General features: G+C 42.1%; 2 protein-coding genes and 1 non-coding gene across 5 annotated transcripts; 2 read left to right on the top strand and 1 right to left on the bottom strand.

The window, feature by feature from the left end:
* Positions 1-35,071: 35,071 nt before the first annotated feature.
* Positions 35,072-598,478, top strand: LOC126356041 (gamma-aminobutyric acid receptor alpha-like). The gene is made up of 10 exons (XM_050006721.1): positions 35,072-35,341; positions 368,593-368,867; positions 508,435-508,502; positions 511,255-511,475; positions 546,054-546,136; positions 561,194-561,328; positions 561,422-561,574; positions 563,273-563,433; positions 563,580-563,735; positions 592,362-598,478. Exons 1-10 carry the CDS (start codon positions 35,289-35,291, stop codon positions 592,785-592,787), a joined length of 1,731 nt encoding a protein of 576 aa, XP_049862678.1. The 5' UTR covers positions 35,072-35,288; the 3' UTR covers positions 592,788-598,478.
* On the bottom strand, positions 240,515-240,589 carry Trnas-cga (transfer RNA serine (anticodon CGA)). Its single transcript has one exon. It is a non-coding gene; the product is annotated as a tRNA-Ser (tRNA).
* A 75,399-nt stretch (positions 598,479-673,877) lies between the features above and the next one.
* Positions 673,878-892,084, top strand: LOC126353953 (adenylate cyclase type 9). Of its 3 annotated transcripts, none has more exons than XM_050003253.1 (9): positions 673,878-674,145; positions 724,991-725,601; positions 725,813-726,870; positions 758,686-758,895; positions 791,656-792,009; positions 799,452-799,552; positions 811,061-811,216; positions 837,727-837,826; positions 884,562-892,084. In XM_050003253.1, the coding sequence occupies exons 2-9, from the start codon at positions 725,300-725,302 to the stop codon at positions 886,346-886,348; spliced, it is 4,068 nt and encodes a 1,355-aa protein (XP_049859210.1). In that variant the 5' UTR covers positions 673,878-674,145; positions 724,991-725,299; the 3' UTR covers positions 886,349-892,084. The 3 variants fall into 3 exon arrangements, with proteins under 3 accessions (XP_049859210.1, XP_049859207.1, XP_049859208.1); XM_050003250.1 differs by lacking the exon at positions 673,878-674,145 and adding an exon at positions 724,183-724,495; XM_050003251.1 differs by lacking the exon at positions 673,878-674,145 and adding an exon at positions 724,634-724,756.
* Positions 892,085-923,769: the final 31,685 nt, after the last annotated feature.

Genomic DNA, 923,769 nt, shown 5'->3' with positions numbered 1-923,769 from the left:
CGTGGATTTTGATGTTTATTTTTACAGGTAGTGTATGATTACATCACGAGTATAGCATAAAAAGGTGGCGTTTTCTGTAGACATCAAAAGTTATTGTTTCATAATGTGACTAAACATTTTACTTCCAAACAGTGCAAGTTGATTCAATGTTGGAGAGATGTAAATTTGTTTATGGTTACATGCAAAAGAAGAAACATTGCCGTTTCGTATACTTAAACGATTGCATCAAAAGTAGATTAGAGGGCCCGTCAGACAGTTATGTTGTGTGTGCTGCATGCAAACAGAAATACCCTAACACTGCCGTAAATTCGAACAAAACTATTCAGACCTTAATGTGTTAAGCAGTGCACTGGCAAACTCAAACGAGCTGGATACTTTTATAATGGTAACGAAGCTCAAATTGTAATTGTATGTTTCGGTTGTTGTGATGGCTAGAAACACTGAGAAAAAATGCATGATCCACGGGTTGAACCCACTCTATTGTTTTCCAAGTCTTTGTTGTTCTAGAGAAGGGTAAAGATTTCGCGGATATTATACGCTGGAACAAAGACGTATTAATTACAGTAAGGACTGCAGCTAACATTAAGCTTCCTCCAAATTTACAGGAAGCTGTAATGATTATTACGTCGAAAGCAGCAAGTGCTCTGTCATCTGAAAAGAAAGTGACTTTGAAGGCTCTCGACAATGTTTGGCTGTGTAAAATTTATTCCCAATTACAAAATGGAGTGCTGTTGTTTCCATACACACACATCGCTGTTGGCGCTAAATGAACAATTCCCCCTTCCTTATGTGCTGTGGGTCAGGGTCCTATTTTAGATGCAGTAAGCGCATTTTTGTCGTAAAAAAATCAGTATCAATGGGCAGTATTTACATATAAAATGTATAGTTAGTAAAACAGTGTCATACTTCTTTTATACTAACAGCCTTAGGTATAACACACATGCCCATCTCTTTCTCCTATTTTCGCAAGCCAACTTGCTTGTACCTGAATGTATGCTTTCTACAATGTGTCCACTGGAGACGTCATAAGAATACGGCATTGTACATGTACCAATTGAAAAGCTGTTTGCAATATTCATGTGAATTGTTGCTTCAGACATCAATTGCACAGCCACAGGAAACTACGTGTCCTTTATACAATAATACCAAGAAAATATTTCTGATTGGCTTCCGGAATTCTGTCGGCGGATTTTGGGTTCACCTGTGAAGTCAACATATCAAAAAGAAAACTGAGCAAATTAACAACGAGACAATAGCAAATTGTGATGATATTTTTCCTCTTGGTTGAAGACAACGACTGGGTGGAAAGCAAAGTAAACAAACAGGAAAGTAAGAAAAGATCTGGACATGTTTTTGGCAATTAAGTTGGTATTTCGGAACTGAACTTCCAGTGTGGCACAAAGGGAAATGACTTAAGTTTGTAGTTTATTTAAACATTCAGTTTATTTAAACTCTAAATTTTAATTTTAATTTAAAACATTTGATAAAGTTTCCTTAATTAGTTTTTATCGTTTTATTGGAAAATCAGAATGTCGTTATTGTCAAAACCAAGGTAAGCCCCACATTTTTTTGTATGGAGTTTAATGTGTTTTAAAAGATTTGTTTCAATTGCGTAACTGTAATCACATTTGTTATAAGCTAATTTCAGTTTGTTTAGATGTTAGAAGTGTGAACAATTTTTTGTTCATACTTTCTGTTGAGAGTAAATCTAACTAAATTCGTTAGTGTTTGTACTATATTTTCATTTCATTTATCTGTAATTTTATAAGCATTTTCTAAATGTTTTGATTGTTTAGTAAGTTTATACCTTTTTACAACATCCTCTCTGATGTTTACAACTGTAGTAAGTAAGGCTCTCAGAATTGTTTTCCTGTGTTCTTCTACTTATCTCCTTTTCATTCCATTTGTTTTAGTTGATTATCATTAAGATATTTGTACTTCACTTAACATTAGGATAATTCTAAAATTCTAATTCATTACCGTTCAGACTAATGTCATTTATTTCAAAGTCATCTTCATATTAATTTGTTAATTATAAATCTTCATCCTTCCCTGTATTTTCCCCTTAATCTAAATAATATTTCATATTATCTTTAAGAATTTTGTTTACACACATCAGTCCTTCTTTGTTTGTGCGAATCTTTTAGTTCCATACATTTATCGTTTGCTTTATTGTAAAGAGTATTTTTCACATACTCATTTTCAGAAAAATTATGCATGGAAATTCTACCTTGTGTTGTTTATCCAGCAAATCATTTAACTTTTCTCTAGTATCTGGATAATACATTTTATTTCTCTCACACAAATGTATTCTTGTAGATTCCAGTTCTTGCAAATCCATATATAAACCGTAAAAATGGTTAATTTTTTATTTTCCTTAGGATCAGTTCAATGAACTCTTCAGTTTCTAAAATTTTTAGGTTAAAAGAGATTATAAATTTGAATGGATATCAACATGGAAACTTTTTTGGAATTTATTTTCAACTGAATCTGATATGTTGAGATGTGTCTCATACTTGCACTTTAAACTGAATTCGTAAGCATTAACATTTAACTTGCATTTTAAATTGACATTTAAACATTCATATGAATTTACTAAACTATCTGAGCTTCAGATCAATAATAAATACTAAGTTTTTGGGGTTTTATATTGCTGAAGAGAAAAAAATGCGCTCGCGGTAAGATATGGTGGGGTATGCGCTGGAGCACGAAGAAACTATCAGGAGAAACAAACTAGGAAGAACAAGATGTGTAGGACATGTGATCGGGATAATTATGGATAAAATGAGCAAAAGAGTTTGTGAAACAACGGATAAGCCAAAAGGAAAAATTGTCGCCAAATGGTTTGTTGACATCACGAATGATTCGTCTGAACTGGTGATTAAGGGTGAAAAGACGTAAAAGTGAAGAAGAAAGTACATACTGACGAACATGTCAGAAACCAACTAAAGAAAATAATTCAGAAAAGTATAGTAGCAAGTGAAGCAAGAAGAGAGGACACTGAAAAGAAAAAGTGTGAGTATGTAGAGATTCTGGGAACTGAGAAATAAAGCACTATCCCTCATTGATCTGCCCGCTATGTTTCGTTGGAAGTTGGATTCCATTTGCATGCAGTCGATTAGCGAATGCGCTGGAGACGCAATTTTTGACTACGAACTGAGAATAATACGCATTTAGCTGACAGTCCAGTGAACATACCGCTAGTATTAACCCTTCAGTACACAGTACTTGCCGGTTTCAAATGTAAGTCGTTATGGCAATGTAAGACACTATTTGGGATGGGGTTGCGGTATTACTGCTTCATGTTCAGCGAAGCAAATGTTGGCAATCAGCCCATGTCGCCGCAAAGGTCGGATTTCCAGAATGCTGGACTTATGGTTTCAGGTTGTTGCCGCAGTGTGCGAGATGCATCAGGAGGGCGAACACTCAGGCTCCAGGCTTTCTGTGTCTGCGTTTGACCTGCCTCTAATCTCCTGATGGACCTCCATCGTAAATGATGCACGGCTGCCCACTAGGTCCGTTACTCCAACTGTCTTCTCTCGCTAAGACAGCACCGACCTCAGTGCTCCTCTAAAACAGGCAGTTGTCAGCCATATACAGATTATGCACACTAATTGTAGTGTTTGTTGTTGGTAATTCAGAACAGAACTGTTCTGGCAACAAGAGACACAAGATTCCTATGAATCCCTTAATGTTTTACCTACTCGGAGAATTCTGTTATGTGAAAGGTACCGTAGGATTAGTATATTGCTTCAGCTTGAGAGAGTAATTACACTATCGTCTACAGCTTCCTCAAGTATCATGGAAGTTATTCCTTGGTCTCTTAACACACCTCCTGTCCCTCTTCTTCTTGTCAGTTTGCCACTTATTCCTCTTCTCTCCAATTCTGTGGAGAATCTCATTTCTTATCTTTTCCGCCCACTTAATTTTCAACAATTTTCTATAGCGCCACCTTTTAGAAGTTTCGATGCTCTTCTTTCCCACTTTTTCCACAGCCCGAGATTCGCATCGCTACAGTCCTGTTCGCGAATGTACGTTCTAAGAAATCTATTAACAACAAGAATCCTTCTGTCAGTTGAGGTGCGCCTGACACTCAAGTGACTGAGGGCCACACATCGGCTGTAACCACTTGAAATTGGTCTAGAGACCATAACCTATCATAGAGAAATTTTGGTGCAGCAAGTGCTGTGATTCAATATGACTTTCCAGACAGTACAACACACTGAAAAAAATCTTTGTTGATGACAGTAACATTGGTGTCACTAATAGAGTACCAGAACTCCAAATCTAGAAGATAAATGAAATCTCGAAAAGTAGACAATACTTAACCAATTAACACTGAACGCATAGAAAACAAATAACATGAATTTCAACTTAAAGAGGGCAACAAACTGTCACGTTAAATATAAACGATAAATCTATAGTCTGTGCACGAAGTGCAAAAGTTTTGGGGTTGAACTGAGAGGCAAGAAAGACATGGAGATACTGACAAGGAGAACGTCATTCGCATGCTATGACCTTTTGCTGTAAGAGGCAATCATAGTGTATCTCTTTAATATATTGAATATATCTCTTTAATATAATTAATGGCCAAAAGTGATGGGAAGGAACTGAATATGATTTTACTAGCGAGTCTCCCATCCGCAAGCCCTTAAAACTGCAGTTACACGTCGAGGTACTAGAATTTGAGGTAGTGACACACGAATCTTGCAGAGCTACCCACAACTCTTCTTCAGTAATTAGTACTGGGTTCATTGAATGTATACAGATACCCACAGCGAGTCACAAATGCCACAACGGGCTAGAATTGGAGATTTCAGGGTCGTGAACTGACTGGAGTGTTCATCAAGCCAGCTAAGTGCATCAAGGAAGTGCTAAGGAACGGTGACATGTCCCGTCCATTGCCACGTTGAAACAATTGTTTCTTTGTTGGTGTACTCTAAGCCCAAAAGGGATTCAGGTGGATTACAAGAATATCCACGTAACGCGCATTTGTCATTTCCCATATAGCCGGACAATTGGACCAAATTGTGATCACGTGAACACACACGGACATGGACACATACAGTGGGAGAGAGAAATGGACAGATAAAGGGGTGAAGAGATGGTGAGTGAGGGGAAAGACGAGATGGACGACAGAGAGTGAGGGAAGGAAGTAACATAAGATTGGAGTAAATATATATCTAGCCAATGCCAGGTGCCTAATCTAGTATGAAATAAAATTAAGGTTGTTGTAGTTCAGTCAAGTGAGTCGATGAAAAATGACTTTCAAAAACATGTAGAAAACAGTTGTGATAGTGTCTCATGTTACATAATACATTTCAGTATAAGTCCATTTCCTATTATTAACCATCTGTTCACAAAGACAACGCAGCAAAATTTCGTCGGGCAGCAACGGTGTTACGATTTAAGGGTCATTGAGGGTGGCAACAATCTGAAACAGAGAACATTCTACTTGTAGAATCTAGTTTACTTATAGTAATAGGTAGCAGGCCTACGCCACTGGCTTGATGAATTTGTAACTGACAGAATATATTATCCAGATGGAGAGATTAGGGCTCGTATGGAGACTGAAAAGAGTCTACTTAATCTCCTTGCAGCAACTTGCTTCTACCCTGATTGTACGTTCGCAATCTTCAACGATAAGTGCTAGAAAGTCAGTGATAAACCGATCGTTTCTTTACTACAGCTAGTCTATTGGAGGTTCATAACACACCATATACGTGGTTTGCCAGTTAATAAAAAGACCTGGAAATCTGCGGCCCGAGGTGCCACATCATATTGTAATTTTTGGCCCTTGAGCAAAAACGTTTGACGACCACTGACGTAGAGGAATGTGCTGCAGTGAGCGGGATGGCACCGTGCCGCCACACTGGACGCGATTTCAGGAGGACTATGGTTCAAAAATCCCCGTCTTCTCATCCAGGTTTAGGTGTTCTGTGTTTTCCCTTGATTGTCGAGGGCAAGTTCCGGAATAGTTCTTTTGGAACGTGCACGGCCGCTTTCCAAATATATAGTTGTCCAATTACCCCGTCTCTTCCGACCTCGTCATTGGTGGGACATCCAAACCTAATCTTCCCACCATCTGTTCGACGTATTGCGGACACCGTTGCATTTTACAACAATCTATGAACTTGCTAAATGAGTGATGGTACTGATCACGTAAACACATCGGAGAGTATAGTTTGTTTCTGTTTTAGTGTCGGCCGGCGTGGCCAAGCGGTTCTAGGCGCTTCGGTCTGGAACCGCGTGACTGCTACGGTCGCAGGTTCGAATCCTGCCTCTGGCATGGATGTGTGTGATGTCCTTAGGTTAGTTTGGTTTTAAGTAGTTCTAAGTTTCAGGGGACTGATGACCTCAGCTGTTAAGTCCCATAGTACTCAGAACCATTTGAACCATCTGCTTTAGTGAGTAAACGACGACTGCGGATAATTACGCAGAGACATAGTAGATTCCTTTTTCGATCGTTACTACCCGAAACTTGAGCATTATCAACAAATGAGGTCATACATCCTGTACAGAATGCCAAAGGAACAAGATGCTGTCACGAAAACTGACAACGGCCGCGAGAGCGGTGCGCTGATCTCACACCCCTCCACAATTGCATCCTGTGACACCTATAGGCTGAGGATGATGCGGCGGTCGGTCGGTCCGTTGCGTCTTCCAAGACCTGTTCCGACGGAATTTAGTTTACTTATAGTAGTAGGTAGTAGGCCTACGCCACTGGCTAGATGAATTTGTAACTGACAGAATATATTATCCAGATGGAGAGATTAGGGCTCGTACAGAGGCTGAAAAGAGTCTACTTAATCTCCTTGCTGCAACTTTCATCCTTACATCTCACACATAAATTATAATAAACTATACTTTGCTAATTTTATCCCTCCCCCTCCTCTTTCTCGTTCTGACGTGGATTATTTTCGAGGATTTTTACTCTGAGAAGCATACCACTGTATGTATTCCTAATTAACGAGGATTTGTATTTCCTCGCTAACATTCCGCGCTTTTGTGGCTGGAGTTCTTCCATCATCGCAAACGTGTACGGGAGCCATCACTCCGACGCACCAGACGCAGTACATATGGTGTATTGCTAATTGCTTCGGCTTATTAGGGCTATGAAGCTAAACAGCTACGATTACGTAAATTTTATTTCCACTGAGGTTGCATAACACTGTAGATCTTCTTTGAAAGTAGTGTCTTCTAGCGTTTGGTACGTAATTGATGTCAGTCATCTCGAGTTATTTATATTAGATCGCGTAGTCATAACAGTGGGGCAGATTTGGGAAACTGATCGATCATATTAGCTAGGAAATCCATGTATATCTCTTTATGTCCATTGGACATTGATATGTAAACATTTGTAACATATAAATGTATAATCAGAAACAACATTTATGATTTGTAGTTACTAGTTCCCTTAATCATTCATTCATGTTTATGTTGTAATTTATATGTTAACGAGCATGTCTCGTTCAGTATTTTCCGTTGCGCACATTCATTTTACTCCAGCCTGGAGTAGCATCTTTGAACTGTTCGAATACAACGTTAGTAACGCTTAGATTGGGACAGTCACGTCTATTAAACATCTAGGCATATTATTGCAGAGCAGTATGAAATGGAATGAGCATGTAAGGACTGAAGTAGAGAATGCGAAGACTGGTCTTTGGTTTATTGGGAGAATTTTAGGAAGGTGTGGTTCATCTGTAAAACAGAACGCCTATAGGGCGCTAGGGCGACCCATTGTTGAGTACTGTTTTAGTGTTTGGGATCTGTACTAGATCGTATTAAAGGAAGACATCGAAGCAGTTCAGAGGAAGGCTGCTATATTTGTTACCTGTAGGTTCGAATAACACGTAAGTATTACGGGGATGTTTCGGGAGCTCGAATGGGAATCACTGGAAGGAATACGACGCTCTTTTCGAGGAGAATTATTGAGAAAATTTAGAGAACTAGTATTTGAGGCTGACTATACGGCGATTAAACTGCCGCTAACGTACGTTTCGCATAAGGACCATGAAGAAAATATTAGAGAGTTTAGAGCTCGTACGGATGTGTATAGATAGTCGTTTTTCCCTCGCCCAATTTGCGAGTGGAATAGAAAAAAAAACATAATTAGCACAGGGTGGGGTAAATAAAGGTGGCCTGGGTCATTTGTTTCAGCTTTAACGGAGGAGGAAAAGATCTGCAGTTATTTCTAATAGGATGGAGGAACTGCCCATGCAGCTGGTCGAGCCTTGGAGCACACTTACACTGTCTTCACGTCTGACACACTTGTTAGCAGAGGTCAGACTGTTTGCAGCCCCAGCTGGCCACTCAGGTCGCCTGACCTGTCAGTGTGCGATTACTTTTATGTGGAGCCTTCACGTCTGAGGTGTATGGCAACAACCTTGATAGTCTTCAAGAACTGCAGCAAAACATTCCGGACGAGACTGCAGCAGTTCCAGCAGTCAGGTTTAGATCCGCCTTCAGTAACTTGCTGATTAGGGCCGAAGAGTGCTAAGAGATGCTGATCACTTTCAACATCTGCTGTAGGCAGGTCACTACTGTATTTCCTTCCCTCAAATGTATTTCTCTTTACCCTGGAACTCTGTTTTCTGGTCACTTTTATTTGCCCCACCTTGTAATAGTAGAAGTGCTGGGGACCCACCGGTGGTTTGCGGAATACATGTGCAAATGAAGATATAAGTGCCAATATTGTGATCACTGGTACCTTAATATGCACCCAACTTAGTGTGTTAGTAGTTTTTCCCCCTCTGTCTAACAGTGTTCCCGCAAACATGGCACGTAATTTACTACCTGATGCCTCCTGCATGATCGTAACTGCTTCACCAAGTTAACTACGTCTATCAGTATAGACGAACCGCTTAGAGTCCACACGTCCACACTCCAACAGACCACCTGCTGCGAAGGGGAAAATTAGTATTAATGGCTTGCTCTTGCCATATGAACTTGGAGGTACCAAACAACCTAAAAACATGCTATTCCTAATAGCTGTAATTATTAATCTGCAATAGAAGTAAATACCATAGCAATGTTCAGCAGGTTGTCCTCAGTTATTAATAAAAATATCTCCACTTCTGTCTGTAACACGTTGTATATTCCTTGGTGCATAGATAGAGTAACTGTTAGTCGTAGCGGTACTGTCTATACACCCCAGCCTACGTGAAGAAAAATGGTGAGGTATTGTGCAGCATTTAATTGCACGAATAAACTCGAAAAAGGAACTGATATTACCCTTAACATTATGTGGGTATGTTTAAATGTTTTGTGTTACATACTTTCAGTCATAGCACTGACATTTTCAGAAGGGATACATTACTGACTTAAAAGGAACTAAAAAATGTTGTAATTTAATCTCAAAGATACAAGAAGAAAATTTTTTCGACTGTCATACCAGAGGAATAATCTAAAAAAACTTTTTTTTATCATTGAGAGACAAAGGACTAATTTCGAGAATCTTTTATCGAGTATTAACTACCTTTTTGTTCTGATGTAGTGGCGTAAAGACGTACTGTATAGTTTCATGTCTATGTGTGTGTTAAATGATGAAAAATGTGTTTCATAATTTCTGTCAGGATCAAGCCTAAATCCCATACCAATGGAGTACAAATTGTTCTGTTAATTCGAGAAGGCGAATTTTAGATGGAGGCGACGATCTTCACGACGGCGCTGCTCAACAATAGAGGTACGTGATGGTGCTCACTACTTTCCTTTGGTGGCCGCTAAGATTAATCTCGATGTGTTTTTTCCGAGACATTCAGGACCTGCAATCTTCCTTTTCGTATAAAAATAGGAGTCCGATTGAAAATGAAATATTCTTAAATTTAAATAATTGCAATTCCTTTACCCAGGCCACGGGTAATGATAGAAAGTACGTGCTTCTACCCTGATTGTACGTTCGCAATCTCCGAGTGTGTTACGACAGAATTATTTTACACAAAAAAAATTAAGATAGATCTTTCTCATCAGATCGCAACCACTCGTACGTGAATACAGTTACCCTCTGAATGTGTCTAGTCAGTCGCGAGCATTGTTCTAAGGCTTTTGTGTTAATATTCTGTGGACTGCATCTCCGCAATTAATTTTTGTTTATGCCGCAAATCGCAATTCCCGCAAAGTATTTATTACGCAAGTTTCAGGCTCCATGTAATGTCAAAAAATTCCAAAGTACGGCTGACTAAGCAAACCGCTACAATAATTTCATATTTCTACAACTACAATAACAAAAAAACATTAACGAAAAACAATAACAGAGAGGGTACGTTACAGTGACTTTAGATTCGTTTTTTCACACTAGCTGTTATTTTTGACATTAGCCTGCACATCTCTTGCCGAGTGCAAAAAAGTGCCTCTTTGATGGACAAGAGATAAAAATTTTGGGGTATACGGTGAACGATGGTGGAGTCTGTCCTGATACAGAAAAAATAAGAGCAGTGACAGATTTTTCGGTTCCTCAGCATGTTGGTGCTGGAGGAAGTTTTTCTTGGAATATACTCGAATTACCGGCGAGTCGTAACACAGTTAGACAGAGGGGGAAAAAACTACTAACACACCAAGGTGGGTACATGTTAAGGTACCAATATGTCACATAGCTCCGAATAAATCGTGACATTAAATTAACCAAAGTAATACGAGTAACGAGTGAGCAAATGAAATACCACAGACTAACACAAGAATGCCTAAATGTATGTCATACCTTACCACCGAGAGACAGACGCAGTTCCGAGGGAAGAAACGAGAACAGAAGCCGAGAGCAGAACCGTGTTAAGCTAGAAGGCCCTACAATAAGGGACGGACTGGACACCTACGTTGCCAGCTAACCACTAGGACAACCCCAGCTGCAAGTTTTAGCGTGGGACTTTTTCGAGTCTCTGTTACGTCACGACCACCCCTAAGTGCATGTTAAAAGTTAGAGCCCTCCAGAAGAACAGAAGAGATCTTACGATAACACTAAAGGATCACACCAGGTGTAAGTTTTAGCATGAGACTTTTTCGCGTTTTTTTAAACTCACTTTGGCAAATTGTAGTATGGAGAAGTTAGGAGAGAGTTGCTTGTGAGACGGCGAGGTGAGCGGAGCTGTGCCGGCCGCCGCCCCCTGACGAACACCAACAATGTAATGAACGCACGCAATGCCTACTAACAGCGCATAAAGCTTCACTCAGAGCTGCAGAAGTCTCATCTGTTACACCCCCTTTTTGCGTAATACTAGTGTCGATCGTCAATTAAAGCTCATGGTGTTCACATTTGCCACTTGAAGTAAAAATCTGAAACGCAATGATTTTTCTGTTATATAGTTATTGAGAAGCCACATCAGCCACTGTAATTTACGACAAGTTAGATAAGTAATTAAAGATAATTGAGGGTCACTGTAGATCATTTTGATAGTTTTCTCTCTTGTGATACTTAATTTAAATCTAGATTATAGATGTGATATGCCATAGGTCATCCTTCGATCCATTGTAGAACATGGAAACCCATTCAGGGAATATTCGTTCACATTTTTGTTGAACGCGGTTGGTTTTTACCATCCTGTATTAAAACATTTCCTTTTATCAATAGTGCAATTTATAAACAATGTTTTTGAGTAGAATAAAATTTTCAATGGTAAACATAACTTCGTTTTCTACCTTATTTTACCAGCTAACTAAAAATAGGAAGCCTTGAACCACTTCCACTAAGTTTAGTTAGTATTAAGATCTTTTACTGGCAGTGCAGTGGAGCTGACGCTGAAATCATTCAGTATTTGGATATATCATCACTAGTCTCACTGAACTCTTCTGAATTCTACATGTCATGTGTGGTCTGGTGTCTCCTTACTAGCAACAGGTCCCAGGTTCAAACTAGTCAATTCCCTAAAAAACACACTCAGAGCGTCGTTGCGTGAAAGTGGTAGGGAGACACGATATAGAACAAACAGACACTATGCAGAATGGTAGCAAATGGCGACCCTGCCAGGATGGTAAAATACCATGGTTGAAGGTCGACCACATTGCCTAACTAGGTCAGAAAAATACCCTGTTAAAAAATTTCCATAATAAAATTTTTTTAACGTTATAAATAGTCGAAAACAGTAGCTGCAGCGATAGATAGTAAGAAAGTATTCAATAGATAGACACTCTAGCACAGACAACAGCATAATTAAGTTATGAATTTTAATGTTGTTAGAATTAAGTTTTCCCTCCAATGCAAGCGCACAGGTGGCGTATACATCGTTGGCAAGTTGGTTCTGACCCAACAAGTAAGTGAATTGTTTGTCAAGTCGTGTGAACAAAAAGTTTATGAAACGCGTGAGATCGTATGAGCGCATGTTGACTCGAAGTAGGGAGCGTGAATTGCTTTTAAAACAGAAAATAAGGGATTTGGAAATATTATCAATGGCAAATCGAGACCTTGACCGAATTGAGGTAGAGACCCAGCATGAAAATGGACAGAGAATAGAGGACAGTACAACAGACGATGCAGTATCGCGAGAATTAGGACAGATAACGCACCATAACGAGGATAATGTACGTCAAGGCACAGAAAACCTAGGTCAGCATACGACAGAGGAGCATGAAAGTAGAGAGACAGTCGTTAAGGATTCTAACTTGCGTCTTGAATACGTAGAACCCATAGTTCAAGTAATCAGAGCTCCCTCACCACAGAGCACAAGGAATGCGAGCAGAAACGTGTCACAGCACAGTTCAATGCAATCGGTTGCGAACCAACACTTGGGAGAAAACACACAGCGTAGGACGTCGGAAGAAAACGCAATAGGACCCACCAATCTGGCAGAATTATTACAATTAATGACGGAAACCATGACAAGAAAAAATAAAGAAATTGCGAACCAAATTAAAATTCAGAATGCAGAAATGACGAAACAAAATGCAGAAACCACGAGACAAATGCGTGCGATTAAAGAACAAAACAAAAAAACTCAGTTACACCTAAGTCATATTGAAGACAAGAAAAAATAAAGAAATTGCGAACCAAATTAAAATTCAGAATGCAGAAATGACAAAACAAAATGCAGAAACCACGAGACAAATGCGTGCGATTAAAGAACAAAACAAAAAAACTCAGTTACACCTAAGTCATATTGAAGACAAGAAAAAATAAAGAAATTGCGAAGCAAATTAAAATTCAGAATGCAGAAATGACAAAACAAAATGCAGAAACCACGAGACAAATGCGTGCGATTAAAGAACAAAACAAAAAACTCAGTTACACCTAAGTCATATTGAAGACAAGAAAAAATAAAGAAATTGCGAACCAAATTAAAATTCAGAATGCAGAAATGACAAAACAAAATGCAGAAACCACGAGACAAATGCGTGCGATTAAAGAACAAAACAAAAAAACTCAGTTACACCTAAGTCATATTGAAGACAAGAAAAAATAAAGAAATTGCGAAACAAATTAAAATTCAGAATGCAGAAATGACGAAACAAAATGCAGAAACCACGAGACAAATGCGTGCGATCAAAGAACAAAACAAAAAAAATTAGTTACACCTAAGTCATATTGAAGACGAGGCAAAAGAATCTAGAGAAGTGATAGGAAACTTAATAACAGGTCACAATAAATGGAGAACAAGGTACAAACGGAGGTACAAACATTGCGTAATAACATTCAGGACGAGATCAAAACATTACGTAACAACACCCAGGGAGAAGTCAAGAAACTAGAGAAACAGATAAACGAAATTACTAGACAAGCAGCAGGTACAGCGTGTGAAATTGTTTAAAACAGTGTGTTACACAAACGTATCAAAAAAGCAGTGCAGAAAAGATATAATAATCGCATAGTCAAAATAGAAGCGCAAACGAAGCGACAATTTCAGAAATTGCGAACAGAGTTGTTGCAAACCATTGAAGAGCGAAGTGAACAGGATGGAACAAGCACTGAGCCTGCAACCACATCCGTATCTGTAACAGCACCGGAAAAACAAGCAATTAACGAAGATAATACGCATTTGCGATTCCAATCACTGGCGGAAAGTAACACACGTGAAATCAGGCAGCCTGCACCGCAACAAACACGTCTCGAATTTCTTGATGAACAAACGCCATCACAAACACATGCGGTACCAGAAATGTATGTTTCAAGACAGTTTGGATCGTGCAATGAAGCAGCAAGGTTAGCCAGACAAGACACCCAACCAATACGTGACAATGGAAAGCCAGATTGCTAAGAGTACAGTGCAATGCATTCAGCTACACGCTCACAACCGATGGAAGAAAATTATTGCGTACCACTTCCAATGATACTACGCAAGGGTAGGCGAGAGTTACAGTGGGTAATATCCAATGGATCTACCACAACCGGAAAGAACGACGGGAGAAATGATCAGAAACAAAAGTGGCGAAGAATCGCGAATTTCATATGGAACTATGACGAAGTACGACAGCGATCATTTCCTCACAGTCAGAAAATTTCAACACTTTCGAGAACGAAACTCATTACATCCACGAACTTTTATAGATCGATTCCGAATAGGATTACCAGAACACTGGACGCTAGCACACAAATTAGACTTTATATGTGCACACGTGTCAGGAACAGTCGCAGAAACTATGTAGAATGTTGCAGCGACATGCCGATCGTACGAAGATTTCAGAGAGAAGTTACTCTCACGATATTGGTCTAGCGAAGCACAGAACAGAGTGAAGTACAAATTATTGCAGAACCCATATTTTGAAAATTCAGGAGAGAATAGTCCCGTGAAATTTTTCGAATAAATGGCAAAGAAAAATCAATGCTTAGATGTATCATACTGTGACGGAGAGTTGATTAAATTATGCGCGATGAAGCTACCATTGAAATACCAGCAATCATTAGTAGGTCGCGGAGGTAATGACGTCGAAGCATTTAAAGGTATTATAAGGGAACTAGAGTTCATATTTTCGGAAGATGACGCAAGAAAAAGACGAAGCGCACGTGAAAACGAAAGCATAAGTCAGTGGAATCCACAAGACACAGTACGCAGAAACAATAATTACGAACCACGTGATAACTTCGCACCAAGAAACGACAATAGATTTCAAGAAAGAACCGGTTATGGATTTAGAAGAGAATATGGCAATAACTGTAATTCACCCAGGAACGGCAACAACTACTACAGAGGGAATAACAACTGGAACGGGTACTGGAGAACCAATAGACCGACAAATTATCAACAAAGAAACCACTATCAACAAGCTGAACAAGAAAAGCGAATACAGATAGAAGAGGTTGAGGTAAGACCACCAAAACCCGACAAACGTTCGAGTTGACAGCTAAGCGCCCATGCCAAAGAGAATGACGCACCGACCCAGGACAATTGCAGCACCTTGACAGAGAAGTAAAAATCTTATCACGAGGAGAGAAGAAGGAAGAAACAAATCCGTCGGGATCAGGTGAAAACGAAGACAAGAAAATAACAATATCGTGATGGGACGAAATTAATTGGGAGAGTGCTGACGAGGAAGTTGAATTACCAGAGGCATGCACAATGAATGTAGGAGGAAAGGACGAAGTAATGAGTATTGCAGAGCTATTTGAGATGGAAACCTGGGAAACCGAATTCAATGAGGATAATGCGCAGTCGACAGAAGTTGGAAATAAGTTACGAGTTGGCACACAACCCAACGTATATAATGAAGGGAGTTATGAAGCGATAATTAGAGCATTTAGATGCGATTATGTGGAAGTAACGTGGAAGAAGGAGAAGATAGACGAGGATGAGGAAAAAGTAGAGGATCTTGAAGAAAGCGTAAATGAAGGAAGAAATAGAGAAGAGGAAATAAAAGAGAGAGAAGTAGCAGTCGAAGATTATCCTACAGAAAGTTCGAATTCACAAGGGAAAGTCCTAAAAAGACTCATGTATGATTCAGCGGAGGATTCGTTGATGCAAGAAGAAGAAGAAGAAGAAGAAGAAGAACAGAACCAATCCTTTCAAATTCAACCAATTGTGAAGGCCATGGTAAATCTTATCCCAGTAAATATTGTAATTGATAGCGTAAGTGAACTGACTGCGATCTCAGAAAATTTATTCATGCAGTGTAATGTCAATGACTAATTGCCAGTTCTTAAAACATGTAAGATTAAAGTAAGAGGTCCTATTAGAAACAATGCTGCGGAAGTTACGAGACAAACAAGGTTAACTCTTTCGTGTCAAGGTCAAAAGATCGAAGCCAACTTCGTGATTATACCTAAACTAACTGTAGATTTGATTATAGGTGCAGATTTTTTAAATGAGAGACGAGCGATAATACGAGGGTCAGTCAAAAAGTAATGCCTCCTATTTTTTTCTACGTTTAATTGTCAGGAAATTTAAATGCAATTACATAGGTTGAAAACCACAACATTGAGGATCATTTTGTCATTTTTCAATGTAATCTCCGCCCATCTCTACAGTTTTGGTCCATCTTTGAACAAGGGCATGTATCCCAGCACGGTAAAAATCACAGCTCTGCTTCCTAAGCCACTGACGCACGGATGTTTTGACGGCCTCCTCATCTTCAAAATGAATCCCACGATGAGCTTCTTTTAGTGGCCCGAACAGATGGAAGTCTGATGGTGCCAGGTCAGGGCTGTATGGGGGATGAGGCAAAACTTCCCATCCAATTTTGACAATCTCGTCAGAGGTGTGACGACTGGTGTGTGGTCTTGCATTGTCATGCAAAAGAAGAACATCTGCCATTGATTTTGTTGGGCGAACTCGCTGAAGACGTGCTTTAAGTTTTTTGAGGGTTGTGACGTATTGAACAGAATTTATTGTGCATCCCTGCTCCAAAAAATCAACCAGAATCACACCCTCTATATCCCAGAAAACTGTTGCCATAACTTTCCCTGCCGATCGCACAGTTTTGAATTTTTTCTTCCTCGGCGAGCTTGTGTGACGCCACTCCATTGACTGCCTCTTTGATTCGGGTTCAAAAAAATGCACCCATGTTTCGTCCCCGGTCACAATTTTTTCAAAAACTCATCTCCCTCCAAACGGAAGCGCTGCAAGTGTTGGGAGGCTATTGTTTTCCTTGCCTCTTTATTCTGATCGGTTAACATTCTTGGAACCCACCGTGCACAAACTTTTGAGTACCCCAATTGTTTAATAATCGTGATCACACTGCTTTACTAAGAGAAATAATGCGACACACTTCATCTGCAGTCACCCGACGGTCACCACGAATGATGTCATCAACTTGCTGAATGTTGTGTGGAGTCACTGCACTCACTGGCCTGCCGCTCCGCTTTTCGTCAGTCAACGGTGTTTGCCATTCAGCTTCCTTACAACGACGAACCCATCGTCTAACAGTGCTGACATCCACTGTCACAACACCATACACCTTCTTCAGTCTTTGATGAATGCGTATGGGCGTTTCACCTTCTGCATTCAAAAATTCAATCACACAACGCTGTCTCAAACGAACATCGATGTCGGCCATCTTACAAACTTCTGCTGTGCTGCCACCTGTTGACACAGAAAGTTACTACTGCAGTGGATTGCAGAAGAAGGTTTGAGGAATGGCGCCAAATTCAAATTTTTCACTTAACTTAATTTTCTTAAGTAGAAAAAGAATGGGAGGCATTTCTTTTTGACCGACCCTCGTAGATATGGGGAAAGGTAGCTTAACATTCGGGAACGTCACACTTCTCTCTGAGCAAAAGCTAAAATTAGAAGAAATACCAGTTATAAAAAAACAATTAAGAATGACGCGAGGTAAAGAGGATGAAGAATTAGAATGGTATGCACAAAATGGGTAATCGCCTCAACTCATGTTAGAAGTCCATAAAGAAATCGACGAAAAATTGCAAGAAGTTCAAGGTATTTTGGAACACAGTAAAAGAGAATTAGAGGGTATTTTACGAGATAAAGCAGAAGTAATTTTACCTAAGCCTGGCAGTATTAAGCACTTTCAGTACAAGTTTGAAGTAAAACAGCACAAACCATTTAGAGTGCCACCCTATACAATCCCATTAAGCTACAGGAATAAAATATTCCAGGAGATATCTAAAATGTTAGATGACGATATTATTGAACCAGCTACCTCCACATATAACAGCCCGCTCCATATTGTACAAAACCTAGATGGGAGCATCAGGTTAGTGCTTGATTCCAGACAGATCAACACAATCATAATCACTGAGACAGATCGACCAGAAAAATTAGAAGAATTGATACAAAACTTCCACGGTGCTAGGATATTTTCATCAATTGATTTACGGAGTAGTTTCTGGCAGATAGAATTGGCCCCAGAATGTATAAAATTTACAGCATTTATCGTATTCGGTAGATGTTACCAGTTTAAACGATTGCCATTTGGTTTAAACATATCATCAGCAGCGTTTATTAGGGGATTTAATACTATACTCAGTCCTGAAATTTTACAAAAAATTACTTGTTATGTTGATGATGTGATTATAGCAGAACCCTCTTGGGAACATCACAATGACACATTAAATCAGTTTTTACAGATCATGAAAGAGCATGGGGTCACAGTAAATATAACAAAATCCAAATTTGGAAGGCGAGTGGTCAAATTTCTAGGACACATTATTTCCGAGAAAGGGGTAATGCCTGACCCAGAAAAACTAACGGCAATCAAAGAATTCTGTACTCCACATAATGAGAAAACTCTCAGAGGATTTCTAGGTCTCACCGGATTCTATAAAAAAATTATTTGGATCGACTCTCTCGCAACACTACGCCTATGTGCACTGACTGGAAAAAACAATTCATGGGTATGGGATCAACAGGCCAATGAAGAGTTTTTAAAAGTGAAAAACGCACTAACAACAGCACCGATTTTAGCACATCCTGATCTAACACAAAATTTTTGTATGGCCACTGATAGCGCGAAAACAGGGTTAGGAGTTGTGTTATTCCAAGAATACGAACAGGCAGGGCTAAGATCATATAAAACAATTGCCTTTGCCAGTTGGGTACTCACAAAAAGCGAGAAAAACTATTCAGTCACGGAGCTGGAAGCATTGGCCATTGTATGGGGCTTCCAAAGTTTTCGATATTTCCTATTCGGAAGAAAAACAAAAGTATATACTGACCACAAAGCATTAGAATTTCTGTTATCCGCCAAACTAACTCATGGGAGGTTAGCCAGATGGATGTTAATACTACAAGAATTTGTCTTCACTATTACACAAATACCAGGACCAGCGAATGTATTAGCAGATGCTTTATAACGATGTCCACAGGGTGCATCCAGAAACATAGATTTGGAAGCAGCAGAAGACCAGTTTACAATGTACTATATGAAACAAGTACCTTTCGAAAACTACATTACGACAGCATTGAAAAACATAGGCAAAGAACAGGACAAGGATCCCGAAATACTAGGAATCAAACACAAGTGGAGAAGTAAGGATTTTCCAGACATTCGACAGCACTATCTCGTAAAAAACAATGTTTTATTTTTTAGACGAAATGTTGCAACGAATGAATGGTTAATGTATATCTCAGATGAACTAATTAATAAGTACATATGGTATACACATTTAAGAAGTGGCCACTTTAGACCAAAGAAATGCTTTTTAAAAATAAAACAAACAAGCCATTTTCCTAATATGGAAAGACGAATTAGAACAGTATTAGTCAAATGCAAAAAATGTATGAGGGCTAAAGACGTCACTTTCCAAACCAAACCACCTATGTTTCCAATAATCCCTAAAAGATTAAAACAAATAGCTGCAACAGATTTGATGGGGCCCCTCCCACGCACAAAAAATGGATATATTTTCATATTTGTCGTTTTGGAACTTACTTCTAAATATGTTACCTTGACACCATTAAAATGGGCAACAGGTCTTACTATAAGTAAAGCATTTAGACAAGATTTTCTCAGACAAGTAGGTCGAGTGGAACGAATAATTTCGGATAATGGCCCACAATACAAATCAGTGCAATGGTAGAACACGTTAAAACAACACAAAATATAACCCATCTACATATCTAAGTACAAACCTAGCGTAAATCCAGCAGACGATCTATGAAGGACATAGGCAATTTATGCCAATTATATGCAGGCAAAAGACTCAACACTTGGGGTATATACTTTAAAGATTTTCAAGAAGTAATAAATGAAATGCCACATAGCACTACACTACTACCTCCAGTTACTGTACTTAAAAATATAGAACCCCCATACATAACCAGAGAAAAAGTTAGATTTCCTATTGTACCATGTAGACAGCACAAACAAGTCATAGCAACAGCACTCTCCAACATCAGAAAGGCAGCCATTAACAGAAAAGAAAGAGGAGATAGAAGAGAAATTACAAGAACATACTCAGTAGGCCAGAAAGTATTTGTAAAAATATACCATCTCTACAGCAAACAGAAACACGAAATACATAAGTTTTATGCTGCATACAAAGGACCTGTCATAATTGGCCTAATTGCTCATGATAATGCCATGGAACTAATGAACCCAAAAACAGGCAAAATCTTAGGACATCACCATGTGAGCCATGTCAAAAAGTTTGAAGATTAATTTTATCACTGGTAAATAATCAGCACAATATTTCAAGATTATGTTGCAGATAAGATCGTCAGGAGAAAGAAGAATGAAGAGAGAGGAAGGTGGGAAAAAGAAAGTCGTTTCAATAATAACACCAATAGTACCATAGATGAAGGTGAAGGGATAAAGCATAGATAGTCTAACAGCATGAAATACTAAAATGCTATACACCATGACACTACACAAAAATAAAAAACGAATTTGAGGATTCTTGAGTAGTCGTTAAGACTCAAAATATCTTATAACTGTAACATGGAAAAGGCACTGAAATTTGTAAAGCTTTTTAAGAAGGCGTAAAACAATGTAGGTACTAGACGTATGTTAGATGATTATAAGTAAAACCTTTTGTAAGAACCATTGTAAAAACTCCAGCAAAGACCAGATGCAATGACCCACAAGTTGCAACGCGAGAAGTATCAAGAAAGAAAAGGATGTAATTAGCAAGACACGATTCCTACAAGGCAGAAGCGTCGAGAGAAGGGAAAGGACAGCGAGACCAACAGAAGGCCCTTGTAGCTGAAGTGGGCTGTATATCTGCTGGGACAGAACACGGAGCCCTGCAGAGACACGACAGGACACCGAACGCCAGAAGGGACTGTTGCAGGGACTGACAATCAGACACCGGTCTTTCACTGCTCGTAAACCCCCGAGCACCCCGACTCAGAGGAGCGAGCAAAAAAAAAAAAAACTGCCCGACGAGAAGACCTCTTGGGCACGCCACCAACGACAAAAAATATGTGTAAAAGACACAATGTTGCTATTAAACAGCACGCTGATGCACGAAAGTGAAGGAAAATTCCACAAAGTAAAAATGACATGTCCAAACCATTTATCAAACTGTTACTAGGAGGAGAACTTCAAAGGTGCTAGTTTTCAATAAATATTTCCATATCCTGCCCAGAGAAGAACCAAGAAGCAAGTAAGAAGCAGAGGAAAAGCAGGAAAAACAGAAGTTGAAGATTCGCAAGATTGAGACCAAGAACGAAGATGGGTGAAGAATAGACGACATACCTTCCCAAATCCCTATCCTATTGTAAACTAGTCGTCTGCGAGGTATTACAACAAAAAATGACCGCTTTCAGCGACACATAACGATGACTTTCATGCATACAAAGCCAGTAAACCACGAGAATCTGCAGTCACAGCTCCATTCCATTATGCGACCTCCACAACAGCAACACACACTTGCAAAGCCAACAAGGAACGACGAACGAAGCTGTACATCAAATACTGGCCCACATCCATCTCGCTCAAGTCCACCACCTTCATGCAAAAACATTTACCAACCTCATGCTTAAACATTCATAGGATTGTGTGAAAGTGTAAAATAAAATTATGTGATGTAGGAATTGTGCAAAAGAAATGTGTAAAAAACTAAATAAGTTAAGCACACCAGACAGCTAATAAACTACAAAATAAAAGTCATGGACTATGGACTTAAGTAAAAAATAGACTATCGAAAAAAATAAGTCATTAGTTCTGAAATGGACAGTATATAAAGAACAAAAGTAAGGTATAATAAACACTAAAACAATATGCCATTTATTTTCTTCTCATAAAAATAAAAGAATATCTACATTTTACTTATTTTCTTCTTATAAAAACAAAGAATAAAAAATTATCTTGTTGGATGTTTTCCCTTTTTTTAACATTTGTACCATTTGTTAGGATAATATCCCAATACTTCGATATGTATATATCTTCGTCAAAGCAATTCTTGGAAATAATTCTTATTTGTTAGTGTAACAATCTTGAAATGAGTGTCTAGAAACAAAAACATTTTACTTGTACATGATATTTAGAAAATGTGTTAGGAATAGATTTTACTTAATTACTACATTTATAAAAACAATATTTCTAAGAAAATCGATGTGAAAGACTCCTCACTTTCGATAACAAACTTCACACTTAAATAAAGAAAGAAAATTATTAAAAATTAATAATAGCATAAAACTATTCTTCTCTTGTCATTTTTAATTATAATGTGGAAGAATATAAAAATGTAAATTAGTAATACAAACTAGCATAGAACAGAATAGTGTGGCTGAAGAGTATGCAACAAAATTTAGATAAATTAGAAAATTTTAGACTGACTTAGACAACGATTCAATCATTGCCTAAACTCAGTGCAAAAATTAAGTTCGAAGGGTGGTGATATGTAAGGTGTCAGGTAAATCCAACACCTTCCATGAAAACTCTGACATGATAAGCAAATCCAGTAGTACGTCACATTGCTCCGAATAAATCCTGACATTAAATTAAGCAAAGTAATACCAGTAACGAGTGAGCAAATGGAAACCACAGACTAACACAAGAATGCCTAAATGCATGTCTTACCTTCCCACCTTGAGACAGACGCAGTTCCGAAGGGAGAAACGAGAACAGAAGCCAAGAGCAGAACCGTGTTAAGCTAGAAGGTCGTACGATAAGGGACGAACTGGACACCCACGTCGCCAGCTAACCACTAGGACAACCCCAGCTGCAAGTTTTAGCATGGGACTTTTTCGAGTCTCTGTTACGTTAGGACCACCCCCAGCCCATGTTAAAAGATAGAGCCCTCCAGAAGAACAGTATAGATCTTACAATAACGCTAAAAGAACCTCACAAGGTGCAACTTTTAGCGTGAGATTTTTTCGCATCTCTGTTACGTTGCAAACTTTAAAAACATAGCCTCACCACGAAAAGTATTACGTTTCTCATTGGATAGACAGAATTTTTGTAGGCGGAGCTTAAGGTTAACATTGAGACCCTGATTGGTCAGATGAAAACACAGTCAGATAGTTTTTTAAAACAAACTTCGGTAAACTGTAGTAAGGAGAAGTGAGGAGAGAGTTGCTTGCGAGACGGCGAGGTGAGCGGAGTTGAGCCCTTCGCCGCCCCCTGACGAACACCGACAAGGTAATGAAAGCACGCAATGCCGACTAAAAGCACATAAAGCTTCACTCAGAACTGCAGAAGTCTCATCTGTTACACCCCCTTTTTGCGTAATACAAGTATCGATCGACAATTAAAGCTCATGGTGTTCACATTTGCCACCTGAAGTAAAAATCTGAAACACGATGATTTTTCTGTTATATAGTTATTGAGAAGTCACATCAGCCACTGTAATTTATGACAAGTTAGATAAGTAATTAAAGATAATTGAGGGTCACTGTAGACCACTTTGATAGTTTTCTCTCTTGTGATACTTAATTTAAATCTAGATTATAGTTGTGATATGGCATAGGTCATCCTTCGATCCATTGTAGAACTTGGAAACCCATTCAGGGAATATTCGTTCACATTTTTGTTGAACGCAGTTGGTTTTTACCATCCTGTATTAAAACATTTCCTTTTATCAATAGTGCAATTTATAAACAATGTTTTTGAGTAGAATAAAATTTCCAGTGGTAAACTTAACTGCTTTTTCGACGTTATTTTACCAGCTAACTAAAAATAGGAAAGCCTTGAACCCCTTCCACTAAATTTAGTTAGTATTAAGATTCTTTTACAGGGAGAGCACTGGAGCTGACGCTGAAATCATTCAGTATTTGGTTATATCATCGCTATTCTCACTGAACTCTTCTGAATTCTACGTCATGAGTGGTCTGGCGTCTCCTTACCAGCAACAGGTCCCAGGTTCAAACTAGTCAATTCCCTAAAAAACACACTCAGAGCGTCGTTGGGCGTAAGTGGTAGTGAGACACGATATAGAACAAAGAGACACCTCGCAGAATGTTAGATACTACTATTACAAGGTGGAGCAAATAAAAGTGACCAGAAAACAGAGTTCCAGGGTAAAGAGAAACACATTTGAGGGAAGGAAATACAGTAGTGACCTGCCTACAGCAGATGTTGAAAGTGATCAGCATCTCTTAGCACTCTTCGGCCCTAATCAGCAAGTTACTGAAGGCGGATCTAAACCTGACTGCTGGAACTGCTGCAGTCTCGTCCGGAATGTTTTGCTGCAGTTCTTGAAGACTATCAAGGTTGTTGCCATACACCTCAGACTTGAAGGCTCCCCATAAAAGTAATCGCACACAGACAGGTCAGGGGACCTGAGTGGCCAGCTGGGGCTGCAAACAGTCTGACCTCTGCTAACAAGTCTGTCAGACGTGAAGACTGTGTAAGTGTGCCCCAAGGCTCGACCAGCTGTATGGGCAGTTCCTCCATCCTATTAGAAATAACTGCAGATCTTTTCGTCCTCTGTAAAGGTGAAACAAATGACCCAGGCCACGCTGCCCTCCAATACTAAATAGGTGATCCCTTGATGCCTCAAAACATGTAATACCAACCGATCCCTTCTTCTGGTCAAGTTGTGCCACAAACTTCTCTTCTCCCCAATCCTATTCAGTACTTCCTCATTAGTTATGTGAACTACCCATCTAATCTACAGCGTTCTTTTGTAGCACCACATTTCAAAAGCTTCTATTCTCTTCTTGTCCAAACTATTTATCGTCCATGTTTCACTTCCATACATGGCTACACTCCATACAAATACTTTCAGAAATGTCTTCCTGACACTTAAATCTATACTCGATGTTAACAAATTTCTCTTCTTCAGAAACGCTTTCCTTGCCATTGCCAGTCTACATTTTATATCCTCTCTACTTCGACCATCATCAGTTAATTTTCTCCGCAAATAGCAAAACTCCTTTACTACTTTAAGTGTCTCATTTCCTAACCTAATTCCTTCAGTATCACCCGACTCAATTCGACTACATTCCATTATCCTCGGTTTGCTTTTGTTGATGTTCATCTTATATCCTCCTTTCAAGACACTAGCCATTCCGTTCAACTGCTCTTCCAAGTACTTTGCCGTCTCTGGCAGAATTACGATGTCATCGCGAACCTTAGAGTTTTTATTTCTTCTCCATGGATTTTAATACCTACACCAAATTTTTCTTTTGTTTCCTTTACTGCTTGCTCAATATACAGGTTGAATAACATCGGGGAGAGACTACAACCCTGTCTCACTCCCTTCCCAACCACTGCTTCTCTTTCATGTCCCTCGACTCTTATAACTGCCATCTGGTTTCTGTACAAATTGTAAATAGCCTTTCGCTCCCTGTATTTTACCCCTGCCACCTTCAGAGTTTGAAAGAGAGAATTCCAGCCAACATTGTCAAAAGCTTTCTCTAAGTCTACAAATGCTAGAAATGTAGGTTTGCCCTTCCTTAATCTAGCTTCTAAGATAAGTCGTAGGGTCAGTATTGCCTCACGTGTTCCAACATTTCTACGGAATCCAAACTGCTCTTCCCCGAGGTCCGCATCTACCAGTTTTTCCATTCGTCTGTAAAGAATTCGCGTTAGTATTTTGCAGCTGTGACTTATTAAACTGATAGTTCCGTAATTTTCACATCTGTCGGCACCTGCTTTCTTTGGGATTGGAATTATTATATTCTTCTTGAAGTGTGAGGGTATTTCGCCTGTCTCATACATCTTGCTCACCAGATGGTAGAGTTTTGTCAGGACTGGCTCTCTCAAGGCTGTCAGTAGTTCCAATGGAATGTTGTCTACTCCGGGGGCCATGTTTCGACTCATGTCTTTCAGTGCTCTGTCAAACTCTTCACGCAGTATCGTATCTTCCATTTCATTTTGATCTACATCCTCTTCCATTTCCATAATATTGTCCTCAAGTACATCGCCCTTGTATAGACCCTCTATATACTCATTCCACCTTTCTGTTTCCTTTCTTTGCTTAGAACTGGGTTTCCATCTGAGCTCTTGATGTTCATACAAGTAGTTCTCTCATCTCCAAAGGTCTCTTTAATTTCTCTATAGGCAGGATTTATCTTACCCCTAGTGAGATAAGCCTCTACATCCTTACATTTGTCCTGTAGCCATCCCTGCTTAGCCATTTTGCACTTCCTGCCGATCTCATCTTTGAGACGTCTGTATTGCTTTTTGCCAGCCATTCATATTTATTTGGCAAACAATTCAGCGCTGCTGTGATGGACCACGGTTCTCTATGCTGGCTAACTAGCCTCAAGGATCCAACATGTGAATGTGCGAGTTGCACAATGAGGCTTCAGGAGTATAACATCACAGTGGACAGTGGACGCCGATTGCCTTTCAAGGAATTCTTTGGTGAAACACAGCAGTGTCGATGAAATCTCAGTCATCACTGCATTAAGTGACATTGATGCTGAAGAGAGGGAAGATCTTTGACTGGAGAAAACTATAGAAGCCTTGACGAGTGAGGAACCAACCAAAGGGGAACTACAATCAATAAAAGGGATCTAGTGGGGGAAGGACGAAGGGATAATGCTGTCGCCAAAGTCCTGCCAACTGCCTGACTCTGAAAACTGTCAAGCTCCTCGTAGGAGGGATCATTTTGAAGGACAAAGCATCCCATGTGATGCCTTATCGTGAAATAATTTTCCAGTCGAGACTGATGACAGAGGCAATTTCAAGTTGCGACATCACTCGCAGAATGGCAACTGCCTACCATCTACAGACGAAAGGCATCACAGAAAGCTTTCACGCTGTGGTGCACTGGTCCACTGAAATGGGTAAATGTTAATGTCAGTTCTTTGGCGTTTTCATTCAGTCGTGAGGATAGAAACGCATGCAGGCCCCTCCAGCTGCCGCCCCCTACTGCTGCTGCCCCTTACCTGCATAGCTTGAAAACTGATTGGAAACGCCAAAGAAGCGACCATTAACAGTTGTTTAACTCAGTGAAAATGTGCGCCACAGGACTGATTAGACGTTGGCAGTATTGCTGTAGATGTAAGCTGGTGTGGGACAGAGACATTGCGATACAATACTGCCCATCCGACATTTGTATACAGCACAGCAAAGCAAGACGCTACTGGCTCACACAATTCTTTCTGCTACATAATCCAAAGTGCGAAACAACAAAGGATCCCCGGGCGATACTGAGGATATCTACGTGAAACACATCAGTAAGGCTGAAGAAGCAAGGCAGCTATCTTACATTTGGACTGAGTACTCGCCAGGGAGATACATCCTGGGAGACTTGGTACGAGTTTTTACTCCTATAGTCACATAAGGAGTCGAGGATTACTACCCTTCATCAAGAAACAAAGGCGCAGAGACATCGTCCATGTCCTCTGTATGAAGCACTACTACAGTCCAGAGGTGCGGATCAACGACAGGAGGTTCGAGGAAACTGAATACCCACTCGACGATCGGGAAGTTTCGGTAGGAGTAGCTACTTTCATTTCTCAACATAGTGAAGAGGACGTAACAAAAGGTCTACGACGCGTGGATCTGCCAGCGTCATCGTACAAGACCATTGACGAGATCTAGATCCAGGGTGCTGTAGTCGGATCCGATGAGAACTTCTGAAACAGTGAGTCCTGTTTCTCCTGGTGCGTGTATTGTGATGTGGTGGTTACCTTTGCTGACTGGTGTGCTGCAGGTTGCTGTTTCAAGCCCGACTATCCGCAGTAGTTTGTTAAGTAGGGTATCATTTATGAAAGGTTATTGACATGTCTTATGTTATAATGATTATATATTTTGGAATATTCGATGCTGTATAAACAGCTGCGTTCTCCATCCACGATGTCAGTTCTGTTAATATAGTAGCTTCAGCGATGACTCTGTCTTTGGATTTGGATCTGAGTGTGTTTCGACGTGAAAACATGTGTGGCCTGTCCGTTGTATGCTTAAGGTGTTAGCTGCAGCTGGGTGTTACATTTTGTTATAGTTGTACAATAGTATTTTCTGCGCCACTTGTAAAGTTAGTTTCAAAGATGTAGTTCTTAAGAACGATAAGTATGTATGTATCTTAGATTCTACATCTACATTTATATCTACATTCATACTCCAGAAGCCACCCAACGGTGTGTGGCGGAGGGCACTTTACGTGCCACTGTCATTACCTCCCGTTTCTGTTCCAGTCGCGTATGGTTCGCGGGAAGAACGACTGTCTGAAAGCCTCCGTGCGCGCTCGAATCTCTCTAATTTTACATTCGTGATCTCCACGGGAGGTATAAGTAGGGGGGGGGGGGGGGGGAAGCAGTATATTCGATACCTCATCCAGAAACGCACCCTCTCGAAACCTGGCGAGCAAGCTACACCGCGATGCAGAGCGCCTCTCTTGCAGAGATTAAGTGCTATTGTATGTTCTTAGTGATCCATTTAAAGATTTTATTATTTAATTACTGTTTAGAGAATTTTTATAAATTATTGTTTCGTTTGAAGTTAACTGATTCGAAGATCGAGTCCAAGTGTATGCCTTCTTTATTTATGTAAGTCCTCTGCTACTGCGAATTTATTATTAATAAAGCAGGAAGTTCGTCAGAGGCTCACTCTTGAGCAACCATAGCCAAATACCACTCTAACAGAAATCCTGCATCATATTTCAATGCTCCGCACCTGATAACTTCAGTACAACTTTCTCCTTTTTTCTTTTGCTTGATTTTGTCACTGCCATGTGTCTTTATGATGTGTCAACATTTTCTGTTTTGGCCATGCAATAAATGGTCTTCCACAGTTCATCATCAGCATCATCATCATCAGACCTTTCTGAGTCTTGGCCTATTCCATTGTTTTCTTATTCAGTGCTGAATTCTTCTAATTCTATTTTTTCAAGTTTCTTTACGTCCTCTGTGACATCTTCCTCCCACCTTAGCTTTGGTCTTACTGTTTTCCTGGTTCCTCAGCCACTGTGCTGAACATCTTCTTAAAGATTCTGTCGTTAGTTCTCAGTACATATCCTGTCTATCTCAGCCTTTTAATCTTAATTATCTAACAATGCCTGGTTCATTATACATGCAGATACTGTGTAGTCACTAGTGGGATTTTCACCCATTTACTGCGCTTCAAGTACATATAACTCTCTGTGAAGTAAGTTTCCCGTTATGAATTCTCCCTGACTTTGAGCTCTTAAAGTACAAGAAGTACACTGGAGGAAAGTGAGTAACCCACACCAGATGTATGATATAGGGTTTTGTTTCAAATTTTCTCGATTTGTGGACTTGTGACTTGCAAATCGTGAACAACAGAAGCATGTAATTAGCTGTGTGCATGTTAGCGAAGTTATTAATAGTAGCGAGAAATATTTCAGAGTTTGAAGGGATATAGACAGTCGTATGTCCAGCACTGCGGGACAAGCCCGCCGCCGACAAACGAGCGGCCCTGCGCACGCGGCGCGTTTGATGCACGGCCCACATGGTTGGCTAGCAGGCCGCTCACGCCTTTAGGGCTGCGGAACACCGGCAAGTGGAGCGTTAAATGAAAGTGGTGGATGGTTTTCAGTTACCTAATTGCTTCCCCGACTTTAATCACAATTCTACGCAGTTTCCGTAAACAAAACACCGCTACGCCAGATACGTAGATAACTAATACTACCCGTGCGAAGCCGAGAAGAGTCGCGGGCGGCACGAAAACATTATCTGGGTCGCACGCGGACCGCGGGCCACGGTTCGGCGACCGCTGCTCTACGTCCATAATGCACAAACTAGTTGTAAAGTGCATAGCAGAGGGTGCTTCTAGTGTCGTGATCTGTTCCCGTTCAATTCGCGTATGGACCGCGTGCGACTAATGACTGCCCAGTGCCTCTGTGGGCGCTGTCGCTAGTCTGGTCCTCGCGATCAATCCTGCAACGTTACACAGGGAGCTTTAATACATTCACATTCCTATGTCCCACAATACTAGCTCTTGAACATTTTGCCTTCTGATTTCACTCCGGTACCTGCAAGCATAAGCTTTTCCACATTTCCTTGACCCTCTCCCTTGAGGCAAGCAAACCTGTGACGATTTGTACCACCATTCTCCGTATATATTCATTATCCTCTGTTAATTCTATTTGGTGTATGTCCCAAGCACGTGCGCTTTGGAAGCAATCTCCCTTGTAGATTGACTGCATTTCCTCATTATCCTACCAACGAAGCGAAATCTGGCATCTACTTCATCTACGATCAAGACCGTAGGATGATTCCACCCCCAACCCCTCCCCAGACAGAATTTGTGCATCCCATCTGCCTGTCAGGCCGTGGTAGCCAAGCGGTTCTAGTCGCTTCAGTCTGGAACCGCGCGGCCGCTACGGTCGCAGGTTCGAATCCTGCCTCGGCATGAATGTGTGTGATGTCCTTAGCTTAAAGTAGTTCGAAGTTCTAGGGGACTGATGACCTCAGACGTTAAGTCCCATAGTGCTCAGAGCCATTTGAACCATCTGCCTGCATCTACTGTTATCTCTTCATGTAAGAGTGTGAGGACTTTGTCGATATGTTTTCATATGGTGTAAATGAAGCGGGAAGTGGGTACCATCAGGTATTCAGGTATTCGGATGAAAACGCCTAAAAACCACGTGCAGACTGGTTGGCACGCTGGCCTTCGCAGTTACTCCGTCGGGGGCATTCGATCTGAGACCGCGCGCCTCTTCGATTCCAAGAAATAGCGTACCAACACGCTTCTCTATATAGGTATATACATGCTATCGTCGATTCGCCTTAAGGAAAGCGTTAAACTCAATCAATTTCTTGGTACTATTCTGTTTGTTCCTTTGTTCCCCAAAAACCTCTCATATTCTCACTGTGTATTTTTTCTTTCATCCCTTCTGTCCACTTCCTTCCCGTTTTCTTCTCTTTAGACGTTTCCTGAAATTTCGGTTTCTGATTTTTTTCCGTAATTTTCCCTCTCTGCCAAGTCTTCTGTGCAGATGTTCAGTTTCTAAATGTCTTCCACGATTTCCTTTACCCAGATGGTTTTCACTGTATGAGTTGTCAACATGTTAAAAATCTTCTTGGTCAGTCTGTTTCCGTTCATCCTGTTTATGTGTCCGAAGAACTTCGCCCTTCTTTTCTTGGTGTTGTTTCTTATTGTCTCTGTCTGTTCGTACAGTCCTTTCGTCGGTCTCTTTATCCACTTGCTCTCTTTCTGAACTGGCCCATAGATCTTCTCCAGTACTTTCCTCTCTTGTTTTTGCATTTCCTTGATCTTCGTTCTTGCTTCCATTACTGTTGTTTCTGAGGTATACAAGGCCTCTGGTAAGACTGCTCTACCATAGTGTCTTAATTTGGCATTTATAGAAATACTTCTTTTGTTGTAGTGGTTCCATGTAGGCCTGTAAACTTTTTGTACTTTTGTGATCCTTTCTTCATTGGATGTCGAGTTCAGTCCTGTTTTCTGTGTAGTCGCTCCCACGTATTTGAAACTTCATACTTATGCCATCTTTCCATACTTTGTTACCAGTAGGTGTCTGCTGTCGATTTTTTGTCCATGTAATGCGTTTTCTCATGTGCGATTTGCAGTCCTGTATTGGTTGACATTTCGTTAGTCTCTCTAGACCTCCTTTGTCTTCTGTCCTGTTATTTGTTATGATCGCTATTTCATCAGCGATTGTGTTGACGTTTCTATCCATGTATCTCCCCATCCTTACTCAACTGACTTCTTTGTCCCATATTCTGATCATTTTCTCCAAAACCTAGTTACATAAAATAGGTGACAGGCCTTTTTCCTGTCTCACTTGCGTCTTGATTTGACTGGTTCGGATATACGAGGATTGGAACTTTAATAGTGGCAACTATTTATTTACAGCTCGTACAAAGTAGATACGTGTATCAAAATTTTACTTACCTTCACACTAGTCCCCAGCATTGTGTATAACCCGTAGCCAGCGATGTGGAAGTCGTGGGATACTCTTAGCAGAGCCAGTTGAGTTGATAGTTCGAGCGGCGCGGTCCAACGAATTTGTAGCAGTTCCGAAGCGATTTCCGTAAAGTGTTTCCTCCAGTTTAGAAATCGAGTTGAACTCACGAGGGCTTAAGTCAGGGGATCGCACTAGGTGGTATAGCACTTAGCAGCCCCATCAGTCAAACAAATCAGTAACAGCTTGCACTGTACGTGCTTGAGCACTGTCCTGCAAAATTATCGTCAGGTCCTGCAGAAAGTGTCGTCACTTCTGTCTCTAAGCTGGTCGTAGGTTGCGTTCCAAAAATGAACAGCAGAGAGACAGAAGTATATATGATTTCGAATGAGTCTAACAATCATTTTACAAAATTTTGTCGCAATTGTGAAAATTTTTGACAACAGCTGTATTAGGCATGGAAATCATACTTACTGGTGGCACAAGAAAACCTATGCCGGACCGGGACCCGGACCAGTATTTCCCCCTTATCGCCAGTAGTCAACTTGACGACCATCTCGGCTACCTGTGCATGCTTCCATGATCGATCCAGATCTCTGTATGCCATAGTTTCTACTCTCTCCATTGCTCGCAGCTTGCCTCAGCAACAGGGTTAATGAGACAAACGTGTTTAACGTTAGTATTATCGTCTCTCAAAATTACTCGCAGTCGCGACAAAATTTTGAAATATTACTACAGCTGCAGATAGTCAACAAATTGCGGCCTTGTAATAATAAAAAGTATATGTATATTTCCTGCCTGAATAGATATGTGACCCATTGGTGCTTTATCTATGTGATGTCACGTTTCATTTTGTGAACATCAAATATTATACGTATCTGAATATTTAAAGCAAGTTGCCAGCCACTGAATGATTTTTAAATCCTATCATCATCTTACCGGATATTTGAGCATCATTTTCCTTATAGTAATTCATTATGGGTAAATGGATTACTTTCGAAAAGTCTTAGTGAGTTTGGTATTAACAGTCTGTGTCAGGATACTAATATACAACATGAACAGCAATGTTACTAATACACTTGCCTGGGAAACACATGAAATTACTTGAATGCCTGTCGAAGACTCACATGCTAAGTTCTCCCTGTCAAGAAATCGTCAGTCCAGTTACAAATTTCGTTTGAGACTCCATCTGATTACACTTTCGTTATTAAGCGTAGCTTTGCTGCTGACTCTATCGTTTTAGTGATAGCAGGATAGGAATACCAGTTACTACTTCATCTTACCTTCCGAATTATATAGAGCTCATCACACAATGTTCTAAGACTAGCACCCCGGGCAAAACGCGGAGAATGCAGCTAAACCGCAGTTTCATGGATGTAACTCTTTATCGGAGTATCCGCTGCCATGAAAATATTGTTTGGAAGGAAAGAAGAGGAACTTGTGAGAAGTTGAAGTCTGAAGCCGATTTGTGAGGCGAATCCGGATAGCTCGATCGTCAATGTATTGCTCACGAAAAGTAATTGATCTGATACTTTTCCCACCTTGACATATAGTTTTAACTTGTCACCGATGTTAAAAGTCCGATATTGTGGTGTTCAGGCGAATATCAGAATGATATTTCAGTAGCTATATTCGAGTTTACAGTGTGCAGGTTCTTTATATGGCCTGTACCTACAAACAAATATTCGTGCCGTCCCCGTACGGGATGTACGATTATATCTGGGTTACAAAAGAACAAAACTTGCAACTAATTTATCTATCTCATTTGTCTTTTCTCACCGATGTCGCTATCTGTGCTATTTGAGCTGGTGCAAGAATAACGTATGTAATCGAGTTGTCTCAGTAGTGCGTTAAGTAAAAGCTCTAATGCGCGGGAGTCGCAAGGTTTTCATTCTGCTACCGAGCTACATCCTAATTTTCTTCTCTCGATGCGACGAGGGCTTACATTTTAAAATTCAGCTCTTCGGAGAGAAAGTCAACTCGAAGAAAGAACAGCTGAAAGAACATGCTGACATTATTGTACGTCGTTGGGGAGAAAAGGTAAATTACCAACTCGCACACTAAAGCTACGAGATTAACACTTATTTAATGTTTTAGAATGCATGTTTGCCAGCGTGCGTTCTGGGCAGACAATTTTTGGTCCGCCTTCCCGATAATTGATGCATATACCTTCCTCCCAACCAATATTAAACTTATGTATGACTAACTGCGGATATTGATGGTTGTTTTGTTTATTATACCTAACGAACGTAAATTTCTCGTCAGTTCCTTTAGGTGGGGAAAAAAACATAATATACTTTCGAAATAATGTTTATAGCTCATTTTTCCACAGAAGTATCGGGACTTTGCGAAACAGATGAAATGATAATATCGAGCTTCGAATATAAACCATTCCCAGTGATTACTCTGGAGCAAATGTGCAGCACAAAAAATGGTTCAAATGACTCTGAGCACTATGGGACTTAACATATGTAATCATCAGTCCCCTAAAACTTAGAACTACTTAAACCTAACTAAGTTAAGGACAACACACACATCCATGCCCGAGGCAGGATTCGAACCTGCGACCGTAGCGGTCACGCCTAGAACCGCACGGCCACACAGGCCGGCTGTCCAGCACACTGTATGAACAGTTAACAACTTGATATGTAAATAATGCCACCAGAGCATATGTTTCATTAATGCGATGCAGGTAGCAAAACGTATCTATTAACTTAAATGATCTCCGACCACTGGTGATATTCGAAGTCCACAAACAGCACGTGGGATGCGCGGTACAGTTTTTTCGAGCGCATTAGTGGACCAGATTTGTGGTGTTTTCTTGGCGACTGGCGGCTTGATTAACTGGCGAGTGAAAGGGAGCGCTGGCCACTGTAGCGGGTGGCGCTATTCGGCCCTCGTAGTATCGGAAAGGGGCGTGGCGGGAGGGGGTGTCGGCGGCGAGGGGCGGAGCGGCGCTGCCGGGCGGCGCGCATGCGCACCGGGGCCCGCGCCGTGCGCGCCGCGCGCTGCCGCCCGCAACAATGCTCCAGTCGCCGAACAGCTGAATATCACGCAGCGCCCCTACTCAAAACGCAATACACGCCTCAGGCTCTGGTCGTGGTTCCTTTTAACAATTTCCATCGGCGCGGAGCTACCACCGGCGTGCGCGCTCACTTTGTACAGATCTCGAGTCCGCGGTGGTCTTCGTGCTGGGCGAAGGGGCAACAAGTACCGACCACACACTGAGGAGCCGTCTGCAGACGGAGAAGCCATGCGCCACACGTGTTCGACCCTAGCCGCCGTCTGCGCACTGCCTTTGTTGTTGTAAGTGGGATGCAGCGTCTGCTTGCTAGCAATGCATGAAGTGTGCTTGTATCTGTCATTCGCTTTCTTATTATGGTCACCACCCTTGATGTTAATGTTGTTGTTTATAGTGTGCTTACAGCAAGTATTGCACGGATTTCCTTGTATCAGTAGAGCCTCCGTTGTTTCTTATACTGACAGGCTCGCTGTACCATCGAGTCATTTAGAAGTGGATCGTACAAACCAATGCATAATTCGAATGGTTCTGTACGGCATATGCACTATCAACTTCCACTTATTCCAAGCATTTTCTGTAGCCACAAGTCGTCCTTTGTTTGATAGAATAAATATTTCACTGTGTCAGTCAGTGTTAATTTTTTCAATTTTTGCATTTAGAGGACACGCCATTATCATTTGGTGTTTTTACATAACGTGCTAATGCATTATCTGTTTCTGTAACTATTTGAAACTTTAGCTTGTGCAGTTTCTTTGTGGAAGATAAATCAGTAAACAAAGAAAACTGATCTTTGTGGCACATAGGTACGCGAAATATTAACATAAATATCACACACGACGTAGCTGTTTATAAGGGAGCGGAGTATCCCCACTGTATCAAGTTCAATTATTCGTAATTCACACATTTATATGAGATCATGCAATCAGTTGTAGCTAACTATAGGAAATATCAGAAATGAATAAATGCCCATTTCAAATCAAAAACTGTTATTTCAAAAATATGAACAAAACATAGAAGCAAGTTTTCAGACTAAAGTTTTACACATCACAGAGCATTTTAAACGAACTACGAACTTCTAGTGACATAACGATATCTCAGCGGAAAACAGGTACAGGGTCCAATGCGGGACGTGGTTTCTTTGCGTACCGTTGCCATAATATACCACACCCTCGCCTTCAGCGTCGAACTTACGGACAGTGAAACATTTAAGAAAATGTACTCAAAATGTAATGTTACTGTCTGTATCTGCCTTAAAAGCTGTCGTATTAATAAAAGGTGTGGTGAATCAGCGTAATTGCGACTACGATTTAGTCCAGACTTCAAGTTTTCATTTGATCGAAAATAGATTGTGCCGCATGTTAAACGAAAAAAGTATCATTGTCGTCCCGAAATAATGCACGCAAAATGAAACACTCTGATAACAACATGGCAAATGAGCGCCACAATTCATTAAAACTGATGTGCGAGTCCGTGCTTCGTTTATATTCGAAGCTCGATGTCAGCATTTCACCTGTGCCGTAATGTGCCAAAGGCTTTATTGCAGGTCTCTGCGGAAAAATTGTTTTGTGAATATTATCCGTTCGGACGTTTTCGTTCATTTCTAAGGAAACGGATGAACGAAAAGCTTATTATAGTTAGAAATACTGAACAGAATAACCATCAACATTCTCGCATAGTCTGTCATCTTATAGTTAGTATTACTAGCCAAAACTGTCTCATAAAATTAGGGGCGAAGGTTGAATCCTAGCCGGCAGGGAGGATATTGATCTTGCTTGGCGATCTGCGGCTTCTGGAAAGTGTGTAATCCTCCTGTTGAGCGGGACTCGCCGTACAAAAGGACGGGCGGCGTGCAGCGGGTCCCCTTGCGCCTGCTTGCAGCAGCGCTCACAGATGAATGCGCGGAGCCGCCTTTCTGCCGCTGCATCTGCCGTGCCGAGCACCTCGTAACAAAAGGCGGCGGCGGCGATGACATGACAGGCCTCATTCTGCCGTCAGTGCATCACGCCGTACACCGCCGTGTCACACCAGAAACAACAGCGATCTGCTCCACAAGTCTGTTCGTTATTAACTCATAGGTACTCCTAAATGATGCGCGGTAACGCCTCTCTCTCTCTCTCTCTCTCTCTCTCTCTCTCTCTCTGTCTGTTTCTCTCTCCCCTCCCCACCGTCCTGCCATCCCTCCCTGTGTGTGTGTGCGTGTGTGTGTGTTTGAGTACTGACTTAACCGTGCATTTTAGCAACAGGGATTCTGCTGCTACAAACACGAAAACTATGATAACCAGTAACACTACCTCAACTCAGATTCTTTAAAGAATCCAACTCTCATACACAGATCAGTTTTAACTGTCTGACTACTTTACAAGTGAGTTAATTCGTTATATATATGACGTTACGCAAATCCCTAAGTACGTTGGTTTTATTATTTTTGGATTATTCACCCACAGTCCAATGAAACGTAAAATTCTGCCTCTTAATGTGTATATTATGCCAGCATTACAATTTTTTGAATTCTGTCAATTATTATATGAAATAACGAAAATTTAATTTTTGTTTCCTCTGAAAAACGTACGATATGCAGCTTGCAACAAGGGCTAGGTGTTGGTTTTGGCCATTTACAAGTGCGTGCTTCAGCGTAACGCCACCAAATTGTTTATGTAAAACCTCTTTAAGCTTCTTAAATCAAACAAACGCTACTAACATTCTACATGTCTGTTCATAACGTTTATATATTGGCAAACTTCTGCTACTAGGGGGCTCCAAACTATAGCGGGTAACATGGTGGCGTCGAACATAACTATGTCGGTACATGAGAAATAGCGTGCTGTTATCGAGTTTCGAATTCGAAGTGTCCGTCTACATATGGAGCACACTACCTTCCAGCCTGACAGTGCTAGTCCACACGCGAGTGCTGCGAGACATCTGCAACAATTCAGTGCCTTGGCCCCACTTCCTACTTGGCCCCATTCGATTTGCATCTGCTTCCAAAACTTAAAGAACGTTTTCTAGGATTTCACTTTGCTAGTGATGAAGCGGTGCAAGTAGAGATGAGGTAGTGGCATCGTCAACAAAGTCAAACATTCGACAGTGGCGGTATCAACAAACTGGTCTCTCGATGGGAGAAATGTGTTCCTCACCGCGGTGACTTATGTTGAGAAATAAATATATAGACGTGAAGAATAAAATGGTTCAAATGGCTCTCAGCACTATGGGACTTAACTTCTGAGGTCATCAGTCCCGTAGAACTTATAACTTCTGAGGTCATCAGTCCCGTAAAACGTAGAACTACTTAAACATAACTAACCTAAGGACATCACACACATCCATGCCCGAGGCAGGATTCGAACCTGCGGCCGTAGCGGTCGCGTGGTTCCAGGCTGTAGCACCTAGAACCGCTCGGCCACACTGGCCGGCTGAAGAATAAAGATTTAGATTGTTAACAAAGTTTGTTTTATTTAAAGAAATTTAACACTTTTTACAACAACAAAAATCGGAGGCATTTCTCAGCACGCCCTCGTTTTTTCCTATTTGTGGTTGGTAGGATACGCGCATGTATCTCACTAAAGTAATATGCTGTTTGAACGTTGGGACATCTGTATCTCATACCTGTCTAGTGCTAGCACGTAGCGATATGCTTTAGGAACTTGGAGAATAGAGAAGGCTGCGAGCGATCCAATGGGGCAGCGTGTGTTTACGGGTGGCAGGCTGAGTTTGTTTCACGAAAATCAGATAGAATCACCATCTTGTCCATTCCAAGAACGTGTGAAGAAACTAATAGTATTTTCTTATACGTCATAGACATCGTTTTGAAACACTAGGTCTCCTACACACGTCAGTAATTTTTCTGGTTTATATGTACGTTGTATGTAGTGGAGTGTATATGCCCCAGAAAATATCATAGAATGTAAAAAACATTGGTGTGTGGTATATAAGAGCCACCTTCAAATGCTATGTTGAAACCGGTGTGCGATATTTCCCGTTTTTCATTGTCAAGGGAATAAATGTGTTTTGGTACTGACTTGCTACACTTCTTTCCAGAATTTCCATCCTGATAAAATCATTCCAAAATTAATTTTTTTTTAGATCAGTGAATTTAAAATGTTTTTGTAGTGGAAGAATATTCATTTATGAAAAAGGGAGACAGTTTTTGACCTTTTATTTCTCAACTACAGGGTGTTTAAAAAATGACCGGTATATTTGAAACGGCAATAAAAACTAAACGAGCAGCGATAGAAATACACCGTTTGTTGCAATATGCTTGGGACAACAGTACATTTTCAGGCGGACAAACTTTCGAAATTACAGTAGTTACAATTTTCAACGACAGATGGCGCTGCAAGTGATGTGAAAGATATAGAAGACAACGCAGTCTGTGGGTGCGCCATTCTGTACGTCGTCTTCCTGCTGTAAGCGTGTGCTGTTCACAACGTGCAAGTGTGCTGTGGACAACATGGTTTATTCCTTAGAACAGAGGATTTTTCTGGTGTTGGAATTCCACCGCCTAGAACAGTGTTGTTGCAACAAGACTTAGTTTTCAACGGAGGTTTAATGTAACCAAAGGACCGAAAAGTGATACAATAAACGATATGTTTGAAAAATTTCAACGGACTGGGAACGTGACGGATGAACGAGCTGGAAAGGTAGGGCGACCGCGTACAGCAACCATAGAGGGCAACGCGCAGCTAGTGCAGCAGGTGATCCAACAGCGGCCTCGGGTTTCCGTTCGCCGTGTTGCAGCTGCGGTCCAAATGACGCCAACGTTCACGTATCGTCTCATGTGCCAGAGTTTACACCTCTATCCATACAAAATTCAAACGCGGCAACCCCTCAGCGCCGCTACCATTGCTGCACGAAAGACATTCGCTAACAATATAGTGCACAGGATTAATGACGGCGATATGCATGTGGGCAGCATTTGGTTTACTGACGAAGCTTATTTTTACCTGGACGACTTCGTCAATAAACAGAACTGGCGCATAAGGGGAACCGAAAAGCCCCATGTTGCAGTCCCATCGTCCCTGCATCCTCAAAAAGTACTGGTCTGGGCCGCCATTTCTTCCAAAGGAATCATTGGCCCATTTTTCAGATCCGAAACGATTACTGCATCACGCTATCTGGACATTCTTCGTGAATTTGTGGCGGTACATACTGCCTTAGACGACAATGCGAACACCTCGTGGTTTATGCAAGATGGTGCCCGGCCACATCGCACGGCCGACGTCTTTAATTTCCTGAATGAATATTTCGATGATCGTGTGATTGCTTTGGGCTATCCGAAACATACAGGAGGCGGCGTGGATTGGCCACCCTATTCGCCAGACATGAACCCCTGTGACTTCTTTCTGTGGGGACACTTGAAAGACCAGGTGTAGCGCCAGAATCCAGAAACAATTGAACAGCTGAAGCAGTACATCTCATCTGCATGTGAAGCCATTCCGCCAGACACGTTGTCAAAGGTTTCGGGTAATTTCATTCAGAGACTACGCCATATTATTGCTACGCATGGTGGATATGTGGAAAATATCGTACTATAGAGTTTCCCAGACCGCAGCGCCATCTGTTGTTGACAATTGTAACTACTGTAATTTCGAAAGTATGTCTGCCTGAAAATGTACTGTTGTCCCAAGCATATTGCAACAAACGGTGTATTTCTATCGCTGCTCGTTTAGTTTGTATTGCCGTTTCAAATATACCGGTCATTTTTGAAACACCCTGTATATGCAAAATGGTGAGTTAATAAACGTGTAGTGATCTGTCTGCGTTCACACAAGTGGATGTGATGTTGGGTGACGAGCACCTAAATTGACTGCCAGGCTGCACGAGCAACAGTGTGGTCCATTGATAGTGACCGGGCCAAATATCTCACGAAATAAGCATCAAACGAAAAACTACCAAGAACGAAACTTATCTAGCTCGAAGGGGGAAACCAGATGGCGCTATGGTTGGCCCGCTAGAATGCGCTGCCATAGCTCAAACGGATGTCAACTGCGTTTTTTAAAAGAGGAACCCCAATTTTTTATTACATATTCGTGTAGTACGTAAAGAAATATGAATGTTTTAGTTGGACCACTTTTTTCGCTTTGTGATAGATGGCAATGTAATAGTCACAAACGTATAAGTACGTGGTATCGCGTAACATTCCGCCAGTACGGGCGGTATTTGCATCGTGATACATTACCCGTGTTAAAATTGACCGTTTACCAACTGCGGAAAAGGTCAATATCGTGTTGATGTATGGCTATAATGATCAAAATGCCCAACGGGCGTGTGCTATGTATGCTGCTCGATATCCTAGACGACATCATCCAAATGTCCGGACCGTTCGCCGGATAGCTACGTTATTTAAGGAAACAGGAAGTGTTCAGCCACATGTGATCTTTACGTACTACACGAATATGTAATAAAAATGGGGGTTCCTATTTAAAAAAAAAAACGCTGTTGATATCCGTATGACGTATGGCAGCGCCATCTAGCGGGCCAACCATAGCGCCATCTGGTTTCTCCCTTCAATCTAGACGAGTTTCGTTCTTTGTAGTTTTTCGGTTTGACGCTTAATTTTTGAGATATTTAGCCCGGTCACGATCAATTGACCACACTGTATATTTCTCGCACGTAGGCTTTTTCTGCATATTGAAGTAATGAATGTGTCTTGGCTGTCTAGCGGAGGAACAGCATTGACAAGTCTAGACATTTAAACGAGTGTGGCACTGTTGCTTGCAAGTATAGCACCAGGCAAAGGAAGGCTTATCTTCTTTACACGACACTTGAACGTTCCTCTCATGAAGACGTCATTAGAGCTCAAGCACCAGCTAATGATTAGACAAAGACGGGGCATGATTTTCAAGGAACTACTCGAAGATTTGCCTGAAATGATTTAAGGAGATATCAGTAACATAAATCAGAATGGCCGGAAGTGGTTTGGAACGGGTTCTTGGCGAATACGAGACAGTATCGTCAGCCAACTCGGCAGGTTGTTACAGGAGCAGCACTTAGTAGAACTGGAGAAGGACGGAAGGAAAAGGAATACTATGATCGCTGCTACCTCGAGAAGCGGATTATTTTTCCGCAGTGCTGTTCTTCTGAATCATTTTCTCAGTTGTACTGTTACTTCATCACTAGGGTGACAAATTAAGAGGACGATCTCTGTCCGCATGCTTGTTAGCTGTAACAGATCAGAATGGTTCGTGGGGTATGTATCATATCTTTCCTTTTCCTGCTTTGACTTCCCCACTGCCTTTTCAAACATCGTAATCGATAATTCTCTCCCACCGGCCTAGAGGTGAAAGGAGCGTGGTTAAGAAAAACGGTAAAATTTGCTTTTTGGCCACTTGAATTAAGAATTTTCCCTCTCTAAATCACTTTTAGGCAACGGCCTTGCCGCAGTGGATACACCGGTTCCCGTGAGATCACCGAAGTTAAGCGCTGTCGGACGTCGTCGGCACTTGGATGGGTGACCATCCAGGCCGCCATGCGTGTGGCTATTTTTCGGGATGTACTCAGCCTCGTGATGCCAATTGAGGAGCTACTCGATCGAACAGTAGCGGCTTCGGTTAAGAATATCGTCGTAACGACCGAGAGAGCGGTGTGCTGTCCACACGCCCCTCCTATGCCACTTGTGGCCTGAAGACGGAGCGCTTTTTTGCCTGCTTTAAATCACTTTTACGAGTGCTGTGGTGACTGAAACACTATCGCTCGATAGAGGAAATGGCACAGCAGCTGCTAAGCGCCCTTCAGATTCGGTAAGGACATGGGAGGAGCTGGTTCCTGCTCTAGCAACCATTTACAGTACATTGCTGCGCAAATCTGTGACCATAGTTGATGATTGGGGAGCAAAATTATGACGTGGATTTTTTGAAGCAACTTATAGTACGCTTACGTATCATCACTTTGCTAGGGACCCGGAAACAAGCAGCTTCAGCACGAGTGAGAGTAAAGCAGTGGCCACCTGCTGCTGCCGGAACGTGTAGTGGTTGTGTGAGAACCAGCGTCGCTGTGCCACATCTGTTTTGAGGGCGAAAATTCTGACAGGAGCCCAGCAATTTTTCACGATAACGATTTGTCCTCTGTTTTAAATAGCAAAGGCACAATTTGGAAAACGTTTCAATATTCTGTGGGTTGTCAAGATTTCTAGCCAATTTACTGTGTAGATTAATCAAATGTATGTTGAGTGGATAGTGAAAGCATTTTAATCAACGATCAAAATAGTAATTGTCTGAATCCTACATTTACAATACTGATTGCTGTCGCTTTACCTTTTGAGGTATATAGTGTGGTAATAATTAAACTTTCGCTACTTGAGCCTGTGTAGACGAAAGACTATCGTATAGCAACCCGATTTTACAGGAATGACGTCCAGTCTTTGCATTTAAGGATTTGCGTTCTTAGTAGTGGCAGAGTCACGACTAACCGTTAGGCGGCGGTAGTGATCGGTGACCACGGCTGAAAGGAGCACCACTGTGCATTACGGCTGCAGACAGTCAACATGGGGCTGGACAAGGTGAGCAGGGCTTCACTCGTTAAGCTGTCGAAGTAACAGCAGCGGTGCTGCTTCTCTGTGCGATTATCGGCGCATTAAAGGAATACGGAGAGGCTCTCTTTCTGGACCCGGGTTTAAGAACTTGATTTCGACATTTCGAATTAACTGGCGATTTGGAAATTCCTCCTGGGAGCGACCGACGACCAGTTGGCCACAAGTTGGTGAAGTTGCTGTTGCCATGGCTGCGAATGTTGGACGCAGTGTGCTATCATCAGACAGTGCACGAGCTGTGTCACGACAGCTGACCGTTCCATGGTCCCTCTTTCGAAAAGTGCTGCGTACGATAGTGAAATGGTACCTCTAGTTCGGTTCAAGGCTGTCGTAGATGTGGGTGTCGTCGCATTAAGCAACATTTGTAGCGTGGAACGTAAACGTGGTATGCATTTAACAAACGTTACCCTCTCACGTTGAGATTGAAATGTCTTTCATTCGTTATTTCTCTGCGGTAGGTGCTTACAAATTTTTCCATAAAGGTTCATCGTCCTACGATCACTCGTTCATGGGGGCCCTCAAAGGAAGCGAAAGTTTAATTGTATTCATCTTGCATTTTTAAACTGCCACTAAGGTTTTTACTTAAGCACTTGTAACATCCATGTGTGTAACTATTAATCAATTTTCACTTGTTCAAACAGTCCCTGTTTCTATAAGTGGTCAGCCGTACACACCTACCACAATCTTTTTCAGCTAATCTCACTATATTTACGATTTTACATTATAATTGGCTCTGAGCACTATGGAACGTAACTTCTGAGGTCATCAGTCCCCTAGAACGTAGAACTACTTGAACCTAACTAACCTAAGGACATCACACACATCCATGCCCGAGGCAGGATTCGAACCTGAGACCGTAGCGGTCGCTCGGCTCCAGACTGTAGCGCGTAGAGCCGCACGGCCACTCCGGCCGGCTTACATTATAATTATACCATAGCTTTTACTAAGCCGTCGAATACGCTCTCAAGTGTTACAATTAATTTTCATATACTGAAAACTTGCGCAGTATCTGTTGTCACTGTTAGGTAGTCTCTAACATGTACCTATAGAGCAGCGTTACAAGAAGATTGCATACGAAAAACCTTCGCTCTCACTGCTCGTTTGGTTCTTATTTTACAAGGGCGCTGATGATCGTGAAGTTGAGCGCCCTGAAACCAGTATAATCATGGTCATCATAAATCATCGTCATTATCTATAGACCTAACAACTCCTGTCTAGCAATGAACATGGTTTCGGCAAGCACGGTGGTCAATTGAACTCAGATACGTGTCATCTAGAAATTCTGGGACACTGTGTCCGCTCGCGCCTAGTAAACAAAGTACGTGGATACGGCACATCCGAACAGCTATGAGGATGGCCTTAGTGCTTCCTAACAATCAGGATTCAGTTAATGGAAAGGCGTCAGAATTGGAGGTACCTCGAAGCAGTGTGATAGGGTCGAGGCTGTTCGCGACACGTGACAGGCGAAGCGAGTAGCCCTGAGAGGCTATTCGCAGGTGATGCAGTTACGTACAGGGACGTGACATCTTTGGAAACTTGTTACGAAGTGGGAGAGGACCTGTAGATGGTCAGCGTCCTTTGCAAAGATTCGCAGTTAAGTCCAAACAGAAACGAAAGCTTTGCGATGCGCGTAGATAGGTAAAAAGATACGATGTTGTTTGAGTAAGCGATCCGCGATCGGTCACTGGACTCGCGTCCGCAGCTCGTGGTCGTGCGGTAGCGTTCTCGCTTCCCGCGCCAGGGTTCCCGGGTTCGATTCCCGGCGGGGTCAGGGATTTTCTCTGCCTCGTGATGACTGGGTGTTGTGTGATGTCCTTAGGTTAGTTAGGTTTAAGTAGTTCTAAGTTCTAGGGGACTGATGACCATAGATGTTAAGTGCCATAGTGCTCAGAGCCATTTGAACCATTTGAACCAACTGGACTCGCAAGGGAACTGCGTGACCTCGAACGTTCAGAACTGCACGAAGTGTACTCAGAATTTAAATCAGTGGTATGAACCACCCGCATGGAAAACTTCTCGTCTTACTACGAGAGCCATTTAAATTATCACAGTTGCTTGAAAGACGACACTGGACACTTGTATCCCATCGTAGACTACCAAAAACCTGTCAAAACAACGGCATATCCACCGAAGACACGGACGTGACAATCTTCAAAACGCGTAGCGGATGCAAATCAAAAGTAAATAGCGCGGAAAATTGCTGCTTGAGTACTTTTTATATTGCACTTTAGTTTATACACATGAGAATCATAGATTTAAAAACCATTCAAATCACAGTGCGAACTGCTCTTAAATCTATAATTAACACGATCTGTAAAAACACGAAGTGTGTACTATTCGATGACATCAACTAAAGATGTCTTTCACATAAATCGCGAATGGCATCTTGAATAATTTGTACCACAAAAGTCGCTCGTCACGAATATCTTAAACATTTCTACAGCTTATGAACTTCCAATAGTCGAAATAGTATATATTTACTGTTTTGTTTATTTTTTATGTAATTATTGCTAAACGCTTCTTAACGTTGCGTTCGCAGAATGTAACAGAACAGCATCAGATTGGCGTAATCAGTGTCCTCTGCTAACAATTCGAGCTATTTTTATACTAACAATGTTGGATACGCAACTCGAATTGTACGAGGTTAGGTCCACCTTCCTTGTGAGGTTAGAGTCGGCCTTACGCATATGAAAGGAGTTTCGTTGTTAAACTACACTGCGCAACAAAATTATACATGTACATTTACATGGTTACTCAGCAACTAACAACTGAGTTCATCGAACCACTTTTAAGCTGCAGCTCTGGCGTTCTACTCTCGAACAGCGCGCGGGAAAAAAAGAACACTTAGCTTTTTCCGTGCGGGCTCTAATTTCTCTTATTTTACTATGAAGACTATGTTCCCCACGTATGTGGGCGCCAACAAAATATTTTCACACTATGAGGAGAAAGTTCGTGATTGAGATTTCATGAGAAGTTCCTGCCATAGCGAAAAATGCCTTTGTTTTAATGACTGCCACCCTAATTCATGCATCATATCCATGGCACTCCTCCCCTATTTCGTGATAATACAAAACGAGCTGCCCATCTTTGAATTTTTTCGATGTCCATCGCCGCACAGCAATACTCCAGGAGCGGGCGGGCAAGCGTAGTGTAAGCAGCCAAACGGGGGGTCCGTGGGGTCCAGACCCCAACACCCGATTTAAATTACACACGACAGCTGCCGTGCAGTGAAACTGAAAGATATTCTCATTTTCAATCATAGATGAAAAAGGGATACGCACTATCGCTAGTCAACAAGGTCATGATATATTTCAACCATACAAATATCGGTAGCTCTATTGGCTATCGCCCATCCTACCTTTAGCCGAGATCAACTACTACTGTACATTGTTAGCCTTATCTGAGTTTAGATGTTGTTTAGTTAATCAATTTAGTTCTTACCTGCAGTTAAATTTAATGTAAGATCCGGCCGTTGTGCCCAAGCAGTTCTAGGCGCTTCAGTCTGGAACTGCGCGACCGCTAAGGTCGCAGGTTCGAATCCTACCTCGGGCATGAATGTGTGTGATGTCCTTAGGCTAGTTAGATTTAAGTAGTTCTAAATTTTAGGGGACTGATGACCTCAGAAGTTAAGTCCCATAGTGCTCAGAGCCATTTGAAGCAACCCATAGTGCTCCGAGCCATTTGAACCATTAATGTAAAACCTGCGTGGTGGTATGGTAGTTTCTAATTTTGGATACGTTTGTAACAAGAAAGAAGGGGAAAACCTATTTTGATTCGTCCATTAGCGTTGTGATAAGTTAAAATTATGTAAAAGCGTAATTACCTATCAACAACTGTTTAGTTAAAATTATGTAAAAGCGTAATTACCTATCAACAACTGTTTAATGTCAGAACTGTTTTGGTGATATGGAGACTGGTAGAACTCTGAGATTGCACTGTTTCAGTACTGCATAAGACCACGGACTGGTAATTATCATTTCAAGTAACATTATATTGAAATCAGTGCAAAAATATTAACTTAGACTTCCCTGTGTCGTCCAGAAGTAGCGTTGATCAACAAAAACATCGCCTAAATATCGATGCTTGCATTTCGCTAAAAATAAATGCTCAAAATTCTAAGTTACGAGAACGTGTTCCGATACTGAACGATGGGGAGGGGTTTGTGGAAAGCGGAAGTGGTATCTGATGACATCACATTTTATGCTTCGTTCATTTCTATGAGATTTTTCCAGCAAGCTGCTTGCAGTCATCGAGCCGACTGCGCCCTGTCCCCTCCCCCCTCCCACCCCCCTCAATCCCCTCCTCCTCATTTCGTCCAGAATCTATTTGCACTCCTCTAATGCACACAACTGAAGCCAGGAATGCCATGCACAATTTAATATAAAAATATGAGTTCGTTCATCTACTATCAAATGACTAGATATGCACAATTATCTGTGGTCGTTCCTTAGCGTTTCCACTTTACAGTCACAAGGATCACATTACCAACAGTCTACCTGGGAAGTTTTCGAAGGGTTGAAGTACCCTGGGAAATTTGATACAATGGTGAAATCAAATGACGAGCTAACGTTCAAAGTTACTAAGCTCCCATCACCGACCTAGTCTACTGTTATTGCTTCCCTACTGAAACAGAATACACCCAACCCCATTTTTACACTCTCTAAGGGAAAAAAAAACAAAAAAAAAACAAAAAAAAAAAACACGCACCTCGAAGAAGTTATTCGAAATTGACGGAAATGGGTAGATGTGATATACATGTAGATACAAACAAGGTATTACAGTTTCAAAAAAATTGGATGAGTTTTTACAAGAGAGAGAGCTTCACAAATTGAGCAAGTCAATAACGCGTTAGTCCACCGCTGGCCCTTACGCAAGCTGTTATTCAGCTTGACATTGATTGATAGATTGATGAAGGTCCTCCTGAGGAATAAAGAGCCAAATTCTGTCCAATTGGTCCATTACATCGTCGAAATCTCAAGCTGGTTGCAGGATGCTGCCATAATAATCCAAAAGTTCTCAATCTGGGAGGGATCTGGCGACCTTGCTGACCGACGTAGGGTTTGGCAAGAACGAAGGCAAACAGTAGAAATTCTCGCAATGTCCGGACGGGCATTATCTTGCAAAAATGTAAGCCTAGAGTAGTTTGCCATGAAGGGAGTGGAATATCGTCGACGCACCACTGTGCTATAAGGGAGCCGTGGATGAAAACCAAACGTATCCTCGTATGAAATCAAATGACACACCAGACCATCGCTCCTTGTTGCCAGGCAGTATGGCGGGCGACATTTAGATTGGTGTCGCACTACTGTCTGGGGCGTCACTAGACGTCTTCGCTCAGTTCGAAGCAGAATTCGTCACTGGAGACGGTTCTAATCCAGTCAATGAGATTCTAGGCCGAAGACGTATCAGGAGGCGCCCTGGACAGCGGTGATGTCCCAGTCTGACTGTCGCCCGAAATACGGCTCAACGACCAGGAGTGATAATCTCTGGTGCCACTTGTTTTCATAGCAGGACCCCTTTGATTGTCATCCGCGGCACAATTACAACACAGTGGTACGTCAACGACGTTGCACGCCCTTCATAAGAAGCCATCCTCGGCTTACATCTCAGAAAGATAACGCCCGCCAACACATGACGGCAGTTTCTACTGTTTGCCTTCGTTCTTGACAACTCCTCTTGGCCGAAGTCGCCGGATCCCTCCCAAACTGAGTAAGTTTGGACTGTTATGACAGGGCCCTCCAATCAGCTCGAGATTTTGACGAACTAACGTTCCAAATGCACAAAATTTGGCAATATAGCCCTCTGGTGGACATTGGTTCAAGTGGCTCTGAGCACTATGGGACTCAACTGCTGTGGTCATTAGTGCCCTAGAACTTCTAACTACTTAAACCTAACTAACCTAAGGACATCACACACATCCATGACCGAGGCAGGATTCGAACCTGCGACCATAGCAGTCGCACGGTTCCGGACTGCGCGCCTAGAACCGCGAGACCACCGCGGCCGGCTGGTGGACATTGAACTGTTTCAATCAATAGCAACCTACATAATGGCTTGCATAAGGGTCAGATGTGGACCAACATGTTATTGATTTACACAGTTTGCCAAGCTGTTTCTCTTGAATAACTCGTCCAATTTTTCTGAAAGTGTAATCATTTGTTTGTTTCCACATGTATATAACATCTACTGATTTCTGGCCCATTCAGATAAGTAGTTCGGTGTGCGCCGTTTCCATTTTCTTTGCGGGACACCCTCTCGTTACATCTAGTGGTAATTCCGCGTACCACAAGGGTGTCCGGATACTTTTGATCAAATAGAATACGTAGTTCCAGTCAAGCTACCCTCGCTCGATATATAGTCAATCCCACAAGAACATGTACGCCGTTTCTGTATGAATCGAAAGACACTTATATATTATTACTAATTGCAGAATTACCTAAAAGTTAATCCGATCGTCGCCATTATCGATCATAGCTTGAAAACTTTTTGGCATGCTTTTCACGAGATTTTGTGCATATTCTCTCAGTAACGATGTCCCTATCGTACTGATTTTACATGATAGCTACTTCAAAGTATATATTGGCTTTCCTCTAACCTTCATTTTAATATAAGACCAAACATTTTCGATCGAATTTCCATACAGAGATTTTGCAGGCGGATCATTGTCGTCTTGAAGCACCCAGTTTGGCTCGTTCGAAACAAGAACGAATAACGGGCCTCAGAAGTCATTTTTGATAAACATTGCACTTTTTTTGCGTTTAAATTGGCTGGAAATAAGTGCAAGTTGCCAGCGCTGCAACCGAGCCGCGTTGAGTGGCCGCGTGGTTTGAGGCGCCATGTCACGGATTGCGCGGCCCCTCTAGCCATAGGTTGGAGTCCTCCCTCGCGCGCGTGTGTGTGTGTGTGTGTGTGTGTGTGTGTGTGTGTGTGTGTGTGTGTGTGTGTGTTGTTCTTAGCATAAATTAGTTTAAGAGTTAGTTTAAGTAGTGTGTAAGTCTAGGGACCGATGACCTCAGTAGTTTGGTCCCTTAGGCATTCATACACACACAAACACACACACACACACACACACACACACACACACACACACACACACACACACACACATACACTGCAAACGACGTAACAAAACATTGAACTCTCACTCTGTTTATCTATACACTGCGGAAAAGCGCATTGAGTACAGATTCTAGACCACCACAAGAGATGTCGCTGCGGACGCTACATTTAACGTTGTGGGTTACAATGTATTGTGGAAATGACTGTAATTGACGTGAACAAGTATCTGCTCGTCTCGGGCCGGCACGTGCATCGGCAGTGATATTCGCGGATCATTAAGCATCCGGCGAGGAACGACGCGCGTACCGGAACTGCACTCGAGCGTTCCGGAGATGCCAATCGATCGCAGCCAAAGTAGGGAAAAGCCGCTGCCTGCTGGGGGCTGCCGGCCTCCGGTACGTGCGCGGCGGCGGCGGCGGCGGCGGAGGAAGAAATTCGCGGCGGCGGCGGCCGCGCAGACAGAAAGGAGTGCGGATGCTTGTCGCGGCGTCCGCGCTGCCTGCAGGGATTGCGGCTGCTTCCGCCCCCGGCGCCGCCGCGCAGGCAGACCTACACGGCCCGCTGCCGCCGTGTCGCCCGCCCTGAGCGCCGAGTCTCTCTCAGCGGCTCTCCACACGGCCGCCCCTCTGTCACTCCCGTGTCGATGGCGCTACGCATCTCTCTGAGCGACCGAGGGAGGGGAAAGCGCCGCCGAGTCCCTCTGAACTGCCGCCGCTGACACTGGCAAATGCTCGCGCGAAATAGAAAGCAAATGCACTGCCTCCTCCCTGGTTATTCGCTTGCTGTAGTTCATCAGACTCAAAAGCTACTGCCTTTTCATTCGTCAGATTCCGATTTTTTTTTAAATAAAAGAATGTCTTTCTCCGTCAGTGCCTTCCTGCCGCCAACCCCTCTCTGGAGCCGTACGCAGTTCCTATAAAATTCCGCTAATTGCTTTGAAGTTTCTGTCGTTTATGTAATTCATTAAATTTGCATTGAATGCGTGTACTAAAATCTGCAGGTGGTACTGCTTTCGAACTCTGTGGGCTGGAAAAAGTAAATACACTGTGCGATCAAAAGTATCCGGACGCCCAAAAAACATACGTTTTTCATATTAGGTACGTTGTGCTGCCAACTACTGCCAGGTACTCCATACCATCGCCTTCATTAGTCATAGACAACGCGAGAGAGCAGAATGGGACGCTCCGCGAAACTCACGGACTTCGAACGTGGTCAGCTGATTTTGTGTCAATTGTGTCAACGTCAGTAGGGCAGATTTCCACACTCCTAAGCATCGCTAGGTCCACTGTATATGATGTGATAGCGAGGTGAAACCGTGAAGGGACACGTACAGCAAAAAAGTGCAAAGGCCGGCCTCATCTGTTGACTGACAGTGACCGCCGACATTTCAAGAGAGTCGTAATGTGTAATAGGCAGATCTATCCAGACCATCATACAGGAATTCCAAGCTGCATCAGGATCCACTGGAAGTACTATGACAGGGAGGAGGTGAGAAAAATTTAATTTCAGGGTCGAGTGGCTGTTCATAAGCCACACATCACGCCAGTAAATGCCAAACGACGCCTTGCTTTGTGTAAAGAGCGTAAACATTGAACAACTGAAAAATGGAGAAATGTTGTGTGGGTATGACGAATGCCCGGTGAACGTCATCTGCCAGCGTATGTTGTGCCAACAGTGAAATTCGTAGGCGGTGGTGTTATGGTGTGGGCGTGTTCTTCATGGAAGGGGCTTGCACCCCTTGTTTTGCGTGGCACTATTACAGCACAGGCCCACGATGATGTTTTAAGAACCTTCTTGCTTTCCACTGTTGAAGAGCAAATCGGGGAATACGACTGCATCTTTCAACACTATCCAGCACCTGTTCATAATGCACGGCCTATGGCAGAGTGGTTACGCAACAGTAACATCGCTGTAATGGACTGGTCTGCACAGAGTCCTGACCTTAATCTTGTAGAACACCTTTGGGATGTTTTGAAACGCCGACTTCGTGCCAAGCCTCACCGATCGACATTGATATCTCTCCACAGTGCAGCACTCCGTGAATAATGGGCTGCCATTCCCCAAGAAACCTTCCAGTACCTCATTGAACGTATGCCTGAGGGAGAGGGATCTCTCATCAAGGCTAAGGGTGGGCGAACACCATTCTGAATTCCAGCATTTCCGATGGAGGGCGCCACGAACATGTACGTCATTCTCAGCCAGTTATCCGGATACTTTTGATCACATAGTATATGACAGTTTTACTCCAGAGACGAACGTGAACTTTATTTTGCTTAACATGTTACCCAGTTGTTTTAATCTTGTACGCGCCAGTGAAAGCGGCGTTGTGGACTGCCTTTTCTAATGAGGTCCGCAATGATAATGTATTACGGCAAGGAGAACATTTATCGCCCTAGCTCCGAGATATCATTGGTGTCATCAAAAGTTTGTTTTGGCACGTTGGTACGTGTTAAACAATCTCTGTTTCTTAATGTTTACCCCATTTTTTGGTTTTTTCACCGTATTGTTATCCCGAGGAATGTTAAAAGTAATTAGTTTTTGTCGTCGTTTTCAGTTCATGGCGCTCTCCATGCTAGTCTGTCTTGTGCAAAAAGCTTTATGTCTGCGTAACTACATCAGCCGACACCCACGGTGTGCGGTAAGACATTGGTTAACACACTGACTCGCATTCGAGAGGACCTGTATCTGACCATCCTGATTCAGATTTTGCATGATTTCCCTAAGTCGCTTAAGGCAAAAGCCAGGATGGTTCGTTCCTCCTCCATCTTTCCCTAATCCGAGCTTGTGCTCCGTCGTTAATGATCTCGTTGTCAAGGGGACGTTAACACTAATATCCTTGTCTTCCTCCTTCTCGTTCGCCTCCAACCAACACTTACCTGAACCTGCGTACCAGCCGGCCGCTGTGAGCGAGCGGTTCTAGGCGCTTCAGTCCGGAACGGATGCGTGGTGTGTCGTTAGGTTAGTTAGGTTTAAGTAGTTCTACGTCCAGCTGACTGACGACCTCAGATGTTAAGTCCTATAGCGCTCAGAGCCATTTGAACCTGCGTACCATACATAAGCCTTGACCTTCCTGTACAATTTTCCTGCTCCACACTTACTTCCGTTATCAGAATGACGATTCCCTGATTCCTCGGGATATCTCTTATTAAATGATCCATCATTTTTAAGTTGTGCTATATCTTGCATTTTTTCCCTACCACGTTCCAGTATCTCTTCATTAAAAATACTAAAAACTAAACAGCATTATTAGGCTGAGTGGACCGCGCGATGCTGACCGCTGGTCAAATCATTCGGTGCGTTTCGGAGGGGTCCTGGGCCCGGCTCACCAATCGTGAAGCCGTTGTCGGCTTCCCAGATCGTGCAGCCTCTATTTCTCCTTCAAGTAGCTCCTCAGCTGGCAGCACGGGGCTGCGTGAATCGCGTTCCTGCCTTCTCAAAGAAATCATGTCTGACAGTGCCAGAAACTGAACCGGATCACTCAGCCAGAGCCGGGCCGCTATCTCATTAATTATCGGCTACCCATGTAATGGTCAGCATCATCTTGTAAAGTTACGTTCCAAAACCTTCTGTTCTCTATTCTATACACACACACATACACACATACATACAAACAAACACACACACACACACACACACACACACACACACGCGCACGCGCGCGCACACGCACACACTTTCTAGTCGGAAAATATAAACACTCACAGAGCGATAGCAGACCCTTCGACCCCTACCAAAACAAGCGAAAGACGAATACATCCCGCAGCAACAAAACAAAACACATCAAATGGTCAAAGGACAGCAGCAGTTTTTCTCAACAGAGAAACGTAAATATTTAGTGCAGTGAAATTTCTGTGTGCTGAATACCCAAAACATACACGCCGAAGATAAAAAAGAATGAAGCAAACAAGAAAAAACCGTGAGTAACGATAACAGTTAAAACTTTTTGTAATACTAAGCAAAGTATACGAACTGCTCAGGATCCTGTCTGACAAAATTGTAAGAGAGAAAGAAACTATATTTTTACAGTGATCACTGAAGATGCTTTAGAATAAAGCGAAACGGGTCTGGTCTTAATAAGACTTCCATTACAATTGCAAACGACAGTAATTAACGTATACAGCTTGTGAACTGTTAATCACCCACGTTTCACTTCCATACAAATATCTTCCGAAGAATCTTACTAAAATTTTAATTTATTAATAAGCGTATTAACAAGGAAATTTCTCTGTCACAGTTCGTTTTTCTTGCTATTGGCAGTCTGCATTTCATATCCATTTATTACTTTTAGTGCCTCATCGCCTAATCTAATATTCTCAGCATCGCCGGATTTTGTTTGACAGCAGTTAGTTGTTAGTTTTACTTTCGTTATTGTTTCATATATACTGGGTGTTTAAAATTAAAGTTCCACTTTCAAACCGCTGTAGAAACAGAACCACTGCTCAAAATAATGTTAAATTTGAACTCCATGATACTGACGCATGGTGAAACGTCACAGAACAAAAAATGTCAACGAAAATTTTACCACTCGTAGATGGTGCTACCAGCGTCTTAACGTAAATATAATCGGGTACGCACGACATATGAATTGCAATACGTTGCCTATGGCTTGAGTTGCACATTATACCATTCGTACTGTTCAATGTGCATGATTGCGCAAGTTTGGCAGTCAACAATTGTGGCACTGTTAGTTAAATAAGCCCATCCACCACGGCAACGTTGTACCTCATCGAATGGGAATAAATCGTTTTTAACTGAGCTGGGGCTAAAACCCGCAAATTACATCCGGTTTTAATCATCCTGAGACCCAAAACCGCACACAAAGCACAATGATACAGTCATGAGACTGGCGCAAGACATGTTCAACATGCTGTCCACAGACTTCTGCCACAAGTTGAAATCGAGAAACAGCATGTTCCACAATAGATCGGAGTATCTCATGGGTCACGTTCACAATACGTTGCGCAATGCGTGCCTTCAGTTCAGCTACGTTTGTAATTGGAGCACTGAACACAACATCTTTCAGATAACCCCACAGCCAACATCTTTCATATAACCCACAGCCAACAACATCTTTCAGATAACCCCATAGCCAGAAGTTACACGGATTAAGACCAATTGATCTAGACGGCCACGCTGTAGGGAAATTACCGACGATGCTTCTAGCATTTCCGAAATGCCTTTGCAGGGGCCAGTTCATTGGCCGTGCGCTGTGCGGAAGAGCGCCTCTTTCATAAAAATGATCCTACCCACACATTCACGCTGTTGAAGGGTTTGAATGACGTTGGTGCGCAAAAGGCTCTCAGCGTTTATCAGCAATGGAACAGGTAACAGGACCCGCCCAAGACTCATCTCCTCGAAAAAATACGGCCCTACGATTAACGATGCCGTCAGCCGGCACCACAGTCACCTTTGCAGAAATTAAGTGGTACCGATTGCTGTGCGTGCCGATTTTCTGTTGCCCATATTCGGCAATTATGCGTACTGACATATCCTTGGAGATGGTGATGGGCCTTGTGTCTGTGCACAGGATGTTCCACAGCACTCATTGTCCACATCCATGCGAGCAAGAAATTCCAGAGCGAACGTTTGTCCTGCTGGCATGTCAGCTCCTGAACATTGAAGATTTTGCACGGATAGCAGTACAGGATATTTCGTAAGATTTTATGCACCGTGCTCCAAAGTTCGGGCAGTTCGCTGTGCACTGCATGTTTACACACCACCGCTCGAATCCTCCTACAATGCTGTGGCCAATCTTCGACAGATATCAGTTCAACTACTTTCCTCCATCTGCCAGACTGCACTCCGGAAGAAGCTGCTTTTCAAATTTTGTACTCATTTTCTCCACACGCCTAGCAGATATCGGACCAACGCCTTTACTCATAATATCGAGTATCCGGTACTTCTACAGGACTACTGGCACACAGTCACCGTTTCTGTGAAAGGGCGATCCATCACGGAGACAGTCGTGTTGGGCGCCTCGGACACAAACTGAGGAACAGCCGTGTGCCGCGAGTCTGTTGGAAATTTGTGGTAGGTTCCTATGGGACCAAACTGCTCAGGTCATCGGTTCCTTGTCTTACACACTACTTCTACATCTACATTTACATACATACTCCGCAATCCACCAAACGGTGCGTGGCGGAGGGTACCTCGTACCACAACTAGCATCTTCTCTCCCTGTTCCACTCTCAAACAGAACGATGGAAAAATTGACTGCATATATGCCTCTGTACGAGCCCTAATCTCTCTTATCTTATCTTTGAGGCCTTTCCGCGAAATATAAGTTGCCGGCAGTAAAATTGTACTGCAGTCAGCCTCAAATGCTGGTTCCCTAAATTTCCTCAGTAGCCATTCACGAAAAGAACGCCTCCTTTCCTCAAGAGACTCTCACCCGAGTTCCTGAAGCATTTCCGTAACATTCGCGTGATGATCAAACCTACCAGTAACAAATCCAGCAGCCCGCCTCTTAATTGCTTGTATGTCCTCCCTCAATCCGACCTGATAGGGATCCAAAACGCTCGAGCAGTACTCAAGAATAGGTCGTATTAGTGTTTTATAAGCGGTCTCCTTTACAGATGAACCACATCTTCCCAAAAGTCTACCAACGAACCGAAGACGACTATCCGCCTTTCCCACAACTGCTATTACATGCTTGTTCCACTCCACATCGCTCTGCAATGTTACGCCAAAATATTTAATCGACGTGACTGTGTCAAGCGCTACACTACTAATGGAGTATTCAAAAATTACGGGATTCTTTTTCCTATTCATCTGCATTAATTTACATTTACCTATATTTACAGTTTGCAGCTATTCTTTACACCAATCACAAATTCTACCCAAGTCATCTTGTATCCTCCTACAGTCACTCAACGACGACACCTTCCCATACACCACAGCATCATCAGCAAACAGCCACACATTGCTATCCACCCTATCCAAAAGATCATTTATGTAGATAGAAAACACCAGCGGACCTACCACACTTCCCTGGGGCACTCCAAATGGTACCCTCACCTCCGATGAACATTCACCATCGAGGACAACGTACTGGGTTCTATTACTTAAGAAGTCTTCGAGCCACTCACATATTTGGGAACCAATCCGATATGCCAGTAAATTAGTCAGGAGTCTGCACTGGGGTACCGAGTCAAACGCTTTCCGGAAGTCAAGGAATATGACATCCGTCTGATAACCTTCATCCGTGGTTCGCAAGATGTCATGTGAAAAAAGGGCGAGTTGCGTTTCGCAGGAGCGATGCTTTCAAAAGCCGTGCTGATGCATGGACAGCAACTTCTCTGTCTCAAGGAAATTCATTATATTCGAACTGAGAATATGTTCGAGAATCCTGCAACAAACCGATGTTAAGGATATTGGTCCGTAATTTTGAGGACATAATCATACTTAAACTAACTTACGCTAAGGACAACACACACACCCATACCCGAGGGAGGACTCGAACCGCCGACGCGGGGGGCGGCGCGATCAATGGCAAGGCAGTTTAGACCGCGCGGCTACCCCACGCGGCCGCGTCTGTTGGTGTGCTTATCCTGACACTTACAGCGCCGTCTATTGGTGACAATGGGAGTACCTAAGTATCACGCAGACACGTGCTATGCGTGGACGAGCATTGCATTGCAGAAAAATGGCACCGCGATACTGTCACGTGAGAGAGTGCCGTTATGTCGCCAGAGTTCCTTCAACTACCACCTAAAGTCATACCCGATGACCCCCTACTCCATAACACCAGGGGTAAGACGTTGTGCTTCTCCAAAACCTCTTCCTAAATCGCTGCCTAAAGTGCTGACGATCATCATCTGGGGTAGTGCAGAACCGCAATTCGTCGCTGAACGCAGTGCGCCACCATTTATCAGCAATCCTTGGTTCCCGATGACGGCACCACACCAAATGCAGCCGTTTGTATTGTGGTGCTAAGGATAATCTTTCTACGGAACGGTAATTCTGTAATGCGACTGCTGCTAGTGTCCGACCAATGGTACAAAATGACACTTGTTCTCGAATGGCAGGCGCAGATGCCAAGGGATTATAAGGTGCTTGCTGAATAACAACGTGATCGGGCTTTGTGGTGGTCAGGCGTGGTCGACCAGATACCTTACATGCCCGTTCAGTCCCATACCAGGTGACTTTTAAATCCAAATGGCCCACAAATCTACAAATTGGATTATTCGCCCAGCTGGCCAAAAGGAGTCCCACCATCTGGACCTTTTCAAACTCTGTCAGGCATTGATAACGCCGTCTCAGACGAGTACGCGACACGTCTGTGTCCTTCTCACTGATAATTTAACAGATGTATGTTCACGCCCCTTATGTACCACGGAAGACCTCATAACAAACGAGTAGCACTAATGCACTCAAGTGACCTTGCTATATACATGCTGTTACAAAAAGGTACGGCCAGACTTTCAGGAAACATTCCTCACACAAAAATAAAGAAAACATGTTATGTGGACATGTGTCCGGAAACGCTTACTTTCCACGTTAGAGCTCATTTTATAACTTCTCTTCAAGTCACATTAATCATGGAATGGAAACACACAGCAACAGAACTTACCAGCGTGACTTCAAACACTTTGTTACAGGAAATGTTCAAATTCTCTTATTGAAAATCACTGTCAGTTTACTGGGATAGGTAGTATGCTGCACACACTGGTAATCCAGTGAAATCTTATCGTCACAACGGTGGCGAATACTGAAGGAGCGAACATTTTATCACTAATGGAAGCTATTTCCCGTTACATTATGGATCACTCCTTGACATTTGCCTCAATGACTTTGAAACACGCTGAATGTACACACTCTTATGTTTATACGACACTTTTATGTTTCACATGCTACCTGTCTGTCAATTGTATAAAGTTTGTTTTAAGTGTTATCTTATTTTAACTGGTTTTGCATCGTATTTTCTGAGGTGGAGATTAGGACAAGCCGAGGAACTACCTAAATGAGAGTGGAAAAATCGCCTAAAAAGTACTCAGACCCTCTGTTGCTCCTCTCCTTGCCTCGGAAGCTAGCTCGCCGCTCGTTGTGGTTTACGAGCAGGTCATACATTTTATCCAAGTCTCTGGCATATTTCATCCGCAGAGCAGTTTGGTTTCACCTCTTTTAAAAGTAGTCGTGTTGAGTGTGGTGTCACAAAAGTGTGTGTTTTAGATTGGTTATCTGTAACCATTGCTTAACACATTTCACTAAATCGATAACAGATTCTACTGTAAATTAGTTAAACTAACGCATGTGGCAACCACATCGGTTAGCAAACTTTTAAGCCGTTCTGCAAAACGTCATTTGGTAAACCAACGTGCGTGATTTTGAAACTTCTTATTTCAAAGATATAATTATATTTATCAGGTCTCTCTTTTTCAGATCAATTTTGCAACTGACTAACCTTGCGTTGAAATCCAGTCTTCATTTCGTGATTAATTTGTTAATATAACACAGAGAGTCTGCTACAATTGCACCACATGTTTTACGCCCTTGCGAGTAATTCATCGGCTGAAAATAATATCCGGAGGAAGAATTTAATCGAATATAGGAGGTATTTGTATAGCACGTATGTTTTTTAAGCTTCCTTTCTTTTTTTATGTTTCGACGGAAACTATCCATGTGCAACATCTCTGGCGGGAATAGTGCTCCAGAGCGACAGTACTTAGGTAATACAAGTTTCAGTCGCGCCGATCAGTCTTTCCTGTACTTAATGCATACCGAAAAGACTAGTTCATAAAGTACCCATAGGTCCCAAATTTCGTGGCCCATCAGCCATTCTTCCTCATAAGGGTGACGATGTCATCTGTTCAGTAAGTACAAAAAACATGCTGAAAACTATATTATGTCTGTCTTACTTCACCTTGCTCTTTCTATACAGGGGATATTGCCAACGAGTGGCTTTCCAGACTCATCAGTTGTCTATTTGGTTAACAACAGCGAGTATAGCCGCCGAACTATTGTTTCATATTTTATATACCATTCACCACAACAAACTTCGACGTCACTTTCTCTGTGAGCAGGTACCTTATTCTGTTCGGTAACTAAGTTTCTAAGTTATTTTAAGGTCCAAGAATTGCATTAAAAGAAGCAAATTGTCTGTGAAAATTTATCTGAAAGAAATAATTATGAAATCAACAGTTCTGGAGTGCTGCTAGATACCACGCTGCTAAAAGTAATCCACATGTGTGGGTCCATCCATAAAAGCAGTCTGTGGTTAGTGTCGACCACGGCAAAGCATAATCGCTGGTCTTGTTTTCTCCTCTGCTCTGACTTTTTTGACGTGTCAAGCTCTCTTATGTTTTCGCGTCATGCTTATTAAAGTGTCGCGCTGTATTGTGTTCTCATGTTGAATAAATCTACTCAAGTCATTACTTGGTTCACTATTACTAGTATAGTCTACATCACAACCATGTGTAATATCCACATTGCTGACACCGGACTGTGTTCGTCGTTCGTTTCGTCTCCGCGAAAATTCTTTGATTGGCAGTGTTGATTACTATGCGCAGTGGACTTCCTGCCATTACCAACATACTTGAAACTGCTTTCACAAGGTATTTCACATCAAGATTGTGAAAACCCAGTGCAACGTACAGTGCAAATAACCCTTAAAACGGAACGTGAACGGTTCGCCATATCCACATGGCCTAACCTGTACGACTCCACAACAGCGTGGTTCCGGCGTCTCTTTCCGTATCTCCCCCTGCACTGGATTCCTCTGTACTTGCTCAGAGGCCTCAACGTCCGCCTCGTGTGTGTTTCGGATGTGACCGTAACGCACAGTGCGGCTCCAGTGTGTGTTTCCCTCCAGACAGACATTTTGCAGCCGGGGTCCCACAAACTTTGATGCACTGCATACTGCTGTGCTTGGTAGACTCCGCACGAACTTTCCGTTATCGTCCAGTTTTCTTCATCCAGAGCTAAGGCACGCCACGCGACGCGTTTCCACACACCGCTCATCCCCTTTCCCACACTCCTAGCGCTGGGGTCTCGGGCGATGTACCACATACTGCACTCGCCGCCCCCACACTTCCACCCCGCATGCACCCAGCGATAACAATTGCCTCAGTCACGCCGATCGACCGCGCCGGTTCCGTGCCTGTTTCGTGCCCTGACGTTGTTACTGCCAAACCGCGACTTCAGGCGATTCACCCCGCGACATATTCGCACGCTCCCCATCTCTACATCTGACGGCGGTGCCACCTTCTACCACGCAAGTCGACCTTCTCTCCATGCCTACTACTCTCCGCTGGACATCCTCCTGTACTCAATCAAGATTTCGTTCCTCAGCGCCAGCCTAGTTTACTAATACCACTCTCTCAGGGGCAAACTGCCGACCTTGTCTCCACTCTCAACGGACAACCCACGCACTTCCTCTGCTCTCATCGAGAATTTATTCGACTTCCAAGGAGTATCTGTCGATTCTCGCTTTGTGTACCTAATCACCCATCTCCACAACCGCAGAGACCTAATCAGTGACTTGGTGCTTCTCCTCCCTCTCGCCATAAATATTCTGTCACAAACAGCGCAATTATCGAGCACCTTCTTCGCACCCCATCGGAAGTGCTTCACCAAATTTTACATTAAGAGACTCACCTTCACATTTGTGGTGCCATCTTCGTACCCTCATTGATGCGCCTTCATCTCGGATCGATCATCTGTCTCGTTAAAATTCCGCCGAACTGACATCGTTCCGTCAGCTAGTCCAGATCGCCAACGATGTCAAAGAAGCAGAAGTCGAGCGTCTCCGCTTCCCCCTCCTCTTGCCGCCCCCCCCCCCCCCCTCCTGCTGGAAAAGTACGTTTAAGAGTCCGCGCGCATCCCACATGCGATACGTAGCCATCTGGCAGTAACCTATGCGAAATGCTTGGATCCGACGCACGATCCTTTCGAGAGTTGCCAAACTACCATCAGCGCCTATCCCCGCCATTCTACCGGCAGACGGCGCATGTGCGGCGGCCAGCACCCCCAACCAGTGTACCCGCTTGCTGGCTTCACTCGAGGTTCAGCGATTATGAACATAATTGTCATCTGCCTTGACCATACCCGAACTTCACATGGAGTCCATTTTAGGAGCGCTGAATCGTGCGGTTTCCTCTCGAGGCCTACAGATGCAAAGGTCGGTGGCTGCCACCACTCCTAAGTATTGGACGGTTTCTCCCGTTATAATTCTTTGATGACACAGTAGCTGAATCCAGTTTGATAACCCCTGCACTAACTCCAGCAAAAACGACGCCTATCAAATCGACATTGTGCGCCGCCAATAACTCTTTCATTAATTGTTACGTGAACTTTGCATTTGACAGACACTGACGAACCCCATTCTAGGCATGGACTTCCCACAACATTTCCGCTTTTTGATTAATGTTCACGATGCTGTCTTTTGGTGCATCACACTTTCAATGTGGGCCCTTTTGGCCCTCCCTCCCGCCTTCCCTCTGTCGAGGATCCGCTGACGCACTCTTTGGTCGAGTGCTCAACTTAAACGGCTCCCCTTATAACACTGCTCATTCACTTCACCACTGAGCGCGTCGCAACTGACGCTCTCTGCAAGCATAACAATGTCCTCCGGCAGCGGATCGACGTGGCATCCGAAGTGTTAGCACAGGCACATAGGTTGCTGCAACACCCGTCATCTAGACAACGATGTAACCACTCCATTACACCAGTACCGAGTGTGGACCCAAGTCAGTAACATTACGCCTTCTGGTATCAACTTACAGTGTCTTTCGCCTGCGCAAGTCGACCATAAAGCTCCCCTCGTGGCGCCACATGACTCTCACCTAAGGGCTTTACTAACAGTACTTATCATAAAATCGGTACCACAAATAGACTTCATGCTCGTCGCAAAGCCCGTCGTCTCCACCCAAAAAAAAAAAAAAAAACTCCGCCAGGCCAAATCCATTGTTCGCCAAACAGATAGCAACTGGTCTTCTCCTATACATCTCGTGCAAAAGAAAGACGGTTCGGCCAGGTTCTGTGGTGGTTATAGGGCTCCTAAAGCTCGCACCATTATAGTCAACTACCTGATCCCACACACGTAAGATTTTGCACACTTGCTTAGTGCCACGAGGGTGTTTAGTGTTTTGGATTGCTGGAAACCCTATCATCAGATTCTTATACCCCCAAAGGACATTCCGAAGACCGTTGTGAGAACACCCTTTGGCCTCTTTGAATACTGTTACATGCCGTACGTCCTGAGAAATGCTGCTCAGACCTGGCAACGTTTTATTGACTCCTTGCTTTTTAACATACGGTATGTGTATGCCTACCTAGACGGCATACTCATTTTCTCCTCATATCAGGCTGAGCACGAGTTAGGCCTTGCTGATGTGCTAAACATTCTGCATAGGAACGATATTGAGATAAACCAAGAGAAATCTCAACTGCGCAATGGAGATATCACCTTCCTTGGCCATGCAGTTTACGTGGATGGTATCCTTCCTACCTCCAAACGGATTGATTTCATTAAATTGCTTCCTCTTCTTGGTGACTACCGTGAGTTGCACCAATTTATCAGCTTTTACAGACAACACATTCCTCATGCTGCATCCCTTCAGGCCCTCCTCACTGAAATCCTGAACGGCAAAAACACTTGCGCCAGGAAGGTTCCCTGCACGAAAGACAGGCATTGGGATTTCGACACACTAAGGCCAGCTCTTTCCCGTGCTGTTACTCTGACCCATCTTGTCCCAGATGTTCGTATTTCCGTTATGACCAATGCAAGTGAAGCGTCAGTCGGTGTGGTACCACAGCAACACGTGGGATGCGACGGATCCTTTGAAATTGTATTTCAAGAAACTGACACCCTCTCAATGCAAATGGTCCATATCTGACTGCGAATTACTGGCAGTTTACGAAGCGGTGCGATACTTTCGTGATGACACTAAGGGCCACCAGATTGACATCTACACAGCTTACTGCCCGCAAGTATGCCTACGCCACATGAACCTCTTCTGTCAATATTCCAGTGATGTGCGGTATATATGGACTGTCTCTCCTACATGAACTCTATAACCTCCCACATCAATATGGACGAGCTTGCCACTCTGCGAGCAAATGATCCGCAGTTGCTGCAAATGCTTCAGGATTCTAACTGTGCTCTAACGCTAGAGCAACGTCTCCTCCCAGACTTGAAGACGCCTGTCTCCTGTGACACTTCCACAGGTACACTCAGCCCGGTCGTCCCCACCTCCCTCCGTCATGCAGTTTTCGACTGTACTACCATCATAGTGAAATGCTTTATCGGGGGGGGGGGGGGGGGGGGGGTATTAAAAAGGAGTGCAGGGAACGGACATATGCATGCGTACCATGCCAAAGGAGTAAAGTCAGTAGAAATGCCCAGATACGCCTCGGAACGTTTAGCATACCAAAGGATAGATTACGATATGTCCATATCGACATCATTTGTCCTCTACCCCCGTCCGACTGCTTCTGTTACATCCTGTCTATTATTATTAATACGACATGGTGGGTTGAAGCTGCCCAGTCTCCAATATCACGACTCAGACTATAACTCTTGCCTTCATCAATGCCTGGATTGCTTGATTCGGTTCCCCTTCCTCTGTTGCCACGGACCAGGGCCACTAATTTGAGTCGGCGCTGTTCTCTTGCCTGTGAAAGCTCTGTGCGGTGGAGAAATTCCATGCGGCAGCATACTATCACCAAAGTAATGGTTTAGTGGAGATACGGCTTCATACTCTGAAGTTGGCACTTATCAAAGTAATGGTTTAGTGGAGATACGGCTTCATACTCTGAAGTTGGCACTTATGTACCACGGCGGCTCTTGGTTCTCCTCACTTCCTTGGGTTCTATTCAGGGTGCGCACAGCACATAAAGATGACCTTCAACCCTCATAAGCAGAGGTTTTACACGGCGAAGCCCTTGTCCTGCTCGCTCAGATTGTCGAGTCAGTGCTCATTGTAACCACAGATCAACGTCCATAACTGATTAAACGAGTGCGAGAATGCATTTCTAAAATACATTCCCTCCCTCCCCCCCCCTTCCTCACCATCTCCCACTCCATGTGCTCACATCTTTCCTCGGATATTGCTCCGTAAAGACCTCGAATATTGCGACTACGTTATGCTTTGTGACGACTCCATCAGAGCCACACTCTGCTTTCCCCTCCCCCTTTTATCTGACCTGCACAGGGTGGTCATTAAAGGACAGAGCGCCTCTGAAATTCTATGTAATGGGAAGAAGGACACAGTGGCCGTTAATCGGCTCAAACCAGCCTGCCCCTCCGGTACGGATGACAAGTCTGATTCTACAGTTATCGGCCCACAGCGCGAGATTATTCTCTTCCAAGTGATTCCACTAGGGATCCTCCACTCTTGGAGTGCGATGTTGTTTCCTCAGCGTGTGATTCTGTCCCTTTACATAGGGCAGTGTTCGACGTCAAAGTCGATGAGCCTATCATCAACGACCTATCTATCATAGTGTGCTATGGCACCATCTTGTCTTCAAAATTCCTTCAACCTCACCACAGGACACATCGCCGCACTTGAACGCCAACTCTCTCGCCAAGTTCAGTGTGCCTCCAATGACGCCGACATCGACACTGTAACAGCACCTGTTTCAGATGATGGCACCCTTTCAATCCACGTGCCTCTCGGCCCGCCATCGACCGCTCTCCCCTCGACCGCGGGACGCCGCCTACGTCCTCCCGGATGACTTCGAGACTTTGTTGTCGGCACTGTTTCCAGCTCTGGACCGACTCCTTGCTTCACACTGCCCGGGCAGTGGGGTAGCGGGAAGGGAATCAGCGTGGTGGTTGTCGACCACAGCAAAGCATAACCGTTGGTTTTGTATGCTCCTCTATGCTGGCGTCTTTCATTTGTCCCTCTCTCTTACGTTTTCGCGTCTGTGGCGAGTATCGACCACGGCAAAACATAATCGCTAGTCTTGTATTCTCCTCTGCTCTGACTTCTTTGACTTGGCAATCTCTCTTATGTTTTTGTGCCATGCTTTGTAAAGTGTAGAGTTGTATTGTGTTCTCATGTTGAATGAATCTACTCAAATCGTTAGGTGGTTGACTGTTACTAGCTAGCCCACATCACTACCATATGAAATATCTACAAGTCCTTTGCTGTCAGTGGCAACATAGTCGCCTACAGTCTATACAGTGTAAACAGTAATCAGCTTTACACAAATAATCGAGTCGAATATTTCAACTACTCTGAAACACGACGATAGTCTTAATCAGTGCAGGTGGAATGCTATTCCCTGTTGGGACATTAACAATCTCTGTACTGGGTTCTCTACATTACTGTTGTATAGTATCAAAGAAGGTTAGAATAGGAAGTCCCGTCCCCATAGACGTCATTGAGTTGGTTGAAACGGGGGGGGGGGGGGGGGGGAGGGAGAGGGAGGAGAGAGATCATAAATTCCTTTTTAATGAATTTACTTTTGCAGTTGTAGCTGAAATGTAATGTGCGATCAATTTTATCCACATCACTTCCACAATTATTCGTTCACTACACGTGCAGGGTCTTACCGGATTCTGAAATGGTTGTGAAACATTTATGCCCTACGATAAATAAACTTAAAGGAGACACTAAAATCATGTTGTAATGACGGATTTAATTCAGTATGCATTTTTGGAAAGCCAGTTCCTAAATATGTTTGTTCTATAAAGGATTGTAACTCTGAATAATGTTAATGGATAAAGGATTTAGTGTTCAATAGTCTAGTTGTTTGCTGACAAAGTTTAACACTGAACAGAACACTATCAGCACTTCTCAACTATAAATTTCAATTTGTACGACGATAAACACTGGAATGCCTCTTCGTACACAGAGAGTGTGGTCTACTTAAGAATGGTTTCATTATCATGCACTAGCAGATCGACAGTGAAATGCAAAGGGAAAAACTGTGACATGGGGAAGACCTGTTTGGATTCCGGAGAAATGTAGAAACATGGGATGCTATATTGACCCTTCGACTTATAATATAAAATAGGCTAATGAAAGACAAACTTATGTTTGTAGCATATGTAGACTTAGAGAAACCATTTGACAGTGTTGACTGGAACACCTCATTGAAATTCTGAAGATAGCACAGCAAAAACACAGGGAGCGAGAGGCTATTTACAACTTTTACAGAAATTCTAGATCGATTCGTTTGATGCCAAATAATGGAACACCTTGTATCGAAGATCCAAGATCTCTCCAGCTAAAATGACTGCTAAGTAAATAACACTGATGGAAATCACGTGTCATTCCATACCACAGTGACAAGTAAGAAAATTCACTCGCCATCACCATGGGGATAAAACGAATTAATGCTTCGCACATCTAACTATATTTAGTGATTTTAAACGAGGAGGATCGCTACCAGCCTAACAGCTAGTAATATAAGTAACGTTGGCACAAACGGATACAAGGCCCTCAATAAACTGAATTCATGATTTCTTCGCATTTTTAGTGCAGGCATTTCGCCTTGGCTTGCCTACACTTCTTATTTGTTTCCCTACTAAGTTACGTGTACTGATGTATTCTGCCTTTTCCTCAACATTTTTTACTTCTTTCGACGATCAATTAAAGTATCACCATGTTGTTGTTGTGGTCTTCAGTCCTGAGACTGGTTTGATGCAGCTCTCCATGCTACTCTATCCTGTGCAAGCTTCTTCATCTCCCAGTACCTACTGCAGCCTACATCCTTCTGAATCTGCTAAGTGTATTCATCTCTTGGTCTCCCTCTACGATTTTTACCCTCCACGCTGCCCTCCAATACTAAATTGGTGATCCCTCGATGTCTCAGAACATGTCCTACCAACCGATCCCTTCTTCTAGTCAAGTTGTGCCACAAACTCCTCTTCTCCCCAATTCTACTCAATACCTCCTCATTAGTTATATGATCAACCCATCTAATCTTCAGCTTTCTTCTGTAACACCACATTTCCAAAGCTTCTATTCTCTTCTTGTCTAAGCTATTTATCGCACACGTTTCACTTCCATACATGGCTACACTCCATACAAATACTCTGAGAAACGACTTCCTGACACTTAAATCAATACTCAATGTTAACAAATTTCTCTTCTTAAGAAACGCTTTCCTTGCCGTTGCCAGTCTACATTTTATATCCTCTCTACTTCGACCGTCATCAGTTATTTTTCTCCCCAAATAGCAAAACTCTTTTACTACTTTAAGTGCCTCATTTCCTAATCTAATTCCCTCTGCATCATTTAATTCGACTACATTCCATTATCCTCGTTTTGCTTTTGTTGATGTTCGTCTTATATCCTCCTTTCAAGACACTGTCCATTCAGTTCAACTGCTCTTCCAAGTCCTTTGCTGTCTCTGACAGTATCACAATGTCATCGGTGAACCTTAAAGTTTTTATTTCTTCTCCATGGATTTTAATACCTACTCCGAACTTTTATTTTGTTTCCTTTATTGCTTGCTCAATATACAGATTGAATAACATCGGGGAGAGGCTACAACCCTGTCACACTCCCTTTCCAACCACTGCTTCCCATTCATAGCCCTCGACTCTTATAACTGCCATCTGGTTTCTGTACAAATTGTAAATAGCCTTTCGCTCTCTATTTTACCCCTGCCACCTTCAGAACTAGAAATAGAGTATTCCAATCAACATTGTGAAAAACGTTCTCTAAGTCTACGAAAACTAGGAAGTAGGTTTGCCTTTCCTTAATCTTTCTTCTAAGGTAAGTCGTAGGGTCAGTATTGCCTCACGTGTTCCAACATTTCTACGGAGTCCAAACTGATCTTCCCCGAGGTCGGCTTCTATCAGTTTTTCCATTCGTCTGTAAAGAATTCGCGTTAGTATTTGGAGCTGTGACTTGTTAAACTGATAGTTCGGTAATTTTCACATCTGTCAACACCTGCTTTCTTTGGTATTGGGATTATTATATTCTTCTTTAAGTCAGAGGGTATTTCGCCTGTCTCATACATTTTGCTCACCAGATGGTAGAGTTTTGTCAGGACTGGCTCTCCCAAGGCTGTCAGTAGTTCTAATGGAATGTTGTGTACTCCCGGGGCCTTGTTTTGACTTGTGTCGTTCAGTGCTCTGTCAAACTCTTCACGCAGTATCATATCTCTCATTTCATCTTCATCTACATCCTCTTCCATTTTCATAATATTGTCCTCAAGTACATCGCCATTGTATAGGCCCTCTATATACTCCTTCCACCTTTCTGCTTTCCCTTCTTTGCCTATGACTGGGTTTCCATCTGAGTTCTTGATATTCATGAAAGTGGTTCTCTTTTCTCCAAAGGTCTCTTTATTTTTCCTGTAGGCATTATCTGTCTTAGCCCTAGTGAGATAAGCCTCTACAGCCTTACATTTGACCTCTAGCCAAGCCTGCTTAGCCATTTTGCACTTCCTGTCGATATCATTTTTGAGACGTTGGTATTCCTTTTTGCCTGCTCCATTTACTGCATTTTTATATTTTCTCCTTTCATCAATTAAATTCGATATTTCTTCTGTTACCCAAGGATTTCTACTAGCCCTCGTCTTTTTACCTATTTGATCCTCTGATGCTTTCACTATTTCATCCCTCAAAGCTACGCATTCTTCTTCTACTGTATTTCTTTCCCCCATTCCTGTCAATTGTTCCCTTATGCTCTCCCTGAAACTCTGTACAATCTCTTGTTGTTTCAGTTTATCCAGGTCCCATCTCCTTAAATTCCCACCCAATTCACCATAGCTGAAGGTTTCTTCACGGTTTCTTTCCTTGTACCAACACTTGTCTGTCCAAACTGCAGATATTCTAGCGTATATAGTGTGGATCCCAGATTAAAACACGAACACGAGAAAATGCTTTTGCTTCGCTGTCTACTCTCCACCACACACCGTCCGGCGGTTTACGGAGTACGGATATTGATGCAGAATTCGCACGTGGACGATGAAGTTTATCTGTGTCTTATTTTACAGTTCCCAACAAAGCAAGATAAAGAGATGCACACGATACTTTCTGTGGGGGACTTAGAGTAACAGGCGTATCTCGGTGATGCACAAGATGCTTGAATAGATAATAGTACTCGATAAACATCTCATTACTGGGCTGAATAGAAAATCAGTAGGCTCACTACATACTGAAGTGGCATAGGTAAACAGTTTCAGTTCCGGTTATGAGTTATCCGAGGAAAATGATATGCTCTTTGCAATATGTAGCAAGTACTGGATCTATTGTAATGCAATTTGTGGCACCCCTCAATCAATTTGTTAAAGTGTGCTCCCCACACAAACGATAAATTGTGTAATATAGGAGTATTAATCATCCGCGATGTCCCAGCAACTCGGAAGGTGGAAATTGTCATCACCCTCACAGTAATCACTATAATAAGAAATACCTTTAATCACCAACCAGTAACTGCTAGCTGAGAACCACTGCGCCCAAGGGCGACGAGGCGTAGGTTACACTATTAATGACAGCCATGGGAAACACAAAACGTCATTACCTGTTGTAAGGGTAAATATACTATAGTGGCCAAAACAACTTTGCAGTTCATTTTGCGTTAACCTTGGAGTTGTGATGCGGTTATGAAGTCCATTTTTTAAGATGAACCCCTAACCACTGTCCAGGTCTTTACTGCAGGTACGAATATCTCTGAAACGCAGTAGTTTGTCAGCAGCCTTTGGAAGCCCAACCGCAAACCTTCACTGACTGGGTTTCCAGAAACCACTTTTTTATAAGAGCGTGTATTAACCAAGTTAGCTATCTGAGTCCGTGTTCGAAGATGCTGAGCCTGAGATTCGTGTTGGTAATCAATGACAGAGTTCTGGATCAAATTCTGTCACAATTAAGCTTATATAATCATCCCATTTCATACCTGCACATTTGTTTGAATTCACCTATGCCAATTAAGTATGTTTCGAAGTCATAGGACAGTAAAAAAGCATTCCGTCTTCAGGCCACGAATGGCCTACCGGGACCATCCGACCGCCGTGTCATCCTCAGTGGAGGATGCGGATAGGAGGGGCGTGGGGTCAGCACACCGCTCTCCCGCTCGTTATGATGGTATTCTTGACCGAAGCCGCTACTAATCGGTCGAGTAGCTCCTCAATTGGTATCAAGAGGCTGAGTGCACCCCGAAAAATGGCAACAGTGCATGGCGGTCTGGATGGTCACCCATCTCGACAGCGCTTAACTTCGGTGATCTCAGGGGAACCGGTGGAGCCGCGGCGGTAATACCGTTGCACACAGGGCAGAAGGCTTCTGCATTTTCTGATGTGCACAACTATACATTTTTCAACATTTAAAACAAGTGTCTAGTCATTGCACCTCTTTGAAACGTTACAAATATCTACTTCGAAGTTTGTGCAGTTTTTTTTTCAGACAGTACTATGTCATAGATAACTACATCATATGGAAATATTCTGGGCTGAGAGTTAATATTAATTCGAAGGTCATTCGTCTACAACATGATTCAGAATGGTCCTAGGACACTTCCCTACGTACTCTACTTATCGAATTTACTTTTTTTACATTTGTCGATGACCATTCTAGAAACGTGTCACATTCTGGCTAACAATAAATCCTCAATCCAGTCACAAATTTTGTTTGATAATTCACATGATCGTACTTTCATTACTAGTGGTAGTGAATCAAATGCTTTCTGCAAGTGAAGAAATACTATATTTACCTGATTGCCTTGATCCATGGATTTCAGTAAGTCACGTGAGTAAAAGGTCGACTTGAGTCTCGCACAAAAATGTTTTCGAAATCTTTATTGGTTGTGTAGTGTCACTACTTAGTTTTGGTAGAATTTCGAATAATATGTAAGGAGCTGTGGTGTGGCGTTGCACCAAGTTATCGCTGGTCGGTAAGTGCAGTGTGCCGATATGAATGTCAGAGTAACATGTTCGCAAAAGGAGTGCAAGACAGGCTAGTCGTATCCAGCGGAATAGTGCACTGAGCAGCGGTAATAGCTGTAGCAGGCAGGACGATACCAGTGCACCAGGACATGGCTCGTGCTATCAGCTGTGTGACCGGGTGTGGGCTTTCAGTGTAACAAATGAGCCTCACAGCTATATAAACAGCAGTGGATTTTGAGACAGAGGCGTTCAGAGTCCTGAGGAACCCTTACAGTCCACGCCAGGCAACCAGAAGACTGGTCACCGACAGCTGCAGTCGTGAGCTCTAGACTGGGTTTGGCGAGCCGCCACCATTACTGAGCGACCTTGCGAGACTTTGTGCGATGGCGCCACTGTACTGCCACTAACGCCTGCCGCCACCTGATTCCTGCCACAGGGCAGTGAGTCATGTCCCACGTAAAATGTCTTCCTTCGCTTGCGCAGTGGATGTTGCCAAGCGTGAAGCTGCCTGGATGCGGGCGTCCATCACTGCAGGATGCAGTCACAGTACAACATGGAGCGCTGCTGACGTCTGTGGTCCACTGTATTATTTCTCGATCATCAGTGTGCCTACTGAGCCCCACCGGTCCCCTACCACACCACTCACTCTACCAAGTGCCGCCGGCAGTCGTCAGTGGTGTCACGTGTCAGCAGAGCTGACGTCGCCACAGTGAACAGCGGAGGGTGTACAAGACCTCACAGTGTGTCGTCCGAACCGCTGCCTACGGCATCTTCTTATGTACTGCCAGTCATGGGGTCAAGAGTTAGTGGTCCTAAGGGTAGTGATCACAGTAAAGTTACTTTTGTGAGGCTGGAAGAACCGGTGGATGCCTCTCAGTTTGGAGATAACGAGGGACGAATGGCTAGAGTCTGTGCGATGCACACAACATAATTTACTTGGGCATTCTGTCCTTTATGGTGAATGTGCTTTGCTGTACTTGTCTACTCATATGGCTTAACAGTAACGGTATTCTAGACAATGTAGGATTTCCAAGTGGCCATGAATAGAAGAAATAAATTTAGTAATGTGAATAACTAGGGAGTGTTCTTGTTGTTATTATGGCTGAGTCCATGAAAATGAATAATGGTGATCCAATGGTGAAATCGTACACACAAGGTGCCACTGGTGAGGAAGCTATACAATTATTAATTAATCAGCTGGTGCAGTTGAGGGTGAAGAAAATGCTCATGATTAATAAACTAGCGGAGAGAGAGGAAGAGATGCGGTTGTTGAAATCTCAGAGCCTAGGGGTGGATCCAGCTGTGGCAAAACCTTATTCTTAACTTTTCCGGTAGGTGTCTGAGGATATATCATCATTTGTAGAGGATCTGGTGTCATTGGTTAACACAAGAGTTAGCTCAGACAAACAATGTTACAGATAGAAAGACAGCACCTGCCATTGCACAGAGACGTTGGACAAAGGAGAAACTTTTCAAGGAAACGGAGATACAGAACTAACGAAGCTGTGGACCACTTTTAGGATAGAATTAGACAGCTAAACACACATAAGTAAGAGTTAACACATGATTAGGAGCTAAATAATGTGTTACTAGAGGAAAACGAGCAAAGGGCACTCAATGCACTCGCTCCTTTCCCAAGGGGTTTGGCGCCAGAGATATGTAGAAGGGTGTGCACTAGCAATCTCCATGCAACATTTAGTTTGACCTTGTAATCTAAGGAGATTGGTGCTACGACAGGGGTAAGAGATCGGAGAAATGTATTCACAGCAAATACACTACTGACCGTTAAAATTGCTACACCATGAAGATGACGTGCTACAGACGTGAAATTTAACAGACATGAAGACGATGATTAGCTTTTCAGAGCATTCACACAAGGTTGGCACCGGTGGCGACACCTACAACATCACGTTTCCGACATTGATAAAGATCGAATTGTTGCCTATCGCGATTGCGGTTTATCGTATCGTGACATTGCTGCTCGCGTTGGTCGAGATCCAATGACTGTTAGCAGAATATGGAATCTGTGGGTTCAGGAGGGAATACGAAACGCCGTGCTGGATCCCAACGGCCTCGTATCGCTAGCAGTCGAGATGGCAGGCATCTTATCCGCATGGCTGTAACGGATCGTGCAGCCACGTCTCGATCCCTGAGTCAACACATGGGGACGTTTGCAAGAATATGGAATCTGTGGGTTCAGGAGGGAATACGAAACGCCGTGCTGGATCCCAACGGCCTCGTATCGCTAGCAGTCGAGATGACAGGCATCTTATCCGCATGGCTGTAACGGATCGTGCAGCCACGTCTCGATCCCTGAGTCAACACATGGGGACGTTTGCAAGACAACAACCATCTGCACGAACAGTTCGACGATGTTTGCAGCAGCACGGACTATCAGCTGGGAGACCATGGCTGCGGTTACCCTGACGCTGCATCATAGACAGGAGCACCTGCGATGGTGTACTCAACGACGAACCTGGGTGCACGAATGGCAACACGTCATTTTTTCGGATGAATCCAGGTTCTGTTTACAACATCATGATGGTCGCACCCGTGTTTGGCGACGTCGTGGTGAACTCAAATTGGAAGCGTGTATTCGTCATCGCCATACTGGCGTATCACCCGTCGTGATGGTATGGGGTGTCATTAGTTACATGCCTCGGTCACCTCTTGTTCGCATTGACGGCACTTTGAACAGTGGACGTTACATTTCAGATGTGTTACGACCCGTGGCTCTACCCTTCATTCGATACCTGCGAAACACTGCATTTCAGCAGGATAATGCACGACCGCATGTTGCAGGTCCTGTACGGGCCTTTCTGGATACAGAAAATGTTCGACTGCTGCCCTGGCCAACACATTCTCCAGATCTCTCACCAACTGAAAACGTCTGGTCAATGGTGGCCGAGCAACTTGCTCGTCAAAATACGCCGGTCACTGCTCTTGATGAACTGTGGTACCGTGTTGGCAGCTGTACCTGTACACGCCGTCCAAGCTCTGTTTGACTCAATGCCCAGGCGTATTAAGGCCGTTATTACGGCAAGAGGTGGTTGTTCTGAGTACTGATTTCTCTATGCACCCAAAATGCGTGAAAATGTGATCACTTGTCAGTTCTAGTATAATATATTTGTACGATGAATACCCGTTTATCATCTGCATTTATTCTTGGTGTAGCAATTTTAATGGCCAGTAGTGTATGAGATGTTTTAAATACGAACACATGGAGCCTGTGTAGACGCAGTGCCACCAGCCATGGAGTAATATGGATGGTATGAACTACCAGTGGTTTAATGGAAATAACGATAGGAGTAGTATAGATCAGCATCAGTAGTATAAAAGCACGGGTAGAGGTGGTCTGTGTTGTAATAATTACCTGTTAAACTTAAGAGAGAACTCCCCGATCCGCCGAAAGGCATTCTCAGTGAAAGTAAATGCAGTGAAAACAAATGAATAGTGGATATAATCGGTGGTAAAGAGTAAAAGGTTTTGTTAGACACATGTACACATGTGTCAGTGGTTTAAAGAGTGTTAGTTGGTAAGAGGTCATGGAACCCTGCATGTTACAAGTTTCGTGTGATAGGGTATATTGATATACTGGAGTCGATAGAGATGAATTTTTTGTTAGAGGCAAGCAAGTCATGCAAGTGCATGGAAGTGATGTTTCGTGTAAGTGGGACCTACAGCATGATCCTAGGATTAGAATTTCTGTATCTGTATCATGCCACAAGTGACCTTCGACGACATATGGTTGATCTCAGTGGGAAAACATTCCGACTAGGAGAAGCTATCGTCAATGTCGAATTGTCGCAAGGAGCATCTGCTGTATAAGGCAATCTAGGTAAAGTGCGAAAAATGACATTAATGCTTAATTCGCATGGTTGTGTGACGAGTGTTACCAAGAAGCCATTATGGGGTCAAGGTGGAACATAACATACAAATAGGTATGTTGTGTGTGGTGGAACCACTGGAAGATAGTGATATATTAGATGTAGCTTGTTGTTTTGTGAAGTGAAGTACTGTACACATACAGAAGAGAGTCAGAGATAAGATAGTACTCATCATTGTGGACAATTTTGGTGCCGAGGAGGTTAAGTTGTTAAGAGAAACATTGATAGCAACGTTCGAAATTCTGGAGGAAGAAGATTTCTGCACACAAGGTATAGATTACAGGAGGGTATAGGATGCTGCTAAGACTGCAGTTAGTAAAAAGGTGAAGCTTGTGGAAGGAAAAGACAGGGCACAGATAGAAGAGCTGTTATCAAAAATTCTTTCCTACATACGGGCCGCTACCTACAACACTTGTTGCAGTACAGAATTCAAGAGGGAATGAAATGCCTGTGTACTGGGGGCAATGCAGAATGCTACAGTACCTGAGGCCGATTTTAGAGAATTTATTAATCAACAGTTGTCTGACGGCATAATAGAAGAGAGTAGTAGTGCCTGTAGGGCAGGATTTATAATTGTACCAAATAAGTCTATGGATGTCTTGAGGAAAAATCGACGCTGTTGCCATTTGAATAGTAAGGCTAAGACACAAGCCTACGTAACAGAGACGGTTGATAATCTTGGACAGTGCTGATACTTCTCAACAATGGATCTGAAGATTAGGTACCATCAATTGTTAAGTGGCTGGGGAGAACATAGCGAGGTCGGCGTTTTCAGCACCTTTGGGACAGTATCAGTATAGAAGAAGGCTGTTTGGTTTAAAGAATGCACGAGAAACGTTCCAGCGTTTGTTGGACCGGGTGCTGTAATGACTGAAGACTTGTCAGTGTCTAGTTTATCTAGATGACATAATTGTTTTTTCAAGGAATATACAGGAACATAGACCAATGTTAGAGAGGTTACGAGCTGCACATGTAACACTAATGTGGAAAAATGTCACTCTGCGTTACAAGAAGTACATTATTTGGGATATATAAGTATTAAGGGTGGAGAGAGGACTGATCTGAGATTGATACAGGACGTGAGAGGTTTTCCAGTACCAGAAACAAGTAAGGACTTATAATCTTTTATAGGTCTCGCAAATTATTGTAGAAAGCTGGTGGGAGGTCTACGGATATAGTAAGGCCACTTACGTAATTGTTAAAGAGTGATATCAACTTTGTATGATCTGAAGAGTCAGAGAGCTTTCATCGAATTAAAAAATGAACTGATGTCGAGTTATTGTTGATGTTCCCAGATTTTCGGAAGAAGTTTATATTATCATGTGAAGCTCCAAATCACCTGGACTGGGCAGTGGGATCTTTCCTGGCCAACCCCTTATCTTCACTAAGACATAATTAACCCTTCTATGCCAACGTCTTAATCTTTCAAAGCTAAGTCGATGTTGTTTACATTAATAAGGGGAGATCAAACGAAAAAGAGACGGTTGGAAAAAAAGTCAGTAAACTGTTTATTATTACCGTAAATATTAATACATTATTCCACTAGCAGACAAGACTGTCAATGCCTTTATGCAAAAATGTCTGCGGTTGCTTACGAAACCATGATTGTATCCAGGTGTGTCAAATAATGTGGAAATAGCATGTAGAGAAATGGAGATTCTGTGGAGGAAGTGCAAGTGCTTTCCAATGAAACTTCTGCAGCCTAGTCGAAACAACCTTGGCAACGTGTAGGCGGACATTATCATGCAACAGGATGAAGTTGTCCGTCAACAATCCTGGGCGTTTGGACGTGATGGAGCGCTTTTGCAAAGTGTTCACGTACTGCTGTGCGTTAATGGAAGCGTGCCATGAAGTCCAAACGCACAGAAATGTTGACGGACGGTATCATTCTGTTGAACGATACCAAAGTTGCTTCAACTAGATGCATAAGTTCCGCTTGGAACCCCTCATCCTTCATACATTCCCGAACTCTCCACATACGATTTCCATATTTTTAGAGCGTTGAAGAAAGACATTTGTGGCTGTCAATTTCCATCGGACGAAGAGGTGCACAGCTGAGTGCAATTATGGTTCCGTACGCAACCGCAAACATATTTTCATGAAGGCACTGACCAACTTGTCTCACAGTGGGATAAATTTAGCAACAGTTATGACGACTACTATTGAAATAATAAACAGTCTATTTACTTTTTTCCATTTGTCTTGTTTTTATTTGAAAGGAATTTCACATTTTTCTTAGATACAATTCCACATTTAGAAAATCTTATATCCTCATAATGTGTAAAACAAATTATAATCTTAATTAAAAAGGAAAATGGGCCTAAAATTTGTATCAGAAATACGTACTACCCCAGTGGTTTTATTTCGAAAGCATTCATAAAAGTAGTAGTACCAACTAAAAGTTACGTTGCAGTAACATTAGATACACTTACATTCACTGTCATTTACGTCCTCATCGTACGTACTACCCCAGTGGTTTTATTTCGAAACCATTCATCGTTCACCCCCGCCTAACAATTCGCCCACCTCCCACCCCGATAAAAATCTTAAACGAACAGGACAAGGAGCATCTCACGCTGGGACAAAGGGCCCTCACTCATGTATTCTACAGTGACTTGTGGAGAGCTATTCACATACATAGATAGATATATTACGCGGGTAATCTTCTCCAGTTGTAATGCAGTAATTGCGGAACATGATGAACTGAGCTCTTCGCGTCGGTAACGTGAACGTGCCCTAGGTGTCCTAGTCAGAATTTCTAGGATACAGCGCCCTGCGTGATTTGAATTAATTGCGGGCGCTTCAATTCAGTTCCGTGTAGGTAGAAAGCAAATACGCGTCCATGTGGGCTCTTTGTCGAAATGCAAATAAAATTACTCGCTTTTGCTAAGCGAATAAAACACACAGAGCTCTAGCGCGGAAGAACATATTTTCCATAATATGAAAAGGAACACGTCTTCCTCTGTTCATAAAAAAATAAATAAACTGAAACCTCGCCCTGTGAAAAGAATTCTCTACATCAACGTGGTGCGCTTCAGTGACAGTGTTTCAGCTGTTGTTTCGAATAAAAGGAACGGAGAAAAAAAGGTTTCTGTTTCACTGTTAAATACTGAATTTTAAATAAAAATTCACATTTTTAACCATTTGTGTCCCAGCAATACGAAAAACTATAATTTTGAAATTTTTCACAAAATTAAATTTCATTATTAATGTAAGCAAGAAGAAATTGGCAAAAAGTAAACAATCAATTGTTATAAAGACGTGGTTTCACTTTGGAACCACCGGATCATACAGTTTCAACCACTCATCATTTCATGTGACATGTCTGAAAGGAATTTCACATTTTTCTTAGATACAATTCCACATTTAGAAAATCTTATATCCTCATAATGTGTAAAACAAATTACAATCTTAATTAACAAGGGAAATGGGCCTAAAATTTGTATCAGAAGTACGTACTACCCCAGTGGTTTTATTTCGAAATCATTCATAAAAGTAGTAGTACCAACTAAAAGTTACGTTGCAGTAACATTAGATACACTTACATTCACTGTCATTTACGTCCTCATCGTACGTACTACCCCAGTGGTTTTATTTCGAAACCATTCATAAAAGTAGTAGTACCAACTAAAAGTTACGTTGCAGTAACATTAGATACACTTACATTCACTGTCATTTACCTCCTCATCATGATCACAAAAAAACACAGACATGTCACAATCTTCTACAATCACGTACCACAATCTCCACGCCAACTGTTGCTTTGGAGGTTGTAAGTGATTGCTACAATGAACTGCATCAGTAGAAGTGTCTCAGTGTACCATTAGATATATCTTTCCTATAATAGCGTCGATAGTTTCATGCGAATGCCGCTGGTACTTCAAAACAAAGTTATTAAGATGGTGTTTTGAGGCAGAAACCCTTGTTTAAACGTAGTCCCGTTTGAAGACAACGTACTTCATTCGAAGTTTGCTGCCTCTGAAGCGTCATTTGCGTCTTACAAAAAACTCAAAATGTTTTCATGGCGCATATTTCTGAAGTAATAGGTATGCTAGGTGGCACCAAATCTCGGGAATACGGTAGAACATCCAACAACTCTCTCTTTAAGTCCTTTATTTCTCCCACTGACAAAGCCTTGTGGGTAATAACCTTGGTTTAGACAGCACGTTAAATCCTAATTTTCCTCCTTTTCATTCACTTGTTATTGTTTTACTCTTTGCTAGATATTCAAGTAGAAGAATCCTTTCTACATCCAAGGAAATCACGACGCCTGTAATTTCTCCTGCAGATAAAATAAATGAGCTTCGCTTTTCTCTTTGCGTAGCCACGTGTTTACAACCACTCTGACTGATGTTTCGGTTCTAATGTACATTTCTGGACTCACATTCCAACCACGTAAACAAATAAATGCACAAAATCATATATATTCATTTACTACGGTCAAAATATTGCTGATTAATTACTTTTCGTGTTTGCTTTTGGTTAGCAGTCAACAAATACGACTCCCATCTTGCGCAAAGTTACTTTTAGTTAATGCTATATGTAAATAGTATACTCTTTCTATGATGTTGCTAAGGCGTCAGTTGCTTCATACACGATTAATCACCGATCAGTTACTACCTTTTTTGCATTTAATGATGTTTATACTTAAATAGCAGTTTTGGAGCATTCTACATGTCCAACTTCAAGAGAAGTATGACTAAACTTCCTTTTCTCAGCTGTTTAAAAAAAAGGCCAGCCTTTTCACCATCATACCCGTGTCCTAGAAGTTGGAGGAAAGCTAAAAAACCTGAAAAGGGAAATGAAGATGCTTAGTCTAGATATAGTGGGAGTCAGTGAAGTAAGTTCAATGGAAAGAAGACAAATAAATCTAGTCACAAGAGTGCAGTGTAATATCAACAGGAGCCTGAACTGCTAGAAGGATAGTAAGTTTTGTTATGAATAGCAAGGTAGGACAGAAGGTGAGCTAATGTGAACATTTCAGTGATAGGGTTGTTCTCATCAGAACCGACAGCAAACCAGCATCGACAATAATAGTTCAGGTATACATGCCGACATCGCAAGCAGAACATGAAGGGATAAAGTATATGAGGATACTGACCGGGTAATTCAGAATGTAAATGGAGATGAAAATCTAGTAGCCATGGGGCACTGGAATGCGGGGGGAGAAAGACTGAGTTCTCCAATAAATTTCAGCTACTAATGGCGAATATTCTGTTCAAGAATCACAAGAGAAAGAAGGAGGAGGCCGGGAAATACGGGAATATTTCAGTTAAATTCCATCATGGTCAGGCAGAGATTACGAAACCTGATATTGGATTTTAAGGTACAGCCATGAGCAGATACACTCGTAGACTCAGATCACAATTAAGTAATGATTAAGAGTTGGCTGAAGTTTAAGAGACTAATCAGGAAGAATCAACATGCTAAGTAGTGGAATACGTGTACTAAGTAATGAAGAGATATGCTTGAGATTCTCTGAGGCTGTAGATACTGCGAAAATGAATAGCACAGTAGGCAGTAAAATGGGAAATCACAGAAATTGGAAAGAAAAACATAGGTACAAAGAAGGTAACAGCGGAGATACGATGAGTAACAGAAGAAATACTTTAGTTGATCGACGAAAGAAGGAAGTACAAAAATGTTCAGGGAATTTCAGGAAGACAGAAATTCAAGTCGCTGAGGAATGAAATAAATAGGAAATGCAGGAAAGCCAAGAAAAAATGGCTGCAGGAAAAATGTGAAGAAATTGAGAAAGAAATGATTGTCGGAAGGTCTGACTCAGCATACAGAAAAGTCAGAACAACCTTTGATGAAATTAAAAGGAATGGCGGTAACTTATGAGTGCTGTGAGAATTCCACTGTTAAATACAGAAGAGGGACCGGATCGGTGGAAAGCGTACATTGAAGATCTCCGTGATGGGGAGACTTTATCTGATGATGTAACTGAAGATGAAACAGGAGTTGACAGGGGAGAGATAGGGGTTCCAATATTAGAATCAGAATTTAAAATAGTTTAGCACAACTTAAGTTCAAATAAGGCTGAATGGATAGATAACACTCCCTCGGAATTTCTAACATCACCATGGGATGCGGCAACAAAACGCCTGTTTACGTTGGTGTGCAGAATGTATTGAGGTAGACTCGGAAAACCATCGTCCACAAAATTCAGAAGATAGCAAGAGCCGACAAGAGCGAGAAATATTTCACAATTAGCTTAACAGTTTATACATCCAAGTTGGTGGCAGTAATAATACACCGAATAATGAAAAAGAAAATCGTGGATCTGTCAGATGACGAGCAATTTGGCTTTAGAAGAGGGAAAGGCATCGGAGAGGCAATTCTGACGGATTTTCGACATGCTCAGAAAAATAGAGGTAAGCCATATAGAGAGACGGATAATATACAACATGTACAAGAGCCAAGAGAGAATAATAAAAATGGACGACAGAGAACGAAACGCTCGGATTAAAAAGGGTGTAAGACAGGGATGTAGTCCTTCCCCCCTACTGCTCAATCTGTACATAGAACAAGCAATGATGGAAATAATAGAAAGTTTCAGAAATGGACTTAAAATTTAAAGAGAAAGAATATCAGTAATACTCTTCACTGATGACATTGCTATACTGGGTGAAAGTGAAGATGAATTACATGAGGTGTTGAATGGAATTAACAATCTAATGAGTGCAGAATATGGACTGAGAGTAAACCGAAGAAATACGAAAGTAATGAGAAGTAGCAGAAATGAGAACAACTAGTAACTTAATATTAGGATCGAGGGTCACGAAGCAGACGAAGTTAAGAAACTGTACTACCTAGGCAGCAAAACAACCAATGACGGACGGAACAAGGAGGACGTCAAAAGCTGACTAGCAATGGCAAAAAGGGCATCCCCGACCAAGATAAATGTACTAGTATCAAACATAGGCCTTATTTGGAGCACAACACTGCATGGTAGTGAAACATGGATTGTGATAAAACCTGAACAGAAGAGGATCGAAGCATTTGAGATGTTGTGCTATAAACGAATGTTGAAAATTAGGTGGACTGACAAGGTAATGAATGAAGAGGATCTGCGCAGAACTGGAGAGGAAAGGAATATATGGAAGACACTGACAAGGAGCAGCAACAGGACTATAGGACGCCTATTAAGATATCAGGGAATGACTTCCATGGTACTAGAGTGATCTATAGAGGAAAAAAATGAAGACGAAGGCAAACTTTGAGGTTTGCCGAAGACACTGTAATTCTGTCAGAGACAGCAAAGGACTTGGAAGAGCAGTTGAACGGAATGGACAGTGTCTTGAAAGAAGGGTATAAGATGAACATCAACAAAAGCAAAACGACGATAATGGAATGTAGTCGAATTAAATCGGGTGATGCTGAGGGAATTAGATTAGGAAATGAGACACTTAAAGTAGTAAAGGAGTTTTGCTATTTGGGGAGAAAAATAACTGACGATGGTCGAGGTAGAGAGGATATAAAATGTAGACTGGCAAAGGCACGAAAAGCGTTTCTGAAGAAGAGAAATTTGTTAACATCGAGTATTGGTTTAAGTGCCAGGAAGTCATTTCTGAAAGTATTCGTAAGTAGTGTAGCCATGTATGGAAGGGAAACATGAACGATTAATATTTTAGACAAGAAGATAATAGAAGCTTTCGAAATGTGGTGCTACAGAAGAATGCTGAAGATTAGATGGGTAGATCACATAACTAATGAGGAGGTATTGAATAGAATTGAGCAGGAGTTTGGGGACACAACTTGACTAGAAGAAGGGATCGGTTGGTAGGACATGTTCTGAGGCATCAAGGGTTCGCCAATTTTGGTACTGGAGGGCAGCGTGGAGGGTAAAAATCGTAGAGGGAGGCCAAGAGATGAATACACTAAGCAGTTTCAGAAGGATGTAGGCCGCAGTAGGTACTGGGAGATGAAGAAGCTTGCACAGGATAGAGTAGCATGGAGAGCTACATCAAACCAGTCTCAGGACTGAAGGCCACAACAACAACAACGAAGGCAGAGACAGGAATACATCCAGCAAAGAATTTAGGATGTAGTTTGGAATTGCTGCTCTCATATAAGGTCGGCACAGGAGAAGACTTCGTGGAGGGTCGCATCAATGTCTTAAAAAAAGCTTCTTAGACACATTCAGTAACCTCAGATGAATTTTTTTGGACGAAAATCGTTCAAGAGCACGAATATTTGTTGATATGGTGATACAGTCCACACATTTGATAAAAATTCACGCAACATAATTATTTTAAAAATCCTTATAAATAAACCCATTTCATTCATAACATACACGAAACTATCAAAAAAAATTTTTTTGATACCGAAGTCATCTCAGGCCTAAAACTTCTCCCGTTGGCATCGTATCTAATTAGCATTTCATCACTTTCTGCTACAGGTACAGATGTGATGGGCCCACTAACATTAATATTAATGAATTCTAAATGCTTTATTTTGTTTATTTCTTCCAGCAGATAATATATTTAAACGAATTATAAATGAGGCCACACACCGTGTAACAATCTTGAATAAAACCTTTACATTTTAACAGAACTCAATAATCGAGTAACGTACTTAAATACCATGCACAAAATCCCTTTCCAATTTAGAAAATAATCTCAGTATTGTGCCTGGCGTAGTGGTTGATGTTACAAGAATCCCAATTATGACGTCTTTTCTTACTTTGGCACTGTCCATCTTTTAATGCAGTTCTTTATCTTATATTTCAGAGGAAATTTTATCATCTTTACTTTATAGTCAGAATATGAATCTGCTTCTGAATCCACATGGCACTCTTACATGGGTTTTTTAAATCTTTGACGTCTTTTAACATGCTTGAAGTTACTATCCTTGCCGATTTTGCTCAGTTATACGTTATGTAATGCATTTTTTCAGTAGGTGGTTTGCCAATAGCAGTCAGCACGGGTTGCTATCAAAAGCCTGTTTGTTCCACCGTTAACACATTTTCAACTTCCTTGATACATTTCACTATTTGCGTAGTTTCAAATATGTATTTTATATTTTCTCGATTCTGCTTTCATGTGAACATCAAGACCCCCACAATTTGGGTTATTGGTTTACTTTAAGCTCTGAGGAGAATATTTTGTCACTGCTTTATTCATAATATCGAACTTTAATACAGTGGGGTGACAAAAGTCATGGGATACTGTCTAATATCGTGTCCGATCTCCTACCGAGGTAGGTGACGCAGTGGCTACACACTGGACTCGCATTCGGGAAAACGACAGTTCAAACCCGTTTCTGACCATCGAGATTTAGGTTTTCCGTGATTTTCCCAAATCGCTCCATGAAAATTCCGGGATGGTTGCTTTGAAAATGCACGGCCAATTTAGTTCCCTATCCTTCACACACTTCGAGCTTGTGCTCCATCTCTAATGACATCGATGTCGACGGGACGTTAAACCCAATCTTCCTTCCTTTCCTTCTCCCTTTGGACCTCCTTTTGCCCGGTCTAGTGCAGCAATTCGACGTGGTATGGACTCAACAAGTCGTTGAAAGTCCCCTGCAGAAAAATTCAGCAACGCTGCGTCTAGCGATCCATAACTTGGAAGTGTTGCCGGTAGAGGATTTTGTGAACGAACTGGCCTCTCGATTATGTTCGATGAATGTTGTATGGGACCCATGACGAAAAATCTGGGTGGCCAAATCATTCGCTCTAATTGTCCACAATGTTGTTCAAACCAAACGCGATCAGTTGTACTCCGGTTACATGACGGATTGTCATTCGTAAATATTCCATCGTTGAATGGCTGCAAATGGTCTCAAACTAGCAGAACATAACCATTCCCACTAAAGGATCGCTTGTTGGGCCAGAGGACTTAGTCCATTCCATGTAAACACAGCTCACACCGTTATGGAGCTTCCACCAGCTTGCACAGTGCCTTGTTCACAACTTGAGTCCATGGCTTCATGGGGTCTGCGCCTCCCTCTAACCCTACCATCGGCTCTTACCAACTGAAATCGGGACTCATCGGACTAGGCCACCGTTTTCCTGTAGTGTAGTGTCCAATCGATATGGTCACGAGCCCAAAAGAGGCTCTGCAGGCTATGTCGTGCTGTTAGTAAAGGCACCCTTAAAGCCAAATTTCGCCGCACCGTTCTAACGGATACGTTCGTCGTACGTCCGACATTGATTTCTGCAGTTATTTCACACAATGTTGGTTGTCTGTTAGCACTGATGCTCTACGCATACGCCGCTGCCCTCGGTCGTTAAGTGAAGGCCGTAGGCCCCTGCATGTCCGTGGTGTGAGGTAGTGCCTTAAATTTGGTATTCTTGGCACACTCTTGACACTGTAGAACTCGGGATATTGAATTCCATAACGTTTCCGAAATGGAATATCCTGAATTCCCTTTGTGCGGCCATAATCTCGTCGGAAACCTGTTCACATGAACCACCTAAGCACCAATGACAGCTCTGTCAATGCACTGCCCTTTTATACCTTGTGCATATGATGCTACCGTCGTCTATATGAGTAAGTATCGCTATCACATGACCTCTGTCACCTCAGGGCAATGCCCCTTGGGCTGGATGGTAGTTGTAATGTTCGTCTGCCGGTACAAAGATGGCATAAAGTACCAATCAGGACAGACTCTAGTCTTTCGTCCTCAAACAAAAATAAACTGTGTCCGAGTAAGCCTTGAACGGCCAGCAGTACCGACCGATCGCCCTGTCATCGTCAGACCATAGGCATCACTGGATGCAGATATGAAGGGTTATGTGGTCAGCACACCGCTCTCCCGGCCGGTATCGGTTTGGGAGATCCCAGCCGCTACTTCTCAGTCAAGTAGCTCCTCAGAGTGTCTTACAAGGGCTGAGTGTACCAACTTTGGTGACCTATCTGAAACCGGTGTTACCTCTGAGGCAAGGCCGTTGGCTTTGTTCGTCAAAGATAGGCGTTTATGATAACATCTTTGTGGTAGTTGAGAAGGATTCTACCATACCACTGCTGTTGTATTGTAAAACAGACACTGTACAGATAGTGATGCTGTGTCAGTACATAGACATGTGGAATCAGACTCCAAAAACTGTTATGACGGTGCCGAAATACCAAACACTGACCAACGAAAATTAGACACTGCTCTAGGCCGTGTCAGCTGAGACTGTCAAGTAAGATCTCGCCCGTAATGCTTCACTATGAATAATTTCGATCATTATTCAACTGCTGGTGTTGTCTTGTGCGTCCTCTCACGTAAAGCTCGCCGATTGGTCATGCAGCCCGTGAACTGCACTTCACTGGCTTCTGATCCACGGTTTCGTCCACCACTTGCGCACCCCTCATCGTAGAACATGGCAAAAATCTCCCGCTGCGCTCACCACTCTGATCGGAAATCGATACAGCAAGCGAGAGTTGTTGTGCTGTCCATTGCCGTGTCGGAAATTAAAAACTATTCAGCTGTTACGCATTGAAACTCGCTCATGCCATTATCGTGGCGCTAGAACTGCGGGTAGCAAACTCGAATCATAATGATGGGAGATTGATTTTCATCAACATAAAAAGGGAAAGTAGAGTAGAGATTGCCGCGAATGACTGTCTTGTATCTACAGGCAACCGCAATGGAAGCAAGAAGGAATGGAGGAGATTCGGATATTATGGAATAGCAAGTACATTCCGAGCATAATTTGCTACTGGATTAATCAAAATGTACCGATAACATGTCAGTGTAAATGAAGTCACAGCTTTCCTGTGTCTTCTTTTTTTGTGCTCATATATCTCATATGTAGAACTAGAGTTTTCGATAAACAAGAACAGGAAGCATAAAAATAATTAGAAGAACAAGAAACAATTGCATCAGGCTTTCAAGGTGTTCGGTACAACCTGACAAACCAAACTGAAAAAATATCCTTTCTCTTCATAAAGAAAAAGTCGGCAACTAAACAACGGGCAGTGCATAATAAACTAATACTCTTTGACTGTGTACTATTCTTAATGTCAAAGTCTCAGAAGACATACATCTAACCGCTGATATTTTTTAAAACTTAGCTATAGTCATGTGAAAAACTGAAACATAAACTTTCTTCAACAGAGAAAACGGCAATCATGGGAACCATCAGAAGCAGTGTACGATATTCCTAGAAGGCGAGCGCTCCAAACACAAGACAATCGTCGGTATTCTACTTGCCTCCTCTTGGTTTACAGACCTTTAATTTATTTCAGAAATCTGACATAATTCTATAAATGACTGAATTCTACAAAACCGCTTATGTGGAATTCCTGAGCGTTAATCGAAATTTGATCCACAAAGTACTTTACATTTGTCCTTGGGCATACTACGCCTGTGATAGCTTCCTGTCACTACATTAAGGATTATACGGCAGAAAATTTTTAGTACACTCTGAAAAATAAAAGGGCTCGTCATTCTCTAGGAAGGAAACGGCCTTGTCGCAGTAGATACACCGGTTCCCGTCAGATCACCGAAATTAAGCGCTGTCGGGCGTGGCCGGCACTATCGGTGACCAACCAGGCCGCCACGCGCTGTTCCCGCATTCCGGCCCGCACTCAGCCTCTTGATTCCGATTGAGGAGCTGCTCGATCGAATAGTGGCGGTGCCGGTCACAGGAAACCATCGTAACGACCGGCAGAGCGGTGTGCTGACCACATGACCCTCCATATCTGCATCCTGATTTGAGGATGACACGGCGGTCGGAATGTCCCGATGGGCCACTTGTGACCTCAAGATGGAGTGCTTTTTTTAATTCTTTAGGTGTACTCTCTGTGCGTCATCGGTTGACCCAAATGCAACACTCGGAAAGATAAAATGCCATTTTCCGTGCAAGGAATCACGAAACAACTGAAATTTCTAGGTCGAAAAGATGCTCTTATAAATTTCAACCGAGTGAAACACAGCGCTACATGCTATATTCGATAGAGCTGCATAAAAAGGTGCCAGGCTGGGAAGGCAAAGGCGGTACTGTTTCAGTCTTAAGCAGTAAAACATCGCTTCCACATGTCACTGTGATGGTAGGTAGTCTTGGAAAGTGTCCCCATTTATCTTGTCGAGTGTTGGGCTTTGGATACAATACCACATAAACTACTAAAAAAATACAGCTCTAAAACAATTTGTTTAAGTTTTAATTGTGGCAATCGAAATTAAAAATATAGAGGCCGTAAAAATAACGTACTACAATGCATTAACATTATTAGATTACAACTTTGTAAACAAAATGTTATAGAGAGCTTCAAAGTCGAATAAAGGTTTACGAATAATTTCCTGTATATCCATTTTGACGAGTATTAAAAACAGTGTTATTTTTTCGCTGCTTATTTCAGTTGATGCATAACAGGATTAGTTGTTTATTTTCCAGTTTCACGTTTATAAATTTCTATGTCAAGCTAAAATTATTGGTATATGTATTTCAAAATTTTGAGTGTCTTACCTCGTTGTATAAGCGTGATTTAACCATTAACATATGTTATTTGTGGTCATTAACTGAAAAAGGTGACACCTACAAATTTTCGTGATATGATGACTGAAAACTATATGTAAACGATTACCTGCTCCTGTTAAATGTAAGTAAGAGGGCTACGTGACAACTTCAATACTGCAGAAACCAGCAGCTAGTTGAAGGCTTTATGGAAGTATTCAAAATGATCGTGTTAATGGTGTTTGGTATGGGATGGAAGCTGGAGAATGGAATGAGAGTTGCGAGTGTCAGCTGCAGAGGAAAGGGATGACTGTTGTTAGTCGCCAGAAGGCCTTATTTCTGTGTATATGTCAAGATTATGAAGCCACAGTCGGTTGCAGTTGTCTTAGGATAGGATGTGGAGTATGTGGAGCTGAAGTAAAGAAGATACATGTTGGTGGAGGTGCAACAATGTCCCACGTTGGGTAATGAATGGTACCACAATGAGATTTTCTTATGCCTGATATCCCCGAACAGAAATAGACAGAAATGAAATAGGCAGAAATGGCAAAGAAGTCAAGACGAAATGACTGCAGGAGAAACGGGAAGAAATCGAAAAAGAAAATAATGGTGGTCAGAAGGACGATTCGGTATACAGAAAAGTCAAAATACTATAATCTCCGCTAATATAAAAGGAAGGGTGTAAACATGAAGAACGCAAGAGACAGTCCACTGCTAAATGCAGAGGAGAGAGTGCATAGATGTAAAAAGTATAAAGAAGGAACTTCTGATGATATGAGGGGACAAGAAATGGGAGGCGATATGGAAGACCTAGTATTAAAATTAAAAATTAAAAGAACTTTAAAAAACTTGCGATGAAATTATGCTTAAGACAAAGCATTCCTTCGAACTTTCTACAATAATTAAAGAAGTGGCAACCAAACAACTATTCAAGTTGATTCATAGAATCTTTGAATCTGGAGACATACAATACTACCAGACTTTCAGAAATATATCATCCACACAATGCTGAATATGACAAAGGCAGAAAAGCGCGAGGAATACCGCACAATCGTTTGACATCTCATGCGTCAAAGTTTCTGACAAGACTAATACAAGAATGGAAAAAAAATTGAGAAGCTGTTAAATGATTATCAGTTCGGCTTTAAGAATGGTAAATCCATCAGAGAGACAATTCAGACATTGCATTTAACATCAGAAACACGACTTAAGAAAAATCGAGACGCATTCATGGAGTTTACAGACCTAGAAAAAGAGTTCTACATTGAAAAAATGTGCAAGATCTTGGAAATGCTTAGGAAAGAAGGTGTAAACTCCAGGGAAAGATGGGTAATATACGATAAAGTACAAGAAACAAGAGAGAAAAATAAGAATGGAAGAAAAAGAACGAAGTCCTCGGATTACAGAGCTCGTAAAAGAAGGATGTAATATTTCGCCCCTATTGACATTCTATTCGCATAAGAAGCAATGATGTAAATAAAAAGAGAGTTGATTAGTAGGACTGAAATTCAGTTCGAAAGAATACGCTGATGATATTGGTATCATCAGTACAAGTGACGAGAAGTTACAGGAACTGTTAAGTGAAATGAAGAGCCTAATGAGAACGGAATGTGGACGGAGAGTAAACTGAAGAAAGACGAAAGTAATAAGCAGTAGCAGAAATGAGATTTGCGATAGACTTGACACCAAAATTCTGGACAGTCTAATAAATGAAGTGAAATAATTCTCCTATCTTGGAAGCAAGATAACACACGAAGAACGAAGCAAGAAAGACATAAGAAAGCAGTTTATCATAGCCAAAGATGGCATAGCAAAGGTCTACTTGGGTAAAACACCAGCCTTAACTTAAGGAAAGAAGCACAGCATTGAATGAAGTAGAGTCGTGGAATGCAGGAAAACTGGAAAAGAGGAAAAACTAAGGGTTTGAGATGTGGTGCTATAGAAGGACGTTGAAACTTAGATGGATACGAAGTGAGGAAGTTTTACGAAGAATCGACGAGGAGGGAATCATGTGGAAAACATTGACATGAAGAAGGGAGAAGATGATTGTACATTTGTTTAGACTTGAGGAGACAACGGTATTTGACAGCGATGTACAAGGTAAAAACTGTAGCAGAAGACAGAGTTGGGAATATGCCCAGCAAATAACTGAGGACATTGGTTGCAAGTGTTTCTCTGGGATGTAGAGTGTGGCACAGGAGGGTAATTGTTAGCGGATCGCTTCAAACCAGTCAGAACGGTGATGGCACAAAATAGGATTTTCGGACTAGTAATTTGAGGATGGGTAGACACTAATTAATTATACAAGGATATGTGTATCCTAGGCGAGGTGGAAGTCGATTTCGAGGGAAAGAGACTGCCAGCCAAACTCCTAGGACCCATCTGTAACCCAAATCCAAGACCATGTTTGACAGTTGTTATCGAGCAGCTCCACCAAGTATAGGAGGCTGTCATTTTCCTGCCAGGAATTCTGGCAATCTACACTTTGCTAATCTTTGCCTCATGTGAGCACACTGGACATATCTTGCATTTATCTGCAAGTGATGTATTCCCTGTAGTTTCGGAACTTTCGCCTGAGTGTGACAGTCTAGTCCTGAGGACCTGGGTCGCCAGTCAGTTTCGTTGTGCTCACAGTGTATATTTATATTCATAGTTAAAATTTTTTGTACGATGCAGCACTCATCAGACTGCCATGTATATCCCCTACACCTGCCCACCTCCGTCAGTTTTGTATTCTTCAAGAGGACTTAGGTAGGATTCCAACTACTCCTATTCTTAAATTTCCGTGTTCATCTGCATCATACTCTCATAATTCTACAACATGCAGTTAGTTAGTAATCAGACACAGGCATCAGTAGGCGGGTAGGGGGCACTCTCGTCCAAAAATCGGTGATATCAGCACTTCCAGGAACTCCAGCAGCCCTATCTAGTGTCAGCATTCCAGTAACTGCACTTTCGATGCCGTGTTACATCTGAAGCAGTTGTTATTGTTATATTCAAGGTCACCTTCCCTCCCCTCGCTTCCCCTCCTCTCCTCTGCCGCCCCCCTCTTAATCGCTTTACTCTTTCTGTATTCATAACGTTGGTAAGGTTATCCTGGGGAAGGCACACGGCAGTTCCCTTAACACGAGCAGGAGAGGTGCAGTTCTGTTCTAGAGAAGGAACTGTTATATTCCCCTACATGCTATATGGGTATACCGGAAAAAAATTAATGACAAGTACACGCTGCTTATATCGTCTGCCACCATACTTACACGTAATCACATCCCTGTGTTACTGTTTATTAGTGTAGTGGATGACTGACGAGGTGATTATGAGAGAATCAGAGATAAAGCAGTATTTGACAAGGGTAACACTCCAAACTGATGAACTGAATCTAGGTCATTCTATGGGAATGTTACAGAAAACTAACTATCCTTAAACCCATCTTGGAGAGAAAGTATCGAGGAAAAATGGAAATAATGCATTTGTGGAACGGTTAGGGTTCGATAAAAAAACACAACAGATGACTTACTCTAATATAAAATTTAGTTCAATGTATTATTGCACACTGTACAAGTAACAATCTCTATTCAATCGTTTATGAAAGCAATGAAGTGGACACCTCGCCACCATTACCAACAACAATTTTATAATAACAGTCACTGCATTATGCAAGAAGTTCACATCACGTAACACCCACTTTCATAGAAAAGCTACTATCACATATGTGATCAAAAGTATCCGAACACCCACAAAAACTTACGTTTTTCATATTAGCTGCATTGTACTGCCACCTGCTGCCTGGTACTCATTATCAGCGACCTCAGTAGTCACTAGACATCGTGAGAGAGCAGAATGGAGCTCTCCGCGGAACTCAGGGACTTCGAACGTTCTCAAGTGACTGGGTGTCACTAGTGTCATACGTCTGTACGCCAGATTTCCACACTCCTAACCATCCCTAGGTCCACTGTTTCCGTTGTGATAGTGAAGTGGAAACGTGAAGGGACACTTACAGCACAAAAGTGTACAGGCCGACCTCGTCTGCTGACAGACAGAGACCGCCGAGAGTTGAAGAGGGTGGCAATGTGTAATAGGCAGACATCTATCCAGACCATCACACAGAAATTCCAAACTGCATCAGCATCGACTGCAAGTACTATGACAGTGAGGTGGGAGGTGAGAAAAATTGGATTTCATGGTCGAGCGGCTGCTCATAAACCATACATCACGCCGGTAAATGCGAAACGACACCTCGCTTGGTGTAAGGAGCGTAAATTTTGGACGATTGAGCAGTGGAAAAAACGTTGTGTGGAGTGACGAATCACGATGCATAATGTGGCGATCCGATGGCAGGGTGTGGGTATGGCAAATGCCCAGTGAACGTCATCTGCCTGTGTTCGCTACGAACAGTAAAATTCGGAGTCGGTGGTGTTGTGGTGTGGTCGTGTTTTTCGTGGAGGGGGCTTGCACCCCTTGCTGTTTTGCATGGCACTATTACAGCACAGGCCTACATTGATGTTTTAAGCTCCTTCTTGCTTCCCACTATATGAAGAGCAATTCGGGGACGGAGATTGCATCCTTCAGCACTATCGAGCACCTGTTCATAATGCACTGCCGGTGGCGGAGTGGTTACAGGACAATAACATACCTGTAATGGACTCGCCTGCACAGAGGCCTGACCTGAATCCTATAAAACACATTTGGGATGGTTTGGAACGCCGAGTTCGTGCCAGGCCTCACCGACCGACATCGATACCTCTCCTCGGTGGAGCACTCCGTGAAGAATGGGCAGCGATTCCTCAAGAAACCTTCCAGCAGCTGATTGAAAGTATGTTTGCGAGAGTGGAAGCTGTCATGGAGGCTATGGGTGGCCCAACACTATACTGAATTCCAGCATTACGGATGGAGGGCTCCACGAACTTGTAAGTTATTTTCAGCCAGGTGTCTGTATACTTTTGATAACATAGCGTATTTCTGCATCGCCACTGAAACATACGTCGCACTCGATTATACTGGTGTTAATGTAACTGAGTGTTTGTCTGCTCTGTCGGACATGTTGAATGGAACAGACGACGCACAGTTTCATTAAAATATTATTTATTCAGTTTGTTATCCCAATTACCTTTTTTCTGTGAGAATACCTTCACAACGGTGACAAATCGTGTGAAGTGCATTCTTAAAACTGTACAACACAAAATACAGAGTAATGAAAACATCCTCACAAGCAAAAGTGCTGGAACTGCTCATCGTATTGTCATAGTGCCGCTCTTCTATTGCATTCGTTGAAATCACGCGCGAGGTGCATATCGGCCATCTCTTCACAAGAATACCCATAACTGGCACTGCTGGAAAAATAAACCTGAGGTAGAATCGAGCAATACTGAATGCAGGTTTGAGGTCGAAGAGTAAAGTGGTCAGCAGAAAATACCGTGAGTGAACGGAAGAAGTTTGTTTCCAAATAAAACGCCCAGTACATGTCTTCGACATTTAAATTGCTGTGCATATATTTTCAGAGAATTACAGATACAAAGATAATTGGGGTAATAAAGCAAAAGAAATGCAGTTACTCTTTAACGAACTACGGGAGAGCATAGGACACTTATAGTCCATGGACTTCAAGAATACCGTACACACACGTAACTGTTCACGGTATCTGTAAATGACCTGGTTGGAATATCAGAATGACCATGAGTCTCTTGACACATGTTTCTATTGTATATATAGCAAAGTCGAAACACCAGAAAACTGTAGTGAAATTCCGGAACACCCGTAGAGTATTAAAGCATGGTGCAATGACTGACAGTTGCTTCTCAGGATAAATAAAAGTAGCGTATCGCACGCAAATAAAAAGAAAGCTTACACGATACAGTGACGACGAGGTCATCGGTCTCATGTGGACACGTTCAACGTAGCCTATATCGGTATCAGTAATTGAGAGTTACGGATCTGTATTTCGCTGATGACGTAGTTCATCTGGGAGAAACGCCAAGAAGTATGCAACCAATAACTACCACGCTGAAAGTAACGGCCAGCTCTGTAGGGCTAAAAAGAATTGCTACGAGATATTGACCGATCTCCCTACCTCGCTAACCTTATCTGTAAGATCAGCAGAAATGGAAAAGCTCCTGCAGTCTTCCAACGAATGTAGTCTATATGGAAATTAGCTTCCAACACTACGCCCACAAAGCTTAAGAAGTACTCCTCTATCATTCTACTTATGGCCATACACGCATGTGAGATCTAAAATATGTCATCAGAATCAGCACACAAACTCATTGCTTTTCTTATCCAAACTGAGGATGGAGGGGGAGAAAGGAAAGGAAAGGAAAGGGAATGAACTATTGCTGTCAGTCGCATCCAGACTTTACGCCCAACCAACGGCGAAGAGTGAAAATGTGTTCCGCACTGTGATTAGTGCCTGGGATATAATACTAGGGAGAACTAGACTACACAGTCTGCACAGAGTCGTCGCTGAAGAAACACTGAAGGTTGTGGCCATTTGCTATGCGTGAAAGATGGAACAATCCCCACTGTTTTTGAACGTACACACATTTAAAAAGTTTTGCATCACCCCGGATTACAGAACTCCTGAAGATAGATGTTCACTGTGGATATTGTATCACACAGTCCCTTTGACTGTTCAGAGATGTCACTAAACCCGCCCAAAGATGTAATCCATCATGCATGAGCAGCGCCTATTAGACGGATGGAGTCCGACAGCCGATCAGTTCCAGTCATTCCACCAGGAACGAGGTACAAGGCTCGCGTTGTCTGTAGGTCAACAATGCCTAGTTGGACAATAGCACGGTTCGATCGCATCCACATTGTTACTTTGTGCCAGGAAGGGCTCTCAACAAGGGAAATGTCCAGGCGTCTCGGAGTTAACCAAAGCGATGTTGTTCGGGCATGGAGGAGAGACAGAGAAACAGGAACTGTCGATGACGTGTCTCGCTCATGCTGCCCAAGGACTACTATTGCAGTGGATGACCGCTACCTACGGATTATGACTCGGAGGAACCCTGACAACAACGCCATCATGTTGAATAATGCTTTTCGTGCAGCCACAGTAACGACTGAATCTGTGCACAGTAGGCTGCATGATGCGCAACTTCACTCCCGACGTCCATAGCGGGGTCCATCTTTGCAACCACGACACCGTGCAGCGCGGTACAGATGGGCCCAACAAAAAGCCGAATCGACCGCTCAGGATTGGCATCACGTTCTCTTCACCCATGAGTGTCGCGCATGCCTTCAACCAGACAATCGTAGAGACGTGTTTGGAGGCAACACGATCAGGCTGAACGCCTTAGACACACTATCAGGCGAGTGCAGCAAGGTGGAGGTTCTCTGCTGTTTTGGGGTAGCATTATATGGGGCCGACGTAGCCGCTGGTGGTCATGGAAGGCGCCCTAACGGCTGTACGATACGTGAATGCCATCCGCTGACCGATAGTGCAACCATATCGGCAGCGTATTGGCGAGGCATTCGTCTTCATGGACGACAATTCGCGCCCGCATTTCGCACATCTTGTGAATGACTTCCTTCAGGATAACGACGTCGCTCGACTCGAGTGGCGAGCATGTTCTCCAGACATGAACCCTATGGAACATGCCTGGGTTAAACTGAAAAGGGCTGTTTATGGACGACGTGACGCACCAACCACTTTGAGCGATATACGCCGAATCGCCGTTGAGGAGTGGGGCAATCAGGACCAACAATGCCTTGATAAACTTGTGGATAGTACGCCACGACGAATACAAGCATGCATCAATGCAAGAGGACGTGCTACTGGGTATTAGAGGTACCGGTGTGTACAGCAACCTGGGCCACCACCTCTGAAGGTCTTGCTGTATGGTGTTACAACATGCAATGTGTCGTTTTTATGAGCAATACGAAGGACGGAAATGATGCTTATGTTGATCTCTATTCCAATTTTCTGTACAGGTTCCGGAACTTTCGGAACCGAGGTGATGTCCGTTTCATAAAAGGTTTGCAAGAGGGCCTCACAAAAAATTGAATTAAATTCCAATGGCAGGCGCCACATGGAAGGCGCTGTGGACCATGCAAAAGTTTTCTCTAAAAATTTCAAGAGCGGAGTTGACGAGAAGTGTGAGGCAACATTTCTTCCTCCTATGTACATATCACGCAGTGGTCTAAGCGGGCAATTCAGATGAAGTCGAGCTCATCTGGGTATTTATTGACTGTTAATCTTACTGCGCACCATTCGTGAATAGATAGGAAAGCAGAGAAATTATAGTGCTGCCCAAAGTATCCCTCGCCATACATCATATATGTATATGTAGCTGACGCATATTGTATATTTTCGATGCCGTAGTAGTAGTATTATTAATCCTTGGATCACTTTTACGAGGATATTGGCCGTGTCACGGTATTATACCTTACGAACACGATAACATATATAGACGTTTACGTACTTACACGTCTAGTTGGAGAAGGATGGGACAAGTCTTATACTAGGAATCATCCTGGAATTTACCTGAAGTAATTTAGAGAAACCACGGAAAACCTGAATCACAATGGCTGGATGGAGGTTAGAGCCTCCGTTCTTCCGAATACAATACCAGTCTGTCTACAACAGCGCAGACACTTTCGGTTTACCCATAACGCACAATACTACTTTCTTTATAAGCTTTTGCAAGGAAGCTGTTCCCTAATGTAGAAACTTAGTTCTACATTGTACATTCGTGGAACAAAGACGACCCTAAATACAACAAAAATGGTTCAAATGGCTCTGAGCACTATGGGACTCAACTGCTGTGGTCATCAGTCCCCTAGAACGTAGAACTCCTTAAACCTAACTAACCTAAGGACATCACACACATCCATGCCCCAGGCAGGATTCGAACCTGCGACCGTAGCAGTCGCACGGTTCCGGACTGCGCGCCTAGAACCGCGAGACCACCGCGGCCGGCAAATACAACACTACAGAAAAAGTCTCTACTAGTACCGCATAAGGCCTTTTTTCGGCAGTTGACGCTTACGTGAAATACACAAGCCATGAAAGAAAAGTTTGCTCTCCAGAAGCCGTCGTTACTCTTCCCGAACACGAGAAGTACCTGTTGGTCATATCTAAGGAAAGAAAAAATTATTAAATACTAACTTACTCTAGTGACAGCCTCTACGGGAGCTCTGATCTAGTGACTTTATTATTTCCTACACTGCGCCGGATGTGGAGGTGATTTTTCGCCTTGCTGCAAAACAACAAAAAATGACATGCGGAGCAATATGATGTTGATCGACAATTATATATAACAACCTTTTTATTTTACGGAACATTATTTTCTCCAAACTGCAAAGTGTCAGTAATTCTATGAAGAGCTAAGTAATTTTTTGATACAGATCACTCTTCTCCATAATTACTGCGACTCTGTAAGAATTTTATGTTCCCCATGTACGGCAAAAAAATCGTACATGCCAACGAAATAATCAGACTGATGCTTCAAAAGTCGTTGTGGTGTTTCCCTGAGCAGTATACGGATGACAGGCTACTTGTCTCTGTTCAATGAAAAAGTGTAATACTGGCATAGAGGACGGTAAAGAATAAAGGCTGTCGGCAAGTGACATGCCCGAAAGATGTCGGCAGCTGCTGAGTTGTAAAGAGAGCGGGCGCAGGCGTAAGCGCGTTGTAAAGTTGCGTTCCGCTTCGCTTCGCGTCGCTTTCTGCCCCAGCGGCTGCTTCACGGTCTTCGTGGGGGAGTTGGTGGCTGCGCCCTGCCTCTCTGGCTGTCCGCAGGAAAATCCTCCTCACTTATCTCAACCCATTAACGTCCATCTTCTTAAAGTCCTGACGTCCTTATCTCTTCGGCTGTCTCCTGATGACTGGTTTAACTGGCACCACTTAACATAGCCAGATGCACACATTCAGAAGTTCCCGAGTCCGAAGGTTGTATTTATAATCCTTAAAGAAAAGAAACTTGTAGCTCTATGATCTCTTTTATTGCATGTTTGGGTTAACTGGCATTCAAGACAATTGGCAGGCGTCCGAAGTTCATTCGAAATAAATTTGCTGAATGCGAGTATCAATGCATCAGCTGTGTTAGATATATCTATACTGTTTAACAGTACGGACCGGAAATCGAACCCAGATTTTCCTCTTACGTGAATGGTCGCCTCAACAGTTTCGGCTATCAGTGCACGCCACGCCTCCCGGAACGACTCAAACTGCCATATGTCACACTGCCTACATCCCTATACCGTAGTCCGCTACATTCATCACTTACGGCTGGCAGCTTTATTCTGTATTTCCACACCAGTGTGAACGAAACTATAAGGAATCGATACCTATGATATTATCATCTAGTGCGCGCCTCGGCACGTAACATTTACTTCCAAGAACAGACATTAATGGCCCTGGAGGTATTCACAGGTAGCCGAAGAGATGAAAGCGACCGCTCGAATAAGAGGGAAATACGGCTTTGAGTCCCGGTCCGGTACAAATTTTTATATATCACTATTATGTAGTACATCTATACCTAACACCGCTGATGCCATGATATTCGTATACAGCGAATTTATTTCGAATGAATTTCAGACGCCTGTCAATCGTCATTAATGTCTGTTCATCCAGACATGCAAGTAAATATTACATACCGAGGCAGGAGCAAGACGATGATTTCATGGGTCTCGGTTCCTCATAGTCTCGCTCTCAATGGTGCAGGAATACAGAGTAAAGCTGCGAGCATTAAATGATGAATGTAGGGGACTATGGCATCGAGATCTTGACAATGTGATATATAGCGGCGTGCGAGAATAGTCATCTACGGCAGGAATTATAGCAGTCACAGATTAGCAACAATTTATAATAATTAATTAATATGAAGTGTACAGTAACTAGAATGTAAACATGATGTTTGGCAATTTAGTTCAGAGTTCACATACACTGATGGCCTAAATGGTTAGATTGACCACACGCAATTAGCGGGAAATCCGGCACAAATTTTCATTAGGCATTATACATGTATAGCTAACATAGCCGGTGCTAAGACGTTCGCATTCGGCAAATTTGTATGTAATTTATTATATCTGTTTTACTCACCAAATGCTCTTGCCATCAAACAATAATGTGGTATGAAGAGAACCCCACTACTACCAAAGTAGTTGATATTATTAATCCACCCAGCAACTGTACACCCTCGCCAAAGGGCCAAATGGTTTATGCAAACTACGCCAGAAATTATGACATTATAGATTAGCAACAATTTACAATAATTAATTAATGTAAACTATACAGTACAGAACTTGAGTGTAAAGATTATGTGTGGCATGTAATTAAAAGATCTTGATTAAATAATGAAAACTGCACCGATTACTTATTTTTTCATGCTTAGTACAGAGTTTTAGAAGAATTTATTCACATTTCAAGTGCATTTGTTTACATGAATATTTTTGGTGATGTTTACATGTGTGATTTTCTGCCTCTCATGCGTCTTTTTTAGGTTATACAGCAGTCGGAAAATCGAACAAAATCAAATCAATCTCTGAGTGTGTCTAATGCTAATATTAGTAATATTAGAAGTGGTATTTTTCTTTGTCTAGTTACAGATACTGTGCCTCTTCTATTGTACAGAATATCATACACACGTTTTCGTCTCTTGCACTACTTGTTTTAGTAATCAAAACATGCTACAAATATATTACTATACTATGGTTTCACAAAGAGTTAGTGCATAAGCAGAGGTGTTATAATGTCTTTGAATTACGTTATATATACAAGGTTCTCTGTATGTTTACGTCTATCGACTACCGAATTATAGATTACTTTTATTAAATGAGGAATTGTTCATATTTACGAAAATTACTACAGTTATCATAAACAGGAGAAACATTTAAAAATAACTGATTGAACTACCTAGTTTGTCACTGAGAATTTTTTCTCTTTGCTTTTTGAGGTGTACAAATATTTCAAGCTCCTCCTTTAAATCTATGGCATGTGATTTCTAGAAGCGTCGGAGTATCGTAAGATCTTCATCTATGTTTCTGAATGGGTATCCAGTGTTTTTTGGTGTGTGCTGATATTCCTGAGTTTTTAAATTGGTTGTGTGTGTAACTGTTGACGTGTTCAGTGTATCTAATTTAAAGGGTCTTGCCCGTTTGTCCTATGTCGCAGCTTGAGCAAGTTTTACAAGTTTTTTTTCTATTCCTGGTTCTGAGGATTCAACTTTTTTATTGCTTAAGGTGTGGACTAATAATTTCTGCTGTAGTCTGTTGTTTGTGGAGAAAGCTACTTTCACTTTACGTGACCAAAGTAGGTTTGCTGTTTTTTGGACATACGTTTACAAACAGCGCGGATCCTAATATATGGAACCTTACGTGGGAGAAAATTCCTATCATAGTTGTAAAGAGTACTTTAAGATCTGTAACAGGGTAAGAAACTGAACAAAGTGAAATCTAAAAAATATCGGGCTAGTGAAGAAGGGAACAATGTTAAAAACACGTACGCAATCTATGGCAAAGTAGTAAACAACACAGACGTAGTTTCCAACGAAAGAGAGTTAAACATGTTAAATAAAGGTTTAAGAAATGAAGCAAAAGCTGGCCGGAGTGGCCGAGCGATTCTAGGCGCTATAGTCTGGAACCGCGCGACCGCTACGGTCGCAGGTTCGAATCCTGCCTCGGGCATGGATGTATGTGATGTCCTTAGGTTAGTTGGGTTTAAGTAGTTCTAAGTTCTAAGGGACTGATGACCGAAGTTAAGTCCCATAGTGCTCAGAGCCACTTGAACCATTTTTATAAAGCAAAAGAAGTCCTGTTAGGCAGCACACTGAAACGCCTCATAGAGGCAACAAATATTGCAACGGACGTTGTAAAACTAAACAGCAATTAAAATACTGCCATAGGTCATAAACTAAACAAATTCGTCGAAAACAAAGTAGTCAGATACAAAGAGGACTGTAGACACATACAAAATTATTTAAAGAGAAAAGCAGTATAGACACAAAACCTGGAGAAAATCAGGCACTAACATTAAAATCAGATAAAAGCTACAGAATTTTTGTTATGAAAGTGAGTGAATAAATTTGAAAACTCTTAAATTCTCCTAGAAAACAACATAATGCAACTAAACAAAGATCCAGTAGAGCAACTCCACAAAAAAGTCAAGGGACAGTTCAAGGAAACACGTTTCTGAGTGACAGAATATGAAAAGAAATACATCATCTGTATGATCCCTAACCTCCCCTTTTAGGATCCCAACCTAAGGTACTCAAGGAAGGATGTCCTGTAAGGACTGTGGTTAACAGTATGAACAGCTCTGGATACATTCAAAGCGGCGTTTGGCCATCCGGCCGTCCCGATTTAGGCTTTGGGTGATTTCCCTAAATCACTTTGGGCAAATGCCGCGATGGTTCCTTTGAAAGGGCATGGCCGACTCCCTTCTCCATCCTTCCCTAACCCGCCGGGACCGATGACCTCTCTGTTTGGTTACCTCCCTCGAAGAAACCAACCAACGGCACACGTCATGTTTTAAGCGTACGCCGAAAGGTGCAGTCGATCTGATCCTTGTTTTGTGTGCCGCAGACTGGCGGACTCAGGTGTTTGTTCATGACTTACCTTCTGAATCGTTGTTCCGCATTCTTGCTTTATTTCACGGTGTGCCAACGATTCTTCTAACTTCAGATAGGCACATTCATGCTGCTCGCCAGTCGCTTCGTCTCAGACTGATGCTAAGCAACGGCGTGCTCCGCTGCAGAGACTCGTGCATTGTTGAGAACACAGTCACGTCGCGATATGTTGTTTACTTTAGGGGACGTATGGGAAATAATTACGGCACAGTTAGACAGACATCCCAGTGGTAATAGTATAGGCGTAACTAGGTTGGGACAAGCGGGCCAATGCCCCCGGCGATAACAGAATCTGGATCGAAAACAATTAGGGAAAAATGAAGAAAAATTAAAATCGAGAGGAAAGTGGAAAATTTAGTAATCACCACGAACAGCAATGCATGCTCTGGCCACAAAGTTGGTAAGCAGTTCAGTAGGGCATGTCGTTTCTCCACCAGCGTTATTGACAACAGTTGGATGGTCTTTGGAAGCATTGCTCATTGAGCATAGGGGGCTACAAAGGATAGAAACCAGCATTTGACAAAAAAGGATGAATTCTGATAAATCTCAGTACGCGAAATTAGTGGTATACGAGGGTTTGCTGAAAAATAAATTCCTCCGAATTTTTTTATCCTGTTCTCAGTATCGGTTGAGGTATTACGAGTTCTATCTTCTTATCTCCTGTTTTCTACTCAAAATCTCGTGCTTGTACTCTTGTTAAGTTTACTATTACAGATATCGCCTAAACTTTTATATTTTTTTATTGGTCCTGTGCGCAACAAATAACTTACTTGGTCTTTCTGCTGCCACTGCTTGGTCTGCTGCATTCTATTATTTAACAAAAACATAAAAAACCTATTATTCATGCTGAGTGCAATGCACGTTCTGTATGGCGGCTCCTGCTGTTGCTGAAGCTGCTGCTGCTTACTACAACTACATATACACTCCTGGAAATGGAAAAAAGAACACATTGACACCGGTGTGTCAGACGCACCATACTTGCTCCGGACACTGCGAGAGGACTGTACAAGCAATGATCACACGCACGGCACAGCGGAGACACCAGGAACCGCGGTGTTGGCCGTCGAATGGCGCTAGCTGCGCAGCATTTGTGCACCGCCGCCGTCAGTGTCAGCCAGTTTGCCGTGGCATACGGAGCTCCATCGCAGTCTTTAACACTGGTAGCATGCCGCGACAGCGTGGACGTGAACCGTATGTGCAGTTGACGGACTTTGAGCGAGGGCGTATAGTGGGCATGCGGGAGGCCGGGTGGACGTACCGCCGAATTGCTCAACACGTGGGGCGTGAGGTCTCCACAGTACATCGATGTTGTCGCCAGTGGTCGGCGGAAGGTGCACGTGCCCGTCGACCTGGGACAGGACCGCAGCGACGCACGGATGCACGCCAAGACCGTAGGATCCTACGCAGTGCCGTAGGGGACCGCACCGCCACTTCCCAGCAAATTAGGGACACTGTTGCTCCTGGGGTATCGGCGAGGACCATTCGCAACCGTCTCCATGAAGCTGGGCTACGGTCCCGCACATCGTTAGGCCGTCTTCCGCTCACGCCCCAACATCGTGCAGCCCGCCTCCAGTCGTGTCGCGACAGGCGTGAATGGAGGGACGAATGGAGACGTGTCGTCTTCAGCGATGAGAGTCGCTTCTGCCTTGATGCCAATGATGGTCGTATGCGTGTTTAGCGCCGTGCAGGTGAGCGCCACAATCAGGACTGCATATGACCGAGGCACACAGGACCAACACGCGGCATTATGGTGTGGGGAGCGATCTCCTACACTGGCTGTACATCTCTGGTGATCGTCGAGGGGACACTGAATAGTGCACTGTACATCCAAACCGTCATCGAACTCATCGTTCTACCATTCCTAAACCGGCAAGGGAACTTGCTGTTCCAACAGGACAATGCACGTCCGCATGTATCCCGTGCCACCCAACGTGCTCTAGAAGGTGTAAGTCAACTATCCTGGCCAGCAAGATCTCCGGAACTGTCCCCCATTGAGCATGTTTGGGACTGGATGAAGCGTCGTCTCACGCGGTCTGCACGTCCAGCACGAACGTTGGTCCAACTGAGGCGCCAGGTGGAAATGGCATGACAAGCCGTTCCACAGGACTACATCCAGCATCTCTACGATCGTCTCCATGGGAGAATAGCAGCCTGCATTGCTGCGAAAGGTGGATATACACTGTACTAGTGCCGACATTGTACATGCTCTGTTGCCTGTGTCTATGTGCCTGTGGTTCTGTCAGTGTGATCATGTGATGTATCTGACCCCAGGAATGTGTCAATAAAGTTTCCCCTCCCTAGGACAATGAATTCACGGTGTTCTTATTTCAATTTCCAGGAGTGTAATTCAAGAGAAAGGGTTTGGTTAAATCTAAATTCGATAAATGACAACCCAAACAAGTAATTCCTTTTTTCAAAAACTATATTCTGAAAGCGATTATTTCTCAATCAATTAATAAAACGCTAGAAGCTCTTTGAACAATCGCTTCGTATGTAAATCTGCCCCCAGTGGCATTAAAGCAATATTACAAATTAATCAAACTCTTGAGACAGACTGAAATACTTCTCAATTAAATACATAGTGAAACAATTCCCTGACAATTACAAAAGAAATTGATAACAAACGTCAATACTTAATCTGTTTGCCTAACAATGGTTTCCCTTAAGAATTCAACTCCTATCGTTATCAAAATTACCGTCTGCTGCTACGCACATGCACAAACCTTTTTCTTTAAATTAATAAGCGCGCCCAACACACATGCGCACCACAGCAGGTGGGCTCCTACACTGGCTTCAAAACTGCCACTAGTTAATCCGTGCGCTGCGAAGCGCGACAACAGTATCATAGATTCCAGAGCCTGTGTATGCGCGCTGTAGCCAACCTTTACATCCTAAGATACATTGTCGATGTGGTTATTACATGGCAGCCTTTCCCCCAAACTGTCACGCAACACATTTAAGAATATTATATACAGCCAGAGTCAACTTGGTGCACCTCTTATGCTGTATCACAAGTGCAGACAATTACTTATTTTCTTGCCTTATAACGGCGAAGGGCCCGTTATTTTTCTGCAGAGGTGAAAAGCATTCGAGCTGACTGAAGCGACATAATTTTGCTTCAATTGGCCAGAAGGAGGTATAAGCGTGTTCAAAGCTGAGGTCTATTATTCAGAGTAGGTAGACGGTGCAGAATTCGTTTCGGGCCATCTCAGCAGAAGGCAGTCCAAGCGTCGGCCTATCTGCCGTAAAATTCAATTGTACCACGCCTCAATAAACCCTTCTGGAAAGATAAGGGTTCAAATGGCTCTGAGCACTATGGGACTCAACTGCTGTGGTCATCTGTCCCCTAGAACGTAGAACTACTTAAACCTAACTAACCTAAGGACATCGCACACATCCATGCCCGAGGCAGGATTCGAACCTGCGACCGTAGCAGTCGCACGGTTCCGGACTGCGCGCCTAGAACCGCGAGACCACCGCGGCCGGCTAAGATAAGGGGTGCACCCAGGTGCGCATACCACGCCAGTAGGTACGTGGGATCAGTCGTTACTCCCCGGTCTCGGCACAACAGAACGTTAATTTGAAAGCCTTGCAAGAGGCTTTTCGATTGGTTCGTAACGTTTATTTCCTTAGAGTGCACTATTTCTCATGTGTCCACATGCAAGCCTTTCAGTTTATCAGTTTCGGATTCCTATCATGAAGTGGGAAAGGTTCTCTGCCTGTCTTCCGACACTACGGTTTCATTGATCAATGACAGCAGAATCCGAAGGAGTAGGAGATCTTTTAACTGATTTATGAAATTATTGTTGGACGGAACTAGCAAGGTTAGCTGAAATTAGCCGACGTGATTATCACACTTGCAGAAACAGCCAAGTTTCAGAGGATTAAGGTAGAGAATACTTGCGGAGAGATGAGGGAAAAGAACTCACTTGCTGCCAAGAGATCGCTGCGTAAAGTCTTGCTTATGAGAGAGCAGTGGGACGAGACTTGCAGCGATATAGAAGGATGTCTCCAGTTTAGCACTGAGTGCAGAAGGCGAGCTGGACTCCCAATCTCCAGCCGCTACTACCGCCGCCTCCCATCTTCACGTTGTCTGAGCGTGCTAAGAACGAACCGACAAAGGTATCATCGTTTTAGAAGAGCCAAGAGCTAAATGCACAGTTTTAATGTACGGAGCCAGCTAGTTTGCTTCCTCGATGCATACTGCGAATCTTACTGGTGTTCGTACTTACAATATAACACTAAAAAAGACGTACTATGGAGGAATTATCCAAATGGGACGCAAATCGGCAAATGGGATTAAATGTACAAACAAATGATTACAGTTTCAGAGAGAGAACAGCGCACATGAGTAGGTCAATAAAGCGTTGGGCCACCTCTGGCATTTATTCAAGCAGTTATTCGGCTTGCCATTGGTTGATCGTTTTTGGTTATCCTCCTGAGAGATATCTTGCCAAGTTCAGTCCAATTGGGGCGCTAGATCGTCAAACTCCCGAGATTGTTAGAGGGCCCTGCTCAAAATGCTCCAGACGTTCTCAATTCAGGAAAGATCCGGCGACCTTGCTAGCCAACGCGTATTTGGCAAACACGAAAGCTAGTAGCAGAAAATGTTGTGCTGTGCGGGCGGGAATTATCTTGATGAAATGTACGCCCGGGACAGCTTGCCATGAAGGGCAACAAAACGGGGCATACAGTATCGTCGACGTACCGCTGTACCGTAAAGGTGCCACGGATGACAAACGAACGAGTCCTGCTATGAAATGAAAATTTCTGGTTATCGGGCTGTATGGCGAGTGACAATAAGGTTGGTATCCAACTGATGTCTGGGGCGTCTCCAGACACGTCTGCATTGGTCATCGGGTTTCAGTTCGAAGCGGAACTCATCAATGAGGATAATTCTACTCCAGTCAATGAGATTCCAGGCCGAAGATATGTCTAGAGACGCCTCGAACAGGGGTGGGATGATATAAATCTGCCTGTCGTCTGCCATACGGCCCGAGAGTCAGGAGTGATGATGTGGCTGTCACCCGCAACATCCTTACTGCACAGCTGTACGTCGAGGATATCGTGCGCCTCGTTTTGTTGCCCTTCATGGCTTACATTTCAGCAAGATAATGCCTGTCCGTACACGGCGAAAGTTTCTACTGCTTGTCTTTGTGCTAGCCAAACCCTGCCTTGGCCAGCAAGGTCCCCACATCTGTCCCTAAATGAGAACGTTTGGAGTACAATAGCTAGGGCCCACCAACAAGCTAGGGATTTTGACTATCTAAAGCGCCAATTTGTCACGATATCCCTCAGTAGCACAATTCTATCAATCAATTCCAAGCCGAATAACTGCTTGCATAAGACTCACGCCTCAGTAGTGAGTTTACATTTTGCGGCGTGCAGTTGCACCTGTAGCGGGTATAAAGCTAAACACTGGCAAAGTTATTTGTGAATGGTATACAATTATTAAATTTAATAGTTTTCAGCGTTTTTTCGAGCTGTTTGTGCCGAAATAACAATTTAATAAACTTTCGGAAACGTTCGCTCGCTGCGTTTTTTAGAATTTTCTGTGCATGAAAGTCGTTTAGTAAATCTCGTGCTTTAGTTTTCAGCAGACGTTTCTTATTGTTTCTAGTGAAATATTTTAGTAAATTTTTATTCAGTGTTTTAACTTCATTGAGTGTTCCAGTAGCCGCTTGATTTTTTGGTTTTAGCTAATAATTTTGTCAAGTTTTCTTGGTACTGGTATTAACATCGGTGTAGTAGTATTAATACAAGTAGTTGCTTTCTTAGCAGACAGAGAATTTCCAGACCGCTATTATTAATTCTATAAATAGTTCTACTGGTGTAACTGAACTTAGGTAACTTAGACGTATAGTGTTTTCCAGTAACTGTAAAATTTTACCATGAGTGAGAAGTGTGGGCTCTGTCGTAGGTTTGTGAGTAGTGGACTACGGTGTGGGATTTGTTCAAAGTATTTTCATTGGGAAGGGGGGGGAGAGATGCAGTGGGAAAGCCAGTGGGTATTCTATAGATATCCTCTCCTGGGAACGCAGAATCTGTAGTAGAAATAAAATAATAGAGGAGCAGTAGCGTAAGATCTGTGTCCTTCAGATGCAGTTACAACGCGCAAACGAAGAACAGTTTGAGGAGGGTGAATAGTGGTGGGGAATGGGAACTGGCTGTTGGCAAGAAAGCAACTAGGAGGAGGATGTATTCAGACAGTTAAACATTGCATATATGCAATAGATTTGACCAACTGCCAGAGTTGAGTGGAGAGGAGCCTCTTGTAGCTGTAGATGTAGGAAACATGCAGCAGTCCTCAGCCGTTAGGAGGCCTAAGTCAGTTGCAAAGTGAAACAGAAAGAAAGAGGTTCTGTTGCTAGATAGTTCGCACGGTAGAGGTGTGGGCCAGCAGTTGCAGCAAGCGTTGGGAAATGAGTACTGGGTCACCAGCATTGTGAAGCCTAGTGCAGGGTTGGCTCGGGTGACTGACAGCATAGGGGAGTTATGGAGTTACGTAGGAATTTTACAAAGGAGGATGAGGTAGTGATAGTGGGTGGAACAGGGAACAGTCTTGATTGAGACGGGGAATATGATGTAGGTGGTGACCTTGTAAAGATAGCTACTCAAACTGGAGGTAGTGATGTGCATTTTGTGCAACAGTTTCAGCGTCATGCTCGGCCTCATCTTAATGCGGCTGTTAGGCGCGTTAACATGGGGTTGGAGATGGTGCTGATGGCAGAGGGCATGGGTCACATCTCAGTGGTGCGAGCTGGGTCTATCAGCAATTCGGGTTTCACTAGGCATGGCCTGACCCTCAATAGGTACGGGAAGGGGAGGCTCGCAAAGTAGTGTAGTGGGTGGTGGTGGGATCACTCAAGGAGGTAGTTGGTGTTAGAGCTGTACGTTTTTTAGATTGAAGTCAGCTGATAGGTATAGCTGCTAAAAGGAAGTCCCTCTAAAGGCTCACCTTCAGAGGATGTCATGTTTCCAAGTAGAAAAGGAATTAGGATATTTCATGAAAATATAAGAGGTATTAGAGATAGTTAGTGGACTGCTTACAGATGTTAACTCTGAAATTATTGGTATGTCGGAACACCACTTAAATAATTCGACAATCCAGAGGCTTCCTTTACCAGGACACAGATTAGCTGGCTGTTTTTCAAGGAGTTCTTTTAAGGGTGGGGGACTGGCTATGAACGTAAAAAACAGTATTCTTTTTGAGTCCATAGACCTGTCATGGCACAGCACTGAACAGATATTTGAATGTTGAGCAGGGGCAGTTGAATTTAGTAAAAGCTAAACTTCTAAGTGTTGTTTATAGGTCCCGTAAATCTGACTTCAGAGCATTTCTGTTCAAGCTACAGAGGGCTCTTGATTCACTTTGTAGGAAGTACCAGAAATTAGTTATATGTTGTGACTTCAATATACATTTTATTTATGATGGTGTAAGAAAAAGTATGTTGTTAGATATCCTAAATTCATATGATCTGATGCAAATGGTTCAAATGGCTCTGAGCACTATGAGACTTAACATCGGAGGCCATCAGTCCCCTAGACCTTAGAAATACTTAAACCTAACTAACCCAACGACATCACACATATCCATGCCCGAGGCAGGATTCGTACTTGAGACCGTAGCAGTCACGCAGTTCCGGACTGAAGTGCCTAGAACCGCTCGGCCACCACGGCTGGCGATCTGATGCAGACTGTGTTTTTTCCAACGAGGGTGCAGGGAAATGTAGCACAGCCATAGACTATTTTTATCCATTCTTGATTACTAGATAGGCATTTGGTTAGTAAAACGGTGAATGGCCTTTTAGATCATGATACACAAATTTTAACACTAAAAGGTTTATCTAAAAATGTCCAGATGTGTGTGAAATCTTATGGGACTTAATTGCTAAGGTCGTCAGTCCCTAAGCTTACACACTACTTAACCTAAATTATACTAAGAACACACACACCCATGCCCGAAGGAGGACTCGAACCTCCGCCAGGACCAGCCGCACAGTCTGATTGCGGCGCCTTAAAAAAGGTTTTTGCACTTAAACAAATGTAACATGTAATTACAAACTATGTAGGAAAGTTAACCCAACAGAAATAGAGTTTTTAAACCCTGTCAAGAAACAAGAGTGGCAGGATGTTTGTAGTCCCAATAACATAGCTGATAAATATACTGCTTTCCTTAACACATTTCTCATGCTCTTGTGCTGTCCCTTTGAACGTCCTAAGTGGGGTACTAGCAGTAATAGGCAGCCTGGGTGGCTGATTACTGGGATAAAGATATCAGGTAGAACAAAGTGGGAACTATACCAAAATGTTAGAAGTAGTCACAATCAAGCTGCAGTAGCCCATTACAAACAATATTGTCAGGTGCTTAAAAATGTTATTAGGAAGCAAAGAATATGTGGTATGCAAATATAACAGCTAGTTCACAGGATAAAATTAAAACCATGTGGTCAGTTGTGAAGGAAGTGTCTGGTCAGTAGCACAAGGTCGACGATATAAAGTCAGTTTGCATTAAAAAATTTTCTGTTACTGATGAATCAGATTTGTGTACAGTATTTAACAACCATTTTATAAGCATTGCTGGTGAATTAAATAAAAATTTAGCTTCTACACGGAATCATAACTCTCTCGACAAATGCCTTTCCTACGAGACTGATGTCTGAAATACTCCTGTGTGATAAAGACAAGGGGGAGATTGGGTCAATAATTAAATCACTGAAGACTAGGGACTCATGGTTCTGATGAAGTGCCTAGCAGAATATTAAAGTAATGTGCTGCACGTTAGCCATGTATTTAGCCATATTTGTAATTTTTCCTTTAGGAATGGTCAGTTTCTTGGACGATTAAAGTACTCAGTAGAAAGGCCGCTTTATAAAAATGGAGAAAGGGATAATGTAGACAATTTTAGACCTATCTCTATGCCATCAGTGTTTGCTAAAGATATTGAAAAGGCTGTGTATATAAGTGATCATTTTATATCACACGATTTGCTATCAGATCTACAGTTCACCTTTAGAAGTCGCTTAACAACTAAAAATACTATATTCTCTTTTCTCTCTGCATATTTTTTGATTTAATTAAGGCATTTGGTTGTGTTGATCACAAAATATTGCTCCAGAAGTTGGACTATTATGGAATACGGGGAGTAGCCCACAATTGGTCCACCTCTTACTATAGCAACAGACAGCAAAATGTCTATATTCACAATGTTGAGAATGGTTGTGACGTGGGGTCTGAGTGGGGTACAGTCAAGTGGGGAGGGGGGGGGGGGTGCCCCAAGGATCAGTGTTGGGGCCGCTCCTGTTCCTTATTTATATAAATGATATGTCCACTAATATTATGGGTGACTCTAAAATATTTCTGTTTCCTGATGACACTGTCTTGATAGTAAAGGATGATGTGTGCAACATTGGTTCGGTTTCAAGTAGTGCAGTTCGTGACCTAAGCTCATGGCTTGTAGATAATAAACTAACGCTGAATCACAGAAAGACTCAGTTTTTACAGTTTCTAACACACAATTCAACAAAACCTGACGTTTTAATTTCATAAAATGGGCACGTGGTTAGTGAAGCTGAACAGTTCAACAATAGTAAACTGTTGAGGAAAGCCCACATTCAGGATCTTGTTCAAAAATTTAATGCTGCCATATTTACTATTCGAACGGTATCTGAAGTGAGTTATCGTTGGACACGAAAATTAGTCTACTTTGCTTATTTTCATTCGCTTATGTCGTATGGTATTATATTCTGGGGTACCTCTTCCCACTCTAAAAGGATATTTTTGGGTCAGAAACGGGCGGTTCGGGCAATAAGTGGTACAAGTTCAGGAACATCTTTCCGACCTCTGTTCACGAGTGTGGGTATTTTGACAATGGTCTCTCTCTCTCTTGTTTGCAAGAATAAGCAGCTTTCACTCAGTTAATATTCGGCAGAAATCAAATCTACATCTGGATCGGACTTCATTAACTCTTGTGCAGAAAGGTGTGCAGTATACTGCTGCATCCATTTTCAATAAACTACCACTCGAATTCAAAAGTCTTAGCAGTAATCCAAGCGCTTTCAAATCGAACCTGAAGAGTTTCCTCATGGGTCACTTCTATTCTGTCGAGGAGTACCTTGAAAAAGTAAGCTGATTTTTATTGTATTGTTGATTGCTTTTACTTAAACTAATGGATTGACATTCTTCGGGTTCATGAACATTTTATTTTTACCTGTTATTACTTCTATGTTGTAATTTCATGTACTGACACGTTCCATGACCTTGGAGATTTGCTCATCAATATGGTCCTACGGAACTTGACATGTAAATAAACAAAAACGTTATTAACTTGCTGAATTTGTGAAGCTATTTCTCCTGAATAAATCTTCCAATTTTTCTGAAATTTTAAACATTTGTTTGTCTGTACATGTACGTCACATCTAATGATTTCCCTTTCATTCGAATACTTTCTTCGTGATGCATAATTTTGCTTTCTTAGAGTGCATTTTTCCGGGTTATTTTCTTAACTGTTAAACGTTCTTGAAGTCTTTATACTTGTATTATGCTCACCCCTCCGGTGCCAAGACTAGATTTCACGATTATAATCCCTTGCCTATTTTAAATGTTCATTTACTTATGTCAGTGGGTAACTCATATGTTCATGCTTTATGATAATAGACCTGAGTGTTACAGTGCCCACTTGTCTATTAATATATCCATGTGTGGTGGTCTCCCCCAACAATTTTAACTCATCAAACTTCTCTCAGCTACGAAACTGATGAATTTTTGATGCTTCAGGACGAGTCATATCATCCGAATCCGTATTTAAGTAATTTCTTTCCTGTCCGATTCTATTCTTCATTAGTTATCCAGTTTACCTGTTTAAGTTCAGCATTCTCGTGAATCACAACATTTGAAACGTTTCTATTTTTGTCTGAACAGTGCAACATGTAACAGCAGCTGAATTTCTATGATATCAAAGTCGTGTTTGAACCACGAGTCGAAATGTTTTTTCTTATCCCTGTATCTTTTGGAGGACCTTCACCTGAGCATACCTGTAATCACCAGTTATTGGAAAGGAAACCATACCATGAAGTTTTTATGGTTTATTTTCGAGTAGACATAGCATTCTCCAGCAGGCCCTTCGTTCTTAACAAATTGCTAAAATTTTGTTGCAGCTGTTTGGAGAATGGAATGGGAAATTTCACTTAAACGCATGCCTTTCATATTCAGTACATATTAACTGCACTGAACTAATCTGGCATGACATCGGATGCCTGCTCAGAGTTTAATAATCGTCACGTTGTTATCTACGGTGTAGCGTACTCAGTGGACGTTCATAATCCATTTCCTTCCTTCCTTCCAGCCACCAACTTCACGTCATGCCATCTATCTTGTGGTCTTCTAATGCCTCTTTCTTTGCCCCATGATCTCCAGTGAAGAATTCTAGGGATCTACCTGCCGTTACCCTGTCCAGCTACATGAAGATTATAACTTCGTCTTGCAATTCTATGTAGGACGTTTGTTGCCTTTTTCCTCCTCCTAATGTCCTCTGGACGAAGCCTATCCCTGAAGCTGTCTCTTACCATCTATCGCTCCAATGTCCAATGTATGCACTTACGAGCATTTGCCTGGGAGTCATAGTTTTCAGACTATGTACCAAAACTAGCGTACACACACATTACAGAACTTATCCCTCAGGTACTTTGGGACATCCAAGTAGGTCAGGATGAATCTTAATTTTCGGAACGCTGTCCAGCTCAACCCTATTCTACGAGAAATTTCTGCATTTTGGTCATTTTCTATAGCTTATCTGGCCAAGTTAGACGTATTCAACAGCTTCTACATACTGGTTTCCGACTGTCTGGGATGAGTATTCTTGTTTCACTGATGTTCATCTCCTTGTCAATCTATGCAGAGGCAAATTTTAGTCCTTGGACCATACTTTTTAGTTCTTCCAAAATTTCCCTTACGAGCGAAACATCATCGGCTAAGCACAGATAGTACAGATACGAGCCACTGATTTTTATTCCTGTTATTCCAGTTTATTGATTTGAATACATCTTCCAAAACACAATTAAATAGTTTCAAAGAGATGATTTCACCAAGGCGAACTTCTTTCGCCGATTGAGACTTACTGATATCTTCATCCACTCTGATTATCACTGTTGCGTGCTATTGGGTGTATCTCAAAAGCTTTTTACATCTTTAATTTTTTCCTGCAATTTTCAAAGGCCTTCGTAATTGCCTAAATCTCCACGCAGTCGATAGCTTTTCGATACGAGGCATATGAATCCCGATACTATACGCAGTTGCTTTCTCAAGGAGGATGCCATTAGTCTGGGTGTGATCCGTAGTCGAAAAACCTTTCCGACGTCCCGCTCGCTAAATAGGCTGATAGGAATCCAGTTTTCTTGTGTAGCCGGTATTTACAATTTCAGTCAGTACGTTGTAAAGATATGATAACGAACTAACCGGACGACAGTTCTCAGAGTGTTCCTCATCCCCAGAATTCTTCCGTTTCACTTGTTTACTTGTGTCCTTACAATTTACAGCAGTTAACGTTCGCCTAATTTCCATAACCTGTACCAACACAGAATTCAGTACTTGTGCATGGCGGTATGTGAAGAGCTATAGAGTCATTCCATGAAAAGTGAACGTTTTGTTACACCTTTAACATGTTCTCTTCCTGTGTTTAGTGGTGAATCAAAACTACTTGCATCATCACACCTTCGCTTTATAGAGTATTATTTTCAGATCTATATGTTTTTCTTTTTCTTGTTATTAGTTCAGTGTAAATTGTACAAATGTTAACTCTGTAACAGAGGAATGACCCTATAATGTTCTGACTGACAAATAGTAAGTATACATCATTAGACACGAACATGGGGCACTAAAATTTAGACACTGAGCACGAAAGGTAAATGTTACACTTGAAAATGTTTAGTGTTAGATGTTATTTAGCACGCTTTCCAGATAGATATGTTGCAAATAAACTTCTCGGGTTTTCTGCTGGATAATATTCTGCAAATCTCACCACATTTCATCAGTGCAACTGTTAGATGTCTTCAGGTGGTGCTAGTAGCTGTTGTCACTGATGCGACTGATCATAATCGCACGTTGACGTCGAAATTTATCAGGACAGGAGCGAGAAGGACCAGGACGCCCACAGTTTAATTTAACGGCAGGCAGTGCTGGATTCCAGTAGGCGCTACGTTTAAAACGTGCATCGCTGTTGAAAAAATTGTCTGCCATACGCATATGTACGACCTCCTGAAAAACACAATTTCTAAATATCATGGTCAGAAGAAAAGCGGACGGTACACTGGGACATAGTGTCTAATGCAAACCAATTCACCCAGAGCTGTGTTTAGAGGCCACAAGGTCTCATCATCCAGCACAATGTGGTAATGTCTTACTCTCTGGTACACAGAGCATATGTAGTCTCCGATACAGACAGTCTACTACAACACGTAAGAACGATGTTCCAGCGGAACGGCTATTCTGACAGACAGATACGCCATGCATTCTGTTCTAAGCAAGTTCAGTGCAGGAACGTAAATGAAAATACGTAGGAACTCGCTGCTATGACGTTCTTGCCGATTCAAAGAATCCTCAAGAAACACGACATTAAGTGTATTTTTCGATCACCAGCAAAATTCAGGAATTAGTTGTGTTCGGTCAAAGACGATCTTGGCGTTAGAGAATGTGGCGTAAATAAGACCCCTCGCCGATTTGGAAAATCTTATGTTGGGCTAACACGTTGAACCATGCAAGAACGTTGTGTTGAAAACCATCGTCGTACATGCCTCGGCCAACCAGATAAATCAGCGGTAATGCGGCACTGCCCGATCACGGGACATCGCATGTTTTACAAGAAGGCTGAATTTTTATCCAAGCGTGATGATTTGGGGCAACAACCACCACCTGAAACGGTCCAACAGTTGTATCGACGAAATACATAGGGCAACCCCAGGTACGAGTAACGCAATTATCTTGGGTATTAGTAAACCGCTTCAGCTGTATCTCGTCTTTTATTTTTAGATCACTACTGGTTTCACGGAGATAACAAGAAATCAAGAAGTAGGAACAACCCTGAGGCATCCTCTGTTTTGACAATTTTAGAAGTGTTTTGATATTTTTAAAAATATATTTTAAACTTTTAAAAGATTTTACATAATGAATATCGAAATATTTATGCTCATGTAACTAAAACAGTAGATCTAAAAAGCTTGTAAATTGGTACACAACATATTTTGTTTGTTAAAATAAAGCATTTCTACAAGGCCGTGTATCATTGAATAAAACAGCCAGATGCATGAATTCCAATCCAATGTGGAGGATGGGGCCTAAAAATATATGAAAAATATTAAGATCTAATAAGTGGCTAACTAGGAAAAGACCTGACTGCAACAAAATGGATTTTCTAAGCAACCTGGACAAAATGAGCCGGTTAAATAGCTTATTGACGGAAAAGTAAACATGAAAAACACACTTACCACTCTCCAGTTTACACGCAGTTGCGGAACACGGGCACGACCAAGTGCTACCTCTTACTGACGGCATGAAGGTAAAAATAGTTAAAAAATGTAAATTTCTTAAATTTTGTTTAGGGGCTGCACTCGGCAGATACGTTCATTTGCCGTAATTTACGCATCCGATGATCCTCTGTTGAGTTGTTGAACGCACCTGGTTTAAGAGTTACTTTTAGGTTAGCATAACTTCTGGACGTCCCTAATGAAAACTAAGTCCAACTATCACTATTATATTCGACTTACTGTTTCTTACGTATTGCATGTGTTGTGTATTACTCGGTCGACTTTCTCACTTCGCTGACGCAAGTTGCAAACCACTATCGCTAGCGGGCTCCGAATTGTGGTATGCAACTTGTCGGTGCGTAAGAAACAGCGTGCTGTAATCAAGTTTCGAATTAGAGTTGGTCTACACATGGCGAACCCTGTGACAATGCCAGATCACACGTGAGTTCTGTGACATATTGGGCTCACTGTCATCCATCATCCTCCATACCGTTCCGACTTAGCCCCATCAGATTTTCACATATTTTAAAACCTCGAAGGCCTTCAAGGATTTTAATTTGATAGTTTTAAGCGGTGCAAGCAGAGGTAAGGTTGCGGCTCCGTCCGCAAAGTCCAACATTCTACAGTGACAGTATCAACAACCTGATCTCTCATTGGGAGAAATGTATTCGTCGCCGGTGTTACTATGTTGGGAAGTAAGCACGTAGAGTTGAAGAATAAAGATCTACACTTTTAAAAACATTTATTTTATTTCAAAAGCATAAAGAGTTTTCACATGAAAAATTAGGAGGCATTACTTTTCAGCACGTCCCCGTGCAAGGACATAAACTTCACTGCAGCAAATCGAAAGAAATTGGAACACGATAAATTATCTCAATTTTAGCTTATCTTGAAAATATACATGCAGGCTCCAGTGCAGCAATGAAACGCAGATCCACGAAAACAGCTGCATTCACTCCAAATACTTTGTAACTGGATGTCCAATGCGCCTATCTCGAAACACACAAGCAAGCGTCTAAGACATAACCGTCCGACGACATGCCAGAAAGAAGAGTCAATGCTGTCTTCAACCACACAAAGTTTTGTAGAGAAAGGATTTTGTCATCTCGCACCGTAAATGGCTGCCACAGGTCAAAGCTGCCCGTACCATCAAGATATACACTCCGCTAGAAGGCAAAACTCGCTACGACAGCCGCTGTCATAAGTGAATGAACGAAAGACGCATCGGCACACATGTTGTGACGCAAGGGTCTCGCGATAGTGGCCGTGTTTTATAATGAAATATTTTAATGATGTGCTGATATGTAGTGTCCTGCAACTCGCTCTGTAACACCACTAATAACCAGAAATAAGTAAATAACTGTATTAATAAATAGACACATCTAAATCGCGACTTTTTGTTTATCGACAACCACTTTCAATCTGCATTGCATATCACTCTGCGGTGCAGATCACCTTCAGATCCAGGTTGGAACAAAAAGGCAATAATGGGTTGTTGTTTGGGGGAGGAGACCAGACAGCGAGGTCATCGGTCGGCAATAACAATAATGATTTTACAGAAGTGTGGCATTAGAAACCTTTCTCCCGTGATAGTAGAAATAACAAAAACGTATTATGAACTCACACGTATTTGTCGCCTCAGACTTCAGTCTGTCAATGTTGTGTAAAACTAACATAAGAAACAAGTATGTGGTGGGGAAGAAAATGTTTCATCTAGTCAAGTGACATGTGCGACGTAGTGTAGACCTCAGTGTAGTTCTGTTCTTATTGATTAAAATAAAGGCAGTTTCTAAATCTCAGATATATTCTGTAATTTTGCATTTTTTAAATATACAAACGACGAAAATATGCGACACACAGTATGTTTTTATCTACAATTGCAGAACGCGTCATTCACGCTGAAATGTATTACACTCACAGTTATGGTTATTTCGTAAACAGATTCCTTTTTGATCCCCTTCTTGCTAACTTACAGCAAGAGTCCTTAGTGAATTTCCATTTTTATTCATTAAAATGAAGGCAAATTTCTTAAGGCCTCACCTACGTTCAGTAACTTTTAATTTCTGTAAAACATGTATACAAGAATGAAAATGTTCGAAGCACGGTGCCCTGTTAGCATGTTTATAAGATTTAAATAGTGGAAAATCCAGGATGGAATAATGAGGGCAATATGAAAAGTGTAGATTGCTACTCACCATATAGTGGAGAAGTTCAGTTGCAGTCAGTCAGGAAAGGAGAGTCAGGCTGTAATTATGAAATAATTGTTTATTAACGTAAAGACATATCGAAACTTTTTGCATAACCACAAAATGGTGGACGATGCAGGCGATAAGCTGCAGGCAGGCTGAAGTTTTACGTTCAAAGAGTAAAAGTTCTTGACCCATGTGGTACAGAGATCAATGGTTGCACCGTTGACGTGCAAAGGATGTGGACTGGGAAGTCCGATGGCTTTTGGGAATGTCTTCGATACGCTAGAGAGGAAGACAGCAGAATGAATCAAATGGTCTTATAGATTATCTGTGCGGTAAAATGCTTCATTTAAAATTCTAACTTTGATAAATTCGTGTAATCGAGAATCGTGTTCCGGGCAGAAGAGAAGTCAGCTATAGTAAGAGACGCCGGCAGCCCTTAATTGCCTTCTCCTTTCGAGGTACCGGAACCCTTTCCCATTCCGTTATCGTTCCTTGTCTTCTGTCCCTGCCTCCATTCCCGCGAATGTGAAGAAAACCGGGAGTAATTGCATGCCGTATCCATTAGAGAGTTGCCAGATAAGCAACAAAATTGGCAATTGTGGTTTCGGATGTCTGCGGCTAACCGAAAAGGCGGCGCCTCCCTCGGTGGAGCAGGCCTCGCGGATAATGGGTAACGACCTCCTCTTGCGCCGTGATTACTTTCTTTCCCGATGGCATGGTTTCAGACAACACGCGTCCCATTCTCACGAAGAGAAAGCAGAGTTGAAGTAGTTGTAATTTGCAAACAATTGATAACCTTGTACGTATGCGTATTCGAAATACAAGGTACATCACAATATCGAAAACAGCTGTGGGTGAAAATAAACCATATTAGAAGCAAAAACGTCAAGAGCCCGCAAGCTAGACGTTTTACAGGTAACTACGAATTTATAGTTACGAACCACCGTAGAATTCACTATGAAGTATTGTGGTGTTAATACAGATGTGAACTTTTCGATTAAGTTCCCATCTGATGGGCCGGCCGGTGCGGCCGTGCGGTTCTAGGCGCTTCAGTCTGGAACCGCGTGACTGCTACGGTCGCAGGCTCGAATCCTGCCTCGGGCATGGATGTGTGTGATGTCCTTAGGTTAGTTAGGTTTAAGTAGTTCTAAGTCCCGTAGTGCTCAGAGCCATTTGAACCCATCTGACTGGACTGGAAAGGCAGCTATGGCCTTTGCAAAAGTTTTCAATTGACACTTCAGATGCATGACTGCCCGATCACTGCAATAAATAACGACTCTTAAGTAAATCTGGCGTTGGAAAATAGAGAATATGTTCGGCATTTTTAGGACGGGCACCGTCTTCCTCTTTCTCAGCTTCCACTGTATCCTAGCTGATCAATCTTATTCGAGATGGCCCCTTCACTTCCTCGCATCATTAGCATCTTCATCCATTTCTAGTTGGTCTCCCACGTTTTCTTCGTTCAGTTGGTATTCATTCATAGATTTTTTTGGCCACTGGTTATCATTCATTACTTGGAGGTGGCCATACCAGTTAATATCTGGCAATTTTTGGCATCGAGAACTGTTCCTTCTTTCCTGTAGTTTCCTGTATTCTTTCATTTGTGAAATGTTCCAGTCTGGAGATGCGACAACTACTTCGCCATAATCCGTCCCTAGGTCAGGAGTTCACTACACTCAGCTGGCGGCTACACGGGTAGCGGAGGCTGTGTGGCGTGGACTGGGCGGTTTTTTAGGTTAGAAGGCCTCGGGAAAGTGCGGGATGGGCTGCAATGTCAAAGGGTGCTTGGCAATTACAGGACGTGCTTGGATCAAGGAACAGTCGGAATTATAGTTGTAAACTGTTGTAGTTGCGCTGGAAAAGTCCCTGAGCTTCAAGCGCTAATAGAAAGCACAGAAGCTGATATCGTTATAGGTACAGAAAGCTGGCTAAAGCCTGAAATAAGTTCTGCAGAAATTTTTACGAAGTCTCAGACGGTGTTCAGGAAAGATAGATTAGGCAGAATTGGTGGTGGAGTGTTGGTGTCTGTCAGTAGTGGTTTATCTTGCAGTGAAGTCGAAGTAGATACTCCGTGCGAATTGGTGTGGGTGGAGGTTATACTTAACAGCCGAATTAAGTTAATAATTGGCTCCTTCTACCGACCCCCAGACTCCGATGATACAGTTGCGGAACACTACAGAGAAAGTTTGAGTCTCGTAACAAATAAATACCCCACTCATACGGTTATAGTTGGTGGGGACTTCAACCTACCCTCGGTATGTTGGCAAAAATACTCGTTCAAAACCGGTGGTAGGCAGAAAACGTCTTCCGAGATTGTCCTAAATGCATTCTCCGAAAATTATTTAGAGCAGTTAGTCCACGAACCCACGCGAATTGTAAATGGTTGCGAAAACACACTTGACCTCTTGGCCACAAACAATCCAGAGCTGATAGAGAGCATCATGACTGATACAGGGATTAGTGATCACAAGGTCATTGTAGCTAGGCTCAATACCATTTCTTCCAAATCCATCAGAAACAAACGCAAAATAATTTTATTTAAAAAAGCGGATAAAGTGCCACTAGAAGCCTTCCTAAAAGACAATTTCCGTTCCTTCCGAACTGACTACGCGAATGTAGACGAGATGTGGCTCAAATTCAAAGATATAGTAGCAACAGCAATTGAGATATTCATACCTCATAAATTGGTAAGAGATGGAACGGATCCCCCGTGGTACACAAAAAAGGTCCGAACGCTGTTGCAGAGGCAACGGAAAAAGCATGCGAAGTTCAGAAGAACGCGAAATCCTGAAGATGGGCTAAAATTTACAGACGCGCGAAATTTGGCACGTACTTCGATGCGAGATGCCTTTAATAGGTTCCACAACGAAACATTGTCTCGAAATTTGGTAGAAAATCCGAAGAAATTCTGGTCGTATGTAAAGTACACAAGCGGCAAGACGCAGTCAATACCTTCGCTGCGCAGTGCCGATGGTACTGTTATCGACGACTGTGCCGCTAAAGCGGAGTTATTGAACGCAGTTTTCCGAAATTCCTTCACCAGGGAAGACGAATGGAATATTCCAGAATTTGAAACACGAACATCTGCTAGCATGAGTTTCTTAGAAGTAGATACCTTAGGGGTTGCGAAGCAACTCAAATCGCTTGATACGGGCAAGTCTTCAGGTCCAGATTGTATACCGATTAGGTTCCTTTCAGATTACGCTGATACTATAGCTCCCTACTTAGCACTCATATACAACCGCTCGCTCACCGATAGATATGTACCTACAGATTGGAAAATTGCGCAGGTCGCACCAGTGTTCAAGAAGGGTAGTAGGAGTAATCCATTTAACTACAGACCTATATCATTGACGTCGGTTTGCAGTAGGGTTTTGGAGCATATACTGTATTCAAACATTATGAATCACCTCGAAGGGAACGATCTATTGACACGTAATCAGCATGGCTTCAGAAAACATCGCTCTTGTGCAACGCAGCTAGCTCTTTATTCGCACGAAGTAATGGCCGCTATCGACAGGGGATCTCAATTTGATTCCGTATTTCTAGATTTCCGGAAAGCTTTTGACACCGTTCCTCACAAGCGACTTCTAATCAAGCTGCGGAGCTATGGGGTATCGTCTCAGTTGTGCGACTGGATTCGTGATTTCCTGTCAGGAAGGTCGCAGTTCGTAGTAATAGACGGCAAATCATAGTGTAAAACTGAAGTGATATCAGGTGTTCCCCAGGGAAGCGTCCTGGGACCTCTACTGTTCCTGATCTATATAAATGACCTGGGTGACAATCTGAGCAGTTCTCTTAGGTTGTTCGCAGATGATGCTGTAATTTACCGTCTAGTAACATCATCCGAAGACCAGCATCAGCTGCAAAGCGATTTAGAAAAGATTGCTGTATGGTGTGTCAGGTGGCAGTTGACGCTAAATAACGAAAAGTGTGAGATGATCCACATGAGTTCCAAAAGAAATCCGTTGGAATTCGATTACTCGATAAATAGTACAATTCTCAAGGCTGTCAATTCAACTAAGTACCTGGGTGTTAAAATTACGAACAACTTCAGTTGGAAGGACCACATAGATAATATTGTCGGGAAGGCGAGCCAAAGGTTGCGTTTCATTGGCAGGACACTTAGAAGATGCAACAAGTCCACTAAAGAGACAGCTTACACTACACTCGTTCGTCCTCTGTTAGAATATTGCTGCGCGGTGTGGGATCCTTACCAGGTGGGATTGACGGAGGACATCGAGAGGGTGCAAAGAAGGGCAGCTCGTTTTGTATTATCGCGTTATAGGGGAGAGAGTGTGGCAGATATGATACACGAGTTGGGATGGAAGTCATTACAGCATAGACGTTTTTCGTCGCGGCGAGAGCTTTTTACGAAATTTCAGTCACCAACTTTCTCTTCCGAATGCGAAAATATTTTGTTGAGCACAACCTACATAGGTAGGAATGATCATCAAAATAAAATAAGAGAAATCAGAGCTCGAACAGAAAGGTTTAGGTGTTTGTTTTTCCCGCTCGCTGTTCGGGAGTGGAATAGTAGAGAGATAGTATGATTGTGGTTCGATGAACCCTCTGCCAAGCACTTAAATGTGAATTGCAGAGTAGTCATGTAGATGTAGATGTAGATGTACATCAATTTATTTTCTCATTTCTGGTTGGCTTCCACATTTCAGCGCCATATGTGGCGATAAACTCTGCGATTGATTCATACAGAAAGACGTTGGTTTTCTTAGTATTTTTGTCACTCAGTCGCAAGGAGATAAGGTGTTAGTTGCACTTTTTCCTTGTCCAATTTTATTTCTGATGTCTTGTGTGCTTCTTCCACTTGTTGTAAAAAATGATCCCAAGCATTTAAATTTAAAAACATTTTTGATTTCGCAAAATCTTACATCATAGTCTTCTGGTTCACCTTCCTCTAACACCGTGTGTTTCGCCTTTTTGTATTATCTTCAGGCCCGATTCTGAGTATTCTTCTTGTAGTTTCCTTAACATGTAGCTGTAGTTGGCTTTTCTCCCCAGTCATACCCAGGTCATCAGAGAAGACAGTATTTCTTGTCTTACAGGAATTCTCGTTCCACGACACTTCCTCTTCCTGTTTCGCAAAACTACTTCCAAGTTTTTTTTTATATAATGTCGGTGCTAATGTGCGTCCTTGGCTTAGACCCTAATTTATGGATAATTCTTCAGATACTTTGTTACGTTCTTCAAGCATACTGTGGGCACTCTCATATAAGTTTCTTATTAACTGGATATACCTATTACCAAAGCCAAAATTTTGCACTGCTACCCACAACTTAGGACTGTATTGTATGCCTTCTGCGGATCAATAAATATAAAGTAAACCGTCATTCCGTTCTCTAGGCTCTTTCCAATGAATTGTTTAAGTGAGAATATGGCATCTCTACAAGAGCGTCCCAACATAAACCCATTTTGCTCCGACTCAGTTACTTGTTCTTCCATTTTATGGTTTATCACTTTACCGAACAGTAAGGTGAAAAGTAATGACTCCGAATTTTTATGTGAAAATTCTTAATGATTGTAATATAAATCAGACTTAATAACATTCTACATTTTTGCTCTTCATGCCTTGTATTTATAGTCATCTTGACGACGAACACATTTCTCGCAATGAGAGCCCAGTTTGTTGATACCGTCACTTCAGAATGTTTGACATTGTGGACGGAGCTACAATCTCACCTCTGCTTGTAACGCTTTAAACTGTCAAAGTAAACTCCTCGAAGGTGGTCTTCAAGTTTTGGAAACAGATGAAAATCGAATTGGGCCAAGTCGGGACTGTATGGAGGATGATCGTTGACAGTGAACCCAAGGCGTCGGTTTAGTGCAGACGTCGCAGCGTTGGTATCTCGTCTGGCATTACCCTACCGAAGGAGAGGGTACTGCGTGTGTGGACGATCTCGAATTGCAAGCTCGATTACAGCACGCTGTTTCTCACGCACCGACATAGTTACGTCACAAACCGCTATGTTACACATTACAATGCAGAGACCTCCAACGGCGGAGGGCTGCAAATATGTAGGAATGAAACAGAGAAAAACGTAAATGTTAATAACGTTTGTTTTGTTTAAAAGCCTTTAAGAGTTTTCACATTAATATTCGGAGGCGTTACTTTTCAGCATGCCTTATTACACTCCTGGAAATTGAAATAAGAACACCGTGAATTCATTGTCCCAGGAAGGGGAAACTTTATTGACACATTCCTGGGGTCAGATACATCACATGATCACACTGACAGAACCACAGGCACATAGACACAGGCAACAGAGCATGCACAATGTCGGCACTAGTACAGTGTATATCCACCTTTCGCAGCAATGCAGGCTGCTATTCTCCCATGGAGACGATCGTAGAGATGCTGGATGTAGTCCTGTGGAACGGCTTGTCATGCCATTTCCACCTGGCGCCTCAGTTGGACCAGCGTTCGTGCTGGACGTGCAGACCGCGTGAGACGACTCTTCATCCAGTCCCAAACATGCTCAATGGGGGACAGATCCGGAGATCTTGCTGGCCAGGGTAGTTGACTTACACCTTCTAGAGCACGTTGGGTGGCACGGGATACATGCGGACGTGCATTGTCCTGTTGGAACAGCAAGTTCCCTTGCCGGTCTAGGAGTGGTACAACGATGGGTTCGATGACGGTTTGGATGTACCGTGCACTATTCAGTGTCCCCTCGATGATCATCAGAGGTGTACGGCCAGTGTAGGAGATCGCTCCCCACAGCATGATGCCGGGTGTTGGCCCTGTGTGCCTCGGTCGTATGCAGTCCTGATTGTGGCGCTCACCTGCACGGCGCCAAACACGCATACGACCATCATTGGCACCAAGGCAGAAGCGACTCTCATCGCTGAAGACGACACGTCTCCATTCGTCCCTCCATTCACGCCTGTCCGACAGCACTGGAGGCGGGCTGCACGATGTTGGGGCGTGAGCGGAAGACGCCCTAACGGTGTGCGGGACCGTAGCCCAGCTTCATGGAGACGGTTGCGAATGGTCCTCGCCGATACCCCAGGAGCAACAGTGTCCCTAATTTGCTGGGAAATGGCGGTGCGGTCCCCTACGGCACTGTGTAGGATCCTACAGTCTTTTCGTGCATCCGTGCGTCGCTGCGGTCCGGTCCCAGGTCGACGGGCACGTGCACCTTCCGTCGACCACTGGCGACAACATCGATGTACTGTGGAGACCTCACGCCCCACGTGTTGAGCAATTCGGCGGTACGTCCACCCTGCCTCCCGCATGCCCAGTATACGCCCTCGGTCAAAGTCCGTCAACTGCACATACGGTTCACGTCCACGCTGTAGCGGCATGCTACCAGTGTTAAAGATTGCGATGGAGCTCCGTATGCCACGGCAGACTGGCTGACACTGACGGCGGCGGTGCACAAATGCTGCGCAGCTAGCGCCATTCGACGGCCAACACCGCGGTTCCTGGTGTGTCCACTGTGCCGTGCGTGTGATCATTGCTTGTACAGCCCTCTCGCAGTGTCCGGAGCAAGTATGGTGGGGCTGACACACCGGTGTCAATGTGTTCTTTTTTCCATTTCCAGGAGTGTATTTCACGTTTCATACATATTGTTGAAATTGTTGCTGTGCCGTCGTGCATCTTATATAATAGAATTACCAAATTCGCTTTTCATAAAACTGGAATCATAATGTACTTCGACGCAGATTGCTATTCGTCCTCAATAGGTGACCGCGCCGTACGGTTCGCAGTTCGAAATTTTTGCCGAGTCTGCCCAGAGGCGTACCGGACAGTGGTGGGCACGAGAGAGGCCGAGCAGTAACCCAGCTGTTTAAAGGGGAGTCTCACTAATGAGCAAGCCGAGCATCCGCCTCTTGCGCCAGTGCAGAATTCGTTATTAAATTCGGCGCTGCAGACGCAAGTCATTCATTTCCACGGGAATTACGTCAAATCCAGCTCTTCTGCGTCGTCAAAGAGACACCCGTTTGTACAGAGCTAAGCGGCACACATTTGCCGGGCTAAATTTAGACCGTAATGGGGCCTGGTGATCTTCTCTGTGGAGAAGCCGCGCACGTCGTCGGATGAACGGCTGCTGCTTGCTCAAGGCGCGCTGCTGTGTCCAACGCGACGAGAAGGAATTTACTGCGGGCTGCGGACTCTGTTTAGGACGCTTTGACGTAGTCACAAGTCAAGTCCAGTCACTTCCAGCAATTGCTTCCAAATGCTACGCCATCAGTCTGTTCCGAGCCTTCGCTGCGAACGCTGACGAAACTGAAGAGCGTACGAATACGCAGTAGGTGAAATGCTTAACAATGCAGAGAAGACTGTTCTTCGAATTCGTCCCACTGCGAATTAAACGCCATAGAGTTAGTTTGGGATCGAGTCAATTTGGGCTAGTATCAAAGGCTATGTTCCAGCCAAAAATAAACATCCAAAATGTCAGAAGTTAAACAACTGAACTGAAGAGCCAAAGAAACTGGTACAGGTGCCTAACATCGTGTAGGGTCCCCGCGCCCACGCTGACGTTTTGCAGCACAACGTGGCATGGACTCGACTAATATCTGAAGTAGTGCTGAAAGGAATTGAAACCATGAATCTTATAGCGCTGCCCATAAATCCGCAAGAGTATGAGGAGTTTTTCACATTTTCGGATTTTTATCTCATTATAAAATTTGCAATTTTCCGAAGAAAAATGATGTATACACTGGGTGATCAAAAAGTCAGTATAAATTTGAAAACTGAACAAATCACGGAATAATGTAGATACAGAGGTACAAATTGACACACACGATTGGAATGACATTGGGTTTTATTAGAACAAAATAAATACAAAAGTTCAAAAAATGTCCGGCAGATGGTGCTTCATCTGGTCAGAATAGCAATAATTAGCATAACAATGTAAGACAAAGAAAAGATTATGTTCTTTATAGGAAATGCTCAACATGTCCACCATCATTTCTCAACAATAGTTGTAGTCAAGGAATAATGTTGTGAACAGCACTGTAAAGCATGTCCGCAGTTATGGTGAGGCATTGGCGTCGGATGTTGTCTTTCAGCATCCCTAGAGATGTCGGTCGATCACAATACACTTGCGACTTCAGGTAACCCCAAAACCAATAATCGCACGGACTGACGTCTGGGGATCTGGGAGGAAGGAAAGTTCAAATGTGTGTGAAATCTTATGGGACTTAACGGCTAAGGTCATCAGTCCCTAAGCTTACACACTACTTAACCTAAATTATCCTAAGAAAAAACACACACACCCATGCCCAAGGGAGGACTCTAACCTCCGCCGGGACCAACCGTGCAGTCCATGACTGCAGCGGCCCTGACCGCTCGGCTAAGCACGCGCGACTGAGACCTGACAGGCCAAACATGACGGAAGTGGCGGCTGAGCACACGATCACCACCAAACGCCGCGCGCAAGAAATCTTTCACGCGTCTGATAATACAGCTTCACTAAAAGCGCCTTTCAGATAACGTCAACATGCTCCGACTGCTGGCGCATCTGATTCTCTCATTACAGCTCCTTTTATACACGATTGTCATGCGCAGTCACTGAAGTTTCGCTGTCCAGCGCCATCTGTCGGACATTTTGTGAACTTTCTTTCTTTTTGGTTCCAATAAAACCCCATGTCATTCCAATCATGTGTGTCAATTTTTACCTCTCTATCTACACTATTCTGTTGTTTATTAAGTTTTCAAATTTATACAGACTTTTTGATCACCCGGTATATCACTTATAAACTCACATGGGAAGTATTTTATTCTAGTTTTTAAACATAATCTATACCGGTTGAAATATGTTATAATTTTTACATACATTTAATTTAAGATCTAATAAAATCGGTAATTTTTTATGTAGAAAGCTGTGAATTGCTGTGTTACAAAGGTTAAATTACGTATTTGTATTGGTAGCACGGTCAAAAACAATATCGTATCGTTTCATAGTATAAACACGAGTTGTATGTCGAAGTGCTAAATGTTTTTCTGAGGAAAAGTGACGAATAGATTAGTAAACCTCTCAAAAAAGTAAAGTATGACGCCAAAAAACGAATTGCTTTTAAGAAAAACTTGGCTTTCACGGTAATAGATTTTCGAAGAAAGGGAAACATTGTGTTCAAGATGTGGCGTGTGAAGTTACAGACAATGAAATACAGGCATTAGTGCTTCGAAGATGAAACTTAGTGATACACAGTTTTCTCAAAACGAAAGTGATGTAAATGTTAGGTTAGGTTATATTCTGATAGAATTACACATCGTAACAACGATATTAAGTGAATATGTGAGTTGTAAAATATGTGGACGGCCAATTAATTTACCTGAAGACAGTGAGGTATCAGATGGACTAGCCAGGAAACTTATCATTAATTGTGCCAGTTGTAAATATACTCATTCATTTTGAAATTCTGATAAGTGTAAAGACAATTATTTTGAAGTAAATGTTAGGTGGTTTTATGGATTGAGAGGTATTGGCAAAGGACACACTGGAGCAGAAACAATGTGTGCCGTGATGAATATGCCACGCCCACCTTCTAAAATCGACAAGTATTCAGGATTTATTGGAGCTGCTGTGGAATCTGTTGCATGTGAGTCAGTGAAAGGTTCTGCAAACGAAACTGTTGAAATAAATTATGGTAGCTTTTGATGGCACTTAGCAGAAGCGCTGATACAGTTCCAAGAATTCTGTTGCTACGGTGACCAGTGTGGATACTGGAAAGGTAATAGATTTCCAGATTTTAACCAAAAATTCTTATAAGTGTAAATCAGGGAATGAAGAAGGGCATATCTGTGACAAAAATTATAAACGAACAAGTGGTGGTATGAAGACCTCTGCAGCTATTGAAATTATTTGTCGATCTGTGAACAAATGGTGTGTTACACTAAGTTCTTAGGTGATGGAAACTCAAAAGCATATAACAGTCTAGTATCCGCTCAGCCTTATGGGGAGAAGATTAACACAAAACTGGAATGTGTTGGTCATGTCCAGAAGAGGACGGGCACCAAGTTGAAAAAGTTGAAACAAAGTTTGAGAGATAAGAAACTTTCAGATGGTAAAGCCATAAGAGGCAGGCAGACAGACAAAATGATTGATCAACTACAGCAGTATTATGGGATGGCCATTAGAAATAATACTCAGGATTTGTTGAAAAAAGCCGGCCGCGGTGGTCTCGCGGTTCTAGGCGCGCAGTCCGGAACCGTGCGACTGCTACGGTCGCAGGTTCGAATCCTGCCTCGGGCATGGATGTGTGTGACGTCCTTAGGTTAGTTAGGTTTAAGTAGTTCTAAGTTCTAGGGGACTGATGACCACAGCAGTTGAGTCCCATAGTGCTCAGAGCCATTTGAACCATTTGTTGAAAATGAAGCCGGCAGTATGGGCTACCTTCTTCCACAGCCTGTCAACTGATGAAGAAAACCAGTACACCACCTTTGCCTTCCTGGACCTGATTCGTGGTGTAACTACTGCAATGCCCAGTACTCAAACAGTTCACACAGCCATAAACATTCCATCCCAGCTCCTAGTCATGGATATCATAAAACCTACTTACAGAGATCTGGCAAATCCTGACTTACTGGAGGAGTGTGTGCATAGTCAGACTCAAAATCCCAATGAGTCGTTCAATAATCTTATGTGGACTCTCTTACAAAAAAATGTTTTTGTTGGAATGAAGACACTAAAGTGGGTTTCAGTGATGATGTTATTGCTTTTAAAGATGTCAACATTGGTAGGGTGAGAGTGCTACAGCATATGGGAATTAATTCTGGAGCAAACTGCATCAGAGAACTTGAACGGATGGACAAGGTTCGCATTAATAAAGCAGAGTATGCAGCACAGTTGGCCACTAATGAGTCCAGAAAGAAGAAAAGAAGAAAAGACTGGAAAAAAGGTCAAGAGGATGATATACAGTATGGTACAGGGTGTTTCTGAGTTACTAAAAATGAAAAATTAAGCATATATTAAGTGAGTCTTTTGAAACATTAGAAGCCGTCCCTGAAAATTTACATTTTCTGTTGCATTTTTCCCTAAATCTCAGAAACCAATTAGAGTATTCAAATTTTCAGGGAGTAATAACATACATCTCCTGAGTTTACTGAACTAAAAGAAGAACATAATGTTATGTATAATTAAAATTATTTCGGATAACGTACAAAAAAGTACACAAATTTTTAACTATGTAATTAAAAATTTGTATTTCCGAAAGCAGTGGCTGAAATGCAATTATTGTACTCGTAGCTTAGTAGACTCAGAACATACAGTTTAATGCCTTGTAAAAGTTTCATGTCAATGGCTACCGTGGTTCATAAAATACAGGGAAGCCAAATCACTAAATTTAACATTGTCGAGATAGGACGTTCAAACTTCCATTAAACTCAGAAGAGTGTTCTTGGCGCCACTTTGTAGCAGAATGACGTGGGGGATGTCGCATTGTCCTGCTGGAATTGCCCAAGTCCGTCGGAATGCACAATGGACGTGAATGGATGCAGGTGATTGGACAGGGCGCTTACGTACGTGGCACCTCTCAGAATCGTATCTAGGGGTATTAGGAGTCCCATATACCTCCAACTGCACACGCCCACACCACTACAGAGCCTCCACCATCTAGAAAATCCCCTGCTAACAAGCAGGGTCCATGGATGCATGAGGTTGTCTCCATATCCTTACTCGCCCATCCGCTCGATACAATTTGAAACGCGACTCGTCCGACCAGGCAACATTTCAACAGTCCAATGTCGGTGTTGACGGGCCCAAGCGAGGCGTAGAGCTTTGTGTCGTGCAGTCATCAAGTGTACAGGAGTGGGCTTTCGGCTCCGAAAATCAATATCGATGATGTTTCGCTGAATGGTTCGCACGCTGACACTCCTTGATGGCCCAGCAATGAAATCTGCAGCAATTTGCGAAAGGGTTGCACTTCTGTAACGCTGAACGATTCTCTTCAGTCGTCGCTGGTCCCGTTCTTGCAGGATCTTTTTCCGGCCGCAGAGATGTCGGGAATTTGATGTTTTGCCGGATTCCTGATATTCACGGTATACTCGTGAAATGGTCGTACAGGAAAATCCACACTTCATCGCTACCTCGGCGATGCTGTGTCCCATCCCTTGTGCGTCGACTATAGCACCACGTTCAAACGCACTTAAATCTTGATAAGGCTGCCGATGTAGCAGCAGTAACCGATCTTAACAAATTCGCCAGACACTTGTCTTACACAGGCGTTGCCGACCGCAGCGCCATATTATGCCTGTTTACACATCTCTGTATGTGAATACGCGTGCCTATACCAGTTTCTTTGGCGCTTCAGCGTATTAGAACAAGTAGCAAGGACAGTGACTGCGTAAAAGTTTGCACAAGTATGTCCTCCATGTGGTGGAAAAATTTGGAACTCAAATGCGGAAATGAGACTGTTATAGAATTGAGAGAACAGCGTTTTGTCATAAATCTAGACTAAAATAGATCGCTTTGAAGGATCGATGATTCCTGTCGGACGAGGACAGTTTCTCAAGCAGAAGAACACGCTGCCTCTGTGGTCACGGCGATTTTGCCTGATTGGCGTACCGATTCTGGACTGTACAGCCTTCGAACGGAGACTTTTTATCGCCCCTTGTATCATCTGGGTAACTGTAGATAAAAGTTCCCCATTGCGGTATCTGTCTGTATTTTCAGGCTACTCCCAGGAACTGCTTTAGGGATTTTGATAACTGTTCACTAATAAACTGATTATTTCTTCATATGAGGTACCACAGCCATAAATTTGTTAAAGGACATTTTGAAGTTACCGAGCCGAGGCGAAAACTTCAAAATGTTCTTTAACTAATAGACTGATTCACGACAAATATTTGCGTGTACAGTTTATAATTCGCCTGGCAGTAGACACTTAAGATACTCATGTGAAGCCGGGGCAAGTTAGTAGTTCGTTTGGATCGTTGTTACACATATAATGCATTATGGTGAAAAGGAAGGTAAATAAGAAAGATACTAGTTTAAAATTCCGTCGATGGCAAGATCATTAACAATGGATCGCAAGTTAGCATACTTCAAGGACTGAAAAAAATTAGCAGTATCCTTTTCAGAGGGACTATCTCAGCTTTCACCTGAATCGACTTATGGAAATACAGCAACTGAAGACTTGAATCAGGATGAATGGATGAATACTGGAGCCCGGCGCTTCTCTAAGGCACCGCATCCTCTAGTTTGGTCTGTAATGCAATTCCACAAATGTCTTAACAATGGTGTGACTAACAGGGCTACTGGAGTACACTTTTATGTGGCGCCCGAATTTTGAATTGATACTATTGTAAACTACAATGAAACTATTGTATTGTAAATGGTGTATGTCTCTGATGTGCTATGTAAAGCACGACCGCAGAGCTAAAGATACTGTTTCTCGTATGAGATTGTAGTGTTGGAGAAAGAAAGCGCTTAGCGCACTGCAGGGAATAGCTTGCTGTGAGCGAAAAGAGGATGGAGTAGGAAGTTTTTGTGTTGTGCACTTTGAAGCCACCAAGTGTTAGATAATAATGTAGGAATTACGTGTACATAAATAAATGTCGTGTGACTTGGGCCTCCCGTCGGGTAGACCGTACGCCGGGTGTAAGTCTTTCGATTTGACGCCACTTCGGCGGCTTATACATTGATGGGGATGAAATGAGGATGGTTAGGACAACGCAGCACCCAGTCCCTGAGCGTAGAAAATCTCCGACCCAGCCAGGAAATGAACCCGGGCCCTTAGGCTTGACATTCTGTCGATCTGACCACGCAGCTGCCGGGGACGGACTAAGAGTACATATATTGTTAGAAATATAAATGTGGTTCATGGTGTGGGTTCCTGTAGTCATGTCCTAGTTCATGAACCACGGGCAACGTATGAGTGGCCAAGTAAGTGGTCCCAACAGTCGGGATACCAGTTACTTTGGAATAAGGCTGGGCATCTCAGACATATTGTGAGTCGTGGTCACCTTTGTGCTCATATGACAAAGACTACCAAATCCACCGGTTAGTCCCTCAACCGTTAGGGGTAAAACCCAATGGGACTCTGAGCAAGTAAGGCAAGCAACCTGCTTCCCTGGTACTTTAAATATGATGCTGGCAACAATCAGAGCAAAATGCCTCGGACCTTTGGAGGTGTCGGAGTCCCACCTCTAACTGACAAACCAGGGACTCATAAGATACGACTTGGCAAACAAATGGTAATGAGATGGGGAGCTATTAATATCAATGGCGGCTACTCTGGGAAGAAGGTAGAGCTGGCATAGGCTGCAAGGAAGATGGGGCTGGACGTTTTAGCTGTTAGTGACATTAGGGTAAGGGGTGAGAAAGAAGAGGAAGTGGGAGAATACAAGGTGTACCTGACAGGAGTCAAAGCAGGAATAGCACAATGGGGTGTAGGGCTTTACATCAGGAAAGAAATGGAACCCAGCGTAGTTGCAATAAGGTATGTAAACGAACGACTGATGTGGATAGATTTGACAGTGTCTAGCAAGAAAATTAGGATTGTGTCAGTATATTCGCATTGTGAAGGGACAGATCAAGATAAGATGGATAGTTTTTATCAGGCACTCAGTGATGTAGTTGTTAGAGTAAAGGACAAGGACAGTGTTCTGCTCATGGGTGATTATAACGCCAGGATTGGAAATCGAACAGAAGGGTATGGGTAAATTTGGAGAGGATATGGAGGCCAACAGGAACGGGAAACAACTCTTGGATTTCTGTGCCAGTATGGGCTTAGTAATCACAAACCCCTTTTTTAAACATAAGAACATTCACCGGTATACTTGGGAAGGCAAGGGAACCAGATCTGTCATTGACTATATAATAACAGATCAGGAATTCAGGAAGGCTGTGAGGGACACACGTATATTCAGGGGATTCTTTGATGACACTGATCATTATTTAATCTGCAGTGAAATTGGGACTGTGAGGCCGAAAGTGCAGGAGGTCAGGTCCATACGTAGGAGGATAAGAGTGGAGAATCTTCAGGATAAGGAAATCAGGCAAAAGTACATAACAGCAATCTCAGAAAGGTTCCAGGTAGTTGAATGTAGTCAGTTACAGTCATTGGAAAAGGAATGGACAAGGTACAGGGACACAGTACTAGAAGTGGCTAAAGAATTTCTTGGAACAGTAGTGAGTAAAAGGAGGATGAAGCAAACAGCTTGGTGCAATGACACAGTCAAGGCAGCCTGTAAAAGGAAAAAGAAGATGTATCGAAAATGGCTACATACTAGAACTCAGGTAGACAGAGAGAGTTATGTTGAAGAAAGAAACAAAACCAAACAGATAATTGCAGCATCCAAGAAGAAATCTTGGGAAAACTTTGGAAACAGGTTGGAGACTATGGGTCAAGCTGCTGGAAAACCATTCTGGAGTGTAATTAGCAGTCTTAGAAAGGGAGGTAAGAAGGAAATGACAAGTATTTTGGACAGGTCAGGAAAACTGCTGTTGAATCCTGTGGATGGCTTGGGCAGATGGAGGGAATATTTTGAAGAGTTGCTCAATGTAGGTGAAAATACGATTAGTAACGTTTCAGATTTCGAGGTAGAATGGGATAGGAATGACGATGGAAATAGGATCACACTTGAGGAAGTGGAGAAAAGGGTCAATAGATTGCAGTGCAATAAAGCAGCTGGGGTGGATGAAATTAAGTCGGAACTCATCAAATACAGTGGAATGTCAGGTCTTAAATGGCTACACAATATAGTTGAAATGGCCTGGGAGTCGCGACAGGTTCCATCAGACTGGACAAAAGCAGTAATCACACCAATCCTTAAACACGGAAACAGAAAAGATTTAACAACTACAGAGGTATCTCTTTAATCAGCGTTGTGGGTAAAATCTTCTCAAGTATTGTTGAAAGAAAAGTGCGAGTATTAGTTGAGGACAAATTGGATAAAAATCAGTGTGGGTTTAGGCCTCTTAGAGGTTGTCAGGATCAGATCTGTAGCTTACGGCAAATAATGGAGAAGTGTTATGAGTGGAACAGGGAATTGTTTCTATGCTTCATAGATCTAGAAAAGGCATATGACCAGGTTCCTAGTAGGAAGTTATTACCTGTTCTACGAGATTATGAAATCGGAGGCAAACTTTTGCAAGCAATTAAAGGTCTTTACAAGGATAGTCAGGCAGCAGTTGGAGTTGACGGTAAATTGAGTTCATGGTTCAGAGTCTCCACTGTTGTTCATCTTATTTATGGATCATATGTTGAAAACAATAGACTGGCAGGGTGAGATTAAGATATGTGAACACAAAATAAGCAGTCTTGCATATGCGGATGACTTAGTTGTGATGGCAGATTCGATTGAAAGTTCGCAAAGTAGTATTTCAGAGCTAGGTCAGAAATGTAAGGACTATGGTATGAAGATTAGCATCTCCAAAACGAAAGTAATGTCAATGGGAAAGAAATATAAACGGATTGAGTGCCAAATAGGAGGAACAAAGTTATAACAGGTGGACGGTTTCAAGTACTTAGGATGCATATTCTTACAGGACGGCAACATAGTGAAAGAACTGGAAGCGAGGTGTAGCAAAGCTAATGCAGTGAGCGCTCAGCTACGATCTACTCTCTTCAGCAAGGAGGGAGTCAGTACCAAGACTAAGTTATCTGTGCACCGTTCAATCTTTCGTTCAACTTTGTTGTATGGGAGCGAAAGCTGGGTGGATTCAGGTTACCTTATCAACAAAGTTGAGGTTACGGATATGAAAGTAACTAGGATGATTGCAGGTACTAGTAGATGGGAACAATGGCAGGAGGGTGTCCACAATGAGGAAATCAAAGAAAAACTGGGAATGAACTCTATAGATGTAGCAGTCAGGGCGAACAGGCTTAGATGGTGGGGTCATGTTACACGCATGGGAGAAGCAAGGTTACCCAAGAGACTCATGGGTTCAGCAGTAGAGGGTAGGAGGAGTCGGGGCAGACCAAGGAGAAGGTACCTAGATTCGGTTAAAAATGATTTTGAAGTAATAGGTTTAACATCAGAAGAGGCACCAATGTTAGCACTGAATAGGGGATCATGGAGGATTTTTATAAGGGGGCTATGCCCCAGACTGAACGCTTAAAGGCATAATCAGTCTTAAATGATGATTATGATATAAATGTGGAAGCAGAAGTATTCACGCAAGCAACGTAAAGATGTTAAGTATTAGTACAGATGAGTTGGCTGATAACTGCCAATTGTTGAGTAAACCCAGATTTTACGTAAACAGATTTGATGTAAAGGTTAGTTAGATATTTCCCTTTCGTAATGTTTCTAAGATTTTTAATACAATTTTACGTAATTTGATGATATGTCTCTATGCTTTTTAGTGAGGTTAGATAATACTTGCTGTATAAATCTCATTGTTCGTGACTCAATTAGTGAAAAAGGTCGTAATTTTTCTGAGTAATATAACTTCAGTTGTCAGATGTTTTGGAAAGCCAAACTTAATTCGAATACAGATTCACTATTGAAAAGGCCAGTGTTACTAATTCACCCAAATCAGCACCGCCTCCCTGTCCAGGTCATATGTTTTTCAAAGACATCGAATTTTTCTTAAATGTTTTCATTTATCAGCCAAAAGAAATTCCATGCACATTTCAAAGCAATACGGACACAACTGCACACCGCTGAGCTTGTAGCTAGTTTAGTTTATACTTCTTCATGAGAAATCATAATACATCGCGATCCACCGTTGCTGCTTCAGAGTTAAAACAATGTTATTTATTTGTTATGTTCACAGGAACCAAAGTTACCAGTTTTGAACAGGGCCAGAGGATCCAGTGCCTAAGGGGCTTATTGTAATTTGCAGTGACTGTATTTCTTTATTGGTATTGCGAGTTGCATTGCCCAGTCAGTTCGTATAAAGTTTTTGCTAATAATAATACAGAGTAAGTACACCCACCTACAGTTAAAACACGCTACCCGATAGCTCCAGTTTTGTATGCACTCCCAGTTCAGTTATTCATTCCATATAAAAGAAAGGAGATTCTTTAAACATGGTTAAATGACTAATGACTGATATGCTTTTTCCCAATAAATTGTAACTGAATGTATCAATGAAGAACTATAAAGAAAGAAATTTGGGGTAGAACATGTAACGATTTTGTGATTTTATGTTTAGAGTTTACAAAGGACGATATTTTTATCGTCTGAGGAGGACTGTGATTGTTAAATTACGATTTTTATATTATGACAAAATCACAGTTCTTTTCAGAATGAGTCTTTCACTCTTCAACGGAGTGTTCATTGGTTTGAAAGATCCTGCCAGATTAAAACTGTGTACTGGAGTGGAAATTGAAACCAGTATCTTGCCTTTCGTGAGCAGTTCTCTTAAAATGCAGATTCTGTACAGAAGGCAAACACATGGTCTTCCTATACAGAGATGATCAAAATCTCTCACCTGAAAACATACTTTTGACTATGTCTTTCTAGAAAGAACAGTACTCTTTCTTTATAGAGCGATATTTAGAACAGGCATTCAGGTTATATCACATTATAAATATACAAGAAGTAATTGATTTGCCCTGCTTCATTCTCTTGCTTTCTAGTACTCGTTCTAAATTTGTAACGCCCATGAGAGTTTATAGACCAGACCTTACATAGAAATGTTAAATATTTTTGTCCATGGCAGAGGTTCTATGTCACATGCTGAAGTTAATCAGAAGTCGTCTGATGTGAACTGTGACAAGCCCACTGGGTTAAAGCGGCCATGTGCTGCGTGAAAATCCAGGAGAACCTCCACTATTGGTCAACACACAGTAGTGGTTACGTCGATAATTGCTATGCCAAAAGTAAGGAAAGAGTAACTGTGCCCTGGTGTGGATAAACATTTTTTGTTGATTAAGGAATAAGAGACATTAAATTTGGTGCCTGGAGATATATTTCAACTATATACCTGTGTCCAATTCCTGATTGAAGATAGTACTGTTCTTACGTTCTTCGGAACAGAAGTAAGTAAGAAATAATTAACAGTATTGGCCGATTAAGTTACTCATATGAGACTCAATGACTCATCGCAGCTCACAGGATACTAGTGAGGACACTTTCTTTTGTAAAAGCACAGGACAAAGACAGGATCGAGTGCAGCCAGGATCAACGAACTGCTGACACAGCAAGCTTCTGCCGTGCGCCTGCTGGTGCGCCAATATCCTTCCATATGACGACAGCCCGACAAGGACATTGACCCCAGTTAGGGGAAGTATCCATGTGTCCTATGAACGCGGCAGTGGTACAATTTTCCATGTGATCAGCTCCAGGCAGTTGCATTTAAACCCTGTCCGAGCCAAGTAGGTCATCGGCAAGGTAGGGCAACGTTACGGCTCCCCCTTTGTCAGTCGCTGTCGCGAGATCGACAACATTCTACTGATGCAATCATAATCGATACAGCTGAGTTATGGTGCTCCAATCAATGCTGCAAATATGACGCAGCTTCCAATATTGTCACGAATCAGTGAGCTGGCGAATGCCACATGGCCACCTACCTAGCATCACGAATCCACCCGGCGGATTAATGTCGAGATCCGTTGTGCCGACCAGCCTATGGATCGCTTTTAAGGCGGTTTTCCATCTACCTCGGCAAATGCGGGCTGGTTCCCCTTATTCCACCTCAGTTACACTGTGTCAGCGATTGCTGCACAAACACCGTTTCCATGTAAGCGTACACCATAATTATTCTACCACACAAACATTTGGAGTTAAATTCGTCTGATATGAGACGTCCCCATGGGGGGGGGGGGGGGGGGGGGGGGGGGAATTCCACTGGAGGCCGAACTGCACAATAACCATGGGTTCTTTGTGAGGCGGCGGTGCTGTGGCCTGTTGTGGGGTTGTGAACCTCTCCATCGTTTCGAAGTCCCGGGTTTAATTCATACATAGCTAGCAAATTAGGGCCACCTCGTGGTCCGAAGTAGGAACGAACAGCCGCCCAGCTCTGTGCAGCTGGAGTTCGCCATTCGCCTGCTGCTGCCCGCCAGCTAGTGGTCCAGAGTTTTACTCCTGGCAACGCCGTCGTCTGCCATAGTGCTAGCAGGCGACCATTTGCTGCCTCTTGCTAGCAGCAGAGTCATGTCGAGTGCTTCACTCTACCACCACAGTGTCAGCATCCACCGAGCTGGTATTCATCAAGTAAGCAGACCGCCTTCGAGTTGTGTGTCTATGCAATACATGCCATTCAGAGGAACAACACGGGGCGACGGTTGGATGAGGAATTTTTGTGCCCACCGATGGTTTTGCTGCAGTCTCCCCTCCCGTCCCCCCCCCCCCCCCCCCCCAACGTCTTCCAGTCTCCATCGCCGTCAGCAGAAAGGACGCCCCAAGTGGCGGTCTAATGGCTCTTAACAAACAAGAACACGGCTTTCACCACCGACTAGCGGTCATTGCACCCGCATCAGCTACAGTCTGTAACAGAAAAAGTTTTAAACTGAGAGCATTTGTTTCTTTACGAACAGAGTTGAATTTGTTACTAATATAGGGGAAGCCAGTGGTTGTAACAGTTAAACCATTAACGGCATTTACGTTTGGAAACTATTCGAGTTTAATTATCAACCTGAGATATGTTGAGAGATCAGACAATTTTGGTTGATTTATATTACATAGAATATTAAGCTGTACGGAACAAAAGCAGCACAGAGGCTTGTTTTAGCTACACAGTAAGTGAAAAAGAAAACACTAAAATTTTGAAATAGCAGTAAAAGAGCAAATTAACTTTACTGCAATGTGTGTCTTAAGCGATTTAAGGTTGTTATAGATGTGAGTTATTCTGGTTTCCACTTGTGGCAGTGTTTAAAGAATGAACTGCGTAATATCAGCCATCTTCACGAATTGCAGTATGTCAAAGGAATATTCTAGTATGTATCCTCTTTAATGGCAGTTGTTTTTCCGATTAGTTACTAAAACGAACTAAATTACATTGTTATGCGGCAGTTACAAATACAATGAATACTTTTATCGTTGTATAAAATATGCAATAAATGTAGTTTTCTCTCAGCATTTTTCCGTGTACTTCCTTTGAGAACAAGTTACCGTTGTTTATCAATTATTCGAGGAATAAGGTTTTTAATTGTCAGTGAGAAGTATTGAAGCAATAATAGGGCCTATGTATCCAGTGAGGATTATATCTTCTTTTCCTATCTATGATGCGGCTACTGCGACATGTGAAATGCCAAGAAAAGGCTAGAAAGTCGTTTACTTGATTGTGAACTATACATCATCCCAACAAGCTAGTAATCTCTCTCTCTCTCTCTCTCTCTCTCTCTCTCTCTCTCTCTCACACACACACACACACACACACACACACACACACACACACACACACACACACACACACAGGCGCGCGCTCTGGCGCAAACTGCTCTCTCCATGTGCTCGTTGCTCATTCAGAAATTAAGGATAGCAGTCATAAAATTCTAGTTGTTCTGTTTTCTTCAATGGACTTAGATATTGAGATCATGTTTGGATCTGGACTGAGCTGTGCTTGTAAATAAGTAACAATTTCGCTACGAATCTAGTCATACTTTATCCCTGCTGTTTTGATACCTCTGCACATGTTTAGATTATAAAACAGAAAATGACACTTCAAAAAGCCACATTTTCGTTGAATGAACGATTTATGTTGCTGCTACTGAAAGATATATGAAAGTTATGAGGAGTAGCAGAAATGAGATCAGCGATTAACTTATCAGAACTGGTGAACCTCGAACTAGATGAAGTGAAGCAATTAAGTTAGCTTTATAGCGTAATTACATATGACGGAGAAAGCAAATAGGACACTGGAACAGACGAAGAGACCGAGCGTACTAGTATGAATCACCCGCATTAATACAAGAAATTTCCGAGAATGTACGTGTAGAACACAGCATTGTATGAATGTGAATCAGGGACCGTGGGAAAACCAGAAAAAAGATAAGCGAAGGGTTTGTGGTGTGCAGCTATAGAAGGATGTTAAAAATTAGGTGTGCTACTACGATAAGAAATTCATGAGGTTCTTCGCAGAATCAACGACTAGAGTAATACGTGGAAAATACTAACAAGAAGAAGGGATACGGTGGTAAGTCACTTGTTATAACTTCAAGAAATAACGTCTGTGGCACTCGAGGGGTTGTAGAAGGTAAAAACTTGGAACGAAGAAAGAGATTGGGATAGTTCCAACGGATAATTGAGGACGTATGGCACAAGTGCTACTCTGAGATGAAGAGTTTGCCACAGGAGAGGAATTCGTTAATGAGCCCCATCACACGTCAGACGAGTGACACAAAGAAAAGAGCAGTATGGCCTTTGATAGAAAAATAATTTGTTCTATCAACGAAAATATATTTTATTCAGTCAACGAAAATGTAGTGATCGTAGTGGTTTTCTTTCTTTCGCTTTAGTGAGCTGCAAACATGGATTCTTAATAGCTTGCGAGTTTTGAAAGACAAAATATCGTTAAGTTGGTCTCTCGTAGACTTCATTTCACCGATATACGTCTATTTTTCATGACACATATCAGGCGTTAAGTTCGTTTCCGAAGCTGATTTCTACCTTAGCCACATGGGTGTCATCTACAAAGAAACTTTTTGTAGCCGTGCGGTCTTGTGCGCCTTGTCACGGTTCGCGCGGCTCCCCATCCCCCCCCCCCCCCCCCAATCGGATGTTAGAGTCCTCCCTAGGTATGTGTGTGTGTGTGTGTGTGTGTGTGTGTGTGTGTGTGTGTGTGTGTGTGTGTGTAGTAGTAGTAGTAGTAGTAGTAGTTGTTGTTGTTGTTGTTGTTGTTGTTGTGTAAGCTTAAGGACCGATGATCTCAACAGTTTGGTCCCAGAGGACCTTACCACAGTTTCCAAATTTCCAACTTTCTATACACGACGCACCCCATCAGTACTATGTCTCATTCTATAAACATAATTTTGGAGACGTTTCCAAAGCCTGCCATAAGTTACGAAGCTTGGTATCCAATCGAATTCTTTCGTCTACAGTCTCTCGGACTATGACACGACATGGACTTCACCTCTGTCTGGTTCTGAACGACACAATACTTATGCTCTATTAGATACGTAACTCTTAAGCGAAAGCTTCAGTAGTACTTCTTTTTGCGTTTTGTATGTCTGATTCAATACAGCCCATATCCTGAGAAGAGGTTATGCAACCTTAATGAACGCTAAATCATCACATGATTTGGTAGATCGCAGTACTGTCTTTATGGAAATGAAACGTATCACCTGTTCCGTAGTGACCATGTTAAAATACGATGGTGAATTTCAAAATAGGGTAGAACAAAGAAAAATAAAATATTCAGGCAGTGGCATAATATGGGGGCGAGCTGAAAAGTGATGTCTCCGATTTTTTTATTCTGTTCTCGATAGCGGTTGAGGTATTAATGCCATACATATTATAAAATACGATGGTGAATTTCAAAATAGGGTAGAACAAAGAAAAATAAAATATTCAGGCAGTGGCATAATATGGGGGCGAGCTGAAAAGTGATGTCTCCGATTTTTTTATTCTGTTCTCGATAGCGGTTGAGGTATTAATGCCATTCATATTATAAGGTCGGCTTTCCTGCTTCGTTCAGTGTTGTTCGTTTTGTGCTCCTACTTTTATCTTGGACTCTACGTCCGTGAACGGCTCCATGTATTTTAAAAAGTGTTTGTTTCCGTTTATATGTCCACCGTATTTTTGTCTCACATTGTCTTCATTTGCATCTTGTGTGTTTCTCTGAGGCCAAAGAGCGGAGTAGTATGCTGCTGCAGGCCTGCCTGTAAACAGGTTTGAAAATAACAATAAAGAAAAAAAATTCCTGCTTCGCTGACAAGTTGTAACTCTCTGCCCATAGAGGGCTCCGAATTGAACCGTGTTACATGGCAGCTTGTAAAGTAACTATGTCGGTTGTGAGAAAGAGACCCTCAGAAAACAAAGCAAGAATTCGAAGAGTTTTAGCACACTGGACTCGCAGTCTAGGTGACGACGGTTCAAACCAGCATCCGACCATCCAGGTCTAGGTTTTCCGTGATATTCCTAAATCGTTCGAGGCAAATGCCGGCCAATTTCCTTCCCTATCCTTGACATAGCTTGTGCTACGTCTCTAATGACCTTGCTGTGGACGGTACGTTGAACCCAGTCTTTCTTCCATACAGTTCGAAGAGATCGTCGACACACGGAGCACCCTCTCCTTCAGCACGACAATGCCAGACCACATACTAGTGCTGCCACATCTGCAACAATCCGACACTTTGGGTTCACTGTCATCAATAATCCTCATTTTTCCCCACTTGGCCCCATCTGGTTTCATCTGTTTCCAGAACTTAAACAACACTTCACTTTGACAGTGATTAAGTGGTGCAATGGGAGGTGAGGTTGGGGCTCCATGAACAATCAAAACATTTTACAGTGACGGTGTCAACAAACTGGTCCCTGTGTAAATAAATCGACATAAGGACAAAGATTTAGAATGTCAATAACGTTTGCTTTTTTTAAATGTGTAAGTAGGTTGTTTAGGTTTTTATGTTGGTAACGTCAAGTAGCGCTCTGTATGAAAATCACTGGCTGTGCTGTGTGCAGTCTGTGTCTGGTTGGCATTGTTGGAATATTCGCTATTGTAGTGTTGGGCAGTTGGATGTGAACAGCGCGTAACGTTGCGCAGTTGGAGGTGAGCCACCATAGTGGTGGATGTGGGAAGAGAGATGACAGAGTTTTGAGAGAGGACGATCTGGACGTGTGTCCGTCAGAAAAACGAAATTTGTAAGACTGGATGTCATGAACTGATATATATATTATGACTTTTGGACACTATTAAGGTTAACACATTGTTGGTTCCCTATCAAAATCTTTCATTTGCTAACTATGCCTATCAGTAGTTAGTGCCTTCAGTAGTTAGAATCCTTTATTTAGCTGGCAGTATTGGCGCTCGCTGTATTGCAGTAGTTGGAGTAACTAAGATTTTTGTGAGGTAAGTGATTCATGAAAGGTATAGGTTATTGTTAAGCTAAGCCATTTTTTGTAGGGATTATTGAAAGTCAGATTGCGTTGCGCTAAAAATATTGTGTGTCAGTTAAGTGTTGATCAGGATAAGTACAGAGAGAAATGTCTGAATTCCGTCAGTTCTGCTCAGCTGTTTTAAAATCAAATAACGTAAGGAGTTTACCAGCAGAGTGATTCATAAATTTTTCTAAGGGGACGTTTCAAATGCATAAAGAGTTTCGACATAAAAAATTCGGAAGACTCGCTCATTTTTTGGTTGAAGTACGAATAATGGGGGTATTGAGGAAATAGAGTTGGAACGAGCTCCTGGCTCGGGAATTGATAGAATTTTCTGCAATAGCTACCAAATAGAAAAGAAATTATGAACATGGAACTAATTATAATTTAGCACTTCCGAGCCTCTTCCATCTCATCGTGTCAAATACACCTGCTCACTGTGAACAACATCCACTGTCCATCCTCTGGTTACTAGATCAGTCTTAATCAAATCCATCCATCTGGTTCGAGATCTTCCTTGAGGCCTTTTCCCATTCACCTGTCTTTCCAAATTTATTTTGGCTGTTCTAGTCGACTCCATTCTCATCACATGCCCGTACCATCGAAATCTAGGTGCACCAATTCGATCTAATAGGGATGTCTTTATTCCGGTTTCTTTCCTCACCACCTCATTCCGGAACTTGGCCATTTCTGTCTTCTGGATGGTGGATCTAAGAAATTTCATCTCTGATGCTTGCAGCCTTGATGATTCCTTTTTGGGAGGGTACGTGTTTCATTACCATTTAATATTGGTATGAAATAGCTATTTAACATCATCGTTTTCATCGGTTTTGGAATTAAGTCATCCCATAAAAGTGATCTTACTTGTTGGTAGAATTCAGATCCTTTCTGCACTCTGTTGGTGATTCCATGGAACTAAATAACAAAAAATCCATTCTGAAATCAGACTAACAATATTCACCTATACCAACCAACTGTTAACGTTTGCAATAGGAGCTATCGTATCTATTGAGTCTTAGAATTGAAAAGATTTTTCTCGAAAATTCTACGTTGATTATTACTCGTTTAGAGACTTGGTCAGATTAAAGAAAAATAGTCATAAACACAATAAGCATTCAAGCTCTCTCTGAAAAAGTAACTAGTTCGTTATGTAACACCTGCGGCAGACCCAGTTCGTCCAGTAGCAGGTTTCTGCTCTCTTTCCTCGGATGTTTAATATACCAGCAGCAAAAGGGGCGAATTTTACCGGCCACGGAAAAGACTCGATCGATCCGAAGTAGAAGTTCTCAGATGCTTGGAGCGCTCTCAGAAAACTCAGGCACTTCTCATTGCTCGTTTCTGCAGCCTTTACGCTTCTGTTTTTTGTATGCCGAGATTACACTAAAAAATTCAAACAGCAATGCCTGCTTCGGCTGAGTGTTATCCTGGCTGGTGGCTTACGTCATCGCAGGAAACCGCTCGGGTCTGTGGCCTGCTTCATTAGACATTTTCATCAAACGGTGACATATCACTGGAAAATTATAGGTGATTGATTGTCTACATACTGCAGTCACTATCGGAAAGAACACAATTAACACAGACTTTGCAGATTTTGTTGAAAGCCTTTATTTGGCCAAGATCGCAATATAGAGAACACTGGTTATTAGTTTCAACTGGTTAAACGGTCATCTTCATATCTGGAAGCTGTTATAACGTTACAAGTCAGAAATATTTCGGAATACAAAGACATTGACCACAAATAATTATGCAAAAGCTGTACGAGTGAATATCAGAATACAAAAATGCGGCCCATAAATCAAGTGAATAAGTAAGACACTTTATCTTTATAGTGTCAAATTCCTAAAGGAAGTATCACTGTGAAACAAAATAAGTTTACCTGGGAAAGATTTTATGCCAATGGAGTGAAGTTACGCGCAACAGATTTACCTCGAAAAACATAACCTACTGTCGTATTTTCAATATATATCGTTGTCGTATGGACATGAGACACAGCCATCATGCCCGACCGCAGTATCAGTCAAAGTTAACCGAATTAAAATAGCAGCCCGGATTGACTGGTACTGTGTGCACAGGGTCATAGACTCACAAGTACATTACATAATCACTGTTGTCGTATGTGACATGAGATGTAGACATCACGCTGGCCACAGTGTTAGTCGAAGTTATCGGATCTATAGTAAGCAGGACACAGACTGATCCCAGTTACAGTTTGGCGATTGGCGAAGACTGTTTTTTTAAAGCATACGTTATCTTTTATATAACTAAGGGCGATGTACTTGAGGACAATATTATTGAAAGAGAAGGGGATGTAGATGAAGATGAAATGGGAGATATGAAACTGCGTGAAGAGTTTGACAGAGCACTGAAAGACCTGAGTCGAAAAAAGGCCCCCGGAGCAGACAACATTCCATTGGAACTACTGACGGACTTGGGAGAGCCAGTCATGACAAAACTCTACCAGCTGGTGAGCAAGATGTATGAGACAGGCGAAATACCCTCACACTTCAAGAAGAATATAATAATTCCAATCCCAAAGAAAGCAGGTGCCGACAGATGTGAAAATTACGGAACTATCAGTTTAATAAGTCACAGCTGCAAAATACTAACGCGAATTCTTTACAGACGAATGGAAAAACTGGTAGATGCGGACCTCGAGGAAGAGCAGTTTGGATTCCGTAGAAATGTTGGAACACGTGAGGCAATACTGACCTTACGACTTATCTTAGAAGAAAGATTAAGAAAAGGGAAACCTACGTTTCTAGCATTTGTAGACTTAGAGAAAGCTTTTAACAATGTTGACTGGAATATTCTTCTTCAAATTCTAAAGGTAGCAGGGGTAAAATACAGGGAGCGAAAGGCTATTTACAATTTGTACAGAAACCAGATGGCAGTCATAAGCTTTCTCTAAGTCTACAAATGCTAGAAACGTAGGTTTGCCTTTCCTTAATCTTTCTTCTAAGATAACTCGTAGGGTCAGTATTGCCTCACGTGTACCAACATTTCTACGGAATCCAAACTGATCTTCCCCGAGGTCGGCTTCTACAAGTTTTTCCATACGTCTATAAAGAATTCGCGTTAGTATTTTGCAGATGTGACTTATTAAACTGATATCGGTAATTTTCACATCTGTCAACACCTGCTTTCCTTGGAATTGGAATTATTATATTCTTCTTGAAGTCTGAGGGTACTTCGTCTGTCTCATACATTTTGTCAGGACTGGCTCTCCCAAGGCCGTCAGTAGCTCCAATGGAATGTTGTCTACTCCGGGGGCCTTGTTTCGACTCAGGTCTTTCAGTGCTGTGTCAAACTCTTCACGCAGTATCATATCTCGCATTTCATCTTCATCTACATCCTCTTCCATTTCCATAATACTGTCCTCAAGTACATCGCCATTGTATAGACCCTCTATATACTCCTTCCATCTTTCTGCTTTTCCTTCTTTGCTTAGAACTGGGTTTCCATCTGAGCTCTTGATATTCATGCCAGTAGTTCTCTTTTCTCCAAGGGTCTCTTTAATTTTCCTGTAGGCAGTATGTATCTTACCCCTAGTGAGATAAGCCTCTACATCCTTACATTTGTCCTCTAGCCATCCCTGCTTAGCCATTTTGCACTTCCTGTCGATCTCATTTTAGAGACGTTTGTATTCCTTTTTGCCTGCTTCACTTACTGCATTTTTCTATTTGCTCTGTTCATCAATTAAATTCAGTATCTCTTCTGTTTCTACTAGCCCTCGTCTCTTTACCTACTTGATCCTCTGTGCTTTCACTATTTCATTCCTCAAAGCTACCCATTCTTCGTCTACTGTATTTATTTCCCCCATTCCTGTCAATTGTTCCCTTATGCTCTCCCTGGAACTCTGTACAACCTCTGGTTCTTTCAGTTTATCCAAGTCCCATCTCCTTAAATTCCCACCTTTTTGCAGTTCTTCAGTTTTAATCGACAGTTCATAACCAATAGATTGTGGTCAGAGTCCACATCTGCCCCTGGAAATGTCCTACAATTTAAAACCTGGTTCCTAAATCTCAGTCTTCCAATTATACAATCTATCTTAAACCTTGTAGTATCTCCAGGGTTCTTCCATGTATACAACTTCCATTCATGATTCTTGAACCAAGTGTTAGCTATTATTAAGATATGCTCTGTACAAAATTCTACCAGGCGGCTTCCTCTTTCATTTCTTAGCCCCAATCCATATTCACCTTCCTTCTCCTCCTTTTCCTACTGTCGAATTCCAGTCACTTATAACTATTAAATTTTCGTCTCCCTTCATTACCTGAATAATTTCTTTTATCTCGTCATACATTTCATCAATTTCTTCATCATCTGCAGAGCTAGTTGGCATATAAAGTCGTACTACTGTAGTAGGCATGGGCTTCGTGTCTATCTTGGCCACAATAATGCGTTCACTATGCTGTTTGTAGTAGCTTACCCGCACTCCTATTTTTTTATTCATTATTAAACCTACTCCTGCATTACCCCTATTCGATTTTGTATTTATAACCCTCTATTCACCTGACCAAAAGTCTTGTTGATCCTGCCACCGAACTTCACTAATTCCCGCTGTTCTAACTTTAACCTATCCATTACCCTTTTTAAATTTTCTAACCTACCTGCCCGTTTAAGGGATCTGACATTCCACGCTCCGATCCGTAGAACGCCAGTTTTCTTTCTCCTGATAACGACATCCTCTTGAGTAGTCCCCGTCCGGAGATCCGAATGGTGGACTATTTTACCTCCGGAATATTTTACCCAAGAGGACGCCATCATCATTTAATCATACAGTAAAGCTGCATGCCCTCGGGAAAAATTACGGCTGTAGTTTCCCCTTGCTTTCAGCCGTTCGCAGTACCACAACAGCAAGGCCGTTTTGATTAGTGTTACAGGGCCAGATCAGTCAATCATCCAGTCTGTTGCCCCTGCAACTACTGAAAAGGCTGCTGCCCCTCTTCAGGAACCACACGTTTGTCTGGCCTCTCAACAGATACCCCTCCGTTGTGGTTGCAAGCCTGTCCACCAACGGCAAGGTCCATGGTTCATGGGGGAAATGTTATATTTTGTTCCTTATAATGTAGATGTAAGCAACGAAATATTAGTAATGTTAATACTCTCTCTTTGAGATTATTAGTTTTGCCATAATAATGCACCCTCTGTACACATCTTGTATTTGTGCAATTTTATTTTATATTATTTTAATTCTTATTATGGAACACTGCAAAATTTTATAGTTACAACTACTGGTTATCAGTTACTTTAAATTACTATTTTGATATCTCTCTCTCTTTTTTTAATTATTGTAACCCACTTAATTACGCTATATAGCCACCCGGTGGCGTTTCTGTTGACCACAGAGCCCAGATAAACATTAGTCAGTCTGCGTGCTACTTTGATTCGGTTAACTTTGACTGACTGCAGACGGGTAACATGGCTCATGATCATATACAATAACGATATCCGTGCAACGTGTCGTGTTCGTATACTGAAAATATGATTCAATTGTATATTTGTAAATTTGTGCTAGTTTCGAAGCATTGGCATTGGATCTCACCCATGTAAATTTTCGTTGTTTCACATTACATTTCCTTAAGTACGATAACAGTTTAATGACGCAGTGTCTTGCCGTTTTCCTTTGATTTAGACACCGCATGTTTGTGTTCTGGTATTTACCCTTTCAGCTTTTGCATAATTATTTCCGGTCAGTGCCACTGCATTCCGAAATATTTCTGATTTGTAACCTTATGACATTTCTGATGGCGACAGTTTAACCAGTTGAAACTAGTAATCAGTGTTATTTACATTGCGGTCTTGGCCAAATAAATGTTTTTAACAAAATCTACAACAATCAAGTTTACAGATCGCCATCTCCATTCTACGTCAGATATTTATAGTAACTAGTATAGTCTAGAAACACGTCATATTCTCTATAGATACACGCAACATGAACGTAATCACCATAGGATACTTGTACGGTTCGTCATGTTGTGAAATCCTAGTTCCTTCTATACTTATGAGTGGGAGTAAAATTTGTATCTGCTTCGGTACTCCAAATACACCGGTTCCCGTGAGACCACCGAAGTTATGCGCTGTCGGGCGTGGTCGGCACTTGAATGGGTGACCATCCAGCCGCCATGCGCTGTTGCCATTTTTCGGGTTGCAGTCAGGCTCGTGGTGCCAATTGAGCTACTCGACCGAATAATAGCGGCTTCGGTAAAGAATACCATCATAACGACCGGAAGAGCGGTGTGCTGACCCCACGCCCCTCCTATCTGCATTCTCCGTTGAGGATGACACGGCGGTCGAATGGTCCCGGTAGGCCATTCATGGCCTGAAGACGCAGTGCTTTTTCTCGGTACTCTAAAACTGATCGCAGATCATGCGTAATGTTGAAGGTGGAGGATACGTTTAACCATTTGTTTGTCACACGACCACGATTGTTTTATATCAGTTCGACACAGACGCAATAAAACGTCACATGGAAATTTCACTAAGAAAAAATATGAAAACAAATTTCAGTGAAGGAATAATTTAGACACTAATACTAAAAATGAATTATATTGCACCTACAGGATGTTAAAAATGTGCCGAAAATTTTGAGAGGTGATCGATACTCATCGAAACAAAAGGAACTAGTCTAGTAAAGATGTGTACGGAATGGTATAATTTCTGAGATATGAACACTTCTTGCTTATAGGAAGAGCTGAAAGACGTTTGGGTGCGGCTATGATCACAGTCGTTGTTCTGGTGCTCGGTCAACATAGTTTTTGGATGTGTTCCTGTGTCACAGTACTCTAGGTACACATTAGTTTCAGGGTTACATAGTTTCCAGCTAGTTGTGTGGTTTCAGTTTGTTGCGCTGCTCTTTATTTAACTTGTGTTAGTGTGAGTAACTGCACAGAAAATTACCCGCAAGTCTGAGTATGTATCGTGGTGTCTTCCTGCTTACGCAAATGAGATCACTTTTGTGTTTACTGTTTGTACGTACGAATGCTTGATAATAGTGGCAGCTCATCATTCAACAAGTGATATTGGGGAAATGATTTCTGCTATGATTTACTAGTTGGAAGGAGCCCGTGCCCTCTAAGGTCTAACATATCCGCCCAGCAGTGTGCCGTGAATTAAACTTCCGTACGATTATTTCAAACTTCTTACTGTTTCTACTGATTTCTCACTGGAATAGAACTGTACTGGATTTCTTCATCTGCTTAAGTCAAATAGATTTCTTTACTTTCAGTTTCAAGTGCCATTCCCGTCATCAGTTGTTGATCCTCTGTAGATCTTCCTGCACTTCTCTGCAAACGTCTGGCGTTTCAGCCTTCATATAGACAACATCATACGTTAATACGCACTCAGAACACAAGTATGAATCACTTAGTGATAGCTTTGTGCAGACGAATACAGTTAGGTTCAACAAACCTCGGTTGATGGCTTTATCATTTTCATTTTCATTTCTAGCGTTCTAGCGTTCTTATCATTTTGACACTCTCAGAGCAAATCAGTGGCTCTGCACGGAGCTGTACGTTACCAGGAAACAATATCATCGTCTAGGAATATTGAATTAGCAATACGGACAGGTCAACAGCGGGAAAGATTATTTCACATATCTCGGAGCAAAATAAGTGCAGATGTCCACAATTTGAAAGCTCTAATGTGAACAATAAACTATGGCAACGTTCATCCAAAGAAAAGTCTTGCTTCAGCTCATATTCCTTGACACGTGCTGCTTCCGGACATGGTGTTACAGAGGAATATCCATCAGAATCGTGATCACATGTCAGCTGAAATCGCGCAGTCACTGGCAGATATCGAGGTGTTAGTAAGGCTGGCCTGGTTTGATGGGGAGGACTGATGACTGCATCGTATGTTTGGTGCATCAAGTCCGACTATATTGCCTCCAATGGCTCATTCCTACCAAAATCATGTCAGTGTAGACTGGACTGTACAGTAGACTAATTGTTTTATTTTGTATATTCAAATAGTACGTCTGTGTAATACACTAATGCGGCATAACAAATAAACCAGAGGAAATTGTATGCGTTGAGGAGCATCGAAAAAAGAGGTTACCGATAGACTTAACGTCAAAATTCACATAGAAGACGAAGTAAAGAAAGTACGCTACCCTGGAAGCAAGGAGAACATATGCAGAATACCAGCCCTGACAAAGAGAACATTATTCGCCAAGAGACGTGTTCTATTATACAATACAGATCTTAAATTTAGAAAGATAATTCGGAGAATTCACGTTTGGAGTACAGCATTGAGTGGAAGTCAGTCATGGGCACTACGAAAACCGGGAAAAGAACACAATCGATGTGTCTGAGACGTGTTGTAACAGAAGGGTATCAAAAATTGAGTGGACTTATTAGAAATGATGGTGAGCAAAGAAATTGACTGAAAACATGAATTAGAGTGAGGTACAGAATGGCGGGACATGGTCGTGTGTGAGGTGGGAGGGGGAATAAGTTCTTTCCTCTCAGTATCAGCTCGTGTTTGCCCAAGAAACTTAATTTCTCTTGCACACTGCCCCACAGCTTTCTAGGGTGTGAATTAAGTATAGCCCTGTATTAAGTCCACTGTTAATTCTGAAATGTAACAAGTAAAATAATTATTGAATAAGAGTGTCACCACTAGGCTTTATTAACTAGAAAAGGATGAAGAAAATTTGGCTGATCTTCGTCTCAAATTCCGAACGATGAGGCTGTGCATCTACTAACATGTTACGATGACGGTTGCACCGCGAGGCACGGTGAAACATTTGTTACTAGTGAACAAAATGCACTTTTATTACTTTAAGAATACGGAATAGCACATACAGTTTCCTGTCACGTTTATCCTAATACATTCACACATACATGTTACTCCTGCACATATTGATGCTCTTTTGCATGTGAAATGTCATTTATCAGTACCGATACTTAGTTATAGGAGTAGCATGAAAATGTGTACAGACCAGGCGTCCCTCCGAAGAGTCGACAGGCGCATATTCTCTGGTGTATGGGCATATAATTTCGTTTTTTCGCTGTGTAGCTGCAGTCAATTTGAACAAATACTGCCCATCACATCTTACATGCGACGTCCAATGTCGACGGAAAGCGTCTGTTTGTTTCCATTTACAAAATGGTTCAAATGACTCTGAGCACTAAGCGACTTAACATCTGAGGTCATCAGTCCCCTACACTTAGAACTACTTAAACCTAACTAACCTAAGGACATCTCACACATCCATGCCCGAGGCAGGATTCGAACGTGCGACCGTAGCAGCAGCGCGATTCCGGAGTAAAGCGCCTAGAACCGCTCGACCACAGCGGCCCCTTTTAAAGAGGCATTTTGCGTGTTCATTCGAAATGTGTGAGCCCAAATTAGTCCGCTTTGAAATTAGTATAGTGTGAGATTTTGTTTTATCGATAGGTATAACACGGACAGTGAAGAACGAGGAATAACCAGTACTCCAGGAACGACAGCACCGCCCTGGCCCGCGCTGACTGCTACCGCCATGCAGCTGCACTGCTCAGCCGCCGCTACAATACTGGTTATTCTTCGCGTAAACATACATCAATAAAGCAAATATCCCACTGGACTAATTTGGGACCGCTCTGTAGAATGAACACGTAAAATACCCCTTGAAAAATCATTTTGTTTGTTACGAGAAACAAACCGACGCCTTCCGTCGACACGGGGCGTAGTATGAAAGACGTAATGGGCAGTATTTGGGTGAGCTGACTCCAGCTACTTTGTGTAAAAACTACATTGGAAATATCTGCTGAAACACCAGGGAATATGCACCTGACGACTCTTAGGAGGGACACCCGCCGTATAAGTGTAGTTACTCATCCACGACTTAACCAATATCGTGCAGCCCGGGGGCACGTCCTTTGACTACGAAATCGCATTCGGGAGTGACGTTCTGTTCCACGGTTTTTACCAGGGTAGCGTCCGTGTTGCTCTCAACGGCTCGAATAGGCTACTACCAAATCCCCGCCACAAACCCAGGCTCTTCCCCTTGTAGCAACAATAATATTTCATTACTTTTAGCTCTAGATGTACGTCTCCGTTTAAAAGAAGTCTAACAAGTAAAATTTCTGAATCATTTTGTGTGACTGAGTTATGACTGTGTTTCCTATTATGAATGATTGATTGCTCGAACGAATTGAGAATTACATAACTACATAATTACATAGATAGGATGAATATTACACACAACAATACTCATTTTCTGTGCACCAGGTAGCGATGCCAACCTTTAAAAAGACCCGGCTTCCGCTTTGTCGTTGTAATTATTTACATTACTCACAGAGTATAGATTCAAGTAGGTTAGGTCCACGAAGCTGTAGGGAACGGAGGCTCTCGGCGAGGGCACTGCCTGACTGACAGTGACAGCTCACTTGCTGCAGTTCAATGGCTGGCGTAAATAAGCAGCGGTGAAGACTGGTCGGATGACACACGACGCAAAACTGCTTAATCGGAAGTCCCACGTAACTCCGACACCTACGAAATGATCGGGAACACCACGGTTGGAGATTCCAAGTATCCGATGGGAGGGGCGGGTCGGCGCGCTGCAGCCTGCAGCAACTGTGCGAGAACAGCCAAGACGCCGTGCTGTCTCGCTAAGCTCCGTCAGAAGATAGCTATCTCGTCGTAACGTAGAGCCATTTCGGGGAACGTATATGACTGGAAATACGAGAGATTTGTATTACTTCACTCGCCGAGAAAGACAACGAGATCGCTCACAATATGATTTCCCCTCAACTGAACAACCCCTTTAATCGAATAGTATTCCGGTTCACATTCACATTCCACCGTAAATGCAGCGGAAACCACTGCGAGAATCGGAGTTTAAAATCTCGTTGACTCGATGTGATATTCGAACGAGGTGTTGTGGGGACTACATCTATTCTTACAAAGAGCTAGGTGCAAATTTATCATGCAATTATGCTACTTGTCGGTCTTTAAAGATGTTGATGGAATCGGCCATCAAAGTATAACTTTTACCAAGGTATACAGGGTCGTCCATTGGTAGTGACCGGGCCAAATATCTAACGAAATAAGGATCAAACGAAAAAAACTACAAAGAACGAAACTCGTCTAGCTTAAAGGGGGAAACCAGATGCCGTTATGGTTGGCCAGCTAGATGGCGCTGCCATGGGTCAAACGGATATCAACTGCGTTTTTTTTTTAGTAGGACCCCCTTTTTATTACATATTCGTGTAGTACGTAAATAAATATGAATGTTTTAGTTGGACCACTTTTTTCGCTTTGTGATAGATGGTGCTGTAATAGTCACAAACATATGGCTCACAATGTTAGACGAACAGTTGGTGACAGGCAGGTTTTTAAAATTAAAATACAGAACGTAGGTACGTTTCGACATTTTATTTCGGTTGTTCCAATGTGAAACATGTACCTCTGTGAACTTAACCATTTCTGAGAAGGCATGCTGTTACAGCGTGATTACCTGTAATACCACATTAATGCAATAAATGCTCAAAATTATGTCCTCCAACCTCATTGCAGTTCGCAATACGTGTAACGACATTCCTCTCAGCAGGCGGTGTCGGTGGATCACGATAGCAGATATCCTTCAACTTTCCCCACAAAAAGAAATCCCGGGACGTACCGCTTCAACCGCACGCGAGCTATCTGCCGGACACCCATCATGTTGGAAGTACATCGCCATTCTGTCATGCAGTGAAACATCTTGTAGTAACATCGGTAGAACATTACTTAGGAAATCAGCATACATTGCACCATTTAGATTGCCATCGATTAAATGGGGGCCAATTATCCTTCCTCCCATAATGCCGCACCATACGTTAGCCCGCCCAGGTCACTGATGTTCCACTTGTCGCAGCCATCGTAGATATTCCGTTGACCAATAGTGCATATTATGCCGGTTTACGTTCCCGCTATTGGTGAATGACGCTTCGTCGCTAAATAGAAAGCGTGCAAAAAATCTGTTATCATCCCGTAATTTCCCTTGTTCCCAGTGCCAGAACTGTATACGACGTTCAAAGTCGTCGCGATGGAATTCCTGGTGCATAGAAATATGGTACGAGTGCAATCGATGTTGATGTAGCATTCTCAACACCGTCGTTTTTGAGATTCCCGATTCTCAAGCAATTTGTCTGCTACTGACTTCCGGATTAGCCACGACAGCAGCTAAAACACCTACTTTTGCATCATCATTTGTTGCAGGTCATGGTTGACGTTTCACATGTGGCTGACCACTTCCTGTTTCCTTAAATAACGTAACTATCTGACGTACGGTCTGGACACTTGGATGATGTCCAGGATACCGAGCAGTATACACAGCACACGCCCGTTTGGCATTTTGATCACAATAGCCATACATCAACACGATATCGACCTTTTCCGCAATTGGTAAACGGTCCATTTTAACAAGGGTAATGTATCACGAAGCAAATACCGTCCGCACTGGCGGAATGTTACGTGATACCACGTACTTATACGTTTGCGACTATTACGGCGCCTTCTATCACAAAGCGAAAAAAGTGGTCCAACTAAAACATTTACATATCTTTACGTACTACACGAGTATGTAATGAAAATGGGGGGCCTATTTTAAAAAAAACGCAGTTTATATCCGTTTGACCTATGGCAGCGCCATCCAGCGGGCCCACCATAGCGCCATCTAGTTTCCCCCTTTAAACTAGACGAGTTTCGTTCTTGGTAGTTTTTCCGTTTGACGCTTATTTCGTGAAATATTTGGCTCTGTCACGATCAATGGACCACTCTGTGCAGCGGGTGGTTATAATTAAACTTTCTCTATTTAACACGTTATAACACGAAATTAATTACCGTACGAGTACCAAATTGGGTAGCATTAATGTCAAGGACATGGGGAAGAGAAATAATGCAGAATCAATTCAATTGAAAAACTTTTAAGTGCTGCTACAGTACATCATACCAATACATACCGGTACTATTACTGCTACAAAAGAGGCTCAATATGGCGCCCATCAGTGTCCAGAAGAGTCTGAAAGCGCAGGATTGCATTCTGCACAGCAAGATGAAGCATGTTCGTAAGTAGGCTGGCTATCTCTCTTGATATGCTGCATTTCAGATCAGATCAGCTCATGTGTGAATGTTCCTCTGGTAAACCCTGTCCTTCAGGTAGCCCCACAACTAGAAATCACAGAGAGCGAGATCAAGTGATCCTGCCGGCCAAGCATTTGGAAACGATCGGCTGATAATTCGATCATTTCCAAATGTGTTTCGGAGAAGCAGGTGAACTTCACAAGCCATGTGCAGTGAGGCCTCATCTTGCATACAAACTGTTGAATTCAGTGCGTCTCCCTCCTGTAGGTGGTGTACGACATGCTGATGAAACATATCGCAGTAACGCTGGCCAGTCACACTGCACGTCTTCGGTCCTTGAGCACCAACCTGTTCAAAAAAGAATGGGCCAATGATGAACGTAGCCGTGAAGCCACACCATATGGTCACATGTTCACCATACAGAGGAACTTCATGCACAGTAACTGGAGGTGAAGATCCCCACACTTGGGAATTCTGTGTGATCACCTCACCCGTCGGAAAAAAGTGAGCTTCGTCTGTCCATTGGATGGGTCAGGACCTGCCCTCGTCAACTTGAATACTTGCGAGAAAACGGAGGGCGAAGTCAATACGTCGTTATGCGTTCTGTGGTGCAAGCTGCTGTACGATATGGATCTTGTGAGGATACCATTTGAGAATTGTTCGAAGCACCTTCCGTACAGTGTACCACGGAATTTTCAACTGCCGTGACACAGCAAGCGCGCTACCTCACGATCGGGAATTGCGTGCAACGTTGTCCGCCATGGCATCAGCGATTCCATCAACCACCTGTCATCGGTCTCTTCCCGGAGCGACGTCCAGTTCTCCAGTTCGTTCGAACTTCTTCATCATGGTCCGCTCAGCAGGTGAAGAAAGAGGACCCTTCCACAATCCTTTCAGCCGGCGATATTCTCGAAGCGCAGCTGCAGCATTACTGTTGTTTTGATAACAGAGCTTCACCCATAACGCCCTGTTCCTTTTGTCCAGGCTCCTGTTGACACGTCAACAAGTGCACTGCGTCTGTGTGAGACTGTGAACCACGATGACTGACCACGCCACCTGGTACTCCTACGGTAATTAGTGTCCTTGTTATAACGTGTTAAATAGGGAAAGTTTAATAATACCACACGGTATATCGTCTTTCATTCGCAAAATAATAGTGGCGATTTATAGGATCATCCTTTGTCTTACGGTCAGTGCCATAATGCGCATTAGGATTATACGCTGAAACCAAACGGGATACTTGCACTGTATTTGCTGCGACCTTCCTCTTTACATGTTTTCTCTTACTAGCCTGCCCAACCGCCGTGCCTACATCGCCTACGCCTGAGAGCAGCCTCTCCCGCCTTCTATTCCTTTCGGACTTGCGTCCCCGGCGACCATCAGCAGCTGTTATTGAACGGGTACTCGCGGCAGGCTGTCTTTGATCATGTGCCTTGGTCCTTTCCCTTTCATTACTTTACTACTCCTGTTCCTGACGGGAAGACTCCAGCAGCTGAGCAGTGGCAAAATCTTAAATGGGAAAGAGTTCCAATTGTTACACGCCAAAAATTTATTAATTTACAGAAAAATCAGAATCATTTATAATGTTAACTGCATCACCAACGACTTCACTGCTTGAGAAAAGAAACGAGATCCCGCAGTGGTTGGGATATCTTGCCTGTGGTAGGAATGACTCATTCTCGTCTGATCGCCGCTACGTAGGTTTTTATTGACGCCCCAGAATCACTTGCGGCTAATACCAGAATGGTCCTTATTATAAGGTAACAACGCATTCCCTGTCCACGTAAGTATTTAATACGTCTCTTTTTATGGAAAAAGTCTGAAAAGAAGGAATGTTACTGTTCATCGTCAAGTCGACGGAAGGTAATATTGTATTTGAATCGGAAAAATTAAAAGATAGGTGGAAAGAACAAAGAATTGCATGATAGAAAAGATGCCGAAGATGATGCAAACTACATGCAACAGACGAGACGAAAAAACAACTGAACAAATTAGTGTGTGTCTACTATGAGGATAGCACACCACCAATGGAATCCATAAATGTAAAATAGTGAATATATCTAAGTAAATAAATACCAGTAATTGTGCAAATTATAGAACCTCAACATTACGAACCCACGCTTCAAAGAAAGGTACTCAATACAGTTAAAGAAATATTGAAACTTAAGATTAATTAACATTTCGGGTGTAGACAATGTTTTTGAGGGAGTGGACCTATCATATTTGGAGAGCTGAATAAAACTGCAACAGACTGGAGAGATTTGGAGAAAAATCGAAGTGCAGAAATATATAGCAATAGCGTTAAAAGATGTCAGCCAAGGCCATCCTTCCTCACCATATTTATTTAATTTATTATTATAAAGTGCAATGAAAAGTGGGACCGAAGGGACGAAAATTAATTATAGACAAAATTCATTGTATTCGATTTGCTGATGATGTAACAGTTTATCAGATACTTAATAGGACATGAACTACATGTTAAAAAAATTTCGGAGGATGTGGACAACAACAAACTGAGAAACACAAAGAAGCCTATAATAATGGGACACATAAATCTAGCAGGCAAGTAAGAGCAAACATTAACATAGGAAATTCAATATTAATGCAAATATATGAATTCCGCTACTTCGTAAGTGCAATAACTGATGAAAACACTACTATAGTGGGTATTAAAAGGAGGATTTTAATGGAAAAACAAGCCTTCAGAAATAGGAGTAATGTATGGTATTAAAGAATTTCAATGGCTAAATAAGCTTTCAGAAAAAAATTTGATATTAAAAGAAGAATTTCATTCACCATAAAGCCTTAAAAATGACAGTAATTTCTGAGTAAACAACCGTCTTAATATAGAAATGAATTCTTCAAGGCAATTTTTGGAGCATTTTGAGGTATGTTGTGAAGAGTGGACTCTTGAGAAACAAGCAAAGAAAAAAAGTAGAACCAATACAGGTGTGGATATGGAGAAAAACCACAAACACACCCACACCAGGAAGAAATTCTAGTGAAAAAATACTAAAAAATTAAGAGGACATTAGTTAACATGACACGGAGAAGGAAACGTAAATTAACTGGATACTTAATTCTACATCACGGCTTCTTAAAACTATAGAAAACTATAGCTTAGAAGCAAAAATCGAGGAAAAAATCAAGAGGAAGAATGTTATAAACTGTAGCGGGGGTTGGGGGACGGGGGGGGGGGGGGGGAGGAAAATGACACACCACGAAGAATTTATCAGAGTGGGAATGAAATCGACAGATGTGATGCACATGTAAAGACAAATAAATGATTGCAATTTCAGAAAAACTATTTGATTTATTGATTTATTCAAGGGAAAGAGCTTCACAAATTGAGCAACTCAATAACGGGATGGTCCACCTCTGGCTCTTACGGAAGCAGTTATTCGGCTTGGTATTGATTGTTAGTGTTGTTGGATGTCCTCCTAAGGGATATCGAGCCAAACATTGTCCAATTGGCGCGTTAGATTGTCAAAATCTCGAGCTGGCTGGAAGTCCCTGCCAGTAATGCTTCACGCGTGCTCAGCTCGGGAGAGATCCGGGACCTTTAAGGCCAAGGTAGGGTTTGACAAGTACGAAGACAAGCATCAGGCACTCTATCCGTGTGCAGGTGGGAGTTATCTTGCTGAAATGTAAGTCCAGGATGGTTTGCCATGAAGAGCAACAGAACGGGGCGTAGGGTACCGTCGACGTACGACTGTGCTGTAAGGCTGCTGTGGGTGACAGCATAAGGGGTCCCCTTACGAGATGAAATGGCATCCCAGATCATCATTTCTGATTAACGAGCTTTATGGTGGGCGAGAATTGGTATACCACCAATGCGTCTCGAGATCCGTCTTCGCTGGTCAACGAGACTCAGTTCGAAGCGGAACTCATCACTGAGATGACGTATCTAGAGATGCCCTGGCCAGCGTTCGGATACTAACCTGATTGTTGCCTACCATACGGGCCGACAACCAAGAGTGGTGATATGGGCTGCCATTTCTTTCTTCAGATATTTCCTTTGTGGTGTTATTTTTCTTTTTTTGTATTAAAATGTGATTATAAAGAACAATCAGTGGAATGAACTTTTGCAGCTACACCCTACCAGTGAAGATGGCAGAGGCAGAAGAATGAGCATATCAACGAGGCATTGCCTTTGGTGTCTGATAATGTTGACGACAGCCGGCCGCTTGTGACAGGCGCGACAGTCCGGAACCGCACTTCTGCTACGGTTGAGGCTCGAATCCTGCCTCGGGCATGGATGTGTGTGATGTCCTGAGGTTAGTTAGGTTTAAATAGTTCTAAGTCTAGGGGACGGATGACCTCATATGTTAAGTCCCATAGTGCTCAGAGCCATTTGAACAATTTTGATGTTTACGACGACGACGACGACGACATGGTCATTAGCAATGGAGCACAAACTCGAATTTTTAAAAGTTGAGTAAGGAAATCGGCCCCATACTTTTCAAAGGGCCCAAGTCCTTAATTGCTTTAAACGATTAAGAGACCCACAGAATGTCTAATATGGACGATCGGGCGAGGATTTGAATCGCCGTTCACCCGACTACGTGTGCACTGTGAGAATCAGTGAGCCACATTGCTCTGTGAAATTTTTGCAATTAACGATTACCTACCTGTATTTCTTAACCATTTGCGAAGTGCTCTCGCTTTCGCTCATTCTTGTCCTCTTGCTTGTTCTAACACTCCCTTAATACCGGCATTCTTATAAGAAACACAACGTGATTCAAAAAGACGGTTCAAGTGGCTGTAAGCACTATGGGACTTAACATCTGAGGTCATCAGTCCCCTAGACACAATTACTTAAACCTAACTAACCTAAGGACACCACACACATCCATGCCCGAGGCAGGATTCGAACCTGCGACCGCAGCAGCTGCGTGGTTCCGGACTGAAACGCCTAGAACCGATCGATCACAGCGGCTGTAGATTCAAAAAGATTCATCCGGTTTCATAAGATAGTATCGTCTACTGCGATGATGATAGGAACTTGTAGTGGACTAAAATTTAACCGTGGCATTAGTTTAAGTTGCTGGTTCCTGTATTTAATCATAGGCATCTCTCGTGCAGCTAGCTCGCTCGTTTGTTCCTTCGTTCATTGTGAGCTTAATCGAGGTGGCAAGAAGAAAGCAACAAACGGCGTTTTGTGTGTTCAATTTCAACATGTGCAACTCAGTTACAACTGTGCAACGTGACTTCTTAGCAGTGAGATGCCTCACCGATGGACGGATCTCGCATTTTTCCAAAATCGCCTCATCCTACAATATGTGATTTTCTTTGTGGGTTTTGTGACACACACTCTCCGCCTGTGTGCCTACCCGTCCAGTAACTAGTAACAGCGGTGAACGCAGTAGCTCCAGACATTGTCGCAAAGTATTGGACGAACAGGACTATGATCTGGAATACGAATGAAATTAGCAGTACTAACATTGCTGGATAGTATGCATGTTCCAACGGCGCGCTGCACAACACGTTACACACTACACGTAAACATGTTAAGCTTTGTACAAATATAAATAAAATTAAACTAAAATAATGGACCTGCTACTGACAACTTGCGTAATTTAATTTAATTGTTGCCGACGTGTGTGGTATTACAGGGGAGGACATACTAGCCAGTAGTCCCTCTGTCAACTATCGCACACATCTGAAGGTCGCGGTCACTCTGTGAGACCTCAAAACGAAATCGAGTTAGAGCTCGCCCGTCTAGATTTTTAAAATGTTGTAAAATATTGTAAACACAGAGCGAAAATATGCATCATCACTAGTTTTAGTCAAAATATGCAATAACTGAAGAAAAGGAGTCAAACATGAAACACATATGCAACATGGAAAGTTATATAATCCGGTCTCTAAATATTCAAGGAGGATAATCTGCGTAGATGTTACACAAATATCGTAGCATCTACATTCAGACAGCCAAGCAACTCTGATTGTTCTATCACCCCTGCAACGTGTAATGTTGATGCATTAATTTGTCCGCAAAGCGGTGCTGATATTTAAGACAATACAAGCGGGTTAAAAGCTGTGAGCTATCTGGGGAAGTTAACCTTGCATTCCTGAGCAACTTTTTCACCAGGTACCCTGTCTAACTTACCAAATTCCCAACCAGACTAACATTAATTATAATCTTTTAGTCGTCATCTTACGATAACCGGTGATATATATATATATAAGACAATTTAAATAAAAAGAAATAAATAAGTTTATATTTGGACATTTATTTTAACATTGATCATTGTTCCGCTAAAATTTCAGCATATTAAACTTGATTCATAACTAAACCTTATTTAGGATTGTGAAAATGTGAGTTTGTAATCTTACGGAACACATCAAATATGGAGCCAAGATTGGGAGACTGCATACAAAACTGCATTCATAAAATAACACACGAAGAACGTTGAAACATATGCAAGAGGAAATTATCCACAACAAAACGATTGAATTTTCACGCAAAGAAGTTACGTTCGTAGCGCAGTCCTGTCCGTCACGAAATTACCACACACTGGTATACTAAAATCATACTAACTCTCTGCGAAATCTTTCCGAAAAGAATAGCTGAGGGCTACTTTGATGATTACACTATATGCTTCACGTGGTCAACTTGGTTTACACAAAGAGTGTAACTCCACAATAATTTTGATAATTAAAAATAAATTAGATCGAAAAGCAATTTACAAAACAAAAACCTCGAACTAGTTACTATCGTCCTACTATTAGCCTGATGGGGCAAACAATTGTATAAGCACGTGGTACTGGTCTCACAAAGTACGCCCCAAGTGGGTTGAACATAGAGAAAAGTTGCTATATTGAAAAATATTGTCAAGACTAGACGTTATAATCTCACGCACATTCGCATTTAAGATTTATGATCTTAGTTAGAGTTACTGATCAACACGTGGTTCCACTTTACTCACAAAGTAGTGACAAAGCAAACTTTTTTTCTTTTTTTTTTTTTTTGGTCATAAGTCTACTGACTGGTTTGATGCGGCCCGCCACGAATTCCTTTCGTGTGCTAACCTCTTCATCTCAGAGTAGCACTTGCAACCTACGTCCTCAATTATTTGCTTGACGTATTCAAATCTCTGTCTTCCTCTACAGTTTTTGACCTCTACAGCTCCCTCTAGTACCATGGAAGTCATTCCCTCATGTCTTAGCAGATGTCCTATCATCCTGTCCCTTCTCCTTATCAGTGTTTTCCACATATTCCTTTCCTCTCCGATTTTGCGTAGAACCTCCTCATTCCTTACCTTATCAGTACACCTAATTTTCAACATTTGTCTATAGCACCACATCTCAAATGCTTCGATTCTCTTCTGTTCCGGTATTCCCACAGTCCACGTTTCACCACCATACATTGCTGTACTCACAAAGCAACTACTGGAAGATATTCTGAACTCCACACTCGAAATACACTGCGTTGCAATTTAAGATAACATTACATATTTTAGAGCTAAACCTGAAATAAAGGTGATTAAATTTTCAGTTAGGCTGAACTTAAGAAATCCATTGTCCTACGGACTTAGCACACACGCGCTTAGCCGGAAGTGACCAGAGAGGCAGCTTCCTATGCCAACAGGACAAGGGACGCACAGGAACATACGAAGAATGGAAACCTCTCTGCTTTTAGAAAGCGTAGCTACCTGTTCCGACGTTGGTCCTACTGTTCTCTAGCAGACAGGCTCGTCTGCTACCATGAAGCATGCAGCTAGAAATACACTCCTGCAAATGGAAAAAAGAACACATTGACACCGGTGTGTCAGATCCACCATACTTGCTTCGGACACTGCGAGGGGGCTGTACAAGCAATGATCACACGCACGGCACAGCGGACACACCAGGAACCGCGGTGTTGGCCGTCGAATGGCGCTAGCTGCGCAGCATGTGTGCACCGCCGCCGTCAGTGTCAGCCAGTTTGCCGTGGCATACGGAGCTCCATCGCAGTCTTTAACACTGGTAGCATGCTGCGACAGCGTGGACGTGAACCGTATGTGCAGTTGACGGACTTTGAGCGAGGGCGTATAGTGGGCATGCGGGAGGCCGGGTGGACGTACCGCCGAATTGCTCAACACGTGGGGCGTGAGGTCTCCACAGTACATCGATGTTGTCGCCAGTGGTCGGCGGAAGGTGCACGTGCCCGTTGACCTGGGACCGGACCGCAGAGACGCACGGATGCACGCAAAGACCGTAGGATACTACGCAGTGCAGTAGGGGACCGCACCGCCACTTCCCAGCAAATTAGGGACACTGTTGCTCCTGGGGTATCGGCGAGGACCATTCGCAACCGTCTCCATGAAGCTGGGCTACGGTCCCGCACACCGTTAGGCCGTCTTCCGCTCACGCCCCAACATCGTGCAGCCCGCCTCCAATGGTGTCACGACAGGCGTGAATGGAGGGACGAATGAAGACGTGTCGTCTTCAGCGATGAGAGTCGCTTCTGCCTTGGTGCCAATGATGGTCGTATACGTGTTTGGCGCCGTGCAGGTGAGCGCCACAATTAGGACTGCATACGACCGAGGCACACAGGGCCAACACCCGGCATCATGGTGTGGGGAGCGATCTCCTATACTTTCCGTACACCTCTGGTGATCGTCTAGGGGACACTGAATAGTGCACGGTACATCCAAACCGTCATCGAACCCATCGTTCTACCATTCCTAGACCGGCAAGGGAACTTGCTGTTCCAACAGGACAATGCACGTCCGCATGTATCCCGTGCCACCCAACGTGCTCTAGAAGGTGTAAGTCAACTACCCTGGCCAGCAAGATCTCCGGATCTGTCCCCCATTGAGCATGTTTGGGACTGGATGAAGCGTCGTCTCACGCGGTCTGCACGTCCAGCACGAACGCTGGTCCAACTGAGGCGCCAGGTGGAAATGGCATGGCAAGCCGTTCCACAGGACTACATCCAGCATCTCTACGATCGTCTCCATGGGAGAACAGCAGCCTGCATTGCTGCGAAAGGTGGATATACACTGTACTAGTGCCGACATTGTGCATGCTCTGTTGCCTGTGTCTATGTGCCTGTGGTTCTGTCAGTGTGATCATGTGATGTATCTGACCCCAGGAATGTGTCAATAAAGTTTCCCCTTCCTGGGACAATGAATTCACGGTGTTCTTATTTCAATTTCCAGTAGTGTACATTTGCTCATTCATCCTTACACACAGAAGGGAAGGGGAATGACAGTATCTTATCATATACAGTATATAAAAGAAAGCGGATGTAGGTTCCGTATGAGACTGCGTGACATGAATTACATATAAACTGTGTTTTAAGGTGTAGTAGTGTGACAGATCGTTCTTGATTATGTGTAAAAGTAGCACGTTCCACTGCTCAGTCTCCTCCCAGATAGTCAGAAACACCACAGTAAATTTAGAAGTGGAATGTATGCCGTAAATGACAACAGTTTTTAAAAAAATTAACATGAAAGGAATCCAACAGAGACCTTTCAAACGAAATCAAAGATCGTTGCAGAAATGCCACGAAACTCTTGCGAGGCAAGGCAAAAGTAAGAGGGTAAACCTGCCGTGGGTCCCTAGTCCATCAGGAATTTGTGGTAATGAGCAACCTGATAGGCTGACCAGGCCTAGTGTGATGACTGCGTTTGATTAATCGGAACCTGTCTTAACCATCATCAAGACGGTGTTAAAATCTCAGCTGCGAAGCTGGATTAGAAAACAGCACGTAGAATATTGGATAAAGTCCAAAACCAAAAACATGGCTAGACAGTGATGCCGAAACCGGGTTTTAAGAGAAGTTCTGTAATCTTGGGCTTGATCAGGATGAAGATTATACTCACGGTAGGTCTAATGAGTGGCAACAGGAATTTCAGGAAATACTTGCTCACAATGGACATAGGAGAAAGAACTCAGTATCTGTGTGAGCAACCGGGGGGGGGGGGCTAGGGTCACTGTTGTTTTGTTTCTCTGGTTAAACTGAATACAGAATCATCTAGATATTTGTCGGGTGTCCGGTGAAGTCCACACTGAAAGTTTCTGAAGCACGTTTGAAAACTTTGATGCTAAACGGAATTGTACATGCATGCATGTGAAATATATGCATCCTTGTAGTGGCGGTGCTATCGCTACTGGCGAGAAATTTGAACGGACATCATCTTTCATATGTATAAACACGCCTACCAACTTTCGTTTATGTCGCGAGACTGCTTCTTGGCTTTGCAATTTTTTTCCATCAGTGTATAACCCCCTGAAGATGGGCACAAGCCTGAAACCGATCATGTCTTAAGTGTATCACCTTGAATTGTGACTGATAGCGGATCTTGATTCACACTATGAAGACAACAGAAGCATTTTTAAATGTGGTACTACAGAAGAATGCTAATGATTAGATCGGTAGCTCATGTAATCATTGAGGACGTACTGAGTAGAATTTGGAGAAAAGAAATTTGTGGCGTAATTTGACTAAAGGAAAGGACCAGTTGATAGGACACATTCTGAGGTTCACCAATTTAGTATTGGAGGGAAGTGTGTGCATGTTTGAGGGGCGGGGGGGGGGGGGGGGGGGGGGGGGGTAGAAGACCAAGGGATGAACACAGTAAGCAGGTTCAAAAGAATGTAGTTGCAGTAGTTCTTCAGAGAGGAAAAGGCTTGCGCAGGATGGACTTGGGTTGAAAGCTGCATCAATCCAGTCTTCGGACTGAAGATGACAACAACAAAACGTAAAAGATTTTTTTTTTTTTGAAATCCGATAAATCTTTTTGTATCACACTACAGTCAGCAGTCCTTAGTAGATCACGATTCACTGCAAAAACACGTTGTAAAATTTGGTTCGCAGATTTGTTACTGAAATCGGGTCTTCCATGAGTGACACGACGTAGACCTCTACTTGACTATAAGAACGTAACCGAGGTCATAGTTTGACGTCTAGATTATTATAGAGAGAGAGAGAGAAATAACTCTATCGCAGACTGTACAAGCGTGCAGCATGGAGTCAGTAATGGACTATTTGAGGAACCTGTACAATCAGATGAAATCAGAAATAAGTCTGGAATACTATGGAGATCATGAATCATCGTGACAGAGATCAGACTCACTTTCTTCCCGTTAGCTTCACTGCAGCGTTTGTATTCCGTTTTTTCCTGAGATCACAAAAGCAAACAGGGTTGTTTGGAAAATTATGAATTGGTCTTTTTCGTCATTAAGTCGTGTACTCGTTTTTTATTTCGGTTGCAAGTGATTAGTGCATTCTAACTTTTTATCGTTGTTTTTATTTGTATTATATCCACATCGTCCTCTTGTTCCATAGCATAAGTCAAGTGCCGTAAATTAAACAAAGGTCTACGATAAAAAATTGTAAACATTAGAATACAAAAGTCTCGTTTCTCATTTTTAATTACTATTAAAGGTAAAAGGTTTGAATTTTATTTTTCAAAGTAGCTCAAAGACTTCTAGTCTCCCCGTTGCTGCAGATATGTGTACTGTAGAAACGCGTTGAATTTTGTAATTCACAGCACACACTTAAATTTGGAGATGGCTGCTTGATATTTATAAGGACACAAATACGCGTATGATCCTGGCCGGAGGTCGCTGTTGAAATTTATCGTGTTTAATTAACTAGTTGCGTACGGAGGGTGGTGTATCGAAGTATATGAGCGCTCTGTCGATAAAGCCATCCCGTTCCACGATTTGAAAACCATTTTAAATGGTAATATTCGCTATAAATCGCATTGGAGTGAAGTATGGACTAAAGCCATTCGCATTCCGCTGGCATATCGATGAGCTGATCACTTCCATTCAAGAACTTCACGTGCTTAAATCTCGCCGTAGATTCGTCCCATTTTTCATTTCTTTAATAAAACTAATGAATCACAAGGAATTAATAGCAGTTTTTGTTTTTTCATTTATGGAACTAGAATCTTTCATGAGCTCACAGGAAGGACTGAGACCGCTACAGGATGCAGCGCGAAACAAACGAAAACCTTATTTTCATCGGACACTTTTTGGGAAGTATCAGTAAAACGTAATCGGACAAAACAAACAAGACGCTATATACAGGCGTATCCAGAACTCCATAGACAAACTTTCAAATGTTGTTCAAGGATACCTTCTGAGTATCCATACGTATCATACAAATGCATGTATGTATACTGAGGTGACAAAAGTCAAGGGATAGCTATATGCTCACATACAGATGGCGGTAGTATCACGTACACAAGGTATACCATTTCAGTCGACTGGCGGAGCTGTTATTCCTAGTCGGGTGATTCATGCGAATAGGTGTCCGACACGATTATGGCAGCACGACGGGAATTAAGTCTTTGAATGCTGAATGGCAACTAGAGTTTGACGCATGGCAATTTCATTTGGGAAATTGTTAGGGAATTCAGTATTCCGAGGTCCAAAGTATCAAGATTTCAGGCATTAACTTCTCACCATGGGCATCCCAGTGACCGACGGCCTTCTCTTAACAATCGAGAGCAGTCATATTTGCGTACAGTTGTCAGTGTTAACAGACAAACAACACTGTCGTGAAATAAATGCAGAAATCAATGTGGGACGAACGAGGAACGCACCATTAGCACACTGCGGCGAAATTTGACGTTAACGGGCTATGGCAGTAGACGGTTGACACGAGTGATGACACAACATCGCTTACAGCCCCTCACGGTCATACCGGTTGGACCATACACAACTGGAAAATCGTGGTCTGGTCAGATGAGATCCGATTTCAGTTCGTAAGAGTTGATGGTACGGTTAGAGTTTAGAGTGTGGAGCAGACCCCACGAAGCCATGGTCCAAAGTTGTTAACAAGGCACTGTGCAATCTTCTGGTGGCTCCTTAACCGTGTGAGCTGTGTTTACTTGTAATGGACTGGGCCCTGGTTATGTTCGGAACGATGGAATATTCATGGATGACAATGCACCATGTCACCGGACCACAACTGTTCGCAACTGGCTTGAAGAAGGTACTGGACAACCTGAGCGAATGGTTTGGACACTCAGATCGCCCGACATGAGTCCCATCGAACATTTATGGGACGTAATCGAGAGGTCAGTTCGTGCACAATATCTTGCACCGTCAACACCTATGCATTTATAGACGGCTGTAGAGGCAACGTGGCTCAATAATTGTCCAGGGGACTTCCAACGACTTGTTGAGTCCATGCCACGTCGAGTTACTGCACTATGCCAGCCAAAAGGAGGTCTGATGCGATATTAGGAGGTACCCCACGACTTTTGTCACCTCAGTGTATGCGTTTATGTTGCACATCTCCAGCTAAACAATTGGACATATTTCAACCAAACTTGGTACAAATATCCTTCCTGTCAGGTAAAAAGAGAGTAAGAACCAACCACCTCTGACAGTTCATGAGGTATGACGTACTAAATAGTCAGACGCGCGAATTGCTGCCACTATAATGCATGATGTTTAAATTTATTATGTCTCTGCTACCAACTCTATACGAAACACATTCCGCATGCTGTATCCACATAATCCGCTGCATGTACCTACACAAACGTATTTGTAAGGCGCAAAATTCAAGAGATATGACGTCATAAACACTGAGATGCGTTAAAAATCTCCGTGTCATGCATGAAGTTTTAATATCGCTAAGCAACTACCACAGTTGAGTCAACTTACGGAAATCCATGACACTTGGCAGCGCTTTTGACAGATCTCAACTGCGAAGCGCAAACGACTGAGGCAAAAACAATAGCTGTCCACAGACTTGTGCAGAGGCATTGCCATAGAGATATTTACAAAATCGCGTTGTAGAGATGTCAAGCAGCTGTACTTATACATTTGTACATTGTGCATACTTCTTTGTACGTCTGTTTCATAATTTCAAAGATGTCTTCACGAACACAAGGAAATGACATGTTTTCGATCGTACTCTAAAGTACAGTTCATTTTCTGTTTTTCTTTCTAATAGCAAATTAGTAAAATGAATACCCCTGAAAGGGCAGGTAGTTACCAAGTTTTGGTATAAAGGACTCACAGTCTCCGGTGGTTTGTTACAGAGTAATGATGTAATTACGTTTAATTCGGTTCGTTACCGTAGTCTCCCTCGTTTATGTGAAAATACCTTCACAACCCGGAAGAAGCTTGTAATATGCGACACCCAAAACGTACAACACAGAAGACGGTGCATTATGGGACTTTTCCTATCACTGCAGGAACGTTATACCGCCCTTCCATCATATTCAGTTTAGCCATACAAGAGGTGCATATCGGTCCACTTTTTGTTAGTAAACTTGTCCACACTGCTGCGTATCATTGTTAAAGTACAAATAACACTGGCTGCAAAAAACACACCCGACACAGAAGCAAGCAATACTGACGGGGCGAAGAGTAATGTGGACATTAATTGAATGGAAGACATTTGTTCACAAACAAGACACATAGCACATACTGTTGACATTTGCAATTCTGCACGGTATGTTGAGTGCAATACAGAAAAAGATCTAGAAACAGAACGAAATACAATAACCCTGCAACGAGCCGCCCGGCACCGCTTGTCGCTTGTACCAAAATATCAAAAGGCACCCCGCAACAGTCTCTGAAACTTCGTCAGTGGAGTTCTTGTTCACCTTGAGTAGCGATTTACATTCTATGTGGCCACCGTATATACCAAGGTATTTACTGATTGTACGGCTTTTATGCTCTCTATTGGATGAAGTGGAAACACACACAAGCACTCCTCTAAGTTCTCAGTATTGTGAAATTATCTTCGTCTTTGTTTCTTACAGGAACCGAAAAGGAATTATGTTTTTTTGTGTTTCTTCAGAAGACACTTTACGTCTGAAAGGGTATGCTCTTTCATCTTTGGTTTAAAGCTTTGTTGACATTCTAGTAACTGAACTTTACCTGATGCTTTTGTTTGCATCTTGCAGCTAGATCTCGCGACAGACACTGAGAAAATGTCGTAAGCCTTGTTCCAACAAATGGACCGACGCTATGGCTGTCCAGACAATACATTAGAGATAATCCACGCAGTCTGAAGGGAAACAAGAAATGTTAGCTACTTTATTACCATATAATAGACACTCTAGTATGTGCACCTGTAACACACTTTGTGCTGAACTTTACTCCCCGAATATTTTCCGGTAGCGAAGCTTTCGTTCTGGATTGAGTAGACTGGATACGAGCAGGCTTTCTGTAAACGTTACTGAGTAGCTACCAAATTTGTTTGCCGACCTGTGTCATAGCATTATAACCACACAATCAGTGCAACAAACATGTAACAAAACGAACAGTTTAAGATATTAAGTCGTATTAAACACGGTCCAGTCACATTAACGAGTCCACCTGTCAAAAGCCTTAATAATCACGTTTCGCAGGGCGAACGTGCAGGAAAAGAGTCACCGAGATTCTGGAAGGTACCGGCAGGTACGTGGAGCCATGCCGACTCCAGTTCCGTAGCCAGCTGCGCTATATTTCACGGTTGAGGATCCATGGAGCGAACAGCTCGAGTAGATCCTCGAGAGCGCTTTAATCCGTAGGGTTTGGTGCCCAGGGGTGTACGGTTAACCCATCCACGCACGTACACTGCAAGCCGTGTGACATGTTGCACTGTCCTGGAGGTAGAGGCCATAGTTCAGAAGAAAAGTAAACTGAGTGTGGGGGTGAACATGGTCCTGCCGGCCGTTGTGACCGAGCGGTTCTAGTCGCTTCAGTCTGGAACCGCGCTGCTGCCACGGTCGCAGGTTCGCATCCTAGCTCCGGAATGGATGTGTGTGATGTCCTTAGGTTAGTTAGGTTTAAGTAGTTCTAAGTCTAGGGGACTGATGACCTCAAATGTTAAGTTCCATAGTGTTCGGATCCATTTGAACCATTTGACATGGTCCTTAAAGATAGATGCATAATTGTGTTCAACCACTGCGCCTTCCGCAATGACCAGATATCCCAGATAATCCCACGAAAACATTCCACAGACCATGACGATTCCTGCTACGACTTGGACCGTTCCGAGGATTGTTGTAGGACCGTAGGCCATCTGTCCGATGGAGCATACAACGTGTTTCATCTGGAAAGAACACCCACCGCCACTTATTGGACATCCAATAACAGTACTGCCACAAAATCCAGCCTTTGTCGCGCACGAACAGCAGTTAGCATGAATTAACCAGATGCCTGCTGAGAAGCCCATGCGCAGTAGCATTCACTGCTGCTAGCCCCTTTTTAATCTGGGCGGTCAGTTGCTCAAGATTTCCACGGCTGTTCGTCCTTACACATCTCTGCAGCCGTCGTTCACCCCCGTTGTCTATGGGCCCTGGTGCACCACAGTTGCATCGGTGCAGGTATTGGATAGCGCCATTTTGCCATTCGCGAATACTTTAACCAGGTTAGGATGCGTACAGTTTACGAACTTAACCGTTTCGGAAACGCTTCGCTTCCACACTGGCCCGAAAGCCAATGATCATGTCCTTTCAGACGTCAGATAAATCGCTCCCTATTAAGTAAACTGAAGGGGGAGAGGGGTGAAAGGAAATGAAAGGGAAGGAACTAATGATATCAGCTGCGTTGGAGCTTTTCGCGGAGTCAGCGGCGACCAGTGAAAGTGTGTGCTCGACAGGCCCTCGAACCTGGGACTCCTGCCTTCTAGGCGGTTGCTTTAATCACTGCGCCACCCGTACACAGTGTTCATCTGAAACGTGCATGCTCCCTGGCCGACTCTAATTCCCACCTAGCATCATCTGCCCGCAGTCCCCATTCATGTCCTCCATGCTCGCAAATTTTAGATTGCCTCTGGAAATCGAATGTAAATGTGCATCCGCACTGGAGGTTTTGGATCCATTGGCAATAGAAACGAATCAGTTGTACACTACTGGCCATTAAAATTGCTGCATCACAAAGATGACGTTCTACAGAAGCGAAATTTAACCGACAGGAAGAAGATGCTGTGATATGCAAATGATTGGCTTTTCAGAGCATTCATACAAGGTTGGCGCCGGTGGCAACACCTACAACGTGCTTACATGAGGAAAGTTTCCAACCGATTTCTCATACACAAACAGCAGTTGACCTGCGTTGCTTGGTGAAACGATGTTGTGATGCCTCGTATAAGGAGGAGAAATGCGTATCATCACGTTTCCGACTTTGATAAAGGTCGGATTTAGCCTATCGCGATTGCGGTTTATCGTATCGCGACGTCGCTGCTCCCGTTGGTCGAGATCCAATGACTGTTAGAAGAATATGGAATGGGTGGGTTCAGGAGGGTAATACGGAACGCCGTGCTGGATCCCAACGGCCTTGTATCACTAGCAGTTGAGATGACAGGCATCTTATCCGCATGGCTGTAACGGATCGTGCAGCCACGTCTCGCTCCCTGAGTCAACAGATGGGGACGTTAGCAAGACAACAACCATCTGCACGAACAGTTCGACGACGTTTGCAGTAGCATGGACTATCAGCTCGGAGACCATGGCTGGGGTTACTCTTGACGCTGCATCACAGACAGGAGCGCCTGCGATGGTGTACTCAACGATGAACCTGGGTGCACGAAAGGCTAAACGTCAGTTTTTCAGATGAATCCAGGCTCTGTTTACAACATCATGATGGTCGCATCCGTGTTTGGCGACATTGGAAGCGTGTATTCGTCATCGCCATATTGGCGCATCACGAGGCGTGATGGTATGGGGTGCCATTGGTTACCTCTTCTTCGCATTGACGGCACTTTGAACAGAGGACGTTACATTTCAGATGTATTACAACCCGTGGCTCTATCCTTCATTCGATCCCTGCGAAATCCTACATTTCAGCAGGATAATGCACGACCGCATGTTGCAGGTCCTGTACGGGCCTTTCTGGATACAGAAAATGTTCGACTGCTGACCTGGCCAGCACATTCTGCAGATCTCTCAACAACTGAAAACGGCTGTTTAATGGTGGACGAGCAACTGGTTCATCATAATACGCCAGTCATTACTCTTGATGAACTGTGGTATCGTGTTGAAGCTGCATGGGCAGCTGTACCTGTACACTCCATCCAAGCACTGTTTGACTCATTGTCCAGGCGTACCAAGGCGGTTATTACGGCCAGAAGTAGTTGTTCTGGGTACTGATTTCTCAGGATCTATGCACCAAAATTGCTTCAAAATGTGGTCACATGTCAGTTCTAGTATAATATATTTGTCCAATGAATACCCGTTTATCATCTGCGTTTCTTCTTGGTGTAGCAATTGTAATGACCAGTAGTGTATGAATGCATAGCGGCTGTTCTTTCGGACAAGACGAAATTTGAAAGTGTTGCGAAGTAGCAAAGAGCATTTATGTTTTTTCTGCCCTCCTGGTTGGCCCCCTTCTATAGCGTGACTACAATGATATGCAACAGATGTGTGAAATACAACAGCCTCTAAGACCTGTAGTATAAGAGTAGTCATTAAAAGGTCCGGGTTAGAATTCCTCCACTATTTCAATTTTTAATAGAGATTATCAGCAATGGCGGCCGAAAACGTCTCGTGTAAGCAGTCACCCTCATTCTAGCAACGGCGGAGAAGCGGACAGACACTCAGGGCACTCTTTTGCCCATAGGAGACGGAAGACTCAACAGTGATCAATGACATGAGGATGCAGGAGGCAATCGAAACACACAAAATGTGTATCCACAGGACATGTGGCCTTTAACTGATGAAGTGTCATGATGCTCTCTCCGTTGGCAAAATATTTCGGACTAGTCCCTACACAGCTCTCACGGAGGAGAATGCCAAGGAAAAAGTGACTGTTAGAAAAAGATTGAATTACCAATGGAAGGATAGCATTCTACGAGTCGGAGCGTGAAATGTCAGAAGTTTGAATGCGATAGGGAAGCTAGAAAACCTGAAGAGGCAAATACTAAGGCTCAACTACATATAGTGGAGGTCAGTGAACTGAAATTGGAAAAAGACAAGGATTTCTGGTCAGATAAGTATAAGCTAACATTAAAAGCGGAAGAAAATTATAATTAGCGTAGGATTAGTTATGAATAGGAAGGTAGGGAAGAGAATGAGTTACTGTGAACAGTTCAGTGGTAGAGTTGTTTTCATCAGGATAGACAGCAAGCCAACGCCGACAACAGCAGTTCAGATATACATTTCGTCGTCGGAAGCAGAAGATGAAGAGGCAGAGAGATTATATGAGGATATTGAACGGGCAATTCATTGTGTAAAGCGAGATGAAAATCTAATAGTCTTGTAGGACTGGAATGTGGATGTGGGGGAGGGAATAGAAGAAAGGGTCACCAGAGAATAAGGGGTTGGTAGTAGGAATGAGAGAGGTGAAAGACGAATTTAGTTTTGCAATAATTTTTACTAGTAATAACGAACACTCTGTTCTAGGCTGACAAGAGGAGGAGATATACTAGGACAAGGCCGGGAGATAAGGGAAGATTCGAGTTAGATTACATCATGGACACAGACTCCAAAGTAAGCTATTGGATTGTAAGGCGAACCAAGGGTAGATACAGACCCATATCACAATTACAAATGACGAGGAGTAGGCCGAATTTTAAAAGACTAATCAGGAAGAATCAGAGCGAAAAGGAGTGGGAAACAGGAATACTAAAGAATAAATAGATACGCCTGAACTTCTCTCACGCTATAGATACTGCGATAATGAGTAGATAAGTAGGCAGTTCAGTTGAAGAGGGATGGACTTCTCTAACAATATCGATCACAGTGGTTGGAAGAAAAGATAGGTAAAGAGAAGGTAACTGCGAAGGTATCGTGGGTAAAAGAAGAAATCCTTCAACTGATCGACGAAAGAAGGAAGAACAAAAATGTTCAGGAAGATTTAGGAATACGTAAATGCAAGTCATTTTAGAATCAAATAAACAAAGTGCAGGGGTGCTAAGGCGAAATGGCTACATAAAAAACGCGATGAAATAAAAAAAATATTGTCGGAAAGACTGATTCACCATACAGATAAGAAAAAAATCTTCGATAAAACTATAAGCAAGGGCGTTAATGTTAAGAGTGCAATGAAAGTTCCACTCAATGCAGAGGACACAGATGACAGGTGGAATGAATACACTGAAAGCTTTTATTAATGGGTACATCTGTATGATGACGTGATGGAAGAGGAAACATGAGTCTTCAGGAAGGAGATAGGGGGTCCAGTATTACAATCAGAATTTAAAGAGATTTGGATGACGTAAGAGAAAATAAGGCAGTTGGCGTAGATGACGTTCCACTGGAATGTCTAAAATCACTGGAGGAAGTGTCAATCGGACAACTATTCAAGTTGATGTGTGGAGTCTAGGAGACTGGCGACATAGCACCAGATTTTCGGCAAAATACCGTCCACACAATTCGAAAGATAACAAGAACTGACAAGTGCGAGAATTATCGTACAATCAGCTTAACAGCATCGAAGTTGCTGAAAAGAATAACGTACAGAATAATGGAGAAGAAAATTGGGGATCTCTTGGATGACAATCTGTGTAGCTTTAGGAAAGGTAAAAGCACCAGAGAGATAGTTCTGACTTTGCGTTTGTTAATGGAAGTAAGATTGAAAAAACATTCGAGGCACGTTCATAGGACTTGTCGATCTGGAGAAACCATCCGACGCTGTCAAATGGTGCAAGATGTTCGAAATTCTGATGAAAATAGCGGTAAGCTACAGGGACAGATGGTTAATACAGAATATGTACAAGAACCAAAAGGGAAAACGAAGACCGAAGCGCTCGAATTAAAAAGGGTGGAAGTTAGGGATGTAGTCTTTCACCCTGATTGTTCAATCTATACATCGAAGAAGAAATGACAGAAATAAAAGAAAGGTTCAAGAGTGGGATTAAAGTTGAAGGTGAATGGATATCAGTGATAAGATTCGCTGATGACATTGCTATCCTCAGTGAAAGTGAAGAAGATGTACAGGAACTGTTGAAAGGAATGAACAGTCGAGAGAGTTCAGAATAGAAAATATGAACTGAGAGTAAATTAAAGAAAGAGGAAAGTAATGAGAGAAGTTGCAGAAATGGGAACAGCGAGGGTCATAACATCAGAATTTGTGATCACGAAGGGCATTCAAGGACAAGAGAGGTCTACTCATATCAAATATAGGTTCTAAACTGAGGAAGAAATTTCTGAAAATGTGCATTGGAAGCACAGCATTGTGTGGTGGTGAAACATAGACTATGGTAAAACTGGAAAAAGAAGAGAATCGAACTATTTGAGATGCGGTGCTACAGAAGAATGTTAGACTGATACTGTAACGGGGGAGGAAGTTCTCCGCATAATCAGCGAGGAAAGGGATAAGTGGAAAACACTGATCTATAAGAAGGAATGGGATGGCAGAACATCTGTCAAGACATCAAGGAATAACTTCCATGGTACTAGAGGGGTCTGTAGAGGGTAGCAACTGTAGAGGAAGATAGGGATTGGAATATAGGCAGCAAATAATGAGGATGTAGTTTGCAAATGCTACTCTGAGATGAAGAGGTTGGCACAGGAAAGTAATTCGTGGCATGCCGTAACAAGCCGGTCATAAGACGGATGGAAAAAACAAAAAGGACGCCCCCGCAAATCGTTAACACCCTCCGTGCCACCCGCGGACTTTTGCTATGCACTTTAGAAATGTACCTTGTACAGTGACAACTGTTGATAGATTCGTAGGGACTGTGGGCACGCAACCCTTCAACATCCATCTGGTTTCTCACGCCAGCATGCACGCGCTAGAATAGCAGCGTAGTGGATTCAGATGAAGGTGCCTGCCCTGACACACGTAGGAATCGTCAAGGGTTTTCTCTGTGCAAGTTTGTTTGTAAAGTTTTTCAAGAAAGGTGGCAATGAGGGTTTTGTCGTCCTGTGGGGGGGGGGGGGGGATTAGTGGGACGTTTTGCCGTTGTATTCACACATGTGTCACTGTCTATTGCCGCCGCACCCTGCAACCCCTCACACACCTCGTGATCATGGAACAGGAGAGCACGAAGCAGGAGGGCAGAAAACCCATGAACACCGTTGTTCTTCTTTGGATCACGTTCAAATTTTGTCGCATATTTTTCACACTCACTTCTGTATAACAGACCTGAAACTGGGGGCTTATTACACCTCAAAAGGGATCCACATTTAGTGAGGTTTTAGCCCCACAGTGTTTTTAGAGAAGAGTTTAATCATCTGGTGGGAGGGGGGAGAGAGGGTGTCACCAGTGCTGTCTCCCATCGCACTGCAAACTATCTTTTTGACCTCAAATAGTGTGTGAATTACGCCCCAAGGGAAGAAGTGGTTTCACTGACGGCCTTTATGCCACCTCCTGAAGTCTTCTCAGCGGCGGTGTGTCTGAAATGTTACTTCAGCAACCCGTAAGTAAACTGCATGATTTCAATATTGAGCATCGCCTTCGTACCTCCATCGTAGATGCGTCAGGAAGGGGGGGGGGGGGGGGATCAGATGTGGGTAATGGGGTGTATCACGTCGACGGTAGTGTTGGGCAGCATTGTGGTGAGATACGGTGCCAGTGTGGCATCATTAATCCACCGTACAGCTCACGTGAACTTCTGAGCTCTGCCCATTTTTTCCTCACGTGTCGCCACCTTGGTGTTTGAAGCGTCGGTGAGCCCGAGGGAGACGTGGCAGGGCGCCACGCGTTTTCACTGTTCCAGAGGAAGGCTGTAAGATCCTTTGAGCTAAATTGCACACTTCTACGTCGCAATGGGGGAAAATGACGAGGTTTCAAAAAGTGGCCCTTTAATTTATTGCACCGTGAAGTTTTGCGTCAGTAATTACAAGATAGAGTCCAGTTTACAAAGAATTTGGCAATATGGGTCTAGTTATTGGTAGGTCGTTTCACCTCTCCGCCCTAGATGCATGCAGTGCTTCAGTTGCGAAGGGTGCCATAGCCATCGTATTCCCTAGCTAAGCGAGCTGACCCGCAGCGCTTGTAACTGGTCCTTGATTGCTTGGGTACTGACACTGGGATAGAGCACGAGCTGGTGACGGATATGTTCTGCCGTTGGCAGATCTGGAGGACTTGATGGCAACGACAATACCTCAACAACACACAGACAGTTCATCGAGATATATGCAACGTACGGACAAGCAGTGTTCTGTTGCAAAACAGCACCACGATACTGTCACACGAAAGGTAACACACTAGGAGGTAGGCTGTCCGAGACGTACTGCTGTGCCCTCAGAATTCCCACACTGGACTCGCATTCGGGAGAACGACGGTTCAATCCCGCGTCCGGCCATCCGTGATTTCCCTTCATCCCTCCAGGCAAATGCTGGGAGGGTTCCTTTGAGAGGGCACTGCTGACTTCCTTCCCCATCCTTCCCCATCCGATGAGACCGATGACGTCGCTGTTTGGTCTCTTCCCCCAAACAACCCAACCAGAATTCCCTCAGTCTCTGCAAGCCGCGTCCTGAAGTCATTCCCATTTGGCTACCCATACCCTGACGCCAGGAGTTTCACCGCTGCGCCTCTCCAGAACATTGGAAGCAGGGGACGTCTGCCCAGGTAGCCACTGTAGTCAGCGACGATGGTCATCGGGCTGAATACATGTGATGCCATTTATCAGCAGTTCATACTTCCCGAACACGCCACTACTCCAAACGCAGCCGTTTGTGTAGTGGTGTCAATGACAACTCACGGATGGTAATTCTCAAATCCGGTTTTTCTAGTTCTAGTGTCCGACCAATAGTACAAACCGACAGAGAATGTTGCAGGGAGCCCATTACTTGTTGTGGGACTTCAGGCACCGATAAGAAGGGGTCAGGACGAGCTTGGTGCACATTACAGCTATCTTTTCTTGTTGTGGTAAGACATAGTCTACCGGAATCTCGACGACGAGCATGCCTGTGCTAACATTCCCATGTAGTCCAACGGGGGGTGCTGTCGCATCCGAATGCTTCACAAGCCTGGCTACTGTACAGCTCCACCAACCGGTCAAAACGAGATTCACAGTGAAACCACTTTAAAATTCCGCCAGGTGCTGACAATGCTGTTTCACACGAGTATGTGACGTCACAGCGTCCTTCATAGCGACCACCCAGCTTCTGATGCTGTTCAAATCCTTTGTATACCCTACCAGACCTGGGAACAACGCTACACACGATCATCACTAACACACATTGGTTGCCGTTCTACTTGTCACAGAGAAATGCAAGTATTATTTACGCACTCGCCAATGGTGTGGGCGCGTGCGAAATTACATTGACTCCCAGCTGCTTCATTTAGTTGTTTCTGTCAGATGGAGTATAGGTAGCTGCTATTGAGAAAATCTGTTATGGCATTTTGGTGTCTTGTGCTATGGATACTGCTAAAGATTGAACGGTGCACATAGTCTTGGTACTGACTTCCTTCTTGCAGAAGAGAGTAGATCGCAAGAAGGAAGTCAGTACCAAGACGAAGTTATCTGTGCACAGTTCAATGTTTCGACCAACTTTGATGTATGGGAGTGAAAGCTGGGTGGATTCAGGTTACCTTATCAATAAGGTTGAGGTTACGGATATGAAAGTAGCTAGGATGATTGTAGGTACTAGTAGAGGGTAACAATGGCAGGAGGGTGTCCACAATGAGGAAATCAAAGAAAAACTGGGAATGAACTCTATAGATGTAGCAGTCAAGGCGAATAGGCTGTTGAATTGATGAATTGTATAGTTATTAAAAGGAAACAATAAATTACTGGTTCAGGTTTTCCAGTGTGCTCGTAATATTTACGGTGACAGACTTTAATGGAGAGGAACATTTGTCATCGTAATATTTTACGTCGTAGTTATGCATGACCGATAACCACGGGTGTGTAGTATCGGGCGCAGCTACACGTTTTCCGGTAACGCCAGTACTGCATTCCTGGCGGAGTCATATTTAAATAAATTTTAATTGCTCCATTATCCCGGTGCCGCGGCCGCAACAGAGCGGAACGTTGCTGCCTCCGACGGGATGCAGCCGAACGGCGGCCGGCGGGACATCGATCCCCGCTGAAGTTATAACGAAGCGGCCGCGCTCGGCCGCCCGCCCCACACAAAACGCGCCGCTGTGTGCCTTTCTGCTCAAGGGGCGTGCCGAGGGCTCGCCACTCGCTGCCGGGCCACCGCGACATCCCCGTTACCCGGGGACGGCGTTTTGTACTGCGCAGCACTTGTGGTCGATAGTGAATCTGTCTCTGCCGAAGCGCAACTTGTCTTTTGACTTTCATCCGTAGGAACCAAAAGAGACAATTATGAACCGTAGGCATTTAAGGCTAAACACTCTTTGGTGATGGAAAATTTATTTACTATTACATGTTGTTTTATTGTCATTTCATCAAACCGTACGTTATTGACTTTTTGTTGCAGGTTGTTTGGCACAAGTGGCACTATACTACAACTATTTAAAAAACACCCCAATATGAGTAGAAAAAATGAGAATATGTTCGTGTTTATTTAAAAGGCTGACTGAATAGTGGGGTACCAGCTGTCTCATTCTACCTTACTCAGCACCTTTAAAAATTCTCTCAAAAATTTTAGCTTGTGAACATATTCGCCCTTTTTTATGCTGAGAGAGAAGAAGACAGTGTCATTGCCAAAGAGACGGATAAGTAATAAATTCTGGAAGATACTAGACAACGGTTGTGTAACAGAAAGAGCGAAGCACACAATGGGAATGCGAGCGAAGGAGAGGGACAGAGTTGCAATGGAACAATGAGGGAGGCATTGCCGGAGAGGGGACGGAGGAATAAAGAGAAAGTGGAAACGGGTAATATCCAGTGATAGACAATGAAAACGAGGAAGCGAGAGAGAATGACAATGAGAAGGGACAGCAGCAATAGGAAAGAAGGACTGAGGTATTAGCAGTAAGAGAGAGCAAGAAGGAGACTGTAGCAGTAAGACAGAAAGACAGTGGCTGTGAGACAGGAGATTATGACAGAGACACACAAAGAGACAATGACAACGAGTTGGGCTGAGTGAGTCTGTGAGAAAGGTCAACTGAGAGTGGATGGGTGTAAGCGACTTACGGCGATGGGCTAGAAGGTGTGAGGAATCCGAGATATGAGCACTGGAAAAATCCCTTTTTTATCCACGGCGTTTTGGAACTTAAAATTATTTATAGAAAAATAAAATAATATTTAACTTAATAAAAGGAGTACAATAAAATTAAATCATATGAAATGATACTGCTATAAACTTAACTATAACTAAGCTCTCGTCTACGTTCTACTATTTTGTTTCTATTCTACACACGTTCATGGTTTCATGGTTGACAAGGAAAGACTTCGAATCCCATCAGTCCCGTGTCGTACATCCCAATCTACTCTACTCAGTCTGCACCTATACTCCGCAAGCCACCTTACGAGTGTGGCGGAGGGTACTTCTGGTCACATTATCTTTCCTCCCTCTTCTATTGGCGAACGGGACTCGCGAAGAACAATTCTATGTGAACCTCCAAATGTGCTGTAATCAGTATTTTGGAGTTTCTCAGTGCAAACAGTGTTAGCCACAGAGTGAACTAGAAAGTGAGCAAGTTTTCTACACAGTGATGCGTGTTGTTCAGTCTGCAGTTGTGGACGACGGATACGAGGTAGATATTTATACTACAAACACAAAGAGATATAGTTGCAGAGGTTAAATTCACATACTTTTATTTCAGACATAAAAGACGAATAAAAATTCGCGCACTTGGACCGCACAATGTAAATCCTTGTATACTAACAGCATAAAAATGTCTGTGCTAAAATTTCGTCCCATTAATATTCTCCCTAGAAAATGGACGCGAAGGAAAGGCAATTTGGCTACCTTGTAATTACGTCTACAACCCGAATCTTTGTTAAATGCTTTGTAGGTGTTTTGCAGTTAGTGCTGGGGTGAAGTTCTGCATTACCGTACTGGTGTTCAATATTTCGATTCTGGATCTAAGTCTTCTTTTCTTTTCTTCTTCTTCTTCTTCTTCTCCTCCTCCTCCTCCTCCTCCTCCTCCTCCCCTTACTCCTCCTCCTGCATTCCAAGGAGTAAGCAATGTTGCCGGTTCCATCGTCAAAACGTATCATCTTTTCCTTTATCTTTCCAGATGTCGTCTTCCCTTACTACTGTAGTGCAATACTGTTCTTGGGATCCACTCCTCCGGCATTCTATGAACAAGCTGTCTCCAATTATATCTATAATATACAATTTTTTCATCCAAAGAATTTATTCATACTTCTTGCCCTATTTTTTCATTCTCAATTTTATCTGAGAGGGTACGTCCTTTCACGGTTCTTATAACTCCAGAAGTATTTTTTTAATTTTCTATTTTTGATCTTCCCAATAATGAATTCTGTAGCATACTCTGTTTCTTCAACGATTCATATCCTACAGTTACAGTTTTTAATGATAATAAGCGTGGGTCAGACACGTCAGTTATAATCAGTTGAAAATAAAAGACCTGTCACAGCAAAGAAGTAACGTAGAGATGTTAAACATACGTACTACATTCAGTAAGAGGTGTCAGTTGTAATATTTTAAATACACTATTTATAATAATATATCAGTTGACTAGAAAGGATAAAGGGGCCTAGTGCATGGAAGAGAAGAGATAAAACGTTTAAAGGCAAAATACGTTTATCAAAATGGAATGATTGTACTCTAACGTCAGTGGCATTATGAAAAAATTGTATGTCTTTTGTATAATACCTGCTTTAATAGTTGTATAACGATTCATAATCCAGATATCATATCGTGCAGTCTAAAATTAGAAAATAAAAAACTGCATCTAGACCCGGATTCGATCTCTCGAATTCGAGTATTCTAACGCTAAAGTCTACTTACTACATTAATTGTGCAGCACAACTACATACTGTTGAATGAAGATACTTGTCGCGCATTTGATTACACTGGTGTAAGATTGTCTTTCCTTGACTTTCAGTTTATACGGAAAATGTGCTTGGGACGATTTTCAGTTAGAGCCATTTTCGTACTGTTAGCTTAGAAAGAATTGCACTAAGGTGACCGACACGTGAATTTTGTTTCACCATGTATAGATGTAGCCAAAGCTGGCAAGCAAATATTTTACTTCTACTAGTTTCTGAAAACATAATTGGAAAAAGAGCGATCAGATTAGACAATTTTCAATGAGATTCTATCTTGGTCACAATTTTTGATTAAAAATTAAAATCACATGTCAGTGGTAACCGGTTTCGATCGTGTCACTAGCATCGTCAGACCATGTCTCTGGAATAAAAAAAAAAAAAAGGTCTCTTTAGAGGTATCAAAAATATACAATACAGCTACACAATAGAATATGGATACACGATTCGCCTATAACAAAACTAAATGCTGCTAAATGTGAATACTAAGAGTAAATACTTGTCTCAGCATCACAAGGTGAATTAAAAACTACTACTACAGAACTGACTGAAAACTAAATAATGTCACTTTCACCTCAGTTCATTTGATAAAGGAAACGACGGCCTACTGCAAACAAAACAGAAAGCTATGCCTATTGGAAGCCTTGAAAATGAACAAACTTCCAGCCCACAGTTCTGTTTTTGCATTAATTATTAAATAACGGAACACAGCTCAATAGTTCTCCTCTTGTTCCCTTCACGTCTTCCTCCTAGATTTATAATGTTTCGCACGCTGTCTTTTCTTCCATTTCCCTGTACTTATCCGGCCGCTGTTTCCGGAGCGGGTCTAGGCGCTTCAGTCTGGAACTACGCAACCGCTACGGTCGCAGGTTCGAATCCGGCATGGATGTGTGTGTTATTATTAGGTTAGTTAGGTGTAAGTACACTACTGGCCATTAAAATTGCTACACCACGAATATGACGTGCCACACACGCGAAATTTAACCGACAGGAAGAAGATGCTGTGATATGCAAATGATTAGCCTTTAGAGCATTCACATAAGGTTGGCGCCGGTGACGACACCTACAACATGTTGACACGAGGAACGTTTCCAACCAATTTCTCATACACAAACAGCAGTTGACCGGCGTTGCCTGGTGAAATGCGTACCATCCCGTTTCCGACTTTCATAAAGGTCGAATTGTACCCTATCGCGATTGCGGTTTATCGTATCGCGACATTGCTGCTCGCGTTGGTACTCTTGTGAAGTACCAATTTTATTTTATTGCGGTTGTTTAATTTATTAAAATTGTTAAAGAGGTGTCTTTTTAGCTTAGTGTGTTTTTTCCTCGTTTTATATTTAGTTAGTGGTCAAACTTTAACTTTTTAAGAGCATTACCAGTGCACTGTCAAATATGGCATTTACTGTGTTTTTATCTCAACCTAGAGGGGTAACAACTTCTCCAATGTTTACAAATACTGTAACTTGTTTGACGACAGTAATCAGTTAAAGTCTGATGATTTGCCTTGTAAGCCAAAAACCATTTAATTAAATAAATTACTGCTGTAGAACATACATAATATTGTGATTTTCATCTATGGAATAGAATATATTTTCAATAACATTACAGGCACTACGCCTTGTAATATTAAACATCCGAACAGTCTTTAAATATATTAATGATAACTGCAGTAGCCCTAGACTGGCACGACTATAAATCCGTCAGCCCAGAATGGACACAATACGAAGACTGACTATATTATAATGTCCAATTTTTTCTTACTTTCCCAAAAAAACCAACAGTCTTGGATGCCGTGAAACTTAGACAATTGTCCAGCACCTCCACTGCATTCTATTCGGGAGGACGGCGGTTCAAATCCACGAGCTGCCATCCAGATTGGCTTCCCGTGATTTCCCTAAAATCGCTCCAGGTGAGCGTCGGAACGGTTCCTTTGATAGGGGCACGGCCGATTTCCTTCCCTTGTTTGTGCCCCGTCTCTACTGATGTCGCTGTCCAACGGGCTTTAAGCCCTAATATTTATGCTTTTCCTCCACTGCATTCGTATCAGATTCCCGCGGACTACATTCCCCAGACGCTAAGCTGGCTGGCGTCTCTGACGTTCTGAAAACTGAACGTGAATCATTTTCCAAATAAAAGACAGTCTCTCTTAGAGCATCAGAGTAACTTGGAAAACAGCGCTTGAACCGATTTCTTCTATTGTTTTAGCATTAACTTAGGGGATTGCCGTGAAGGCTTTTAATTCTGACTATTGCGGCCTCCGTTGCCTTTTTAAGTTAATCTGATGATGCTCTAAGAGCATGAAACGCGTGATTAATCAATAAATATTGCAACAGAGACTGTCTTATTTGTAATATGGAATCACTGTTGCTACACGGGGCCATAGAAGAACGGGGAATTTCAATGTGAAACAATTTTTTTTCCAAAATCATTAACGAATGGTTTCTTCTCACTTGTCGCCCTTCTTCCACCAGTCAGCGACATTAATAATTTTTCGGTTAGTAAAAAAACCGTATATACAGGAATTGGGCCGTTACAATGCTTCCATTATTTACAATCCTCTCAAAAGGATTACATGTTCACTTTAGTTTCGACGATACAAAGCAACGTTGAATTCCTGTGGAAGTATTTGAACTGACCGGAACTCTCGTGCTTTCGTTGGACAGTTTCACCTATCGTCAACAGTGGCAACCGAGGCTGCATTCCACCCGACTGCACAACCGCTGACTTCTTCAGGAACGCTACTGATGCAGCTGTTAACTTTTGCAGTCTGTATGTGTGTGCACCGCAGCCCAGAACAAAGGAACCTCCTCCCGACCGAGCAAAAATGCCATCTGTTTTTAAGCCTTTATGCTGCAAAGACACGCCAGCCAGCAAAATTCCGAAGGATGCAGGCATCGGAGTAAAATTCCGGCGGCCCGCCTAGAGACTCTGCATTCCCGAAGATCCGCATACCGGGCGGCGGTGCAGGGCGGTGCAGGGCGGTCTTTGGCCGCGGTGGCGGTGTAGGCGGGCCGGCGGTGCGGGACGCTTCAGCCGCGTCGCCATCGCCTTGTGCGTCGAGCCCTGACTCGTGACAGAACTTTCTTCGATGAGAAATTGTAAGAGGGCGAAACTGTGGCGCAAGCTGGGCAAAATCGATATTACGGTCTCCATGATGGAGCTGCATTATGCGATTGGCACCAGATGTCACGAGAGGGGGCCCCACAAAAAAAAAAAGGAGCAGACAAGCAGTATCAACAAAATGGTTGCGTCAGGAGAGCTCAGTGACTTCGAACGTCGACTAAAGTGCGCGTCATTTACGAAGGCGGCCGAGTTTAGGTTCGTTCTGCGCATCGGACGTCACAAAACAGTCAGCCAATGAACAGAGAACAACGTTGCCAGAGCTCGACTGCAGTGCAGAGCACGGACGAGGGTCTTCAGTTTAAGAAATGTTCAGTCATAAATAAAGTAATTGAACAAAAGCAGTGTCTTGATAGCAAACTTTCTTTTATAGAAAGTTTGGAAAAAGCATTCTTTATACCAATTGCTTCATATTCTATTAATTAATTAAACCACACAAGCAATAAGCCTCCTAATTCAGGCGATAGCAAGGAAATTCATTCTCACTACCCGCTTTTTCCCAATAAAGAACAGCCGTAACTGTTTATTTCCTGTTGTACTTCGACGAAACGTGAGTAATTCATAGTCATGCCAACAGTGTTTGTCGGTATTTTGCGTGACTCTTTAAAGTCCTCCAAGAATTCCATTGACAGGTGAGCTGCGTTAGCGTTATGGTTGAGGTGTTTGGCTGCTAAGCAAAAGGTTCTCAGTTCAAATCTTGTTTGATGCTTAATACTTTCTTTACTTAAAAACAATATCGAAGTGTATTACTTCGTGAATCTTATTCGTTTGAATGTAATTTTTTTGAAATTTCTAGTGGCAACTAAAATCGACCATACGGAAAGTATACGCTGTGGACTTTTACCTCTGAAAACTCTTTACAATGGTTTACTACATTTAATGCTGGACAATAACTGCATTGAACATCGAAACAAAATTAAGTCATTTATGGGGGTAAGGTATCAGTCAAGAAGATGTGTAAAGATCAAATTTTTGGGCCAAATAGTTTTTGTGAAATCGAATGATAAGTGTGTCAAAGCAGTCGGCGAGCAGTGCAGTGATGACAAAATCGCGCACAGCACGGAATGCGGGGAGCACGTCTCTGAAGCAGTGAAAGGGTTAATGCGACCATGGTGGCTTTACTTCATAAACTGCGCGCTCGCCCCTAAACGTAAGTTTGGGAACTATACTATACTATGGCGCTTCTTCTCTTGGGGTGTGCAACTGGCAACGCAGCAATCTCCAGCGTCTGGGCGGGCATGCGCGAATCGCCAACATAAAAGAATTGAACTATAGTCATTGTATGTCAACTGAGTAACAAATCCATCAGGGACGTTTCAAGCTTTCTAAGGCTGCCCAAGTTGACTGTTAGTGACGTGACTCAGAACTGTAAACGCGGAAGTACACCTACAGATAAAGCGACACCAGGCTGACCTCAGCTACTGACTGAATGGGACTGTCGAGTACGAAATCGGCGGAAGCAATCACTTGTCAGTTCCAAAGTGCTGACAGCAATCAAGCTAGCACAATGACCCTCCGTTTGGCGTTACAAAGTACAGGTACAATCGTCGAGCAGCTCCTAATAAGCTCTGTTGCCAGTGCTAAGAAGCACTTGAGGTGATGTAAAGGGCGACGCCACTCGAGAGTAGCTGGCTGCAAACGAGTGATCTGGAGTCACGAATTACACTATACCCTGTAGCAATCCGATGGAAGGATTTGGGTTTGGGGACGCCTAGAGAATCTTACCTGTTGCCATGATGTGTTGTGCCAACAGTGAAGTACAAAGCAGGTAGCAGCTGTTTGTGGCAATTGTTTGTGTGCAACAACATTTCTAGATGTGAGTGGCCTATCCAGAGTGCCGACGCGAACCCAATGGAACACATCTGGGATGAATTAGAACGTCAGCTTCACCCCAGGCTCCAACACCACTACCTTCTCTGGTTTCGGCTCCTGAGGCATAATGGGATGCCATTCCTCCACAGACACTGAGACATCTTATTGAAATGCTCGCCACCAGAGTCCAAGCATTCACACCCCATGATAATGTCCACTAACAGATGTGCGGATTTTTTCATGAAAGAGTGTCCTTTGGAGGATATACAAAATGTTCCACCATCAACACTTTGTCCAAACGCTACCAAACTGACAATCCAGTATTTACATACGTCTGAGGTACTTCATCTTTGTGCGACTTTATTTTTAGTATTCTCACTACAGAAAAAATGAATCCTACGTGGTTTCTGTTGGGCATGGCCAACGTTACTGGAACATTTCAGCTGAAAATAGTAATACAATATGCCCAAAGGCGCTGCATGTGTATCGCCGTGTTTTGGAATACAGAAAGGTCAAATTACTGGTATGAGAGACAAGAAAACAATATACCGACATATGGCACAGACGGTCGGCCGTAGTGCAATGACTTCAGAGCGAGTGGCGGCGAGATGGACTCAGACAACAGTGTGGCATGAAGAGCAGGAAATGATCCATCCACAAGATTTATACCATGAGAACGTCATAGAAAAATTTTCGAACAATCTAGGTAGATGACAACAGCTGAAATCTAGGCAGAGGTTACGGGCAGTGTATTACTTCGAACATTCGACAGATTACTGCAAGCTGTGTTGAGACCTCGATTTGTCAAGTGTGGTTTCACACTGACACCATACCACAGACAACAGAGCCGAGCATAGTATAGAGCCAGAATGCACTGGGACACTGAACGGCAGTGTGAGGTATTCAGCAATGAGTCGCGCTTCTATTTGGGACGGTCAGATCGACATCAAATGTCAGTAGATGACATTGAGAAATGTCATAGGAAGCAGCGACTCTAGTGCCCCCTCCATCATGTTGTGTGGAGGTACTGGATATGAAACAGAGCTGATGTAATATTCGAAGAGGGGCTGAATGCTAACAATATGCGGCGTGCTAAACCGTGTTGTCTACATCCTTCGTGATCATGACCAAGGTACCAAATGGTATATTCCAGCATGCAAATGCGAGACCCCACATTGCAGTTCACACCACAGACTTGTTGAGGAGTGTATGAATTCTCGAATGGCCTGTTTAGTCCCCTTAGTTGTCACCCACAGAGTGCGTCCGGAATGCGATGAGAAGAAGTATACTTTCATACCAGCCTCCATCCAGCAACCGTCATGAAATGGTACAACGTGTCTTTCAGGAATGGCAAGATATTCCTCAAGATCACGTTCTAGAGGCTATTTAATCCCGTGGCATAACGAACACAATCGTAATTTAGCCCCGATAGTGGTCACACGCTCATGACGGACAACAGTTCGAGTGGAATGAGTGTTTAAACATTTAATACCGGCTACGTGATCAGTATTTCGAAAAAAATTGAGAAGTACCTGACTGGCGCTTCTTGGTGTAACAGTGTAGAAATCTCTTGTGAGGATGTAGAGTCAGAACAGAGAACCTGGTAGCCGTCTCACAGAGCTGCCTCCAAGAGCATGAATGGTAATGAAATAGGTTAGTGTCTGAAGAAGGAATACAAGGCGCAGAGGGTGCTATGTTAGAACTTATCGTGACACCGTGCTTCCGATGGCTGCGGAAGGGCTCCTTATGGAATCTCTTCGTCTCAGACTAGCACTTGCAACCTGCGTATTCAATTATTTGACGGATTTGTTCCAATCTCTGTCTTCCTCTACAGTTTTTGCACTCTACAGCTCCAGCTAGTACCATGAAAGTCATTCCCTCATGTCTTAACAGAAGATTTTAGAAATTCTGATGGAATGTTATCTATCCCTTCTGCCTTATTTCTACATCTACACCTACTTGGGTACTCTGCAAATCACATTTAAGTTCCTGGCAGAGGGTTCATCGAACTACCTTCACAATTCTCTATTATTCCAATCTCGTATAGCACGCGGAAAGAATGAACACCTGCATCTTTCCGTACGAGCTCTGATTTCCCTTATTTTATCGTGGTGATCGTTCCTCCCTATGTAGGTCGGTGGCAACAAAATATTTTCGCATTCGGAGGAGAAAATTGGTGTTTTCAATTCAGTGAGAAGAATCCGTCGCAACGAAAAACGCCTTTCCTTTAATGATTTCCAGCCCACATCCTGTATCATTTCTGTGACAATCTCTCCCATATTTCGCGATAATACAAAACGTGCTGCCCTTATTTGAACTTTTTCGATGTACTCCGTCAGTCCTATCAGGTAATGATCCCATACCGCGTAGCAGTATTCTAAAAGAGGACGGACAAGCGTAGTGTAGGCAGTCTGCTTAGAGGGTCTGTTACATTTTCTAAGGGTCCTGCCAATAAAACGTAGTCTTTGGATAGCCTTCCCCACAACATTTTCTGTGTGTTCCTTTCAATTTAAGTTGTTCGTAATTGTAATACCTAGGTATTTAGTTGAATTTACTGCTTTTAGATCAGACTGGTTCATCGTGTAACCGAAGTTAAGAGTTGCTTCTAGCACTCACGTAGATCACCTCACACTTTTCGTTATTTAGGGTCAACTGCCACTTTTCGCACCATTCCGATATTTCTTCTAAATTGTTTTGCAGTTTGTTTTGATCTTCTGATGACTCTATTAGTCGATAAACGACAGCGTCATCTGCAAAAAACCGAAGACGGCTGCTCAGATTGTCTCCCAAATCGTTTAGATAGATAAATAACAGCAAAGGGCCTATAACACTACCTTGGGGAACGCCAGAAATCACTTCTGTTTTACTCCATGACTTTCCGTCAGTGACCTCTCTGACAGGAAATCACAAATTCACTCACATAACTGAGACGATATTCCATAAGCACGCAATTTCACTATAAGCCGCTTGTGTGGTGCATTGTCAAAAGCCTTCCGGGAATCCAGAAATACGGAATCAATCAGAAATACCTTGTCAATAGCACTCAACACTTCATGTGAATAAAGAGCTGGTTGAGTTTCACAGGAACGATGTCCAATGCTCTTTTAATTCTGATTTAATTCTGGGTTCCCTATCTCTTCTAAATCGACTCCTGTTTCCTCTTCTATCACATCACACAAAACTTCCCCCTCGTAGAGGCTTTCAATGTATTCTTTCTACCTATCCGCTCTCTCCTCTGCATTTCCCATTCCACTCTTAATGTTGCTACACTTGCTTTTAATGTCACCGAAGGTTGTTTTAACTTTCCTGTATGCAGGGTCTGCCCTTCGGACAATCATTTCTTTCTCGATTTCTTCACATTTTTGATGCAGCCATTTCATCTTAGTTTCTCTGCATTTCCTATTTATTTCATTCCTCATTTATTTCTGTATTCCTGAGTTTCCGGATCATTTTTGGATTTCCTCCTTTGATCGATCAAATGAAGTATTTTTTTCTGTTACCCATGGTTTTTTCGCAGTTACCTTCTTTGAACCTATGTTTCTCTTTCCGGCTTCTGTGATGGCCTTTTTAGAGATGTCCATTCCTCTTCAAGTGTACTGCCTATTGAGCTATTCCTTAGAGAACTTCAAGCGTATCTCGTCATTCCTTAGCTCTTCCGTATCCCACTTCTTTGCGTATTGATTCTTCTTGACTAATGTATTAAACTTTAGCCTACTCTTCATCACTACTACACTCCTGGAAATTGAAATAAGAACACCGTGAATTCATTGTCCCAGGAAAGGGAAACTTTATTGACACATTTCTGGGGTCAGATACATCACATGATCACACTGACAGAACCACAGACACATAGACACAGGCAACAGAGGATGCACAATGTCGGCACTACTACAGTGTATATCCACCTTTCGCAAGCAATGCAGGCTGCTATTCTCCCATGGAGACGATCGTAGAGATGCTGGATGTAGTCCTGTGCAACGGCTTGCCATGCCATTGCCACCTGGCGCCTCAGTTGGACCAGCGTTCGTGCTGGACGTGCAGACCGCGTGAGACGACGCTTCATCCAGTCCCAAACATGCTCAATGGGGGACAGATCCGGAGATCTTGCTGGCCAAGGTAGTTGACTTACACCTTCTAGAGCACGTTGGGTGGCACGGGATACATGCGGACGTGCATTGTCCTGTTGGAATAGCAAGTTCCCTTGCTGGTCTAGGAATGATAGAACGATGGGTTCGATGACGGTTTGGATGTACCGTGCACTATTCAGTGTCCCCTCGACGATCACCAGAGGTGTACGGCCAGTGTAGGATATCGTTCCCCCACCATGATGCCGGGTGTTGGCTCTGTGTGCCTCGGTCGTATGCAGTCCTGATTGTGGCGCTCACCTGTACGGCGCCAAACACGCATACGACCATCATTGGCACCAAGGCAGAAGCGACTCTCATCACTGAAGACGACACGTCTCCATTCGTCCCTCCATTCACGCCTGTCGCGACACCACTGGAGGCGGGCTGCACGATGTTGGGGCGTGAGTGGAAGACGGCCTAACAGTGTGCGGGACCGTAGCCCAGCTTCATGGAGACGGTTGCGAATGGTCCTCACCGATACCCCAGGAGCAACAGTGTCCCTAATTTGCTGGGAAGTGGCGGTGCGGTCCCCTACGGCACTGCGTAGGATCCTACGGTCTTGGCGTGCATCGGTGCGTCGCTGCGGTCCGGTCCCAGGTCGACGGGCACGTGCACCTTCCGCCGACCACTGGCGACAACATCGATGTACTGTGGAGACCTCACGCCCCACGTGTTGAGCAATTCGGCGGTACGTCCACCCGGCTTCCCGCATGCCCACTATACGCCCTCGCTCAAAGTCCGTCAACTGCACATACGGTTCACGTCCACGCTGTCGCGGCATGCTACCAGTGTTAAAGACTGCGATGGAGCTCCGTATGCCACGGCAAACTGGCTGACACTGACGGCGGCGGTGCAGAAATGCTGCGCAGCTAGCGCCATTCAACGGCCAACACCGCAGTTCCTGGTGTGTCCGTTGTGCCGTGCGTGTGATCATCTCGCAGTGTCCGGAGCAAGTATGGTGGGTCTGACACACCGGTGTCAATGTGTTCTTTTTTCCATTTCCAGGCGTGTATATTGTGATCTGAGTCTATGTCTGCTCCTGGGTCTATGTCTGCCCCTTACAATCCAGTATCTGATTTCGGAATCTCTTTGTGACCATGACGTAATCTAACTGAAATCTTCCCGTATTACCCGGCCTTTTCCAAGTATATCTCCGCTTCTTGTGATTCTTGTATAGAGTATTCTCTAATACTAGGGTAGCTGAAACTTGTTGCAGAACTCAGTTAGTCTCTCATTCCTTGTCCCAAGCCCATATTCTCCTGTAACCTATTCTTCTACTCCTTCTCCTACAACTGCATTTCAGTCTTCCATGACAATAAGATTTTTATCTCCCTTTACGTACGGTATTACCCTTTCAATATCCTCAGACTATTAGCAAACCGTATACGACCGACCCTGCCTCATGTCATCTCACTACATCAGGACTCCCTGGGGGGTATCAATAACATCCACACGGCACTGTGGCCGGGAGCGCAGGAGTCACTAGATTTTAGCCAAGCTTTCAATCGAGTGGATCACGCGTACCTAACGTCCGTTCTCCACCACATGCAGTGCCCACAGCAATTCACAGACATCATGATGCGCCTCCTCCGAGGGGCGACTTCCAAGGTACTCTTTAACGGGCGTCTCACGTAGTCCCTCCCGAGTTCCCGATCGGTGCGTCAAGGCTGCCCCTTGTCGACCTTACTCTATGCTCTAGCATTGGAACCCCTCCTCTGTGGCCACCGTCAGCGCCTCACCGGACTCAGCTTACGTGACGTCACATTGCGCTGCACGGCTTATGCAGACGACCTGGTTCTCGTGCTCCACAATCGCGACGATGTAACCAGCGCACTAGAATGGATTAGCACATACGGTGTAGCTTCCGGGAGCTGTCTCAACGTCACCAAATCGGTCCCTATGACAATAGGAGACGAGTTGACCGCAGTGTGTGTCGATCCCCTACAGCTTAGTGGTACTATCAAATGTCTCGGAATAGAGTATGACGCCGACATACGACGCACTGCGGCCCTTAACTACTGCCGCTTATTACAACATATTAGGGGCCCAGATCTCCAGCCTTCGTCTGCGGACCCTCGACATCCTTCAAAGGACACACTTCGTCAATGTTTACCTCGCAACGCGCCTTCCACACATTTCGCGTGTCCTTCCAATATCGTTACTGATGGCTCGACGTCTACTAGCATGCTCTTCAAAGTCAGTTATGAATCGCTGACCCTTCCCTCGGGAAGGGGAGGTTTTGGCCTAGTCCATGTCCACGACAGAGCGGTGACCCTGTTTGTCTGCTCACACATCAAGCTGTGGCGCCACCACTCCAAACCTTTGGCAGGTTTGCTGAGCTCCGTACTCCCTTATGCCCCCATTGACGGCGCAAGACATACCACCCCCCCCCCTTCTACTACTTCGGGCACGTTTACATTGGACACAGTTATACCCGTATATCAGTACCACCGATGAGACAGACGTCAGAGCGTCTTACAGCAGGGGCGCCCACCAAACATCGTGGAGGTCAAAAACCCTCAGGTTAGTTGGAAGGTGGTGTGGCGGAGGAGCCACTCGGTTACACTGGATACAGACGTCCGATCCACATGGTACATCACAGTCAACGGTAAACAGATCACCCGATCACAAGCTAAATATGGCGGACTCGCCTCTATGTGCAGACTGCAGAATACCGGAAACGGACGAGCACCATCTCACATGTGGCGCGGCAGAAGACGTATGGCGCTTGGCGCGACAAATTTTGTCGTATTTTCTACGGCTGACTCCGCTGACTCCGCATCACACCTCGGCTTTTAATATTTCCGGATGAACAATATTTCCCTCGCACCAATACCAACGCAGTCACGTGGGTCCTTGGGCATGCGATACAATACTTATTTCACGATGGACCTAAAGATGTGCTGGACTTTTGGAACTACCTAAAAGAACGTCATTGCAAGAGTGAAAGGAACCCAAAATAAGGATAATGTTTTTCTAATTACCTAGGGAGTGCCCTACGTGACCCTCCATGCAGCTGGATCATCAACAGATAGGAGAAGGTACCCACGGGCTGAGCTGACAAGAACATGTCCGATTATTGGTGGAACGACATACGACATGCATGAAAACGTACCTGGATGATGGAGAGTAGCGACACACCCTTCTGCATGGTGTACGAAGCACGATTTTCGTTTTCCCCATATACACTCCTCGAAATGGAAAAAAGAACACATTGACACCGGTGTGCCAGACCCACCGTACTTGCTCCGGACACTGCGAGAGGGCTGTACAAGCAATGATCACACGCATAGCACAGCGGACACACCAGGAACCGCGGTGTTGGCCGTCGAATGGCGCTAGCTGCGCAGCATTTGTGCACCGCCGCCGTCAGTGTCAACCAGTTTGCCGTGGCATACGGAGCTCCATCGCAGTCTTTAACACTGGTAGCATGCCGCGACAGTGTGGACGTGAACCGTATGTGCAGTTGACGGACTTTGAGCGAGGGCGTATAGTGGGCATGCGGGAGGCCGGGTGGACGTACCGCCGAATTGCTCAACACGTGGGGCGTGAGGTCTCCACAGTACATCGATGTTGTCGCCAGTGGTCGGCGGAAGGTGCACGTGCCGGTCGACCTGGGACCGGACCGCAGCGACGCACGGATGCACGCCAAGACCGTAGGATCCTACGCAGTGCCGTAGGCGACCGCACCGCCACTTCCCATCAAATTAGGGACACTGTTGCTCCTGGGGTATCGGCGAGGACCATTCGCAACCGTCTCCATGAAGCTGGGCTACGGTCCCGCACACCGTTAGGCCGTCTTCTGCTCATGCCCCAACATCGTGCAGCCCGCCTCCAGTGGTGTCACGACAGGCGTGAATGGAGGGACGAATGGAGACGTGTCGTCTTCAGCGATGAGAGTCGCTTCTGCCTTGGTGCCAATGATGGTCGTATGCGAGTTTGGCGCCGTGCAGGTGAGCGCCACAATCAGGACTGCATTCGACCGAGGCACACAGGGCCAACACCCGGCATCATGGTGTGGGGAGCGATCTCCTACACTGGCCGTACACCTCTGGTGATCGTCGATGGGACACTGAATAGTGCATGGTACATCCAAACCGTCATCGAACCCATCGTTCTACCATTCCTAGACCGTCAAGGGAACTTGCTGCTCCAACAGGACAATGCACGTCCGCATGTATCCCGTGCCACCCAACGTCCTCTAGAAGGTGTAAGTCAACTACCCTGGCCAGCAAGATCTCCGAATCTGTCCCCCATTGAGCATGTTTGGGACTGGGTGAAACGTCGTCTCACGCGGTCTGCACGTCCAGCACGAACGCTGGTCCAACTGAGGCGCCAGATGCAAATGGCATGGCAAGCCGAACCACAGGACTACATCCAGTATCTCTACGATCGTCTCCATGGGAGAATAGCAGCCTGCACTGCTGCGAAAGGTGGATATACACTGTACTAGTGTCGACATTGTGCATGCTCTGTTGCCTGTGTCTATGTGCCTATGGTTCTGTCAGTGTGATCATGTGATGTATCTGACCCCAGGAATGTGTCAATAAAGTTTCCCCTTCCTGGGACAATGAATTCACGGTGTTCTTATTTTAATTTCCAGGAGTGTATATTACTTCGGTTTAGGAAAGTACGGAGATATTTGTTTCGTTTATTCAGAGCAAGATGCAGTGCTAGGTACATTTATTTTCGGTGTGATATAAAGTAAATAAAATTACAACTATATTTAAAAATAAAAATTTCACACCTGATTTTCCCTCACCATTGTGGCCAGGACTCGGGTTACGACCCCTGTCCACTCTGCCCTCCCCGCCCTCCCTTCAGTGCGTCCCCACTGTGAAAAAAAGAGAAAGAACTGAAAAAATGAAAGGGGTAGCATCTATGATTGGTAACGCTAACGTCCTCAACCCCGGGCCCGAAACCCGTCACCGCTTAAATTTTGATTAATAATCAACATTTTCCACCAAAGACTTCTGGCATAAAAAGTCACTGTCATTCTGCCAACGGCCTTGCAAAGAGGGCGAAGGAACGGACAGAAGTTCAGGGCACACTCTTGTCTTTCAGGTGGGAAACTGCCCCTAAAGGCGGAAGAATCAGCAATGACCAACGGCATGAGAATACAGAAGGCAATGGAAACCACTGCATTAAAGACACATAACATGTATCCACAGGACAGGTGGCCTGTAATCGAAAAAGTGCCACGATGATCTCTCCATTGGCAGAAGATTCCGGAATAGTTCCTCATTCGGATCTCAGGGACGGGACTGCTATGGGAGAGGTGACCATGAGAAAAAGACTGAATAACCAACGAATGGATAACGTTCTACGAATCGGGGCGTGGACTGTCAGAAGCTAGAACGTGGTAGAAAATCTGAAAAGGGAAATGCAAAGGCTCATTCTAGGTACATTATGGAACAGTGAAGTGAAATGGAAAGAAGACCAGGATTTCTGGTCAAATGAATATAGGGTAATATCAACAGCAGCATAAAACGGTATAACAGACATAGGATTCGCTATGAATTGGAAGGTAGGGCAGAGAGCGTGTTACTGTAAATATTTCAGTAGTAGGGTTGTTCCTTTCATAATCCACAGCAAATCAATACCGACAACGATAGTTCAGGTATACATGCCGCCGTCGCAAGCTGAAGAGAGAGAGAATGTATATGAGGATATAATCTAGTACGTAAATGGAGACGAAACTCTAATAGTCATGGGGGACTGGAATTGAGCTTTAGGGGAAGGAGTAGAAGAAAATGTTACAGGAGAATATGGACTTGGGGTAACGAATGAGAGAGGAAAGAGACCAGTTGAGTTCTGTAATAAACTTCAACTAATGATAGCGAATACCCTGTTCAGAAATCACAAGAGGAGGAGGTATACTTGGAAAAGGCTGGGTCACACAGATTAGATTACATCATGGTCAGACAGAGATTCCGAAATCAGATACTGAATTGTAAGGCCTAACCAGGAGCAGATATAGACTCAGATCACAATGTAGTAGTGATGAGGAGTAGATCGAAGTTTACGTGATTAGTCAGGAAGAATTCATATTCAAAGAAACGGGATAAGGAAGTACTAAGGAATGATGAGATACGCTTGAAGTTGTCTAAGGTTGTAGATACAGCAATTAAGAATAGCCCAGTAGAAAGTACAGTTGAAGAGGAATGGACATGTCTAAACCGGGCAATCACTGAGGTTGGAAAGAAAAAACATAGGTACAATGAAGGTAACTGCGTAGAAGCCATGGGTAACAGAAGACATACTTCAGTTGATCGCTGAAAGAAGAAAGTACAAAAATATTTAGGGAAATAAAGGAATGCAGGAATACAAGTCACTGAGGAATGAAATAATTAGGAAGTGCAGGCAAGCTAAGACGAAATGGCTGCATCAAAAATGTGAAGAAATCGAAAAAGAAATGATTGTCCGAAGTACAGATTAAGCATACAGGAAAGTCAAAATAATCTTCGGTGACATTAAAAGCAAGTGTAGTAACATTAAGAGTGCAACGGGAATTCCATTGCTAAATGCAGAGGAGAGAGCGGATAGGCAGAAAGAATACCTTGAAAGCCTCTATGAGGGGGAAGATTTGTGTGATGTGATAGAAGAGGAAGCAGGAGTCGATTTAGAAGAAATAGGGGACCCAGTATTAGAATCAGAATTTAAAAGAGCTTTGGATAACTTAAGATCAAATGAGGCAGAAGCGATAGATAACACTTCATCAGAATTTCTAAATTCATTGCGGGAAGTGGCAACAAAACGACTACTCACATTGTTGTGTAAATGTATGAATGTGGTGACGTAACATCTGACTTCCGCAAAAATATCATTCGTACAACTCTGCAGGCGGTAACAGTTGACAAGTGCGAGAACTATGGCACAATCAGCTTAACTCAAGTTGCTGACAAGAATAATACAGGAAAAATGGAAAAAAAAATTAAGGATATGTTAGATGACGATTAGTTTGTCTTTAGGAAAGGTAAAGGCTCCAGAGGGCACGTCTGGCGTTGCGGTTGATAATAGAAGCAAGATTAAGGAAAAATCAAGACGAGATCATAGGATTTATTTATCCGCAAGAAGCAATCGACAATGTAAAATGGTGCAAGATGTTCGACATTTAGAGAAAAATAGGGGTAAGCTATAGGAAAGACGGATAATATAGAACATGTACAAGCGCCAAAAGCAGATAATAAGAGAGAACGACCAAATTCTACATTTGATGACTCGGACAGCCGGTCCAGTACAGTTTCAGTTGCTTTCCTGCAAACTTCGGATAACGTTTCGAAAGAACTGTGCTGGAGGTCTCAGCATATGTACTACACTGTGTAACATAATTAAATAGTCACTTTTTGGAAGTCATGTAATTGCCTCTCATTGCGACGAATAAATTTGAATTTCGACCCAAATCTTCCTCTGTAATTAGCATGACGCCCTGCGACATCACCTTCTGGCGCGGCAACGTTTCAAACAGCAAGGTGTGGACACATGTGAAAAAAAGGTCACAACCCAGAAGATCGTAAGCTGTAAGGTTGGTTCATGATTCTACGAGATTGACACCAGGTTTCACTACAATTCTGTCCAATGCCATCGTGTACGTGTCACACAATGGGTAGGCCGTCACACCCCCTCTAATACACATTTCACCCCTTCTTTCGACGTCTCTGCGATGGAGGTTAGGACCAAGACAACCAGTGTTGAAATCGCACCTTTTTTCACACACACTTCCACTCAGAATGGACACAAAAATTCCTCAACGGGTGGCATAAATGGCGTCAATGAAGCCAGCCGTTTCCTGGGGCGTTGATACCGACACATTTCGCAGTCTAAAACGACAGTTCGCAGTGCTATGAGCAGCAGGCTGCTGTTCGTGACAGACTTTGACAATGTTGCTTTTTCGGACGTTTCAGCATTTCTCTACGGAAGTTGCGGGGCGTTATCCCCGTTAAACGTGATCGTACCCTTTTGGAGTGCAGAACGACCGCAATTTTCGCCCTCGTATACAGGTTGGAATCATTAGTGACCGTTCCAAACCATTCGACGAAATCTGAACGTGAGCCGAAGCAGTTAAAGATATTTATGCTTTTTCAACCCTATTGTTTTCCGCTCTCCTTTGGAGTGATCACGCAGGAATGCAACATTAACATGTGCGTCAATACAACGACTAAACATCCCTCTATGATGCCGCAATTCGACAACACTCTTGCTGCCCCCACCAATTTACTGAGCACGTTACAAATATACCAGTCAGAAAATTCGACACCGATTTAGCCGGGCGGCTGCTCTAGCGCCTGAACGTTAGGCGACCCCTCCGACAACCGTGGGTGGGTTTAGCCTATCTTCAGGCGCTAGCGCAGCCTCAAGATGAACTGATGTCGAAATTTCTGACAGTTACTTCTGTAACGCGCTCAATAAAGTTGCGTGCATGGCACCGACAGTGTTGCCGAGACGGGAAGTCTTAGAGGGACCAACTGCCGTTTTATTAACGAGCACGTTAACGTTCCACCCACGTTCAAATTTCGTTAATGGTTTTGAACTCTCACTAGTGGGTTGGGTTGTTGGGTTGTTTTGGGGAAGGAGACCAGACAGCTAGGTCATCGGTCTCATCAGATTAGGGAAGGATGGGGAAGGAAATCGACCGTGCCCTTTCAGAGAAAACATCCTGGCATTTGCCTGGGGTGACTTAGGGAAATCACGGAAAACCTAAATCAGGGTGGGCGAACGCGGAATTGAACCGTCGTCCTCCCGAATACGAGTCCAGTGTCTAACCACTGCACCACCTCGCTCGGTCTCTCACTAGTGGTTCCAGCCTGTACACGAGAGCGAAAATTGTGGCCGTTCTGCACTCCAAAGGGGTACGACCATGTTCATTGGACATGCAGCCCCACAATGTTCTTAGAGAAGAGTTCAAACGTAATAGCATGCCATTAGTGTCAAATGTTGGCAACAACTATCGTTTTCGACTGCGATATGTGTGGGAATCAACGCCCCACAGAAAGGGATGATTTCATTAATGCCCTGAGGCCATTTCTCATCGATTCTGAGTGGCAGTGTGTCTGACCTGTTTTCCTCGGCCATCAGCAAGAAAACCGGATGATTTCGACGGTGTGTGTCGCGGTTCTGATCTCCATCGCAGAGACGTCGAAAAGAAGGAGTTAAATGTGTGTAAGAGGGTAAGAGGGACTAAGAAGACCTACCCATCGTGTGACTCACACGATAGAAAATTTCAGTGAAATTTGATGTGGCATCATTAACCGGCCTTACAGCTCACATGAAATTCTTAGCTTTGGCTTTTTTTTTTCCCGCAAGTGTCGATACCTCGCTGTTCGATGCGTCGCCGAACCCGATGGTGACGTCACAGGGCGCCACACTTTTGCATCTTTGCAAATTAAGGTTTTAGTCACCTTTGATCCAAATTTCAAACAAGCGTCGCAATGGGAGACAATTAAGTAGTTGCGAATAAGTGACCCTTTGATTCTTTGATGGTGTTGTGCAGCATACGCCCGGGAAAGGTTTAGTAAACTTCTCTATCACATTTAACATTTTGTAAGTAACGTCACTGACATCATAACACGCCTTACATAATCAAATATACTAGTCGTCTCGAGGGGCGTTAACGACCTCTGTACTTATACACATTTCTTCACAAAATATGAAAAACAGGGTGCATCAGACTCTCGTGCAAATGCTGATCTCGTAAAAGAAAGCTCCATATTTCTTTACTATCTCTTGCTGTAAAAAGCCATCACTCATTAACTTTGACAGTCAGATAGTTTGTGCGATAGGCAATGCAGAACCCTAGTGCTGAAGGAAGCGAAATACGTTTCACTATCGGTAAACATGAAATTAGCACTAAACATTGAATAGCTAAACAGTAAATTGGCAACCAGATATTTGAGGATCCTAATGAACTTAATAATTAACTTTTAGTTCCTAGCATTCCCCTGGTTAAAGCGATGTGGCGCACCGCTGGAATAGAAGTTTGAGGTCCTGTCGATGACAAGATCATTAGAAACTGGGCACAGGTTAGAATTTGGGGGATGATGGTGTCAAGGAATATCGTCTCTGGTTACTAATCGAAACATCCTAAGTCCCTGGTTCGATCCCAGCCACCACATTTATTGTGAATAAATGTTCATCAACAATGGCGACCGAAGCTTTCTGGCATAAGGAGTTACTCCCATTCCAAATTGTCAGGGAGATCCGAAGAGCTGAAAGAAGTTCAGGTAACCCTGTTGCCTTGGGGTGGGAAGCTGCACAGAAAAGGCGGAATAATTAGCAATGATCAACAGCATGAGGACGCAGAAGGCAATGGAAACCACAGCATTAGAGACTTAGGTATGAGTTGACAATTTAGCAGCTGTATGAAATATTATTCCAAATTGCTCGATGAATGCGAAGTACATGACATCAGCTGGAATGGGTTTGAACGTGTTACACCTTGTGACATGTGTCAATTTGTAGTGGAGCGAAGCTCGAACTCTGACTTCCCGCTAATAGCAAGCGATCGCCTTGACCACTTCGGCTGCCCACGCACGTTTCCCTGTCAGACCCAAACAGATAACCGAAACGCGTAAGGCAATAGCTTGGTATAAGCAAGAAATCCGAATTCGAGCCCCAGTTCAGCACAAATGTTCATAAGTCACAGTTGGGTAATACATCTATACCCATTGCATCTGCTGTCATGAAATTTGCATTCATCGAGTAAGCTGGAATAGCACTGAAGATATTTAATGTGTATCCAAAGGACTAGAATGTGGGGGGGGGGGGGGGGGGGGGTATTGTGATCTCTACATTGGCAAAATATTCCGGATTAGCCGCAATTCGTATTTTCCCGCAGGGGAATGCAAAGGGGTAGGTAACTATCAGAAAAGGATAGAATAACGAACGATAATGTTTTACGCTTCCAAGCGTGCATTTTCAGAAGCCTGAATGTGGTAGGGAACCTAAAAAATCGGAAAAGGAAAATGCAAAAGATCAATCTACACACAAGGGAGATCAGTGAAGAGTAATGGGAAGAAGATAAGGACTTCTGGTAAGCTGAATACGGGGTAATATCAACAACAATAGAAAATAGCGAAACTGGAGTTAACAGTTTAGGTCAGAGAATGAACTCCTTTGAACAATTTACTGATATCCTTATTCTCATCAGAATCAAGATCAAATCAAGCAATAGCTCAGGTATACATGCCTACGTCACAAGCATAAGATGAAGATATAGAGTACATGAATGTATTAAAGGGGTAACTCAGTACGATAATCTTCGTAATAATGGAGTACTGCAACGCCGTTGTAGGGAAAAGAATTGAAAGTGTTGTTGCTGGAGAACAAGCACTCAGTAGTAGAAACGAGAGGAGAAAAAGTAGCAGAGTTCTGCACTAAATTTTACCTATAATAGCGAATACACTCTTCACAAATCACAAGTGTTATGTAGACAGGAGTGACACCACCAGTAGTAGACCAATGGTGTAAACGCCCAGAATATCCCTACGTCGGGTTGAAATCGGTTGGCGGTATAATAATAATAATAATAATAATAATAATAATAGTTGGTTCAGGACAGAACTAAAGAAGCCTCGGACAAGCGCCGTCATGGTCGGGGACGACGCTTGAACCCTGTGCCCGCCGACAATGGTAACGACACTGCTAGCCAACTGGAAAATTATTTAAATCCAAATAGAGGTGTTTTGAGGGATATGCTTCTTGCAACCACCCTAGAAGGAAAACAAAGACAGAGGATGAGTGGTCAGATGAAGTTAATCGACACATCATGTTCTGTTATTACCAAGCAACAAACCTAGGAACCAACACAACTGGATACAGATCACAAGTATACACAACATTTATTACCAGATACCCAGAATTAACATTTTTAACAGAACTACGACTGATCAGATCCGTGTAATAATCAAAAATAACAGGGTACCCCAGTCAGAATTAGAAAACATCAAACAACAAGTACAACAAATACTGGAACAAAATAATGTGATGTCAGAAGGAGAAGAAAATACAGTAATGGACTCAAACATTCCAGAGCAAACAAACAAAGAACAACATGCATCAATTAAACAATCAGAGGAAAACGAAATCTTAAGACAGCCACCAGAACAAGGACAAATAGAACACGAAATGACACACATGTTAGATATAGAAGAAAAATTTCAGCTGTCATATATAGAATAAAAAGGCACAAATACAGAAATTAGACCATTCTTGCATAGACCGCAAATTAACCCACAAGTCGAAACAACAATAAAAACTATCAACACAGTCATACACAACAAAATAAATGAAAACACAGCTATGGAAGAGTTACAACTACTGGTTTATATAGGAGCACTCACTACACTAAACATACACACTAGGAAGAGATCAGAACCAACCAACACACAGAAGAAACCCACAAAACCAGCATGGCAACACAGGTTACAGATCAGAATAGTAAAACTGAGAAAAGACATCGGATAGCTAACACAATTCATAAGAAATGAAATGTCAGAAAAAAAAGGTTAGGTAAAATCTCACAACAAGAAGCGATAGAGCAATTAGATGAAAAGAATCAGAAATTACAAGCATTGGCCAAACGACTTAGAAGATACAAAAAAAAGTGAAAACAGAAGGAAACAAAACCAAACATTCAACACAAACCAAAAGAAATTTTACCAGACAATAGATAACACACACATTAAAAAAGACAATCCACCAAACATAACAGACATGGAACACTTCTGGAGCAACATATGGTCAAACCCGGTACAACATAACAGGCATGCACGGTGGATACAAGCAGAAACAGACACATACAAGATGATACCTCAAATGCCTGAAGTGATAGTTTTCCAACATGAAGTCACCCAAGCAATTAATTCTACTCACAACTGGAAAGCCCCTGGAAAAGATAAAATAGCAAATTTCTGACTAAAGAAGTTCACCTCAACATATTCACATCTAACTAAATTATTTAACAGTTACATTGCAGACCCATACACATTCCCTGATACACTTACACATGGAATAACTTATCTGAAACCTAGAGATCAAGCAGACACAGCAAACCCAGCCAAATATCGCACCATAACATGCCTACCAACAATATACAAAATATTAACTTCAGTCATTACACAGAAATTAATGATACATACAACACAGAACAAAATTATAAATGAAAAACAAAAAGGCTGTTGCAAAGGAGCACGAGGATGTAAAGAGCAACCGATAACAGATGCAGAGGTGACATATCAAGCTAAAACTAAACAAAGGTCGCTATACTACGCATACATTGGTTACCAAAAAGCTTTTTATAGTGTACCCCACTCATGGTTACTACAAATATTGGAAATATACAAAGTAGATCCTAAATTGATACAGTTCCTAAACATAACAATGAAAAATTGGAAAACCACACTTAATATCGAAACAAATTAAAATAATATTACATCACAACCAATACAGATTAAGCGTGGAATATACCAAGGAGACTCGTTAAGTACTTTCTGGTTCTGCCTTCTGAACCCACTATCCAACATGCTAAATAATACAAATTATGGATACAATATTACTAGAACATACCCACACAAAATCACACATTTGCTATACATGGATGATCTAAAACTACTGGCAACAACAAATCAACAACTCAACCAATTACTAAAGATAACACAAGTATTCAGCAATGATATAAATATGTCTTATGGAACAGACAAATGTAAGAAAAATAGCATAGTCAAGGGAAAACACACTAAACAAGAAGATTACATATTGGGTAATCACAGCGACTGCATAGAAGCGATGGAAAAAACAGGTGCCTATAAATATCTAGGATACAGACAAAAATAGGAATAGATAACACAAATATTAAAGAAGAACTAAAAGAAAAATATAGATAAAGACTAACAAAAATACTGAAAACAGAATTGACAGCAAGAAATAAGACTAAAGATATAAATACTTATGCTATACCAATATTGAACTACTCATTTGGAGTAGTGAAAAGGAGTAACACAGACCTAGAAGCACTCAGTACACTTACACGATCACAGTGCCACAAATATAGAATACATCACATACATTCAGCAACAGAAAGATTCACATTAAGCAGAAAGGAAGGAGGAAGGGGATTTATAGACATAAAAAACCTACATTATTGACAGGTAGACAATTTAAGAAAATTCTTTCTAGAACGAGCAGAAACTAGCAAAATACACAAAGCAATCACTCATATAAATACATCGGCTACACCACTGCAATTTCATAACCACTTCTACAACCCTTTACTTTCTTCGTATCTGTTGATGTTATGTGATCTAAATTGGAAAAAGAAAACACTACATGGCAAGCTCCCGTATCATCTAACACAGCCACACATCGATCAAAACGCATCCAACACATGGCTAAGAAAAGGCAATATATGCAGTGAGACGGAAGGATTCATGAGTGCAATACAGAGTCAAACAATAAACACCAGATATTACAGCAAGCATATTATAAAAGATCCCAATATCACAACAGATAAATGCAGACCTTGCAAACAACAAATAGAAACAGTAGATCACATCACAAGCGGATGTACAATACTAGCAAATACAGAATACCCCAGAAAACATGACAATGTAGCAAAAATAATACATCAACAGCTTGCCTTATAACATAAATTTATAAAACAACACGTTCCCACATACAAGTATGCACCACAAAATGTACTGGAGAATGATGAATACAAATTATACTGGAACAGAACCATTATAACAGATAAAACAACACCACATAACAAACCTGACATCATACTCACAAATAAAAAGAAGAAATTAACACAACTAATCGAAATATCCATACCCAATACAACTAATATACAAAATGAAACAGGAGAAAAAATTGAAAAATACATCCAAGTGGCTGAGGAAGTCAAGGACATATGGCATCAGGATAAAGTTGACATTATACTAATTACACTATCAACTGCTGGAGTCATACCACACAATATCCCCCAGTACATCAACGCAATACAGCTACATCCAAACTTATATATACAACTACATAAATCTATAATTATTGATACGTGTTCAATTACCCGAAAGTTCCTAAATGCAATATAACATTTACTGTACAGTTAAAAGGAAGTCACGCTTGATCAAGGTCCGCGTCACTTTCCATTTTTGACCAGACATAACGTCTGAGAAAAGAAAGAAAGAATAATAACAATAATAAATGCGATTAAGACTGTTTTTGAATAATTGATTGTTTCACACTGTTTCCAACTTCTGGCCGAGTTTACGCCCCAATAATGAAACATGGCGGCGATTCGACGAGGATTTGGGCAGGTAAACTATGGTATTCCATCAAGAATGAAACATTTCGGTGATTCGACCAGAATTTGGGGAAGCAAACTATGGTATTCCCTAGGCCCCACGGTTTCCGTGCAAGGTCGCATTACTGCCAACGATTATGTGTCCATATTGGCTGATGAGGACCATCGAATGGTACAGCGTTTGTTCTACAATGGTGACGCGGCATTGCAAGACGACAGGGCCCCTGTTCGTACGGCTCGCATCGCCCATGTCTGGCTTTGTGACGATGAGTATGAACTATCGCATCTTCCCCGGCCACCACACCTACCAGCTCTTAATATTATTGAGCATTTGTGGGTCTACTTCGGAGAGAAGAGTGGATGACATCCTTCATCATTACCTGAACCTGCCACTAAGGTTTTAAAATTTTGTGATGTGTCTGGACTCCGGCCTAAACTTTTAGGCTGGAGGTTTTAGTGTATTGCAGAATGGCTGACTCCTTCCTTTTTTCCTTGCGGTCAGCCAGCCGCTTCCATCTGCTATATTGTTTTAGCTCCCTCTAACACTTTCTACCTGTGTTGTCCATGTTTTACTGCTGATGCCCTGCTTCATCCCACGCTTCGGTGTGGGTAGGCACATATTTTTCAAAGCTTGTTACCTGTGTTTGATGTTCTGTTTTATATTACTGTTCTGAGTTTTTTTCTTGACACCCGTCTCACTATTTTACTTAGCGGACGCTGAAGACCTTGCTGTCGTGCGCCCAAAAAAAACCTCTACTACTACTACTACTACGGCCACTATTTTTCAGAAAGAATGGTATAAGGTTCCCTTGAAAACAATACATTGCCTGTATTTATCCATTCCATGGTGATTGTAAATGTTTTGAATGCCAACGTTTTCCTACACCGTATTAAGAATGGTGATATGTGTATGATATTTCCATATTTTTTTCCAACCACTGTATGTCATGCGGTAACTTACGGCGTATTGTACTCATGTTATTTGTTAAGTTTGTAGAACGTCGTCGTGACACTGTTGACCAGTGTCTTTTCAACTTGTTCGTTACACACTCACAGGACCAATGTTTGCATTATTTCGTAAATAAATGATAAGTATTTCATGCAAGCAAATTCATTTTAAATACTTCGATATACAGTTTCAACTTCGGTCATCTTTATTTTCGTTCTCAGTGATTTTTCTATATTGGGGATGGATCCACTGGCCACGCCATAGCTGATTCAAATCCCTCAACCTTGGACGGCTGGGATAGTGGTCCGTCTCCTGTGAAACAGTTCTCAATAAAATGTTAATTCGTAATATCGAAAATATTCTGTCCTTGGACATTGTCATTACCGGGCAGTCTTGCCTTCGTTAGTAGTTTGGTACTGAAACAAGATACGCCCGGTGTAGCTTTACAAATATTTCGAGGCTGTGTCTTGTCACAGCGTAGCTACAAACGACAGGCATTCTGTCTCTTTGTTTTCAAACAGCATAGTCTTTTGTTTTGAGAGTTCCGGAGACGCTAATACTCGGCGTTTTCTATAACGGCATTTGCGTGCTATACTGAAGCGCCAAAGAAACTGGTATAGGTATACATATTCAAATACAGAGATATGCAAACAGCCAGCATACAGCGCTGCGGTCGGCAACGACTATATTCTGTACATTGCTATATGTATGAGCAAGTACCCAACCACGGAGATGCAAAAATATTTTATGATCTTTTCGACTTCAAGGAACCAGGTAAACAACCTTATGTTGAAGTAATGTCCTTAGTGGATAAAAAATACTATACACATCAGAAGTATGTGTTATTACCTTCATGTGTTTCACTGTAGCTAATGTTTCCTGTTTAGAATGGCATTACAGTTATATCGTAAATGAGTGCTGTAATTCTTGAGTGTATTCATTGCATTTTCGCACTTTTCGTATTTAATTTTTGTACGTTTACAATGAATTTTTTCCATCTTAAGGCTAAAACCTATTCTTCTATTTTTGTATCCGTATTGGTTTACAAATAAATCTGTTTTTGGGTAGGTTCCACATTGAGCAAACACAATTCCTTTCTTCTTTTCTATGGTGTCATATTTCGCTGAAGTTACAGCATCGTGAGTAGATTTTTATTGTGTTCTTTCTATTACGTAACAAGAAAATTTCTCTTTACTATATAACAGATACAATTTGAGTTTTTAAGAAAAATTTGTTAGCAAATTTGAAAACAGGCAATTTTTTTAATATATACCGCACTTTGTTAATACAAGCCAAGGTTTTTGTGTCTTTCTGTATTTTGCGTTATACCTGTTTTTTGTATTATTATACCGCCAACCGGTTTCAACCCGACGTAGGGGTCATATTCTGGGCGTTTACACCATTGGTTGACTACTGGTGGTGTCACTCCTGTCTACATAACGGCAGTTATATAGGCAGGAGTGACACCACCAGCACATAACGGCAGTTATGTAGACAGGAGTGACTCCACCAGCAGTGGACCAATGGTGTAAACGCCCAGAAGATGACCCCTACGTCGGGTTGAAACCGGTTGGCGGTATAATAATAATAATAGTAATAATAATAATAAATGTGATTAAGACTGTTTTTGAATAATTGATTAATCATACTAATCGCTGCTTCATCTCCACAACCATGTTCTCCAAAAATCAGTGTGAAACAAGATTCATCCAACCAAATGGCATTGTTGCTGACATAGTGCAGATTTATGGCTGTGGTACCACGTTTCCGTGTTGCGGCTTTTGCGCTTATAATGAGTGGTTATGGAATTCTAGCTCGCCCTGCAGTTCACTGCTTGTGGAAGCTCCCTTCGTATAGTTTTGGCGGTGACAGGGTTCGCGAGTGCTACATTCTGTTGTCCAATGATTTTTGGAGCTATCGTCCAGTGACCATCATTCAACACACGCTTTCGTCCGTATTTTTGACTTCGGGAATTACATTTTTCCTCTTTCCCTGTATACGGTATAAATATTCGATACGGTGCCTCTTGAAGCACCAAACACCATGGTTACGGAAGCACTTCCCATACTATGGAGCAACCTATGGGCTTTGCTATCATCTGCATTTATGTTCAAACATAGATTTTTCGTGGTGTTCCTGTATTTCTGTTCAGGCGCTTATTGTGTCGTGAATAACTATGAGATTTCCAGTAACTATGGGAAAGAGATACGTAACTTTTGAACCGCTGTGTTTCAATACAGTTCAATGCAGTCACCGATAATTTGCTTCTCATTGTTAATTGTTATTTTCAGCGTGTCGGAGTACCGTGACTATTACTCTTAGCTTAGGCCGTATAAAATGTCTCCTGTCTCGATTGTTTACTGTTTCTATTAGCATTGTGCTAAACTCCATTCTCAAGGTGTTTTATTTTTTCAGCTTGCCTTTCCTTCTGTTAAAAACATGTTATTAATTAGTCTTGAAGTGGTTGCCATTGGAATTCTCTCGCCTTGACGCCTCTTTCTATGGATTAGATATTATTTCGCCGTAGAAGTAAGAAAGAACAGCGACTTCCAGCTGTTCCATCCGCTCTCAACGTTTATTGTTGCATACGTGGGCTTAACCAACGTTCCAGCAGCACGCGTGTTTTAATATTCTCACGAAATATTGCATTTTTCATCCTGAAATGCTATACAAAGAGGTTTGTAATAATCTACACAGTATATGTATTAAGTAGTTTTTTTTTTCGGCGCAGCGAAGTTTTATATTTCAGATGATATGTGGAAATATTGTATCTCACATGGATAATATCAATGACTTTTTTTTAACAGAACCGTCGTTACGTCGAATTTTGTGAGCTTTCACAGGACGGTTAATGAATGAAAACGTTGCGCCAATCACGGTGCTCCTCTGCAGTGAATTAGAAACACATGTTGGCTGCAACGTTTGAAACGCAATTGTAATTTCCTATTATTTGCGATGCACTATGCAATTTACTTCAATGAAGAAATGAAGGTCAGGGTATAAGGTTCCGCCGGCCGGGGTGGCCGAGCGGTTCTAGGCGCTACCGTCTGGAACCGCGCGACCGCTACGATCGCTGGTTCGAATCCTGCCTCGGGCATGGATGTGTGTGATGTCCTTAGGTTAGTTAGGTTTAACTGGTTCTAAGTTCTAGGGGACTGCTACCCTCAGAAGTTGAGTCCCCTAGTGCTCAGAGCCATTTGAACCATTTGTATAAAGTTCCGTCAACGGCGTTTTCCTTAGAGATGTAGCACAAACTGGAACACCCTAAATTAGGGGAGGAAACGCTTCATCCTGGCATTCACCCTAAGTAATTTATTAAAAGTATGACAACACACTATAACAAAACAAAAGACTCACAAGTAGTAATTATTAGAATGGGACAGATATCGAGAGGTGCGATTTACATGTACAGACAAACAAATGAGTGCATTTACAGAAAAATTGGATGAGTAATTCAAGGGAAGTATGTTTACAAATTGAGCAAGCCAACAACGCGTTGGGCGACCTCTGGCCCTTATGCAAGCAGTTATTCCGCTTGACACTGATTCACAGAGTTGGTGGACACCCTCCTAATCGTGCCAGATTCTGTCCAATTGTCGCGTTAGCTGGTTGGAGATCTCAGCCCGCAATGCTACAAACATTCTCAATTATGGGCAGAACCAGCGACCTTACTGACCAAAGTACGTTTCAGGAAGCATGGAGGAAAGCAGTAGAAATTCTCACTGTGTGCAGGCGGGTTTATCTTACTGAAATGTAAGCTCAGGATGGCAGAAAAAAAGGCGCAAAATATTATCGACGTACCACCACGGCATAAGAGTGCCGCAGATGGCAACCAAGGGGGACCTGATATGAAACGAAGTGGCACCAAAGGCCATCACTCCTGTTTATTGGGTCGTATGGCGGGCGACAGTCCAGCCCAGACACGTCTTCGCGCTGCAGTCTCCTTGACTGGAGCACAATTGTCTTCATTGGTGAGTTCCGCTTCGAACTGAGCCCTGATAACCAGCTAAGTCGTGTCTGGAGACTCCCTAGACGGCGGTTGGATACCAGTCTGCCCGCCATACGGCCTGACAAGTTGGAGTGATGGCCAGCGGTGCCATTTAATTTTATAGCAGGAAGCCTTGCTTGTCATATGCGGCGCCCTTAGTGCTCAGTGATACGTCGACGATATTCCACGCCACGTTTTGTTGCCATTCATGGCAAGCCATCCTGTGCTTATGTCCGCAAGCACACGGCAAGAGTTTCTATTGCTTGTCTGCGTGCTCTCCAGATCGTACCTTGGTCAGCAAGGTTGCCGGACTTTTCTCCAATTGAAAACGTTTGGAGCATTATGGGCAGGGTCCTCCATCCAGCTCCGGATTTTGACGATCTAACGCGCATTTGGCACGATATCCCTCAGAAGAACATTCAACAGCTCTATCAATCAATACCTGGCGTCTCTTGAATAAATCATCCTTTTTGTCTGAAATTGTAATCACTTGTTTGTCTCTACATGTACATCGCGTCTACTGATTTCCGTCCCACTCGGGTAACACTGTTCGACATGGGTTCTATTTCTGATATTAAAGTATGTGCTTCTAGACCATTTTACCGTGGGAAATTCAAACATGTAAACAAAATATCGTTGTCAGGGATACTTTTTATGTAATATGTATGTATATGTATATTCACAATTCATGGCAAACACAGAGACCTTATAGGGAAATACGGGTATGTTCCTACATCCAGTAGTGATAGAACGTGATAATTTCTTGTGCATCAGCAGGTGGGAAGAATCAGACATCATTAGGTTGTCCCCCACCACACCTATGTCATTAAGACCACCTGAAACATCTCATTAACTCGAACGGCGACAGCCGGTCGTTGCCTCGGCAGTAAAGCTTCACGCCTCCTAGGGGAAGGTGCATCGAGTTTTAACAGTGGTGTTAGCCACAATTTGTGTCAGTCTTAACGAGTGGGTGTTTTGGCTGACAAGTAACTGTCTGCCATATTTCCGAGCACGGTTGAATGTTTTAGTTCCTGTGTGTAAACTGATTGAGCCTGGTGCTGAAGGTGTGGAGGGAGCCTAAGGACCATGTTATTTCTGTCTAACAAAAATTCAGGGTTTTACAAACAAAAAGTCGAAGAGGCACATTGTTTACCCAGATCTGCCTTCAGCGAGAATGCCAGTGCAGCATTCCGACAACCTTCCAGTACCTTCAAGAGCCCGAGGTCAAATTCTGAGCCACAGTAAAATAAGTAGCACTGAAGAAATCACAGATGATGATTCTTTATATCACTGCACAAGTGAGTCATCGCCACGTTTGTTAACACAGGCAGATTTAAATGATTTAGTGCGTGATATAGGACTAAGTAAACAAAAGGCGCAGCTGCTTGGTTCAAGATTACAAGAGTATAATATACTGCACCAAAGTACTAAAATCTGTGTGTTCAGGCACAGAGAACATGCCTTTATTTCTTATTTTTCAACTGACGAAGCACTGACATTTTGCAATGACGTTGCTGGACTGATGCAAGTGCTGAACTTCACTTATATTTCACAGGAATGGAGACTTTTCATAGATGCATCGAAAACAAATCTCAGGGGTGTTTTGCTCCATAACAGAAATAAAATACCCTCAGTTTCAGTAGCTTATGCCAGTTTGTCCAAAGAGAGTTACGAATTCGTACAAAGGATGCTAAATTCATTAAAATACAATGAACACAAATGGAAAATATGTGCAGATTTCAAGGTAAATGCTATGGTACTGGGAATGCAACAAGGCTACACTAAGTATGCATGTTTACGTTGTGAGTGGGCTAGTCGAGACCAAAATTCTCACTACGTGAAAAAGAAGTGGCCTAGGCGAAGATGGAAAGTTGGCGAAAACAATGTACAACGTGAAAGTTTGGTAGCTCCTGAATATATACTACTTCCACCGCTTCACATCAAACTTGGCCTGATGAAACAATTCGTGAAGGCCATGGATCCAACAGGCTGTGGGTTTGCATATATAGCTACCAAATTCCCCCGTCTTTCAGTTGCAAAAATAAAGGAAGGTGTATTTGTGGACCCACAAATCAGGGAGCTGCAGAAAGATGCAAATTTTGAAGCATGTTTAACTGATAAAGAAAAACCTGCATGGGGTTGTTTCAAGATGGTGTCGGAAAACTTCCTCGGAAGAAGAAGAGCTACTAACTACAAAGCAATGGTGAAGGATATGATCAAAGAATATCAGGATTTCGGGTTCAATATGTCTTTGAAGGTATAAATGATGGACTCTCATCTGGACTACTTAACAGAGAGTTGTAGTGAGATATCGGATGAACATGGGGAAAGATTCCATAAAGGCATTTCTACCATAGAAAGGGGCTATGAAGGGAAGTGGGCACCTTCTATGTTAGCAGATTATTGCTGTAGTATCATTCGAGAGAAGAAAGATTCACAATAAAAGAGAAAAAAGTGATGTGCATTACAAGGCAGTGGCTCATTGTCAATTTTCTGTAATTTCTCATGTCAAATAAATGCTTCAAAGTGTATACACAAAGGTTACTGTGTTATATGTTAGATCCCACCCTCCATTAATGTGATGAACAGTTGCTGAAAATTATGAACAAAAATCTAAGTGACAAGAATGGTCTTTGTGGTGGACGGTGACGTCTGAGGGGGGAATGCTGCCGTACTAGGCGCTATCATCAGAAACTGCAATGTTTAGCTTCAGTACGCAATTTTGACACGACAACTGCTAGATCGCTGGCTTTGGCAGAAATGAAAAAGAAAAAAAACAGGAAAGTCGACATGAAGTGTTGCTGACAAATCCGACATGTGACGAAATCGAACGACGGACCCATTGGGCACGATGCAGTTACCATTGTTAGCAAAGTGGTTATCGCCAAGTGTATAGGTGCAACGTTTTCCCTTCAGTTTTTGATCTGAGGGGGATAGGCAAGCTGCTAGCTTGCTGATGTACGAAATATCTAATAATAAATCAATACTTAAATATATACGTCTAAAATGGGAATTATATTCACAATGTGCAGCCGATATGTTTGTAGGCCGTTACGTCGATATTTTTTCAGTCGGTAGATCGATACTATTTTTCCATCTATAAAGGACCCATACTGATAATCTTTTAAATATCGATATATCAGTTTCCCGATATTTTAATAAGTATCAACAGTCCTAGTTCGGACCCATGTTCCAATCAATCGCGTCTGACCAGAAGAAAGGGTCTCCGTGTTGTGAACCAGGTGCATTGTAACCTCAACACGTCTGTGCCTGTCATCCGAAAACAAGAAACAGACTCTCCCTGCACCATTCTTGTGTCATCCTGCACCGTCAGACTGCATCATTCGGACTAGGGAGCTACCACCCCTTGCGTGGGCTGCCGTCGACACCAAAACACGAACGGCTGAGAAGCATGGCGTCGCACTGTGCTCAGTAATGAATGGCTGTTCTGCACCACCCTTGATGACCATCGTCGGCGAGTATCGTGACAACCTGGGGACGGACTCCATTCTTCCATTGTTTTGGAGAGGCAGAACGGTGTTACTCTGACTGTGTTGGGAGGCATAACTTCATGTCACGGCTACTAATGATTGTGAGAACTCTGAGAGCACAACGGTCCTGCAAGGACATCCTCCAGCCACATGCGTTACCTCCCATACCACATCGCTGTGCTGCCATTATTCAGCACGACAATGCTCCTCCTCACATGACACGCATTTCTACGAACTGCATCCGTGATGTTGAGGTACTCGTGTGTCCAGCGTGATACCCAGATCTGTCCCGAACAGAACATCTGTGGGACCAGCTCGGGCTTCAGCTCCGCCCGAGTGGCAGTATCCAGCATATCGAGGACCAGTTACAACAGGTGTGGGCCAGCTTGTCTCGGGAGACGATGCAACAGCTCTATGACTCTTGCCAACTGAATCAGTGTATGCATCCATGTCAGAGTGGATGCAACGTCATAGTCATAAGTGGACTCATACTGCTAAGTTCTTTGTAAATTGGACTCTGTTGTTTACTTACTGAAATAACATCACATAGTTTCTCAATCCACGAAATTTCGTATCTTCTTCCCTTTCTACAGATTCACTTTTTATCAGGCAGTATAGTCTTAATTTTCTATGAGCTTCCCATTCTCATTCAGAAAGTGTCTCTCTCTTAATAACTACAACGTGCTTGTCAAAAGTAACCGTTAATTGATTAGAATGTATGACTGCCTGCAGTGATCAGCTATCGCATTCACAAACAGAATGTGCTCTTGCTTTCTTTTTGTGTGGAAGCAAATCAAAATAGTTTCCAATGTAAATAACGTGGTTTTGTGTAAATTACGATCAGTGATTTGATCTGTCGGTGCAAAAGGGTGTAACTCGGCTGAAATACACCTTTATTAATCTACATAAAACAGTGAATAGTAGGTACCACAGTGACGTTCTATACGAATGTGCAAATGTTGCCGGTGTTCGGTATGCAAATTAAGAAGAGTTCGAAAGAGTTGCTTCCTAATTAGTCAACTTGTTGTCGAGTTCCCTCAAGTGCCTCATCCATTACGTGCACGGTGTGTGCCAGAATTGTTGGTATATTCTGACAAAACGAAACACATACGAATTTCATACCTGAGGGATAGAGGTCACATAATCTGTGGGTTTCTTACGATGATGATGAGTGTAAACAGTGGTTCATGAAAGCTTACATACACTTTCAGTGAAGCCATAGCACTAAACATCCTTTTTACCTTCTTTAGAGACCTTTAGTACCATGGAAGTTATTCCTTGATGTTTAACACGTGCCTAATCATCCTGTCCCTTCTTCTTGGTCGTGTTTTCCATATGTTTATTTTATCGGAGTATCTTTTTTGTAGGTGTTTCGCTGATAACATATTGCAAAAACACATTCGCCTGTTTTGGCCACGTTACGCCCAGCTCGTTTTTCCTCGGTGATCAGGCGAACTTTAAATAAATTTACTGCTGGTCGTCAGACTGTAAGAGGGGAACCAGACTTACGTCGCCTTGATTAACGTTTTAAGGGACCATAAAAGACGTAGAGCATCAACAGTGTCGTAGGAGAGAGATGGACTTGAAGGGTCGGATTCGGGAGGCAACACGATCGCTGTGAACAGCAGAGAGACCTTGCAGTACGATATTATGTGGATTAAGGCGGCAATATTTTCAAAACCGACGAAAGAGAAACGAATATAGGTAAAATATTATTTTGGGCAAAACAGATTAATTCTCATTTAAAAATAACGAAATTGTGTACTTCAAAAATGGTACAAAACACGTTTACTTAAAATCTGGCGTGAAAAGGAAAGTCTATTTTCGTATCACAATGTTAGCAAGGTAATTTTAACAACACAAATTACGCTATAAAATTACTATTCATTTCCTTAAGCTGTTTTCAACTTATCAATTTCAGGTAGGCGTTAGATATCATCGATCTGCTAAATATACCAAAACACTCCTCAGACAAGGAATTTTCACTTTTTGGAGGCCTGTTCAACAATACTGATTGGATACTGCCCTCCAGCTGAAGTTCTGAAGTTGGATTAATTTCTCGAGTTTCCACTAAATTCCATGAAATATGTGGTTCCCTACTCAGTTTACTCCTAACGCTAAACTCAAAACGCAGCGTAACAGGAAGGTCGTTATCAAGAAAACGGACTGTAGTGCTAGATCTGGACACCCTGTGTACACTTCAGCAATTCGTATTGCACTTACTTCGGTGCAGAAATTAACATATTATAAAGCTTTATTGACGGTACGTTGCTAAATTACTGTGAATTTGAATCCAGACGACCGCCCTGTTCTAGATTTTTATGTTTGAGCAGCCCATTTACGGCAGTAGACGACGCGAAACGAGGTTCCGTAACTACGCAGTGCAGACACGACTCGGAGGTAATGGATTCTCTCTGTGGGAATGCGTTAAAAACGCAGTTATGTACATTTACTGTATTTTTCTTTTTCCATTCAGTGAGAAAGCTCTTAGTAGAGGGTCCACCCCTTTAGCCCGCCTCTTTTACCGAAGACTCTCCTGAGACGTGAATGGCCACAACGAGCTCCTTGGAGAGGAATTTCTTCAAAAGATTTTTAGGTGCGTCTACACTGCCTAACACGGACCTCGCTTAGGTTTTCACTTTCCCTTATACATATTGTTTTAAATCCCTGTCATTCCTGTGCGAAATATAAGTGTGCTCAGCAGATAGTATATATTAAGAACACTCTCTGGTCAAGTCTCAGTCTTTCTCTGCTGCGGAGTGTGCGCTGTTTTGAAAGTTGCTGGCAGTTACGTAATTTTATTTCTGTTAATGGTTACAACAGGAAAACTCTTTATGCCATGGTTATCTGCACATTCACTTTCACTACTTTTTAAGGTTTTAGAATCAGATGACGGATTTGTCTTTTGTGTATTCCAACTACCTGGGAATCTTTTAAGCAACTTCTTGTCTTTCTCTTCAGTTCCAGCAACTTAAGCACTGAGTCCCAGGCTATGCCGAGCACCTTTGTGTGGTGTGCTGTACGACCTCAACATATCCCGAATAGCTCTTCATCTGTAAAAGATACGTTATGTGCCTGGATGACATCTGTTTCTTCAATTATGGTTTGGTGGTAATACCGACGTCTTAAAAAACCTTTCATTCACAAGGTCTGACTTCCTTTTCCTCCTGTTTGTGATTTTCTTATTTGCTACTTCGAGATTCCTATCACAAGCTTTTACAGAAATCCCACTCCCATTTGACTTAACAGCTACATTTTTCAGGGCACTATCATAAGTAACTTCCCAGCAATTTAAGTGAATTTCTTCTCAATAATTATGGTTAATATCTGCAGAGTTTATTTCAATTTTGGAATTATAGTCTTTGCCATAACTCTTTCATGCCGACCAAGAACTTTCTCTTGTTCCCATCCATATTTCTGCGCTTCACATTGGGCAAAATAGCCAAAGTATTCTAATATCGTGTCTTTTTACCTTAACATGTCAACAGATCACTCCAAATTTGAAATTAATATGTACGACACAACATGTAGCTGCATTAATGTAATCCGAGATTGGAACCAAGAACATCTTTTTATTGACATATATATGTAACCTACACCAACATCCCAACACATACACATTATAAAAATGGATATATGTATATACGCATGTATGTATATTCCATATCCCCTCCTAAAGTACTGCACCGATTTTAAGAAAGCTTGGTAAACATATTGTCTGTAAAGAATCGTTTTGGGGGTAAAAACTACCTACCTATCAAAGGGGTGGGATCAGGGGGGGGGGTGAAAAATCAGTATAGTCCACGACTTTATTCATCCAATATTTGAGTTAGAGTACATTTTGTGACTTGCAACAAATATAATACATAATTTCGAAGCTTTTCGAAACTTTTTCTCGCTGACAACCGTCACAAAATAATGAAAGGAAAAAAAAAATCATCGCTTACTATATTTACGCTATAAATGCAAAGAACTGCCACTTGAAGAGTGATGTTTAAATTTATTACTTCTTTACTACTAGCTGTATTCGCGACACATTTTGCAGACAGTATTGATGTATAACACTGAATGTACCGGCAAAATTGTATCAATGTACTACACATAGTTCAGCAGATAAGAAGTCACAAACACTAAAAAACCGCCGTATCATGCATGACGTTTAAATTTATTATTCCTATACTACTGACTCCAGCGGGACGAAACTTTCTAGGTATACAGGTATGTATCCGGGTATGTATTTATTCCAATCTTCTATTAGTCCTTCTCCTCCTTGCGCCCCCCTCTTCCTCTCTTCATCTCCTAATAGCCCCCTTCGCTATCCATCTCCTTCGCCCCCTCGCTCTGTCCACCTCCTCTACCTCCACTCTCTGTTTATGGAAGATTTTGAGGAACGGGTCCTAGAGTCGGCTGCGTTGAAACCTGTATGTATTTCATCCATATACAGATGATACTTTTTGTTCATAGTAGAATTTAAACGACATTTGAATTCAAACCACCCGAATATTCATTTCACGGTGGACGTGGAAAAGGATCGCTCTGCCGTTCTTTCCTTGAAGTGTTGCTCAGGAGGAAAGTTAATGGTACACTGGAACATGTTGTTTACAGAAGGCCAACTCACACCGACTTGTATCTACAGGTTGATAGCTGTCACCATCCGGGACTCTTCAGTCTGTAACCGCGGTCGCAGATTCGAATCCTGCCTCGGGCATGGATGTGTGTGATGTCCTTAGGTTAGTTAGGTTTAAGTAATCTAAGTACTAGGGGACTTGTGACCATAGATGTTAAGTCCCATAGTGCTCAGAGCCATTTGAATCTTTTTTTTTTTCAGTGCCTAGTCAGCTGAGTTAGACCATCTCTAAATCAGCTTTTGCCAGAATGGTTATAGTAATAAAAACGTGCATCGGGTGAGTGATGATAGTAACGAGACAGCAGCGAAGTCTACTGGCTTTTTGCTTTACGGCGGAAGCATTTCCAACAAGACTAGCAGTATTTTGCAGAAATATGATGTGAAACGTGTTTCCCAAGCCCAATAGGCTTTTTAGGAAGCGTAAAGGACAATCTTTCTTTGCGTAAAGCGGGTGTGTATCGTAGTCCATGTAGTTCCAGCACGTCATAATATTGTGATCAGATGATCTGGACCGTGTAGGACCGGCGTACTGACCATAGGCGTCACATACGCTTACAACAGCCGAGCAAATCGGCTGTTTAAGAACATTGCCTTGACCGATCGTCCTAAAGAATACAATACAAAGGTTCTGTCATGCACTTCCAGCTATTATTAAGGAGGCAGTCGAAATTGATTTAGCAAGTGACCATATAAATAGAGATGGAATTTTTGCTGAAATCCTTTAGAAATCGTGCTCTCTCTCTCTTTTAAAAAAGCAGAGGGTTGGGGTTAATGCTATCTCAAGCGCTGGTTATTAATATTCACTATTGGTAACTCCTGACATGGGTCATCTTTGGTTTTGTGGTGGCGCTAATATGTGTGTGTTTTTCATTTCCGAATATGCTCTGCATATCGAGGTTTTAAATTCTCTTGCACAGCGCTTCCTTGCTGCATTTGAGCTTTGTAAAAGGCAGGGTGAATACCTGTCGAAATATCGAAGGTGTGAAGACATCATGTGACTGCATTCCCGTTCGTTATTTGGATTATACTTCCTTTCTGCGCTTATGTCACGGCTACACCTCAGCCCATCTAACTGCGGGTAATTTGATACAACTGACAGGCGCGAGCCCAGCTCTTCACTTCCGCGTCTTATGTTGGCGGCGGAGCGTGACATGAGCGGCTGGTCCCAGTTCTGCGCTATTTAGTCGCAGTGTTGGGCCCTTTGCAGCAGACACTGAGGAAGAACTGGACACAAATTGTCAAATACTGACGACGTCAAGACATGTACGCTGTCACGTTAAAGGCTGTCGGGAGCATTCAGGCATAGGAAGTGAGAGACACAATGCAGAGAGAAGGCAAACGTGGTAGAGTTTAGATTACCAAATGGTTCAAATGGCTCTGAGCACTATGGGACAACATCTGTGGTCATCAGTCCCCTGGAACTTACAACTAATTAAACCTAACTAACCTAAGGACATCACACACATCCATGCCCGAGGCAGGATTCGAACCTGCGACCGTAGCGGTCACGCGGTTCCAGACTGAAGCGCCTAGAGCCTCACGGCCACACCGGCCGGCTTTAGATTACCGAAACTAAATGGTAACACTAGAGCCCTGCAAATTGCAGACGGTTTCGGCGTCTGTCCAGGGGAAGAAGTTTCGATTCCGAGAATTAACTGGAAACTCCATCCACCACATAGACGCTAAGGCGTCACAGTAGAGGATGGTCAGGAAGAGGCATGTCTCAGTAGAGGCAGCAGGCTTCATACTTCCTCCTGAGAGCCGCCTCGTCAGTGGGTTTACACAGATTAGAGTGCTACTACAGCAGTCCCCACTCGCAAAAGAACAGAGGGCGGGACCAACTGACGTAAAACACTGCTGTTACTAGCCGTAATAGCAATGGTAGGCCGTTTTGCTTTCAGCTGAACACTGTTGGTATCAAACTTGGAATTTATGAATTTTAATTGAAAAGCACCCCTCCTATCGAGTAGAAGGGTAGAAATCCAAATGTGGTTGGCCAGAGGCGCCCTGGAGGTGCAGTGCGAATCATCAGACTGGCTGCAGATGGTTAATCACCGACGGATTGATGGGTTGATTATAGTAAGAGAGAAATAATGCGCTGCACCATTCTTTAAAAACCCTTACTTTTTTTTAATAGGGGGAGAGAGGGTTCTCAGTCAGATCGTTGAGGCGCCGTATCGCTCGTGGCAGTAAGAACCAACATGTCTCTCTTTCTCACCTGGATGCCGCTCTCAAGTTTGTACTTAACATGCTGTTAGTGTTCGCTACGTCTGTTAGCGTTCACCCCCTTGGATTCAGACACTGACTTCTGTTGTGCAAACAACTGCCTCCTTCACTTTTTCTAATGTTTAAAATTAGTCTTCAGTGTAGTAGTTAGCTGATCGCTAATAAATAGTGTTAGACGTGTGAATTCCATAAGTCTCCTGCTGCAAGCATCCTGTTGAGTCTCAAAATCTGGGCCTCTTGTAGAAGTCATGTTTGGCGCTGATCTAACATTAGTACCAGTGATGCTCTTAAACTCATTCCCCAGGCTTTCGGTGGTGCAAAATCTGCACTAAATGAGTTTATTAGCACTGTAGACACAGCTATTGAACTAGTACATGAGGCAGACCATTCAATGTTGTTAAAATTCGCAAAAACCCGTATTCAGGGTTCTGCACGTTGTAGACTGTTTGTGTGAATTATCTTTCACATGAGAAGAAGTAAGAAATATTTTGTTTGCCGGCCGGAGTGGCCGTGCGGTTCTAGGCGCTGCGGTCTGGAGCCGAGTGACCGCTACGGTCGCAGGTTCGAATCCTGCCTCGGGCATGGATGTGTGTGATGTCCTTAGGTTAATTAGGTTCTAGGCGACTGATGACCTCAGAAGTTAAGTCGCATAGTACTCAGAGCCATTTGAAGCAATATTTTGTTGGAAAATTACACATGTAAGCGCACTTTGGATTACTAGGCTTGTAATATGTTTTCTGGCAGACAAAGGAAGAATCGATTGCAGATTAGGCCGATAATGTAGATACACTTCAACATCAGTTGTATGAAGCTGCCCATGGTGCGATGCCAGCATTAGAACTGGTAGGATCTTTTTCATTAACAGGAAAATTAAGCAGAGCAGTATTCATTCAGGGCATCTATAAAGAGCACATACAGACAATTGTGCATGCAGTCACGAATCTTGCCGCTCTTCTTTGGACCTCTTGAATCAGACCCAACTGGTAAGGGTCCCATACAGACGAACAATAAGACTGGACGAACTAACGTATTGTAAGCTATTTCCTTTGTTGAAGGACTGCATCGCTTCAGGATTCTACCAATAAACCGCAACCTAGAGTTCGCCTTACCCGTTACTTGTGTAAACTGATCATTTCATTTGAGATCATTTTGAACAGTCACACCCAGATATTTGACTGATGTTACCGATTCCAAAGACTGATTATTTATTTTGTACATTAATGAGGATTTTTGCTTTGGTATACACAGTAGGTTACACTTACTAATATTGAGAGATAACTGCCAGTCATTACACCACGCATTTATTTTCTGCAAATCCTCATTGGTTTGTTCACAACTTTCGTGTGATACTACTTTCCCCTAGACTACAGCATCATCAGCAAACAGTCTAAGGCCGCTGTCAATACCATCAACCAGATCGTTTATGTAAATCGTAAAAAGTAGAGGACCTATTACGCTGCCCTGGGGCACACCTGAAGTTACTCTTGTTTCTGTTGAAGTGACCCCGTTCAGGACGACATACTGCTCCCTGTCTGTTAGCAAACTTTCTATCCAACCGCATATGTCACTGGATACACCGTAAGCGCGCACTTTTTCTAGCAAGCGACAGTGCAGAACTGAGTCGAACGCCTTTCGAAAGTCGAGAAATAGGGTATCAAACTGGGAGCCGATTATGGTAAGGATCCCACACCGCGTGGCAGTATTCTAAAACAGGAGAGACAAGCGTAGTGTAGGCAGTTCCTTCAGCAGAACTGCTACATTTTCTAAGTGTCCTGTCAATAAAACGCAGTCTTTGGTTAGCCTTCCCCACAACATTTTCTATGTGTTTCTTCCAATTTAAGTTGTTCGTAATTGTAATTCGTAGGTATTGAGTTGAATTTACGGCCTTTAGATTTGGCTGATTTATCGTGTAACCGAAGTTAAACGGATTCCTTTTAGCACTCATGTGGATGACCTCACACCTTTCGTTATTTAGGGTCAACTTCCAATTTTCGCACCATCAGATATCTTTCGTAAGTCGTTTTGCAATTTGTTTTGATCTTCTGATGACTGTATTAGTCGATAAAAGGCAGCGTCATCTGCAAAAAACCGAAGACGGCTGCTCAGATTGTCTCCCAAACCGATCATATAGATACAGAACAGCAAAGGGCCTAAAACACTACCTTGGGGAACGTTAGAAATCACTTCTGTTTTACTCGATGGCTTTCCGTCAATCAGTACGAACTGTAACCTCTCTGACAGGAAATCACGAATCCAGTCACATAACTGAGACGATATTCCATAAGCACACAATTTCACTACACGCCGTTTGTATGGTATAGTGTCCAAAGCCTTCCGGAAATCCAAAAATACGGATTCAATCTGAAATCCCTTGTCAATAGCACTGAACACTTCATGTGATTAAAGGGCTAGCTGTGTTTCACAAGAACGCTGTTTTCTAAATCCATGTTGACTGTGTATCAATAGACCGTTTTCTTCGTATAATTCATAATGTTCGAACACAATATACACTCCTGGAAATTGAAATAAGAACACCGTGAATTCATTGTCCCAGGAAGGGGAAACTTTATTGACACATTCCTGGGGTCAGATACATCACATGATCACACTGACAGAACCACAGGCACATAGACACAGGCAACAGAACATGCACAATGTCGGCACTAGTACAGTGTATACCCTCCTTTCGCAGCAATGCAGGCTGCTATTCTCCCATGGAGACGATCGTAGAGATGCTGGATGTAGTCTTGTGGAACGGCTTGCCATGCCATTTCCACCTGGCGCCTCAGTTGGACCAGCGTTCGTGCTGGACGTACAGACCGCGTGAGACGACGCTTCATCCAGTCCCAAACATGCTCAATGGGGGACAGATCCGGAGATAATGCTGGCCAGGGTAGTTGACTTACACCTTCTAGAGCACGTTGGGTGGCACGGGATACATGCGGACGTGCATTGTCCTGTTAGAACAGCAAGTTCCCTTGCCGGTCTAGGAATGGTAGAATGATGGGTTCGATGACGGTTTGGATGTACCGTGCACTATTCAGTGTCCCATCGACGATCACCAGAGGTTTACGGCCAGTGTAGGAGATCGCTCCCCACACCATGATGCCGGGTGTTGGCCCTGTGTGCCTCGGTCGTATGCAGTCCTGATTGTGGCGCTCACCTGCACGGCGCCAAACACGCATACGGCCATCATTGGCACCAAGGCAGAAGCGACTCTCATCGCTGAAGACGACACGTCTCCATTCGTCCCTCCATTCACGCCTGTCGCGATACCACTGGAGGCGGGCTGCACGATGTTGGGGCGTGAGCGGAAGTCGGCCTAACGGTGTGCGGGACCGTAGCCCAGCTTCATGGAGACGGTTGCGAATGGTCCTCGCCGATACCCCAGGAGCAACAGTGTCCCTAATTTGCTGGGAAGTGGCGGTGCGGTCCCCTACGGCACTGCGTAGGATCCTACGGTCTTGGCGTGCATCCGTGCGTCGCTGCGGTCCGGTCCCAGGTCGACGGGCACGTGCACCTTCCGCCGACCACTGGCGACAACATCGATGTACTGTGGAGACCTCACGCCCCACGTGTTGAGCAATTCGGCGGTACGTCCACCCGGCCTCCCGCATGCCCACTATACGCCCTCGCTCAAAGTCCGTCAACTGCACATACGGTTCACGTCCACGCTGTCGCGGCATGCTACCAGTGTTAAAGACTGCGATGGAGCTCCGTATGCCACGGCAAACTGGCTGACACTGACGGCGGCGGTGCACAAATGCTGCGCAGCTAGCGCCATTCGACTGCCAACACCGCGGTTCCTGGTGTGTCTGCTGTGCCGTGCGTGTGATCATTGCTTGTCCAGCCCTCTCGCAGTGTCCGGAGCAAGTATGGTGGGTCTGACACACCGGTGTCAATGAGTTCTTTTTTCCATTTCCAGGAGTGTATGTTCTAAAATCCTGCTGCATATCAACGTTAAAGATATGGGACTGTAATTTATTGGATTACTGCTACTACCTTTCTTCAATACTGGTGTGACCTGTGCAACTTTCCAGTCTTTGGATACGGACCTTTTGTCGAGCGAACGGTTGTGTATGATAGTTAAGTATGGAGCTAATGCATCAGCACACTCTGAAAGGAACCTAATTGGTATACAGTCTGGACCATAAGACTTTCTTTTATTAAGTGATTGAATGTGCTTCACAACTCCGAGGATATTTACTTCTACGTTACTCATGTTGGCAGCTGTTCTTGAATCGAATTCTGGAATATTTACTTCGTCTTATTTTGTGAAGTGAAATATAATATTCTTCTGGTAAGAGGGGAATTGGATATTCCCTACGCTGGTTTAGTTGGTAGAGACTTTCTTACAACGCATAGTGTAATAACTGATTCCACCAAGGCAACCTTGTGGATCGGGGACAGGCCCGTCAAACTGTGTGTGAAGTCAAACGTCCAACACGCAGGCATCCGGACAAGGGGTTAGAAAGCCACGAACAGATTTTGAAAGTGCAAAGGTAGACAGAAGGCAGAGAGCAGACAAAAGTGGTAGCTTTTAGGTTAGCGGAGCTAAATAGTAACACTAGAGCCCTGCAAATTGCAGACGCTCTGGGCAGCTGTCCCAGGGGAGAAGTTTCACTTCAGAGAATTAACTGGTAACTCCACCCACCGGCTAGACGCTGTTGTAAGGCGTCACTGTAGAAGATGGCCACGGAAGGCATGTTTTAGTAGATACTTGCTGCTGAGGACTGCCACGTCAGTGGATTTACAAAGGTTAGAGTGCTACTACAGCAGTCATCACATACAGAAGGACTGAGGTCGAGGCCAGGTGACGTAAAACACTGTTGTTGCTGGCCATAATAGGAGTGCCAGTGACGTTTAGCTTTCAGATGAACGTTGTTGCTGCCAAACTTGGGAGTTTTTCTTATTGTTAAGTCCAGAAGCATCCCTACCTACTGAGTAGGAGAAGGCGAGGAATCTAAATGTGGTTGGCCAGAGGCGCCCTGGAGGTGCCGAGTGACCCGTCAGGATGGCCGAAGTTCGTTAAGTGCCGGTGGAGTGGACGGTCGACTACAGTAAGGGAGAAATAGTGCACCGCCACAGTTCTTTGAAATCCTATGCTTTTTTTTTAATTTAGAGAGAGTTTTCAGTCAGATCGTTGTGGCACGGACTCTTGAGTCCCTCGTGGCCAGCCCCGGTATGCTCTGACATGTCTGTTTTCCTCACTTGCACCGTTGCTCTCAAGTTTGTGCCTAACATGCTACTAGTGTCCGCTTCTTCTGTCAGCGCTCACCGTCGTGGATTCAGATACTGACTTATGTTGTGCGCCGGCCGCTGTGGCCGAGCAGATCTAGGAACTTCAGTCCGGGACTGCGCTGCTGCTACGGTCGAAGGTTCGAATCCTGCCTCGGGCGTGGATGTGTGTGATGTTGTTAGGTTAGTTAGGTTTAAGTAGTTCTAAATCTAGGGGACCGATGACCTCAGATGTCAAGTCCCATAGCGCTTGGAGCCATTTTTTCTGTTGTGCAACCAGTTCCCTCCTTTGATTTTTCTAATGTTTAGAATTAACCTACAGTGTAGTAGTTAGCCTGATCGCTAACAAATAGTGTTAAGCAGAGCCCTGAATTCCATGAGTCTCCTGCTACAAGCAACATGTCGAGTCCCAGAATCCCTGCCTCTCGTAGGTGCCCTGTGACAGTGTTTGGCGCTGATCCTTTTATCAGCCTGCCTTCACTGGAATTCATCTTTCTCCATTCACTTCTCACCGCTCGGAAATTGCAGACTAACCTCAAACCCCCTGTCTTTCCTCCACCGTGTGTTGGTATATGACCAAATATACATTTCGCAATCCTGACTTATGTTTCCCATACTTTCGTAAATCGGCACAGGCGAATGGAGGGGAAAGGCCACGGCCGACTGCTTCCCCTCTAGCTCTACATCAGAGCAGGTGCTTCATGTCTAATGACATCGCTGCCGACAAAAGCGTCAAACCGCAAAGTCTCCCGCTTTGCCCCCTTCCTGCTTTTAGAATACAGGGGACAATTATACAGCGGAATTGTGGCGTCTGGAACCGCTGGTCCATCAGTCTCCGAGTTTTAAAACATTCCACTTGTTAATATACAGCTGTGATGAACTTTAGCCTCCTGAGGGCCAGAGCTGTTTTAGCAGCATATTGATAATGAACTTCTCTGAATTTTATTACATCAGTTTTCGACAAAGAGCTTAATCATGGAATGGGCATTTAAATGAAAATTGGATCTGAATCGATAAATGAGATTGCTACTCTTAGAAAAATTCCTCCTTGAAACAAAATCATATATCTACTTTTATCAGAAACGCTTATTAAAAGTTAAATTACACATTTCTTCTGAAATTAACTGACCATATTTTTATCAAGATATTTATGTCATCACTTTTTTATTTGAACGAAAGTTGTCTTCTGCAAGGTATCAAAGGCGCTAGTAACAAAATGCAAAGAAAGAGCATTGGTCTTTTCCAAAATCACTTTTCTTGGACCTCTGACAAGCAATTGTTCTGCACACTAACACAAAATATGCTTCACACTCTTGGCGCGTTAATTTGGTTTTTTGCTGCGACCACGCTTCTGAAAACACTATTTTTTAGTATCATCATGACTGGAAGATACCGTTTTATCCTCTGTGGTTCACCACTGTCATTACTTCTCTTCGGTCACTGTTATCTATCACTGGAAGTATCTTCTCTTTTTTTTCAAAAATTCCTCTGCCAAAGCTACCTTGGAAGCCATGAACTGCAGAACAATCTTTCTGGGCTCATTCAGTTTAATCTTGTCCAACTTGTATCCCCCCCCCTCCCTACTATTTGCAGTTTGTCAATCAGTGAAATGAAAAATAGTGCTCTACTCTACTTTTCGTTCGACCTTTGATCTTATAGTAGCTGATCATTCTGTCGGTGAGGTCTACACCTCCCATGTTGAAGCTGCACTGTGATTCTCCCAACAAGCGCCCCTCAAACTTTTTCCATAATTTCCTCCTAGCATTGCCTGTATTTCCATCTGGAATCTCACAACCTTTAGTATGATAATGATGATCATCATCATCACCATCATCACTGTTATCGCTTAATGAATTATCTGCATGATGTGCCTCCTGTTATGCAGTGATTCATCCAAATCTGCTTGCTGCTGATGACTATGGTCTACAGGATCCTCTTCCTCTCCATTGTTGAAGCCCTCCAGGTCATAAAATTCTCTATTCTTCAGAAAATCTGCTTTGAATTGTACTTGCGAATAAGCATGGAACAGAGGGGTGGCGCATAATTACGCAATGTTGTAAGAGGGCAAAATGTTAAAATCAGCGGACGAATCCCGAAAGTAGACTCACAGGGTTCTTTTTTTTGGTCCACTTGTACTCCTGACAAATGCAAAATACAGGACAGTGATTAAGAAGAACAAGTATTTCTTCCACATGACACATAATTATGATCAGTCCTGTGAGAGAAGACAGAAACAGAGGAAAGCGCGAATAATATTTTCAGAGAATTATGAAATGAGCCTCTCCCACATTTTCGAAAAAACAGTGTAATCAGTACCGTACAATAACGTCAATGATAAATATAACACATGGACAGCAGTAAGTGCACAAAGCAGCATATTCCAAAATTCATATCTAAATATTGATAAAAAGTAAACTGCTATTTCCTAGCTGCTCAAACAGCTAAATTCATGCACATTTACTCTTCGCATCACTGACGGTCTAAAAGAAAAAGAAAAAGAAAAAAAAACTAGTCTCTTACTTTATTTTAAGTGTTTCCACTCGTTAAGTCCTGATGACCTAATATTCTAGGTAACCTATCTCTTAAAATTACTGATTTGACTATAAATAAACTAGCAGCTTTCAAATACTTGATACACACACTGAATATAATATCACTGAGCAGAGAAAACTATCAAAAGGAGTTAGGAACAATATAGGAACAATACAGCTCTTAGCCAAAAAAGTGAATATAGCACCCATATACCGCAAACACTCAAAAATAAAATAAAAAGAGGACAAGTGTGGTTAGCACTCTCACTCTGAGAGTTCCGTACAAACTTAATAGTATATACAGAGAGTTCATGAGTGCTTTTGCTAGTATCAGAATATGTGACATAAATGGCCATATCTTTTAACAGTAATGACTTAGAAGCTTATTTGTTTTACATCGCCAAGTGACTGTAGACCTTAGTATTTGACATAAATTTCAACATGATATAGCTCTACTCATTCCTAAGAAAAATCCACCTTAATAGGCGGACAGACAGACCGACAATAAGTGATCCTTTAAGTGTTTCGTTTCTATCAGTTGAGATACGGCACCCTGAAAATGAAGCCAAGCAGACGACAGACAACACTCAACACTCAATACAGGCACGACAGTACATACAAACATCTACAACAGAAACATGACTAACACATTAACAGATACATACACATTAACACATGCTCACAACTCATCATACAATAAAGCAAATATACAACTCATCACACGATAAAGCAAATACACTGAAGAAACAAACATTGTACTTAGATACACAAGAGAAACACAATCCAGTCACCATTACAAACATAAACCAGGCAAGTACTATGGAGCTAGTATACAACAGTCAGAGCCACGCGGGGCTAGCCGAGCGGTCTAGGGCGCTGCAGTCATGGACAGTGCGGCTGGTCCCGGCGGAGGTTCGAGTCCTCCCTCGGGCATGGGCGTATGTCTTTGTCCTTAGGATAATTTAGGTTAAGTAGCGTGTAAGCTTAGGGACTGATGACCTTAGCACTTAAGTCCCATAAGATTTTACACACATTTTTATTACACAACAGTCAGAACGTCGATTGCAAATCAGTGTATCTGGGAATCATAGGCAGAAATTTCAAAACTAAATACGAAGAACACATGAGACGCTGGAAGTATCGAAATAGCCATTTTACCTTTGCTGAACAGCTAATAAAGCATGGGCATGAAGCATTAAACTTGGAGCAATGTATGAAAATTATTAGATTAAACAATCGCTACAGAAAACATTTAACAACGAAGTGAAATTTTCACATACATAGAGCCCTAGCAATGAACATGAAAGCAATAAATGATCAAGTTCATACAAGAAACAACTCACTGATCATGTTAAGCACTAAAACAACAACATACCGAGATACATAAAACAGCCAAACAATATACCAATTTAGCCAATGTCCCCACCACCGACACTTCTACATCAAAAAAACTTTTCCCAGAGCATCCCTTACCGCACACAATTTTTATGCGCTTACGTACGAGCAATCGAATATAAAACTCCAATCCGGCACCCCACAAAGCAAACCAAAGACGACCGAAAAACACAGAGCAACAGTTAGTAACACTATAAACAATAAACACACACAATTAACATACACTTTTTATATAACATGATGTTGAAATGACATGTTTAAGTAAAATTTGTTCGCAAACTCCGAAAATCGGACTTCCTTGATGAACACAGTACAACGAGGTACAATTTCAGTTCGACACATATGCGAGAATAAGATATAAAAATGGAAAGGACAGCCAAAAAGTAATTAAACTCTATGAAACGTGCGCGCAAAACGTTTCTTCTAACCTAACAATAAGAGAACAACGAAAATACTGTTATATAGTGATATATCTACATCGCGCGTTCCTTATACTCATCATCAGTCCAAAAAATTTCTACACAGGATAATTAAAAAGTACAGAAAAGTTAAGGTGGGGAAACTGTCAAAAAATTCTTCTCGGATGTTGTTCAGCTGGCGCGATACATTGGTTTGAATGTCGGTTATGTCGTCAAAGCGTTCACCCTTTACGTAAATTTCTGCAGTTTGTCAGTTTTGGTAGGATCGTCTTGATGACACAAGTCTCGTCACCTATGATGATTTTTTTCCACTAAGGAAATGTCCCCCCCCCCCCTCCCCCCCTGAACCATGGACCTTGCCGTTGGTGGGGAGGCTTGCGTGCCTCAACGATACAGATAGCCGTACCGTAGGTACAACCACAACGGAGGGGTATCTGTTGAGAGGTCAGACAAACGTGTGGTTCCTAAAGAGGGGCAGCAACCTTTTCAGTACTTGCAGGGGCAACAGTCTGGACGACTGACTTATCTGGCCTTGTAACACTAACCAAAACGGCCTTGCTGTTGTGGTACTGCGAAAGGCTGAAAGCAAGGGGAAACTACAGCCGTAATTTTTCCCGAGGGCATGCAGCTTAACTGTATGGTTAAACGATGATGGCGTCCTCTTGGGTAAAATATTTCGGAGGTAAAATAGTCCCCCATTCGGATCTCCGGGCGGGGACTCCTCAGGAGGACGTCGTTATCAGGAGAAAGAAAACTGGCATTCTACAGATCGGAGCGTGGAATGTCAGATCCCTTAATCGGGCAGGTAGGTTGCAAAATTTAAAACGGGAAATGGATAGGTTAAAGTTAGACATAGTGGGAATTAGTGAAGTTCGGTGGCAGGGACAAGACTTCTAGTCAGGTGAATACAGGGTTATAAATACAAAAGCAAATAGGGGTAATGCAGGAGTAGGTTTAATAATGAATAAAAAAAATAGGAGTGCGGGTAAGGTACTACAAACAGCATAGTGAACGTATTATAGTGACCAAGATAGACATGAAGCCCATGCCTACTACAATAGTACAAGTTTATATGCCAAATAGCTCTGCAGATGATGAAGAAATTGATGAAATGTATGATGAGATAAAAGAAGTTATTTAGGTAGTGAAGGGAGACGAAAATTTAATAGTAATGGGTGACTGGAATTCGACAGTAGGAAAAGGGAGAGAAGGAAACGTAGTAGGTGACTATGGATTGGGGCTTAGAAATGAAAGAGGAACCCACCTGGTAGAATTTTGCACAGAGCATAACTTAATCATAGCTAAGACTTGGTTCAAGAATCATAAAAGAAGGCTGTATACATGGAAGAAGCCGGGAGATACTAAAAGGTATCAGATAGATTATATAATGGTAAGACAGAGATTTAGAAACCAGGTTTTAATTTGTAAGACATTTCCAGGGGCAGATGTGAACTCTAACCACAATCTATTGGTTATGAATTGTAGATTAAAACTGAAGAAATTGCAAAAAGGTGGGAATTTAAGGAGATGGGACCTGGATAAACTGACTAAACCAGAGGTTGTACAGAGTTTCAGGGAGAGCGTAAGGGAACAATTGACAGGAATGGGGGAAAGAAATACAGTAGAAGACGAATGGGTAGCACTGAGGGATGAACTAGTGAAAGCAGCAGAGGATCAAGTAGGTAAAAAGATGAGGGCTAGTAGAAATCCTTGGGTAACAGAAGAATTATTGCATTTAATCGATGAAAGGAGAAAATATAAAAATGCAGTAAATGAAGCAGGCAGAAAGGAATACAAACGTCTCAAAAATGAGATCGACAGGAAGTGCAAAATGGCTAAGCAGGCATGGCTAGAGGACAAATGTAAGGATGTAGAGGCTTGTCTCACTAGGGGTAAGATAGATACAGCCTACAGGAAAATTAAAGATACCTTACGAGAAAAGAGAGCCACTTGTATTAATATCAAGAGCTCAGATGGAAGCCCAGTTCTAAGCAAAGAGGGGAAAGCAGAAATGTGGAAGGAGTTATAGAGGGTCTACACAATGGCGATGTACTTGAGGACAATATTATGGAAATGAAAGAGGATGTAGTGGAAGATGAAATGGGAGATACGATACTGCGTGAAGAGTTTGACAGAGCACTGAAAGACCTAAGTCGAAACAAGGCCCTGGGAGTAGCAACATTCCATTAGAACTACTGACGGCCTTGGGAGAGCCAGTCCTGACAAAACACTACCATCTGGTGAGCAAGATGTATGAGACAGGCGAAATACCCTCAGACTTCAAGAAGAATATAATAATTCCAATCCCAAAGAAAGCAGGTGTAGACAGATGTGAAAATTACCAAACTATCAGTTTAATAACTCACAGCTGCAAAATACTAACACGAATTATTTAAAGACGAATGGAAAAACTGGTAGAAGCCGACCTCGGGGAAGATCAGTTTGGATTCCGTAGAAATGTTGGAACACGTGAGGCAATACTGACCCTACGACTTATCTTAGAGGAAAGGTTAAGGAAATGCAAACCTACGTTTCTAGCATTAGTAGATTTAGAGAAAGCTTTTGACAATGTTGACTGGAATACTCTCTTTCAAATTCTGAAGGTGGCAGGGGTAAAATACAGGGAGCGAAAGGCTATTTACAATTTTCAGAAGCCAGATGGCTGTTATAAGAGTCGAGGGCATGAAAGGGAAGCAGTGGTTAGGAAGGGAGTGAGACAGGGTTGTAGCCTCTCCCTGATGTTATTCGACCTGTATATTGAGCAAGCAGTGAAGTAAACAAAAGAAAAATTCGTAGTAGGTATTAAAATCCATGGAGACGAAATAAAAACTTTGAAATTCGCCGATGACATTGTAATTCTGTCAGAGACAGCAAAGGACTTGGAAGAGCAGTTGAACGGAATGGACACTGTATTGAAAGGGGGATATAAGATGAACATCAACAAAAGCAAAACGAGGATAATGGAATGTAGTCGAATTAAGTTGGGTGATGCTGTGGGAATTAGATTGGGAAATGAGACACTTAAAGTAGTAAAGAAGTTTTGCTATTTGGGGAGGAAAATAACTGATGATGGTCGAAGTAGAGAGGTTATAAAATGTTGACTGGCAATGGCAAGGAAAGTGTCAATGGCAAGGAAAGTGTTTCTGAAGAAGAGAAATTTGTTAACATCGAGTATAGATGTAAGTGTCAGGAAGTCGTTTCTGAAAGTATTTGTATGGAGTGTAGCCTTGTATTGAAGTGAAACATGGACAATAAATAGTTTGGACAAAAAGAGAATAGAAGCTTTGAAATGTGGTGCTACAGAAAAATGTTGAAGATTAGGTGGGTAGATCACGTAACTTATGCGGAAGTATTGAATAGGATTGGGGAGAAGGGAAGTTTGTGGTACAACTTGACTAGAAGAAGGGATGAGTTGGTAGGACATGTCCTGAGGCATCAAGGGATTACAAATTAAGCATTGGAGGGCAGTGTGGAGGGTAAAAATCGTAGAGGAAGACCAAGAGATGAATACTCTAAGCAGATTCAGAAGGATGTAGGTTGCAGTAGGTACTTGGAGATGAAGGAGCTTACACAGGATAGATTAGCACGGAGAGCTGCATCAAACCAGTCTCAGGACTGAAGAGCACAACAACAGCTAGGAAATGTTCGCAATTTGCATTTCAGCCATCTCGCAGCAAGCGTCCAAGCGCCTTTGTTTTTGTTTGGGAGTCAAGGTGAGTTTCTCTTCTTCCAAACGTTCTGGAGAATGTCTTGGTCACTCGATTTAGAAACGTTTCTCCATTGCGATTCGTGACACAACAACGTTGACACGTTCATATCGCAAAACTGGACGAATGCATGTCTATTGTTTACAGTTGCTTGTGTAATTGACTTGCACATGAGTTTATGAAATGCGTGGAGCTCTGAACTGTACCCAGATGGCTAAGAGAGCCACGCGCAAATGGAAATGCTATTTGACATTAAAATCAAAGTGAAAGATTGGGTCGCCACCAACTTTAGCCACACGACAAATACGAGGTTCGACTGAGTTAGAAAATTGATTGTTTAGTCATAAGATAAAAACTCGTAAAACAACATTCATTATAATGTCACGCATAAAAAATGGGATGTAATTATTAATATGATCCAGGCATTGTTCACATTATGTTTTAATTTATTGCTTTTTTTACTACGAACTATATTCGTGACACACTTTGCAGGGAGTATTCACATAACCCACTGAATGTACCAGAAAAATTACATCATTGTACGACACTTATTGCAGGAGACATAACGTCATAAACACTGAGATGGGTGAAAACTACCACAACACGCAAGGCGCTTAAACTGATTACTTCGTCGCTACTAACTCAGTTCGCGACAGTTTTAGCAGATATTCTTCATTTTCACATATGCTGCTGATTGTACTTAGAAAAATATATACCCGTACAACTCATAGTTCAGGAGATATAACGTCGTAAACACTGGGATGCGTGAGAATCTATCAAATCATGAATAACTTTTTAATACACACACAATAAAAAAGTGTTGTATCACATTTGTTCCGAGAGTTCTGGAACATGTCCAGAAAATTGGAATAGAGATCAACATAAACATCCAGAATGAGATTTTCACTCTGCAGCGGAGTGTGCGATGATATGAAACTTCCTGGCAGATTAAAACTGTGTGTCCGACCGAGACTCGAACTCGGGACCTTTGCCTTTCGCGGGCAAGTGCTCTACCAACTGAGCTACCGAAGCACGATTCACGTCCGGTACTCACAGCTTTACTTCTGCCAGTATCCGTCTCCTACCTTCCAAACTTTACAGAAGCTCTTCTGCGAACCATGCAGAACTAGCACTCCTGAAAGAAAGGATATTGCGGAGACATGGCTTAGCCACAGCCTGGGGGATGTTTCCAGAATGAGATTTTCACTCTGCAGCGGAGTATGCGCTGATATGAAACTTCCTGACAGATTAAAACTGTGTGCCCGACCGAGACTCGAACTCGCAGAAGAGCTTCTGTGAAGTTTGGAAGGTAGGAGACGGATACTGGCAGAAGTAAAGCTGTGAGTAGCGGACGTGAGTCGTGCTTCGGTAGCTCAGTTGGTAGAGCACTTGTCCGCGAAATGCAAAGGTCCCGAGTTCGAGTCTCGGTCGAGCACACAGTTTTAATCTGCCAGGAAGTTTCAACATAAACATCATTTCCGCACTTTTTATTGCTCATGAAAACCACACATTGCATGTTGTACCACCTTATAGCGAGACCTTCAGAGGTGGTGGGACAGATTGCTGTACACACCGGAACTTCTAATACCCAGTAGCAGGTCCTGTTGCATTGATGCATGTCTGTATCCGCCGTGGCATACTATCCACAAGTTCATCAGGGGACTGTTGGTCCAGATTGTCCCACTCCTCAACGGCGGTACGGTGAAAATCCCTCAGAGTGGTTGGTGCGTCAAGTCGTCTTTAAACAGCCATTTTCAGTACATCCCAGGAATGTCGATAGGGTTCATACCTGGACAACATGCTGGGCACTCTAGCCGAGGGATGTTTTAGCCCGAAGGAAGTCATGCACAAGATGTGACATTGGGTGCGCTAATAGTCGTCCATGAAGAATGCCTCGCCGATATGCAGCCGATATGGTTGCCCTGTAGGTCGGAGGATGGCATTCAGGTATCGTACAGCGGTTACGGCGCCTTCCAGACCACCAGTGGCGTACGTCGGCTGCACATAATGCCACTGCAAAACAACAGGGAATTTCCACCTTGCTGCACTCGATGGATAGTGTGTCTAAGGATTAGATTAGATTACATTAGATTAATACTTGTTCCAGAGATCATGAATACGACACTTCATAATGATGTGGAACGTGTTAGGTTAATAAAAGATGTCTGTACAAGATATTACATTACACAAAAGATTGCATGACACTAATGTTTAAGTTGTTGTTGTTTCTTTTTTTCCTTTAATTTATATCTAAAAATTCAGCCAGTGAGTAGAAGGAGTTGTCATCTAGAAATTCTTTTAATTTATTTTTAAATGTTAGTTGGCTATTTGTCACGCTTTGGATGCTGTTTGGTAGGTGACCAAAGACTTTTGTGGCAGCACAATTTACCCCTTTCTGTGCGAAAGTCAGATTTAACCCTGCATAGTGAAGCTCATCCTTTCTCCTGGTGTCATAGCTATGCACACTGCTATTACTTTTGAACTGGGTTGGATTATTAGCAACAAATTCCATAAGTGAATATACTGTGAGGTTACTGTGAGGATCCCTAGATCCTTAAATAGATGTCTGCAGGATGACCGTGGGTGGGCTCCAGCAATTATTCTGATTACATGTTTTTGAGCAATGGATACTTTTCTACTCCTCGATGAGTTACCCCAGAATATGATGCCATACGAAAGCAGTGAATGAAAGTAGGCACAGTAAGCTAATTTACTGAGAAGCATTCAGCCTGACCGGGTTGCTTCCAAACACATCTCCGACGATTGTCTGGTTGAAGGCATATGCGACACTCATCGGTGAAGAGAACGTGATGCCAATCCTGAGCGGTCCATTCGGCATATTGTTGGGCTCATCTGTACCGCGCTGTATGGTGTCGTGGTTGCGAAGATGGACCTCGCTATGGACGACGGGAGAGAAGTTGCGTATCAAGCAGCCTATTGCGCACAGTTTGAGTCGTAACACGACGTCCTGTGGTTGCACGAAAAGCTTTATTCAACATGGTGGCGTTCCCGTCAGGGTTCCTCCGGTCCATAATCCGTAGGCAGCGGTCATGCACACCTGTAGTAGCCCTTGGGCGACCTGAGCGAAGAATGTCATCGACAGTTCCTGCCTCTCTGTATCTCCTCCATGGCCGAACAACATCGCTTTGGTTCACTCCGAAACGCCTGGACACTTCCCTTGTTGAGAGTCCTCCCTGGCACCAAGTAACAATGCGGACGCCATCGAACCGCGATATTACCGTCTAGGTATGGTTGAACTACAGACAACACGAGCTGTGTATCCCTCCTGGTGGAATGACTGGAATTGATTGGCTATCGGATCCCCTCTGTGTCATAGGCGCTGCTCACACATGGTTGTTTACTTGGGTTTAGTAACATCTCTGAACAGTCAAAGGGACTGTGTCTGTGATACAATATCCATAGTCAACGTCCATCTTCAGGAGTTCTGGGAACTGGGGTGATGCAAAACTCCTTTTGTTCTGTGTATTACTTATTTACTATTAATTCCATTCACAACACATTTGACGGATAGTAGGCACATATAATTTTGGACAAATACATCCAGTCGTATGTCATTGTACAGAACATAGTTCAGGATATGCGACGTCATAAACTTTAAGCTCCGTGAAAATGCAACTGCAGCGCAAAATTCGCTAGATATGCAAGTGAAATACGTGTACAAATATGCGTGAAATTTGCTAAATATGTGTGTAATATATCTGACATGTGTGTATGCGAGCAGTGTCACGGGTGAAAAACGCATCCTAAACCCTTGAAACGATTTCGTACACATATTAGTTACAATCTGGAAAGAAATACTGTAGGGCTAAGAACCATCAGCACCCTATTGGGGTGAATGTGATAATGTGGAGAGATAAGGGAGGGCGAGGAGACGAACAGACAGGGAGAGGGAAGAAAGACATAGGGACACATGGGAGGAGGAGGAGATCAACAGAGAGAGAGGAGGGGGAAATTGCCAGATAGAAGGGGGAGGAGGAGATGGACGGAGATAGGAGAGGGGGAAATGGAGAGAGGGGAGAGCAGAGATGGCCAGAGAAAGGGGGAGGAGGAGATATAGGTGGACAGAGGAGATCGACAGAGAGAGAAGGAGCAGATGGACAGAGGGGGAGGAGCAGACTGACAGAGAGAGGGGAGAGGGGCAGGATGAAATGGACTTGGGGGGAGGAGAGTGTTAGAGGTGGAGAGAGAGAGATGCTGGTAGAGATGGTCAAATAGGCAGGGATGGAGGAGATGGACTAATAGAAGGTTTGAACAAATATATGGGTAACGCCAGATACTCAGCTAGTAATGAAATACAGTTTTAGTAATCGGAACATAATTCGCAGCAGTAGTAGCCGGTTGAAAAAAGTAATCAAATTGAATAAACAACAATGTATGTGGGGGACGTATTATTAGCGACATTTTGTTTTATTCTTTTGTACTAATAACTGTAACAGTTACAGTGTTTGTTATTGTAACAATAGCATATGGTGTTATAACAGTATTAATGCTAACTGTAAATTAGTCAAGACAATCTGAAGTGACGAAAACCTATGGCTATCTGTCTGTGACAGTGAGGATAGCACCGACTGGGGATGGACAGAGATGCCGTAGCAAAACGGTAGGTAACCATCTAAACGTTAGAATGATAGTAGTAGGAAAAAGTAAAGACAAGAAAAAATGGTGTTACGACAACGTAAATTTAATTCATGTGCAGTGCAGGAAAGAGAGGTATAGGAAAATAAGTAAATTACCATGAAAAATCATGCACGTATAATTCTATACTTTGCAGTCCATTGTTGTTATCAAGAAAGTGTACGACGAGGGTAATGCAACACTTTTTTTTTCCTGAAAGCCAGATGATTTTATCCACGATTCCAGTATACCATATTATTCCGCATTTTTTGGCTACTAAACCGTATTTTTAAACACAATCTCCGTTCAGTGCGACTGCGCTACGCCACCTTACTGGGAAGATGGGTACGTCAACGCGACACCATTCTACTGGTCGACGTCAGAACCATCGTCTTGCTATACCAATAGCAAGTTTGGGGGGTGCGAGATCCTAGCTGTACAGTCGATGAGTAAGAACAGTACAATGAAGTTTTGTGCGATCCTCTCGGATGCGCAGACTTAAGTGAAGCCTTGCGTTTTCGTGTAGAAGAAGAAGTTCCTTTGCTTTTTGTGTGATGCTGAAGTCGTTTCTTCAGCTTCCTGATGGCAGCACAGTATAGGTCTGAGCTGATCGTTGCACCATGAGGGTGGACAGAATAGCCCCTTCTGAGCCCAGAAGACCGTCGCCATGACTATACTGGCTGGGGGATCGGCTTTGAACTTTTACTTCGGAGGAGAGGTGGTGTGTCGCCACTTCGTGGATTTCCGTTTTGTTTCCGGTTCGGAGCATCGCCTGTAACGATGTTCGACAAAAAATAGTCGCCATCAGCCTCGTAATGCGAAAGCACGGTTCTTCGTTGTTCTTTATACTGTTCTGTTAGGCGGCCAGGAACGCAGCGGGCGCACACCTTTGAGTGCCCCTGTTGGCGGACGAGTGTGTTAGTACTGGGAACAGAGACGTCCGGTTGAGCAGCGAGGCGTTTGTGATCTGTCGACGACCTCGAATGAGAGTGTCCGCACGTTCCAACATTGCAGGAGTCGCACCTGTGTGTGGCCGGCAGGCACGCGGTTAATAGGACAGTTTTGCGCGACTTTGTTTCGATGATGGAAGACGCCTCGCTCAACGACTCCCAGTGCTTTGTTCACTGCCAGGTCTTCGTAGGCATTCTGCAAGCACCTGTGAATATGTGCGATGCTCTGGTTTCCCGCAAAAAAAACTCAGTGACAGCTCCTTTACAACCATTTTGAAGGACACGTTTAGCGCCGCCACCTATCGGAACTTCACGAAACTATAGGGGCAGAAACGGGAATATTCCAGTACGTCCCACAACAAGCATCGCATTTCTTCAAGCGGAATCGGCCGAGAAACAAATTTGTTGCATTACTTACTGAATAACATCGGAGCATGTAGCAAACGGACGGTTGTTGTACGCCACTCTGTTGGCCGTCAGTGCGGTAATGGGCCGCCAACTCGGCAGCGTACTGTCACAGTGCTCGTGATCTCCGTAGCAGTGCAGCGAGCAGCGAGCCAGCCGGCAGTGACGTGTGCCGGCGGGGGCGGCCCTAGAGGGAAGGCTGACGCGGCGGGCCGGCGGTTCACTTGAGCACGGCCCCCCGCCTCTCGCTCTTCGACCCCCAGAGCCGCCCCTCGCACGCCGCCGCGACGTACTCGCCCACCCACGACGCGCGCTGGAATTTTCCGGAAGAGAACTGAACCAAGTGCACGTCTTAAAGCACGTGGGGCACTGCCTTTTCACGAGCACTACGATGTAACCGCCTCTTAGTCGACAACAAAGCTTGTAGAAAAGCGCGTAATTGCTGAGGGATTGCTCTTACTTCAGAAGATAGGTTGAAGAAAGGCGAACATGCGTTTGTAGCATTTGTAGATTTCGAGCAGCGGTCGCCCAACTTCTGACGTTTCTGATCTACCGTACCGCTTTTAAATCCTGCTATGACTTACCAAAAGAAACTCGGACAGAAATATGAACTTTTTAAAACAAATCTTAAATTTGTTTATTAAACCATTCTCACGAAAACGGCCAACTGAGTTGTATCAACTATATATCGATTCGTGAAGCTGCAGCGAAATACCTCTGCAGCGGTCAAAATCGGTATCAAGTTCTGAAGTGACGTCAGGACTCATGATCACAACCCTCCTCATTACTGTATTTGCAGAAAGCTGTCCTGGTTTAAAAGCACTCATTACTTCAGTTTTATTTTTGAAAACATCAAATAGTGAATCTGCAGCTTCTACAAATGCAGTTTCTTAGTCTACGTAATAATTTTCGAAACTCGGAGTGACAACAGTAGGGGTCTCCAATCCAGGCCCCTACACTACAAAGAACTCCAAGGACAGTTTGGAAAGCGGAGAAGAAATAAAACTAAGTCTCACAATAGGACATACCAAACAAAACGCAGTATCAACCGTTTTCTTACTTACACTCCATATCGCTTCAGCAAATACTCTTCTTCTTTTCTTCTTCTTCTTCTTCTTATCCTCGTCTTATTCTAGCTTTTTTCCCGTCTTCATCTTCCAATTACGCTGGAAGTGGAACAGGGATTTATTTCAACAGTGATAAACAATTGATTAAAAGCTTTAACCGACGGATTAACTGCTGAAGTCACTTCATACTGAACTGGCCACACAATTTCTTACTGCGTTTCTTGAACAATCTTTTTTGAGAGCAAATCTAATGGATAGTGCATCCGTCATCGTAAAGTATACCGATTCCTTATTTTCTTTTATCATACTAAAAATGGCTCTGAGCACTATGGGACATAACTTCTCAGGTAATCAGTTTCCTAGAACTTAGATCTACGTAAACCTAACCAACCTAAGGACATCACACACATCCATGCCCGAGGCAGAATTCGAACCTGCGACCGCAGCGGTCGCGCGGCTCCAGACTGTAGCGCCTAGAACCGCTCGGCCACCACGGCCGGCTTTATCATACTGGAATGGATTTGACCCACGATCATCCTTCCCTCAACCAGACACACACATATTGTAGCCTGACTATACGTCAATGGTCTCTTGTGACCATATGGCCCATTTGGCTTTCCAGCAGTCCGTAACGTTTCTACATGACTATCGTAGGTGATTCTGTATTTTTGTATGGTAATGGAGAGCACTTCTATGCACGAACTGATAAATCTCTGATCAACATGGTGCGCATGTGGACTTGCCCTTTTACAACAAAAAGAGAAGAACATTCGGCAGCCAGGCTGCACATGATTAGTGAGCGGGTACTCTGTTTAAGGTCTGCTGAAAACTGGAGAGTAAAGAAATACCTATGAAACAATTATGAGAGTGAGTGTAGGCTCATATAAAATTATAATCACCTTTAGAGATGTCAAGAGATGGCCGTCGAATATTTTAAAGGTGATATAAGTTCGTAAGGTTCTAAAAATAACTTCAGTTTCAGTAAAGCTGTTTTGGGTATTACGCCGCGTCATTAAGAAACAACTTAGATCCCGGCATTTCCACCAAGTTTGCAGCGATCCTCTTCACTCCAGTGATGATCTTCCCCTGCATAAAGTCTTATTTCGGTTGTGAGGTGATTACTGGCATCACATTCGGCGATGCCATTGGACAATTAGAAGTAAAGCTAGCTGTGGAGGGGTGGCTGCAGTGTATGCGATTGGTAGGCAGTACCGAACTGGCAGCTTCTATTCAGCAATGGTGTTTTTCTGCAGCGAAACGTTGATGCCGCACGGCAGTTCTCTTGTGGTCGTTTGTTTATACTGTTGGCTGAGGAAAACACACAACCTTATGGGCAGGGATCACTGGCAACCAGGCCGTCGGTAGCTTGCAGCTGTTCTCCCTGTACATACTATTAAGGAGTTTAATTGTTTCGACAGCCTCTCATTTTTCGCTGCTGCTTGCACTGATATTGAAGCAATTAAATGCTCTAATTCAGGATGGCTCCAAGTTACCGATTGCCTGTCTGTCAGCAATCCCAGTTCATCAGACCGCGAGTGTTCGTCAGCCAGCAGTTCCACATGACGCGGGTTCAACATTATAAACAAGTGGCCACAATGGAACTTTTACATGAAATAGAGAATGGGGAATGAAAGGGAACGTATGGACAGAAATTCGTGACTTTCAGCCGCACAGGACATTCTGATAACGCAACGCCGAAAGTTGAAAATTTGTGCCGGATCAGGAACCCGGATTTAACGCTTTTCATCAGCGGCTGCCGCGACTGCTTCAGCGATCCAGATACGGTCTCTGACTAAGTCAAATTTCCGACTTATCGCACGCTGCAATGCAGTGTCCCTCGCCCATTAATCACCTTGTTGCAAATTATTGAATCCCATAGGAGTTCAGTCGATATTAATGTATCCGCACTGAAACAGATGTCAAGGAACGTCGCATTCTTGCAGAAATGTATATGTTTGAGGGGATTCTGTTCCGTCGGACATGTCATTAAGTGGAAACACGATGTACTGCAGGGGCCGTTACTGAATGGATTTATTAGTACAAAAATTTGATTTTCACTTTTCATTTGATGTTCGTCAGTGCCTTCTGCCTGGCGGTTAGCTGCAGCAGATCAGTCACGTTGCAAGAAACCGAACAGAACCACTTTAAAACTAACGTGCTGAGCCATCAGCAGCTACACTCACGTGTTGCTGTCGAGGTAACGCTACCGAAATGCGCGTCTTCCATTTGGCCGGCCAATAGGGAGGCTTGGAGGTGGTCAAGTGGGGGTAGAACCGCGGCCAGCCGCTGGGAGTGGACACGCCGTCCGGTCTCTTCTGCTGGCAGCTTCCGACCCGACCAGACGTTTTCCTCTCCTGCTCTTTCGGGCAGCAGCCCGTCCAGTCTCGGCAGCTTCTCTAGACCTGCCTTTCCTTTTTACGACATTGAACATTAAACATTCATACAGTTTGATTTTTCACCTCAACGGGTGCCTACTGCTTTCCCCTCCTGGCCAATCCTGACGCATTAAAAATGGCGATTTATCTGACGTCCAAAAGGGCATGATCATTGGCTTCCGGGCCAAGGGTGTGGGTTTTCCGAAAGCGCCATGTTTGTAAACTGTTCATGTGGCGCTGTGGTTTAAGTATACCGTGCATGGCAAATGGTGCTATCTGTGATGCACCACGGGCCGTAGATGACACATCTGGACGACGGCTGCGTATAGAAGCGCAACTGTTGAGCAGCTGAAGCACATGAATGAAGCTGTTCATCTGCGACGTAGGCTAGAATTTGTGCACCAACACCACAGCTGAACGTCCACTAAGTGGCAACAGGTGGCCTTGTCAGATAAATCACGTTTTATGCTCCATCGGACAGGTGACCGTTGGCGCGTACGACTCTGCAACAATCGTCAGGAGGATCCAGGCTGGAGGTGAGGGCGTTTGGTTTGGGGAATGTCTTCGTGGAATTCCTTGGGTGATCTCGCCATTCTGGAAGTCACAATGGATCAACACAAGTATGAATATATCCTTCTGGACCATGTGTACACCTACATGGAGTTTGTTTTTTCCCTCGGCACGATGGTAGCTACTAGCAGGACAGTCAGCGTGTCACACGGCTCTCAGTATTAGTGCGTGGTTCGGTGAGTACCAAGGTGAGTTTACCGTACTCCTCTGACCAACAGACTCCCCGGATTTAAACCCAGTCGAGAATCTGTGGTACCACTTCGATAGGACTGTTCGCGCCATTGGTCATCTACCGGGAAACCTAACGCTGTTGGCCACGGTACTGGAGTCGGCATGGCTCCACACCCCTGCTGGTACCTTCCAGAACCTCACTGCCTCTCTTCCCGCACGTCAGAGCTGCAAAAGACTTGACTGGTAGTCTCACTAATGTGACTGGGTCGTGTACTACCACTGGCTACAAGCTGCCGATTCACTGTTGGCTAACAATTACCTGCCAGAGTAGCACAGGCAATAGTCTACCGTACAGCCAACCCTCTCTAGCAACCTTTATTTCCAATTGGCGAATGACATTTCAGAATGTGACGTCTGTACCCATGGTCCAATGCTATTCTAAAAGGTGATGTCGGCAGTCATCTAAGAGCAAAATAAGACGATATATACGGGAAGGCCATCACCAGTTAGTTGCCCTGGAGAGGACCACTGCAAAATCGACCACTTCAGTTGTTTTAGTGTTTCAAAATGATATAGCCTAATACCGATTAGAGCTGGCAGCCGCCCTTAAGTTCCCCACAAAGTGACACAGGGATCGGGGTGTAATCACATCGCGATCGTCTCGTTGTAACGAACCGTTCTACGTGGTGTTCAATCTCATTACGTCTCTGGATTTCGCTCTCTGGATTAATAGTTGAACTTCTCTTATCTGAAGTGCAGTCTCCATTTGTCCGTCTCCTTATTCCTTGTCTTTTCAGACCAGTCAGTCTAGTGAAAAATGGTTCAAATGGCTCTCAGAACTATGGGACGTAACATGTGAGGTCATCAGTCCCCTAGACTTAGAACTACTTAAACCTAACGATATCACACACATCCATGCCCGAGACAGGATTCGAACCTGCGACCGGAGCAACAGCGCGGTTCCGGACTGAGGCGCCTAGAACCGCTCGGCCACAGCGTCCGGCTCAGTCCAGTGACATTTGATTTCTTTTGAGCCGTTCACAACATTTGATCGAATCTTGGTCATATATTTGTAGACTGTAATCATAAGCCAATGATGAGAGCGTTGGCTCTATTGGTGAGGTTGCATGAGAAAATTTGCACTGCTCTATACCTGACAACAGGTTTTGCATAATGTTTATAGTAGATGACTGCATAACCTACAACAGCAGCTGATTTCGTCTGTGCAAACAACATAACAAGCAACAAAGCCGTTTACTAATTTACTGAAACGGCGACGTTATTTGGCCACAAATGAATGCGTGCACATATCAAATCCACCCACAATACTTATCTATAATTCTAGAGTAACCATAGGCTCCTCGAACTACGGCTTCGCAGATTGGTCTATGTATGGGGATGACCAACTGAGGTTCGACCAGCCATTTTCTATCGTCGTTCATCACACATTGTCCCAAGTGGACTTAAAACAATGTGAAACATGTTTCATCCTATCATATTACCCTTTCAGTCATTGTTGGTCCATGCTGCATAACGCCGGCAAAAATTAATTTCGTTTGGAGGTTTGAGGACTGGCCCCGGTGTATGAATATTTAATTTCTGCAGGTGACAGTAAACGTTGATTACAGAACCACTGTGAAACATGTGGCCTGAAACCTACACCATTTCTTTGACAATTGTGTTCATTATTCTCCGTAAAAGTTCATATCTGTGTTTACCGATCCCACGCTAATAGTAAATAACTGGTTTCCATTGACAACAACTCTTCACTGACAATACGTTGCTTTGAGCCATGCATGCTGTCGTAATCCTGGACACAGATGCTCTGAAACACTAACACAATGGCAGCTGTCGACAATCTTATTTCACTACCTACCCTTCATTAATCCGCAATATTGACAATAGGAAAAGTAATCGTGTAGGTGAATAGGTTATTCATGAGAATTTTTGGACGCTTACAAAACTATATTTTCGTAAGTTACCATACGAGTGTTTCGGACTTATAGATTATTTCGTAACAAATCAGCATTTGTGATTCTTAGTTCTGCCAAAGATTACATCATACCTGAATTTCACTGTATATCAACGCAAATAAACGCGCGTTTTTTAGAGTTCGCGGAAGCTACCATTGTCCTTAGCATAATCTGTGACCATTTTCTAGGAAATCGTCGTTTGTGATTTAGTTACTGCAGCAGATATTTTAAAATATTGTATAACATCTAGCTTTACCTTAAAGAGGAGTAGCCCTACACATTTTCTGCATTTATCGTAAATTAACTCGAGCTTGCTAACAATAATAATCATCCTCAAAGCATTTTAGGAAACTAGTAATTTTTACAACACGTTTCAGTGTTGCCTTAATAGAAATCTCGTATTCTGTATTTTCTTCCATTTTTATAGGGAATTAGCATCTTTTTAACTCAACAGATTGAACTATGATGAGCGGCTTCATTTAAAGTTATTTGTATACTGGCTTGTAATACAATGTACCAGCCAGAATGCAGCACCACTGTGAATGCTGTTTCCGAACACGGGATGAGTTGGTTCAAATGGCTCTGAGCGCTATGGGACTTAACATCTGACGTCATCAGTCCCCTAGAACTTAGAACTACTTAAATCTAACTGACCTAAGGACATCACACACATCCATGCCCGAGGCAGCATTCAAACCTGCGACCGTAGCGGTTGCGCGGTTCCAGACTGAAGCGCCTAGAACCGCTCGGCCACACCGGCCCGCACAGGGTGAGTTGGCTGGCATTCTTAAGCAGCTGGAAATCGCCCTGTCTAGTCTCAAAAGATTGGCAACTGCTGCAAATCGGTGTGTTGGAAGAGCTCCCAATAGTAGTGTAGCTGTGTTATTGGTACCAGAGGTGTGTCGAGTACTATCCTCTACTGTGGATCATTTCTCCTCTGTGGAAAATACAGGATCTGTCATTACCGGGCCACTTGACTGTGAGTGACGTGTCAATGGTAGATCTAGGCGTCCTGTACAGGGTACAGAGTAGATGGGTGCCAGGGGGACTCACTTCACTTTTTTGGGGAAACCTGTTTTATATGGTGTCAAGAGGATCCAAAGCAAAGGTTAGGGGATCATTAATTGTCGGCAGTTCAAACATATGGTGAATGGACTTCAATGTCATTCTTGGGTCATTCCAGCGACTGGCAGAGGAGCTTGAGAAGATCAACATTGAGCATGGAGTTTCAACGAAGCTCGCAGTTTGCAGCATTGTCCCCAGAAGTGATCGTAGCCCTTTGGATCTGAGTCGAGTGGAAGTTCTGAACCAGAGACTTCGAAGGTTCTGGGAGAAGCTAGACTGCGACTTCCTGAACTTGCACCATAGGTTTTTTTTAAATTAGACTGTCCATCCAGTACAGATAACGATAGCAGTCGGAAACCCGGAAATATCAATGTAACATCAAAAGAAATGTCTACCATGGATGAGAGTATTAAAATCCTAATGGTAAACTGCGGAAGCATTCCCAACAAAGTGCTGAAGTTTGAAGCGCTCATGAAAACCTGTGAAGTTCACATAATGCTAGGTACAGAAAGCAGGTTGAAACCCATAATTGATAGCAGTGAGAATTCTGGGGAAAATTTAAGTATATAGCGAAATAATAGACAAATTGGAAATTGAGATGGTGCACAGTAGACAAGAAACGCAAATCCACTGATGCAGAAATTTAAGATGGATGAGAGATTGTTTGTGCAAGATCAGTATCAGTAATGAGCATAAAATGATTATTAGATACTTCTATCCCCCCACCAGGCTCATCTCCTTATGTAACCGAAAACTTTAGGAAAACCTCATTCACTTGCACATAAGTTCCCCAATCATACGGTAATTATCGGTGGAGGCTTTAATCAATCAACAATTAAGTGGGAAAATTACAGTTTTTTTAGTGGAGGACGTGAAAGATGATCTGACAAACATTACTAAATGGAGCTCCGGTGCATATAACAAATCACATACTTGATTCAGGATATTTGTTAATCAATTAGTTCATTCCGTGCTCAATACATCATTTGTCCGATAAAGATCACTATATTAAAATTGATGCACGCCACATTACTAGTCACACATGTTTAATTTTAACAGTAAAGTAAACATCTTCATCTTCTAGACGAGAGTCAATCCTAATATTTAATTAACAATTTTTCTATACCGTAGAAGAAATTTGAAATCAACGATTATAGATGAGTTTTAAAATGTTCTTGGTGACCAGTCACCCAGCAAACTTTATTTGAAGAAACTGTGTCGATTCTAAGCTATTGGATATTCTCGCAAATATATAAGTGGTACTTCAGTCTGGTCCAAGGATACCTCTGAAAATACAAGCAACTGTAAAAAAAAAAAGGGATAAACCTCTATAGTTATATACATCTATATTGGCTTACCCATTTTTTTTTCCATTCTGCTTGTGCAGTATATTCAATGGTATCATTGAGCCACGCTGAAGTATCACTAGAAACATTTGTGTGAATGTCAAATACCTTAGAATGGACTGATTGTCCTTTTCAAAAATGTTCAAATGCCTGTGGGTTCCTAAAGGACCAAACTGCTGAGATCATCGGTCCGTAGGCTTACACACTACTTATGCTAAGAACAACAGACACATATATGTTCGAGGGAGGAATCGAACCGCCGGTGGGACTGGCCGCGCAATCCGTGGCATGGCGCCTCAAACCGCGCGGCATTGTTCTTTTGCTTAGGGCATATTAGTGGCATCGTCTATACTTCACAGGTGTTTTCAATCTTACAGATTTCTTCTAGGATTACTTAGTATGTTTCCTGTTTGCAAACATTTTGCAACGATATTTTTTAAATTTGACTTGTAAGCCCAAGTAACCAGTGCTGCTATTATTCGAAATAAAATAGACCTAACCTCTGTAATACAACCTCCTTTATTTTGTTTAATGATTTGCGTATATACTACTGTTCATTTCAGTCTCTGCAGACCGATGCAAATGTATGTTTGCACTATAACAGGTACCGGTAATTCTGTTTCTAGGTGTAAGGAATAGCTCGTTGTGGTTATCCCGTAAACATTCCCCTAAATCAGGAAGATAAGGAAAATTAAATTCTACTTACTGCTAATTACCTTCCACTGCCCTTGTAATTGCAAGGAAGCAAGAATTTTGCACATGGTTGGGCCTGACGCGCTCTACTGCGTCACGAACCACGATAACAACTGAGGTATCAGTCTACAGGCTTACACAAAGAATTCTACGCATTTTATCTCTACGAAACCGGTCATACTTCATTAGCTCCTTTTTATGTAGGATCGTCATATTTGTATCCTGTTGAAATAAAACTATATCATTGCAATCCGTTCAGATGTGCTGAACTTGCAATGTAATGAAGTCTATATGTCGGTAATGTGAAAAGTTTATGCCAAACAGGGACTAGAGTCCGTATTTCCTGCTTTTCGCCAGCAGACGCGTTAAAAATTACGCAATATGAAAATTCAGGTGTCACTACGTAATCATTGCACTGTAAGTTCAGCGCTTCTGAACGGTCTTCGCTCGTTTCATTTAATGGCATTGTATCTCCATTGATATCATCATCAATAAATCTCTCCATCACGTCTGAACGAGTTTAAACATATTCATGCTTTGTGATCTTTGAACCTGAGAACAGTGGGAACTCACTTCGAACAAGATATAAGTTCCTAGAATGAAATTTTCACTCTACAGCGGGGTGCGTGTTGGTACGAAACTTCCTGGAAGATTAACACTGCGTGCCGGACCGAGACTCGAATTAGGGACCTTTGCCTTTCGCGGGCAAGTGCTCTACCAACTGAGCTACCCAAGCACGACTCACGCCCCGTCCTCACTGCTTTAATTCCGCCAGTACCTCGTCTCCTACCTTCCAAACTCGCGGGAGAGCTTTTGTGAGTCTCGGTCCGGTACACAGTTTTAATCTGCCAGGAAGTTTCAAGATATAAGTTGTTGAAAAGGTGTATTACTTCCTACAGTTCTCTCTTTGCCATCTAATCTGTACCAGTTATTGTTCCTTGTATTCGAGCCTCGACAGGATGGAAACTCCACCTGCCTGTCCTGATAAAATATTCATATGTATCCGACAACAATTGGCACCCAGTTTGGACATACCAATTTACTGTCACTGCTTTCTTGCCAACACAATATACTTCCCTAGCATTTAGAAAACAGCCACTACTTTGTTCTCAACAGTCAGCTGTTTTTGCACACATGCGAACTTGTTCTCCTCTTCAAACAACTATGCAAAATATACATACGGCATGCCTATACCAGTTTCCTTGACGCTTCAGTGTATAACAACCAAAATATGCAAACATAACAAATTTATGGTATGTTCCTATGGGACCAAACTGCAGAGGTCATCGGTCCCTAGGCTTACACACCACTTAATCTAACCTAAACTAACTTACGCTAAGGACAATATACACACCCATGCCCGAAGGAGGAGGGGGGGAGCCGCACGAACTGTGACAAGGGGCCCCAAGACCGCGCGGCTACTCCGCGCTTGGTCCTTTTGCACCTGATGCTTGCCACCCACATGATGACTTTAGTTTTGACAAAGTGGTGTGGTATTCATGTGGTGCACCGGATGTGTCTGCTAGCCACCAATTTTTCACGGACGGCCGTAGTTGTCGTTGGTAAGTTGTGGTTGGAGGAGGAGGAGGAGATTAGAGTTTAACGTCCCGTCGACAACGAGGTCATTATAGACGGAGTTGTGGTTGTTTATTGATGGCACACAGGAGCGCAAGTGTGTGCACAGCTCTACTTCTTAACTACACGTCGTGAGCGTGATTAATTGCATTAATCCTGAAGTGTATTGTTTTAACTACTCCATGAACCTGACTGTTGATGATTCGTTATTTTATTTTTTCGGTATGAATAATTAATTGTTTGTGTTAATGTATAAGAATTTATTAAGATGTACTCTGAGACAAAAAAAAACATGTACCACGAAATGGGTAGTGCTGAGGTACATGTACAGATAAACAAACGATTGCAATTTCAGACAAACTGGATGATTTATTCAGGCCAAAAGAGCTTGGCAAATTGATCAAGTTAACAACGCAAGCAGTTAGTCGGCTGTGCATTGTCTGACAGAGTTGTTGAATGCCCTCGTGAGGGATATCGTGCCACATTCTGTTCAACTGGCTCTTTAGATCGTCAAAATCGCGATCTGGTTAGAAAGTACAGCCCACAATGCTCCCGAATTTCTCAATTGGGGAGAAACTCGGCGACCTTTCTAGCCAAGCTAGGGCTTGGAATGCACGAAGACAAGCTGTAGAATCTCTCGCCTTGTAAGGTCAGCCATTATCTTGCTGAAATGTAAGCCGAGGATGGTTTGCCATGAAGGGCAACAAAACGTGGCGTAAAGTATCGTCGACACACCGCTTTGGTATGAGGGTGCCGCGGATGAGAATCAGACAGGGCCTCCTATGAAACGGAATGGTATCCCAGATCATGGCACTAGGATTTCAGGCTCGTTGTCGCCTGCCATAAGGTTCTACAACCAGGAGTGATGATTTGGGGTAGGTGGAATGAGTCATTGAAGTCTCTATGGTGGGAAGAATTGTCTGATGTGACACATGAAGAAACAGGAGTCGATATAAAAGAGATAGGGGACCAGTTTAAAGGAGATCTGGAAGACTTCATATCAAATAAGGCGGAAGGAATAGATAACATACCATCACAATTTCTAAAATCATGGGGCGTGGGGGTTGGAATATCAAATAAGGCGGAAGGAGTAGATAACATACACTCCTGGAAATGGAAAAAAGAACACATTGACACCGGTGTGTCAGACCCACCATACTTGCTCCGGACACTGCGAGAGGGCTGTACAAGCAATGATCACACGCACGGCACAGCGGACACACCAGGAACCGCGGTGTTGGCCGTCGAATGGCGCTAGCTGCGCAGCATTTGTGCACCGCCGCCGTCAGTGTCAGCCGGTTTGCCGTGGCATACGGAGCTCCATCGCAGTCCTTAACACTGGTAGCATGCCGCGACAGCGTGGACGTGAACCGTATGTGCAGTTGACGGACTTTGAGCGAGGGCATATAGTGGGCATGCGGGAGGCCGGGTGGACGTACCGCCGAATTGCTCAACACGTGGGGCGTGAGGTCTCCACAGTACATCGATGTTGTCGCCAGTGGTCGGCGGAAGGTGCACGTGCCCGTCGACCTGGGACCGGACCGCAGCGACACACGGATGCACGCCAAGACCGTAGGATCCTACGCAGTGCCGTAGGGGACCGCACCGCCACTTCCCAGCAAATTAGGGACACTGTTGCTCCTGGGGTATCGGCGAGGACCATTCGCAACCGTCTCCATGAAGCTGGGCTACGGTCCCGCACACCGTTAGGCCGTCTTCCGCTCACGCCCCAACATCGTGCAGCCCGCCTCCAGTGGTGTCGCGACATGCGTGAATGGAGGGACGAATGGAGACGTGTCGTCTTCAGCGATGAGAGTCGCTTCTGCCTTGGTGCCAATGATGACCGTATACGAGTTTGGCGCCGTGCAGGTGGGCGCCACAATCAGGACTGCATACGACCGAGGCACACAGGGGCAACACCCGGCATCATGGTGTGGGGAGCGATCTCCTACACTGGCCGTACACCTCTGGTGATCGTCGAGGGGACACTGAATAGTGCACGGTACATCCAAAACGTCATCGAACCCATCGTTCTTCCATTCCTAGACCGGCAAGGGAACTTGCTGTTCCAACAGGACAATGCACGTCCGCATGTATCCCGTGCCACCCAACGTGCTCTAGAAGGTGTAAGTCAACTACCCTGGCCAGCAAGATCTTTGATCTGTCCCCCATTGAGCATATTTGGGACTGGATGAAGCGTCGTCTCACGCGGTCTGCACGTCCAGCACGAACGCTGGTCCAACTGAGGCGCCAGGTGGAAATGGCATGGCAAGCCGTTCCACAGGACTACATCCAGCATCTCTACGATCGTCTCCATGGGAGAATAGCAGCCTGCATTGCTGCGAAAGGTGGATATACACTGTACTAGTGCCGACATTGTGCATGCTCTGTTGCCTGTGTCTATGTGCCTGTGGTTCTGTCAGTGTGATCATGTGATGTATCTGACCCCAGGAATGTGTCAATAAAGTTTCCCCTTCCTGGGACAATGAATTCACGGTGTTCTTATTTCAATTTACAGGAGTGTACCATCACAATTTCGAAAATCGTGGGGGGGGGCAACAAAATAACTATTCACGTTGGTCTGTGGAATGTATGAATCTGGCGATATACCAATTGACTTCAAAATAATATCATGCACATAATTCCGAAGACAGCAAGAGCTGATGAGAAGTGAGTGAAGTATCACACAATCTGCTTAACAGCTCATGCATTCAAGTTGCTGACAAGAATAATATACAGAAGAATGTAAAAGGAAATTGTGGTGGCTATACCAACACATGTACAAGGAGAGCGTACCAATAGGGACTAGAAAGGAGGCATGTAGGGCGCCCAAAACAGAAATAACAATCATTCATTTATTGCACCATTACACACGCACATCATGATGTATGTGACATTATAATTGCCATAATCAAATCTTTTATTACAACCAATATGTATCACGAAGGGCACACAATGGATTTTAAGAAATTACAATGGCACATCAACACCGCTCTGACAAACACTGTGCATAATGAAGGCCGCACAATTTTACCCATGCAAGAAATTAAAATAATACTAGCATAAAATTAACTAAAATGCCTTGAAGGAAATGCTTATGAGAAAAACACGACGGGGCCGCAAGGGAGGAGGCAACACAATAACTCAGGTGCACCAAAATAAACAACGGACACCAGGCCGCGCCAACAACGGATACTTAAGGCACGCAACTACTCTCTCCGTTGCGGTTCCGCGCGTTCCACCCAAGTAATAGCTGCCTGAAACATTTTAATACTTGGAACAGTACACCAGTGATCAGCAAATTAATAAAACAGTAACATGACATAAAAATACAATAATGTAAGAAAATCGCATCATGTGACTATGAGCTTAAGGTCTTTCGGTAATTAACAGATTACGAAACAGGTAAAGGGGCATGTGCCACTGTTCAATCTTCCGTAATTACACTACTAAATTTCTCAGTACCCAAGTTGCAACTAACGCAACAAGGATTAAATCATTTAAGTGATAATGTTACTTTAAAGTAATAATAAAATCATTTTATACATCAAAATGGTTCAAATGGCTCTGAGCACTATGGAACTTAACTTCTGAGGTCATCAGTCCCCTACAACTTAGAACAACTTAAACCTGACTAACCCAAGGACATCACACACATCCATGCCCGAGGCTCGATTCGAACCTGCGACCGTAGCGGTCTCGCGGCTACAGACTGTAGCGTCTAGAACCGCTCGGCCACCCCTTTTGGCTTTTATACATCCGAGGACCAAGAATGGCCCGATCAGTACTCCCCGGTGAAAGAGTTCACACCAATGGTACTCCACGGCTCCGAGCACACAGCCCCATACAAAATGCAACACAACCACATCGACCCGGCGTACTACCAGAACCAACAGGCAGTAAACCAAAGTTCTACTAAGCCAAAACAAGGACAGACCTTTAAAATAACGAGACCTATCCCGGGCCGGACAACAGACCAAATGCCGGGAAATCCATAAGAAACCTCAGCCAACTTAATACCGAAACAACAATTTATGAACAATGTGCAAAACACAAGACCTCTCAGTCCAAAGGCTTCCGTTTAGTCGCCAAGGTGGCTCCGACGCGCCTGCTGAGGTGCCAAGCGTCGTACGGAGTGCCGAAGCAAGCTTAACCTTCGTTGACGGAAAGCGGAAGCACCACAAGACAAAGTAAACTCCAATCTAACTGCGCAAGGCAAACTCTAAGGAGTGCCACTCGAGGACTATGCACTTGAAGATCAAACATAAAGCACCCAGACTAACGTGCCGCCGAACACGCACTTCAAACACCAGCGTCTAGTAGAGTACGGAGAGCAGCGTAGCCCATCGATATACATCCACGGGATGGTAAACGAGGATAGCAATCCCAGCGACGGAGAGACAGGAGGACGAAATGACATCCCACCGCACATAGAAGGTATTTCAAACTCAGACTCGACAAACTACAACAGGCGAGACTTTGCTCCCCTTGCGAATCAAGTTCAACGGCACACCACGCCGCTGTCCACACTATTAACCATAAAATCACGGTCCGCTCTTCCCATCGGCCGAACTCGGCGTCCAGACGCTAACAGCCACAGCCGAGCACGCCAAGGCAGCCACCTCTTTCCTCCTCACCCGCCTCCAGCTAAGCTCCGGCCAGCGATCACACACGGAAACAACCGCCTAACGCCAAAGCGCTGTCCGAGTGAAAACTCAGCGCTAAGATCGATACGGACTTGGAAATAAGCGGGCACTGTAACAAAAATGAAAAGTGTGTTAATGACGATCAGCTTGTCTTTAGGAAAGGTAAAGGACCAGAGAGGACCTTTTGACGTTGTGGTTGATAATGGAAGCAAGACTTGACGTTGTGGTTGATAATGGAAGCAAGACTAATGAAGGATCAAGACACGTACATGGGACTTGTCGATACTGTCAAATGGTGCAAGATATTCAAAAGTCTGAGAAAAATAGGATAAGCTATAGGGAAAGACGTGTAATATTCATTATGTACAAGAGCCAAAAGGGAACAATAAGATTAGAAGACCAAGAAAGAAGTACTCGGATTAAAAAGATCGTAAGACAGGGATGTAGTCTTTCGCGGCTACTGTCAGTCTATACACAAAGAAGCAATGAGGGAAATAAAAGTTCAAGAGTGGAAGTAATTTTCAAAGTGAAATGATATCAATGATAAAATTCACTGATGACATTGCTGTCCCCAGTGAAAGTGAACAAGAATTACATGATCTGCTGAATGGAATGAATAGACTAATGGATACAGAATATGGACTGGGTGTAAATCGAAGAAACACGAAATTAATTAGAGATAGAAGAAATGAGAACAACGAGAAAATTAGTATCAAGATTGGTGAACCAGATGGAGGTAAGGAATTCTGCTACCTAGGCAGCAAAATAACCCATGAGGGACGGAGCAGGGAGGACATTAAAAGCAGACATAAAAAAGCAAAGTGGCAAAATGGGCACTCCTCGCCAAGAGAAGTCTACTAATATTAAACTCAGCCCTTAATTTGAGGAAGGAAGTCCTGAGAATGTACGTCTGCAGCTCAGCATTGCATGTTAGTGAAACAAGGACCGTGGGAAAACTGGAACTGAAAAGAATCAAAGTATTAGAGATGTGGTGCTACTGACGCACGTTGAAAATTAGCTGGTATGAGAGGCGCTCCGCAGAATCGGAGAGGAAAGGAAAGGAATGAACGGAAAACAATAAAACGAAGAAGGGGCAGGATTTTAGGACATATGATAAGACATCAGGGAACTCCCATTGTACTAGGGGGACCTATAGAGTGTAAAAACTGTAAAAGAGGACAGAGATTTCAATACATCTACCACATAGCGGAGGACGTAGACTACAAGTTGTACTATGAGATGAAGAGGAACATAATCTCTGTTCAATGCGACGGCCTTACGCCACCTTACTGAAAAGGCCCGTATGCTGGCAGGGAAGAGGAATTCGTGGCGGGTCCCTTCAAACCATCCAGGCGAATGATGACATCAGAAGAAAGTATAACATTCTTTATTTCATAAATTTCCAACTTTCACATATCCCGCTACAGTGGTTTGAGGAGCATGGTGGTCAACTCAGATCGATGCCTTTGCCACAGATTCGCGTGATCTTAACCCAATGGAACAAATCTGGGACACTATTGGGCTCCAGCTCCACCCTCCACAAAACACCTGCCCATTATTTTACGGGAATTGCGTGAACTCTGAATAGATATCTGTCGTCGTATAGTCCTACCTCCAGAAACCAATTAAAGACGTGCCGAATCCACGTCACACAGAATCACCGCTGTATTGCGTGGCAAAGGTGAACCAACATGTCATTAAGCTGACGGTCACAATGTTTCAGCCCAACAACGTAACACTGAAAATTTGTGGGAGACATTTCATTGTCATGATATACACAAAAGAAGCCAGCAAGATTCGGATTTATACTACGTGTTCAAGTAAAAGTCTAGATATATTGAAACTTCGTGGCAGTTTCTGGCCTACGCACTGATCGCGCACTTTCAATTCGTCCTCTGTTCAAATGGCTCTAAGCACTATGGGACTTAACATCTGAGGTCATCAGTCCCCTAGACTTAGAACTACTTAAACCTAACTAACCTAAGGACAGCACACACATCCATGCCCTAGGCAGGATTCGAACCTGCGACCGTAGCAGCAGCGCGGTTCCGGACGGAAGCGCCTAGAACCGCTCAGCCACAGCGGCCAGCTCGTCCTCTGTGATCCGCGCAAGATGGCTGGCTTCGGAATGTTTACTGTCTCTGCACGAAACAGTATTGTGCCCCTAACAATAAACAGTCTTTATGAACATATTGTTGATCCGTGTGCGATGTTGTGCTTAGTGATAGTTAATATTTTTTACAAAATGAACTGGCCCTTTTAGCGACTCGCCATCAACTTGTGCGTTACCGCTGCAACGCATTAACTTGTTACACGTTCATTTCTTTTATAAGCAGAAAGCTGCCTGCTCTAGAAGAAGGAGACAGGGGTTGTCACAGCAACCAAAGTGCTACGAAACGATCGCAAGTTTCCGTTCGCAGCATCTTCCGCTCAGGATCCAAGTAAAAGTGTATAATCATTATAGTCTTCTGTAATTCTCTATCTATTTCGCCACAATTTGGTTAATAGCGATTAATAATGCACTGTGACTTCATAGATACGCGTTTCTGGTGTGTTGACATCGCAGTGAAGGTCCTTACATATGAACTGAAGCCTGAAGCTCTGACTTCAAAAAGCACATTTGCATAGTAATACACTATTGAACAGGAAGAAGACCAGTTTTATTATCAAGCTTTCCATTTGTTTTCTGTCTCAGTTTTGCCAAAAATAGAAGACTACAACGAAATACGGTCTTCGTGATTACCCCTCTTAGAAACTGAACAACTACGTTGCGAGAATTCGGGCGTTATGTGTGTTACTAATAAACTAGATACCTGGTCTGTAGTAATCGTCGAACTTCCGACGAGATGAAGTATTCTTAAATCTTGATTTGACGCCAACGTCTTCTACATCAGTATTCAGGCAACTTGAAGTTACAATTGGGCATTACATGTTGACTATACATCAGACAAGAGATTAGTCATTAGAGTGGATCTTTATGTTCGACTGACATTCAGTTGAGATTCAACCAGTTGAACAAAACTCTATTACAAAAAGGTTATATATATATATATATATATATATATATATATATATATATATATATATATATTATTGCTACCATATATTCGACTATTAGAGTCGTTCATATTCCTTGGAGTTGCATACTTGATGCACTAGCAGTGGTGTCAAGCAGAGTTCCTATGATCTCAGGAAGCCCATAAGGAGTACCTCAGGCAAATAAAAAGAACCCCTCAAAATTACCTTTTGACTCAACTTTTGAAAACTAGTAATTAAACCCTCTTGTTCACTTACATAGGGCGTTAGAAGAATTAGTGGAGATACTGTGATCATTGGTATCTTAGTATATGCCCACGTCAGAGTGTTGTTGTTTTTTCTCCGTGTCTAACAGACTTCCTGCAGTCATGTCACATAATATACTACCTGATGTTTTCTGCACGATAGTAACTGCTTCACTAACAAGTACGTGAGCTACGTCTGCCTGTATAGACTAACAGTTTTACTTCCAAGCATCCCCAGTTGAACACCTTACCTGCTTCCCAGGGAAAATAAGTACCCATTAATGGCTTGCTCAATCACAAGCAGTTGGAAATACTATCCAACCTAAAAACATGCTACTCCTGATGGCGATAATTATCAGTCTGCAAACGAAGTAAAAACTGTTGTAATGTTGTTCAATACACTGTCCACAGTGACCAATAACAATATCTGCACCTGTGCCCCTAACAGGCCGTATATCAAGCTAGTACAAGATTTTCCTATTAATCAGTTTTCTTTTCTGAAACCCTTACCAATAAAATAGCGGAAAATCTCGTACCCTCTCAACGTTTAACGATAAAGTTTCGGTCTTAGTGCGAAATGTAAGCAAACGATGGTATACGCGCAATGTAACTTCACCCATTTCTGGTAGCACAAGAATCAGTGATGGTTCGCTCACTTCGGGCCATTATGGAATGTTTCCGCCCGTTGCCAACCTCAGCTACCACACAACAGAAATCGCCGTAGCATTGTAGTAGACACTGTGAATGTAGCGTTGATTTCAGTGTGCTGCTTATATTGCGAGAACGAGGCAGGGCTTGTTTCCCCTCTATCTCTCCTCCCTCTGCAGCACGCAATAACCTAGGCTACAATCGCGTGCTTATGCTCTGAGCGCCACCTGTAAAAGGGCCAAGTCGTATACTGCGTACAGTAATAGTCCCGGTCTGATGCTGGCTCCATGCACTCACTCCATAGATATTGCTACTCCACGGCGCTAGTGCGCGAGAGCAGCTAGAGCCAGTCGCGGCAGCGTCGCGGCCTCTCGAGCAGAGAGGGCGGGATCCGTCACTTGAGGCGGCGCAGAAACGAGCGGCCCGCCGGCCCCCTTTGTGTATACCGAGCGTAATCCGGCACCGGAGAACAATCCAGCGCGATTAGCCTGCTGCTGCTGCTGCTAGCTACCGCGTCACGTCTTCATATAGCGGGACCAGTCCTAACGCAGGCAGCCTCCCCCAGAACGCCAAGAAACTTGTGCAAAAGCACCTTTTCGAGAATCTACAAGAAGCAGTCGTAAACTTTCAAACATCACTTACGGCAGACAGTAGCTGTTACCCCATTATTTAAAAAAAGGGAATCGCAGAAAATGTCACATGTCTGAACTCCGGATACAAGATGTATGTAAAACTAATAACAATCAGACTAAAGGTACTTTCGGAAACGTTTCTTACTGCAGAACAGAATGGGAAGAGTCTGCTTAGACAATGTTTTTCCAGTGTGGCAATTACTGAAAAACCCAGTGAACACAATCAGCCCTCATGACCAGCTAGCGCCTTTGCTGACCATGAGAAAGTTTTCGACAAACTTAACAGAGTTAAATTATGGGAGATTTTACAAAAGAATGGTATATCCCAGCATCTGTTATAGTATCTGTACGTACTTCAAAGCATGTATATACACAAAAAAATTAAGGTTCAAAATGGAGGTCCGTTTGCGAGAATCATCCGTCAAGGAGTGAGACAAGGGTATCCTTTCTCAACCACATTATTTAACATACCGGTATACGTAGACGATATGAGGTCATAAAGTAGTGCACCATTATAAGCGTAATAATAAAATTATAAATACACTCATCTTAGCGGACTCGGAAGATAAATAACAGAGAGCAATTTGGCCGTTGCACAATGTAGCAAATGGTTATAATACAACAATATCTAAAGGTAAAACTGAGATAATGGCATTGTATGACAAACAAATGATAATCGATGATAAACCGTTAGAACAAATAACTACTTTAAAATACCTTGGATATGGACTCTCATATCACACACAATGACCAAGAATACAAATTACAGGAATTCCGGAAGCTGGTAGCTACCTTAAACCGCACTTCCTCAAAAAAGTCAGAAAAGAGACAGTACTAAAATTTTATAATGTAACGGCAGCACCATTTCTAATGTATGGGTCAGAGACTTCGACTCTAATCTTCATTCAAAGTAGATAGATGGAGGCAGCAGAGCAGAGAGTGCTAAGACGCTCGTTACAAACTCTTAGATCGGATGGAAAATAGTGAATTAAGGAATGAACTGGATCTGAAAAGCGTACTTCATAGAAGAGTACGAAAGAAATGGTACGAACACACAGAAAGGATCTGAGACGAACAAGTACCTAAATTAATATACAAGTACAGGCCTCAAAGGATAAGGAATATTGCCCATCCTAGGAAGAGAAGGAAAGATAAGATGCATTGTGCTTTTAACTGGAACAAGCAAGGATGCCTTAACTAAAACTTCATAGCCCAGTCAACGAAAACCAGAAAAGGTCGAAGAGGGAAAAAAATCCTGTAGTCACAAACTTTTGTACCGTGTTAGGAGGGAATGTCATCAACAACTTACTGTATTAAAAATCGTCACGGGTTGGGAGATGAGTGAGAAGGTGGCAGAGGTGTTTTTAAATGTCACCTTTTTGCGTTTCTTTTGAATAAGTCGAATATCGCGGTCTCTAATGAACATGTTTTCCAGTAAAAAAATTAACTATATAAAATTATCCACAAAAAAGGTTCTATTCGATTTTTCTCTGGCACTAATGCTAATCCCATTCAGGGAATGGAAAAATCGCAGTTTATTAAACAATAGTGTTTTAATGGTATACAATTAATTTTTACTGCTAAATGAAATGGGTTAAGAAGTAGTGTTAAATGCGTGTACCACCTCTAACAAGTGAATGGTCCACCCGACTTGTCGAAACCTACCCCAAAATTTTTCACGCACATAGAATACATTGAAGGAAATGCAGTGTCAAAATTTTAGCAGCAAAGGCACAGTGCAAGTATTTTTATAAATTTTAAAGCTACTCATTTTTGCCCCGCGAAGGACCGTTTGTAACAGCGGTTTGTACACCCCTTCCTGCCTAGCGGGTGAATCGACGAATAAGCAGACGCAGCCGTGACAAGTAGAGGTGGTTGTTCGCGAGCTAACGGGTCCACAGAACGATTTTCGTCTAGATGAACGGAACGAGTGATAAACGAATTCTAAGGAACGGTCTTTCATAGTTCACTTTAGTGGCGGCTTTCTACTTATAGTAAACGGTCGGTCTCGTTCCCGCAGCGACACATCGGCCGGTCTCGTTCCAGCCTCGGTCCCGTTCCCATGTGTCTCGGTCTCGCTCGGCCGGACTCATCCTTCTTCGCGTGGCCAGTCGTCGCAGTTTCACTGCCGACTGCTCATATATAGAGTAAAACTTTTATGAACTCTGAACTTCTTGTTCGTTTCGTATTCTCTTCAGCATCCATGACCGGTAATTAAAATGTATTTATAATTACGTAACTTACGTAAAATTACGTGGAATGTAATACATAGATCTTTTCAGATAACAAAACGGCATATCAGCTTACTTCACTATTTCGATCAATAGCCGAAGAAATACTTGTAAAAAAGCAAGATTTTTTTGTTATTACACATGCAAAGCAAGTCGGCACCGCACACACGAGTGGCTATTTTCCATCTTTTTTTGATTCAAGGTAAAAGAGCATGTTCATTGTTATGGAAGGCAGACCTACTTACAATTGAATGAAGTCCGCGTTCCATAATCGAGTGTCTGGTGTCACATTTTGTAAAGAGAATGTGATAACTTCTACAATATTATTTCAGTGGTACAGGGTGGCGCACGAAAAATCGCTCCCGAGTATTAGACTGCTCGTTGTCGCCTACCAATATTCATCTATTGTTTCGAAGTAGTTGTCTGCGTTAGCTTATTTGTTATTTCTTCACTGCCTAATTATTACATGTTTATCTATTCTGCTCGTAGCGGTCAACAAATCCTGCGTAATTTGCAAGCAGTCTGTACCCAGGTCCGGTTTTTCGTGCGCCACCTTATATTATTTCACTGCGATCAGACATATAACGCTACAGTTTGCTAGAGGAGAGGTTTCGCAGAATCACGAAAATTACAAGTGTGTGAGAATTCTGTTATGAATAAAAACTCTGTACTCCAGGGCACAGGCAAGTGCCCCTCTTGGAGCCTTCCATCTTCAGTCACCTAAGCTACTAATTTCCAATTTTTCAAAAAAACCGTATACCAAGCACAAATGAACGGTCAACGAGTAAAAATGAACGGTTCCCAAAAAAAGAGCGATCGCCAGTGAACTAGTTCCCAAGGATGAACGAGTTTGCCCATCTCTAGTGACAAGAGGAAGCAGCGCCATGTAGCGTGAAGTCCAAAGTGCACACAAGCGAATTAATGCGTTTAAACCACACCAAAAATGACTCAAATCATTAATTTCTTGAGTAGCTTGTAGTTCATATCGATAACTAAACTGCTGCAGACGTAAGTATTACACAAGGAAATACACTCTAAGAGAAAAAAAGCACCCACAATTAATAAATTATCCGAAATGGACGGAAATCGGTAGATATGATTTACATGTACAGACAAACAAATCAATACAATTTCTTAAAAATTCATCATTTATTCAAGAAAAAAACCGCTTCACAAACTGAGTTGTTCTGTCTCTGGTCCTTATGAAAACAGTTACTCGGTTTGGCACTGATTAATAGAGTTGCTGGATAGATACTGAGGATGCCCAACTGGCGCGCTTGATTGTCAAAATCACTATGTATTTGGAGGTCCCTGTCCATAATGCTCCAAATGTTCTCAATTGAAGAGAAATCCGGTGAACGTGCTGGCCAAGTTATGATGTGGCAAGCAGGAGAAATCGAGGGCATTACCGTGCTGAAATGTAAACTCAGAATGGCTTGCATGAAGGGCAACAAGTCAGGACGTAGAGTACCGCTGTGGTCTAACATTGCCGCAGATGATGACATCAATAGGCTTCCACATTAGTGTTGAACTCTTCGAACCTGTTCTAAGACAAAAGGTACTAGTAAGCATATAACAAGAAAACAGAAAGAAAGTTTTTCCTCCATTGTTAACATTTAGCTATACCACCAAATCAACTGCTAAATTTTCTTATGGAAATTAAATGAGTTATAAATTCGATTGGATAGTAGCTATGAAGGAAACTGAAATTCCCTTTACAAATTACAATCGCATTGTGCCGTGTTGTATGTTTCCCAACGTGCCGTCAACCAAACATACGTGCCTGCCAAGTTGCGCGTGCCAATTCTGCTACAGATACGGCAGGGCTGGACATTTCTCCAACTGCCTGACGAGCTAGAAATTTGGAAAATTTCAACATTTCTTTAAAAGTACCTGCAATGTGTCTTTTCGGACAGGGAACCACAAATCCCGTCTCCAGTGAAATGAAGTAAAGGACAACTGTTGTCCAAGGAGCGGGTACTAACCATAATTACGTGCATAGAATATCGTCCGCAGCTTATGCTAAGCCATGTCTCCGCAATATACTTTCCTCCAGGAGTGCTAGTTCTGGCAGTTTCGCAGAAGAGCTTTTGTGAAGTTTGGAAGACAGGCGATGAGGTACTGGAGTAACTGAAGCTGTGAGGAGAGGTCGTCAGTCGTGCTTGGATAGCTCAGATGGTAGAGCCCTTGCCCGCGAAAGGCATAGGTCCCGAATTCGAGTCTCGGTTCGACGCACAGTTTCATTCTGCCAGGAAGTTTCACAACAGGTATCATGTTGCAATGTCTCCATTGTAAGACACACACACGCACACACACACACACACACACACACACACACACACACACACACACACACGAAAAAGTCGGTCTCTAGCAATCAAAATGCTCTTTGGAACTTAATTCCCGCTCATGTCGGTAAGTAACGCTTTCAATTTTCTATAACAAGACAGGTAGATAATTAAGAAATGGTGGCTGCTACCAACAATATAAAGTAGAACTAAACGTAAGCTTTTACAAACTTTAGTGTCGACTGCCATCTCTTTGCACTGAATGTTACGATACCATCTTTTGAAGACGAGAAGAAGTTTCAAGAGTGCGAGTAAACACAACGTAAGTCATTGTTGTTCACGCTAGACGCAACTAAATTCCTCCAATATGTAAGAGGTGGTTTGTCCATATAACACATTCGGCAGGTTCAGGGACCTCACATCACACTGCTTATTGTTTCGCGAGAAAATTAACCGTCAGCAATTTTAAATTGGAAATAATAACACTATTCAGAATTTGTGCGCATGATTGTGAAGTATTTTTAACGTGCTGGAATTAATAGATAACTCACATAAAACGGTATGTATTTTCGAAGATTCGGAGAAAACATTCGATGTAATTTCATTTTATAGAACTACTGTTTATGTATTTTTATTACAGATTGATGCACAAATTTTATTTACATTCTGTGTTCCACTATGGTCTGCTGTGCATACGACGAACTTGCGCCACAACATTGTCGACAGAGATAATTGGTTCAAAAATTCTGACAAAGCTCGCTCAAAAACCATTCGCTGATATGCTGCACATCAAACGACGTGGATCTCTTAGCGAAACTGTAAAACTACCAAAATACTCCCAAAGTACCACAGTCACTCGTCTGAATTAAAGGAAGTGATAAGTCCGTTGTGCTTTCTTGTGCACCTATTTTATATTCCTTACACTAATTTTGAGTTCAGGAACACTGTGCTTCTACAGTATTTTTGTCTATTAGTTTCCATCACGAAGCACAAAATAGATTAGGTTTTCTTCTGCCATCACTTAAATTGCTGACCGCGGGCAAAGACTTCGAAAACCCCGGACATTTGTGTCAAATCATATTATTTTCCAGAGCAGATACGACTGTCGACGAGAAGTTGGCCGATATAAATTTAAAAAAAGTCTTCACGAATATAATTCATACAAACTTATGTAGTGCAGTAACGAAATAAGCGAAGAGGAATGAAACATAATCTGGTACAGTTGGCTTGCCCGCGCTCGGCTGTTAGGTGGGATGCGTGGTACCTTCGATTGTGGCCGACTTTTCATTGCTCACAATGAAGAAGCTGGGAAGTCGTGCATAGGAGAGCGTCTAGACGTACTTACCATTGGTTTTTTAAAATAAAACGAACGAAACTATATACTAATCAGTCCACATCTAATGACTCTGCACAAGCGTCAGTACTCATTTAAGAATTTTAACTGAGAATTATTAAAATCTCTTTATTTCCAAGCAATCTAATTTTTTCAAGCAAACAAAGGTCCAGGTTTACCATGAACAGCTGTACAATAACCTCACCAAGATGCACCCGGATGCCCTCAAAGCTAGGAAAAAACTGGAAAACCGTAGTTAGGGAAGCCCTAGGCTTTCCAAACCAATATGTCGAGCCGTTTTTCTGTGCGTTACAAATTGTATTTCGTATAGCGATGTGATATGACGATTCTTTATAAACGTAATACGAACAACGAGTGCAAGTGAGTAACGTCTTAGGTGTTTACTGCGTGTGTATAGAACAAATATTGTACAGTGACTTGTACATCGATGACTAAAGTTTTATTGTCGACTGTTTACCGTCTAATAAACTAATCTTACCATAGCTTACGAAAATGCCTATGAATCGAAAGAGTCACTTTTCGGGCGATTATACAAAAGAGTGGTCTATTGTGAAGAAAGGATGTGCGGATCAGGAAGCATAGTGAGATTTGTAGCTGTTTCATCTCAGTAACTCACGGAGGCAATGCAGATGTGAGGCTTCACATTTCTACGATGAATCATGAAATTGATTCGCGGTAGCATACATCGAAGCCTATATCTGCGTTCATGATTAGAGAAGATACCCAGGAAGAATTGCTCACTGCTGCTGCAGAACTAATAACAGCTTATATGGTTGTCAACCGTCATCAATATTTCAGTTCTCTCGACTGTACCGTAAAAACTGATTGCTGCAATGTATCCTGACTCCAGTCACCGCAAAACAGTCTACAGTCAGAACCAGAGCTACAGCAATTGTTAAAAATATTCTCGTACCAAGCGCCGTGTCAGAAAGCGTAAGACAATTGCAAGAGGTTTCTTTTTACGGCATAGGCACCGGTGCATCGAACCTCAAGGTTAAGATGTTTCTTTAGCTGTTCAACACTTTCTGAAAATGACGGAAACCAACACAAGTTGTTGAAGTTTGATTCGCTGAATAATGAAACATTGGGGGCAACTGCAAAAATTTTGTCTAGATGCTTTAAGACAGCTGCAAATTCCATTACATAAATTAATCGCGTTTTACGGGGGCAGTACCAACTCCGGAGGGCTTCATCGACACGGCCAGCGGAATGTGTTTCGCCAAATTAAAGAACTAGAAGAGAATGTAGAAGAAATTGGGTGCCCTGCCCATATTCTTCACAATACTATGTCAAGCGCTGTTTGAGTTTTTAACCGTCGACATTGAAATAATCGTCATGAAAATATTTGTCTTTCAATATACACGGTAAGGAAAGAGAATTTGAAAGAGTTCTGCTTATACGTTGATGTCACTCATCAGACACTTCCGTCTCCCTCAAAAACAAGATAGCTGTCGTTAACGTAGGCAGTTAGAATTCTTAATCTTTGAATATGAAGCAATTTTTTTGAATCCGAAGACAGACCACCTAAAATAATTTCAGATTTTTTCAGTAGTACAATCAGTGAAATTTACTTCACGTTTCAGCGGTCAAACTTGGCTGTTTGGAAAAATATATAAAAAGCGTGGATAAGAATAAAGTCTCGATAACTGAAATAAGAAATATATTAATCGACAATCAAAGATGTGTGAATGAAAGGAAGATTGCCAGTTTTATTGGCATGCATACACACAGGAATTTGGACAAATTAAAGAGTGAAAACCCTAACAAAGAAATAACTAACTGGATTTCGAAATTTGAGGAAGGACAATGGCCTCCTACACGATATCATTTGATTTCTTATATAAATGAGCTATTTATTTTAATAAATACCAAATATTTGATTGGATGACGCTATCTAAAACCCCAAATTGGGTTATGATTGAAAACACTATTATATACCCGAGTAAAAATGAAGTGACGATTTCAGGAGACCGTTGTTTTCAGGAATATATGTGTATGAAGAGCTTTTCAGAAACGAAGCGTGACCCAGAAAATGGAAGTCTAAACACTCTGACGATGAAAGGTAGATTTACTTTCTTAAGGAAATATAACATACTGAACGCAAATGCCAACTGCTAAAATTATGGGAGTGTTTGTTTTGTATTCCCTCACACGACGCCACTGTGGCAACAGTATTTTCCCTGATATCGGCCCAGTCGACTGATGAAAGAAATCAACTGTTGTCAGGGACTGTGGAATCAATCTTACAGTGCCAGTTTAACTACAAGGTGACTTGCGTGGAGTTTTATAAATACGTAAAAGGGAAAAAAGTCTTGCTAAAAAAGACGAAATATTCCGAAAAATATAGTGTACCAACTACTTTTGCCGCAACAAGTTCCATGCAATAGTGTTTAATATAAAAAGCAATTATATTAAATAAATGTTTTACTTCATTTCTACACCCCCACGTCAAGACTGCCCCAGATAGATGTGGCAACCCCAAATACCAAGTATTTTACTTTGTAACGTCCTCTGTAATAATTTATAATGAATTTTGAGACAGTCTGCACAAGCTTATGCCTGCAAACTGTGTGTAGTTGTCTTGGCCTGCCACTGTGAGCAGCGGTCTGTTCCGCTTGGCGGTAATTCGAGCATCGGCAAAAAATTTGGAACGATGCTTATCGTACTCGTCCCATTTAGCGCAAACAAAAGCAAGAGCTCTATGGGCAGTTTGTCAATCTCGTTGTCTCATTAGATGCAATGGAATCTTGTTTGTCTGAACGAGGTGGGACAGTAGATCATACGGATTATCAGAAACACTGATAATACAGAAATTCAGAAGAATTAGAATGGCAAGGGTTAAATGGCACAAACACACTCATTTTTCCTATAAATATACTGATCATATGTTACTTTTACATAAATGTTAGTTATATGTTGAAACGAACACAGTGCTTTATACACTGAGAGAATATTCGTACGTCATTTACGTTCAGCGCGGTCTCACAGACGATATACCAGCACTTGTTCGACCGAAGTTGTTTCTGCCTAGCTTTCAAAATTAAGTCCTCATTAGTTGCGTTGTTGCCTCTACATGTGCCATAATGCCTTCACACTGAGCGTCAAATTCGCCTGATAATCCATAATCCTATGACCATTGTCTGGAAACGAAATTCCTCAATTTCTTTCCAGTTGTCCTTTGAGTCTATGACTTTCACATTTACAACAAACGGATGCATACAGCACCGTACAGCTCTGTGTTGTTAACTGTTTCTGAGCGACTGTCAGGATCTGTGATGGCGGTTGGCAGAATTTAAATTTTAATGCTTGTCGTCATCGATTGTTGCCACTGTTACCTTCGGAGTATCAAATTCTGCTTTGTTATTGTACTAAAAACAAACAAAAAATTACGGTACATCTGAACCGAAGATCGGCAGTGATAAGGGCTGGGTAAAACAGATTCGCTGTTGGGTCTGCGTAAGCAGCCATTTAAAAATGTTGTTTTATCTTTATGAGGGAGAGACGTATTACTCTCAAGAAGTATTTTTTCTTGCAGTGTGGACGAAGCTAATGAGAATCAACTCTGAGGGGTAGTTCCAGTCTCTTGAATAATGGATCAAAAATCAAGACGCTTAGCATCAGTCCTATAATTACTGTAATACATTTTTTAAACGTTACTTTTACATATCATAGGCAAGTAAAACAATGCGTTTTAAAAAATGTGGTTATATATGTATCACTCAATGGAAAATCCAGGATGGAATGAAGATGATGATATGGAAAGTATAGACTGCTTCTCACCATACAGAGGAGACGTTGAGTTGCGGACAGGAACAACCAGAAGTTTGCGGCACATTTAAACTTTCAACCACAGAACCTTCTTCTAAAAGTTGAAAACACAGACACATTCATACAAGCGCCACTCTCACAAACATGATCATACTTCTCTGAGTATTCAGTCGGAGTCAGTCCGGCTTCAGCGGCCAGAGACAGTCAAGATGGTTGTGAGAGTTGCGCTTGTGAAAATGCGTGTGTATTTTCTACGTTTAGAAGAAGATTCTGTGTTCGAAAGTTTAAATGTGTCGCAAACTTCTGGTTGTTCCTGTCCGAAACTCAACGTCTCCTCTATGTGCTGGGTAGCTATACTTTCTATGGTTATGTATGTAATATTGGCGTCCACGAGGGGAAATACTTGCCTCTTCCAGGTATGTAACTACAGACTTTTTATTCGTTACAGAAATCTCTTCAATTTCTTCGTCATCTGTTAGTATTGGAGGGCAGCGTGGAGGGTAAAAATCGTAGAGGGAGACCAAGAGATGAATACACTAAGCAGATTCAGAAGGATGTAGGTTGCAGTAGGTACTGGGAGATGAAGAAGCTTGCACAGGATAGGGTAGCATGGAGAGCTGCATCAAACCAGTCTCAGGACTGAAGACAACAACAACAACAGAAATCTCGTGAATTTCTGGCAACCATTGTCTGTCGCTGCAGTAGACTATATATTTGACATTGCTAACGCCGACGAGTAAACTGCAGCCTTTGAAATCGATATACATCTTAGGTTTTCTTTGCCACTCTGTTCACGGGAAATTGTGCAGAATTCTTGGTGCGTCTGCGTTTTCGGCGTTGATTTGCAGTCAAGGTTAATACGAAACTTTACAGAAGCGTGCCGAAATAATCTCTTCAGTCTCTTTCAGTCGCTTCCTCGTTCAGCCCTTGCCGACAAAAAAAAATGGCAGCAGCTTATGTGCCAGTCATCCGTCCGCAGTTCCCATAAAGATGCCTCCTTTCTCTGATGCAGAGCCATAGCTGTAGAGGGGGGAGTATATGAAGAGTATCAATCTCCTCCCCTTCCCTACACCGAAATAATCATGAAAGAATTTTGTATGTGGCACCACCTTTTACGATATTTTAAGAATCTTCAGGCTTACAGGCTACAGTTTGATCCCACAGTAATTAATTATTTAACAGCATAATCGGGTTTTGTCTCTACACTATAAAATCATTTAAACGGACGTACTCAATATGCATACGAGTGCGTGAACGTACAGCTCGTTCTTAATCCATGAACTGACGAATAATATGATTAATTTCGATACGCGTTTACCGTTTATTATGACCCCTAGTGAAGTTACGTAAGCATAATATCCAAAACACAGGTATGATTTTGGAAACGCGTTGGTATGAGAACCAAATTTCTTCTAACTTAAGCGAGAGTTGTTTATGTTGGTACCACCGACCGGTTTCCGTGGAATTGGACTCCCTCTCCGGTCCTGTTGTGCTTCATTGATGCTGACCAAATAGAATATTTTGATTCTAGTCTAGACAGTAGTCAGTTGATTACCTACTGAGTTGGAGGTGGTGTTGCAAGTATTTTCCGTGTGAAGTTGTAAAATGAAACGAGGAAAGAGTTCAGTACAGAACTTAATTGCAATAAAACAGCCGCATCTAGACCATGTTAATAAATCGATCACCTCACAATTAACTGTATGAAGGCTACTGCCACCGAATTAACAACAGAAAACCCAAGCCACAAAGTCTAAGGAAATGAAGAGACCATGGAAATTCCGGGTACATCTTCGATCTCTTAACCGTGAACTGACATTGAAGCTTGTTAGTGAGCCTTGGATGCTACCTAAATATTTTGCTTTTCATGTCAAGAAATCTGAAAGAAAGCTGCGCTTCCAGGAAATAAAAGACTATGCTCGGTTGGTGTTATCAAAACTAAACCGAGCCCTCGGCTCTGTGTGAGTACTGAGTTGTGTTCAGTAAAGAACAATCTGGAAATGGTAATCACCGGGGCTGCCACATTAAATTGACAAAATTACCGAACTTTGCCTGGCGAAAGGATTTGCTGAGCTGAGAGCCGAGGGTGGACACAATAAAACACTTAGTTAACATTAAAAATTATGCTTATTATTGCTGGTTGCAGATTTCAACAAATTTTTGCTATCTTTAATGTTTCGGTAAAAGTCGTTGCATGTTGCAAACATCAAATTACAAAAAATTCATAATTCTGCTTTTACCATACTGACATTCAGTTTGTATCTAGCATTACTCCATAAATGACTCATATGAATGAAGTCTCTTTCCACATAGGCATTTTTGCATGAAACCGCCATTATCCGTTTCATAATATTTTTTACCTCCCGCGATTGAACCATGGAACTTGCCGTTGGTGGGGAGGCTTGCGTGCCTCAGCGATACTGATAGCCGTACCGTAGGTGCAACCACAACGGAAGGGTATCTGTTGAGAGGCCAGACAAACGTGTGGTTCCTGAAGAGGGGCAGCAGCCTTTTCAGTAGTTGCAAGGGCAACAGTCTGGATGATTGACTGATCTGGCCTTGTAACAATAACAAAAACAGCCTTGCTGTGCTGGTACTGCGAACGGCTGAAAGCAAGGGGAAAATACGGCCGTAATTTTTCCCGAGGGCATGCAGCTCTACTGGATGATTAAATGATGATGGCGTCCTCTTGGATAAAATATTCCGGAGGTAAAATAGTCCCCCATTCGGATCTCCGGGCGGGGACTACTCAAGAGGATGTCGTTATCAGGAGAAAGAAAACTGGCATCCTACGGATCGGAGCGTGGAATGTCAGATCCCTTAATCGGGCAGGTAGGTTAGAAAATTTAAAAAGGGAAATGGTTAGATATAGTTAGATATAGTGGGAATTAGTGAAGTTCGGTGGCAGGAGGAACAAGATTTCTAGTCAGGTGACTACAGGGTTATAAACACAAAATCAAATAGGGGTTATGCAGGAGTATGTTTAATAATGAATAGGAAAATAGGAATGCGGCTAAGCTACTACAAACAGCATAGTGATCGCATTATTGTGGCCAAGATAGATACGAAGAACACACCTACTACAGTAGTACAAGTTTATATGCCAACTAGCTCTGCAGATGAAGAAGAAATTCATGAAATGTATGATGAGATAAAAGAAATTATTCAGATAGTGAAGAGAGATGAAAATTTGATTGTCATGGGTGACTGGAATTCGGTAGTAGGAAAAGGGAGAGAAGGAAACGTAGTAGGTGATTATGGACTGGGGCAAAGAAATGAAAGAGGAAACCGCCTGGTAGAATTTTGCACAGAGCACAACTTAATTATAGGTAACACTTGGTTCAAGAATCATAAAAGAAGGCTGTATACATGGAAGAAGCCTGGAGATACTAAAAGATATCAGATAGATTATATAATGGTAAGGCAGAGATTTAGGAAGCAAGTTTTAAATTGTAAGACATTTCCAGGGGCAGATGTGGACTCTAACCACAATCTATTGGTTATGACCTGTAGATTAAAACTGAAGAAACTGAAAAAGGTGGGAATTTAAGGAGATGGGACGTGGATAAACTAAAAGAACCAGAGGTTGTACAGAGTTTCAGGGAGAGCATAAGGGAGCAATTGACAGGAATGGGGGAAAGAAATACAGTAGAAGAAGAATGGGTTGCTTTGAGGGATGAAGTGGTGAAGGCGGCAGAGGATAAAGTAGGTAAAAAGACGAGGGCTAGTAGAAATCCTTGGGTAACAGAAGAAATATTGAATTTAATTGATGAAAGGAGAAAATATAAAAATGCAGTAAATGAAGCAGGCAAAAAGGAATACAGACGTCTCAAAAATGAGATCGACAGGAAGTGCAAAATGGCTAAGCAGGCATGGCTAGAGGACAAATGTAAGGATGTAGAGGCTTATCTCACTAGGGGTAAGATAGATACTGCCTACAGGAAAATTAAAGGTACCTTTGGAGATAAGAGAACCACTTGTATGAACATCAAGGGCTCAGATGGAAACCCAGTTCTAAGCAAAGAAGGGAAAGCAGAAAGATGGAAGGAGTATATAGAGGGTCTATACAAGGGCGATGTACTTGAGGACAATATTATGGAAATGGAAGAGGATGTAGATGAAGACGAAATGGGAGATACGATACTGCGTGTAGAGTTTGACAGAGCACTGAAAGACCTGAGTCGAAACAAGGCCCCCGGAGTAGACAACATTCCATTGGAACTACTGACGGCCTTGGGAGAGCCAGTCCTGATAGAACTCTATCATCTGGTGAGCAAGATGTATGAGACAGGCGAAATACCCTCAAACTTCAAGAAGAATATAATAATTCCAATCCCAAAGAAAGCAGGTGTTGACAGACGTGAAAATTACCGAACTATCAGTTTAATAAGTCACAGCTGCAAAATACTAACGCGAATTCTTTACAGACGAATGGAAAAACTAGTAGAAGCCGACCTCGTGGAAGATCAGTTTGGATTCCGTAGAAATGTTGGAACATGTGAGGCTATACTGACCCTATGACTTATTTTAGAATCTAGATTTAGGAAGGGCAAACCTACGTTTCTAGCATTTGTAGACTTAGAGAAAGCTTTTGACACTGTTGACTGGAATACTCTCTTTCAAATTCTGAAGGTGGCAGGGGTAAAATATAGGGAGCGAAATGCTATTTACAATTTGTACAGAAACCAGATGGCAGTTATAAGAGTCGAGGGACATGAAAGGGAAGCAGTGGTTGGGAAGGGAGTGAGGCAGGGTTGTAGTCTCTCACCGATTTTATTCAATCTGTATATAGAGCAAGCAGTATAGGAAACAAAATTTGGAGTAGGTATTAAAATCCATGGAGAAGAAATAAAAACTTTGAGGTTCGCCGATGACATTGTAATTCTGACAGAGACAGCAAAGGACTTGGAAGAGCAGTTGAACGGAATGGATAGTGTCTTGAAAGGATATAAGATGAACATCAACAAGAGCAAAACGAGGATAATGGAATGTAGTCGAATTAAGTCTGGTGATGCTGAGGGAATTAGATTAGGAAATGAGACACTTAAAGTAGTAAAGGAGTTTTGCCTCTTGGGGAGCAAAATAACTGATGATTGTCGAAGTAGAGAGGATATAAAATATAGACTGGCAATGGCAAGGAAAGCGTTTCTGAAGAAGAGAAATTTGTTAACATCGAGTATAGGTTTAAGAGTCAGGAAGTCATTTCTGAAAGTATTTGTATGGAGTGTAGCCATGTATGGAAGTGAAACATGGACGATAAATAGTTTGGACAAGAAGAGAATAGAAGCTTTCGAAATGTGGTGCTACAGAAGAATGCTGAAGATTAGATGGGTAGATCACATAACTAATGTGGAAGTATTGAATAGGATTGCGGAGAAGAGAAGTTTGCGGCACAACTTGACCAGAAGAAGGGATTGGTTGGTAGGACATGTTCTGAGGCATCAAGGGATCACCAATTTAGTATTGGAGGGCAGCGTAGAGGGTAAAAATCGTAGAGGGAGACCAAGAGATGACTACACTAAGCAGATTCAGAAGGATGTGAGTTGCAGTGGGTTCTGGGAGATGAAGAAGCTTGCACAGGATAGAGTAGCATGGAGAGCTGCATCAAACCAGTCTCAGGACTGAAGACCACAAGAACAACAACAATATTTTTTTATGTTAGGTGATTCCTATCCGTTTAAATAGGTTTTCCACGAAAACTTGACTTTTTAATTGCTCCATAGTTTTTTCAGTGTACAGATCTCTCCGTGTAAACTATTTTTAACAATGGTTTCTTCAATAACCACCACCTAACCTTTGATGCTTGTACAACTTTTGATACACGGGAGTTGCCAATCCACGTAAACGAAAATATTGTAAGGAGAGTTTTCGTAGTAGAGATAAACACACTTTTTGGTAGCCTACGAGAGTTCCGATCTTGAAATTATTCCTCTCAACCTCATTTAGTCTTAGCATTTATACCATCAAAATGATCTTATTACTCAAATATAAACTTACCAAACCAGTAGGAATATTGCTATTATGTTTCCTTACCTCACAAACAGATTAGATACGCATACTAAACCAATAAATTCAAATATGTTCAACTCTGATATTTAACTAATTAACCGGTGCGCGTCGTTGGTTGGCGGGACTCAGAGAAACAAAGAGACGGACGACGATCATACAGGGTCACAAACTGAGAATGCTCTGGCTGGCAACAACGCACCAAACTTTTACTGACCAGAGTTTGCATATCAACAAATGCAATAAAATGGAATTCTAAAAACACCGAGCCACATGTATTTCGGTACCGAACACTGACTGAAATAGTGAACAGCTCGGTAAAAAACTGAACACCTGGCAACCCAGGTAGCCACAAAAATCTTGGAGCGCATGTATGCAAGGAATTTACAAAATAGAAAGAGCCATGTTAAGTGTTTAGGAAACACTAACAAAGTCATTACCAAAAAATTGAATGTCTTGACAGCTGACAGTTCTGTTGCTAACTTTACTCACATACAGGAAGATGTAATCAATCAGACGAACTCTGCACTTAAAAATACAACAAAGACTTGTCCCCGTAGAAGAAACCATTCAGTTTTTAGCAAGACAGGAAATATTGTTTCGGGGAACAAACGATTCAGGACCTATACTGACGGACAACGCCAAACCAGGCTGGAATGACGATAACGTCAGTGTGATACTTAGAATGCGTGTGAAAGGCAGCAAAGATAGGTGTGGGCAGGGCTATGATGGGGCGTCCGCAATAAGTGGATACCTGCGAGGGACGCAAGCTGTAATTTATAAAAGATTTCCTCCAGCTGAATGTGTACATATTTGCTCTGTTCAGCCAGTTCGAAATTGCATAGGCACAGTATCCTCAGCGTTTTCACACCATACAAATATTGTAAAAGAAAAAATTACTTACGCAGTTTTGTTACGAACATATCACAAAGGCGAATCTTTTGCCCGTGTGTGAAACCTTGTGGGGTGAAAGACACGCTTTACTAATTAGATTTAACAGTATTTACATTGCAATCTCTGGAAGTTTTGAAAGAGAGCGAGAATCTACATACGTAGACTAACGCCAGCCAGCTCCTTTGTGCGTTAGTGAAGAATGAAATTCTGGTCTCACTTCTTGTACTTAATGAAACGTTACTTAACTTTATTTATAAGGACAGCACTTCAAAAGGTCTACGATGACATATTACAGGCAACAATATTTTTGTTACGTATTGAGTTCAATACGTGAAAATGCAGATTACAGATTCAAAGAACTGTTCTCTGAAATAAACGTGATATGAGAAGAAGCTGTAACCTAACTAATTATCCCTTGTAGAGGCACAGATCAAATGTGGGATTACCATATGATGCCACTAATCCAGAGGACTATTTCAGAAGAAATATGTACGAGGTCTGTTCAAAAAAATTCCGGAACATTCGTAATTTCGCAATAATGATGTGTTGGAACGAAATACGGTTGGCATCTCTGCACACCCCTGTGTTTAATACACTCCTGGAAATGGAAAAAAGAACACATTGATACCGGTGTGTCAGACCCACCATACTTGCTCCGGACACTGCGAGAGGGCTGTACAAGCAATGATCACACGCATGGCACAGCGGACACACCAGGAACCGCGGTGTTGGCCGTCGAATGGCGCTAGCTGCGCAGCATTTGTGCACCGCTGCCGTCAGTGTCAGCCAGTTTGCCGTGGCATACGGAGCTCCATTGCAGTCTTTAACACTGGTAGCATGCCGCGACAGCGTGGACGTGAACCGTATGTGCAGTTGACGGACTTTGAGCGAGGGCGTATAGTGGGCATGCGGGAGGCCGGATGGGCGTACCGCCGAATTGCTCAACACGTGGGGCGTGAGGTCTCCACAGTACATCGATGTTGTCGCCAGTGGTCGGCGGAAGGTGCACGTGCCCGTCGACCTGGGACCGGACCGCAGCGACGCACGGATTCACGCCAAGACCGTAGGATCCTACACAGTGCCGTAGGGGACCGCACCGCCACTTCCCAGCAAATTAGGGACACTGTTGCTCCTGGGGTATCGGCGAGGACCATTCGCAACCGTCTCCATGAAGCTGGGCTACGGTCCCGCACACCGTTAGGCCGTCTTCCGCTCACGCCCCAACATCGTGCAGCCCGCCTCCAGTGGTGTCGCGACAGGCGTGAATGGAGGGACGAATGGAGACGTGTCGTCTTCAGCGATGAGAGTCGCTTCTGCCTTGGTACCAATGATGGTCGTATGCGTGTTTGGCGCCGTGCAGGTGAGCTCCACAATCAGGACTGCATACGACTGAGGCACACAGGGCCAACACCCGGCATCATGGTGTGGGGAGCGATCTCCTACGCTGGCCGTACACCTCTGGTGATCGTCGAGGGGACACTGAATAGTGCACAGTACATCCAAACCGTCATCGAACCCATCATTCTACCATTCCTAGACCGGCAAGGGAACTTGCTGTTCCAACAGGACAATGCACGTCCGCATGTATCCCGTGCCACCCAACGTGCTCTAGAAGGTGTAAGTCAACTACCCTGGCCAGCAAGATCTCCGGATCTGTCCCCCATTGAGCATGTTTGGGACTGGATGAAGCGTCGTCTCACGCGGTCTGCACGTCCAGCACGAACGCTGGTCCAACTGAGGCGCCAGGTGGAAATGGCATGGCAAGCCGTTCCACATGACTACATCCAGCATCTCTACGATCGTCTCCATGGGGGAATAGCAGCCTGCATTGCTGCGAAAGGTGGATATACACTGTACTAGTGCCGACATTGTGCATGCCCAACTGAGGCGCCAGGTGGAAATGGCATGGCAAGCCGTTCCACAGGACTACATCCAGCATCTCTACGATCGTCTCCATGGGGGAATAGCAGCCTGCATTGTTGCGAAAGGTGGATATACACTGTACTAGTGCCGACATTGTGCGTGCTCTGTTGCCTGTGTCTATGTGCCTGTGGTTCTGTCAGTGTGATCATGTTATGTATCTGACCCCAGGAATGTGTCAATAAAGTTTCCCCTTCCTGGGACAATGAATTCTCGGTGTTCTTATTTCAATTTCCAGGAGTGTATATACCTGCCGGAAGTTTCATTGTCATATGTCCGTTATTGTTCAGTGCTGTATTGAGTAGAGCGTTGTGTCACATGCGTTTCTAATTTCGAGATGGCAGAGCTAGAGGAGGAACCCGGCTGCATCAAAATTTGCTTAAAATTCAAGAAAACCTTTACACGGACAGATCAAATGATGCAGGAAGCCTTCGATGGTGAGTGCTTAAGGCGTACTCTGTCTTACGAATAGTTTACACGGTTTAAAAATGGCCAGACGGAAGTTAAAGATGACCCTCATTCAGAACGCCTTTCGACGTCTACCGACGGCGCTCGTGTCAGGAACATCAATGAAACTGTGCGAGCCAATCGAAGACTGACTGTCGGAAAGATTACAGAAGAATGTAACATTTCGGTTGGATCATGTCATGAAATCCTGACACAGCATTTTGGATAGCATCGTGTTGCCGCTAAGTTCGTCCCAAGGCTTATGAGTCAAGACCAAAAGGACCTTCACCTCGCAATCTGTGAACAGCTTTTGGATCGCGCAGATGAGAACGTGATGTTCTTAAATCAGGACCGGTGATGAGACGTGGGTCTACGGCTGTGATGTAGAGATCAAGGTTCAGTTTTTCACAACGGGTCGGGATTGGTTCTCCAAGACCAAACAGCTCGTCAGGTCAGGTCAAATGTCAAAGTCATGCCGATAGTTTTCTTTGACTTTGAAGGATTAGTTCATCATGAATTCGCGCCACAGAGAGAAACTATTAATGGTTGGTACTACCGGTACGAGTTGCGACGCGTGCGACAAGGAAACGACCTGAAAGGTGCGAGACAATTGGTAGCTCTTGCATCCCATAGCGCTCCCGCACATTCATTCCTGTTGGTGCATGACTATTGCACAAAAAACGAAATCACTGTGAATGCCTCATCCTCCGTACTCTCCAGACCTGGCCGCTGCGGACTTTTTTTTATTCCCAGAGTTGAAAACCCCGTTGAAAGGGCGAAGATTTGCAACGATAGACGAGATAAAAGAAAATTCGCAGACGGTGCTTCGTTCGGGCCAGCAAGATGCGTACCAAGACTGCTTTCCGAAGTGAAAACGGTATTGGAAGCAGTGTATTAATTATGGAGCAGAGTATTTCGGAGATGACTGTGCACAATAAGTAAAAGGTAAGTGTAGAAAAATTTTGTAGACAAAGTTCCGGAATTTTTCGAACAGACCTCGTACATCCAATTATTAGACAACGTAACAGCGCAGCTTCGTGGAAGATATGTGAATCATAAGCCACTGATTTCTGTATCAGTTTCGGTTTTGCTAAAACAGTGCACTGATGAACACTTTGCTGACACATTTGTACACCTTTCCGTACGTTCCACATTGTCGACATTGGGTTAAGATCAGAAAATAAATTGTGTAAGTGGAAATGGAATAAAATTCAGAAAGATGTTCGAATTGATTGTGCTTTAGCATCGTTAGGTCGTTGCAATGAAGATTTTTTGATTGATATGACCTGTATGAAACGTCCCCTTAGAACAATTTATACAAGACTGTGCTTAAACTGACACACAATATTTTTTAGCGCCACGCAATCTGACTTCCAAAAATCCCTACGAAAGAATGGCCCTGACTAACATTAACCTATGCGTTTCGCAAATCACTTACTTCACAAAAATCTTCGTTACTCAAGCTACTGCAATACAGCGAGCGCCACTACTGCCAGCTAAATAAAAGATTCGAACTACTGAAGGCACTAACTACTGATAGGCATAGTTAGCAAATGAAAGATTTTAATAGAGAACAAACAATGTATTTACCTCACTAGTCATAATATATATAGCAGCTCATGACACCAATTCTTACAAATTTCAAAACTCCGCCATCTCTCTCCCCATGTCCACCACTGCTGGCGGCTCACCTCCAACTGCGCAACGCTACGCGCTGTTAGCATCCAGCTGCCGCTGCCCAACCCTACAATGGCAGACAACAATGCAAACCAGCCACAGACTGCACAAGGCACAGCCAGTGATTTTTATACAGAGCGCTGCGTGGCGGCGGCGTTACCAATTAAAAAACCTGAACAGCCTACTTACATAGCCCTCATGCTCCCCACAAAAAAATTTACAAATTGTTTTGGGCAGTGGCCAATACAGATTTGAAAAATTTTTTCATAATTACAATGACAAAGAAATGAAATGCACACACTTATCGATACAATGTTGGTCAAAAGCTAAAATTTTCTCACAGTCCATAAAGACAGTCCTGATCATTCATCAAAGTAAAATTGCAGTGTTTTTCTCAAAGTCTGAGCAATAAAAGAAATTGCACTTGGAAGTAGTGGATTTCTAAGCAGTCTTGAAGAAGTAATGTCATCCTTCCAACGAAAGACAGTGCTGACTCTTGACATGCAGACAGGTAATGGGCCACAACAGAGCAAACCCACAGCAGAGTCAGTCGAAGTTTTAAAGAATATTGGTAGGTAGGTCGTCACAGAGTAGCCCTGGTAGAGATTACGGTATTGGTGGGCCACCAGAGGTGCAGACCCACTGCAGTCCTTGTAGAAATTATGGTATTGGTGGGTCATCAAAGGTGTAGACCCACTGTAGTTCCTGCAGAGATGGCCAGCAGCCATTGTGCAGGCGCACAATCACCATTGAAGAGTCTTGTGGATAATATAGCAAGTCCATAACCACCACTTGTGCACTCACAAAAATTGTTTTTGAAATGTCCTTAGAACCAGCAATGCTGTTACCCAGTCCCTTACTGAATTATTAACACACGTTCAAACACTATCAGTCCCTACTTCTCACATATTGTCCATATACTATGACCAACAGAAACGTGTGCAGTGAAATGTAATTTACAAGTTAGTTAATTTGATGAACTGGTGTCAATTACAATTTTATAACATAAGAATGCAATAACAAAGGTACAAAATACATCTTTAAAGAACATAACAATACAGATAACATTTGCAGTAGTACAGGCTTTACAAAAGAATCGAAATAGCAAATACATCAGTGTTACAAAAATTACGACATAAGTACATACATAAAAGATCAGAATAACTTTTGAAACATCAACTTCACACATGAGCATTAAAACAAAACACAATGAATAATGTCTGAACATATTTACAAAGAAAATAACATAGTATTTGAAAAATTCTACAACATAAATCTTATTAGCTAAACACATAAAGACAGGAAAAAGACAAATACACAAGGGTACATAAACACATAGAGGGATAATACGAAAGGAAAGGACAGGGTTTGTTTTACTGCAGTATTTTGCATAGAGATCTCCCTTAATTCATCATTATTCCCAAAAAGTCCTATCTAAACCTGCTTTCTGTACTCTGTTCACATCCTCTTTCAAAATAGTTTTTCTCCACTGTACACTATTTTTTTTTGGCCAAACCATTTTCTTAAAGCTTCTCAATGCTTTTCTTCCAATTCATCATAGTTAGTTTCTTATATAGTCTACCCCCTCTTAAGCTAACTTAAATCTACTGAGCTCAGATGCTAAACTAAGGGACGAGGCAATGCAGCAGCACAAAACAATTAACACAAACAGCAATGATAAAAAAAATGGAAATTCTCAAAAAAAAGGCAGCAATATTACAACTAATATAAGGCAATGTGCAGCAAACAAGAAAAAATAAATCCGTAGTAAAACTGGCTTAACAGAGTAATACAAAGTGAAATTCAGTAGCACTATGCCTGGCACACAGTAAAAGCAAATGCAACAGCTTATAACTAAACATGACAAAGCTCAAGCAGAAAAAATATTACAGTAAAGACAACAATGCGGAAAAGGGAGATGTCGATTCACATCTTAATGTCTATATAATTAAAGTGGTGCACCACAACTTATTCTACCATAAAAATTACCAAGTACTTGAAAAGAAAATTATGTATGCAGTCCTTGTGAAGGGAAGTCTTTTTGTGCTCCTTTGTTTTTTTTAAGTACATCATAATTATTTACTGGATCTGTAGGCATAAAATATCTATATTAGTACATCCATTAAATTTTATTGTAACCAATGCTGCAGTGCAGCTAGAAACTAGGTATTAAACAAAATAGGCAAAGCAAGGCGTGAAACATCATTCGCTAGCCATAAGTCATTTCATAATGCAGTAAACAATCTTCCAACTAGCAAGACAATAGACATGAAATGTTTCTCATCATTTCATTTCAGTAAATATCATAAATTAAGAAATCCAAAGTGTAATCATATGTTTTCAAGTTTGAGCGTGTCGTATTTGCGACGCTTTCTACAAAGAAATGTCAATAGCGAGGATAATGACCCCCCCTTTTTTTTACCTGTGCCTCTGAAAGGCACACACTAATGGCTTTTTTCCCAGGCAACTGTCGCACAGCTGGGTGCCCACGACGCATTACGTGCAGGTGGCCACTTACCTTTCTTACTGAAAAATTTACGACAGTAGTTTCCGCTACAGTGACAGTCTCATATAAAAAAAATTCACAGGTCAAGATTTTGCGTTACAAATATGTAGAAACAAAATCCTTTAAATAGAATAGTGTCCAAAAAATTTTCGCCAGCATAGTGATACATTCACACATATACACACATTTCATAACTCTTAAAGTACGATTCTCGGTTTCCAACATCCTTTTTCACAAATCAGAGTCCCTAACCACTACTCATTATTTCTTACCATATTACACATATATATATTCGTCGACACTTCTTCAATATTCCATCATAACAGATAAGTAGCATAATCAAATAACTCATATAGCATTAGCTTATTGATCATAAACATACCGCAACAGCGTAATACACATCGTCATCATAACATCCAAAAACCTCAGCCAAATCTCAAAATCGTCGTAGCTTCTTCCAATAATTTCAAAGCCTAAAAAAAATTCTCTGCTCATGTCAAAAGTGTCATCTACCTCAACCTTACTTTAAAAATCATGATCTCATACCCAATTATGTCATTCAAAGCTCTCATAGTATCACAATGGTTCCGAAAATGTATGAACAGTTCACAAAGTACAGACAAAATACAATTTCGTAAGTGTGAAGTTATCCAACTGTGTAATTACGTAAACATCTGTCACTGATGTAGTATAATAAATGTTTGTTTCTCTCAGTTAAATGATCAGATAGCTGTGTAATTTGTGTTAGAGAAATATGGTACCGATGTGTAAAGTTGTATAAGCAAATACCACATTAGCTTGGGCTCCTTGTGCTTGCCAAACACATGGTACACAAAGTAGGCGTGTACCCCCCTGAGGATTAATGTGATTATATCCTCAGGTGTTACAGATTACAGCAATGGAATGAAATGTATCACGGAAAACCTTTGTATCATTGTATTTCAAATATCTTTAAAAATAAATGTTTTAAGTACAAAATTAATCACTCAAATACGTGTACTGTAGCGCTAAACTGTGCGTCTTGTTGTAAGATAATCTCTGTGGAAGTGTCGTAGTTATCGTCCTCTGTAAGCAAAGTTCTGCTGAAGTCAATGTACTTACCTCGTAATAAACGAAGTGAATTGCGTTGCGTATAAATATCTTCGTTATTACGCTTATTTCCGTGATGAAGAAAGTACTGTGCTGTAACGTATTGCTGTGCAATGGAAAAGGCTGTCTAATTGTAGCTATACCACAAAAGTTACCACTAAAACATGTTTTACTTTCCAGAATAATTCAGAAAAACTGTGCAGATGTAAAACAGATACACCGCAAAAGCACAATGTAAATTGTGTCACACATTAGTAGCGTCGTGATATAATCGTGTAGCTATCAAAGAAACCAAACGCCAAGTCATCTTTAATCTCACAGAAAGTACTTCAAATAAAGAATGTCTTTTCAACTGAACCAAAATGTTGCATTAAAACCTCATTAACAGTATATGTTCTAAGGATGTAAGCCTTATAGTCGTTACGTAATCGTGCAACTAACAAGCAAGAATGTACAAATAACAACACTGTGTCGTCTGTTCACTATAACAATGCATTCGTAATTTCTGTTTAAAAATGTTCCCTAGGTTCTGGACTGTATAGTTAACTTCAAAACATTGTTGCATGTTAACAGTTTCTCAGTGTGACAAAGCATACTAGAAATGTGAAGTGAAATGTTTTACGGCAAAGACAAAGTTAAAAAGCAGACTATATTTCAATAAACGGTTTTACATGTGAAATGTGGTGTAATCCTTTACTCTTCCTAGTACGCAGAGTTTCAACTTCAACGCAATTATCATGTGGTATACGTCGGATTCTGTAAGGTCCATTGTAAACTAGAAAGAATTTGTGACTCAAGTGTTTCTTCTTATGTGACAATGAATGAGCTTTAATGAGAACTTTCTGACCAATATATAATTTCTTTGTATTTGCTATACCGCGTAATTTTCTCCTTTTGTCTGCAGCAGAATTTATATTTTTAATAGCCAAGTCAATAATGTCTTTGTGTCGAAGTTTACGCGTATTCGGAAAAGGTACAAGCTCTCTGATTCTGTTCGGTGGTTCTTTATTCTTCAGTACAAGAACAGGTGGTAAAGCAGTGGAGTCATGAGGCATTTCATTCAGCACGTTTTGAAATAAGTGTAAATATCTGTCCCAATGCTGATGCTTTCTGTGACAATAAAGTCTGCAAAGCTTATTGATTTCTTTCATAATCCGTTCAGACGGGTTACAATGTGGTGAGTACAATGAAATAAAAACAGATTTGATTTTATGGTTACGAAGCATGCGTGACCAAACTGCAGATCTGAATTGCGGTCCGTTATCTGAAATGACTTTACTAACGTGTCCAACTTCACGTAAGAAATTTTTAACAAAGGCGATGGATACAGACCGTCCAGTGGCTTTACGTAACGGAGTGAAAGAAACAAATTTTGAAGTAAGTTCAACAGCGACTAGAACGTACAAAAATCCATTAGATGTTCTAACAAGCGGTCCCAAGAGATCAACAGCAGTAAATTCTTTTAATTTAGTGAGAATGATAGGAAACAATGGAGCACGATGCTAGACAGTAAATGGTTTCGCCTTTTGACAAAGTTTACAAATAGACAAGACTCTTCGAATTCTCTTTTCCATATTGTTAAAATAACAAGTCGTTCGAAGAATATGATAACATTTTCGTGGACCAAAATGGGCTTAGCTGAAATGAATGTACCAAATGAGCTTATTAACGAAATCGTCTGGAATGCAAAGTACCCATAGCTTGTCATCAAAAGTGCAGCGTTTGAACAGTATGTTGTTTCTAACCAGATAATAATGCCGAATCTTTGTGTGTGTCTTTTCATGCCATTTACTTTTGATGTCTTTCCAAATCGGATCTTTATCTTGTTCATGAGCAATGTTCTTTAAAGATGTGGTGATGAAGTTTTCAAAGGCGACTTTCTGAATGTAAAGAATACTGAAATTTTTCTCGAGGTTGCTTTCTGTGTTACTTTTCTCAAGCCCAGCCGGTGCGCGTGACAGTGCGTCCGCAACAATGTTCTCCTTGCCGGGAATGTAGACTATTGTGAAGCGGAATTCTTGCAGAAACAATGCCCAACGTTTTAACCTGTCATGGTTTAATTTTGAAGACATAAGAAATTGTAATGCACGATGATCACTGTATACTTTTACGTGCTTACGATAAAGAAAGAAACGGAATTTGTTAAATGCCCAAACGATAGCTAAAGCTTCTAATTCAGTAACGGAATATTTTTTTTCAGATTTTGTTAGCACTCGGCTAGCAAAAGCAATGGTTTCCTGAACGGTAGTGTCATTTTCTATGGCTTCTTGAAATAAATGGGCACCAAGACCGACTTTAGAAGAATCCGTGCTAAGGCAGAAATCTTGTGACAGATCTGGATGAGCTAGTATTGGCGCGTTAAGTAGCGATTCTTTCAAAGAATTGAATTCCAAGTGTGTTTGTTCGTCCCAGTTCCAAATAGTATTTTTTCCAGTGAGAGAACAAAGTTTTGGTGTAACTAGAATTTGCATATTCAGGAAACGACGGTAAAAATTTACGAGACCTAGAAAACTGCGGACTTGTTTTTTTGTGGATGGAACTGGAATGGCTCTGATTGCTTCTAACTTTTCAGGATCCGGCTGAATTCCTTCAGAAGAAATAATATGTCCCAAAAACTTCACTTTTGTCCTACCGAATTCAGACTTTTCCAAGTTAACTGCAATTCCAGATTCTGCCAAAAATATGTGACACGCTGTTGAGGATGCGATTATGTTGTTCCCATGAGGCTTCTGCTATCAGAATATCGTCCACATTAGGGTGATGTGACGTTTTAAGTGCTCAGGTAATATGGAATTTAGCCCGCGAATGAATGCTGCCGAGGAAATGTTCAAACTAAAAGGAAGTTTCCGAAACTGATAACAAACCCCGAAACAAAGAAAAGCTGTGTATTTTCTACATTCTGGATGAAGTTCGATCTGATAAAAGCTGGATCTGAGATCAATGGAAGACAACACTTTTATACCATTAAAATTTCGAAGAAGTTCTTCCAACTTTTGCAGCCTGTCTGTTTCAGGAATAATGATAGTATTGATTTGTCTCGAATCTAAGACAAGCCTGATCGATCCATTTTTCTTCTCAACAACATGTAATGGATTGTTGTATGAGCTTACTGCAGGCTCAATAATGTCCTCGTCCAGCATAGATTGTATTTCTGTTCTAACATGGTCCCTATAATGTGCTGAAATTACGTATAGTCTAACACAAAATTTAGTATGCTCACGAACACGAAATTGGTATTGAAATCCCTTGATTGTTCCTGTTTTGTGAGTAAAAACTGTGGAATGTGCTTGTAAAATCTCAAAAAGGTCCTGCCTATCAGTGTCATTACAATTCTCAATTGTTTGAATTTTATTCTGAATTAACTCATTAGTTTCAATTGTGCCGTCGATATCATCCCTGTCAGTACTTACAGAGCGACTGTTAGTGTCTAGTTCCGTAGAAAATTCCGAACTGTTGTCTAACAGAAGGTAAAGCCGATTGATTTCCTCGTCATGGTTTGAGAGCCAATCTTCAAATTTCAAAGCTATTGACTTACCTTCTTTCTCTAAACTTATTTCAGCATCGTGAAAGTTTAAGATTGCTTTGTATTCATTCAAAAAGTCTACTCCCAGTATAATTTCCGTCGACAATAATGGAACAATGAGAAAGTTCATAGAGAAGCTGTGGCTTTGACAAAAGAATTCTAAGTTGGTTTGTTGGCGTACATCTACACTTTTTCCAATGACTGCACCTTGTAATTTAATCTTGCGTAACGGAAGTGTGGGGCAATCGTTCGATTTGTTGCATTTGCTAAAAGCTGTTTCACTAATTACTGAAATGGGACTGCCTGAGTCAAGTACTGCCGTAAATTTTACGTCATTTACAGTAATGTGAATCACAGGATATGCAATGTTGTTATGTTGTACGTCGTGTTCCTGGAGTAATATGTCCCTAATGTCTTCCATTTTAACATAATTACTAGCTACGGCAGCTGCGTCGTCAGTTTCATAAGTACGTTTTGTGGCTGCCAGCGGTATGAGTCATTGCCTATTGTGTCTTTGTTGGCGCGCGTCGTTATTGGGATTTGGAGACCTAACTTCTACAAATTCACCTTGTCGAGAGGGCCCTGGTCTGTTTGAACCCCGCCAATTCTGATGCAATTCAGGTCTGTCGTTACGATCATATCGTCTGTCGTCATGTCGGTAGATTTCATAGTTTCTTTCTTGTCGGTCACGTGGTGGAGAATTTCTCTCTGAATCGTAACTGCGCGCTAGACCGTTGCGTCTTAAGTTATTCGGTCTCTCTTGATAATAATTATTTTGGTTCCCATATTGTCTGTTTCCCTGATTGTCTCTGTGATAGTCACTACTGCGGAGAGGTGATCTTTCCCTGTAATTATTACTACTCTGCCAACGGTTGTCATACGGGTGGTGTCTGTTTTGGTCATGATTTGTGTTGTGAGAATAGCCTTGTCGCGTCCAGTTATTATTTCTTTCATCGCGGAATTGCGACGGATGTGACCTGTAATTGTTGTGTTCCTGTTTTCGCGTTCCGCGATTGTCAGTGTCAATTTCTAATTCTTGTAAGAGTCCCTGAAAAGCTTCAATGTCGTCTTTGCGACGGCCTGCCAAAATAATATGCCGTAAATGTTCAGGCAATTTGATTAAGCAAATGCGTCCAGTTATTATTTCTTTCATCGCGGAATTGCGACGGATGTGACCTGTAATTGTTGTGTTCCTGTTTTCGCGTTCCGCGATTGTCAGTGTCAATTTCTAATTCTTGTAAGAGTCCCTGAAAAGCTTCAATGTCGTCTTTGCGACGGCCTGCCAAAATAATATGCCGTAAATGTTCAGGCAATTTGATTAAGCAAATGCGGATGAGTTCTGACGGACTGTATGGGTTTGAAAGATACTGATTCTTATGTAACATGTCTTCAAAATATTTCACAAGACTTGAAAATTCAGATTGTTCGAAATTTTTCATCATTATGATGCCATGTTTTACTCGGTCTTGTGTGGTATGAGACCAATATGCTGAGAGGAAGGCATGGTAAAATTCTCCTTCACTGAGGCAATCGTGAATGACCGATCGCATTCTTACAGCTGGTTCATTCTCTAAATAGCCACACATAAATTCTAATTTGTGCTCTAATGACCAGTTGAGGGGGGGGGGGGGGGGGGGGAACAATGAGAGAATTGATGAAGCCACGCTTGTGGATGAATGTCGTTGCCAGAATTCCTAAATGTTTTGAATTTATGTGTAGTAATGAACAGCTTATAGTCAAAATCATCGTGTCGGCGGGTTGCATGTCGGTCATTGTTACGTAGTTTTGGCGGTTCCATCTCAAAATTCGGTGTACTCTGCCAATTTTTTTCATAATCTCCAAAGTGCCCTGTGTTATTATTTTGTGGCGGTTCCGTTTTTTTATGTCCCTTTTCCCGTATTGGTGTGCGAGAGTCCTCTGAAATACGTAATTCTTGTATTACCTGTGTCAGCTGATCTTGTACTTCCCGGATTTCTCTTTGGTGTTGCGTATTAATTTGATTTTGATTTTGTTTGAATTTCCTAATTTGTTCGAACTCTTCTGTGTCATTAAAGACTACCGGTTTTGTGTTATTCAGATTATCATCTACCTTCGTAGATAAATTATTTAGCTGATCCGAAAGTTCAACTACTTTCTCTGATAATGAACTAATGTCCTCCATGTGTCTTTCTGAACCAATTTTCAGAGTATCTACTGTGTCCTTTAAATTTTCTTGAGTTTTTGCAAGTTGTGTAACCGAATCGGTAGATGCAACTGAGTCAATTTTAGCTTGCAAGGTCTCATGATTTTCATGAACAATTGTTTGCAGTTCTTTTATGGCTGCTTCGTGATTCTGTAATGCGTTTTCATGCCGCGAAAAAATAGGTTGAAAATTCTCACAAATTTGTGTTTTTACGTCATTACAGATTTTTTGACATTTCGATTCAATGTTATGTAATTCAGTAGTTAAATCTTCACGTGTTTGTTCAAGTGTTCAAGTGTGAAGATTTTGTTCCATTGTGTCTAACTTTTGAAGATTCTGTTCCATTGTGTCTAACTTTTGAAGCTTTTGTCCCATTTGTTTCTGATTTTGTTCCATTTGTTGCATTAATTGCAATAATAATGTATTAGTGTCTGGAATCTGTTTTTCTATGCTTTTTGGCAGTGCATTTTCACCGGCAACATTTACATTTTGATAGGCAGAAAGTGTGTCTTGACTTATTTGAGAAAACCTGAATGTACAGTATTTGCAAGGTTGTGTCCTGTCATTCCCGATTCCTGAGGCGAGCTGTTGCCGACCGATCGATCGATAATGCTTCCCTGTTCACTACCTGTTTCACTGTCTACACCATTATTTGACGCCCGCTCCATTTCCCTATGCATAGTTACCAAATTACTACTTAGAATGTCTGTTAATTCATTACACAGTGGTGCTGGTAAGCTACGCTCGTCGTCACTATTATTTCTCAGTTTACTTTGGAGCCTAGTGTTACGTTTGTCACACGCCATTATTTTCACAATATTTCACACAACAACACAGAAAACCACAATTTAAAAAGCAAAATAAGAGAACACATTAATGTAGCACTGAAAATAATATCTAGTTAATTGCAAGCGCAGCTGCGAAATACTTGGTGCAAATCTACATGCATGCCACAACTGTTTTACTCTACAACAATGAAAGACTGCAACTACAAAGGAAATTCTCTCTATGATTACGCGCTAGCAATACACAAAGGCTACACTAACTACACAAACTACAAGAAAAAATCAGAAGATTCCAGTGAGGTATCCTCGGCTAAGGGTCGACATATGAAACGTCCCCTTAGAACAATTTATGCAAGACTGTGCTTAAACTGACACACAATATTTTTTAGCGCCACGCAATCTGACTTCCAAAAATCCCTACGAAAGAATGGCCCTGACTAACATTAACCTATGCGTTTCGCAAATCACTTACTTCACAAAAATCTTCGTTACTCAAGCTACTGCAATACAGCGAGCGCCACTACTGCCAGCTAAATAAAAGATTCGAACTACTGAAGGCACTAACTACTGATAGGCATAGTTAGCAAATGAAAGATTTTAATAGAGAACAAACAATGTATTTACCTCACTAGTCATAATATATATAGCAGTTCATGACACCCATTCTTACAAATTTCAAAACTCCGCCATCTCTCTCCCCATGTCCACCACTGCTGGCGGCTCACCTCCAACTGCGCAACGCTACGCGCTGTTAGCATCCAGCTGCCGCTGCCCAACCCTACAATGGCAGACAACAATGCAAACCAGCCACAGACTGCACAAGGCACAGCCAGTGATTTTTATACAGAGCGCTGCGTGGCGGCGGCGTTACCAATAAAAAAACCTGAACAGCCTACTTACACTGTACCTTGAAAGTTTTTTCCACAATTCCATTATCCACAAATCCACTTGAGAGAACACACTCAACGTTAAGAAGATTGAAGAAATATTTGTCTAACAGCACTGAAATTAGCAGTCCATCTGTCCTAACCCTGTTTTCTGGTCATTGGAGCCTCATCTATCACGTGCACCCTGATGAAGTAACTGAAAAGTAGGCTTGAGTCGCTCCTCGGAGACTTGCCATGTAACAAAATGTAACATTGTGTCTATTGAAGTATAGATGCGCATTTAGATGTACTGATGTAATGCTTTAGAAGATTGAATATATGATATAATTTAGAATTAAGGATTTGTTGTCTGATTCCCCACCTCCGAACAAAATCCTGGCTACAGTCCTGCTTTGATCGACAACAGAATCTCAAAAGTAATTTACCATTTGTTTGTGAAAAAAATGTGGCTTACTGATTCTGTGTTCAGTTTACATGACAGAGCAACTATAGGACAATCCGAAGAAAACTGCCACACTATATTGCAGGTGTGTACATTTATGCTTAATCTCGAACACATCAGCCAAAAGAGGTACCTGCGTTAGAAGACAGGGAAAAAGTGTCCGATTTCAATCTCTAAAACACTTGCTCTCTGGGATTGGGACCACCTCAAAACATGAGTGCAACAGTACGCAACATGCAGTCACAGTCACAGGACTACAAATCCTGCGTTCCAGTTGGTATGCTGCACAATGCTAATCCAAAGTGTGGAGACGAGGTTTACCACAGTGTAGTCCTAGGCCGCTAAAAGTTCATTCTAACGACCGATTTGAGGATCACGTTTGAGGTTTCCCCCATTCACATAGTTGTTTATTGGCCCTGCGCTACACTTTACCTATCCAACCCAATATTATGTAGATTTAAAACGACAAAACGTACAATGTCTGTTATGCCATTTGTCAACAAAACATCGAAATCATGAAACAAATACAATAAGTCATTAACACGAATAAAGGTGAAATTTTATTAGCAAAAAAAAGTGTAATACATGACTTCAAGGTTTAGTAAAACTTCTTTTAAAGTGTGTTACCTGTTACTCCACTTCAAGGGGCACTAATGTGCCATTTATGGTGGTATACATAGAATACTCAATCATTTTGACTCTTTTTCTCATTCACGATTTTTAATGTTTAGTTTCAGCCTAACATTATGGGGTGTGAAAAAATTATTTTTGTGAATGTTTTCGTTTCATAACTAGCTGTTACTTGCAGCTGTATTTGCGTATCAATAGCTTTCTTATGATGAGTGATGATGATTAAGTAAGCTATGATACTTGGAATAACACCACCTGGCCTCACGCATCTGCCTGTTCAAGTAAGCACAGCCTGTGATGTGGGCCCTCTTTTCCTCTCCCAAGTTGTCCCAACGCACGATGCGACGTGCACATTTTTCAACAAATAGTGTGAAATTAAGAATACACGCAGTCTAGCTGCCAAGCAGTGTGTACAGAGAGGCGTGAGCATGGGCAGGAGCCCAAATTCATGCATCCTGCTACTGAAATAGCTATACATTACGCAACGTGCACATTTTGCAACAAATAGTGTGAAATTAAGAATACACACATTGTTTACATTGAATCGTATCACGTACAACATATCAACCAGTAAAACCGTTTTCACAAAAACGATAAAGATCAAAAGTCGAGGAGTTAACAGCTACACCAAAGAGCAAAACTTTTTCCCTAATTCGCGTAATATTCTTCAAATAAATATCTTGTACTACACAATTTCTAAAGCAGCCTTTGTTCTTCGTCAGGGTTCAGGCTATCTCCATACCACATGTCATCGAAATTGGTTCAGGAGATTTCTAACAGACAGAATTACTTTGAAATTTATAATATCAGTATGGATAAAACTTTTAATTACGATGTCTTTTTTTCGTAACCTAATTTTGATTAAATAAGCCCTGTATGGTGCCCCAAGACATAGTCAAGTTACCTGCGAAAACTCCATGACAATTCGTCCAGTAGTTTTGGAGAAGGGTGCTGAAACAGACATTCACGGTAGTTTTACGGATCTATTATTAGTATGAATTCGTTAGGTACCCTGGATTTGATTGGATATAGTTTCAGATTGTTGAATCAAAAAGATGGAACCTCTATTTATATTAAGGGGATAAAGGTATGTGCTTTGCATGTAATATTGAAATATGCCTACTGTACAGGTACGAGAGCAATGTATCCTAAAAATACTAAGTAGATAACAACCAATCTTTTGAAAGACAACAATCTTTGTGTAATTATTGTGAAATTTAGTTTCTGGATTGTGAAACATTTTCGAAGTCACCGAATCAGCTAAATCAAAACTTAAAAGTTTTGCATCTTGCCCCCCCCCCCCCTCCTGCCCCCACTCCCCTCCAGCCTCTCATTTCTGTGAAATTTCTGCGGGCGCCCTTGCTCGTACTGCTGGTTTCTCTGACCTAGAGGCTGCCTTCAGAAACGCAAAGTGTCTGCTGTCTGGCGTTGTGCGCAGCGCCTATTTCCTGGAACCCTTGCCGGAAATTGCCGGCCATCTGTAGCAGCGTCACACGCGTCTGGTGGCTCTGTAACCCAGCGAGAGGTTCCGCCTCTTCTGCAACTTCTATCTGAGCTTACAGATCACCGAAGGGCGAACTCTCAGTCTCTTTGTAACGCCGTCTACTCTTTGTTTATTATCAATTCTTAGGACCCCCCCACACCTCAAGAATTTTTGCTATCTGCCGCTCCGGAAGATTTCCGCGTTGCTAGTAGCACATGGCTCCATCACAGGAAAACTATCGGTTTCGCTGCGGGTTGTAGCATCGCATCACTACTGTAGAGTGGCCCAGTCACTTGGATCTGAGCTGTTGACTGTGCGTGTTGCGTGCTTCCGTGTTAAAATAATCGCGTAATTTAGTATTAATTGGGACGTATTATGACAATGGTGGACATATGTGTAGTCCCGTAAGGATGAGATTCAAAGACAGACGACTGGAAGTCAAAGTATCTGTCGAATTAACTGAACCGAGAGTGCAACACGGACCCCTCCTGTTCGTGGGTAACCGTCTTACCAAGTGAGTTGCCAAGAAAGGAGTCATAACCTCCCTCCACAGATTTTTTGAGCTACTGTTTCCAACTTTCCAAGCTTCTCTAGTCGACTGCCTTTACGAGCTTCGAGTTTTATGAGCTTAGAAAGCTGCAATCTCAGTGCTTCACGACGTTTTCAAAATGCTGGGAAAGGGTACAAACTTAGAGTTTAACGTTCCGCTGACGACGACGTCATTAGAAATGGAGTGCAAGTTCCCATTGGGGAACAAAGACAAAGGAAATCGATCGTACTGTTTTTCACAGCAAGTAAAAGCTAAATAAAAAACCTGTTTTGCCTTAAGTCATTTAAATAAGCACGAAGACCTAAACCAGAATAACTAGACGGAAGAAGATTAGAATCCCTGTCCACTGAAGTGTGAGTCCAGGGGGAAGAGCCATATAGGTCTGGAATTTTCATCTCAGATTTTTGGTAATATACACTGACGGAAAAAAATCGCAACAACTAGTTGTGCGACATAAACGGAAGTTGGTAGGCGTGTTTCTACTTCTGAAGAATGTCATTTGAAATTTCGCGCATGTCACATTAGAGTGGCGCTAGTAACACCACTAAGGTGGTGCAAATCAGGTTTGGCCGGCCGCGGTGGTCTCGCGGTTCTAGGCGCGCAGTCCGGAACCGTGCGACTGCTACGGTCGCAGGTTCGAATCCTGCTCGGGCATGGATGTGTGTGATGTCCTTAGATTAGTTAGGTTTAAGTAGTTCTAAGTTCTAGGGGACTGATGACCACAGCAGTTGAGTCCCATAGTGCTCAGAGTTATTTGAACCAAATCACGTTTGTTTTAAATACCCACTGTAATGGTCGTGTGCGTTTGTTACTATTGATATTGGACGTGGTCAGTTGATGTTAGTCAAGAATGCCTGTAAAACGACAAAGAAACCATAATCAAAAACGTCACTGAGTTTCAACGAGATCGTGTAATAGGGCTGCGAGGGGCGGGATATTCCTTCTGCGGTGTTGCAGAAAGTCTTTGCAGGAATGTAGCACCTGAACATTATTGCTGGGAGCCGTGGTCACGGGAACGAACAATCGCAAGAAGACCAGGCTCCGCTCGGCCACGTGGCACTACCGGAAGAGAAGACCATCGTGTTCGGCGTATGGCTCTGGCGCATCGTAAACTGTATCTCCAGCAGCAATCTGAACAGCAGTTGGCACCACACTGACACAACGAATTCTTGTTACAAGATGGCCACGTGTTTGTTAGGAGGGGAGTTGAGGGGCAGCAACCTACCTGTGTGCTAGACACATTGGACCTGCGCCGGACCGAGCGAGGTGGCGCAGTGGTTAGCACACTGGACTCGCATTCGGGAGGACGACGGTACAATCCCATCTCCGGCCATCCTGATTTAGGTTTTCCGTGATTTCCCTAAGTCGTTTCAGGCAAATGCCGGGATGGTTCCTTTGAAAGGGCGCGGCCGATTTCCTTCCCAATCCTTCCCTAACCCGAGCTTGCGCTCCGTCTCTAATGACCTCGTTGTCGACGGGACGTTAAACACTAACCACCACCACCACCACCTGCACTGGGAGTTACCGGCTGGGGTGTGATTCCGTATGACAGGAGCAGCACTCTTGTGAATATCCTACCTACTCTGTAAATTTGTACATCAATATGGTGATTCGATCTGTTGTGCTGCCGTTCATGAATAGCATTCCATAGCCCACATACCACTGTTGTAACCCAACAAGCTCCACAGAGCGTCGACATGCTGCCTTGGCCTGCTTCATCACCAAATCTGTGTCCATTCGCGCACGTAAAGGACATCATCGGACGAAAATTCCAACCTCGTCCACAAACAGCATTAACGTTCCTGTATTGACTGACCAAGTGCAACAGGTATGTAACTCCATCCCACAGACCGACATCCGACACCTGTATAACACAATGCACACACGTTTGCATGTCTACATGCATCATTCTGGCACTTATACCCGTTATTAATGTACCAGCATTTCACATTTGTAATGGCATATCTTGCGCTTACATTAACGTGTGATGTTCCAACGCTAATCTCCTAAACATGTTACCTAGCCAAGTGAATTCGTGAAAATTCATTATTCTACATTAATTATTTTTTGGTGTCGCGATATTTTTCCGCTAGTGTATTTATTAATTTCACAGTCAGTTCTTTCTGCATATACTAAATCACTTTGTATTGATTGTGAACGGAGGAGTTGCATCAATTCAAAGGCCAGCTGTTTCGGAGCACATCTATTAAGCCCTTCCTCTTTTATTTTTTTTTAGAAGAAACTGAATTCATTGCAAGACTTCACTGTTATCGTTGTTGTCTTCAGACAGAAGACTGATTTGATACAGATCTCCATGCCACTCTATCCTGTGCAAGTGTCTTCATCTCCAAATAACTACATCCTTTTAACTCTGTTTACTGTATTCTTATCTTGGACTTCCTCTACAATTTCTACCACCTCCCCCCACCCCACCCCACCCCACCACAGATTCCCCTCCAGTACTAAATTGGTAATCCCTTGATGTTCCAGGATGTTTTCTATCAACCGATCCCTTGTTTTAGTCAGGTTGTGCCACAGATTTCTTTTCTCCCCAATTCTGTTCAGTACCTCCTCATTAGTTACGTTATCTACCTATCTAACCTTCAGCATTCTTCTGTTGCACCACATTTAAAAATCTTCTATTCTCTTATTGTCTAAACTCTTTATTGTCCATGTTACACTTTCATACATGGCTACACTCCATACAAATACTTCCAGCAAAAAACTTTGACACTTAAGTCTATATTCGATGTTGCAAAATTTCTCTTCTTCAGGAACGCTTTTTTGGCCATTGCTAATTTATTCTTTAACTATCATCAGTTAATTTGCTGCCCAAATAGGTAAACTCATCCACTACTTTAGGTATCATGCTCTCTAATCCCCTCATCTTCACTTGTTTAATTCGAATAGTTGCCGTTTTCCTTCTTTTGCTTGCAACACAATGTCCATTCCGTTCAACTGATCTTCCAAGTCCTTTGCTGTCTCTGACAAATTACAATATCATCGGCGAACCTTAAAGATTTTATTTATTTTCTCTGAACTTGAATTCCTACGCCAAATTCTCCTTTCGTTTACTATACTGCTTGGTCTATGTACAGATTGAACAACATGGGCGACAGGTTACAACCCTGTCTCAGTCTCTTCTTAACAACTGTTACCCTTTCATGCACCTTGACTCTTATAACTGCCGTCTGGTTTCTATACAAGTTGTAAATAGCCTTTCGCTCACTGTGTTTTACCCATGCTACTTCAGAATTTCAAAGAGAGTACTCCAGTCAATATTGTCAAAAGCTCTCTCTACGTTTACAAACGTAGGTTTGCCTTTCCTTACCTATGGTCTAAGATAACTCGTATGGCCATGTATTGCCACCTGTGTGCCTACATTTCTCCGGAATCCAAACTGATCTTCCCCGAGATCGGTTTCTACCAATTTTTACGCTCTTCTGCAAATAATTCGTGTTAGTATTTTGCAACCATGACTTATTAAACTGATTGTTCGGTAGTATATACGCCTGTTACCACCTGCTTTATTTGAACTTGGAATTACTCACTATGTAAGCAATAAAACCTGAAAACATTCTAATGTCAACTTTATTGGCCACTGTGAGAAATGGACACTCGATAAACTGTTTTGCATTGAAAGATGTAAGTGTAAATCGCTTTTTGCGTATAAATCAGGAAGTGCTTCTTCATCCTAGAGCATCGGGCATATTTCCTTCTTTTTGTTGTTATTGTAGCTAAGAGGTTCCCTACCTGGAGGTTATTACTCCTGAGGGGTAAAATGAAATTCTCTGAGGGGTAAAAACGAAAAGGTTCGACTGTGATTAAATCACTAAACTAATTTTTTTTTTCAAAGTTAATTGCTATTATCACCATTTTGTGAGACTGTGATACAGATTACTCAAGTTGCCAATAATTGCAGTTTTTTAATATACTATCATTAATACGTGACTCAAGGTGGAGGACATTACGGCTTGTGAAACAAATGTATGAACAACTTTCTCGCATAGTTCAACCACTACTCACATATCTTGTACCTAATGTCACGCATCTATGACAGTACAATTCATACATACACAACACACATGCTTAAATATCTCATGAATATGCCTTCTCCTAGTTGTAGATAGTTCACGCAATGTACGAGAAAGTGCTTCATTGTTAATTTCGCGACGGATAGTAGAACTGACAGTACAACACAACAGTAGCTATGTGACGGATCCTAAACTGCTGTAGAGACTACACAATATTATTATTATTAGTAGTATCAGTGGTCAGACTTAAAGCATTGGCAGCGTGAAGTCTTCCAATTTCTGCCTGTTCGGAAGTAAAGATTCCAGCAATTAAGTAACTTGCAAACAGTTAGTATAGCGCACACATTCAGCTTCGTTGATTTTAAATAGGGGTGATGGATATGGTTGAAGCAAGTGTTGCTAGTGTGAGGTTGATGCAGAGAAAGCATATTTTGTAACAAATCTCTACCCTCACTGTTAGTTACCTTTCTTTTCTCAGTAGGAACCGTAAGGTAGCACTCACGATATACTGAAAAATTGTTTCATCATTCTATAAAAACGATTGTTAGAAATAAGCAGTACCAAATGTTTCACTGACACATTGATTCATGGTTTCATAAAGCATCTACAAAAACTGATTACCATCTATCTTTCACCATTTTAAAAATAAAAGTATTCAGAGAAAATTCTTTTACATTCTGAAGTTTAGTTAGGCGCTAATGTTGCTAATGGGGGTGGAGGAGGTAATTTGATTGCAGTCAGGAGTAATGCTCACAGAGAGTTTGTGAACCTCTGTTGTAAGTGATGATAAAGCGGCACTTAACCCACTAATCTCCAAAAGCACCAAGGGATTGCAGATCTTAACGTCTCCATCCGACCGACCGATCGTCTACAGTGTCGCATTACTTCACCACCTAAGACACCTCTACATTAGCCAGACTAAGACTGATATTTGACAAATGATCCATTCTGCCTTGCACCAAGTGTGTTGAAAGATTGAACCACAGTCGCTGTATTTTAGCATAGGACAAATCTTTATGAAATTTTGATAAGGATCATTCTATGTCAAAACAACACAGAAAAAGCCCATATTGTACCTCAACGTCTCCTATTTTTTTAAAAATTGATACATTGTACTGTTGGTATAGACTTGGAAAATTACGAAATTTTGCTGAGATATGTCAAACTGGTTTCTGAATTACAGAGCTGTAAAGGTATCATAAATGGGCTCAAAAACGGGAAGGGCAGTTTTTAGAATTGCTGTAGAAGTTTTCCTAATTGAGCTACGAACCTGAGATAAATACCAGTTTGCAGCATTCTTAACGCCCTTTCCTATGGTGTACGGTCCTATAGTCAACGCAAAATTTAAAATTTTAATTTTATTTCGAAAACTTCCTATTTTAAAATTTCAAAATTTTCAAACATCTTTTTAGTAACTATAAATTTGGAATGATAATTTCTTAATTTGAAAAAAATTAAGAGAGACCGTCTATTTCCAATAATACGACCGCGCAGTCATGTTAAATGTTACATTACTAATATTGACATTTTCATGAATGTAAACATATGTACTGTTGTGATAAACATTCTAGTAAATAATCCACAGTAAAATCTAACTAGTAAGTAACAGGATCTGTTTATCATTTTTAGTTTGAAAATGCTTAATTCGTTTTGTTACTTCATACTTTTTTAAACATTCAGATGGATATAGGCTACATATTTTTTTAGAAAACAGTTGTATGGACATTCTATTAAAACCGACATCGAGGAAGATAACGCTGTGCTTTACTATACTGTGAAAATGTGCATTTTCGTTTTCTTCCTCGCATTCAGTTTCAACTATAATAGCAGTGCATGTAAACCGTTAGACAAATTGTTCCTCCCATATACCCCGAGAATATACAGGGTGGTCCATTGATCGTGACCGGGCCAAATATCTCACGAAATAAGCGTCAAACGAAAAAGCTACAAAGAACGAAACTTGTCTAGCTTGAAGGGGGAAACCAGATGGCGCTATGGTTGGCCCGCTAGATGTCGCTACCATAGGTCAAACTCATTATCAACTGCGTTTTTTCAAATAGGAGCCCCCATTTTGTATTACATATTCGTACAGTGCGTAAAGAAATATGAATGTTTTAGTCGGACCACTTTATTCGCTTTCTGATACATGGTGCTGTAATAGTCAGGATCATATGTCTCAAAATTTTAAACGAACAGTTGGTAACAGGTATGTTGTTTAAATTAAAATACAGATCGTAGGTACGTTTCAACAGTTTATTTCGGTTGTTCCAATGTGATACATGCACCTTTGTGAACTTATCATTTCTGAGAACGTATGTTGTTACACCGTGACTACCTGTAAATACCACATTAATGCAATAAATGCTCAAATAGATGTCCGTCAACCTCAATACATTTGGCAATACGTGTAACGACATTTCTCTCAACAGCGAGTAGTTCGCCTTCCGTAATGTTTGCACATGCATTGACAATGCGCTGACGCATGTTGTTAGGCGTTGTCGGTGGATCACGATAGCAAATATCCTTCAACTTTCCCCACAAAAAGAAATCCCGGGACGTCAGATCCGGTAAACGTGCGGGCCATGATATGGTGCTTCCACGACCAATCCACCTGTCATGAAATGTGCTACTCAATACCGCTTCAACCACACGCGAGCTATGTGCCGGACATCCATCATGTTGGAAGTACATCGCCATTCTATCATGCAGTGAAACATCTTGTAGTAACATCGGTAGAACATTACGTAGGAAATCAGAATACATTGCACCCTTTTTGATTGCCATCGATAAAAATGGGGGCCAATTATCCTTCCTCCCATAATGCCGCACCATACAGTTAACGCAGAACAGGGAATCAGCGATCATAAAGCAGTTACTGCATCGATGATTTCAGCCGTAAATAGAAATATTAAAAAAAGGTAGGAAGATTTTTCTGTTTAGCAAAAGTGACAAAAAGCAGATTTCTGAGTACCTGACAGCTCAACTCAAAAGTTTTGTCTCAAGTACAGATAGTGCTGAGGATCAGTGGACAAAGTTCAAAACCATGGTACAAAATGCGTTAGATGAGTATGTGCCAAGCAAGATCGTAAGAGATGGAAAAGAGTCACCGTGCTACAACAACCGAGTTAGAAAACTGCTGCGGAAACAAAGGGAACTTCACAGGAAAACATAAACAAAACCAAAGCCTTGCAGACAAACAAAAATTACGCGAAGCGGAATGTAGTGCGAGGAGGGCTATGCGAGAGGCGTTCAATGAATTCGAAAGTAAAGTTCTATGTACTGACTTGGCAGAAAATCCTAAGAAATTTTGGTCTTATGTCAAAGCGGTAGGTGGGTCAAAACAAAATGTCCAGAGACTCTGTGACCAAAATGGTACTGAAACAGAGAATGACAGACTAAAGGCCGAAATACTAAATGTCTTTTTCCAAAGCTGTTTCACAGAGGAAGACTACACTGTAGTTCCTTCTCTAGATTGTCGCACAGATTAGAAAATGTAGATATCGAAATAGAAGACAGAGGGATAGAGAAACAATTAAAATCACTCTAAAGAAGACAGGCCGCTGGACCTGATGGGATGCCAGTTCGATTTTGCACAGAGTACGCAAAGGAACTTGACCCCCTTCCTGCAGCTGTGTACCGTAGGTCTCTAGAAGAGCGTAGCGTTCCAAAGGATGGGAAAAGGGCACAGGTCATCCCCGTTTTCAAGAAGGGACGTCGAACAGATGTGCAAAACTATAGACCTATATCTATAACGTCGATCAGTTGTAGAATTTTGGAACACGTTTTATGTTCGAATATAATGACTTTTCTGGAGACTAGAAATCTACTCTGTAGGAATCAGCATGGGTTTAGAAAAAGACGGTCGTGTGAAATCCAGCACGCGCTATTCGTCCACGAGACTCAAGAGGGCCATAGACACGGGTTCACAGGTAGATGCCGTGTTTCTTGTCTTCCGCAAAGCGTTCGATACAGTTCCCCACAGTCGTTTAATAAACAAAGTAAGAGCATATGGACTATCATACCAGATGTGTGATTGGATTGAAGAGTTCCTAGATAACAGAACGCAGCATGTCATTCTGAATGGAGAGAAGTCTTCCGAAGTAAGAGTGATTCCAGGTGTGCCGCAGGGGAGTGTCATAGGACCGTTTGCTATTCACAATATACATAAATGACCTTGTGGATGATATCGAAAGTTAACTGAGGCTTTTTGCAGATGATGCTGTGGTGTATCGAGAGGTTGTAACAATGGAAAATTGTACTGAAATGAAGGAGGAACTGCAGCGAATTGACGCACGGTGCAGGGAATGGCAATTGAATCTCAATGTAGACAAGTGCAATGTGCTGCGAATACATAGAAAGATAGATCCCTTATCATTTAGCTACAAAATAGCAGGTCAGCAACTGGAAGCAGTTAATTCTATAAACTATTTAAAATGGAATGATCATATAAAGTTGATCGTTGGTAAAGCAGATGCAAGACTGAGATTCATTGGAAGAATCCTAAGGAAACGCAATCCTAAAACAAAGGAAATAGGTTACAGTACACTTGTTCGCCCACTGCTTGAATACTGCTCACCAGTGTGGGATCCGTACCAGATAGGGTTGATAGAAGAGATAGAGAAGATCCAACGGAGAGCAGCGTGCTTCATTACAGGATCATTTAGTAATCGCGAAAGCGTTACGGAGATGATAAACTCCAGTGGAAGACTCTGCATGAGAGACGCTCAGTAGCTCGGCACGGGCTTTTGTTAAAGTTTCGAGAACATACCTTCACCGAAGAGTCAAGCAGTATATTGCGCCCTCCTACGTATATCTCGCTAAGAGACCATGAGGATAAAATCAAAGAGATTAGAGCCCACACAGAAGCATATCGACAATCCTTCTTTCCACGAACAATACGAGACTGGAATAGAAGGGAGATCCGACAGAGGTACTCAAGGTACCCTCCGCCACACACCGTCAGGTGGCTTGCGGAGTATGGATGTAGATGTAGCTGTAGATACATTAACCCGCCAAATTCTCTGATGTTCCACCTGTCGCAGCCATCGTGGACTTTCCGTTGCCCAATAGTGCATATTATGTCTCTGGAATGACGCTTCGTCACTAAATAGAACGCGTGCAGAAAATCTGTCATCGTCCCGTAATTTCTCTTGTGCCCAGTGGCAGAACTGTACACGACGTTCAGAGTCGTCGCTATACAATTCCTGGTGCATAGAAATATGGTACGGGTGCAATCGATGTTGATGTAGCATTCTCAACAACGACGTTTTTGAGATTCCCGATTCTCGCAAAATTTGCCTGCTACTGATGTGCTGATTAGTCGCGACAGCAGCTAAAACACCTACTTGGGCATCATCATTTGTTGAAGGTCGTGGTTGACGTTTCACATGTGGCTAACGCTTCCTGTTTCCTGAAATAACGTAACTGTCCGGCGAACGGTTCGGACACTTGGATGATGATGTCCAGGATACCGAGCAGTATACATAGCACGCGCCCGTTCGGCATTTTGGTCACAATAGTCATACATCAACACGATATCAAACTTTTCCGCAATTATTAAACGGTCCATTTTAACACGGGTATTGTATCACGAAGCAAATACCGTTCACACTGGCGGAATGGTACGTTATACCACGTTTGTGACTATTACAGCGACATCTATGACTAAGCGAAAAAAGTGGTCCAACTAAAACATACATATTTCTTTACGTACTACACGAATATGTAATAAAAAATGCGATTCCTATTTTTTTTAAATGCAGTTGATATCCGTTTGACATCTAGAGGGCCATAGTGCCATCTGGTTTCCCTCTTCAAGCTAGATGAGTTTCGTTCTTTGTAGTTTTTTCGTTTGATGCTTATTTCGTGAGATATTTGGCCCGGTCACTATCAGTGTACCACCCTGTATATTAGAAAAGATGGGTGTTGTGTTTATGGCTTATCGGCTTATGATTAGAATACTACTACTACTACTGCTAGTATGGAATCGGAATTGTCCGAAACTTCGTAATGCTACCCGTTTGCAGATTAAAATTATGTGAAATACCGGACAGAGAGGAGGAGGTAGGATGTGATGGGCAGATTGATGGGGGGGGGGGGGCGAGGGGGAGAAGGAGGAGATTAGGACGTATAGGCAATTCTCATACATATTTAGCAACTGCGAAGCATTGCCGTGTTCGTTAGTATATTTAGAAAAGCAAACCTACATTTACGCATTTGTAAAGTTAGGTAAAGCATGTAACTATGGCCGAAATAGAGGAGATGAAGTGCAGACTAGAAATAGCAAGACAACCGTTTAAAAAAGAGAGAGATTTCAAAAGCTAATATAAACTTAACTGTTAGCAAGACTGTTCTGGAAGTATTGGCTTTGAGTATATAAGTGTAACATGGACAACAAACGGTACAAATAGGAAGAAAATCTAAGCTTTTGAAATATGGTGCTACAAAAGAATACTGAGGACTGTATGGGTAGATTGAATTACTAATGAAGAAGTACTGAGTCTAATATGGGAGGAAAGAAATTTATGGCACAACTTGACTGAAAGAAGGTATCAGTTGATAGAACTCATCCTGAGACCTCAAGGAATTGTCAGTTTGGTAATGAAGGGCACGCCAAGACGAAGGGGCTTACACGGGGTAGACTAGCATGGATTGCTGCATCAAACCAGTCTTTGGACTGAACAGCACAACGAGAATAACGGCTATTTTCTACTCTGCACTATGTATGGTCCACGTTTCACTACCATAAAAGACTACATTCCAAAAAAGACTTCCAGAAAAGGCTTTCTAATTGTTAAATTTATACTCGATGTCAACATATTAATCTTTTCCAGTAAATATTTTCTTACTACCAGCGGTCTATCATTACGTTTTGTTTGCTGTCAAAATAGCAAATGCATTTGGGGAAGCAATTAAGTTTGTGGAAGCCACATAGTCATTGCCTATCGTTAATCAAGAAGGAAGGAAAAACAACAGAAAGAATCTCAATCGCTTGATTGAGAGCATGATGAGCTTGTCATTGCTAATCAGCGTATTTGAAATAAAAATATGAAAGTGCTCATGCTTTCAGAAAGAGTGCAACATTTCGCTTTTGCATAAAACGTAAGTGATTCTTCATTTTCTTCTTTCATGTGCGCATTTTTCTGTGCGCCTGTAGCAAACAATGATTTACCATCGAAATTACAAATAAACAAAAGATAAAAATGCAAAAAAACACGTGTAATATTATAACCTTTGAATCCTACGGAAAACATAAACAAAAGCGTTGTTCCGCTATCACGTGACAGTACCAGCTTAATGTTGACAACATGCGCAGAACGCATCGCTCATTACAAAGATATTTCTACTCTATGAGTCCGAATTGCACTGACTAAATCTTGCTTGTATAATCTTTGATCGTTTTTTCTTATATCTTAATATTATGCTTGACTTCGATACAATAAATTCATGGAACAGCATTTCGTCATGTACAGAAATTTTAGGACTGAATAAATCGAACAGATATAATATTTTTCGAAACCCAAGGCGTTTGTTTATCAACGAAAGACAAATTTTATCGCTATAGAAGAGGGTAACATGGGATCGATCTTTTGTACAATATGTTATAATCAATATTCACTGAAAATAGTTTCTCACCAAATTCATGTATTTGCGAATAATCATAAGCGCACAGCCCATTATGAAGTATGAAATAACTTTTTATCTGTATTTAATAGTAAAGAAATATATATTGACTAGTGTTGTATTACATCTAAAAACATATCGGTGCTTCTGAAGTATCATGCAATTTCAAAGATAAACACACAGTGGTCCAACAAATTTTCGTCACTTATGCGATGGAGTATAGTTCACATTGTGTGGCACTAAGAAACGGTTATTTTTGTGATTTCTGGTATTTTAGCCTTACTAGAAGAGACAGGCGGTAGTACAGGTCGCAATGGCGAAGTGGAGCGTGTGGCTGGAAAAGGCAGAAGATATGACAGACTATTTATTGAGGAAAAGCAAGCGTATATTGCCAACATTTGCCAGATTATGTCTGGTTTCTACGTTTCTGGATGATGGTATCCGAATGCTACTTCAGTGGTCGGCACAGATGGACTATATTGAATCCCTGTGGCATTATGGTAAATTCGCATCGTTTGCCTTTATCTTACTGAATTGTGTTGTACAGTTAGCTGGCTGTTTAGCTGTTCTTATAAGAAAACACGTTACAAAAGCGTGCTTTGCTCTGAACTGTATAGTCATTCTGCAGGCATTTGTTTATGACATTTGGTGGGTACGTTATTTTTTTCTCCGCACTCTTGGAATAGCTGGTGGCTTGTTGTTACTTGTAGCCGAAAGCAAAGTAAAAAGAAAAAGACATTTCGCTGGTGTTCCGTCAAGAGGTGAGGACAGACCAAGGAAGTATCTACAGCTTACAGGGAGAGTGTTGCTAACATTAATGTTTTCATCTATATTGCATTACGATACAAAAATTATTAATATACTTCAAGACGTGGTAGAAACCGCTCTTATGGTATTTGTAATCATTGGTTTCAAAACTAAACTGAGCGCTGCGATTCTCATTGCCTGGCTTACTTGTTTTAATTTCTACGATAACCCATGGTGGAACGTTTTCGAAAATGAGGAAGTAAAGGACATTCTCAAATACGAGTTTTTCCAGGTTTTATCTGTAACAGGTGGATTGCTAATGGTGGTTTCTTTGGGTCCTGGCGGTATGTCTGTGGACGAACTTAAAAAAGAGTGGTAAAGACATAAGTAAATACGTGTGATGATTATACTGTAATATTAATAATAAGTCTTCTGAAACTTATTTGGATTATTAATAAACACTATTAGTACTTTTGCAGCAAGTAACATTTTAAATGACATTTGGGCGTTTCTATTTAGTTATAATTATTAAGTTTTTTAGACATTTCAACTAACAGATTGGCTGTTTGTCATGAATTTGCATTACTGCATATAAGAGTGATTAGCAAGGAACGCTTTATTCTGCTGAAAAAATGTTGCATACTCAATGCAACTAACACAAGCACACCTCTTCTGTATTATGTGAGTACAGAAGCCAGTATTTCAGAATTATGATCGGACTATGCTGTCTCAACAGAGATGACTTGCGTAGCATTGTTGGATATCAGTGACGTTTCTGGGAGCAAGTAATTTGACATTGCTCTCGTATCTTCTAGGCAAGTGATTCCCAACCTGTGGGTAATTACCCCTTGATAGGTAAAATGAAATTTTCTGAGGGGTAAAAACTAAATGAATCAATTCTGTTTCAGTCACGAAACTAAATTATTTTCAATAGATCATTAATATTACCACAATTTTGCAAGACGCTAATATTGTTTATGTAAGTTATCGGTAATTACTTTTTAAGACGCAGGGGCTTGGGGAGTGCCGGGATACTAGATAATGTCCGATTGCACTCAGAGGTAATGGTCTAAGAAAGGTTGGAAACCACTGTCTAGGCAGATGTGCGTCTGCTTAGAAATGGCCACCGTGCTCTTTACATTAATTTCCACGCCGTTCACATATGATTCTTAATGTGGGGATTTTTGTTACGCTACTGATTCGGCATATCAGTAACATTTATGTGAACATGACTGTCACAGCTTGAATATGGAATGTTTTGTAGCCTCCTTTATTCCGTGATTCATATCTCATCGGCTGTGTAACAGAGATATTTGACATTTACTTATTTTAAATTGATAGTAGCTATGGTTTCATTGCCATCATTAAATTGTTTCGTCTGTTGCTGTAAATAATTTTATTATGTTTTGTTACTGTAGTCTGGTAGCTCAGTGGGCGTATGTCAAGGCTGTAAACCCATAGGTTGGAGGTTCAATTCTCAGTCTGTCCTAGATTTTTTTTGCCTGTCCTTTTTTCCTCTTGCAATGATTTTTAAATGAAGTAAAATTTTGCACCGTGGTATGAAGTTCACGTTAAACTGTTAAGTCCCGCCCGTTGTGACGGCAGAGTTAAGTTAAAATGTCGAGGAAGGGAACGGCGTACAATTCCACCTCCGAGACGACTGTACCTAGAAAAGCAAGAAGATGCTTAAATTAATCTCCGTTTGAGGACAGCTTCACCACAGCACTGTCGTAGTACCTTGAATTTTCACTGCTTCTTATAAGACTAAGAAAAGTATCTGAAGGACGCAATAGGTACTTCGACTTAAATTATTTGTAGAAAATAGCCAAGAACAGACTGAATGCCAGTGTAATTAAAGGCACTTACATGGCTTCAGGCTTGGAGAATTAAAGCGAAAAGTAATTTCGTACATACCACAACTGTCATTTTCACAAATTTTAGTATTGCACAAATAAAAAAATTACTCAGTATTTATGATTAAATTCATTTAAGAAGTTGCAATATGTTTGTATTGTTGTAATCCATCACTAGCAGAAATACAGGGTAGCGTTAAATCAGTAATTTATTAATATTAACTTCTTTCTTAAGATAGTAACTTTTATCTCACAGTAATTTTTAGCTAGTAGTGAATAGCTTATCAAATAACATATCATTCAAATTCCCACACTACTAAAGTGAAGTAAGAAATGTGTTTATTACTTGAAATCGTATTATTTGTCATATCGTGCGCTGGGAATGGTTTTGGAAAAAAATATTGAAATTACATGCCCGTAGTCGGTAACAGGCTAACCTGTTTAAAAAGTTGAAGTGGTGGAACCAATGACAGAGCTGCATCTGGCATACGCCATCATAGAGCTGCAAAATGAAAGAACAGTCGTATTCTCAAAAATTCACAAAATATTCGTAATAATATGGCGATTAAGTTATTTATTTATTTGTCTTTTTGTTATGTTACTGAAGTGCTACTGCTTATTGCGACTAATCTTGTTTGTTTAGTCATTATTTATTTCAAAATTATTCACGTTTACTGCAAAAAAAGACCACTATTCGTTGCAGACAAATTACAAGTTCGACTTTAATATGAGACAATTATTCTTTACGAGATACACATCTTAGACTCTAGAACCCCAGCAGCTTTGAAAAGGAATTTCAGATTTTTTCGTAAGATAATGTCTGATGAAGGAACTTGAAGACTTTGGTTAAAAATGAGGTTTAAGTTGAAGTTACTACATTTTGATTTCTTCCCTGAACTATACCACGTCTGTTGTGGTGAAACAGATAACGTGCAATATTTTTGGCATTTTATTACGTATTAAATTTTACGTATTGAGAAAGTAATATAGCATTTGAAGTACATTCTGTGATAAATGCACTTTCGTTAGTAGAGTTCGAAGAGAATAATTTAATTTTCGGGCGCTGTCAATTATCGTCCAATTAGTGATAAAGAACGTCCGCCAACGTAACTTCGCGTTTCCGAATAATTACAGCAAGTTTGTTCTTCTACTGTAAATCCTCATTCTGTTCTGCTTTTCGTAAGAACAATAAATTCTTATGTGTAAGATATATTTTAGAGACTTTCTAATAAACTTCTCCACCCATCACAGACGCTCACTTGCCCGCTAAATTACAACTTCATAATAATATTCGCTATTTGAATTAAGAGTTATCTCGGCTGGAAACATTTAGAAGTTGCAATTTTTTGGTGGTGTCAGAAGCAATTAGAATTGTCGTGGCAGCGTCAGCAACAGCAAACAGTCGCAGTTAATCAGTAACCGACTGGTTAGTGTAACACGGTAATGTCTATGGCCTACAGGGAACTGCATTCGAATAAGAATTCCAGAAGAAGCAGACCTATCTAAAGAACAAAAGTACATGCGTATGTGCAGTAATCGTATCAATTCTGGACACTTTGTAGAGTACATTGAATGTTCCATTCAGGAATTTGTTTTAGTTGAAATATATATTTTAATTTATTGCAAATTTTTAGGAAGCATGTCTTAATGTCCGTTGTTTAATAATTTTAGGGAAATACAATTTAATTAAAAATCAGGCAAAAGACAACACAACAAATTTCAGTAAAACAATAATAATAATAATTATTATTATTGTTTTACAGCTCTGGCACTTGACTTAGTGTCATTCGCTTATTGCTTCCCAGTACAATGTTGTTATGTTTGAATTACAATCACTTAATTTTGTACACTCTTTAAAATGTTCTTCGTTCACGATCGAACCAACCTTGTGACACAGAACGCATTCTGGAGATTGTACGATAGTATTTTTTACGTAGATGGGCAGCCATACTGCCATGTCCAGCAATCAAACGGAATATGGCTCGTGCTTTTCCTCTTGGTCCATAAGGAACTACCGAATCTTCTGAGGTTTTTCCAGATCTTGCCTCAGATGACATTTTATTGTATCATTTTAATTCTTCTTGAAGTGTGCTGGTAATAATGCATTTCACTGCAAAATACCACTTGATAGTTTTTGCAGTCCGTTTAATATTTGTCCCTTTTTGGCTATAATATTTACCTTTTCATTACCATTTAAGCCACAATGAGATGGTATCCACTGAACTGCAATTGTCTTGTTCTTCTGTTGTAGAATTTAATTCCCTTTAAGACTTTTAACCTGAATGATGTTTGCATCTTGTGTGTTGATAACTGCCGATACTGATGCTCTGGAATCACAAAATATAATTCTTTGCCGTATATGTGTAAACAGTTGTTTGACTGACTTGCTGCAGTTCTGATGGTTTCAACTTCACCTTCAAAATTTGAATGGTGTGGTCGTAAAGTGGGGTAGAATGCGAAAATTTTGCTCTATGTTCCTACGCCAAGATTTCCTTTTTTTTCCTTAATGAACCACATGGATGTGGAGCCACTGCTCTTCAGGGTATCTCAGATTTTACTGTTCCCAATACTGTTGCTCTCATTATTCTTTGTCTGTTTCACTTTTTTTTGTAATTATCCACTATGTCTAGCTGGTATCGCAATTGGTCCATAAGGCATTACCGAGTCATCTATGAGGTTTTTACATATTTTTCCCCCACATGAAATTTTATTGTATCGTTTTAATTCTAATTGAAATGTGTTGTTAATAATGTGTCAGTCACGTATTGTTAATAATTGGAGAGTGTGGGAAAATAAATTTTTCAGCATCAACTTTCGGCAACTTGCACTGTGATCTTACGTTTTATGCTTTTTGGACGAAGCTATTTTGTGTTTTCAATTGTCTGCTGTTACTGCCACATGTATCTACATATTTTAGGCATTTAATATGACTGCGCGGACGAATCAGTTTCTCATATTAAAGCAGTGCTAACTTTTCAATACTTGATGCAATAGGTTCTAATCTATTTAGAATCCTCATAGATAAGGTGTTGATTTTACTCCGCCGGTTATAATACTTAGTGCTTGGTTATGGGCTTTTTCTAACCTGTTCATATTTCTGGTAATAGCTGTAACAAGTGCTTTGTTGACATCTGTTAAAACTGGTCTCACGTAGGCTTTGTAGATGATGTTGAGCACTATCCTTCAACATCTTCATTTACTACCGGCTTATCTCTCTTCAGTATACTGTATGGTTTTATTAGATCTAAAAAAAATTTTAATGTTTCTCAGTATTTCGTGGGGTATTCTTTTGATTTAATCACTGCTTCAGTTCTGCGTGGCATCGACTCTGCCAAATGTCGAAGGAATTCTTGTGGTTCGATAACTCTGAACCATGAACTGACGAGAGCGTCTTAGCAGCTGCCCCCTTTTATTTCCGTCGCCATGACCACAAGTTCGTAGTCCAGTTGAGGTCGAGACTGCTGCCAGGCCAAGTCAGCCCACTAACGCGATAGCGAATCGTTTCTTATTGGTTCTAGTTCTGTGACATGGCACACTGTCTTGCTGAAAAATGCACTACTCACTGTTACTAGGAAACAAATCACGGTTAGGGGTCAACAGTTACAATACTGAAATTTCTTGTTTGTACTTTTGGCGTTAATATTGCCCTGTAAGACTTTCAGGCGCTCAGTGCCATGTCATGCCATGCTGCCGCCACGCCAAGACACTCACGTCATACACATGGGTCAAGCGCACGGTCCGATTTCACCCGCCTACTTTAATCCGTCACGTCCTGTGTGGCGTCATGAGTTTACGTTGCGAAGGATATAAGTAACCTGTTATTAAATGTTACCTGTGGCTGTCTTAGTAACTGATGTAAGCTATGATGTTTGTCCTACTGTCTATCTCTGTGTGTATTGGTCTGTGCGTATCTGCATGTATGTGTTCTTGTGTTAGACACGCGGTGTGGCCGCGTGGTTAGAGGCGCCATGTAACGAATCGGGCGGCCACTCCCGCCGGAGGTTCGAGTCCTCCCTCGGGCTTGGGTTTGTGTGTTGTCTTTACCGTAAGTTAGTTTAAGAAGCGTGTAAGTCTAGGGAGCGATGACCTCAGCAGTTTGGTCCCATAGGAATTCACACACGTTTGAACATTTTTGTTCGTGTGTTTGTGGTTTGAATATGTTCACTGGCCAACCTATGTTAGTATAGGGTCGACTATGCTTGGTAAATACGTTCCTGTGATATTTCTTATTTAACCTATGTTTGTGTTTTGTTTCTGAAAGGGAAATTTATTCCTATCGATGGTTTTCAGTTTTGTGTTTCGTTATCTTAATTTCCGGGGCCATGTATTTGGTATTAGTGCGTGCGTTTCACTTATATAGAGCAGAAAAAATTACGATTCAGATTGTGCGATTTTTGCATTTTTATGTTTGGTTTATTCTAGACAAATTCTTGTGTGGATTTTGATTAACTCGTTGTTTTGGTGAGGGGAGTATCTGGTATCGCTGTCTTCGCTTGAACTATAGGTCAAACGAAGTATTCGATTCCAATTTTTTATTTTCTATACATTGTCGTTCCGTTTATTCTACATGAATTGGTGTGTTCTATTTTTCAATTTTTTAGTTGCTCTGGAATGATCTTATCTTTATAACCTCTTTTAAGTTCGTCCCCGTCCAAAACCGCCTTATTCTCGCGGTGTCTCGTTAATTTCATTTTCTTTGCCGAATGAAATATTTCGCGCATTTTTTACGTTTGTTTATAAATATTATGGTCTATGCTAGGGCTGGGCATTTGAACGGCCTCGGAATTTTACGATACGCTGAAGCGTTCGACACAGTATAGAGCTTGTTCGAACAATCTCGTGACACTTGAATAATGCGGCACAAGTGCAAGCGATACGTAGTAAGAAACTACGAACTAGCCACAACAATAAGCTAAGGCTCTGTTTAAAATTTGACAATATCCTGAAACACTGGACAAAATAACATTAAATCCTACCACTGCACACTCTCCTATTGTGTTTAAACAAATTTACAATTCTAGTTCTCATACATTTCCAGTATGTATGGATACATAAACATTTATGCTGATTTTTAATTAAAAGCAACAAAGACGAAAATATTGTTTGACTGAATCCCGTTGTATATTTTATTTGTTTATGAGAGACGATAATGATTTACCAGGTACGTTGCATATGAGCGTTTCAGTCTCTGTTCACATTTTTGAATAACAGATGAAAACATTACCAAATTTTAATCAGTTTGAAAACAAGACGGTAACATTCAGGTGAACACAATCAGTACAGTTAACCAAGAATTAAACGTCGAACAAACGAAGTAGCTTAAAATTTTTGTGACTGTAATTTTTATCACAAGAATTAATTACAGCGGCAAGACCCGTGTTGGAGTTCGTTACTTAACGTCACTTGATCGCGGGACGAACGAAACATCGATAATTGGACACAGTGGTGCCTGCAATCTTATTTATTTATTTGTTGCCGTTGCTACGCATAACTTACGCGCTACAAAATATTTGATCCGTGTTACATAGGTACTTTTTATTGAAATCCACAGCGTATTAAAAACTCTAAGATAGGTCATTGTGATAGTATCACAGTCTAGCATATACAGTCACGCCACTCACTCCCGAGAAAACCAGTGTTGTCAACAGTATATAACTTCTTCCAACCAGCCTGAAAGTAAAGATGACTAAAATATGCCTTAAAAGAACTAGGTTTTGCATTTTTATTCAGCATCATAGAAATGATAATGGAACGCCATTCACTCGGGAAATAGACTATATAAATATTTTATTTTTTTTTGGTACTAGACTTACCTAAAACTGGATAAGAATGTCTCTTCATTATTGTCGGTATCGTCCTTTGGTATAAGAAGCTGCAGTAAATGTTGATGGTCTCGATTTATATGCTTTAGTTGTTCCAATTGTTTTGACAACTGACTCAGGAAGCACGTAATTATGGCAGCACCGATTATTTCTGCGAAGACTTTCACGAATCCCTAATATGGCATTTACCATATCCGCACGTATTCGATTTCTTATCTTCGTTTTCACGAGATTCAACTGACTGAATATTCTTTCAACATCGGTGGCGTCATGGTAATTGAAAACCTCACACCAGAAATCGACAGAATTGTTAACGTTATCCCAGCGCACAATGGTTAATTTTTGCACTGTAATTTAATTCTTGTAATTGTATCATCATCCAATTGACAGCTTTCTAACAGGGGAACTAGGGGTTCTTTTGTCACTACAAGCTCCTTTTAAACTGCATTAAGCGATAATTTCCTTAATACCTCTTTATTTGGTATTCTTTGCTGCAATTGTTTGACAAGTGAACAAACAAATTTCACACATCTTTCTTTAATTTTTTTTCCTTCTTCAGTTAGCTTTTTTCTAATTTCTGAAATTATTTTTCAAACCAGTATCCAAGATATAGCTTTGGATCTAGGTAACTTCGAAATCTTGTCAAGATATTTTTTTCTGAAATGTATATGTGGTTATCACAACATGCTTAAGAAGAGACTGAAAAAGAACGCCCAGGTCATCTAATAAACTGCACGGGTCCAAACCATTTTACCCTAATTCTTCCTGACTCTCTGAAAACATGAAAGGATAGGTTTCAGAAATAGCAAATATACTTAATTGAGTTCGTCACTGAATATCGTACAGAGCGTTTCAGTTGTGAAGCATTTTTCATTGAGTCTAACAATTTGAAAATGAATTTTTACCTTGAGCCTTCGAGCAATCATTCTACATACCGCAGACTCAATAGATAACCATCTCGTGTCACAAGCTTCTGGGATTTCCGTGGTAATTTTACCTAAGCAAAAAGTCTAAATTTCTTTGAGTCATTCTGCTGTTGCTGCAGAGGTTGCCAACTGAATGGAAAGACACACACACCTTATAACTATCCAGTATGGAATCTTTCAAGTATTTCATACACACCGTTAATAATACTGACTTTCACACTAGCATTACCTATTTCTATTCCGTGTAATTTCTTTAAATATAAATTGATTTCTTTCAACGCATCTTTAATAGCAGATTCAACAGACTCAGCATTGCCGTTTTCAAATTCGACTCTTGTAAGAAATGTCGCCACTGTCTTGTGAAATGTTTTGCTTAGATAAATTACTGCTATTGCTAGAAGTTTAGAGAGACTAATGTCAGTTTATTGGTCAATTAAAATACTGTACATAGCATCATCAACATCAGGTCTCAGATTTTTCGCAAAATAGGGCCCAAGTACAACCTTGATAATAGCACTACACTTTGTACGAGTAACTTGCAATAACTCTACACATTTCTCCGAAATAATTGCACGAAATTACAGCAAAATGAGCAGATAAAAAAAGGACAAGCGACCCTTCAACTTCTTTACGTCCTACGGAATCCTTCAATGGTTTGGAAATAATTTTTTCTGCCTTTGAGAGGAAAAAGAAGAAACAGCAGTTGTATTTATTTATTTGTTTCTGCGTGATTTTCTTATCCCACTAACCGAGCTCTTAGAGTACACTCGTACACTTTACAGAACGCATTTCTATTATCTTCTCTAGTTTGTGATAATCATTGCAAAAATTTTGGATCGTTTAACCATTCTTCCCTAAATTTTTGAGTGTATTGGTGTTTAACTTTACCCATTTCAATAGAACTATATAATCAGTCGCTATGATAAGAAGCACAAGGACGGTTGCTACTAACACTAAATCAACAATAACTGAGTAATACTTATAAATAACTGAGTAATATATATAATAACAAGCAGCGCTCGGGAATTTGCGTTTGGTTCAACTGCTCAGCCTTCGTCAATGGAAATACAGTAATTATAATGGAAATTTTATATCTTATCATGCATTACTAAAGTTAATTAAATGAGCATTACATTGTATTTTAAAATACTGTAATTTTTGTTCCAGAAATATGAATACTACGATTATACCTTTAAATAACACAAAGTATAAAAGTTTTGTATTTAATGTACTGCTTGCTCTCGTTATTTACACTGTTGAGTGCCAGTAGCAATTAAACTTATGTTTTTTAACAGATTTTATAGTATAAGCAGTTGCAGGAAAGTAATTTTTTTATACCCTAACCTGTTAAAGCAAGATGAAGATATTGAAATACAACATTGAACTTTAGGAATGAGCGAAAGAAATTTTTCGAGGAATATAATATGAAAAAGATTAGGATTCAACTGACAATATCTTAAAAAAATTAAATTTCCCACTACTAACCAGATTTGAATTTTCCAACAGATGGCCTTTTAAAAAAAATTATTGTAGAACTAGTTGGAAGACAACTAAATTGGTAACAACGGTGGAAACTTTTACCGCCTTACGGTTGGAACAACACAAGCGCCCCTAACGCCGAGAAAGCAGCTGTAAGATTAAAGTTTGTTTTTAAATAATTTTCTTCCTCATAAAAGAAATAGTTTTGAGTTCGAAAAATTAGTAAACTATCGGAAGACGTGAAATATACTAAAATAAATATCAAAATTGCTGAATTTCACTGATTCAGTGCCGTAAGCCACAACTTATTCAAGAAATACTTTCGAATATGTGCATAACTGCTGCTTATACGGCTGAAATCAAGAGAATATAAACACACATTTCATGCGTGAGAAACATATATTTTTGTGTTGTCTTTTCTTATTATGAAAAGCGCTTTCCTTGACACTCAACAATTCTGTGCGGGATGTAATGATTAGCACTTGGCTGTCCAATGCACAATAATTTTTCTAAATGTAATTATTTCTGCTCCAAAAGCGAAAGTGTTGAATATTCTTGCCGTTTTGGCACAGGTGTAGCAACAATAGTGGAATTGGTTCCTTTCTTGTTGGGCAGTGGGTTTTAGTAATTTGACGCTTTATCATCACATGTGTGGTTAATAAAATTTTCTCGGGCTTCCAGCTGCATCAGATAGTTAAAATCGCACGAGCTTTCGACCAAGCTCTGCTCAGTCATTGTCAAGTGGTAAGACTAACTTACCACTTGACAATGACTGAGGAGAGCTTGGTCGAAAGCTCGTGCGATTTTAACCATCTGACGCGGCTGGAAGCCCGAGAAAATTTTATTAGTCATATCGCCGCTAAACCATGCATTCATACACATGTGTGGTTATTCCTTCAGCTACAGCTGTGTTGTTTTATTTGGTACGTTACATAATATAGGTATTCAGTTCATGCAGGTTTCCTGCGTTCCATATTCACTATTTTAATTGGATCAACAAAACTTCACCTTGTTCAGTAGGTATACGATGTCTTTCAGCAAAAGATCATGCCCTATCTGTTTAATAACTTTGTTTTTCTCTTAAAAGAAAACTACATTCTTTAATAAATATCTATAGGTCACAAGAGAATTGCAAATAGCCTGTTCTGTACTGTACCGTTTCATACCTCCCCGGGTCAGTTTTTAGTTATTGCCCATTTTTATGGCACTAAATATGCTTTCCAGTGTACGACCTATGTTACAAATCAGTGTAAAAGATACTATTCCCACGCATCTGATACCGTATTCAGAAGTGTTGCTTGCTAGCGTTGCTGTGGCAGAATACAACAAGAATGAGCAAGAGTGAAGCGACTGTATATATTAGACAGTGTCACCATGATGGCATCAACAAAAGTCGCTAGATCACAAGCTGATCAAAGTATCGAAGAGAACCCGAGATTTCACGAACTGCGACGTAAACTGTTCAAGTAGAGTTCACACACAGCCGTAGTTCTGTCTTGTGATAGCTATCTTGAAGAGTGTAATCGGCCTGTTATTAAATGTTATCTGTGGTTGTCCTAGTAACTATGCTAAACAGTCGTCTTTACTAGTAATATTATTTAGTAACCTTGATTAAATCACTGGTCGAAGCAAACGGGAGGAATCGGACCTTACACTGTTCGCAAACGTAGATTGTTCGCTCAGCTATGGAGGGTCGCATAGCTACATTACGTAGCTTTACTCAGTAAACGGGCTTGTTTGCATAAAGACACGTAGCTATACGGCCAGTGCGACGGCGTCGGCTCCGCCAGTTGTCACAGGTGACAGTACGTTTTTTCTTCAGAACAGTGCCACTTCTGGATGCAGCACCACCATGGACGTCTCCGTGTGTGATGGCTACGAGGAAGGCGAATGTAGTCATATTGCATTCGTCATTGATTGTTTATCGGATTGTATATCTGCATGCAACCAGCCGCTTTTTTAGATTCCTGATATGATTTATTTTGTGTACCACTAACTAGTTTTCGAGCCACTGCAAGGTCTTCATCAGCTGGAACTGTTACAGGGACTTTGTACCATGTGCAGCTAGACTGTGCTCGTGGTGTTGGTTGGCAGAAGATTGGAAACTTGGTTATTGATAAGGAGAAGCTTATGAAACAGAAAGTTTGTTACGTTTTAGGTACTTACAGTGCACTACGTCCGTACACTTAAATCTAGATCCGATGTTAACAAATTTCTTTTCTTTGGAAACGCTTTTCTTGCCATTTTCAGTCTAGATTTTGTATCCTCTCTACTTCGACCGTCCTCTGTTACTTCGCTGCCGGCCGCGGTGGTCTAGCGGTTCAAGGCGCTCAGTCCGGAACCGCGCGACTGCTACGGTCGCAGGTTCGAATCCTGCCTCGGGCATGGATGTGTGTGATGTCCTTAGGTTAGTTAGGTCTAAGTAGTTCTAAGTTCTAGGGGACTGATGACCACAGATGTTAAGTCCCATAGTGCTCAGAGCCATTTGAACCATTTTTTTTTTTTTTTGTTACTTCGCTGTCCAAACAACAAAATTCATCTAGTACTTTGTGTGGCTCGTTTCGTAATGTAATTCCCCCAACATTGCCTAATTTAATTTGACTACATTCCATTATCCTTCTTTTGCTTTTGTTGGTATTCATCTTACATCCTCCTTTCAAGACACTGTTTACTCCATTCAACTGCGCTTTCAAGTCCTTTGCTATCTCGTGACATCCATGGAAAATCCATCTACTAATGTACATTACAAGGTTTTACAGTCACGTATACAGTATTTAGCTGCACTTGGTTTTACACTTATTCACAGTAAGTAAACACTGAATGTAAATACAGAGAATATATAGATATCATTCTTTACCACATCGGGACATTTAGCCTGAAATACATGTATTGGAGAAGAAATATTTACAAGTATATATAAATGGACGCAAGTGACTATAGCTAGTCGCATGTGTTCTTAGATTGGTAATATTGATGCAATATGGACTGAAAAGTTACACAAATGATAAACTAACAGAGATAAATATTTACTATGTAATTAAAAAGTGAACAAGTTACTACCATATGTGACAGAGCTTTTCTTTGTGTGGCTATGGCAATACAAATAATAAAGAGCAAAGAGTTCTGAGTAAACAGACAGTTTTTACATGACTACGACAATAATCATTTAGGCAAGAAGATGAAAGTATCTTATTATTGTCTTATTTGTTTTGTTTTTTATTGGTGCCAAGATATCTTGGAAATTCTGGAAGAAAAAATTGTGTTGATCCGATTTGTTCTTTAAGGATTTTTTGAGGTTATTTCAGCTTCATCATCATGTTTCCAAGGATCAGGCTGTTGCCTGTTCCGAGCTCAGAAGGAAGAGCATTCCCATCATTATTAGGTATTCCATCTTTTCCCATTTGACTTGTAGTTCAGGATGTCTGGGCCTTCTCATGTTGTCTGCAATCTTCACGACATTTTTTAATTTTTTCATTCACGTTAAAAATATTTAATTCTGCTCTCATATCTTCTGTTCTAAATTTCTAATCACGTCTCTTCTTGTGCATGCCTTCGTCTTCCTTAGGAACCTCATATCTGCTGTTTGCATTTTATTTTCTTGTTTTTTTCTCTTTTTAGTAATCCAGCTTTCTATTTCACAGATAACACAGGAACTGCTATCACTTTACAGAAGTTCATGACTGTCTGTTTTCGTACTTTATGGCCCAATGTTCTACTAATGGTACCACAGACAGCTTGGAATTATTGTATTTTATTTTCAGTATCAGAGTGAAAATCAAAATTTACAGCACAGCCTATATAAGAGATTAAAGACACTTGTTCTATGACTTATCCATGATCATTTGTGATCTGACTGGAGATATTCCTTGAAATGTTATTATTCTCGTTCCATTAATAGATATTTTAAAGTTGTATTTATTGAATATTTCGTTCAGTATCTTTGGAAGTTATCTTCATTCTTTTGAATAATAAAAATATCATCTTCAAACAGAAGCACATTGAAGTATTCCTCAATCGATATCTTAATTCCTTTGTTTACATTAGATTTCCATTTACGAAGAATGAAGTCGAAGTAAATGTTAAAAAAAGGTAGATGATAGTCCACGCCCTTGTTATACTCATTGGTTAATAATTAATAACTATAATATCTGCCTGTGTTTAACATAATGCATGTACTTTTGTAAAACTTTTTCACTTCCTAATAGCTGATAATGATATCCACATTCAGATATAATCTTTCATAGACTATTATAGCTCACTGTCCAAAAGCATTCTCAAGGTCAGTAAAGGTCATATTATGGGGTTCTAAATTAAATTCTCTACGTTATTCTAAAATGTTTTAATTACAAACGCGTCGTCTGATTTTAACTTGTCAATGTAAATCTCTGATTGTTCTAGGAGATCCAACAGTAATACTTCGTCAGCACTAGGCAGCAAAGAAAGGTTGTCTCTTATATTATCAGCAGTGTGTTAACGATGAGTAATGTACACTGATGTGATAAAACATCATGACCACCTGCTTAATAGCTTGTTTGTCCGTCTTAAGAACCAAATACATCACCGATTCTGCGCATCATGTATCCAACAGGTTGTTGATAGGTTTGTAGAGGTATGTGGCACTAGATGTCTAAGCACAGGTCATGTAATACGCGAAAATAACGAGCCGTTGATTTGCGTGTGCGGTGATGGCACCTGATAGCGACACAGATGGGTTCCATAGGATTTACAACAGACATCAACGTGAGTTCACTATAATGCTCCTCAAACCACTGTAGCACGGTTTTGGCCCCGAGATACGGACAATCATACTGCTGAAAGATGACATCGACTTTGAGAAAGACATCAACCTTGAAGGAATGCAGGTGGTTCGCAGTGTCTGCTTGTCTTCGATTACTACCATATGTCCCATGCAAGCCCAGGAGAATGTCTTCCATAGCATAATACTGCTCCCACCAGCCTGCGTCCGTGGCGCGTTGCAGGTTTCGAGCCGCTGTTCACCTCGATGACGGTGTTTGTGAAGACGACCATTATCTTGTGTAGCAAACATGTGATTCACCCGAAGGGTCAAGAAGTTTCCATTGATCGACGAGCGAATCCCGATGGTCCCGTGCACACTGCAGTCAGTGCGACGATGTCGTTGGGTCAACATGTGAGCACGTAGGGGTGTTCTGCTGCGGAACTCCATGTTCAAAAATGGGCGATGAACGGTGTACTGCGAAACACTTGCGCGTGCATCTCTTCCGGCAGAGATTCCACTGATCACCGTCTAATCTACTTTTCAGAGCAGACAAGCAGCCGAGCCCCAAGCTCTGTGAAGAATCGTGGAGATCCAACCATTTGGCGCCTAGTGTTAGTTTCACTGCTCTTTTATCTGTTTCTGTAGATGCTCACGACAGTAGCACGTGAACATTCGACCAGCTTCGCCGTTTTCGAGATACTCGTTTACAGGCTCTGAATAATAATCTGCCTTTGTCAAAGCCGCTTATCTAAATGGATTTCCCCATTTGCAGCCCATATCATGCCTAGGGTGAACCCCAGTGTCTGCTCGGCTTACACACTTTTGTTACCGCGGCATGTGCCGGCAGCAGCGTCAGGTGCCATCGAATGTCGCGGTGAGCAGTGGTCATAATGTTTTGGCTCATGAGTGTATGATGCAAAATTGGACTTGTTTAAGTTTCTGAGTCGGATGGCATCCATATGTTCTTTGTAGTGGGTCGAAAAATTTCTCCCTGTTTGTCCTGCATAGAAGCAAGAACAAGAGCGTATGAATTTGTATTTGCCAGACTTTTGATGCCACTCTCCCGTGGATTTACCATTGTGATCAGTTTTATTTCTAGTTGGTACAGAATACTACCTGGTTCGCACAGCCAGTAAAGTAGGTGTTATGTTGCAGACTTGTTAAGGCCAGCGGTTGTGCCCTATCTTCGAGGATTCCGTGTCGTTTTGTTTCAACTAGTTAACACAGTACCGAATGGTGCCCATACTGTATTGATCTACCTCGATACAGAGGTAATTCTACCGTTGCCGTGGCCAACACACTGTCCAGACCTCTCATCCGCTGAAAACATCCGGCCATGGATTGCCAACGGACTGGCGCGCCATCATTCACCAGCCATTACGATTGACGACCTCTGGCACGTAGATGAAGTAGTTGCCGGATTACAGCCATTGTTGCTACCAGAGTTGGCAGCCCTGCGTAATAGATTTTGCACCCTGTCTACCCCCAAATCGCTTACAAATGTAATCATGTTTTGTTTTTATAATACTGTGTACTTATGTAGCATATTTTTATTTGCTTTTCTTCTGGTATAGCATATTTTAACGGCCCACCTCACAAGAGGAAATGTATTGCGCTGCAGCTGTTACATTGCCTAGTTTTTTTAAGAACTTTGCAATAATTAACATAAAGTCCTCAACAACAACAAAAATGCTCAGTCATTGGTCATGAAACAGATTTTTTTTAATATTCGTCTTGATTGTTGTAATTTTTTTAAATGATCGGATTCGCTTCAACATGAAACATCTGTTGATAGGAGTCAAGTAAGTGATTAAAGATACTCTAGGAAATACAATGTTGTTGTTATGCCATACCATCAAACATTAAATATACCAAAGCGTATCTGACTGCATCGGTCACAATAGAAGTTTGGTAGAACCCAAGCTATTCGTATATCCCGCAAGGCAATTGCCAGCAGGTCTGATACATTTGTCATATATGAATTTATTTATTTATCTTATAGCATGACACACGACATTGGAAACAGCATGAAAGAGAATATACATTGTTAAAATATAGGATACAAACATAATAAAATAATGTAAATCGGAAATTGGCACGTAACAATAAATGTATAACTACATTACAAAACAATAAGATTGCATAAAGTTCAGATTCCAATATTTTCAGCAATCACAATTCCACACTTAGATTCTGCAGCCACTCCACAGATTGTGGTGTTGCCCTCAGGAAGTCGTCATCCATGCCGGTGAATACCCTCAGTGGGCACTCGCTGACGATGTGGTGGATGGTATGTTCTTTGGCACCACAGTTGCACCCAGGGTCTGGTCTCAAGTTCTATCTGTACACTGAGGATCCGCATCGGCCATGACCTGTGCGTATTCTGTTCAGTATTACCCAGGTTTTCCTTGGGAAGTGAAAGCGGACTGAATGGTTGGGAGTCTCAAAGTATGCCATCTTGGACTGGCTCTGTTTCTCCAGTCCGTTCGCCAGATTTCAACGCCATTGTAGTTTTGGCTCAGAAGTTGCTGTACAGTTTTCACAGGAGGATTTCTGGATTTCTGTATGGTCCTAGTGGAATGGCGGGGCTGTAATACTGGAGATCTTTTTAAACTCTGTTATAAGTATGTTGCATCGTCGTATGTAAGGCGGTTGGATGTTACTGAGGACTGGTAGCCAGTAGAGTGGAGTGGTTTTAATAGCTCCAGCAATATACTGTATATCCACTCCGAATTAATAATAATTTGTTGAGAATACTGGTCCTGGATATACTTGATTAAAGCTTTTGTTTTGTCAGCTGTAAAAAAAATAAAAAATAAAAATAAAAGAATTATAAAAACTTCAACTTAGACTTTGTGATGTTCTCATACAGTTTTATACCTTTGGAAAACCATAAATTTTAATCAAGTTTTCCCAAGAACAACATTACCAATAAAAAAAATTATCATTAATTTGAGCGGGTATACATTTTTCATTCATACGTTCCACATGTACTAGACGCCACCTGTTGGCAGCTGTCTTTCAGCCTGTATCAATAACGTGGATTCTACCAAATCACTGTTTTATCCTATGAAGCTGCATGTAAATTTTGCTGATAAGTTGGAGGGGATATTACTATGAACGATGCAGTACGTACGGTCGAGTATGTTATGGTTCATTTGACGTTTGATGATATGATGTAACAACAACGTTGTGTTTTCTAGACTATTAATTGATTAGTTTTATTTTTATCTACAAATATGAAGATGGTTCACGCTGAAGCGAAATCCGTCATTTTTAAAAACTACAGCACTCAAAGACGATAAAGAATCTGATTAAGCTGTTACCTATATGAAGTCCAGGAATGAACGCCTGGTATTATAGTCAAAGAACGTTTCTGCGAAACGAATACCATTTTCCCCAAAACTAGCAATTGCAGAGAGCAAATATTCCCACATTTGGGGGAGATTTATCAGAAGCTCTTGACAGTATTTACAGCAATGAAGAAACGTGTGCCTGAATTCAGATATCACCGTACTTGTTTTGAAGATACACTATATGAAAGATGTCTCGTAATTACAACCACAGATACGTGGAGAAAACTCACAATAGAGTACGACACAGTCGTAGTTCAAAAGTGTGTGAAATACATGAACCACATAGACATAGAAAAAGGAGTACAATACATTTTACAGCAACTAATGATGAGAAACCTTGGTTCAAAATAATGTGGCCCACTTCTGACCAAAGGCAGATACACTATGCGATCAAAAGTATCCGGAGACCCCCAAAAACACACATTATTCATATTATGTGCATTGTGCTAACACCTACTGCCAGGTACTCCATATCATCCACCTCAGTAGTGATCAGATATCGTGAGAGAGCAGAACGGGGCGCTCTGCGAAATTCACGAGATTCGAACGTGGTCAATTGATTGGATGTCACTTGTGTTATACATCTGTACACGAGATTTCCAGACCCCGTAACATCCCTAGATCCACTGTTTCCTATTTCATAGTGAAGTGGGAACTTCAAGGGACACGCACAGCACAAAAGCGTACAGGCCGACCTCTTCTGTTGACTGACAGAGACCGCCGACAGTTGAAGAGGGTCGTAATGTGTAATAGGCAGACATCTATCCAGACCATCCCACAGAAATTCCAGACTACATCAGGATCCACTGCAAGTACTATGACAGTTAGGTGGGATGTGAGAAAACTTGGATTTCATGGTCGAGCGGGCTGCTCATAAGCCAGACATCATGCTGGTAAATACCAAACGACTCCTTGCTTGGTGTAAGGGGCGTAAACATAGGACTATTGAACAGTGGAAAAACGTTGTGTGGAGTGACGAATCACGGTACACAATGTGGCGATCCGATGGCAGGGTGTGGGTATGGCGAATGCCCGGTGAATATTATCTGCCAGCGATTGTGGTGCCAACAGTAAAATTCGGAGGCGGTGGTGTTACGGTGTGGTCGTGTTTTTCATGGAGGGGGCTTGCACCCCTTGTTGTTTAGTGTGGCACTATCACAGCACAGGCCTACATTGATGTTTTAAGTACCTTCTTGCTTCCAACTGTTAAAGAGCAATTCGGGGATGGCGATTGGATCTTTCAAAACGATCGAGCACCCGTTCGTAATTCACGGCCTGTGTCGGTGTGGTTACACGATAATAACATCCCTAAAATGGACTGGCCCGCAGGGCGTCCTGACCTGAATCCTATAGAAAACCTTTGGGATGTTTTGGAACGCCGACTTCGTGCTAAGCCTCACCGACCAACATCGATACCTCTCCTTAGTGCAGCGCTCCGCAAAGAATGGGCTACCATTCCCCAATAAACCTTCCAGCACCTGATTGAAAGTTTGCCTGCGAGAGTGGAAGCTGTCATCAACGCTGATGGTGGGCCAACACCATATTAATTCCAGCATTACCGATGGAGAACGCCACGAACTTGTAAGTCATTTTCAGCCAGGTATCCGGATAGTTTTGATCACATAGTGTACGAAATAACCTAGTAAGCAGTTCTTATAGAAAGGCACCGTCAGAAGCGAAGGTTGCGTCTGGCGTACATTAAGGCAGAGTTGTAAGTTCATTGCTGTGTAAGTGAACTTGCAGGTAAACTGTGTACAACAACGACGCTTTTAACAGACGACGAAGATGTGTACAGAGAGGTAAGTAGCGTCGTGCGAGAAGCATAGAGAGCATTATGTGTCATCAGTGCCTGTTCCAAATATGAGCAGTTGCTATACGTGAACAGATGAAACGCTGCAATCACCAAATAGTTTTGGCGTCCAGCATAAAGGGTCGCAGGAAACAAATCCCCTGTCATAGAAACGTAGTTGCTGTATTTAGGCGGTGATCTTACATTCTTACAACTAGACTCATCACAGGGTGAAAGGAAACTAAAACACAAATAATATTACAAACAACATAAATGACAAATAACGATCATTTATTGAATTAAATTCTACACCAGTAGTCATCTTTGGTTTGATGTAAGGAGTGGGACTAAAGTGGAAGTTCTGAACACTGGTGTTGGCTAGCTGATCCAATAGTTCAGTCTGCAGTGCTGCCGACAGTGTATTAGTCGGACTCTAGTAATGATAAACACTGAAACTCGGCGTAGACTTTCTGGCGATCCTTTTCAGACAGCTGCTGCTGGGCTGTAACTAGGGCAACTGTAGATAACTGTATGGAGGCTGATGGCCTGCAATGACTGCTGATGTGCGATGACTGCTCGAGTGAAGGTGAGTGAAGTTATCTGCGGACAGCGGAATAATCCTCATTTACAATCTATTCAGCAGACAAAGTAAGCAGTCGCTGGTGTCAGCGCCGTCTGTGGCGGCAGACACAGTTATTGCCAGATGTAGCGGACGACAGTTGGTTTTGCGGTGGAGGCATAATGTGATTCTCGTCGTGTTCGCCATCTATGTCGTTTAGCTGAGTACCGCATCTAAGGGTAGACTCAGCAAAATATAAGGTGTGTAAATACGAGTGCATGCTGAAAAGTAATGTCTCCGAATTCTTTTTATTTCAAAACCCTTAAAGGTTTTTAAATAAAACAAACGTTATTATCATTCTACATCTTTAATTTCCGTGACTATGCATTTATTGCTGAACATAGTCACCCTAGCGACTAACTCATTTCTCCCAACGAGAGACAGTTTGTCGATACTGTTCATGTAGAATATTTGACTCTGTTGACGGAATCACACTGTCACCTGTGCTTGTACCGCTCCATCATTATCAAAGTGAAGTTCTCGAAGGTGTTCATTAAGTTCTGGAAACAAATAAAAATCGGATTGGGACCAATTCGGAACTGTGTGGAGGATGATCGATGACGGAGGATCCAAGTCTTCGGGTTGTTGCAGCTGTTTCAGCACTTTTGTAGTCTCTCATTGTCATGCAGAAGTGCTGAAAGAGAGGATGCTCCATTTCTGAAACTCGATTATAGCACGCCGTTCCTCATGCACCGACATATGTACTTTAACACAGCACCATGTTACAAGCTATAGTTCGGAGTGCTTTAGCGACAGGGGGTTGCAACTTAGCGAAGCAGGAAAGTTGACCGAACAATACGCATGACGTGTACCACCTTAACTGATGTTGAGAATAGAATAAAAAAATCGGAGGCATTACTTTTCAGCACGCCATCGTAGACGTAAGAGTCGAATACCATTTGACAACGCTATCGCTATACACTCACTGGCATTAGCCACCTCCTTCAAATATCTGAGAGTTACTTTCCAGAGTGACTTGCGATATAATCACCGCAAACATTTAGCCCTTGGGAAGGAAGATGGCAGACTCAGATATATTAGAAGAATTTTGAGGAAGAGTAGTTGTTTCTGAGGAAGAGCCGCTTGCACATGAAAAAGGTAGTTTGCAGAGACCAATTGTTAAGTATTGTTCGTCTGCCTTTACTAGGTTTGATTAACAAGTATGAGACTTAAATGCTCAACAAACTGACGTCAGAAACGCTGCAAGAGAGGCATCGTGGCTCATGGAAAATATTAACACAGCCTAACATATTTAGCTTATAACAAGATTCCAAGCACTCACGTACCAAAATTATTCAGAATGTACACTGCTTCCTCGAATATGCAGCATACGCAGGACGAATGGTCAGATTGAGGGATATGACAGGAACGATCGTTAGAAGCAAAAGTCTAATAAAAATGTGCTCTAAAATGTATACCTTAAGAGTTATTAGCATTTGTTCACTTTTGCTCCTGTGAAACACCTTTTCTACTGAACAAGTGCTCATTGCTCTTAACGTGTAGATTTTATATATGCCCGCACACTCGCCGTCGTAGCGATTGCGCAGATATCGCACCGCCGTCCCCCCGTCCCCCCCCCCCCCCCCCCTCCGTCATCGGAGCTGATCTCAAAAGTTTGTGTATATATTGTCCCGGCTAGTTAAGAACCATTCCCTGCCATGTGGGTCGGGCGTAAAACATCCCTGAATCACGTTGTCAATCTAGTGAACTAGCAGTTGAAAATTGATCGCGTTATTCCAGAGATATTTCATACACTTTCAACCTCGACGGATCCAAAGACAGTTTTTTTTATTACTCTGGAGTAAGATATCAATTGAGTTCCAATCTGTTTTTGCTAATTTGTTTCCTTGAGAAATTTGATTTAGTTACTTCAGCAATCTGTATGCATTCTTTGAATCCTATTAAATCTGTTTGTAAAAAGGTTTATCTGCTTCCTTCAACAACCCTTGAATGTTGGCAGATATTGTTGTCTATGAACTAGATGATTATGGAATTTAGTAAACACTGGGAATGTCTCGTATATTTCTGCTTTATTGACACAATTAAGTTCTTAAATTAATGAGGGATGGCACTGGGGGATCAATGAAAGGAGAGTTGATCCTAGTGCGTATTGTTTCGGTATGACAACAGTCAGTCAGTACTACATTCCTTCGTGTACCTGTCACCATAGATATGCCTTCCCATGAAACTGTCCTTTGCCATTAATGTCTCTGGGCCTTAAAATGTCCAAGCTTCTCAATTCGCACGACACGATATCAATTATGGGTTCGAATCCTTTCAATGTCTGTTCAGTACTAGTCTTTTAACGGGCACTCTTTTTCACGTCTCGTTTGTCAGCGGAATCACCTTGACAACGAGCGGCAAAGATACTAGTGTGATAAGGTCCAAACTATTTTCAGTCCCAATACTCTTTAATAATTCGCATGCAGCGAATTAAGTCCTAATTCAACATAATCCGTATTGTCAATAAATCTCTTCAAAATCGTAAGTATACGATCGTAGCGTTTCGTTTAACACGTACGATCACTATTCACTTGAATATCACTGTTCGTACTCCAAATCACCCCTAATTGACTAAGTCTCTGAATTTATCCCAAAATAATCTATTCTCCACCACTCCAATGCCTAATCCAGTTGCAAGAATGCAATTTAATTAGACTTCTGATTCCAAAATTCCGACTACCACGGTAGAACTGCGAACACACTCGCCACCTATGAAAACAAAAACTCAAGAGATCTAACAATGCTGCGCATTGGTTTATAGATTACATTCAAAACAAAACGCAGCTCTGTCTTCCTTGGATTCCCTTTCTACTACTTTACATTACTCTATTTCGAATACATACTCTTTGTAAAATTTTAACTAACTATTACTTCGAAATACTGCTATCGTTTTTTGGCTCTTACGTAACTTCGTATTACAGAATTTAATCTAATATTCGTTTCTGTATAACCACTCTCTAAAGGGCGGTTACACAGAGTACATATTTACTACATTTTTTTGCTTCAAAGGATCGTTCCTGCAAATCCATGAATACTGACCATTCCTCCTGCGACACGCTGTATATCGTGCACAGAGACTACCAGGCTAAAATTAGAGAGATTCTGCCTGACACAGAGGGGTATCTCATCTACACACGGAATGCTGGTGCCAACTAGACCGGCTGTTTGGCATAGCTAGACACAACTCCATTGCGACTGGTATCATCATTCCACAATCGCAATACCAGATCGGATACGTCTATCATCTTGGCTGTACCTTTACATAACACAAAATCTTTCTCCGTGTCATTCTCCATCTCAGCCATACGACTATGGAACGCACTCCCCTGTGATCTGCGTCTTATCCAGAACTACTCAACATTCAAGAGGGAACTCAAAACTTACATATTAGGGACGGTATAGCCACCATTGTTGTGCCCCTAACATCTCTTTCTTTCTTCTCTCCATCACAGCTTCGAATTTTACCATTCTTTTTCTCTTCCTCAAACCTATCTACCTCTTATATATCTCTTTCACCCCATTCTATCGTCTTATGTCTCTGCTCGATGAGAATAACTCACAAGCTGCAAGAATATAACGAGAAAATTCCCAACTAACTGACATTCACAAAAGAAATGTATGTTTACTTTCATATACTTAGTCACTATTATTATTATTATTATTATTACTATTATCATTATTATTATCATTATTATCGTTGATTGTTATAATTATTTTTATTGTTATAACTATCATTGTACTACTGTTATAATCTCAAATTTTTTTCGTTTGACATCAATACTGCATAATACGTTAAATGTTCTTAATGTTATTTAGTAACTGTAACTCGTTCAATCTGAGTATGCCTGGTTAGGTGTAAGAGAGGGCCTGAAGGCCCTAATCTTGCCAGGTAAAATAAATGCATAAATAAATAAATAAATAAACACCTTGCTGTGGGCAACGTACTGCCTAACATTTCAGTACAAGCTGGTCATACACCACTGTTTATAGGTCAAATCGAAGTACTAAATAATCAGTAAATAAATAAATAGAAATAATGGTTAATAAAATCTTCCTGGCCTTCCAGCTGCGTCAGGTGGTTAAAATCCCAGCTAGAGTTTAACCACCTCGCGCGGCTGAAAGCCCCAGAATATTTTTAAGAATTCATATCTCCGCGAAATCATGCATTCAAAAACAACGATATATGTGTGAGAACGATGCCATACAGTAATGATGCTGTCTACAGTTAGTTGTTCATACCTTTAGCCATAAGTTTGTTCATAACAAGCAGACAAACATATTTTGATAGCTGCCTAGCATCAAAACGATAAATCAACTGATTAATAATTTAAAATAGCAGTGCAAAATCCAGTTACTTAGTGCAAGCAGAGCATTTACATACAATAGTGCAGCATAAATGCGCAGTGCTGCACATTAATACATTAAGACCTAGTAGAAGAATCTTAAAAGTTCAACACGCAGGTAAATCAAATTTTTATAATAAAGCAAAATCACCAAAGTTCACAGTTGATTACAAACAAATTGCGATAAAGTTCGTGTGAATGCAAAGAATCACTCACTGGAAACTGACTCGATATTTCTAATTCCGATCTGAATTCAAACTTGTGCAATTTCTAAGTATTCAACTCGCGATCACCAAATATCCAAAGTTCCCCTAGCTCAGACTGAATCCCCAGCGGATCTGTGGCCGTCGAACGCTATACAAGACCTTACCAAACTGAAGGCAACTCGACAAAAAACTTCGTTCTGCATGCTCATTTAAAGCGTCGATCCTATTACTACTATATTATTCAATACAGTTTCTTACAATAGGACCAATCACTCGATGAAGCTGCACTTGAGTTGTACAGAAATTTTACAATACAGATAAATATTCTTGGTGAGTTCTGCGACCTCATAAGAAAACACTCAAATCCATGTCTTGTAATAATACTAACTGTAAGAAATTTAATCACCACATTCGACGCTGCAGTATAACCAGTCAGAAGACCAACTTTACGAACATCAGCGCTGCAGCTTGACTCCAGTCCAGGCTTCAATTCTGAATACAATACAGGATGCCAGAGGAGGAATGGGATATGACAGGAACGGTCATTCATTCAAAGCAAAAATTCTTGTAAACATCAGATCTAAACTGCGAACCTTAAGAGCTGTGAGCATATCTTTTTCAATAGTGCAAAAAAATCTCTTCTACTGCAAGACCTTTGTTTTCCATATTTTGAGGTGAGATAAGCATAGTCCAAAAGAAGAAAAAAATTTCCAGTAAAAATGGGCTCTAAAGTGCTTTCGTAAAGAGCTACGACCACTTCTACATCTTCACTACTGTCAAACACGTGGCTTCCACTGAACAAGTGCTCAGAGCTCTTAAGATATGCCCTTTAGAGTTCACGTTCACTAGACCTTTTTTACTTCGAATGATCGCTCCTGTCATGTACCTCAATATTGACCATCGAATATAAGTAAATATAGGACTCTCAACTTATTTTTAATGAACCAGTTTCTCGTAGTGAGTTCTTCTTATTTAGGTCACGTTTCTTTATATTATTCAATAAACTGTTTTAACTATTCACTAATTCGTTTAATAATAAAAGTAACTACTTAGTTTCATTGCTCGTATCAAGAACTTTTAAACAACTTGTCAAATGTATATTATGCGTGTCCGTTAGTTTTTATGAATTTTATAAACAATCATAATAACCGATGTTAGTAACTCTATCAATAATATGTTTTGAATTGTTGTCTGTAAGACATTTTAAGTATTTTCAGTGAATACGCATATTAAGTATTTTCAGTTGTTGTTGTTGTTGTTGTGGTCTTCAGTCTTGAGACTGTTTTGATGCAGCTCTCCATGCTACTCTATCTTGTGCAAGCTTCTTCATCTCCCAGTACCTACTGCAACCTACATCCTTCCGAATCTGCTTAGTGTAGTCATCTCTTGGTCTCCCTTTACGATTTTTACCCTCCACGTTGCCCTCCAATACTAAATTAGTGATCCCTTGATGCCTCAGAACATGTCCTACCAACCGATCCCTTCTTCTAGTCAAGTTGTGCCACAAACTTCTCTTCTCCCAAATCCTGTTCAATACCTCCTCATTAGTTATGTGATCTACCCATCTAATCTTCAGCATTCTTCTGTAGCACCACATTTCGAAAACTTCTATTCTCTTCTTATTCAAACTATTTATCGTCCATGTTTCACTTCCATACATGGCTACACTCCATACAAATACTTTGAGAAATGGCTTCCTGACACTTAAATCTATACTCGATGTTAACAAATTTATCTTCTTCAGAAACGCTTTCCTTGCCATTGCCAGTCTACATTTTATATCCTCCCTACTTCGACCGTCATCAGTTATTTTGCTCCCCAAATAGCAAAACTCCTTTTCTACTTGAAGTGTCTCATTTCCTAATCTAATTCCCTCAGCATCACCCGACTTAATTCAACTACATTCCATTATCCTCGTTTTGCTTTTGTTGATGTTCATCTTATATCCTCCTTTCAAGACACTATCCATTCCGTTCAACTGCTCTTCCAAGTCCTTACCCCTAGTGAGATAAGCCTCTACATCCTTACATTTGTCTTCTAGCCATCCCTGCTTAGCCATTTTGCACTTCCTGTCGATCTCATTTTTGAGACGTCTGTATTCCTTTTTGCCTGCTTCATTTACTGCATTTTTATATTTTCTCCTTTCATCAATTAAATTCAATATTTCTTCTGTTACCCAAGGATTTCTACTATCCCTCGTCTTTTTACCTACTTTATCCTCTGCTGCCTTCACTACTTCATCCCTCAAAGCTACCCATTCTTCTTCCACCGTATTTCTTTCCCCCATTCCTGTCAAATGCTCCCTTATGCTCTCCCTGAAACTCTGTACAACCTCTGGTTCTTTTAGTTTATCCAGGTCCCATCTCCTTAAAGTCCCACCTTTTTGCACTTTCTTTAGTTTTAATCTACAGGTCATAACCAATAGATTGTAGTCAGAGTCCACATCTGCCCCTGGAAATGTCTCAAATTAAATCCTGGTTCATAAATCTCTGTCTTACCATTATATAATCTATCTGAAACCTGTCAGTATCTCCAGGCTTCTTCCATGTATACAGCCTTCTTTTATGATTCTTGAACCAAGTGTTAGCTATGATTAAGTTGTGCTCTGTGCAAAATTCTACCAGGCGACTTCCTCTTTCTTTTCTTTGCCCCAGTCGATATTCACCTACTACGTTTCCTTCTCTCCCTTTTCCTGTTACCGAATTCCAGTCACCCATGACTATTAAATTTTCGTCACCCTTCACTATCTGAATAATTTCTTTTATTTGATCATACATTTCTTCAATTTCTTCGTCATCTGCAGAGCTAGTTGGTATATAAACTTGTACTACTGTAGTAGGTGTGGGCTTCGTATCTATCTTGGCCACAATAATGCGTTCACTATGCTGTTTGTAGTACCTTACCCGCATTCCTATTTTCCTATTCATTATTAAACCTACTCCTGCATTACCACTATCTTATTTTGTGTTTATAACCTTGTAGTCACCTGACCAAAAGTCTTAATATTACAATTAATAACTCTTACCACCAATTAAAAGTCTTGGAAGTGACAGGATTCGAAACCCCTATCTGCGGATTAAAAACTGACCGTCTTAAGCACAACGCCATTTCACCAATAGCATATGCTACGCTTCCGAGCGGTATGATATGTTCTGTAATGTCACACCTTTTCCATGAAAAAGAAATGATGTACAGTGTGAAAGCGGCGCAATGCGTCTTCGACGTAGATGTGGACCGTCTATGACTTTGAATTCCATGAACATAGTTACGAAGAACATACGCGAACTGAGAGTGACACAGTAAATAATCTGCAGGTCCTTATGAGATCTGCTTGTTTTGGAGATGCCGTGTGTGGAAACGTTTCTGGAACATTTTGCTACTGCAGGTGGATTTGAAAATGAAACACATTATCTCTGAGATTCCATCAGACTGCTAACTTTAACAGATATCGGATTTAAAGAATTAATGGAATGAAGTGGACCCGAAATCATGACAGTACATTTACAGAGGATGAAGCTTACTACTACACCACGTGCAGGTATGTCTCCGTAATACCCCGGGAAGACTGACAGAACTCCCTCCATACACTTCCGCGTGCTACAGTGCTGCCAGATTCTGCATATGGCCGGGAATATTGGAACCCGCAAGTGAAAGACACGGACTTCGTCTCTGAGGTGGACGGGCGGTGGTCAGGTTTTATGTCTAATAATGTACTTTTTTGTCATCTCGATTTAATATTCTAAATGTTTTCCATTTAAGATGTGACGCTGAGTAACTAAAATTCAATATTTGAACTCAGATTTCAGCCTTCATACCTAAGCTAAGACTGCTGTCTAATATCACGTTCCGAGTAGGCTAACCTACTTTAGGAATTACGCATGCTGTGAAAGGAGGCACAACGCAGTAGTATCATGTTGGCTTAGCGGTCACATGCTCGATTTTCACTGTACTGGTTGATATACAGGGTGGCGGGAAATTTTGAACGTTACAGTGGGCAGCACTGTAGCGCCGGCAGATGTTCGAAACTTTGCACAATTGATGTGAACGCATTGCCACTTAGTAATCATGGAGAATTGGACTGGTGCGGAACGTGCAGTAGCTGTGAGAGCGTTTTACAAAAATGGTGATAGTGCGACTGCCGCGCAGAGAACATTTCGACAGCATTACCAGCTTGGATGTCATGGACGTGTCCCATCTGCGCATGCGATTACAACGTGGGTGCGTAATTTTGAAGAAACAGGCTCTGCCTTGGAAAAGAAACCTCCAGGTGGCATTCCAACGGTACGTACACCAGAGAACATTGCAGCTGCTAGAGCTGCAATCGTGAGAAGTCCTCGCCGCTCCGTTCGACAGCCTGCATCTTCGCTAGGGATTAAGCGACGAAGCTTACAAAGAATACTGCACGAATTAGACTTCCATCCCTATAAGTTGCAGATTGTGCAACACTTACATGAACGAGACCCAGCGTCACGTATGGACTTTAGTAGCCAGATATTGGCTAAAATCAACGAGGACGCGAACTTCCTTGGTAACTTATGAATATCAGACGAAGCCCATTTCCACCTGAACGGATTCGTGAACAAACAGAATTTTCGTTATTGGGCACAGGACAATCCTTTTGAGTTTCACCAGTGACAACTACATAGCGCCAAGGTCGCAATATGGTGTGCTATATCATGTCATGGTGTTATCGGACCTTATTTTTTTGAACGTGAGGATGGTAGTGCAGTGACAGTAACATCCGCTCGATATGTTGAAATGCTTCAAACATTCTTTACACCGAGACTGTACGAGCTTAATCTTAACGTCGAAAACATGTGGTTTCAGTAGGACGGAGCCACGTCACACACTGCTCGACAATCGATGGCAGCAGTTCGTCAATTGTTTGGAAGACGGATTATTTCACGTAACGGTGACATTGGATGGCCTGCGAGATCCCCTGGTGTGTGCGACTTCTTCCTGTGGGGATATCTTGAAGGCAAGGTGTACCGTACACGTCCTGCAACAATCCATGACCTGAAGGAGAACATTGAAAACGAAATCACTGCCAATCCCCAAGATTTGCTACACCGCGCATTCCAGAGTTTTCATAACAGGCTGTCAGAGTGTGAACGCCGAATGGGAGCACATGTTTCCGATGTCATCTTTAAAAGTAAAGAGACACTTTTGGACATTTTGATTGTAAAGACATACTGAATAACGGCATACTGAAAAAATTCACTTTCGTTAAAAATTACTAGTTTCATGAATTTATTCATGGAAATGACGTTATTTCGAAATTTCCCGTTTCCCTGCGCCACCCTGTACAAGCCGGTTCAAATATGGCGGGAGAAACACCGATTTTCCAGGCTCTTTCTCGCTTTATTTTTTCGGTCTGCAAATAGCTACAACGAATTCAGTGACTAAATCATAAGACAATGTCTGTATCATAAGCCATCTCACAACCTCCACTCAATGTTTTAAAGGATTGTGCAGAAGTGTCTGGAAATACCGAGTTACTTCATAAGAAAGTGTCTGAAAAGGCTCCCACGGACTATCAATGACACCAATTTCTGTGTTGTTTATCGTTTATGGACTTTACTGAAGTAATGAATCTACTGAGATAAAAATGGAGATGAAAAACCTGTTGAAAAGCAGAATTGCACGCTTTTTCATGTCTTTCTTTTTGTATCTGCATCAGAATAGACACATTTTCCTTGTAAATGTACATTTTGATTACTGTGTGATTTACTTGACTAAATGCACAACTGTGACTGACGCAGTTTTCGTTCATTACATCAAACTTTCGTCGTAAGACAGATAAGCTAAGTGTATACTTCAGCTACGTTTTTTGATATACACTCCTGGAAATTGAAATAAGAACACCGTGAATTCATTGTCCCAGGAAGGGGAAACTTTATTGACACATTCCTGGGGTCAGATACATCAGATGATCACACTGACAGAACCACAGGCACATAGACACAGGCAACAGAGCATACACAATGTCGGCACTAGTACAGTGTATATCCACCTTTCGCAACAATGCAGGCTGCTATTCTCCCATGGAGACGATCGTAGAGATGCTGGATGTAGTCCTGTGGAACGGCTTGCCATGCCATTTCCACCTGGCGCCTCAGTTGGACCAGCGTTTGTGCTGGACGTGCAGACCGCGTGAGACGACGCTTCATCCAGTCCCAAACATGCTCAATGGGGACAGATCCGGAGATCTTGCTGGCCAAGGTAGTTGACTTACACCTTCTAGAGTACGTTGGGTGGCACGGGATACATGCGGACGTGCATTGTCCCGTTGGAACAGCAAGTTCCCTTGCCGGTATAGGAATGGTAGAACGATGGGTTCGATGACGGTTTGGATGTACCGTGCACTATTCAGTGTCCCCTCGATGATCACCAGAGGTGTACGGCCAGCGTAGGAGATCGCTCCCCACACCATGATGCCGGGTGTTGGCCCTGTGTGCCTCGGTCGTATGCAGTCCTTTTTGTGGAGCTCACCTGCACGGCGCCAAACACGCATACGACCATCATTGGCACCAAGGCAGAAGCGACTCTCATCGCTGAAGACGACACGTCTCCATTCGTCCCTCCATTCACGCCTGTCGCGACACCACTGGAGGCGGGCTGCACGATGTTGGGGCGTGAGCGGAAGACGGTCTAACAGTGTGCGGGACCGTAGCCCAGGTTCATGGAGACGGTTGCGAATGGTCCTCGCCGATACCCCAGGAGCAACAGTGTCCCTAATTTGCTGGGAAGTGGCTGTGCGGTCCCCTACGGCACTGCGTAGGATCCTACGGTCTTGGCGTGCATCCGTGCGTCGCTGCGGTCCGGTCCCAGGTCGACGGGCACGTGCACCTTCCGCCGACCACTGGCGACAACATCGATGTACTGTGGAGACCTCACGCCCCACGTGTTGAGTAATTCGGCGGTACGTCCACCCGGCCTCCCGCATGTCCACTATACGCCCTCGCTCAAAGTCCGTCAACTGCACATACGGTTCACGTCCACGCTGTCGCGGCATGCTACCAGTGTTAAAGACTGCGATGGAGCTCCGTATGCCACGGCAAACTGGCTGACACTGACGGCGGCGGCGCACAAATGCTGCGCAGCTAGCGCCATTCGACGGCCAACACCGCGGTTCCTGGTGTGTCCGCTGTGCTGTGCGTGTGATCATTGCTTGTACAGCCCTCTCGCAGTGTCCGGAGCAAGTATGGTGGGTCTGACACACCGGTGTCAATGTGTTCTTTTTTCCATTTCCAGGAGTGTATTTCAATCATGGTCAGTTTATAATCCGCAGGTATGGGTTTCGAATCCTGTCACTTCCAAGAATATTAATTGGTGGTAAGAGTTATTAATTTAGGAGGACAGCGAAAATTATTAAGTACTCATAAATTCCAAGTATTACGTATGCACCTCAGGTGTTGCACCATTTCTTCTCTTTATGTACTGTGATTTCTGCTTGGCGTTAAGAGAAAATGATATATCTTTTGTGCTTTCGTCGGTATTCGCATACTGCCTGCATGTAAATAAAGAGAACGCAATTTAATGTGATGCTTTTCCTCGACATGAAAAAACTAAATACTCTCTCATTATCCCTTCATCGTAATTGGCGTCATGCATAACATGACAAGAAAACCTAGTTTCATGCTTGCCTCTGTCTTTTTTATCAAAGGTCGTAAAATAATTTAAAATCAAGAGTCTATTGAACGACTGAAAAGAGAGAAACAGACATCCTGGATTTTGTGTGTAATATGCTCCTCTTTAGAGAAAATGAGAGATAATACAAATGAATTTTCCTATTCTTCGAGGGAGAACAAAACGTAGTAATAAACAGTTTCTCCCTAACAACACAAAAATTCCGTACCCTCTTCCAAAACTGCATTTAGCCGCCAGGAAATAGAGGCAACAAGTTAACCGAATGGACCTGTCATTCTGTGGCAACTCTTCCCATGCGTCATGAGCTGCTTCTGACAGCCATGTCTTGGTTGTCGGTACTGGTCTTCTACATCTAATAATTATCTCCATCTCTGCCCATACGTGCTCAATGGGACTGAGGTCGGCATCTTTGGGAGGTCAGTTCAATAGATGAACGGCTTCGTTCAATTGAATCCAGCGTTTTACAGTGTTCGCTTTATCGACATGTTCAAAGATTATTCTACCTCCCGAGAATCACTGATGAACGCAAGGAAGCATTACGTTCTCCAGTAGTTTGCAGTAGTAATGACTAGAAAATGTACGGTCCAATTACCACAAGACGACGCATTAAATTTTTCCTTTTTCGCGTGGTGTAGCAGCATAATGAAGTTACTAGCAATAATGACAGTAATAATCGAACTATTTAGTAACTTCATACGAACGATGTTTCTCGATCTAAGAAATTACTTGAAATAGCGAAAATTTTCGAAAAGAATTTTAATCGAGGCTGTGATGGCTAAAAGCAACTTTACATCCCGCTAGTCTCTCTGCCTCGTGATGACTGGGTGTTGTGTGATGTCCTTTCTAAGTTCTAGGGGACTGATGACCATAGATGTTAAGTCCCATAGCGCTCAGAGCCATTTTGAACATCCCGCTAACATTACACTACCATAATTTCCGTGTCAGAAGCCTGCTGATAATTAACCATTTAATACAGAAAAGAATTTCTTTGTCGTGTCTAACGTGTAAGCTAAGCGCATCATATTGTACGACACAATCATGAACGTAGCAAATGTGGGTTTCAGGGGTCATGTGGATTGATTCTAGTTCCTTAGTTGTGAGGTATAGGTTCTATTCCCCCCACCGGCCTGTATTTTAAACAAACACGAACAGATGACCTTCTTCTCTAGGAATGCAAAGCGTAGAACGTCAGGTTGCACCGTAGTTCAGAATCCGCATTATGAACACCACACCATATCCCTTCGCTACCAAATGGGGCAGAGCCGATTTAGGTTGCGCCATAGCAGAATTTCGACGGTCAACTTCCTTACACGAGAAACTTCAATATATTTAAAAAGCCAACGGTTGTATAAGGTCTCAAGGCTCTTATTTTATTTGAACTTGAGACTTGAGAGCCGGCCGATGTGGCCGAGTGGTTCTAAGCGCTTCAGTCTGGAACCGCGCGACAGCTACGGTCGCAGGTTCGAATCCTGCTTCGGGCATGGATATGTGTGATGCCCTTAGGTTAGTTAGGTTTAAGTAGTTCAAAAGTTCTAGGGGGCTGATGACCTGAGACGTTAAGTCCCATAGTGCTCAGACCCATTTGAACCATTTTTTGAGGCTTGAGACGTTTATATTTTATTTTGGTCTGGGATTCTACTTCGGATCTCTTCTTTCATAGTATCAGACGCACGCGGAAGTATATAGTTCGACCATTTCGTTGTTTCTCCCAAGATGGCAAACTCCTCTACGAAAGGCACGTATGTGGGTTCGAATCCTGGTGCAGAACAAAATTATCCATGGTTTCATTTAAGCCTACTATATGCACACCGAACTACTAGTGATAAATATTTTTATTTTTAAAGTCTCTTCATGTGTTGTCTAGTACTATAGCGATAGATGCCGTTATTTTTAGTCGAACATGCACAAATCCTACTATTATTGAGCATACAATCGTGGATAGAAAACAATGGCGGTAGATTCTGAGTTCGATTGTCGGTCAGACAAAAAGAAAATTGTATCCTCATTTTAAATTCAAAAACCTCGCTAACATTTGATTTTATTTTGTTAATAATCTGATGAAATGAAATGATCTTATGGCATTGTTGGCCGGGAGGCCCCATGCGGGAGAGCTCGGTCGCCATATTGCAAGTCCTCATTAGTTGACGCTACATCGGCGACTTGCGAGTCAGTGATGATGAAGGACACACAAACACACAGTCCCCTGTCGGGAATCGAACGCGGGTCCCATGCTTGGTAGGCAGTAACACTACCGCTACGCTATGGAGGGACAACAATGTGATCAAGGGCAGCGTTCGAGTCCCAGTCACAAAACGTCACATCTTGGCACTTCGTTTTATACACGTGCAAAATAGTTCAAATGGCTCTGAGCACTATGGGACTTAACTTCTAAGCTCATCAGTCCCCTAGAACTTAGAACTACTTAACCCTAACTAACCTAAGGACATCACACACATCCTTGCCCGAGGCAGGATTCGAACCTGCGACCGAAGCACCAGCGCGGTTCCGGACTGAAGCGCATAGAACCGCTCGGCCAACCCGGCCGGCATACACGTGCAAAATATATCACTTGAAATTATATTATTATTATTATTATATTATTATATTATATTATTATTATTATATTAAACGTTTATTATATTATTATATTATTAAACGTTTATTATATTATTATATTATTAAACGTTTATTATATTAAACGTTTTTCACTGTTAACAGGGAAATAAGCGTTTTGATAGAATTCCTGGTGGAGCACAAATAGTTTCCAGTTTCCATAGAGCCCTTGACAGTGCTAATCGCATTGCTTGTAACTGGTTAGTTGACCATCCAGTTTATGACAAATCACCCGTGTCAGGAACGACGTTTCACAAGTGGGGGGAAAACTTTTTAAAGAGCAAAAATACTTCGTGTTATCTTGGAACTTGAGGAGTCTAGATGTGTCTCAAAATATTTATTCATAAAGATATTTAATTTTTCCTAAATATTACTGGAATGACTTACGTGACAGAGATAGTTAAATTCTAAAGAGTGTGGTAGTGATTTAGAAATTCCACTTACCGTAATAAAATTGAGTTACAAACATTAAAAAAGGACTGTCGCACCTACAATGACCGGTTTCTTACTATTGCAACATTGTGGTGCTGATTTAAATGTGAACGGATTACCTTAAAGAACAGCGTTCTCTAGTGATCTCTTATGGTATCCATTTTGCTCTGCTGCAAAGAAATTGCCGCGTGGAGTGGCCGCGCGGTTTGAGGCGCCACGAATTTCGCGGTCCCTCCCGCCGGAGGTTCGAGTACTCCTTCGGGAATGGCTGTGTATGTTGTCCTTAACATAAATTAGTTTAAGTAGTGTGTAAGTCTAGGCACCGATGACCTCAGCAATTTGGTCCCTTAGGAATTCACACACATTTGAACATTTTTTAGCAAAACAATTTAGAGGACCTTCAAGACAGCTACGTTAAGTAGATCGCATGTAACTCAGGCGAAACGTAGTTCAGGACGTTTGGATACTTCAGGTGTGATGTACATTTCTCCAGCCACCTGGCGAGCTACGAATTTGGCTATTTTCAACATTTTTCTTAAGACACTTGCAGCGCTTCGTAGCAACTAAACTTTTGACATGATGGTTCTTTTGTTTATTATTACTTTATAAAAAGTTTCAGGGAAAGTTTCGACATGTCGGACTGTTACACAGGCTCGTCGCAGAGCAAGTTAAGACGGTCACAGTGACATAATTTAGAGTAAAAGTTGTAATATTCACTGAAAACACCTAAAATGCCTAGCAGACATGCTACGAGCAAACTAGAGACAGCTTATGAATCACTGGTATGAGACGAGCTGAAAATGTTAGTGATAAAGTTATTAATATTAGTAATTATGATTGTTTATAAAATTCATAAAAATTGTAACAGACAAGCAAATATATATTTGATACGTTGTTTAAAAGCTCTTGGTGCCAACTATGGAATGCAAGACAACTACGTTAAGTGGGTTGCATACAAATCGGGCGAAAATGTGGGTTGCATGCAAATCAGGCGAAACGCATTTCAAGTCGTTCGGTTACTTTTGGATATGGTAGTACATTCCTACCGTAGCAGTAGGAATGTCAGTTGCATAATTGGAAGAAAGAATACACAAAGTACGAAATCTGGGCCAAAATGAAAGTCGCAAATGCGAGAAAGGAAAACTATTCGAAAGATTTACAACTGCTCGGTAGAGTCAGTGAACCGTTACCGAAGGGAGATCTACGAGGCTGGGTCCTCTGAATTGTGAATGATATGAACATAACTGACTTTGGTGGTTCTTCGGCCTAATTAAAAGGATTCAGGACGTTTCACGGAAAGTTGGCAAACGTGTACATGGCATTTATTTAACAGCTAATACTACAGAGAAATCTGTAGCTGACATGAAGACGAAGCTTCTTCTTATCACCTAGGTGCTGTGTATGAAGCCAATCAGTCAGGTTCCGTGCAAGAACTGAATGCAAACCGCAGTTTATCATTTCGAGTGAAATTTGTAGCATAAGCTTGAAACGCAAGCGAGCTGTACATCTTTCTTCAGAAACAAATTAGGACCAAAATTTAAAAAAAGACTATTTAAATGTAAAAATATTGTCATCGGCGAAACAAAATCTGAACGTACAAGGAACAATAATTTTCATTAATACGTCAGAAACATTTTCTTACCATTTGTAGGAGATAATTTATTGCTTTTGTCCGATTTTTGGTCTGGACATAGCGACACCTCTGTCTTTAGGAGACCGACGAAGATACTGTTAATATAATACGGATTCCATCTAGAACTGATAGCGTGATTCAGCCTCTCGAAGAAGAAATTTTTCAACAGTTTAAAGCATTTTTCAGAAAATTGTCGGACAGTGTTATTTCCGACAGCTGTTGTCATTTCATGTTTCTCAGCGGAACAGTATTGTTAAACTTAAGTCATTTGTGCGGTGTCAGTTGCATCACAACGTTTTACGAATTTGATCAAGTAAGCTTGATTCGTAGCACGGTATGTAGAATAATGGCTATGCCCATTTGTTACCCCACACAATCCTCTCTAAATACTATTAGCAACTACTGCGAAGCCAATCAGTGAATTAATTTTTCTTTTAACAGGTGTGTTTAGTGTTTGTTTTCATCATCCAGTAGACACTTCACATTTTTGTTACGGCTAGGGAATAAAGAAGTTCCTAAAAGATATATTATTCAACGGCTGTTGGGAGTGACACTGCCCAACAATTTTCTGAAAAATGCTTTAAACTGTTGAAAAATATCTTCGTCGAGAGGCTGAATCACGCTGTCAGTTCCACATGGTATCCAAATAACGTTAACACTCTTTTTGTTGGTCTCCTAAAGACAAAGGTGTCACAATGTCCAGACCAAAAATCAAACAAAAGCAATGACTTATCTTCTACAACTGGTAACAAGATGTTTCGGATGTTTTAATGAAATTGGGGAGCCGGAACGATGAAAGTGGCAAAATTAACGTTTTTTGGATTTTTTCATTATAAAATTATTTCGAGTTTTCTGATAAAAACAAATCAAGTTTCACTCTTCTAAAGCGGATTTTAAGTGTGACTTTCATCGTTTCAAAGTTGATGCACCGCGCCGCCCCGCGTAAATGGCCGTAGCGACTTGCTGTGTTATCTCTGACAGCACTGCTCGCTGTCTTTAGGCAGCATTTCTTGGTGGAATTCGCCAGTATTTTGTTTTCCAACGTTGTAGGCCTTGATCTCTGTGACAAGTGAATGTTCATATCCGTAAACATAAACGGCATACCGTGTTTGTTGACATGCGAAGTTAGTCATGTGTTTGTTGTTTGGCTCAGCAATTTTGCGTATTTGACGAGTTGTTATCGTGTCTGTTTTACGTATTTGATTTGTGGATATAAATATGCCCCGTTTCATCAATCGAGTGTATAAGAAAAGACGCAATGAATGGAAGAAGAAATCCTTTGTTGTTTCGAAGGGAGATGCGGTTTTGTCTGATTCATCAACCACTTCAACACTGTGTGAGAAAACATCTTCCAGCAAGAAACGTTTTGAAAGCAAAGAAAAATTTGAAAACTATGAAAGTAATAGAAATGATGTGAAAGAAATAATTAATATTTACTTGCTGTCTAATATTTTAAAACATAATGTATTATGAAAAGTTTGCAAAGAAAGAGGACTCGAATTGTAAATAATTTCACATATTGGTTTGACATCTAAAATGTTGTTGAAGTGTGACAAATGTAGTGGAGAGGTTTCTTTTTATTATTCTAATAGTATTCCTCGTAGTGGTGATAGAGGAAAGACGGTGTATGAAAAAAATGTTAGGCTAGTGTATGGCTTGCATTGCCTAGGAAAGGGCAGTGCTGCAGGAACAATGTTATGTGGAATTATGAACTTGCCAAAACTACCAACCAAGTTTGGCTTTCATAATGAATTGGTGGGATCTTCTGCTGACGACGTTACACAAACAACAACGAAGAAAGCTGTTGAAGAGGCTGTGACTGATAATGGAAATTGTAGAGATTTAACTGTTGCTTAGTTGGATCATGGCAATGTAGAGGTCATAAATCTCTAAATGAAGTCATGACAGCCACTAGTTGCGACAGTTGCAAAGTTATTAATGTTGCCATTCTCTCTGAACATTTTAGATGCAAGGGCAATACCAAGGAGGCACATAATAAAGATTGAGAAGCAAATTTTCATGGTACAAGTGGAGCGATGGAAGTAGATTGAGTGAAAAGAAATTTTTCCAGATCGGATGAGTAGTATAATGTATGATATACTAACTATCTAGGAGATGGTGATCCTAAGGAATATAAAACTGTAGAGGAGCTCAAACCTTATGGCAGTGAAATTCACATTTAAAAAAGGAATTCATTGGACAATTGGACATGTGCAGAAGTGCATGGGGCTCGCTTGTGCAAACTAGATCAGACATTAGGATCCCAGAAGCTTAGTAGTTGTAAGACCCTTGGAGGAAGAGAGAGACTGGCAGATGAAACTATTGACATACTGCAGAGGTATTATGGTTGTACAATTAGGCAAAATATAGGAAGCACTGAGCATATGAGGAAATAAGTATGGGCGTTATTTCATACACTGTGTCCCACAGGTGAAGACTCATGGTGTAAGCACCAATCAGGAAAAGGAGAATGACCATAAAAACAGTTTGCCAAATGCTGTAACTGATGTAATTAAGCCCATATTCCGAGATTTTTCACAGCCAAATTTATTGGAAAAGCGCCTACATGAGAAAACCAAAATCCCAACGAATGTGTGAACAATTTAATTTGGATTAGGATTCCATAAAAACATTGATGCAGTTCCAACATAGAATGCTGGAGACATTACAAAATATGATGTGCTGAAAAGTTTAGGTTTCCGACCAGGCCACAACATCATTCTGACAATGCACCTAATTGATGAAGAAAGACTAAGAGGTGCAGCAAGAAGAGACAAAAGTCTACAACTTGCATCAAAAGACGAGAAAAATACTAGAAAAAGAAGACAATGCTGATGATCCCTCATATGGAGCGGAAATGTATTAAAAATCTTTGGAAGCCATTTCCCACAAGTTTCAAATTTCCACATTTAAGAAACATTTTCTCAAAAAGTGCTAACAGTAGATGAATCAAAATTATACACAATATTGTGTATTTCATTTCCTTCATTGATATAGCATATTGTAAAAAAATATTGTATAATTAAGGAGTTACAGCAGAAAAAATGTAAAATTTTAGAGAAAAAATTGGCAAAATTTAAAAAAAATTGTAAAACAAAATGCAATAAATATTTCTTAACATGACATTATAACATTGTAGAGAAATACTCATTGAAAATATTGTCCAAATTTCAGGAACATATTTTTAATGTTTTAGAAAAAATGTTCCTTGTATTTGCTGAAATTAACATGGAGGAGATAGTACGTCCCAGCTTCCCTTAACTCTTTTGTGCATTGTCAGTTTGCATCACCACTTTTTACTAATTTGATTAAGTAAGCTTGGTACAGAGCACAGTATGCAGAATAATGGGCACACCCATTTATTACCCCACACAATCCTCCCTAAACACAAATAGTAACTACTGCAACGAATGTTGAAAATTAGGTGGACTGATAAGGTAAGGAAGGAGGAGATTTTGTGCAGAATCGGATTGGAAAGGAACACGTGAAAAACACTGATAAGGAGAAGGGACAGGATGATAGGACATCCGTTAAGGCATGATGGAATGACTTCCATGGTACTAAAAGGAGCTGTAGAGGGCAAAAACTGTAGAGGTAGACAGAGATTGGAATACATACAGCAAATAATTGAGGACATGGTTTACAAGTGCTACCCTGAGATGAAGAGATTAGCACAGGAGAGGAATTCGTGGTGGGCCGTAGCAAGCAAGTCAGATGATAGATTTGACCTGTTGCTTCAGTTAGAAGCTGGTGAGCCTCAAGCAGTTGCAGGGCAGACAGGGCACAACTAACTTTCAGCAACAAATTGAAAAGTAAGAATGTAGGGAAATCAGTAAAGAGAAAGAAATTGTTGTTGTTAGATAGTTCCCATGGAAGAGGTGTTGGCCAAGATTTGCAGGATGAACTAGGGTCAGAATACCAGGTCCCTATTTTTTTTAAACCTAATGCTGGTCTGGAGCAGGTGAAAGAGGATTTAGGATCACTTTGCAAATATTTCATTAAAAAAGACACTGTGGTTGTATTGGGTGGGCCAGGTAATAGTTTTGACAGAGATCCTGGGTACAGTATAGAGTGTGACCTGCTGCCAAACATTGCATCAGCATCAAAGCATACTGGTGTTGAGCTTTTATCTGTTCTTGGGCGCCATGAGCGACCTCATTTGAACTCTTCTGTCAAGAGAGCTAATTTGGAGTTGGAACAGCTGCTTATGTCAGGTGCAGGGTCACACATTGGTGTGGTTCCTGTTGATTCAATAGGTGGGATTATACTAGAGAAGGCCTTTACCTCAACAGGAAAGGAAAGGGTAAACTGGCTGTAAAAATAGCAGGGAAGTTAAAGGAGGAAGGCACTGTCATGAATGATAAAATACCAGTGGTTATAAGGTTCAGAAAATAACCTTTTTTTAGGGCAGGGAGGACAGAAAGAAACTAAGTTTTAAGACGGGTTAGGATTGAGATAAACCTTCACTTTGAGAAGGAAACCAAAAAACATAATTATAGCTTATTACATAAGCATAAACAGCTGTTGGTCAAGAATTTTCAACAGTCAGCAGAAATTTGAACTCTACCCAATTTTTAACTCAGGCAATGTGAAATGTCAGCTATCTTTATTGCAGCAAAATATTCGAGGACTGAGAAATAAAATTAATGAATTAATTATTTGCATAGACGAATTAGAGTCCTCAAACCCAGTTGACATAATCTGACTCTCTGAACATCATGTGACCACTGGTATAGAACTTTTAAGTGTTACACCATTTAGGTTACCATCTCACTCTTGTAGAGAAGAAATGGAGAAAGGAGGAGTTACCAAACTCATCAGGAGCTGTCATAAATTTAAGAACATAGAAGTTCATACATTTTGCCTAGAACAGCATATGGAAGCATGTGCAACGGAAGTAGAATTTCAGAAAAAATCCTTCATATTATGAAGTGTATACAGAGCACCTGCAGGTAACTTTAATCTGTCCATATACCACCTTGAAGCTGTACTGGCCCAATTAACAACCAAAAATAGTGGTTGCTGGTGACTACAGTGTAGATTTCCTTAAAGACTCGCCCAATAAGAACTTATTTGAGGTAGTAACACCGTCATTCCACTTAATTCCCACTGCACAGTTCCCCACTAGGGTAGCCAATTGCTCACAAACAGCCATTGATAATATCTTTATAGAAAAGTCCAATTAACAAAATTATATTACAAAACCAATAGTCAATGGCCTCTTAGACTAAGACTTGCAGTGCCTTCTGTTAAATTTTAATACTGAACAGGATATAAAATCTGTTAAATCTGAGCTCATGAGGGTAATCAATAAGCCAAAAATTGATTAATTTAGGACACTCAGAGACATTCACTGGATTGATCTTTACAGTGCTCTTGGCATGAGTGAAAAATATAACACTTTTGCTAATTAAGTGCTTACCTTATTTGAACACTGTTTTCCCCCAAAACTAACCGAGGTTAGAGCAAAGTCTACAAAGAACCCATGGATTACTCAAGGAATAGAGGTATCTTGTAAAACAAAAAGAAAACTGTGTTTGTCAATTCGAAGCAGTTCTGATGTTGATGCTATAGCACATTAAAAGAAATACTGCAAAATATTAAAGACTGTAATACAGACATCAAAGCAAATACATTAAAAGGAAAAGATAGTTGTATAAGATAACAAATTAAAGACAATATGGAATATAGTGATGGAGGAGACTGGTAAAACCAGACATGAAGAAGGACAAATAGCATTAAGAGCAAATGATACATTGGTGACAGATGTGTGTAGTGTTGAAGAACTTTTTAACAAGCATTTTGTAATTGTTACTGAAAAGATGGGGTTGCCAGGTTCTGTAGACGCTGCTGTGGAAACCCTCAGACCAGAAATTTCAAGTAACTTCCATTATATGAATTTCATCCTCACTACCCCAGCAGAAGCAATGTCCATTATAATTTTTTTAAAATCAAAAACATCTAATGGGTTTGATGAAATATCAACAAAATTCATTAAATAATGTGATTGTGAGTTAAGTAACATATTAAGCTATGTGTGTAACCAGTCTTTTATTAGTGAAATATTTCCTGAGTAGTTGAAATACGCTGAAGTTAAGCCACTATTTAAGAAGGGAGATATAGAAATAGCATCAAATTTCCGCCCAGTTTCACTTTTGCCAGTATTCTCAAAAATTTTAGAAAAGGTAATGTACAATCGGCTTTATAACCATCTTATCACAAATAACTTACTATCAAAGTCGAAGATCGGATTTCTGAAGGGTTCTGATATTGAGAAGGCTATCTACACTTACAGTGAAAATGTACTGAATTTATTAGAGAAAAAATTTCAGGCAACGGGTATATTTTTCGATCTGTCAAAGGCTGTGTAAATCACAATATCCTTTTAAGTAAATTAGAATATTACCATGTAACAGGAAATGCTGCAAAGTGGTTCAAACCTTATGTCTGTGGCAGGAAACAAAGGATGTTATTAGGAAAGAGTCATGTATTAAGCTATCAGGCATCATCCGACTGGGAACTTATCACATTTGGGGTCCCACAAGGTTCCATCTTAGGGCCTCTACCTTTTCTTATGTATATCAATGACCTTTCACCAGTAACATTACCAGACGCCAAGTTTGTTTTGTTTGCTGATGATACAAACATTGCAATAAATAGCAAATCAAGTGCAGTCTCAAAAAGATCGACTAATAAAATATTTGGACATTAATCATTGGTTCCTAGCCAATTCTTTGTCACTAAACTTTGAAAAAAACACACTACATGCAGTTCAGAACACGTAATGTGTGTCCCACGAGTATATGCCTAACATAGAATGATAAGCAGATAGAAGAAGTGGACAGTGTTAAATTCTTGGGATTACAGCTTGATAATAAAATCGACTGGGAGGAGCACATCACAGAACTGCTGATGTGTCATAACAAAGCTCTATTTCCAATGGGAATTGTGTCAGACATAGGGGATATAAAAATGAAAAAGCTGGCATACTATGCTTACTTTCATTCCATAATGTCATATGGGATTATTTTTTGGGGTAATTCATCAAGCCAAGCTAAAGTTTTCTGGGCATAAAAACGTGCAGTAAGAGTTATACGTGGTGTGAACTCAAGAACATCCTGCAGAAGCCTTGTTAGGGAACTAGGGATACTAACTACTGCTTCCCAATATATTTATTCCTTAATGAAATTTGTCATTAAAAATATATCACTTTTTCAAACCATCAACTCAATTCATTGAATTAATACTAGAAATAAGAATAATCTTCACAAGGGTTTAAAGTCACTTACTCTTGTACAAAAAGGCGTGCTTTATTCAGGAACACACATTTTCAATAACTTGCCAGGAGCTAAAAAAAGCTAACAACCAATGAAATTTAGTTTAAGAGAAGCCTAAAGGATTTATTACTGGCCAGCTCCTTCTAATCCAGTGATGAATTTCTCAGTAGAATCAACTGATTTGTGTGTGTGTGTGTGTTTATGTAATTACAATCTAACTTCTGCATCATTTCAGTGCAGTAATGTGTTCATGGTAAACAAGTATTGTAGTAGTTCTATTATATGTTTATTACCTTACAAATAAGAAAACGTATTTTTAGTTTTAAATTCAGTGCATTAATGCGATCTTAGTAAATGCGTGTTTGTAAAGCCATTCTTTCATATAGTGTTCATTAAAAAAAATGACGATCATTCCACTTGGGACCTGTGGAAAATACATTAGCTTATTTGTTTCAGTAGTAAATATTTGTTTCTGTGACATGTTCTACATCGTGGAGGACCTCCTCACTATGGATCAATTGGAATGAAAGTAAATATTATTCTAATCGTACACTTGGTGGAAAGGTCTGTACAAGCCGCTGTTATAAGCTGCTCTTTGTGCGGCAAAAATGCGTTACTTAAACTTCTTTAAATAATATTGAGAGTGCGCTTTAGGAGATAAAACTTTGACAGTGCATTTCTTTCGCTGTGTTCTTACTGTGTGAAAAGTTTCAGGATAGATTTCGACATGTACGATTGGACCATTATTTTGTGAATTCCCGTGCTATCGGAGTCTCTCGCTGTCGTCTCACTGCCCCATCTACATCTACATCTACGTAGATAGTCCGCAAGCGGTGGGTACCCCGTACCACTACTTGTCATTTCCTTTCCTGTTCCGCACGCAAATAGAGCGAGGGAAAAACCACTGTCTATTTGCCTTTGTATTAATCCTAATTTCTAGTGTCTTATCTTCGTGGTCATTACGTGTAATGTACGAGGGTCGGTCAAAAAGTAATGCCTCCCATTTTTTTTCTACTTAAAAAAATTAAGTTAAGTGAAAAATTTGAATTTGGCGCCATTCCTCAAACCTTCTTCTGCAATCCACTGCAGTAGTAACTTTCTGTGTCAACAGGTGGCAGCACAGCAGAAGTTTGTAAGATGGCCGACATCGATGTTCGTTTGAGACAGCGTTGTGTGATTGAATTCTTGAATGCAGAAGGTGAAACGCCCATACGCATTCATGAAAGACTGAAGAAGGTGTATGGTGTTGTGACAGTGGATGTCAGCACTGTTAGACGATGGGTTTGTCGTTGTAAGGAAGCTGAAGGGCAAACACCGTTGACTGACGAAAAGCGGAGCGGCAGGCCGGTGAGTGGAGTGACTCCACACAACATTCAGCAAGTTGATGACATCATTCGTGGTGACCGTCGGGTGACTGCATTATTTCTCTTAGTAAAGGCAGTGTGATCACGATTATTAAACAATTGGGGTACTCAAAAGTTTGTGCACGGTGGGTTCCAAGAATGTTAACCGATCAGAATAAAGAGGCAAGGAAAACAATAGCCTCCCAACACTTGCAGCGCTTCCGTTTGGAGAGAGATGAGTTTCTGAAAAAAATTGTGACCGGGGACGAAACATAGGTGCATTTTTTTGAACCCGAATCAAAGAGGCAGTCAATGGAGTGGCGTCACACAAGCTCGCCGAGGAAGAAAAAATTCAAAACTGTGCGATCGGCAGGGAAAGTTATGGCAACAGTTTTCTGGGATACAGAGGGTGTGATTCTGGTTGATTTTTTGGAGCAGGGATGCACAATAAATTCTGTTCAATACGTCACAACCCTCAAAAAACTTAAAGCACGTCTTCAGCGAGTTCGCCCAACAAAATCAATGACAGATGTTCTTCTTTTGCATGACAATGCAAGACCACACACCAGTCGTCACACCTCTGACGAGATTGTCAAAATTGGATGGGAAGTTTTGCCTCATCCCCCATACAGCCCTGACCTGGCACCATCAGACTTCCATCTGTTCGGGCCACTAAAAGAAGCTCATCGTGGGATTCATTTTGAAGATGAGGAGGCCGTCAAAACATCCGTGCGTCAATGGCTTAGGAAGCAGAGCTGTGATTTTTACCGTGCTGGGATACATGCCCTTGTTCAAAGATGGACCAAAACTGTAGAGATGGGCGGAGATTACATTGAAAAATGACAAAATGATCCTCAATGTTGTGGTTTTCAACCTATGTAATTGCATTTAAATTTCCTGACAATTAAACGTAGAAAAAAAAATAGGAGGCATTACTTTTTGACTGACCCTCGTATGTTGGCGGCTGTAGGACTGTTCGGCAGTTAGCTTCAAGTGCCGGTTCTCTAAATTTTCTTAGTAGTGTTTCTCTAAATAAACGTCGCCTTCCCTCCAGGGAGATTTCCATTCGAGTTCTCGAAGCATCTCCATAACACTTACGTGTTGTTCGAATAAATCTAGCCCGCCTCAGAATTGCTTCACTGTCATTCTTCCATCCAACCTGATACGGATCCCAAACACTAGAGCAGTACTCAAGAATAGGTCGCACCAATGCCCTATATAAGGTCTTCTGTACAGGTGAACGAATCCTTCCTAAAATACTCCCAGTAAACCGAAGTCGACTATTCACCTTCCCTGCCACAGTTCTCACATGCTCGTTGCACTTCATATCGCTTTGCAACTTAACGCCCAGATATTTAAACTAACTGGCTGTGTCAAGTAGAACATTAGTAATACTGTATCCGAACATTACAGGTTTGATCTTCCCACTCACCCGCATTAACCTATATTTTCCACGTTTATGGCTAGCTGTCATTTACCACACCAACTGGACATTTTGTCTAAGTCGTCTTGCATCTTCCTACAGTCACTCAACTTCGACACGTTACCGTACACCACGGCATCATCAGCAAAAAAAAAACGCAGATTGCTGCCCACCCTGTCCGCCACATCATTTATGTACTCGTATGTAGAGAACAATAGCGGTCCTATCAAACTTCCCTGGGGCGCTGCTGACGACACCTTTGTCTCTGGTGAACGCTCGCCGTCGAGGAGGACATACTGGGTTCCATTATTTAAGTAGTGTGTGAGCCACTCACGTATCTGTGAATTTATTCCATATCCTCGTACTTTCGTTAACAGCTTGCAATGGGGCACTGTGTCAAATGCTTTCCGGAAATCTAGCAGTATGGAGTCTTCCTGTTGTCCTTCATCCATAGTTCTCAGTATATCATGTGAGAAGACGGCAAACTGAGTTTTCCCCGAGAGATGCTTTCTAAAACCATGCTGATTCGTGAACATAAGCTTCTCAGTCTCAGGAAATTTTATTATATTCGAACTGAGAATATGTTCAAGGATTCTGCAGCAAACAGAAGTTAGGAATATTGGCCTGTAATTTTGAGAATCCTTTCTTTTACCCTTCTTATGCACTGGAGTTACCAGCTCGATAATAGGAAACCACATTAGAGGATAGTAAGCGTAAAAGGCTTGCTCTTCTTACATGTACTTGAAGGTACTAACCAACCTAAAAACATACTACTCCTAGCAGCTATAACTATTAGTCTGAAAATGAAGTAAATACTGATGTATGATGCTCGGTATACTGTGGTCAGTCATCAAATGGTTCAAATGGTTCAAATGGCTCTTAGCACTATGGACTTAACAGCTGTGGTCATCAGTCCCCTAGAACTTAGAACTACTTAGACCTAACTAACCTAAGGACATCACATACATCCATGCTCGAGGCAGGATTCGAACCTGCGTCCGTAGCAGTCGCACGGCTCCGGACTGCGCGCCTAGAACCGCGAGACCCTCAGTCATCAATAAAAATATTAGCACGTATACCTTTAGAACCCTATACATATATGCAGATGTTGTTCCTACTGCAAAGCTGATCCGCCTTGGAGTCACGCTTTGTCGCAGAGATGGTGGCCAAGCATGACAGAAAATTAAGCACAGGAGGCGATAGTGTAATCTAGTTCAATAATAGTAGACTATAGACTCAATTAATCATAGAATGATTCATAGCAGTGAATCACGGAATGCTTCATCGAAACCCACAAATACATTTACGAAAAGGGTCACACATTTAATAAATTATAAAACACCGGAAGGAGTGGCAAAAGTGCTGTTACTAAGGATGATGGTAGTTTCAGCGCTCGGCGAGTAACAATAAAGCCACATATAAGACAAGAAATCGTGGAATATATACGAGTATAGAAACCAAACACGAAACACGCAAGGCGAGCGATAGAGACTATCCAATGATGGTACACGGCATTCGAACGTTGAATATCGCCTTAGCGGCGGCATAGAGACTTCTGCGGTCCAAATGCTCTCGTAATAGTTCGTAATTGCTAGTTACTGCCGTAATTTCAATGTGTTGAACAGTCGTCGGGTTTCGTGGTCCGGCGGTAAAACGTCTGCCTGCAACCTGACAGATTGTGGGATCGAATCTCGGTCGGGCCACAGGAAATTTCAGTGTAATTCATCTAGTCTCCGCCTCTCCAGGACGCGAAGAGGACCAGGAACGACACGCGGTTCGGATTCCACATTAAACTGTAGATCCCCTTCCTTTGGCTGGATAACTGGGATAGTAGCGTAGTGACACGCAAGTCGCGAAAGTGGCTTCCAATTGAATGACTTGCGCCAGACCATTGAGCCAAACGAAATTATTGTGATGTAATTATTATGAATATACCCGGATCAGAATAACGAAGTATGTGACAGCTAGTTGTTTACAAAAGAGTGACCATGCTTACAACCAACCACAGAAGGAGCTTGGCCGCGACTTCTGTTTCGTTCGCTGTTGCCATATCGCTCTGCAGACGATAAGTACGCCGCTAACTTCCGTTTTCATCATATGCTTTCTTTCTTTGTGCTGATTATTTTTATAATACGCAAAACAAGGTTCGTAGCTAATAGTGAATGTAAAAGTGATAAGGCTATTACGATCCCACAAGGCGAAATCAGTACTGCAGAATAGCGCAAAACGTTCGAAAGAATTTTTTACGGAACTGAACAGCTGTTGCTGCCGCAGCCACATTAGGTACGCGTGTAACAGCCAACCGACAACGTCTATCTTTTCCGTGACCGTCGGTCGTTGTGTTAGTCTGACACTAGAATTGAGAGCAGCAGACTGTAAACCGTTCTGCTCGACAACCGGTTAAATTTGTGAGTCCTTAGGCACTCATCTAAACTACTGAAAACTGGTACCTCAGCTGAAGATCTATGTGGCCTGGAAGATGACTGTACTAACTGCGGAAGAAGCGTTTTGCCTCTGTATAATCAACTACCAAAATGAGACCGACTGCTGGCTTTGGGTATTACTTAAAACCTCTGTACTCAAAGAAAACAAAAGGCCGTCCAGAGAAACAGCCAACCTACTTTCATTTTCGCAGCTTTTGGGGAAACTGCGTAAACCCGTTAAGTTGCCAGGGACCGGAGATTCCTAATACCTGAAGCTGCCTTCAGCTGTATTACTGCACGAGCCAACGTTCAAGTTCTCACAAGAGCTTACTTTTAACGGAAAACGCCACCTCCGTCTAAATTACTAACTATGCAAGAATTATCTCTATAGCTACATTTTATCACTAGCTATTTATTATCTCTCGTCTGCCCTCGCATCATACGGAAAATTCTTCTTCTTCTTCTTCTTCTTCTACCAGTCCAGGATTAGGCCTTATGGGCTGTTCCGGCTTCATCATCTGTTCCGTGGCCTTCCCCCACTCCTTCATACTGGACTCCACCGCTAGTGGAGGGATTTTCTCAAGTAGCATGCGCAATACAAAATATTTCTAGTCCTACTCCCGCTTGCTTTTTCTGCTAGTGTCTGTACACCCCAGTTCTTTCCTTATTTCTTTATTGCTTATTATCCTTTTTCTAGCGGAGCCTTTTACTTAACTGTTGTTGTTGTGGTCTTCAGTCAAGAGACTGGTTTGATGCAGTTCTCCATGCTACTCTATCCTGTGCAAGCTTCTTCATCTCCCAGTACCTACTGCAACCTACGTCCTTCTGAATCTGTTTAGTATATTCATCTCTTGGTCTCCCTCTACGATTTTTACCCTCCACGCTGCCCTCCAATACTAAATTGGAGATCCCTTGATGCCTCAGAATATGCCCTACTACCCGACCCCTTCTTCTAGTCAAGCTGTGCCACGAATTTCTGTTCTCCCCAATTCTGTTTAGTACATCCTCATTAGTTATATGATCTACCCATCTAATCTTCAGCATTCTTCTGTAGCACCACATTTCGAAAGCTTCTATTCTCTTCTTGTCTAAACTATTTATCGTCCATATTTCACTCACATATACGGCTACACCCCATGTAAATACTGACTCTTAAATCTAAATGTAAATACTGACACTTAAATCTATACTCAAAGTTAAAAAAATTTCTCTTCTTCAGAAACGCTTGCCGTGTCATTACCAGTTTACATTTTATATCCTCTCTACTTCGACCATCATAAGTTATTTTGCTCCCCAAGTAGTAAAACTCTTTTACTACTTTAAGTGTCTCATTTCCTAATCTAATTCCCTCAGCATCACCCGACTTAATTCGACTACATTCCATTATCCTCGTTTTGCTTTTGTTGATGTTCATCTTATATCCTCCTTTCAAGACACTATCCATTCCGTTCAACTGCTCTTCCAAGTCCTTTGCTGTCTCTGACAGAATTACAATGCCATCGGCGAACCTCAAAGTTTTTATTTCTTCTCCATGGATTTTAATTCCAACTCTGAATTTTTCTTTTGTTTGCTGAATATATACATTGAATAACATCGGGGAGAGGGTACAACCGTGATTCACTCCCTTCTCAACCACTGCTTCCCTTTCATGTCCGTCAATTCATAACTGCCATCTGGTTTCTTTACAGTTTGTAAATAGCCTTTCGATCCATGTATTTTACCCCTGCCACCTTTAGAACTTGAAAGAGAGTATTCCAGTCAACATTGTCAAAAGCTTTCTCTAGGTCTACAAATGCTGTCAACGCAGGTTTGCCTTTCCTTAATCTATTTTCTAAGTTAAGTCCTAGGGTCAGTATTGTCTCACGTGTTCCAACATTTCTACGGAATGCAAACTGATCTTCCCCGAGGTCGTCTTCTGCCAGTTTTTCCAGTCGTCTGTAAACAATTCGCGTTAGTATTTTGCTGCTGTGACTTATTAAACTGATAGTTCGGTAATTTTCACGTCTGTCAACACCTGCTTTCTTTGGGATTGGAATTATTATATTCTTCTTGAAGTCTGAGGGTATTTCGCCTGTCTCATACATCTTGCTCACCAGATGGTAGAGTTTTGTTAGGCCTGGCTCACCCAAGGCTGTCAGTAGTTCTAATGAAATGTTGTCTACTCCCGGTACCTTGTTTCGGCTTAGGTCTTTTCTTAACTAAGGAACTTCATTTATGATGTTTCAAGTTGTCTTAGGTCCCTTGGCCTTAACGCTATATTTTTTGATCCGTATACCATTGTGGTTAGGGCCATGTCTTCAAAGAATTCCATTTAGGTTTGTCTTTTCGTTTCACCCTTCCATCTCGTTAATATTCTTACCAAGCACTTGTTTATTAATTCAGATTTCTCACCCGACTCCTTAGCCAAGATCGCTAACGCACTCCTGTGCGGTGGCGGTTCAGTTGGCGATAAGCCGCTTCGAATCATAGCGGTGAATGAAATTTTCAGTGCCAGTATTTGACCGGCAAGGGGGCAGCGGTGGTGAGGTAAAGCTCCTGATCACCAGTCTTTGCGTGAATGTCCATGATTAAACTACCAGACTCTCCAGAGTCTCTCCTGAAGTGAGAGCTCGTGACACTGTTGATGGTGGTCCGTCCGTCGGGTGAGGACTTTAAGTTCAGCGGCCCTCTTGGTACTGTCCTAGACGAGTAGGCAACGTGGCAGTAATGGGTTTCACCCTCTCCCTTTCTTTCATACAAAAGCTCATAAAGTCAACACTATAGTGTACAAGCGGTCATGACGATTATCCACACGACGCAGATGCACAACTGGCAGTTCACAAAAGGTCGCAGAAAGGCAACGCGAAACCACCTCTACGAGAGTCTTGCCACGAGCAGCGTTGAGGGTTCCTGACACTCACTCTCCGAGAACTGCATCACTTTGAACCTCTGATGTTATTTTATCAATCCACATAGGCTTCCTACGCCTTAATTACCCCTGTTCTCCTTTATTAATTAAACTAGCAGTAGCCAGCCACGTCGCCAAGTGTTGCTGTAAAGAAATAAAAGAGAAAGCACATGTTTACAATATGTATGGGAATTGAATAGACGTCCTAATTTCGTTCTCCTCCGCCTCTCTGTTTATGTCTTCCTTCTCCCTCTCTCTGTCCATTTTCTCCTCTCGCCCTCTCTCTCCATCTCTTCCTGCCCCCTGTATCTCTCCAGCTCCTCATTTCCGCTCTGTACGGCCGTTTCCTCTCAACCCTCTCGCCATCTCCTGCATCCACTTCTGATCTTGAGGCTTGTGTACTGTTACTGCAAATTCAGATTCTATGGCAGTTTACAATCATAAGCTGATAGTTTAAGTGCCCTACTATTGTAGCTAAAATTTCTGTTGACAAAAGCACTCATTTTTATAGGAGAGCATTTTCCTTCTCACAGTCAGTTTTAAGAGAAAACCTGTACATTTTTGTTTAAATAAATATTAGTCTATGCCTGTTTGAATGTTTAATAGAGTATCGTATGAAATTGGTAGAAAATCGGTCAAGAACTTTCGATACTTTTGCTAACAACATTTCATTATTACAAATTTTACGCATATATTTGTACATTATATAGATTAAAAAATACATATTCTATATCAGTCAAACGTTTATTAGAGTAACGTGTAAAAATTTGAAGTAAATCGGTCAAGTGCGTTTTGAACTTTTTAGTAACTGTGAGACCCTTTTATGTGTTACATAGATATTTATTACACATATTAAAAAATTGGCCAGTGTCCACCCAAATGTTGCTTAAAGTACTGTACAAAAATCTGAAGTAAACCGGCCGAGAACTCTTCGAGAGTTTTGGAAATAACGTTTCTCTCTTATATACTAAATATTTATTTATATATTACATATATTGAAAAAATGGGAATATAATAACACGCATGCCGACATTTAGAGTCAGTCAACTGACTACTTTTCGAGTTTTGCGAGCACAAACATAGGCAAGTTGAATTTTTACACATGAAAAATGTTCAAATGTGTGTGAAATCTTATGGGATTTAACTGCTGAGGCCATCAGTCCCTAAGCTTACACACTACTTAACCTAAATTATCCTAAGGACAAACACACACACCCATGCCCGAGGGAGGACTCGAACCTCCGCTGGGACCAGCCGCACAGTCTACGACTGCAGCGCCCCAGTTCGCTCGGCTAATCCCGCTCGACTTTACACATAAAGATTCGCCGATCCTAGAGAGTGTGGAATCGCAAGGTGCCGGCCGAAAACACTATCGGCAAAAAAGTGGATTTTTCATATACAAAATCTTACTCTATGGGACGTGTTGCTCGACCCCTAGGGTAAGCCGGTTAGATTCCTGGTGGAGGAAAAAATTTTCACAGCTAATATTTGATGGGCAAGGATAGGAGAGGTGGTGGCGGAAAGCTCCTTGTCACCAGACTCTGCGCCAGTGTCCTGGTTTAAATACCAAACCTCTCAGTGATGTCTCATCAAGCGACAGCATGTGACACTGTTGGTGGTGATACGTCCGTCTAATGGGGACGTTAAGCTTGGCGAGCCCCTTGCTGCTATTTGCGAGGTGTAGGCTATGTGCCAGCACCGGGTGTCACCCTTTCACTTGTCTCATCATCATCATCATCACACAACACACACATATGTTCAAATGTGTGTGAATTCCTATGGGACAAAACAGCTGAGGTCATCGGTCCCTGGACTTACAAACTACTTAAACTACTTATGCTAAATAAGTTGCAAGTAATACATCTCTTTTTCCAACTAACTGCTCAGTACACAGTATCAATACTCGGAATTAGAAAATAAAGATAAAGATTTAAAATCACTTACTCTTGCCCAGAAAGAAGTCCAGTATTCAGCAACGCATATTTTCAATAAGATATCAGCAACCATTAAGAGTTTAGTTTCAGACAAGGCACAATTTAAAGAAAATTTAAAAGAATTTTTCGTGGCCAACTCCTCCTATTCCATCCATGAGTTTCTCAACAAGTGCAGTAAACCATTTTAATGAAAATCTATTATACTTTAATTTTTTTACAATACTTGGTTGTAACAGCCAAGTAACTACCTACTGTGTGAGTGATGGATGTATGGAAAGCAGATGTAAGTCTTAAGTCTGTAAATAGTGGAAGTTTAATTTTAAATCTTGTACATAATCTGTCTGTTCTTAACTGAGGATCACTGAAATGAATAATTTACTTTAATTTTTGACAATATTTAGTTGTAACAGCCAAGAAACTAGCAAATGTCTGAATGATGGATTTAATGAAAGCAGATGTAAGTATTAAACCTGTAAATATCAGAAGTTTAAATTTAATTCATGTACATAATTTTACTATCTATTGACTGAGGATCATTAAAATTAATGAAACTCAAGTTTTTCTAATTACATTTTTGTAATGTGTTTATCTGACATGTTCCACCCCCAGGAGGATTCCCTCTTTTATGGATCTATGGAATGAATAATTACTCTAATCTAATCTAATTCTAAGAACAACACACTAACCTATGCCCGAGGGAGGACTCGAACCTCCGACAGGAGAGATCTCGCAATCAGTGACATGGCGCCTCTAACACAAACACAAACACAAACATTACAGAGACACTCAGAGACACAGAGACACTCGCACATCCACAACACACACTTGCACATCCACAACACACACTCGCACAACCACAACACACGCTCACGCAACAACAACACACACTCGTGCAACCACAACACACACTCGCACAACCACATCACACACTCGCACAACCACAACACACACCCGAACAACCACAACACAACACACTCACACAACCACAACACAACACACTCGCACAACCACAACACACAAACACGCACAACCACAACACAACACACTCGCACAAAACACACACACTCTCACACAACACAACACAATACACGTACATGTAGTATTGCAAATAATGTAATGTAGCATGTTGTTAATAAATAAACAAATCAAAACTACGTCTACAGTTTCCAGTTGACCTGCTGCGTGTTGTAGGGTGGCGCGAGATGCCGGAGGCTGGGTGCTGCTGCAACTGTCCAACGGCTCTCTGGTGGGCGGCGGGGGCGGCTGGCGGCCTCGCGACGACGGCCTGCAGTCGCTGCTGGCCCGACACTCGCCGCCGCAGGCAGAGCGGCAGCCGCCAGCCGGCGAGCCCAGGGCGCGGAGGCCGCGCGGCGCCGGCAACGACGCCGTCAGCCGCAACATCAGCCTCGTGCTCGAGAACCTGCTCAAGAACTACGAGAGCAGCCAGCTGCCCAGCCACGGCAGGGGTCAGTACCGCCCCTGCCTACTTGTCTCTCTCACTGATCGTAAGCGCAGTGGACAGTGTTCACTGGTGTGCAAAACTTAAGCACGAAAGTAATCTCGTATGACTTGTCACTTGAGCCGTGCCTGGCTCATTTTCGCGCCATCTATTATCTAACATCTTGTTGTACCATATGGCCGCCTCGTCATTTTAAATTTCAATTACTGATGTCACTGAATTACTGTCTTGCCTGCCCGTGAGTGGGAGCAGCAGTATGAGACGGATCAGCAGTGCAGCCGGGGACGAGCCCGAGTGAGGTCGGCACAGCCAGTATCAGTGGGGACGACCGTTGGTTGGTCGTTGGGTCGGTCGTCTCTTCGACGACGTGAATTTGGGTCGATTCCTTCCTGTGCAGAGACGTCGGTTGTGTTACCTCTGCATGGTTGGTCAGAGGCAGTCACTCCGGGACGTCGTCCGTCCGAAGGAAGAAAGTCAGTTGCAGACACACCAACCGTGCAGTCACGATGGAGCAGCAGTCGCGGACGGACGAACAATCTATTCGGTTGATTGGCGTGGAGCAACAAGCAAGCCCCAGTCGCACGGAGTAGAGCTGGAGCCGCTGGCGGCGTGTACTTACACGGCTGAGGTGTTTTTGGTCGCTGTGGGTGCCAATATTCTGTGTATCCTTGTATTGAAATCTTGTGGTCGTTTTGCTGGTTGCGTCGAGCGGAACTGATTTGGTTGATTGGTCGATGGCTGTGTGCCAGTTGAGTTGCCTTCCGATTAAGAGATGGTTGTCAGGCTGCCTGTCTCGCCTAGACGGGCGTTAGTGTTACAATTCCAGGCCGACCTTTGGAACTTCTAAGCGCCGTTCCGTGTCTGTTACATAGTAACTTCCCTGATTCTGTTTTAGTTATTTGGTTGATGTGTGGCCTTCAGCCGAGTTTTATATATTCTGAATTAATGTTCTTCCCTTAAGGCGTGAGATTGTTGTTCTTATAGGCACCTTCAACCGAAGTTTACATCAAATCTTTTAAGGCCTTAAGCCGTTAAATTATTATGTTGATGTGTGGCCTTCAGCTGAGTTTTAATATCTCTTAAATTAATATTCTTGTCTTGCCCTTAAGGCACTCGGTTGTGATGTTTTTGTACGGGGCCTTCAGCCGAATTTGCTTCAATTGTTTTAAGATTAGGCCTTCTACCGTTGGATTGAAACACTTGTTATTGCTTAATATGCGGCCTCCAGCCCAGTTCCATTAAAATTAAAGTGTTGAGGCCTTCAGCCTGTTTAGATTGAAGATTTAGAAAATATTTTAAGGTGACACCTCGAGAAGAACCTTCTATGCCAATTTCTTACTTAGGCCTTGCGTCTTGGATTATGAATGAGGACTTCAGCCGATCTTAAGTTAATCAAAGGACATCCATTATAGCTTTGAGTGTTTTACATTCTTGCGTAATAATGTGTGTGAACAAATAAAGTTTGTATGTTGAGTGCAACTGACAGCAACCTCATTTTGCCCCTTTCCACAACCTAACCCGCTCTGTCCTGCTAGCCCAGGCATTTCAACCGCCAGGTAACATAACTCTGTGAAACTTGAACCATACACAGAAAGAACAGCAACAGTACGTAGAGGTGACAAAGGTCTTGGGATACCGATATGCACATATACAGATGGCGCTATATTGTGTACACAATGCGTAAAAGGGGCAGACCATTGGCGGAGCTGTCATTTGTACTCAGGTGATTCCTATGAAACGGTTTCCTACGTGATTAAGGCCGCACGATGGGAATTAACAAACTTTGAACGCGGAAAGGTAGCTTCCATTTCGGAAATCGATAGGGTATTCAGTATTCGTGGATCAACAGTGTCATTACCTCTCACCACGGGCAACGCAGTGGCCGACAGCCTTAACGACCGAGAGCAGCAGGGTTTACGTAGAGTTGTCAGTGCTAACACACCAGCAACAATGAGTGAAATAAACACAGAAAGCTTTGTGGGATGTACAACTAACACATCCATTAGGACAGTGCAAAGGAATTTGGTGTTAATGGACTATGGCAGCAGACGACAGACGCGAGTGCCTTTGCTAAAAGCACGACTTCGCCTGCAGCGCCTCTCCTCGGCTCGTCACGATATCGGTTGGACCCTAGACAACCGTAAAAACATGGCCGGTCAGACGAGTCCCGATTTCAGTTGGTAAGAGCTGATGGTAGGGTTCGAATATGGCGCAGACCCCACGAAGGCATGGACCAAAGTTGTCAAAAATGGCTCTAAGCACTATGGGACTTTGAAACGTCCCCTTAGAAAAATTGTATGTGACAGTGCTGGAAAGACTCTTACTTTAGTTGATTTTCAAACAGCTGAGCAAAACTGAACGTACTCAGACATTTCTCTCTTTACTTATTCTGATCATCACTAAACTGACGCACAATATTTTTTTTTAGCGCAACGCAATTTGATTTTCAATAATCCCTACAAAAGAATGGCTCCAACTAACAATAACCTATACCTTTCAATGAATCACTTACCTCACAAAAATCTTCGTTACTCGAACTACTGCCAGCTAAATAAAAAATTCTAACTACTGAAGGCACGAACTACTGATAGGCATAGTTAGCAAATGAAAGATTTTGTTACATAACAAATAATGATGTATTTACCTTAATATATATATATATATATATATCATGACATCCATCTTTACACACGTCCAGATCGTCCGCTTATAGCAACCTCTCAAAACTCTGGCATCTCTCTCTCCACATCCACCACTGCTGGAGGCTCACCTCCAACTGCCCAACGCTACACGCTGTTCACATCCAACTGCCCAACACTACAATAGCGAATATTCCAACAATGCCAACCAGCACACAGTACAGTCAGTGATTTTCATACAGAGCACTACGTGGCGTTAGCAACATAAAACCCTAAACAGCCTACTTACAACTTAACATCGGAGGTCATCAGTCCGCTAGACTTAGAACTACTTAAACCTAACCAAGCTAAGAACATCACACACATCCATTCCCGCGGCAGAATTCGAACCTGCGACCGTAGCAGCAGCGCGGTTACGGAGTGACGCGCCTAGAACCGCTCGACCGCAGCGGCCGGCCCAAAGTTGACAACAAGGCATTTTCAACATGGTGGTGGCTCTGTAATGCTGTGTACTGTGTTTACGTGGAATGGACTGTGTCCTCTGATTAAACTGAACCGACCAGTGACTGGAAACGGTTATGTTCAGGTACTTGACATCATTTATAGTCATTCATGAACTTCACGGTATCGGTCAACGACGTCGTGTCACCGGGCCACAGTTGTTCGCCATTAGTTTAAAGAAAATTCTGGACAACTCGAGGAACGATTTGGCCGTTCAGATCGGCCGAAATGAAGCCCATCGAACATTTATGAAACATAGTCGAGGGGTCAGCTCGTACACAAAATTCTACACCAGCAACACTTCCGCCGTTATGGACGGCTCTAGAGGAATCTTGGCTCGATATTTCTTCAGGGGACTTCCAACGACTTGTTGAGTCCATGCCATGTCGAGTTGCTGCACAGCGCTGGCCAAAAGGAGGCCCAACACGATATTAGGAGGTATCCCCTGACTTTTGACACTTCAGTGCGTAGTGTGTAGTACACAAGGTAACAAAGAAATACGCAACAAGAGGAACAGAATTGACTCTTTTACTCAAAGACAACAATTACAGTGAACTCACTGCAATTCAGTATGGTGTTTTCGATGCTACAAAAGACAAGAAATAGTACTTAACGGCGTGTATGATCGCCACACACGTCAATATGTGCTCCGCAACCGACTCCCATGCTTCCCACGAGATGTATGAGTTTTTACGATTGCGTGTTCCATCCCTTCACCAGCGTGCTTGAAAATTACCGGATGGTCGTTGGTGCATGTGGACGTGCTGTAATACCTCTTCCCGACGCATTCCGTACGCGCTCCATGGGATTTAAGTCTGTGGGACGGGCAGGTCAGTCAGTTCGCCGAATATCCTCTCGTTCCCCAGCTCTTGTCATATGACGGTACGTCGAATATTGTCGAACATGATTGTTTTGGTGGCCGAGGTGCTATGGTGTAAGCACAGATAATATTGCATTGGAATACTCACCTCCAGATCTTTGTATTCAGTACACTCACCGCTCAACGTTGTAGTGACACTGTAGTCTTTCCTCACGTGCATCTTTTCAGCGCTGCGTTCGGCAATGACTTTATTTTTATGGATGAAAATGGGCTATCACGTCGAATAGCACAGATGGAGGACAGCTTGGAACGACAGGATATTTGGCAAATGGACTTTAAAGCCATGTAACACGTGTGGGATCCGTTGGGAAGTCATCATGTACCAACGGCGATGCGGCAGTTCCCAGCCCTACTCGTCGAGGAATGGAGAGCCCTACCATAAGAACCCCTTACCAGCCTTGTATCCAGCGTGGAAGCACGTCGTAAAGCACGCACTGCCGTCTATGGTGATCACACGTCGCATAATCTAACAACTACGTCCCACCTATTACAATGTCCATGGGATGATCATAAATCACCGTGACTTCAGTGTAACTATTGGCTTTGAGGAAGACTGTCATTTCTTACCGTCTCAATGTGTATTACTTTCAGTTACCTTCTGTACTATGCAGAAACAGTTCTTTTATGTGTAGTCCTAGTTTCATGGCGTTGTGTTACAGTGACGCATAAAATAACTTTTTTTCTAAAGGTTTGCGCAACAGTGTATTTGGCACTACCTTGAAATAGCACACTGGTCGCTTTCGACTGATATGTGGCTCTCATGTTAGTCTGCACTGAAGACGTTGGTAACGGCGCTGAAATGTTATGTTGGGCGATTGTATGACTTGTTAATATGGAGGCGACAGGAGCTGCCCCATTCCCACATGCCCATGAGCACACCGTGACTCAAGCTACCCGGTTTGTTGCTGTGTCAATGCGGACTGTCCAACGGAGTTTTTTTTTTTTTATTATTAAACTCTCGTCATCGCACAATTGTTCAAATGGTTCAAATGGCTCTGAGCACTATGGGACTTAAACATCTGAGTTTATCAGTCCCCTAGAACTTAGAACTACTTAAACCTAACTAACCCAAGGACATCACACACATCCAGGCCCGAGGCAGGATTCGAACCTGCGACCGTAGCGGCATTGCGGTTCTAGACTGTAGCGACTAGAACCGCACGGCCACTCCGGTCGGCTGTAGCAAAATTGAAACTGTTATTGTTAAATTTAGATATTAGTCGAAAATGATCGATTTTTAACAGGGAACAGGGATATGGTATAGCAAAAAATTAAAAAAGTCGTATTTATCATATTGCGCTAGAAAAAGCAGCTTCCTCAAAAAAGGAAAATTTTAAAAATACAAAAACAACATATATCAATCATCGCTTGAATACTTCGTCAAACTTATTTAGAACATGTTTCTGTTACTACTGAACAATTTTCGCATTTATAAACTATAACAAGAACTCGTGCCTTTGATCACGACGAAGAACGTTCTGTTGAGTACAAAATAATAACTGTTATATAGACTTTTTGCGTTTGTGCAAGCAAACTGTACTTGCATCAAAAGTAATTGTTTTGGTTGCGTAAAAGCCCATTAGTTAAACGAGCAGCTAAGTATTTTTGTAACTCACAAAATGCAATTTATAGTGGGACAAGCACTGAACGATCTGTGGTTCTCATTATCTGTCAAATAAACGAAAGAAAAGAAACTTCGGCTCCCAGTCCCTTCCTCACACATTCCTTTATGTTTCTTTCCCTACCGGTGTCCCCAGTACTATTGGTAACCCTACAATTTACTACATTATTCATGTAGTGTAGCAAAACCATCGAGAGGTAGGTTTGGCAGAGTGCAACTCTGTTAGTGACGGAAATCCCCCAGGCTGAACAGTGAGCGGTGCCGAGCAGACGTCAGACCGCGCTGGCAGCCGGCGCAGAGCGTGTGCTCTGCAACCGCTCGCTGTCGGCTGCTGCCGGGCTGACAGCGTGAAATGGCACGCAGAGCACGGCCGGCGCCGACGAACCCATATTTAAGGCCGCTTCGCCGCCGCCTGCATCGCGCCCAGAGATTGACTGCGTGCACTAAACGGTGTGGCAAGCGACACATTTAATTGGTAATGTCGGACTCGACACCACCATTACGCACAGTTTTTTGTTCAGTTTTCTCACTTGTCCGGTGCTTGTACAGTGATTTAGTATTTGCCTTCACTTTCACAACACGCAGTTCTATGTAGATTGTCAGCTATAACTCTCACTTCCATTTTCACTCAAACAACAACCGAATGACAGATTCGATAAATCACATGTTCCGTGCGTCTGTTTGTTACGGTTTCAGGCGTTGTAACTTTTCTCCTTGAAACGCATTATTTACACATTGCGACATTGTAATGTGACAGTTTTAACTGAGGTACATATTATAGGGATGCTTTTAATTTTGCTCTCAAGTTTTCTATTGATTTTCGTGAAGCAAAATTCCAACAAATTGTTTCTCTAATTATAATCGTTTGTTCTCTTTTTTAACGTTTTAACCGAGCGAGGTGGCGCAGTGGCTAGCACACTGGACTCGCATTCGGGAGGACGACGGTTCAATCCCGTGTCCGGCCATCCTGATTTAGGTTTTCCGTGATTTCCCTAAATCGCTCCAGGCAAATGCCGGGCTGGTTCCTTCGACAAGGGCACAGCCGACTTCCTTCCCCGTCCTTTCCTAAACCGATGTCTGGTCTCCTTCCCCAAAACAATGCACAACAATACATTTAAAAATTTTAAATGCTGTCATAATCTACTCATTAAGAGGCATAGTCTTGTGTTACAGTTTTAACACCGAATGACAAGTATTACAGTTAGAATCTGTGTACATGTCTGGAGGCAGCATTAACCCAGATTATGCTTATCAACTTTTTAAGACTGACAGCACTTAGTGAGTTCCATTAAAATTTACACATAAGTCCCACCGATAAGAAATTTTTCTCGCTGACACCCATCACAGAATGACGTAAGGAAATAAGTGTATCCCTTAGCCTACTACATCATCGCTGTTAATGTAGTAAAACTGTTGCACCAGGCGTGACATTTCAATTTATTACTTCTTTACTAATAATTCAGTTGGATGGGTGAACATCCCGTCTGCCGAGCGCTCTTGGCAATTGGGGAGCACTCTGCCCTTGTGAGGCAAACTGAGGATCTACTTGATTCAGAAGTAGCGGCTCGTGTGCTGACCACATGCACTTCCACATCCGCATCCTGTGACGCCTGTGGGCTGAGGATGACACGGCGGCCGGTCGGTGCCGTTGGACCTTCAAGGCCTTTTCGCGCGGAGATTTTTTTTTACTACTAACTATATTCTTAACACATTTTGCAAACAACGTATACATATACAGTGTCACACTATCCCTTTAACGTAATCACGTGTCAAATGCCTGAATAGCCACCATTTGCAGGAAGAGAGTCCATGAGATTCTGGAAGGTAGCGACAGGGATGTGGAGTCATGACGACTCCAGTGCTGTGGTCAGCTGCGCTAGGTTTCTCGGCTGAGGATCCATGGCGAAAGCAGCCCGAACGAAGCGGACCCATAGCTTCTCGATTGGTTTTAAATCCGAATAGTTTCATGGCGAGAGGAATATGGTAATCTCATTCTGGTGCTTATCGAACCACACACGTACACTGTTAGGTTTATGGCACGTCGCAGTGTCCTGCTGGTAGATGCCATAGTGACGAGGAATAAACAAATTGCATGTAGTGATGTACATGCTCTCCAAGGATAAATCCATACTTGTGTTGATCCATTGTGCCTTCCAGAACGACGAGATCATCAAGGGAATGCCACGGAAAAAATTCGTTGCAGGACCGTACGCACCAACGGCCATCTGATTTCATCTGAAAAGGCCACCAGTCGCCGCTCAGTGGACGTTCAGTTGTGGTACTGACGGCAAAATTGCACGCTTCATCGTCGATGAACAGCAGTCAGCATTGGTGCGAGAATTAGACGCCTGCTGCGGAGGCCCATACGCAGCAGTATTCGCTGAACGGTAATTGAGGGGTCACTGTTAGTAGCCCCTTAAATCGCCTGGGCACTCAGTGCTAAATAGTTGCACGTCTGTTCCCCTGTACTCATCTCCGCAGCCGTCGCTCACCCCTGTCGTCTCCGGCCTGCGGTGCACCACAGTTGCACGGCGTCTCTTTTGGACAGCATCATTTCTCCATGCACGGTGTACTGTAAACACGGCGGCACGCGAAAAGTAGACAAACTTAGTCGTTTCGGAAAAGCTTCTACCCTTGCGTCGAAAGCTAATGATCACACCCTTTTAGACGTCAAATAAATCGCTCCGTTTTCGCATTACGAACCGGCCGCTGTGCCCGAGCGGTTATAGGCGCTTAAATCCGCAACAGTTTTACTGCTATAGTCGCAAGTTCAAATCCTGCCTCGGGCATGGATGTCTGTGCTGTCCTTAGGTTAGTTAGGTTTAAGTACCTCTAAGTCTCGGGTGACCTCAGATGTTACGTCCCATAGTGCTCAGAGCCATTTGAACCGCATTACGACAACGAATGCACTGTTTTTTCCGCGTCTTCCCCCCGCCGCGACATACCGTGTATGTCCTATCCTCCACCGCTACTGCTGCCACCTACCGTCTGTGAGTGGTTATTGCACGCTGATGTCGACCATAGGCGGTGTTCACAGTAACGTGATTAGATCTTGTGCCACTGAAAGCACCTGCAAAACTATATCAATGTACCAAACATGGTTCAGGAGGTATGACGTCATATACATTGAGATGCATGAAAACTAGCTTTTGCTTAAAGCAGAGCCCACGTTACCCAGACTATACCCATCCAGTGAATAATAGTAAGAGAACTTAGTGACTATCAACAAACTTTAAACGTAATTTCAAACTTTTTCTCACTTGCGTGCTTGACGTCGAATATTTAGCACATTAAAGAGTTTGTAAAGTAATAAGAAGCTTGATTATGTTTTATAGATGGGGGTAGGCGTCTTTACAGGATCAGGGGTTTACTGGTGAATCAGAGGATAGAAATGCGGTTGAAATACTGTGAACAGTGCATATTATTCAGCAGTGGAGATAGCGGCTGGGCCGGCTGTTGTGGCCGAGCGATTCTAGGCGCTTCAGTCTGGAACCGCGCGACCGCTACGGTCGCAGGTTCGAATCCTGCCTCGGGCATGGATGTGTGTGATGTCCTTAGGTTAGTTAGGTTTAAGTAGTTCTAAGTTCTAGGGGACTGATGATCTCTTATGTTAATTCCCATAGTGCTCAGAGTCATTTGAACCATTTGATAGCAGCTGAGATTATGGAAAATGTAGAAAGTGGACAGTAAATACTAGCAAAGGATGAAATGTGAAATTCACATCTAAGCCAGGTTCGAGGAAGGTGGTGAAATGGGTAGCTCAGCTGCGAGATCAACAACAACGTGCATGGAAAGTCTGAGGAGTGGTAACGGCATTCTTGTAAAAATAGGGAGGGGTGCAGAAAACATAGATGAACGTAAAGGAAGTAGCTGTGAAACTACGAAATATCCGTTAACAATTGAAAAAATTGTGGCAAACATGAAGACCCACAAAATGAACTTAACCAAAAGATTAAAGAATTACTAAAGGATTTACGAGAGATCGCCGATGTAGTACGACAGTTAAAATGACGAGCGCAAAAGACACAAGCAAAGTCTTCAGACGATGGATTACTTACTAAGTCAGACACGGTGGATTACTTACTAAGTATAACGTCTTGTGAGAGATATCTGAGAATGTAGAAAAACTGTTGTAAGCTTAAAGGGGTAAAATACAGTCTATCGAAGGAGATGCACAGCTCTAGCACATGCAGTGCTGAAACAGAAGTAATAACAATGGCATAGAAATGTCCATAGACTTCAGTACAAGTATTTCAAGACAAACAGAACTACCTGTTAAAAGAAATGCGAGTTTGTACTGGTGAACGTAGAAGGGAACTCACGACACCATTACGTCTCTCAAATATGCATTTTTGACTGAACGTTGTTTTATAGTTCCCTTTGACGTGCCACTGTTACATGAATACAGTGCAGGATTTAATAACGTTGGCTTCACAGAGCATTGTTGGGTCAAGATCCATACGGGCACAAACTAATCTCTTCGAATTGATAATACGTAATTACAATATTCTTCGCTTCGTCCTGTAAGTAAGAAGAGCGATTACTGGCGGTGTTCATCAACTGAGGAAGGTGCTGTCAAACTGTTTTGTGAATACCACAGTGTGAATAGCTGGAATTTCTTTCTCGCAAAGAATGTGATTCGTTACCATGTATTTGCTCAATACTAGAGGCATGTATATGATTGTGAGAACATTGCTTTCGAATCCCTACATATCCAATAATGTATGATGTAGTGAATGTTTAATATATATTACAACAAACTGCTCTTGCTTTAGGAGTAAAATACTCATTTTTACACATTTCTTATTCCGGCATTATGCTTACTTTATGTAGCGACACAACCCTTCCTGTTTGCAGTCTTCCTTTCTCTTCTTTTTATAGTTCAAAATGGTTCAAATGGCTCTGATCACTGTGGGACTTAACATGTATGGTCATCAGTCCCCTAGAAATTAGAACTACTTAAACCTAACTAACCTAAGGACATCACACAACACCCAGCCATCACGAGGCAGAGAAAATGCCTGACCGCGCCGGGAATCGAACCCGGGAACCCGGGCGCTGGAAGCGAGAACGCTGCCGCACGACCACGAGCTGCGGACTTTTTATAGCTGTTTCCCACGTTATGTCCCTTTATACTGAACCGATTCCATGGTTTTTTAATATATTTTATATTATGATACTATCACACATTGTTGATACATTTTATGACGCAGATGACATTTGGTTACAACCCTTTCATGCATAGTATATTGGTTGATAATTAAAATAAAAATCTATGGGTTATCGTGCTGTACAAATAGTCAGATCTGGCTTCTGTGCGTCCAGAAAAAGCTTTCAGACACTGATGACATGATTTAAGGTAGTCGCTATACCTGGCACGCCAGCAATTGATGGAGTATTCTATTTCAATTATTTGTGGAATTTTATTCGTACCTCATGTATATTTCTGTTAATGTGATGTTTAAAATGTAGTTTGTCCGGTGTTATGCCATGTAACGTATACAATATTTTATGTCACATTTATATGTCATTATAAATGTGACTGTTATACATGGCATCCACTAAGTCTGTTACACCAGCAATATACACTCCTGGAAATGGAAAAAAGAACACATTGACACCGGTGTGTCAGACCCACGATACTTGCTCCAGACACTGCGAGAGGGCTGTACAAGCAATGATCACACGCACGGCACAGCGGACACACCAGGAACCGCGGTGTTGGCCGTCGAATGGCGCTAGCTGCGCAGCATTTGTGCACCGCCGCCGTGGCATACGGAGCTCCATCGCAGTCTTTAAGACTGGTAGCATGCCGCGACAGCGTGGACATGAACCGTATGTGCAGTTGACGGACTTTGAGCGAGGGCGTATAGTGGGCATGCGGGAGGCCGGGTGGACGTACCGAGGAATTGCTCAACACGTGGGGCGTGAGGTCTCCATAGTACATCGATGTTGTCGCCAGTGGTCGGCGGAAGGTGCACGTGCCCGTCGACCTGGGACCGGACCGCAGCGACGCACGGATGCACGCCAAGACCGTAGGATCCTACGCAGTGCCGTAGGGGACCGAACCGCCACTTCCCAGCAAATTAGGGACACTGTTGCTCCTGGGGTATCGGCGAGGACCATTCGCAACCGTCTCCATGAAGCTGGGCTACGGTCCCGCACACCGTTAGGCCGTCTTCCGCTCACGCCCCAACATCGTGCAGCCCGCCTCCAGTGGTGTCGCGACAGGCGTGAATGGAGGGACGAATGGAGACGTGTCGTCTTCAGCGATGAGAGTCGCTTCTGCCTTGGTGCCAATGATGGTCGTATGCGTGTATGGCGCCGTGCAGGTGAGCGCCACAATCAGGACTGCATACGACCGAGGCACACAGGGCCAACACCTGGCATCATGGTGTGGGGAGCGATCTCCTACAGTGGCCATACACCTCTGGTGATCGTCCAGGGGACACTGAATAGTGCACGGTACATCCAAGCCGTCTTCGAACCCATCGTTCTACCATTCCTAGACCGGCAAGGGAACTTGCTGTTCCAACAGGACAATGCACGTCCGCATGTATCCCGTGCCACCCAACGTGCTCTAGAAGGTGTAAGTCAACTACCCTGGCCAGCAAGATCTCCGGATCTGTCCCCCATTGAGCATGTTTGGGACTGGATGAAGCGTCGTCTCAAGCGGTGTGCACGTCCAGCACGAACGCTGGTCCAACTGAGGCGCCAGGTGGAAATGGCATGGCAAGCCGTTCCACAGGACTACATCCAGCATCTCTACGATCGTCTCCATGGGAGAATAGCAGCCTGCATTGCTGCGAAAGGTGGATATACACTGTACTAGTGCCGACATTGTGCATGCTCTGTTGCCTGTGTCTATGTGCCTGTGGTTCTGTCAGTGTGATCATGTGATGTATGTGACCCCAGGAATGTGTCAATAAAGTTTCCCCTTCCTGGTACAATGAATTCACGGTGTTCTTATTTCAATTTCCAGGAGTGTATGTAACGTGCCTATGATGTATGCTGTCGAGAGTATTAAAGCCTTTGGATGAATATGCATCTGTGACAACAGATTACCAGGTGCTGTCATTTACCGCGTTGTAAATGGCGGAAAGTTCAGAATACGATCTTAAAAGGCGTCACTGTTTCAAATATAAGTAAGAACTTTGTACAGTAATGTTTTATCTTAATCTGAGGTCTGTAAAATGTTATTTATTCATCGCGATGTATGCAGACAACGTAGTGCATTTCCATGATCGTTTTACAGGTGCTTGACAATGAGACTCAGTCGAAATTAGCTAATTACTCGATTAAATAAACATCACATTACAGCCTACTACGATCCTTATTTACTTTCATTAAGCGTCTGGAGGCTGTGGATCCCCACACATACAAAATTTTAAGAAGTAAAAGTAACTGCAAGTAATCAATTTCTGCAGCTGGTACACTTTGTTAATTCGTATACGTTTGAATGCTTCTGTTACAATCAACGCGTATATTTAATTTAGTCAGCGACCGCAATTTACCGCTACAGTCTACAGTAGCTGTTAGTTGTGCTGATCTTGAGGCACAAAAGATTAACAATGACTAGGTTCCTAGTGTGCTAATATAAGTCCTAGAATTTCGTCGCCACTTTAAAGACGTGGCAAATACTACTTGTTAACAGATGGTGAAGTACTCACACCAGTACCACCTCCGTGGGCACACGGGTATTTGGTATACCATGAGCACATAAAAATACGGTTTCCGATCTCGCCAGAGAGTCACCATGATTAGCAACGCAATATCACATGCTGGAGAGTATCCAAGGAAAGAACAACAAGATCTATTGGAACCCCCATATATTAGTACCTGACCCTAGTAATCAGCGGCGTATGTAGCTGATGCCTGCGTGCCTCTATGTATGGTTGTGGAACGTCATGTGACGACCATGACCATCTCGATTGGCCGCAGCAGACAGATGGTCGCTACGTCAGCAGCTCCCTGCAGGATTCATGCAGCGATCGATGGTCGCTGTCGAGTTCGGTGTGTCGTCGTCTAATTGACAGGGATCTAAGTGGCCGGATGTCGTAGATAGCAGCTTGGCGTTTGACACTGGATATTCCATTTGTCGACCGTCATATCGTCGCTTCGGTCTTGTTAAATTTGACAAACGACACTTGCCTAACATTAGCCTGTACCGAAGAAAGATAACAAGCACAGCATTCGACGAGAAAAAAAGAAAAGTTTCTTGTTTTAGACGGTTGTCTGGTAGAAATAGGAAATTACACTACTGGCCATTAAATTTGCTACACCACGAAGAGGACGTGCTACAGACCCGAAATTTAACCGACAGGAAGGAGATGCTGTGATATGCAAATGATTAGCTTTTCAGAGCATTCACACAAGGTTGGCGCCGGTGGCGACCCCTGCAACGTGCTGACATGAGGAAAGTTTCCAACCGATTTCTCATACACAAACAGCAGTTGACAGGTCTTGCCTGGTGAAACGTAGCCTCGTGTAAGGGGGAGAAATGCGTACCATCACATTTCCGACTTTGATAAAGGTCGGATTGTAGCCTATCGCGATTGCCGTTAATCGTATAGCGACATTGCTGCTTACGTTGGTCGAGATCCAATGACTGTTAGCAGAATATGGAATCGGTGGGTTCAGGAAGGTAATACCAACGGCTTCGTATGACTAGCAGTCGAGATGACAGGCATCTTATCCGCATGGCTGTAACGGATCGTGCAGCCACGTCTCGATCCCTGAGTCAACAGATGGGGACATTTGCAGGCCAACAACCATCTGCACGAGCAGTTCGACGACGTTTGCAGCAGCATGGACTATCAGCTCGGAGGCCGTGGCTGCGGTTACCCTTGACGCCGCGTCACAGACAGGAGCGCCTGTGATGGTGTACTCGACAACGAACCTGGGTGCACGAATGGCAAAACGTTATGTTTTCAGATGAATCCAGGTTCTGTTTACAGCATCATGGTAGTCACATCCGTATTTGGGGACATCGCGGTGAACGCACATTGGAAGCGTGTATTCGTCACTGCCGTACTGGCGTATCATCCTGCGTGATGGTGTGGGGTGCCATTGGTTACACGTCTCGGTCACCTCTTGTTCGCACTGACGGCACTTTGAACAGTGGCCGATACATTTCAGATGTGTTACGACCCGTGGGTCTACCCTTCATTCGATCCCTGAGAAACCTTACATTTCAGCAGGATAATGCGCGACCGCATGTTGCAGGTCCTGTACGGGCCTTTCTGGATACAGAAAATGTTCGACTGCTTCCCTGGACAGCATATTCTCCAGATCTCTCACAAATTGAAAACTGGCTCGTCACAATACGCCAGTCACTACTCTTGATGAACTGTGGTTTCGTGTTGAAGCCGCATGGGCAGCTGTACCTGTACACGCCATGCAAGCTCTGTTTGACTCAATGCCCAGGCCTATCAAGGCCGTTGTTACGGCCTGAGGTGGTTCTTCTGGGTACTGATTTCTCAGGATCTATGCACCAAAATTGCGTGTAAATGTACTATCATGTCAGTTCTAGTATAATATATTTGTCCAATGAATACCCGTTTAACATCTGCATTTCTTCTTGGTGTCGCAATTTTAATCGCCAGTAGTGTATACACTCCTGGAAATTGAAATAAGAACACCGTGAATTCATTGTCCCAGGAAGGGGAAACTTTATTGACACATTCCTGGGGTCAGATACATCACATGATCACACTGACAGAACCACAGGCACATAGACACAGGAAACAGAGCATGCACAATGTCGGCACTAGTACAGTGTATATCCACCTTTCGCAGCAATTCAGGCTGCTATTCTCCCATGGAGACGATCGTAGAGATACTATATGTAGTCCTGTGGAACGGCTTGCCATGCCATTTCCACCTGGCACCTCAGTTGGACCAGCGTTCGTGCTGGACGTACAGACCGCGTGAGACGACGCTTCATCCAGTCCCAAACATGCTCAATGGGGGATAGATCCGGAGATCTTGCTGGCCAGGGTAGTTGACTTACACCTTCTAGAGCACATTGGGTGGCACGGGATACATGCGGACGTGCATTGTCCTGTTGGAACAGTAAGTTCCCTTGCCGGTCTAGGAATGGAAGAACGATGGGTTCGATGACGGTTTGGATGTACCGTGCACTATTCAGTGTCCCCTCGACGATCACCAGAGGTGTACGGCCAGTGTAGGAGATCGCTCCCCACACCATGATGCCGGGTGTTGGCCCTGTGTGCCTCGGTCGTATGCAGTCCTGATTGTGGCGCTCACCTGCACGGCGCCAAACACGCATACGAACATCATTGGCACCAAGGCAGAAGCGACTCTCATCGCTGGAGATGACACGTCTCCATTCGTCCCTCCATTCACGCCTGTCACGACACCACTGGAGGCGGGCTGCACGATGTTGGGGCGTGAGCGGATGACGGCCTAACGGTGTGCGGGACCGTAGCCCAGCTTCATGGAGACGGTTGCGAATGGCCCTCGCCGATACCCCAGGAGCAACAGTGTCCCTAATTTGCTGGGTAGTGGCGGTGCGGTCCCCTACGGCACTGCGTAGGATCTTACGGTCTTGGCGTGCATCCGTGCGTCGCTGCGGTCCGGTCCCAGGTCGACGGGCACGTGCACCTTCCGCCGACCACTGGCGACAACATCGATGTACTGTGGAGACCTCACGCCCCACGTGTTGAGCAATTCGGCGGTACGTCCACCCGGCCTCCCGCATGCCCACTATACGCCCTCGCTCAAAGTCCGTCAACTGCACATACGGTTCACGTCCACGCTGTCGCGGCATGCTACCAGTCTTAAAGACTGCGATGGAGCTCCGTATGCCACGGCAAACTGGCTGACACTGACGGCGGCGGTGCACAAATGCTGCGCAGCTAGCGCCATTCGACGGCCAACACCGCGGTTCCTGGTGTGTCCGCTGTGCTGTGCGTGTGATCATTGCTTGTACAGCCCTCTCTCAGTGTCCGGAGCAAGTATGGTGGGTCTGACACACCGGTGTCAATTTGTTCTTTTTTCCATTTCCAGGAGTGTATAAATGCGTGGTATCTGTTCTATCGAACATGTTTAAAAGAACAGACAGCAAGCATTCATGTAACTGATTCTCCTGCATGGGCAATGAATCCACCACCTTCAGTGCGGATGTGATGCACCATTGCGTCCAACCTCTGCGGGAATCTGAAAGTAGCGAGCATGAAGGACTCGACGGGAACTGCGGACAGGTGGCACAAGGTGGGAGTGTGAGGCGGCCGAGAGGCGTCCCAAGACGCGCAGTGACCCAACACTCTGTCCGGCTAGCGCAATGGTTCACGCTACTTCATAGTAAGTAGGAGAGCCCGGCTTCGAGCCCCGGTACCACATGTATTTTCACTCGTAGTCGCTGATTCCTCATAAAGTGCCGAAGCAGCCGACATGAATAGTTAGTTCCCTTACCTTTCCTCCCCCCCTCCCCCCCTCCCCCCCACCTCCTCTTCCTTCAGTTCACATAATATGACAAGGAAATTGTTGTGTGACATTTTCATAATGGTGATTAGCGAATGAAACTCATATCGACGGTAAAGGGTGCGGCTGCCTTAAAGCCCAAGCGACACAAGCACAGAGGGGCGCCACAACTGTAGGATTTCTATACAGACCGTGTGACAATTAGTGGCGGCCGCTTGGGGCGCCCAAGAGCGAGACTTGTGTACAGGGCGTACCCCAACTAGCAGCAGCAAAAACTGGCACGAGTTTAATCGTACGACGGAAAAGGAGGAGCCAAATGATAAATGACGTGTCTGAAAAAAATGTTCTCGAAGAAGAAAAAATTTTCCCAGTTTGTCGATAGTACACGTTTGAATTACTGAGAGAGGTGGATGTAGGTGACATGAGATGTATTTTCCTGCTAGTGCTTCTTTTTCTTTCTAGGCCCGTATAAACATTTAAGCAGATTGAGCGACAGTCTCTGACGTCCGAAATAACCTCAGAAGAATTATGGGGCGCATTCACCTTCCACTGGCTGTATCGTCGCCAATGCAATAACCTACTGCCCAGGCGTGTGTGGGTCCTACTGCTGTTTTTAGGAATGAATGATCGTACGCCAGCTCCTCTGAAAGCACAACTCACAACTCCAGAGCTAATACGACTGCGCTATGAATGCATGAGCCAGCATCTAAATATTAGCTTTCTTGGTTTAGTCTGAATTGTTCGGGTTTCTGGGTATGTGCAATACTCAGAACACTGTAGGCCTAAACTGCTAATTACTATTGATGTCACTGACACTGATAACGTAATTATTTGAGACTTGGAAATCTTTAATTTTCACAACTATGGCTTTCTAAGGTATTTATCTAATAGCTTTGAGCACTATGGGACTTAACATCTGAGCTCATCAGTCCCCTAGAACTTAGAACTACTTAAACCTAACTAACCTAAGGACGTCACACACATCCATGCCCGAGGCAGAATTCGAACCTGCTACCATAGCAGTCTCACGGTTCCGGACTGAAGCGCCTAGAACCGCTCGACCACCGCGGCCGGCGGTATTTATCTAGATCGCCGTTAAACCGGGATTTATTTTTCCCTCCTCCTTATGAAGAGAGCTTGGTTACGGAACTGCAAATCTGACAGCAATGAGCTTATAATGTCTGCAGGGTCACGACATAAATAGTTCTGAAATTTGTTTTGTCTTGATAATTATCATACAATTTGCTTGTGATCTGTATATTAGCTGAACGCAATTATACAAGTACAGTTCTACAAATGTTATGCGCTCTTCTTGCTGCTGTTAATTTTCAAGATATAAGCAATATTCAAAAAAACTGCGTCACTTTAAGTACTCGGGCTTAATATTCAGTACCGGCAAGACTATAATTCCACTAAACTATGAGCGACGTGAAACTTATATTTTTATCTTTGAAAATTAGATCAGTTTTCATTTATTACTTTGGGAAAAAACATGAGGGACCAAGATATAGTTTTTGTACTGAGTATTTCTTACTCGTTGAAAATTACTAAGTCTAGGCTGTCCTCAATGAATTGTAAACAACAATAAAATAGCGTTGTAGTCGCATATTTTGCTCTCTACTAATATTTCCTGCTCTAAAGAAAAGGATGAGTCCCGTCTCTGGAATTGCCACAAAATAATCCACTAATACACAGTCACTAATAAAATCTCAGTTCAGCCAAACTCTGTGATACTCTGATCTTCCTAATCGGAAAGGACCAAAAGAAACGACACATTAAGACCTATAGACGGTAGAGACTCATGGAACTGCAGCACCCTGTATTTCCACTTGATGTTATTGACAATATTAAGTATAATGAGTCCCTTTTCTTCCTTAATTTTTACTTTGTGTTTGTACATCATATAATCCTTTTTTTTTTGTCATCAGTCTACTGACTGGTTTGATGCGGCCCGCCACGAATTCCTTTTTTTCCCATGGTAACCTCCCCCTTGGCAGTCCCCTCCCGGAGATCCGAATGGGGGACTATTCCGGAATCTTTTGCCAATGGAGAGATAATCATGACACTTCTTCAGCTACAGGCCACATGTCCTGTGGATACACGTTACGTGTCTTTAATGCAGTGGTTTCCATTGCCTTCTGCATCCTCATGTCGTTGATCATTGCTGATTCTTCCGCCTTTAGGGGCAATTTCCCACCCCTAGGACAAGAGAGTGCCCTAAACCTCTATCCGCTCCTCCGCCCTCTTTGACAAGGCCGTTGGCAGAACGAGGCTGACTTCTTATGCCGGAAGTCTTTGGCCGCCAACGGTGATAATTTATCAAAATTTAGGCAGTGGCGGGGATCGTACCCGGGACCGAAGACGTTTTGATTATGAATCAAAGACGCTACCTTTTTTTTAATTTTTATTTTGTTCGCTTTAGTTCGTTCCATCTGCTCGGGGCGGACGTCGTAAGACATCCATTTAAGTTCGTTGTTGATCTGTTAACTCAGTTTTTTAATTACAGAGGGCACGTTACCCTCTGACCGAACACGCTGAGCTACCGTGCCGGCCCCCTAGACCACACATGGAGCTTAATTTTATAAGAAAGATGAAAAAATCTCTGCATGCAACTGTGCGCTTCACAGTTCCAGTGGCGTGTTGTTCCCCTGTTGTGCGCGTGCGTACATTGGAACCTGGACACTTTCTTTTTTGTGCGTAAGAACCGTGTATGGTATTGATGAATGTGATAAAGAGTGGAATTAGATTATTTTCCTGCTTCCAGCTATTCTCTTTGATCCATTTTTCTCGCTTCTTTTGTAGTACATGAAACTGAAACTATGGTCTTGCATTCACAATATTTAAGTTCTGTAACTGTAAGGGTATTTCAGCAGCTTTAGTTTCCATAGCTCTCTCTACAGTAGATACATTTTCCAGTACTACTATGTTACGATGTATCTCATCTGCACCGAAGCCACCTCACAAAAAAATTTCGATAGAAAAATCAATAATAAGAGCGACGGGTTACGTTTACACACCAAATTAAAGTTAAGAATAGAGGTCGTTTAACATGTGATATTCTAATACCTTAGTAAGTAAAAAGTAGTAAGTAAAAACAACACACATATTCGTTAATTCTGAATGGTACCAGGAGAAAGTTTGGATTTGCGGCTGTGAATTGCTTTCTGTGTTTGCTATTTGGAGGTGATGTAACATGGACATGGTTGCAGGAATGTAAACAAAATGTAAGAAGAAACTGAACAGCATTAGAAGTCGAACAAGTACGTTGATATTATAGTCTCACTGTCACTTTTAGGAACCGTAAGTATTAAGGCGAAACTTAGTGGGGCGTACAGACTTTCAGTCAAAAGCACAACGTACAGCTTAAAAATAATGGTGTTCATTTTCTGTACGGAAACTTTGGAACTCCCTTACGCGTACATGATAAAAGAAAATCAGTAAATCCAGGGGTTCTTAGATGATTAGTAAATGTGCAAATAAATTAGCTTCAGATATGGAGAACCGTTTAGAAACTAGTGCAGTCTTCAAAGTTGTTCCTAAGACCATTCAGAATAAAATACTTGAGTGTGTGCTACAAATATACCATGAGGAGGCAAGGACAGAAATTAAAGACGCTTCCTTTGTACATGTTTTGGCTGCTGACACAACAGATGTTTCGGAACACACTCGAAGGTCATAGTTCTATGGTACATATTGAATGACTAAATATTTGAGCATTTTCGGAGATTCTTTATTCGAGAAAAATGAAACTGCAATAGCATATCAAACCGTTTAGGTGTGTGTAGAGAAATGGCCTCTGTGGCGAATCAGGAAGGAACAGCGCGAACGTTCACCGCAGTGCCGTTTATATTTTATATATTATATGAATGCGTGGTGTCTGTTCTTTCGTACATTGTAACTCCCCCTCACTTATCGACCTTAATGACAGTGAAAAATTAAACCGCGTGCACCTAATGGACATTTGGGAAAAGCAATCGTCACCAAAGTTTGTCGGTAAAGAGGGAGGAAAGGGTTACATCTAAATGATGCCACAGCTCATGTGCCACAGACGCACAAGCGTCAGAGACATTGTACGGCGGCAAATAAATTGAGTCTACGTGGTCGACCCATACTAAAATTTTGATGTAGTATTATGGGCCGCACTTTCGCAGTTTATTAAAGAAAGCGCCAGATTCCATGATTTGTCTAGGTTAATAACACTATTTCTATTAATTAGATTCTTCATCAAACGAATTACAACAGCTTCTTTCGCCATCGAGTCCCAAACAGATGAAATCGACGCAAGAATTTCTACATTTTCGTACCGTGTACAAAGAGCGGTGTCGATGCAGTACTCTGCCACAGCCGATTTATTGGGATGTAAGGAACTGTTACCTAGGCAGCTAAATGGCCCATGGGGGACGGATCAACAAGGTAAATAAATGTAAATGTCGTGTGACTAGGGCCACCAGTTGGGTAGACCGTTCGCCGGGTGTAAGTATTTCGATTTGACACCACTTCGGCGATTTCCGCGTCGATGTGGATGACATGATGATGAGTAGTACAAAACAACACCCAGTCCTTGAGCGTAGAAAATCTTCTACCCAGTCACGAATCGAATCCGGACCCTTAGGACTGACATTCTGCCGCATTGACCACTCACCTATGGCGGACATCAAGGAGGTATAAAATGCAGACTAGAATTGGCATTAAGGAATTTCTTGGCCAAGAGAAATCTACTAGATCAAACCTAAACCTTATTTTGAGGAGGAAATTTCTGAGAATGTACTTTTGGAGGAGAGCATTGTATGGTAGTGAGACATTGACTGTGGGGAAACCGGAACAAAAGAGAATCGAAGCATTTGAGATGTGCTACAGAAGAATGTTGAAAATTAGCTGTACTGAGAAGGCAAGGAATGAGGAGGTTCCCCACACAGAACACTGGCAAGAAGAAGGGACAGTGTGATAGGACATCTGTTAAGACATCACGAAATAACGTCCATGGTACTAGAGGAAGCTGTAGAGTAAAAACTGTAGAGGAAGAAAGAGATTGGGATATATCTAGCAGTAGGTTGAAAGTGCTACTCTGAAATGAAAAGGTTGGCACTAGATAGGAATATCCACGTACGAAAGGCCACGCTCACAGAGGATCTTGTAAACTCCAGCCTTGCTGAGCATTAAGGCATCTTTGACGAAACCCAGAAGTGCTGCTGTCTTCGTTGGCGGGTGAAAAATCAGTTTAACTTTGTGCTTCGTGGGGTCCAACCTACTTTTAACGACAGGCTTTCCACATATGACAGGAGAGCCATAGGCTTAAATCTCTCTTTAGATTCTTCTTGGTTCCTTATGTCCACCTTTAGGTATTATTCGGAGCTCTTTACGAATCTGCTGTGGAGAAGAACCACTTGCTTCAAAAATTCCTTTAAAGCGTAGAAAGTCAGCCTGAGCAATGCTATCGTCCGCAATGCTACGTGCTCTGCGCTATTCTACCAGTTTCTTCCACATATGTCCCAGAATACTAATTTGCAGCATGAAAAGGTCTTTCTAATTGATACAAATGTCTGACAGATACCACAGCAAATTTGACAGTAAACTCGAAAACTCTTCCGGACATTTCCTTACACTCTGCAGAAGATTTGCTATTTGGGAACTAGTACTGCATTAAGACCAAAGTATTAATTCTTTCTGTTGTACAAAATATTCTTTTCTACTGGGAAAAGAACATTTAAAGGGTCAGCATATGATCATATTTCAATACAAATTAGGTAATTTATATACAAACTGGCTCGCCCCACATCATTAATGCATATCGTGCAAATGCCTCATGGGACGTACAACTAACTATCTAACCACGAATGGCGGGCCTTTTGTTTCTATTCCTTCTATTTTAATTTTTTCTATATTTTCCTTTGTCGTGTAATTATACTGTTGGAGCGCAAACATCACTGGAAGCACAAAGTTTTGGAAGTGGATTTGACAGCGAAGGGGGCTGTTGAGCTGAGCTTAAAAATTTCCTTCTGCCAACCAATAGCCGCTGAGCGGTGCTCTCCCCCCTCCCCCCCCCCGCCCCCTCCCCCCCCCCTACCCCCGCACTCCCCCGCCCCCTCGCCCTCTGTCGCTCTCTGATAAGCGGTTCCCAGGAGTTAACGTCTCGAGTCTCCACTTCCACTGGCGCCGGCAGTGACACAGTAAGTGGGGTGGTTTTTTCCTACGTCCTTATGCCATATATTTTAGGCAATTATTTCTCCTATATTACCGAGCGAGGTGGCGCAGTGGTTAGCACACTGGACTCGCATTCGGGAGGACGACGGTTCAATCCCGTCTCCGGCCATCCTGATTTAGGTTTTCCGTGATTTTCCTAATTCGTTTCAGGCAAAATGCCGGGATGGTTCCTTTGAAAGGGCACGGCCGATTTCCTTCCCAATCCTTCCCTAACCCGAGCTTGCGCTCCGTCTCTAATGACCTCGTTGTCGACGGGACGTTAAACACTAACCACCACCAATCTCCTATATTCCAATTAAATGACATCCAGAAAAGTAAATGTTATTATAATGTGTCTTTTGTATATCTTTGCTCTGTTCTTCGAGGATATTCCATTTTTTAATCGCTGTGCAAATGAACTTCTTCTTCAGTCATCCCCGAACTTAACTGCAAGGTACAAAGTCCATCACTTCCAATTATATACTCTTTGACGATACAGAGTGATCCTTATGCCTCTATCGTTGTCGTTTTGTGCAACCAACAATGTTAAATCTGGCCTTCATATAACTACTCTCTCGCTACGCACAAACTAATCCTAAAGAAAATATAAGCAGGGCCTTTTTGTAGGAAATTTAATATAGCTAAACTTTGCACTAGGAAGGTATCCTATTCGCTGGAGGCCACAATTTTCGAGTTACTAAAGAAAAACGAAGGAAACTTACATTCAGACGCACCTCCGACCCCACACTCATACCTCACCACTCAGGATTCCAGTATGTTACTTCTGGCACTCCCTCCTAATACTGTACAAAGAATTCCGACTACACAAACTATCCTTGATATTCGACCTTTTCTGGTTTCTATTGATGGGGCTACTGCGCCACAAGCACAGTCGGCTATGTCGTTAACATTATTAAGTGATTTCAATGAAAGAAAAAGGACTTTTGTAAACGTTACGCTAATACTAATTACAGCGACATAACACTTCCAAGCACAATCGTTTCGCTGTCAGAAAGCCTAACGAATACAACGATGTAATAGGTTATTTTGTTTTGTTAAAATTGACAAAATTGTTAGATAAAATTTACACAAACGTCAGTTATACAATTTGTAAGTGCTCGACTAAGTCAATGGCGTAATAAGGCCATACCAAATTTTTGTACAGTGGTAGGAGAGAGTACCATGAACTGTGGCCTTAACCGAAAACGTAGCCCAGTAAAAAATTTACATGCATTAAATTTACTTCAAAAAGATCCTGCTTGTTTTTTCTGTAGGACTAATAGTATGCACGTAGCGAGCAAGAGAAAATGAAAATCTCGCAAATGGTTTTGAAGGCCAGATTTAATGTTGCAAGTGGCATAAAACGACATCGATAGGCGCAGCTGAATCACCCTTTATATACATGCAGGTTCAGAAAAAGCAGAACACCTTGAGCAACTACAGATAGGACGCTCATATTTACAGGAGATGTACATTTGTATGGTCTGTAGAAATGGTTAGCACTCGAACCGTGTCGGCCCGCGGGCTCAGGGTCAACGTTAACATGGCGGCGCAACACCACCTACCGGTAAAATGTGCCTGCGGCTCTCGTTGTCGCTATAAACCGAAGGTAATGGATCAGTGTGACTTACAACAGACGTATGCGCGAACCGTACCGTCAAATCAGTGAACCTGAAAGAGGGCACCTTATCGACATGAGATAATGTGATGCATCCATCCGGGAAATTGCTGCTCGTGTGGGACTAAGTGTTTCGGGAGTGCAACGGGTGTGCGCAGAATGGCTCACGGAAGGCCGTAGAACACGACGAGATGAGTGATGTCGCACCACCCAGACCACCCCCTGAGAAGATCGACATCTCATCCGAATAGCATTGCAGGACAGATCTGCGTCCTCCTCGGCTCTGGCGCAACAGTGTAACATGTCGTATACTATAAAGGGGGACAGTCCTTCGCCGTTTATTACAGCAGGATGTGCAGAAACGTGCTAGGCGGCAATGGTGTGTGGAACGACGTCACGGGGACAGGAATTGCATCAGATAGTGTTTTCGGACGAATCAAGGTTCTGTTTGTTTGCAAATAATGGTTGCATTTTGGTTTGCCGCAGTCAAGGGAAACGGCGTCACAATGACTGCTTTTGCACAAGACATAAAGCGCCAACTTAAGGGCTTATGGTGTGTGGTGCTATTGGGTACAACCACAAATCACAGTTGGTGAACTGTGACCAGTGTGATCCATGTGTATGATATCGTGCGACCCGAAGCCATACCCTTTCTGAACAACAGCCCAGGCGCCATTTTTAGTAAGACAATGTACGGCAATATGTTGCTGCATAACACGTGCCTTCTTGGTGTCACTCGATGTCAGCCATTTGCCTGGACTGCCAGATCACTAGACTTGTTGCCAATCGAAAATGTGTGGGATATGATGAAAAGACGGGTGAAGCTCTGTGACCCAATGCCAACCATCACATATGAACTTTGGAACGAGGTGAATGCAGCACGGGCGACCGTACCTCAGGATGCCATTCGCGCCTTATAGGCATCGATGGCATCACGCATGGAACAAATTATCAGGGCCCATGCCGGATCCTGTGCCTACTAGGCAACAGAAAACATGCTGAACTGAGATGATTGAAATGCTAATCATTTCTGCAGAACGTACTAATGTACATGTCCTGTGAATATGAACGTCCTATTTCTATTCGTTCAAGGTGTTCTTTTTTTCTGAAAATGAGTGTACGTGTCTGTTTTCTCATAGTCCTCCATAGACTGTTATATTTCTTTTTTACAATCGTGTAGTTACTTCTTGCCAAATCTTTCCTTTTGTTTCTTCAGTTAATGTTCAAACGTGTGTGAAGTCTTATGGGACTTAACTGCTAAGGTCATCAGTCCCTGAGCTTACACACTACTTAACCTAAATTATCGTAAGAACAGACACATAAACACCCATGCTCGAGGGAGGACTCGAACCTCCGCCTGGACCAGCCGCACAGTCTATGACTGCTGCGCCTAAGACCGCTCGGCTAATTCAAAAATGGCTCAAATGGCGCTGAGCACTATGGGACTTAACAGCTGCGGTCATCAGTCCCCTAGAACGTAGAACTACTTAAACCTAACTAACCTAAGGACATCACACACATCCCTGCCCGAGGCAGGATTCGAACCTGCGACCGTAGCAATCGCGCGGTTCCGGACTGAGCGCCTAGAACCGCGAGACTACCGCGGCCGGAGGACTGCACGAGGACTGCACGCGGCTAATTTCTTCGGCCCTTCAGTTAATCTCCATAACTTGGTGCGTGTTTTGGAGGGTCACGACATTTTCCATTTCCGCTTACCGCAGACAGGGATAACTTATTTGAAGGTTAATCAGTCCGTCCAAAGACTCTTTGTTTGCAAAAGAAAATCCGGAAAAACAATCTCAGAAGATACACAAGAGACATGGCTACTTCCGAGTCATGGCGTATTACAGCTGTTTCGGTTGCAGTACGTCTCTTCTTTCTTCTGGATTTTCTCGTTCTCGCCGGCTGCTCTGGCCGTGCGGTTCTAGGCGCTTCAGCCTGGGACCGCGCTACCGCAACGGTCGCAGGCTCGAATCCTGGCTCGGGCATGGATGTGTGTGATGTCCTTAGGTTAGTTAAGTTTAAGTAGTTCTAAGTTCCAGGGGACTGTTGACCTCAGATGTTAAGTGCTCAGAGCCATTTGAACCATTTTTATCGTTCTCTTTCCATCCTTTCCCTCATATCTGTTTGCTTTAAGTGCTTTAGTTGCTCACAATTATTTCTTATACTAGCTAATGAGTAACACGGGTTTTTAAAAGGTATCCACCTTCAGTCAAATATTGGGTAAGAGGTTCTCTTAATGTAGCTGTATAACTTCTCGTTTCTCCTCTTACTTCCCTACCATGGTTCTTTGCTGAATTACTCACGTGCTAGCACGTTATATCTTGGTAATGGTGATATATTGTCACGTCACATTAAAGTGACCAACGCCTATGTTCGACGTCAACGGGCAGTAACTACTGACAGATGGCGGGTGGCAGCACTAGCAGTGGAGGGTACGTAAAGCGTCTCTGGGTGACACGGAAAACATTGCAGTCGTCGCAGTAATGCAGAAACGGAGCGGTTTATCCGACGTCCAAAATAGCATGATCATTGGTTTTGGGGGAAGGGTGGAAGCATTTCCGAAACGGCTAAGTTTGTTAGCTGTCCGCCCGACACCGTGGTTAAAGTAAACCGTGCGTGGCAAAATATCCCTATCTACAACCAGCGCCGACGCAACTGTAGTGCACCACGAGCCATAGATGACAGGCGTGACCGACGGCTGCCCCGGACGTGCACGGGGAAAAAGACGTGCAACTATTGAGCAACTGACCGCCCAGGTGAACCAAGGGGCTACCAGCCAATTCGACTCATTGTCAGATTGTGAAGCTTGAGATTTTTCCGACGGACTGGTTGCAGAAATGGTCCTCGGAGGAGGCGACAGATACCGTTGTCAGTTTCCCACGATACACTATGCGATCAAAAGTATCCGGACACCTGGCTGAAAACGACTTACAAGTTCGTCGCGCCCTCCATCGTTAATATTGGAATTCAGTATGGTGTTGGCCCAGCCTTAGCCTCGATGACAGCTCCCACACACGCCGGCATACGTTCAATCAGTTGCTGGAAGGTTTCTTGGGGAATGGCAGCCCATTCTTACGGAGTGCTGCACTGAGGAGAGGTATCGATACTGGTCGGTGAGGCTTACCACAAAGTTGGCGCTCAAAAACATCCCAAACGTGTTCTATAGTATTCAGGTCTGAACTCTGTGCAGGCCCGTCGAGTAACCACTCCGCCACAGATCGTGCATTATGAACAGGTGCTCGATCGTGTTGAAAGATGCAATCGCCATCCCCGAATTGCTCTTCAACAGTGGAAAGCGAGAAAGTGCTTAAAACATCAGTGTAGGCCTGTACTGTGATAGTGCCACGCAAAACAACATGGAGTGCAAGCCCCCTCCATGAAAAACACGATCAAACCATAACACCACCACTTCCGAATTTTACTGTTGGCATTACACACGGTGGCAGATGTTCACCGGCCATTCGCCATACCCACACCCTGGCATCGGATCGCCACAATGTGTACCGTGATTCGTCACACCACACAATGTTTTTCCACTGCTCAATCGTCCGATGTTTAAGCTCCTTACACCAAGCGAGGCTTCGTTTGGCATTTACCGGCGTGATGTGTGGCTTATAAGCAGCCGATCAACCATGAAATCCAAGTTTTCTCACTTCCCGCCTGTCATAGCACTTGCAATGGATTCTGATGCAGTTTGGAAATACTGTGTGATGGTCTGGATAGGTGTCTGCCAATTACACATTACGACCCTCTTCAATTGTCGACAGTCTCTGTCAGTCAACAGAGGTCGGCCTGTACGCTTTTGTGCTGCACGTCTCCCTTCACGTTTGCATTTCGCTATCACAACGGAAACAGTGGACCTAGGGATGCTTAGGAGTGTGGACATCTCGCGTACAAACGTATGACACGAGTAATACCCAATCACCTGACCACGTTCGAAGTCCGTGAGTTCCACGGAGCGCCCCATTCTGCTCTAATGACTACTGAGGTCGTTGATATTGAGTACCTGGCAGTAGGCCGCAGCACAAGGCACCCAATACGAAATTTGTTTTGGGGGTGTCCTGATACTTTTGATTGATAACATAGTGTATTTCTTCGGCTCAGCTTAGTGACATCTTCAAACGCTACGAAGAGATCTGTGTCAGATTTTCTGCAATTTTTGGAGTAGTAGTTATGACAAATATACATCTTGAGAAGGTTCTCTCACACAGCCAATGCCCAAGAAGGCCGTAACAGATGCTAGCATAAATACGAAGATTAGAGAACAATGGAACATTTCATGTGAACTGTCATCACAATTCCTCCAACTACAAGGTCCATTCAAGTTCTAAGGCCTCCGATTTTTTTTTCTAATTAACTACTCACCCGAAATCGATGAAACTGGCGTTACTTCTCGACGTAATTTGTATGGAGTGTAGCCATGTATGGAAGTGAAACATGGACAATAAATAGTGCAGACAAGAAGAGAATAGAAGCTTTCGAAATGTGGTGCTACAGAGGAATGCTGAAGATTAGATGGGTAGATCACATAACTAATGAGGAAGTATTGAATAGGATTGGGGAGAAGAGAAGTTTGTGGCACAACTTGACAAGAAGAAGGGATCGGTTGGTAGGACATGTTCTGAGGCATCAAAGGATCACCAATTTAATATTGGAGGGTAAAAATCGTAGAGGGAGACCAAGAGATGAATACACTAGGCAGATTCAGGAGGATGTAGGTTGCAGTAGGTACTGGGAGATGAAGCAACTTGCACAGGATAGAGTAGCATGGAGAGCTGCATCAAACCAGTCTCAGGACTGAAGTCCACAACAACATGCAGGATTGTGTGCACAGAACCCACAGAAATGCCAACTCTGGAGGCGATCTGTTCAATAGTCATCGGCGATCCCCCCAAATAATTCTCTCCACTTCCTCGATCATGTCGTCAGACCGGCTTTTGCGAGCCCGAGGTTGTTTCGGTTTGTTGTCACACGATGTTGTGCCTTCATTAAACTGTCGCACCCACGAACGCACTTACGACACATCCATAACTCCATCACCACATGTCTCCTTCAACTGTAGATGAATTTCAATTGGTTTCACACCACGCAAATTCAGAAAACGAATGATTGCACGCTGTTCGGGTAATGAAAACGTCTCCATTTAAAGTATTTAAAACAGTTCTCATTCTCGCCGATGGCGGTAAAATTCCATCTGCCGTACGGTGCTGCCATCTCTGGGACGTATTGACAATGAACGCGGCCTCATTTTAAAACAATGCGCATGTTTCTATCTCTTTCCAGTCCGGAGAAAAAAAATCGGAGGCCTTAGAACTTTATAACACTACCGTCTACTACTGCTGTACCACAACCTTAAAGCTTGAAGCAGGTTGTGAAATAAAACTATTTTATTAAAGCGATTATGGTACAACGCAACAGAGCAGTGTTACCCTCTGAGAGGAATTTTGTTATGTTGACCGTGTTGTACCTAACGGAGGTGGCTTATCAGAAATGAAAGTCAGAATTACGTAAATATTTGAACAGTAACAAACAAAAAAATTTTGCCTATCTGTACTGTTCAACGGTTAAAGAAAACGGTCTCCAGCCTAACGAGGCAAGAGATGATTAACATTCTCGTTCAAGAAAATAATTATTAATAACTTTAATGGATAAACACAACCTACACTCTGTCACCCGCGAGTGCAGTGAACTCTGACACACACGTTTACGGTAAGATTGAAACTAACAGTTAGAGCAGCACAAACTATTTGCAAAATTATAACGGATACCGAAACACACTATTACTTTCAGGGCTTACACAAACTGAATGGTCTTTATAACGTTATTATTACTATTCACTGCAGAATCATTAACTGGATATAGGTTAAGTCTCTCTCAGTTAAATACTTTACTATTTAAAATGAAAGTTAATTGGAATCCACTAACAGGTTGCTTCTCATTATCATTTGAATAAAGAAATTATGTTTTTCATAATTAGTGGTCTCCCCATTACTTGGTACCTAGCATTAACACAATCGGCAAACTGTGGATCCTGTTATATTATTAATATGCACTTCCAATACACAAGAGAGACAAATACTTGGCAAACATGAGTATATAACGTTACACACTGCAGTTTTCCACTTTTACTACATTGAGAGACAAAATTAACATGTATGTAAGATACTGACTCACCTTCTGCGATTTACAACAGGCAGTAATGTGATCATTTACTAAGCAAAACTTTATAAGCCTCAGTCTTAAGAACTCTTAATTTGAAGTTGGCAACAACGCATTAATAAGCAGTTTTACTAGGAAAATTATTTTCAGCAAGCATCATTAACTTTAACTCACTTTTTACTATGTTCAAGAGGCATTAATTAGCAAAACACTGGTCTTTAATGTTCTTTCAGTAGGGACACTCGGTAATCACTTTGGTTCAAACGGAGAGGAACCTGAGAGGTGTTATAATAAGGAGAAAAATCAAGGTAGGTACATAAATTCAGTTATAAATTACCTTATGTTTGAGCACACTAACACATCCATTAAGCTGATCCTTCACTGTACATTACTATAGTGCTCCATTATAGTGATTGCGCAATGTGGTGGCGTTTGCATGTGGTAGGTGGAATTGCAGGTAGAATTGATGGACTCTGCCATTTCTTGGTGGCGATGATAGATACAAATTGTAGAATAATTCCAGCTATTTATCCATCCATCCGAGGCAATGGAAAGTAGCAGAAAAAGCCTCTCTCGGAACCAGCACGGTATGCAACATTTATATGGCAGTGCACAGTTTTGCAGCTCGTCCCCGACTCGTGGCTCGTCCCCGACTGACTCTTGTTCCACCTTTTCTACATGGGCCAACCACAATTTGCGCGCGCTACACAGTTCCGTTCCCGAGGGGAACCACAACAACCTTTACATACAGAATAACTAAGAACCCTAAGTGAGGATCAGCAGTTTACATAACAGCAACCAAATTCATTAAACAAAACAGAACATTTGCACATTTTGACATTTCTACAAAAAATTATTCACACAGAAATTACAATTATATATAGTAAGTTTTGTTCCCTCCAAATGGGACAAAGAATTTAAATGACAGATACATTACATTGCATAGAATCATAACATGACATCGAAGTTCTTGCAAAGAAAGGAGTACACAGTTTTATGTTATCGATTCAAACAACCACATTTACAGAAGCTCAATGATGTAACATTAAATAAAAAAAAGCAAAATAAATCCGTACAGCATTAGAGCTATGGTATTACAACTTGAATGCACCTCGTATTAGAACGATCTACGACCACTTTCACCACATATACAACAAAATACTTTATTCAGGCTGCTACATCTATAATGTGTTTAGATTAGTCAAAGACTGTGTGCTATTCACACTTAAATGTTTGCCAGGGGCATCATAAAACCACTTTCAGGCCATTACTCGACCGTTCCAGTCTCGAATAATATGTGAGAAAAATCAACACCTGTATCTTTCCTTGCGAGCTCTGATTTTGTTTATTTTATTACCATTGTCATTTCTCCCTATGTGGGCGGCGGCGGAACAACAAAATGTTTTACTTTCGGGAAAGAAAATTGGCAACCGAAATTTCGTAAAAAGCTCTTGCCGCAATGAAGAACTACTTTATTTTAAATCATTGCCACTCCAAGCCGTTTATCATATCCGTGACAGCCGCGCGGTCTTTGGCGCCTTGCACGGTCCGCGTGGCTCTCCCCCTGTCGGAGGTACGAGTCCTCCCTCGGGCATGGGTGTATGTGTGTTGTCCTTAGCGTAAGTTACATTAAGTTAGATTAAGTAGTGCGTAAGCTTAGGAACCGATGACCTCAGCAGTTTGGTCCCAAAAGACCTTACCACAAATTTCCAAATATCCGTGACACTCTCCCCCCTGTTTCGCGATACTAATAGAAAACGAGGTGCCTTCTTTGAAATTTTTCGATACCCGCCGTCCTTTCTACCTGGTATGTATCCCATAACGTGCAGCAAGAATCCGAAAGAGTACAGACAAGCGTAGTGTACGCAGTCTCTTTAGTAGATTTGTTGCTCCTTCTACATACTCCGCCAATAAAATGCAGTCTTTGGTTCGCTTTCCCCACAACGTATTCTGTATGGCGATACCAGTTAAACTTGTTCATAGTTGTAAGCCCTAAGTATTTACTGGAAATATAGGCTTTAAAATATTTCGAAGCCGATACTTAAAGGAATTAATTACTTAAGGTTAGTTGCCACTTTCTCCACTACGAATGTATCTTTCGTAAATAAACTTGCAAATTGCTTTGATCTTCTGACGACTTTACTAGATGGTAAAAGACGGCATCATCTGCAAACAGTCTAAGAGGGCTGGTCTGACTCTTAAATAGATAATGTAAATTAAGAACAGCGGGGGGTCTATTATTAATGCATGAGAGTGACTTTAGTGAGTGCTGAAGTTGGGAATAATTTTGGTTCAAGTTTGTGAAGATTGCCAGTCATATATCCTCTGTTTCCATAAAGACTGTGCCAGTATCCACTTGATGTGCCATTTTGACATTTATATTCATAGACATATCTTTGAGCACTATATATTGATTGAAAGTATCCTGAATTGACTCTAGGATTCTGTTCCAAAGTTCATACACTCCTGGAAATTGAAATAAGAACACCGTGAATTCATTGTCCCAGGAAGGGGAACCTTTATTGACACATTCCTGGGGTCAGATACATCACATGATCACACTGACAGAACCACAGGCACATAGACACAGGAAACAGAGCATGCACAATGTCGGCACTAGTACAGTGTATATCCACCTTTCGCAGCAATGCAGGCTGCTATTCTCCCATGGAGACGATCGTAGAGATGCTGGATGTAGTCCTGTGGAACGGCTTGCCATGCCATTTCCACCTGGCGCCTCAGTTGGACCAGCGTTCGTGCTGGACGTGCAGACCGCGTGAGACGACGCTTCATCCAGTCCCAAACATGCTCAATGGGGAACAGATCCGGAAATCTTGCTGGCCAGGGTAGTTGATTTACACCTTCTAGAGCACGTTGGGTGGCACGGGATACATTCGGACGTGCATTGTCCTGTTGGAACAGTAAGTTCCCTTGCCGGTCTAGGAATGGTAGAACGATGGGTTCGATGACGGTTTGGATGTACCGTGCACTATTCAGTGTCCCCTCGATGATCACCAGAGGTGTACGGCCAGCGTAGGAGATCGCTCCCCACACCATGATGCCGGGTGTTGGCCCTGTGTGCCTCGGTCGTATGCAGTCCTTTTTGTGGAGCTCACCTGCACGGCGCCAAACACGCATACGACCATCATTGGCATCAAGGCAGAAGCGACTCTCATCGCTGAAGACGACACGTCTCCATTCGTCCCTCCATTCACGCCTGTCGCGACACCACTGGAGGCGGGCTGCACGATGTTGGGGCGTGAGCGGAAGACGGCCTAACGGTGTGCGGGACCGTAGCCCAGCTTCATGGAGACGGTTGCGAATGGTCCTCGCCGATACCCCAGGAGCAACAGTGTCCCTAATTTGCTGCGAAGTGGCGGTGCGGTCCCCTACGGCACTGCGTAGGATCCTACGGTCTTGGCGTGCATCCGTGCGTCGCTGCGGTCCGGTCCCAGGTCGACGGGCACGTGCACCTTCCGCCGACCACTGGCGACAACATCGATGTACTGTGGAGACCTCACGCCCCACGTGTTGAGCAATTCGGCGGTACGTCCACCCGGCCTCCCGCATGCCCACTATACGCCCTCGCTCAAAGTCCGTCAACTGCACATACGGTTCACGTCCACGCTGTCGCGGCATGCTACCAGTGTTAAAGACTGCGATGGAGCTCCGTATGCCACGGCAAACTGGCTGACACTGACGGCGGCGGTGCACAAATGCTGCGCAGCTAGCGCCATTCGACGGCCAACACCGCGGTTCCTGGTGTGTCCGCTGTGCCGTGCGTGTGATCATTGCTTGTACAGCCCTCTCGCAGTGTCCGGAGCAAGTATGGTGGGTCTGACACACCGGTGACAATGTGTTCTTTTTTCCATTTCCAGGAGTGTATATCTGTGCAGAAAATACTGTTCAGATACGAAATTTAAGAAATCAAAGTACATGATTCTCAGCAAAAGCACCAGACAACCGTTGAAAGTAACTGAATTACATAATAGATGTCTCTGCCAAGCATGCGACTTCAGAACTTATAGGAAGTCACATATTGGCATTAAAATTGCTATTATAGTGTATCGACCATGTAAGGTGCAAGGCAAATGCGACGCCTTCCATGAAAACCCTGACATGATAAGCAAATCCAGTAAAGTGTCACATAGATCCGAATAAATCGTGACATTAAATTAACCAAAGTAATACGAGTAACGAGTGAGCAAATGGAATACCACAGACCAACATAAGAATGCCTAAATGCATGTCATACCTTCCCACCATGAGACAGACGCAGTTCCGAGGGGAGAAACGAGAACAGAAGCCGAGAGGAGAACCGTGTTAAGCTAGAAGGTCCAACGATAAGGGACAGACTGGACACCCACGTCGCCAGCTAACCACTAGGACAACGCCAGCTGCAATTTTTAGCGTGACACTCTTTCGCGTCTCTGTTACGTTAGGATCACCCCCCCCCCCCCCCCAACCCATGTTAAAAGATAGAGCCCTCCAGAAGAACACTATAGATCTTACGATAACGCTAAAAGGACCACACCAACTGCAAGTTTTAGCGTGAGACTTTTTCACGTCTCTGTTACATTGCAAACTTTAAAAACATTGCCCCACCACGAAAAGTATAACGTTTTTCATTGGATAGACAGAATTTTTGTAGGCGGAGCTTAAGTTTAACATTGACACCCAGATTGGTCAGATGAAAACACAGCCAGATAGTTTTTTTTAAGCCAACTTCGGTAAATGATAGTAAGGAGAAGTTAGTTCCGAGACGGCGAACTGGATGGCTGCTGCGCCGGCCGCCGCCCCCTGACGAACACCAACAAGGTAATGAACGCACGCAATGCCGCATAACAGCGCATAAAGCTTCACTCAGAACTGCAGAAGTCTCATCTGTTACACCCCCTTTTTGCGTAATACTAGTGTCGATCGTCAATTAAAGCTCATGGTGTTCACATTTGCCACATGAGGTAAAAATCTAAAACGCGATGATTTTTCTGTTATACGAGGTGCATTCAAGTTATAAGGCCTCCGATTTTTTTCTAATTAACTACTCACCCGAAATCAATGAAACTGGCGTTACTTCTCGACGCAATCGCCCTGCAGACGTACACATTATTCACAACGCTGACGCCATGATTCATGGCAGCGGCGAAGGCTTCTTTAGGAGTCTGTTTTGACCACTGGAAATGCGCTGAGGCAATAGCAGCACGGCTGGTGAATGTGCGGCCACGGAGAGTGTCTTTCATTTTTGGAAAAAGCCGAAAGTCACTAGGAGCCAGGTCAGGTGAGTAGGGACCATGAGGAATCACTTCAAAGTTGTTATCACGAAGAAACTGTTGCGTAACGTTAGCTGGATGTGTGGGTGCGTGTCTTGGTGCAACAGCACACGCGCAGCTCTTCCCGGACGTTTTTGTTTCAGTGCAGGAGGGAATTTGTTCTTCAAAGCATTTTAATAGGATGCATCTGTTACCGTAGTGCCCTTTGCAACGCAATGGGTAAGGATTACGCCCTCGCTGTCCCAGAACATGGACACCATCATTTTTTCAGCACTGGCGGTAACCTGAAATTTTTTTGGTGGCGGTGAATCTGTGTGCTTCCATTGAGCTGACTGGCGCTTTGTTCCTGGATTGAAAAATGGCATGCACGTCTCATACATTGTCACAACCGACGAAAAGAAAGTCCCATTCGTACTGTCGTTGTGCGTCAACATTGCTTGGCAACATGCCACACGGGCAGTCATGTGGTCGTCCGTCAGCATTCGTGGCACCCACCTGGATGACACTTTTCGCATTTTCAGGTCGTCATGCAGGATTGTGTGCACAGAACCCACAGAAATGCCAACTCTGGAGGCGATCTGTTCAACAGTCATTCGGCGATCCCCCAAAACAATTCTCTCCACTTTCTCAATCATGTCGTCAGACCGGCTTTTGCGAGCCCGAGGTTGTTTCGGTTTGTTTTAAAACAATGCGCATGTTTCTGTCTCTGTCCAGCAAAAAGAAATCGGAGGCCTTAGAACTTGAATGCACCTCGTATAGTTATTGAGAAGCCACATCAGCCACTGTAATTTACGACAAATTAGATAAGTAATTAAAGATAATTGAGGGTCACTGTAGACCATTTTGATAGTTTTCTCTTTTGTGAAACTTAATTTAAACCTAGATTATAGATGTGATATGGCATAGGTCATCCTTCGATCCATTGTAGAACTTGGAAACCCATTCAGGGAATATTCGTTCACAGTTTTGTTGAACGCAGTTGGTTTTTACCATCCTGTATTAAAACATTTCCTTTTATCAGTAGTGCAATTTATAAACAATGTTTTGTGAGTAGAATAAAATTTCCAATGGTAAACTTAACTGCTTTTTCGACGTTATTTTACCAGCTAACTAAAAAATTGGAAAGCCTTGAACCCCTTCCACTAAATTTAGTTAGTATTAAGATTCTTTTACAGGGAGTGCAGTGGAGCTAACGCTGAAATCATTAAGTGTTTGGTTATATCAGCGCTAGTCTCACTGAACTCTTCTGAATTCTACATGTCATGTGTGGTCTGGCGTCTCCTTACCAGCAACAGGTCCCAGGTTCAAACTAGTCAGTTCCCTAAAAACCACCCTCAGAGTGTCGTTGGGCGAAAGTGGTAGGGAGACACGATATAGAACAAACAGACACCACGCAGAGTGTTAGAAAATGGTGACCCTGGAGGATGGTAAAATACCATGATTGAAGGTTACCACATGTCTAACTAGGTCAGAAATATACCTGCTGAAAAATTTTCGTAGTAAAAGTATTTTCTTAAAGTTAAACATAGTCGAAAACAATAGCTGCAGCGATAGACAGTAAGAAAGTATTCAATAAATAGTGATACATTGTAGCAAAGACAATAGCATAATTAAGTTATGAATTTTAATATTGTTAGAATTAAGTTTTCTCCTAATGAAAGTGCACAGTTTGCGGATACATCGTTGACAAGTTGATTCTGACCCAACAAGTAAGTGAATCGTTTGTCAAGTCGTGTGAACAAAAAGTTTATGAAACCCGTGAGATCGTATGAGCGCATGTTGACGCGAAGTAGGGCGCGTGAATTGCTTTTAAAACAGAAAATAAGTGATTCGGAAAGATTAGCAATGGCAGATCGAGACCATGACCGAATTGAGGTAGAGACCCAGCATGAAAATGGGCAGAGAATAGAGGACTGTACAACAGACGATGCAGTATCGCGAGAAATAGGACAGATAACGCACCATAACGAGGATAATGTACGCCAAGGCACAGAAAACCTAGGTCAGCATACGTCAGAGGAGCAGGAAAGTAGTGAGACAGTCGATGAGGATTCTAACTTGCGTCTTGAATATGTAGAACCCATAGTACAAGTAATCAGAGCTCCCTCACCACAGAGTACAAGGAATGCGAGCAGAAACGTGTCACAGCACAGTTCAATGCAATCGTTTGCAAACCAACAATTGGGTGAAAACACAGAGCGTAGGACGTCGGAAGAAAACGCAATAGGCCCCACAAATCTGGCAGAATTATTAAAATTAATGACGGAAACCATGACAAGACAAAATAAAGAAATTGCGAACCAAATTAAAATTTAGAATGCAGAAATGGTGAAACAAAATGCAGAAACCACGAGACAAATGCGTGCGATTAAAGAACAAAACAAAAAAATTCAGTTACACCGAAGTCTTATTGAAGACGAGGCCAAAGAATCTCGAGAAGTGATAGGAAACTTAATAACAGGTTACAATCAATTGAGAACAGACGTTGACAAGGTACAAGTGGACGTACAAACATTGCGTAATGACACTCAGGATGAGATCAAAACATTTCGTAACAACACCCAGGGAGAAGTCAAGAAACTAGAGAAACAGATAAACGAAATTACTAGACAAGCAGCAGGTACAGCGCGTGAAGTTGTTGAAAACAGTGTGTTACACAAACGTATCACAAAAGCAGCGCTGAAAAGATATGATAACCGCGTAGTCAAAATAGAAGCGCAAACGAAGCGACAATTTCAGAAATTGCGAACAGAGTTGTTGCAAACCATTGAAGAGCGTAGTGAACAGGCTCCAACGAGCACAGAGTCTGCAACCTCACCGTATCTGTAACAGCACCGGAAAAACAAGCAATTAACGAAGATATTACGCATTTGCGATTCCAATCACGTGGTGGAAAGTAACATACGTGAAACCAGATAGCCTGCACAGCAACAAACACGTCTCGAAATTCTTTATGAACAAACGTCATCACAAACACATGGGGAACCACAAATGTATGTTTCAAGACAGTTTGGATCGTGCAATGAAGCAGCAAGGTTAGCCAGACAAGATACCCAACCAGTAAGTGACAATGGAAAGCCAGGTCGCGAAGAGTACAGTGCAATGCATTCAGCTACACGTTCACAACCGATGGAAGAAAATTATTGCGTACCACTCCAACGATACTACGCAAGGGTAGGCGAAAGTTACAGTGGGCAACATCCAATGGATCTACCACAACCGGAAAGACGACAGGAGAAATGATCAGAAACAAAAGTGGCGAAGAATCGCGAATTTCGTATGGAACTATGACGAAATACAACAACAATCATTTCCTCACAGTCAGAAAATTTCAACACTTTCGAGAAGGAAACTCATTATATACACGAACTTTTAATTGATCAATTCCGAGTAGGAGTACCAGAACACTGGACGCTAGCACACAAATTAGACTTTATATGTGCACACATGTCAGGAACAGTCGCAGAAACCATGCAGAATGTTGCAGTGACATGTCGTATTTTTACTTCTCTGTTCAAGGTGCTTAAATTGTCCTGGGTCGGTGCGTCATTCTCTTTGGCATGGCCACTTAGCTGTCAATTCGAACGTTTATCGGGGTTTGGTGGTCTTACCTCCACCTCTTCTATCTGTATTCGCTTTTCTTGTTCAGCTTGTTGATAGTGGTTTCTTTGTTGATAATTTGTCGGTCTATTGGTTCTCCAGTACCCGTTCCAGTTGTCGTTATTCCCTCTGTAATAGTTGTTGTCGCTCCCGGGTGAATTATAGTTATTGCCATATTCTCTTCTAAATCCATAACCGGTTCTTTGTTGAAATCTATTGTCGTTTCTTGGTGCGAAGTTATCACGTGGTTCGTAATTATTGTTTCTTCGTACTGTGTCTTGTGGATTCCACTGCTTTTTGCTTTCGTTTTCACGCTTCGGCTTTTTCTTGCGTTATCTTCCGAAAATATGAACTCTAGTTCCCTTAGAATACCTTTAAATGCTTCGACGTCATTGCCTCCGCGACCTACTAATGATTGCTGGTATTTCAATGGTAGCTTCATCGCGCATAATTTAATCAACTCTCCGTCACTGTATGGTACATCTAAGCATTGATTTTTCTTTGCCATTAATTCGAAAAATTTCACGGGACTCTTCTCTCCTGAATTTTCAAAATGTGGTTTCTCTAATAATTCATACTTCACTCTGTTCTGTGCTTCGCCTGACCAATATCGTGAGAGAAACTTCTCTCTGAAATCTTCTTAGTGAGTGAAAAAATTTTGCTTTTATCTTGGTCACGGAGACAAAGTTTGATGGTCGTGCATTTTATAAAAGTAGATTTTATTGCGGTTAGAGAACCACCCAATCTATCTAGTTTCAGAGGTAATTGAAGACACGGTTGGTTGGTCCCTGTTAAATGTGCAGAGTGTTACCTTGAGAGCCATTCGGCACCATTTACAGAATCAGTTCTGGCAAAGCATTATAAATGTAATCACGTAGGGCATATGGCCAGGCAATGCTGGGAGTTGAGATGGCTCATAATTAGATGTACGGATTAAGTTAATGTATTTTGTTTTCTTGTCTTGTGAGTGTTTGTTCTCAAAATCGGTGTTGTCAAGGACAAAGCTTCGACAGAACTAGAATGCACGGTGTGTCAGAGCCGGAAGCAGTATGAGAGTTGTTAGCGAAGGTAGCACAATTAGCAGCAGATAAATCAGAACTGCGTTGATTGGTAGAATCATAATTGTCACAGCGGGGTGTACATTTGTCGGTTGCATGTGTAACTGCTCCTCTTTTTGGTAAGGCAACCAAGGATGTGCAGGCCTTTGTGGAAGACCTTGGAAATCTGGCTGAGATGGAAGGTCGATCTGATAAGGAATTATAAAGTGCTGCAAAAATGAGAGTAACAGGATGCTTAAAATCATGTAGGGTATGTAGAAGCGCTTTAGGGGGCCACAACATTTGAAGAATTCAAAGAAGGGTTAACTAAGTGATATACGAAACGAAATAGTGCCAGACACTTTGCGAAACAATTACAGGTAATAACAAAGAGAAATACTATAACTGTGGAACAATCTGCGCATAGGATAAGGAAAATTAATGGATGTACGTATGAATTCGGACAGGATGCTGCACGCAATGAAAATATTTTGCAATAAGCTGAGCAGAGGGTGCTCGACGCTTTTTTATGAGGACTGCATCCAGCAATGTCAAGGAGTGTACAAACAGGAGGTCCGACAGTTCTGTGCGCAGCAGTACGGTTAGCTACAGAGTGTGAGGAGACCGGTTTGTCGACTAGAATCCAGGGTAAATGTCACCAACCTCAGGGTGATGTGAATAAAGTAAGAGGAAGTACTACTTTTAAAGGTAGAGGTCTGGGGAAGAGTAAGGTGTACCCCAAGTCCACTTACAATCAGTCCCAGCAAGATTAAATGCTACGATATCGTATGCAGAGGTGGAGTGTGTGATAAGAGGAATGGTAGAAAAAAAGGGTTGCAGAATATTATTCGACACAGGGTCAGCTGTGTCGGTCGCCAGTTGTGATCTGGTGAAACGAAAGTAATGAGACCCACCGTAGTACAGATTACGTGCAGTGGGGGATAAGGATGCCACACCATTAGGATCAGTGGATACACACTTTTGTGTGGATACAGTTCAATTTAAAAAATGTGTAGAGATTGTGCCACGCATGTGATAGGGCTGCCAGTTAATTCTAGAATTAGATTTCTTATGTCAGCGTTGTGCCATAATTGATCCTTGGCAACATATAGTAGAACTTGACGGGAAAATGTTTCAGTTAGGTAAAAACTTTGCCAATGCAACGAAACCGTGAGAGGAGTCCGTCGTGAAACACAAACCGATTAAACTGTGAATGATCACAAACACTTCATTTGCACGATTGCGTACCTAAGCGTACTGGGAAATCACTTTGTGTCAGTATTGAGTCTAGTTTGTCGGCAGGAATTTTGTGTGTGGTGGAACTGTCAGAAGGGAATGAAGAACTAGATCAGGCAGGTTACTTCGTTAAAAGAAGGTACGTCTTTCTTTAGGTAATTTTAGCACAGCGGGTATAGGATTAACAGAGGCGTTGATAATCGCTAATATGTACATCTTGGAGGAAGAAGAGTGGGACACAAAGTCATGTAATATCGGTGGACGCCATTAAAACTGCATTATGAGAAAAGGTGAAGCACTTTGAGGGCAGTAATGGAGAATGGATGGAAAAGTTACTTTCAGAATTTAAGGATTTATTTTTTCCAAAAGGGCCATTACCAGCTACACATATTACTCAGCACCGCATACCAGCGGGAAACGGATCACCAGTCTACCGCAAACCATATAGAATACCTAGGTACCTGAAGCCAATTTTGAAGGAATTTATCGATGATTAACTGAAAGATGGAATAACTAAAGAAAGTAAGAAAGTAATAGTGCATGGTTTGGGCAGGAGTAGTCGTCATGCCAAAACAATCAATGGATGTAACACGAAAATATAGATTTTGTTGTGATTACAGACATCTAAATGAGATTTAGGAACCAGGTTTTAAATTGTAAGACATTTCCAGGGGCAGATGTGGACTCTGATCACAATCTATTGGTTATGAACTGTAGATTAAAACTGAAGAAACTGCAAAAGGCGGGAATTTAAGGAGATGGGACCTGGATAGACCGAAAGAACCAGAGGTTGTACAGAGTTTCAGGGAGAGCATAAGGGAACAATTGACAGGAATGGGGGAAAGAAAAACAGTAGAAGAAGAATGGGTAGCTTTGAGGGATGAGGTAGTGAAGGCAGCAGAGGACCTAGTAGGTAAAAAGACGAGGACTAGTAGAAGTCCTTGGGTAACAGAAGAAATACTGAATTTAATTGATGAAAGGAGAAAATATAAAAATGCAGTAAATGAAGCAGGCAAAAAGGAATACAAACGTCTCAAAAACGATATCGACAGGAAGTGCAAAATGGCTAAGCAGGGATGGCTAGAGGACAAATGTAAGGATGTAGAGGCTTATCTCACTAGGGGTAAGATAGATACTGCCTACAGGAAAATTAAAGAGATCTTTGGAGAACAGAGAACCACTTGATGAATATCACGAGTTCAGATGGAAATCCAGTCCTAAGCAAAGAAGGGAAAGCACAAAGGAGGAGGGAGTATATAGAGGGTCTATACAAGGGCAATGAACTTGAGGACAATATTACGGAAATGGAAGAGGATGTAGATGAAGATGAAATGGGAGATACGATAGTGCGTGAAGAGTTTGACAGAGCACTGGAAGACCTGAGTCGAAACAAGGCCCCGGGAGTAAACAACATTCCATTAGAACTGCTGACGGCCTTGGGAGAGTAGTATTTTAAGCAGTCACAGTTTCGTATGCAGGATGGATTGCTATGCACAGAAATCAAGTTGGCACGGTGGGTAGTGGTATCAGTGAAGCTAAGGAACAGAGTGCTACAAAAAGCTCGTGATCACAAAACAATGGTTCAAAGGGCTCTGAGCACTATGGGACTTAACATCTGTGGTCATCAGTCCCCTAGAACTTAGAACTACTTAAACCTAACTAACCTTAGGACATCACACACATCCATGCGCGAGGCAGGATTCGAACCTGCCACAGTAGCAGTCGCGCGGTTCCGGACTGAGCGCCTGAACCGCGAGACCACCGCGGCCGGCTCCTGATCACATATTATAGAGTAATGGAAGTTGCAGATCTACCAACACAAGAGTAGCAGAAAGGTATTGGCGGAGGAATGGAAGACGGATGTAAACCCGTATGTGTGGAACTGCATACAGTGCACACAGAGAGTGATTTGTGTCGAATAAAAGTCCCATTGTAGAGGTTACCTGCAGCATTAGCAACATTCGAATTTCTGGGATTCATGTTTTTGGTCCATTCAATGAAACGTCTGCTGGAAATAGGTACATACAATCATAAATCATTTTTCGAGATACATAGAAATACTCGCGATGCCAAAGCAGCAAGCAGCACCAGTGGCACAAGTACTTATTAATAATTGGATACTGAAGTTTGGAGTGCCTGAAACTGTAGTTACAGACCAGGGAACGAACTTCATTTCAGATCTATTCAAGGAACTGTGTAAGTTATTGAATGAGAAGAAGTTAAGGACGAGTCCTATGAATCTACAAGACAATGTAAGAGCTGAAAGAGTGCACAGAAAAATCAGGAAGGTGCTTGGATACTACGTTGACTCACATCCCATATACTGGGATGTGTGTTGAAGTGCGTCGTCTCCGCCACAACTAATAATAATGTCGTGTGACGAGGGCCTCCCAGCGGGTAGATTGTTCACCTGGTGCAAGTCTTTCGATTTGACGCCACTTCGGCGACTTGCGCGTCGATGGGGATGAAATGATGATGATGAGGACAACACAACACCCAGTCCCTGAGCGGAGAAAATCTCCGACCCAGCCGGGAATGTGGACTGACTGTCTGTCGCACTGACCACTCAGCTACCGGGTCCACCAGAACTCAAAACAGTACACGAATACAGGCTTATCGCCATAGGAAGCAGCATATTGTCATAAAATGCCTGATCACCGTTCGACATACTTGAAACGAAGAAAGGAAAGACTGGAGAGTCTGCTAACGAATTTGCCAGAGTGACTAGGGAAATTTGGAATAGAGTACGGAGGGAAAATGCAAGAGCAATGGAGAAACAGGAAGAAGCAATGGTCCGTGCAGAAAGAATGCCGCAGTATAAAGTTGGTCAGTGGGTGATGCTGTCAACTTCGTAGGCCTATACGTCGAAGGAAAAGACAAAGAAGGTATCAGGGCCATACCAAGTGGTAGAGACTACATCGGCAGTAAATGTCAAGATTCAGTTGCCAACAAGAACGAGAACTGTGAGGCTGAAACCTTTTCATGGGAGTTCGGAAGTTATTCCAGGGATGAGACATGTGGACACGAAACGGACAGTGAGTAGAAACATGAGGTTCTGAATGAAACGGTAACGAGGAACTCATATGGGTTAAGGCCTAGGAGATAGTCATTTAACATTTTTTTAGGTTAGGTACAGATTTATTGTGATTAGTATAAGCAATTGAGGAGCAGCAATAAATTTGAGGGGGAGAAAAGTAATAGGTATTCCTGCCCGTAGGTAAGGTGCAGAAAAGGCGAGATAATATGGCTCATAGAAGAATTACCGCTCTTCGTCGAGGTGGAAGCATTACGGAAACAGCACCTGGAAGGGGGAGTGCTGTTCTCCAAGCAGAAAGATGTAGTGATAACCAGTCCTCGCTGGGTGATACAGGTGATAATTAACGCATGGGACACGTGTAACGAGGAGAGAAGATTGAAAGAAGCATTCAAAAAATTCCGTCAACGAACGGAAAGACACGGGATACTCAAAGAAAGTACTGGGATATGTGAGACAGTACGCTGCGCTGGGAGAAATTAAGGTATGAGATGATACAGTTATTGGAGTTATTCCACATACGCGACGGAAGAGAAGTTGGATCGATGCTGGAGGTCAGGTTATGAAAAGATAATTGGCACTGCTGACGAGAAAGACATTATAAGGGTGAACGACAACTTAGAAGAGGTTAGCTAGTGGGCAAAATGGAACAAAGCAATGAGTGATTGGCACATTATGCAAATTGCAAGTTCAGAAAAGGATGTATTGAATAACACATGACTCCTTCAACTGAACTGGAGAAGTACTGCGGTATGCCAGAGCTACAGAAGAGGCTGTCAATCATAATATCAGGAAACTACAAACCGAAGTAGAAGTCTTAGATAGGGAAACAGTAATGACAAAAAGGATGCAGTCCGTAGAAGATAAGGGTTTTAGAAGCACGAGGGAAATCAACAGAACTCCAGGAGGCTAGTTGGGGTTGATTTCAGAACCCGAGCACAAAAACTTGCCTTTTTATTTCAAAGTAGCTATTTCGGTGAGACGTGATGGAGCGAAGGTTTACATTTCCGTTTCTATACTAGTAATAGGAAAACAAGCACAGTGCTACTTAGTTCATGTATATATTGTCAAGCGGGGTATATTAAAGAAATTTGTAACAGTTAATACGCAGCGACTTTTAACTGCAAAAGAGAAGGAAAGGTATGTAGAAATGGAGGAAGCAAAGTTACAAAAATGCTGCTGCGGGAAATCACAGTCTGTCCGAATATGGTAGTATGAGTAAGAGGTGGGGAGGATTCCTGTGCAGTGAACTTGCTAATGGGGCAAAAGGAGGTAAGAGAATACAATAAAGAAGTAATCGAGCCAGAATTGTGTTTTTAGCAGGTCGAGGCGCTTTGGTTGTACTCTGCCTTTGACAAATGGTGGTAGTGGGTAGTTGTTCCAAGCAGGGGAAACTTATGTCAGCTAAGAGGCCAGAATTAAACGGGAGTGCTTTTTTATTATAATGGAACAGCGTGCGAGATAGTGGGGCCTACTCTCCATCGGCCCGTCACGACGTCAGGGATAACTCAGTTGAACATTTCGCTGCCGCGTTTGTATTGGCCAGAGCAGCCCATCGAAGTGCTACCTGCCCCAGATCTAACAACCTTAAATCAAACTTTACAGCTGGAATTAAAGCAGTCTATAAACAAGCTTCTCAACCATCAGGAGGGATGCATCTCCCTGGAAATCTTATTGCAGAATGTAGATTCATATCGGGAAAATCAGTGCCAGAAAGAAACAATACTGACTAATGCCTTACCAACCACCATAGTGGCATTTGTTCTGCTGAGCTTTGTCCTTTGCTTTGGAACGTAAAAGACGAACCACAAGACTGAGTTCCGAACCAGCTGTCGTTCAGATCCCAGTGGGTTAATCTCCGAGCATAAAATCAGAAAAGTGTAACGGGTAATTGATTCATTTAGCTTGTAAGTTTGGAATAGATAGAAGTTATTATGCAAGAAGCCTAGTAATGAAATAAGATTAATGAGAGGTTAAGGAAAACAATTGTTAGAATCAATCTTGGGAGGTGAAACAGGACCAGAAGGGCTGGTCGCCAGGAACCATATTGTAATCTAGTTTGGTCGACCCGGGGGACCAGGTCTTGTTAAAAAGGAGGGCAATGTAGCATACCAACCGTATTCAGTCGAAAAGTGCGCCAGAGCGGAAGTCAGTTGTAACAGAGCCAGCAGGAGGCAGGCAAGAGTGTTGTGCGCTGAGAAGCAAAACGCGGCTGACAGGCTTTGTGAACCAGAGCCGGCTGGGCGCGTTATAGCAACAGCCAATGCTGCAGTGTGCTAACGGACGAACGGAAGCCTTTCCTCACTTGGTACCACGGAATTGTTTAGAGTACGTGTCTCAAGCCTTGGCGCGTATAAGTAGCCAGCCATTCGTGTACTAAAATATTCTCGTCTCAGCATTGCAGCGTACACGACGAGCCTGTGACACCTAGAGAGACACACTGGAGTGCAGTACAGGGTCCGTTGTTGAACCACGGGACAGGGAAGCCTGCCCTGACCCACGAGAGAGCCACCACTGCAGCGGAGAGCTGCCGCTTGCTAGAGTGAGCTCGCAGCTGCCCCCTCACCCCCGCGGTATTGTTAGCTGCGATGCCGGGTGGGGGGGGGGGGGGGGGGGAGGGGGTCATCGTGGTCGCAGCCGCAGACGCCGCTAACAGCGGCATTCGAGTGACGCCATGATTGGCCCCACTCTCTTCGCTGTCAGCAACGCCGGACGACTATCGTTTCACATGGACGCATCCGCCAAGCTGTTCCTGATGTACTACGGCCAGAGGCCAGAATAAAACAGTTAATTAAACAAATCTGCTGTCGTCCTGCTGTCTAATTTCACTCTCCACTGGTGACAATCTGTGGGTCATCTAACGCTATTGTGACATCCAGAGCTATCTATATGAGGATACACTCTGTCATGTAATGTTAATTCCTGAGAATAAACCTAAGGAAACGGATAATACGTTCAATTGATACGACATAGGGTCGTGCCTGCTGTATCTCGTCTGAAAGTAGAGAAAGCAGAGTTGACACCTTTTACCAACTCTGAGAAAGTCATGGGGAGATCTTATCACCAACGAAGGCTTTTTCAGAAACTAACATGCAAATTAAACTCAACGCTATCAGACACTGTAATACGATTCATTTTGGATACATAATCCGGTAAACAGTCTTCCAGAAGTCATTTACCCATAAAAGCCTAGGCAATGTGGTCTGACCAGAATAACTTTATAGGACGTTAGCAGAAAAATGGTGTGGCATTCATCCAGCTATGGTCTTTGATCTACTCAAATTAACAAAATACATATCAGCTTTCCCAGCCTCAAGCTACACCTCACACTTTAAGAAAATGAACAAGAATGAAATATAGATAGGTAAAATTTATAGAAAGTTTCCTTGTTGCCATTAAATGTTCGCTATCAAGAGGTGACTGCCGCAGTAGAAAATTCCTACAACTGATTCGCTATCTCCCAGCACCTTCCGTTAATGGACATATTTTAAGTAGTACCTTTGCCATGGACATGAATGAAACAGAAAATTGAGAGAAGGATTAAAATTTGGTGTACTGCACCATTTCCCTTTGCGGATAATCCAGCTACTACAAACGCTGCTCATGATAAAAAATTGAATAACTTTTAAAAAATAAATCCCTAAAAATTACATTTATAAGAATATTTAAGAGACGAAAATCACCAGTAATTTTGAAAAAGCAGAATGTCTGCAATGGGATTTGATGGAATTAATGCAGCTGTCGCAGAAAAAATAATGCCCAACAAACTTAAATACACGGTTATTTGATAAGTGGGTCCAAGATAGACGGGCAATATATTGCACCGTGTGTGTGTGTAGAAACAACCATAGAAACAACCACTATATCATGAACGCGTGAAAAGTAACTAAAAGTTAATGAATAAAACTGAGAACCTTTAGCGTAATTCAGAGACGCCCGCTAATCTGAAATGTAGAAGCAACACAACGATGCAGTAGAAGTGAAAATTCATTAAAATTGTAGAAGAGACATTAAATATTTACCATGCACCAGTACCTACTTATTTATATAATCGTAGACCTAGGGCCCCCCGTCAGGCAGACCGTTCTCCGGGTGCCGGCCTTTCAATCTGACGCCACTTCGACGACCTGCAGTCCATGTGAATGATGATGAGGACAGCACAACACCCAGTCCCTGGGCGGAGAAAATTCCCCTACCCAGCCGGGAATCGAACCCGGGCCCAGACGATTGACAAACCGTCACGCTGACCATTCAGCTACCGGGTGGGGGGGGGGGGGGGGACAACAGTACCTGCGAGGGAATGCTGAAAATAATTTCTCCGAATTTTTTACGTGAAAACTCTTAAAGCATTTAAAATGAAACAAACGTTATTAATATTCTACATCTTTATTCTTCATGTCTACATATTTATTTCTCAACATAGTCCCTATGGTGACGTACACAAATATGCCAACGAGAGACCAGTTTCTTGATATTGACGTTGTACAATGTTTGACTTTGTTGACGGAGCCACAACTCACCCCTGCTTGCACAGTTCCATCTCTATTAAAGAGAAGTCCTCCCCAAAGACGTTCTTTAATATTATGGAAACAGATGAAAATCGGGTGGGGTAAAGTCGGGACTGTACGGAGGGTGGTCGATGACAGTGAACCCAATGAGTCGGATTGTTGCAAATATAACAGCGCCTGTGTGTGATAGGTCATTGTCATGCTGAAGGACGGGGTGTTCCATATGTTGACGAACTCCTCAGATTCGAAATACGTTTAGAGTACGCTGTTTCTCACGCACCGCCGTGTTACACGCTCTAATTCGGAGCCCTCCTGCGGCAGAATGCTGCAAATATGTAGACACGAGGAATGAAGACGTAGAATGTTAATTAAGTTTGTTTTATTGAAAAAGCGTTAAGAGATTTTTAGATAAAAAGATTCGGAGTCTTTACTTTCGAGCACACCCTCGTACTCCTGTCCTCAAAAAGTTTTTTCGTACATTTACGGTACATTGTTAATTTTTACTTGTTGACCGTCTAACTACAACTGAACGAAACACAATTTTCGTGCCATACGCGTTTCGCCTTTATCCTCTGCAAGGCTTTTTCAGTGGTCTGGGATATGTACATATTTTTACTACTTGGTTTACATTTTGGGACAATGTATGTATAGGTTATAAGCAGTTCTGGGGTTGGTTTTTCTATCGCGTAGTAATATTTTAAATTCTACTCACTGGTTCCGTGACTGATTTTCTACATGTTATGTTTTAGTTCCGTTTTTGGCGCTATTCTTCTTCTTATAATTGCCATCTGGGTTTTTGTTTCCCAAACTTCACAGCACTAGCAACTGAGCACTTATTTTGATGCTATGTTTTGGTTTGTGTCCCCGACTGTCGGATTTTTTTGCCAAAGATAGAATGTTATTCCCAACTTTCGACAGTAATTTTTTAATTTTTTTGAGATATTTGTTACGTGGTTATGTATACATATGTGTGTGTGTGTGTGTGTGTGTGTGTGTGTGTGTGTGTGTGAAATGGTATTTGTTTCAGTACGCCTTTCTTTTTTGTTTGCTGCATTATATGTTATATACATCAAATAGGACCCCACTCATCAAGGGAAACTATGATAAAGAAATGAGTACAATCATACAAATAATTATGAACAATGGTATGACATACTTGTGGTACACAGACTCAATCAAAAATAAACACAAATATAAAACAAACACAACATTTCCAGAATACAAGATAACTCGGAAGCTGCAAGCTCACAAACACACACACACACACACACACACACACACACACACACACACACACATACATACACACACTCACACTGTGACAACATCGGACAGAAAAGAAGCAGACGGTACACTATGACTTACACACATGAATTACCACACAAGTTTCAAACACAATAGGGCTTCCAAATAGCATATAAAACTGTGCAAGCCCTCCAATCGAACTTAAGCCAACCAACAACCAAGACGGATAAATTCCAGGGATGAGGAATATACAAACTTGAATGTCAAAGCTGTCATGCAATATACATAAGCATGACATACAGGAATTTTAAACACATGAGCGCGCGCAAAGAATACGTACCAAAACAAATTCCATTTCGCGTACAAAAAAAGGCGTACTGAAACAAATACCATTTCACACACACACACGTATCCATGTACATCCAGATCACAGATATATTAAAAAAATAAAATAAAAAACTCGCACGCAAAAGTTGGCAACAACATTCAATGTTTGGCAACAGCATCCGACAGTAGGCGACACAAACCAAAACATGGCATCAAAACAAGTGATCAGTTACCAGTGCTGTGAAGTGTGGAAAACGAAACCCAAATGGCAATTACAAGAAGAAGAACAGCGCCAAAAACGGAACTAAAACACAACATGTAGAAAATCATCCACGGAACTTGTAAGTAGAATTTAAAATTTTACTACACCATAGAAAAACTAACTCTCTATATTCTATGATTACCTGGTCCTAAAATGTAAACCAAATAGTAAAAATATGTACATATTCCAGGGCACGGAAGATGTCTTGCAGAGAATAAAGGCGAAACGCGTATGGCTCTAAAGTTATGTTTCATTTAGTTGTAGTTAGACGGTCAACAAGCAAAAATTAACAATATAACGTAATATTACACGCAACTGCGGAAGACAGGACTACAGAAGTTGAAGATGTTTTACGTACAATTCCTCTTACTTTGCGTCATAAAGGATATAACTCTTCACTCAACAAACTCAGACGACAAAACATAATTTCATAGCCAGCCGCGGTGGCCGAGCGGTTCTAGGCCCTTCAGTCCGGAACCGCGCGACTGCTACGGTCGCAGGTTCGAATCCTGACCCGGGCATGGATGTGCGTGATGCCCTTAGGTTAGTTAGGTTTAAGTAGTTCTAAGTTCTAAGGAACTAATTACCTCCGACTTTAAGTCCCATAGTGCTCAGAGCCATTTGAACCAAGCCATTATTTCATAATGTGTTCTTGCAGCTAGACCTTTCATCGCCCTACATAAAAAAAAGGCTTTAATTCCTCTAAAATCACCGTCCTTTTTGTCAAATGTTCACCTGGGAAAGAGGGCATTATTTCAAAGAGGAAGAACAAAACTTTCTCTTTCTTACGGTATGACAGACATCGTTAATCGACTACCACTTATTAACAGTACTGCAGCTACATGTCGATTACTGATCGTTAATATCCCGTCTAACTCTGAACACGCTAACGATAAAAATTTTACCGCGTAACTTGTCGCCTCTCTTCTCCCCCCCCCCCCCCCTCCCCCCACTGCAACATCTCTTCTTTTTGTGATACGAGCTGAATACTACATATATCCGTAATAGTCTTGGTATTCGTGGCCAATCTCCATCATGGAAATAGTGCCTGGAGTTGTGATAGAATGAGTCGATCTCTTTAAGGAAAAAAGATTACATAATGTAATGTCCCATCAACAATTCTGTCATTAGAGGAGGAGCACATGTGTAGGTAACGAAAGGATGGGGAAACAAATCGTCCGTGCCCTTGTCAAAGGAATAATTCCGGCATTTTCCTGTAGGTATTTAGGGAAATCGCAGAAAACATAAGTCGGGATTGCCAGACGCGATTAGAAATCGTCGTCCTCCCGAATGAGTCGAACTGTTGGCTGTAGTAGATGTACTGTAGAAGGTTCTCACTAGCGCATCAGAATTTATTTTCAGCACTGTTTCCAGTTTACGTCTGACAACTCTGATTTAGATTCTTTCCTTACTGCTTTGCATTTTGACGACACTTCAACACCTTCGTTCAAGTTGTTTGAATTTGTTCGTGCATGAACAGATGCGTTCTATCGCAGCAGCTCTGCTTTCGCACCATTTGACCCCAGATACACCAGTGTGTGAAACAAAAGAGTGGTGTCAGCGGCTGCTATTGCCGGCCAGTGAAATGAGAGCGATAATTCGATACGTAACGGCGCTGCCCCCTCTGATTTACCGATTGCATTAGTTTTTCTGCCAACGGTACGGGACAGTCAGCCGTGAAATGAATCGATAGCGAAGACGCGGATGAAATCAGACACGCGCATTTGGCGCCTCTGACAGCTGTAGGCGATGCGGTTTCCCGTTTTTGTGCTGTCAAGAGCGAAAATGCTGCTGCACCGCTCCATGCGTGCCCAGCATTATGATTGCGGTTTCAGCAGTGGAGCCACAATGCTGATGCAGCACGATATCCCTCTAGTTTATTTAAACAGCATTGGCGCACCGCTATCTATTGCATTCTGTATCAGGCTGTAACTTTTCACGTTGTCTATTCCGATCCAATCCTTATAAAGCTAAGACGCGCAGTTCTTAATCAGAACACCCGTCAGTCACGCTTAACCAATGTTCCACAGCTTTCTTTATGAGCTCCTGAGACTAGAGGCGCGCGCAGGTCCTAAAAGGCGATGGCGTCGTTACGATGCGGCAGTTTGTGGGGGGCAGTGCGCTCATGCAAAAACAAATAAATAAAAATTAAACAAAAATAAATAAAATTCTTGCTGGTAAGTGGCTGAAACCTTGTGCAGTTGAAACTCTGAAGGCTATGACGACAGTTTAATATTAGAAAGGAATAATAAATCCACTCGCTACAAATACTATCACCGTGTTCACGGTGTTGACTTCATTTATAGTGAGACTTTTTTCCGTAAAGGGGGTATCAGTTGGACCATAATGCATCCGAAAAGATGGTAGCCTTCTGTAAGCTGTATGAGGGGACCACAATCGGTTGAAAAAATCCAGAATTTCCTGTCGGGCAGCATGGAATACTGCCGCTTTAGCCGCTGTAGCTTCATGAAGTTCCGGTAGGTGGAGGCGCTATAGGCAGATGTAAAAAGTGGCGTCTGTAACGGAGGTGCATACCTAGCAGAGAGCTGTCATTGAGTTTCTTTTGGCAGAAAACCACAGTATCGCAGATATTCATTGGCATTTGCAGAATGTCTATTGAGACCTGGCACTGAAAGAAAGCACGGCGAGGCATCAGTCATCATTGCAACAAGGTCACGTAATCCTGTTCTACACACTTCAAAAAAAGTTTTGCATCACCTCGGTTCAGAGAGTTCCGGAACCTGCACAGAAAATTGGAATAGAGATCAATATAATCATTTCCGACCTTTATATTGCTCCTGAAAACCACACATTGCATGTTGTACCACCATACAACGAAACATTCAGAGGTGGTGGTCCAGATTGCTGTACACACCGGTACCTCTAATTCCCAGTAGCACGTCCTATTGCATTTATGCATGCCTGTATTCGTCGTGGCATACTATCCACAAGTTTCACAGCAGAGCTTCTGAAAAGTTTGGAAGGTAGGAGACGAAGTAATGGCAGAAGTAAAACTGTGAGGACGGAGCGTGAGTCGTTCTTGGGTAGCTCAGTTGGTGCTCGTGAAAGGTAAAGGTCCCGAGTCTCGGTCCAGCACACAGTTTAGTCTGCCAGGAATTTTCATATCAGCGCACACTCCGCTGCAGAGTTTAAGTCTCATTCTGGAATCCACAAGTTCATCAAGGCACTGTTGATGCAGATTGTCCCACTCCTCAACTGCCACTCGGCGTAGATCCCTCAGAGTGGTTGGTGCGTCACGTCATCCATAAATAGCCCCTTTTCAATCCATCCCAGGCATGTCCGATAGGGTTCATGTCTGGAGAACATACTGGGCACTCTAGTCGAGCGATGTCGTTACCCTGGAGGAAGTCATTCACAAGATGTGCACGATGGGGGTGTGAATTATCCGTGAAGACGAATTCCTCGCCAATATGCTGTCGATATGGTTGTACTATCGGTCGGAGAATGGCATTCACGTATCGTACAGCCGTTACTGCGCCTTCAACGACTACCAGCGGCGTACGTAGGCTCCACCCCAAAACAGCAGGGAACCTGTACTTTGCTGCACTCGCTGGACAGTCTGTCTAAGGCGTTCAGCCTGACCGGGTTGCCTCCATACACGTCTCAAAAAAATGGTTCAAATGGCTCTGAGCACTATGGGACTTAACATCTTAGGTCATCAGTCCCCTAGAACTTAGAACTACTTAAACCTAACTAAGGACATCACACAACACCCAGCCATCACGAGGCAGAGAAAATCCCTGACCCCGCCGGGAATCGAACCCGGGAACCCGGGCGTGGGAAGCGAGAACGCTACCGCACGACCACGAGATGCGGGCTACACGTCTCAGACCATTGCGTGGTTGAAGGCATATGCGACACTCATCGGTGAAGTGAACGTGATGCCATCCCGAGAGGTCCATTCGGCATGTTGTTGGGCTCATCTGTACCGCGCTGCATGGTGTCGTGGTTGCAAAGATGGACTTCAAACAAAAAAAATGGTCAAATGGTTCTGAGCACTATGGGACTTAACATCTGAGGTCATTAGTCCCCTAGTACTTAGAACTACTTAAACCTAACTAACCTAAGGACATCACACACATCCATGCCGGAGGCAGGATTCGAACCTGCGACCGTAGCGGTCACACGGTTCCAGACTGAAGCGCCTATAACCGTACGGCCACCCCGGCCGGCAAAGATGGACTTCAACCATGGACGTCGGGAGTGAAGTTGCGCATCATGCAGTTGCCACAGTTTGAGTCGTAACACGACGTCCTGGGGCTGCACGAAAAGCATTATTCAACATGGTAGCGTTGCTGTCAGGGGTCCTCCGCGCCATAATCCGGAGGTAGCGGTCGTCCACTGCAATAGTAGCCCTTGGGCGGCCTGAGGGTAGCATGTCGTTGACAATTCCTGTCTCTCTGTATCTCTTCCATGTCAGAACAACAACGCCTGGACACTTCCCTTGTTGAGAGCCCTTCCTGGCACAAAGTAACAATGCGGACGCGATCGAACAGCGGTACTGACCTTCTAGGCTTGGTTGAACTACAGACAACACGAGCCGTGTACCTCCTTCCTGGTGGAATGACTGGAACTTATCGGCTGTCGGCCCCTCCGTCTAATAGGCGCTGCTCATGCATGATTGTTTACATCTATGCCCTGGTTTAGTGATATCTCTGAACAGACTCTGTGTGTGGTACAATATCCACAGTCAACGTCTATCTTCAGTTCTGGGAACCGAGGTGATGCGAAACTTTTTCTGATGTGTGTATATTCGCCGTGCCGGCCGGGCGCATACAGCTGTGACTCCTGCAATGTTGGAATGTACGGACAGTCTCATTCAAAGTGATCGACGGATGACAATCAAACACTTCGCTGTACAACTGGACGTCTTGTTGGTGGTAATGACATGCTCACCAACCGCCTGGGGCACTCAAAGGTGGTTGCTGGCTTCCTCGGCGCCTAACAGAAGCAACGAAGAGCGACGAAGCACCGCCTGTACGGAATTTCTTACGCATTACGGCTGTGACAACTTCTTGACGAATATCATTACAGCCGATGAAACATGGGCTCATCACTTCGAACCGGAAATAAAACGGCATGAGGTGACGCCACACCATCGCTTCTCAGAAGAAGTTAAAAACCGCACCCTCTGCCAGTAAGGTCACAGTGGCGGCCTCTGGAACTCTGAAGGGGCTATTCTGTTTGATGTCCTCCATCATGGTGCAACGACCAACTCTGAAGTTTATTGTGCTACCATCAGGCAACTGAGGAAACGGCTTCTACGTGTTCAGCGCCACAAAAATGCAAACGAACTTTTCCTTTTACATGACAACGCAAGCCTGCGCACCCGAGAGAAGCTCACAGAACTTCATTGGACTGTTCCTCCTCACCCAACCTACAGCCCGGATCTGGCACCTTCCGACTTGGATGCTGGAGATTGGTACCAATGCGGGCACACAGGCCCTCCCAGTAGTGTGGCATAAGGCTGTCGCATTGAATGGAGATTATGTTGTATAATTGGGTTTCGTACCCAAAAGAGTGGGGAATAATATGGTGTATTGGAATCCTGAATAAAATCAACCTGCTTTCAGGAAAAAAATGGTGTTGCATTACTTACTGAACGGCCCCCGCACTACTCCTATGTCTTCTCTTCTAGTAGTCTGCCCCAGTGTAGTGACAGGCGAGTTATCGGGTCTCGATCGGGTACTGCTTTCCTAAAAGGATTCCTTCCTCACGTCACTCGGGTATTCAGACATAGTGAAGCTCCCCCGATTACATTTTGCTATTGTTATCAGCCGAATAATGTAGCAACCTAATCATTATCTTAACGTACGTGATCCAATGGATAAGCGCTAATCAGTTGTAACCGCTACGGGAGTTGTTTCGGTCGGAAGTTGGCTGTTCGATAATGCTATATTCAACGAATAGGAGTTATGCATTAATCAAAGCCGCGAAGAGTTTACGCAAAGTGAAGTTATATATTATCGTTAAACGAAATTGAACGCAGTCACCACCATTATCATACTCTCCTGTTCGCATTTAACCCTTAAGTAGTAACATATTATTAAATACACAAGTGCTGACGTGGGTAAATTTTCGCCCAGCTCAAAATTATAATTGCTACATTGTAAATGCATCAAAACACTCATTATCGTTGATGTAATATGTAAACCCAATGACATTCCTTGTCAGAATGTTAATCACATGTTATTAATAACGATATTCCTTGCAGGATAAAAATAACAAGTAATTTATGACCAGCTATTATTTTTGCAAATCAATTCACTTTTTCCCAACAGATGAAATTCTTAAGGTCCCGAACTTCACTGTATGCTACTCGTCACTTCTTTTGCAGGGTTTGCATCGTCCTTGTCTTGGACCCGGCCCGGACGATTTGTTGTCTTCCGTCGGTGATTTAACTGGCAAAGAATTATTTTCCTTCAGTACAGTTTCTGTCTTCATCCACAGGTCACGTGGAAGATTCCTGATGGTCAGTCTGTGCTACATTTATTTTGTTGCCAAATCGAGCCATAGTTTCTAAAGAAACTGCAATCTTAAGTAATTTCACTCCTTGAGCTGCATTTATATATTGCCGTCTTAAATATGGCCGGCCGCGGTGGTCTAGCGGTTCTAGGCGCTCAGTCCGGAACCGCGCGACTGCTACGGTCGCAGGTTCGAATCCTGCCTCGGGCATGGATGTGTGTGATGTCCTTAGGTTAGTTAGGTTTAAGTAGTTCTACGTTCTAGGGGACTGATGGCCACAGATGTGCTCAGAGCCATTTGAACCATTTGAACCATCTTAAATATGCATTAATTCCACTTACGTTCAGTCATCATCAAATACAGGCAGAAACCATCGTCGGATGCGTTTGCTACACGAATAACTCTTGCATGTTTGGTCAAATGAGTCGACCCCTCCTTTCGTTTTATTGTAAATTCATTGGTTTATGGTCTTTTTTCGTAATTTGGGAAATAGATGGCATATAATGCACAGTAGGATCTACTAAGACAATTTCTCCCTTACTTCGTGAAAAGCATACCAGTTGTTCATTTGTATTTATAGACTTTGATCGTACTGTAGTCTGAAGAGCTTCTTTGGGAATTTCTTGTGTGTTCCTTCGTACTGTTCCTGGCAGTTACACTATGACCCAACATCTCCAACATAAAAGGAAACGATATAAATCGATTATCTACAGCTATGTTTGAATTTGTGCGTAAACTGGTTCCATTAGTTCTTTCATCAAGTACTGTGCTAGAGGTTCAGGCCCACTGTAAGTTTCTTTTCCTAAGTACGGTATTCCTGTGATCAAACGCTTAGATTGAGAGTCACACCCGAACACAAGTTTTAGAGCGTACTAATCCAGTTTGTTGGCAATATGTACGTGGAGTTCACATCGACCTCTCAATCCTAAAAGCTGTTCATCACTGGTGCATTCAACAGATTGTCTGTAGCACTCTTTGCAGTGTGTGAAAAAACTGTTCCAGAAATCTCGGATGATGCTAGTTTTTTCTGGCTGCCCTGGTCTGCTTGACATTGAATCTCAAACAGTTTGTAATAAGTCCGAATATCATCAGTGACATAACTTCTCAAAGCACAATAGAAAATCACAGCTCACATGGGTATTTTTTCTAACAGCAGTGACAAAAGACAAGCCGATGTATGCTTACAGCTTTGGTTGTGTGGTATCAGCAGTAAATCTCCGTTCGGAAGAATATCTCTCTTTGTAAAGTCACTTCTTGGTTGGTGTGACGAACAATATCATTCAGCAAAATTTCATCAGAGAAGAGACGCCAAAATTCTTCAGCACTTTGAACTTTGCGAGCATCATCCTGTGGATCTGGCGTAGCTGTTGTGCATACAGGGTGACAATTATTGAATTACATGAAACAAAATCGTCGTAACTTCTGAACGGTTTGCATATGGACGTCCAAACTGCACCAGTTGGACGCGGGGCATGATGGGAATTAGTAAGCGCGGCATGGTTTGGTTTAGCGACGAAGCTCACTTTCGTTTTGATGGGTTCGTCAATAAGCAAAATTTGCGCATTTCACGATCGAGAAGTCTCTTCACCCTCACCGAGTGACTGTGTGGTGTGCAATGTCCAGTCACGGAATAACCGATGCGATATTCCTTCATGGCACGGTGGCTACTGAACTGTACGTGAAGGTTATGGAAGATGACTTCATCCCTATTATTCAAAGTGATCCTGATTTCGACAAGATTTGGGTCATTCAAGACGGAGCTCGACACCATCGACGGAGGAGAGTGTTTGATGTCCTCGAGAAGCACTTTGGGGACCGCATTATTCTGGCTGTGGCGTACCTGGAGGCCACTGGCATGGGCCTCGATGGGCCGCCACATCTCCGGATCTGAACACACGCGACTCCTTTTTGTGGGGCTGCATTAAAGACATGGTGTGCAGCAATAACACCAAAACCATTGCTGGGCTGCAAACAGCCATTCAGGAGGTCATCGAATGCTCGATGTTCCGAAACTTCAGCGGGTCATGCAGAATTTCGCTATTCGACTGCGCCGCATCATCGCCAATGATGGCCAACATATCGAACACGTCATAACCTAAATCCGAATATCTGTAGTGGCGTTTACACGCTGAATAAAGTGTATGTAACTAATTTACGATTTTTTCTTATAGTTCAACAATTGCCACCCTGTATATATTCTCTGAAGGAGTCTTTTGCCCATTTAGTGTAGTCTTCTTCGGAATAATGATGTTCTATCCCTTAATTTTAAACCGGGAACTTTCGCTTCTGCGTATTTTTGGATATCGCATATCCTCATCTCATTCTGTCTCTCAACCCTGTTATTTTTTGGAGTAAAATCGCTATCACTCTCATCTCTACCAATAACATCACCTTCAACGTAATCCTGTTCATAGATGTCTTCCTGGTCTCTACATGCTTCATCTGGTGGCTCATCTTCGTTAAAATCATTGTAAACCCATCATCTGCATATTTCTTCCTGTCAGTAATAGTGTACTCCATATTCACAAAACCAACACTGAAGTAATACTGAATTCTCGAAAAGATTATACTCTAAAATACAAGCTGACACCAATGGTAACATCGGTTTTCTGTACAGAAATACTGAACACAGGTTTCAAAAATGGCTAGACTTATACTACTAAAAAATGAACATACCAGGATCGCCAACACTCTAAACAGGTATGTTACTTCACAACAGATGTATCAAATTTGCCTAGGATGAAGTTTCACCCATGTTACCATTTAAGGGTTAATCTCAACAAATGTCAAATACAATCAAATATCATCACACGCTGTCGTAATAATCTCCACACGTCATTCTCAAGGCAATCCATAGAGCGGAGCGAAGACGCGAACGAGTAATATCGGTACTCCGTATTTATCATCACTTATTGGTAAAAACAGTTTGTCACTATTCGGTATATTTCTTGCGGTTTGCTGGTGGTCAGCCCACGGCGATGGGAACACACATGCAGCCTATTCGATATGCCTTCCTCCAGTTAGACCTTCACAGTGGCCAACAACTTCTGACTCAACTGCTCACAACAATGTCACTCGCTGGACGCACTCGGCGCTTGATTAGCGACCTGTGCGAGAAAAATATTATCGATGAGTAAGAGACAGTGGATCCCTTACAACAGGTTTCTAGCAAGTGACGTAGGTGAAATACTGCAAGGGATACCATTTATTTTATTCGCGGCGTTGATCTCGGTTAAAATGAACAAAGTCGTGTCCACAAAGCCGTGTGCTCACATCGATCAACGATGAACAATTCACACGCGAGGCAAAGTACATACGTTACAATAATGCTTTTGATTCACACTGAGTAATAAATGACTTTCCTAATAACTACAGTAGTTAGTCTGCGATGCTCATAGACCCGCGCCAACTCGCAGTCACATTTCCGCCAACAAGACGCAGACCCCATGAACTACCACTCCGGATCACTTTCTGGGACAGTGTTAGCGACAACCCAACAACGTACCAAGTGATTCAGATGTTAATATATTTTCTTCTTTTACAAAAGTTATAGTTAGTTTATTATCATAAGTACAGCCTAATCACTTTACTACCGTTCTGTAAATTCTCATTTGACGTCTTCTTTAATTAATAGACACAATGGAAGTTATCCCCCCGTCAAGCATGGACCTCGTCGTTGATACGTGGCCATACCTAGGTTCAACCACAACCAGTGGGGGGTGGGGGGGGGTGGGGGGAGGGATGAGGGATCTGTTGAGAGGCCAGACAAACGTCTCGTTCCTGAAGAGGTGCAGAAGCCTTTCCAGTTGCTGCACGGTCAACAGTGTGGATGATCGACTTATCTGGCCTTGTAAAATCAACCAAACGGGCTTGCTGTGATGGTATTGCGAAAGGCAGCCTTAATTTTTTCCCTAATGCACGCAGCTCAACTGTATAGTAAATGAGGATGGGATCCTTTGGCTAAAAAATTCTGGATGTAAAATGGTTCCTCCATTGGGATCTCTGGGCAGGGGCTACTGTACAGCTACACTATTGATGGCAAACAGCTGGACACAGCGTCTGCCGTAAAATATTTAAGCGTAACTATCCAGAGCGATCTTAAGTAGAATGGCCACATAAAACAGATAGTGGGAAACGCAGAAATCAGGCTCAGATTTATCGGAAGAATCTAAAGGGAATGTAACTCATCCACGAAAGAAGTGGCTTATAAGGCGCTTGGGATGCTACCATGTAGGACTGTTAGAGGAGATAGAGAAGATCCAACATAGAGCGGCTCGTTTCGTCGCGGGATTGTGTAGCTGGCGAGAGAGCGTTACGGAGATGCTAAACAAACGCCACTGGCTGACTTTACAAGAGAGACGTTGCGCTTCACGTAAAAATTTACTATTGAAATTTCGGAACAGCACTTTTCATGAGGAGTGGGACAACATATTACTTCACCCCCATCTACAGCTTGCGTATTGACCACCAGGAGAAAAATCGAGAAATTAGAGCCAATACAGAGGCTTACTGACAATCATTCTTCCCACACACTATTCGCGAGTGGAACAGGGTTGGAGGGATCTGACAGAGGTACCGAAAGTATCCTCCGCCGCACACCATTAGGTGGCTTGCGGAGTATGACGTAGATGTAAAGAGGATCTGGTCATCAGGAGAAACAAAACTGGCACTGTACAGGTCGGAGAGTGGAATGTTAGATATCTTAATCGGGCAGGTAGGTTAGGAAATTTAAAAAGAGAAATGTGTGGGTTGAAGTTAGATATAGTGGGAATTAATGAAGTGCAGTGTCAGGAGGGACAGGACTTCTGATTAGATGAAAACAGGGCTATAAATTAAAAATCAAAGAGGTAATGCAGGAGTGGGTTTAATAATGACTAACAAAATGGGAATGGTTTTACGCTGCTATGAACAGCACAGAGAAACGCATTATTGTAGCCAACATAGACACTATGTCAGCACCCATGACTGGTACACTTTTATACGCCAACTAACTCTGTAGATGATGAAGAACTTGAAGAAATGTAGGAGCAGTTAAAAAAAATTATTCAGATTTAAGTAAGGGGAAAATTTAATTGTGGTGGAGGCCTGGAATTCGATAGCAGGAAAAGTAAGGAAGAGAAGAAAAACTGTAGGTGAATATAGACTGGGAGAAAGAAATGAAAGAAGAAGCGCATGGATAAATTTTACACAGAGCATGATTCAATCCTCGCAAACGGTTTCAGATACGTGAAAGAAGGTTGTATACGTGGAGGAGACTTGGAGACAATGGAAGGTTTCACATCGATTATATAATGGTAAAGTAGAGATTTTGGAAACAGATTTAAACTGTAAGGCATTTCCTCGGGTAGAGGTGGACTCGACCACAATGTACACTACTGGCCATTAAAATTGCTACACTACGAAGATGACGTGCTACAGAAATTTAACGGACAGGAAGAAGATGCTGTGATATGCAAATCATTAGCTTTTCAGAGCACTCACACAAGTTTGGCGCCGGTGGCGATACCTACAACGTGCTGACATGAGGAAAGTTTCCAACCGATTTCTCATACACAAACAGCCGTTGACCGGCGCTACCTCGTGAAACGTTATTGTGATGCCTCGTGTAAGGAGGAGAACGGCGTACCATCACGTTTCCGACTTTGATAAAGGTATGATTGTAGCCTATCGTGATTGCAGTTTATCGTATCGCGACATTACTGTTCGCGTTGGTCGAGATCCAATGACTGTTAGCAGAATATGGAATCGATGGGTTCAGGAGGGTAATACGGAACGCCGTGCTGGATCCCAACGGCCTCGTATCAGTAACAGTCGAGATGACAGGCATCTTATCCACATGGCTGTAACGGATCGTGCAGCCACGTCTCGATCCCTGAGTCAACAAATGGGGACGTTTGCAAGGCAACAACCATCTGCACGAACAGTTCGACGACGTTTGCAGCTGCATGGACTATCAGTTCGGAGACCCTGGCTGCGATTACCCTTGACGCTGCATCACAGACAGGAAAGCCTGCGATGGTGTACTCAACGACGAACCTGGTTGCACGTATGGCAAAACGTCATGTTTTCGGATGAATCCAGGTTCTGTTTACAGCATCATGGTGGTCACATCCGTGTTTGGTGACATCGCGGTGAACGCACATTGGAAGCCTGTATTCGTCATCGCCATACTGGCGTTTCACCCGGCGTGATGGTATGGGGTGCCATTGGCATTGGTTACACGTCTCAGTCACCTTTTGTTCGCATTGACGGCACTCTGAACAGTGGACATTACATTTCAGATGTGTTACGACCCGTGGGTCTACCCTTCATTCGATCCCTGAGAAACCTTACATTTCAGCAGGATAATGCGCGACCGCATGTTGCAGGTCCTGTACGGGCCTTTCTGGATACAGAAAATGTTCGACTGCTTCCCTGGCCAGCGTATTCTCCAGATCTCTCACAAATTGAAAACGTCTGGTCAACGGTGGCCGACCAACTGGCTCGTTGTTCGCCAGTCACAGCTCTTGATGAACTGTGGTATCGTGTTCAAACTGCATGGGCAGCTGTACCTGTACACGCCATCCAAGCTCTGTTTGACTCGATGCCCAGGCATATCAAGGCCGTTATTACGGCCAGAGGTGGTTATTCTGGGTACTGATTTCTCAGGATCTATGCACCCAAATTGCGTGAAATTTTAATCACATGTCAATTCTAGTATAATGTATTTGTCCAATGAATACCCGTTTATCATCTGCATTTCTTCTCGGTGTAGCAATTTTAATGCCCAGTAGTGTATGTATCTAAGTACTACTTGCTTGTTTGAATTTGTGAGATACGATGTCCGGGGTATTATTGTGTCCAGTGTACTGGGCTTTTAGTATATGTTGAATATGTGCTGGCTTTTCTGAAACTTTATGGTAATTCCCAAGATATTTAACTATTTCGTCTTTTTATAATGTAAATTTTGTGTTATCGTGATTGGAATTTATGTCTGCACGTAATTGGTCAAATTTTTCTGCTTGGTTCATCTATCAGGCAATGTGGAAAATTGGCAACAGCGGTGCTAGCTTTCATCATGTTTCCTTCGGCATATGGAGTATAAATTGCAGCATAATCGTGTAGTAACATGATGTCTTTCAGAACCTCAAGACTAAACAATATGTAGATATGTCATTATTGTCTAACGTGAAGTCGACATTGAGCCCTTTCATTGACACATTATTGCAAATCGCAGTTGGCAATTGCGACGTAGGTTTTTCCTGAACCAGATACTGACTACACACATTTAGCACGAAGCCACGTACAAAGTCCAGTGACCGCACAATCTCAGATCTGGAGTCTTCCATACGTCGAATATCTATGATTTGGCCGCTGATGTAACGACAGTCACTTCCATAGATAGTACAACGTATGACTCCATCGTTCACTCTCTCAACACAGAAGCTTTTAATAATACAATTGCCCATGAAGAAGTAGGAGTCCAACAGGCATTCTGACACTCTTTCCTATGAGTGTATACATACTGTATACGTGTATGTACCGTATCCATAATGTAACAAGCTACACCCATTTTTGTGGTGTCATCATGCTCTTTCTTTTTCCTAAGCCACGTCCCTTTTCTTGGAAACGTATCAAAGAGCATTCAAGAAGCTTAAGCCGCATCCCTTGGTCAGTCAAAGGCCTTTTAAGAAGATCTCTCAATCACAGCCTAGCTTTTGGCAGCCAATCCCATTTTTCAACTTCTTTTTTATGTCGAATCCCTTGGTGAATCAGTGAGCTTCTGACCCAAGGCACAGATCTAGACCTCTCATTCAAAAATTAGCATTTTACCATTTTTAAACTCCACGTTACTCCACACCACTTGACTAATCAGTGAGTTTCGAAGTCAAAACACATAGCATTTGCTCTCTGCCAATCACAGCCCTGTATTTCAACATCCCTTCAAGGGAAACATCCAATCACATCCGAGTATTTAACAGGCATTAAAATGAAACAACCAGACTACATCTACAGCTACATCTGCATCTACATACATACTCCGCAAGCCACCGTACGGTGCGTGGCAGAGGGCAAACTGTATCATTAACAGTCATTTCTTTTCCTGCTCCACTCACAAGTAGAATGAAGGAAAAACAGCTACCTACATGCCTCCGAACGAGCCCTTACTCTTTATCTTCGTCGTCCTTACCCGAAAATTATGTTCGTGGCAGCAGAATCGTTTTGCAGTTCCTTAAATTTTGTCAATATTGGTCCTTGAAAAGAAGGTCGCCTTCCTCCAGGGAACCCCATTTCAGTTCTTGACGCATCTCTGTAATACTTCCGTGTTGTTCAAATCTACCGGTAATAAATCAGCCCAGCTCTGAATTGCTTCGATGTCACCCTGTAATCAAACCTTACCAATCTCCATCTTGTTATCTGTACCTCCCACTCGACAACAAGCAAATTTTGATCACTGCACCAGAATTTAAAGAAAACCAATGATTGTCTGTATTACTTATCAAAACTTGCAAACATTTGTTTTATAACAGTATAAAACACACATAGCCCACTTAGTGTCACCCCTCATGCACACATGTCACAATGGTACTTATATAATTAACATAACTGTCAAAAAATACGTAAAGATATTGACAGTGTTGGTGTAACTGACAGAATTTGCACCTCTAAAATGTCTATTAAAAATATGTAAGAATAGTGATGGGACAACCAACAGACTTTTAATACTAAATTGGCCAGTTGATTGTTTTTTCATTCAGTGTTTTTTTTTCAGTCGAATTATATAGTCAAATGGAACTAGTCTTTGCGGTCACATGAACTTCATGATTCAGTCACTCTCTGAGTTTGAGTGGTTTTACTCAATGTGAGACAATCAAGTGACGCAGGACCCTGACAGTTAGTCAATTATACGAATGTTTTCACTCAGTCTCTGGGGTTTACGTGATTTCACCTGTATACGTTTTCAGACTATATGTCTGTACATGAACAATGACTAGGCTTGTCTAGTTTTAAAAGATTAACATCTGATGCTACATTATAAATTTATGATAAAATAAATGAATAATTAACTTTTTTATTTAAATGTATTGAATCCCTGACTTTCTCTTTCCACTGATTTGTACCTATCATAGATATTTGTCTTTCGGTAAATGCTGAGATAACGTGACCAGAAATCATTTAAGACGCAGTTTTTTTTACGTGTTTGGTGACCCAATCATTTACTTTTTACGAATATACTGTCATTAGTCAGATGTACTTTTACATGAGAAATATTTGTCTTCATTTCTTAATTTTCTTTGAATCTCAGTAACTAATGTAGTTTCGTAATGTGCATCCTTGCAGGTACTGTAAATCACATTGCATTTATCTTGAGGATCAGTTTCTTCACAGTCATATAATTTTTTCCATTCCCGCACCGTTGAGAATTTCGACATTTTGATCCAGGCACAAAGTTCACTATTGAGTAAACACCTTTTCATAAATACTGATGAAAAACTGTATGTAATAAACTGCAAATATCAGAATGACAATAACAGTTAAGCCACTTAACAACAGAGTTCAGTCAACAATAATGATTTAGCAATGTCAAAATGATCAAATGTGTCTGCTTATAACTGAATGCGTCAGGGATAAGGCGAATGCGTCAACTCATTTCATTGAGATTCTCCGACAGGCTGGTTTAACTCAAAAGAAATCAATGAACAATAATCCAACCGATCTGTAAAACTACAACCAACTGAACTGACTGGTTTTATTCGGATGCTCTCATACACTGTTTTTTTTTTTTTTTGAAAAGAATGAATGGTTAATTCAGTAAGTACAGCTACAACCGAAAGAGTCGATTGTTTTCCGACAACTGAATGAACGATTGTTTTCATTCAGTTGTTACCATCGCTATTTTCAATTATTGTACTACACTTCAAAGAAACCAAAAATTGTCTGCATTATTAATCAGAATACACAAATGTTTGTTCTGAAATATTACAAAACACTTGTGCCACTAGTGTTGCTCCGACTTTCCGGGTAAAGTGCATTTGTCGATGACAGCACTTAGATCTTTGTTCCACACTTTAACTAACAACTAGCCCCAATAAAATTGTTACAAATGGTCCCAATATGTCACCATTTTGTAATAAAGGCCTGTTTTCTGCATAACAAACTCAATTTTGCTTAACTTTGACACTGTGATACCATATCAAATCACTGATACAAAAAATTCGGTGCTACTGGGGATAACGATGGGCAGTAGACATGGAGACTTCCATTATCCTCATCATGGAAATTATTATTACCACAAATGTATGGCGGATGTCATTGGCGTAATGGTGATCAGATGACGCAGTGACTCCATTACCCTGATCATGGTGACTACCATTACCCTAAATACTTGGTGGATAGTATTGTGGTAATGATGGTCAGTTAACATGGTAACCGCTATTACCCCAGTCCTAGTGACTGCCATTACCCAAAATGCATGTTAGATACTACTGGGGTGATGATAGTCAGTTGACATTGTGAATATCATTGTCTCAATCATGGTGACTACTAATACCCTAAACGCATGGTGTTTACTATTGGGTTAATGATGGCACGTACAACAAATACAGTTGCGATTCTCCTGCTCATTTTTGTTACTTTGAAAGCAGCGCTCCAAGCGTACGGTAAGCTACACTTCTGAATACGATATCGGATGAGAGCAAATGCTGTCATTTATATTGATTTGTAACATAGTTTTTTCAGCAGGAAGCGTATGCAGAGCCATAAAAATCAACAATAACTAGAAAACGACACTACATTTGTCTGTCTTTAGTTTCCAAAGGACTCTGGAAGATTTGAAACGGTACATTATGGGGCAGCTTAGTTACCGTTATTTTGTAACCTACAGATATTTACTGAAGAATATCGTTTTCTCTGAAGAACAAAGACGTCGTATATCCACTCCACAACGTGAAACTTTGTTCCCTTCCAGTCAAATCAGTGGCTACTGAACGTGGGAAACTTGTATCGAATACATTACCTGCATTATTTAACGTACCAAATAAGCCACAATAACTTTAGCTGAGGGGAAAACCACACAGATGTAATAAGAAAAGTCAAAAGCAATAAAATTATTTCCCATCATAGAACACACCAATTCCTCAATTGTTGCTACATCTGAGACACGAACGTGAAGAACGTTCAACACATTCTCTTTTCAAACAAACTTAATTACATTTACAAAAATATTCGCGTATTAGGAAGACCAGTGAAGTGTAAGAACGTAATTAAGTAGAACATCATTAATCTTATACTGGCTTTTTCGTCGCTATGGCACTAGTGCCGTTCCATCTATCAGATGGCAAAAATTTTCACAGAAGTGAGTGTCCTGACTGTATATGGTAGACTGCGATGATAGTGTGTTGACATGGTAACTGACATTACCCTAATTATGGTGACTATCAGTACCCCGTAACATGTAAGTTACATCAGCACCAATGCCATATGCGTTTTGTAATGTGGTAGAAAAAATATTGACATGTTTTGATGTACTCATAAAACACAATTTTATTTTGGTGGAGCGAGCGAGGTGGAGCAGTGGTTACCACATTGGGCTCGCATTCGGGAGGACGACTGTTCAAAGTCGCGTCCGGCTATCCTGATTTAGGTTTTCCGGGATTTCCCTAAATCGCTTCAGGCAAATGCCTGGATGGTTCCTTTGGAAGGGCTGGCCGACTTCATTCCCCATCCTTCCTTAATCCGATAGGACCGATGACCTCGTTATTGGGTCCCCTCCACCCCAAGTCAGCCAACCAGCTATTTTGGTGCAAGGATCTAACTTCTGGGAGATCGAAGATTCCATCATTGTTTTTCGTCATATAGTGTTTAAAAATCGTATTTGATGCACTAAGAAGATACACTATGAGATCAAAAGTACCCAGACACCTGGCTGAAAATTACTTACAAGTTAGTGGCGCCCTCCATCGGTAACGCTGGAATTCAATATGGTGTTGGCCCACCCTTAGCTTTGACGACAGCTTCCACTCTCCCCGGCATACGTTCAATCAGGTGCTGGAAGGTTTCTTGGGAAATGGCAGCCCATTCTTCACGGAATGCTGGACTGAGGAGAGCAGTCGATGTCGGTCGGTGAAGCCTGGCACGAAGTCGGCGTTCCAAAACATCCCAAAGGTGTTCTATAGGACTAAGGTCGGGACTCTGTGCAGGCCATTCCATTACAGAGATGTAATTGTCGTGCAACCACTCCGCCACAGGCCGTGCATTTTGAATAGGTGCTCGATCGTGTTGAAAGATGCAATCGCCATCCACGAATTGCTCTTCGACAGTGGGAAGCAAGAAGATGCTTACAATATCAATGTAGGCCTGTGCTGTGATAGTGCCACGCAAAACAAGGGGGACAAGCACCCTCCATGAAAAACACGGCCACACCATAACACCACTGCCTCCGAATTTTATTGTAGGCGCTACACACGCTGGCAGATGATGTTCACCGGGCATTCGCCATACCCACATCCAGCCATCGGATCGCAACATTATGTAGTGTGATTCGTCACTCCACACAACGTTTTTCCACTATTCAATCATTCAATGTTTACGTTCCTTACACCAAGCGAGGCGTCGTTTGACATTTACCGGCGTGGTATGGGGCTTATGAGGAGTCGCTCAACCATGAAATCCAAATTTTCTCACCTCCCGCCTAACTGTCATAGTACTTGCAGTGGATCCTGATGCAGTCTGGAATTCCTGTTTGATGGTCTGGATAGATGTCCGCCTGTTACACATTACGACCCTCTTCAATTGTCGGCGGTCTCTATCAGTCAACAGACGAGGGCGGCTGATACGATTTTGTGCTGTACGTGTCAATTCACATTTCCACTTCACTATCACTTGGGAAACAATGGATCTAGGGACGTTTAGGAGAGTGCAAATCTCGCGTACAGACGTTTGACACAAGTGATACCCAGTCACCTGACCACGTTCGAAGCCCGTGAGTTCCGCGGAGCGACCCGTTCTGCTCTCTCACGATGTCAAATGACTACTGAGGTCGCTAACATGAAGTACGTGACAGTAGGTGGCAGCAAAATGCACCTAATATGACAAACGTATGTTTTGCCGGGTACTTTGTTCATACAGTGCATACCTGAGCATATCGAAAATATGAAGTTTAATACAATTTATTAAAGATATCATAAAAAACCACCAATTTTAGTAAGGTTTCTTGCGCAACAGTGTCAAACATGTGGATAAATATGCTAGTGGAATATAACCAAGTTAGATCCAAGATCAAACGTGTTAAAAAATATTGTAAGCACTCAGTAACATTAATTGTATTTTCTTAATGCACTATCTTCTTCCTGCAAAAAATTGTGCTTGGTCAGCGTCGCTTTAGTACAACCTGAGACATAGTCTCATCATATCTAAGAGGAACTGTCAACCACTACTACCGCATGTTATTTTAGCCGCAAGTCTATTTTTTTTTTTACTATTGTTGTGGCGTTCAGTCCAGAGACTGGTTTGATGCAGCTCTCCATGCTATTCTATCCTGTGCAAGCTTCTTCAACTCCCAGTACCTACTGCAACTTGCATCTTTCTGAATCGGCTTAGTGTATTCATCTCTTAATCGCACTCTACGACTTTTACCCTCCACGCTGCCCTCCAATATTAAATTGGTGATCCCCTCATGCCTCAGAACTTGTCCTACCAACCGATCCCATCTTCTTGTCAAGCTGAGCCACAAAGTTCTCTTCTTCCAAATTCTATTCAATACCTCCTCATTAGTTAGGTAATCTACCCATCTAATCTTCAGCATTCTTCAGTAGCGCCACATTTCGAAAGCTTCTATTCTCTACTTGTCCAAACTATTTGTCGTCCATGTTTCACTTCCATACACTCCATACAAATACTTTCAGAAACGACTTTCTCACACTTAAATCTACACTCGATGTTAACAAATTTTTCTTCTTCAGAAACGTTTTCCTTGCCATTGCCAGTGTACATTTTATATCGTCTCTCCTTCGACCATCATCAGTTATTTTGCTCCCCAAATAGCAAAACTCATTTACTGATTTAAGTGTCTCATTTGATAATCTAATTCCTTTAGCGTCACTCGACTTAATTTGACTACATTTCATAATCCTCGTTTCGCTTTTGTTGATGTTCATCTTATATCCTCAAATCAAGACACTTTTCATTCCGTTCAACTGCTCTTCCAAGTCCTTTGCTGTCTCTGACAGAATTACTATATCATCGGAGAACCTCAAAGTTTTTATTTCTTCTCCAAGGATTTTAATACCTACTCCGAATTTTTCTTTTGTTTCCTTCACTGCTTGCTCAATATACAGATTGAATAACATCGGGGACAGGCTACAACCCTGTTTCACTCCCTTCCCAAACACTGCTTCCTTTTCATGTCCCTCGACTCTTATAACTGCCATCTGGTTTCTGTACAAATTGTAAATAGCCTTTCACTCCCTGTATTTTACCCCTGCCATCAGAATTTGAAAGAGAGTATTCCAGTCAACAGCTTTTTCTAAGTCTACAAATGCTAGAAACGTAGGTTTGCCTTTCCTTAACCTAATTTCTAAGATACGTCGAAGGTTCAGTATTGCCTCACGTGTTCCAACATTTCTACGGAATCCAAACTGATCTTCCCCGAGGTCGGCTTCTACCAGTTTTTCCATTCGCCTGTAAAGAATTCGTGTTAGTATTTTGCATCTGTGACTTATTAAACTGATAGTTCGGTAATTTTCACATCTGTCAACACCTGCTTTCTTTGGGATTGGAATTATGATATTCTTCTTGAAGTCTGAGGATATTTCGCCTGTCTCGTGGATCTTGCTTACCAAATGGTAGAGTTTTGTCATAGCTGGCTACTTTCCCTTCTATGCTTAGAACTGGGTTTCCACCTGAGCTCTTGATATTCATACAAGCGGTTCTCTTTTCTCCAAAGATTTCTTTAATTTTCCTGCAGGCAGTATCTATCTTACCCCTAGTGAGATATGCCTTTACATCCTTACATTTGTCGTCTAGCCATCCCGCCTTAGGCATTTGCACTTCCTGTCGATCTCATTTTTGAGACGTTTGTATTCCTTTTTGCCTACTTCATTAACTGCATTTTTATATTTTCTCTTTTCATCGATTAAATTCAATATTTGCCCTGTTACACAAGGATTTCTACTATTATAAAACAATAATACGTACAATGTAAACGTCATGTATTAGGCACAAACCTGTAAGTTACACAATAATTGCATTCTTTCAGTAACTTACACAATATTTAAGCTAATGTTTTGTATAGTTATAGAACAGTAACACACACACTGTAGATATGGGTACAACATTGTGGCACTTAATCTTAGAGGCCACGGGTATGTCTTAGGCACCAACCCTTGAAGTTACATAATAATTGCTCCAAACCCTATGTATTTTTGAGGAATAGTACAGCCATTTTAAGTTACACCCTTTACGTGTTTTTGATAAATAATACAGTCGTGGAAGTAGTATTGTAATACTTGACATATACATTGTGGCTGATGAAGCTCACATATTTGTGTTGATAAATATTGCTGACATTTTTGACTTGTAAATATTGTTGAACCGGTATTGTCCATATTGTTAGTGTCTTTAAGTATTTGTTGACAGACATTCTTGACAAACATTGTGACAGGAGTGTGCATCAGTAGTACCAATAAGCGAGCCATGTGTATTTTGTACTGTTGTAAAAGAAAGTTTTATGTATTTTGACAAGAAATACAAACAATAATCGTTTCTTTTAAATAGTGGTACAATGTTCAAAGTTTTCCCCTCTGTCAAGTTCAGCTTAACCTGTTGCGGAAGGGATTCTTTACGTATTTTGATGAATAATACTGACAGTTTAAATATGGAAAGATATAATTTTGCCTTTCACCTAGTCTGATACAGATATTGAACTTCTATCATTAACAGGTGTATCTAAATATCTGATGCCGTTTCTTAAAAGCTGTCTGCTTGGCCAAGGTGTTGCGTAAGATTCTTAAAAGCTCTTTGACTGGTCTGTTTGCAGAAAAAGTGGTAAGGCTGTGGGGTGGAGAAGGGAGGGGCGCAATGATATAGAAAGGCCACTTGGATCGTGACGTCATAGGTATGGTACACACAAATAAACAGTATGTATATACTCACCGAAAATTGTGCGAAGATGCCTGTTGCCCTACTGCCTGATGATACTAGGAAAAAATAATAGGCTCTATCTAACTTCCCAGGAAATTGTTGCTGTTTGTATGGCTTTCTCCCCCTACAAGCTTCTACCGACGCTACGTCCTATAATTCAGAGGAAATTAGATTTCAGAAACTTCATTAAGACAGGCGGAATCCGTTTAGCTGTGGAGGGTGTAGAACTGACAAACAAGTAAACACGTAAAGGTTAAGAGGTGCGTCCGCGTACCTAGTGCCGATGTCCATGTTTCGATTTAAACACAGCTTGATTATTATTTACTACAGTTAACCTATATTCATCTATGTATATGGTTTACATTCAGTAATTCAGGAAGAACAAAATATGAAACTACAGTAACTGTTGTCCTTCTTCGTGCATTTAATTCTATCTACATGCGTTTCAACTATAACAGTTTCAGTTTGCAATATCAACCGTCACTGTTGCTACAATACCATTTACACTTCAGTCAGTGTCATTCTGAATTGTTCCGCATGAAAATAAAAAAAATGGGACGAAACATTGTAAACGAAAGTATTGTCTCCTATCATTCAACGTGATTGTTTTGAATCACAGCACTAATTCCCTAACAAGTCCGTATTACCTTCATCTTTTCAACCGTATTGCTAATTAATATTTTCCCTCTCACCAACTTTCCCTTGCCGTATTTATAGTCTACATACTATCACATTTTTATTTATTAAATTTGTAGGCCACGCGGCATAAGAAGTCCTTGACAGTTGCAGCAGGCTGGGTGAGCATGGCATGTTCGCGTACTAACCTCAAACAATCGCGTAACGCGATTCTATAAATGTCTCTGTGGCAACGCCTCAGTGTTGTCTCAGTCTGCAGTCGTTTGCGCTTCACAGCTGAAAGGTGTTTTGCTTTAATAATTATGATACATACTAATTTCTGCCTCTTTTTGTACGATTTATATTTTGTTCATTATGACACGACGAGTGAGTTTTAAGGTGTAATGGTCGTTGTCGATAATGCTTTTCTGTTTCCGTTAATGTCGGAATATGAACCATCAGAAGAGAAGAAAATTTTTGCGCTACATTCTTCTCAATGGAAAAATTATCCTGCCTAATCGAAATGCATACAAAAAAATGGTTATACCGCTGTATGCAAATTGTTTCTATCTGATATTTTAATAAAGCATTAAGGAAGTTGTGGTTCAAACAACCACTGAAAAACTGTATTGTCACAGAAAGTATGAGAGAATGTCCAGAAGTTCCATTGAGAATAATTATATCTCAACAGCTGATGTGTATATTTTACAACGTAATTCTTGGCTTAAGTTGTAACAGCCTTGACTGCCAGATAAAACTTACTCCTTCTCTTTGCCAGTCCTTGTGGCCGAGCGGTTCTAGGCGCTACAGTCTGGAACCGCGCCACCGCTACGGTCGCAGGTTCGAATCCTGCCTCGGGCATGGATGTGTTTGATGTCATTAGGTTAGTTAGATTTAAGTACTTCTAAGTTCTAGGGGACTGATGACCTCAGATGTTAAGTGCCATAGTGCTTAGAGCCATTTGAACCATTTTGATCCTTCTCTGTACTATGACAGCAAAATGTCTTGTAGATGAACAAAAGCTGTAGCAATAGCACAGAATGTGCACAATGGAACAAGTCGCTACGGGACATACGCACGCGATGCTTCTAATGTTGGAAACATTAAAGGGTATCCGTATGCAGTGCATTATTTTAATGTAGAAAGAGAAATATTTAAAAAGCTAGTAGATTTTTACGGTGATAAGTTTGAATCGTCCAAGGATATATTTGGAAAAAATCAAAAGTCACGAAAAATTATGTAAAACTCAGTTAACTGCTTACAGCGCGAGTAATACATACGTGAACTATGATGTGAACAACTCAGTCTCCAAAAATTGCAAGGGACAGACGATCATCTTCTTGAAGCAAACTGTAAGGCAGCCCGCACACGGACCGCCTGAAAAGGAACGCAACTGGCAGGCGATCAACATCGGTAACTGGTTGCCGACGGGCTAGCAACACAGTTTCGCACACGGAGCTTCTGAGAGATTTTATTTTTTGTCGTGTGACTAGGGCCTACCGTCGGGTAGACCGATCACCGGGTTCAAGTGTTTCGATTTGACGCCACTTGAGTGACTTGCGCGTCGATGGGGATGAAATGATGGTGGTTAGGACAACACAACACCCATTCCCTGAGCGGAGAAAATCTCCGACCCAGCCGGGAATCGAACCCGGGCTCTTAGGATTGATAGTCAGTTGCGCTGACCACTCAGCTACCGGCGGCGGCCTTCTCAGAGATGAGAAACTGAAGTTGCCGTTTACGGGCGTGGAGGAGAGAGAATATCCTTTGTGCCACCCGAGCATCTGTTGGTTATACTCAGCTTGTCGAGCACAGATCGGAGCTCAGTGGTAGATGTGATTCTCTATTATTATTACACACGAATAAGAAAACGAAGAAAATTCCACATTCATCCATACCGTACATCTAATGAAATATATACTCCAGGTTGTATGTGGTTGCCCAGGAGCTGTAACAGACAGATTCGAAATTCGTAGCTTTTTCTAGAACGACGAAACAGTGCTACACTGATTTGGCGCAATGTTTCTGTCCGTCATAACACGTAGTTACCTTATTTTGGAAACCGAAATGTCTTGAGATTTATGCACACGGAAATGTGGTGATGGTTCGTCTTCGTTAAATCACCACTGCATTTTCACGTATCGGAGATTTGTAGCTAATCACTGTTTGTTTCCACTTGACAATGTAATTTCACAAAACAACGAAGGTTGCTAGTCACACAGAATTCGTACATTTGCTTCCAAACATTGACGTAACATTTTAAACATTAGACCTATGGTACACACACGTCATGTGAAATTCGTTTCCCTCGTCACACCTCTGTTTTTCTGTCAAATCTCGCCTGCAGCAACCTGGGAGCAAACCTAATGTTTACAACCTGTTCGTTCATCTTCAGATTAAACCAGTACAGAGCTGTGTTTGTGGACATGACCCAATTCAGATGGCTTGGCAACACGGGCGCCGAGTTGATGACAACTGGTTGCCAACTTGTGTAGCAAGCGACTGACGGTGAGTCACTCTGCAACCGCGCCCTCAGCGGCGTCTTTTTACCTCCCCTGAATTGCGTCTGAGGGACACCGTTCTTCCTTTTAGAGACACTGTGAGGTTCCTGGGCCTCACTTTTGATTCCAAGTTGTCGTGGTTGCCTCACCTTAAAGACCTCAAGGTGCGGGCCCTGAAGGCACTGAATATTTTGAAGTGTCTGAGCCATCGGTCCTGGGGAGCAGATCGGGCGCGTCTGCTGCAGTTTTATAGGGCTTTCGTCCGATCGCGTCTTGACTATGCTTGCACCGTGTATGGGTCAGCAAGGCCTTCGTATCTGAAGATCCTTGACGCAGTACACCATGAAGGTATCAGGCTGGCCACTGGTGCCTTCCGTACCAGTCCCATCCCCAGCCTGTGTGCTGAGGCAGGGGAACCGCCGCTCGCCATCCGGCGGAAACTCCTCATGGTGCGACGGGTGTGTCATTTCCTTGCCTGTCCTACCTTCCGTGCGTACCCTACCGTTGCCCGACCGCCTATGGAACGTCTCTTTTCCAGTCGTCCCAGGGCAACAAAACCGTTTGGGATTCGTGCCAAGCATTTGCTTGAGTCCCTTGGTGTGGAGCGTGTGGCCCCCCAACGACAAGGTTTTACTCGCCTGCCTCCCTGGTTGCTCCAGAGGCCCAGCATCCTTTTCGACTTGTCGGAGAACCGGAGGAACTGCACTCCGGCGTTTGTTTTTACCTCCTTATTTTACGATATTTTAAACCAGCATCCGGACCATGTACCTGTATTCACAGATGGCTCTAAACAGGGGGACACTGTTGGTTGTGCTGTTGTTTTCCCTGATCGAGGGTCAAGTTACGGCTTCCTGCGGCGTTTACCATCCTCGATTCCGAATTGTTTGCAATCTTGCGGGCATTGGAGCAGATGAGATGTGTTACCAGTCTTAAGTTCCTCATCTTTTCTGACTCCCTGAGTGCCCTTCAGACCATGCAACACTTGTACCCAGCGGATACGGTCGTCCAGAACATCCATGATGCCCTACTCCACCTGCAACGGCAGGGGAAGGAGGTTTCTTTCTGCTGGGTGCCGGGGCACGTGGGTATTAGGGGCAACGAACTGGCGGATGTGGCTGCCAAAGATGCATGTTCCCTCCCTCACGTTGTTGAATGTGCCGTCCCCCTCCATGCTGTAACCTCCCTTTTGCGTTTTCGTGTTATGCATCAATGGGAAGAGGAGTGGTTGGCAGTTTCTGACAATAAGCTGCGTCTGGTAAAGGCCACTACGCGACCATGGCGTACGTCCTACCAGTCATACAGGCGGGATGAGGTTCTCCTCACTCGCCTCCGCATTGGACACAGTCCCTTCACGCATGGTTTTTTACTCCGGCGGGAGGACCCCCCAATCTGCAGTGCTTGTGGCGTCCAGATTACTGTCCGCCACATTTTACTTGACTGTCTTTTATACTCTGACCAGAGGGCGGTGGTTTCCTTGCCACCAAATTTGCTCTCTATTTTGCAAGACGACGCAGCGACTGTGGTTAAGGTCTTACGGTTTTGTGTCCTGTCCAATCTGTTGCCTCGGATTTTAGGGAGAAGGTTTTAATGTGCTGCTGGGTGACTGGCTCACCCAGGTTTTAGGTAAGAGGTCCGCCAGTCACGATTACCTCCTTGTTTCCCTTCGGTATCTGTTCTCTTTTCCTTGTGTTTCCTTTCCTTTTTTAGTGTGTTTCTTCTCCTCTTGTTTTGCCTCTGTATGTGCGCATTTGGAACTGCGTCAGGCCTGTGTCTTTTAGCCGTTCTCCTTGTTCGGCGTCCGTCTTCGTCCCTTCGCCGCTTGTGTTCCTGTTTCTATGCGTTTGGGCGCTGATGACCACGCTGTTTAGCGCCCGTAAACCTCAAACACACACACCACACACACACCCATTTAATTACACAAGTGATTCGTTGCCGACCCGTTACTAATTCACGTCGGCAACGAATTGCTTCTGAGTCTTTCCGTCTGCGGAAAACGTAACTACCACGTAATTAACAAGTGCGTCAAGTACAATTTAAAGCTTTGCCAGTAGATATCGAAAGAATAGTATAGAAACTTTCAAAGAGTTCAACTCATCTCTGCAAACACCGAGAAACTAAAAGAACGTTTATTATTTGCAAGTGAGTAGCACAGTTGCAAAAGCGGCTAATTCAGTTTTAAAAGAATAATGGGAAAAGACGAAAAACGTAGCCTTGCTCTCACAGCAATATTACAACGGTGGTTAGTGACTCTCAAAAATCGGAGAAAAACATAGCGACCAGATCACAAATTTCTTCATAATCCTACACTAACCCTTTAAGTAAAAATTTGTACTTAGCCCGTATTGCAACAGAATGGGTCAGTTAGCCGCTTCTGCAACCGCATTGGCGGGCACGATGGTATGCAGTCGGTTGCAAAACCGGTCGAAAAATTAATTTCGTTGTTTATCTGGTTATGTCGGTAAGAATGGTAGACTACAGTAGTATACCAAAAAAACTGCGAAAGGAAGAAAATTAAACGAACAAAGTGCTGAAATACTGCTTTATTTTAAATATTTAAAAATATTCAAAACTTTACTTAAAAAACCAAACATGAACTACAACAAGACTCAATATTAATATTACTCAGATTTAATCACTGAATTCAGTGTTAACACCTGTCATGAACGCGAGAAATCTTTGGAAACAAATCTTGGAAAAATGAAATACTGCAAAGAAACGATCACAAGATAAAATGAAGTATACAGCGTCTAAGCTATGTTCGGGGAATCGTTGTCACCTAAGAACTCAAAATCAAGCCCTTCATCCTCGCCGTTTTGACATTCGCCTGTTTCCATGATCTTTTGCTTCTCAAAAACATCAGTGTAGAATTTTAACTTTTCCTCCTTGGGCGATGTCTCTCCCCAGTGTAATTCTAAGAGCCGCTTGACGTCCATAATTTCAGCTTTTTTCAGTGGGACGCATTTTGGAATCTCCTGAGGTAGAATTTTTTTCGTGACAGATTTCGGCTGTCCACTTGTAATGTGGCGTGGGCTCCTGACCTTCATTTCTTACATATTTCGTCCTCAAAATCGTATTCTTCACATCAAGACGCTTCATTCGAACCCAAACTCGATAAGGTAGAGTCAATTTTGTTTGAATTCATGTAAGCAATATGCAAATCTAATAAGTAAATTGCAAGTGTGCACAGAGGTTGAAAAAAGTCGAGGCTGGCGTACACAATATGATGGCCACAGGAATTTTCGTTCTAAAGAGGAAACCAACCCACTGGGAAGACCGTCCCTTCAGAGGGCTGGGTCAACAACATACCTACTTCGGCCGAAGCGACCGCCCAGAGAGGACAGCTTTTGGCAGAGCGAAGGGATAACGACACCCATGTTCGGCTTAAAAGCAAATTCCGCTACATTGTGTGGGAGCGCCCAGAAGAGGCATTTCTTTCACGGACCGACAGCATAGTTACAGAGTTCTCACAGGAGGACAGTATACGCCTGACGGAGATGCTACAGATTTCCGCATTGGTCGACTCAAACGAAACGCCATTCTCCCGTTTAAAAGAGAAACGCTGATTGGCGCAATATTTCTGACGCAGCCAGAGGAGTGAGAGAAGACAGCGAATGATATACCCTTGCATCTTTTCCAGAAAAAGGGGCCGTCTGTTGTCGCTCTTGGAGCAGGAACACGTAATGAGAGCGAGTGCGCTCATACGTGTACGCAAAGAGCGAGGAACAAAGTCTCTCCTCAGTACTTCACTGGGAGATCACCTCTGTCGTTAGAAAATCGGAGTGACCCTCTACATTGAGTCGCTCGCGATTAAGCGTTGTTCACTGTGCTGGCCGCCACACTTATTGTGCGGTGTGAACATGGACAGAGTACTAGTTAAACGCCTGCGAGCAAGCATTGAGTGGCATCGCGGTGGATTAGACTAGGGGTGGATAGGAGTCCTTGACTTCATCAAAGAATAGGGAGAGTTTGATTGGCGAAGGTCAGTCCAGATAGAAAGTGATAATTGTGTTATTTGTCAGCAGCGAGCAGCGCTGGCAGCAGTCGTCGCAGCTCACGCTATTGTGCGCTACAGCGTATGCGAGCCCCGTCTGTCCTCCCTAACGGTACACTCCATTTCATTTCTCACGCGACAGCCTTGACCGTACCTAGAAAAGTTATTCAAGTTCTGTAGGCGCGGCTCTCAGCCATTCTGCCGAGTAAATAAAATTTTTAAAGAAAAGAACCTTTCCATACTTTGTAAAATAATAGCATTCCTATCCATAAGAGACACTCTACTGTTCCGAAAAGAACCTGGAAATGTATTATTATTTTATAAGAAAAATTTTCACTTGATTTCTCAGAATTTTTTGTAATAAATAATCTTTCGTTCATTTAATGTTTTTCTTACACTAACTAGCAACACTCCTGTATCCAAGCATTCCACTAGTTAAGTAAGAATATACAGAATATTTTTGTGTCTTTTCCTTACAGCGGACGACTCCAGAAGATATTTGCTGCTGAATGTTTTACAAGCTATTGTTGTTGGTACATTAGGAGCGTCTGTCTAACTTCTGTAGGAGGCAAAAGGTACTTGTTGGATCAATCCGTTGCGCAACTTGACAGAATAAAACCCACACACTCACACACTTTCAAAATTGAAGAATGCTTCTCCTTGCACAAGACATAATTCTCTGTTTGTTGTCTTCGTGATGATAATTCTCTTCGACTTTTGAAACTGGAAGTGCCAGAATCCAGGAGCTTTGATGACGTCAGTGGAGATCTTCTTCCATTCTCTAACTTTGAAGTCACCCGACCGCAATTGCACCACTGTGGCGAATTTTTTCATTATGCCGACGTATACTGTAGGGTTTTCGATTACGCTCAATTTTGAAAATTTTTCTCTCCATGTTTCCAAAAACTCTATCAGGGAGTATAAAAGAATGACCGTTGATCGGGAACCACACTTCAACGCTCTCTATGTGTACTGGAGCAACGTAAAGGAACCAGTACATCAACAGTCCAATCATTGTTATATTCTTGTTTTGCCCACCGCATCCATCCGAAAAGAGGCGCAGTTTGGTGATACCATGCAAATTGGTGTTAAGCAGTTGATGATGAAAAGTGAAGCAACCTGATTCGACCCCTTTACACATTCGTCCTCCAGCCAAACATACGAGGTCACATTGTCTTTCGTCTGGCTGCTCTTAAAGGAACCTCGGCAAACCGTGAAATTATATAAATACAATAAATAATAAGCCGCCTGATCTGGGACTTTTGAAAGCACTAAATTTTTCTGGTAGTCATAACTTAAAATTAGTTGACCTTCGATGTCTTCCTTCAGTCTTTCATAAAGAACATCGCTCCGAACATTGTGAGCTGTAAGATGATGATCCAAATATTTCTTTTCCATTGGCTGATATCCAAGAAATCATGCTTTGTAGGGACGAGCATGTGTCAATATAAAGTGCTCCGAAGCCAATATTGAAATTATTGCAGATATTGTCCGGTAGCAGTCATGCTTTACGTCCAAATCAGGATGTTTGTCACAGAACATTTCCCACATATTGGCGATGTAGCAATTTTTCCTCTGAATAGTGACTATCGATCGGTTTGAATCGTTCAGTGTGACTGACAACTGAATTTTTCCTATCTTCGTGCCACATCGTTCTTCTGACACCTCCTCTTCTTTCAGGTGTTGCAGGTACGGAATCGTTTATCAACTCTGACAGATTTTGTTGAGTCTCATTTTTTTGACCTGCAAAATCCCCATGAAAGCCACCCTGCAAAGCCTGATGTTTATAGAAACTCCTTCAGGTTTTTTTTTTGTTTTTTTTTTTTTGGGGGGGGGGGGGGGGACACAAACTCTGTGATTAGTTGCTTTCTTGGTACTTCGTCTCCTGTAAGCTTAGATGTTCGAGGAGATGACACAGTGGCATGCTGTCGAATATAGTTGCTCTGCCATTCTCGGTTATTTCGTTCGTAAAATTTTTGGTGGATCCGTCTTACATCGTGCATAGTGAGTTATTTACATTTCAGCTTTCCAGCAGGATGTTTACAGTTTGGCATCTGTGGAAACCCTTCCAGTTGCTACCTACAGGCAAATGAAAAATGAAATTGAAAACCAACTGATAGTAGTTTTATGTCAATGCAATCAGAAGTTCAGTGTTTCTATTTCCAAGTACGGTGAATTTACACGAAATGTGTTCAAGAAACGGTTAGGTAATGTTGCTAGGTCATTAATTCCAACAACATTAAACCAGTAATGAATATTTGAATATTACTGTAAGCAGTGATCTTCCTTACCTCTTCCTTTTCTCGACGTTTCGTTTCCATTGCTGTACATTCCGCCTTCTCTTCCTAGAAGTAGAATTTCTCGTGGCATCTTCCCTCTCATCAGCGGACGACTCCAGAAGATATTTGCTGCTGAATGTTTTACAAGCTATTGTTGTTGGTACATTAGGAGCGTCTGTCTAACTTCTGTAGGAGGCAAAAGGTACTTGTTGGATCAATCCGTTGCGCAATCTCAGCTCTTTTGTCGTCGGGTTCGTCGATCGTCGTGTTCCTCTTCATTATCCTTCTCCATTTCGAAATGTGCTGCAATAAAACTGCCTACAAAGTAGTTTTAAAATACGCAGTGGAACGAGTGTGATGGCAAGTCTTCTTATCATATAACAATGCCTTCTCGCACTTTCTTTCCTACAATGTAGCAGTAGAATCAAAAACATATGAGAATCCACCCAGTACTGCCAACCCAACATCTTAGTCACATGTAGCTAAAAATCGGAACTTTTTAAAAGATTGGAAAACATAGCCGCATGCGATTTTCGTACCTCATTTTAGAATACTGATTAGAATACTTAGAACCTGATCGGTACATTATTACATATACCGTGAAAACCTGTTCGAGAAAGTGCCTCTAACTCAATTTTCGATTTTTGGTCGCAAAGACGCTTTTACAACTGGGCTACTCAAGTGTAGCGTACTAAAACCTTCTTCGTTGTGTCCCAGCAAGATGGCGCTACCTCTTTTACCAGCTGTAGACCGTTTACGGTGTTGCCTGCCTAATGTCAAGCCGTATCTCTTGTTAAAAGGGGAGGAGGAATGCCGAAAGTAGATAGGATAATTTGTATCAAAAGTCTAATCCATTTTGAGAACTCTAAAAGGGTCGATTAATATAAATAGGAAGGGATTTCAGAAGCTTCCAAGCAGAAATTTTAGCGCTGTAAAGTGATGCATGCACTAGCGTTGAAACAGGTAGTGCAATGGAAAAACTGATAAGCCATCTTGTAAGTTTATGGTTTGGTGGTTTCGGTTTCTTATTCTATGACTGAACACAACTGTGTAAGCTGTAATCACATTGTATAATACTGCAATCTTGTCCAGAAAATACACGCTTTTACACAGTTTACAATCTGACACTGTTAAGACAGTTGTCAAAATGACGTATCATCCTCTGAAAGTCAACACAACAGTATTAAATTTTAACTCTCAAAAAGTTAAATAAACCTAAACACAACAATATTAAATATTAACTAGAAGTTTCATTACAAAATTATTATTACGATTACTTTATGATGTTGGCCAATACTACGTTAAATCATTCGATTCCGGTTCAAAGTTCAGTACTATTTTTAGGGTGACACGTCTACGGAGGATGGTTAGTTTTGTGAGGAGTTGAACAAAGAGATTACCCAAGGTCGCTCGAGTTTACAGTGCACGCAAGCTGGTGAACCAACAAATTTACACCTCTGCATGCGGTATTTACCTTAGCTGCGATGAGCTGTCGTCTGCCCGGCTGCTCTTGCCCTCTGAAATTCCTACAAAACTAATTAAACCTTTGCTAAATTTTCCAACAGAAACTCTCCCTGTTTCTCGATATGCAAGAAAACATGAACTCATCCCTAGTCTCAGACTCTAAGGATATACACGCACATGGCTGGAGCAGCGTGCATATTACAATGCCCTCTCAGTTCTCGCAAGAACAATTAACTAACTGGCTGGTTTCTTTCTCCACACTTGGAGCTCACGACGCTAAAGCTAACTTGTAGCTGGATGTCAGCCGGTGTGAACGCAATGTTCACACAAATTTCTCCTCTGTGTCATACAGAGCGTTATGCATCCCATTCTGCACTAGACGCCAGTTCAGAGATGAGTCCCCTGAAAATTTCCATCTTGTCTTTCTCAAAGCCGAACTGTGTCTCCATTGCGTTCTTTCGTTCTCCATGTCACAGCTTTAAACTCTCTCTACCAATCGCAAGGGTCCTACCATTAAACTGCGTCGAAATCTCGGCACCTTACTCTTTCCGCCAATCGGACCATTTTGTGCCCACTCCAGATAGACATGTGTCTATCACGTGTGTAACACTCGCAGTTCACATGATCGAATGCGTCTCTGGTTTTGTTCATATCCATTTGGAATTCTGAAACGTAGTTTTCTAAGTCTTTTTCTGACTCCTCCTGGTGACCCGGCCTGTTACACTGCTGAATTTTCCAGCAGAAACTCTCCCTGTTTCTCGAAATGTGAGAAAACATTAACTCATCCCTAGCCTCAGATATGACTGGAGCAACGTGCATATTACAATGCCCTCTCAGTTCTCGCAAGAACAATTAACTAACTGCACCTGGTCGGCCGGTCGCTGACTCTCGTCTGGGACACCCCTTACGCGGTTTTCTTGGTACCCCCTGAGGTGTGGCATTCACCTCTGCCCACCCTTGCTTCTAAACCAACACGTTTCTTCTCGCTGCTTGTTCTATCTTCTGCTCATAGACAAGCATTAAATAGGATCGGTGTGTTAGTACCGCCGATTGAGTATCATCCCTTTTTGCATTACATACTGATAGGTAAATTTGCTCATTACCGCTGAATTAGGTGTCATATTCACTTTCCCATTGCAATGTATAAAGTTCTTATGCAAGGTGCAAAACTTACCTTCATTTATTCTGCCACCTTACAGCCTTAAGAACAAGTCGCATAATAAATTATTTGGAAGCAAAAATAGATCCTTAGTAGTAAATATTTCCGATAGCAATAAACCACTTTTTTGCGTCGAATCTGGAACATTTTTAAAGTGAGTCCTTCAATACTGCAGGATCGTTGTCATCTTTCTGAGGACTTTACAAGAAGCTCGCCGTATTGTCTCTGCAAAATTATTTACATGGGAGGAACACAATGTTCTTAACATTTCAAATTATATTGAAAGTGATGCATGTATACCGATTATTGCTGCCTTCCAGAAATATTGAACATATTCCCAAAGACAAAGACGTTTCAAATGAAAAAATTTTGGCACGTTTCTTAAAAGAATGCGACGAAAACGAGCTCATAAATTTATTAAAAAAATATCATTTGTGTTGTAAATGCCCTAAGCAATGATTACTATGAAAAGGTGTTTAGCCTGCTAAATAATTTGTATTAGCCTGCTAAATAATTTGTATACGAAATAGAGAAATCATGCGGCCTTTAATGAAGGCAGAGATAATAATTAGGTTAAATTTTGATGCAAACGGTTTGGATTTTAAATTTTTTCTGGATACTACTGAAGGATCCGAATTGAAGAACACAGTAAAACCCAATGCTAATTACTTGGGGCAACGTAAAATTTAAGTTTAAATTAATTATGTGCCAATAATATTATTATTTTGGTATGGTGCTGATTTTAAAAATAAAAAGTAATATTTTGTTTTAAAATATTTAATTGAACAACAGCTCCCACGTAAATCCCAATATTTTGAATTTTTTTTCATGTATTTTATTCTTCCTATCTGACAGACTTCCCAAGGGACACCAGCGACTCCGCGACTACACGGAAACGCACGCACACTCGAATCAAAAACATCGCATTGTCAGCACTACAATGCTCGATATCTATCGGGCTACCTGAAAGCTGGGCTTACACTTACTGGTTTCTGCCTCCAAGACGTTCTAATTGCAGTCACGTAACTCATTAGATAACCCATACGGTCGTCTTTTTTATAGCAACGTTCATTCGGCAGGAAAAGGAGTCAACAATTCTCTCACTCGAGTCTTACACAACACAAAGACAGATAATAGGATAGGGAACACTGTGCCACTGCTTGCACTGTGCACAGCGATACAATGAGATATATCTTCAATAATCTTCGGCATATGGTTCTCGCTTTGTCTGTCTCCAACAGTTCTTGCTTCTCGTCTCGCGGATCCTTGAAATTTTGAAGTAACGGTATATCAACATCTACCAGCCTGCCCCAGCAGTCAGACAGGTGACTGCAGATCTTTGAGACAGACAAGCATCTGTCATCAATTACGCGGGGGGAAAGGTGTTTCGTGCAACTGGAGACGCCTTTTACTTTGTAACACGGCTACTAAATCATGGCTGTGGGAAATGTGACCAGCAGAATTTGCAGTACCTTTTTTATTTTGTTTCAAAACAAGTACAAAATTCACAAATAGGCAAAATCAAGTTGTGGCTACCTTACACACAATACATGAACACGATGAAATTTTTAAAGTAATATTTATTAACTTTAATTGCTGTTTCGTTTAGTCGGTAGCTATATCGCCTGCCATTAACTGATTAAAGGTAACAGTTACACTTAAAACCAGAATTAAGAAGATATGAAATATGTGTTGTTGGATAGCCCAGCGCGAAATTCCTTTGAAATCAGTGCCCACGTTACTAAAGATAACCATCCTTCTTTTGCCTTAAGTGGAAGCCATTGGTAGTAACCACAGTGAGGAAGGAATATTATAGAGGGTGCAATCTGCTGCATGATTTTGGCAGATGTGAGCCGGAAACAGATCCCGCACTAGGCAGTTTACAATTTTCCCAGAAGTCTGTCTTGCAAGGGACAGCAAAGCACGTGTCGAATCGTTGCGTAGGGATACCGTGCCAAATTCTGTCCAACAGCAGAAGCTCTCGTCGTGTGTGGGTGGGCATTATCGTGTTGCAGTGTAAGCTGACGATGGCTTGCCACGAAGGGCAACAAAACGATGTATAGCGTATCGTCGACGTATCGCTATGCTGTAAGGCTGCCGCGAATTACAACCAAAGGGATCCTGCTGTGTAATGAAATGGCACCCCAAACCATCACTCCCGGTTGTCAGACCGTACGGCTGACAACAGTCAGGCTGGTATCGTACCACTGCCTGGTGCGTCTCAAGAAGCATCTTCGCTGGTCGTCGGGGCTCAATTCGAAGTGGAACTCATCATTAAAGACAGGCCGAAAATGTGTGTGGAAACGCCCCGGGAAGTGGTGGGATACCAACCTGACTGTTGCCCACCATACGGTCCGACAACCAAGTGTGGTGGTCTGGCGTGCCGTTTCATTTCATAGCAGGACCCCTTTGGTTGTCATCTGCGGCACCCTTACAGTACAGCCGTACGTTGACGATATTCTATGCCCCGTTTTGTTGCCCTTCATGGCAAGACATGCTGGGCTTACATTTCAGCAAGATAACGCTCACCCTCACACGGTGAGAATTTCTACTGGTTGTCTTCGTGCTTATCAAACCTTACATTGTCCAGCAAGGTCGCCAGTTGAGAGTGTTTGGAGCATTATGTGCAGGGTCCCCCAACCAGCTCGAGATTGTGACGATCTAACTCGCCAATTGGACAGAATTTAGCACGATGTCGCTCAGGAGGATATCCAACAACTCTATCAATCAATACCAAACCGAATTCCTGCATGCATAAGAGCCAGAGGTGGACCACCGCGTTATTGACTGGCTCAATTCGTGAAGCTCTTTCTCTTGAGTAAATCATCCACTTTTTCTGAAATATTAAGCATTTGTTTGTCTGTACATGTACATCTCATCTACAGATTTCTGTCTCATTCGAATAATTCCTTAATGATACGTTCTTTTTTTAGTCTTAGAGTGCAATTGCGCTGTCATGACGGACGTTTCTACACGAAGCAAGGAGGTTCGGCTGCACCAGACGACATCAACATAGAATGTAAGAGATTCAGTATCCTGGAGCCATCTGCAAACACTTCGTGCAAGTCGTTACATTAGTAACATAATTTAAACAGGATTGAGACTCTTGAGTCACTTGGGGATACCGTTGCTTTATTAATTATCAATACACAACTCTTCTGGCTAGCTATTAGCTCAACAATCTAAGACACGGCTTCTGCCTGATAGTAACACCCTTTCGGGCAAATCACAACAACCTGGACTTGAAATTGTCTACCAGTTATCATCAAATAAGTCTTTCGCCGAAAAAGTGACGTGCGCCAACGCTAAATCACAACACTCGCCTTCGAAAACTGCAGATGTTGTTCCACAGCTACAATATGGACATCATAACATTTGTCAGCACCTTAGACGTACCTTAAGTGGTCCCTAATGGTCGTCAGATGACGATTTGAGACACTAGGTTCCCCGGCCGATTCTACACTGCTCGCAATTAAAATTTCAACACAAGCAGGTGACGTGCAAAAAACATCCAGGTGGCATGGAGTATTCTATACGCTTCGATATGCAAATAATTAAAATTGCGCCTAATCACACGAAACATGTAGTACTAATACTATTTACATTCTGTTCGTTAATAAAACCATTCACCGGGTTTCACAGAAATGGCATCTGAATGTCGGTTATTCGAGCACGAAGCAGGAAGTCAACCAGCACGAGTCGAAACTCAACAGTGGCAGGATCTATATCTACGTCGGTATGTACTACTCTTAATTTCGTGAAAAAACCTCGTTGCATCAAAAAACGCCTTTGTTTTGATGATACGTATATGGATACTGATACGGATGACGTAATGCGCAGCAGTACTCTGGTAGAGGACGGACAAGCCTAGCGTAGGCAGTCTCTTTAGTGGACCTACTGCATATCCTAAGTGTTCTGTCAATAAACAATAAAACGCAGTCTTTGCTTCGCCTTCCCCACAACAGTATCGAAATATAGTGTCTCAACAGAAAGTTTCTATTTGATGTGTAAAATAAAATAGAGGTTTTAGTCTATCGACATAATCTTTATGTATTACTGGAATACACAGTTTAGGAATTTACTTCTTAAAAATAATGTCATTTAAATGCAGTCCAGCACTCATTCAAACGATGAACAAAATTTTACTTGATGGCCCGGCATGTAGACACAGGGATGGCTGCCACTTCATCTACGTCATACTCCACCAGTCACCTAATGGTGTGTACCGGAGCATACTTTTGTACCACTAGCTGAGCCCTCCAATCCTGTTCCACTTGCGAATGGGAAGAAAGATTGTCGGTAGGCCTCTGTATTGGTTCTAATTTCTCGAATTTTCTCCATGTGATCATTACGCGAGACGTTCGTGGGGGGAGTAGTATGTTGACCGGACCTTCCCGGAAAGCGCTCTCTCGAGATTTCAATAGTAAACCTCTGTGATGCACAACGCCTCTCTTGTAACGTCTGCCATTAGAGTTTGTTGAACATCTTGGTAACACTCTCGCGCCGGCTAAACGAAGCAGTGACGAAACGTGCCATCATCGTTGGGTCGTCTCTCTCTCTCTCTCTCTTCTATCAGTCCTACCAGATAGGGATCCCAGATGAATGAACAATAGTCAAGAATCGGTAGACCAAGTGCCATATAAGCCACTTTCTTCGTGGATGAGTTACATTATGATAAGATTCTTCCTATGAATCTGAGTCTGGCGTCTCCTTTTCGCACTATTTGATTTCTGCGGTCATTCCACTTTAGGTCTCTCTGGATAGTAACTCCTAGATTCCAGCGGTTTGTCGTCAACAGTGTAGCTGTACAGCAGTGGATATCTTTTCCTATATATGCGCAACATGTACATTTATTTACGTTCAGGGTCAGTCGCCAGAGCCTGCGCCATTTATCAATCCTCTTCAGGTCTTTCTGTAAATTCTTACTATCTTCTGGCGTTGCTACTTTTCTATAGACAACCGCGTCATCTGCGAACAGCCTTAAAGATCATCCGACGCTTTCTACTAGATCATTTACATACACTGTACGCAGTAACTGTCCTAACGCACTTCCTTTATATCTATAGATTTTGTTCCGTTAAGAGTGACGTATTGAGCTCTATCTGCAAGAAAGTCTTAAATCGGCTGGAAAATCTGCTCCAATAGTCGATAACTAAATGGCAGTACAGGGCGGTGTCAAGTGCCTTCCTGAAGTCAAGGAACACTTGTCTACAACCCTGCGAGTCTCGTGGAGGAACAGAGCGAGCTCAATTTTACAGGATCTCTGTTTGCGGAATCCTTGGTGGTTTCTATAGAGCAATTTCACTACCCAAAAACGTCATAATTCTTGTGCATAAAACATATTCCACAAATCTACAGCAGACTGACGTCAACAATATAGGTCTTCTTAAGAACTGAAATGACCTGCGCTTTCTTCCACCCGCTAAGTAACCTTGGTTGCTCAAGCGATCTGTGATAAATTCCTGCTAGAAGAGGAGCAAGTTCTTTCGCATAATCTTTGTAGAATGTTACAGGTTTCGCATCTGGTCCTGACACCTTTCCACTGCAGTTTTTATATACCGCCATCGGTTGTCTCAGTGCCTGCCATTTAGGTGTTCGTACGACGATTAAAAGGAGGGACCGTGTTACGATCTTCCGCGGTGAAACAATTTCGGAAGACCGAATTTATTACTTCGGCCTTCTCTCTGTTATCTTCCGTTTCGGTGCCAGTATGGTCACTAAGCGAATGATTAGATGTTATTTTCTTTCAGTTGCTACAGAGAAGTCGGATTATTGATATACACTTCAGATTTGACGTATGCCCATAAGAAAAAAATCCATGGAGATCAAATGTGGACTGCGTAAGGGCCAATTTATGTAACCCCCCCTGGAGGTAGTTATACTAGGGAAAATCTCACGAACTCATAGTATAGACGCATTGGATGTGTGGTCTGTGGCTCAGTCTTGCTGAAACCATGTTCTTTGGTTATGACCAGGATAGCTTTGCAATTCAGGCAAGAATAAATCATTCGACGTCGACACATAACGTTCCGAATTCACTGTAACTGCACTACCGCTCTCGTCCTCGAATAAGTACGGGCTAATTATTCTTCGAGCTGACATCGCAGCTCATGCAGCAACGTTTGGCGATTGAAGGGGTTTCTCATGCCTCTGTTCAGGATTCGCTGCACTCCAGTAGCGGAAATTTTGCTTATTGACGTGACGGTTCAGGAGAAAATGAGCCTCGTCAGAAAACAAGATGTTGTTAAATGATGAGCTCTCAGACACGTCATTAACTAACTGCAGCTTATGCCTGTCATCCTGACGCTTCAGTTCTTGCATCAATTTGATTTTTGTAAGGGTGCAGTTTAAGGTCTTTTGCAGAATTTCGAGCAGTTTACATCTACATCCACATCTACGTAAGCCACCTGACGGTGAGTGGCGGAGGGTACCTTGGGTACCTCTATGGTACCTTGGGTACCTCTATTGATTCTCCCTTCTATTCCAGTCTCGTATTGTTCGTGGAAAGAAAGATTGTCGGTATGCCTCTGTGTGGGCTCTAATCTCTTTGATTTTATCCTCATGGTCTCTTCGCGAGATATACACTCCTGGAAATGGAAAAAAGAACACATTGACACCGGTGTGTCAGAACCAACATTCTTGCTCCGGACACTGCGAGAGGGCTGTACAAGCAATGATCACACGCACGGCACAGCGGACACACCAGGAACCGCGGTGTTGGCCGTCAAATGGCGCTAGGTGCGCAGCATTTGAGCACCGCCGCCGTCAGTGTCAGCCAGTTTGCCGTGGCATACGGAACTCCATCGCAGTCTTTAACACTGGTAGCATGCCGCGACAGCGTGGACGTGAACCGTATATGCAGCTGACGGACTTTGAGCGAAGGCGTATAGTGGGCATTTGGGAGGCCGGGTGGACGTACCGCCGAATTCCTCAACACGTGGGGCGTGAGGTCTCCACAGTACATCGATGTTGTCGCCAGTGGTCGGCGGAAGGTGCACGTGCCCGTCGACCTGGGACCGGACCGCAGCGACGCACGTATGCACGCCGAGACCGTAGGATCCTACGCAGTGCCGTAGGGGACCGCACCGCCACTTCCCAGCAAATTAGGGACACTGTTGCTCCTGGGGTATCGGCGAGGACCATTCGCAACCGTCTCCATGAAGCTCGGCTACGGTCCCGCACACCGTTAGGCCGTCTTCCGCTCACGCCCCAACATCGTGCAGCCCGCCTCCAGTGGTGTCGCGACAGGCGTGAATGGAGGGACTAATGGAGACGTGTCGTCTTCAGCGATGAGAGTCGCTTCTGCCTTGGTGCCAATGATGGTCGTATGCGTGTTTGGCGCCGTGCAGGTGAGCGCCACAATCAGGACTGCATACGACCGAGGCACACAGGGCCAACACCCGGCATCATGGTGTGGGGAGCGATCTCCTACACTGGCCGTACACCTCTGGTGATCGTCGAGGGGACACTGAATAGTGCACGGTACATCCAAACCGTCATCGAACCCATCGTTCTACCATTCCTAGACCGACAAAGGAACTTGCTGTTCCAACAGGACAATGCACGTCCGCATGTATCCCGTGCCACCCAACGTGCTCTAGAAGGTGTAAGTCAACTACCCTGGCCAGCAAGATCTCCGGATCTGTCCCCCATTGAGCATGTTTGGGAGTGGATGAAGCGTCGTCTCATGCGGGCTGCACGTCCAGCACGAACGCTGGTCCAACTGAAGCGCCAGGTGGAAATGGCATGGCAAGCCGTTCCACAGGACTACATCCAGCATCTCTACGATCGTCTCCATGGGAGAATAGCAGCCTGAATTGCTGCGAAAGGTGGATATACACTGTACTAGTGCCGACATTGTGCATGCTCTGTTGCCTGTGTCTATGTGCCTGTGGTTCTGTCAGTGTGATCATGTGATTTATCTGACCCCAGGAATGTGTCAATAAAGTTTCCCTTTCCTGGGACAATGAATTCACGGTGTTCTTATTTCCATTTCCAGGAGTGTACGTAGGAGGGAGCAATATACCGTTTGATTCCTCGGTGTAGGTATGTTCTCGAAACTTCAACAAAAGCCCGTACCGAGCTACTGAGCGTCTCTCTTGCAGAGTCTTCCACTGGAGTTTATCTATCATCTCTGTAACGCTTTCGCGATTACTAAATGATCCTGTAACGAAGCGCGCTGCTCTCCGTTAGATCTTCTCCATCTCTTCTATCAACCCTATCTGGTACGGATCCCTCACCGGGGAGCAGTATTCAAGCAGTGGGCGAACAAGTGTACTGTAACCTACTTCCTTTTTTTTCTGACTGCATTTCCTTAGGATTCATCCAATGGATCTCAGTCTGGCATCTTCTTTACCGAGGATTGATTCTATCTGGTCATTCCATTTTAGATCACTCCTAATGCCTACTCCCAGATAATTTATGGAATTAACTGCTTCCAGTTGCTGACCTGCTATATTGTAGCTAAATGATAAAGGATCTTTCTTTCTATGTATTCGCAGCACATTACACTTGTCTGTATTGCCATTCCCTGATCCATGCACATTTAAACAGCTTGCACGCTTATGAACTGAGAGGTTAGGATCGACACGAACAGACCGATTTCCACTCTCCATGGATTCACACGTTCTTTATGACCACGATCGCGTGGATTTCGGTTTGGCCAGTGTTGAACCTGTGTCCTCAAACGTTTTGATCCATCTCCGGATAAGGGGAAAACTTGGAGCATCATTTACATTATGCAATACACAATAACTGCAAAATTTCCTCCATGCTACAGTCGCCGAATCACCATTTTTGTGTAATTCTCGCACGCAGAATTCGCGGTCCGCTCCGAAGGAGAGCTTCATATCAACTGAATTAAAGGCCAAGCAAGTGATGAACGTACCCCGCCACTCCCCTCCGATTTGTTGGCGAGAACTCTTCAAATATAAACTTTATTTTGAGAGGCCTTGTATCATCTTAGCGCTAATATACTTGAAACACAAGGATGTGTTATACAACTTTGTGCACTAAATTTAGCATGTGTGCAACAAAACGACTTTCATATTTAGTGATATATTGAAAGGGGGCAACACTGAGCCACAGCGCCAGAGATTGCGCCAAATAGTATTACTCAGCCGCCTCCACTGGCAGTGGCCGCCGAGAAGTTGGAGAGAGCAGTAGTAGTTTTGAGGTAGGCGTGATCTGTGCTTGTTGAGACGTCGGTAGAGTACTAGTTGTTCTGTTGGGCAAGACACCATATGTTATTCGTTTGGGGATGTTGTAATGATCAGAGTGTATTTTTCGTCAATATATATAAAGGTAACGAATTTTTTTTATTTATTTCAAACTTCCTAACTAACAATGCCTCTTGCTCACAGGTTCAGTCAACGAAGCATCTGGCTCGTGTTCTTGTGTTAGACTGTAATTCTGGTTTCTATATGCAATCACAGTATTTCTGGTTTTTCGTGGAAGAACCGTGCCAGATGTGTACGTTGAATCACACTTCCACACACAGAACAGTTACATTTGTGCCTTCTTCTTTCATAGGTTTTATAGTTGCTGGGGACTTAATTAATTAATTGTGTTAACGGAAATTTCCTTTCTTTCTCTGTTGTTATTCTGTGCAGTCAGATTGCGTACTAATATTATTCAGGGCCAACCGGTTACGAGATTGCGTAATCGGACATACAGCTACTAAAATTAAAATTATTAGCATTCTATTTAATTAAGTCCCCATGCATGTGGCGACCGCTGCTTCGGATCGTTCCTTGGAATTCTTTTGATAGTAAAAATAGCAGACAGTAGTATTGTGGTAGTAATTTGTGGTTTAGTAATTGTACTCTATATTGCATGTGTAGATTTGGTAATTGAACATTTGTAGTTGTCTTGTCATTCTTGTAATAGTATTTTTGCCGAATTTAATTTTTGATGTCTTGTATACGGGTTTGACAATTTTGTGCAATTGTGAAGGTTTTAAGTGTTCGTTAGGCGCGTTTGTCGGGAAGCATTTTGTGTGAATAGTATTGTTGGTGATAAAGTGTCATATTGTGTGTAATTTTCGTATAGGGACGAGTTTTGTATGTTTTGTAAATGATTACGCGATCGGTGAAAAAGGCAAAAATGATGGATAGTGAGAATGACGAAATTGTTAACATGGCGAACTCGCCAACACATGAGGGCAGTATAATGAATAATGAAGTAGAAAACAATTTAATAAGTCGGGAAAATAGTCCGGAACCAAGTTCCTCAATCAAAAAATTCACAGGATACGAGATTAACGATAGAAGATTCTGAAATAGTATCGAACACAGATAGCCTTACGGCTATGCCGAAGGAAGTTAGTTATACGGGAAATGTTAGGGGCGTAAAGAATTTCGAACCAGTTAGTATGGAGCAGTTGATGAGTTGATGAGTGCAATATTAAATTTGGAATCACGGTTAGACTCACAAATAGGAACAATTAAAACCGAGATGGAAACAATGGAAACACGGTTAGACTCACAAATAGGAACAATTAAAACCGAGATGGAAATAATGGAAACACGGCTAGACTCACGAATAGGGATATATTTTAAAAACATGAAAGATGAATTAAAGAAAGAAATTACAGAAGAAGTACAACCGATTTTGAATGCTCACAATAACAGATTAATTTCAATAGAAATCAGACAAAAGGAACAGGATAGAGAACAGGAAGAAAGAGATCGCGTGATAGTACAAAAATTTTCAGAGTTAAATTTACAACGCGCACACGATAAGGAAGAAATATTTAAAACAATCGAGGAATCTGTACCAAATGACAGAATAAATAACCTAACACAACAGTATGAGCAGTTAACTACTAAATGTGTCAATGAAACCCGAGTGGCGACACTTACGGAAGACGTAAATAAACAGAAAGAAAAAATAGGTGACTTATCGGAAAGAGTTGAGGAGATTTCAGATAAACTGACGAGTCTTAGTTTAAATGGGGACAGAGATTCAGACGATACAGCTCCATTGTCATTTGCAGAAACCGAAGATTACCAGAACATAAATAAACATTTCGAAAATCAGGGAAAATTTAATGAACGCGTTAAAAGGGAATTTGAGGTGTTACGCAAGCAAGTCAAACATATTGAAAGCGAAATCGTAGGAAAAGACAGCAGAAGAAATGTAGAATCACAGATAGCAGAGGGGTTTGAAGAAAATAACTTATTTCATTTACGAGATGCAACAAGAGAGCGCCAGGCGCGCGAACTTGACAATAGTCGACATTCGGACTGGGACAGACGGGGCAGGTCTTTGTCGCCACGAGGCGAAAACTTTCACTATAAACACTTCTTAACTGTTCGGAAATTTAAGGTGTTTCCCGATTCTAAGAATGACATACATCCATGTTCATGGTTAGACCAATTTATGCACGCACTTCCACCAAATTGCCCGCTAAATCATAAACTAGAATTTGTGTGCGGCTATTTAAGTCCTCAGGGGATTCACTACACTAATTGAATATGTGCCGTAGCGTGCACAGGGACCCGAGCTGTAGTGGTGCTATTTCCCTTTTAGTTTTCTGCACCGCTGCCTACTCTTTTACTATTCTTTGTATCTATCAAAACAACTCTTCAACTATCAATCTATCTAGAGAGTCGGTAAAGAATAACCGGATATGACTATTACACCCAAAAGTGATTTCGGATATTACCGTTTGGACTTACTATATCTTCCGCAGCATTCATTCGTAGTTTAAACGAAATTTTACCTGTTTATCTTCGTGACAATATTACTTCATATGTTGACGATATTCTTATTGCTAAACGTTCTTGGAGTGAGCACAATAAAACTTTGGATTCATTATTACGTATTTTTGCAAGAGTTGGCATTACAGTGAACTTGAAAAAATCTGAATTTTGTCGTTCTCAGGTGAAATTTCTTGGTCATATTATTTCTACAGAAGGTATTCTTCCTGATCCAGAGAAACTAGACGCTAATCAGGAGAAAGAAAACTGGCGTTCTACGGATCGGAACGTGGAATGTCAGATCCCTTAATCGAGCAGGTAGGTTAGAAAATTTAAAAAGGGAAATGGATAGGTTAAAGTTAGATACAGTGGGAATTAGTGAAGTTCGGTGGCAGGAGGAACAAGACTTTTGGTCAGGTGAATACAGGGTTATAAATACAAAATCAAATAGGGGTAATGTAGGAGTATGTTTAATAATGAATAAAAAAAATAGGAGTGTGGGTAAGCTACTACAAACAGCATAGTGAACGCATTATTGTGGCCAAGATAGACACAAAGCCCACGCCTACTACAGTAGTACAAGTTTATATGCCAACTAGCTCTGCAGATGACGAAGAAATTGAAAAAATGTATGATGAAATAAAAGAAATTGTTCAGATAGTGAAGGGAGACGAAAATTTAATAGTAATGGGTGACTGGAATTCGAGTGTAGGAAAAGGGAGAGAAGGAAACGTAGTAGGTGAACATGGATTGGGGCTAAGAAATGAAAGAGGAAGCCGCCTGGTAGAATTTTGCACAGAGCACACCTTAATCATAGCTAACACTTGGTTTCAGAATCATGAAAGGAGGTTGTATACATGCAAAAACCCTGGAGATACTAAAAGGTATCAGATAAATTATATAATGGTAAGACAGGGATTTAGGAACCAGGTTTTAAATTGTAAGACATTTCCAGGGGCAGATGTGGACTCTGACCACAATCTATTGGTTATGAACTGTAGATTAAAACTGAAGAAACTGCAAAAAGGTGGGAATTTAAGGAGATGGTACCTGGATGAACGGAAAGAACCAGAGGTTGTACAGAGTTTAAGGGAGAGCATAAGGGAACAATTGACAGAAATGGGGAAAAGAAATACAGTAGAAGAAGAATGGGTAGCTTTGAGGGATGAAGTAGTGAAGGCAGCAGAGGATCAAGTAGGTAAAAAGACGAGGGCTAGTAGAAATCCTTGGTAACAGAAGAAATATTGAATTTAATTGATGAAACGAGAAAATATAAAAATGCAGTAAATTAAGCAGGCAAAAAGGAATACAAACATCTCAAAAATGAGATCGACAGGAAGTGCAAAATGGCTAAGCAGGTATGGCTAGAGGACAAATATAAGGATGTAGAGGCTTATCTCACTAGGGGTAAGATAGATACTGCCTACAGGAAAATTAAAGAGACCTTTGGAGAAAAGAGAACCACTTGTATGAATATCAAGAGCTCAGATGGAAACCCAGTTCTAAGCAAAGAAAGGAAAGCTGAAAGGTGGAAGGAGTATATAGAGGGTCTATACAAGGGCGATTTACTTCAGGACAATATTATGGAAATGGAAGAGGATATAGATGAAGATGAAAGGGGAGATACGATACTGCGTGAAGAGTTTGACAGAACACTGAAAGACCTGAGTCGAATTAAGGCCCCCGGAGTAGACAACATTCCATTGGAACTACTGACGGCCTTGAGAGAGCCAGTCCTGACAAAACTGTACCATCTGGCGAGCAAGATGTATGAAACAGGCGAAATACCCTCAGACTTCAAGAAGAATATAATAATTCCAATCTCAAAGAAAGCAGGTGTTGACAGATGTGAAAATTACCGAACTATCAGTTTAATAAGTCACAGCTGCAAAATACTAACGCGAATTCTTTACAGACGAATCGAAAAACTAGTAGAATCTGACCTCGGGGAAGATCAGTTTGGATTCCGTAGAAATACTGGCAATACTGACCTTACGACTTATCTTAGAAGAAAGATTAAGGAAAGGCAAACCTACGTTTCTAGCATTTGTAAACTTAGAGAAAGCTTTTGACAATGTTGACTGGAATACTCTCTTTCAAATTCTAAAGGTGGCAGGGGTAAAATACAGGGAGCGAAAGGCTATTTACAATTTGTTCAGAAACCAGATGGCAGTTATAAGAGTCGAGGGACATGAAAGGGAAGCAGTGGTTGGGAAGGGAGTAAGACAGGGTTGCAGCCTCTCGCCGATGTTATTCAATCTGTATATTGAGCAAGCAGTATAGGAAACAAAAGAAAAATTCGGAGTAGGTATTAAAATCCAAGGAGAAGAAATAAAAACTTTGAGGTTCGCCGATGACATTGTAATTCTGTCAGAGGCAGCAAAGGACTTGGAAGAGCAGTTGAACGGAATGGACAGTGTCTTGAAAGGAGGATATAAGATGAACATCAACAAAAGCAAAACGAGAATAATGGAATGTAGTCGAATTAAATCGGGTGATGTTGAGGGAATTAGATTAGGAAATAAGACACTTAAAGTAGTAAAGGAGTTTTGCTATTTGGGGAGCAAAATAACTGATGAAGGTCGAAGTAGAGAGGATATAAAATGTAGACTGGAATGGCAAGGAAAGCATTTCTGAAGAAGAGAAATTTGTTAACATCGAGTATAGATTTAAGTGCCAGGAAGTCATTTCGGAAAGTATTTGTATGTAGTGTAGCCATGTATGGAAGTGAAACATGGACGATAAATAGTTTAGACAAGAAGAGAATAGAAGCTTTCTAAATGTGGTGCTACAGAAGAATGCTGAAGATTAGATGGGTAGATCACGTAACTAATGAGGAAGTATTGAATAGGATTGGGGAGAAGAGAAGTTTGTGGCACAACTTTACCAGAAGAAGGGATCGGTTGGTAGGACATGTTCTGAGACATCAAGGGGTCACCAATTTAGTATTGGAGGGCAGAGTGGAGGGTAAAAATCGTAGAGGGAGACCAAGAGATGACTATACTAAGCAGATTCAGAAGGATGTAGGTTGCAGTAGGTACTGGGAGATGAAGAAGCTTGCACAGGATAGAGTAGCATGGAGATCTGCATCAAACCAGTCTCAGGACTGAAGACAACAACAACTACAAAACGTGAGGTTCGTAGTTTGCTTGGTGTCTGTAATTTTCTTAGACGCTTTGCTAGATTGGATAATTTGGCCACACCTCGCTTGTGTGAACTATCTGGAAAGAATTCTGATTGGTGTTGGGATGAGGAAGCTCAATCAGAATTTGAACAACTTCGTGATGCTTTAGTTGCTGCTCCACTTCTTTCACATCCGGATTTATCTAAAGATTTTTGTTTGGCGACGGACTCATCAGACAAAGGCCTATTTCAAGAGATAGAAGAAAACTTCGCTGTAGTACAGAAAACTATTGCATTTGGAAGTCGTGTTCTCTCTAAATCAGAACACAATTATTCGATTACGCAACTCGAAACCTTGGCTGTTGTTTGGGCGTTCACTAAATTTCACATATTTTTGTATGGCAGACATACTAAGGTTTACACCGATCATCGAGCTCTGGAATTTCTTATGTCAACAAAATTAACTCATGGAAGAGTGTCACGATGGGCGCTGTATCTACAGGAATTTGATTTTAGTTTTGTTTACATACAGGGTTCTTCAAATATTATTGCAGATGCTTTATCACGTGCACCTATGGGTTTGAAACAAAGTGCTGAGGAGGACTGCAAAGAAAACAATTATTGTTTGATGTATATTCAAGGTGTTGCGTTTTAAAATTTCATTTCGTCTTCGCTCCCAGGACATCGCTAAGGAGCAAAACAAGGATCCCATCTGGAAGGACATTAATTAGAAGTGGAGGAGAAAGGAAAGCGTAGCGATTAGACAGTATTATTTAGTTCGCAATGATATCCTTTTTAAACGAAAATCGGTCGACAACTCTGTTTGGTTAATTTGCATTCCTGATGAGTGGGTTAATAAATTGATTTGGTATACACATTTCAGTTCTACACACTTTGGTCCCAGAAAATGCTTTCATAAATTACGAGAAAATTCCTACTTCAATAATATGGAAAAACGTATTCGATCTGTTCTTGCCAAATGCAAATTATGTCAAAAGGCTAAGCCGCCAACTATTTCTCACAGAGCACCGTTGTTTCCTATTATTCCAGCGAAATTAAAGGACATGGCTGCAGTCGATTTGTTCGGTCCAGTGGTTCGTTCTACTAATGGTTTTGCGTACATTTTGGTAGCAGTGTAATTGACATCAAAATATGTATGTTTTACACCTTTACGCAAAGCAACAGCTCGTTTAGTATCTAATGCTTTCATCAAACATTTTCTTAAATAAGTGGGTCATGTTGATAAGGTTATATCAGATAATGGATCACAGTTTCGCTCTAAAATTTGGCTTCGTACTCTACGGCGTCGTAAGATTAAACCAATTTTCATTTCACTTTTTCACCCTCAATCTAACGCTTCAGAGAGATGGATGAAGGAAATCATTAAATTGTGTCGACTTTATTGTCATCAGAATCACAGAATGTGGGATCAGTATCTTCATATTTTTCAAAACATTCTGAATGAACTCCCTAATGATTCAACTTCTTTACCACCTATATTGATATTAAAAAATAAAGCACCGACAAATCGCATTTCTGAAATCGTTCCTTTCCCGCCTTCACGGAAACTGCGGCATTCTGAAGTTGTCAATCTGGCTCTACAAAATATTGCATCTGCGGCTGCTAGAAGAGAAAAATCAGGTCCTGGTCGTTTAAAAACCTTGTCAGTTGGTCAAAAGGTGTTAATTAAGTCTCACCGCTTATCTCACAAAAGAAAAGGCTTGTGTCGCAAATTTTTTCTGCTGTATAACGGTCCATATAGAGTTCGCAAAATTATTCATGATAACATTGTCGAAGTGGAAACTCTTAAATCACGGCGCTCTAAGGGAATACATCATATATCGAACGTTAAAATTTTTGTGGAATGATATACTTTTGAGAAACTAACAGCTATACGTAAACACGCAGAGAATACAAGGATACCGCGCCGTGTTCCGGCGGCGGCACATACTCAAAGCAACAGTCAAGTCTGCGCGCTGCACAAGGCAGTCGTTGACCGCAAACATTTACTTCTTACATCATATGTACCTACAGCTGATCGAGCGCTCAGTGCGAATGCACTGACAGCCGTAAACAAATACACAGTCTAATTTCTCCGAATAAATTCAGTATAAAGCTATAGTGACTTGATGAATTATGTTATTAACGTTCAGTATTTTACAGGATACGGTTGTATAAAATATTTAAGAACTTCAGATAAATTTTGTGTGTGTCCGATGTTAAGAGGACTTGCGATCGAGAAAATTTCAGGAAGAACGTCATTTCGAAGAAGAAAGTAATAAACTAAAAAGGTAACTATTAATTGAATTTATTTTTCAGGTAACATATTTTTCACTTAGGTACGTACCTGAGACGTAATTTGCTGCTCGCGATTACGTGATTTATACTTTGTGCTAAATTTTATGTTATATGAATTTACTTGTGAAGCGACGTGCTTGCGTACATTTGCTGATTTTGACAATGTTTTATTAATGAACAAGGTTGTTAATTATGTATATTATGCATCGCTTGGCTGCACTGCTTTATTTTTTTATTATTATGTGCCTGCTGTGTTTATTTGTTTAAATTGTCACCTGATTAATTGTGCTGATATGGTTATGTATGTAGGTTATACTTTGTGATTTATCTGCTTGCGCCTTCATGTTTACGTATTAAGATTACATATGAACATTTATTTGCTTATGCTGATATGATGCTCATGACCTGTTTATTATGTAAGATATATATTGCTGCTTTGCGTATGGATTGCATATTTACACATTTCTGCTTTGTTGTCATAACTATTCTTTAATTTTGTATATACAATGCTGATGTACGGTGTACGAACTTGGAGTTTAGGTCACACTATGGTATTCATTATAGGTTGTTCGCTTGGCAGAGCCTCGTTGTAGGGATTGTGCTACATCCACTTGTTAACATTCTGTTCTCTACTGGTACATTTACTCGCTATTGCACGTTTTGCTTACGCTCAGTGCTTTATATTTTAACATGAAAAAACGAACTACTATAATTCTACGAACGACATTGGTACAAGAAGCTTCACTGGAGTCACATGAGCTGGAGGTTTTATGGAAGCTGTATAAATTTATGCTAATAGGAAGGAAGCTAACGACATGACATACCAACACTAGGTTTAGACCATTGACAGTTATTACACTGCATTCTTCGTGAGCAATTGAAACAGCAAGTGACACTTGACACAAGAAATACTCCACATGTTTGCTTCTGTTTTGCCATGATTCTTGAAGTGGTGTACACACTGAATTATTACGATCATTCACACTCCATACTCGTACTTACTTACTGAAAGTTATTCAAACTAAAGGCTGTTGGAGGTCATGTATGCATTTCTTTTATTTCATGATGGACAAGGTAACCAAATGTATTTTATAATTCATAATGTGTAGAAGATTTGGGTCAGATGGATTACACAGAGGTTGTGTGTGGACATTATGTCTTTGGATTGTATGGGATGATGAATTGAAGTTTGCACTAGGATTTTATCTGTACTTGTTCGAGAAGACTGACTAGAGGAAAGAGTTGTTATGGAAGTGAAATGATATTGGTGATAAGGTTTATATGTATCGACGTATTGAAGAGGTATTATTGAGGTATTGAGATTGTGTGAAGTTGATGATTATTGAAGTTTTGGTGGACAAGAGGTAAGGTAAATGATATTGATGATGAGGTTTATATGTATCGACGTATTGAAGAGGTATTATTGAAGTATTAAGATTATGTGATGCTGATGATTATTGGAGTTTTGGTGGATAAGAGGTAAAGTAAGTGAGGAGCATTTTTTTTTTTTTGTTGGTTTATATGGAACATTGAGGATGGAGATGGCAGACTAGAACGCTCAAATAGAAGGAAGATTGTCTACACACACACTTTGTTACATCAATAAGCAGTATATACATTTTTTTGGAGAGAGGAAGTATTTGTATATCATGGCACACTGACAGTTGTTCAGAAGAAATTGGCTTGGCAAACATTGGTCTTGACATGATGACAATGACGTTGACTAACTATTATTGACTGTTATACACTGTACCACTACTACTTGATACACATATTGAGCATCAAATTTTGACAGAATTGCATTTATACAGTTAACAGTATTCAATTACACAGTAGTACTTAAATGTGGATGAAAGATGCGTGAGTGTGTTTTGTGTGTTTTCCTTTCCTAATCCCAAATAATTGGTACCGACCTATCTCCTAAATATTATTTTACTTGTTTGTTGTGGTCTGCACTGACACGCATAAAAATTATAGGTTTACTGATATTTGAGTATTTGTAGTAGTTAATATGACAATTATCTGATATCATTTGTGTGTTTGCTATAATTTGTATGTTTAGTGTAAGAGCATTGATAATGATTTTGTAAAAGCAATTTGTGTGCATTCAAACTGTTGTTCGTGCTTACACTTATTAACATTGGTGGGTGCCACTTGGAAATGTTTAATTTCTGCTGATAAACTCTGATGAACTGTCTGATTAGTGATAGTGAATATTATGGAGTGTTACCTGCACTTGTTCAACATTAGTGGGTGCCACTTGGAAATGTTTAATTACTGCTGATGAACTCTGATGAACTGTCTAATTAGTGATAGTGACTGTTACCTGCACCTGTTCGACATTGCTGGGTGCAACTGATGGATTTGCTTCTTCTGAAATCATGTCACTTGTTGGTGTCTGCACCTGCTCAACATTGCTGGGTGCCACTGATGGAATGCTTCTACGGAAATGATGTCACTTGTTGGTGTCTGCAACTGCTCGACATTGCTGGGTGCCACTGTTGCAGCTGTTTAAACACTTCTGATGAAATGTTATGAGACTGCTATTTGCACCTGTTGACCACTGCTGGGTGCTACTGTTGGAACTGTCAACTACTCTGAGGAGTCCTACTTGTTTATTGATCTATTGAAAGGATTTTATGTGAATATTTGTATAAACTGATTTTTTTGTGTATTTACTGTGTATGAAATGTTATGAGACTCTTACCTGCACCTGTTCGTCATTGCTGACGCTATTGATTGAATTGTTTAACCACATGATACTTGTGTAAACTATTATGTAAAATCATATGTATGCAAGCATTTGTATTCCTTACTGTATTTTATATATTAGGTTATTGAAGGGTCATTCCAAAGCCAAAATTTATTTATTTACTTATTTAATATTATCTTTTATTTTTGTCTGTATTTTTTTGGACGAATTTGGTGGTATTTTTCACCACCATTGCTGGCAAAAATACCATCAAATTCTAGCCCGTGGAGGAGGGGCAGATGAAAGGTGGCCACAGCGCCAGAGATTGCGCCAAATAGTATTATTCAGCCGTCTCCACTGGCAGTAGCCGCTGAGAAGTTGGAGAGAGTAGTAATAGTTCTGAGGTAGGCGTGATCTGTGCTTGTTGAGACGTCGATAGAGTACTAGTTGTTGTGTTGGGCAAGACACCATATGTTATTCGATTGGGGATGTTGTAATGATCAGAGTGTATTTTTCGTCAATATATATTAAGGTAACGAATTTTTTATTTTTATTTATTTCAAACTTCCTAACTAACAATGCCTCTTGCTCACAGGTTCAGTCAACAAAGCATCTGGCTCGTGTTCTTATGTTAGACTGTAATTCTGGTTTCTATATGCAATCATAGAATTTCTGGTTTTTTTTTTAATTATTTCAGTGTAAATTGTGTTCAAAATATCTTGTCTTATCGTGGAAGAACCGTGCCAGATGTGTACGTTGAATCACACTTCCACACACAGTACAGTTACATTTGTGCCTTCTTGTTTCATAGGTTTTGTAGTTGCTGGGGACTTAATTAATTAATTGCGTTAACGGAAATTTCCTTTCTTTCTTTGTTGTTATTCTGTGCAGTCAGATTGCGTACTAATATTATTCAGGGCCAACCTTTTACGAGAGTGCGTAATCGGACATTCAGCTACTAAAATTAAAATTATTAGCATTCTATTTAATTAAGCCCCCATGCAATATTCATCCTGCTTGATGTTCTGTACGCACATAATAAGATATCGTTGTTGGTTATCCTTTCCGGTGCTGGAATTTTGTTGTTCGGCGGTGTAAATAGCAACGTATGGAAGTAATGATAGAACCAGGGTCGCCTATAGTCTCTGCTATGTGTTACTAGTGACTGCAGAGGTGGCCTCGCGACTTAAACGCACGCGGGTTGGCTTGAAGCCTTCGGGAACGGTCTCCCTCGGCCAAACCAATCAGAGCCCACAGCCGATGCGCAATACTAGTTTTCCGGCTGGCCGGAGAGTGCATATCAGCGTTATACTAGTGAGGGGGTGGGGGAGGAGGCGCTTTCTTTCCGCGAGGGAACTCGGGAACAAATTAATCCGGGGCCCGCAGCCCACACATCGCGGCCAGGCAAGGCCGGTTTGTGCCCCGGAAATGGATCCGCCAGCCACACGCCACCAGCAGGCCAGTAGGCCTCGGTGCTTGTCCCACTGCACGACTACCGGTTACCTCACACCGTTTTCCGCTGAATTTTCACAGAGAATTAGTTGCGCAGTTAGTACATGGATTTCAAATTAACTAGAATTTATGTGTGAATGCAAGGTTTCGCGGCGATATGAATTAATAAAATCTTCTCGGGCTTCCAGCTGCGTCAGGTGGTTAAAATTCCACGAGCTTTTGACCAAGCTCTCCTCAGTCACTGTCAAGTGGTAAGAATGACTGCTGTGTCGCCATATATGGCGAGGAAGAGAGCACCAGTGACGTCACAGCCAGCAGTGCGGCTATACAGGGTGTTACAAAAAGGTACGGCCAAACTTTCAGGAAACATTCCTCACACTCAAATAAAGAAAAGATGTTATGTGGACATGGGTCCGGAAACGCTTACTTTCCATGTTAGAGCTCATTTTATTACTTCTCTTCAAATCACATTAATCATGGAATGGAAGCACATAGCAGCAGAACGTACCAGTTTGGCCGTAGGTTTTTGTAACACTCTGTACAACGATGCAGCCACGGCGACACAGCAGTCTTACCACTTGACAGTGACTGAGGAGAGCTCGGTCGAAAGCACGTGGAATTTTAACCACCTGACGCGGCTGGAAGCCCGAGAAGATTTTATTAAAAGCAGAATTTATGGTCCAAATGTACCTAATGATTTCGTATCTTTTAGTTAAACGTAAGGTATCATAATAAGTTATAAAGTCCGGGAATCTATGTCCTACAATAGGTCTTTTTACAGATACGAACGCAAGTCAGAAATGCAGTTCCTTCAGGCAGGAAAGCTTCTGTGCAGAAGTCAGCATGAAGTTAAAAAGCATCGCTTGTGTGAAACTAACATGATATTCTGCGAACTATGGACGAACGGCAACAGGCGGATTACATATACCTAGATTTCCGTAGGCATTTAACAAGGCGTCACGCTGCAGCCTGTTTGCGAAGTTCCAAGCGTAGAGAATAGATTCCCAGATGAGTGACTAGCAGGCTTTCGTAATGGAATCCTTGACGGCGAGTGATCATCAGAGATGAGGGTATCGATAAGTGTGTCTCAGGGAGGAGTGACAGGACCACTCTTGTTCTTTACACTCCTAAATGAACGGATAGGGTGAGCAGCAGTCTGCGACTTTTCGCTGATGACGATGCGGTGTACAAGGATGAATCGGCGTTGAGAGACTGTTGGAGGATACAGGATGACCTGCACAAAAATTCTATGTTGTGTGTTGGATGACAGCTTGCTCTAAATTTAGAAAAATGCAAGTTAATACACATGAGTAGCCAAAACAAACTCTTAATGTTCGAATACAGCATTGGTGGTGTGCTGTTTATATTGGTTGGGAGGGAGATATATGCAGCGATTATTGTTAACCATAACAAAAATTGTCTGCCCAGAAACGCGCGTAAGCGTAGATGCGTGTGTGTTAAGAACGTTGTGGCAGTTCTAAAACACAGAATTCATGTTAATCGTCTTGTAGTTCAGTGTGCGGCTTGGTAATTTACCTTTTCTTCCCACTTATATACAATACAGCCGTCGTGGCTGCGGCGGCTGTTCTCTCTTGCTAGTGACTTCGTATCCGAAGGGCTAAATTTTGAAATAAAAGTCCTCGTCGTATCGAGAGAAGGAATTTAGGACGAAGTAGAATCAAAAACTCGCGACTTCCGCATGTTGGAACCTTTACTTAATAAAATACTGAGAACTCAATTACATGCATCTTTCTCACACCAGCTCAGAAGTCCGAAGGACAATAAGATCTGTGGAAAATGACAATTGAGATACATAAAATAATCGCTGTTTTTGTTCTTCAAATTTCTGTCAGCGATGATATAATAACACATCCCGATGAGATCTTTGCCGAATGAAGACGGTGCGAATATTTATCTATGTGTGTAGGCCAATTCAAGAATCTACACAACGCCCCCCCCTCCCTCCCCCCCCCCCCCCACGTCATACTGGCGTGATCCATATCACTGGACATCGGTATACAGTGGCCGTGCATTACACGTTTTGCAATTTTTTTTGTAGTTTAAACTCCTGGCCTGTCAGGGTACTGTGACCTTTATTCGTGACCTAGTTTGCTTATTTACTCCCAGAACGTGTCATTATATAATATATATCTAATTTTGTTTATTGTATACTTCACAAATTGTTTCTACTACTATTTACAAAAAAAAGAAAAATTTAAAGGTTGCGTCAAGAGGCGCATTTGGAATTCAGAATCTTTAGTCTGATTATTGGAATCTGAAGGCATTGTCCAGCGCGCACATCCCATGTGACGTGAGCTGCTCGTGCACTTGAGTTTGTTAACGCTTTGGTTAAGGTATGCTGTCCATGAGTGTACTACAATTTCACTTCTTTACCAAATGTCAATAAAAGTGTTCATCACATTGCTTCAGCGTGGTGTGCTGAGGCTTGTGCATAGTGGAACCATCGATGCTGTGGCGAGGAGTTTCATCGTTTACGGCCCAGACATTTGTTCCTCTCGTATCGACACGTTTCAGTGGTTGAACCAGGCTCAAGCTATCAGCATCCCGAAGACACTTGATTGGGTTCAAGCTAAATCTCCAGTGTCTTTATTCGTTTCCATACCCTCTCCGTGGTAGAATGTCTTGTCGATACTCAAGTCCACCGAGGATTTAATGTTCCTTACTGCTCAGCACTGGCACACGTTTTTCATGGGAACACACGGAATTACGACTTTAAAATCGTCACTAAATGTTCGTAACACATTTACAGTTATTAGTTCACATGGGCCTATGCTGTCCTGGAAAACATATTCAGCTTTACATAGTCTTTATACACTCCTGGAAATGGAAAAAAGAACACATTGACACCGGTGTGTCAGACCCACCATACTTGCTTCGGACACTGCGAGAGGGCTGTACAAGCAATGATCACACGCATAGCACAGCGGCCACACCAGGAACCGCGGTGTTGGCCGTCGAATGGCGCTAGCTGCGCAGCATTTGTGCACCGCCGCCGTCTGTGTCAGCCAGTTTGCCGTGGCATACGGAGCTCCATCGCAGTCTTTAACACTGGTAGCATGCCGCTACAGCGTGGACGTGAACCGTATGTGCAGTTGACGGACTGTGAGCGAGGGCGTATAGTGGGCATGCGGGAGGCCGGGTGGACGTACCGCCGATTTTCTCAACACGTGGGGCGTGAGGTTTCCACAGTACATCGATGTTGTCGCCAGTGGTCGGCGGAAGGTGCACGTGCCCGTCGACCTGGGACCGGACCGCAGCGACGCACGGATGCACGCCAAGACCGTAGGATCCTACGCAGTGCCGTAGGGGACCGCACCGCCACTTCCCAGCAAATTAGGGACACTGTTGCTCCTGGGGTATCGGCGAGGACCATTCGCAACCGTCTCCATGAAGCTGGGCTACGGTCCCGCACACCGTTAGGCCGTCTTCCGCTCACGCCCCAACATCGTGCAGCCCGCCTCCAGTGGTGTCGCGACAGGCGTGAATGGAGGGACGAATGGAGACGTGTCGTCTTCAGCGATGAGAGTCGCTTCTGCCTTGGTGCCAATGATGGTCGTATGCGTGTTTGGCGCCGTGCAGGTGAGCGCCACAATCAGGACTGCATACGACCGAGGCACACAGGGCCAACACCCGGCATCATGGTGTGGGGAGCGATCTCCTACACTGGTCGTACACCTCTGGTGATCGTCGAGGGGACACTGAATAGTGCACGGTACATCCAAACCGTCATCGAACCCATCGTTCTACCATTCCTAGACCGGCAAGGAAACTTGCTGTTCCAACAGGACAATGCACGTCCGCATGTATCCCGTGCCACCCAACGTGCTCTAGAAGGTGTAAGTCAACTACCCTGGCCAGCAAGATCTCCGGATCTGTCCCCCATTGAGCATGTTTGGGACTGGATGAAGCGTCGTCTCACGCGGTCTGCACGTCCAGCACGAACGCTGGTCCAACTGAGGCACCAGGTGGAAATGGCATGGCAAGCCGTTCCACAGGACTACATCCAGCATCTCTACGATCGTCTCCATGGGAGAATAGCAGCCTGCATTGCTGCGAAAGGTGGATATACACTGTACTAGTGCCGACATTGTGCATGCCCTGTTGCCTGTGTCTATGTGCCTGTGGTTCTGTCAGTGTGATCATGTGATGTATCTGACCCCAGGAATGTGTCAATAAAGTTTCCCCTTCCTGGGACAATGAATTCACGGTGTTCTTATTTCAATTTCCAGGAGTGTATTTAATCCTGGTTACGATAAGTACTTACATTTTAAAATATATTGTCACGCTGGGTTTATGTTTTTCTTATTCCGCACACATACATTTTCATATTCCATTTATATTTCTTTACATAAATATTATACAAAATTTTCCGTAAACACTGTACAGAAATTATACATACAAAACTGTTAATAATGCGTGCATCTCTTTTGTTTTTATATCACGTAGCATCTTTTAGTTTTTACATTATCATTTTTTATATATAAGAAACAGCCGGCCGAAGTGGCCGAGCGGTTCTAGGCGCTTCAGTCCGGAGCAGCACGACTGTTACGGTCGCACGTTCGAATCCTGCCTCGGGCATGGATGAGTGTGATGTCCTTAGGTTAGTTAGGTTTAAGTAGTTCTAAGTTCTAGGGGACTGATGACCTCGGAGGTTAAGTCCCATAGTCCTCAGAGTCATTTTTTAGAAACTATCAGCCTGTGTCCGAGCGGATCTAGGAGCTTCAGTCCAGAACCGCGCTGCTGCTACGGTCGCAGGTTCAAATCCTGCCTCAGGCATGGGTGCGTGTGATGTCCTTAGGTTAGCTAGGTTTAAGTTGTTGTAAGTCTAGGGGTCTGATGACCTCAAATGTTAAGTCCCATAGTACTCAGAGCCATTTGAACCATCAGCCTCTATTGCGGTAATGAAACCAACCTTTACCTAGGTTTCAGCCCAAATAATTGAGCCTTCTTCAGAAAATATACCTGAATCTATAATTTGTCTGAAAGGGCATGGTCTAGAAATAAAACTAAAACTGTCTAAATAGGCGTAGTCACATTTTAAAAATGCGGTACATAAGTACTAATTCAACAGCAAGACTTGACTTAAGCTCTGGCGTGCGCCTCGTCTCCATGAACGCGTGCGGTTGGCCTCGGGAGATCAGGTGGAACTAAGTAGAACTAGATAATGCGCTGCAAATCAACCTGGCGGTGAACATTGCGCATTTCTGAGAGCATGACTGTCAAAGATAAAAAACCAATGCAGTTATATCTTAAAACAAATAACTTATAGAAAGGTTGAAAATCTTACACATAAAGCCTCTGCACCAGGTTATGACTAAAATGTAACAAACTATGCATGGATTTATATGTTTGAACACACTACCCCCGACTTACAGTATTAGAATACATCGGCCCTTTCACAACGAATGTTGCAAAACGCAAACCATCGTTATTAATGAAAGATGACATAGGACATAAAAAAGCGAAACTGTAGTATGTAAACGCCGTAACGCAATAATCTCGGTTAACCTGCACACAGATGGTCGAGTAGTTGTTTTTATCAGTTGATGTAGATATACTTCTTATTGCTGACTCGCACTGAATGAAGAAAATTATCAAGATTAATTTTTTATCTTATTACTAAAAATAACGCTTGAGTGAACGAATAACGCCACTTCATCGCCATGTAATAGCTGATGACCAGCATAGGTCAAATTATGTTTTACGTGTAAAAAATATGGTAATTACGTGAACGGAAGTGAAACGCCCTTTCATCGCCCTTGTACTCTATCGACCGACAGAGGTCAATTTCACTACGCGCTACAAAAGACAATTATCGCCTCTTATATTAAACGCTATTATTAAATTGATATTATATGATAAAACGTGCTTGACCCGAAAAGACACCGCATTTCCGTAGCATAAAGCTGGTTGAGCTACCCCGCATGTGGGAGATTGTTAACAACTTGCTGGAATTGAGTAACGTATTCGATCCACCTTGTGTGTTCGTGAGGGGTGTAAGTTCGGATAAATCTGTTAAATTCATTAAATATCCTCTTTATGCTTCTGGGCGACATCTGGATACAAGTATATGTTTAATGTTGTGAGTGTTCATGAATTCTTTCCAACGGTTGCGTGTAAATTACGACGCGTTGTCCGTCAGCAATATTTCCGGCGTGCCTACACTGAGTAGATAATCCGTTGTAATCCTTCCGATGATGTAAGTCGCAGCCACAATTTGACGTAGCGCAACAACATATCGCACACCTCCTCTCCCTTGCTTATATGGTCCGGTTGCGTCCAAGGAAACTATCTCCAAAGGTCTTTTAGGCAGTACCAGGTGTAGTTCAATTAGTTTTGACTTATTTGTGTGCTTAGCCCTCTGGCACACAACACATTTCGGTATTACCTGCAGTAATTTTGACAGTAACAATAAGTGCTTACCTTACTAAGGCACTTGGAGACGTCCAAACATCGTGAGTGTATAATATAAAGTCGTCAACGTGAGGCACTGGTAAGGAAACAACACCACTGGCTCTGCTCTGGGTGGTTTCGGTGAAACAATGCACCTTGGTAAACCATTAAAAAAAATTTCAACTTGTCTCCATTGTTCTGCACCATAGAGTAAATATCTCTGGAGTGAGCATTGTGTTCTGCGCATGTCAACATTAAACCTGGATTGTCACATGTTTTCGGGACTTCGATTTTCGCGTGTGCTTTCTGCAGCGTTTGAAGTTTATAATATCAAGAGTTTTTGTTGTGTTTCACGGTTTGTTGATAGTGTAATAGCGATGGTGAATTACTGTTGTTGCTACAGATGCAAAGAAAAATATGTGAAAGGAGGGATAATAACTTTTCGTGGGTACTTCCAGTTCGGTCACGGAATATGCTTGTTTAGCTTCAGATGGGGTCCTACTAGCAAAACTGATTACCTTGGGGATAGGCTCCCCATTCGTGTCAGTAATCTGGAATAAGCAAGCGCCCAGCCCTGGTGAGGATGCGTCTGTATATAGACATAAATCCTGGGTCATGTCAGGATGATGTAAGATATTGGCATCCAAAAGAGCTTGTTTATTGCTGTCAAAATTAATTTGGCATTGCTAGGTTCATAATCAAGCGTGGTTTTACCGCAGAAGATTCAATAGAGTATCACTATTTTAAATCTGCTGCGGTATAAATTTTCTGAAGAAAGACACCAATGCAAGATGTCCCTTCAACTGTTTCTTAATTTGAAGTACTTGGCAGTGTCTGATAGCATCGAGCTTCTTAGGGTCTGGAAATATGCCTTGAGGTGATATCGTGTGTCCAAGGAATTTGACTCTTTCCTTAAAGAAATGTGACTTCATTAGTTTGGTTGTGACTCTGTATTCTGAAAACCTTTACAAGACTTGAGCCAAGAGTCTTGAGTGTTCTGTAGCAATCAGTAAATTGTCAACACACTGTGACTCTACTTAACAATACTGATCCTAAGACTCAATCTAAAGCCAAAATAAATACGTAAGAACTCATGGCTTCTGCCCCCACATACAAAGGCAGTGTATGTAATGCTATCTTCATGTAGTGCAAATTGCCAATATGATGTTTCAAGATCTATTATAGTGAGGTACTTGACATTATGGATTTCTCGAAGTAGTTCTTCCAGGTTGTAAGGCCGCGTCCTGAAAGGCACCATAATTTTATATACTCCTCATGTGTTGAGAACATGGTGGATACTACCGTCTGACATGCTAATGGCCAAAATGGGGCTACATTATGGAGATAAGGAAGGTTATTTCATAGTTTAGCATTCCATTTATCTCTGGCCCTACAGCCTCCTCCTTGGCACATGGAAGATAAGAAGCAGAAAGTTTCGTGTGACTACACCTCCGTTTTGTATTTTTATCCCTTGATTGCGCCAGGTCATCATTCGAAAACATGAGCAACAAAATGCATTAAAAGATCCCGCAGTTCTTCCTTTTGTTTTGTTCTCCTGTAAGACACACTGACTCACCTACCACAGCAAGCCACCCCTCCCCCCCCCCCCCCCCCCCCCCGTGGACCCAGGGTATTCCTGCCTCCTGCCTGTCATAAGAGGCAAATAAAGGGAGTCTCACAAATTTCGGCCTTCATGTGATGGTTCCCTGTAGGGTTTGACCTCCATTTTTCAAAATTTTCCTGAGGAGCGAGCCAATTGGGGCAGGATACCTTACATGGTGCATTGTGTCCATCGTGCATTGAGACCTTTTGCCCACTTTCCCATCGTGGCATTGCAGTCCCGTTCATCCTCCATCTTTTGAGTGAGGACACCTTCCTGGGTGCGTTTTCCTCCACCAACTATGCATTGTCATTTTCTGCGCCGATGATGATCATGAAATTCTTTGCACCTCATATCATGGTAGCGTCCGTAGTGGTGGGGCCGCCACGTACCCTGTTGGTTGTAGCTACGAAATAAATCGGTGGCACAGGTGACCCTGAGGCGTAGACTGCCTCATTCAGTGTTTCATGCCTTACCAGGCTTACAACCACGTCATCCTCCAGTGGAATTGTGGCGGTTTTTTCCACCACCTGGCTGAGCTACAGCAGCTGTTAAGCTTTACACCTGCTTTCCGCATTGCTCTCCAGGAAACCTGGTTCCAGGCAATGCAGACCCCTGTCCTTCGTGGCTGCAGGAGATATTACAAGAATCGTAGCGAATATAATAGAATGCTAGGTGGAGTTTGCGTTCATGTCCTGTATGTGAGTGAACCTGTTCTGCTTCAAACTCCTCTTGAAGCTGTGGCTGTCAGGATACAGACGACACAGGAAATAACTGTCTGCAATGTATATCTCCCTCCAGATGGTGCGGTACCCCTGAATGTACTGGCTGCACAAATTGGTCAACTCCCTTAACCTTTCCTACTTTTGGGAGATTTTAACACCCATAACCGTTTGTGCGGTAGCACCATGCTTACGGTCGAAAATTTTCTGTCCCAACTCAACCTCTGCTTCTTAAATACCGGGGCCACCACACATTTCAGTGTGGCTCATGGTAGTTACTCGGCCATTGATTTATCAGGACTCCTCCCATCTATCGACTGGAGAGCACATGACGACCTGTATGATAGTGACCATTTCCCCATCTTCCTGTCACTCCAGCAGTGTCTTGCCCATGAACACGTACCCATATAGGCTTTATACAAGGCAGACTGGGTAGCCTTCACCTCTGCTGTCACCACTGAATCTCCCCCAAGTGGTGCCATCGATGTTGTGATAGAGTGGGTCACTACAACGATAATTTCTGCGGCGGAAAACGTGATCCCTCGTCTTATAGACTGCGCCTGACGAAAGACAGTCCCTTGGTAATCACCGGAAGTCGATGAGGCAATTAAAGAATGTCGGCAAACTCTACAGCGACATAAGCGGCATCCTTCCCTAGAGCATCTAATACCTTTTAAGCAGCTCCGTGACCGCGTTCGCCTGCTTATAAAACGACGGAAATAGGAGTGCTGAGAGAGGTATGTGTCGACCACTGGGTGCCATACGTCACCTTCCCAAGTCTGGACGATGGTCAGATGTCTTTTTGGGTACCATACCCCAACAGGTGTGTCTGGTGTTAACATCAGTGGCGTGCTCTCTACCGACGCAAACGCGATTGCCAAGCAGTTTGCTGAGCACTATGTTCGAGCCTCTGCGTCAGAGAACTACCCCCCCCCCTCCCCCCCCCCAGCCTTTCGCACCCTCAAACGGTGGATGGAAATTAAAGTTCTCTCGTTCACTAAACGCCGCAGTGAACCCTATAACGCCTCATATACAGAGTGGGAGCTCCTCAGAGCCCTTGCACATTGCCCGTCACAGCTCCTGGGCCGAAACGGATTCACAGTCAGATGATTAAACATCTCTCGTCTGACAACAAGCGATATCTCCTCGTCATCTTCAACCTCATCTGATACTATGGCATCTTTCCATCGCAATGGAGGGAGAGCACCATCATTCCACTGCTAAAACCCGGCAAAAATCCGTTTGATGTGGATAGCTATCGGCCCATCAGCCTCACCAATGTTCTCTGTAAACTCATGGAACGTATAGTGTGTCGGCGGTTGATTTGGGCCCTGGAGTCACGTGGCCTACTGGCTCCATGTCAGGGTGGCTTCCACCAGGGTTACTCTACCACTGATAATCCTGTGTGCCTCAAGTCTAATCAAACAATTAAGGCTTTCACAACCAGATGTTTCAACTGCCGAGAATTCTTCCGGGTTGTATGGCCGTGTCCATGGAACTCTTCTGACTTTTCGTCCAAAGCTACGTTGGACATCTTTGGTGGTGTTCCTGGTTGTGCTGAGTCTTGCCGACTGACAAGTCGGACGTTGAAGAACGGCCAAAATACTGTGGAAAGTGGGCGTGGTCTGGATTTCACGTGAAATCCAGACCACGCCCACACGCCCACTTTCCACAGTATTTAGGCCATTCTTCAACGTTTATTCTTTAGCTTTGGACGAAACGTCAGGGATAGAAGTTCCATGGACAACGGCCATACAACCCTTAAGAATACCTCAAGTCTGCCATCCGAATAGCCTTTTCCATTCGCCAACACCTGGTTGCCGTCTTATTTGACTTACATAAATCATATGACACAACCTGACGACATTGTATCCTTGCCACATTGTATGTGTGGGGTCTGTGGGGCCCGCTCTCAATTTTTATACAAAACTTCCTGTCACCCCGTACTTTCTGTTTACAAGTTGGTGCCTTCCATAGTTCCCCTCGTATTCAGGAGGATGGCGTTCCGTAGGGCTCCGTACTGAGTGTATCTCAATTTTTAGTGTCCTAGTAGCAGGTGCAGGGCTGTCGGTCTCCCCTTCTCGGATGTCTTCTGCATTTCGTATTGCTCCTCCAGTAATGGTGTTGCTGAGTGGCGCCTATAGGGAGCCATTCACAAGGCGCAGCCATGGAATCTAGACAAGGCTTTCAGTGTCTCAGTGTCTCATGCACTTCTGTCGGCGTCGTACCGTTCATCCGGAATCTGAACTTTTTCTTAAGAATAATCCGCTTACTGTAGTGGAGACTTATCGATTCTTAGGATTGGTTTTCGATGCCAGATTGACTTGGCTACCTCACCTTCGTCAGCTGGGAGACGGAGTGACATAACAGTATGCACAACAAACTGCGTGTCATTAAGGAGACTGCGAATGTGTGGAAGTCTTCCCTGCAGGTTTCTCGCAGGAATCAGTTGTCCTTTGTTGGCTCCGCATTGACCATACGTGGGTCACACATGGTTATCTCCTCCATCGCGAGGACCCACCTCAGTGCCGCTATGGCTCTGAAATGACAGTCGTCCTCCTCTTGCGGGACTGCCCACTTCTTGCCGCTCTGCGGCGGACTTCTAACTTTCCCAGTACCCTACCTTCGGTGTTGAGCGACAATGCCTCAACAGCAGCTTTAAAAAAATGTGTGTGAAATCTTACGGGACATAACTGCTAAGGTCATCAGTCCCTAAGCTTACACACTACTTAACCTAAATTATCCTAAGGACAAACACACACAACCATGCCCGAGGGAGGACTCGAACCTCCGCCGGGACCAGCAGCACAGTCCATGACTGAGGCGCCCTAGACCGCTCGGCTAATACCGCGCGGCTAACAGGATTGTAAGGCGTACCCAGGAGCAGATATAGACTCAGATCACAATATAGTAGTGATGAAGAGTAGGCTGAAGTTCAAGACATTAGGCAGGAAGAAGCAATACCCTAAGAAGTGGAATACGGAAGTTCTAAGGAATGACGAGGTACGTTTGAAGTTCTCTAACGCTATAGATACAGCAATAAGGAATAGCGCAGTAGGCAACACAGTTGAAGAGGAATGGACGTCTCTAAAAAAGGCCATCACAGAAGTTGGGAAGGAAAACATAGGTACAAAGAAGGTAGCTGCGAAGAAACCATGGGTAATAGAAGAAATACTTCAGATGATTGATGAAAGGAGGAAGTACAAACATGTTCCGGGAAAATCAGGAACACAGAAACACAAGTCGCTGAGGAATGAAATAAATAGGAAGTGCAGGGAAGCTAAGACGATATGGCTGCAGCAAAAATGTGAAGACATCGAAAAAGATATGACTGTCGGAAGGACAGACTCAGCATACAGGAAAGTCAGAACAACCTTTGGTGACATTAAAAGCAACGGTGGTAACATTAAGAGTGCAACTGGAATACCACTGTTAAATGCAGAGGAAAGAGCAGACAGGTGGAAAGAATACATTGAAAGCCTCTATGAAAGTGAAGATTTGTCTGATGTGATAGAAGAAGAAACAGGAGTCGATTTAGAAGAGATAGGGGATCCAGTATTAGAATCGGAATTTAAAAGAGCTTTGGAGGACTTACGGTCAAATAAGGCAGAAGGGATAGATAACATTCCATCAGAATTACTAAAATCATTAGGGGAAGAGGCAACACGTTGGTGTGTAGAATATACACTCCTGGAAATTGAAATAAGAACACCGTGAATTCATTGTCCCAGGAAGGGGAAACTTTATTGACACATTCCTGGGGTCAGATACATCACATGATCACACTGACAGAACCACAGGCACATAGACACAGGCAACAGAGCATACACAATGTCGGCACTAGTACAGTGTATATCCACCTTTCGCAGCAATGCAGGCTGCTATTCTCCCATGGAGACGATCGTAGAGATGCTGGATGTAGTCCTGTGGAACGGCTTGCCATGCCATTTCCACCTGGCGCCTCAGTTGGACCAGCGTTCGTGCTGGACGTGCAGACCGCGTGAGACGACGCTTCATCCAGTCCCAAACATGCTCAATGGGGGACAGATCCGGAGATCCTGCTGGCCAGGGTAGTTAACTTACACCTTCTAGAGCACGTTGGGTGACACGGGATACATGCGGACGTGCATTGTCCTGTTGGAACAGGAAGTTCCCTTGCCGGTCTAGGAATGGTAGAACGATGGGTTCGATGACGGTTTGGATGTACCGTGCACTATTCAGTGTCCCCTCGACGATCACCAGAGGTGTACGGCCAGTGTAGGAGATCGCTCCCCACACCATGATGCCGGGTGTTGGCCCTGTGTGCCTCGGTCGTATGCAGTCCTGATTGTGGCGCTCACCTGCACGGCGCCAAACACGCATACGACCATCATTGGCACCTAGGCAGAAGCGACTCTCATCGCTGAAGACGACACGTCTCCATTCGTCCCTCCATTCACGCCTGTCGCGACACCACTGGAGGCGGGCTGCACGATGTTGGGGCGTGAGTGGAAGACGGCCTAACGGTGTGCGGGACCGTAGCCCAGCTTCATGGAGACGGTTGCGAATGGTCCTCGCCGATACCCCAGGAGCAACAGTGTCCCTAATTTGCTGGGAAGTGGCGGTGCGGTCCCCTACGGCACTGCGTAGGATCCTACGGTCTTGGCGTGCATCCGTGCGTCGCTGCGGTCCGGTCCCAGGTCGACGGGCACTTGCACCTTCCGCCGACCACTGGCGACAACATCGATGTACTGTGGAGACCTCACGCCCCACGTGTTGAGCAATTCGGCGGTACGTCCACCCGGCCTCCCGCATGCCCACTATACTCCCTCGCTCACAGTCCGTCAACTGCACATACGGTTCACGTCCACGCTGTCGCGGCATGTTACCAGTGTTAAAGACTGCGATGGAGCTCCGTATGCCACGGCAAACTGGCTAACACTGACGGCGGCGGTGCACAAATGCTGCGCAGCTAGCGCCATTCGACGGCCAACACCGCGGTTCCTGGTGTGTCCGCTGTGCCGTGCGTGTGATCATTGCTTGTACAGCCCCCTCGCAGTGTCCGGAGCAAGTATGGTAGTCTGACACACCGGTGTCAATGTGTTCTTTTTTCCATTTCCAGGAGTGTATGAGTCTGGCGACATACGATCTGACTTTCGGTAAACCATCATTCACACAATTCCGAAGACGGCAAGAGCTGACAAGTGCGAGGATTATCGCACAATCAGCTTAACAGCTCATGCATCGAAGCTGCTTACAAGAATAATATACAGAAGAATGGAAAAGAAAATTGATAATGCGCTAGGTGACGACCAGTTTGGCTTTAGGAAAAGTAAAGGCACGAGTTTGTCAATTCTGACGTTACGGCTAATAATGGAAGCAAGGCTAAAGAAAAATCAAGACATGTTCATAGGATTTGTCGATCTGGAAAAAGTGTTCGACAATATAAAATGGTGCAAGCTGTTCAAGATTCTGAAAAAAAAGTAGGGGTAAGCTATAGGGAGAGACGGGTCATATACAATATGTACAACAACCAACAGGGAATAATAAGAGTGGACGATCAAGATCGAAGTGCTCGTATTAAGAAGGGAGTAAGACAAGGCTGTAGCCTTTCTCCCCTACTCTTCAATCTGTACATCGAGGAAGCAATGATGGAAATAAAAGAAAGGTTCAGGAGTGGAATTAAAATACAAGGTGAAAGGATATCAATGATATGATTCGCTGATGACATTGCTATCCTGAGTGAAAGTGAAGAAGAATTAAATGATCTGCTGAACGGAATGAACAGTTTAATGAGTACACAGTATGGTTTGAGAGTAAATCGGAGAAAGACGAAGGTAATGAGAAGTAGTAGAAATGAGAACAGCGAGAAACTTAACATCAGGATTGATGGTCACGAAGTCAATGAAGTTAAGGAATTCTGCTACCTAGGCAGTAAAATAACCAATGACTGACGGAAAAAGGAGGACATCAAAAGCAGACTCGCTATGGCAAAAAAGGCATTTTTGGCCAAGAGAAGTCTACTAATATCAAATACCGGCCTTAATGCGAGGAAGAAATTTCTGAGGATGTACATCTGGAGTACAGCATTGTATGGTAGTGAAACATGGACTGTGGGAAAACCGGAACAGAAGAGAATCAAAGCATTTGAGATGTGGTGCTATAGACGAACGTTGAAAATTAGGTGGACTTATAAGGTAAGGAATGAGGAAATTCTACGCAGAATCGGAGAGGAAAGGAATATGTGGAAAACACTGAAAAGGAGAAGAGACAGGATGATAGGACATCTGCTAAGACATGAGGGAATGACTTCCATGGTACTAGAGGGAGCTGTAGAGGGCAAAAACTGTAGAGGAAGACAGAGATTGGAATACGCCAAGCAAATAATTGAGGACGTAGGTTGCAATTGCTACTCTGAGATGAAGAGGTTAGCACATTAAAGGAATTCGTGGCGGGCCGCATCAGACCAGTCAGTAGACAGATGACAAAAAAAAAAAAAAAAAAAAAAAAAAAAAAAAAAAAAAAAAAAACCAAACAGCAGCTTTAGACTTACGTTTTATTCCAGAGGATGGGTTTTATCTTTTGATCTGAGTTTAGCGCATGTCCTTTGTCCCTCTGTGTCCTCCACCCTAGGGCTTTTAGGGTGGAGATTTTAATGTGTTCCAGAGTGGTTGGCTGCTTCTTTTTTATTCTCGTGGTCAGGCAGCCATGGTAATCTGCTTTCTTGTTTTTAATCTCTTCTTCATGTTTCTCGCGTGTCACTGTAGTTTTGTCCATTGTAGTGTTTTTTGTCCTTCTGTCGTTCTTCTGGTTCTTCCTTTCTCCTGTTATTGTGCCGTACGTCTTCCTTGTTTTCTTCTTTCCCTTGGGTAATTGTTCAACTGGGAACAAGAGAGCGATGACCTCGCAGCTTGGTCCCTTTCCCCCCTTTTAAACCAACCATCTAACCTTAGAACACATGATCACAAAGTCTATTTTCTCCTCCTGTGATTGCTCAGTTCTTTCTGTATTTACAAACATTACGGTAGGATAGAAGAACAGTATTCGAACGTCAGCAGTGTGTTTTGGTTTGGTTTCTCTGTCATTTGACTCGACCAGGTGTAGTGAATATTGTTCGTCGTTCACAACTAAATGAGACTTGCCCATACCAATGTCAATTTGTGCTTGGTACTTCTTAAAGCTGTCCATTTCGGTAAGGCAGTTTACTATCAGCCTTTCAACCACAAGAAAAATGCATTGAAAAGAGAAGCTATCAATTTGAATAGGAATCCATGCTTGCAGTTTTATGCCTTTATACTTACCTCCTACAGCTGTTTGGATTTTACAATTTTGTACTTGAAACGTCGATATGTTTCTCGTTTTTGTAGTTGGTCAGTCAGACCCTTTGAAATTATATTCGTGGTAGCGCTAGTGTCTAGTACTTCGGGTACCCATAAACCAAGTATTTGTGCACTGATTGCTGCCTCTACTGTGTCTTCGTTTCTTCCAACTACATAGTTGGTAATATCTCCCAGACACAGGTCATCTTTGATATCACCACAGTTGTAGTTTTCCGAATTACCCTGAGTTAGGGGTAACCTCAACTACGTGTCCATTATGTGCGTCTGGTGTCGCCAGTTGGTATTTTTCGCGGCTCTCGATTCGGAATTTCGTAGTCCCCAGCCGCTATTCGAAATGTAGTGATGATTCTACTGGCTATACCGAGGCGGTGGCGGGTAATTTTGTCGCCTGGTTGCATTCTGGGCTTCCCAGTGGACGTTCGGGTCATTGCCCGCGGACAGCAGCGCATTGTACGCTTGCTGACTGTAACCTCTGGCCATTAAATCCTGTCCAATTGAAATTCTGTCCTTGGTTATTTTTGTATCCTCGCTTGAATTTGTGCCCCTTTTCGTTACCAAATTGGTTCCTGTTGGTATTGTTGCGAGGGAGTTACGGCTGCCAATTGTGTTAATTGTTATTGTCATTCCCGCCCTGTTGTACGTTAGTTCGTGTGTGGTCCGCCTGCACGCTATCACTGTATGGTTGCGCGTGTCTCTCTTCGTAAATAAGATCAACGTAATCGAGAACTAAGAGGAAATTCTCTATATCGTGCCCAGGAGTGGCGATTAATTTATTATTATTATTATCATTATTACTCTTGATTGTTATAATTATTTTTTATTGTTATAGTTATCATTGTACTACTGTTATAATCTCTATTTTTTTCTTTAACATCAATACTGCATAATATGTTATATGTCCTTAATGTTCTGTAGAAACTGTAACTCGTTCAATCTGAGTATGCCTGGTTAGATGTAAGAGAGGGCCTGAAGGCCCTAATCTTGCCAGGTAAAATAAATGCATAAATAAATAAATAAATAAATAATTTCTCAGGTATGTTAGCCGGTAGTCGGCTTTTCAAGAGTTTTAGGATATCTTCGTGTGGTTCGGGTTTGCCCAGTAACAAGTTTTATTTAGATACTTCTCGAAGTATCTGAGCCCTCCGTGCTTATAGCTAAATGGTGCCGGGTTCAACAATTCACGCCTCATCCCTCTTGCACTGCGAGGGACCAGAACTTGTCTAAGAATGCCCTTTCAAACTGTTCGTAGGTGTGACATGTTACCGCCACGCCAGTGGCTCACAGCTAGGCTTCACCCTGTGTATAACTTACCACAAAGCTTCACCACCTCGGTCCAGCTCCTTGGGAAAACGTTCTTGAAGGCTCTTATGTACACATGTATGTTTTCTTACCTCGGAAACTGCCTGTGCCGTAATAAGCCTTCATCCGTGAGCAAAGTAGAATGGCATGCAGCACTGTCCGTTACCGTTGTGGCATCGTTTTGATGTATCGGATCATTCCGAATACCTCTGGGCGATAGACAGAAGTCGGTAGCATCTGCTGAAAATTATAGTTGCGATCTATTTCACGTGACAGGTTATGGCGGATAGATGTTCGGATTATCTGTTCTGTCTGTTGACGTCTGATAGCTGGGGGTTGAATGTTCCCTTTCCTTTTCAATGTTACTAACGATGTTAGTCCGCGATTTTTCCTCCTCTGATTTCAATCTCTGGTCTTTTTCAGCTCTTCGTTCTGCCTTCTATACCTTCATTGCTTCCTCGATCTACATAACCCTTGTGTTCCTGGACTACCTTCTGCGCCTTTGTATAGGATACCAGCCCATTTCATTAATGTATTTTTTTGAAATGAATATTTAAACTTATGCTACTTAGTTGCAATGATAGATCTTGCACCTGTTGAGGTCGAACATTGCACGCTGTTTGCAGCCCGCTAACGGTACCTGCGAGCGTATTTATTTATATTGTGATTGCTCCTGCTACATTTTTTCTGAGCCTCAGAGACGTCCATCACCTCTTCCATGAATTGTCGTTGTGTGTTGACGCTTTTTGACTTAAATTATTTATATCTTGTGACAAATCATAGAGCAACTGTGCTTTTAGGTCTTTTCCCATACCCACAAGTGTATCCGAAAATTCATTTGAAGGATCAGCATGCTGATCTTTTGTCAAGTCATTGAACCATTGTGTTATGTTGGTTTTGAAAGCATCAAGAGTTTGCTTTTGCTGTTCAGGTATTTGCTGTTGTGTATCTGTTATTCTGTAAAATCATTTAATTTTTCGTTTCCTTGTTTTGAACAGTCATTAAATTTTTCATCAGGTCTTTGACTGTTTGTTTTTGTTCTTCCTTAAACTGGTTCTTAAAATCATTGAAGCTTTGTTTAAATAACTGTTGCAAGATTTCCATTGTGATCGGGGTTTTCGGTGTGTACAACGCACCCTGCCCAATCACGTATACGTTAGGGGTAAGTTTGCCAGTTTTTGGTTTGTTTTCTCAACTTTGATACATCTTCGATCATAGACTATTTTCAAATATCCAAACGAGATTGTTAATGTTCAAACCGGTAATAAATTGACGGTTTTCGGTGAAATCAAACCATTTAAAATGAGGTTCTCCGTCAATCTGAAGGCTGGAATTGTACGTGGCCTACCAATACGACATTATCTGCTCCAACCCCAACAGGACGGTGCATGTTACCTTATGTTCTTTAGACAGGTGCTGACAAGACCGTTCTTCGAAAGTACAGTGCCAGAAAATAAATTCGTTATTTCCACCTTTCCAGGAACGGCAGTCACTTTGAACAAAGAACATGCAGCTCGAAGAGGACTTCTATCTAGCCACTGGCTAAATTATTTAGTAGATAAAAAATTCATTCTCGCCCCTTACTGTCTGGCTCGGCGACGTGCTATATACGAGCGAAGAATGAAGTGGTAGCTGCTCATGGGAGATTGGATTTTCGATGTCCCATAAACCTTCGTGGGAAAGCCGGCAAGACGCGGCCCGAATACGAATCTCTTACCTTTACGACTAGTTATCCATTACTTATGGTGCCCGTGGGCGTACCATTGCGTGTGCGAAGCTACTGTCTAGTGCCACCGGTGTCTTATTAGTCTGCGCAGTTACACTTCCGCTGTGCTAATCAAATGTCTCTGACCCGTCATGTGTATTACTTGTATGATATATGCACGGATACATCAGTGTCCAGATACGACCTCTACTAAACAGGCACTGAAATCAGTTATATGTTATTCTTTTTAATTCATTTTCTAATGGTGGTCATGAAGTTGGAGATTCGTATTTGGAGTTACACCTACATACGTACTGCGCCAGTATCTATCGAAATTATGGAGAGATAGTCAGTTTACAAGCTATGTACGAATGTGATTGCTCAAGTTATGGTTCAAAAGCCTCTGAGCAGTATGGGACATAACATCTGAAGTTATCAGTCCCCTAGAACTTTGAACTAATTAAACCTAACTAACCTAAGGACAACACACACATCCATGGCAGAGGCAGGATTCGAACCTGCGACCGTAGCGGTCGCGCGTTTCCAGAATGAAGCGCCTAGAACCTCTCGGCCACAAGGCCGGCTGCTCAGGTTATCTCTGCACGGTTTATTAATGGTGTACTTCCGTATGTTCTGCCGAGTTGTCGTTTCCTTTTCATACACAGTGTTTCGACGACCGATCCAGCCGCCTTCTTCAGGCGCTTTGTTGCTACAGGCATAATAGCAAAACTTGCAGCACCTGGAGAAACCGACTGGGTCGGTCTTCGAAATCCATACACATTCCAAAAATACACTCCTGGAAATTGAAATAAGAACACCGTGAATTCATTGTCCCAGGAAGGGGAAACTTTATTGACCCATTCCTGGGGTCAGATACATCACATGATCACACTGACAGAACCACAGGCTCATAGACACAGGCAACAGAGCATGCACAATGTCGGCACTAGTACAGTGTATATCCACCTTTCGCAGCAATGCAGGCTGCTATTCTCCCATGGAGACGATCGTAGAGATGCTGGATGTAGTCCTGTGGAACGGCTTGCCATGCCATTTCCACCTGGCGCCTCAGTTGGACAAGCGTTCGTGCTGGACGTGCAGACCGCGTGAGACGACGCTTCATCCAGTCTCAAACATGCTCAATGGGGGACAGATCTGGAGATCTTGCTGGCCAGGGTAGTTGACTTACACCTTCTAGAGCATGTTGGGTGGCACGGGATACATGCGGACGTGCATTGTCCTGTTGGAACAGCAAGTTCCCTTGCCGGTCTAGGAATGGTAGAACGATGGGTTCGATGACGGTTTGGATGTACCGTGCACTATTCAGTGTCCCCTCGACGATCACCAGAGGTGTACGGCCAGTGTAGGAGATCGCTCCCCACACCATGATGCCGGGTGTTGGCCCTGTGTGCCTCGGTCGTATGCAGTCCTGATTGTGGCGCTCACCTGCACGGCGCCAAACACGCATACGACCATCATTGGCACCTAGGCAGAAGCGACTCTCATCGCTGAAGACGACACGTCTCCATTCGTCCCTCCATTCACGCCTGTCGCGACACCACTGGAGGCGGGCTGCACGATGTTGGGGCGTGAGCGGAAGACGGCCTAACGGTGTGCGGGACCGTAGCCCAGCTTCATGGAGACGGTTGCGAATGGTCCTCGCCGATACCCCAGGAGCAACAGTGTCCCTAATTTGCTGGGAAGTGGCGGTGCGGTCCCCTACGGCACTGCGTAGGATCCTACGGTCTTGGCGTGCATCCGTGCGTCGCTGCGGTCCGGTCCCAGGTCGACGGGCACGTGCACCTTCCGCCGACCACTGGCGACATCATCGATGTACTGTGGAGACCTCACGCCCCACGTGTTGAGCAATTCGGCGGTACGTCCACCCGGCCTCCCGTATGCCCACTATACGCCCTCGCTCAAAGTCCGTCAACTGCACATACGGTTCACGTCCACGCTGTCGCGGCATGCTACCAGTGTTAAAGACTGCGATGGAGCTCCGTATGCCACGGCAAACTGGCTAACACTGACGACGGCGGTGCACAAATGCTGCGCAGCTAGCGCCATTCGACGGCCAACACCGCGGTTCCTGGTGTGTCCGCTGTGCCGTGTGTGTGATCATTGCTTGTACAGCCCTCTCGCAGTGTCCGGAGCAAGTATGGTGGGTTTGACACACCGGTGTCAATGTGTTCTTTTTTCCATTTCCAGGAGTGTAGATATACTTATACGTGTGTGTATGTGTGTGTGTGTGTGTGTGTGTGTGATGATCAACAGATTAACTACTCCTCCAAAACCAGTCGACCGATTTCAACCAAACGTCGGACATATATTACTCACAGTCAGGTGATGATCAGTGTAGGAGTAAGAAGCACCTACCTATCAAAGAGGTTGGGACTGGGGTGACGAAGAAGCGTAGGAAGCGATTCCTGAGTTCCAAGACTTCATTGATCCAGTATTTGAGAATGAGAGAACGTACCGACTTCCTACAAACTTTTTGCGTAGTTTCAAATGTTTAAGAAATTTTTTCTCTTTGATTACCCCCACATAATGGTGAAATTAAATTAGTTTATCGCTTATTCCTCTTCTGGTGCTCATGAAGTGAAAGTACCGCATGATGCATGACTTCTTTACTACCAGTTGTGTTCGTGACACATTTTACATGCAGCATGCATATATACCACTGAAATGTAAGTGTACATTTATATCTTTGTAGGACACGTAGTTCAGGAACATTGAGATGCGTCACGAAGTGGCGCATCATGCATAGCGTTTAAATTTATTACTCCTTTGCTATTAACTCTCTTAGCAATAAATTCCGCAGACCGTATCCAGATATGCCTCTGAATATACCTACGGTATTATAACATTGTGTGAGACATAGTTCAGGAATGTGAAGTCATAAACATTAACCACAAAGCCGGACGAAGTGGCCTAGCGGTTCTAGGCGCTACAGTCTGGAACCGCGCGACCACTACGGTCGCAGGTTCCAATCCTGCCTCGGGCATAGATGTGTGTGATGTCCTTAGGTTAGTTAGGTTTAAGTAGTTCTAAGTTCTAGGGGACTGATGACCTCAGAAGTTAAGACCCATAGTGCTCAGAGCCATTTGAACCATTAACCAAAGGTCAGACAGTGCTTGGTACGGGCGTCGACGTACACCTATAAATAAATATGTGGGCAACGCTAGTATTGTGCATAAAATGGAAACAACTCGGCAGAACTCTCAAAAGCACACCATTATATACTCATGTTTTCCTTGGATGTGTAACAGCATTACAGCCATTTATAGAATCCATTTGTTTTAGTCATCAGTCTTCTGACTTATTTGATGTGACCCGCCACGAATTCCTCTCCCGTGCCAACCTTTTCATCTCATTTTAATCTCCCCTCTTGAAACTTTTTATTTATTTACGCCATTGCTTATTCGATGTGTAGATTGAAAGCAGGGTGAAAGCTACATCCCTTTCTTCATATTCATATTGTCTTCAGGTATTAGGCAGGAATTTCCTATTACGGTACCCATCTCTGTCAGGGTCTTCCTCTGTCTCTTATAATTTCTTGTCTTTAAGAGAATTCTTTCACTCTCTATTCTTTGTAGATGTTCGTTCCATTTTCTTCTGTAATCTCAAATTTTTATCATTCAGGCCGAAGATTTGCAGTTCTTCTCTAATATATATTGTTCCACATACCCGGCTGAACTTACTAAGCTTAATTTCAAGATCTCTGCATTTCACATCCGCGGTAATTGAAATGGTTTACTTGCTACAAAATCTTCTGATCTATCACTATTTTGGTTCTGATTTTTTCTTTTGAATTTCCATGTTAAATTTTGCACTTATTTAGTAAAGCAAGTAGATTCCTTTCAGAAGGTCATCTTTCTTATCTGCTAGGATCACTGCATCATCAGCATATAATGAATTATTAGAAAGAACGTTTCTGTCTAGGTTGATACCTTTCTGAAATTCGGATTTCCATGTATGTATTATTTCATTAACGTAGATGTTGAACAAAGGTGGAGAAATGCAGTTAGTTGGTATCTCCTTAGTTGTTTTACCATTGACATCTAGAGCGATATTTGTGTCTCGATGTAAACTTTTTATCGCATTTACTAGCTCCTTTGGATATACGCGATTATTCATTATTTCCGAAAGTTTCTGTCTATTGACATTGTCAAAAGCTTTTTTACAGTCAGTAAAAGCAATGTGTGTTTCTTTATTGTACTCTCACCATTTTTCTATTATTTGCTGTAGAGTACAAATTGCATCTATTGAGCAACGCTCTTTCCTAAAACCCACTTGTTCCTCATGCAGTACTGCTTCTGCTATGTTTTTAAGTCTTGTATTTAAAATCTTAGCATACACCTTGTATTCTGAATCAGTAAACTTATTTCTCTGTAATTACTGCATAGTCTTTTATCTCCTTTTTTATAAAATTGATATCACTCTAGCTGTTTTCCAGTCTTTGGGAATACTCTTCTTCTTCCAACATTCGTGGAAGAGATGTACCAGTGTAGCATCATTCCTCTATATTTTAATAATTCAGCATTAATGCCATCTTTTCCTGTTGCTTTTCTGTTCTTAAGTGATGTTAGTGCAGATGTTAATTCGTCTAACTGTATTTCATCTAATCCTTTCTCGTCTAGTTGTTCAATTTCAGCTTCTTGTGCTCTATGATCATACCACAGTTCGCTGTAATGATTTATCCACTGTTCTTCGTCAATACTATTTATTTGTATCTTCTCTCTTTCCGTTGTGTTTGAGGTTTTTAAAACCTTATATGCCATTTGTTGTCTTCCACGGTTATCATGCGCGATATTATAAATAAACCTATCCCAGTGTTCCTGGTGTGCTTTCCTTACTACGCATTTCCTTTCCTACACCATTTTTAATCCACCACTTTGTTCTTGGTCTTCCATTTTTATTGTTACGAATTTGATCTTGTACGTATTGTATATTGCCCCTCTTTCCCATAACTTACTCCCATTTTTCTCAGGATTTCGAACATCTCGTACCATTTGACATTGTCGAACGCTTTCTCTAGGTTGACTGATTCTATTAATATGTTTTGATAGTTCTTTAGCTTCCATTATCAACCGCAACGTGAGAACTGCCTCTCTAGTGCCTTTACCTTTCCTAAAGCCAGACTGATCGTCGTCTAACAGATCTTCAGTTTTTCTGCTTTTCCATTCTTCTGTACATTACTCTTGTCAGCAACTTGGATGCATGACCTTTTATGTTGATTGCGCGACATTTCTCACCCGGCTCTTGCAGTCTTGTGAATTGTCTCAACGATGTTTTTTCCGAAAGTCTGATGGTATATCGCTAGTCTCATACATTCTACACTGTGAATAATCGTTTTGTCGTCCAATAATTTTGGGAGTTCCGATGGACTGTTATTTTTCCCTCCTGCCTTATTTCATCTTAAGTCATCCAAAGCTCTCTGAATTCTGATTCTAATACTGGATCGCCTATCTCTTACCTATCGACTCCTGTTTCTTCTTCTATCACATTAGACAAATCATCCCCCTCATAGAGGCCCTCGGTGTACTCTTTCCAGCAATTCGCTCTCTCCTCTTCATTCCACAGTGGAATTCCCATTGCACTCTTAATACTACCGGCCTTGCTTTTAATTTCACGGAAGTTTGTTTTGAATTTACTGTTTGCTGAGTCAATCCAGTCGACAACCATTTCTTTTTCGATTTCTTCGCATTTTTCATCTAGCCATTCCGCTTTAACTTCCCTGCACTTCCTATTTATTTCGTTCCTAAGTGACTTGTGTTTATGTATTCGTGAATTTCCCTGAAAATTTTTGCACTTACTTCTTTCATCGATCAACTAAATTATTTCCTCTGTTACCAGTGATTTCTTCGCAGTTATTTCCTTGTAACTACGTTTTTCTCTACAACTTCTGTGATTGCTTTTGTTAGAGATGTCCGCTCCCGTTCAACTGAACTGCCTACTGAGCTATTCATTATCGCAGTATCTGTATCCTCAGAGAACTTCAAGTGTATGTCTTCATTCCTTAATATTTCCGTATCCCACTTCTTTGCTCTCTGATTCTTCCTGACTAATCTCTTAAACATCAGCCTACTGTTCTACTTCATTGTAATGTGAGTCTATATTTGCTCCTGGGTACGCTCACAATTCAGGATCTCATTTCCCTCACAATTCAGGATCTCATTTCAGAGTCTCTGCCTGACCGAGATGTAATCTAACTTAAATCTATCAACATCACCCGGCCTTTTCCAAGTGTACCTCCCCTCTTGTGATTCTTTAACAGAGTGTTCGCTATTACTGGCTAACATATTCTGCAGAATCAATTACTATTTCTCCTCTTTCACTCCTACTATCAAGCCCATTTTCTCCTGTAACCCTTTCTTCTACTTCTGCCTCTTACAACTACATTCAAGGCCCCCGTGACTATTAGATTTTCATCTACCTTTACTTACTGAATTACTTACTCTGTCTCTTCATCTTTCGCTTACGACGTCGGCATGCATACCTGGATTATTGTTGTAGGTGTTGGTTAGAATCCACATGTATTATAAAAACGGGAATATTACACTTTATCTAAGCAGAATATTTAAACAATTTCTATGTAACTGAATGCCTGCTGGCAAGCTAAGAAATTAACTGAATGTCTCTAGTCGGCCGCGGTGGCCGAGTGGTTCTAGGCGGTTCAGTCTGGAACCGCGAGACTGCTACGGTCGCCGGTTCGAATCCTGCCTCGGGCATGGATGTGTGTGATGTCCTTAGGTTGGTTAGGTTTAAGTAGTTCTAAGTTCTAGGGGACTGATGACCTCAGATGTTAAATCCCAAGTGCTCAGAGCCGTTTCAATTTTGAATGTCTGTAAAGGTTGCTGGTCTAGTCGGCATTTATGTTTTAGACTATCAGACGCGAAGCAGATGAAATTGAATTAATAATGTCACTAGATTTCTCCTTTTGCTGAAAGAAATTCAATGTCTTCTTCGTCCACCTGGTGTTGAATCTCTGTCTGAAATATCTGACAAATGTGACTGTCGTTAACTCTTGTTATCCACCAAACACCAGCACTGCGTAATATATCTGCCAAAGAAACCTGAAAAACGTTGCTGAAATCGTTTACCGGCGAATGATTGTCTCTTCGGTGAAATGCTGAGTCTGATTTAAGAATCAGGGAGTTCGTCTAACGCGCTATGGCGAAGCTCAGCGTGTAGGATGATTGACGCTCCTGGCTAGGTTGTACATTAACATGCAATTCCGTCTTTTAAAAGCTTACGTGAATCGCAAGGACCGTGTTGCAGGATTCGACAACCCGTCAGTCCTCGCTTTCCCCTGTATCTTATATCGAGAAAGTTCCTGGTATGTGAAATAGGACTCAGTAATTATCAAGGAAATCACTGAACATACCTTGATAAATATAGATGTGTCTTTTAATAAAATGAGTGGAATCTCGTCCTACATCAGATGTAATTTGATAAATTAGGACTTTTCCTTTAACTAGAGGTAACCCGAGGAAAATCTCTTAAATTCATAATTCTATCCCATGGAGCAAGCATGGCTTGTTCCAGAGTGTCCATAGCTAACTCGCTGCTATCACTTATATATTATCGCTGACCGCTCACCACCGTGTGGCAGCTTCCCACATACCGAGAAGTTCGTAGAGGTATGTATGCATGTATGTGTGTGTGTGTGTGTGTGTGTGTGTGTGTGTGTGTCTGTGTGTGTGTGTGTGTGTTACATCCCATCCTAAACCACAGGACTGATTTCAACCAAACTTTACACACATATCCATTACAGTCAGGCAACTATGGCGGTGGGGGTAAGAACCGCCTATCTGTTATAGTCCAAGAGATATGACGTTATAAAAACTGAGATGCGTGAAAAACTGCCGCATAGAGCGTGACGTTTAAATTTATTACTTCTCTGCTACCAACTCTGTTCGTAACATATTTCGCGGACAGTATCCACATATGCCGCTGCATTACCTACGCAAGAAATTGAAAAATGAAATGATCGTATGGCATTGTTGGCCGAGAGGACCCATATCATTGTACGACACATAGTTCAAGATATATGACATCATAAGTACTGAGGTGCATGAAAAAATGCCGCATCTTGCTTGAAATTTTAACATTTTTATTCTTTACTTCGAAGACACTCCTACAGTCGAGTCAACACAAAGCTTTCAACTGCCAAGAGCAAACGGCTGTGGGCGAAGATAACTATGAAGAGGCACTGCCATAGAGACTTTTACAAAAATGTGGATACTGTACTTTTACGTTTGTACATTATGGATATTTCTTTGTGTGACTGTTTCATAATTTCAAAAGCGTTTTTACAAATACATGGAAATGAATTTTTTTGTTTTCGTTTCTAATGGAAAATCTGCTAAATGATTAGCTACCCAGAGGCAACGGCAGGTTTGCAGCTAGTATTAAATAGAGATCAATACATTAGTCTTTGTCACTATTCGTATTACATCGATTTTTGTAGCAAAGTAAACGTAATTATTTTTGTACTATATTATACGTTTGTTAATGTCTTGATTTGTTTCTTTACACAACTATTAATTATGCGAAGAGCAAAATTTATTTAATTTAGTTGTTAAAGGAACTCAGTAATTTTTTTTCCATTTCAAACGTTCATCAATATGTACACCCAAAACTTGGAGCATTGTACGTTATTCACTGAATCCGCGCTACATTACTGTTCTTGTTATACTGCTTGTTGTACAGAAATTAATACACTGCGTCTTTTCAAAAGTAAGAGAGAGCCCATTAAAAAAAACACATATTAAATCTTTCAAAGAAGTTATTAACAATTTTTTCTACTGCTTCTCTAACAGGACTGATCACAACATATGTGCCGCCTGTCAAAACATCGACTCTGCTTGAAGCTCATTCACATATACCAGCTATTAGAGTGGAACCAAGCCAGAATCCTCTGAGACACCATTCGTGAGTTTCCCCTGTCAGAATTATTTAGAACCATTTCCTGTGTTCTTTCTATTCCACACAATTGAAACAATTTTTTCGTAACACCTTTAATTCCTTGGATCTCAAGAAAGACTGTCAATCTCTTTACTGTGTTCAATTTGTATGTGAAGGTGGGAAAAGCAGACTTGTGCGCGCTCTGACGTGTGTTGTCGATTACTGTTGATCATTACACCTAACATAACAGTGGCTGTATCTTTAACAGTCTTTCTGAAATAATACATCGGATGAAAAGATGGATCACTAACAGTATCTAGCCATGTTTCCTCAAGCTACTGAGTCAATTCATAGAGTGCAAATTGGGAACAGCTGTTCCAGTTGTCTTAAAACTTGTGAATAATGGCATTAATACCGTTCTCGTTAGTTGCAAATGTTGTAACAGCACTCTCAGAGACAACACCAGCGCCTACTGCGCTTGTTCAATGTTGTCTGTCCTGATGCTTGTTGACTGTTCAGCCGAGAGTGGCACAGCAGTCCTCCCTGCAAAGTGTTGGTAACAGTTACCAGCACATTTCCCGCTCGCCGCCTTTATGACTTACAATACTTACAACAATATCGTATGCGGGACCATTGTTAGTAGTTTGCAGCATGATTCTGTGCTTATGCGTTGCTCCATTCCAATATGATGCGAGTCTTTACACTCACTGTGTCTGCCCACAACAGACGTACGTACCTACTATAGTCTGATATTTTCCACCCTGCGCGGCACGTCTCGAGACGTTTCTTCAAGCACATTCGCATGCACACATTTTTTATACTTGTTTGCGCGTTGCGTTCTAGCCGTAGGCATATTTCCTGAGCATACTACACATGCCTTGTATGACTGTTACGACGTATACTTGATAGTGAACTTATTGAAACTTCCTGTTGTTAAAAAGTAAAATGAAGTATTCCTTCAGACATTCAAGCATATGGAAGTTTGGGTCTGGTCTTGAGTCGTGCGCAGATAGCCAAAGCGGAACCGGAACGGTAGCTCAGCGTGTTCGATCAGAGCCGCCCTCTGTAATAAAAAAAACTGAGTTAATGGAACGACGATGAACTTGAACAAGCATCATGTCCACTGAAGAAGTAGATCGAAAAATCACAAACAAAATGAAAAAAAAATGCGGTTAAGACGACCGCTGGCATAAATTGGTAAATCGGCGATCGAGTCCCGGGCCGGCAAGAATTTTAATTGTCGTCATTCCATTATACAGCTGTTGGTTGTCCATATTCGCAACTGCGAATACATTTCACGTATGACCTAATTTACTTTTCGTATAGGTAATAAGCAAGAACAGTAACTTCCACTAGGTGCCTTGCATCTACATGCCAGCTCTAGTGCCGGCGACTGTGAGGTACGCCAGAGTCTGTTGCTGTCGATGAGTATGGACAGAGCGGCAGTGCGGATATGCAGTCCGGTAACTCGTTCTTCTCGGAAAGTATAAAGGCAGTCAGCGAGATCAGCGACTTGTTCGGCAGAGGAATAGTTCGTCTCCTGATGAAAGACAAAATCTAAAAAGTACTTCTGCTGTCAGTTTTCTAAACCGATACCATAGAATCGAACATCGTTGCATTATACCTGTCGGTATAGTAGAGGTGCCTCCACATACATAACTAAATGCTCTCCGAGTTCAGAATTTGAGACCTGAAGCTTGCAGTAATAAAGTTCATTCATCGCCAGTGGAAGAGTTTGCTTGTTACAGCTGTGTCGGCAGGGGAAAGTTTTCCAGCCGAACTACTCCACCTTCCCTGGATCTTAGCGGAAGAGAGGGACAAAAAGTTTCCAAGGCTTGAGTCTCGTCTGGCACAGTAAATCCTGCCATCCAAGGAATTTATGTCTTTATGAAAAATATGGGATTTAGTAACCAACTTTCATAACTATATTAATTACTTTCAGCATAGCCGGACTAAACAAATAAATGCTGATCAGCAGGAAGGAGCAATGTTCATAAACAGCGGAATAAAAGAGTCCAAAACGACTCCTTTAATAACTTTATTTCTCTAACGAAACTGATATAGTTCATGTACAGCACATTCATTAAATAACAAACCGTATTAAAAAAAGAGACATAAAGTTCCTTGAAAAATTATTGAACAGTTCGTATACGGAGGACATACTTGTTTCAGAGAGTTCTATTAAAGAAAATGTGTATTAGCCATATTGTTAATCAAGGTGGTAAGTCTTCTGGAAAACCAATTCTCATGGAATAATATTTTACGTGGAAAAGTCAGGGAAATCTCAGGGAATTCCAGAAATTTCCTAAACTGTCACGGATGTAAGAGTTCTTAAGCTAGTACAGCAATTTAATTTTATTGACTTTCGTAAATCATAACCTTTAAAATACTTAATATTTCAAATTGAGTTAATTACACGAATATTATTCCACATATTATTCCACATAAATTATCGGTGTTCGAAAATTACGATTGAAATGGTGCTTATGGCTAATATATCTCAGCTGAGAGGAAGGAAAAGTCGTTATTGCTGCATATGCCCCCTGCCCCCACCGTTAATTTATCAGGAGCTTCTAATCTTCCTCCCCATGCCTGGAATTCTCAGGGAATTTTTTTATAGTTTCAATAGCCACCCTGCTAACGCACAAAGATGGCTGCAGTTCAGTTTTCATCACAAACGTCCTTTGGCATAAAATCAACATATAGGGTATGACCTGAGCCAGAATCAGCATGTCAGCTACGAGCAGTGGCAGTAGAAGTCTCGATATTACCTGACCACAGGGCCTTGGATCTTGTGAGTCAATCACGGGCACTGTTCCACTTTTCTAGCGGTGTGTCCTCCGATCCGCGTTAAAAATTAGCTAATCCGGATCACTGATGCCATTTCGGAGGCCCTCGCCTACCGCGTCTGCAACCCTTCGGGCATCTCTATCATGCGGGCAGCCGCCACTGCCCTTGCACGTTGCACATCGCTAGTACGACACGACGCCATCAAGACCGGCCACTCGACGGGGAAATACTTTCAACAGCATTCCGCTACATAAGCCGGCGACAGGACAGTACGAGTTACTCAGTTTTATAGGGCCTCTCCTGGTTAGGACGACTGGCGCTACTCGCCCATCGAACAGGATTGCTCTCGAAGCACACCGTTGGGATAAAGCCGCTTCAGAAATCATCATCGTTTCTTCTTCCGGATGTTAGCTTCTGCAGCAGCACAGTGTCTTCATCATTAGTTAAGTGATACTGAATCGGACTGCCCGGCCTTCCGTCTCAAACTCTAAGTGCTCTTATTGAATCTAAACCAGAACTGTCTTTATCTTCCGACTCCGATTCACAGGCCACGAATTTAACAATCAGCCAGTGATCATTGCCGAACTTATCTTCCAGCAAGTACTCACTCCAGACTTGGCTCCTGGCGGTGTTTAGTTCCCAGCGCATTTTATGTGAACTTAATCTCTGATCAGCGGCCTCTGCGTTTAGAATCAGTCTGACCTTATTGTGATGCAAAATTAATTTACATCTCTTGTGTTACTCTTGTAACTGTAATTTTGCACTTTATTTCCGTACCGCCGAAGCAGACATTTTTTGTTCAATAAACGTATTATATCGTGGACATTGTTTTCCTGTGTCGCGGAGCGTGATACTTCCCTGGTTATCGCGAGATCTAAATCCAGGGGTGATTTACTGTCGCTGTGGATAACCCCACAGAATAAAAGTTTAGTCAGCATGGAACCTAATTAGAGTTCACTTGTGTATTGTTTCAAATTAGACGAGAAGCTGCAAGTGTGAGAATCCAAGCGGAAGAACACAGCGAACGGAAAATGTTTTGCTGGGATCCTTGAATAACCTTGAGTCCAGAGAGAAACAAAGAGACGAATGAAGTGAGCAGCCAAAACTCAAAATTACATCAGAACTTAGGCAGTGCTCTGATCTAACTGCCATCTCTCGTTCAGCCTTGAGAAACCCAAAAATTTGATATGCAAATATAAACGATTCAATTGAAAGCCATATGAACAAAGTGTTTGATCCTATACATACAGAAGAAGAATCAGAACATTCCTTCAGTTACACATTGCTTGGCCAGGCCTCAGTGTCTGCTCTTTATTTAGTTTAAGTTCCGTTATATAACCTTAGCTAATCGTCCCTGTGCGTGTTACAGATCATCCAACCATTGTGAGGACTAACATGCTGATTCGAAGCATGGGACCAATATCGGAGCTGGATATGGTAAGACTCAGTGGCATCTACTTAGTAGACTATTTTAGTATAATATCTTTCTTTTGCTGCACCACTACCACTCTCAGTTCACGATGCTACGTGGTCTATATACGAGGACATACTTCTAGAATCAGAAGTCTGAAGACTCGAAACTTTGATAACTGATCCACAAGACATGTATCATATAAGGGACGATCAAAAATCGTCCTTTAGAAGACCGTACAGTCCAGAATCGGTATGCGAATAAGGCAAAATCGCTGTGAGCATTGAGGCAACCATTCCACTTACCCACACGGTTTGGTAAAGCACGCTGTCCTGCTACGTGAAGACGTCCGAAACTTTGTGCTGGACATCCTCGTCCAATAAGAATCGTGGACCTTTACAGACTTTTTTTAAGGGATGGAATGCGCGATGATCGCATGGGGAGAGATCAGGTCGGATCCTCGGGTATCTCCCAATTGAGTTGGTGTAGCTTCTGTGTAATTACATTTGCGATTTGCGGATGAGCATTATTTTGAAGCAGCAGCACACATTGTCACAGTTTTCCCGGACGCTTCGCTTTAAGTGCACGCGGTAATTCTCCGTTCCCCGATTGAAGTCTACCAGTGGCTGTCCTTCGACAGCCAAAATTAGAATAACGGCGCACTGGTCCTGTTTGGAGGCATTTGGTAATAACGTCGCCATAGTTCCCGTTTCCGAATTGACCGCACACACATCGGAAAGATACAAATGCTAAACTAATTCCTTGACTACATGTCGGTGTTTATATACCGGCGTCGGGGTAGTGCTGTGTTGCGTATACGCTGAGGCAAAGCCCTCGGAAGGATAACTTTTTGATTCCCCCTTACACCACAGTGTCCATAACATGTAATTAGAAAAGTCCTCAGCCCGAGAATAATATATATTTTAGTATAAAAATGAGAAATGAATCAGTTAACAGATGGTATATTTGTCAGCGAGGTGGTATGTTCTCTAAGGAGAACTTGTGGTTCTCCTTTTTGGAATATCGTTATTAAACAGTCCATTCGTGAGGAATAGTATCGTAAGACTAATCACGTTTCATTAGAATTGCACCTATTTACTTCAAATATGTTGCAACAATTTCCGTAGTGGAAGCGTTACCTAAATTTTGAAGAAGTTATCGGATTTCATGTGGTAGAGACTGATATAAATATGTAGCAATACGCTTCCCTGTAATGTCAAGGTCTTGGAATGAATTTAACTCATGGTATTGTTGTGAATATACAAAACAGGCAGCATAAAAGAGGTTTGGAAAATATTTCACGCACCTTAAGACAGGCATCCCAACTCACATCATCTGGGCGCAGAAGACGCAAGTTGGATTACGCATCTTCAGTTGCACGAAATATTTTCCAAGCCTGTTTTATTTCGCCCATCCTGTAGAAGAGTGCTAGCATAGAGTGATTATGTCTGTTAATAAAACTCCACTCGCACAAATTGTGGTAGTTTCAAAATTTTCATTAAAATTTTAACAACTCACTTCAAATGACAATACGTATAAATAGTTTGAAATGCATCACTTCGCTGAGGCAGCAATGGTATATAACTTTGAACAGTAATGAAATCCATTAAAGAAACCACGTCATTATCATAATGTGTACTATCATGACTCATTAATATTATAACGTCATAGTTTCAATCATTACTTTGCAGTTGAAAGCTCAGTTGCACAGTAAGAGGCTGATAAAACCACGGAAACAGCACATCAAACAAAGAGACACTTACTGCAACTGGTTATACAGTTTCAGTATCACAGCCTAAGCCTTTAGTAACATTCCTATAAGTTTCAAGATATACTCTAAATAAGAATTGTGGATTTAATTTGAAATTATTAAAACTGCAAAACTAATTATAATCTTGTATTTTACTAAAGCTTGTTTTTTTAATATCTCACATATGTTGAACACAGGATGATTTGAAGTTCTGACAGCCATTCTCAGTACAGTCTTTTATTCTGTTGTTAATATTTTAACGCTAAAGACAAAATTTTACGTTATGGAGTAGGAACCTGTCCCAAATAGCACGAATTAGGTTAATCAATATCTGTACACACACACATACACACACACACACACACACACACACACACACACACACATACAGACTCACAAACACCAAATGTAAAGACTGACACACACTAAGAGCAATAGCAGACACTCTTACTATTACCAATACTAAACAAGAGAAAAGCGCATTCCGCACGTCAAAACAAAGTGCACAAAATGTCGAGATTGCATTGGTTCATCGCAACACAAAAACATAAATATAGTTACTGTTAGTGAAGACGGTACGTGGTAAAATCTACCACTTATTTGTGGAAGAACGGAAAGAATGGTGAAAGAAACAAAAAAACGTGAGTAACGATAATAATTAATACTGTTTATAGTAGTAAGTTAAAACATAAGAACTGTTCATGATGCTAGCAAACCAAAATTATGAGAAAAACTATATTGTTGGTGATCGCTGCTTTAAAATAAAACAAAACGCGTTTGGCCTTAATCACACTTCATTGCAGTCATAAAACACGGTATTTAATCTACAGCACTTGTATAACTGCGACTGTGGAAAACAGAAGCCATAAAACAAAGGGGAAAATATCTATGTAAAAGAACTGATTTATTTTTAGTCTGGTAAATACAGGTATTCCATATTTTTACCAAAAAACAGCTGAAATTGAAAAAAAAACAAATGCAGTGACAGGAAAATGCGGTGTACTTTGCTCTGGGTGTCTGTTTTGCAGGACTACTCTATGGACTGCTACTTCCGACAATACTGGCGCGACTCACGGCTCAGTTTCCTGGGCCCTATCAAGAGTCTGAGTCTGAGCATCAAGATGCTGGAGCGCATCTGGCGACCCGACACGTACTTCTACAACGGCCAGAACTCGTACGTCCACACCATCACTGTGCCCAACAAGCTGCTGCGCATCTCGCAGGATGGGGACATCCTCTACTCAATGAGGTGAGCACTGCTTTCTGTCCCAGCGAGGCAAGTGCCTCCAGCCCATGCTAAGAAATGAGCTCAATATGTCTTCAATAACAATAATAATAACAACAACTTGTGTATGCTGTCACACACTGAAGCAGTCCTGGACTGCTTCTCATCGTCAGCCACACCAGAAACTGCGGACTTTGCAAACATGGCCTTCACGTAACTGCCTTATCAACTGATAGCGCTTCCAAATTTTGAAAAACTGATGAATAAAGTTTCTCTCTACGACATTGGACTGACTAATTTGCTACGTGGTTCCTAAAAGTCACTTCCTTAAGACAGTAGGCCTACTTGTGAAAGTAAAAATGTCTTTGCTTCGTTACCATCTTATTTTAAGAGTGGTAAATACTAGAGCTCTGCGCTCCCATGGTGTGTCTAATGTGTGAGTCAACGTTGTCACCAGAAGATAGTTACTGCTGTTGTTGTGGTCTTCAGTAAAGCTGCATGCCCTCGGAAAAAATTACGGCTGTAGTTTCCCCTTGCTTTCAGCCGTTTGCAGTACCAACACAGCAAGGCCGTTGTGGTTAGTGTTACAAGGCGAGATCAGTCAATCATCCAGACTATTGCCCCTGTAATTACTGAAAAGGCTGCTGCCCCTCTTCAGGATCTACACGTTACTAAAAGTGAGTAATGTACACTGACGGAAATCGAAAGTATTACGCTATGAATCACCATTCCGATATTTATCAAATACCTTTTCCCCACAGCGTCGTACCTCTACGTGTTGGACCATAATATTGCACATCTCCTTACCCCCTGCTTGCCAAACTCTTCCTGTCCCCTCTCGCTGACCATCTCCTCCTTCCTCTTTCTCTGTGTACCTCTTCCGCCCCTCTCTCTCACAGTCCATCTGCTTTCGCTTTCTCTCTGCTCAGTCGTACGCTTCCAAATGAGTAGCCCCTGAAAGAAACGCCAATACTACCCACACAATACATCCATCTTGCAGGGCAGCCTACATTCATGGATAGGAAAAACCTTTTTTTTTTCCTGTCCCTGTCTCCACTTCTATGGGAGCTAGGAGGTTATAACTCCAACAGTGCTGATTCTCATATAGCAAGCAGTATGTGTACCATATTTGGTAGAAGTCGATCCATTTTTAGGAGGAGATGCTGGACATATATACATACATACATACATACATACATACATACATTCTGTTTTATATACAGTGTGTTAGGTGTATAGGTACAGATATTGTGAGTCTTCCTGCAAACATATCACATAATATACTACCTGATGTTTTCTGCACAATCATAATTGCACTGTGGAACAGACTAGCCGGCCTAAGTGGCTGAGCGGTTCTAGGCGCTACAGTCTGGAACCGCGCGACCGCTATGGTCGCAGATTCGAATCCTGCCACAGGCATGGATCTGTTTAATGTCCTTAGGTTACTTAGGTTTATGTAGTTCTAATTTCTAGGGGACTCATGACCTCATAAGTTAGTCCCATAGTGCTCATAGCCATTTTTTTTAAGAGACTATGCTTGTGAGTGTGTATTATCTTTTTTTGCGTCAATGTATCCACATTTCAATGATTGATCTGTTGACCAGAGAAAAATAAACATTAATAGCTTGCTTGTGGAACACATACTTGGAGGTACTAACCACCCTAAAAACATACTACTTCTAATAACTATAATTATTAGTCTCAAATGAAGTAAATACTGATGTAATGTTGTTCAGTATATCAACAGAAATATCTGAACTTATACCTCTAATACCTTGACTTACATTCTATTCGAAATTGATGTCCATCGCCAACATTAGTATGACGTGTGAGCTCAGTGTTTAGTCATGCGCTCTTGCATTCGTTGTGACTCAGAAATAAACAATTTCGGAATGTAATTTCGAACAATTTCTTGCCATGCTTAAAACACATGCTCTATGACGATTTCTGGCTAGGGGCTGGTATGAAGGTATATGTCGTCCCATCGCATACCAGACATGCTCTAAGTATGATAAATTAGGGTACTGGACAGGCCAGTCAAGGATCTGTACATTTCACAAGGCGTTTGTGGTGTGAACTACATTGCGAGGTCTTGCATTGTTCTGCCAAAATGTGCTATTTGTTCACGACGGGAATGACAACACAATTTATCTTCCTTGCTGCATTCTCGGGATCATTCAGCCTTCCTTCAACAACTACCAAATCAGTCCTTTTGTACTATCCAATAGCATTCCACACAAATCTTCCAGAAGTTGGTGAGCTATGGGCCTCGAGAGTCACTGCTTCCTGTGAGCTTTCACCAGGTCGTGACCGAATTGGGACCCGTTGCTAAACTCCACAGGATGCCACTCACTCTCCTAGTTGACTCTGGCTCTGCACTGTGTGAATCTCTGCCGTCTGTGGTGTGTGGTGTCAGTGTTAAACGATGCATGGTAACTCGAGGTCTCTACCCGAGTTCCACTAATCTGTTCCTGGCTGATCACGGTGACACTGTGGCTCTAACGTGAACGTGAGTTTCAGCTACTTTCATCCATTTGCTCGTCAGAGCCAGTCGAACACTCCTACAATCTTCATGGGGTATAGCCCTATTGTGAGAACCTCGACGGACAAGTCGCCGAAGTGGCGTGAACTCAGAAGACCTGCACCAGGCGACCGGTCTACGTGTCGGGAGGCCCCAGCCATACGACATTTCGTTTGTGAGAACCATGGTATCTTGACCCATTACCTTCAAGGAACGAATTGTTCATACGTAATTCTAACTGGCTTATCTAGTCGGGTGTAAGATTAAAAATGTCATTTCCCTTAATCCAGCTATGTGTTTGCCTTGTTAAGAGTATTTTCTGATCTATTCAGTTTTCCTCGCAGCATCCGTGGCAGTGCGTTAATGTGTCGGTATGTTACGTTTGCTTTTCCCAGACTCGACTCTATTTACCGAGCAAGGTGACACAGTGGTAACACACTGAACTCGCTCTCGGGACGACGGTTGTTCAACTGAGCATCCAGCCTTTCAGAGTAAAGTTCATCGTTGTTTCCCTAAACCGCTTACGGCAAATGCTGGGACGAGTACTTTGAAAAGGACACAATTTCTTTCCCTATAGTTCTCCATCGCAAACTTCATCTTAATGGCATTCGTCCTCGACAGGACGTCAAACCCTAATATTTCTCCCTTTACTTCGTTCCGCGCTCCTCCATCACTCGCCGTGCGTCTTTCTAGCTAAGCAACTCATTGTTGTTATCGTTCCGTCCCAGATTATATTCTCTCTGATACATTACATACTCAGGGATATTTTACCTACTTCCATGAGCATGGTCCATGGTCCACTGACGATATTTCGACATTTACAATTATTGGGGTCTTACATATTCAAAACTTCGTTAAATAACGTTGTCACATTGCAGATTAACTTTGTAATATAAACTATCTGCTCAAAAGTATCTAGATACGTGTTCGTGGACATCACTATCGGGTGTGTCCTTATGACGTCTTGAACTTCTCTGGTGTCATTTTCAGTGAGATGTTTGCTTGTTCGTGGAGGAATGGCAGCCCATAGTTCCCCAACGGCCAAAATCAGAGAAGATAGTGATGTAGGACTGGGGTCCAGAGCGAAATCGACGTTATAACTCGTCCTAAAATTGTTCCTACGAGTTCAAGTCAGGGCCATGTTCATTTGAGGAATATTATTGTCTACAAACCATTGCCCTGCAATTACTGCTTTGTGACTCTGAACACCATGTAACCGCATGGATGGAGAAGTTAAATTTAAGAGATTACAGATTTTCATCTCATTCATGTAGAATCAACATGGTAAAAGGAGGAGTTGCTACTTATATAAAAACTGCACACAAAGTAAAAAATATTGAAACAAATAGTTTTTGTGTAGATCAGATCCTTGAAGCATGTGCTTGTGAGTTACTGCTGCAATATACTTCAATAGTAATTGTAACAGGCAACTTTCAGCTATTGATGAAAAATATATAGGCATTATTGAGCTATCTGTCAGACAAAAAGAAGCAGTTAGTCGTTCTTGGTGATTTTAATGTAGATTTCCTAAAAGATACGGGTAGGAAAAATGAGCTAGAATCTTTGTTTGGTTATTTCAATCTAGTATCTGTTGTAAATTTTCCAACTTAGGTGTAGCAAGATAGTAGGTTACTTATCAATGAAATTTTCATAGATAGTGCTCAGGCAGAAACAATTAATGTGTACCCAGTTGTTAATGGGCTATCTGATCATGATGCACAGCTAATGGAAATAACACATATATCACCTTACAGGCTTCAGGCAGATTCATACAAGGCAGGGAGGCTTTTTGATGCGAACAGGATACAGAGTTTTAAGAGCAGCCTAGAGGAGGTAGAATGGAATGAAGTATACACAGAAAATGATGCTGATGCTAAATTCAGTTTATTCCACAGTACATTTGTCGCAATATTTGAGAGTTGCTTTCCTGAAACGTTATTAAAAAAAGCCATTACAAAGTCAAGTAAGCCATGGATTACTAAGGGAATTAAGATATCGTGTAAGAGGAAGAGGGAGTATATGGACAGGCTAGAATAAGAAAGGATCTGACGTTACAGAACAACCACCTCTAGTCATAATAACGGCCTTGATACGCCTGGGCATTGAGACAAACAGAGCTTGGATGGAGTGTACAGGTACAGCTTCCCATGCACCTTCAACACGATACCACACTTCATCAAGAGTGGTGACTGGCGTATTGTGACGAGTCAGTTGCTCGGCCACCATTAACCAGACGTTTTCAGTTGGTGAGAGATCGGGAGAATGTGCTGGCCAGGGCAGCAGTCGAACATTTTCTGTATACAGAAAGGCCCGTACAGGACCTGCAACATGCGGTCGTGCATTAGCCTGCTCAAATGTAGGGTTTCGCAGGGATCGAATGCAGGGTAGAGCCACGGGTCGTAACACATCTGAAATTTAACGTCCACTGTTCAAAGTGCCGTCAATGCGAACAAGAGGTGACCGAGACGTGTAACCAATGGCACCTCATACCATCACGCCGGGTGATATACCAGTATGGCGATGACGAATACACGCTTCCAATGTGCGTTCACCGCGATGTCACCAAACACGGATGCGACCATCATGATGCTGTAAACAGAACCTCGATTCATCCGAAAAAATGACGTTTCGGCTTTTTGCACCCAGGTTCGTCGTTGAGTACACCATCGCAGGCGTTCCTGTCTGTGATGCAGCGTCAAGGGTAACCGCAGCCATGGTCTCCGAGCTGATAGTCCATGCAGCTGCAAACGTCGTCGAACTGTTGGTGCAGAAGGTTGTTGTCTTGCAAACGTCCCCATCTTTTGCCTCAGGGATCGAGACGTGGCTGCACGATCCGTTACAGCCATGCGGATAAGATGCCTGTCATCTCGACTGCTGGTGATACGAGGCCGTTGGGATCCAGCACGGCGTTCCGTATTACCCTCTTGAACCCACCGATTCCATATTCTGCTAACAGTAATTGGATCTCGACCAACGCGAGCAGCAATGTCGCGATACGATAAACCGCAATCGCGATAGGCTACAATCCGACCTTTTTCAAAGTCTAAATATGATGGTACGCATTTCTTTTCCTTACACGAGGCATCAGAACAATGTTTCACCAGTCAGCGGCGGTCAACTGCTGTTTGTGTATGAGAAATAGGCTGGGAACTTTCCTCATGTCAGCACGTTGTAGGTTTCGCCACAGGCGCCAACCCTGTGTGAATGCTCTGAAAAGCTAATCATTTGCATATCACAGCATCTTCTTCCTGTCGGTTAAATTTCTGGTCTGTAGCACGTCATCGTCATGGCGTAGCAATTTTAATGTCCAGTAGTGTACATGGAAGAGGCATGAAGACAGCGGTAGACTATATAATGGTCAGATAGAATTAGAAATCTTAAACTATAAAACATTTGCGGGGGCAGAATTTGTTCGACATGAACTTCAGAACAGAACTGAAGAATTTGCAGGAAGGTAGGAAATTAAGATAAGACCTGGGTGAGTTTAAAGGAGCAGGATGGTATTAGAAGTATCAAAGAAACCATTAGACAACCATTGACAGAATAATGTAAAAGGAGCACAACACAAAACAAATAAGTAGCTTTGTAGATAATGTAGTGAACACAGAATGGGATCAAATAGATAAAAGGATAAAGCCATTACAAATCCATGGATAAAACACACATATTGAATATAATTGCCGAAAGACGAGAAGATAAAAATGCTGCCAGTGAAGCAGGAAAAAGGGAATACCGACATCTAAAAGATGAGATTGAACGAAATCTCAAAACGGTGACATTAGAATAACTAACGCAAAAATGAAAGGGTGTACAAGCATGTATCAATATTGGAAATTGAAGAGAAAAGAGAATCAGTTGTTTGTATATCAATTGTTCAGAAGACAAGCCCAGAGTAAGAAAAAAAGCGAAAGGTTAAATGAATATATAGGAGAGCTGTACAAAGTAAACAAACTTGAAGACAATATTGTAGAAATGGAAGAGGAAGCAAATGAAGATAAGAGGGAAGATGTGATACTGCGAGAAGAATTCGACAGAGCACTGAAAAACCTAAGTCGAAACAATGCTAGTGGTATAGAACACATTCCTTGAGTATCTTAGAGATATTTGGAAGAGTCAACAATAACAAACCTAAATATTACGAAATTTGATTTGCAAACTGGGAATATAAATTCACTTCATCTGTACTATTTATCGGTGACATACGAAAACTTCTGACGTACAGAGACACGAACCCAGATTTCTCGCTTAACGGGAGCGGTCGCCTTCACAATTTCGACTATCCGAGCACGCCTCCAGGACCGACTCAAACTTACATGTGTCACATTTGCCCACAACTCCTAATGCCTGCACACACTACTATGTATACCCACCAGAGAAACACCTTCGACCGGTTCAAACGAAGATCACATCGAGCATATAGTATTACATGTTTCGACGGATTAAAAAAAAAAAAAAAAAAGATCGCATTAACTGTCCCTCTCCTGAATCGGATAGTGTGTGTGTGCGAGCATTATGAAGTGTGGGCCAGTGTGACGTGGAAGTTACGGCTAGTCCTGGGGGCGAGCTCATATAGCCAGAGTGACTAAGGCGACATCTCGCGTAAAGTGGAAAATCCAAATTCGAGTCCCAATCTGGCACAAATTTTCATATGTCGCCAACAAATTCTACAGCTGGAGTCTCACTGTATTCGCAGTTATGAAAACAGTTTTTGTACTTCATACAGCTGTAGATCACACCAGTGTAAGTTCATTCAGACATGCATGCGCGTCTGAAGGACGTTGCGTAGTTGATCTTTAAACACAGTCACTGCAAATAGTATTGACATATGGAAGTTTTGGTTGGTCCTGGAGGAGTGCTCAGAAAGCGAAAGTTGTTAAAGCCATCTCTCACATTCGACTCTCGCTGGGTTCGAATCCCGGTTCAGCACAAATTTTCGTATGCCACCGATAAAGCGTACAGCTGAATTCAATTTACATTCGCAGTTTTCGAACCAAATTTCATAATATTTAATGAATATGCGTGAACCATCACGTTTCCATTGTATAAAATGATCTATCAGACATTGTACAGCAACATAGTAACTATGACAAACCTCTTCCTTTTGGCGTACGAGACACGTTAGACAATCGAAGCACGTTCCTACTTCAAGAAGAATATAACAATAACAATTTCAAGAAAGGATGGTGCTGACAGCTGTGAATATTACGGGACAATCAATGGAAAATACTGATACGAATTGTGTACAGAAGAACTATAAAACTGGTAGAAGCCAACTTTTGTGGAAAGTGTTTCGGAGATATGTAGGAACTCTACGGCTTACCTTAGCAAATGGGTTAAAAAAGGCAGAGTTACGTTTGTAACATTCGGAAATTCAACAAAATCGTTTCACAATGTTGACTAAATGCATTCTTTAAAATCCTGAAGGCACCAAGGATTAAATACTGGGAGCAAAAGGTTATTTACAAATTCTACAGAAACCAGACTGTTAATGTATGATTTGCAGGACGTGAAGGGGAAGTAGTAGTTAAGAAGTTAAGAAGTGAGTGAGACAGGATTGGCGCCCATTCAGTCTGCACATAGAGCGACTAGTAAATGAAACCAAGGAGGAATTTGGAAAGGAAATAAAAATTCATCTCGAAGAATTGAAAACTTTGTGGTTTGTCAATGACTTTGTCTGTCTGAGACAGTTGACGTGTTGAAAGATCACTTGAACGCAATAGATTGTGTCTTGTAAAGAGGTTAATAGTTGAAACCGATGAACGTAAAACAAGTGCAGTGGAAGGTATTCTAATGGAATCAAGCGATGTTGAAACAATTATATAGGAAATTCGACACTAAAACTAATAGGTGATTTTTGTTAGTTGGAGAGCAAAGTCACTAATTATGACCGAAGTAGAGTGGGTGTAAAATGCAGACTAGCAATAGCAAGAAAGATATTTCTGAAAAATAGAAATCTGTTAACATAGAATAAAAATTTAAGAGTTAGGAAGTCTTTTCCGACGATATCTGTCTGAAAGGTAGCACTGTACTGAAACAAAACACGGGCGATATGCAGTTCAGGCAATAAGAGAATAGACTTGAAATAATGGATCATGGAAGTATGCTGAAGATTAAATGGATAAATCGAGTATCTAAAGAGAAGTACTGAAACGAAATGAGGAAAAAACAAATTTATAGCACAAGCTGACTAAAAGAAGGGATCGATTGATAGGACACATTTTGGGGCCTGAAGACGATGTGAATTTGGTAATGGGGGGAAGTGTATGTGGGTGGCGTGGTAGTGGCAGGCTCGGGAGTGGGAGAGGTGGGGGGAGGGGTAAAAATTCTAGATCGAGACCAAGGCTGGAATATAGTAAACAGAATCAAGTGCATGTAGGTTGCAGTAGCCACCTATAGATGAAGAGGCTAGCACAGGGTGGTGTAGCATAGAGATCTGCATCAAACCATTCTTCGGAATGAAGACCACAACAATAAGAAACGTACAAATTGTAAACACTTCCAGTGGCCATGGTACTGTCTTTATGTGTCCAGGAAAATTTACTTGTACATCTAATGCCGGTCTGCACTCCGCAAACCACTCATCGTTGTGTGGCGGACGATACTTGTGTTACTGCCATCACTTGACCCTTTCATATTTCATTTACCATTTGGGAGTGGGACGAACGACTGTCGGTAATCCTTGGTATGAACTATAATATCTTTTACTTTCCCGTTGTGGCCACTTCATGCGATGAATGTGAGAGGATACTATACGTTGCTCAGCTCTTCCCAGAACCTACGCTCTCCGAATTTCAACCGAAAATCTCTCGATGACACCCAACGCCTCTCTTACAGCGACTGCAACTGCAGCTTCTTGAGCATCTCGTGTTTACTACATGAATCCGTTTTCGGATCCTCTTCCTGCCCTTTCTTTCGTGGATGAATGACATTTCTTTAACGTAATTGCAGTTGATCTGTGCTTGACATCGCTCTTCCATACCGTTAGTTGTTTGATCATAACCACTTGAAATGGCTCCGATCAGTAACTCCTAAGTATTTTACTGCTGTTACCGTTTCTAGTGATTTATCGTCAAATGCATATTTCAATGGTAATTGATCTAAAGATTAATTCTCCCAATGTACACCGCTCAGCAAAACTTAAGGACAAGATAGATAACATAACATATTACTAACTTGGTAGAAATGAATGACAGTACGGGAACATATTGTCTGAGGCCTTCCAGTCGTGCACAGATAGTTGGACATCACAAGGCGCGATTTCAGTGTGACTGTAGCACCAAATGTAGCTGGCACCGAAACACGTGACAGTTGAAGGAACGAGGAAAGATAGTGCGAGTAAATCAGCGAGCAGTAGCGATGAACTGTGATAGTGTTCTTCATTACAACATGGTCCGGAGATGACATTTAGATGACTTCTCACGGGAAAAAAAATCACCGGGAAACTAGAAGAAGAACGAATTGTTACGAGTGTACCCAAGAGTTTGGGACTGCACGTAGCACTGTTTCACATGCATTACGAACTTTCCGAACCGCAGACACTGCTGTCCGAAGAAGAGAAGGCTGACAACCACGGTCGACAACAGCAGCAAATGTCCGCTACATAGTGCAGCAGGACCGAAAGGACCCACATAAAACAGCGGGTGCAATTGCAGTCATATTTAATACGAATGCAAGGCACACTGTCACACGCTTCACAGTGGCGTGGCTACGGCGTGGGGGTCGTCTCTTTGCCCGACGACCGACGACCGACCAGTACGTACTGTTCTGATTACACCCTCATATCGGCGGCACCCTTTGCGATGGCGCCAAGAGCATACGGACACAACCAATAACGAATCTCGGATGACAGCAGAATCAGCCTCAGCAGTGATTCTGGACGTGCCTTAACACGATGAGAAATAGGAACGTGTCATGCACCCAGGAACATTTGGGGACACTATCATTTTCGTAGTTCACGTATAAAGTGTGGGTATGCATAACGCTGCATAGGTGTCCTGAGCTCCAGCTCATTGAACGCAGTACACTCGCCGGCCATCATTACTGAGACACTGTACTGAGCTGACCTGCGCGTTCCCCTAACTGAAATCCAATCGAGCACATGTGGGATGCGTCGGGAAGACGTATTGCAGCACGTCCAAATGGATCGACGACCACCCAACAGTTCTCAGCCGCGCTGGATAAGGACTGGAACGCTCTACCACAAGAATTCCTTACCAAAATTGTGGGCAGCACGAGCATGCACTGTTGTCCGTGATCACACGGATCACACACCCTATTAAGAACCAAGTACCGCCCTTTCTAATGTCCAGGGGACCATCATGAACTGCGATGACTTCAGAGCAGTAATTGTCTGTGAACAAAAGTGTCATTTCTGTTCGACTCATTGCGTATTTCTTTCGGTTACTTTCTGCTCTATTGTGTAGGAGTTCTTTCTTTGTAGTGCCCAAGTTTGATCGATCTATGTTACTTGGCAATGATACGAGTGTCGTTTGAAAAGTCCGTGCAAAGTCTGAGAGATGGCGCCACCGACGTGTATCGAGGTCATGTTTAGTTCGTAGCATCTTTGAAAAGAACGCACACCAAGGTTCAGCCATATTGGTCTATTTCTTTGTGTTTGGCATTCGTGTGAATCAAGAAAGTCGAGTGACTGTCAAAAAATAGATGAAATCGAATTTCGCGTGGTGATTAAACATTACTTTATGAAAGGCAAAACGCTTCAGTAGACTAAAGAAAAGCTTGGTAACCTTAACGGTGACTCTGCACCTTCGAGTAGAACAGTTTATAAGTGGTTTCAAAATTTTCGGAGTGGCCATATGGGCACAAGTGATGCTGGACGTTCTGGACGCCCTGTGTAGGTTACGACTCCAGGAATAATTGATAAAATCCATGATATGATGATGGATGACAGAATAATTAAGGTGCGTGTGATTGCTAGTGCTGTGGGCGTCTCGAATGAGAGGGTACATAATATTTTGCATAAACATTCGGACATGAGAAAGCTATCCGCAAGCTGGGTTTCGCGATTGCTCACGCTTGACCAAAAACGGAGTCGTGTGAAGTATTGCAAGGATGGTTTGCAATTGTTGAGGAAGAATCCGTAGGACTTTAAGCGTCGTTTCGTCTCTGTGGATACATGGATACATTACTATACTCCTCAGACCAAAGAACAATCTAAACAATGGGTTATCAAGGGAAAATCTGCACCGAAAAATTCGAAGACCATTCCTTCGCCCGGAAAGGTTACGGCGACTGTCTTTCGGGATTCACAAGGGATAACCCTCATCGACTATGTGGGAAAGGGTAAAACTATTACAGGTACATATTATTCTTCGTTATTGGACCGTTTGAAAACCCAGCTGCAAGAAAAACGCCGGCGATTGGACCGCAAGAAAGTCCTTTTCCATCACGACAATGCACCAGCACACATCTCAGCAGTTGTGGTCGCAAAATTAATGTAAATATGATTCGAACTCGTTTCACATCCCCCATATTCTCCAGACTTGGCTCCCTCGGACTACTACTTGTTCCCCAATTTGAAGAAATGCCTGGCAGGACAAAGATTTTATTCAAACGGGGAGGTGATTGCAGCAACTAATAGCAATTTTGCAGACTTGGACAATTCCTATTATTCGGAAGGGATCGACAAATTAGAACAGCGTTGGACGAAGTGTATAAGTCTAAAAGGAGACTATGTCGAAAAATAAAAAAGGTTTACCCCAAACACGTAAGTAGTTTGCACAGACCTTTCAAACGCCTCTCGTACTTCATGTCAAAGTTACTTTCTTCTCAATTTTCCCGCACCAGCGACTGGCCATTATTAACACTCCATCATCTAGGCGAAAAGGGTCCTCGAAACATGCCCCGCTCCACAGACGCAGATTAGTGAAGGCTGAGATATTTTATGGGGTACTTTCACCTGGCATCACATGGGACCTGTGGTGTTAATCGAAGTCACCATCACAGCTGTAGTGTACGTGAACACTATTGCAGACCACCTGTATCACTTGATACTTGCTGTGTTCCTCGGCGGTCATAACATCTTTCAGCATGATAACTGTCCATGTCACGAGACCGCAGTGCTGCAGTGCTACAGTGATAAGGATCATGTTAGTGAACTCACATCGACGTCTTGGGCACCAACTTCGGGTGAAATGGATCTGATGGAACGTATCCGTAATGCTATCGGGCACAAGATCCGCTTGCACAACCACCGGACAGTAAATCACGGGAAATACTTGAGCTGTGAGGTGACACTGGGTGCTATATACCTCCGGAAACCTACCAAGAACTTCCGAATCCAAGCCGTACAGAATCACTGCTGCATTGTGTTCCAAAGGTAGACCGACACACTATTAACCGGGTGATTATAACGTTTTCGCTCATCAGTTTATATCGGAGTTCACACAAAGTTTATAGTTTGTTTGATGGTAGGACTATGTTACATGAGGTTAGTAAGAAGTTGTTGCACTGCTTTTGTTTCTATTGTAAGGGGCGATCAGAAAGTTGCCGTTTGAGGGTGTTACTGCAGCGTATATGCAACGTAGGGCGACATCAATGCGGGTATATAAGCACTGACATGTTAGCAAGGTATTAGTGTGGCACTCCTGTCTTTCTGACTCTCGTGCCGTAATACGGAAACGCGAACTATGGCGACGCTATTACCAGATGCGTCTAGGTGTGACCAACGTGCTATCCTGCTTTTCTTAGCTGCCGAAGGACAATCACCGGTTGACATCCATCGTAGAATGAAGAATGTGCATGAAGCAGGATGTCTGTCGAAAACCACCGTTTCGAAATGGGGATGCTGCTGCTTCATATTGACGCATGTCCCCATTGCGCAAATTCTTTAATTATGCCAATCGAGGTAGAGACACTCGAGAACCCGTCCTATAATCCTGATTTCTCCCCAGTCGATTATCACTCCTTCGATCTCTTAAAACAAGCCTTGAAAGATCGACGATTCCTGTCTGACGAGGATGTGTAGTATGAAGTTACGGATTTCTGCACGCAGCGGCACACGATGTTTTGTCAGACGAGTATCTTCGTCCTGGCGCATAGGTGGAATGATTACCTCAATGCTCACGTAGATTTTTCCTGATCAGGATACCGATTTTGGACTGTACGACCCTTGACCAAAAACTTTTTGTTCGCCCCTTATGTATTACCGAGCAATACACAAGTTTTCTTCGATTTTGATGGTTTCCTCCACAGCGAGGACAATGTCCTTGTACTATTGAAGAACTCACTATTCCAGCGAGTTAAATTAAGAGACTTTCTCTTTGACTGTGTTTCTGAGTTCCGGAATAACTACGTCATTACGACGAATTGCCAGTTCACCTTTTAGCAATGTGCTATGGGTGATTTGTATTTATTTATTTACGCATCAAGTTGTAGGATCAAACTGAGGAGCAAATCTCCCAGGTCATGGAACGTGTCAGTACATGAAATTACAACACAAAAGTAATAACATATAAAAATAAAATGTTTATGAATTTAGAAAAAGTCGAACCATAAGTTTAAGTAAACGCAGTCAACAATATGATCAGCTTAATTTTTCAAGGAACTCCTCAACAGAATAGACTGAGTGACTCACTAGGAAACTCTTCAGTTTCGATCTGAAAGCTCGTGGATTACTGCTAAGATTTTTAAATTTTCGTGGTAACTTAGTAAAAATGGATGCCGCAGTATACTGCACACCTTTCTGCACAAGAGTGAAGGAAGTCTAATCCAAATGACGACAGTAAAGAATATGTGTATTGAGAGGACAATGTCAAAGCACCCTGACTAGTGAACAGGGGTCGACAAGAGGTTCGCGAACTTACACCACTTATTGCCCAAACTGCTCGCTTCTAAGCCAAAAATATCCTTTTAGAATGGAAGAGTTATCCCAAAATATAATACCATACGACATAAGCGCATGAAAACAAGCAAAGTAGAATAATTTTGGTGTCGAACGATGACTTCCCACAGACACAATTCGAATAGTAAAAATTGCATCATTAAGTCTCTGAACAAAATCCCGTACGTGGGCTTTCCACGACAGTTTACTATTTATTTGAACACCTAGAAATTTGAACTGTTCAGTTTCACTAATAATACGCCCATTCTGTGAAATTAAAACGTCCGGTTTTGGTGAATTGTGTGTTAGAAATTGCAAAAGGTAAATCTTACTGTGATTTAGCATTAGTTTTTTTTCTACAAGTCATGAACTTGTGTCATGAACTGCACAATTTGAAACTGGGCCAATGTTGCACATAACATCTTTTACTACCAAGCTGACATCATCAGCAAACAGAAATATCTTAGAGTTACCCATAATACTAAAGGGCATTTCATTTATACAAATAAGCAACAAGAGTGGCCCTAACACTGATCCCTGGGGCAGCCCCCATTTGACGGTACCCACTCAGACCCCACATCACAGCCATCTCAACACTGTGAATAATGACCATTTGGTATCTGTTGCTAAAGTAAGAGGCGAACCAATTGTGAGCTACTCCCCATATTCCACAATGCTCCAACTTCTGGAGCAATATTTTGTGATCATCACAATTAAACGCCTTAGTTAAATCAAAAACTATGCCTAGCTTTCGAAACCTATAGTTTAAACCATTCAGTTCCTCACAGAGGAAAGAGAATATGGATTTTCAGATGCTAAACGACTTCTAAAGCCGAACTGTACATTTGATAGCAAATTATGTGATATAAAATGATCAATTATCCTTGCAAACACAGCCCTTTCTATAACCTTAGCAAATACTGATGGCATAGAAATAGGTCTAAAATTGTCTACATTATCCCTTTCTCCCTTTTTATAAAGCGGCTTTACTACTGAGTACGAAAAATTTCAAATATGGCTAAGTACATGGCTAACATGTGCGACAAAGTACTTTAATATTCTGCTAGGCACTCTATCATATCCATGAGAATCCTTAGTCTTCAGTGATTTAATTATTGACCCATCTCCCTCTTGTCTGTACCACGGAGGGATATTTCAGACATTTCGGAAAGGCATTTGCCAGGACAGTTATATGATTCCCTGTAGAAACTAAATTTTTATTCAGTTCAGCTGCAATGCTCAGAAAATGATTGTTAAATACTGTACTTATATCTGATTTATCAGTAACAGAAATATTTTTACTACGAACTGACTTTATATCGTCGACTTTGTGCTACTGACCAGACACTTCCCTCACAACTGACCACATGATTTTAATTTTATCCCATGAATTAGCTACTCTATATTTGCGTACCACATACTCTTTGCCTTCCTAATAATATTTTAAGCACCTTGCAATACTTTCTGTAAAGGGCAACTGTAGCTTGGTTGTGACTACTTTCAACATTTTGATTTAATTTCTGCGTTGTTCTACTTGATATCCATATCCTACTAGCCAGCCACCCAGGCAGCCTTTTACTGCTAGTACCCCATTTAGAACGTTCCAACTGAAAACAACTCTCAAAGAGCATGAGAAATGTGTTAAGGAAAGCATTATATTTGTCATCTGTGTTATCGGCACTGTAAACATCCTGCCACTCTTGTTCCTTGATGAGGTTTAAAAAACTCTCTATTGCCGTTGGGTTAACTTTCCTACATAGTTTGTAATCATATGTGACATTTGTTTGAGTACAAAAGCTTTTTAGTGTTAAAATTTGTGCATCACGGTCGGAAAGGCCATTCACTCTTTTACTAAGAGAATACCCATCTAGTTATGAAGAATGAATAAAAATATTGTCTATGGCTGTGCTACTGTTCCCCTGCACCCTAGTAGGAAAAAAACACAATCTGCATCAGAGTATATGAATTTAGGAGATCTAACAACACCCTTTTTCTTGCACCATCATACATAAAATTTATACTGACGTCACCACATATAATCAATTTCTGGTACTTCCTACAAAGTGAATCAAGAGCCCTCTGTAGCTTGAACAGAAATTCTCTGAAGTCAGAGTTATAAACAACAACAATCAGAAGTTTAGTTTCACTACATTCAACTGCCCCTGCAAAACATTCAAATACCTGTTCAATGCAGTGCCGTGATACGTCTATGGATTCAAATGGAATACTGTTTTCTACGTACATGGCCACTCCGCGACTCGCAGGGAACTCTTTGAAAAACAGCCAGCTAATCTGGATTCTGGTAAAGGAAGCCTCTGAATTGTCAAATTATTTAAGTGGTGCTCCGATGTACGAATAATTTTAGAGTCAACATCTATAAGAAATTCACTAACTTTTTCTCTTATACATATTATATTTTGATGAATGGAAACATGACGTCCTCTGAAGGTGATTCCTTAGTTAGAGGGACTTCGGTTAAGCAGGTTTACGTATCAGCTGACTTCATTCTAAAACAAGGTGCAGCTCTAACACCAACTATTACAGGAATTTTTCCATGAGTAACCCTACCACCCCCCACTACACTGTCACCTATAAGCTTTGCCAGCCTCCCCTTCCCGTACGTACTGAGGTGCAGGCCATGCCTAGAGAAATCCGATCTATTGACAGACTCAACGGGCACCACTGCAATGTGACCCATGCCCTCTTCCATCAGCGTCCTCTCCAGCCCCATGTTAACTCGCCTAACAGCCGCATTAAGATGATGCCGATGTAGCCGCTGAAACAGTTGAACGAAATGTCATGAGTATTCACAGGAACTGACGAGAGCGGCTTCGCTCCGGTCCTCCAAATACGTACTTCAAATGCCAATGTCATTGGCGGTTGGACATCTGAAAACATATCGTCTGTGAATAACGCCGGGAAATTCTCTCTTTCCATTTCAGCTGCAATATTTGTAAACTACTATTAGGCTGTTAACTCGGATCTTAAATTACGCTCGGATACTTGCGAAAGACTGCTGATGTGGCCCAGATGTTGAACATCTGCTTCGCATCTGCTACTCACGTTAGTGATGTCGAAACAGATTAATCTTCTTTTAGCCACCACCTCTGATATTTTCTCTAAATTGTTGTGTATCTCCTCATTAATTCTCATTCTCTAACCATCTGTAGTTTGTATTGCACCCATTATTTTTCTGTCCGTCTTTCAAGTACCTCTATTTTGTCCAGCTTATTGGTCATTATTAGGCATTCGTATTCATATGTTTTATTATTATTATTATTATTTGAAGTACCAATGCCTTTCGTACGAAACCACCGATGCTACTACGAGAGTGGGAGATCTAGTGGCACACGTAAATACATTGTAGGAATCGCTTGCCGCGTTAAAAACAATAGTCGGCACGGATATTGTGACACATGCTTTTTTTATAGTGATTATATTGAGGAGATCACTGACAATGAATATAAGTATATCTGAACTTATTGTAATGTAAATTTGAGTTTGCACTACTGCTATTGTAAGTAGTTTCGAAATAAAACCACTGGGGCGTATAAACTTTTGATGTAAATTTATTAAATTTTAGGCCCATTTCAATAGTTATTTAGGACTATAGTTTGCTTCAGGCCTTATGAGTTCGTGGGAGCTTCGAGATGTGGAACTGAGTCTATGAAAAATGCGAAATTGATTTCAAATATATCTCGTGAAATGATGGCTGGTTGAAAACTGTATGTCCCAGTGGTTCCATTGGGTAACCACAACTTTAAAAGAATTGATAGTTTACTTTTTTCCAATTTCTTCTTGCATTCATTGCTTACTGTGATATTAAAGGTTATTTTGTGAAAAATTTTAAAATTATATACCAAATTGAAACCACCTCCTTAAAAAAAATGATTGTTCACTTTTTGTCAGTTTCTTCTTGTATTCGCTCGTAACTATGATGATAAAGACAAATTTTTCTGAGCCTGTTAATTAATTTTTTTATTCTGTTGCGATTCAAAGGGTTAAGCCCGTTAAGGTGAATGCAGGTGTGGCTGCTTTGATATGCCACAATCCGGGTTTGTGCTCCGTCTTCAAATGACATCATCGTTCACGGATGTAAACTCTGATCCTTCGTCCTTACTTCTATCATCTCCTAAAAATTGTACTGCTGTAAGTTGTCGATAGCGATCTTGGATATTACTGCTAATAAAAGGCAACTTTATCGGCCTTCGGACAGTTTAAATTTACTAGCGTTGTTAGGGGCGTTCTTTACGTGTTCCGGCACAATGAACCTCATTGATAGCAATTTTTTATCATCAGTCATTTAACTAGCTTGATGCGGAACGCCAGGACTTCCTGTTCTGAATCGGTCTCCGTCTGAGAGGAGCGCTTGCACCCAATGTCTTCTATTAATTTTTAGAATGCATTCCAACCTCTGTCTTCCCATACCGCTTTTACCTTCTACAACTCACTCACGAATTGTGGAAGTCATTCCTTAATGTGTTAACACCGATCCTACGACGCTGTTCCTTCTTCTTGTCAATGTTTTCCAAATGTACCTCTCTTTCTTCATTCTGCGGAGAACCACTTCACTCCAAATATCTTATTAGTCCACCTGATTTCCACCATCCTTCTGTAACAGCATATCCCAAATGCTTCTGTTCTCTTCTTTTCTGGTATTCCCATTGTCCATTTTTCACTTCCATACCAGGCTATGCTCAAAACATGCATTATCATAACTTTTTCCTCAAATTAAGGCCAATGTTTAATATTAGTAGCCTTCTTTAGGCCCTTCTCGTGACAGTCTGCTTCTTTAATCCTCCTTGCTTCGACTGTCATATGTTATTTTGATTCCAAGGCAGCACAAATCCTTCTCTTCTTTTACTTCACGGTCTCCAATTTTGCTGTTAAGATTATCGCTAATGCTGTTTTTACGACACCTCGTTATCTTCGTCTGTAAATCCATAGTGTGTGATAAGTAGACCGTTCATTCCATTTGACATGTCCTGCAAGTCTACTTCACTCACTGACGATAGCGACGTTACCAGCGAATCTTTTCACTGATATCCTTTCACTTTGAATTTTAACCCCACTCCTATATTTTTCTTTTACTTACGCCATTCCTTCTTCGATGTGCAGATTGAATAGTAGAGGCGAAACACTGCATCCCTGACTTCTGCCTTTTCTTATTCAAGCACTCCTTTCATATTTTTTTCGTTCTTACTGTTGTCTCTTGGTTATTATAGATATTGTTTACTACCTGCCTTCCTTTACAGCTTACACTTGTTTTCACGAGACAGTTTTTATTGTGTATGTCGTGAGTACGAGACGTAAGAAAGTTCAGGAGCTATAACTCATGTGCCTGCTTATTAACTATTATTGTGCCACAACTAGTTTAAAAAACTTGCTGCTTATGATAAGGGTCGGCGAACAATGACAGTATACATCAGAACCCTAACAGCCTTTTCAGTCATTCCATGTATGCTGCCGCTGGCTCATACGCTCATACAGATATCCTGGTGGCACAATGAAATAGTCGTGAAGTCTTTTAAACTTAAGTTCACTTGTAACTGATTATATCAGAGACACCTAACATTTGAGGGGAAAAAGAGCTCTCTGGTGCTAGCAACAGTTTCTTCAATATTTCGTTTCAATATTATTTAAGGAAATTGTAAATCGTTGTATAGCTTGCGCCATAAATTTCCTGAATAGAAGGAAGACTAGCTATTACTATGGGCTCAGATATTAAGGAAAAAATTAAGACCCTGCATTTCAATCTGAAAATATTTCTGGATTTAAAACACTTTACTACGTTTCTTAAGATCATCTTCTCTACTGTGAAACACATCTTTTCTACTGAACATGTGCTCATAGCTCTTAAGGGATCTATGTTTACTGACCTTTTTTGCTTCGAATGATGTTTCCTGTCATATCCCTGAAAATGGCCATTCGTCATGGAACATCCTATATAACAACTTCCAGTATTTATTCTCAATACTTCAAGGTATCACTACATAGCACTTCGAACCATATACAAGTAGCAGATAATCGGAAGAAAATATGTCTTCTTAAGAGCGATAGGAGCATTAAGACAATGTTATACGGGAATGACACGTTTGCCAATTTTCTTTTACGTTCTTTGCAACAACAGGCATTTTTGCAGCACCTAAAGTAACCTTATCCGGTGTGATGAATGAGAGATTTTGTGAAGTTCTTTCATACCAGCGTCACTTAATCCTTGTCACTGATGCGAAACAATGGCGATAGAGAAACAGAAGTTCACAGAGCTGTCGAAAGTATTAAAATATTAGGCTCAACCGTAAATTAATCAGTATCATTCTCCTCATGTACAGGAAAGATCAAAAATTTTACTACTCCCATGGTGTTTGGTGTCAGGAAATCGTAGATTTTGAGACAGCTCTCGACAGTATGTAACAAAATCTACACTACCAACGCTTGATATATGGCGATACATTGGAGTTGGACAAAAATATGGAAACACATAAAAAATGGATGCCTGAATATAAGCACAGATGTAGCCAAACTTGCAGGTTTGGCTGTTGTATTTGGCCACGAAGGGCACCTGTGCGTTGTCCTCTATAAGTTGTAAGTCTCAGTCGTGAACAGTAATTATGAGTATATTATGTCAGAGCTACGTCAATTCGAACTTGGGCAAATTGCTGGTGCTCTTCTGGTGCTCCTGTAACGAAAGCGACAGAAGTTCTTGGTGTTTCAAGAGGCTCCACATCGAAGATTTATACCCCATATAGGGGAAGCAGGAAAATGTCAACCGTAAGCCACAATACGGACGGAAGTTAAGTCTACATCTATCGATGACTTTCCATCACAGAGAACATGTTGCGTCCTCCTAACCAAGAAGGAGTCATCAGTCCAGTCGGACATTTCATTTGATAGCCCAATCGGATCTTACTTTCACTAATAAACGTTTCTGCAGCACTTTGGCAAATACTTTTCGGAAGTCAGGAAATATTACATTCGCCCGAATGACTTGATTCATAACTTTCAGGGTGTTAGGACAGCACAAGTCGCGTTTGGCATGATAAATGTCTTAAGTATCCATATTGATAGTCAAGGGGGAGGTAATTCTGTTCGAGATATCTCGTTACGTTTGAGCTCAGAGTATCTTCTACGACTCTACAACAAGTAATTGTCACAGATATTGGATGGTAGTTTTGTAGATCACCTTGTATCCGACAGTATTAAATAACAAAATAGCGCCAGGCGGTATTGTCTGCGACCTATCTAAGGCATTTGACTGTGTGAATCACAATATTCTCCCAGATAAATTGACGTTTTATGGAACTGATGGTGTAGCCCAACTTGGATAATATCATATCAAACCCAAATAAAGCAGAAAGTTGTACATAGTAGTAACAGTCTGCCGGTAGTATTGTGACTAGGAAGAAATCGCGTATATGATTCCCCACGGTTCCAACTTAGGTTCGCTATTGTTCCTCATATATGTATGATTTTTCGTCTAATTTGCAACAAGCAGAAGTGTTTCTACTGTAATCAATCCATGAATACATACAGCAAAAGAAGAAATGGTTCTTAAAAGTGTCATTGACTGGTTTTCTGCTAATGGTCTCACTCTCAATTTTAAAAAGACACACATATTCAGTACTGCACATCTATGGGTACTACACTAATGATAAGTGTAGTACATCCTGAAGAAGTAATAAATGGGATGGAAAATTCAAAATTAATTAAACTGGAAACAACACATTTTGGGACTCATAAAACAACTTATTTCCGCCGCATTTGCGCTTAGAATCATGACAGATCTTAGGGAGAGACATATTTTGCATATTTTCATCAATAATGTGATATGGAATAACGTTCTGGCGTGACCCTTCTTTAAGAAAGAAAATAATCATCACTCAAGAATGGGCTGTAAGAATGTTACGTGGTGCTCACCCACGATCACATTTTGAATACTGCCTCACAATATAATTATTCCCTCATGGAGTTGGTCGTAAAAAAATCACAGCGGTTCAAAAGGAACAACGATGTTCATAATTACGATACCAAAAGAAAAAAATGTCATTCATCATTCCACATTAAGGTTATTTTTAGCTCAAAAACGTGTGCAAAGTGTAGCTTCCCAAATTTTTGATCATTTACTCAGTGATATAATATAGCTGAAAGGCAACAAAGTAAAATTTGAAAACAAACCGAAAAAGTTTTTTCTTGGCAGCTCCTTCTACTCCGTAGAAAAATTTCTGTTTTTGTTAAGTTATGAAAGGTGGTGGGCACGAATTACTAGCTCAGATCTGTTTATTTAATAATAATCATTAAAAAATTTGTAAATGCTCAGCATGTAGTCATATTTACAAATTAATCTGCAGTCTGAATGCAAAATGACTCGTCGGACATCATTTCGATGTATCGTGTGAATGATGCATGGAACATAAAACTAACTAGCTATTCGGACGGAAACTTGAAGTATCGATAGGCCATCAGGGATAATGTGGCTAGAAAGCAGCCACGGTTCCCCGCTGCTCTGCAGACGGCACAAGCGGACACTACGCTGAAGGATTTCTGCGTTTAAAGCGCATGGTCACGTCCTGGCACTTCGTCAGCGGAACTACAGCAAACAACAGAGGTGCCATTCATTAGTGAAATGTTACACCAAACTGCGCGGGTGTTCAACCCACACGCCGAGAGGTTGGTAACCCCGCTGTTACGTGATTTAAAATTTACCGAATGGTATTTACAAGCTCGTCTGACCGAACCAGCTATGAGAGTAACATTTATGATACATATCTATAAATGGGGATGGGTAGAGGAAAGGGTTCAGTGGTTGAGAGAGTATGTGGTCACATTTCAGTTATTGCCAAATCTAGTAAAATTTACAAAGAACTTTTCAGTAAGAGGTCACTTATCTGTACGACGTTGCACTCCCTCTGGCGTGGATGCGTGCACCGATTCGGTTGGAAAGGGCTTCAGAAACTTGCTGTGTCCTCTCCTGAGGCAAGCTGGCCCACAGGTACTGTAGCTGATGCTTCATATCTTGGATGAACTGGGACAAATTTAAAGTCCGAGTTGGATCACATATATTCCACTGGGAACGATCTGGAGATCTTGTTAAACATGGGAGTGCCTCAAAATCACACAAACTATTCATATGTATACGTGGCGTGGTTGGACGAGCATTGCAATGTTGAGAAATGACACCACGATTCTGTCGCACGAGAGGTAACACTTGACGACGCAGGGTGGCCGCAACGCACCGCTGTGCCGTCAGACTTCTCTCAATCACAGCCAGCCGAGATCTGAGACCTCTCCAAAATTTTGAAAGAATGGGACCTCTACCTATATCGCAGCTATACTCTCCAATGATGGTCAGCCGGGGTAGTGGAAAAACGCGTTTCACCGCTGATGCCATTTATCAGCGACCCATACTTCTCAATGAGCGCTCCATTCTAAACGTTGTTGCGTTAACGGCAACCTAGACATGGAATGGTAAATCCCGAGTCGAGCAATTACTAGTCTTCGACCAATGGTTCAGGAGACACGGAATGTTTTATCAAGTTCATTACTTGTTCTCGGATGGCAGACGCAGATGTGCACAGTACCGCGATCTTCCCTCATGGTGGTCAGATTTGGTCCACTGCAACGTGGACGTCGACCGCCTCTGCCCTTAAATTCACATACAGTCCAACATCAGACCACTGACACCTCTGAGCACCCCACAAATCTGGACACTGCGCGATTTGACCAGCCGGCCAATCTCAGACACATCTCAAACGCTCTCAGGTGCTCGTGACGCTTCTCATACGAGTTCGTGCCATCTCTGTTTCTTTCACTGTGGCCACTCATCATCAGACGCTGGTCATGCCCCTTACATATCTTACCACGTCCGGTAACAACACAAAACGCAAACAGCACTAGTCCATTCCGGTGGCCGTTCTGTCTGTCACAGAGAATTACAACTCTTATCATGGTGCGTACTTGTATGAAAGTACAGTGACATCTGACCAAATGTTCTGGAGACTTCCCTTTTGTGTTAGGCAGAGTACGCATATAATAAAAAAACGCAAATATAAGGACATTAATCGTAATTTTACTGGTTTCTGTATTTTTCGTACTATTTTTATGCCTGAATGTGAAGCTGGAAGACTAAAACTTGTGTTCACAGACTGGACCGTATGAAGCCCCATTATGGTTGGTGCAGATTTCCTCCCACACGTGTGTTTTCAATTGAAACTGTCGAACCGCGCCATTCAGTACAGTGCTCGAGTCGTACTTGCTTACAGTCTTCTCTCTTTCGGTATTAGTTCTCGACTGATGTACGGCGACAGTGCTGTGTTTGGACTGCTCATCTAGCCAGGCATTCACTACAAGAATTTACAAGAGGACCGCACCTACTTGTCATGGCCGATTTCGTCCAAATGTATGGTATATGCATATCTTGGCCGAAATGAAACTGACAGAAATGAGAGCTCCGGATGGTCAAGCGTTTGGAAAAATTTTTGGTACTGGTCGAGTGAGGCATGAGTAATTTCTGATAGCGCAGATTTCATGCAATGGTTGGCGCAGCGGAAACAGTACAGAATGGGAATCTGAAGGTCGTGGGATCGAGTCCATGTGAAGATGCTTTTCGTTCTTTTTTCAGTTTAAAGTTTTGCGTTACTTACACGGCAAATAAACTGAAATAATGTTCAATATATTGGATTTTCGTAACGAAAGAAGACTGCTATTGTACAGTATTAAAGTGATTTCCTCGCTGCACTCAACTTTTGCAACCCTGTGACATCTGTTTCTCAGCAGGTAAAGAATTTAACCAGAAATATTCAAAACTATAAATCTTCAAAACTACTCTTATCCCGTCGTGAGAGGACAAGAAACCACATCCCCAGAAGACTGTATCAAAATACATTTCATAGCCAATACTTGGCGAAACGATGTGGTGCGCGTGTTTCGCTGCTAGTGTGTGAAAGGAGAGACCTTTTATGAATGTAAACCAAGTTTGTGTTTCTATAGAAACTTTACAACAACCATGTAATTATAAAAATGGAGCGTTTATAATGTGTGCAAGATGCCCAGAAAGTTACCGCTTCACCTCTTTTTACGATGAGTATTACCCTAGCACTTATAAATCACCATCTGTAAAACAATAAAAGTGTCTACTGTTATACACGAAGTGCTTGTGTATGCCTTACAATCCATTACTGGAAATTCATTTGCAATCCCAAATTTTGCTTCGCCTTTTATTTTCACATCTTATATGAAAATATTAATAAAGGCATTATATTCAGCATTATTTCGGTTTCTCTGCAGCATAAGCAACGTAAAAACAAAAAATAAGCGTCCACATAGGGACTCGTTTTATATCCCTCTGATTACCGTTCTGTTCTCTTTCCGCCGCACCAACTGCTACCTGGAAACTAAGCTAACATAAATGGCCCATGCTTCGCCCGACCCGTGCCAAACATCATATTTTTTCTAAACGCTTGGCCATCTGGAGTTCTCACCTCGGTCGCATTCAGTTCTCACCAAGCCCTGCATATATTATAAATTTGGTCGACGTAGGGGATGACAAGTAAACGCGGTCCCTTGTCAGTCATCACCGACCGTTCGGCAGTGCCATTATTACGAAATAAATCTGGGGTGAACAGCCTGGTATCAGTGTACATAGGACACAATATTTCGGCAATCGACCACGTTGCCATCATCAGGTGCGCTGATGTACTGACGGCGTCATGTATATGTAGGTCAATCCTGCTCCTCCCTCAGGCGCTTCCTATGAGTTGGTGCGGTCCGCGCCCCTCGCGCGGTCCAGGTACAGCGTCCGTTCTCCCGCCGTCTGGGCGCTGCGTCCTAGGTTTTCTCGTTCAGGAGGGTCTGCCGGAACCGCTCTCGTTGTTCTTCCCTCCTCCACCGAAGTCGGTACACTCTGGGAAATATCCTTTATCTTCTTAATTCTTGCAGTTTAGTGTGCCGTAGATGTTCTCGGCATCGGTCCTCAATGGCACGAATGGTCTACCCTACGCATACACTACCGCACTGGCAAGGTATCTGATAAATCCCTGATTTACGTAGACCAAGGTTACATATACATGGCGCCGTCCCACCGCCGGTCAGTACATCAGCACACCTGATGATGGCAACGTGGTCGATTGTCGAAATATTATGTCCTATGCACACTCATACCAGGCTGTTCACCCGAGATTTATTTCGTTATAAAATACGCCTAGAGAAATTGAAGAATCACAGTGCTGTTATTGTTACACCAACCGCCACATCATTCAGTAGCGAGTCATACTTAACTTTTTGGTACGTATGCCGAGTAGGACAGTTAAAATCACTTCTGATATCTTTCTTGTAGACGGATATGAACAATAAACTGAGCTTCAACAGCGTTAACTGAAAACTGTACCCGTACTTTAAGTGATACCGCGATTTTCGGGACGGTAACTTCTGACGTTATGCTGGAGGCCCTTCGCTGTGTGGGGGCGGCGGCGGGGGCGGTGGTGGCGGCGGCTGCGGCACAGCCACTCGTAGCGGTCCTCCAGCCGGCCGACGACCTGAATAATCGATTGCACTACGCACTCGAGAAGCGGCCGCGTTAGCAGGTTTTTAAGTATTCATCCGCTACACACTCTTCTCACTAAGCGATTACCTAGCATAAAGCGAGCACAGATTCCGCCTCTCCCTGCGTGCGCCTGGTTACGATCACTGTACATAATACTCAGTCGAGTAACACATCGTCTTCAGTTTTTCCATAAGGTGCAACGCAAGTGCAGGAGTTGAACAAAAATATGGAAACATCACGAGAAATGCTAGCTTGAACGTAAATACAGATTCTAGCCAAGCCTGAAGGATGCGCTATTGTATTCTACATCTACATCTACATCTACATGGATACTCTGCAAATCACATTTAATCACATCGAACCACCTTCACAATTCTCTATTATTCCAATCTCGTATAGCGAGCGGAAAGAATGAACACCTATATCTTTCCGTACGAGCTCCGATTTCCCTTATTTTATCTTGGTGATCGTTCCTCCCTATGTAAGTCGGTGTCAACAAAATATTTTCGCATTCGGTGGAGAAAGTTGGTGATTGGAATTTCGTGAGAACATTCCGTCGCAACGAAAAACGCCTTTCTTTTAATGATGTCCACCCCAAATCCTGTATCATTTCTGTGACACTCTCTCCTACATTGCGCGATAATACAAAACGTGCTGCCTTTCTTTGAAGCTTTTCGATGTACTCCGTCAGTTCTATCTGGTAAGGATCTCACACCGCGCAGCAGTTTTCTAAAAGAGGACGGACAGCGTAGTGTAGGCAGTCTGCTTAGTAGGTCTGTTACATTTTCTAAGTGTCCTGCCAATAAAACGCAGTCTTTGGTTAGCCTTCCCCACAAAATTCTCTGTGTGTTCCTTCCAATTTAAGTTGGCCGTAATTATAATACCTAGGTATAGTAGAATTTACGGCTTTTAGATTACACTGATTTATCGAGTAACCGAAGTTTAACGAGTTCCTTTTAGCAGTCATGTGGAAGACCTCACACTTTTCGTCATTTAGGGTCAACTGCCACTTTTCGTGCCATTCAGATATCTTTTCTAAATGGTTTTGCAGTTTGTTTTGATCTTCTGATGACTTTATTAGTCGATAAACGACAGCGTCATCTGCAATCAACCTAAGACGACTGTTCAGATTGTCTCGCAAATCGTTTATATGGATAAGGAACAGCAAAGGGCCTGGGGAACGCCAGAATTTGGGTAGTCATATTGTGGTTACTCCTCGGAGTCAAACTACTGCCAAGGATTATGTGACCATTTTGGCTGATCAGGTCCATACCACTTCACATTGTTTGTTCCCCACTGGTGATTCATTGTTTCAAGAATACAGGATCCCGTTCACAGAGCTCGCATCGTCCAGGAGGGGTTTTATGGACAGGAGGATGAATTGTCTAATCCTCCATGGCGACAAAAGTCGCCAGACCTGAACATTATTAAGCCTCTTTGGTCTTCTTTGGAAATGAGGGATCGCTATTCATTTCCATCATTATTACCTGAACTTGCCGCTACTCTGTAGGAAGAATGGTCTAACTTCCCTTAAAAACCATATAGGACCTGTATCTGTCGATTCCGATACGGCTGTGAACTGTTTTGAATATCGAAAATTTTCCGACATAGAGTTAGGCATAGTAATGTGTTGTGTTCGTGGTGTTTCCATATTTTTGTCCCTCCCCCCGTCCCCCTCCCGTGCATGAAAACAGACAGCAGATTACTGTTCGGAGAGATTTCGCGTATTTAACTTTTACTCAATGCTTCACAGTACGTAAATCTGGAAATTTCACACTCATTAAGTTCACGATGGGGGAACGCTGTCAACTGTCACAAATTTGAGGAATGGTCCGTTTATTAAATCTTAATTTTTGTGTTCAAACTAAGACAACAAATATCACTGGACAACATAATAATAATCTGGAGAATCATCACACTAATGCTGTGTAACACCACCTCAAAACTTGATAATTACCAAAATATGGAGAGGAACAGAGTTCTCAAGTTTATTCAGGAATACCGTCTTTAGGTAAAACCACTCATTGATGACTGGATCCCAGAAAGCTAGCAAACTGCAGAGATGGTGACTGCTACGTTTCATCCACTGATCCAAATAGTCCCTTTTATTTTCTGTGGGATTAAGTTGAATGGCTTGATGGGATTACAAGGACCAAACTACGAAGTCATGGGTTCCTCAGACATTTGTGTGCCAAGCCGGGAATAGTCCCCAGTGAGGAAGGACACAAAAAACACATCCCAAAGAACCCCGTTATATCCGAGAATCACGAAAGCCAGCGGACAGACGCAAGTGGCGCTGAGAGAGGGGTAAAAGGGTGGAAGTGGGAGAGCTGCTCGGCCAGAAAGGAGCTGGAGGTCCCTGGAAACGGGACTGAGGCTTGGTGATTTAACTGGCCAGTAGAAGTGTGTAAAAGTGCCCGAGTGTTCGTCTACGAGAAACGTGCACGTGTAGCCCTGTCTTCTTGGAAGATAGGAGTGCCCACAGCATACTCATCGTGTTAACGTCAAAGCAGTGGCAATACTTCGTTACCGATAACGTTGAAATAAAGTCCCTGGTTCATGTCCACGGTAACTTGAATGAATGAAGCCAAGTCGTGGTACGAAAAAAACCAAAAACACCATAGAACCACCGCTGTCCTGAACTACTCTCTTCACGCATTTTGGGTTAAACGCCTCATTGGACTACGTGCGCTCGTAATGCCTTGTTTATTTTGAAAAAGAAGTAAAATTGCGTCTTTTCAGACCACACCACTCGTCTCCATTCCGCTATTGCCCAATTTCTGCATTGTATGATCCACTACATCTACATCTACATGACTACTCTGCAATTCACATTTAAGTGCTTGGCAGAGGGTTCATCGAACCACAATCATACTATCTCTCTACTATTCCACTACCGAACAGCGAGCGGGAAAAACGAACACCTAAACCTTTCTGTTCGAGCTCTGATTTCTCTTATTTTATTTTGATGATCATTCCTACCTATGTAGGTTGGGCTCAACAAAATATTTTCGCATTCGGAAGAGAAAGTTGGTGACTGAAATTTCGTAAAAAGGTCTCGCCGCGACGAAAAACGTCTATGCTGTAATGACTTCCATCCCAACTCGTGTATCATATCTGCCACACTCTCTCCCCTATAACGCGATAATACAAAACGAGCTGCCCTTTTTTGCACCCTTTCGATGTCCTCCGTCAATCCCACCTGGTAAGGATCCCACACCGCGCAGCAATATTCTAACAGAGGACGAACGAGTGTAGTGTAAGCTGTCTCTTTAGTCGACTTGTTGCATCTGCTAAGTGTCCTGCCAATGAAACGCAACCTTTGGCTCGCCTTCCCGACAATATTATCTATGTGGTCCTTCCAACTGAAGTTGTTCGTAATTTTAACACCCAGGTACTTAGTTGAATTGACAGCCTTGAGAATTGTACTATTTATCGAGTAATCGAATTCCAACGGATTTCTTTTGGAACTCATGTGGATCATCTCACACTTTTCGTTATTTAGCGTCAACTGCCACCTGACACACCATACAGCAATCTTTTCTAAATCGCTTTGCAGCTGATACTGGTCTTCGGATGACCTTACTAGACGGTAAATTACAGCATCATCTGCGAACAACCTAAGAGAACTGCTCAGATTGTCACCCAGGTCATTTATATAGATCAGGAACAGTAGAGGTCCCAGGACGCTTCCCTGGGGAACACCTGATATCACTTCAGTTTTACTCGATGATTTGCCGTCTATTACTACGAACTGCGACCTTCCTGACAGGAAATCACGAATCCAGTCGCACAACTGAGACGATACCCCATAGCTCCGCAGCTTGATTAGAAGTCGCTTGTGAGGAACGGTGTCAAAAGCTTTCCGGAAATCTAGAAATACGGAATCAACTTGAGATCCCCTGTCGATAGCGGCCATTACTTCGTGCGAATAAAGAGCTAGCTGCGTTGCACAAGAGCGATGTTTTCTGAAGCCATGCTGATTACGTGTCAATAGATCGTTCCCTTCGAGGTGGTTCATAATGTTTGAATACAGTATATGCTCCAACACCCTACTGCAAACCGACGTCAATGATATAGGTCTGTAGTTAAATGGATTACTCCTACTACCCTTCTTGAACACTGGTGCGACCTGCGCAATTTTCCAATCTGTAGGTACAGATCTATCGGTGAGCGAGCGGTTGTATATGAGTGCTGTAGGGAGCTATAGTATCAGCGTAATCTGAAAGGAACCTAATCGGTATACAATCTGGACCTGAAGACTTGCCCGTATCAAGCGATTTGAGTTGCTTCGCAACCCCTAAGGTATCTACTTCTAAGAAACTCATGCTAGCAGATGTTCGTGTTTCAAATTCTGGAATATTCCATTCGTCTTCCCTGGTGAAGGAATTTCGGAAAACTGCGTTCAATAACTCCGCTTTAGCGGCACAGTCGTCGATAACAGTACCATCGGCACTGCGCAGCGAAGGTATTGACTGCGTCTTGCCGCTTGTGTACTTTACATACGACCAGAATTTCTTCGGATTTTCTACCAAATTTCGAGACAATGTTTCGTTGTGGAACCTATTAAAGGCATCTCGCATCGAAGTACGTGCCAAATTTCTCGCGTCTGTAAATTTTAGCCCATCTTCGGGATTTCGCGTTCTTCTGAACTTCGCATGCTTTTTCCGTTGCCTCTGCAACAGCGTTCGGACCTTTTTTGTGTACCACGGGGGATCCGTTCCATCTCTTACCAATTTATGAGCTATGCATCTCTCAATTGCTGTTGTTACTATATCTTTGAATTTGAGCCACATCTCGTCTACATTCGCATAGTCAGTTCGGAAGGAATGCAAATTGTCTTTTAGGAAGGCTTCTAGTGGCACTTTATCCGCTTTTTTAAATAAAATTATTTTGCGTTTGTTTCTGATGGGTTTGGAAGAAATGGTATTGAGCCTAGCTACAATGACCTTGTGATCACTAATCCCTGTATCAGTCATGATGCTCTCTATCAACTCTGGATTGTTTGTGGCCAAGAGGTCAAGTGTGTTTTCGCAACCATTTACAATTCGCGTGGGTTCGTGGACTAACTGCTCGAAATAATTTTCGGAGAATGATGATGTTCTCTTTTATGTGCCATTGAGGGCGATGGCCTGTGCGTCGTATCTGACTGCAAATGTCCACTGCATGCCGGTCCCTCCGCTAACCGCACTGTTAGCGCAGAAGCTGTTTGAGAAGGACCTGCGTCCTGTCGGATTTCAAACCGACTGTCATTGACATGACGTGACACGTCTCCAGTTCCTGCCGATCAGGATCTTTTTACAGTCGTTATTCTTCCGCCATATTACATGGCTTCGAGAGGTACACCCAGTTGCACAGTTCGCATTAATACATAAGCAGTTCGGGCACCTTACTCCACGACGCGATCATGCACGTGTCCATACACAATAGCTCATTTCTCTCATTTTATCACGTTTTCATGTCGATCCGTCTTTCTGCTCTGACTCTATACAACCGACTGACACATACACTCGGCTTAAAGGCCTTGACCTGTGTAAGTAGCGGAAGGTCGTATGACTACCTGGTACCAATTCTGTACCATCTATAGCACTCCAACTAAACAGTGTGCTCTTTTGAGGAGGAAACAAATTTTTTGTCTAGGGATCTCGTATCCCATATTTCATGAAAGTGTGTGTTTCTCGTTTGAGTATTCTCCAGTTATCGTCAGTAAAGAATTAATTCTTTCCAGTTTTTGATTGTCGTTAATTTTACAACACTGCCACTATTGTTAGATGAGACTGAGGGAACTGACCTAATGGGTAAGAGATTGGACTCTTTGAAATTATGCACATATAGGAGGTACAACGTGTTTTTTTTTTAAAGGAAGTACCATTTTAAAACAAAAATAAAAATAGTCTTTTATTACCAATTTTGCTTTTAGGTGAGAACCTCTACTTTAATCTACTGTTCTACATAATTCCCACCAGTATTAAGGCATTTATCGTATCGCACAACCAGTGTTTGAATACCATCATCATAGAAGCCTGCCACCTGATTAGACAACCACTGGAACATGGTAATTTTGACATCATCGTTTTTGTGGTGCTGACCACACAGATGCTTCTTCGAAGGTAGAGGCACGTGGTAGTCACTCGGCGCTAGATCGGGGTTGTCTGGAGGGCGATCTAGTTATTCCCAGCCGAATGATCTGATCAGCTCTTGAGTTCGATTGATTGCATATAGACGGGCGTTGTCATGAAGCAAAACGATTCCCTTACTCAGCCTTTTTGTTCTGGATCGCACGGTGCAGTATTTTTGAAGTCTCATATTAAATCGTGGAATTTATTGTGTCACCATAAAGCAAAACATCCACAAGCAATACCCTCTTCCTGTCGCAGAAAACAGTACACATCATTTTCCGGGCTGAAACTGTTTGCTTGAACTTCACATTCTTGGGTAATGTTGAATGCCGCAACTGGTGCTTTGATTCATGCGTAACATAAGCCACCCATGTTTCGTCACATGTGACACTTTGGCTTAAAACCCCGTCACCTTTCTCACTGTACTACTCTAGGAAAGTCAGAGAACTGGCTAAACGTTTGCCCTTGTGAATTTCAGACAGCGTTTTCGGTACCCAGCGTCAGCATAACTTTCGATAATTTACACGTTATGCAACAACTGTATAGAGCACTTTTCTTAATATTTGAGGAAACTAATCACATAACATCGAAATGGTAAGGCGTCTGTTCTCTGTCACTTTTTCATCAATTTCTCCACTAAATCGTCAATAATGACTGAAGGTCACCCACGTCTTTCTTCATCACCCTCATTTGTACAGTCATCTTTAAAAACTCTCACCCATTTCCGTACCATCCTATCGCTCATAATATTTTTCCATACACTCACTGAACAAAACGAATGACCGCATGGACTTCACAGTCGGTTGGATTCTCAGGCGGAGGAGACGTTTGAGATACAAACAAACTGAAACACGCCAGATAATTACGTAGTGGCGTCTGTAGCTTGCCAATAGAGTGCAGTCCACAGCACGGCTGCGTTGCAGCGGCGGAATTTCGGAACATTACCGACTTCAAAAATACGTCTCTTATTAGCAGGTGCTGGCCATCAGAGCAACAATACGCCAACAAGCCTATTCAAGTGAAAAAAAAAAAAAACATTTTCCCGAGCTACATACATATGTTCATCTTGTTTATGAATTTCGTGGAAGTGATAGAACAGCCCAACAAGGCCAATAGCGGTTGTAAGTGCATTAAATTGTGCAGTGTACAGCAGAGACCAGGCATTAGTTAGTATTTTCAAAATGTTCCTAAGTTTAGAAGATGTCAAGCATAGATAAATCTTTGGAGACTACTACCAGGTCACGATTTTTAACAATTATAACATCGAATTAGTGATTTCAAACACTTTCTGGCAGGTCAACGGCCTAAAAATGGAACTGCATGGAATTCAAAACATAAATTCAGATCTTTTAAAGAGTGATTGAGATGGTAAGTGGATTTAATAAAGTTTGGTAACTTCTTCTATGAGTATGACACCTGCGAGAATGTAACAATGATCATGATCCATGCTGTTGTGCTACTGAAGTTATTTATAATCATTTTCAATTTAATAGATATTTGTAAGAAGAAATGATGTCTAAAAAATTTGAGCAGAAAAATTATTTAATTCTTCTGTTTTCTCACGCAAACGTATTTCTATTTTCAGACTGACTATCAAAGCTAAATGTCCCATGGAACTAAGGAACTTCCCTATGGACAGACAATCTTGCCCTCTTATCCTTGGCAGCTGTAAGTATATTGTAAATAGTATTATCGTTAAGAAATAAACTTCAATAAACGTTTGAACTATTTTAAAATAATGTATGCACGTTGCTGTCTTTAGAATCTAGAGTGTCATGTAGTTCCTGACCACCATTGTTAGTAGTTAAAAGCTGTATGTTTCCTGCAGTGTCATCCTCGTAGTCTGCATACACTCATGAGCAGGCTTGTTTCTCTTACTTAACCGCATTTCCCATGATCTTTGAGGCATTTAAACTCTCTCACTTTTCTGCACTTTCGTGGTCGTAAATTGTCATGGGGATGATTTATGAAAAAGTTGAATCAATTTAGGGTGGCCAATGAATACTTAGTTAAGTGTATCTACTTGTAAGAGATTTATGTTCAATGTGTACACAAAAAACGAAAGTATTTACAGGGGTTGAATGAAGAGTAATGCCTCCACCTTCGTTAGTTGGGTTTGTGTGGAAATATTTTAATAATTCCATATAATCACCAGCCAATTGGATACATTTCTGCCAACGATGAACAAGTGTTGTGAAGCCGTCACGGAAGAAGTCGACACTCTGTTTCCGCAACCACAGTCACACAGTTCTCTCAACGTCTTCATCAGAGGCATAATTATATCCCTGCAGACCGTCTTTCATTATCGGGAACAGATGAAAGTAATACGGTGCTAAATCTGGACTGCATGGAGGATGCAGTACGGCGGTGAGATTCAGTCTCTGAAGTTCTGCTGTGGTGGCGCGTGAAGTGTGTGGTTTGGCATTGTCATGCTGCAGGAAAACATTTCCCTTTTCCTTTGGACCCTTGCTAGCCGTCGTTTCAGAGCTGACAGCGTTGTGATGTAACGCTCTCAATTTCTTATTGTTCCACGATCAAGGAAATCAATATGGATAAGACCATATGCGTCCCAGAACACGGTGGCCATGATTTTTCCAGCTGAGGGCTGCGTCTTGAACTTCTTTTTATGGGGCGAGTCTTTGTGTCGATATTCCATAGACTGACGTTTCATCTCCGGATCGTAATTGTGTACCCACGTTTCGTCTTCTGTCACATCTGAATGGAGAAATGCGTCGCCTTCATTCTCGTAATGCGAGAGGAGTTCCTGGCAAATTTCAAGTCTAAGCGTTTTCATTTCAGGAGTCAGCATCTGGAGTACCTATCGTGCACAGATCTTCGGATATCAACATTTTGCTTGCGAAACTCGGTGGTTGTTGTCTCAGGACGTCCAACTCTTTGCCACGCAGGTCGGATGTTCCCGTTTCGACATCTTTAAGCTTACTCCCCCAACGACGCACAGTACTCACATCAACACAATCACTATAAACTTCTTTCATTCTCTGATGAATCTCCTTCTACATCTACATCTACATCCATACTCCGCAAGCCACCTGACGGTGTGTGGCGGAGGGTACCCTGAGTACCTCTATCGGTTCTCCCTTCTATTCCAGTCTCGTATTGTACGTGGAAAGAAGGACTGTCGGTATGCTTCTGTGTGGGCTCTAATCTCTCTGATTTTATCCTCATGGTCTCTTCGCGAGATATACGTAGGAGGGAGCAATATACTGCTTGAATCTTCGGTGAAGGTATGTTCTCGAAACTTTAACAAAAGCCCGTACCGAGCTACTGAGCGTCTCTCCTGCAGAGTCTTCCACTGGAGTTTATCTATCATCTCCGTAACGCTTTCGCAATTACTAAATGATCCTGTAACGAAGCGCGCTGCTCTCCGTTGGATCTTCTCTATCTCTTCTATCAACCCTACCTGGTGCGGATCCCACACTGCTGAGCAGTATTCAAGCATTGGGCGAACAAGCGTACTGTAACCTACTTCCTTTGTTGTCGGATTGCATTTCCTTAAGATTCTTCCAATGAATCTCAGTCTGGCATCTGCTTTACCGACGATCAACTTTATATGATCATTCCATTTTAAATCACTCCTAATGAGTACTCCCAGATAATTTATGGAATTAACTACTTCCAGTTGCTGACCTGCTATTTTGTAGCTAAATGATAAGGGACCTATCTTTCTATGTATTCGCATCACATTACACTTGTCTACATTGAGATTCAATTGCCATTCCGTGCACCATGCGTCAATTCGCTGCAGATCCTCCTGCATTTCAGTACAATTTTCCATTGTTGCAACCTCTCGATACACCACAGCATCATCTGCAAAAAGCCTCAGTGAACTTCCGATGTCATCCACCAGGTCATTTATGTATATTGTGAATAGCAACGGTCCTATGACACTCCCCTGCGGCACACCTGAAATCACTCTTACTTCGGAAGACTTCTCTCCATTGAGAATGACATGCTGCGTTCTGTTATCTAGGAACTCCTCAATCCAATCACAAAATTGATCTGATAGTCCATATGCTCTTACTTTGTTCATTAAACGACTGTGGGGAACTGTGTCAAACGCCTTGCGGAAGTCAAGAAACACGGCATCTACCTGTGAACCCGTGTCTAAGGCCCTCTGAGTCTCGTGGACGAATAGCGAGAGCTGGGTTTCACACGACCGTCTTTTTCGAAACCCATGCTGATTCCTACAGAGTTGATTTCTAGTCTCCAGAAAAGACATTATACTCGAACATAATACGTGTTCCAAAATTCTACAACTGATCGACGTTAGAGATATAGGTCTATAGTTCTGCACATCTGTTTGACGTCCCTTCTTGAAAACGGGGATGACCTGTGCCCTTTTCCAATCCTTTGGAACGCTTCGCTCTTCTAGAGACCTACGGTACACCGCTGCAAGAAGGGGGGCAAGTTCCTTCGCGTACTCTGTGTAAAATCGAACTGGTATTCCATCAGGACCAGCGGCCTTTCCTCTTTTGAGCGATTTTAATTGTTTCTCTATCCCTCTGTCGTCTATTTCGATATCTACCATTTTGTCAACTGTGCGACAATCTAGAGAAGGAACTACAGTGCAGTCTTCCTCTGTGAAACAGCTTTGGAAGAAGACATTTAGTAATTCGGCCTTTAGTCTGTCATCCTCTGTTTCAGTACCATTTTGGTCACAGAGTGTCTGGACATTTTGTTTTGATCCACCTACCGCTTTGACATAGGACCAAAATTTCTTAGGATTTTCTGCCAAGTCAGTACATAGAACTTTACTTTCGAACTCATTGAAAGCCTCTCGCATAGCCCTCCTCACACTGCAGCATTTCGCTTCGCGTAATTTTTGTTTGTCTGCAAGGCTTTGGCTACGTTTATGTTTGCTGTGAAGTTCCCTTTGCTTCCGCAGCAGTTTTCTAACTCGGTTGTTGTACCACGGTGGCTCTTTCCCATCTCTTACGATCCTGCTTGGCACATACTCATCTAACGCATATTGTACCATGGTTTTGAACTTTGTCCACTGATCCTCAACACTGTCTGTACTTGAGACAAAACTTTTGTGTTGAGCCACCAAGTACTCTGAAATCTGCTTTTTGTCACTTTTGCTAAACAGAAAAATCTTCCTACCTTTTTTAATATTTCTATTTACGGCTGAAATCATCGATGCAGTAACCGCTTTATGATCGCTGATTCCCTGTTCTGCATTAACTGATTCAAATAGTTCGGGTCTGTTTGTCACCAGAAGGTCTAATATGTTATCGCCACGAGTCGGTTTTCTGTTTAACTGCTCAAGGTAGTTTTCAGATAAAGCACTTAAAAATATTTCACTAGATTCTTTGTCCCTGCCACCCGTTATGAACGTCTGAGTCTCCCAGTCTATATCCGGCAAATTAAAATCTCCACCCAGAACTATAACATGGTGGGGAAATCTACTCGAAATATTTTCCAAATTATTCTTCAGGTGCTGAGCCACAACAGCTGCTGAGCCCGGGGGCCTATATGTTGTTGTTGTTGTCTTCAGTCCTGGGACTGGTTTGATGCAGCTCTCCATGCTACTCTATCCTGTGCAAGCTGCTTCATCTCCCAGTACCTACTGCAACCTACATCCTTTTGAATCTGCTTAGTGTACTCATCTCTCGGTCTCCCTCTACGATTTTTACCCTCCACGCTGCCCTCCAACGCTAAATTTGTGATCCCTTGATGCCTCAAAACATGTCCTACCAACCGATCCCTTCTTCTAGTCAAGTTGTGCCACAAACTTCTCTTCTCCCCAATCCTATTCAATACCTCCTCATTAGTTACGTGATCTATCCATCTTATCTTCAGTATTCTTCTGTAGCACCACATTTCGAAAGCTTCTATTCTCTTCTTGTCCAAACTAGTAATCGTCCATGTTTCACTTCCATACATGGCTACACTCCAAACAAATACTTTCAGAAACGACTTCCTGATACATAAATCTATACTCGATCTTAACAAATTTCTCTTCTTCAGAAACGCTTTCCTTGCCATTGCCAGTCTACATTTTATATCCTCTCTACTTCGACCGTCATCAGTTATTTTACTTCCTAAATAGCAAAACTCCTTTACTACTTTAAGTGTCTCATTTCCTAATCTAATTCCCTCAGCATCACCCGATTTAATTTGACTACATTCCATTATCCTCGTTTTGCTTTTGTTGATGTTCATCTTATATCCTCCTTTCAAGACACTGTCCATTCCGTTCAACTGCTCTTCCAAGTCCTTTGCCGTCTCTGACAGAATTACAATGTCATCGGCGAACCTCAAAGTTTTTACTTCGTCTCCATGAATTTTAATACCTACTCCAAATTTTTCTTTTGTTTCCTTTACTGCTTGCTCAATATACAGATTGAATAACATCGGGGAGAGGCTACAACCCTGTCTCACTCCTTTCCCAACCACTGCTTCCCTTTCATGCCCCTCGACTTTTATGACTGCCATCTGGTTTCTGTACAAATTGTAAATAGCCTTTCGCTCCCTGTATTTTACCCCTGCCACCTTTAGAATTTGAAAAAGAGTATTCCAGTCAACTTTGTCAAAAGCTTTCTCTAAGTCTACAAATGCTAGAAACGTAGGTTTGCCTTTTCTTAATCTTTCTTCTAAGATAAGTCGTAAGGTCAGTATTGCCTCACGTGTTCCAACATTTCGACGGAATCCAAACTGATCCTCCCCGAGGTCCGCATCTACCAGTTTTTCCATTCGTCTGTAAAGAATTCGCGTTAGTATTTTGCAGCTGTGACTTATTAAACTGATAGTTCGGTAATTTTCACATCTGTCAGCACCTGCTTTCTTTGGGATTGGAATTATTATATTCTTCTTGAAGTCTGAGGGTATTTCGCCTGTCTCATACATCTTGCTCACCAGCTGGAAGAGTTTGGTCATGACTGGCTCTCCCAAGGCCGTCAGTAGTTCTAATGGAATGTTGTCTACTCCGGGGGCCTTGTTTCGACTCAGGTCTTTCAGTGCTCTGTCAAACTCTTCACGCAGTATCGTATCTCCCATTTCGTCTTCATCTACATCCTCTTCCATTTCCATAATATTGTCCTCAAGTACATCACCCTTGTATAAACCTTCTATATACTCCTTCCACCTTTCTGCCTTCCCTTCTTTGCTTAGAACTGGGTTGCCATCTGAGCTCTTGATATTCATACACGTGGTTCTCTTCTCTCCAAAGGTCTCTTTAATTTTCCTGTAGGCAGTATCTATCTTACCCCTAGTGAGATAAGCTTCTACATCCTTACATTTGTCCTCTAGCCATCCCTGTTTAGCCATTTTGCACTTCCTGTCGATCTCATTTTTGAGACGTCTGTATTCCTTTTTGCCTGCTTCATTTACTGCATTTTTATATTTTCTCCTTTCATCAATTAAATTCAATATTTCTTCTGTTACCCAAGGATTTCTAGCAGCCCTCGTCTTTTTACCTACTTTATCCTCTGCTGCCTTCACTACTTCATCCCTCAGAGCTACCCATTCTTCTTCTACTGTATTTCTTTCCCCTATTCCTGTCAATTGTTCCCTTATGCTCTCCCTGAAACTCTGTACAACCTCTGGTTCTTTCAGTTTATCCAGGTCCCATCTCCTTAATTTCCCACATTTTTGCAGTTTCTTCAGTTTTAATCTACAGGTCATAACCAATAGATTGTGGTCCGAGTCCACATCTGCCCCTGGAAATGTCTTACAACTTAAAACCTGGTTCCTAAATCTCTGTCTTACCATTATATAATCTATTTGATACCTTTTAGTATCTCCAGGGTTCTTCCACGTATACAACCTTCTTTCATGATTCTGAAACCAAGTGTTAGTTATGATTAAGTTGTGCTCTGTGCAAAATTCTACTAGGCGGCTTCCTCTTTCATTTCTTAGCCCCAATCCATATTCACCTACTATGTTTCCTTCTCTCCCTTTTCCTACACTCGAATTCCAGTCACCCATTACTATTAAATTTTCGTCTCCCTTCACTATCTGAACAATTTCTTTTATTTCATCGTACTTTTCTTCAATTTCTTCATCATCTGCAGAGCTAGTTGGCATATAAACTTGTACTACTGTAGTAGGTGTGGGCTTCGTATCTATCTTGGCCATAACAATGCGTTCACTATGCTGTTTGTAGTAGCTTACCCGCATTCCTATTTTCCTATTCATTATTAAACCTACTCCTGCATTACCCCTATTTGATTTTGTGTTTATAACCCTGTAGTCACCTGACCAGAAGTCTTGTTCCTCCTGCCACCGAACTTCACTAATTCCCACTATATCTAACTTTAACCTATCCATTTCCCTTTTTAAATTTTCTAACCTACCTGCCCGATTAAGGGATCTGACATTCCACGCTCCGATCCGTAGAACGCCAGTTTTCTTTCTCCTGATAACGACATCCTCCTGAGTAGTCCCCGCCCGGAGATCCGAATGGGGGACTATTTTACCTCCGGAATATTTTACCCAAGAGGATGCCATCATCATTTAATCATACAGTAAAGCTGCATGTCCTCGGGAAAAATTACGGCTGTAGTTTCCCCTTGCTTTCAGCCGTTCGCAGTACCAGCACAGCAAGGCCGTTTTGGTTAATGTTGCAAGGCCAGATCAGTCAATCATCCAGACTGTTGCCCCTGCAACTACTGAAAAGGCTGCTGCCCCTCTTCAGGAACCACACGTTTGTCTGGCCTCTCAACAGATACCCCTCCGTTGTGGTTGCACCTACGGTACGGCCATCTGTATCGCTGAGGCACGCAAGCCTCCCCACCAACGGCAAGGTCCATGGTTCATGGGGGGGGGGGGGGGGGCCTATAGAGACATCCAATTACCATGTCTGAGCCTGCTTTAACTGTGACCTTCACCCAAATCATTTCACAATTCGAATCTCCGTAAATTTCCTTCGATACTATTGCACTTCTTATCGCTATAAACACGCCTCCCCCTTCACTGTCCAGCCTATCTCTGCGGTATACATTCCAATCCGAGTTTATCATTTCATTACTGTTTACGTCTGGTTTCAGCCAACTTTCTGTTCCTAGTACTATATGGGCGTTGTGACCGTTTATTAATGAGAGCAGTTCTGGGACCTTTCTATAGACGCTCCTGCAGTTTACTATAAGCACATTAATATTGTTATTCCTTGTTGCATTTTGCCTACTGCCTTGCCGCGTCTCAGGAGGCGTCTTGTCGGGCCTAGGGAGGGAATTCTCTCACCTAAAAAAACCCCATGTGCACTCCACACGTACTCCGCTACCCTCGTAGCCGCTTCCGGCGTGTAGTGCACGCCTGACCTATTCAGGGGGACCCTACATTTCTCCACCCGATAGCGGAGGTCGAGAAATTTGCACCCCAGCTCTCCTTTGGGGTGACACCTTCTGTGGTCAAGAATTCAGTGACTGCACGTTGCTTAAATCGCATTGATGGACCGTCTGCGCAGGGTTCCATACTTTACACTGTAACAACACAGCCGTTCATTGCTAAGGCTTCCCGCCGACTGGAGCTGTAGAGAAGAGGCTACGGAACAAGACTATACCTGCCGCATACCACTGCTGCCAACTGTTGAAGAGCTACGAAGGTGGATGCAATATTTTTCAGTCAACCCTCGTACTTCAATACCAATCATGTCGGACAACAGCACACTTTTTAAAAAAACTTTTCTGTGTATCCATCTCCACCAATCACTAGCAGCCATTGAATTTTAGTGGTGCTACGCAGGCTGTCAACGTGGTAGGTGTAGCCCCCCTCTCTGCTACTGCTTGTCAGATTTAGTCCTTGTTTCCACATCGCGCCCTCTGTCTGCACATAATGCCTTTTGATGTGACTCTGATCTTTGACTCAAACGAGTCCATTGTTTTATGCATGCATGCAAGTCGGAAGCAACAGGCACTGCGGCACCAGACAGCGAATTTCAATTAAAAGTGCCCTCCCCTCTAAGGGCCTGTACACCAGTAAAGTCATATGGTGACAGGTACTCCTGCAATTCTGTCGGAGCCGGCCGTAGTGGTCGAGCGGTTCTAGGCGCTACACTCTGGACCCGCGCGACTGTTACGGTCGCAGGTTCGAATCCTGCCTCGGGCATGGATGTGTGCGATGTCCTTAGATTAATTAGGTTTAAGTAGTTCTGAGTTCTAGGGGACTGATGACCGCAGCAGTTAACTCCCATAGTGCTCAGAGCCATTTTTTTTTTAAATTCTGTCGGATGGTAACTCACTCAGATGTACTGAAGATGCTATTTATAGATGAAACCTGTATAAGCAAGAATAACAAAAAGCCAGTAGGATTGCGACTGACTGCTGTGTTCCTATCCTTCCTAAATTTATTAACGAATATAAGTGTTCCAGAGAAGTTTCGATAAATTAATTTCATATGGGAAAGCTCTTTTTATTTAGAAAGCCACAGTTAGTGTAGAATCAGTTTTAAGTCGTGAGATTCTTACCTCAGTATGAAGTTCAGAGGTACTTCGTCATCTGCATGTCTTTCAAAACTTTTGTCATTGCACTGGTAGGCGTTCGATTGGAAGTAAATCAGTGGCGGTGTAATTATAATGCCGAACAAAACTTTTAGAAAATGATTCATTTTATTACGTACGCGTCTGTTGCTTTACAATTGGGTATTAAATGGGCTCATTAAGTCATCCAAATACTTTGAACAGATAGTGTTTTGTGTGGTTACCGCCAACAGTGGTTATGATTCTAACATGCAGCTCAACTTCACTAATAGCTGTGTAACAGTATCGCGTGCGCATTGCTACCTGAGTCACCTCCCCTCTAATATGAGCCCAGTTTATGTGTGCATGTCATTTATAGCAGCGATTGTAATATGTGACCCGCAACTATCGCATATTGTGATCTTTCCCTTGTATAGAAGAGGGAAAAGTTATCCATTTTTAAAGTGACGTTAACAGGGGAATGTGAGATCCTTTTGCTTTCCATGTTGTTGTTGTGGTCTTCAGTCCTGAGACTGGTTTGATGCAGCTCTCCATGCTACTCTATCTTGTGCAAGCTTCTTCATCTCCCAGTACCTACTGCAACCTACACCCTTCTGAATCTGCTTAGTATAGTCATCTCTTGGTCTCCCTCTACAATTTTTACCCTCCATGCTGCCTTCCAATACTAAATTAGTGATCCCTTGATGCCTCAGAACATGTCCTACCAACCGATCCCTTCTTCTGGTCAAGTTGTGCCACAAACTTCGCTTCTCCCCAATCCTGTTCAATACTTCCTCATTAGTTATGTGATCTACCCATCTAATCTTCAGCATTCTTCTGTAGCACCACATTTCGAAAGCTTCTATTCTCTTCTTGTCCAAACTATTTATCGTCCATGTTTCACTTCCATACATGGCTACACTCCATACAAATACTTTCAGAAATGACTTCCTGACACTTAAATCTTACTCGATGTTAACAAATTTCTCTTCTTCAGAAACGCTTTCCTTGCCATTGCCAGTCTACATTTTATATCCTCTCTACTTCGACCATCATCAGTTATTTTGCTCCCCAAATAGCAAAACTCCTTTACTACTTTAAGTGTCTCATTTCCTAATCTAATTCCCTCAGCATCACCCAACTTAATTAGACTACATTCCATTATCCTCGTTTTGCTTTTGTTGATGTTCATCTTGTATCCTCCTTTCAAGACACTATCCATTCGTTCAACTGCTCTTCCAAGTCCTTTGCTGTCTCTGACAGAATTACGATGTCATCGGCGAACCTCAACATTTTGATTTCTTCTCCATGGATTTTAATACCTACTCCGAATTTTTCTTTTATTTCCTTCACTGCTTACTCAATATGCAGATTGAATAACATCGGGGAGAGACTACAACCCTGTCTCACTCCCTTCCCAACCACTGCTTCCCTGTCATGTCCCTCGACTCTTATAACTGCCATCTGGTTTCTGTACAAATTGTAAATAGCCTTTCGCTCCTTGTATTTTACCCCTGCCACCTTCAGAATTTGAAAGAGATTATTCCAATCAACATTGTCAGAATCTGTCTCTAAGTCTACAAATGCTAGAAACGTAGGTTTCCCCTTCCTTAATCTAGCTTCTAAGATACGTCGTAGGGTGAGTATTGCCTCACGTGTTCCAACATTTCTACGGAATCCAAAATGATCTTCCCCGAGGTCGGCGTCTACTAGTTTTTCCATTCGTCTGTAAGGAATTCGCGTTAGTATTTTGCAGCTGTGACTTATTAAACTGATAGTTCGGTAATTTTCACATCTGTCAACACCTGCTTTCTTTGGGATGGGAATTATTATATTCTTCTTGAAGTCTGAGGGTATTTCGCCTGTCTCCTACATCTTGCTCACTAAGTGGTACAGTTTTGTCAGGACTGGCTCTCCCAAGGCCGTCAGTAGTTCCAATGGAATGTTGTCTACTCCGGGGGCCTTGTTTCGACTCATACTCATACTTGCTTTCCATACACCAGGATTTATGCAAACAACACATTTCTGTTGGGAAATACCTTAACTGAATAAAGTAACACTACGGTGTTAAATATAGATATATTTCTGTCATATAGACTGCTGAATGCTTTTAGTAACTGCAGAGTACCAGATTTGAGGGTGCTCTGAGAGGTTACATGTAATGGTGTAAAGAGACCTCAAGTGTGTATAGTAGAATTTTTGAAAATTCAGTTTAAAATATTTGCATGAATAAATTGGGTTGAGTCATTTCTATGAATTCTATTTTATGCATAGTTTAAACACTTGTAATTCTAAACCAAATGAAGTTTTGACACTTTTGCTTGCCATGAGGTATTCATAATATCATCCAAGAATTAAATCTCTGTTCAAAAAATGCATTGCATTACTTTCCTGTACCAATTCTTATCTTTTTAGCAGGTTGTAAGTACCTGTGCTCGTTTCTTAGTTTATTTACAAAAATCATAAGAATGTGCAAGATAATTTGATGCTCATTTCATGAAGCGCAGTAACAGTTTTATTTTCAGTAAAATCAAAGAAATCTGCTTCTTTTTCTACTCTCTAGAAGTGGTTCATAATATTTACGTTACACTCGGATATCTGATATAAACACGGGTATTACTAAGTTATACCCGTTTGTTTGAAACTGAGCTGCTTCATCTTTGATAGTTTTTAGTAAATCATCGTCACTCCAAGCTGAACAGGTTTAAATCTGTGTGTCATAGGATGTTCCTCTTCACTGTACCTCTGTCTTGCACACGGTACTGCTAGGTCAGTGTGGAATCATACAGTTGTTCAAAATCTCTTGTGACTGAAACTTCTTTCTCGTCAACTAAGATTTTGGCAGCATCTCTAGAAAGACTATTTTTCACTTACAGATCAAAATCTGTCTACAAACCATGACATGAAAGCGATAACAATACTGGTCGCACCGTACACGAAATGACAGCTTCTGAAGTAAAAGTAATCTTCTATGCAATTGTAGCAGCAACACAATTGAGACTTCTTATTCATGTTCCTTTTTTAAATACTATTATTTTCAGTTTTTTGCACAAACAATTATGAAAGTTCTAAATGACAGAGATTGTTTTCTTTACAAATTTATACTACAGCATTTGGCTATCGATTAATCTAATCGATTCTGAATCCTGAAATTTCTTTAACTTGTGTTTGCACTTATACTCCTTAAAATTCAGTATTAATTAGCACATTAATTGTTTAATTTATAGTTTTATAGCCATTACTCTTGCCAGAGTAAATAAAAAATTTCACTATGTTCCATGATCTTCCTCCAGTTTAGTTTCAAACAGCACAATTTAAACTTATATTGGAGACCAACTGAAAATAAATTATTTCCAGAAATTCGGGACATAAGAAGAAAATATATTTATTACTGAGTTCTTCGTTTACTCAATCACTAATGTCTCATACACGATTACAACAAGGTTGTCACTGAAGCTCAAGACATATGTTTCGGGCTTAGACACGTATGAAACTGAAGAAATGTGTGATAATTTTAATACGCCTGTCAAATATGTTAAAATAGACAGGAATACAGGCATAACGGATGCAGTTGTCGGTGAAGATAGGTAAAAGAAAATACCGAGAGAGTTCGGCATCGACAAGTGAAGTGAGATGGCAGAAGTATTAATAGAATTCTGTGCTGTGTTACTTGTTGCGAATATCTTTATCGATAGCACGTTGAGAAGGAAGTAGGCATGTAATGGGATCAAAGAAAATATCCGAGTGACCGTACTTTGTTAAAAAAAAGATTCAGTGGCCAAATTAAGAACTGCAAGAGTTATCCAGGTGCTGACATCGTAATTGACCGTAACCCAGTACTAATGAAGTTTAGTTGTCACATAATTTGGTAAAGAGAATGCAGCTGATAATTTGGTATCTAGATAAGTCGAAAGAATTAAGATTTCGATTGGATTGGAATAACATATGACAAAAGAAGATGTCACTTTCAGGACTTATGACATGGAAAAAACAATATAATTCCCGTAAAAAAGCGTGGTAAATGCAGCAGAATAGGTGCTATAATAGAAACATCCAGCCATGGATGACGGATGACTAACTGGAATTAGTGAATAAACAACAAAAACAGAAAAAGGTTGAAAGTGACCATAATATCGGTCATTCAGAAATGAAAGTAACTGATAATGGAGAAAACTTTAAAAAAGAGTAGATAGTGAACAGATGTTATACAATTATTACAAAATTGAGAAGAATAACATTGATTTTGTTGTTAACAGAATAATATTCAGTTACTTTAAGTAGTATAAAATGAGAGTCACAGTCATTAGAGATGCGTAGTTGGCTGAAGCAGAAAATAAAGTGAGAAGATGAAATCAGTAGTCGGAGAAACGTTACAGCAGCCCATAAGAAATTAGTACAATTCAAAAGTAGGACGTGGAGTAAGATGACGGTTGGGGGCGAATAAATGATTTGCTTTGTATTTTAAAAAGCTTTATTCTCCTGGTTATAAGTCTAATCGGTTGAGAAAAAATTATATTAGCATGTAAATGAGATTTATAAAACTGGGGATAGGATGAATATGAACAGTATCGAATATTAGTGAAGTATTACATCAAAAATTCCACAGGAGTACTTTAGCCAAGACTGGGAAGGAAAACTGAATGTAGATCAGGAGCGGAACAGTTCAGTTCTAGGAGAGGCAGGGGCACTAGAAAGCAGTTATAGCTCTGCGGCTATTAATAGAAGGCAGATTAGAAAAAAGACCAGACAACGTACATTATATTAGTAGATTTGAAGAATACTTTTGATAATGTTGAATGAAAGCAAATATGAGTATTTTCAGCTCTTCGTCCGTGTGGTATCAGATATAGTGATGAAAAGTTAATCTGTTTTGTGCAAAGGAGATTGGACTGGTGTGTACTAATGGAACGACAGGAGAGGCCAAAATGAAAAGAAGTATAGGACAAGATCATCATTTCTCGTCACTGATATTTAACTGTTATGCTGAACAGGTGATGAGGAAGCAAAAGACTATTTCTATGGATCGCCAAAAGTTAACAGAAACTGTGAGTAGCCACGCTTGCTTATGGGAATAATATGCGTATAAACAAAAAAAAAACTAAGATAATTTGGTGAGCAATAGATGAACAAGCTAGATAGCTAAACTTTGAACTTGGCAAACCTCTTGCATAGTTGAAACACTTTGCTAATCACGGAAGCTCATGGATAAAGAAATAAGATGCATGAAATACCTAGTAACTAGGATTATACAAGACAATAGGACTTATTTCAAAAAGACACACCTGCTATCAACCAAAACTATAGATCTCGAGACAACAAGAAGATTAACGAAAATCTGTATTTGGAGCTTAGATGGAATGTTCGAAAAAGGAATGAAGACGTCCTGCAATCGGTCAACGAGAGGAAACGTTTAATAAAAAATATAATTAAACGAAGACAGAAAATCAGCACTAGTGAAAACGGTAATTGAACAAATGGAAGGTGATAATTACAGTGGCAATCCTAGATACCAATACGTAAGGCAGGTCATTAATAATATTCGATACGGCAAATGTGCTGAAAGGTGACAAGCGATGAGAGTGGAAGAATATACTACTGCGCCAAACCAGCCTTAGGACCGATGACCACATCAACAGTAAGCATGAGGAGTATGAGAGAGGATGGTGGTCATGTCCACCGCCTTGCAAAGTGGTCACGGATTCCAGTCCTACCTCAGTTTTAGACGTGTGAGTTAAATGTGCCGTCGCTGTCTAGTTTTTGTGGATACAATATGTGAAACCTTCAGGGTCAAAATTATACAAACAGTACGGCAACCTAAACAGATTATTCTGAGATACGAAATATCTTCGATGTACCTTTCACACATATCCGCTATTTCATCTGCGTTAAGTAGTGGAAATGATTTTGCCCTTTTAACGTTGACGCCTTTGCTATTAAATTCTCCGGAAGTTATTTTGACTTTCCTTTATGTTAAATCTGTGCTTCGGACACTTCTTTTTCGAATTGTTCATCTTTTTATCTGCAGCCCTTTCGCTTCCCTGCACTTCATATCCATTTCATTCCTGAGTGTTTTAAATTGCTGTATTCCCATCTTTTCCTGATCATTGTTATATATTCTTGTTTCGTCGATCAGCTGCAATGTTTCTTCTGCTGCCTACGATTTCTTCGCACCTGTTTCTTATACTTGTCTCAGTCTGTACAACATCTGTAAATACCGTTTTTATAAATGTCCAGTGCATGTTACCTATCGAATTTTTAAGCACGTGATGAAGCGATGGCAAAGAGCGTGGCCACACTTGCTGTTGCAGATGCTTACACGACGAGGCACCTGGTGTACCAGTGGCAGTCGGAGGGCAGCGTCAGCTTCGTGGCCGGCATGGCGCTCTCCCAGTTCGACCTCATGGGCAACCCGCAGAGGAACCTCACCTACAAGCGGCGAGAAGGTCGCTAACACCCTCTCACAAACATTCCTATGAGTTTCAGACGTTTCAAAGCATTACGGATAGTGGTCGACAGCAAACTGTTTTTGTTTGCAGGAGAATTCTCCGTCCTCCAAGTGAACTTCAATCTCCAGCGGCACACCGGTTACTTCCTGATACAAGTCTACGTACCTTGCATTCTGATAGTGGTTCTCTCGTGGGTATCCTTCTGGATACATCGAGAAGCAACAAGTGATAGAGTTGGACTGGGTAATATTCGTAATGATTGTACTATCTCTCAAAATAATTGTAGTTAAGGTGTTGCAAACCTTTGGGGTCAGAACTATGCATATGGTAGAAGATTCTGATTATTTTGAGATAAGAGGCTAGTGGTCTGAAGTTTCCTATTGACATAAATAGCGTACGCCTTACAACAACGACTTAGCTCATAGCAATTGTTCAAATAGAAGACCGTCAAATCAACGTGCATAACCTTTCTTGCACTTTGTCAAATGTTAAATGCGTGCCACGGAGCTGTATCAATCCTTCTTTATTGCTATTACTGGTTTCGATAATTTACTACCTTCTCGGAATGAAAAGATTGATACTGCTCAACGTCATAACTATTTCTGACATAGAAAAGACATATTACGTACAAAATCATCACAGTTGCACATTTACAGGGCGGTCGGAAACAGTCTGAGAAGCTTGTAAGGTTGTTACAGAGGAGGTTGTGCTCCGAAATAATCGTTAAGAAAAAAATCGGTACGTCGCTCCATTTCTGAACTAATTAGGGTTGACGTTAGCCAATTAGGCGGCTGCGCGTGCAGATTCAAGGTGACCGGCAGACACAATTAGTGCCAGTTGGTCTCATAGCGTAGATGATAGAGCACGAGATTGTTCAGCCTTTGACTCGGGTTCGATCCTTACTTCGTCCCATGTCCAATTTTTGTATCATTCTCTATTTCGGTTGTAGGAAACCAAACGAAGAATAGTTTGACGACACCGTCTCTGGCGTGCGACTTGAATTTGCGCGCGCAGCGGCCTGATTGGCTAACTTGAATGCTAATTAACTTCGAATCGTTGCAACACCCTTAAAATCATTTCGGGATGTTTCTGACCTCCCTTTGTAGCCTTTATCACAGGAAATGGCACAGGCCATTAGAATAACTGATAACGACTACGCCGGTATCTGCTGTGTAGAAGAGGAGACCTGTGTACACAAGAGGAAGTTTTTCAACAATCTGATAGAGGAGCATGATAAAAAATATCTGGAAGGAAGAGTCAAATGTTTGTGAAGGGATTAATGTAAAACTAATAAATGAAATAGATTACGGGAGCATGTGAAAGACCCTCGAAATCGGGTACAGCAAATGAAGTGGCGATTGGAAATTTAAAATTCAATGTGTAACTTTGAATTTTAAAAAGTAGTAGAGCATATTTGCCTGGTGGATTATGATTTCGAGTGCTATTCAAAGGTACGTCAAATATTTCTATTGTATTTCTTACTTTTAGACATATCATTTGGCGAACTTTTAACCGTTCTTTTGTTTTCACACATTTTTTAAAAAATCTCCAGGTTTTGTTAAAAAACACGAAATATAATGTATATTAAAATGGATCGGTATTGTTATTAAAAGTACAGAGATCAAGAGGAAGCAGAGAAGTTTGATTTGTGCTGTAATTTGATTTTTATTTCTCAACGTGGAAGGAAAAATTTTCTCTCAAAGCACTAATTAAGCTTTTCTCAATTACTACGATGAGTTCAAGCAATGAAATGTCTTTTGGGAAATTAGATCCCTCGCCGATCAATTGGATACCTCATGTGACCATTACCCACCCTTCATTTGGCTGTGACACTTCTCCATTCTGTAATTTATTTTCGCTCTGCTGAAACGAGTGTACTTAAGGTGTTGAGAAGCTGGGGCTGGTGCGTGACCTTGAGACGCCGGTGCTGCGCGTGCGCAGGCATCACCACGGTGCTGACGCTGTCGACCATCAGCCTGGACAGCCGGACCGACCTGCCCAAGGTCCGGTACGCCACGGCGCTCGACTGGTTCCTCCTGATGAGCTTCTTCTACTGCATAGCCACGCTGCTCGAGTTCGCAGGCGTCCACTACTTCACAAAGGTGTGAGCGCTCGTCCTGTCCGCGCCGCTATCTCAGAACCGCTGTATTTCGTAGCTGCGATGGCACTGTTCTCACAATTAACAATTCAGTGGTGTCACATTTGGCAAATTCCTTACAGTAATATCTCCGTTCCTCCCATTCTTCAGGTTGGTAGCGGCGAAATTCCCGTGGACGAAGAAGAATGGGAAGATATTGAGGGGCCCTTCGAAGAGACCTTCTCGCCATCACCGGAGCCGGTAGAGAACAGTCCGGCTATGCGGACCGGCCGCAGGCGCAGCTCGCTCATCTGCCCGATCTACAACGTAAGAACACCCTACCGACCACATGGACCCACCTGCGACCAGCAGTATTACTTTGTGGCAATATGTTGGAAAACTTTAAACGTTGTTGCCAGCGCGTTACAGCATCATACAGTGCAATCGGAAACTCTATATAAGGCCCATCTGTAGGCGATTAGCACCAAATAAACAAAGAAAGCCAGCAGTTCTAATTTATCATTATTTTTATGTTACTTGCCAATGAATTCCTGTTGACACATCACTATCATTATATAATGAAGGACACTTCTGACTATAGTCATAAACATTTGTTGCATACGACCTTGGTTTCAGCTTTGAAGCCGACTTTCTAGTGTCACATTGTTTTTAATGTGTTCTAAAGTATTATGAAGGAAGGAGCCTACAAGCACCACAGGAACTGAGGTGTACAATAGTAATCAAACGTGGACCCAAAGGAGAACTGTGGGGGATCTTGAGGGGTCACGACACCCTCCACCTCCAAACAACATCTTAGCATAAGTATCTATATTTTTGCATACATTAATTTCCAAATTTTTCACTTAAATTTCGGAGAACACAGTACTATGAGAACTAAAATTCTTTTAACTGAAAAGAAATTCTAAAAAACCGACAAGTTTCGTTAACACACAGAATACTTTTCAGTTACGTTCCACAGATTTAAACCACGTGGATTAGTTTCCAGCCTTACTGGCTGCATGAAACATTCCAGCCAGGTAAATGCGCATATTCACAGGCTAATTACACGTGCAGCCAACAATGACACGGTTCGCGAGTCCACAGGTGGTACCGGGTAACTACAGGAAGTTTGAGAAAGGGAAGACAGAAGGGGAAAGATCACTGAGAAAAATAACAGCAAGGATAGCTTTCCGAAATGTAGAGGGAAACCGATAGATACGGCATTCCTTCCATTTACATGCTCGCATAGCAGTACTACGCAGACGCAAGTTCACAGTCTTAGGGCTAAGTGAAATACTGATAATGCTGAGTGCACATATCGTACAAATTACGAAGTTTTCGAAGTTGTGACAGTTTGTTGCTATTATAGTCCTTAAACCAACTGCATGGCGCAGCTACTTCCCAAAGTTTTGATGATGTGCTTTTCAGATGATGTATTTATCCGAATTTGCTATTTCTTGGAAGTTAAACTGAAGCGATGTACTCAACACCGATGTACAGAGTGAGCACAAAGGCTTGCCCTCATTATAACAATTTATTACAGAATAAGCGGTTGACATAATAATTTACATTTGATGCCGTTACATAGGTTAGTGTCACTAGGCGAGTAATGTCTGGATCGGTGGATTGGAAGGAACGGTCCAACACCCTGGCCACCCCGCTCTCCAGACATTACGCCCGTGACTTTTTTCTGGGGCTATACCAAGGACAGAGTCTTCGTCACACCAGTTGCTGACGTCGACGAACTGAAGGCTAGGATACTAGCTGCTGTGGTTACTGTGGCAGAACACAAATTATGAAACACCTGACTGGAACTGGAACACCGCCTCGACATTCTCCGAGCTACCAAGAGAGCACACGCTGTGGCTTACTAACGTAAGTGGTCTTAAAAAAACTAGTAACACTAATCTATGTAACGGCATCAAATGTTACTTATTATGCCAGCCGGCGTGGCCGAGCGGTTCTAGGCGGTACAGTCTGGAACCTCGCGACCGCTACGGTCGCAGGTTCGAATCCTGCCTCGGGCATGGATGTGTATGATGTCCTTAGGTTAGTTAGGTTTAAGTAGTTTTAAGTTTCAGGGGACGGATGACCACAGCAGTTAAGTCCCATAGTGCTCAGAGCCATTTGAACCATTTTTTGTAACTTATTATGTCAAAAGGTTGTTCTGTTATAAATTTTTTATAGTCAGGGCAACACTTTGTGCTCACACTGTATAACCGAAATTACCAATGGGGTGCTACTTACTGAAGAAAACAGGAAGTCGAAAGATTCGAGGTTTTTACCCATTCTCGTCGATTTTGATGTTAGTGCGTATTCGTGCAAAGCATGCAAGTGCTTTTGTTGACCTAAGAAACATAGAGCTCATTGTTTAATCTTCGCAGTATCCCCAATCGGTGATTAAACATTAAAGTTGGTCTTAAGTAGATTCACAGGATGGCCCATCTACATCTACATCAGTACTCCGCAAGCTACCTAACGGTGTGTGGCGGAAAGTACTCCTGGTACCACTGATTACCCTTTCCCTCTTCCACTCGCAGATGGCGCGTCGGAAGAAAAATGTTGGTAAACCTCTGTGTTAGCTTCAATTTCTCAATCTTTTTCATCGTGATCATTTCGCGTGGTGTATGAGGGAGAAAATAATATGTTGTCCGATTCTTCCCGGAAAGCATTCCCTCAAAATTTCAGTAGTAAACATCTCTGGATGCACAACGCCTCTCTTGTATCGTCTGCCACTGCAGTTCGTTGAGTATCTCTGTAACGCTCTCTCGCCGACTAAACGATCCCCTCATGAAGCGTGCCGCTCTCCGTTAGATCTTCTCTGCTTAATCTATCAGTCTTGCCTGGTAAGGGTCCCAGATTGATGAACAGCATCGTAAATCGGATATACTTTAACCGATTTTCAGATTCAAATGTGATTATCATGACGGTTTTTAAATTCCTGTGATATTTACGGTAGTGAACAAAGGTGTGTATGAAAGAATTACATGCTAATTCGTACAATACATTGTATAAAACAAAAAGAAAGTAATAGAAAAAACTGAGGGTAGTCAGAGGTAGAGTGGATTTGAGGATACATTGACCGGCCTACAATTTCTCCACTGCTGTCAACTACCATTCTATTTGCGGTCAGTATTTCAAAAGCGTAATGAAACTTCGACCACCTCAAAATAAATTCACTGATCCAGCGTAAAAGATAAAAAAAAAACCTAGCCCAGTTCATAAACAGTGTGATCCATTATCGAAACTATAAAAATAGTGGAAGGTACTAGTCTGAAGTACCACACACATAGCTCCTAGTTTAGTTGAACATAACACCTTCAATTTGATCCATCTTAAACCTAAACCTTCGTTTCAAAACATCCAGTGTAGTTAGGACTAAGATTATCTGTTCTTGATTTATTGAGTCGATATCCGGCTTTTGTGGCCACAGAAAACTTTATTCCTTGTTCCCGAAGATATTTGACATTATATGTCATACGTGAATCACTGCCTGAACCACAAAAGCTCGCAAGTCAAAACATCCAGTGTAGTTAGGACTAAGATTATCTGTTCTTGATTTATTGAGTCGATATTCGGCTTTTGTGGCCACAGAAAACTTCATTCCTTGTTCCCGAAGATATTTGACGTTATATGTCATACGTGAATCGTTGCCTGAAGCTCAAAAGCTCGCAATTTGAGCAATATATGACTGACTTTGTTTTTCTCGGTTGTAGGCACACTAACAATTACAAATGAACCTTTGTATACATAGCGATCGTTAATATTTGTATTCCTATGTGCCTCACTGACATTGGCATCAGTACGGTTTAATCAAAAGTGTGTCTGTAATCCTAGAGTAACAATGCCTAGTGGTCAGAGTAAGAAACAGAAAAATCATGCACATGACCCCAGAAATCATAATAAACTGAAGTGACAAAAGATATGCACGTTTGCAGACGGCGGTAGTAACGCAAACATAAGGTATAAAAAGGCAATGCATTGGCGGAGCTGTCCTTTGTACCCAAGTAATTCATGCGAAAAGGTATTCGACGCCATTATGGCCGCACCACAGGGAATAACAGACTTTGAACGCGTGCGGGCTTTCAAAAATAAAAATGAGGTGGCTCTCATCTACGTACCCTCAGACTCAGAGTTGAAATATTAAAAGTTTTGACTGGCTTCGTTGTCTAGGAGCTGGGATACGTAGTTACCGCATTACAGGCCAAATACTGCTGAGTGTGCAGTACACAATATGAATATATACATGAAGCGAATGGTCGAAGATTCCTATCACTCGGCAATTGCGAATTTGGAATGTAACACAGAAATATTCAGGTACTATTTTAACGACTTTAAATGATGAGCACGATAGCAGAAGTACCTTTAAGAATGCCGCTTATTATTGCAAAACACTTATTGGTGTCGATGGTCCAGCAATTAAATAAAATATAAATTGCATAACAGGGACTCAATAGACTCCTATTTCACGTAATCAGTTATGAACAACGACATAGCTCGCGAGATATTCACTTCTAAACGCATACTACGCCTTCACTGCAGAAACCACGGAAATGTCACAAGTGTCGGCACTATCTCCCGTGACCACGCGCAAAACTGCTCCTCTCTCCAAGTCTTTCCTGCTACCGCCCATCGCTGTTCCCCGTCTAGCACTCCTCTGTCCTGTCCAGCACTCCTCCCCAGCTTCCATTCAGTCTCCCAATTAACGAGCGCTTTGATTGGCTAGAGCGCTCCCGCAATTTCTCCAAGCCAACGCATGCTCACAAACATATGGAAACACATACGAAATACTGGTTTTACATTTAAATAACTTGAAATTAAATAAATATTCCTACGGCTGGACCATAAACACGCTCTAACACTTATTACTAATTACATAAACAAATTAAATAAACATATATCAAAGAAATAGAAGCAAAAGCGGCTCAGTAGCCAAATGTCTCTGTGCTTTGTAAAACACAGTAAATATTTGACCAATTTCTTCAAGAATAGTATATATCGGATATAAACAAAGGCATAGACGAATAAATATATTTATAAGCATGTTGCTACCGTTTTTTCGTGTAAGTGTGGAGAACTTATGGCCTGATGTGATTAATAGTAATCGGCCACTTTGACCTCTAATAATTCATGTACTATTCAAGTTATATGCCTGAAATTCATACCAATTTAGGTTTACACTAAAATCTTTCTAAAGACACGTCGATTGACAAAACCAGATGAACCGTTTAGATTTTGGAAATTCGTTGCTGGATGTTACTTGTATAATTTAAACTAATAAAGATACTGAAAATCTGATTACACCATCAGAATCTTCGTGCAATTAATGGTAATGAACATGTTTCCTTTTAAGGTATCAAGATGCCTCTGGCTATTATTAATTTCTATAGAAGCTGTGAAATGTCTGCTATTATGGTTTCACGAAGTCCGCCATCTTTATCACTCCTGGCATACAAATCTCCTTCATCGACACAAAGCACAGTCCTTGTCACAGCGTGAACATGGAATTCCCAGCCACGATCAGCCTCGACCACGCGCTGGGGCTACCCTTCTTGCTCCGGCCAATGTGCGACACCACGCGGTTGCCTGCTGAGCGGCCCGTGTGGAACTTAGAATATTTTCATGGCGCCACAGCTCGCCCATTGCCTCACACGCCAAACTGTAGTGCTTGGAGCTAGACGCATGGAACATTGCATTTCGGAAATTGGTAGGGAATTTAACATCCCGAGATGCACAATGTCAAGAGTGTGCCGAGAATACCAATTTTCAGCCATTACCTCTCGCCTCTGACAATACAGTGGCCGAAGGTTTTCACTTAACGACCGAGAGCAACGGCATTTGCGTAGAATTTTCAGCGCCAACAGACAAACAACACTGCGTGAAATAACTCCAAAAACCGATGTGTGGCATACAACGAACGTATTCTTTAGGAAAGAGCGTCAAAATGTGATTTTAATGGGCTGTGGCAGCAGACGATTGACGCAAGTCCGTTTGGGAACAGCACAACATCGGTTACAGCGGCTCTCGTGGGCTCGTGTCTATATTGATTGGAAACTAGACGACTGGAAAACAGCGACCTGGTCAGATGAGTTGCGATTTCAGTTGGTAAGAGCTGATGGTAGGATTCGAATGTGGCTCAGACCCCACGAAGCAATGGATGGAAGTTGTCAACAAGGCACAGTACAAGCTGGTGATGGCTCCATAATGGTGTGGGCTGCGTTTACATGAAATGGACTGTGTCCTCTGGTCCAACTGAAGCGATCACTGACTGGAAATAGCTGAGTTCGACCTTTTGGAGGCTATTTACAGTCATGCGGACGCCATGTTCTCAAACATGTTACCGGGCCACAACTGTTCGTAATTGGTTTGAAGACACTGGACAATTCGAGCGAATGATTTTGCCACCCTGGTCACCTGACATGAATCCCATTAGACAATTAAGGGACATAGTCGACAGCTCGGCTCGTACACAGTACCTTCCACCGGAGACACTTTCGGAATTATGGACGGCTATAGACACTGCCAACGACTTGTTGAGTCAATGCCATGTCGAGTTGCTGCAGTACTCCGGGCCAAAGGAGGTCCGAAACGATATTGGGAGCTATCCCATTACTTTTGTCACATCAGTGTGTACTAACACATACAGGCATCGGAAAAAAACTAATAAGTGATCTGTTTTGAGAACTGATCAAATAACACACATGATATAGCTGAAAACGCCGATAGCTTTCCAGGTAAATATCTATGGATTTTGCGCAACCAGATTTAAACACATTTTCACGTACAACTTAAGTTGCAACAGCTTCACCAGCTCTTGTGCAAGAAAATCGTCACTACATGGCGCCATCTAGCTTATATTGATGAACCACCAAACAGTATAATCTAAACACTCAACTGAAAGCCTGAAGAGAGCTGTAAGACTTTTGGTGTGTGAGTGGTTAAAGTAACCATGACGATCAAAGTATACCTAATTTATGGTACTCAAGTCGCTTCCTTCCTGAATTAGTTACGTTTCATTAGGAATCTGAAAATTATACCTACTATTTGTTTTACATGGTCATTCCACTTAAGGTCACTTTGGATAGTTACTCCTATCCTCGCCTTCTCCATCTGCCTTCCGTCCCCCATGCGCATCCTCTACAACTTCATCCCCTTCTCCCACCTTCTCCTTTTCCTTGAACACATGCGCACCCTATAATTTGTCCACTACCTTCATCTCCCTCACCCCCTGGTGTCTCCCTTCTTCTCCACCCTTAGCCAATTACCATCCCTTTACCGTTGTGTCCCACCCTCTCTCCATCTCCAAACCCTCCGCCTCCTTTCCTAACACAACTTCCAACATTTACCACTCCTGGATGATGAGCTTCGCCCTGACATCTACCTTTCCTACCAACTTTAACCCCACCTTCCTCTTGCCTCCTCCTCAGGGCTCCTTCTCCTCCCCCTCCCTTCTCCTGAGTGGCTTTCCCCTCCTACTCACCCTCCCTCTCCTGTGTTCCCCTTCAGTGTATCTGCTTCTCCCTTCTGCCTTGCCTTCCCTCTCCATCTCCCACCCCCCCCTGTCTCCTGCCTCTTGTTGCCCCTACTCTTTTCATCCCGCCCCCTCCCCTGCTGCACCTTGCTCTCCCCTCCTTTTCCATCCTCTCAGGCCTCTCCCTCGGCAGGTCCCGCCTGGCAGGTTTATTCTTCATTGTGTGTGCTCCAAGTGGGTTTAAAGTGGGTTGTTCTGGAGTGTTATTAATACTGTGGCCAATTTTTAGCCCGTGCGTGTCACTTTAGTGTCTTTTTTGTGATCTACGAATCGCCAACTGTGTTTTTTTTTAACTTTATGTCGACTTTTTTTATTGTCCCCCACTCTCGTTTCTATGTCAGTGTATTTTTACCTCCATTAGCTCCGCTTACTCTGTTTTATGTCCCCCTTTTTTATAGCCTTTATATGTAACATTTTCTTCTTGTATTAGCTGTCATGTCACTCAGCTGAAGAGTGACGGATTGAGCGACTGACAGCCCTCCCCTGCCCATTAGGGGGCATGGGAATGAAATCACAATAAAGAAAAAATGCTCCTAGATTTTTTTGGTGTATACTGCTTCCAGCAATTAGTCATCAATACTGTAGTTGTACAGTTGTGCTATTATTTTCCTAGATATGCACAATATTTTACATTGATTTACATTCAGGACCAACTGCTGCAGGCTGCACCATTCATCGACCTTCTGTAGGTCATTTTCCAAATCGATACTGCCTTCTGGCGTTGCTATTTTCTTATAGTGAACCATCATCTGCGTAAAATCTTAAAAAGCTTCCGACTCTTTCTAGTGGATCGTTTATTTATATTGTAAACAGTAATGATCCTATCACACTTCCTTGGGGTACTCCGAAGATTACCTTTACAGCTTTTCATTTTTTTCCGTTAAGAGCGACGTGTTGAGTTCTATCTGTGGGGAAGTCATGATCATAGTCGCAAATCTGGTTCGATAAGATAAGCTTGTATGTTTTTTTCATTATACGGCAGTGCGGGACAGTATCAAACGTCTTCCTGAAGTCAAGGAACGCGGCGTCAACGTGAGCGCCGTTGCCTACAGCGCTATCGATCTCTTGGAGGAGGAGGGCGGAGTTTCGCAAGATCTCTGTTTGAGGAATCTATGCTGATTTTTGTAGAGGAGATTTTTGTTCTCCAAAAACGTCATAATCCTTGCGTATAAAACATATTCCATAATTCTACAATAGATTGACGTTAATGATGTAGGCCCATAATTATGTACATCTGTACCTGTGCCTTTTTTCTAGTCAGTAGGTACCCTTCGTTAGTCCAGGGAGCTACTATACTCTGCTGCTGGAAGGCAAACAAGTTCTTTCATATTCTCCTTATACAGTCTTACAGGTATCTCACCTTGTTCTGATGCCTTTCCGCTACTAAACGACTGTAGTAGCTTTTGTATTCCGCGATCGGTTATCTCAGTATCTGTCATTTCGATGTTCACACGGCGACTGAAAGGAGGGACAGTACTATAATTTCTCCGCGGTGAAATAGTTTCGGAAGACCGAAATCAATATTTCGGCCTTCTCACTATCATCTTCCGTTTCGGTGCCTTTGTAGTCACTGAGTTGCTGAATAGGCGATTTCGAACCGCTTACTGATTTCACGTAAGACGAAAACCTCTTTGGGTTTCAGTCAGATCGACTGACAAAATTTTACTTTCAAAGTCACTGAACGCATGTCTCATTCATATCCTTACGCTCATTTTCCCTTCGTTCAGCTTTGGTTTGTCCACTAGGTTTTGACGTCTCTCGAATCAGTGATAAAGCTCTCTTTTTTTCCCCCACAGAAATTTTCTAACATAGCTGTTAAACCGCGATATGTCTTTCCTATCTTTTAAGACCTTGCTCGAAACATAGACTTTCTTGTCTAAGGCACATATTAAACGACGCTATTGAATTTTTTTCAGTTGTGCTCCACGTTTTCCTCCTCAGCACTGAATATTTGTTGTTGACTTCTCAGATGCTCTGCAATTTGAATCCTGTTTCCCTTGCTAAGCAAAAATATTTTCTTAACATTCCTTGTAATACCGATAGTCATAGTTGCTATCACAGGTCACTGATACCTTTCTCTGCATTATCTGATTCTATAAGTTCAGGTCTGTTTGTAGCTAGACCTTCAGATGTTATCTAGTATTTGATGAGTTGTGTATTATGTACCTACAGGGTGGTTAAAAACAAGCTGATAATGTCAAAGCGAAGAAGCGGACGTCGAATCGAGTAGTTTTTTTTCTAAATAACCATAGGTCGGTTATATTTCGTTGTGGGCCTAGGGCCATAAAACGACAGCGAATCAGCGACTAGTTTATGACAACCATCCAGGTCTTTGTGTAGAATAACCTTGATGTTATAGACTGTCTTTCAGACATTTTTACCTGTAAGTACTTTATATTAGCATGGCAATTATATCATTTCAACTATAGCGAATGATGTTAGGGATATCCCTTTGCTTGAACTAAACGTTTTGCACCTGCGGGTATTTTTTTTTTCATGGAGCTAACAGATAGTAATATACATCACGTTATAAAGAGAAGAATAAAAGTACTACAAACAGAATTACACTACGCCTGAATATAGACTTTCCCACCTCTCGGGCTTACGTCAGGAGATGAGTATGACACTTGTCGGAACGTCATGGTGTTTCAACATTATAACCTGAGAGCTTTTCATCCATAATTTCACTACATTTATGTCACAATATTATTCTAATTTACTCTGTTAATACACACTGACAGGTATACTTGTAATCTCTTTCAATCACACTTTGTGGATGGGACGTTAAACATAAACCTTCCTCCCTTCTATCACACCATTTCCAACACAGATCGCTCATCCCATATTCTTCCCTCTGAAGTCTTGTCTCAGCAGGCTGTTGTGCACTTGAAGTGAAACTAAGAGTAAAAACCAGCAGAAGGAATAATCTCATCAAATAGACCTCGTTTACAAAGTATATATATATATATATATATATATATATATATATATATATATATATATATATATATATATATATACCTTGTTTTATGAAAACGTTCTTCTTTTGAGAATGTCCGTGACTGAGAATTTTCGTTCACACTATACATAATCTTTTAACAGGCTTCTAAATGTGCCTTTTTTACACCTTCTACAGTAGGACACACTCCTTATTACACAGAAAATATGGATGCACTGTAATCACTTGATAGTTCACAATTCCAGTCCTCACTCAGTCATTGTAAATTGTAGAAGACACCACGAGAATAAGCCTTAGATTCCAGAGTAAGGCAAATCCCTCAGTAATCCCTAGAACACTACACTAAACCGAAGCCTTGTTGAAATCCAGCAAATAGCCAGGTCAGGAAAATGCGGTATAATGGGAGACTTGAGCACAACAAAACCTGAAGTGACTTTCAGCTGGGTTTTGTCTACCGCTTCACGTCAGTGAGCAGACACCAGTGACAGTCCACCGGCCCCTCTTACCGGTTATTAGCCGCCGGAAGAGTCGGACCTCGCTGTCTAGTAACACAGAAACAATGTCTACACCACCCCATCTTTAACTGGCACGTAAGGCCAGGTGTCCATGTTGGTATCGGGATCGCTAAACTGGCAGGGGGAGGTGTTGGTGGGCAAACCAGCTAAATGTCTTCTGTCCCTCTCGATGTCTGGCGTCACTGTGTCTTCTGGTTTTGGTGGAGGGATGGGCTGCTGATGCTGGATTGTTGTGGTCTGTGATTCCATGCCGGAAATCGGCGATGCTGGAGGTGGGAAAAAATCCCATGCCATGAGGAACCAGCTGCAACGATGCTGAACCTGAGGATGTGGGTCTTCCAGACATCTAAATTTGTATAGAGCTGGTCTATGGTCAGTGGTGGTTATCTTGCAGTAGAAGTCTGTAGGTGTGGGTGCTGCTGATTGGAGTGCCATACCAGCACGACATCACTGGCGTCCACTGTGCACGTCTGCCATGTGTCTGGCTCTGTTGACATTTCGTATCTATCCAAGGACTCTCCCGAAGGTGTAAGCCCATACCCCTGTGCCCACCGAGTCTCAGGGGCGACGTTCGGCCGCCATGTATGTATTTCAGGCCTGTGGAGGTCCTAAAGGGTCCAGTATGGGCAGCCAAAAAGCAGTTCCACCAGAGAGCATCCTTCAATCAGCGTGGACCAGTAGCAGGCTAGGAAATGTATTGGGATCGTGGCCTTGGGTGCAACTAAAGCATCTTCCGAGTCTGCAAATTAAAGATGAGGGTAATCCACTCACCTTAGCTATTGGAGACTGTGTGGAATGGCTCCTTTACCGGGTGCGGTCTGCCGTTCCAAGTGCAGAAATCCTGGAACATACTGGATGAAAACTGATGGTCATTGCCGGAGATGGTTGTACTTTGGACCCCTACAATGGTGAATATTTTGTGGAAGGTGCTTACTGTCTCCGTTGCGTGCCGGCAGCGGTGGCCGTGCGGTTCTAGGCGCTAAGTCCGGAACCGCGGGACTGCTACGGTCGCAGGTTCGAATCCTGCCTCAGGCATGGATGTGTGTGATGTCCTTAGATAGGTTTAAGTAGTTCTTAGGGGACTTATGACCTAAGATGTTGAGTCCCATAGTGCTCAGAGCCATTTGAACCATTTGTCTCCGTTGCTATTATATTTGAGATTCGAACTACGCAAGGAAATTTTGAAAATGAGTCAATGACAACGAGCCGCATCTCTAGAAGAAGAAGGCGAAGTCCACGTGGGCACTGCGGGGTTGGCCAGGCGGGGAAGAGTTTTGGTGGTATTGACAGCGCCAACGCACATGTGTCACAGGAGCGGGCTGTCCTCTCGATGTACGGTGTGATGTGGCCAGGGGACCTGCCACTTCGCCAGTGCATCCATGCAGGTCATCCCCCAGTAGCCAGCGTGCAGGAAGATCGTCTTCTGTCAGCATCAGAACTCTCAGTACCATCTGGATCCGGTTTTTTGGAGAACAATACGTCCACAGTTCTGAAAGAGAGCGGTGTGGAAGGTGTTCCAGACAATCTTGGTGAACGTATTTCTTACCTTGCTGGAGGATAACGTCTTCAGCTGTTCCCTCGCAATTATAGATAACTAAAGTGCAACTATTTACAGAAGTGGGCTGTAATTGTCATACGGCAGCGTCACTTGAACTAAAGTGCAGCTATTTACAGAAGTGGGCTGTAATTGTCATACGGCAGCGTCACTTGGTAGATATGGTAATGCATCTATGCAGATCCGATTTACGATGGAAAAAAATTAGTTCCAGTTGCGGTCACCAGGTGGAAATCTGGTGCTGTACACTCTTTGTATGATAGTATTACATCCATACTATCATTTGACAAGTCGTAACGTGGGTGACCAGTATGGCTATCCAGAAGACAGACCGCTGTTAGTGAAACTGTTTTATATGAACGGCAGCAACTACCGTGTCACATTGAGAGAGTATCACCGACTGAAACGCCTGACGAGAGGCACGATGTCATTAAATGTTTTAAAGAATATGATAATGAAATTTGGAAGCAGGGGTGAGCTGAGTGCGGCCATTCGTGAGAAGAGGAAGGCGTCCCAGCTAACTGGAAGTTATCGACGAGGTTGCTGTTGCTGCAACTGTCCTTGGTGCATGTGCACCAGGTACTGATAGTGCTTGTGCGGTGTCACAGCGATTGTCCGTCCCATGGTCAACAGTTGCTTGGTTTTGGGGGAGGAGACCAGACAGCGGGGTCATCGGTCTCATCGGATTAGGGAAGGAAGGGGAAGGAAGTCGGCCGTGCCCTTTCAGAGGAACCATCCTGGCATTTGCCTGCAGCGATTTAGGGAAATCACGGAAAAACTAAATCTTGATGGCCGGACGCGGGATTGAACCGTCGTCCTCCCGAATGCGAGTCCAGTGTGCCCCATGGTCAACAGTAAGGAGAGTTTCTCGGTCTGTTTCACTCTCATACCCTTACAAGATTAACACGGTGCAGCAAAGTGTAACTTCACGCGTTGCAATAAAGTTCTGTATTTTCTCTTCAGTTTCTGACACAGATCGAAATTGACGACAAGCGGCCGGGCAATATTCTGTGGAGTGACGAGGCGAATTTTACACTACAGGGTGCAGTGAATGCAGCTGAATCTGGGGTACTGTTAAACCACATACTGCGCAGAAAGAGCCATTGCACTCATCGTATTTGACAGTGTGGTGTGGATTGACAAGTATCTTTATGCTCGGTCCGTTCTTCTTTGTAGAGAATACACACAGTGGGCCTGTCAGGCTTACCGAGACGTCTGCACGTTATGGAGACCGCCTTGCACAGCATGTGAGTCCTGCTTTGGAGGAGCGCAACTGTGTGATAACCACTGTTTTTATACAGTATAGAGCAACACCTAATGTCGCTCGCCCAATGAAAGAGGTGCTTAATGCGACCTTCCACGAACGTGTTATCTCGAGGCATTTTCGAGACGCATGCCTGCAAGACCACCTGATCTGAATCCGCGTGAGTTTTGGCTCTGAGGATATCTAAAAGAACGCGTTTACCGCGGACATGTTCGCTCTCCACCTGATCTGAAGGCCAGTATACAGGAACTCGTTGCTCATATTCCACCGGAACTGCTGGAAGCAACTGTTGAGCACGTCGTTTTATGCATGCAGTATCTCGTCGACGTCTCTGGGGCTCATGTCCCGCTCCGAATCCAATACATATGGAAACTTTTCGATATGTCTTTCTTGAAGTCAATGCGCCACATTTGTACCTGGTAGCCAAAATTGGAACCAGTTTTTTTCCAGTGTAATCCGTTCCGCATTAACACATTAGCATATCTAGCAAGTTTCTTTGCCATACGATAATTATAGCCCACACTGGACCTCTCTCAAGAGCTGCACTTTAATTATAAACATCCAGTATTTACACCACACAATAAAGACTCAGAATAGGATTGTTTACAGTTTTAGTTTTCACACAAAAATCGACACTTATTGGGTACCTCTTTGAGATCATTTGGCCATGCGGCATATGACTGATACCATTTGTTACAACAACGAAAAATTGGGAGCCTAGCTCCTAGAACATTTGTTTCCTGCTCATTTTGCTTGAACAATAAACAGTTGATTTCAGAGAAACTTAAACACTCAGCTTTATCGAAAGGAGTAATTTTCTCTAGAAAAGACACAGCATTTGGCAATTAGTAAATAGCACGAAAGCACTCTGTTTAGTAACGCCTATTATGCAACTCGCCTGTAAGTGGAGCACCAGATGTCTGTAGTGTGAATGCCAGTCTTTGTCCTCTGGAGGAAATGGCGTGAATGGTGGGGATGTATGCTGCGCCGGCTTGCTGAACAGCTGTAGTATAAGCACTTCCTGCTTTTGTTGTTGCTATTCCAGAATTTGCTTTGGTAGTTCTTGTTGTCTTGCCTGGTGCTGCATCTGAAGCTGCACCTGTTGCATCCGTTGTTCTTCTTGTTGCGGCTGATAGTGCATTTGAAGTTGCTTCTCTTGCTGCCACAGTTTCGTGATCACTGAACTTCAATTTGTTATCATCATATGCTTGCTAAATTGAAGTCCTTATCATCCATACACCTGCTACAGTGCAATACACTCTTTATTATACAAAAACACGTCGACGCATGGTACTCATAGTTCACAATTTCAGTCTACACTATGTTATTGTAAACTGTAGAACGCACCAAGAGAATAATTCAGAAAGTCCACGGTTAAGCAAATCCTTCAATAATACGTAGAATACCAATTCAAAACGTAGTCCAGTTGAAATCCAGTAAACAGTGACGTGACAAAAGTATAGTGTAAGCAATGTAAAGACTTTAGCATGGCACTATTCGAAGTGTTCTGCAACGGCACGTTGGCCGCGTTTTACCTTCGGTTTTACTGCAGCAGCCAGGCCCATGTGACGGCCGGCAGTCATTCATAGCAGACATTGTAGGATATCGACTTTCATGTCGGATGACAGAAGTATAGCAGCTTTGTTTTCTATATATTTACTGTATGTCAAAGTTCTTCCAAGTTAAGACTGGGATGGTGATCCTAAACTAGAAACGATAGCATTAATTTGATTTAGTTTAAGTCATTTAATTTCAGGATGTTTATCAGTCTTATTGCGTATATTGTAGGGGTGTAAGTTCCTGCTTAACAATGTTCTTAACAGTACCATTGAGTGGCTTCCTGCGAATGGTCTTAGCCTCAATTTTAAAAAGCCAACATATTCAGTTCTCCACATTTATGGGTACTGCACCAGCAAAAAATGTAACACACGGTGAGAAAATAATGAATAGGGTGGAAACTTCAAAATTCTATTCTGTCCATTTTGATTAGAATTTAAACTGTGATCATATTCTGAAGCTTCTAAAACAACTTATTTCAACCATATTTGCATTTAGAATCATTACAAATCTTGGAGAGAAACAAATCAGTGGGTTGATATATTTTGCATATTTTCATTCAATAATGTGATGTGGAATAATGTCCTGGGGGTAACTCACCTCTAAGAAACAAAGTGTTCATCGCTCAAAAACGTGCTGCAAGAGTGGCATACGATGCACAACCACGATCATTTTTTAGGCATCTGTTTAAGGAGTTGGGAATTCTCACTAAAACTTTACACTACATTTATTCCATCATGACGTTTGTCGTAAATTGTCCACTGCAGTTCTAAAGGAACAATGATGCTCATTAATAGGATAGCGGAGAGAAAAATAGCATTCATTTCTCCATGTTAATGTTGTCTTTAGCACAAAATGGGTGCAGAATGCTCCAACTAAAATTTTTGATAACTTAACTCGGTGATATAAAATGTCTTAGAGAGAGTAAAACAAAATTTGGAAACAATCTAAAAAAGTTTATCCGTGACAAATCCTACTATTCAGTAGAAACACTTCTATTACTGGAATGCGTAAAAGGTGTTGAAAAGACTATCTATAGTGTAAATAATACTTGAAACATGGAGCTAAGTAACTAATCAACTTGTGGCGTTACTTTTGAAGCACACAATCGTTTCATAGACGCATAATGAGCAGACACTCGAAACACTTTGTTGTCTGAATTTATTTGTGCTAAATGTCTTCGAGGATAACGTATAGTGCGTCGCGAAAGTTTCTGCTGTTGTTTCACCAATATATCTGTATGTATATAGGCTTCATTTCCTCATATTATGGTGCACTAGATAGATGTGGGTAGAATACGTAATTAGCACGTTTAGTTTACAGAGTATGCAGCAATTATCCCAGTCCATTTCTGTTTTAGGAATATGTTGGTGTCTGCTTTGTAGCAAATTTTATTGATGTGATTCTTCCATGTCATACTCCTATCGACCGTAATACCAAGGAGTTTTTAATTTGCTACGTCTGTTTCAATGAATCTGCATATATAAGAGATATTATTTGGCTGTAGCGATCTCTTTGCATGTACTGATTGTATGTGGCATTTTAAGAGCTGTTTTTTCGTCATTCTTGTGGATGGTTTGATGTGGGCCGCTACATTCTCTATTATTTTTTGTATATATCAAGGCATTTGTCTTATCGATATAGTTAATTCACTTTACGGCTCCCTACTAACATGGCAGTTTTTCTTGTGAGGTCTTACCACATGTCCTAGCATCCCGTCAATGTTTCCCACATATCCCATTCTTCACCGATGATTCTGTAGAGAACCTATTCATTTATTATCTTGTTAGTCCTCTTACTTTACTTCTTCCTTATGTAACATCACACAGCAAATGCTTCGACTGCTTTTCCCATTTACCTGGAGTCCATGAAATACTTCCATACAGCGCACTTCATCGGACATTCATTCTCATAAATTCCTTTCTCAAATTAAAGTCTTTTTTATATTAGCAGACTTCATTTGGCAAGGAACTCACCGTTTGCTTGTGGTATTCTTCTTCTTATGTCCTCTTTGCTTCGTCCATCATTCGTTATTTCGATTTTAAGGTAGCAGAATTCGTTCACTTTGTGTACCGCGTGGTTTCTAATGTTGTTGTCGAACTAGTCTCTCTCTCTCCTCTTCAATACTTTCTTCTTTCTGTTGTTCGCTCCCAGTTCATATTCTGTGTTCAGTAGGTGTTCCTTCAGTTCAGTAGGTCTTATCATTCTTTCTCACCTTCACTGCCGACAGCGGTACAACCCGCGAATCTTATTATTGACAGAGCATTTACAAACAAATTGTTCTCAGTGAATTATGTACTAGCCTCTTCAGCTCTCTACGAATGAGTGTAGCCTGCATACAGTATTAAGTAGCCGCCTAATACTGAAGGCGTAACATATATCGGTTACATACAGAATGAAGAACAGTGAGACAAGCAATGATAACTCAAAATATACATATAAATTACTGTGACAAATAGAATCCAGTGATTTCAAAAGAACCAAGAAGAAGAACGAAAGATGACTTCCAGAAAGTAAGAGTGATTATGCACAGAAGCGCCAAAGAAACTGGTATGGGCATACGTATTCAAATACAGTGATATGTAAAAAGGCAGAATACGGCGCTGAGGTCGGCAACGCCTATATAAGACAACAAGTATCTGGCACAGTTGTTAGATCGGTTACTGCTGCTACAATGTGCAGATTATCAAGATTTAAGTAAGTTTGAACGTGGTATTACATTCGGCGCACGAGCGATTGGATACAGCGCCTCCGAGGTAGCAATGAAGTGGAGATTTTCGCGAACGACCATTTCACGAGTGTACCTTGAGTATCAGGAATCTGGTAAAACATCAGATCTTCGACGTCGCTGCAAGAACGGGACCAACGACGAGTGAAGAGAATCAATCAACCTGACAGAAGTGCAACCCTTCCGCAAATTGCTGCTGATTTCAATGCCGGGCCATCAACAAGTGTCAGCGTGCGAACCATTCATCGAAATAGGCTTTCGGAGCCGAAGGACACTCGTGTACCCTTGATGACTGCACGACACAAAGCTTTACGCCTTGCCTGCGCCCGTCAACACCGACATTGGACTGTTGCCTGGTCGGACGAGTTTCGTTTCAAATTGTATCGAGCTGATGACGTGTACGGGTATGGAGACAACCTCATCAATCAATGGACGGTGCATGTCAGCAGCGAACAGTTCAAGCTGGTGGAGGTTCTGTGATGGTGTGGGGCGTTTACAACTGGAGTGATATGGGACACCTGATACGTATAGAAACGACTCTGACAGGTGACACGTGCGTAAGCATCCTGTCTGATCATTTGCATCCATTCATGTCCATTGTGCAATCTGATGGACATGGGCAATTCCAGCAGGACAATGCAACACCCCGCAACTGCAGAATTGCTACATAGTGGCTCCAGAAACACTCTTATGAGTTTAAACACTTCCGCTGGCCGCCAAACTCCCCAGACTTGAACATTATTGAGCATATCTAGGATTCCTTGCAACGTGCTGTTCAAAAGAGGTCTCCACCCCCTCGTACTCTTACGGATGTAAGGACAACCCTGCGGGGTTCATGGTGTCAATCCCCTCTAGCACTACTACAAACATTAGTCGAGTCCACGCCACGTCATGTTCCGGCACTTCTACGTGCTCGCGGGAGCCCTAGACGACATAAGGCAGGCGTACCAATTTCTTTGGCTCTTCAGTGGACATTCAGGTAATTAAGCGTTTTGGAGAGAACGGAAGATATACGAGATTCTGGCGATTGCGTTATTTGCGTTGTTTGTATTTTGCTGTTTTTAACGAAATTATTCTCAGAAATTCCTAATCAGAGCGCTGAAACTCGCGTTGTTGATACCATTTAAGTACAAATTATCTTCATCGTGCAGACTACGTTGAGCAGTAGTTGTAAATCTATTCTTGTGGAGTGCACGTGTGATATTCTGATGCGAAAGTTTAAATATGACGGATTGGCCGACACAATGAGATTCTTGTTTCTATCTTAATATACAGGATGTTACAAAAAGGTACGGCCAAACTTTCAGGAAACGTTCCTCACACACAAATAAAGAAATGTGTTATGTGGGCATTTGTCCAGAAACGCTTAATTTCCATGTTAGAGCACATTTTAGTTTCGTCAGTATGTACTGTACTTCCTCGATTCACCGCCAGTTGGCCCAATTGATGGAAGGTAATGTTGACTTCGGTGCTTGTGTTGACATGCGACTCATTGCTCTACAGTACTAGCATCAAGCACATCAGTACGTAGCATCAAGAAGTTAGTTAGTGTTCATCACGAACGTGGTTTTGCAGTCAGTGCAATGTTTACAAATGCGGAGTTGGCAGATGCCCATTTGATGTATGGATTAGCCGTGGCGCGTATGGATTAGCACGGGGTAATAGCCGTGGCGTGGTACGTTTGTATCGAGACAGATTTCCAGAACGAAGATGTCCCGACAGGAAGACGTTCGAAGCAATTGATCGGCGTCTTAGGGAGCACGGAACATTCCAGCCTATGACTCGCGACTGGGGAAGACCTAGAACGACGAGGACACCTGCAATGGACGAGGCAATTCTTCGTGCAGTTGACGATAACCCTAATGTCAGCGTCAGAGAAGTTGCTGCTGCACCAGGTAACGTTGACCACGTCACTGTATGGAGAGTGCTACGGGAGAACCAGTTGTTTCCGTACAATGTACAGCGTGTGTAGGCACTATCAGCAGCTGATTGGCCTCCACGGGTACACTTCTGCCATTGGTTCATCCAACAATGTGTCAATCCTCATTTCAGTGCAAATGTTCTCTTTACGGATGAGGCTTCATTCCAACGTGATAAAACTATAAATTTTCACAATCAACATGTGTGGGCTGACGAGAATTCGCACGCAATTGTGCAATCACGTCATCAACACAGATTTTCTGTGAACGTTTGGGCAGGCATTGTTGGTGATGTCTTGATTGGGCCCCATGTTCTTCCACCTACGCTCAATGGAGCACGTTATCATGATTTCATACGGGATACTCTACCTGTGCTGCTAGAACATGTGCCTTTACAATTACGACACAACATGTGGTTCATGCACGATGGAGCTCCTGCACATTTCAGTCGAAGCGTTCGTACACTTCTCAACCACAGATTCGGTAACCGATGGATTGGTAGAGGCGGACCAATTCCATGGCCACCATGCTCTCCGTACCTCAACCCTCTTGACTTTCATTTAGGGGGGCATTTGAAAGCTCTTGTCTACGCAGTCCCGGTACCAAATGTAGAGACTCTTCGTGCTCGTATTGTGGACGCCTATGATACAATACTCCATTCTGCAGTGTTCCATCAGCGCATCAGGGATTCCATGCGACGGAGGGTGGATGCATGTATCCTCGCTAACGGAGGACATTTTGAACATTTCCTGTAACAGAGTGTTTGAAGTCACGCTGGTACGTTCTGTTGCTGTGTGTTTCCATTCCATGATTAATGTGATTTGAAGAGAAGTAATAAAATGAGCTCTAACATGGAAAGTAAGCGTTTCCGGACACATGTGCACATAACATATTTTCTTTCTTTGTGCGTGAGGAATGTTTCCTGAAAGTTTGGCCGTACCTTTTTGTAACACCCTGTATACCAGCTTTATGTTAACTACAGAACAACACGGACTCTGCCATGGTGCACCACAAAGTTCTTTATAGAATGCTTTATTGTTTGCTATACATTATGATGTCAAACTTGCACTGTCACGGAATGATTTTTTTCCTTCTTGTCTGTGATTAGCGGAATATCCGGATCGTGGCCGGCTGGGGTGGCCGAGCGGTTCTAGGCGCGTCAGTCTGGAACCGCGCGACCGCTGCGGTCGCAGGTTCGAATCCTGCCTCGGGCATGGATGTGTGTCATGTCCCTAGGTTAGTTAGGTTTATGTAGTTCTAAGTTGTAGGGGACTGATGACCTCAGCAGTTAAGTCCCATGGTGTTCAGAGCCATTTGAACCATTTGAACTGGATCATGTCCCGGTCCGACCCCAATTTTCATCTGTCTCAAACAGTTGACGTCATACCGGATTTGAAATCTCGAATCAATTTCGTACCATCTGCTGTACTTGTGATTACTGCTATGAGCTATTTTGAAAAGAAGGAATTAGTTCATTCTAAACGTTTTCACTCACCAATGATTGCAGAATCTTAATTTTTTACCTAGGGGAAGAGGGAGATTTGGGGTTCGAATTAAAGAGGAAACATTTTCAGATTATATTATTAGGTTTTAAAATTTGTGTTTCGCGTTAACCCTAAAACATTCTTCAGTTCTCCTCAGAGCTTTTAAAATTGTCTCCCACACTCTCACAGGAGATATTATTGGTTAAATCTATAAACTTACATCCGGGAATAAATAACTATTGAGAAATGGACCATTGAAATTTTTCGCGAATGGTCAGCACTCACTTGTCAGAAGTATAAGCTGTCTTCCTGTTGACGTTCGTGACTCATTCCTTATTTTTATTTCTTAGAAACCTTTATTATTGGTGAAATCTTCTCATTCTCCCATCCGGGTGGGTACGCTGAAATTCCGGGATGTTTGGGTGAGTGTCACTCTCTTCATCTTCTGGTGCTAGGACTGGAGTGTTCTGTGCAGCCAGTCACCAGCCCACGCGAGTCACCTTTAAGAATGGAACTGAAAGGCACTCCGTGTTAGACGGAACTTGTTACTTTTTAGAAGTTCTTCCCATTTTCAAGAATACTAGTTTTCAAGCTGTCACTGTTACGACCTGTCGAAACAACAATCCTTCAGTATAATGTAACTGTGGGCTCTTAGACTGCACTGGGAGATGATGGAGAGGGACTAAAAGATGTGAAACATTAGTTCACTTTATTACAATAATGATAAAAAGGTTCACTTAACTTTATGCAATCCATTGCTTAAGGATCATGTCAAATATTTACAGTTGGCTTTGAATATTGGAGCATCACTTGAAGGACACATTTACTAAACCCTTATCTTGAAGTACAAAGTTCAGAATGACAGTCCAATATAAGATATGAGTAACCCATGTTGTGTGCTCGGTCACTAACTGGGCCGAGCTTTCCTCTGATCGACTGTGTATCAGCCTCCGTGCGGTGGCGCTGCGGCGCTGCGAGAGAGGGAGTGACTTGGCCAGCGCCTCCCATACGGGCTTTGAGGAATGCCGCGAGACATGGTATCGACGAGAGGTGCCGACTTTGTTACGGCACCGCGATCTTTGGATTATCCAAAATCATATACTCCGACAATCAGCCGAAATTTTTGAAACTTATAGTAAACGCTTTTAATAAAACGTTGCATGCGGGATGTTATATTCCCATTTTCACCTCCCCTCCTTCCTTCTACCTCCCCACCTTCCCTTCGATACGCACCGGTGTGTACGACAGAATATTCGCCACATTCGCTGCTATTATTTAACAAAACCACTCGGATATATTCAGTCCTTCGTGATACAAAAAGTGTTTGGGATGAATAGTATATATTGTTGGAGGTAAATAAATGTCGTGTGACTAGAGACTCCCGTCCGGGAGTCAGCGTCATAGTGTGGGGCTACATGGCAAGAATTGGCATTGGGCGTCTGTAAGGTGTTACAGGTCAACATGAACGAGAAATAGTACCAAGAAGAAGTCTTAATATTGAAATTGATGCCCTCTATTCATGCTTTGTTTCAGGGCAAGAACGATCGGCGCAACTTTCAGCTACGCAAAGCGCCATGTCACAGCACTATAATTAATATGCAGTGGTTTCCTGCCCATGGAATTAGTGTGCTGACTTTGCCTGTCATCACTCACGACCTTAATCTGATTCAGAACTTGTAGCCAGGACTGAAAACTATGGTTTCTACATCTACGTCTACATCCATACTCCGCAAGCCACCTGACGGTGTGTGGCGGAAGGTACCTTGAGTACCTCTATCGGTTCTCCCTTCTATTCCAGTCTCGTATTGTTCGTGGAAAGAAGGATTGTCGGTATGCCTCTGTGTGGGCTCTAATCTCTCTGATTTTATCCTCATGTTCTCTTCGCGAGATATACGTAGGAGGGAGCAATATACTGCTTGACTTCTCGGTAAAGGTATGTTCTCGAAACTTCAACAAAAGCCCGTACCGAGCTACTGAGCGTCTCTCCTGCAGAGTCTTCCAATGGAGTTTACCTGTTATCTCTGTAACGCTTTCGCGATTACTAAATGATCCTGTAACGAAGCGCGCTACTCTCCGTTGTATCTTCTCTATCTCTTCTATCAACCCTATCTGGTGTGGTTCCCACACTGCTGAGCAGTATTCAAGCAGCGGACGAACAAGCGTACTGTAACCTACTTCCTTTGTTTTCGGATTGCATTTCCTTAGCATTCTTCCAATGAATCTCAGTCTGGCATCTGCTTTAACGACGATTAATTTTATATGGTCATTCCATTTTAAATCACTCCTAATGTCTACTGCCAGATAATTTATGGAATTAACTGCTTCCAGTTGCTGACGTGCTATATCATAGGTAAATGATAAAGGATCTTTCTTTCTATGTACTCGTAGCACATTACTCTTGTCTACATTGATATTCAATAGCCATTCCCGGCACCATGCGTCAATTCGTTGCAGATCCTCCTGCATTTCAGTACAACTTTCCATTGTTACAACCTCTCGATATACCACAGCATCATCCGCAAAAAGCCTCAGTGAACTTCCGGTGTCATCCACAAGGTCGTTTGTGTATATTGTGAATAGCAATGGTCCTACGACACTCCCCTGCGGCACACCTGAAACCACTCTTACTTCGGAAGACTTCTCTCCATTGAGAATGACATGCTACGTTATGTTATCTAGGAACTCTTCAATCCAATGACACAATTGGTCTGATAGTCCATATGCTCTTACTTTGTTCACTAAACGACTGTGGGGAACTGTGTCGAACGCCTTACGGAAGTCAAGAAACATGGCATCTACCTGGGAACCCGTGTCTATGGCCCTCTAAGTCTCGTGGACGAATAGCGCGAGCTGGGTTTCACACGACCGTCTTTTTCGAAACCCATGCTGATTCCTACAGAGTAGATTTCTAGTCTCCAGAAAAGTCATTATACTCGAGCGTAATACGTGTTCCAAAATTCTATAGTTGACAGACGTTAAGAGATATAGTTCTGCACATCTGTTCGACGTTCCTTCTTGAAAACGGGGATGACATGTGCCATTTTCCAATCCTTTGGAACGCTACGCTCTTCTAGAGACCTACGGTACACCGCTGCAAGAAGGGGGGCAAGTTCTTTCGCGTACTCTGTGTAAAATCGAACTGGTATCCCATCAGGTCCAGCGGCCTTTCCTCTTTTGAGCGATTTTAATTGTTTCTCTATCCCTCTGTCGTCTATTTCGATATCTACCATTTTTTTCATCTGTGCGACAATCTAGAGAAGCAACTACAGTGCAGTCTTCCTCTGTGAAACAGCTTTGGAAAAAGACATTTAGTATTTCGGCCTTTAGTCTGTCATCCTTTGTTTAGCGGTATCTCAGTTACAAGAGGTAGCTGCTACAGACCCTCGTCAGTTCATGGTTTAGAGTCATCAAACCAAAAGATCTCCAACATCTGGTATACTCGATATCGTGCAGAACCGAGGCAGTGATTAAATCAACAGGATATTCAGGGAAATACTGAGAAATATTGCAATAATTTTTTTCCATTTAATTCGTAAGTTCCTGAAATTGTTAGGTTGTTAGTATCTTGTTTGAAATATTACAAAATTTATAATTTTAACCATAATTTTCAAATATCATACGTTAGGAAACTTAACCTGAAAATTACTACTGAATTATTCTCTCCACATGATTGTTCATGTATCCATTCGACACTTGTATTGTACACATCTCGTCCACCACCTCCACCCTCTCGATGTACACCTCTCCCCCATCCCCCCATCTCTCTGTTCACTTCATCCTCCCACCTTCAACTGTCCCTTTTCTTCTTCCCACTCTCTTGTCTCTTCATCTCCTCCTCACCCCACTCTCTGTCCATTTCCCCTGGCCCCTCTTTCTGTCCATCTCCTCCTCCCTCTATATCTGTGTATTTTATCCTCCCCCTCTCTCACTGTTTATCTCCTGTCCCCACTCTCTACACTTAGCTGTGCCCATCCACAGTTGTAACCCCTGCAAGACATGCCAATACTACCCACACAACTCGCCTCGTCCCCTCTCTATCTGTCCTCCTCCTAATTCCTGCTCTCTGTCCATCTCCTCCTCCCCTCTCTCTCTCTCTCTGACCATCACCTTCTTCCTAATCATTCTGTCCACCTCATCTTCCCCTATTTTTCTGTCCATCCCCACGCCTTCTCTGTCCAGCTCCTGCTCCTCCTGTTTTGCTCGACTTCATCCTTCCCGCCCACTCTCACTGTCATTTCGTTCCCATAATCTCCATGCCTGTGTAGCCACTAGAAGTCTTGCTGTTATTAGACTGTGTCGTCAAAAGTATCCGGACACCCCCAAAAAATACGTTTTTCGTATTAAGTGCATTGTGCTGCCACCTACTGTCACGTACTCCATATCAGTGGCCTCAGCAGTAATTAGGCATCATGAGAGAGCAGAATAGGGTGCTCTGCAGAACTCACGGACTTCTGACATGGTCAGGTGATTGGGTGTCATACATCTGTATGCAAGAATTCCACCCTCCTAAACATCCCTAGGTCCACTGTTTCCGATGTGATAGTGAAGTGAAACCGTGAAGGGACACGTACAGCACAAAAGTATAGAGGCCGACTACGTCTGTTGACTGACAGAGACTGCCGACAGTTGAAGATGGACGTAATGTATAGGCAGACATCTATCCAGACCATCACACAGGAATTCCAGACTGCATGAGGATCCACTGCAATCACTATGACAGTTAGGTGGGAGGTGAGAAAACGTGGATTTCATGGTTGAGTGGCTGCTCATAAGCCACACATCACGCCAGTAAATGCCAAACCATACCTGAATTGGTGTAAGGAGAGTAAACATTGGATGATTGAACAGTGGAAAAACGATTTGTGGAGTGACGAATCACGGTACACAATGTGACGATCCGATGGCAGGGTGTGGGTATGGTGAATGCCCTGTGAACATCATCTGCCAGCTTGTGTAGTGCCAACAGTAAAATTCGGAAGCGTCGGTGTTACGGTATGGTCATGTTTTTCATGGTGGGGGGCTTGCACCCCTTACGTTTTGCGTGGCACTATCACAGCACAGGCCTACATTGATGTTTTAAGCACCTTCTTGCTTCCCACTGTTGAAGAGCAGTTCGTTGATGGCGATTGCATCTTTCAACACGATCGAGTACCTGTTCATAATGCACGGATTGTGGCGGATTGGCTACACGACAATAGCATCCCTGTAATGGACTGTCTTGCAGAGAGGCCTGACCTGAATCCTATAGAACACCTCTGGGATGTTTTGGAACCCGACTTCATACCGGGCTTCACCGACCGACATAGATGCTTCTCCTCAGTGCAGCACTCCGTGAAGAATGGGCTCCCATTCCCCAAGAAATCTTCCAGCACCTGATTGAACGTATTCCTGCGAGAGTGGAAGCTGTCATCAAGGCTAAGAGTGGGCCAACACCATATTGAATTCCAGAATTACCGATGGAGGGCGCCACGAACTTGTAAGTCATTTTCAGCCAGGTGTTCGGATGCTTTTGGTCACATAGTGTATTTGCACAACTCATCTCATCCCCTCTCTACCTTTCTATTTGCTGCTCCACATTGTCCCTGAGCATCTCATCCTCCCCTCTCTCTGTCCATCCCTTCCTAACCACTCTTTTGATCGCCTCCTCCACCCTCACTGCATGCCCATGTGCTCCTCCCCTATTTGTCTGTCCACCTCATCCTGCCCCCTGTTACTGTCCATCTCCACATCCTTCTGCTCAGCAGTGCTGATCTGCATGTGTAGCTGCTCCAAGGCTGATACTACCCACTTAATGTGCTTATCATACAGGGCAGCCAACATGTTAGGAGTAGAAAACACTTACCTGGGCCTATCTCTACTCCTGTGGGGGGTAAGATTTTCTAACCCCCGCAGTGCTGATTCTCTCAGAGTAAACAGTAAGTGTCCAGATTTGGCCGAAATCAATCCAGTGGTTTATCAGGAGATGCTGGACAATCATACATACATACATTCTGTTTTTATACTGTACATAAGGATAACGATTGATATTTATACTAAAATAAACTCTGGATTGCAATATTCAGTGGATCACTACAACGTTTCTAGAAGTAATGCCACTACTGTGCAATTCATCGTGAAGTATCCCATATTTGTGGTGGGCAGTTTTAGCTGCCTCACTGTGTATACTTCATATCAGCACAATTACATTGTGATATTTCAGAATTTTTAAGTTATTGTGCGTTTATGTAATATACAGAGTATAAATTTTAAGTTGACAAACCAGAATAACTCGAAAAATAAGCTTCACACGAAAAAATGTGTAGAGTTTAATGCTGATTATTTTCGAGTAGGATATGTGCTGGTGCTAAAATTAGCGCGCCACCACTGCATCTTTCAAGTGGGGCGGGAGCAACTTTAAAATTTCAAATGAGGACCCCCATTTTTATTGCAGAATCATATTTTACATAAGAAACTGAGTACATTTTGTCTTAAACTATTGTTTTGATTCTTAGTAGTTGGCGCTGTAATTCAAGAAAATATATGTTCTCATTTTTGCGTGGAAAATGGTTACGGACAAATAAAAAATATTTACTTTACAAATTTTGATTCGTTAAAACTAAGATTCTACCTCTCTCCCCATAGGGTGGGGTTTGAGAGAGAGGAATTAGAGTTTTACAAAAGTTGACCCAAATACTGTATTAAGTTTTTCCGCAGATTCGCATAAGTTTTGGTTGTTTCGTGGTCATGAGGTCACACAACTTTTAATTATCAAACAAATTATCTAACTAGGCCAGCCGCGGTGGCCGAGCGCTTCTAGGCGCTTCAGTCCGGAACCGCGCGACTGCTACGGTCGCAGGTTCGAATCCTGCCTCGGGCATGGATGTGTGTGATGTCCTTAGTGAGGTTTAAGTAGTTCTAAGTTCTAGGGACCTGATGACACCCGATGTTAAGTCCCATAGTGCTCAGAGCCATTTTGAACCATATGACTAGCTAACTGACTAACCAAACACCCTACTTAATAACGAGTGAACTCAGTTGGTATTTATCTGTAACCATTTTCCACGCAAAAATGAGAACATAGATTTTCTTGAATTACAGCGCCAACTACCAAGAATCGAAACAAATGTTTAAGACAAAATATACGTAGTTTTTTATGTAGAATCTGATTCTGCAATAAAAATGGGAGTCCTCATTTGAAATTTTAAAGTTGCCTCCCGCCCCACCCTCAAGGGGCTGAGGTGGTGCGCTAATTTTAGCATCAGCAGATCTCCCCCTCGAAAATAATCAACTTTGGATTATACAAATTTTTTCATGTGAAGCTTATTTTTCGAGTTATTCTGGTTTGTCAACTTAAAATTTACACCCTGTACAGGTCTGACTGCTTTGCACACTTTAGAAACTGCACTCGACAGAGTATGATGGATGCAGTGTAGTGTAGTGCTGGTGTGCTCGTGACCCACAGGACCCGCCCAGCTACGGCATGTCGCGCTCGCCTTCGCCGGCCGTGGGCGCTTCGGCGGCCGCGGCTGCGTCGGCGGTGCCGCTGCACGTGCACTCCGGGCCCGCCGGCCACGGCAGCCGCGCGCAGCTGTCGCGCGTCACGCGCCACACGCAGACGGAGCGGCGCGTGCCGCGCTGGCGCCAGCTGCTCTACTGCCTGGCGGGCGACGACGCCTTCCGGCGCCAGCGGCAGCGCGAAGCCGCGCAGCGCGCCAGGGACGCCGCGGCGCCGCGCCACGTCAACAGCGTCTCGCAGATCGACCGCGCGGCGCGCGTCCTCTTCCCCGCCTCGTTCGGCCTTCTCAACGTCTGCTACTGGCTCGCCTACTACACCTACCAGGAGGAGTTCCAGTGGGACGACGCGGCGCTGCCCTCTGCCAAGCTCTAGCTCCATCTTCTTCCCCCGTACAGCCCAGTAATATGGACGCCTCAGTGACAAAGTGGACTCTGCATGATTTTGCAGATTTTGAATTAGGAATTGCTTCTTGTAGTGTAAACAGGGATCTTTCGGGAACAAAACGCAACATGTGGAATGCAAAGTTATTTATAGGAAAAGTATGGCCACCCTTTTCCCTTCCTGTTGCTGCTGTCTGCAGTTTTTCTGGAGAGGCTAGTGCGAATAGAAGGTTACAGTGAAGTAACTTCAAAATGATGTATCACTCGATGCCACCACGAAAGTCGACACCGATCGACCCAATAAGATGCCAATGGTACTAAGTCCTACAGTGTTTGAGTGAATCTCGGAAATCGCAACATATTCGGGAGAATCAGGTAAATATTTGTAGCAAGCAATAACATAATTGCCATTGCTGCTTATATGGCTTCCCAGACCTTTGGAAATCGCATCATATTCAGAAAAAAGGTAAACATTGGTTCAAGCAAAAATAGAAATGTCTTAGTTGACCGTTTCATACATAGCAACTTAACCATTCGTCTATTAATGAGACTGAAGTCACAAAATCGAACAAATTCACTCCTGAGGGAGATTGCTCTTATACAGGGTGTCTCAAACCTTTTGGGCCAAATTGAAACAGGTGATAGTGAGTCCACAACGAATAAAAAAAATTGAGACAAGGAACCACTGGTCGAAAATATAGATTTATTGCGATTTGGATGGAAACAGCGGACACCATATAACGACAACATAGTTCATAGTGACTGTTCAAAGCTGGCCGGTGTGGCCGAGCGGTTCTAGGCGCTTCAGTCTGGAACCGCACGACCGCTACGGTCGCAGGTTCGAATCTTACCTCGGGCATGGATGTGTGTGATGTCCTTAGGTTAGTTAGGTTTAAGTAGTTCTAAGTTCTATGGGACTGATGACCTCAGATGTTAAGTCCCATAGTGCGCAGAGCCATTTGAACCATTTTTGAACTGTTCAAAGTGATGACCGCCAATCTCAGTTCATGTTTTTTCAATAGCGCCTGCAGTTCTGCTGCACTCTCACAAAGATCTTGGGTGTCTGTTGAACTCTGGAACAGGCAGTGTACACCCATGACCACAACACAGATACACCGTACACAGCTTATCTCATAGCACGTGTGCCATGTGACGACCGCATGCTTAGCACTGGCCTGTTAACCTGTGCTGCATTATCCCTGGTGTCAGTTGTCCATTGCATCAGACAGCTCGTGCTGTGTTCGTGGTGACATGTGTTACTGTGTACAGTGCATGACGCGTAGTCAAAGATGGAACGTTACTCATCACGAGAGTTGGCACACATGCATTTAATGTACGGTGCGGTAGGATGTAGTGCCCGTAAAGCAACACGAATCTACATAGAAAACTACCCCAAAAGGCGTCATCCTAACTGGAAGATGTTTATCTCCCTGAATGACGTCGTTCACGCCACAGAGAGCCAGCCAAGATTCCTGCCCAACACATGTCCTAACACCAAACTCTGATGAGACAGTGCTGAATCATGTGGCCGACCACCCAACAATACCACTCTTCAGCTTGCCCTCGAAATACACACTTCGAAGAATACAGAGAGAGGAGTACTGGTGGAACAGGTATTATACCCTATCAAAAAGAACTTCTGAAAACTTGAACCAACGCATTTTGAGCCCCGCATTCACTTCTGTTAATGATTATCCACCGCAGTGCTACACTGCCGAACTTCGTACAGTTTGTATTGTTCACAGTGAGGCCTCATTCATCCATGATGGTGTTTTCAACAGACGCAACTGCCTTGTCTGGAGTGAGGACAATCCCCACGCCACCCACATGAGTGACCACCGACAACGATTCTCCGTCAACGTTTCGGCATGCATTGTCCGAGAACAGCTAACAGCACCTTCTTTGCTACATCCCCGTTTGACTGGTCCACGTTACCCGGTGTTCCTGCGAGATGTGCTGCCACAGTTCTTGGGAGACAGTACCCCTTCTTGTGGGCGAAAGGATGTGGGTTCAACATGACGGTGCACCAGCCCTCTTCGATGTTAACGTCTGCAAGCTCCTGAACAACACGTACACTCATCGTTGGACCGGAAGGGGAGGTCGTGGCCAGCGCGATCGCCAGATCTCAAATGTCTGGAGTTTTTGCTCTGGACTTACGTCAAGACGCCGGTGTATGAAATCCCTGTAGAAACAGATGAAGACGTGTCTGCTAGGTTCCAAGTTACCTGTCTCGTACAACAGACACCAGCGATCTTTGAGAGAGTGTGGTAGCACTTCATGTGCCCATGAAGCATACGTTGAGCCTGGTGGTCGTCACGTTATTGTTATGCGGCGTACACTGTGTATGTTCGTAACACAATAAATATGCATTTCCGCCCATAGCTTTCCTACCTAAATATAATCATTTGTGCACCTATTGTTACCTGTTTCAATTTGACCCAAAAGGTTTGAAAAACCCTGTATGGAAATTATATTGGATATTACAAAATACACTTCTATTACATTAACAAGAGCGCCCCAGAATCTGTTAAAAACATGAAGATGAAAAAAGAAAATAGCAGAACATAGCAGAATGCGAACTTACGACTTTTGACCCTTAACTACACATATCCAACCACTAAACCACGGTAAATACATACAACATTCAACAACAATGTCTTTCATATAAGGATCACTTAAAGACTTCATTAATTATACGAAATCGTACCAAGAGTGACATGTACGTGATATATCTTCAATTTACCGTTGCCTAATGGCATACTGTTATAACATGCAAGTCATAAAACGAAAACAACGGAATACGACGAAATCCAATATCACGTCTCCAAAGTTCTTCATTCATCGATTTCTATCGATTTTCATTATCACATCAAGTGACATATTATTTTTATGTCATTCGACAGTACGTTTCTGGCACCACAATTTTCTCCCTTGTTCGGATGAAGTTGCTTCATGTGATATTTCCGCCGTATTGGACCCCCCAGTTCCATATGTGGCATAGGAAGTGTTGTGTAATTTCGTACGTTTCTAGTGCAATAATATCACAGTGCTGCACTTTTCGAGGCCAGAAGGGAAATTTTATAGGGTTCGCGCTGAAGGATGAGCTGCACTAAGAAGAAATTTTATGTATGTACGTATTACATTTTAAGATTAAAGATCCGTTGACGAGTAACTCAGATCATGCAACAAAGACCTGCGATGTTTTCGCTTGAACAAATTCGTGACCAAAGTTGCTGAATAGTGATTAAGGCTAAATTCTTCATGTAGCGATGCTTCTTATTTGCCTGCTGCCGGTCGAAACATTCATGTTAAAATTACGCACAACTGGGCCAATACGTCTGATTGTTTTTTTAAATTTTTCTTTCGTAATTAATCTCAAATAGTTGAATACTGCTGCATGTTGTTCTCATTCGTTTACTTGTGTATAGTGTATCATTATAACAAGCAAAGAAATAAGAGAAGCATGAAAGATATGTAAATCTAATTGGAACAATATCGTTGTTTCCTAGCTTTCTCATTGCTAGACTATGCAGTTTCAAGTGCATATACTATGTAAAACATGTGCATTAAACAATATTTGTTGTGTACTTTTAGAGAAATTTTAGAACGCAAATACATGATTTATATATAATTACCTAGCAGTTGAGATAACTTTAGCATATATCGGCTGTTATTGATTTAGCAAAGATATTGTGAATCCTTCATCACTAGGTGACACATCTAAACACAGGACACTGTTCATTGCATGAGCATGATTCCTAAGGCATTTATTTTGGACAACACTTTGTTTTACTGGATTATACATTTAACAGCCATCTATTGACAGATTTCTGTACATCTAAGAAGTGAGATCTTTGATCAGTAGTATAATGGCCACGTCCATCAAAAATTCAAGTCACAGACTGTAATTTGGAGTTTAACATTCCCAGTAACTCTAAAGACGATAAAAATAAGTAAAACCACAACAGGGTGCTACATATTTGTATATTCCCAGTTTAAAGTTAAAATACATACGTTGCGGGATACGAGAGTAATTTCAGGATATCAATCACTTCATATCAATTGATCTGTAATTATGGATTTTGACGGGAAAAAGAAAGTTGCAATCTAGCAAGGCAGGGGTTTACAAGGCAATGCTAAATATATGATCAGTTTAAAATTAAGAACCAGATAGTAAATGAAGAAGAAGGGAAAAATGGGAAAATTTTCATGAGCTGCACGTATGCAAAAAGCGGGGCCACCAAGAGAGAGCCACAGTATAGTTATAGGACTCCAACCGATGTCATCCTTACACAGCCCTTGTTTATTAACATCAGAGGAGAAGTTAAAATAAAATATGGAAGATATGAGTGACTTTAGAATCTACGAATGTGTATCTGACAACATTACTAAAGACCAGTAAAGCAGCAGCTGCAGTATTAGTACTAAAGGAAATACTGCGGTTTCATAAATATTTCATATGTTGTCCATATAAATTATTTCCGTCAAAAATTCTTGCAATGAAAATATATAACGTGGACATAATCCTGTTTTCCTCGAAATTCCAGCGCCTCTACAATTAGAGCCGCAACTATTTCCTGCCACAGTAAGCACTGGAAGAAAAATTTCATCCCAACTACAATCTTTTAATAAAGTATATTCCATAAATAGAACAACATCACGATGTTTTCATATGTCGATGACAAGGTTCCAACTGAAAAAATTTAAGAAAATGAGTTGTTGGTGTCATTAGGTTCTATCTAGCTTCTGCTACATGTAGAACGTACACGTGAACACTCTGTGGAGAAATAGACGAGTTATGGGATCGCAGAAGTTCCAAATAACATCAGTACGTCTGATTCCCTGGAATGACGAGGCTCTGTTCGACAGCTGCAACCTAATTTTACTTTTATTACTGAATTATGTTACTTGTAAGTAATGATAAATAAAGTTGAATGTTAGTATAATTATGAGTTTTCATCAACCACGTCTTACCATGCTAAGAAACATCATGATTTAAATGGGAAAAATATCTGCCATTTGAAGTTTTCATTTTTCGAAGCAAAGAAACAAGACAAAGGAAATTTGCTGTTATAAATTGACTGAAGAAATGAGACAGAGGTAAGTACCACGTGAAAATGCATGGAGTTGCCAGAGGTTGTTTGCAGTAGATCGTTTACAAACAACGAGATAGGGGGAAAGTTAACACAGTTAAGTTGCATTTTTATTACAATGATTTTGTAAATGTTATTTACAGTTTATCGTGATAAGCATTGACTAGTACTATATCAAAAACTTACTGTTATTGGTGGAGAGACAACTGAATAAAGAGTTTGTCAGTTTTTGACATCAGTTTACACGGAAAGAATGAAGTGATAGTTGACACGTTGTCATTCTGAAAGGTCAATGTGCTCCCTGAACTATTTCAACAAATAAATTAAAATACAAAAGCGAGGTTTTCTCGAATTTCAAAATATGGACATGGCAGCGTCCAGTGTGAACTCTGCAGTCTAACCAGCGTGTGGGGCGGTGGCGTCAGTAAGATATGGCAGCTGGGGCTCGCACCTCAGACGCCGATGTCATAGATGCGAAATTTTTTGCAGGCGAAACAAATTTGGAGGGAAAAAGAAAAAGGAAAGAGATGAGTGCGGCGAAGTAGAGGGAGAAAGAAAGAGGAGAAGAAGAGGGAGGAGAAGAAGAACAAGAAAAAGAAGAAGAGGAAGGATCAGGACTGGTACGCACTAAAATGGAAAGGGGCTGACATGAGGAAATTCTGATGGGTTTGTGTTGAGCAACTGTTCCGTAAGACTTACTCTCACTGATTTAGAGGAGTTACTGTCTTCTTTCCGGCTACTACACCGTGTTCATCATAAGAATAAACCGGATGTAAACATTACACCATGTATTCTTCCGCGTTTGTTGGAATCTCATTGGATTTCGTTTCAGGTGGAAGAGAAGCCAAGATGTCTCGTGTTCAGTCAAGTGTGATAATATGGATACGTTTTATGGTTTGCGTTACGCGAACATCGACAGAGCGATAATACGGGACAACAGCTTTACTGCCGCATTTAACTGGGATAACACTGCTCAGCCAAGTGGTCCAGCTGACCTGGAGTGATGCGAGCAGTTGCAGTTACGAGGTAAAAAGACACGACCAGAGAATCAATATAGCTTCGAATGTCATTTAGTTTGTAAAGGGAAAGACATAATATTCGGCAAAATTCCAGCAATGCTACATGCTTCCTGGGCGACCAGACGGAATGCATAATTCGCTCTCGTTCTTAGCTAATACAGGGTATTACAAAAAGACACGGCCAAACTTCCAGGAAACATTCCTCACACAAAAATATGTTATATGGACATGTGTCCGGAAATGCTTAATTTCCATGTTAGAGCTCATTTTAATTTCGTCAGTATGTAATGTCATTTAGTTTGTAAAGGGAAAGACATAATATTCGGCAAAATTCCAGCAATGCTACATGCTTCCTGGGCGACCAGACGGAATGCATAATTCGCTCTCGTTCTTAGCTAATACAGGGAATTACAAAAAGGCACGGCCAAACTTCCAGGAAACATTCCTCACACACAAATATGTTATGTGGACATGTGTCCGGAAATGCTTAATTTCCATGTTAGAGCTCATTTTAATTTCGTCAGTATGTACTGTACTTCCTCGATTCACCGCCAGTTGGCCCAATTGAAGGAAGGTAATGTTGACTTCGGTGCTTGTGTTGACATGCGACTCTTTGCTCTACAGTAATAGTATCAAGCACATCAGTACTTAGCATCAACAGGTTAGTGTTCACCTCGAACGTGGTTTTGCAGTCAGTGCATTGTTTACAAATGCGGAGTTGGCAGATGCCCATTTGATGTAAGGATTAGCACGGGGTAATAGCCGTGGCACGGTACGTTTGTATCGAGACAGATTTCCAGAACGAAGGTGTCCCGACAGGAAGACGTTCGAAGCAATTGATCGGCGTCTTAGGGAGCACGGAACATTCCAGCCTATGACTCGCGACTGGGGAAGACCTAGAACGACGAGGACACCTGCAATGGACGAGGCAATTCTTCGTGCAGTTGACGATAACCCTAATGTCAGCGTCAGAGAAGTTGCTGCTGTACCAGGTAACGTTGACCACGTCACTGTATGGAGAGTGCTACGGGAGAACCAGTTGTTTCCGTACAATGTACAGCGTGTGCAGGCACTATCAGCAGCTGATTGGCCTCCACGGGTACACTTCTGCCATTGGTTCATCCAACAATGTGTCAATCCTCATTTCAGTGCAAATGTTCTCTTTACGGATGAGGCTTCATTCCAACGTGATAAAACTATAAATTTTCACAATCAACATGTGTGGGCTGACGAGAATTCGCACGCAATTGTGCAATCACGTCATCAACACAGATTTTCTGTGAACGTTTGGGCAGGCATTGTTGGTGATGTCTTGATTGGGCCCCATGTTCTTCCACCTACGCTCAATGGAGCACGTTATCATGATTTTATACGGGATACTCTACCTGTGCTGCTAGAACATGTGCCTTTACAAGTACGACGCAACATATAGTTCATGCACGATGGAGCTCCCGCACGTTTCAGTCAAAGTGCTCGTACACTTCTCAACAACAGATTCGGTGACCGATGCATTGGCAGAGTCGGACCAATTCCATGACCTCCATGCTCTCCTGACCTCAACCCTCCTCACTTTCATTTATGGGGGCATTTGAAAGCTCTTGTCTACTCAACCCCGGTACCAAACGTAGAGACTCTTCGTGCTCGTATTGTGGAAGGCTGTGATACAATACTTATTCTCCAGGGCTGCATCAGCGCATCAGGGATTCCATGCGACAGACGGTGGATGCATGTATCCTCGCTAACGCAGGACATTTTGAACATTTCCTGTAACAAAGTGTTTGAAGTCACGCTGGTACGTTCTGTTGCTGTGTGTTTCCATTCCATTATTAATGTGATTTGAAGAGAAGTAATAAAATGTGCTCTAACATGGAAAGTAAGCGTTTCCGGACACATGTCCACCTAATATATTTTCTTTCTTTGCATGTGAGGAATGTTTCCTGAAAGTTTGGCCGTACCTTTTTGTAACATCCTGCATAGTATTGTAATTAAAAACAGTGATTGGGGAAAATTCCTAAATCAAACACAGGGTAACTTTTCTACGCGATATATGTATGACGCTAAAGCGTATTGCAGGCATTTCACTTTACAATAAGATATTGAAGCCACTGAAGGTATCAATTACAGTCAGTCGTCTGGTATTCCCTGAATTCCTTTCATACACGGATCCGAGAAATACATTTCAGTATTGGAACTGTCATCTGCTATACTGATAACGAGTCAATCAACAACCGAATCCACGAAGCCATTCAAGCGCCACATTGTCTGCCCTTCTTGTATGACGTGCCGTTATGTATCCCGCCATCGTCCGACAGTGACGTGCGACAAAGCTTCATGGCCTGAATCCACTGCGTTTGGCAGCGCGATTGTCTTGTTACTTCTCGAGACAAGTCAGTTCTGTTGGGTTCATATTGCAGTGGCACAGGTGGCAACTGTAAAAATGCAGCACTTGTATGGTCTGCTCATTGCTGTGAAAATTATTGTTTTCAGTGTTTCCGCGACGCTAATCAGTCTTGATTTTGTCATATCACGTCTGCGGCATAAAACAGTGGACATCGTCCAAATAAAGAGTACCTGTTTTTCATTTTTGTCCTAAAAATTTAATTTGTTGCGTTTCCTTAACTTAACCAATCTTTTTTTAAAATGTCAAATGTTAGAAACTTATATTTGCAATGAAAACTGTAATTAGAAACAAGAAGACATGCGTTTTTCATTCAAAATTATGGTTAGATATTGGCTGGTTGATTTGGGGGGGGGGGGGGGGGGAGGGGATCGAACAGTGAAGTCATCGAACCCATCGGATTAGGGAAGGATGGAGTGGGAAGTCGGCCGTGCACTTTCAACTGAACCATCCCGGCATTTGCCTGAACCGATGTAGGGAAGTCACGAAAAACCTCTATCAAGATGGCAGTATACGGGTTCGGACCGTCGTCCTCCCGAATGTGAGTCCAGTGTGCTAACCACTGCGCGACCACGATCGGTGATGATTAGATGTGTGTTAAGTAGCTTATATTTGATGAATTTTACATTTAAGAGATGTAGGTATTCCAAATTGAACGAAAAAATAGTAGACCAAAACGAGATTCGAACCTTTGATCCACAGATCGTACAGAATTATAACTCTTCAATGCTTCCGATTCAACTATGCATCGTGTTTTGAAAAATTACTTAACTGAAGCACGTATATTTCCTGAAAAAAGTTCAGAGCCGGTTTGTTTTTCGCTCGTGCACTCACTCTCGTCACTTTTTAAGTAATATCCACGCTCCTTTTTCACTACGGAATGGGAATCAGCGTCAGATATCTTCATTCTGCGTATTAATAGTGCGACAATCAAGATACAATACAGAGACTGCGACTATAGACGATTTTTGAAATAAAAACTACGTACCAAAACATGATGAAGAAAAACGTTGATGACTGTGAACACATTAGACTATCTTAAAGTTTCAATTGCCGTAACATAGTATTAAAACATCCTATACGCAAATAGGACTTACTTCCAAGAGCGTAACAAGACCAGTGTACATGTGCTACGGCTGCTGACCAACCATCACGTTTCAGTTTGACTGCATCAGGTTTATTCTGATGATGAACAAAATAGCTACACCAATCAGGCCAACTCGACGAAAACTGTAAGGAGTATTTTTTGCGTTTATTGTGATGTCTGTTGTGGCTTTGCAGTGATTAACGACTCGCAGTGTTGTTGAAAGCAATGTGACTTTGCGCTGTGTGTTGTTCCGTGTTTTGATTTGTATTATACAAAAAAAAAATTACTTAAATATGAATCTTTAACGTCAATGCAAAGTCGTGTTGATCTCAGTAAACGAATAAACAGGATAAGCAGTAATGAGGATTGAACAAAAAAAGGGTTGGGTAAGGGGGAGGAGGGCACGAGGACGAGGTTTTGCCTGAGCTCCAGTTACTCCAGTTAAATCACTGGCGGCCGGTCTTACCTCGCACCAGCTACCATGACAATTCGGAAAACAGCATCCATTTGGTTATCACACGGTCCAGTCACATTAATGTGAGCACTGCCTATGCTCGACTTCAACGGGCCTGAACCACTCACAGACAGCAGATGAAAACACTAGCAGTGGAGGGGTTATAAAGCGTGTCGAGGGGGGCGTGGGGGAAGGGGTCACGGAAACAGTGCAGTTGTTGTCGTTAAGGCGGAAATGGAGCGATTTATCCGACGTTCAAAAGGGCACCACCATTGACTTTCGGTCCAAGCGTGGAATGGAAGCATTTCCAAAATGGTAAGTATACGTGCTCATTGGCTAAGGTATACCATGCAGGGCAAACTGGCGCATCAGCAGAAGCAGCATTCTCCTGAAGATAGCGAACAGCTGGATCGCCGCAATATTGAACCGAGTTGATTTTAGGATCTTGCAGTAAACCAGAAGAGACTTTCACGGTTCTAAGCAAAACGGGCGCCGAGGTAACTGTGGTTGAACAAGGGCCATAGATGTGTACGGATGAATAGACGTGCGAATGTTGTGCAGCTGACCGCCCAGATGAACAAAGGGGCTAGTAAAAAGATCTTCTCAACGGCAGTTCAGCGAACGTTGCTGCGTGTGGGCCTCCACAGCAGGCGGCTGGTCCGTGCACCCGTGCTGACTGCTGTTCATCGTCGATGCAGACTAGAATTTTCACGCCCATACCGAAACTAGACGCCCACTGAGTGGCGACAGGTGACCTTTCCAGATGAGAGATAGGAGTTGGCCTTACCTGTCTACTGGAGTCTCATAACAAACTAATTTATGTGGATTACCAATTAATATTAAATACATTAAGTGTATTCGAAACTGCCAACATGGACAACCATCAGCTGTAGAATGGAATGACGACAATGAAAATTTGTGCTGGACTGGAACTCGAACCCGGATTTCCCACTTATCGGGAGCTGTCGCCATGCCATTCGACTATCCATACACGACTCACGGCCAGACCTAAACTTCCAAATGTCGTCAACTATGCGTGCCTACTACCTATACTCATGCACCCATTATGTATAGTCCCGTACAGAGGAGACATTTTACTTGCAAGTCGCTTGGTGTCGATGGACAAATTCGAAAAAGTCGTGTATTTCATGACGGCTGTAGTCGTCGCAGTGCCTGTTCTTTTGGACGTGCATGCTTGTCCAAAGGAACTTTGCATCGCAATTCAAAATAATGCAGGCACTGCAATATCGCAATTAATATTAAGGTGCAGCTCGAGCTACCATCCCACAATGTCAGTATTGGGTCTTGAGCAAAAATGTTTGAAGACCACTCTTATAAATGAAACGTCAAATCCTAGGTGACCAAGTAACTACCATTCTTGCATTAGAAACAAAGAAAATCGATCGGGAAGAAAGCTATGGTGAGAGAGAATGGGCGTTGTTTTCTAGCCATGTGAGTTCTAGGAATTCGTTCCAAATAGAGGAATAGACCATAGCGCATCCCCAGGAGCGCGTCTCGTGATACGCCAGTTTATTACAATGATACAAAAATTGTGGCTCAAACATCAAATTTCTGGAGTTCAATTATAAATGAATCTACAGAAATAAAATTGTCGGACAGCGAGACTCTTATCAATCGAGATAGCGTTTACCAGTTAAATTCCGCTTGGAATCCTGTTGGAGAGAATCTTCGTAGTCAACGTAGTTATCGGTATAAAGATGAAGATCGATCTGATATCGAAATGCCAAGTTTTCACTGCAGAGGGTGCCAGACGCAGCGCACGGAGTTGTGAACGCGCACGCCAAACAGTACATGCGCAGCGCATGCGCAATGCAGCCCCCTTTGGCTTTAAATAGCTGAGCTCAGCGCGTATTCGCCAGTACTTCTACAGCTGTACTCACCTGAAGATGGCTAAAAGACTTTGTGCCGAAATATCGTGGCAAGATGTTACTGACTTACGGCACTTCTCCCGTGTTTTTATGGAACACGAAATAATCTATTTACATTAGTTGTGCAATAATGTCAACAACGTATTTTTCGTTACAAGATGCACATTTTTTGTATGGTAATCATAACACGAAAATTTAAAACATAAATTATAGTTGTATTATAGACAACATAACGCAAACGAAGATTTAAACGAAAGAAGGGACTATAAATAAAACGAAATTCAAGATAAATTATGAACATAAATAACGAATAAAATAACATGGACGAAAATATAAAATGATAAAACGATAGAAATTAAAACGAAACTTACTACTAAGAAAAACAAACAAAATCATATGGGCAAAAATCCCAAATGAAAAACGAATGACAATAAGAAAAAATGAGAGCAAATAAAACTCATTACAATGATGAAAGTGGTGTGGCAAAGGATTAGAAATTTTTAAAAATTATATCAATACCAGTCAGTTGAATAAAAGTAATGATCAAAATCATTTCGGAAAACAATCAACAATAAGAAATTTTAAGGCACAAAGTGGGATTCGAAACCACAACCCCTGTACATCAGGAATGTACCTTAACCAAAGCTACGCTGCCACTCTGCACAATGCTATTATTTTTAATGCCTACGCAAAATTCTTTTTCGTCCATTATTTGTAAACAACGACCGACTTTGGTGAATGGCTACAGGGTGCAACATCTCGGACTCTAACCACTGTATAGATGATTTCGAAAAGTCGAACCCACCCCTGACGACCTCTCCTTAAAGAACACAAATAATTTGCACATTTTTAATATTAGGTAAGGATTGGAAATTTATAAATAATATGATCTAAGTTTGCACGCTGTGGTGTGTGCATTAAAGGGTCGTACCACAATACGTGGCAGAATTTCCACATCATTCACTCACAGTGAGAGTTTCATCTATGCACTAGAGAAGACGCGCCGGCGCCTACTGGTTTATCCCATGGGCTGCCCCAGCTGACCTGCCCCAGCTATTAAATACCTTGATCATTCATAATGGTGTACCAGAGCGCGTTTAATAAAAGAGCACCTATTTAGATTTTCAAACTAAAAATATCTTAGTTCCATTTACACACGGACATTCTGTCATGTCTAAACGAACTGCCACCAAAATTTTCTAAGCCGGGCTGTTATAACAACGCATAAAATTCGTTCTCCTAAGTTCTCTATATTCATCGTTCTACGCTGGAATGCTGTAACACACTGAAACCCAAACTCAGAAGATCCCCAGTGACGACTGTAAAGTCGGTCCAAGTTACTCAGAATTCAGTAATGTTATACCAAACATTTACTACTAGCTCACTAGCAGCTTTGTTTAGATTATTGAGTTTTTTTGAGTAGGCAATCCATTGACATTTTTAAAAATTTAGGATTTTATTTTTTCCTGTTATAGTAGTGAATAGATACAGCTAAATTAAAGTCTTTGATTATGAGTGTGATAATAATGAATAATGTCCATATGGTAATGTATCTGTTTCATTTTCCAAAACATATCGTATGTTGTCATGAGGACTCAATCCATTTTTATTCACTACAATTGAAAAATTTCATGTTTAATGGTTCATATTGACTTAATAAACCATGGACCTTGCCGTTGGTGGGGAGGCTTGTGTGCATCAACGGTACAGGTAGCCGTACCATAGGTGCAACCACATTGAAGGGGCATCTGTTGAGAGGCCAGACAAACGTGTGGTTCCTGAAGAGGGGCAGCAGTCTTTTCAGTAGTAGCAGGGACAACAGTCTGGATGACTGACTGATCTGGCCTTGAAACACTAACCAAAACGGCCTTGCTGTGCTGGTACTGCGAACAGCTGACAGCAAGGGGAAACTACAGCCGTAATTTTTCCCGAGGGCATGCAGCTTTACTGTATGGTTAAATGTCTCTGAGGAGAACATTTGTGATCAGGAGAGAGAAAACTGCCGTTCTACAGGTCGGAGCGTGGAATGTCAGATCCCATAATCGGGCAGGTAGGTTTTTGTTGTTGTTGTGGTCTTCAGTCCTGAGAATGGTTTCATGCAGCTCTCCACGACACTCTATCTCGCGCAAGCCACTTCATCTCCCAGTACCTACTGCAGCATACATCCTTCTGAATCTGCTTAGTGTATTCATCTCTTGTTCTCCCTCTACGATTTTTACCCTACACGCTGCCCTCCAATACTAAATTGGTGATCCCTCTATGTCTCAGGACATGTCCTACCAACCGATCCCTTCTTCTAGTCAAGTTGTGCCACAAGCTCCTCTTCTCCCCAATTCTATTCAATACCTCCTCATTAGTTATGTGGTCTACCCATCTAATCTTCAGCATTCTTCTGTAGCACCACATTTCGAAAGCTTCTATTCTCTTCTTGTCTAAACTATTTATCGTCCACGTTTCACTTTCATACATGACTACACTCCATACAAATACTTTCAGAAACGACTTCCTGACACATAAATCTACAAATTTTTCTCCTTGAGAAACACTTTCCTTGCCATTGCCAGTCTACATTTTATATCCTCTCTACTTCGACCATCATCAGTTATTATGCTCCCCAAATCGCAAAACTCCTTTACTACTTTAAGTGTCTCATTTCCTAATCTAATTCCTTCATCATCACTCGACTTAATTCGACTACATTCCATTATCCTCGTTTTGCTTTTGTTGATGTTCATCTTATACCCTCCTTTCAAGACACTGTCCATTCCGATCAACTGCTCTTCCAAGTCCTTTGCTGTCTCTGACAGAATTACGATGCCATCGGAAACCCTCAAAGTTTTTATTTCTTCTCCATGAATTTTAATACCTATTCCGAATTTTTCTTTTGTTTCCTTCACTGCTTGCTCAGTATACAGATTGAATAATATTGGGGAGAGACTACAACCCTGTCTCACTCCTTCCCAACCACTGCTTCCCTTTCATGTCCATCGACTCTTGTAACTGCCATGTGGTTTCTGTACAAATTGTAAATAGCCTTTCGCTCCTTGTATTTTACCCCTGCCACCTTCAGAATTTGAAAGAGAGTATTCCAATCAACATTATCAAAAGCTTTCTCTAAGTCTACAAATGCTAGAAACGTAGGTTTGCCCTTCCTTAATCTAGCTTCTAAGATAAGTCGTAGGGTCAGTATTGCCTCACGTGTTCCAACATTTCTACGGAATCCAAACTGATCTTCCCCGAGGTCGGCTTCTACTAGTTTTTCCATTCGTCTGTAAAGAATTCGTGTTAGAATTTTGCAGCTCTGACTTATTAAACTGATAGTTCGGTAATTTTCACATCTGTCAACACCTGCTTTCTTTGGGATAGGAATTATTACATTCTTCCTGAAGTCTGAGGGTATTTCGCCTGTCTCATACATCTTGCTCACCAGATGGTAGAGTTTTGTCAGGACTGGCTCTCCCAAGGCTGTCAGTGGTTCTAATGGAATGTTGTCTACTCCGGGGGTCTTGTTTCGACTCAGGTCTTTCAGTGCTCTGTCAGACTCTTCACGCAGTATCATATCTCCCATTTCATCTTCATCTACATCCTGTTACATTTCCATAATATTGTCCTCAAGTACATCGCCCTTGTATGGACCATCTATATACTCCTTCCACCTTCCTGCTTTCCGTTCTTTGCTTAGAACTGGGTTTTCATCAAAGCTCTTGATATTCATGCAAGTGGTTCTCCTTTCTCCAAAGGTCTCTTTAATTTTCCTGTAGGCAGTATTTATCTTACCCCTAGTGACATACTCCTCTACATCCTTGTATTTGTCCTCTAGCCATCCCGGCATAGCCATTTTGCACTTCCTATCGTCTCATTTTTGAGACGTTTGTATTCCTTTTTGCCTGCTTCATTTACTGCATTTTTATATTTTCTCTTTCATTAATTAAATTCAATATTTCTTCTAATATCCAAGGGTTTCTACTAGCCCTCGTTTTTTTACCTATTTGATCCTCTGCTGCCTTCATTATTTTATCCCTCAAAGCTACCCATTCTTCTTCTACTGCATTTCTTTCCACCATTCCTGTCAGTTGTTCCATTATGCTCTCCCTGAAACTCTGTACAGCCTCTGGTTCTTTCAGTTTATCCAGGTCCCATCTCCTTAAATTCCCACCTTTTTGCAGTTTCTTCAGTTTTAATCTACAGTTCATAACCAATATATTGTGGTCAGCGTCCACATCTGCCCTGGAAATGTCTTACACTTTAAAACCTAGTTCCTAAATCTCTGTCTTACCATTGTATAATCTATCTGGTACCTTTTAGTATCTCCAGGGTTCTTCCATGTATACAACCTTCTTTCATGATTCTTAAACCAGGTGTTAGCTATAATTAAGTTATGCTCTGCGCAAAATTCTACCAGACGGCTTCCTCTTTCATTTCTTAGCCCCAATCCATATTCACCTACTATGTTTCCTTCTCTCCCTTTTCCTACGCTTGAGTTCCAGTCACCCATGACCATTAAATTTTCGTCTCCCTTCACTATTTGAATAATTTCTTTTATCTTCTCATACATTTCATCAATTTCTTCGTCATCTGCAGAGCTAGTTGGCATATAAACTTGTACTACTGTAGTAGGCGTGGGCTTCTTGTCTATCTTGGCCACAATAGGGTGTTCAATATGCTGTTTGTAGTAGCTTACCCGTACTCCGTACTATTTATTCATTATTAAACCGACTCCTGCATTACCCCTATTTGATTTTGTATTTATAACCCTGTATTCACCTGACCAAAAGTCTTGTTCCTCCTGCCACTAATTCCCACTCTATCTAACTTAAACCTATCCATTTCCCTTTTTAAATTTTCTAACCTACCTGGCCGATTAAGGGATCTGACATTCCACGCTCCGATCCGTAGAACGCTAGTTTTCTTTCTGCTGATAAGAATGTCCTCCTGAATAGTCCCCGCCCGGAGATCCGAATGGGGGATTATTTTACCTCGGGAATATTTTACCCAAGAGTACGCCATCATCGTTTAATCATACAGTAAAGCTGCATGCCCTCGGGAAAAATTATGGCTGTAGTTTCCCCTTGCTTTCAGCCATTCGCAGTACCAGAACAGCAACGCTATTTTTGGTTAGTGTTACAAGGCCAGATCAGTCAATCATCCAGACTGTTGCCCCTGCAACTACTGAAAAGGCTGCTGCCCCTCTTCAGGAACCACACGATTGTCTGGTCTCTCAACAGATACCCCTCCGTTGTGGTTGCACCTACGGTACGGTTATATCTATCGATGAGGCACGAAAGCCTCCCCACCAACGCCAAGGTCCATGGTTCATGGGGGGCCGGGTAGGTTAGAAACTTTAAAAAGGGAAATGGGTAGGTGAACGTTAGATATAGTGGGAATTAGTGTTGTTCGGTGGCAGGAGGAACAAGACTTCTAGTCAGGTGAATACAGGGTTATAAACATAAACTCAGATATGGAGAAAGCAGGAGTAGGTTTGATAATGAATAAAAAAAATAGGAATGTGCATAAGCTACTACAAACAGCATAGTGAACGCATTATTGTGGCCAAGATAGATACGAAGCCCATGCCTACCACAGTAGTAAAAGTTTATATGCCGACTAACTCCGCAGATGACGAAGAGATTGATGAAATTTATGATGAGATAAAAGAAATTATTCAGATAGTGAAGGGAGGCGAAAATTTAATAGTCATGGGTGACTGGAATTCGATAGTAGGAAAAGGGAAAGAAGGAAACGTAGTTGGTGAATATGGAATGGGGGTAAGGAATGAATGAGGAAGCTGCCTGGTAGAATTTTGCACAGAGCATAACATATTAATAGCTAACACTTGGTTCAAGAATCATAAAAGATGGTTGTATACATGGAAGAAGCCTGGAGATACTGACAGGTTTCAGATAGATTATATAATGATAAGACAGAGATTTAGGAACTAGGTTTTAAATTGTAAGAAATTTCCAGGGGCCGATGTGGACTCTGACCACAATCTATTGGTTATGAACTGTAGATTAAAAATAAAGAAACTGCAAAAAGGTGGGAATTTAAGGAGATGGGACCCTGATAAACTGACAGTACCAGAGGTTATAGTGAGTTTCAGGGAGAGTGTTAGGGAACGAATGACAAGAATGAGGGAAAGGAATACAGTAGAAGAAGAATGGGTGGCTTTGAGAGATGAACTAGTGAAGGCAACAGAGGATCAAGTAGGTAAAAATACGAGGGCTAATAGAAATCCTTGGATAACAGAAGAGATACTAAATTTAATTGATGAAAGGAGAAAATACAAAAATGCAGTAAACGAAGCAGGCAAAAAGGAATACAAACGTTTCAAAAATGAGATCGACAGGAAGTGCAAAATGGCTAAGAAGGGATGGCTAGAGGACAAATGTAAGGATGTAGAGGCGTATATCACTAGGGGTAAGATAGATACTGCCTACAGGAAAATTAAAGAGACCTTTGGAGAAAAGAGAACCATTTGCATGAATATCAAGAGCTCAGATGGAAACCTAGTTCTAAGCAAAGAAGGGAAAGCAGAAAGGTGGAAGGAGTACATAGAGGGTCTATACAAGGATGATGTGCTTGAGGACAATATTATGGAAATGGAAGAGGATGTAGATGAAAACGAAATGGAAGTATAATACTGCGTCAAGAGTTTGACAGAGCACTAGAAAACCTAAGTCGAAACAAGGCCCTGGGAGTAGACAAAATTCAATTAGAACTACTGGTAGCCTTGGGAGAGGCAACCCTGACAAAACTCTGTCATCTGGTGAGCAAGATGTATAAGACAGGCGAAATACCCTCACACTTCAAGAAGAATATAATAATTGTTATCCCAAAGAAAGCAGTGGTGGACAAATGATGCTGAGGGTATCAGATTAGGAAATGAGACGCCTAAAGTAGTAAATGAGTTTTGCTAATTGGGGAGTAAATAACTAATGATGGTCGAAGTAGAGAGGATATAAAATGTAGACTGGCAATGGCAAGGAAAGCGTTTCTGAAGATGAGAAATTTGTTAACATCGCGTATAGAGTTAACTGTCAGGATGTCTTTTCTGAAAGTATTTGTATGGAGTGTAGCCATGTATGGAATTGAAATGTGGACGATAAATAGTTTAGACAAGAAGAGAATAGAAGCTTTCGAAATGTGGTGCTACAGAAGTATGCTGAAGATTAGATGGGTAAATCACATAACTAATGAGGAGGTACTGAATAGAATTGGGGGGAAATTTGTGGCACAACTTGACTAGAATAAGGGATCGATGGGTAGGACATATTCTGAGGCATCAATCACCAATTTAGTACTGGAGGGCAGCACGAAGGGTAAAAATCGTAGAGGGGAACCAAGAGATGAATACACTAAACACATTCAGAAGGCTGTAGGTTACAGTAGGTACTGGGAGATGAAGAAGCTTGCACAGGATAGAGTAGCATGGAGAGCTGCATCAAGCCAGTCTCTGGGCTGAAGACCTCAACAAGAACAACAATTAACTTCATAGTTCTGTATTGTTGAACAAACAGTCTTTATAATCTTCTAAGCTTATTTTCTTTTTAACAACACTTTTTTTGATGTCTTCCGATTATTTCTCTATCTTGTCATCAATTTTATAGACCTACATTTTTGCCCTAAAACCACAAAGTTATCTCATTATTTTTCCATTACATTCATCTTCATGTTTCCTCAAACTTTCTTGTTTACTTGTTAAATATTGTATATATTATTTGTTGGACAGTCAGTACTACCAGATTTATCAGTGTCACTAGTACCAGATTTATCAGTCGTTGATTTCATGTTTTCATAGAAACCTTTAGTCTATAGGTTGTAGATGTAGCTGTATGTGTCTCCACAGCAAATCTTGAAATTTTCACCATATTTCAGTTTCATAACTTTACAGTGGCACTCATACTTCAGTCCTTTAGGTACAAGTATACTCACACCATTGTCAATTCGTTTATTAACAATAATTTTAGTTTTATTCATGTGAATTGCAGAGAGGTTTTCATTAAATATTGTTCTTCCTTTGAAGTTTGGCTTTTGATTCTCACACATTTATCTCCATGTGAAACTAATTTTATATCCATTCCGTTTCTAATATTTTCCATCATTTTCCCAAATACTGAATTATTCATCAATATGCAGAAATCAGTCCCACATATGGACGCTGGTAGATGGCAACTGCAGTAGATAGATCATACCTGCATGAGAGAACTGACTCGAATGACTGATTCAGGAAGTGGGTATAACTGATACAGCCATCGTCTGGGAATATACTTCGTTTTTCACATAAAATATTCTTTTTTAATCTTAATTTGAGTGTTTACATTCATATTTACATGTTCTTTACAATTTGTCTGTTCCAAAAAATCGCAATAATGTTAAGAAAATAATGTAATTGCAACCGAAATTAATCTATGAAAGCCTCTCAATTTGAATGCAGTTTATCACTCAAATTCCGACTATATACACCATCTGTAAATAGCATCTGCTAGCCCATATGGGAAAAGCTGGTTCTTTAGCTAATGTTTCAGCCAGCCATTACTAAATCATTTGCTGTCCTGCATTCCTCAGGGACATCTGGCAGCTCAACAAGCTACATGCAGAAGAAGAAGTGGTAGTAGCAATGTCACAGAAAATGTGCCACATCTGCAGCACAGAAAAAAACCCAGAGGATGAAAATAAGAAAGAAATATCAACAAAATCCTCCAGGTTTCTCTGATATGGCCTGAAGTTTTGGTGAATTTTATTATAAATATTTGTTCTACATAAATGGAATCGCTACTCAAAAAGCTCTATAATGCAAACAATCTTAATCTGTTTGAAAAACTTGTGAGCTAGATGTAAACGTTTTGTATAACATTACTGAATGCAAATATTTTAATACTAGATATGGGGAAAAATTTTGCATGGAGCTTAATAAGGAGTTCAAGATTATTTTGCCTGATATATATTCGAAATTAATGAACAACAGGGATGTTCAATTTTTTGAAGAAGTACACATTAAATGGAGATACAATGGATTAAAGAAAATTAAAAATAGTGGTAATGAATTTCATGAGTTGGAACTGTTAGTTTAAATACTATTATAACTCTTACGCAGTGCTGTGCTGGTGCATGTGTTTTTTTTCTCACATGAGCTAGATTTTAGTAGTTTCTTTAAAAATCTTCATTTATGCCCAAATTATTTTTTCAGAAAAGCAAAGTATTAAAAATTTAAATATAAAATTGAGTTCATAGTAAAAGAATTCGTTTTTCTTATTTTCTTACATTGATTTTTTATGGAAGGGGAGTGAAAGAAAAAATAAAACATAAATATTTGGAAAATTAGCGATTTTTGTAAATGATTTTGATTACATGAACTAGAAATAAAGTGGGGGACACTAGATATAATTTGTGGGTTCTGAATCTCGAACTCAAAATATATCAAAATTATCTACAAAGTTTAGCTATTTTTATATATTTTATATATAATTTGAATACGTTTTGAATGGATGACTCAGAACCTATGAATTATATATACTACAGAAACAAATTGTGAGATAAGTGGTCAGTTCAAATCAATATTCTGCTACGGTCAGAGGCCGAGTATACCATCTTGAATTTATTTATGGCTCATATGCTAATACAGACGTGCGATTGTCGTATATTGTATTGTGGCCCTATAGAAGCACCAGTTAAACTTATTGAGATCTGGAAGTAATAGGAACAATCACTGATATTGTTCATCGCCAACGTATTTATTTCTGTAAGCATGAGAACTGAGTTACGGGAGAAAGAGATTGGAACAAAAGGTATGCAAGTGTGATAGTTTATTTATGAACATTTGGTGAAAACTGCATGGTGATCACAGTTGTTGATCATGAGATACGGCCAAAGGTGGCCACTGTAAATAGTTGGGGCAATAGAGTTCCGAAAGACAGCAGGTCATCATGATGGGGAGTAGAACACGGCAGTGTAAAGTTTCTGGGAAGCTGGCATAAAAACACAAAAAGCACAGATTAAAAGTTAGACGTAGTTTGATAGGGCAGAAAACCCTTGGCACCAAGTAGGTGAATGAGTGGCGTGACTGGATTCCTGAAGAAAGGAAAACATTCCATCAGAAAAACATTTTTTATAAGAGTAGGAATGGAGATTTATTTCAGATAGCGTTCCAGAAATTTTCCGCTGGAGTAATTGATGTAAGACACTATATTTTCCACAGAAAGTGGCTTATCTGACATTACAGAAGCCTAAAAAGATATATGAAGGAGTGACACAAGGACAAAGCCAGGATTCTGTCAATTAAATGCAGGTCCAATTTACCAAAAAGGACCTTAAAAAGACTCATTATTTAAATTTATTCTGAAGCCATATTTATTTAATTCGATATTATGTACATAACCTGCTTTTATAGGCCCTCATACAAATAGTATTTGATCTATAAAATCAAACAAAAAACTTTTATTAAATATTTATTGTACAGAAATCTACAACCGTTAAACTACTTTTCTACATAGCTTCCGAAATTTTGTAGGCACTTGTCATAGCGTGACACAAGGTTTTGTACGCCTTCTTCGTAGAAGGTTGCTGCCTGTATATTCAACTGTGTGGTAACACGTTCTTTCAGCTCACACATCATCGTTGAAATGTTGACCACCAAGGACAGATTTTAGGTGTAAGAAGAGATGAAAGTCGCTAGGAGCAAGTTCCGGGCTGAACAGAGGATGATCAAACACCTCCCAGTTAAATTCCCGTAAGAGTTGTTTGGTCACTTTCACCGTGTGAGGTCGGACATTATCGTGAGAAAAAGCAACACCTTTTGACAGTAATCCTTGGTGCTTGTTCTGTTTTGCGTGGCGCAATTTTTTTAATGGTCTCGCAGTAACAATGTGCATTGATTGTTTGGCCTCGTGGTAAGAAATCTAACAGCTAAATGCCTTGTGAGGTAATAGGTGAGTTATGGCGCCCTGAAAATATTCTATGTTTGGAGATGGCGTGGCCGCATGGACCGCTTGGCAAGCCGGGGCTCGTCATAAACCGACTGGTGCCGAACATAGCCGGAGCAAGAGGGGTAGCTCCACTGCGTGGTCCAGGCCAACCGCGTGGCTGGAAGTTACGTGTTGACAGTGTGTCAAGGACTGTGGTTTGTGTCGACGAAGGAGATTCATATGCTGGGACTGCCAAAGATAGCGAACTTTGTAAAACCATAATGGCAGACATTTCACAGGTCATGCAGAAATTAATAATAGCCAGAGGAATCTTGATACCTTAAGAAGAAACATGTACATTACCATTATTTGCACGACGATTCTGATGGTGTAATCAGATTTGCAATATCTTTATTAGTTTAAACTTTATTATCTGGCTGTAAATTATACAAGTAACACCCAGCAACGAGTTCCCAAAATCTAAACGGTTCGTCCGATTTTGCTGACCGACATTTCTTTAGAAAGCTGTTAGTGTAAACCTAAATGGGTATGAATTACACGCATGTAACTTGAATAGTACATGAGTTATTATAGGTCAAAGTGACCGATTACTATTGATAGCGTCAGGCCATAAGTACTCCACAGTTACACGAATAAACGATAGCAGCATGCTTATAAATACATTTATTTGTCTATGTCTTTGTTTATATCCGATATATACTATTCAAGAACAAAATGGTCAAATATTTACTGTGTTTTAGAAAACACAGAGACATTAGGCTACTGGCCTACTTTTGTTTCTGTTCCTCTGATATATGGTCCAGCTGTAGTAATATTTATTTAATTTCAAGTTATTTAAATGTAAATCCAGTATTTCGAATGTGAGTGTGCATTGGCTTGGAGACATGGCGGGACCACTTAAGCCAATCCCAGCACTCGTTACTGCTGTATGGAAGCAGGGGAGGAGCATGGGATGCGCAAAGGACACGGAGACTGCTGGACTGGAAGGCACGACGGACGGTCAAATGAAATACTTGGAGAGTGTTGAGCAGTTTGCGCGTGGTCGCAGGAGATAGAAATACTTCGTAGTGGCGAATTGCGCACTTGTGACATTTCTATGGCTTCTGCAGTGAAGACGTAGTATGCGTTTAGATGTGAATAACTCGCGCTCTATGTCGTTGTTCGTAACTAATTATGTGAAGTAAGAATCTATTGTTTCCCTGTTATTCAACTTATATTCCATTTAATTGCTCAACCATCGACACCAATAAGTGTTTTGCAGTAATAAACAGCATTCTTAAAGGTACTTCTGCTATTGTACTCATCATTCAAAGTCGTTAAAAACAGTACCTGCAGATTTTATTTAATTGCAATCTTTCATTTATACATTTATAGGTTACATTCAAAATTCGCAATAGCCGAGTGATAGGAACCTTCGACCATTCGATTCATGTATATATTAATAATTTTTTTTCTCGGGTTTCCAGCGGCGTCAGGTGGTTTAACCAACTGACGCGGCTGTAAGCCCGAGAAAATTTTATTAATTCATATCGTCGCAAAACTATGGATTCATACATCATGGATATATTAATATTGTCTACTGTAGACTCAGCAGTATTTGGCTTGTAATGCGGCAACTATGTATCCCAGCCGCTAGACAACGAAACCAGCCAAAACTTTTAATGTTTCAACTCTGGGTCTGATGGTACATAGTTGAGGGCCACCATTAATTTTTTTTTTTTTGAAAGCCTGCAGCCTTTTCTGTCCCAAAATACGACGCACGTGACTTTTCAAGGTGTCACGATTCGCTTAGGCTTAACCTCCGTCGGGGATGAAGTATGCCTCCAATCCATTTATTGCCGTTTTGTTGTAAGTTGGTCGTACGATACCCAAGTTTCATCCCCCGTGACTATCCGAGAAAGAAAACCATTGCCTTCTTCATTGTATCGTGTCAAAAACTGAAGTGCACTGTCCATCTGTTGTTATTTGTGTTGTTCAGTGAGAATTTTGGGAACCCAATGTGAGTAAAGTTTTCGAAATTTCAGTTTTTCAGTAACAATTTCATGAATTAGTGATCATGAGATTTGCGGAACTTCCATAGCAAGGGCACTAAGTGTAAATTTATGGTTGTGTTTAATATACTCTTCAATTTCGTGAACCAATTCATCAGCAACCACGGGATGGGCGCCCACATTGTTGTTCATCGTGCACTTGATCACGTCCTTCATTGAGCAGTCTGACCAATCTTCTAACCATTGAACCACTCATAGCATTTTGTCCGTAAACCCTGCAGATTTGCCAATGAATTTCCTTTTGTTTAATTTCCTTTGCATTTAGAAAACGAATCACAGATCCGATTTCATATGTGGCGGCATTTTCAATTACGTCTGACATTATAAAGAAGTACTACAAAGCACATGTCAACAGCAGCGATCTGAAACTGGTGGACACGTCTTCTCCTTGAGTCAGAGTAACTGTCGCACATGCTCAGAACTGCGGTCGTAGTGCTGGCGCGGATAGAAGTAGAAACAGAACTTACTTTGTGGACGATCCTCGTATATATAAAGAAATACTCAAATGCACAATTACATATTTCTTTATTTGTCGATATGATAACTTCACTTTATTGTCAAACGACTTAATATTCTAATAAAATTTATTCCCTATTTGCTAACAAAGCGCAGCTCAGATTTCTAATATAAAGTTCACAGTCACAGAGCGGCGGAATTTAAAGTTGGGTTGAATATTTAAAATTTAAACAGGTTCAAAGCTCTTTCAACAAAAGTTATCGTTCTCCTACTACAAACCTGTATTTAAATTTAAGGCTTATCTGAAACCAAATTGGAATTCCTTCAACACATTAAAGTATTCCAAGTTCCTCAATTAAATCTCAAATTTTATTCAAGTGTCTGTCAATTCATTAAAATTGTTCGTGTTTTTGTTTTGTTGTGTTTGGGATCTATTCTAGAAGGACAAAACAGCTCAGATTTCTAATATAAAGTTCACAGTCACAGAGCGGCGGAATTTAAAGTTGGGTTGAATATTTAAAATTTAAACAGGTTCAAAGCTCTTTCAACAAAAGTTATCGTTCTCCTACTACAAACCTGTATTTAAATTTAAGGCTTATCTGAAACCAAATTGGAATTCCTTCAACACATTAAAGTATTCCAAGTTCCTCAATTAAATCTCAAATTTTACTCAAGTGTCTGTCAATTCATTAAAATTGTTCGTGTTTTTGTTTTGTTGTGTTTGGGATCTATTCTAGAAGGACAAAACAGCTATTCCCTTTTTTATGCTATATATAATTTATCAACTGTGCTCTCAGGGGTCAAGTGATACACGAAAATCATGTTCAGTTACTTTTGACAAAAAAATGGTTCAAATGGTTCTAAGCAGTATGGGACTTAACTTCTGAGGTCATCAGTCCCCTAGAACTTAGAACTACTTAAACCTAACTAACCTAAGGACATCACACACACCCATGCCCGAGGTAGGATTCGAACCTGCGACTGTAGCGGTCGCGCAGTTCCAAACTGTAGCGCCTGGAACCGCTCAGCCACCCCGGCCGGCAATTACTTTTGACACTCAATAAAAAATATTTAACTCTTGGACATATTGCATTGACGATTATTAAAATCGTTATCTCTACATACAAATTTTTTTATCACAGGCAAGAATGATTAAAAATCTTCATTAGCTCATTTAGATCTACGTTGTTGTAGCTGGTCAATGCACTGAGTTGGTGGAGAATAGATTTAGTTTTTGTACCAATGAAAAAACTGTCATGTACTCAATGTGATCATGGGTTAGTATCCTAGCTTTTGATGTTTAATGATCAAAGGGTATGAGGAGTTCTAGTCTCAACATTTACTGTGGTCTAATGCACGATGGTACTTTACTAAGTGGCATCTGCATCAGTGTTGTCTCCGTGCTGGAACTGAAATTCTAATTCCCTACTCTGGCCTTGACTGAAATCACTGTCTCAACTTTCCTGTGTTCCATAGAATGTTAATCTTTCACTAGTCGAAATAATGGCTATTGCACACTCGCTAAGGGTTGGAGTAATGTGCACAATTTCTTTGCCCACAAAAATTCCCGCAGGAGTAATTGCTATCTGTCGCCATAATGCGTGAAGGTGGATGATGAACAGCATTTGGGACACATAGGTCAAGCCTCTAGCAGACCTGGAGGGTGATGGCGGCCTTCGCACCCCCAACAGTGGCTGCGGAACTCGATGTTCCATAGGCGATCAAAGGCAGTTAGGCGCGCCGAGGGTCGACCTCCACTGGATAGCTGCAACTGACACTACAGCTGATACTAAGGACTGGCCAGTAGACAATCACCACTCATCATTTTTTTTGTTTTTTTTTTTTTTGGACATTAGTGGTAAGTTCCTATGAGACCAAATTGCTGAGAGCATCGGCCCTAGGCTTACACACTACTTAATTTAACTTAAACTAAGTTACACACACACACCCATACCCAACGGAGGATTCGAACCTCCGACAGGGAGAGCCATGCGAACCGTGGCAAGGCGCCTTACACCGAAAGGCTACCCCATGCGGCCAGCAATTTGCATTGAGACATTTGTTAAGAAGAATTGGGTACTATTTTGGCGCTCCTTATGCACTCTGCGGTGGTTGGGATGCCTATGACGTTATGTGTCCTCCTTTTACCTTGTTGTCAGTTTTCCTAGCGACTTCAGATTTCCGCAACTTCACCTTTCAGAGGCTCTTTCTGCTGGTGTGACATCCGAATACTTAAAATTGTGTTGTACCTAGCCTTCCTTACTAAACTCTGGTTTGTCTCTAGCATGAGGCACCTATGGGCTACTATGATGTTATTGTGCTTCTCTTGTATACTTGGGCACTCGTTCTTCCTCTGAGCTGCAATAGCTTCCATGTTTGCGGCACCCCGCTCAATATTCCACGGTATCTGGCGGTCCGCTGGTCACTGACACAGGCGGTTCGGTTTTGGGAGTTGCCAATATAGAACTTGGACGCATTTTTAGTGGCTACTGGCAATACAATCCTGGAGTGTAACATCTCTTTATCAGTTTTGTCACGTGACCAACTACTTCGGTCAAGTGTGTATCTGGAAATTCGACCACCTTTGCAGTCGATGTAAGTTTTTACAGTTTTAAATATTTCAAATGCATATAATATTGTCACATAGAGGAAGGTGCAATTAGACGAATGACGAACACCACCTACACTTACGAAGGTTTATTCAGCACTTGCACATACAAAAGCGTGGAGCGAACTACCTCCGGCCAGAACACATACAGTATATATACAGCTACAGAACATTCCAGTACAATGATTCTTGACATTTGTGGATACTTCTAGAATGTATTCGAACCGAATAAAGAAAATAAAAGTGTACAGACCAGGTGAGTTCTGAACTCAGGAGCCTCCATGCAGCAGTTTAGTATCATAACCACTACACCACTGTGTTAGCCTCTCCTGCGACATTGCTCCCTCCTTAAGAGAACAGCATCTCGATATTACGTTGTCCTGGTCCGGGAACGAGTCATCGGTCCTGCATACTCCGACTTCCGATGACTGGCGCTCGCCCTGGCGGTAATCTTCTTAAAACTTTTTTTTACCGCTACCCTATTCGTCACCTTTCCGCTTGTTGCCTGTCTCTGGAGCTTCGAATTTAACCTGGGTGGCAGGATCCTTGTAGGGCTTCATTCGAAGAACATGGACCGTATCTCTCATCTTTCGTCGTCTTGCGTCGGGGTCAAAATCTTCAGTTTCATAAGTAACATCAGACAACTGTCTTACAACCTTATAAGGTCCAAAGTAGCGCCTAAGGGCTTCTCAGAGAGACCAACCTTCCGAACAGGAGTGAAGATCCAGACGACGTCATCATGCTGGTAGACAACAGGGCGGTGCCTCGCGTCATACCTTCGGCAATAGTTTTCTTGAAACACTGTGTCCACCATCTCAGTCGCCTCACGCCAATTCACCGGGAAAAATGGTGTAAATCCTGTGGTGTCTTCTTTGGCGGTGTTGTAGGCAAACGTCACGAAAGGTATCACCTCATCTCAGATGCTCTGCTCAATATCGACGAACATTAATAGCATGTCGGGCAAGGTCTTACGAAGGCGTTCCGTAAGCCCGTTAGTTTGAGGATGGTAGGCAGTCGTCATGTGATGAGTAATGTTGCACCGATGGTTAATCTCTGTTACAAGATTAGATTGAAAAACTTTCCCTCGGTCCGTAATTAAAGATCTTGGGGAACAGTGTTTTAATACAATGTCTTCCATGATGAATTTGGCTACCTCGGATGCTTCGGCTGTTTTCACGGCTTTTTTAATGGCATAGCGTGTCTGATAATCAGAGCAAACAATACTCCATCTATTGCCACTAGCAGACGTTGGAAATCGTCCGAGGGGGTCAATCCCAACAAGCTGGAAAGGTGTTTTCTGAGGAACTGCCTTTCTCCTCTGGCACTCTCTACAGTTCGACACACAGTGACGGAAACTCCTAAATAAACCTGGCCAGAAAAATCTCTTGCGGATTCTATCGTAGGTCTTAATAAATCCTAACTGTCCGGCCTCAGGTACGACGTGGAATTTCTGTAGAACACCTAGGTGCATGTGTTTAGGAATCACTGGTATCCACCTCTTTCCAAACGGATCAAAGTTTTTCTAGCAAAGTAATCCATTAACAACCTTAAATTGTCCTTTCACATCCTCTGACCGATTTAAGGCAAGCATAATTTGAGATATCTTGGCGTCCTTCTCTTGCTCAGCAGAGAGATCCTGGAGTGCAGCGAGACAGTCACTATTTTCACCATAGTCTTGATGGTCTTGGACCGGGTTTCTTGAGAGACAGTCGACATCTTGGTGTTTTCTTCCACTTTTGTACACTATGGTAATGTCATACTATTGAAGATGTAGTGCCCACCTGGCGAGTTGTTGTGTTGGATCCTTAAGACCTGTCAGCCAACTAAGTGAATGATGGTCCGTAACAACTGTTAATGGCTTCCCATAGAAATACTGTCGAAATTTGCACATGGCCCAGATCACAGCAAGACATTATCGTTCTGTAGTCGAGTAGTTTCTCACGGCTTTTTTAAGTGATCTTGAAGCATAGGCTATAACCTTCTCTTTTCCATCCGAAATTTGCACCAGAATGGCACTGATCCCATACCGACTGCCATCTGTGTGTAGTTTTGTAGGTGGTCTCTCATTATACAGACCAAGTACAGGGCCAGTCTCAGAGCTTTTCGCAGCATATCGAAAGAATGTTGTTGAGCACCACCCCAGATAAATTTAGCATCGGCTTGTAACAACTCTTGGAGTGGCCTGGCTTTGATAAAAAAGTCTTTGATAAAACGACGGTAATAAGAACGTAATTCGACGAAGCTTCTCACATCTCTAATACTTTTAGGTATACGAAATTCCGTTATAGATCTCACCTTTTCTGGGTCTGGCCGCACACCTTCGTTTGACACAAGGTGTCCAAGTACTTTGATTTCTTTTGCTCCAAATAGACACTTTCTTGGATTAAGTTTCAGTCCGACTTGTTGCAGACACTTAAGAACGGCCCTCAGTCTTTTTATATGTTCGTCAAATGTCTTATCACTATAACGCCATCTAAATAATAAAGACACATCGTCCACTTCAGGTGATGTAGAAGGTTATCCATCATCTGTTCAAAAGTTGCTGGTGCATTACACAAACTAAACGACATTGCCTTACACTCATACAGGCCCTCAGGGGTGACGAGTGCAGTTTCCTCGCGATCAGCCTCATCTACTTCGATTTGCCAGTATCCGAGTACATGTTCATCGTTGAGAAAAAACTTAGCCCCCTTCAGACAATCTAGTGTATCGTCACAAAAGCGCCAACTGCCATCCTTCTTCCTAACGAGGACTATTGGTGACTACCATTGGCTCTGCGAAGGCTGAATGATGTCATTCTTCATCATTTTCTCTACCTCGTCGCGAATTATTCGACGTTCCGTTGCTGACACAGACTCGGCATGGCAAGTTTCTATGACGCTCAGCTGTTCTTCAATTAACAGCTCAGCGTTTGCTACGCACATGCGTCTTGGAAGGATCTGCGGTTGTCGGCGACAGTCAACAATCCACAATTCACCCAATCCTTTCTTAAATGAGACGACAGAGGCTGGGATGACCAAGTTACTCATCAGTTGCATGCTTCTCTTACATTCCACTACAAGATCCATGGGTTGATACATGGCATGACACGTGACATTTACCTTTCTAGCGCTGACTGCAGGAATGATCATTTCATCCAGCTCACATAGTCGCCACACACTCGGATGCGAATCTTCCTGTCCACAGTGTCTCATCTCGTCTAGCATAATATTCGAGCGACCACAATCTATAATTGCCTGAGAATCTTTCAAAAAGTCCCATCCGAGAATGACGCCACGACTACACTCTTGTAAGGTGATGAATTCAAAGGGCTGTGTATGGCCACTTATACCCACACGAATGGTTCATCTTCCTGTAGGTTTTACATATTTCCCATTAGCCACCTTCAAAAGGGATCTTTTGCCGTCGAAGAATACGGTTTTCTGCAACTGGCGACGGAACTTCCCCGAAATGACTGAATATGATGCTCCAGTGTCCACAAGAACTTGGTCTGGTCGGCCATCCATGAGGTTATCGACGTAGTTTCGTATCATTTTCGTAGTGATCGACGGCGGAGGATTTTTCTCTTCGGCGGCCTCACCTCCAAGGAAGGCCGCACCCTTTAGTTTTCCAGGTTGCGGTGGTTGGGTGATCGGCTGGAGCTTCTAAACGGCGACGGAGACCTTGATCGGCGTGTTGGGGAGCGTTTTCTCCAGCGGCCAGCTTGCGGCGATGGTGACCTGTACCCATATCTTTTTGTTCATCTTCGTCGTCCCGGAGTTAGCGTCGGCTGAGATCGGCCTGCTGTCTTCTGGCGCGGGCGTTATCAAATATCCACCGCCTTTCTCGACAACAGCGCACCACATGTCCCGGTCGTCCACAGTGGAAGCATATTGATTGGTTATACGGGGTTCTCCAGACGTCAGTCTTCCTTGGTGCCCAAACAGCTTCCTGATGCGGCATTGTAGGAACGTCACTCAGCCTGGGTCTCGACTTTTTCGCCGTTTTAAAGGGAAATGAAGAACGAGAGATTGGGTTCAATGTCTGTTCCACTTCCTCCCTTATGACCTCTTGAAGCGCCTAGGTTTTTTGCTCGCCGTGCAATCCAAGTGCCTTCTGAACTTCCTCTCTCACTATCTGATGAAGAACACTTGTGAAATCAGTTGCTTCCTCCATCACAGACACCGATACGACGTTTGGAAGCCTTTCAAATTTCTTGCGCGTAATTCTTCTTTGATGCATTGTCTCGATATACTGGCACCATCTCATGAAGTCGTCTGCCGTCGAAACCTCCTTCCGGAGTAGGGCTTGATACATGTCCTCAGCAACACCCTTCATGAGATGTGCAACCTTATCTTCCTCCTTCATTCTAGAATCCACTGTTTTACACAGCTCCAAGACGTCTTGAATGTAGGATGCTGTAGTTTCTCCTGGACGCTGTGCCCTGCAGTTTTATTTATCTTCCGCCTTGCACTTCTGTCGTTGTGTGTCGCCGAAATACTTGCACAGTTCCGCCTGAATACTTCCCAGCTTGTGAACGCACGGGGTGTTGTTTAGAAGAGCAACTACGCTAGCAATAACTGTTAGGTACCGTCGGAAGGTGATACAAAGATCGACACCATTGGACAGTGGATCACTGGACACAAGTGATTTGGAGCGATGAATCACGCTGTACCCTGTGAAAATGGGATGGAAGTGTGTAGATGTGGAGAACGCCTGGAGATCATTAACTGCCATCATATGTGGTGCAAACAGTTTAGTACAGAGGAGATCGTGTTACGGTACAGGGAAGTTTTCGTGGTTACGGGGCGGTCCACTTATTGCACTTAAGGAGACGCTAAATGTAGAAGGATATGAACACATTTTCCAGCATTGTATATTGCTTACAGTTGTGGAACAGTTAAGAGACAATGATTGTATCAGCATGAGAACGCATCCTGTCATGAAACAGAATCTGTGAGGCAATGGTTTGTGGACAGTAACATTGCTGGCTTACCCAGAGTTTCGAATTTAACCTGCTGGAAAATCTTTGGGATGAGTAGAACATCGACTTACCTCCAGACTCCAGTGGCTGTTGAAGAAGAGCGAACTGCCATCTTCCATAGGCATCTCCACCAGAATTCAAAATTCCATAAAATCGAAAGGTGGACACATTCATAGTAGTGCCCACCAATAGGTCTCCCTGTACTTTTGATGAAATTGTGTATTCCAAACCGGAAAAGAGTAATGATTAGTTCAATAAGAGTAAAAAAAGAAGAGTTTGTTATTTATGCTATCTCTGTTTTCATTTTATAAACCTCAAAAGGGCTCGAAAATTTACATAGTTCTCCAATGCATGTAGACTGCAAAAACAATCCAACATCGATCAGTTTCTCATTTCGTTTGTGTGCCATGCTTATATAGGCATATTTTGGGGTACTTCAAGCTTTTCAGCTGAAACATACATTGCATGTACAGAAAACAATATGCTTCTGACGACCATATTTGTGTCCAAGTCAACTAGCATTAAGACAGACCCCGTTCTTTAACTTTCATTAGCTGTGTGTCAGTATAATTATAGTACGTCAAATATTAATAAACATTACATGCATTACACTGAAAATTGATATAATAACCATGGTTTTTATTCATGTTTGTAACTAAAGAAAAGGTCTAGGATCAACGGAGGTAAATGTTATTTTAAATATTATATATTTGTAGGTTAAGTATCCGTCTGCATAGATCAAAAAGTTATTTACCAGACAAGATTCTAATCACTAAAAACTGACGCTTATAATAAATAAAGATTATGAAAGTACTATTCACCTTAATAAGGAAAAGCAGTTGATGGTCGGAATTACATGATAAGGGTACAAACATAAACAATAGCGATGACCACAAAAATCAAAGTTAAACCTTGTGACGGGGCAGTTTTTTGGAAAACTTCTTGTCACAAATACCGACCAGTAATGAAACTCCCATTTAATCGTAATAGTTCATTTACGTCCTTAAAATTGATAAACCACATTACTAGTAATTGTCTATAGACAACTGACGCCATCTTGTTGTCCTCTTACTTTTAATTCATATTTGCATTTGATCTAGCAGTGGGAAACCTTGAAAGCACCGCGATGTAATGAGCAGGGACGCACACTGGATGAAGCCGTAAGAGAGTCACCTCCCCCCATGCAGGACAAGTTCTAGGAAACGCCAGCGAAGGTGGTCTGACAGGTCACTGGCCCCTGGACAGAAGCTGCTGACAGGCAGAGGCATCGCGGAAATTCGGGCCATTGTATACAAATGCAGATAGCATCTGCCAAAGAGAAATGACTGGCAAAAGTTTTACGACCGGGAATGAAACGCACTTTCGTACGTGAGATGGCGAGAGCTGGCCATTTTCCCATAGAAGCCCCGAAAACTAAACACGTGAGTGATAGATGCTCAGTCCTGGGGCTATGAAATAGTGAGAGACTTTGCGGAAAAATAATGTTTATTTGCTGTAGAACCCGCCACTGTTGGCTAACGTAAAGGAACTCCTAAGTTAGGAAGAGAGACGAGGCAGAGTAGCTCACTGGCTGAAAAAAGATACAGAGAGAGAGGGTGATATGAGTTTTTTCTGTAGAGTAGGACACAAATCAATGGTTAACCTGTCAGGGTAAGGAGGCGAGTTTTTTGTAGTGAGCAGTTTGCTCGGTGGGGGCTCAGAAGATTCGGAGCAATCCAACCAAATACTGTGAGAGAGGGAAAAAGCGACAATGGAAGGTCTCCCCTTACTTCACATTCAGTTAGAAATCAAATGGGAAACAAGACTTCTTCAGCTCAGATCAAGAACAAGATCCAGAGCCTCCGCTGTCCGACTTTGAAACTGAGAGCTGTCGCAGAGCCCCCTTGACCCGATGCGCTGGAGACATTTCGAGATAATTTAGACTTACTCGTTGGCAAGGGTCGTTGGTTCGACCGATGATCAATTACACAGCCATTTGAACCGTCACCTGCAATACTATGGTGAGATCGTGCTACAAGAGGCGTTGGAAAATTAGCGTGACTTTTTCATAATCCGATTGTTTCAGGCTTCACTCTGAAACATGCATTTGGTCAGTAATGAATAGTTTCCTTTCAACTTCGCCCATACGTGTGACGCTTTTCCTTCCTGTAGTATGAGCTACTTCCATTAACCTTGCGACAATAACTATGCATTCCGCGATTATAAGTAAATTTATTTTCCCCCGACTTCTATGTCAGATATGCCAAGGATTTTAAACTTGCCACAAGTTGCCATTCATGTGTGTGTGTGTGTGAGAGAGAGAGTGTGTGTGTTTATCTATGATTTATCATGTTGATGTTTTCACAGGTTGCCACTGTTTGATACTCATTTTATTGTAATAAAGTAAAATCGTTATAACTCTAGTTTCATTTAATATTAATGTGAATCAATATTCAAAAGACTGCAGAAATGTATAATGAGATAAAAGAAATTATTCAGATAGTTAAGAGAGATGAAAATTTAATAGTCAAGAGGAACTAGAATTCGACAGCAGGAAGAGAAGGAAAAGTAGTAGTTGGATTGAGGGAAAGGAATAAAAGAGGAAGCCGCCTGGTAGAATTTTGCGCAGAACATATTTTAATCACAGCTAACATTTGGTATAAGAATCATGAAAGAAGGTTGCATACATGGAGGGGACATGGAGACACCGGAAGGTTTCAGACAAATTATATAATGATAAGACAAAGATTTCGGAACCAGATTGTAAGCTGTAAGACATTTCAAGCGGCAGATATGGACTCTGGCCACAAACTAACGGCTATGAACTGTAGATTAAAACCGAAGAAACTGCAAAAAGATAGGAATTTACGAAGCTAGACCTGGATAAAATGAAAGAACAAATGACTGATAAGAACAGGAGAAAGGAATACAGTAGGAGAAGCATGGGAAGCTTTGAAATAGTGAGGGCATCAGAGATTCAAGTAGGTAAAAAGACGAGGGCTAGTAGAAATACTTGGGTAACACAAGAGATATTGAATTTAATCGATGAAAGGAGGAAATATAAAACTGCACTAAATGAAGCAGGCAAAAAGGAATACAAACGTCTCAAAAATGAGATCGACAGGAAGTGCAAAATAGCTAAGCAGGAATGGCTAGAGGACAAATATAAGGACGTAAAAGCATATAGAAATAGGGGTAAGATAGATAATGCCTACAGGAAAATTAAAGACATCTTTGGATAAAAAAAACCACCTGTATCAATATCAGGGGCTCGGATGGAAAACCGGTCCTCAGCAAAGAAAGGAAAGCGGCAAGGTGGAAGGGGTATGTAAGGAGTGAAAGCAAGGGAAATGTATTTGAGAACAGTATTGTGGAAATGAAAGAGGACGTAGATGAACATGAGCATGAGATGGGAGATACGATACTGCTTGAAGAATTTGACAGAGCACTGAAAGACCTAAGTCTAAACAAGGCGCCGGGAGTAGACAACATCCCATCAGAACTACTGATAGCCTTGGGAGAGCCAGCCATGACAAACCTCTTCCCTCTGGTAAGCAAGACGTATGACACAGGGGAAATTCCCTCAGACTTCAAGAAAACTGAAATAATTCCAATTCCAAGGAAATCAGGTGCTGACAGGTATGAAAGTTACCGAAGTACCAGTTTAATAAGTTACGTTTGCAAAATACTAACACGAGTTCTTTACTGAAGAATGGAAAAACTGGTAGAAGCCGACCTCGAGGAAGATCAGTTAGGATTCCGGAGACACGCAGGAACACGTGAGGAAATACTGACGCTATGAATTCTCATAGAAGATATGTTAAGGAAATGCAAACCTACGTTCATAACATTAGTAGAGTTAGAGAAAGTTTTGACAATGTTGACTAAAACACTCTCTTTCAAATTCTAAAGGTGTCAGGGGTAAAATACAGGGAGTGAAACGTCATTTCCAATTTGTACAGAAATCAGATGGTAGTTATAATATGTCGAGGGGCACGAAAGGGAAGCAGTGGTTGAGAAGGGAGTGAGACGGAGTTGTAGCCTGTCTCCGATGTTATTGAATCTGTATATTGTACAAGCAGTAAAGGAAACAAAAGAAAAATTTGGAGTAGGAATAAAAATCCGTGAAGAAGAAATAAAAACTTCGAGGTTTGCCGACGACGTTGTAATTCTTTCAGAGACAGTAAAGGACCTGGAAGAGGAGTAACCGAATGGGCAGTGTCTTGAAAGGAGAATCTAAGATGAACACCAAAAACAGTAAAACAAGGGTAATGGAATACAGTCGAATTTAATCAAATGATGCTGAGTGAATTAGATTTGACAGTGAGACACTTAAGGTCAGCGATATGAGAGAGGATATAAAATGTACACTGGCAATGGCAAGAAAATAGTTTCTGAAGAAGAGACGTTTGTTAGCATCGAGTATTGATTAAAGTGTCAGGAAGTCTTTTCTGGAAGTATTTGTATGGAGTGCAGCAATGTATGGAAGTGAAACATGAACGATAAACGGTTTGGACAAGAAGAGAATAGAAGCTTTTGAAATGTGGTGCTACAGAAGTATGCGGGAGATTAAATGGGTAGATCACGTAACTAATTGGAGGTACTGAATAGAATTGGGGAGACGAGAAATTTGTGGCACAACCTTACTAGAAGAGGGGATCAGTTAGTAGGACACCTTCTGAGGCATCAAGCGATCACCAATTTAGTACTGGAGGGAATCGTGGGGGGTAAAAATCGTATAGGGAGACCAAGAGATTAATAGTAGCATGGAGAGCTGCATCAAACCAGTCTTCTTCACCATTAGAATTTTTGAGTGTACATTTGCATACATTTTGTCAGCGCCTACTAGAATTCAATTCATTGACCTGGAGCGTCAACCTGTCTCCCCGGCCCTTGATTAGAGAGAAGAACAACATATAAAACGACCTTCCACAACCTTTTTCAACTGAAGTCAGGAGCCATTACACATACTAAATATACCCGTACGTTAGAAAGCTAATGAAAGCTGATACACGGAACTTCGAAGAATCTGAGACTTCAGTATGTAAGACAAATATGAAACGGATTTTCGTTTTTGTGAAATAGGTTCTAGCATATTCAGGTGAGGGACTTAACTACCAGTACATACTGTTAATAATGTGGCGATAGAGAAACAAAGCAGCCGAGGAAACTGTGCAGATTTTACACGAGAGGGAAAGGACGGAGAGAAAGTATGGGAATAACATTCCGGGGATCAGCACGTAATCAGCTATGCTGTATATCTGCTGCACGCAAGACAATACTCCGTGTCTGCCTCCTTTGTTGTTTTTATCGTACCGTTGCCGCTCCAATTCTCGCACCCGGCGCGGAACATCAGCATTCACAGAATCCTAATTCCCTTCACAGACATGCGACTGAAAATGTATATATATACGAACTAACCCTCGTCGGCTTCCTGATTAAACCTGGAATTTCAAAACAGCAGTCAAACTCATAGTAAAAACCTGAACGCTACAATCTTTTTATTTAGCCTTCGAAATTTTATCTATGAAAACATTGGCAAATATTAATCATCCCATCTGGGTCAACATTCATATGAATCAACATTCATATTTAACTATCAAATTATTTAAAGATACATAAAATATTTAATACATTAAATATGTCTGTACAGTCAAACAATTCAGATAAGGATACCAAAACAGTACAAGTAGTTTGGTTGTACTTGTTCCATACACGAAAGTTGTGGGCTCTCAACAATAACTGTTACTATTGCATCCATTGAATCCTGTGGGATCATCTGTAGAATCGTAGTCCACATATGGTCTTTCATGAAGCTAGTCTATGCGGCGCTGGGTCGAGAACCCGCATCACTCAGAAATTGTGAGGTTAATGTGAATTAGTTGTGGTTTTCAGTTTGGATTCTAGTTTGATGCAAGCTGCTACTGTTAAGCTACATAAGTTTTAAACTTCCTGCCGTAATCTTACTGCGTCTACCTCTACCATCTTTACTACGCCCCTCCCCTCCGCCTCCCCCCCCCCCCCCCCCCCGCCACACACACAAACAGACTTCACATCAGTATCCAACCGATTATTCAAATGGCTTCAAATGGCTCTGAGCACCATGGGACTTAACTTCTGAGGTCATCAGTCCCCTAGAACTTAGAACTACTTAAACCTAATTAACCTAAGGACATCACACACATCCATGCCCGAGGCAGGATTCGAACCCGCGACCGTAGCAGTCGCGTGGTTCCAGAGTGAACAACCAATTATTCCTTGAGGCCTTGTTGGAATGTGCCGTATCAGCACCTCCTTTCCCTTAGTCAAGTAGTGTCATAAATCTATTTTCTCCCCCACCCCCCGCCCTACATTTGTTTCAGAACTATCCATCTAAACCACAGAATTCTTCTATATCACCATACGTCAAGAGTGATTATCGCAGAGATTCTTAAATACTTGAATGTTTATTACAGCAGTGACCAATACGGGGTTTTGTGTCTTCGTTTTCTTCAGTGAACAATCAAAAACTGTGTGATTGATGTTCTCCTCGTCTCCGCATTCACAGTTAGGATGTCTGTTCTACGATTCCTGTTAAGGGTTATCAGAAACAGCCATGGTTAAACTTCGTCTGGGTAATTATTATGTAAAACGTTCTTGAAACAGTCCTCTTCTTGAACGAGATTTATCCAGATGTTTCCGGATATATTTGCTTGGGTTGCCTACTGGATGCAGAGGTTTCGTCGAAAAACGAAATCCCCTAGTGCTCTTGACGGCGCCTCGTTATAAGGCTTCTTACAAAATTTAGTTACCAGTTCATTGCCGGAAAGTCTGCAGAGCCCTCTCACTTATGTAACCGTAATAATTGTTTTATACGTTCGTACATCAAGTTTATTATGGCATTGCATCGTATAGTTTCCTTAGGCTCATCAAAGCTGAATGAGAATTTGATAATATGAAGGTGATTCAAATTAAAACCTTAAAAGTGCAATGTTGTTGTTGTTGTTGTTGTCTCCAGTCCTGAGGCTGGTTTGATGCAGATCTCCATGCTACTCTATCCTGTGCAAGCTTCTTTATCTCCCAGTACTTACTGCAACCTACATCCTTCTGAATATGCTTAGTGTATTCAACTTTTGGTCTCCCTCTACGATTTTTACCCTCCACGCTGCCCTCCAGTGCTAAATTTGTGATCCCTTGATGCCTCAGAACATGTCCTACCAACCGGTCCCTTCTTCTTGTCAAGTTGTGCCACAAACTCCTCTTCTCCCCAATTCTATTCAATACCTCCTCATTAGTTATGTGATCTACCCACGTAATCTTCAGAATTCTTCTGCAGCACCACATTTCGAAAGCTTCTATTCTCTTCTTGTCTAAACTATTTATCGTCCACGTTTCACTTCCATACACGGCTACACTCCATACAAATACTTTCAGGAATGACTTCCTGACACTTAAATCTATATTCAATGTTAACAAATTTCTCTTCTTCAGAAACGTTTTCTTTGCCATTTCCAGTCTACATTTTATATCCTCTCTACTTCGACCATCATCAGTTACTTTGCTCCCCAAATAGCAAAACTCCTTTACTACTTTAAGTGTCTCATTTCCTAATCTAATTCCCTCAGCATCACCCGACTTAATTCGACTACATTCCACTATCCTTGTTTTGCTTTTGTTGATGTTCATCTTATATCCTCCTTTCAAGACACTGTCCATTCCGTTCAACTGCTCTTCCAAGTCCTTTGCTGTCTCTGACAGAATTACAATGTCAACGGCGTACCTCAACGTTTTAATTTCTTCTCCATGGACTTTAATACCTACTCTGAATTTTTCTTTTGTTTCCTTTACTGCTTGCTCAATATACAGATTGAATAACATCGGGGAGAGGCTACAACCCTGTCTCACTCTCTTCCCAACCACTGCTTCCCTTTCAAGCCCCTCGACTCATAACTGCCATCTGGTTTCTGTACAAATTGTAAATAGCCTTTCGCTCCCTGTATTTTACCCCTGTCACCTTTAGAATTTGAAAGAGAGTATTCCAGTCAACATTGATAAAAGCTTTCTCTAAGTCTAGATTTGCTAGAAATGTAGGTTTGCCTTTCCTTAATCTATTTTCTAAGATAAGTCGTAGGGTCAGTATGGCCTCACGTGTTCAAACATTTCTGCGGAATCCAAACTAAAAGTTTTCAATACAATTCCTAAAAGTTGTATTATCATTTTAGCAGTTGTCAGAGTTACCCGTGTGTCTCGACCAACGATCAACAGTTGGCAGCCCATTGTTGCAAAACAATAAAGGAAGCTGTGTCAGTACAGAGATGGGCACCCAACTGTCAACTTGCACTGCATTGGAGCAGCGATTTTTGACACTTTTTTGAGTAGTGAAGCTCTGAAACTGGTGGAAATACATCGCAGAACCTGGAACAAGAAATAGCGGAATTCAAATCCGAAAATCCGAGAATAAAGTCAGAAAATAAAGTCCTTTCACTTTCATTTGCAGCGGTTGCGGCTGCTGGTCCGATTGCAAAACCTAATAGCAAAGTACAAGAACGCATTCAACAAACAAAAGCTAAACAGTCCAGCACACTTTTCTTTACATCAGAAGCCAACCAGGACTCGAGAGCCATTAGAGAAATCATCACTAAAACAGTTAACCCCAAGCAAGACAAATTAAAAATAAAATAAATCAGGCCAACAGCAAACACTGCAAAATTGAAACAGAATCACAAGTATACAAGAAAAAGATAATAGAAAAAACTGCACAGCTTAAGGACATTAGGTGTGAAGAACCCAAGAAGTTCAGACCCCTGCTGGCATTGCACCATGTCTCAACATATTTAACTAATCAGGAATTCTTAGAAGAGCTCAACGAAATAAATCTTAGTGAACACATTACTAAAGACGAGTTCGATAGCGAGGTTAAAATAAAATTTAAAACAGGACCAAAGGGCAAAAGGACAGTAAATAATATTTTAGAAGTGTCGCCAAGAGTACAGCTACTGCTGCTTCAAAAAGAGAGGGTTTTTATTCAATTTGAAGCTTTGTATATCAACGGCTTTGTTGGTGTACAAAAATGCTTCAACTTATGGGGCTTCCGTCACCCATCGAAGCATTGCGACAAGGACCCAGTATGCGGGAGATGTGCAAAACTGGGAGCTTGGAGAGAAAAAGTCAGAATGCAGACAGGATAATCCTGTAGGCTGTATATTACGCAAACACAGAAACATAATATGCGATAAGTCAGGGGGGAGGGGGGGCAGACTGTCCTACATATAAACAGCGCTATGAAAGACAAATAGAGTACGATGTTCTGGACAACGTCCATTAATAAGGAGTGCTACCCTAACTGTCAGAAACCAATCCCTCTAACACACGCAGGAACAGACGAAACTAATAACACGTACTGGTAAAGGTACAAATCGCTGTCGACTAGGATGAGAGAATGGCGGCGAGCCGTTGCCTAGCGGCAACACATGGGATTATTACAACCCCAAATGCAGATACTAACACTTATGTAGTGTCTCAGTTCTGGAGGCCAATACACTTTAGGTACTTCAGCATTACCGACTACATAGACGATAAGTGCATATAGGGAGCAATTGAATATGAAGTGGCCAGGCACCCGACTACATAGACGATAAGTGCATATAGGGAGCAATTGAATATGGAGTGGCCAGGCATCCGACTACATAGAAGATAAGTGCATATAGGGAGCAATTGAATATGAAGTGGCCAGGCACCTGAAACATCACCTTTTGCGAACTGACGAACTGAAAGACGAAATACAACGAGATATACAGAGAAATGTAACGACGTCCTTCAACATCCTGAGAATGAAGATGTCACGGAGTTCACAAGAAATCCAACACCACAGGCAAACACAAAGATAACTGCACACTACCCGCACAACGAAAATAGGATACAACCAAATGTAGACATGTAGGCCCTATATTACAACAGTTTGTTTCGTCCAGGGAGTAGCACACACAGTCACTACGAAAAACAAAACAGTAACGTAGCTGAACAGAAAAACACATCCTGTACCGTCACAACATGAGACACAAACACCCCAGAAACGGACATACAAGTCACCTTTCACGAACAAGTCCCCGGAGGAGATAAAAAACTACAAGTCACCATCAGGGTAAATGTCCAGCGATAACAGATCAGACTCCACACTACCCGAAAGCGGGAAAGACACGCTGCACAAAAAAAATTACCCGAAATCGGAGCAATAGTCAAGAACAACCAGACACAGCCAAGGGCCTCCAACTGAATACCGTTAATCACATAAAATACGAAAACTTTGAAGCTCACCTATGGCTTAGCAGACTACAAACTAGGATATATTTCAAACAGCTCTTCGCTATGTAATGAGAATTAAGCATGAAAACGGGGATAAAATATGCTACCCAACAACAGAACAAAGTGACAGGATGATTCTAAGAGCTGAAAATCTGCCAACGAACCCCAAAGAACTGTATAAGCTTTCAGGGGAGACATGTGTGCGAAGGGGAGAGGGCCTGAACCTAGAGAAAGTGTACAAAGACTTCGTGCGAGCCCATGAAGGTGGATTTTAAAGAAACTAAACAGAAGTGTTTTTCCTTCACTAGGTATCCCTTCTGTAGGTAACACAACTAAATTACCACGGCAGTACCCTAGTAAACATAGAACTATGTAGGCTATCGCCTGCGTTCAGGAACCTTTTCTGCGGGGCGGGAAGATTTCAGGACTCCCCTTACATTACATCACAATAGCAGGAACACCAAACGCGACAGCCACGATAACAGTAATTGATAAAAACCTCATAGTAACACAGATCACCCAGTTTTGCTCTGAACACATCGCCGTAGCAGAAATAAGAGACGGACATGATGTATGGCTCATGACGTCTATTTACGCTCAGTACTCGTTTGGTATAGAACCTTCCTCATACAAAATAGAAGAATTGCACGACATTCGTAAAGAAAAAGGCTGCTCATTCTAACCGACAGCAACGCAAAATCCCCATTGTGGAACTCAGATAGAACTGACAACTGAGGACAACTATTGGTTTACGTGGTAAATGAATGCAACCTCGTCATAATGAATAAGGAGAGTCATCCACCTACCTACCGCGGAAACACCGGTGGTGTGCCATAGGCCTTTCTCTATGGAACACAAAATCTCTTCCATTAGTCAACACATGGAGGGTATTGGACAGAGCCACACAGACCACAACACAATCGTCATAACCACAGACAGGCATGTCAATACACATAATACGGACCATGAACAGTAGCATTTACTCATAGAAAGAGCCGACTGCCAAAAAAAACTCGAGATATTGTTGGGGCGTCATCACTGAATACTGTTCAAGGCAGCATAGATTACGAAACGCCTGACAGAGGTCCTACAAAGAGCACAGGCAGCAGCTATACCACGGGCAAAAACTGGGTGGGCACAGAAACAACCGTGGTTTACAGAACTGGCAAGATAAAGGAAGGATTCACGGCATTAAGGACAGTACTACCAACAAGCAAAGACAGCTCCTGAAAGACAGATAAGAGTTGACCTCTATCGTGATTCTAAACACAAATACCAAAAACAACGAAGACAACAAAGAAAAACTGCTGGACCAATTTCGTCAAAACCCAGCTGCAGAATGACACCTGGGGGTAGCCTTTCAAGGTAGAAACAGAACGAGTTAAGACACCGACGGTTCTGCTAACATTAAAAATGGCCAGAGGATGGAGAAGCACATCAGAATATCTTCTGGGCAGGCTCCTTCTAGATGACGACCCCACACAAGACGAGCGACACCACACTGACCTAAGAGAGAGCATGAGGCAACCATACATCAGTGACAGTGTAACCGTACCATTCTCACAAGCCGGTCGCTGTGGCCGAGCCGTTCTATGCGCTTCATTCCGGAATCGCGTTGCTGCTACGGTCGCAGGTTCGAATCCTGCGTAGGGCATGGTTGTGTGTGATGTCCTTAGGTTAGTTAGGTTTAAGTAGTTCTAAGTCTAGGGGACTGATGACCTCAAATATTAAGTCCCATGGTGCTTAGAGCCATTTTAACCATGCTCACAAGAAGAAGTCGTGACGGCAGTCAGCAGGCTTAAAAACCGAAAAGCACCCGACCGAGACAAAATACTTTCAGAAACCTTCAAACAAACAGTAACACAAATCACACTTTTTCTTACTAACATGTTTAAGGAGACACTACTAACAGGCAGAATTCCAAACCACTGGAAAACTGCTGCAGTAATAATCAGGAGATCACAAGACAAAGAGCCAACAGACCCCAAAACGTACCGACCGATCTGCCTCTTAAACACTCTCGCCAACGCACAGGAAAGGCTCCTATGTGACCACTTACAATCCAACAGACGCCTCCTCGGGCTGACGACCCATCAATTCGGCTTCAGGGAAGGTAGATCATAGAAGACGCCGTCAACCAAGCACTGATAGTTACAAATAGCATCAGTGACAAATACGTGGCTACCATACTAATCGAGATAGCCGGGGCTTTTGACAACCTGTGATGGCCATCCCTCTTCGCCAGGTTAAGGGGAATGAGGCTATCAGCTTCCCTCTACAGTATCCTCCTCGACTACTGCACAGGCGGAGTGAAGGACTGGTACACGCAAGGTTGTCAAGAGAATAACGAAGGGATGTCCATAGGGCTCGATCTGCGGACCAATATTCTTGGATATTGCAATCAAGCCCTTGCTGAACACACTGGACGGTGACGATAGGGTAAGAGGTGTGGTGGCGTACGCAGATGATCTGCTCGTAGTGGTGTCAGCCAACTCGAGACCAGCACTAGAGACAAAAGGCACGCAACTGGTTCAGAAAATTAACAGTTGGTGCAAAGAAAATAAATTAAAAATCTCATCCAACAAAACTGTAAATTTACTGCTCAGACGGACATTACACAGGAATCCTATTCTAAAATTAGACGATACAAGCATATAGAGGAAGCAAGCCCCGCGCTGTCTACGGGTGCGTCTTGACGAAAAACAGACTTGAAGCTGTCATATCAAACTGACAATTGTCAAAGCCTCCAAAATTATGCACCAGCATTATGAAAAAACACAAATGAAACAATTGCGGATTCAAACATGGCAGAGAGAGTGGGACGCATCCTACAAGGGTCGCCGAGTACACTCCTTCTTTCCTGACGTACGCGAAAGATTACAACTGAAACATGTCGATCTAAACCGGGGGATAGTCCATTTCCTGAGTAGTCACGGGCCGTATCCGGTACATTTAAACCGTATGGGACTAACTAACGATGAAGTATGCGTATGCAGAGAAACTGGCACACCAGAACATGTCACACTGCTGTGCAACACGCTAGCACAAGTGAGACCTATACAGAACGACAATGACATCGCCAGAATAATATGTAATCCCGATGACTGGAACACAATAAATAGCGTAGCCGATACCGTATCGAACACACTGCATGAAGAAATGGTTCAAATGGCTCTGAGCACTATGGCACTTAACAGCTGAGGTCATCAGTCCCCTAGAATTTAGAACTTGTAAGGTGTCAGGCAAATCCAAAACCTTCCATGAAAACCCTGACATAATAAGCAAATCTACTAGTATGTCACATAGCTCCGAATAAATCGTGATATTAAATTAACCAAAGTAATACGAGTAACGAGTGAGCAAATGGAATACCACAGACTAACACAAGAATGCCTAAATACATGTCGTACCTTTCCACCGTGAGGCAGACGCAGTTCCGAGGGGAGAAACGAGGACAGAAGCCGAGAGCAGAACCGTGTTAAGCTAGAAGGCCCTACGATAAGGGACGGACACCCACGTCTCCAGCTAACCACTAGGGCTCACCACCCGCACGTTTTAGCGTGAGACATTTTTGCCTCTCAGGTACGTCAATGACAATCCCCAGCCCATGTTAAAAGCTAGAGCCCTCCAGAAAAACAGTATAGATCTTACGATAACACAAAAAGGGCCACTACCACCCACAAGTTTTAGCGTGAGACTTTTTCGCGTCTCAGGTACGTCAAGGACCACCCCCGGCCCATGTTAAAAGCTAGAGCCCTCCAGAAAAGCAGTATAGATCTTACGATAACACAAAAAGGGCCACTACCACCCGCAAGTTTTAGCGTGAGACTTTTTCCCGTGTCTGTCACATTAGGACAATCCTCCAGCCCATGTTAAAAGATAGAGCCCTCCAGAAGAACAGTATAGATCTCACGATAACGCTAAAAGGACCACACCAGCTGCAGGTTTTAGCGTGAGACTTTTTAGCGTCTCTGTTACGTTGCAAACTTTAAAAACATTGCCCCACCACGAAAAGTATAACGTTTCTCATTGGATAGACAGAATGTTTGTAGGCGGAGCTTAAGGTTAACATTGAGACCCTGATTGGTCAGATGAAAACATAGCCAGATAGTTTTTTTAAACTAACTTCGATAAATTGTAGTAAGGAGAAGTTAAGGGAGAGTTGGTTCCGAGACGGCGAGCTGGATGGCTGCTGCGCCGGCCGCTGCCGCCCTGACGCTGCCTTAACACCGACAAGGTAATGAACGCACGCGATGCCGCATTTTTGAGCGCATAAGGCTTCACTCAGAACTGCAGAAGACTCATCTGTTACACCCCTTTTTTGCGTAATACTAGTGTCGATCGTTAATTAAAACTCATGGTATTCACATTTGCCACTTGAAGTAAAAATCTGAAACGCGATAATTTTTCTATTTTTAGTTATTGAGAAGCCACATCAGCCACTGTAATTTACGACAAGTTAAATAAGTAATTAAAGATAATTGAGGGTCACTGTAGACCATTTTTATAGTTGTAGACCATTTTGATAGTTTTCTCTTTTGTGAAACTTAAATTAAACCGATATTATAGATGTGATATGGCATAGGTCATCCTTCGATCGATTGTAGAACTTGGAAACCCATTTAGGGAATATTCGTTCACATTGTTGTTGAACGCAGTTGGTTTTTACCATCCTGTATTAAAACATTTCCTTTTATCAATAGTGCAATTTATAAACGATGTTTTGTGAGTAGAATAAAACTTCCAATGGTAAATTTAACTGCTTTTTCGACGTTATTTTACCAGCTACTAAAAATAGGAAAGCCTTGAACCCTTTCCACTAAATTTAATTAGTATTAAGATTCTTTTACAGTGAGTGCAGTGGAGCTGACGCTGAGATCATTTAGTATTTGGTTATATCATCGCTAGTCTCACTGAACTCTTCTGAATTCTACATGTCATGTGTGGTCTGGCGTCTCCTTACCAGCAACAGGTCCCAGGTTCAAACTAGTTAATTCCCTAAAAAACACGCTCAGAGCGTCGTTGCGCGAAAGTGGTAGGGAGACACGATATAGTACAAACAGACACCACCATGAATGTTTAGAAACTACTTAAACCTAACTAACCTAACTAACCACATCCATGCCCGAGGCAGGATTCGAACCTGCGACCGTAGCGGTCGCGGGGTTCCAAACTGAAGCGCCTAGAACCGCTCGGCAACTCGGGCCGGCCTGCATGAAGAATACAAGTGCCAAAACCCATATGAAAGGAGGCACGGACAATTACAAACAACACAACTAACCACATGTGAGGACACAAGCACGACCACAGATTCTGAAACCGAGGAAGGAACCAACATATTAAGTGAACATGACTCAGAAGGGATCAACACGTAAGAGACCCGAACCAACAATGCATGACACTGCATGCAACAACACAGTCACAAATAACACAACAGGCAATAACAGTCAAAAACAAACAAACACCGACACTACAAACTAGACTCTAATAATTACGTAATGTCGCTTGGGAGGGGAAGACTCGAAGAACTTTTATTCGGAGGCTGCCACTTCCCACCAGCATACTGCATAGAGTTTAAAGTATACTGCACTCAAGCAGTAATGCATTGTTCGTCTTATTATGTGAAGATGGAAGTATAGTCTCTTCTCTATTTAAAGCTACAATGAATTAATTTTATAAAAATAGCTCTTAGCACTATGGGACTTCACTTCTGAGGGCATCAGTCCCCTAGAACTTAGAACTACTTAAACCTAACTAACCTAAGGACATCACACACTTCCATGTCCGAGGCAGGATTCGAACCTGCGACCGTAGCGGTCCCGCGGTTCCAGACTGTAGCGCCTAAAACCGCAAGGCCACCCCCGGCCGTCAATTAATTTTATACATCAAATGTATTTTCTGTATAAAGTATGTATAAAACCAAAAATGTAATGTATTAAGTTGTATAATTTATTAAGTTATTCAAGTAGCAATGAACTACATTTTATTTCTGCTAACAAATTTACAAACATAAGTTCATTTCGCATGTAAAGCTAAAATTCATGTATTCCATGTAGCAAATGCTCAGTCAGTATTTAATCTGTATAATACCAGGTGTATGTATCTAAGATGTCACATAGAATACACCGCAACTACTAGCGGTGGGTTACTCTGTATTGTTAATGATATAAATAAATTAATTAAATGAAACTGCAGGAAAAAAACACAGTGCAGTGAGTCGTGTGGGTCCCTGCAGCAAGTGTAAGGGTGGTGCAGAAAGCTGAGGCGTAACTTCTGTGAAAGAGGCTCTGTGTTTGAGTCAGGCAAACGTCTACTGACAAACGAAACCATTGCCGCAGTGGTAGAGCTTTTGAAGGAAAACAGGTCTATTACTGCAAAGGAAATAGCCACTGTTCTGGCTTTTACATTGCTCACAGGGGAAGGTAATAGATTTTTGAGCACAACTTTTACAGGAGATGAAACCTGGGAGTACTATCACAAACCTGAAATGAAAAGATCGAGCGAAGAATGGTGACCTATCTACATCTACATCGTAGTCTGCAAGCCACCAAACGGTGTGTGAAGGAGGGTACTTCTGTTACCACAAACTGATCCTCCCTTCCCCGTACCACCCGCGAATGGCGCCTGGGAAGAATGTCCGTAAGTCTCTGTACTAGCTCTAATGTCTCGAATTTTCTCGTCGTGGTCATTCCGTGAGATGTATGTGGGAGAAAGTAATATGTTGTCGGAGTCTTCCTGCAAAGTACTCCTCGAATTTTCCCTGATGCATAACGCCTCTCTTATTTGTTAAGCATCTCTGTATTGCTCTCACACCTACAAAACAATACAGTTGAAAAATGGTTCAAATGGCTCTGAGCACTATGGGACTTAACATCTATGGTCATCAGGCCCCTAGAACTTAGAACTACTTAAACCTAACTAACCTAAGGACACCACACAACACCCACCCATCACGAGGCAGAGAAAATCCCTGACCCCGCCGGGAATCGAAACAATAGAGTGATGACACTCGTCGCCCTTCGTTGGGTCTCCTCTACATCTTCCATCAGTAAGGATCCCAGACTGATACATAGCGCAAGTGGCACGTGAAAAGGTGCAAAATGGTCTCCAATTCCGAGAAACATATGTTTGCACGCAACTACAAAGAATGTTTATTCTAATTGGAGGCCCTGACGCATAAGAATAGTGTGTCATCCATAATCCATATTTAATTTGTTCATTACGATCGTCTAAGAAATAAGAACTTTTATCATTAATCTTTCAATAAGAGGTTGAAGGTGAAATCATCCTAGTGGTTATTCATATTAATACCGCACACTTAAGTCTTATTCATTGAATTATTATTCTCAAGCCATATACTCATTGGACGCAGTAAAATCAAATACTTTTTACAATCACTCCAGCAAATCAGACGTATGTGAGACAGAAGGGACGAAAGGATCATTACATGCCCAATCGTGTAACGTATCTGCGGAGAAATGACTCATTTTATGGCATTACGTGGGTAAGCGAAGCATGCGAGAGAAAAGAGGGTGGGCTACGAGTATAGGATCGGCTAGCAACCCGCGTGCAAGTCTCCACGAAGCTGAACTCACAAAGGAACGGCGGGTAAACCGCGTCGATTTCACTCGCGAAACGTCGGGAATGATATTATAGCACTACTGAAACAAAGTTGAGGAAATAGGAGTGCAGTAGTCTCCCATTCAAAAACCATGCAACGTTCAAAGGTGAAATTATGCCACGTGAATCGACTGAAAAAGAAACTCTGACAAAGGCTAAGAAATTACTCATTCATATTGTTGGGAATAGTATGTAATCAATGTAAGTTAAGAATAAACACTGTGGGGATCTGTTTAACACCACAAACTGCAAGAAACACAGTTTGCTTCCACGTGTAAACAATCACAAAGAAAGAGTGAATTAACTAGTCCGCCCTTTTGGCTGAGTGACCAGCGCTGAATTGCAGCGGGCGCGGGTTCGATACACGGCTGCGTCGGAGATTTTCTCACCTCGGGGACTGGGTGTTGTGTTGTCCTCTCGTCATTTCATCAACATCGATACGCAATTGGCCCAATGTGGTGTCAAATGAAAATACTTGCAATTCGGCGGCCGAACTTCCCCAGGTGGCTGTCAATGCCATAAGATCATTTTATTTTTTCACTGACGTAACTATGGAAATTACACTCGCGAATTACCGTAAATGCTAGAGAAACACTGTTTAAGCAATTTAAGCTAAGAAGGGATACTTTGAGGATGCATTTAACACAATGAGCTACATGAAACACTGTCTGGTACCACGTGTCAACAATCACAAAGAAACGTTGGCTGAATTATAAAAAATAGACTGACAAATTATCGTAAATGCTGGAAAAAAATTATTTAGGCAAACATATCTAAGAATAAGTACTATAAGAATCGGACTGAAACCACTAGTTATAACAAATACTCATCTATCCACACGTGTTTGGAGTCACGAAGATCACCGACTAAACTAGGGATTAAAAATCGCGAAAACTCAGTGACAACATAAAGTATTATTTAACCGAATTACACTCAGAAAAGAAAGTAACAACCGTTAACTGTTTCCTAAGTAGTCTCAACATTCTAACAGCCGTGGACCCCAGTGGTCACTCTCAGCACAGCAGAAAATCTTATCCGCCAGGATTGACTGACCAGGTCCCAGAACAGAATACCTGGTTTTTTTTCTTTCTTTTTATGCTGGCGCCTCGCTCCCACACACGCGTACCACCAAAGCCACTAGAGCTACATGATCGGTGGCCAGCGATCTCAATGTATATCCACAAAGCAAAAGATATCGATTTTACAGCCTTTGCAAACCGCTGGAATTGTGAAAGTCGCTAGCAGATGGCAATAACTACTGTTACAATAATAGCCAGAAAGGAACAGGGTAAACATGCCGCCACCCTACAGGTATCTGTCGTTTCTCTCACTATTTCAGTCTTTTAAAGAAGAGAGAGGTTTAATGTCTACAGTCTATCGGCCCAATATTCGGAAGACGGATTTCAACGCGACTCGGCTAGTTTGCTTAGTCGTAGGAGATACTGTCGTAGTCTGTGTGCGGTCGAATTATTGTTTTATAAATGTCCAGAGGCAGTCGCCTTACGGCAAGCTAGCGGCTCGGACGCGTTGTTTACGTCCTAGCCGCGCAACTCGCTCGCGGAGTTGTTTACGTGATTCTGCCGTCTTAGCGCGCTATATTTCCTTATGCCCACAGAAAATCGACACTGAATATAATCTTTGCTTATGCCAACCAAATCACTGGAAATCGAACAGTTTATCAGAGATGAAGTCAAAACTGATTGCAACTATCTTGTTGGCATCCACCTGCCTATAGTGAGCAGTGAGGTATCCTTGAAATTGGTTAACGAAGACATATGTGACATAATTCCAAGTACAACTAGAAGTGGTCTTAAGTTACGTCACTCTGATGGACACATCGGTGACGTAACTGTCGAACACGCGGGACTTGGACTGCGGACGATACGTGTATTTGAACTCCCTTTGCCGGCCACGGTGGCCGAGCGGTTCCAGGCGCTTCAGTCCCGAACCGCGCGACTGCTATGTTAGCAGGTTCGAATCCTGCCTCGGGCATGGATGTGTGTGATGTAGGTTTAAGTAGTTCTAAGTACTAGGGCACTGATGACCTCAGATGTTAAGTCCCAAAGTGCTCAGAGCCACTTGAACCATTTGAACTCCCTTTCGACGTGCCTTCAGAGGTGGTGGTATCAGCATTCCGCCCATATGGAAAGGTGATTAGTCACACAGCTGAAAATTGGCTTCAGTTCACTACATACCCGGTTCTCAATGGAGTACGACACATCCGCATAGAGCTAACCAAACATGTGCCGTTCTACTTATATATTGGTGGCTGTCGTGCAATTATTATTATTTACGATGGACAGCCGAAGAAATGCTCGTGATGTGGCAAAGAAGGACACCTCCGTTCCAGCTGTATGCAACGAAGAATCACACAGTTACCGCCTGGGGACCTGCTGGCCACGACCGCTCCGACGACGCTACCGCTGGCGTTTGTCGAAGTTCTCCATAACGACTTCCGACCGCGATCACCACTGGCTCCTACTACTGCCACATCGTCGTCTCCCGTAATGCCTCAGGCTGTTGCGGACGGACCGACGCCCTTGCTTCCTCCACCCGACAAGTGTAGTGGCGATCAGTTTTTAGGACAGGGGATGGCCCTTGACTCCATTTTTGTGCCTACCGATGCTTTGGTGCCTGAACATCCGGATCCTCAGGCGTCTTCGGACACTGAAGATCAAGTGCGCAAGCAACGGTCGCCGAAGAGACGTCGGAAACGCCGGATTGCCCCGTCTGACACCTGCAGCACGCAGTCTGAAGACGATGAGGATCACACCTATCAAGATGTTGCCCCGATGGACGATTCCGTGGTGGAAGCACCAGTCTGCACCCCATCGGAGGTACAACCATCTTTGCATGCACTAGGCGCTGTACCTATGGACGTCGAACAGCATCTGAGCCAGCACCACTCTTCCACAGCCGACGTGACGCCGCCTTCGGACTGCACAGGTATTCCACTGGACGCACACCATCCACGCACCTTTGCGTGGTCTGACGATGCAGTCGACGAAACACCCACCATTGAGACAGCAGCGAATGCTGCTGTTCCAACCTGCGAATGCTAATCGACAGGGTTACTGGGTGGGGATGTGCAGCCTACTGGGACAACATTCCTGTTCGCTGCTGCTCTTTGTCCCTCCGTGAGTGTCAGAGTAGTCCCAATTCCACGACAAGCTTACAGGAGTGGCTCCATCAATGTCAACACCATTGGCACCCCTGTCAAACTACAGTTGCTCCGTGAAATGTTGGGGGCGTCGGACCTCGATGTTGCCCTTTTGCAGGAAATTCGCCTGGCGACGTCTCCTAATATCTATGCCTATGTTTCTTACCTCACGCCGTGTGCTGGCGGTGGCAGTGGGACAGCTATTCTTTTAAAGGAAGGCCTTGAGGTGGACGACGTCATTTACCTAACGTCGGCCAGGGGTCTTGCTGTGACTTTCCACGGTGTCCGAGTCATCAATGTTTACGCTCCTTCAGGCACGGCCAAGCGACGGGAACGGTCGCGATTCTGCTCAGAACAGGCCGCTCCTTTGTTTGCACATCGCTACGACCATATTATACTTGACGGCGACTTCAATTGTGTGTTCTGTGAAGTTCGGTGGCAGCAGGAACAAGACTTTTGGTCAGGTGAATACAGGGTTATAAATACAAACTCAAATAGGGTAATGCAGGAGTGGGTTTAATAATGAATAAAAAAAATAGGAGTGCGGGTAAGCTACTACAAACAGCATAGTGGACGCATTATTGTGGCCAAGATAGACACGAAGCCCACGCCTACTACAGTAGTACAAATTTATATGCCTACTATGCAAATGATGAAGAAATTGATGAAATGTATGATGAGGAAAAGAAATCATTCAGGCTGTGAAGGGAGACGAAAATTTAATAGTCATGGGTGACTGGAATTCTAGAGTAGGAAACATAGTAGGTGAATATGGACTGGGGCTAAGAAATGAAAGAGGAAGCCGCCTGGTAGAGTTTTGCACAGAGCATAACTTAATCATAGCTAACACTTGGTTCAAGAATTATAAAAGAAGGTTGTACATATGCAAGAATCCTTGAGATATTAGAAGGTATCAGACAGATTACATAATGGTAAGACACAGATTTAGGAGCCAGATTTTAAATTGAAGCCCGCATCTCGTGGTCGTGCGATAGCGTTCTCGCTCCCCACGCCCGGGTTCCCGGGTTCGATTCCCGGTGGGGTCAGGGATTTTCTCTGCCTCGTCATGGCTGGGTGTTGTGTGATGTCCTTAGGTTACTTAGGTTTAAGTAGTTCTAAGTTCTAGGGGACTGATACCATAGATGTTAAGTCACATAGTGCTCAGAGCCATTTGAACCATTTTAAATTGTAAGACATTTCCAGGGGCGGCTGTGGACTCAGACCACAATCTATTGGTTATGAACTGTAGATTAAAACTGAAGAAACTGCGAAAAGGTGGGAATATAAGGAGATGGGACCTGGATAAACTGACTAAACAAGAGGTTGTACAGAGTTCCAGGAAGAGCATAAGGGAACAACTGACAAGAATGGGCGAAAGAAATACAGTAGAAGAAGAATGGGTGGCTTTGAGGGATGAAGTAGTCAAGGCAGCAGAAGATCAAGGAGGAAAAAGACGAGGGCTAGTAGAAATCCTTGGATGACAGAAGAGATACTGAATTTAATTGATGAAAGGAGAAAATATAAAAATGCAGTAAATGAAGCAGACAAAAAGGAATACAAACGTCTCAAAAATGAGATCGACAGGAAGTGCAAAATGATTAAGGAGAGGTGGCTAGAGGACAAATGTAAGGATGTAGAGGCTTCTCACACTAGGGGTAAGACAGATACTGCCTACAGGAAAATTAAAGAGACCTTTGGAGAAAAGAGAACCACTTGTATGAATATCAAGAGCTCAGATGGAAACCAAGTTCTAAGCAAAGAAGGGAAAGCAGAAAGGTGGAAGGAGTATATAGAGGGTCTATACAAGGGCGACGTACTTGAGGACAATATTATGGAAATGGAAGACGATGCAGATGAAGATGAAGATGAAATGGGAGATACGATACTACGTGAAGAGTCTGACAGAGCACTGAAAGACCTAAAGTCGAAACAAGGCCCCGGGAGTAGACAACATTCCATTAGAACTACTGACGACCTTGGGAGAGTCACTCCTGACAAAACTCTACCATCTGGTGAGCAAGATGTATGAGACAGGCGAAATACCCTCAGACTTCAAGAAGAATATAATAATTCCAATTCCGAAGAAAGCAGGTGTTGACAGATGTGAAAATTACCGAACTATCAGTTTAATAAGTCACAGCTGCAAAATACTAACACGAATTCTTTACAGACGAATGGAAAAACTGGTAGATACCGACCTCGGGGAAGATTAGTTTGGATTCCCTAGAAATACTGGAACACGTGAGGCAATACTGACCTTACGACTTATCTTAGAAGAAAGATAAAGGAAAGGCAAACCACAATTTCTAGCATTTGTAGGCTTACAGAAAACTTTTGACAATGTTGACTGGTATACTCTCTTCGAAATTCTAAAGGTGGCAGGGGTAAAATACAGGGAGCGAAAGGCTATTTACAATTTGTACAGAAACCAGATGGCAGTTATAAGAGTAGAGGGGCATGAAAGGGAAGCAGTGGTTGGGAAGGGACTGAGACAGGGTTGTAGCCTCTCCCCAATGTTATTCAATCTGTATATTGAGCAAGCAGCAGAGGAAACAAAAGAAAAATTTGGAGTAGGTATTAAAATCCATGGAGAAGAAATAAAAATTTTGAGGCTCGCCGATGACATTGTAATTCTATCAGAGACAGCAAAGGACCTGGAAGAACAGTTGAACGGAATGGACAGTGTCTTGTAAGGAGGATATAAAATGAACATCAACAAAAGCAAAACGAAGATAATTGAATGTAGTCGAATTAAGTCGGGTGATGCTGAGGGAATTAGATTAGGAAATGAGACACTTAAAGTAGTAAAGGAGTTTTGCTATTTGGGGAGCAAAGTAACTGATGATGGTCGAAGTAGACAAGATATAAAATGTAGACTGGCAATGGCAAGGAAAGCGTTTCTGAATAAGGGAAATTTGTTAACATCGAGTATAGGCGATTCAGTCTGGAACCGCGCGATCGCTACGGTCGCAGGTTCGAATCCTGCCTCGGACATGGAAGTGTGTGATGTCCTTAGGTTAGTTAGGTTTAAGTAGTTCTAAGTTCTAGGGGACTGATGACCTCAGATGTTAAGTCCCATAGTGCTCAGAGTCATTTGAACCATTTTTGTAACTTATAACACAGCATTTGTGAGTAGTTTGTTTTGATATGAACTTAAAAGTTGCATTTATTAACTATATATAAAACAGTTCTTGTAGGGAGTATGTGATAAACGCCATTATCCTAGCTCGATATGCAACATTCTCTTCCATGTTCGTCTAGTCATTCAGTATCTTAGGATATCTCAGATGATTATATTAATTTTTAAAAACAATTTTCTATACATATTTGCACCAGAAGATGCAACCCAAATCGTTGCGAAACCGTTTGTGAGCGTTTGTAAGTAATCTGAAAAAAATACAGCTACAGCGGGCCATTGGACATTTCATTCAGTTTTATTTTAATAATTTTAACATCTGTATTTTAAAAAAATTGTTAACTGTACGAAGTGTCTAGCAATAAGTTTTATTTTCCTCGATTCCATGTCCCGTCCCCTGCTCTGGCCTGCTTTTTACGTTTTCTTTACACCCTTCGTAATCAATTTTATCCACGTCGTAAGTCATGCTTACCCCATTAAACGCTATAAAAATGGTTCAAATGGCTCTGAGCGCTATGGAATTTAACATCTGGGGTCATCAGGCCCATAGACATAGAACCTACTTAAACCTAACTAACCTAAGGACATCACACACATCCATACCTGAGGCAGGATTCGAACCTGCGACCGTAGCGGGACGCGCGGTTCCGGACTGAAGCGCCTTGAACAGCTCGACCACAGCGGCCGGCAACCGTTATAAAAATGTTTAGGAACGAAAAACAAATATTTTCAAGGAGAGAACTTTTAGAAATTCCGTCACAAAATAGGAATGTTTTCGCATGTTTCCAGTAAGGGGACATGTTCATCAGCTGGATCATACATAATGAAGTATATACTTCCCGAACTAAAAGAGAGTTGATACGAATTGCATTTTTAAGTGACAGTGTTGTACTGCAGGCCCCTTACTAAAGAAGAAGTTACAGTTATTATAAACAAAACAGAAAAACTAGCATTTTACGAGAATTTCATAATTTTACCACCAGATCACATACCCAATCACATCATAAAGTTGCGACACTGGATTAATAAAAAAAAAGAAAAAAAACAGAGATGTGGTGGTTTTAAGGCTTCAGGTGTTCTACAGTCTTCCTCCACTTTAGTACATCGCACAGAACATTCCTACAACCATGTGAAACTCTCACATAAGTTCTTCTTTGGGATGTCGTTCAACTCGAGAGTCACATTGGCTTGAATATCGGTTACATCGTCAAAGTGTCGACCCTTCATGTGAATTTCCGAACTCTGTCGTCTAGTGGTAGATTTTTATTGATATATCACCCGCGATGATTTTTTCCCTTAAAAAAAATTGAGCGTATGGTATAGTTGGCCGGGAATTCCCAGTGGGGGAAGTTCGGCCGCCAAGTGCAAGTCTTATTGGAGTCGGCGCCACATGGGCGACTTGCGTATCGGTGATGAGAACGAAATAATGATGAGGATAACGTAACACCCAGTCCACGAGCGGAGAACGTCTTCAACCCGACCGGGAATGGAAAACGGGCCCGCTTGCACGGGAGGCAAGCACGTTACCATCGAGCTAAGCAGGCGTTTTCCATAATAGAACCGTCAGCGTTTATGCATTACAAATCGCAGTAGGAGTCCACACGTTATTATTTTTTTCAGACTTCGCACACGCTTTTCTTCAAAACACTCTACAGAATGCTCCCCTCGTCGGAGTTCCAAGTCCTCGAATCCCGGGCATGGGTGTGTGTGGTCGTCCTTAGCGTAAGGTAGTTTAAGTTACATTAAGTAGTGTGTAAGCTTAGAGACCGACGACCCCAGCAGTTTGGTTCCACACGACCTTACCACAAATTTTACGCTGGAGAATGTCTTGAACACTTGACTTAGAGATGTTGTTCCATTGCGATTTGTGACGCAAAACACTGCTGCCGCACGTCCTCTGCTTAACACTGCCGACTCGCAACTGAGGGTGAAATTCACTTCTGTTTACAGTTGTTACTTCAATCTGCTGCCGTAGTTACTGCACTGAGATCACTTACACGCCAGGGATAAAATCAGCCTTGGAACATTTTGGACGGATGGTGTACAAATAACTGGAAATACTCTTATGGAGAAATAGATGGATATTCTTCCCTTTTTTTTCATTAGAAACAAGTGGTGAAAGCCTGCGACTGTAAAAACAATTTATTTGATTATAAAATAATTTTTGGTGCAGCCAGTCACGATTTTCTTTAATTTATTTCTTGCTCGAGGTATTTTGGGAAATGATTCCCATTTTCAAGTGCACGATTGCGTGTATTTTTTGCTTCTTGTTTTCAGGTTGTGAGGTGCTCCATTATTCTGTTACCTTTGCTGTAATATATGAACACGGGAAATTTTGCTCTTTATAAGGAGTTCATGGGGAATCTGGAAAAGTGTAAAATTAGGATTCTGCCCTAGCCAACTTATGCAAAAACGCACACATATTAAATATCATTCACACAATTTACAATGCATACTACATGTTGAAAAGCAAGTAGTAACACAGATACACTGAGGCGCCTAAGAAACTGCTATGGGCATACGTATTCAAATACAGAGATATGTAAAAAGGCAGAACACGGCGCTGAGGTCGGCAACGCCTGTATAAGACAACAGGTGTCTGGCGCAGTTGTTAGATCATTTACTGCTGCTACAATGGCAGGTTATAAAGATTTAAGTGAGTTTGAACGTCGTATTATAGCCGGCACACGAGCGATGGGACACAGCATCTCCGAGGTAGCGATCAAGTGGGTATTTTCCCGAACGACCATTTCAAGAGTCCACCGTGAATATCAGGGCAGGAATCCGATAAAACCTTAAATGTCCGACATTGCTTCGACAGGAAAAAGATCATGCAAGAACGGACCAACGACGACTGAAGAAAATCGTTCAACGTGACAGAAGAACAACCATCCGCAAACTGCTGCAGATTTCAATGTTGGGTCACCAACAAGTGTCAGCCTGCGAACCATTCAACGAAACATCATCAGTATCAGCTATCGGAGCCGAAGGTCCACTCGTGTACCCGTGACTGGGACATTGGACTATTGATGACTGGAAACATGTTGCCTGATCGGACGAATCTCGTTTCAAATTGTATCGAGCGAATGGACGTGTACGGGTATGGAGACAACCTCATGAATCCATTGACCCTACATGTAAGCAGGAGACTGTTCAAGTTGGCTTAGGCTCTGTAATGGTGTGGGGCGTATATAGTTGGAATGATATGGAACCCCTGATGAGTCTAGATACGACTCGGACAGGTGACAGGTACGTAAGCATCCTATCTGGTCACCTGCATCAATTCATGTCCATTGTGCATTCCGACGGACTTGGGCAATTCCAGCAGGACAATGCGACACGCCACACCTCCAGAATTGCTACGGAGTGACTCCAGGAGCACTATTCTGAGTTTAAACACTGGCCACCAAACTCCCCAGACATGAACATTATTGAGCAAATCTGTGAAGCCTTGCAACGTGCTGTTCAGAAGAGATCTTCACCCCCTCGTACAGTCACGGATTTATGGACAGCCCTGCCGGATTCATGGTATCGATTCCCTCCAGCACTACTCCAGACATTATTCGAGTCCATGCCACGTCATGTTACGGCCCTTCTGCGAGCTCGCGGTGCCCTACTTGATATTAGGAAGGTATACCAGTTTCTTTGACTCTTCAGTGTATTTTGCATATAGGCAACCGACATAACGCTGTATACCGTACAATAACTGTGTGTACTATTCTTTCTTGAATAAGAATTTTTCGTATGTAATAACAATCATTATTTGCTTATACATTATTTACAAAGGTACATATTTCTATGTATGACTACTGTATTTGCTTAATGAAGGATACTTTAAAAACATCGGAAGAAATTCACTGAGTCCCTTTTCAGTTTCTCATTTAGTACTTTGTTTCCATATTGTTTGTGTTATGTATATTTCCCCATTTCTTCCAAAAGGTCTGTTTTATACCCACAAAGCGCAGTCAGCGCAGTACTTCGACATTTTGCTGTACATTTCCATATGGGTTTTCGGCATTGTGTATGAATTTGGTTACTGCCGATGTGTGTCCTTGTGTGTACGCTTTACCTGGTCTGTTTTGGAATTCTCAGCTTGTTTGTCCTAGGTAGAACATGTAGCATTCTTGGCATATTATTTTATGTACTCCATGGGCTATGATTACACTTTATATCATGTATTAGTTTCTGTTGTACTTCATTAGTTGTAGAGAACCCAATTTTTACCTTGTGTGATTTGAAGATAATTACAATCTTTTGTGATATATTACCAATGTACTGGATGCTAGATATACTTGTGTTTTCTGTACGATTTTCAAAGCATCCGTGTTTTGTGCGTTTACTTAACATGAGTAAACTGGAATACCGTACCGACATAAACTTTATTGTTTCGGGCAGTTTATCACCATTGTAAATTAATCCGAAATGTGACCGTACTACTTTTGAAGATGGTCAGGGTGAATGATGTCTCGAAACTGCAACACAGATGAGAACCCAGAGAGTAGGATATTGAACAATATATGATTAAAAGTACTGTGGGGGATAACTGATGTCATATGCATACCAGAAGGAAGAATAAGATTGATTTCGCTTCAACAATCGAGAATGATAAAATTTTGTGGAACGTGGATGCCTTATTTGTTAAGCATTGACAAAAATTCAAAACAAAAATAAATGTATCAGGAATGTTTTGACCATTTTACGAAGAATCAAACTGTTTCCGCACCGGTTTTTCTACTGTAGATAAAATGTGAGTCCATTATTTTACCGTCAGAAACGAACAGTCGTAATATAAGAGAGTGGAAGCTAAAGGTTTCGCAACAAAAGAAGGACAAGTCGATTTCATATCTGGCAAGACAGGCAATGGTTAACGGGATGAAAACCGTATTCTTCTCATCAGTTACCTACAAAAGAGTTAAACAATATCTAACAAATGCTATAAAAGTCTCATGGACCAAAAATTAAAAAAATACATGAGGCGAAGCCTTGATGAGAAAACAGCAACAAATATATTTTCATTAGGACAATGCACTCGCTCATAAAGATATTTTGGTAACGGCAAAAAACTGAGGAATTTGAACTACAAATTTCTGGTGAAATCCATCCTACTCAGCAAATTTGGCAAGATATGGCTTCCGTTTATTCTGGGTAAAGTAATGTATGGTTGAAAAACTGTTCTAGTCAGAAGAAGAGGACATAGTAGCCGCTGACTGAAATTTTGTTGAACTAGCAGAACAATAATTTGGGAAGATGTGAGCCCGAATTCATTGCATGAAATGGCGCTTTGATGGGTCACTGGATTCCTGTTCCGTGAAACAGCCGTTCAGTACTCCATTTTTTAATGATTTCGCTGTCGAAAAACTTAACTAACTTCTTCAAATCGAAAAACGAGTAGGTAGTTGACGTAAGAAAATACCCCTTTTCACTCCCAGGGCGAGAAATGCTCTTCTCATTCCCATGGCAGCAACATAGCGTGGTAGGATAATGGTAAGCATTCTGGATTTATATTCAGGAGTACGACTTTTCAATTTCCAACCTGACCAACGAGAATTAATTTCTATGTAGTTTCTCTCAAGCGCTTCGGACGAATGCCGGAATGGTTTCTACGAAAAGGACACGGCCGACTAACCTCAATCTACCGCTCAAAACGAGAGTGTGCTCCGTTTGTAACGACTCTAATCTTTCTTCTTTCCTTTCTAAACGCAGCTGAGATGACTCAACAGTACGTGGAAGAGTAAGGCCTTTTTCATTATAGCAAATCATTTGGCAAAATGCAACGAACAGTGACGAACAAAATTATAGCCGGCACGGTAGCTCAGAGTGTTCGGTCAGAGGGATAGCTGCCCTCAGTAACAAAAATAAATAAATAAAAAGAATGAGTGAATTTGTCAATGATGAACTTGAACTAGCGTCATGGAATGTCTGCGCTGAACAAATACAGCGACCTATAACTATCAAAATGAGATTTTAAAAAAATGTAAGGCAACCGCTCGCGATCAGCGGGAGAACCGGGTTCGAGTCCCAGTCCGGCACAAATTTGCACTGTCGTCATTTTATTATATAGTTGATGGTTGTCCACATCAGCAACTGCGAATACATTTCATGACCCAAGATTAGGAGAAACCGCTTAGCTTTTCCAGATGAGTTGGTGATTCTATTTCAGGATATTCGAATAGCACAAAAACAAATAAAAATTCCTAAAGAAAGAGTAGGGCTTGAAAAAAAACAAAATACATTCTGGCAACAACCTGGAGCCCAAAATTTTAAAAAATAAATACGACAATATCGAGAGAGTTTCTCAGTTCAAATATTTAGATGAAACCCTTTAGGAAACTGGCCTGGAAAACATTTATTCATCAAATTCGTTGTCACAAAATGGAAACAGTCTTATTTAACAAAAAATGCCTCGCCATGTACTCCAAACTGAGACAGTATACCGCAGTCGCCATATCAGAGTGTCTTTAGGGTGCTGAAACAGTGATTTTAAACAGAAGGAGGAACATTGAGGAAATCCAAATGACGGACCGAAAATCAATTGGGAAAAATTTTAGTTCCAAATTATACTTCGGGAGGAACATAGAGACAAAGAGCAAATAATAAATAGAATAGTATAGCAACATTTATTCGAATATGAAAAAAATGGGGGATAAATTTCTCTGGGCATATTAAATGAATGGAAGGAAGCACATCAACTAGACAGTTTGTGAAATTCTACGAAGCTCGTAGCAAAACTAAAATAATAATAATAAACTGGAGCAGTAAAAGGTCTGAAGGAAGAAAGGATAACTCAAATAGATTTCCGAGGTAGGCACTTTTTTTAGGCACAACGTTCGCGACTGGACAGTTGGTCTGACAAGTTGCACATCGCCAAGTCCCAGGATCCAAGCGTGAATAATAATAACAGATATGAATATATAGAACTTGTATAACATAGAGACACTGACAGGTAGTAGGCAATGCTGCTGCTAGGAGAAGAGTAAAAACATACTCCAAATTATATGGATTATCGCGCTGAGTACTTTCTCTCGTTTTCTGAGAAGAACGATTGAATAAAAGAGACAAAAACACGACACATTCCACTCCAAGGAATAAAGATGAAAAAAACCACTTTTAAAATTCCTTCTGAAATCGAAATTAAAATCCGCTTCTTCTTTCCGAACATAGTCGTACTTCTGCGTACAGTCTGGAGTCTGTTTCGCGCTGCTTCGATAAAACGGCCATTTTTAGGCGGCCAATTAGATTATTCTACACTTAGCGGTAGGCAGGCGCGAGTGCTAACCGCCGCCAGGCGTCTGGAGTGGAGATTAACATGTGCTGTTTACGACATGCCGCTCATATTGTGGCGCCAGGCGACACGTAACCTGTTCACACGGCTGCCTCCCTACCTGCTGACAAGCCCACGACCAAGCTCACGTCTTCCCAGACCCACCGTACCAGCCCTTTTCACGGAATTCAAAAGTGGAACGCACATTGCGTTGAATGTACTGAAAACTAAAGAAAAGTTGAACAACTGCACAATTTAAATCGGCAGATAGCATAAAATTATTACAGTTAAGGTGCGTCCAAAAAAAAAGGCTCTGAGCACTATGCGACTTAACTTCTGAGGTCATCAGTTGCGTATAACTTAGAACTAATTAAACCTAACTAACCTAAGGACATCACACACATCCATGCCCGAGGCAGGATTCGAACCTGCGACCGTAGCGGTCGCTCGGTTCCAGACTGCAGCGCCTAGAACCGCACGGCCACTTCGGCCGGCGGTGCGCCCACACAATAGCTTTCTTGTGTTCAGCTTTTTTCATGCGCATAACTTTCCAACAACTCAATTACTCATGCGCATTTCTGCCTACGTAATTTCCTGGAAATTGAGGCCGTGCGTACAGTACTTACTACCTTCGGTGGGAATTCCTGTGCTTTTTAGCAGACGACAGGCAACTGGGACCCACGTGTGTTTGGTTGTGTAGCGTGTTGAGGTTATTCTGTGAAGCGATGTGTGTGTATTAACGCCGGTAGACTCCAAAAGACGTACACTTCAATTTATAGATGATTACAGATTCTGGAAAGTCGTATGGAATGCCAGTTCTAAAGATTATTTCAATAAAAATTTGAGATGCGATGCCCTGTGTGTCAAGTATTAGATAACGATCTACGATCATTTTACTGTAAAGGATAAGATACCGTAAGTTTCGAAGTCGGAAAAAGAGAAGGATAGCCAGAAATTTATCAAAAGTGTATATCAAAGATGTGGATAAATATTCAATGTATGGTGGTTTAATGTCCCAACCTGTTTCTAGCAGCTTGTTGAAAAGCTACACATCCCCCATCATTTCTTTAGTTCGAATGTGAGGCTCCTCAATTATTGAGGAGCCTGACATCTGACATCTGAACAAAAGAAATTATGGGGTATGTGTATCTTCTCAACAAACTACTAGAAACAGAAATGAAGGACGTTGACGGTGCAAAAAATACAAAATTAGAAAACACAACCTCCGTTCTAGTGGATTCTAGCTTCTGTGATGTTCCCATATTTGCCGAGTGCGTGGATTCTAGCTTCTGTGATATCCCCATATTGGTCGAGTGCGTGCATAGGGATGGGTACGAATACAGCAGTCAGTCGAAGTCCCATGGGTTTTTCATTACTCTTCTTTTATTGTTCTTGCACATCCAGATTACAGCTATAAATAGTCAGCCTCAGTGCATTTGAGTGAGTTATATTCAACAAACCCTTAGCAATGCATGTCCTCCTGCCTGTACACCAATAGTCGTGTGGTGGTGTGTACTGCTGGGAGTTTGTTGGATTATAACTTACTCAAATGCACTGAAGACGGCTGTTTATAGCTCAAATCGGATATGCAAGAACAATTAAAAAATCAAAGAGATTGCGACTGATTGCTGTATTCCTATCCTTCCTTATAATAATATACAGTCGCTAGGCAAACGGTTACGCATGGAGTCAAAGTTGGTAAAGAGCCGTGGATGTTAATCTACATACAATCTTTCATGATTAAAGTTGTGTAAACAACTTTTTTATGAAATAAAATTGAAATGAGTTAGTTAACTTTCACATAACGACCAAGAAACTCCCTCACGTATTTCTCAGTTTCAGAAATAATCACTGAAATGCTTTGTTTTTAAATGCAAAACAAACAGTTCAAACTGGTATATAAGTCGTCAGTTAGCTAACTAAATGTTATTGCCCGCCTTATAGCTGCTATTTCCCAAGGAGAAAATCTAAAATCTCGCTGTGACTACCTTCTAAAATTTGCAAACAAATCCTTGTCGTCACTTTGCATTTTTCGTACTCTGTTATTTGGATACTTCTTTGCTTACAGTCTCATCTAAGTTTTCTTCTCTGTCGTCTTTTCATCACAATAAACGGGGGAAAGGTTCCAAGAAAGATGGAGATTCGTAGCAGACTGCTTGCGCAGTGAGGCAAAACGTGAACTCCTGAACACCAGCAAGCCCATGCGTACATGCATTCTTTCCATATATTTTTCTGCATACCCTTGCACGTGCAAGGACTTTTTCTTACAGCCGAGTAACAAATTCCCTGCAGCTGAAGTTTCAAGCATTCACAAAGCCGAAAACTTAGTGCACTACATTAGCAACAAAATAAGCTTTACAGCAAACAACAAGCTTCTAAAGAATCAAATTGACAACATAACACGAAACAAACCCACACACAAAATCAACACACAATAATGTAATAATATTGGTAACATCTGTCACTTTGTAGCAAGTGGAATGATGTGTAAACAACATATAACGGACATGAATTACTGAGGCTCACTTTTCTACTCATAAACTACCCATCTACTCACTAAAAAAGGCAGGATGTCTCACAATTTCTATCACAGACGGATTCTAGAGCAAACTTCATCTACTAAGCTTTGATAACGAACCCATGTCCGGAAATGAACCAAGTCCCCTCTGCAACCTCTAGAAACCTGCAGTAATAATTGTGAAACGACCTGTACACAGGGAACAACAGCGAAAGCAGCCTCTAGATTTTACGTTTTGCTTGCGGCGTTCAGGGGATTGAAACCACTCGAGATAATGTGAATGAAGTTTCAACAGTGATGAACAATAATGCCTCCTTAATGACCAAATACAAATGCCAAATGGGTCTTTCTTTAAAAATTCTGAGATGTTCTCGATAGACTTCCGTGCAGCTCTGTAATGATGTATCAACATACTATTGCAACTCTCTTCTTACATATGCTGCGTGTAATAAGTCATTAATTTTAAAGTGAATAATTTAACTGTAGTGCTGTGACTAGTAAGAGCAATACAGTAGGTAATGTTCCAGATCCCAGAACAAAATTTTAGTGATTTAGAAAGATGGAGTGAAAAACTAGACTTCACAATGTTTCTATGAGTATGTGCATATATCCCCTCCCCCCTCCCCCCCCTCCCATGAAATATGGACCTGCCATCGGTGGGGTGGCTTCCGTGCCTGAGAGATACAGATAGCCGCAGGTGTGTCTGTTGAGAGGCCGGACAAACATGTGGTTAGCGAATGTCTTCAGTAGTTGCAGGAGCAACAGTCTGGGTGATTGACTGATCTGGCCTTGTAACACCGACCAAAACTGCCTTGCTGTGACGGATGTATTATGGATCAGTGAGCATGGGCTAAATGAAGCAGAAACTAGCAGCCTAATAATAAGAGACTATGATTTCATTAATTATTTCTATAGAGCAAAACATAAAGGCGGAGGTGCTGCTATATACAAGAAGCAAATTGGAAGTCTACAAGGTACTGAGTACTGTAAAGATGTAAACCTTCCATCTTGCATTGAGAAAGATGTTGAAATTACTGGTGTAATGAGTGAAGAGCTTAGAATTATCTGTGTACACAGGTCCCCAAGTTGTAACATTACAACATTTCTAAAAAATCTAGAAAAATTATTACTGCAGATTAAAATGAAAGATGTTGTAATATGTGAAGACCATAACATAGCTAGGAGTAAAGAATCAAAACCAAAACAAAAATTGAAAGAGACATTATTACAGTGTAACACGAAAACAATAATAGATGTACCTACAAGAGTGACTGAATATAGTCAGACCATCATAATCACAAATATTGAAAATAGTAAATATGAAGCAAAAGTTATACAGACAGAAATCTCTGACCATAATGGGTTAATAATCCACATTCACATAAACAGGAGCTCAAAAACAGAAGAAATGCAAGATAAGAAAGGAGTGAGGATTATCAATGTACAAAACATGAAAATTTTCAAAACAACACTGAGGAAAGAAGAATGAACCAAACCAATGCAGGCACAAGGTGCAAATGGGAAGTACGATGAATTTCTTAACACACTAATGCATCACTTTCATGTAGTCTTCCCTAAAGTAGCCTATCAGAGAAAGCGGGATCACAGTAAGAAATTGTTTACAAAAGAAATAATTGAACTCAGGACTAGAGTGAAGGAATTCAGACAAGCAGGGAATATGGAGGCATGTAAACAATATCAGAAGAAGAACAGGCAATTAATAAGAGAAGCAAAAGCCATTTCAATAAACAAAGCCATAGCAAATTCAAATCAAAAAAGTAAAACGACATGGGATATAATCAACAGCCAAAAAAGTGTAAAAAAACAGCAACTTTGTTAAGTCAATGAGAACTGATGAGAATATAGTTACGGATGGAACAAAAATTGCTAATATACTAAACAACAACTTTATAGATGCCATACAAAAGTGAAAAGGGGAAACAAATGATCAGTGGTCGAATCATGCAGAAACACTTGGCCAACCACCCCACTCACTGTTCCTGGAACCAGTGACAAAAACAGAACTCATAAAAATAATCCAGAAATTAAAACCCAAAAAGTCTGCACGAGATGATGAAGTATTAAATTATTTAATAATACATGTGAATGAAGAAATAATCAAACCTCTTTTGGATATTGCAAATCACTCATTTAGAGAGGGAGTAATCCTAGAAAAATTGAAAGAAAGCAAAGCAGGACTAATATTTAAGAAAGGGAACAAAAATGATCCAAATGATTACAGACTAGTGTCTTTAATCTCTGGTTTCTCAAAAATACTAGAGATACTTATGCATAGCAGGTTGACCACATTCCTAGAGAAACACTGTCTTCTGATTCCAGGTCAACATGGCTTCCAAAACAGGAAATATACAGAAATCGCTATCTCAAGCCTCACAGAATCCGTTATAGATGCATTAGACAAAAGAAACTTGTGTCTACTATGTTTCTGGATTTGTCTAAAGCGTTTGACACAATCACCCATGCTACACTTACTGAAAAACTTGAAAGCTATGGTATTCGTGGACATGCAGCCAAGTGAATAAAATCATACACAGCAACAGAGCGCAGTATGTGGAAACAGAAATTGGATGTAGATCTGAAATCAGAGATATTAAGTACAGAGTGCCTCAAGGATCTGTACTTGACCCACTTCTGTTCAACCTATTTCTAAGTAATATACAGGTTGAGTCACTAACTATTGCCACCTAGAATAACTCCGAAAATATTACAGTAGCTGAAAAGTTTGTGGGACAAATTTTGCATGGGACAACGGGGGCCATAATATGACATTGGTTTTTTGTTGCTAGGTGGTTCATATGGTTCATATGACTCTGAGCACTATGGGACTTAACATTTGAGGTCATCAGTCCCTTAGAACTTATAACAACTTAAACCTAACTAACCTAAGGACATCACACACAGCCATGCCCGAGGCAAGATTCGAACCTCCGACGGTAGCGGTCGTGCGGTTCTAGACTGAAGCGCGTAGAACCGCTCGGCCACACACCGGCCGGTGTTTCTAGGTGGGGTCTAGTCAGAGATATGAAGCTCAACTTTTTTTTTAAGTGGGATGCTATAGTTTGGTACTTATTTTCTGATGGCGAATCCAATGACGTGTAGCAGTAAGGTCTTTGAAGGTCAAAAACGTGGCATGAACGTCCATTTACAGAAGGGGTTCGACGTGATGACCATTGGTATGAATGCAGTGTTGCGATCTTCTCGTTATGAATTGAATGGTTTTCGTTATCACTTCGGCGCTTATCGAAACACATGCTCTGACAATTGTCTCTCATATATCGTGCAAATAGTAAATATTCGCAGAATACGGCGTATCCTTCTAACGTGCCATTGACATGTAAACACCATTTGAAAGTTTCGAAATACAACAATAATAGGAACGGTAATACTAGTATCGTCGAATAAAGCGAATGTGAATTATGTATTCCTCGAAGGACAAGTCGGTATGCTTCTCATTCACGGAGAATGCCAACGAAATTCAGTGAGAACTAGAGACTGATACACTGACATATATCCTCAACGTACTCACCCTACACGTCGTATATTTAAATGAGTTTATTACGAACTAAGAACAACTGGATCTTAAACGTATCGGATACATATCCGGCAAAGGAAAGTTACTGACGAAGAAAAGGAAATTGTTACTCTTGCCACTGTGGTTCGAGATCCTTGTGTTAGTACGTGTCAAACCGCTAGGAAATCTGGCGTGAGCCACAGTAGTGTTGTTCGTGTTCTGCATCGCAGTAAATACCATCCATACCATCTCAGTCTCCACCAAGAATTAACTGGTACGGATTGTATGCATCGCATCGAATTCTGCCGATGGGCTCAACCTCACAATAAGAGGGATGACACATTTATTAATTTTATTTTATTTACTGACGAGACTACATTCACGAACCATAGAAATGTTAATTTGCATAACATGCATTATTGGGCAACTGAAAATCCATGTTATCTGTTGAACACCAAAAACAGTGGTCGGTGAATGTATGGTGTGGAGGGCAGAATTGTAGGTCCCTATTTCATCTAAGGAAATCTTAATGGTAGGAGGTACACCACATTCCTGCAAGAAACAGAAGGTCTGTTATTGGAAGAAATACCTTTAGGAACAAGGAAGAGAATACGATGGGTGTTCGGCATATTTTTCGCTGATGGCTGGAAATGAGTTGCAGAAACAATTCCCAAATCGTTGGATTGGACGCGGAGGAGATGTATCGTGGCCGGCTCGTTCGCCAAACTTGACACCACTGGATTTTTTCTTGTGGAGATTCGTAAAAGATATTGTTGATAAAGACGTTCCCACTACACCTGAAGATATGCGAGAGAGAAATTGTCCGAGCATGTGCTATGTTAAGTGCCAATGTGATAAGGAATACCAGACAATCCATGATAAGAAGATTGCACCACTGCATTGATACCAATGTTCATCACTTCGACCACCTTCTCTAAATGGACGTTCATGCCACCTTTTTTTATCTTCGTTGAGCTTCGAAGACCTTACTGTTACACATCATTGGATTCGTCTCGATAGCTACTATCAGAAAATAAGAACCAAACTATAGCATCCCATTTACAAAACCAAAGTTGACCCTCATATCTCTGAAGCGACCCCACCTAGCAACAAAAAACCAACATCATATTGTGGCCCCCCATTGTCCCATGCAACTTTTGTCTGACAAACTTTTCAGCTTCTGTCATACTTACGCAGTTACTCTTGGTTTCAATAATTAGTGACCCACCCTGTAAATGTCAGTGAGACAGATAAGAAAATACTATATGCAGATGACATGAGACTTATGAATGCAGAAAAAATATGGAAACACTGGAAAGAAATGCGTTTATGTCAATAAATAACACAGTACAGTGGCTTAAACAAAAGACTTAATTTTAAATCTAAAAAAGACAATGATCATGGTGTGCACAAATAGAGAAAAAGAAGAACACATAGATATATTCATAGATGAAACAAGACTGGAAGAAGTTACCACTATTAAATTTTTGGGGTTACAGTTGACAATAATCTCCAGTGAAGTCAACAAATAGATAATGTTTGCTGTAAATTAAGAACTGCAATTTTTTTATGAAGTAGCTTGCACATTATGCCAACAAGGAGCTTCTACATACAGTGTACCATGCTATATTTGAGCCATACCTAAAATATGGAATTACTGTTTGGGGAAATTCCAGCAGCAAAAATACAAGAAGAATATTTATAATGCAAAAAAAGCTGTTTAGGACCCTCTTGACCAAGAAATAAAGAGACTCATGCAGAACTGTTTTCCATTGTCTAAAAATACTGTCATTTCCATCTCTATACATTTACGAAACAATAGTATCATTAATAAAAGGAAATGAGGCACTAAAAAGAAATTCAGATGTACATACATATAAAATAAGAAATAAAGGCCAGCTGAGAAGTATACAACACCAACTGAAAGATGATAAAAAAGGTCCTCGATACTCGGGTGTCAAACTCATAATGTGAATTCCAAAGAGTTCACAGAACAATGTGCGCAAAAAGACATTCCAAAAACTTTTAAAGGATTATTTAATGGAAAAAAGAAGTTTATAGTTTATAAGAGTATATGTAAAAATGAATGAAAAATACTACAGTACTGTTGTAGAGGTATTGTAACTAACTGAACATATTATATATGTAAATAACTTTAGAATATGGATACTGAGAGAAAAATGCAAATATGAATATAATGTAGTATAGAAATAATTTCCAGGACCTAAAAAATGGGTGAAAAATGTATGCAATATTATTATAAGAATTGCCACTTTGATGTATTAAATTGTAATAAATACGTTAAAATTGTAAGAAAATAGGTTTAAGTTGACTTGTCCTATATTACTAGTACACACTTTGTACAAAATGTAATCAAATGGGACAAAATAAAAATCAGTCAACCAATCAATCACTGCGAACGGCTGAAAGCAAGGGTAAACTACAGCAGTAATTTTTCCCGAGAACCTGTAGGTCTAGTGTGTAGTTAAGTGATGATGGTGTCCTCTTGGGTAAAACATTTCGGACGTGAAACAGTCCCCCATTCGGATCTCCAGGCAGGGACTACCCAGGGGATGTCGTCATCAGAAGAACGAAAACTGGCGTTCTCCAGATCGGAGTGTGGAATGTTAGATCCCTTAATTTCGCAGTTCGGTTAGAAATTTTTCAAAGGGCAAATGAATAGGTTGAAGTTAGATGCAGTGGGAATTGATGAAGTTCGGTGGCAGGCGTGACAGGACTTCTGGTCAGGTGAATACAGGATTATAAATACAAAGTCGCATAGGGATAATGCAGGAGTGGGTTTAATAATGCATAAGAAAACAGGAATGCGGGTCAGCTACTATGAGCAACATAGTGAACCCATTATCGTAGCCAAGATAGATACGAAGCCTACACCTATACACGTTTATATGCCAACTAGCTCCGCTGATGATGAAGAGACTGAAGAAGTGTGTGATGAGATAAAAGAAATTATTTATGTACTTAAGACAAAAATTTAGTTGTGATGGAGGAGTGAAATTCGATAGTCGGAAAAGGAAGAGACGGAAAAATGTTAGGTGAATATGGATGGGGGAAAGGAGTGAACGAGGAATTCGTCTGCTAGAAATTTACACAAAGCATAATTTAATCATCGCTAACACTTGGCTTAAAAATCATGAAATACGGATATGTATGCGTGGAAGAGACCTGGAGGCACTGGAAGGTTTCAAATTGAGTGTATAATGGTAAGACAAAGATTTCAGAACCAGATGTTGTAATAGTAGTACAGAGATTTCGGAACCAGATGTTCAGTTGTAAGACATTTCCAGGGGCAGATGTAGAATCTGATAACAATTTATTGATTATGAACTGTAGATTAAAACTGAAGAAATTGCAAAAAGAAAGGAAATTAAGGAGATCGGACTTGGTTAAACTGAAAGAACCAGATTTTGTTGAAAATTTCAGAGGAGCATTAGGCAACGATTGACTAGAACGGGGAAAGGAGTACAGTAGAAGACAAATGGATTACTTTAAAAGGTGAAATAGTAAAGGGAACAAAGGATTAAATAGGTAAAAAGACAAGGCCAAGTGCAAATCCTTGGATATCACAGGAGATATTAAATTTAATTGATGAAATGAGAAAATTTAAAAATGCAGTAAATGATAGAGAATAGAAACGTATAAGAAATGAGATTGACATGAAGTGCAAAGTGGCTAAACAGGAATGGTTACATGATAAATGTATGGATTTAGAAGCACATTCACTAGAAGAAAAACACATACCGCCTACAGGTAAATTAAAGAGATTTTCGAAGAAAAGAGAAGCAGCTGCATGAATATCAAGAGATCAGATGAAAATCCTGCAATAAGCACAAAAGGGAAAGCTGGAAAGTAAAAGGGGTACATAGAAGGTCTACACAGGGGACATGCATTTGAAGGAATGTTGTGGAAAAGGAAGAGGACGTAGATGAAGATGCAATTGGAGGTATAATACTGTGAGAAGAATTTGACACAGCACTGAAAGACCTAAGTCAAAACTAGGCCCCAGGGGTGGACGACATTCCGTCAGAACTATTGATTGCCTTTGGAGAGACAGCCATGACAAAACTCTTCCATCTGGTGTATAAGGTATATGAGACGAGCAAAATATCCTCAGACTTCAAGAATAATGTAATAATTCCAATTCCAAAAAAAAAAAAAAAAATCAGGTGTTGATGGGTATGAATATTACCGAAGTACCAGTTTAATAAGTCACGTTTGAAAAATACGAACACGAGTTCTTTACAAAAGAATTGGAAAACCGGTAGAAGCCGACCACGGAAAAGATCAGTTTGGATTTCGGAGAACTGTAGGGCCACGTGAGGTAATACTGACCCTACGAGTTGTCTTCGAAGATAGGCTACGTAAAGGCAGACCTACGTGCATAGCAGTTGTAGACTTACGCTCATGAAGAGAGCTTTGACAATGTTGACTAGAACACTCTCTTTGAAGTTCTGAAGGTAGCAGGGGTAAAATACAGGGAGCGAAAGGCTATTTACAATTTTCATAGAAATCAGACGGCAGTCATAAGTATCCATAGCCATGAAAGGGAAGCAGTGGTTGAGGAGGGACTGAAACAAGATTGTAGCATATCCTTTATGTTCTTCAATGTCTACATTGAGCAAGTAGTAAAGGGTACCAAACGAAAATTTGGAGTAGGAATTAAAGTTCAGGGAGAAGAGATAAAAACCTTAAGATTTGACGCTGAAGTAATTCTCTAAGAGACAGCAAAATATGTGGAAGAGCAGTTGAACGGAATAGACAGTGCCTTGAAAGGTAGATATAAGATGAACATCAACATGTAATCGAATTAAATAAGATGGTGCAGAAGGAATTGCATTAGGAAACGAGACACTTAAAGTAGAGTATAGGTTTCGCTACATGGGCAGCAAAATGATGGCCTAAACAAAGAGGATATAAAATGTATATTGGCAATGACAAGAAAACCGTTTCCGAAGAAGAGAAATTTGTTAAGGTCGAATACAGGTTTAAGTGCTAGGAAGTCTTTTCTGAAGGTGTTTGTACCCATGTATGGAAGTGAAACACGGACAAACAATTTACATAAGAACAGACAGAAGCTTCTGAAATGTAGTGCTACAGAAGAATGCTGAAGATTAGATGGGAAGGTCACGTAAATAATGAGGAGGTACTGAGTAGAGCTGGTGATAGAAGATGTTTATGGTACAACCTGTTTCGAAGAAGGGACTGGTTGATGGGGCACAATGGGAGAGATCATGGGATCACCAATTTAGTAGTGCAGGGAAGTGTTGTGGGTAAAAGTTATAGAGGGAGACCAGGAGATGAATGCAGTAAGTGGATTCAGAAGGATGTAGGTTGTAGTAGTTATTCGGAGAAAAGAAACTTGCACATCTCGGAGAGCTGCATCAAACCAGTCTTTAGAATGATGCCCACAACAACCCTTTTATTCCCATGCGTCTGCGATTGAGTACAACGAAAGAGGACACACATTTAAAGAGACCTTTCAAAACTTAACGTATTTGTACAGTTTTCTGGTATGATTTACCGATTCGATGGTGGTATCCTGAACGACGCTTATGGAAAGAAACATGGAAAAGTGCTGACAGTTAAAAAATCGTTTTCGGTTTTATAGTACGGAAAAGTCTTTTTCTTACAATTACTAATATAAATAGAGGCACTTTCCTAGTGTGGTAGTAACACGATATGACTTTTATCTTGGAAATATCTCGTTTATAATTGCATATAATTTCAAATTAGCGCATTTATCTAATTTCAGTTTGCAGTAACATCTATTCAGAATACGATTCGCCTTGTTCTGAGCACATTAACCCACTTCCGGTACATTAACTCTAACATTACATTTCCAAGACCGTTTATGCTCCGTGTCACTGACACATGTTATAACAAAAATGTCAATTAATCCATCGACTAGAAAATACATTATTTGAAGTACACATGGCCACTGATGAACAATGAGACGTTCATACCGTGGCCAAAACTGGCAAATTTGCTCGTTAGCGATAATTTTCATTTTAAAAATCTTTTCATGTTTAAAAGTCATTTTACCCATATACCAATAATTAAAGGTTAAAATCTGTATTCGGTCATGATCAATAATTTATTTTCGCAAGCATTTTTTTTCTTTTTTGAGTTGACCGTATTTTCATTTGAACGTAGGATTTTTCAAAGTAATTTTTTTTTTGTTTTCAAAATGATTTTATGAGGGCAAAAGTGTAAAAATTTGTATTAAAATACATTTATTCCTCGATCGTGAAAAACATGAAATGTCGTATGAAAATTTTCAAGATAAAATTTCGGTTATCGCATGTAATGGTTTCATGTTTACATTCCATGAAGTTTTCTGGGGCATGTACATCCCACTACATAAAAATAACGTGTAGACCAGCATAATTAATTCTCAGTGTAGTAATGTTCCAAACAATATCTAGAATGTGTAAAGAAGCACAATTACTCACTTCTTTCAGACATTCTTGGAACGGAGAAGATGGTGGTCTGATCTGATTTTCGTGAAACTGGTGCGCTGTACTAGCTATAACCGAAGGCCGCGCCACTTAATCGCTCACAGCTTTCTACGTATTCAGCCCATGGTCCGTAGTATTTTTCTCCAAGTTCCGAAAGCTTTACTATTGAGATGTTGGGACCATGGCTTAATAGCAAAATTGGCCAAATGACACGTTTTATTAAGACTGTCGATGTACGGAACATCACTGAGAAACGCTACTAATGCAGTTGTTAAAGAGAAATTTGCTATACAAGATGAAGGCTGGACGCCATTTCAGAAGAATTGTACCAGTTAAATTTAAAGGTTGCAACTCATCTTTCTCCTGTACCATAGAACTGGACTGATATAGTGACTTTGGTCAAGTTCGGTTGTATCTATAAGAATGCAAGCTTTCGGTAGATGTCAAAATTTGATCATCTGTTGCCACTGCCGTCGCCTCCACAAGGGATAACTGCATGACGTTCTGTTGTCAATTTCACGGAAAAAACTTGGATGATGCAACGCTGTCTGTGTTAAGCAAGGGAATTAATTTTGTACCTAAACATAGAGCGCTGCCTTTATTACGTATTGTGGGTGGTGTTGAAGAAGCATCCTTTGGATGCTGCAGAAGAAATAAGAAAGGAAACTTGCCATTCTCTTTTGATGAATCCTCCTTAACGAAGTAACTTAACCTCCACAAAAAGGGCTGTACTTCGAAATCTACGAGAGGACTGTGGTGTAGCGGTAGTGAGACTGACAGAAGAAATGCAACCACTTTGTTATCTCGTAGTGTGTATGATGACAAGTGATTCTTCCTACTGCAGGATTGATTACGACCAAAGAGGACATGTGCAACGGAAAACTTCTGCAGTTATGAAGTCCTCCTCTGTACGTCAAAATGGTTACGTACCAACAAGACTGTATGTCCTACTGAAAATTCATAAAGAAGTTCTTCTTTTATGTCCAATAGAGAGCAACACTGGAGGTCCTACATATGATTTAGCCAAGCAGCTTGCTTCTTTGTTGACATATAGGCAAGGGATTAGTGTGGCATTCACGTCTTTCATACATGCATGCGGTATACGCATGTGAACTATGGCAACGTTATTATGAAGTCCGTCCAAACAGGAACAATGTGCTGGTATTCTTTTCTTGGCTTTCACGGGACAAACACCTATAGACTTCTGTCGGAGAATGAGGAATGCGTATCGGGATATTTCTGTTGAAAACCACCATTGTGGAATGGTGCGCCAAGTTCCGAGCTGGTAGCCATTCGACACAAGACGCTGGTCGATCTGAGAGGCCTGCCTTACCATTACGGACAAATGGAAAACACTCGAGCACGCAGCCTGCAGCCCTGGTCTCTCTCCGTGTGATTATTATGCTTTACATCCCTTAGAAAAGTCCTTAGGGTCGAGTTTCACAGTCGGACGAGGATGTGCTAAAGGCACCTACTGATTTCTTCAAGCAGCAGGACACGGTGTTTTGCCAAACGGTTATCTCCAATCTGGAGCGTCGGTGGGATGATTGCCTCAGTGATCGGGGCGATTTAACTTCATTAGCATATAGATCCTGGACTGTACGGCCCTCAAAAAGAAGCTTTTTGATCGCCGCGTAACACACATCAAAAAAAGTTTTGCATCACCTTGGTTCCGAGAGCTCCGGAACTTGTACAGAAAAGTGGAATAGAGATCAACATAAACATCATTTCCGCCCTTTTCACTGGTCATGAAAACCACACATCGCATGTTGTACCACCATAGAACGAGATATTCGGAGGTGGTGGTACAGATTGCTGTACAAACCGGTACCTCTAATAGGTAGCACGTCCTCTTGCATTGATGCATCCTGTATTCGTCATGGCATACTATCCACAAGTACATCAAGGCACTGTTGGTCCGCCGGCCGCGGTGGTCTCGCGGTTCTAGGCGCTCAGTCCGGAACCGCGCGACTGCTACGGTCGCAGGTACGAATCCTGCCTCGGGCATTTTGTGTGTGATGTCCTTAGGTTAGTTAGGTTTAAGTAGTTCTAAGTTCTAGGGGACTGATGACCACAGATGTTAGGTACCATAGTACTCAGAGGCATTTTTGAACTGTTGGTCCAAATTGTCCCACTCCTCAATGGCGATTCTGCGTAGATCCCTCAGAGTGGTTAGGGGGGCATATCGTCCATAAACAGCCCTTTTCAATCTATCGCAGGCAAGTTCGATAGGGTTCATGTCTGGAGAACATGCTCGCCACTCTTGTCGAGCGCTGTCGTTATCCTGAAGAAAGTCATTCACAAGATGTGCACGATGGGTGCGCGAACTGTCGTTCATGAAGATGAATGCCTCGCCAATATGCTGTCGATATGGTTGCACTATTGCTCGGAGGATGGCATTCACGTATCGTACAGCCGTTATGGCGCCTTCCATGACCACCACTGGCGTACGTCGGCCCCACATAATGCCACCCCAAAACAGCAGGGAACCGCCACCTTGCTACACTCGCTGGACAGTGTGTCTAAAGCGTTCAGCCTGACCGGGTTGCCTCCAAACACGTCTCCGACGATTGTCTGGTTGAAGGCATAAGCGACACTCATCGGTGAAGAGAACGTGATGCCAGTCTTGAGCGGTCCATTCGCCATGTTGGTGCCGCCCATCTGCACCGCGCTGCATGTTGTCGCGTTTGCAAAGATGGACCTTGCCATGGACGTCGGGAGTGAAGTCGCGCATCATGGAGCCTATTACGCACAGTTTGAGTAGTAACACGACGTCTGTGGGTGCACGAAGATCATTACTCAACATGGTGGCGTTGCTGTCAGGGTTCCTCCGAGCCATAATCCGTAGGTAGCGGTCATCCACTGCATAGTACGCCTTGGGCGACCTGAGCGAGGCATGACATCGACAGTTCCTGTCTCTCTCTGTATCTCCTCCATGACCGAACAACATCGCTTTGGTTCACACCAAGACGCCTGGGCACTTCCCTTGTTGAGAACCCTTCCTGGTACAAAGTAACAATGCGGGCGCAATCGAGCCGCGCTATTGGCACTATAGGCATGGTTGAACTACAGGCAACATGAGCAGTGTACCTCCTTCCTGGAGGAATGACTGGAACTGAGACGGTCGGTGTGACGGAGCAGTTCTAGGCGCTTCAGTGTGGAATTGCGCGACTACTACGGTCGCAGGTTCGAATCCTGCCTCGGGCATGAATGTGTGTGATGTCCTTAGGTTAGTTAGGTTTAAGTATTTCTAAGTTCTAGGGGACTGATGACCTCAGATGTTACGTCCCATAGTGCTCAGAGCCATTTGAACCATTTTGAACTGCAACTGATCGGCTGTCGGACCCCCTGCGTCTAATAGGCGCTGCTCATGCATGGTTTTTTCATCTTTGGGCGGGTTTAGTGATATTCCTGAACAGTCAAAGGGATTGTGTGATACAATATCTATAGTCAGTGTCAATCTTCAGGAGTTCTGGGAACCGGGGTGATGTAAAACTTTTTTTGATGTGTGTATTATACGCAAATAATTTTCTTTATTTTCCTTTCTTGGCAGTAATACGAGAACAATAAGTCAGTCTTTTTAGGTGGAAATTGTTGGAATGTCACAACTTAGGTGAAAAAATTGACACGACTGAAAAATTCATATTATGAATAGGTGATCCACTGCTATATGTTTTTATTTATTTTAATAATCGAATTTAATTTATTTATTTTTATTTTAGTTTATATCCCTTTTTTACACGATTAGTTTCGGTTCGCAACTCCACTGTCAGTCGCTATCCAGGTGGAATTTGGGACCACTGACTAGAGATAGACAAAATTTCCGTAGCAACTAATGCTTCAAATCATGACGAATGAAAACCTAAAAGGAATGTTCCTTCATCAGTTGATGTCCCGTGTTTTACGCAGATGTCTGAATTGAACATGGTACTTGCAACAGTGCCGAAATTTACACTTCCGACTGCTAAGTATGGTACCACTGAGCAGAAATTGAGAAGGCCAATAACTTCTTCGAATATCTTGTAACTCTAAAACATCATTTTGCATTACCTGTGTACGCGATTGTTGGGTAACTGCTCATTTCCGTCTTAATTACATAACGCGCAAACAGTAAAACACACAAACATTGCTTATCTGATACATGGACGAATGCTGCACAGAGTGTATGAAGGCCAGTGCCGCACTAGACAAACGGCGTCGCATAAGTTAAGCTACGTTTCCACGCGTGTAGGCTTCCACGTGCACAGAATAACTAATGTTCAGATTACATCATTCCGTTTCAGTAGATTTTGCGCACGCAAAGTCTCAGAGTAAGTCACAACAAATAAGTATGGATCTGCTGAAATAGCAGTCATAAAATGGGAAGTATTGACGTCTACTGAAAATGTTGCTAACGCTGTACCTAGGAGAATTTGGTGCAGCTGTCTTCGTAACACATTACAAGGTAAGTCAGTATTACAGATACGTGTTTAACCATATTATGGTAGCTACATCTGCATGATTACTCTTTAATTCACACGTAAATATTGGGCTGAAGGTTCACAGAACCACTTTCAAACTATTTTTCGTCAGTTCCACTCTCGAATGGCAAGTGCAAAAACGAAAACCTAAATCTTTCTGTACGAACTCCGACGACTCTTATTTTGTCACAACAGTTCTGAGTATTGGTGATTCTAAAACAGAGAAAAGGTCTCCCCGCGACGAAAAAGCCTTTGTTTTTTGATTACCCCAGCTCACTTATCATACCCTTGACACTCTCTCCCCTAGTTCATGATAATACAACAAGAGCAACCCTGTCGGGTAAGCAATATTCCAGAGGAGGACAGACAAGCGTAATACAGGCAGTTCCTTTAGTGAATTAGTTGCATCTTCTAAGTGCTGCGAAAATAAAACGCAGTCGCCTTCGTTACAGCGGTTTATATGTGATGGTTCCAATTTAAGTTCTTCGTAATTGTAATCCCTAGTAATTTAATAGAATTGACAGCAGTTTGTATGACTTATTGTAGAACAGAGTTTTTAACGAAATATTTTCAGGACTCTTTTGGAGGACCTCACATTTTTTTATCGTTGCCACTTTTCTCACCATTCATTTTGATCTTCTGGTGATTTTATTAGATGGTAAACGACATCATCATCTGCTATAAATGTAACACGGCTGCTTAGACTGTCCTCTAAATTGTTTATATAGATTAAGGACAGAAGAGGGCCTACAGTATTTCGATTACCTGAGATTTTCAGTGTTTTAGGAAAACTTTCTTCTGGAAAACTTTATATTTGCCAAGATCGCAAGGAAGAATACAACGATTACTAGTTTCAACCAGTTAAATGGCCATCTTCAAATCATATAATAGAAAGCAGAGTCTATATTGGTTTTTAAAGCGAGAAACTTTGTGACAATCACGTTTAGAATACGAAATACAGAAAATATATATTATGCATCGTTTGTCTGTGCGGTATAACACTTTCATTATACTTATATAATGAGGCAATGCCGCACAGAGTGGCCGCGCGGTTTGAGGCGACATGCACGGGTTACGCGGCTCCTCCCACCTGAGGTCCGTGTGTGTGTGTGTGTGTGTGTGTGTGTGTGTGTGTGTGTGTGTGTGTTTTGTCCTTAGTGTAAGTTAGTTTAAGTAGTGTGTAAGTGTAGGGACCTCAGCAGTTTGGCTCCTTACGAATTTGAACATTTGAATGACGCAACATCTTGTCTGTTGACAGTATCGGAAGATGCTATTCAGCTGACAGTAATAGACAAACTGACCGATACTGGTACATTAAAAAGCGTATAATTTTTGTCGATGAGACACTGTAAAGTCGATTGTGATATAGGTTTTATACATGATGGTTTTTACCTAAGATGTTCTACCGCGCGGGATTAACCGAGCGGTCTCAGGCGCTGCAGTCAATGACTGTGCGGCTGGTCCCGGCGGAGGTTCGAGTCTTCCCTCGGGCATGGGTGGGTGCGTTTGTCCTTATGATAATTTAGGTTAAGTAGTGTGTAAGCTTAGGGATTGATGACCTTAGCAGTTAAAGTCCCATACGATTTCACACACATTTGAACATTTGTTATATACTGTCATTTTTTACCAGAGTGGTAGAGTACACCTTTGTAGTTTATACCTTCTTCAAACATTTTTATCTTGTATATTTACTTTGGTAGGTGGCTTTTCTATGATGATTTTCTGTTATTTTTACTTTTTTTGCTTGTTTACAGAGCAGAAAATGGTCGTTACCTATAATCGAAACTAGCTAGTCACCTTGTCTTAATTATGTTACTTAAATACGGTTAGGCAATGAAAGATTTTTGTAAAAGTATTTTTTTAAATTTTAATAAGTCTTAAAAAACGCGAAAAAATTAGCATCTGTAGTCAAATTCGATCACTTGAAGTTGCTTGAAGTATATCCACACAATATTTCTCAAGACGTGTTGTTTTCTAGCTCCATATCATTTTAACTGTTATAGAGATTTTATACTTGAGGGACACATTTTTCGACGTAGACTTGCGCAGGGTGTAAGTAATTTTATGTTACTACTTTAGTGTATATAAAATGTTCTTATGTTATTTACATCGCTATCCCTATATTTGCCTATTTGTCCTATCTATCACATACTCATGATGGGCTATATGCTCAAATACTGGTATGTCAAATACACTGCTGGCCACTAAAATTGCTACACCAAGAAGGAATGCAGAAGATACACGGGTATTCATTGGAAAAATATATTATACTAGGACTGACATGTGATTACATTTTCACGCAATTTGAGTGCATAGTAATTTGAAATCAGTACCAGAACAACCACCTCTGGCCGTAATAACGGCCTTGATACGCCTGGGAATTGAGTCAAACAGAGCTTGGATGGCGTGTACAGGTACAGCTGCCCATGCAACTTCAGCACGATACCACAGTTCATCACGAGTAGTGACTGGCGTATTGTGACGAGCCAGTTGCTCGTCCATCATTGACCAGACGTTTTCAATTGGTGAAGATGTGGAGAATGTGCTGGCCAGAGCAGCAGTCGAACATCTTTTGTATCCAGAAAGGCCCGTACAGGACCTGCAACATGCAGTCGTCCATTATCCTGCTAAAATGTAGGGTTTCGCAGAGATCGAATGAAGGGTAGAACAACGGGTCGTAACACAATGAAATGTAACGTCCACTGTTCAAACTGCCGTCAAGACGAACAAGAGGTGACCGAGACGTGTAACCAATGGCACCCCATACCATCACGCCAGGTGATACGCCAGTATGGCGGTGACGAATACACGCATCCAATGTGCGTTCGCCGCGATGTCGCCGAACACGGATGCGACCATCATGATGCTGTACACAGAACCTGGATTCCTCCGAAAAAATGACGTTTTGCCATTCGTGCACCAAGGTTCGTCGTTGAGTACACCATCGCAGGCGCTCCTGTCTGTGATGTAGCGTCAAGGGTAACCGCAGCCGTGGTCTCCGAGCTGATAGTCCATGCTGCTGCAAACGTCGTCCAACTGTTCGTGCAGATGGTTGTTGTCTTGCAACGTCCCCATCTGTTGACTCAGGGCTGGAGACGTGGCTCAACGATCCGTGACAGCCATGCGGATAAGATGCCTGTCATCTCGACTGCTAGTGATACGAGGCCGTTGGGATACAGCACGGCGTTCCGTATTACTCTCCTGAACCCACCGATTCCATATTCTGCTAACAGTCATTGGATCTCGACCAACGCGAGCAGCAATGTCGCGATACGATAAACCGCAATCGCGATAAGCTACAATCCAACCTTTATCAAAGTCAGAAACGTGATGTACGCATTTCTCCTCCTTACACGAGGCATCACAACAACGTTTCACCAGGCAACGCCGGTCAACTGCTGTTTGTGTACGAGAAATCGGTTGGCAACTCTCCTCATGTCATCACGTTGTAGGTGTCACCACGGGCGCCAAACTTGTGTGAATGCTCTGAAAAGCTAATAATTTGCATATCACAGCATCTTCTTCCTGTCGGTTAAATTTCGCGTCTGTAGCACATCTTCGTGGTGTAGCATTTTTAATGGCCAGTAGTGTAAATACTTTCGAAATGCAGCTGATGGTATTCAAGAAGATATCGTTTACGAAAGAGTGGTCGGAAACTTTAAATCTGGAGCACGCACATTTATGAGACTCGAGTTTCTCCCGGTGTATACAATGTTGAAATAACTTACGGCAATGCAGCCGGTCGATGTCGTCGACAGCCGCCGATACTTCGACACGAGCACACCCTTCTATTTTCAAAGTATATCAGCGGTTGTTGAAGACGTCGCCTGGCTGCATTCCAGTAAATTATTTGAACAGAACACATTTAGTTGAGCCACAAACGTGCTTCGTGACAGCGTGGAAACTTTTTTGTGTCCCAGACACCAAAATTTTATATTTTCGTTGTGCCATTACTGAAAAAACTGTTGTTCATCGCTAAAGATACGAAAATCTTTCGTTACGTTCGTGATTCTCTCTGTCATTGTTCATCAAAAGTTGTAGCAATTTCAAGTACAGCTTCTGCTTCAGTAACTTCTGTAAGATCTTCCACAAATGGTAGGTTATGGAATGTTCAACTTACTTCTGCCCTGCTCATCAACTCACACACACACTAGCCATTTCATCAGTCACTGTCAGCTGATTATTAACTGAATCATTTATTTCCTCTTTCAGAGGCATCTACTGGTTGTAAATTGTACACTGACAGAAAAAAATCGCAACACCAAAAAATAATTAATGTACAGTAATGAAAGTTAGGGAATACACCTGCTTAGGTAACATATCAACGTGCTTAACATTGCAAAATCTCATGTAAATGCAAGCGCGAGGTAAGCTATTGCAAATGTGAAATGCTGGAACATTAAAAACCCGTGTAACCGCCAGAATGTTGAATGCAAGCATGCAAACGCACATGGATCTTCTTGCACAGGTGCCGGATGTCAGTTTGGGATGGAGTTCCATGCCTGTTGCACTGCAGTCAATTCAGGAACAGTGCTATTTGTGGATGACGCTGGAGTTATCGTCGGATGATGTCCCCATATATGCTCTATTTAGAGACAGGTCTGATGATTGAGCAGGCCAAGACAACATGTCAACACTCTGTCGAGAATGTTGGGTTACGACAGCGGCATGAGGGCGAGCGTTATCCTGTTGGAAAACGCCCCCTGGAATACTGTTCATGAACAGGAGCAGGTCGAATCACCAGACTGACGTACAAATTTGAAGTCAGGTTGCGTGAGAGCACTTCTGCTGTCACACGGAATTGCATCCCAGACCATAACTCCAGGTGATGGTCCAGTGTCTATATCACGCAGACATATTGGTTGCAGCCCCTCAACTGCCCTCCTTCTAACCAACACACGGTCTTCACTGGCACAGAGGCACAACCGGCTTTCGTCAGAAAACAACAGACCTCTACTCTGCCCTCCAGTGAGCTCTCGCTTGTCAGTTTGGTCAGTGGAATGCATGCTACAGGGCGTCAAGCTCCGAGCTGTCTAAGTAACCGATTTGTAACTGTTCGTTGTGTCACTGTGGTTCTAACTGCTGCAAATGCAGTACGATGCGCCAGTGCCATACGCCGAACACGATGGTCTTCACTATCGATAGTGCCACGTCGCCGTCCAGAGTCTGGTCTTCTTGCGACAGAACATTCTCCAGACCACAGCTGCCAGAAATCACGTTCAGTGGATACATTCCTGCCAAGTTTCTCTGCGATAGCACAGAAGGAACATCCAACTCCTCGTAGTTCTATTATATCACATCGTTCAGACTCAGTGAGGTGTTGATATTGGCATCTTTGTCGCCTTAAAGGCAGACTTGACTAACTTATACTCACCATGTCTAGTCTCAAATGTAACTAACGCGCACGACAGTTACAACGTGTATTTAAAGGAAATATGATTTGCATCTTCATAGTGGCGCTGCTTGCGCCACTCTTATGTGACTGGCGCGATATGTGAATAGACATCAGGCAGAAACATGCCTACCAATAATCGTTTATATCGCACAACTCTTTCTTAGTGTTGCCATTTTTTTTCATCATTGTATATACTACAACCGAATGTACTTTCCATCTGGTGCGCTTTAGCAAATACCTTATTCTAAAGTGCCATAGAGCTCTGTATCACACATGCGAATGTTTCCATCTTTATTTACTTTGATTTACACGTCAAGTTCTGTACGACCAAATGGTTCAAATGGCTCTAAGCACGATGGGACTTAACATATGAGATCGTAAGTCCCCTAGAACTTAGAACTACTTAAACCTAACTAACCTAAGGACATCACACACATCCATGCCCGAGGCAGGATTCGAACCTGCGACCGCAGCAGCAGCGCGGTTCCGGACTGAAGCGCCTAGAACCGCGCCTAGAACCGCTCGGCCCGTAGGACCAAATTGAGGAGCAAATCTCCGAGGTCATGGAACATGTCAGTACATGAAATTACAACATAAAAGTAATAACAGATAAAAATAATTGTTTATGCACCCGGAAAAAGTCGGTCCATACGTTTAAGCAAACGCAATCAACAATACAACAAGAAATCAGCTTAACTTTTCAAGGAACTCCTCGACAGAATAGGAGAGACCCATGAGGAAACTCTTCAGTTTAGATTTGCAAGCGTGTGGATTACTGCTAAGATTTTTGAATTCGAGCGGTAGCTTATTGAAAACGGATGAAAGTTCCTGGCAGATTAAAACTGTGTGCCGGACCGAGACTAGGTCTGCAAGGTTTGCAGGAGAGCTTCTGTAAAGTTTGGAAGGTAGGAGGCGAGATGCTGGCAGAAGTAAATCTGTGAGGACGGGGCGTGAGTCGTGCTTGGGTAGCTCAGTTGGTAGAGCATTTGCCTGCGAAAGGCAAAGTTCAAATGGCTCTGAGCACTATGGTACTCAACTTCTGAGGTCATCAGTCCCCTAGAACTTAGAACTACTTAAACCTAACTAAACTAAGGACATCACACACACCCATGACCGAGGCAGGAATCGAACGTGCAACCTTAGGGGTCGCGAGGTTCCAGACTGTCGCGCCCAGAACCGCTCGGCCACCCGGCCGGCGCGATAGGCAAAGGACCCGAGTTCGAGTCTCGGTCCCGCACACAGTTTTAATCTGCCAGGAAGTTTCATACCAGCGCACACTCCGCTGCAGAGTGAAAATCTCATTCTGGAAACATACCCCAGGATGTGGCTAAGCCATGTCTCCGCAATATCCTTTCTTTCAGGAGTGCTGGTTCTGCAAGGTTCGCTGGAGAGCTTCTGTAAAGTTTGGAAGGTAGGAGACGAGATACTAGCAGAAGTAAAGCTGTGAGGACGGGGCGCGAGTCGTGCGTGGGTTGCTCAGTTGGTAGAGCACTTGCCCGCGAAAGGCAAAGGTCCCGAGTTCGAGTCTCGGTCCGGCACACAGTTTAAATCTGCCAGAAAGTTTCACCTTACAACACTGTTTGTAATGGGCTACTGTAGCTTCGATTGTGACTACTTCTAATATTTACTGACAACGACTGCTGATTCAACACTCACGAAACAAAACGATAACTGCTGCACATGAAAGCAGTGTTTGGGGACATTTTGACATAAAAACAACTACAATACATTTGTAAACCACTCCTGTCACTTGTTACAACAACGTTTCTCACCCGTTGTGACGAGATATTCGCTGTCGTAACAAACATCTATCGAAAACAACGAAGGGAGATAAAGTCAGCGTCGACTTCTAGATCTCTAGAACTGAGGGCTATATAGTTGCTTTGGGCATGCCTGTGCTGTTCCACATGTCAGGCATCAATGGATACAAGAACAACATTCGCACACTGCTTGCCTGCATACGACCCGACCAAAATACAACTGCACCTGGCCTCCCGTGGCCGCTGTCGGAAATATGCGGTGACATTACAGTAAAGAAGTATAGTGGTGACTAAGGAAATCGCATCAGGCTATGAATGATTTCAAGACGGATACTGTTAAGTGTTTCAGCGTGTTCTCGTGAAATATCATGATAAAAACTCACCGTAAGCCGCCCGAAGCGCCCTCATTTCCAGGTGCAATAATATTGTGGTCGACTAATACGAGTAAATGGACTTGATGCCAGTGTCATGCGAATCACTTGCATCGTGTTAAGCTGCGGTCACAAGTGTCACCGACATCGTGGAATTCTGCCGACGACCGCCATCGGCCGAAGACTGCCCATCGTTTCAGACCAGTACGCTAGTACGGGCTCTGTCCCAGTGTAACGACCTCATTTCCCGCATACACAAATTTTGCCCAACAGGTTGGTCACATTCAAATCAGTTTGTTTTCTTTGGTAGATTCGAACGACTTCCCATACGCAAAAATAGATAGTGAGAAATTTTTAAGTTTAGTACGAGGGTTGACTGAAAAGTAATACCTCCACCTTCATAGCTATTCAACAGTTGGCAGCAGTGGTATGCGGCAGGGATGCCTTGTTCTGTAGCCTCTTGTCTACAGCTCCAGTGTGCTGGAAGCCTTAGCATTGAACAGTTGTGCTACTGTGCAAAGTATGGAACCCTGCACAGACGGTCGGACCATGCGATTTAAGCAACGTGCAGTCATTGATTTCTTGACAGCAGAAGGTGTCACCCCAAAGCAGATTCATCAAACAATGAAAGAAATTTATGGTGACTTGGTTGATGTCAGTACTGTGCATCGTAGGGCGAGTAAGTTTAAAGATGTCCAGACGGGAACATCCGACCTGCGTGACAAAGAGTTGGACGTTTCTGTGACAGCAACCACTGAGTTTAGCAAGCAAGATGTTGAGAGACTGATTCAGGACGATCGTCGTATCACTCAGGGAGTTTTGAATTGCGCTGCGGAGCTTCTTTAGAGTTGCACAGTAGGCATCTGAGTTGATTGTCGTTCCTCGTGGCATAAAGCCCACTAGCAAAAAACCGCGCCGGTCCCAGAACACAGTTGCCATAGTCTTGCGCTTTGACAGCGTCTGTTTGGCTTTGACCTTGACGGGTGAGCTTGTGTGTCGCCATTCCATCGATTGTCGCTTGCTTTCGGGAGTGATATGGGATACCCATGTTTCATCTCCAGTGACAATTTGACTCAACATGTCATCCCCTTCTTCCTCGTAACGAATCAAAAAGTCCAATAAGTGGCAAATCTCTTCCCTTTGTGGTCCTCTGTGAGGAGTCTGGGTACCCACCGAGAACACAGTTTCTTAAAGTTTGGGTTTTCAGACACAATTTTGTACAAAACCGATCTTGAAACTTGTGGAAATTCCAAAGAAAGATTGGAAATTGTGAATCTTCTGTCCTCAAGAATCTTTGTTTCAACTGCAGCCACCAAATCATCAGTGATCACAGAGGGCCGGCCTGAGCGTTCTTCGTCATGGACGTTTTGACGGCCATTTTTAAATTCTCTAACCCATTGACGCACTTTACCTTCACTCATTACATTCAAGCCATAAACTTCTGTTAACTGACAATGAATTTGTGCTGCTGATAGGCTTCTCGCGGTCAAAAAACGTATCACTGACCGTATCTCACACGCGGCGGGCGACTCAGTAATCGTAAACATTATAAAGTAGCACAGCAATGCGTACACGTCAGCTACAGAGCTGCAACTTACATCAGTGTGAACGGGAAGGATGCCGGCAAGTGGCGCGGTGGCTTGTTGCGGCGTCCGCGCGAACTACGGGACTATACGCGCGAACGGCCCTTACTTAAAAAACAATCCTCGTAGGTTGCAAGTGTTACTCTGAGACGAAGAGGATTGCACAGGAGAGGAATTCGTGACGGGCCGTATCAGACCAATAAAAAGACTGAGATCTAAAAACAGTTCGGTGATTCAGTTGTATGAGGTCGCGATGTATGTGATTTAGGTATCTTATTCTAAAATTTATATTTGCCTTTCAGACGTATCCTGAATGACAGTCATTTAAGATTAAGTGACATGTGTCCTTCCTGACGGTATTGTCTGAAGCTCTTCGGAGGTTTTAATTTTCAATGTAACCACGAATCATTTCGAATATGTAATAGCAACTTTCTTTCATCATCTCGTAAACACGATTCAAAAAAAAGTTTTGCATCACCCTGGTTCTCCGAACTCCCGAAGATAGACGTTGTCTGTGGATATTGCATCACAGCCACAGTCCCTTTGACTGTTCAGAGGTGTCACTAAACCTGCCCAAAGATGTAAACAACCATGCATGAGCTGCGCCTATTAGACGGAGGGAGTCCGACAGCTGATCAGTTCCAGTCATTTCTCCAGGAAGGAGGTACACGGCTGGTGTTGTCTGTCGTTCAGCCATGCCTAGACAGTCAATACCGCTGTTCGATCACGTCCGCATTCTTACTTTGTGCCAGGAAGCGCTCTCAACAAGGGAAGTGTCCAGGCGTCTCGGAGTGAACCAAAGCGATGTTGTTCGGTCATGGAGGAGATACAGAGAGAGACAGGAACTGTCGATGTCATGCCTCGCTCAGGTCGCCCAAGGCCTACTATGCAGTGGATGACCGCTACCTATGGATTATGGCTCGGAGGAACCCTGACAGCAACGCCACCATGTTGAGTAATGCTCTTCGTGCACCCACAGACGTCGTGTTACTACTCAAACTGTGCGTAATAGGCTCCATGATGCGCGACTTCACTCCCGGCGTCCATGGCGAGGTCTATCTTTGCAAACACGACACCATGCAGCGCGGTACAGATGGGCCCCACCAACATGCCGAATGGACCGCTCAGGATTGGCATCACGTTCTCTTCACCGATGAGTGTTGCATATGCCTTCAACGAGACGATCGTCGGAGACCAGTTTGGAGGCAACCTGGCCAGGCTGAACACCTTAGAAACACGGTCCAGCGAGTGCATCAAGGTGGAGGGTTCCTGCTGTTTTGGGATGGCATTATGTGGGGCCGACGTACGGCGGTGGTGGTCATGGAAGACGCCATAAAGGCTGTACGATACGTGAATGCCATCCTCCGACCAATAGTTCAACCATATCGGCAGCATATTGCCGAGGCATTCATCTTCATGGACGACAATTGGCGCCCCTATCGTGCACATCTTCCTACAGGATAACTACATCGCTCGACTACTGTGGCGAGCATGTTCTCCAGACATGAACCCTATCGAACATGTTAGGATCGACTGATAAGGGCTGTTTATGGACAACGTGACCCACCAACCACTCTGAGGGATCTACGCCGAATCTCCGTTGAGGAGTGGCACAATCTGGACCAATTGTGCCTTGATGAACTTTTGGATAGTATGCCACGACGAATACAGGTATGCATCATTGCAACAGGACATGCTACTGCGGATTAGAAGTACCGGTGTGTACAGCAATCTGGACCACCACCTCTGAAGGTCTCCCTGCATGGTGGTACAATATGCAATGTGTGGTTTTTATGAGGAATCAAAAGTGCGGAAATGTTGTTTATGTAGATCTCTATTCCAATTTTCTGTACATGTTCCGGAACTCTCGGAACCGAAGTGATACAAAACTTTTTTTGATGTGTGTATTTGTAAAACTTGTCTAGTTGTATCATTAACCGAAGAAAGAGTGTGCGGCGCTCGCCACGTTAGAATAGATTCTGACATCCATGACACAAGAGATTCTAGACTCCTTGTTCCCGCCAAAATTTGACATAGAGGATCAGACGCAGAGTCGGTTTAAGGTCCAAGCGACACAATCTGCGCCGAACTGAGATGGACGCCTAAGGGCGCCATTATTGCTAGAGATCAGAAATGAGATATCCCTAAATTGTTTTAAAGTCGCCAGGGAGTTTCGTGCCGTGATCTCGCAACTGACAGTCTGATCGACTCGCCAGTCGATTTGATCGATAACACGTCACTTGAGTCTGTTGTGATCATGAAGCTCAAATAAACGGAAAGTGGTCCTCCAGTAATTAAAGTACAACACAGACAGAAATACTCTTCTTAAATGCAATAAAGGTGCGTTGAGAGCGTGACGAGAATGGTAGCAGAAAACCCCAGCTAAATAGGTATCCAAGTTACGAGAAAACTAAGTCCATTTTATGATCACAATACACCAGCTCAAAATAATAAAAAAAATTATTTGCGAACTGACACACGCAGTACAAAGAATAATATCTCATACTCTGTCTCTCCTCAGTTCCGTAATGACAGCAAAAAACGTTAGAGTACCGAAGCGGCCGTTCACCGCCCAGGACCAATCACCAAAGCGACCGAATATCACACGTTCCGCCAGGCAGGTATGCCTTCCAACGGGTCTCAAACTCAAGTGTCCTTTTCAGCATCTAAACGAAAAGTGTCCATAACCACTCCTTTATCTCTTCACCCAAAGAAATATCTCTCCATTAGACTCCGGTGATGTTGCGCGACAGCCTTCATTTCCATTAGCTGAAGGTCGTCCCCACCAAAAAGTCTAAAGTTCTACAGACAGGATTTGACCCAACTTGACCACATCCCACACGAAACTAATATAATACAGCAATATTTAAATAAAGAAATTTTAAAAATATTCAGCCAGAGTCAGATCATTTGCAGTAAATAAACGTCTGTTCATAAATTAATAAGCTAGTATTTTTGTAAAAGTATGCTCACGTTAAAAATCAACGAACTGTTACTAAACATTGTTTAAACAATCTTTCATACCTGCTTGACAGAAGCCTTTTTTGGCAGTCTTTTTAATAGTGGTGTCAGCTAACACAAGCGACTGGCCACATTTTAAATTACCATGATTTTGTATTGACAATTGTAATTAATATTTAAATAAAGCTACTTGTAAAATAATAAATTATACATTACGTAAATAGACAAGTAAGGCTAGATATTAGGTATTCATGCTGCATTCATTTCCTGTCTTATTGTTGAGAATACGATTTTCTGACAGACATAAAATGATGCAACTAGATCATAAGGCCATAAGTAAAATAGATACAGATGAGTGCCTTTCAAGGATGATAGCTATAGTGCAACGGTATCAGATGAAATGTCGTTTGTTGAAATCGCGTGAAGCATTTAAAAGTTGTTAATTCAAGGGCTCATTGTGAAAACATTTAGACACTAAAAATTATTAACTTTACGGTTTTAAAGATATTCAAAATATTGTTGTTTCATTGGTTGCACCTCATCTATCTGAGATCGCCGATGTATTCAGATTTGCTTTATTATTTGACTGTGAATTATTGTCGGATCCCAAAGAACTGCCATCTTTCAAGTTGTCTACTGGAGCACAGCAGACTTAGCACTTCAATCGGCGACCATAAACAGGGTATCCATAAATGTTGCGACAAACTTCGAAGGATTGTAGAGGTTGTCTTGAGGAAAAAGATCAAGAACAGTAACCTGTGTCCGGTAATGTCATCTAATGACGCTGCAGAGTGTCGAAGTCATAGGCGCTGGCGCTTACCCATAGGCCACCCCTTACGCCATAAACGTGACTTTGTATATTGTCAGACCGTAGGCAGAACGCGTCGCATTGTTGTCTGTTATTGAGTTACCACGACTGATGCCACGATCGCCAGTGGAGAAAATGGAACTAGCTGCTGCGTAGAAAGGCCTTGTCTCCTACCAATGCGACGCTCTGTTGCCTCGGTGGATGATGATTTCAGACAGAGGTTTCGATCCACAATTTATATTTCTCCTAGTACCCACTAAAATCTCCAACGTTCTTAGGTACACTGGAGAAAAATAAACTTTTGATGGAAATTGTAATGATACTTGAATTACGTAACCATTACGGCACCTCACCTCAGCCTCTCGATACCAGCAATATTCTACTGTGTTTCTGTAAAATAGTTAACATATTTCTGTGACAACATTCAGATTTGATTTCATTAATGTAGAGGTACTTCGATACATCGATATGTATATATTGCAATGATATTATTCTTATGTGTATTCTTTCTTTTGTCACTATGATCTTTGACGTACTTGTTACTCTGATTTTTGGGCGCGTAAGCGGTTCTTAGAGAGTCAAGCTTTGGTCGTCACGTTAAAAAGACGCAAATTATAGTCAGTTTATGAAATGTGAACTTTAACAGTGAGGAAGATATTTTCAAGTATGTTTTATATGGTGAAGCGATGTTTTGGAACGAGTTACGTGATATTGCAACAAAAGTAATAAAAAAGAAGTGTAACTTAAATCCGTAGTGCTGATTACTTTTTTACATTACCATTGTCCTAACTTGCAAAAGTTTAATCTTCAATAAAGGTTTGTGAAACACATCGATAAAACTTTTGAATATCGCAGAATAACATTAGGCCTATTTGCATCAGAGCTTGGAATCATCAATACCTAGATTTTCGACGATTGAGCCATGAGTTCACAAAGAGATCAGCGTGGGAAACACGAAAAGATGAGTGCCTAGTTTATCCATTACTTCAAGAAATGACTTTATTAACGGTGCTCTAATGACACCTGCCACATAATATGACTTTGTTGTTGCCCGAAAATGCAATATTTAGCAGCGTCAGAAACTCTACAATCATAATTAATTTTTGACCTTAGTGTGGTAGGATTGTTAGAAAATCCATGTCTGAAACTGTCACTATTTAGTTCATATTTTTCCGAAGCTCACTTCGTTCAAGTGCTTCCATTAACTTCTTATTTGATCACACTAATGGCTAAATGGTACCATGCTGTAAAGGAATTCCACATATGCATATACATGCACTTTTCGATTTCGTATTTAGCATTTGTTCAGTATTCTGCTCCTGACAAACTTGGCATTGTTACGGGTACGGATTATGCATTCGTGTAGCGAACAGACAGAAAACTTGTTGAACCAATTTTGTATGTGCTGCACCGGATTCTTGTGCTTTGGGAATTCTGCTTCTATCCACTGAGCTATCCAGACACGACTCGTGACCCAGCTTCAGAACTCTAATGCTGTCCATACATCTCTCCTACTTTCCACATTGAAATTAAAACCTATCGGCAGTAGGCTCTTCAACAACAATAAAGCAAAATACCAGCAGCAGCCCCCCCCCCCCACCCCCGCCCACCCATGAACCATGGACCTTGCCGTTGGCGAGGAGGCTTGCGTGCCACAGCGACACAGATAGCCATACCGTAGGTGCAACCACAACAGAGGGGTCTCTGTTGAGAGGCCAGACAAACGTGTGGTTCCTGAAGAGGGGCAGCAGCCTTTTCAGTAGTTGCAGGGGCAACAGCCTGGATGATTGACTGATCTGGCCTTGCAACATTAACCAAAACAACCTTGCTGCGCTGGTACTGCGAACGGCTGAAAGCAAGATGAAACTACAGCTGTAATTTTTCCCAATGACATGCAGCTTTACTGTATGGTTAAATGATGATGGCGTCCTCTTGGGTAAAATATTCCGGAGGTAAAATAGTCCCCCATTCGGATCTCCCGGCGGGGACTACTCAAGAGGACGTCGTTATCAGGAGAAAGAAAGCTGACGTTCTATGGATCGGAGCGTGGAATGTCAGATCCCTTAATTGGGCGGGTAGGAGAAAATTTAAAATGGGAGATGGATAGGTTAAAGTTAGATATAGTGGGAATTAGTGAAGTTCGGTGGCAGGAGGAACAAGACTTTTGGTCTGGTGAATACAGGGTTATAATTACAAAATCAAATAGGGGTAATGCAGGAGTAGGTTCAGTAATGAATAGGAAAATAGGAATGCGGGTCAGCATAGTGAACGCATTATTGTGGCCAAGATAGATATGAAGCCCACGCCTACCACAGTAGTACAAGTTTATATTCCAACTAGCTCCACAGATGATGAAATGTATGATGAGATAAAAGAAATTATTCAGATAGTGAAGGGAAACGAAAATTTAATAGTCATGGTTGACTGGAATTCGATAGTAGGAAAAGGGAGAGAAGGAAACGTAGTGGGTGAATATGGAATGGGGGTAAGAAATGAGAGAGAAGCCGTCTGCTAGAATTTTGCACAAAGTTAATCATAGCTAACACTTGGATCAAGAATCATGAAAGAAGGTTGTGTACATGGAAGACGCCTGGAGATACTGGAAGGTTTCACACAGATTATATAATGGTAAGACAGAGATTTAGGAACCAGGTTTTAAATTGTAAGACATTCCCAGGGGCAGATGTGGACTATGACCACAATCTATCGATTATGAACTGTAGATTAAAACTGAAGAGACTGCAAAAAGGTGGGAATTTAAGTAGGTAGGACTTGGCTAAACTGACAGAACCAGAGGTTGAAGAGCGGTTCAAGGAGAGCAGTTTACAAGAACTGGAGAAAGAAATACAGTAGAAGAAGAATGGGTAGCTTTGAGAAATGAAATAGTAAATGAAGCAGAGGATCAAGTAGGTATAAGGCAAGGGCTAGTAGAAATCCTTGAGTAACAGAAGAGATATTGAATTTAATTGATGAAAGGAGAATATATAAAAATTCAGTAAATGAAGCAGGCAAAAAGGAATACAAACGTCTCAAAAATGAGATCGACAGGAAGTGCAAAATGGCTAAGCAGGGATGGCTAGAGGACAAACGCAAGGATGTAGAGGCATATATCACTAGTGGTAAGAAAGATACTGCCTACAGGAAAATTAAAGAGACCTTTGGAGAAAAGAGAACCACTTGTACGAATATCAAGAGCTCAGATGAAAGCCCAGTTTAAGCAAAGAAGGGAAAGCAGAAAGGTGGACGGAGTATATAGAGAGTCTATACAAGGGCGATGTACTTGAGGTATGGAAATGGAAGAGGACGTAGATAAAGATGAAATGGGACATATGATACTGGGTGAAGAGTTTGAAAGAGCACTGAAAGACCTGAGTCGAAACAAGGCCCCAGGAGTGGACGACATTCCGTCAGAATTATTGAATGCCTTGGGAGAGCCAGCCATGACAAACATCTTCCATTTGGCGTGTAAGGTATATGAGACAGGCGAAATATCACCAGATCTCAAGAATAATATAATAATTCCAATTCCAAAGAATTAAAATATTGACAATTGTGAAAATTACCGGAATATCAGTTTCATAAGTCACAACTGCAAAATACTAACACGAATTCATTACAGATGAATGGAAAAGCCAACCTCGGGGATGATCAGTTTAGATTCCGTACAAATGTTAGAACACGTGAGGCAATACTGACCCTACGACTTATCTTAGAAAACTGATTAAGGAAAGGCAAGTCTACGTTTCTAGCATTTTTAGACATAGAGAAAGCTTTTGACAATATTGACTGGAATACATTATTTCAAATTCTGAAGGTAGCAGGGGTAAAATACAGGGAGCGAAAGGCTGTTTACAATTTGTATAGAAACTAGATGGCAGTTATAAGAGTCGAGGGGAAGCAGTGGTTGGAAAGGGAGTGAGACAGGGTTGTAGCCTATCCCCGATGTTATTCAATCTGTATATTGAGCAAGCAGTAAGGGAAAGAAAAGAAAAATTCGGAGTAGGTATTAAAGTCCATGGAGAAGAAATAAAAACTTTGAGGTTCGCCGATGACATTGTAATTCTGTCAGAGACAGCAAAGGACCTGGAAGAGCAATTGAATAGAATGATAGTATCTTGAATGGAGGATATAAGATGAACATCAACAAAAGCAAAACGAGGATAATGGAATGTATTAGGATTAAATCGGGTGATGCTGGGGAATTAGATTAGGAAATGAGACACTTGAAGTAGTGAATTTGTTTTGGTGTTTGGGGAGAACAATAACTGATGATGGTAGGAGGAGAGAGGATATAAAATGTAGACTGGCAATGGCAAGGAAAGCCTTTCTGAAGAAGAGAAATTTGTTAACATCGAGTATAGATTTAAATGTCAGGAAGTAGTTTCTGAAAGTATTTGCGTGGAGTGGAGCCATGTATGGAAGTGAAACATCGACGATAAGTAGTTTAGACAAGAAGAGAACAGAAGCTTTCGAAATGTGGTGCTACAGAAGAATGCTGACGATCAGATGGGTAGACCACATAACTAATGAGGATGTATTGAATAGGATTGGGAAGAAGAGAAATGTGTGACACAATTTGACTAGAAGAAGGGATCCGTTGGCAGGACATGTTCTGAGGCACCAAGGGATCATCAATTTAGTATTGAAGGGCAGTGTGGAGGGTAAACATTGTAGAATAAGACCAAGAGATGAATACACTAAGCAAATTCAGAAGGATGTAGGTGGCAGTAGGTACTGGGAGATGAAGAACCTTGCACAGGACAGTGCTGCATCAAACCAGTCTCTGGACTGAAGACCAGAACAACAACATCAGCAGCAGAGACTTCTACACTGGTAAACTCAATAGATGAACGCTTGCAAAGCCGATTTCTTATGTACGTGAAACACAACATTTTTTTATGACGGAAGTTATTGTTAGTTTTTCACAATGTATATTCTGGTTTTAGTTTTCTATGTCTATACGTATTATATAACCCTTAATTGTATTTTTCTTCCCACATGGGAAGGCTAATTTCAGGAACAACTGTAGCGATTTTGATATGGGTTTCACTAATAGATCAATTCACGAGTAAGGTTTATGTATATGCACTCTAAGACAAAAAAAAAAAAAAAAATCCGCGCACCACGAAGGAATTAGCGGAATGGGACGGAAATCGGTAGAAGTAATGTACGCATACCAGCAAACGAATGATTACAAATTCAGGAAAATTGGATGATTTATTCAAGAGAAGGAGCTTCCCAAATTGATCAATTAAAAAAAAATTGTTCAAATGGCTTGAAGCACTATGGGACTTAACATCTTAGGTCATCAGTCCCCTAGAACTTAGAACTACTTAAACCTAACTAACCTAAGGACATCATACACATCCATATCCGAGGCAAGATTCGAACCTGCGATCGTAGCAGTCCCGCGGTTCCGGACTGCAAAGCCTAGAACCGCACGGCCACCGCGGCCGGCAATTGAGCAATTCAGTAACACATTGGTCCCCCTCAGGCCCTTGTGCAAGTAGTTATTCGGCTTAGCACTGATTGATTGAGTTATTGGATATCCTTCTGAGGGATACCGTGCCAAATTCTGTCCAACGGACGCGTTAGACCGTCAAAATCCCCAGCTGGTTGGAGGGCCCTGCCCATAATGCCCCAAACGTTCACAATTGGGAAGACATACGGCGATCTTGGTGGTCAAGGTAGAGTTTGGCAGGCACGAAGACAAGCAGCAGAAACCCTCATCGTGCGCCAGCTGACGTTATATTCATGAAGCGTAAACACAGGATGGCTTGCCACGAAGGGCAACAAAACTGACCGTACGATATCGTCCATTTGTAAGGCTGCCGCGAATGAAGACCAAAGGGAAAATGAAATAGCACCCCTGACCGTCACTCCCGGTTGTCTAGGCGTACGGCGGATGACAGTGTGTTTGGTTTCCCACCACCGTCCGGGGCGTCTCCAGACATCCTCGCTGGTTATCGGTGCTCAGTTCGAAGCGATACTCATCACTGAAGACAGTTCTACTCTAGTCAATGAAATTCCAGGTCGAATGTGTCCCGCACCACTGCAAACGGGCTTGTTGGTGTACAGAGGCCAATGGTAGTCGACTAAGCTCCCTTTCTGTTAGCCGCCTATTAATGGTCCTTGTGGTCACTGAAGAAACAGCTGCCCGTTGGATTGATGATAATGATTAACCCGGAGCTCTGAGTGCCTCTCTGACGACTGCTCGGTCCCCACGTTCTGTCGTTTCTCTAACTCGACAGTTTCCTTCTTAACGCTGTGTTCGTCCTTGGTTCAACCATTCCTGCCGACATCGTCGAATAGTGGCATCGCTCCTATTCAAATGTCAGCGATTCGCCGATTACTCCAGCCGGCTTCTTTGAGCCCAACTACACAGTCTCTCTCAAATGCTGACATCTGCGTAAGCATCAAAAATGAACGACTATTGAAAATTTAATATCATTTAATGAAACCATTTTAAATTTTATTTATTTTTTGCTTCATATAAAAAATACATATATTGAGCAAGCAGTGAAGGAAACAAAAAAAAAAAATTCGTAGTAGGTATTAAAATCCACGGAGAAGAAATAAAAACTTTGAGGTTCGCCGATGACATTGTAATTTTGTCAGAGACAGCAAAGGAACTGGAAGAGCAGTTGAACGGAATGGATAGTGTCTTGAAAGGAGGATATAAGATGAACATCAACAAAAGCAAAACGAGGATAATGGAATGTAGTCGAATTAAGTCGGGTGATGCTGAGGGGATTAGGTTAGGAAATGAGACGCTTAAAGTAGTAAAGGAGTTTTGATATTTGGGGAGAAAAATAACTGATGATGGTCGAAGTAGAGAGGATATAAAATGCAGACTGTCAATGGCAAGAAAGCGTTTCTGAAGAAGAGAAATTTGTTAAAATCGAGTATAGATTTAAGTGTCAGAAAGTCGTTTCGGAAAGTATTTGTATGGAGTGTAGCCATGTATGGAAGTGAAACGAGGACGATAAATAGTTTAGACAAGAAGAGAATAGAAAGTTTCGAAATGTGGTGCTACAGAAGAATGCTGAAGATTAGATGGGTAGATCACATAAGTAATGAGGAGGTATTGAATAGGATTGGGGAGAAGAAAAGTTTGTGGCACAACTTGACTGGCAGAAGGGATCGGTAGGTAGGACATGTGTTGTGGCATCAATGGATCACCAATTTAGTATTGGAGAACAGCGTGGAGGGTAAAAATTGTAGAGGGAGACCAAGAGATGAATACACCAAGCAGATTCAGAAGGATATAGGTTGAAGTAGGTACTGGGAGATGAAGAAGCTTGCACAGGATAGAGTAGCACTGAGAGCTGCACCAAACCAGTCTTAGGACTGAAGGCCACAACAACAACAATATAAAATAAAGACTATCTCTCGTATGTTCAGTGCACGTCCTTTTCAGTATCGCGATTCATCTCCTAAAAGAGCTCTAAAGCTGACATTTATAACTGTTCGAGTCTTTTTACATCAATTTACCATTATTATGTTCTGTCGGTTTTGTTTCTTCAAGGTAGTGTTTCATGCTGTATTAAGTTCTTTTATTTCCTTATTTGTTTGTAAACTTTAGATGCTGCTTTGAAGGCGTTTAACGAGGCCATCGTTGGCTTCGTCGTTTGCGGGAAATTACCAGTGCTTACTCCTGAACAAATAAAACAACAGTATAATGACAGACAAAAATTTGTATTAGTACTCTGGATCCGTGGAAGACATTTAACTGCGGTATTTTTATGTATTGCAGCTTACCTCGTGCAGTAGTTACCCGTTGCTCATTTCGTTTCACATGATAACACGTTCGCGATAATTCATGGACTCTAATACGACCCAGTGTCACTGGAATTTCAGTTCCTGGCTCTGCACAAAAGTTTTGAGCGTGAGAAACCAATAGCAGTGGTGTGGCGGCGTAACGTGGAATCTGAAAAAAAAAAAAAAAAAAAAATCAGGGAAAAATCAGACATGTCTCGTGTGCGAACGAGATGACCTCGTCCTACGATGTCATTGCACTACGCAGTCTTCGAAAAATTCAGTATGGTACATTTCATTGCAAATGTTGCGATGTTCTTTGCGGGGCAAACTGGTCGTGGCATGGGACTGCTATTTTAAATTGCTTTCATACAGGATGTTTCTGTGCTGATGACTATAATACACTCCTGGAAATTGAAATAAGAACACCGTGAATTCATTGTCCCAGGAAGAGGAAACTTTATTGACACATTCCTGGGGTCAGATACATCACATGATCACACAGACAGAACCACAGGCACATAGACACAGGCAACAGAGCATGCACAATGTCGGCACTAGTACAGTGTATATCCACCTTTCGCAGCAATGCAGGCTGCTATTCTCCCATGGAGACGATCGTAGAGATGCTGGATGTAGTCCTGTGGAACGGCTTGCCATGCCATTTCCACCTGGCGCCTCAGTTGGACCAGCGTTCGTGCTGGACGTGCAGACCGCGTGAGACGACGCTTCATCCAGTCCCAAACATGCTCAATGGGGGACAGATCCGGAGATCTTGCTGGCCAGGGTAGTTGACTTACACCTTCTAGAGCACGTTGGGTGGCACGGGATACATGCAGACGTGCATTGTCCTGTTGGAACAGCAAGTTCCCTTGCCGGTCTAGGAATGGTAGAACGATGGGTTCGATGACGGTTTGGATGTACCGTGCACTATTCAGTGTCCCCTCGACGATCACCAGAGGTGTACGGCCAGTGTAGGAGATCGCTCCCCACACCATGATGCCGGATGTTGCCCCTCTGTGCCTCGGTCGTATGCAGTCCTGATTGTGGCGCTCACCTGCACGGCGCCAAACACGCATACGACCATCATTGGCACCAAGGCAGAAGCGACTCTCATCGCTGAAGACGACACGTCTCCATTCGTCCCTCCATTCACGCCTGTCGCGACACCACTGGAGGCGGGCTGCACGATGTTGGGGCGTGAGCGGAAGACGGCCTAACGGTGTGCGAGACCGTAGCCCAGCTTCATGGAGACGGTTGCGAATGGTCCTCGCCGATACCCCAGGAGCAACAGTGTCCCTAATTTGCTGGGAAGTGGCGGTGCGGTCCCCTACGGCACTGCGTAGGATCCTACGGTCTTGGCGTGCATCCGTGCGTCGCTGCGGTCCGGTCCCAGGTCGACGGGCCCGTGCACCTTCCGCCGACCACTGGCGACAACATCGATGTACTGTGGAGACCTCACGCCCCACGTGTTAAGCAATTCGGCGGTACGTCTACCCGGCCTTCCGCATGCCCACTATACGCCCTCGCTCAAAGTCTGTCAACTGCACATACGGTTCACGTACATGCTGTCGCGGCATGCTACTAGTGTTAAAGACTGCGATGGAGCTCCGTATGCCACGGCAAACTGGCTGACACTGACGGCGGCGGTGCACAAATGCTGCGCAGCTAGCGCCATTCGACGGCCAACACCGCGGTTCCTGGTGTGTCCGCTGTGCCGTGCGTGTGATCATTGCTTGTACAGCCCTCTCGCAGTGTCCGGAGCAAGTATGGTTGGTCTGACACACGGTGTCAATGTGTTCTTTTTTCCATTTCCAGGAGTGTAATACACACGCTAATGGATGGTGGTGAAGGGCAAATCTACATCTACATCTATTCTCTATGAACCACTGTAAAGTTCTTGGCAGAGGATACATCCCGCTGTACTAGTCATTATGGCGTTTTCTTCATTTGTTCTTTTTTCCGTTCCATTCGCGTATGAAGCGCGGAAAAAATTATTATTTCTTAAATTCCTCTGTATGTGTTGTCGACTGCTACGGTCGCAGGTTCGAATCCTGCCTCGGGCACGGATGTGTGTGATGTCCTTAGGTTAGTTAGGTTTAAGTAGTTCTAAGTTCTAGGGGACTAATGACCACAGCAGTTGAGTCCCATAGTGCTCAGAGCCATTTGAACCATTTTTGTGTGTGTTGTAAATAATTTAATCTAGTTCTCACGATTACCATAGGGGTGACATTTAGGGTGTTGTAGCACATTTCCAGAGGCATCACCGAGCGGGGTAGCGCCGTGGTTAGCACACTGGACTCGCATTCTGAAACACGGCGGTTCAAACCCGCGTCCGTCCATCCTGATTTAGGTTTTCCGGGATTTCCCTAAACAGATTAAGGCAAATGCTGGAACGGTTCCTCCGGAAGGGCACGGCCACTTTCCTCCTCCATCACTCCCAATCCGAGCTTGCGGTTCAAATCAGACAGGGGGAAGCAAATTATCATTTGTGAGGATTTCAATGTTGATTCCCTGAAAGAGTGTAATAGGGAGAATGACCTCATAGTATTACTCAGTTCTTTCAATTTGAGCTCCGTCATTGATTTTCCTACTCGGATAACAAAGATCAGCAGTACATTGATAGATAACTTTTTTATAGACCAAGATAAGTTTAAGGACATAAATGCTTATCCTGTTGGGAATGGTCTTTCAGATCATGGTGCACAGCAAGTTACAGTACATGACATAGCTTCATGCAGTATATCAAATCAGACTTTCAAAGCAGTGCGTTCAATTAACAATATAAATATTGCCAACTTTAGGGAAAGCCTACAGCAGCTAGACTGGGATGAAGTGTATAAGAAACCCGATGCACAATTGAAGTATAACTTATTTCGCGATACATTTTAAGGGTATTTGAAAATTGTTTTCCCAAGAAATAGTTAAACATAAATCCAAGAAAACATATAAAAAACCTTGGCTAACTAAAGGAATAAGAATATCTTGCAACCGTAAAAGAGAACTGTATCTAACAGCAAGAGGGAGTACTGACCCAGAAATTGTTCAATATTATAAAAACTATTGTGCGGTACTAAGAAAAGTTATTAAAAAGTCCAACAGCATGTGTATCATGTCTGAGATCAGTAACTCTGATAAAAAAAAATTAAAGCAATTTGAAATATTATTGAAAGGGGAACAGGGCAACCAAGAGCACAGGAAGACGTTAGTGCCATAAAACTGAATGACATGTGTACTAACAAACAATCACAAATTGAAAATATTTTCAATAATCATTTTTTAAATGTTGTGGAGAAAATAGAATCTAGATCTTCACTAGAAGAGGCAAGGCTACTAATAGAAGAGGCCATACCTGTGCAGTTTGAAACAACTGTAATTCCACCAACCTCTCCCTCTGAAATCAGTAAATAAACTCACTGAAAAGTAAAAGCTCTTACGGAATTGATGGCATTTCTAGCAAGGTACTTAAAGCTTGTTCCCCACAGATAAGTAGGATTCTCAGCCACGTATGTAATAGCTCTCTGGAGCAGGGTGCTTTCCCCAATAGACTGAAATATGCCATTGTAAAACCATTGCATAAAAAGGGGGATACGTCGTATTTCAACAACTACCGCCCAATCTCTCTTCTGACAGCTCTATCAAAAAATTTTGAGAAAGTCATGTATTTAAGAGTAGCCTCCCATATTTGTAAAAATGAAGTACTAACAAAATGTCAGTTTGGTTTTCAGAAAGGCTTTTTAACGAAAAATGCTATATATGCTTTCACTGATCAAATATTAAATGCTCTGAATAACCGTACATCACCCATTTTTGTGGTCTCTCAAAGGCCTTTGATTGTGTAAATCATGGAATTCTTTTAGATAAACTAAATCATTATGGTTTGAGTGGGGCAGTGCACAAATGGTTTAATTCATACTTAACAGGAAGAATGCAGAAAGTTGAAAAAGTGGTTCATGTAATGTTAAAACAACAGTTGATTACTCAAACTGGGGGGGGGGGGGGGGCTATCAAGTACGGGGTCCCACAGGGTTCGGTCTTAGGTCCTTAACTGTTCTTGATATACATTAATGACTTACCACTCCACATTGATGAAGATGCAAAGTTAGTTCTTTTTGCTGATGACACAAGTGTAGTAATAACAACCAAAAACCAAGAACTAAGCGATGTAATTGTAAATGATGTTTTTCGCAAAATTATTAAGTGGTTCTCAGCAAACGGACTCTCTTTAAATTTTGATAAAACACAGTATATACAGTTCCGTACAGTAAATGGCACAACTCCAGTAATAAATATAGACTTTGAACAGAAGTCTGTAGCTAAAGTAGAATTTTCAAAATTTTTAGGTGTGTCCATTGATGAGAGGTTAAACTGGAAGCAACACATTGATGGTCTGCTGAAATGTCTGAGTTCAGCTACGTATGCTATTAGGGTTATTGCAAATTTTGGTGATAAGAATCTCAATTAGCTTACTATGCCTACTTTCATTCACTGCTTTCGTATGGCATCATATTCTGGGGTAATTCATCGTTGAGTAGAAAAGTATTCATTGCTCAAAAACGTGTAATCAGAATAATTGCTGGAGCCCATTCACAGTCATCCTGCAGAAATCTGTTTAAGGATCTAGGGATCCTCACAGTAACCTCACAGTATATATATTCACTTATGAAATGTATTGTTTGTTAATAATCCAACCCAGTTCAAAAGTAATAGCAGTGTGCATAGCTATAACACCAGGAGAAAGGATGATCTTCACTATGCAGGGTTAAATCTGACTTTGTCACAGAAAGGGGTAAATTATGCTGCCACATAAGTCTTTGGTCACCTACCAAATAGCATCAAAAGCCTGACAGATAGCCAATTAAAATTTAAAAATAAATTAAAACAATTTCTAGATGACAATTCCTTCTACTCATTGGCTGAATTTTTAGATATAAATGAAGGGGGAGGGAGGGGGGAAACAACTTAAACATTAGTGTCATGCAATATTTCGTGTAATGTAATATCTTATACAGACATCTCTTATTAACCTGACACGTTCCACATCATTACGAAGTGTCGTATTCATGATCTACGGAACAAGTATTAATCTAATCTAATCTAATCTAATGGTTCAAATGGCTCTGAGCACTATGCGACTTAACTTCTATGGTCATCAGTCGCCTAGAACTTAGAACTAATTAGCGTAACTAACCTAAGGACATCACACATCCATGCCCGAGGCAGGTTTCGAACCTGCGACCGTAGCGGTCGCTTGGTTCCAGACTGTAGCGCCTAGATCCGCACGGCCACTCTGGCCGGTCTGAGCTTGTGCCCCATCTCTAATGACCTCGTCGGGACATGTCCTCGGCGGGACATTAAACACTAATCTCCTCCTCCTCAACCTAGAGTCATCCTATAAGCCTGTTCTTGAATGTTTGTTAGTAACTTCTAGGGGTAGTTTCCGTCTATCTTCAAGACTCTGCCAGTTCAGTTCTTTCAGTATCTCGGTGACCCTCGCCCATGGGCTGAACAATCCTGTGACAATTCGTGCTCGATTTCCTTGTATACGTTCAATATCTCTGCTAGTCCTGTTTCGTACGCCTCCCACACCCTTAAACAATATTATAGGATGGGTCGCACGAGTGTTTTGTAAGCCTATGTGATCGTTCCATTTCATGCCCCTACTAACTGTTTGGCCCAGGTATTTGTATGCCGATGACTCTCCTCCATCCAAGATAACAAGCTGCATTCTCCCTACCAAGAAATTCTTAATCCAGTGAAATGTTTCATCTTATATCTCTTATGATCGCACTTTTAATAGAGGGGTTTTTAAAAGTTAATCTGGTCCGAAAGCGACTAAATTGAAAGATACGATGCCAAACGTGATGTAGGATCACTCACGACACAATTCGGAAGTGTCATCAGTGCAAATTTGCCGTGAACATGTAGCGGGCATAATAAATTAATGGTTAACAGGTCTCGTATCATCCTCCTCCCCTTTCAACTGTGCCAGTCTGCACTGCGTTTTTGACACACATATTCGTTACGTTGTTGGATCATCGTATATGACGGAGCCTAAGCGCACTTTAAATATGTTGCTCGTAATCACCTGTGCCGGGAGTTCCCAGAAATGTTGATAGGAAGAGAAGGTGCTATTTAGTAGACAGATGTTTCACGCGATCTGACCACATCTGTTTTCTTTTTGTGGGATCATGTAAAAAGTATTGCGTACGATTTCCCTGCGGCGCCCTTGCTACCAACAGCAAAGAGAATCGGCGCCAATAGGATGAACACGAGCAGTATACACATGTTTCTGGTTACTGATAATATTAGCTAGCAAACATACTGTGTACAGTATTACTGCATCAGCCATTGTGTGTTTATTATGTATTGCCTGGAGTCGTGTTTTCTTCGTTTAATATTTGTCAAATTTTAAACTGAGTTACGAGGTCACCCTTGCTCGAGCCCAAGGACTTGTCTACTTCGATATCGACAACAAAACGGTGAATGAGGACTGTCCTCTCTGATTTCGCAGTAGCAGCCTCCACGTGATGAGACTTCTTATCATGGACACACACGCTATTTCTTTGCACGAAATCCCTCTCAAGTGCTCATTGTCTTTGACATTGTTCGAATAATACCGCAATTGCTAGTACGAGTAAGGTAAGGTCTGCTGTCTGCTGTGAATGTTACTTCTAACAACCGCTGAGAATACGGCGACCAACATTTTATCATGGTCTTAAGTTCGATGACAAATATCTGACCATGATTTTAAGGGAGGTTTAAGTCATGAATGCATGATACAGACACGAATTATTTAAAGAAGACTGAAAAATCTGATAGAAGATGACTTCGCGAAATCTCACTTTGGGTTCTAGAGAACTGTTAGAACACGGACGACGTATCTTAGAAAATAGACTGAAGAAAGGCAAACCTACTTTTATCGTTTTTGTACATTAGAGAAATCTTTTAATATGTTGATGAAAAAAAGGTTTTAAAATTCTGAAGGTAGCATGAATGAAATAAAGGCAGGGAAAGGTGCAGTTATGAGTCGTTGAACATAACGGGAAGGCAGAAGAAATCATAGGCAAATTTTTAAAATGAATTAAAGTCTGGGGAGAAGAAATAATAACTTTTGGCTTTGCTGATGACACTGAAATTCTGTTGGAAATGTCAAAGGACTAGGAAGATCAGTTTAAAGGAATGGGTAGTCTTGAAGGGATGGTATAAAATAAGCATCAGTATAAGTAAAACAAGGGTACAGAGTGTAGCCTAATTAAATAGTTGGAGAGGGAATTAGATTATAAAATGAGACATTAAAAATAGTGGACGAGTTTTTTATTTGAGCAACAAAATAAGTCACGACGTCGTAAGTATAGTGGATATAAAATGTGGACTGGTCATAGCAAGGAAAGCATTTCTGACAAAGAAAGATTTTTTAACATCGAATATAAACTTAAACGTTAATAAGTGTTTACAAAAGATTTTTATATGGAGTGGATCCTTCTACGCAAATGAAACGTGGATGATCAACATTTCAGATAGGAAGGGAACAGATGCTTTTGAAACATTGTGCTACAAAAGAATGGATCGAATTGGGGCTGGAAAAAAAGAGAAAAAAAACTGGCGCAACTTGACTGAAACAGGGGGCTGGTTGATAGGACACATGCTGAGGCACCTAGGAGTCATCTTATTGATAATGGAGGGATGTGGGGGGGGGGGGGTTAAAAATTGTAGAGGGTGTATAGGTTCAAAAGGATGTAAGTTGCAGCAGTTATGCAGAGATAAAGAGGCTTATACCGGACAGACCAGCGTGGAGCGCAGCATTGATTTACTCTTCGGACTGAAGACCAAAATAGCAACAATAAATTTATATATGAGTTCAATTTGCAGAAGGTGCTACATTCTCAGCTAGGGCGATAAACTCTCCCGTATTTCCCGGATCTCTCGAATTATAGCAGTCTTTTTAATCCTCGCTGCTCCCTTATTACTGACCGTCTGTTTGTCACGTGTATTTTATCGGTGATCACTGTTATAAATATTAATCCCGCGAAGTACTATCGATAGTACAAATTCCATGACGCAGATATCGAGGACTTTCCTTATAATAACTGATAGCATTGTCGACCTATAGTCTTCTTTCTGTTCGTGCTTCTGCGGAAGGAAGACGGTTTGAATCAAGAGAATGCAACGAGCGGAGGAAGAATAACACAGCCTACGTGTCTAGAGGGTTCGTTAGAGGGGAATGTTTACCTGTTTCTCGGTCAGTACTGGCAACTCACAAATGCTCTTGCCTCACAGCGATCAGCAGCTATGATGTAAATAACATACACGGAAATAACAAGGACTCGCGCAAGTGGATTAAATAGACGTTCATGCACAAACACACTCGTTACATTATTTATTTCTCAACCGATTCACGTAACATAACATCTCGCAACGCTTCGTAAGAGTCAGTACTGATCTCTTAAATTGGCACCAATCGAAAACAAAGAACAGTCAACACGAAATGTTTCAATTTGTGTAATATTCTTCCCCTCTTCATTAAGAGATAAATATACTGAGAAACAGTAGTTAGTATTTTCATTACATTTATTAGGTTTCAGCACTCTGATATTGAATTTACACCACAAATTAGTAATCTGCCGCTGCAGTTTAGTGCATATGTGACTAGTGATGTGCTAACGAACCTGAGTGTCTACAGACTATGTTGTTTTATGACATATGGATATGTGTACTCGCACTATGTGACAGCGTGAGCAATGTATTTAATAGTAATGAAAACGACATATAAATGTGTCAGCTCATTTTTGGTTGACATGGTCTAATAGCCACAATATCTTCACTTGAGAATGGTCTAAGGCCGAAACTGCAATCGTGAAATAAAGAATGTGCTACAGTCACTGGCGTAAATATGATGTATTTTATAAAGTCTTATTACACGCTTTTGCACTCAAAAAACGTTCTCTCTGTCTGCATTGTTACCCAAAAAACTATATCAAATGACATAATAGAGTAAACGTACGCAAAGTAAGGCAGTTTCCTTTATATCTTCACTGTCACCCATTAAAAGAAAACGCGATGTAGTTATGCAGCTGAAATTTATTGCAACAACCTTTGTCACTTATTAAACTGATAGATTGCTAATATTCACATCTGTCAGCATCTGCCTTCTTTGGAATTGGAACTGTTACACTCCTCTTGACGTCTGAAGGTATTTCGTCTGTCTCATACATTACCTGGTCGGCACCCATTAGTGAACATTAAAATGAGATGTGTTCACCCTTCTCCGTTATGATGGCTTGAACTCTGATAGGGTCACTTCCACGAAGATATGTGAACGCCTGTGAAGGAATGGTAGGCCATTCTTCCTTAAGAACCGAAACCAAAAAGGTACTGATGTTGGACGCTGGGGTCTTTAGCGAAGTCGACTTTCTAACTCATCCTGAAGGTTTTCCATTGGGTTCAAGTCGGAACTTTGGTCAGAAAAGTCCATTTCAGGACGTTTTATTGTCCGCAAACCGTTTACTCATACATACTGCTTTAAAAAAGGCTACAGTGTCACGCTAATACAAACAATCGTCATATCCAGATTGTTTCTCTACTGAAAGCTGTTCGCAATACCGTAAAATTTGTCCGTATCCTTCCGCATTTAACAACAAGTAATGAGGGAATCACTCCCTAACTACGAAAAACACCCTCATACCGTAACACATTTCTTCCGCACTACACTGCTGCCAGAACAGATGACGGCAAGTAACGTTCTCCAGGCATTCGCCAAGCGCAAACCCTTCCATCGGATTGCCACAGGGTATAGCGTAATACATCACTCGTTTCCAGTCATTCAGTGTCCAGTGACGTGGCTCACTGCACTATAAGCGTCACTTAGCACTACAGAAATGAGTGCTTATGAGGAACTCCTCGTACATTGTACCCCATTCTTTTTCATTCCCTAGGCAGAGCCACTGTGTTAACTGGTCTAATGGTAGCACTGTGGAACTCATGAGTTATTCCCTCCGCTGATTACAAGCAACTATTTCTACGATCCTGCGTAGTGCTTGACAGTCCGTCAGTACATGTGGTCTGCACAGTCTTTGTTTAACTGTACTAGTTCCTTCGCATTTCCACTTTATAGTCGACACACCAGCAGTCGACTTGGGCAACTTTAGAAAAGTTGAAATGTCGCCGATGGATGTGTTACTCAAATATCATCCAATTATTAGTCCACTTCAAAGTCTCCGAGCTCTCGCGACTGACCCTTCTTGCTGTTACTGCTTCGCTGTGAACAACACAATACATTAGACTCTCGCTAATCCGGCCCTCTATAGTCCGGCCTCTCTAATGCGGCGCACATCCAAAAGCACGTGCACAATGAATCATCGTGCGCAACAACGCTTTATATATTCTATTTGAAATTGTATATTTCTTTACAGTTCGGAATCATGTGCTCTAAAAGGAAACAAGTTACGCTAGACCTCAAGCAGAAACTCCAAATTTTAGACAAGTTAAATCGAGGTTCTTCGCAGAAAGCCATTGCTGCTGAATTCAATGTTGGACGAGTAAGCCGGCCCGGGGTGACCGAGCGGTTCTAGGCGCTACACTCTGGAATCACGCGACCGCTACGGTCGCAGGTTCGAATCCTGCCTCGGGCATGGATGTGTGTAATGTCCTTAGGTTAGTTAGGTTTAAGTATTTCTAAGTTCTGGGGACTGATGACCACAAAAGTTAAGTCCCATAGTGCTCAAAGCCATTTGAACCATTTTCTTGGACGAGTAACTTCATGACATCAAAAAGAAAGAAGACAGTACTCAAGACAAATGGATAGTGAGTCGGGAAAACGGAAGGTTATGGGAAAGAGTGAGAATGAAGAACTGGATGTAGCTGTTTATAGAAGGTTCATACAACAACGCACTAAAGGAATTCCAGTCAGTGGTCCGATTATAAAAGAGAAAGCAGCAGCATTTAACAAACAACTTGGCAGTATTAACTTGTTTGCAGCGAGCGAAGGTTGGCTATCAAACCGGAAAAAACGACATGGTATGGGATAAAGTGGAGAGCTCTACCATAATGAAGAGCTGGAGAAAATTGTGGCCATCCATTGATGCCGAGTTGGATCCAGTAGTGAGTGACATCGATGAGCCAGTCAGTTCGGAATTATCAATTACTTTGTACACTGACATGATCCACAACGTTCCAGGAGAAGAAGAAATTGATGATGACGATGTTACTAAGTGCCTGAGTGAGGAAAACTGTGATACGGAACAGATGAAGAAATAATCAAAAGCGTGCAAGAAAGTAATGAAGAAGGGGCCACAGGAGGAGAGGGCATGAAGATTTCTCTCACCGCTGGTGCTGAAGCTGCCGAGGTCTTCCTGGAGTACGTTATGCAACAACCAGATACATGCAGAACCGATGTAATGCTTGTAAAGCGGTTGCGTGATAAAGCATGTCACCGTCGGGTAACATCATTGCGACAGTTAAAAATTAAGAACATGTTTCATAGTGCGTGATACGACGGTATAATTATGTATAGTATACACTCAATGACTAAGTTTTGGCAATGCAATGGCTCTGAGCACTATTGGACTTAACATCTATGGTCATCGTCCCCTAGAACTTAGAACTACTTAAACCTAACGAACCTAAGGACATCACACAACACCCAGTCATCACGAGGCAGAGAAAATCCCTGACCCCGCCGGGAATCGAACTCGGGTACCCGGGCGCGGGAAGCGGAAACGCTACCGCACGACCATAACTAAGTTTTCTTTGAAAATTAATGTATTTTTGGATTTAATAAAGTATGTTCTCTTTGTTTTAAAATTCTATCCTTCGGTTTAACTAAGTACAGTACACTATACAGGGTGTTACAAAAAGGTACGGCCAAACTTTCAGGAAACATTCCTCACACACAAAGAAAGAAAATACGTTATGTGGCATATGTCCGGAAACGCTTTCTTTCCATGTTAGAGCTCATTTTATTACTTCTCTTCAAATCATATTAATCATGGAATGGAAACACACAGCAACAGAACGTACCAGCGTGACTTCATACACTTTGTTACAGGAAATGATCAAAATGTCCTCCGTAAGCGAGGATACATGCATCCACCCTCTGTCGCATGGAATCACTGATGCGCTGATGCAGCCCTGGAGAATGGCGTATTGTATCACAGCCGTCCACAATACGAGCACGAAGAGTCTCTACATTTGGTACCGAAATTGCGTAGACAAGAGCTTTCAAATGCGCCCATAAATGAAAGTCAAGAGGGTTGAGGTCAAGAGAGCGTAGAGGTCATGGAATTGGTCCGACTCTACCAATCCATCGGTCACCTAATCTGTTGTTGAGAAGTGTACGAACACTTCGACTGAAATGTGCAGGAGCTCCATCGTGCATGAACCACATGTTGTGTCGTACTTGTAAAGGCACATGTTCTAGCAGCACAGGTAGAGTATCCCGTATGAAATCATGATAACGTGCTCCATGAGCGTAGGTGGAAGAACAAACTAAAATGAGCTCTAACATGGAAATTAAGCGTTTCCGGACACATGTCCACATAACATCTTTTCTTTATTTGTGTGTGAGGAATGTTTCCTGAAAGTTTGGCCGTACCTTTTTGTGACACCCTGTATACCCTATGTTTTAAAAATAAATTAAAAAATAAATGAATAAAATAAATTTCAGACACTCAATAATCCGGCACTTCCGCTAATCCGGCACCCATATGTGCCAGGAACGACCGGATTAGCGAGAGTCTAGGGTACTCACCTCCTTCTTTTATACTGGCAGGTCGGCCAATCGTGATATCTAGTGGACAATTCCGAGTTACACAGAGTGTCGGGATACTTTTGATCTGATAGTGCATGTACTATATATCTGTTTCAATATTTTTATTACTGTTGCATCTCCCAATATCTCAATAATTCTGAGGGAATGTCATCTTCTCCAGGTGCCTTTTTATGACTTACTCTTTCAGTGCTGTCAACTCCTTTTGACAGTATTATATCTCCCTTCTCATCTTCATATACTTTCTCTCCTCTCTCTACAATATTCTTTTCCTCTGTATTGCCATATTCCTGCCACATTTCATCCGCATTCTCATTGTACTGGATTGCTATCTGAATTCTTAACATTCACACAGGTGCTTCTCTTTTCACAAAAGATCTTTTTAACATTCATACAGGCAGCGTCAGTCTTTCCCATACCATTCGTGCTTTGTCATTTTCTTCTTTCGACCAGTCTCATTTTTAAAACATCTATATTCCCTTGTACGTGTTTCATTTGCTGCATCTTCTCTCGTCAGTCAAATTCAGCATCTCGTTTGTTATACAAGGATTTCTTATCGTCCTTGGCATTTTGTCTATTTGATACCCTGCTGCCTTCAGTACAAAGCTATCCATTACTCTTTTTTGTTTCTTCGCCCTGTTTCGGTCCATCGTTTCCTAGTGTTCTCTTTGAAAAATTTGTCACAAAAATGGCTGTCCGTGGACGTTTGTCACAGTGGAGAGACCAACGCTAATTTTTTTATTTTTTTATTTTCACTTATGAGTTTTATCTCATTCGTTTTCGAGCCAGGTTCAGCTATCCGCAACTGATATACGTTTCCTTCTCGATTACCCAGAAACAACCCGCATACTCTACATGTCTGAAATTCCCAACAGCCTACCGACCACGCCCTGTGTGACACCAGGCAAAGACACCTGAGGATGTATAGAAGCTCTTATACATCAGCGTTACAGAAATGGGTTCTATCAGAACGAATCTACAGAGAAAATCAAAAGGACTGCAGGTTCCCCATCAAATTAGAACATTCAGTCAGAGGAATTCCATGGGCTTACGTATAACCCATCCTAGAATATTTCTCATACAGGACGAACGAGTGATATTGAATGTATACAAGGGAGGCCAGCACGAATAATCTCAGATTTGTTTGACTCAAGGGAGATGCGGAGAAACCTGAACTTTACAGGCGCTTGAAGAGGCCAGCTACACAACGAGAGTAGGCCTACCTTACCGTTTCAAGTGTGCTGTGTAGAAATATACTACAGCTCCCCACGTACGTATAGGGACTCTGAAGACACGACTGTAATCGAAATTATGTAAGAAGATCCCTGACAACTTGCAGCACTGTCGGCAACTTTGAGCTGTGAAGCGAAAACAGTAACGGCCTACAGAACTGTGACAACACTGAGGCGTTGCTACAGAGACACACAAAATGGCGTTGCTTGAGGAAGGCTCGTGAAGCTGCCGGGCCCAGCCCACTGCAACTGTCATAGATCAACTTAAAAACGCCAACACAGATATAGACTAATTGCAGCGCACACTTGCGAATTTAAGCATTCATTCTTACCGTGTTTCGTAAGTGAATGGTACGAAAAGAAACCCTAACAGAAGTACAAGCCACCGTGCGTAACACAGGATCTGCAATTACAGATGTACACTACTGTCCAAAATTAAAGCAAGAAACGGAAATTTTGCAAGGTTGCGTTTATTTTGCCACAAAACAATACAAACAGGTGATAGTAAACCAAAAACAATGTAAAGATTACAGAACATAGGCAACGACAACATGCATAACAGCCGGCCGCGGTGGTCTAGCGGTTCTAGGCGCCCAGTCCGGAACCGCGGGACTGCTACGGTCACAGGTTCGAATCCTGCCTCGTGCATGGGTGTGTGTGATGTCCTTAGGTTAGTTAGGTTTAAGTAGTTCTAAGTTCTAGGGGATTGATGACCACAGCTGTTAAGTCCCATAGTGCGCAGAGCCATTTGCATAACAGAAGACAAAAATTTTCTTCGTTTTTTCCAATTTCACGGATTTGCACACAGCTGATTAATGTGCTCAGTGTGGGGTCTGATCACCCCTGGCAGCAATATAGGCCCGGCAACGATAGGATATGCTGTGAATGACGTCATCAATCTCATGTTGAGGCAATAACGCCCACTCTTCCTGCAGAGCTGCGCGCAAATCTTGGAGAGTGATTGATGGATGGCGATGTGGTGCAACACTCTCCCAAGTGCACTCCAGATACGCCCTATGGGATTCAAATGAGGAAAGCGAGCAGGTCACGCCCTGTGTGCAACATTTTTCGTTTCCAAAAGAACGTCAATCACGTGTGCTCTATGAGGTCGAGCATTATCATCCTTTAATAAGAAGTCCAACCCACCTCGCAGTAACCGCACATGAGGTCCCAAGATCTCATCACAATGCCTGACAGCAATCAAAGCCTGCCGATTCGCCCATACAATTTTATGATGATGTGTTCGAGTGATCAAAATAATCCCTGCTAAAGCCATTAGCGATCTCCCTCGATATCGCTCTCTTTACACAATGTTTGCGTCCCGAAATCGTGCTCCAAGTTCCCTCCAGATGCGAATCCCTTGAGAATCACTCTCTAGAGCAAATTGGGACACCTCTGTAAGAGAACAATGGCTCACTGTCTAGGTGGCATGTGAACGACTAACCTCTAGAGCTAGACGTTCCTTTCTGTGAAAACGTCAGTGTTGCAGATACAGCACATCTCCGTCTCTGGTTTCGAAGACTGGGGAAAGGTACGGGACACTGCCATAGCATATTCGAAGATTTGTAAAGAATATTTGGACTGGCGAGTAGCGATAAACGCCGGTAACGGCAATGGGAGAATATGACTGAATGAAACACTCGAGGCAACTTTCACTCCTCCTATACTAGCAAAGCAATCAACACCGAGTGCTCTACGTGAACCCAGAAATACGCGTTACAGACAGATGCAGCAGTATGACGCTGTTGGCTGGAGCACCGCGTGATACTGTACGCCTTGCCACTGCCTTCTTCCGTGCGCACCATTACACTTTAGGGGCGGGGACTTTTATCTTAAGTGGGCCCTAGTCTATCAAAAAAATATTGGTCATCATATCGGTCGTTGGTTCCAGACATCGAATCGATTATTCAACAATATTAGTGTCAAATCTCGAATGTACAAACTTTGTTCTTAGGCTGGTTTTGATCTTACGTAAGAAAAAGAGGAATGTAGATGGATGAACGAGTGCTAAAGAAGAGAGGAAGAGTTACAAATTAAAATTTAATAAGTGACTTGAGGATAATCGAGCCAAATGATTATCGGAACTTTCTTAGCACAGACGCTCGCTCATTTGATGTACTTTTGCAATTGATGACACTTATAATTATGATTATATCGAGTAATATTTATTTATTTAGATCCAATTTTTTTTAAAAAAAATGAAATCCGCACATTTTATGGAAACTACGCAAAAAATCTCTTGGCCTTGCGAAAAGTTCGTGGCATCATAGCATCAAGACGTTGGCTCCAGTAGCTCGTTAGCACCAGCTCCACTTTTCGATGCATTTGCAGTTGTTTCCGTTTCTTTCCTTCAATTTTACCGAATTGAAATTAATTTCTTTACTATCTTAAGCTTCTCTGCTTCTTGGTACATTTCCCTGTATTTCGTCAACAACGGATCGCATTGCTCTGTTTTCTTTTGGTGATCACTATACTCGTTTAATGACATATTAAGACTGACAATTCCTTCTACACTGGCAGTCATTCTCAAATGAATGTCCGTTTCTCGTGTTCTGAACCCATTTCCATAACAAACTGCGCAAGATAAACAGTCTAGCATACGAGACTGAACTGACGAAGATATGCAATATTAGCCAGATATTATATAGTTTAGGCAATTTGTTCAATAAAAATCTAAATTCAGTAGAGCCATCAATATACAGGTATTGCACAATCTTCAGTCTTATCTGTAGATGTAAATAATATTGTGCAATATGAAATATTGCATAATATTATTGACAGCCTAGGCTCCGTTTCAGCTTACTCACTTTCCTATGGTTTGCTGCTCCTACCTATGGATTGTTTCTCGAGCCATGTTGCATTTGTTGTCGATATCATGCAGGGTCATCTTGTGACTGAGCACCTTTATCCGGTCAGAATATTCTCCTCAGGCCGTAAGCACATCCATATGGGCAAGGAATGAAAATTATTCTGTGTTAAACATAACACGTAATTTTCTGGAATCCCTTTGTATTTTTTTCGTACCACTTGGTTCCGTGAGATATCCAGCCAGGGTCAAATACCGAACATAGTTTAAGCTCTCAGCATAGGTCGCAACAGGGGGGCAGCCAATGCGTATGCTGTAACCACGTAGCACGAGTATAACGCCGGCTTGTTGTAGTTGTGAGGCTGCTTCATCTGATTCCGCAGACCACTGGGTTACGTCACGTTACGTGACGTTGCGGATGACGACGCGCCTCCGTCCCGCTACCCTACGATGTGCTCGTTTCCTGCTATGTATATGTGGCGACGTGGTTTTTTGTTAGCCTTCGGCTCGCACTCATGCATCCAATCCAAACATACGTGTTGAAAACTTTAAACAAAGTGCAATTCCTTAGTGAATAATACATAAAAGCAAACATATAATGTCATGAACAGTTACAACTAAATAATACACACAGAAATACACCGGCTCTTTATGTTAAGAAACAGATTTGAAACAAGCTCTCTCTCTCTCTCTGCCTCCCTCCATCTCTCCCCCCCCCCCTCTCTCTCTCTCTCTCTCTCTCACACACACACACACACACACACGCACACACACACACACACACACACACAAGCTTAGCAGTTACTTTTAAAACAAATTCCACAAGTAAATTACAATGACTAAATTCTTCGTAACGGAGAAATAAGTGCTTGATGAATGGGGACTAGCTGCGTAATTAGCAGGTCGGATTTCGTTCTGCGTCGAAGGCAGCGGAAGAGGAAGTGATCAATGTCCTGAAGCTCCCCACAGTCGCAATATGGCGAGGGTATATGTGTTGCTGAGGGAATTAGATTAGGAAATGAGACACTTAAAGTAGTAAAGGAGTTTTGCTATTTGGGGAGAAAAATAACTGATGATGGTTGAAGCAGAGAGGATATAAAATGTAGACTGGAAATGACAAGGAAAGCGTTTCTGAAGAAGAGAAATTTGTTAACATCGAGTATAGATTTAAGTGTCAGGAAGTCCTTTCTGAAAGTATTTGTACGGAGTGTAGCCATGTATGGAAGTGAAACGTGGACGATAAATAGCTTAGACAAGAAGAGAATAGAAGCTTTAGAAATGTGGTGCTACAGAAGAATGCTGAAGATTAGATGGGTAGATCACATAACTAGCGAGGAGGTGTTGAATAGAGTTGGGGAAAAGAGAAGTTTGTGGCACAACTTGACAAGAAGAAGGGACTGGTTGGTAGGACATGTTCTGAGGCATCAAGGGATCACAAATTTAGCACTGGAGGGCAGCGTGGAGGGTAAAAATCGTAGAGGGAGACCAAGACATGAATACACTCAACAGATTCAGAAGGATGTAGGTTGCAGTTAAGTACTGGGAGATGAAGAAGCTTGCACAGTATAGAGTAGCATGGAGAGCTGCATCAAACCAGTCTCAGGACTGAAGACCACAACAACAACAACATATGTGTTGTGTACAAACTGCGGAGGCAAGAAATAGTTCGCTATCTGAGTTGCTGGGAACAACTGAGTTATAGCCGTATCCTACAACAATTTCTTGCACACAAAATGAATGAAACTTAAAATAATGAGAAACATCTACAGCCTAATTTATAAACCACAAGTCACTGTAAGGCTTATAGCAGTGTGCACTTTAAGCACCTCTATCCCCCCTTCCCTCCCCCCCCCCCCCCCCTTTCCTGCTCTATTCCCTATGGAGTGCAGGAACAGTGAGTGTCAGTGAGCTCACATTTTGTCTGTTTTTACCGCAACGATAATTTCGTGAAAGGTTTTTATAGCTGCGAAACACTGAAGAAATATTATTTGCAGCACAAACTAATTAATGGTACTGCTGAATACCCAGTGCACCTCCTAGAACGCATTTAATTGGAATCACGGCTATAAACCACCTCAAGATTCAGTTTGTTGGTATCAGAACTTACAATATTCCATAGAATGTCCATGAACAAGGTCTTGGTAGCCTGTAGATCATCTTAAATGATTCAGCAAGTAAAACCGTACATAGGCTACAGCATAAACAAACACCACTAAGTGAAGTGGCCAGATTGTGCTTCATTTTTAACAACAGTATGCTACGAGGTCTATATTGAAATAATCAGCGACCAGTTGCATAAAAGAAATTTAATTTCTTAACAGGTTTCTTCAGAAGATTATACCTATCACATTATTTGCAAGTGTCAACAATAAGATGCATATAGCAAAATGCCGTGGGCCTAAAAATTACAAGAGCAGTAAGTAACAGAATACTGAATCCACTAATACAATAAGAGCTTGTAGATGCTTACATGTGGTTCATAACGCATGGTATAAAGTAGCCAAACAACAAGGAGAAATGTGGTGCTACAGAAGAATGCTGAAGATTAGATGGGTAGATCACATAACCAATGAGGAGGTATTGAAGAGAATTGGGGAGAAGAGGAGTTTGTGGCACAACTTGACAAGAAGAAGAGACCGGTTGGTAGGACGTGTTCTGAGGCATCAAGGGATCACAAATTTAGCATTGGAGGGCAGCGTGGAGGGTAAAAATCGTAGAGGGAGACCAAGACATGAATACACTAAGCGGATTCAGAAGGATGTAGGTTGCAGTAAGTACTGGGAGATGGAGAAGCTTGCACAGGATAGGGTAGCATGGAGAGCTGCAGCAAACTAGTCTCAGGACTGAAGACCAGAACAACAACAACAATAGGTTGAAGAAGGTCAAACCAAAGTTTATGTCATTTGTAGGTTTAGAGAAAGCTTTTGAGAATGCTTAGTGGAACAGCTTGACACTATAAAAGTAGTAGTGCTAAAATACAAGAATATCTACTATATACCACAGGCGTACGCAAGGGGGGCAAGAAAGGGCACTTGCCCCTCTTGGAATCTGGGTAAACAGACCTTTTATTGAAACTTCCTGGCAGATTAAAACTGTCTCGGTCGGGCACACTGTTTTAATCTGGCAGGAAGTTTCATATCAGCGTACACTCCGCTGCAGAGTGAAAATCTCATTCTAGACCTTTTATTCTTAACAAAATCCTCACACAATGACTGTCTACGATTCTAATAAACATAAGATTTAAAATTTTCTATCGCAATGGAAAATACTGTGTCTTTAACGAATCACGACTGCTCCGAAGCTTCGGCGTGATTCCGTCGACTATACCCAACGCAATACAAACGTTGCTGTTGTGGACAAGAATGTTCTGTCGATTGTACGACTTTATCACAGCAGTGGTTAACCATTTGCCCACGGACAAAGAACACCTTTAATGGCCTCCTGAGTCTACTTTCAGCTCTACACTGCAAATTTATTGTGATAGTATCTGAAGATCATGTACCATACATGTATATGTCTGTACTTCACATGCCTCATTCGAGACGAGGGAAAAAGAAGTGTGAAAAGATCGAAAAGGTATTGGCATAGCGCAACATGCATTCATGGAGTCACGAATTCTGCAGTCCAGTTGGTATGGGCACACATGTGTCAAACTGGACTGGCGTGTGCCGCCTTGATTCAGCCCTACGCTGTTGAAAGTTAATTTGTGGGCAGTTTCGGAAGGATTCCTACATTAATTTATTGTAATACTGACCCTAGGCTACACTTTATCATAACAACCAATAAAATGCGGCTTTCTAAACGTATTTTGATCAACTTTAATTATGACAGTAAACCTTAAACAATGGAAGGCATGAAATAGTGCAATAAATCCACTAACAAGTTCAGACAATAAGTTATGTAAGCAAACACAGTGTAACAGATGATGTAACGCCGAATGACACTATGTTCAAATGGTTTAAATGGCTCGAAGCACGATGGGACTTAACATCTGAGGCCATCAGTCCCCTAGAACTTAGAACTACTTAAACCTAACTAACCTAAGGACACCACACGCATCCCTTCCCGAGGAAGGATTCGAACCTGCGACCGTAGCAGCAGCGCGGTTCCGGACTGAAGCGCCTAGAACCGCTCGGTCACATCGGCCGGCAACACTATGTAACAGAACCTTCTCGATCTAGTTCTTTTTCCTATTTCAAAATATTCATTGTTGCTGTGAACCTAACATTACTAGTATTGTTGTTGTTGTTGTCTTCAGTCCTGAGACTGGTTTGATGCAGCTCTCCATGCTACTCTATCCTGTGCAAGCTGCTTCATCCCCCAGTACCTACTGCAACCTACATCCTTCTGAATCTGCTTAGTGTACTCATCTCTCGGTCTCCCTCTACGATTTTTACCCTCCACGCTGCCCTCCAATGCTAAATTTGTGATCCCTTGATGTCTCAAAACATGTCCTACCAACCGATCCCTTCTTCTAGTCAAGTTGTGCCACAAACTTCTCTTCTCCCCAATCCTATTCAATACCTCCTCATTAGTTACGTGATCTATCCACCTTATCTTCAGTATTCTTCTGTAGCACCACATTTCGAAAGCTTCTATTCTCTTCTTGTCCAAACTAGTTATCGTCCATGTTTCACTTCCATACATGGCTACACTCCAAACAAATACTTTCAGAAACGACTTCCTGATACATAAATCTATATTCGATGTTAACAAATTTCTCTTCTTCAGAAACGCTTTCCTTGACATTGCCAGTCTACATTTTATATCCTCTCTACTTCGACTATCATCAGTTATTTTACTTCCTAAATAGCAAAACTCCTTTACTACTTTAAGTGTCTCATTTCCTAATCTAATTCCCTCAGCATCACCCGATTTAATTTGACTACATTCCATTATCCTCGTTTTGCTTTTGTTAATGTTCATCTTATATCCTCCTTTCAAGACACTGTCCATTCCGTTCAACTGCTCTTCCAAGTCCTTTGCCGTCTCTGACAGAATTACAATGTCATCGGCGAACCTCAAGGTTTTTACTTCGTCTCCATGAATTTTAATACCTACTCCAAATTTTTCTTTTGTTTCCTTTACTGCTTGCTCAATATACAGATTGAATAACATCGGGGAGAGGCTACAACCCTGTCTCACTCCTTTCCCAACCACTGCTTCCCTTTCATGCCCCTCGACTCTTATTACTGCCATCTGGTTTCTGTACAAATTATAAATAGCCTTTCGCTCCCTGTATTTTACCCTGCCACCTTTAGAATTTGAAAAAGAGTATTCCAGTCAACATTGTCAAAAGCTTTCTCTAAGTCTACAAATGCTAGAAACGTAGGTTTGCCTTTTCATAATCTTTCTTCTAAGGTAAGTCGTAAGGTCAGTATTGCCTCACGTGTTCCAACATTTCGACGGAATAAAAATTGATCCTCCCCGAGGTCTGCATCTACCAGTTTTTCCATTCGTCTGTAAAGAATTCGCGTTAGTATTTTGCAGCCGTGGCTTATTAAACTGATAGTTCGGTAATTTTCACATCTGTCAGCACCTGCTTTCTTTGGGATTGGAATTATTATATTCTTCTTGAAGTCTGAGGGTATTTCGCCTGTCTCATACATCTTGCTCACCAGCTGGTAGAGTTTTGTCATGACTGGCTCTCCCAAGGCCGTCAGTAGTTCTAATGGAATGTTGTCTACTCCGGGGGCCTTGTTTCGACTCAGGTCTTTCAGTGCTCTGTCAAACTCTTCACGCAGTATTGTATCTCCCATTTCGTCTTCATCTACATCCTCTTCTATTTCCATAATATTGTCCTCAAGTACATCGCCCTTGTATAAACCTTCTATATACTCCTTCCACCTTTCTGCCTTCCCTTCTTTGCTTAGAACTGGGCTGCCATCTGAGCTCTTGATGTTCATACAAGTGGTTCTCTTCTCTCCAAAGGTCTCTTTAATTTTCCTGTAGGCAGTATCTATCTTACCCCTAGTGAGATAAGCTTCTACATCCTTACATTTGTCCTCTAGCCATCCCTGTTTAGCCATTTTGCACTTCCTGTCGATCTCATTTTTGAGACGTTTGTATTCCTTTTTGTCTGCTTCATTTACTGCATTTTTATATTTTCTCCTTTCATCAATTAAATTCAATATTTCTTCTGTTACCCAAGGATTTCTAGCAGCCCTCGTCTTTGTACCTACTTTATCCTCTGCTGCCTTCACTACTACATCCCTCAGAGCTACCCATTCTTCTTCTACTGTATTTATTTCCCCTATTTCTGTCAATTGTTCCCTTATGCTCTCTCTGAAACTCTGTACAACCTCTGGTTCTTTCAGTTTATCCAGGTCCCATCTCCTTAATTTCCCACATTTTTGCAGTTTCTTCAGTTTTAATCTACAGGTCATAACCAATAGATTGTGGTCAGAGTCTACATCTGCCCCTGGAAATGTCTTACAACTTAAAACCTGGTTCCTAAATCTCTGTCTTACCATTATATAATCTATCTGATACCTTTTAGTATCTCCAGGGTTCTTCCACGTATACAACCTTCTTTCATGATTCTTAAACCAAGTGTTAGCTATGATTAAGTTGTGCTCTGTGCAAAATTCTATTAGGCGGCTTCCTCTTTCATTTCTTAGCCCCAATCCATATTCACCTACTATGTTTCCTTCTCCCCCTTTTCCTACACTCGAATTCCAGTCACCCATTACTATTAAATTTTCGTCTCCCTTCACTATCTGAATAATTTCTTTTATTTCATCGTACATTTCTTCAATTTCTTCATCATCTGCAGAGCTAGTTGGCATATAAACTTGTACTACTGTAGTAGGTGTGGGCTTCGTATCTATCTTGGCCACAATAATGCGTTCACTATGCTGTTTGTAGTAGCTTACCCGCATTCCTATTTTCCTATTCATTATTAAAACTACTCCTGCATTACCCCTATTTGATTTTGTGTTTATAACCCTGTAGTCACCTGCCAGAAGTCTTGTTCCTCCTGCCACCGAACTTCACTAATTCCCACTATATCTAACTTTAACCTATCCATTTCCCTTTTTAAATTTTCTAACCTACCTGCCCGATTAAGGGATCTGACATTCCACGCTCCGATCCGCAGAATGCCAGTTTTCTTTCTCCTGATAATGACATCCTCCTGAGTAGTCCCCGCCCGGAGATCCGAATGGGGGACTATTTTACCTCCGGAATATTTTACCCAAGAGGATGCCATCATCATTTAATCATACAGTAAAGCTGCATGTCCTCGGGAAAAATTACGGCTGTAGTTTCCCCTTGCTTTCAGCCGTTCGCAGTACCAGCACAGCAAGGCCGTTTTGGTTAATGTTACAAGGCCAGATCAGTCAATCATCCAGACTGTTGCCCCTGCAACTACTGAAAAGGCTGCTGCCCCTCTTCAGGAACCACACGTTTGTCTGGCCTCTCAACAGATACCCCTCCGTTGTGGTTGTACCTACGGTACGGCCATCTGTATCGCTGAGGCACGCAAGCCTCCCCACCAACGGCAAGGTCCATGGTTCATGGGGGGAGGATTACTAGTATACGAATAAAAATACGAATAAAAATATTTTGTTATGAGTAACTTGTTGAGCAAAAAAATGGTTCAAATGGCTCTGAGCACTATGGTACTTAACATCTTTGGTCATCAGTCCCCTAAAACTTAGAACTACTTAAACCTAACTAACCTAAGGACATCACACACATCCATGCCCGAGGCAGAATTCGAACCTGCGACCGTAGCGGTCATGCGGTTCCAGAGTGAAGCGTCCAGAACCGCACGGCCACACCGGCCGGCCTTGTTGAGTATCTTCAACTTAATAATGAGGAGGATGTGATTTCTAAACGTTGATTCAAGCAGGCAGGTTTCATATTCGTATTAATAACACAAAATGGTGTACTAATTAAATATGTTTACCATTTAGGTATCGAAGTAACCTACCTTAAGAACATTGGGTGCATACCTATCATTCGTTTGAGATAAAATAAGTTTTGCATTTCCTGCAATTTTGGTTCTTACGACATTATACATCCTCAGACTTACCGAATCATTTAAATCAAAAGTGGAAATTTTAGTCCTGGATAAATATATTCAGAAATCAGGCTGCCTCATAAGAACTGAAGTTCATCAAAGGAAAGCTGTAATTCAAAGTAAGTGTTATAATGTTTTAGCCTGTCTCACAACAATAATTTCGTGTAGTTCACTGACCTGATGCAAATCTTTCAGCTGGAAGCCACTTCGGCGACTTGAGTGTTCCTGACCTAGCCCAGTTAAAATATATATATATATATATATATATATATATATATATATATATATATATATATATATATATAAGTTTAAATGTGTGTGAAATCTTATGGTACTTAAATGATAAGGTCATCACTCCCTAAGTTTACACACAACCTAAATTATCCTAAGGACAAACACACACACCCGTGCCCGAGGGAGGACTCGATCTTCCGCCGGGACCAGCCGCACAGTCCATGACAGTTGCGCCTTAGATCGCTCTTTTTATATATATTTTTAATCTAGTTTTGTTCGTTTTGGTTCGTTGCATCTGGTCGGGACGGACGTCGTAAGACACCCGTTTAAATTCGTTGTTTATCGGTTTACTCAGGTTTTTTTTTTTTTTTTTTTTTTTTTTTTTTTTTTTTTTTTTTTTTTTTGTATTACAGAGGGCAGCTAACCCTCTGCCCCCGTATTTTTTTAAATCTCATTATGTTCGCTGTTATTTATCTATTCGGGGCGGACGTCGCAAGACACCCGTTTCAGTTCGTAGTTAATCCATTAGCCCAGTTTTTTTTATTATTATTATTACAGAGGGCAGTTAACCCTCTGACTGAACACGCTGAGCTACCGTGCCGGCTCGGCTAATCCCTCGCGGCCCCTGTTATCAGACTGGGGAAAGGCGAACTGTAGTTTAATGTGAAATCCGAACCATGTGTCGTTTCTACCTACTCCTCACATCGTTGAGAGGTAAAGGCTAGATAAAAGTGCAGGCTGAAAAATCCAAACCTAACGGATTCGATCCCGCGACCTTTTCGTCTGATACGTCTGACAGTCGAATACATGTACGGATATTGTTGTTGCTAATATTGCAGGCTAGGTAACTTTCAGGGGTGGTAGTATGGACCAAAACAAGGATTAATGTACAGTAAACATGGGTTCTAAAATGCATAACTTGCAAGCTGTGAGCACTTTCTCCTCTTTGATACTGTAAAACAAATCTGCTGAACAAGTGATCATAGCTCTCGAGCTATGCATTTTAGAGCCCGTGTTTACTGCATGTACACTTTTTTCTTGTTTTGATCTGCAGTAGAAGAGATGTGTTTCACAGTTCGTAAGGCACGCATTTTAAAGTCCATGTTTATTGGACCTTTTTTCCTCTTTTTGATCCTGCTAATACTTCTGAAAGTTTCGTTCGCTACATTCTTAGCAATAACAGTCTCAGTACGTATATTCCACTGTCAGAGGTGCGAGAACGATTTTAGCTTGTAACTTCCCCTTCTCCATCATCACTGAAAGTTTTTAACGTCATCACGGAATCACCCTGCTGGTGCATATGCGGCTACGCATGAGTAGACGCTAGTCAAACCTACCGTTATTGATTGACAATGTTTCGAATGAGACTTTATGGTCACCAAGTAGCTGTTATCTGTATCCAGATTTGCAAGTTCTCACACACTAATAAGTTATTCTGTTTTAGAAGACAGTAAACACACAAAGAAACAAACAATTGACAATGTCACAGAAAAATTAAAATAGTTCTTCCCAAATAACAATTAACTTTGCCACAGCAATAAAATAATCCTCTTCCAAATATTCCCAATCGAGAGCCCCTGCGCCCCACTAAAAAGAATCACAATCGCCGTTGTCCACAGTGCCTGCAATCGATAGCGACATAGATACACAATTAAGTTCGAGCAAGTTGTCACTTTCATATTGTACCTCGAATAATAACCGCTTGGCTACTTTTGCAAATAATTTATTTAACGACCGACTTCGTAGCTTAGAAACCACATCAATAGGTTATATATGTGCTGATATAGCTTCTAGACTACGAATCCGGTCTTTAGATAAATTATGCACAAGAGCAGACAAGCGGTTATTATTTTAAGACGTTTACAAATGGCTTAATGGCTGCGGCTGTACCTCAAACAAGATACTGTTTATATCGCATATTCATAAACAAGTATCCTTTCACAAACACTAGGCTTTCATTTTTGAGTGGGACACATTGTCCAAGAATTAAATTAATAAATTTTCTGAACAATGTTTCCAGGGGGGGAGGGGGGGGGGGGGGAATCTCCCTTGGATCAATTGCCGGAAGCGAAAATCTTCTAAATATTCCCAATTGGGCTACCTACGCCCCACTAAACATCTCGCCAGGAGCTAACTGGCAAGAAAGTCCCTAACTTTATATTGGGTCATTAATTGAACAGCTCGTCTACCTATAAACAGGAAAAAAATAAGTTCCTGTCAAAGGATTTCTTACTAGTTCAATGATTTGATTCATTCTTAAGATCGATATTATTCAGAAACATAATAGGCTCGTCTAACTAATGTGTATATAGACTGATGTTAGATAGAATAAGTTTTAACGATTCATTCGCGCAGCTCAACCCTGCCTCTAAAAAATTACGGTTCGAGTATGACGCACAATTTTAATGTGTCAGCAAGCAAGAGCGCTTATTTCGCTGCAGTATGAAAGTTTCAGTCAGGAAATTACGGCTAAGCAAATGATAAACCACTTCTCCGCTATAGCCTTTCTCCCAACAGTGCTAGTCCTTTGAGATATGCAAAAAATATTTCAAAGGAGGAGAAAGGTGCTTACAGAAATGAAGCTGTGGCAGCGGATCGTCAACCGTGCCTGGATAACTCAGTCGGTAAAGGCCAGAGACAGAGTTTTAATCTATCACGGAGGTTCACAACATCACACTTACTGCTGCAAAGTGAAGGCAACAAGTGGAGAGATTTAAATGTTTAGTGAACTTGACAAAGAAGCAGTAGTGTCATGGCTCAACGAAGGTACAAATGGAGACACTGGGACTGCCCCAGTTTAATTGTCACACCATTGCAAAGATGAGTAATAAAGATATTAGTATCAGTTGCGATGAAAACAGCTAAAATCGCTAAAACTGACCTAAGCTCCGGGTACCAACGGAATCTCTATCAGATTCCAAACCGAATTTCGCCCCTCATTTGACCATAACATTCCGTAGACCGTGCTGATCTAGCGGGTAGAGCGCTTGACTCCAGCCTGTTGATACTGGGTATGAACGGGATTTTTTCCTCGCTCCAGTACCCCTAGGACGGCCCTAAGTACACTCAACCTGAAAGCAAATGAGTACCGGGGATCTTTCCGGGGGGTATAAAGTGGCCAGTGATGTACTCACCATCCTCCCCCCCCCCCTCCCCCTAGCGCCGCAGCGAAGAAAAGCTGCCCTTTTCTGTAGTCAGACCATTAGCCCGGCCACGGGCTTGCACCTCTACCTTTTATACCATAGATCTCTCGAAACATTAATTTATGCCTAGAATTTGTAAGACAGCACAAAATACACCTGTCCACATGAATGATAGCAGAAACGGTCTACAAAACCACCGTCCAAGTTCTTTGACATAGATCTGTTGTGGAATCTTAGAACATATTCTGAGCTGAACACAACGAGCCCCTCAAAGTCGACCAGAATAGATTACAAAGACTTAGCTCATACAAAACCGAACTCGCATAAAATCCTGAAAGTCATGGATCAAACCAGTCACATAGGTACAGTACTTCTAGACTCCCCAAAAGCATATTATTGAGTATTATACCAACGCTTACTGAGAAAAGTAACGGCTCGTTGGGGCACCAAACGAAATTTGTGACTGGATTGAGGATTTCTCGGTAGGGACGTGTAACGTTATATTGAACGGAGAGCCATCGACAGATGTAGAATTATCTTTAGGTGTTCCCCAACGAAGTGTATTGAGATCCTACTGTTCGTGTTGTTTATTAATGACATGGTAGACTATGTTAACAATAATCTCAAACTTTTCGCAGTTATCTACAACGACATGAAAAAACATGCAAAATGTATTTTATCTTATTGCAATTTCAGAGTGCTTTAAAGATTATTAGCTTGGTTCAAATATTCAGGAATGTGAAATTTAGAGCTAAAAAAAAGTATGTGGTATTCTTTACATGTAGTATAAATGGGTAACAATTACTACGCTACAATTCAACTCTCACAAAAAATACACGAGTGAAAGATATCGTGGGAATATAAAAATATGACATATATAGTAATCAGTTAAGTCTAAGAGTTCAAGATGATATTAGATTCGCTTGAAAATATACAACAGCGCTATTGTTAGCAATTTTAGTCAATCATGCATACTCACGTTACCGTTTAACTCGTATTAGACTATCTTCCAAACGCCGTGAATTCACTCAGATAAGTATTCTGAAGTCTTCATATTTTAAACTGTATACTGATCTCATAATATGTACCTCAAGGATTATAAAGTGATCTTCTTAAATGCTAAAACATGTACTTGTACAAACTACAATCAATTTTGGCGCCGATTTATACCGTTGGTCAAACTGTTCACGAAACAGCTGAACGCCGATAGAAAATGGCCGTCAAAATTAATGGTGGTGTATTATATGCAAATTGTTTAAATGCTTCAGAAAGCCGAAACGGTTGTCGTTCAATTTAAATGAAGTTAAACAATCGTTGTCGTCATGCGACAGCTTCGTACTTTAAGACTTTTTTTTTATTTCCAAGAAGCTAACCGCAGTTATCTCTGATTAGTAGTCTCTTGGCTAAATGCCCGAGCGGACATGGACATAAACGTTCAACAGTTTTTTAATTGTTTTTTTCTCCTGAAAATCAACACTGTATACAGAGAAGGTTTGGTAATTTTTTAGTTTTATGATATTTTAACGATACTGTTTCGCATTATGTTGAGTGATGCTATAGAACTGCTGATTATTGCTGTAAACAGTTCCTGTCAATCATTGGCCGATAGCAGCCGAAGTGTTTTCCCCCACTCCCCTTGATTAATGTAAATAATGTGTGTTTATAGATCTATGTATTGTGAATACTATCGAAAACTTTGAAGTATAACTCAAGACCACTGTTATTTATGAGAAATTCATACGATGAAAAAGTGTATGTGGTGTTTAAAGTTTATACGAAAACTAAAACAGCCTACTTAGTCACAAATATGAATAAACTCACTGATCAGATTATTGACATTACGGTTCTCGCCCACTTAGTGAACCATTTACTCATGTTTCCGGAGATTAAGGAATATCAGAACACATTTTGCCTGTGAAAACATTTATAAGTTGTGTCACCATGTCGAACGTATTCCGTAATTAAAGTAATTACTTTCTGTTGCAGCTGTCGAAAGAGATCCTAGTGGCAAGAGGATTCATTTTATGGAAACGATCTTTAAAATCTTGATCATAATGTACAGCAAATTATCACAATTCGGATATTTACACCAGTGTACTTTTCTGTGACATTACTGTATCAAGTTGATGTCAAAGAAACACCAAGTATTACTCATCAGTATAAAATGTACATTTGTGCAGCAACAACATCACGAACTCGTGCAAGAGGAAAATTGCAAGAGATTTATTGAAATTATATAAATAAAATTAGAATGAAAGGAAAAAGTACTTTAGACAGTGACGATGAGTGAGAAACATGGCATCACCTGTCATTTTAAGACATGAAAGGGCCGTAACTTCATCTGTCAGCTTTTCAAGATCAAGAGGGCAAAGTGAGCAGGCAGATGATGATGATGATGATATTCAAATATCATTGGCACCTTATGTACAGAACTACCTGGCACAGAGCAGTCAAAAACTTGACTGTTGTGGGGCATGTTTGCCAGTGCCATTTGAAAGAGCAGCAAAACAGTCATGGTGGGATCCTCGCTTTGACTCTGAAATACTTGAGGGGCAGTACCGATCAAGTTCCTTTCCACAAGTGCGCCTAAGATTCCAGTACGTATTTTTATCCATAGAGTTTGATTTTTGTTGTAATCATATGGTTCTTATGAAATATAAATTACATAGTGAATTATTACCTGCAGTTACTAAAATGTATCCAAATTTATTGGATTTTGCAAAATATTAGCCTCCCTTGCAAAATGCATGCCCCTCAGTAAATAATTAATTGACTCCTGTACTAAATGAACTGTATATTTTGTTTCAGGTATGCTCTTGTGTATATCCTGGCTGTATCGTTTTCATGGTTTGTATACTTTATTGTGACTGGTGCAACTGGCAGAATACAACACTGGATTCCTGTGTCTGCTGTCTTTGCTGTACTATTAATTATAATAGGCCTGATTTTAGCTGTAACATACAAAAGTTTTTACAGAACTTATGCATTTCCCATTTCCATATTTGTGGCTGTCATTATTTGCATCTTACTACTCGTGTTTATTATTCTGAATTCCTCAAATAGCAAGGCAAGTAGTATCACCCCTGTAGGACAATTTTCTCTTTGTATTGAAATATTGCTTATTATATACACTGTGATACAGCTACCTCTCTATGTGTGTGTAGCCATTGGTAGCATTTTTTCAATATTATTTGAATGCTTGATTGCTACATTGTACTTTAAAGAAGATTATGGTGTGAATACAAACACTGGTGTTGTAGTTCGGACGTTACTGCATATTGTTGTGCATTTAATCGGCATTCATGTTCTCATAATGACTAATGCTAGAATGCGAGGAACTTTCATGAAAGTGGGCCAGTCATTATTAGTTAGAAGACAGCTCGAAATGGAGAAACAGTTGAAAGAGAAGATGATACACTCAGTGATGCCACCCAAGGTTGCGGACTGGCTAATGTCGGAAACTGGTGGTGCCCAGGAAGATGAATATGAAGATAGTGAATCATTACAGAAACCAACACATGGCAAGAATCATGCTAGTGGTGGAAATGATATTCGTTCTCTGTTCCGTCCTTTCAATATGAACCGAATGGAAAATGTCAGTATACTATTTGCTGACATTGTAGGTTTTACACGAATGAGCTCCAATAAGAGTGCCGAAGAACTTGTTGGCATATTGAATGACTTATTTGAACGATTCGATGATCTCAGTGCTAAGCATGGCTGTGAGAAGATTTCAACATTGGGTGACTGCTACTACTGTGTTGCTGGTTGTCCTGAGCCTAAACTTGATCATGCAAAGGCCTGTATAGAAATGGGGCTTGATATGATTGTTACAATCAAACAGTTTGATGCAGAAACAAATGAAGGTATGTGTGCTTCCAGATATTCAACTATATTGTTTCTTGTAACTCTTCATGATCTTATTTACGTTCTTCATAGTTACTAGATTATACTAAAAGGCATGCATTGCTTGATGCTGAATTTTATAGCTTTTAATTAAAATCTTTGATGCCTGATAGAAGTAGAGCTTGTTTTTTCTTTCCTACATTGTGTCTAAGTAACACGACTGATAATTTTATAGCAATTAATCACAAGATCTTCATAATTCAATGCTTGTTTGTGAGGGTTTGTCAGTCTTTTCACTATATCAGCCATAAAAAGTTATTGCTCCATTGTTGTATTGCAATGAACTGCATTTTCTCTTGACTTTTTGCTTGTTTCATTGAAATTAACAATGTAATTTTCTTCTCAGCTTCTAGTTTAAAGAATTTTTCCTTTGGCAATGTATAGTAGCAAAATAGGTTATGAAGCACATATTTTGTTGATATTCCTCAGTTGTGCATACAATCTATAAAATTGTTAAAGATGAAGCTATGTTATTCAATTATTACAGCTAAGTATGTAAAACCAAAATTTAAAGAAAATAAAAAAAAAAAGAATTGCATACTGAAAGAATATAAATGACTGTAATAGAACATTTTCTGTCAATAGCCTTGCAATGTTTCTTCTCTATATGCAATAATGAAAAGAAAAAGAAAATCTATCAGTAATCTCATTTGTTTTATTTGTTTGATCATCTCGGAAGATCTGTTTATTGTGACAGCTGCTGACCATTTAACATATTTAGGAACCAGATGTATTTGCTTTATTTTTTTACATCATCAGAGTTTTTAACAGTCCAAATTTTGATTTATAGTGTTAATAGTATCCAAGTATTTTAAGTAGAGTAAAAACAGTTCTGTGTCACAGACATGAAAATGATTGATATAGTTTTGTTGTCATTGCCATCCCATTCAGCCTTGATTCCATAAGTTTTTATATAAGCAATTCTAGAAAAGAAGTTTATGACCATCCCTAAAAATGTGAAGTTTCTTTGCATTGTGTAGTGCAGTTTCTCATGTCTCATACTGTACAGTATAAAGTAGACAAAGTGTTATGTAAAGAGAAAAAGTAGAAAAGACTATTAGAAAGCACAAGAAATCACACTTTTTGTATAGAAGTGCCAGATTTTGAAAACAGGACAAGATGCCTGTATGTTATTGTCTCTTGCAGTGGCTTCAGAAGGGCATTTCATGGAGGACCAACAGAAACATTTCAGCATATAGGGTTAGACCTGAAACAATAGTTTTGTTATTTTTTTATATTGCGGATATTTTACAATTCATCGATCTTCAGGGAGGTAGTTGAATGCCTGTGGTTGACAAGTCAGAAGTAGTAATGAATAACCATTTACCCCTTAGATTAAAAAATCGATCTTACACTTGTCATAAATTCAGAACTGTATTATCTCCAGTTGATTCAGGTGAAGTTTCCATAATCTTTTATATTCCACCTTGGTGTGTAATTTCACTTATGGAACCTTGTTATAGATTGACAGTGGACTATTTTCTTCTCTATGAGATGAGTAGTTTCTTTTCAACCTTCCCACCTTTAATAAACTTATAAATTTCTGTGGGCTTTTGCATACCACACAGGAAAGTGGGATAGTATGAAGTATTCACTAGTGGCAGATCATTATCTTTTTAAACATACCATAAGTATCTCCAACACACTTAGCCAAATGTACTTACACTCTTTGTCAGTCGGTGACATTATCAGTAAAATTGCACACTTCCAATGTTTCCCTGTCCTCTTTACCTAACCATTCTCCTCCCCCAACATCCTCATCAACTTCACCCTTCTCTTTCCCTTGTGCCTTCTCTCCCTAATGGTTTCACTTCCTCCTCCTCTCACTGCCTCCCACTCTCCCACCCTCCATCCTTCCTGTCCTCCCTCCCTTCCTCCCTCCCACCTTACACCTCTCCTTCCTGTCATCCTTCCCTCCTACCCTAAACCCTACCTCCTACACTACATACCACCCACCCAACCTCCCTTGTCCTTGCCCTCCCTCCTTCACCCCCCTTCCTCATTCGTCCCTCCCTCAACCCCTTCCTCATTCCACCCACCCTCCCTCGTTCACTTGCCTGCCTCCCGCCCACTCTTGTTTTCACTCCCCCCTCGCTCCCTGCCCCCACTCCTTCCCTCTTGCCCCCACTCCTTCCCTCTTGCCCCCAGCACCCTCACAAGCTGACCTCTGTTTCATTTCTATCCAATACTTAGCCTTAAGTTGCATCACTAATCACTCGGCTTCTATCATCCTTTGATCCCTATCAAAAGTTTCCTGGCCTCACTACTCAATATTCTTTTCATTCATCTTACTTCAATCATGTCCTCCCTTAGCACACACTTAATATTAATCAAAATCTTTCGTGTCCTCCCAAACCTCATCTTTTCTCTCCCTCTCTTTGATACCCATCTATTTCCCTACACTTTTTCCCCTTCGCCATTCCCACCCCCTCATTTTCCCTCACCCTCATTTTCCCTCACCCTTTCCCCCTCCTAATTCATCACCTCTCCTTCTATCCCCTGTCCTTGTATCCCCCCATCTTTCCCCTTTCTTCTCTTTCCTCTCACCAAGCAGAATAGTCCAATGAATAGCACACTGGACTTGGATTTGGGAGGATGATGGTTCAAACAGGCATCTGGCCATCCTGACTTTCAGTTCTATCCCTAAAACATTTAAGTGAAATACCGGGACAGTTCCTTTGAAAGGGCATTGCCAATTTCCTTCTCCATCCTCCCTAATCTGAGCTTCTGCTCTGTTTTTAATATTGTCAAACACTAATCTTCTCCTCCTCATCCTCCTCCCCTTCTCTTCTCTCTACCCCACTTTCACCTCCCACTCTTCCCCTCTTCCCACCTTCTCTTTCCCTCCCACTCCTCACTCCCACCCTTGCCCTCCCTCGCCCCTTCTTCCTCCCCCCACTCTTCCACTTCTCATCCTCCTCCACCCACTTCTTTCCCATTCCATGCATTCCCCCCACTTCTTTCCCCTGCCATGCACTCCCCCCTTTTCCTCCCTAATCTGTCCTCTCTCTCCTTCCCCTATGTCTCTTCACCTCACCCTTTGCTTTCCTCACCATCCCTTTTTCCACACTCTCTCTGTTCTCCCCCTTCCCACCACCATTTCCTCCATATTGCACCAACTTTCTTCTTCCCCTTCCTCATCCCTTTCCTCACCCTTCTTCCTCCTCTTTTGCTCCCTCACTCCTACTGCACCCTTTCCTTCATTTCTTCCCCCTTTCCTCCTTTCCTTCCCCTGTCCTCCACTCTTTCCCCATGTCTTTGATCGCACTTCAAATGGCTCTAAGCACTATGAGACTTAACATCTGAGGACATCAGAGCCCTAGACTTAGAACTACTTAAACCTAACTAACCTAAGGACAGGATTCGAACCTGCGACCGTAGTAGCTGTGTGGTTCCAGACTGAAGTGCCTACAACTACTCAGCCTCAGTGGCTAGCGATCCCACTGCCCCTCTTTCCTCACCCTTTTCACATACATTGCCTCCCCTATCCCACCTCCTCGCCCCTCACCCTCTTTCCCCCTCCTCACCCTCTTTCAACACTCTCGTCCCCTTTCACCCCTCCAGCCCCCTGCATCCCTCCTGCATCGTTCACCAGTCATGCCCACTTTCACCCCTCTCTCCCCCTTTCCATCCTCTTGCCCTTCTTCACCCCACTCTCTTGCTTTATCACCCTGCCGCCCCTATGCCCTCCCTCTCACCAATTATATCATGCACTTGCACTCCTCTTCTCTCCATTCTGCCCTTTTGCAACCATTCTAGCCACCATTTGCCCTTCTCACATTTAACCCGAGCCCCAGACCCCCTTTTCCATATTTCCCCAAATCCTTCCCTCTGTGCACATTCCTTGTCCCCCTCTCTCACCCCATCTTTCCCATCCCAATCTCTCTCCTTTTTCCAACTCCATTCTCCCACTGCACTGTCTCAATTTTTCCACTTTCAATACCTCTCCAAACCTCTCACTCCATTTTCCGACCCCCTCGCCGTCATTCCCCCCTGGGCCGTCATTCCCCCCTGGGCCGTCATTCCCCCCTGGGCCGTCATTCCCCCCTGGGCCGTCATTCCCCCCTGGGCCGTCATTCCCCCCTGGGCCGTCATTCCCCCCTGGGCCGTCATTCCCCCCTGGGCCGTCATTCCCCCCTGGGCCGTCATTCCCCCCTGGGCCGTCATTCCCCCCTGGGCCGTCATTCCCCCCTGGGCCGCCATTCCCCCCTGGGCCCCCATTCCCCCCCCTCTGCCCCCATTCCCCCCCCTCTGCCCCCATTCCCCCCCCCTCTGCCCCCTTTCCCCCCTCTGCCCCTTTCCCCCCCTCTGCCCCCATTCCCCCCCCTCTGCCACCATTCCCTCCCTCTGCCCCCATTCCCCCCTCTGCCCCCATTGGCCCCCCTCTGCCCCCATTGGCCCCCCTCTGCCCCCATTGGCCCCCCTCTGCCCCCATCCCCCCCTATGCCCACTCGTCTTCTACTGCCTTTCTTCTTTCACCTGTGGTTTCTTCTCTTTCCCCTGGCTGTGCTCTCACCTGTTTTGGTCCTTACGATTCCACCGCATCTTTCGATATCGGGTTGGTAATGTGCTATCTGGTTTGTATGTGCAAGGGAATGGTGTTCCTCAGGGAGCGTTTTAAGTGTCAACCTCTTTGCCATTGCCATTAACAGTATCATGTCAACTATCCGGAGTTCTGCCCAGTGCTCCTTCTTTGTGGTCGATTTTGCTGTTTTCTGTTCTTCCTCCAGTCCTGTCACTGCTAGTCGTCAGTTGCAGCTTACAATAAAGCGATTAGAGGCATGGACTGCGAAGGCGGGTTTTACCTTTTCTGCAGACAAATGTGTGTGTGTTCAATTCTCGACGTTTTCTTAACTCCCCTGGATTGCATCTGAGGGACACCATTCTTCCTTTTAGCGACACTGGGAGGTTCCTGGGCCTCACTTTCCATTCCAAGTTGTCATAGTTGCCGCATCTTGAAGACCTCAAGGTACGGGGCCTGAAGGCACTGAATATTTTGAAGTGTCTGAGCCATCGGAACTGGGGTGCAGATCGGGTGCGTCTGCTGCAGTTTTATAGGGCTTTTCTCCGGTCCCGTCTTGACTATGGATGCACCGTGTATGGGTCAGCAAGGCATTCGTATCTGAAGATTCTTGATGCAGTACACCATGAGAGAATCAGGCTGGCCACTGGTGGATTTTGTACCAGTCCCATCCCCAGCCTGTGTGCTGAGGCAGGGGAACTGCCACTCACCATCCGGCGGAAACTCCTCATGGTGCGACGGGAGTGTCAATTCCTTGCCTGTCCTACCTTCCCTGTGTACCCTACCATTGCCCGAACGCCTATAGAATGTCTATTTTCCAGTCATCCCAGGGCAACGAGACCATTTGGCATTCGTGCCAAGCATTTGTTTGAGTCCCTTGGTGTGGAGCGTGTGGCACCCCAATTCCAGGGTTTTACCCGCCTGCCTCCCTGGTTGCTCCAGAGGCCCAGCGTCCTTTTAGACTTGTCAGAGTACCGGAGGTGCTGCACTCCTGCGTTTGTTTTTTCCTCCTTATTTTACGGTATTTTAAACCAGCATCCCGACCATGTACCAATGTTTACGGATGGCTTTAAACAGGGGGACTCTGTTGGTTGTGCTGTTGTTTTCCCTGATCGAGTCGTCAAGTTACAGCTTCCTGCTGCGTTTACCATCTTTGATGTCGAATTGTTTGTGATCTTGCGGGCATTGGAGTAGATGAGATGTGTTCCCAGTTTTAACTTTCTCATCTGTTCTGCCTTCCTGAGTGCCCTTCAGACCATGCAACACTTGTACCGAGTGGATACGGTCGTCCAGAACATCCATGATCCCCTACTCCTCCTGCAGTGGCAGGGGAAGGAGGTTTCTTTCTGCTGGGTGCCGGGACACGTGGGTATTAGGGGAAATGAACTGGCGGATGTGGCTGCCAAAGAAGCATGTTCCGTCCCTCATGTTGTTGAATGTGCCGTCCCCCTCATGCTGTTACCTCTCTTTTGCGTTTTCGTGTTATGCGTCAATGGGAAGAGTGGCTGGCAGTCGGTGAAAATAAACTGTGTCTGGTCAAGGCCACCATGCGGTCATGGCGTTCGTCCTACCAGTCATGCAGGCGGGATGAGGTTCTCCTCACTCAGCTCTGCATCGGGCACAGTCCCTTAACGCATGGTTTTTTACTCTGGCGGGAGGCCCCCCAGTCTGTAGTGCTTGTGGTGTCCAGATTACTGTCCGCCACATTTTACTGGACTGTCTTTTATTCTCTGACCAGTGGGCAGCAGTCTCCTTGCCACCGGATATGCCCTCTATTTTGCAAGACGACGCAACAACTGTGGTTAAGGTCTTACGGTTTTGTGTCCTGTCCAATATGTTGCCTCGGATTTTAGGGAGAGGGTTTTAATGTGCTGCTGAGTGACTGGCTAACCCAGGTTTTAGGTAAGAGGTCCGCCAGTCACAATTACCAAACTTGTTTCACTTTCTTTTCTCTTTTCCTGGTGTTTCCTTTCCTTTTTACTGCGTTACTTCTTCTCTTGTTTTGCCTCTGTGTGTGAGGATTTGGAACTGCACCAGGTCTGTGTCTTTTAGCTGTTCTCCTTGTTCGCTGTCTGTCTTTGTCCCTTCACCACATGTGCACCTGTTTCTATGCGTTTGGGCGCTGAAGACCACGCTGGATAGCGCCCGAAAACCTCAAACCACACTCCCCCATTCTCTCTACTCTCCCCCATTCTCTCTACTCTCCCCCTTTCTCTCTGCTCTCCCCCTTTCTCTCTGCTCTCCCCCTTTCCCTCTGCTCTCCCCCTTTCCCTCTGCTCTCCCCCTTTCCCTCTGCTCTCCCCCTTTCCCTCTGCTCTCCCCCTTTCCCTCTGCTCTCCCCCTTTCCCTCTGCTCTCCCCCTTTCCCTCTGCTCTCCCCCTTTCCCTCTGCTCTCCCCCTTTCCCTCTGCTCTCCCCCTTTCCCTCTGCTCTCCCCCTTTCCCTCTGCTCTCCCCCTTTCCCTCTGCTCTCCCCCTTTCCCTCTGCTCTCCCCCTTTCCCTCTGCTCTCCCCCTTTCCCTCTGCTCTCCCCCTTTCCCTCTGCTCTCCCCCTTTCCCTCTGCTCTCCCCCTTTCCCTCTGCTCTCCCCCTTTCCCTCTGCTCTCCCCCTTCACCTTGCCTGCCGTCCCCTTCATCCTCTCTTAATCTCCCCTTCATCTCCCATCCACCTTCATCTCCCACCCCCCTTCCTCGCTCCACCCCCTTCCTCGCTCCTCCCTTTCTTTCACCACCCCCTTCCTCACTCCTCCCTTTCTTTCACCACCCCCTTCCTCACTCCTCCCTTTCTTTCACCACCCCTTTCCTCACTCCTCCCTTTCTTTCGCCACCCCCTTCCTCCCTCCTCCCTTTTTCTCTCCACCCCCTTCCTCCCTCCTCAACATTCTTCTCTCCTCCTCCTACTTCTCTCCTCCTCCTGCTTCTCTCCTCCTCCTACTTCTCCCCTCCTCCTGCTTCTCTCCTCCTCCTTCTCCCCTTTCCTCCCCCTTTCTTTTATCCTCCTTTCCAGCTTCCCTCCCCCTTTCTTTCGTCCCCCATTTCGCTTCCCTCCCCCTTTCTCCCTCCTCTCTTCCAGTCCCTCTACCCTCCCTTCTTTCCTTCACACTCCCATCTCCATTTCTTTCTTCCCAACACCTCATTGTCTCTTTTCTCCCCTATCCCATATAATTCCCACATCCTCCACTCTCCCATCTATAATGCTGTCTCGTCTCACCTGTCTATTTCTCGCCTCCTGTGTCTCATCTTTCAGTTCACCCATCTTTCCCTTAATTCCTCTTTCCCTCCTCCCATCTCTCGCTCCTTCCATTACCCTTGTCTCCCCTCATTCCCTTCTGTCTCCTTATTGTCTCCATTTTGCCTGCCTTCTCCCCTCCTTGCCGCCCCTCTCCCCTCCTTGCCGCCCGTCTCCCCACCTTGCCGCCCTTACCCACTCCTTGTTGCCATCTCCCCTCTTTCCATCGCTTCTCTCCTATTCCCCCCTGCTTTCCCCATTTCCCTTCTCTCTCTCTCTCTCTCCCACCCATTTCCCTTCACTCTCCCCCCTATTTCTCTTCTCTCTCCATTGACCTCTCTCCTGTCTTTACCCCCTCTACCTCCTGTTTCTCTTCTTTTCCCCTTTTCCTCTTCCCCACTTCCCTCCTAACTTCTGCCTTCTCTCCTCTTCACCCTTTTCACCCCTTCACCCTCACTCCCTTCCACCCTCACTCCCCTTCACCCTCACTCCCCTTCAAAATCCTCTAACCCTCCCCTCCCCCTCACCTTCCTCTCTCCTTCATGGTGTCACAGTTTTGATTCGTGGCCTCGAGTGGGATTTTATCTGTGTGGCGGTTTTATGCTTGTGTTATCGTCATCATTTCATCTTAATCATTCGTTACAGTGGCTCCCTCTACTCCTCTTCTTCCTATCCTCCTCCTCCCTCTTCACATCTTCTTCGCTGTCTCCCTCTTCTCCTTATCTCTATTCTCATCCTCCCTCTTCTCCTCCCTCCTCCTCCTCGTCCCTCTTCTTCCTCCTCTCCTCCTACTCGTCCCTCTTCTTACTACTCTCCTCCTACTCGTCCCTCTTCTTCCTACTCTCCTCCTACTCGTCCCTCTTCTTCCTCCTCTCCTCCTACTCGTCCCTCGTCTCATCCCTCCTCTCCTCCTACTTGTCCCTCGTCTCGTCCCTCCTCTCCTCCTACTCGTCCCTCTTCTCCTCCCTCCTACTCGTCCCTCCTCTCCTCCTACTCGTCCCTCTTCTCCTACTCGTCCCTCTTCTCCTCCCTCCTCTCCTCCTACTCGTCCCTCTTCTCCTCCCTCCTCTCCTCCTACTCGTCCCTCTTCTCCTCCCTCCTCTCCTCCTACTCGTCCCTCTTCTCCTCCCTCCTCTCCTCCTACTCGTCCCTCTTCTCCTCCCTCCTCTCCTCCTACTTGTCCCTCTTCTCCTCCCTCCTCTCCTCCTACTCGTCCCTCTTCTCCTCCCTCCTCTCCTCCTACTCGTCCCTCTTCTCCTCCCTCCTCTCCTCCTACTCGTCCCTCTTCTCCTCCCTCCTCTCCTCCTACTCGTCCCTCGTCTCATCCCTCATCTCCTCGTACTCGTCCCTATTCTCCTTCCTCATCTCCTCGTACTCGTCCCTATTCTCCTTCCTCATCTCCTCGTACTCGTCCCTATTCTCCTTCCTCATCTCCTCGTACTCGTCCCTATTCTCCTCCCTCATCTCCTCGTACTCGTCCCTATTCTCCTCCCTCATCTCCTCGTACTCGTCCCTCTTCTCCTCCCTCATCTCCTCGTACTCGTCCCTCTTCTCCTCCCTCAACTCCTTGTACTCGTCCCTCCTCTCCTCCTCTCCTCCTCCCTCCTCTCCTTCAACTCGTCCCTCTTCTCCTCCCTCCTCTCCTTCTACTCGTCCCTCTTCTCCTCCTCCCTCCTCTCCTTCTACTCGTCGCTCTTCTCCTCCTCCCTCCTCTCCTTCTACTCGTCGCTCTTCTCCTCCTCCCTCCTCTCCTTCTACTTGTCCCTCTTCTCCTCCTCCCTCCTCTCCTTCTACTTGTCCCTCTTCTCCTCTTCCCTCCTCTCCTTCTACTTGTCCCTCTTCTCCTCTTCCCTCCTCTCCTTCTACTTGTCCCTCTTCTCCTCCTCCCTCCTCTCCTTCTACTCGTCCCTCTTCTCCTCCTCCCTCCTCTCCTTCTACTCGTCCCTCTTCTCCTCCTCCCTCCTCTCCTTCTACTCATCCCTCTTCTCCTCCTCCCTCCTCTCCTTCTACTCATCCCTCTCCTCCTCTTCCCTCCTACTACTCATCCCTCTCCTCCTCCTCTCTCCTCTCCTACTACTCATCCCTCTCCTCCTCCTTCCTCCTCCTCCTCCTCCTCCTACTCATCCCTCTCCTCCTCCTCCCTCCTCTCCTCCTACTCGTCCCTCCTCCTCCCTCCTCCTACTCGTCCCTCCTCCTCCCTCCTCTCCTACTCGTCCCTCCTCCTCCCTCCTCTCCTACTCGTCCCTCCTCCTCCCTCCTCTCCTACTCGTCCTGCTGTTCCTCCTCCCTCCTCTCCTCCTACTCGTCCCTCCGTTCCTCCTCCCTCCTCTCCTCCTACTCGTCCCTCTGTTCCTCCTCCCTCCTCTCCTCCTACTCGTCCCTCTGTTCCTCCTCCCTCCTCTCCTCCTACTCGTCCCTCTGTTCCTCCTCCCTCCTCTCCTCCTACTCGTCCCTCGTCTCATCCCTCCTCTCCTCGTACTCTTCCCTCTCCCCCCTCATCTCCTTGTACTCGTCTCTCTTCTCCTCCCTCATCTCCTCGTACTCGTCCCTATTCTCCTCCCTCATCTCCTCGTACTCGTCCCTCTTCTCCTCCCTCATCTCCTCGTACTCGTCCCTCTTCTCCTCCCTCATCTCCTCGTACTCGTCCCTCTTCTCCTCCCTCAACTCCTTGTACTCGTCCCTCTTCTCCTCCCTCAACTCCTTGTACTCGTCCCTCTTCTCCTCCTCCCTCCTCTCCTTCTACTTGTCCCTCTTCTCCTCCTCCCTCCTCTCCTCCTACTCGTCCCTCCTCTCCTCCTCCCTCCTCTCTTCCTACTCATCCCTCTCCTCCTCCTCCCTCCTCTCCTCCTACTCATACCTCTCCTCCTCCTCCTCCCTCCTCTCCTCCTACTCGTTCCTCCTCTCCTTCTCCCTCCTCTCCTCCTACTCGTTCCTCCTCTCCTCCCTCCTCTCCTCCTACTCGTCCCTCCTCTCTTCCTCCCTCCTCTCCTCCTCCCTCCTCTCCTCCTACACGTTCCTCTTCTACTCCTCCCTTGTCTCCTTCTACTCGTCCCTCGTCTCCTCCTACTCGTCCCTCGTCTCCTCCTACTCGTCCCTCGTCTCCTCCTACTCGTCCCTCGTCTCCTCCTACTCGTCCCTCGTCTCCTCCTACTCGTCCCTCGTCTCCTCCTACTCGTCCCTTTTCTCCTCCCTCCTCTCCTCCTCGTCTCTTTTCTCCTCCCTCCTACACCTCCCTCTTCCTCCTTCCTTTTGTCCACTTAATCCTCCCTCTTCTCCTCTTTCTCTTCCCTCCTCTCTCCCTTCATCCTCCTCCTCCTATCCCTTCCTTCTCCTCACATTTGTCCTCCTCCTCCCCTTCTTGTACCCTTTCCCCTGCCCCTCGCTCTCGCCCTCCTCCCCCCTCGCTCTCGCCTCCCTCCCCCCTCGCTCTCGCCTCCCTCCCCCCTCGCTCTCGCCTCCCTCCCCCCTCGCTCTCGCCTCCCTCCCCCCTCGCTCTCGCCTCCCTCCCCCCTCGCTCTCGCCTCCCTCCCCCCTCGCTCTCGCCTCCCTCCCCCCTCGCTCTCGCCTCCCTCCCCCCTCGCTCTCGCCTCCCTCCCCCCTCGCTCTCGCCTCCCTCCCCCCTCGCTCTCGCCTCCCTCCCCCCCTCGCTCTCGCCTCCCTCCCCCCCTCGCTCTCGCCTCCCTCCCCCCCTCGCTCTCGCCTCCCTCCCCCCCTCGCTCTCGCCTCCCTCCCCCCCTCGCTCTCGCCTCCCTCCCCCCCTCGCTCACGCCTTCCTCCCCCCTCACTCTCGCCTCCCTCCCCCCTCGCTTTCGCCTCCCTCCCCCCCTCGCTCTCGCCTCCCTCCCCCCTCACTCTCGCCTCCCTCCCCCCTCACTCTCGCCACCCTCCCCCCTCACTCTCGCCTCCCTCCCCCCTCACTCTCGCCTCCCTACCCCCTCCCTTTTGCCTTTACCTTCTCCCTCTCTGCCCCCTCTCACCTTTTGCTCCTCCCTCTCTGTCCGCATCTCACCTTTTGCTCCTCCCTCTCTGTCCGCATCTCACCTTTTGCTCCTCCCTCTCTGTCCGCATCTCACCTTTTGCTCCTCCCTCTCTGTCCGCATCTCACCTTTTTCTCCTCCCTCTGTGTCCGCCTCTCGTCTTTTTGTCCTCCATCTCTGTCCGCCTCTCGTCTTTTTCTCCTCCATCTCTGTCCGCCTCTCGTCTTTTTCTCCTCCATCTCTGTCCGCCTCTCGTCTTTTTCTCCTCCATCTCTGTCCGCCTCTCGTCTTTTTCTCCTCCATCTCTGTCCGCCTCTCGTCTTTTTCTCCTCCATCTCTGTCCGCCTCTCGTCTTTTTTTCCTCCATCTCTGTCCGCCTCTCATCTTTTTCTGCTCCCTCTTCTCACCTTGCCTCTCTCTCTCTCTCTCTCTCTCTCTCTCTCTCTCTCTCTCTCTCTCTCTCTCTCTCTCTCTCCTCTCACCCACCCACTCGTCCACCCCCTCCCTCACCCTCCCACTCGTCCACCCCCTCCCTCACCCTCCCACTCGTCCACCCCCTCCCTCACCCTCCCACTCGTCCACCCCCTCCCTCACCCTCCCACTCGTCCACCCCCTCCCTCACCCTACCACTCGTCCACCCCCTCCCTCACCCTCCCACTCGTCCACCCCCTCCCTCACCCTCCCACTCGTCCACCCCCTCCCTCACCCTACCACTCGTCCACCCCCTCCCTCACCCTACCACTCGTCCACCCCCTCCCCCTCACCCTACCACTCGTCCACCCCCTCCCCCTCACCCTACCACTCGTCCACCCCCTCCCCCTCACCCTACCACTCGTCCAACCCCTCCCCCTCACCCTACCACTCGTCCACCCCCTCCCCCTCACCCTACCACTCGTCCACCCCCTCCCCCTCACCCACCCACTCGTCCACCCCCTCCCCCTCACCCACCCACTCGTCCACCCCCACCCCCTCCCCCTCACCCACCCACTCGTCCACCCCCTCCCCCTCACCCACCCACTCGTCCACCCCCTCCCCCTCACCCACCCACTCATCCACCCCCGCTCCCTCACCCACCCACTCGTCCACCCCCGCTCCCTCACCCACCCACTCGTCCACCCCCGCTCCCTCACCCATCCACTCGTCCACCCCCGCTCCCTCACCCACCCACTCGTCCACCCCCGCTCCCTCACCCACCCACTCGTCCACCCCCGCTCCCTCACCCACCCACTCGTCCACCCCCGCTCCCTCACCCACCCACTCGTCCACCCCCGCTCCCTCACCCACCCACTCGTCCACCCCCGCTCCCTCACCCACCCACTCGTCCACCCCCGCTCCCTCACCCACCCACTCGTCCACCCCCGCTCCCTCACCCACCCACTCGTCCACCCCCGCTCCCTCACCCACCCACTCGTCCACCCCCGCTCCCTCACCCACCCACTCGTCCACCCCCGCTCCCTCACCCACCCACTCGTCCACCCGCTCCCCCTCACCCACCCACTCGTCCACCCGGTCCCTCACCACCCCAGGCCCCTCTGCCACCCCAGTCCCCTCTGCCTCCCCCGTCCCCTCTGCCTCCCCCGTCCCCTCTGCCTCCCCCATCCTCTGGGCCTCACCCGTCGTCTGTGCCCCCCGAATCCTCTGCCTCCCCTGTCCTCTCTGCCTCCCCTGTCCTCTCTGCCTCCCGAATCCTTTCTGCCTCCCCTATCCTCTCTTCCTCCCTCTCCCCCTGCCCTCTCATTCCCCTTTCCTGCCCCCTCCCCCCTGCCCACTCACTCCCCTTTCCCCCCTTGTCCCCCTGCCCTCTCACTCCCCTTTCCCCCCTTGTCCCCTCACTACCCCTTTCCTACCCCCTCCCCACTGCCCCCTCCCTCCCCGTCCCTACCCCCTCCCCACTGCCCTCTCACTCCCCGTTCCCGCGTCCTCCCCACTGGCCTCTCACTCCCCGTTCTCGCCCCCTCCTCACTGCCCTCTCACTCCCCCCCTCCCCCTTGCCCACTCACTTTCCACCCTCCCCATGCCCTCTCACTCCCTGTCATTCCCCTCAGTCCCCATATTTCCCCTCATTCCCCGACCCTCCCCCTAGCTCCCCGTCCCTCCCCCTATCTCCCTATCCCTGTCCTCTTCCACCCTCTCACTCCCATCCCACCCCTGTCACTCTTCCTCACTCCCCTTTCCCTTCCCCTCGCCCCTCACGCCATACACACTCTACATCCTCCCTCTCTCTTCCCCCTCCCTCTCTCTTCCCCCCTTTATCTTCCCCCCTTTATCTTCCCTCCCTCCCTCTCTTTCCCTCTCCCTCTTCCTCTGTCTCCCTCCCTCTTCCTCTCTCACCCTCCCTCTTCCTCTCTCACCCTCCCTCTTCCTCTCTCACCCTCCCTCTTCCTCTCTCACCCTCCCTCTTCCTCTCTCACCCTCCCTCTTCCTCTCTCACCCTCCCTCTTCCTCTCTCACCCTCCCTCTTCCTCTCTCACCCTCCCTCCTCCTCTCTCACCCTCCCTCTTCACCCTCTTTCTTCCTCTCCCCCTCGCTCTTCACCCTCCTTCTTCCTCTCCCCTTCGCTCTCTCCCCCTCTCTCTTCCTCTCCCCCTCGCTCTCTCCCCCTCTCTCTTCCTCTCCCCCTCCCTCTTCCTCTCCCCTTCGCTCTCTCCCCCTCCCACTTCCTCTCCCCTTCGCTCTCTCCCCCTCCCTCTTCCTCTCCCCCTCCCTCTTCCTCTCCCCCTCCCTCTTCCTCTCCCCCTCCCTCTTCCTCTCCCCCTCCCTCTTCCTCTCCCCCTCCCTCTTCCTCTCCCCCTCGCTCTCTCCCCCTCCCTCTCCGCCTTTACTCTCTCCCCCTCCCCACCTCTACTCTCTCCCCCTCCCTCCCCTTCTCCGCCTCTACTCTCTCCCCCTCCCTCCCCTTCTCCGCCTCTACTCTCTCCCCCTCCCTCCCCTTCTCCGCCTCTACTCTCTCCCCCTCCCTCCCCTTCTCCGCATCTACTCTCTCCCCCTCCCTCCCCTTCTCCGCCTCTACTCTCTCCCCCTGCCTCTCCCACCCCCTCCCCGCCTCTTCTCTCTCCCCCTCCCTCTCCCACCCCCTCCCCGCCTCTTCTCTCTCCCCCTCCCTCTCCCATCCCCTCCCCGCCTCTTCTCTCTCCCCCACCCTCTCCCACCCCCTTTCCTCTCCCCCTCTCCCACCTCTTCTCTCTCCCCCACCCTCTCCCACCCCCTTTCCTCTCCCCCTCTCCTCCTCTCCTCTCTCCCCCTCTCCTCTCTCCCCCTCTCCTCTCTCCCCCTCTCCTCTCTCCCCCTCTCCTCTCTCCCCCTCTCCTCTCTCCCCCTCTCCTCTCTCCCCCTCTCCTCTCACCCCCTCTCCTCTCACCCCCTCTCCTCTCACCCCCTCTCCTCTCACCCCCTCTCCTCTCACCCCCTCTCCTCTCACCCCCTCTCCTCTCACCCCCTCTCCTCTCTCCCCCTCTCCTCTCTCCCCCTCTCCTCTCTCCCCCTCTCCTCTCTCCCCCTCTCCTCTCTCCCCCTCTCCTCTCTCCCCCTCTCCTCTCTCCCCCTCTCCTCTCTCCCCCTCTCCTCTCTCCCCCTCTCCTCTCACACCCTCTCCTCTCACACCCTCTCCTCTCACACCCTCTCCTCTCACACCCTCTCCTCTCACACCCTCTCCTCTCACACCCTCTCCTCTCTCCCCCTCCCTCTCTCTGCCCCCTCTTTCCCTCCCTCTCTCTGCCCCCTCTTTCCCTCCCTCTCTCTGCCCCCTATTTCCCTCCCTCTCTCTGCCCCCTATTTCCCTCCCTCTCTCTGCCCCCTATTTCCCTCCCTCTCTCTGCCCCCTATTTCCCTCCCTCTCTCTGCCCCCTATTTCCCTCCCTCTCTCTGCCCCCTATTTCCCTCCCTCTCTCTGCCCCCTATTTCCCTCCCTCTCTCTGCCCCCTATTTCTCTCCCTCTCTCTGCCCCCTATTTCCCTCCCTCTCTCTGCCCCGTCTTTCCCTCCCTCTCTCTGCCCCGTCTTTCCCTCCCTCTCTCTGCCCCGTCTTTCCCTCCCTCTCTCTGCCCCGTCTTTCCCTCCCTCTCTCTGCCCCGTCTTTCCCTCCCTCTCTCTGCCCCGTCTTTCCCTCCCTCTCTCTGCCCCGTCTTTCCCTCCCTCTCTCTGCCCCGTCTTTCCCTCCCTCTCTCTGCCCCGTCTTTCCCTCCCTCTCTCTGCCCCGTCTTTCAGCCCCTCTCTCTGCCCCGTCTTTCAGCCCCTCTCTCTGCCCCGTCTTTCAGCCCCTCTCTCTGCCCCGTCTTTCAGCCCCTCTCTCTGCCCCGTCTTTCAGCCCCTCTCTCTGCCCCGTCTTTCAGCCCCTCTCTCTGCCCCGTCTTTCAGCCCCTCTCTCTGCCCCGTCTTTCAGCCCCTCTCTCTGCCCCGTCTTTCAGCCCCTCTCTCTGCCCCGTCTTTCAGCCCCTCTCTCTGCCCCGTCTTTCAGCCCCTCTCTCTGCCCCGTCTTTCAGCCCCTCTCTCTGCCCCGTCTTTCAGCCCCTCTCTCTGCCCCGTCTTTCAGCCCCTCTCTCTGCCCCGTCTTTCAGCCCCTCTCTCTGCCCCGTCTTTCAGCCCCTCTCTCTGCCCCGTCTTTCAGCCCCTCTCTCTGCCCCGTCTTTCAGCCCCTCTCTCTGCCCCGTCTTTCCGCCCCTCTCTCTGCCCCGTCTTTCCCCCCCTCTCTCTGCCTCGTCTTTCCCCCCCTCTCTCTGCCCCGTCTTTCCCCCGCTCTCTCTGCCCCGTCTTTCCCCCCGCTCTCTCTGCCCCGTCTTTCCCCCCCTCTCTCTGCCCCGTCTTTCCCCCCCTCTCTCTGCCCCGTCTTTCCCCCCTCTCTCTGCCCCGTCTTTCCCTCCCTCTCTCTGCCCCCTCTTTCCCTCCCTCTCTACCCCCTCTCTCCCTCTTTTTCCTACCCTCTTTACCTCCTCTCTCTATCTCTTTCCCTCCCTCCCTCCCTCCCTCTCCCTCTCTTTCCCTCCCTCCCTGTCTTTCCCTCCCTCTCTACCTCCTCTTTCCCTCCCTCTCTACCCCCTCTCTTTCCATCCCTCTCTATCCCTCTCTTTGCCTCCCTCTCTACCCCCCTCTATCCCTCTCTTTGCCTCCCTCTCTACCCCCTCTATCCCTCTCTTTCCCTCCCTCTCTACCCCCTCTCTCCCTCTCTTTCCCTCCCTCTCTACCCCCTCTCTTTCCCTCCCTTTCCCTCCCTCTCTACCCCCCTCTCTCCCTCTCTTTCCCTCCCTCTCTACCCCCCTCTCTCCCTCTCTTTCCCTCCCTCTCTACCCCCTCTCTCCCTCTCTTTCCCTCCCTCTCTACCCCCCTCTCTCCCTCTCTTTCCCCTCCCTCTCTACCCCCCTCTCTCCCTCTCTTTCCCTCCCTCTCTACCCCCTCTCTCCCTCTCTTTCCCTCCCTCTCTACCCCCCCTCTCCCTCTCTTTCCCTCCCTCTCTACCCCCTCTCTCCCTCTCTTTCCCTCCCTCTCTTTCCCTCTCCGTCTCTACCCCCTCTCTCTCCCCTCTCTCCTTCTCTTTCCCTCCCTCTCTACCCCATCTCTTCCCTCTCTTTCCCTCCCTCTCTTTCCCTCCCTCTCTACCCCCTCTCTCCCTCTCTTTCCCTCCCTCTCTACCCCCTCTCTCCCTCTCTTTCCCTCCCTCTCTACCCCCTCTCTCCCTCTCTTTCCCTCCCTCTCTACCCCTCTCTCCCTCCTCTCTCCCTCTCTTTCCCTCCCTCTCTACCCCCTCTCTCCCTCTCTTTCCCTCCCTCTCTACCCCCTCTCTCCCTCTCTTTTCCCTCCCTCTCTACCCCCTCTCTCCCTCTCTTTCCCTCCCTCTCTACCCCCTCTCTCCCTCTCTTTCCCTCCCTCTCTACCCCCTCTCTCCCTCTCTTTCCCTCCCTCTCTACCCCCCCCCTCTCTCTCTTTCCCTCTCTCTCTATCCCCCCTCTCTCTCTCTTTCCCTCTCTCTCTATCCCCCCTCTCTCTCTCTTTCCCTCTCTCTCTACCCCCTCTCTCCCTCTCTTTCCCTCCCTCTCTACCCCCCCTCTCTCTCTCTTTCCCTCTCTCTCTACCCCCCCTCTCTCTCTACCCCCCCCCCCCTCTCTCTCTTTCCCTCTCTCTCTACCCCCCCTCTCTCTCTCTTCCCTCTCTCTCTACCCCCCCTCTCTCTCTTTCCCTCTCTCTCTACCCCCCCTCTCTCTCCCCCCCTCTCTCTCTCTTTCCCTCTCTCTCTACCCCCCCCCTCTCTCTCTCCCCCCCACTCTCTCTCTCTTTCCCTCCCTCTCTACCTAGCTCCCTCTCTCCCCCTTTCTCTCTCCCTCCCTCCCTCTCCTCCCCCTTTCTCTCTCCTCTCCCTCTCATCTCCCCCTTTCTCTCTCCTTCCGTCTCCCCCCCTTTCTCTCTCCCTCCCTCACTCCTTCCCTCACTCCTTCCCTCTCTCCCCTCCCTCACTCCTTCCCTCTCTCCCCCTTTCTCTCTTCCCTGCCTCACTCCTTCCCTCTCTCCCCCTTTCTCTCTTCCCTGCCTCACTCCTTCCCTCTCTCCCCCCATCTCTCCCCCCTCTCTCCCCCCATCTCTCCCCCCTCTCCCCCCCCATCTCTCCCCCCTCTCTCTCCCCCTTTCTCTCTCCCCTCCCTCACTCTTTCCCTCTCTCCCCCTTTCTCTCTCCCCCTCCCTCACTCTTTCCCTCTCTCCCCCTTTCTCTCTCCCCTCCCTCACTCCTTCCCTCTCTCCCCCCTTCTCTCTCCCCTCCCTCACTCCTTCCCTCTCTCCCCCCCTTCTCTCTCCCCTCCCTCACTCCTTCCCTCTCTCCCCCCTTCTCTCTCCCCTCCCTCACTCTCCTTCCCTCTCCTTCTCCCCCTTTCTCTCTCCCCTCCCTCACTCCTTCCCTCTCTCCCCCCTTTCTCTCTCCCCTCCCTCACTCCTTCCCTCTCTCACCCCTTTCTCTCTCCCCCTCCCTCACTCCTTCCCTCTCTCCCCCTTTCTCTCTCCCTCCCCACTCCTGTCCCTCTCTCCCCCCTTTCTCTCTCCCCATCTGTCTCGCGTGTGTCCCCTTCCCTCTCTCCCCCTTTCTCTCTCCCCTCCCTCACTCCTTCCCTCTCTCCCCCTTTCTCTCTCCCCTCCCTCACTCCCCTCCCTCACTCCTTCCCTCTCTCCCCCCCTCTCTCCCCCTTTCTCTCTCCCCTCCCTCACTCCCCTCCCTCACTCCTTCCCTCTCTCCCCCTTTCTCTCTGCCCTCCCTCACTCCTTCCCTCTCTCCCCCTTTCTCTCTGCCCTCCCTCACTCCTTCCCTCTCTCCCCCCTCACTCCTTCCCTCTCTCCCCCTTTCTCTCTCCCCTCCCTCACTCCCCTCCCTCACTCCTTCCCTCTCTCCCCCTTTCTCTCTCCCCTCCCTCACTCCCCTCCCTCACTCCTTCCTTCTCTCCCCTCCCTCACTTTATTCTTTTCATCAATGTGTCTGCCTCTTCCCCTTTCTCTCATGGCCTCCCACTTTCTGTCATGCTACTCGGCATATCACCCCCTTTCTTGCATCCTTGCTATTCTCTCGTATCCTTGCTTGTAATTTTGTGTGAGTGTTTGGAGAGTCTGGGAGAGAGTACAGCAAATGTAATGGGTATTAAGGAAAAGACAAAGGTAACATCATTAGTAGTTAAGGTTGATAGAATAAATGACTTCTTTTTGAAAAGAACTGTTTCATATAGATTCAGTATATCTGCTCCTATATAAATAAAAACAAATTTTGGACTGTTGCAGACCAATGATGGTGCTAAAAATAGTAGAGTAAAAGTCATCTGGTTTCTAATTAAAATACTGCATTGGCAGTTCTGTCACTGAAGGAGACCTTCCATTGAAATGATTATGAACAGAAGCTGCATAGAAGGCAACCAAGGAAGTTAACCGTTGAAGTAAGTGGTTGCGTGTTTGAGAATTATTTAGATTGTAATTGGTTGTATACAACATATCAGTCATATATGTTGTGTTTTGTACTCTTCATTTGATGCTACAGTCATTTAATGATGGCTTCACTGCAGACATTTCGGTTTCTTAGTGATGTGCATACAAGATTTGGAGAGGTGTTCTTTGTATTTTCTTCAGCTCCATTTTATATTTGTCCTTTTTTATCCATATAAATTGATTTTTTCTTTGTTTACTTTAATACCTTAGTGATATTACTGTAGGAATGAGTAAAAGCAGGAAATGTTACAACACTAGAAATTTCTAGAATAAGCATTATGTATTCTCTACTGTTTAGAGTCAAGAGTCCTCACAGTAGTACAATTATACATGCTTACTAGTTCTGCAGATGATAAAGAAATAATAAAATGTATCATGAGATAAGAGAAATTATTTAGGATGTTAAAGAGAGAGAAAAATTTTATTTTGAAACACAATTTAATCACTACTAACACTTGATCACAAATCTTAAATTAATACTATATATTGAGAAGAGACATGGAGTTCCTGGCAGGTTTCAGATAGATAAAACGAGTATTTAGAAGCCAAATTTTTAAACTGCAGAACGTTTCCATAAGTAGTTATGGACTCTGACCAGAATTTATCAGTTATGAAACATAGACTCAGGCTGAAGAAACTGCAGAAAGTTAGGAAAATAGGTGATGGTCCTAAGATAAGTTGAAAGAATCAAAGTTTGTTGAGTGTTTAAGAGAGAGCATTGAGCAGCTGAGCAACATACATGAAGATATTCAATAGATGATGAATGGGTGACTAAGAGAGGTACTAAGGAAGGGGAAGAGCAATGAGGCCCATAGAGGCCATTGGATGAAACATGAGATAACAAGCTTACTTCATGAAAGGGAAAAATAATGCCAGTTGAAGCAGCCAAATGGGAATACAGACATTCATCAAATGGGATTGACAGATTGCACTTCTGCAAAGGAGGATTGGTAGAGGAGAAATGCAAAATTATAGAAACATCTATGACTATGGGATAAGATAAAAGCTGTGTATAAGAAAATTTAACTGACCTTTAGACAAAAGAGAAAGGAGTTGGATGAACTTCAAGAACCTGATGGTAAGCTAGGTACTAAGTAAAAAAGTGAAGGCTAAAAAGTAGAATATATAGAAGTGCTATGTAAAAAAAAGTGAATTGAATGTTATGGGAAAGGAAGATAAGGTGGATTTTATGATTCTGTGAGAAAGCTTCATCAAAACACCGGAAGATTTAAGTTGGAACAAGACACTGTGGAGGAGAACTTTGACAAAACTGTTCCATTTAGTATTTGCATGTATTGGGTGTTAAAACAGTCTCTCGCAGTGCCGTATGATTGTTAGCTGCGCATGCTGTATACCGCAGTGAATACACCAAAATGAAACTCAGTGAAATACAAGTTATTAATTTATTTAATATTCATTTTTACTTACAAATTTTCACATTAAATGTTGAAAGTGACCCCCCCCCCCCCTGTTGAATATGCAATTCAATTCGTCTAATCATGTTTCCAAACACAAGCTGTAAAATTTCTTCTGTAACAGAAGCAGTGAAAGTGTATATTGCAGCTTAAATTCATCGATTGATTTTGGACAATTTTTATAGACAGTTGCTTTCACTGCATGCCAGAAGAAAAAGTCAAGGGCTCTTATGTCAGGCGATCGTGGAGGTCAAAGTCCCTGTGAAATTAGGCGATCACCAAAAGCATCAGCAAGCAGTGACATTGAAACATGAGCTGTATGTGCGGTTGCACCGTCTTGTTGAAAATAACCATTCAGTATTTCACTTAACACAAGTTCTCCTATGAATGGGTACAGAATATCACTGCAGTATCGTTGCGCTTTTATTGTTTCGGTGAAAAATTTAGGGACCCACAATCCGATGTCTAGAAATTGCAGTCCAAACTCCTATTTTTGGAGAATGAAGTGGTTCCTCATGAATACACAGTGGATTTGCAGTACTCCGCATACGAAAATTTTGCGAGTTCATGTACCGGGGTAAATGAAACCATGTCTCATCAGTGAAAACCGTTTCATTAAGAATATCCCTTCCATTTTGTTGAACAAAATTTTTTAACCATTTACAATAACGCATTCTCTTGCCATGATAAGTATTTTTCAGCTCTTGCATGACTGTCACTTTGTATGGGGAAGTTCTAATTTTTTCCTTACAGCTGTGTCTGCCATTCTGACTCTAACATCGATTTCCTGGGCAAGTTTTCTTACCGACTTTTTCGGACTCATGGACATTTTATCGTAAATATCGAGTAGTTTGTCCTCAGACAAAAAGCGAGGATGACCACTTCTCGGTGCATCTGTCACTGCACCCGTACTCCGAAATTTGTTTTTCAAATCTGGCACAGTATCGCAATGTGGGAGCGTTGCCTCCGGGAAATCTGAATTAAATGTTTGACGAACTGAAACTATGTATTTACCACCGGCTTTGAACACTTGTTCGACTAAAAACACGTTCTTCAATGGTTAGTATTTTAACAGTGACAAAAAGTAAACAAACAAACGAAAGAACTAAACTTAAACATTCATGTCAACAAGTAACGGCACACACTAACGATACTACTGATGCTGGCTGAGATAAACGAAACAATGGAATGTTGGGAGAGTCCATTTGAAGAGAAGTAACCCAGGTAGGCGAACATTCATGCGGCATGCGCGGATAAGAATCATAAGGCACTGTGGAGAGACTTTTTGAGCACCCCGTATAAGACAGGAGTAATATCTCAACTTCAAGAAAAATATAATAACCCTTACATCAAAGAAGGCAGGAGCTGGTGGGTGTATTATCAAACCATCAGTTCATGTAAGTCATGGTTGCAAAATAACAACACAGATTATTTACATAAAAATGGAAGGGCTGTTAGAAGCTGACGTGGCAAATATATGTTTGATTGTTATGCATATGTAAAATGACTTGCACAGGATACACTTGTGTGGAGATCTGCATCAAACCTGAAGGTGACAACAACTACTGATACAATCCTGAACACATCAGATCTCTCTAACTCTTCAATTTGTCAGGTGCCATTTTACAATTCAGAAATGATAACACAGTTTGTTGATTTTTGCAGTTTTGTTTTAAGAAAATATATTTTGAATTAGATTTTGTCAAGAAAATTTCACACATTAACTTGGAAGAAGAAAGACTGCAAAACTCGTTGGAAGATTATTAGAAGAAAAGGAAGACAATCATTTGAAAGATGATAGATCTTGTAGTTGATGGTTGTGATACAAATGTAGTATAACACTGAGAAACTGAATGGGAAACTGATAAACAGGCATTTTAAATCTTCATGTTGCTGGGTTTATTGTTAGTACACAACTACTGAATCTCAGTTGTAGTCAAACTTGTCTGTTACGTCTCATGTTGTTTGGGTTTTGCCATTGTTCTTGCTATTCCTCAGATTCCTGAAGCGTGCCTCAATTTCAAAATGTGTATGTGTTTGTTGTCACTGAGAGTAGATTCACATGTTCCCTGAGACTTGTATTTTAATTTAGGTCTAGACTGATCAGCCAGAATATTATGCCGACCTTTCTGTTATGTGAATGAACTACAGTAGTTGGTAAAGGTTTATTAAAAATCACAAAAATAACACAGTCTGTCAGCTAATAGCTGTAACCATCAGTAGCCTTTGAAATTGGTAGATGATGAAAAACCACTGGTAGATGGCTAGCTTTCGAATCTACACACATTTTGTCTGAAACACTTTCTTCGTTTCACGCAGATGGCACTATAATCGGAGGAACATAAATGGATACACAATCGTAATTTATGACAAGCTACTCAATGGCCCTTGAACATCCAATGGCACATTTGAAAATCAGATCACTAAGTGTATTGAAGTTGGCGGTACTACTTTTGAACACTTAATCTAATTGGAAAAGTAGAGTACCATTTGCCTCAAGCCACAGCTACAGTTTTGCATCAAGTAGTCACCTGTTCGATACGTAGGAGGGATACAATATTGCGAATGGGATTTCCAATTTGAAGTTATGAAATTCTATCCTGTTCTACTGTCACAGTATGGAGGTGGGGTCCAACATGCCATTGGGTATTCAAGAGAAATTGAGTAGCATGCTGTAAATTAGGATTGTATACTCATTTCTGTGCCTCTGATTTCAGTGTCATCTGTGATGAAAGGAAGTTGCTTCAGACAAAACATATGTAGACTTTTGTCATAGAATTGTAAACTCTATATATAAAAGACAATGTCCTGACCGACCGACTGACTGATTCACAGACCCAAACCACTGATGGTAGAAACTTGAAATTTGGAAAAGGTGGGGATCTTATACTGTACGTACTGTTTAAGAAGTGATTTTATGAAATTCCAATCCCTAAGGGGGTCTTTTTTTTAATGTCACTATTAAGGCAATTTTGAAGCTATGCCTAGGAAAACTGATATTTAGTTTCTCTGTCAGAAATAAAGAAATACATGTTTCAGCATTTTCAAAAATTTAATCCTATTGTGATGAAAGAGTGGTTGAAAGCTTTTTTAAAATGTAGCATTGTTAAAGAACTACTAAAGTATTTTTAAAGCTACATCTATGAACATTGGTATTTGACTTCTCAGTTATAATTTAAAAAAATGTGTGTGCCATTGTGTTTGGAAATTGAACCCCTAAGGGAGTGCAATAGGGTATAAGATTTTTTATGAAAGTATTTTTAAAACCAAAACTATGAAACTTTAAATTTCACTTCTCACTTAGAAATAAAAAAAAATGTATTTCATTGTTTTTTGGAAATTCGACCTTTTAGGGGGTAAAATAAGCTCAGACTGATTCATTGACTCATCATCGCCCAGCCCAAACCACTAAGGATAGAAATATGAAATTTGGAGAGGGCATGGGTCTTATACTGTAGACATTGTTTAAGAAGGGATTGTAAAATTCTACTCCGAAGGTTGTGAAATGTGGAATGAAAGGCTTTTTGAAAGTGTGTCACTATTGAGGGAACTTTGAAGCTAAATCTACAAACCACAGTATTTGGTATCTCAGTCAGAAAATAAAAAAAATATGTTTTTCATTGTTTTTGAAAACTGACCCACTAAGGTGATAAAATGTTGGATGAGAATTTTTATTAAATAAATAATTGCTAAAGAACTACTAAATGATTTTTAAGGCTACATCTATGACAGTTGATCTTTGACTTCTCAGTTATAAATTTTAAAAAATACGTGTTTCAGTGTTTCTGGAAATCCAGTCCTCTTACGGAGTGCAACAATTTTTAAGAAAATATTTCATGACATAAAAAGATATCAGTGTTAATTTATGAAAATTGATATTTCACTCCTCGGTTAGTTATAAAGAAATATGAAAGTTGCTGTGGAAATATCTACACAAGAATGCAAAAGGCATGATTAACATTAACTTTGGATTCCAGCTACCAGAATTGCTTTTTGGTCAGAAGTACTTTTGGAAAAGACCATGATTACATGGCCTTATTAGTGTTAAAAGCTTAGAAGGTGTTGCATTTTGTAAACAACACAAAAATTTTATTAAATTAAAACAAAAAAATCTCTGCAAACCATACAGTCTACACAAGCGAAGCAGTGGCCGCTAAGCTAATCTGCAATAAAAAACAGGAGTTCTTATTGAATGTTTCAAAGTTGCTCCATCACCATTCACACATGAGGTGAGATGTGGGGTCAAGTGTGATATCATTGGATGTCCCCCTCACAGACAAACAATTTGAAATTATAACTTTTTTTATCCAAATTGTAGTTTTCAAGATATTTCAATGTCTTTAGTGCTGTTGAAAGGTAGTGCATTGCTGAGGGAGGCAAGTATTTTGGGGCATGCAGCTCTTTGATCAATATTGCGAATGATGCATCAATGAATCCAATGTTAATAAAAGTCTTATTAACCCTGTGACTTCCATCAATTATTAATCTGCAGAGAATGCTATCTTAGTAGACCATGGAACAGTAAAAATCGCAGGAGATCAAATGAATGATGATAGCTAGTGAAGCATATCAGTGGTCATGCAGAGTTACTTCCATCTTCCAGCAGAAGGACTGTTTGGCACATGGAATGCAGACTGGTAATGATGACATTGTGCTGTGGAGTGTTCACTTTGACTTATCTTGTGGAGTGTTCACTTTGACTTTTTGTTACAAGAGGGAGCTGTGGTGTGTGCCATTACTTCTGCTGAACTTTTACATCTCTTTATTGTCGATTCCTTTCCCACATAATATAGTGTTATACAAAAGGACAATGGGCCAAGTTACAGTCATGCTACATTGGTTTGAGGATCTTTATGTGAATTTCATGTGATGCTCTTCCTTCGTAATTTACCAGTTATCAACAGATTGCCCACATGTGATAATTTAGTGTTGAGTCACTACTCATATAGCTTTCACCTACAAGCTGAACAATAATGTGAATGTGAACTGTGTGGATAACTAGTGGCCTTAAACTGTGACCAAATACCAAGGATTTGTAGCAACTATGCCACAAGTAGAATGACTGTATTTGTTTTTTACAGATGGAAAAATCAGTCGTTTGGCTTGATAAAAATTTGAGCCTGAGTGCAGCAGCTTCCATGTTTAGAGTTCTTAATTAACAGTGATACCAAGCTCCACCATGAAGCAGTAGTATTCTGTTCTGTACGGCAAGTGGCGTGCTTTAATTGTGTGTACATGTGCAGTTCATCAAATGATATGATATTTAGGCACATAAACATATAGTTACACATCAGGTGATGCCCCCCTCCCCCCCCCCCCCCCCCCCCCCACACACACACACTCTAAAGTGACAACACAACTTACCAAGGGCAAATTACTCAGTCTTTCTTTTTATGGAAATATTATTTGAAGGTATAATGCCGCAATATGAAACACGTAAAGAGTGGTATGAAACAACAAACTAACTCTTATATTAACATATGTATCAGGATCATTTTGCATTGCAATTTCACTGAGAATAATACTGATTTAATGTCATGGGTTCACGTAGAGATATATTATTGTGTGGCATATTTATCACTGATCGTTTCAGAGGAAGTTAATTTCTTTGAGTTTACGTAGCTAAGACAAAAGATAGCTGTTTGCAGCAACCACAAGAATTTATGAAAACTGAAGTTGAATAATTTAAGTAAAATGCAAGTGTCACTTAATATTGGCAATATTCAAATAAAACATTGTGACCATGCAAATGGCTGACAGCTATCAACCACAGGCTCACACTGAATTGCACATTCTGATACTCTGAAAAAATAAGTCAGAAGCTTCCTAACGTGTAGAGATGGTAAAGGAACACAAATATTTAACCAAAATGCAACATAAATACACTTACAATGTCTCTCACATCTATCCTCATCCAAGATCAAGACCGGAGTAAGTAAGTACATAAAATCATTCAACAGTTTCACAGTTATTAATATTTGTAACACAGAACAAAGAATAGTATACATAGTAAATAAATATCATTTTAAATAAAATAATGTTGAATGATACATATTTTTGCTGTACATTTTTACGTACATCTCTGAAGAATCATAATAGTCTTATTTCAATGTACTGTTTGTAATTCCATATGAATAAATATTGTTATCCCTAGGGCAACCAATACTGTGGCCACTTAACCATCAATATATTTATTTATTTATCTATTCATCCATAACTACTGAGTAACACATCATTGGTCAAGTCAGATACATTACAGAAATACACTGATCGGCCAGAACATTATGACCACTGAATATAAACTGGTCCAGACAATTGCAGCCTCTGGCGAGGAATGACTGCTAGTCAGTCATGAGCATGGTGCATGTTGTACCAATGATCGTGCGGTTTGTGTGTAGAATGGGGAAGGCGCTCGCTCTATCTGAGTCTCACTGAGGGCAGATTGTGATGGCCCAGAGGCTCAGCACAAGCATTTTGGAAACTGCACAACTTGTCAGGTGTTTGAGGCGTACTGTGGTGCGTGTCTTCAACAAGTGACGAAACCAAAGTGTATCCATGTCCAGACATCGTGGGGTTGGGTGACCACCCCTTACTATAGATGTCAGACGTCATAGCCTGGGCAGGCAAGACAGGTGGTGGACTTGGCAGAACTAACATCAGACGTCGGTGCTGGGCAGAGTACAAGTGTGTCTGAACACACAGTGCACCAAACCTCCCTAACGATGGACCTCTGCAACCAATGACCCATACATCTGCCAATATTAACACCACGTCATCGGCAACTATGACTGAAAAGGGGGCAAACCATTGGCACTGGATGTTGGCCCAGTGGCAGAGTGTTGCATGGTCCGTTGAATCCCGATACCTTCAACATGCTGATGGAAGGGCATGAAACCATCATCTTCCAGGTACAGCTCCTTGACATGTGCACTGCAGGACAGAGACAAGTTGACAGTGGCTCCATTATGCTCTGGGGAACATTCACATGGGCATCCATGGGTACAGTGGAGTTTGTACAAGGCACTATCATGGCCAAGGAATGCTGGCTGCAGACCACATACACCCCTTCATGATAATCATGTTTCCGAACGATAATGGCATTTTTCAACAAGATAATGCACAATGTCACAAGGTCAGGATTGTGATGGTGTGGGTGAGAAACACTGTGGCGAGTTCCAATTGATGTGCTGGTCCCCAACCTGCCAGATCTGAACCCAGTCTGAGATGTGATTGAATTTGGCATCAGAGCTCATTTCACATTACCCTGGAACTTATGGGAATTGGGTGACTTGTGTGCATAGATGTGGTGCCAGCACCCTCCAACAACCTATCAAAACCTCACTGTTTCCATGCCATGATGCATCGCCACAGTTAGCTGTGCCAAAGGTGGACACACTGGGTATTAGGTAGGTGGTCATAATGTTCTGGCTGATCAGAGTATATTTTCTCCTGTCATCAGTTAAATTTAATACATAATGTGTTAACCAAAGATTTTGTTCATGTCTTGTTTTTCATCTGCTGCCTCCACTAATCCATCTCTCAAAGCTTTGCTATCATTTTCTGTTGTATTCCTTTCCCTCTTCTAGTGAGTTACTGTCTAATGCTCCCTTTGAACCTTCCAACAATCTGGTGGTTTCAATTTACCCAGGTCCCATCTCCTTAATTTCCTCCATTTTGCAATTTCTTCAGCTTTATTGAGCGTTTCGCAACTAATGATTTGTGGCCAGAGTCCATATCCAGCTGTGAAAATATGGTACAGTTTAAAATCTACACTCCTGGAAATGGAAAAAAGAACGCATTGACACCGGTGTGTCAGAGCCACCATACTTGCTCCGGACACTGCGAGAGGGCTGTATAAGCAATGATCACACGCACGGCACAGCGGACACACCAGGAACCACGGTGTCGGCCGTCGAATGGCGCTAGCTGCGCAGCATTTGTGCACCGCCGCCGTCAGTGTCAGCCAGTTTGCCGTGGCATACGGAGCTCCATCGCAGTCTTTAACACTGGTAGCATGCCGCGACAGCGTGGACGTGAACCGTATGTGCAGTTGACGAACTTTGAGCGAGGGAGTATAGTGGGCATGCGGGAGGCCGGGTAGACGTACCGCCGAATTGCTCAACACGTGGGGCGTGAGGTCTCCACAGTACATCGATGTTGTCGCCAGTGGTCGGCGGAAGGTGCACGTGCCCGTCGACATGGGACCGGACCACAGCGACGCACGGATGCACGCAAAGACCGTAGGATCCTACGCAGTGCCGTAGGGGACCGCACCGCCACTTCCCAGCAAATTAGGGACACTGTTACTCCTGGGGTATCGGCGAGGACCATTCGCAACCGTCTCCATGAAGCTGGGCTACGGTCTCGCACACCGTTAGGCCGTCTTCCGCTCGCGCCCCAACATCGTGCAGCCCGCCTCCAGTGGTGTCGCGACAGGCGTGAATGGAGGGACGAATGGAGACGTGTCGTCTTCAGCGATGAGAGTCGCTTCTGCCTTGGTGCCAATGATGGTCGTATGCGTGTTTGGCGCCGTGCAGGTGAGCGCCACAATCAGGACTGCATACGACCGAGGCACACAGGGCCAACACCCGGCATCATGGTGTGGGGAGCGATCTCCTACACTGGCCGTACACCTCTGGTGATCATCGAGGAGACACTGAATAGTGCACGGTACATCCAAACCGTCATCGAACCCATCGTTCTACCATTCCTAGATCGGCAAGGGAACTTGCTGTTCCAACAGGACAATGCACGTCCGCATGTATTCCGTGCCACCCAACGTGCTCTAGAAGGTGTAAGTCAACTACCCTGGCCAGCAAGATCTCCGGATCTGTCCCCCATTGAGCATGTTTGGGACTGGATGAAGCGTCGTCTCACGCGGTCTGCACGTCGAGCACGAACGCTGGTCCAACTGAGGCGCCAGGTGGAAATGGCATGGCAAGCCGTTCCACAGGACTACATCCAGTATCTCTACGATCGTCTCCATGGGAGAATAGCAGCCTGCATTGCTGCGAAAGGTGGATATACACTGTACTAGTGCCGACCTTGTGCATGCTCTGTTGCCTGTGTCTATGTGCCTGTGGTTCTGTCAGTGTGATCATGTGATGTATCTGACCCCAGGAATGTGTCAATAAAGTTTCCCCTTCCTGGGACAATGAATTCACGGTGTTCTTATTTCAATTTCCAGGAGTGTAGTTTCTGATATCTCTTACTTTATATTATTCCTATTATTTCAGAAAAAATGCTCAGTCAAAATCATGATTTCTGACATGATACAACAAAGGGAATTGTATTGAACACCTAGTATGGAACCTTAAGAATACATTAAGCTACAGTGTACCAACCATGTGCAGGGTCATATCCAGTTATGTGAAATTGTAAAGCAATTGTCTGCCTGTTTCCATATTGATAAGTGAGATGTACTGTATGCCTTCTCCTGATTCCAGAATTCTTTCATTTATTTGGCAGTATACCTTAGTCTAATATAAAAAAAATTTGTGAAATCACATATTTTATCCAATGTCTTCTATTGTTTTAAGTAAGAGGGAGCAAATTCCCTTACTACCTCATGGACTTATCGTGAAAACAAACTACAATTCTGTTACAAAGTTCTGCTCACTGAAATAAATAACCTCTCTAGTATGCATTTACTTAAAGTGAACAAAACTGCATTTTTAAAGTACAAGGGTAATCCCAAAAGTTAGGTATCCTTTTTTTATAGGTACATAGACCTGTTTATTTCTGCAATGGTTTACATCAGTTTACAGCTTGAACATTTAGCTATTTTTCGACATAATCACCATTTCTGTCGATGCATTTTTGTAGACGCTGTGGCAGTTTTTGTATGCCCATGTCATACTAGCTCGCCGCCATGCTGTTCAGAAAGTTATGAACCTCCTCTTTAACCTCATTGTCAGAGCTGAATCACTTTTCGGCCAAATGTTATTTTAATCTAGGGAACAGGTGATAGTCACTGGGTGCCAAGTCAGGACTATAGGGTGGGTGGGTGATTATGTTCCACTGAAACTGTTGCAGGAGAACAACAGATTGCCAAGCGATGTGTGGGTGAGTGTTGTCATGGAGAATGTGTATGCCCTTGCTCAACATTCCTCTTCTCCGGTTCTGAATTGCCTGTTCGAGTTTTTTCAGAGTCTCACAGTACCTATCAGCGTTAATTGTGGTCGCAGCGATTCAACTCTGACGATGAGGTGGAAGAACAGGTTCATAACAGCATGGCGGTGAACTGGTATGACATTGTCTACAAAAATGCATGAACAGAAATGGTGATTATGTTGAAAGATAGCTAAATGTTCAAGCTGTAAACTGATGTAAACCTTTGTAGAAATAAGCAGGTCCTATGTACTTACAAAGAAATAGGAGACCTTACTTTTGAAATTACCCTCGTAATTTAACTAAGATTTGTTTAAGCCATAGCTTACTTTATTAAAGATGATATGTTGATAAAGATGGTACAGTACCATCTTTGTCTATATAAAAAATGTGTTGTGAATAAAATTGATTTTGCTCCTGTGCTTGTAAGAGTTACAGTTTAATAACATCCATCGAAAGTGAAAACTAGAATTGTTTCCGTGGAAGTGAGTCATAGAAAACAAACGATATTTTCTGTGAATGTAATTGCTTTTAGCATGGCATGTAACATCCAGCAGATTTATGTCTTTGTATAATTTCAGATGTGAACATGAGAGTAGGTGTTCATACAGGAACTGTGTTGTGTGGTATAGTTGGAACCCGACGATTCAAATTTGATGTTTGGTCAAATGATGTGACATTTGCCAATCAAATGGAATCAACAGGGAAACCTGGTCGAGTACATATTTCTGAAGTTACTGCAAGATTTCTGAATAATGAATATGTGTTAGAGGAAGGTGACACTGTCCAAGGTGAGATAATTTGTTTAATAATGTTAACTCAAGCAATAAAATTGATAAGTGAATTAAAAATTAATATTTATGTTGTATTTTTTAAAATTTTTCTGAAGACAACTAACTAAAATTTGAGTCGTTAACACAACACTGTGACTAAGAAAGACTTTCAAAAGTTTGAAATATGGGATAGTTGGCAGTCAGTGTAAAAATAAAACAAGAAGAAATTATTTTTGCAAGACGTAGAATACTTAAGTATGTAAGTATATATTAATAAGGTTAGTGCAATTTATGCTTGATAACAAAAGTCACCACCACTAATTGTATCTCAGTTTTATAGATAATGTATGATATAAAGATGTTGCACAGTATGTGGAAATGTGTAATGCATAATTTTACACTATAATAATGATTGTAACTTTTATATATCTGACCACCAAGTTGTTCATGACAATCTGATGGTGGATTCTGCCCGAAATGTGCAACAGCGGTTGTGCAGAACTCACTTTGATCGGGCTATGTTTGAAAATGTATCAAATGATCTCTCCATTCACAAAAAGAAAGAGAGAGAGAGAGAGAGAGAGAGAAAAAGTAGCCCCCCCCCCCCAAATCGAATCGATGGGGTGGGGCTGCAGAAGAGGAGGCGATCCATATTGATGCCTATATGACTACTCTACAATTAACACTTATTGCCTGGCAGTGTGTTCATCAAACCCCTTTCAGACTATTTCTTTATCATTCCCCTCCTGAACAGTGCACTGGAAAATAAACACTTAAATCTTTCTGTGCAAGCTCAGATTTCTCTTTTTTTTATGATGAACATTTCTCCATGTGTAAGTGGCCATGAAACAAAAATCTTTGAATTCGAAAGAGAAAGTTGACGATTGAAATTTTGTGAAGAAGACCTCTGTTTTAATGATTGGCACTCCAGTTTTCCTGTCATATATGTGACACTCTCTCCCCTATTTCACAATAATACAAAACAAGCTGCCCTTCTTTGGACTTTATTGATGTCCTTCATCAATCCTACCTGGTAAGAATCCCATACTGCACAGCAGTATTCAAGAAGTAGACAGTGTAGTGTAGGCAGTCTCTCTAGTAGATCTGTAACTGTTCTAGTAGTAAAATGGAGTGGGCACTAGGGAGTTTTCAAAACGGATCTCTCACCTTGAAGTCCAACACCACGATCTTCCAATTTTGATGCTGTGAGTCTTGCAATTCACTTGATGTTGCGCATGTTGACCTTGGACCATTCATTGTGTATGTTTTGCTTCTTATGTTTCAATGTTCAGTACATCTTCTTCCTGTTTTCATGCTTAATTTGTGTTCTGTTTTCGGCGAGCTATTCGCTGGGCCATTTTACCACTAAATCTGAGGTGGTGTGAGGAATTTCCTGTGTAAGGTATTCATGTTGGCATCTGTGCTTGGTTCAAAGCCTGGAATATTTATTTTGTCTTCTTCGGTGAAGAAATTTTGAAAAACTGTATTTAGTAACTCTGCTTTAGTGGCACTGTCATCGGTAGCATTACTATTACTGTTGCCATCAACCAATGACAGTATAGATTGTATCTTAGCAGTGGTGTAATTTACAGATGACCAGAATCTCCTTGAATTTTGTGCCAGATTTTGAGACAGATTTTTACTGTGGAAATTGATAAAAGCTTCTTGAATTGAAGTCTGTGCTACCAACCTTGGAAATTTTCCGTTCTTTTTAATTTTGCATATTTGTTTTTATTGCTTCTTAACAGCAGTCTGACCTGTTTTGGTTACTATGGGAGATCAGTCCCATCTCTTGTTAATTCATTTGGTCTAAATCAGTTGCTGTTGACACTATTTTTTTGAATTCAAGCCACACTGACATAGTTAGTTTGGAACGAATGGAGACTTTCTCTTAGGGAGGTGTCAAGTGCATTTTTATCATCTTTTGTAAAAACATAGATTTTAAGTTGAGTTTTTGTGGCTTTGAATGTTACGGTATTAAGTCAGCTACAGTGACCTGGTGGTCACTAATTTCCTGTACCTGTCATGATGCACCTATTTGTTCACGATTATTTGTTGCCAGGAGGTCAAGTATGTTTTTGCAACCATTTACACTGAAAGTACGTGCCTTAACTAATTGCTCAAAATAATTTTTGGAAAAAGCGTTTATTACAATTTCATACAACATTTTAAGCCCACCACTGACTTTAAACATGTATTTTCCCCAATTATTGAGGGTAGAATGAAGTCACCACCAGCTATTATTGTATGAGTGAGCACTATCTTGAAATAAGATACAAGTTTTCTTTGAACCTCTCAGTAACTGCATCATCTGAGTGTGGGGGTCCGAACAAGGAACCAATTATTAATTTATTCCGGTTATCAAGTATAAGCTCTACCCATACTAAGCCAACAGGAACTATCTTCTTCGGTGTTACTACAAGGTAAACTACTTTTTACTGTTTTCTTAATACCATTAGGTCCTTTGTAAAAATTTCAACTCAGCTTATCTCCAGCTTTAGTACCTATAATTATGTGAGCTTCAGTGGTTTCAGTTACACTTGGAGCTGTGTTTCTTTCTCAACATAACTACGACAATTTACAACTGTGATGCTGATGGTTCCTAGGTCTTCTCTCATCCTGTTTCTGCCTGCAATGTTTGAGACTGAAGCCCTTTTGTACTTTCCCAAAACCTTCTAATCTAAAAAATTGTCTAGTCCATTCTACACAGTCTACTGCTACCATGTAGCTGCCTCCTGTGTGTAATGGACCCCTGACCTATTGAGCAAAACCAGAAGCCACACCACCCTATGGTGCAAATCAAGAAATCTGCAGATTGCAGAACCATCTGTATCAAAGGTCTGCATTTCATCCTGCAGGCGATGCTACCGGTGGTGAGTTCTCTCTTCTCTTGCACACAAGACTGGCAGTCGTTAGCATTTCATATAGCCACCAGAAAAGAGAATCTCTTCTGCTCCAAAGTTATGCAAATCGTTAGTACTGACGTGAGCAACCACCTGCAGGAGGCTGCAACCCTGTTCTTCATGGCATCCAGAAGAACCTGTCCCACACCGTGAACTTGTCCCAGTATGCACACACAGTGCACACTGAACATGAGGCCCCAATCACATGCATAACATTGGAGCTCCCAACTACCAGTTATCCCACTCTCTGTGAATTCCCACTTTTGATCACCACCCCAGAAAGTCTTTTGATGCCTGTTTCACCTGGAAATGCACCCCCTCCCCCTCCCCCCCCCCCCCCCCCATTTGATCACAAGTGAGGGATCAACCTCAGTGTGAACATAAATTGGGGTGGTCACAGTAGTGGACAGATGCCCATTGGCAAGAGCCTCAATCTGTGTTACTGAAGCCAGCACCACCTGCAGCTGTGAGTGAAAGGTCACCAATTCAGCTCACATAAAAACAAAGCAGTCACAGTCCGTATCAGCAATGAAGGTGGTGGAACTCAACACCATACAATTATTAAACCGTGGGACTGTGTCTAGTAAATACATAAGCATGCAAGAAACTTAAGAACTGAACTACAAAGTATGCAGGTAAAACAAAATAAATCTTTCCTAGTGAGAAGCTCATAAAGTAATACACAAGTGAATGCTGTACTCCCTGTGTTGCTACTGGAGAGGAAAGTGCCACCTAAGCAGGACACAAATATTGAAAGACCAATGAAAGGGTCATATTCTATGAGATGGGAGTGTGGAAAGTCAGAAGTCTAAATATGGTAGGGTAGCTAGAAAATCTAAAAAGGGAAATGCAGAGACTTAATCTTAGATATCGTAACAATCAGTGAAGTGAAATGAGAATGTCAGGATATTGTTAAGTAAATATACACTGAAGCGACAAAGCATCTGGTACAGGCATGCGCATTCAAATACAGAGATACGTAAACAGGTAGAATATGGTGATGGGGTTCACCAATGCCTTTATAAGACAAGTGTTTGGCACAGTTCTTAGATTGGTTTCTGCTGCTACAATGGCAGGTTATCAAGATTTAAATGAGTGTGAACGTGGTGTTGTAGCTGGTGCATGAGCGATGTGACATAGCGTCTCCGAGGTACCGATGAAGTGGGGATTTTCCCATATGACCATTTCAGGAGTGTACCGTGAATATCAGGAATCCAGTAAAACGTCAAATCTCCGGCATCGGTGTGGCCGGGAAAAGATCCTGCAAGAATCGGACCAATGATGACTGAAGAGAATCGCTCAATGTGACAGAAGTACAAACATTCCACAGATTGCTGCAGATTTCAATGCTGGGCCATCAACAAGTGTCAGCGTGTGAACCATTCAACAAAACATCATCGATACGGACTTTTGGAACGGAAGGCTCACTCATGTACCCTTGATGTCTGCACGACACAAAGCTTTACGCCTCCACTGGACTGTTGACACTGAGATTGGAGTGTGGATGAGTGGAAACATGCTGCCTGGTCGGACGAGTCTCGTTTCAAATTGTATTGAATGGATAGATGTGTATAGGTATGGAGACAACCTCATGAATTCATGGATCCTGCATGTCAGCAGGGGACTGTTCAGGCCGGTGGAGGCTCTGTAATGGTATTGGGCATGTGCAGTTGGAGTGATAATGGAACCCCTGATAAGTCTAGATACGATTCTGACAGGTGATACGTATGTAAGCATCCTGTCTGATCACGTGCATCCATTCATGTCCATTGTGCATTCTGACTGATTTGGGCAATTCCAGTAGAACAATGCGACACCCCACATGTCCAGAATAGCTACAGAGTGGCTCCAGGGACACTCTTCTGAGTTTAAACACTTCCACTGGCCACCAAACTCCACAGACATGAACATTATTGAGCATATCTGCGATACATTGCAACATGCCGTTCAGAAGAGAAGGTAGTAATGGTCTCAATTTTGCTCTTAGAACTTTTCCTGAAACTTTTTAATTAAGTCAGTGCTAACCCACAAGAGAAGGGACAATGTTACAACAAAACAGTTATCTAGGATTTGTTAACAAATTTTTACTATTTAACATATATAATTAAGAAAATTGTGTAATAATTCATTGAAAATGTTACTAATGAGTTCGCTGATATTTACAATTTACAGATATAACCCAACTTACAACACGCAATAACTCAAAAATATGTTCTCGTGGGTTAGCACTTTCTTCAGTCGACCCCTTTAATTCACACGTTTCGTTATTGGTGTCTTATAAGTGTATCCAGTTGGTTGTTCCATGCTGTCAGGAGGAATTACAGAACAGTGTTTATATCAAATTGCAATGTATCTGTCACCAGGACTACGTTTCCCTGGCATAAATGTGACAGTACAGAATTTGAACACTAGTTTCAAGGACGTAGTCTCAAAAGCAATGGAGACTGAAATTTAACTAAATTTTTGAATCTGGTTGAGTGGGCATATTATCTGTGCAGCATCAGTATAAATTTACATTAATAATTTGTCTTAACCAAAAACAGCTGTAGCTCCTTCAAAATTTTGGACACAATCCTATCAGTTACTTCAGTGGGAGCTGATGTGGACCCGAGACAATCTTTGCTCAGTATGTGACCAAGGTCTGAATGCAGAATTAAAAAAATACTATTTACATCTATTAAAGAGCTGTATTAAATTGTTGTGGATATACCCAAAGATTAAAATAAAATGGAAATAGTTCCCAGCTTGTAGTACACTGTACAAGCTACTCTTAGATAGACCCAAAGATTAAAATAAAATCAAAATAGTTCCCAGCTTGTAGTAAACTGTACAAGCTGCTCTAATTATTTCTAAAGAGTAGCAGGAGCACTCACCACATCAATATATGATAGATATAGTCCAAAAATTGTATGTGTTACCATAACATGCTCTGATTCTGAGCATCTGTCTTAGAACGGAAGTAGCCGTCTGATAACTTAACCAGTAGCTTTTCTCGATGTGTAATCAGATAGAGATATACATTAGACTGAGCATTGACAGACGCTTTAAAATAGCCACAAATCCTAATTGTGCTCTTATATTTTTTAATTACAACCATGAATGGGCCAATTGGCAAGATGTGAATGGTGTCACAACATCTGATTCCTTTGAACGATCAAATTTAACTACTTCCTTCATAGTAAAAGGTATAGTTAAAGTCCAAAAAAATGAGTGGCAGCACTTTGTTTTAATATGTGTGGTTCAAAGTTTTATGCACAAGCCAAATTGGATTTAAATAAATGATTGTGTTTTTTGCCTGTAGCATTCAGATCACTAAATGCAGTACTATTAGATATGACTCAGATGAATCTTATATTTGAAGACTGAAGCCAGTAGAGTTGTCTAAACTAAAAATGTCGGTTATATCTGGTGAAGAAAATACTTTTGGACTACATACATATTCATACGTAATGCCGACTATTACTAAGTCTTTTAATGCTATAGGCTGATTACTGTATGTTACCAGCTACCATTTATTTGCCTCCAAATAAGCATTAATTACATATACAGAAGCTCTGTCATCCATTTTGAAATCTGCATCCGGGTTGTTGTTGACTAGTGAGATCATCAGTTTGAGAGCTTTGACGTTGGCTGGTGGCTCTGGCATAATGTTGTGCAGTGCAGTACCTTTCCATGGGCGACTTTGACAGATGGCAATCACATGCCCACATTTGTGACACCTAAACACACCTTAGCTTTGGCTCTTATTGCAGAAACATTTGATGTCAGATTTCCTTGTTTTCATTACGTTTTGCAAACTATCACGTGGTAACTGCCACTACCAGGATGGGGGTTCAAATATCTGTCCATCCAAATTTAGATTGTCTGCAATTCCCCTTAATCATTTGAGGAGGAAATTGCCAGGATGACTCCTTTAAAAGGTTGTGGCTTATTAGAGTTTCTTCCTGTCCATTCACATATGGAGCTTAGAAAGAAGAAATTAGAGAGATTCGAGCGCGCACGGAGGCTTTCAGACAGTCATTCTTCCCGCGAACCATACACGAATGGAACAGAAAAGGGAGGTAATGACAGTGGCACGTAAAGTGCCCTCCGCCACACACCGTTGGGTGGCTTGCGGAGTATGTATGTAGATGTAGATGTAGAAGAAGGATTGTCTGAATGCTTCCATGTGTGCAGTAATTATTCTAATCTTATCCACACGATCCCTGTCTGAGCGATACTTGGGGGATTGTAGTATTCACTTAGTCGCCATTTAAAACTAGTTCATGAAATTTTCTTAGTAGACTTTTTTGGGATTGTATATATCTGTCTTCAAGAATCTTCCAGGCCAGTTTCTTCAGTATGTCTGTGACACTTTCTCACATATCAAACAAACCTGTGACAATTCATGCTACCCTGCTCTGTATACATTCAGTATCCCCTGTTAGTCCTATTTGGTATTGGTCCCACACACTTGAGCAATATTCTAGAAACAGTGGCATGAGTGATTTGTAAGCAATCCTTTTTCTAGACTGATAGCACTTCCACAGTATTCTATCAATAAACCGAAGTCTACCCTCTGCTTTACCTATGACTGAAGCTCTCTTACGTTGGTAATGTGCTATCTGATTTGTACATGCAGGAGAATGGTGTTCCTCAGGGAAGCGTTTTAAGTGTCACCCTCTTTGCCATCGCCATTAACAGTATCATGTCAACTATCCGGAGTTCTGCCCAGTGCTCCTTGTTTGTGGACGATTTTGCTATTTTCTGTTCTTCCTCCAGTCTTGTCACTGCTAGTCGGTAGCTGCAGCTGACGATAAAGCGATTAGAGGCATGGACTGCGAAGACGGGTTTTACTTTTTCTGCAGACAAATGTGTGTGTGTTCATTTTAATCTTTCTTGACGTCCTTTTACCTCCCCTGAATTGTGTCTGAGGGACACCATTCTTCCTTTTAGCGACACTGTGAGGTTCCTGGGCTTCACTTTTGATTCCAAGTTGTTGTGGTTGCCGCACCTTAAAGACGTCAAGGCACTGAATATTGTGAAGTGTCTGAGTCATCAGTCCTGGGGAGCAGATCGGGCGCGTCTGCTGCAGTTTTATAGGGCTTTTGTCCGGTCGCGTCTTGACTATGGATGCACTGTGTATGGGTCAGTGAGGCCTTCGTATCTGAAGATTCTTGATGCAGTTCACCATGAGGGTATCAGGCTGGCCACTGGTGCATTCCGTACCAGTCCCATCCCCAGCCTGTGTGCTGATGCAGGGGAACCGCCGCTCGCCATCTGGCGGAAACTCCTCATGGTGCGACGGGTGTGTCAATTCCTTGCCTGTCCTACCTCCCCTGCCTATGGAATGTCTATTTTCCAGCCGTCCCAGGGCAACGAGACCATTTGGGATTCGTGCCAAGCATTTGCTTGAGTCCCTTGGTGTGGAGCGTGTGGCACCCAAACTCCAGGGTTTTACCCGCCTGCCTCCCTGGTTGCTCCAGAGGCCCAGCGTACTTTTAGACTTGTCAGAGTACTGGAGGAGCTGCACTCCTGCATTTGTTTTTACCTCCTTATTTTACGGTATTTTAAACCAGCATCCCGACCATGTACCAGTGTTTACAGATGGCTCTAAACAGGGGGACTGTTGGTTGTGCTGTTGTTTTTCCTGATCGAGTCGTCAAGTTAAGGCTTCCTGCTGCGTTTACCATCTTTGATGCCGAATTGTTTGTAATCTTGCGGGCATTGGAGTAGATGAGATGTGTTCCCAGTTTTAAGTTTCTCATCTCATCTGTTCTGACTCCCTGAGTGCCCTTCAGACCATGCAACACTTGTACACAGCGGATATGGTCGTCCAGAACATCCATGATCCCCTACTCCTCCTGCAGTGGCAGGGGAAGGAGGTTTCTTTCTGCTGGGTGCCGGGACATGTGGGTATTAAGGGAAATGAACTGGCGGATGTGGCTGCCAAAGATGCATGTTCCCTCCCTCACGTTGTTGAATATGCCGTCCCCCTCATGCTGTTACCTCTCTTTTGCGTTTTCGTGTTATGTTTCAATGGGAAGAGGAGTGGCTGACGGTCGGTCAAGGCCACCATGCAGGCGGGATGAGGTTCGCCTCACTCGCCTCCGCATCGGGCACAGTCCCTTAACGCATGGTTTTTAACTCTGGTGGGAGGACCCCCCCAATCTGCAGTGTTTGTGGTGTCCAGATTACTGTCCGCCACATTTTACTTGGCTGTCTTTTATTCTCTGACCAGAGGGCGGTGGTTTCCTTGCCACCGGGTCTACTGTGGCCCCCTGGTTTGGATTAAACCAGAAGCACTGTTGATTCTAGGGAGTATGTTTCTCGACCCGAACTGTCAGTCGGTAAATTGTATGTTTCCTCTATAAAATCCAGCTGAACATTACACAATGGAAGCAGCTACTTGTACAGCACAGTGTGTGAGATACACACACACACAAAGATTCTTATACATTACAAAAACCCTTCTCTACACCTTGTTATCAGTTACATGTTGTACACCGAGGAGCTTTGTGCAAGTCCCCTGTAATTGAGAGAGAGTAAACATCATTGTAAGTCAAAAGAACAAAATTTAAACTTAATAACAGCTGCCTGCAGTAGTGTACAGAGAAAGGTTCCAGAGTTACTGTCCCTCATTATTAGTAACACCACATGTGTAATACAAAGAGATCTTCCTGTGGGACCACTGCAACTGTAAGAGTCCATCTTGTAAAATGAAGAAATGGCACAACAGTAGCTGAATTGATGATCTTTTATTGCATACATGACTGGTATCGGAGCACTTAAAGCTTCATCATCTGGTGTAAACTGTAATAATCAAAACACTGTGTTACAAGATAATGGTAGGGAATCCTCAAGGGTGTTTCTTTTTCAGATATGAAACTATACTGTTAATTTTTTAAAATAAAATAAAAGAGAGAACAGCATGTTACTTACAAATAAAAACCACTTAACCATCTAAGCTCATCTTCACCCCTGTGTTGTCGTGGAACAAAAGTTCTGTGTCGGAAGAGGAAAGGGGCGACCTAGAAAAATCCCAAAAAAGCTAACTTCATGCCTGGTCTTTGACAGTCACCAGAATCATAAAACATGTAAGATGCACTAAAGACGGGAGGAGAAAAGAAACATATCGTGTGGAATTACTTACATAAATTCTATAAGAACTGTTCCCCCCATACGGCCCCGACTGAGAACACTAACAACAAAACCAAATATTAGTAAATGCTTACTAGCCACCAGTATTGGTGGTGCACACAATACAAGGTGCAGGCACAGTTATGGATCAGATATGTGGTAAGTAAACTGTTTAAACTGGAAAAGTGGAGTGTGACAGCAGAAAGGAGACAGAACCATCACAACATTCGTAGGGAAGAGAACCTATACATCTAAAAACCAGGAAAATATTACGTTACATATACACCTTAACTTGCCAGAATAAAGTTATAATTGACTAAAATGTTTTTGTGATACAAGTCAGTTTGTTCATTAATAGTATCAAGAGAATGGGAATGGAGACATCTTAAGATTTCAATTTCTTGAAGTACATTGGATATCCAACCTTTCTCTGCAGTGTATAAGACAGTTAAGTTACCACTAACCTGCTAGAGCTGATGTTGGTTGTCAGTCAAATGCATTGTCAAAGCTGATCTAGAATTTCCCACATCTTTGTGTTATTTAAATCTCATATGAGAATTCCTACCATCTGGCCAATATGTCTGCTCTTGCACACCTGGCCTGTATCACATTCAATGCAGTACACACCAGGTAGGAGAAATTATCCTTTTTGAAAGCTTCTTAGCTCCTATAACCACTACCCAACAATTTTCTTGGTATAAAAATGGCGGAACTATGTTGGCTGACGAGTTTCTTTTCAGTCCACTGTAATATATATTCAAGATAAGGAATTTTATAAAACTTGTACTTCTTCTCCACTGGATTCAGTGTTTCCCTTCTGGTTGTGTATGCAATAAAAGAGTGTTGACTCAGCAATTGTTGTACGGCTTCTTCATTTTACAAAACGTACATAATACTTGGCACACGCAGTTGGCTGATGACGCACACAAACAGCAGTGAACTATTAAACACAGAACGGAATGTGTTTGGACTCCAACATTGGCAGTGTGTTTATTGCTGTGAAGAACTTGCTCTTCGTAGAAAGCCTGTAAAATACCATTCGCAACTTCACTGATCTTGCCATAACACCGGGGGAAGAACACAGTCTACCATCTATAGATTGGGAGACATGTGGGTTAGAATGAGATGCGGGGGACAAAGAGCTTTACAGTGCTGCACAAAACATTTTCCCCAGAAATTATGTAGAGCAGTTAGTGAGGCAGCCCACCATTGAGGGAAAAATATTAAATCTATTGGGTACAAGATGGCATGAAAATTTAGATTCAGTAAATATAAATCTAGGAATCAGCAACTGCTGAGCTATTGATGTATAACTGATAACTAGTGTTTTGTAATTGATAACTAGTGTTGAACAAGAATCTAAGAAGGCAGAAAGATATTTCTGCAGAACAAGTGCAATAGGAAAATTATTTAACAGCACGTGAACAGTCAGCAGCAAACATTCAGTTACGGGGAGGAGATTGTGGAGGACCACTGGCACGAATGGTATTGGTGCCATGGAAGACAGTGAGGAGTGGGAAATATAACCATGGTTCAGTAACAGTATTATAAAACTACATGGACAGCAGAGAGAGTTGCATAACAGATTCAAATGAAGCCAAATAATTTGTTGACAAACAAAAACTGAACAATGTCAAAACAAACAATTATGTGAGAAGTATTAAGTGAATTTGAAAACAAGATCTTACCTGCTGAGCTGTGAAAAAAAAAAACACTAAAATGTTCTGGTCCTACATAAAGTTAGTCATGGAACAAAGCTGTCTGTCCAAATGTCTGTTAATCGTGGTTGCACTGAAGTGATAAAATGAAGGCCAAAATACTAAATTATGCATTTCAAAACTCCTTCACCGAAGATCATCACAGTACAGTACCTCCATTTGGTTGACATAAGGTGCAAAAATAACAGAAGTAGAAATAAGTGAATAGCAAACTAAACAACAACTCAGGTACTCAATAGAGGAAAGGCCACATGACTTGGTGTGGTGGCCCTCAGATTCTACATTGAATTGGCTTCTCTTGTAGCACCAGTACTTCATAGATCACTGTAGCAATTTGGCGTACTGTGTGACCGATGTCCATGTCTTCTAGAATTGTGGATCACATACTGTACTCATGTCTAATGACATTTCTGCAGAAAGAATAACACTGATTGAGGAATCACCATGGTTTCCATAAACTCTGTTTGAGTGAAACTAATTATCCATCAAATACAGGAGAATGTTGATATTAGAGCTCACCGAGCAAGGTGGCGCAGTGGGTAGCACACTGGACTCGCATTCGGGAGGACGACGGTTCAATCCCGTCTCCAGCCATCCTGATTTAGGTTTTCCGTGATTTCCCTAAATCGTTTCAAGCAAATGCCGGGATGGTTCCTTTGAAAGGGCACGGCCGATTTCCTTCCCCATCCTTCCCTAACCCGAGCTTGTGTTCAGTCTTTAATTACCTCGTTGTCGACGGGACATTAAAAAACACTAACCTAACCTATTAGAGCTCAGTTTGAGATTGTGTTTCTTGATTTCTCTCACGTGCGGTAGCGTTCTTGCTTCCCGCGCCCGGGTTCCCAGTTTCGATTCCCGGTGGGGTCAGGGATTATCTCTGCCTCGTGATGACTGGGTGTTGTGTGATGTCCTTAGGTTAGTTAGGTTTAAGTAGTTCTAAGTTCTAGGGGACTGATGACCATAGATGTTAAGTCCCATAGTGTTCAAAGGCATTTTTTTTTTTTTACTTCTCTCAAGTAATGGGCACAGTTCTACGCATCACCTAGTACCCAAAAAATGAGCATCAATGTGTATGAACTGATCAACTTTGGATTTAAGACTTTGTTGCAAGTAGAATTCAGTATGTGGCATCAGAAGCAAAGTTAATTGTTCACAACATATGTAAATTACTTGTCAATTAATGCACGTAGTCTTATGAGGCTGTTGACAGACATTGCCGTTGTGTACAAGTAGGGGGTATTGTTAGAAAATTGTTTTGAAGTTTAGAGAGGCTTGCAGATGACATGCACCCACTGCACAGATTAGCACCTGACTAACCATAAGTACATGTAATGTAATGCACATTGTTAGGTGTGTAGACTGAAGCTGTTTGAATTTGTATTTGATGATTACCATTTTTTTAAATTTATTTATTTACTATCCATGTACACTGTTTTATAAAGAGACATTACAACTTAAATCATCTGCTGAATAATAGCTTCTCTCTATTAATAAATGCTTCAGTTTATTCTTTAAGGTTTTTAAATTAGTTGTCTTGAGATCACATGATAGTCTGTTGTAAAAAAATTTTCCTGCTGTATGTGGACTATGGTTTGCAGCCTTGTTTCTTCTTATAATTATGTAAAAAATTTTCCCCTTTCCATATATTGGAGTTATGTACATTACTGTTTACTGCATTATGTTCTGGATTCAGTTTTACAAACATAATTTCCTGCAGGATGTCCATAGAGTTGATGGTAAATATTTTATATTTTATGAAAATTCCTGAAGGCTCTCTTGTTTATCTTAGCTATCATTCATATTGCCTTTTTCATAGAATAGAATGCCACTCTGTATGGACTGTTGTTTCCCCACCCCATAACTCAGTACCATACTGAAGATAGGTATGTACCAGTCTGTAATATATCTGCCTTAAGCTTTCATGGACTGGGAAGACTGAGACCCTTTTCGGTAGATACACATTTGAACTGATTTGCTTACAAATGTAATTGTATGGTTTTTCCATGACAGGTTTTCATCATCAGTAATATCTAAAAAATTTGTTTTTATTTGTGTAACGAAGTGCCAATGGAGGTGTAAATTGAGTACCATTTATGTTCTGATTATGACTAAGCATGAACTGCATTATCACTGCCTTCTCTTTATTTACAAGTAGCCTATTTGCCGTAAGGTAAGTTGATAGAAAATTGTAACTAATTTCACTACTGATGGCAGCTGTTTGTGTTCCACAACTCCAACCAACAAAGGATGTTTCTTCAGCATATCCTGCAACTTTGCAATTTTGGGGTTCAGTGACATCATTAATGTACCCAAATGACAGCAATGGCCCTAATATACTTACTTGAGGAGGCACCACAAGTTGAAGTATACTCTAGGTTGATTTGGTTGTTGGCAGCTGTTTATTCCTTTTATAAGTTAGCTTCACACACTGTTTTCTAGCAACTCTTCATTCCTTTTATAACTTAGCTTAATTCTTTCAGATTGGAGGTTTGTAGTTGTGAGGCTACTCCTCTCATTCTTCTAATTTATGCAGTAGAATAGTATGATTCATAGTATCAAAAGCTTTACTCATAGCCAGAAAAGTGCCTGTTATCTTGTCTTTTTTATCCATCTTTTTTAATATTTCATGTATAGAAGATGCTACTGCTGTTACAATAGATCTTCCTTTTCTAAAATCATGTTGTAGGTTTTTGAATAGATTATGTTTGTGAAATATACCTTGAATTGATTTAATACTACTTTCTCTAGTAATGTGCCAAGTTCTGAAGTTAACAGTGCTGGCCTGTAGTTTCTTTTGTCAGTTTTCATTCTCTTCTTATACATAGGTAGAATTTCAGTTGTTTTTCAAGAGATCTGGGTATCTCCATGGCAGAGAGAGAAATTTGTTAAGTGTGTCGGAGGCTTCACAAATTCTCCTCTGCATTTCTTTAGCTATTGGGTGAAAAATCATCCCAACTGCAAGACTTAGCTTGCAGTTTTGAATTTTTGTTAGGAGGACCCTCTCACTAATGCCATGCGTAAAAAAAAGATTGGATAGTGTTTTTAATACTGAAGCTGGGTTTTCAGTCATGTATTTATTTTGTGCCAATTGTTGCAAACTTTCTGTATGAATTTATTGCTCACTTCTTTGGATTATTTATTATTTCATTTATTTCTGTGAACATTATGCTGTGTTCATAAGATTGATGTGTCCCACATTCTTTATACATTGTTTTTGAGGCTATTTTACTAAAAAAAACTGGAGTTGCTAATTTGACAGGCTTAATTCTCAGCTTTAAGGGTGTAGTGCTTCAAGAATTTACAAGTAAATTCTGGAACCACTCGACCTTCTGCCGCCTCGAACATGCGATATTTTAAAGATAAGTGTGGGAGAGAGGCTATTTATTGTGCAACACATGTCTGTGTTTGCAAGATGGACGTTGGTCCTGGGAGGACAGGAGCGACGTCAGACAAGCGACGCCAACAAGTGTTTGCAGCTCGTGCCATAGTAGCTGTACGTGACGTACAAGGAGCAAGCATGCATTATTCTTTGACAGTGTAATGATTGTAATTGTTTCGAACAATTGAAACATGTTTTGTCTAGAGACGCTGTCTTGATCTTGGTGTTAGACTTTCAAGAAGCAAGACTTGTTTTTGAATTTCTGGTGGTTATGCAATGCACCACAATGTTATTATATTTAATAGTATCTAATGGGTATCGTCGTAGTTGACTTGAAAGAATTTGTATGTTTATGTGAAACTTGTGGAGATGAAAATACACCTGAACTTACCTGAAAGTATGAGGGTACCGAGTTATTCTAGTGAGAGAGAGAGTATGTGTTTGTTCCTCTAACCAGCATTATTTCTTCGAAGAAGAAGTTGTGGAGATTGACGCAGCTGCATATTCAGAGAAGAAGATCGGCTAAACATTTCAAGTAAGTCAACTGTAGTAAGAGAAGTGTGAAGTTCACAATCCAATTTTGCACTGCTTTTCTTGTCGCCGAAACCGTTAGAACGTTGCAACCTAAGTGGCAAGACCTAAAGAAAATGGGAATTTTAAGACTGAAAAGGGAAGACGATATTTTGAGTTGCCATAGCAACCAGGCATAACAAGATAAGAGAACTGTTTTGAGTAATTGTATTGAATCCAAGAAACTAAATGGAAGAAAGTTGCAAATGCAACACAGTAAAAGACTTACGAAAGTACTAACGTCAAAAGAACAGAGAGAAGACCTCAACCTTTAGACTAAGAAGAGTTACGCCTAAAATATCTCAACTAAGAAGATTTGGTGTGAAGAGTACACAGCTCACACACACACATTGCAGCCAACACCAACGCTGAAACCAACATTTGACGCCACTGGTGCCCGTGGTGTTCACCGGTGTGACTCCAAATCCGGCTATCGACACTGAAACCAACATTCGACGTCATCGCCGCCGCCCGTGCTGTTCACCGGTGCTGATTCCACACTTGCTTACCGACGCAGCCTAAAACTCTACATCGGGTGAGCAAAAGACAATAATTGTTTGAATAGAAAGTTACAGAAACTATTCAAAACCATAGTACTGTAGTTAGTATATTTAGAAGTGAGGTTTTTTAGTGGTAACTCTATCTAAAAGTAGGAAGAATATGGATCAAGAACAGCAGCTAGCAGAACCAGCCACAGCTATTAAAGTGACTAAGGAAATGCCAGACTGGTCTGAAATAGCAAATTTAATTGATAACCAAAGAACAGAGTCAAACGCCCAAATTATTACTTTAAGTAAAAAATTTAGAAGCACAGAGTGCAGTTTTAAATGTTGAAAGTCTTAAGTTAGATTCAGTGAATGCCCAATTAAATATTAAATTAGATGATCTGAGTGAAGTTTTAAGTAACCAGAATGAAATCTTGAACAGTCAAGCAACAAATATATCTATTAAAGACTTAATTTGACACTGTAAATAATAAGGTCGAAAATCTGAAGTTAGATTTAAAGAGTGAACTAACTAGTTCTTTGAATACTCATGTAAATCAACTGTTTACTGACTTTGACCAGAGACAGAAAGAGCAATTTCAGAATTTAGCTAAAAGCTAGAATGTGATATTGAAGATAAATGTAATAATGTAACAACTGAACTAAGTAAAAAGTTATGATCATTTCAAAGCACATGCAATGTTACATTCGATGCTGTGAAGCAGAGGTTGCGCACTTAAGAGAGGGTTTGGGAAAACAGGATAAATCGCAAATTGCAGGTGTGAGCATTCGAGTAGATGACATGGAACAAAATAGTAAGTAGAAACTAGCAGCTTCAGACATAGTAAATATAAGTAATCAGGTGGAACAGATAGAGGAAATAATCGACCGAAAAGTTCCTGAGAGGGTAACCTCCGACAACGTTTCTTCAAATTTAGCTTCAGAACTTAATGATACTTCAGAACTTAAGATTCAGATAACTTAAGATAATGAACTTAAGAGAGGCATAGATAATTTGTGCAAAGAATTCAAGCTTATCCAGGAAAACAATACGAGAGAAGGAAAGTTGCTACTTACCATATAGCGGAGATGCTGATTCGCCATAGGAACAACACAATTATAGTTTTAGCCATTAAGGCCTTTTGTCACCAGTACACACACACACACACACACACACACACACACACACACACACACACACGTCTGCAGTCTCAGAAAGCTGAAACCTGACTGTGAGCAGCAGCACCAATGCATGATGGGAAATTGCGACTGGCTGTGGGTAAGGAGAAGACTGGGGTGGGGAGGAAAAGGGATAGTATGGTGGGAGTGGCAGACAGTGAAGTATTGCAGCTTAGACAGACGGCAGGAGAGAAGGTGGGGATGGGGGAGGGAGTAAGTAGCGGAAAGAAGAGAAATTAAAAGACTGGGTGTGGTGGTGAAATGACGGCTGTGTAATGCTGGAATGGGAACAGGGAGGGGACTAGATGGGTGAGGACAGTGACTAATGAAGATTGAGGCCAGGAGAGTTACAGGAACGTAGGAGTATTTCAGGGAAAGCTCCCACCTGCGTAATTCAGGAAAACTGGTGTCGGTGGGAAGGATCCCTATGGCACAGGCTGTGAAACAGACATTGAGATGAGGAATATGTTTGGCAGCATGTTCAGCAACAGGATGGTCCATTTATTTTTTGGACACCATTTGTCGGTGGCCTTTCATGCAGACAGACAGCTTGTTGGTTGTCATGCCTACATAGAATGCAGCACAGTGGTTGCAGCTTAGCTTGTAAATCACATGACTGTTTTCACAGGTGGCCCTGCCTTTGATAGGATAGGTGATGTTAGTGACCGTACTGGAGTAGGTGGTGGTAGTAGGATGTATGGGACAGGTCTTGCATCTAGGTCTGTTACAGGGGTATGAGCCATGAGGTAAGGGATTGGGAGCAGGGGTTGTGTAAGGATGGACGAGTATATTGTGTAGGTTAGGTGGACAGCGTAATACCGTGGTAGGAGGGGTGGGAAGGGTAGTGGGCAGGACATTTCTCATTTCAGGGCATGGCAAGAGGTAATCGAAACCCTGGCGGAGAATGTAATTCAGTTTCTCCAGTCCCAGATGGTACCGAGTTATGAGAGGAATGCTCCTCTGTGGCCAGACTGTGGGACTTTGGGAGGTGGTGGGAGACTGGAAAGATAGGCATGGGAGATTTGTTTTTGTACAAGGATGGGAGGATAATAACTGTCAGTGAAGGCTTCAGTGAGATTCTCGGTATATTTTGAGAGGGACTGCTCGTCACTGCAGATACGGAGGCTATGGGTGGCTAGGCTGTATGGAAGGGACTTCCAGGGAAGGGTAGACAAGAAGGTGACTTCTCCTAATGTGGTGTTAACCAGTGAAGTAATGACAGATTTACAGCGGGGAGCAATTCAGTGTTATGTAGACAGTTCCCAAGTTTAAGCCAGACGAGGAAGTACATCCTACTCATTTTTTGAAAAGTTTCAATCAAGCCTTGCCCAAGACTTGGGAAGATTAAAAAAAGATTGAATTTGCTGTGGGGCATCTATTAGGAGAGGCCTCAGAGTGGGGTACACTAAACATTGAAAACTTTTAGTCTTGGGCAGACTTCCAGGAGAAGTTTAAGGAGAAGTATTGGTCAGTAAGAAAAACTGATATCCGACTTGTGGGACCCAAAGTATTACAACAGTTCATGGGGTGTGATGCGAAAGTATTTCAACTGACATTTGACGTGGGCGAAGTACTTAGACAAGCCCATGGAGGAAGAGGGGTTAGTTCGAATTTTAATAAGACTATTACCCATCTGTGCTAGGAAAGATATATTATGTAGTGGGTGGAAAACTGTAGAAGAATTATTATCCTTTGTAGATGCTCTGGATGCCGTAAACAAAGACTGCAACAAAAACTGACACCAGAGTGAAAATCAGATTTATCGAAGAGGTAATAATAATAATAATAATAATAATAATAATACCCGTCGTTAAAGGCGACGAAAAGAACAAACCACTTATAGGGCTAATACCCCTTTTAGTGTGATTAGTTTGTTCAGGACAGAACTAATGAAGCCTCGGACAAGCAGTGTCATGGTCGGCGAAGACGCTTGAACCCTATGCCCGTCCACAATGGTAACGACACTGCTAGCCACACGGAAAATGAGGTGTTTTGCAGGATATGCTTCCTGCAACCACTCTAGAAGGAAAACAAAGACAGAGGATGAGATGGTCAGATGAAGTTAACCGACACCTCATGTTCTGTTATTACCAAGCAACAAACTTAGGAACAAACACAACTAGCTACAGATCACAAGTATACACAACATTTATTACCGGATACCCAGAATTAAAATTTTTAACAGAACAACGACTAGCTGATAAGATCCGTGTAATAATAAAAAAATAACAGGATACCCCAGTCAGAATTAGAAAACATCAAACAACAAGTACAACAAATACTAGAACAAAATAATGTGCAATCAGAAGAAGAAGAAAATACAGTAACGGACTCAAACATCCCAGAGCATACAAACAAAGAACAACACGCATCAATTAAACAATCAGAGGAAAACGAAATCTTAAGACAGCCACCAGAACAAGCACAAATAGAACACACAGTGACACACATGTTAGATATAGAAGAAAAATTTCAGCTGACATATATAGAATACAAAGACAGAAATACAAACATTAGACCATTCTTGCATAGACCACCAAATAACCCACAAGTCGAAACAACAATAACAATCACCAGCACAATCATACACAACAAAATAAATGAATATACAACTATGTAAGAGTTACAACTACTGATTTATATAGGAGCACTCACTACACTAAATATACACACTAGGCAGAGATCAGAACCAACCGACACAGAGAAGAAACCCACAAAACCAGCATGGCAACACAGGCTACAGATCAGAATAGAAAAACTGAGAAAAGACATCGGACAGCTCACACAATTTATAAGAAATGAAATATCAGACAAAAAACGAAAAAGGTTAGGTAAAATCTCACAACGAGAAGCGATAGAGCAATTAGATGAAAAGAAGCAGAAATGACAAGCATTGGCCAAATGACTTAGAAGATGCAAAAAAAAGTGAAAATAGAAGGAAACAAAACCAAACATTCAACACAAACCAAAAGAAATTTTACCAGACAATTGATAACACACACATTAAAATAGACAATCCACCAAACATAACAGACATGGAACACTTCTGGAGCAACATATGGTCAAACCTGGTACAACATAACAGGCATGCACGGTGGATACAGGCAGAAACAGACACATACAAGATGATACCACAAATGCCTGAAGTGATAATTTTGCAAGCTGAAGTCACCCAAGCAATTAATTCTACTCACAATTGGAAAGCCCCTGGAAAAGATAAAATAGCAAATTTCTGGCTAAAGAAGTTCACCTCAACACATTCACATCTAACTAAATTATTTAGCAGTTACATTGCAGACCCATACAAATTTCCTAATACACTTACACATGGAATAACTTATCTGAAACCTAAAGATCAAACAGACACAGCAAACCCAGCTAAATATTGCCCCATAACATGCCTACCAACAATATACAAAATATTAACTTCAGTCATTACACAAAAATTAATGACACATACAACACAGAACAAAATTATAAATGAAGAACAAAACGGCTGTTGCAAAGGAGCACGAGGATGTAAAGAGCAACTGATAATAGATGCAGAAATGACATATCAAGCTAAAACTAAACAAAGGTCGTTACACTATGCATACATTGATTACCAAAAAGCTTTTGATAGTGTACCCCACTCATGGTTACTACAAATATTGGAAATATACAAAGTAGATTCTAAATTGATACAGTTCGTAAACATAGTAATGAAAAATTGGAAAACCACACTTGATATCCAAACAAATTCAAATACTATCACATCACAGCCAATACACATTAAGAATGGAATATACCAAGGAGACTCATTAAGTCCTTTCTGGTTCTGCCTTGCTCTGAACCCACTATCCAACATGCTAAATAATACAAATTATGGATACAATATTACTGGAACATACCAACACAAAATCACACATTTGCTATACATGGATGATCTAAAACTACTGGCAGCAACAAATCAACAACTCAACAAATTACTAAAGATAACAGAAGTATTCAGCAATGATATAAATATGGCTTTTGGAACAGACAAATGTAAGGAAAAAAGCTCGGTCAAGGGAAAACACACTAAACAAGAAGATTACATATTGGATAACCACAGCGACTGCATAGAAGCGATGGAAAAAACAGATGCCTATAAATATCTAGGATACAGACAAAAAATAGGAATAGATAATACAAATATTAAAGAAGAACTAAAAGAAAAATATAGACAAAGACTATCACAAAAAATTCTGAAAACAGAATTGACAGCAAGAAACAAGACAAAAGCTATAAATACTTATGCTATACCAATATTGACCTACTCATTTGGAGTAGTGAAATGGGGTAACACAGACCTAGAAGCACTCAATACACTTACATTATCACAATGATACAAATATAGAATACATCACATACATTCAGCAACAGAAAGATTCATATTAAGCAGAAAGGAAGGAGGAAGGGGATTTATCGACATAAAAAAACCTACATTATGGACAGGTAGACAATTTAAGAAAATTCTTTATAGAACGAGCAGAAACTAGCAAAACACACAAAGCACTCACTCATATAAATACATCGGCTACACCACTACAATTTCATAACCACCTCTACAACCCTTTATATCACATAACATCAACAGATACGAAGAAAGTAAATTGGAAAAAGAAAACACTACATGGCAAGCACCCGAATCATCTAACACAGCCACACATCGATCAAGACGCATCCAATACATGGCTAAGTAAAGGCAATATATACAGTGAGATGGAAAGATTAATGATTGCAATACAGGATCAAACAATAAACACCAGATATTACAGCAAGCATATTATTAAATATCCCAATACCACAACAGATAAATGCAGACTTTGCAAACAACAAATAGAAACAGTAGATCACATCACAAGCGGATGTACAATACTAGCAAATACAGAATACCCCAGAAGACATGACAATGTAGCAAAAATAATACATCAACAACTTGCCATACAACATAAACTAATAAAACAACACGTTCCCACATACAAGTAAGCACCACAAAATGTACTGGAGAATGATGAATACAAATTATACTGGAACAGAACCATTATAACAGATAAAACACCACCACATAACAAACTTTACATCATACTCACCAATAAAAAGAAGAAATTAACACAACTAATCAAAATATCCATACCCAATACAACAAATATACAGAAGAAAACAGGAGAAAAAATTGAAAAATACATCCAACTGGCTGAGGAAGTCAAGGACATGTGGCATCAGGATAAAGTTGACATTATACCAACTATACTATCAACTACAGGAGTCATACCACACAATATCCACCAGTACATCAACGCAATACAGCTACATCCAAACTTATATATACAATTACAGAAATCTGTAATTATTGATACTTGTTCAATTACCCGAAAGTTCTTAAATGCAATGTAACATATACCGTACAGTTAAAAGGAAGTCACGCTTGATCAAGATCCGCGTCACTTTCCATTTTTAACCAGACGTAACGTCTGAGAAAGAAAAGAAATAATAATAATAGTAATTTTAAGAGACATGAGACTAATTTAGCTAGAGTACACCAGTGTAACCAGAATAATGGTAACGAAAATTATCAGAAGAAGCATCCACCTTCGAATTTAGGTCCAGTTACATCACAAGAATTTGTACCAAGTAGTAATAGAGTACAAAATAGTAACGTAATACCCCGATTTGGTAAGCAACCAGTGATCACCAATAATGAGGAAAACGTAGTGCGATCTGGATCCAGGGCTGGGGCCGAGGTTGTAGAAATACATTAGGAGGCCTGGTTTATAATAGGTATGTTAATTTCATGCATAAAATGCCAACAAAAGAATGGTTGTTGCTAGAAGAACCAAGCTTGACTACCGATAATCCACAACCAATAATAGTAGGAAAAGTCGAGAATGTTAAAGTTATCATATCTATAGACTCAAGGAGTGAAGTGTCACTGATTTCTAGAGTGGTCTTTAACACATTACAGACTAAACAACACCTACCACTGTTGCCAGTAACTGGAGTGTACATAGATGGTATAACTGGAACGAAAAGTGAAGTGGTCAAATGCGAAACCCAAGTAAACTGCAACATTGGGGATATCCCATCTTGTCAGACACTTTTAGTAGTAGAAAATATTAACAGGGATATCTTATTTGGGTTAGATTGGCTGTTGGAATATAAAGTAATTTTAAACTTTCAGGAAAATTTTCTATGTTTTGAAAAAGGAGATAGTAGATATCAGATACCGTTTGTGACAGACATCTACATTGATAAACAAACAATAGAGAGTTGATGTCTGTGATTAACAGCTACAGCACAACTAGCACAGAAAATCGATAACGTGAGTCATGTATTACACAGAACTGACATACAAAACAAAGTGAACAAATCTCCATTATTAACCAATGTTAAAAAATTAGTTTTATCTAAAATTCTTTTGGAATATGAAATGGTATGTTCCGATAGTCCGGGTAGTATTGGTGACTATATATGTAAATTTAAAATCAAAGATAATACTCCATTTTTCTGTAAGCCGTATCCAATACCGGTAAGTCTAAAAGAAGCAGTCGAGGAAGAAATTGTCAAGATGATTGACAATAACATAAAACAACATAGCTCTAGTGTCATGAATAACCCCATGGTATTAGTAAAAAAGGCTATGGGAGCTGTGCGGTTAGTACTAGATGCGCATACTTTGAATAAACATATAGAGACGGAATGAGACAGACCCATTAAAATTGATGAATTATTGTCCAAATTTGAGAAAGAAAAGTATTTTAGCACAGTGGACGTGACTGCCGGATATTGGCAAATTTGGTTACATCCTGAATCAAAGAAATATACAGCATTTCTGTTTGATGGGAAATCGTATCATTTTAATGTGTTACCATTCGGGCTAAATATCTCAGTATCCGTGTTTATACATGCACTGGACAAAGCGTTAGGAAGGGAATTGTTAAGAGATGGAATGTTTCCCTCTATTATATTCATATCATTAATTTGATTTAATAATATATATAGATGACATACTAGTAATCTCATCTACATAGGTAGAGCATTGCCTGACCTTGAGTAAAACTCTGAAAAGGTTTAAAGCAAAAGGTATTACAGTAAAATAGTCTAAATCACACTTTGTGAGGCAAGAACTTAAGTTTTTAGGGCATATCATAGGAGTGCAAGGAATTGGATCAGATCCGGACTGTATAAAGGCCATTAAGGAGTGTCCACACCCTAGAAGCATAAGACAATTGAAGGGATTTATCAGAATGGCCGGATACTATAAATAATATATACGAAGTCAAGAGCTGAACGACCCAAGACTTTTACGTTTATTAAGAAAGGGAATACCGTGGGTGTGGGACCAAGATGTCAATGATGCGTTTGAAAATGTACAACGAGCACTGGTCAAATCACCCATATTACAGCATCCGGTTGTGGGTGACCCATTTAAAATTTCAACAGATGCATCTGATTATCGTATAGCAGCAGAACTTTTCCAAGGAGAGTGGGGTCTGGAAAGTACAAATCACAGATCTATAGCTTTTGCTAGCCGGAGTCTTGATAAACATGAATTATACTATACAGTCACAGAAAAAGAACTATTAGCAGTAAATGATAATTAATTGAAGCCCTCAGCTGCCGACAGGTGTTTTTGATATACCTTAATGAGGGCAGCTGAAAATGTGCGCCCCAACTGGGACTCTAAGCCGGGGTCTCCTGCTTACATGGCAGATGCTCTATCCATCTGAGCCACCGAGGACACAGATGAATAGTGTGACTGCAGGGATTTATTCCTTGCATGCTTTCCGTGAGACCCACATTCCCAACTGTCCACAATCTACATATGTAATGTTCCTAAAAGATATTTGCTCATCCACTCATTACTCATGCACACTAAGGTGACGATCACTGTAAGAGGGAATTACATATGCAGATTGTGGACAGTTGGGAATGTGGATTTCACGGGAAACGTGCAAGGGATAAATCCCTGCAGTCATGCTATTCATCTGTGTCCTCGGCGGCTCAGGTGGATAGAGTGTCTGCCATGTAAGCAGGAGATCCCAGGTTCGAGTCCCTGTCGGGGCACACATTTTCAGCTGCCCCTATCAAGGTATATCAGCACCACCTGTCGGCAGCTGAGGGTTTTAATTAATTATCATTTATTCTAGAGAAGCTGCACAGACATCAATGGTATCTGTTCTTTCGAGAATAGTTACTATCTTCATATTAGCAATTGTATGGGGTATCCAAAAATTCCAAATGCTAGAATGGGGGTCAGAGAGATCTCTCTCCTCCTTAATGAGTAGTCAGTTATTACATAGTAGATTAAGGTGGTGGATGTTGTTCCTACAGCAATATGACATTAAAGTACAGTATATAAAAGGTTCTGAAAATATTGTACATAACACTTTGTCTAGATTACCTGTAGGCATGAAAGAGTTAAAATGTATGGAAGGGCCCGGAGTAATTTTTGCAATTAATTTTATGACAATTGGATGTACGCACACCAGGTTATAAGAAATGGCTCAAAGAATAACCAAAAACATCCATCATGCTACCTACTTTACAGAAATATATACTATGTGTAAAGAGAATTCCTTACCTCTGAAGCAAGTAGAGGGGGGGGGGGGGGGGGGGAGTATAGGGCATAATTTGTTTTGGAGAGGCAGTATAACATCTCACAGTGGCGTTTATGCATCCCAGAATTGGTGGAGGATGAGTTTGCGGGGTATGTTCATACTGGATATGGACACTTTGGGATAAAGAAATGTGTAGGTCATATGAATAAGTTATATTATTTTAAGAAGCTAGGACAGAAGGTAGCATCTGTAATTAGGACTTGTGAAATCCGTTGGAAGGTAAAAGAGAGTAACACTCATGCTAAATACAAAATGTATCCAGTCATTCCTAAGACATTATACGATCTTACAGCAGCTGATTTCTTTGGACCACTTCCAAAAGGAAAGGGAGGAGTGTAGTAAATTTTTGTCATCATAGAGAGTTGGTCAAAGTACGTTAAGTTGTATCCTATTAAGAAACCAAATACACCAACCGTGATACACTGTCTGCAAAAATACTTTCTCTCCGATAATGGGCCACAATTTGTCAGTAACGAATTTAAAGAATTTCTAGCATGGGAGGATATTCGTCAGGTATTAATATCCAACTATAGCCCATCGTCAAATCCATGTGAACGGGTAATGAAAGAGATCGGGAAATTGTGCCGCATCTTCTGCTATGAAAAACATATGTTACGGGCAACAATGATCAAAGACTTTGAACTTATTTTAAATGAACTACCACATTTATCAACAGGGTTAACACCTTTAAAAGTAATAGGCAAACCTTTTGTAGGAGAACCTCTTGTTAAATGTTTCATTTGGGCTGAACAACCTACTGATGATTACCAACTTAAACAGGAAATAGTCTCTAGTTGTTTTCGGTGTTTCTTCTGTACTATTTTTCCTGCACCAAATTCCCTTCAAATCTTAAACTATTCTGTAATCTATTCTTGAATTCTTAAACTATCCTATAATGTTAGTACCAAGGAAACTAAGTATGACTAAAAGATAATAGACTTAGGAGAATCACAGATAAACTTATTTCTAAACATGAAATTCAGTGAATAGTATATTGTATTAGTGGAAAACATAATATGATTGTAGTATTCAAACAGAAGGATATCTAGACAACATGAACTGAACACAATCTTTTATGTGTGTATAAAAATATAGTATAAGCTTAATGACTAAACAACTATTGTATAGTAGTGTATAATTTTCTATTTAGTATAGAATATTTTATACCCTTTATGAAATTTGATGTAGATGGGAGGGTTTGTATTAGTTTTTGGAGGGGTGAATAGTGTAAGTACAAACATGGCTAACACAGAATACACACCACACCTTCCAAAAGACCCTCGCAAACAAGTGTGACTGACTCTTCACAATTTGCCGTCCCCGGGGACTTCAGAGGTGAAGGTGAAAATGTCCATTCTGTAGGAGACGTTTAACACTATACCTCCTCCGGCTTCTCACTCAGCGCAGTAGGGATCCCGGGGAAGGGGGGTGGGAAGGGTTTTCCGTCTTTGGGGCTATCTTCTTTCTCTTCTTCAATCTTTGCAACGATTTCTACTTTTTCCTTTCTTACTTCTCATTTAAGTACCTATCTATCTTTCCCTCTTTCCATATTCAGCTACTTCTCTCGTAGAAGTCCTTCTGATTTTCCGTGGATTCCAATAACCTACAACTTATTTTATATAAGTAGGCCGAAGAATCGGGCTACACAAACACACACATACACTCAAAAAATACGATTACACAAACAATGATCTTACACATCAAAAGGGAAGGACTGTCAAGTGTTCTAGGGGGAAGGAATTTGTACCCTGGGAAAGGAAGCACACATTGTCGTTTGTTGTGATGGTTCTACATTTCACGTATATAGGGGAAAATATATATACATATAAGAACTATGCCGATTCAATATAATATACATATATATAAGAAGTGACTATTTCCAAGTATACATAAGAAGGAGGCATGAGTAAGAAAAAAGAACATAATCCAGAGAGAAATCAGTTGGGGTAATCATTAAGGAATGTCAGTCTAGTAAATATTCTAACGATTTGTAGGATAGTGGGACTCTTATAATCTAAGTAAACATATTATACATTGAATGATGTATAGAGGCACAGTATATACCAAGAATGTATATGTTGCAAGGTTGGGGATGACTCTGGAGACTAAATGAAGTATCAAGAAGTGGAGTTGAGGTGTAAAATAGAATTGTAGCTTTTGCAGAAAACATTTAATTATAGTGTACATTAAGATGTATACTAGGGAAATGAACCACGAGGCCCCCTCATAAAGGATAAAGGGGGTGCACCCAGCATTTATTTAATATAAAAGGCAGATAGGCAGACCTAAGAAAGGCTGACCTGTACTGTGCGGACAGGGGCACCAAGAAGGGGATTGACCTGTACCATAGGTAAATAGGAATCAAGAGGGGCATACCCACCAAAACAGGAGGAGGGAGTGCAATCATAAGGTCAATCCATACATAAGGTATAGATACTGTTCCTAAAGGGGAAATGGACAGTATCATGACAGAAGTCACACATTTTACAGGGATTATTCTGTTAAGTTTGAATTCTGTATACTACTAGCATTATTATGTTTTATGAGTGTCAGAAAGAACACTTTCATTTGCCCAGAGTTCCTCCAAAATACAAACTACTATGAATAATGCTACTAGTCAGTACTGAGGAAAAATAGTAAAAACAAAAAAAATAGAATACAGGATGAAATATTTAAGTTATGACAGCTGGAATTTACGATTGGAATTGAAGAGAAAGTCCTCGCCATTTATAAGTAAGAGCAATGCGGAATGAAATCATAAATAGAGGCTAATGTTCTAAAAACAAAGTAGAGTAAAGAATTAGTAGAAAGACAACAATCGGAAGCCTGCTCTACAGAGTACAAGAATTTATGGGGAAGAAAGCACAAAAAAGAAAGAAATTGTGTATGTACACCTGTCCTTTTTTTCCCCTAAGGGAAGTCTTTCCGCTCCCGGGATTGGAATGACTCCTTACCCTCTCCCTTAAAACCCACATCCATTCATTTTTCCCTCTCCTTCCCTCTTTCCTGACGAAGCAACTGCCAGTTGCGAAAGCTCGTAATTCTGTGTGTGTGTTTGTGTGTTTTGTTCATGTGCCTGTCTGCCGGCGCTTTCCCGCTTGGTAAGTCTTGGAATCTTTGTTTTTAATATATTTTTCCCATGTGGAAGTTTCTTTCTATTTTATTTATATGCAGTAAATGATTACTTTGAAAGTGGATAGTTACTAGGTATGATATTAATGTAGATAATGGTTAGGTATAAAATACCACGCGTTCGATCTGAGGAGGTGGATATGTAGTGCTTCGAGAATTTACACGTAAATTCTGGAACCATTCGACCTTCTGCCACCTCGAACACGCGATATTTTAAAGATAAATGTGAGAGAGAGCCTATTTACTGTGCAACACATGTCTGTGTGTGCAGGATGGACATTGGTCCTGGGAGGACAGGAATGCGTCAGACAAGTGACGCTGACAAGTGTTTGCTGCTTGCTCCATAGAAGCTGTACGTGACGTACAAGGAGCAAGCATGCGTTATTCTTTGACGGTGTAATGATTGTAATTGTTATGAACAACTGAAACATGTTTTGGCTAGAGACTTTTTCTTAACTTGCAAGAAGCAAGGCCTGTTTTTGAATTTCTGGTGATTATGACACCCACCACAATGTAATTATATTTAATAGTATCTAATGGGTATCGTCGTAGTTGACTTGCAAGAATTTGTATGTTTATGTGAAACTTGTGGAGATGAAAATACACCTGAACTTACCTGAAAGTATGAGGGTACCGAGTTATTTCTTGTGTGTGTGTGTGTGTGTGTGTGTGTGTGTGTGTGTGTGAGAGAGAGAGAGAGAGAGAGAGAGAGAGAGAGAGAGAGAATGTGTTCGTTCCTCTAACCAGCATTGTTTCTTCGGAGAAGAAGTTGTGGAGATTGACGCAACCTCATATTCAGAGAAAAATATTTGGCTAAACATTTCAAGTAAGAGAAGTGTGAAGTTCGCAATCCAATTTTGCACCGCTTCTCTTGTTGCTGAAACTGTTAGAAGGGTAGGAAAGGAATCTGTGTGTTTTTTCTGAGCAGTTTGTATTTTGTAGTTTACTGCCTCTAACGAATATATAGCAGTGATCCTGGTTCTCTCTGTTCAATTATTTCAGGAGGGAAATTCTCAGCTTTATGTTTTATAGCTTTGTTTACTTCTTTTACTAAAGGCCATGTTTCATTTAAAGTTTGAGTGGATAGTCTTTAGATATTTTCCTATTTATCATTCAGATCAGTTGCATTATGTACTGGTTCCCATTTTTCATTGCCTCATGTCCTCATAATTAAATTTTCTTTTATATACAATGTACCACTTTTAGTTATGTCTACATTCCCTACTTCAGTTTCCATAGTAAACGCTCTGTGGTCGGTCATGTGGTTTTTTAAGGTGGCTATGTTCTCCTTTGTTATGTTTGTGAGAATGTGTTCAGCAGGTGTTTGTATATCCATAGTAATTCTTATAGGTTCTCAGTTCATGTGGTTATAGTTACAACACTGCAGTATGTCTACATAACACAAATAATTAACACTATTATTTAATGAGTCAATATTGACGTTTCCAGCAATCAGCAGGTTTTTTTTTCACTGATGTCTTCTCCTGCAAATCGTCCATACAAGTAAAAAGTGTCTTCAAAGCTGCACCCTACCCCACCACTTTTATATGTCATTCTATAGAACAAGTTTATAAGTTTATAACTGTTTAGCCTGCCCATATGCTTCCTGTTCTTTGCAACCCATTTCACTCGCTATGAAGAAATATGTTTTAGTTTCATTCAAGTGTACATCCAAGTGCTCTGATTTATTCATTTTGTATTGAATATTCTGGTATTTGATGGCTAATTTGCTATGTTTTCTCAAAAATTGATTATGAATGTTGTTTAAGTCATATTTTTCTGCAATAATTTTGCTCCATGTTGTGCCTCTTTTCTCGCGATATTGTTGGCACCAGCTACGCACTCAACATATTAATTTTCACATGTCATTTTCTCCTGTGGTTCGAGATCGGTAACATTTTTCATATTTGCACCTGGATTTAGTATTCCCATTGCTTTTGGGAATCTGTGTTATTGTCTTGCAAATTACTCGTCAAGTTTATGCTGTGCCTCTCTCTTAAGAAAAGAACACTGTACCTTTAAACGAAGGATTCTTGATTCTGTTGTCACTTATTTTCGTTGTTGTTTCGTTTATGCAGCCACTGCGTCGTTCGCGAACTTCATCGCCATCTCACTTCACACTTCCATGTTTATCACTATCACTTAGTTCGGTAGTAATTGCAATCTGCTTATTTGAAATAATGCAAGCATGGAAATATGCAATTATTACAGTGATAATCATTCACACTTTTCAGACAACAGTGTTTTCATGTTAATATTCATATTTGGAAAAGTTTGGTTATCACGTGAAACCGTATGCGATTTTTGCGATAATGGCGCTTCACACTTTTCAGCTGCACGTTTTTTCATATTGCACATTAGGACATTAATGGTTAGTGAAAGATAACTTAATAACCACTTAACTTTCTTATTTCATCTCTACAATGTGCTCACAAACTGCTTTTACTCGTATAAATTTCACTTTTTTTGCATTAATCCTAAATGTCTGTATACAAGCCACCATCTTAGATCAGCAACAACCATCAAATATCAAGGGATATGTATCTGGAATTGTGTAAGATGGAGTTGTCATACAAATTTAGCCATGGGAAACATAGAGCCAGATTCAAATTTATTGGAAGAATCCTAAGGTGGTTAAATTCACATACAAAAAAGTTTGGGTACAAAATCTTCATTCGACTAATTCTTGAATATTGTTTGTTTTTTTTTTTTTTTTTGGGACTCTGATGAAGTTTGATAAACAGGAGAAGGAGAAAAGTTTCTAAGAAGAGATACACAATTTAACACAGATTTTATTATTCAGGGCAAGAGTGTCACAGAGATTTTCAACGAACTGCATTCTGAAATGATACAAGAAGGTTATTGTACATCACAGAGAACCGCACATGCTTGCACAGGCGCGCGCACACACACACACACACACACACACACACACACACACACACACACACACACACACACTCTTTCCTAACATCTTGTATCTGTTAGTGATGTGCACCTGTTCACAGGATTTCTATTCACCTATGATTTGTATTATTTCATATTACACAGTTCAGAATGGAATACGTAAATGAAACAGCTAGTAGTATAATCCACAAACTTTTTATGTAGGGCCCAAGCAGTAACCAAATGGTATAAATACTTTTATTAATGAGTTCCTGCATAAACAGTAAAACATACAGATTTCAATTAGAGGTCTTTATAATACAACAGGCTACAATATAATGCTCTAAATTTCATCAGTATGATGATTCATCTGAATAAGAATAGAGAAATGTATACACCTGTCTGGGGGGGAGAGAGAGAGAGAGAGAGAGAGAGAGAGAGAGAGAGAGAGAGAGTTGTGCAGTTAAATAATTTTGAGCCCTAAAGAGTCTGCTTTATCTCTCATGCGCCTTCCATTTTTAGATTTCAAGTTTTAAAACTCCACTTCTCTTTTCAAGTGACCGCATTACTCAACATAAGCGATAAGTAGGCCTACTGTTGTCTTCCTCATTTGATTAAAATTCAGTAATTGTAATGAACTTACTGTTAATAGCATCTCGTGATCAATTACTTAATTTTTATTTATGAGTTTAAATATCATACGAATGTTATTTTTCATTTAGCTTGTCCGTTTGAGAAATAAAGAATTTGGAATTTTTTGTACAGGTACGAAGACATATTTTGTTGTTGGTAGAAAATGTGAGTTCCGGAAACCCCATTCACCAACAGCAGTCACTGGAGGAACACATTTGGAGATATCCCCAAGTTTACAGCCACGCATCCGTGTCCAGTCTTGTGTGCAGAGTAGCACCATACGTCCACACTACTTGCATTTGATGACAGATGTTGGTGTGCGGCAAGCCAAAGCATGTTCACTTCCCAGTATACTAGATTCTGACAATGAAGATGAAGGCTGTGATGTGCGACAACTCACTAAAAGTCCTGTATCCTTGGCTGGTACCAGCTTCTCTCCAAAATACAAACCATGGCGTTATCACAGAAAACTTGTTGTGAATTCAGGTAATAACATACATTGTTAACATTGAACAACATTAATTTGTTTGACATCAATGATAAACTGTTGAAATAGTTATCTATAGTTTGTATTTTTGTCTGAACACAAACTTAAGAGATCTCATAAATGATATGTGCTTTTTCACTAAATATCCTAGAATTTTCTTCTCCTTTTCCAGAAACTTACAACCACAGTTTATTTTCACTATAAGAATTGATTTGTACTTAATTAATTGAGAATTACTGTCTTTTTGTCACAGTAGCTAACAAATTGTATTGCCGAGATAAATTTCCTCTAACTTTCACATACTTAATGGTAAACAGTCCAGACTTAAGTCTCCCCTCTTTTGCAAGGATTGTGTGGCATGCATGAAACCAAGCCGTTCAAGCACTGCTTGGACACTTGTGCTGTAATCTCCCCTCCTCCTCCCCCCCCCCCCCCCCTTCACAACCACCAACATCACCACCACCAACCTGCGACTAAGCCTGTGTCAGTGTAGCCAACAACCATTCCAATATAGCTGTATGTGCCTGCTGTTGTAGAAGTGATGGGAGTAAAGCCTCCATGGAAGACCAAATAGCAAAAGGACCACAGAATACAAAACAAATTAAAATTTGCCCCCCAGTGAATTTCTGGTGTAACTAGGAACATAGGGAAGTGCACAGTTGTTAAAGAGATGCAATTTATTGAGTCACGGAATGACATCGACGAGAACACAATGAAACTGGTTTACATGTAATTAGAGGGAAGATCAGTGTTGGCCATAATATTGATGGTTTATTGACAGCAAAATCGATTTTCAGTCACATAGTGATCATCTTCAGTGCTGTGGTGTACCAATTAAACTCATAGGCACTGGTGTCAAGTTATTATCAGTAACCAAAGCTTATGAAACGATCACAATAACTCTATGGAGTCGCCAATCAGTGGTTTACATGTCTCAAACATGTTTGTTGACTGAGTGCCTGGAAGCCAATGCATGCCTCATGTACTACCGCTTAGTGGTCAGTGAGTGGGGTGTCCATGGTGGATGCTTCGGGCTAGTTGTAGGCTCGCCGTTTGAATGTTGGTTTGCACTATGCATGCCATATTAGCCCTATTTATGTTTTCTGTTGGCAGTAGCTGTAGTAGCCAGCAGATTACTACAGTCCCCAATTTTGATATTAAGTTTATTGCTAGTCTCATTTCTGCTACTCCTTATTACATTTGTCTGTTCTTGATTTGCTCCCCGTCCGTAGTGTGTTCTCATTCTCTTCAACAGCTCTTGCCACTCCTTGCTTTCACCCTGTATATTAATTCCATTCCATTTATTTCTGTCATTGCATCCTTAGTGTATTGATTGAACAGTAAGGGCAAAAGACTACATCCCCATCTTACATCTTTTCTAGTTTGAGCTCTTTGTTCTTGTACATATTGTATATTATCCATCTTTTCCTTCAGTTTACTCCTATTTTTCTAAGAATTTTGGACATCTTCCACCATTTTACCAAGGCAAATAATTTTTCTAGATCGACAGATCCTATGAATGTGTCTTGATTTTTCTTAATTCTTGCTTTTACAATATGGCATAAAGTCCACTAGTAAAGCACCACACCGGTCCCAGAACACAGTTGCCATAATCTTGCGCTTTGACAGCGTCTGTTTGGCTTTGAACTTGACGGGTGAGGTTGTTGCTTGCTTTCGGGAGTGATATGGGATCCCCATGTTTCATCTCCAGTGACAATTTGACTCAACATGTCATCCCCTTCTTCCTCGTAACGAATCAAAAAGTCCAATGAAGTGGCAAATCTCTTCCCTTTGTGGTCCTCTGTGAGGAGTCTGGGTACCCACCGAGAACAAAGTTTTTTAAAGTTTTGGTTTTCAGACACAATTTTGTACAAAACCAATCTTGAAACTTATGGAAATTCCAAAGAAAGAGTGGATATTGTGAATCTTCTGTCCTCATGACGTTTTGACGGCCATTTTTAAATTCTCTAACCCATTGACGCACTTTACCTTCACTCATTGCATTCAAGACATAAACTTCTGTTAACTGTCGATGAATTTCTGCAGCTGATAGGCTTCTTGCGGTCAAAAAACGTATCACTGACCATATCTCACACGTGGCGGGCGATTCAATAATCGTAAACATTATAAAGTAGAACAGCGATGCGTACATGTCATCTACAGAGCTGCAACTTGCATAAGTGTGAACAGGAAGTATGCCAGCAAGTGGCGCGGTGGCTTGTTGCTTCGTCCGCGCGAACTACGGGACTATACGCGCGAACGGCCCTTACTTAAAAAACAACCCTCGTAGAAATTAAGAAGATGTCTTATCTGTGCCACTATGTTATTTGACTGCAAGTATTCCAAAGCTCTGTTTGACTCCGATGCTAATACTGGATTTCCTATAGCTTACATATTGATTGCCGTTTCTTCTTGTATCACATTGTCAGTCAGTTCCTCTGCTTTTTAGAGGCCCTCGCTGTACTCTTTCTTCCTATGTGCTTTCTCCTGTGCACTTAACGATGGGCTTCTCTTGCACCATTTATTATGGTGCCTTTACTTTTAATGGTACTGAAGACTGTTTTGACTCTGTATATGCTGATCACTTCTTCTGATGACCATTTCCTTTTAGATTTCTTCAGGTTCTCTCTGCAGTGATTTTGCTTCAGTTTCCCTGCACTTACTATTGATTTTATTTCTAAGTAATTTATATTTCTGTGTTACTATCTATTTCGGAACATTTTTGAACTACTTTCTCTCATTGATCAGTTGAAGTATTTCTTCTGTTACCCAAGTTTTCTTCACTGCTACCTATCTTCTATCAGTATTTTGTCTGCTCAGCTTCTATTTCTGTCATTGCCTTCTTCAGGCATGTAAATTCTTCTTCAGCTGAACTGCCAAGTGTGAGTTATTCATTATTCCAGTAATAGAGCTGTAGAGAACTTCAAATGTATATCATCATTCCTCAGTACTTCAGTATCCCAATTCTTTCCACATTCATTCTTCCTTATGACTCTCTTTGAACTTCAGCCTACTCTTCATCATTTATAAATTGTGATCTGAGTCATTATCTGCTACTGTTTACATCATAAAATCCACTGTATGGTTTTGGAATCTCTGTCTGACTGTGATGTAATACAGCCAGAATCTTCCTGTATCTCCAGGCCTTTTCCAATTTACCCCCTGCCCTTGTGATTTTTGAACAGTGTATTCATTAAAACCAGCTGCTATTTACAGTATAACCCCACTTTTACATTCCCGGTATTAACATTTTCCAGCCATTTACAACATTTTTTATCATTCCTATCAAATTTCCTATGTCCACAATGTTAATTTGCGCCCAATTATGTGTCAACATATTTTTATTTTTCCTGCAATTTACACATGCAAAAATTTTTGTGGAGAGAAATTGACGCTGCCTGTCCAGTAGTGTTTACAAATAACATGGTTAAGTTTCTTGACACCAGAGCCCTCTACTCAGCGAATTTGAACTGGTAAACATGTAAGAATTGGAACAATTCGTGCCGTATTTCCCGTCGCTGCCAAGCTGTACGTGGCATGGGCCGTGGGAGTGACTAGGTTCGTACAAATAAAAATATCATGACCAATCACGACCATTTCCAAACTGCCTCTACTGCAAAAACACAGTTTCCTGATTGTTGTGATCATCGTGACACCTTTATTGAACGATATTTAGCGTGTTTTGGCGTTTGGCTATATGTAGCTCTAGTTGAAACTGTCATTTACTTTGTGTTGCTGAAATGTTTTTAGTTTAAACATAGCACCGGTTACATTTTTTTTCCAAAATCAGCGGGTTTTATTAGATAATAAACCTTTATTAGATAATAAACAAGTCCCTGACAAGTCTTTTGTGCCTGTTATTTACATATCTCGTACAAAAGGTCAAAAATGCAATGGGGTATCCTGTACACAACTTTTACAGCTTAAAACATTATTTCCCACATTTTGCATTTTCCCTCATTTTATACCATTTTTTTGAAGTACTTGAAAAGTGAAAAAATGGGGTTTCACTGTATTACAGAACTCAATCAGTCTTTCTTCTCTATCATTCTTACTACCAAACCCTTACCCTCTCGTAACTCTGTCTTCTGTTATTTCTCCTACTACCACATTACAATCCCCCATGATTATTTAATTATCATCTACTTTTACACACTGAACTACCTGTTCAATATCTTCGTATACTTCCTCTCTCCCTTCGTCTGCTGCTTGTGATGCCGGCATGTGTACCTAAACTATTGTTGGCAGTGGTGGCTTGCTGTTGATTCTGATGAAAAAATACCTATTGCTGAACTATTAACAGTAACATACTCTCTGCATTACCTTCAGATTCATGACGAATCCTATACCCATTACGCATTCCCATTACACCATTGCCTGCTGCTGTTGATATTACCATATTTTCATCTGAACATAAATCCTCGTCTTAGCAATTAGCTTCACTGTGCCAACTACATCTAGACTGAATCTATTCATTACCCATTACAGATTTTGTTAGCTTTCCTGCCACATTCAGGCTCTGACATCTCATGCTCCATCTTGTGGAATGTTACACTTTTATTGGTTATTAAATTTTTTTCTCATCGTCACCTTGACAGTCACTTGCCGAAGATCTACATTATTACTAAACTGCACAATCCATGTTCAAAGTTTCCCTGAACATCCAAACTTCCATATTCATATTCCAGGAAAGACAGTTGCAACACCAATACATTTTTAGACTTGTTGCATCCTGACATGAAATATTTATTGCATTTTAATTGTATGTAATGAAACAGGAATAGTGTGTGGCAGCATTGACATTGTGGGTAATTAGAATTTTTAACACTTAAACTATTTACATCATGCTGCAAGTAAGTTGAGACTTCAGCTATCAGCTACAGACTGTGTCTCAATTTGAATATCAAATAGCCAAGGTTGTGCTCATTTGCTTCTGTATGTTCTTGTTAGCTCTGAAGGAGGACATTCTGTGGAACTTCAGCAACAATTTTTGATTTTGTTTATGTGCCTGTAAACCACTCAGCTGTTGGGCAAGTGGCTACTTTTACTCATTCCATTATTAATCTCTCCCTCCCTCCCTCACCCCCCCTGCCATTCTCTCCCCCTCCCTCCCCTATGTTTTGATGGACTCTCCAAACATGCTACAGAAGGATGAATAGTAGTTCTAAAAATAGGATACACTCTTTCAGTTACATGTTCAGCTGTAGCTTTTCTCCTTTGAAATTTCACAATCTTGACAAATCAAATTGTGAATGACCGGTAACACACAAAGTTTGCTTCCCTCTTCTCTGTATAACTGCATTACATTGAAGTATTTCAGTTAAAATGCTGGTTAGACAGTTTTCTAAAAAATCATGAGACTGTATGGAAAATATTACATAATAGTGGGAGCAAATAGTAAAACCAAGTTGATATTCCCAATGTATTTGTGCAAAAAATCCATAAAAAGCATCCCATATTGAATGAGTTAAGTCATAGGGGATGTGAGGGGAAGTATGCCACTTAGTGGACTAACATGCTAGGGGTATCAAAAGACTTAGACCTTACCTTCTTTCTTCTGCCTTGTAGTTTTGTCACATGTAAGTATGAAAAATATTGAGTCAACATTAAAAATCCAAATGGAATTCAACAATTAAAAACAAAGGGTGAATGGATAGATGTAAAGTGTTTGTTTTAGGGACTTTTTCTTCTACAATATATTAACGTTTTTCTCGTAACATAAATATAAAAAGTGACTTGGAAGTAATTACCATACTTATCAGTTGAACAGCTCTTCATTTTAAGATCTTGTAAATTATGCTTTGGTTTTGAATAACATTTTGTCATACTATGTGGACACTGAAAGCAAATCAGTTTCTCGCCATCACATTACTTTTTTTTTTAAATGAAGACAATAATTTATGCTTTCACACACATTTTAATCCATATGTTGTCAGTCATATAGCTTCTTACAGATTGGTTCAGAACTGTCAATAATTTACAAGGAACAATGGAAAAATAAACCAATAATTGACACAGTCAAGATTCAGCTGCTTAATGAAGAACTTTTTTTTCCATCAAGCCATTTCACCATAACCTTCTTTAGGTGTGCTGTCTCCTTTCTGAGACGAACAATAGTCTGCCATCATATTACTGGTCCAAACTCCTTAATATCTCTTTCCGTTGTCCTTTAAGTCTTGGTGAAAATGTTCAATATGTCCCTCGCTGTAAACCTCAAGCTTGTGAGGGAAATATTCTGTATGAGAAAGTGAAAATTCCAATTTAACATTCATGTTGCATCCATGAATTTTCGAGTTTTCTAGCAGTTCCTGAAACAAGCTTTGTACAGGGGACTCGTGTGCCTACCCAGAAAGTTTTCAGTAATATTTCTCAAACAAGTCGATGATTGTTTCTCATCTTGAGTGATTGCATTCTCAAATTGTGGCTCATACATTAACTTTTCTTATCTGCAATCCAGTAATTACATCAACTGCAAGATTTTTCTAACTTGCCATTGTAAATGTTGTGCAGATATCTGAATCCATTACCATACTTATCAGTACACACACAAACTGGGACATAATACATAATTTTATGTGCAGTTGAGCAAGCAATATTTTGGAGTGTTCCACAAAAAACTCTTGTTTGATGTTCATGGAACCAGCAAATGGGGCAAAGAGGATATAAGAAGCAGATTAGCACAGGCAAAGAGAGCACTTTCACCAAAATAAATCTACTAGTCTAAAAATTAGCCATAATTGGTTTATAAGCGCATAGTGAATATTAAATTAAGTTCTACACAAATTGGTGATGAGGAGAATATGTGGATTATGACAAGGGACAGAATGATAGAACATGTTTTCAGACAAAAAGGACTAATTTCTGTGGTACTAAAGGAAGTAATAGGGAGCAGAAACTTATGGGAATATACCCAACAAATAATTGAAGCTGTTTACGGTGCCCTTTGCTTCAGTCTTTTATCTTCTTATTTACATTATTTTGTTTGGGTCTCTGTCCATTCTTTTTATGAGGACCATACTCCCAGGCTCTATTCTTTTTTCTTTTTTTTCATCCAACATTTTGTGCCAGTTTCCATTTTGCATTGTACGCTGTGTTCTGTTGAACCCTTTGCCCTGGACTTTTCTCAATACTTTTATGTAATTTTCTGCTTTGAGGTACCCATACTGCAAGTTTACCCTGCTTGAGAAAAGCTTATTGAATTCAGAATTGAGCAATAATAATAATAATAATAATAATAATAATCCACATTCTTTTCTGTAGGTTGGGGAAAAATCATTTTTTCCCTTAATTATTGTAACTGACATTATGATAATTAAAATCACTTAGGAACTATTGCTTTCATTTCTGGATACCAATAAAAATCTATTACTTTGTTTCAGACTAGCTTATTTTTCATATATTTTGTTGGTGGCACTTATATTTTTATTTATATTTTGTGTAGAAGAAACAGAGCCACTTGGTTTACAAGGAGCGAGCCGTTCTTCTCCACCAATGATTAGAGCACCTGCAGCAGAAAATAAGGAAAATGGAGTTCGTCAAGTTGTAAGTAAATTTAAAGAGCTATCAAATTAAATGTTTGTTTTATTTCTGTGTCTCTGTTTCTTCAGGGTGTCTCAAAGAAAGTTAATATTTGAAGAGCTTTCTGCTCATACACAGCAAGTAGGAGGAGATCAGGGGAGGGGGGGGGGGGGGGGTTACATTCATTGCTTGCTTGACCTTTTGGAATTCAGTCGATATGGTGCACTTCTCAGGAATGGACCACATACTGTGTATGCGAGAATTTTTCAAAAATGGTCATTCAGCGACTGTAGCACATATGAAATATTGCAGTGATCGTGGATTGCATAATGTAGATGACGCTTAAAGTCTTCCCTTATCTGGAAATGGATCAGAAAGTTTGAGGAGAGCAGTTCAACACTGGCCAAACTGAAGTCAAGGCAACCAAGGTCATCAAGAATGGGCGAACTTGTGGAGAGTATAAATTCATCTGTTCATGACAATCCTAACCTCTCCATGCCTCTCCGTGCTTAAGCATGCAAATTCATTAAACATGCATAGATTGTAACTGCACTAAATTGTGCAAAAAGACTATAAACTGTACTGGTACAAAATCCAATTGGTGCAAGAATTAAAGCCTCAGGATAACAGACATAGGCTGCAGTTCATTAATGATGTGACTGAGTGCTCTTCATTTGACATCATCTTGTTTTCTGATGAGGCTAATTTCCACCTGAACAGTCACATCAGTAAGGAAAATTGTCTCAAGTGGAATGCAATGAATCTGAATCATAAACATGAGGTTACTGTAAAGGCTATGATGTTGGCTCAAGGAATAATTGGCACATGCTTTTTTGAGGAGGCTGCAGTTCATTAATGATGTGACTGAGTGCTCTTCATTTGACATAATCTTGTTTTCTGATGAGGCTAATTTCCACCTGAACAGTCACATCAGTAAGGAAAATTCTCTCAAGTGGAATGCAACGAATCTGAAACATAAACTTGAGGTTACTGTAAAGGCTATGATGTTGGCTCAAGGAATAATTGGCGAGTGCTTTTTTGAGGATGAGAGCGGTCTTGTAATTATAGTGAATTCAAAGTGTTATGTGGAAATTTTAAATAATGAATTTTTGGTGCCTGAAGTGCAAAACTTTCCTGGTTATAACCAAAGAACATTGTTTCAGCTAGACAGAGCCACAGCACATATGTCCAATGCAGCTGTACTGCGAGTTTGTGAAATTTTCCCTGGCAAATTTATCCCCACGCAGTCCACATTTGAGCCCCATGAATATTTTAGTGCGTGTCTATAATCAGACTTCTCTGGAACAATTGAGAGTAAATATCCATAGCAAAGTGGCAGTCATCCCAGTGTCTTGTTCATCATTTAAATGAGTGCTGTAGTCATGCTGAATTGCATTTAAAAGTTATTTTTAAGAAGAAACTCCTAAACTGTATACTTCAAAAACACATAAAAGATTGTGTCTATAGACGTCACTCTCTATTTTATTGTGACACATCAAATATAATCTGAACAGTTTTATGCACACTTTCTTAAGTCATTTTCTAAAGCAATGTGGTGATCTTAAGAGGACAAGAATAGAATTTCTTTACCTGGTAATGAAAGACTGTTTTTTTAAGTAATAATTTTTTGCTAAAAAAAAGTCCCCTTTTAGGTCAGTGAACTTCATTCATTGTTTTTCCAGGGAGTGTTGTAGCCTCAACATTCTGTTCTGTATGTTTGCAAAATCCCCACAAATGGCTATGATAACCTCTTCTTGGGTTCAAAAAGTTTTCCAGTCATAAATTTTCATATATGGGGAAATTAGCGAAAATCCTCTACTGAAGGGAGTCAAGGTTTCACCAATTTATACTTCAAAAGTCAGTTTTGCCACTGCAAACAAGTTATGCAGGCAGATCAAGACCTTCATTGTTTTATCCTTTGCAGGTAATGACTATTAAGAAAAATTCCTTTTGTGTTTCAGAAAGCATCTAACAGATGAAAATGACTTCAGTTTGTTCGATGCATGGTCACTCCCTGTCACCCAGTCTTTTGTTATTTTGTATCTGTAATGTGAAAAGGTAGACTCTTAACAAATTGGCAAACAAAATCAGTTGGATTCATTTTATATACAAAGAAATTAATTTTGTTTTTGTTTTGCATTTTGTCAGAAATAAAAAAAATTACTTTTAAAAGCCATCTGATCAAAACAATTCAGTTTCACTTATATGAATCCCATCTTTGTATCAAGCAAAAAATTTTCTCATTAGTGTTATACATATAGCAAGGAGTACCACTTATCCTGCATGCAATCAGGCTGCAAATCAAGGAGAATAATATCCCACACATTAAAATGATGAATTGAATCTAATGACAAGTTTCTTTGCATAGCCATCCTCTGCAGCAAGCACAGAAATATTTGATTTGTAAATAAAACAGTCTTCTCTTAGTGCAACTTAATTTATTTTTCCCAGACGTGTTTGGCCTTTTCTTGCTCTAAGGCATCATCAGTGGGATCTATAACAATACAGTTTTGTTATTTTTAGATTATCAAATAGTACATGTCACAATTTTTTATGTACATAAGCAATTACTTATGGTTTGCTGTGATCTGCGTTTCCTCTCATCTGGTTTGGAGGTTGCTCTTCCACTTTGTTATAGACACATAAGCACAATTTTATATTCCGAACTTTTTCACACTGTTCACCATGTTTCGTGTGTGTGTGTGTGTGTGTGTGTGTGTGTGTGTGTGTGTGTGTGTGTGTGTGTGTGTTTTGTGTGTGGGGTGGGGGAGGGGGGGGGAGGGGGTTGAGTTTGAGAGTGTTGAATATGAATGTACTAGCTGTTAGAAAGTGGTTGAAAGCTTTGGTGATGGGGGATTTGACTTTTAATTTCAGTGTTCTGTGGTGGGGTTGGTGGATGAGTGAGTGTAAAGATGTTCTGTGGTATTATTGTTATATTGGGCTGTATTATTATATTAATCCTCTTTGGGAGTGTTATTCTTTTGCTGTCTATTAGTGCAAACAATGAATTGTTTGGCATGTGTACTTGATCATTCAACAGGGTTTTCTCCATGTGATAATTTTCATGCAGGGTTAGGAGGTGGTTTTTATTGTTAATTCTAATTATTTTCATGTCTTCTCTAGTGGTTGGTATGTGGCTATGTTCTCCTAGGTGTTATGCAAATCTGGAATAGTTTGTCCCATATTTCCAGGATTTCATGTGATCTTTGTATCTTACATCAAATGTTCTACCTGTCTGTCCTATGTATCTGCCTTCACAAGCATTACACTGTAGTTGATATATACTTGCTTTCTGGTATATGTCTCTCTTTTTGTCAGTTTTGGGTGTATTTTTGTATAGAATTGTCTGTTGCATATGCTGTGTTTACTCCCTGTATTTTGAAAATGTGTACCATCTTGTGTTTTCTTTCATCTTTGTTTGATTATTCTGTGTAGTTGTTATGGGACTGTGTGTTTGTGTTTGGTTCTGTTGCTTTGTTGTCTGTATTTTGGTGCTTTCTGCTTTTATTTTACTTTTAATTTTCTTGTTTAGCTGCGTGACTATGTCACTGTTGTAGCCATTGTTTTGTGCTATCTGCTTTGTTATGTCCAGTTCTTCTTGGTAGTTTACTTTGTGGAGTGACACTGTGTTGAGTCTGTGGAGCATGTGTCAAAATGCTGCTTGATTTTGTGAGTGTGGATGGTTTGAGAATTGAGGAATGGTAATGTCCGTTGCTGTGGGTTTACAGTAAATTTCAAACATATGCTTATTGTTTTGTTTTTTGAGTGTTATATCCAGAAAGTTAAGCTAATGACTTGTTTGGTGCTACTCTCAAACAAAGAAGAGGATGCTTGTTTCCTTGCGTGATGGGTCACATTTGTATATGATAAAAGGAGTTGGTTGAACCTATTGATACTATACGTAAGCTTTGACACTAGACACAATGGTTTTGTGGCTTGTGGTGTCATAGTATGCAGCACAAAATTGTTGTGGATTCTGAAAATGATATTGTAGTTGATAGATGATGTTGGAATAGGGCATATTATTTGGAGTAACTCTATCTGCCAATAAGCCCCTATGTTTGGAAAAATTGTGGGGAATGTGATCAGTTTGGGCTTAGAGGTTGTGTTGATATATTTTCTGTTTTGTTTTCAATTTACAATGAATCATTTTGTCAAGTTGAATAGTTGGTGTACAATTTCATTTTTGCAAAAATATGGTGTGCTAGGTGACTCGCAGTCATTGTGTTGCCTAGTAGTATGGTGGCAAAGATGGTAGTCCTGTCTTGCGCAACAGATGAATTTATGTGGCAGTCCATTTGTAGCAGAATGTGGTTGGAGAAATCGAGACATGATTTTTTTTTTTTTTTTAACATAGCATCTTTTTTATATAGGCTTAATTATCTTTGTTCTGTGACTGTTGTTGTGATTCTTTTCTGTAAATATATACAGTTTCTGTAATGTTTTAAATATAAAACTTATAAATATATACAGTTTCGACTTTTTAAATGGTGGCAGTTTATCTCGGATAAGTTTTGGTTTTGATTCAATGTTGAGGCTGGATTACTCATTTTATTCCTTAGTTCAGTGTGGCTATGTAGAGTAATTAAAAATATTATACCAATTCACGCTACATGTTAGTGGTACCTTTTGTTTTTGTGTTGTGTTGACTGATCCGTTTCTGTGGGGTGTCATTTAGTTCAGTTTTGCTATCCAGGTCAAGGGAAGGTGTCATTTTTTCATTTTTGTTTGATGTTCGCAGATGAATTTATTTACTTAGTCCCCTCCTACAAATCTCAAGTTCACGCAGCAGTCTCATCTGATATATTTTTTTCTACTGTTGAATAATTTTGTTATTAGTAACAGATATTTTTTCTCACATGTTTATTATGTTAATATATTTCCGTCATCAAGGTCATCATACTGAATTTTGATGATCTGTTTATGGCTGCCGAATTTCAATGAGCTGTTTGTTGGCATGTTGATGATGTAATGGATCAAAGGAAATAGATGATACTGGTGAGTTCAGTCACATATAAGCACTTGTGAGAAATCACCTCTCTGCAAACTGTGTTAGCCAGAGGCAACCACTGAGGGCTTAACAATCAAGTCAGTCATGTTTGGAAAGTAGCAGTAACGTATCATGACTTCTGCCTGAATGTTGGTTTCATTTCTAATGACTACTCTTGTCCTAGAACTAGTGAATTCCACCTGATAAGTTGCTGTATACAACTTGCTTGTGAAGATAAAACAAGATAATAGGTGGTGTAATCTTTGTAATTTTATCTTTTTTTATATTACATGTTTGTTCAGTTGGCTTTGATATGTTACACAGATGCTCAATAAACTATAATGACAGTTACTATAAAGAGCTTTTATTGTATCACAAGAAAGACTGCTGGAGACACAAATAGTCCACAAATTAATGGGAGAAATTATTGCTACATACAATACAGATATTTCCAAAGGACATCAATGACCACAGTCTGGACAGTGTTTTCTACTTCAGAGGAAGACCTTTTTGCCGAAAGCTTAAGTGTATAACAGTCTTTTCATTGATCCTGTCTGCGACTCAGTGTCTCCTCTTTATGGTGACTTTCCTTAACATAATACTGGACCAAGACAGATAATTCTAAATCTTTAACCACACCACTCCCAGCAGGAGGTATGTATGGCTAGTGGGTAACAGAACCTAATTGAATGAGAGAACATGGGAAGGGTATGCATCCTGAATTCACTTTCATCAAAGTTATTGGGCATGATTGCTTCAGTATATATTTGTAATTGTGAATTGGGAATCTCCGGTAAAGTATACCCATATACATCCTTAGACAACTAGAGGGTATTATAAATTAATTCTAACCATGAGGCCAAATCATGTAAAGACATGCTGATTAAGTATCTGGTTAAGCTACAAAAAGAATGAGTGAACGAAGGTATAACTGAAACGCTGAACTCAGTGAGGAAAGTAAACAGGAACTTCAATAAAACAAACCCCTTTAGCTTGACATTTAATTCATTCACACATTTAATTCTGTAAATCTGATCACAAAGGAGAGCTGTCAGGGATGTGTAACAAGCCAAGCCTACATCCAAATTAAACTCCTTAAGTCTGACTTTATTCAGTTATAGTAGCTTCAATTTCTACAAGTGCCAAAATATGGTGACATTACACTTCGATATAATAGTAGTGCTGCCTGCAGAAAATACAACCAGGCAGCTCATAAGTCAGACTGAGATTGCAATTTCCCATTATCAAGATTTAACTGTATTGTCAGACATGTATTTTGAAGTAATGTGTGTCAAGTCTGAAAGAAAATAGAATAAATTAAAGATGCAAAATATGTTCTGTATTCTGTGTCCAGTATTACTTAAAACCATGCAGTCTTTATTATTTGTAGTGTTTGCATTAGCTTTGCAGTGCTGAAACTGAAGATTCAGTAAATACATTAACTATCACTTGCTTTTATTATTGTATGTACCAAACTGTGCTCTTCAGTTTGCCTTGAACTTTTAGGGAAACAACTGTGACAACTTCTTTGTTTACTATTGTTATGGCTGCCTCCTGAAAACAGAGACTTTCATGGAGTCATTAGTCCGTTTGTTCTAGGACATCTTCTACTTCTCCACAACATGGAGCAGCTGTGGTGGAAGAATCAATCAAAATGCATTGGAGTGTGTAAAGTATCAGGGACACAAACTCTATCCAAGGAGTTTTGAATGTGTCGTAATCCCAAAAGAACCACCACATCCTTCTAATGCACTTCCCATAGCCTTGTAGTCCCCATCAAAGTGCAAAAAGAAACAGAAAAAATCTCACTAGTATATGAATAACATACTACAAGAATACTTGAATGACATTAGAGCTCATTTGCAGATCAATAGGATGTACCCTCTGCTATGCTCTTCATAGTGGTTTGTGCAGAGTATAGATGTGGATGAAGATCTAGATTTGTTTGCTATATTTAATGAGGTTTACTTGCAGTTACATGGTGGCAATCTAAATTTGATAAAAATAAAGTCCATTGTTTCAACTTTTCTTGCCAGAATTAAACTAATGAAGGAAAACAATGGACAGTGTGAATTTTCCAGTTTCCTAATGTGTCACAAAACTGCCGGGAAGACGACATTTCAACATAAGTTCCGTATTTAAACTTCCTTCACATGGACTTTGAAAATACACTCCTGGAAATGGAAATAAGAACACCGTGAATTCATTGTCCCAGGAAGGGGAAACTTTATTGACACATTCCTGGGGTCAGATACATCACATGATCACACTGACAGAACCACAGGCACATAGACACAGGCAACAGAGCATGCACAATGTCGGCACTAGTACAGTGTATATCCACCTTTCGCAGCAATGCAGGCTGCTATTCTCCCATGGAGACGATCGTAGAGATGCTGGATGTAGTCCTGTGGAACGGCTTGCCATGCCATTTACACCTGGCGCCTCAGTTGGACCAGCGTTCGTGCTGGACGTGCAGACCGCGTGAGACGACACTTCATCCAGTCCCAAACATGCTCAATGGGGGACAGATCCGGAGATCTTGCTGGCCAGGGTAGTTGACTTACACCTTCTAGAGCACGTTGGGTGGCACGGGATACATGCGGACGTGCATTGTCCTGTTGGAACAGCAAGTTCCCTTGCCGGTCTAGGAATGGTAGAACGATGGGTTCGATGACGGTTTGGATGTACCGTGCACTATTCAGTGTCCCCTCAACGATCACCAGAGGTGTACGGCCAGTGTAGGAGATCGCTCCCCACACCATGATGCCGTGTGTTGGCCCTGTGTGCCTCGGTCGTATGCAGTCGTGATTGTGGCGCTCACCTGCACGGCGCCAAACACGCATACGACCATCATTGGCACCAAGGCAGAAGCGACTCTCATCGCTGAAGATGACACGTCTCCATTCGTCCCTCCATTCACGCCTGTCGCGACACCACTGGAGGCGGGCTGCACAATGTTGGGGCGTGAGCGGAAGACGGCCTTACGGTGGGTGGGACCGTAGCCCAGCTTCATGGAGACGGTTGCGAATGGTCCTCGCTGATACCCCAGGAGCAACAGTGTCCCTAATTTGCTGGAAAGTGGCGGTGCGGTCCCCTACGGCACTGCGTAGGATCCTACGGTCTTGGCGTGCATCCGTGCGTCGCTGCGGTCCGGTCCCAGGTCGACGGGCACGTGCACCTTCCGCCGACCACTGGCGACAACATCGATGTACTGTGGAGACCTCACGCCCCACGTGTTGAGCAATTCGGCGGTACGTCTACCCGGCCTCCCGCATGCCCACTATACGCCCTCGCTCAAAGTCCGTCAACTGCACATACGGTTCACGTCCACGCTGTCGCGGCATGCTACCAGTGATAAAGACTGCGATGGAGCTCTGTATGCCACGGCAAACTGGCTGACACTGACGGCAGCGGTGCCCAAATGCTGCGCAGCTAGCGCCATTCGACGGCCAACACCGCGGTTCCTGGTGTGTCCGCTGTGCCGTGCGTGTGATCATTGCTTGTACAGCCCTCTCGCAGTGTCCGGAGCAAGTATGGTGGGTCTGACACACCGGTGTCAATGTGTTCTTTTTTCCATTTCCAGGAGTGTATATTTGAGCATGTTTTGACTGTGGAAATACAAGACAGTGAATGATCAGTTCATATAGTGGTATTGAAGACATGGATCTCACATTATGAGGAGAACTGATCAGAGTAATTGCTAACGAAGAACTTCAGGTACACTTTAGAAAGGGGATCAGCAATTCTAGCTTCATAGAAATTACCTGTTACGCAGTACTATGGACTGTCAAAAGAAAGCTATTCCATCTTCACATTTCATGGAAAGAAGTCTCAGTGTGGTTGCCAAATTTTATTTTATTTATTTAAGGGGCTGTGAAAAGGGGTGGGGGGGGGGGGGATAGGAAATCGCTGACAAGGAGATGTAATATTAAAACTAACTAAATTCAACCAAATGCTGAAAATTTGCTAATAAAGCATTGGCTCATCCCTCCCATTAAGAGTACTTCTGTATTGATTTTACAAGAGTGGCATTTTGTGTACTTTACAGTAATAAGTGTATAAAACTTAATATGTTTCTTTAAAAGATTTTCACACTACACTTTTACAGTTAAACCTATCGAAGTGAGGAGTACTTCATCTCCTGACAAAAACATGTTTTAAGTTGATGAATTAGTAAAAATTCAATATAGGAAAAACAGAAAAAGTTGGCTTGTTATCTACAAGTCAAAAAAGTCCGGGAACCTCTGTACTAGAATAAGAATGAATCATGATTCAACTGCCTGACATCTGACAAGTGCCACTAGAATATGGAGATCACTGTATTTTCATAACAAAACCATTTAAGACCAACTGAGAAGCCGGAAGGGAGAATGGTTTCTGTTCTGGTGGTGAAGAAGTCTATGAACTCCTCATTGTGAAGCCTATTACCACACTACCTGTGGCACATGTTACTGCTTGTGTGGCAGGGTCTGATCTATGATAGCTTGTTGCAACAACTTAACCGTAAACCCAAAGAATTCTGTATTTTTATTAAACTGTGAAGCAAGGACCTACATCCTAATTTGTGGAAGGATTCCACTCATCCTTTTTAAGTAAGTGTGTTAACATTGCCTTTCCCTGTTTTGTAGAAAAGACTTTAGATTGGATGATTAACTCCACCTAATTCAGCCTCTACAGTCAAGAAATCTTGAAACACTTCCAGTTTGAAAGCTGCCATTCTACCTTACATAATCTAGCCCTGGTAGAGGCAACCACATAAGCAGCATAGCTCTTGCAGTATATTAAGTGCATATGGCAATGTCTGGAGATCCAAAATAACTGTTACATAAATGATGATTCCATGGTAACTTCTTATTTTCTTGGTAATGTAGAGCACTATTATATCTACATGGTTAGAAGTATACTGTCAGATAAATTCTATGAAGTTAAAGGTGTTACACAGGGAATGTTTAAAGTGCAGCTTTATTTGCAATAATAAGAATGGCATTCCATTCAACATCTGTGCTGTTTTGTTGAAAACTGACATTCTGAGCCCATGACTTTGTGCAAAATACAGGTTGATTTGCACATAGAAGATATCAGTAACCAGCTACTTTTTATAATGCTGTTTATTTATTTAAATATCACTGTTACTGGTTTAAAACTCATAGGTTTATCATCGGGTGCCTTGTTCATGTCAAGATACATTTTACATTAACTTTCACCTTTTATTTCCCCATATGCTGAAATTTCTTTGGAAAGGGGGGGGGGGGGTGTTACCCTACAACCAAAACATGATGTGAGACAATGTCTATTTAACTGTAATTGTGCCTCACAATGATTTCAAATGATTAAAGTGATGATGTTGTGGTTACTTACATTGAAAAATACATGTCATTACGTCATCACTGGAACGTAATGACACGGGGTTTTCAACACAAGTAACCAAAACATCTTCATTTTAACAATTTGTATACCCCATTAAAAATCATAATGAGGCACAATTATAGGTAAACAGACACTGTCTCACACCATGTTTCAATTGTAGGGCACCACCATCCCAAGGAAATTTCCTCATATGAGGGAGTAAAAGATGAAAGCTAATGTAAAGTGTACCTTAATGTGAACAAGCCATTAGATGATTAACCCAGCACTATTTAAATAAATAAATAGCATTATAAAAAGTAGCTGGTTGCTGTTATCTTCTCTGTAAGAATCAGTCTGCAAGACAACTTATATTTTAATTAATTTAATGGTAAATATATCTCAAAATAGCCATATACCAGTGTAGGTGGATAGTGAATGTTTTTATACCATTTGATGACTGGTGTACTATGAGACATACATAATAACATTATTCATGTTGTCATACAGTTTAAGTGATGTAGGAATTATTACATTTAGCATTGAATTTGATCTTCTGAAGATCGATACAATCCTTGATTGTCCACAATTATTACAATAGTTACTTCTTGTTTTTCCAGAAGTAGTGTTGCAGTTGAATTGTTACTTTTACTCCTTTGTTAGTTGTTTCCATCCTGAAATTACCCAGTTTCATAATATTACTTGAATATTTTTTACTATGTGAATCACTTTTTCTTGTAACTCCTAACTATACAAGGTATAAGTTTTGATACACTTCAGCAAGTTATGTAAACGATATATGGTAAAACGCAGTTAAAGCATTATATGAAAAGTAATAAAGTATTTCATTGCAACAATCCAGATTTTGAGTGCATAACAGTGAAATATAATTTATTGCTCTGACCTAAAACTAAAGTTCAAATACAAAAATTGTTCATCCAACATAGGCGAAAATCTTTGGTATTAAATGCCCATATGTGTGTAACTTGAAGTACTGATGATATCTTCTTCTGGATGTTAACAACTACATAATTTTAGACTTCCTGTTGAATTTAGTTTGTGATTTTTGTAGCTACCTGATATACTGATAAGAGTGTTGCAAAGGGATGTAATGATATGAGAGTTGGAAAGGAAAGGATTGTGTAAGAAAAACTAAGCAAGTATGTTCTAATCTAGACACACAGTTCTGATAACAGGTAGAACCTCATGCTGAAACAGAGCAACTGAGACCAGTTAGCACTCTCGGTGTTCCAGTCTCAAGCAGTGATCAGCTAAGCATGTGTGCATCTGTTAACAGCCGCAAAGATTCTGGAATTCGTAGCAACAGCCGTCGCAGTAGTATTCAACAACAGGTAAAAGCCATAGAATTTGGCGAGGAGCATTTTTGTTTACTTAACATCTGAAGTCTCATGCATGTGTCATGTTTGTCCACAGACTTTGCACATAATGTTCTCTGCCATCTTTCATTTCTTCTGATTTGGTTACAGTAAGATGCTCCGCAAAATGCAGACAAAGACTTAGAATAATGTATGCTTATGCTTGTACACTATCAATGCATTTCCTTCTTCTCCCACACGTTTTGTCACAGACCAAAAAATTTTTTGTGATATATTGTGTGTTTTGAATTATGTGTGATTCAGTTACACCTACTCTTTTCTCCAAATTTCACTTTAATCTGTTTCACCCAACTGCATTCTGCTGTGTGCCTAGTGTCATTTCAGTTGTTCTCCCAAGGGTTTTATTCATATGTGTATATGGTGTTTTATTTTATCATAGAATTATCATGAAAACATTAATCCCATGGTTTTTGACAAACTTATTTGTGAACACAGGAGGGGGGAGGGAGGGAGAGAGAGGGGGGCGGGGGTTGGTGGCTGGCTGGCTGGCTGGCTGGCTGGCTGGCTGGCTGGCTGGCTGGCTGGCTGGCTGGCTGGCTGGCTGGCTGGCTGGCTGGCAGGCAGGCAGGCAGGCAGGCAGAGGGTGCGGGGCCCGTCCAGGCATGCATATATGCGCACACACATAGAGAGAGTGATGTGAATTTTCAAAATGTATTAGTACTATAGCACTGGCCTTGCAGTGGTAACAAAAAGCAGAACTTTTGCAAAGCAGGATTGGATGAAACTGCAATAGTGTTTGCATCAGCCACAACAAGTGGTGTGGGGTGCTTGCAGGTCCATAATTGCTTTGGACTGGTGTTGGTAAGACATAACCCTCTCTTAAGCTATGGGGTTTCATATGAGGATAACAAGGGTGAGTGTGTAGAATAACCAACTATGGAACACCTGTGTCATGCCTGTCCATTTACCTTTCAACTGCAGGGTGTTATCTACATCAGATCATTTCATCAAAGGACACATAGCCCAATAAACTTACTAAGCACAATGAAGGCAACAGCAAATTTTAAGGGACTACAGATCTTACAGTCGCTGAGCTCCAGTAGTATTAAAGTAAGTCAGAACATGTAGAGGTTAAATGAGTTAATGACAGGGGTCCACAGAAACAAGGTTACAATTGGTGGAGGTGCATTAAGCTCTGCCAGAAATCGTTCTATTTCGGTAATTGAAAAATTCAAGTGAGGTGGGCTGTTGCAGTTAGAGTAGCAACAACAGTTACAGATAAAAAAGGTAAACACTAAAAACTAAAATTGTAGCCAGAAACAAATTTTATTAGGTTTGTGCATAAGTTGATAGCATTTTTGTTTTGAATGCTGGTATTCCAGTTGTTATGTTTTTATTTGTTGATTGTCATTTTTTATTTGTAGCTCACCGTTCGGTATTTGAGTTTACATATTTTCATTTTGTCACTGGGAGATAGTGAGTGGGGCTGTGGATGGTAGAAAATGGAGTTCCAAGTGGAAAAATTATAACATTTCCAACATATTCTTCTGTTTCGAGTTCAATAGAGGGGTGACAGCAACGAAGACAGCCAGAAACATTTGCTCTCTGAGGTTTGATGAACATCATTTAAATCCATTAATCCACAATGATCCATGTCATTTGTACTCGAGAACTGGAAAATGTGATTAAATGTGGTCATGCCACCATCGTGCAACATTTGCATGCAGTGGGAAAGATTCAAAAATCGGGTGTATGAGTACCACATGTTGTAAAGCAAAGTCACAAAAATCATCAGGTGGCCATATCTGCATCTGTGCTTGTTCATCATCAATTGTCTCTGAACAGCACCACCATTCCTATACTGTATCATTATCAGTGATGAGAAATGGTGTGTTTATGCTAACATAAAGAAAAGAATTGTTGAGCCCAAACAAAGCAGCAACTTCCCTTACAAAAACCTGCTCTTCCACAATGGATAATGTTATGGATCTGGTGGAACAGCAACAATGGGGTGTAATACAAATTCCTTCCCTGTAGTGTAGCCATCAATACCCACATTTATTGTCAACAACTGAGACATCCTGCAGATGTGCTCCGAGTGCAACAACAAGGAAGACTGCGTGAAGGGCTGTTACTCCATGAGAATGTCCATCCGCATTCTGCTAGACTGACAAAAAAATGTCATACAGTAGTTGTACTGGGAAATCATTCTGCTACCACCTTATTCACCTGATCTTGTGCCCTCAGATTCTCACCTTTTTTCTTTCTCTGTCAAACAAGCTTCAAGAAATTTCCTTTCTAGACGAGAATGCACTACAAACATGGCTCAATGAGCTCTTCATCTCAGACCCACGTGATTTCAACTGCTACTGAATGGAAAAGTTACCCCAGCATTGGCAGACTGTTGTAAATAGTGGAAGCTAATATATTATTCCAGAATGTTATTTGCACTCTGCAGCAGAGTGTGCACTGATATGAAACTTCCTGGCAGATTAAAACTGTGTGCCGGACCGAGACTCAAACTTGGCACCTTTGCCTTGAATCGTGCTTGGGTAGCTCTGTTGGTAGAGCAATTGCCCGTGAAAGGCAAAGGATCCAAGTTCGAGTCTCAGTCCAGCACACAGTTTTAATCTGCCAGGAGGTTTCATATCAGCGCACACTCCGCTGAAGAGTGAAAATCACATTCTGGAAATGTCCCCCAGCCTGTGGCTAAGCCATGTCTCCACAATGTCCTTTCTTCCAGAAGTGCTAGTTCTGCAAGGTTCTCAAAAGAGCTTCTGTGAAGTTTGGAAGGTAGATGAGGTACTGGCAGAATTGTAGCTGTGAGGATGGGTCGTGAGTTGTGCTTGGGTAGCTCAGTTGGTAGAGCACTTGCCCGCGTAAGGCAAAGTTCCTGAGTTCGAGTCTCGGTCCGGCACACAGTTTTAATCTGCCAGGAAGTTTCTATATATTATTGATGACTTAAGTATTTGTTTTATGTTTCTGTTGTGTTTATTAAACTTACGGGAAAACACCATGAACTTACACACGAGCCCATTAACATTTATAAGGCATTTTAACAGTGCTTTAAAAGAAAGACTTAAACTGTGCTGTGAATTTTACTGTGATACTGTAATTACTAATGGATTTATTGCGTTTCTACATCTACATCTACATCCATACTCCGCAAGCCACCTGACAGTGTGTGGTGGAGGGTACCCTGAGTACCTCTATCGGTTCTCCCTTCTATTCCAGTCTCGTATTGTACGTGGAAAGAAGGATTGTCGGTATGCTTCTGTGTGGGCTCTAATCTCTCTGATTTTATCCTCATGGTCTCTTCGCGAGATATACGTGGGAGGGAGCAATATACTGCTTGATTCTTCGGTGAAGGTATGTTCTCGAAACTTTAACAAAAGCCCGTACCGAGCTACTGAGCGTCTCTCCTGCAGAGTCTTCCACTGGAGTTTATCTATCATCTCCGTAACGCTTTCGCGATTACTAAATGATCCTGTAACGAAGCGCGCTGCTCTCCGTTGGATCTTCTCTATCTCTTCTATCAACCCTATCTGGTGCGGATCCCACACTGCTGAGCAGTATTCAAGCAGTGGGCGCACAAGTGTAGTGTAACCTACTTCCTTTGTTGTCGGATTGCATTTCCTTAGTATTCTTCCAATGAATCTCAGTCTGGCATCTGCTTTACCGACGATCAACTTTATATGTTCATTCCATTTTAAATCACTCCTAATACGTACTCCCAGATAATTTATGGAATTAACTGCTTCCAGTTGCTCACCTGTTATTTTGTAGCTAAATGATAAGGGACCTATCTTTCTATGTATTCGCATCACATTACACTTGTCTACATTGAGATTCAATTGCCATTCCGTGCACCATGCGTCAATTCGCTGCAGATCCACCTGCATTTCAGTACAGGAGAATTTCAGAAAGACATATACACACACAAACTTTACAGTTAGCAGAAGTGCCCTGAAATTTGATGAAAACACAATAAGTTCATAAATAATTATACAGCTAGTCCTTGCAGCCGAGTGGTCAAGCACAGTAGTAGGCTAAGTTTATTTTAAATAACCCTTTAGGCGAAACCAATGCTTAACTTCAAGACATTACACAATTGCAGTAGCCACTCAGTTACACAGACCAAGTGGGCAAAGCCCAGTGGGCAGCATGCTAAAATAAAAATAAACTGGAAACAATTAACAGATAGAGGGCTAGTTAAAAAAGCTGGCCAGTTGCCATACCAAAATAGGTACATTTCATCAGTCATATTGCAAAACTCTGTAGTAAGTGGAAATGAGCGTTGGGCGTCATTGGCCGGGAGGCCCATTATGGGGCAGGTCCGGTTGTCTGTGTGCAGGTCTTATTACATTTGGCACCACATTGGGCGACCTGCGCACCGGATGGGGATGAAATGATGATGAAGACAACACAACACCCAGTCCCTGGGCGGAGAAAATCCCCGACCCAGCCGGGCCCGTAGGACGTCAATCTGTCACGCAGACCACTTAGCTATCAGGGTGGACATTCTGTAGTGAATGTCACAGTGAAGCTACTGACAAACAATTCATTAAACAATGGGTAATACTGCAACACATACACATAAATAGGATTAAACATAACTCAACTTAGATGTAAGCCAATATACAAGCTTTGTAGGCCACAGCATGAAATCAATTGGACCAGCTATGAGGCCTAAATTTAAAACAACGAAACTCTTGTCTCAGAATCTGACAAAAACCCAAAGAGATTCTGGTCATACGTAAAGCACACCAGTGGCAAGACGCAATCAATACCTTCACTGCGCGGTAACAATGGTGAAGTCACTGATTACAGTGTTACTAAAGCAGAGTTATTAAGCACGGTTTTCTGAAACTCTGTAACCAAATAATATGAAGTAAATATTGCTGAATTCCAATCAAGAACAACTGCCAAGATGAGAAACATAGAAGTAGATATCCTGAAGTGTAGCAAAGCAGCTTAAACCACTTAATAAAGGCAAGGCTGCTGATCCAAATTGTATACCAGTCAGGTTCCTTTCAGAGTATGCTGATACAATAGCTCCATATTTAGCAGTTTTATACAACTGCTCACTTACAGAAAGATCCGTGCCTAAAGACTGGAAAATTGCTCAAGTCACACCAATACCCAAAAAGGGAAGTAGAAGTAATCCGCTGAATTACAGGCACATATCATTAACGTCGATTTGCAGTAGGATTTTGGAACATATACTGTGTTCGAACATTGTGATGTACCAGGAAGAAAAGGATTTATTGACACGGTCAGCGCGGATTCAGAAAATATCGTTCTTGTGAAACACAACTAGATCTTTATACTCATGAAGTAATGAGTGATATCAACAGGGGATGTCAAATTGATTCCATATTTTTAGATTTCCAGACGGCTTTTGACACTGGTCCTCAGAAGTGTCTTCTAAACAAACTGCATGCCTATGGCATATCACCTCAATTCTGTGACTGGATTCGTGATTTCCTGTCAGTACAGTTGCAGTTCATAGTAATAGATGGAAAGTTATCAAGTTAAACAGAAGTAACGTCCAACGTTCCCCAAGGAAGTGTTATAGGTCCTCTATTGTTCCTGATCTACATTAACGACATAGGAGACAATTTGAGTAGCCGTCTTAGATTGTTAACAGATGATGCTGTCATTTACCGTCTTGTAAAGTCATCAGATGACCAAAACGAATTGCCAAATGATTTAGATAAGACATCTGTATGGTGCTAAAAGTGGCAATTGACCCTGAGTAAAGAAATGTGTGAAGTTATGCACATAAATACTAAAAGAAATCCGGTAAATTTCGATTATGTAATAAGTCACACATATCTGAAGCCTGTAAATTCAACTAAATACTTTGTGATTACAATTATAAATAACCCAAATTGGAACAATCACATAGATAATGTTGTGGGTAGAGCAAACCAAAGACTGTGATTCATTGATAGAACACTTAAAAGGTGCAACAAGTCTACTAAAGAGACTGCTTACACCACACTTGTATGCCTTGTTTTGGAGTGTAGCTGTGTGGTGTACGATCTGAATCAGGTGGGACTGACAGATGACATCGTAAAAGTTCAAAGAAGAGCAGCTCATTTTGTATTGCGAAATAGGGGAGATAGTGCCACAGACGTGATACATGAATGGGAGTGGCAGTCATTACAACAAAGGTGTTTTTTGTTGTGACGGGATCTTCTCATGAAATTTCAATCGCCAGTTTTCTCTTCCGACTGTGAAAACATTCTGTTGGCACCCACCTACATAGGGAGAAATCATCATCATGATAAAATAAAAGAAGCTGAGGCTCGCACAGTAAAATTTAAGTGCTTGTTTTTCCCGCACGCTGTTCGATAGTGGAATGGTACAGAGACAGTTTGAAGGTGGTTCGTTGCTCTCTGCAAGGCACTTTATTGTCAATAGCAGGGTAATCACATAGATGTAGATATCTGAGTGGATACTGACTAATTTAACACTGTTGTTGTTGTTGTTGTTGTTGTCTTCAGTCCTGAGACTGGTTTGATGCAGCTCTCCAGGCTACTCTGTCCTGTGCTACCTTCTTCGTCTCCCAGTTCCTACTGCAACCTACATCCTTCTGAATCTGCTTAGTGTATTCATCTCTTGGTCTCCCTCTACGATTTTTACCCTCCACGCTGCCCTCCAGTGCTAAATTTGTGATCCCTTGATGCCTCAGGACATGTCCTACCAACCGATCCCTTCTTCTAGTCAAGTTGTGCCACAAACTTCTCTCCTCCGCAATCCTATTCAATACCTCCTCATTAGTTATGTGATCTATCCACGTTATATTCAGCATTCTTCTGTAGCACCACATTTCGAAAGCTTCTATTCTCTTCTAGTCCAAACTAGTTATAGTCCATGTTTCACTTCCATACATGGCTACACTCCATACAAATACTTTCAGAAACGACTTCCTGACACTTAAATCTATATTCGATGTTAACAAATTTATCTTCTTCAGAAACGCTTTCATTGCCATTGCCAGTCTACATTTTATATCCTCTCTACTTCGACCATCATCAGTTATTTTACTTCCTAAATAGCAAAACTCCTTTACTACTTTAAGTGTCTCATTTCCTAATCTAATTCCCTCAGCATCACCTGATTTAATTTGACTACATTCCATTATCCTCGTTTTGCTTTTGTTGATGTTCATCTTATATCCGCCTTTCAAGACACTGTCCATTCCGTTCAACTGCTCTTCCAAGTCCTTTGCAGTCTCTGACAGAATTACAATGTCATCGGCGAACCTCAAAGTTTTTACTTCTTCTCCATGAATTTTAATATCTACTCTGAATTTTTCTTTTGTTTCCTTTACTACTTGCTCAATATACAGATTGAATAACATCGGGGAGAGGTTACAACCCTATCTCACTCCTTTCCCAAGCACTGCTTCCCTTTCATGCCCCTCGACTCTTATGACTGCCATCTGGTTTCTGTACAAATTGTAAATAGCCTTTCGCTCCCTGTATTTTACCCCTGCCACCTTCAGAATTTGAAAGAGAGTATTCCAGTCAACATTATCAAAAGCTTTCTCTAAGTCTACAAATGCTAGAAACGTAGGTTTGCCTTTTCTTAATCTTTCTTCTAAGATAAGTCGTAAGGTCAGTTTTGCCTCACGTGTTCCAACATTTCTACGGAATACAAACTGATCCTCCCCGAGGTCCGCATCTACCAGTTTTTCCATTCGTCTGTAAAGAATTCGCATTAATATTTTGCAGCTGTGTCTTATTAAACTGATAGTTCGGTAATTTTCACATCTGTCAGCACCTGCTTTCTTTGGGATTGGAATTATTATATTCTCTTGAAATCTGAGGGTATTTCGCCTGTCTCATACATCTTGCTCACCAGCTGGTAGAGTTTTGTCATGACTGGCTCTCCTAAGGCCGTCAGTAGTTCTAATGGAATGTTGTCTACTCCCGGGGCCTTGTTTCGACTCAGGTCTTTCAGTGCTCTGTCAAATTCTTCACACAGTATCTTATCTCCCATTTCGTCTTCATCTACATCCTCTTTCATTTCCATAATATTGTCCTCAAGTACATCGCCCTTGTATAAATCCTCTATATATTCCTTCCACCTTTCTGCCTTCCCTTCTTTGCTTAGAACTGGGTTGCCATCTGAGTTCTTGATATTCATACAAGGGGTTCTCTTCTCTCCAAAGGGCTCTTCAATTTTCCTGTAGGCAGTATCTATCTTATCCCTAGTGAGATAAGCTTCTACATCCTTACATTTGTCCTCTAGCCATCCCTGCTTAGCCATTTTGCACTTCCTGTCGATCTCATTTCTGAGACATTTGTATTCCTTTTTGCCTGCTTCATTTACTGCATTTCTATATTTTCTCCTTTCATCAGTTAAATTCAATATTTCTTCTGTTACCCAAGGATTTCTAGCAGCCCTCGTCTTTTTACATACTTGATCCTCTGCTGCCTTCACTACTTCATCCCTCAGAGCTACCCATTCTTCTTCTACTGTGTTTCTTTCCCCCATTCCTGTCAATTGTTCCCTTATGCTCTCCCTGAAACTCTGTACAACCACTGGTTCTTTCAGTTTGTCCAGGTCCCATCTCCTTAAATTCCCACCTTTTTGCAGTTTCTTCAGTTTTAATCTACAGGTCATAACCAATAGATTGTGGTCAGAGTCCACATCTGCCCCTGGAAATGTCCTACAATTTAAAACCTGATTCCTAAATCTCTGTCTTACCATTATATAATCTATCTGATACCTTTTAGTATCTCCAGGATTCTTCCATGTATACAACCTTCTTTTATGATTCTTGAACCAAGTGTTAGCTATGATTAAGTTATGCTCTGTGCAAAATTCTACTAGGTGGCTTCCTCTTTCATTTCTTAGCCCCAAACCATATTCACCCACTATGTTTCCTTCTCTCCCTTTTCCTACTGACGAATTCCAGTCACCCATGACTATTAAATTTTCATCTCCCTTCACTACCTGAATAATTTCTTTTATCTCATCATACATTTCATCAATTTCTTCATCATCTGCAGAGCTAGTTGGCATATAAACTTGTACTACTGTAGTAGGCATGGGCTTTGTGTCTATCTTGGTCACAATAATGCGTTCACTATGCTGTTTGTAGTAGCTTACCCGCACTCCTATTTTTTTATTCATTATTAAACCTACTCCTGCATTACCCCTATTTGATTTTGTATTTATAACCCTGTATTCACCTGACCAGAAGTCTTGTTCCTTCTGCCACCAAACTTCACTAATTCCCACTATATCTAACTTTGACCTATCCATCTCCCTTTTTAAATTTTCTAACCTACCTGCTCGATTAAGGGATCTGACATTCCACGCTCCGATCCGTAGAACGCCAGTTTTCTTTCTCCTGATAACACTATTTGTATTATAACTCAAGGCAACAGGCAATAGGTCATAGGAAATGTGCCTCGAAGACACTACAGTCACTGATGCTCTTCAGTAATGTGGCAAGTACACAACAAACTTGATATACATTTGCAAATATCTGAAGCATTAATAGCACCGATGACTGCCTTTATCTCACAACAGCAGACCAGAGTAATGACAGAATTACCTACTAGGTGTGGAAGGTAACAGGATGTCACAACAGAGCACAGAATTAATGCGCATTACGAAAGAGATAACCATAGTCCACAAATGGGCATACAACAGTTCCCTAAGCCGGCTTCCTTCCTTCAATGGTCAGATAAATGACAGTCGAGTTCCCAACTGGCATGATGGCGCCAACAACTCTCCACAGCAGAGGCCACTGCATTCTAGCAGTGTTTGGCCAACGAAGAGTGCTCACATGTCCTCAGTCAAAACTGACCTCCAACTACCAATGCTGGTGAGCCAGTCACTTCTCCCGTAACAAGTCAAGCTCCAGAATATATGCAGTACATGACTACACATGCATGTGTTCTGGTTACATGTGAATAGAATCAGTACCAGCAAAGATATCACACATGCTTGACACAAACTATGTCAGCACTCCCTGTCGGAGCTCTTTTGTGACACTACAAGTGGCATAAAGCATACACTAGGTCCACAATTGCACAACAGCAGCATTCCTGAATAGAAGTGCGGAGTCTGTAGTCAGATTATGGCTACACACCACTCACAACCTTGTGTAAGGGTACAAGATTTTCCTTAATTTTGTAAGTAGAAATTCACCATAAGCATACTAGATTTCCCACCTCAGGGCCTACATATCACCATATAGCGGAAATGCTGAGTTGTGGTAGGCACAACAAAAAGGTTCACACAATTATAGCTTTCGGCCATTAAGGCCTTTGTCAGCAGAAGACATGCATACACACTTGCACACTCACACTCATGCAAATGCAACTTACACACATGTCACCAGTCTCAGGTAACCAAAACAACCCTCCGAGCAGCAGCACCAGTGCATGGTGGGAGTGGCAACTGGGTGGGAGTAAGGAGGAGAGGCTGGGGTGTGGACAGGGAGGGATAGTATGGTTAAGGTGGCAGACAGTAAAGTACTGCAGTTTAGATGGAGGGCAGGAAAGAAGGTGGGGGGAGGGGGGGGAGAAAGTAATGGAAAGGAGAGAACTAAGAAGAAATTAAAGGACTGAGGGTGGCGGTGAAATGACGGCTGTGAAGTGCTGGAAAGGGAACAGGGAGAAGGCTAGGTGGGTGAGGACAGTGACTAACAAAGGTTGAGACCAGGAGGGTTACGGGAACGTAGGATGTACTGCAGATAAAGTTCCCACTTGCACAGAAAACCTGGTGTTGGTGGGAATGATCCATATGGCACAGGCTGTAAAGCAGTCACTGATATGCAGGATATCATGTTTGGCAGTGTGTTCAGCAACAGGGTGGTCCACTTGTTTCTTGGTCACAGTTTGTCGGTGGCCATTCATGTGGACAGACAGCTTCTTGCTTGTCATGCCTACATAGAATGCAGCACAGTGGTTGCAGCTTTACTTCTAAATCACATGGCTGGTTTCACAGGTTGCCCTGCCTTTGTGGGATTGGTGGTGTTCGTGACTGTACTGGAGTATGTGGTGGTAGGAGGATGTGTGGGACAGGTTTTGCATCTAGGTGTATTACAGGGGTGTGAGCCATGAAGCAAGGGGTTGGGAGCAGGGCTTGTGTAAGGATGGATGAGTATATTGTGTAGGTTAGGTGGACGGCGAAATACCACTATAGGAGGTGTGGAAAAGATAGAGGACAGGACATTTCATTTCAGGGCAAGATGAGAGGTAATTGAAACCATGGTTGAGAATTTAATTCAGTTGCTCCAGTCCTGGATGCTACTGATTTATGAGGGGAATGCTCTTTGGCAAGACTGTGGGATTTTGGGAGGTGGTGGGAGACTGGAAAGATAAGGCACGGCATATTTGTTTTTGTACAAGGTTGGGAGGATAAGTGCGGTCAGTGAAGGCTTCAGTGAGACCCTTAGTATATTCCAAGAGGGACCACTCATCACTGCATATGTGACGACCACGGATGGTTAGGCTGTACAGAAGGAACTTCTTGGTATGGAATGGGTGGCAGCTGTGGAAGTGGAGGTATTGCTGGTATTTAGTAGGTTTGTTATGGACGGAGGTACTGATGTAGCCATCTCTGAGGTGGAGGTCAACATCTAGGAAGGTGGCTTGTGACTTGTTGGATTGAGTAGGACCAAGTGTAACAAATGCAGGAGGGGGGGGGGTGAAGTTGAGCTTCTGGAGGAATGTGGATAGGATGTCCTCAGCTTCGATCCAGGTAGCAAAGGTGTCAAGATGTCATCAATGAATCTGAACCAAGTGATGGGTTTCGGATTCTTTGTATTTAGGAAGGATTCCTCTAGATAGCCCATGAATAGATTGTCAAAGGATGGTGCCATGCGAGTTCCCGTAGCTGCTCCCCGGATTTGTATGTAGATAATGTCTTCAAAGGAGAAGTAATTGTGGGTGAGGACATAGTTGGTCATGGCGACTAGGAAGGAGGGTGTTGGTCTGGAATCCACAGGGTGTTTGGAAAGATAGTGTTCAATAGCAGTAAGGCTATGGGCATTAGGAATGTTAGTGTGCAGGAAGGTGGTATCAATAATGATGAGCAGGGCACCGTGTGGTAAAGGGACAGTAACTGTGGAGAGTCGATGGAGGAATTGGTTGTTATCTTAATCATTTCACCGCCACACCCAGTCTTTTAATTTGTTCTTATTTCTCTCCTTTCCACTACTTCCCCCTCCCCCTTCCCTTCTGCCCTCCATCTAAACTGCAGCACTTCACTGTCTGCCACCCCGCCACACTATCCCTCCCCTTCCCCACCCCAGCATCCTCCTTACCCTCACTCATTTGCCACACCCATCATGCACTCGTGCTGCTGCTCGCACTGTGGTTTCAGTTGCCTGAGTCTGCAGTTGTGTGTTCAAGTTACTTTTGTGTGAGTGCGTGTTTGCGCGCGCGCGCGTGTGTGTGTGCGTGTGTGTGTGTGCGTGTGTGTGTGTGTGCGTGTGTGTGTGTGCGTGTGTGTGTGTGTGTGTGTGTGTGTGTGTGTCTACTGTTGACAAAGGCATTAGTGGCCGAAAGCTATAATTGCGTGAATCTTTTTGTTGTGCCTATCGCAACTCAGCATCTCCGCTGTATGGTGAGTAGCAACTTACCTTTTCTAATATTTTTGCATTCCATCCTCGATTTTCCATTGATTCATGTTTGACTGATGGCTTTTCTTCAATCCTAGCCCTAAGCTGTTTTCCTTTGTTACTATTTTCTTTTGCGTCACTATACTCAATGTCTGCCCTTCTTTCTCTTCTTTCCTATGTGTTTCTTGTCACCTTAGAAACCAAACTCTACTTACGAGCCACACCATATCAACCGACCCGTCCACACGCAACAGATGGTCTCAAGACCACACTGATTGTCGTTGCAGCATCTTATGTATCACATTACTACCACCAATATAATCGATCAAATACTTTCAAACTAGTCACTCTCCCTGCGTCATTTCTCTCTCTCTCTCTCTCTCTCTCTCTCTCTCTCTCTCTCTCTCCTCTTTTTTTTTTTTGCATGTTATGTGCAGCACCTTTCCGGTGCCACTCGGCCTTGTATCTCTACCTACGAACACCTCCCACACTTTCTCTGTTCTATCCCAGTTTCCACCCACTGATTTCACCTCATCCAATCACATCTGCCATCCCCCTTCTTCATGCTTATCTACCCTCAGACCTGCTGCCATCTCTCTCTCTCTCTCTCTCTCTCTCTCTCTCTCTGTGTGTGTGTGTGTGTGTGTGTGTGTGTGTGTGTGTGTGTGTGTGCGCGCGTGCGTGCGTGCGTGCGTGTCTGTATTAATTATTAGTTATTCACTTCTCGTCATCTTCCTCAAATTTTGTCTCGTTTCTCCCCTCCCCCTTTTGCATCCATTTCGTCCTTTTCATGATTTTTCACACATATTTGGGTGTATTTTTGCGTAATTTTTCAGACGTAATTCTACTTTCTCACTTTTTTTTTCACCCCCGTGGGTTCTTTCCCATTCCGTCTGCGTCGATACAGAAAAGTTTCCTTGTCCCTAGTCATATCCCAGTCCCTCATACTGTTCCTACATTGTTGCTTGGCTCATGGAAATCCCCCCTAATGGCCTTACCATCAAATTACCCATCTCTGATTGCCACCCCTCCTTACACAATGACCTCTACCTGTTCAGATTCCGCCAATCCTTAGCCCTCACCATCATAGTCCTAAAAAACCATATCAACCAAGCCCAAACCTCCTTGCAGTACCTTCTCTCCATCCACAAAATTCTTCTGCTATGTAATCCCAAACTCCTGGGACCAGTAACACACATTGAAACTGTTGTCCTACAGGAACTTGAGCAACATGCACAACGCCTCCTCAAAGAGCTCTCCATCATGCTCACTTCCTACTCCCACCTCAGAGTACCACTGTCCACCACCTCTACAACAACCTCCAAACCTACCCCACATCCCTTCATAGCTGCCGAACCCTGTCTTGCAGACCTATTACACTTACCCCACCCTCTAAAACTCCCTCCTACCACCACACATAATCCAGAACCTAAACAGATCCGCAACACAGTCATGAACCTTTTCTCCAGAAGCCTTAGTCCCACAGAAATATCAGTCCTTTCCAAAGGCCTCACCTTTTGCCCCACTCCCAAATTCAATCATGAAGGACTTGTTAAAGATCTTCTCTCCTTCTCCCGGTCACTACAGTGGAAACACTTTTTCGCCAACAACCCAAGCAATCAGACTCAACCAAAAACCAATATTGAACCATGCCTAACTCATTTCACTCTTCTGTCCAACCATGATCCACCCCCACTGACTCCTAACCACCTCCTGTTAACTGTCCAGAATTTCTTAACCTCAAACCTTGCATCACCATCATTCCAGAAATCCCTCAACATGCAAACTAACCTTACATCTGCAGAAAGAACTGCAGTTCACCATCTGAAAACTGATCCTGACTTTATAATCCTACCTGCAGACAAAATCTCCACCACCGTTGTTTTGAACCACAAGGATTACTTGGCGGAAGGACTCTGTCAGCTGTCAGATACTTCCACCTACAAACATTGCCACAGTAACCCCATTCCAGTAATCCAGCAGGTTCTCCAGTCACTATTCAAATCCCAGTACCTCTCCCCAGAGTCGACCTCTCTACTTAGGCCTACCACTCCCCGCACTCCTACCTTCTACAGTCTTTCTAAAGTCCATAAATCCAACCACCCAGGATGCCCCATTGTGGCCGGTTACTGTGCCCCCACTGAGAGAGTCTTTGCTCTCGTAAACCAACACCTGCAACCCATAACCTGGAATCTACACTCCTATATAAAAAATACCATTTCCTCCACGACTCTCCCCAGCTATTCATAAACAGCCAAAGAAGTGAATCTTTTTACCCTCTTTTCAACATACCTTTGGCTTTTGGAGACGGCTGTTGTAGCTGCTCCTTGTGACCAGCTTCTCAGCGTCTGGTGATAACAAGCGACCAAGTATTTTCCACTTTGCATCTACATTGGTGCCAGTTCCTTTTTCTCTTACTTATCTGTAACATTAAACACAAACATACATAAAACAATCACTAAAAAAGTAATTATTTATTGTGATTGATACTTGATACTGGAGATCATGTGATAAAATTAGTTTTGTGGCTGTTATCATCCCAAGCAACATGACCACTCCACTTCGGCCCCTAACAAGAATTGAATAATGTTTTTAGTAAGGATCCCAACAGTGGGTTGGTAACTTCAGGACAGCAAAGTATCAATGATTAGGTACCACAGAGAGCTAGAAAACATTCAGTATTTCTACCTGAGATGTTCAGATTTCACTTCTCACACCAATGCTCCTATTATTTTCTTTATTAAAAATAAAAAACTTCAAAACAAAAATAAATAAAAAAGACACATTCAAATGTGCACTGCCAGCGTAATCTTTGTGATGATGAAATCATGTGACTCTTAAAGTTACCCCAACATAATGAATATTCCAAGAGATGTTGGACTTCCAGCCGGATTAAAGTAACATTTTTCCATGATATTCCACTGATAACCTATCAACCAAAATATTGTGGTAATGTCATCTGTAGCAAGCCAAAACCTCATGGATGAAGTCATGTCTAATTCATGCCCAGCACTTCCTAAATATAGCCTCACTTTCTGAATTACAGCAGAGGTAGAGACAAAGTATATGTGAAACATTTTTCATTGAATGGTAAGAAAGCACGTCCATAAAGTTAGCCGGTAAGAGGATAATGTTCTGTGCCTCTATGGACCAATTTTAAAGAAAGAAAGAAAGAAAGATAACAGCAAACAATTGCTTTACAATTCATCATACATTTAAGAAGCTACATGAGTAAAAAAATCATTAGTGCAAACAGTAAAGAAGATTAGTCATGAGATATCTGACGAAGTGAAGAAACCCAGTATAGAGATATACCCAATATCTTTGGCCAGATTAGTAATATGGACTGCAGCTTGGACTGGTTATTGAGAAAACAAAAATAAGAAGTCAGTATACTAAACACTTTGCATGTTAATTGGCAGGAAGGAAAGTTCAAATGAGAAATAGTTACTTTTATTACAGCATGATTGATTATTACTAGGTAACAAAATGTTAATGTAATTTCAAAGAGGACAATAAGAATTGTGTAAAAGAAAAAAAAAGAATTGGCAAAATATGTGAGATATGGAAATGAAAGTAAATAAATGTGGAGTGGAACAATAAGAATTAGAGAGAGAAGACAGTGTTTTTCCTCTCATTATTTGAGTGTAATTATCTTGCAAGGGTAATTTTATTTGTGTGAAAGCTTATCATTCCCCACTTTCTATACTTAAAGTTTGAATGCCGAAATTAATAACAATTATGGAAATTCGTGGATGGAACAGTATGTAAAATAAAGGAAAGGCAAGCACTCATCTGGGGCAGACACACAAAACAGAAGACAGTATTAACTATCTTTTGAAGTCTGGCCCTTCTTCTTTCAGAAAGTAGACACATTCATACACACAACCAAAAAGATACCCACACACACTAATGTGTTTGGGTGTCTTTTATCTTCATGTGTGGGAATGTGTGTACTTCCTAGCAGAAGAAGAGTCAGTGCACAAAAGCTGGTTCATATTGTGTTTTATTACGTGTGTCACACTCAAGTCTGCTAGAGGTGAGTTGTTGCCTTTCCTTTATATTACATAGTCAAAATTAAAGTATACTACATTAAAAAATACTACCATGTAGAACAAAGTAATATTCTGCTGAATCCAAATATAAGCTTTTAAACAAGGCTCATAGAAAATCATTTTGAATGAGCCCCAAGTTCTCAGGCTTTTAGATCTTGCAACTGTGGCATTAGCACCACTTCATCACCACAGTTGCCACTGCCACCTATCATATTATCGCTGCCTTCAGCCATTTAACATCCGATGCTGGATAAAGGCCCCTCAAAAGTTTCACGCTTATTATGGTCTTAAATAAGAAATGTCCATTCAGTTCCTCCTTTTTTCTGATTTCACCTGTCCACTTTTTGTTAGGGCATAGTTTTCATCTTTATGTATCTCGTGAAACCCAGCAAAAAACTTTCTTGTGCTAGTTTTCATCCATTTATCTGTTTACATGACCCAAGCCCTTCAGTTTGTTTTGTTTACAGTCATAATCACTTATTCCACTCCAGTCTGTTCATGTTTGCACTAAACAGTCTGAGGTGAATGCCTGAACAGATTCTTTGAAAAAGCACAGCTGATTTCCTTCACAAATTCGACCGTGTCCTTATATATAATGACCTCATTGTCGATTGGGACAGCAAACCCGTCATCTTTCCTTTCAGTCTGTTGTCTGGCATTTTTTTCACTCCTAATAATTCCCTGCATCGATTTTTCCATTCGATGAGCAGCCCTCGTAAATGGTCTTTGCATTAAAAGTACATCTTGCTGCAATAAGTAAAAACTGGCAACACACACAGGTTGCAAGCTGCCAAAAGAAAAGCCATGTCTTGAAAGCTAGTTATCTGTATTCTGTTACATGTGTCTACATGCAACACAGAGCCATATGTATTGGAATCTTCGTTTTGAAAACCATATTTAGTTTGTAAAAGTTCTCTAGACTATTTCTACTCTTTATTTTCATTATTTTTCTGCCTATGAAGTCATCCTTTTCAGTTGCTTTACTGTATTTGCAACCATGTCAAATTTTATTACAGAATAGTAACTTGATTTCCTCCTAAAATTTACTCTCGTAGGTGAATACTCTACATAGATGGTCTACATACAGTATATTTTAGTTTTATGAGGTGGGGAATTCTGGATCAGGCCCCCCAAAGCCTCGGGAGACTAATGAGCAGGTGTTTGAATAAAGAAGAAGAAGAAGAAGAAGTAGGAGAAGCTGCAACAGCATCAGGATTCATCTAAGGGCAGTGATGGTTGGAGGGCTTGGCGACACGCTGATCACATGTCCCATGATTACAGACCACTCCTCGTATTGCTTTTTAAGCAGACGGAATGGGCCTAAGGTGCAGTTCTCACTGAGGCAGTATGACACACAATGCATCTCGCAGTACAATCAGAGGCAACCCGCATTTGGTGAAATGTGGAGAAACATAGGTAAACCATCATAACTGGTTCACACTGGGACAATAGTAATACACCACCTATATGATTCTCTGATACATTGCCCAGGGCAACATGAAGTGCTTGTTGCACCTTGCAACTGTACCATTTGTTACACAGGGAGATAAATTTCAAATGATTCAATGCACCACTGCCCCTCCCACCACCACCACCACCACCATTGCTGCCACCACCACCACCACCACCACCACCACCACCACCACCATTTGGACAAACTGACCCATTAATAGTGCAAGATAGTAAGGTAGAATATTCCCCACACATTTCTCAACCATCTTTGCGCTACCAGATTCCATGGAGACTGCTACAATGTAACAGTTCTAATAAATTACGTATTATTGAGTATAATTAGACAGGATAAAATGTATGGTAGATTACGGAAAAAGGGAAGATGAATACAAAGTGAAACTACTTGTACAAACAAAAAGAGAAAGTAAGATGATAGAGAAGATTTCGAAATGCAACAGAGACAATAACAAACGTAATTGTTGGGTTCAAATTAATGAAACAAAAAGAGAAAGTAAGATGATAGAGAAGATTGTGAAATGCAACAGAGACAATAACAAACGTAATTGTTGGGTTCAAATTAATGTAATTCTGATAAACTGAGAGAGAAACCTATTTTTGCTTTGACTGCAATTAAATATTTTCTGGATCAGTTGCTTTTAATAGTAAAATTAATATATAGTGCCTGATTGAATGATTCTAAAGCACATTACAAAGAAATGTCACCAACTTGACCTCATATTTTAAGGAGAAAAAAAGCACACTTGCAAGATATCAGACACAGCAATCAATCTCATGCACAGATGTGGGCCATAATTTTGATAGTATATAGCTATGATCTGAATGTACAGCTTCTAAAGTTTGCCTGCACTGGATGTTCGTCACTCGCTCCACCTGAATGAAGTTGCTTAATGCTTGAGAACAAAGTACTGTACTATGGCTTAAGTAAGACATTAATGTTCATAATGTCAGTGAACCAATAAGCAAAGCAATAGTACAATACCTGCAAGAGCAGTACAGAATGACAGTCAAACTGCAATGTTTAAATGTCAAAGAATGAGAGCTGAAAGCCATTACTTGTCAGCATCATTACATGCGGTTATTCGATGAACTTTTATACAAGGCAAATGAAAGCATATGGGGCTTGTTTTGTGCTATTATTTATACCTTTTTGTTTTGTTGTAGCAATTGTAGACAGTTTCACAAATGAAGACATACTATACATGGAGCAAAATAGTGGACTAATGTTCGATAATTTTTTACCTGAGGATACTGATGATGACTGCAATGAGACTGCTTTCTCCACAGTCACATTCTTGGAACAACTTCATAAATGTAAAATTAAATTAGTTAGTTAGTTTCATATTCCTTGCTTCATTTTGCATGATAAATCATAATGATGTGGAATGAGTCATTGTACATTCACATTGCAAATTAATGTGTAAATATGGCTACTTGCTGAACATTTATAAGATTATTAACTGTAGCCAATACCACCAAGTGGAACAAGATACTGTCAACCTCTGTATGTATTTGGCTTCCAAGTATTCAAGGATTTTTTGTCAACAGGTTTAACAATTCGGCATGACTCCTGCAAATCGATGTGAACTTTGGCAAGCTTAACAATGTGCAATCTCTCCTGTATGGGCAGTTATATACACAAATATTTCAGACGGTCTTCCAGTACACTTGGTATCAAAGAGGCTACACCAGTGACTGGTCAGAACACTTTGAACATTCAGTGACATACTGTTTTGATACTGGTAACATGTTTTGCTCATTGTGTCAAAGTGCAAGGTTACTAATCTGTAGCTGATGCCAGAGATAACTTTACTTTAAACATTTTTATGTAGCTATACAAAATACAGTGCAAATTAATGAAATGAGTGAGTGTGTCAATAAAGAATTAGTGTAGCATTACTTAGTTATTAAATTCACTTTCTAGCAAATAGGAAGGCTCTGGTTGTCACTCAGGTGTACAGGACATCGTATTCAGGCATTAGGAGCTGCATTAGGGTGCAGTGAGTGAGAAACAACTGGTGCATGTGAAGTTTAGAAGCTGTAGATTCAGGAGGTCATAATTCTGTATTATCAGAATTGTGCCCCAAATTTTCGTGCGGGGTCAATTGATGAGATTGATATCTTGCTAGCATGCTTTTTTCACTTTAAAATGTGATGTCAGGTAGGTTATGTTTCCTTGTTAGTGTGTTTGGAGATAAAAATATAAGCTATATAGCTATTGAATTAATTTTGAGGTGTATCTGACAATGATCTACAATAATTGTGAATTTATGCTTCTCTCATAAATGCCACTTATCCAAATTGAGGATCCAGTTGGGGATTGTAGTATTCAGAATCAACAGTTTTTTGTTCAGAATACATCTGAAAGTTAACATTATTACAATTTTGAAACACAGTGGTTTTAACTTTTCCCAATACCAGTAAGGATAGTTTTACAGATACACCTAAAGTGCATCATACCACCGTAATACTTTCTCAATAGAATTTCTCCCCTGAATATGATTGACTGGGCAAGCAATGGCAAAACAATTTCTTGTATATCAATGTTGAAGTTATATATTAAAAATAAAGATTCCAAGACTTACCAAGCGGGAAAGCGCCGGCAGACAGGCACATGAACAAAACACACAAACACACACACAGAATTACAAGCTTTCGCAACTGGCAGTTGCTTCGTCAGGAAGGAAGGAAGGAGAGGGAAAAATGAAAGGGTGTGGGTTTTAAGGGAGAGGGTAAGGAGTCATTCCAATCCCGGGAGCGGAAAGACTTCCCTTAGGGGAAAAAAAGGGACAGGTGCACACTCGCGCACACACACACACACACACACACATATCCATCCGCACATACACAGACACAAGCAGACATATTTAAAGCCTTTAGCCTTTAAATATGTCTGCTTGTGTCTGTGTATGTGCGGATGGATATGTGTGTGTGTGTGTGTGTGTGTGCGAGTGTGCACCTGTCCCTTTTTTTCCCCTAAGGGAAGTCTTTCCGCTCCCGGGATTGGAATGACTCCTTACCCTCTCCCTTAAAACCCACACCCTTTCATTTTTCCCTCTCCTTCCTTCCTTCCTGACGAAGCAACTGCCAGTTGCGAAAACTTGTAATTCTGTGTGTGTGTTTGTGTGTTTTGTTCATGTGCCTGTCTGCCGGCGCTTTCCCGCTTGGTAAGTCTTGGAATCTTTATTTTTAATATATTTTTCCCATGTGGAAGTTTCTTTCTGTTTTATTTACAATGTTGAAGTTATCTTGCATGTCGTATTGACCAAAAGCTGACTGCATCCAATGTATGCTAATAATCAGTAAAACTTAATCTGCTTTGCCAAAAATATTTTTTTCTTATTGTTTTTCAGTGAACTGTTTCCACCACCACCACCACCGCCGCCTTGTGGAAAATTTACTATCAGTTTGTTTTGATAGTTCATCAGCTCTTTTCAGCGATAAAGGTTCTGATATAGAAGCATTCTGAGACCTAGCTTTTTGGAACAAAACAAGAAATGCAGCTCCTACATAGTTGTGTTAGGTCATTGTTATACATTTTCTCTCTAGCTTCAACATATTACACTCAAACATAGCTGCTATTTGAGCTCTGTTTTTTAATTATTGGTGGCAATTTAGAGTTAGCAATGGCAAACTCTGTACAGATTTCCCATTTTTGACACCCGCCTTTCATCATCTGGCGTAAGTGTCTCCATCTCCATTTTAAGCAAGATAGCGGGGTTATTTTTGTTCTAATTTCTCTGGTGTTGTGTGTAAAGAAATAATATTGTAGTGCCTGTATTTAAAAACAAAAAAATAAAACAATTTTGACTAAACTGCCGACTTCAACATACTCATCACCAAATCTAAAAACTCACATTGGTGTTCTAACAGCAACAGCACCATCCAAGGACAAGTGGTAACATAGCAACAGTAGCGACCATTGTTTATTTTGTTCAGCTCAATTGGTGGGGAGAAGAGGGAGATAAGGAAGAATCTAAGCCAATAAACCTACATAAAGGTACATTTGTTCAACTGAGAACTGAAACCATTTAATGGTAAATAATTGTTGCTTCATCATAAAAGAAAAAAATTAAGTATGCTTTATTTTCATGCTACCAAATTTTTTGCCTTGCGATGTTTTTCACTGTGTTATTACCCACAAATCTCTTAAAAGGGGAGAGTGAAAGGCGGAGTACATCTACAGGAGTGGCAGAATTAGAATTCCAAGTTTGTTGAATAACTGACTGGTGAAGTTCATGAACTGAGACTTCAGCTTATTCTGGCTGTCTTTTTTTAAGCTAAGAAAAGTATTTGTGAATGCGCAAAGTTACTTCAAAATATGAAACCGTCAGATGTAATAGGGTGACAGTATACAAAGTAAACATCTCTTTGCATTTTAGTGCAGACCATGGTGATTTGTAGAAATGACGTATGGTAATACATAGAGCTGCTGCATAATTTATTTTTAGTTACTTAACTTGTTTGGGTCAGACCATTTTCCAGTACAAATTCTTCTTAGTAGCAGATGTTACTTTCACACATACCATAAAACAAATGTCAAAATGTATATTTATAATTAATTTTTTTTATCATTATTCACCTCCCCGTATCGTGTGTGTTAACTCGTTTAAATTAAAGTACCTGACTTCCACAATAACACTTGTGCCATCTGCTGATAAAAATATGAATGTGTCTGTCATGTAGAATAAGGGAAAGGCAACCAATAACATACTGAGGATTAGTTTGTGGCATACAAAAACACATATTAGTAAAACATTTAAAAATAGCTTTTGAGCTCTTGCTCTTTTTCTAGTAAGAGTACACACACACACACACACACACACACACACACACACACACACACACACACACGAACGCGCGCGCTTTCAGTAGCAATGAGTATTGCATGTACATGAGCATGTATGTGTGATTGTGTACATCAGTGTGTGTACTTCTGCTCGATAAAGAGCAAGAGTGCAAAAGCTAGTGTTAACTGTTATCTGATATGTGTATTCTCTGCGTCACACACCAATCCTCCATAGGTAAGCTGATGCCTTTCCATTATTTTACTTATTTTTCTATCAAGGAATTTACATTATTGATATTTCTGTTATAATATCTTAAATTTCTCACTGAAGAGTTTTTCTTTAGTTTTCGTCTATTTTTGCATTAAAATTCCTCATTATCATATTGTTGTAGTACTTGTGGTATTATCAGTTTCGGTAACATTTTGTAGAAGTCTTCAGCCTTTCATCAGAGTATGAGCACATTGGTGATCAGATTTAATTGATTTCAAAACAACACTTGCTGTTCTGTTTGAGATTCCCTCAATATCTGTAATAATGTGTTCAATTTCTTGTTTACAACAAAGCCTTTGCCCATATTTCCTTCCTGCTATGTTCTTCTGTAATAAAACAAATGACCATTGTTTATTTTTTCCCATACTTCATGTAACCCTACAATATCCCATTTAATGTTATTTAACTCATTTCCAACTTCATCTGGAATATCTATGGGTTCTAACCCCCCTGCAATTCGTATTTATATGAAAAGTAGTGCAGGTGGGCAAGTGAATCATAGTTAGTTAGTATCCCATCTAGTTACAAATACACAAAATCCAGGAATGCAGTCTTAACTGTAAGCTTAAACGATGACATTTCCAGGGTGCTAATAGTGAGGGTAGATCAAATCGGAGTAAAACTGCAAAGAAATGAGGGCTAATGGAATCACACAGGTCTTCTTTTTTTATTTGGGGGGGGGGGGGGGGGTGCAGATATAGAGTAAGAGAACATACGAAAACAAAGTTAACTAAAAAATAAAATAATACAAAGGAAATTTTCTACTCAACATTAAGATGACAGGTTGAGTTGCAGACAGGCATAACAAAAAGAGTGCTACTCGTTTAGCTTTTGGCCAAAGCCTTTTTCAGAAAAGAAAATACATTTGCATAAACAAGCACACCTCACACACGCATGACAGGCATCTCTGGTAGAATCATTCTGGTCTGAGCTGCTGGAAATGGCAGTCATGTGTGTGAGATGCCCCTGTTTATGTGAACTTGTCTTCTTATCCAAATAAGGGTTTGACCAAAATCTTTTTGCTGTGCCTATCTGTAACTCAGCATCTCATCTTTATGGTCAGCAGCAATCTTTCCTTTTCTTAGTATTATTAAAATTAAAATAAGAATAGATCAAAGGGGATGTGGAATGAGATGCAGAAAAATATGCACAATGAAAGCAAATAAAAACCCTGATGCTAAGAAATGTATGTGATTTGTTTTTATGTAATAAGAAACACTTGAATAAATCAAGTGAATTTCAATTTAGAGCAGGCATGGGCAACGTTGGTAACCCATTGGTTTGACTCTCATATTTACACTGACGAGCAACCTAGTCACATCACATGATGTGAATGCAGGGCTGCTAGTGCATATAATCAGAAGTAAAGCATCTGTGATGTTAAAATGTTTATAAGGTAACACATCAATATGAATGGTACCTCTTTCCTGACATGCCATACCAAAAAATTAAGTCTCAAACAAGCATTGTCCAGAGTACCTTGTTTGTTTACTTACGACATTTTACAGTAGCTGTCTTAAAAACTCTAGTCCCAAAATTCTGCAGCATCATTAACAAATGAAATAATGTTAATGAGACACTAATAGATGTAAATGTCTGAAATGGTATGCCAGGCATCTGGAAATGTCACCAAGCCAAAATAGATGGCTATAAAAGCAATTGCTTGCAGCTAATTTATTATAAATTACCATCAGTTTCAAGAGTTGCGATGTTCTAATAAGTCCACAATGAACAAGAATTATTCACTAATATTAATACGAGAAAGAATAGTAAAACAAAATATGGCATTGAGATAGGCAGTCCCAGTCAACAAACAATATAAGTAAATTTGCATTTTTTGGGCACAGGGTAGTTATTCAAGTATTTAAATTGTAGTCTGTTAACATCCACAAACACAGTTAGCAAGCATTTTTAAATATTTGTGCAGAAATACTTTTGCTGACTGATCACATAGGAAAGGATTGTTTCTGTAACATTAAATAAATTAAGCCATCAATTTTTTGTTCACTTTAAAAACTTTGAAAGTCTACACATGAACTTAGCATGTATCGGCTGTATTAAGCAAACCGGAAAAATGTGAACAACAGAATGGCAAATTGCTAGGCAGATAATAGTCATGCTCACTCACTCATTGCATGTTTGTAATACCGAGAATATTTTGATCAGCATCAGTACTGTTTGTCAGTAATTCTACTGTTGGCAATGCGACAATACTTGTCCTCAGATGAATATTACATCGATGATTGACAGTAATATAGAACTTGTGAGGGCCCCATAACTTCCGTGTGACATTCATAACATTGTAGATGATACGCGCAAATCATATGTTGTTAGCACTTAATGAAATGTCCAAAACTGTTCAAAACCATGGCAGCAGAACTCACTAAAATGTCTACAAATTTTACTGACAGTAAGAAAGCACTACTCATATAGCATGTAGAGCATCGGTGTAAATATCTGAAAATGTGCCCCGTATGGTGTACAGTGAGAGCGCCATGTTCTCTTATATTTCTTCTGCAGGCTGGATTGAATATAGTTACGGAAGGTCAAATCATCAAGATGCACTCATCTGCAAATGATTCTGTCATGCCTTTTTGGCTTCATCCAGTTTCCATTGTGCATAGGCTACCTGTAACTATTAATATGCTCAGCATCTGAATCGCAGATGATTCATTTCATTGTTACAATGACCCTTTTCTCTGATAATTGTGTTTCTCTTGATCAATCATTCTTGATAACTCTCCCTTCTATACATATTGTCTTTGTCTGCTATTGAGGTTTTCTTCACTGGCTTCTGATAAGTCAGTCATCATTTTCTCAAGTTCTTCCATTTATTTTCTTAACTCCGTTACTGCTGTTGGTGAATAAGTTTGTTAATTTCCAACAATGAAAAATCCAGGATGAAATGTAACTATATTATGAAAAGGAAAGTTGCTACTCACCATATAGCGAAGGTGCTGAATTGCAAATAGGCACAACAAAAAGACTCTCACAATGAAAGCTCTCGGCCATTAAGGCCTTCGTCAACAGTAGATCACACACACACACACACACACACACACACACAACTGCAGTATCAGGCAACTGAAACTACTACACTCAGAGTGTGTCTGTTGTCTATTGTAGATGAAGGCCTTAATAGCCAAAAGCTTTAATTGTGAGGATCTTTTTACTATGCCTTTCTGCGACTCAGCATCTTTGTTAATTTCTGTTTATGTAATTTGGATGTTCTGTCATTGATAACAATTTGTTGTAAACTTTATTTCATTTGTTGTGCATGCATGTACCTGAAACCTTTCTTGGTTTTTGTTTGGTGAACATGTATTGTCTCTTATTTTCCAGATATTTGTGATGAATGGTATAGTCCATGGGGATCTGCTTACACACCGTGTTAGTGGTTATTACACATCAAGCCAGTCTTCTGTTAATGAAGCAGATGGTGGTATGTACAGGCTCAAATCTTAATTATAGATTTCAGTTCTACTATTTTGTCAACTATAAAAATGTTTGAGAGTGTACTCCATATCAGCTATCAAGATGTTTAATTAAACATAATTACTATTCAGTCACATGAGATTTAATTAATTTCTACCTTTGGCTACAAATTTTTGCATGAAAGCATAATAACTTAGGTACTTTGAGCTGCCCTGATTAAACTTGTCATCTGGTTTTGTTCTAAAGTACCCCCCTCCTTAAAGACAGATTAGTGTAGTTATAAAAACGCATATTCAAGATTAACTGTTTCATAAGAAGATTATTTCTAGTATTTTGTTAGGTTGGTTTCATTATACAGTCATTATTATGCCAATACATAAAACAGATCACTTTTGTTTTATTTATATTGACTATGCATAAATCAGGTTTTTCTTGTCCGTGCTGTACTTCCCATTGATTAAGTTAAATAAATTTGTACATTAATAAGATATTCTACCATTCTTAATCAGCTACTTTCTTCTTCTAATTCAATAATAAGCGGCATGAGATTCTTTTACATAAAATAGGAAGTGTCCTCTTGTATAGATATTCATCTGTCTATTAGCTTATCAGAGCCTGTCAAAGCTTATCAGAGCATGTAAAAAGTATACAGCAGTAGCATGTGTCAGCTATAATACAATTTTACTCTGATCAACATTTATATGTACATTTATAAAAATTAATCTTCATTTTCAGTAATACAGCTTTTTTTATATTGTAAATTTAATGCTATCATTGGTGAGCCACTTGTAGCTGCTGGTACACAGTTACAGTTTCTTTGAAAATCAGGCACGTTGCAGAACTCTAGGAATTCAACTCTTTACTCCATGGTGACTGACTTTCCACATCAACTTGCATTTCTTCCATAACATACAAATGAATGTTGTGTGAGAGTAGTAAATGAGTTGATTCAGTCTAATTGCTGTTTCCACATGTCAGAACGTGTGTATGGAGCTCTTTTTCTAAATATATGGACTATAACTGTAATGATACACAGATTGGTCCAGTTATAGTTATCTCAAGCAGATTTAGGAAAGTAATAAACTCTGTCTAATTGCCCAGAAGGATGGCTACATTCCATATGAAATAGATTCTGTTGTAGGAAGGTGCTGATAGGATGTATGTAAATACTTTAGGAGTAAAGGAGACAACTCACCGAAAAGCATAAGTACTGAGTCATTACCAGCAAAAGAGACAGTGTGTGTGTGTGTGTGTGAGAGAGGAGAGAGAGAGAGAGAGAGAGAGAGAGAGAGAGAGAGAGAAGAGAAGAGAAGGAAAACTTTCTAACTTTGGGAGTGATTCTTTTCCAAGCTAGAGTACACACAGACACACACACACACACACACACACACAGACACACACACACACACACACACACACACACGCCTATGCCCTGCAAGGTGCCAGTGCCACTGCTACATTTCGGCAGGTAGGGTGGGGATTATGATGGGTGAGTGGGTAGAGGGAGAGAGGGGTCGGAGGCATGGAGAGGGATTGGGGTGGGTAGCTTGCAGCTCTGGAGGAGGCAGCCAGCTAGGAATGTGGGAGGAAGGGGTGGCAGGTGCCTAGGCCAAGTAGGTGATGCATAGTTGTGGGAGCTGGTAAAGAGCGGCACATGCTGAAGCTGACGTGGATGAATTGGGGGGGGGGGGGGGGGGTGACAGGGCAGTGGGAGGAGAAACTGGATAGAAGGTGTGGAGCCTGTGGGTTACTGGAGATTGAGGCCAGGACAGTTACAGGAATGAAGGATGTGTTGCAAGGATAACACACATCTGAGTAGTTAAGGGAAGCTGATGGTGAGGAGGAAGGATCCAGCTGGCCTGGGTTGTGAAGCAGTCCTTGAGGTTGAATATTTAATGCTCAGCTGCATGTTGTGCCACTCGGTGGTCAATTTTGATCTTGGAAACATTTTGGTGCTGACCATTCATCCTGGTAGACACCAGGTTTGCACTCACACCGACATAAAAAGTAGTGCAGTGTTTGCAGCAGAGTCGGTGTATGACATGGTCACTTTCACATGTGTCTTGGCCTCTGATAAGGTAGGGTAAGCATGTGAGGACACTGGAATAGGAAATGCTGGAAGGATGGGTGGATTGCTCAGGTCTTGCTTGTACCTTGGTCTTCCACAGGCTATAATCCTTGTGGCAAGGCAGCAGATGCGGGAGTGACATAGGGATGAACTAGGATGTTCTGTAGGTTTGGTGGGTGACAGAAAACCACTTTAGGAGGGGGGGGGGGGGGGGGGGGAAGGATATTGAGTAGGATGTCTCTCATTTTAGGACATGGTGAGAGATACTCAAAGCCCTGACAGGGGACATGGTTCAGTTGTTCAAGTCCAGGGTGATATTGGGTGATGAGGTGTGTGTGGGAGGGAGGGGGGGGGGGGGAGACAGCACTCTCTTGTAGCGGATTCTTGATTCTTGGGGGTAGTAGAAGGATTGGGGGTGTGAGGATATGGCACCGGTAATCTGTTTGTGGTATAGAGCCTGTTTGTGAAGGCCCTCCTGAGACCTGCAGCATACTGGGCAAAGGAGTTCTTGTCAATGCAGATACAATACCCACAGTTGGCCAGGCTGTATGGGAGGGATTTTTTGGTGTGGAAGCGATGGCAGTTGTTGAAATGCAGGTACTGTTAATAGTTAGTGGGTTTAATGTGGACAGAGGTGTTGATAAAGCCATCAGGAAGGATCTAGCCATCAGAGAGGAAGTCAACATCTAATAAGGTAGCACATTGGGTTGAGGAAGACCAGGTGAAGCGGATGGGAGTCAAGGTGTTGAGGTTGTGAAGGAATGAGGGTACAGTGTCTTACCCCTGAGTCCTAGATGGCCTGTAAACAGTTTGGAACAGGAGGGTGCCAAGTGGGTGCCCACGAATGTGCCATGGCTTTATTTGCATTTGTTCCCTCCAAAGGAAAAGTAGTTGTATGTCAATATAATGTTGGTAAGGTGTATAAGGAGTGGTGTAGTGGGTTAGGAGCCTGAAGGTCATAAGAGAGACAGTGTTCGATAGCGGCAAGGCCTTTGGCTTGAGGGGTGTTTATGTATATATAGTTGGCATCAATAGTGATAATTAGGGATCCAGAAGGTAAAGGGGTTGAGGTTGGTGGAGAGTCAGCAAAGGAAGGCGATGGTATCTTTGTTAAGGGAGGCTAGGTATCATACATTTGTTTGTAGGTGTTGATCAGTGAGGGCTAAAATTATTGTTGGCCAACAAGAACAGAAATTCTTTCAATGGGAGCATAATAGCCAGCTATGGTGGGGTACCCATGATTGTTGGGTTTGTGTATTTTGGGGAGCATGTAGAAGATGGGTGTGCAGGGTGTCGTCAGTAAATTGATTTGGGAGAGAGTTTATCGGAGGTGCCTAAGGATTTCAGTAGGGAATGGAGGTTACGTTGGACTTATGGGATGGGACTACTGTGGCATAGCTTATAGGTGGAGAAGTCAGAGAGGTGGTGGAGGCCTTCTGCCAGGTAGTCACTATGACATCATAACAGTTGTGAAGCCTTTGTTTGCAGGGAGGATGATTAGGCCAGGATTTGTTTAAAGGTTTTGTATGTCTGTCGTTTCTTCGGCTGAAAGGTTAGTGTTCTTAGGAAGGGAGCTAAGGAAGGATCAAGAGGTCAAGTTGGAGATAAGGAGTTCCTGGAAGGTGACCAGGGGATGGTTAGTTGGAAGTGGGGAGGATAATGGTTAGATGATGGTATGAACTGGGGCAGGCAACATTCAGTATTGGGATTAGGTTGATTTTGACTGGAGAGATCGGTGGCAAAGAAATGTTTCGACTGCAGGGAGTGGGAGAAGGAGAGCAAGTCTTTGCCAAGTCCAGTATGGCTAAACTTGGATATGGTGCTGAAGATGAACATTCACGTGAATGTATTTGTACTGTAGCTTGAAAACTGATTGCTCAGAGAGTTAGTAAGTTTTCCTTCTGTCTCTTTTGTGTGTGTGTGGGGGGGGGGGGGGGGGGGTTGTACACAAACACGTGCGCGTACCTGTCAGCGATTTAGCACCTCTGCTTATTCAATGAGTGATCTCCTTTACTCCTGAAGTGTTTAGAAAATAGATTCTCTTTTATGGAAGGATGACAGAATTCTCACATGTCTCTAAAAGTAATGAGGAAAAAATACCACTGTCTTGAATTTGTTGATACTGTCACTTACAGAGTTCCTAACATTTTCAAATAATGCAATACAAACAATAATTTTTGTGCAAAACGTCAACTGTCATTCAAGGTTTAATATATAAACCCCTGCCCCCTCTCTACAAGTCTCTGTTGTCATGTTGTGTGATGGTGGGGAGAGCGGTATGCAGGTGGAAATATGGAGATGGAAGCTGAAACTGAGGCCAGTGGTGAACTCCTGTCCGTGTCCCGGAGTACAACCCAAGCCTACCAGGGAACACCGACCGAGAAACTGGGCAGAGGGCAAGCTCCCACATCCAGAGACAGAGCAGCAAATGAAGATGGACGCATCTCAATGACTGCAGAGTGACCTAAGGCAGCACGTGGGACAGCCACCTGGAAGAGGGGCCCATCACAAGATGACACAGGCTGTCAAGATGGTGATGACCATGGAAGGGCATTGACTTCCATTGGTTCTGGACCAGCACCAACTGTGTGGGGCCTGCAGGTGCAAGATACAACTAGGGCTGCTGTATCCAGACAGCAAGGAATCCGCAAGCAAAAAGCCTGAGGCAGGATCACGTAATTCACATGGATGAATTTGATTCTTGTTGCATCTATGCAATGGTCTTGGTCCCAGCTGGAGAATCATAGAATGTCCAACACATCATACAATGGTGCCTCGTTCCCAGAACCTCCGTGTGCCATACAGTCTGTAAGAGGCTGGACCAGTACTGTGATACTTTGCCCACTGTGGCATGTGCAGCAACTGAAGCAAGGTGCGATCGCACCATGTGTGTAACAACTCCTCTGGCAATGGTCCATCATGTGCCTGGGAGCAGTAAGAAGCCAAGAATGGCAGCAGAGCTTGATCCCATGTGTGTGAGGCATAAAGTTTGGCCATCTGTTGCTTAAATGTTACTACAAAACGTTCAGCTTTACAGTTGGATTGCAATTGCAATGGTGCATTCAAAATGTGGTTGGTTCTGGAAGCAGTGAAAAATTGTTCAAACTCTGTGGCAACAAATTGAGGTCAGTTGCCAGTCACAATGACTTACAGCAAACCCTCACAGCAAAAGATCGACGACAAGGCCTGGATTGTGGAACTAGCCATAGTAAATTGCATAGGAACCATGAAGGGAAATTTGCTGAAAGTGTCAACAATGATGAGCCAGTGTATGTATTCAGTGAGGACCCATGATATCCAAGTGCAAACATTGCCAAGATGCTTGATGTTCGGGCCATTCAAAGAACTCCTGACACAGAACTGACTAATGTTTAGCACAGGCTTGGCACTGAGAAATCAACTGTTCAGTTTCTGCATCCAGTCCACGCCAATTGCAATGAAGTCATGCTAACTGTGTGGTGTGAACACCCCCCCCCCCCCCCCCCCAAGTGGCCCTGATGTAGCAAACGAAGCACATCAGACTGGAGAACCTGAGAAACCACACCATGTGACTGGTCATTATTGGCATGAAGCAAAATGACACCTTGGTGAGCTGCAAGGGCATGTTGCTGGGCAAAATACCAGTGAACCACTGAGCTACAAATCTGTTCGCCCAAACATGGCCGACCAGTGGGGATGTAGTGTAACAGAATCTTCAAATCAAGATCCACTGCTGTGGCCTGGGAAGTTTTCTGGTGATTAAGCAGAAAGCTGTGCAAAGCATTTGTGTCTTGTGTATCAGTGTTATAATAAGAAGAAGCGGACTCATTGAACGTGGAATCTGGACCAACAGGGAGGTGAAAAGAGCATCTGCATTGACATGCTTAGAAGTGGGCAAATACACAATCTCATACTGATGTAACAAAAGAAGAGCCTACCATTGCAGCTCCTACACTGTGCGATTTGGGACTGACTGAGTTGCAATTCTGTCAGAGACGGCAAAGGACTTGGAAGAACAGTTGAACGGAATGGACAGTGTCTTGAAGGGAGGATATGAGATGAACATCAACAAAAGCAAAACAAGGATAATGGAATGTAGTCGAATTAAGTCGTGCGATGCTGAGGGAATTAGATTAGGAAATGAGGCACTTAAAATAGTAAAGGAGTTTTGCTATTTGGGGAGCAAAATAACCGATGATGGTCGAAGTAGACAGGATATAAAATGTATACTGGCAATGGCAAGGAAAGTGTTTCTGAAGAAGATAAATTTGTTAACATTGAGTATAGATTTAAGTGTCAGGAAGTCGTTTCTGAAAGTATTTGTATGGAGTGTAGCCATGTATGGAAGTGAAACATGGACAATAAATAGTTTGGACAAGAAGAGAATAGAAGCTTTCGAAATGTGGTACTACAGAAGAATGTTGAAGATAAGGTGGGTAGATCACGTAACTAATGAGGAGGTATTGAATAGGATTGGGGAGAAGAGAAGTTTGTGGCACAACTTCACTAGAAGAAGGGATCGGTTGGTAGGACAAGTTCTGAGGCATCAAGGGATCACCAGTTTAGTATTGGAGGGCAGCGTGGAGGGTAAAAATCGTAGAGGGAGACCAAGACATGAATACACCCAACAGATGCGGAAGGATGCAGGCTGCAGTATGTATTGGGAGATGAAGAAGCTTGCACAGGATAGAGTAGCATGGAGAGCTGCATCAAACCAGTCTCAGGACTGAAGACCACAACAACAACAACAACAACAACAACAACAACAACAACGATGAGAAAGGTTAAAGATTGTAGAGGTGTATGGCAGCCACCATGTGAAATTTTCTGCCAGAGAGATACTGGTGAAACTTAATGACGAGAGACAACGGTGGGAGGCTCCTTTTCACTTTGCAGAAAATTACATTGAGCTTTGTTCATCAATTTTGAAGCAAAGGCAATCCACATGTCAGCAGCACTAAATTCTTGCAACAAAACTACACCAATGCCGTACGAGGAAGCATCCACTGCCAAGACCACAGATTTGTCTGGATCAAAGTGGAGAAGGTATCGGTCACTAAGCAAAGCATCTTTCAACATTTGAGTGGCATTAGGAATAAACAAGATGTAATATTTGAGTTTCCCTAACACAAACTTCAATTCTCAACTCTCTCTCTCTCTTTTTTTTTTTTAGTTGGGGTGATTTCAGTGGATGAACACCCTGTCTGTTTATGATATATCCTATGTATTCATGTTCAGAGTGAAAAAAACACAAATTTGTCTCCACTCCATTTGAGACCAGCTGCAGGTAATGTTTGAAATAGAGTATGAAGTTTGTTAACGTGTTCTTCGGGGGCACGACCTTGGTCGCAGTGCCATCTACATAATTCGAGGAAAAAGGAACTTTTGCAGTCAGCTGCTCCAGAAAGTACTGAGATATGGTAGGTGCAGAAGCACTGTCAAAAAGTAATCTCGAAAATTTGAAGAGGCCCAGATGAGTGTTAATGACAAAGAATTGTTGCGACTGCTCATCTGGAGAGAGTTCCAAGTAAGCGTTGTGTAAACCAGATTTGGAAAGGTAACACTGGCACCCAATTTACCCATCAATTCTTCCAGGCACAGCAAGGGATAATTGTCAGTGACTGTTTGAGGATTCACAATTTCTTAAAATCGACCCACAACTGGAGTCTGCTGGATGGCTTCTTTAGAATAACAAGAGGTGATGCTCACCGACTAACAGTAAAGGTTGCTACGACCTCACTGTCTTACAGAGCAGGAAGTTCCTGAGCCACTTGTTCTTGAAGAGCCTGAGGAAGAAAAATGGGCTCTAACAAAATGTGGCTGTGCATTGTCTTTCATTGTGATGTGAGCAACAAAATAATTGGCTTTGATTAAACACTCGGAAAACAAATCCCGAAATCCTGCACATAAGTGATCAACACTCTCCTGAGAATCAAAAGGAGAAACGAAAGTATACTGTCCTGAATGCTTAACCCAGACAAATCAAAGAGTCGAGACCAGAAATATTAGCACTATCTCAGGAGGGAAGCACTATAAATCTTCATCAAATTTCAGAAAGTTGCGGGAAACCTATTAGTGCCTATAATGAGAATGTCTTGGCCATTATAAACCACCAGTGTATGTCGCGATGTTCACAACTTAGGTTTGCCAAGCAATTTGTAAATGCTATGGTTGAGCAAAATCGCTGAAGCTGCAGTGTCAAATTGTAAATGTACTGATTGTCCAACAGTATTAAAAGAAACAAAAAGTTTGATGTCTTCACATTTCACTAAAATTAGTTGGGAGCCTTTCCTCAATGGCTATTACACTGTTGTTTTGCACTAAGGACTCTGTGGGGCTTTGAACACACACTACACACTGTTCTGACTTAGGTTTGTGTGAAGGAGTAACACAAGGGGCTGCCTTAAGTTTCTGTAAGCACACAGACTGTATATGTCCCCATTTGGTATTTAAAAGGGGGGGTGGGGGGGCAAATCATCACTTCACACAAGGGGCAAGACCAATGAGCACATGCCATAGTATAGCGAGAGCGTGACTTTACACCTTGTGTCGAATGCATTACAAGTTGATGTGAGCATTGTGACTTTGATCGGCCGGGCCAATGTTTGCATGCCAGTGGCAAAGTCTGTTTGTCACAGGTGCCCACTGAACAAACAGGCACTATCTTACTGTCTTAAAACTTCTGCTGTACTTTCACTGGAATCCTGATAGTCAAGAATTTGCAGAACCTATTGCAAAGAAGGGACAAGGTGTTCAAGAATATGTTCCCAATTTTGATAGTCAGCTATATTGTTTATGATGGCATCATGAGCCACTGTATCACTGCAGTATTTGCCACAGTCACATTTGAATCTACACTGTGTACTAAGACCTTTTAAATTCAGTCACCCACTGATTTTAGGTGTGTCCTTGTTGTTCACACAACCTAAGGAACTTGTAACAGGCAGTTTGCAGTCAGTTCTACCATGGCCTAGAAATAAAAATGTTTGTCAGTACCTAGGGCTGTGATGTGTACATTGAATTGTGAGAGGGACTCTGTCCAGTTTTCCTTCACATTGTCAAACTTACAGAATGACATCACATACACAGGCAGTGCAGATAGTGGTTCTGCTGCTGGGTCCAGTGTCCTGAGTGTAGTCATCTGCACCATCATGAAGTGATTCATCACTTCAAGCAGTTCCACCATTTGTTGACTCTGAAACTGAATAAACTGAGTTAGATGAACTGCAGGCAGCACAGCAGACGATTGTGGCTTGGCAGCCATTGTAACTAAGCAATGTGCAAAATAACAATACAAATAAGCATAGAGAAAGTAAAAATGGGTGCAGCCACTGCATTGATTGTCGTGTGCTCTGTGGAGTATGTCGATAAGTCCGGGTTTCGTCTCCTGTCACTATGGAGTTGAGAAAAGCCTCGCTTTCAGTCTCAAAATGGTTGAGATATTCGCAAGCGGCACTGATTCTGTTTATTTTGTGTGCTTCGGTGAGCATCTTGGGCACCCATCGTGCACATAACTTGCAATAATTTTTTCAGTCAGTTACAATTTCATGAGCAACAATTTGTGAAATGTTTGTGCAAACTGCATTCAGGTCGTCAGTTTTCAAACAGCAATAAAAGAGAATATATTCTTCAATTTTCTGCACCAAATTATCACTCACAACAGATGGTCTTCCACTTCTGTCTTCATCGTGAGTTTCCGTCCTTCCAAAATTGAAATTCTGTACCCATTTTGTCACATGCCACCTTGAAATTATGTCCTCTCTATAAGCTGAAACAATTTTGTGGCGAATCACAGCGGTGTTCATAGCCTAAGCATTTAAATAGTGAATTACAGTGCACATTTCGCTCTTGGCAGGAGCCAGAATGAGAACACTAATTTCTAACTGTCACCACAACACTAATCAATGAGCTACTGATTGTTGGAAATGCTCGTTCTCTCCTCTGGCTTCTTACTACATGACAGTGGTACCACTTTCCCCCACAGACATTTCATGCTAAAGTTACATGCCTTGTAACCTTAGTTTCCAGATAACCCATGTATATTGCAACAGCAGAGGGCACTCATAGTACTTAGATACTAGAGGTGTGGCTCAGCGACACACACTATTGGGTCCACTGGATCCCATGCAACCACTGCTGGCATCAGAAGGAAACTCGCAATTCCATTACCAACTGTAGAATGCCAGTGGCATGGTATCAGTACATCAGCCATCACTTGTATGGAAAAATACTTTGAAAGTAATACATCCCAACCACTCCTACAGGTGGGTATAAGGGTAATTAGACATGACATGTAAAAATATTTGATAACAACTGATATCAGTATCAAATCCATAATTTTTAATGTCACTACACTTACTGCTGACACATTTCGCCTTTAGAGTTGGTGTGGATGCAAGGGTTACAAAGACAATGACGCATCGGAATATCTCTGTAATGCCTGAAGGACACATATCGCTTGCTGTCTGAAAAAATTTAACTACGGCAATGAGACACCCCCCTCCCACTTCCTGCCTGTTTGGCTGAGGGTTCAGGGTAAAAAAAAAGTGTAACATATGAGCATGACTTGTAATGCCTGGAGCAATTTCACCCAAATTTGTTATATACATGACTCATTATTCATACAACAATGCTATGGGAGTAAACTATTCTTGCCACCACTAGGGTTGGTGCTGACAATGAAGAAGGCCAAGTAGAAACGTTTGAGAGTAGCCTGTTGCTGATTTTTTCCTGTAAATAGTTGACTGGGAATACTTTAAAAGCATGACGTTCAACTCTCTCTTTATTTACTTTGTTCAGTGCTTGAACTACATCATGAGAATGAGCACTGCAATGAGCCAATAACTTTGCCATTGTGTTTGGTGCCCAAGAGCATGCCACCACATTGCTCAATACCACAGATACACTTAACATTGTCTCTAGAGTCTTAGTGTAAAATAGCAGAGGCTTAGACATTTCTCTCTCTCTCTCTCTCTCTCTCTCTCTCTCTCTCTCTCTCGAAAAGAAGATTTACTTAGAGAATAACAAGTTTCCTCAGGATTCAGATGAAATTGCAGGGAAAAATTCACTAGATACACACAGGAAATGTTTTCAATATGTTAAATGTATGAGAACAATGTAGGAAAAGACAGATAGCTACTTGCCATAAAGAAGATACATTAAGTTGCAGTCAGGAACAATTAAAAAGATACTTACAAAAGATTTCAGCCACAGCCGTCATCAGTAAAAGAGAGAGACACACCATTCATGCACACAAGTAAGCACATCTTGTGCACTCATGGCCACCAACTCCAGCATCTCAGGCCAGAATGCATCTATCATGTGGGATGCTAGAGGGGGCGGGGAATGGGAAGGTATAGCAGAGGGCAGCAAATAAACCAGGTGGTAGATGAGAATGGGGCAGTTGTGGGCACAGTATGTTACTGTAGGTTGAGCCTAGCAGAGGAAGTGTTGTAAGGATAACTCCCATCTGTACAGTTCAGAAAAGCTGGTGGTGGAGGGAAGGATCTAGATGTCTCAGATAGTGAACCAGCCATTAAAATTAAGTGTGTTACGTTCAGTGGCATATTGTACCATAAGGTGGTCTACTTTTCTCTTGATGACATTTATCGTGGTGGATAGCTGGGTGGTAGTCATACCAATATAAAAAGCTATGCAGTGTTTGCAGCAGAGTTGGTAAATGACAAGGTTGCTTTCACAGGTAGCCCAAGCCCTGATAGGAATAGGATAAACGTGGCACAGGACTGTAATAGGAAGTGCTGGAAGGGCGGACTGGGCGGGTTTTGCACCTGGGTCTTCCACAGGAATATGATCCTTGTGGCAACGTGTTGGGATTGAGAATGGCATAGGGCTGGACTAGGTAGTTGTGGAAGTTTTATGGGCAACAGAACATCGTTTTAGAAGGGATGGGAAGTATCTCAGGTAGAACGGCCCTCATTTCAGGGCAGGATGATAGGTAATCAAAGCCCTGGCGGAGTATGTGGTTGAGTTGTTCCAATCCAGGATGGCATTGGATGATGAAGGGGACACACCTTTGTGGCTAGTTCTTGGGGGTGGTGGGAGGATTGGAGGTGTGAAAGGAAATGGCGCAGGAGGTCTGTTTGCAGACTTGGCGTGGGGGATAGTGCCTTTCTGTGAAGGCCTTGGTGAGGCTTCAGCATACAGAGCAAGGAAGTTTTTGTCACTGCAGATACGCCATCTTCGGAAGGCCAGACTGTATGGGAGGGATTTTATGGGTGTGAAAGGGATGACAGCTGTCAAAACACAGGTACCATTGGTTGTTGGTGGGTTTAATGTGGACAGAATTACAGATGGAGCCATCAGAGAGGAGGAGGTCAACATCTAGGAAGGTGGCGTGTGCGGTTGTGAGGAGGCTCATGTGAAGCAGATGCGAGAGAAGGTGTTGAGGTTGTGAAAGAACAAAGATAAGATATCTCGGCCCTGAGTCCAGATCATGAAGATATCATCAATTTTGTATCTAGAAATGAGTCTGGTGTGTGTGTGTGTGTGTGTGTGTGTGTGTGGGCGCGCGCGCGCGCGAGTGTGCGAGTGTGCGTGCGTGCGTGCGTGCGTGCCTGTATGTGTGCGTGTGTGTGCGCGCACTCAATGCATTCTGGGCACAACTATTATTAAATAATCCAAATAATACGAACAAACCAGCACACTCAGTATTGTATAAAATCAACTATCAGAATTTCAACAATTTCTTTATTCTTCAAATTGAGAGGAAATTTAGTCATATTTATTGAACACATTGTAGCATTTGGATTTCAACAACTAAATTTTCTTGGAACTGTACACACTGTTGATAATGTTGTAAATGGAATATTTAGTTTAAATGATTTTGTACATGAGGTTATTGATAAACTATGTATAGTGAAAATAAAACAACATAGAGGATTTTCACCAAGGACTACCAGAAAATCAGATAATGGCAGTATATGTGGGTATTGTATAGTTCTGTACTTCAATTTTCATTAGTGCTTGTATGTCTTTTCCATTCATCATCTTGTAGAGTACCCTGTCACTGGCATGGTCTGCTTCGGACACAAGCATTGCCATCTTCTCTGATATTCCCTCCTACATGTACATATACAAACACATTCCATAAGCCACCATACGGTGCAGTCCAGAGGGTACCTCGTATCACTGCTTGCCATTTTCTTCCCTGTTCCACTCGCAAATCTAGCAAGGGAATATGACAGTCTATAATCCTTTGTAGGCATCCTAATTTCTCCCATCTTCATGGTCCATTAAATGATATGTACATTGGCAGCATTAGGATTGTACTGCATCAGCCTCAAATGCCAGTTTTATAAATTTTCTCAGTAGTGGCTTATGTGGAGAACACCCTCTTCATCCCATGGTTTCATATTTGAATTGACGAAGGGTCTCTGTAATACTTAAATGTTGATCGAGCCTACTGCCAACAAAACGAACAGCACTCCTTCGAATTGCTTCAATGTCTTTCTTTAATCCGACCTGGTGGGTTTACCCCATGCTCAAGGAGTACTCAAGAATGGGTTGCGTCAGTGTTCTATATGCCGTCTCCTTTATTGATAAGCTAAACCTCCCTAAAATTCTTGCGATAAACAGAAGTTGACCATTCACCTTCCTGACACCTTTCCTACATTCCATTTCATATCACTCTGCAGAATTGTGGCTAGATATTTTTTAATAAGTGCAGCTGTGTTAAGCAGCACACTACTAATACTGTATTCGAATGTTATGGGATTGTTGATCCTACTTATCTACTTTAACTTAAGTTTCTATACATTTAGAGCTAGCTGCTATTTATCACATGAACTAGAAATTTTGACAAAATCACTCAACAAGGATACCTTCCCATACACTGCAATGTCAGCAAACAGCCACAGTTCACTGGATCCACTGTCCATTCACATCATTTATGTGTATAGAGAATAGGAGCAGTCCTGTCACACTTCCCTGTGGCACTCTTGACAATACCTTTGTCTCTGATCAACACTCGCTGTTGAGGACAACATAGTAGGTTCTATTCTTTGAGAAGTGTTTGAGCCACTCAGTGTCCAGGAACCTATTCCATTTGCTTATACCTTCGTTAACAGTCTGTAGTGGGGCACCATGTTAAATGTTTACCAGAAATTTAGGAATGTGGAGTCTGCCTATTGTTCTTCATCTGTGATTTGCAGGATATCAAGTGAGAAAAGGGCAAGCTGAATTTTACATGAGCAATCCTTTCTAAATCTTTGCTGACTTGTGAACAGAAGCTTTTCTGTCTCAAGGAAATTTATTATACTCAAACTCAGAATATGTTCAAGAAATCTGCAGCAAACTGATCTTAAGGATATTGTTCTGTAGTTTTGCAAGACTGTTGTTTTACATTTCTTATATGTGGGAGTCACCTGAGCTTTTTTCCAATCACTTGGGACTTTGTGCTCGTTAAAAATTCAAGATAAGTAAGAGGGTGCTGCAGTGTACTCTGTATAAAACGTTCCATCCTGATCTAGAGACTTATTTGTTTTCAACACTTTCAGTTGCTTCTCTGTCAGGAATTCTTGTTACTATGTTCTACATAAGGGAGTCTGTTTGATAGTCAAATGATAATATGTCTGTATGGTCCTTCTGCATGAATGATTTCTTAAATGCAGAATTTGAAACTTCACTTTTCCTTTCGCACTCTTGTATTCCCACACCAGACTAGTCGATAAGCTACTGGGTAGAAGCCTTTGCCCCACCCAGCAGTTTTGTGCAGGAGCAGAATTTTCTAAGGTATTTGGCAAGATCTTTCAGTTACGTATGAAGGTGGAAGCTGTATGTTTTGCACATTGATCTTATTATTGACGAAAGAATGCCCACTACCTTTTTTTGATGACATTTGCAGTTCTTTTTTTGAACCAAAATGACATTTGTGCATTCTTTTTTTGAAATGAGAGTGTAACAGTATCAGCTTCTTCAGCATTTTCCAAATTTTATTTTTAAACCATGTTGGATCTTCCCTGTCCTTAATCCATTTACTCAGCACATACTTATCCATGATGTGATCCACAATCAGCTTAAACTTCACCCATTATTCCTCTGTGTCCACGATACGGGATCTTAAGTCATGTCCATTTGTTTTCTGAATGGGATGCTAACATCTGCTTATCTGCTCTTTCTAGCAAAAATATTCTCCTAATCTTCTTGATGGATTTCTTAACTTTAGTGACCATTGTCACTATGATATCATCCTTGGCTCTGTACTGACACTGTCAATAAGGTCAGGCCCGTTTTTAACTTCAGAGTCTAAAATGTTTCCATTGCAAATGGGTTGTCTAATTAGCTGTTCAAGACAGTTTTCAGAAAACATGTTCAAAAGTCTGTCTGTCCATACTACCTGCAGTGAATTCATAGACAACCCAATTTTTACTTGGTAGATTAAAGTCACCTCCAACTGCTGTTGCACGATTTGGGTATTTCTGTGCTATTGAGCTTTCTTTGAACGATTCTACTGTAAGGCAGAATCAGGTGGCCAGTAAAAACATCTGATAATTAACAATAATTCACCTTGACCTGCTATTGTGTCCAGATAACTTCACATTCAGACTCAGTTTTGACCACGATGGACACAATAGTTTCTTCAACAATGGTGAACAGTTTCTCTCGTATGATGTCTTATCTATCCTCCTTCCATTTCTGTGTCACTATGCTGGTCCAGTCTCCTTCTCCCTTTTGGATTCTTTTTTCCCTTACTTTTAGCAGCATGTCCCAAGGCCTTCCCCTGTGTGCCCTGATCTCCATGTTCATCTCAGGTGGTGTCTGAGGCCATCTTACCTCCGCCAGTCTTTTCAAATGCCCATACCATTTTTTTAATCTTCTTTTCCTCAGTTTTCTTTCTTTAATTTATCATCATTTCCATTTTTGTTATACACACCAGGCTTCTCAGAAACTTCATCTCATTTGTTTGCACCCTCTTTTGCTTTTTTTTATTTTCCATGATCACTAGAGCATGATGAAAAACTCAAGTGACATCTGGAAGCACTGATAGCTTTTGTTCCGAAATATGTATAGGAAATAAAAACCAAAATACAGACAGTTGACATACTTTTTATTCATAAAATATATATCTTTCAGTCTCTGTGTATCACACGTAACCTATACAGATTTGATTTCTTCTAAGTTTTGAAGAAGGCAAAGCAAGTAAGGATAAAGCAATCCAATCAGCCCTGACAGAAAAGACCAGTAGCAGTTCTATAGCGAGTGTCAAGAAGGCACAGGACAAGGAAGAGTGCCTCTTAACACCCCCTTTCCCCCTTATGCTCGAAGGAAAGGAAAGGTTCACAACATTCGGGTCAAAAACTGTCCCGAGCACCGTCAGATGTCATTCTTTCACATCTGACAGATGAGAAGGGCATCATGGAGTTAGATGCCTCGGATCCTGGCAGCATCTCCACTCCTCCTCGATCAACAAGTGCTTCACCTCTGCAGTGCAAAGATGGGGGTAAATTGAAAGCACATCGATAGAATGGCTCTCATACTACAGTGAAACTTGCAGGGGTTCAGGACACGTGTGGAGGAACTCTGTCTCTTATCTATGGGTAGTCCACTGTGTCTATATCTCCATGAGACTCATTTCCATTAATCGTACACCACTGAGCTATGAGGCTATGTTCTCCACAAAAAGGATGACCTGAGTGGAGAGAGAGCTAGAGGAGGTATAGATGTTTTCATCAGTACTGACTTCCACTCCCCCCACCTCTCTCACTTAGGACGACATTACAAGCAGTTGCCATATCAGTGCATGTGCATCATCCATTGACAATATGTTCCCTTTTTTTTCCCCCACATGATGCACTGGATGAAGAGGCCCTAACCGACCTTATTACACAGCTCCCCACCGCTACATCCTCTGTAGTGGTTTTAATGCACATAGTGTACTTTGGGCCTATGCAGCTATCTGTCCCTGGGATACAGCAGTCGAGAGTCTTCTTGTGTCATCATTTGCATACTTGCTGAATGTGAAACAGCATGCATTTTTGCACATGGGTGCTCATTAGAGCCGACTGGACACCTTATAGCCATTTGGCCCAGTTTTAACATTGTGCCAATGTCAAGACATGGGTGGATCATATTACCAAAATGGTCCACCGCACCACTGCAGCATCCACTCCACAGTCCACAGGACAACAGATGAGGCAACGTATCCCTTGGTGGAGTGATGACTGCCACTCTGCAACCAGGACTAGGTGTTCGGCTCTGTGTAGATTCAAGTGTCAGCCAATTGCAGAGAAACCTGCAGCCTTTCAGGTGGTGAGAGCAAAGTATCACAGAATTATTCAAGAGAGGAAGAAGATGTCTTGGCAACAGTCCCTGAACACCATTAATCATTCCACCAAGAGTTCCACTGTATGGGATACCATCAGGAGAATTTCTGGGAGAGGTGGGAGGTGTTCCATGGCTGCTGTAAGGGGAACTGCGTTCTCCAAACCAATCCGTGAGACATTGCCCAGACTATGGCGTCCTCTCTTGCTGCAGTTACTGCAACTTCCAGTCAGGATGCAAGTTTATAGAGCCATAGAGCAGTTGCTGAGAGGTGTAGATTGGACTTTCGGTCCACCTCTGATGAAGATTACAACTACCCATTTTCCATATGGGAGCTGGATTCTGCATTGTCTGCGGATTTTGACACTTCCCCTGGTGATGACAAAATCCATTAAGTATGCTGCGGCACCCCATAAGGTGAAATGAAGAGATCCTCCTCACACATTTTAATGCCATTTGAGCATCAAGTCACTTTCCTGACTTGTGGCATGAGACAGTATTAATTCCTCTCTGAAAACCTAGGAAACACTGTACATACCCAAGTAGTGTTTCTCTCAGTAGCAGCATGGGAAAGACCTTGGAGCAGATGGTCACCCACTGCCTTGTCTAGATCTTAGAATCCAGGCAACTCCTTAGTCACTTTGAGTGTGGGTTCAGGAGGTATCACTCCACCTTTGATAACCTGGCTGTCTTGGAGGTGACTATACAATAGGCTTTCCTACACTGCCATCACCTTCTAGGCATATTTTTTGACGTCAAGAAGGCCTACAACACAACTTGGAGGCATCTTATCCTCAAGCAGCTTTACGATTGGTGTTTCCATGGATGTCTTCCCATTTTTATCCAGTCCTTTTTCTTGTCACTGTATTTTCAATACCGAGTCGGTGACGCCCATTGTGATTGCTTTGAGCAGAACAACACTGTCCCTCAAGGTGGTGTTTTAAGTGTGATTGTCTTTGCCATAGCTGTTACCATATTTACTCGAATCTAAGCCGCACTTTTTTCCGGGTTTTTGTAATCCAAAAACCCGCCTGCGGCTTAGAATCGAGTGCAAAGTAAGTGGAAGTTCTGAAAAATGTTGGTAGGTGCCGCCACAACTAACTTCTGCCATTGAATTATGTAGCGCTACACAGGCGTGCTTTGCAGGCACAAAGATTAATACTGGCGACAAAACCTCTGCGTCAGTAAATTTTAAAAAAAAGGGCGGAAGACGAGCTTTTTTTCCTTCACTTCGAGTTTCGACCACTGCATTTTCATACATTATCCAAGGAAGTAAATACAAATTCCGTATTGTTCATCTTCATATGTAGCAGCATTTCAACGTACTACGAAAATCCGACTGGCAAGATTGTTTGGGAGGTTCGTCAATATGGCCGACTCTACGTTCTGAATTTTTTCCTACCTGTGACAAGAGATTGTTGCTAATAAGAACATTTATGAATTGTGAATCACATGCGGTATTCTCTTCACCATAAGAATAATATGAATATGAACATTTTGCCATGTATTCTTTCGTGTTTGCTGCTATCTCATTTAAATCCTGTCTGCCTAATAAACCATGAAAGTAGAGTGAGTGTTTATATTCGCATTATTCTTATGCCTAATAGTGATACAGTCAGAAATGAAGCACAGCAACTGACAAGATTTTTAAATCTAACATGACTAATTTCTGTGCAAAATGTAATGTACTACAGAGGTGTCTGCAAAGATTTTCAAACGGAGAAAATTTTTCGCTACACTCTCGTTCAGAACATCTTCTATCATACGCAGTCTATTATTTGGTTCTTGTTGATCATTATCAAAGAAAGGAGCAGTGTAAGTAACAACAAATAGCCGTCTCTTGCCATTGTTTTGCTAATGAGACAATTCCTCTCTCTTCTTTTTATTGTAAGCTGTGTTAGCGTGTACAAAAGCAAGTCATACCACAAGCAGCGACAGGCCGTAAACACTCATTATCAGAATGCGACAAATAATACATGACACAGTACAGTATAACAAAGAGAATGGCACTTATCAAATTAATGAAAAATAAGCAATCAATTCAAACCAGACGAAGCACATGAAAAAGGAATTATACCTATATAAATACAGACGGAGCACCTGACTCATAGCAATGGCTACATAGTAAAGCTTAACTGCTAGGCTTAAGACTCGAAACAAACTACTGTAGCTGTATCGTCATTCATTCGACCTAAATTGTGTCTCGTATTAAAGTGGACCAACTTTGTTTCGATATGGAGGTGCGGCCTAAAACTTTTCTCTCCCCTTGAATTTCGAGTCTCAAATGTCAGGTGCAGCTTAGATTCGGGGAAAAAAAAATTATTTCCTTGATTTCGAGCGTCATTTTTCAGGTACGGCTTAGATTCGAGTAAATATGGTAATAGTATTACGTCAGTAGTGAAAAGTCCTGTCCAGTGTTCTTTGTTTGTGGATGACTTCTCCGTTTTTTGCTCTTCTTCCAGTCCTGCAACTAACTCTTCAACATTTTGATGAAGGGATGCAGTAGAGTGGTTTTAAGTTTTCAACTCAGAATTCTGTATGTGTTCTTTTTAAACATGCTTGTTCCATTGTAAACTTTCCTGAGTTGAGGATGAGGGACACTGTTCTTACTTTTAAAGACACAGTGAGGTTTCTGGGCCTCATATTTTACTGTGAACTTATGAGGTTGCCACATCTTAAGGACCTGAAAAAACAATCCCTTAAGCCCCTATGTATTTTAAAATGTCTTAGCCACAGTAAGTGGGGAGCAGACAGGACTTGTTTGCTGTGGTTTTACTGGGCATTTGTGTGGTCTCTGGTAGATTGTGGATGTACGATATGAGTCTGTGAGACCATCTTATTTAAAGATGTTGGATGTGGTGCACCATGACAGGATTTGACTGGCCACTTGGGCATTCAGGACAAGTCCCATACCAAGCCTCTGTGCAGTGGTTGGTAAACTGCCATCTCACATCAGGCCAGGTGTACAAAACACTGTCCACACCATGCACACCCGTTTACCATACTGTTACTCAGCCTCCACTGGAACGGCTTTTTCGTAACCGGCAACTAGCAATGAGGCTCTTTCGGATTTGTGCACAGGATTGCCTTCTAGAGATTGGTGTGGCTGGCTTCATGTTTTACATCATGGTTGGAGCAGATTTCCACCTTGGCTTCTCCTGAGGCCCAGACTTATTTTAGACTTGACCAACTTGAAGAAAGATTGTACGTCAGATTTTACATTTCAGTGTCTGTTTTTTAACATTTTAGATATGCTTCACAGTAGTGTAGTAGTGTACACTGATGGCTCCATACAGGGGAACTCCCTTTGGCTGCACTGTCATGTTCTACATCTACATCTACATCCATACTCCGCAAGCCACCTGACGGTGTGTGGCGGAGGGTACCTTGAGTACCTCTATCGGTTCTCCCCTCCATTCCAGTCTTGTATTGTTCGTGGAAAGAAGGATTGTCAGTATGCCTCTGTGTGGGCTTTAATCTCTCTGATTTTCTTCGCGAGTTATACGTAGAAGGGAGCAATATCCTGCTTGACTCTTCGGTGAAGGTATGTTCTCGAAACTTCAACAAAAGCCCGTACCGATCTACTGAGCGACTCTCCTGCAGAGTCTTCCACTGGAGTTCATCTATCAACTCTGTAACGATTTCGCGATTACTAAATGATTCTGTAACGAAGCGCGCTGCTCTCTGTTGGATCTTCTCTATCTCTTCTATCTGGTACGGATCCCACACTGCTGAGCAGTATTCAAGCAGCGTGCGAACAAACGTACTGTAACCTACTTCCTTTGTTGTCGGATTGCATTTCCTTAGGATTCTTCCAATGAATCTCAGTCTGACTCGCAGATAATTTATGACATTAACTGCTTTCAGTTGCTGACTTGCTATATTGTAGCTAAATGTTAAGGGATCTTTCTTTCTATGTATTCGCAGCACATTGCACTTGTCTACATTGAGATTCAATTGCCATTCCCTGCACCATGCGTCAATTCGCTGCAGATCATCCTGCATTTCAGTACAATTTTCCATTGTTACAACCTCTCGATATACCACAGCATCATCTGCCAAAAGATGCGGCACACCTGAAATCGCTCTTACTTCGGAAGACTTCTCTCCATTGAAAATGACATGCTGTGTTCTGTTATCTAGGAATTCTTCTATCCAATCACACAATTGGTCTGATAGTCCAAATGCTCTTACTTTGTTCATTAAACGACTGTGGGGAACTGTATCGAATGCCTTGCGGAAGTCAAGAAACACGGCATCTACCTGTGAACCCGTGTCTGTGGTCTTCTGAGTCTCATGGTCGAATAGCGTGAGCTGGGTTTCACGCGACTATATTTTTCGAAACCCATGCTGATTCCTACAGAGTAGATTTCTAGTCTCCAGAAAAGTTATTATACTCGAACATAATACGTGTTCCAAAATTCTACAACTGATCGACGTTAGAGATATAGGTCTATAGTTCTGCGCATCTGTTCAATGTCCCTTGTTGAAAACGGGGATGACCTGTGCCCCTTTCCAATCCTTTGGAATGCTACGCTCTTCTAGAGACCTACGGTACATCGCTGCAAGAAGGGGAGCAAGTTCCTTCGCGTACTCTGTGTAAAATCGAACTGGTATCCCATCAGGTCCAGCGGCCTTTTCTCTTTTGAGCGATTTTAATTGTTTCTCTATCCCTCTGTCGTCTATTTTGATATGTACCATTTTGTCATCTGTGCGACAATCTAGAGAAGGAACTACAGTGCAGTCTTCCTCTGTGAAACAGCTTTGGAAAAAAGACATTTAGTATTTTGGCCTTTAGTTTGTCATCCTATGTTTCAGTGATATTTTGGTCACAGAGTGTCTGGACATTTTGTTTTGATCCACCTACCACTTTGACATAAGACCAAAATTTCTTAGGATTTTCTGCCAAGTCAGTACATAGAACTTTACTTTCGAATTCATTGAACACCTCTCGCATAGCCCTTCGCACACTACATTTCGCTTCGCATAATTTTATTTTGTCTGCAAGGCTTTTGCTATGTTTATGTTTGCTGTGAAGTTCCCTTTGCTTCTGCAGCAGTTTTCTAACTCAGTTGTTGTACCACAGTGGCTCTTTTCGATCTCTTACGATCTTGCTTGGCACATACTCATCTAATGCATATTGTACGATGGTTTTGAACTTTGTCCACTGATCCTCAACACTATCTGTACTTCAGACACAACTTTTGTGTTGAGCCGTCAGGTACTCTGAAATCTGCTTTTTGTCACTTTTGCTAAACAGAAAAATCTTCCCACCTTTTTTAATATTTCTATTTACGGCTGAAATCATCGATGCAGTAACCGCTTTATTATCGCTGATTCCCTGTTCTGCGTTAACTGTTTCAAATAGTTCGGCTCTGTTTGTCACCAGAAGGTCTAATATGTTATCGCCATGAGTCGGTTCTCTGTTCAAATGCTCAAGGTAGTTTTCAGATAAAGCACTTTAAAAAATTTCACTGGATTCTTTGTCCCTGCCACCCGTTACGAACGTTTGAGGCTCCCAGTCTATATCCGGCAAGTTAAAATCTTCACCCAGAACTATAACATGGTGGGGAAATCTACTTGAAATATTTTCCAAATTATCCTTCAGGTGCTCAGCCACAACAGCTGCTGAGCCAGGGGGCCAATAGAGACATCCAATTACCGTGTCTGAGCCTGATTTAACTGTGACCTTCAGCCAAATTATTTCACATTTTGGATCTCCGTCAATTTCCTTCGATACTATTGCACTTCTTATCGCTATAAACATGCCTCCCCCTTCGCTGTCCAGCCTGTCTCTGTGGTATACATCCCAATCTGAGTTTAGAATTTCATTACTGTTTACATCTGGATTCAGCCAACTTTCTGTCCCTAGTACTATGGGCATTGTGACCGTTTATTAATGAGAGCAGTTCTGGGACCTTTCTATAGACACTCCTGCAGTTTACTATTAGCACATTAATATTGTTATTCCGTGTTGCATTTGGCCTACTACCTTGCTACATCTCAGGAGGCGTCTTGTCGGGCCTAGGGAGGGAATTCTCTAAACTAAAAACCCACATGTGCACCCCAGCTCTCCACTGAATCGTCTGAGCCTGTGGTTTAAACCTTCTACTCAGCTCCAAACCAGAGGACTGCGATCGGTTCTGGGAATGATACTACAGATAGTTAGCTCAGAGTCCACCCTGCGAGCGAGGCTTTCCGCCTTCACCAACTCCGCCAGCCGCCTGTACAAACTGAGGATGACCTCTGAACCCAGACGGCAGGAGTCATTGGTGCCGACATGAGCAAAAATTTGCAGTCGGGTGCATCCAGTGCTCTCTATCGCCGCCGGTAGGGCCTCCTCCACATCTCGGATGAGACCCCCCGGCAAGCAGACAGAGTGAACACTGGCCTTCTTCCCCGACCTTTCCGCTATTTCCCTAAGGGGCACCATCACCCGCCTAACGTTGGAGCTCCCAATAACTAATAATCTCCTCCCCCTGTGTGCCTGCTCGGACCTTGCTGAAGGAGCGGCCACATGTCCACTCACAGGCAGAGCTGGCGATGCTGCACGGCCAGCTTCCACATTGACCCTCCGACTCGTGCGCCGTGAATGCCACTGAACCCATCACTCCCCTTGGGGAGAGGGTGGCCCAACCGCATCCGGTACCCGCGAAGATGTCTCGACATCAGGGACAGTGGGTGAAGCATGTAAGATCTGGGGTGTACCATGCGACGCACCAGACTCCCCACTGCCGCTACACTCCGAGGCAGCAGCCTGTAGACGGCTGACCGCTGTTTGCGAACAGTGGCCAACTCCTCCTGCGTCCGTACACAGCAGTCACACATCCTATCCACCCTAAGAAATCAATTTACTGTAGAGAGTTAATCAACTTTTAACTAGACTGCTAATTCACTAAAGGCAGCTGATAGTTGACTAAACTGTGGTTACTAGACACTTCTTGTAGAAAACAATGAAAATAGAACTACCTGTCTCTGGACTGTATTGAAAACAAACACTAATACTACTGGAACTATGGTTGACTAAAGAGACACTCTGACTTTATTCAAAACAAACACGAAATGTGTGGAACACTATTACTAGCACTCAACAATTAAAGCTTCCTAAAAGCAAAAATACACGGAAGAGGAAGTGACAAGTAAGAAAAATACAGTTAATACTTAAATTAACGTAGCTCGCTGCATAGCAGAAGTGACGCAGACGGCAGTTCCCCGACAATGTCACCAGGATTCACCTTCCTGATGACTGTACTGTTTCTCGGAGGAACTCCACATGATCCCGAAGGCACTGGAGTAGATGTTTTGTATTCAAGGCAAACGGTTTCTGATCTGTTACGATTCCCTCAGTGCCTTACAATCTGTACAGAATCTATACCCAGCTGAGGAGCTGGTCCAGCTGATATATGATCTACTATACTTGCTTTACTATACAGCTTTACTGTATGGTTAAATGATAATGGCGTCCTCTTGGGTGGAGGACGTCATTATCAGGAGAAATAAAACTGACATTCTACGGATCGGAGTGTGGAATGTCAGATCCCTTAATCGGGCAGGTAGGTTAGAAAATTTAAAAAGGGAAAAGGATAGGTTAAAGTTAGATACAGTGGGAATTAGTGAAGTTTGGTGGCAGAAGGAACAAGACTTCTGGTCAGGTGAATACAGGGTTATAAATACAAAATCAAATAGGGGTAATGCAGGAGTAGGTTTAATAATGAATAAAAAAATAGGAGTGCGGGTAAGCTACTACAAACAGCATAGTGAACGCATTATTGTGGCCAAGCCGTTTGGTAGAATATAGCACAGAGCATAACTTAATCATAGCTAACACTTGTTTCAAGAATCATGAAAGAAGGTTGTATACCTGGAAGAACCCTACTAAAAGATACCACATAGATTATATAATGGTGAGACAGAGATTTAGGAACCAGGTTTTAAATTGTAAGACATTTCCATGGGCAGATGTGGACTCTGACCACAATCAATTGGTTATGAACTGTAGATTAAAACTGAAAAATCCCCCTGCGGGTTCGGGGGTACGAATAGGCCCGCGGTATTCCTGCCTGTCGTAAGAGGCGACTAAAAGGAGTCTTCAAAGTTTCGGCCTTATGTGATGGTCCCCACTTGGGTTTGACCTGCCATTTTCAAAATTTCCGTTGTTAGTGCGTGCCATTTGGGGAAGGACGCCTTACGTGGTGTTTTTCTATTGGTCCATCGTGCACCTCCATATTGCATGCTATCTATTGTCGTGTGGAGGGATTTACACCCCATGTCTTCTGGGTTGCCTCCTCGTCTTGTGCGCAATCCCCTTCTTAGCGCCCACGGCAATTGTGGACCCTTTCAACACCTAAAATCCAGCACGGTAGCCAGTCCGTTGTGGTGGGGTCGTCATGTACCCCTTGGTGGTAGCCCCCTGACCACGCAGGGATCGCACTACAGATGCCAGAGCTGTTTCCTCCCCATGCATGCCAAGGAGTATGTGCCCATCTTGTCTGGGGCACGGGGACTCCGGGCAATGGGATATCGGCCAGGTACCCGTTGCTTTGGCTGGGTGGCGCCCTTGGGGAGAGCCCTCGTTCGGAGTAGGTGGCATCTGGGCGGATGTGGCGCAATGAAGCGCAATAAATCTCAGCAAGCTGGTGGTCGCACTGCCACCAGCGTCTCTAAGCGAGGCAAAATTGAATTCGATGCTGCACAATATGATCCTCAGTCGTTCCCCTCGTTGGCTGCGCCATGGGAGGGACGCAGATCTAGTGCCAAGCAGGAGCCTTATGTACCACAATACCTTGTCTGCAGCAGAAGTGATGGTGACTCCTTTCTTTCGACAAAGCCTATGTTTTTTGTGGAACACCTGGAGGATAAGTTTGGGGAAGTGGCGGGTTTGTCTAAAATGAGGAATGGGTCCATCCTCCTCAAGACGGCCTCCCCAGCCCAGTCACGGGCGTTGCTCTTGTGTGATAAGCTGGGAGACGTCCCTGTTACCGTCACTCCCCACAGTAGCTTAAATATGGTCCAGGGGATTATTTACCATCGCGACCTCTTGTTACAGTCCGATGACGAGCTGAGAGCTGACTTGGAACGACGTGGTGTGCATTTTGTCCGTCGTGTGCACAGAGGACCCAAGACCAACAGGGTGGCCACCGGTGCCTTTATCTTGGCCTTCGAGGGTGCTGTATTGCCTGAGAAGGTCAAGGTAATGGTTTACCGTTGTGACGTCAAGCCATACGTCCCTCCCCCGATGCGGTGCTTCCAGTGCTGGAAGTTTGGGCATATGTCCTCCCGTTGCCCATCCAGTGCCACATGTCGAGATTGCGGACGCCCCTCCCATCCCGATTCTCCATGTGCGCCTCCGCCTGTCTGTGTCAACTGTGGGGAACACCACTCTCCATGCTCGCCGGACTGCCCCGTTCTTCATAAGGAGCGGAAGATTATGGAATTTAAGACCCTGGACCGGCTTACTTATCGCGAGGCAAAACTGAAATTTGAAAGGTTGCATCCTGTCCCTCTTCAAACTTCTTATGCTGCAGCTACGTTATCGTCGCCCTCGCGGGCGGCAGTTGTCGCCTCCTCTGTGCCGCCTTCAGTTGGCCCTCGGGGCCGTCCATCTCTGTCTGCCCCCCTTGTGTCTGGGGGCAAGCCTTCCTCTGTTGCCCCCTTAGCAGTTGGGGGCAAACCCCCTTCTGTCACTCCCCCCGCACATGCTTCAGGAGTGACATCTGCTCCAAAACCAGGGGGCTCGATACCTCCCCCTCCCCCTCCCCCTTCTCTGCCGGCGTCGTCTCTGCCGGCTCCTCTCTCGCGGAAGGGGTCCCTCGGGGCCCTCCCTTCTTCCGGTTCTTCTGCTACCCCGCCGGATGTCAGCCAGTGGCTGAAGGTTCATCCACCTGCTGGTCGTAGGGCTTCTGCGTCGTCGTCAGCCTCCGACGCTCCTTTAGAGAAACTCTCCCAGCCCTCTAAGCCAAAGGACAGACGCGAGAAGAAGGACCGGAACGTGTCCAAGAAGAAGGACGCTCCGGCAGTTTCAGTACCGCCTGCTGTCAATAGCTCTGGCTCTGGGGATGCGGTGGAGATCCTCGCCTCTGCCGCGGATCTCGCCCTCACGGAACCCTCGGGGACCTCTCCTATGGACACAGCTGACTCTCGCTCGATGGCGGCCGTTGACTCTGCGGCGCCGTCTGTCTCTTAGTGGACTTAACGCCCTCCCAGTCCCTTCCTGCTTCCATTCTCCAGTGGAATTGCGGCGGTTATTTCCGCCACCTGCCTGAGCTCCGGATGCTTTTGAGTGTTTCCCCTGTTCTGTGCATTGCTCTTCAGGAAACTTGGTTTCCAGCAATGCGGACCCCTGCCCTTCGCGGTTATCGGGGATACTATAAGAACCGCGCTGACTGTCAACGAGCTTCAGGTGGAGTTTGCCTCTTTGTTCACCACTCTGTCTGTAGCTCACCAGTACCCCTTCTGACGCCTTTAGAGGCAGTCGCTGTCAGGATTGAGCTCTCGCCGGCTATTACTGTTTGCTCTGTTTACATTCCTCCGTATGGGCAACTCCCCCGACATGTCTTGGCTGCGCTGCTGGCTCAACTCCCGCCGCCATTGCTGCTTCTGGGCGATTTCAATGCCCACAACCCTCTATGGGGTGGGACTGTCTCCGATGACCGTGGTCGCGCTGTGGAGCATGTGTTGGCTCAGCTCGACCTTAGCCTCTTGAACACCGGTGCTCCCACGCATTTCAGTGTGGCCCATGGCTCGTTCTCGGCCATCGATCTCTCTCTTTGCAGCCCCGGACTTCTCCCATCCCTTCACTGGAGAGTGCATCCTGACCTGTGTGGTAGTGACCATTTTCCCATCTATTTGTCACTGCCCCAGTGTCATTCTTCTGGGCGCCTGCCCCGCTGGGCTCTCAACAGGGCTGACTGGCCGGCTTTTACTTCCGCTGCCACCATTACTTCTCTCCCACAGGGTGACATTGACGAGGTGGTCCGTGTCTTGACCTCGTCAATTATTTCTGCGGCCGAGATTGCCATCCCTCGCTCTTCTGGACTCCCTCGGAGGAAGTCTGTCCCCTGGTGGTCGCCGGAGATTGCTGAGGCTATTCGCGACCGTAGGCGGGCTCTCCAGCGTCATAAGCGGCACCCGTCTCTGGAGACCCTCATCGCCTTTAAGAAGCTCCGTGCCTTGGCCCGTCGTCTTATTGCACGGCGTAAGCAGGAATGCTGGGAGAGGTACATTTCATCCTTGGGCTCCCGTGTCTCCCCGTCGCTCGTGTGGTCCCGCATCCGGCGGATTTATGGATACCAGACCCCTATGGGTGTCCCTGGAATCTCCCTGGACGGCGCTGTCTGCACGGACGCCGCCACCATTGCTGACCACCTTGCCATGCACTTTGCTACGAGCTCTGCGACTGCAACTTACCCTCCTGCCTTTCGCTCTCTAAAGGAGCGCGCCGAGCGGACGCCGTTATCGTTCCACACACGTCGTTCTGAAAAATACAATGCTCCTTTCAGCGAGAGGGAATTCCTCGCTGCCCTCGCCAATTGCCCTGATACAGCGCCAGGACCGGACTGCATCCACGCGCAGATGCTGAAGCATCTCTCCAGGGACTGCCAGAGACACATCCTCACCATCTTTAACCGCATTTGGAGCGAGGGCGTGTTCCCGTCGCAATGGCGAGAGGGTGTTATCGTTCCCATCTTGAAGCCCGGTGCGGACCCTCTGGCGGTGGACGGCTATCGCCCCATTACACTAACCAACGTTTTGTGCAAATTGCTCGAACGTATGGTGGGGCGGCGTTTGTGTTGGGTCCTTGAGTCGCGCGGACTCCTCGCTCCATCCCAGGGTGGCTTCCGTCAGGGCCGGTCTGCTGCGGACAATTTGGTGCGGCTGGAATCTGCTATCCGTACGGCCTTTTCCCGCCGTCAGCATCTCGTTGCTGTATTTTTTGATCTGCGGAAGGCATATGACACAACATGGAGGCATCACATCCTTGCTACGTTGCGCGAGTGGGGTCTTCGTGGTCAGCTTCCAGCTTTTCTTCAAAACTTTTTATTGCGCCGCTCTTTCCGGGTGCAAGTCGGTGCCGCCTCTAGTTCATCTTATATACAGGAAAATGGGGTCCCGCAGGGCTCGGTATTGAGCGTTTCCTTATTTCTAGTGGCCATTAATGGTCTGGCTGCAGCTGTGGGGTCGTCGGTGTCTCCTTCTTTGTATGCCGACGACTTCTGCATCTCATTTAGCTCAACGACTACGGGAGTCGCCGAACGCAGGCTGCAAGCAGCCGTTCGCAAGGCGGCATCATGGGCTCTGACTCATGGATTTCAGTTCTCTGCGGCCAAGACTCGAGTTATGCACTTCTGCAGGCGTCGGACGGTCCACCCTCATCCGGAACTTTACCTCGACGGTCACCTACTTGAAGTGGTGGACACTAGCCGCTTCTTAGGACTCGTCTTTGATGCCCGGCTCACATGGGTTCCTCATATTACTCAGCTGAAGCAAAAGTGCTGGCAGCACCTCAACGCCCTCCGCTGCCTGAGCCATGCGTCTTGGGGTGCAGATCGTAGCACGCTGTTGCGATTATACAGAGCCCTTGTGCAGTCCAGGCTTGATTATGGGAGCCTGGCCTATGGGTCTGCATCGCCCTCAGTGTTGACGTTGTTGGACCCCATACACCACTGTGGGGTTCGGCTTGCAACTGGTGCTTTCCGTACGAGCCCCGTGGATAGTCTGCTGGTGGAGGCCGGGGTTCCCCCGCTGCGGATTCGCCGCCACCGACTGCTCGCCGACTATGCTGTCCATGTGCATTGCTCACCGGGCCATCCCAATCATCGCCTGCTTTTCCCTGCCAGGGTCCTCCCTCTGCCCGACCGGCGACGTAGGTCTGGGCTTTCCATTGCTGTCCGTGTCCAGTCCCTGCTGTCGGAACTGGGGTCGTTCCCTCTTCTGCCGCCCTTCCGGGCCTGTGCACCCACGCCTCCCTGGTGTATGACCCGTCCGTCCGTCCGTCCGCCTGGACTTGGCACGGGAACCCAAGGACTCGGTTCCGCATGTGGCCCTCCGTCACCGTTTTCTTGCGCTCGTCGCCTCGTTTTCAGGCTGTGAGCCTGTCTACACTGATGGTTCCCTGGTGGATGGTCGTCCTGCCTACGCTTTTGCCCACGCTGCCCATGTTGAACAGCGCTCCTTGCCGGCTGGCTGCAGTATTTTTACTGCAGAGCTGGTGGCCATATTGCGCGCTCTTGAGCATATGCGTTCCTGCTCAGGTACGTCCATCGTCATCTGCAGTGACTCCCTGAGCAGCCTCCAGGCTATCGACCGCTGCTATACCTCTTGTCCTCTGGTATCCTTTATTCAGGAGTCTGTTTTTGCCATTACCCGCTCTGGTCGTTCGGTGGTCTTTGTTTGGACGCCAGGTCACGTTGGCATCCCGGGGAATGAACGTGTCGACAGGCTGGCCAAAGGGGCGGTCGACGCCCCCACTTTGGCGATCGGCCTCCCGGCTCGTGATTTGCAGCTGGCGTTGCGCCGTAAGGTGCTTCAGATGTGGCGTGACGAGTGGCGTAGCCTGACTTCTCCGAATAAACTGCGGGCTGTCAAGGAGACGACCGATGTGTGGCAGTCCTCCCTGCGGGCTTCTCGCAGGGACTCTGTCATCCTGTGTCGGCTCCGCATCGGCCATACCTACCTGACGCACGGACATCTTTTGCGTCAGGAGGATCCCCCCCTGTGTCAGTGTGGGTCCCGGTTGACGGTCGCCCACATTTTGTTGGAGTGTCCCCGCCTGCGCATCCTCCGGCAGACTTTTAATCTCCCGGGCACGTTGCCTTTGGTTTTATGCGACGATGCCTCCATGGCTGACGACGTTTTAAATTTTATCCGTGGTAGTCCTTTTTATGGTTCCATTTAGGGGGGACCTGTCCCTTTCCCTTTCTGTGTATCTTGTCCTCGAGTGTCTCATTGGTTCCAGATTTTAATGTGTGTATTCGGATGGTTGACTCTTTCCCAATTTTTGTACCCATGGTCAGTCAACCAGTCTCCGACCCTCTTATTTTCTTCCGTTTCTTTCTGTCCAGTGTTCGTCTGTACTCTTCTTGTCTCTAGTGTTCGCTGACACATTGGTGTTCTTTCAGTGACTGGGGGGAGGGGCGTCTCCTCCCCCCTTGGGGTTTTACCTGTTCCGTAAATTTTGTTTCGCTGGTTTTTTTTGGAATGGGGGACTGATGACCTTAGCTGTTTAGTCCCCCTTAAACATCCCAACAACAACAACAAAACTGAAAAAACTGCAAAAAGGTGGGAATTTAAGGAGATGGGACCTGGATAAGCTGAAAGAACCAGAGGTTGCACAGAGTTTAAAGGAGAGCATAAGGGAACAATTGACAAGAATGGGGGAAAGAAATACAGTAGAATAAGAATGTGTAGCTCTAAGGGATGAAGTAGTGAAGGCAGCAGAGGATCAAGTAGGTAACAAGATGATGGCTAGTGGAAATCCTTGGGTAACAGAATAAATATTGAATTTAATTGATGAAAGGAGAAAATATAGAAATGCAGTAAATGAAGCAGGCAAAAAGGAATACAAACGTCTCAAAAATGAGATCGACGGGAAGTGCAAAATGGCTATTCAGGGATGGCTAGAGGACAAATGTAATGGTGTAGAGGCTTATCTCACTAGGGTAAGATAGATACTGCCTACAGGAAAATTAGAGAAACCTTTGGAGAGAAGAGAGCCACTAGTATGAATATCAAGAGCTGAGATGGAAATCCAGTTCTAAGCAAAGAAGGGAAAGCAGAAAAGTGGAAGGAGTATATAGAGGGTCTATACAAAGGCGATGTACTTGAGGACAGTTATGGAAATGGAAGAGGATGTAGATGAAGATGAAATGGGAGATACGATACTGCATGAAGAGTTTGACAGAGCACTGAAAGACGTTAGTCGAAACAAGGCCCCGGGAGTAGACAACATTCCATTAGAACTACTGACGGCCTTTGGAGAGCCAGTCCTGACAAAAAACTACCATCTGATGAGCTAGATGTATGACACAGGTGAAATACCCTCAGACTTCAAGAAGAATATAATAATTCCAATCCCAAAGAAAGCAGGTGTTGACAGGTGTGAAAATTACGGAACTATCAGTATAATAAATCACAGCCGCAAAATACTAATTCAAATTCTTTACAGACGAATGGAAAAACTAGTAGAAGCTGATCTCAGGGAAGATCAGTTTAAATTCCGTAGAAATGTTGGAACACGTGAGGCAATACTGACCTTACGAATTATCTTAGAAGAAAGATTAAGAAAAGGCAAACCTACGTTTCTAGCATTTGTAGACTTAGAGAAAGCTTTTGACAATGTTGACTGGAATACTCTCTTTCAAATTCTAAAGGTGGCAGGGGTAAAATACAGGGAGCGAAAGGCTATCTACAATTTGTAGAGAAATCAGATGGCAGTTATAAGAGTCGAGTGGCATGAAAGGGAAGCAGTGGTTGGGAAGGGAGTGAGACAGGATTGTAGCCTATCCCCGATGTTATTCTATCTCTATATTGAGCAAGCAGTGAAGGAAACAAAAGAAAAATTCAGAGTAGGAATTAAAATCCATGGAGAAGAAATAAAAACTTTGAGGTTCGTCGATGACATTGTAATTCTGTCAGAGACAGCAAAGGACCTGGTAGAGATGTTGAACGGAATGGACAGTGTCTTGAAAGGAGGGTATAAGATGAACATCAACAAAAGCAAAACGAGGATAATGGAATGTAGTCAAATTAAGTCAGGTGATGCTGAGGGAATTAGATTAGGAAATGAGACACTTAAAGTAGTAAAGGAGTTTTGCTATTTGGGGAGCAAAGTAACTGATGATGGTCGAAGTAGAGAGGATATAAAATGTAGACTGGCAATGGCAAGGAAAGCGTTTCTGAAGAAGATAAATTTGTTAACATCGAGTATAGATTGAAGTGTCAGGAAGTCGTTTGTGAAAGTATTTGCATGGAGTGTAGCCATGTATGGAAGTGAAACATGGACAATAAATAGTTTGGACAAGAAGAGAATAGAAACTTTCGAAATGTGGTACTACAGAAGAATGTTGAAGATAAGGTGGGTAGATCACGTAACTAATGAGGAGGTATTGAATAGGATTGGGGAGAAGAGAAGTTTGTGGCACAACTTCACTAGAAGAAGGGATCGGTTGGTAGGACAAGTTCTGAGGCATCAAGGGATCACCAGTTTAGTATTGGAGGGCAGCGTGGAGGGTAAAAATCGTAGAGGGAGACCAAGACATGAATACACTCAACAGATGCAGAAGGATGCAGGCTGCAGTATGTATTGGGAGATGAAGAAGCTTGCACAGGATAGAGTAGCATGGAGAGCTGCATCAAACCAGTCTCAGGACTGAAGACCACAACAACAACAACAACAACAACGATGAGAAAGGTTAAAGATTGTAGAGGTGTATGGCAGCCACCATGTGAAATTTTCTGCCAGAGAGATACTGGTGAAACTTAATGACGAGAGACAACGGTGGGAGGCTCCTTTTCACTTTGCAGAAAATTACATTGAGCTTTGTTCATCAATTTTGAAGCAAAGGCAATCCACATGTCAGCAACACTAAATTCTTGCAACAAAACTACACTTTTTTTTGAGGGGGGGGGGGGGGGGGAGGTGGAAAGTCATGGATAGGAGGCAAATGTGATTTCAGTGGATGAACACCCTGTCTGTTAATGATATATCCTATGTATTCATGTTCAGAGTGAAAAAACACGGAAGATTAGATGGGAAGACCACATAACTAATGAGAAGGTATTAAATAGAATTGGGGAGAAGAGAAGTTTGTGGCACAACTTGACAAGAGGAAGGGACCGATTGGTAGGACATGTTCTGAGGCATCAAGGGACCACAAATTTAGCATTGGAGGGCAACATGGAGGGTAAAAATCGTAGAGGGAGACCAAGAGATGAATACACTAAGCAGATTCAGAAGGATGTAGGTTGCAGTAAGGACTGGGAGATGAATAAGCTTGCACAGGATAGAGTAGCATGGAGAGCTGCATCAAACACTTAAGACCAAATAACATGTCTTACATTTTCCCTAACACATATGTTTTATGTTTCAGATGTTTCAGAAACGTGTGTGCTATAAAATGAACACGTTTTTGAAAATTTGATTTTTTAAATTATTGATCTGGCTAGCAAATATTGTAGATCCGGGGCTCATGTGCAGAGCAGTCTGAGTTATAATGGGTAGTCTCCACATGACCCATGTTTACATTTAGTAATTTTGCTGCTTCCCCTTCATTTACTCTCATGTCAAATGAAAACAAAACGTATATCTGTGGCTGAGAGCTATCAAGTGAATTAAAATATATTCACATAGTTACGGAGGGCTAAAATATGTTATTAGTTTCAGATTTTATTTCCACCTTTCTGATGCCATAATAAAGAACCAAACATGATATAATACAGTACTGGTGCTCCATGAAACTTTACATCTCAGAAACCACACTGAAAAGCTTAATATCAGGTTGAGGTTTACTTCATTTGGAATCTGTACATAAGAATGTGCACTTTAAGTATGCAGTTTAAACGTGTAAATTTTAGTATGGTTCACGAAATTCTGATGCTCTTGGAGTATCCTCTGATGTCTTGTTTATTTTATGACATAATGTATGATGTTTCAAGGTTTTACACGAATGTACATACGGGTTTTTTACATCATGGTAGCTGCGCAAGCGCGGTGTTGACTGTTATCTGCACTCTCTGGCAATTGCTGAAATGAACCTGTTTCTGACAGGTTGCGGGAAAATATTGCGAATGGTAGTTTGAAAAGCGTTACTTTCAAGTTAAATATCCTTTTACGTAAGTTGAACTACTTGTGAGACTGTACCATGAATTTCTTAAATCACAGAGCGTTTGTCTCTCATTTAAAAATCAACTCTTTGACGATGAACCATTTATAAGAATTTTGAACTCTGAAGATCAGACATTTATGTCATTATTAAAAATTTTACTTGCACATTTATATATCTTAAAGTGTAACACGCGCAGAAAAGATCAACATTGTATGGGAAAGCTTAGCTTCTCTTGCAGCTTATTGACCTTAGAGACCAATAACACATGTGAAAGCTTTGCTTTTCTTGTAGCAACACTATGTATATTAATTTAAACTATTAGCTTTCCCTGTTTGTGTGTTTGTGCTACTTGACAGTGATGTTGCTGTTGGCTAACTACATCACGTGTCCTATGCTCTGCATATCCGCTGTCATCGGCTGGCGAGATCACATGACATGAGCTATGACTGGCTTACAAAAGCGCATCGCTGTCTCGATTTCAATGATTCGGAAAGTAACATCTGATGTTTGGTGGAACTCCAATGTATACTTTCCTAATAAGACAATATGCAGCGTACATGTTGCTGCACATCCCTCAGTTCCGTTTTCTAAAGTGCTGGGAAATTCTAAGGCCATGTATAAAACCGTAACCATTCAAATGATTGATAAGTCTTGAAGTTTTGAGGGAAAATACACTGTCACTTAACATGGAAAAAGTGTATTTTTACCTGGGAGAAAGTGTATTTTTAACCGGGAAATCTGGGAATTTTTTTTCCTTGTCCGGGTACACACCCTGATGCAGGTCTGGGGTGAGAAATGGCTAGTGGTGACAGGCAATGAACTGTGGTTGGTGAAGTCAACGTTCCAACTATGGCGTTGCTCCTGCGTATTACACAGGCGAGTTGAAGCCCGATGTCTTCACATCAGGCACTGCCCTTTTACATGTGGCTTCTTACTACAGCGAGAGGATCCCCCATTTTGTGATGCTTGTGGCGTACAAATCACAGTATGCCATATTTTAACAGAGAGCACTTTATACCGTGATGCAAGGGCAGAGGCAACTGTCAGTGGGGACCTGCCTCTATTTTAGCTGATGATGAGACGAGTGTGACTAAAGTTTTAAAGTTTTGTGATGTGTCTGGACTGTGCCCTAAGCTTTAAGGCTTTTTTATTCTTGCTGTCAGCCAACTACGTCTGTCTGGTATATTGTTTTAACTCCTTGTTCCCCTTTCTTCCATTTCATTATGTTTTTATATTGGCATGATACTTCATTTCAGGCTTCTGTGTGGGTACACACATGGTTTTAACATTGTGTTTCTTTTAGTTTCCTTACTGTTTTGTTCTCCTGTTTCGAGTCATTTTCTGACACTTACCTCAAACAGTTTTCGCATAGGCACTGAAGACCTTGCTGTCATGCACCCATCCAAACATATCCCCCACTTTCATCCCCAGCACCTGTGCTGTATTCTAAAAGCTGATAAAATGGATGCTGTATGAACTGTTCAGCTTGATTTTTAAATTATTAAGAAGTGAGTTTTTAATGTGTGTTCAGGGAGGTTGCCTCGACTGAGTCTCTCTCATTGTAAGTCTCTGCCAACATCTTATTAAAGACTTCAGAAAAGCTACATAACTGTGGCTCCAAGTAGACAATGTAAAAATCATTGTCAGCATGGACAGGAAACTGAAGCTCAGTAAATTACAAAGACCATTGTAGAAGATATAATTTTAAAACACAGAGCACCCTGTGTAATGAACTCTGACCACTGAAAAGTTTCCAGTTGAGAATAACATAAAGGGGGGGGGGGGGGGGGGACCTTCATTACCAGGGCTCCAGTTAGACAACATAAAATACATCACCTTCGCGAACTGGAACTGGAATACAAGTGGTACATTGTTCCTAAGATACTTATATTCAGGAGATCTATGTGTCCAAAAACAGCAATGAGTCAGCTGCACATAACGCATCCTTCAGTGTTTTCCAGAGATGTTGGTTAGAACCTGACAAACTGGCTGAAAAGATTCGACTGAGTCATTAAATACAACAAGGGGATAATGTTATATGTTCGGCAAAGGTGTACTGTTACTTACGGTAGGTAGCACTGCCAGCAGTGATTCTATAACATTGAAGAAAGCATTATAAATTGTGATATGCACTTGCACTTGGGCCACTCAGCTTGGTGCCCCAAGCAGCTGCTACTAATTGCAATATATCCTGTATGGAAATCTTACAGCTCTGTGGTGCCACTGGTGCCCCACTCAGCTTTGCACCCCTAGCAGCAGCTTTTGTCGCATGGGTCTTAAACTGGCCCTGATCCTAGCAGATATATTGTCACACTTATCTCTGATCACTTTATCAAAAAACACTAGGACAGAGTTGTGGAACACTTCAGACACATTAAACCAACCAACCAAGCAATGAAACATCAATTGAATACAGCAAGGGCAGTAACAGGCATAAGATTAAAACCTGTGGTACTTGAAAAATTCGCCATAAAAATCTCCTTTCAGTTACGCAGACAGTGGTAACCAACTTGTTATTGTAGCCATCAGACCACTTAATTGTATTAAGAGGAAAATTTTTCTAGTGAAGTTTCAAATGTAAGATGATGTAGCTGACAGTTTAAAGTCATTTTCTCTGATCAGGAAACATCAACATAATAGATTGGTCACAATGCACTGATGATTAGCCCTCTTCCTAACCTCTTCATTGCTGGTAGGGAACCATCAATTAAATGTGTGCAGCAGTTCCTCAAAGTTCAACAAGCATATAACATTTATTCCATATCTTAGCAGCAGGTGCACGTTTAAAGCCATTGGACAACTTAACAATAGTTGTTTGCATACAGATGCCCAGTGCAGTTTGTACAAAAATCAGTCTGTCAGTAATGATGATGTTGACTATATTTTACATCAAGGATGGACTCCTGATGAATCCATTATTATTTTCAATTTCATAAGCAGTTCCACTTTTAATTTTAGATCCTCATTTTACAATATTTTGAACTGGGAATGCAATTAGTTTCCCTGATCTTGTTGATATGATTCAATTTCCTAATAAAGACAATATGTAATGTGAAGAGTTATATGTAATCCTGAAGTTAGTAGACTAGCATTTAAGTATTGTTCCGGGAATAACATTCTCATATCTTATTCTCTTAAGTGCTCTCAGAACTGATTCAACACATACAGTGTGTCTGGGATAGAGGTATACAAAAACATTTGTCTGTATTTCATACCTGTTAAGGTTATAACTTTACTTGTCCAACATTGTGTGCACAGGAGATCAGACATTTTTTTGCATGTTGGTACAATTCAATATGAGTATCATTTGTAGCTTACAGATGTCGAAACAATACTCCACTTCTCACCACATGTTCATAATCATGTCAGATGCCACGATCTCTACTGCAGCATAGATTCATTGTTTCAAACATACCAGAGCTTGAACTTTTGATTTGTAAACAATGTCTGAATGAACTGAAATCTATCAGAGTCAGCTTATGAGCCTGGGGGTCTCACTTCCCCATATTGGACAGTTATGCTGGTTAACTTTGCCACAGATATGGATGGTAGATTCATCACTGAACAGCATTGCATTGAGATAGTCATTGTTTTAATTTATATGATACACCATGTCAACACCAAAATTACATCATCTGCAGTGATCCTCAGGCTTAATGGGATGCAAAAGTTGGAGTCTGTAAGTACACATCTGGAGAGAGATTTGTGCACAGTCATGCACCATAAAATGGGAGAGGTCTTGTTCCCTACTAGCTTGTCTAATGGATTTACCTGGGCTTCTAGCAAATGCTTAGCACACATGTTCCACAATCTCTTTGCTCACATGCATTTTAGCATGTTTTCCAGCATTTGAAATCAAACTTTCCATTTCTTGAAGGTTTCTGTCCCACTGATAAATGGATTTACATGGGGGAAGATCCAAGTTCTATTCTCTTCTTGCAAGCCTGTGAACATGTGTTACAGATTTTAATCCTTTTTGACCACCAGGAGTATGTCTGCCAGCTACACAGTAATCATTTGTACATATGCACCATATGACTCTGTGCTGTTCTTAAAATGGTGAGGATCACATCTTGCAGAGTGTCTATTGATTGCATATTTACCCAACAACATAAAATGTTGAATTCTTTCATTATAAGCATTTGTTTGTGTATAGCTCTAGCCCAGACACCCTGTATTTCCAATTACAGAAAACAAGAATTAAAAAGCCAAATATTACAAAAGTAGGGGAAGATAGTAAATTCCTCACTCTGTTGGACATGTTATAATCAAACAAACAAACTGATATAGCAGCCGTCTTCTTTTAAGGTACAAGCTTGTAGTTGAATTTAGAAATCCATGAATTTATGGTAGGAAGAGTGTTTGCACTCAGGAACAAGTAGCTATGGTCTTTAAAAATAACAAACCATGCATGCGTATTTCCTTCAGGCAACTCCAGCTATGAGACTTAAGTAATCTTGCTCTCATTCATACAGAAGACTTTTTCATCTGCCAGCATGATGCATAAATTTGTTATAATTGTTGTATCTCTGTTTAATTACTTACTTTTTAACAGAGTAGATTGTATGTTCTGTTGAGAGGACAGACTTAATGCAAAACTATTGATTATCATAAGTGAGCACAGACAAATGTTATGAATTTTTGTAGGTTTTAATGTGATGAAGAATGAATTACTCAGAAGATTTTTGTCTTTTGGGCAGATGGTTCAATAAATCTCAGACAGTAATGTAGTTCATTCTCTAACATACATTTCAGTAGTCGTAACTTGATTTTTTACCACGTTAATTACATGATAATTAATAAGACACTAAAGATATTGTGAACATTTCTTTATACACTGTTCTGCAGCCTCAACAAACTGTATGAAAGGTATACTGTTGAATAATAATCCAATCCCCTAAAGCTGCTTTTTTCAGGTATTTGATTTGCTGATACTAGTTTCAAGCAATTGGTCATTCTCAAGCGGTGCCTAAATACAATCAAACTATTATCAGCATTGTATCTGTGTGTGTGTGTGTGTGTGTGTGTGTGTGTGTGTGTGTGTGTTGTGTTGTGTTTGTATATGGTGTTTGGTTGTATTATGATTTTTACTTACGTTATATGATCTTAAATGTTTTTTTAAAATACAATGAACTTTGTGCATTGTTGTTACAATATTGATTTATGTGTCAGAGATATAGTTTGGTATTAAAAATATATCTTTCATGAAAATCAATTTATATTGTGTATATCCATGGAGAAGAAATGAAAACCTTGAAGTTCGACGATGACATTGTTATTCTGTCAGAGACAGCAAAGGACCTGGATGAGCAGTTGAACGGAATGGAGAGTGTCTTGAAAGGAGGATATAAGATGAACATCAACCAAAGCAAAATGAGGACAATGGAATGTAGTCGAATTAAATCAGGTGATGCGGTGGGAATTAGTTTAGGAAATGATACACATAAAGTAGTAAAGGAGTTTTGCTATTTGTGGAGCAAAATAAATTATGATGGTTGAAGTTGAGAGGATGTAATATGTAGACTGGCAATGGCAAGGAAAGCGTTTCTGAAGAGGAGAAATTTGTTAACATCGAGTATAGATTTAAGTGTCAGGAAGTCTTTTCTGAAAGTATTTGTATGGAGTGTAGCCATGTATGGAAGTGAAACATGGACGATAAATAGTTTGGACAAAAAGAAAATAGAAGCTTTCGAAATATGGTGCTACAGAAGAATGAGGAAGATTAGATGGGTAGATCACATAACTAATGAGAAGGTATTAAATAGAATTGGGGAGAAGAGAAGTTTGTGGCACAACTTGACAAGAGGAAGGGACCGATTGGTAGGAAATGTTCTGAGGCATCAAAGGACCACAAATTTAGCATTGGAGGGCAACATGGAGGGTAAAAATCGTAGAGGGAGACCAAGAGATGAATACACTAAGCAGATTCAGAAGGATGTAGGTTGCAGTAAGGACTGGGAGATGAATAAGCTTGCACAGGATAGAGTAGCATGGAGAGCTGCATCAAACCAGTCTCTGGACTGAAGACCAGAGCAGCAACAGTGTGTATAAAATTTAGGATTGCCTCTTGTTTTGAGTTGTCTGTGACTTATAAAAATGTTGTCTAAGTTCTTATGGTATTTTTTTTTTTAATTTCTAACTTCTGTGTGTCTGTTTAATATGTTGTTTGGTTTTTTTTGACAATGTGTGTGTATTTCTATATCCTTCAAGACGTTCATGAAGTTTCCTTTTTTGGCACTACGAAAGATGGAGAGATTAGTGCTAATGTCTGTGGTAGAGTGTGGATTTTCTTTAGATGCATAACAAATGCAAAGAGGTTGTTTTCACTTTTGTTTACTTGTTCTTTGTATTTTGTAATAACTTTCATCCTGTTTGTCCAATGTAGAACATGTCAGGATTGGCGCATTTAATTTTACATAGTCGTGAATGGTCATATTTTGTAACTTTGTTCTGTGTATTGTCTTCATTCCTAGTTTATTCTCTGTGCAAATACTAATTTTAATATAAAGAAATGTGTCAATTTTTTTCAGAAATATTCCACAGAGAATAAATTCTAAAAATTTTAATCAAACAAAACCTACAAAATCTGAAAAGTGACTGTGAAAAGTAAGTGTGTAATTCTGAATAGACTGAAAAATCAGGTAACCACTTACAAGTAAAGGTTTATTAGCCCTTGACCATGGTTTTGATATTTGTAAAAATACCTTCTTCAGAAGTATTGGTCCTAAAAATGCATACATCAGTTACAAAATAATTTTTACAAGTATAATAAAATATTAATAGAAAAATATTTGTGAAGTAAACACACACACTTATTACATCACATGATGCCACAGTAGATTAGATGAACCCGAGCGGCTCTTGTCAAAAACAAAATTGATAAAACAACAATCATTGCAAGCCATGGCTTCAGATGGCGCCAGATCACATGTATCATTCTTCAGAATGACTACTCATTAGTAAATGCCCTCAGGTAGAAGCTCTTTTCAACATGTAAATGTAATAGATTAAAAACAAAGATTCCAAGACTTACCAAGTGGGAAAGCGCCGGTAGATAGCCACAATGAATAAAACACACAAACATACACACAGAATTTGAGCTTTCGCAACCGGCGGCTGCTTCGTCAGGAAAGAGGGAAGGAAAAGGAAAGATGAAAGGATGTGGGTTATAAGGGAGAGGGTAAGGCCAAGGCCTTTAATTATGTCTGCTTGTGTCTGTGTATGTATGGATGGATGTGTGTGTGTGTGTGTGTGTGTGTGTGTGTGTGTGTGTGTGTGTGTGTGTGTGTGTGTGTGTGTGTGGGCGCGCGAGTATATACCTATCCTTTTTCCCCCCTAAGGTAAGTCTTTCCGCTCCTGGGATTGGAATGACTCCTTACCCTCTCCCTTAAAACCCACATCCTTTCATCTTTCCTTTTCCTTCCCTCTTTCCTGACAAAGCAGCCGCCGGTTGCGAAAGTCAAATTCTGTGTGTGCGTTTGTGTGTTTTATTCATTGTGCCTATCTACCGGCGCTTTCCTGCTTGGTAAGTCTTGGAATCTTTGTTTTTAATATATTTTTCCCATGTGGAAGTTTCTTTCTATTTTATTTACATCATCATTGTAAATGTAATAGGTGTCACAAGATAAAACACTTGTGTAAGCTTCATATACCTTATTCCAGAGACTAAAGCCAACTGTTACAAATTTACAGACTCAAGCAACCAGGAAAATTGGGCTAGGAAGGGCACTAAATGAATGCACATAAGAACTGCGGCTTGGTTGTGTTGAACAACGGCATTTTATATTGAAGTACAAATGAAATTTCCTCTACAAGGCTGCTAAAAACATAATAAATTTACAGGTGTACATTATGTATAACATTATTAATTCATTTGTTGACAGTAAAATTACACATAAATTCAACATGCAGAAGGTGGAGTTCTGTTTACAAAAGATCACTCTTACAAATGCATAGGGAAAGAAGAGTAATTATAAGGTAAAACAACCTAACCAATAGGAAAAAGCTTCTGCTTAACACTACGGAAGCTTATGCAATAAGAAAAATGGGAAAGCAGTTGGCACTATGTACATGCACATAAGTACTGTGTCTTGCTGGTGTTAAAAAAGTAGCATAATTTTACATTAAAGTATTATGACAATTTCTTATAGAAGTTCACTAACAAATGCAACAATTTTAGAGGTATACATTAAATACTGCGCACTAAAGCTCCGTGCGGTATCACTGTGCTACATAAATATTTTATGAATTTTATATTTAGTGTATACCTCTAAAACTCTTGCATTTTTCAATGGTCTTCTATAAGAAATTGTCAAATCACTTTAACTTAAAATTATGCTACTTAACGCCAACAAGACGCAGTGCTTTCACGCTTGTGTATAGCGCCCACTGCTTTCTCATTTTTCTTATTGCTTAAGCAGAATTTTTTTCCTGTTAGTGATATTATTTTAACTTATGTTTTCTCTTCTTTCCCCATTGCATTTGTAACAGCGGTCTTTTGCAAACAGACCTCTACCTTGTGCACACTGAATTTATGTATAATATTACTCTGTCAGCAAATGTATTAATAATTTTATACTTTATGTACACCTGTAAATTTATTATATTTTCAAGAGCCTTGTAGAGGAATTTTTATTCGTACTTTATTATAAAACGCTGTTGTCAACACAACTAAGGTGCAGTTCTTACGCACATGTGTTTAGCATCTTCTGTAGCCCAATTTTTTGTGGTCTTTTGGGGTTGCATATTTGTAGCAGTTGGCCTTAGTTTCTGACATAAGGAACATGTAGCTTACGCATTTCTTTTATCTTGTGATGCCTGTTACATTTACATGTTGACGAGAGCCTCTACCTGAGGACATTTACTAATGAGTAGTCTTTCTGAAGTACAATACATATGACCTGGTGCTATCTGAAGCCATGGCTTGCAATAACTCTTGTTTCATCAACTTCGTTTATGACAAGAGCCGCTTAGCTTCATCTAATCTATTGTGGCATCATATGATGTAATAAGTGAGTACATTTACTTCACAAATACTTTTCTATTAACATTTTATTATGTTTGTAAAAATTATTTTGTAACTGGTGTACACGTTTTTATGACCAATGCTTCTGAAGAAGATATTCTTACAAATATCGAGCCCATGGTCAAGAGGTAATAAACCTTTATTTGCAACTGGTTAGCTGATTTTTCAATCTACTCAAACAATATATTGAGAACTTTGACAGTATATTGAGAACTCTGACAAAATTTTTAACTGTTGTAGATAATTCAAAACCTAAGAGGCAGTCCTAAATTTTGCATACGATAGAAATTGATTTTTGTCAAAGATATAAATTTAAAAACATAAATATCTCTGACACATGAATTGACACTGTAAACAGACATGTGCAAATAATGCAAAACAAAATAAGGCACACATAAAAGACAGTTATAATTGGCAAGCTTTCAGAGCGAGTGGCTCCTTCTTCAGGCAGAAGGGTTGAAGAGGGGTGAAGGAAAAGGACTGGAGAGATCTAGGGAAAGGGGTAGATTTCAGGAAAGTCACCCACAACTGCTGGTCAGTGGAGACTTACCACATGGGATTAGAAGGAAAGAATCTTTCCTTCTCATCCCGTGCGGTAAGTCTCCCCTTGACCTGTGGTTCTGGGTGACTTTGCCGAAATCTTCCACTTTTCCTAGACCTCTCTGGTCCTTTTCCTTCTACCTCAACCCTTCTGCCTGAAGAAGGAGCCACTGGCACTGGCTCTGAAAGCTTGCCAGTTACAATTGTCTTTTATGTGTGTGTTCTGCCGCCACTTGGTGAATAGGTTTTTTATCTATCCAATTAAATTTTTTTTTAACAAAAGATTATTATTTCAGTATGACAAATAGCCAAAGTTGTAAAATAGCTCTTTTTATTATTAGATGATGGCTAGTTTTGGGTTTTTATTCATAACCCATTTTCAAATCATCCATCAAATTTTACTACTTTGGATTTTTGGTTGATTGTCATATTGAAATAGTATCACAAGTTGTTGACCCTTCAACATCCTAGAATGATAGACATTTGTGAAAAAAGACTATATCTGAAAAATAATGTTTAACCCTTTCACTGCTGCAGGTGAGCTCTTTGCATTCCATACTTAGGCTGCTTCTCTTGTGGCTGTACTGCTAGTTAAATGTTCGTTCCTATGCGGAGAGATGGCGTTCTAGCTGATATGAAATACTTACCGTCTGATTTTTCAAAGCAATTGGATGAAAAACTTCGATTTTTACACATCTTACACTCTGACATCTTCACTGGATAAGGAACTGGATTTCTTTTCATTATCCATCATACTTAGTGTGCTGCATCAAATTAAGTAAAACATTGCATGAAATATTAAAGAGGTAAAAATGTATTGTGTAACTTTTCTTATGGTTGATTTTTAGCTCATACGTTGCAGTGAATGAAATGTAGATAACACATTGAAATATTATGTAAAATTGTGAGCAGAAGATATCTCATTTCATTCACATGTTATTGGGTTTTATATCTGAAGGACATCAAGAGCAATGCGCTCATACATGTCCCTGCGCATCGCAAATCATATGGTCATAACAATCATCAGATCACATAAAAAATTCAAGATACCATAACAAGGTTTCCTGCAAAAGATAGCACACAATGAGGCACATACATTGTGTTATAAACTCTCACAACTTTTTTATTTGTGGAAGTAACTCATCCACAGCAGTGAGAGATCGGTGGCTCAGGGTGCTCTTAGACATCCATAAATCTGTAGTAAAATACAAGCAGCACACGTATACACTTCCACAGTACCTGGGGAATGGCTTATCAGGTCTTGTATAAATCCCACAACTGCTAAAGGGCTAAGAATACATGACATCAATAAATATTGTAAAACAAACAAAACTTATACATTTACATGCGTATGTAATGCTATATGCAGTGATAATTGTTTAATTGAATGCAGGTGCCACTTGAGAATGAGCTGTTGCACCAATCCAGTGTCAGCAAATAAAATATAAAAAACAGCTCTGTTGGATTATTATTTAACTATATGCATTTCCTGCTAAAAATGTTGTTGGTGTCCAGAAATTTGTGATCATTGTTAGTATAATGTTGAAAATTGCCATTCCTTTTGATAACTATAAAGCAACTGAATTTTCTGTGATAGGAAAATAATGAGGTAAAAATTGCAAAGTTACACTTTTACATTTCTTTTCTTGCATGAAAATTTTATTGTGCCTTCTTCAAATCTCTTAATTGACATTTGTGCAATGGTAGAATTAGTTAACAATTGATGATGGTGCTAGCTTTTTCAGGTTTTGATTTCACTCTGAAAGAGTTTGATCACTTTTTTTGAGATACGAACTCATATTTGAGTTATGTATGTAAAAAATAATAGTACATCCCTCTAGAAAGGCATTTTTTCAGATGTGCAGCACTGTAGTGACACAATAAAAAGTTGAGAATGATTCACAGTATACTAGATTCATTACAAATCAAGTTATTTGTGCTGAATGTTTGAGACCTAGAAAATTGTCATTGTTGTTTTTGATTAGTCTGTTTTTAAACAAGGTACTGTTATGTCTCTCTTCTTTTCTAGATCCAGATCGGAGACCAGTTCAGTTGCCACCACCATTAGCGGATAACTTGGGAATGTGTTTCCAAAGTCTTCGAAAGCAGTCAGATCTACAGTTGATAAAATGTGTGCAGGACAGCGCTACATCACAGCGAAGCTATTTTGTAAAGCCGCCTCTACGTGGTTTCACATTGTTTTTTCGTCAGAAGGAAATGGAAAAAGAATATAGAGCCAATGCTCATCGTGTGACTGACAAGACTGCTGATTCTCCTCCAACTTTAGCTACTTCAAGATATAATACATACTTTGACATTCTCATATCTGCATTAGTTTATCTTGCTGTCACAGTTTCTCTTTTCCTGTTATACAGGCCCACAGTTGCTTGGATTTCTGTTTGTGTGGGAGCAACAACAGTGCAACTCATAGCAGTGTTTCTTTGTATCAGTCAACTGGTTGCAGCAAGACATGTGAGTTTAATTGGAAAAAGGATCTCCAAAAGACTCTTGAAAATTTTCTCCAGCTGGTACCCATGGCATTTTATTGGGGCTGTCCTTGTGAGCTTGCCTGTCATATCTGTTCTAGTAAATTTTGTATGTTTAAATTTTGAAGAAGCTTCAAATGCAGACTTTTATTATAGTTACTTGTTATTTGTCAGTCTGGTTCATTTTTGTAACTTTACCCAACTAAATTGCTGGATGAAAAGTTGCTTGGCCACACTTGCCGGAGTTTGCTACATTGCATTAATAGCTAGTCATACTTGCCCATTTTTTATTAACATACCAAGCAATTTTTCATCATGGCTTAGAAGTGTAAATGCCAGTAATGAAAGTATTTATAATTGGAATGGCCAAATAAAATTAGCTGTTAGGAACTCCATGCATAATGGAATTGCTGCTTCTGAGTTGAGTACAAAAGAAGTAAACATTACCAGAAAATCTGAAGTATTTCTGTATGAACATGTATATCACATAAATAATTTGTATCATGGAGAAATTTTTCTAGATGTTTTAATGTTACTCATATTGGTTTGGTTTTTGAATCGTGAATTTGAGATAAGTTACAGATTGAGTTTTCATGGAAATGTAGTAGCTGCAAGAGATAAGGCAAGGGTTCAGAACATGAAAAATCAGGCAGATTTACTCTTGCATAATATTATTCCGAAGCATGTGGCAGATCAGTTAAAGAACACTGCCAAGTATTCTGAAAACCATCATGATGTTGGTATAATATTTGCTTCTATTGTAAACTTCAATGAAATGTATGATGAATCTTATCTTGGAGGAAAAGAATATTTGAGAGTTCTTAATGAACTGATTGGAGACTTTGATGAATTATTAACAAAACCAGAATTTCGAAATGTAGAAAAAATCAAAACTATAGGAAGCACTTTTATGGCAGCATCAGGTCTGAATCCAGGTGTACGTAGACAAAGCCAGCATCCAAATCAACATTTGTTTGAATTAATGGAGTTCGCTATAGCTATGCAAAAAGTAATTGATGATTTCAACCGTAATTTATTAGAATTCAATTTAGTTTTGCGAGTGGGTTATAATTTTGGTGATGTAACAGCTGGTGTCATAGGAACAAAGAAACTGTATTATGATATTTGGGGAGATGCTGTTAACATTGCTAGTCGAATGGATTCAACAGGTATTCGTGGTAGAATTCAAGTTGGTGGAGCTTGTTTGCCCATATTGTCAGAACGATATGAATTTGAACCGAGAGGTTCAGTTTATGTTAAAGGTAAAGATCATATGGAAGTTTTCCTTTTAAAAGGGAGATGTGGAGAAGTAAGTGCAGTCAGTGGTTGAGAGGTGATAACGTAAATGTTAACTTGCAATGAATTTCGTACCATGTATCATTTAAATGCCAAATATTTTACACAAATTAAATCTTTCATCGTGAAGTATAATTATGGAGTCTGTTCACTGCACAATGTAATGGAAAAAGAAGAAAATATTCTTGATTGTCGTGATTAACTTTTACACTCATCTACTTTGAAGTACTGTCACTGAATTAAACAACTTTCTTGTAAATTCTCCAGAAATCCAAATACCATCCTGATGTTTGTGCATAGGTCATCACATCATTATGACCTCAGCTTATATTTTTGGTGCTTTTGTAATGGCTGATCATTTTGTTATTTTAACATGGTCTTCATAAACAATTAACTTGGAGAAACTGCCACAACTGGAGTGAATGAATGAGATTTTATATACAGCATTCTAATATCTTAATCATGCACAAGAGAACAAGTTAATTTAGGTATCTCTTGTTGATTCAGTTTATCAGTACTGGGCCACAATTACTGTTAAGAGGAGGCTGATTGATTCTTCTTATACACATAGTTAGTGATTCCTGTGTTGTGGTTCTCTTTTTTTGTACAGTTGTTTGACATTCTAAGTCAAACCCCAACAGTATTCATTTCTGTGCTATACAACATACTGATAATCATAAAGTAAGGAAAGTAAGTTTTCTGTTACTACAACATGTGATGGGACTTAGATATTCATGCTATTTCTTGCATCTCTAAGTCAGTCTTTATACAGTGATGCTATGCCAAATTGTATCACATGGAAGTATTATGAAGTTATTAGAACCCACATTAATTTTGTTTCTTAAACAAAATTTTATTTGGGAATTATTCTTTGTTTATTCCATGCTGTTCATCTGCTGTTGCTGCTGCTGCTCCTGCTGCTAACAGCCTCCTGTGTTACATGAGCATGCACATAATTACAGTATCAGAACCTCATATTTGCATAACCAATAATCCTTTACAGATTTTTTTTTATTTAGTTGCTGATGCCAGAACTTAGTTTATGGTAAACTTAATTTTTTCTCCTTCTTTATTATTCAGTAGTATTATTATTGCCCTGGCACAAAAATCTGATTGTGCCATTTGAATTTTCAAAGGATTTTGCATTTCACACATGCTTCATATACAATTGATGCACACCTGCTAGTTGGTGGAAATGCCCATTTGTGTTTCTGATAGAGAGAGGGCTGTTATATTGAATGAAAAGTACTTGAATAATGTCATAGGCAGAGGAGAAACACACATCACCATCATCTGAAATATAATCAAATAGAGAAGATCAGTGTAACAAAAATTTGATTTCTTTTCTGCAGAAAGTATGAATACTTTATCTGTGGTAATATGTCATTAATACACACACACACACACACACACACACATCACTAGTAAATGTTATGTACTGTTTTCCTAACAGTTCCCCTTCTTAACAGTGAACTCTATAAGTCACAGACAGTGTCAATTGAATTAATTTAAAACAGAATGATGTTGATATTTGCAGAAAGAGAAGAAAGTCTTAACTAATAATCACCAAAAAGAGGGAAGAGAAGAAGTGGTAAGATGAAAATGTTTTTAAGACACCTTAACACTCATTCAGGCTGGACCTTTAACATTTATTTTAACCAATTTAAAATATTTATTCCATTGCAATGTTTGGGGGTTTTCTTACATCTTTTTTGTGTATAACACAAATTTTGAGAGCTAATTTGTGTAAATTGTATGCATACATTATGTCTGTTGTTACAAAAAACAAAAATGTGTGTGTTTCTAAAGTAAAAAAGTTATTAAAAGGAACTGAAACAGTATGCAGTAACATTTTCTGACGTGTTTTAAACTGTCAGTGTAAGTAAATTTATGAACAAGAAAACTTCCTAGGACAAGGCACCACAAGCAGTTGTAGTAGCATCTGCTTTGTGTTTAAAACTATTTATTTGTATCAGAAGCAAATTAAATTTTGTGCTACTTATCTTTATTGATGCCAGTATTCTGAACTTCCTTGTAAAATCAGTGGGATATTTTCTTGACTACAAATAAGTGCTGAAAGTATTTTCTCCTTTGTGTGTCTGCTTTTATCACTGAAAAGTATTATTTTGTAATTATCTTAAGAGAAAATTAAATGTGAATTTTTACCTCATTGCTTCAGCGCAGTTCATATTTAGAACTTACCTTTTAGTGCCATGTGTTTTGCGCTTCAAAGTGGGAGGCTATTACATCTGTAGTTACTCCACGTCTTAATACTTCATATGGCATTATGAGTTGCAATACTCAGTGAAATGAGTGGCATAAGCACAGACAGCTTACTGCACAAAGGAAGCAATTGCCAACACATAATAGATAATCAGAAAGTGATGACTGCTGTAGATCCCCCCCCCCCCCCTCCCCCCTTGTGTGTGTGTGTGTCAGTGAAAGCAGTTTCCTGTTTGCTCATCATAACTTCCATTACATAATGAATAGTTGCCTTTTTTTTGTGATATTTGCTATCCAGGATTTTCTATTGAAATGTTAACCAGATGTAAATAATTTTCCACTGTGCTGTTTATGCACGTAGTTCGATACTCGTCTTCTCAATCATTGTTTGTCAGTTTTCAATGAAAGATATCAGTAGTAGTTGTTTTGTTCCCTGTTTGCATCTGTATGAAATGAAATTTTTAGAGGCCTGGAAAGCTAAGAATCTAATGTTTGGTACACCACAATTCTACAGATACACAATATCATATTCTGCCATAATTTAATATCATTCCATTATTTTTATATGTAAGATCTGTTCTCTAAAGTTTTGAATTTTAAGGGACATTTGATGTTAATGACAGCCTGACCATATAAAGAGCAAAGCAGGTGCTACAGTCAAACTAAATTTTATCATTTAACATCAATAATTCTGTAAAAACATGTTTGGTGTTGGATAATCTTCACAGACACTGATAAATGGTAGTTCTTAAAGAACATTTCCTAAAATAATATGTAAGGAGATTTTCTACGTACTTGTGTTGTGCGTATCTATTTTTAAATGATGACACAAACTTCTGTAATCTCAGATGGTTTCTGTAATACTATAAATTGTAAGAATAATGTAAAATATTTCTTTTGCTTGTTGAGAGTAATATGTGTTACATATGAGAGCTGAAGTTATATAATGAGTGCTGAATTTATGGGAGTTGAGTTACCAAGTCATATGAGGTATGATTTTCAAAGGTATATATAATGTATTCATCCCTGTTGCATCATCATGTTAATGTGCCTTGTACAGTATGAATAGTACTGGATTATATCTCATTTGAGTTCCTAATGTTGCATTGATAAAAGATAAACCCGCCGTATTTCAGCTGATCAAAGTTGTCAGGCTATATTTCAGTACAGTATTATAAAGCACTGTGCCTTAAGAGTTATTTTTGGTTACAGTTGCTGCATCAAACATCTTGAAAAATGATTGTGGTGAATTAAAATATTCAGCTTTATCTGTTTTTGCAAATTTTTTTTGTTGGGCAACAAGGATGTGTCTTCAATCAATTAGCACCAGTATTATGTTGTTATACCAATAAATAATTTAATGTTTATTTTTTTATGACTGTATTAGCTAGTCACATATGTTCAGAAATACTTAGTGTTTAGAGATCACTAAATAGTGGTTTAGTCGTTATATGTAGTAAATTTACAATTCTTAGTTATAAAATAATTTCTTTTGTGATTTTGTAAAGTAGAAAGGCCATTGTAATTAGCTGCCAGACAGAGTGGGAACATTTCTGTACTTAAACTATGTATGTAGTTAATACAGAATGTTGATCACAAATTATAGAAGTTTTTCCACATATACTATTCAACTCAGCATTTAGATAATTATTTTTGAGTTTTATATGCTTATCATATGGTGATAACCTTATTTCAAAGTTAAGTGCTCTGTTGAGTTTCCAGTTAGGTGGAAATTGTCTAGATTTAAAAAACTGCACTACTGTATGGCTTATCAAAGTAGGTGAATTTTATTATCTGTAACAGAAAGCAATAATGAATGAAATTGTGAAGTGTCTTGTAGCTCCAGAGATACTACTTACAAGTATCCATTGATAAAGTTGTCTTGAAATATATGGTTCTGAAAACTTTTAACTACGTTATCTAGATGATGCTTCATAATTCCCATTAATAGGGCATTCTTTTTTATATTGTCAGCTTTTAAGTCATAAATTTCTTAGCAAAAGTTTGTCAACAAAACCTTGTATGTGAAGTCAGAAGTAGGTATTGCAAGTGTACTGAAATCATATTCCATGATGACTTTGAGATATGTCAGAATATTTAGGTACACACACACAATAATAGTATTGCCATTCGTGTAAAGAGCTTTAAATAAATGTATGCATTGTTATGTTTTCTAATGCTTAAATGCCTGTTGTATCATAGTGGCAGTATCATTTTCTTTCTTTAAAAAAAATATAGCATATATTACATCAATTAGTAGTGTGAAATTACACCATATAGTATATTCTTTTGGTTTTGTGCTTGGATTGCAGTTGCATGTATTCCGCATGTTAAGTACTTTAACAATACAGAATGGAAACAATTGTTCTGTGATCTATTCATCACTTGACAATATATTATTTGCTAGAAGAAAAAGGTTGATGTTATTTATACAAAAGGGAATAATAGGTACCATTTCGGAACTTTTATTCTAGAAGAATCGTAAGTTTCTTTCTCTTATGGATCTGCAGAAACAAACATAATGTTAAAAATGCTTTCTTTCCATTCATTTATTGCTCCATTTCTCTCTCTTGTTACATGTGATGATTGTTTCATTTGAGTGAAATAGTCCATTATATGCTATCCTCTCCATTTTCATTTTCACCGAAACACATTTAGAATGTTGAAGTTAAAGATGGAGTGGAAGTAGTCAACATTAGTTGTTCTTTTCTGAGCCTCTAGAAATATTTTGAGCTGAGGAAAAGTGGCCCCTCATTGAAGGTTACTTTTGGTAATATGTATAAAGGTGCATTCATAAAATCAACATTTTAAAGTACTGTAGAAGTTTCTCAAATATGGAATTACTGTCTGATAAGTATTAAACACTATTTACAGCATGCTCCCTACAGTATTTAACGCTACTACGTGTTCCTTCGTTTACAGTAGTGCTTTTGATGAAGTCAGGAATTTGTTATTCATTTCTGTATTGTTAAATGCTATGGAAATTGCCATAATTATTAATATATTCATTATCAAATGTCATTGTACAGTTAAATCACACAACTGTCAAAGTGTAATGAACACAACTAATGCTTTAGTGGAAAGCTAACAAGATGTTCATATTTATCACATTTCAAGTTACTCAGTTAAATTGAAGCTGTTAGATGTTAGTGCAAGAAAGTAAAGACTTTTAGTAACTACTTTAACAAATATACTGCTCCGGCAAAATGATTCTAGCTCTGTATAGAATATATTTGACATATAAACCACTGCATATGATACAAAAAGATAAAAAAAAAGGGAGATGATACTTTTTAAACCTGTCTATTGGATATTGCAAATTTTGTATGCATTATTTCCAGTTGCAGAAATTCTGAAATTATTTTCATTTGGTATACAACTTTTTATCTCACAGTTACAGCTTTACTACTGCAACTGGTATGAGCTTTTGTAGCCTTTGCAATATCTTTTTATATAATAAGATAGCTTTTTATATGTGTATTTGCCTTCTTTGGAGACTCAGTGAATTTTTATTGCTGTGACAATAAAAGCCAATGTTTCTCGTTAATATTTTTCTTCTTTGTCATCAAATAATTTAAGGGCTCTTTGATATTTATTAAAACTTTTGCAGACTTGATGGAATGAAACATTGCCACAGAGGAGAATTTGATGATCAGCTCAACAGAAGTAAAAACCAATGTGTGTGTTTCATCTGTCTCCATAAATGTAAACTTTTTTTCTCTCCATTAAGGACTAGTGTTGTTCTTACTGCTTAAAATTAAAATTGCTGTGGGTCTCATATTATGAACATTTCTCAGATGAAACTTTCACTTCCGGTAGAAATCTAAACACGTGCACTGAAGTGAGCTGTTGTGCATTTTGAGAAAAAAGCATACACAGATGAACCAAAACATTATGATCACCTGCTTAATAGCTTGTTTGTCCGTCTTTGAAACAAAATACATTACTGATTATCCATATCAGGGATCCAACAGTTTGTTGGTAGGTTTGTGGAGGTATATGGCGACTGAAGTCTGCTCACAGGTCAAGTAATTCACATAAATAACGGGATTCCGATTTGTATATGCACGACACAGGTATGTTCCATAGGGTTTACATCAGGGAAATTTGGTCACTGAAGCATCAATGTGAGTTTATTATAATGCTCCTCAAACCACTGTAGCATGGGTCTGGCTCTGGGACATGGACAATTATACTACTGAGAGTATACATCACTGTTGGGGAAGACGTCAAGTGTGAAGGGATACAGGTAGTTTCACAGCTGCCATTGTGCCTTCGATTACTTCCACCGGCCCTTGCAAGCATAGGAGAATGTCTCCCATAGCTTAATAGTGCTCCCACCAACCTGTGTCCATGGCAAACTGCACATTTTGAGCCAACATTCACCTCAATGATGGCATTTTGCGGAAATGATCATAGACCTAGTGTAGTAAAATGAGATGCACCCAAAGAACCAACACGTTTTTATTGATTGACGGTCGAAACCCGATGGCACCGTGTCCACTGCAGTCGCAAATGACAGTATCGTTGGGTCAACGTGTGAACAAGTAGGTCTGCTGCAGAACTCCATGTTCATCAATGTTTGACAAATGGTGTGCTCCAAAACACTTGTGTGTGCACCAGCATTGTGCTCTTGGCAGAGACGCCACAGATGCCTACTTTACAGAGCAGACAAGCCTCCGCACCCCACGTTCTGTGAAATGTCGTGGATGTCCAACCATTTAACTGCTATTGATAGTCTCAGCATCCTCCTACCTCTTTCCATAGATGCTCACGACAGTAGCACTTGAACACATCAACCAGCTTCACCATTCTTGAGACACTTGTTCACAAGCTCTGCATAATAATAATCTGCAATTTGTCAAAGATGCTTATCTCAATGGATTTACCCATTTGCATCCCATATCTTCACTAGGGTGATCCCCCATCTGTGTCTGCTCCACTTACATACTTTTGTTACCGCATCGCGTGCCCACAGTGCCACCAGGCAGCATCCAACATCGCAGTGGGCAGTGGTCATAATGCTTTTTGGCCGATCAGTGTATACAATGTTTGTCTGGAAAGTAAGTACCATCACTAGTATCACAATTCCAGAGATTTGCACTCTTCTCTCTGGTTCATTTTCTTCCCACGGGCACCATTACAGCCAGATTGTGTTGTGTTTACATTTATTAGTGATCTTTCAAAATGTTTAAGATAACATCTGAGGCAACTGACTGTGAAGTGCATTCTGTAATATAAGTTTGGAAAGCAAAGAATGTTAAATCCACTGAAATTCATCGTAGACTTGTAGAGATTTATGATGAAAATGTAATGTCTGATGAAATGGTGAGAAAGTGGGTGAGACAGTTCAATAGTGGATGAATCAGTGTTCATAACAAAGCATGGAGTGGGTGGCCTTCAGTTATCGCTGATGGTTCAGTTGAGAAAGTGAGTAAGAAAATTCATGATAACTGGTGGTTCACAATGAGAGTGCTTTGTGAGAGTTTCCACAAATTTCAAAAATTATTTTGCATGAGATTGTCACAAATCACTTAAATTTTTGAAATTGTGTTCTATTTGGTTCCGAAAATGATTGTGGATGATAAACGGGTATTCATTGGACAGATATATTATACTATAACTGACATGTGATTACATTTTCACACAGTTTGGGTGCGTAGATCCTGAGAAATTGGTACCCAGAACAACCATCTCTGGCCGTAATAACGGCCTTGAAACACCTGGGCATTGAGTCAAACAGAGCTTGGATGGCGTGTACAGGTTCAGCTGCCCATGCAGCTTCAACACGATACCACAGTCCATCAAGAGTAGTGTCTGGCATATTGTGACGAGCTAGTTGCTCGACCACCATTGACGAGACGTTTTCAGTTGGTGAGAGATTGGAGAATGTGCTGGCCAGGGCAGCAGTCAAACATTTTCTGTATCCTGAAAGGCCCGTACAGGACCTGCAACATGCGGTCGTGCATTATCCTGCTGAAATGTAGGGTTTTGAAGGGATCGAATAAAGGTTAGACCCACAGGTTGTATCCTATATGAAATGTAACATCCACTATTCAAAGTGCCGTCAATGCGAACAAGAGGTGACCGAGACGTGTAACCAATGGCACCCCATACCATCTCGCCGGGTGATACGCCAGTATGGCGATGACGAATACACGCTTCCAATGTGTGTTAACTGCGATATTGCCAAACACGGATACGACCATCATGATGCTGTAAACAGAACATGGATTCATACGAAAAAATGACGTTTTGGCTTTTGTGCACCGAGATTCATCATTGAGTTCACCATCGTAGGCGCTCCTGTCTGTGATGCAGCGTCAAGGGTAACTGCGACCATGGTCTCCGAGCTGATAGTCCATGCTGCTGTAAACGTCGTCGAACTGTTCGTGCAGATGGTTGTTGTCTTGCAAACATCCCCATCTGTTGACTCAGGGATTGAGACGTGGCTGCACGATCCGTTACAGCCATGCAGATAAGATGCCTGTCATCTCGGCTGCTAGTGATACGAGGCCATTGAGATTCAGCACAGTGTTCTGTGTTACCCTCCTGAACCCACCGATTCCATATTCTGATAACAGTCATTGGATCTCGACCAACACGAGCAGCAATGTCACAATAAGATAAACTGCAATCCCGATAGGCTATAATCTGACCTTTATCGAAGTCAGAAACGTGATGGTATGCATTTATCCTCCTTACATGAGGCGTCACAACAACGTTTCACCAGGCAATGCCGGTCACCTGCTGTTTGTGTATGAGAAATCGGTTGGAAACTTTCCTCATGTCAGCACGTTGTAGATGAATGCTCTGAAAAGCTAATCATTTACGTATCACAGCATCTTCTTCCTGTCGTTTAAATTTCCCGTCTGTAGCACACTATCTTCTTGGTGTAGCAATTTTAATGGCCAGTAGTGCATGAGCTACATTGTTGTCATGTGGCGTCTGCTGTGTATGTCCATACACAATACATATGCATTTTCAGCTATTGGTCCCCTATTTCAATATAATTGGTTGTGGATCCACTGTCACCTGTTTCAAACGGACCCAGAAGGTTTGAGACACCCTGTATGTTGCTTCTTCCTATGTAAGGGGTTGTTATAATTAAAGTGTTGCGAGTCACAAAGGTGCAGTGTGGGCTGTAATTATAGTATCTCAGAGAAACTAAATAGATATTCTAATGCAGTGGTGTGGAACCAATATAAGCTGGCAAAAAATAGTTCCAATTTTGGCCACATGTTCAAATCTGCCACTGTGAAATAAAGAAAGATGATTAAAAACAAAGATTCCAAGACTTACCAAGCGGGAAAGCGCCGGCAGACAGGCACATGAACAAAACACACAAACACACACACAGAATTTGTTCATGTGCCTGTCTGCCGGCGCTTTCCCGCTTGGTAAGTCTTGGAATCTTTGTTTTTAATATATTTTTCCCATGTGGAAGTTTCTTTCTGTTTTATTTACAAAGAAAGATGATTAGAAATATTTCTGTATGTAATGGATTAGAAATGTGACATGGGCAGAAAAGGTCAAACAAGGAAGAAAGGCATAATTTTGATTTTATTATTAACACCACTTTCACAATTTGTTCCATATGAGCACCAGAGATGCAACGAGAATCTTTACAGTACCAAATTTTCACCTGGTGGACAAAATTAGAACCAATTTTCTTTCCAGTGTAGATCAGTTCCACATTGATGTGTTAGCTTATCTACCAAGTTTCGCTGCCATGCACTGAATCTGCATCAGTAGCTGCGCTTAAATTATATCCACCCAGTATATCTCACAGCAAGACCATGAAGATAAATTAGAGAGATTTGAGCCCACACGGAAATTTACCGGCAATTGTTCTTCCTACAAACCATTCACAGCTGGAACAGGAAAGGAGGATATGTGATGGGTACCCTCCACCACACATCACAATTTGACTAGCAGAATACAGACGTAGATGTTTTCCTTTGTTACTACTTCTTGAGTCCTCAATAAAAAAGGTATCACCTTCAGTCTCTGATTTGTCATCCACAAGCAATTTTTGAAGGCTGTTACATTACGTAAATTGATAAATAATTTTAATTATGGTGTTATGAGCATTTTTCTTTGCCAGTGTTGTAAAGTTCCTGTTTGTACTCATTGATTCAGAAAGAGAGGCAGGGAAGTGCACTTTCACCATTACTCTTCACTGTAGTGATGGATGATATAATGAGTAAAGCAGCACAAATAATTGGTGAAAGGAAGATGAAAGCTATGGAGTTTGCAGCAAGGATGTATCCCAAATCAGTAAAAAAAGTTATATACCAGTCATACTGTGTCCTGACCCTGACATATGCGTGAGAGATGTGGGTTATGAAAGGAAGAGAGAAAAGCAAAGTATAAGCTAGTGAGATGAAATTCTTGAGATACAGTATTGGAGTGACAGGGATAGACAGGTTAAGAAATGAGAGGATCAGAGAGTTAAAGAAGGAACCGTTACAGGAGGAGATAGAGAAATCAAGGCTGAGATGGTATGGACATAAGAGAATGGAGGAGAAGAGGATACACGAGATGAAACTGGAAGGAAAGAGACAAAGAGGAATATCAAGAGACAGATGGGTGAAAGGAGTAGAGGAATGCAACCAGCAGACCCGGCCAGAGTCTAGAAACTGTCCAAGGTGGTGGTGGCAGTAAATTCCATTATAATTTTTATGCATGTTGGGGTACTTCACACACATTTTTCATTGACAAAGTAAAGATTGCCATTTTTTGACTTGTGACACTTTTCTTGCCGGGGTGTGATATGATCATTGGATTTTTGTGTTTGCAGTAGAGCTATCTGAGATATAGATTTGCAGAATATCCATCCATAAATCACTGAGTAGAAGTGTGTAAACAGATAATTGTTATTTGTCACTGACAAGGCCAAACAAAACATAATAAAAGTTATGTGGATCAGCTAGGCAAGGTTTAGGGAAAACATCTTTCACCTTTTAATTTACACACTTTGCTTAAACAAGGCCCAAGGTTTGTCAGTTAACAAAAAATTCCCAGTGTTTTTGAAATTCGATTTAAATAAAAACGTAATATAACCCAAAGCCAAACTCAAGTGCTTGAGGAAGGTTCACAATTCCTAAGAGTAACGTTAAGCATTACAAATTACAATTTTCTGTCAATTAAAAGCAACTTTTTTTTAAAAAAAAAGTTTTAAACAGTTTAAGCAAAACAACCATTTAAGAGACACCACCAACATATATTTTTAGGACATGCTTTGAATTATGTATGACTGCTTAAAAATATTGAAATCTGTATGATTCTAATGTACTTAATAACAATTTCTTTCAGTTAAGAAACAATAAGGAAATTCTTAAAATATTAATCATTTGAGAATAAGAAAAAAAAAAAAAACATTTGAGAGCCCCTGCCCAAAGTACACTTTCAACGTAAGCTTTCAATAAAATTGTATAAATGCTGTATGTAACTCTTAATTCAGTGAGCCATCTGCCAAGCTGCCATTCCTCTATTATCACAGGTCCAGGCATCCTTCCACTCCATCAGAATGGTGTCTTCTTATACAAGGCTTAGCCCTCATGCTGACAAAACTAGAACACACCAAGGCATGTTTTAACGGCCGGTTCCATAACACTAGTCGAGAAGTAGTTTCGTTAAACATACATGGGAGAGAAATATAAATAAGGTGCGAAACAGCACAGTGCCTTTGTAAAACCACAGTCAGTATTGAAACACTAAGTTACCAGGGGCTCAAAAGGCAACGGGCAGAAATCAATGCTCACAACGCCACATGGCGGTACCAAACCAAAACACCAGAGAGGTTTTAAGGAGACCCAGAACAACCAAGAGGTTGCCAACAGATGCAAAGGTTAAAGCAAACAGCCACCTAACTTAGGTCAACTCAGAGGAGGCAGCTACTTGCACAGTTAATAGGTGGAGTTAGTGATACACACCCATTACCCAGATATTGGGTGGACCTTCATAATAATTTGATAAATATAACACAACTGCCAGCAAGGTGACACTATCCAGGCTCATTCTTTCAAGAATTCACATGAGCAACTGGCTAAGCCATAAGTCAGCTTTTGCAAATAGGGTCAAAATTCATGTCCGGGATCACAACACTCCACCAGATAACAGAAGTTAAAGGTGGTCACTAAGTAGTGGGAAAACGACCAATGATCCCCATCAACTGGATGAAAACATCTGTGGCCCTCTCATTTTGAAAAACAGTGGGGCCATCTCTTGTCTGTTCTGGCAGTCACGTACTAAATCCTACTGCCCCTTTCTTCTGGGCAGAGATGCTCCAACCGACTGCCCTGCATTGATCACGCCTCCTTGCGACCACCATCGCTGAAATTGAGCTGCTGCTGAGAGGTGAGTGTCTCCACCAGAACAAGAACATCTCAGAAGTGAACAAATGAAGGATAATACACCTTGTGAATTCAAGGAATCTGAGTTGCACCGCACAGTCTCCCCCACAGAAACTCCCTTCCCTTTCGATGTGTTAAGTGGTCAGGGAGGAGGCTAGTTCTCCTTAACCTGGGAAACGTGAACCCAGGACAGCTAACACAATTAAAGATTGTGCACAAGCAAGTTGACCGGACTCAGTACTTGGACTTTCTCAAAGGGACCCATAAACTGGGGTACTAACTTACTAGAACAGCCCTTCCCCACTTTATGGTTAACATTGGGGCTGCACACAAAAACCTGATCACCTACCTTGCCCTAAACTCTCTGTACCCCTTATTATTATGCTCAACCAACCTCTGATTGGCCTGCTGAATGTTTCAATAAGCCTTCATCCAGTTCTCCTGCGGTATCTTAGCATCAATATGCTCGGGGAGCAAATCGTTAACTGATCACAAGTTGACCAGAGGTGAATTAACTTGATAGCCCAACACAAGAGAAGCAGGGGCAGCCTTCAGTGACTCATGTTGGGCCCTGTTAAAGACAAAATTAAGCCATCCCATGGAGTGATCCCATTTACTCTGCAAATTACTATGGAGTGCAATAAGAACCCCTTTCAAGTTGTAGTTACCGTGTTCTGCAAAACATGGTTGAGGATGGTAGGGTGTAGTTGTGATGTGGCAGATGCGTGCTCAAAATGAAATCTCCTAAAGCCCTTAGGTTTAAAAGCTGGGGCATTATCGCTGACCAAATACCTCAGTGGGCCAAAGATGCAAATTGTCCCCAGGAGATGTCGAACAGTAATAGGGTCCTTAACCCTGTAACTAGGAATGAACCAACAGAACCTTCAGAAGGTATCCACTTCCACAAGCACATACCGGTTACCATTGTGAGTGCATCGCAAGGGACCAATATAATTGATGAGTCACTTATCCAGGGGATAAGTTTCCCCACTAGATTGCAGAAGACCTTTAACATTAAATTTTGCTCATTTGCAGACTTCACAGTCACTCACCAACAGCCAAACATCCTTACATAAGGAAGGCCATGACACATGGTGCCTAATATTAGTAATAGTTTCGTGGACACTTAGATGCCCTCCAACCACCATGTGATGAAAGTACCGGAACACAGGAGGGACGAACTGACTGTGCAAACATATCTGAAAAATCACCTGATCCCACCCCACAACGAACTAGGCATTTATGGATGAGATGACTAGCCAACTGTCCCACGTTCAACAGCTTATTCTTAATGGCCTTAATCCTGCAATCACTATCATGTCTTCCTGAGGTCCACGCAAAGTTCTGGGACTTCGAATAGTATCCTACCTGGACAATCCTCTGGGCTCGAATACTTCTCCAACTGCTGAACTCCAACCTCAAACATCCGACTCAAGGTGTCAGCCACCTGGTTTTCAGTGCCACAGATATGCTTCACCTTGATTGAGAAAGCCAAAATTCAGACACCCTACCAAGTCATACAATATATCTTATGTGGACATGCAGACACCCAACAGAGGTCATGATTATCTGTCTCAAACAAGAATTCACGGTGCTCAGGGTAAAACCTAAACTTTTCTAAAGCAAAAAGCACCATTTGTGCCTCCCATTCATAGACAGAATACTTAAGCTCTCCTGGTGACAATCTTCAAGACGCATGGGTCACTGGTCCACACTCCCCTTCCTGCTCTTAGAGGACTGCCACAAGTAGAGGCATCAGTTTGGACCACAAGAGGCAACTCAGAGTTTGGTATAGCTAGGATGGGTGGGTTACTAAGAAGGGTAGCTTCAAAGGATGCCTGGTGAGTTTGATCCTAACAGAAATTAACTCCTTTCCTGCATAATTCGTTAAGAGGGGTGGCCTATTGTGTGAATATATGCACATATCAGCGGAAATAGTTGGCCATGTCAGTGAATCTGGTATACCCCTTTTTATTTACAGGAGGGGAGAATTTTTGGAGATTCATCATACATTCCTTATCTCTCCTAACCCCTTCGGTAGAGTCTAAATGGCCTAGAAAGAAAATCAGCTGGTGCGCCAAGGTGACCTTAGAAGGTTTCACTGCCAATCCTGCCTCTCTAAACTTCTCTAACACTGCTTCCAAATGCTGAAAGTGTTCATCAAAGGTAGCGCTATAGATAACATCATTATCCAAATAAGTGTATACACACTTAAATTTTAAGTCACCGAGCACCCGATCCAGTAACCTGGATAAAACAGTGGCTCCTGTTGACAGACCAAACAGAACTATGTTAAATTCAAAGAGATTCCAATCCGTACAAAAGGCAGTAATGAGCTTGAAATCTTCTGACAGCAAAATTTCATAATAGGCTCTCTTCAAGTGATAAATGGTGAAATACTTGCTCAGGAGAACCATGTGAAACAATTATGAATATCAGGTAAAAGCACAGACTCCAAGGTAACCTTTTCATTTACCAACCTGTAATCAACTATGGGTCGGAACTCCCCCTTACTATCCTTATGAACCAAGAACATAGGTAACGTGTAGGGGGAGGTAGAAGGTTTTATGACCCCTTCACAAAACATACTGTCTATCAGGGCAGGCAGGCTCATCATCTTTGGGGGGAATAACCTGTAGGGCAACTGACAAACCGGAACATTGTCAAACAACTGCATTTTGTTAGTCATGCTGAGCCTATTGGTGAGGACTTCTGGAAACTCACGACAATTGATCCCTTTATTGTGGCTCCAAATGACTCATTTCATAACACCCAGTAGCAGCCAAAACAGAACACACTGGCAATGAGATATTGCATAAGCATAAACCGATTTGAATCTCAGGATATAATTTAAAATAAATAGTGCATTGTTGACCATTCAATGTTAACCCAGCATAGTATATAAAATCACAGCATAGGATCAAATTAACAGGCAAATTCTTAACCACAAGTACTTAAGTGGCCAGGACAACTTTGCAATACTCAAACTCACTGACTAAAAGCATCTGATGGCCAATAACAGATCGACATTTCTGAGAAGAAGTTCATAAGGGAGCAAATGTACATAAAGATCAATACTCCAGGTATTAATGATAGTCCAGCAGTGAGCTTCCAGAATCAACTAGGACACAGACTGTCTCCCAATTCAACTGAGCACACACAAAGCGTAAAAGCTCATGCACTACGTCCCCAATTCAGCGACAATGCCTATGAAAGGAAGCTATAAAATTCTTTCCCAACTTCTGACACCATCAACTGTTTATCTCCCCTTTTTGCTGAACCTTGTACTCATGAACAACATGTCGCACCAGCCAGCAATTAAAACAGACTTTGGATCGTTGTCACGGGAGCACTGTTGGATTCAGGTTGAACCGAACAGCCACCAGCTACCAAACAACCAAAATATCATTCAAACTGCTGATTTTCAGTACAACTAAGCCCCTCAGTTCTGGGAACTAAAGCACTTTGTTGATAAAAGGTGGAAGGTTTACTAGCAAAAGTGATGCTTGATCGATCCTTGGGCCTCATCCCGTCCAATATGTTATTGACAATTTGACCCTCGGGGACTTGCAATTCTAAGGCCATTCCCGCAAGTAATTCTGTATACTCTGTATATGTCTGTGTAATTAATTTACTCCATGATGTCATCCTTAGTAGGTATCATTAAAGATAAGTAGAATGGGTTGTCATGATAAACTAGTTTTAGTTTTATTGTGGTGATTAATGGCTTTAAAATACTTGAGAGCATAAGAGATGCCTGCTTCTTAATCTATAAGTAGTACAAACCAATGAAGTAGCCTACGCTAACCTCCAACACTGTCCATCTTTAGAACTGATCCCGCTTAAGCATAAATTTGGCTGCTAAGGACCATCTCCACAGGTGAGACAGTGTTTCTAATGTTTCCAGTGACAGGGCATTTCTCACTATGGAGCATGTTGTCCAGGCACATACAGGCAACACTGTGATCTGTGTATTTTAGGAAGAGTATCTGGGCTTTCTGGGGAGTGGCAGATACTTTCATAATCTATATGTGATTGAATTATTGCTTTAAAATGTTTAGATACATTAATGGATGTGATCATCATTTTAAGATTGAAACAGCTCTCATTATATTTAACAGATTTCCATTTATCTTTTGTGGCTGTTACATTTAGTGCCCAAGTCAGTTTACTATATAAATTCATTCTCAAGTATTTTACAACATTTTTAATTGGTAACATAAATGGGCCCATCTAGATGTTCATTATATGAGGGCCTCTGTGCTAGGAGAAGAGGCATTCCATAGCTACGGGCTCATAATTTTCCTGTTGTCTGAAATGTATCCCTTGTCCTCGTGACATATTTTGCACTCTTTGTTGTTTATCAGAGAGAAAGGATGTGAACCAATTGGAGGCCAACCCCCAGGCCCCATAGCAATGTAGTTTCAGAAGCAGCAAGTTATGCCTGATTAGATCAAACACCTTAGACAAGTCTAAGAATATTCAAAGCTTAATTCATTCCTGTCAAATGCATTTAGGGCCATCTTCATTAAATGAAAGACTGCTGTTTCTATTTATCAGTTCTTCCTAAACCCATTCTGAAGATTAGTCAATATGTTGTTCTTATTGAGAAAGTCAGCTAGCCTAATATACATTACTCAATTGATTACTTCAAAAGAACCTCTCAGTAGTGCCACTGGTGTATAAGTGTCAGATGGTGCAAGAAAAAGGATGTTGGTCGATCGATCTCCTTAACTCATATGATCTGATGCAGACTGTGTTTTCCAACTTGGGTGCACGGAAACAGTAGCACAGCCATAGACAATATTTGTATTCATTCTTCATTACAAGATGGGCATTCTATTAGTAACATCGTGAATAGCCTTTCAGACCATTATGCACAAATTTTAACACTAAAAGGCTTTTGTACTCAAACAAATGTCACATATAATTACAGACTATTTAAGAAAGCTAATCCAATGGCGCAATAGAGAGTTTTTTAAACCTCGTTAAGGAACAAGAGTGGCAGGGTGTTTATAGTGCAGATAACATAGATGACAAATATAATGCTTTCCTTGACACATTTCTCATGCTCTTTGCGAGTTGCTTTCCATTAGAACATTCTAAATGAGGTAATAGCAGTGAAAGGTAGTCTGGGTGGCTGACTTGTGAGATGAGGATATTATGTAGAACAAAGTGGGAATTATATCAAAATGTTAGAAGTAGTTACAATCGAGCTACAATAGCCCCTTACAAACAGTATTGTAAGATACTTAAAATTTTACTAGGAAGGCAAAGAGTATGTGGTACACAAATAGAATAGATAATTCACAGGATAAAATTAAAATCGTATGGTCAATTGTGAAAGAAGTGTCTGGTCAGTGGCACAGGGTCAACGATATAAAGCCTGTTTGTAGTAAAAATATTTCTGTTACTGATAAGTCAGATATATGTACAGTATTTAACAGTAATTTTCTGAGCATTGCTGGTGGATTAAATAAAAACTTAGTTTCTACAGGGAATCATATAACTCTCTTGGAAAATACCTTTCCGAGATTGATGTCTGAAATACTCCTCTATGATACTGACAAGAGGAAGATTGAATCAATAATTAAATCACTGAAGACTAAAGACTCCCACAGATATGATGGAGTGCCTAGCAGAATATTAAAGTAGTGTGCTGCACATGTTAGCACTGTACTTAGCCATATTCGAAATTTTTCCTGTAAGAATGGTCAGTTTCCTGAATGATTTAAGCACTTAGTAGTAAAGCCACTTTATAAAAAGGAAGGAAGGGATAATGTAGACAATTTTAAACCTACTTCTATGCCATCAGCATTTGCTAAATTTATTGCAAAGGCTGTGTATGGAAGGATAATTGATCATTTTATATCTCACAATTTGCTATCAAATGTACAGTTTTGATTTAGAAGTCATTTAACAACTGAAAATGCTGTATTCTCTTTTCTCTGTAAGGTACTGGATGGGTTAAATAAAACATTTCAAAAGCTAGGCTTTTTTTTTTTCTGTGTTGATCACAAAATATTGCTCCAGAAGTTGGACCATTACGGAATACCGGGAGTAGCTGACAACTGGTTCATCTCTTACTTTAGTAACAGACAGCAAAAGGTTGTGTTGAGAATGGCTGGGATTGGGGTCTGAGTGGGTACGGTCAAATAGGAGATGCAACAGGGGTCAGTGTTGGGACCACTCCTGTTCCTTATTTATGTAAATGATATGCCCTCTAGTATTACAGGTAATTCTAAAATATTTCTGTTTGCTGATGACACTAGCTTGGTAGTAAAGGATGTTGTGTGCGAATTGGCTCTGTTTCAAATAGTGCAGTTCATGACTTAAGTTCATGGCTTGTAGAAAATAAATTAACACTAAACCTTAGTAGACTCGGTTTTTACAGTTTCTAACACACAATTAAAAAAAAACCTGACATTTTAATGTCACAGAATGGGCATATGATTATGAACAGTTCAAATTTCGAGGTGTTCAGGTAGATAGTAAACTGTCATGGAAAGCCCAAGTCTTAATGCTGCCATACCTGCTATTTGAATGGTATCTGAAGTAAGTGATCATTCAACACAAAAATTAGTCTACTTCGCTTATTTTCATTAGCTTATGTCATATGGTATTATATTTTGGGGTAACTTTTCCCATTCTAAAATGATATTTTTGGCTCAGAAACAGGTGGTTTGGGCAACAAGTGGTGTAAGTTCGCGAACCTCTTCTCGACCCCTGTTCACTAGTCGGTGTATTCTGACATTGGCCTCTCAATATATGCATTCTTTACTGTCATTTCTTTTTAACAATATCAACTTATTCCCAAGAATAAGCAGCTTTCTCTCAGTTAATGCTTGGCAGAAATCAAACCTGTATATGGATCGGAATTCCCTATCTCTTGTGCAGAAAGGGGTACAGTACACTGCTGCATCCATTTCCAATAAGCTACCACAAGAATTCAAAAATCTTAGCAGTAATCCATGCACTTTCAAATCGAAATGAAATGGTTTACTCTTGAGTGACTCCTTCTATTCTGTCTAGTAATTGTTGATTGCATTTACTTAAACTTATGGCTTGACTTTTTTTGGATTCAAAAAATTTTATTTTTATCTGTTATTACCTTTACATTGTAATTTCATGTACTGATACATTCCATTACCTTTAAGATTTGCTCCTCAATTTGGTCCTAAATAAATAAAATGTACTATCCTTTTTCCAGAGTGTGTGTATTATGGATAGTTTTTGGTTCGATGGAAAGATTCTTGTCCTGAAACAAGTATTATTAATGTCACTAAGATTGGAATCTATACTGGTGAAACATCTACATCCGTACTCTGTAAACTACTGTGTAGTGGATGGCAAAGGGTAATTCCCACAGTACCAGTTATTATGGCTTCTTCTTGTTCCACGCGTGTCTGGAGCATGGGAAAAATGACTGTTTAAATAGCGCTGTGTTCACTATAATTAATCTTATCTTGTCCTCACAATCCCTACAAGTGTGATGCATAAGATTTGTGGTATATTTATATATTCATGATTTAAAGCTGGTTCTTGAAACTTTCTCTGCATAGTGTGCATCCACCTTCAATGTCTACCCATTCAGTTTCTTAAGAATATCTGTAACACTCTCCCATGGGTCACAAATATGTGATCATTCATGGTGCTGTTCTCTGTATATGTTCAATATCCTCTGTTAGACCTATCTGGCACAGATCCTACACACTTGAGCAGTATTCTAAGATGGCTTGCATGAGTGTTACATCCAGGTACTTCCGTGTGTTGGCCAATTGTAACTGTGACTTGATATTGTAGTTATAGGATTTATGTTTTCTTGTTTTGTGAACATTGTTTTCTGAACATTTAAGGCAAGCTGCCAATCTTTGCACCACTTTCAGATCTTATCAGTGCCTGACTGAATCTTTGTGCAGCTTTTTTTTCAGACTACTTCATTATAGATAACTGCTTCACCTGTGAAAGTCTGAGGTTAGTACTAATATTATCTGCAAGATCATTAAAATACAAATTGAATACCAGGAGCCCCAATACACTTCCCTGGTGCACGCCCAAAGTTACCTCTACATCTGCCAATGACTGTCCAATAACCTGCTGTGTACTCCTATCAAGAAGTCATCAGTCCTGCCATAAATTTCACTTTACGTCCCTACGTTTGTGTAGTGCCAGTTAAATATATTGGTGATCATCTTCAACAAATGCCTTAATTTTTAATTTTTGAGTTTCAGGTTTTACTTTCACTTTTTCCTTCTTTCCAAACTAATTTTGTTATGTTTCTTTGCCTGTTGATACATGAATCATTGCTTAGCCTTTTTTCTGTGAGTAAAACTTTGCTGTGGACACTTCAGTATTTTCTAAGATAGTTTTACTGTCATATTCATTCTGAAATGTCCGCTGAGATTTGTAATGGTGAGTAATGATTTTGAAATCCTTTGTACACTGATGAGCCATAACATTATGACCACCTGCTTAATAACTTGTCTGTCTGTCTTTGGAATGATATACATCACTGATTCTGCATATCAGGGATCCGACAATTTGTTCGTAGGTTTTTGGAGGTATGTGGCTAACCCCAAGGCTAGTTTCAGAAGCAGGCAACCAGGTCACGTAATTCACATAAATAATGGGTCTCTGATTTGCGTACGGGGTGATGGTGCCCTATAGTGACCTAGATGGGTTCCATACGTCTTACATCAGGCAAATTTGGTCATCGATGCATCAATGTTAGCTCACTATAATGCTCTTCAAACCACTGTAGCACAGCTGGCACTGAAACATTCACAATTACACTGATGAAAGATGACGTCGCCGTTGGGAAAGACATCAAGCATGAAGGGATTCAGGTGGTTCTCAGCTATCAGCATGCCTTTGATTACTACCACAGGTCCCATGCAAACACTGAAGAACGTCTCCCATAGCTCAGCCAGCGTCCATGGTGTGCTGCATGGTTCAAGCCACTGTTCACCTCAATGACAGCGTTTGTGGAGACAACCAATGAAATAGTGTAGCAAAAATGTGATTCACCCAAAGAGCCAACACATTTCCATTGATTGAAGGTCGAATCCTGATGGACCCATGCCCATTACAGTCATAATTGACAGGTTACTGGATCAACATGTGAACACCTAAAGACAGTTTGATGTGGAGCTCCATGTTCAACAATGTACGATGAACAGTGTGCTCTGGAACACCTTGTGTGTGCACCAGCATTGTACTCTTTCAGCAGAGATGCCACAGATCACCATCTATCCTACTTTACAGATCAGACAAACCTCTGAACCACAGAATCTGTGAAGAGTCATGGACGTCCAACTATTTAGCACCTAGTGGTAGTTTCACTGTTCTACCTCCTCCTGTAGATTCTCGCAACAGTAGCACGTAAACATTCAACCAGCTTCAGCATTTTCAGGGTACTCATTTACGAGCTTTCCATAATAATAATCCACTCTTTGTCAGAGACACTTATCTCAGTGGATTTCCCCATTTGCAGCCCATATCTTTGCTAGTGTCATCCCCCGTCCATGTCTGCTCTGCTTACATATTTTTGTTACAGTCTCACATGCCTGTAACGCCATCTGACAGCATCCTGCATCACACTGGGTGATTAGGATAATGTTTTGGCTGATCAATGTAGTATCCATGTGTTTATCATTAAGTTTAATTCTCCTTAATGGGAATGCCATGAAATAACAATATTTGAAGTATGTGCTCAAATAATGCTGTATGGTGCATTTTACAGTTTTTAGCAAAGTGACAAAAAACTGTTACTTCCAGAGAATTGTTGCAAAATAATAATTTAATAGCAGATATGTATTGTTTGTACATACAGGTGTTGAAAATACTTGGTTGTGCTTTTTGAAACTGATCTTAGCATAGTTTTTTTTTTTTTTTTTTTTTTTTTTTTTTTTTTTTTTTTTTTTTTTTTTTTAAAGTAAGCAGTAAAACTTGAAACACTGGATAGCAATGGATATACAGCACTATTCCACATCACCCTGTACTCTACTTTAATGATAAGGTTGTCTAGAATCCAAAAGCTGTTAGTAAGAAAATTATAACAAGATAAAAATAATATTTATTGCAAACTGATTACTTTGGTCTTAACAAAGTAATAGAAAATACGTTCATTATCAAGTTGAGACACAAATATGGTACATTAAACTCAGTTGTCACACTGCTGGTTTTTGCAAAAATGTCTGTTCATTAGTCTTGGTATTTTGACATTAGCCTCTCAAATAATAATAATAATAATAATAATAATAATAATAATAATAATAATAAGCTACCACACAAATTCAAAACTCTTAGAAGTAATCCACAGTCTTTCAAATTGAAACCGAAGTGTTTCCTCATGGATTAATCCTTCTATTATGTTGAGGAGTTCCTTAAAAAATTAAGCTGATTCTTATGTTATATTGTTTACTGTGTTTACTTAAAATTATGACCTGACTTGTTTTGGGTTGATAAACATTTTATTTTATCTGTTATTACTTTTATGTTGTAATTTCATCTACTGACATGTTCCATGACCTCAGAGATTTGCTCCTCAGTTTTGTCCTGAACTAGATGTAAATAAATAAAAATATGAACTGCTTATTGACGTATCAGGAATCATTTTGATAAATAATCTATATATTCTGCAGAGGGTGAGATTTGGGTGCAGATATTCTTTTGAGAATATATTCCTGCTCTAATGACTCTTTTGGGAAACTTGAAATGCGTACCCAAATCCCGCTACGGTCGCAGGTTTGAATCCTGCCTCGGGCATGGCTGTGTGTGATGTCCTTAGGTTAGTTAGGTTTAAGTAGTTCTAGGGGACTGATGACCACAGATGTTAAGTCCCAGAGTGCTCAGAGCCATTTGAACCATGCAATTCTACAAAATGTCAAAGTGTGCCATACAGCATTATTCACGCATACACTTCATTCATAGTCAGTGAAAAGAGGTCCATGATTCTTATCTACATCATCATTGGGGTCTCAGTCCCAGTGCACAAATTTCAGTATGCTATTAAAAATTCCTACGTTGTTATCATATTTTTCAATGATTGTACATTTCCTAATGTTCCCATTCTATATTACATTTTAATGCCATGTGGTCAGAAAAACCAATATCTGTTACTTCAATATTATAGCCCCAAATCACTTCCTGTTTGTTGGCAAATGTTTGAGTTAGTGTTGTAAAATCAAACAACAGAAAGCCCCAATAACAAAAATTGTGAAAAGGATAGATTGCTCCTCCTCGACATTGAGTCGCAGACAGGCATATCGAAAAGACTGTTATACATTTAAGCTTTTGGCCAAAAGGCCTTCCTCTGAAGTTGAAAATGCACAAACATTCACACAAGCACAACTCACACATATTATAGCCATTATATCTGGCTGCTGAGTCCAGCCACAGTGGTCAGAGACAATGGGCATATGTGAGTGTGATTTGCACTTTTGTGTATATATATATATATATTAAAAATAAAGATTCCAAGACTTACCAAGCGGGAAAGCGCCGGCAGACAGGCACATGAACAAAACACACAAAGTGTTTTGTTCATGTGCCTGTCTGCCGGCGCTTTCCCGCTTGGTAAGTCTTGGAATCTTTATTTTTAATATATTTTTCCCATGTGGAAGTTTCTTTCTGTTTTATATATATATATATATATATATATATATATATATATATATATATATATATTAAAAACAAAGGTTCCAAGACTTACCAAGCGGGGAAAGCTGTGTATGTGCGGATGGATGTGTGTGTGTGTGTGTGTGTGTGTGTGTGTGTGTGTGTGTGTGTGTGTGTGCGTGCGAGTGTACACCTGTCCTTTTTTTCCCCTAAGGGAAGTCTTTCCGCTCCCGGGATTGGAATGACTCCTTACCCTCTCCCTTAAAACCCACATCCTTTCATTTTTCCCTCTCCTTCCCTCTTTCCTGACGAAGCAACTGCCAGTTGCGAAAGCTCGTAATTCTGTGTGTGTGTTTGTGTGTTTTGTTCATGTGCCTGTCTGCCGGCGCTTTCCTGCTTGGTAAGTCTTGGAATCTTTGTTTTTAATATATTTTTCCCATGTGGAAGTTTCTTTCTATTTTATACATATATATATAATTAACACACACACACACACACACACACACACACACACACACACACACACACACACACACACATATATATATATATATATATATCTGTGTGTGTGTGTGTGTGTGTGTGTGTGTGTGTGTGTGTGTGTGTGTGTGTGTGTGTGTTTTGTGAATTGTACTTTTGTGAATGTGTGTGTTTTCTGCTACGGAGGAGGCCTTTTGGCCAAAAGCTTAAATGTGTAACAGTATTTTTGTTGTGCCTGTCTGTGGCTCATTGTCTCCTCTACACTGTAAAAGCAATCATTATTTTCATGATGCTTTTGATCAAATGTTGTTTTGGACCCATCTCACTATCTAGTAATTTCATCCACAGCTGGTTGCATGTTGTATGAGCTAAAACTTGATATGAAAATCACCAGGCACTATTAAATATTTTGACATACCTCTTAATTCATGTAAAAGATCTTCTAAATTAGCTAAGAAGTTTATTTGTTGGGGACTAGTAGATGCAAGTAATGGTGTTCCATATTCTGTCAATTTACATGCACACTACAGTCTCAGGCAACTGAAACCACACTCAGTTGCCTGAGACTGCAGTCGTGTGTGTGAGTTGCATTTGTCCCTATCTGCGACTCAGCATCTCCACTATATGGCGCTATAGCTGCACAAATGGGTGTGTTTTGTAGCCAGTGCTCAACTCCTCTGAGATTACCATTTAAAATGACTTCCAGCTCACACAGTTTGCTGCCTAGATCTTGCGGATTTTTCAGTAACAATGTTTAGGGACTGACATTTAGATTTTGTGAGTTGTTGCTCTCCTTGGCTCTCTTCTTCTGATTGGCTGTCAATTGCTTCTGCGGGGTGCTGCTGTTGCTGATGATGGTGATAGCTCTGCTAATTATGGTGCTGATTCTGCTGGTGGTGGTGGTGGTGGTTATTTTCAAGAAAGCCACATTGCCCCCCCCCCCCCCCCTGCACTCGCCCTTGTGTTGTTCTAAATGGCGAGCACCTCAGGAAGTTCAGCATGCATTTGCTGGTTGGGGGCTTCCGGAACCTGGGTTTCCTGAACTAGGAACTGGTGAGTGATGCTAGTCCTCTGTAACCATAAGCTGTGGACATGTTTCAGCGAACATAATGTGGTGCAGCACTGGAATGTTTTGTGTCACAGAGAACAGGGACCTTGGATAAACCACTCATATCATCATGATAGTAAAAACTTTTCTAAGAAAGCCCTCAGTCTCAAGATGTGCTGCACACTGACAAGACACTTAGTTGTTGAGGTGTGACGGTCATTATCAGGCAATCTCTTGGGAACATGTATTTCAGTTGTAAAAGGCTTAGTCAGGCAAGAGGGGCTGTGACTGGATGGACACTTGCTTCCCTAGCTGCTTGTGGAACTTCCATGAAGTTTAATTCACTTACCTTTACTCCCAGCAGTTCTGGTAGTCCGTTGGGCAGTATTAATGCCCAAATCCTAAAGATGCCTCACATGGTTAGGCCACCTGAGACATCTGTGGATTTCAGTGCAAGCAGAAATAGTAACAGACCATATTCTATGATAGATAATATGGTTATTACTGTCAAATGTGTCAAAGATATATTTAAAAAATTGTCACCTTTATGCATATATAAAGTTCTAGAGGACTTGCAGGACAACTTAAATCCAGTAAGAGGATGCGCAGTCATACACTCCTAATCAAGAAACTGATGGCTACCGAAGTGCACAAGTTGCTAAATACTAAAGTACTTGAAGAATATGCTATCAACCATGAGTTTCACACTGGGCTAAATTGTTGTAAAGGAGTTGTGATGTGCCAGGGCATTATGGGTATGGATCCAAGGAATTCTAACAGGAATGGGAAAGTGAACATGTTACTGAAGAATAGAGTTCCATGAAAAAGGTTGATAGTGAGCTTCAGAAGGCAGAGACTTTTATCCTGACATTTAGTCTACTAATGTTGCCAAGTATATTGTGCCAGGCTTTTTATGAGTTCAATCTAGGCCCTATGTACCTAATCCAATGTGTTACTTACTGCATTGGTCACACCACTGTGGGTTACAACTGTCAGGTAAAATGAAGATTCAGCTCCACTGCCCATGAAGCACGTCTTTAATATACTGCCCACATATGTGTGTCAGTTGCTTCCAAGCACATCCAGTTTGAACTTGTCTTCAAGTAAGAGAATAAAATACAGGATGGTAAGTCACCCAATGCCTCTTCTATTTTAAGACAAAAAAGAATACGTTTAACGCCACAGCACCACCCACTTTTGTGAAGTTGTTTGCCTTGGCATTGAAGCTACTTGTACAGAAGACTAATGTTGGCACAAGACTTTGATAGCTGAGCAGAGCACATCAACCTGCACCTGTAAATGCAGCTGTAAGCCCGCTCCACTGGCCACACAGTCAAACCTCCCCACCATTGAAATACTGGTGGTTGCTGAAATAAATTTGAGTAAGCAGCAGACCCTCATGACAGACAATAGAAGAGATCCAGCAAAATGTTCCTGTTAAAACAGCCTTGACACCATCCCCAAAGCGCAAACTGGGGATGAAAACCAACAGACCGAAACGACCTGGTCTGAAGCTATCAGATCACGTGACCTTAGTTCTGTCTGATGGATGAGACAATAACCTTACTATGGACGGTATGTATATTGATGTCTGCCTGAGGCTACTGGCGAGTCCATCAAGTAACCCTCCTCCTGCACTCCCCCCTCCCCTCTGCTGCAACATCACGCTACCATGGAAGAAAGACAGAGACCAACCTTACCCTTAAGATGGCTACCATACTTCAGTGGTACTTGAATGGGCTCAGGACATGTGTAGGAAATATGTCTATTAGCTCAGGATAAAGTAATATGCATCTGCATTTTAAATTACCTGACACCCCTGAACTATGTTGCTTCATTCTCCACAAAATCCATGCAGAGAGAGCTAAAGGATGAGTGGCTATTTTCATGAACAATACCTATCATTTCTCGCTTCCCTCCCTGACATCCAGCCAACAAGTAGTCATTGTAACTGTGCGTGTGCATCATAGCTTGACAATCTGTTTGCTCTACCTGCCCCCACCTGAGACGCTGGACTGAAGAGGCTCTCCATGACAACATTATTCAGCTCCACCATCCTCTGTGATGATTTTAACTAAGACATTGTGCTTAGATTCTCTGCAACCACATGCCACAGAAATAAATCAGTTGAGAGCCGTCTTATGCCCTCATGTGCAAATTTGTTGAAAATTGGGCAGAGCATGCACTATGTTCTCAAGAGCTTACACACACTGCTCAATGGGAAGTGGTCAATAACTTGCACTCATGTGACCTTTCCCAGTCTAAATTGACCTGCCAGCAGAGTGGTGCCCAAAAGAAAGACACTGTGATGGGTGCCCAGTACGACAGACTGTATGCTTTACAGCCAACTTCCTGTGTTTTAACAATGTAAGAGCATCTATCCATAGTCTTCAGGTCAGCAGAAAAGGCTGTTTGCTTTAGGTGGAATGTTGAATGCCACTTTGCAGTCAGGGTTGTGCGGGCAGCTCTACATAGGTTCAAGTGCAGGCCAACAGCAGAAAATCTTGCAGTTTGCAGGTACAAGGGCAAATTGTTGCTGAGAGTAAAGTAAGAAGAGTTTGTGCCAACAGCTCCTGACCACCATAAACCATTCCATTAAGAGTACAAGTAATGAGAGACCAACAGGACGATTTACAGAAGAAGAGGAAGGTGCCTAGGGCTGTGTTATGGGGAATGGAAGTCTTCCGACCAACCCATAAGACACTTCCCATACTACAGCAGTCTGTTCTGTCGCAGATGTCACCACTGTCAGTCAGGATTCAGCTTTCTGACTCTACAAGTGGTTGCTGAGAGGAGCAGTTTGGACTTCAGTTCTACCACTAATAAAAAAAAAGCTGCACTTTCTCCACATGGGAGTTGGATTCTGTGTTACTTGCAGCTCATGACACTTAATATGGTCACAGGAGGATCCATTAAAGTATATTATGGCTCCTCACAGTAAAGAGTAAAGAAATTCTCCTCACCCTTTTATTCCTCATAAACTTTCATTTCCTTGAGTGTGCTGTTACTCCTGCATTAGAGAATTTCTGAAGTGTCCTCCTTAGTAAATCTACATGTTCCTCCAATGTGTGGGTGGTGATAAGACTATTGTCAACATTTACTCTCTATCTACTCTGTGAATTGCCACTCAAACTTGTGATGGGGGCCTAAGTTTAGTGATAGTGTCACATGACTATATGTCTGGAATGTTGAACTGTTGGCAGCAAAAAGGCAACAGCCATTACTGCTGTGGTGAGGCAGATGGAAAGATGGGTACACCGATATGTTGGCACCTATGTCTTAGGAATTGCTGTTTTGAGTAGTGCTCTGTGACAAACAGCCAATGAGTCATTTGGAGAGCCCGTCACTGTCACTACTGGCTTCCGGGAAGTACCCCATCTCACACAGAGGGATTGCGTTCCTGCGCATCAGTGTCAGACTGCCGGTGGTACCAACAAGGCAGTTAGTAACCTATCCTTGGTGAGTGGTAGTGCTGTGATTGGCAACTGAAACACTGTGTTTGCAAAGTAGGACTTGCACAGTAAGTTCAGCAATTTATGCCTGCAGTGATGTGAAAATATTGTCTGACTGTGGGCAAATATCTGCTACACATGTCACTGAGTACATCTCTGCAATATGGTCCACAGTTTGTACAAGCGTGTCAAGACTGCAGATGCATGCTGTAAGTATCTTCTGCAAATCTAGTGACAGATGCAACAGCTAGATGTTCTGTAGATTGTCTTCATTGACTTGCTGGAGTTCACAGGTGGACTGCAGTAACTGTAAAGTCGAGGTTCGCCTAACTCCTCAGTATGAAGTAACTTTTATAGGCTTTTGTTTCAGGCTGTGACAGTTGGTGAGTATGGCAGTTTTAATGGTTGGTTACCAGTCAGTGCCTTGTGGTGAAGCCAAAATATCCTGTACTTCAGGAGGAGGAGCAGGAGATTAGTATTTAATGTCCCATCAACAAGGAGGTCATTAGAGGCAGAGCACAATCTTGGATTAAGGAAGGATGGAGAAAGAATGCTTCTGTGTCATTTTGAAGGAACCATGTTGGCATTTGTCTTAAGTGATTTAGGGAAATTGTGGAAAACCTAGATCAGGATGGTTGGAAGAGGGTTTTAACCATCACCTTCCTGAATGCAAGTCCAGGGTGCTGACCACTGCTCTGCCCTGTTTGATGTGTACTTCCATAGTCATATCTTTATTCAACACAGCAAAAACATAATTGTACTCAGTTTCAGAAGCAGTCACACGAGCTAGTGCAAACTGGCTCTCAAGTTATGGAAACCGCAAGACTGGGTTTTTCTGCCAGCATTATGATGGCTTGACCATGTTTGGCCTGCTGGTTGACCTCTAGTCCAGAGTGACCCCAAGGTATCTGGTGGTTCTGCTCCACCCTTGATCATGGTCGGCATAAGTCTGGAGGCAGCAGCCTTCTAGTGAAGACCTCTACCAGGCTCTTAGTAGCATTATACCTTAGCTACCATTTTGTCAACTGTACACCCAGCATGTCACAGCTTAATTGGATGTGTCACCTCATTTCAGCAGCGTTCATATTCCTGGTGAGCACTGTGATGTCATCGGTGTAGAGAGCCAACTCACACACTCCACATGTGGAGTACAGCAGGGGTCCCAAATCCAGAGTCCTGTAGCATTCGAGCCCATATCGGCCAGTGGGTTGAAATAACATCATCCAGACAGATGTGGAAGATCAGGTCAGCCAGGTAGGACCTAATCAAGACCCTGTGTGACATTGGTAACCCATGCACAAAAAGTTTGTAAATGAGACTGTCATGCCACATGGAGTCAAAAGCTCTGGATACATTGAGGAACACCCTCCCAAGGCATTCCTGAGTCTCTAGAATACGCATGGCCTCCTCCATCAACCACTCAGCTGGACAAATGAAAGAGTGTAGACAAATAAATCAACAAAATAATAGCCATTTCGAACCAACTGAGAAACATTGAGTTTGAGATCACTGGCGAATGGATAGGGGCACTACTGTTGGCAGGACAGCCTGAAAGGTATGTGCCTATGATTATCGGGCTTGAAATCTCAGGTACACCAATCACAGGCGACAGTGTTAAAGTGAAAATCCTACAGGATGTAAAGAGTACTTCAAGCTGTCATATATTGGAGAAGGAAACTGCATCTACTCTTTATTCAAAAAAACAAATGGAAGGAATCAGTGAGGTGCTACATATGTCAGAAGAAGGAGCATATTGCATCTCAGTGCAAAGAAAAATTAATTCCAAGGTCATGAACACAGCAAAAGAGGTATGTTACTGATAGCCCAGAGAGAGGGCCCAATAATAAAGGTAAGGCACTCTCATGTTTTTATTCTTTTAAGGATGTGGGTAATTGTTGACTGGAATGGATTTTAGACTCAGATGCATCTGTGCATATTGTTAAAGACAAATCTATTCTTTATGATGTTAAAGATATGACTCATATGGGAATATCTACTGTTGATGGCTGCAAGCTCCACTGCCATTTGCCTGGGAAACTAGACCTATATGTAAGTGTAAACACTGAACCTAATATGGTTACACCATATGATGTTCATTATGCAAAAAGTGTTGTGACTAACCTACTATCTGTAGGGGAAATTGTCAAGAAGGGAAACACAGTCACTTTTGACATGCACAGAGCAAGAGTAATCAATAAAAATGGTAAAGTTAAAACTACAGCAAGTAATGAAAGGAGTATTTTTAAGTTGGATGTCATTGATAGTAAACATAGAAATATTAGTCATCCAGTATACTCGATGGAAGGTTTTTTATGGCACTGCAGACTTGGACACCTAGATTTATTTATTTATTTAGATTTTTTTCATGTGGAGACATCAATATGATGGCTTTTGCAAATGTCAGGTACTTATACTTATTTTAGAGCTCTTAAACTTAACCATTGAAAAATTTATTGAGTGAATAGAGACACTTTTCAATTAAGAATTCTTTTAGTTTTGAATTGAATTGTTTTTTATTACTGTTTTTCGTGGACTCTGGCAGGTTATTGTACCATATCAGTCCATTGGTATATGGGCTCTGGTCTGTTCTTTGTCAGTGGTATTTCTCTTTGGACCTAGTGTTGTGGTCATTTATATCACTACATTTAGTTACTTCAGTTTTCTGTGAGACAAAAAAGTAATTAATTTATCAAGATACAAAGAGTAAATGGTGAAGTATTTGTGTTGTCTGAAAACATCACGGCAAGAGTCTTTATAGCTTAGTCCATGTATAATCCTTAACCCTCTTTTTTTAGCAATAGTACTCTGTTAAGATGACTGTCTGCAGCGCAACCCCATATTTCTATACAGTAGCTAAAAGGGGGATAGATTGTACCATAATACACAGTTTTAAGCATGTGGGTGGACAGTTGTCTAAGAAGATACATCCCATTGCTGACTTTTTTGCACACAGCATTAATGTGGCTAATCCACCAGAGGTTTGAGTTCAGATGAACCCCTACAAATTTACATTCATTTTCTTCCTCTGCCACTATGCCACACACCTCATTTACGCATGAGTGGTGTGAGCTACCAGTTGTAAATATTTGAATCTGCGATTTATTTATATTGACCTTTAATCCTTGTGCATTAAAATATAAACTTAATTGCAGTATCCCATTACTTGCTGAAAATTTCAGTTCCTCGCAATCTTTACCATGAAGTAAAACTGATGTGTCATCAGCATAATTTACAAGGTGCACGTTAAAGTGGTGCACAATGTCATTAATTTATGCCAAAAATAGCAACAATCCAAGAATTGAGCCTTGAGGGGCTCCCTGCGCCCTGTTTCACTTGATGGTTTACTGAGTCAAAAGTTTTTCTCAGGTCAAGGAATATTCTAGCTGTGTGCATACCCTGTTCTATATTGCTATATACTTCATGGAAGAAACTCGTAACAGCTGTGGCCGTGCTTAGGTCTTTCCTAAACCCATGCTGCGATTCGGTAAGCATTTTGTTTCTTGACAAAAATGTTGTGATAGGATATGTTATGATATGTTATGTTAACCGGGGACCTAGAAATGATGGAGAGGCTCCATCCCCGCCGCAGCCGCAGTGGTCCGCAACCCGACGACGACTACCACAGTCCACTTCACCCGTCTGCCGCCCCACACCAAACCCAAGGTTATTGTGTGGTTTGGCCCCCGGTGGACCCCCCAGGGAACGTCTCACACCAGGTGAGTCAACCCCTATGTTTGCGTGGTAGAGTAATGGTGATGTACGCGTATGTGGAGAACTTGTTTGCGCAGCAATCGCCGACATAGTGTAGCTGAGGCGGAATAAGGGGCACCAGCCCGCACTTGCCGAGGCAGATGGAAAACTGCCTAAAACCTATCTACAGACTGGCTGGCTCACCGGACCTCGACACAAATCCACCGGGCGGATTCGTGCCGGGGACCGGCGCTCCTTCCCACCCGGAAAGCCGTGCGTTAGACCGCACACCAAACCAGGCGGGCTTGTGATAGGATAACTGTTTCAAATATTTTACTGAAGTTAGGGATTAGTGATATTGGTGTATAATTTGAAAATTTTTCATTACTTCCTTTCTTATGGATTAGCTGAATTACACTCAAAATGGGGTTGCTGAGAGGGCTAATAGGGCCATTGTCGAAAAAACAGGGAGCATAATAACTTATGCTGGATTTTCAAAAGATTTTTGGGCAGAAGAAGTTTCAACAACGACTTATATTTGGACAATAGATCTCCTACAAAAGCATTAAGTAATAGAAGGCCCTATGAGATATGGGTGGGAAGGAAACATGACCTAAGAAATATAAGGGTTTTTTGGTTGTGATGCAGTGGTGCACATTCCAAAACAGCTGAGAGGAAAATGGGACCGAAAAGCGAAAATAGAAAGGACTCTGAAGAGGGCAAGACTACTAAGTTAACATAATCTAGAGTGAAACCTTATGTGAAGAAGAGAAAGTGAAGAACAGGAAGAAGACAGTCAAAAGCAAATGGAGACTATTATGATAACTGAAAGAATATACAGATTTTGAGATGTATGTAGCCCAGTCTTTTAATGATGAGCCAGCAACAGCAGAAGAAGCAATGACTGGCCCAAACGCTCAAGAATGGAAAGAAGCGATGGAGAGGAAATCGGAATCTTTATCTCAGAATGAAACCTTTGAATGTCTAAATATGCCAACAGATAAGAAACCATTACAGGCAGGATGGGTATTCACTCTGAAGAGCCCTGAAAATTCATCATCAAGATATAAAGCATGGCTTGTAACAAAAGGATATTTGCAAAAACAAGGGGTAGATTACAAAGAAACTTTTTCACTTGTAGTCAAGTATACTTCATTGAGATATCTTTTAGCCTTGGCAAAACCACTCCGTCTACAGGCCACATGTGGCCGATTGGGGCCACCCGACTGCCGTGTCATCCTCAGAGGAGGATGCGGATAAGAGGGGCGTGGGGTCAGCACATCGCTCTCCTGGTCTTTATGATGGTATACTTGACCAAAGCCTCTACTATTCAATCGAGTAGTTCCTCAATTGGCATCACGAGGCTGAGTGCACCCCGAAAAATGGCAACAGCACATGGCGGCCTGGATGGACACCCATCCAAGTGCCGACCACGCCTGACAGTGCTTAACTTCGGTGATCTCACAGGAACCGGTGTAGCAACTGCAACAAACTTTTAGCCCTGGCAGCAAAACGAAACTGAACATTTCATCATATGGATGTAAAAGCAGTATATTTAAATGGGAAATTGGAGGAGGAGATCCATGTCATTTCACCAAGAGAAGTCATGAAAACCAAATCAGAAATGGAAAAGATTTGGAATTTGCGAAAAAGTATATGGACTTAAACAGAGTGGACATTGCTGGAATTGATTCTGCATAAAACTCTAATAAATATGAATATGAAGCAATCTAAGGCAGATCCCAATATATTCTATAAAAGGAGAAGAGAAGGGACAATAATAATGGCAATGTGAGTGGACGACTTCTTTATCCTGGCTGAAAACTACAGTCAAATGTGAATTTTTAAGAAAAAGTTCATACCAAGTTAAAAGTGCGTGATTTGGTTTGATTTGATTTATTATTGGTCCTGTGGATCATACAATTTGTAAAGCAAAGCACATCATGATATAGGACAAGTCAATTTGAGAGAAGTTTAGGTACGCAGATCGCCAAGGAGGAAAAGAGACTAGAATTGAGCATAAATCAATCATCATATACAGAAAAAAATCTTAAAGAAATTTGGCATGAGTGATTGTAAGCTCATAACTACTCCAATGTAAGTTATATTTATCTCAAACGTCACAATCTGATATTGCTTTTGCCACCAATGCAGAAAGCAGATATCGCATAGCACTGGGAAGCTGTGAAAAGGATATTCCGGTATCTAAGAGGAACTTGAAACCATCAATTAAGATATCGTAGAGAAGGTAATGCAAAACTAAAAGGATACAGCGATGCAGACTAGGGGAGTGAATTGTGAGATAGGCACCCCACTGCTGGCTGCTGCTTTAAATTAATTAGGGGTCTCATTTCATGGTCCAGTCAAAAACAAAAAAACAAAAGTTGCATTGAGTACTGAGAGGCCGAGTGTATGGCGCTATCTTACACCACACAGGAAGCATTGTGGCTGAGAACATTAATGTCTGAAATAGAACCCACTTTCATCATTGAACCTATAACGATCTTCTGTGATAATAAAGGAGCCATTAACCCAGATAAAAATAATGTCACTAGTGCTATGACAAAACATGTTGGTATAAGGCACCGTTTTCTTTGGGACCACATAGAACGACAGAACATTGTAGTGGACTACCTGTGCACAGAAGACATGTTTGCTGACCTACTGACAAAACCCTTGGATAAAGAGATTGTGGGGCTATTTGGTTTATCTTGTGAAGGCAAACCACAAAATATATGTTCAAAGGGCGGTTTTGGAATTGTATGAGCAATATATTTCGTGTGGGATGGCGGCAAAGTGCATCATGTGAAATATAATAGACCTATTTGATGCTATTGTACACTCTGAGTTTTATGTGTGTAAAATAATGTTCCGTTTGCTGTGTTCGATATATTTTACCTGGAAGTGCAAATATAGTTACTGGCACTAAATACATTTTACTCACTATTACATATTCAACTGTGCCAACTCTAATACCTTCGATAGCAATGGGAGAAGACTGATGGGATGATAGTGGGTTGCCAGATGGGGATTCTTGTTGGCCTTTGGGACAGCTACTATCTCCACATGTTTACATATTGTAAGGTAGTCCCCCATGTTGAGGATCACATTGAAGATGACGACAAGGGGCTGGTAAGCCTTTGCCGGGAAGTAGTGCAGGAGGATGCTGTGGATTCTGTCACCCCTTCCTACCTCTTTGGTGTTGAGCCACCTCCTCCTCTGAGACGGCGTCAATTTCATTCCCGTCAGACAAGGAAGTGGAGAGTTGTTCCTGCATGAGGCAGAAGTGTTCCACATCCGTGACGTCTTCGTTGGAGAGAATGATGCCACATGGTCCACGAGAACGCTGGCCTTTTCACCTGGGCCTCTGAAGACGTCCGAGCTAACCTGAAGCAGCGGAATGCGCCGCCTACGCCGCAGGAATAACTAAGCAACGTGTCATGCGTTGCCATCTTGGGGATCCAGCGTGTCCACCAGATCCACCTATACTTGGTTCCTGACGCCTTGGTCTCATGGCGCATTCGGCTGAGACTGGACGTTGGGGTCACCTAAGCGTTTTAACCCTGTGGCGTATGCATTTCGCTGCAGTGGACAACTTTTAATGGTAAATCCTCTGGCGGTTTCAATGAGTCATGAGGCTGGAAATGCATGCAGGACACAACACCAGTAGGGAGTGCCCACTGCAGTGAACTGTGTGTATTTTCAGCCTCAGTACTCGTTGAAAATGCCACACAAGCGACCATTAACAGCTGTCCATGGAGTAAACACTATGCGCCATAGGGTTAAATATGATCATTTTATAGGCCACAATCGAACGCTAACGAAATTCGATAGTAGTTACTATGGTATCGATATTGTGTGCAACGTCACGTTTGCAGGAAATCTTTTGCAACAGTACCTGGACACACAAAAGCTCGAGAAAATATCGAAAGACAAAACCAAGGAATATTTATATAAAACAAAGAATAAACGTGCGTCAGCGGTCATGTTGTGGAGCATAAACATTTAGCATCAATCACATTTGATATTCGTTTAACATTCTCGTCGCACGCCAAGATTCGTTATGAAGGACATCATTCGTGCCTCCAAATTATGATACAGCTGTTAGCGGTCGTCAATATGTTGTTACAGCTTTCCAAAACTTCGCGTCGAGGTGCCCCTGACTTGCTAACATCTGTTACATTTAGCTCTCGGCGATTATTTCTCATAATTTATGTCTTTCCTCTTCCACGACTGTCAGCAAAGGTATATATGCCCGTTGTTTGTAAACTTGTTGAGACGTCGTATGGCGTCTACGATGTTCATTTTACATTCTTCTATATTCTTTGTGAGAATGGACCATTTATATTTCTATTTACAGTCGTGCAGTTTATACTTGGTCCATTTTGGTGTTTTTTTTTATTGAAAACACTGAGGTTCTTATTTACTGGCGCAAATTAATTGAAAGGCCAATTGGAGGGTATGAAAGGCAGCCACGTTTCAAGCGTATGAAATCGAAAAATTATTACGCCCTTTGTCGGCATAAGATATCATTGGACCAGAATTAACGTCAGAGACGAATGTTGTAACGTATATGTTATACTAC

Source organism: Schistocerca gregaria, chromosome 3, assembly GCF_023897955.1.
Source record: "Schistocerca gregaria isolate iqSchGreg1 chromosome 3, iqSchGreg1.2, whole genome shotgun sequence".
NCBI classification, from domain to species: domain Eukaryota; kingdom Metazoa; phylum Arthropoda; class Insecta; order Orthoptera; family Acrididae; genus Schistocerca; species Schistocerca gregaria.
This window is presented reverse-complemented; position numbering and strand designations above follow the sequence as displayed.

What these genes read in the sequence shown, in the direction of transcription:
- LOC126353953 (XM_050003253.1), top strand. Translation starts at nt 725,300, where the DNA reads ATGGCATCACCTGTCATTTTAAGACATGAAAGGGCCGTAACTTCATCT. An exon ending in TGATGCAGAAACAAATGAAG is followed by an intron (nt 726,871 to 758,685) that starts GTATGTGTGCTT and finishes GTATAATTTCAG; the next exon opens with ATGTGAACATGAGAGTAGGT. An exon ending in GGAAGGTGACACTGTCCAAG is followed by an intron (nt 758,896 to 791,655) that starts GTGAGATAATTT and finishes TTTTTTGTACAG; the next exon opens with GTACGAAGACATATTTTGTT.
- LOC126356041 (XM_050006721.1), top strand. Translation starts at nt 35,289, where the DNA reads ATGCGCCACACGTGTTCGACCCTAGCCGCCGTCTGCGCACTGCCTTTG. An exon ending in TGCGCACTGCCTTTGTTGTT is followed by an intron (nt 35,342 to 368,592) that starts GTAAGTGGGATG and finishes TGCGTGTTGTAG; the next exon opens with GGTGGCGCGAGATGCCGGAG. An exon ending in CACCTACAAGCGGCGAGAAG is followed by an intron (nt 561,329 to 561,421) that starts GTCGCTAACACC and finishes TTTTGTTTGCAG; the next exon opens with GAGAATTCTCCGTCCTCCAA.